Source organism: Desmodus rotundus, chromosome 10 (assembly GCF_022682495.2).
Source record: "Desmodus rotundus isolate HL8 chromosome 10, HLdesRot8A.1, whole genome shotgun sequence".
In the NCBI taxonomy this organism is placed as follows: Eukaryota; Metazoa; Chordata; class Mammalia; order Chiroptera; family Phyllostomidae; genus Desmodus; species Desmodus rotundus.
The window spans coordinates 6,601,974-7,755,406 of NC_071396.1; the positions used below are offsets into that span (position 1 = coordinate 6,601,974).

General features: G+C 42.5%; 4 protein-coding genes and 1 long non-coding RNA gene across 41 annotated transcripts in view; 2 read left to right on the forward strand and 3 right to left on the reverse strand.

Annotated features, from left to right (window-relative positions):
* Positions 1-66,333, reverse strand: part of USH2A (usherin) — a 499,855-nt gene extending 433,522 nt beyond the window's left edge. Inside the window, exons 1-9 of the mRNA XM_053912470.1 lie at positions 66,313-66,333; positions 64,793-65,481; positions 61,167-61,332; positions 30,021-30,153; positions 14,301-14,364; positions 11,820-12,114; positions 10,630-10,814; positions 9,944-10,165; positions 8,706-8,799 (exon numbers count right to left, since the gene is read on the reverse strand). Coding sequence (XP_053768445.1) covers positions 8,706-8,799; positions 9,944-10,165; positions 10,630-10,814; positions 11,820-12,114; positions 14,301-14,364; positions 30,021-30,153; positions 61,167-61,332; positions 64,793-65,277 — 1,644 coding nt within the window. The 5' untranslated portion in view covers positions 65,278-65,481; positions 66,313-66,333. The remainder of the gene's footprint in view (positions 1-8,705; positions 8,800-9,943; positions 10,166-10,629; positions 10,815-11,819; positions 12,115-14,300; positions 14,365-30,020; positions 30,154-61,166; positions 61,333-64,792; positions 65,482-66,312) is intronic.
* A 43,115-nt stretch (positions 66,334-109,448) lies between these two features.
* Positions 109,449-616,005, reverse strand: ESRRG (estrogen related receptor gamma). Of its 25 annotated transcripts, XM_053912592.2 has the most exons (12): positions 615,928-616,005; positions 613,933-614,135; positions 558,540-558,588; positions 557,521-557,635; positions 517,944-518,038; positions 462,240-462,334; positions 256,854-257,269; positions 236,018-236,134; positions 165,653-165,763; positions 161,935-162,096; positions 122,112-122,381; positions 109,449-113,363 (listed from the first exon to the last, which is right to left on the reverse strand). In XM_053912592.2, exons 6-12 carry the CDS (start codon positions 462,263-462,265, stop codon positions 113,119-113,121), a joined length of 1,347 nt encoding a protein of 448 aa, XP_053768567.1. In that variant the 5' UTR covers positions 462,266-462,334; positions 517,944-518,038; positions 557,521-557,635; positions 558,540-558,588; positions 613,933-614,135; positions 615,928-616,005; the 3' UTR covers positions 109,449-113,118. The 25 variants fall into 25 exon arrangements, with proteins under 25 accessions (XP_053768567.1, XP_053768574.1, XP_053768572.1 ...); XM_053912599.2 differs by lacking the exons at positions 557,521-557,635; positions 558,540-558,588 and adding an exon at positions 533,235-533,485; XM_053912597.2 differs by lacking the exon at positions 558,540-558,588.
* LOC123478232 (uncharacterized) lies at positions 383,320-394,377 on the forward strand. The gene is made up of 3 exons (XR_006653387.3): positions 383,320-385,378; positions 386,132-386,205; positions 392,546-394,377. It is a non-coding gene; the product is annotated as an uncharacterized lncRNA (long non-coding RNA).
* A 143,853-nt stretch (positions 616,006-759,858) lies between the features above and the next one.
* Positions 759,859-886,244, reverse strand: GPATCH2 (G-patch domain containing 2). 13 transcript variants are annotated; one of them, XR_006653405.2, is made up of 11 exons: positions 885,928-886,070; positions 877,123-877,839; positions 871,670-871,731; positions 868,401-868,583; positions 867,897-867,976; positions 808,709-808,773; positions 803,860-803,899; positions 797,762-797,826; positions 778,846-778,934; positions 762,366-769,233; positions 759,859-761,010 (listed from the first exon to the last, which is right to left on the reverse strand). XR_006653405.2 is itself a non-coding variant. In XM_024576031.3 (10 exons), the coding sequence occupies exons 1-10, from the start codon at positions 886,130-886,132 to the stop codon at positions 768,998-769,000; spliced, it is 1,593 nt and encodes a 530-aa protein (XP_024431799.2). In that variant the 5' UTR covers positions 886,133-886,244; the 3' UTR covers positions 761,545-768,997. The 13 variants fall into 13 exon arrangements, 12 of the variants coding, with proteins under 12 accessions (XP_024431799.2, XP_045040466.2, XP_045040467.2 ...); XM_024576031.3 differs by lacking the exons at positions 759,859-761,010; positions 885,928-886,070 and adding an exon at positions 886,077-886,244 and having other exon boundaries at positions 761,545-769,233; XM_045184531.2 differs by lacking the exon at positions 759,859-761,010 and having other exon boundaries at positions 761,545-769,233.
* A 252-nt stretch (positions 886,245-886,496) lies between these two features.
* On the forward strand, positions 886,497-969,732 carry SPATA17 (spermatogenesis associated 17). Its single transcript, XM_024575942.4, has 10 exons — positions 886,497-886,604; positions 891,383-891,472; positions 892,587-892,668; positions 898,967-899,017; positions 906,724-906,827; positions 915,480-915,603; positions 936,291-936,494; positions 939,904-940,052; positions 946,910-947,045; positions 969,650-969,732. The coding sequence occupies exons 1-10, from the start codon at positions 886,537-886,539 to the stop codon at positions 969,728-969,730; spliced, it is 1,089 nt and encodes a 362-aa protein (XP_024431710.2). The 5' UTR covers positions 886,497-886,536; the 3' UTR covers positions 969,731-969,732.
* Positions 969,733-1,153,433: the final 183,701 nt, after the last annotated feature.

Below are 1,153,433 nucleotides of genomic sequence, written 5' to 3' on the forward strand. Positions count from 1 at the left end.
TGTGGCTGTGCGGGGAGGTGAGCGCGGTATTTACCTCCTCTTCCATCTTTACCTGAAGTCCCATGAAACCATTTTATAGTGGAAATGTTATCTAGTGTCACTTGAGTACCAGATTACTAAATTTTAAAAATCCTTTCATCAGTATAGCTGCATTTAAATGTTTCTTTTAAGACTTCAAGTGTCAATGATATTTATATTATTTAATTACAAATTATCAGCTTGCATAATTTGCTTGCACTAAAGTCATCTCCATTTATTACAGTAATTTGCGTCTGCCAGGGAATCTTTTTGATTTTCTCAAATGTAAGTCCTTCAATATTTTCAAATTCTTGCATCTGTAATCAAGACGTTTTGGCTGCAGTCTGGCATAATGCTCCATGCACAGAAGGCGTTTCCTAAGTATCTGTTGAAGGAAGCCAGCCAATGATCAGTCTTCACATTAGAACTATAAAGATACACAGTAACGCAGAGTTACCTTCATTCTGTCTTGACCGAATACTTAACATAGGTGATATGTTCCCAGTAGATAAATCTTATTCTACATTTGGAAAGTTATACTGTAATATTTAAGACTGTAAAATGTATAAATATTACAAAAGCAAATAGTCCCGCTCTCCTATTCAACATCTGACTTAATACACAACCGTACACATTCCACCTCACCAGCGACATTGGAATTTAGTAATACTTGCAAACATTTTTTGATATTTACACTTTATATTATGGATTACTTAGGGACAGTATTATTTTGCAGGTTTTTACATTTTACGTAAATGGCATACTGTATGTATTACTCTACAACAATCCAAACCCAGTTGTTTGAGAACTCATTCATCTTGAGGTACTAGGTCTACTCAATCAGACCCCCTGCTGTTAAGTAGTTCATTTACATACATGCAAATCATGCTTCCCCAGTGGTAGGCCCTTCCTTCCCTAGGGCGGGAGTCCTCAATAATCCACACCCTTGTCAGCAACGGAAATGTTCAGAGTTTTAAAAAACTTTGCTAAGCTCATGGGTATAAAATGTTACGGTTTCGATTACCCATAAAATTGCAAATGTTTTCACATGGCTATTGGCCATTCAAGTTGCTACTTCTGGCCTCTTCTGAGAATTACCTGTCCACTGGTCTTCTTTTCAATTAATCTCATTTAAAAGTTCCCTTTATCATGTGGATACCCAGAAGACAGATTGCAGGGTCCTATGGTAACTCTGTTCTTAATTTTTTGAGGAACCTCCACACTGTTTTCCACAGTGGCTGCACCCAGCACTGTGTGAGGTTTGCTCTCCACATTCTCTGCCATTTCTTGTCTTATTTGTCAATAATCTTTCTAACAGGTGTGAAGTAGTATCTCATTGTGGTTTTGATTTGCATTTCAAATATAACCAGTGGTGTTGAGCATAGTTTTATATATCTGGTGGCCATCTGTATGCCTTCTTTGGAAAATTATCTATTTAGCTCCTCTGGCCATTTTTTAATTAGATTCTTCTTTGTTAAGTTGTGTGAGTTCTTTACATATTTTGGATATCAGCCCCTTATGGGAGGCACATTTGCAAATATCTTCTCCCAGGTGAACTTTGACGGTTTCTTTTGCTGTGCAGAAACTTCTCATTTTGATGTAATCTAATTCATCTCTTTTTCTTTTACTTCTCTTGTCTTTGGGGTCAAGTTCACAAAAACCCCTCTGAGACCAAGGTTCATATGTTTAGGGCTTATGTTTTCTCTACTGTTTCGCATCTTATATTCTAGTTGTCAATCCATATTCAGTAAATTTTCATGTGTAGTGTCAGATAATACAGTTAGCTTAGCTCGAGACATTGATTTTGTTGATCTTTTCAAATAATTAGTTTGGTTTTGTTGATTTTGTCTATTAATTTCCTGATTTCAGTTTCATTTATATCTGCTTTACAAAGTATTATTTTTCTTCTTCTTGCTTTGGATATAATTTATTCCTTTTCTTCTAGTTTCCTAAAGTTGACATTTAGATTACTGATGTTAGATCCTTCTTATTTTCTACTACATCCATTTAATGTGATGAATTTCCCTCTAAACATTGCAAACTTCCATTGCATTGCAGATTTCATAGGTTGTAGTTTCATTTTCACGCAGTTAAAAATATTTTTAAATTTCTCTGGAGAATCCGATTTTGACTCATGCATTATTTAAAAGTGCCTTGTTTAACTGTTTAATCTTCATACCCAGGGTGGGCATCTGTGCTTCTGCCTTCTCCCCGTTCCCCCTAGGAGCCCACAGCTTGTTCATCAGATTTGTTTTACGTCCCCGCTCTGATGATTCTCGCATCCCTCCACATCTGAGTCTGGAGCTCATGTTTACTTCGTCTCTTTAAACTGTACTTTCGGTCTTTTTGCATGCTTTTTAGATTATTATTTCTTTTAAATGAGTATGATGTACTAGGTTAAAAGGGACTCCAGAAAAACGGGCCATTAGTGACACTAAGTTATGGCAGAGGGGAAGGTCTATAGTCAAACCATCACATCCTGTCTTCTAAAGAATGTGTGGCAGGGTGGCTGGGGTGTGGTACTGCCCTTCCCTTTAATTCCATTTTTAATGTCTGCATTAGTGTAATCTTGCTGTTTTTACACTCTCCCTACACATAACATTACTATTAATGGTTTATAGTTTATATTTTATTATTAAACAATGTTGTTTAACAGTTTATGTATTTGCTGGTTTATTTGCTCACAATTCCTCCTTGCATATAGGACTTATTTTTTCTGGGGCCATTATATTTAGTCATGAATATATATAATTATTATTATATATATTATATATATAAATTTTAAAGGATATATATATACACACATATATATCCATCAGTATTATACAGTATATATACATCAGTATTACAAAAGTTTTATATATATATATGTACATATATCTCCCCTTTAGTGAGAATCTACTGGTGTTAGATGAAAAATGTATTGTTTTTCTCCCTTGCTTTTAACTGATAGTCTAGCTACAAATAGAATATGCTAAGTTTGGTTGGTTACTTTCTTTCTGCACTTCAAAGGTAGTGGTTCACAATATTCCATTGTGGCTTGAGAAATCTAATACCACAATTTCTTAAAAATTCAGGTCTATAAAAGATTTGGCTTTTTCTCTCTGGCTATTTTTAGGATCTACTCTTGGTCTTTGGTGATCAGCAGAATTATTATATCTTACCTACATATGTATTTATTTCTCTAAGTCTACTTAGAATTCCAAAGAATCATGTCATTCCTCAACTTTGGAAAAGCCTTTACCATTATCCCTTACCATATCATTTTTCATTATTTGTCTATTTTCATTATCTCTATTTGCTACTTCTATAAATCTGTCTCAAAATATCCCCATACTCTTAACCTCCTTTTAATGTTTTTAACTTACATTTTAAATGCACTTATGTACATCTCACTCTCAGGGAAATTACTAGTGCAAATGTTTTTCTAAGATTAATAATATCACCATGTATCAGAGATTAAATGAAATGCTTGACCTTGACCCACTAATTGTACATCTAATGTAGAATCTGTAATATGAACTGCCTGAACAATAGTACTAAAAATGAATTCATCAGTATTACAAAAATTATAATATAAAAGAAAAACATTTAAAGTAAAATCTTTCTGGGAGCAAAGAGAACACACAAGTGGTACAGCTCGATGTTTCGTAAAAATATGACACAAGTTAGTCACGGTGACTCATACTTACAGACTTCACTGCTCTAAATGAACGTGCTCTTTCTGTAACAGGAAATATTCATTTACATAATAAGCAGCATAGAGTGTGATGTTCCACCATCCAATTACTGAATGGTAGGTAGGAAGGCTTATTATATAAAATGTTCTAAGCTGGCTCGGCGATTCATAATACTAACAAAAATGCATATTGATAGTTCGATTGTAGTTAATTCATAAAAGCCATGATGAATGTTATAAAAGGGTCACAAATCAGAGCCAAAGAATAAGAGAAGTCTTCGTGGCTGCTAATAAATTGCTCTGTGAACGCTTGGCCACCCTTGCAGGTAATGATGTCACGAAATGATGAAAGAATAGCTAAGTGGCCAACAAAGCACCCGTGCTTGGCAGAGGTGCAGATCATTGCATCACTCCTGGCTTAGAGCCCCTGAAAGGGGAAGATGGCGATTAAAGGAAAATGAAAAATCCCAAGGATGCAAGTTTCAATGGATAACCCTTTTCTGAAAGCTAGATGCTATCAACACTGGAAGTCTTAGAACAGGTAAAGAAAGCACTTGATAAAAGATAGGTGTGGTGTAGCTGCGCACCCATGCTGGTGGTCATGGACAATACACACCCACACTCCCGCTTCATGGCTGCAGTGCATGTTTATGAACTTAACTAAGGTTTCCTGACAGTTACAGTGGACCTTCTGAGCAGGGGTCAGAGGTCCTGTATTTCAATTAAGCTACTAGCACAACTAGTTAGGAAATGATCCAAAAAAGAGCAAGGGAAGTAGAAGGGAGGGATTTGGAAGCCTGTGTACCAAAATAATTCAGATTGAATAACCCCATGATCTAAAATTTGATATCATGGCAGAACTATTTATAGTGATGGGAAGCAGATTTGTGGTTTCCCAGGACCAAGGGTGGAGGGGAAGGTGAGGATGGTGGTCACACAGGATTACACATTTGCCAAAACTCATCAATCCGTACATTTTAAATGGGTGCATTTTACTGTATGCAAATCATACTTCGGGAAAGTTGATTTATAAAGTAGTTTTATAGGATGTTAACATGGGTTAAATTGGGTAAAGGGTACACAAAATCTCTTTTGCAATATTTCTTACAATTGGATATGAATTTGCAATTATCTCAAACTAAAATTTACATAAATTTTAAAATCCAGGTACAGATAACAGTGATGTGTTACCCACCCCCCCAAAATTAGTCTCATCATGTAAAATGATGTAATCATTCTTATCAAGTGATTCATACAAGTTCAATACCATGTAATCCTGAATTCTACTTTGAAGTGTTCAACTCTGCTTAAAAATTATTAAATAGTATCTAGTCTCCTAGGATTTTTTTTTGCTCTAATTTAATCCTAAAATGGAATCGGTAAGTTAATTATTCATTGCTTCAGCCATTGCAGGGACAGGAATGTAACAAATACTCTAAAATTATTCTGTACTAATGAAGTATACCATTGTTATTATGATGTGCATCACACATCAAGGCCTTAAAGACAGTACTAGAAAAGAGTATGTGTGGCTGGAAGTTCATCACAGGATCAGAGAGGTCTTTGGTAATAGATTTTTAATCAATTTTTTTGGTTATTTGTAATTTTTAAAATTTTATGACTGATGGAAGTAATAGGATTCACCAATGGGGCTACAAAACAGACAGTTGGCCTTACTATTCCTGGACTAATTAACCGTATGTTCTAGTTACTAGGGTAAGTTTCACTCTATTACTAAGTTTTGCTTTTAAAGGTTCATAAGCTCAAATGTCTCTGAAGGCCAGGTAGTTAACATAAATGAGGTCACCCAGATATGAGGCTACGGATGGAGGCACATACGGTACCAGCCTGAACAGCGATACTGCTGTAAAGAGAGTAATTGGTACCCTGAGTGAGCTCATCGTGGCGATGGGGGATCATGGACACAGGGTTACACTATTTTCCGATTAAGAGAAGCCACAGATAGAGAGAGAGATGAAAACTCTTCTTGAAAATCTTAAACAAAAAACTTAAAAACCAGCTTGTGACATCAACTTTACCAACAACTAAAGAAACCTTCATACAGAAAATTCCCTAGAATGGCTACATCTATGAACTTGCTCCTGAAGTCATCATTCTCCTGCTTTTTCCCAACTTCATTCATTTTCACTGCGACAAAAAGCACTTTCTCATAGGACTGACAATTGCCGAGAACTGGCGCATTCTCAAGGCTTACGTTTTCGTCTGTTTGCCAAATGGCTGTAATGTAATTCACAAAAGCCCTGTTTATTGAGTAATATTATTAATGGCTAGCATAATACTGTGAAATTGAAGACATTCTCTTTTGGGTTATGTCCAGATCTTTAAAAAGAACATTGGTTCCAATCGGAAATGAATGGCTTATCTTAAAAGATTCTTTTAAAAAGAAGGACAATGTAAAAAGCACTTGAATAAGGATATTTCCAAGTGATTGTAAGACAACTTTTTTCAGATACATTAAGTCCCCCATGTATTAAAATACTTTGAATGATAAAAAGAGAATGCCATGTCTATGAATGTTTTATAAAATCATTTTTCATTTTCAACACCTTGCTGAAAATATAGGACTGAGAAATCATTCAACTTAACAGTCTATTGACTTTTTCCCTTCAGCTGCATTTGCCAAATTTTGCTAAAGTGGAAGATATTTGTTGCTTTTATATTTATGGCTAAATTCATAAACTATCAAAATAGGTCAAACAGGAAAGATAACAAAAAAGTCAACTTTGTATTTTCAAAAGGCACTTAATATCTAAATAAGAAGCATTAAAATGTATGCTCCACCTAAATTAGAGTTAATTAGTTCACTAGTTTATAATCTAACAGTCACCACCTGAGACCAGGCCTGGAAATCCCAACATGACTTCTGAAACCAATCGTCAGCTTTGACTCATTTAATGGCTCTATTTTTAAGGGGAAGCATGAAATCATCCAAGAATCATAAAATATTAATCATTTAAATGTGAGCAATTAAAGAGGGAGAAAAGAGAAAAAATGGAATGAGGCACCAAGAGGAAGAGAGAGGGTGGGTAGGAGTTGGGGGTGGGTGACCCCTAACTAGTCAAAAGAAGAGAAACTAAGAAAATGACATATCATTATCAAACTACTAGCTCATTTTAAATTTTCTTTTAATTGTAGTAAATCATAGTTAACATAGTTTCAGGTGTACAACATCCTACTGAGACTTATAACTTACAAAGTGACCACTGCAATAAATCTCGTACTCACTGATGTGATACGTAGTTGCGGATACAGTCACTGTTAGTGACTGTATTTCCTACACTGTACATCATTTCCTGTGATGATTTTTATAACTGGCAATTGGTACTTTTTAATCCCTTCTTCTTTTTCACCCGTTCCTCCCAATCCCCTCTCCCATCTGGTAACCATCAATTTGTTCTGTCTGTATCTATGAATTTGTTTCAGTTTTGTTTGCTCATTTATTTTATTTTCTTTTAGGTTCCACATATTAGAGAAATCATACAATATTTGTCTATCTCGTTGACTTATTTCACTTAACCTAATACCCTCTAGGTCCATGCATGCTGTCACAAATGCAAGATCTTACTCTTTTTTATGGCTGAGTAATATTCCATTGTGCAAATGTGCTGCTGCTTTGTCATTCATCTATGGAAGGGCACTGGGTTGCTTCCATACCTTGGCTACTGTAAATAAAGCTGCGCTGCACATAAGGGCACACGTATCTTTTCAAAATCGTGTTTTATATGTCTTCAGATTAATATACTGAAATTGCTGACACGGTAGTTCCAGTTTTAATTTTTTGAGACCCCTCCCACTGTTTTCCATAACTGTTACACTATTTACAATCCCACCAACACTGCAAGAGGGTCTCCTTTTCTCAAATTCCTGGCCAATACTTCTGTTTTTGATTTATGGTGCTACTCATTGTCCCCTGTGGGAACAGCCATTCCCACAGGGAGGAGGGAATATCTCATTGTGGTTTTATTTGTAAAGTGACCTTAACCCCGTACCTGTTCATATGATACCAGTATTTTCCATCAGTCCATCACTCAATACACGGCAGTCATGTTAGTACTTACACCATGTAGAATTAAATATTTACATGACAGAATATGTCAATAATTTCCTCCATGGCTACAATTATTTCTTTGTTCTATTTGCATTCCACATGTTTTGCTTATAAAAGCTCCCAGCTTTCGGTGTAGAAATACTGTTTTAAGCCTTATTTTAATCAATTTCGTCATTGTTACATTTACATTGTTACACCACCTAGGTTTCTGTACATGCCGCGAGGTAAGGATCTGACTATATTTCCTTACAAATTGGCAGCCTATTGCCTCAAACCACTTACTGGAGACTCCTTAGTGTTTATTTTTATTACAGGTTGATTGTTATTGCTGCTGCACTCTCTCATATCAGCTCCCTATTCCTAGAGACATAGCGAAATTTCCACCTCAACTGTAAAACCTCGCCCGACCATCAGAGACAAACTAAGTCCTAACCTAACTCCTAAGGCATTTTACCATAGATTTTCAAATTAGTTACTTAAAACCACTTACGTCAACAATGAATCAAATGTGTTTCATGCAAATACATAAAGATCTCTCTGCCTCCAAGGACTTTTTTTATATAGAAAACATTGCAAAAATATCCTTTAGATGTAGGAATCAGACCATTTTGAGGGCCATCTCTCCAAACACCTTAAAATTCTAGTTGTTTTATAAACGATGATAATGCTGAGGAATCAAAGAAAAAAAAAAAAAACCCTGGGATTGGTTTTAACAGTTACTGCTCTGAGTTTCTTTTTAAATGAAATGTTCAGCATTATTGATGGCTTTTATTTGTCTATAAGTTTTTTCTGAACTCACTGATGTTTTAGGGTCTTATCAATTTATTTTTATTTACATCCGGAAGTTAGACCAAAAGTAAGTTTAAAGATGTCCTAGTCACCATTTTCACCGCCCACCCCCCTTTTCTGAGATTCCCATGCGTAAAACAGAGGACTCACGTGAGGGCCTGTGGCAAAGCTGTCCTGAGAACAGAGGCAGCGGTAGGGCTGGCTGGCCGTGTCACAGCGGGCCGAGTGGCCATGGCACTGACATCTGTGAATGTGAGCACCTGTCAGACAGCTCCTAGGAAACGTCAGCTCAACCGCGAATATACATAAGGACCTGCATATATGTCCACTGTGGGAACTCAACCAGGGAGGTGAGTAAGTTAACACAAAAATCAATGTCTCTTTAATCATGTGGCTACTCATTGGAAGCTTTTAATTATTCCTAAAGTATTGACGGCCGTGTCATCCAAATCCAAACCGCATGGGTGATGGAAGTCATCTTCCAGCCTACCTGGGGTGTTTACACCTGTATAAACCATGTGGCAAACTTGCCCAGAGAGAACACATTTAATTAAACTATTCAAAACTTATAGTTAAGATGATAAAGTTTAGAATAAACCACAGGTTGAAGTTAACAAATGTGAATTAGTTTTGTTTTTCTTTCCCCAAATTAGATGGTGATTATTTAATAGTATCATTTTTGCATCATGCTAATACTTAACAAATAAGGCTTATAGATTGGTACTCTGGTCTGGTTTAAAGGATGTACATTCTCTACAGGACACACCAGTCTTCTAGCAAAACCCGATTCTAAATGCAGCCCACATGGGTACCATTTCCATGTTAGAGAGGAGGCTCTGAGGGACCTCCGCTATCCATTTATTAAATACTGCCAGCCTACTTCTCCACTGTGGTCAGATATTGATTAATCACTCAAGGCATATTAGATTATTCCTTTAAAGGAAAACAAATATTCTTTATAAAATTGTGAACTCAGGGAGACCACGCCCAGTACTTACAGACTAGCTGGTACGTACTACCCATTGTAACTACAACTCAAGTTCCTGCTCTTTGATTTCAAGAAAATTGGACAATTACATTCCAGAACAAGCCAATCAAAATATTTGATAAATTATTTTTTCTAAGTCAATTATTCTTTTAAGTCAGGTCCATGTTATCATAACTTCTACATCCAATAGCTTTATAACTTGATTCTATGATGTGGACTTATACGACAGAAAAGATTCACAGATCTCCCTCCGAAATCTTAGAGTGGGAAATCATTTCAATACCTGAAGCTTGGAATATGCTTTGCTCTAAAACCTTAGCTAATATAGTGTGAAAGAAGCATGAAAAGAATCTTGAAAACAAAATTCGTAGTGAAAAGCACAATGTAATCAAAATCCTACCTCCCAGTGATGGTGATTTCACTGACCGCATAGTATCGGCGTCTGAGGCTCACGGGAGCCTGAGTCGTATGGTACTGTCCATGGAAATGAAGCCTTATTTGCGTGGCTTTCACGAACTCCTGAAGAGATGGGGTGTTATAGAAATCATTGTATCCAGGACGGGGGTTTGGTCCAGGCATTAGGATACTGAATGTGACGTTACCATGGGAATATGGAGTAAAACTGTTGATGAAAGAAATTTGAAATCATGAGAGGCTATTAATATTTTTGACCAAACCAGAACAACATATTCATAACAGTTTAAATTTGACATTCTGAAAAAAAAAAACAGTCCATATATTTCATACACAAACAATATAGGTTCATCACAGAAAAAATACAGTAAAACATTTCTTGAGGACATAATAAAATTCCATTAATGTAGGTAACTTGCTAAGCAATCTGCAAGTCACATTATAAAGCCTAGATGAGACTAGAGGCAAGAGATACTCTAAAGTCCTTGCAGGAACTTTAAACATAATTTAAAACTCAATTTAGGGAGAAACCTGCCTTGAGAGAGTTGGTGGTGAAGGGAAGTCTCTAGTAACTGGGTGAGTCAGTTTACCTGTGGGTTATTACTATCCCATAGCCAATTAAAATTAACTCCTAAATGCCTTCGAAGGTAATTATTCCAGAAACATTCCTACTTGGGAAGCTGAACACAGTTGACAGAATCAGAATTTTCCAAATCTCCGTTGTTTGCCATTCCGAAAACACTGCAATTTCTGGCAAAGTACTGCCAGCCTTCCCAGTCCACGCTGTCTTCTTTCTTCCTCTGAATCCTTACTGCTGTTGGCAGGGGACTGAGGAACTGAATGATGATATAAAACACCTGAAAATAAATAAGTTAACTCTTGTCACTGAAGTCTTAAGTTTGGCCTGTCAGTATAAATCCAACCACGAGCTCGCTGGATTCAAACATGTACCAGACATCCAGGGATGGCCCAGTCCTACAGTGACAGCAGCACGGTCTGTCGTTACACAGCTGTGCCTCTTCGCGAATATTTGATACATTAAAGTGGAAATCAATATTAAGCTTGATGTAAAGACATGAAAACAGAACATTACTCCCAAGAAATAATTACCACATGTTCCTCTCAAGTAGTTATTTAAAGTAAGCACCTGTTTTTGTTAATTTGTTATTTAATATTACAAGGGATGTTTCACATACAATTCTGATACAGATCTCTAAGAAAATAGGTCCCGAATACTTTCATTTTAGATATTTTTATTTCACGCATTATAATATACTACTTTAGTGAGGTAATTTTCTTTTTTTTAATTTTTTTAAAAATTTTATTGTTATTCAATTACAGTTGTCTGCATTTTCTCCCCATCCCTCCACCCCACCCCAGTAGCGAGGTAATTGTCAATGGCCTGATTCAGTTTTTACTTTGCAGTAGGTTGAATTGTGTCCCCAAGTAGATGTCTAAGTTCTAAGTCCTGGTACCTATGAATGTGACCTCATTTGGAAATTGACTCTTTGAAGATGTAATTAAGAATCTCAACATGAGATCCTTCTGGATACAGGGTGGTCCTCACAAGAGAAAGAGGAAGAACAGACAGAGAAAAGGAAGGTAGCCTTGGACTATAGAGGTGGAGCCTGGAGTGAAGCTGCCCTACACCAAGGCACCACCAGAAGCTGGAAGAGGCGGGAAGTCATCTCTGTACAGGCTCCGGAGAGAGCCTGCCCCTGCCAAAGCCTCGATTGCATCCTCCTGATCTTCAGAGCGAAGAGACAACACACTTCTGCTGTTGGAAACCATCGCATGTGGGGTCCTTTGTTACAATACCCACAGGAAACGAATGCACAGGGATTCAAAGTAACTCACGTTACCTGATACTGTCCATTTTCCAAATCTATGGAAACGGTCACTCCTTGATCAAGCTGGGAGATGTTTGTAAACACACGTGACACCCACGAAGTACCCACGTCGTTGTCATTGACAAAAGCAAGCGGGTGGGCGTCAGGACTCAGCCGTAACACCCGGTTGCTGGTGGTGTCCTCCACATCGTTGGGGATGCAGTACCGCTGCTGCAAAGGATGCACGCGGGGGTGGCTGCCGGGGCAGCGGCAGTGCGGCTGCACATGCAGTCGGGGCGGGTCTCCGGAAAAGACGGTCAGGATCTCTCTGCGGGTGTCGGGAAGCAGACAGTGAGGACAAGCGGCTCCACGGCGGTGGCAGTTCTACGAGTTGTCACAGGTGAGTCTTGCTATTTCAATGTGTCTTAAGTGTTGCTTTAGCTTTCGTAACTTTTTTTTTTTACACAGAACATAAAACCAAGTTCATTCCTGGCCCCATAAACATACACACTCATTGTCATAACATAAAACATACTCATTTCATAAAAAGCATCAGATTCTTCAGTATTTGCATTTTTATATCAAGAAGCATGCACGATCCCTTGTCTGATTAGCAAGCTATTTAAATAACGTGATGTTTTATGGTGACTATTTGTAGTAAAAAGAGAGGTAATGTCCACTCAGGTTGTTAAACTGACCACTGTAAGAGAACAGTACTACATTGAAAATAATGAGTTATAGCCCTAGCTAGTGTGGCTCAGTGGATTGAGTGCTGGCCTGCAAATCAAAGGGTCGCTGGTTCGATTCCCAGTCAGGGCACATGCCTGGGTTGTGGGCCACGTCCCTAGTAGAGGCCATGCAAGAGGCAACCACACACTGATGTTTTTCTCCCTCCCTTCCCCTCTCTAAAATAAATAAAATCTTAAAAATAAAGAAAATAATGAGTTATGGATGGGGACTCCAGTGTATCCAAAGGAAGTAAGACACAGGGATGAGCCCATCTGCTGCTGCTCTCGGTGAAGGGTCCGAGGCCAGGCCCACTTGTCAGCGGTTTCCTGTGACTCATCAGTACAGACGCTGGCACCCAAAAATGCTTCAGTGGCTCAGAGCGGTCGGCAGAGCCGCCAGCAGTCAAAGAAGAACGCCAATTTCGGGCAGATATATTCCGTTTTTCCACTAAGGGCAACATACCTGCTCTCGATCAGAATTCGTCACTCTATTTATGGGCATTCTTCCACATGAGGCCTTTCCAGACATTCCAGGTAGGCCAACACCGGCTACCCAGGTCTAGCTAGAGACTCCTTCCCTCAGCCCCCCAGTGGGGGAATGCCAGAGTCGGGCAGCCAGTCGATTTACTAAATCACACAAAGTAACACCTTCTGTAAATCTCATTGGTATTTTCCAATTGGACCAGGCTTTAAATGGGACCAGAAGTGACTATCCAGTGACATCTTTGCCCCCCACAATTAACTTTATTCCCCCCAAAGCCCCGCAACAATGCTCTTCAGAATTTATACAAAGATAACTACAAAGATATGAGGCTGTTGGCAGTAAACCTCCCCAGTAATGTTGTCCAGCATGTTAGCACCCTTTATTCAGGCCTCTCTTGATTCTATAAACTGGTAAAAAAAAGTTTATACGGCTAACGTACATACCACTGAGTGTAACGCCTCAAGAGAAATGCTCCTCAAATATACTGGAGCTTGTCCTGCCATCTGGACACTCACCGTACTAATCTACATCCTCCTTGAAGAAATACAAATAAGCATTCTTCTCTTTTTGTCATTCATAGAAGTAAATAAGATCAACTCACCCATGCAACAGTATACTCCTATCATCAAATAATTCAGAAAAGAAATTTGAGAGCATAGTAAGCAGAATGTCACTGGCATCTTTTCTGAACGGAAAGGAAATCTACAGGCCTTTAAGGATTCCTAAGAAAGCCCCCACCATTCTCAAGATGAGAAATACTTCATTAAAGCTAGTCCAAGTCTAAATAATTATCTGCTCACTGGGAAAATAATTATATAACAATACTTCAAGTTATTCATTTTGTGTCTCTAATTCTAATATACCAATTTCTTGAGACTTTCACATATATCAAAATAATTAATCATTTTCATTTTTCTACATTCTCTAGTACTTATAAATTCAACAAAGCAATTTTAAAAGGTACAGACATAGCAGTTTCTTAAGTACCAGACACTACCTCATATAGAATATTTAAACAAATGCACCCCAAATCTAAAATACAACTTCTTCAAACACAGAGATTTCATAGAAGAAATCCTTTGTAAAGAATTTGAACAATTTCATATTACGAGGAGTTACCCAGTAGAGTACCACTAGTGAACAGCACCCACAGACTAAGCCAAAGCAAACCCTGGAAACATTAATTAGGTGACATTTGCCAAACGCTGTAGACGTGAAAAATGCTATCATGCTAGACCTATTTAAGTAAACTCAGTGCTTATCCTTATACTTCTTGAACTCTACAATACCACATCCGCTTACCTGTTTGTCAGTGCCACTTGGTATAATCGAAAATCTTGCATTCTTCCAACAAACTGCTCTAAGCCTGCAGAAATACATACGTGTATATAATTCGGGAAGTCTCAGGTTACCAAGCAACGGTGGACAAATAGTCAAGTGACACTCCTTTAAAGCAGGAAAACTTTGAATCATGTACCTATCACAGCCTTTTCAACTTCTTAGAGACCAATATGTATATTCTGCTAATTCCACATGAATAACATTGATATTCACTCATACTTATCTCCACAGACATTGTAAGACTTATGTCAAAGTCAATAGCTCAGCCAGTACCTACTGACCCAACTTGTGATCTCTCTCCAGAAGTCCCCTCAAGTCAGATTTCTCTCTAGTTTATAAACCTATAAATCTATCACCCCATCAGCCCTAAATTCATTGTCACCTGTTTTCAATGCAATTTCTGATGCATTTGCGTGGCTGAGAGGAAGACTCCCCACTCTCCTACCCGTGGGTTTGAATCATTCACATGTGGAAGGCATCCTGGCAGAATTTCAAAATCCCGTCACTGAGTAACAAGTCTTCTCAGACAAGCCAGGTTCCAAGTCCAATCTGCATTACATTAGGTGACCTTTCGAGGGCTAGGTAGCTATCACCATGAAACCACAATACTATTTTGTTCATTCATTTAGAAAATATTTATTTAGGGTTTACTAACAGATCAGTCCAAGAGACTACGCATAGAAAAATGTAAGACAACTACCACCTCTATGTGCTTTTTTTTGTTATACTGTAAAGAGAAAAACTTGAAAATGGTAAAATTCTAGCCAGAGTTTGGATCATGGAGAGCCAAGATGGGAGATGGTATAAGAGATAATGCTAATTCAGTAACTAAGTGGGTTTTTTTTTAATTAAATTTGGAGCAATGACCAATTCACCAAATGAGCACTTCTTCAAAATGTGTTTGTTTTTTAACTATTCCCTGGTTTATTTTGTCTTAGTAATAGAGAACGTTTGCACTCTCTTGGCTGCAGCTCCTTGTGGAGCCTTGGAGGAAAACTGGGGCAGAGCAAGGATGTGTCTGATGAATAAAAGATGTGGAGTGAACTCAGTACAAGGAAGAGTCTGACGCTGCTCTCAGCAGCAGGAGGAGGCAAATGAGCCAAGAAGGGTGAGACATAGGGGCATAAAAAGAGCGTGTCTATGTGTGAGTCTGTGTGTGCTTATGTGGATACACATTTAGATTAAATTTTATATTAATATTAAAGGATATATATAATTAATATTAAAGGATATAAAGAAAGAAACTAAGAATACTTTACATATGAATATTTCTTCATGAGTATACATGTTTTTAATTGCTGTGTAAGTATACCGGTGGGTCCTACCTTTCCACCCTGGGCCTCAGTCTTCCACACCCCTCACACCTGAGCCTGGGGGAAGGGGCTCCTTGTGTCTCTTGTTCTGACTTTCCTGTGGACACTGTTCCTCCACCCTTTCTGCCAGAAATAGGCAACTCAAGCAAGTGCAAACTAATTATTGCCTAAAGTGGTGTTACAAAGACAGAACCAAAAAGGTTCTATTCAAACTGTAGAAATGTTTAGACTTCCAACACAAATTGTTTTAAAATACACAATTAGCTCAATCCCTAAGAACTGGCCATCCAGGCAACTTGGTGAATGGACCTGGACCCAAGATCAAAAGCCAAGCAATGTAGGCAGTGGGGTAGGGAAGGATGCGCCTTCCTTGGAGATAGGAGAAAAGATGGGAAGACCAGACATGAACATAGGGAAGTCGTCGGGTGCTTGTGCGCTTTTGCTCAGGAAGTAGCAAAGGTGAACTGAGGAGAAATCCCTCCTCACGGTGCAGCTGTTTTTCTGGGGTAAGAGGCCATGTTTTCTACCAAGAATGAAGCTGGATCTGCCTCTTGTTCATTTCTTGTCCTTCACCTGTCCCCACTCACTCAGCCCTTCCCTTCTAGCACCCTCCCTACCCCCCGCCCCAGCTCCACAGACTGAATTTGTAATGCCTCGACCCTCCCAAGCACTCTGAACTCTAATATTTTCTACATGACTTTGCCTCTGCTTCAAATGTGCCTGGCCCAACCCAGCCCTTAACCTCTTGGCTTTGAAATGTACCCTGTGGGAAACTTTCTCTGGCCCAAAAGGTCCCTATAAATTCCTGCAGCTCAGTGCACTTCTTGTTCTGTACCACAAACACCTATTTTCTTCTGCTTATTAAGCATAAAAGTACATTAAATAAACTTCCTTGGCAAGACCTACAAAGTAGTAATAGGTCTTATTTGCTGTTCTATCTTTAACTCATAGCCAAGCTCCTGGCCCATGGTAAATTGTTCAAAAATACTTAATTATGAAGGGTAAAGGAAGGTGGGAAGCAGGCAGGAACAAAGGTATTTGGATCTGTAATAAGGATCAAGGGCCTCTATTGAGGATGAGTGAGGAGGTTAATCAGGGGAGAATTACAAGGATCCTCAAGAAGCAGTTTGAGGGCCATCTAACAGAGTGTCACTCTGCACTGGTACAAGCTTACAAGCTCAGTGAAGTCCCCGAACATGCTGACAACCCAAGAAAGAGATTAAATGATTACAGGTATCCAGGGATGAGGGTGTTCAGGCAGGATGCATCAAACAACAAGAATAGTAAGGTAAGAGCCCCGTAAGAGAGGAGACATAACACACCACTCTATTTGAATGGACAAGAAAGTGAAACCAGGTGAGAGGTGACAAACCAGGAGAAAAGAGAGGAAGAGGTCAAAGAAGAGTATGGTAGAAGTAAGAAAGCAAGACGTTGGAAGTGACATTAGTGCTGGCTGGGGACACACTGAAGCTGAGCAACGCTGATCCTGCCTTGGGCAACACTGACTAATGGAACATCAGGAAGGCTCTCCCCACAATCAAAGCACATTTTGCCAGCAAGAAATACCCTCTGGAGTAAAACGACACTATTATAGGTTGAGCTGTGGTGAAGCCTTATCCCCTAGTACCTGTGAGTGTGATCTTATTTGGAAATAGATGTAACCAAGTTAAGGTGATATCAATAGGGTGGGTCCTAATCAAATATGAAGGGTGTCCTTGTAAGAAAAAGAAGCTCTACAAGAGGGTGAGTCACACACTGCAAAGGACATGGGACAAGAGAAACAGAGAGGAGAGTGAGGCAGCTGCAAGCCAAGGAACCCGGAGGACTGGCGGCCACCGCCCAAAGTTAATCAGAGGCAAACAAGGAATCCTTCCTGCAGGTTTCAAAGAGAACAAGGCCCTACTGACACCCTGATTTCCACAGCTGGGAGACAATACATTTCGGGTAGAAGCTCCCCACTGTGTAGTACCTTGTTACTGAGGCCCAGGAAACTACTATAGTCATTACTTCCTACTTCTCTTAACATCAAAGAGGTATATAAATTTTACAATATGAGTTACCCAATTTTTCTCAGTGTAAAAATTGTCTAAAATGTTTTATATAGATCCTCTAAAATGTTTTACCTCAAAGCACCAGAAAACACAGATCATAACAAGTAAAAGATAATCACATGATTTTGAAAGACCTTCTATAACTGAACGACAGCAAAAATGGTGAACGATAGGATTTTGTCAAAAACTGAAGCACGGCTTTAACTTGCCAGAGTGGCTTCCTTGCTCAATGCACTCATTAACTCCACAAATATTTACCGGGAGCACATTTTGTGTGCTAGGTACTTCCCTAAGTTCCAGAGATATACCAGTTAAGAAAACAGGCACAAAAAACCTAAACAAATGAACCAAAAAACCACTTGCTTTTATGGAGCTTGCATTGATGCAGCCAGATGAGCATAATCAAGTCATACTTTATATAGTATATTGGAACACAATAGATACTATAAGAACGGAGAATTTAGAGATGTTTGGATAGCGTGGCCAGTTCTAACTTGGGTGGTACGCTAGAGAGAGGCCCCATTGAGAACGTGGTGCCAACAGTGGAGAGGGAATGAGCTGTGAATGTATCTAGAGCGAAATATTCAGTGATACCAGCTGGGCCATAATAGCCATCCAAGTACAAGCTGATGGTGGTCAAACCAGGGTGTACAAATGCAGGTGTGTACTTTAATGCTCATAAATTAGAACTAACTGCCTATATTTTACTAATACTTCAAGGGAAATGCAGCTGTGGAGGAATAATAAAGTCTATGTTATCATCTACAAAAGGAAGGAGCTGGGTTTGATGACCTTTCAAACCATTTCAGCTTTAAATTTTGGAAAGTGAACAGAGCACTTCCAACCTCCACCGCAGAATGTACATCTGAAGGAATTACCCAAAAAAGTTAGAAAAAATTCTCTTGAGACACAGGGTTAGTGTAAATCATCCATTCTAAACAAGAGGATTTTGATTTGGGGAGATAATATCAAAATATTTCAAGGACAAAGTCATAAGAGGAAATTTACTCATTTCTTTGCTAGTTGCCAATTTTTTAACAGCAGATATTCATCGGAATAAACATTTCATAAAGAGACTCTTCTTTGGAAAAATCTTCATATGGCAATGACAGGTCTAACTTACATAAATTGACAAAGGAAATAGACATGACTCATACCAGAAAGACCTCATAGTTGTCTAGTGAGAAAATTGATAGGTAATGACCGGAAAGAAACAATACATCCACATTATAGCTGGGAGCATGACAAAATAAGTTAAATGGGAAAACTGGTGGGTAAATTTGACAAACTTTTAGCTAGAATGACCAAGGAAAGAGTGAAGACTCAATTACCAAAATCAGGAAATGAAAGAATAAATATTACAATTGACCTTAAAGGCATGAAAACATTATAAGGCAATCCTATGAATGACTGTAACCTTAAAAAAAAAAGGTCAAATTCTTAGAAAGACACGAACTACTGAAATTGACTTAAGTGGAAATAGACAATCTTAGTAGCACTATAATAAGTAAAGAGATTAAAGTAGTAAGACAAAATTTTTCCATGAAGAAAATCCAGGACCAGATGCCTTCACTGGTAAAAATTCTTTTAAACATTTAAAAAAGGAATAGCACCAATCCTTCACAAGCTCTTCCAAAAAACAGAAGAGGAGAAAACACTTCCCAACTCTTTCTATGAAGTCATCTTAGCCTGATACTAAAACCAATAAAGACATCACAAGAAAATAATAGATCAATATGTCTTATAAATATAGATGCAAAAATATTCAACATAATATATACTAATAAACTGAACACAACACCATAAATAAAAGATCATACACCATAAGTAAGGGGATTTATCCCAGACACGCAAGGCAAGTTCAACATGTGAAAATCAAATAATGCACAATATTGATAGAATGAAGGATGAAAACCAAATGGTTACCTCCAAAGACACAAAAATGCATTTGGCATGTTAAACACTCTTTCATGAAAAAAACACTCAACAAGCAATGAGAGGAGGGAGCTTCCTTATTTGCTGAAGGTTGTTTATAAAAATCAACAGCTAACATCATACTTAATGGTGGAAGACCAATTGCTCTCCCTACAATCAGCAACTCACACCCCAGCTCACTCTGTGACTTCTGTGCAACATGGTCTGGAGGTACAAGCCAGGGCAACGAAGCACATAACAGAAATGCTTTCCAGATTGGAAAGAAAGAACGTAAAACTAATGGGTACATGGAGAAGCTTAAAACTTATAAAAAGAGAAACCCTAACTTTCAAAATTGGGACAGATAAATAACATGCTTATTCATAAAATGGAATGTTAATGTTGCAGTGAAAATATCGTTGAAGCTTCCAGCCAAGATGGAGGTGTAGGTAGATACACTGTGCCTCCCTGCACCACCAAAAGAAGGACAACAATTTAAAAACAAAAAACAACCAGAACTAACAGAAAATCGAACTGTATGGAATTCTGACAACCAAGGAGATCAAGAAGAAACATTCATGCAGACTGGTAGGGGGGTAGGGGCAGAGACGGGCAGCCGGGGTGGGGAGGACTCATGGCAAGGGGGGGCTGGCGGACTCAGCAAGATGGCAAATTGTGGAACGGGGCAGGCCAGGCTGCAGCTGGCAGACCCCACAAGGTGGTGGCTGGCAGACCCTGTGACCCCACATTCACACATAGATAAACCAGGATGAATGGTGGGGGAACGAAACAGACCGCACAACCCAGGGCTCCAGCGCAGGGAAATGAAGCCTCAAACCTCTGATTGAAGGCACCCGTGGGGGTTGGGGCAGTTGCGGGGGAGGCTCCCAGCCTCTCAGGAAAGCTTGTTGGGGAGGCCCGCAGGGGCCTGGGGCGTGCGCGGGCCCACCCACTCGGGGGTCAGCACCGGAGGGGCCCAGTTTGATTGTGGGTAGCAGAGGGAGTGACTGAAACCAGCAGAGAGTGGAGCTGGCGCCATTGCTCCCTCTCGGCCCCTCCCCCACGTACAGCGTCACAGCACAGCGACCAGGTTACCCTGCCCTGGTGAACACCTAAGGCTCCGCCCCTTTAAGTAACAGACGCTCCAAGACCAAAAAAAATGGCCCAAATGACAGAACACTTCAAAGCTCCAGAAAAAATACAACTAAGCAACGAAGAGATAGCCAACCTATCAGATGCACAATTCAAAACACTGGTAATCAGGAAGCTCACAGAATTGGTTGAATATGGTCACAAATTAGATGAAAAAATGAAGGCTATGCTCAGAGAAACAAAGGAAAATGTACAGGGAACCCATAGTGATGGGAAGGAAACTGGAACTCAAATCAATGGTGTGGACCGGAAAGAAGAAAGAAACATCCAAACAGAAAAGAATTAAGAAACAAGAATTCAAAAAAATGAGGAGAGGCTTAGGAACCTCCAGGACATCTTGAAACGTTCCCACATCTGAATTATAGGGGCACCAGAAGGAGAAGAGGAAGAGCAAAAATTGAAAACTTATTTGAACAAATAATGAAGGAGAACTTCACTAATCTGGCAAAGGAAACAGACTTCCAGGAAGTCCAGGAAACTCAGAGAGTCCCAAAGAAGCTGGACTCAAGGAGGAACACACCAAGGCATATCATCATTACACTACCCAAGATTAAACAGAAAGAGAGAATCTTAAAAGCAGCAAGAGAAAAGGACACAGTTACCGACAAAGGAGTTCCCATAAGACTGTCAGCTGATTTCTCAAAAGAGACCTTACAGGCAAGAAGGGGCTAGAAAGAAGTATTCCAAGTCATAAAAGGCAAGGACCTACATCCAAGATTACTGTATCCAGCAAAGCTATCATTTAGAATAGAAGGGCAGATAAAGTGCTTCCCAGATTAGGTCGAGTTAAAGGAGTTCATCATCACCAAGCCCTTATTATATGAAATGTTAAAGGGATTTATCTAAGAAAAAGAAGATAAAAAATATGAACAGTAAAATGACAGCAAACTCACAGTTACTACCACATCTAAAACAAAAACAAAAGCAAACTAAGCAAACAACTAGAAGGGGAACAGAACCACAGAAATGGAGATCACATGGAGGGTTATCAACAGGGGAGTGGGAGGGGAAGAGAGGGGGGAAAGGTACAGAGAATAAGTAGCATAAATGGTAGGTAGAAAATAGACAGGGGGAGGGTAAGAACAGTATAGGAAATGTAGAAGCCAAAGAACTTATATGTATGACCCATGGACATGAACTATAGGGGGGGAATGTGGGAGGGAAGCAGTGGGCAGAATGGAGTGGAGTGAAGGGGAGGAAATGGGACAACTGTAATAGCATAATCAATAAATGTATTTTAAAAAAAGAAAAGAAAATATATTTGAAAGGCAACGATAAAGACATGTTCACAAAAAGCTGAAGCAGTTTGTTTCCTGCCAAATGAACTCTAAGCAGAGGAATGGAGATTTCTTCAGGCCAAGGAGAAGTAACACACAGCATGGAGTGAAAAGTTTCAGGAAACAGTGAAGAACATCAGAAAGGGCTGAACTCTAAAGAGAGTAAGATATTATTTCGTGGGGTTTACCTACACAAAGTACAGCTGTTTTAAATATCTACTTCTCATCTGATTGAACATTTTTCTCCTCCTCACCATAATGAAATTTTTATTTTGAGTAAAAAAAAAAAAATTAAATATAGACCATGGACATTATTTTAAAATACTTGTCTCACAAAGTCAATAAACTTAATATCTAAATGAGCAATATAAACATTTATATTTAGGATAGCAAATTTTACTGAGTCCCTAACAAAACCAAGTATACTTTATTTATACGTTTTACAATTACCTTGAAAACTGTATTACTTATAAAAACATTTTACACATGAAAAAAAAAACAAATTAGAAAATCAGATTGAGAAGTTGAATTCTCCACTAAAGTCACTTGACTTTTAAGAAGCAGAGCTGGGATTCAAACTCAAGCCTATCTGATTATAAATCTCTAGCCTTGGTCCTTAGGCGATTATTCTTGTAGCAATAATAAGAATGTGTTATGTGCGATGAGTTAAACGTCCAGTGCAGAGCTGTCTTTCCTCAACCCACGTTAAATTTAGAGTATAGGACAGAACATGCTCTTGCTCATGAATCTATTACCACGTCTTTACAAATGGACATATTTCATTTCCCTAGACACACACTTTTTTCCATTGTACGTATGAATTATAATTTATTCAACCCATTCCCTTTGAGGTTTTTAACTGGTTCCAATTATTTGCTACTTTAATTCATTCTACAATGAACATTTTTGTGTACCTCTTTAAGGCCTTGTCTAATTATATTCTTTGAGATAATGTCCTAGAATTAGAATTCTTCAATTAAGTAGCTTTCACATTTTTACTTTTCATAGGTTACCAGGTTATCCCAAACTCTTCCCAATGCTAGTATTATCTCTTTTTTATTCCTTGCCAGATGAAGTATAAAATGATAGGCATTGTTTTAATTTAAATTCTGTTTATTAGTCAGATGTTTCAATATGTTCCATTAGTGTTTCTGGCCACAGTATCGTGGTAATAAAAGTCCTTAATATACCAGAATTACAGATGAATTTGCCTTCATTTCCTTCATTTGCCTCACGGAGTACACATTTCACATTTAAGTTTTAATTCATCTGCAGTTTTTATTTAGCATGGTTGTAAGGAACACCTTTAAGTTCTTTTTTTACTTTTGTGACAAAGTTGGCCAACTGTCCTGATACCATCGCGAGATCTCTCTTCTTCAACGATCTGAACCACCAACTCCATCTCCCATTAAACCCCTCTGTGCCTACATACACCTTATTCCTGTATTTTTCTTCCATTCCACTTACCCATCTTAATTCATCAGTTTCTATACTTTTACAATTTCTTTTGTTTTTATCTAATTCCAAAATAATCTCAGGAAAATTTTAGCACAGTCTCAGCTGAGGTTAAAATGTTCACTCATGGGGCACTGGTACAGAGTGAACTGAGCGTTCCCACTCCAGGGCGAAGAACAGAGCGGCTGTGTTAAGACAAAACGCACAACAGAAAATGCGGAAGGGAGACTGCAGGCAGTTAGATGCCAATCCGTTTCTCCCCTGTGTATTTTCTTCCACAGACACGTAACATAAGAATCCCCATATTTGAAGGGAAACTAGAACCCTTGATGCATCAGCTCAGATACAGCTCTACAAAGTGTCGATTCACATGATTTCGTGTTTTTAAACCCCAGGTTTGGAGGACTGTTGTAGTTATTGCTTCAATGACTTTAGAGACTCCTTATAAATACATGTTTGCTACCGCTACTTCTCCAGGTTTTACGGCCAACCAGAGACACTGAAGCAGAGCTAGGACTGGAAGAAAGTGCTCTACAAAGGAACCGACACATGTCCGGTGATATGGTCGAAGGTGTTTCTATTCGTGTATTGAAAAACCGGCCTGACCAAGCAAGATTTTCCCATTAGTGTGTAGCATATGTATGCATGTTGTATGCATTTTATGGATGAATTATCTTTATGTTATGCATGTATGCATACATCATTGTGTAACGTGTATTTTGTATGCATGCATTACATGCAGACATATGATATATGTCTAAACATTCCATCAGTAGGTATACAAAGCCTGGTGAAAGCATTCCTTCAGCCCAGTGATCGACGTCCTAGGGGCAGCAAAGACAAGGCCTGCAGCAACAGAAATTGTCATTGGAGACACAGCTTTTCTAGAAAGTCAGGCTAGCTAGGGATGAGACTCAGAAAGTCTGCAGTGGCCAACACTCAAGTGAAAAAAGCTGTGCTTCGCGGGTGCAGAGACAGGGAAACCAGGCAAGCCTAACCAGAGAAAGAAGGAAGAGACCCCTCCATCCCCCACAGGCTCTCAGTCGAGGTCACTGGGCTTCACTGAGGCTGCGTCTGCTCCCAGCACAGACAGAAAGCGCGGACGGCCAGCCTGGCACCTTTAGTTCCGCTCGCGATCATCTCCTGCCTAATTACCTCTCCTGAATGAAACCGTCTTGGCTCGGGACAAAAGTATGGAGGACAGTGACTTAATTTTTTGATTATAAGAAAGAGTTGAGCAAGCGAAAGAAAATGATTTATAATAAGTCCATGGAACGTTCTGTACCTATCTCCTCCTGATTAGAGAGGTGGCGTGGGGCCCGGCTCATTAGGCAGAAGTAATGAGCCAGACTATATGCCATCTCTAATTAGAGAGAAGATACAATAGGTACAACTGTACCTATAAATTGATGGAATAAAGATAAGAAAAATTATTTTTAAATATCCTTTCCTCCTACGGCTCTCCCATGCCCAGAACTTAACAAGAAAATGGTAATAGGAACTAAGTCACATTTGAAAGAAACCCTTTTCTAGTTATATGTTTTCTAATTAGAAGTTAAATTTATTTTGACACAGTTTAAAAATGACTATCATATTCTGTCCACACCCCCCTTTTGAAGCATTAATTCAATAGTTAGTACACTGAAGTAGGGTGGGAGCAAATCCTTCCAACTCCACAGTGTAGTGCGGACAAATTTATGGCACTGCTGAATACTTTGAGCAACATTTGGGGCAATAAAACACTTTTAGAAGTACTAATGGCAATTAAATATTGAAACAAGGCTCCCAAGATTTAATGTGTTATTAAGAAATTCTGCAGGCAGAGTACTTTATAAAATTCTTCAATATACGAATTACTCCAACTAAGTTTCTAAATATATAGGTTTCTTAAAATGTGACTTATTAAGTTTAGCTTGATCTCAGAGCATAGATAAATCAAAATAATAGAATTGTTTACGGAGACTTTATCTTTTGCTCTCTCAACATGTGTGTGGAAAGATATTGGTATCCGATTCACAATACAGAAGTAGATGTTCGAAGAGGTTAATAATAGCTCCCACTAACTGAATATTTACTATATGCCAAGCAACACAGTCTAAACATATTAGCTCATACAATTTTTATAATATCCCTATGATTTACTGAAAACATCACGTGATAGATTAGAAACCTGAGACAATCTCTATGGTACAAGATCAGACTAGGGGCTTCAGCAAAGTGGCCCACAATGCTGGGTGGGGCGCTGGCTGCCTCCCTGGGTTCTCTACTTCCAATGCAGGAACCAGAGGCTCAGGGGCAACCGTGTCACGGGACAGGGTCACTGTGGTCAGGATGTAGCTGTGGCCTCTTCTCTTACCCTCTAAGGTGGCCTGCCTTGGTTTTTGGGGTGTGGGTGGGGGGTACTTCAGTTTCCCCCGATGTTCTGGGGATTCCCTCAGTGGTGTCTTGTTCCCGAACAGTTGTTACTTCTTCCTGTGAGGACGAGTGATGTCAAGAACAACTGTGTCTCTATCTTGGTAATGTCACCCCGAGGACACATATTTTGATCAAAGACTCATAACAGGACTGGGTTCAATCCTAGGCTTATTTGACACCAGCGTGGGAAATTACACCCCGGTGTTTTAGAATGTATGAAGATATACAAAAGTGTGTATCTTTAATTTACGTATGTGGCTAGATAGCTCAGGTTATGAAGGAAAGCAAACTGAAATTCTGCATTCTTTCTAAGTTAATCATAGAAGAACTGTAGGTGTCCATGGGACAACTCAAAAGCCCTTTGTGTACTTTTTTCAAACATTTGAAAGTATGTGCGTGCCTACTACGCACAAATGATAAGATTACAAAACTATTAGAATTAAAATTCCACAAAGTCATTGGACCTAAGGTCAATGAAAAACTGAAGGTACTTTCATACAATAGAAACAAAAATTAGAAAACTAATTTCAAAAATTATACTCAGTAAAACTGCATGAACAAAAGGACCACCAAGTACATAGTACTGAACCTTACAAGTATGAGTGATGCCTCTATACCGAAACCTAAAAACATTGCCGGAAGAAATTAAAACGCATTATGTTCACGGGTGGGAAGATTTGGCATAGTACAGCTGTCCATTCTCCCAAAATTGAGTTAATGATTTAAGTCCTATTTAAATTTTTTGTGAAATCTGCTGCTTCTAAAATTCATATAATAGCCAAGATAATCTTGAAAGAAATAAAGAGGAGGAGATATTAAACTTTCAGATATTAAGACTTTTGTGAGCTACCATAATGAAAGCTAAATGTTTTGACTCAAGTACAGGCAAGCAGTGGAACCAAACAGAGAGCTCGGGAGCAAAGCCACCTTCACATACACAGATATATCATTTGTGACAAAGTTACCACTGCGGAGTAGCAGAGAAATGATGATCTGTTCACAGAAAATGTTTGTAGGTCAATTAGATGTTCAGGTGGGAGAAAAATGAATCTTGACTCCTACCTCCTACCACACCCCAAGATCAATTCAAGATAAAACAGGGACCTGAATATGAAGGGTAAAAATAAGAGCACATCCAGAAAAAAAGTATTCATGACATCAGGAGTATATCTCAATGAGATCCTAAGCAGGACATAAAAAGGACTAAGTATTAAAAAAAAAATTGTGAATTTGCCTTCATTAAAATAAAAAATGTCTATTGCTCAAAGAACACCGTTCAGAGAATCAACAGATAAGCAATAGCCCAGATGAGACAGCCACTAATGTGTCTGCCAAAGAACTCATATTCAAAACATTGAAGAGCTCCTATTAATAATGAAAGGTAAACTGTCCAATTTAAAAATCGGCAAAAACTTAAGTAGGTGCTTCATGAAACAGCCTATTAACATGACCTGTGAACACATGAGAAAGTTCTCAATATCAGCAATCAACAGGAAATGCACCACACGCCGACCGAATGGCAAACAAGGACGTATGACAATACAACTGTGGGTAAGGATGTGGAACGACTGAGATTCTCATATATTGCCGGTTGGATCACCCATTTTCAAATATTGAACAAGTATTTCCTAAAACCAAAGAGATAGCAACACACAGTAATAAGTCTCATAGGCAAAGTGCTGAGCAAAAAAACAACAACAACAAAAAAAAACCCCAGACACAAAAGAGCACCTACTATGGGATTTACCTTTCATGGAAGCACAAGAAGAGGCAACACTAATCTGGGGTCACTGACACTATTCTGTTTCCCATTACAGTAGCAGTCGGAGCTACAGGAAATGTTCTATAGCTTTTTTCTGGGTGACAATTACACAGGTATAGACACAGATTAGAAATTCATCGAACTGTATCCTTACTATTTATGCAGTATGTTGCAGGCATGTCTTTGCCATCCTTAAAAAGTTAAAGTATTTTAAAATTTCAATTTCAATTTTGATATTTTTAAATGCAAAGCCATCAGGCTATCTAAAAACTGGAAGAAATGTGCACATTCTTAACTGAAATGAGCTTTTACAAATAAAGTAAGAAATTCTGGAGTATAAATATAGACACGGAACACAGCAAACATGTGGAACGCTACTCAAACTCACTAATGGCCAAATACTTCTAAGGAGGCATCTAACAATATTTGTCAAAGAGAGAGAAATGGCAAAGGAGGAAGCAAGTGAAAAATTTGTATGGTCAGCTAGTGTTTAAGGAAGAAAGTACTTGCCTATATTTTTAAATAAGGTAAAAATTTCAGGAGGTAGACTGCTGTTAAGCATTAGGAGCAGTCTACCTCCAATATTAATATGCTTAATGTTATATTAAGCATAATATAATCTTTCTAATACATATTAAAATATGAAATGAGCATATACTTCAGCCTAACTTTGGTGGATCTATGTTAGGAAAATACATATGATAATATTAATAATAGCCTTACATATCAACATGGTTTACTGCATACAAGACCTAGTTTTACTTATTTGTTCATTCAACAAATATTGAACAACTACTATGTTCCCGATACTGGCAGAACAGCAATGCTTTTCACGACATAGCCTCATTTGGTCCTCACAGTGAAATTGTTGAATCATCTCCATCATCATCATTTTAGATTTGGGATACCTAGAAAGGTGATGCAGACCACATGGCTAGTAAGTGGGGAGATGAGATGTGAATCAGGTACCTTAACACCAAAAGTATAAGGTCTTAAAGAACTGCACCGTCAGGCAACTGTTCAATGTGTGTATGTGTGTGTGTGTGTATGTATTTGCCTATTACAGCGATATAAATACATATTAGATATATAATGTTTTCTATCAAATAACTGCTAATAATATTGACACATTAGAAAAAACACAAATGTGCATTAATAGAAACTTGTATAAAAAGGTTTTGGTACAGCTATACAACTGTGCCCAACACAGTCACTTTAAATGAGAAGGCATATAACATGAAATGATGTCTGTAACATTTGGAGGGGAAGCATTTATTTTTAGAGGACTCAAGAGAGAGCATTTTGTATTATAATTTCATTTTTGGGAAATTATATTTATAACCATACTTCTAGCTATGGGCACTAAACTTTTGGAAGGGTATAGAGTTAATTGTACCTATCTATAAAGGTAGGAAAATGAACTCTATTTTACAGAATTCTGTATTGTTTGGATTTTCTTGCAATGAGTAATTTTAATAATATAATATTTTTATTTTATAGTACAGTCAATGTATAGACCATGTGCCAGTAACTTCAAGATAATTCTAAATTTAACTCTGCTTCTTTCAGTATGTAGTGTGTGTTATCTTCTCAAACTGTATGGCTGCTTTTAGAAGGAAAGGCTATGGAGACCATAAACCCACTTGATTACATGTCAGAAATTATTTCTCAGTCTGTATCTGATACTCTAAGTCCTACTTTACCAACAGCCCTACAGTGAAGTCGAAACCAGAAAAAAAGAAAGAAAATACAGCTTATCACATACTGTTCTTAATTTTAAAACTGATCATAGTAGATGCATTCTAATTATGTTTTCCTTGGTATAGTGGGTTGAAGTGAGGCCCCCCAAAATATGTCCACCCACAATCTGTGACTGGAGCCTCATTTGGAAAACCAGTCCTTGCAGATGTAATTAAGGATTCCGAGATGAGACTGCACTGGATTAGGGTGGGCCCTAAATTTAGCCAAGAGTACCCTTAGAAGAGGATAAAAGGAGAAGAGGCAGAGGAGAGGGCCACCTGACTATGGAGGCAAAGACGAGACTTACACAGCTACGTACGAACCAGTGGGCCCTAAGTATTTCCAGAAGCCACCAGAAAGAGTAGATTCTCCCTCCAAGGCTCCAAAAGAAACCAACTCTGCAAATCCTGATTCCAGGCCTCTAGCCTAGAACTGTGAGAAGGTACATTTCTCTTGTACTAAGCCTCCTCCCACTTAATGCTAATTTGTTACAGTCATCCTGGGAAACAGATACACCGTCGTATTTTAAAATACTGTTTTTGACACACTTAGTAACAACACAATGGAATAAAACAACGAATTCTCTGCAGTCAGAGTCTTACCGTTTAAACTCTGTCCTATCCGTGTAGCACCGGAGGCAAAATCTGCAACTGAACCACTTAGAGTCTGTGCCTCAAAGGCTGTACCATCCTCCTCCACCCCGTTGATGAAGAAACTGATTTTTGTCTGGTGCACCTGTAAGAAATGATCACCATTATTATGTTAGTTGTATAACCTTTAATTTTGCAATAACTACAGTTCGGCAGTCTAAAGTTAATTTTCTGTTTCTCCACTTCCTTCATTTGGAAAGACAAGAATTCACTTTAACGGCTCAGTGATGTATCTCTGTGTTTATGTAACTAGACACACACATGTGTATATATATGTATATGTACATATATGCCATATACATATACATATATATGGCAGAGAAATAATTCAGTTTAAGCTCTAACACACAATACTTCCTGGAAGCATTTACTGTCTTAGGTGTTAGTAATTCTCAGCTGTACTCTCCCATATATAGGATTTTTAAAAATTGCTAATCTTTTTTAGGCTAAGTATTTAGGCAACCTAATAACTCTCTATACAAGGGCTTAGTAAACTTCCTCTGTAAATAGCCAGGGAGTAATTTTTTTTTTTATTTGCAAGCAAATGATTGTGTGGCTTGAGCAATCCAGGTCGCAACGGTCCAATTCTGCTACTGTAACAGGAAAACAGCCAGAGACCACATAGGAAAGATTAAGCATGGTGTCTTCCTGTGAAACTTTTATAAAAGCAGGTGCCTGGCCAGATTCGTTCTGTGGGTTACAGTTTGAGGATCCCTGGATTACACCACTCAAAGTTCGGACATTTGTGTTTGCATGATCTTGGAATAGCAATTCAAGGTTTTGTACAGATTACTTCACACCTGGTATCTCTACAAAATCTTCAGTGATTGCATATTTCTAAATAAACTGATCAGCAGATTTGACATCAACTGTATTCCCTGCAAATGGCCCCGTGTAAGCGCTTTTCAGTGGAATGTTAAGGAACTGTTGGTACTCTCGGCAAGAGGCTGTGATGGCAAACAAAAGGCCGGCGATGTGGATGGGGTCAGAAAAGAGAGAGAGAGAGAGAGAACTTTAACATCCTGCAGTAAAATGTTAGATGCTAACATTTTAACAAAAATATCAAGTAATAGCATTCAAAATGCTGGCCTATTAAAATGGCCTCGCAATAATTGACAAAAATAAACAACCATTCTCCAACATCTTTAAATCATGGGAGTGATTTTCTTAAGAACCCTTTCGAACATCCTCACTTTCTAAAACAAACGCAAACCTGGACACTGGAAATATTAATTCTTCAAAAAGTTTTTCAGTATGGCTGTCCTGCGTTCTCTCAACCTGTTTCATTTAAACCATGTTCATCCTTAAATCCCTCTCCCAGTGGTGTGTTGTAGTGCATTATAAAGCAAACCTTCGCCACAGACACCGAAAATCGCACACCCACTCCTGGCGGGTTTGGATACATACCTCTCTGCCGGGTGGCAGGGGCTGGTTTTTTCTTTTCTTTTCTTTTCTTTTTTTTTTTTGCATCCCATTTTTTACAGCCTGTTACTGTCATTTGGTGTTTGACTGTTATCATTATAAAAGATACAGGCTTTTCTACTTTGTTATTTGTAGCATTATCTCATGTTTTACAGCATCTTCGAACACCATGCAGGCACATGAAATATAACTAGTGAAAAGTTCTCGATGGTATTAATGCATAAAAAAGAATGTGGCTCCATCTCTACTGTCTTTACCCAGCCAAAAGCTGATGAACGGCCAATTTCCCTTTATCACATTAGCACAGCCATGAGGGAAACACATTTGTTCTAGTCAGCTACACTAAAGATACTATTACCAATCTAACATATACATGTTTTATATCAGCAGTATTCTCAGAGCATGAGAGAGCCAACCATATATTAACACTAGCATGACAGTTTATTTAAGAAAAGAAAATTGTCTCTGTAGAGGGACAGAAGTTAGAAATGTATGGCCAAAGCTCAGTGTCACCGGTCTAATAAAGGTAATAATTCTTGGGCTTTCTTTATAGCAGGTAGCACTCCTGTGACAGTTGTGTCATATCATTCAAATAAAAATGTTGTCTTTTACAAGTTTAAGTGCACCTTTATTTTGAGTCAGATAGAAAACATGTTTTTGATTTTCTGTATGCACTGTATTAGATCTGTCGTCGAGAGTTCAAGACCTTCTTCTTTTTTTCCTATTTTTTATCAACTCATCACATATTCGCTTAGTGGAAGGATTCAGCGTCACTCACAGTGAATTCCGGAAGGATGTTTTCACTTTGTTGGTGCTTAAAAAAAATGATGGATGATGATCCCAAGCCACTCTGGCCTGTTGTCCCTTCCCCTACCGACCACCTTTCCATAAATAAGATTAAATCTTCTTTGGTGTCCTGTACTGTGTTTTATATTCCAAGATTCTCTAAACTACTTTGCAATTCTGGTTTGGGCGCCCAGCTCAGAGAATCTGGCAAGATGAAAGTGGCCTTTTGCAATAGCTCATTCTGATGATCCCCTGGCCAGTTATTTAGGGGGATAGAAATATATATACTAGAATTTCTGATTTGTGAAGAGAAAGGCTTTTGCTGAAGTAAACTCCCCACCTATCTTATTCTCCACCCCATGAGAATTAGAGGAGCTTGTATGTGTTCCTTGGTGTGGCTTGAAAGAACAAATTGGCAAAATCAGTAGCAGCTGCAAAAAAGCCTGAAATCTCTCATAAGAGATCCAAAAGCACTTTGGAAAGAAGAGGCAGAGAAGCGGGTCCTTTTCACGCCTTCATACTCTTGGGGTGTGGTATTTTATTTTAACCACTTTTGGGGTCAAATTTGTGTCCCTGTGATAGAATGTACTCATTCACTTGAATACAAGAGTATATTCAATTTTTTTAAAAATATAGAATCCCTGACCATTCTCGTGTGAGTATAATTTAAAAATCCAAGCAGTCATACAGTAGATACCTGAGAAGCTACTAAGGGAAAACCATACAGTCAAGTCCACCTAGATTACAGTAATTGTCCACACTCACCCGTCCCATTATAATGTCAAATCTTTGTTGCTATTCTACTCTTGCTGGCCACCAACACAAAAAAAGGAGCTGTAGGAGGATGGGGAAGCATAGACACAGAATCTGCTCTGACTTCCTCACCTGGAAAATAGTTTTATAGTTGTCCTGTTACCTCTATCCTCCCAGGTTCAACTTAATTCGATAAAGCATGAACCCCGTCCCCACACTGGCCCTGTGAGTTACACCCAGAAAATAAAATCGTGATCCTTTCTCTCAAGGAGCATGTATGTATAAACAGCAGAATAACTTTAATAGTGTTTGAATTGCTATAACTGATGATGTTTGTTTTTGATTTAAGTGCTGGTGCTTAATGCAGTTCACGAATGAAGTGCGATCTTTTCAGGGAACAGTTCTGAGAAGTTGTGTCTTGACCTGTTGGCGTGTGGTCTGGAACATATTTTAGGGCCTCCCTGTGAGACACGCCTTCCCAGAATCAATTCCCAAGCCCCCACGCATACCAGTCCTGCTAATCTGGTGGGTCTCACTTTAAAGCATGCCCATTTTAACCATTTTGAATAACACCTTTTTCATAGATTTAACACAAAGTGATTTGGCAACAGCTCTTAGATCCAAACTCAGTCTCACATTTTGAATGTGAAGAATTCAAACAAAAAACACTGTAATGTGGCCCCAAAGTGACAACTTTATGGAGGAAAAATGTCTTGCACTTCCTGAAATACATGTGCCCTGAAATAGAATTTTTATTTCGAGATTAAAGAAGGATTTGCATAAAAGACTCTACTATTCCATCTATAATTTTTAAGCATAAGGAAGGCAATTGAGTCTGAAAATTCTGTAAGGTTATTTTGAAATATCACATGTGCGTTCTATTCCCCTGCCTGAGAAAATGCGGGATGCCTATGCTTACCCTCCTAAACCCAAGTCCTCAGGGTCTCTCTCGTTCATCCCACCCAATTTTCTTTCTAACTTGTCACCAACAGCCAGTGTCAGTGTAACCAGTGAGGTTACCTCACGGCCTTAGTGATGACACAATGCTTCATTCTATCTCCGTGTTTCACTCAAGCTGTTTCCATGTGGGAATGACCTTCCTGCCACCTTTCCCTTACCTACGTTTTTAATATTTTTCAATATATCCTCCAATAATCCTTTGTTAACTACCGCAGCATTGTGTGGTCATATTTATTAAAAAACTAGCATGTCAAACATTGTTCTCAATTTTTTTATGTTTATTCATTCTCTTATCTGTATAACAACCCTGAGGCAGGGTTGTGATTATCTCCATTTTAAAGAAAATGAAGCTGAATCACAGAGAATGGAGAACAAAACAAAACAAAACAAAAAAGTTGTATTATTCAAGGTGACAGAGAAGGTTGACTGGTTGCAGAGATTGTTTTCGCCAATTTTAAATCATCAACACACCCTGTTAGCATTAAGAAGTAACAACCATCTAGTCCATTGCACACATCCAGTGAGTCTGTCTCTGCAACTCCACACGCCGATGGCTCGGGCTTCATGTCAACAGGGCCCTGCACAGAATGGTTGTGGCCCCACTGAGCTGTACGGCCCCCGGCCCTGTGCCGGGCACTGCACCTTGCTTACATCACTTCTACTTCTCAGATTGCCCCTCTGCAGTGCTATTGTCCCCCAAATGAGGACACATGGGTTTAACTGCCCCTGTATTCTGCTCCTGTAGATTTGGGGAACACTTCCACCTTCCAACAGCTCTTGCTTTCCTAATGGAACTGAAAGCTATCCCCTTACAACATCCATGCCAAAGTCCCAGCTCTGGCTCCTGACATCTCACCAAACAATCCTTCCACCTGTTCCAGGAAGACGCTTACACAGATGCAAAGAAGAGCAATGTCCCTCTCCTCCTGTGTCCTCTTCAGGATGAATGTGTTTGGTGTCTGCAGTGTTCAAAATATGACATAGTTCTGGGTCTCTCTCTCCTTAAAATGTGGCTCCCGAAACACTAAAATCTCTACATGGGGCCTGACTTGCCAAATTAAAATGGTATTATCACCTTAATCTAATCCAAATCTGCCTGTGAGATGTTTGGCAATGACATCATGCAGCTGAAACGGATAAATTGAGCAGAGCTGACGGTTCGCTCAAGTACTTACATCACTGCTAAAGCACACCCACCCCGTCCTGTACACACTCAGCGAAGTTTTGTGGACCCAAGGACAGGAATTTATATTTATCCGTGTTATGTTTCATCTTGTTAGATTCAGCCCATTGCTTCAGGCTGTCAAAATCTTTTTGAACGCTATGTCTGTCATCCGATATATTTACCATCCTCCAAGATTCGTGTCATTTGCAAATTTGATGAGCGTGCCCTATGCGCCGGGCAGATGCTCAATAAATACTAGCTGATTGATTGACTAATTGATACTCCAAAAATAAAACCGCCAGCAGAATCTACACTCTGTTACAATTCTAGGCAGTAAAAAGGCACCATATCCTAACAGATAAAATATGTCAAAGTGACCTTGTTCACTAAGGGTCTTCATATAATTATTGAATTATAAATACCCCAGTGTATTAAATGGTCTTTAGGAAGCTATATTTATACAAACAATACAAAAAACAGTTGAGGCAGAAATTAATCACATGGGTCGCCCACAAATATTTGTAATGTGCAGGGGTTCCCAAGGCCAGTTTGAATCACTGAACAGCAGCTGATAGCTTCTTTCTCTTTGACAATATGAAAGATGCTATAGAAAAAGGACTTCATATACAGGTACTGCCCTCAAAGATTTTTCTAGTTTGCTTTTGTTTCAAATTTTCATTTCCCATGAGCCCACACACGGGATTTCAACACTCACTCCTCTCCCTGGACCTTCATCTCCCCAGACTCCCCTTCACATCTCTTCACCCCACACACACTTCTGGTTTTTCTTCTCTGAGCAACTTGGACAAGCCTGGCCCATGAAGGGATCTGTGTCTCACATTTTCACACTACGCATGATGCTCTGGATTTGCTATTCTCCCCTTGCTATCTATTAAAGCTCTCCATATATTACAACTTCCCCAAAATAAGCATCCAGTGCAATCCATCTCTAAAAATTTAATACGGGAGTGCAAGTCATTTTCCTTGTCCTGACTTGACTGGATATGAAACTCTCACAGCCAGTTCCTCCCAAACTGTTAAATGACTCTCTTCCTCTCCCTATTACCAAAAAAAAAAAAAAAAAAAGCTATTACTTTACCATACAGATGATGGAAAATCTGCCAATGGTCTGATTTATTGTCGTTTCCTAGGTAATAAGGATAGACCCAAACCACTTCTGCAGATACTGCAAACCCAGGGGTCCTACTTTCAAGATGGATCCACAGTCCACTCACTGCTCACCACCTCTCCTGCTAGGGCCCTGGCCCAAGCCACTGCCACCATCTCCCCCAGGTCTCACACTGGCCTCCCTGACATGCTCTGTAGTCCCCAGACAGCAGCCCAAAGGTCCTTCACCCCCACAGAATGAGATCATGTCACTCATTTGCAGAAAGACCTCCAATGAGTTCTCACCTGGAGTAAACGAGTTTGTTCCAACACCCAGCCCCACCCACCTCCTTGTTGCCTCTGGTTTATTTCCTGCTAGGATGGTCCACACTCTCTGTTCCAGCTACACCCCCATCCTCAAATGTTCCAGGCACTTATTGTCCTCAAAGTCTCCCTTTTCCTAGCCCTACTCCTTGACATTATTGCCACAGACACTTGCTGGCTTACTCCCTCATCCCCATCAGATTTCTCAAATTGTCGTTTTACCAAAACTTCTCCCAGCTACCTGACCTAAAATTATAGCCCACAATTCTTGCTAACCCTTTAGCCTATATAACTATTCTCTTTATCCTCACCAAACTTGGTGCATATTTTATTTATTTTTCTTTTTTATTGTTAGTCCCCTTTCCCCGCCTAGAATATAAATTCCATAAGAAGAGGTTTTTCTTTTTCTTTTTCTGTTTTCTTCACTGATGTTCCCTCATTTCCCAGAAGAGTAACAGTAGCAAACTGTTAGGAACTCATCAAATCTTCATCTACACTACCTCCAGAAGGATGAATAGGGATTAGCAAAGTAAGGAAGCGGTAGAATAGAGGGAATAAGTCAGTTGTAGGAAAAGAGTAAAACACAACAAAAAAGAAAATGGGAAGACATGTCAAAGTCACTCCAAGTCTTTCATTTATGCTGATCAATCCCCACCCACTCTGTTCATTTTTCTTCCTCTTAAGGCATTGAATTTATTTTTCAAAGACTTTATTTATTTTTAGAGAGAGGGGAAGAGAAGGAGAAAGAAAGGGAGAGAAACGTCAATAAATTCAATGTGTTGAATTTATTTTTTTAAACATTTTATTTATTTTTAGAGAGAGGGGAAGAGAAGGAGAAAGAAAAGGAGAGAAACGCGCCCCCTACTGGGGACCTGGCCCACAACACAGGCATGTGCCCTGACTGGGAATCAAACCAGCGACCCTTTGGTGTACAGGCTGGCACTCAATCCCTTGAGCCACACCAACCAGGGCATTTAAAGTGTTAAACTTAAAATCACCTTCCTCACTTTTGTGCCTGTTTTTAAAATCTCTTTAAACTGTAGAGATAAAGTTGCATACAATTAAGTCAAACCATGCCTGAGGAAGGATAATAAAAACGGTGGGTTTCTGTTTATACCATCGAGAGATGTGAGCTCACTTGTGACCCGAAGTCAGAAGGGTCAGCAATCAATCAATCCCTCCACGTAGACAGATGTATAGGAAATCATTCTGTGTACAGTCCAAAAACTATACTTCGTGCCAGTACTCAATCGACGTCTTAAAGATCCCGAGCAGTAATTCGGGAGTTGAAATGAAGCCCTGCTACATAAACAGAACAGAGGCAAAGCGCCCACTTACACTGTACGTGACTCACTCCTACTAAAACCTTCTACAAGGGCAGGATAGTCCATCGAATAGTTAGTAGGTTCTTGATTAATTTTATGTTCCTAAAAGAAGTGCATCATTCTCCATAAACACCTATCTTCCAGCTTTTCTCTGTCCTCTTAGATTTTCTTTCTCAGCATTAATAGTACTAAACAAAATGTATTTAAAATGTTTTATAAACTAGTGAAGATGAGTCACTTTAGACTACAGGAAAAAACATGCATCTCTTGAACCTCCTTTAGAGGATTGTATTGTGAAATCCGAGGAAAACTGCTTTACCTCCAAAGACGTTCTAGAACGGAGAATAAGCTATGCACAGGGGTCTTTGTTTCGAGCTGGTTCTCTCTACCCTAAAGCTGGTGAGATAGTAACTGTCTAAGCAGATTTTTCTCAATCAGTAACAGAGACGCACTCACACATTCAACTCAATGCAGACAAAACCGTAGCAGTAACAAACAGGTATTCTCCTAGGGTAAGGATGAACTCAGCCCTAAAAGCAAAAGCAGCTACTTATGGGTCAAAAGCAGAACCTTTAGCAAAATTAGTTTGTTTCCTTTTATCCCCTTCACAACAAAAAAACCTGAGATGGTATCACCAATTCAGGGAAAGTAAATGCATGTTTTCATTTACATCTGGAGAACTTCACACTAGCAATTTGATTACCAGATTCAAGTGGTGCTCTTAAAAATAATATCTATTTTGTCTTTTTATAATTCATATTTATTCGGTTCAATTCTTACAGATTTCTTCCCAACCCACTTTCTCCCAGGTAAGCAGCAGCTGTCAAAAAAAAAAAAAAATCTCTAAATTTGATGGCGTAGTTGGAATAGTTCATCTCTTTTTGCAAAGCCTGAATTAGCTTCTCCAAAGGTTGACAGGTCTCAGAGGTGTGAGATCCAGAATAAAAACACTGAGTGGGGGAAACATTTGCATGTTGATTTTACTTATTAAAGAAAAGCAATGCATTTGTAACTGCTTTTTGTGTGTCTTTAGAAAAAGCAAATCAAGAATGAAGGTGGATATTAAAGGGAGAAATCATTCAAAGAATGACTGGAGGTATAATAGCTAATATCAAAAATCAACACAGTATCCGATGTCTCTCACCTAATACCTACTGCTCCATATTACTTCTTCGCTGGTGTGCCGTATCTCTCAATATGTTTAACAATGAATATTTGTGAGTTAGCATATTTCCCCCCACCAGGAAAATGTAATTAGGTAGTGTTGTAATTTAGCTCTACTTTTTATAAATCCATGTATGCTATTTAAACACTTAATGTAAGTTGAGATTTAAGGACTTAGGAGACTTTTTTTCCCTAGCACAAGTCATCGGGATGAAAGGATGTGGTCCTTATTGTCACTCAATCTCAGCTTATATAGTGCCACCTCAGAGACCCTTCAATGCACAAATAGGCCTAAAGAATCAAGTAATAATTTTCTACAGGGTTACACTGTTTTAATTCCTTGGACACTACTTTTTCTCTCAATGTATTTCTTCTTTATGTAGGGTCCCCCCCACTCCATGCTCTACTACATACATGTGCATGCATGCTCGGGTACACACACATGAACACACGACAAGGGCAGCTCTGATCAGTTCACTGGGTTAGTCTAGCATGGAGCACAGAGCCCCTTTGATTTGAAGGGATGTCTCTCTGCAACTCTAACACGGAGTTTCTACTGTCGATGCTTTTCCCTCCTCCATCCTTTCAGTTTTCCCCTCTGAAGCTCCTACTGGCAGGTTGCTGGATCTTCCTGTGGCCGTGTTTCTACTCCCTGGAGACGGGGTCCAGCACCTGTGAACAAGGGTAGATCTAGCCGGTCTGCAGTTGCACTCACTTTGTTGGCACGGGACTCCCTTTGCCCCCATTCCATCAGCCTCCTTCTTCCCTGGAGTTCACTCACACCCATGCTGCAGACTGAGGCCCACTGTGTCCAAAGCCCGATGCCTAGCCATGGGGAGAGTACGAGAAGCCGGCCCAGACTGTCATTCCCAGTGCCGTGGGCCAAGTGCTGTCCCTGGCACTCGCACCCGCAGTCTCTGCCCTCAGAGTCTGTCAGCTCTGTGCGCACAAGCACCCACGACCCGGTGCTGGCCGCTGCCACGACTTGGCTCTGCCCTGTGTTTCTTTTCCAATCTCATCTCGTCTGCTTCCCACTTCCACAGGTTCCTCCAACCAATGTCCTCACAACTGCATCGTTTTCTACACCTCGTTGTGAGAGCATTTTTAGTCGTTCGGTGAAAAATCTGATTAACCGTGAGACGTGAACTTTAAGAAATAAATACAAGTGCCTTCCTCATAATGCACTTGAGATCTCAAGATTTCACTCTCCCATCTGGCTTTCACACTCGCCTGACTCAGTGTCTGAGTCATTTATACCGTTAGACCGGTAGGTGACAGCAAGTTGTCAACAGGACTCTCAAGGAGGTCTCTGAGGAACTGGAGACTTACAAAGGGAGAGAGTGTCATTCCATCGGAATCCAACCATTACACCAATTGACCTGAAAGCTGGAAAGGTTCTATTTCTCTAAGGAAAATAGAACAATTGGAAAGCTTGAGTATCCAATCAAATAAATTACATTCACCTCCCAAGAGGGCCACCCCACTTGTAAGCTAACCAGAGTTTAGAAGGAATGTGTATATATTTTAATGGACAAGCTTAGCACAGGATACTGCAAAGAACCACCAAACAAGATGAATAAAATGGAAATATAATTGAACCAAGGAGCCACAAAGACAGACAAACTGCACCTTACTTGCAATAACATTGCATATGAACTTTGAATTCAGCACTGTCATTTAAAACTAGATATTTATGGAATTAAGGGGAGGACTGATAATGAATTCCAGTTTGATCTCAGGTTTTCATTAATAACCTCCAATGAGGAGTCAGTCTGCTAAGTGCCATCTGTACATGACAATGAATTGATAGGTATTGCCAAAGTCACTGAGGAACAACATACAAAATGCAAGACGTTCGGTTTTGATCAGGAATAGAGTGTGAGAAACACTCTATTTAAACGGAAGGTCATGGAGAACACATATTTGAAACAATCTCTCCTTCCAAGTAGCTCAAAATGCTTACAACTGTTATTATCCCTGCCTCTGATTTACTGGTAGCCATAGCATCGCAGACACCAGGCGGAATACAGAGCTGGAATCACAAAAATGCAGAAATCAGAAAGGCCAGAGGCAGAAAAAGAAAAACGTTTGAGGATTTTTTTTAAAAGGGAGTGGCGCTAGTGTTCATGTGTTTCTTCCTTGATACGAAAAGTTAAGAAAATGTGTTATTTTAAGGAATTCCAGTTATCCTCGTGGCTGTGACAGAGTTCAGGAAAGGCTGAGTGTGAGGACGTCTGTGGATAGGAAAGAAAATCATGGAATTCAGTGTGGCGTAAAATGCGAGAGAGGAAAACAGGACCCGTAGTTTGGTCCCGGTTATTCAGATGGAAGACAGAGATGCAGTTGAAGACCAGACAGTTCAGAGAGTGCAACGTTGAAGGGGAGGCCGACATGGGAGGAGAGTCAGTCAGGGTCTATGTTTGAAGCTAAGGAATGTGAAAACTTAGAATGTTACTACTCGAGTCTTGCAAGGTCAGTGACAGCACCCTGGCGACACAGAGTTAGGGATCGGAGACTTTACCGTGAGTCTAACAATAGTAGTCGGAGGGGTGGTTGGGAATGAGGTCTCCTGGTGAGTGTGTAAAGTGAGCCGTGCAGAGTGCCAGCAAGGAGCCTACGCGGAAGAAGAGAAGCTCTGGTAAAGAGGTTGGAGGCCGTAGGCCGATGTTGATGGATAACTCCATTAGAGTATCTACACCTTTGCGTGCAACTTGGATATAAAAGGAAGAAACTGACCTTATAGAAAAAACAATCAGGCAATAAACTCAAAGACATAATAAAAGTCAGGAAGGACTTAGTGATTAAAAAGGTAATCTGAATATTCAGCTGAGAAGAGTTTACCCCACACCCGGAAAAACAAATTAAGATGAACTCCAAGATACATGGGAATGGCCCTGGGAGCTTAAGGCTGAAGAAAGGAACCTGTAAGAAAGAGTCCTCCACACTCCAAAATAAAACAGAACGCCCAGGGTGAGAAATGATTCTCAGGCTCATCTCAGATTTCTCTCAGGAACATGATTCAGTGTATTAAAAGTTCAGAAATGAAAGAGAATATGAAAAAAATGTTCATCTGCATCCGGTCACTGGTCACAGGTGCAGCCATGAGAAGGGCGCCCTCACCTGTGCAAGGATTCGGAAGGCGCATCACCAGACGCCTTCCCTTTCAGAAAACGGAAGTGGGAGGTTCAACTTAAATTAAGAAATTATATATGTATGCTAGAAAAAGAATGCTCAAGGCGTATTGAATTCATTTATATATCTATATTACTTATCAATAACAGTTGTAAACATGTTATTGCAATGCCTGAAATAAAAGTATCATTATGCAGTGTAAAGATTTTGCTACAATGTTTTGTGATAAGGATTCTTATTTATTTAACAAAACCTGGAAGGCAGAAAGAAAGAATTGTAAAAAAACAAATGTATGATAACTGTCTCGCTTTCCTATGGGACTTAACACATAGTGTCATGTCTAAAATTTATGATTTGAAAAATACAGGCTTAAATTAGTTTTATGTAGATTTTTAAAATAATCACTAGTATAAATAAAACCAAATTTAATCCCTTCCAAATTACCAGAGGGAAGCCACTGCAAGTATGTTAAGATGTCTTAGTAATTGTAAAAATGCAATCCCCTTAATTTAAAAAAAATAGTAATGGATAGGTATTACTCAGAAGAAAAAAATACACGTGGGTGTTCAAAACCTAGATAAGTAAGACATGCAGAATTTAGGGTAAGAAGTGCAAGATAAAACAAGAATGCACTCATATCATTTTGCCCATCAGAATGGGAAAAATGGGGGGGGAAGATTTCCTGTACTGACAAGCAATTGAGGAACAGGCACGATGAATCACTTGCTTTTGGTAGGAGTCCGCATTAGCCACAGTCTTCTGAAGGCAATGTGTCAACACGCACCCAAACCAAAACTGCGCGCACCCTGTGAACCCACACGTGTGCCTCTGCAAGGACGTCCCCCTAAGGCTGCAGGAGACCGGCTCCGGGTGGAAACCACTCATTTATAACGGCCTCAGTCCATGCACGTTGATTTTCCTTCAGCTTTAGTCTTCAGTCCGCGCACAGGCTTTAACCAGGAAGCCGGGAGAAAGAACTCCGAGTGGGGCTTGGAGTCGACAGAATGACAAGGAGAACGGAAGTAAAGGAAATGGTTAGAAGAACATGGAAGCCACCTTTTCCTTGTGGCTCATCTGGACATGAAAGACGTGAACCCAGAAGAGACTCAAAAAAGTCTCTAGAGCCTTAATTTAGTCTGTAGTCAAAGTCATCGTTTTGGGTAGATGGCATCAGAAAGAGGGCTTTTAGTGTGACAAGGTGCGTGGGGTGGTGAAGAGAGAATGTGAGGCCACTGGGTCTTTGACCAAAAAGTGATGTTGATGTGGAGAAACACTAGCGTTAGGGGTGAATTTATTATTCTTGGGGGACAGGTGTGCTCAAGGTTCTAGCAGCTGCAAAAAAATGAAGCTGGTATTGAAGAACGTGAAACACCTAGTTAACATGAGCTTTGGAAGTAATGTTTCTTTCCAATACACAGAGAAAGAGAGAGAAAGAGGGGGAGAGAGAGAGAGAGAGAGAGAGAGAGAGAGAACATCCACCTTCACATCTCTAACTGCTCCCAGCACTGAGGTGCAAGAGAAACAAATGTACGAACACCCTGCACTTGAAAGGGACAGAATCAGAGGCCTTGTAAGGCCAGGGCTTGAAAACCTGCCAGCAGAGGATGGAAAGTGTAGAGAAGGTAGCTTACGTACAGGCCACTCCAGAATAACATCTTTGTCCAAATGTGGAAGAGGAAAGCCAAGCCAGGAAGGGCAGAGCAATAATGGAACAGGCACCTGGGAGAAGAGACATCATTCACTGATGACGAAGGATGCCAGGGTCACTGAGCCTGAGGGATTAACTGCTCCAAACTCCCCTGGAATTCCGGGTGGCAGTGGTCTGTGCTAGCGCAGGTAGAGTCAAACTACCTCTCATTTCAAAAATAAATAAGGACTATTTTAATCAGATTCCTTCTTTGTTCAAAATTTCCGATTGATTCCTGTTTTAAAATTATTTATTTGTTTTTAGAGAGAAGGGATGTAAGGGAGAAAGAGAGGGAGAGAAACATCAATCAGGTGCCCTGACCTGGAATCGAACCAGCGACCTTTCACTTTGCAGGACAATGCCCAACCCACTGAGGCACACTGGGCAGGGCTCATTTGATTCCTTTTGATTACTGAATGCTCTTCTCAACTTCATTCCAGTTTCTCTCATCCAGCAGTAACCTCTCTTCAGATTTTCTTCTTTTTCTGTTCTTGCACAAAACCTACTCAGGGCAAATTTGACCAGTCGCTCCTTCCTAACTATTCCACGAATAATCTAACTTTTGTGCCTTTCCATTTCCCTGCCCCAAACCTGGAATCCTCCCTCCATTTCTGCCTCTTGAAAACTCTGATCCTCAAGGCCCAAGTTAAATTCTCTATAATCCACGAAGCTTCACCACAACCAGGAGAAATCACAACTTAACTCTCAACAACCAGAACCACTTGTATTCATTATCCAATAAATGTTATAGTTACAGTGTTTTATCTCTTCCACTAAGTTCCTTTTGCCAAGATTCTATTGTTAATTTTGCTATTTCCAAAACCTCTTCCTGCACAGAGTGTTCAGTTTGAAAGGCAAATAGCATTGCAGTTACAAACAACATAGAAACATCAAGTAGAATGCAAGTAAAAAAAAAAAAAAAAGCAACTCCTGACTCTATGCCTCAGCTTCTTGGTGGATCTTGAACACCAATTCCAGCATTTTGCTTCTCAGACTAAAAATCTAATCTACAACAACTTGAAAATCTTGATAGGTCATAAGGGGTTTTTAAGTAAGAGAAGAAAAATCCCTATTAAATGTATGGTTTAATTATTTTGTATAAAGGAAAAAACAATACAAGGTATGAACAATCCGGAATGTGTAAACTTTATACTTCTATGAATCTAATAGAACACAATTTGGGAAAGATAAAAATAAAAATAAACTGAATAAGAAACACTTACAAAATTCACATTATCTTGATAAACTGGTTACAAGAAAAAATAGTTGAAAGACATCACTTCGAATCCCTAAATTTGGTTCTCTTTGGCTGACGAGTAATGAACTCCGATGACAATACTATGTGGCAGCCCAAACACACTCTGGAACCTATTTTTAACACTTTAGTTTGCACTTTCCATTTTCACAGTGTAGTCTGATGTAGCGGCCCTGATTAAGAAAATCTTTCAATGCAGACCAAAGGTGTCTGCATGGTGAAACTACCCAAGACCAACATTGTGGCATTTACAGTTTTCTTCAGATGCAGGACATTTTGTACCCATGAGACAGGAAGAATTTGGGTAGGAAAGTTGCCGGAAGACAGTCTGTAGTCTCCCAGAGGGCCACAGTGCTTTGCCCAGTAATGAGGAAGGTGTTGGAAGGTGTGTAGTGAATTCAGTAGGCAAACACGGAATCTACTAAGTACTCAATAAATACCCTTTGCAGATCCTCAAGTGCTAAAATCTGTTTTAAAGCGACATTTCCATACTGTGTCACAGGGCTTCCGATGCCCTGTGTCAGGAGAGTCAGAAGTGAAGGGCCTTATTTTAACATTTAGCCTGAAAGGACAGCTCCGCCTTCCCCCCCCCCCCACCCCCCTGCTGCCCTGCCCTCCTGCTCCTCTCCCCCACCTGGACAGTCTGAATCCGGGAGGAGGCAGAGTTCTGGTGAGGGAATTCCACTCAAACATTTCCCTGAGCAGCCTCAGGCTCTCCTGAGCTTCTAACCTTCTCTCTTGTCTGAACCTCCTGAGACTCAAGCGTGTGTCCCAGAGCACCTAGTTGGTTAAAGAGCACTGATGGGAAGGGGGAAAGGCCATTGCCAAGAACTAACTATGGTACCTTCTGGGACAACCCACTTACCTGGCTCTTTTCAACTCAAAGCAACACAATTCTATGAATTTAACTCAGTGCATTTAATTTTAATTATTATTCTTTCCAGAAAAATCTAGCTTTCATATACAGGAAAATTATCCAAAAGGTATCTCCAATGTGACAAGCCAATAAAACAAACAAATGGCAAGTACTAATAATTTTTCAATAAACAGGATGGTTTTAATGTTTCCCTTGGGGGGGGGGGCTAGCTCTGAAGCAATGCTGAAGGATCTCCCCTAAGGCTTTTCTCTTTCATTGGAAATCCACTAAATTTGGGTTGCTTTTGGTTCTGCTGCTTTGTGGTCCTTGCTGCCAGTGATCAACTAACTTGGTCATTTTTGTAGTTTTGCAATTAAAGAAAAAATGTCCCTCTTTGTATTTTCATATTTTAACTTAAAATGGAAAATTGCAGCTACACAAAGGGATTCCCACTGATTTAAGACATAGAAGATGAATTTTTACAGTGAACAAAGTGAACAAGAAAACATCACTTTTACCAGAAAAGCAGCTTTCCAGACATGTCATGAGACATTTGCACAGGGCCGGCTCTCAGACCGAAATGCAAACGTCATGTTAACAGAGACAGGAATCAAAAAGTAACACGGTAGGACCAGCCCGAGTGGCAATTTGTCTCCGTAACACGTGGCAGGCCCACTGCAACTTCTCAGCTGCTGACGGTCCTGCCCAGGAAGCTCCTGCTGCTTTTTCTGGGAGGAAATGCCTGCCTTTTGTAACTTGTTATGTGGGACCTTCCTTGCTTCCTTCCCAACAGGTGTGCTTCAGTGAAAGGGGGATTGAAACTCCGATATTTAAAGGCAAATCAGGTTTAATGTTCGAGGACACATTTTCACAAAGCCAGCTATGATTGCAGGCAAGGGCAAGAATGCAAAAGCACAGACAGAGCAGAGTAAGAGAGTTAAGAACAACGGTGGGCCCATTTCTTGAGCATCTATTATAAGTAAAATGAGGGAAAGTTTCTTGGATGAATTGACTGGCTTACAATTGCGTACTTTAATATAAAACTCTATAAGTTCCAAGGCGTCCCCCTTTACCCATGCCCACATACATAAGGGTAATATTGAGGTGAAAAGAAAAGATGAAATAAAATCCAGTGAATACCATTTAAGTCATAAAGAAACAAATGCTACCATTTGTTGATCTGATGTTTTATAACTCAGCTGTTATTTACAACACAGAGAAATGGCAAATCACTCATTAAGGGAAGTAAGGGATAAAAGAATTCATCCAGGTTGGTCCAGCATACTTGTGCACCAGCAGATAATAATTCTTCACACCCAAGCACTTAGGTCTCATTTCTCCAAGGGTTTGCATCTACTAAACAGGACTTTTCTAATTATTATCAAACTGTTCTAATCTTGAATCTCACATTTAAGGAGAAAATCCTCAATCAGATAGTAACTTCTTAACCTGCTTCCTTTGCTTCACTTATAAACTCTCCATTAATTTTGCACTGAAAAGATTTATGGCTGATGGAACAGAAAGTAAATGCACACCTTAAATAATTGGCCTATTTTCTTCGATGCGAAAACTAGTCACATCCCTAATGAGAAAAGGATAATATTTCTAAATGCACTACAATCTCGCCTCCAACACATTTTAATTTACAGAGAACAGTTCTTCTCTCTCTCTTCCCATCAGAACCAATGGCAATCAGTTAGGTTTTATTTTAAAATATAGCCAAGCACGTCTACCTAACACTCAAGTATCAGGTGGACAAAATAATAGTGACTTACATTTACATCTTGCTTCTCAACTGTCAGTACACTCACTAGCTGTCAGTAAAAGAGAAAAATAAAAAGAAATTGACTGTCAGTTTTTAAAAAAGAGTAAGGGAAAGTATACCAGTAAATATGGAGAAAATACTTTAAAAATACATTTTTCTCAACTTTAGCATGCGTGTTTCCCCTTTGGGAAATGTATAACTACATACTTTTAATTGTTTGATGTCTTAAAACCGCAGATTCTAGAAAAGATGGAAAAGCATGAGGAAAACTTGTTTGGAACTCACTGTGTGCAAACTAGGATGAGTCTGAGGCGAACACACCTCCCATTCACCTCGCTAAATAGAGGGTTCCCTAGCTCTGCAATGTTACTTGTATAGGACAGGAGAAGGAGACTTAGCTCAGATGAAAACACGCATATGTCCTTTGAATTTCCCAGCAAGAAGTTCAATGAATTTAACATAAAGGAAAAGTTGAGAATTTAATACCATAAAATCAATGAATCCACACCATAACTGCACCTCTTCCTGAACATAAAGCCCCAAGTCTTAATTATTTTTCTAAATCTAAATATTCAGAAATGGTGACAGTTTTTTATAGTGTGTGGGGTTGTATGCATTGTATAATTCAGTGAAAACATTTCAGAATATGTTCTCTAAATCGTATTCATTTTAAAGGGCTAAATATTCTTGAAATGGATAATTCTATGCCTATACCTTGAAGAGAATGGATGAACCGAAATGCCAACAGCAGATAAACAAACACTGATATGGCCCATAGATGCGGGTATCTTTCCTTGGTATTCACAACTACACACCAAATTCTGAAGACTAAGTTGTTAGAGATGTAAGCATTCTCCACCACTTGGGTAATTTCATGTTATCATGTTGCAGCTGCTCACCAAGGTGATGCTCTAAAATTAATCATTACTAATTGGGTTTAGTACAATTAAAGCCGGATGAATGCAAGTTATTTTTATGGAAACGATGCAATTGAATCATTACAGCATTCTTTCCGGAGGTAACAAGTGGACTGAGGAGAACATCAGCTGTAAATACATTTAAATATAGCTTTACACATGCAGTAGTAGGGAAGGTAAAAACAGAATATGAAATAAACATTAGGCATCAACTCTGAGCTCACTGTCAAGAGTGCTCCCGAGCTTCTAACCACAGAGTTCAGCTGAAGGTAACTATCTGTCAAATGTAATCTGTGCAAGTGAATATGCTTAAGCTGGTGCTATGAATCAACCAAAATTGCTTTGGTCTTATTGACATTCAATTGCAAGAGGTTGCAGCTCATCCAGTCCAATAGACAGCCTGACAACACCCAGAGTGCTTCCAGTGACAGAAAGCTTTAAATAGAGATGCAACTATCATCAAAATACACATGGAACTAAACTTTATGAGCCTTCAGGGCCTCTTCGGAAATTGGTCAGCCAGTCATCAGCTGGTCACAGATGCCCCGAGATCTCATCTCATTCCTCCGAACATCTGCCAGCTTGCTCAGTTAGCAAACCATTCTTAATGTTTAAAAAAGAAATGAATGTAGGTTTGATTGGCAGGTGAAGCCCTCCTGGATTAGGATGAGTTTCCGTGGCATTGTGCTTAACCCCGCTTCCTCACTGAGCAGATCTGCCTTTTATCTTTCCTCCCATTTGAGACTTGGCCCCAACACATCTTAATAAATGATAACCGGGCACGCACGAAGAAATCCGGAGGGTCAATGTTAGACAGTGCCTTGCAGATATTTTTTTGACATGTATTGAGTTTGCATAAGCACTGCGTTATGCCAACAACAGAACTAAGGTGAGCAAGGTGAAGTGACTTGCTTAGAGTTGTTTCCCCTTGGGCACTGTGACCTCTCAGGCAGATGCTACCAGTGCCCACGTGCTTTCATTCCAGGTCTTAGTCCTACATTGAACAAAGTCCCGACCATTCCTTTTCTGTCTGTGCTTATCTTTAACCAAGAAAAAAACTATGTAGACTTCCCAACTGCTTATGACATTCTGTTCCCCTCTGTTAACCATCCCCCCATCTTTCCACGTCTCATCTGTGCCTTCCGCATATGGTCACCATAAAATGACCCTTGGAAAACCCTTGACCCAGTAGGAAACCACTGACATAGATGGGTGGAATGCCAACTTTTTCAATATTACGTAAGTACTGGCCTGTCCCTCGAAGAATTGTAGTCTAAAAGAAATTGCACATTTAAGGACAAGTCTTTATGGGACATAAGGACAAATACATAACTTTCTACTGTATATTAAAAAAAGAAAAGAAAATTGATCCAGGATGTAGCAGTTTCCTGAATTCTCATGCTAGTTCTTTCTTTAGCAACTTTGTTCACTTTCTCTCATGGGATCTTCATTACTTCCCTCAACACTGACCTTGACCTGTGGGGCTACATGGAAATAATTGGCAGTGCAACATGAACCTTAAGAAGAGGAGGATGGCAGACAAAAGTGTACGTGCAGTAAGGACGTGCTTTGCTTAGAACCATGTGAAATACACACAGAAGGGACTGGGGGAAACTGCATTAATACTACAGCAAAATTATTGGAAGGGCTTGCTTGGGTTTCTGTTTCCTTTTCTCTTACTTATTTTCTAAGTACTCTAAAACATTGCTTCTAACCTGCTTTACCTTGTATAAAACCTGGAGTAAAGTGTTTGAACACTCAAACCATGTGATCTCACATCCGAACACTATGCCACCCCCAAAACCCTTCTGCAAGATCATTCCCCCTTTTAAGTCAACTATTTATTGAAATCCTAGTACTTTCATATAATTGAGACTCCTTCTCTCTTAAGCATAATATTTCTGATGTTAACAATTCTATGTACTTACTTTGAATAGGATTTTTTTAATAATCAACTTTAACTCCTATCATTTTTAAGCCAAAATATATGTAGCCAAATCAGAATACTCATTAGCCATCCTTAGAAATTGCATAAGCCATTTTAGGATTTCATTTATTCCCCTACTTTTCTTGCCTTATCCTTTGATAAACTGCTTCAATTAAAAAATGGTTAACCTTAAATCCAAGCCTTTTCTATACAGGTATAGCAAGAAAACTTATGCATCTCCAAAAAAGAGAGAGAAGAAAAGGAAAAAAAAATACTGAGCAAGTTATAAAGATATACTACAGCAAAGACGAAAACTCCAAAGCACTTTCTCTCAAGGAAGGGTTCTGCCCCACAAGGTAAGTTCTGATTGCCACCAGGGTGGAGCGAGATGGAGGTGTGGGTAGAGGCCACGGATGCTGCTAAACAACCTACAACCTGCAGGACAGTCTCTACAGGAAGAACTACCCCGTCCACAATGTCAGCAATGTGGAGACTGAGAAATCATGTCCCCGAGCCATTCACCTGTTGAATAATGTGACATGTGGTAATAAAAAATGGGGGCACAGAGAAAATCAAAACTGGGTGTGATTTCGAGGCATTTCACTCATTCTGTTTCAATGACACTACAGATACACATATACAGTGGTCGATGAGATTTTTTTTGAGTATCAAAAAGCAGTAACAGCCATTTCTCCATCACTGTTCTACAAAGGCGTAAGGCGGCAGCGATTTAAGAAATATGTAGAACGTGTTCAATAGAAAGAGATGCAATGTGACTTAAGGAAACTGAAAGCCATACAAAAACAAGGCAGAGAGCAAGGAAACCTTGAATCAAAGACCTCCCGCAAAAGGACACGTTCTGGCTTTTACCATGTGGACTGATCCCCAAGCCTCATACACTTTCATTTAGGCTAAATCTAAAGTGCCACATGTATTTTCTAAGATGCTGTTTGAAATAGTATCTAAAATGTGTATTTATTAGTATGAGTAATATACTTATGGGAGCTCCCCTATACATTCAAAAATTAAGTCACCTATAACTAACGCTCAGCGACACTAGTGTAAGTGATTTAGCACAGTATATTTAATAGGTTGCAACAAAAATTAACAACAGCTCCTAATTATAGACGCTAATTTGGATAAGCTCTCACTAATTAATAGAAGAATTTATCCTTGGTATTTATTTTAAACATGATCAAGCATTGCTTATTATTTTAATCACTACATGAACCAGTTACACATGGTACAAATGAACATCAGCTACATATAGTAACACAGGAAACTCCTGGTGATGAGCTCTGCAAACAGTGACAACTGCTTTTGCATCGTAACGACTCTCTTTTCCCCCCATTCACAAATCAGATGTAAAGCAAGGTGATGGTAATTGTAACGAGGAAAGAGATAAGTCTTGAGGGTTCACGAGGATCTTTTCAACATCTCAAGTTGCTTCAAAAAGACATGCCTGCCAAAATGAATTGAACCAACATGTAAAAGAGTGCAAATTGCATTATTTCCCCTAGCTCCCTTCTTGTGTTTAATTTGAAACATTAGCAATTTCTCTTTCCCCTGAAGTGTTCATGGTCCCATAAATTAGCAGCAATATTGACACGTTGATGCCAAGTTAAATGTTGCCCTTGCATCGGGCCTGCATTTCTAATTGAGAATTAATCTCCTGCTTGCCCACGTGAAAGGCACGCCTCTCTGCCAACAGCGGGAGCGGCCTAACCACAGACAGTAAAGGACACACCAGGAGGCCTAGTAGTTACTCTGCAGCTATCCAGTGCAATACGCGGGTCAGAAACAACTCCGAGCTACCTTTAACCTCGATGCTGACAAAACGGTTGCTGGAAATCATTACGAGAATCTGCAATCCTGCATAGCCTTCCCATAAGCGCTTTACAATTAGCCAGGACACCCGAACACGGCTGCGGGTTGTGTCGGATTTTTGTATGTAAATAAGACCATGTCTAGCTTTGTCAGAATTGACTTTATAATATTTAACCAGTGCATCTTCTCCTTCTTTTCCCTACATCCAATTCATTTTATAAAGGATCCTTCCTTGCTGCTCACCATTTTAGACAATGCGCTTTAGTTGTAATGAAGAGTTTATAACACCAACCATTAGGAGATGGTGGACAGGGTCCTATTAAAAACACTCTGACTTCTGGTTCAGACAAAGATGGAATGGCCCTACTTCCCCCATGTCCTCTCTTGACTATGAAGAATCGGTGGACATAACACAGCAAACAATACAGAATGATGCCTTGAGGTGAAAGGAGGCAAAAAGAAAAAAAGTAGGGACCTCAGGATATAAGGAACAAGATGTCATAAATCCCTTAGGTTTTCTTATTACCACCCACACATCCTAGACAGAGTATTCTAGAAGCATCTATCCTGCAACTGCACAGATAAGTTTCATGAAAAGTCAACTTCTCCTACATAAAGGACCAAGGAAAGAGTGGCATAAAACAGAAGACCTTTCTGGCAATATCTGCCCGATGTTAGCCAAACACTAATGGAGAACACACACACACTCATACTCACACACATACCAGGGTCCTAGCCAAGCCCACCAGGGGGCTAATGACTCACTGGCCTCTCCCACCCAGTGGAATAATGGGCAGTAACTTCTGAGTCCCCACTCGGGGTGACAACAAGGACACTCCTCCTAGCAAAAGCAGACAGTGTTCCATCTCCATGCAGGGTGCCGCTGACACACCAGGCAGGGGGCGTCTCTTCCGTCCGCCCGCCGCTGTGGGGAAGAGGGCAACTCTCCCACTGAGCTCTCAGGGTGACTTTGGGGGCACTGAGTCCTGCTTGATTTTCATTACCTGCTCAGCAGAGGGGGTGGCACTCAGCCCCCTCTTCCGAAGTAGCGCTGTCACCGACAGCAGAATTCACCAAAATGGGCTACATCTTGGGATGTTAGTAATAATTTAAAAACTTCCATACATTAAAAAAATCTGAAATCATACAGAATGTATTCTCTGCCCACATTCAAATTGGAAACCAACACCAGAAATATAAGTTGAAAAGTCTTCAAATGCTTGCAAAGTAAATGGTATACTTCTTATTAATCCATGAGCCAGTGAAAAATTCTAAAATAAGAAATACATAGACTTCCATGAAAATATAACATGTTAAAATATGTTGGAGATAGCCAAGAGATTGTGAAGAAACTTACAGCACTGAATTATGCACTAAATTGAATTACACAAGAAGTTACAACACAGAAGTAAACCCCATGCTTACATTAGAAGAAAGGAAAGATTCTGAAGTATTCATCTAAGTTCCAATCTCAAGAACTAGAAAAAAAGGAGGCCAAGTAAGTCCAACAAGCATAAGAAAATAAGTATGAGGATAGAAACTGATAAAAATTTAAAATAGGAAAACCAAAGGAAAAAATAAAGAGAAGAAATATTTTGTTCCTCAAAAACATCAGTAAGATTGAAAAACCTGTAACAAATATAAAAAGAGAGAAGATAGATTACTAATATCAGGAATGAAATGGGATATTATTTTAGATCCTGTGACCAATAAAATGATAATGGATAATATGAATGTTCCAGTCACAAATTCAACAATGTAGAAGAACTAAACCAATTCCCTGGAAACCGCAAACTGCCTAAAGTCATCCAAAAAGAAATAGATAATCTGAATCTTCTTATATTAATTAAAGAAATCTAATTTAATTTAAAATCTCCAAAAATGAGATCCCCAGGGCCAGGAAACTTCACTGGAAACCTAGAGACTTCTACCAAACATTGAAAAAGAATGGACTCCAAAGTTACATAATCTATTCGAGGAAACAGAATAGGAGGGAACACTCTCCAAGTCATTTATGAGGGTAGCATTAAACTAATACCAAAAGACAGTACTGAAAGAATAATTACAGATCACTATGTCACGTGACGATTAGATGTAAAAACTCTCAGAGAATATTAGCAAAGCAAACCCAAAAGCAACACACAAAAGGAATTGTCCACAGTGGCCAAGTGGGATTTATTGCAGGTATGTAAGGTCGGTCCAATATTCGAAAAATCAGTGAAATCGAGCTCATTAACAGGCTAACGAAAAAGTATATATTTGTGCTAATTGATGCAGAATAGACCTCTGACAAAATCCAACACTCACCATCATAAAAACGCTCAGTAAATTAGAAAGAGAGGGCAACTTCCTCAACTTGAGAAAGTGCACTTACAAAAACCCCACAGCTAGCACGGTATTTAATGGTGGGACGGAAAGCTTTCTCCCCAACGTTAGGAACATTCTGAGGGTGTCTGGTCCTAGCACTCTGCTTCCACCCAGTGCTAGACACTCTAGCTGCTGCAACAAGGAAGAGAAAAATCCCCGAGATGGGAAAGAAGGTCATCAGAAAATCCCAACAGTTTACAAAAGAACTTCCAAAACTAATAAGTAAGTTTAGCAAGGTTTCAAAATACAGGATCTATCCCCAAATATAATAATAACATTTCTATATACTAACAAACATGTGGCAATCAAAATTTAAAACACAAGACCAATATCAATCCTTCCACAGAAAATAAAACACTTAGTAAACTTAGCAAAACATGTACAGGATTTTGATGGTGGAAGTTACAAAATGCTGATTAAAACAATCAAAGAAGCCCTAAACAAATGGAAATGTTTGCCATGTTCCTGTATTGGAAGATTCAACGGAGTTAGAGCTATCAATTCTCCACAGGCTGATACTGACAGCCTTCACGTGATTCCTGTCACAATTCCAAGGAGACACTCTGTAGATACAGGCAAACGCTGACCGTGGAGCGTCGTACAAACCAACCACTGCATTCTTGGGCATTTGTCCCAGAGGAAGAAAACTTGGGTTAACAAACCCTGTATACAAATGTTTATATTAGATTTGCACTGCCCCAAAGGTGGAAATGGCCTAGATGTCTGTCCCTCAAAGGATGAACGGTGAAACACATGCTGGCTCCTCCATACCATGGACTACCCAATAGGGAGGGAGGGAGGGAGGGAGGGAGGGAGGGAGGGAGGGAGGGAGGAAGGAAGGGAGGGAAGGAGGGAGGGAGGCAGGGAGGGAGAAAGAAGGAAGGAAGGAAGGAAGGAAGGAAGGAAGGAAGGAAGGAAGGAAGGAAGGAAGGAAGGAAGGAAGAAAGGAAGAAGAAAGAAAGGAAGGAAGGAAGGAAGGAAGGAAGGAAGGAAGGAAGGAAGGAAGGAAGGAAGGAAGGAAGGAAGGAAGGAAGGAAGGAAGGAAGGAAGAAAGAAAGAAAGAAAGAAAGAAAGAAAGGAGAGAAAGAAAGAAAATTACTGATAGACTCAGTAATTTAGATGAATCTCCATGAAATTATATTGGGTGGTAAAAAAAAAAACCCTCAAAGGTTACATATCTTGTGATTTACAATTGTGAAAAGACAGAATTTTAGAAGTGAAGAACAGATGAGTGGTTGTCGGAAGTTAGAGACTTGGGGCTGCCGAGGAGGACGGACCCAGGGGCGTGGTTACAGCGGGGCCACCTGGGGCACGTTACAGGGATGGAACTGTGTGGTACCCTCACCATGGTGGCTACACTGATCTACGCCTGAGACACGACCGCGTGGGACTGCACAAGAAAAGTGTGCACCGCACCGGTGTCAGCACACCGGCTGTGGCATCATACTATAGTTTTTCAAGATGTTACAAATGGGGAAAAGATCCATGGGGTGTCTCAGTATTATTTCTCACAAGTATCTCTGAATCTCAATGTATCTAAAAAATGTTTAATTAAAAATAAAAAAATTAAAAAGCCAAGCACTATCTCTCCTGGACCAATCCGAGCTATTGCTCCCATTTTCAAAATGTCTGGGGTCTCACTCCTCTTTAATGTTTATACAAGCCTCTTCCCACGTGCTCTGAGGTGCTCTGCCTGAAACTTGCAGGTATTTTATGGGATAGATTACAATGGTCACCATTTGCACCGGTGTGTGTTCCCTCAGAATTCATCTCGTCTGCTACCCCTCCTTTGGTTGTGTTTTTTTTCCTGTATCTACTTTGTATTCAACCCAAACATCGAATACAACTCCTTTCCATAAATGGCCTTAAGTGCTCACAGCCTGGAAATGGCTACTGCTAACACATTTGAGCCAACTAGTTAGAATAAGACAAAGGATTTGCATCCCAGAAAACAAACAACTTAAAATCACACACCACACCTCCATCACTTAAACATTTTGGGCAACTCCGCCCCTGTCTCTTCCTCAGGCCTTGGGCCCTGCCTGTTCCCCCCTGGATTCAAATGCCTTTCTGTCTCTGTTCCCCTGTTTCTTTCTTTCCTCCCCCGATTGGCTGGGTGCAAACCAAAGGCTTTGCGAAAACAATGTGTGATACATACAGTTAAAAGTAATGAAAATTATACGAGAAATGACATGGACTGGGATTTCCATGGAGTAGAGGTTGAGGTGACGTTCTGACGGGAATCGAGCACATAATGCTAACTGACCGCCGCGTGGACGTGTTATGTTCCCTCGGTCAATAGAGGCGTGGAAACACCTTTATAAAGTGTGCACGTGGGCATACGCTCCAGAGATTAACGGAGAGACTCGGTTTATCTGTTCTAACAAATGTTGGTTAAATTGCATTTTTTTCCTCTAGAACTATCGATAATTTTCCTTTTTCAGATTGAATACATAAATCAAAAGAACATACTTCATAAACAAACAGACTCTGATTATGAAACTCCTATTCTTCATCGATCGATTCCTAAAACTTTATTTACCCATGCATTTTCCCCCCTTCATTGTATCCGATCAGAAATCCTCTTTCTATGTTACTGTAGCTAGAATCCTCTGGGACTCTTGAATTGTCAGTGTATCAAGGAGCCTTCAAAATAGCATAGAAAATGTGAACAACCTCCTTGCTAGACTTTTTCTTGTTCCCCCAGTTTCAGGATTTCATTAACTTCAAATTACAGTAATTGTTTTACTATAATTTCAGCATAATTACTATAGGGTTACTATACTAATGATTCTTTGATGCTATTTGTCCTATAAAATGTGTGGAACTGCTTAAGGGAAAACAGTATTTTCATAGGAAACTCTGAGGTTTTACTTTTAAATAATATGCAATTAAATGTAACACACTTCTAAGCTGTTGTTTCTACCAATGCATAAGAAACTCCTTAAGCAACATCTCTTATATATTCCAAACCATTTTTAAAGAGGAAATCAAAAGAGATCTCTTTAATAACTATAGCTTGTGCTGATTCAATATAAAAATGAAGCTTCAAAAATCTGCTAATACTATCAGTGTTCCCTACTTGATAATAAAAAGACTGAATTGATTTTTTCCAGTTTTAGGACAAAAAAATGCGACATAATGAATTTCAGCTTGATATAATTTGAAATAGCCAATATATTAAACCCCACAGTGAAATTTAAATTGGCAATCATGTCAGATTCAAGTCCCTGAATGAATATTAATTTAAAACTAATCATATTCCAACAGGTTGAAGCTTCAAAATGCTAGTTCTTGAATAAAAGCTGTTAGATCTATGACTATACCACCGGGTACTTTTTGTTTAGGAAATTAGACCTCCAATATTCAATACGTCTGGCTCTTCCTGGCACCTTTTCTAGCCCAGGGATTTTAATTATTTAAAAATCATTCTTTTTCCAAATCTGGAAAGTTAGAATTCTGATTTTACTAATGGAAAGCTGATACCGAGTGAACTAAGTTAAGGTAGAAGGTCACATCTGTCCATTAATTTTATGTCACCATGTCTTGGAAAAGTTCAATGTAAAGCTGGTTTCTGAGACCATTCCACAAGCAAAGGCATATGGCTTATTTCTTTACACACACACACGCCATCTAAATTAATTGATTTGTAGCCATATTGGAGGAGTAAAAATATGCATACACATTAATTTCAGACTTGCAAATCAACATGTGACTAAAGTAGACTATCAGTTATGTTCTATCCTCCACCTGGCAATAATGAAAGCCCCTAATCCCCAAATCAAACAGAATTTGGATATGATACATACTAATGCAATCATAGTAAGTTGCATTTTGTATGAAAATATATTCTTTGCAAAAGATAAGAAAACCCACTTGCAAGCTCCCTCTGTCCATACCTCAGCCATAACAGGCACCCGGAAATATTTCTGTGTAAATACCAGACAGCATGGGGAAGCAGAAAAAAGGCAAGCTTGCCATTGGTCCAGGAGCTAACTCTGTCACGTATGACCCAGACAGCCCTGCACAGCAGGTTTTCACGCTTTGGTGACCTGTGCCTCACTCTACAGCCCACCCACTTTGTTCTAAAGAATTCAAGGAAGCCCCACTTGGTTCCTCCAGGCTCCTCCCCTTTTTCCAGAAGTGCAGAAACTGAGTCGAGTGTCTCTGTTAAGACCCTGCAGTGTCCGGACCTGATTCAGATTCCCCTATTCGTACACAATCTCTTGTCCTTCCCCTGCTTGTTACAACAACTTTTCAGGAATGGGCACATTCCTTATTACACATCTACCACATGGACTACTATACATGTCATAGTATCTCACACGTATTCAGACCAGTGTCCACCAAACGAACCCTATGCCGATCTCTAGAGAAAATAATTGCTCTCCCACTTTCATTCCAATGGAGCCAGATTTTCACTATGGTGGGTACCCCTGAATCTACCAATAAATGTCAGATGAATACATCACCAATCTGCATGGTTCTTCTAGTGGTTTTGGCTGTTTAGTTCTGTAGCTTTAACATGAAATGCAGAATGCAGGTGGGGGGGAAGCTATGTAAAAGGAAATAAATAAAGAAGTGTGCAAATGATACAGGACAAGCTTTCTCTTGATAGTCAAACAGTTATGAAATAAGGCAGTCTCATTAAATCATAAGGACTTGAACTTTTTCTCAAAAGAAGACTTAAAGATTTATGAAGAAATTTTGCCTAAACTAGGAAAGGAATCATATCTGACATGGATTGAAAAGACAGTGCTGATTCCAATAGGCACTAAGAGCACTTCACTCCCGGGAGAGTAAAGCGGTCGTGGTCACCTCTGTACATTGGGGCTTTCAACTTTCTCCGTGAAGCTTTTAATGGACTGGCACCAAAACATGACGCAGGCTCCCAGAGAAGGCCACATAAAGGCAACTCCAAGGGACTGCTTTCATCGTGGTTGATGCAAAAACATGCAATCATGTTGATTTCACATCTTCTGCAGATTCCCTTTCTTCGGCAGTTTCTATGTGCACATTTTTCACATTAGAACCCAACCTTGTTACACTAGTCTGTGGGTAGAATGGACAATTTCAAGGCAGAGGACAAATTAGGCCCTTCTCTGCTAATGACAGAACAAATGAGAGATAAGCTCTGACCAATTGAACACATCTCTTCTGTGGTCACGGCCTGATCCCAGACATGACCGCCACTTTGTAGGGTCTTTCGACATCGGTGACAGAAATATCGCTCCCGGCTGAGTGCATTCGCTAAACTCATACCCTAACTAAAAGCAGAGTGAATAAGGCATAAAATACTGATTGAATATCACTTTGCCAATACCTTCCTATAGAAATCGATCATGGTTACCTCTCTGAAGTTCTATTTTAAATGTTCTCCCTAAGGCTTTCCATGAGATACAGGGCACAATTTTGGCCACCATCAGCCACAACAAAGATACGCACAAAGTGTATTTAAATCACCAAGAGCAACTTCTATGCTGAGATGTATTCTATAACCCAAGCCATAACCCTCGAGAGCCTCTAAGGGAGTCCACTTCTGTGGGGGGATGAAAATGTGAGAAAGCAAAGGTTATTTTTATGACATGAATGCAGATACAAATGTCCCCCGGTACAAGTGGGGTTCACAAGGACCGCTGTTTGGGTGCCCCTGTGAGACCACAGACTGAGAAGCGCAGACAGTACCTCTGGTATGAGAGGCAAGGGTGACTTTGGCTGCACTGGGCCATTTCAATGCCCTGAAGACACACGAGGATAAACTGTGTCTATTCCCGGGAACCGTAAAATAACAGACATCTCACTTATCTCTGCCTTTAGCAGCTCCTAAGGTTAATGCAAACTGTGGCTGACAACTAAAGCAATTCTATAACACCTTTTGAGTGTCTGATGTGTAAAGTTCATTAGTCCTAAGGTCAGCATTTTAATGCAACAGCCAAAGTGTATTCTCATCATCAGATGCTACCTGCAAAAGGCAGCTGTAAAAACCAGGCGGGGCTTCCACACAGCTGTGACTAGTGAAATTACTTCTGGACACCAAAGCAGCCCTCACGCATTCTCGAACAAAATAAAACATACTAACCAAGTGCAACAGAAATTTCTCGAGGATGTTATTACTCCAGGCTGCCTTGTCCTAAGCTTTGGGGGGATTTTTCACAGCAGTTTTGAGGGGGACAGCGCTGGCGTATCGTGAGGTGTATCATTAGGTCTTTCAAATATTGATTTTCACGTGTCATTTACACACATGCTTAAAATCTAAAAGCCCCCGCTTTAGATCATGTGGGAAAATGCCATTTAAAGATAAGAAAGGAAGATAGGTTCTTCTGTTTAACCAAATGTTAAGTATTTTTTATTTTACTCACCTGCACACTAAGATGAATCCATTTCTTCACGAGAATTCTCCCCAGTGTCGTTACTTTTATTGGAGGCTGCAAACCATGGACTGTGCGATAATAAAACATGGTCTCTTTCTCAGATATTGTGAGTTTGAACACAATCTGCCCATCCACCGTCTTCTCTATAATACACCTTAGGAAGCAAGCAGGAAAGACAAAAGGTCAGCATCGAACCAAAAGACAGGCTAAGGCCTCGTGCATTTACGGAGGGGTAGCTGATCCCAAAGTCTACTTCAAAAGCCGCACCATGCACAAATGCCCGAATGCCGTTATACTCGGAGCAAGCTCTATTCCCATTAAAAAGCCCTTTTTATTTCAATAGAAAATAGAATTCTTATTTGTAATAAATCCCCCAGAGCCTCAACACCCTTTATTAGACGTCCCTGGTGCAAACCAAAGTAGCTGAATCATCCTGCAAAACTAACATTTAGCTGATTGGCTCATCAGTTCCTCTGCTATTTCTTTTATAGGAAGTGGCACAATACATATCCCGGAGATTGAATTACCAGTGCAAATCTTTATTTCTTTTTTTTAACATAAAGAGAATTTAGTGCCCAGAGAGGGCTCTGCACTGCTCTGTTTAATTCCCACAGTGAAATGGAGAACAGACCACTGCATCTGTACTTCCTTGCCCATCACTGACCGAAAGCCAAAGCCAGAGTCTGTGAGATGACTGGCTGCTGACCCTGGCCACAGCCCACTGAGGCACTCTGACAACGTCAATGACCTTGGCTGAATGACCCAAGGCTGGTCATCAAATTATTATTTTTTAAATCATTTCTATCCTAATCACAGTGATATTCTTTTCCTGCCCCTTTAAAGAGATTTATGACATTTTTATTTTTTATCCTTTTAGTTTATGTTCAATATAAATTTTATGTTATGTTACTCCTATCATTGTGTGTTTCTGACTATCCTGTGTCCACTGAGCAGAAACAGATAGGAACTTAAGCCCCATGCAAGCCCCATTCCTGTAGATCACAGTTCAACCTAGCAACTCAACTTTTTAACAGAACATAGGTGAGAAATGTTTGCTGGTTGCCCTCTAAGTGGGTTATTCCCAAAGATCTGGTGTTTAAGGAGAAATAACACCGACAGCATCCCGTCAAATGACTCACTATTAAAGATGGCCTTCAGCCTGTATCTCATAGATAAGAGCTCATGAAGGTAGCTCAGCCCAGGGAGGAGACCCCATCAGGTATTAGAAGAGTTTGGGTCCCTTTCTTCTTGTAGCTGCCTCCTGCTCAGCCCAGAAATCTCCGTGAGTATTCCTGATCCCATAACCCTCCTTGCTCAAGACTTCTGAAGGGGTCTTCCTTTGCGCTTACCTAACACACTGTGCTGCCTTGCTAATAACACCAATGTATCTGTCTTCCCACTAGATCATGAGTTTTCTGAGAATAGAAGTAGAACCTGGTATATAGGAGACCCTCAGAAAATGATGAGTTAGTGACCAAACGGAATAGGAAGCATCAAAGAGGCAAACATAAGATTGGGCAAAGTAAGAATTAGTGCTAAAGGTATTTTAAAACTTTTCTTAAATAGAACATTTTTCACAATGCATCCCTCTTATTATACTTACTCTTTCCCAGAGTTCAGAGGTAAGAGTAAGTTTGGAGAACACTTAATAGTCATTATTTTACTGTCACTATTTTATTATATTTTGTACCTATATTTGTTGATAAAGATGAGCGTAAATATATTTTTTGAGCCAATAGGTTTAGTTGACATAAAGATTTTATATAAAGAAGAAATAAGGCTTTAAAGAAACTCTACTATGATTTTTTTTAACCCTTCAGTAAGTGATTATTTCTAAGTCACTGGAATGAAAAGAGTTTCTCTTTATTCCCTGACTCCAGGTCTTAAACAATCTAGAGGAAAAATGTGCCTCTAGCCATTTTTCTTGAGTTTCAATTTACAATACAAGTTAGCATTTGACCATTATTCAAGAATGTATTTACCAAATGCAGGCTTACTTCCCCAAGCTTAGTGAAAATGCATTTCTTAATATGTTATTGATTATCTTCCTTGCTATTTTGTTTGCTTGTAAACATTCTAGCTTTGGTAGATAATGAATGTGAGAGGAAGGCAGGTAGCAAAATATTTAGGAACTGGATTTATTCTGCTCCTGGATAAACAATAATTGGATAATCCGTGTTTTGTTTGTTTTACTTATCTAGTGCAAACACCCCGAAATTCCCCCAATTCCCGTAGGTATTTTAGATTTGAGAATGGAAATGACCTTGAAGCAGAGAACTCTCAAAACTGTAAACCATGTGCTATGGCCTCTATAAATACTCCTCTGTCTCACTTCCACAAAATGATGGCCACAGAAGATGAATTTGGTAGAGACATATCCTTTGGGGAAAAAAAATATTTTGTCCTAGTCATATTTGTCAAGAGACAATTTTAAAGACTGTACGCTAGTTATATAAACTGAGTAGGCAGGATTTACTGACATTTCAAACAGTAGGAAAACAGGATTTTCTTTTAGGAGTGACAGAGAAATTGAGATGATGGTTTGAGATGATTTTCACTGCACATTTTTTAAAGAATGAAAATATGCCAACTCTCACTTGGCACAATAAAACTGAACACCCAAGACATTTAAGTCCTATTTGCTCAGGAAATTATAAGACTTTTCTGGTTTGTTTCACAAGTTTTTTAGGTATTTGGCCAACACTGTCACACAAGGAAACTGTCACCCTGGGAAGAGACAAACACCCTGCAGGAAGAAAAAGGATAAGAGAAAATGCCTCCAACCTGTCCTACCAATTCCAAATTCTGGATTGGCTCTAGACACTAAGGGAAAACACATTGTGTATTGGCTTAAGAGAACATTACAGAATAATACACATGTGATTATGTAAACTGATAAAAAAACAATACTAAGGAAGCCACACTCCAAAGTCACTGAGGGCCATTTCTACTAGGATCAATAACATAAGGGCTTTTGAGACTCTTTCATGTTTCCCTACACGCTTCCTAAGAGATGTCAACTCCACAAGGTAAAGGGCCAAAAGTTTTACCTGTTTCAGGGATGGAGGGCTACTCATCATTGGTCATTTTCCATGACTCAAGCCAACATCCCTTCTTGGGGAAATAAGGAGGGCAGAAACACAGTCCTAAGCCCTCAGAGAGTTAACTGCCTAATGAAAAGTTTGTCCTCTTGTAGGGGCAGGTTGTTTGTGTAAACTTGGACCAAAACTTTGAAAATGTCGGTGACCTGTCTTACTAGTTCCCAGTCGTGAAACTCACTGAGCCTGCTTTAGCCTCTGATGCCTAAGAGAAAGAGAGCGCACAACAAACCACTAGGGAATGTGCGAGACAGGAGTCGGCATGGCTGCCTGTGATGGAACCATCTTTAAACAGACTTTTTTCAAGGTTCCCTTCATTTATGGTAAGGATAAAAAAAAAAAAAACGCATGGAATGCAAACTTGAGTAGGAAAGACTAGCATAGGAGTCGGTCTCCACTCGCGTGGATTTCACAGGGCTAGCCTTCCTTCCTAGTCTGGAAGTCAAGTTGTATGGATCTTCGCTACAAGTGATTTTTCAGGCCCCTAGGAAAGCTTACACTCACCCTCCTACTTACATTACACCTTCTTGCTCAGGTTTCAACCACACAGCTAGAGTAAACGATGCCACCAGCCTTGGAGAAGGAGAAGCGGAAAAGCAATTTTTGTGATTTCCGAAAATAAAACTCGTGGCGTTTTCAGGGGAGTAGGGCCGCAGATCCTGCTGGTCCATGGCGATGCAGCTCCCGAGGCCTGCTGAGAGCAGGGCGGTGAAGGCCGGGGGTGCAGATCTGTGTGGGCAGTCCTGGTCACAGAACTGCTGGCTACAGAACTCCAGACTGTCAGCAGCCGCGGAGCTGTGGCAGAAAGTGCTTCTGTCTGGGAGCCCACACGTTGCGTGGGTTGGCACGACCGAGACAGTCTTGAAAGCGCCCACGTTCTCCAGCCTCGGGAAAAGGCCCTGTGCGTCAGCCCGGGAGAGGGAAGCAAAATAGGAAAAGATCGACGTTTCAAGGATGTGAAACAAGAAACCAAAGCTCAGGGAGACAGCCAGGCAATTCATGTTTACAAAAAAGCATTCTCCTCCTGGGAAAGCGTTCCTAAATAAGTGATCAGGCCGAAGCCGCAGGCCAGCCCCACGTGGAAGCCGGGCGCTCTAAGGAAAGGGCACGTCTTCCATTTTCCGGAAACTGCAGGCACGTCTTCACACCGAGGTAGTTCCAAAGGCGTCCTGGGCAACGGAGGAGACATGGGTAGCAGCTGGTGTCTGCGAATCAAACACAGGGTGTCAAGTAGAAGCTGCTACATCATTAAAACTTAAGTTCTTTCAGAGAACGGGGACTCAGAGTGTTTGACAAGAACCATTACTGCACTTCTCAAAAAAACGAAATCACTGGGAAGGACACTGGCTTGGAGTAAAATGCTCATTCTTTTGGCAAATAGCTGCGTTTCGTTGAGCAGGTAAAGCACTTTAAAGTTCCCGGGACAACCAGATTTGTATCTCCACATACACAGGCATCTATGTTTATTAATGTGTTTCGCCACAGTACATTCACATCGTTGCTCTACCCCAGAGAATGGGCGCTATCTGTCCACCAGGTAAAGAACATACCGCGTAGGTTTTCTCGGCGCGCACACCGTATGTTATAAAGCAGAGCTCACTTGCAGGTGTCCGAAAGCAAGCCAGCAAAAGCACTTTGGGCCTCTCCCCCTCATCCCAGCAGGTGCAGCAACTTTAAGCTCGCAGTAAAGCTGCTTAGGAGCCCAACACCATCTGTCTGTCCTGTGCCTTAGTATTTAGCAAACGTTTATGTTCGCATTTCCTCCTATGACTACGTATTTGTAGGTTAAATATGGACCCCTAATACTGTGTAAGTAACTGTATTGATAAATAAGCTGAGTTACCATTTCTTTATTGCATTTCAACCAGTCCCCTCAGTGTGACAAATGGCTCTTCACGGGGCCGCGGTCCCTCGTTGCCTGGCAACACTGCAGTGACCCCCGGTTACTTTTAGCAGCTAGGCTGCCACAGCATAAAGGCTGCAGGGAACACTTGGCCGCCCAAGGACAGGATTCTGCACAGCACACTCTTGGTTACCTGAAACTTGGCGCAGTCAGCTCGGTGGCCCGCCTGGAACTGAGCTCCCCAGGCCTTCCGCAGGTGCCTGGAGCAGGGGGAGGGGCCAGGAGGGGCCCGGCATGCCTAATTTTAAAGTAGCAGTACACCTTATCCTATATTCCCCGCGGCCCCTCCACTCTCCCCTTTCATGCACCTCAATCCATTTAATCATGTCATCAAAATGATTGGCCACTATTAGTAACACATCATTTCCAGGGTGCTCTCTCTTTTATGGGGTACAAATATATTGATCACCTGGAGGCTTGGTCCATGAATAAAAGCTTTGACTGTTCAGTTTCTGTTTAGTCCAGGTACCTCTCTCCTAAATACACATGCTGCTTTAGATTATGAGAAGCATCTGATATTATCTAAACAGGTTCCATTTGGATGATCAGGGATTTTAACGATGCTTTGGAAGCACAGGACTGCTGACTTTTTAGCTACCTGATTGGATGAGAGTGTGTGTATTTATGAATGCACGCTTGATGTCAATCTGTGTAGTTTCTATTACATCCAACCTTTCTTTCCTATTACCTCGGATCTCCCATCTTAGACGGGAAATATTCTAAAGCAACTAATACTTCTCTCCATTTTTATCTTCAAATTAGAAAACTCGTTTGAGAAAAAAAAATTAGCCAATTGTCGTTTTGTTTTCTGGAAACTATCTTACGTACAGAAATGTTTAGTAATGGCAGAGATGCTTCTATGGTGTTTGTTGTTAGTGAGAGAGCCAGGGACAAACCCAAAGTGACTTCTTTCAAATCTTTTTTAAGTTTCTTTTCTATGAGAGATCTGAAAACCACAACCCTTTGATATTAACTTATCAATTAGAACAGGGTGCTTCTACAGGAAACCTTCCTTTGCCAAAACGTCATCTTCTCTACTTGTCGATTATTACAATCTTGCAAGGGCAATGTTTAAATTAAAAATAAACTGTAATATAAAACCAGCTAATGTGTAATTACAGATGTCATATGTAAATTCTGAGAATGTGGGAAAAGAAGTTTTGAAATAGATATGTAGGACGGGAAGACTTAGATACGTGGATTATTCAAACCTGCTACAAAACATAGAACCAATGTTTGTCTTCGTACGAGTTATTCAATGGCAGGCTTCTCTTCATCCCTAGCAAATCCAAGGACTAACATTCATTTTTAATCATGGTGTGTCAGTGTATCTTTGGGGGTCTCCATTCTGGAGATAAGAATTCTCCCACCACATAACAACCTCTGCATTCTCACAGAAAGCCATGCCTCAAAATAGACAAGCTAAGATTAGCGTCTCCGCTCCACATTCAGACACTCTGCCTGTAATTTGCAGAGGCAGACGATGGTCTGACACATCCCTCAATGTTCTCAGCTCGGTCCTATCCAACCTGGGGACACTTCTGGTAACTGAACTGGGCACCAACACTTCCACCACCCCTATCAGTGCCTGTGAAATAAGTACAGAAAAAAAAAGTATACAGGAGGAAGTTTTAGTTAAGCATATGAGTGGCCTTGTGCTATTATTTATCTTGATATATTTCTGGGATTAACTGGATAGTTCTTCTGGTTGAGGGCAGCTTGGCTTGGCTGGGGCTGGTTATTCTGATTCGGCCTCACTCTCTCATCTTGGTTTGCCTGATGGTCGTGGGAATCTATTCTAAGAGCAGAAAAATCCCCAACAACATAAGATGGGAGGCCCTAGGGTGCAAATACTTTTCAGGTCACTGCTTGCATCATATTAGCAAATGTCCTATTGGCCACAGAAAGTCACAAGACCACCAAGCCCAGACTCAAGGGCTGTGAAATAAATTCCAACCTTCAGAGAAGGAATGACAAAGGCACATTGCAAAGGGCACACCTAGAGATTGACAATAATTAGTGACCATCTTGCATTCTACCCGAGAGAGAGTTGCTAGCAATTTATATCTCCAGCTGTAAAGACATCGTGCCACATTAAATCAGCATATCCCTGTTTGCAAAAATCAAGAAAATGGTATTTTATTTTGACAACTATAAGCAAGTTTATACTCTTTGTTCTGGAAAAGCTGACTACAATGAGCTTAGTTCATCGAGCATGTTAGGCCTAGCACTTCTTAATGGACAAAATTAAGAGGTATTCCCTATTCTTCAGTTTTTAGTATCCAATGATTTACTATCAAAATTGACTAACCCTGACATAACTGATCAAGAAAAAAACAAAAACAGTACATGTACAATAATTACTATCAGATATGAAAGTAGAGGCATAAACCACAGGTGTAATGTGATTACAAATGTAAGAAAATATAATAGACAATTTTATGGTTAAACTTGCATTCTGAGGCAAATTGGACAAATTCCTAAAAATATTTCAAACCTAACCTGACTCCGGGAGGAAGAGAGCTAGAAACAACCCCAATGTCCATCCACTGTAGAATACAAAAGATTTTATTTACTTATTTTTAGAGAGGGGAAGGGAGAAAGAAGGAGACAGAAAGAAACATCAATGTGAGGTTGCCTCTCACATGCCCCCCACCAGGGACCTGGCCTGCAACCCAGGCATGTGCCTTGACTGGGAATCAAACCGGTGACCTTTGGTTTGCAGGCCCGTACTTGATTCACTGAGCCACAGCAGCCAGGGCTCTTTTTCTTGATACAAGTGGTGGTTACATATGTGGATACATTTGAAAAAATGCATCAAGTTATTTACTTTAAGGTGTGTACACTTTGTGCAAATTATACAAAATAGTAAATATTTTTTAAAAACTATAAATTATTCTATTTACTAAATAATCTGTAGTTACATTTCTCCCAGCAAAGAAAACAGTGGGCCCCAATAGTTGTGCAAGTCAGTTATTCCACACACCTGGAAAACTGTAATCACAGTTTTCACAAGCATTCTTGTAAATAGCATAAGAGAATATTCATCAACTTATTTTATGATTCCAGTATAAAGAAGGAAGCTTGTATAACTTGACAGGTAATTTACACAAACAACCAACATCATAAGTAATAATGATAATTAACGCTTTTGCTAAAATCAAGAGGAAAACAAAGGCACCCATTATCACTGCTTCTATTGAACATTTTAGGACCTAGTGAATTAAAATAAGGAATGTTGCTGTTAGAATTTTAACCTTTTCCTACACACATCAGTGTGTATATCCTACATGAATCAGATTTATCATCCTAAAAAACAGGTTAGCAAAATGCTTCCTGTTTGCAAAAAAATTCTTCCATATTCTTTTGCAATTTTCTAAACCAATGCAATCCCTTGTGATGCCTAAAATCCAGAGAGTAAATTGAGTGACTTTTTTTTGTGAACAGCAGCCATCATGCTCACTTAATCTGGTTTCTGAATTCTTAGGAAGGCTGCTAATACAACAAGGTACCTAAGAATAAATCTAAGACATAGAATGCTAGTGAAAGTGACATGTGTCATTTGCAGGTGAAAGAGGCGGTGCTGGCGTGTCCCTCGCCCTCTCACACTGAGGTGGACCATCCGTCACCCAGATTCCCGAATGAGTACAACCAGCGCCCCGATTGCCCAGCGCGGGCTAGACACAAAGCCATGTGATCTGCAGCCAGCGAGGTTCCAGGGCTGTCTGCGATGGCAGGCGGGAAGACCCTGTGTGACACACGGGCCCTGCTGCATACCCTCATACGGACCCACCTGCACTGGGGCGGCTGCTGACCGCCCCATCAAAGGTACGTGGGAATCAGGCTGGTGCACTGAGAGGACGAGGAATGGCCCACTCCACGTCCCAGAAACACACTGCCACGGTCAGCTGGGGGTGCTGACCCCGCCCACTGAATCGCCTGCTTGCAAATGCCTGGAAGGGAACTTTGATTTGTCAGTTATATCTGAGGAAGTGGCACCTATTTAGCCCATGAGAAACTAGAATTCCTTGAGCAGGTTGGACCCAGCTGGTTGACAAATGGCCTAGGAAGACAAGAACAACAACAGAAGTAGCCATCATCTTGTCAGATGGATGTTGGAAAAGAAGATTGATTCATTCTAGCAAGTAAATCTCTCTGAGAGAGGAAACTCTCCAAAGAGGGCCCGTGGGAACAAAAGGACAGGTGAGGGCACAGCTGGAAGGAAGGACTAAGAAAGTACATGGGGGTGGTCACCTAGGAAACAGCCTCACTGCCAGTTGCATGTCCCATGGCGGGAGGTGAGCAGAGAGTCCCCTAGTGAACTAGTACCCACACTAGTTCATTAAGACACACGAAAGCTAGGTCTTAATTCTAGGAAAACTCCAACATGACTTATGAGGAAAGCCTTTCTTCCTTGGAGTGGGTCATGGAGGGACTGACCCAGGAGCTCAGTGGGAGTTGACTTCTCAGAATGGTTTCATCCTCAAGACCAGGCCTGCACTCTTGGCAATGATGCCTCCGCCTTCTAGAGAGGACCATAAACATCAGATCCCCTCGCGGCCGAGAGGAACAAGCCACAAAGCGACAAGTCACAGGACAGCAGTACCGATGGGAAGCCAGAGACCCGCCCTCAGGAATGTGACCTTGAGGACATCATGCACCACAGTGAAGGCATGTCCCCTGATCCAAAGGGACAGTCACTGAAAAGCTGAGCACAGCACCGTGCTTACTATGGCTGCTCAGCCTCGCCTCGCGCAAGGCACAGAGACACTGGGGAGGGACAGAGCATGCTTTAGGGACACGTTAAAAAAAAAAAAGGTTAAATGAATGAACTACACGCCCTGCATTACTCAGAACATCGTGAGAGGCAGGACTATTTCGTGCTTAAGAAGCTCCACAGAAAGCCTGGGGTGAGCCCCGACTTCACTACCTACTAGCTGTGTGTTCTTAAACAGGTGACTTAACCTCTTCTTGCTCCAGCGTCTTCATCTATAAGATGGAACTCTTTTATAGGGTTGTGGAGAGATTAATTGTAGAGAGCACAAAGCAAAGACTGGGCCATCACTGTTAGCTCCCACCTATTTTCCAATTAATACTTAGTGAGTTTTTCTGTAATTCTACATCCAAAGGCCAAAGATAGGAACTACTACCCTGCATTCCTCTACCATTGGAGTTTGCCCAACACTTTTATAGATTATCTCATGTGATCTCTATAACAACCCCACGAATTGGAGACAGTATCACTCCCACCATACACAAGGAGAAAATGAGAACCAGGGCTCAAGTGGCTTTCTCTAAGTCACTTAATTGGTAAATGGCAAAGCCCGGACAAAAGCCCAGATTCTAGGTGGAGCCTAAAACTCCTCATCCTACATGAAACCTGAGCCATTCGAAGGTATCAAGGAAGTGGGGGGAGGGGGTCGAATTGTGCCTGGGAGTTAACAGTTTTTATGGACAGAGAAAATGAGCATTTCAAGTGACAAGAACAGCAGCGTGAAGACAGTAAGTTTGGAAGAAGACTGTCCTACATATACGAGACATATTTTTTCCTGTAGAAATATGTAGATAGATACCATTCAGCCCTCTAAAAGACTTTTCAGATTTGTAATTTTTTTTCTGAAAAATTCCAAAGCTTTAGCAAGAATGTTATCATAGTAACTTTTAGGAGCCTCCATTTCTTTCCTCAACATCTAAGTCCTCGCCATTATCGTCCTATCGCCTTGATGCAAATTCTTGAACACATGTTCTTACACTCCTTAAATTATGCAAACTCTCAGATGATGAGAGCATCATATTTGTTTGTGACACAAAAGCTTCGCCTTGGTATTTCAGGTTACCTGGGACACAAGGAGAACGTGACACCATAGATAACATGTGGCAGGCCATCGAACTCCTGTCCGTTCTTTCTCCTGAGCCTGGGCAAAGGCCCAGACTCGGCCTGGCAGGTGAATTCAAGAGCGGCTTCCTAGATCCCAGCCCGGTAGTGAAGTAACAGCTGTGAAGCAGTATGGGACAGGGAACGGCAGGCCAGGTGATGGCTGGTGAGCGGGACACAGGAGTGGGTGGGGGTCTGAAAGTGAAAATGACAACCCGTGCTGAAGGACAGCAGGCGGGCAGGGGGCAGGACTCAGCTCAAGCCAGGAGGCGACTGGGGGATCCTTAAAGGTCAAATTTCTTCAAAGAGCTGTGCTCCTTGGAATAATGTGGCCACTTTCACAAAGTGGGAAAGCCCCAGGCGGCCTGAAGCCCAGGGGTGTGAGGTTTCAAATGTTTTTGAGAGAAAGCGCCATTGTACTGAGGGAGGAAATGTGAAGACCGCAGATTCAGGGGATGGACGGAGAGCTGAGCAGGGACCACCTGGTCTTAGAAACTCAATCCAGTTAAAAAACACCTGAAACAGTCCCATGGAGTGAAAAAAAAAATGTGTGTCACATTTAGAGGGAAATGGAGGACATACAAATCATAATGGTGAAAAATAGTTTTGCTTAGGAAAAAAAAAATCAAACTATGTTGGATAGGGATTTTTTTTTAATTGAAAGTAAATATGGAATATGCTTTATCAGTAAACTCTGTAATTCTCTCTAATGTCTCTGTAATTCTCCATGTAATTCATTAATAGAACAGGTAGGTTCAAATGTCAAAGGCTTCACCAAGAGAAGAGCAAGAATTAGAAAAAAAATGAATAGGGTAATAAAATTGGAGCAAAATACACTTGTAGAACAACTTCAAAAACGTGTACAAACACAATCATTATCAGCATAACTAAAAGAGATAGTTTGAGAAATAAGAGATTTTACTTGGAAATTGCAGATCAGAGACCTGAGGTGATGCTCGGTTCTGATGGGACTAATCATTGCTCATGCTTGAAACTGAGCCCAGGGCTGTTGACAGGGAGGCCAGCCTGTTTTCTTCCTCACTCCACACCCCTGCATGTATGTGATGACGGAGTAAAATCCAAATCTGCATGAAGAGAGGAATGAAGGAACATGCGCAGGTGAGCAGTCCTTTGAAATAGCCACACCACAAATAATAATGTCAACGGAAGGTGCAGTATGTGCCAGGCATCACGTTGAAAACACTCTCTCATCTAACCTGGATGCCAACCTCAAGCCATAGTCAACGCTGCCACTATGTTAGACATCGGGATGCTGAGCCCTGGAGAGTCAATACTTTTTTAAAGTCTGACAACCAACATTTAGGAACAAAATGAAGATTCACATCGAGCTCCATCTAACTCTGCACCCCACTGCCAGATTATCCCTAAAGGCAACAGTCTCAGAGAACATTCTAATGTTTGACATTTCCCCATTTTCTAGTAAATATACCCTTAAAGTAATTTAGATAATAGTTACATATCTAGAGTCGACCAGGCACTATGCCATACTAATTGATGAATGGATCCTGACCCTAAGAACACTCTAGATGTCAAGGATTAGCCTTTTGCTTTGAAACACGGAGGAAATTTCTTTTAGGAGGGAATAGAAAGCCTTTAGTTTACGCGTGACCCACAGTAGTAGCTCCTTCTGGCCGTAGTATGTTCAGATGCCTCCACTGTTGCTGTTCTAGAACAATATTAATAGAGCATGCTCAGAATGATCACCCGAGAAAAGCCGTGACGATGGGAAAAATGAGGAGCTAAGCACAGTTCTGGGTAAGTGCTTAGTAAGACTGAAGTTATTGGCAGTCAGGGAGCCACTTTATGCGGGGCAAATGGATCGACTACAACTTTAACCGAAAGTACCACTGTAGGGGCTGTAAAATTCTTTCTACTTGGATAAATAGTCTCTATTTGAATTGCAGCTTGCACTGAGGATGTAATAAAGAATAACCTAATGTGACAAGATACTAGGACCCTGTTGGGTGGGGGCAGGACTGGCCACCAGAATTGAGAGAGAACTAGAATATACTCAGCAAATGACTCATCTATAACAGGGGACAGTCCAAAAGAAGTGAGAAGGCCCAAGTATAATGAATGCTGTATAAGATCACGGAAAAGATATGGAAATAAAGATTTGAAAGAAAAATAAGAGGTTTGGCTCCAAGCTTCATTGATTATCAGGGTTCGAGCAGAGTAGGTGTGCACCCGAACTTCACTCTCTCATTCTGCAGTAAAGCGAAATTCTTCCCAGCAACTCCCTGACTGTCAGAAGCTGATCTTCCACGGACGCCGGGACATGCACACTGCTTCCTCTCAGGCTGTGTCTTGACCTTGTAGCCATCTTGACTGGCCATCTCATCTCTTCTAGCTGCAGCCCCTGCTGTTATTCAATTAAGCCTGGATACCAGACCAGAGGCTCCTGGACAGAGAGTCCCCAGCCCAGATCTCCCGTGGGCACAGCACACGGCTTGCACAGGCCCAGCAGAGCCGTGAACAGTTGCATTTGGAGCTTTCTGGTTCACCCTGCACCGCAGGCAAAAAGCAGTGTACCTTGGGGTTTGCACAGTGTCTGGCTGGAGTGAGTCATTTAGCCTCATAAAGTAAGTAACATCACAGTTTAAGGGAAACTCATTAAGTACATTCATAAAAGCAATTAAGACATTTCAGTAACACCACAAAGCATTTATGCAACTTATAAAAAAATACCATTTTACTGATTGCCAGCCTTCTAGCACAGCTCTGAAATAGCGCATTTATCCTTGGGTCTACAGATTAAAGAAACATGGCATGTTGCAACCGAAATTTCTATTTTGTAGGCAGGGTAGATTTTTTTAAAGATTGAGATTGAGTTCATCACGATAACCAACATTGCATCTTCTTGAATTCCTAAACGATTTAGGGTGAAGGGAAAGATGGTCTAGTAGCATGATTAGAAGAAAACAACCAGGAAAAAATCAAGTGATTGTAACAACTGTTTTCTAAAAATATACAAATCATTGTCCTGACCAAGTAGCTCAGCCGGTTCGAGCATAGGCCAAGGTTGCAGGTTCGGTCCCCAGACAGGGCACATACAAGAACCAATCAATGAATGCATCAATAAGTGGAGCAACAAATCAATGTCTCTCTCAAAATTATTAAAATTTAAAAAATAAAAGTATACAAACTATTTAAAAGTACATATATGCCAATGTTTCTATAAATCCTCTGCCTTTATTCACACATATGCATACAGGCAGAAATATTTCCTCTTCTGTTTCCATGGCTTTTTGGAAATGTTTCGAAGGTGCCACCTCCTGGCCCAGTGTCTCCAGGGGGGTCAGTGAGCTAGTGAGCATTAGAGAAGAGGGCGGTACAGCAGGTTACTTGGGGTGTAGGCTCTGAAGTCCAGCAACCTTGACTTTGACCCCCTTCTCTTCTTTGCTTTGGCCCATGGGATGCTTCCAGACTGATTTTTCTGACCATCTCAAGTAGCTGCAAATTCATGGCCGCGAACGGTGCACTTTTATCCCCGGTTTTATTTGTCATTATTTCATTGCCCATGTTTTTCTTTCTCTTCAGTGTCTCAGTAACGTGCTTTTACTTTTGTAAAAGTGTGTGTGTGTGTGTGTGTGTGTGTGTACTACAGCAAATCTGTGGAATAAAGGAGCATCAGTATGCAAGAGAGTAAATAAATAAATACACTTTGGAACATTCTGTCTGATATAAATACTCAGGAAGCAGGAGTTCCAAACTCCTCGAAGGGACATGTCTTATGCACTATTGTACCTGCCGTCCCTATCACAGTTCCTCCAACACAGCAGGAGCCCCGTGGTTGTTAGATGAACGAGTATACGTCTCACTGTATTATTACTTTTCTTTTGGCCTTGACCAGTAAGGAAAGTGCTCAAATTAAAAAAAAAAAAAATCTCATGAGTTTTATCTTGCAATGATGAATGCAGGTAGTCTTCACACTAAGGCCCTAGTGAGCACTAAGTAAACCATAATTTCTCAGGTCCCCATGGTGAGCACAACCAGGCTTGTCACTGGACATCCTGCCCATCCAATGGTGTTTTCTCCCCCATTGCAGTATATGAACTCTCAGTCTATGAATAGGTAATCTATAGTCTGATTTTAAAGATACCAGTAAAGTCAGCTTTTGAATTAGCCTCAGAAAGATGATGATGAGTAAATACAGATGTCGTGGTTTTGCCGGAGGAACTGACATGGAGTCCTCACTTCGACAACAAGCCCAAAATTCAACCGATGCCTTTAATAGAATCTAAAAGGCCATCACTTGTCTTGGGAAGAGATAATGAATTAATGATGTAAGCAGCAACCAGATTTACGTATACATTAATGTCTTAATTTATAAAAATCAATTTGGGCGGTAAGGAAAAAATAGTGCAACGCATTTCTTAATTTGTTCCCAGAATCTCATTCCCCTTGTTAGTATTTGTGATTATTTGTAAAATTAATTGATTTCCTTCTTTGCTCCACACTTTCCCTGATTTTCTACAAGGGGGCAACAGTGCCTTTCAAGGTTCTGAAACAGGCCATGGACCAGTCTGGCCGAAACGCTGACTGATGACTCAGTGCCCGTAAATGCTGTCATTTCCCCTCCAAGCTCAGTCACATGAACTGGAGCAGTGACAGAAAGCAGGCCCTGCTCCTCCAGGCACAGACTGACCGTGGGGGCCCCACTCCATCAAATTTGGGGGTCTGGACACAGGCCCACTTGGGACTGAGTGTGACCCACCTGGTTTCTCGGAGGAGCAGATGAGTCCCATCAGAGAAAAACACATTTCAAAAGAGGAAAAGGAAACTTGAAATGTTCTCACCTCTCAGGATTTGTGTGGTTAGCCTTCCTTCCTCCTCTGCTTTTTGGAAAAATAATATGTTCTAAGTTTATTTACTATTTTTCCTAGGTTTGTGCCTAATTTTAACAGATACGTGTCATTAGTATTACTTGAAAGTTAGAAAATGGGGGCAAAGTAGTCACCCAATATAAAGAAGTAAAAGTAAACATAACCTTAATATAGAGAATAACAAAGCAGCTTCCTGAAATATATCACAAAGCACCCCTGGAGCCTAAATATTCATTAAGTCAAGTTAAATGACACTAGCACATGAAGTCAGGTATGGAGAGAATGTTTGACATTTTAGGATAAGGGAAAACTTTGAACTGACTGAAAAAATCTTAGTAAGTCCAATGTATGGCATTGCTCCAAGTATTCCAATGAACGGATAAGAAATAGATCTTGAACTTGTCCACGTTGCTCTCTCGCCGGGTCATTGTGTTGGGGTCCCCCTCTCAGAGTATTTTTATCTTGTCTTTGGAACTTTCTGTATATTTTTAATGAGCCTCAAAATTCCACTCTCAATTTTTTCTCAAAAGTCAAACATCTCCCACTGCTACCTCCTGAACCCCCACCTTCCACATATGCCCCCAGTCCTGTGTGTTCAATGACCTCCGTGACATTCTTACTCAAACCCACACAACTTCAGAGGCCATTGCCCTCAATCCACTGCTCAGCCCACGGCCCTCCACCCCGCCCCCAATGTGTCAACACTACCGACTAACTCTGCTTTACTTACATCCAGCTCTCTCTCTCGGTAAGGGTTTACCTTGGACAGAGTTCCCCTTAGAATGTATTGGCAGACGATGGCCTCGCTACTTCAGAGATTTCCCTGACCCTAGTCTCTCCATCGCTCAGCCCATAAACTCTTTCTTTCATTGGAGCTATACCTCTGATGCCACCATCCTGCTTAAAAGTTTTCAGTGACTTCTTGTCTATAAGAGAAGACTAACAGCCTCATCGGAATATTTATTCCATCTGTCTGTCTATCCCTTCATCTATCCATTTATTTACTCAACAATGACTCATTCAACCTCTGCAAAATAACCAGGCACTGTTTGTATTGAATGTGCAATAGGGAGTCATGTACAAGTTCGTGCTGTCTCTGACCCCTGGCCCTCGCTGCGCTTCCCAGCCCCATCTCCGTCCTCTCCCCCCTTCCACTCGCACCTCCATCCCCCGCACCCCCATCCCCTGCACCCCCATTTCTCAGTTTCCTGAGCATGCTCTGTAGTTGCAGGCAGAAGTCTTCACGCATTCTAGGCTCTTTCAAAATGAACTTCTTTCTCTTAATCTCCAAATGGTGGATTTCTAACAACACTTAAAGACCAAGGTCAAGTGTCACCTCCTCTGAGAGGTGACATTCCTGGCTATCCCAGGGAGGGTGGGCCACTCCTACAGAGCTACCAATAGGGTTTAGTTTCTCTGCTGAGACCTCCTTTCCTTAATCAGCCTTCATTCAACTGTACTACAAAGCCAGCAGCTAAGTACTAGATAACTAGTTTTATATTTATCTTCCTTTTTCTAATTTTTATTTCCAGCACCTCACACAGCACTCACCAAACATTAAATATGTATGTCGGGTAAAAAAAAAAACAATATTTTTTTTCAAGGCCTACCTTATGCATGTAAAAATTTAAGTTGTTTAGTAAAATAAATAGTCTAATTCTCATACTGGACGCAAAAGAACTAAATCTGGAAAAAAAAAAAAAGAAAAGAAAAGAAAATACTACCCCCATCTTTTCTGGACATGGGGGTAAACAACTTTGCCTGTTGACCATTTCAATGGCTGTTATTGTTGTTATGACCCAGTTAGAAAGTAAATTAAGGGGAAACCAAGATGGCGGCGTAGGTAGACACACTGCGCCTCCTCGCACAACCAGAACTGACAGAGAATCGAACAGCAAGGGGGACCAACACCAAGAAAATAGAAAATAACCATTCATCCAGACTGGTAGGAGGGGCGGAGACGGGCACCGGGGTGGAGAGGACTCGCGTGGCTGTGGCGGGACTGAGACTGGCGGAGTGTGGGACAAATGGCGCAGGCAGTCCGAGCACTAGCAGACCCTGCGGTCCCACATTTGCACAGATAAACCCAGAGGGCTGGACTCAGAGTGGCGGAGAGTGGGGCAGGCAGAGCGGGGTAGCACCCCGCAGCACCACATTTGCCCACGGATGGACCGGACAAACGGCGGGCAGCGAAGCAGACCGAGCAACCCAGGGATCCAGCTCAGGGAAATAAAGCCTCAAACCTCTGATTGAAAGCGCCCCTGGGGGTTGGGGCAGCAGCAGGAGAGACTCCCAGCCTCACAGGAGAGGTTGTTGGAGAGACACACAGGGGCCTAGAGTGTGCACAGGCTCACTTACTCGGGAACCAGCACCAGAGTGGCCCAGTTTGATTGTGGGTATCGGAGTGAAGGATTGAAAGCCGGGGGAGAGTGAGGCAGGCGCCATTGCTCCCACTCAGCCCCTCCCCCACATACAGCCTCACAGCGCAGCGACCAGCATTACCCCGCCCCGGTGAACACCTAAGGCTCCGCCCCTTAAAGTAACAGACGCACCAAGACAGACAAACAAAAAAAAAAATGGCCCAAATGACAGAACACTTCAAAGCTCCAGAAAAAATACAACTAAGCGAGGAAGAGATAGCCAACCTATCGGATACACAGTTCAAAGCACTGGTTATCAATATGCTCACAGACTTGGTTGAATCTGTTCGAAAAACAGATGAAAAAATGAAGCCTATGCTAAGAGAAACAAAGGAAAATGTACAGGGAACCAATAGTGATGAGAAGGAAACTGGGACTCAAATCAATGGTATGGACCAGAAGGAAGAAATAATCATTCAACCAGAAAAGAATGAAGAAACAAGAACTTGGAAAAATGAGGAGAGGCTTAGGAACCTCCAGGACACCTTGAAACGTTCCAACATCTGAATTATAGGGGTGCCAGAAGGAGAAGAGGAAGAACAAAAAATTGAAAACTTATTTGAAAAAATAATGGAGAACTTCCCCGATCTGGCAAAGGAAATAGACTTCTGGGAAGTCCAGGAAGCTCAGAGAGTCCCAAAGAAGCTGGACCCAAGGAGGAACACACCAAGGCACATCATCATTACATTACCCAAGATTAAACGCAAGGACCTACATCCAAGATTACTGTATCCAGCAAAGCTATCATTTAGAATGGAAGGGAAGATAAAATGCTTCTCAGATAAGGTCAAGTTAAAGAAGCTCATCATCACCAAGCCCTTATTATATGAAATGTTAAAGGGAGTTACCTAAGAAAAAGAAGATCAAAAATAGGAACAGTAAAAATGACAGCAAACTCAGTTATTAACGACCACACATAAAACAAAAACGAGAGCAAACTAGGCAAACAACTAGAACATGAGGGTTGGAATAAGTAGCATAGATGATAGGTGGAAAATAGACAGGGGGAGTGTAAAAATAGTGTAGGAAATGTAGAAGCCAAAGAACTTATAAGTATGACCCATGGACATGAACTATGGGGGGGGGGATGTGGGAGGGAGGGGGGTGGGCAGGATGGAGTGGAGTGGGGGGGGAAATGGGACAACTGTAATAGCATAATCAATAAATATATTTAAAAAACATACAAGCAAAAATAAGAACAACAGTAGAAATAATTGTAACCACAAGCACAACAAAAGTTAACAGTCTGATGGGAATCACAAAATAAATAAAATATTGACTTTCATTAATAGAAACATATCCTGAGTGTATATTTTAGTTGTTTTATTTGCATTTCAGCTGTTTAATTATGTGCTGTATATTTTGAGGAAAATAGAGATATGACTGTAATAAATATCCTTTGTGGAAAAAAAAAAAAAAAAAAGAAAGTAAATTAATGACCCAAATAGAAAACCTGACTGAGGTGAATGTACTGATGGGTTTCGGAACTGCAGGGCAGGGTGCTGGTCTCACTCGTGCAGTCCTGAGATATTCTGGGGAAACAGTGAGCGTGCGCAGCAACCCCCCCTCCAGAAGTTAAGGCTCTGTGAGCAGCCCTCTAATTACACTTTAAGATGTAAGTATGCACCGTGACCCCTTTTGACCGTATCAGCAGTAGCTGTCTAATTCTCAACCTGCCACTTCTTGAAAGAACATTAACTTTCCCAATGGCTGCTCTGCACACAGTTTAGAGTAAATGTCTCCATGGACCCCAGAGTCACTCAGAAAACCGACAGCATCTTCTCCTGTTCAATTTCTCCTTTGCTCCCCACCCCCAGCCCCGAACCCTTTCCAAAGCACCAACGTAAGAGCCGACTGATAACATTCTGTGTTCTTCACCAGCCACTGGTCTATTATCTAAAACCGGGCTGCTTCTCACTGCCGGGTGGAAGTCCCACGAGCACTTACGGCTGCAGCCCTCCAGGAGCGGCAGCCAGGGACTGTGAAAGAGAGTGGAGGACAGGAAGATGCTCTCCTGGGGCAAGTGTTTCATGCGGGTCCCTGAAGCCCAATCCTTCCTGGCTGCTTTTCATGCACGGGTTCATTCTTTGTTAAAAAATATATGGCACAAGGCTTAGCGGGTGTACAAGAACTCAAGCCATTGGATTGCACAGAAAGGGGGAAAGTATTTTGTCCGCTTTTGAGATTTCTTTTTAAAATGTGACCAGACATTCAAATACACGTACAGAGTCTCATTGGAATCAGCAACATGCAAATTGCATATTCAACTGGCTAGACACAGGGCAGGCACTGTTTGCAGAGATACGGCCGCGCATTGTAGGTATGATTCTGTTGAAAGAAAATCTTTTTTTTTAAATATTGGAGGTGGAAAAGAAACAACTGTTATAAAAGTAAATAGAGTTTGGGACCAGGACTTCCAAGGGGTGGATCTTATTTCTGGTTGCCTAGTAAAGCCAACCAAATCTCATAGTTGTTATAAAAACATCAGTACAAATTCCACCATGAGATACCATATAATTATTTCATTCCTAAATGTTTCTGTTTGCTGCCCTCGTGCAGTTTCCCTAACAAAAACCTTTCCGTTGATTATGAGTGAGTCACATTTCCAAGCTGGCTTATTTTTAACAACCAATCTCAGTGTAGTCAGGGCTATTTTTGTGCATGAGAGGGCTCCTCGCCGGTCCAGAATCTGCCCAATACATCGCTACCATTATATAGACCTGCAATGTTTAACGTCGAAATAAATTGTACTGAGTGTATAAACAATGTCGTATTTCTTCTGTAACAAAAGAGCTGTATTGTCATCACATGTCTTTCTTTCCTCAGTGGTATCTCGCTGATATCCTGGGAAGAATCAAGTTCATATGTACTCAGTTGTGTGCTTCATAAGGGATGGTGAACGTACCTGAGTAGCCCCGCCCCGCACCTACTTCCGAGTCACAGGGAATGGCCATGGGATGATTCCATTTCAGTTTGAGCCCGGGCACTTAAGAGGACTCCCTTTTCTTCTGTTTTATACTCTGTAGCAAGTTTGGGAAAGTGTGACCACAGCACACTCAAGCTCTCATTCTACCTTCTCTGAACATGCCCTCTTCTATGGTTAGTGCCTCATATTCATCTGCCAAGAGAGGCTACAAACCCCACAAAAGTGGAGGCCCCTGCGTGCGTTGCTCATTAGGCACGTCCCCACAGTAAGGAACAATGATGGCACAGGGAATCACATGGGCACACTGGTGCATGTTTGAGAAGAAACAATAAGTTGTTTAGATATGGGAGCCCTCGTTGATCTATTCTTTCTTATTAAAATGCTGATCATTAAATGCATTTTGGAATTCAACATGAAATTTCTAGCACAGGTAAATAATTGTGCAAAAATGTAAATGGAAGAGCAAAATACAGTCCAGAGCTTACAGAGAGAGGGAATGTCGTGCCGTGGTACACGCCATCCAGCGATGTGGCCGGAGGACTTCTATGGGGCCCAGAACAGAGCCGTAAGCATTCCTACCTCAGCCACACTAACGATACCTCCTCTCCTAAAGGGAAGTCATCTTTAAAGGGAAGCATAAACAAGAACAAGCGCGCACAAGTTTTCCACTGTCCAGGGCACTGACTTAGACTTGAGAAGCACAATGACATCCACATGGGGGGAATAACCCTGGCAACTCACACACCTCCCGCCCGGTTCACTCTCTGTCTACGCCAACACCCTCTCCTTACAGGAAAGCCCACCGCTAGGGACAAAACCTTCCCCAGCTGGATTCATATCAAAGCACTTGGTCTAGGTGTGAACACCTTTCCTGGAAGGAAGGATCTGTGGGAATGTGCAGTCACACAGAACCAGCTTTGCACGGCACGCTACCCACTTCCAAACACCTCCTCTTACTGAAGCTGGAAAACCATGGCCCTCCTACAAGGAGGGGAGAGGGAGCCTAAGAATCCCTAGATAAGTTGGGCTGCATAGGGCAGGAAGGCCTTCGGGTTACAGAGGTGGAGCCTGATGAAATGGAGGAGACCCGCTGCTGGAATGCAGCAACCACTGTGTGACTCAGGAGCATTGGACAGGACCAGGTTCAGGTAGAGGGGACGGGAGACAGCATCTCCCCGAGAGCCCCCTTCCCTTCCTCAGCTCTCCAGAAGCCCAGAGAACACAAGATCGTTCCTCCAAATCCCCACACCTCAGCCCGCCCCACGTAAGGGCTGAGATTTGGTCAGCATAAAGAAAGGAGGCCTTGCATTTAGAGAAAAGACTCTACTGAGTGCATGTTTGAGTACCAGGGACCATGAAGAACTGGGACCCGCTCAGCTGATGGCATCTCAGCCAGACACTTCTCCGTGCCACTGTGTGAACCCCAGAAATTAAATGCTCCTGTAGGGCAAAATAAAAAAAGGGACTTTTTTAATTAACTGAGTTTAAATCTCAAAGGCCTAAGAAAACCCAGTATCACTAAAACATGTTCAGCCCTTGGAAGGGAGGGGACTCAATAACAAGGTTGGTGGCGTTATGGAGAAAGTTTCCAGAACAGTGTAGCTAGGATGCGTTCACATCTATTAGCATATCTTATAACTCCATTTGGCAAGCGACATGCTAAGGATGACAAGCGGGAGTGTAACTAAACAATCTTTAAAATGCCATGAATACCTGAGAAGAGATAAATACAAGTTTAATGCATTTCCTCTAAACCGAAGACAGCTAAAATACAAGAGGTGGCAGAATGCATTGTGGACACAGATGTGACCAATAATTTCCTTGGAAATGTAGTTTACCTCATTAATGTTTCATAGCAAGTGAAAATATTATATTCCTATTTAAATGTAGCTGTTCCTAACAACACTGTCGCCAGGAGAGGAAATGAGATGTTGACCCCTTGTGTTAGGACATGTACTTTAAATTTCTGTGTGCTGACTCATTCCCTGCCTTTCCCCAAAAATTTTCCTCCGAGGCTGGGTCACTGATGAAGGACTGCAGAGTGACAGGAAAAAGTCAAACTTACTGACCCATGAAGAAAACATGTCATTCCTTTGATGCAATTATTTTTATCATTATCTTCATCATTATCATTGTTATTCAGGAAGCAGCAGATTGCAGCAGACTCTGGGATTAAATTCTAGCTCATCCTATTACTTAGCTATGTGGCTCTACAGCAAGTTGCTTAAGCTCTCTGTAAAGCGAGTTGCTTTACCCATCGGTAAAATGGAAACACTCACCATACCCACCTCTCAGGAACGTTAGGAGGATTGAGAGAGGTTAACAAAATACACTTAGAACAGAGTCTGGCGCATTGTAGGTGCCGTGAAGGTGTTTACATTTCCATCTATTACTACTGCTAGTACGTTTGGTGACACCTAAATCTAGTCTGGTGTTTGACATTTTAAACCCATAGCTATGAACACTTATCTCTGAATCTCCATAAGAGCCTTGAGAAGTAGCTGGCCCTGATCTCTCCATGGCTAGAAAAGGATACTGATGTCCGGTGGGATTCGTGAGCTCCCTGGTAAATGAGAGGGCAGAGATAGAGACCCCTGGATCCCGAATTCAAGTACAGAGCTGTTGCCACAATGTTTGCATTTTCGGCTGCACCTGACATACATTATTCTCCTGTTAGGAAAACATCAGTAAAGGTAAGGGGAACTAGTAGTACTTTATCCCGAGACACCTAATATGACAGAGTCTGAATCACTGATGGCATGGGTGTCAGATGGGGTGGAGGGCAGGGTGCCCTGGGTCACTGATGGAAGAGACCAGACGCAGAGCCACCTGAGGAGGCCACACCTGTGGGCGAGGTCTACCATGCATACCCCACTGCTGAGGGGAGTCTTGGCAAGGGAAGATCTCGCCAACCTTCGTAAGTGATGCTTGATAAAATTTACAGTGACCTTATGCGTCAGCTAATAATTGGAACTCAGAGAACACAGCGGTTTACTTACATCAATAATTGAAGAGAATATTTAAAATAGAAACTTCCAAACACATGTCAGCTGTATGGTCATGGGAGGGACTTTGGGTGACTGGGATCTGCATATTCAGAGCTGGCTCTTGTCTGTCTTTTGAGTCAGGGTAGCCTGGGAGATAGCAGCCTGAAAGGGCAGCTATTCCTGCTTATCTCTGTTTCTATTTTGTTTCAGAAAGACTTAAAATAACAGGAAGAATCACAGGGATAATAGCCGTAAGAAAACAATAAGTTAAGCATTCGAGATTAGGTACTTAGTGCATTTGAAAAAAAATTAAAAAATTGAACAACCCCCAGAAATATAATCAATGTACCTTTGACAAAGGAGCAGGCAATACAAGGGAGCAAAAGATGCCTCCTCAACAAGTGGTGCTGGGACAACTGGACAGCCACATGCAACAAAGTAATCTAGACACAGACATTGCACCCTGTACACAAATTAACTCAGAATGGACCCTAGACCTACATGTAAAACACAAAACTGTAAAACTCCTAGAAGACAAGATAGGTGGACACCCGGAAGGCCTCAGGCATGAGGATGCATTTTTAGGTGCAACACCACAGGACAAGATCCATGAAAGATCTCATTGACAATCTGGACTTCACTGAAATTAATAGCTCGGCCCTGCAGAAGATACTATCAGGGGAATGAGAAGATGAGAAACAGACTGGCAGAAAATGTTTGCAAAGACCTACCTGATGAAGGACTGTTATTGAAAACAGACAAAGAAATCTTAACGCTAGACAACAAGAAAACAGACAATCTGATTAAACAATACTCCAAAGATGCTAACACTTCACCGGAGACAATATGCAGATGGCAAATAAGCATATGAAAAGGCACTCCAAAGTGTGTGTCATCAGGGAAATGGTCATTAAAACGGCAGTGAGACACCACTGCATACCTATAAGGACGGCTAAAACCTGGAGCGCCAACCGGGGTGTGGAGCAACAGGAACACTCCTTCACTGCCGGTGGGGGTGCAGCCACTTCGGAAGACAGTCTGGCAGTTTCTTATAAAACTATGCCTACTCTTACACATGATTCAGCAGCCGCGCTCCTTGGTACTGACTCAAAGGAGCTGAAAATTCAAATCCACACAAAAACTGGCTCATAGATGTTTATAGCAGCTTTGTTCATAAACTGGGAAGCAACCAATAAGCCCTTCAGTAGGTGAATGTATAAATAAACCTTGGTCCATCCAGATAATTATTCACTGTTAAAAACAAATGAGCTATTAAGCCCTGAAAAGAAATTTAGGAATATTAAAATGCATAGCATGAGGTGAAAAAGAAAAGCCAAACTAAAAAAACTACCTACTGTGTGATTCCAACTACATGATGTTCTTAAAAAGGCAAAATGATGGAGACAATAAAAACATCAGTGGTTGCCAGGGGTTGGGGGTTCGAGGGGGGAAAGATAAGAAGGCAGAGCACACAGAATTTTTCAGGCAATAAAAATACTATTTTCACTGTATTTCGGTATATGCTATTGTAACTGGGGAAACACATCATCACCCATCTGTCCAAACCCATAGAAGGCACAACACTAAGAGTGAACCCGTAATGCAAACTACAGACTCCAGGTGAGGATGCTGTGTCCCCACAGGTTCGTCTTTGGTAAACAGATGTGTCATTTTGGTGAGTGACGTTGGTAATGGGGGAGGCTATGGGTGTGTGGGCAAGGAGCACATGAGAAGTGTCTGTACCTCCCTCTCAACTGTGTCGTAAACCTCAATTTGCTCTTCCAAAAAGTCTTTAAAAACTTAGTGAGAGTAAACAGTGATATTTTGAGTGATGTCCTGAGAAATGCCCAAGGTTAAAAATCTGTCAGGTCAAAGAAACATGGAGGCCAATATCTGTAGAGATAATGCTGGTACGTAAAGGAGATAATCCTCACAAGTAGAGAACAGAGCCTTTCCATATTAACATAAGTGATATTTTAAAATTGAAACATTAAGCCATGGTAAGCATAAGCTCCAATATTAATGGGGCACATAAAGAGAAAAAATGGTTTTGTGTTATTTAATCTCAAAAATGGTTTAATGACCCTGATCTGATTATGAAAACAGCCCAAGCAACTGTATTAGATAAATAGGACATTAAAAATACTGCTAACTGGTAAGCAGCTTGAAAATATCCAAATGAATGTATTTTTAAATCAAATTTAATAGTCACTGAAGGAATATTAAAGAGGTGTCCTGGATATAACTATAACAGAGGCAAACATGAGCACCTACAAAGAAAGTTCAAGAAAAGCACAGGAAAAAAAAAAACCCTGCTAGGGAGAACAAATCACAGAGGGGAAAATGAAGAATTTGGTGAATTCAGCTGAGTCACGGCACTGGCTGCTTCAGCTGCCTCTACACTCAGACCAATAGGAAAACGGGGAATAATACCGTATGTTTTTAAGACATAACTATACCATGTTAATATTACAGCTACGTACAAGGTTTTTCTCTGGAATTTGGTTGGTTTTACCTTAGGGGTCAGCCTTCCATTGACCTGGGGAGAGCTTAAGAAACCTGTCATGCACAATACCTGAAGCTACCTCCCCTCTCTCCCACTCACCTTGACCATAAACGTCATGGTCACTAATGAAGGATTATCATTAATCCTTCAATATTTGAGTATAAGTGTGTGTGTGTGTGTGTGTGTGTGTGTGTGTGTGTGTGTGTGTGTGTGTGGAGGGTGGTTTGGGATGCTTCTGGCTTCCATTCCTAAGTGCCCATTCATCTGCCCTTCTTCTTTCATTTTTTTGTCTAATTTTTGTATTTCAATTACAGTTGACATTCCATTATTTTATAATAGTTTCAGGGATACAGCATAATCGTTAGACATTTACATGGTGTTCTTCTTCCCTCTTAGGGTTAGCATGCAGGAAAAGCCGTGCACCCCAGACCCCAGGAATCGGCACACCAGGTGTAGGATTTGTAACCTTTAAGCAGGAGAAAATATCTCATGGGCAGCTGCATGACAAGAGAGATAACCCCGTGCCTGGTAGGACCCACAGGCCAATGCATGTGACGGGCTGTTATGCGTTTCACACCACACCGCTAGTTCCTGCGTGTTACTACCTGGCTCCAAGCCCAAGGTTCAACCCCCTCCCGCTGGCCCCCTGAGAACTTCCTAATTTGAGGAAGTTCATGGTGCATCGGCTTGCTCTCCTGCTACCAGAATAGTGCATCTGGAACATACATGTTAGAGTAATAGTTGGAAATATAAAAAAAGACCATGCCAGAGATACTCCCAAAGAAACAGGTAATTACCCCAAAACATGTGTCTCCATCCCAAGAGCAAAATTGTATAGAATCAATGGACTATCTCAGCATCATAACACTGATCCCCTCGAGCCAGAAGGGAAGTCTGACTGGAGTTCATTGGTGGGAGCCTCTGTCTGTGGTACCGGCCACTACGCTGTGGGTTTGCACATATGGGCAGCTCCGGGGGTGGGGGGTGGGGGGTGGGGGGGTGGCACCACTGCCACGGGGTTGCTGGGGTTGCAAAGCGACCTGAGTCAGAAAGGACCAAGACGCTCCCTACAGGTCATTCATTGACATGATGCTTAAATATATTTCCCTCTGACGCTGACCACACAAAACCCACAACAGCCTTTTCTCTCCCCCTCGATCATGGTCTAACGTTTCCAACTGTAATTTGGGGAAACAGACCAAAAATAGTTTCTGTGAATAAAACCTTGGTTTATTGTGTTTTGTTTTCTCGGGGGAGCTGCATGTTTTATGTGTTCCCAAATGGATAGTTGTCTTTATGAATCTATTTCCCATTTGGAAAACAGAAATGAAGCCTAGAAGAGCAAGGTGGTGTAAAACCCATCCCCCCTCGCTCTGTGCTGGGAACCTCTGCGCTCTTTCCTGTAGGAGCCCAGCTGCACAGTCAGCTGTCTCGGCAGATGTGGCCCGAGGCATGTATCAGAGCCAGCACCTTCTGAGAGATCCCTCTTCCTTTTCCTTGGGAAGCCCTTCCCGCGCCGTCATCCGCACCAGTGTTGGTTAGCTGGCACAGGCTTCCTTTGCCTTCACCACAGTGCAGGTTGTAGGACCCGAGTACAGGACAGGCAGAGAAGGCTTTGGTGGGCCAGCCAGTAAACCCTGTCACCTGCATGCTCCTGTTACAGAGCAGAGGGGGGGGTGGTTCCTTCACGATAAATTATTACAGAAAGGATTCCCCCTTTCTGTCTCTGGAGGTTCCTTCCCCCACGCCCACCTGCTAGGTTCGCAATGCCCGCCGCCAGAGGAAAGACGTCTCTCAATGCCAGAGACTGGTGAAAAGGAAAGGAATTGTTTATTTGAAAGTTACACAAACTTAGAATAATGACCTAATGTCTTCAATAAGATACTAAAGTCCTCTAGAATACCCACAGATGCACAGTCCTTCCCTCTCCCTGTGCCCAGTCCTGGGTACCGTGTCTCAGGAAAAGAAGTAGAAGTCCGTGATTCAGGCTCCCGGCACCATCAGCTGTGTGGCTGCTGCGATCTCCAGTTAATCCAAAGCCATGTGGCACCTTCTCATGGCCCACCAGCAAGAGTCCTCTCTCCCCTTTCTCTATGGCTGCAAAGTCTCTCCTGCTGCCTAAGCCGCGTGGCAAGAAGAAGCACTCCAAAACCTCGTGGTCCTCTGTACTCTCCTCCAGAACCGCGTGGTCCTTTTCCCCACTTCAGAACCACATGGACCTCTATCTATCTACTTGCTTCAGAGTCTCATGGTTCACTCCTTCCTTCAGAGCCGCATGGTCTCTTCTCCATTTATTTTGGAGCCGTGTGGTCTCCTCCTTCTTCCCCAAAACCTTGTGGTCCTCCCCACTCTTTGAAGCCGCGTGGTCTCTCCTTCCTATGGCTGCCGGGCCTAGGTTTAAATCCCAGTGCCCATCTTCCTTTGCAGCCCCATTTCTGACTCCTCCTACAGTCAGTTACACCTGCCAGCATCCCTGTATTCTTCCAGCTTTACTGGGCTGCCATAGTAAGTCTGGGCAGGTGTGGCCCCATGGCATGGAGCCAATCATCTCCACGCTCTCATGCAGGCCCAGTAACCAGGGGGAGTTGCTTCCCAGACCCATCTTGGGTGGAAGTCACTCCCATATCCCTGGCTCAAAGCAGGGCCACAGCTATTTAACATATCTATGAAGCCAGTTAAAGGTTATAGATATGTTAAATGACTGTGCCAGGGGTTAGCTGCAAAGCTCTTGCTACCCAAAACAGCTCTGAATGGCCCTGTTCCATGTGTCCCATCCCCCCTGGCTCAGGCCTGTGGGGGTGAGGACATCCTACATACATTTTTCTAATATTTCCTGGACACTCCGAGTCCTGGACCCCATTACAAATCCCTTCTTGGGGCCCTCCTCTTGGCTGCACACTGCTTCACTCCCACAGCCCCACCTGTCATAAATGCAGCTACCTGTGATGTCTCTGGAACGACTCCACAATGGGAATTTCTCTCTTGCCTTCATTCTTGTTCCAATTCTTTTTGGAACACATCAGATTACAAAGAAGAAAAAATTGGTTTTCAAATCAAGACCGTTTCCTCCAACACCCTTTGCAAGAGGGAGAAAACATCAGGCCGTTAGGCGAGCGATAATTGGGGATGACACTGTTCTCTCATACTGACTTTCTTTCTTAATTGACAATTACAGATATAGTGCATCAAGAGGCCCTGTGATAAATATCACTGCTCACTTGACCTACCAAATATATTTGTTTGGGAAAATATAAATGACAAATTGACCTTCAGATTAATAGCTGCCGTATTGGTAAAGCACAAATCACTTTTAACAGCCACATTACTTTAGTAAAGAGAAGCTTGCTAACTGCTCTTTAATTAAGTACACTAAATGACCTTAAGGGGATTAGTAGTCTTGTCTGATAATCAATAAGCATGGCAAGATTGCTGCCTCATAAACTGGGGTGGGAGAACCAAATTAATCTGCAAAGGTTAGTTCCCCTAGATTTTTCCTTTTAGTCTGATTCCATCTGACCTGCAGGAAACTCGTAATCCCAGACAAGAACATACCAGTAAATGCATTTATTCTGAAGATGTAGATTTATTTTGGCAACCACGGCTTAAAAAATAATGCCAAGAATCCAAGTGACAAACAGTAGGCCTTTTCCTGCAAACCACTGCCTGAATAATGTGCAGATAAAAGCCCTGCCACCCCGTTTTCCGAGTGACTGACTAGTGAATTTCAGCTAAAGGTGCCACCGTGAGGTTCGGTCTCGTCATTCGTAAAATGAAAGAGGCGGCCTGTAAGGTCCTTTCCAGAGTCTACGTGTTGTATTTTGAATAGATAAGAATTATAGATTTATTTTGTGAATTATCCTTTTTATTTATTTATTTTTTTAGTGGTGGGTCAGCCTTGTGCAATTTGAGGTGAAAATTCTGGACAAGCCCTCATCGTCATTTTCCTGCCCCCACTCAGCAAAAGCAAGCCTAGAAGGCCAAGGAAGGATATTTGAAATGCATTATCAAGGCAAAACAGGACAAATAAATTAAAAGCGTGTGCAGCGTGTGATGCAGGACGACGCAGTGGAGACAGGAGTAGAGCAGGGAGGAGGTGGAATTTGGGAATAATAGCTCGGAGGCCACAAATGTTTGGTCTAATACTTATAAGATGCATAATCTTAGACAAATTTTTCTTCCCTCTAAACCTCAGGGACCGTGTGCAGTGGGGTTAAAGTGCAGGTCATCAGAAATCTAATCCGTAAATGCCCTATGTAGGTATCACAGTGCTTTCCAGATAACAGTGGGCCTCTTCCATCCCATTCTCTGATGTGGCTGGATGCTCGATAGATGTCACGTGCGATGTTACATACACGTTCTTTATGCAATATAATTACATGTGCTATATACATTCTACACTTGCATCTGAGTACCCATCAACCCTTTGAAAGAGGACTATGCCTATTTACCTATGGTTTTCAGCTCTAAGTCTGGTACCTGGAACAGACAGACACTGTGGCCAAACTAAGTAAGTATACGTCATAGTAGTTTTTGGGGACATTGGATTTTAAACCCTCGATGTTTTCCGTTAGCTGTGTTTTCTCCGGGAGGCTGCCCACTTGCGTCGTGTTGAGGCTGCCGGAGCAGTCAGCCTACTTGACAAAACTAATGTGTAGCATTTGGTTTCTTCTTTAAATAGGTCACTGCTATCAATTTTATGCCCATCAGTTTATTTATACAATAATTAAGCCCTACTATGTCCCAGGGATTGTGTGAAGTAGTTTTGAATATTAAATGATGTTCATCACAAAAATTATAAAGGCATTTAATGTGCATTCATATTAGATAGGCTTTTTCTTAAGCTCTTTTCATAGTTACATTTAATTTATTATTATAAATATATGCCAATTATTTTCCAAGCAATACTGGTAAGACTTGCTGACTCAGAGGCTGAAAGTGTCAGGCAAAGCCCCCCTACCAGCGTGGGATAACCTCCTATTTATTAGGAATATTATGGTAATATAATGAGAGCCACAATTGCTGGATAATTTCAGAAACTTCAAAAGCTAAAAAACAAAAACTGAACTTCTAGTAATATTGCTGATATTCCAGAGACCCTTTATGAGACACTGGTTATTTAACTTCTTAACAGTTAATCATGCAAATGCCCCTTCTATGTGAGGAAAATGCAAAAAAGTTGCTTAGAACAAAATCTCAGAGCAAAGGAAAGAGGCCTCTTTCTCTCAGTATAAACACTGTTAACATACCCCACATTCTAAGAATAAGAAACCCATACAGTTGGTGGTGATGGAGCCCATTCTGAAATTCACATGTGAGATGCCAGATTTCTAGCGTTGCTGCAGAATACTGTTGTCCATATTTTTGGATCCCACTGAAATTCTCTTTTTCCCCCCAATTTATGCAAAAGTAGATGGAAAGGTCAGCATGCCTCCAGCACTTTTATGGCCTATAAGTGCTTAAACACTACTGTCTGTGTCTCCCAGCAGCTTGTGTCTAGGCAAATGCTTTGGGAGCCTGGCCATAGCTGCCTCACAGGTGGCTGGATGCAGCAGAGCACCTGGGAGTGGCTTGGACTGCCTCCCTCTTCCTCAGAGGGCGCTCGGCAGGGCACCTGTGCTGACCAGCAAACAGACACTGAGGTCTAGGCCCACTGCCAGTCCCTGGGGACCCACTGGGTTCTAGGGTGTCGCTCTCTTCTGGTCTGATCTGCCAACTGATCTTTCAAGTGCTGAAACATGTGTGCTTAGGGGGTTACACAGGAAGTCCTCTCCTGAGAACCACGAGCCACCAGTCTCCTTGAAGCCATCGATGTAATCAAGGGTATCGTGATCAATGGCACAATACTGTGCTTCACTGTTTCGCCATGGCCTCGCTGACCTCAATATCCATAAATTGTAGGAGGTCATGAGATTTGCTTCATCTCTTCCTTCCTGAACACATCGCCATTAAAACAAACAAACTCTAGCCACCCACACTTATTAAAAGCTCCCTCAAAGTCCCCTAGCAAGGGGATAAAATAATAACTTTTAGAAAATTATCCTAAATTCCCACTATGCCTTTCAGTCTAGCCCTACAACATGGAAATGTCTGGGAAGTAGTGTTGTTATGTCTATGAACTTTCAACGAGCAGGTAAGAGAAAAAAAGATACTAGTAGGACCAAGATCTTATTCTTGATATAGGTGAAATAATATAACAAAATATTAGACAGTTATGAGAGTATGATAGGGTATATTAGTTATAATTATGCTCTTAGATGTCTGTAGGCAGTGAGACAAAGAACAAGGACAGAAAATTCCAGAGTTGACTGAGTCGAAGAATAACAGACCCACTAAGTGCCCCTCCTCCTTTCTGACTCTTACGCATCCACTGCCAGACACTTGAGCAGCCTCCAATTTCAGCTTCATCTCCAATAACCAAGACTAAAATTTCACGGGAGCAAATGCAGAACAAGAAAAAGCACAGGATTCACTACCATCGCCTTCTACTCAGTCTCTGAGGACCCTTAAGCAAATCTCTTCCCTTCTCCAGGTCCCACGGCTCTTTCATAAATAACCAACCTCACAGGACTCTTGGAAGATGAGGAGCATCTCGCACCATGCTTAGCTCAGAGCACTGATTTCTACAGAGGCACTCTTTCAAAATTAGTTAAAAAAGCCAACATGCCCATTCCCATTCATTCAGAATAGTTTTATTAGGAGCGAGTTAGGCCCTAATGTGACCCAAACGGAGAGCAGAGAAGGTTCAGAGAACAAGACAAGTCCCCTGGGGCCACTCAGAATGGGACCTTGGAGAGAGATCAGGGGAGCAAAGGTTGCAGAGCGGTAAACAATGGAGATGCCTCAAAAGGAGTTCTCGGAGGCATCCAACACAGTTTCTTTTACAGTTTGGCTCTGGACTAGCCCTGAGCTTGGACAAGGATATTTAATCAGAAAGCAATGAACTGTTATTAGCATGAAATTCAAATGTAAAAATATTAGCAGGTTTTTACTTTGCAATAGTCACATTTTCATTTCCGTTTCTCTTGCAGAAAACATGCTCCTCCGCATTTTCTTGAATTGGCGCGATTCTATTTTTACTCACAATGGCATCAGAGGTTCCGATGATGGAAGAATTGACCCAAGGGGCATCTGTGGAGTGGCTCTGGCTCCTGCGGTTCTGTAGGGCATATTGATAAACTGACCTGAAATCAGGTTGCCAATGCCTCTGCCACAGATTATAAACCAGGGGCCGGGCCGCTGAAACTCCCTGCCAAGAGCATTCTTTTTATGGTTTTATTGCCTACAAAATGCCAGGAGAGTTTCCAAGTAAGAGCAATCACTGTTAAAGAAAATAGGACATAAAATAAACTGTTATTACCTGCGAAAACCGCTGTATTTCCTTTCCTTCCCAGAGAAGCACATAAACCCTCTGTATATTCCGACATGAAGAAATGTAATAGAACTTTTATTTCGGTAAACACTAGATATTTGTTCTTTGATAGGCAACATCTGGGGGGAAAAAGTTATACTCAAACTTTTATCAGCAGTTCCATGCTCACAGCAATGAAAGAAGGGATCCCACCAACTGATCTGGTCCATTCCTGGTCTAAGATAGGAAGTGGTCAAGGTTAAGAGCAAGTGCTTTGTACTTAGGCTGAGGGCCAACCTTAGCCCCACCTATCAGTATGTATGTGACCTGAGGGAAACTTATTTGAGCTCTGCGATCTTCAGTTTGCTCATTGTCAAAGTCAGGACAGTAATAGCACCTACCTCATCGGTCTTGAGTATTAAATGAAATAAAGCATGTAAAGCGTTCAATATAGCACTTGACCCACTGGAAGTACCAAAGAAACAGTAGCTATTATGCAAAAACCGTCCCCCACAAATGGCTGTCTGCCATCATTTTAGAATATCGAAGGGGACTCCGTGTATAACTAAGGCAATAGATAGTTTTAATTGCATGCTTTCCTTTTATTGAAGCCCCTTGCTTTTCCTGATTGTCTTTTTTGAGTACTGTGATGGTCTCTCAGCACCTGTCTCATAAGCATCTCCTTCGCATATCTGGAACCACCATTTCACAGCTGGGAGAGGCCTCACACACAATTCAGTGCAACCCTCCTGTTTTCTAGACGATGGGACTAAGTGTTGAAAAGATTGACGGGACAGTGCAAGGTCACAGGGGCAATCACCAGCCAGACTCCGGAATGCCTTTCTGGGCCTCCATCAGTGCTAATTTCAGGGAAAACGAATTAAATTTAAAGCTACCTCTCATCCTCGCCAGCCCCTGTCTGCTGACATGAGTTCTTCCAGTGGTTTCTGATTTGTCATTCCATCTTCTTTATGATACTTGCTGGGCACGTTCCAGGTTCTCCTACCTGTTTTATGACCTGAAGACTCCGCACTAGCTGCATTACCCCACCGGTGTCTAAATGCCGAGAAGGTTCCTCCCTGAGCCCCGAATTTCAGTCCTGCTGCGCCAACTCGAAGGTCCTCCTCTGATACCTTTCCGGGGCGGCCCTGGTAAAAGTCATGTTCCCCTTTGACCTCTCATAGCTCCAAGAGTTTGATAACCCTTCCTGGATTCTAGGTCCCTGGACAGAGAAACTTTGGCTCTTGTACCGATCACCGAACCATTCTCCATGGAAGAATCCAGAACAGTCTACTCTTTGTATGTAGAAGACCAACTCCCAGAGGTATGTTAAGACACACTAGGGAAAGCCTCTGACTTTTGGGAAGTAAAGCAAAAGGCAGGAGAATTTGAGTTTTGGTTCCTCCTCCCATCTAGCTTCTATTTTTTTTATTGTTGTTCAATTACAGTTGTCCCCGTTTTTCCACCATTAGCTCCTAACTGATTTTAAACAGACATACCTGATTGTCTGTGGTTCTTCCTATTGGCCTCTGTCAACTTGGTGGTCACATCCCATGGATACAAATACTCAAACATATTATTTGGTTTAAAGAAGATTCCATTGATGTTCTAATTCTTAAGCATAAATTGTTTTTTTTAACAACTAGCAATGTTATACTCAGAAATCAAATACTGCTCCAGAATTGAGCAAAGAATAACATTATAGAAAGAAAACCATAAGGTTTATGTGAAAGAAACAAACTATTGCCCTTCTTTCTTTAGTTTATCTTATTTTCACCTTGATTTATTCATGTATTTATTTGTTCTTAGAGGTTACTTGGCATAATGGATAAAACACAGATTTTAGGGGCATTCAGACCTGGATCCAAAGTCTCATTCTCTCCTACTTGGTCTAAATGATCATTTTCTGTTTCCTAATCTAAAAAAAAAAAATGGAGATAATTACAGATCCCACAGGGCCATCCTAGGAAAATTAATTGAAATAACTATTACTTCCTTTTTCCTTTAAAAATTTTCCCTTTAATTAAAAATAGTTCTAGCCCCCTCTCGTGTGATTAAACTTTTACTCTCCTTCATTTTGCTGAAAGCCAAGGAAGTATAGCTGTGGCGTGAAAGGTTTTACATATCAGGTCACTAGGAAAATAAGAATGTGAAATTTCAAAAACCGTGTCCTACATCACTTTATTAAAACTACTCTGAAACAGTACGTTAACCCCTCTCCAATTCCATGGAGTGGGTTTGCAAGGTGTATAGAGAACACTGGATGATGGCAGAACTATGTTTTTTAAAAAACAGTTCTGCTTTTAAATCTGACTCAAATGCAGACAAACCTTACACTGAAGGGAGGGCCTGGGCAAGGGTGAGAATGAATTCCCCATCCACATAGAGCATCTGGCACAAGGAAAACAGTACCAAGTCCAGATGGTACCCAGCTCTGGCGCAGGCCCGGGGATGCTCTGTGGACGAAGTGCCATATAGATTTTGTGTGAGGAAGCACAAAACACAGTCTTAAAAAATTAAAAATAGGAACTGTCATGGCCGGGTAAAGGGAGAGAACTATAATGCAGTCCATATCAGAATAAGGATTGCTTTGTAAGGCCTTTTATCTATGACTTTCTGCCTATCCTTTCTTTTAAGATGTGAGGTACAGGGCAGTTTCGGGCTGGGCAGTTCTACTGGGAATGTGTCAACATTGCCGGGGTTGAATGAACCCATCAGGAAGGCAAACACGCATGGTACCCAACTGGTTTGCCTGCCATCAAACACGGTTTAAGGTACAAATGCCAGGTCAACAATTGGCCTCTCATTGTTATCATTCGGCAAGTATTTGGTGTCTTGCTTCCAGACCTCCTGTACCAACTGTTCCCTCTTCCTTTCCCTCTCTCCTCAGGGAAGCTAAGAGCGAATTATTCTCTGTTGAAATAATTATTCTGTAGGGAGGCCTTCCTCAACCCAGACAGGTGGGATTCTGGCTCTCATTTTGCACCCAGCTGCCGGGACTTCCTGTTTGAAGACTCATCACCGCAGTTGGAATCACTGCCTCAGAGCCTGTCCTCCCCACCCCAGGACTACATGGATGCAGGGGATGGGCCGGCTTCTCCATGTCCTTCGCCAGGAGCCACGGCACCCACACCAGGGACTCGCTGTCAGTACTTGTCCAGGGTGCACAACAGGCACTGTCCCAGGCACAGGTCACAGGGTGATGAGCGAAGAGGACAAACACCCTGCTTCATGGAGAATGCCTGCTTTGAGGGGAGACAATGGGATAAGGAGGCAAGGTGCTCTACACAGAAATGTTTGATGGTGGTACCTGCTCTGCGGAATACAGCAGGAAGGGAAGGGGCAGTGAGCCTGGGAGGGCACTCGCTGGCTTAAGTACAATGGTGAGGACAATCCTCTTTGAAGATCTGCACGAAGACCGGAAGTCAGTGAGAGGGCCAGGGAATCTGTGAGGGGGATGCTTGTTTGCTGAGGAAAGGAGTGAGTAAGAGGAAAGGAGAAAGAGCACCCCTTGGGTCTGGGGGCCCAGTCGTCGGCTCAGCTCTGTGCCCTATGCCCGGGAGCACTGTGCTGGGTTAGAAACGGTACATGACCTGGGGGAGGTGCTCTGGCTTTGTGTTGTTTGCTTTCTGGTCTAGAATCCACGACAAAGAAAACTCCATTATGTGGTGCAGATCCACAAGAAATCCAGGAAAGCAAGAGCGAACAGAGCTGGGGCCGACTTCAGGGCAAATAGTGGGGAAGGACTGTGAGCAAAGGGGGGAATGGAGGAATATGATACCTTCGTGGCTTTGAAGACACAGGGGAGGACTTGCTCTCTGGGGCGTTTGGAGATAAAGCTGGCTGGAAAGGGTGGGCTAGAGATAGAGTACTTAGTGCCAAAATAGAAATGTTGTGTCTGATGTGATGGAGAGTGATACTATCCAGCAGATGTTATGATGATGAACCTGAGACCCAAGATAAGTGGGAAAGGAGGAGAGAGGAAAAGGAAGTCAGTCAGTGTACATATAGCAGTGGCCCTTAAAGCCTGGACTGACCAGGCATGGGTCCAAATATGGGAGAGGTAGAATGAAGAAGAAAAGCAGTGACCCACGGCAGATCACTGGACAAGATTCAAACCCTCTTGGTCGGCTTTTCATGTGCAACATAAATGAATTGGGACAGAGAATCTACACACTGACTTCCAGCTCTGATATGTTAAGTCTTTGTTTATGTTATAAAAGAATAGTATAGAGAAAGATATTACACTCTGACCGGGTAGCTCAGTTGATTAGAGAGTCATCCTGATACACCAAGGTTATGGGTTAGATTCCCCGTCAATGAATGCACAAATGAATAGGATGACAAATCAATCTCTCTCTCTCTCTCTCTCTCCCCTCCCTCCCCAATCTCTCTCTAAAATCAATCAATAAATTTTTAAAAAGATGTCACTGTTGAGGGTTAACTGGGCTACAGCATCGCTTCACTTCATGGCTTTGCCGTTTGCTATCGCGGGAGCCCCAGCAGCAAAACGCTGACGTATCTGTTGGAAATTTCACTTAAAACTTTTCAGGTTCTTTTAAAAGTCACATTCACATCACTTCTAAAAACAAGTTCACATGTGTGAGACACTGCAGGCTTTCAGAAAGGGTTTATTTTATTCTGGGGCCATTGTGAGAGAGGACCAAATCGGTTACGGAAAAGAGAGAGGAGTACCATTCCAAGCAAATCGACAAGTCCAACATGTATCAGATGTGAAACCACAGAATAAGGCAGATACTAATGGGAAGACCCATAGATTAACTTTAAAATAACAGCGCATAACCAACACTATCCTTGGAGCCAAAAATTCCATTTTCCTTCCTCTCAGCTACTTTGACATTAGCCTAAGTCACGCTTGGTGAGACTAAATGGACTTTTACAAAAAAAATAATAATAACAATGAAGTAAATCTTAGAAATCCCTGACAGTGTTTTTTTTTTTCCTTTAAAAGCATTAATTAGCTTGAGCTGCTTAAACTTCCCTCTACACTCAACACCAGGGATGTCTCCAAATTGAGATGAAGTGTTAAAAAAAAACGAAACTGTGAGAAATATTTTGGATCCTGCACAAACAGTGTGAAGATGAATAGACAACACATAGGAAGTGAGAGCTGGGGAAGCGAGGGAGGGCTTTCTCCCTGGGCCTTGTTTGTCCCTCACAGCCGCCCCCTCCCCTCCAGTACCCCACCTTCACCACTGCTTCCCCCACTTTGATATTGTGGGGCAGGAAAAGAGAGAAGAGACAAAAAAACAAGGATGAAAAAACACACATCATACACAAAAAATAATAATAATGCTACTGGAGCTATATTATGAGAAACAGCAGACTTTAAGGAAAAATGAATCCTATAGCTAAAGAAGAGCAATTCATAACGATGAGGGTGTCATTGGCCAAAACCATTTACGGAGTCTAAATTTATATAGCAAAGAACATAAAGCAAATATTGACAAATTTACAACAGGAAACAAGACACATCCACAATCACACTGGGATGGTTAAATAAGCCTCTCTCAGGAACCTGTAGAACCAGCAAACAAAACTCAATGGGATTTTAAGATAGTATAAAAATTGTAGAAGATTTGATGAACAAAGTTGACCGAAGGAAAATATATCTAACGCTGAACCTAGTGGCTGAAGGTTACACTTTTTGAGCAAATGTGAATATTTACAAAAATGGGCCCTTTAGTGAGCCACAAAGTAAGTCTCCACAAATTTCAAAGGAGTGAATTTACCCAGACTATGTTGTCTGACCAGAGCACAATTATAATATAAATAACCAAAAGAAAAATTTAAAAAATCCTTCTACATAAACTGTGATCAAAGAAGAAATAGCTTGGAGTATTAGAAATTATCTTGAATTTAAATGTTCACAAAACACTAACTTAAAATATGTGGAGGAGCAAAAGCTGTTGGAGAGAAAATTTCAGGACATATGTTAGAAATGAGGGAAAGAAGAAAAGTAATGAGTATTTTAAGAAGATTTAAAAAAGCAAATTAGTCTAAAAATGAATAATAAAGGAAAGAGGATAGAAATTAGCATATCAGCAACCATATCATAAAGGAAGAGGTAAAAAATCAAGTTGGTTCCTTGAAAAAGCTTTTAAAAATTCATAAACCTTGGAAGGCCTGGTTAAGAAATAAAAGGCAGGTAAGCAAATAATTGACGTTAGAAATGAAAGAAGTCAGCACCACGGTAGCAGGGTGAATGATGGCTTCCATAGAAGGAAGGTCCTGATCCCTGGAAGCTGTGTTACTTTATTTGGAAAAAGGGGTTTACAGATGTGGTTAAGGACATTGAGATGAGGAGATGATATTGGTGGGGCCTAAGGGCCATCACAGGTATTTTTATAAGAGGGGGGAGAGAGAGACATACCCACAGTAAAGACAGTGGACCACTGTACATGTAGCAGAGAGACTTAAAGAGACTGGCCTGGAAGGTGGGAATGATGTGGCCACAGGGCAAGGAAAGCAAGCCACCCCAAAAGTGGAAGAGGCAAGGAATGGATGATCCAGCAGGGGTGTCCCACCTGCCAGCTGCCGGCTGCATGCGGCCCAGGATGGCTATGAATGTGGCCCAACACAAAGCCATAAGTTTACTTAAATCTTTTTTTTTTTTTTGCTCATAAGTTTTTGTTAGTGTTTGTGTATTTAATATGTGGCCCAAGGCAACTCCTCTTCCTCCAGTGTGGTCCAGAGACACCAAAAGCTGGAGCCCCTGCCTACAGGCCCCAGAAGGAACGCAGGCCCGCTGACACCTTGACCTTGGACCAGTGAGACGTGTTTCAGGCTCCTGGCCTGAGGGTTAGGGTCTGCCGTGTTAAGCCAGCAAGTTTGCTATAGTTTGTTACAACAGCCACAGGAAACAAATCCAACCACTTTACTATAGATTTTGAAGTCACTGAAAAATTAATAAGAGAAAACTGTGAACCATAATAGACCAACACATTTGAAAATACAGGTGGGAGGCATGGGTTCCTACAAAAATAGAAACAAGACAAAAGGAAATTCAAAACTTTAAATGGTGCTACAATTATTACTAAATATAATCCTAAATAAGTAATTTTACCTAGGGAAAACACAAGGCCCACACCATTTCCCTGGAATATTTTACTGAGCCTTTACTAAAAAAAAAAAAAAAAAAAAAAATCGATCTTATACAAATTCTCCCAGAGAAGATAAAGAGATTCCATTCTTCCAACCTACTTTATGATAACCTTTATATCATAACCTAGCAACTAGATTATAAAAAATATCTATAGAATTTTCTTGTGCATAAATAGAGATGGGAAAATTCTTACAATGCAAGCAAACCAAATTCAACAATATATAAAGAGATTAATATACCACGATCAGGCTAGGTTTATTTCAGAAATGCAAAGTTAGTTTTATATTAAACTAGCAATCAATATAAGATGCCCTATGAGCAGAATAAAGGAGGAAAATCAAAGAATGTCAGTAGATGCAAGAAAAAGTGTTTAATAAAATTCCAATGCAAGCACTATAAAAATTCTTAAGGAATCAGTAGAAAGCAAGGCAACATTCTTACTCTATGAAGGAGTGTCCACGAGGAAACCACATCACTCCAGTGAGTTATAAGGAGCACACCTGCACCAGCCAGAGCCACAGGCAGAGACAGAGCCACTCAGTCAAGCCCTGACTAGTCACCCGGATCGGCTGCAAGAAATCAGAACCTGTCTTACTCCACAGAGGGTTGGTTTGGTTATGCAGCAAAAAGCTCACTGATAGAAAACGCAGTTACCTAGAGATGACGCTGCTGTCACAACGAAACCCGGAACTATGTGGACGTGGCTTTGGGACAAACGCAGTAGGAATCTTTCGTAAAAAGCAGAAAAATGGCAATGTGTGTTATAACCAAGCAACCCACTGACAAAAGTTTTGCCATCAGTACCTTAGAAGAAAATAAACCTAACAACTTTATGGACTTGAAAAGATAATTTATAGTCACCATGTGAAAAGCATTGCTCTTAATTGCCTATAATAAGATAGGACTAGAAAGAATCAGAATCAGAAATAAACAAATCAGTTTATAATCTGAATTTAGAGGCTATGTAGATCATTCGCAGAAAATCCAGGGCTATAAACAGATGATTAGAACTAATAAGTTCAGCAAATGCCCAGGTAAGAGATCAGTTTGCACAATGCAAGAGCATTGCTTTATTCAAAACAAAAACAACAAACCTTTCATGAACATAAAAACTTAGTTGAAATGTGTTCCAACAGCATTGCCCTTGGGCAAATCCTTCAACTTCTCAAAGCCTCGTTCCCTCATCTACGAAATGGAGATATCAGAAGTACTTGTCTCATAAAGCTGTTACGAATATTCAGTTCTATAATGCAGTCGAAGAATTAGCTCAGCACCCAGCACGCAATTAGGTCCAGGGCTGGTGTCCAGCCAAACCTGCATTGCTCACAGCCACACGTGTGCTGACTTTATCTTGCCTGACGGCTGTTCGCTCAAAAGAAGCGACCCAAAGCTTTTCCAGGGTCCCACTGCTACCCCAAAAAGCAGAGTTCCTAGGAAACTTTCCTAAGTGGAAATGCCATAAAGCGAAGAAGCCATTATTAATTTACACGCAAACGTTTCTGAGCGGTCCCACACCCAAAATTCAACGCACACACAATGTCTACTTTGTTCACCACAACCCAAATGCTTCACTAAATCTCATTTTATGTTAAACGTAACAGCCTTACGGGTTCCTTTAGGCTTTTTGATACCCTAGGACACACCTTGCTAACAGGGGCACAGCATCAACCAGGAGGACGCACAGGTGCTCACGGACACAGCTCAGAGCTCCAGGCCACCTGGTGGGAGTGTGGTCCCAGGAAGGAGCCGCCTGGCACTGTGGCCATGCCCGCTGCTTCTATAGCGGCTGCTGCAAAGCAGGCTCCCCACTCTAGCCCCATTCTACGTCTTTTATCGTAAAAGTGAAACCCCTCCCAGGATTTCTTTCCCTTAGTGAAAGCAGGCACTAATGTAGGCCTTTTGTAAAAGTGATGTGGTGTAAGACAAACTTTTGTTTTTTATTGAATGTATCGGGGTGCCATGGGTGAATACAATTATATAGGTTTCAGGTGTACAATTCTATATAATACATCATCTGTATATTGTATTGTGTGTTTGTTCACCACCCCAAGTCACGTCTCCCTCCACCACCATTTACCCTCCCTTTACCATCTCCTACCTCCCCCACCCCCTTTCCCCTCTGGTAATCACTAAGCTGTTGTCCGTGTCTATGAGGGTTTATTTTTTTCCACTTTCAAAAGCAGGAGATGGTGCTTGTACTATGCATCTGGATGCAAAATTCTACCTATGTTTTTGCCTCTGCCCTCATGACCTTTTCACCCAGTCTCCCTGAGATTGTCCCGGAGTCTTATCTAGACTCTCTTGGTGAAAGGAAACAAAAAATAAAAAACAAAAAGACAGAAAAAAAAAGAATTTTTGCCATATTGAACACGGTAAGCTGTTTCCTTATATTATCTAATTTAATTCTAATAGCAACCTTTAGACAGTACATTCACCCCCGTTGATTGAAGTTAAATAGACCGCAGTAGCTCGGTCACAGCTGGTGAGGGGCAGAGCTGGGGTCTGAACCCAGTGTAACTGACTCAGAGCCACACATGACACTATCACTTATCGATCATCTGTCGTTGTCCCCAGGCTGTTTCAGCAGCACCAATTCTTAGTAAACTACCACAAGGAACTCCCGTGCCACCAAATTCCCCATGTGTCACATCTAAGCATCATATCAAAACATCATTTTACTTATTAGCCAGACCAGAAATTAGCACCAATGACACACAGCGGTGGGCAAAAGTAGGCCTACAGTTTTGAGTATGTGAAACACAGTTTACTCTTATATTATTACTTATTAATTACTGTATTATTTTCCCAAACAACCGTAAACCTCCTTTTGCCCACCCTTGTATTTATTTCTGTGGAGAGATTTTTTTTCAATATGTACACTTGAAAATACAGTCAGACCTCGGCTCTCGAACATCTTGGTCCTCGACCAGGTTGTTCATGGAAAAAGTGTCATGTAACAAGATTTTGGGTCTTGATTCTCCTCCACCCAACAACCCTTTCGTGCTGACACCTGTATGATAAATCAGTCACGTGTCTCTCAGGTGCCAAACAAAGGAGATTCAGTTTTCAAACAAATCGTTTTTTGAACAGTTTTCCGAAGGGATTAACTTTGAGAACTGAGGTTCCACTGTATTAGCCACAGAGGGGGCACTGTGGGCCTGTCCCACTCACTCTGTTCACTAAAGGAGGGCCAGAGCTAAATAAAACTCCAGGGGGATAAGGGCTTTCAGAGATATTAACACGAAGTGCCTGCAGGATGTTTTTCAACATCAACATGCACCGTTTTTCATTTGAGAACTATGTGATCACAGATGGGAGAGGAAAAAAGCCAACCCTGCATAGCTCTACACACCATTTTGGAACATGCTCTTCTGACTTTAGTTTTGTGGGGTTTGTTTGTTTGTTTGGTTTTGGTTTTGTGTTTTTTTTTCTAGCAGCCAGTTCTGCACTTTCCAACAAAACTGTGACATTCGACTGGGCATGGCAGATTGAATCGAAGAGTGAATAGTATGATTTAATGCCCCTGCTAGTCTGAAATGTTTTCCTGTTCGGCCATCTCAGCAACCCCTCCCAACAGTCTCTATGCATTTCCTAAAACCAGCTCTCCACAGTCCAGTCCACTACAACACACACAGATCACTGAGATTTCCATAAAGGCAAAAGGCATTGTTGTGTAAAATAAGGCCCGGTTCCCATTTGACTACCATCAACAAAACGTGTATTGACAAAAACCTTCACAGTTTCAAAATCTTTTCACAAAGCTGCGGTATAGGCCCTGCAGCAAAATGATTCAAATATATGGCCTAGGACGTTCTTTGCAATTCTTTTTAAAAATAATATTGGAAAAGAACATGGAATGCTTCAAGGGCATTTTCATTCACGTTGTGGGCTTCTGGGCTATGTCTACCATGGTGCTGGTTAAAAATAGTTGTATCACACAGACACATTTGGTTTACAATCTTAAGTTCAAAAACACTTCTTACTTGGAGATTCTCTCACACGGCCACGTTTCTGTGGCATCCTATGGCCCTGCGCTAGGCGAGTGGGACACCTTTCCTTTTTTAAGGCTGTACAATGCATGGGAGAGTTAATTATGGATCGGCTGGCATCTGTAATGAAAAAGGGACTTCTCGTGATCTCTTGTGTGGCCGCAGTCATCATATTCCTGCAGCTATGGTGTCACCTATTGTAATTTTTCTGCTAATAAACAAATTTGAACTAGCCAGGAATCCTAAATTTTGAGGTTAGTTGTTTATCTCAAATATACTCCAGAGAAACAGTAATGCAGTTCTGCTTTGAATTTAATTTAAACAGGAACAGGCAAAACAAATCTCCGTGGAGGACATTTGACAATCATAAAATATTTCTCCCAGCGGGTGAGCTGGTAGCAGTTGCATTGTTGCCATCCGGGCCCACGTTTCAGTAGGTCATTACCATCATAACAAGCCCTTGGACCAACTGGGATGGACATGCAACATTGAGCCCCTGATGGGCACATTATTTCAGACCTTTAACTTCATGGAGAACAAGACAAATACTCCTGGGGAAGCGGGATTATATTTTGAAATTCCTTTCTTTTCTATTTTGTTTCATAATAAGATGTAGTGTGCGATCAATCTGCTGTTATTTGCTTGGTTTTGTTTTTGTATTTTTCTCCACACTGGCTAAGAGCGTGAGGCTAGACTTAGAGATTTGGAAGGGTCGGAAACACTGATTGGAACTCTCTCTCTACTCATTGTAGATGAAACAAAACCTTATCCAAGCATCTCTCTTTTGCCTTTTACAGATTTATCACAAATTAAATTTCACACTTAGCAAAGTGTGCCTGAACTTTTGGCATAAGCCCAAGAACAAAATAGTTTCTCTCCATTCTATCTCAGCTCTGCCTCTTACATAAATCAGCAACTTGGAAAACATAGGTAAGATAAGTCACTCTGAGAAATCAATTTTGTTCTAAATGTGTTGTTCCTTTTTTTTTTTTTTTTAATAGTGAGAAAGAACAGGTATTTGGAGCTACACCTAAATCCATTTTAAAGCATGCGAACGGGCTGAAGAGTAGGGTTAACAATTTTTGAAAAAATTGTGCCATTCTGCACAAGTTTGTTTTTAGCAGGTGTCTCCATGTTTAAATGGAGCATAACCAGAAGGCGTGGCCTGGGAGTCAACAGTGAGATGAGCTCGCCACAGGTGCTGGAAATGCTGGGGATGGGAAGGACAACGGGGGTGGGGGCAGTGGAGTGCAAACCAATCCAAGTGTATTTCACTGGCTTTGGATTTGTGAGTTAAAAAGAAGTCCTTTGTGTCTGTCTTGTTTTTAATCTTCACCCAAGGATTTTTTTTATTGCTGAGAGAGGGGGAGGGTGGGGGAGAGGGTGGGGGAGAGAGGGGGAGAGAGAGGGGGAAGAGAGAGGGGGAAGAGGGGGAGAGAGGGGGAAGAGGGGGAGAGAGAAGGGGGGAAGAGGGGGAGAGAGAAGAAACCATCAACTCGAGAGAAAAATTGATTGGCCGTCCCCAAAGGCACTCTGACCCAGGATGGGTCCCACACCCCTCTGGTGCGTGGGACAGCACTACAGCCAACGGAAACACCCCACCAGGGCTTGTCTCAATATTTTAAAAAACCGGTCTAAAACCTTCACAAAACTTCAGAGCCAATGTGTGAAAAGTTTTTTTAAAAAAGTTTTAGGACATCCCTGGCTGATTTGAGAAATGCATAATATTTAAAACTGTAGTTTTCTCATCTTGTCTTCACATTAGAATCACCTGGAGAATTTTTGTTTTTAATTATTCCAAAGCCCAGGCCACATCTCAGAGCAATTAAAACCCAATCTTGGCGGGGGTGGGGGGGTTGGAATATGAGCATCAGGAGTTCTTAATACTCTTCAGGTGATTCCAATATGCAGCCTAGTTTGAAAACCACTATTTTAAAGGAAAATCACTTACAAACAACAGGTGCGAACCAAAGCCATCCCTTCTCACAAACAGGTGACCCATTTGTCAAAGCAACCCGTTGTTTATAGATCCAGAAATACAACCTGCTAAAATGCCCAAAACCGACCTTGTTATTTCCTTTTACACCCGAGGCATCCCTGATGAACATGGCAGTCCCTGGGGGGAAAACAAAACAAAACTGCTCTGCAATAATTCTGAATTATAAAAACCAGCGAGAGAATCCTGGCACTTAAGTCCTTAAAGCGCAGGTGTCTGTAACACAGGTATTTTTAAAGGAGGATGTCCCCAGAAGATCTACAGGCACAATTTTTCCTTTCAGGCTTGTTCCTTGCATTGTCTCTGTGCCACCCAGATACTGTGAAAATACCCGAAACACGTCCGATTCTAGGCTGAACTATGGCAACTCAAAGGACACGAGAGGAGGAAAGAGACAGTGCTGTGGCTAGCGAGGGCGTCTTGGCGCTTCAGGTCATCTCAAGCCCCTGCCTCTGATTCAGCTTGCGTCTCTAGAGAACCAGCCACCTCTGAAAGGTGAGAGGTACCGTGAGCAAACACTGACAACCGCACTCACACGAAAGGCAGCAGGGACAAGAACGCACAGATTAGCACCTTGGTGATGGCTGCAGGAGGGTCCAGGGGACGCACAGCCACCCCGGAGCAGCAAGGGCTGTAACCCCGGAGTGAAAGAGGCAAGGGGAGGCCGCTAGCTGTCAGCACAGCCTCTGAGCCCTCTTCAGCAGGAAGACAGCTCCCCGCCTCCCGCACACAATTCTAGAAACTGTTGATTTCTCATTCAGGAAACCTGCTCAGCGACGCCAGGGCTGCTCCCAAAAGCGTGCTGCTCTCGCCAACGAGCTCCGTGCAAACACGATTTAATTGTGGATGCAGGGAAAGAATAGGAACGGCTCGTTTTAACGCGATCCTAAAAGAGGGGGAAAGTTTTCTGTTACGACATTGACACGGAGGCGATGATTTGGAGCAATGCAGGATGATGCGGAGGTGCTTTAAGATTAAGGAAGAGCTATATAAAGGCTTGTCAGGATGAATTCTAATGTGCCACAAGACGCTTTGCATACTCTTAAATATGCAAAATGTCTCTTGGCACCCTAGAATTCATCCTGACAAGCCTTTATATAGCTCTTCCTTAAACTCCTGCTTTATTTTTAGGGAAGAGGTACTCGGAGACGCTCTTTCAATGCAAGCAGCAAACGGCGGTGTTTGTTGATTGGGTTCTGGCGCGGGGGGGGGAGGGGCGAATAAAGAAACACGATGCAGAAGAGCAATCAAAAGTGGAAGCTTGTTTAATATTGCTCTACCATCATCCTGAAAGGCATAATAATTTGAGTTACACATCTGAACTGATTGGAGTTACAGAATCATATCTCCTTTTTGCATTTAACAATATATACAATATAAAATAAATACATTTACACAAATGGACATCGGTTGGAGCACACAGTATGGCACACATCACCAAATATACAGTGATTGCTTTACAGATGTGAAGCCCATCTACAGCTATAGACATGGTTTTATTAGTATTAGTATTATTGTTATTATTATTCTTTTTACTACTGGCTATAATGCAACTCCTGGATTATTATAAGCAGTTTAAATTTTTTTGTCCTTTTACGATCTTTGCACATAAGACTGCCATAAAATGTTTTTCTAGGCAGGTAAACAGAGACGCTTAAATAATTAAAATACAATCACCAACACCCATTTTCTCTTCTATAAGAAAAATAGCAGTTTTAAATTTTTTATATCTTTTATGTTATCATTTAAATGCAAAATAGTGGAATAAATACAACAATCTGAGCTGATTGAAACACAAGTGTAACAGCAGGTAGTCACACAATCATATTGCTTTAAATAAGAACAAACTGAAAAAGAAAATAAAAATTAAAATCATATGGCTAAAACATACACCTTAAAAACTTTCCAAAACTTCACATTAAGTAAATGGTCTTGCTTGAAACTCGAAAAAACTTACCTCAAGTGAGGTTTAAGGTGAGCGTTTGCCCTAAAAGCCCGTGCAGCTCCGTGCAGTTCTCTTAAATCTGCGTGTTAGTGTGTTTCCTATTTATGTTTCCCTTAAACTGAAAACTGAAAATCGTACGTCCTCGTGTTCACATATCTCCATCTCGTGTTTTCAGTTGGCTGACTCTTACTTCTGAAGCCCAAGTACTTGAATGTGATACAGTAAAAATGTATATATTGTGTATACTTTATTTATATATAGTGTGGTTGAATAGTAGCAACTTAAACCCTGCACAGACTTTCTGGAAAATAATCTTTTTAAACACTTACATATATAAATAATCTTATAGAATCAGCACCTTTTGATGTCCCAGGAGTTGGATTTTTCTGTTGTTATTTTTAAAGGGATGTGCCAATTTCTGAACTCCTATCACAGCTATACATTTCAAGTTATTGACCATCTGAATGAATTGCTAATGATGATTTATCTAGAATCACACTACAGTCACTTCTCTACTGAGAAACCACAATCTACGATATAGTCCCATATAGCTAATGATAGATACACAGTATTTCTAGCATTAGGCTGATGAAACATCAACCCAAGGTATTTCGTTTAAAGCACACACAGTAGCAAGAGTTTTGGAGACGTATCCGCACCAAAAAGTTTTGCAACAACACAGAGCGAGTTAAATAACAACATCTGAGAGATGAGTGAGTGGAAGCCATATATACAGCATTTAAAAATTAGACTTATCTATATTCTTGAAATATTCAAAGTTTTATTTCTAAGCTATACATTGGTATTCTATAATAAACCATTAGAGAAATTATTCCTTGTTTTGAAAATATTATTATGATTTTGATGTGTATCTGTTCGTAGTGAATACTTGTCTGGAGTTTCAATCTCTTAATTAGTATGAGGAAGAACCTTATTACTGGTAAGGAATAGAATAGTCTACTGTAGTCTCCTGAGGAATTGTACATCCAGTACTGTCTCTAATTCTACCCTGTGTCTAAAAGCACACACCACAAGAATCCAAACACCACAAGAAGAACAAGACAAACAGTCTTCGAATGCAACGTAAAATTCAGAAAAAGCACAGCAAACATGAAACATTGAAAAGCTGAACTACGCTTCTTTTGTTTGTTAGGATTACAATTTTAATTACATCTGTGTACATAGAAGAAGACTGTTCACATTGTACAGGGAGCAGCTACTAACACTGGTCCATTGGTATAGCATTGGATGGAGGTTGCGGGTTCTTCTGTGTCTTGGTTATTCAGTGACTGTAGATTTCGGGGGCATCTAATTGATTTCTTCATTAGATTACACCTCTTAACAGTCTGGAACCTGACTGACTTTCTTGCTGTGACAATACTGGTTGAAAAAAGCAGATATATCGGCTTAGCTCTTGGCAAAAACTGCAGGTTAATTGAAACAAACATTCCTAAATGAATCAACTCATATGGATAGGTTTTAGAACTTGGTCAGGCATCTGTTGTCTTTGATGACGTTTTTGTCGTTGTTCAAATTCTGGCATTTGCCTTATTGCCTCTTAAATGAATACTGGCTCACAGCTCCTTTCGGGGAAGAGGTCTGTAACTCTGCAAACTGGCAGGAACTCATTCCTAACCACCGTGGCAGGGCAGCTAGGAACTGTATGGCAACTGTACCTCCCAGGAACCGAGAGGTGCCCTTCTCAAACTCCTGTGGATCTGGGTTCCATGCGCAGCGCTGATACACGTGACCACCCAGAGTCACGGACGGTATGATCTAATCCTTTGTGTCAGTGGACATGTAGGTAAACTGGAGCTCATGTTAAGAAATTGATGTTTGGGACCAGACTGGCACACAACATAAATTGCATCCGTGATAATATGCACCTTCCCTTCAACTATTGCTTGAGTAAGTTAAATTCCCATATTAATACATGGCTGAAAAGTGGTAAAGCTGGTACAAAAAAAATCTCCATTTGTAAGAAGAAAGAAAATGTTTTTGTTTAAAAATCTTCCTTCAGGATTCATTTGTCCTTCATTATTGTCCGTAATTGTTCAAAGCCAGCACAGAATTGCAGTATTCTTATTTCTCTTTAGTATTGCATGAATGAATAAAGCTTAAACTATTCCCTGAAAAAGTTACATAGTAGCTAAACTAACAAATACCTGGAAGACTTGAAAAAACAATTAAGGAATCAAATGGCTGTAACTGATCTAGATGGGAAAGCAATGATAAGAAGCAGCCGGAGCAACGATGCAACATTGCTTAAGGTGTCTAATTAGAGGCTGCTCCCACGAAATCTAATACTGCACTCAGTCAATTCGCTTATGTTGCACTGTACTATAGGTACGGCGGTTCTCTCTTTGATTCCTTAGTCATTGGGGACGTCATGGTTGACAATAAGTTCACTGGCATCCATATTATGGATTTCCATCCTTTGGCAGGGCTGGCTTCCTTCTCTCTTCAATTAGAGACCTCTTTTAAAAGTTCAGCAGCAGAAGGAAGGAAGGAAGTGAGGGAGGGAGGGAGGAAAGAAGGAAGGAAGGAAAGAAGGGAGAGAGGGAGGGAGGGAGAGGAAAGAATAAAAATTTTCTTACAATTAGAGCTATTTAAAATTTAGAAGAAAAGAGAAGGATGAGAAGAGGGAGAGTAGGGGAAGGAAGGAAGGGAGGAAATGAGAGAGGGAACCAATAATTAAGTCAAAAAATAAGGGAAAGGAGGAGTAAGAGAGGGAGGAAAAAATGAAGAGGAAGAGAAATGAAAAAAAAAAAAAGATGAGATCAGGTAGGAAGAAATTCATCAGGAAGATATGGAAAAATCTGAAAGCTGCTTCATAGTCTTGCTGCTAAATTATCAGTGCAGTCTTTGTTGATTTTTGATGGTGTTGACTAAACTCTACGTTTCTTCGACATCACCCTCGGGTTTCTTTTCCCTTTTCTGGCGTGCAGGGTACGGAGGCTCAGAAGGCCTTCGGTCAGACCTTGGCCTCCAGCATTTCCAAAAAAAGTTTGTGCATGGGGACCTTGCCTTCGAGTTTGATGTTGTAGAAATGCTGCACGGCCTTCGTGGATGTCTGCCTCAGGAGGGGCAGCGTCATCAGCATCTTGCCGGCCCTCCGAGGGTCTTCCATGTGCTGTCCAGCTTCGTAATCCTGCAGGGCCTCATGTAAGACATCCTGGAGCTTCTGGACAGCTTCCACATCCTCTATGTGCATGGAGTCTGGACCAGAAGGCAAAAAATACAAACCATACTATTAATCATGATGAAACCTATGTATAACAGCGTTACGAAAGTTAATAATAACAACAACCTATGTATAACAGCATTATGAGAATTAGATGTTATTCTTAAACATCTCTGAGCTCTAAGCTCCGATACGCTTGGAGCCTCCTTTCCTAACTCCATTTTTGGGGGGGTCTAAATTTCCTGAGAGTAGATAATAGTCAGAGCTTACTTAGAACATGGGAGTTATTACAAAAGATCCATTATTTGAAAGGTGTGGGGTTTTTTTTTTTCTCTCTCTGTTAAGATTGAGCAAGAGAAGCCTTTCTTTGAACAGATTGCAATCTTGGCTATTGTAGTCATTACGTCATTCATGGATTTATTCATTTCTTCAACAATTATGGAAAGCCATCTATTAAAAGCAGTACTTTCAGTGCTGTGGAAATAAAGTTGTTGAACAGTCAGACCTTACCCTGAAAAGGCTCCTATTTCCCAAAAGGAAAGAAAAACATTGATACCAAGATTTTAAGAATTCCAGGTAAATACCCTGAATCCAACACTGTGTTCAGTTGTAGAATGTTTAGGGTACTCTTCAGAGCTCCTTAAAAGATCTTTACATAGTCTGCTTCTCCCCTGATACACAAATAAAGCCTTTACATTAATGAGGTCTGAATTTAATTTAAAATCTAATTTGATCAGGCAAGGAAGGGGTTAACAGGGTTGCCACATTATTCTTGCAAGAAATGTGAGAGGGTGGGGAGTGGGGATAAAACTTACAGCTCTAGTTCTAAACCAGACACTTAATTATATACAAGTTTGAATCATTTAGCACGTTTTATTGATTCTGATGACAGTTTATCTGTTAATTACACATAATGGGGTCTTTGGGGGGATTCTGCATGTTTAATAATTCTGGTTCTTGGAGAATGCTGAGTTCTAAGATATATGTAGTTAGTCTAATCCTTCATATAATTCAAATATCAGATCACATGCACAAAAGAGAGGAAATGCGATTTAAAATCAAGTGGCTAAACATATGATAAAAAATTATGGCAAAGTAATCAAAAGCTTGAGTGCTATTTTTTAAATTTCTTTCTGTTTTAGAGAGAGGGGAGGCGAGGGAGAAAATGAGGGAGAGAAACATTGATGTGAGAGAAAAACACAGGTTGGCTCCTCCGTACTCGCCCCCGCCGAGGACGAACCCTGCAGGCCAGGCATGTGCTCTGACTGGGAACTGAACCAGTGACCGTTTGGTTTGTGGACAACACCTAACCAACTGATCGACGCCAGCTGGGGCAAAAGCTTGACTGCTATTGCAAGTGGTACCATGTTTTGAAATTGTGTTTGTATTTTGTTTTTTGTTTTTCTTTTATGTGGTCATTTGGAATCATTTCGACTGCACCACGGGCGAAGTGGCCACTGTTTCCAATAGGTGGTTGGTGACACCTTTCTCTGAAAGACTTGAATAATCTGGAGTGCTGTTGTTTTTAAGTGTTTACAACCCAGGACTCGATTTCTGCCTGAAGGAGCCAAAAGCAGGAATTCTTTTGCGTGGTAAATGTTCACAGTGGTGCCCTGGAGTGGAACGCAAGAACTCATCCCGTTCACCCTTCTACCTTCATCGGGAATCTCCTCTACCACCCTTTTATGAAGACATTTCCAGTTCTCTGTGGGGAGAGCATTCTGCTTGACAAAGAACAGAGCTAACTATTAGAAATGTCTTCATATTGTCCCAAATCTGTCTCCAACTTCCAAACTTTCGTCCCAGCTCCTGGGATGATAGAAGGGACATTTCCTTCTTCTGCAAGGCAGATCCTTAAGTGCTTGAAGTCAGCGGTACAGGCAGTCACCCCCCACCCCCAGCCGAGCCTTCCTTCCCCACCACTCTGGCCCAGCAGGAGATGTATTATAGGATGTCACAGGAAATGAGGCGAGAACAAATAGCAGAGAGATATGCTCACAAACAGCAATTAAGACTTCAAACTATTCTTTAAAGGCTGTGATTTAGCGTGTGAGATTCAAAAATGATTTAATCAAATTACTATGATAATTTAACTTCCCATTTGCAGAAAAAGATTCTAACTCATTTTAGCTTTACCCATTTTCAGATCTGCTAATACTTTAAATGCAAACTCACTAAATCTGAACTATTTAATTAGACCATGATTCAGCTGGCAGACTGCTGAAGAAAATATTAATCTCCATTAGAGATCCTAGTTCAAGTTCTGGCTCTGTAGCTTTAATCTTTGTTTTGTTCTTTGGGCTACATTTATAGATTTATGCCAGACTCAATAGAACTGGCATTCATTTATACAATTATTTAGCTTTGGTTGTTGGTGATGGTTTCTTTAACTCTATGTTTTTAAAGGAAATAGGGCCAGTATTCATGCAGAAAAAAAAAAATACCCTGATATGCCTAGGCCCAAGCCCAGACCTATTAAATCAGAAAATCAGAAAATTGGGGCTGGATCAGGACATCAGTAGCTGTTAAAATCTAGGTGATTCTTTGGCCAAGCTAGGGTTGAGAACTATTGAACTAGACAATAAGGTAAACAAATGCTATTTTAAGAAAATCAAGATTTCTAAAATCAAGATTTCTAAATCAAAAAGATAACTAGAGTGTAAAGGATAGATATATTATCACCCATATATTAAGCTTCAACCCCTAATCATAAAATAGAATCAATTCATTAACTTTCAATATTTTACTCTCTGAGGAGGGAGCCGAAAGGAATGCGACTTTCTCCAGTCGTAAAAGGAGCGAAACACAATGTGATGGACATGACAAAGGAGAGAAAGCTCCTCTCTAAGAGAGAGCTCGTGTCTCAGAACTCTCTATGCGATGCAGAAGGAGTCTAAGAGAGCGACCCTCTGGGTTGCCCCGAGCTGGGGCGCTGAGGCGTGCTGGCTGAGGCCGCGGCCCACGGGCTCTTGACGGATGGAGGAGTTGGTACTTTTTTAAAAAAAAGAAGTTTTGGATCATAACGTTCTGATGAAATGTACGCAGACCAGATTCTAGGAAGATAGCAGAAGTGGCAGCAAAATATGTTAGTCCCTCTAAATCTGCATGTGACGATCAAGAGATCAAGAGAAAAATCGATGACAAAACTGAAAACTCAGAGACATCACTTACATAAAAACTGGGTGGCAAGGTATCCCCAAGATACACACACACACAGCGGCACACTACTGTGTGTCTGTGTCCTCGCCTCTGTCCCCCGAAGAGGCCCGGGATGAATGGCCAGCCCAGGGATGAGGCCATGAGTCAAGAGCAACCTAGCACCGAGGTGATAACTGCATTCCAGACCCTGGCCTGGAAACATTTAAGATGAGCATGGAATACCTTGTCTTACTAGACAGGAAGGACATTATTATTAGACTACTAAGTCACTCAGAAGGATACCAGAAGCTCACCTGCAGGCTGGCCCAGAGCAGAACTTTACCAACACTAAAGAAAATCAGCACCTGTGTTCCCAACTGACCCCAAATGCGACTGTTCGAGCTTGGAAAAGGATTATAACTGCAATTGACTGAAATCCATTGAATATGTTTAAATACACGTGTTTCTGATGACATTAAAAAATAGGGTGCCAATTCTTTATCTTGAGAACTGGTAAATAAAGAGAAAAATCAAGCACTTAGCCTACCTTTCCTACACAAACTGTACCACTGGTAACAAAATAAGGACAAGAAAAAGAATCACTTTATATAAATATCCCAACTACTGAATGAAAAAAATAACTGCTAAAATTACAAATCACTACTGTGCAACCCCCAGTGATGGATGGATGTAAGTAATGAGCATCACAGAGAGACAAGCAGATGTAACGCACTTCCCAGTGGACAAAACGCCACTTGTGGGTGCCATAGGGATAGAGCCCAGTCTGATTAAGTCTCTGGAACCAGATGCTAATTTGCACAAAATGCAAAGGGCAGAGAAGTAGGATGAATTACATCTAGAGTATGCCATCTGCCAAGTCCAGACTTCTTCAACAGAGAAGAAAATGAAAGAAGAACTTTTAGATTAGAGGAGAATTAAAAGTCCATAAGGAATTTTTTTTTAAGGTTTTTCATGGACAGGACACAACTACTGTGCCTGGGGATACACATCTCGAAATAAAACCATCGGAGGACACAAAAAATTGATGACTATCAAAGTCAGGACAGTGGTTACTTTTGTATGAAGGGAGGGGTTTCGGGGATGGCTTGCAAAGGTTTCTTCCTTGACCTCGCTTTTATTTATATTCATGGTGGAAGGCTGAAAACTGCGCCTTCGGAGAAATCAAGTGTTTTTATAAGCAGGAGGTAAAGGAAGAAAAAGGCGTCAAAACCATTGAAGAAAAGGCCACACTTGTGGCTTTGAAGACAGAGGAAGGTGCCATGGGCCAAGGAAGGCCAGGCCTGCTGCTCTGGAAGCTGAAAAGTCAGGGTTGGGGGCTGTCCCCAGAGAGCCTCCCTCCGGAGGGGGCGTGGCCCTGCGGATACATTAACCTAGTGAAACTGATTATGGACTGCTGACCACCAGAGCTGCAAGAGAACAAACACGTGTGGTTTAAAGCCACCATGTTGTGGCAATTTGTTACAGCATCTGTAGGGAACTAATACACTCATTAAGCTATACATTTGTTTTCTCTGTGTGTGTGTTTAATGGGACGTGTTTCATGTTAAAATGGTGAAGGAGAGAGGGATTGAGAAACTTCTGATGGAGTGATCCCTTCTAGAAATTAGTGAGCCAAGGAGAGTTCCCATCAGGACTGCAGAAACACTTGGAGAAACTACCAAGGACAGAGTTCACCTATCAAGTAGGGAGTTGGGTCAAATAACTTTTAGGTGTTTGCTAACTCAGAGAAGTTATATTTCCAATGTTAAAAATAGTCACAACAATTCTGGGTTTGTGCTGAACCATGGCGAGTACTCCTGATTTCCGGAAACTTAATGTTTCGGGAAAGCTGTTCTCTTCGTGTCTGGCTCTGGCTGTGCAACCAGAATTTTACATTTACGTCAGCTACACCGCTCACCCCAACACAGAATTCATATAAAATGGTGAGCCACAGAACACCCCGTGGCCCACCGTTTCTTTCCTGCCGGCTTCTCGCACAAATCCCCAATTATTGTTACCATTGTTACATTTATCTCACCAAAGGAGACTTTCCTGCTAGGCCCTTTCTCTTCCCTTACAAGTACTCAAGGCCTTCTCTCTGCCTCCAGTAGCTTATATTTTTCAAGGAGCTTTCTAATTCCATGTACTGCAAGTGATAGAGACAATTATATTCACTAAGTGAATGTGGATTCCAACCTGGGTGGTAAATCTTTCAGCTCCCCCCAAACCATCGCTGATCTGGACCATGGTAACAGAATGCTCATTATCTTAAGACCGGTAAAGGAAAATGTTGTTATGCCACCGCTTAGAAGTGAAACAATGGCAGAGCATTCTACATGCTTATTACCCAGGTTGGACGCATCCATAAACTTGAAGGACATAGTTCCTCTACTACGTCCATGCATAGTGAACACTAAGCATGATAAAAAAAAAATTAAGAACCAGTTTTTACTGTTTTACACATCTGAAATATAAATATGTATGAAATGTAAGGGTTGCATTGCATTCAGAACAACCAAATATACTATCTTAAATAAAATCAAAATAACTCAAACAGTGATGGTGGATTTGAGCAAAAACAAAAGAACAGCCAAATATGTAGGTTAGGTCAGCCTCTGAGTTTTGTGTTTTTTACCTTCAGAATTAACTGGAACAATTATTGAGGGTTTTCAAATATTTAAATGTAAGAATTACAGTATTAGTTCATGATATATACATACATATATATATGTCTATATATGTATGTATATATATATGTCTATATATATATTTGGGGGGGTCATACACCCAAAGATATGGACTATACTTCTACTGGTGTTCTGGTGTTATAAGTGTTCCTGAATTCACATATGACAAAAACAAAGCTGCAAAAAATATGACAGCAATTATCAGGAAGCCAATTCTCTGTTTCCGGAGTGTAAGCACAACATTTATAATTATTGAATAAAGACAGATGTTCAAAATAAGCTGGAATTTAGATTAATGAGACAATGGTGGTGAACACCTTCCGCCATAAAGGGGATGCCAAGATATCTATAAATAACACTGAAATAGATTTCTTTTTACACACAAAGTTGCTCATGGTGATCTGAAATTTCCAAATACTTAAAGATAATCTATATACTTTTTAGGGTCTCTAGAAATAGTATTAAAACATTTTCATGTGGATGTAGTCATGAGTAGTTTAAGAATCGAGGGGTGGTGGGGAGGGGTGGGGGGGGAAAGGCAGAAAACTGTACTTGCACAATAAAAAAATGTAAAAAAAAAAGAATCACTGGGTCTAAGCAAGATCAAATCTACAACTTTATCACTGTCCTCTCAATAGTGGTCAAAGAAAGAAAGAAAGAAAGAAAAAAGGAATGAGGGGCATCATGTACAGTATTAGAGAAAATGACTTTCTGAATCATTTATCCCCAGTAAAACGGTGAAGCTTGCAGGTTAGACGGGAAGAGAACGACCATATTTGCACAGCACAGGGGAGGGGCACACTTTGGAATAACATAGTGCTTACAGCCCCAAATCATTTCTCTTTGTTATTGATGCTGACTCAGTTGCTATTGGTATTGAGAGGCTAAAAGACTGTTAAAATAACACGCAGGAAAATTTTTGACAAGGTGAAATTTTCTTAGAAAAAGTAATGTTACTCAGGACTATAATAAAGGGAAAAGGTGGCAGAGGCGGGGGGCTTATTAATTATTTCTGGCTTGAAACAAGAAAAACAAACTAACCAGTTCTTTAAATAACCTCTAATCACCAGTCTAAAGTAGGTCACTTCCTCCTCCTAAGGGAAGTGTGTGGGGTTTGACTATTTATCTATAAAAATATGAGTGATTCTACTTCTCAACGACAGAGACAGAAATGCTGCCACTGAGGCACCCTAAATCCTAATCCATAGCCAGAAAGTCTGCATCTAACTTCTCACATTATAAAATCTTTAGCAATTTTGATGATTAAATCTTAGCATTGCTCGGCATTCATGATTAGTTAATTATCGAAAAAGGCAATTGGAAACATAAATGATACCAAAACAGGCTTGCTGTACTTTCTAAATAATTATCCAAGTAAATGTTTAAATTTGAATTTCTATATAATTACCAAATAAAAATGCTTTCCCAAATCGTTCATCTAATTACAAGAGATGCTGTAAAATGAAGTCTCTACACATTAATAAATTCTTGGAAAATTCCGATCCTATATCCCTCTTTGGTTTTCTAGAGAGTGGGACTGGGGGTTCCAGAGGGTTTACAACCACGATGCCATTTGTCACAATGAATCACATTGTACAGTTGCACCGGGAAGTAGGAGAAGAGAATGCTGCTGGGAGGAAGAAGGCTGCATTCACAAATTAAAGTGTGAAATGCTGAACTCCATTATAAAGACAGAGAGGAAAGTACAACTTCATTGCGGAAAACAATTTCCCCCATCAGTCCAAGGATTCAGGCATCAATATTGCAGATGAACTGTTAATTACAAAATCAATTAAAAATTATTTCTAAAAACAGTCACGCGTCCCTGGCTCTCAGGGGGGCAATTTGGGCAGAAGGTCTCATCTCTCTAGGACCGCACCAAATCACAAAGTCGTCATCCACAACTAAGCAAAAGCAATCTGGTTTTTCATTTTTCAGCGCGGCTGAGCCCAGCCTGAGATTGATCGTCACATATGGCCCCAGAAAACAAACTGTCAATACCTTGAATGCTGCAGAATTTGAACAAATAGCCGTCCGCCCATTCAAGCCACTCATTGCGTCCCATTTAACAGATTTTATTGACAGTTTCCTTCTTGTAATTAAAGGGAAAACTACTGGCCGGCAACCAAGATAAAGTTCAAAGATAGGGTCAAAACAAAAGCAGATGGGAAGGCACGGTGTGACTGTCAATGGTACCGAGCATCAGAGCAGGCTATCGACTAGCAGGTATCTAATGATCGGCACGTCATTAAGGAGGGATGTATCCGGAACTTTATGCAAATGCTGAGACAGACCTAAGACCACAAGAAAGCTTTCGGGAAGGCACAAAGGGGAAAACAACAAAGAGCCAACGATTTTTACTTATCAGAGGTTGCTCCCTCCTGGAGCACGTTTCCGTTCAAATGTGAAGACTGTTTATTCCCCTAATTCTGACCCCTCACCGCATCCGCAGTAAGTACCTGTGAGAGGGAGAATGCTCCCTTGGCAGAATTGGACTTTAGAGCACTCCAGAAGGTAAGAAGACAGTGTTCATTGATAACCAAAATCAGGAACAACACCCAATATATTTTTTCCAATTGCAAAATTTGCATTTTTTGAAGGGGAAGAAAAATGGTTTGCAATTGCAAATAGGGTATTTGCAATTCACACTTATTTTCTCTTGTGCACACAAGAGAATGGAGCTAATTTTGTCCTGAGAATGGCCGTACACTACATAGTAGTAAATGCACCAGGTGGGCAAAAATTCCACAGCTTTCAATAGGCAAATATAATAAAAATAACTCCCCTTAAGTTGATTGTTCTTATATTTAACTTTTCACTCGAAAGCTATCATGACTCTGATTTTGCTGTCTCATACAAGAATTTACAGCCGGGTCTAGCAAATCTCTGGGAAAGGTAAGGGAAAGGGTGAGACTGTCATATTCAGAAATGCAACAGCGACCGCGTCAATATGCCAACCTGAATTAGCAAGCGCTATTGCTTTGAGGGTGACGAATTCTTCTTTCTCCAGCTTCATGCTCTTGTATTTCTTTACCAGCTGCAGGATAGCGTTGTTTAGGTCAAGAAGGCCTGCTAACTTGGACTGGTCTTCATCCATTATATAGTCGTCTGCATAGACAAGTTCGTCCTCAAAGGAAAGAGACCGGTACACCACCCCGAGGATCAGGATTTCCATCCAGGCGCTCTGCAGCAGGCTCATCTGGTCGGCCAGGGACAGCGTGGAGAAGCCTGCGTGGGAAGACGGGCAGACCCGGTTACTCCAGAGCCACAATCTCATAACGACACATTAGTTTCACAGGGTGGGCGGCCTCTGTGTTAGGACTCAAAATTATGCTGAGTTTGATTAGATGCTGTTAAATCTTCCCCTGATCATTCAGTGAACGGCAAAGTGAGACCCACCAACCAGCTTCAACGTGGTGGCGTTTTCCCAATACTTTATAGACTAGGCTGAGGGGACTTCAGTAGAGATGTAGTTTTGTATCTTGCTTTTGAGGGGAAAATATGATGGAATTGTTAAATATACTTGATTTTTCTGGCTGAAGTCTTAATGACTCATAGAAAGTCAAAGTTTCAACAATCTCGTGTCTAAAAACTAGTATTGATAAACATAAAAGTTTCTTTATAAAAAGACACAAATGAAAGGAAAACAAATAATGGAGGTCATATAGAGGAGTGAAATTTGGAAACATTTCTCTACAATAGTCACGAACGCCTTTGTAATTGGATACGTTGTCCACGACAATTTTTCCCACGAGTTCCTTTTTAAAATGGTGATTATTGGTATAAAAGAGAGTGTAGTATGTAGCACCCTGGCCTCTTCACCAAACAGAAAAGCCAGTTTATTCTTGGGATTAAGTCCCAGTTATTTAAAAAGTTCAATATGGGGCTAGGGGGTTTTGTGGAGAGGTTGAGCAGAGCCAGATCTGAATTCAAACATTGGCCCCAGGAAGGTACTGGCTGTCTCACCTTGAAGCAGATCATTTGCTTGTACCTTAATTTTGTAATGGCAAATATTAAAACCATTCAATGAGACACAAATTTATAATATGCCTTCAGTAAGGGTGGCTACATTAGGTATTATTTCTATCTGAAATATCTGGATGACTGTTTTTAATTATTTACTAAAATTCTCATCTGCATTTCTGCATGCGTGCTTACAGTCCTTTCTGAGCTTGAGAAAACATAAGCAAATATATATACATGTAGATATATATGAAAATGAGGTTAAATAGGAAACGATGAAGTAGTACAATTAAGCCTACTTGGAGTAAAGGGATAAATTTATGACTTAGAGGAACCAGATCTAAATTCTAAAAGAAGTTTAAAGAGTAAGGTCTTAGGGAATAAATCTGATAATCAGCGACATACTTTTACCAAGAGTCCTAAAAAAAATTTCCTTTTTAAACGTTCACCTTCATTTCCAACGTTATGCCAGGGATCCGAAGGGCAACCAACCCACCGACCACCCCTGCGGTCTTTGGGAACAGTGGTGCCATGATTTAAGTTATGGCTACCAGCAGTTCTGTAGAGAAGGGCATTTTTGGATAATGCAACTTATAAAATTTATTTTTACCCCCTGTCTAGACTTTATTCAGTGCCACCCCACCTTCGTAGGCTTTTGCTACGGTCACTGTTGTCCCCATTTTTATCCCTATTGACTTGTTCATGTCCCCTGTGATATTACGAATGACAGCACAGTAAGGGAAAGGGAAAGACTTCCTGGCTTGTTGGTGATAACCAGTAGTTTGCCATTTGGCCCCATTAAGTAGAAGCGTTTAATAAAATCGTCAAGAGGGATTAGTGGAGCTTTACTTAAGGGGGACTTCAGGCATCTGAAAAAGGCATTTCTTCCATTGTTTATCAAGCTGCTGGCATATTACTTGACAGATCTTCCTTGGGACTGGCTGTGTAAGTCTTTTTTTCCTTTTCTTTCTTTTTTTTTTGTGTGTGTTTTCCATGTGGGGTTGTATCAAAAAAATATCCTCATAAAATTAGCTATAACAATTTATATCATTTTAAACAGGGATTCAAAAGAGAAAAATATCGATCTTATCTGAGGAGGTTTGGCTCCATTTGCTTTGGTTTCGAGAAGGTTACACTCACATCAAACAAATAAACAAACACAATAGTTTTCTCTATTTTCTGTTCCCCTTTCCCAAGAGAAAGAGGTCTTGCGTATCCAAAAATCTTAACTCAAGAAAAGGGACTCTACAGGAATTTGTTCTGTAAGTTAAGTGGATGAAAAATAAATGGTCACCTAGGAAATTATGACCAAAAAGCCACTGTCAATTTTCTTAGGGCTCCTTCCCCCTCCACCTCCTACCAGCCCTGTTCTGCAGCGGCAGATGGACAGAGCACAGAGCCTGCAGCCCCTTCCTGTGACGGCCCCATTCTCCCTCTGTTAGTAAATAGATTTACACATTCTCCAATCTCCACACATCTTTCTGCCGAATAATTAAAAGCAGGATGATTAGTTTATTGAGTGGAAGGAGGAACTTTTTTATTGAGGTCCCTCCGCGATTTTATCAGGGCCAGCACTTTTACGGTTGCCAGGAGGGCGCAGCCATCCAATTTTTCTTATCTGCCTGATTAATACAAACGCTGTTTCAGGACGCATTAATTAACAGATACAAATCTACGTTCTCATGGAAGGATCAATACGGAGAAGAAAAGAGGCATCAATGTGAATTTAGTGCTGATGATGGAGAAGGCCCGCTATCGACATTTACGTGCAAGGAAACTTGAAAGTTGCTCAGGCCCCTTTGTCCCTGCGATTTACAAATGAACAATTTTTCAGCCATAACAGTGTCTCACATATTTCTTTGGGGTTTCATTAACCAAAAAAAAAAAAGAAAGAAAGAAAGAAAAAAAAAAGAAAAGGGCAATAAAAGTGGTTTTTTGGTGGATCCTACAATTTGTTTCTTCTATGCTGGTGGCTCTGTGTGTGTGTGTGTGTGTGTGTGTATTCTTCCTATAAACCTAAATTTCCCCCTTTCCCCTTTCACTTCTTAATAAAACAAAAAGAAGGGGGAAAGTAGAGAAAGGTTCTACTTTTGGGGGGGGATCAGGGAGGATGGGAAGATGGATATAATATAAAAGGTTGGACAAGTTTGCTTGCTTGCTGTCTTCCAGTCTATTTCAGCTGATTAAAGGAGGTGTAATTTTGCAAAATGAGAGGGAAAACAACAACCCACACTTTACACAACAGAAATACAAGCCTGGATTTTTCCCTCTTCTCGGTCAAGAAATAGCTGAATCTCAATACATTAACCTGTTCCTAGCTCACTTCGGCAATCGAGACGCTAGCAGAAAGGGCTCCCCAGAACCAAATGCTCAGGTAACCGCCCTATTATGAGAGAGTTGTGCTCACCTGACCACCAGGGAAGCCAAATACATACCAGATTATATTTCCATTCCACAAAGTTCACCTACCTGCCCTTTAGCAGTGCTAGCTACATTTAACGTACAGACACACGGATACAATACTGTTTTTATCAGTAGATCTGAGCAAAGTATAAAAACCTAAATGACCCGGGTCTAAATGCAAAACACACGTCTCAATAAACTGAACCGAAGGAACTCGGTAAACACAGCATGGCCCTGTTGGCGCACACATCCCCGCTCCCGAACGATAATTACTTGTTTGTGCTGGACCGGCATTTAGTGGTGCTTTATAGCTACCGGGCTAGAAGTTAGAGGTCCTAACCTTCTCTAACATTTAGCTATTTTCGGAGAGAAAACTCTTTCCCAGGTGAAATAAAATATGCTTTGCCGGGATGTCGTTTTGAACGTCACGTTTTGTACATGCCGGGATCTTAATCTTTGGTGTGTGACAGGTTATAGTTTTAAATGTTCAGCTGTATTACAGCTTTTTAAAATACACTGATACCATGGCACATTTTTTTTCTTCCCCCGCTGCAGCCCATTCCGTGCATGTCGCTGACAACTCTGATCTCCCTTCATCTCTGTCCTGGAGTCTTGCCATTTAATGTATCTCGGGCATTTCGCTGGCAGAATGACTCTCTACCTTGACCCGCAGTTAAATAGCGAGCTTATCTGCAATACAAGGTGCTCCAAATACAGCAGATGACAGTTGGGAATAACATCATTTGGGAGGATTGAAAAGCTGCTCAAGAGGCAGGTACCCCTGAAGTAATAGGCTTGAAGAAAGTATGTTTTGTGCCAACCCTCTTGCCTCTGTCTCCTGGAAACTTCAGAGGATGACAGCGATGCCCTGGGCACTTGTCACGTACTTTTTGTTTTTCCCCTTAGCCTGGCAAACGGATGCACTTTGCAGTCAACTTACAAAAAAGACTAAGCAGTTGAAAGTGTGAAGGGCAAAAAAAAAATGTCTGACGGCTCGTCTTCAAAAATACACTTTCATTTCAGAAAGCATAAATGTTTATTTTCTGAACGGAGTGTTGACAGAAATAGGCTGCGGTGCCATCGTTTGGTTTAACCCCTGCTAGGCATTTTCTTGCCGGCCGCTTCCCTGACACAGACAGCAAGCCTGGCCAGGCTTCAGGGTGTCTGGTAATATCAGCTCATCGTGGCATTGATTCGGCCGCTCGCCGTTTGGGAGCGGCAGTTTCTCTGTGCCACTGAAAAACCCACACTTTTCAACACACAGCGTATCGTGCTAGAATCATGATTATGCCATAATGACTCACGAGGATGAAAACGAAGTTCATTGAGAGAAGCCGACTGAGCCACTCGGCAAAAGTGAGCTGCTTTCTCTCTCATACAAATAAACCTGGTGTTTACAGGAGCTGGCGGAGAAAAGAATAGCAATGGTGTGAAGATTTTGTTTTTGCTACCAAGGGACGCATAGATGCATAACCCTTGTTCGAGATAAACTTACTCTGCTTTCAAGCCAGTGGATTTTTCCACATGAGCAGACATATATGCTCTATGATTCACAAAAGCCATAGCCCTGGGGCCTGTAGTGTGTGTGTGTGTTTACATGTATGTGCATGCCTGTGTACACATACTATATATATGAATGGCTTTTTCTTTTTGTTTTTATAGACACGGACTTCATAGACTAGGTCCCCAAAGAGGCCAGAGTTAAGTAGCTACAAAGGTCAAGTGCAAGGTGAGAGCTCAAATATCTACCCGGTGCTATTAGAATCATTTTATTTAAAAATTTTCTTTATAAGGTATGATGATGATGATTTCTCTATTACATTAGGACTTAAGCATTAGATAGGATACCTACACGGCGGCTACCCTTTGAGCCTTTTATTCTTTTATATTTGAATAAAAAAACACAAGAGTAACTGACAACAATGGGATAGCTCCCTTTCTTGCTAATTACATGCTTCAACATTTTTCAATTCCTTAAGAAATCTGTTTTTATACTTTAAGCAGGGTTCCCAGAGATTTTGTGGAGCCATTATTAAGTAGCAGTTTCACAGGACAAATGTGAAAAACTAAAAGACTCAATGCCGATTCAAAATTTACTTAATATCTATGTGGCAGAGTTGGCCACCATCTATGGAATTTAGCAAATGAGTTGGGGAGTGGTGGTGATAAATTCAAAGAGAGGGAGAATAGATTTGTAAAGGTGACATCTATCAGTCCTGGACAGAATCATCATTCCTTAAAAAAAAGCATGTATTGGTTTTAGAGAGAGAAAGGAGAGAAAAAGAGAGCATGAGAGAGAGAGAGAGAAAGTATGTGTTTTACTTATTTATGCATTCATTGGTTGATTCTTCTAAGTGACCAGGGATTGAACCTGCAACCTTAGTATATTGGGAGGACACTCTAACCAACTGAATTATGCAGCGAGGGCCAGTATTATCACTCTTACCTGAGTTTGCAGGTGCCCCTAGCAGACGAGTTTACAATCTGCCTACTTATGGGCACAGAAATGGAAACCATGGCCCCGTGGCACTGGGAAAATACTTTATTTAGCAATCGTCCCTTGTCTCTCAGCACAGCTTGCTAGAAAAGTTAAAAGTGTAACAGCAGCTAAAAAAAGGTATTCTCTAGTGGCAACACAGGAATGTCTCAAAATGATGACAAGGGTTTTTGTGTTTGTTTGTTTCTGTGAGTGGGCGGTGTTTAACAGCCAGCAGCCTTTGGAAAAAAAGGCCTGGATATAGGGCAGCGGAATGCAAAATGAGAACGCAGAGACCACACACACAGTGTGTGCTGTTTCTCCTGCAGCCCTCACTTCCCCGCCGCTCCCGAGTGACTACCAAGGACCTGAAACAATGCCCTTAGCTTTTCCCAAGCTCCCTCCCACTTGACCTCGACTTAACTTCTTCCATCCTTTCATCTAAGCCAAGAAGAAAGAAAAACTGTTGGGAAATACGAGGCAGAGCCGCTTTAAAGGATGGAGACCCAGTGACTTTTTTTCCTAGAACCTTTATTTTCTGCTAGCTGAAAACAAGAAAGTTCCGCCTGGAAAGATCACCTTTTTTGATGTGACTAAAATATGACCACCAAAACAAACAAGAAAGGCAGTGCTATAAAATGTAGGGCTCTAAAAAAATATCTTAGAACAGGGCATTTCCGGTCTTACTTTACGATGAGATGGATGCTGAGGAGGGAGAAGCATTGTTTTGAAGCCATATTTCTGATTGGAAAGAAAAGGAACCTGTCATTGAATCTGACTTTCTCTACCTAACCACTGGTAAGAACGGGTCAAGAAACACCATAGGATGTCACAGGGCACTGACCAGTGGTCCAAGGGAAGCCAGGCCAGCCTACATCAGCTACGTAAGCACTGCCCCTTCAGGAAATACCCAAGTAGTCTCCATCAAATGTAGCCTAATCCTTTGAAATTCAACGTTCCAAAAGAAATGCATAGTGAGTCTATCTTGAACTTTGGGGATTTGTAAAGCTGACGGACATTCCTGTAGACATTTAAAGAGTCAGTGGGAAGCATTTAATGTCAAATACCTGAAAGCTAAGGGTTTGCTGTCACTGAGTGACAACAGGAGGGAAGAGGCAGATGTGGGGGACAGTGACCTCAGGGCCTGGACGTCTGGGTTCCAGTTTCACCGTGTTACAGCCGGTGGTGTTAACTGGTTCCCCCATTGGGGTTGAAGTGTGTCTCTCCAAATATTTCAGTCCCAACTGCCAGTGCCTGAGAATGTGAGCGTATTTGGAAACAGGGCCTTCCATTATTAGCTGAAGATGGTGCAGCTAAGATGAGGTCATTAGGCTGAGTCCTAACCTAATTCCACTGTAACTTTATACAAAGGGGAAATTCAGACAGAAACAGACACAAACTGAGGGGAAATGATGTGAAGTCCCACAGGGAGAAGGCCATCTACAAGCCAGGGGGCATTGGAGGCTACCGGAAGCTAGGAGACAAGCCGGGAGCGGATTTTCCCTCATGGCCTTCAGGAGGAGCCCACCCTGGTCTCCGACCCACAGCCTCCAGAACTATGAGACAAGAAATCTCTGTTATTCAAGCCACCCAGGCGGTGGTGGGACGTTGTTACTGCATCCTCAGTGAAGTGACTCACTCTCACAGTGGCCTCTCCACCTGACACCTCTGAAGGATCTTCCGTCCCCAACCCTGTCTGATTCAGAGTCACGAACTGAGAGCTGAGTGCGGGAAGTGCAAGGCTGTGTGGGCCCTGTGAGCCTCAAAGATCGCTGGACTGGGAATCAGTCGATCCAGCCCTGGGGGCTACCTCTGCCACCAAGTAACTGCATGACTCTGAGAAATGACTCATTTTCCCTGGTTCCTGATTTCTCATCTGTGTAATAAGGTGAAGAAAATGTTCCCAAAGGTTTGGTCCCTGCTGACATTATTAAATTTCCAATGGTGTCCCTGTAACCAGATTCAAATCAGTTGGTATTTAGTGCATCTATGGTAAGAGAAGCTCTGTGCTTGGAACCATAGAACATAGAAGGTGAGCAGAATAGAATCCTTGCCCTCTAAGATTTCACAGCACCGTAACAGCGGATTACACTACAATGAGAAGAAAACATTATGCGCTATTAAGAATGAACTACATGTATGTACATGCAGAGGAGGAAAGGTCGCTGTTAGTTTGTACAAGTCCTTCTAAATGTGTCCCTCCATCACTCTCTCTGCATTCCCCCACTCCATAGCTTTGGTCCAGGCCTCCATCATCTGTTTGGGGATAAAGGAATACCGAAGTCTTTATATCTGGTATTTCCCTATTCTTTCCTGAGTGTGGCTTTTCACACGTTGTTTGAACTATGAAACAGAAGAACGCCACCTGCTAATCCAAATGCTTTCTTTCTTCCACATCTTCTCAAGGACAAAACTGAGACTCTCCAGCACAATATGGAACTTCTTTCACATATTTTGCCCTCTTCTCCTTTTCCTGCCACATTTCCTGAAAAATCTCCCCTGGTAACTTCTCTGTAGATGTTCTAACATGCTGAAAAGTGAGCTCATTACCACAACCCCACTGTCAAAACTCACGGTTCCCAAACTTCCCAGATGCATGGTGTCACCATCCACCCCTGTCCCACCCCTGGTTTTCCAGAGATCTCTCGCCAGTTCTTCTCTTGTATATTTCTGGAATCAACTGTAAACACCTTCCTTTCCATTCCTGCTGCCATGATCATTGTTCCCAGGAAGCATCTGGGGAGATTTACAGTTTTAAGTTGGAAAATATAAAAGTGGAGCTCAAGGTAAAGACACAAGCAAGTACAGGAGTAATGTGATGTTCTGCCACCCAGCAGGTCTGTCTACGTCGTTCTCAGGGGGCTGCCATGTTGCCCGAGCTCTTAACAGTAGAGATGGCCTCTTCCTTGCTTTTCCCATACCCCGAGCATATGCACCCTGCCACATAGCAGATGCTCAATCAATACATGCCAGAAGAATGAATGATGAGTTCCTTAACAACTCATTGCCTGCCTTTCAAAAAGAATGAGGAACAGCCACTATGGAAAACAGTAAGAATTAAGAACAGAGTTACCATAGGACCCAGCAATCCCTCTTCTGGGTATCTACCAGAAAAATTTGGAAACATTTGTTCCCAAAGATATATGCATCCCTGTGTTCATTGCAGCATTATTCACAGTGGCCAAGACACAAAGACAACCGAGGTGACCTTCGCTAGATGACTGGAAAAAGAAGATGTGGGACATATATACTGTGGGACACTACTCAGCCATAGGAAACGATAAAGTACTGCCATTTGTGACAACGTGGATGGACCTCGAGACTATTCTGCTAAGTGTGATGTCAGTCTGAAAAAGCAAAGAACCATATGATTTTACTCATATATGGGATATAAACCCGAAACTCACTGACACAGACAACAATGTAGTGGTTACCAGAGGGAAGTGGGTGGGCAGTAGTACAGGGTAAAGGGGGGCAAACACTCCTATATGGTGATGTAAGATGATTTGATCTGGGTGGTGGGCACGCAATGCAACATACAGATCATGTATCATAGAAATGTATACCTAAACCTATGTAATCTTATTAACCAATGTCACCCCAATACATTTAATTAAAAAATTAATTCATGCTAAGTATATTTGAAAAGTTGAAGAGAGTATTCCAAATATCAGTCTCTTCCTAAACAAAAAGATTTCTGAATATATAACAAAAAAGTTGCCTAATTTTTTCATCCTTCATTAAGTGTTCAAGGCACCCCATTACATGTAACGTTCTTTGCTTGTAAGTGCCGATCTAGTTATAGGATTTCCTTCAGAGCCACTTAAATTTTGATGAACGCCTGCCTAAATTTCTCAACCCCAGCCTGATCCTTTTTAATTTGGAATTAAAGTAGACATTTCTATCATATGGCCTGTTTTCTCTTATATTTACAAATAGCCATTTATAGCAGGTCCCATGATAAGGTCACAATGATTTTTTATTACTTTCAAGTATCTGTAATTAATTCCTCCAGTTTATTCTATAATTATTGTATAATTATTTGATGATGTGTAAGTTTATTTTCTGTAGCTAGGATTTTAAACCTCTGAAATCCTAACCTAGCCTGGCCAGGAATGAAAACGTCATTGCTTCTTTCTACCTGCTGGAATCAAAAATTGTATGTCTGCTTTTATTTACATGGATTCTTAGGAGATTTCAGATCTAGATTTTGTAAAGCCCTAGTAATTGGTAAAGACACTTTCTATACTTTAAAAAAAAAATAGTAAGCAGACTGAGAAACTCTTGTTTTTTTATTTTATTTTATTTTATTTATATTTAGACAGAGGGGAATGGAGAGAGAAAGAGAGGGAGAGAAACATCAATGTGTGGTTGCCTCTTGTGCGTCCCACCCCACTGAGGACATGGCCTCCAACCCAGGCATGTGTTCTGACTTGGAATCGAACCAGTGACCCTTTGGTTCACAGGCCAGCACTCAATCCACTGAGCCACACCAGCCAGGGCAGAAACTCTCGGTTTTTATTATGATGGGTTGCGCCCCCTTGAATCAAACACAGCCAAAAGAAGGCAATGCAATTAAAAATGCATTCCTACGGCCTCTCCCACTCAGTCCATTTCAGGACAATAGATTGTGTTACTGAGTGTTTCTTGGTAAGTAAACACTCACTTGTCAGAAGCATTGGTGATGTGACAGCCACTGAGCTGCACACAGGGAGTGAGGCGAAGTCCCCTTCTACAGCAGCAAATCAGACATTTACAAACAAGGAAGATGGTGCTTGTCGGTTATGACCTTTCCGTGTCCGCACGAGAAGGTGTTAATGTAATTTAAATGCCACTTAGACAGGTTTCTGGTTATCAGACTGGGCTGTATGTCCACTCCTGTGGAACCACTGGGGAAGGGAACCATTTCTACCTGCTGTAGGAGCCAGCACAGTGGGAGAGAGCCCTACAGAGAGCTTCTGGGCACGGCAAGGAGGGTGCATTCCAGTTCAAAAACAGTGACGTTGGACCTTGTGGAAATCATGCGGCAGACCTAAATGATTTGTAATAAGTTGGGTAGTAAGTTCACATTATTTTAGTATGTACTTTGTTTTTCTGTTTTTTGAGCATACCTAGCTGAGAGTTTGAACTAATGATCAAACAAATTAGGGATATTGGGCATTGTAATTTTTCATTTAAAACAGAGATATGGAGGGAAATACAAGGAGATGAATTTTGCTAATATAAATTTTGTAATCAAATATATGTTTTTTATCATATAAAAGGTTAATAAACTAACCAATAAATTAGTAGTAAAGCATGTCATTTGTCAGACTTCAGCAAGAGACAGATATGCCTTTAATAAACTTTTCAGCTATTGGAGGAAACTCAACTGTAATTTTTATTAGCTTTTTTAAGCAACACATTATTGGCATTTTAAACTTTCCTTTGTATTTCTAACACTTGATATTTTCACTGAGTTTCTGACGCAAACATATTTTTAAAATTAAAAATGCATTTTTGTGAATTTTTTTTTGCTCACGCATGAAGTTTAATAACTTTTTTTAAAAGATGAAATGCTTCTCTTGGGAACATTCAACCATTAAAGGAAATCTATAAATAGTAAGCCAGCTGTGGCTGCTTTCTCTCTGTCATTCGTGCCCCAACATAATATTCTGATATGGAAGAATCTAAAAGAGCATTCCACCATTGGATAAGTTAGAAAGAAGCTACAGTGTGTTAAAAAATATATGCATATACATATATACACACATATATATATAACTATATATAATATATAAAATTTACAGAGGTAGCACAAAAGAGAAAATTAGAAGGAAAAGGGGAATAAACCCTCAATCCACCCCAATCTGATTTTAGAATAACTGCTGTCCATCCAAGAGAAGTGGAAGCTCCAAGTTTCTCCCAATGTATCTGCTTGTGTTGATGAAGGTGAAGTTCCTGGCATTAAGGTCAGAGAGTCTTGTGAAAGGAATGTTTTTGTCATCATTTTCCCATTTGTGAGGGCCACACCCCCACACACGAAGGCACAATGATGTTGGCATCGTGAACACCTGGGTAATTTCATGAATTCACCTAAAAATTGGAAAATTTTATTTCTGTTCTCAATTACAGAAGAATGGAGAGCGCTGGTCACCTGGGGAGCTCTCCCAGACGGGACCAGGAATTGATGCTATCTGGGGTCTCTAAGAGACAATCGCTTATAATTCCTGCATTAATTTTAAACAACATGCCTTCAAATCTTTTCAAATTTACCTAATTGGTCCCTTGGTACAGAAACACAAATTCCAACAAGAACACTAATTATTAGAGACTTGGTGTCTTTGGTGTTGATATTAATATCCCCCCTTCTTTCACTTGTACTAGTTATAAATAAAGCAGGGAAAAAAAAATAAAGAAAATCCTTCAGGTGAGCTTTCCTTGACTTTCTTGAAAAGAAAGACATTATAACTCAGTGTCTCCAACATGTGGCCCAGAAGGAGGAGAGGTAGGAGAAAAAAATCAGGTCTTCCGCATAAATGCAAGTTAAAGGATTTATAGCACAGGCCATTAAAAACAAAGTGTCATATGTATTCATGAAAGAACGTAGAAGAAATATGTTATCCACGAGACGCATGCCACGTATGAAATTATAGCACACTGACCCTGAAACTTCACATTCAAATAATATTAGAAGTCCTCACTGCCTGTGCATAAAGACGTGGGCATAATTTGTGCCCAGGACAGCGTCTCTGAGTTCTTGGCCCCGAGAGTTCTGTTTCAAGTCAGCCTCCTGCACCATTTTTCTCTGTGGCTAATGAAGATCTGTTTACGAATATTTACTCCCAAGTTCACGGCTGGTGTTTGCTGGCTCAAGCAGAGCTAACTCATTAAGGCTTGGCATCCGTTCCACGGGGGAGTCCAGCAGTTACCTTATTGACAACAGAGACAACCCCTCCGATAGCTCTCTGCCTCCCTTTCTTTCTCTCTACACTGCCCCCCGATTTGGATAACTGGCCAAGTTCAAACGAAACAAAAGCAAAAACATGAAACAACACAGCCCTTGGAACTCCTCCACCACATGGATGCAGAATCGTTACCAGCCGTAAAAGGCTGCCTGATGTTATTATGTATTGCAGATCTCTGATACACAAACCAAACCTGTGCCTCTTCTAATAACTCGCGGAGACACTCTTCCATTCAAAAGCAGCACGCATGAGGGAAGCGCAGCTGCGCTACGGAAGCTCTCGGGCTGTAACACCTCCCTGAATGAATACTCAAGCACCCAGGCACGCTTGGTCTCCCCGCTTTGATCTCTAGGAAAGCACATTTATCCTTGTAACCCACCTATCCTCTTGGCTGTGACCAGTCCCTTTCACGGGTGCAGGAAATCCTTGAAATTCCCACATCAGGTTAATTTAAGGAAATAAGCCAAGGAAAATACAAGGGTGACCGCCCAGGGATGAATCCATTCGGAAGTTGCCCTGTTTCCTAACTCGATTTGGGTAGCATTCACACGACTTAAGAGACTCTTAATGTCTGCAAAAGTCCAGAATAAAATGGGGGAAAAAAGAGGGGAAAAAAAAAAAAGCTGCTTGATTCTAATACACCTAATTAGCCATTGGCAGACTCTTAATTGCATACATTAGGATGATTCCATAGTGGAGATTAATTCTAAATATACCCAAGCAGCTGGTTAAGATGCTGTGGATTACAGTGTGGACTGTACTTTTCCACTTAATTAGATATCAAAATTAAGCAGCAACAAGCATTTTGACATAACGGGGATCAAGCCGCCCCCTGGTATCCCAGAGCTGCACTAAAGTGGCCGCTAAACAGAGCCGCACAGATGGAGAGATATTAAATGCCTCACTGGAAAGTAATTTCAAATAATAAAATATCAATATTTACATTTTAATTACCCCTACTGAGAGCCACTCTGTCATTTTCACTATTGCCGACGCAGCAAGGGGTAGTGGAATGACATTGTGGCTCTGGCTGCAATGACTATTTTGTTTCCATTAAAGAATGACAAGTGTTTTGGAGGCAGTGACACCCGGTATGTGAACAAGAATGACAGCGGATCAGAAAATTCCTATTAAGGGACTAAATGCCTCAACAAGAGAATTTACTCGGAGCAGCCGCTCCTCTTTGAAGCCCTTCATCCATTCCAAATTTTCCGCGGAAAGTTTATTATCGGGGATGCCCTAGGGAAGTTTTAGTCTCCCGTGAAATATTCAGATCTGTAAAAAGCGTTCTATGGTGATTGTCAATTTAAAAACAATAACACTTGACGTAAACGAATATCCAGGAGTTATGTGTAAATCACTACGATATTAGGGCTTTCTTTTTATCACTTTCTCTTATTGAAGTAGACAATACCATTGACAGTGTTTCCTGGAAACATATCTATTTCCTATCGAATACACGGATGGAAGCTTGGAGGGTGGCTTGGAATCATCACCATAAAAAGGCTGAGTTTGTTTTCACTACCTTTTCATGAGTATTTTACTGCACGCAGCCATCTCAGCCAGAACTTCCTTGGCATGGAAAATAAAGCCGAGATCGGGTCACAATTTGCATGTGCAAAATGTGCAGACATGTGTCTGTATACTCTGTGTTTTCCTTTAGCTTCTGTTATTATTGAAAAAGAGCCAATTCCTCACCCAATTTAATTACTCTTTATGGGGTGTGAAGAGGAGATTATGGAAAAAATAAATAAAAGGTATACATCTGAGGTGACACGCTGCATTCACAGGATAATAAATGAAAACACTAAAGCCTTCCTTTGGGGATGACTGTCAAAACCGCAGAGATCTTGAAAGAATTTTAATGCCTCCAGGTACGAGAGAGTGTATCGGAGAAAGTCCATGGTCAGTCTACTAGAGAGGCCGTTAACTGACCCCCTATCTCCAAGCCTGCATTTATTTAATGTGTAGAGATGAACAACTATAAATGTGATGAACGGCCGCAGCAAGGGGCTGAATAGAATTTTTCAAAGAAGAGAAAAAGGGAAGTTGGGGAGTTATATAGGAGTTTAGTGCTCTTCTATTCCCATTTAAAAGAAACATCGGTTTTGAAGTTGGAATAAAAACTTGATAATCGACATGATATACTTGTAATGCTTGTTCTCTAACTAGGAGATATTCCTCTTAGCAAAATGCACAAGTGCCTGGGAAAGTATTTCTTAAGCATCCCTAATGCTTTTAGGACAAGCCAGGTCCCCATTTCTCAGCGACTAGCACCTTTTAATTTCTGAAAGAGCCACGGTTGAAAATCTTAATTAATTGTTCCATACTGCTTCAGGATCATTATGCAATGTAATAAAGGCCGTGTAATTATGAAATTTTACAGCCATTACCAAGGCTGATGGCTCGTATTTCATCCTCAGCTGGACCCGACGGCTTTTAGGCACTCGGCTCCCTTTTGATGAACTACAGACAGATCTATCAGGCCCAAACAATATCCAGGCGAGGCAGCTATAATAGCTACCTACAGATGAAGCCATAGATAAAGATAAACTATAAATCTAACACACAAATGCAGGCCTATCGCCTGGGGATGGCAGAGAGAGGAGGAGATGCTTGGGGAAGGTGTAGCTCCCGTGGAGGCAGCCTCCTGTGTCCGCCGCTCATTCACTCCAGAAGGGGCTGGATTTCATAAAAGACGGAAAAACCCAAGTGAACATCTCATTTCTTCCCTGTATCTCAAAATCAAAAGAGGGAAGGAAGGGTGTTGCGTGCATCCATGAGCATTGTATTTAGTGCGTTATTTAAAGGGCAGAGACCACTCAGATGGTCTAGTGTCTGGGTCCGTGGTAGGGGGAAGACAAAAAAGGTAGATTCCAGGGACTTTTTTCCCCCTGTGCACAGCACTTTTACAGTATCCAAAAATAAGTACTCTGAAGCAAATTTGGCTATAGCCCGTGAGTATCTTTCTTACAGATCTTAACACAAAAAAATAATACAAGAACCAAAACCACCCATACTGAAATGTAGGCAAGGAAAATAAAATCATATTCATATAGATAACTAAAGCATTGGTAGCTCAAAAATATTTTCACTTTGGAATGTAAAAATTCACAGAGCCTAAGAACCGGTATAACTATGTGTCTTTTTGTGAATTGAGCGTTTATGGAGGCGCTTTTACATCTCATGTTCAGTGGAGGAGGGCCATCATCCAGGGTGTTCCTTTGACAACCGTAAGTGCCACATTCCAGGGAGCAAGTAGTTCAAGTCTGCCTCTGGGACACGGCAGTTGCTTCACAAAGCTAAAGCCCTCGGTCCGCAGGATGGCATCAGCCTCACGCCGGCTCATTTCGTGAATACGACCAGCCAGCCAGTCTGCGACTTCTCGGGGAGAAAATGCCCATCTGAGGGTCCATCCAGTTTGGGCAGGGCAAGAAAGGGAGGTAGCAGGATGCATGTGGGCTGGTTTGGAGGTGGAAGCCTCTCCGGGGGGGATGGTGTATGTGTGCATAAGTAGGGGGGCATCACATGAAAACGGATGTATTACTGGTTTAAGTGCCATGAAGTCTCTGGAAAGCACAGCTTGAAACAGTTCATCGAAAGGACAGATTAAGAGTGAGACCCACTGGGTTTAGCACTTTCTCAGCTACTAACTAGCGGTGTAACCTTGAGCTAGTCACTGAATTGCCCACCAAGGTTGCTGGACCAAATTTACCAGTCCACAGTCCAGTCCGGGCTGAACACCCCAATACCTTTAGGGTGGGAGGACGTGTGTATCCAAAACATACCTTCCCTGCATGAACAGAAAGTCTCTCTTCCCGAATCCCGCCCCCTAGGTGTGGCTGTTCTGCATCCTGTGAATGTGACCTCACCGCCCTTTTTGTGGAGAGATGGAGAATAATGGATATGACAGCCCTCACCGACTTCCGCTTCCCTTATGTACGAGGAGCAGTCCTAACACCTTCCTGCCGGTGTCCAAAGGAAAGACATTGCCCCTTGTTCCCAAGGACAGTCCTGACTGTGTTCTCAGTTCCGTCTTCTCTGGCCACCTTGGCAGTTTTGCCCCATCAGTTTTTGGCTCAGCGCCTCTCCCTTTCTAGTGCCTGTTAACCTCTCCCCCTAAGGTTCTCGCCCTTTACCAACCTATTCTCATATAATCTTCCCCCCACACTCAAATGCTAGTGCTCTGCCTGTATCTGCCTGTCTCTCCCTTCCCCCCACCCTCTCACCACCCAAAGTCCTGACTAAATGGCATATTCACATTTCTTAGCGGCCATTCATCTGCAGTCCACTGATGTCTGGGTCATGTCTCAGCTACTCTATCATACTGCAGACACGAAAGTCACCTAATTGTCAAGTCCAGTGGCCCATCCTCCTTCAGATTCTGTTTTCTTTCTCTGAGATATTTAGCCCACTCTGCCCCTTCTCTTCCTTCTTGAACCCTAAAACCTTCCCAATCCAGCACCTGAACACAATGTTCTCCTGCCCTTCCTTCCTTTTCCGCCAATCCTTGCCATGGGCACTTTCAGTAAGTCTGCCTTGGTTTCCTGTCTTCACCCCCACCTGCCCTCCACTGCTGTGGGTGTAATAAACCTGTCATGCCAGCACACACTTCTCCCCAAAGTCCTAGATTTTGATGGTTCCAGCTCCCTTCAGGCCATCCCCATCAAAACGTACCATAGGCAACGCACTCAAGACACCCAAAATTGAACTCATTGTCCCTGCAAACTTACTCCAATGTGTTCCCTACACCATCACATAGTCAACAACACAGAATCAAACTCTGCAAGTTATCTTTGATTCTTCTCTTATGTCCAATTTGTCCTATGAAGAGTCCCTTAGTTCTACCTCTAATTTCCAATCCCACTGCCTCATCCAGTCCCCCACGGTTCTCCACCTGAACCAAACTCATGGTTTCAGATACTGCTGTGTTCATATTCTGAGGAATCTCAACAAAGCCAATGAGCTCAACAATCCATATATTATGAAATGGGTGTAAACTTCCACATTCCGTGCAGAGAAAATGTCTTACTGATGATTCATTACACTTACTTTTCATTTATTACACATTTTAAATTAGAACAAAGAGGTGTCACATCAGACTCCTAACACATCACATCAGACCGCGATGAAGACTTTGAATGGCCAGAGACGAAGGGCCTTATTTAAATTTGTTGACGGGCCTGTCTGCTGTGTCACCAAAGAGGTGCTTGAATATTCACAAAAAGTACAACCTCATAAGAACCAATTGTCTCTATCAGTCTCCAACAGCTTTAAAATAACAACGTGTTTCAAACTTTTCATTTCTAAATTCAATTTCAGTATAAACAAAAATAGTCAAGTAACCCTGCATTTAAAAATTGACAGTAAAGGTGTAGATGTAACGAAGCTATGTGCTACACTCAGTTTCAGCTTCTCCATGTTCAAGGCCTAGAACGTACTTGAGAAATGGAACTACAGGAGAAGCAATAGCTAGAAATAAAGGCTTAGTCAAAGCCAATTATGGCTTTATCACAATCATCCCAATATGAACTTTTCTTTATTCCTGTGCTTTTACAAAGGTATGTTCTTTAGGCAGAATAATTCCTGCGATGCTTGATTAGGATTTTTCGCCGCTTAAAATTCAACAGTTGAATAAGTTCTTTAAAAAAATCAAAGAATCTGCTTTTCTCTTCCTATTGAAAACAGGCAGTTTTTCAAGAGGTTCCTTTATAACCCAGGAATATGGCATTACTAGTGTGGGAAGGAGATGCTCATCCCTTTTGGAGGCAGTCAGCACTAATAAAAAAGGTATGGTTCAATGTGTTAGCTATTCTTCCAAGTTTTATTAATTAGGCGGAAAGCCTTTCCCACTGGAATAGCGCAAGGTATTTATTAACACTTCTCCCCACAAATAGAACAAATGAACAGCAAAGGAGGTAATTATTAAATACACCGATCCCTTTATCAACTTGGCAGGGGCAACCCAAAAGACGGTTTCTGATTATGATCTTTTTCATGATATTTTAATTGTGCTTCTTAACCTGCTAAATTAAAAACTACAGGGCAATCTCCCTTAGATCACAGACAAAGGAGATCATATCAATCTCCAACACAGGGTATGAATGCGCCTATCGGCTTTAATTACACCAAGAATTTAACAGGCAAACTCAATAGGATCACACAAGGATCGTGGCTTAATGTTGTCTCTCGGCCAGTGGCACTATCGCCTCCTGTATGCTGTTATATGTTATGCAGTGTGAACCTCTATTTAATATTAAGTTTAGGAAGTAATGCTATGTAAGAAAGAGAGGTTTCTTCAGATACTTCTGTGTCCGTTGGTTACTTTGTGATGAGCCGCTCTGGAGGGGGTATGAAAAACAGCCACATCTGCCTTCCTCTTAAACAAGATCAGGATGAGAATTCCAAATGTGTTTTTGAACCTTTATTTCATTCTATGTCTGAATATCTTTAGAACAAAATCCTGCCAGAATTTCTCTCAGGCCAGCCTTTAGTTTTTCTCAAAGAGTCCATTTACCTTCATCTCTAAACCCTTACCCCAACCTTCTGGTGATCCCCAGATGTGAGCCCAGGTTCATGAGAGTTTCAGCTTTCAAGGGTCTGGGTTTTTTCTTTCCGTTCACACAGTGGGAGCCTAACTCGGGCCAATTCCCTGGCGATAAATTGATCTAAAACATTCTGTGGGGTGAGATTCATGAACTGGATACATTATATCTTGGGGATGTTATATCTTGGGTGTGTCTTTTGGGGCATGGGACAGAGAGTGGTGTCTGATCCTCCTAACCCTGGTTGATCAATTCCTACCCTTTCTAGGCGAGTCAGAAAGGAAATCCAAGTGCACTCCATTTTTTCTCTTTCTGGAACTTTTTTTTTAATCTTCCTGCAGAGGGGGAACTTTTTCTTTTATCACTTCAGCAAGATGCGATGCTTTTCCAGACAATGCACCACTTTTTATTCCTTATGAATAATCCTTAAAAATTAGTTATAGCTCTTAAATACCCACAAATGAAACATCGACATATAGTCAGGCGACAGGGGGCCACACTCAGGCCAGGAGAGATGCTGCATCACCTGTATCTTCAGAGCTGTCAGCAGCCAACGTAGCAGGAGGGAAGAGATGGAACACCATTTGGACGCCTACACTTCAACAGTATTAGAAAGCTAGCAGTTTCCATCCTGACTTAGAAGACATTGTAGCACACATTCCACAGCTACCTTGAACTGTCCTTGAAATCCTTGTTTTTCCAAGCTATCAAACTTTATACTGTTATTTCCAAATAAATTTGAATGCCTAGTTGTTGTTCTACAAAGAATGCATTCCATATTTTAAAAAACTCATTGCTGTAGAATTGAATTTTTTCTATTTGCCTACTTGTCTATTCATTTACTATGTAATGTAGCTCTAGGTCCACACTTTTGTATGGTTCACATAGTCTTGCATGTGTCATGCGTGAATATGCCAATTTTGCTTAGTATTAATGTGCATTTAGTATTTATTCCCACTCAAATTGTTCCCAGCCAAGGGTACTACCCACTCTGTCCCCCTCTGCCACCAGAAGGCATCTAGAAATATATGCAGGTGATTTTTGAACTTCTTCTAAGTATAGCATTATAGTTCTTTCATCTAGAATTTTTTGAAGTTCTCTATCACCATTAAAAAAACATTTAGGGATAAAAACACATTTCTTTCTTTAGCACAAACATCCTAGAAATTTCTTCCATGCCTCTACTGGTGCCTGCTAGGTCAAGAAGAAGATGGCACTTCAAAAACTACCTTCCTTGACCCCCAAGGGTGGGAGACCACCTTGGCAAGACAGTTTATGTCACATAAAAATTCCAGTGACCATGTTCATAGCAGCACAATTTACAATAGCCAAGTACTGGAAGCAACCGAAGTGCCTGCTCATCAGCAAATGAGTGGATCAAAAAACTATGGTACATTTACACAATGGAATTCTACACAGCAGAGAGAAAGAAGGAGCTTATACCCTTTGCAACAGCATAGATGGAACTGGAGAGCATTATGCTAAGTGACATAAGCCAGACGGTGAGGGACAAATACCATATGATCTCACCTTTAACTGGAACATAATCAACAGAAGAAAAAAGCAAATAAAATATAACCAGAGACATTGAAGTTAAGAACAATCTAACAATAGCCAGGGGGGAGTGGGGAGGGGACAGTGAGGAGAGGGGATTACAGGAACTACTATAAAGGACACAAGGACCAAATCAAGGGGGAGGGTGGAGGTGGGGGAGGGAGAGGGGTTCAGCTGGGGTGGGGTGGAGGGATGGGGAGAAAAGGCATACAACTGTAATTGAATAACAATAAAAAATTTTTTAAAAATCCCAGTGACCTGACTTATGATCTCCACATTAATGTCCGAGTTTGTCTCTTGAAGGCTTACAACTGAAACTTGGATTACAAATATGCCGCCTTTCAACGTGTATTATTAGCATTATTTCATTGATCTCCATCGGTTCACTATCAAAACCATGGTTATAGTTGCAGCGCATTTTCTCAATCGACTGAACAAAAACGCAGCCCTCCCCAGCAATGGAAGAGTGTTTTAACCCCATTCCAAACTTTGCAGGACTCCATTTATACTTAATATCACAGTGACAAGTGAAGTTACTTAACGTGTTTTTTAAGAGATTGATGAGTAATTGCCAAACTATTAATGCCACACAGCAATATATTTGCATATGTTTTATATAAACTTTATACGACTCATTGACAAGCTTATGACATACCCACCACAACTCATCAATTCTAAGACTGTCCAGATATTAACATATTTAGAGTTATTCTGATGTTATTTGTATATTCATATGAAAGATTTCTGTCAAATATTCAAATGCCTTTAAATATACACAGCATTTACCTGAGTGCTTAGAACATTTATCACTTAAAGTTTATACATTTTTATAAACATTATTTACAATCAGATAACTAAGAAAAGGTTTCTGTTGGTGAATAAATGCATATGTATATATTGGTTACAATGCATATTGCTTACTCAATGTGCTATGACTCCCTTCTCACCTTTGTATTGAATATGTATTTAGCCACATAATAAATATCTCCTATAAAACTTCCAAGAAAGCTCTTAATACAAATGTGCCACGGTCCCTTTTCAGAGTTCGCTAACCTTTCTGTCTTGTTCTTAAGTGCCAAAGATGAACCTTACAGTGTGGCCACCAAGTGCCGGTGCAAACACACCCAGGCTGCCCAGTAAATATTCATCGGTCTTGTTGATGATGGGGCATCCTGTGAAGTGAGACCTTCTCTTTGGCAATAAAGCTTCCACATTTATTTATGGATTAATTTATAAGACTTGCAAAACTGAATACTAAACTTAAAAACCTCACCAGGGGGATGGCTTATGACACATTTCTCAGTCTCGACAGTACTGATATTTTAGGCCAGGTAACTCTGTCTTGGGGAGGAAGGGGTATGAGGCTGCCCTAGGAATGGTAGACTGTTTAGCTACCTCCCCAGTGGCGACCATCGATGTGCTTCCAGACGTGGCCAAATGTTCCCTATGTAGCCCAATTGCCCCTGGGTGGGAACCACTGGTTAGGGGTGATGAAAACGTCTTTTGCTCCCTAAATTAACTATTCATCAAGAATGACGGTATTACAAATTCCTTGTCTTGGCCTACGTAGCATCTCCCTAGACCTGACCATTCACAGAGTTCAACAAGAGGAACTCTTCCATCGCTAAACCTGTCTCCAATGAAAATGTCCATCTCTCCAAGCAATACCAGGCCAGTTTCGCGCATATGCAATCTGGGCAGGAACCACACTGGGAGACTGTTCTGCTGTTACCACCTTGAACTTCAAGATGCATCGCTAACCAAGAGTTCTGCATTTCCAGTGTGCACTGGACGGCACCTGTGAGAACAGTCAACTCAAAATTACTGAGACATAACAATGGAATCTATGTTTTATAATCATCATTTTTGAGATCCCACTGTGCTAAAAAAAAAAAAAAAATCAGGTCAAGAAAAAAAAAAAAAAAGAACTAGTCTATACCAGCAAATTGGATTAGCCCAATAAATAAAAATCAGGGTTTGGAATCCAATTGACCTGAATGTAGATACCATCTTTACTACCTTACTGGCTTGGGGATCTCAGGCAAGATGTCTCACTTCTCTAAGCTTCACTCTCCTCCCCTATAAAATGGTTTCAGAAGCAATCTTCAACTATAGGGTTGCCTTGAAGAATAATTGAGGTAACACGCCTAAAACAATTAGCACAGGGCCTGACACCTAGTAAGTGCTCAATGAATATAGCTCCACGAGTATGATGATTTTGCCAAAATCCATTCTGGCATGGCATGAGAAAATGACATTCAATTTCCAAAGCTTCATCATTCAGTTTTAAAAAAATATTTCCAGAATTCAAAGCCTTAGTCCTTTAGGTTGAATCCTACCTGCCCCGTGTTTTCCATTCACTATTCACAAAAAAAGTCTCCAATGCAAATTTCAGATTTGCAATCCGGGACATAAAACGTGGCCCTGAATTGACACAGCCAGGTCCAAGCATCGAGGGAAACACATCTGGGGGGGTTGCACGAGCCTGACTGCGGACATCACCCCACATTGAGGGTGCAAGCGTGTGCATTTCTACATTTCATCCATTAAAGATGTAAATTTTATTCTTCAAGCTGAAAGCCAGGTGATTAATTCTCCTAGCAGAGTGATCAGTTGGTGCAGGTGCTCCACCTGTATTAATGTTTGTTTTTGTGCGCATTAGGAGCAGGAGCACACCAATAACACAGGTGTCAGACACACAGCCGTGCCGCACTCCCTGTCGCCGGCAAACATTGGAGATCACTAGTTAGGCTGCACGTAGTACTGCCAATTTTTTCAATTAGACCCATTATTGATTTGATGAAAAAGCAAATTAAACATACCATGGTGGTATGTAAATCGGTTAGAGAGAGCAGAAGGTTCTGGTACAAAGCTTCAAAGGCACGATCTGTATAGCTTTCATCAGCTGTAACTCATAGGGGTTCCTGCCAATTGCTGCTGCGTATGGGGTTCCTTGAGCTACACGGGCTGGCTGGCAAAACCATCCCCTGGAAAGATCGGAGCTGTATTTTACAATTTTGCAACAGCTTTGCAGAAAGGAAAAGCATGCTGGAAATCTAAATTCGAGGGGCTGATGAGATGAGAAGAGGTGCAGAAGCAGCATGCCACTGTTTCCAGGGAGCGATGGTGGAGTTTGTTTGCCCAAGTGGATGGCGTGCAGAGTGCATCCAACAGGGATGCACACGAGATAGCTGAAAAACCGACTGCGCTGACTCAAACTGTTTTGACCACTCCCTTAAGCTACTGCAGGTATTCATGGTCTACATTTGAAACCACCTGGCCTGCCATAATCAGATGCTGATCCAACTTCTTTGTTACAATTTCTTAAAATTTGAAAGACTGTGCTTCATTCTTCAATGAATGATGTTCGTCAGTCCTGCTAACAAATGGGGCACATATATTAAAAATGGACCAGTTTAACCTTCATTATTAGTTTCATTAACAGAAGGAAGCTAGTGTTTAATTAAAACTTCATCTTGATACTGCCCCATCAATTTGTCTTCACTGGATTACTGTACAAGAAGCCTTCAAGGCTTTAAGAAGCCTTCCCTGATGCCACAGTTAGAGTTCCCGCCACGACGTAGCGCTGGAAGGTGGTGCTTCCCCATCTGTGTGACAATTCCCCTTTGCTTGTCTATGTCCCCAATAGAGTGGCATCCATCCTGCTTACGTTTGCATCCCACCACCAAGCGGAGGCATTAAAGACACCATGACATTTAAAAGAAATAAGTAATGCGATCCAAACTCTAATTTTGTCAACTTTAATTAAGATATGTTTATAAAATAATAGCCCAAAGAATCTGCTTTCCTCACGACTTTTCTCTAGTTGGTCAAAGAGCCTACCCATGTTGCCACAGGGTAAGCTCTGAGTTCAACCATAAAGAATATGATAAACCCATCAAGACAGACTGGATTCAGTCAGTGACGACGGGAACTGCCACCAAAGGAAGTAGCAGGGCACCGAGGTCATATAAATATGTTCTTCACATTCTATTTAGCAACTTACACTGCAGGGAGCAAATAACTTTTGCAGAAAAGAAAAGGAAAGAACCGTAGTGATGTCATTAACTGGAGAAGGCAGAGGGGAAACAAAAATCAAAGAAAGGAATGTTGCGAAATTTAAATCTTATCAGATCAATGACTGAAAAAACGTCTATTTTTAAAAAAGAATAGAACTCAGAAAAAGGGAAATAGATAAACAAGGGACAAATATTGAGTAAGGATGGAAGAGTGTGAATAGCATACACTGAAATTATCAAGTAGAGCCGGGAGATATTGGGCAGGATTCCCCATTTGTGAGAATTTCTGCAAATCAGAGAATGAATGAATGAATGAATGGGCGCTTGTCACAGTTCATCAGAAGATACTGAGGCTGGCAAGCAAGCATAATTAGGGACAAAAAAACCATTCAGATCAGATATTCCATCCAAAAAATTGCATTTCTTATCCTGTGAGTTATCACATTTTATACTTATCGACATTTTACTGGTATGCCAAAAATTAACATACTCTTTCTTCCCTGGCCACACGAAGACATGACATATGTACAACCCCCAACAGAAGCACTAGAAATGTGAAACTTGGAAAAATAAAAAAGTTGTCGTTCACTTCTTCCCCCTGGGGAAACAGTTCCGTCAAAACAGATGAGGATGAAATAAATCATCTGAAGAGTTCTTGGTTGCTTTTGTTTGTCTTTATCTTCACATTTGTGAGTTCATTTTCTTTTTTAACAGAAAATACAGAAGATTGGAGCTGGCATGGCCAGCGGTTCCTGATGGGGAAAAGCACAGCATTCCTGTCGTGCCAGCACTGGTTCTCGTAGCCGCACAGAAGCCAGTTCGAGTCCCTCCATCAAAGTTTGTGCTACTGGAGGGACATCGTTAGAAGTTGAAAAAAAAAGCAATGTCCATTTGAAGCTCGTCTGTGAACTTTGCATGAACCGCTAGGAATAATGTAGTGTGATGACAAGCCAGTTATACCTTCCACTAAATTTGCTGTCTGGAATGAACTGAAATAGTGTTTGGTTTGTGTAATTACGTCCATCTATCTTTATATTCCAGCGGCATATCGCAAATTGAAAATACTAAAAATTGACTGTTGGTTCTGATATTTAATGATTGCCAAAGACAAGACGATGATTTATTGGTTACTTACCGATGTGACACATTTGCATCTTATTAGACGGAGATTACTATTCCTTAAAATGCGGACGAGGCCTGATCATGTCTGATGGATTGATTTGATTTGCAAATGTAATCAAACTAATAAGAGGGAAAAAATGAGCAATAATGCCTTGTTTTTCAACTGGCAATCACTCCCCTGCCAACAAGGCTGATATCCCTGACTAAGCAGCCTTCACACAGTCTTCCTGTCACCTCAAATAAACAAAGGGTGCTAAGAGCTGATGAGAAGATAACAGGCCAAGTGTGGATGCAACAAGAAGGCCGCACCTCTGAACTGGGGCTGTGGCAGCCACAGGGACAAAAATGAACAAGGAGAGGCAAAGCGACCTTAACAATCCAATGCTACGGCTAGCATCAGCTCTCCGTTCTGATATGAATCCAAGGTAAAGGAGGGACCTTTTCTTAAAGGAAAGGAAGCTGCCTCCTTCGTGCAGCAGGCAGGCCACTGTTCACCAAGGGTCTCTATCGCTGTGGTAGTTCAACCATTTAAAATCCAAACGGGTTCAGAACGACCCCATACATGAGGTTTGAGAGCAGCATACAAAGCCTCTCAGGCAGCAGCTGGCCCTCAGTTTCATCAGTGAACCAGCAAGGACACATAGACCCAGGGATGGAAAGGCAGACAGAGGCAAGCTCTGAAATACGGGGCTGACATCCATCTTAGCCACCCCCAAGACATTTGTGCTAGACTCTTGCATCCGTGCGACAGAAAAATGAAAATCACGATCAACCTTCTTGAATTCGAAATATGAAAAGTGTTTTGATAGCCGATCAATGAGGCCTCGTAATCATAAAGTAATGACAAAGACGGTCTCCTAAAAAAAAAACTTTAGGGTAAGGCTGTATACATAGTAGGTCCTCACTATATCTTTTGGTTTGGTGCCCAAATGAGTAGCTATTAGCTTGCTACAAAAATATATTACTCATGATATTTCCATCAGGGAATTGAATATTACAAAGTGTTTAGGAAAATGTCAAACTGAATTTATACAGCTTATTACCATATTCAGATACCTCAAATATTATCGTAGCTGATGTTTTGAGGAGAACCCATCACCCATTCTCAACCCATATAAAATGTATTCAACCATACCAGCACAGTGTGATCAGATTCAAATTAAATAATAAATAACTCCATTCTAACTATGCGAGATTGCCTTGGAAGTTTGAGTTAAAGTTTCACGGCAAATGCAGAGATGCTAAAACCTAAACCCTCACTGAGTGTAAATGGGTCGGGTAACTGACCGGGTTGATTAAAATCCATACATTATTCACAAGCTAATTTTAACCAAATGTTATATACTGATCTGCCACAGACATTATTCTCAAAGATTGCATCAGTGTTTACACAGCGAGTATATTCAGAGGGGCTTCATAAATATCACATGGCACGTAGCTGTGTTCTTTTAGCCTTATGTTACCTAGACACTTAGCTCTGCATCAGGAGACTCCGTTGAGCCAGTTTTTGGCCACATTGGGCGGCTGGCCATGCTGGCTAACCTCAGCCTCAACTGGGGCTTCTCTCTACTGTGTCTCCTGGCATGAAGGAGGAGGACTGTGAGCCAGACTTGTAAATACATAGTCCTCCAGGAAGGGGTTTGATCTCATGTATGCAGAAATCACAGCCAGCCTGTATCAAAGACTGACCAAAGCCTGGTTTATTGCATATAATCAGTGGTATACCGTTTTTAAAAATAGCCCTGGCTGGTGTAGGTCAGTGGATTGAGCGTAGGCCCACAAACCAGGGGGTCACCAGTTCAATTCCCAGCCAGGGCACATGCCTGGGTTGCGGGCCAGGTCCCCAGTTGAGGGCATGTGAGGGGCAACCACACATTGATGTTTCTCTCCCTCTTTTTCTCCTTCCCTCTTCCTCTCTCTAAAACATAAATAAAATCTTTTATATATATATATATATATATACACACCACAATACTGTTTTCTATAGCGTTTTCACTGCTAGCTTCTCTTTAAGAAACGTGTTATCTGTATAAATACATGTACATGGTTGTGCATAGTGTAATATGATGTGGCATCCTATAGAAAAGAGATAAGGTTAAAACAAACTGCTAATATTTAATGCTATGCCGTGGAATGTACGCACTTTTCTGGAAAACTGGGAGTGACAATGATAAATGTCACTCGGTGCCCAGCTGGGAGTTAAAAGACCTGAGTCTGAGTCTCGACTAGCTTGTGACTTTGCGTAAATCATCCCACTGGCCTGATCTTCAGTCTCTTTATCCATAAGTCAATGTACATAAAAAGGCATTTAACGTCTACTGAACACCTACAATTAGTTACATGTCAAAGATTGGATTGGGCACTTTCCTCACATTAGTTCATTGGATAGGCCTAGCAGCCTAAAAAGTAGACATTATCATCATCCCCATCTTATAAATAAACTAAGTTCATGTACTACAGCAATACCAGGACTTAAACCAAAGTATCTTAACTCCAAAGATGGTACCCTGCCCACTACAATATACTATATAGTACCTCCTGTTAAAATGCGAAGTTCTAGCAAATAACCTCTAAGGTCCATTCTGGCTCAGTCATCTGAGAACTGGTGGGTGAGGGATAGGGGAGGAGAGATCTCTCTTTGATATTATTCCATTTATTTCAAAAGGGTGATACCAAGCTTCCTCTCGGCATGTTTCTCAAAAAGCAAACGTATTTTAAAAACTTGGAAAACTATCGCCACGTACTTCACATCAGAACAACAGCAACAGAAAGAAATCCAACACGCCTTAGGTAATTATCCCACCTTTGTCCTGAGCAACACACACCATTGTAACAACCTCTGTGGAGTGCCCCACGTTTGGGGACAACCCTGTGCTGAAGGTACCCTGCCCCTTGGCTCCGCCAGGGCACGGGAAATCACACATCCACATGCGGTTGGACTTCTGTTCCCCGAATGTGCTGACGACCTCAGGCAGAGCTAGTCTTTGCAGGAGCCCCCAGCTGCTGCGTCTCCCCCTCTCTCCCTCCTCGGCCTCGGCCACCATGTGCCTTGCCGCAAACCTGCTGACTGGCCGAGGGGGCCCAGCACTTCAGGTAATTAATCCTTTCCTAATGTAGGTTAAGCAGGTGTGAAGCCTCCTTCGAAGGGAGAGGAGGGAGCTGCTCTTCAGAGACACCCCTGGAGTTGTGGTATTTAATTGGGCTCCGGTGACTCTACAGCGGGAGAGCCAGGCTGCAGAGCGACGTCCAAGTACCCACTGGCTTCGTCTGCATCCAGCTGAAGAAACTGCCCTTTTTCCTCCTTGATCTTCTACTATAAACAATTTACAGTTAGGATTTAGTGCCCGACCTGGCAATGCAAATATAATATCTTTATTGGACGCAAAGCTATGTGATTAATGGAGACCAGTAAAATCTCAGGGTTAATTAAGTTGAATTGACTAGATAGCTCTCAGCTAGTACTTTTTAATTTGTTAAATGATAATACTAAACCGCTCCAAAAGAGCTCCAAGTATAAAACAGAAGTTGAAAATCCTCTTTATGGGGTTTGCATACTTTCTACATTGCTTGAGGAAAAAAAATCATAGTTTTATTTTTTCTTTGAAAAAAAGAGAAAATTTTCTACTTAAGGGAAATATCAAGGTGTTATAAACAAATGGAGGTATTATATCTGTCTATCATACAGCATAAACTTCTTAGAAAGTTTGGTCAATTAAATTGATTTGGGCAGGTTAAATAGGATTTTCTAAAGGGATGCTTCTAATTAACATTCATTTAATGATGATTAAAATTGGCTTGGCCCTGGCCACTTTGGCTCAGTTGGTTGGAGCCTCATCCCATAACCAAGAGGTTGTAGGTTTGATTTCTGATCATGGCTCATACCAGGGTTGTGGGTTCAATCCCAGGTCCAGGTGTGTGCAGAAGATAACTGATCGATGTTTCTCTCTCTCCCTTCCTGTGTCTCTAAAAGCAATGAAAAAAAAAAATGTCCTTGGATGAGCACCAAAAAGAAAAAAAGAAGAAGAAAATTGGCCTGAACTGGGGAGGAAGCAGGTTGGTTTCAGTGAAACCATATACCTGTGGCCATACCTAGCACTGTATTAAGATATCGCCTGATTTGTAGAATGCCACTGATATGGACGGCTTGGTTTGCCTTGGACGTTGCATCGTTGAGATGAAAGGAAAGAGAGTAACAGCATATGTAGTTAAAGGCAGGGCAGAGCCTTGGCTATGTGGACCCCGATGTTGGGTTAATAGGAAAATTCATTCTGAACAAGAACAAGGTAAATGAGCAGCAAAAGTCAGCTGCAGGTCTCGCCTTCCCTTCTCCTTTCTCCACCTGATAATCCCTCAACAGAGGCGACACAACAAGTCTATTAGATCTCAATGTCGAAAAATCTTCTCCCATATCCCTCACACCTTTAATTCTCCCCCCCCAGGTGGCCATGGTGAGTTCAGTCAACTCTCTTTCCCCTCTGCTTCCTCCACACCAGCACTGTTTCTTTTCACACCTCCAAACCACACTTTGTGACTCACTGAACTTGGTGGTGACACTCACTGAACCTTGGTCCAGCAAGGAAGTAGGCTGACTTAGTCACACAAAAATAATACAGCCAAGGCTGACATTCTTGGGGAAAAAGGGACTCTGAGGAGCAAAGTCACATGGCCCTTTTATACTGAATTTTATGATCCAAAATTAATTCAGATGCTCCTTATGGTGAAAAGCTCCATTTTTGGTAACACACACACACACACACACACACACACTACAAGCACCAGCAATTTCAACTTCATCCTATTTTGTGTGGGATGACTGGAATAGTTATTTTCCCGAGTAATCAGGTTACTTCCCAGCTTTCAGGAACTAATTTTGATATGTACAATCCTGTATTACGCAGCTACTTTTTATCTACAAAAACATAACGGGCTGTGCCCGAATTTCTGAGTTCAGCTGAGTAATACTTGCACCCCTTTTCAAAAAGGAAACTCAGCAGTTACGCTTTTTTTTTTAAAGAAATCACTTCACTCTGTGTATTTAAATAGTGCTTTTAAATTGCTCTTGATTCTATAGAAAACTGTTTCTCTGAGGCTTGAAGCCTCCAGCTGCCCCACAATTTATATCTCTTTCCTCTGCTCTTTGTTTTTCAGCCATTTTCCCTGAATGTCAAAGTCAATTTAGTGCATTTCACTTTGCTGAATAAATCAGAGGCGAAATCCTTGCTAAAAGTGAAAATTTGATTTGCTAAAAGGAGCTTAGGGCAACTATTAATCAATATATCCAGAGTGTCAAAACCAAGGCCTAGATAGACATGCATTCATTTGGAGATTGGCTGAGGCAGATAAAGGGGGACGCAGGGGAAAAAGTGCCACCAGCCCACAGGAGGGAGGTGGATTAGGGTTGAAGAGAGGGTCAAAAAGGAGCAGAGGGAGAAACAAAACATGCTGGCTTCACATTTTTGCCTTCCCCCTCCAATTCTTTCAGAGGTGGGAGACATTTTCAATTAAGCATTTAAGCATCTGTGGATTCTACTAATGATACTGGCTTTCATATAACAGTTTTCTCACAAGACACACAAGCCTTTCTCTCTTTAACTCATCAAGTAGCCTTGAAAAGAACCTAAAAGTCAGAGGTAAGAGCATCCTTTGCAAACAGAATTCCAGGACCCAGAGATATGAAATGGGCCCGGTCTACCGAATGCCAATGTTTTGATAATCCTCAGGTACGTTTCAGGCTATTTCAGATTCTGCAAGATCATGACATAGAGCAAAATGGAATAACTTAGCAACTGCCGAGATCTCGCTGAAGATGATAACATTTTAAGACACAGTCTATACAGAAATCTGCAACACTCAGGAATGTAACATATTTTCAAAAGTATGAGGTAATCTTTCTCTGGGTAAATAGACTCAAAAGCTATGATTTTAATCTTTTCAAAAGGCAGTTCCGATCTTAGCACTCAGTTAAAATGTCAATGGCTCCCCATTGCCTTCAGTACAAAATGTAAAGTTTTTCATGATGAGGCCTTCGCCTAGGCCTCCAGGTTCAGGGTGTACCTTCACCCCGTGCTGTTCCTCCCATCCATCCATGTGACTCTGTGCGAGAGAACTATCGCAGGCCTCATCCCTGGGGTATCACGTCAACTCATCTTTCTGAACCACCTGCTACACTGGGAGGGACTTACACACAGAACCTATGCTGTATCCATGTGTACACATCCCTTCATGCACACAGCCTGACACAGCTCACTGGATGCTTCCACGAGGAAGGGAGGGAGGGAGGACGGAGAGAGAAAGGAAAGGAAGGAGGAAAGGGAGGGACGAAGGGAGACCAGGAGGGAAAAAAGAGAGCAAAGAAGGAGAAACTGATTTAACATTACATGGCAGAGCTAGCATTTTCGATAGGTGGGATGGTTGCAAGTCATTCAACTCACTTCTGCCCCAATTTACTTATAACTCTCAATCGAATTCAATGCCCAGTGAATCTGAACAGAGTCAGGGAAGGGAAGGGTCCAATTTCATCAACGCATCATTCAAGGACTTCTCCTGCCCCTCTGACCACAAGCAAAATGGTGATTGCCTTGTTCCATTAAAATCTGTGATCAGGGATCTCTGGGGTCTACTATCCATCAAACACTTTGATTTTTACTGATTTGAAGATGCGTCACACATTTCCTTTTTCATTCGTCTTCCTTTCCTTTAATCTTTTATTTTGTAAATGCATAAACCACATTTAAAGATGGGGCCAAGATGTTCCATTCCAATAGACTTGTTATGCAGGGCAGGTCAGTAATGGGGAAGGAATGACAAAGAATCTGGGGAAGGTGGACAAGGAGAAGGAAGGGAGACATCATGAGGCTACTCATAAAACGTCATGGAAGTTAAACATTCTGTGGGCTCGAGTAACAGTACTAACAATGTGAGTCCACTTCCTGACTCTCAGGTTGCCTCCTCTACCAAGCAGGGGTAATAAGATTGAAACGGACCTACAGGATACCTATGGGATTATTGTGGACAGTGAACATAGGTTTGTAAAGTGCTTTAAACAAAAGCATATGCATGCATATACATTCAATATTTATGTAGACACGGGTGCATGATTCAGGGAAAAGATCACATCATGTGCATCTATTATATTTCCTATAGTGCCAAACACAGCAGACACTCCAATACTTAAATTGTATCCATGGCTGCCATGAAGCTCTGATTCCTCTTTACTCACAGGTGTACAATGGCGTGGCTATGTACAGATGGCAAATATATTTTGGGGACACGTTGTAATTGAGCAGAAGCAGCGCTGGAATAGAGGTCACAAGAGCACAGGTAATTCAGCATGATGACAGAATGGTGACTTAGGTCACACAAACAAAGGCATTGAGTGGTCAAGGTCAATCTCTGAGAGTGTCTTTGACAACATCTGGGCGTCTCTAGAAGCCAGGTGTCTGTCTAAGAAACCTGGCAACTTGCTTGGTGGTTAATGCTTTTTCATCTCTGGCCCCGGTGGCTGTGGGTAAAGGAGTCCTTAGGAGATATTTCAGATTTTTTCCCCCACAACATGTTTTCCAACTTACTAGTTCTAACTCTCTAACACAGTTGTAGCTTCAGAAACCAAGAAACATTCAGTTCTTTTAAGTTGGGCCAATGAGGATGGATGACATTATTTGGGGCAGAATGATGACAATATCCACACATTGCTCCCCCTGGTTAATAGGCTCACCCCCTTTCTATCACAGTCCATATTTACTCTGAACATTTTTTCAAGTGGCTTTTATGGATACTAACTCTGTGGATCACTTGGTTTTAATCGCACCAAAATGACAATTGGTGCGCAGCATCTTAGAAATGAAAATGAACACTGAGCATGTTATGTTTAGGTCATGCTTTCTAACCTGCAAATTAACTCTATGTACAGCTCATGTATATAACCTACATGTGTCTTTTTCCTCATTTGGCTTTTGTCATATAACTAATGGCTACAGCAATGAAGTAATTTACAAAAAAACTATTCAACTAGTGCAACTGAGGTTTCCTGATTGTACTTTCGGAATCACTTTACCTTATGTGCCACACCTACAGGCACACAGATATGTAACTAGCAGGCACACTAAATGTAACCTCCAAATATTTGGTAATTGAGTATACACTCATAACTTAAGTAGTATTATTAAGTACTGGGGCTGTGGTCTTAAATTATATTTCGCCCACTTACCTAAAAACCTCAACTATTTCATAGTTCTGAAATCACCCACTTATATGCACAAGAGAAAAATTAATCCTGAGAAAAGAAGCTGCGATTGCTTTAATTCCTCCATAGCAGAGTAGAAATTAAAATTATGAGTACGTATTTTGCAGTGCATAATACGTACTTTTTGCCCAAATTTCTGAGGGAAAAATAAGGATGCGTATTATATATGGGTATACTGATTACATGTCATGGGTATGATAACCCCGTGTATAATGTGCACAAAACGTAAGTGTCCATTATACATGGCAAAACATGTTAAATCTAGTTAGAAGATGGGGTGGAATGTGGGAGCTCAGAGGCAATTAACAGTCTTGTGCCGTGAATTTAAAAAAATATTCTTATTTATTTATTTATTTCCAGAGAGAAGGGAAGGAAGGGAGAAAGAGCGGGAGAGAAACATCAGTGTGTGAGAGAAACATCAGTTGGTTGCCTTTCACATGACCCAACCAGGGACCTGGCCTGCAACCCAGGCACGTGCCCTGAGTGGGATTTGAACTGGCAACCTTTCGGTTCATAGGCTGGCACTCAATCCACTGAGCCACACCAGCCAGGACCATTTTTCTATATCAACTAATCAATAAAGCCCTGGTCTGGTAGCTCAGTTGGTTAGAACATCATCCTGATATACCAGGGCTTGAGGTTCGATCCCCACTCAGGGCACATACAAGAAAACAACCAATGGATGCATCAATAAGTTGAACAACAAGTCAGTGTTTCTTTCTCTCCCTCTTATTCTCTTTCCCTCCCTCCCGCTCTCTAGAATCAATCAATAAAAAAAATATTTAAAAACCTAATCAATAAAAAATGTATCAAGTGCAATGATACCATCCAAAAATCCAAAACAGTAGTAGCTGCTATTTATATATCTCTCTGAGTCAACGATGCCCCGTTTCCTACACTTCAAACCAGAATCACATACTCACACACACGGAAACACGTTTTCACTTACAAATGGAATTTTAATCTTACAGTCATTATTTCCACCACATTGTTGGTGCTTTTGCACACATCATAATCCTTTAATGGTGCTACCAGTTTACAATAAGCAATGGGAATTTAAAAACCATACCTTCCACAACTTTGGTTGGGGGATTATATATAAAAATTGATCTCTATATAAACTGTTTTGGGACAATAAATATATCTTTAAGCAGTGTTATTAGCAATAAATGTTCAAAAGTATTCTCCCACAAATTTATATCCTAATGTAGAACTAGTTCATCCATGTTCTTTAGAGAGTCCTGTCGTTTCTGGAAGTCTGAATGTTATCGTTGAGAAAATTAAAAAATGTCAAATCAATGACTAATTTGATATATTCTTCAACTAACACTTCTACACAATATGTTTCAGCATAAATGGAAAATACTGGCTTCTGTACTTTAGATTTCTGTTTCTAACATGATTAACTAAATGTAAAGACTGTTTTATCACACTATTTCCCTAGTGTGGTTTTCTTTTAGTGCTTACTGTTCCTGTTTTCACTTTGTATGAGGCAAATGTGTAAGGATTTTTTTTCTATTGGCTGTCATTACAATAGACACAAGTTTACAAATGTGACTAAGAGGCCCCAAACCTGAGCAAGAGCACTCCTTCTTTAGTAGGTAATTATTTCATTTGTCATGTTAAAAATAAGCAGGCCTCCCTGAAAATTTGCCGTATTTGATAAAGTACAAAAGTGTCTAAAAATGCATTCACTCCCTTAATGGTTCAAATGCCTTCCTATTCTTTTAAAGTAAACTCTCTGGTGAGATCCATAAATATATTTAAGCCACTTATATAGGTCAGCTAATATGGGTTATGCTTTTTTTAAGCACCGTCTGACTAAGCACATTCCGCATTTTGCTAACAAAGTTCCACAGTCCATAATAATATTTTAATCAACTACTGAGAACAATAACGGATCTGACTGCCGGGCTGATAATCGTCTTATCACACCCTGTGAAACCTAGCTCTGATATCCGACGGCGACTCCGTGACTTGGCAGCCCATTCTGAAAAAGGCCAACAATGGCGAGAGAAGGAAGTGGAGTGTGCCGAGCCTCCGTATCTACATAAAAGAGATTAGAGGCGACAGCATTCCATTTTACAGCTCAATCATATTGTGTTAGCATGCGCTTATCCGAGCGCGGACGAAATTGAAAGAGAAATAAAAAAGAGCCAGGCAGATAGGAACCAGAAAAGCGAGGCGTGAGCAATTTCTAAGGATATAAAAGGATGCTAATGGCGAGGCCCTGTCATTCTTAAGAAGGGCTATTAGGGCACCATCATCTGTTCTCGTGCCCTTATGCTCCTCCCGCGAAAGTCAAGCATTTGCTGAAGCTTTTGTGATCTTTTTATTTTTTTCCTATAGATAAAGTATGGTCATGTTTCGTAACAACCCACTTCTCCATTTATATGATGTATTCAAGTAAGCCAACTAATTCTATTTACTGATAACAAAAGCCCCCTCCATATGGATTTTTCAATATTTTTCTGTTGAATTCTTCACTTTTTTATCGAGCAAAGGCAAAAATATACAAAACAGTACATTCCCAAAGGTGCAGAAAGATTGCTGATCTTATCGTAGATGTTAAAGTTGATTTTTAAAAAGTGTGTGTGTGTAGTATTACACAAACTGAGAACAGGATAAATAAAGAGAGCAAAGGCTTGAAGTTTAGTATATTGAAAGAAAAGGTTTACGAGTGTTAGGAAACAAAGAGTTTTGAAAGTGATGACGAAGACATGAAATCTCAGTTCTGATTTGACTTAAATTCCAGCTCTGACCCAAGTTATCAGGTCTGGGTCCTGTTATCAAGAACTCGATTGGACACTTATCAAGGCAGAAATGTGACTTTCATCTTTCTCTTTGCCTTTGCACCCCGCTCCCACACTGCATACTGCCACTGTGCCCGAGTCCCTGAGCCCAGGGTACACCAGCAGCATCCTTCTAACTCCAAACACGGCATGGCACGCTTATTGTTAAACTGGTAAAAAGAATTTCCGTTAATCCTTGCTTCGCTAATCCCTTTCTGAAAAGCCAAGGTACTCCTTGCAATCATTTAAAACACCCTTAGGGTGTCACAGAAACCAGAGCTGTGGGCCACCAGTCCACAGTGACCTGCTCTGGCACTCTCTACAGAGAGAGAATAGCGTCAGTCCTCACCAATTCTAAGCCTCAGTTTAAGACTGAACACATAATCGCACAGTAATTGTTTCCACCACTGGCACTGCTGTTACTCATAGTTATTTAAAGTTACTGCCTTCACAAAAGTCACTGGAGCCCCTTTACGGTAGCAAGTTCTTTTGTAAGCTGACATTTCTACTTCGATGCACAACTGGACCCACAAATTCACTACTGACTTTTTCTTTGCAGAGAACGCAGGGAGGAGGTGTTGAGCTTTATTGGTCCTTATGATGGGATGTCTGTACAACATCAAAATACTGGCCAACAAATGCCTTAAACCAGGGAGAACTTGGGGAGGGTTCTCTGATGTAATGGAGGTTTGGAGTCCTAGTGACAAACCTCCCACGCTGTTGTTATTAATACCAATATCATCATTAATATTTTGAAATAGTTCTTTCAAGCGCAACCAACCATGACACAAAGATATCCCAATTCAACTCCAGGAAGCAGTGCTGAATACGCGCTTTGAAGGCACTGGACACATTTGTGAACTCGTGCATGCGTTTTGCACCCCCTCTGTGCCGAACCTCCCTGGCTTTGAGTTAAGGGTAACAGTAACGGATTCCTGGGTTAAAACGACAAGTCTCGGTTGGAGACGGGCATGACTTTGCCCTCCACAGGACATTTGGCAATGTCTGAAGACACCTTGGTGTGTCACAAGGGTACGAGTGGGTAGAAGCAAAGGATGCTGCTAAACATCTTACCACGGACAGGACAGCCCCCCAAAACAGAGGGTAATGTGCTTCCAGACATAAACCGTGTCAAGGCTGGGAAACCCCGGGTTAGAGGAATGAAGAATAATGATGCTTCAAATATGTGACTATATACGTGCAAGTGTGTATAAAATGATAAAATATATAAATACAAATAACTATGGCATAAAAACAAATGTCAGTTTTGTTTCTTTCGGCTCTAAACCCCTCCCTAACACTCTCCTTCCTGATAAATTTATATTTATCACGCATGCAAATTCTGGGCATTACCCCTGCTACCATCCCCAAACATCTTAACACCTTGTGGCATATCCTCTTCTTTTTGCTTTTTCTAAGAGTCATATAGGTGCAACACATTCGCAATGCAACGTCAACTATCCGTCGGATCCAATTCTCACACGTGTTGTATGCACGGTGACCCTTGTGTAGGTGTAGTCTGAAACACACACCCCAGCTCACCTATGTAACTAGTTTTGACTTAATTTGGGGTGCTTTATTAGCAAACAGTGTAAGACAAAGTAGCTGGTATAATACAGAGTGATGTTTAAATTAGTTTACAATTGGCTTGGCCTCCTCTAGAACGGCACCGAACAAAGCCATTCAGAAATGTCAGCTGTGTTCCTAACCACTGTAACAAATTGTCGCCCGAACGCCGCACACCTAATGACTTCAAATTAGCTTCACTGCGATATCGCCTGACAGTTCGTTACGACTGTTAGCAGCATAGCTGGCGTATCATGACCAATAAATTGGTTTCAGTGTGGTCTGGGAAAGGGACTTCCATCAATTTGATTAAAGAAATTACTGTAGCATTCAAAGTGTAAAGACAAACTAGTTTAAGGAGACAGGAATAAGTTAACTGGACCAGAAAAACATTGCTTGTCATTCAAAAACTTGCTTATAAGCTATTTGAAGACCAGTGTTCAAATAAACAAAAAATGATAATTCTAGACTACTAAAATTCTCAGAAACGTGTGATTAGGCATAGGTTTGATATTACAGGATGGGTCAGCAAAGAAAGGTAATAGGCTATTTGAAATTCTACTTTTAAGTTACCATATGAAAACATTTCTGATGTCAATTTCACATTTCTTTTCCTAATTTCTGTATAAATTCATGGTAAATATACAATTGCAAACCAAAGTAAAGCTCGTGAATATGAATAGTATATGAATAAATAGTATGCCATAAATAGCCACCGGGAACAACAAAATGTATAATTCTTAAAAGAAAAAAAAAGTATATTAGACTACTGTTGGCAAAAACATTTCTGAACATGAAAGGAAAAGGTAAAAGCATTTCCTTAGGAGAAAGCTCAGAATTTTGAAAGGCATAAAGAAAAATTTTTTTTAAAATTATATTTGTTTTAGCTTATATTAGCATATACCTTCATATATGGAAAAAAATAATTAACAAGAGGTCAAGTTGTTACAGATATAAAAAGGTTCATGGTTCTAGGAAGATCAGCAAAGCTCTAATTAACTAGGATATTCAATAAAAAACAAATGTCAAGGTCAACAAAAATCCTACTGAGAAAATTTAAAACTTTCCTAAATGTACATATACAACAACCGAGGGAATTAACTGCAACCTTTTCTTTTTCTTTCTTTCTTTCTTTTTTTTCAGAAAAGGTACCTGGAATATGCTTCGCCCATCCGATGATAACCACCAGCTCTCGGTCGGCCAGGTCACACAGTGTTGTGAGGGCTTTGATGTCGCTGTCGGGGACAGTGGGGTCAGGCATGGCATAGATCTTCTCCGGTTCAGCCACCAACAAATGTGAAACAATCTTGTTATCTGCGGGATCAGACCAGAGCACTACAAGATCACTGTAGCATCATCCTTCTTTTACAAACCTCCAAGCATGCTGCGTTTTGAAAAATCATCCAAATCGCCTACAACAAACCCAACGTATTCTCCTCGTGGGTCAATATGGGCATATTAAACAGTGTTCAGGCAAATGGATAGCAAGGCGTATGCTGCGGCAGTCACAGCAGAATTCATTCCTTTCTTCTTCTTCTGTGCTCTACCTGCCCTTGCGGGGAATGAAGCATTTGTTCTAGAATGAAAATTTTTTATAGCAAACAGATAAGAGAAGTTAGATGCTCTCTGGGTTCGCGCTTTGATTCTTAAGTGGGATTTGGGGAAGCAGATTAAATAGTATACGACAGCTTTAGAAAACACTCACAGTAAACCGCTGAAATCTAGAATATCATGTGGAAGGCACAGAACTACTGCCCATAGTCATAATGGGCATGAAAGTCACTAATTGTCTTAATTATTTAAAGAAGAGCAAAGGTCAGAACCCTTCTGCCTGGGTGAATTACAGACTATATAACTCTGTCCGTGGGATTCTCTGTTCTTTTGTCCTCTCCCTGCGTACCCAGCCAATCTTCCAAACAGAACTAGTGTCGGTGTCCAGAAAAATACTCCAACTTAAATGTTACAGCATTTTCTCTTGGGAGTTGCCCAATTCTTTCATCCTCTATTTTCATCTGTTGCCTTTAGCTCATGCTCTGGTTCAGATTTATCCATCTGAAATTTGTGATAGATGTTTTTTAAAACCTTCATAAAATAAGCACTAGAGACAAATGAAAAGCACCACATCAAATGTGTTTTATTGCTCAGGGGCATGTGAGTGTTTATGGCAGAGGTTGTAAAGACTTGCTAACCGAATGATTGTTCTTGTGGCCCTATTTTCAATTTCTCTGTGTAGCTTTAGATTTTACACTTTCTTCTAAGGGAAGAGATAGAAATGGGTAAGAAGGAACCCAAGCATTTCAATGTTCTATGTACTATTACTCTAGAAAACTGGGGCATTAAAGTGGGATTTTTGTGAGCCAAAGTAAGTTTCCTCAGTGTTTACTAGATCATTTTTTCTCTAAGTTTGTACTATTTTACCCCAGACTGAAAGACTTCCTACACCTTAGAATTGAAAACAGCATTCTTTCAATCTCATTTAATACAATAACAAAGAGAGTTATGCAAACTGTAATTAGCATTTTTTCTGACATAATTTAAAATGTTATTCTTATGGCTTATATTTATTGCAAATAATCAGCAAATAACCATTCATTGGCAATAATATTCAATTATCATTCAACTGCAAATTTGGGAGAAACTATTCCCAAATGCCATATTTTTCTAGTAAAAAAGTAAAGTTAATCAGCGATTCTCTTTTTTAAATTTGCCGGATCTGCAAAGAATGCCATTTCTTGTACTCACTATAGAAACAACACCCTGTATTTTCAGTTACTCTTGGGAAAGTTTCAGTGTCCGTGGCTCTGTCGAAGCAACAAAACCTGTCAGCAACCACTAGATTCTCAGGATTAGAAGAAAATGCAATGAGAAAGGGCACAGACATGGAAATCCTGATTCCACTTCTTATTTAGTACAGGAGGATGTTTTACCCAGTCAATGGGTCAGAGAAATTTGGTTAAAGCTTGGAAATTCCCATCGTTCAGATAACGGAATAGCCAGCGGCACTGTTTCCAGGTAAATCTTATTTAATGTTTCCCTAATTAGAATCAATAGAACCCAATTTTCATGCCCAGGCTTTCGCCGTTCACAATCAGTCAGGATCCAGAAGTCTCCCACAGCCACTTTCCGTGCAAAGCCCGTGCACTGTCTCTTGGCACTTATCTGACAGGGTCTGAAAATTAAGTTTTATAAATGTTTGTTACAAAAACACACTAATTGGAAGGACTCAGGAAAATTAACACAGAGGCCTTGAGATAATGAGTAATGATTTATTAGGAGCCCTCTTTATCTCAGACGAATGAAGCTCACTGAAATCACTGTAATCTTCTTAAAGGTACTTGACAAGCCACTTCCCAATTTCTCAGGTTCACACAGAAAACCATCGATGTTCCTCTATCATGGGCTGGGGCACATTTTTCTCCCAGTAGGGGAAATTATCAATGGTTTAGTCAATGTTCGCATAAACTGAATGAAAAATGGGCACTCTGTGTATTACCGAATCCAGGAAAACTAAACCTGTAATGAAACTAAGCATTAGTGTTTATTGCATTTTATTGTATTATCGGAAAGTTTTTTATCATAATGTGCAAAATCTGCTTAATGCAGCCCTAGATTGTATTTGCGGAATGCCAAAGCGCTTTTGCAGGCTGAGGAGATGATGCCAGATTGGACAATTGAAGGTATAATCAACATAATGTTTTTTGGAAAGGCAAAAGGAAACTATGCCATATGTTCACTTAAGCTTTAATTTTATGTAAAACTGGTTGTTTTTCCTTTGACATAGCTAAAATGTCCTTTGGTTTACAGTTCAGGGTCTGTTTTATTTATTTAAGGGATCCCCATATGCTCACTGAATGGTGCACAGCAGCGACCCCTCCTGGAGAATCCGAATTAGAAGCGGACACTTTTTCTCTTCCCTTGAAAGCAGATTTGGAAAAAAAAAAAAGCAAAATCCTGAGTCTTTTCTAGAACTGCTAGCGATGTGGTTTCCTCTGGTGAGTGCTCGTTGTGCCTTCTGAGACAAAGACAGCTCAGAGTGAGAGCTGTTTCCACTAGCGTACTTCTCCATGCCTAATACGAACTCTCTGCATAAACACCCTAAAATGCGAGGTCTGTTGCACTACAGCTGTGAACTGATTTAACAGAAAATGGGATACAGTTATTGCCTCAATCTATATTCCAGCTCTTTTTAGTTAATGGCAAAGAGAACGGGGCTTGCATTTTAGCAATATGCCATCATCACCCTCTCACATTGTAAGCCGGCATTCTGAAACCGTGGGCTCTTTAAAAACAATTCATAACGCCCATCAGGGCATCTGAGATGGAACCATCAACCTATGCTTGTTATTAGTAGGGCACATTCTTGTTTTAGTCTATTGCTAGCTAGAGTGTTCACCTTCTCTAGCTCCAAATTAATGAGGCTCCTAATGTATTTTCATTGGGAGGTTGAGCAGTCAAACTCATTTAGTTAGTGAAAACTACAAAAATCACTTTCTTGTGAAATCTGAAACGAACAGCTCCAATGAACTAATGATCGCAGTATGATCCATTTTATGTACCTCTGAAAATCAAGATAACCCGTAAATGTGAAATCCTCACGATGTAAGCTATGCCTTAATATGCTTCGCCTTCCACACAATGACTAGGTGAAAAAAAAGGTGTGGGGCCAGGGGAGAAAACCTCAGGCAAGATAATTGGCTGAGTTGTGGCTGGCCCTCCAAGGCAGTCTTGGTGAATGGAGCTGGACCGCCCCTCCCAACAAAGACAAGCACCCTTGGAGTTGGTAGGGATGGGCATGGCAGAACTGATGGACACACAGCCAACTGGGAGGATGTCTGTGTGCGGGGAAGCCAGACACCTGGGCTGTACTTACATGGCTTTTTGGCTGGCTGAACCAGCTGAGGGTTCAGGTACGGGCTGTTCTCCGCGTCTATTCTGCGCTTGTACTTCTGCCGACCTCCACGCACTCTGTCAAGACGTACTCCTGTGGGCAGAGACAGTCACCGGCTTACTATTGAGGTAGATATATTTCAAACCAATTCAATACAGAGAGAGCATCACCCATGGGTGCTGGGGAGACAGACAGGAGAGGCAGAATGGTCCAGTGGTATTAGAGGGATGTAAAATAAAAAAAGTGGTGGCGAGCCCAAGAGGGACAGTGGCTGGAAACCAAATCTGGCATCGGATAATAAACCTGGTAGACATCTTTGGCCAGGCCATCAAAGTCACATTTACACATCAAAGAAAAAGCATGGTTTCATGTGAATGAATGCAAAGAGACCATTTCTCAAGTGAAAGACAATGTAGTTCCTCAAAGGAAACACAATGGCAATGGGTATTCTCTTTACGAGTTTACTCTGAAAGCCCATGGCGTTGGGTCAGGTAGACTGGCTGACCAGCTCTCCAACCCTCGAGTCTACCAGAGGATTCCATACAGACCTCTGAGTTGAGCTGCCTTAAAAGCACCTTCACGCTGCAGAGGTGAGATGCAAGGGTTGTTCCATATTACCATGACCCTATATTAACATGTCTCAGAAGGAGAACTTACATGTTGGCACACATCTGTATTTTCTTTCAAATGAGAGAAAACTGGGAGTAGGTTTGGACTGAACACAGGATAGAAAGAGGAGCTTCTGAAAGTTTCTGGGCTAAGACAGCAAAGGAGGGGTGTGTGAATAGCTCAGAGCTGAAGGCCGAAGTCAGGAAGAAGGCAAAAGTGGGTGGGCTTAAGTACCACTTTCTCCCAAAGAGTGATGGGTTGTGTCAAGATTCAAGGAGTTTGTGCTGGCAGTGGATTTCAAAGATCAAGGGAAGAGTGGGAAAAAAAAAGAAAGGAATTAAAAATAATATTTCATTTATCTGGGTGAGTGGTGTGGAAGAGCTTGTTAACAACTTGTTTTCCCGTGTGTAACTGTGAAGTTTAGAATGAGACCATACAACCTTCACCAAGCAGACAAGATTACTCAGAAGTAAGAATGAGGTGAGAGCTTCTTTCTGTGGTGTTAGGTTGTACATTAATTTCTGAAACAGTACAACATTATCTGTTAATAAAGTCAGCTAAGTAATGCATTGCACATATTTTGGCATTTTTCACACTGTGCAAAATAGATTCGGTTTAATAGCATTATCAGTACTACTATTTTACTGAAGGGTCTCCCTGACTCTTTAATATGCAAATGGTCTCTGTAAACCTCTCTGAGGGAGATGTAGCCCATGCCATGTTGGCGAGCCAATTTAGCCAAGGGTCCAGTTTTTGGCATACTATTAATATCATGTGACATGTGAGTTGGTTATCTGGCGCATAGGAAATATAGGCAACAGATTGGGAAAGGCTGATATTATCTCGGTGTGAATCCTGAAGGTGACTACATATATACTCAAACGGTAAGGGTTATTATTGATCCCCAAAAGGAGGAAAAATGCAATTTCTCATATTATCTTAATAATAAATACGACTTCAATAGTTGTGTGCTTTTAGTGGAACATACAAACATACACTGGCCCCTGAATAAAGCCTGAAATGTCATATCACACTGAAAAACCAAAGCAGAGTTTAAGTAAAATCAGGAGACAAGTTCAAGAACAATTTAGTAGGTTTACACAAATAAATATCAAACAAATCCAAAGAAAGTAGGTGCACTAAATATTCACTGAAAATAATACTGCGTGTACAAAAAAGCTATATGCAATAACAATAACATAACAAATTATTCCTGAGTAGTATATGAAGAATATGTTTTTTAAAAAAATAAAACATCATTTGCATGTCAGAATGATTGAGTTTTTTAATGAGTCTTTTGTTAACTGGCTAGGTAAACTTTGATGAATTCCTTAATTTATTTGCTTTTCCAAATATAAAGTGGCTAGAAAGACAACATCCACCTCAATGTTTTTCTGTAATGATCTAATATTATATTAATATATCTGGATATTATACACATATGTTATTAAAATATTTTATAAACCTTAAAATGCCAAGAAAAATAACAAAGTTTTCACTTATATCATAATTTTATTGAAATATTGCTATATTACTTAAATATATTTTGATCATTTATTGAAAACCTATCCCCATGGAGTTTGAAAATCTACCCTGTCTCGGTTCTGTAGGAAAACAGATTTTGAGGTATGATGGGTTGGTAAGATAGCTCAGAAAATGCAATCCAAATAATGATACTACTTGATGTCTAAGTGATTTATAGAAATATTTGGTATCCCATTCTATTTACTGCTCATCCCTGTCACTAATAATATCATTTACATAGGTGATTCTTTTAGAATAGACCCAGAAACTAACCCAAATTCCATCAAAAAGGATCCTTTCCGTGAGTCTACCTATGAGCACACAACGCAAATTTGAGCAGAGAATGGATAATTATCAGGGGTGAAGTTCAAAATAACCTGATACATGATGTAAAAGTCTCTATTTTAGCAGAAACAAACAAAAAATAACAATATTTGCCATCGGGACCTCAGAAATCCAGCTCTTCCATAAACAAACACTAGTCTAATCCAAATATTCCCACTGAAGCTGCTTCTTTACATCTCTACAACCTTAAATACCAATGATTTCTGTTTGGACTTCACTTGTAGGCCAGTTTTGAAAAAGTTTGGAAAAAAGACTTCTTGCAGAAAATAAGATACCCACAATGTTCGACGTTTCCCAGGATTTGAAGTTAATTAGGCCACGAGATGTTCTATTCATGTGGAGACTGCCATTATCTTTTCTATTTTATTCTTTTACTAAAAGATGTTACTAGTTGGCATTACCTACCAAGTAGTACGTTTCATATTGCTGCTTCTTTCAAACGCTGTGTGTGCCTATGTTGCCACAAGGGGACTGCAAATCTCACACATTGTCAGAATTTACAAAATTGAGAAAGCAAGAATAGGACAGGGAGGGGGGGGAAATATGCTGGGAGGCAAATAAACTCCAAAAGAACCAAGGCAGTTCAGCACGAGGCCTTCTTAGGTCAGCTCATTTTAAGTCTATATTTTATGCCCAAGTGCAAATTTTTATATTATATAGTCCAAAGGCAAAAGTATTTTTCACATTTTTAATAGCACAAAGTCAAAGGCATTTCATAGGATAATAAAAATTTTCCCTTCAGAGAATTACACAAGACACCCCAGCCTACTTTCCCCAATTAAAGACATGCCTTTTACAATGCTGTTCACAAAGGTTTTCTAAACACATGAATTACAAAGACCCCTAAAATACTTAAGAACGATGCAAATAAAGATAATTTTTAAAGGAGAATGAAGTTAATAAATTAAGAGCAATAGCATTAAATAATTGTTTTCAAAAGTGGCTTGTAATTGAGCACCAGGAGCAGACTGGGAAAAAGCAAAACTTCTCAGACAACAAGGTGAGGAAGGTGGGAACCTTCTTCTCCACTGTTGTGTCTTCCTGATACTGTAGCCCCCTTTCCTAGGAGAGGAAATCCTTGAAATACCTGGCAGTGCCCTTGAACTCTCCCGAGATTTCTGTGAGGGTACCACCATGACCAGAGGAAGAAGAAATGCCCTTGAAGAGCTACAGGAAAAGAAGCAAAGGCAGTTGGGCAGTATCAGACACCACAGTGGAAGTCTAGTGGCTGCCTCTGAAGGTGTTCTCCTTTGGGACAATGTCCTGACCAGCACACGGTTTCACCTAGGGCAGTTGTGCCTGTCCACAGGCTTCTTAGGAAGGAGGCCAATGGCCATTATTTGTATATTCACACATACACTCCAGGGAGACTCTAACCACATGAAATTCTTGAGGAACACACAGGACAATAAAAGAGCCCACCCCCAGGTAGCTTCCGTATAACTGCCCCCTCTCGAAACGGTGATGCCATTAAACGTGGCGTTGTGAGTTAGCCCCTTTGTTCCTGTTTAGCAACCTTTGCCTCCTCGCACCTACACACCTGCAGCTCCCTGCCAACCAAAGCCTTCATTGTTAATTGAATAACTCAGTCTCTACATGAAGTGCCTCGGGATGAACCAAAACATGAGCCAGTTGCTAGCGGTCACTGGCGTTGAAGAGCTTATGATGTTCCAGGCATTGGGCTGTTGTGTGTGTGGAAACACGTTCAACCCTTACAGCGTACACCCTTACACCCTAGTGAGGTGGGGGCTGTTATTATCCCTTTTTATGGATGAGAAAACCAGAAAAAGCAGGAGGCAGCGCGAGGAGGGGGAGCTGGGGAGAATGGCTGTAGATCCCATGTTCTAAGCACCGTGTTCTACTCTTTCTTTGCCATTAAAGTCTATTTGGGGGAAAGAACGGTTGGTATATACTCCAAAGAGAAGCAGAGGCAGACAAAACCCAATTTTCACGGGGAGCAATACTCACATCATGATACCTGGGGTGCATGTATAGAGGTCAACAGAATGATAAACTTGTAGGGGGAAATAAAGGAACACTTTTCTTCAGCTGAAGGACTAGACATTTTGCACGTGTCCCCCCATATGGTGACTTCCCTTACAACAGTTTCTGGCTGTAAGCCTGTGGGCAAGCCGAAAGTGATGGAAAGACTCAGTCTCCTTTCGCACTGACGCAGAGACCCAGAGATATTTATTTCCTTGCTCCTGGATTCTCGTTAATGTTACTGCAATTCACCCAAGGCCCGTCTTGCCCGGGCACCAGAGTCAGGGCGACGTTTGGGTTGAAGTTTAGACTTCAGAAGCCAGACCCGCGTTTTTCCATAGACACCCCTGGCCACCAGCTACATTCACTCCTGCTGGAATATCATGACAACTCAGGATCTCTGGAGATAGTTTGACAATAGGTGGAAACATCATTAAGATCCACTGAACTGCCCTGACTGGTGTGGCTCAGTGGGTTGAGCATTGTCCTGCAAACCAAAATGTCGCTGGTTTGATTCCCTGTCAGGGCACATGCCTGGGTCACAGGCCAGGTCCCTGTTGGGGGCGTGTGAGAGGCGAATGATTGATGTTTCTCTCACACATCAACGTTTGTCTCCCTCTCTTTCTCCCTGCCTTGCCCTCTTTCTAAAAATAAATAAATAAAATCTTTAAAAAAGAAATGAAAAAGATCTGCTGAACTAATAGGGGAAAAAAATCACACAGGGAGAGAAAATGCATATCCATTAGGCGAACTTTTTTTTTAAAACTGAGTCCTCAGTCACTAAAAGAGATAAAAGGCATGACTCACATTAAAGCTTCCTTGCTCCACAGATGAATTAACAATTAGCAAGGGGAAGTCTTTCGTTTTGGTCTCCTGATAGCTATCTGGGCTGTTAAACAAGCGCAGCTTGCATAGCAAATTGCGAAGGCTTCCCTCCGTTTCAGATTCCAGTTGCATCCAAAATACATTTGTAACAGATTTCTGTGCACAGGACATAACCCCAAAGAAGTTCCTCCTCCTTTTTCACAAAGTGTGATTCGCTGTTCTTGGCTGGTTCATATATATATATATATATATGAAATTTATAATCTGGATTAGGGCTGAAACCAAAGCAAGAGGAATTTGAAATAACCTTAGACCACACATTTTGCAGGGGACATGTTGTTCCGTCAGGGGTGAAGTTCTTCAGCTGAAGCATGGAGCCCTCATCTACGACACATACAAGTACAAATTAGGTCATTGCAACAGGTGACGAGTTTTAATTGAATGTCTTCTGTCTTCAATTCTGACAAAAGGTGAATGGAAATAAATGAGTCTGGCAAGACGGCCCTGAGCCTTACAATACCCAATATCTCATTATTTTTAAACAGCTATCTATAAACTGATGCTGACAAGCCTTGAACCTTTTATTTCTGCTCAAGATGAGGTGGCTGTGAAGGGGGGGAAAAAAGAAAAAGAAAAAGAGGCATCCAGAGCCTTACATTAAACATGCAATACCTACCATTATCACTTCCCCAATGTAATTAAAGGAAATCTCCTATTCAAAAGGCACTATTTCTTACTTTGCTTGATGTCAGAAAGAACGAGAGAGAGAGGGTGAGTACACGCTTGGCCTGCATTTGCTAAACATGGAGACTGCCTTAAAAAAAGAAAAGAGAAAACTCTTTCCTTTCCTTCTTTTTGCCTGTTAAAAATTTCATAAACGATTGGAAGAGAGATTGCTGTGACTTATGCCCATCTAAACTCTATTTTCTCTTGTTACCCTTCAATACTGGTGACTCTTCCCTTTATCCTTTTCAAAATTGCCTTCTCAGGGGAATAAAGTTATGAGTTAGCGGGTGAAGACGTGAAATGCGGAGGCATCTCAACGTCGGGAGAAGTGATTCTGCTAATTCACAATTACATGTGGCACCGGCAGCAGTAAGTTTAACACAATAATGCAGTAATAACAGTGCACAGCTCCCCGTGGGGACGCTCTGTGTAAACAGAAGCACAGATATTATTTATGCAAAATTCAATGCCCTGTAAAAATGAATTAAATATGAAATCAACCCAGCTGGTTTGCAAGTTGAGAGTCACAGTCACGTGGTTTTGTTCAGTGGAGAGGAATCCAGTGGCGTCTAATGACCAAAAAGGCAAACATGGGTTGTAAAGAGATGTAGTCTCTCCACTTAAAAAATGAAAAAGGACCTAGGTGACAGAGAAAGAGGGCGGTGAGTCGGGAGGTCATTTGGCTCAGCATGGGAGACTCCAGGTCACCTGGGTGACGCAGAAGAGCTTATGTGGCTCAGAGGAGAAGCTTATGGTGGTTTTACGGGGGAAGAACATTAGGTTCGGGCCAATTTGTCAGCTACTCAACAAAAAATAATAGAAATGTATTATCGGACTCAAGCAGCAATTTGGAGAGCCAGAGTGATGCACGATGTTTAACCACATTTTTTTTTCCTGGTGATTATGATTTGGCAAAGTTAAGGTTTGCCATAAAGTAAATCTGGTACCAAGACCATGCCCAGGTCATGTGAAAAGAAAATTATACCTAACATATAAATGATGGAGGAAGAAAATCAGTTCAAGAGGTTCAATGTTCATGTAACATAAATGTACGCATGCCTGCATCTTAACCAGTAAGAACTTTCCTCTGGACTCTGTGGCACTTCCTTCCCATTTCTGTGGCCCCGGCAGCGCTAAGCTGAATACAGTAATAACAGGGCAGGGCATGGGGGCACTCCGTGTAAAAAAGAAGCACAGCTACTCTTTATGCAGATTTAGATGTAAAAATGAATAAAATATGAAGCTCGACACACTGGTTTAATTGTGTCTTCTTCAAAGGAGAGGAATAGAGCAGAGGCCAGGGGTTCCGCTGCAAGTCTTTCATGGGGTCAACAAGAATGACCATGGTCCACAGGTATATGTCCCCCAAAACCTCTGATGTTGAAACCCCATCCCAAGGTGATGGTATTTGCAGGTGGGGCCTTTGGGAGGTGATTGGGCCCTGATGGGATTAGCACCCTTTATAAGAGAACCCAGAGAGCTCTCCTGCCTTTCTTGCTATATGAGGACACAGGGAGAAGAAGACGGACCATGACATCAGGAAGACTTCACCCAGCACTGAATCTGCCAGCGCCTTGATCTTGGATTCCTCAGCCTCTAGAACCCATGAGAAATAAATTTCGGCTGCTTGAATGTCACCTGGTCTATGATAGTCTGTTACAGAAGCCTGAAAGATTATAACAAGAAGAAATACATGAAGATAACGAAAGAGTCGGAGACTCTATAATGAGTTGATACAGAGTGTGTTGTGAATTGAAGAAAATACAGTGGTTTCCAGCCCCTTCTCTGCCAACTCTATGTAGGACCACAAACCTCCCTCCTCTGCCACCTGTGCTGTGAAACATCTGCGAGGAAAGTGAATGGAGGAAAGAAAAGAACAAAAGAAAGTATGAGAGAATTGTCTTGGAGAAAACATGCACAGAAATATCACAGTACATTCTCAGCTGCCCCGAGTCCGGAGGTGTCCACAAGAGCAAAGAGCCACTGTGCGCACACTTTCAAGCTAATTAAAATACAGTTTTTCTCCCCTAAAGATGACAAATGAGAGTGCTGAGGGATTTAAGACTTCACGAGAAAAACTGGGCTAGGAGAAGAGGGGAAGTGATAAAAAACACAAGTGCATGGCGTTTTCACTGGGGTGAAAGAAAGACACGTGTGGAAAGACCGTCAGCAACAGACACGCTAACTAAGTAATGTTTCCTACACTACTAATTTCCATTTATCATGCTTTGACCTCTTGCATATTTTCAGCATTTCCCCTCGATCTGGTTTCAGCAAGATGACTAGAAATTCAGTTTGACTTGCAGGCCATAAGCGCGTGGAAAGATGTTTAGTTCATCTGGTTCTTGAGCTACATGTTCAACCACACTTTCACCTCACTGCTCTGTGCTTCTAGGTTTTAGCGGAGAGCTACCCCAGACCCGTGCTGAATGTTAAAGACCTGGGGGAGAGTTGTACACAAGCAGTCTAAACACACCAACATCCCCTGTCAAGGAACATCATAACTGGGGCAATGCATACTCTCAGGGCCAACGAGAAAAGTGTGCATTGAAGGGTTGTGGCAGGGTGGAGCCCACAGCCTGTGTTTTTTCTTCTTCCATGAGAGTCTGTGAAGACTGTGCAAAGGGACACAGAAGACTCCAGTGAGATTCCCAGATGCCAAACACACTGGGTCTTGGCTGTGGAAAGGCTGTACTTGAACCAGGTCATGAATTTCCTGATAGGTGTTGCTGTGTGTTCCTATTATGTGATGGGTAGATGCGAGGGGGTGGCGGGTACTGGCGCATCCTCAACATGGCCCACAATGCTAGGAGGGATCAGCGCATCCTAGGTTGTGCTGAGGAAAGATGAATGTACTTTCCTCGTCTTGAGGCAGCTCAAGGCTGGATACTGGAATTAAAGACTCCAAGTGTGACAACCTCATGTAGGAGGAAGAGGTAGATTTTCCAGTGAAAATCTCCCTGCAATTTCCCATACTCACCTTCTTTTACTCTTTCCTCTCAAAAGAGTCTCTCTCTACATTTCTGAAACACAGACTGGGTTAAAATCCACCTTCAAGATATTTTATTATTTATTATATATTCATCTTAATTCCACAAGAAATTGCAGGTTGAAGATGCAGTGGGAGAAGATACTGTTCCTGAGACAGCTTCAGAGAATTAAAATATAGCCGAATGATTTGGTATATGTTTTAATTGTATATTACTCATTACGGCACACCCCTGCTATATGGTAGGCACTCAAAAATACCAGGTGAATAAAGAAATAAATTGACAATATGCATTCTAGCCATGCACCAATCAGCTGTTTCTCAGTAGATGGTTTTTCTTTTGCTACTTCTAAATCTGAAATGTCTCCATGGGCATGTACAGAAGTGTACAAACTTATTGTCGATAATTCTTGTTTATCATGTTCTCCATAATGTACTAGTATATTCCAGCTTCAGGAAGGTATAGAAAACTTGAAGACAAAACATAGCATGAAGCACTAAAAAAAAAAAAAAGACTTCCTGAAAAGTATGACAGCAGAATTTTTTTTTCAATGTTCATCCTGGACAACATAAGAGGAAATTGCATTTGATTTTCTGGAAAACTCTCAGAGAAAACCTAAGAAAAACTGACTAATGAGAACTGTATTCAGATACTGAATATTGAGCAAGAAAGACCACAGGTACCTAATCTTGGGAAATTTGACAAATGAAGAACACCCTCCTCTCTCCAAGGCATTTTTATTGCTCGCCTGCCTGGAAGCCGATAAATGAGTTGGATCACGTGCCGAGCTCTCTTCCAGCTCGAAGTTTCTATGAATGAAGTGGTGCACTTAAAATGATGGAATTGACCCATGGACTCCAAGTACAACTGCTTGGCAGTTGGAAGCATCCACACACTTCATATTCTCACTCAGGGAAGACCAGAGCCAAATGGACAGCACTAATGAACCAGACGAGCAGAAGGCTTTCTGGCCCAGGTCTACGCGTTCCCCTCCCGGTGACCTTGGCCAAATGCATTTCCTTTTGTTCTTGATGATAATCAAGCACACAGAGTGCCCATATTTGAAAAACGCTTCCAGCTTATTACCGCGTTAGGAAAAGATCAATGCCTGTCGCACATCACCGTGGAGACTGAAGTACGAAAAATCATACAGAGCTTCTGATCTGTGGGTCTTTTACAACACACGGACCTCGAATATGCCAAGGAGAGGAAAACAGGCCCTAAGAATGGATGTTTTGAAGACAACCAATGAGTGGCTAATGGTTACTCTGTAATTTAACCAAATTTCATCTGGAGTCTAAAAATAAAAAGGCAATGACCGGCCAGGTAACTCAGTTGGTTAGAGCATCATCCCAATACACCAAGGTTGTGGGTTTGATCCCTGGTCAGGGCACATACAAGAATCAACCAATGAATGCATAAATAATGGAGCAACAAATTGATTTTTCTCTCTCTCTCCTACTCTCTCTCTCAAATCAATAAAAAATCATTTAAAAATAAAAAGGCTTTGACTAAATATGATCAGATTTCTGTAAATATACCACAATGGGTAAGTTTTCATTTCAATATCTATAGTTACTCTCTTTTCAGAAAGTATAGTATATATGTGTTTATATATGTGTATACATATGTATATATATTCACATAAAATAGATACATAGATAGACAGATAGATACACATATATAATTTGAAACCAATAAGATATACTTCAGTTTCCTTATTTTCCCGATAATAATTTGGCTGGCTAAATAACTTCATGAGAATTATTTATTTGCAAAGTTTTCCCATCCAAGGAAAACACATGTTATGCGCATTTATATTGATATTGATATCAGGATTGCAAATTCAAATAACTACAGAGACCATCAACAGAAAGTGAATGAACGAAAGGGACCATGTGCTTTAGAACATGAGGGGCATATCATGTGGTGAATGAGAGAGCATTTGCCCCGCAAGCAGCGATGCCCCACTGCCGGGGCCAGTGTGGTGGGATCCTGTCGTGCGGGAAACAGGGTCAGCACCTGAGTGTGAGTCCAATGTTTTCAGAAGTCCCATTTCTAAATGAAGCCAGAAATCTGGGTATTTATATAAAATCTCCCCATGTTTAAGTGTTTACACGATTTTATTTTGACTAATCGGTGGCCCCTCGGCTACCAGTTTATAGCCTTTGGTCTACATTCTTTCCTTTTTGCATAGAGGCCAACTGTGAGACGCTCCCCAACAGAAGCCAGGTCTGACAATTGGCTGGTTAAATGGATCACATTACAAGTTGGCAGCTATTTAGAAATTATCCTTTTATTTGACTTAGGCCCTCATGATACATGGGCATACACATACATTAAATTACCTACCTGCTCAACTTGTACTATAGGCTACCTCTTGAAATTCTAATTTTAAAATGCTATTAAGCAGGGTTTTAAGGATAATCATGATAATGCATAAAAGGGTTTTCATTAGAAATCCAACAAGAATAAATACAAAATAATAATCTCTGCCCATACATCGCACCTACCAGTTAGGAATGCTGACATGCATTGCTCCACGCCACCCCTCTTAAAGAATTTCTTGCCCCATGTGTCCTTTAAAGTAGTTCCTGTAATCCCCCCTCCTCAATGTCCCCTCCCCACTCCCCCCTGCCCATTGTTAGATTGTTCTTAACTTCAATGTCTCTGGTTATATTTTGTTTCCTTTTTTCTTCTATTTATTATGTTCCAGTTAAATAACAATAAAAAATTAAAAAAAAAAAAGAATTTCTTGCCAAGCACAGGTCTCCACTGCTGTTTATAGTCAATGGAAGCAAAGGCTGTCTTCAGATTCATCCATTGTGCTTACTAAATGTTTTTGCTTTTTGAAGGAACGTCTTTCTGCCAAGTGAAATCTGTTGGAACTGCAAGCCAATTCTTGTAATATAACTGGTACATCTCCAGAGTCCCTAAGATACACCAGATTAGCCACTCTTGGGAATTAGAAGAAATTTAAAAAAGAAAGCAGTGGCAATTTTACTGTATTTTGATAGAGGAGCGTTTGGATGTTGGGGAAGGAATTAGCGACTTATAGATTGGAAACCATGTTCCTCGGAGTCTCTGTGAACTTCCATTCCAATAGTTAAAGCACATGCCTATCAAATTGCTTATGAGAAAAAAAATTATGGAAAATAACCAAGAGTAAAGCTTTGTTCTTATTAAGGAACATGAATATGTATGTAATTTTAGCCAGACTAAATGAACCCAAAAATGAATAAATAAAAAGAAAATAAGAACAATAATTGTCACGAGAGGTTTGTCTCCTTTTCTGCTCTTACAGAAGCATTTATGTTTAGAGTTGCAAACGAGAATTCATATTTTTAAATACAACTATCCAGAAAGGGACAAAAGAAAAGGACTCTGAAAGGAAACCACTATGGAGCAAGAAGCATATATAGCGCGCCTCCCCCCCCCCACACCTGAGTAATAAACCTTTGTAAAGCCAGGACACAATGCAGGCCTGCTATGCCCATAACACATGATTATCAGAGTTCACACGAACAGTGCGTTAGTCCTGAGGTGTGTCCATTTCCTAAGTGTGACTCTATTTAGAAAGGTGACATTGAGCCATTAATCCTCATTTTACATTAAACGTCCTTTGAGACCACGTGAGCTCTGACTAGAATAAAATCCGATTTTAGCAGCAACAGTATAGGCATGAAATGTATCACAGATGGCTGTGTGAGTCCCTCCATGTCTTTGAAGACATGGGGCGTTAACATGCATTCGCCCTGGCTAATGTCCCATTGTCAATTAACTGGAACCAATATCAATAAATAAGTGGATTATACCTGTGATTCCACCTTTATCTTCAATCTCATGGATTGATTTGAATGATGTCTACTGACCATGAGGGATGCTAGCATATGAGATCAGATTTCAGTCCAATTTGAGTTTAGCGAGCTCACAAGGCATACAACTGTTATTTCTCCTGTCTCTTGGGTTACTGTTTCTTCTACAACCTTTTCATATGGGAAGACCCCTATAAAATACTCCAAATGATGGGAGAGGGTTTGGAGTACTTTTGAGCCGGTGAATACACTAAGATGCTGGGAGATTGGCATGCCCCGAGAGGGCATAGAAGCTCTCCAACCTGCCCATACTCTGCCCTGTGCATACCTTCCATCTGGCTATTCTTCAGGTGGATCCTTAATAAACAAAGTAATAAGTGAAGTGCTTCCCTGAGTTCCGTGAGGCATTTTAGCAAATTATCAAACCTAAGGAGGGAGTAACAAGAAACTTCAATTTATAGCCAGTGGGTCAAAAACATGGGTGGACTTGGACTTGTCATTGGCAGTGGGGACAGCCTTATGGGACTGAGCCCTGAACTTGTGGGATGTGATGCTAAGTCCAGGTAGATCATGTCAGAACTGAACTGAATTTTTGAACACTCAGTTGATATCTGAAGAATCAGAGAACTGGTTGTTGGTATTGGAAAACACTCCAGAATGACAAAAAAATAATAATAATTTGCAATGACATCTAGATCTCAGCTTCTTAATTTCATTCTACACCACAAAGAACTAAAGCTCCTTTGGGGAAAGAGCCAACTCTAGAGACTGCAGCGTGGAAAGAAGCAAATGAACCTGGATTGTCTTTTTGTGCCAAAAAAGCAAGAAAGTGAACGGAGAAGGAGAGGGTCAGGTCAAGAACTCCTAGGAAGCCAGCTTGAAGGAGCTCCCACTGGATAAATCTGGGACGATTTGAGCATCAAAATAATGGATATCGATGGAGTATAACTCACCGAATAAAATAAGAATCCACAAGTCACACTGACATTGATAAATGAATAAACTGAAGGTTGAATGGGGAATAGATGATGTACATAATTCTCAAATTGTCTCCCCACAAAGTTCTTATCACTCTCAAAGGGGAAAGGAACAACGTTATGGTGGAGAAGCCTGGCAGATACCCATAATCAAGCGACCAAGCTACTACCATCAGTAATGGGGCAAAGGGGACCGACGTGCCACCTGATGTCATAGAATCAGATCACAGGGTCATTCCAGAGACATTTGTGCCAGACACACAACCTGAATCTAATCATGGAAAAGCATCACAATAACCAAAATCCAAGGAGATTCTACAAAATAACTGGCCTGAAGTCTTCAAAATTGGCAGCCATGAAACTCAAGGAAATAGTGTAAATATAATCATAAACCCATATTTTGTGTCAGTGAAAATATTGAGAGTGGGGCCAAAGTAGGTTTACAGTGGTGAGTAGGCAAAACACAGTTTATTCTTGTACAATTACCCATCAATTACTGCATTGCGTTCCATACGAACAACTATACCGACACTTGCCCTGCCCTGCATGGGTCTTAGAGTGCTCAGGAATCCCCTGAGGTGACTTTTTATTTTTAGTTCCTTCAGCGCACTCCACTCTCTTTCCTGTCTTTCCTTCCTCCTTTTTTTTTTTTTTTTTTGGCTGTCCTTTTCCCCAGACTCCAAAAGGTTAGCACTACCTGGAAGCAGTATTATCCACGTGCCCATTCCAAAACTGACTTCCATGTTCTTCTTCCAGATCCTGAACTTGTATTTTCAATTGATTTTAGTGACAGTGGAGGTAGTGCACTTCCAGGAAGGACTGCCATCTTGGTCACACCTTTCAAAGGTGGTCATTTGAAAAATACTTGTGTTCTGCTTCACGGTTCATGAAACACTTCACCCAGTTTACATCAGCAGATTCTCGTAGCTGCGCTGAGAGACAGGCACGGCTGTTTCCCATTTCACAGATAAGGAAATTAAGGCAGATTCAATCCTTTACAGGGTTCCTGCATGACAGGGAGCACACTGGCAACTGTACCACAGGCCCTGTGTGCATGTCAGCATTATCAACAAAAAAAGAAGGAGAAGAGTCTATTAGACAGGAACAGCCCCTGGAAGGAGCTGGTATTGTTCCCGTGGCTCTCTGTGAATGAACAACAGCCACTGAGCCATCTCAGCTAACGCATGGGAGTCCGCGGGCATCCGTCTTCTTTTCCATTGCTGCCGAACTTCTTCACTGAAATGGACAGTCTTTGATAGTTAATTGTGATTTAAAAAAAAAAAAAAGTGAAAAGGAAATGAACAAAATCAATTAGAGGTGTTGGTGCATTCCATATATTTGAGGCACGACTTTACTGTTTTAATTAAATGGAAATATGGACCATTGTTTTAAGGACATTAAAAAGACAATTCCAACCCTGATACCGCCCCCTCCCCCGAACCCTGTCTTTTTAAACTGGAACTTCTATGGCAACCGGACCAACCGCTTTCTAGAAGATTGGGTTCTGATAATGGTCAATTGTAAATCACGACCTGCATTGTAATTATTCCTCTAAAAATCCCACTAATTACAAGTCTACCGCTATAGGCACACTTTTGTGAAGTTTGAATAGTTAACTAGTTCAAAGTTTTTTTGATAAAGTTAGCAGATTTGAAGTCAAAAGGAACAAGATAGAGGTTTAAATAAAATTCTAGGATTTACTCCATTCATACTGGCTAAATCTTCATAGTAGCACAAGTTCTAAAACACAAGGGACACCTCTCATAATTGGCATAATGGTGGCACTGTAACTTGAAGTATATGACATACGGTCAAGTTTACACCCCTCGATTCCCAGATGTGAGGTCTCCAGCCTATTGGGCCTCCGCTTGCTCATCACAACTGAATGAGAAACCCTGTCCCCGGTGCAAAGACCGTCAGCTGTTCTGAGTATTTACCATCACATTCCAAATACACTCTGTGATCTGTTAGACTTCGTCTAAGTTTTCTGGACTCTGTTCTAGAAACAAATGCATTTTATTTTTACACAAAGCAATAATATTATCTATATCTCTTTGAATACTGTTTCAAGTTGTCACATTTGAAGGATAGCAAGATGTCCATGAATATCTGTTTACTCGGTTTCCATCTGCCCCACTGTGTGGCCAGCCGTCCGGTCTAGAGAAAAGATTTTTTAGCCAACTGTCTTCTCTAGCCCCACCTTTCGGAGGGGCCCCCCGTCTCTATCTCACGAGCTGAATGGAGCACCCAGCATCCTGGGGCCAGCTGATGAAATCCAGTCACTCACGGGCTGGCGTTTGAATCACGGCTCTACCACTTCCTCACAGTGCGACCTTGCACAATTCATTAACACCTTGGAGTATCATTTTCCTCCTCTCCTGTGGAGTAAGAGTGAGATAAGGAGCATTCCTAAAAGGCCGCACACTGTACCTGGCCCATAGCAGACATGCCGCAAATACAGATTCCCTACGGCCTTCATTTTTCTTCTTCCCAGGAGGGATGAGCATGTAAAGTTGCAATACAAAGAAATTAGTCTTCATGGGGGGAATTTCAGGACTCTGTGTTTGGTAGAGAAGGTATTTTGAGACCCGGGGCACTTCTAGCGCCTGTCACATCCCAACAGGCAACCACTTAATCCCTCCAGCAGGGAGTAGACTATGGGGGAAGCGAGGCTTCTATGAAATTTTCTAGGAAAAATCCTGCAAGTACTTGTGAGAGAATGGGAAATCCATCTCCTCTGAGAGACGGGAGGGGCCCGGTGTTCTAAGCAAGAGTTTGCAATACATGTTTGAAAAAAGAAAACCAGTGCGATCAAAACATTATGTAGCACATTACACCATGCTAATCATACAAAACACGGCCTTTTGTTCAAGATTGGTATTACTACTTGAATATTTTATTACTAAAATTCTCTAGTCCTCATCATACTCGGCTCTCATTACTTGAAGACACAGGTTTGCTCAGAAATGACAGGGTCACAAAACAGAGGGAACCAGCACACTCAGACACCACACACTGCCAACAGTCTAATGTGATCAACCATGATTGGACTTATTCATCTTCCCACCTGGGAACATACACTCAGGAATTTCATTGAGAACAAGGAACAACAAGAACCTCTTTCAATTATTTCAGAGAATTAAATTTCAAATACTTTTAAAAAATAAAATGCTACTATCAAATATTAAATGCATGAAATGTCCATTTCTTAGAAAAGGGGGCAGCAGAGATTTTATTTCTATTATGCTTTTAGTACCTTTTCTCTTTGGGGGAAACAAATACATTTTAAGGGGGCTTACTTAGCTGTCTATTCAAGTACAACTCAGTAAAATACCTAATAGCATTCCTGGCTGTTTTTCTCCAACTCCTAATTTCTTGAGATGTGGAATTTCTCCTTAAACTGCCTCAAAGTTCTTGGGATCCAGGGGAGATTTTATTTTCTGCAATGCCAGATTATGAAAATAATTATACAAAGTACCCATAGCGTTTGTTCTCTGCATAATTTTGGTAGAAAAATGGTAGAATTTTTTTTTTAATCTGCAACAAGGTGGGTAGTGTACAGCAAAGACAGGAATCACAGCCACACTTTGTAGGCATTATTTTTGATGCACGCTGCCCCCAAAACCAATTCAAAGAGCAGTCAGGGACTCCCCGCCACTCTGTGTTCCCTGAGGAAGCACATGTGTCCTTAACATCACTTCCAACCCGTCCAAACCCCTTCCCTGGGGTCAACTGGCTCACGGAAAGTTGGATGAGGAACAACCTAAAACACGGTTACTGCTCTAGTTTTCCCTAAATGCTCCAGTAGCCGTCACTTTACCCTGTGTCCACCGCATTCCATTACTGCCCACAGTAATAAAGACCTCTGTCACGGCGAGAGCTTTTCATCTTCGGAGCTCCCTCCCTTTCTCCTGATGAGACTGCCAACTCCACTCTCAGGAAATGAGCTCATGTGAACACTTTATTTTCCGTGTGTGAAAACAAAACAAAACAAAAGGGCCGTTGCCCAGCTTCAGAGATGGGGGGTGGGGGTAGGGACGGCTACTCTGTCTCCAAAGTCAGATGAGGCTGTTTGAAAGGGACTGAAACTGACCAGGGAGCCTCTTTCAGAAGCAGGAAGTTGCAGCTGAGCCATTATACTGGCCCACCTGTCTCTCATTTCTTTTATGTGCCTCCTTGGGAGTGGGAGGAGCACGGGATGGCAGAAGGGAGGAAGAGGGCGCGGGACAGAGGAGGACAGCACAGCTACCTCTAGACCCATTTCTGTTTGTGCACATTAAACGTGTGCATTCACTTGGGCCAACACCACTAGCCAATGTCAATGCCACGAGTCTAAGTGCGCTGAATGTTTCACATATGGGACAGATGGTTACACCATCACAGTGCAGTCAGTGCCTAAATAAGTGAATCGCGGCTTAGTCTTTCTCGTCCAAACAGTAACTAAATTTAATTGTTTCTGCAATCAGTGGCATATGTTGGCATCTGTTTACCGTGTGACGCGGACCAAATCTGATCTGGCCAGGGCATCCTGAGCACTAAGGCTATACAATTCCTAGTGCATTGCAAATAGCACGGGCAGACAGGTTAACTAATTAAGACCATATGTTGCTTTTTGACCTCTTGGATATGTACCATGTTTACGCTAAAGGTAAGAGCTACTGACCATCTAGAAGGTCTTCTCTGTGGCATTGCTAAAATGTTTAAATTTGTCCTACTCAATAACAACAACAACAACTGGAACCCATTTAATTTTCTATTACATCTAAAAGGGACTGGTTTGCCCTGGCCAGGTGGCTCAGTTATCTAGAGCACCGTTCTGTACACCAAAAGGTTGCAGGTTTGATGCCCTGTCAGGACACACACATAGGTTGCGGATTGACCCCCAGTCGGGGAGTTGTACTGGAGGCAACCAATTGATATCTCCTTCTTTCTCTCTCTCTCTCTCTCTCTCTCTCTCTCTCTCTCTCTCTCTCTCTCAAATCAATATAACATATCCTTGGGTGAGGATTAAAATATAATAATAAAAAATAAAAGGCATTGGTCTCATCCTTGTCCTCATAGATATACCCAATTCGGTTTGTTCAAATATGTATAAAGTGCTTGTTTTGTGCCAGTCTTTGTGGTAGGCACTGGAGTATTCTTTCCAGGGCTCACGTTCTGGTGGGGAGTCAGGTATGCAGATAATTATAGTCACATCATGATTGTTTTCTGAGGCATGGGCCAGGACCTAGGAGGGGCATAGGGAAGAAATGCCTCACTTCTCTGGTGAAGTCAGGAAAAGACGGGGCATTATGCAGTTCAGTGTGAAGACACAGAGAGTGAGGAGGAAGCTAGGAGGACACTTGAGAGCAGCAGTGGCCAAAAGGCAAGTGGAAAGAGGGTCTGGAACTCGCTGTCCAGCATGCAACCTTTTACATTTCGGTTCAAATGACTGAAAACAAAACCTGGCTTCCAGCTTCTCAGACACACCAGCTACACTGCACCTGTTCCACAGTCGCAGGTGGCTGGTGGCCACCATATCGGACAGCGCAGTTAGAGACCACTCCCATCACCAAGTCCTACTCGCCAGTGCTGCTTGAGGAACACAGACTTCTGTGGAGTGGCGTGCTGCGAGGTTGGACCTGGAGGAAGGGCCCTGGTTCTGTGCGTCCTGAGAAACCACTCAGAGAAACGGAGGCTTTAGCTTACAATATTTGAAGAGCCACCGATGACTTTAGTCAGTGATTTTCAACCTTTTTCATCTCATGGCACATAAACTGAATACTAAAATTCTGTGGCACACCAAAAATATGTTTTTTTGCCAATCTGACAAAAAATAGGCACAATTTTGATTCATTCACACCAATAGCTTTTGTTATATTGGCTGTTGTCATTTGTTTTTTTCTTTAATTTGACAGTCTAAGGGAAGAGAGGTCAGTGCCCCTGACTAAATAGTCAGGTATTGGATGTTTTAAAAATTCTCGCGACACACCAGTTAAAAATTGCTGATTCAAGTGGTGGAGTACGTTGTGCGGGTGAGGGAGAGAAGAAATGAATGACTTGATCGGATCTGTATAAACTTCATTCCAGCTACAGTGGTGGGGGTGGTACACAAACACACACATTTATATCAACTTAAATGCTTTTTTCCTCTCGTATGTCTCAGTGAGTAACATTGATAATAATAGTAGTTAACATCTACTGAATGTTTATTGTGAGCCAGACCCTGTCCCCGAATATTTCATGTGTATTAACTCATTAAGATCAAGAGTGAAAAGATACCTTAGTGAATCATGTTGATGTTTCTAAGCGAATATTTCTATTTAATTCTTCATATATATTGGTTTATGGGACTAGAAGTAAAGAACTGTGAATAGCAGTAACAAACGAAAAATATGTGAATAGGTAAAGTTGATGGTACAATTTATTCTGCCAATGAAGCTTGATCATTAAGCAGGTTAGCTTTGAAGGGGGGGCAGTGGGGGGTCTGGGCTGACTGTACTTGCTACATATGCTTGAAAATAGGTAACAGGGCTTTTATGGAAGTTCCAGTAAAAGTCTCTTGAGTTGCATTAATGGGGACTTCTCTACATAGAACATTCAACTAAAAGCCCTGATGGAAATTGTACATATTGAAAACCTACAGTGTAAAACTTTAAGAAATGGAGACAACTCTAAGCAGTGAATTCTCCAGTGACCTACATCTCATTTAAATCGTGAATTGAGGTGGCTAGATGACTGGCCAAATCTCCGCTTTCTTCATTTTCTTGGGTAGGGTATTCTGCTCACCGTCCTAGTCACTTAATGCCGCACTGTGCCCCAGAGTAAGCTAGAAAAACAAATTTTCTTCTATCGTTGCCAAAATTTGATCTAGGTTCCAACGGGGGGTGGCAGGGGGGGTGGACCTGACATGGCTTCAATCTCCTACCTGTTGCTCCCCTATAACTCACTGAGTGGATTAGTCAAATGAACTAACTGAATGCCTACTGTATGCACACAGAGAAGCAGCCATGGAATACAAAGAAACTAATAATTTTGACACTCAACATTTTAAAAATCTAGTTAAATGACTTTTATACATGTAGAAAATAATATAGTAACAATGAAACACAATGAAGAGTCAAGATTTAAGATAGTAGGTAATAACCTGAACCTTTGAGTGCCATAGAGATTTGAGAGTCTGGAAGAAAGTGATGAGTGTAGTGGTATGGGACTCTGAAAGAGAGACAGACCACCCGAAGGAAATCGGTTGTAAATCAAGTCATGAAGAAAATGGTGGGGAACTAAACACGTTGTAAGTTTGGATATTTATAATGGGTCCCAACGATATCTTTCTGATTTATTTTATCATTGCAACCACAGTCAGAGGCTTTAACAATCTGAAAAGAGATTTAAGAGGTAAAATATATGAACGTGCGGATAGCACATCCTCACATAACACGGCTTTGTTTAACATCACTTGGTTAGACTGTTGATGAGATACTGTGGGAAGTTAACTCTTGTTTCTGTCAATGAGCCTACCACCGAGAAATGGATGTCATTACCCATTGTTATGCTGAAAGCCGCAGGACCCATGGACAGCATTAAGTGAGGACTTATTGTACCGGTTCATAAGTCGTTTTTAAAGAAAAAAAAAAGAAGAAGAAAAGCACATTAAAAATTACATGCCTCTAACATTTCACAATAAGGAAGAGAACTTTATACCAAGTCCCGTCCTTGTAATTTCTCAAAACTTTGCTATTTACAATTTTTTAAATATAATTAATGGGGTGTTTATAATGCTTAATGCTGAAAATCCTCCGATCCAACTAATTTTTAAAATAAATTATTCCACTTAACAAGGAAAAGAAATCATTTCAGTTTTTACCCACATGCTGCACTTCTCCAAGTATTCCATATTTCCAGCTATTATCCTTCCTCACAAAGAGCCCACTTAATAATGTTCACTCTAACAACCTCATTTATTTTCCAGAAAATTAACTCAGTTTCAACCCTGATTAATGATTTCATCTAAATGAATCAAATTAAAAATTGAAAATTATATTTCAAAAGCCCAAGAAAAAAAAGTTGACCATTTCCAGTTAACAAATGATCCTTTCAAATATTAAAAGATGACCATGAAGAGTGCGTGATGGTAATAAAATCAGGCGTGGGCCCGCTGCCTATCTGGAAATCGTGGACGAGGAGAATTAAAGAAAAAAAAAAGGGAAGAGAAAAAGGTACCCTATGCATTTTTTTTTTTTTTTTTTTTTTGCAATTAAAGTGGCAAAGTTTATTAAAGAAAAAAATCTTTTTTTTTTTTTTTTTAAATCATTTTTTATTGTTATTCTATTACAGTTGTCCCTATGCATTTTTTAACACCGAAGCCCCTTGGGAGACCAAACTGACTTCTCCTTAGGCTCTGCCTGTAATCACTGCATTGAATGAAGTAAGAGCATTTCCTGTTAATTAACACTGGTTGGGCCCCTGATGCCCTCTGTGGAGGGGATTAGGGAGGAAGTCTCATTCTCTCATTCTCTTTCTCTGTCTCTCTCTCTCTGTCTCTGTCTCTCTCTCTGTCTCTCTGTCTCTCTCTGTCTCTGTCTCTCTGTCTCTCTCTCTCTCTCTCTCACACACACACACACACACACACACACACACACACACACACACACACGCCAGACAGCCCCTCCTAACAAAACCTGACCCATGGAAGATGCTTCCTGCTACAATGTCTTCTCCTTGAGGTGGGCGCAGTCCACAAGGAAAACAAGCAACTCATTCCAGAAAAGCTTTGTTTCTGACATGTTATTTATTTGTAAAAACTTTACTTGTATACAAGGCTCACAGGGGAGGGAGGGGTGAAAAGGCAGAGCCCAAAGGATTTGTGGGGCAGAGAAAACTCTTCTGTGTTTCACTATAATGGGGGGTTCGTGTCATAATCCACCAGTTCAAACCCATGAAACGCCAAGAGCAAACCTCCATGCAAACTGTGAGCTCTGGGTGACAATGACGTGTCAATGCAGGCTCGAGTGTGACAAACAGACCACTCTGGTGGGGGATGCTGACGGAGGGGGATGGCATGCCTGTGTCAGGAATGTGGGGACTGCTTTCCATTTAATTTTACTGTGAACCTAAAACTGCCTTGAAAATGTCTTTTAAAAACCCCCACCAGAATCCTCCCTTCAAAATTCCACTTTTGTGGTCCACAGGATTACTGAATTTACCCCAAGCCCTGTGTAAAAAGTCTTCAGAATAAAGGGTCATGTAGTTTTCAGCTAGATTTCCTATTTCATTCCTTATTTCCTTAATTTTTTTGAATGTGCGTCCATCAAGGGGTAAGTAAGGAGGCATAACTGGTCTTGAAGCTGGTCTCGGAAAATGTAACAGAGGCATTCTGGTGGTGCGCAGGCTACATCCCGTTTCCATGACCGATACACCCTCCCCAAGCTTTCTCTTTCGAGCAGATTGTTAAAGTCTCAAATTATGAGAAGAAAAAGCTGCTTCTGCCTTCCTCCCAGAGCTCCGCTGGGATTCGGCTCACATGGGCCAGTAAGTGCCTTGCAGAGGTCTCAGAAGCCTGCAGCTGTGGTGGGGGGGGCGGGGGGGTGCCCAGCTCAGAGTGCCAGCTCCAGCCCCTGGCCACCCACAGGCTGTCGACCAGCCCCAGATGGGCGCCCAGCCAGGGGTTCTGCTAGCCTGATGGGCAGCCATGGGGGCAGGGGGATCCTGTGAAGGAAACCTGGCTGGCAGCCAGGGTACCCGGGGCCTCCCTGGGGCTCCCCTCCAAGCTGATTTCCAGGGACTGACGTACTCATCGAGAACCAACATCAGAGATGCAGAACATGAGCCACGGTGAAGGGGGGCATCACCCCAAAACCTAGACACTCAACTGTAGGCTCACATCTTGAATGTCATGGGTAACCAAATGGGTATGTTATTTCGAACATTTTCTAAATAGTACTAATTCTTACAAGTTGTTTGGGTTCTGACAGTGAAACGTGACTTCACAGTGAACCAGCAAGGATGCACCTTGATTCAGGAAGAAGGGGGTGAGTATGGGATTTAGGTTTTAGTGCAAGTTAGTACTCCTCAGGTCCTTCCCCTTTAGTGGTCTGCTTCCCTGTTCCCTACCGTGGCTGCTGTGCCCACGACCCCTGCTCCCGCAGGTGGGAAGATCATTTCACGAATCACTATGATAGGAGGCAGGTATTATCATTGACAATTTATACGGGGGAAATAAAGACACAGGAAGAGGTGACTTGCATCATGACAAAAAAAAAAAAAGGATCGCGTTATATGGCTCCTTAACTACTATTAATCTGCCAGACTTCCTACGGCGTACTTCATAAAATTCTAGAAACGTTCGAAAACTGCCATCGTCTCAAAGCCCTTACACCAGAAATGGCTCCTTGGGAGCATTCCTGAAACGTCTCTGCTCCAGTGGTTGCATGACTGTTCTGCGGTCACACAGCTGGTAAATAAGCGTACGACAGACATGCGTGAAAATGTCTGAAAAAGTCCCAGGCTTTCTGTGTTCTGCTTCCATTCCTGGTACTTCCAAATACCATAATTGCTTCACACCCAGTTAAGGCTTTTATCCGTATTAGCCCAGAAGGCGCTGGCAGGGAATTAGCCCAGAGGGTAGGGAATTTCTACTGATTTGTGGGGACAATGAGGAGGACCTGGCCACTGCTTTACAGAAGATTCCTCTTCCATTAAATCGCACTTATCCAAAGAGGCTAAACGCTCAGGCATCCCAGCTTGCCATGAACTTGACAAGACTCTGTGACTATTCTAGGTACATACAGGCTTCCGACATAAATAAAATTTTGCCTATGAAAGCAAATATTCTTCCATACCAAATATCATCAATTTCTTTGCACTTCAAACAATAAGGCTGATTCTTTTTTTTTTAATCAAAACTAGGACCAACTAGATGCCAATAAAATTCTTCCATGAACCATTGTGTCTGTAGAATATTCACTCTGAGTGGAAACACGTGGGCTATTTTAAGGCCAGGCCTCCCTGAGACATCTATTCCAGGTTAACTGTTCCAACTGGATGGCTGACTCAGTCAACAGAGACAAGGCCTGTAGGCATCCTTCGAGAATATACAAGAATGTCTCTGACATACAGTCTCAAGGAACCGAGTTTTCAAAATTATGATTCGATGGGTCTCCCAGCCAAGCAACATCTTCACAGTGCAGCGGAACACTGCAATGGGTTTCCTCGTGCTTAGGGTTCAGAAAATAAATGTAAGCTCACTGCAAATTACTTTTGTCTTTACATGAACGCCCGATCAATTATCTGACCTTGTTTCCATTGCCTCCATGAAGAAAAGTTAGACAAAGTAATTTTCGGCTATATCATATCTTAGCGTTAAACTGTATTTATACAGCAGGAAGGAAGACAATAGCTACAAGTCCTCTGTTTAATTTGATTTCTATAGATAACAAAAGCCGATAATAATGATTTCAATGCATTGTTTTTGCTTGAATTACTGAATTTAGCTGCTATCTCTATGGGCCACAATAGCCACATTCATTTTCTTGCTTTTATATTTGATATTACTTAAAAATCCTTTTTCAATCATTAAATATGCTGAATGGCATTTCTAAAATAAATTAATTTATGTAGTTTTAAAATATCTTTTAATTTAATTAATTTCCTCTTGTGCATTTTTAACATTAAACTTCTTTTGTTTACTTTAAAATGTAACCAAAAACCCGTACTCTATACAAATTTTTTTCAAAATTTATCTTATTTATCCATTAACCAAAAGACGGGCACAACCCATGGATGAACCCCGATTGTCACTGAAGCAGTTTGCAAATATTGGCTATAACTTCACTTACCTATCTGTTTTGTCTGGTTTGACTACTTGCTGGGTGAAGACAGATTTCCATTTAATTCTCACCATGAAAAGACATTATAGAATGCTAAGGAACCTGTGAATATTCCACAAAAGATTATTCACTGAACATTAGTTTCAGTTACAGACATACAAAAAATTAAAAAACACAGTGGCTCATCGATTTCAGTAAATTTCAAAATAGCCCATATAACTCTGAGATTTCCAGTAAAGAAAGCAGAAAAAGTGTTTAATGTATCCCCCAACAACCTAGTCACCCATTCAAGCATCCGGGTGGGAATAGGATAAGACATTAAAAGAAATATTGTATATAAAACTAGAAAATGGTCGTTCCACATGGTCCAAGTCCAGGCAGGAAGACGAGAACCCCACTCAGCACTTCCATGGGGAGAATTTAACATGAGAAGTCAGCTCAGAGGGTGTTGGGGATGCAGTGGCCAAACTGGAATCGGGATCATAACTGCAGGAGGCCGGGGCTGCTTTTGTCAGCGGTTGGGACAAAAGGGCGAATTCAGAGCTCTCGGAATCTGGAAGCCCATCGAGGAGGCCCTGTTGGGCTGAGGTTCAGACCTTGGAGGAGCTGAAGCCAGTGGCCTGCGGTGGGTCTTCCGAGGTGCACTGTGGTGCTTGGTTGGGAGTGCCAGAAAGAGCTAGAACCTATGCCAACTGTCAATGCCAGGGCAAGGGGCCTCTGATGGGGTGGCACCATCAGGAACTGGTCAACAGGAAGCAAACATAAAGATCAAATTTCTTCCCCCACCTCCTGCCTTAAGTCCCAGCTCTCCCATCACAAACAGCGTGGGTTTGAGCTGAGAGATAATAGCTTGATAAAGGGCATGTAGGCTTAAAAGGGGTTTCATAACCAAACCATCAACCTCAATTCTAAGAACAGTAACCTTTCCATAAAAGTGCATCCTATGCCATTAGAAAGGGGTTGGGTCCCTTTCATGAGCCAATAATCTGTTGCTAATTCCTAGTGCTCACCCCCTAACACCCATGTTACGTTCTTTGCCAGGGCCCATATCACCTGAAATATTTATCCATTGCTCCTTGATCAACACACTCATGCCTGATCTTTTAACCTTAAAAACATTTTTTTTATATCAGCATTTGTCACCAAACACACAGTAGTATTTTTGTGCAGGATGAATACATCTTTGGAACACATTGAAACCCTAGCCCTGGGGCCTTGGGGCTGCTTTGGCTGGTGACCAGGTGGACAGGTGGACGGAAGGGGGAGGGGCGATGCCTGCATGTGAGGGGCAGCTGAATGTGTGTGTACAATGAGGCTGACATTGTAAAGAGAAGCACAGAACTAGGCCAAAAAATGTAACTGACAGACAGAGCTCGAACCAGAACTTGATAAAGGAGTTCCATGTTCTTGTTCTATTTTTCTTTTTTCTTTTTTTTTTTTTTTTTTTGCACTAATGTTTTGGGTCAGAGCCTTAATGTTATATATGAAAACAGAACTGCGGCCTGTGAACCAATTTACTAAACAAATAGCAGCTGTAGTAAAACATCTGTTTGGGAAAAAGGAAATACCAACTCATAAAATCCAATGAAGGCACTGTGATCTGTATTTTCACAAATACGTGGGGGTGAGACATATGGAGCAGTTTGCAAAAGATGATCGATCATTCTTTAAAACACAAAGTGCAGAGCAGGTAACGTTAGGATCTTCGCACCACATAATAGCCAGTGTCTGGAAAAGATTTTGGAAAATGATATGCGAATGTTTCTCAGGAATGAGAGGGGCCATTAACATCTCCCATGAAAAAAGTAATTTTTTAAATATAAAATAGCATTATATCCAAAGATAACTATATTGTCTAGACTGTCACCAATAGTAGAATGATTGGCATAATGTAATTATACAAGGCTAAATAAAGTAATAATAACTACAGGAGGGAAAAATTGTGTGTGGAACTTTGGGAAGACACCTGCTCTGTCATGCGTGGATCTGCCTTATAATTCATCAGAGCCAAAGTGACTTGCTTTCTAAGATCGACCATTCCAGGACCTCTAATAAAAATTTCAATGAAACTATGAAGACAGAGTAAACGAGGGACTGGATTTCCTCCTTATGTTGCCGGCATGTAAAACAAGCAAAAATCAATCAACAGAGCTGAAATGAAAGAACAAAACAAAGCAAAAACACTTTCTGAAGAAGTTGTTGCCATCTTCATAATCACAGGAAAACTGATTTGTGTGTTTATTTGTAGTAGTTCGCTGCCCCTGGTCACCTTCTTCCTCTTTGATGCACAGAATTTCAGTTAAAACCAAGGAAAGACATAATACACGGCCCCCCCCCCCCAAAAAAAAATCACATCGCTAGGATAAAGCAAATCTGAGAGCAGTAATAAATGTCAGAGCTATAAAAGCAAAGGCAGAAGCTAGGTTGCTTTTCTTACCTTTCTGTACTTAAAAGTGAAATACCTAGCTGTTATCTTGGCGCCTGCAGAGCCTCCCCATTGTAGATTCAATAATACAAGAGGCTTCTTATCAGCAGCTAGGGTGACTGATTAGAGCTGTGATATGTTTAGACAATGCACTGTATTTAACTGAATTTACAGATGCCCCAACTCGGACACGGTAGTAAACGCCAGAGACTAATAGGAAATTAAACATGTACAATGGACTAACTCCATTTGCTCTCACACGGTGTAATGTGTTTAGTTAACTTACTCATAGTCACACTTTATCTTTTTCTCTATGGATTCCCTGGGATATGTTTCAAATTGGCCAGAGATTAAATCTTCTTTTCAATTTTTTTTTGTTACCATTTTATTGCCGCTTTCCCTTGTTATTGGCCACTCTTTCTCTTGCAGAGATAAGCTAAACAAGATGAGGGTCAGCACAGGCGCCTCCCCCCACCCACCGCCCAACCCAATTATCAGATAGTCAGCAAGGAACGCAAGGGTGCAGGATTCCGTAATATTAATATTAATATAACATGAGAGGAACAAAAATCAGTCACTTATTTGAAAGCAATGGTGTATTTAACTCATTTGAAATTTAAATGGGAATTTTAATGCGCCCGGTATGTAGCACGTACGTACATACACAGGACGACAGTGGAGGAGCAGCATGCGCAGGTCAGAGGGAGAATTGGTTAAACTCTTCCTTGTTTCCCGTATTTGCTCATGAAAACAGCTGTGACTACTCAGGTGTCTACATCTACGCACAGCACCGCTGTTGAGGGGGAGAGAGAAGATGTCACAGAGCTCTGGTACGTTCCATCTGGTTCGCAGAGAAAGGTAATTTATCATTACCCACATCCGCGGACCGATCTGTAGGTCTTCTTTGAAAAGGGGCTGTTCGCAGAGTACTCCCCTCATTATAATATAGCAACTGAATCTGCAATGGTTTTGTTGTCCCTGGGAAACCGTGAAGATTCCCTAGGTCCGTGGGAGTATATTACCTAGAAAGTGCAAAAGAAATCTCTGATCTATTCGGATCATAGTTAGACTTCCTGAGGCGGTTAAAGATAGTTTCATCTCAGTACTGACCACATGCCCATATGCCCATGACTCTGTCCTTGAGAAAAGTGGATGAAGTCCTGGCCGGGTAGCTCGGGTGGTTGGAGCGTCATCCCATTATGCCAAGGTTGTGGGTTTGATCACCAGTCAGGGCACATACAACCATCAACTAAATGAATGCATAAGTAAGTGGGAAGAACAAATCGATATTTCTCTCTCTCTAAAATCAATCAATAAAATTTTTTTAAATTAAAAGTAGGTGGAATTAGATGCCCCAAAACTGGTGACCAAAGCTGACGTTAGTACTGTGGTGCTCTCTAACTAATTTTTGATGTTTTTTATGTAAACTAGCCAAAATACTTTTGCATCAATCTAGCTTACAAAATAAAAGTAAGAAAATCCAGAGCAAGCACAACGGTCCAGAAAGACGGCCAGAGTGGGCAGTTTCTTGATACCATACATCCTTCAAAGTCTAGAGATTTGAACCTGGACAGAAAGATGTAGCAGCAAAAACTCTACATACACATATTCACACCTGCTTCTGAAATACCAGCCCCTGGACCTACCATAGGTCAGCCCCAACCTGATACCCCTGGAGACCCAGCCCCAGAGCTATGACCTCAATATCACCATCAACACTGACAAAGGCCTCCTCCATTTTCGATTATCTCAGCACTGTTTTTACTGAGTACACAAGCTATTTCTTTTTCAGAATTTTGCATCTGATAAGACATAACTATTTAAACAAAACAGAAAAGAAACATGTGACTATGTTGATAACAATAAGTGCCTATATGCACAGTCCTTTCAAACAGTTTTTCAATTGAATTTTTTTGTAAGCAAGGATGGCACCAAAGGAAAACACTAAAAGCACAGCTAACCACACAAAACCACTAATGAACAAAGTTGACACAATTAATTATCCCAAAGGATTAGGATCCCCATCCCCAAATCAAAACTTTACTCCTTGGGAAGAACAAGTGGTATGATAATCACTGATATCATAAGTGACTAATGTCAATTGAAAATCAAGTTAAATGAAATCACTACTACTCAGTAAAATGGACTTCACAGTAATCACTTCTTTTATCTGAGCAGTCCAACAAATGTTACTTCTCTTAATCAGTCCTGATTGGTATTTACTCTATGAGACACAGACAAATCTTTGACCAAGCTTTAATTAGTATCGCTTATGAAATATTTATTGTTTTAATTTGAATTTAGAAACCCAATAAAGCCATGTTTGCATCTTTGATCAACTTAAATATTATCCTCCTTTATTGCTTTTGCCATGACTGCAGAATCTGAAATTATTCTCCTGAAAGAATGAGAGTTTCACACATGCCCTGGTCTCATCGCTTTTAGGGCAAATATTTAATATAGGCGTGCAGGCCCTACATTCATTTCAGTCCTCTTTCAGAGGGGATTGTGGAGTAGATTTCCTCCAAGTGTCAAGAGACAAAAGGAAGATATTTTTAGACATCCTAAGACCTTCGTAGGGAATCATGAATTCACCAAATCATAACTTAATCCTCCCTGGAGCTCCCGGTGTCCAATTCACAGAAACGAAGGGGCTGGACAACATCACTGGGCCCTTGTTCAGGGACTGCGTGGGATATTCCAGTGCCCAGACACTGAACTCAGAAGCCAGCGTGCTATTTTTGGCTCTACAACTGATAAGCTGCCACCTCGAGCTTAACCCGTCTCTCAAACCAGAGACACGGTTACACAGTTCCCAAGTCTGACAGTTCACGGGGATTGGAGCTCATTTAAAAGAGGCAGAAACCACCAAGCATATTATTAAAATCCAATGAAGCAATCAGATTGCATCTTGTTATAAGAAACTTTTACCAATTTCCTCTGGTCCACAAAACACCTCTGAAATTAGTATATCCAAGATAATCTAGAGGGGGCAAAAAGAGGAGGGACTGTATCTTCTGAAAGACACACAAACAAATGTCATAGTATCATCTCCATTGTTCAGAGGGGCCTCCAGGACCTGAATTCCTTTCCTGGCTATCGGTTTTAGAGTTCTCTTTCACTTTCTCTTTTGCATTCCACGACCTCCAGTGAGAGCTGCTTCTCTGTAACGCATCTGTCACAAATGGGTGTTTGTACAGTATGCAACGTTAGATGCCTCAGCCAGCCATCCTGGTTCATTTGTTACTCCCCTGGCATCGTCTACCTCAGCCCCACAGCACATTCACGGTTACATTGCCCCGTGAAATCATTATACATCACATTATAAATGTTTCTAGGGCAGGAGTCAGAGGGATTCTGTTTACGATTATATACTTAATGCCTGGCACATCAACATCAAAAAAAAAAAAAAAAAAAAAAAAGAGAACACAGACCTTTTCTCAAAGAAGGCAACACTTCCTCTGGTCCCGAGAAAGCCTTGGATGGAGTCACCCCTTCTCTGCCCTGGAGAGCTCACTGCGTCCTTGCCGTAGCTTCTGTAACACAGCCCCGGACTCCAGGTGGGCACAGTCTGACACTCCTACATCCCTACTTCCACCCAGAAACAACAAAAGTGATAACCAAAGTTTCATGGTTCAGCACCCTCTACTTTACAAGAAAACGCAAAGTCGGATCCCTAACTGTTTTAATCAGATTCAATAAAACAGAATGCTCTGAGATTCATTAAACAATCTCAGCTGAAGACCACTTTAGAAGTAACAAGTCTACTTTTTTTTCCCCCCCTTAAAATAATCTGCCATGAAAGAGACAGGAGACATAGCTATAAAAATAGCATGACTGTCGACAGATTAGCTAACATACATGATGTGCATGCTGGCATTCCCTGTCACAATCTTCATTAGGAGTTAATTCTGTCAAACAGAATCTTGACCTACAATTCTATTTGGTGGTGGCTGTCAGCTTGGATTTTGCACATTTCAGGATTATTTAAAGGTACTTTTCCATATTTAATATATGATGGCTTACTGTACCTTTCCACTGGCATTTATCACCTCTCAAGAGTGATCAGTCTCCACGAACGTGAAGTTCACTGTCACCGAAGGGCCTAGCCCTCATTTATTTCCCTATATAGTATTTGGTGGAGAGCGGAGTGTACAATAGCAGGTGTGCCTTCAATTTAGAGGTCACACATTTAGCAACAAATATAAGTTATTAAAATAGACTTGTAATCTTTAAAAACATAAAGTGCCCTTAGAGTAAAGTCTAGATAATTGCACAAAATTCAACGTATATATTTTCCCTTGCTCGGGGCTCCGAAATGACCCTAAAGGTGTTGCTATTTCCCGAACCGGAGTTCCTATTGCTGGCAGAATTTAACATTGACTTTTCAAAAATATAAGCCAATAATACCCCCATCACCCAACTTTATCCTCGCCTAATTTCCCCATCTCTGTGATAGGTTACGCCAATGCAGCTGCGGGATTTGAAGACATTTAAAGAATATTTAGAGGAGTATTTTTTTTTCTATGTCACTTAGCTTCAGCATGATAGAACCATATTAATTTTTTTCTTCTGAATCTTCTGACCATTGATTAGAACAGGCTCTGATCATGAATATTGGAGAAGGAGCCATACGGCTGTGGCAGAAAAAAATAAGTACCTAAACCTTTGAATGTGATCTCCCTTCTACCCCATCCCAGTCCTGCTACTTACTAGCCAGGTGACTTTGGGTGGGACGCCCCAACACCACGCCCCAAGCCTCAACTTCCTTGTCTGTCAAGATAGGAGAATTTACATGCATTAACCCACATAGTCGGTATAACAGCCCTATAAGGGAAAAAGAAAAAAAACAGAAGCACCTAGTGGTTCAGTAACTGCTCGAGTTTCCTCAACCCAAAATGGCAGAACCAGGGTCTAGCTATTGTACTGCCTCTAAGAAACAGGACTGAGATTGTATGAAAGGATCTAAGACAGCGCCGGCACACAGTAGGTCCTCAGTATAAACGGTAGGCTCTTCTTTCTCTCTCATTCTCTGTTTCCTGGGTTTCCTTTTCACAGAAATCGTAGTCAGATTCTCTTAGAGTCCCCTGAAGGACTAATTCAGTAGGTAGAACAGACCCGAGCAGGAATCACTAGATACAAATCTCACAAGAATGTATATAAATATTAAATCTACTAAAAAATAGCACACACATGAAATTTAACTAAGCCTCCAAAGAAACTCGGAATCCCCACCGCCAGTGAGGTCATGCTCAGTATTGATGGAAGGACTCAGGCCACAAATACTATCGTGGATTTAGGAGGAGGAGGGGAGAAGGTCAGACAAGAATAAAACTGACTGCCTGCCCTTAAGGGCCCGGAATCCACTGGGGGACTCACTGTAATATATTACTAACTCACTGTAATAGTGATGTTGCCCTGTGCTAGAGATATGTAAAAAATGTATATCTTATGGGAATGCAGAGCTAGAAACCATGAGTTCTGCTTGAGGACTCAGGAGCTCTTCTGCCTGAAGAAGGTTAGGGAAATCATTTCGGGTCCAGCTGTAAATGGCTGCTTATGTGACTGCCAGGGAGTCTGGAGTTCATTCTGTGCAGTGCACAGGAGGATGGGAAGAGGAGGCACTGTTAGCTACTAAGAGAAGTAAAGGGTTAGGAAAAGGAAGAGTTCCAGAATGTGTCCAATGATAGTAGTCTATATGTTTGATGCTTTAAAGACTTACTCTTGCCCTGGCTGGTAGAGCTAAGTGGACTGAGTGCAGGCCTGTGAACCAAAGGGTCACAGGTTCAATTCCCAGTTAGGGCACATGTCTGGGTTGCAGGCCAGTTCCCCACTAGGGGGTGCATGAGAGGCAACCACACATTGATGTTTCTCTCCCTCTCTTTCTCCTTTCCTTCCCCTGTCTAAAAATAAAATTATACTCTTGCTCAAAAGGGAGGGAGGGACTGGCCTTTGAGGAAAGGGCAGGAAAGTATCTTTTCAATTCTTCGGTGCCATAGAATTGAAGTAGATGAGTAGATACCCTGGGCCACAGTGAAGGGCACCTAAAGGAGGTTGTTGGAGTCCCTTCACCAATTCCCCAAACATACAGACAACACTGTACACTTCCCTTCTGTGTCCTTCTGTCTTCTACCCCCTTTTCCCGTCTCCTGTCCCTCTACTCTCTGGTCTCTCCTCAGCGCAAATGCATCAGCGGGCTCACCCTACAAGGCAGGAAGAACCCGTAGAATCAGCTGTCACACTCTCCTCATGCTGACGTTACTGTCACAAGCACCACTCACGCAACACTCCTCAGAACCTCACTATCAAAATCCAGGTTCTTCTGAAAGTGCTTTGTGGGACTTACTTAATCTAAAAGCTCAGTACGTTTGATCTCTGAGCCTGCAGCAGCACCATGGAGGAACTTCAGACAGGAAGTGACAGAGACACCTTTACATTTCCTACGCTCCTAGGCTAAAACTGCGTAGAAAAGCCATTCATGGGGACGATGGAAGAGGACGCCAACGAAAGACATGGGTCAGAATAAGCGGGACGACTCAACTGATCTTCCCGGGCCTTGTCCTCTACTGGCAATTTCATTAGAACCAGTACCAGCGAAGGGATTTTAGCTTTTTGAATTGAACCGGCACTTGCTTTCTACTTTTGTATCCTAAAGGAATTTCAGGGGGAATTTTTCTCTGGTTTGTAAAATGATTCCCCATGGACTTGGGAAAGTCTTTTGGAAATTTCTGGGTTACTCTTGGGGATTTTTCCTGAAATTAATTCTTCTTTAGAAATAGTTTGGTTATTAACTTTCAAAATATATTGGAATTTTTTTTGTATAAAATTGGTAGCGTGTCCCCAAGTTCCTATTTACAAGATTCATAAAAATACTATGATAATGGCAGCATCTTATAAGGGGGGAAGTGTTTCTACTAACTGTTATGAAACCTGTCTTGTTAATCACTGCAGTAAGAAGTCATGATTAAAAAAAAAAAGAAAAAACCCTACAAAACACAGAATGTGTTTTTGACAATTCTTCATTATCCAATTTATTTTTGGCAGAAGTGCTAGAAAATGTTTCTTTTTTATTTATGGAAATGTGTTATTTGTGATTCTGGGAAATAGACTATGAAATGATGTGGAAAGCACCTTAAAATGACGAGGAGACCGCTTCAAGGCTCACAATAACTGTTCTGATGTACTGTTTATCGTGCCCGATCATCACATCATTTATTTCACTTAAAAGCGCATGCCTCTCCACACATCTCCACATTAACGAAAATCACCTTTTACTGTTCACGTCCTCCCTAGAAAACTTCGGGTTGCGTTAATAATGGTGACTGTTCACCGTGTCAATATTAAAACTCCTTTTTAACATTCTCCTCTGTTGTTTCTCTTGAGGCCAAAGTTCAAACACTCACAACAGCAGCAGCCACGACATGCATTTGAGAGACGACAGCTCTGAATGCGAGAACTGTTTTTACTTCGCTGAGACCAGTGTCTTCTGATGTGCATAAGCCTTTATTTCATTGCCAGCCTCTTTCCACACCAATAGCTGTCCCTCTGCGATCTTCCCGGCTTCATCGGGAGTTTCACGAGGGTCTTGGATTGGTGTACAAACAGTACTCTGGCCGTCTCCGTGGGGCCACGTTGTCCAGGCAGCATTGAACTGGAAGTCCCTTCTGCCTGACTCCACACCCAGCTTTACAAAAAAACACACCAATTGCAGATCAAAGAGAGGTGATGTATGCTTTCATCCAGCTGACAGACGATTCAATTAAAACAGATCAGCCATGGGCGCCTGGGCAGGTGGCTCCCTCCACCACTGTCGGCCTCACAGCGATTAAATCGTGGCGGAGATGGAGGGCCTTCCGTGCCCGTCCCCACAGTCACAGATCACACGGTGACAAATGAGATGTTACTGCTCTTGTAAAGCAAGGCTACAATCTGTCAAAATCCAACATAATTTGTGACCCTCTGTGACATCCTCTTTCTCTCGCTCTCTCTCTCTTTTTTGACATTTGAATACAGTGATTGTACTAGAGTCAAGTCCATTTAAGTGAATATAGTCAATTCTATCTAAAGGAATACAGCCCATGAGCCCCACCGCGGTAGCTGAATATACATCTGCTGAGGACTCGGGCGACCCTTTGTGTTAAGTACATACCATTAACAATGAATTCTGATTTTTTCCAAGTTATATAATTTGATATCTTGACAGCCCAGACACTTAAAGCACTACTATTTGTTTTAAATGGCTTTATTTTATTGTTTAAATGTCAGTATCAAAATAAAGTAATGCATACAGTCTTGTCAGTTCCAGCGCAGGGGGAAGTGTTCCTGTTGAGAAGAGTCTTAAAAGAGTTTGTTCTAAAAATGGACTCGAAAGTCAATTGCAATGTCTCTTGGCTGAATCCTTAAATGACTCATGAAACATATTTATACCGCATTTTCTGTTTAGCTGGTGCATTTAATAAGGCACCGAAGCATAAACAGCAAAGGAAGCGGAGCATCTTAACTTACTGAAGTTGACATCGTTGCCAGGTTTCAAAAAAAAAAAAATACTGACTCTGAGAAATAATTGAGGAGTGCTTGATGGAACCCACAGCCCCGATAAATGAACAGACCTTTCAGTGTGCTTTAATTGTATAATCAGCTGGATTATGAGAGTGGCTTGGTCTTAAAGGAAGAAAATAAAAGATTCAAGAGACTGGTTCAGGATAATTTCTAATGTTTTTAACTACGAGGATGGCAGGGAGAATTGATTCTTTCATGCCTCCCCTCGGCTCAGACCTGTGTGGGGTTTACGAGCCCATCACATTTCAGAACTGGCATTGACTTTCTACTTCAAAGTGACTAAAGATCTTTCCCCAAAGACTTCTGTTGACCACAGACCTTTAGGCAGGGTAGCGCCAGCCCTCAGGGAAATCACTCCGAAATAACTTTGTTTACAGAGAATAAAAGTATATCTAGACTCTTTGTGCACTTTTTTTCTAGGGTTGTACTTTAAGGTTCTTGGGCATCAAATGTTTTTCCACTGCGGAGCTCGCTCTGTGATCTACGCGAGCGAGTGAACTCAGGTTATCCTGCTCAGCCTGGTTTGGTTCCCAAACTTGGCACTTGTTTGCCCTCATTTTAAAGTGTCCCCAACAGTCCCACTTGACATGATGTCCCTGTTAATGACTTAGCCTCAGAACCCCAACTGCATACAGAGCAGACCCCAGTTTAGGGCAGTGCCAAGTAATCAGCTGGGACGGAAAGGTCACCTCCATTCTACCTGGGTGGACCTTTCTGTCCTCTCCAGGCTTAAATGCCTGTCATCACCGAGTTGCTACCCCTCCGTGGAAAGGATGTACATGATCCTAAGACCTACAGACCTCGCCGATGAAAAGGCAGTGTCTCCGCCTTAGTCTGAACACATACAGGAGTCATGCGTTTGCTCTCTGTAGCCAGAAAGAGGTGTTTTGCTCCATCAAAAAGCTCTAGAAGCTCCACTTTGTCCAGAGCTCCTACGAAGGTCTCCTGGGTGTTGGCCACAATGCTCCGTAGAAGCTGACACAGAACCACCCTGAGCTCCAGAGTGTGGATGGCTTCTGTCATCACTTGAAGTCCACCAGGAGACTGGGAGTCAACTAGAAGTACTGCGTGGGCTGCTCTCAACCAGTTGGGGAATAGATACGACCCACAAAATGCCAGTTCGGCCAATGTCCTCTTCACTATAGCCCTTCCCGGGTCAAAAAGTCCCATGTGACAACTTTTAGAAAGGTTCATTTTTTTAAATGTTCTTTTCATTTTACTCTTTCTCCACATTGGCTATAAATGCTAATATGTGACATTTGTTTGTTGCCCTGTACCCACGGTGATGACGGACAGCCCACTGGCCTGCCTGTGTTAACAGGTTCCCTGGACTTTCTGTGAGTCCTGCCTGCTCCCCGTGTCCGTGAAAGCCTCTGCAGGTTTGCCCGCTGAGCTGCCCTCTGCCTCCCTCTCCTCCTCCTCTTGCTTTCCAGCTTTAGACACAGATTATCTACTAGACATGAGGGAGATAGGGCCAGTTTTCCCCTTTGCCTGTAGGCACGTGGGGAGGAAGGAGTTAGGTGGAAGAAACAGTATTTACTCTAAAATCTTCCCTCTGCCTCCAAGAGAATAAATGCTCCCCAAAGGGTCCCTGAGACACACGCAGACAGCTCTCCCCCCCTGGGAATCTCCTGTCACCTTTCCTTCCCCGTTTCCTTCTGTAGATAGAATACAAGACTCTCAGGGTACGTGGACATCTTTTCAATAAAACGTGTGTTCTGCATCTGTCAAATGACATCGTCATAATATGAAACTCACCCAACCTGTTTCTTTTCAACTTTTTCCATGTTTGTTATACAGTGTCAATTATATCTTCACTTCTTCCCAACCTCTCCCAGGTCCCTGCGTTTCATTAGACTGGCTCACTAAAACCCACATACTCTCACGTAACGTTTCAAGTCACAGAACAGAAGTGCCTGTGAGTGGCTGATGTTATCCAAACCGAAGGCCACTTGAGAATGCCACCGAAACAGCAGTGGCTGAAGTTTATAAAGAGGTGACACTATTTATAAAGCATCAACACAATGTTTCATGCAGTGTAACATAAAGCCCGAACCCTCGTATTGTTAAAATCCTGGTCCTGGGCCCAATGTCTCCATAAATAGCAACATGAACACAGTGTCCTGAGCTGCTTTGCTTGGCCTTAAGCTAATCACAGGCATAGAATGAGCCCCTTCCTGCTCATCGCTGGTCTGCCTTAAAAAAAATTTGTGGGGTGAGGGAGACTTACAGTGTGAGGACACCAAGTATCACACAGCAGAGTCTAGAAGGAGTCGAATTATTGGAATTACTGCACCTCGCAATGATCCTATATTGTGGTCATTGCGTCTGACAACAGCATTTTGATATCAGGAATTCTAGACTCCTGGCCTGTACCTCACCACCCAGCACTTGTTACCACTGAGAGATGAATGTTATCTCTCTATTTAAGTAACCCACATAGATGTCCAAAATTAGACTGCAAAGCAAGATCCTTCTTGGCTAGAATAAAATGTTTTTTAACATCAATTTATAAATACTCTGAAAATGCAAGTCACTTGGCCTCAGCTGGATGACTAATGCATTACAAGATTTTGTGATACCCAAACCTTGGAATGTCAGAAAGATTTAAGTTCAAATCAACATGCATTTATTCTATGGTATAGTGATATGGAAGGCTGATGGCATGAATATTTTACAGTAATGTTTCAATATTAAAATCCCCATATGGAGATTCTGGAGTAACATACAAATTATATTTATAACCATCAAAAAAAATCAATAAGTATTTATTAGAGTATCATTAATAATAGTCATTAAAACTTTATATCACTTAAAAGAACACTAAATAAAGACAGTTTAGCAAATGCACTATTTACATGTATTTTAACAAGACTTACATAGTAATATCAGAATCACACTGAATTTTAGAATAAAAGTAAACTTGCCCTCAAAAGAACAGACACATTACGGATCCGCCCTAATAAATGTGCTTGTTTTCCTGAGAGTTTGGTGAGCTGCCCTGAGTCATTTGGTCTGCCTTTTGGAATGAGCTGCAGTATTATACAAGATATGCTCAAGAATCAGGGATCCAATCTACGGATAAAGATCAGAATTAACTCAACAGGCTGTATGGGAATTGAGTCCACCATCTTTGCCTTATTTGGTCCTACACCAATTTTGCTCAGATAAAAACACTTATACATAATTCTACACACATATAAGTACTCCACCTAATTTTACACACATATAAAAGTACCCCCACAATTTTACACCTATGGAAGTAATACATATATAACTATTCCCATATGTATACATATGTGACTCACTTTAATTTATAATACTTGTGCACGTTCAAGTCTTTACGCATTTTGAGGTATCAGTTAGTTGATTTTTCATAGCATTTCAGAACACTGAAGAAAAGAAATTTCAAAATTGTGACCCTCGCAATTTGTACAAATCAAGTATAGACTATAAAACTAAGAACATTGGGGAGATTTTGTTTTTACCTTATATGTTTAAGGTTAAGAATGATCACTGTAATTCACTGAGCTTCAGTAAATACTGGACCACTAGAAATTCTCCCAAAGAGTGGGGATATGTGGGTGCTCAGGGAAGACAGTTGCCCAAGGTCAACAACCAAGCCTTCTTAGAACAGCCATGCCATTGACACAGGTCACTTTGGTTTGCTTGGGATGAGTGATTTACTGGCAAGCAATCCACTGGAACCCTTTGGGTGCTGAAGGAATTTAAGACTCATGGGTGGCAAATTAATTTGGCAAGGCATGGAGTGCCATGCACCCCAATGAGAAAAACACCTTAAAATGTTTGAAACTGAAATGCTCCTTCGATGTGCATCAGAGAAGAGCTGGACATACAACATTGACTCAGCAAGACACAACTGCTCCATTCTTGGTGCTTCCCAATGGTTCAGAAACCAAAGAGCAATCCCTTTGATATTAAAGAGCTCTCAATGTACATAGAATCTAACTTTTCATACAATTTAGAAGCCCTCTGCTCTATAATAGTCAGTAGTGTGGTTATTAAAAGTCTGGGCTCAGAAGTCCATTAGCGGGTTTAAATCCCAGATCCATAACTTATCAGCCATGTGACTCTGTACAAGCTATTTAATACCTCTGTTCCTCAATTTTCTCATCTACAAAATGGGTTAAAAACAGTACCTGCTCCAGAGTGTTGTGTCAAGGATGAAATGACAAATACACTGACAAATACACATGAAGATCTGCTTGCAAACCAACATTATTATCGACTACATTTTAGATCAGTCCATCAGAGAGCCAATTCACCAGTTTAAACACCACGCTGTCCCCAGAGAACCCTATATTCCTAATTCAGTCCTTTATTCAAGCATCCATTCAATTGTTCACATTCTCAGAAAGAGTTTGGAGAAGGACACACCACTAAAGAAATGGAAAACCAATAAAAAAGTTAATAAGGCCCACCCTTGACAATAAGCATGCATTTGGGTGGGCTGGAGTAACTATTTGGATAATCATTTCACTAATTCTAATTCATTCACGTTATACCTTGGGCACAAAATGAAGAAGGGATTTAATCACTGATAGGTGATCCAGGAAAAGGTTTATGATATATTTTATTTGACCCCAAGAAAAAAATACAGATGTTTATAGAAACGTACCTTCCTACAACATGCAATCTCTTTTCACGCATGGTCCTTTGCTCTGTGTCTGTAATTACCATGGAGCATCTATCTCCTTAAATATCCTCCACTTTCAGAACACAGCTCAATGCAGAGCAGTATTTTGAATGGTGGAGAAAAGGGGACAGATCTGTAAACACGTTTGGCTCACCAATCTGAAATCTGCTAGGCCTTGAGATAATATCAATATAATCATCAAGCTTGGACACCAGATGTCAAGATGCAGGGTGTTTTGCAATGAAGCCTCCCACTGCATTTTGCTTTTCCATCAGCCAATGAATATGAATAAGACCCTGAAAGCAGCCCTCGATATGTATCCACAGCAGAAACTTAATGTAAGTGGCATATAAGTGATATTTATGTATAAAATGTTGCTTACTTATTCTAGGCTAAAGCACTCAGTGCACTAACCTTGACCTACTCTATCAAGATGGGCAAAAATCCAATTTATCATCCAATTAAAGAATTTTCTTTTCTTTCTGTTTCATTGGAAAATTATGCCTGTCTACCTCACGGTACTACTAAACGAAACATCCTAGGGATATGTGCTTAAAAGACTTTTGACAAAGAGGTCCAATATCGAGGGTCACACACGGTAATTATTTTTGTCAATCCCATACATCCAATCAAAAGAGAGCCATGGGTCGCCGCCCTGCGTGTGTTTTGCTGCTAGGGGCGGAAGAAGGAGATGGAGAAAGATCTCAGTCCCCATGGTCGGGGTGGCTGAAGATAAAGCCACACCTCTTTGAAGAAAGGACTCCCTTGGGTGTTTTCCATCTTGAGTCCGAGTCAGAAGTCCTCGACAATGACATCTGCACTTGGTCACCTTGAGGAAGTAGAACACCCCACAGCGAACCAAGCCACTTGGGGGCAGGTCACCATCTTGGCTACGCTGCTCAGGACTATAGTTGGTTTATTGCTCCTTCAACATTATTCCCAAATCCAGTCAGATGCGGGGTCAGGTTAATTCGGCCTTTAACATGTTTCTCAAGCCCATCGCTCTCTGTGTAGTCCCACTGCCACCCCTCTCGTGGGGACCTTCCTGGTTTGGCACTTACATATCTGCCGTGATGTGCTCTCTAGACTCCATGCCTGCCCCTCTCTCGATTCTTCCATCATAGACACATGGGCATCTGTGACTTCCCTTAAGGCAGGGTCCCCAGCCCCTGTTAGGAATGGGGCCACACAGCAGGAGGTGAGCAGCAAGTGAGTGAAGCTTCACTATGTTACTGCCTGAGCTCTGCCTCCTGTGCCCCCGACCCATGGAAAAATTGTCTTCCAAAAAACCAGCCCCTGGTGCCGGAAAGGTTGCGGACCGCTGCCTTAAGGCCCCAGAGCCTTAACCGATGTCTGCTCTGCACAGAACACAGAGCAAGTGTTGGGCCTGGTTCAAGCAGCACCCTCCACAATCAGGGCCTGGTCAACTTCTCCATCCTTATCTCCAAATGCTGCCTTTGCAAAAGTTGACTCTAGGCAGAATGGTACTTACTGTACCCTGCAAACTCCCCTGAAGTTATACCTGTGACTTAAGCTACATCTGTGTGATTTTGCTGCTAACAATTACTCCCATGAAGAAAGCCCTTCCTTCTGACCTCTGCGGTTCTGAGAACTAGCATTTCTCTAGGAATGGCAAAAAGTTCACTTCTGGAGGACTTCTTAAAACACTCTGGTCATCCTTAATCAGTTCCGAAACTGAACTCTCATAGCCACTGCCCGCCCTATGTGTATGGAACCTCTGCCGGGCTCGCACGAACTGTTCATTTTCTTCTATGTGTTCTTCGATCGTGCACGAGTACCGCATCAGCCCTGTAGGGGCACAGACTTGACACTTGAAATTCCCTGGATGTGTTACAGTAACCTATACATCATGGAAAATTTGTTCACCGTGGTATTAAAAGAAATGTGTTTTTTCCTTTTCTTAAATAGCTCCCATGGAAAACAAAGAAAAGTTGTATATGTAATTATGTAGCAGGATATATGCAATTAATATAAATGATTTACCCCACATGACAGCACACACAATCATTTCGTTAGTACGCTATGTTTGTTATCTGTGTTTTGCTTCCTGTAAGCTCAATTTATATGGTCAGAATTTTCATGAAGAAGAAATTTAGATGTATATGAACCACTCTGGTTACAGGTTTCTTTCTTTTTTCAAAATGCTCTACCTTGATTTGGGCCTTTTGAAGTCTCAAAAGAAATAAATTACTAGTGTATTTGAGAGAAAATCTATATTTCTAGATGATATTGGCACTTTTTAAAGACATGGAAACAGAGAAAGAAGGGACATATAGTCATGTGAACTAATCTAAATGCGTCCTTGTTTCCTATAGAAGATAGCATCCATTTAATAATATTCCTCTTTTTTCTCAAGGAGTTTATTTATTTCTATAGTTACAGTTCAGTACAACTTAGGACTAAACTTTAGCATCAGTCAGAATCATTGAATTCTACCTTTTTAAAATGGAGAACAGGCAAGAGCTTGTTTGCTGCATTATACAGATTAGCATTACCAACCTAGGTGATGTTACTCTGCAGCTAAATCACGGCGTCCTGTGACCAGTACACCCACCCATCGAGACCAGAGAGCACTCCACTAAAGTACTACCCGCCCTGCTCTTCCAGCAAAGCAGGAGTGCCCGGGGCCAGCTCTGCTATGGATGACTAAGGACATCGAACAGTTACCCTGAGGATGGTTGAGGGCTCAGGAAGGGACAAATACAGGTTAACATGAGTCAAGTGCTTGCAAATACTGACAAAGATAACTAGACCATGCAGCCCTAAAAATGTACTCATGTCTCATTAAACTAATGACCTGTCCTGGAGGCATGGCCCGCTGAGTGACATCATAGGTAGTAGTAATTGAATATGAGATGTAAATTGAGGCTGTGATGGGCATGCGTGGCTTGTGTGTGCATGTATAGCCCAGTGCACAGGAACAGGGATGAATACATAACAAAGGCCAGTCTGCATAGAGAGTAAATATTAACAGCACTCAAGGCTGTTTATCTACGTAGCTCAAATGCCCTCTTGTCGCAGGGTCACCCTTTATAACTCAAACTCTAATAGCCAAGTGCATATTCGCCCACCAATAACACTGAGAAAGGTCTGAAACACTCTCCTTTTCTTCAAAATACACTAAACCAGTATCATTTCCACTAAGACATAGAAAAAAAGCCCTAGGAGGCACAAAACCCCCAGGAGTGGCCACCAAGTGCCAGCCTAGGTGGCTTCTCCCCATAAAGCACAGGCAAAGGGGTGTTGCACACTAAAAGTCAGAAGAGGAATAAGTTCCTAGAACCATGAAAAGAAACTCGCCTTTGCTCATTTCCAGCAACACCATGCGTTTCTGTACCTGTATTCACTTATCGTCGCAAAAATGAAAAAAACGCTCACATACTTAACGGTGTCTAATAATAAGAGACAGTTTAGAACTGAAATAATTCCAGACCTCCAAGAAACCTGTCAAAATTTCCCCGGGTTAAGAAACAATGACCTGCAGGAGACTCTAGTCATGACCTTGGGGTCCAAGTGCTAACTCTAAAAAAGTGCCAAGAGATATCTGATGACAGGTGATCAAGACATCATTTCTATGCCCTCTCTGGACCAGATAATATACTCTGATAAATATTCAGCACACCCACCTTCAGACCGCATGGGAATTCACAGAGACACAAGAAAAAAAATAACGTTTGTTTTCAGTTTAGTCTCTCCTTTAACAGATCCACGACACAACGCTCACTATTATACTGCTGCTCTCGAATTAGTACTTCCACTCCTGAAATTCTTAGCCAGATTCCAGCCTCGTAGTTTTAATGGCTGTTTCTTGATATGGATACCCCAATATTGCCTGAATCCCAGCACCCCTGAACTAAGTTCACTATGACTCCACACTCAGTACTCATCAGAGGGAGAGATTCATAGGGCAGAGAAATCCTCAGCAAGTATGTATTCAGCAAACTGTGGCATCTTCTCATACCAACTCCCACTCCTGCAGTTTCCAATTCTGCTTCCTGGCCAGTGATTTCCTCCATGGCTTCTCTGAAATGATCAAGTCTTATAAAGTTGTTCTCCTCCCTGCCCCGCCCCATTCCTCGTTCAAATACTCACCAAGTCTCTCAATTTCTTTCTCCATCAACTGCATCCGAATTACCCTTTTGAATGCTATAGCCCTCAGTCATACAATGATCGCCTAACACCTGGGCCAATGAAACTGTCTCCTAGTTTATGGAATCCACACTGGTCCCCACCTATGTTACATTAACTCCAAACTACTGCAGCCACCTTTAAATGTCTCTCTAGACAGAGCCCACCCTGCCCACGAATCCTCATCATGCAGAGGATGGCCCCAGAGCATCCTCTGAGCTACTGTCCCAACTACACTTAGGCCACCGTTCTCCTATTGCTGTCCTGGGGAACAAGCAACTGTATTAACATTTTCCCTCTGTAGGAGGTTGATCCTTATAATACTGTCCCTTCTGATTGTTTGTTCACCTAAGGACATCATGCTTTCCTAAACGAAGACTAAATTCCAGGTTACTTGAGATGGCAACGCAAGAGGCAATAGACTGTAGTGAGCCAAACTCTGCTCGGGTTCAAATCCCAGCTCCACCACTTAAATATTAGGTGACCTCAGGCAAGCCTTTTAACTTCCATGTCTCAGGATTCTCGTATGTAAAATGAAAACAGTAATGATAACATCTACTTCATGAGGTTAAGAATCAAGTGAACATATACATATAATGTGATTAGAAGAGAGTATGATGTGGGTAATCACTCAACTGTTTTTAGTAATCATTGTATCTCTTGGAGCCACTGTTCGCATTCTCTCTCTCTCTCTCTCCCCCCCTTCCCCCCCTTCCATTGCCTCTCCTGCCTTCCCCCCTCCCTCTTTTTCTTACCCTCCACTGTCAAGTTTGGGGGAACACTTGTCCAAGCTCATTACTTCATCTATCCCATGCAACCCTCAAAGTGAAACTACCTCGTTTCTCACTTCTGCCCAGCCCACCTCAATACAACTTTTCTTGCCAAAGCCAGCTTTGACCTGCTTATTGCCAAGCCCAAAGGTACTTTTCAGCATGGTGCCAACTTAAAAGAAAAATGTAATACTCTACTTTGGTGTGGAGGTTAAGAAATAAACATAGGAAACAGTATCTATATGAAGCTATGAAAATGTTCACTGTATTCAGATAAATTAAGTCCCATTTCCCCAACACCTGGGCAGAAACCTGGAATTCTGACAGCATGCTTATTTGAAGGAAGTGGAAACATTCAATCCGATGAAAGCATGAACATTATACTCTATAAGGGCTATTCTGTCAAGAAATAAAACATTGGCAAGAGATTATTTCCTCTATTATGGAATCTTTGTTAGCATGGTACTGTTAATATAAACTACTATGTGATAATGGTAATATCAACTCTAGAGATCTTAAGAAGATTTTTTTTATTATACTGGGTGATAAATTTTAACATAGTAAAAAAATAAAAATATTCCTATGCTTTGTTTTTTTAATATTTACAGAATATAAAATGTGTTGGCATCAGGTGAAAATTAATTTCATCACAAATGCATGTGTATGGTTCTCTGGAAAACATATTCTACATTCCATTATGAGGACAGTTATATTACAGTGTTTGTGGAAAATGAATTTTATAATAAGCCTAGAGCCCGATGGTGTACTTTCTTCATATATACTCAATTAATCTGCATATGATATTCTTATGATTAAGAGGATGGGTTTTTTTAGAGTTGGAAAGGATCTCAGAGTCTAGAGCCCCAGTGTTAATTCCATGGCCTTTCCACATGCACCGTGGATACCCTGTTTGTGAACACAAATAACCCTGTTGAGCCTGAGAGGACCAATCTGAAAGATTCAAGCTAAAACCAACCTGCAGCAGGCTCCTGATGGTCTTCCTTCCGAACCTGAGAAGCACGTGAATGAACACAGCCCAATTATGGCCATCATATGAATAAAAATTCCTACTTTTGAATTTGATGCAGGAGAGAAAGATCACAGAACTATCCTGGAAAGAAAATGAATAAAACTCTTCCCCAAAATGGCAGCAAGGGCAGGCACACCCCACCCTCACGCTAACAACATGGGCCCATTTGTTCATTCTCCAGGCTGTAGCTACAGCGTTCTCCCTAAAACAGAAATCTAATCCCACCCCAAACAAGAAGGGGCCAAACCTCCCAAACTCCTCCTGGACCTCAGGCAAGATCTAAAATCCTTAACTGGACATCCACATCCTTGGTCATCAAGTCCCTGCTCCATCCTCACCACCAAGACCCTGACTCTTTGTATGCACCCCCCCCAACTCCCGCCATGGTCCTTTAGCCACTTACCTTTCACTTTCTCAAAGGAACAAACCTTTCTTCGGGCCTCTTGGACTCCGCTCTCTTACCCCACAACCCTTCACTAGCTCACTCTTCTGGTATCAAATTCTACATCACTTTCCTCAAAAACGCAAGACTGGAGGAGATGTCCCTCCTACACATGCTCATATCACTTCTTTCCACCACCAACTGGACGGAAAACTACTTTGACTGCTATTCCTTGTCCATCCTCATCACCTAGAACCCTGCTTAGAAAGAGGGAGGTAGTTGACACACCTTTGTTCAGTGACTCAATGAGTGAGCAAAGGAATGATACCGACATCCTGATGGGTCATCGGCACATAAACCAAGGACCTGACAGTGGACATTTCAGGGTTCAATTTCATTAAATGTAAAAATAGGAAGGTAAGATATTTTTCCCCAAATATAATGTTTGGCTGCCAAATAATTTTGCTCATTGGAGAAAAGATAGCCCTGAGAGAAACAAACTTAAGACACAATTAGCAAGTTAAGTCAGCATGGAATGATGCTGGAAGGTAAGTAAAATTTCCCTGTTGGACTTATTAGCTGTAATATCCAAGTCACCCCCTGGGGAGGATTTGGCTCTTATGTGAGAATGCTCACTTTTCTTCACCCGAGCAGAGTCTAATCGAGTGTGTAAATGCCGCAATACAGCCAATGGCAGGGCAGGACACAGGTTCCTCTTGCAGGTCCTGACATCTCACCACCGGGAAGTAACGCAGGCACTGAACAGCGCAGGGACCAGAGAGACAGTTGCCCGGAACTTGGAAAGAGCAATACCCCTGCTCTAGGCGAGGGCTAGAGTTTGAAGACTTTTTTCTTTCGGCACCGAGCTCAACGTCAGAAAAACAAAATAGCCAGCTTACAAAGCCTGTGGTGGTCTACCATTGGCCTCAAACACTACTTGGATAATGTTACATCAGATAATTTAGTTAATTCTTCCCTTGTAAAAAAAAAAAAAAGAAAAGAAAAAGAAACAGCCACCCTTACCAACACAAACGAAAACTCTGACGGCGCCGTGACTAGCGGAACCCCGGCGAACTCGCCGAGAACACTGCAGGAATGAGCTGACCACTGAGCACAGATTGCAGTTCTCCTTTACGTCAGAATTATTTGATGAACAACTAATAAGAGGGGTGCTATGAAAACTACGTGCTTCATGTCACCCCCTCTTCTGAATTTTGGTGTTTAAATCATCAGATACTTTCATTTTCTACGATCAGATGATGCCCCAAATCAAAATCATAATTATCAGCCTGAATTAATTTTCCCTTCCACCACAGAGTGATCACTGGTTTACACTAAGACTTTGGAAGTCCTGTCTACCTGCTCATCAAACTCCATTTTGGCAATTTTTTGAAAACTGTTCGTAAAATTCACACAAACACACACACACACACACACACACACACACACATGCACACGAACTTAAATCGTATAGGAAAAGGTTTCCACCTCTGCCAAATTTCAGCTGGGAACAAATTTTTATGGCCAGCTAATAAACCTGCTGAAAATAGGGCCCGATAATGGAAACCCTCCCTTGTCCTTAACTACAGTGTGCGCGCTATAATAAAAAGAATTAATGCAGTCAATTTGTACTACTGTTCTCGGAACAAAAAACCCTATTTCAGCCCCAGTCTTTTCAACAGCTGATTGGCAGCTCTGTCCATTTCCCCTCTCCAGTGTTGTCAGGGCTCTTCAACATGATAATGAGCCTGTCACCATATTCAAATAGCCCCGTGACAGCAAGTTTTGTGAGTGTGACGTCCACGGCAAAGGGTCTGTCAAAAAGCACCTTTCAGAAAATGAAAAGCGAACGCTCTCCGGATGATCAACCTAATTTCTCCGCAGATAAAAGAGGGAGATTTTTCATCAGATTTTGTCAGTGTTGTGTTGCATTTATCTCTTCAAAGGTTCCTGTTTTCTTTTTTTTTTTTTATTTTTAATAGACATACATTTAACTTTGGCCGTGATGGAGGATAAATGATGATGAAACACGTTTTCTGTTGGAGGAAGCTGAGTCTCTCAGGTTACCAGGGAGAGACAGGGAGAAAAGAGAGAGAAAAAAAAATCTGACTCTTTTTTTGGACACATATAAAAACAAGCAAGAAAGCGGGGGAGACGAACCTGTTACTAGTTGTCTGATAAACTTCCAAGTGTGGATTACAGTTTGGGGTGTTTTATTCACGGAGGCCAATTGCTTCCCCTAAAACACCCGCAGGAAGTGGCTATGTGTGGCTGTCTCTCCATCCAGCCACTTTCTCAGGGCACCAGGGAATCTGTGACATGTCCACAGTGGAGAGAAAGACACTAGTGCAAGATTGGAAGGTTCTGTCACCCTGGTAAACTGTGTTCATTGGCTGAATACTGGGAAAATGTGTTTTCATCCCATTTCGACACATTACACATTGTTGTGTGTAACCGAGAGGTTAAAAAGGACCGCGGCGAAGGGAAAAAAGAGTTTTTCTTCAGTTGCGAAGAAGTATTTTATACAAAGCCCAGTTCTCTGACAATCTCTGGAGAAGCGATTTTCGACCTTATTCATCTCAGTGCACACGTAAACTAATTCCTAAAATTCTGCAGCACAAAAACTGTCTTGTATCTTTTGCCAATCTGACAAAAAATAGGTATAATTTTGATTGATTTACAAAAAAATAATAATTGCCTACCCTTTTTGCTCCAAAGTGACTTTTTAAAAAATCACATGCTTATACATGTAATATATAAGATTTCTGGTACCAAGAATTAACCAATAAGATGCAACTCTATTATGTGACCTATTTATTCATGGTTCAAGACAGGGTGTTCGCACTGGACGGCTATTGTTGTGCTGGCTGTTGTCATATTTTAGTTGACAATCTAAGAAAAAAAGAGGTCAGTGCCCCTGACTAAACAGTCAGGTATTGAACGTTTTAAAAATTCCTGTGGCACACCAGTTGAAAATTGTTGTTCTAGACTATTGTTTAACTGCTCCCCACCTACCCAACATAAACAAAAATCTCAGTGTGTTCAGCCTTGATAAAAACCTAATTTAGATACGTTTTCAGAAGGAGTACATGTACAGGTGTACATATACGTATATGTATGTGTATATAAAATATTATATACCGTGTGTATGCATTATATATGTACATAACATCCATTCACACACAGATGTACTGGGCATGCATATAAAATTCATGTACATGCATAGGTGTGTGCATTATATATGCATATACTACATGTGTATACATACACATATATGCCATGTATGTGCACATGCATATACACACAGTGGGAAAATGTCAAAGTGTTACTTTTCTTGCATGTTAGTTAGTGTATCAGATTTTAATAAAATTCACACAGGTGTGCAGTCAAGGAAAAGGAAAGGAAGTGCCCTGGCTTTCACAGTAGAAACAGGGGGACAGAGAACCGTCCCTCTCTCATTCCTGAGGTGCCCTGAACACCAGCTTCAGACCCAGAAAAACACCCACAGGTGGTCCCGAAGGCTCTGAAGAAAGAACACCCATGTAGAAATTCAAATCCAATGCCTACTTCATCCCATGCTCTGGGACAAAAAAATAACCTTACATTTTAGAAAGCACACATGATGTCATATGATTTAATTCATTAATGTTCTTATATTAAACTATATTCAAACACTTTTCAAAGATACTGTCAAGCATATAGAACCTGGTGCCTCAGTGCCCTGATTTCAGCTGATGGTTCGCTGATAGAAGTTTGACTTTAAAAGCAGTATTTCCCTTAGTCCTCTCATCTTCTGGCAACTTTTGTCCCCCTATGAGATGAGAGCATTTGAAAAGTCCTTTCACTATTCAAAACCAGGAGACTCGCTGCAATTTTCATTCCCCGCATTTCAAAAACACACAATCCCAGTATGTTTCACTTTGGTTGAGGTCTGCATATGTCAAAAGGGCCAATTAATTAAAGACAAAGATAATTTCATGCTTTTGTACTTATTATACAGAGAGAGCTGGTATGACTAGAGAGTTTTCTTAATTAGAAAATAAGACATTTGGGGGTCGGTGGGTGGGGGGCCTCAATCAATCTTTGCACTAGAGGTTGTTCTAAATAGACCAGGGAGGACTAAACTGCAAAACACAAAAGACAGGGTTGTTGTTTTTTAAAGCATGATTCACCTTTACTAGTTAACAAGTAGTGAAGCTAAAATCATTGAAGAGTTTCTGGGTTTGTTTGTTTTTTTTTAATTCCAGAAAAAGAAAAGGAAGCAAAGAGGAAAAGCTAGATATGGATGGAGGAGAATGGGGCCTCCCCAATATGGGTAAATCCAATCCCCGAAAGAAGATAAAAGTAACTAATTGAGGATCAGCAATAAATTTGACTGATTTTAAGTTCATCGGCTGGAGGGAACTATTATGAAGCCAGTAAATAGAGCTGTAGACAGCTGGCTTTGTGTAATACCCAGCTCCCTTGCCTAAATGTTTAAACCCTTGATTTATTTGGGATTTAAAAAAAAAAAAAAATGAAATCTCAAACTAAGCCATCCCCAACACACAAAGCAAATTCCAGAATCTTGAAGACTTTCATTGTCTCTGAAAGTCATTGTCACCACCCTAATCCCCTCATTAAAGCCACAGAAATGCTGGGATGGCATTAAAATGAATGCAAACCGTTTGCAGCCATCTCCTGCTCACGCCACCTCCAAATGAAGGCAGGCACGTTGCATAATCCAGGCAGCAAGAGCTCCTGACAGGTGGATGATTTATGCTCATAGTCAGAAGAATCGGAGGGCCTGCAGAGGAGACAGCATGAGCGAGGCGTTGGCGAGACAGATGCTCTCAGTGGGCTTGCAGGGGCTGGCCGGCTCCAGCTAGTTCAGGTGCAACCTGGACACTTTAAGTGCTGAACTCCTATCGCCTGGATTCCAACACTCTGACGTGCCATTTGCAATCTTATATGCCATGTACACAGTGAATAACCTGCCAACCCCAGGCGAGCACGCTATTCATGCACAGTCCTCTTGCACACACATCGATGGCACGTACACAAGGCCCAGCACAGAAGTGGAGGGAAAAAACCCCCAAAACCCAAACTCACGTGTGTCCAAAGAATATTACAGTACAGATGCAAACCTGATGTCGTTCAAGAATCTTCCCTTCTGAAAATATTTAGCCCAGGTAGGGTAGGTGGAGAGTGACAAGATTCCCTAACAATTGGATCGATATTAAAGACTGCACCGTGGGATTAGGAGAAACACACCTCAGCAGAAAACCGACGTTCCTGTCAATTACATTAATTATTTTTCAGATACATGACACACTCTTACGGTGTTTTATTCTGAAGAGGCATTTGAACGTTTGAGAGGGAAATGAGTCCGGGAGGGAGAAAAGGAAGGAACCCTGAAGGGCTGAGCTGCTTTGAAATGAATCTGGAAAATAGTTTTTCAGGATTTCTCTCCAGAGCCCCAAACAATAACAATCTGGCAAAGATTAGGATATTGGTTTAAAGGGTAGATAAACCTCCTAATTACAGCTATTGATGACAAAATGACTGCTACTCCGATCGCTAACAGAAGATATTAGCCAGCACTTGACCCGTCAGCAGTCAACCACCGACAGAGAGAAATTCACCCCATCGAGCTCCATACACCGCCACAGATCACTGTGTTCCTGCTCAGCCCAGTACCAGCGCCTCCGGACCCAGCGAAGACCACGAGCATCTACACGGGCAAGCTTCCGGTTATCCCGAGTGACTGTGACTTTCCTTTCAACCCCCAGATATGACAGGGTCAAAGGTAAAACTGCCAATGAGAATGAAAGACGCAGGCATCCCTTTAATTAGATACTGGTATTCAAAGACTTGGAAATTCCCAAGAAGCCACTTTGCAAAGCAAGATTTACAGTGTTATTTTTTTCTTTTGGGGGAGGAGGGGGGTCATTAGGGGAGGGTGGGCAGTGGGCTTTTTCAACTAGGCACTACCGAAAGAGAGATTTTTGAAAGAACGAAATGGAATACACTGTCAGTAATTCAAACCGCCTCCAGACTTTCTAGTTCTCCCTAGAGAAAAAACTCAAACAATTTGAAGTCTTCAGAAACTGTATCCAAATCCTTTCTCTAACTTCATTAAGCTCCAGTGCTTCAAAATCGTTCATAGCAAGTACTTTAATTAGAGACGAGCCAGTGCAGGGATCGCTGCGAAGGCAGGGCATCCACCCAGTAACCAGACTGCCCGGCGGGGAGAGGACTCGTACTCCACCATGCGACTCTGTGAAGGGACATCGTGGGGAGCTGGTCCAGTCCCTCCTCCCCCTGAAGTACTGAGGGGGTGGGTGAGTGGCCTACAGAGAGAGATGCAAACAGCACTCTGGCCTCGTCAGTATGCTGCCAGTTTACCACTGTACGTAGAGGGAAAGAACAGAAAATGTGTTAAAGAATTTTTTTTCTACGACAAGTAGTAAACAAAGTCATCTGTACTATGCAAGCCTGTTCTTCCTTTTTTGTCCCTCCTCCCTTCTCTCCCTTCCTACCTGTTATCTGTGCTTTCTCTTTCTCTCTAGGACCAATCTTCCAACCCCAGCGCCATGGGACGGACGCTGCTGCCATCACAGCTGCAGGGAAGGCACACAACCAGCATTCAAGCGGACAGGTGCCATGCACACCTCTGTGAGGCGGACACTGCTTTAATGTCCTAGAGTCAGTCCAGGGGCGACCCTGGGAGGCCCAGCCCATGGAGGAGGAGTCTGGGCTCTCTACTCCCTGGCCGGAGGAAGGGCTCTGAGGCAGCGCTTGAGAAGACGAGGAAAGAACGCACAGATTCCAAGTGAAACACAACTTCAAGCCCAAGTTGTTCAGAGATATAAAAACACAAAGAAAACTAAATCAGAACAGTTTTTAAGGGATCACGTACTTGTTACAAGTTCTGGGTAGAGGAGGAGGCCCTTTCTTCACTCCTGACTCACAGATTAATTACCCTAAAAAGCCAGAACTGCATGAATATTAGCACCTACCAAAAGAGAGAAAAAAAAAAAAAAGAAAAAAGAAAACCTGTTGATGTCACAAATTAAACTTGGGAAAAAGTTAATAATGATGGGATAGAAACAGGATTCTGGGGAGTCAAGGTCATTTGTTTCTGGTCTGTGACAGACTTTCCTGCTGCCCTCCCAGAGCCCACGGAGGGGTCTCTGTAATTCTGGCAGGTTCTGCTGACCCTGCCTGTCACCTTCAGCTCTCAAGAGCACACAAAAGGGTCTTAGGCTGGAGTCACACAGCGCACATTCGGGGACCTCTGGCCCCAGTGAGGCACAGTGAGAACAGCAGTGTGAGGACACCCCAGGCCCGCTGTGAACAAGGCACTCGGTCATTTTGGAGGGGAAAAAAAAATCCAGAAAGATGACATTTGAGACCAAGCACAACTGAGCTGCCTTGGTTTAGCCAGGTGGTGCCCTAACACCTGGACATCAAAATAGCGACAATGATGCTAACAGCAACAGCCCACATTTACCGAGGACTTTGTCAGACATTGTGCTAAGTATTTTAAATACATCATCTTCTTTAATCCTCACAGCAAACTCTGTAGAAATGCATTATTATCTTCATCACTATTTTATAGATTTAAAAAAAAAAAGGCTAGGGACATTAAGAAACCTGCTAGGAATTGCCAAATTAACAGCAACTCAGCACGGTCTAATAGCAAATTCCATGACCTTAATAATGTGCGGTGCAGAAAAGTGTGCTTATAACACAATTCCAAATATATTTTCTTTATTTAGCAACGGCATGTATTAGCCCGTGCCTTTGGAAGCTATCACACTACCTACGGGAATGCTGCAATGCACGAGGAAAGTAAGGATTCATAATTCCCCCCCTCCACTTCCCACTGGCCTGAATTCCTTTAAAATATCCAGCCAGGAAGCAAAATGAAAGTAATTCATTTTTAACGAAAGAATACAGAACAGGTGCCGTAACACTGCCCGTTAGAAGACTTTTTACCAGTGATCTCTCTCACTATGATGGAAAGGAGGCAGAAGAAAAGATCTGGCAACTGACCTCTGCCTCCCGGCTCATTAGCTGTTTTCCGATGTGCAAATGACCCTGGTCTCCCAGGACTGTGGAGGAGCTCAGCGGACTCCCCCTCCACTAGAACGGTCTCCTTCCGGGCCTCTGTTTAAATCAATGCACTAACTGAGGCTTCTCGTTAGGGTCTGCGACTGCAAGTGAAGGACAGAAGGTGAGGAAGGCAAGAAGTCCCAGCTCTCTCGGCTTGGGAACTTCCAAAGAGGCCAGTTCCCCAGTGACATTCAAAGAGCAGTAGAATTGCTTGTCCAGGCGGGTGGAGGGGGGTGGTTGTTCTTGCTCCCTGAACGAAGCTTGGGAGAGATTTTCACTGCTGGAGCAAGTAACCAAATAGTGAGAGATTCGTGAGTGAGCCGGGAGGTTCTCTAACATTTCTTTTTGGTGTCGTTCAGTATATTTTAATGATTATGCTATTATGGTTGTCCTAATTCTTTTCTCCCCTTTCTCCCCCTTCTGCCTTGCACCCCCTCACCCTCCAACAGTCCCCCCGCTCCATAGTTCATGTCCATGGGTTGTACATGTAAGTTCTTTGGCTTCTCTACCTCCTATATTCTTCTTAATCTCCCCACCATCTATTTTATGCCTACTGGGACTTAGCTAAGAAATAGCAAAAGATTAAAAACTACACACAGCAAAATGACAACACACTTTATACCATTTCTTAAGCACACGGCGTTTGAATTGAAGTCCTGTTCCTTTTACTTTGTCACCATTAGTGAAGCTTTCTTTGTCTCCACTGTCCTCTCCAGATTCTAATTAATGACTTCTGGGGACAGCTCCAGGCACAGACAGAATCGTGAAGAAAGTACTTTTGCTCGCGGATCACACACGTTTGCACCTGTTGACCACCGAGCGTGAAAGTGACGGTACAAATTGAAAACGGAATCATCAGACGGTGACCCCAACTGCCCCCCCGGGACCGATGCTACGGTGTCTGCCAAGGCACAGCCATCTCTGACTGTTGGCCCAGGAGGGGTGCTGTTCGGAAAATACGAGTGGCTCCCACACAATTCAAACCATGTCTAAGGAAAGATAGAAATGTTCTGCACAGAGATGTGGTGGAATACCACAGGGGTCCTGCAGAGAGCGATATCGACAGAACTCAAAGCCCATTCCTATTCTTGCCCAGCCCTTTTGTTTTACAGTATCTATGATAAGGGATGATTCTGGAATTCTAACAGCTCTGCTACCAAAGGCATTCCCGGAAATGAAGGTCTCTGGGCTCTCAAAAGTAAGTAACAGACACCAGGGGCTTCCGTGTGACAGGAATATCAGTTCGCCTCTCGATACTCTGGTAGGATGAACTCACGAAGAGGAAAACCAGAAGGCTTCACAGAGAATACACCGGCTTCGGAGTCTGCGAAATCCGGATTCACCCTGGCTTTACTGTTTACTAGTTGTCTGATCTCAGGCAAATTATAGATATAAATTATTTAAAATAGGTCTTGCTTTTCTCATTTCTATTCATTAACTCATCAAATGTCTATGGAGAAGGTAGATAACAAACAATGTCACTTCTCATTTTTCTCTTTCTTTGCGGGGGGCACTCAGGATATACCACGTGCGATATAGTCAGGGTATTCAATACAAATTTAATACAAAACGACTGCTGAAACACAATTGTGTCACAGTCACACACGCAAAGGGACACGTAGAAATAATTTATATATCATGAGAGCCTCTGAATTGTTTTTAAAACCATTATTTATGACAAAACTATTCCTGCACTGAAATTTTCATAATGGAGCTAAAAGCTAAAAAAGAGATCCTGTTACATTTTATTGAGCACCTACTATGTCTGCGATCGGTACGCTAAGGGTCACGGAGGACTAAAACATAAACAGACAGAATCCCTGTTCTGCAGTTGTTTATGCTTTCCTCCATGAGACATACTAAGTGACTAGCAGAATACCCAAAGTTAATACTAACACAATATTTTCTGAGTTCTGGCAGTTTACTGGGCACTATGCCAAGGGCATTACATCTATTACCATATTTAAATCTCAAAACAACCCACCCCTGGAATTATAACTACAACCCCCATTTGACAGATAAGAAGTAAAAAGCACAAAGTAACCAGCTCAAGAAAACACAGCAAGTAGTAAAGTTTGGATTGAACCCAGACTCCTTTTCGGCACCATCCAAGAGTCACCAGCCACGTGGGACTACTTAACTAAAATTAAAAATTCGATTCTTCAGTTGTGGTAGACGTATCAAGGATTCAATCAATAGTCACAGATGCCATCTGCTCTGAGAGACCAAGCTCTTAGTCATTACCATCTCCATTCCGGGGTAGGAAACGTGAAGTCAAAATGCCCAAATCTATGAAACAACATAAATGCCGGTGAAATTCAAAACGGGGGGAAATCTATATGACTGTAAGTAAGGAGACTTACGATAAACTCCACGAGGACAGAAGCCTGTCTGCCATGTCCGCCTGGAATCTCTGGCACTTAATAAAATGAGCGGTATGGAGTCATGCCTCAAAAAATACTCACTGAGTGGATGGACACAGGGTGGATGAAACAACATTTAGAGATGAGCTTGAATAATATGTACCATTTGGATCCATAAGTAGCTACAAAGCAGCTCCAGGAGGAATAACTTGACCCCAACTCAAGATGTGATAAAGAACTGGTGTATTTCTTGAAGAACAGACAAAAGTATTTACACAGATTAGGCATATGGCAAGAACCCACTTTCCTTCAAATATTTCCAAATTGTGCATGAATTGATAATAACCTAAGACTGGCTAAGGTCAGAGTAATTGCCATTTAATTGGCTTCAAATATACTGATGATTATGATAATGTTGATACTGAAGAGACTTAACAGTCCTGGAGATAAATGTCTCCGAGATCCGAGAGGTGAAGGCCTGGGAGGAGGGGCAGGGAGGGGGTTAATTAAGGAGGTCAGAAGCTTGGGAGACGCCAAATGGCCACTCGGTATGGTGTGAAGAAACTTTGCTTTTAGAAGAAATTTTAGAACAAAAAAAGGTGTTTTTTTTTAAAGGGGGGAAGGGGAATGGGAGGAAGAAGTTGTGTGCCCCAGAAAGTTATGTATGGGGGGGAAGTGCAGCTGGGAGAAATTCATTGGACAGTCCAGGGACAAGCCACTAAATCAGGGCTTGGGTGGCCACAAGGACGACAGGGGAGCTGAAATCTGAGAAGCTGCACAGGCCAAATGGACTTGACTTCCCGACAGGAAGTGCAGCATGCTGACCGAACTGAGCGATCAGGACAGACGTAGGTACAAACATACGCTGCGATAAACTGGGAAAGGCACATGATCTAATTCACACGTATTCTTCTCAATCACTTCCCCATGTCCCTGATATACCTAAAAACTCTAGTAAAATAGTCCAGGCCTCTTAAAATTATGATTACACAGCCTATGGTTCCTGCCCATGTAGAAAAGACTTCATGGTCAAAAATGGAATAGTTGAGTAAAATAGGAATTCTGACTCTAAGTACATGGACTCTTTGGACAGACAGGTTCAGCAAAGGGCCACTGCTAAGACACCCTCCCTTCGGGTTTCCCCGGTGGGTCCCCTTTGATTACCACAGTCATCAATGAAATAAGAGGTGGTTACAACCGGGGCTTTGAAATAGTAGGAATTCTAACACTCCTCTCAAAGGTCTCTAATGCTTCCTGCTTTCCCAAATATTTCCATGCTATGCTCTTCCCATGGCACTGTTGATTCAAAAAAACATTTAAGCTGATATCAGTAAAAACTACTTTATCATGTAGACAATCAGCTGAAAGCCATCCCACCTGAGCACCCCTTCCTCTTGTACCTGGCTGTGCACGCTACCCGGGGAGCACGGCTGAGTGGGAGTGGCAGGTCCCTGATATTTGTTCTAGCAGCCACAGAGCCACACTGGCTCTCAAACAGCACAATCTGTCATTCACTTAAGTCTGGTTTGCCAGGAAGCCCAAGGATGGACTCCCCACCAGTACCATCAGGCCCAGGGAATTTGGCTAGCACCAGGCACCAGAGACTTCTGCCAGCTAATTGGCTTTGGGGAAGCCGCTGACCTACTCTCCACTGAGTGGTTTTTGTGAACCTGGAACCCAGCCTGCCTCTCATCATTGATCAACCTTGGCCAAGCCAGCTGGCTTGTTCCTTTGCAGACAGCTTGCCTTAGGGAACCTGGTTGGTGGCTCTACAACCTACTAAGCAAGAGAGAGACACAAAACTACAGAACAGCCTCTTAAGAACTGACTGGTGCTTGCTTTCTTTTGAGGGTGACTTAGGAATGAACAAAATCCTGTAAGATACCTGACATAACCTGGTGATTCACGAGTTAGGAATGGTGCCCAAATGAAATGAAATCAGGAAGCACTTCATTAAATGAGCTTTGTTCGCATCTACCAGACTCCTTTACATTACATTTAAGCACAGTGTCATTTAGATGGACGCCACATTGACATAGGTGTGCATTGGTGAAAAGGAGCAAGAATCTGTTGGCTGGAGACCAGTGGGAGGGAAAAAATCAACACCAAGGGTCCTCTGTGTCTGGGGAAGCACCCCCACCTCCATATCACAAACTGAGGTGTCACAGGAGTCTCAGCGCTTGAGCAAATGTTGAAGCAGGTTTCCCCCCCGGGGGCGAAATCCATTGGGGATTTTTTTACAATCCGAAAGGAATAAAAATGTGTAGCATATTAAATACCTGCTGGCTTCCTATGTCAGGGTCACAAATGGAAATGACAAATGGGGACGATCAAATAAATGATTAACTTTTAATAGTACTCCAATTGAAGTAGGAGGAAGGGAGCGAAAAGAAGTGTTTCTTAAAACTTCAATCTTTCTGTCCTCTCTCCAACAACAGGAAGCAAGGGCAGATTTATTCAGCTCAAGTAATTCTCTGGTAAGTTTACATGAGACAATCCATCTGCTTCATTTCTAAGGGAACTCTTGCTTTTGAAAAACACGCACATGTGAAATGGTCTCTGGTTTCAGAGAACCGGACGTGCACAGGAAGCATGGGACGGCCTCGGACCCCCACGGATTATCTCCAGAATCATGGGTACATCTCTCAAACGTTAGCGCTTTGATTTCCCCACTCATTAAACGGGTAAGATTGCAACGCCCACTGGTTCCCTGCCCTCAAAATACCTGAGGCAGTGAACCAGATGCCCTCCTCTCTATAGAGACAAAACTTATGGGAAATTTGGTTCTGAAGTTCACTTTCTGAAAACTGGAACCAGAGAACAAAACTTGGCCACAAGGCCAAATGTTCCTCTACACTCCCATTTGGACTTAGATACGATGTCAGCTACTGTTTCACAAACCCTGAAATGAGGTGCCCAGGAGCTAAAGAGCTTGAGTGTTGCTGATGTTTATCCACACAGTTTATCATCAGCAAGTTCTTCCAAAGTTTATGTTGGGAGCACAGGAATCTCCGAGGGGGATGACACCATAAAAGATGACCTAGTCCAACCGCCGCATGACACTTGAACTTGATCTTACATTTCTCAGGGTTGTGGGAAGCTCACGGTCCATTCTATTTCTGGATAGTCAATCAAAAACTCAAACCAGTGAAGTGAGACCTCATTGAAAACAAACAAACAAAACAATTAAAAAAAGAAAACATGATTTCCTTAAGTAATCTTTTGAAAGCTCAGTATCTCATAGCATCCATAGCCTTGGAAAGATCCTAAGCTAACCATATACTGGGGTATTTCTATGGTTCATAAAAAAAATAAAAATAAAAAAAAATTAAAAAACTACATTAAATACAGAGCACTGGCCTGCTATAAAATCCAGACTCCATCACACAAATCCTTGCGAGAACTTTGGCAAGTAGGGATGTCTCTAAGTTCCTGCTTCCTCTGTAAAATGGGAAATGCCCATCCTTGGGGGTCATCGCAAGGATTAGCAAAAAAAAAAAAAAAAAAAAGTAAATCCAACTAAAGCATACAGTACATAGCCTAATGCATATTAAGCTCTCAAAAATGTGTTATTACTTTTACCTGCAAAATTTTTGCTATTCATTTCAAGATATTTCATATCAACAAAAAGATCTCCAGCTGGTATCTGTACATGAAGTAATATTTTTTGTGGCACCTTAAATATATTCCCCAGTGGCTTAGTGTTAAGACAGAGCTCAGAGAGAAGGTGCTCTTTGCTATTGCTTGTACTATAGCTTGGGAGTTTTGTTTAATACTCTGCATTAATGAGGGAGCTTCTTAGGATAATATTACAACAGAGAGCGCAAGAAATACTGGGGAGGTCAACGCAGTTCTATTAACTGTCATCTAACACAGAAATATTTTCCTTGAATACCATTAAAGCTTTCTCCTTTTCTTTGTTCTGCTTTTTGAAGGCAGTAAGAACCCAAATTTCCCTACCGATAATTTCTGTTTTCGACTTGGCAACATAATGATATTAGACTTCAGGGGGAAAAAAAAATTCACCTTGGCAATGTCTTCTTCAGAGGTTTTCACAAAAGATATTTTGTTAGGATAAATTTACCAAGCAGGCTCTTTAAGTAAGCAAAAACACAGCTGCTTGTTACTAAATGACCTGAGTAGCTTTATATATATATATATATTTTTTTTTTTTTAAAGAGAACCTACCTGGAAAATGCTACACCCTTTAAATGAACTTTTTATTAAAATGGAAGCTATGGAACAGAGAGTAATCAGACAAGGAAGTTGCTCTTCGCTACTCCTGCTGACAGTGTAAGCCCAGAGGACCTGAGTCCTCACTGTACACCACATATGGATAAAGACACAAGCTGGGGAGGCAACAAAAACAGTTCTAGGATAACTTTTCTTTATGTCCAGGGGACTCAAGACAATGGATGGGAGAGATTTCATAACAGCTACATGAACAAACCTGTGCTGTCTCATGTAAAAATGCTCCTTGGCTTATGATGTGGTTGTGTCCCAATAAACCCACAGTAAGTTAAAAAACATCGCTAGTCGAAATGTATTTAATGCATCTAACTGCTGGGCATCATAGCCCAGTCGAGCATGCCTTCACAGTGCTCAGAGCATTTCCACCAGCCCACACTGGGCAGAATCATCCAACACAATGAGTACATGGTAGGGTATCGTGTTTGACCCTCACGATCGCATGGTTGACCAGGAGTTGAGCTCATTGTTACCACCCAGCATCACGAGAAAGCATCATACTGCATATCACTAGCCCAGCAAAAGGTCAAAATTCAAAGTATGATTTCTACTGAGTGTGTATCATTTTTGCACCACTGTAAAGTAAAAAAAAACCCTAAGTTGAACATTCCTATAATGAGGACCTTCTATATATGTATATATGTATATACACACACAGGCAATGTCTTCTCTCAACTAAAAAAGTAGAAACAGCAGGTAGACCCCCACAGACTGATAAACAGGGCCTCTGGACACAGAACCCTCTAACGTGGAAGAGGAGGAGTGCCCGGCACCCCTATACTCCCATCATTTCTTCCCCCCAAACATCAGGTGAGCCCTACCAATCCGTGAGACAGAGCAAAACATGAGGGCCTTCCTTTCTGGAGAGAGGGGCGACTCATGATGGATTTAAGACAGTTTGTCAAGCCAAAGGAGTTAGACAGGGAGGGCATCAACAACATGACCTTTCTCAGATACTGGAGTTCCACCAAGGAATGGAAATAAAAGATCATGTGAGATGCTCGGACTTTTTTCTTTTTACATTAATTTCTTTCCCAGGGATGTCTGCAGAGACAGACACTAACTCAGCATAACCAAAATGAATGACGGAAACGTACTGCCCTACGCGTGGTCGTAAAGCTTGCCCCCCCACCCCGGACCTCCACAGCCCCTGCTGCACAAGGCCTCCTCCAGCTCACCAGGAGCTCACGGCTCTGCCTGCCCCATTAGCCTGGAGGGCCTTTCTTATCCTCAGTGGCCTCGTCAAATGCCACACGAGACACTTGGTTTCCTGAGATTAGAATACTGAGGAAAGTCCCCTCCTTATACATGTCACATGTCCCTATGGGCCTTGTTAAACCCATAAGCTCTGTGGCCTCCTTGGGAGTGCTGGGACTCCTTCTCATGTGCTTCACCCTTGAATGGATATTCCAGCTCACTACAGGCCTGTGGTGCTGAGACTGTGGGCCACTGACCCAAGGGTGGGGCAGGAAAGACCCCCTGTTTGGCTAAGGCTGTGTGACACAGCTTGTGAGAGACACAGAATGGGCCTGGCAACATGGCATACTGACATTGAACCCCGTTCCCGCTTTGTCTGCAGTGGGCCAGCGGGTGGGCCACCAAACTCTCTGAACCTTGGGCTCCTCAACTGATGAGTAAGACTCTGACACCCAGGGTCCCACTCCCCGCCTCACTGGGTGGGGTCTTAAGGGAAGGAAACCTTAATATCTCACGCCCTTTCCGCACTGAGGGTGAATAATGCCAGATGCTGGTTCCCAACCTTTGCTGTGACGTCATCCTGAACAGAAGGACTCACATTTCCACTGTACGGTTTAAATTGCCTACCCAGGATCTGCATGCTTGTATTTGTTAGGCTTTTAAAAACTGATGGGAAACTGAGCACCTCTGTAACAAAAGCTTACTTTAAAAGTGTCAAGTCAAATGTGAAAAGCAACTGCAGTTATCAAGTACAACGATGTTCCGTGTTTTATTTGCTTTAAGGACTCATTCCCTCCCCCGCAACCCCGGGAACTATTTAGAAGGCATTTAAAAGTCTTTACACTCTCTTCCCCTCTCATTTTTGTCAATATTTTTATTTAAAAAATGTAACAGCAAAACTTCAAATAAACCTGACTGGTACCAATCCAACAATCTGTGATGGGATTTCTGATGCCCAGAGAAATAAAACTCTATGGACAGAACGTCAATATATTGACAAGAGATGGTAGCGATTGTGAGGAAAAAAGGCGAAAACGTTTTTCAAACACAGGCAAAAATGCATAATCAAGAGCTCAACTCCCAAGTATTTAAATACCTATAAATTGCCCTACTATTCCTCCAACTCTCACTTCTATTAACTTTGACAAAAATAACAAATATACTTCCTGCTTTCCTACAAAGATGAAAAGTATCCAAAAAGTATTGTTAAGATAAAATTTACAAAAAAAGCATAATTCACTAGTCACGTCTATCAAATTATTGTTCCTATTGTATCTCCAACCTCCCAGATATTATCATCCTCATCTTTATACTTGTGTCATATTTGGGTATAATATTTCTGTAGATATTATATCATTTTTTTAATAAAACTTACACTAGAATAGAAGGGATGAGAAAGAATGTACTCCAACTGCTCTCCTCTTGCATATTTGGAAGTGGAGATAGAGTTGAATGGGCTTGCCCCAAAGCCCAGAGCTAGGTAGTAAAAAAGTCAGAATTAAAAGCTCAAGCACAATAGGTGGCCAGATGCGTGGCAGAAGCTCAGTTAATATTCATTGAGCTGTACTAAATCTTATTTCCAGCCTCTGTTTTTTTTTTCCAACTATGTTCTGATATCAAAATTTCATCAGTGAAACTTAACGTACCAATGGGACTAATAGAATCCTTATGTGATTTGTCCATTTTCTTGGTAGACAAAGGTGTGGGCTCTCCTCTGTGAATCTAAACCACTAATCAAAGGCATCCTTCACCTCTAATGTTGGTGGTAAAAGCATCTGCTTCAGGTGAAGTCCCTCTTTCTCCTTGTTATACTACTGTCTCTCTTTGCTTCACCTGAAGTCAGATATTAGAGAGTAATTTCCTCGTGAAGTTTCTGAGCAAATTTTACTTATTGACGTGCTTCTATAAACAGTTTGGAAAGGGTGCTAAGGCCACTGATATCGTCAAAGGATAACGGATTTTGCATGGATTTGTGTTTGTCCACCAGGTCAAGATGATGAATGACCTCTGGATTCTAGCTCCCAGGGCCAGATCCTGTGTCTACGTGGGTTTTCACCCAAACCTCTCAAGGTCAGTTCTATCATCAGCCCCATACTTACAAATAAATAGGCTAAGGCCAGTGAGTCCTACAGATTTTATAACTTGCCTCAAAACCAGGAGGTGGTACAGCCAGAGTCTAGGTCTACCTGACCCTAAAACCTGACCCTGAGGGTCCCCAGCAACAATAGTTAATAATGTCTATCTGGTCCTTACCTCAAGCCATACCAGGTGCAATGCACTTAACCTGTGGTATCTTATTAGATATTTACGGCCCTCCAATTGCAAACACTGCTATTGCTACCATCATTTTACTGATGACGGCATTAAAGAGGAGAAAGGTTAAGGACCCTTTTTTTTTAAAGGCAACATCGAAAAGCACACTTTTTGGGCATGAACTACCTCAATTAGTCCTCCAGACTCTGGCATTCAGGAATATCATACTGTGCATAAATGTGGGTGTCTTGCTCCCATTTGTGAGAGTAAAAAAATATATATACATTTGAGTTGCCAAGCAGAAAGCCGTCCATGCCATAAACAACAAAAAGCCCTTCATCCTCTCATCAGTGGCTTCTATACCTAAATGCAATAATTACTGCTTTCATAAAACGTCTCTGTTTGCCACTGGCAGAGAGAAAACCAAACCAGTAACCCCTGCAATTGCCTTTAAAGAACCAAGGGGAGAGATCAAAATAAAAATAAATCTCGACCAGATTTATAGGAGCACCTTGATTAGCTCTTGTTTCTGCCCTTCAAATAAACAATACCTGCAAAAAATGAAAGGCGGATGTTGGGACCAGATATTTTGTAACAGATGGGCTCTCTCTGACATACGGTATGGGACGGTGCTGAAAACATAATGCTGGCCCATCATTTGTGAGGCTCACCAGCAAAGTACAGCCCAGAACAAAAAGAGAAAAAAAAAAAAAGTGGGGGATTTTTCAGGATGCAGAATGGTATGACCACTCAGATTTGAACAATCATTTTTTAAGTGTACTTCTTTTTTTAAAAAAAAATTGATTTTTAAAGAGACAGAGGAAGGGAGAGCGAAGGGGGAGAGAAAAATATCAATTTGTTCCACTTATTTATGCATTCATGGTTTGTTTCTTGTGCATGCCCTGATGGGGGATCGAACCCACAACCTTGGTGTATCAGGATGATACTCCAACCAACTGCCCTACTCAGCCAGGGCTTACGTGTACTTTTTCAAGTTGTGTTATATTCTGATCTTTTGTGGATTCTCCACACGACTGTTTCATTGCTTCAACTGGTACAAGTTTTTGATTGGAAAACTCTAACGCGAAAGTCAAAAGTCACCCATTCAGACACCGCCCTGGTGCAGGCTCACGAGAAGGCGTATCTGATAAGAACGTAATTATGTGCAATGTAATATAACTGGGATTGTTCGCCCACCCTACCGCCACTCCCCTTTTGCACCTCATATCATTAGTAGAAACAGTGAGGGATAAAACTAAGGATCATCATTTTTAAAAGCATGAGAGTCTCGTTCTTCTATAAACTGCCTTCTCAATAAAAACTTCATTTCCCTCAGGCAACCCTGGATGGAAGATGCACCGGGCTAGTTGAATAAAAATACCGGTTAAAGGAACAGAGGTTCCCATCAAAGCTGTTGAAATCTGATTTCATCTCAGATTCCAGAACTAATGTTGTTTTTTGTTTAAATAGATTTTGTCTGTCAATTTCCAGACCTGCCGCGCCATGGGCCTGTACGGACTGCCGCGGTCAACATGGGGGTTATAGCGGCAAATTGCATTATGGACTGGTAATTGAATTGAACAGGTTTACATTTGAATAGATTTACTACATCATGATCTCTGACATACTGCAAGGGCCTGAAATCCCTCTCCATCCATAAAGATACATTTAAGACAGTATCATTCTCTCCAGGCTGAGAAGGCAGGTCTTGAGCCAAGGAGATGGCCACACATAATTGTGCATTTATATGCAGGGTGGAATGCTGCATTTTTTTTAGGTTCAAAAGAAACAGAACATTCCATATGTACTAATAACTACTCCATCCTTTCTCTTTGGGGGAAGGCAGAGAACTGGTATTTGCCCATCAAAGTGGGCATAAGGGGCGAAGGAAAATAAATTATGATATGAGTGTATCAGCCACAGCAGGAATTTCCTTGAAAACAGCCCCTCCAAAGGCTTGATAACAGCATCTGAAGAGGTGTGAGTTTGCGATAAGCACCAGGCCCATTAACTTTCACCAACAATGTTTAATTAAACACAATCCACGGTCACTCTCAACACCCTTCAGGGCTGCTCCTGCTAAAAAGCCGCAATGGGGAAGTTTATTTAGGGGAGAATAGTTTTTCTGCTTCCTCCTGAAGCCTGGAAGGGCACACAGTTGACTGAATTACAGTAGCAAAATTGAACTAATCAAAAATATTTTCTATCTACCTGGAAATGGAAGCCTGTCCCAATGTACTCCAGTTTTTGAAAATAAAATCGAAATTTAGAATCTGTCGATTCAAAAGTTGTTAATTCATGTATTACTTTTGTAGCATGTTTTAAAATTCTGATTTGCTTTTTGAAAATAATGATTTCTCAACTCCCAACTCTTAATTAAACCTTTTTGAAAGAGCATCATCTTATTTTGAGTCACTATCGCTCAGCCAGGTGGCACAATAAAAACGGAAAAATTAACCGCCAATCATCGTATGTCGAAATATGTTTTGTTTCTTACTCTGCTGTTGGTTTTAAGGCAATGACTAAGATAATAGTTTTCAACTCAAAAAAGTAAGCTATCGGGACCGTCCCATCTAAAAGGAAAACGCTTTGTCCCGTGGGCAGGGTGGTTGCTGTTGGGGTTCGGCCGTATGTTTCCCTTTGCAGAACTGTCCTTTCTGCATTTTATATAAGCTTTCTCTAGCACGAGTGACTGTGTCTGTCTGTTCCACTGTGGTGTCGCTGGGGCCTAGCACAGTGCCTGGTGTGTGGGAAACACGTAATGAATATTTAGAGAATAGATTGCAAATGTAAAACGTACCAGCTGTGAAAACTAACAGGACCAAAGGCTGTACAGTGAAAATGAAAAAATAGGCATTTCCCACCCTCGTTTTTATTCATTAGTGTAACACTATCATTACTTGTCTTTATCTGTCTACCCTCGTATGCCTGTCACCTTCTACCATTCTTCTCCTTTCTCTTTATGTAAATAATTCATATTCAAATGTACATTTTGATAGAATTTATAATTTAATATGAGTATTTGTATATAAAATACACTTCTATATAAGTTGAACCACACTAATAGGTAATTTGTATATTTTTTCTTAACATGGCAATATATTTTGGTCATTTTTTCTGCAGGCTTTAATGATAAAGTTATGCACTTGTTTTGTTTGTTTTTTTTACAGCTTTTTTTTACAGTTGAAGACCGGAAGAAGAATTTGATGGTCTTTTTTGTTCCCGTCAAAGAAGGAGTTAGTTCTTAGTGGACAAGAGGTACAGAAACAGAACCTGAATTCCACACACCCAAATATCATCTGACCCACCCACCATCCTGTTACAAAGCTCACAGTAAAAATCTCGGGATGAGACCAAACCAGGAAAAGGTATGAGATTGGTAACCATACTAACTGAAGCTCTGGTTCGCTCCTGGGGAACAAATGTGGCTTCCTCTGGATTTGGGAGTTAAAAAAAGCCAGTAACCTCGAGTAACAACAAAATGCCCAAATTCACAGAGCCAACCCCGGGAACAAGGAAAATTCTATGACTTAAGAAAAGCTATACCTGAAAATATTCAATTTACCTAATTTTCTTTCAAACTTCAATGACCACATTTTCAAGTTGTTCCTTCATGAAATGATCATATTCATTTTACATTCTGGCAAACTTTCTGAAGAGAGAGAAATAGTAAAACCTACAGGCAGTATGTAAAGTGTACATTTATAATAGCACACACATGTAGGAAGATACCTTTAGAAAAACAAAACAGTTACACCTAGGGCTTCCCAGGAAAAGAACAATTTTTCTCTAAGCCAAAACATTAGTTTCACCACATGCTGAGATATACACGTATTTCAAGCACTTTCACACAGGTGGAAGGTGGGGGAATTCTGAAGTCTGACGACTTGGTGCCAGTTCCTGGCTCTGCGAGCTCAGTCTGTTTCGCACAGAACACGCATCCCTGGTTATCCCGGTATGCTCGTTGCTCTTACCCTGACTGAGAGCAACAACTTCGATGCCTTTATTACAAGCTCTTTATACTAGAGCATAACTCCCAAAGATAAGATTAGAAGAGAATAAAGAATGTTGTAAATCTAAGATTAATTAGGAAAAAGAAAACAGAAACTATATGAAGTAATGGATATGTTCATCAGCTACATGGGAGAAATTATTTTACAAAATATATGTATATCAAAACATCGACTTAACGCACGTTACATATATACTTTGTCAACTCTCCCTCAATAAAGATGGAGGAAACTCTCTCTCATGAGCCGAGTCATGAGAAGGAAGCAGAAAGACAGTGGTGGGGGCCTCCTGGTTGTTCTTCACCTTCCGCCTTTTGGAAATTGAAAGGATGAGAAGAACCAGAGCTTCCCTAACGTACCTGGTAGGTTGAGCCGCATATCAGCCATGCCCTACCTTGTCCCTTCCTGTCGATGTCAGCAGTTGGCAGGGAAGTACCAGAAAGGTCAGGTAAAGAAGGAGCATTCTGCCATCAGACGCAGGGTACTTACTGTGACCCATCTCTTCCTGGTTTCTCTACCCTTGCTGCAATTCCTCGTGCATGCCACGCCCCCCGGCCCGCCATTCCCACCTGCAAACACAGGGCTCCTGTCAAGGGGCCTTACCTTCCTTCAGCATGCCCACTTTTAAACACTTCATGAAGCGGCAGGCTTGGCAGGATTTACGTCGACGCTTCGTGATTTCACATTCATTCGTGGCCGGGCAGCTGTATTCTATGTTACCTAAAACCAGGGTGGGGAGAGAAGGAGATGTTAGATGGGCAAGACCCAGGAAATGTTAGCATCCCAAATGCAGGGCCATGTGATTCTCGCCCCCTTCCCTCAAAAAAAAAAAAAAAAAAAAAAGGCACATGGGATTCCTGAGGACGTCACCAGTGTCACAAGGCTGGATGCTCCACTGCAACCATAGATGATACATTGAATGGTGAGGCAAAGACAGGCGAGGCTGGCAAAGCTCTTCACAAGGGTCTGCTTAAAATTAGCCTTTAAATCAGGATGCCCCCAGGCAAAGGCCCCCAGTCTTCCAGGGTCTTAGGATCCAAAAGAGATTTCAAAGGAGATTATTTCCACAAGCATCAAAACTGTCTTCTCTATCATTGAGCCTGGACTTCTCTTGGTGACTATGCTGGGATGCATCAGGCTTACTGTCTTTGAGACATAAACTTTATGGTGATAAATAATCTGCCGGCTAATGTGGGATCACAGGAAGCTCTGAGAGGGCAGCGTCTAAAGTTACCTGCTTCTTGCTGCCACGCTGACCAGTTTTACAAACATCTTAATGCTTGGTAAATGCCTCTTACTGGTAAATCACGATCATAGTTGTCCTCCTCCTCCTCCTCATCACCATCGTCATCATCCTTGTTATACTATTTGCATAATGAAATCCAAACACTCCAGCCCCATAAAAGTGTTACGAATAAGAATAGACTGCTTTGAAGCTGTGTTTTTACTATTAGAGGTTACATCACTTGCACTAGTACCGACACATTTGAAATGATATGTAGCCAGAAGAAAACGGAAACTTTAACTTGATTTTTTCTTTCTCAGTTAGTCACAATGGCAGCATGTGGTATGTGCCCTGGGCCTGCCTACAGCTTTGGAAGCAACCTGCCTTTAAACCAAAGCTTCTGGGCCCTGGCAGGGTAGCGCACTTGGTTAGAGCGCCATCCTGCTGCAACAAGGTTGCAGATTCAACCTCAGGTCAGGGCATATACAAGAAGCAACCAACGAATGCATAAATAAGTACAAAAAGAAATCTCTCTCTCTCTCCCTCTCCCTCTCTCTCTCTCTCAAATCAATAATTTTTTTTAAAAAGAAGCCTCTCTCCCCATCAGCTCCGTGGCATAGCGCTGGAAGGTCTTCCCTTCCTTCCCAACCCTTTCCCCTTGTGATTAAGTGCATTAGTATCTTAATGAAAATGCATTCTGTTTATTGCCCTCTTGGGAAGGGGGGAGGTCATCATACCAAATGCATAAATTGTCATCAGAGACAGTCCGAGCGTAATTGCAATTTTGCTGTTCCCTGTCTGTACTACCCAGGGTCCACCCAACTCCCCTGAAACCTGTGCCGATTCTAGTAATTAGCATAGAGTCTGCCTGGGACCATGGCATTGATGAAATATTTCAGAGTTAATCACACTTTGTAAACACTGATTTATATTGACTACCTTTCTCCAGACCGATGTCTCCTCAGTAAATATCACATTAGTGGATTGCAGGGTTACACAGACTCACAGCCCCAGCCACTGCCAATACAACAGGAAGTAATACCTAACCGCTTATAACCACCGAAAATTGGTTCAGTAGGCACGACTTTAAAAAAGGGGTGGGGGGAGGAGGGAGGCTGTGCATTATAATGTGAGATAAGCCCATCCAAACCGTTTGACTAAATTAGCATTCTAATTCAGGGCATTTACACGAATGAGAGCAACTACCGTTTTCACATAAGAGGTTAAATAATAAGAGTAATATTAATTGCATCAACAGAAGCACACCCCAGCACCTTCCTCGCAGACACCACTCATGCCATATTCACAGAAAACCAAGGATAAATCACAGGAACCAGACGGGCTGGGTCCTGTCTGAGAATTAAAGGATTTAGAATATGAACTTCAGATAAACCATTCTCCACTGCGGAGTTGCTTTAACCATCACTGAAAATTTATTTGGCATCAAGAGAGCATTGCTAGTAATTTCCTAGGGGTTAATTACTATTCTACTACCAGAACCTTCCAGCTACACGGCCCCTCCACATACTTATTTAAAAAGAAACCCAAGTCCTTGCTTTCTTGGAAGAGCTGAACGATGACTAGTTAGAAAGAAAAGAAAAAATGTTTTCCTAACGGCCTTTCCTCCCGTTACTGTGCCCGAGAAGTCAGTATGAAGGCAAATAGGTCACTCTCTGGTATGGAGGTGTGAGAGGAAGTCCCACACTTTGAACCTAGTGCCAGAAACTTCTACTGGGATGCTCTACCATCCACCCCCATCTTCTCACCCTCCAAATAACCATCTTTCCCTTCAAACTGGTACCTCTTCCTCTTTGAAACGTATACCCTCATGCTTCACAACAGCATGCTTCCGACAGGAACCCGAACCAGGCCTGGGTGACCTCACACCTGGGCTGCAGCAGCCACCCCAAGCTGGGCGCTTCGCCTTCATCCATCCCCATTTAATCCCGGCTGCATGCCACTATCATACCCCACCTCCTGTGCTGTTTTGACCACTCACCACCCTATTTTTTTTTTAAATCAATAGATTCATTCCTATGGCCTCCGAGATTAAATGTCTACTCTAGACTAGCTAACGAAGTCCCCACACATCAAATGTTCACCTCCCCTCTCAGCAATGCAACAAGTATGACCTTGCATGACTTCCTGACGCAGCCAACGTGACATTTTCCTTTCTGCTGAGTCCTTCAGACTTCGCCGAGAACGACCTATCTTTGCCCCTCTTTTCTTCTTACAGTTACTTCTGTCTCCACGTTCAACTCAAATTCCAGTCAAATCTTTCATGAAAATATCACAGCCCATCCTGGCAGATGATCCCTTGGTTCCCCTATCTTTTCAGGCACTGTCATGCTGTCCAGCCATGCCGCGTGGTGTTATACCTTTCCACATGCATGTTACCCACTAGATGGTAAGACGCTGGAGGCAAGAACCATTTCTAAGGCAGTACAGAAATTTTCCACGAGAAAGTAGTGCGTGAGTCAAGTGATACCCTCAGAATGACTTAATACCATCTTGCTATCTCAAGGTCATTTCTATGAACGTCAATTGCAGTGCTGTCATGCAGTAATTAACATCCACAAGATCAAGTGAACTGGATATCCTGCTAGAAGCCAGGTCAAGGGCACCGGGAAAATCCTCCTCCAAATCCGAAAGAGTAGAAGAAAATTCAGTTAATTTTCAAAATCTTGAAAAGTACCTTTGACGACAATGGAAATGCATGGCAAAACAGAGAGAAATTATCGAGAAAAAAAAAAAAACAATAAAATCCAAAGGCTTCTGGAGTAAAGGGTGCAAAGAGGGGAAAAGCTGTAAGTGGCTTTAAAGGAAATAAAAGCACATCTTGATATGAATAGGGTAAGAATAAAGGAAAATATGAAATACAGATAGATGAGCTATTTAATTTTATCTAATTATAATGCTTGTTTTATTTTTTTACAAAGTAGGTACTCTCAGAATTGTAGCCACATTGAGCTACAATTGTAACCACATTGGAGAATATAGTTAGAAGTGATTCAACAATAGCAGCCAAATCTATGAATGACTCTTCTAGGAACAAGTGCATAAAGATTTTTAAATTTCTTCATAAAACAGAATTGTCAAATCGCCACATGAGACTGAGACCGCACACCAAGAACCATTCCAGCTTCCTCTCTCTCCACTACATTCCATAACTCTTCAGTGACAAAGAGAAATGTAAAGGCAGGAAAATTTCTAACAGTGTCTTGGAATGAATTCTTGCAGGAGGAACTCTGTCTTTTCAACGAGCCCGGAATTCAGTGGCAGGAACTGGGATGGGGCAGAGGGACATGGCTCCTGCTCCTGGGGAGCACACAGCCCTACAGAGGAGACAAGACACGTCAACAAATAACAAACAACCGAGCATTATGATGGCTCTGGATTCAGAAGGACCGCACACACTCACACACATGCATTTCCGCAAATGCACAGCTGACACTCCAGGAAGTCTGTGAATCCATCACACGGGCAAAAAGGCTTGAACTGGGCTGTAAAAAACATAAATAACTACATTTAGGTGAAGGCCTCTTCCCACCACTGCAGGGAACACACCAATGTTGGGAGAATTTCCTGTGAATGGATGGAAAACACAGCGTCCCGGAGTGTGTCCACAAACCACACACCTGCAGCTTAAGGGAACAGAAATGGTTTACGGTGAAATCAGGTATCCTGCAGCCGAACGTCCTGTTTCAATGAATTTGTCCTGACAAACACACATGCGTGATAACCTGGATTTCACTTAAGTAACGCTGGTTTACCTCCCAAAAAACAGATCAACACCCTCCCGAAGCACGCAGTTGCTGCAGGAAAACCTCTCTCATTTCCGAGCCCTCCCATCGAGTGGCTTAGCTCATTGTTGTTGGCTGTGCGCACCCAGCCAACAAAGTCTTTGATCCATGTGAGAGTCCACGGAGAAGCTGCCCTTGAAAAACCTTCCCTGGCACTTTTACTGCTCGATAAACAAAGCATTTATCCAAAAAAAAAAAAAAAAAAAGCGCTGCCCCCAGCACCTGGGTACCAACGTCCCATCTATTTTGGTAATGGCTCAAAGACATGACTCCCCGCAGAACTTATGATCTCCATGGGGCACTTGTTTTCTCCGATTCATGAAAGTGGAAACTGCACTAAAGCATTTCCAATGGCAACTCTGGGCACCGGGAACATTCCCCACTAGACCAACACGCAGGCCGAGGCAGAAGTTCCTGTGCACCGTTCTGAGGCCCCTTTCAGACAGGGCGTCTTCTTGGATTACTGCTTGCACTTTTCTGGGACACGCTTGTTAGATGGCACTAGGGACTGGATCGGGCAGCTAGGGAGGGCAGGCTGAGGATTTTTCCAGTTCTGCCAAGAGCTGGGGGAGTGGGCTGTGCTGAGAGAGTAACCGAAATCCGTGGTAGAAGCTGTGGAGGGGTGTAAAACAGGCTGACAAGAGGGACGGAACCTTTTATAGTACCGCCTGGTGGCTTTTCAGGAAGTCCTGGGATCTGATTCCTTAGTTCAGAGTCTTTTGTACAATTAGTTTGCAGGCAATATAATTTTCTCACTTACTGCTTAATAGAATCTTGCAGCTAGCTGGCGGAGGGAATAACAGGGTGTATGTAAAACCGCAGCCTGGAGAGCCAGTGGATAATTTGTATATTCCTTTCAGTCACTTAATGGACTTTTACAGTTTGCCAGTGAAACGGCTGAATGATGTAAATTAGCATGGCATCTCAAAACCGAAATAGATGGCAAGTCTGTGCCCCTGACTTACATCACGTGCACGCAATAATGACGCGCTCGGCACAGTTCCTGCGGGTTGCCCTCTTGCTCGTAAGCACAGACGTATGGACATCATGATTACAGAGCCCATCTGAAAGCATCCGCATATCTCCCCCAATTGTTTTAATTTTATTAACAGAACCAAACGGCTTGCAATGACCCATAGGGCACTCCGAGTGCGGTTTACCCAATTGTTTTCCCACATTAAGTGATTTTAAAATAATGCGATTACCTCAGTGCACAATTCCAGAGCATTAAACACATGCAGCCAATCATCTGTAGTGTTTTTGTTGTAAATGCCCAGAACAAAAGAAAACCCTCTACTGTATGGTAGTAAAGGTCTTTTTCCACGCAGAGATAACTTCCCTTTCCTTCTCTTTCTTGTGGCTAATGCTTCTTTGCTTCTAGCTACTTTCTGCTCATTCTACCTGAAATTAAAAAAATAAAATGAAACACTATACCATTTATAGCTGGGATCACATAATATGGAACACTAATTGATTACATACATGTAGCAAAAAGTCATAAGTCCATCAATGGGCACTTGAGTGTTGTTTTTTTCCCAAAGAAAACACCCAAAGTTAGACTTCAAAATAAACTACCTAGAGACACTGTATCTGTTCCCGAAGGACACTTCAAACACTTGTTGAAGCTTTCTTCAGAACTCCCACCAGGACCACCTGACAAAGCGTAAAGGAGGGAGGGGTCAAACTACACTTCACTCATCTTTACCCAGAACATGTGACTGCCCTCTTCATCCCAAGTGTGACGCCAAATGATTTCTGCCCATTATTAAGTTTTAAATCTCCCGGAGAATTTCAAAGCCCTCCAGGTGGTTGAAGATATTTCGATAATCGAGAATCTGCCTCCAGTTCTGAACGACGATGCCCAACATTACTACAGAGGACAGCGCCAGACTGCTAACGGGATCCCCGACCACCCGCAACTATGCGCAGGCTGGGGCACGTTGCCCCAGGGGCGGAGCACTGTCCCAGCAGGTGAACAGTCACACCTGGTGCCGAGGAAAGAGGTCGCACACACGGGGATACGGCAGGATCTCACGTTCTGCATTTCTCACTCCTAAAAAACGAGGTTGGGAGAAAGGCGTGTGTAGAAAAGGTCTTTTGATATTTGGCTCTTTAAGTTTCTACAGGATTAGAGTCTGCTCATCACGAGTGTCACACAGAAGAGCCATAACAGCATGTAGGCACAAACATGGTGCATTTTCACAGTGAAGCTCATCAATGGGAAGAGATAGTGCTTTGCCCGTAAGAAAAAAAAGACCAGAAAGAAACCCACCAGTGAACAGACTTACAAGCCCTGAGCAACTTCCAGTGACTGGAGACCAAGAACATACACTCCAGCCTCGTCATCCTGTGAGCCCTGCTGGGTGGGTGGGGCCACGGGGCCAGCAGCGGGTACCACCAACAACCGCGCCTCCCTGTGCCGTCTGCCCAACCACAAGATTACATTTCCCCGTTGTACTCTACAACAACAACAACAAAAAGAATGGTTCAGCAGGAAAACAATGCTGTAAAATGAGGTGCATTTTTTTAGCATTGATTTTTTTCCAGTTTAAACAAAACATATTCCACCTCAGTTTCTCCCAAGTTTGTAAATATGGTCATTCCTTTATCATTTTACTTCTATGACTATTCACTAAACACAAGGCACTGTGCATGTTCATTTCAAAAAGAAAACGTGGAAAATGTCCTTGTATGCCCATCCTTAGCATCCCGCCTTGCGTGTGCTTCAGGAAACCACCTGAGTGAGGATGAGGGGCAGGAGGAGAGAACAGGGAGAAAGGAAGTGGTGGAGCCGGCTTCCGAGTCCAGCTCTGCCATTTATTAGCTGAGTGAACTTCACTCAGTTCCTTTACCTTTATTACTCTCAGTTTGCTGAAGGACAGGAGATGAACTATCATACCTGCTTTATACACTCTGTGAGCGTTACACGAATATTGATATTACAATAATATATACTTGTATTTTTCCTTCTGAGAAGAAAAGGAGAAACATTGTCAGAGTCCATTGTTTATGAAACCCTGGGACTCTAAGATCGAAATCTGGGCTTTGTGGTATGAAAAGAATATGCTATTTACCCAGAGAAGCTGAGAGAGGATTTTGTGTTGCCCACGACTCCAGTATACGTAGCTATATTTTACAGATGGTAGGAGGGAAAAAAGTGTAATAATTCATGTCATTTTTTAAAGCACCAAACTGTCAAAGAAGTGAGTTTCTGAGACATCATCCATGTGTCCTCGTGAACATTCCCTGTCACTCTATCGAAGCTCATGAACTGTCCGTCACCTTGTACTACCTGATTATAGTGGAGAGAAAAGCATTTGCAAAACTCTTCAAAAATCTCACCAAGCCTTATCTTTTGCCACAGTCCCAGGTCCATTTCTTCCCCTCTCCTAAGCCCACCTGCTTGTCTGACATCCACACTGAATCACTGTGCGTCCATTTCTTCAATGCAGGGCCCACAACACGGAGTTAGGGGCCTTGTGGGACTGACTAGCTCTTCTCACCCTCCCCTTCCGGAGAGCCCCTCTCTTTCCATTAACATACTCTGCTGCATGTGTCTACTGACCTGCCCACCTCCTGTGCCAGCTCTGCGGTCCTGGGGGCGGGGACTTCTCTAAGTCTCTAAGACCTTGGGGTCCCCTGCCTCCACGGTCTAGTCAAGTACGTGACCTATGGGAAGTGTTCGTCATCTGTCAGCTTGACTTTTAGTGATCCTGTTCCTCATTCCCTCATTTTAATGTTTTGCCCCAAATTATTCATTAAAAAAAAAAAACTAAGCATAGTCAAAAACACAGAATAAAAGTGACGGCGACCCACCAACAGTGTAGTGTTTGGTATAAAGCAACACAGATTCATCAGCTTTGAGGTTTTGAAGAGATCCTAGATTCCAGCTGGTGCAGCCCCTCGTTTTATGCAGACCACCCAGGTGAATACGTACTAACTCACCTATGACTATTTGACCCTCTTTACAAAGACACAGGCTAGTTCACTGCAGAATAGCCTAAAACTCAAACATCCTGACATCCAGTCCAATACTCCTTAAATGTACCCGTTCAAACTGACTTACCAATACCTATGATAAACATTAATGGTGCCAGGCAGCTGTCTATGTGCTTTACATCTTTGAACCCCTCTTTTGCAGGTGAGAGAATTATGGCCCAAGGAAAGAGGTGACTTACCCAGCATCACATACATGGCTAACAAGAGCCTGAGCCAGGATTTGAACCCAGGCACTCTGGATCGAAAGCCTGTGCTCTTGAGGGGAGGGGCCCTGAGGGGTGGATGAAAAAGGTGAAAGGATTACTAGTGCAAATTGGGAGTCACAAAACAGTAACGGGGGTTATATTAGGGACAGCATAGAAAACAGTCGACAATATTGTAATAACTATATATGGCACTAGGTAGGTACCAGAACTATTGGGGGGCACACTTTATAAAGTATATAATTGTGTAGCCACTGTGCTGTACACCTGAAACTAATACAAAATCATATTAAATGTCAGCTGTAATTGAAAGAGAAAATTTAAAGATAAATAAAATCTATATTGCAATGCTGCCCGACTCCAATCTCGTCAAAGTCGTGGAGAGTTGCTCGGGATAGAAATAAAAAATGGAATTCCTATCTTCTGAGCGGGTGCTTTGTGTGGCTGCTGTCGTGGCTGTAGCTGCCGGCTGCAGAGGAAATTTTGATGCCTGCCCGAGGTGGGGTGAGGGCGGGTCCTGGTATTGTCAGCCTCATGGAGCAAGGGCAGCTGTGGGAGCGGATAGGGTTGCTTTTAAGAGAATGGAATCTCTCAACACCTCAAAGAGAAATCCCTCAACTTATCTCTGTACCGCTATGGTTTGCGGCCCGTGTGACTCCACAGAAACCAAACAGACCTGTCACCAAAGCAACAGGTGGCAGGTTGTAAACAATGCATTTTCAAGATCCCAAAATAATGCTATTGTTCATGATGGGGAGAAGAAATGCCATCCATCATCAGAAAGGCGTGTTCTGAAATGCATTTAAAAGAGAATAATGTGTATAGTAAAAATACACTCGCTGATGAAAATGATGGAGAATATAAATATTGCTCATGCAAGTTGCGCAGAAAGTCAATGTTTTTAGTTTCGACTTAATGATACCTCCTTGGAAAAGACACCCCTGCAGGGTGGGACATCGCCTGCGTGAGTGTGAGGTCACCTCATCTTCATTTGTGAGCTCCCTCCGTGTGGGGAGCCTGGCCCAGGCTGCACAGAAGAACTCACAGAGGACCCATCCCAAGAAAGGCGCTATATCTGAGCTAACCAAAACCCCCCCAATGGGCTGGGCTCAGTACCCACCACCTACTTGCCCATTTCTTTTTCTGCCTACAAATTTTAAACAATCTGATATGACCTTGCCCATCTCTACCTCTTTTAAAATGTATGACCAAAGAAAAGTTTTGTTAACGGAAGCTTGATGAAAGACAGAAATGCTAATGAAGTCCCATGCAGCCATTCTCTTTGGACGGAAGACATGTGCGTGTGTATATTTTGTAGCGACAGTTACCAAATGCAACAGTGAGTCCCTATGACAAGTGTTTGAGGCCTTCGGATCATGCCCCGCGTGACAAAAGCAACTGACTCTTAACTAGGAACTCAACTTCATACCAATCTTTAGATTTTCTCTGTAGCATAAACAAGCAAAAACAAACACATCCTTTCCAAACGACGTCCCTGAGTGCTTCTGTTCTACAATGCACTCAATGTGCCCAGAACTTTGTCTGGAAAGAGACATGGATATCAGATTCTTCCTTCAAGATCAAGTTCATGTGTTCAGCAAGTACCTACTTACACCCTCCAAAGTTGGGAAGATTTGGGGAAATCCTGCCTGGCAGGAGTGATGGTTAGTTGATCTGTATTTAAACTGTAGGAGAATGATGGCAGCTCCTAATGGGTAGTGCTTGTGCCTGAAGATTCTCCTCTTAAAATAAAAACTGTGCATCTAAACTCTCTGCTCTGCTAGGGCTGGCAGAGGAGTGCTTGGCATTTTCTCAGGGAGGAAGAGCACAGAGGAAACCTTAGCCAGGGAGAGTGGGACTTCCGGTTGAAGCTGGTGCAGGGGAGGTGGGGTAGGGCTGCCTCCTGTCCTGAAACTTGTTGAACTCTCACTCTCTGCATATCAACAGCTGGGTTGACAAAGCTCAAAGGCCCAGAGAGCAAACCGTTCAGTTCTGCAGGTCACTCAGGTCTGGTGCGACTCCCCAGCTCTCTGCAGAAGCAGAAAGGCTGCACAGACTATACAAGGTGGGCGTGGTTCCGCTCCAATAAAAAGTTCTTTAGCAAATGGATTTGGTTTACTGATCTCTGGTCTCAGACATATGGACACAAGGGACAATGGTCAACAACACAATCTATTATCCATTATTTCCTTTCTTGCTTACCACCCTGGAAAGGGGCTTCCCACACAGGCATTAATAAGGAATCTTAGTAAATTGATAACATCTGAGAAGAACAAAGGGCTGAATGAATTGGAGGGCTTTGGCTTTATGAAATTGTTCTCTAGACAAAAAGTGTTCTGGAGACTCTGGGGGACAGTGAGGATGTTCTGGAAGCAAGAGGGTACCTCAGGAGAAGTGAAGATGCTTTGGAGAAAAAACAAGTGTAACCAAGAACATGCTGTAATTTTGAGCAAGATTCTCTCATTTCAAGATTCTTGTATTTGCCTCTGAAATAGATAACAGAATGTAGGTTTGGCGGTTCCTTTCAGATTCACTCCAAAAATGCATTCAGATTTCAAGCTCTAAAGTCTAAATTAATCAAGATTTCCTTGTACTAAATTCTCTTTTCTTTCTACTCTTTCTCCTCAATATTACCCAGGTAGGCCCTTATTAAAAAGTATGCAGAAATACGGTTGTTTCTTTGATATTTTTTCAAACCAAAATATTTTCAAAAAGATTTAATCCCAAGAATTTAACTTTCATTCTTTAAAAACACAGCTCCACCTCTCCAGTGTGGCTCAGTGGATTGAGTGCCAGCCTGCAAAGCAAAGGGTCGCAGGTTCAATTCCCAGTCAGGGCACATCCCTGGGTTGTGGGCCAGGTCCCCAGTGGGGGGCACAAAAGAGGCAACCACACGTTGATGTTTCTCTCCCTCTCTTTCTCCCACCTTTCCCCTGTGTCTAAAAATAAATAAATAAAATCTTTAAAAAAAAAATAGAGATCCATTTATATAATCACTTTTTTCTTTCTTATGACTAGTATCATCATTTTTTTTAAAAGACAAAAATCGATTCTGCGCTGTCCTCTGTTGTGGTCGCAAAGTTAATGCAAGGGAACCATCAAGCTCACATCAACACGGGAGGTGAAGTACCTTCTTTTCTCCTGAAATCAAAAATGAAAGAGTCTAGGAAGTGGTGGGTGTGGAGGCACAATTTTAGGATCTAAACCAGCAGCTAAAACTCCAGTGGTGAAATGAGGGTTAGCAGATAAAACCCAGGCAACTGAGACAGAAAACTGATATGGGGGTATTGAAGAGTCAGACTCTCAAAGGTCATACTTAGTAGATTTCTGAAAATGAATTATAAAAAATTAAATATTTTAAGACTTACATTTGACTGCCTCCTCTTTGTAAACTTTTACTATCCTCTAATTGTAACTTTGGGAATACTCTTAATTCCCTATATGTAACAACTGAATAAACAATTTTGCCCACAGACTAAAATCTCTCATGAAAAGTTCATTCTAAAATTATTCAATACTTCAAAGGTGTTAACAATACACGAGGCAGGGTAAGGAGGGGGTTAAGAGCGCAGGCCCTGGGTTTGGACTGTCTGAGACCCAATGGTGTTGGGCAACGACTTCTCTGTGCCCGAAGTTCCACGTGTACAAATAATGTAATGATGTAAAAGAAGAATTAAATGAGATATCTCATGTAAAGTACTCAGCACAATGTGGCACACTCTAAAAGTGAGTATCTCCCTTATTATGATGATAAAAACATCTTTATCTATTACAGGTACAAAGGCATTGGATTAAAGCCAAGAAAAGGAGGAGAGAGAGGAGGAAGTAAGTCCCAGAGGATGCAGAGAAATGGGAACTCTGTGCATTGCCGGTGGGATGTGAAACTGTGGAAAAGAGGACAGTGGTTTCCCAAAAAATTAAACATAGAACTACCGTACTAGGACCCAGCAATTCCATTTATGGGCATGTATCCAAAAAATGGAAACAGGATCTGGTAGAGATATATGTGCCTGTGTGTTACTGGCAGCGCTATTCACATTAGCCAAGGTGGGAAAACAACCTAATGCCCATCGAGAGACAAATGAATAAAGAAAAGGTGCTTTCAACACACAATAGAATATTATTTAGCCTTAGAAAAAAAGGAGGAAACCCTGTCACATACTACAACTTGGATAAACTGAGGACATTATGCTGGGTGATGTACGCCAGTCACAAAAAAAGATAAACACGACAGGATCCCGCCCAGAGGAGGTGGTGTCAAAATTACGTAGACTGGGTGAAAGGCTGGCGGGGGCCAGGAGGTGGGGGGACAGGGAAACGGGGCGTTGTCGTCTAGTGGACACAGAGTTTCAGTTCTGCAAAGTGAAGTCCTAAAGATCAGCTGTGCAACAACGAGTGCACAGTTAATAACAACGAACTACACACTTAAAAATGGTTAAGATGAAAAATTTTATGCAATGTTTTTGTATTTTTTACAACAAAAATTAAAATAAATTAAAAAAATTTTTTTTAAATGCTGAAATATCATTAGTTTCAAACATCAACTTACACATTTACTTTTAGTATAAACTGGAAGACTTTCCCAACCTCCTGTACCTAATTTTGCATTCCTATAAAACTTTTCTAAACTGTTTAAGGGAACTCTAATGACTAGACCTTCACTTTGCCGAATCCCTTATCAGCAACTTCAGGAGAAAGTGAATTAATGCCGTGTGTATACTTTATCAGTTCTAAGATAGTATCTGAGTTTGGGAAGTGCTATAGCAGAAAATGAATCATTGCCCTAGGCGGTCACACGAAAGAAAAAGAAACGCTGGCGTGTGACCGCCCTGCCGCTCCTCAGAGCTTCCCCAGCTGGAATTCTGACAAAGGTAATGTTTCCTTTCCTCAGGATCCAGCAAATCGTACTGAGACATCAACTCCTGAAAGTAATTACCAAACAAAAAGGGGGGGAGGCTGCTATTCCCATCAAAAGGAACTTCAGACAACAGAACAACTTCCCTCGCTTATTTTTGTTTTTTGTTTTGTTTTGTTTTATTTTCTTTCCCACCCTTAGGGTAAACATTTAATCTGCCCTCACTGGATTTAGCCATAACCAGTTGTGAGTTGATTGGAGGAAGGGTCTTATCCTATGATTATTTTAACATATGTATAAAGCACATGCACTTCATACCAGAATATAAAGTACAAAGTGTCATTCTTACAATCTGTACGCATGCATTTAATGGGGTGCCCCTTAGCCTGGGGCTCTTCTGACAAGGTAGCTTGCTGGTTGCTTCTCTGAACGAAACAGCCTTACTGCTCAGGGCTTTGTTCTGGGTCAGGAGAGCCACGGGGAAAGAATGAAAGCTATTAGAACCTTAAAAGAGACACAGATACCTCAGCTGGGAAGTTCCCCTTGCAATGGAGGAACAGCCTCCAACTCCTTCCTCCAAACAGTGGTGAGCAGGGTGACAGGTCCTCAAAGGCAAGTTCATGTATCTGCCCCAGCCCACTGCCTAGGAAGTGTCACTACCAATGTTAAAATCCACTGTGCCAACCGAGGGAAGTATATGGCATTTTGAAAGAATTAATTGGAACCGATCCATGAAGTCCCTCAGGCGCAGGCAGGTCAACAAGGCCAGCATCCTTCTCCACAGGTCCTGAGGCTGGGGGGACAGTTTGGGTGGAGTGCTGGGACAGGCCTTCTGATTTAACAGGCTGTAGCCTGGGGCAGCCTAAGGCAAGAGAACATCTGGCCAACAAAGTCCTTGGAAGATATTGCAACGCATGGGCTTTCATTTCATAGTGACCGAGTCACGGGATGTCTGGGTGCTCAGGTAGGTTAAGATAGGGAAGGAACGGCAGGTACACTTGGGTGGCCCAGGTGGATCAGGATGTGGGGTGTTACCATGGTGGGGGGGGGCAGAGAGGGTGGGAGCTCTCAGGCCAGCTCCATCCACCCACAGCCTTACCTGAGGGTGGTCATCTTCCCTCCTGGGGCTTTCTGAGGCCACTCGCTCAGGTAAGCCATGGCGACCTGGATTTTATTTTCTGAGTGCAGAGGACCTTTTTTTTTTTTAAAGAAAATAATTATTAAAATAAAAGGAAATACATATATAATGACAATCCAGAATAACATCCTTATTTTTTCTGATTGTAGAGTGGAGGCCATATCAGAGTAGAATCGATGAAGAATAGACTAATATGATAGATATGTGAGAAGTCCAGCTGAAGTATGAGGATAGAACTGTTTTAAAAATTACAAAGAAGCTCTTTTTATTGATTGTAACTATTGTACTTTTAAGAATTAGTGACATCACTACTGCAAAATACCTTTTCTAAACAAAGAGAAAGAAATATAATTTACCAGGCAAACCTAAAATGCATACTATAACTTCTTTCTGATGGCTGAGAAATGACAGACAGTGAGAGACAGTCCCTGGTTTTATAAACATACTGTTAGGAAAGTAAGTTTTGTCTGCCTCGTTTGACTAACTACCACATCTCCCTAGTTTGGTGGTGAACGACAGTTGGACATTTTGCCATGACGTGCGAAGTTCCATTGCAAATTCAATTCCTCCCTCATGCCACCGGCACAACACGCCCCTTCCGTGGGACGGGCTCTTACCTAAGGTCCCCAAAAGGAAAATGTGCCCTAAGAGTGAGAGTGAAAATGATGTGTCAACTTTGAACGACTTTCACAAGGCAGTTAACATAATGTGATATGTTCAATAAACATGTAAAATGACAGCAGAGATTCTGGGGCCTGGAAGGCGAGCTCCTCGCAGCTGAAGGATAAAAATGTGGCGACAATCATTAAGCTTCCTTCTGTTTTCTTTTTCTTGATTAACGATCAACCATGCCGTTTAATCTCTGAAAATAATCGCTCCTTTTATTCAACCCAAGGTGCAGCTTTTTGTCAGCCAGGCTCACTGCTACTTTATTCCGATTTACATTGATTCTGTTTTCTGATTAGCCCGCTGATACACACTAGGCTATGTCACTGTGAGCAGGGAAAAGGCCTAGAAAACTCTGGTTCCTGAAAAGGTAAAAATATTCAGAAAACTGAGAGAGTAGACTCAAAAGTCATTGGGATAGAAAACTCGCTTTCAGTTTCCACAAATGATCTGCAAAACTATTTGAGGAGCCTTCTGGAATGAAAGTCTTGTTGGTCAAGATAGCTTACAAGGAAATACATTGAGGGTATTTCGGTCTCGCCTGTAACCCAGCTGCGGCCAGCAGTCAAATCGAGCCCTAGGCATGGCCCCAGGCTCAGAGTGGCTTTTATATTGCTAAACAGCTTTAAAAACAAAACCAAGCAGAGTAAGTGACAGAGAAGGTATGTGACCAACAGATCCTGAGATATTTACTATCTGATCTCTATCTGTCCCTTTTATAGCAAAGGTCAGCTGGCCAGGAAGTAACTCTAAAACAAGGTCAGCAGGGATGACAATTTAGGTCAATTCCTAAAAGTCAGAACAGACTATGGAAAACTCAACTTCTTCCAGGAAGTGGGTCTGCTGAGTGAAAACTAAGAGAAATAAAACCATAAGTTACACTATTTCCTAAGACATCCATTCACGTAATATATATTCTCTACCAACAAGGAAAGACTGCAATAGTAGATTTTATTATTGAAATAAACACTGAAAATACTGTTAAAATAGCAGGAGTAGGCTAATATTTCTCATTTTACTTTGGCAACATTAATGCATTTCAAAAAACTAGGCATAATTGGCATCAAATGCAAGGAAAGAAAACAAAAAGTCAGACTTACAAACAAAAGCAAGTTCTAAATTAAAGCAAATAAATTCTAGACAATATTTCTTTTGAAAATATGACCGCAATATTTAATTGAATACTGCCTCTACACTTATAAATCACTGAGATTCCTCCAGTCAATTTGGACATTTCCATATTATTTTGGTTTTAATTTTAGAACATGTTAGAGATTTAAAGGTCCCATTTACAAACCAGGGTAATTACTTTCTCTAAACACTAAGTTACATAGAAGTTAATTTATGATGTTTCTTTGGAAGGTTCCTATGATGTTACAGACAATTTGTAAGTACCTATTTCCTCCTGGGCTGCAAGCATTTTTGTGACCGAAATAGCACATGATGGCAAAGAAAATGCAACATCCAGGAAAGGTCCTCCAGGACTGCCCGCCCTGTTCAGGGAAGGGCCTGCAATTCAGGGTGGAGAAGAAGTCAGCAGATAAAGCCCACAGGCAATGCCTATGGCCCTTAGCATAGGACTTGCAGGCAAATGCCTAATCTTTCCTGCTGGTGTTGACAGCTGGTGTTTAGGCTCTTACCAGTGCCCCCTTTAAACCCTGAAGGTCCTGGGCTTTAGAAAGCATCTCTGGTGCAAGGAAGTCATCAACAGGCTAAGAGGACTAGCCCAGGGGGAGCCAACCCCCTTGGACCCCGTAATCCCAAGTACCTGGAACGCTTGAATTTCCAGGACCCTTCCAAATTGCAATGTGCCCCACTGCAGGACCCTTCCGTGGGTCTATTCTCTGGAAGGGTCCTGGACAGGACTCCAGGGCTGGTGTGCATAATCTAAGGCCAGTGCATAGTCAAGGGGCAGCCGTTCGGAGGGGTCAGTGGGCCTTGGAAACGTGGGCAGGAATGTCCACACTAGGTAGAAGACAGGACAGGAGGTAGAGTGGGGAAGAGACACGGGCTGGCTGTCGGCTAGGACTGACCGCCAAAATCAACAACAGTTGATCACAGATGCAGCACTCGCCACGGGCTGGGTGCTTTCAGGGTGTCTCATTTTAACCCCCCCACCCCAGAAACGGAGGCTCATGGAAGTTAAGGTCCCTGGGCTGGTGAGTGGTTGGGACTTGGGGACCTGGTTTTATAGGAATCCAAATCCATGATATAATGAATGTCTAAAAAAACATGTTTTTAAGGATATGTAATATCCTCCTTTTAAAAGTGGTCAAATAGGCAGCCTTATCTCCAGCACTAGAACGGGCAGTTGATACACATTAACCACACAAATACAAATAAATAATAACATGTGTATTGACTTTTTTAGGTATAAAGACATTTTTTTTCCTTCTCTTGTCTCCTTAACAAGGGTCCAGGGAAAATTTAAGAAGGTCAAAAAATAATAATTATAATAATCCCCACTCATTTATGAACTGAGGCCAAAATTAGAGTTTGGAAAAAAAGTCAGAATAAATTAATAAGCCTAGAAAATGACGCTGAAGTCATTGCTTCCTTTGTAGCACTGTTGGATCATAGGCTAGAACTGCCAAAGCCTTCTAAAAAGATTTTGGTCAACAGAAAAACAAACAAACAAACAAAACTCTTGATTTTTACCTAGCTAAGTGCTGACCTAATTCAATAGTCTTCCAATGATAACTTGAAAACGGTCAATAAATAAAATATGCCTTTCTGGTTGACTTTCACTGAAATCTATGATTAATTGCCTTTTGCCACTGGAATATCGCAGTCAGCTTTGAAAAGAAAAATTCTCATTACTTTTCTCAAGGTGTGCTCTGGATGTGTGTTCTTTTGGCTGTAAATGTAAGAAGTATTTTTCCCAACTTTTAAAATCTGTATGTGCTCCGTATTGTATGACCCATGTTAGAAATAAATTATTATAAGAAGAAACACGCCTTCGGGAGCACATGTCCTTACTCAAGTCCATGAGGGCCGAAACCCCACTTACATAATGTGCTGGGCTGCGAGACCGTGGAAAGACTTGGTCTTAAGGCGAGTTGCATAATCCTGTCTCATTCTCTGCAGAGCTTTGAAGGAGGGAACGGAGAAGCTATGATCTGTCAAACATAGTTTGGCTTCGGTGCTGCCTGAAGGCTGGAGAATGGGCTGCATGGCCCTTTCAGGGTCTGAATAAGATGATAACAACAACCAGTTGGGTCACTTTGACCATCTTTGGAGCCCAATTGCTATCACCATTTGGCCACAGAAAAGAGGGGCTGTTCCAATCTCCCTTATAATTACCACCCTAATTATTACATTATACTTTCACAATTTAATCCCTTTTTTTGCCTCGCTGCCTTTTTGGGGCTAAGTAAGCACCGTGGTGGGCTGCCTGCTGGTGTCCTAGCAGCGTGGCCTCGCCGAGTGCCACCCAGCTGCCAGCTACAAGCACAGCCAGGTGGGCCAGTCCAGAGTGCTAATCTGGACTGTGACATCTCTGTCTCCCGCTCCAAACCCGTGAAAGGTGCCCTCTCCAGCACAGAGCACAGCGCAGCATATACATCAATGCCAAGAATCACCCTGTGCTCTGCCCTGTTAAGCTTTTGGTAGCGTTTCAGCATCCGAAGGAATAACCAGGCACAGAATTCCAACTGTTTGGTTCCAGTGATTGTCCATTAAGTAACTACTGCATAGCTATTAATATCTATGCTGGATGACTTGCTTAAAACACTCTCAGGAATTTTTTTTTTAATACTTGTTCTATCTTTACAAAATGTATTGAGGTCCGAAGAGTTTAATCCCCCATCCCCACCCGAAAATGATGTGGGTTCCCCTCAAGGCAGGAGACATTTGTGTGAGGAAGTCACCTCAATCCACCAGTCTCAGGAAATAAAGCTTTAATAAAAGGTATTTTGCCGTGTATAATGCACACCCTGATTTTTTCCCTCAAAAATTTGGGCAAAACGTGCGCATCATACACGGCAAAATACAGTAAAACATAAAACTCCAGCCAGCAAGCTGCCTGGCTCATAGTAGATTCTCAGGAAGTATTTGTTGAGAAAACAGGAGTGTTTTACATATTAAGAACCTTCTTCATATGTCAGTATACACAGTATTTGTTAATTTATCCAAAATATTTGCTTATGTTTGTGTAGAGAGACCCTATGTAAACCGAGTCAACAAAATGAAATTACTAACAATCTAAACTGTAGATACTCTGTAGCTTCAGTATTCTAATACTGTTGACAATGGCTGGTAAGAACCAGTCAGTTCATTCCCAAGTTTTCATTCCAAGTTTTGCAACTTTGTAAACAGGCTGAAGAGTTTTTTCCAATGTCCCAAAGTGAAGGGAAGCCTTGCATTTAGACCACCATTGTTTTTACTTACATGGGATTTTAAGCATCATGTGAGGTAGGTAGCAATGCCTTCAACTTATAGATGAGAGTAAATAAAAGAAGGATTTTTATAAGAAAATGCTAATAAAATACAGCAATGATAATCCAGAAAATATGAAAATACAGCTATTAAAATATTATAACTATGAAAGACTATGAAAAGGTTAGGTTTAAATATGCACTCTATTATGTAAGCTTTATGATGTCTTGAAAAACTATGTATCCTAAGTAACCGCTTTAATGGTGTATTTATCAGCCACAGGTCCAGGAAGCTACGTAACAGAACACATCAAAGAAAGCAGGAGGTGGTACAACCCATTCCACTGAGGATAGTCGCCAGAACATCCGTAGCGACTGACAGAGAAGACCTGCCCTGCCAGACACTCTTCAAAGAAGGGAAGGGGACTGATTACTCTGTGTGCCCAGGAAGGGCTTCGGAATCACCTTTGGATAAAATATCGCGAGGAGTTAGAGTTTCACAAACAATCTTGCTTGCACTTTAAAAGCCGGCCCATCAGAAAGTCATGAAACTGACGTTAGCTGTGTCCAACAAGAGACCATGAGGTGACCGTGGTCAGTAAACCAGTGGCAACATGGTAATAGAGAGGGGGCTCCCTTACTTGGGTAGGAATCACCCCGGGGGGCTTGGCAAGCCCAAACTGGTGGGCCCACCCCCAGAGAGTCTGAGGGAGGTGACCTGGGATGAGGCCTGGGAGTTCACGTTTCTAACAAATTCCCAGACTCCCAGGTGACCCACGGACCACACGCAGAGAGGCACTGTTAGACCACTGCTCTAAAGTATTTATTGTTCCCATGCATCTGTAAGAATAACAGAAGAGGTCAAAGCCTGAGCAAGCCCGCATGCATCTGTTCAGGAGCGTTACAGCCCTACATTGCTCTAAGGACGGCCATCATCCTTTGTTTCCATCCTTCCAGCCTAACGCTGAAAGTAGAATGGATAGGGGGCATACCTGGGACAGGTTATTCAAGTGCCCCACTATCAATTTTAATCTATTTCCATTTTGACCTCAAGATAGAATTAAGACAGTCACCCTTGACTAACAAGGTTGAGAACTAGGGAAACCCACCCACCCACCAACCAACCATCAGGTGGAGTTGGATGAGGGTAAGGGATCCCAGATCCAAAACTCACCTTGAATCGTCCTCTTGAAGAACGCCTTGCAGGCTTCACAGGACGCTACCCCGTAGTGGTACCCAGAAGCGATGTCGCCACACACCAGGCACAGTCTCTTGGGCATGGAGTTGAGCATGTATTCGCACTTGGTCTGGGGGTCTTCAACGATGGTGCTGGAGCAGTCATCATACAGTTTCCTGACAGGCCCACTCCCTCCTAGGATTGGCGCAGAAGGGTAGAGAGGTGGCGAGTCAAGTCCATTCTGGTGGCCATTCATGGTTGAACTGTAGCTCCCACTCGCGTCCGAGGAGCCACCGGGGCTGTGGTGGTTGACGCTGTCCGTCAGGGAGGCCGGGCTGGAGGGTTCCGTCTTGATGAAGGACGAACAGCTGGAATCAATGTGTCGATCTTTGTTGGACATTCTGCAGAGAAGCCTGCAGTTCAGGAAGAGACAGACAGGGGGAGGAAAAAAGAGAAGGAGAGTGAGTCAAACACAGTGGTCAAAAGAGGCAAAAACAAAGAGAAGGTAAAACAAAATAGAGAGGGTGAAAGGGAAGAAGGAAATGAGAAAAAAACAAACAGAAGACTTCGTATGTTAAAGACACTGCCCTTTGAGAGTGCTGCCATCATCCACGCTAGTCAACATCTCCTGTTGTACAAGAAGGTGGTCAACACACGGGCGTGACAGGGTTACATAAAAGTGCCCAGACGGCCACGAGCAAAGGCTCCAATGGGCCCCATCCCTTTTATTTTTACGTTTCTCTTGGAGAACCACCGTCAATATCGCACTCAACCCTCTGGATTCTAAATTTACCCATGGAGCAGGAGCGACTTGCAAAGTCCACATCATGTCTAAAATTATCTCTGTTTTTACTCTACTTTTCCTGTCCACTTTCGGAGTCTGCCATCACTTTATCGTGAGCAGAATCGAACTTTTATTTTCAAGACTAAACGGATGAGTGTTTGTCTTTGAAATTACTGTTGGTCAGCATGCCTTCATAAGCATCATTGGCTCTTTTACTGACCTGAGACACATAGGGAATGCACCCTCCCTCACTTTGCTTCTTTAGTTAAAGGGCTCTATTTCATAGACATTGAGGAATGAAGAGAGACACCAATATAAAATTCTAGCCAGTATCTAAGGATTACTTCCCAGAGCCCACAAAACTTATGAAACAATCACCAGCATCATGGAATGAGTAAGTTTGTGTGTGTGTGTGGGTGGGTGTGTTTGTCATTTGCCACTGTTGGAAAGTCGAATCCAGTAAAAGCCATTTGAGCCTACAGTATACCTGCGCATCCATAAATCTGATACTTTCTATTCAGCAAAGTAAGAAGGGGCCAGATTCTGTACCAGAAAAAAATGAGATTTGGGAGGGTCCCTTTTTCTCCCCACCTTGTGGTCTCTGAACACGATACCTTCTGAAAACAAACACGAACATCTATCACGGCCACCTCTTTTACCTAAAAGAAACCTACTGCCTATCTTTCTTTGTGGGGGACCCTAGGGATCCCATTTCTGAAAAGGTAATTAGATGAAAAGATATAATTGGTCCTATTTTCTTTCTGCTTAGCCATAGTGCAAAACCCCTTTTAGCACAGTCTCTTAAGAACCGTCTAAGAGCACACTGCAGAGAGAAGAGGTGACTGTTGAGAAAGGGACTTAGATCATTGCTTTGGAATGGAAAGGTGATTTGTGGGAATCCTGCAGGATCTCAGTCACTCACCGGAATTTGGGGGAGTCATCACAGTGAAACCAAATGGATGCAATGATCTCTTTCACTATAAACCTAGTGATACGTTATCATTGCACAAATCTTACACTCTTCTCTACCACATCCCCCTCCCTCCACTGTTCTGTTACTTTAAAATGAAGAAAAAGATGGGACTTTCTATCAGAAATGTTAACTGTTCCAAGAAGATCATCTCAAGAGCAAGAATCTGCTTCTCAACCAGTCTATTGCACGTTGGACATCGTGTCCTGCTTTCTAAAGTTCAGCAGCATCGGACGTGAGAAAAGCAAACAGGAAGGAGAAAGCCCCCTGAAGATCTTGCCCTCCCCCACCTATGTTGTCCTTTCAGCAAGAACTAGCAAAAGAAAGCATCGCCCCCTCGCCAGCCTGAACGAGGGTGCCTTGTCCTCCTGTGTCTGGCTTGTCCCCGTCACCGTTAATGAGCGTTGTAATTAATAGATCGCTCTCCCGCTCTCCCTGCCTGCACTCGGGGCTAAGCACTTTCCTCAAGTCAACGTTTGAAAGAAAGCGGGTCGGCGCTGACTTACAACAGCCCTGCAAATCCCTTTTAATTTAGAGCACTTACCCACCACACTTCACTTATTACCTTATAATTACCGGACCGCTCGCACATACATTATGATCTGAGACTAGAGTTAGAAGTTATTAGGGTACTAAAACATGGTTGTCCCCCCTTCCTTTCTCCGGCACTGAATTTCTCACGGCTATGACAATTAACTCTTCCACATCTGGCAACTGGCACCATTTCTGAATTCCCTCCCCCACATCCAGAGGAGAGCTGCCGTGAGCATCTTCATCCCAAAATATGTACCATATTTTCTTCACGCCCTCTTTTTTTCTTTCTCTCTCTTCTTGTATCATCTATGGTCAATCTTTCCCCAATTTTCTCTCTCCCAGACTTTTACTCATCGACTTCTAAAATTTTCAGAACACTTGCTTAAGGAACGAGGCCAGATATGACCCTCCCATATAGACAACAGCTATGTACTGAGTCACTTCACATGTATGTGTCAAATGCCTGTTGTTAGAGTGCCTGAAAAATTGGGAGTCTCCAGCCAGCTGTCCCCTCCCAAATGTCTGTAACTTGGCAATAACCTGGATGGATGCGAGGATACTCAGGACGTTCAAGGTGTCAGGGAAGCCTTTGGACAGTGGCACTGTCTCCTCCTACACAAGGTCTGGCCACTTTAGCTGTGAATGAATGTGAACAAACTGGATTTACTTTAAAGCCTTAGTGAGCTTGCTTTTATTATATTATCTTAATTATTTTAAGTTGCACATGTTTCTTTTCAGAAATGAACAACCTCCTTAATTAATACCTTTTGCCCAATTAAAATAAGATTATCCAAGTCACCATTTATCAAGTGCTTATTCAGTGCCAGGTACTAACCTGAGCACTTTACAAAATATTGCCAGGTTTAATCCTCAAGACAACCTTTAAAGGAGGTATATTACATTTTAGGAAACAGTGCCTGAAAGTCATACAGCTAGAAAGAGGAAGAACTGGGATTCGAACTCAGGTCTAACTCTGAAGTCCAGTGCAGACATGTCTTGATACCAAGAGAGATTTCAAAGACACTCACTGATTTCTGTAAAATGGCCCAGCAAGCAGGGGGGCAGTGTCACATATGGACACCTGTTCCAACCACAGTTCAACCATGAGCAGAAAGGGGACCAAGGGGCCACCCCGCTGGCTGAGGGCTGTCCCTGTGGAGACCCCTCTCCAGTGTGCGGGTGACACCTGAGCAGAATCCCTGGAAGACCGTAGCGGTCTCCTAATGACTACTTAGCTCATTACCCTGAATGCTTCCCAGACACCATTACATTATACCCTAAAACTACAGCGGGTCTTAATTCTCTCCCTCTCTCTCTCTCTGAAATTCTATAGCTCTATTATTCAAGCCTGAAATATTCACAACTATCTATAAATTCAATTGTCAGCTGGTGGGTTTTATTCTAGACTTCACTTCAATCTAAAATTAGAGGCACTAAAATTCACATTAACTCTAAGAGGAATGTAGTGAATAAGACTTTATTTCAAAAGAACACCTTTTTGTCAGAAAGAGCCATTTTCAAGATGATGGCTTTATCTGCAGCCAAAGAGAATAAGCCCAGGTCCACATTGTGCTGTTAATGCAGAAATCTTCGGTCACATTGGATTAATAAAAATCTGAATTTAGTTAAGAATTACGAATAGAAATAACATGCTGAAAACTGTGGGGAATATTTATTTTAAAGCCTTAGTGTAGTTGGTTTTACTTCATTTTATGAGAAATGATGAGAAGCACCAGGGAGCAAGGCTGTGATTTTCCAAAAACCTTCTCTGAGTGGCCACCCTGAAAACCAACTGGGGGTGGAAATAACTGTGTCAAAAAAGTGTTCCTTTCTGTATAAGAAACTATATTTGAGGGGTTTAGCAACAGCCTTCCCAAGACCAGAGAAATTTCAGTGCTTTAAAAAGCATTTTCAGCAGTTTGAGATATGTCTCAAATAATTCTGACTTTCATGCTTCATCATAGGGTTGTGTTGCCCAGCCTTGCCCATGGGTAGCTAAGGTAAGTTTTATATTTGGTGTTAGATACTAAGGATCAGGCAAATAAAAGTTCTTGGTTGCCGGACTACATAAAAATGTAATTTTTGAAAGTTAATTAATTGTGTATATAGGTTTCCATGTACAGAGAGAAAGATAGAATAAGAGTCCAAGATAATCTGCAAGGTAATATTCAATTTACATTATAATAATCAAGCCAGCCTAATTGCTTTTGGGATTCTAGCTAGATGCAGGTAAGTGTGTGATCTTGAGTAAGTGGCCATGAATATCCGTCCACAAGTGTTCATGTCCACGGTCGTCCACTTGTGCCCAGGAGAGACTTAAGCATAGCCAATATTTTCACAGTTAAATGCTGGGATAACCACAATATTCCACTGGTTTATATATTATTATCCCACTCGTCAAAATCTAAGGTCTTCACAAACAGCTGTATTTTATCTTTTCAGTTTCATGCCAAACTCCAATTTATTTGCTACTTTAGTTTCCTACTGAAAAAAAAAAAAATGGTGCCTAAGATTCTCATAAGAAGCATGTATGCACAGTGTTCTTTGCTTTTCCTACTTGTAACACAGGGCAAGGGTTTTTGAAACTTTTATTTTAAATCAGTAACACACACCTTAACAGGCTCAGTGGATGATGACTAAGCAAGTCCCCATCATTACAAATTGCAAACACATTATCAGTTTACATCCAAATTGTGTATGGACGTTTTTAAATACAAGAAGAGAAAGGGGGTGGGGGAGAGGGAGAGAGTCCTTAGCCCCCTCACTAAATTATAGAATTTCAGGGCTAAAAAGAAAGGTATTCAGATTCTATACCTAATCACTTACCTATTGAGAGTAAGAATGAATCTATGAGCATTGGCTAGTCTTTGACCTTCTGAAATCACCATATAAAATATTTAAGTAATTGTGTTCAAAAAAATAACAAGCTTTGACTAGGCTATTTTGTTTTTCTTTTAATGCTTTTGGAAATACACCTCCAACGCTAACGCTGCAGCTCCCCGTGGCCCAGGCTTCCGAGCCCAGGACCCCGGCGGCTCCTCTGCAGCCCGACAGTTCCAGCTCCAAGCAGCTACTCTACAAGAGTGTTTTTCTCGCTGCTTCAAATAATTGCACTCAAAAGTGGCAAAATGTGAATCACTTAGGAACAAAATGGGCCCCAGCTGCTATTGTCAGAGGACGGTGATGCCAAAGAAAGGGAAAGCAAGCGAATGAAGTGTCATGTCAGAAATCAACTGTGCAACGTGTGATTTGAGAAAACATGACTACTTTACAGAAGACAGGGTGTCATTACGGCGTCGCCGTAATACGCTGCTTTGACAACTGTTGGCTCTACCATATCATCATTGCATTAAGGTACACTGGCTTAGTTGGGGAAGGAAAAGAAAGGATTTTTTCTTTTCATAAGAAATATCTTAAGGTCTGCCTGGTTAACCTAATGGAAGGTGATCGTTGATTGTAAAGAAAGGACTGTACATCCGGATCCACACGCCCAGGAAGATGAAAACGTGTGTGTACCTGGATGCACACACACTTGGGTGTCATTTTTGGCCTTTTTGAATAAGCACTGAGTAAGCCCATCTATTGAAACAGATTTCTGCAGAACAGGGGCGCCGTGATCTGGCAATGCTGCTTGTGGAGTTTTTGAAAAAACGACTTGGGCACTTTGTCTCAAAGACTCATTCTCACTGAGTCCCTCAAGAAGAGGAAGCAAACAGGTCCCTGCCAGGCTGGTGCCTGAGTTGCTGACAGGAGGTAGAGGTAGCTAAGCAGTGTGGGGACAAGGGGCCAGCTCCCTAAAATGACAAATCAGAGCTTCTATCCAAGCCGAGCGCTTTCCCAATTCCGTGAAAGACTGTGCACTACACCAAAAAAAGGAAAATTTGGACAAATCAACAACAGACTGGCAAGCCCTTTCTGGCCGGTCATTAAAAAGAAAGTGCCCCTGAATACAGGGTGGGGCAAGAGGAGGTTTACAGTTGTGAGTACGCAAAACACTGAGTATATTCTTGCATGACTATTTATTAGTTACTATATTATTTTTCATACAAACAACTGTAAACCTCTTCTTGCCCCACCCTGTATAACTTCATACCTAATGACTAAACCATGGCCAGGAAGGATCTCTCCTAGACCCCATCTGCTTTTAGGGTTCTCGAGGCCAATGACTTTTTTCTTCATCAATTTTGTTGTGACCTTAGGTTGGTCAACTGTTCTGGTTTAGTCACTAAAATCCCGTGTCCTGGGACCCTGTCAGTTTCAGGCAGACCACGATACTGGGCCGTTCAGTGTGACAGAGAGACCTATGGAAGCCTATGGTTCTGCCCTTCCACTATGTCTAAAACAAAGGAAGGGAAATGGGGGATATTCGTTTCCAGCCATAAAAGCCCAGAAAGACAGCAAGAGGAATTCACTAATAAAAGCATGCAACCTATCAAGACTGGGGGTGTGTATGTCTTAGCAAGTGCCTTAGAGACATTTTACTAAGTCCTATGTACCAAGGCCACTGCTGATGGACTTGTTAAGTGACCCAGGTTACTTTAGAGTTACAGAACCATGTTTGCTTACATTTGTATGGCCAGGGGATTTCTGATGCTTCCTTGTTGAAAAACCTTTATTAACGGGGGAAAAAACATGGCCTGGGGATATTGGGATGTGTCATTGTACATTATAATGGTCGATGGTGTCTATAGTAAGGGTTCGACCTGAGGCCAGGTGCTTCATAGTGTAATTTATCCTCAGCTTGTTTTCTTGGACCCATTTCAATCTGAGGGTGGCATCCCTTGTTTATAGCTCTAAATACAGTAAGTGAGCTGCCACCAGATCAATAAAACTATTAAATGCATAATAATGCTGGGTAATTGCATACATGATGTTTTGCATAATTAACTGTCTGAGCTTTTCTTTACTATAATGGGCACTCATATAATATAGAGTAGCTATAAGTCTATAAAATATACACAGTTTATATGCACCATGATTCTGCTTAAAACTCCTGCTAATCATCTACATCAGCTTTAAAGGGAGAGCTCTCCTCCACTGCCAAGTTCAAATCAATTCTTATGACATTACTTATAACTAACATGATATTTAACTGATGATGGCTATTAGCTATTATACAGATTGCATTCAAGGACTGTAACAGTAGGGGGAAAATACCACTTAGTTTAAGCAAACTTCTGCCATGTAATCAATATTATTGAGGCAAATTAACTGTTTTAACAAGTGTGTATATTTGCCCTAATGCAACTTAATTAACTATATCCTCACAGATGCCCAACTGCATGACACCGAGGGATGTTAACAGAGAAAGTCAAGAAATGCCTAGTCAGACACTCAGATGTGCCACAGATATAAAGCAAGCACCCTCTCGCTGAGCCCTAAGAATACTCCTTTCCTTACCCAGCTCCTCTCCTGGGACCAAAAGCCTAAGACCAGAAGGGCTTAGGAATAGTATACCCTACGTCAATCCACCTAGGGAGTAAGTACCTAGGTGTCAGTCAGCCAGGTAGTTACTGTCCCCAGGGTGGGGTCAAACAGCCCTGGGCACGAGGTGGGGGTCACTGCTAGAAAGGAAGGGTAGCGGGGGGTGAAAAGCCACATAAGATAAATCACCGAAAGGAAGCATACAATATATGCTGAGGGCAACATTTATTCGGTCCCCGAGATTTACTGTGCCGTGAGCAGACCTCCCCTGTAGTAAGCTTTCCAGGGAAAAGAAATAATCTCCGACTTCTACAAATCTCTGGTCTTTCAAACAGAAATATGGATCAATAAAGTTTGCTTGTGTTCAGACAATTCCATTTCCAAGCAGTCAAAGGAGCCCACCGAAGGAGAAAAGCCAACACGATAGGAGGGGACTGACAGCTAAATGAAGACCTTCCCACATCATCTCGCCGGAGGAGACAGAAACAGGCATCCAACTCACAGAGAGTCTGCGTGCTGATCTTCACAAATTACAATGGAGTATAGATGCGTTACACACACTCTCCAGTGATGGAGTTCGCAAATCAAGTTCAGGTCAGTGAAAGCTCAGCCTGCCTGCATCCCCCCTTCCTAATCTGTGCTACAAGAATGCCGTCAGGGGTTGACGTGAAGCTATGGAGATCGCAGTGTCAACGTCACCCTTTACTCGTTACGAAAATGTTTTGCAAAAGCAATTACAACGACCAACCAATAAGCTGGCAGCCTCGATCGAGACTGGCCAGTTCACTGGAGTGGAACTCAAACACACACCCTGAAAAGGGGTGAGGTGCAGTGGTGAGAAAATCGAAACACTGAGAAGGAATCGTTGTGGAAATAAGGATGGCTTCCAGCACATGGGGACATCTCTGTAGTCAAGAGCGATTCACAACACCGCCAGAGAGAACAAACCACACCTTCCCCCGTTGGACAGCAGTGAAACTATATTTATACTTTTGACTTAATAGCTTAGTCTGCACTAGTTAACATCTGGATGCAAGTGCAGCTGGTCTGGGAGAATCGGCAGAGGTTACAATTATATTCTCTCAATATCAGGTATTGTGTTGTTCAGTGGAAGCAGGAGTGAGGGAGGCAAGGAGGAAGGGAAATCAGCTAATTATGCATCCGAAGACTTCTTCCTCTGATCTCTCTTTTTTTAAACATTTCAGTGAGCTAGCTGCTTGACGGGAAGGTGAAGCTTAAACACACAGGCCTCTATCTGCAGGCCAGGGAAAACAACGAAACATACACACACACAGTTAATTCGAGCCCCCGAAATGACAACAGATTTGCCCTGTGGCTGACCAGGTTTTGTAAAACGGATTACTCAGCAGTGAGACAGCATCCAGCAAAGCCAATGGCCGGGCCTGGAGTACCAAAAAGAGTTGCTTGATGTTTCTCATTCAAAGGCCCCAAAACAAACATGCAGAGAAAGATTTCTATATCTTCTTTGTGATTCTGAAAAACTGACCAAAGAAGAAAGAGGCCCTGCCCCTGAGTTCCCTCAGCTCACTTGTCTTTTCTCCCCCTTTCCCAGGACCCTGCCCACTGAACGGCCCTGGACAGGGCGGCAGACGTGAGGGCCAGATTCGGATCCTGCGCTGGGGGGCCTGAGACTAGTCATTCCCCCCCACGTCTTCCTCACTTGTACAGTGAGGGGATTCGCCACCACGCTTTCTAAAGGCACTTCCGCCGTTTTAAAAAACTATTTTATTCAAGTGAAGACCCCACCGGCCTGTGATTTAGATGAGACCAGAGAGCAGGGGCTGTGGCACTGGACTGCACCCCCCACCGATTCCCATTTCTGCAGGGGCTGCAGCACTCAGCAGCCACTCAGGGCCGCGACGGTGTGTGCCTGTGTCTGCATGTGTCTGTGTATTTGTGTGTCTCTGTGTGTCTGTATGTAAATGTCTGTGTATATATGTATGTATGTATCTGTGTATATGAGTGTGTATGTATGTGTGTGTGTATGTGTGTGTCTGTATCTGTGTATATGAGTGTGTCTGCATGTGTATGCGTACATGTGTGTGTATCTGTGTATATGAGTGTGTCTGTATGTGTATGTCTGTGTATACGTGTATGTATCTGTGTATGTGAGTGTGTCTGTGTGCCTGTATGTGTGTGTGTGCATGTATCCATGTATATGAGTGTGTCTGTGTGTGTCTGTATATATGTGTATATGGGGGGACACATGTGTGTTTGTGCGTCTGTACATATCCGACTCACTGTGTACATGCATGTGTGTGTCTGCATGTCTGTGCATGTGTGTCTGCATATATGTGTGTCTGCATAAATGTGTGTCTCGGGGTGCGCTGCATGAGAAGGAACGATCACAGAAACAACTTGCCACACAACAGTGAGCCTGCGGCAACCACGTGGAGCAGAGGAATCCTCCCCAGTGGCCTCCAAACGGACAACCGAGCAGGCCTCTTGGTTTTTCCTGGAAGCGGTTCTCTCTCTGCTCATTACGTGTTTCTGGTGGGAGGCGTCGGCGGAAAGGGCAATTCCCTGCAATCAGTGTTTAAGTGAATGTTTGTCCCTGTGTGTGACACCATGCTGTCAGCGAGCAGTGGGGAGCCGGGAGTTGTTACATTTGATTTGAGTGCCAGTAGGAGGCCTCATTTCCACCAACTGTTAGTGGCTGGCTCACAGAAGCTTCTCTTCATTTCTGGAGTGATTTTTCCCTCTTTTCTATTTCCTTTTCCTTGGTGCGCCGTGAGCCCAAATGCCACGTGGATGCGTACAGAGGAGACCTCAGCCCTTGCGTCCTGAGGCTCTCAGACCCGAGGGCCTGCACACAACGGGCCCAGGCAATTTGTTCCAGCCTCTCCCTTAGAATCTCTGTGTTTAAACTCTGATTTCTTAAATCATCACGAGCACAACAGACACACACCGGTCCTGCCACACTGTGGTCACGTCTGTCTACCAGGCGGGGCTTATTTTAGTTGATGGAGCCGGTATTTCCACAGTCCTTATTAACCCCCAAAGTGTTGCCCCTCACTGTCTTGGGCAATTTTGTTGAAATCCTTGCTATTTTTGGTAACTACTTCCAATACCTTTAAAAAAAAATTTTTTTTTCTGTTTGATAATTTTACTATAGCCCATGAAAGCCCTTCTCCCTAAAATGATGCTTTGGGTAATTAGGATTCTCAGAGCACCCCTGACAGCAACTTCTGACCATGAAAAGCATCTTCAGAAACAGAAAAGCGTAGGCATGAGTGGAGAGAAGGAAACCTTCCTCGGAGATCTTACAAAAATTGAGGCGGAATAAGCAAGAAGTTAAAACCCAAAAGCTAAAACTGTAATTAGGACCAATATTCATTAAGGGGAGGCAGGTGACTCTGCTCTTCTGAGTATGACAAGGTGCTGCGTGACAATAAAAGGGAAGCAGGTTTCCGTGAGTGGAGCAGGAAAGCCGCGTCTTTAACCAGATCAAATTCTCGAAATTGGCTGTCAAGACAGCTCTGTGGTGATTTATACCCGTCTATCAAGTTCACGAACAGGAGAGACAGAGAGAACAAGCTGCTGTCGCTTCCATTCGCAAAGAACCTTTAATTTCCACAGCACCATCTGTTACCAAATCTAATTCACATTCCCCCTTAATCTGGTTTAGTTCCATAATACTAATTCTTCCCCAACCCCTAGGAACACAACCCACTGAAGGAAAAAAAAAAAAAAAAGCTTTGGTTCTTGGTGAGTAATTGAATATTGTAAAGATGGTAAGGCACTAGTGATTTGAACTATGCATGGTCTTCTCTATTAAAATGTATTCCTGGTAAAGGGATTTGTTTTCCGCTAATGCAGAGATATGAGATTGTTCATATTTGGGGTAAAAGAAAATGCTGATATAAAAAGTAGGCCAGGGACATAAAAGCAGAGGTTGTCATAAAATCCAATTGTTGTCAAGTTTAGGCACTTTCAGAACTGGCTAAAAAATCACTTCATCATGGTTTTCACCTAGAGAAGGCCTGCAATTGTATTTCTGTTAAGGAAATGCAAGGGAGTGATGTATATATTCAGAGCAGGGTGGAAGGGGGGAGTCTAGGAGAAATAAGAATGGAAAAAATCATATATGACTTAAAATAAAGAGATGTGTATGGGTGAACACAAATTCACTTCACAACTGAGATTCCATTAACACATCTTTGTTCCCCATCCTTTCCACTCTGAGCCAATATGAGCCCTGGCATTCACCATAAGGAGGATGTGGAACTATAAAATTATAAAGTGCTTTTTGCATCAGGGAAGGACTAAACTCTGTTTAGTAAAGATTTAGCATTAAATGTATTTTATTGTCTTCTAACTCTGTGAATATTTGTTGTCTCGAAAGGCAATAGTACATGCAGATCCACAGGCATACATTACAAAACTGAGGAAAAGATGCTCGAATACGGGGGGAGCTTTGGTTACAGGCTCAGTCATCTGCCTCACTACCTAGACCTGCTATGAACATTAGAAGAACCTTCCTTTTGTTGTCTAACACTAGCTGGGTTACATAGCAAGCCCTCATGTTCAGTCAATAATTGGAGAATCTGTGATCAAAAGATTTACTTCCATGCTGGGCATGACTGTTGCTCATAAATACATTTTGAAGGAGAAAATTTTAACATGTAAATGCCATCACTGAACTGCTAGTATCTTATTACCCAATTTAAAAATGTCCTAAACCTGTTATATAAAGATACACACTGTCAGGGAAGAATTTCTCATTTGACTGATGAAATCTTCTGGTTAACTAGTTGTAAAGATATTTTCAAATATTAGCAACAACGAACGCCTGATTTTTAAGAGATATGGGAGATTATGAAAGACAAAATTGTCCACCACATTGTTACAAACAAGACAATTTGAGACTAATAAGAAATATGTTCATCTATAGACATGAACATTTTATATATACATCACCTATAAAAACATCAATGGGTGTCATAAATATAACTGATTGAAGATAATGAAGATGACAAAACACAATGCAACACTGTTAAAGTTTTCTCAATAGTCATTAAAAAATATGCTAATTCTGATATCCCTAAGTTACATATAGCAATTTGTATTATTTCTATTACAGTTGTAAATCAAAAAGCATTTTTATTCTCCTCGGTCTTATAAAAATGGCTAAAATTCACAAGACTGAAAACACCAAGTGCTGCGGAGGATGTGGAGCAACTGGAACTCATATTCATGGCTGATAGGGTCTAAGATGGTACAAAATAGCTTGAATGTTTCTTATAAAGTTAAAACAGATACCATATCCCAACAGTTCACTCCTAGATAGTTACTAAAAAAATGTGTGCACAAAAAGAACTATTGTATACAAACGTGTAGCACAATTTTATTCACAATACTCCGGGCAAAAAATGAACAGATTCTCTCTCTCTCTCTCTCTCTCTCTCTCACACACACACACACACACACACACGCACGCACACACACACACACACACAGGAATCCTAGGAAACAATAAAAAAGAAATGAACTATGATAAATGCAATAACGTGGCTGAATATCAAAGGCACCCTGGTGAGCAAAGACAAGGCGGATGCAAAGAGCGCATGCTCTAAGATTGTTTATGTGGCACTCTAGAACGGGCAAAACTACTCTTTGGGGATAGCATCCCCAGTGGTTTTCCGGAGCAAGGGCTGTGGACAAGCGGGCATGAGGGAACTGGTGCTTGTGTGTGCCACAGAGGTCGCACTTGCCAAGAGTCATCTAACTGTGCTGACAGTATGTGCTCTGTTGTCTGTGAACTTCATCTTTAGAGAGTTGATCCAAAAGGAAAGTTCTGAACGTTAAGTTAAATACATGAACCCCATGTGACCAGAAGTTTCCACTGGTTGCTGGACCCTGTGCTGGGTCTCAGACAACAAGGTCTAGACTATAGTTTATCAACAGCTAGTTCTACATTTCCTTTACACACAGGGACTCAGTGGGTCAGGGAAGTGGGACAGGTGACTTAGTCAAGGACACTCAGAAATTGAGGTAGAACCTCATCCATTCCAGGTTTCCATCTCTTAGGCCAAATCTTTTTTCTAACTTGTTAAAGAGGCAAAGGATGAAATCAAAGTTACAGCTATAGGGCATAATAGTCTACTGAGCTGAATCGTAAACACATTTCTGTATGCTGTCTCTGCAAACTCATAAAGTGCTTGTTACTGTAAACACAGAAATAATTCCCTGCATTCATGTGCATATTTTGGAAGTAAAGCAAGCGAACCCAACTTCATCCCCCATTGCCCAAGCACAAGGCATGGCCCATTCTAAACCGGCTTCAGCAAACACGCAGCATGTGAGAAGTGATGTCACTGCAAGTAATTCAAAGTAGGACTTAAACATTTTTGGTCTGGTTTGGTTTGACGTTTGCACAAAGGGAGTTAAGTGTCATGGGAGATAGAATAAGGATAAATTTGGGGTTTATAAAGTGAATACTATAAGGAAATGAGGAAAGTCATCTGATTTTTTAAATATGGTTTAGATAGAAGTATAAACAATGTAAAACTTTGGGGGGAGAGGAGCAATATATAAAACCTGAGTGGGTAAAATTACACAATTCAAAAGAAATGGATAATTCAAAGAAGCTTCCAGGAAGGAAAATGTGCATAGTTAACCAAATTAAAAAATATATATTTTATCACCCATTTACCAGATGCTGCCCATGCAGGAATATCTGCATGACTTTCCTTCGCAGGAAAGGACCTGGATCGCAGCGCTGACAGCATGCGATTCCAGTGGGGAAAGAACCACGTGCTTATAAAGTTACTTCACGTTGTCCTGCAAAGAGGACGCTGCAGAAAAATATAACTCTGTATTCCTGAAGACAAATCTGGCCAACTTTACCGTCTACCCCTGTCGATGCCGCCACCCCCTCTACAGGCTCACAACCAAAGCCCTGGTGCTAGGGAGCCTGGTGTTGGGCTTCACCGTGCAGACAGGGCATCTCTTCAACCCCAAGTCTCACTCCCCCAGCCTCGGACCCTCATGGACACGCAGCGCTTAAAGGTCGCGATTCCCCATCCCACAGCTTTCCCTCCTCTCGGCTACGCATCCCCTCCCCTCTGCCCCATCACTTGGCCAGCTTGTACTCATTAGTTAAAAATTCAACCAAGTTACTAGGTCCCCGGGAAATCATTCCTGACACCCCACTTCCCCTTCATGTTCCCATAAGGCCATGAGCCTATTTCTATACCTTGCTTTTTATTTTTTCAATTTTATTTTAAAATTGGAGTTACCATTCAATATCATTTTGTATTACTTTCAGGGGTACAGCCTACTGGTTGGATAATCATATACTTTACAAAGTGGTCCCCTCGATACTTCCTGTACCCTCCTGGCCCCATACATAATTATTATGATACTGTATTGACTCTATTCCATATGCTGTACTTTACATCCCCATGACTATTCTGTAACCACCAATCAGTACTTTTCAATCCCTTCATTTTTTTCACCCAGCTCCCCAACACTCCATACCAGATCCAGGGAATAGACACCATCACTCTATTCCCTGGATTTATGAATCTACATTATTTTGCTCATCCATTTATTTTATTCATTAGCTTCTACATATGAGCAAAATCATATCATATTTGTCTTTTCTCTGTCTGACTTATTTTACTTAGCATAATACCCTCTAGGTCCACCCATGCTGTTGCAGATGGTAAGACTGCATTCTTTCTTACGGCTGAGTACTATTCCACCGTGTATAGGTACCACGGCTTTCTTATCCACTCGTCTACTAATGGGCACCTGGGTGGCTTCCGTATCTTGGCCACTGTAAATACTGCTGCAGGGAATGCAGGGTAAAATAGTTAACAACTCATTTTACTGCACAAACTTAGGTTTCCATCCCTCCCCTTGAAGAGGACCATGCGTTGTTTTCTGTTTCTAAGGTTAACCCTTTGCCTGACTTGTTGAGTGAGCAACCGAGCCATGAACTCACACACACACAAAGCAGTGGATTGAAATGTTAGAACACAAATTTCCCAAAGTAAAGTGCTGTTCATAACAATCTCAAGAACCTGGGAGATAAGGCATTAAGTACAGAACAGTTATTTTTATATCTCCTAAGTTCATAGTAAACCTGCTAAGAGATTTGATGTCAAACATAACACAACAAAACAAAAAGCCCTGCAGGGTGAAGGAGTAAATGATTACAAGATTTTTAATGAGATGCCCGGGCTCTGTGCTCACCAGCACTGTCATTTATTAACTGTGGGCTCTGACATGTTGCCTACGAACCTCAGGTGCCGAATCTGCTCAGGGAGAAGTCTATCTTTATAGTGAGTTGTGGGAAGATGAAATAAAGGTGATTTGCAAAGGCAGCATTGAATTCAAAGGGACATCCATGAGCACAAAGGAAAAAGACTCCTTTAGGATAAAGGAGGAGGCCCAGCAATGGGAGGTCACACGGTCGGCTCAGAGAATGAAGGAGATCCTGAAGAAATAAAGGGAATGCTGAATGTGCTAAGTGTCCCAGGTAGGTCCGGGACAGGCTGTGGAAGGTTTGACATTCCACAGTATTCAGATTAGAGGTCATTTTGTAAGTGATGGGAAGCTACTGAAGACTTCTAAGGAGAAGATGGCATGACTTGATGTGTTTTTATTAAACACAGTTTTGGTTACAGCAACGTCCATGTGTTCATTCATTCATCCCTATTACATTTTAGGCCTATCACCTGATCAAACAAACAGATCACCTCTCTGAACCCTCAGTGTTTAAATCCCAACTAGAAAGCTATTATATCCATCTGGATAAATGGAGAGGAAGATCGGAACTCAGATGGTGGAAGAGAGAGTGGGGAAAAAAAGGAGATAAATACTATAGGCATCATCAAAAGAAGTTTTTGCACCCTTAGTGGTCAATAAATAATACATAAGAATCAGCCAAGCTAAAATGTCTTTGACAAATATCATGTTTTTACAAAGTAAAACATAAAAACAAACTAACACCTTGCGATAGAACTGTTTTGGGGGAGTCAAAGGAATCCATGTGTATAACAAAATGACATAGAACGACACACCCAAAACACACGCAGAACTTGGGAGACCTGAATAAGGTCTGCGGATTGTATCCATGCCAAGTTCCTGCTTGTGATGATGTACCACAACTGCGCAAGAAACTGAGTGAAGGGCACGGGGTTTCTCCGTATTACTTCCAACTACGAACTGCATGTGAGTCTACGATTACCTCAAAATAAAACGTTTTTAAAAACATTTTCTTTGAAGACACGGGCTGAAGCCTATTTGACTTTGTGTTCTTAGTACGTTTTACTACGCTGAGCTCATCTTAGCGGCTTCATCAGTGTGTTACTGAAGAGATGTAGTTGAATGAATCTAGCAATAAGCTGCAAGGCACTGTGTCAATTGAAGACCGTTATTTTTTCAGCATTATCTTTTACTAATGTTGTTATACACCTGATCACGTAGGTGTTTATGTCTGGCTTATATCTGTCTAACTCTACATTAAATATCCACACTCTGATTCTAGTAAAAGTTCGCCTAGGTCATGAAGACGATGGTGTAGCTAGATGGTCTCCTATTCTACCACTTACGATAGCAAATTCTCAACAGAGTGTTCTTTAAAATGTTGGTACGATTACATATGTTCTGAAAAGATATCTGGAACTGATTTTGTTTTTCTCTTTGTTAGTGGGGGAAAAAAGGTACAGTCACTTACTGGTTGTCGAGACCAGCTTGGGAGACAAGTTTGACCCCCATTTTATAGATGAGGAAAGAACAGCGAGAGAACCAGAACTTGAACTCTCCATGTCTCGACTCTGTACTCTGAAATAAAAAATGCTGTGCTGCAAACATTTAATAGCAATACTTGACAAAAGCCAACAAACTGTGTCAACTGTAGTCATACCTACTACTACATTAACATTTCAATCTTCTGAAGGTTTTATTAGTGCTTTAATTGTCTTAAACCACTGCACACTCAGTACGTGCTGTGATGTATCCCTGACGATTTGAACCCATAAAATGAGACCAAAATAAAACAGAAAGAAAAAACAGTCGCTTAGCCCTTAAGTGACCCAAAACACAGAATACTAGTGTTAAACAGTCAAAATTACTGGACAACTTAGAAAATACTAGGTTATTTATATCATAAAAAGGAGAAGGCTAAAGGATGATTATGATTTAATGGGAACAGGATTACAGCCTTCCAATAAGGGAAAAACTGACTTATGTCAGAGCATGCAGCTAGACATAAGGTAGAACTTCCGGGCCAATAAGTTGCTGTCATTAATGAACTATACCAATATGTATAATTAATGCATATTAATTAACTCTCTGTGCCTCAGCTATCTGATCATGGAAAGGGGGTACTAACTAATGCCTACACTACCTATTGCACAGGAATGTCAGGGCTCAAAAGAGGAAACAGACATGACAACTTTTGAAAAGCTTAACAAGTGAGACAGATGCAAAGAGTCACAATAAATTTGTAGGAGAAAATGTCACTTAATCGTTGGAATAATCAAATTGGAAAGTAAATCTGGACCTCGTTTTGAAATATAAGTCCATGCTTACCTGGGGTTCTCACCCTAAAATCATTCAACTATCGAGGTCTGTTGTGATTTACGTATGTTTAAACACTTTGCATACTCACTACCACTGATTTTTCACCAAGGGTAGGTCCCAGTGTCACACAGAATGCTCTCCCTAACTTCCCCAGGTCTGAGATTAAGAGCTTACGCTCATGGTTTGTATCAGAGCTCTAAATGAATGCATTCGCAAATCTTCAGTGAGTATTTACTATGCGCCAGGAACGGGTGCTGGCGGCTCTGAAGAATGATGAGGTCTTTGTCCAAAGGAAAGTGTGGTCAGTTTCACAGAAGGTCAACATCTCCTGCCCGGGCTGGTGTAGATCAGTGGATTGAGGTGGGCCTGTGAAGCAAAGGGTCTCCAGTTCGATTCCCAGTCAGGGCACATACCTGGGTTGCAGGCCAGGACCCCAACAGGGGACACACAAGAGGGAACCACATGTTGATGTTTCTCTCCCCCTCTTTCTCTCTCCCTTCCCCTCTCTCTAAAATGAAATCAATATTTTTTTAAAGTTAAAATAAAGAAAGTCAACATATCCATGCTAAGAATTACGGTTCTGTGGAAGTGATACAAGACACTCATGAGGGTAGAGCCCTTCCTCAGGTTCCATGTGGGTAACATTAATTTAACCCAGGTCTGGGGGCAGAAACGTAGCTAGAGATAACTTCTGAACCCGTCTAATGACATTGAACCATCTCAGCCACTAACCACCAGGAGAGCAAGCCAAGACAGTGTGGATAACGCTACCCATCACCACTTCTGGGGGAAAGAGTCATAGTTTCATGCAAGAACCGTGGAAAACTTCTGTATGGAACCATGTCGACAATGCACAAGATTAGGTACCACGGTCCCGAGCCTCAGAAGCTTCTGGGTCACACACTCTCAGAGACGTAAGTCCCCACCCTCTCCACTTTGCCCCTAAGGCGAGGATCTTCTATGATAATCAATCTGTCCATTTTCCAGACAGGGCAGGGCTATTTCTTGTTCTTCTCCAAAGCGCAGGTGGGCACGTGGAGGGAAAACTGGGAAAGGAAAAAAGGACCGCAGTCCCTCATGAGCCACTTGGCCAATGCGGGTAGCTTCGAACTACGTAGATGTGTAAGATTCCACGCCTCCTCTTGGAGCCGTGTGTGGTCCTGCAAACTCCATGCTCATCGCTAAGCCTGTTTGTCTACTGGGAAACCACGAAGGCCACAGTAAGTGATGGTCAGTTCACAGCATGAGCTTGACAGGGAAGGAAACTAAGGTTCGTAGTGAGAAACAAACTGTGGGGGGAGGGCGATGATCAGAGAAAGAAATGGGAAAGGGGTAAGAGGATAATTGCCCAGAAGCCCCTACACATGGTCCAGAGGAATGTGTCTCTCCCATGCCTGAGGAACCAAAGATTCGGTGACTTGGGGGGAATTGAGGTGTAGAAAAAATAGATCTCTCAAGAAACGGTCACTCCTGACCTAGCTTTCCCCCACTTGTACAGCTCTCTCCCCACTCTCCAAAATTCAGAGGATGGATTAGAAGCCGAGATAACGACACTGACTGATGCGGGCAACTTCATTCATTGGTCCATCTTTCTATCCATGGAAGCTCATGGGGCTGAGGACTGTGTACTGAGGTCAAAGCCAGCGCCTAAACAAGGTCATCGGCTTACTCACCTGCACCGATGTATCAAACACGCTGTCAGATTGAAACTGGGCAATCTACCGAAATTTCTGCTGCGAGAAAATGAATAATGATAGTCCAATGATGGTGTGTGATCGGCTGACTATAGGAGGTTGTTACCCTAGTAGTTTTGTTAAATATGAAAGCCAAAGATTTATGTTATGGGTGATAAGGGCATGAATGCTCTAAAAGTGAGAAAATATGGCAACAGTGTGCTGTACATCACCAACGGGATAATTATTTATCTAAAAAGTTGGCATTCTCAGACTTCCAACATGCAGTATATGAAATTCATATATTCAAAGGAGACATCATAATAACCTGCCGACTGCTGGTGATGGATATGTTTTTAATCCAAATGACCACAATCTTCAGTCTGCCTGTCATGGAGGGCCAGGGAAAAATGGGATTTTCCCTCCATAACTCTTGATGTTGAAAGAGGAAAAACCCGGGAGCATGATAAGTGGCTCATTCCAATGGACAAATGGACATGGAGCTGGGAGAACGCGTGTGAATAAAAGTCACCGCTCCTTAACTAATGCCATTGTCACTTGTTACCCTTAAAAAAAATGAAGCAAGGCATGATCCCTGCCTCCTTTATATCTGCAAAGCCCAAGTTCAAACTGCAACAAAAGCTCGAAATTCCTCTACACCATATAAGTTCATTTAGAAATTACCCCTTGCTGGAGAAGTTGGGGGGAAGGCAGGTGTGATATTTGTCTATGAACTCAAACTTATGGTACAAACACAGCAAGAAGAGTTGATGCTATAGTGCTTTATTGACTAGAAAGCCTCGTCTATGGATTTCCTCCTTTGAGGTTTAAAGGAATTCCTTTTTCTCATTTACAGTCTATCAGAAAAGGTATATGGCCTGTATTTTTTAATTTATATAAATCCACTCAGTCAGTCAGCCTGGGCTGAAATTTAATGGATGCATCAGTCATCGTTGGTCCAGGGAGAGCGAACTAGGCACCAACACCGACCACCCCGTCTCTGTTTCTTACATTCCACTCTGCCCCCTTTTCTTTCTTACCTCACCAGCTCCAGTGCCTCTCAATGGAAAGCCAGGAGCCTTTTCGAAGCCTTTGTTTTTAAAGAGAGAAATCTGCATAAAAATAAACTGATGGAAATACAGGAGGACCCTCTGGCTATTTTGGTTGTTAAAAATATTCCTTTTCCCACCTACCGTAGGGCAATTTTATTACATATTCAGCAAATTTACAGTAACAAGATGTTCCCCTGACAAATTAATCACTTTCCAAGCATTTTATCATATAAATAAAATATCACCACAGGAGAGTAAAATCAGTTCAACCAGTTGATTTCACTCTTCTTCAGGAAACTCATCGGAAATAGGCTGAGGACCACCTCTCAAACACACAGACACACACAGTCTTAAAAAAATAGAAGCTGGGCGCTCACACTATAAGCAACAAGGCTTCTAGGGGCTGCTAACCTCAGAAGTCCGCCCACAGTGTTACTGGATCAGTACCAGCAGGAGGTAAACCTGCGCTTTGTAAGAAATGAGAGAAACCGAAGACAAGGACACCGTGTTCGATATCTTCCACCTCACAGTCCTGTGTTAGAACCTACGCTTTCTCCTTTATACTGTTACTTCCACATTCCTTCTAGTAACACTAAGCAAACCTTCTATATTATAGTCCTAGCCTCTCCCTGCCTTGCTGGGCAGGGAGGAAAAGTGCAAGGGGCAAGGCTTCTGTCGTGACTTGGCTTTTCCCTTTGCTAATTTCAGAAAGTGAATCCAGCAATTATAAGGAGTAGGAGGCTGATAAGGAGTCACACATGCAGGAGAAAGTAGGTTCAATTCAAGCTTCCCTGACTAATCCTTATTATGACTCATTTCGACTTCAGCATTTGTCGGTTGAGGTAAGAAGCCAATTTGGCTTTGAGAAGTGAAATTTCAGTTTTGTACTTTCCTTCTCGTGCTACTAACAACTCCATTATTAAAAGCAAAGTGGGGGCAGGAAATACTTATCATGGGCCCACTGTCCCCAAGCATTTTTATTGTTTGCATGCTATTTTTTATCAGATCATCAACTTAATGTACTCGAAGGAACCACATACATTTCTGTGGCTTCCAAACCCATCATCTGTATCATAGTATCTTACATCCCAAAATAAAGAGCATCCTTTTTAAAACCTGCACCGCTGGGACCCTCCAACAAGGGCCCTGAGATGTACAGTAGCACATTCTGCCAGGTAGGGACAGAAAATGGGAGCAGAAAGGCCCTGGTAGGTTTCTCTTAACTGCTTGCCCAGATGTTCTTCCTCTGTATGCACAGATGTTGCTCCTTCTGTCTACACTCATCAGCACACCTGTCTCCTCTGTTGCCACGGGTTCTCTCCCACCACAGACAACCAAGTTTTAATCTATATATTTTAAGAAAAGAAAGAAATCTGCCATCTTGCCTGGGCCAGGTGTGACACCCTAAAACAGAAGACCAGGCCATGCTGACTATCTTCCATGCTTAAGTAAATGCTGTTCTGTTTATTAGTGTTGCTTTGGGGAAACCCCAAATGGTCACCTGTTCTTATGGGCCCATAGAAATACCCTTGATTCCAACCCTCTTCTTCCCCATGAATGGGGTAGTGAAGTTCTTTATAGGAGACAATTAAGAGAGAGCAACATTAAGTACGACTATTTGCTACTTATCCCATATAATCAATAATATCCTAACTGCTATTAGGGAGAAGCACTTAAAGCAGCTAGTCTTCCCTAATCATAGCTGATTCGGCTAAACTGTCAATGGCAGATTTCAAGAAGAACCACTAAAAGGAGGTCTACTTTTAAATATATACAATGTGCTATATGAAGGCTTTTTATTAACATTTATTTTATTTTTTTAGTTCTAATGAAATCATTAGACGTAACAACTCACTGCATAATTGTAAAGGCAGCATTCTGGAAAAGCATATAGTCACACTAATTAATTTCCTCCTGGGCATTTCCTTGACAAATTATGAAATTCCTCTTTTAAAATTCCTGACAAATATTTGGACACCTAACTTTCTTTAGAAAGTTAATGTTCACATCTCAATGAAAACGCCAATCAAATAAAAACAAAATTAACATCCAGACTATGGATTTCCAGGCCCTATAAGAGAGGATGAAGGGAGAAATCTCTAAAATGATAAAAGATGTTTATAGCAAGTACAATGTGCAGATATACACACTAATTTACTAAGTTTTCCTTGTCATTTTAGGGAAATAACCAAATTCGAAACTCCTTCTGTCAAAATAAATGCATTTTATCATGATTTTAGGAAAAAGTGATTATGTATTCTGGGCAGAATAGAGAGAAGCACGGGATCTGATGAAATCTTAAGCACGTGTATTCAAAGGTAATATAAAGCCAGCCCTGTGCAAATCGGATCGAAGACATCCTACCCCCCTGACATCAGAATGCAAACAGTGATGGAACAATGCTCAGGAAGAATCTTGCTTGTAAATCTTAAATAAAAACAAAACTTTAAAAAAATGAGCACAGAGAGCCGTGGTGAATAAAAGCAAGTTAGGTGGTACGTAAGAAGCTTGTGTGTTCTTATGTAGATATATTTAAATTTTGTTCTAAAATATTTCCTTACTTTGTACATTTATAAGGTCTCAAAATATCTGTGTGTGCTCCCTGAAGTTGCCAATTAAACACTGAGTCAATCCTGTTCCTGTAGTTCACCACCACCAATAACAAGTACATGTGACTTCTAATTATTTCATCTCGCCGTCAACTTTGTCCTTCTTTGCCTGTCAAGAGTAGTCATTTAATCAGCAGCAAAGAGTATCCACGTGACTCCAAGAGGAAGAGACTGTTACCCAGGAAAAGGTAATGTAAGGAGAGTAAGGAAAAGTCCTTGTTACTAATTCTGGAGGAATGTAACCTTTTGGGGGTGAGGGTGTTCAGTGTGGGGCTGGGGAGAGGGGGACCTGTGAGGTCAGAGGAGGAAATGTGGACGAGGGATGACCTAACACTCCTGAATTTTACCCACAACCCTTAAATTTCATGGGGTCACTTGGCTTAAGGCAAATATCTCATTTTATTTGGTGTTGGAAAACGAGTTCAAGTGCAAATAAAAAAGAAATCATCTCACATACTTCCTGAAAAGGGACTGGTTATAAATCAATTTTCTTAAAATAAAAGGTATTTTACTGGAATGGCTAGGAAGTGGGTGACTGGTTATATTTTGAATTAGCAACAGGATTCGTTCACATGCATATATTTTGCCCCAGAGACAATGGTGCTTATTTAAGTGAAGACTGGAGTTTTCCTGGCTCAAAAAGAGCAGACCCATTACACATATTTTGCAACCAAACTGAGTCAAGGGGGATGGTGTAGACACATTCTATAGAATCTAGTGTATTCCAGGGCACAAATATTCACAAACACACAGGCTTGTCAGTTAAAACATAAATAGGCTAGATATCATTTTTGGCAGCCATATATCCAGGTTAATTGATTAAGTAAAAGCAAGAGGAACACATAAAAAATAATAAATTAACTTAAATGAAGCCCCTATCACCACCCCTAAATTATCCTCTAAATGATTCTCAAGAAAGACGACAAATCTGGATGGTTTCACAAAATATTTGTGAAAACACAATCCCCCCTCTAATGAAATGAAACTAATATTTCAGTTATAGTTCTGAACTTTCATTTACAATTTAGAATCATTTTTCTAGAAACATGGCTTCAAGGACAATTAGCGCCTTGTAAACCTAGCTTGTTAGCTACAAAATGATACCAATATGTCTTTTAAAACCACCCAGTTTAAATTTTCCTTACTTCAAGAAAGAGCTCATTTCAGTATAAGTGACTTGACTCCAGTTTACCATTTCCGTATTTCATTTTTACATTAATCAGGTAATCCCTAGGGCATTTGTCCCTGTCCATGCGGTTTATGTGGGCCCCAAACACACCAAGTCATACACAGACTTTTCTCACTAAAGGTTTTCATTTCACACGTAGTATATATTGGCGTGTATGCTGAATTCAGTACGTTTCATTCACAGTAGCTACCTAAAGGATTTTTGACTGGTGACATATAAAAATAAAATCACATCTTTTGACTGAAGACATATACAAATAAAAATAATTTTTTAATGTGTTTTATCCAATAGAAAAAAAAAGGGCACATATGTAGTATAAATCACAATTCACTAACAAGTCAAATGTGTTGTCTGCACGAAAAAGAAAAAAATCACCTATTTCAGAAAGGACACACAGTTGCTTTGCTTCTGCTAAATCAATGCTTACATCCATTGCATTTCATCAGTTTCACTTACGCTGAAAGCCCCCAAGCTTCCCTACCCGAAGCTGCCCATATTTTCTGCAAAACAGGCTGAGCGCTATCTAAATCTAGATAAAAGTCATTGGTTCGTAATCTGCACAATGATCTATACATCTAAATCTGTATGCAAACCCCGGGCTTTGGCACACCCTGCATTCCAAAGCACCCACCCCAGGGCTCAGGGCGTGGGGGGGCTCTTCCAGCCCCTTCTCCTGCGGCTCCCCTCCTGCCCCTCTCTCGGTTTATTTATACTACTACCTAAATAATTCACACTGCCTGCTTTTCAGCGCGAATGTTCCTCCGAAGAGGCCTACAATGAGCTATTGCAGTCACCAGATGGGCTCACGAATGCAGCAGGTGGGGCAGATGGCAAAGCGCCCTGTCTGAGGCTGCTGGCTCCGGCAAGGACTGCCTTTTTCCTCCAGGTACCTCATCATCATCCTACACCGAGCGCTGTGCAGTTTGGGGGTGGGGAGCAAGTGGGGCGCTGGCAAAGCCTGTACACACACAACTAGAGGACTGAGGGCTCATAAATTACCAGCCCCCCCCCCAACCCCCACGCCTGGTCACCCCCGATATTCGGGGCTGTTGCTTTGTGTTTTCTTTTTTTCCATGACTACGGCGAAGGTTTCCCAAAGCATTTTGGCATCATGCGTCCAAAAGGGTGCATCTCTTTGCAAATTCCACCTCAGCTCCGTAAAAAGTGAAGAAAAGAGGATTCAAGGGAAGTGATACCAGAAAAGGCAGGAAGACTATGGGGAGGACGGCAGGGGGGATCGTATTTTCACAAATATTTTGCAAACACCACAGATGAAGAGAAAACACAGGTGAGATGACTCAGCACCTGACTGCAAAGCTCTTACGTAAAGGTAAGCTGCCCTCTGCATCTGGTGGGGGGAGGAGAGGAAAACTCGGCTTTTCTAGCTTTCGGGGCTGGCGGAAAATAGGAGCTCACCCTGAGGCAGTTCTTTATCTCCTATTTCTCATTCCCAGAAAGTCTGGCAGGCACTTCCCTTCCGAAGTTTGTTATTCCATAGTATACTACAACAACAAAATGCACTGCACTTATCACCTGAAGTTGGAACTTTGCAACATCATGCTGCCATTTTTTTATGAGACAATCACTGTCAACACGCAGCATAAACTTTAATCAAGCATAAACGCTGGACAAAAATTCTCCCGAGATATATCTGGCATATTCCAGTTGGCAATGGTACGATGACACCACGATTTTAAACCTTCTATAAACTTAATTGGTGCCAATATAAAACCGATTACCTAACTTCACTATTAATTATAAACATCTAAAAATGCAAAAGACACTCATTTTAATAACCTGACACAAAACATTCTGCCTTCAAAAGAAGTAAATAGATAAATCACTTGAATAAAATGCATCCACCGCAGAGATGCTAGAGAGAGAGAGGACTGCTTAAATTCTGTTTTCCAGTTCTCGGGCACACGGACACCCCAGGCTTTGGGGAAGTGTACCCGGCAGTCCTGCAGGAATGCTGGGCAAAGACAGTTGCTGGGAGATTGTGTCAAGATTAAGGGCAAGGTTTCCTTATACTGTAGAAACTACCTTCCAATGGTCACTTACTTTGATGAGACTCAGTTGACCAAGTCAGACCTTTCCCTCCTAGTCAAGCCACAGAAACCTCCTAGAGTTCAAAGAAATACTCTTTGCTTTCTCTACGATGGGGAAAATTTTTTTTTTCTTACGTTACCTTTTAAAGCATGTTCTCCTCTTTCATTTCCAGTGTAAAAACAACAAGCCATGTCCAAGTAATTTAGAGCATTTTCAGGTAAAGCGGCAACTTTGGTGATGGAATCTTCAAAGGCATCACCAGGAAGCAGCGTCAGGCCGCACTAGCCCAGACGTGACCCCGGCCACTCTTTGGCAATATTCCGATCTAACTGGATAATCCCTAATCACGCTCATCAGCTCTAATAAAACAGCCAAGCAAGCCAGATGGAAGCTACGCTTTGCTCAAGTTTTATGTAAAAGCCTTGCTTCCTACTTCCTCAAATCATTTTCCGAAGATGAACCCAAGTTTAAGTCACAGGCTTAGGTACAAAACGTCCCATTTTTAAGTGTTTTTCTTTTTTTTTTTATGCACTCAGATCATTTTATAATTTTATCGTTTATTTTAGGACCTTAGTTCCTGGGACAGTGCCTGCCCAGAGTCAAATATTTGTGAATGAATGACCAAGAATATGCAGTTTAATGCACTAAGTTGATTACTTTAATGATTTTTAAAATTACAAAGGAATGCATGTAATCTTTGATGCAACATGAGAATAAGCAATCAATTTGAGTCCAGAACTGGTTATAAAAAATACACTTCAAAAGTCAATTTTAAATTAATATCTCCTAAACTTGATTTCATTACCTATCATTCCTTTATTTGCCCACAACCTAGTTAATGTACATAACTAAGGTACTTAATAATACTAAACAGAAGGGAAGGGCCATTTCTCAGAGAGAAACACATTATAAGGAAATGGTATCTTTAAATTAACATTTAGAGATAGTAACTGTGGAATTAAAAAGTAATTTAAGAGTTCACGTAGTTCATAATGCCTTGGACATCCTTGGTGTATTTAATGGGTGTCGAGACTCCCGAGAGTGAGCTGACAGACGCCATTCTAAAATGAAAGGAGTAGCAAAGTCTACTAAAAATGCCATCTTAACAATTAAAAACCCGTAATCATGAGCAAAGTGTGAAGGAACGGATAAGCCCTTTCAATGTAAGGCCTGGGTAACAGATAATAAAGGTAATGTTGGTTATACGATGCTGTTGAGAGTGAATGATGAAATTTTGATTTTTGACATTTCAAAATTATTTTTTAGTACAGTCTCCATCATGTTCTCGAACTGATCTTATGTAAATGTCTCTATTTGCACATATTTTTGGAGTCTCAGAATCCAATGTGATGGCATAACATACTAATGCCAAAAAAAACCCCAAAACCCTATATTTGCATGTGTTTTAAGAAGAGTTAATTCATTCACCTGTCTGTACAGGTGTGTATGAGTGTGTCTGTATATTAAAAAATACAATTTCTTTAACTGATCAAGTTATTATTTCCTTATTTCAGACACCATTCTGGATGTGGACATTTCTTCAAGTTTCAAAATACAAGTTAGTCTAAACCTAATAAAGAAGATGCAGTTATCCGAATTTTCATCTGATACGTGGTAAATACTAGAATTAGTATGTCTTAAAGGGAAACTATTTTTACATGCTACCTTTTTCTTTCCTAAATAAAACGTTGATAAATTGACTCAAATGCCATAAATGTGTTAAATTCATGAAGTCTCCTATAATAACTGTCATTTGGGGGTGGGGCTGACTTTCCTGTTTCCTGTATAGACAGCACTGTTAGAAAAAAAAAAAAAACCATTCGGGGGGTCACTATCATCTCTAACTTATTTGTGGTATACTTACTTAGGTGAAATATCAGTTAAATCACACAATTAAACCCAAAACATAATCTTAAAGTAAACCAACCCATACTACTATTTTTTACAGGCGAGAAATACAGTACACGGAATGACTATCAATTTATAATTTGTAAATATCTTTGCAGTATTAACCTGTAATCCCGGTCCGTGCTTACTTCAGACCACTTTTGCTCTGTTCTGTTTTCCCCTCTGAAGGTCTGAGAAGAATCTTGTACAGACGTTTGAGTTTCCAGTTTAAAAAGAGAGAGAGAATGAGTACAGAGCCCTCGCCTGCCTCCTGGGAACCTAAACAGAGCTATCTGCATAGTCCACTGAACACCGTTTAGTAAACAAAAGTGTACAGGACCAGGGCAGCGTCCCGCCTCCAGCCCTGCCCTCCCTTGCAAAGCAGCGGTTCTGTTTGCAGTACACACTTGGGTTTGGGGTTAATCCTGTTTTATGTTGTTCACACCTGCTGTTGACTCTCAGCCTGCTGATGGGCTGGGGCTCATGCTCCTCAGAGAGATCCCACTAACGGAGGCGCTGGACGAAAGCTCCTACTGTACTGAGCTGGAAGCAAAGCTGGACCAGGGGCCAGCGTGCAGGAGAAGCAGACCCCACCAGACCTTTCCTCTCGTTTGCAAAGAAGGCTCCGATGTCCCAAGTCTGTCACCCATGTGTGAATGCAACCAGTTGTACTTTTCAGAAGGAAAGCCTGAACCCCAATGGTTCATTTATCTTTTTAAGCCCTTTGTGATTTCTGGTAAAGTGAATGCCATGCAGTTAAAAAAACAAAAGTTGTTCTCATCAGGCATTCATGCCAGCCACTCTGTGCGTCTTTAGCAAAAGCATCTAGACCTGCAACAAACCGAATCATTAATACAAAACACTCTGTAGCTCACCAAATAAACAGAGACACACAGTATACATTCTGCCATCAGTGGCCACTGTGTGACGAGCACAGTGACTTGCAGGCTAAGGCCACTCTCTCTCTCCGCCACCCCCCCCCACCCTGCACTGCATGGGCCTAAGAGCAAACATCAAAAGAAATGACTTCTTTTTTGATCTTACTACTGCGATAAATCAAACACAGAGCCCCAGATGGGGGCACTGGACTGACTGAGGGGAGATGCCAGGACTGACCACGGGACCAGTCAGAGGCTCTCACTCTATGAAGTCTGGGAAGGGTGCCCCCCTCCTCAGGAACAAGATTTGTGCTCTCCTGTGCTCACCTAGGGAGAGAAAAACTTACCCAGTCTGGACGTGACCCTCAGTCAAGAGCACTCTCTGCTGACATTTCCAGCAGAGGCCCAAGCTTCTCCCTCCTTCCAACAAACAGACCAATATCCTTCCCATCTGGGAGCCGGAGTCTGCCCACAGGTGGGCCTGGCAAGGCCCTCTTGGCCAGCACAGCCCTGGGCTCCAATATGAGGCATCCATCCAGAGCATCAGGTAGACGCTCTGGGACCATTGTATTACTGCTCCTCAAGCACCGTCCGTACCTGCAATCGCCAATAAAGCATCGCGGGCTGCCCTGCCAAGCCGGGACGTTCCACACCTGCCTAACCCACAGCGGCGCACATTCAATGGAGCACAGACTTGATGCTTCTCCAGGGGAAGCATAAGATGCACTGAGGAGCATATTAAGGTGCTGTTAATGAATGAAAGTGAGGATGAAATACTGGAGGTGTCGGCATCTTTTTCCCAATTTGCTTTCCAACTATTTACCCTCAGCCACGTGTGCTTTGGGGAGGGTCAGTATTTGAGGATTACCCCCTAGTTAGGCCAAGTTCGTCCTCAGCAGAGGAGAATTTACCTGGATGCTCAGAAGTAGCTTAGTTACAAGAGGTTAGAAGCTAGCCAGATAAATATACCCTATTCCAGTGTACATAATACTGAATAATTGGGAACTTTCTAGTGGTGTAAAAAAAAAAAAGAAAAAAAGTTGTTAAAAATGACACTATAGCATACTTGGCATAATTGTAGATAGGATTCATGTATCTCCCAAAATCTCACACAGCTCATCATAAAAACAAAACAAAACAAAACAGTGTCACTTTCAATTTGTTTATGGAATATGAACGGCATAGGGACAAATTCGATTATTATGTTGAATCACATAAAATTGCTGATTTTTGACCATTTTTTGACCTACAAAAATGGCATTTTCATGTGGTTCAACCTAATATAATTAAAGCCTATCACTCACATTCATGCAAAAAAAAAAAAGAAAAAAAAAGCCTGGTTTTGTCAGGGAACGCCACGAATCCCAACTTGACCTTCCTACCAACTTCCCCTCAGAAAGCCATCTCTAGTTGTTGGGTTTTTTTTTTTTTCATTATTATCAGAATGAGAGAATTTATTAAGTATATTTCAAGACTAAAACACATTAAAGATTTGGGGTCCCCAGGCCCCCAGTCGTCAAAATTTCACGGGGATCAAATCTTGCACACGAGAACTTTCACGCATTCAATGGCGTGTTAACCTTTTGAGACACAGCGTGGAGATCTCAAGCTAAGGGAAGAGCAAATGGTCCCCTCCCAGTGCCAACGCAGTGCCAGGATGGGTTCTGGTGGCAAAGCCTCATCCTTCAGCTCCTTCGTGAAAGGACTTGAAGCACGGATGCTTTTTTCCCAGTGACTTGGTAAGTTTGCTCAGGGCACCCAGGTTTCAGTACATCAGCAGCGCTAGTGGCTTTCAGATCAGATGCTGTTTAGGGTTCTGCATGGAGTATTGGCGGCATGATGAATACCCTCCGATAAGCAGGGGGATAAAAGCTGCCTTGCTCTGGGGCAAGGTGTTCTTCTCCCTGCCGCCGCTGCCTCCCAGGGCCCACGCCATGCCTGCCCACTTCTGAAGAAAGTTCAGACTTAGGAGCGCTTTCCCCAGGCAGGAATTTTTATTTCCATTTGAATCTTAAACCGTTACATCCCCAGTGATGCATTTTTATGTTTACAACTGACGTCTTCGTAAGCGAGTAAAACCTTGGAGCCGCAGCTCAAAGCATGAAGCTTGCCTGCAGTAAGTACTTAAATTATTTTACACCTAAATGGAGCCCAGTTGTTTTTAGTTAAAATTTAATAAACCTTAAACTGATGACCTTTCTTCCACAGAAAGGCCCAGAGTTGCAGAAAGCGAACTTTCCAATGAAATATATTTTAAGGAACAGCCCCGAACAAAGGGCTATTTAAAGCTGAACGCTTTGTCAATTTATCAGCTTGTGAACATTCTGTTCCTGAACTCCCCGCGCTGCTGAATGTATAGAACCGTGGTGCCTCGCTTAATCGAATACTATTGATTCGAGTGTGTCACAGTGATCTCATTGAGAGTAATCAATAGTAATCCAAAATCAATCAATCTGCTCTTGCACTATCATTTATCAAATCTGAATACGCCAAATTATTTGTAGGCGTCAAATTACAAAGAGGAGAAAATGGTAGAGAAAGTCCATGATTTATACAGAAGAACAAAGCCAATACCTATCTCTCTTTCTCTCTCTCTCCTTCTCTCCCACCCTCTCTCTCTCTCTCTTTCTCCCTTTCTCTCTTTAATAAGGGGAGGGTTTAACAATAGACTAACTTGGACAAATACATTTATCTTCTCGTCAAAGCATCCTAAATTTGTCCCGAATCTCATTCCATTCAGGAGGGGGAAAAATACGATTTCTTGGATAGGAGTTTGCTGGTTCAGCACGGAGGACAGAAACTTACAGGCACCCCCAACTTCCTCAGCCACAGCCCGCCGGCATTTTAGAAGTGTGCCACCCACCTGCTGGAAAACGAGGAGACTCCATTGACAGAGGACAGAACTACATCTTGTAACATCAGAAATGATGCTTAACAGAATTGGAGTGGGAAGAGGAATACTTAATTTCTCCAGAGAATGTACATCATAGACGCACCTGCTTATCAAAGAAGCTGCTGTTGATGCGAAAGGTTCTTTTATCAACATATTCACCTGTAATTTAGTCAAGGTAATAAATCCTCCTATTCATTACAGCTCACTCCAAAAGCACTCCTCCTATTTAACGTGAATGAAGAAAGGAACAGAGTGTCTAAAACATTTACTTTTGCTAATGTAAAAGTGTTGGCATTTTCCTTCATTGCTGATAAGCTGGTGCCAAGAGAAGTGATTATTCTTTTCTTATTCAGAGTCTATCAGCATTTCAAAAAGCTCTCTCAATCTTATCAGGTGTATGAACAGCACAGTTACTGAAAACAGTGTGTACTGCTCCTCTCTCTTTCTGCCAAGCTATCTGATCGACCCTCGGCTAACTAACTGTATTTACACACAATCAAACCTAAGTTGTGTCTTTGGTGCAGGACAGCCAGATTCCAGTCGGCCACAGGGTTTTCTGCTGTGGCATGAACTGAACAAAAATGTCAGTGGCAAGTACCCCAAACTGACAACAATCAAGAAAACACCATAAAAGCACTCAACTAGAATGCATAACAAACAGAAACAAAAGGGACATAAATATGGAAAGTTGAAGGCAATCTCTCTGGAATTTGGGGGGGGGGGGGTGGTGGAGATGCACTCTGTAGGCAAATGGCGATGAAGGTCCACACACTTACCTTTTCCCAAAGTAAATGATCCCTTAGCAAAACGGAAATAGAACAGAATTTTGTGTTTTTTTAGTGGTGCTGGGACGGGGGCATTTTGGGGAAGTTTTTTAGAACTGCACAGGCATCTCCACGTGGGGGCAAAGACATTCTACAACATAAGCAAACACAGCAGACAATGTCACCAGACACTGACACTGACCCTGTAAACTGAAGACAAGATGGAAAGTAAGGCTGTCACCTAGGTGACCACATCCTTGGGACAGATTTTCCAATCACTAACACCCTCATAAGTGCTCTGGACATGGAAGTTTTGTTCACTACAAGGAAAGAAAAAACATCAAAAAGAAACACAATTTGAGTGTTGGACCTCATTCTTGTCCTCCTTCTTCAGACTTAACCCACAGAACAGTTCCACATGAGGGTAGGGGGCAGGAGTCTTGGTCCAGTCTATCGTAACCTAGTCTCTACTTCTAGCTCTTAGAAAGTGCTTAAGCCAGTTCATGGTTCATACGTATGAGTTGTCCTTCGGAGCACGAAAGACAACAGTGGCATTTCTAGAACAGAAGAGGCGTGTGAAATTTACCTGCACAACTGAAAAATTAATTCCTAGGAAGAACCCGCGTTCGCTTCTGTGCCTACACTGCCCCTTTGCGCCTCACCTTCCATGGCTGAGAGGCTGGGAGAGAGCAGGGACAAGCAGCCACCTGCTCCCACCTGGGCCCAGCTCACGTCTCTGTCTCCCTGTCTGGACTCCACACACGGAACAAGCCTTTCCTTAGACGTGTAGAGCAATAAGATGAATTAGCCAAGTGTGCAGTTCAGTACAGCTCAGCTGATGGTTGCTTTTCCATCTGTGACACTATGATCCCAGGACTGATGAGGCAGGTCTCATTTAAGCCCATGGCTAAAAGGGATCTGCTGTCCTTTCATGGGCCTCAGCCCCAACTGTATACAGTCACCTTCTCATAGGAAAAAGACACAACTCTTATCACCTGTATGGGGCGGGAAAAATTAGGTTTACCGTTGTGATTACACAAAATACTTTATTATTGTGTTATTATTTATTTATTCACTATTGTATTATTTATCTTACTGTGTTATTATTTCATATTCTTACTGAGGACTTATCTTTCAGGTAATGATGGCTGGTAATTTGTTTCTTTTTTCCACCCCTCCATGTATATATATTTCCCTTTTCAGCCACGAACAGTTGGTTTCTAGTATAATATTCCTCCTCCTAATATATGACCTGCTCTAATAGATTCACGGATGGCAAGAAAACATTGTCACAGGATTTATTCATCTACGGAAAATGAATACATTGTAACATGGCCACCCTACATTTTTGGAGATGTGAAAGTGCTATGACAATTTGGAATTACGGAGGGCAAAGGGCAATTGATTGAACCTCACATTTGAATTTTTTTCTCAGCCCACAGCCTATATAATTTTTCATATTATCTACCGTTTTTGCTAACTCTGAATGTAAGTTTAGACCTTCTTGTCAAAGCAAAATAAATTCTTATAAATATAAAATGAAAAAACATATTAATTGAAAAGTATACATTTTAAAACATTTTAATTCACATTGTAAGTATTAAGAGGAACTAAGTATATTTATTTAATAAGTCCTTTGTTTAAAATCTCCAAAGCCATTACAAATGAGTAAAATTTCCCTAGTGCAGATGAAAAAGAAATTATCATGTACAGAAAGACCATTCTGACCACGGAGGAGAAAAAAGAACTTAGTGGGCTCCCGCCTATTTTCTGTGCATAAAGTTCTTGTTTCACTTTTTTAAATTTCATTTTTCGCATATTGAACAAGCCACACAAAAAGAAAGCTCGGGATTTTTTTTTTAAGTCTCAGGAAATGTATTTCAAGCACGAGAGAAAGCAGAGGCCCCCTCTGAAAAGTGGAAGGACAAAGCTCCTGGTTCTGCATTTCTAAGTCTGCATTTACCTCACATGTAAGAACCACTAAGGTCTGGCCCTTCAGGCTTTTTCAAATAAGGGCCATTATTACTTCTAACCCAGTAGCAAGATTTGAACAAGCTTAAGTTATACTCTTAAAAAAAAAAAAAAAACTCATTATGATCTATGCTGTCTCTATTCCCACAGTCAGAGTTTTAAAAAGAAGGAAGCATGCAGGCTGGCTTCCATCACTCTCCTGTAGCCATCCGTCTCCGGTACAACGGGAGGATGTATTGGTAGCTTCCCCTTTATTTAGCACCGTCTGAACCAACTGCTTGCGGAGAAGGTGTATGATGAAGCGAAGTTAAATTGACACATCTGTGATATGCCTGACAGCCTTCAGGATGCCCCATATTAATTTGTTTTCTTTGGCTACGTAAGTGCTGCCAAAGCATATTACACATAATGTGTACTTCCAATCAAAATGATGAACAGTATAGATGCTACTTCGTTTCACTCAAAGCAATACCAGGAGGCACAAAGACTGCCTTTGATAATTAAAATATAAATTTACTTTTAAGCATTTCTTTTTTTACCATGCATTCTAACCTTAGGTAGGCTCTCCATGAGTTTAACACTTTAAATAAGTATTTAATAGATTTTAAATGCTAAAAGCAAGTGTTTTCATTTATTATATTGTGTGAAAGAATTCCTAATTATATTTCTAATGGCTATTGCTGCATATCATATATTTATATTCAAATGCACACACAGATCTGTGCCGGAATATTAAAATGGACCTGAATTGGCCAGTGAGAGGCCAATTTATTTAAAACTGTACCTTTTCTTTTATTGCTTTGCTTTAGTGAGTTCTCTTCCAAATAGACATGCATTGCCATAAATTAAAAAGGCATAACATTTGAAGAAATCAAAACATAAAAAGCAAGTTCTCTCCAAACATTTAAAAATATTTTTTTAATTAAAAGGGGGATGAATGATACATACCACACATATACAAAACCTAAATCTTCTCAATTCAATGATTTTTGTATAATTGATTAGAAAAAACAATCAGAAAATACTGAGAAATATTGTCCAAATCAGAGGTAAAGAAACATCAGCTATTTCTGTAAAGAAAAAGTAGGGAAGAAAAATATGTTTGCTAAAACTCTGAATGAAAATTATTTTTATTGCTGAAGTTTCCTAGATCTTAGACAGTATAAGTCTAAAATGAACTTGAAACAAGGAAAAGATACCAGGTAAACCCTTCCAAAGGCAAATGACTGTCACTGACCAACTGCAGAAAATAAAGGAGCTAACTCTGATCTGATGGATTGGCAGAAAGAAATAGCAGGATTTTTTTTGTTTAAACACAGAAACATTAAATTTGTTAAAGTGTTATGCAAACAAATAAAGGTAGGAAATGAATCTGGGAATTTAAATAAAAACATGAATTAGAACAAGAATTGGAATAGAAAGAACATTTGTAAGTGTTTTCTCTCAGCATTCATTCAAATTCACTAAACAAAATCACATACTTCCAAAACTAGCTCTTGGAAAAAAATTCAAAAATTCTGAAATCTATGCTGTATTTTATACAAGTATAATATTTATTAATTTTGTTTCCTTTAGCAGAAAAAATAAGCTAGTGACATATAGTACAGAAAAATGAAATTCATAATTTACATTAACTGGAAAGCTTTTATGTCTACATTAAAATATATTTTTCAGATACAACTGTAGAAGGAAACAATGTAGCAAATTCAAAACTGGTTCTTGGATATGCACCCATACCATTAAACTATGCATTTAATATTAGTAGCTTATTTCCTAATTTACAAATTATTTATGATTACTAGATATTGAATTTAAGAATGATCCAAATTAAACATTTATAAAATCAGAAACAAGTTTACTTATTAGGTCACCTGGTAACTTGGTCTTTTTTATAGTAGTTAAACCAACTGAGTTTAAAATCAGACCCGATAAACACCTGAAATCCTAATACTAGGTTAAAATCATGCCTGGAAAATTTAACCGGCAACTAATTGATCAGAAAAATAATTGTTATATAAATGTACCTGAACACTCTTAGCAGCGTCCCAATAGTCCACGCACACACCTCTTCCCATCCACACGTGTTTCACATGCATATTACACACACACACGTGTGTACATTCTACCTGCTGAATTGGATTTTAAAGTACCTTATGAGTATTTACTTATTTACAGTGGCATAGACCTCATACCTCCACATACACATGGCAATGTAATGCTAATCAATGGCCAAATAGAGAAAATGCAGGAGGGAGAATGTCAAGCGGCAGAGATGTTTGGTGCCATCCCTGCACAATCAAACACACACATAAGTATGATTGGAGAAAGAGACCCTGAATATTTCACTGTCAGAGAATGGGGAGCCCTGCAATTCATTTCTATCTCCCATGTGCTTTAGGACAATGACAATTTAATACAAGGCCAGTGGATGTAAAAGAGATAAAAACGGAACAAACTGGGCCAGCGCAATCAAAGATTTTCTCCAGAGAGCTGGCTGGGGCCGGAGCTCACATGCACTGACGACAGACCAACACTGTATTGTTTCTCTCGCCCATGAATTTGCTCTGAAGCAAACACCAGAGCAAAGCCCATCTGCTACACCACTTGAAAGTTCCACTGAGGAGCCTCGAAGGCTCTTCTCTTATTTCTAAATGCATGAGAGCTGATCCTAAAAAAGTTTATTTCTTATTAATTAATTGGTTCAGTAGAAACCATGGCTATTCACTGCCACTGGTGTGACAATGTATCAGCCCAAAGCCCAGATTTTAATTTATTTTAGGTAATAACATAAGCAAAACCTCCAGAGCTGAACAGCACTTTAGGAGTACTACAAAGAAATATTTTGCTGTCGTGACGAGGTTAAAACAAATGTTGAGGAATTTTTCACATGTGATTCGGACTTGGGATGGGGCATTATGCCTGCCTTCCCAAAGAACGGTCTCTTCTTTGTCTGTGGTTCGGGCCGGAGCGAGTTCTTGTGAAAGTACTGTTGAATAGACTCAGAGAGCAGTACCTGACCTTTGTGATGAATAGCCCCGTGCACCTAAAATTAATTGCAAAAGTACGGCCCGGCTGATGAGATGGTCCTTATCTTTTTTCAGTACAGGAGGCACAGGTATTTTTCTGCTGGCTCAATATTGAACAAAAATGCCTAAAGTATTATTAACTACGTAAAAATCTAATTAAAAGGCCTCAGAGGCAGAAATGATCATAAATTCTAAGATGTGGAAAATCTGGAGTTAACACTGATTTCCTGCATGACTTTCTCTTTTAAGCCTTCATTTCTTGTCTTTTTTACTTTGAGAAAAAGAAAAAATACATATATATTTTCCTTTGGGTTCTACTAGAATTTTTAAAAGCTGAATTACAATACCATTCTTTATAAGATGCCCACTATATATTCCAGGTCAGATTAAATCAAAGAAATTTATCAAAGGCCATCAATTTAGAATTTTTTTTTTTTGAAAAAAAGAACAATAACACCTTTCTGGGGAGAAAACACTAGAAAAATGATCATCCATGCAAGAGAATTAATGGATATCCACAAGGGCTTTGCTAATAACACGGGTTAATTACCGCTGCAACACACTAAGCTCAGTAAATAAAACAGCAGTGCCATAAACACAGGAAGATGAGAAACCATCACTATACGAACCTACCACCACCGGCACCCTTGCCTCCCAGGCCCTGGAAATCTATTTTCCAGCCCTTTCTGGAGAAGGATTTCTAAACTTAGGACCAAATGTGCAGGGTGCTACATAAATACAATGACACAAAGGGCTGGTGAAACGTGGGTCCTGCCACTGACCACCACTCCCATTCCACCCTTATTGCATTAACTCAGGCACTCTTTTTTTTTTTTTTTTGCTTACTCCAAGGAGAAATCATATATTGCATAATACACACTGTCTGGCTATCTTGAGTACATACAGTTTGGGATATGTCCACAAACAGCAGTGGTTATTTAATTTTTAGGAAGCATAGAATGAATCTGGTCACTTTAGTGACGTGAGGAGAGACCAGATTACTAGACGCCAGCTCCAGAACACTCACCCCTGGGTGCGGCTGGTTGTCATTCCACCAACTTAAAAAGAAATGATAAGAAACCTCACCTACACCACCTACCTTTAAGGATGCAAATGTTTTCAACAGATACGTAGAGAAGAAGCAGGAAGAAAAGTAATATGGGCTCCAAGTCTGGAGTTTAAGTATTTTTTCATAGAGACATAAACTTAAAGTGTCTTTTCATAGTTCTCAAATAATATCACACCTAAAGTGGCTTAGCAAGCTTCTATCTTTTTTCTTTAGCTTGATTTAGCCTTGCTGTTATTATTGTTTTGTATACATTTTTCCTTCCTGTCTATATTTATCCCACGTATTTTGACTATATAGAATTACTTTTAGATATATTTCAATTTACTTTAGCTTTTAAGAAGGAGAGATGAGGCAGAGAGAAAAAAGAAAAATCCAAAAACCCTGAAACAGAAAGAGTGGACCATATAAAATAAAACTTGCAGAGCTCCCAATAGGAGCCTTAAAGCCCAAATTTATTTAATTTTCAACGTCTGGATTTCAATGGATCAAGCTGAAATTTACTGGGTTGCTCCCTTCTCGCCTTGCCTGTTTTGGAGTGTTTCAATTGCCTTTCCTTTTCTCAACAGCTGTGACAACTGTTAAAACAGTCAGTAAAATGAAGTCCGCTCTATAATCCTGTAGTCAATGTTACATTTTAATCAGAGGTTGAAAGGGATTCATGTGATGAGCACACTCATTTAGAATGATTAGACAGACGCATATGTCAAAATGAGCAGAGATATTATTTTCATCTATTTATGCTATCAGTTATCACGGCTATGAAATGGGAAACAAGCTTTCAAGTATTATGTCCTTTAATGTGCTGGCAGATTTCCTAAAATAAAAAAAAAAAAATACACAGTTATAGGTTAACATTTTAGGCCCTCCTCATGGTGGTCAATAAATTGTACGAACCTCTTCAACAGTCTCCGAAGCAGAAATTGTCCGGTAAACCCCTCTGATACTGTATCACTGGTTTCGTTTCTATGTATGCACACACGTGATGAGGTTTAACCCAGTACAATTACTATGAATATTAATAGCATGTATAAATTCTGTGGTTTATTAATTGAGACAGAGAGGCAGATGTGTTGCTTAGCATTAGATCTTTCTGTCTGTCCACTGAACCACGCAACCATCAGAACTGCACCCAGACACTAAATCTGTATTTTTTTTAAAGATGACTTTTGATTGAGCCAAAAAGAAAGCTCGTTTGAATCTTGCGCCACAGCCAAAAGAACATGTGCCCTGATTTCATTCAAATGCATCTGCTTTAAGAGGCTTATCTAACCTAATTATTCAAATTAGCTATAAGTTAAATTCAGGGAAACTACTTTAAAAAGAAGCCTCTGGGGGATTTTTAAAGTTTGTTTGGTTTATTTATTTAAGAGAGAAAGTTCAGAATCTGGGTGAGCTCAGATAAGGCACATGAAGACCTTTTAAACTCTCCCATTTTCCAGCCCCAGGTCCATTAACCTTCAAACTACAGCTGAGGGTGGGGGGCAATCCTACCTTTGTTTATTTTTCATTTTTATTTTCACACAGTTTACGGTTGTTTCTGCCTCTGAGTGTTTCAAACTGATGCGCGCGCAGCCTTCCCATCTCTCGGTGCTGCCTAAGTCCATCTCGTGGCTAATATCTCCTGTGTGAGTGTATACTGTGTGTGGGTGGGTGTGAGCATGCATATATATACACACACACTCACACCCAGGCACACACATGGGCAGCCACCGGGACTGCGAGTCACTTTCATTTCTCACTTAATTACAAAGCAATGCAATATGCAGTCACTAAGGACAGCTAGTGGACATCCACCTATAATACACTACCTCATCTTCTGGAGTCTTATATTTTCTTCACAATCTAGACAGAGAAATGCTTGCCAAAAGCACGCTTTTCAGAATTGTAACAGTTGGTATTACAGTAATGTGAGAGCAAAGCACCAGAAAGAGGCGGCAGTGACAGCTCCCAGAGTAAACTAATATTTTATCTTAACAGTGGATTGAAATTAACTTTATGACCTGCGCATTTACACAAGAACGCCTAATTTACTTCCCCTACCCCCGTTCCCTTCTCCCCCATGTTAGTGACCCAAATACATGGATCCCTGTGCATAAAGATACCCCTAAATATGATTTAAACTGCATGTAAGAACAAAAGTACTTTTCTGTATTTCCTGGACTTGGTACATGAAACAAACCCACAGCCTCCACACTGTCTATTCAAGGGGAAATTTAAAAAGTCAAGACTGTTCCTTCCTTAGGTTTTCCTCCCCTTAAATATTTATAATGTGTGAAAATCTCATGTTACTTAATGGACTGATTTGTCAGTTAAGTGCTGACTTAACGCTAACCATGCAAATAACATTATTCTAGCCCTGAATTGCAAGGGGCTAGTTTTTAAATTGTTCTCCGAAGGAGCGTTAGTAAATGTGCAATTTTGCTTCTAACTCTGCCGGGTAAGAAATGACAAGGAGCTGGAAATACCTGTCAAACTGCAAATACAGAAGAAGCACTCGATAGTATAAATCATTTTGAATATTGTATTTTAAAACATCTTTCCTTGGGAAATGGGTCCTAGTAAAAGATGCATTTTAACAGTTCACTAAGCATTTGTGCCAAGTGCCTATTCTTAGCACCTGAATAAGAAGTGACTGTCACACAGCTGTTTTACTGACAGTCACTGAGCTTTGCCTCAAAGGTAACATTGTAGTCGGAGAACAATTCTCGACTTACTGAATTAGGAGCTCACCCTCCACACAAAAGGCACAAGACAGACACAAACGAGGCACGCGGGCACAGAAAACACGGGGGGCACTACCTGAATCAGGGGGGGCAAAGATACAATCTGTCCACCCCCCACCCCACCCCCACCCCCCACACGCACCCCCACGCGAGTTTAAAAAGGAAAGAAAAAGGTACCTACTCTTCCTCGTAGTGCAGGGGGAAGGATTCAGGGAGGCAAAGTTCTACCGAATCCATGTGCGGCCGGCAACCATTATGTGCGCACCCCAGCCATAAATCAAAGTTTCCTTGACAGAGCACAGTGCAATTAACACAAACGTTCTCCTAGTGACAAGCCTATAGGCACAGCCAGTTGGGACCAAAGCTCTCACACTCTCCTAATCAAGGACTTAAAGCCCCGATTGGAGCTTATTAATATGAAGTAGGGCTTTACATATGCAGCCCCACCGGCCCAGCCTTGCAGCCGATTGGGGGGCCTCTGCCCAATCAGGACGCAGGCGACGGGAGGCTGCCCGAGCGCGCAGCCAGGCAGGTAGCAAGGGTGCAGACGAGCCGAGGGGGTGCACGCGGAGCGGGAGAGAAACAGAGCCAGGACCAGACAGAGCGCCGCGCGCTCCCGGGACACCCTGTGCTTTTCCTTCCTTCTTTTCTTTCTTCCTTTCGTTTTTTCCCCCCCTCCCCCCTGGGAAGCTGCAAAACAAACCTAACTAACTTAACTCTCTAAGCACTGGGAGGCACTGGTTTCCAACCTCAGATCTGGTTTGCCTTGAAAAGAAGAGCTGTCGCACTCAGTTAATTTGGGAAAGGATTCCGCGGAAGGTAGAGAATGAAGTTCGTCCTGCTGTTGTCTGTGTTTGACCCACCGGGCTAGCGGGCTGCTTATTTAGCGCCCACTTTCTCGTGCATTCGTCACCGTGTCGTGCCTGTTTTCCTGTTCTAAAGCGTCAAAGACATTCTTCTCAATTGTTCGGGCATGTGAATGGAGATCTCATCTTGGAGGAGGAATTCAGTTTTTCACAACTACAGAAGAGGAAATAGTGCCTCCAGACAATCGGAGAGAATGCTTATGTATATTTTGTGTGTAAACATTTCCTTACCTGCTGCTGTCTCTCTAACTACAGGAATAGGGTGCCTAGCTTTTCAGAACGGCAGGACAAATTGGCCTCTGCAGTCTGAGGGGCGGGAGACGGAGGGCTGTGGGATAAATAGTAGGTTAAAGCGCTCTCAGAGCATCTGGACAAAATAAAGACTGCATTTTGGGCATGGACATCCTGCACTCAAAGTGTTCTTAATCATATACTTAACTTCAGTACAAGCTTCCAAACTGGGAGACATACCAAAATATATACGATTTTACCCAAAACATCAGCTTTCCAATAAAATGCAGTTTACATATTTGTTCCTGTACACAACACTCCCTGAATGCTTTTAAAATTCAGCTCAGAAACATTTTGTAAGTCATCACACGATCTGGTCAGTATAAGGACTACTTCCAAACAGATAATAATTTGCAAAACTAAGAATTCTCAAACAAAAGTGTGCTTTTTTTTTAAAGAAGCTATAGGAGGAGGAGGGTGTTTTTCCTCCAATAGCAGATAGTGTGTTTCCATATGGCAAAGAGTTTTCCTAAGTCCCATTGTAAAATATAGAATTTTTTATACTGGTAAATGTACTTGGAATGGATATCAGCTATTTATAGCAAAGCTATTTACAGCAAAGCTATTTTTCAGCTATTTATATAAATATATAAGTATATATTTATAAATGTATATTTATATGCTACCTTATGGAGATTTTGATATAATTCATCTGTATTGCCTACCAACCTTTTGTATCTATCATAAGCCTTACATGATATAAATAGTATAATCTTTGAGATCAAAATAAATTAATTCAGATACTCTGTGTGTATTACATTCACTAAATCAGAACTCGATTCTTTTTCTCAACCCTCTCAAATTTCCTAGGTCTATAAAAAACCAAAACACTAAAATAGAACAGGGACATTAAAATTCAGAATATAAAAATAACACATGATTTGGTCCCCCCCCCCAAAGGAGAAAGCAATTTTTCTACCAAGTATTTAGCCATATCTAAGATTTGGACCTGATTTCTTTTATTTGTGGTCGAAATGCATACAAGTTTCTACATGGGAACTCACATCACTAAAACTGTGCTTGGGAATACTGTACAAAAGCAGGTAGTAAAAGCTTAATTACCAGTAGCATTATGCTGTCTGTATTGTTAAATGTGAACTCTGCAATTAAGATGTAAATTTGGTTGTGAGCAGTGAATTAAAAGAGCTTTGATATGTGGAAGAAAATCCAAGCATTCTGCAGACACTCAAAAAAAATATTTATTCAGTCTAAAATGAGACCTATAATCATTTTATAATTAAATAAATAAGTAAAAAGGCATTTGAAAAGGAAACATGATTTTTCTAAAATACAATAAGGAATGTGGAAGCTAATAGAGCATTAGAAATCCAGCTTTAAAAATATCATGGGTTCAAAGATTACTATCTTGATTTCTAAATAAACTAAAATCCTCAGGGGAATAAGTAGACCCAATCATATATATTTTTAAAAGATGTGCAAAAAAAAAAGTTTCCTCTTATCTTGTCCAGAGACCTTTTTTAAAAACATAAATTTAGTGTCCTCAAGACACTCGGATTTTTCGCCTGTGCAGAATCCTGTGTTGTTGTCAGTTTCTTTGCATTAGCATGCTGCGACAGAACCTGTTTATTACTCCCCTAAAATGGCTTTTTAAAGACAAGATTTGTAGTCAATTCTTTACGGACGGACCTTAAGTCACCACGTTGCATAGGAGATATCTTTTACTTGCTGACATTTTCTTACTCCCTCTGGGTACTTATTTGATCTGTTATGAACTGTTTGATCCACTATGAACTATTTGATTGTGTCAGTATATATTTTTAAACATAGTTAGACTCGTGTTCATGCGCACGTCTTTCTCCGGTGCTCACAGAGATCCGCGGTGGAGTCCCTGCTGATTTTTGCTAAATGTATGCCATCTATGCAAGGTGCTGTGCCCACCAAGCTAGCTGCTTTCTGAATGAGCAGAAGTGCACTGGGTTTGTAGGGGCCGTGTGTCTTCCCTAGGGACCCATGTGTCACCTCTACAAGTCAAGGACCTAAGATTACACCCACTGTCTCGAGTCTAGTTTAACCAATTTAAATTTTAAAATAATATCTACGGCACTACACTTGCCAGACAGCCTCCGGAATATTTTATAAACACACAGCTTATTCATCTCAAGCATCTTCCCTTGTCACAGAGTTTCCTAACCTTGGAGGTGGAAAGAGTGGATAATCACAGGAAATAAACACACCATGAGCAATTTGGGGCATAAACCTTTAAGAATCTCACCTCAAAGGGTGTGGAAGAAAACAAACAAATAGAAAAACAGCTTATAATAAACAGCTATTGCTAATCAGTCTATATACTTCACAATCTTACCACAAGGAGTCTACCCACAGCAGGATAAAGGGGACCAGACAAAAGGACCTTTTACGATTGTTTCACGAATAATATTAATAAATTACTTAATACCAGTATATTTTGCTTCACGCCCTGGGTCCCTGTACAGTCTCTTCTTTAAACCATGCAGTCACTGATATCCAAAAGACATCATTCTTGGGCCCCAGCTCACATACAAACACCACACAGAAAATACACTTCACCTCTGCTTGCAGAAACGCAATGACAACAAACAAAACAGAGGTGGAAGCAAAAGGCAGAGAGTCCTGTGTCTCTCCCTGAACTTTCCTCGGTATTTTAACCAGGATCATTCCCAAAACATTCTAACAATACATTCTCATGTTGCTCAAAGAAGATGAGAAATGCTTACTCTTGCTAATTCTTGCGCGTTAATAGCTATTTTTAGTTCCCTCTTTCCTTTTCAGAAAACTAACAGGACTAATCTGTATGAAAACGTTTAGAGTCGTCACGCTGTTTCTGAAGCAAATTTTGATTTTGTACCGCGCACTTGCCACTCACTGTTAAACATTTAACACTGAACAAAGACACTGCAAATCTAGGTTTTCAAATTGCAGCTGTTTCCTCAAGATCATAGCACCTCTGAAAAGCTGTTTAACTTTTGGAACCATCTTCGCTGCTGTCCGGGATGCATCGTGTGTGATATAATACACCATGCTACAAAAAAGCAAACCAAGACTCTTACAAACTACTATCTTAACTGCAAAAGAAAGCCCACAATGAATATCCCCAGAAAAAGACCCTTGAGGGACGAGCAGGAGACCTGAAGTCCCGTCTCCCTGTTGTCCCCAAGTGAGCAGTGTGGCCTTCAGCAGGTCACCTCAAATATCTGTCCCCAGTTTCCTCATCTGCGCCTGGGATTTCTGGTATACTGGAAATCTGCTTAAGAACACACCTTCCCCACTGAGCACAGGAAGACTTCTTTCCAAGTCCGCCTGAGTCCTCTACTATTACCACCACACCTCTATCAATTCATCATACCTCATTTTCTGTTGCCTTTCATTTTGAGGGCACAGGCTTTGATATTTAAATTATTGTCTCGATTGGCAAGAAGCAATCAGTTCTGCTGCAAGCGATGGCTCCCTCAGAAGCAGTAATAAAAAACCCTTTCCTTTTGACAAACCTCTTGTCGTGTAAATCCATCCCATTCCCAAATTACAGGAGTCAATGTAAAAAACGCCCATTCTCTGGGGGGCAATTACATCACCTCCAGGAGAGAGCAAACTCTTTTCCTAGTGTGTTTGTGAAAGTGTGTGGGGGGCGGGGAGGATCAAAGGAAGACAGTGAAACTAATAGAGGCTTCTGTTTAATTAACAGGGTTATTTCACTTTCACTTTGTCAAGCTAATAATATACATGGTAAAATGTCAGTAAAAATTAAATTATAAACTACAGTAGCTCCAGTGGGAAAACTAACTTTGGTTGTGTTGTATTTTCAACATACTTACCATGGTAAAATATAAGTGAATTTTATAGTATCTTACACACTTTCCATAATCTGCATGGCATGTATTTACAGAGAGCAATCATTAACATTTTGAGATTATACATTAATAAATGAGTTGCAGTTATATTCTTTCCTGAATGTTAAGCACCACGAGCTGAACGCAGAAAACATTCAAGGTCAATGTCCCATTTTAGACCTTTTCAGGCAGCTGTAATATTATGATAATCAAGCTTAAAATATTCCTATAGAAAGAGTAAATTAGCCTTTTCACTTGAAAGATGATTATGATAAACAATAAACCTATGAGAGGACAAAATCCCTATTTTTAAAAGCCATAAATTGTTGACCCGATCATGTGTGTGATCATCTTGTCCAAAATAAAGGGCAGCTGAAGACGGAGAGGAAGGTGGGGGAAGGGTGGAGACAGAGAAGGAGGGGGAAGTGGAACAAAAATATGAGATTTCAGAATAAGCAATACTTGCTTTGATACCAGAAAAATGATCTGATCATCCACATTAACCACCCCATTTAACATAGACTATATTTGAAGCTAAAAGTGTATATATCCATGAAACATCAAAAAAAATAATAAAATAAAAGCACAAAGCATTTCTTTTCTGGATGTATATAAGTGTTCAACACTATTTGAAAGTTCTTTCTTCCTGTGACCCTTATGTCCAAATTTTCAAAGGATTGGTAAAAAAAAAAAAAAAGTGAGATATTTAGCATCTGGTATCCATATAAACAGGCTTAAAGAGGTTATTACTATTTTTTTTTCTTTTTTTCCTGATGTTAGAAATAACATCCCGGCACACTTCTAAGGTGCCTTTTTATAAATGAATACATTTGATAAAGACTTGCCAAATGACAATAAAAAATATAACAATAAACTGATAGTAGTAAAAAAAAAAAAAAAAAAAAAAAAAGACTTGCTTCCCTCCCCCACTTCCCGCCCCTCCAAGGGAATTAATGAGAGGTGGGTGTGTGTCGGCCACGCCAAGGAGAAGTCTGGAGACCAGAAGGCCAGAGAGTAAGGGGCGGGGCGATACCCTGAGGTGAGGTCACGCCTGGGTCTCGGATTTTCATCCTGAGGAATGAGGCTTTGGGCTAGGGTCGCTCTGCCCATCTAAGTCTCGGTTTCCTCCTCTATTAAATGGGAGTCCCAACCACAGCAATCTTGCAAAGCTGTTATGGGCATGAATTGAGGAAATAGCACAGTGTCTAGCCCAAGCTGGGGAACCACATAACCTAGAGGGTCAAGGACATTCTGGCCTATGCCAGTTGCCCTCCCCTAATCACTTCTGGTATTCCCTCCTTGGACACTGTCAAAAGTATCTTCGTTTGGATAAAAAAAAAATTACTATCATCCTACACTCGGTGAGCCTTCTGTAAATAATAGCCATATTATTTTAAATCTCATTAAATGAAAGAGGAGATGTAAGAGAATGGTACTCTCCATCCTTTGGTCTTCACCTTTGAATAGGAGATCAACATATTAATATTAAAAAAGAATGAAGTGTAAGTATTCCTCCAGTGAAAATGCCAATGACTTGTACCATAAGATGACGTAAGTGCTTGCACTAAGACTGCCACACATACACTGTCACAGCATAATGACAGCAAGAAAATAAAAGACACCCCCTTCAAGCTCCCACCCTGTTTTGTGCCCAGTGTGAGGAAGACAGACTTGGTCAAGTGCAGTGGGGTGGTTCTGCCGGCTCTCCAGAGCACTCAGTAGTGCGTTGTGTACCAGAAAGAAGGGGCCAGAGAAGTGGCTGGGACTCCTTCCACACCCAGCTCCCCAGCCCTTCGATCGATCCCGCTGTTGATTTTATTACTGCCCCAAACACAGGCGAAGTCATCCAGCAGCTCCTCTGATCAGATATCCCCCACACTCAACTTTTTCACAAGGATTGGCTCCTGTTACATTGGACGGCCACTAATCTATGGCAGTACAGAGTCTGGACAGCGTGAATGACAGGCAGGGAAAGACCCTGGGGGATATGGGTCCAACTTGGTTACCTTCCAGGTGAGGCAAACAAGGCTGAGTGGTGGAGAGCCTTACCCCAGGCGACACACCCAGGTAGCAGAAAAGCTAATATTAGAAAAGACTGAATTCTCCCTTTCCAGTGCTTACTTAGTAACCAGCTCCGAGTGTTAATCTCAGATTGTTGACAACAGACCAGTGCCTAGAACCCCAGCTGAGAGCTGGGTACTCAGAGGACAAAGGTCCCAAGTGAGAGAGAGCCAAGGGACTTCGGATCTCAAGAGAAAAAGACCCAAGTGTATACTAAACTGTCCTCTACCTTCTCCAAAAGCTTAGAAAGATAAAGAGAGTCACCGATTAAAAAAACCAAAGTGGGGATGAATTAGAGATAAATTCTCTCTTCTTCATAGCTACTTAGTTGCCTTTTGCTAAGCCCATTTGGACTGTCACTCCTTTGAGGAACCCAGCTTTTATTGAATGGCCACTCCTTTGCCTCCTCTAACCCCTACCTACCTGGTACAGCGCAGCAGGTCAGCACCAGAGCTGACACTGACCCCAGGCCCAGGGAAGGAACTTGGTAACTATTCCCGCCAAAGTTATAGCAACAGAATGAACACATTGGATAAGGGGATGAAGGAATGCACTAATGACAAATGTTATTACTCAGTTTATTATTCAGTTTCAGGGAGGCTGCCAAATTTTAACAATATAATTCAGTCGAATTACTAAAGTAATATAGGGAAATGTAAGAAAAGATGATTTGAAAAAAGAGAAGAAAGAGAGGACCAGGCCTATTATACTAAGGTATTCCAGCACTTAACTTCCATTTATTCTCTTATTTATTATTCCACTGAATACTAAATATTTTCAGAAAGAATGTGGACTTCTCCTCTTACAGGGGAAGAAGGAGGGAATTAATTAATCAGCAGACAAAGACAAAGGCCTTGCCTTTGCCACTCGCTACCTCTCTTCACCGCCTGCAGTTCTTTAACCAAGAATTTGGTACCTTCTGGTTGGTGCTTCATTCCGAGACATCAGTGAGAAGATATCCCCTCAGGGAGAGCCCTTGGAAATTTCTAGAAAGCCATGCTTTTGGCGCAAAAAAGAGTGAGGTAGAGGATGCCCTTCCTACGGCCCTGGGAGATAAAATAACAGACATGGAGGTGGGGGAGAGCGTCACTGGCTCCAGGTCTTCCCAGCTCACCTGCACTGTGTCCGGAAGGGCACAGCTATTCGCACCCCGAGCTTCCTCCCACCAAACCTGAGGCTACAGAAAAGCAAAGAGCAGAAGGGAAGACCCCATTTTTTTTTTTCTAGAATTCAGTCACCACTTGAATTAGAAAATTGAATAAATCAAAGAATGTTTTCATTTGTGAGAAAAGAAGCGAATTAAGTCATCCTTCAATAAATGAGAATTCGAAACAAAGAGGTAGAATGTATCAAGAGTAAGACTGTTCAGACTTTAGATTTTTAAAATATAGCCAGGTAGAAAAGCTTAGCTATTTAGAAACTTTTCATTATAATTAATACGTAGAATATCTAATATTTTTGCAATAACTTAACATTAACAAAGCAGGCTCACACATGTATCGTTTGCTCCTCACAGCAACACTGCAGGGCAAACAGAAGCAATATTTTTATTATCCCCATTCCACAGATGGCAAAACTGAGGTTCGAAGAGTGTTGGATGGCCCAAAGACTGTAGGTTGTTATCCTGAATTTCTTATTCTTTAAATTCTACATCTTCTCTACTCCCAATCTCCAGCTGTTTCCCACAAATCTTTTTGCATCCTCTTTAAAAGACATTCAAGGAGCTCAGAAAAGCACCAAAAATTGTTCTGTTTTAGGAAAGTGAAATAAAACTGCCTGTAATAATTATACACCCTACCCTTCCTTCCTCTCTGAGGAAGTGTCCACCTTTGGGAGGCCTGCTCTGAATCAGACCCTGTGTGAGTTCCCTGGGACACACACATCCAGCTGAGAACTTGGACTACAAAACGGAAACCTGAGGTCTCAATCTCCCTTCTCTGTCATTGATTTCACTCAGAAAGGTTTGGTTTAACACCCCATTGATCAGTTTCTTTTCCCCAAGTTTCACAGCAATGCAACATCCTCTAATTCTCAAATAGCTATGCCAAGGAACTAAGGAGGCACAAAACCATTCTTCACTAGTACAGAAGCAATGATAAAATTTTTACAATTTTTAAATAAATTTAAAAACCACCCTATTGTCCTGGAAATTTTCTAAAATTTCCTCATTGAAAAAGAAGGAAAAAAACCCCCAAAACGGTGACTGACTCATACAACAGCTTTATAAACTCCAGTGTTCTCTTTCGAATTATCTCATTTTATCTTTCTAATCTTTCCAGAATGCAGTAGAAGGCGCGTACTGCCAGGTGCTCTTGGGTCTCGTGTATCATTGCTGAGAAGATCTTGGAAGGAAATATGGCCACAGTTTTTTTCTCTATTAGTAAATATGATTAAATGAGACAATATTAGCTTTAATGGGCTCTTTCTGTGGGTAGAGCTTTCTAGTTTGGCCCCACGAGTGGCCTCATTTCTATCGATCGAGCAGTCAGTCCTGTTCAATTATTCAATCCCTATCAATATTTTGAGAGGCACAGAATGTAAATGTAAACATTTTGTTTATTCTTACCAGACTCAATCCATGGGCTTTTACTGGGGGTGGGGGAGAGGGGAAAGAAAGTCACACTTTATAAATAAACCATAAGGCGAGGCAAAGACAGGGTTCCTTTCCTAGTACTTCTAGCTACAATTTTGGCCACGCAACCCACAGGGTGGACAGAACTCCCTGCCAGTGTTCCCAGGCTGGCTGAAATATCTCCTCCTCGATGGACCTCCTCCCGGGGTCCCCAGGTGCCATCAAGGCCTCTCCCTCCTGCTTCCCATAATGCTTTGCACCAACTGGTCTACCTGGTTTGTATTTGTGTAAAGGTGTGTTGAACTAGGTCTCTGTTCTCCCCATGTAGGAAGCACCTTGAAGGCCTGTCGTTACCTGAGCTGTGCCTGACACTGTCATCCGGGCATTCCAGGCTCTCGATAAATGTTGCCCAAGCAATGGCTGATTTGGGGAAAAAAAATTGTGACATTCACGTTGCCTGATTTTATTGGAAATTAGTTTCCCAATTTCTTTGCTGAAATCTTGCCAGCATTTTAAGGGGGCTAGTATACTCACTTCTTCATAACTAGCTGCTCAGTAAATGAGAATGCCTCTTGACCAATGAGGAAAGGAGTGTCGTCACTGCTGAGTCCCTTCCTTCCAGGAAGACAGAGTTGACTGCACATTTCAGGATTCATTTTGTTACGCAGTGAGGGCAAAACCCTACCCTCTCCCATCCCGCCATCCGCGAGGGAACCTCTAAAACAATTGTTTGCTAGTGTGGAATATCTAAGCTCATATTTGTAAATGAACCTGAGACCATTTAGGTGGCCCTGAGTGGTCTCAGGTCACTGAATGATTTACTCAAGGGCTTGATTTTCTGGGCCACGATGCTCATCTCTTCTTCAAAGAGACCAATAAAAGGGCAATGCCTGGGTGGTGGTCCCCAGTGTATTAGTGAGGAACCTTTCTCAACTGAGCACTTCATCCACAATCGGATGCTTCTAAGAAGTTCAAGAGCACCTTAATGTCAATAGTTACACCCCCAGGCTAAAGTCAAGCTAAATTTTAGGGGAGGGGAAAAGAAAGAACATTTCTGAAGTTCCTTCATCTTGCCCAGAAAAGTGAGATGTGGCAGAAAGAACAAGCTAGGGACAATGGTTCTCCTCCAACATCTGTGACCTTGTGACTTTGGACTTGGTGCCACACCTCATTGGGCGTCAGTGAAAAATGGGATTGGACCAGTGCCGTGGTTCTCAGACTGTGTTTCCCAGACTAGCAGAATCTGTAGCAACTGGAAACTGGTTAGAAATGCACATTCCCAGGCCCCACCCCAGCCTTACTGAATCAGATCCCTCCGGGGCTTGGAGCCTAGTAATCTGTGTTTCCACCAGACTGCAAAGTGGTTCAGAGACATGCTGACCTGTGAGAAGTGCGGGGCGGGAGGAGCCCCATCTTCCTTTTTTGCTATAAAATAAATGCTACCATTTTTATCATCATGAACAGAGAACGTCTTTGATAACAAGGAGCTTGGAAATCACCTTGTCATTCACTTCTTGGCCCCCAGGTTTTTGAAACTTTATGTTTCGACACATTGAGTCTTGGGAATAAAGTTGTACAATGGCAAAAGCCAGAAACAGAAAATAAAACAAACTACTTGTGATGACTATGGCTAATTCACAGGGAGGAGCATGACTCCTGAACTTTGAGAAAACTCTAAATTCAGTTCCTTTTCTTAAGTTAGCCTGTGCTGACTTGTTTCACTCAGCTCTTTATGCTTCAAGATTTGAAGAAAAAAATCTTGAAATCGGGAGAGACCAGCAAGGCTAGTAGAAGAGCCCCTGGGGGCCAGCTGCTTGTTTTGAGTCTGGCGTTTCCCTGGTGAGTGGTGGAGTAAACTCTTCCTTGTTCTGGTTTCCTCATTCTTGTAATAAGTGATGAGCTAACCACATGCTTTTGTTAAAAGGATTAAATGAAATGGTCTACATGTGAGTGGTCTCCACCTTCGAAAAATCCCCATTCCCCAGGCCACGCCTCAGCCAATGCCTGTATAATCTCTGGCATCAGGATTTTAAAGTCCCCTGGGGGAGGGATTCGATAAACTGCCACCTTTGATATTTGAGAACCACTGCACATTGCTTAGCACAGGGCCTGACATCATTATGTTATTGTTACTGAACCGCACCCAGGGAGTGTCAGTGAACGCACAGGCTGGGTGTTGGATGACCAAGTTTCAACCCTGGTTCAGCATCTTGGTGGCTGTGTGATCTGGGGCCACTACCCGAATCGCTTTGCCTCCCTTCAGCATCTGTGGAGAACAGTAATTAACAAGGGGGAAGACATACCTGTGTGCTTACTTCACAAGGTTGTAGGGCCAACAAACAAGGTCCCGGCAATCCACGCTCATCGTGAGGTGTGCCAATGTAAGGAGAGAGTACCCTTACAGATAGCTCACAAAAACTAGTTCTAACCTGCAGGGATGTCGGTGGCCCAGGTGACCTGTCAGGGCACTAAAGGCAAGTGACTTCTAACCGTCCCCTGACTGTCTCACCAACAAGACATGTCTTTTTGTTGTTGTTGTGCAAGTCATGTGACTATCTCAAAACCCAGCATGGATCCCAGAATGAGATCACCTGGCTCCCCATGACAGCCATTTGGGAACTTCTGAAAACCACGGAAGCTTGGGGGTCACCCAAACCCACTGAGGCAGCATCTCTGAGGGTGGAGTCTGCACTGCGGTATTTTGGGAAGAAGTCCACTAGAAACGACCAACTGCAGCCAACATTGAGAAAGAGGGAAAAAAGGGGGAAATGAAGCTTTGGGGAAGTGGGTGGCTTAAGGGCAACTGAAAAGCATCTGTGGCCCTCAGCTTTTGTGCAACGTTGCGCTGAGAAGCCAAACTGTCACGGACCCATCAGTTGATGAAATTTCACTAAAATACGTGCTATGCTGCCGAGCATGTAGGGGAACTAAGTGACCCCCAAGTGCTGATCACTGAGGTGCTGAGTCGAATTTTAAAGTACGTTCCCACCCTGTGCTGAGGAATAAAAACAGATGTGAATGGTTGGACAACACAGTAACATGGTATCATAAACAATGGAATTGAGTTGCTTTTCATCTTCTTCCTTATGGTCCTAGGCATTGTTTGAATGGTTTTACAATGAACAGGGATGATTTTCCTAATAGATGATAACAGTCAATAAAATCTAGGGTAGCGGGGAGAGGACTGAGAGGGAGACTAAGTACTAATGGAGACAACTAGGAAAAAAAATGATTTACTTATACGTTAAAAATTCCAAAACTTTCAAACTCCTGGCAGATTCCTGAACACACACGCCCACAGTTCACTTCTTTCTGCATTTCTCTGTTTCTTCTGCTTTGCAAAATCCTACTTATCTTTAATATTGAGTCCACCCTGGGGGTTCAGAAGAGGCTTCTTATAGGACAGAGGGTCTAGCATTCCACCATCACCACCATTAGCCAAAAGCTATTGAAATCTCCCCTCCATTTGTCCGACTCCCCCCATGACTATAAGCTTCTTGAGAATAAAACAGCACCCTGCTCCTCTTTATAACTAATCCCAGCTCTTAGGACAAGTGCACAAAAGATGATCTCTAAAGACTCATTAAACTGAACTAAAAAGCCGCCTGGCTGCGGGAAGTAGGCAGGGATTCTTAAAGAGGCAGGAATAAGATGTCATACAGTTGCGGCTTCATTTTTTAAAATAACACTTAGCAAAGAGGATTCTTGTACCTAACTGTCTTGGGTGATCTTGGGGACTTTCTACTTGAGGTTACGTGACACAGCTGCCCCGGGCTCTTGCCCAGTGGGTTTAACTGGTCGGTTCTTTGAAATGCAAATGTACGGTTTTCTAGCAGAGTGTCTACCATAGCAGTTCTCCAAGAGCAGCTTCGGTGTTACCTGCAAACTGTTCAGAGTACATGCTCAGTCCCCACCTTGAGAAACCCTGAGGGTAAAGTCCAGGAACCTGGATTTTATCAAAGCATCCAGGAAATTTTAATGCATGCTCAAGTTGGAGACCCACTGGTCCAAGCAGCAGGCCTAGTATTCAACCTCTTTCCAAAGTGAATTTCCCTATAGGCCAGGGAACCCCAAACTCTGATAAGCCATTATTCCAGAACAAACCAAGACACAGCTGAATTTAAAGTCCTCAGCCCTGGCAGGGTAGTTAGGTAGACCGTTGTCCCAATGTGCCAGGGTTGTGGGTTCAATCCCTAGTCTCTTTCTCTCAAATCAATAAATAAAATTTTTTTTAAAGTATATATATATATTTGTTTAAGATGCAAATAATGCATCTACCTCTTTTCTAGAGTCTGTGTAGCTGGATGCCTCCATTCTTCGCCATTTTCCCTGGAGATGGACTTGTAAACACAGCCGCAGCCACGTCGCTAATACTGAGCCTGACTCCTGACCTCCAGACTGCGAGCCGCTCCCCTGCTGAAGAGCAGCCCCTCGAATCACTGACTCGCTGTTCGTTTAATAGGCCTGACCTGTGCAATATGTTTTATCTGGCTACGGTCCTATCTCCAAATTCTCAATTTTGAATGAATACCGATTTTGTGACAGGGAGGCCGCTATATAATGAAATGCAAACAATGAAAAGGCTAAATCAGTTTACAAAAAATCTATTTGTCAAACAGTGTGGAGATGTTCCCAATTTCATCTGGGCAGCCCATGCAGCCCTTGATAAGGGAGTTAAAAACGTAGCCGTGTGCCAAATAAAAAATAAAGGCTTGGGCACCACCAATGTATTTTCCTTTCAAAAGTCTTTGTTGTAACTTGTGGCTAATTAAATGTCCTTACACAAGAGGTGTACACACATAGCAAAACTGGAGCATTTATTTTTTTTCCCCCAAGGCAGCATGAATAAGGGAAGAGAGAGACATCAGCTTCCTGCTTGCCAGTCTTTATATTACATCTACATTTCTATACAGCTTCATCAGCCTGACCCCCTCCCCCAAGAAAAACAAAAAGCAAGCACAAGGGGAGATCTTTTTTGTTCAGTTTTGGACCCGAGAGATTTCTAGGCCTGCAAAGAAATGTACTGGCCATCAAAAAGAAGAAGAGGAAAAAGAAATAGTAACCCTGCCCTCGGTGCTTGTAGGAAAATAATGCCTTACACACACCTTTCTATATAGCCAACAGCGCAACTAAAAATTATCAAGGACTTAAAGGACTCAAACTTTTTGTTTGTACTATCTCACTCACTCCTGGAGTTCACTGGCAGGCAGAGGTGTTCTGTATTAAACTTGACATTTACTGGAGTGGCTTTGAACTTACCACATCACATTTATCAATCTGAGATTTTATACATATTGACATTCTTTAGTTTTTCCACCTTCTGAACCTAACTCTTTCGTTGGGCAGAATTTAAAGTGTTAATTTTCAGCTGATGTTTTTTTTTTTTTTTAACTGTCTTAAGAACTTGATTCTGAAACGTAACTGGCCATGAGTTATCACAGTCCCTACCCTGTGCCTTCTCTCTCCTTTCACAAACTGTCTTCATGTAAGGAGACTGTCCGACATGATAGACCCGCGTTGGATGTAAAAACTAAACATTGTCTAAACAGAGGAGCCATTACTAGATCATTAAAAGCTCTTTGGGGGAGGAAGGGTTTGGGGTAAGTCAAAGAGGCTTTAATGACAAGAAGAGCAGCATAGGATTCTAGTTTTCAATGAACTGTAAGCTCCTTGAGGGCAGGAGCTTCCCAGTTTATCATAATAGTACTTATCAGAGGGCTTCTTTACAGCTGTCGACCCATAAATATGGCATAAATGAGCCCATTGCTGCACTTACTCCCTCCACATCTTCAATATGGTACCTCGCATATAGTAGGTACTCAATAAATACCAGTTAAATAAATAAATAATTTCTTAATCTTTCAGTTCTTTGAAAAAATGCAGAAGTAGGGAGAGGGACAGAGTGAAAAAAGTATCAGTTCCTAGGGGAAAACATCCTTAAGAAGGAAACTGAATGGTTATGAACACAACATATGCTTGTTTTGTTTACACGGCAAAAATCAACTGTAAATCAAAACTAGTTAAAATGTTGTATTCACATCGCCCTCTGGTGTCAGACTCTCCCAGATCTAAAACACAAACTGAAAAGAGTTTGAGATTTTAACCTCCAAAACAGAGGGCTCTACCTTTCCTGATAAATGCAAAACGAGTACAGCGCTGAATGGGAAGTGCGGTGTGCTTCCACTTTGCTTCGGTGTTTAAAGATCGAGTCCTTAACTCCAACAAGGTTTGGGAGCTGCAGTATATTTGCTTAATGGAGTGAATCTCTCCTCTTGTCAAAGTCCCGGTCTGGACCCTGAAAGTCATTAGAGACCAAAGGAATGAGGCTGGCAGCTACACTACGTGTTTTTGTATAAAAGGTGTGCGTTCAAACCCAAGAAGAGATGACGCTGCACCAGGAGCACACAACAAAAGTCTACCCCTTGGCCAAACTGGCTGAGTCCGAGAAGAGCTGCTGAGTAGAAAACGGAAGTCACCACACAGGCAGTCTAGTCCCTGGCTACCAGGGGTAGGTGTGTCCCAAGGTGGCTGCAACAGAACAATAGTCCAGCGTCACAGAGACCCTGGACTCTGTTACTCTACCTCAGTAACAACACCATTTCTTTCTGGCTATGGCATAGAATTCAGTCAATCTTTCGTACTAAAAATACAAAGTCGTCTGGGTAATTGAATTTAGAGAGCGGGTTTATGTTTTCTAAAAACTAAGAGCATATTTGCAGGAAGTCTGAGTCCCAGAAACATAAACTAGAAACAGATCTTGGCTTGATTCCTTGTAAGAGTTTGCCCTGCAAGCTGTTAGCCACAGAGAGCCCTCCCCACCGTCACCGTCACCTCAGCCCCTGGGTCAATGTCGCAAGTTGACAGTGTGCTTGGTCTGGGCTCAGTGTTTTTCATAGTTTAGCTCATCTGAGCCTCACAGTGAGCTTAATAATATCGAAGTTTCACAAATTAGGAAATGGAGTCTTCATAACTGACTGCAGGTTCCGTAGTGGGGAACAGGCGGAAACCATGCTAACCTGCCTCCAGAGATACAACCTGTGCTCTCTGCCATTTGTCGCTGTTGGAGGACACACCTGCCTGTCCCGCAATGGTGAAGCTCCCTGGGGTGTGGTTCTGATCATCTATTTGCTGCCTCCTTCTTTTTATCCAAGGTGCTGATAGGAAGGTTTGAAAGAGTTAAGTGCTTTATGAGAACAAAGCTAGAGAGATCACTCTGGGGTGGACAAGGAAGCAGGAGGGGGCAAGGAATGCATTGTCTGCTGAAGTGTCTTTTACTTTGTGTCTGTACAAGCGGCCATATACAATGCCGACCTTCAGGGCATCCAGTCAGTGCGTTTCTTTCTACTGTTTGGCAAGCATTTATCGCATTGTTGTTAGCACTGCAGTAGGCGCCGAACAAAATATTTACAGATGAGCTCACGTCCTTCCCTTAGAAAGGAAACATCGACTGCACGATATTCAGAGAGTAGCTCATTTGACAGTTTCATCAAATCTTTGATGTCAACTGAGTCTAGTCCTGCACACTTGGGCACACACACATGCACACACACTCCTCTCAACACACTCCTGAAAGCAATGGTTCAACACTGTTGGAAATCCACAGATGTTAGCTGAAGACTTTTGAAATATGCACTAATAAAAAAAAACCCTGAGCTGAGGAAATGCACACCTATAGGACTTATAGAGGTTATTCCCACATCTCACCATCTTTATTCCTGGCAACGCATGCTGTGTTACCTACGAGTCGTCTCTTTTTGGCTACAAATGTGTCCCATCTTCCATCTGTTCCTTCAGCAATACTGCTGGCGCGCTGCCTCTGGAGCTCCGTCAGCCTTCATGATGTCACTGGACTAGGTTTTCTCTGGTACCCATTTGTTTCGCTCTCCAGGTGAGACCAGACAAGTCTGTTTCCCTGTCGCTCCCTGAGCAGCTTTCCCTTTGGGCTCCATGTTAGCAAACGTCCATGTTTCTGCTCTAGTTACCGAAGCTCACAGCCTACTTTCATAGGGTCAAAGAGGGAGTCTCAAGTTCCTTACAAAAGCATTGGCTGAGCCGGCAAAGGACTCAGCACTGGGCCTTAATTGTCCTTTTATTACCAGGTGTCATCTAGAGATGTGTCTATTAAAAATACTACTCTCTGCCTAGGTTGTGGGTTTGATCCCCAGTATGGGGCGCATATGGGAGGTGACCGATCGATGTTTCTCTCTCACATCAATATTTCTCTCTCTCCCTTCCTCTCTCTCTAAAAGGCAATTATAAAACGTCCTCCAGTGAGGATAAAAGAAATTTTTAAAAAGATATTACTCTCTGAATTTTCCCTTCCTTTGAATTGTTGCTCTTCCTTCTTTCATTTATTTAAGACGTGTTTTTCCAGTAACTGCTCCATTCTAGACACCGCTCAGCATAGGGATCTTCCCTCTCTGAGCTGAAGGCTGGGCTTTCCCCCCAGCTTTTCCGCTGTCCAGTATTTCACTGCATTCGTCCTGCAGGCTACATCCTCTGTTGGTTAGGAAGTTGCTAAGTTTCCAAGCCAGCTCCATCCCTTACTAGGGGCTCGTCCTTGGGGAAGGTACTTAACCTCTCTGTCCTTAGTCTCTTCATCTGTAAAGCATGTACTCAATAAAGAGTGGTTAGAATTTTTTAAGTGTATTATGGTGATTTATATTTATATTCCAGTCTTCCTGATACAGCAACTCCCTGTGTATTAAACTCATTCTGTAAATTATAAAGCAGTCTGTAAATATAAGTTGGTACTAGTACTTAAGGCAGGGTTTAAAATAGGTTTTCATGAAAAAAATGGAAAATATTTGTTTAGTATATACTATGTCTGAAGCACTGTGCTGTGTGATAGATATATACATATAATTTGTATTATATTGTTTTATATATAATATATTTATTATATATAAATATATATTGTGATATTTATTATATATAAATTATATATTATAAATTATTATATATAAAGTGAAGCTTATATATATATATGTAATACAAATATATATGTATTATATTTGATATTATATATATATAATTTGTTCCAGGTCAAAAATTTTGATGCCTTCTTTTATTGTTCAATTATCCAATTTAATGTAAATAATATATATAAGTAGATGTTTTGCTTCCATTTTATAAAGAAATAAAAAGAAGGAAATGAAGCTTATGCATTAACTGAGTCAAGACAACCCAGCAGATGAGTGACAGAACCAGGATATGACCTCAGGAATTTTGTCGCCAGAGGCTACGGTGACAGAATCTTTTCCTGGGTGATAGGAATGTAAGATAGGCCCAGGTTAGTCTGAAGACAAGAAAAATAACACTGAACTGAAAACACACTGATACTTACAGGCAAAATGCTCCAGTTGGCAAACTCTTAATTTCACGTGGACAGTGTTTTACGTTCCAGTTTGGTACCCACATAATTCCCAACTGCAGTAGTTGACACTTAGAGCCAACTTTTAAAAGAATGCTTTGCCTAAAGTTCTTCATTTTTCTAGTGTTTCTTTCTTGCCTGATCACAGAACCGGACGGCACCACATTTGCAAATGTAGACAGGTGTGTTAAAGTTTAAAGCTACCACTTAGAACACAACAGCATTTATTTACATTCTGTAGCTGACACCTGGCCTGGGGTGCATTAGCAAGGGAAGAATGACAATACACACTGACTCTTCACCCTTCACCTGGAGATCATAGAGAGTTGTCAAATGCTATATAAACAAAAATTGGTCCCTAACACCAATTCTAAAAACTGTCCAGTTAGCTCGGTTGGTTAGAGTGTCGTCCGGATAAGCCAAGTTTGTGGATTTGCTACCCAGTCAGAACACATACAAGAAGCAACTGATGAATGCATGAAGAGGCAAAACAACAAATCGATGTTTCTCTCTTTCTCTCTCTCTCTGCCTCTCTCAAATCAATAAATCGAAACTTTTTTCAATTGTCGACTTAAAAAGAAATAAACTGTGGGGTGCTTTTGCACCTGAGTGTGCTCGCCAACACACACACACACACACACACACACACACACCCCATTCTGCCTTGTTTTCTGCCATACCTGTTTGTCTAAAATTCTGGACTTCTTCCTCAAAACAGCCTAATTTAACTTAATTTCTTTCTTCGACACATTCAAAGCCCATGGATTATTACAGTGATTGTCAGTAGGACTTAGCAACGGAACCTCACCTAAAAACCCATAAAACGAGCTTCGCAGGCGTCACATCCACTTTCATTCATTTCTAGCACAAACATGTAGCTTTAAATCTTCCAAAACCCTAGTTCGCACGTAATCTCATTTAGTCCGTTTACCTGTGTGTGAGATAAATAACGCTAGTTTTCCGGATACGCGCATTCTGATACAGAGATTCTGAGAGGTCATTTAAATTGCCGTGGAACATAGCAACCTGTGGCAGAGACAAACTGGGAAGCAGCGACCCGTCCCCCAGGTTTCCCCTCCCTGTTGCGACAACCCCTTCCACCTTCCACCTCCCCATGTGGCAATGCCAGGGGACCAAATAACAGCACTTTTGAATACCTGCTGTCCCAGGGCTGGGTCTGCACAGGGTCACTCGCCTGCTCTGACCTTCCACACTGCTCCTTTAGGTCATCATGAGGCTCGGGCAAAATGGCTGGGAACCTTTTCCTGCTCCCTACCCGCCCCCACCTGAAGCTCCTATAGGTTTATCCAGATAATCCAGATGCAGGAATGTAGCAGAACTGGATGTCCGGTGCAATGGCCACCTCTCCTTCTACATGAGCCATTGTGAGAGCTTAACACCAAAGTATCGCTGGGATGCTGTTACGATGCTGCTTTTGTTGTAAACCATTTGAATGATTTGGGACAAATCATTCGCTCTCTCTAAGCCCCAGTTTACTGATTTCACAGCGAAAGACATGGACCAATTTATACAAAGAGTCCATTCAAACCCCCAAACATTATTACTCCCTACAGATAGTGTGTGGCATAATTTCAGAAACTCAGAGATCACAAAACATGACTAATAAGTAGAATGTAATAAATTTTCACTCTTATTTTGTGTCTAATGCTGCCTCATCCATCAACTCCGTTTTGCTTGTTTCCCACTACTGAACTAGAAAGGGGATTGTATAACATTAATTCTATGGCCTGGCCGGGTAGCTCAGTTGGTTAGAGCAGCGTCCCAATACACCAGGTTTCTGGGTTTCATCCTCAGTCAGGGCACACAAAAGAATCGACCACTGAGCGCATAAATAAGTGGAACAACAAATCTCTCTCTCTTTCTCTCTCAAATCAATAAAAAAATCATTCTATGATGTTGATAACACACATTGCAAATATTAAATACTACTGAAATAGAGGCATTACTCTTAAAATAAAAATCTTAAATGTGCATGTTCTGTTAAGACTGCCTTGGGGTATAATTATTGATTTGCGAATTCAGTTTAGAAGGGAAGAGGTTTTTTGAAACAGAGAGTAAAGCTGGAATCTGTCATAAAGCGGGGACTCTCAGTTCACCTGCCAATGTATAGCCTTGATCAAGGCCTGCTCGAATGGGTTACAAGTAGCGTGTTTCTAAATCCACCTTCACCGGACCGGAAAGAAATGGACACTGTGATACCAGAATGGCCACCTACCCTACTCTGACTGCAAACTCATTCTTTAAATCCAGAATTAGCAGAATAAGGAAAACAAACAAAATAGTCAAATGTTTTCCCAACCACAGAAGCAAACCCTTTCCCAGTAATTTCAAATATTTAAAATGTGGCCCCATGTCTGTCTGTCTGTCTGTCTGTCTTTTACTATTGGAACCAAACCAAGAGTCTGAATATGAATAGAACTATTCACGTAGGCTGGTTTCTACCTAATGTGGATTTTCCACATTTCTTCGGCAACTTGCTCTATCGAAACACACAGGGGCCTCTAAGTTTTTCTCTAGGACTTTCTCAGGGTCTACATGTAAATTCATGAATTTTATGTCAATTCACAGTTTTATATTCTTTATGGGGAATACGAGTCACCCCTGTATTTATAAAGTGCTAGAATTGGGAAGGGTGTAGCAGGGCCAGGCAACTCCTCAAGCTCACTTTAATCAAATGTTGGCAGTAAGACAGGTAATTCAGAGCCCAGCAAGGAGAGCGAGTCCACCTGTGAAGGAAGTGGGCCTCATGCACTAGAAATGGCCACAGACAAGGAATATGAGTGTGGTGAAGTCAAGAACAGAGAGCACACAGACCCACCCCGCGATGCCCACACGTACGTGGAGACATTCTTCAGTTGCCTCTTTTCAAAATAAGCAGGCACCTGCTCCAATCGAATCTGTCCTTCGTCCCTTCTAATTCTGAGCAGGTACGTGCTCTTTATTGCAGTTGTTCTTGTTTCTGGCCCTGCAGCCACAAGAGGTCTAGCAGAAGTCTCGAGCAGGGGCCCCGCCCAGCGAAGGTGTCTAAATATTTTTTTGGCATTGCTGTGCCGTCACTTACAGAGCCACCAACCAGCCTCTGGCCAACTGCTGTTCTGTGGCTGGTGCCACCCTGTGCACCCAGGCAAACAGATGCGGTTCATCAGCAGTCCCCATTGTTTGTGTGTCTCTCGGGTTCCCTGAGACCTTCCCGATGGCACCTATTAAAGCTGCTTCTGCTAAGCTGCTCTGCATTTCACCGGCTGGATTTGGACTTCCTGGATCCCTCACTGGATACAGGGCGATTAGAAAGCCCAGGGCTTGGCAACCAGTCCCTTGGGGAGTATGCTGTGTATGGGTCCAAAGGAACACAATGTGTTCTTCATAACCCCAGACGGGGAGCCCCGGGCTGGATCCCGCGCCCTGGACACCAGAATGGGCTTCGATATCGTCAGCTGTTTGTAGCAGCTGTTAAACGGAATTCCAAAGGATCCGCTTGAATGAAGTTGTCATTCCTGCAGTAATCTTTAATTTAGTAAAACACATAGCTGAGCAATGTTCATTTGAATGTTATTTTAGTTTTCAAAAAGTTTCCAGGGCCTGTATTTCCCATGTCGACAGCAGATAAAAATCACTGCTGAGAAATATAAGCTGTGCGAAGGAGAACACGAGACACGATCGAAGTTAGCTGCTGATGGGTAAATAGAGGTTTACAAACTTTTCTGCTACTGACTCTGTCTTCATCTTTCCTAAATTCAAATTGCACCTTCTTCCAAGGAGCTATTCTTAAGTTAATGTATTCAGATAGCTGGGTAGAAAAAAAACATATGTAACACATTTCATGTTTTAAACATTTGGGCAATAGTTATTTGGGCAAATAAACAAAGGTGACTACAAATTACTTTCTCCCTTCCTCCTTTCCTTTCCTTCCTTCCTTCCTCCCTCCCTTCCTCTGTCCCTCTCTCTCCCTCACTTCCACTCTCCCTTCCTTCCTCTTCTGATTACCATCCATCACAGTTTGCAGAGAAATCTGTTTCCAAGGCAGAAACGCCGGCCTGTCTCAGGCAGTTCTGCAGTTCTCTTGTGAACAACAGAGGGCACTGATGCTTCTAACGTGGCTGCCGCGTCGCTCCTAGAGAAGAGCGGCTCCTCTCCTGGTGGCTGGCCTCCCAGCTTGCCCAGCTCCAGGCCCACATCCCATCAGCGGTAGGCATTCTTTCCCTCCTAAGAAAGCTACTTTTCTTCTTTCTCTATTCGTCTATATTCTACTTCCAGTTTTCCAAGCACTGCTTAAGAAAGCTGTTATTCAGTAATAGTGTGTGATCTTCTTTTAATATCTCCTGGCTTTTCTGATTATGAATAGCTGTTCCCAAAGCATTTCTTCTTACCTTACGGCTTGGCAATCTAACCCCATTTAAATGTCAGTCACTCGGAGACTGTTTTAGGTTGAGCAACTTGGCTTGAAACAATGAAAGCGCCCTAGGCGCTGACCCTTTACTGTAGATCTCAACGGCCTACTGTCCACGGCACAGCAGCTACCAAACATCACCAATTGATCCACTGGCAGGCTGCAGGCCTCCACCTGGAGAATGACACACTGTAGATACAGCTCTTTACTAAAAAGAGCTATTTACTTTTGTTTCAGCTCCAAGCTATAACAATTTAAACTCTTTCACTTGAATCAAATGAGATGCATCATCCATTTTCCTGATGCTTCCAGGAAGGAGGAAAAACATTCACTCAGAATGCCTCGGGAGAGGGCTCTGTGCTTAACCATTTTCTCACCATAAAAGCAAAGGTCCCCTAGTCAGAGAAGACTCTTACCATTTTACACCGAATGGATCCTAAGAACATAAAATCTCATTTAGTATCACAGTCTGCTGTCATCATCTACCCTTTCAAAATGCTTACCCGTCTTCCTCATTGCTATTCAGAGACGCAAATGTATTTGTCACCCAGAAGCTGGGAATTTTGGCCTGCCAGGTTGAAAGCGTACCCAGTGCCGAGGAGTGGACGGGCTATTCTTAGTGTCCTTATGTGCCCAAGAGGAAATGGGGCAGCACGCATCTCTAAAGCAAGCAAAATGCTTTGGAAACTCTGACTTCAGTGAGAGCTTGACCAGCAAGGCCATTGGCATGTTAGAAAAGGCACTGGGATCGGGAACGATGGGAATTTTAGCTCCAGTAAAGGAGATGAGGGCAAAATCTTAGAGGCTCCGGAATTATCGCCACGTTCATTGTGTCTACTTTAAGTTTCGGTTCTAGAAATGAGAGAGATTCTGCCAATGTCTTTTGATGACTATGATTTCGAGTGGAGAAGGCAGCTACGGACGTGGTACGGGGACGTCCAGCCCCAGCCCAGCTGTGCAAAGCCCTTTCCTTGTTTCTCTCCTGTTCCTTGCATCCACCCTTAGTCCTGCCCATCCTTCCCTCCCTGCCTATGCACCAGGGCCTGGGTGACGTGCGGGGACCCTAAAACAGCGGCTGCCTCTTCCTAGAGAAAGTCAAGAGAAAAGGTCTCGCTGGATAAGGTACCCCACATCTCCTTGTGTGAAATTGACATTGGAATTGTCTTTGTTACCCATGTGTTTTAGACTGTGTATTATATTAGGTGGGAGGATACGAAACTGATGACCTTTTTTTTTTTCCTTTTTGGAAGGAGCCGTCCCCATGCTGCGGCAGAGCTCCCTGACAGCCAGCCGTGCCTCTGATTAGACAGCTACTCCATAAATGACAAACCGCCGGAGTCAGAGTCATTATGCAGAATGGGCTCTGCCATCTGGTCATCCACTCTCCACATGGTAAAGGCCATCATCTTTGCTCTGCGGCTTGGTGACTTCGAGGAGCCCTCAGCCGCCGTGGAAGAAAACAGATATTCTCATTCTAAAAGCACTTGGCCTTTTAACCCTAGAGTGTCCAGCACTTGGAAAGGCTCTGATTCCCATTTAACAGATGGTGAAACTGAGGAAGAAAAGTGTTACATGTTTCGTTTATAAATAGCTTTTAAAAATCAGGTTAAAAAAAATAAGAACACAAGATGTTCTCTTTGTTTCAATAACAAGAGAGCAAGCAGTCCTCTCTTTGCCCTGCTTGCTCTCTGTATAAGAAATTTCAGCTATATTTCATTTCCAATGAAAGGTTCTATCAATGGAAGTCACGGGTATATGAGACAGAAGAGAATAGATTTCTTATTGAACAGGTTGGCACTTTGCAACAATTCATCCCAGCTGCCTCTAGGGAAAAATAATAAAAGATTTTTAGTGAAGTTGACAAAATGCCAGGTAGGAACTAATTCTTTACTTTTATGTATGCTTCCTTCCCGAAGCAAACAGGAGAAACACACCTCTCTCTACCTCTGGCAAGCACTTCAGGACACACTGCCAGAGGTCCTGTCCTCTTTGGAAAGAGCTGCTGGGCATGATGACGAAAATGGGCCAAATCACAGGATGGCTTAGCCCAGCAGGAGTGGGTAGGGTGGGAATTACTAATTAGTCTAGACCCTCACATTCCTTCCTTTATGTATGTCTTTTATATATCACAGTACTTCAGAAGCACAATGGCACGGTGATCAAGAGAATGGATTCTGGAACTCATGCCAGAGCCCCATGTATGCCTCTTCTTGGCCGTCTGGCTCTGGGCAAGTCATTTAACATCCATGCACTTCAGTTTGTTCTCCTATAAAATGAGTGTACAATAGCAACTGTGTCACTGGATTGTTGAGAGAACGAAAAGAGCGGAAGTGTTATGCCGCGAAGAACAAACTGTTCCAATGGAAGTCCTGTGCTACATCCTCACTAATTTGTATTTGCATCTACAAGTTGCAAAGAAAATAAAGGTAAGAGTAAAAGCAAGAGGTCGGTTTATACCAGGATGATGTCTCACTTCCACTAACAAAAATAATATGTTGGACTATGCTGTCTTCATAACCTACAGGCATGGTCAACGAGCATGAGCAAATGCTAAGTGAAGGCAAAGGACCACACAGGCACCAACACCCCGCCCCCACTCCACAGCACCATTAGAAGTCCCTGAGCATACATAAACTGGTGTATTTTATTAAGCATTTAAGATGCATACCAGCACTTAGAGATACGCTTACTTCTTTGCAAAGATACATCAATTCAATTGGATGCTTTCAATTAATGCTTAGAGACCTTTTTGCCTGGTTCATAATATCAGACTCTTTTCATTATCAGAGAAGGTTGGTATATGTGAGGCATGGCAAAGGAAAACCATCAAAGGGGATTATAAAGGTCTATATCAACTATTACTGACACCCTTCTTTAAGAAAAAGTAAAAGGAAATACCAGTAGAGGAATTTAACAAACTAATACTACTGCTGCTTATAGACTTCCTTTCTCCTCAAGCCTAAGTTCCATTAAAAATTAATTCCAGAGGTCCATTTGGGCTTTCTGCATACTTTAGAACTGATGTGAAAACGCATGAAAGTATATTTATACGTATATTCACATCTGTAGCCCTTTAACAGCATCCGTAAGTATCTAAATAAACTTAAACCACGAATAATTTTCTAGCTGAAAAACAAAGGCTCTTTGGAGAAATTAAAGGTGATGTCTCGTGACTTCCTATCGGAATGTAAGAAACCCCGTTTTCACGTCTCACAGGAGGGAGGGGCAGGGAGTGGGAAGGTAGAAGCTGTGTGTCGAGCGTCTGCCTGCATTTTCCTCTGCACAGGAATAAAATCAGTCCCCAGGGGTGTCGCACGCAACATAAAGCTGGGTCTCCTGGGCCTGCACCACTCAGCCGTGACGCCGCTTGGAGTTCCCAGCTCCGTGTGGCACGTGCTTAGCCTTCCATTGTCGCTTGCAGGCCTTTAGTCAGAAACCATGCCGGCTTTACGGCCACTTTTTTTCTTCCCAAACCATCGAGCTTTCAAAAGTCACTTAATGGGAAGCAGCTAGACATTTTCAAAGAGAAGGGGGAAAAATGCCTTCCTTCCAGATATTCTGAAACACAGGCCAAGAATGAATGTGACCTTGACATAGCCTATTCCTTTTCAAGGAGTCCAGGCCTTTAAGAACTCCAAACTTCCCCCCTGCCCCGGGGTTCATAGGCATGGGTGGGAACACATGAGCATACACAGGTTCATGCACAGTAGTTCTACCTTGGGATTCCCTCTTACGAAGGGACACAGCCCATACTTTTATTTGAGTCCAGTGTCTGGAAACACTCCCTAGAACACTTAAACTGGGTTTGTCCCTTGCAAAGATGACAGTCAGCTTTCATTGTTTAATGTCCTCTGGGGGCATCTTTCCTCCTGCTCTCTTAGTTCAAGTTTACCAACAACTCAAAAAAAAAAAAAAAATTGTCCTCTGAATGCTCTACAGGGACAGAGAATTTGGCCTAACCTATTGCTGTGATTATCCAGAGAAAACCGTTCAGACCCTTGGCTCTATTTGGATACTCGTTCCATCCCTAACTTAGAATTCGATTCCTTCTTATCGAAGTTGGTAGAGCCAGGAAAAAAGAGAAAGAAGTCACGTGTAGCCATTTCTGCCACATTTAAATCAGGAGGTGGGGAAAGGATGTGGTGGGAAACTTGGAATGGAACGGCGCACAGGAACTTTCTCAATGATTTGTGGATTTCACTCTCAAATGTTCCTTTCCGATTTCAGCGCCATTATGATGGATAATTGAGAACCGACCACACAGATGGGAAAAGCACCCATCCATTCATTCAACCAATAATTCAAGGCGCTGACAAGGACATCAAAGCGGCTAACATGTAACCAGGCCTCCTGAAAGAGGCAGACTATGACAGGGTATGGAGGAAGGCTAGTAAATCTCTTTTTGTTTATCTATTTGAGGTATTCTGCACACACATGTACAAAAAAACAACGAAATATGGCTTTTCTGAGCTTCAAAGTAATTCATGTCCTTATCTCTTCTATTTTTGAATTAGATACAATATTCTTAATAAAATTGGACTTTATTTTCTTCAAAGAAGTAAATTGGTGAATTTATGATGTTTTAGAACTTTCTAAATTATGCTTTTTTGAAAAAAAAATTAAATCTCACTCAGAGAGGTAGCACATGAATGACTTCTCTTCCAAGCAGAAAATAATTTGGGAATATCAAGTCATGGTTTGCTTTTATTCCATCAAGACCAGAACACTGGGTGTTAGAAACCCCACACTCATGGAATGCACATTATTTCATGAAAAGGAAGCATGTGATTAAATAAATCACTAAGTGAATTGTCAGAGTGACTGCATCTTGCATCTTCTGTACAAGATTCCTTACCCTGAACTATTGATCATACATGCCTATCTATATATGTCTTTATTATATAGAACAGCATATTATACCCTTGTTGGGAAAAGCGAATTCATTTGTAGCCATATTTACTTCTATTTACCTCACGCAGTTCCCACAGATCAGGGAAGAATGACCTTTAACTCAGCCCACACTGTCCATCACCCAATGCATATTCTCCAAACACAGTGGATTCTCAGAGCACACACCAAACAGATGTTTATAGCACCGAATCCCCTCTCTTTAGTGTAAATGACCAGCGGCCCAGACAGCAAGAAGCAGGATGCAATTTTATGCTAAGGATTTACTTTGCAACATACAATGTTTGAAAAGCCTTTCAACTCCTCGTGTGCCAGCCTGCCTCCGCTAATCTCCAGGACTCTAGAGCACTTGCCCAGTGGATGCTGGGGCCCTACAGTAGCCACTCAGAGATGCCTCCTGACTCTGTCCTTCACTGCAGGTTGCAAGGAACCTAAGAAGACACACTTGCCCCGGAAACCCGAAGAGGCTCAGATCCCTGAGGAAGGTGCATTGCCCACTCTGATACACCCCAGATGAACCTCGCTTCTTGCTGCCAGATTTTAAGGAAGGCCATGCACTTTAACTTTCTACCTGAAAAATACAGGGTACATCTGCTTTCTTGAACTTACAAGTGGGTGTGGGAATAGATGCAGTAAAATGCAAAGTTCTGGCATTTCCCAAAATCCATTCTCCCTCGACCCTATCAAGATAGAACTACTAAAAAAGTGATATATAAATAGGGTTTTCCTCTGTATTCTAGGATAGCAGAATGGTATGTTATGGTAGGCGAGCTCAAAGATTCCAGAAATAGGCCCTTTCTTGTTACCAGAATAAAAGAATGATTTGGAGTGGGGGACTAGAGATTATTTTAACCAACGAAACATTCCCAGTCATTCGTCTGCATATTGCCACACCTGGACACAGCAGGAGCTTGAACAAGAAGAATCTGTACTTATCAGAATGGAGAAAATCAGGTTCCTCCTCTCTGACAGCTCTCGCTCTCAGATTTGGTCTTGATAAAGCCTCCCCTCTCCGCCCCTAGGAATTGAGAGAGAGAGAGAGAGAGCGCTCCTTCTAGGTACTTTAAAGGGGACAGGGCAAGAGAGGGGACCTATGGGTAAGATTTCCAAAGCCAGGAAACTGGCAACTATCTACAGAGGCCAGTATTTATTCCAAGAAATTAAAGAGTGAAATAAAGACAATGGAGATAACACAGTTAAAAGGAATACTCATTGTATGCTACCTTAACTTTGAGTGCACACAACAGTTTTCCAAAGCACTCCCCTCCCCGCTCCCCACAAAGGTATTGCCACAGGTCCCTGAACTTTTACCTAAAGGTTGTCGTTGCAACTTGGCAGACTGCTAGGCTCCCCCCAAAAAACTCATTAATTTGAACTGTGAATCTTTATCCTAAGGGTCTCCTCCTGAGCAGTAATTCTCTCTGCTCTGGTAGGGAGAGGAACGATTTGTTTTTTCGTCGCTGGTTATTTATAAGATATCTACTCTAGATTAGTCCCGCCTGAGTGGCACCCTAAAAGGCTCCTTCCCAGCCGCGCTCTTCTTCTGATGGGAGCTGACAACCTCTCCTTAGTCTGTCTTTCATGGCACACGATGAAGTGTAAAGCTGTTGTGAAGAGCCCGTGTTTCAAAACAGCCCATCTCTGTAATAAGCACTTAAAAACATTTTTCATTAATATATTTCTTTGTGGATAAAACAAAAGCTTAATGTTGCAACATGGCCTTTGACAATTTAAAAAAAAAAAACAACAAGACTATTTCAATTTTTAGCTGGACCAAAGTGATGAACATGCAAGGCAGGCTTGCTTGAGATGGTACCCACATGTCATCTCTCCCTGCAGCTGCGCTCTGGGTTCTTTTCCACCGAAATACTGAAAGTTCTATAAAAATCCAGAGGGGAAGCCAGAGTGAGTAAATACAGAATTCACCAACCTTTCTATCTCAGGTATTAGCAAATACCTTTGGTCTGGAGAAATAGCCCTGTCTCATCCTTATCTTAATTTGCAATTAAGACTTCAGAGCTGCACATATCAGGACACAGTTCTGCTCTCTCAGTTTTCAATGATTGAACCCAAATCAAATCAGGATTCAAATATACCAAAAGGAAATGTCTAATGTCTCGTTGGACTAAGAGATAGCGGTGTTTCTAATGCTGCTGATGCTTCATGCCAGCTTCAGGCTGGCAGAGCTCCAGGGGTAGGAGAAATGAATAAACAAACAGCTTCAGAGGAAAAAAAAGGAAGGAGGAAGGATGAGAAGAAGGAGGAAGAAAGGGAGGGAGAGGAGGGAGGGAGAGAGGGAGGGAAGGAGAGAGGGAGGGGGAAGGGAGGAAGGAAAGAAAGAAATCCCCCTTGGAAAACTTGTCATGAAGTTATGATTACTCAATTCCCTAATATAAATAAAAAAAGCAATCAAACTCCCACTGATTCTCCGCTGCCAACGTCCATGGACTTTGAATTAGAGTCCCACTCACTCCCACCAACTGCCACCTCCAATGGAACACCGCGAGCGCCTCGGAGTGAAGCACTTACAAGTGTTCTTTTGCAGTCTCTCGTGGGCTTCTCTCCGTTTATCGCAAATGAACAATCCTGTTGGAAGGGGCTCCGTCTGTTTAATGTCATTAGCGATTGTTTCATAAAACAAACAGCCGCCCCGGCATCGGGCTGCAGTTAATCTTATACCTAAATGTGGCGGCACTCGGGGAGCCCGCAGACGGGTTTGTTCCCACCAACACAGGTCTCTTAATCTATGGCAAGTCAAGGCGCTTATCTCTCTGCTCATTCAGGGATTTCTTTGTCCAAATACTCAACCAGACCCAGTTCACATTGTGCGTCCAGAATTTTTTTTTTTTATTCTCTAGGCAAAATGTTTTTAAAGCGACTCAAAGTCTACAGTATATGTATTTATTGACTGTACGATATTACAAATATTTTCCCCATACTGACAAAGTCAGATTCTTTTTCAGGTCGGTGCCTAAGAGCCAGCCTCCTAATCAGTGAGTTTGGGGACCCCAATAAAAGGCTAAAGGGAGAACAAGAACATATTTACAGACCCGGGAATGATAGGTACTTGGAAATTCAAAGACTTAAGGGGTTATATACTCCCAGAAGGGCCTGATCATCCCCATATTTTAGGATTATTATTACTAATATTATTACTATCATCTTAACAATATTATTTACTATGTGTTCTGGCCCAGGCATGGTCCTAAGACTCACAGGACATCAATCTTTTCATTGACGCAGCCAAATAACCCCTCAGAGGGTAATCTCCCCATGTTCACGTAAAGTAACTGAGGCTTGAAGGGGCGAAGAAATTCATCAAAGGTCACACTGCAGGTGCCAGGCGGGCCGTCATTCAAACAAGGTCTACCTGGCTTTAAAGCATGTACGTCCCTGGTCACGGGACCCTATTAAAACCCGTCATCAGGCCAGTTTGAAAGTGCGTGTCCGTAATGAGCACCTACGCTGGAGTCACTGGGAGGGTTCTGACGTACACATTTCTGTATCCTGCTGGATAAGGCGTCCTGGTTTTTTTTATTTTTTGTGGAAAATATCACCATGATTCTAGGCTAGAGCTTCCGGAAGCAGAAGTTCACATCAGAGTTACACCACAAAACTGCCCAGTTTCCTCACCATAGCTTCACAGAGAGGCCCTGGCCAAGTCAGCTTCATCTCCACAGGTGGCAACTTTCCAATACTTGTGCCTCCCCCCAGGACCCTCAGTGACTCCGCCACTGACAACTTGGACGTCTCTGCACCCCTCCGGCACTTAAACCATGCCTGCCCTTTCGTTGACTTCTCCTTCCATGTGTAAAACCCTTTTGTTGTAAAGCCAGTCCCATAATAAAGTGAAAAGATACCGAAAGGCAGAAATCAAAGTATGAAGCTCATCACATGGTATCATCACATGGTGCATAGTCACTGAGTCAGAAAACACGATGTGGTGCTTTTATATTCCAAGCACCAGGCTAGGCACCAGGCATAACCATTTCCTCTCGCTCTAATAATTCGGTAAAGCAAATCCAAGGTCACGCCTCATTCACAACCCTTCTGGAATTACTTTCAGCTCCTCAGAGAGGACAAGTGTTCTGATTCCAAACATGTACACATACAGCTCCCCCAGCCCAGTACTTCATCGTCCCCCTCCTCCCTTGGCTAATCCCTGTCACTTCTTCAGGGACATGTCCCCATTAGTTGTATCTCTACAGAGGGTAAGTGTCTTTCCTAGAGGTTTTCATGGCATCCAAGCTTATCTCACGCACAGAACTTCCGGCCTGTGTATGACCCCCATGAGACCATGAGCACCATGAGAGAGGGGCGCAGGTCTAGCTTGTTCACGGCCACCACCTTTGCAGCTGGAAGGACAATGCCTGATAGTCAATGAATACGGCCTGAGTGGATGGGTGGAAGGAAGGAAGGAAGGAAGGAAGGAAGGAAGGAAGGAAGGAAGGAAGTCTATCTTAGACTAAATTATTTTATTCTTATAACCAGACCAACATAGCTCAAATCCTTTTAAAATGGAAATACTAGCTATTCACACATACACGCATACATCCTACCAGACATACCATCAGAAGGACGGCAGTTAACTGATATTCATGGCCTGAGATTTTACTGTGCTAAAGTTAGAGTTAACAGTAAGTAAAAGCCTTCTGGATGGAGTCTAAAACTTCTCAGAGAGAGCAAAGGCAGACTTCGGTAGAGGGGTAGAGGCATCAGAAGACAGAGGACGTGTACACTTCTTTGTGTTTTGCGATTGTGGCAAAGGACATTGCTATTTTATCAGGATGTGGGGATTCAACTGGATAAATATCACTAGGTGTCAGCGTACGGGACAGGCATGACGGGATCGTGAGGGGGTCAGAGGTGATTAAAACATTCAATATTCTAACAGGGTAGGAGAGGAGGAATAGAGAACAAGACACAAACAGGAATCACACCTAGAACTTTCCTTGAAGGGCTATTAGTATCTCATTTGTTCAGTCCTCTTTGCTCGCACAGGCTCAGTCCAGCAGCTCCAGCCCGCCATGTCCCCATCCAAAACCCACACGAACTTCCTGCTGGGGAAAGACCAGCATGAAGCCCAGAAGAGGGGAATAAAGAAGATCTAGAGAGTGAGCTCCACCACTTCATACATCTATTTTCTATCAATACCTGACACTTCCCTTTCGCAAACTGCCCCTTTCAGGGTCAGCTCTAAGTAAAATGGTTATTAGTTTATACAATGAATGCACTGGTTTTCAGAATCAAACACAATTTTAAGGGGCACCTTTTCCTGATGGAAACCAAGAAAAACAATGAAAAATTTTACAAGTAATCCATTTCCTGGTTTATAGGAAATGTTTGTTGAGTGAATGAATGATCCACAACTTTCTTCTCACCGCAAATATTTACCCCGACAAATCTGTTGGAGCAGAGTGGCTACAACTAACCACGGGGGCTGACTTGGAGGATTTGCTGCATTCTCTCTGCCCCTACCAGCACCTGCAAGCTAAAGAAAACAACACTACAAAGTAACATTAACACCAAAGTACTTTGAAAAGAAGCACAATTAACTTCTCACTTGTGTTTTCAAGCCCTGACAAGAACAAGCTTTCTGGAATAGGCTTACAGATGAGCGCAATTTGAACTACCTAGTATTTGTCAAGTAAAGGAAAGGGGAAAAAAAGCAGCTGAGCTCATTTCCAAATCCTTTCTTTTTGTGAAGTGGTACGCAAACAGTTACCTGGCCTGAGGTGTACCGCTTGGACCTGGCCGGCTCTGGCGTGCGTTGTCCTGGTTTAGGGCACTGGTTTCCTGGTTCACAGCCCAAAGGCATCTGTCTAGCTCTCCAGTTGTGTGACTCTCACAGACTGTAATAATGACACTTCGTAGTGGCTGTTAACAAGGACAGCGATAATACCGGGCCCCTGCTGAGTGCTTCAGGCCCACTCTTTCATGTATGCTCACTGGGATGGGTGTTATGGTATTAAATGCCCCTTTTCCTACAGATAAAAAAAAATGAAGCTTAGAGAGCTGTGTCATAGCCCAAGGTCATGAGCAAGTAAGAACCAGTGCCCCATAGGAAGCGAGGAGAGCAAGGAGCACTTGTAGGATTCTCAGCCCTACAAACTTGACCCAGTCCTGGAGCTCAGGATGAGTTCTCAGGGTGGACACTGAGTGACAGTAATAGGAGATAAAAGTACCCTGCCACATACAGATCTTTGGATTACGACTGGAGTAAAATTACCTGGATTGGAAATGTTTGACAGCCTATGTGGCAGGCACTTAATACAAGCTTTTTGGGGTAAACTCACAAGCTTCCTAAGAACACCAATTCCTATAGAAATGTGTTTCCCAGCTCCATTCCCATCATGTATGGGCTAAAAAGGTGATTAAAAGGGAAGGCAAAATTAATGAAGGCCAGAAAGGGGGGCAATTCTATTGGGAACCATTTATACAGAGAAACAGCATTTACGGGAGAAAGTCAGCTGGGCTCATTTTCCGCATCTCTTCACACTGGTCTCCTTCCTAAATGAACTGAGCACACTTTCACATAATTCCTGATAAAACAGCGGCTAGTGTGAATCTTTTCTGGCCATGACATGTTTTTGCCGATTATGTGGCCCCTTCAGGAAGTAATACAGCTTTCAGTAAATCACTAAGGAAAACAGAATTTTTAATATTGGCGGGTGGGGGGGGGGGCGGGAGGGAGCAGGGGTCCTTGCTCTCATTCACAACAGTTACACTGATTTTGAATACTTTTTTACAAATCCTATTTTAGTACACATTATTGACCAATAAGGGTTAGTGCAGGAGCAGCAGGAAACAGAACACGCTTGGGCAAGAAAAAGAGAGGACCGTGGGAGAGGAACCTGCAAATAAATCTTCAACGAGAACAGTGGCTACAAAATCCATGTAGGCCTAGGGTTTTTGGCCAATAAAAATCGAGTAGCCCTGCCCCTTGTGTTGCAAGACTAAGTTCAATTCTCTTTTTTCAATTTGTAGTCATGTTTAACATCGCTCCAACTCTGAGTTAGTAGAGTTTCAATGTGCATGAGTGGTCACGCGTCACAAGAAGAACAAAGGTTTGGGATCCCAGCAGACATACAGGCGGACTGATCTCAATCACCAGCTCTGAGCATCCTACTCAAGGTTCACTGGGTTTGTCACCTATAAAATAAGAATATGATGCCTTGTATAGATTTGTGATTATTTACTATCACAAATGGAAGAACCCAGGAGAGCATTCAGCACCCAGTAGGCATTCAGTGTGTTAGTCTTGTAGGCAACTCTGAAAAAAATTAAAATTCAAAACAGATTGAAATCACTGCTAAGACAGTTCAAAGCAATGTCTTGTACGTATGGGACTGCCCTGATTATCAGACCCGCCCAGGCTCTTGTTAAGTGTGGACCTTTCTGGGTCCCACGCAGACCTGCGGAGAAGAGTCCCTAGGGCTTGGATCCAGGAATCTGCAGATGTGCATTTTCAACAAACTCACTGGTTTTTTCTTACATTGACTAGGGTTTGAGAATCTGCACTGGGAAGAAAGAGGAAATGGATTCATAAGGGAGTGAAAGACAACAGTTGGCACATCCGACCTGGGATAATTCCAGAAGAGCTTACTTGTAGAAGGACGAGAGGGGACCCACAAGAGATAAGGCAGGAACCCAGAGTGAGGCGCCCTGGAGCTTTTACCACCCGAGGCCCAAACAGCAGGTGCAGGATGAGGAAGATGGAAGCTGTGTGCAGACACTTTCCTTTCAAGAAGCAGCAACCTTGGATGGAGGAACACAGCCAGGACAAGGCCGAAGGGGTGGGTGATGTGGAGACTGAGTATTCTATCCTCACGTTTCTAGCTCTCTCCCCTCTCCCTCTGAGCCTTGCATTGGCCGGAACCAACAGGAAGCCAGAGACCCCAGAAACCCTCTTGATCTGGGCCACAGAGGTCAAGTGGAAAGGTTGGAGGTGGGTCTGGAGGGACAGGGAGAAGATACTGGCATGGAAACGGGAGGGAGTAGGGCTGGGAAGACTTCACAAGTGAAACAGCTCAACAAAGTTAACACCAACTATAAGGATAATAATAGTCGGACTTGCTGAAGTTTTCCTATGTGTTATTGTTCCAAGGACTTTGTGTGTGAAGTTTCACCCTCGCTGCAGGCTCTCAGGCAGGCCCTGTTATCCTCCCTATCATAGACGAGAGACCTGAGACAGGGACAGGTTAACTTACCTCCAGTTACAACTAGTTAAGAGAAAGCCTAGTTTAACCCAGGCAAGCTGCCCCCGGCTTGACCGCTCTACTGTCTGAAAAGCGGAGGGAAAGGGGGTCCCAAGCTGAGATGAAAACAAATGAGCAGGAATGTGAGGAAAATAAGAAGGTGGTGGGGTGACCAGACCCAAAGGGATCTGGAGAGAGCCTTCCACATCGTCCCTCAGAGTTGCTCTTGTTCACACGGGTAGGGGGAGTCGGGGGCTGCACAACACTTTAGAATAGGCTGTTCTTACAACCTGGCACCCAGCTGACCCCGGGCTGGAGCTGAGAGCAGTGTGCTGTAGTGGAAGACAGCTTTATTGTCACTCATCGGTGGAGTAGCATGGGTCCCTGGCTCTTTGTCACCTTTCCTTTCTTGCTCCTGATATAAAAAGTTATATCAGGAGCAACAGAAACACAAACGCAAAATGTCTCAAGGCAGTGGAGGTAAAAATCGAATGTCGTAGTCAAGCAAGGCAATCTTCGTCACAAATCTTGTAAAGCAAACCTGCTGGGTTTGATCGCTCCTCGCAGTGTACTTGTCCTCGCAGAGGGCGCTCATGTGGAAAACTGTCACAAAAGAACCCGGTCCCTGGGATTCTGTTGGTATGATGTCGCTCTCTCTCTTTTGCTCAATCAATTCACAGCCCATCACACACACAGATAAAGAGAACGATGCCTCCCATAGGGCATCTGAGTTTATAGCTGCTCCTGCCGGGGCTCAGGAGGTACAAGGATGCAAAGATGTTCGTGTGGAGGGAATTCCGTGGCGAGGAGGATTGACACAGTGGATGAAAAGTAATCCTGACTTTTCCCTCCCATCCCTTCTGTTGCTTCCTCTCAATCTCACAACACCAGTTCAAAATGGGGGATTCCAAGACTGAAAAAGTAATGAGGGAAAAATCCATTCATTTGCTAGAGAACTTTCTTTCCCATGCCATATGAACTGCTTGGGACAGGCACAGGTTCCATGGGTCTCAGTGCCAAAACACGTGGTTACCTTGAAAATCTTTACCTGACGCACGCAGTAGGGAAAGTAGTGTGATATTTGATGGTATGATGATAGCTACTTCCATTCAATAGCAAGAAGAAATTCATAGTTTATCCCAGAAGGTATGCCATAGGCACTGACCTATTTTCAGCATTTATATAGAGAAGCAGAGTTCCCCTCGAATCCTCTGACAAATCCCCCCTGATCGCTCTCGGGTCAGACAGGACTCCCACCAAATGCTTCCAGCTGTTTGTGGATGCGGCCTTTGCTGTCCACTGTTCAGTTGGTGTTGATGCATGTGCTTGATTGTGGCCATTATAGAACCTCTTTTCTGACCTAAATCAAGTTCTCTTTCCCTACAAATAAACCTTGATGAAGTTCAAATCACTTACAATCACTGCATTTAAGAACCAGTAGGGATCTTCAAATCATATAACCCCACTCCTTGTTTTAGCAGATCACGGAGGACCAGACCAGGGAGAGCCACTTGCCCAAGGCCATAAGAAGCTGTGAACCCGACTCAAATTGTTTTTTGATTCATCTCTTCATGGTGACTCAGCAAACCATCCCACATTAACAAGGTTTTCCTTCCTTTCCTTGTTCCTTATATTTTTAAAGTCACATTGACTTCAAAAAAAAAAAGGAAAGGAAAGAACACACAAAAGTATGGGTCCTGGCCAACATTTCAAAGATAGTATTTCTGAAAAAGGAAGGCATAGAAAAGGGGGGAGGAATTTTTGAGCCTAACGTGTGAAGTGCCACCCAGATAGGGTAATCATAACCCAATCACATGCACTGTTTATCATGGATTATGGTAACAATGACTTTAAAGCTATTTGAATAACAAGATACTGGGGTTTTGTCAGCTACAGCTCTGTGATGTCTGTAATTTTCAATATATCTCATGGTCGAGGAATATAAGCAATCATTAAGCCTTTGATTGCTACTAGCACAGTTTACTTAAATAGATACATAACATACATAGCTGAGCAGAAAGCTGAGGAACGAGAAAGCAGTCACATGCCTATGGCTGTGTGAATATCTAAATGACATGGGAGTCTTTCACGTGTTTTGCTTCTTCAGACCAATTTTCTCATTCTGGTTGCTTATATTTATTCTGGGCTTCAAAATTTAAGGATGCATTTTGATCCTGGGGCAACATTGGCAGGGAGAGGGTGGCCTATTAAAAAGAGAACCAATTAGAATGTCATTTGGCTTTGTTCAGGAAACGGTATTCCCATGAGAGGACTGTGAATCATTGGGTAGCTGTGCTTGAGATTATTGACTAGAATAAAATGTTAAAAGTCAAGGTAAAAAGCCTTTGCGCCTACCCAAATTGTTGGTATACTTTATGATTGTAGGTGGCTTGTGTTGGGCTTGGCATTTAACATAGATCTTCTTGAATCCCAACAAAAATCCTGTATCAAAAGAATTAGAAGCCACGTTCCAGCTGAGGAAATAGCTCAGAACTGTGTTGCGAGCAGAGCAAAGCCATATAGCTAACAAGGACAGAACCCTACCCAATTCAGGACCGCCTCGCTCCAAAGTCTTGGCTCTCTCCTTGAACTTTGCTGCCCTGTTACAGCCTATAAGATACCCATGCACCACTGCAGAAGGGTTGGTTTGAAACGATATCAGGTGAACAATCTATGCTACAATGTCCTGATAATAATCTGTAATATCTTAGTACTGTTTTTGTAAAAAATAATTTCTTTAGAGAGAGGAGGAATCACTTTTATTCATCGACTGCCGATCACTCTCCTAGGAGGTACGTGTTATGTAAATTAGCTCAGCACACAGGAAGCCCAGGGGCAGGAAAGTGACTGTCTTGTCTAGCATCACACTCTGCAGAGGACGGAAGCTGAGATTGAAATCCCACCATGTCTGGTTTAGAATCTAGGCTGTTAATGACTGTATTTTAAGCCTCAAAAATCTAGCATCAAAATAGAACCAACTTATTATAAACCACATTTTTACCAGAAAAGCCCTCAACAGATGCCTAATATATGCTGTTGATATCAGCAGCATAAAGTAGATGCTTTGGGAAATGAAGAGAGAGAGAGAAAAAAAAGATTAAAACATTGCCTCCTGATCTCAGGGCACTTGAAAATCAGTAGGAGGATGGAAAACAGTGAAAAAACTCCTAATGGCAGGAAGTGTTCAGTCCGTGTCCCAAAGTGAGAACGAAGAGAGTGCAGTTCCATCTCAGACAGAAGAGCCCTTCCCCATGCAGCGATCGGGTGGCTTCCCAAGGGTGTCCTGTGGAGCATCCCTCGAACGGTGGATTTTGACCACACATTCCAGGCTGATAGAATGGCATAAGCCACCAAGGGTAAGAGTGAATGAGTTATTGGGCCGAATCAGCTCAAGCATGTTGTCTAGGTAGGAAAACAGCACAGGATGACACCGGGAAGTTCGTCTATGGCCATCAAAAGTCTTAACTTCCTGCCTAAAAAAATACAGTCGTTGTTATAGTTCTTGGGGAGCTTTAGAAGCTATTATAGTTAGGAAAGAAACAACCTAGCATATGTAACAAAGCAGCCACGTGTACGCTGGCCCAGGGTGTTTAAATGGCATCCAAGAGGTCAGTTATGAGACTTCTGCAATTGAGTAAGTATGGACACTAACCACAGTTGTGTGGGGGTATGCAGACTAGCAATAGAGATGGGAAGAAATAACAATACCAGGAAGCAAGGCCGAAGATGAATTGCCAGGAACTTCCATATGACAAGAAATGGAGGTGTAGATTCCGACGTGTTGACTTTGAAATGCTGAAGAGACATCTGCATTGAGGTTTCTGGGAGACATTTACAAATATAGAAATTGAGCAGAGAAATGAGCTGACTTAGAAATTATGATTTTGGGTTTACCCTGCACAAAACTGGTGGGTAGACAAATCATAACAAAAGAGAATAGAGAAGTAACAGAGAGGAAAATAAACTCAGGAGGAGCCCACCTTTAGGAAGCAGAAAAAAAGAGACAGAGCTACCCACCAAGGAAATGCGAGAAGGGAATTAAGGCCAAAAGAGCAAAGGGGAGCCAGGCGAGAGGGTGAAAGGGTATTTATGACGTGAAATGCTGCAGGTGTGGCAAGGATGAGGCATGACAAATGAGGAACCCAGGGTCACCCAAAGTGGCACCAGGAAGAGAGTCTTTCAGGAGGCTGGAAGCTGGCAGCCAAGGTGCAAACCACTCTGAGGAAGGAGACAGACAGACCTGGCCCACGAAATGTTAGCCGGGTGTGGATGGGTTTAATTTTTTACTGAGCACATGGAAGACCTGAGCATGTAAGAGGGAACAGCCAGAAAGCCAGTTTCACGGCCCCGGATGCTTTTGCACTAATGAGCATTCATTCAAGCTTCACCCCACAAAGCTTTGCACCCTGCACCAGCACATAGGTCTAGCACGTGCCAAGGTCCTTTAGCATGGAAGGCAGATCGCCATTGCCTCTTGCTCCCACATATGATCTTCTCAAATCATAGCTGAAGACCAATTTTTCTCTCATTGATTATATTTCTGCAACTATCGATTTCTCAAGCACTTCCAGTTTTAGAAAAATTAACGGAAAAAAAGGAGCAAGTAAGAATAGCAATAGATAACAATAGGTAAAAATGTCAACTATAAAGCACTCAATACTTTACAGGTATAATCTCATTTAACCTCTAAAAACCACATTTTGAATAATGAATCCTTGTTTTATTTTTAGATTTCATTGTATATATAACTGCGCAATAATTCCTGCCTTTTCTTAGAAAGCTGATAATAGATTCTCTGTCAAGCATGTAGAGACCTATTCATTCACCCATTCACCCATCCACTCACCCACCCACTCTTTCATTCAGTTTTTCATTCATCTATTCACCAGTGACGCCTTCTCTGTGCCTGGTAATGGATAAGACAAAACCTCAGCCCTGCTTTATTATACTCTTTGTGACAAATCATATATATATATTTTTTTCAAATAAACCAACCCCCTATTTCAATTAGTGGGGATTTTTTAAAGGGCAGATCAATAAAAGAAGAAAAAGATACTTGCCTTTTACATTAATTTTACTCATCTAATAAAGATGCTCAATAGTTCTTTCACATAAAAACACATATGCTTATAGCAGTAGGAAAAAATTCAATTGGAAAATTTAAATTAGGCACATTTCTAATTTAATGCCTTATTATCTTCACCATAGCATGTGCATACAGTTATCTAATAAGCAAAATGTGTAGAACAAGGAAGAAGAGCCCTGCCCTCAGGGAATTTATAATATATTCTAATGTATTCTAATGGTGTGTGAAATATACATCTAAAGTCAGAATTTGTCAAAATTTCTTAACTGGAAGATGCTGATAACTATGTCCAAGTATGCATCTAAAATATTCCTGCCATCGGGGGAAATGTGTCTTTATTCACTGATGCTCATATATTGTATTTAAAAGCTTCCTTATGTACTGCTAGAAAAATAATTAACAGGCCTCTACCTAGAAACAGTTTGAGGAAATAATGCGGCACAGCTCTGCTGAGTTTATTTTCTGTACTGTGTTTTCTTTTTCCTTTTTTTCACCCCCGGTGATATCATTAGATAAGCAGGTGGTAAATTTATTTATAGTGTTTGTTTTTAAAGTTGTGTGTTTCTTTCTTTCTTTCTTTTTTAAAGGTGTAGCTCATGGGGTGAATTTCCATGTCAGAACCCAGACTGGGTGGTGAAATGGCACTGCCAGAGCGGCTAGGGGACCTGAGTTCTGGTCTTAGTTCTGCGCAACCTTAGGGGGACACCACCTCTCTCCACCTCTGCGACCATCTCTGTTTAAGAAGGACATGCAATAGGGTGGGGGGCGGAATGGGGACAACTGTAACTGAACAACAATTTTAAAAAAGATGCCATTAGCACAAACTATTGGCAGGTTCGAGCGAATCAGAGTAATGGGATCCACAGTGAACTGGAGAAAAGACGCCCTGTCTAAATGCATCCAAATCCCAGTGACTGCTCACACCGACGAGGAAACAGAGCTTGTGTGCACCCCACAGGCAGCCAGGTAGCACAACCCACACTGGATGACTGCAGAGGTAATTTCTGGTTCCACACCGGCAGGCCTGTGGGGCTGAGCTCCCCCAAGGAACTCTGGGTTCTTCAAGCCCTTACTCTCCTCGCTCCAAAACCCCAGAGGAATTCAGCAGCTCGGGCCCGAGCTTCACATGACCAGTTCCCAAAGATTCAACTCCACAGCATTTCAAAAATGGACCGATTTATCCAGTTCTACTTTTCTCCAAAAGCTAGAACTCAGCGTGAGACCAACAATAATTCTTACAGTAAGATACAAGCACTGAAGTAGTGTTCTCTCTCCAGCATAATTTTTGTAACTGTCAAAACATATTCTTTGTCACTCCTCAACATTTAAAGGCCACATCTTTTACCTTGAAAAGTACATGTTATTTGGCAATGATGGCAGAGAAAGCTAGTTGTATAAAATAGATTGACATGTGGCGTTCTTTTTCGCTTACTAAAATCTTCTGGCTTTGGAACTGGATTCCCCAGTAGCTTAGTGGAGCTGACCCGGGGTCAGATTACCCAAAGACAGTCTGAGAAATGTGCTGGGGCAGCAACAAAGCAGGGGCACTAATGTATTTTTTTTTTTTTTGAAATAAGCTGGTATGTGATGTTTCCAAAACAAGGAAAAAAAGTACTCTTTGGTGGAAAAAAAATCAGACCTTTGTTCATTTCTACTCTATCTTGTAGTTTGTTATGGTTTTTATTTTTAATTACCTTTAGGTAGGAAATGAAGAAGTAGACATCCATTTCAGGACTCAACGTGGTTTCTAAGGGCATAACCCGCCCTTGACGTGACCATATTGGGGGCAAGAAGCCAAACGGGCCACTCAAGGTGGGAACAAAAAAATTCAATCACGGAAACGATGATTTCAAGCAAAGAAAAGTTGGACTTAAACTACCTCTGCTTCTCTGAAATATTCCTAGTAAAAGAGGATAAGCTGCTTTAGGTTCCAAGAGATAGAAATTAGAACCTTGGAAAAAATTCACCATGGAATTCATGCATTTTCCGCGCAGATACAGCTTGTTCTCGGTTTAAAGCTTCCACCAGAAATACAATGATCTAATTTAAGTAACAGCATCATGTACTCCAAGGACGGCCCGGAATGCAGATTCACTGTCTTACTTAGGGGCTTCTATCTGCATTCCTGATCGCACAGAGGAGACCCCTTAGGGGGTGGCCCCACTTTTGATGACTTTGATAACTGTGGTGAACCCCAAAAATGTTTTTGTATCAATAGTATTTGATAGACTTAATCAGAAGTAAACAAAGAAGAAAGAAGATATTAGGGCTTTCATAAATATCCAAAAGTTAGAAAAAAAAATTCCTAAATCTCTAACAGGCAGCCCTTAAGTTTTTTTCTTGAAGGAAAAGATTAGATCCATCTAAGGGAAGAGTCAGATTTGGATCTTTTTGAGAAAACAGCTCTAGGTCAGCTTGTTTTGAGGCTTAAAAAATAAAATGAACAATGGTGGGGGGGGGGCGGGCGTGGTAAAGGGTCCTGACAGGCTCACGCACTTTCAGGAAAGGAGAATGCCTTTGTCACTCACGCAGTGCAAGGCCCTGATGCGTTCCTCGGCACGGGCACCGTGCTGCCGGTCACAATGTCTCAAAGCACGAGAGGGTTTTACACACAAAACCTCAGTACAAGATGATTACAATAATAAGAACAATGAAACAGTAACTAATAGCAAATATGACGTCATGTTATATATTATTTCATTTAGTCTTCCTAAATATCCTACACAAGAGGTGTTTGGCCATAATTCAGAGATGGTACATTCACAGTCAATAAGACCAGGCAGCTTATGAACAGTCAAGCCAAGATTCGAACCCAGACACAGATGTTCTGACCCCAGGCCCGGTGCACTTAGACTTCATGCTGCTTTGAAAAAGCTGGGTCAGAATTTGCTCTCAGGTGACCGTGTGAGCGTGGCACGGCTGCCCCTGGCTCCCGTTATCTTTAAGGATTTGGGAGGCAACCTTGGTGGAAATCACAGGTTCAGGTTCCTTTCAAGAGGATGCCTCGCCCCCTGTCACAAGTTTGCAGCCAGGGCCGCAGGGCGGCTCACGGGAGAGCACTGCCCATGTCACTGATGTGAAAGCACATGATGTTCCATTACAGCCTGTGGCCGGGAGCTGGGAACTGCAAGGGCAGCGTGAAACCCTACACCGCAGTCTCCTCCGCACATCAGTCACGCTGTGCCGTCATCGCGGTCCTCTCACTTTATGAATGAAAATCCCCGTCGCTACGCCTTCCAGATCTGTCTCTCTCTTTCCCCTCCTTCAAGGAGAGCACTGGACACTGACAGGCACTGCCAAGTTTCAAAGGCATTGTTCATAACGAAGAGTGGGAAGGGAGGTGGCAAGGCCGAGACTACATCAATGAAAAGGGCTAGGACAAAGCACTGCTAAATCCACGCGTTGATAAAAGTGTCCGAAAAACTGGGAATGTGTGCAAACAGGCTTTGCAGGAACGTGCACACGGTCAAAGCAGTGGGCCAGCGAATGATTTCTTTTCTTTCAATAGTTTTTAATCTGTGCTGAGAACAGGATTGGCACTGTAGTAAAGATGTGAACATGGAAATACTGCCCTATTTTCAGCTCGCCTCCCACACCTGTTGTTCACCTATTTGCTGTGTAGCGAGAGGGGTCCCTGGGTTCTGAGATCAGGCGCCTCTTGGATTCCCCATTCCTCCTGTGCAAATGCACTCACCCCGTGCTCTTAATCACTTTGTACTGCCGGTCATGGCCTTTGTCCCTAGGTTTTGAGCTCTGCCACCACATTACCCTGGCCCAATGGGCCAGATGAGTAGGCTGTGCTGTAAGAACTGGAGCTTCAGATGTTCACCCTTCCCCGCACCTGTTCCTTTCCCTGAGTTCCTCACGCCGGTGAAGCACACAACTCCCCACTCATTGGCTCAAACCCGACCCTGCGGAGTCCTTCCTGCAGAAATATTATATTTTGTAATATCACCCTCCATTTGTCACCCATCTCCTGACCTATTTACACTGTGACAACTGAGGTTTCTCTACCCTCTCACCAACACCACTGCCAAAGGCCTGGTCTCACCTGAATTCCCTCCAGTGGAGCCAGAGCCACCGTTACCAACAACGAGCTCTCCCTGCCTCTCCTCTCTGCGAATCCCTAGAACAGCTCCCTGTTACTTTTAGGATTAAGGTCCAACTGGTCACCTGAGCTGAGCCTATTTTGAGACTCCTTTCTCGCTGCTGTCACCTCTCCCTTCCCCCATGACCTCGTAACTCACTACGACAAACCACAGGGGCCACGGTCCATGTCTCACAGTGCTCCAATGGTACCATGTCCTTTGCATGATACGGCAACCCCCCTCTACCCCCGCCACCCCACCGCTCCTCTCCCAACACAAATTTCCCCAGACTCATCCTGGTGTCTCTCCTTCAGGACTTCTGGGGATCCAAGGACCCTGGGCCCATCTGCGTTCCAGCACTTTCCACATGCTATTGTAATTGCCTGTTTCTGGGGCTGCTCCCCTCCCCTGGACCTCAGAGTGAGGGCCGGGACTGTGCCCCATTCATTGTCGTGCATTCCCAGCACAGGCCCTCCTACGATTGATGGAAGCATAAGGAAATGCTGAATGGCGATTTCTAAAGATCATGTTCTATTCAAATACCCAACATGTTAGCATAGACAATGTTTAGAGATTTATAGATTTATACTATATGTATACTTAGACATATGTAATATAGACCCCTCCCTGTTAGTAGTAAGGATTTCCTAGAGTTCAGAAGGTCAAGAGATATCCCATGAGATCCAAATGGATATTCTAAAATGGGGCAAATGCACCAAATTCTGCTCTTGGTCACGGCCACCATGGAAGGGTGACAGGCCCTCCTAGGAGCCTGGTTGGGGGGACAACGGGAACTGCAAATGTTCACAACAGTCAGGCACAGCGTGTTCTAAGGAGGTGACAGCAGAGCTAAAAAGTTGGATGGTAGAAGCGGCCACCTCCAGGCATGTCGAACTGTAGTTTGGTCTCTACCCCTGGCATCTCTTAACCTCCTCACGTCCACACATCATTGTCCTGGATTTATCCACCTCTCTTCCCCGCCAGGCACAGCTGGCATGATCTAGGAGAAGGGGCCTAAGTCACCAGTGCGGCTTGCCCATACAGGTTGTAATCCGCAGTGACGAACTCAGCGCCATTTCTGTATAAAAGATGATGAATGTAAATAAAACGCATTGTATATTACGGGGGAAAAGAATAGAAAGCACCACAGACCTCCTCCTCCTCTTGCTGCAGAGAGGCTGCTGCTAGGATTTGGGTCTAGGAGACAAGGCATTGCGAGAGAAAGTGGGAATTCTGCCGGGAAGCTCGTCCCCTGCCCCGAGGTAGCCAGCCTCTAGGTATCAGCCAGCTCAGCTCGGAGATCTCCTCAGCCAGAGCGGACAACCTCGAATTAGACATCGGAGTGTTACTTTAGTTTCCCTTCTACCCGTTTTGTCACCGAGGACTTCCTTTTCAATAAGTGACAGACCGTGGCAAACAGTTGATAAGAATCTGCAAGGTACTGTTTAAAAGACAACAGTCTTGGAGTCAAGTCTAAGTGAATTCTGACTCCATTGCTGAATAATTGCAGAAAGTCCTCAACACCATCCATAGTTTCCTGGAACTGCATCTATGTTTCTTGGCACCACATCTATGTTTATTCCCAAACCACGTTGAACGAAGAAACGACGTTATCCGAGGACCTATATGACTATCCGGTTATCATGGGGGCTCGGTTTCTTAACCTTTAACATGGGAATCCTATCTTCTCATTTCTGAAGTCCCAGCATCTGACACACTGTGGTAGTCCTATTGCAATGATTAACGTTCATCCTCTCTCTCTCTCTCTGTCTGCCTCTCTCACACACACAAACACATTCTTTGGCTTTGCTCTGCAGAATGCCCAGACCAGCACATCTCCTGATTTCTCCAACTGTGGAGGGATATGCTCCCACTCAATCCTATTACCCACCCCCTGACACTGAATACAACCAGGGCCATGTCCACAGTCAAACCCAGAGGTGGCTTCTGCCTTAAATTTGAAAAATACCTTCCTTAACTCACCTAGTACCAGTCACTGCAAACTAACATTGGCAGAGCAGAGGGCTGAGCCCAATGTTTATGAGTACGTATTTAGGAGCCATCTGGGGCATCTGGTCTCAGATCTGGGGAAATTATGAAGCTGAGCAAACCAAGAAGCGTGGGGGAGGTTGTCACAAGTTGACTCCTGGAGAAGCAGAGTCTGCGACAGGACAACCTCAAAGTCATGCCAGCACACCCTGTTTTAGTGGTTATTCAAGTGTTACTTGTATCTCTATTAGGAGCCTTAAACTTTAGATAAATATTCCTTCGGCCAGGGTAATGCATTTATCCAGTTCACCTCCCACAGACTTCCACTATCTGTACAAAGCATGATTCGTTACAGTCATACTTACTTTTGAACCATAATGGATTTAAAATCATCTTAACACATCTTCCTAACGATCTAGTCACAAATGTTAAGGTAATTAGAAGTACCTTTGAGGTCAGCAAAGGGGAGGTAAGAGTCATCTAGGCAGATGTTAGAAGAACATAATACAAGGTTAGGATTCAGTGTTTTGGAAATGACCTTGGCCTACTGTCTTCTCTCTCCTGAGACTCAGCATTTTCAGCTGTGCAAAGGGGCATTAACACGGCCCTGCCGGGTAATGTTAAAGATCAAATGAGCCGCCGTAGGCAAAGTGACCGCCACCCAGTGTACTGTGTGCACCTCACACAAAACAACCTTAGTTTCATTTGCTACATCGTCTCCTCCATAAACTCACTGAGGACTTTTCTGAGAACGAGTCTCCAAATTGAAAAGAGGCATAGGGTGTTTCTATAGCTCAGATTTATAGCAAAAAAAAAAAAAAAAGTGCCCGAAGAAAGCTAGTGCAAAGGAATTTAGACTCATGAACCACAACCCGTGATTAAACCTTTAATGCAACTTGACAGTTTTAATTTTTACATAAATACCACCAGGGCCTATCATTCACATTATGGATCTCAAGCTTAACCAATGCAATTTAAAAACAACCAAACGGCTTTTAAAGGTGTACTGTCAAAGCGCTGACATTTTCCAAATTGAAAATGCTGTGTCTGAGATTTGAAATGGAAAACTTAGCCATTCTTCTCTTTCCCTGACAGGAGTTATCTGGATGGACACGGGGAATGCCTGCACCTTTTTAAAGCTGAGTTATTGATAGGTGAGGACCATTTCTCATGGAATCATGTCTATGTAGATGTAGAGTAAGAGCTCGTCCTTGCGGAAGTTTGTTAACCACTTGCGGAGTTAGGCACCATGCATAAATTACCCCTTTAATTGTCCCAGAAATTCTGTGCGTGTGTCACTGTCAAAATTTTCATTTTTGCCAAGGGGAAAACTAGTGCAGAGAGAGATTTGGAGGCTCTCTGATTCCCGATCGCCCTCCTCTGCTCTTTCCTATTTCTACAATGTAACAAACCACATCGTGGGAGCGGGGTTAACTGGAGAGACAAGGGGCCCACGGAGGAGAAGGAATCTGCAAGGTCCCTCTGCTGATTAGTGATGAGGCTCTGACTGCACTCAATACCCAGGCCCATGTTCTTCCTCTTGGATCTTATGTCTTTCTGCATTGGGGCTCCGGAACGAGAGATTAGAATGTTTTCAGCAAAATGAAGCTTTACATATTCACGACACAGAACTAAGTATTGTGATTATGGTGACCCATTGGTTTATCAACAACACATATGGCTTACATCCTTTCCTACTTCAGCACTAGATTCAACTAGTGAATTTCAAAATCAATAATTCTGTGAAGTGTTCCAAAACTGAGAACCAAATGTAAAATGATAAGCAATATCATTGTCTTATCCAGTGTAACTAAGAAAAACACCTGGTTTGTGGCAATAAGTCTGTACAAGAGGAACGTAAATTATGATTGTAACTTCTCCACTATTTGCAAGCCACAGTCATCCTTCCATGTTGCAAATATTTATTGAGCACCTACTATGTGGAAGTCATTGTTCAGCCCGTGGGATAAATCCCTGAACAGCAACAACAAAAAAATCTCTTGCCTCCATCCTTGCTGGAGAGTAAGACCGCACAGGAACCAAGGTAAGCCTATTTAGTTGTTGTTGCTGTTTTCAAAGAGCAATGATGAAAACAGTCGGTGATAAATACTATATTTGCTTCTCTAAATAGCTTTCCAATTTTTCTTATTCTCAATGACCAACAATGGGTTTAACCATGTTATTATATGCGGAAGAGGTCCATCAACACATCGGCTAATATTTATTTAATGTCTCCTGCATTTTGAATGCTACACCAAACATCATCACAGCTTATATTTTAATGGACTGATCAAAGCCAGCAGAAAGAAGTCGGCCAGCGTAAGCGCACGTACCAGCCTGGCACACTAATGCAGGATGGAAGACGTAGGCAGGTGCGAATGGGCCTCTTCACTTCTGCTCCTTGTGTGGCTGTCCCGGAAAGCCAGGCATATGACCAGGTAAGAGAGAAGTCCTAAGGGATTGGCAAACCTGACTCTCTTGCCTGTTTCCAGACGATTCTAGGGAATCATTAACGTGCAAAGTAGGAGCCAGAATAGCCAGATTCATATTTATGTCCTGCACAGTGGTATTCAGACACGCCATGTGCAAATGCTGGCCATTTCAAAGTGACAAGGCTCTGATTGAAAAGTCTGGAGGTCGATAAGTCTCATTTGGGGTCACCTGGCCTGGCTGTCACCTTGACTGACAAAGAGAACAATTTTTTGAAAATAAACACTAATAAGCTTTAAACAGCTAGGCCTCCATTTCCAAAATAATTAATGCACCCTGTGTCTTCCAGCTTAAAAAAAAAAAAAGAAACAGATTTCACATTTCTTCCTGTTATTCCTAAGTCTTGTGTGAGTAACTCGTTACAGACCGATTACAAAGGCCTCAGTTTTCATGCACACACAAGAGCACTTGAGTACAAAGGGCAGGTAGATGCCTTTTAATTCCCTTTCTCTTTGGTTCAAGAGACAGATTTGCTCTTGTTACAAGATGACTGAGTAATTCACTCATGGAGTCGTCACTTGTGAGTAATGGCGAGATTCCTTCCTTCTGGGTGTATTTTCTCTCTGTCTCTGCCCGCCCCTGTACATATTAACACCTAATTTCCATGTTGCTTATCAGAATGCAGGGAAACATCTTCCCCTCTTGCAGGGGGAAGGCAGAAGACATCTTAGAAACTGTAGAGGTATTCGGGCCTCGATCCTGTCCAAAACTTCCCGATTTATGTGAATCAAAATGCATTTTTGAAAACCATCTTTAGCTTTTTTTTCAATTAGCACTTCACAGCAGAATTAGAGAGAGCTGCTAATAAATGAGTTCTTTATTTTAAAGAAAAGTTCTGCTCTCAAGGTTGCTACTCACACTTGCAACAGTGCAGAGCAGGGCAAAGGCTCAGCATTAATGAAAGCTCACATCTCCGTTTTATTCCTTGTATCAGGCGATGAGTCCTAGACAGAGACAGCTGGACAGCAGTCACTTCCTAACTTACAAATGAACAAAATAGGCATGCTGGAGAAATGACAGGGAAGGGGTGGTGGGAAATAAAAAACAGCTCCTGTCTCTCGTAACAGGTACTCAGTCCTTGAACCAATGAGAAATTTGGGAAAATATTTCCTCCTTCTTTGTTCCTTCTTTTAAAGACAATTCTACTCAGATGGCCCTTATTTGTTATAAATAATATCATGTATAGATATAAGTGGAAGAAAGAACAAATGAACTTCTATCGTAGATTTCTCCTAAGAATAGTTTGGAGGTATATTCGAATCTTCTGGGGGGAGGGGGCCAAGGCTTAAGAGACTTGAGGGACAGGCTTATATAATTTAAAAATGATTTTAAAGTAATTATGATAAATCCACTGGTTGAGAACTTAGAACTTACCTGCTTGGTTTGCTTGATCATGTGTCTTAACTACATTACGAATAGCTCCCATCTCTGTTTTCTTAGAACAATGCATTTACTAGGAGAGGCCCTCTGCAGAGTGACTCTGTCTGAGGACTGGGCTAATTATAATTACCCTTTACATGTATCTATATAAACACACACACATATATATATAACCACATATATACCCACATATGGGGATATCTGTAAATGCTATGCTAGTTTATTAGCTATGCAATTACTAATACCAGTGTACTTAACAAGAGCCCAATCTTCCTTATAACACCTAGCTCCTTCATAAATTGTCTCTTACAAACCCATTTTTTCATTATTATTTTTTTTATTGATTTTAAGGAGAAAGAGAAAGGGAGAGGGAGAGGAAAGGAGTGAGAAAGAGAAAGAGAGAGAAAGAGGGAGCTATCGATTTGTTGTTCCATTATTTATGCATTCATTAGTTGCTCTTGTATGTGCCCTGATAGGGGATTGAACCCACAACCTGTGCATATAGGGATGACACTCTAACCAACTGAGCTACCTGGCCAAGACATCATTAATTTTTAATTAAAATAAAATATAATTTAGATTATTTTATTTCCTAGGAAATCATACTTCCCGATCCTACCTTTAGTTTCTGTTGTATATCAATAACTATATCTTTTTGTACTCAAAGACCAGTTGCTTAGGTGTTCCTCAGTTAATCTACATTCTCTTCAATTTCTCACAGATTCCTAATGGTATTCAAATTTCAAATTCTTCTGTGACCCTTCCCAATGTCCAGACAATACTGTGGTGACAAGCAGGGTGACAAAATCGTAGGGACCCTCCCCAGACTGTGTTCCCAAAGGACTCCTAACTCTCCTGAGGTTTTCTAGTTTGCATTCAGTCCAAAACATTCCCTACTTTTGGCTCACAAAATCTCTTGCAACCTCTCTCAAAGAATTAGAAGGCAAAAGAATATATTTCATTTTAAAATTCCAAATCATATTATCTTTGCATTCTTCTGCAATACTGGGTGATTCCACCACAATTTGGGGTAAGCTACTTATTTTGCACCTTACCTCTTGCTTTTGTTTCTTGATCTCTTGGTTAATACAGTTCTTCCTGAGCTAATTACACTCTCATTAGATTAAGCAAGGCGATAAAAGCAGTGTTCATCCGTTCATTACAGGAGCTAAAAGTTCCCATCCCCCCTCGCGCCCCTCTGAGACCTTCTCTTTCATACTTTACTTCTTATTTTTCTCTCCCTCCAATGCATAGTGTTTTCTCAACAATTTCATTCCTTGGCTCATTTTCCATTCCTCTCCTAATTGGTTTAAAATATCCTTGATATCACAGTTAATTGTAGTCAAGATTTGTCTCTTTTTTAGCTATGAATAACTTTTGCTTGAGATTAAAATTAGTTCCTTGCAGAAGCCTTTATTCTATTCCACTACAGCTCTCTAAGTTACATCTCATAATTTATGATTAAATAAACCCTAATGTACCTTATTTCTATGAACACAGGAACACACACGCTTCTCCTAGAGTTTACAGTGAAAATTCAAAATTTATATATTTATATTTATATATAAATATAAAGCAGTAGATTCAAATTCTGGGGTTCACCAGAGAAGGGAGTCCATGCAACATTATGATCTAAAAACAATGATGTTCTAATGAACTTCTCTGTGGTTTCATTTCCTTATCTTTGATGTAGTTAAAAATACATAAAACAGAAGATTTATCCATGTTTCAGTGAGATCACTCTGTTTCTAAAAGATGATTATTTGGCCCCAAGTTTCCTCTCTGCCTCCCTCCTCCCCACCCCCAACAAAAAGCTTACCAGTTGGTTATTAGTTCATGGAAATGCTAGTATTATTTAACAATAAAAATAAAAAATCGCACTCAGGCGAGTCCTGAATTATTCATGCCCTCTGATTTTACATAATTTGGCCATGCCTCTTTTTATTGCTATTTCCGTTTCTATCACTAAACAATTCTCCACTAGGTCCACCTTGGATTCCTGTGAACAAGGAGATAACGGTTGCAAAATGTTCCCTTGCAGACGATGTTCTGAGCTGATGTCCAAACATTTGCAGCCAAAGCCCGAACTACGAAAACAGCAAGGAGTACCCTCAGTGCCCAGAATAAAAAGTAGACTATTAACAAGACTTTTTTTTTAATCAAATTCCTTTAGAATTTAAAAATCTGTAGTGACATAAAAGCTCGCAAAATTGAACCATCACAGGAATAGACCCTGAAGACTTCCATTGTCGCTCTATATTTTCATTCTATGGACCCAATTAAGGCACTTGATGTGGTTTTGACATTAACAGTTGCTAATGGGCAATGTCAGGCTCTCTGTTCAGTAAGGGGCAGGAAGGAAGGGAAGAATGCATCTGAGCAGGTGAGCACAGAACAGGTAGGGCGCAGGAGCAGGGATGCACTCCCAGCACAACAGCAAGAGCCCGTGTGATGAGCCACTATGATGACCGATAACTTTGCACCTAGGAATTCTGCTCACAGTTGGAGGGGAAATCTAGTTTCAGTGGCAAGAGCAAGAACGAGATGAAGAAAGCAAGAGAAAGCAAAAAAGAAGGTCAGTCAGGGAACACTGAACCCCTGGAAAATATTTTGTTTTTTTAAAAAAGATTTCATTTATTTATTTTTTAGAGAGAAGGGGAGGGAGGGACAAAGAAAGGGAGAGTAACATCAACGTGTGGTTGCTTCTTGTGCACCCCCCACCAGGGACCTGGCCTGCAACCCAGGTATGTGCCCCAACTAGGAATCGAACCGGCGACCCTTGGATTCCCAGGCCTGCACTCAAGCCATTGAGCCACCCCAGCCGGGACTGGAAAATGGTTTTGAGAAATGCCTTCTTTGGCAAGAGAAGTCCCCCTTTGCAAAATCCCTGTTTGTTGTTTTGCCCACTTTCAAAAATGATCTTGAGCAAGTCCTCAGGGTTGGCAACGGGCAGTGCTAATGGAGCCTCAGCGATATCCTTCGAGTGTTCGGTGTGGGAAAGGGGAAAGAAAACCACACAGATGGAAAATACTGTAATGAACTGACATGTTCTATTTAAAAACTGTTTGTCAGCCGTAGTTAAGTTGACACGGTCAGCATGGCAACAGATCATAACATTGTGTATGTTCGGCTCATGCTGGAAGCCGGGATGGCACCTGGCACGCCCAGGTCATCGTGGTGGGAGTCGAGGCATGATGCAAACCGTGCCATGGAACGGCACGTGTCTGCTCTGCCAGGCCCTAAAGGTCAGCCTTGGGGGAAGTGGACGAGCCTGCTGTGCCACTTCTTCGTGCCCGTGAAAGAAAACCGCTGTTAGGAGATCACTCAGTGGGATCTGAGCGGCCCAGCAGGACTAAGGAGATGCTCTCCTCTACCTGGTTTATTGTTGCAGTTCATGCAGAGATCTGGGGGCTGCAAAGATGATATTTTCCACCAGACTCGCCTCCACGTTGGCTTTAAGACAAGGGACAAAACGGCGGTGATAAATAGCACAAACTAGAACTAGACTTTGGGGCCATGAGCTCTGTGTTCCTGGGCTGCAGCAGACAAAGCTACTTGTCCATCCAACTATACTTCTTGCCTGGTTCCTGGAACCAAGGGAAGCCTGCATTTCCCAGTCCAGCCGCCGGTAGGGCACACGACCAAGTTCTTGTCCATGAATTATGAGCAGAACTGTACTTCCACCTCACTCCTGAGAAAGCACCCAGACCTGGAATTTAGTCTTGTCCTCTGTCCTGGGTCGGGACACCCAAGATCAGGGGGTCATGTTTTGAGGGTGGCAAAATCACTGGCAGCCTGAGTCTCCTACATACCGGTGAGGCCAGAGCCACCGTCAACTAGAGGGCATGCTGCGTTCTCACGCAGGAGAGGGCAATACATACTTACACTCTTCCACACTGTTTTGGAGAAGGCCTCCTACAGAAGCTTCTACCCCAACACAGTCGGGCCCCACACGTTGCCCTGGACAGTATGATGTCTTCAGAGAGTCACCCAACCCCGATGAACTGGTTCCCTGTCTTTAATATGGACACCAGCCTATTTGCCATTTTCTTTTACATAATGGAGTATGGACGTCAGTCCTTCTAAAAAGTGCTGTTACACAGACATAAAATATAAACTATTATAGGAATTCAAAGGAAAGAGCAATTATTTGTACTTGGAGTGACCAAGAAGATTACAGAGAAGAACTTAAGGTGAATCTTAGTAATGTTTGGATAGGATTTTAAGTCACAAAGAGGATGGATGAGGAAGGATAAAAGGCATGGTGTAAATTTAAAAACAGATAGTTCAGTGAGTAACAGAAGAGGTTTAGCAATGATAGATGAATATGGTAAAAGGGTAATAGGAAATTAGGCTGGGAAATAAGTTGGAGGGCCATATTCTAAGGGGTAAGAAAGACTTGAACAGGAAAATAACAATTTCTGGCCTTAGTTAGTGGCGGTAATTTCATCCCCTTTGCCCCCATGCTTGGTCAAGCAGAGTTATTTGCTTGAGACACTGTTTCACAGAGATGCCCTGCTTGGGTCTGGGATAACCATCATGGGATCTTAAGAGAAAGGTCAAGAGAATCAGAGAGATGCCCAACTAGATCCTCAACACTGTGGAATAGTTGAACCACCTGGAGTACTTATCTCTAAGCTTTCTGTGATATGGGATAATTAAATGCTTATTTTTTAATCAACACTAATTGCATTTCTGTTACTTGCAGCTGAAAGCACTTCTAAAGAGTAGGCGGTATAAACAGCTAACTTTGCATCATGGAGAATGACCTGTCTAGGTTAGGATTTGATCTCTGGAAAAATGAATTGCAAAACCATCACTCTTATTTCTCAGACCCATGCCTTTCACGATCAACACATTGAAGCTATAGATCCTCACACAAAGTGTTTTATGATATATTTATCAAAGCAATCTAGATATTCCTTTTATAAAAAACTTTGTTATTGGTAATTTATACTTATTTTATAAGCATAGCATTTTTATTATACCACAGTTGCATGAAAATTACATAGGCATTTAAAAGAAAACTAGCCAGAAGAAGTTTGTTGGTAAAACTTTGCAGCTAGAAAAATCAAGTATATCAAGTACACCTTCTCCATGGTTTTACAGAGAAATCAGGCACAGGTACTGTATTACATGCTTTGTAAAAGCCATGACCTAGAACTCAGCTCCCTCCTTTTCTCTTACACACACAAAAATCACAATTAGCCCCCTTGCTATGAACTCAATTTTCTTCTGTTCCCAGTGTAATAAATACAGGAAAAATTAATTTTAAAGCCCAAAGAGAGAAGGTCAAGGTTTCCTGGCTTTACCTCTAATTGGTGCACCTTACGAACAGCATATTGTATCTAAATACCAAATTTAAAAGGCAATGGTTTTAATAACATTTAGACTAAAAGAACCCATCTAAGCACATACACAGGGAAGCACGTTGTCAATATGATACATTGTCTCCGTGACACCCATGCGTAATTTGCTACATATCTCATTTCATGTCGTGTCCTATATTTGGCCTATTTCCCTAGATCTAGTCCTCAATCAAGCAAGGATTGGAAGCCGGTCTGAATGTAAGTACAGTACTAGCAAGTAATACCGATGTAATTTATTCTTCCCCCCTCTCTCTCTGTAGCTCTTATTATCTATAAACTTGCTTGGTTAAAGCAGGAGACAAGCCGCTTTATGTATTTATGGACCTCAGTCAATGCTTCAAAACAAAATACTCGGGAGAAAGAGGAAGGTAAAAGGTCAGTCTGCTCAGGCATCTTTTACATATTTGAAGTGAAGATGGGTGGGGCAAAAGGAAAAATGCAAAGAGTAATCTGCTGTGTTTTATCCGATGGAATAAATACTATTTAAAAGACTTCACCTAAAATAATTCCATCATTAGGAACACAAATATGCAGTAGAATATAATGCTTTAGTCCAAATCAGAAATACACTTGTAAATGCACTGACAAAAGTTATTCTTCGATTACCTTACAGGAAACCCCACACTGGCATGTTGGACACAGTGGTTTGATGCCATATACCATGTAGGAGAAGCGAGCACTCCTTCAAATACAGCCTCTCCTGCTGTTCCCACTCCAGCCGTCACAAGGAACCTGAGAAGGAATCGCTCCAAGGCCACTGCCGATGGGAATATGATCAGTAACCTTAAATCCCTTTCTCTGCAAAATCAGAATCGGGCCAGGCCATTAGAATTCAGGATTTCTATATAAAAATACTCCCCAGACAGATATCCGAGGCTGCTGTCCCGTTTGACTGGTTCGGACTACCCCCTGGGTCCACCACCCCCACCTCTAAACTTGTTCCCCTAACTGCGCATTTTTGATCATGCTTCTTCATGGCTGATCTTGGAAAGTGAGCGGGTCGGTATTTGGGATGGGAGACCCAGAGCCCCGACAAGCCAACTAAGGTGCTCCTGGGCTCCTGACTCTAAGTGACATAAAAAAAAAAACATTGTTGGATTAAGCCATTAAGTTCTCAGGTACTTTGTTATGCAGCATAGTCCATACTAACAGGTACTAGCAGGTTTCGGTTTGTGTTTTCTTTCCTAATCTTTAAGTGACTGGAGGATAGAAGGCACAGCTTATTCATTTTTAGATTTAGCAGAGAGCCTAAGGACACAGCAAATCCAATAACCATTTTCTGAATGAATGACCCTCTCCTTCCTGTGTTTATCATTAAAGTAAATTCAATGACAATTACACTTACAGACTTCTGGCTTAACTAAGGATTTTTTTTTTCTTTTTTTTTTTCATAGTGTGGTTTAAACCCAGAGAATATAGAAGAGAAAAAAAAATCTGAAATGAGATCACCTCTCAAAAGCTCCAATTTTTTTAATGCTCCCAACCATTAAGAGTTCAATATAAATTTACAATGAGGCTTAGTGAGCAATTTAGGAAGCCTTGGCCTCCTGCCTCATAAGCATTCACGATCACAAATTAAAACTTGGCCTCACCAGCTAAGACATGACAGCGTGATGGGAAAGACTAAAGGCTGACGTAAGTGTAAAAGGAATCAACTCCTATAGGTCTTGGGTTTTAGGGGACAGTAGAGTTAAACTCAGTTAAGACTGAGGGGAAATATTCATAAAGGTAAGTATTCCTTGGTCACTTGTTAGCTTGGGGAGAATCGAGGATCCTGCACCTTCTCATCCTCTGTGGGTGGAACTCTGTTTTGCAGGCATCTGTTTGGAGAGAGAATTCACTGTGTACCCATCACTCCAGAACCACCGACCCCTGTATTCCAACAGGTTCCTATTGAGAAAACACCGGTTACGGAAAGGGGTAAAATAATCCCATTACCATGTTGAGAAATAAAGATGCAACCATTTGGAAACCTCTTAGGAGGTGGGCTTGTGTGAGCTGACATGTGCTCACAGGGCAACGATTATTATTATTATTTTCCACTGACTGAGCCCCTATTCTAGACAGTGGTCTCCCTGGGAGAGAGGTATTACCCCAGAGTGACGTTAAAAGGGTTCAGTGAGTAGAAAGAAGAAAAGCAAAGGTTTTGCTCAACAGAGTTGACATTTTACCAAAGGAAAGTTCAAGTTCTGTGAATGACAAGGACAGCGTTTCCCCGGGAGATGGTGTACCTGGGGAATCTCCAGCCTTCTCCTTCTCCAGGAAAGAAAGGACTTAGGAATAGCTTCCTTTTCTCCACCCTCAACGTGCTGACAAGTGAATACAGCTCAAGAAGCCAAGAGCCAGAATCATGGGGTTTTTTGTCATTTAAGAGAAATCACTAAAATATTAAAGCGGAAAAGAAGCGAGTAGTGTGGTACAAGGAAGGGCCTCGGGTTCAGTTCATTTCCATTCCAGAAAACAAGCCTTTGATTCTTGCATCACTTGACAAAGACCGCTTACTCTTTGTGAGCCTGCCCCAAAGGCAGAGTAATACGCTCTAAGGGCCCTTAAACCAACAGACTCAGAGAATATAGACAGCTCTGAGCCCTAATTACATCTGCCTTTTCATGAAAATAAACAAATAATCAGACTATGTAATGCATTAAGTTTGAACATACACTTTAAAAACACGAACACCTGTATAAGAAAACAGAAGTGATTTTAAAGGTCAGACCCTGTAATTTTGATTTAAGAGGGTACAGACCTTTGTGTCTCCTTCATCTCAGAAATCCAGTAAAAGAATGAGAAGGAGAAAAAGAACTACATTCTCTACCTTTGATAAAAATAGGAGACACACTTTTCCCTCAACCCTCGTGCATGAAGTTGAAAAGCAGAGCTCAGAGTAGTAACCATGGAACAGACCGGCAGGAAGTGAACAGTAAGTGAGGGCAAATTGGGACATCCGCCAGACACAGGACTCTTCACTGTGAAAGCTCAGGAATCAGGGCATTGGGCACCAGGTATCGGTGTAAGGTGGGGTGAGGCACGGCGCTAAACACAGGGTGAGCTGGCTGAAAGCCTGCAGTCAACACCCCCGTGCTCTACCTACACCTATGAAGCATGGCAACCACTTGGCATCTTCACCTTGCCGTGGAGAACTTGACCTACAGAAACTCTGACCTCGGGGATGCTAGGAGCAGTGGAGTGAAGGGAAGCAGAGGGTGGCTCAGAACACATGCTGAAAGTGAGGGCATTATGGGAAAGCCAGCATTCTCTCACCCCCTTCCCCGCTGGGCTCCCAGAACACCCCCAGGCACTTGTCTGTCTCCAAGGCAGGACACTGAAGAACTCTGGGAGAAATAGAAGGTTCTAGAGAAAAGAACTACAGATACCAATACTTTGGGATTCCAACAACAACAACAACAAACTGTCTTACAAACCCCCCGAGAGTAGTGCTCACCCATCCGCAGCCCCTAACCATGCATCTAAGGGTCATCCGGTAGTGTCTCACTCTTAAACACAAATGGAATTTCTTCTCCTATGCATGCTATTGTGTCTTCCAGCAATCTAATCTTCTTCCTCTATTTGCCTCATGGGACCTCCTCTTCCTGAGCTCCTGGCTCCTCATGAATCCCAAGGTCTGATTTCACCACCAGCCCCACCCCCCACTTCCTAATGCTCAAAGCCAGTGCCTTCTTGGTTGACTCCCCTGCTGTTTTGAAACTACTAACTCTTTCCCAGCCTCCCAGCCTCAAAATCTCAGCAGGCCCACCCTTTAAAAAAAAATAAAAACATTTTTATTTTAGAATAATTTTAAGTTTGCACAAAAGTTGTGGAGATAGTACAAGAAAGTTCCTATGTATATATCCCAACCCAATTTCTCCTATCGTTAATCATTTTATGTCAGTAGGATCCATTTGACATAATGAATCAATATTGATACATTATTATTGACTAAACTCCATCATTTAGTCAGATTTCCTTAATTTTGACCTATTCTTCTTCTGCTCCAGGACCCCATCTAGGACGTATCACACTTAGCTGCTCTGACTCCTCAGGCTCCTCTTGACTGTAAGAGTTCCTCACACTTTCCTTGCTTTTGATGACCTCGGGGAAGACTGGTCTCATCCTTTATGGAATTCCTTAACTGAGATTTGCTTCTGTTCTTCTCATCATTAGACTGAGGTTCTGGTTCTGGGGTGAAAGACCCCAGATGTAAGTGCCTCTTTCATCACATCCTATCAAAGGTACAAACTACCAACACGACTCATCACTGTTGATGTTGACCTTGGTCACCCCGGCTGAGGTCCTGTTTGTTAAACTTCTTCATTTTGGAGTTTCAATTTCCTGCCCCTTTCCATACTATACTTTTGGCGAAATGCCACTACGTAGAGCCCACACTTCAGAAGTGGGAAGCTATGTCCCTCCTTTTCCAGGAAAGAAAACAAAGATTATTTTGGGGATTCTTTTCAGCATCACTTTTGACTCCTCTTATGCCCTTGCTCCCCATTTCCTTCATCTTCCCCACAGGTAGACAGTACAGTGGGACCCAAGTCAGTCCTACAGCTCCAAGCCCTGACTCTGGATTGAAACGAGAGAGATTGCATTATTTCTGGTAAATAAGTCTGACAGATATAAAACTAATGTTTCATTTCTAAATGTTTCCCATTCAGGACCAGTGGAATTTGGAGTAGCATTTCTACCCTCTCCACAGAGACTCTATCTTGCTTTTCTGCCCTGCTGAGAAAGTATTTCAGGAAACAATCCACCACCACCGCCAATGCCTGCAGAACCATAGCTTAACAGCCAATTTGCTTCCTCAGGATAGAAGGGGGCCATCGTCATCACTGAATCAGCCATGACTTAGGCAGTAACAGTGAGTCTGGCATTATGCTAGGGTTTATAGGCCGTACAAAGAAGACAGGTTCTGATCTTCCAGAACCTTACAACTGACATAGGGAGGCAAGGGTAATGCATACAGAAGAACTGAATATATGATTGTAGGAATTACCAGTGGTTTCTCCCTTCAGACTGTAGGCAGACAGGAAAGAATTCAAAGGAGAGGGAATGAGCAGTATGTAATGACAAGGAGAGCCAAGGATGTTAGGGTACATTATAGTAAAGTTTTTACATCAACAAAAAGCTTGTGAAATCTCAACCAAGAGGACAAATGGTGAGTTCTGCCCACCCCTGACATGGCATGTGTCCTCAATACAAACGCAACCTAGAAGAAGCAAACCAGGAACATTCTAGACCCTTCTACTAATGTGGGTGAATTTACCTATAATGATGACTGCAAATGTTTCATTTGTCAGCAATTTGCATTTTCACTTAGGGAGCCCTCGAGTCCTGTCATGTCCCTGAGGAAGGGGTACCCTCCCACACCCACACGCATCTGTAAGTACAAACACCCTGCCTTATGGAGGGGAAAGAAGGAGGAATCTCAGTATCTTTCAAATAAAATTACAGTAAACCAAGAAAGGAAACACAAGTTGTGAAAGGAAAAAAAAAATCAGTTGTAAATGAGCAAACATTGCAGGTCAATTAGAACTAATAAAACAGACGATTTTCCTGAAAACTTAACACCTCTCAGCACAGCTGTCTGCCCAGTCGGGAAAGCGTTGCCATCCTGTCACCCAGGCCCCCAGCACATCAATGATGGGAAGTCTAAGAACGCCCCAGCGCGGCAGAAGGAGCGCAGCGCCAAGAAGCCAGGGGCCCACGGGCGTTCTCCACCGCCCTTCCCCGTGCATCCGGGTGCGTTAAAGAGTCTGCGAAAGCAGGAAGAATTCAGGCTGGGGAGAGACACGAGCACACGTATTACAACCCGTCTTTCGGAAACTGCAGATGATGAACGGGGGTCTGTACGGGGAGGTGGTTTAAAGGCAGGAAGGTATCTCTTTAATTAGGGTAAGTCATTAAATACTGTATTCTATTTTAATAAGGAAGAAACATCATTTTCTCAAATTGAAATACAAAAGTAGGGGGTCTTTAATTACTCGTGGGCCAGAGGCTCCTCTGAGGATCTGATGAAAGCCAGGGACGTTCTCCTCAGCAAATTGCATGTGCGCACAAACGCTAGCGTCCAATTGCAATAGAAATACTGACTTAGTCTCTGTGTACCAACAGACCCATTCCTGTCGGGCTTCCTCACTGTCTGGTAGGCCCACCTGTTAAAAGGCATATAAACCCCTGAACTTATAAATGCCGATGCGAAAGAAACACGGTTATGATCTTGTAACAGGAGTCGTAATATATTATCAAATAAAATAGGAATTACAATAAGTATTCCATTGTACTTATTGATTTGCATACAATGGTATCTATTTAATTTTGCACCAATTCTTGATATTTAGAAGTGCATCTCCACCTCAGAGGCAACCCTGCCTATTTTTTTTCCATTTTGTCCCTATTGCAGGCACCTGAGGCCTTCAATCGCTCAAAAATAATTTGCAGAAGGAAAGCAGAGAGTCCCTTGTGTTCTTGGCTGTTCTGAGAATTGGTTTAGTCACTTATTCAGTCAATAAACTCTGAATAAGACTCTGCATTATATGGTGGGAGGGAGCAGGTTTGAAAAAGAGGAATTCCCTCCTCTTTAAGTATCTTCCTATCTGATGCAGTGATGGGAGAAGTTAGAGGAGGTGAGTCACCAGGAAACTGGGAGGACTTTGGGTTCCTTCCACTTGGGGAAGTGGAGAAATTGAACTGCGTGGCAGCTCATGAGATTCCTCCAGGAAGGGCAGGAAAGGCACTGGGACAGAAAAGGAACCCCAGAGGAGCACCTCTTCTCAAGGGCCTGGGGCGAGGGAAATGTGGGTGGAGCACACTGGCCACAGCAGCAAGAAAGTCAAAACAGGGAGGATTGATTGAGTGCTTACTTTGTGCCTGACAGTGGCAAAGACTAGTTTAAAATATCCAAAAAAAGGTGGCTGGAAAGAAAGTAAAAATCGTGGGCAAAACTGAAAAATATCTATACTCAGGACCAGCTACATTATTTGTGGGACCCAATGCAAAATGAAACTGTTGTTTAAAATCATTAGGAATTTCACAATGACAACAACCGAGCATTAATCCAGGCTCCAGGCCCTGTGTGACCCATCGGGCCCTGTTTACATTAGAAGAAAACTTCCCGTCTAGTCTTTATGATCACAGATAACTCATCCCTATTTCTCAAAATGGCACCCACAAAACACTTAATATGTTCCATGCACCAGGCTGGGAGCTTTACATTTGCTTCACTTTCTCAACAACCCTCCAAAGTAGAGATTACTACCCCGCTTATAGATTATAAAACCAACTTGAAGAGAGGTCAAGGGATCTACACTGAAGGAAAACGTGTTCTTATAGAGCTTATAGATATTCCAACGGCTTTGCACCGGGCTGTGTTACAGAGAACATGCAACAGTGCCCTGCGAACGGGTGTTTTTATTTCTCTGCTGTGGGTTCGTCTCAGACTGGGCCACGGCAGTCCCAGTTCTGTGAAGTTGCTCGGAGCCACTGTGCTCGCAGCAGTGAGTGAAAGACTAGCGTGCAAAGGGCTGCCACTCACCATTCTAGTCACACCACCCCCGGGAGTCCCACGACATCCACCTCTAGGAGGAAGCAAAATGCCAGCCACGCTCAGAACTGTCCCTTTTCCATACAGACATGGCTATAAGGAAAAAAAAATTACATGATTTCCATGAGACATTATGCATTAAATTAGCGCGGGTGTACTCCATGAGCACGGAATCTGTTTTAGATGAAGTTGTTGAATTTTCAGAACCTACAGTAATTTCTAATGTCTCCCAGCAAACCTCCAATTAATAGTTTCTGGAAACAAAGGCTTGCTTGAGTGTTCAGCTTCATCAGCGTCTTCCCCCCGCGCCCACCCCCATCAATACTGCTGAACAACCGGAATTATCTAATGCAATCAGTGAAAGTCACTTTTTCCACCTAGAAATGAGCAAGAACCAGCATGGCCATAGCAGCACATCAATTCAACAGTAAAATCCAAGGAATCGAAATATTTACTAAAACTCCCCAGATTTTTATATACTGTTCAGCCTATTTGAACAGATCATCTCTTTCACGTTTGGAGGGGGCAAGGGTGGGAAGCGCTTTTGGTGGTGTGTTCAGCTTTCCGTCCTTCCGTCTCAGCTGCACTCACACAGCCCCCCAAGCAGTTACGTGATTAATAGTTCTGCCAAAGATGCCTATTTAAAAACTATTCCTATGTGGACAACAAAGGGGCCACTTACTAAATGTGACATGCTCAGGGGAGGCCTGCAGGGTGGCCTTCCAGACTCAGAGACCTCAAGTAACCACATAGGATGGCCTGAAATGAACACTTCCTGACCAAAATGAGTCATGGCAGGTAGTCATGTCCTAGGTCGGCACCCTTCCTGCCAAAGGTCAGCCTCAGCTGAGCCTGTCTGTTGACTTGTTCCGTCTCTGATACATGCCTTTGCAGTGTCAGGATCATTTCCTTTTTGGGGGGAACCCCTCACTGCACCAGTGCAGATACCTCAAAACCCCTCATTGTTATTGTTACCGTGTTCATTGGTAACTGCTAACTTTTACATAACCACCTGTGTAAAAAAATGTTTCTATCTCTTTTTACCTTCTATCCAATCCCAGAGAGTTTGCGCCTTGCTTTCTCCCACCTCCCTAATCCATCACCAGTGAATTTCATGTAACCCCTCAGGCCTCCTCCTTCGATTCTGAAGTATAAAATAAGGTGCAAAACTGCCATTCTCAGGAGCACTTTCTCACTCAGTCGAGATTTTGCGTCCCGGCACTTATCAGGTTTACAGGTGTAAACATTTCTTTACGTCACACCTACTTTATGACTTTTTTCCTACTCTGTCCCTGCTTTTCTCTGATCTTTATTTTTCTCCTCAGCAGAAACTATCTACTGTTAGAGTTCCCTCCCCCTGCCAAAGCCTTGTGACTTTATTCTACAGTGTTTTGTTTTGGGGGGGGGGTACTTTTAAGTCAATACTAGGTCTATTGGCATTAAAGCAGGTAACTGGCCCCAAAGTCCCCTATTACTCTGTCATCCCCCAGTATCCCTCTTCCCACTACCTCACCCATTCCAAACCTACAACTGGGTGGCAGAAAGAAAGAAGAAACTTCAGCCAACCAAAGGACCCAGCACCTCACACTCAGCAAGCAGGAGTTTCTTTATGCTGCTTGGTACCCAGGGAAGGGTAAGTTGCATTTTCAAAATGATTCTGTCAGACCCATGACCATTTAATTCATTCATTCATTTCTTATCCAGCATTTTGACCCGGGGCGGCGATGTCTCATCAATATCTCATTCAGGTGTCGCACGGAAAAACCTAAGAACCCTGGGCCAGCGGCCAAGCTTGCCAGTGACTGACGCGCGCCTAACTGAGCAAAGATTTGCTCTGCGCCCAGTGGGGTCTGACTGTACAAGAACCCGGAGCTCAGCCAGGGGGCCGGCTGGAATCCCAACGAAGTGGCTTCCAGCTGTGCTCAGGCAAGAGGAACCCGCACTTAAACTGAACGTTAGGGCCCTTCAATCTGGGTCCGTTTTTTAAAATTCTTTTTCATCATTTCTTTTCTGAGTAAACTGTGCAATTTTCCAGGGAAAACAGCACATTAGCACACTTAAATCACACATCCTTGTACCTTTTTAAAAGGCTGTTGAAGAGGTTTTTAGCTTGTAGGAGCAATCATTTAATTGCTACACCACACACACTTTTTTTTTTAATGGCCAAATTAAACCTGCCACACAGATTTGTGCTTGGAAGTTCCTGCTATAGGATCGTTCCTTTGAGGGAGTGATTAAAAAAAGAGAATTGAAACGCTCTCCTTTGGCACAAATGGCCACACACTTACCCCACACCCCTTCCCCACCCAAGATGCCTTCATACACAGAAGCAAATCATTTTCATTTAAATGTTTCAAATTCATTTTCCAAGCCAGGTTTGAATTTCACTGCCATATTTCTCTCTGTAATTTCCATGAAAGCCCATAAGCATTTACAAATGGAGGAATATCATACTTACAATTTTGGGAAGTGTATCGTATGAAAAAAACCTGTTATGTTTGTATAGTGCTGTCCTTCCTGTTCAAAGACAAAACCACTCTTGGAAAAGCTGCAGAAACTAGCAAGCAAGTCCTTTCCACACCACGGGCGTGTGAAAACTATTCTTTGAATTCTTTGAATGGAGCTGCGGTGGCAGTTAGCCGAGTCTGTTGTTGTTTGAGAGTTTGCCTCCTAGGTCAATTTCAGCCCAAAGCCAACCAGATGATTTAACATCTAACCTCACTGAACTTGGTGATACGCGATTGTAGAATCAAACAGTGAGACTCATGTCCCACTTCACATGTGAAACGGTATCGACATGAAGAGGCACACACACGAGAGGCCCCGAATTGCACCTCGGTGGAGAGAGCGAGCTGTATTCCGAAGTTGAGCGTGGCTAACTAGACAGCGTCGGAGTGCGGGAGACAGAGCGCCGGGGTTTTTAAAGTGCTGGATGCCTCTCACTTGGAAAGGAGTTCTGTTCCATTGCATCAGACTCCGGGTAACACGATCGCAGACAGCATCCGCCTATGCGAGCATCAGAAGTCCCTGCGGGTCACAAGTGAACCGCTCCCCCTTGCCAGCTGAGACTGACATGTGCCGGTGTCAGGAAGACCGCACTGTACGATTTGGCCAAACCGGTGGTCTCCAGCATACACAGAGGTGCGGCGTGTCAGACTGAAAAGCGTGTGCCCGGCGGAGGTGTTAGGTTTCCGCAATGACAGTTGGCCAAATCTCTGCGGGTTAAAACACTCTGGTTTGTAATTGGAGAAAACAATCTTTTTTTTTCCTTTTGGTATGTTGTTTAGCTTCGGCCTTGTCCCATTCCAGTTTTTTTTCTTTCTTTTTTTTTTTTTGAAAGCATTTCTGCCCAGAGCAGTCAACAGGGATGGAGGTAGGGGCTCTCTGTCAGGGGTGTAGTATGTGTGGGTTTGCAAGGGCAGATGGTCACGGGAGACAGGCATAACTCCTTCAGACCCAAACCCGGTTCCCCGGGATCTTCAGACCCGTCCTTCCTTTCCTCTGTGGCCCTGGGAAGCTGGGTGCTATCAGAGAAAGCCAGTGCAGTAGGCATCCCACGTCCAGCTACTGTTCACACCCGGCCTCCCACGAGGCTGCCTCCTAACAGCTCTGTTTTCTGCCCACGGTCTGTGCACGCGAGCGGAACCGCCGCGCCCACTGCATGCTAAGGGCCGAAGCCTTTGTCTTCTCCAAGTTCTGTCTCTTTCAGAGGCTAACATGCAGCAATTAGTCTAATTAATGTGAAACAATGAGCTGTGTTACCACTTATCAAATTGATTGTTCCCCTATCAAAACAAAACAGGCTGGCTTTTTGATGTAATTTCAAGAGATGATTTGAAATGTCGTGTTGCTGCAAGCCAATTACCTTATGACTAGCGTCACCACGGTCAACAGAATACATAATTAGCGTGAGTTTGGGAAGGCTGCTTACTGCTCATATGCTAATTAACTGTCTTTTGTCATAAAACAAAAAGGTTGCAGGGAAGGTTCTGAAATAGGTCTTTTTTATTTACATTTCTTTGTGCTTATCAACGTGAGGCATGACAGTGCAAAAGAATAGAAAATTTTAATTCCCCTACTTCGCCCTAATGCTCAGCGGCAAGGTCAGCCATCCTGTGAGGGGACAACGCCACACGCCTCGCTCCAGCCCTGGCCCAGTGTATTACATTACTCGTGGAGTGAAATTAAGTATCGGGTCAAAACGCCAGCGTAAGAAATACTGAGCTGGACGAAACGAATCCCCTAATAGACGTCTTTTGAGCTTCATTTGCATCTTGTAAAGGCTGGACAGCGCGGGGCTGCCTTGGGAATTACATTCAGGTGTCATCTTTCTATTTCAATCTTGAAATTTGAAGAGAATATACCCATTATCAAGTGATGTTATTGCTTTTCCCTCACCATGGTCGGAAGAGAATGCCTAATGGGCACCTGTGGGCTTGTACAGGAATCCTGTCCGGGAGTCCAGGGCTCCAGAACTCATCTGCAGCTTCCTCTCATCTGCGCTAGCCCGGCAACCCCACAGTCTTGATTAAGGAAGCAATTCTGTATTCCGTGAGCTCTCATGCATTCTCGAGGTGCCTACAATCAGTAACTGACAATTAACAATCAAGTTCATGGCAGCCTCAAGTCACGGTTGGACATGCATGTTAGTAAACACGTTTCTGGTTTGGAGAACAAGTTGGCAATACCCCAAATTCTGATACAACTGTCCCACTGGCACTGTTTTACCTGCAGGGACAGGAGGACCTCTCTTGGGCCTCCCGTGATTTTCTATAAGAAATGTGTTGCCATTGTGGAAGAGTTCAAAAACTCTTTTCTTCAGCATTTTCCCGGGATATGGTTCAAGTCTTGTGGTCGCATGGGAGTCACAGAAACACACAACACTTTGCTACTGGAAATATTAAGTCTGGTTTGCAAACTGGATTTTCCATCTTAATTTGCTTCCATTTTCAACATAGTTTTTTTTTTTTTTTCCTGTTTCTGACATCATTAAACATACTTAAAATGTGGTACAGCACAATGCTTTTTCTGTAGGGGTGCGGGTTTTGCATTTCGGTGATGGAGGCTGAAGGACCTTGGGGTACAGAGTTGACAGAAGGGAACCAGGCCTCAGCTGTGCTCTATGGGAGAAGACATTCAGTGCCTATAAACTCTTCACTTCTCTGCCAATAAACAAGGTTATCGCAAACCGCAGTGAGAGTTTTCAAAGCGGGTAGATTGGGAGTGAGAACCAAGATGAACGTGGCTACCCAAGGCCCCTGGCTTGTTTAGTAGTAATAATAACTAACCATTACTGACTGCTTTGCAGGTGCCGGGATAGCACTGACCCCACCATGGGCATGGACTTAGCATGGCAGGTTGGTACGCAAGGAAATACATTCACTGACTCCATAGCTTGTCAGGGAGAGTTTGGAGTGTTTGAACCATCCCTATTATGCGCTCAAAGGGTCACAGGACACCAGAACTGAGTAAAAACTTAGACATGTACTCACCCAACCGCCCTCCCACATTAAAGTCCTCCCGCACTGGCTCTGACCTAGTGAAACGATATTACTTTCAAAGATGAGGCTCTTTGGGGGAATTTAGAGACACACCCTAATATATTCCAAAAGACCTTGGATCCTGGCCTATACGAAAGCTTAGAATTCCTGATGTTGCGGTTCTATCATTACTCTGTAGCCCACACATAGATCCGGGTAACGGACGGAAGGTGCCACCACATCTGGGCTTTGGTCGTGTAAGAACACTAGGCAAACTCCATGTAAAAGGTCTCAGCTGAAAAAGTGTCCCGTCTGAACTAGAAACTCAGTGAGTCTTGACTAGAGATGCTCAAGAAATTGAAACTCAACCACTTGGAGACTGAACTTCGGGCTTGGTGACAATCATAGGCAACCAGTCACGTGTGACACTATCACAGCCCCAGTCTGGACCTAACCCATCCTCAGTCATCGCATCACCATGCAGGACGTCAAGTCTCATGTCACGTCGTTTGTCAAAGAACTGTGCTCCTGAGTCTTCTCAAATGGGAAGGAAAGAAGTTAGAAGGGGGAGAAATTGCCAAGTGGCCCGTAGTTGGCTTACCTGTGTCCCTGTGTACATGTCTACATGTTGACGTGCCCGGCACTGTGCTGAACTGATGCATCAGCCTCTCACAGCAGCCCAGCAGGGCGGGCTACTAGTCTCCCAGCTATATCTTTTTCTAAATGCTGGGGATAAATCAAGGGGACTTAGAAAGGGTAATTAATTCAGCCAAGACCGTAGAACTAACTTTGACTCTGAAGCTAGTCCTGCCCATTACACAGGCTGGTTGGTGTTTCTGTTGTTTTTAAATTTTAACGTACTACATGAACTGAATAAGGACCCATCTGCAGTGTGCTAGTAAAAGGGAAGAAAACAAAGACCTCGGTTGTCATCGTTAAAAACAGATCACAATGAGTTGGGGACAATAAGGAGCAGGGTGACGGGTTACGTTTCTATCATTGGGAGTCTGGCAATTAGGGATTTGAGGAAAACTGGGCAAGAGCAACATTTTTGTGCTGAGTCCAAAAATGTCTTCTTGAAAATCTAAGAAAACTGCAAAGCAAATTGGTGTGTTCAGAAAACAGGGCATTTTCTTTTCACCTTAAAAGCCCAAATTCCTCAGAAATGTTTTCTTCAGGCCTCAAGCGAACCTGTTCACCTCCTGCAGAAAACAAGTGTATTTGTCAGCAGATCTAACAAGGTGCGGAGCATCGAAGCCCGAGGGACGGTCGCCCCTCTCACGGCCAGGCAGAGGAGAGCCCTCTGTGAGCCAGGGACACACGGTGACGGGCGTACAGGGAGCCATCCCCACAGACACATTGTTGAAATGTCAGTCAGGCGCCCCGCTCGCCTCTGCCACCTTTCACAGAGCTAAACATCTCTTTATGTCAGAGCAAATTGGGCAAGCCTCAAATCGTTTTTCTTTTCTCTAACTTCAATAAGATGAGCTTGGGGAATGTGGGAGGGAGAGAGGGAGGAAGGGAGGGAGAGAGGAAAAGCCAGGGACAGTTCAGTTCACATGGAAGCCCAGTGGCACAGCCACGAGCCTGGAAACTGTTCCTTGGGACTCAGCCTCATTCATGACAGTGGTGGCCATGAACACAGTCACTGCTCTCCCACAGGCACCGAATCAGGGCTCGCGCCCCTCCCCTGAGCTGGTACCTTGGACGTCAGACAGGCGTGGGCGCTCTGGTGTCGGCGGCAGGGGCGCCTGACCTTTGTCCTCATGCCATTTCTGCTGCTTTTTGCTCCTGGTCACAACCTGTGCATCTGTGTTCAGGGCGCGAGCCGTGTAAAGCAGTCCTTACGCGACTTTACGGAGGCAGGCACGTCGGTGCTGCTGGATGTGAAGTCACAAAGAGAATGTAAAAGTCTGGAAAGGGTCCAGCTGGGAAGAAAGTAACATGGTGCATGGGGGGAAGACAGGACATGAGAGACAGGCTTGGGGGAGCCTCAAAATGCAGCTGGTAGAGGGACAGAATGGTGTTCAGAATGTGTGGGCCAGCAACAGAGGGCATGTGTCATGCATGTGAAATACCCAGTATTTTCACATATATGTCATACATGATATATATGACATGTGTGTGTGTGTGTACACATACATACACACAGATTTTTGTTTAAGAATTAGCCCAAAAAGCAATACTTGGGAACAGACAAGTAAGAGGTGCTCCCGGAAATTAAATGTAACCTGTCTCTACGCACAGCACTGATGAAAACCTACTGGGCTCTGTTTTGAGAGGCAACACAAATTTCTAAAACTAAGGACAGTAAAATATTGGATTACTGAATTTATTAGCACACATTTGTAGGATCTGAATTCTCCAAAGATTTCTTCTTGAAACAGAGACTACGGTGCTTCTGAGGGAAGTGTTTGGTATGGGAGAAGATTGAACCTATCAGATAAAATGAGATAATATAAATATTTCATTTAGGCATTATCATCTCTCTTTATGATGATGAGAAGCCATTATTATCATATTTTTTATTCTAACTCATAAAAAATGGTCAATCTTCCACATTTGTAATGGGCTATAGCACACTAATCTTAGTTTGGCATGAAGCTCATACAAACCACTCAATATTTTCAATATAAATGTAATGACTTCTGATTTTCGGGAAAAATAACAATGCTCCAAGGAAAACATTACTAGTTAACTCTAACCTCTCCTATTGGTCATTCGTGTGAGTCTGTGCCCTGGCCCCCAAATAAATAAACTTTCTGCATATTCATCACAAACAAGACGGCTGATAATCAGAAGGAGAGGCAGTGCACTTCTTGTTGAGGATTAGGCTCCAACTGGTCCAATTTCCACACCAACCTGGCAATTTTACTATTAAGTCAGCAGAAGTGAGTTCTTCTCCACTATGCCGCTCACTACTGAAGAACATCAGGCAAAGGGAAAAGAACACGCTAGAATAAACTGTGCATTATTTCTGGCATTAGTTAGAGGAACAGAGCATTATAAGAAAAAAAATACAGTACCATTGATTTTTACAGGTGTTTAATACAGATAAGCTGAGAAAAGGGTTTCCATTTTAAGCCCAGTGATGGCTAAAGATGCATTCAAATATGTTCAAAAGCAATCTAAAGTCTCCTAAAATGGTGTTTAAGCTATTCAAGCAAAACGTAAATAGTTTTTGTCGTCGTGCTGAGGGATGTAGAACAAAGAGAGGGTCCGAGGAGCTGACCCTGGCACGCCGGCGGCCACTGGAAAATCAGCGGGGTCATTAAAACAGAGGGAATACTGTGTACCCGTTATAGGACCACAGGTTATTCAGAGAAAACAGTGGCAGTCAGTCGTCAGAAAGGCGGAAGGCATAAATAATTACCCCGGAATTCCCAGGGCCTACTCTCGGGACGGGGTACTGAAAGAAACAACCAAGTTATAAGGCTGACCTATGGTTGAGAGTCATTATGGAAAGAAACTACCTGCATAATTTTTTTACCTTGTCTGTTTTTAACACATTTCTTTAGTGTTCACATGGAAAGAACAGGAAAAAAAAATAGGTTTGCTTTTATCTCACAGCACTAAGTGGGTATCTTTAAGCGTTCTGCCAAAACCAAATGATAGAGTTTCTGTTTGCATAGTCACTGAAGGGATAATTGTTCTATTTCACTTATTTGGGAGGCTCCTGGCCTCTCATTTCTGCAGCGCTGTTTGTTTATGCAGGAGATTGCATAATAAACAGTAAAAATGATAGCAACCATTTGGACCCCATAGCCACAGCCTCCATAGTTGTTATAAGACAATGAGAGAGATTCTTGCTTTGTTTTGTCTTCCTCTCATTAGAGCGGTCTTCCTTTCTTAGAAACATATTTTGATTACTCTGGCTTAAATATAAGTCTAATTTCTGTAGTTTGCATCCCTCGTACATTTTTTTTTAAATCTGTCCTCTCCTCATGAATTTGGCTCAAATCATCTTCTCCTTCCCTTTAATATCACGATCACATCCTTCACCAATAAGCATAAATGCAATGCCTGTTTTTCAAAAATCTTCACTTGAAGATATGTTTCTATTGCTTTTAGAGAGAGAGGGAGAGAGAGAGAGAGAGAGCACGATCTCCCACATGCACCCCAACAGGGTATCAACCCCGCAACCTAGTCACATGCTGTTTCTGTTCATTGGACCCAAAACCTTCTGGTTTATAGGATGACAGTTCAACCAAATGAGCCACCCGGCCAGGGCCAGTGCCTGTGTTCTATGCCATATAACAATGGGAACAGAGATGGCATCAATGAGCACAGAAGTGGCTCAAGAGGCAAAAATATCCCTCTCAGAACAAATATAAAAATAATTACAGACATCATGTTAACTGGAACAAAAGAACACTGTACTGCTCGACAGTTAAGTACAAGTCCTGTGGAATCAGAGCAGGAGGAATAGCCAAAGTTCAGCTGGATAGGTTAACTGTCACACCGCCCAGTCACCAAGGGATCCCGTGAGCGGGGCGGGCTGACTCATGTTCTGGAGGCGCTGCAGTGGAAAGCCCGCGACGCAGATGCTGCTGTCTGTTAAGCACATGATACGATCGGTTACAAGCCAGAGCACCTAGAGCAGGGATCTTGCCCGGTCTGGTGAGTGATCCTCCTGGACGCTAACTGGCTCAGCTGTGGCCATCGGTGTGTCTCAGAGTTTCCATATGTAAAGTGTCATGGGGCTCCTTTATGTCATCGGCCGTAAGGGGACATGAAAAGGCCGTCTTTGTAATATCAGAAACTTGGTCGTGTTCTGGAATTTAGTTAAAATGGTTCGGGGAATATGACTGAAAAAATATCAGAATTTATATTACATAGAGTCATGCTAATATAGAGATTTCCAGATGATGTAGGTGGAGTTGATCGGGCAGCAAGAACACACACACGTGTTGGAGCCAGAAAATCAAGGTCAAATTTTTGCTTGACCAACATTGATATGCATGAAATTATCCATGAAAGCTTCATAAATAATGGCTATTATTATTTACCTGGGTTTATAACCCCCAGTCCTGCCTAGGTCGGGAAAGACCATTTAGTAAACAAGCTCACTCCCCTTTGGGAAAGAAATCTCACTACTCTTGTGAATCCGAGGAATAGTGTCTGGGTGGCATTCGCTGGTATTTATCGCTGTAGGGTAACCCTGATGCACATCCAATTCTCAACAGAGAGACTAAGCAGACTAATTTGTCATTCATTTCCCGATACCGGCTTTCCTACCGGCAGCACCAGCACCAGCACCAGCACCAGCACCATCCCAGGAGAGCCTCACCCCGATTATTACACATTTCGCATTACTTGCTAAGGATAGTGCTAATGTGCCCAAAAGGCTGTGCTCCTGTGGTGGAAAATAAAACAAAACAAAACACCAAAAAGCTCCCATCCTACTCACCACAATACTGTCGTCATTTGGTGAGAAGAAACCCCTCCCCGCCCATCCCCGCACCTAGCCAATGGGCCGTATCTGGTGATCAAACCAAATTAAGCAGTCTGGCTGTGCTGTGGCCACCAGTGACAGACCTGTGCTTATTTAGTATTTATTTGTGGGGTTGGAAGGGAATTCCATCTGTAGAATGAAATTCACAATCTAGAGGGAGTTGAATTATTCCATGCCTATATATACAAACTGTTTTGTTTGCTTGTTTGGGGAATTGCGTGTCAAAACCACTCAAATAACTGGTGCATTCAACTTTTTTCTTCTCAAAAAAAAATGGATAACCCGTTGTTTAGCCAACTCCAAATATGCATTTGCAAATTAATTCGCAAATGTAGACACAACTCATTATTAAAAGCAGCAGCATAGATTCCTCGTTATCTGTGCTTTTTAATCCAGCCTCCTATACGGTTTTTAAGCTTGCCATGTAGTATTTCTTCAGTCTGCTTCACTCCGAAATTGTGGTTTTTGTTTATCCCAGGAGTATCTGTGAGGCTTCGGGCAAAACACTCCAGAGTACCTTCACAGGTATGAACGGTAAACATTTTTCCACCTCATTCTGCCCAAGGCTCAAAGCCCATGTAAATGTCTGTGGATGGTTTCAGAAGCACCACAAAGCTCCACAGAGTCCTCAAAAATAATTATTTTTTAAAAACTTGCCAATTGTACCAGCAAAGTAAACAACTAAAACTTATACTTAAAAAAAATCCCATCATTGTAAGCTATAGAGAGATACTGACTAAAAGCACATTGTGTTTTATTTCAAATATGATCAGCTTCATGGAGATAAGAGTTCGTCGCCATGAGGTCATTTCTTACCATTTTTTTCTCACTTTTGTACACAGGAGAAACGTTAAAGGCTCAATGCGGGGAAGAAGCATAGATTAGTGGTTAGCATAACAGCGCCAAAGCCAGGAAACATGAATTCTATTGTTGGCCAAGTGGTCTTAGGTGAGCTCATGATTTACAGCCTCAGTTTCTCCATTTATAAAAGGAAAGTAATGTACACGCTGCAAATAAGAGCTGTGCAGGGTAAGGTTGAGTGCTGACTACTAGATGGCCTGAACTAAGCCCTCTGAAGAGATGACCTTATTTAATCCTTTGAAGGGGATAAGGTTAGTATCCTAATTTCACACATCAGGTATCTGAGGTACAGAGACGGTAAGGAACTGGCCCAAGGCTGCACAGCTGGGAGCAAGCTGCAAAGGCTGAGCCATAACCCTGATGCCACATTGCTCTCCTCGGGATCTGGGATGGCTTCAGGGAACAGCAAGTGCTTCCTATGCAACCCAGAAAACTTGCAGAGTGGGGGCCTGGGTGCGCCCGCTGCATTTGGAGCTCTTTGCTTCTTGTCCCAAGTCCACACACGGGCTGATCCTGCCACGGGCATGGTGAGGACCACCCAGGCTCAGGCCTCTCAGGCTGCCTGCACCTGGTGGCCCTCACACCCTGCAGTTGCGACACGGCCTAGCAGTGTCTGCCAAGGGAACCCGAGCCACTTGGGTCGGGCTGAGTGCAGCTGGTGGAGGGTGGATCAGATTTCCCAAGAACTGAACACAATAGAGAAGCCCTGACTGTCACATGGCCATTACGAAAGCGCATCTCTGCGGATTTTTCTAGCCTAAGCGTGTGGACTATTTAAAACTTTTTTTCTCCCTCCCAGTTCTTAAAGGCCTTCCTAGGTTCAGCGAGGGGACTCTCGGCCATAGGCTATGTACTGTCATTTTTTTTCCTTTGCAAACGGGGAACACACACACACACAGGTACTGGCTTCTGGAGGGAAATGCTCACGATTGCCGACAGCATGCGCACCACACGGCATGCTCGCAGGGTTTAAGGAGCAATGCTATGTGTGACTCCTCCTGGTGTGTGCAGGGAAAGCCAACTGGAACGCGACTTTTAACGCAGACACCAATGGAATGCCTCTTCCACTACTAGGATTCATCTTAGGTCTCAGGGTGAACTTGCCAAAACAGATGCAAAGATGTCGAAGGGGACATCCTATCTTTGGGGTGCTGTACAAAACAGGGTTTTACAGTGAATGTCTGTGAGCATTCCCTGGAAGCCGTGGTCATTTAACCCGTTTCATAATTGCCAACTTAGTAAGAGCTATTGACCGTCCCAGTCCATGACTTCAGATAAGCAGTGAATAGGGAAATAATGCCTTTTGTGCTTAAGCCAAAAATAAATAGGCAATAAATAAGGAATACTATGGTAGGAGAACCAAATTTTCAGAAACACTCTGGCACTTGAATGTGTCACAAATAAGATGGCAAATTGGTGCATACCTAACTTTCCTGAAACTCAAAAGTGTGGACCAGCAATTGCCACATCAATATCTGTACATTTTAAAGAACGAAGCTGGGGTAAGGGAAGCCTAGTACCTGGTGTAATTGAACTGGAGGGAGAAGAGGAAAGAAACCATACGTATGACTTCTAAGTATTTTGAAAATCTTCTGCCTATAAAAAAGACTTTCAACGAGGGCAAACACTGAAGATTTGCTAAGAAAGAAGGAACACCTTTCCAAAAAACTCACATAGGTAAGGTGAGGCATGTATCAAGGCTTCCTTATCTTATTCATGGTTTAGAAAAAACTATTTTGGTCTTTTTATATTCAAATATTCTCTTTACAAAAGCTGCTTTCTTTAGTTCAAAATCAAAACTCAATTTAAACAATTGTGTAGCATAGTATCACATAGATACTATTCTTAATAACTGTTCTTAAAGAAAAGAATAAACAAATAAAAAACCCCAGGAGCTTTGTGAGTCGATATAGAACCACTTCCTTAAAAGCAGGAAAAAAACTTGGGGAAAACTTGCCCTGGACACACACCAAATGATGTCTGGAAGTTATGAAGGGCCCTGGAAAACTAACCTCTGTCTTTTCTACACATATTGGAAAAAGCAGTGGCAAGATGCAAGCGAACTGCTGGGCTCAATCCTTGGTCTTTAAAATGCATTTCACTAGAATGGCCAATGTATCATCTAAGTCTGAAAAAGATGTACAGTAGCAGCATTCTGAAAAATGAATTAAGAACACACTGTCATCAACGCCAGCAAAAATAATAAGGGTAGAAAGGATGAAGAGGCAAGCCTATCTTGCGGAATTGTAAAATGGGTTTATAGGTCTTCTAATAACAACTTTTACTCCAACCTTACATAAATAGGCTTAGATGATACAAATAGTGTGTGGGCTGTGTGGACACTCCCAGCTTTCCTAATCATGTGCAGGGATTACTGGCTAGAACAGAGACATTTCATTCCTATTGGGCCGAGGGATTACAGCCGAGAAACATCTAATATTCCATTTTTTAATTTCATGCATTTTTTATTTACCTTTAATGATGCTGTATATATTCATCATCCTGAAATATTAAAACAGTATGAAAAAAGTAATAAATTGGTGGAAAATTTAGGGAACAGAAATGCAACAGCACGCAAATCACACACTATCAAGTGCTCGATACACATTTAAAATTACTGCCTACAACGGACGAGCCAAATTCCTAGCAGATTTCTGAAGCACAAGTCACAATAAGAAGATCAGCAGAACAGACTGAAATAATAGAATATTCATCCCTCTAATCCATATGCAATTCTTTAGGGCTTTTTTTTTTTTTTTAACAATGCATATGAGGTCTGACTGTATTCAGGATTTAAATAAGTTGGCTCCCTCCTTCCTGCTCTTCTCTATTTTTATTAAAAAATGTATATACAGTTATCATTTCTGCCCTGCTGCACCCAGAAAGACAAGGTTAGCACATCCCCTCACACCTCCAATGAAACAATGGCATTTTTAAACAACAAAAGTGTTCAAAGAAAGGCGATTTATTCATCCTATGAAAACCTCCTGAAACAGCTTTGGTGGGGTGGGGAGGAAGTTGGCATCACACAGCAGTGTTTTTGTCATTTAATTACCAATTAATGCATGGATAAAATATTGGCTTTAAATATTGACAAGAGGAGCTAGAGGTTGGCCTTTAGTCTTTGCTTTGTGCACTTTCCCCTTGGCAGAGAGAGGAGACTGTCTACCCGATGCTGATAAGCACTGTAACAGGGAATAGAAAACTCCAGAGGAATAAGCTGCCGTCCCGTCGCCGGGTCTGCGCACTTCTGGGGGATCACCTGGGAGTCTGGGGACATCCACTGTCCCTCAGTCAGTTCAACCGTCAGGTGCCTGGGAGCTACATCCTCATCCTCTTGGCCCCTGTTCTAATTGTTGCTGTTAATCCCAAGTGCCTCCTGGCAGGTACAGTGTTTTCGAATTTTTTTCTTGAATGAGCATTTATTGCCTTCTAACAAGGAGGAAAGCCAATAAAATAGAAACCAGTTAAAATGTTACTTTATTCTTTCAAGCCTTATACGTAAGTCCTTCTTTAAGAAGCTTTCATCTGTTCGCCCAAAAGAATCTGTGGCTCCTTGACACACTAATTAATGTTGCTATCAAATTTCTTATGGCCCCAATCCCATCTTGCCTTGTTGGGCTAGTCCTTTGCCTTATAAATAAACTTGCCTTTTGTAGGATTAAGTACCTTCAGGGCAAAAGCTGAGTCTTCTTTCCTGTTATTCTCTCTCTTCCCATAACGATCTCTTTCTAACCAGGTGGGGGTATTGGGTAATTTGTTGTTGTTGAACTGATTGGAACTAGTTTTGTTAAGTGGTTTTATTTCTGTTATACTCACTGTTTTTTCAGCTCACCACTCTTATTAGACAATTTCATCAGTTGTGGATGGGGTTCGTTACCATGAATGATGTCAAATGCAAAGACACAACACCTTTTAAAAAATAAACTGCAGACTTCCGTGTCCTACAGCCTCAAATGCTGACTGACTCTAAGAGAAGAGAAAGTCCAGAGCTCAGCAGAACAATGGGTACAGTTACGGGGTGTGGAGCAGACAGAAACAAGAAAATGCTTGAAATAAAAATTCCTGTTATCGCCACCACAAAAGAGTATGGGAAAGGAAGAGGGTATGTGACAAAGACGAGATCTGTACTCCACTCGGAGAAGAAAATAGGAGGTTCTTTAGGAGAAGAGATGCTACCACTCCCAAATTCAATAACTACAGAAGCATAGCCTGGTAAAATGTTACAGGACAAGAAAAGCCTTACGCATGTCCTTCCATTTCAGACTGCTGCTCGGCAAACCCTTGGCCAGCCCCCCATGGTCACCTGCCTAGTGGTAATATGCTCCGAGGTCAAGGTAAACTCAGAAGCCATCCAACATTAACCCAATTCCTTCTTGAAGATTATAAGTAAATTTTTTCATTCCTCTTTAAAGACAGTAAGACACCCAAGGGGGGAAATATTCAAAATATGGACTGATGGACGGCAAGAGCAAAGGAGGAGAAAAGAACTCATTAAAGCTGTTGTAAATTGTAGGGGAAAACAAAGCTAAGGTCTTCTCACACCCTCTCTGTCTTATGTCAGAGCAAACCGCCTTCAATTCTAATTACGACACCCTGATCCCATCTACTCCGTGATATCATCTCTTTTTCAGCTCAAGTTCCCAGGCCAGACGCCTTTGGACTCCAGGCAGTCATTCAAGAATTCAGGAGTGTTCCCAAGGTCTTGTGTGAACCGAAAGGTGTCACCCCAAAGCAGGTGTTTCCGCTGCTCTGAGATTCCTTGCTGAATACACGCAGCACTTGGCGAAAGCCTCTTAGAGAAAATACAAGGACTTGTTAGGGCTCATGTATCACCCACCATTTACAACTGGTGAGAATAGGGTAAAGCGTCCCATATGACGAGGCAGAGAAAGTGGTATGACTTTGACACTTTTAAAGTGCATGGCACATGCCAACGTCATTCATGACAGCTGGTCTTCCTGTGCTTCCCTGGTCTACCTGCTCTCTCTGCGGCTTCGTGAACTCTGCTTCACCTGCCTTCACGGTCTACTAATATCTCATCAGAAGTGGGGTTTTGTGAAAATATGTCTAAAATAAAGTACACTATGAAGTTTCTAGAGCCTGGCTTGATCGTATCGATCCAGTGATATATGGGATCATTCACAGAAAAGGGTGAGCTCATAAGGACATAGCAGGGTTGGGCCAAATGTCGCAGACACTCGAAGAGAAGAGTCATTGGCAATGTCTGCTCTTATCCCTCCCCCTTCTCTGCTCCCTCCTCCTGGCACAGCCCTGCACTTTCTGTTCACTAGCAAATTCAGATTTCCCTCCTTCCGGCCCGTACTCCCTATCTTTGAAGTTGCTGTTTAGTGGGGGCTTCAGCCTGATGGGAAATTCTCTAAAGGCTTTATCCACACAACAAGACCATGTGAAGCCACAGGGCTCGTTATAGTTAGGTATTGTAAATAATGGTCAAATACTGCAAAGTCCCTGTGATGAAACCTAATCCAGCGTCTCATTGGAGTCCCACTGTGATGTGTGGGATACTGTTATCTCCAGTTTATGATTACAGTGCAGAGATTATGCCAAAAGTTGAGCTTTTAAAGCGGGACTATGTGGACCCAAAGCTCCCACCTCTAACCTCCACATTGTAAAGTCCCTCGGAGACTCTCCAGCAGCCGGTTGAGCAGAGCAGGTAGGACTTAGAATTTTGGCACAAACATCCCACCTTTTAAGTGTTTGTAAGCTCTGGTGTAACTCTGGTGAGCTTAGAGGATGTGAGACTTGGACAATCTTTCTCTATAAAGATGGAAATATATTTCGTTAGAGCTGTCTGGAGCTGACATCAATAGCTGATAAAATTTCCCCTATGCATTGATAAGCATCGTGCCCAAGTAGCTTAAAAAGTCACTGTTCTTTAATGAAGTTTCCTTAAGAAATAATGATACTCTCTCAAAATCTGAATGGATGACAAATTATATAAAATAACTAATACTTGGAGGAAACCAATTTCCTAACAAACCCAATTAAAATAATCTCAAGCACAAATAAGATGACCAAGAACAAAAGAAACTTTATCCCTTAACAACAAATAATGATATCAGGGTTACAATGGCACTTTTTAACAAAATGCTCACCAATTAATAAGTTTCAAGAAACATGTACTTTAAGCAGTAAAATTTTTTTCCCCCAGTCCTTCCCTCTTAACCCATTCAAAGTCATGGGCACACACCTGTTGTTTCACCAAGTGCACCGGGCAGGTGTGCGGACAGCTTATCTGTAAGTCATTGAGGATTTCTGCTACTCCTCAGATTCAGGCTGCTTCCGGTAGCAGGGACTATCAGTGTGTTCCTTCATTTGTTTATATAAACGGGCCAGTGGCTATTGAAACACTTGAGAGCACTTAAGCAGAGCAAACAAAGCTCCTGAACTTTAAATATCCAACAAAAAGAGCTATTGACAAGGTGGACTTTAGCAAATCTCAATATCATTTAGAACCTTAATGCAGCCTTCCAGATTTACAAAGAAGGCACACATCCCAGACTCATATCTTACCTCCGGCTCCAGAGAGAAGATACCATCCCCGTTTGAGACAAGGCTCAGAAAGTAGTACTGCCACCTAGGAGTTTTGCTTGCTTTCTCTAACTGCCATTGAGGTGTCTACCAATCAGAGACGAGGAAGAGGGTCTTGGACCTGCATCTTACCCTCCCAGCTTCTTGATTCCCTCCTGCACTCACTCCCCAAACACAAAGACAGTTCACAGAGAAATCCCGTTATGAGAACCTCAGGCTGACAGCAGGGGACCTGGGTTTCAGGCCCAGCACTCCCATTAATTGAAAAGCGGTGTGGAAGTCAGCCACTCTCCCTGAGAACCACACCTCTGATCTGTCCGAGCGGGGAGAAGAACTGGATGCAAAGGCCATTTTCAACTCTGATGCCCATCCTTCTCCTAGTTAATGCACTTCCAATGGTGAAATCAATGGACCAGTTCACATAGGCGGCTGCAGAAGGAGTGTTGCAGAACCTTGGCACATAGGGCGATGTAAACTATTCCCACTAACAAAGGATGCTTCCCATCATTTCCTTTACGTTGAGAAGAAACTAGCTGCATACTTCCCTGGTGACTTTTGGTGATGTCAATTTTGTGACAGCACGGGAGAGGCCAGGCAAGCATGGAGCTTTGTAGCTCCCTTTGGGGTCCCACAGTCTGACCTCAGCGACTTCTTGGACGTGGCTTTGCTCTATAGTGCCAGACAGAAAAACACAAAAGAAAATACATTCTTTTTCACAAATTTAAGTCACTTAACCTTACTTCCATTTTCCTTTCTAGGCAGACAAACAAGTTGAATGCTAGCTCTTCCCAGCTGTTAGGTTTTCTGATTCGACCAACATGTTTATCTTCTCATCCAGAGTGTTCGAGCCACCAGGCTTCTGGTGGGAATGGAAATGTTCTTTCCAGGATTCATGGCTTGAGAGCGAGACAGATTTCTCAGGGAAATTCAAAACTTGCACTGGCTACTGGCCTGTGATTTCATAACCTGCAGTGCAGAGAGCATTACATATTCACAGCTTCTGCGACTAATCGACTGCCCTCCATTGCAATAAAAGACAAGTCTGTTCTGTGCACACCTGTGACCGAACACACCTGGCTGGCGCCCTGCCGGACTTGGGGACAGGTTTCCTCTGATAAATAAGAGGCAGGACATTTTTCTCATTTACCCCTTCCCGGATATCCCCACATGCACTCCTAACAATGGAGCCAAGTCCAGGGAGAAGCGAGAAAATGACATTATCTCCTCATTCCACAAGAATTGCCTTATTAGGGAGCCATGTCCAATGTCTTGTCAAGCACCTCTCTGACTTTTAAGCTACTGGCTTGCTTGTTCTTTTAAGCCTGTTTTAAAGTGTGAAGTATTGAATGATAAAATGTAGTCTTTGGCGCAAATCCGGCCAGGGATAGCTTTTGAAATTCTCCAAAATACTAAGTTATAATTGGATTTTGATGTACAAAATGGCTGAGTAATTAAAAGTTTAGAAAAGAAAACAGTCTTTTGCAGAGTTTATGAAGTGGCAAGCCTATTTCTTATCATGATTGACTGAGAGTCATCCTTTCAAACACGAGCACCCCCGGCATCTGCTCCAGACCAGGAATGCTGAAGGCACACTCCAATTCGCAAACTAGTGTCTCACTGCGGTGGCCTGCCAGCACATATCTGCCTGTGAAATGAACATGCGGACTCGCTGGCCAGGAGCCGTATTAATTTGCCATCGCCTGCCCCACCTTGCTAAGTGAATAGCTTCCACATCTGTCTGCACATGGTCCCGCTTGGAGACAGAGACTGTCCTGGGGTCAGGAGGTCAGTATCCCACAGAATTTGTCACAGCGGCCCAGAAACCTGTCACTGATGACTTGATCCACCTGCCTGCTTCTTACGAGAGTCCCTTTGTTGCCAGGTTCTAGTCCCCCTCCCTGGATATCACGATAGCAATGGCGGGCCCTCCTTCCCACTTCCTGACGAGGTCCGCAGGAAATGCGGGCATCAGTCTCTCCACACGTCAGTGCTGAAAGCTCCGGGCCCAGGGGCAAGTCCTGTACACTTTTCCTGCCCCTGACAGGCCAGGTTTGAGTCGAGGTGCTCAGCCTCAGGCCTCAGAAGAACAGGACGCAAGACTGAGTTCCACCATGACCGGCTTCATACCTGAAGGTTGCTTAGATCCTCCCCTTGGGAAAGGAAAACTGTACAATGTGAAGGATAAAACCCACGTTGGGTTGCTGTACGTGTCCTATAGAATAATGCAGGTGAAGATGGATCATGGAGTTTTCCCAATGCAACGCATTATGAAAAGGGAAATCAGGCCTCTAGATTTGTTAGCACCACGTCAGAGACGGAAAGGAAGAAAGGGCAGCCTGAAAATCTGAGGGGTGGCTTCTCAGTTAAAGTTAATGCAGGACAATTCAGTTAATAAATGAATGAGACAAAACTGTTTGGTTCCCGTGATGCTGGGAGTTTGCCTGGAGGGTGGGTAGAACCACACAGCCTTGGGTTCAAATCCAGTCTCTGCCAGTGAAGAGCTCTGTGGGACCTCAGAGAGCTTGCCTATATCCTATGAAGCTTTTTAGATGGGGAAGGACTTAAAGCAACACAAGTCCTTGTCATCAGCATCCTAATAAGAACCCTCTGCAACTCTAACAACATGGTATCCTCAGCCTACTACAGAAAGACATGGAGTCATAGGCAGCTGAGTCTCCCATCACTTCTCAAGTCCCCAGATTTAAACCGGCCCCACTCGCTTTGGCAAAACCTTCCCAACAAACGAAGCCAGTCTATTGTCCAAGCTGAGGGCTCAGTCAATGGCAACTTCATAGCATCTAGTTAGGAGTATAAATTCCTACTCAAGTTTCTTATGTGTCCCTTGCTAACAAAACTAAGAGAGCGGCACGATTTACCTCAATAGTCTGATACGCTGAGATATCAAAGAAGGGCAGGTAAAGTTCCTTTGAATTTAAGCCGGGTCCTAATGATACAGCCCTCGAGTCATCAGGATCCAAGCACGTGTTTAAGGAAAACACACGCACGGGCAAAGAGACAGACAGACGGCATGCAATCAGTAAGTCAGCACACACTGGATAAAGGTACAGTTCTAATACGATACACATATCTGGGCTTGTAAACACAGAGGACGCTGAAACGCAGTATCAGAATCAAACGTACAGTTTGGACTAACACGTGCAGGCACACCTACTGACCTTGAGTTTCAAGTATGAGCCGTGTGATGTGGGCTCGCGGGGCCTGTCAAGTACAGTTTACCCCTGGCTCAGAGGTCAAGAGTGGTGATAAGCAGAGGTTAATGATACCAATGCCATTAAACTATTAGAATATTATTGGATATCGTGTGAGAATTGTTTCATAAACATTTCCTAATTTCATTTCCTCCTTACACTAATACGCCTTTGAGGTGGATGTCACTGATCCCATTTTGCAGAGAAGAAAACTTGGGAGACCTCATGTTTCTCAATCCAAAGGTCTTGCTCTTCACTGAGGCCACGGTACCTAAATTCCAATTTCAGATGGCCTCCTAGCGTCTTTGACAGAATGGACACTATTACTGCTTCTGGTCTTCAGTGCAGAAAGGACCTTGAAATGGTTCCTCCTTACTTTTCCACACTTTGGTTCTGGAAGGGTTTGTGAAATTCTGCAAGGATCAACCAACCGAGGGATCATGGGCCAGTGAACTTCAGCATCTACGGTAGGGGCAGAATTTTCATGAGAGCCTTTTAAGCTCTTTCCTCCTCCCAGCTGGATCAGGGGGAGGTTGAACCTTGCTGTCTCTCACAGACATTGACTTTGAACCATTGATTGCTTCCAAACTGAAAGAAAAATGCAGCTCAGATGAACAGGTCATGGTCACAGAAGCAGCCTGGGAAAATTATGCCAACAGTGTGTAATTTTGTGTATGATAAAAGAAAGGTGATTTCCATTTTCTCCTTTAGATGTCTGTATTCTTAAAATATTTTACAATAGGCATGCATTATTTTGCTCCTGAAAAAGCTATGTTTAAAATAATATGGTGATCTACTGGCCTTGTGATTTTATCTAAAAAGATGTTTCTAAAATGTTCTCTCTTACTGTACTAAGACACTCGCCTTCTTCCATGCTGATTTTTATAACCTATATAAATGGGATCTGTAGTTGTATTTATCCGATGCTTTCTGGGTTCTCTCCGGATTTCTAGCACCTGACAGTAATGGTGGGAAAGCTATGGTAACATATGTCTCCCTTACCAACTACGTGAACTGAAGTAATTTAACCTCTTAATTTCTTCACCTATAAACAGGAATAATGCACACATCTCCTTGCATTGAGGTGACGTTTCTTACAATTCTCTAGTCCCCCATAGTTTTCCCTCTCCTCTTGATAAATTTGGAACTTATTTCATATCAGTCATTTGACACTTGGACTTTCTTAATTTGACTTTGCCTGTGTTTTCCTGTTTCACCAGTTGGCCAAATGAATAAAATGAAGGGTCTGAAACCGCTTCTGGTGTCAGGTGGAATGGGTGCCGCATGTGGAAAGGTGAGTGCGACCCGGCCACTCATCATCAAGAAGGACAGAACAGACGTGTATAAACAACCCCAATACAAGTTAAACGCTAAGGGACCCAGGAAAATGGCAGGTGAGTTTCAAATAGAGCCAGAAACAAGAAAGAGGTTACATACATGAGGTGGCATCTGAAAAGGGCCTTGGAAGAGGAGCAGAATTGCACAGACTGAAATTTGGGGACATGATCAAGAAAAATGACAAACTCTTAAATTCTCTTCACATCTCCGGCATTTAGTGTTGTGCTTACACCAGCTATTTCCCACTATCGTTCACTATTCTCTGCAGGAAACAACCCTTTCCTGGCTGAAATGGGCAAGGATGGGCCATCTCTCAGGCCCCAAGGAGGAACCAGAGCTTGAATTTGGGGGCAATTTCCCAGAGGGAAGAGCATAGTTCTGTTACAAAGCCAAATTTTCATATGCATTTTGCATATGTAAGGAGGGGTTAAGCCAGTTAATCATCATCATCATCATCATCATCATCATCATCACTTTCATCATAGGGCCACTCACTGGCCACTAACCAGACACCACACTAAATTCTTTCAGTGATATTTTCATACAACTCTTTTTTTTACAAGTACACTATCCCCACTTCGGTGACAGCAAAAACGAGGCAGAACGAGGTGATGAAACATGTTTAAGAAGCCCGTAACTAGTAAGCAAAGAAGCCTGGACTCAAACACAGGCCTGTCTCCCTCTAAAAAGCCTCGTTCTTAACCACGCCACTACACTGCCTTCTCACCTTTCAGAGGATTTACAGGGTTAACCATGGCTAAAATAGCAGCAAACTCGATAGTGCAGACCCTATGGTATCAGGGAAGTCCTAAAAAGGCCATGTTTGAAATGAAAGCATCACTGCAGGGACCAAAATGCACGCACGTCCCCTCAGGGATTTTAGGAACATGTTTCCCTGCTGAAACTTTGAATGCAGCCCCACGACGTATTCATTGCTAGATGCCATTAGGGCTGAGCTCACCCCGAGTGTTCCCAATTCCGGGGCACATTAATAACCCAGTTAATATGAAGTGTGGGGAGCCTCCACGTGGGTGACAAATACGACTCAGCCGAAATTCCTGATCACGGAGGTCGTGGAGGAACAATTTGGTAGATTTCATCAACAGTTCTAATTATGTCCCTGTCAAGCTCAGAACGAACTAATCCATAACGGGGGTGGGGGGTGCTCGAAGACAGTGGCACCGAAGAGTAATTTATGCCCCAGACACAGGGTCCTTTTCGTAGTTAGCGTGCACAACGCTTGACTAACAAATGGCTCCAAAGAGGAATTGATTAGGGGAAACACAGCGTTCTCGGTTCAAGAGGCTTCTCGGGGGGTAAGTTTAGGAGCAGCCATGAGGTGATGACTCCTAGAGGTCTTGTTTGTTCAAGCACCCGGAGTCCAGGGGGCCTGCAGGGGGGAAGATGAAGGAAATCGGCCTCAAGCCTTCCCTGGACTTTTTGCAACTGGCAGGTTTGAGCCTCCGTCTCTTGAGAGGATTTGTGGGCAGACTTTTAACTCGGACAGGAGCGAGGCTGAGTGCACGGAGCCGATGAGGAGTCAACTTACGGAATAGATTTTTTAAAAATAACAGTTCAATCCTCAGATAGCACCATCATCGGAGATACAAGGATATTGTTAGAAGAGGGAAGAAGAAGGGACCCTTTTATGAAGCTATAAATAATGTGCTAATGGAATGCACAAAGGGCTGAGCAGGAGCAGTAAACTGAACCATCACCATAGCCCCCTGCATGCCCCACCCCTGCGACTGCATTATGAGACAGACAGTTAGGAAAGAGGGGGTGACAGGAAGGATTGGGGTGACAGGGGTGTCGGGGGAGGGAACACATCAGGCAATTTTGAGTGATTTTCCACTGTGATCTGTATTGGAATGCAGCTCCTGGTCGCTCCCACAGTATAATTTTATACATGGCATTCTCATTAAATATTTCCAAGCGGGGAGGGCAAGAAGGGGGAAGACTGCTGGGGCTGCTGCCTTTTTTTTTTTTTTTTTTTTTTTTTTTTTGAGTTAAGGCTGGTAATGTTAGCAGCTGCTTGGTTATTATTACTGATCAGTTGTTAATTAAAATAAAATGAAGCTTCTTAAACTTCAACACTGTATTGCAAATTATGCAAAAGACACAACTAATTGCATTATTAGCAGAAATTACATTTAAAAATAGCTCCACACAAAGAACTAAAATTATCTAATCTAAACTTGTTTTTACCAAATGAACCTGAGGAGACAGGGCACGGGAGAACACGGGGGTCTTTCTGCCTCTCATTCGACAAAGGGAGAGGCAGACAGACAGGCAAACACACACATAGAGGTAAGAAAGCCTTAACCTTCATTACTAAATATTAATAAAGATACAGTAGTAAACAAACTTGAAATTACCATAGGTAAACTGTTAGATACCAAATTTAGTCCATTCCCACCCAGGACAACATGATATGCGTTTGGACATAGTTAATTCTCGATCATCTACTAATAATCTTCCAGACAATGAGTTGAGGAAAACTGGGACTATTACTGTTACTCAGGCTTTCCTGTGTCTTTAAAGGTAGGGCCTGATCAAAGATGGGGGAAAAATAAGCTCAAGAATATTGATGAAGATGCCATTCACTGGGCCCTTAACCTCTGCACACATGTATATTTTTAAAGTTAGAAGACTCTTATCCATTTTTTTCCTCTCAAGTTGCGTCTGCCATCACCAGGGTGCACAGCCATGATCTGGCCATATCTGCAGATGATTTCTTCTGCTACACGGAGACTTCCAGGTGCGCACGGACACCTTTGTGGTCTCCCACACTGTCGAAGTGACAATATTTTTACTACGAAACAAGATGGTGCACTTATTTCTACAAGCAAGCACTGCACCCTTGCTTACTGGATACCACTGTGCACTGAATATCATTTTAACTCATTGTTTTCCGTCCAATACCCCCCAGCCCTTATTTTCAAAGCCACAACCATCTCTGCTGAAGAACAGCAGCTACCTAACACAGAGGAAAACACTGTATGGGAAAAGGACAATTCTGATATACATTTCAGGGAATTCCTTCTTGCTCAGCACTGACAGAAGCTCCTGAGCTGAACGGAAAGTTCCTTTTGACTCTTAGTTTGGCTGTGTCTCTCATGTAGGCAGAAACCACAAGCATCTCCCCCTGACCCAGGAGAGAGACAAGTTACACTGGAATGTCATCCTGGTTCAGAGTCACAGACACAGTATAACCCTTTCTGTACAAAGCCAGCCTGAGAAGCACCTTACATCGAAAGACTCTGGAAAGGAAAGCTCACAACTAACTTGGGAAAATGATCATTTGTGCTAATAAACTGTCCCCTGCGATGCTGACCGCAACACACCGAACTCTGGGGAAGACAATACACCTCACTTCTTCATGCTCTTCTTCAGTAAGGCCTTCACCACCATCTTCACTTTTTAATTTCTTTTTCCCCCACAGGCTCTCCACCAAGACTGAGGAGAGTAACAGTGGTCCAGTTAGTTTTCACTTAACTTCATCGATAGGTTCTTTGGCTTTAAGTGAAAAGGTGAATAATGAAACCAATGTTTACCATAGACGTATTGGTACACACAAGAGTTAAGTTCCTCCTGCATCTCGTGAATGCACAACTAAATGACATGGAAAGAAGCAATGTCATTCAAGGACCAGCTTCACCACGTGTTCACAATTCCTCACCACTTTGTTCCGAAGCCCAAGAACGAATCAGTCCACCAAATCTCTTCAGTTATCTCACGGGAGTCCTTGTATACAGTGAGGGCTTAAAAAGTCACCTGTGGATCGACCATTTCAGGAAAATTGCATGTTTTATCAAAAGAACAATAAATATTATACTGCCAATTTTATAAAAATGGCATTTGGTCACATGGCATTTTGAAAGTGAGTAAAGTAGAAGAAAGGTACCAGGTGAGAGAATCCACTTAGCCAGAAGCACTCACTCATAAGACCCACAGCATTTGGTATCCAACTGTAAGGCTCTATGTATCATTATTAGTCTTGGCTACAGTTTAGGGCAGCATACAGCCAATAGCTGTACTAGGCTGTCTACCTGTGCTAATAACAATTACACAATATCTGTGTGTAGATCTGTAGGCTTTATGGGATGTTGACAGTTTCTAAGTAGTTTGGTCATTCTTCAAAATCTGGACTCATTGTTTCTAGGAAAAATTTGATATGCAAATTGGCCAATTAATTCCCTCATTTGGTGTTTTGGGGTTTTTTTTTCCTCCTGTTTTAAGGGAACAGCCAGTAGATACTGCTCAAGGCAACATTTAGGGCAGAGAAAGATCATCTGTCTAAATCAAGGTGGTCAATTCAATTACTGAATGTCTCTCAGTATAGTTGCCCTCTGGCTACTGTAGAACACTGCTCATCTCAAAAGTGTTCTTCAGGGACTTTGCTGGGGGGAAGCCGCAGGCACGGCACTGCTACCCATACCGAGTTCCACAGCACAAGCGTCAACATAAAAATAGGGGTACATGCAGGTGCAGACTGGCCTGGGAGGGCCCCCAACTATCACGTTAGGGAGTTACTCTCTATAGATTGGAGGTATGGGGCACTGACAGTCCAAGCTGAGATGAGACCAGGAGCCTCCGGCTCCTTGTTTGTGGAATAACCACAGGGGCGACACCGTCCGACTAACAGCATGCAGGAGGATGAGATAACATGTCCCCCGTTTGTGCATTCTGTAAACTATAGAACTGATGAGAAAGTGGCCAAGTCAAAGACAGCTGGAAGTTTTTTAGTGTGGACGCTGGAGTAAAGGGTGGACCACTCACAAAATCAGAGAGTCAGGAAGTGATTGCTGGAAAAGGAAGAGGAGGAAACCTGCCTGAAAAATAGGCATGTTGAGCTTCAGGTAGCACATCTGAGCGACTTTCACCAGAATTTGGAAGGGTTATTGGAAATTTGAAGACAGGTCCGGGCTGGGGTGTCCACTGGGGTATTGGATGCACAGACATACGTGTGGAAGCCCTACAGTGGAGGAATGATGGAGACATGTGCTTCATTGACTGAAAGGACAATGTTGGTAAGAAGCAGGGAGAAATCCAGGCACATACAGGGTCATACAATCCGAGTACGAGACAGGGTGGACGAGGAAAGATCCATTGAGTCCAACAGAGAGTTCAAGAACATGAGCACGTGGCCCAGGTCAGTGGACCCCATGACTGGAAAGTCACTAGTGACCAGACAGGCAGCAATGGAAGGGAAGTGGAGACAGCACTGAATCACAAGGGGTTCAGGAGCTGGTTGGGACATCTCAGTGGAGGTCAGGGTCCTGAGACATTTTTATGAGAAAATTGATGGTGAAGGAAATGAGAAGGGCAAAGCAGCTGTGTGAGCAGTTCTCAAGGCGTAGGGGAGCTTTTTCACTTTCTTCCCACAGTGGGAAAGGGGTTGTTGCAATCAGAGGAGTCCAGCCTGTTGGCAGTTGAATCTCAGAGATCGTAGCTCGGGTGGGGATTGGCTTGGGAGGCGCGTGTCACCAGAGAGGCAGGAGAGAGAAGAGGCCTAGCGCTCTAACTCGACAGCGGGTCCAGCAGCAGATTGAAATGCGTGACCAGCTCCAGCCTTGTAACTGAGTCACAGGCTACCCGTAACAGCCTCAAAGCGAGGCTCGAAAACATATAATACTGTAATCTTTATATTACAACATTTTACGACGAACTTTGCTAACGAGATTTTTTTTGATGTCTTGTAAACAAAACAACTGTTTGATTTATTGAAATTTCTACTTTTTATCCCATTGTTCTAGAACTAGGTGTACCAAGCTCAATAGAATCACATTGTTTCAAATAGCAGAGTCTCCAAGAAAAAAAAAAAAAAGTACATGTTCAGTTATGTATTTAACCTCCAAAACAAGTGCAATATTTTGGGAGCCCTAGGACCTGCTTATGCTAGGCGAGGGAGGCAACCAGTGTTGTTATTTTAACAAAAAATCTGGAATGACAAGATTAGAAATAAGAAACTGTTTATCACTAGACTGATTTTCAAAGTTACCCAAAATAGTAAAGGTAACTGGTAGATTTTGGATAATGCGAAGACCCAACTTGGACATTTCAATAGCAAATCATTTCAGAAGCAAAAAGCTTTCTTGTTGTCTCATTTCCTTTACTATGATGAGACCTGCACGCTAACAGATCAGTTTTGTTAGTAAGGAAACCCAGGACAGGGAGAATGAAGTGAAATGGGAAAATTAGGCTGCTCTCTCGCCAGTGAGTTAACACCCACCCGCAGTAAGTCATTGAATTTAACTGCCTGTCTCTGATTATTTTATTTTACTTCTCCACAGCTTCCATTTCTACAATCCCAGGCCTAGCAAGACCAGCATCTCCCCGTGGGAGCCTGGTGCCAACCCAATGGGAGGGCCAGCAAGGCAGCAGGTGAACAGGCACCTTCTCACCTCTCCCTTCTCTGCTGCGTGAAAGCGGCCTGGCGTGAATGAGTTGTATGGCAGCCCCCGACCTTCTCTTATTTTTTTTCTGAGCAGTCAGCAACACCAGCATCGAGTGGTGGGTTGGCCCCGTAACACGACGTGGTGGCAGAGTGCGCCCAGCATGCAAACGTTTTTGGCTAATTTAAAATCCTTGTGCAGCCGAATCAAACATGACAAGACGGTGGCCAGAAGAGAGGCTATTATCCCGCATGGGAGCTGGGGGACGGCTGAAATTGGCTTGTGTGGCAGAAACAAGAGAGAAGAAAAGAAGAGAAGTAACTGAGAATGATAATTTAGATAAAACAGGCTGCTAGATACACAGGTACACACACACAAAGACTCACACACACATCAGAAAAGAAAAGGAGAAAGCTTCCTTGTTTTAGAACAGGGCAGGTCCAGCACAGGGTCACCCTGTAATAAGAAGGAATTCCAAATACACTATCATATAGTAAAGCACTGGTCCACTCGCAGGGGAAGATACAGTAACTTTAAAACACGTAACCTTGTCCACAGAAATCTCCCGTTTTTGGAATACCCAAACTGCCATTTCATGCTTGAATTAATGCGCTACTGTCTAACTGTCATCACTGGGGTAGAAACGGGGAGTCATAAGCTGGGACTTGCCAACCTTGAGTTAAGCCCATAGGTTTGAGTCCGAGGCCCAGAGCCCCCTCAAGTCATTGGGTCCTCAGGACCATTGGACAGTGTGGCAGAGGTGAGGAGGAATTCGTTTGGGAAGGCTACGGGGAGCCCCAAGCAGGCTGATGGGGCCCGAAGCCACAGACCTTGATCACAGCTTCCAGGAGACTGGCTTTCAGTACACAGAGCGAGGACTGACCCGTGGAGTCAGCTGGGGATCAGTCCTTCATAAGACTAACAACTCACAAAGTGGTAACACTCGTTTTGTCTAATAGTTATGGCTGCAGACTTCTTAGCAAGTAGGTTACAAGATCATTCAGCTTTCAGAAGCTTTACATGACGGGTTTTTTTTTTTTTTTTTTTTTTTTTTTTTTAATAGAGCAGATTTAGGGCAGAATATAGCAAACAAGTCGACTACAACCCAGGTTCGGGAGATGAACTTTTTAAAAATCGGGTTCCCCCCAATTATCTCTTCACTTACACCTGAGAAGGCATGAAATAGACACCCAAGCCACTCAGACAGCTGTCCCCGTGGGAAGACATCCCTCTCTCCTGCCTGAGTCCTCCCTTGTAGCTGAGCACCTGGAACCAGGTATGGAGAAGACAGAATGAGATCCCTTCCTACTTGCTCGTCTCATACTTTTCAGTGTCACGTGAACGTTCGTTCTGATTGTGGTAATGGTGAGAGAAGCTGTGATTTGGCCACAGAAATTGGCTTCATTTGTTTTTCAATCCACAAAAGTGTAGGTCTTTCTGCAGAGAGCTGACAGGTGGTTGCCAAAGAGGAAGGGGGTCAGGCACTGGGTGAAAGAGTAAAGGGGTTAAGAAGTACAAACTGTGGTCACAGAGTAGTCACAAAGGATGCAAGGTACAGCACAGGGGATACCTTCAATAATATTGTGGTAACTATGTATGGGGCCAGCAGGGGACTGGAAACATCGGGGGAAAACATTTTGTAAAATAGATGATTGTCTAGCCCTATGCTGTATACCTGAAACCGAGACAAAATAAAGTTGAAAGAAGAAAAAAAGTGCCTGGAACATCTATATCTGTAATATCAATAAATATTTTGCTATTAAAAAAATAGAACTGAGAACTAGGGGGTGATGGATTCCCCCCCCAAATGTGTTATAATCAGAAGAGAGAATGGATGCTAGATGAATAAAAACACAGATTCCACTAAAAAAATTGTTGGTCTTTAGCACATTAAGGTGATGGCTAGGGCCATTTGGAGGAGTCACTCGGTCATCCTGGGTCCCTCCCAGGTGCACAGGAGACGTACGTGTTATTGTACTGCTGCTTGTTCTTCTCTTGTTAGTGTCTTTTCATCACAGAGGTGTGTCAGCCAAGAACCCAGCAGGGTAGAGGGAAAATCAGTTTTCCTCCCTCTCCCCGTATTAACCCCATAGGACTCCCAGTAATGACCCCCAGTGGCCCTTTCCCTTTTTAAGGAAACCTCAGAGCAAAGAACAGTCCTGTGTTCAGGGCATCTGATTCTTAACACCAGGGGCCGGCCATCCAGGCAGCACGGGTTTGCACAGTCTCCTTGTCCTGGGGGATTCCAGAGGAACTCAGTCCCAGAGGAAACTGTAAAGGTGCATGAACACTTGTCAGCAACAGCTGCCGCCTTGATTTAGGATGGAACTTGAACATGAAGGGCCAGGTCAGGAAGCATGTTGCTGCCCACTCTGGAGAACAGTTAAGAAGAATTCCTCCTCAGAAAAATGGTGGCCAGGTGGGAACCTAAAACCATAAGACAGGTAGCTCATGGCAGGTTTACTTTATCATGCTAACCCCTCTTAACCCCCCTGTGCCCCACAGGGGCGGATGTAGCTTGCAGTTTGGAGCAAAAGGCAAAAAGGCAAGTGCCTTGTTCAGTGTGAGATCTTTGGGAGATGTAGGAGCTAGTTCTCCCAGGTTCAGTAAACCATCACTTTAAGGCAATAATAATCACTACATTTTAAAAAGATAACCAAGAAAAAATTTTCCAGACTAAAGACAGCAAATGATTTAAATAGAGGACCATATTTTTCATGATGAAGTCCCATGTTTCTATCTAGTTTTCATTTTCCAAACCTACATGAAGTAACCCTCAAATATAACATAGTTTTTCATTATTGAAGAGGATAAAATTAATTTGTATAGAAGCTCATTGCCTGATTGGGCAAAATAAGGCCAGAGGATATTTTCTTCCACCGGTAAAGAGGACTAAAATAAATGCCCAACAACCAAAGGTCATTTTTGAAGCCGGCCAGTCTTACAAAATCAGCGCTATAAAACTGCTCACAGTGCCTAGTTCCATGTACAGTTCTTAACTTCCCTTTCCTTTCCTGTCTGAGTCAAATTTATATCCTCATACCGTGGCTTGAGAACACCCTGGTTCATAGTTCACTTAAGACATTGCTTCTCAGGGAAGTCCGATGCAGGTCTGCAGGGCAGCTCTCTCATCCATCCCTGGCTGGCGTGGCACGCACCGCCAAGGGACCCCATTAGCAAAGAAGGGCACGCACATGTCTGAGCAGAAAGCTCTCTGGAAGGGGACACCAGGGCGCTGGTTGCAGCAGCCACGGCTGAGAGTCCATCTGTCTTCAGAGCATCAGGAGGCCGCGTCGTCTCCATCACAAACTCCACTTCTCCCTCCAGCCCCTGGTCTCCTTAAAGCAAGAGGCAGATGCACTTTCTGCCTGAAGATGCAGCACCAACCCAGCTGTCACCCAAGACTCCAATTAAGCGGTATGTGACATGCTTACAAGATAACCCAGCCAGAGACCAGCCCGGCCATTCTGCGGAATTGTAAATGGTTTTCACAGGAAGACATGCGTCTCTATCTCCCCATGGGCAGGGAAGTGTCACTACTAATCCAAGAAGCAAAGGTGCTGCGCACTTGACAGTGTGTTTATACCACACATCTTTGAAGGAGCGGAAAGGTGGCTGCAGACAGCTTTGCTGTCTCCTGTGCCAGGTGTGAGCTCGCATTCTCAAACGCACGGGTGGGACTCTCCTTTGAGCTGGTAGAATTTCACAAAAACCCACTAACCTGGAATCCAGACTTTATACCTGTGAGACGCATGCCATCAAAATAGTGCCTGTGAACAAACACTAGCATGGACTGATTAATTAATATTAATGGATTAATATTACAGATATATGGATTAATCCTTCTTTCTTTCTGTCTTCAAGGGAATAAAATTATTCCTTCTACCCAGTCTTAAATTCACGAAGACCAGGCAATCCAACAGACCACCTCGTTGCTCCAAAGCTCAAACACAGTGTCTTCTTTTATAAAAAAGAAAAATCATTCCTATGCATCTTTTCAACACTGTCCCAACAAAGAGAGCTGTTAAGAAGTGGATTTTTGTTTTGTTCTGTTTTTGCCTCAGTTTGTGAGTGTCTTTTATGCAGCCATAAGATGACAAGAAAGGAGTGTCAAGACAGTGCTCTTATTAAGGAATGGAAGACAACCTTTTCCAGCAGGACGTTCTACTCTATTCCATCAGCAGCAGTGTGAGGCAGGTCGGAGAGACGAACTTTTCCAAGGTATTAAATTAAAAGATGTTGAATTAAGTTAAATGCCCCACGTGGAATTGACATTTCCCCCTTTTTAATGCAAGCTAAGATTGATGAAAAATACCACTTATCTACATTAAGGGTCAAAATCCCTCGCAAAAGGAGCCTCTGGTTCAACACGTCAGAGCAGCGTCCATCGTCCCTAATCCAAGGACCGGGATGCGGATCACATTCTGATGATCCAATTAATGGTGAGACACTTTGCCATCATCCGGCAAGCAAGGCCCCTAACAGATTGTGGGGCTGTAACATCAATTTCTTAAGTGCATTTAAAGGATTACAAATGTTAGTCCTGGCTAGGGACTGAAACACCTACCGAGGTGCTCTGAACCACATTACTGTAATTGGGTACCTGAATTAATGCCATTTCTTCTTGATGGGTGAGTTGAATGCATTGGAATTAAGAGCTCTTTTTGCTGTATTTCACTTCTCCATTCTTTTCTTCTTCTTCTTCTTTTTTTTTGTTTCCTTGGAACATAAATCTGAATTGAAATGCTTCTTTTTAAATCCAGATAGCTTTAATTACAGCCCTGGGGAATCCAAGCATTGTCCTAATTTTACCTCGTGCCCTGTTTGGGTACGTTCTCCTAGGGCTTGTTATCTTAATACGCAGCGCTCGGTAGATGGAATTACAATTCTTTTCTCAATAAAACTGAGGCGATGTGAGGAGCAGAGACGGGGTGTTTGACCCCTTCTGCTTTTCTTCCTTCCAGCCAGACGAACCTCTTCAAGAACACAGAGACTAGCACTTGAAATTCACTGCAAGGCTGGGCAGGTAAGAACCAGAACGTCCCCCAACCTCTCCTTTCTGAGGTCTGTTCAAGTAAAAGTTCTGATTGTGGGAGAATGGAGTGGATGTACACCATCTGGGTATTTGGATCTCTGCTGAATCCCTCAACTCAGGGGCAACCATATTCCTCCCCTGCTTCAAACCTCCCAAAGCTTGCGTGTGGTCAAGTGAATAAAATCTAAATGTCACACCTTAGTCCGAAGGGCCCCACACACTTTTCCCCTGCTCAGTCCCATGCCCTATTCTCTGCTCTGCAACCTGCAGAAGCAGCTCTGGCCTCACAGGCCTTCCCCTGTTATCCAGATACATCCGGTTCTCTTCCGTCAGGTCCCTCTGCTTGGACACTTGACTCTGACACCTTGCCCTCTCTCCTTTAAGGTTTCTATTCAAATATATACTTACAGGCTGTTTCCTGACTCAGGCACTACATGCTACTCAAGCTATGTGCTCGCTTGCTCTCTCTCTCACCCTGCTTTATCTTTCTTCATAGCATCCCTGTGTGGTGTGCACAAACATGTGCAAGATAGTAACATGTGCACCACGCATGCACATGCACACACACTCACATGACAAGTTTCATTTCCTACCACAGCCCCAGTGACCAGAAGGGTGCCCAGCGCAATTCAAATATTTGTTTAGGTGAATGGAACTGAAGTTTTGCCTGGCTGATTCTGCCTCGTTATTCTGGTGTCAGATCAAATGTTTTCTCTACAGAGGACCCCCAGGTGACTCTTCACTAAAGTGGCACTTTCCCAACTGACTCTGCAAAGTCACGAGCTTACAACCTTGTTTTATTGTCTTCCTATTAGTTATCAGTATCGGAAATGGTATTTGTGTTTATGTATGTCTGCGTGTACGCATTTATTGTCTATTTCCCTACCGTATTACTCAAATTCCACAAGGGCAGAGAGCATGTTTTTCTGTCTTATTCACCCCAGTGTCATTAGTGCTAAGAATAGCACTGGGCCTGCAGATGACAGGCCATAAAGACTCTGTTGAATGGGAATGAATCTAATTCAACCAGGGACAGTCAAACATGCGAGAGCCTTTATCAGAAGAGGGTTGTAGGTAATACAGATTTTCTTCACCTGATTTCACCAGTGACCCAACAAAGACTCTCAATGAGGACACCCTTCCTACGGTGTCGTTGATCCCACCTCCTGTAGAAAGACAAAGCTGGCCACGGCAGTTAGCGTCCACTTCCGTGGAGGATGTAGAATAACATAAAAAAAGAAGAAAGAAGCAGTCGGACTCCAAGCCAAGCTGGCTCTGGCAAAATTGGGAGTCGGTGATGCCTGCCTATCAGAGCTGCTCGCCCAGCCTTGCCTGTTTGATGCCCTTTCCCTCCTGCCAGCTGTACTATTGAGACACCGCCTTCTCTCAGGCCTCTACTCTGGGACTGGAGCTAATCTGATTAAGCTCTGGATGCAGGTGCTGCTACGTAGAGAATGTGGCTCCATTCTCCTGGAAAAGGGATGTCTCTCTGCCTGGGGGGGCGGGGGGGGGTGGTCTCTGCTCCTGCTTTCGGGAGGAAGGGAAGTGAAAGCGCATTTCCATGGTTCTGGAGAAGAAAGAACCTGCAGAAGGAGCCCCACTCTGCCAAGTCTAGTCTGGGACGGGAAGGGCAGTAGGTCCCACAGGCCAACCACAAGCTTCGAAGAGGACCAAGCCCTCCACAGACTTGGGCCCCGCAAACCGTCTCTCCACCTGCAGGCTGGAGTAGCCAGAGTATGGCGTTCTCCAGTCATCACAAAGCTAGATAGGAGTTTCTTGTTTTCTGTTGTTTTTTTTTTTTTGACTCATTAGATCTCCCTGCTCAAAATGATTTACACAGAGATAATTAAACTTAAGCCCTAAGGACTAGTTAACTGTTTAGCAGTGTATACATTTCATAGAACCATTTCCATACATCTAGTTTTAAATTCATTAACAGAAATGAATAGCTGCGGAGCGCTCTCCACCGCGCAGCGTGGTGCTGCGGGATGCTTGCTAAATTACCCCTTTCTATCACTCCTGCCGCAATCTCCCGGCACTTAAACTTTGCGGGGCTGGAAATGGGCCTACCAATTTGCAGTAAGGCTCATATTTACTATATTTACTGTGAATCATTGACTGAACTTCAGAAAATATTTGTCTCCGTTTGCCGTGTGTCCGGAATACTCCATCAGCTTTAGAGAACGGGGCATGCACTTTTTCCCCCCTCTTTGAAACATTAGGGAGAAACACTTAGTAGGCAATATTAGCTTTGAATATGCATTAGAAATATACTTTTACTAATATATCTTTCATTTAAAGTCTCCTAAATGCACTCAAATAGCTTGTAGATTTTCCTCTTGGCCTATTTTATGAGGAAAAAGTGCCCTTCGGATATGAACTACCAATGACTCATTAATTATTTATTTCTGAATACTCACATAACAAGAAAAAATAGACAGTAAATCTCTTTTCTGGAAACTTATCATCATATTTATACACATTTGGGGATTTTTTGTTAATTAAAATATTCTCTGTTAAAAAATAATCTTCATACTTTCCTTCAGTCATACTCACCAGTATTTACAGTGTGCAGCTCAGGTTTGAAAGGGAGTCGGGGCGAGCTAATTCATTGTTTACACTCAGAATCCTAGGGGTTCCAGTCCCGTAAAGGTAGTACAAAGCACTGTATCTTTCGTCGACTGTACTTATCTTAATCCTAATAACGAGCCAGACAAGTGACTCCAGAGTCTGGGGCTTATCAACTGGAATTCGTCACATGAACCCAACAGAAGACAAGAAATGCCTTACATAACAATGCTACACAAATCGTTATCTTTCGCTATTCAAAGGTATGCATTCAAAAGCCTATAGGAGACTTTCATTTATTTATGTATTTATTTATCTTCTGCTGAACTCAAATTCCACTTGTTTGTATTAAATCAGAGAGCAAATGAACAGAAATGCTGTTGTTCAGGATTATCTGAAAACCGAGTTTACTCCCAAGAGATCAAAACGGTTCTTCCTGCCCCGTTGCAGCACTGGCTATCGGGGACAATCTGCTTTCAAAGCTGGCTTTGATGCCGACTATTTGGGCAACAGATTAATGAACATAATAAAAAGGCCCGTGTTCCTCAAATGTTAAGCAATGTCAACTGCTGAGGGTGGACCCCAGCGTCTTCCCCATTAGAAGTCTGGATTCCTTCAGCGCAGCTCACATAAACAGTGAAAACACCAAGCCATCCACACTTCACTTTTCCCAGCTCAGGAACCGGGTTAAAAATAGGACATGGCTCTTTGAACTGTACACCCAGACGGTGTTTTCGTCAGCAGCCAGAAGTTTAAGAATTTTCTTTTTGAGTGGATGATTTATTACGAATATTTCTAGTTATACCTTCCAATTTTCATTGCAAAAATAAATGGAGACTCGGAGAGGTGTAATGTACTTTATTCTCCCTCCTTCTACAAGAAGTATTTATCAGTTTTATGTAACATTTTAGTATATCTGTATTGGGCTAAATGTGTTTATTGATATTTTAAATTTAAAAAACATATATAAACAGTTAAAAAAGTATCGATGGCCGAATAACCTAGTCTTAATTTTCAGGGTGGATTATATGTCTTCACCAACCTCCCTTTCTTTTTTCTTCTATTTTTTAAATTTTCATCTGAAGATGTGTTTATTGGTTTTAGAGAGAGAGAAAGGGGAAGAGAGAGAGAGAGACAAACATCCATTAGTTGCCTCCCGCATGCACCCCAGCTGGGGATCGAACCCACAACCTTTTGCTGTACGCAGGAGGATACTCCAACCAAGCTACCTGGCCAGGGCCATCAACCCTCCTTTCATAGGCTCCCAATTAGCTTCTAAATAGCTGGTGTGGATCACGTCACATCCACCCTCAAAAATGTTCCATCGTACAGGTTCCTACATAACAAACAATAAACTCCGAACTCTTTCATACAGTACTTGAGATCATTCCTGCCTCGTCCTGAATTTGGTGTTTTATTTAGCAGTCTCACCAGGTTCTACCGCACCTCCACTTGAGCTCCTTATTTTTCTCTCTCTCACACATCCTTGTCTTTATTACAGTCTTAGAACCTTAAACATTCCCCCCCCCACACACAGGCACACTCACTTATACCCCCCACCAACATGTTCACCCACCACAATCTACTTCCCTCGAGAAGACCAGCTGAGCTGCCTGGTGCTGCCGGATGCCACTCCCTACCCGTGGACTCCCAGCGAAACATTTGTTTCTGTGAACACCCCCAGCACCTCCTTTGATCTCTAGCTTTCATCTTCCCTACTTTTCAACCACTTCATGATACTTCCTTGATGAAACAATTCAACTGCTTATCCATCTCTTCATCGAATCTATGTGTTTTTTCTTTACCATTTATACTTTTTCAAAGTCTGTTTATACCTTCTAGAACATGTATGCTTTCTATTAAATCTGAAACACTGATAATCCTGATATAGAGTTAAAAAAAAAACACAACAACTCAGGCACAAGGCCATCAATTCCTCTGTGAAGAAGCTGGGGGTCGGGCTCAGCTGGCTGTTTCTACAGGTGCCACAACAGGCCCCTCCCTGCCTTTCTGATTAGGCTGAGATCTCTTTGAAGAGCAGGCAATTGGCTCATCCATCTTTGCACAACTTAGAGCATCTCACAAACGCCTGTTGGGACTCAGATGTACACGCAAGGCCGAGCGTAAGTGAGCACTCAGTACATTTCACTGAAATGCCATTGAATCGACTGTCCTTTACATTTCTACGTCCCGGGGCAGGAGGAAGAGAGACGGGTGCACCAACTGGGAATGGAGCAGTCGGAATGGAGTGGGGCTGCCGCCTGGGGCAGCCAGTCGCAGCCAGTGGACGCCAGCAATGGCAAGAACACTGCTCGGAGTTCCGGAAACGGCTTGTCCTCTATTGGGTTAGCTCTCTGGGTCAATACCAGGCTCCATTGGGAGAGAATTCATCCTACTTCCATTTTCATCCAGAAAGAAAAAAAGATAACCTTTTGGGTTTTTTTTTTTCCTCCAAAACCTCTTGGGACTTATGGGCAACTGGTAGGATACTTGGATTCAACCCTCTGAAACAAACAAACAAAACACAGTCCTGTTAAAGTTGGCCTGAACAGTAGTAACGGGGCTTAGGGACAAAGCCAGGTTCCTGGCAACCACGCTTGAGAAACAACAAACAGTAGACCTGTCTTTAGCTTAAAGTCGCTGCGGATGTCATTACAGCCGACTGGAATGCCTGCGTGGTGCCAGACACCGGGGTAAGCCTTTCTGTGAATTATCTCATTTAATTCTTAGGAACATCTCTGAGTATGTTTCTCTGTTTTACAGATGAGAGCAGTCCAGCTGTGAACAATGCAAAACAATGTATAAAGTCAGAAGGTAAATTAGGCCCTGTGGCCAGCTGAAGTGGTGACCAAACACTTTTTTAAACACCCAGTGTGAAGGCCATACTCCACGTCAGCAAGGAGCCTGAATAGGTGACCTGTGAGGGGAAGTGTCCTCTATGTGACTCATCGGCACTTGCTCCACCCCATCAGTTGTCCCTGCCTGTCACTCATATAACCCGAGAGCCAACCACACAAGCCCAGCCCCAAAGATGGTCCTGCCCACACACCTGAGCATGGGCCATGTGACAACTGTCTGCTGGGAAATCCACCCAAGAAAGGAGTCCCCTGACAGGGCCATGCAGAGTGTGTGGGGTCCTTCCCACACCTTCCACCTCATCTCTCTCTGTCTCTCTCTCTTCTCCATGGGCTGCCTCTCAACTCCAGTTGAAGCAAAAGTGCCACGTAACAACCAAGCACCCCTCCACCCTGCACGGCATGGCAGCCCAGGAGGGCCCGCCAGCTTGGAATTCTTCAACCATCTTCCACTCACGAAAATCAAAAGAGGTGGCCTACAACCTGGGCCATCGCATTGACACCCAGGGACACCAAAGAAAGCAAAGTATTTCAGTTTTCTTCTTTTTTTCCTTGTCTCCCCTGGGATTATAGCTCAGTCACTTAGTCTCTTACAAAAAAAAAATTCTGTGAAAAAATATGGAGTTTAGTTGAAACACGGTATGATGAGCAAAAGGAAAAAAGGATGAATGGAGCTTACATTGGTGAACTTTTCTGGGAAGCCTGCTCTTTAGTTTGTCTATAAAAATAGGACCAGTTGCTTAATCTATCTATCTTTTTTTTCATCTCTCTCTCCCCCCACCCTCACACACACACACACACACACACACACACACACACACTCACACTTTGGAGACAACACAAGCCATTTGACAGTGAAGAAATGGAACTTGTTCTTAACCTGAAACAGCTCTTGGACCAAGTCCACCTCTAACATAAAAACAGTTTATGCCACCACGGGTGTGGGTTCAAGCAACCTACAAAATAGCAGCTTATTTAAAAACCAAATGCACAGCTCACTGAAAGTGCTGATATTTGAAGCACACACAAGGAAAACTCATTTAACCTTTGGAAAGTTATCTCAGGAGAGAAGAGTCAGAATCTCTTTATAAGATTTTTTTAAGCACTGCAATTATTGACGAGGAGTATCTTGCCTCGGTTGTATCTGATCGAGAAGGGAGAGAAAGAGGAAAACCCACCAGAGACATCAGCCGCTGTCAGGCTGTTTTTCAATGGCAAAGAGGTAGTTTACAGGGGGGTCTGCCAGTCTCTTAAGACCCAGTTAAGAAGCCTTTTTAAAATGCCTTAAAAAGCCAACTCATACATTAATCAAGTTGAGCCCTCATCCATACTTACTGCAATACATCAATTACTACGTCCTTTTAAAAAAAAAAATAAATTCCGGTTGACAGCAGACACCTTATTAAGGCCCACGAAAATGATACAATGAGTAGGAGGCTATTAATATTGCTCTTTTTTTCTCCCCGCTATTGTCTTGCTGCAGTGGTCTGCAAACAAATTCAGGCTGCATTACAATTAATGCCAGTGCAACTCCTTCTAACGACTTCCAGCTTGCTAATTTTTTACGCTAATAATAAAAAAAAAAGGGCATTGCTATGCAAGAACGACCTCCTTTTATCATCCTAGCATAGTACACCAGAGAGTGTCTGCTATTGTTCACATGAAAGACAATTAAACCCTGGAACATCAAACCTAAAAATGACAATCTGCTAACCAGCACTGGGCATTGCTCACTGTTCCCCTCCGTTTTCTGAACCCACAGAAAACAATTCTCTGAAGACGTTTCTCTCCTGTTCTCCTTTAACCACCCTTTGGGGGGAAGAAAAGTTTAAAAATACCCTTTGCTGATTTATGCATCTCTGCTTAGAATTTATTAACTGTCTGGGGCCATTGTCACTAGCGCACTCGACCGCCTGCAGGTTTAAATTCCGGACACATGAAAAGAAATGCAGCAATATCACCCACCGACTATCACATTTAGAAATAAACATTAAAGGTGTTCTTCAAAAGTGCACGCAATATAAAAGTCTGGAAGGAGAAAGGAAACTCAGATCCTACACGTCTGTGTATTGCATCCTCTCTGGGGATCGGGCTGAAAGTCCCTCGGCCTTCAGAAAACGCAGTCCGGCCCAGCTGTGGCTTCTCCACAAAGCCAGAGTTGGAAGCCCTCTTGCTCCATCCTTAGCAACATCAGGATTCCTTCACCAGAACACACGCCCGTCTACTGGAAAAATACCCTGTGTTTGGGTGTTAATTGTAACATTTAGAACATAAATACAGTCACTTCAAAGTTCACTGACTGTCTCAAAGCATTTCTCAAATTCTGATTGGTATTTTGCCCATAGTAGAAAGAAAAATAGCTACAAATAAAAAAAGCCGTGTGGGGCCCTCAGGTCTGCCACCTGGTAATCTTGGGAACTTGGCCAAATCTTCTAACCTCTCTGAGTCTCAGTTTCTCCCCATGCAAAATAAGGAGGAAACAGCTCTTTTTTTCAAGCATGATTATAAAGATGAAATGAAACGAAACCCACTGTGCATTGCAATTACAAATAAATAATTAAACAAAGTTGCTGTGTATGTCCTCTAACAGCTTTATTTTTTTTTTAAGGTTTTATTTATTTAATTTTAGAGAGGGGAAGGGAGGGAGGAAGAGAAGGACAGAAACATTAATGGGTGGTTGCCTCTCACACGCCCCCTACTGGGGACCTGGCCCACAACCCAGGCATGTGCCCTTACTGGGGATTCAACTGGCCATCCTTTGGCTCACAGACGGGCACTCAATCCACTGAGCCACACCAGCCAGGGTTCTAACAGCTTTATTATCAGGTTAGTAGTGAGTGACATGTGAGTGAATGCTGAGCACAGCCACACCTTACACTTGATTGGCAAGTTTTCAGTAAATGGGCCCTAGATTCTGTTAGTCACTTTATTTTATTTCATTTTTGCAAGAACTCTCTAGGGTGGGATGCTCAGTCCCTACCAACAAATGAGGAAACTGAGGCCTAAGAAGGTTCAGTGATTTGCCAAAGTGGCAAAACTGCGGTTTGAACCTGAAGGAAGCCCTTGCTGTGTCCTGTTCTTAAGGCACCCTCCACGGTGAGCCGCCTCTGTGGGGTGAGCCGCCTCTATGGGGTGGCAGCTCTGGGAAGCAAGGTGAACAGACACGTTCAGGAAACATGCACTGAAATATGGGCTCTGATGATCACTGGCCCGGCAACCTGGCCTCAGTCACTCACCCCTCAGTTTTGGCATCAGTAAAACACAGCTAACATCTGTCCCCTGGGGTTGTTCTGCAGATCAAATAAGCCAGTCCACGTGCAATATTTAAAAAATCACCTAACAGTAACTATTCACTAAATACGAACAAGTGTTGTTACCCTACCGTCCAGCACTACGTGGGAAGCTCTAATACATAAAACGAGAATAAACTGGGATCGGTAACATCTACATTTAACTGAAATGCAGAAACAGGGACCAGCATCACCCTCCCACCCAAAATAAACAATCAGCCAACCTGGGAATGAGGGGAGAAGAGACAGTGCTCTCCGGGAATGAGAGATGGATGGGGTCAGACCTGTGAGGGTCTCAGCTTCTGGCCTGCAGAGAGGTTCCAGGCCACACATGTCGGGGGATGTCAGGCGGAGTCCAGCAGACTCCTTCTGGAAGGAGGCAAAGCCGAGAGCTGAGGGAAATCAAGGCAGCGAGAGGTTGCAGGGCAGAAGGCTAAATAAGAGGGGGCTGCCCAGAGGGCTCTGCCACGTGCGGCTGGCCCTTTCAAGTACTCAGATGGATACTAATGCTACGCTTGTAAAGAAACTACCGGAAGCTGAGGAAAGAGACAGTCAACATATTAGAGGTAACTAACAGTGCCCGGGGCCCACGCAGGACCAGGAAGAGCACCTGCCTGTACCAGCCAGCCTGGGGAAATCCCATGATTCAGGAGGCTGTGGGCGAGGAACACAGAAGGCTGAGTACTGTCCCAGTCCAAGTAAACAGATCTCTGAGTTTGAGTCTAAAGACTCAAACTTTTTCCAAGTAACTGAACTGCACTTCAACACAAGGCCTAAGGATATTAACAGAACTACAAACTACCCAGCACACAACAAGGTACATTCTCACCATCCGGCATCCAATCAAAGGTGACCAGACATTCAAGCAAAAGCTGGGGGGGGGGGAAACCCCGAAAACCCTCAATGAAGGGGAAAAATATGCAGGAATTGAAAGAAACCCCAAAGTGACCCAGATGTTAGAATTGGCAGACAAAGATACGACATGCTATAATAACTGTATTTTTTGTGTTCAAAAGTTGAATCAAGGAGATTTACAAGCCGACAATCAATGAAGCCCCTCAAACGCCAGCAACATAAGAAACATAAAGAAACGTCATGATGGGACCTCACAAGGAAGTGACTCAAAATCACGGATAAGAAGAACATCTTAAAAGTAGCCAGAGACAAAACACACTGATAAGGAGACACAGAGGTAAGGATGCTGGCAGATTTCTGATTGAAAACAATGCAAGTAAGAAGGCAGAGTCTCTGATTCAATGGGTCTGGAAGGGGGTTAGGAATTTACGTTTCTAACTAGTTGCCCACTAATTCTGGTGGTGCTGGTCCCAACCACACATTAAGAACCGCTGATATGTATTAGGACAATGTAGCTAAAGGGGAAACTCCGAAAAGAAAGAAATTTTGGCATTTTTGAACAGCTTTTACTTTTCTTTAAGTTCACAATAAGATTAAATTTAGTAAATTTTTATTTTATCCTAAGATTTTTCCCCCCTAAAATTTTGCTACATTCTTACAGAAAATCCCAGGCCTTTCAGGAATATCTTATATACATTGCATTGGCTGATAGTCACCATCCTTTCTGAGAGCAATTAAATCTCAATCCCATGATTAAATTGAGAATCAGGCTAGGGTGGAGACCAACTAGCCCATTCTCTCATTCCTACTTTCTGTCATATTTCAGGAAGTCTTCTCTTGCATCCCTTTGGGGAAATAGTTACTCTTGTAGGTTAACAGTTTAAATATTTCATCTTCCTTTCTCAGTCATGGCTTTGGCCCTCGCATATCCTTGAGTGTAACAGCTTTTATTCTACCTGCTCACTCCCGTCTGATAAATTCCAATGAAGTCTGAGCTTCGACACCGGCTCTCTGAGGAACTTTCTTTCGTGCAGTTGACACCCACCCTTCTGCTTGGGCAGTGCTTCTCCTCCCCTGGTCTGTACTGTGGGCCTCCATTCGACCTTCCAGGGGCTTCCTCTTGCGTGTTTCCTTCGAAATCATTTTACCACACTCATCCCATTTCCTTCTACTTATTAAAGGACTAATGTAGTTCTCTTTAATTTAATGAAGTAGCATTTGGGATATTCTGGCTTCCCTGAGCCTTTCTGAGTGTGAGGGATGCCGATGGAGGAGGATGGGTAACAAAATCATAAAATTGGAGAAGAAGAAGGTGGGTGTAATTGTAAATATATAAGGCATATGGAAGCAAACAGGCACATACAAACTATTGCAGGGGGGCAGGGGTCACAACATCTCTAAGGATAGGAATGCCAAGAAGCACCTATCTTTACCCCGATTGCATCGCTGGACAAATCAAGCTTCCCAATTGCAACTCATGCATTTGACATATTTATGGGCTGCTTTTACAGCTTTTGATCACAATTTCCTAAGAGGCAGCTGGTCCTTAAATCAACAAGTCAGTAAAAAGCAAGTCAAGCCAAGACCTGTTAACAGAATGACCTATGAGGAGGTCAGCGCTGTATTGGAACACAGCTAACACATTTGTGAAAGCCATTTAAAAATGTCTGCACATGAATTTGGGTTCCGTTGAAGGATCTAGGTTGCACTTCCTCATGACTCTAGACTCCCACTACCACAGCCCAAAATGAGGGTTAAAGGAACCAAACGAATAAAAATGATGCAGGGAAAAATTCTCCCCTGCAAGTATTCATTTCAACCAGAGAGGAGGATGGGCTGTGAGGAGGGGACACTGAGGCATTTCTCTCAGCAATGACTCTGGTCTTGCCGCCCGTTGGGGGCTTGGTGGTCAGAGTGGAGTAACCGGACTGATGTGACCAGGAAGATCAGGGAGCATCTGTCCACTCTAGGAGACCCTGCTGCAGGCCCAGCATGTTGGAAGAACACCCCAAATTCTCTGGGCAGGTGAGCCAATGTTTTCAAGGCTGGATGGCACTAAAGAAGCCCAGCCCAGCAAAGCAGCTGGCCTGGGACATGGGACCTTAGAGGCCGACAGTTGGGGGCCACACACCCAAAGCATAATGCGTCCCAGTCATCAGCAGCACCAGAACTGACCTAAAAAGGCCTTTTCTCTTCTGACAGCAAAGTCTGCTTCCCAAAGGAAATGGATACTCCTTACCTCACACTCTCTCTGGTCAACCTACATTTTGATGAATGGGAAAAAAAAGGGAAAGTTGGACTCAGACTAGGAAAGTTTCTTAAAAATTCAATCTTCAATAAGATTGAATTTTTTAAAGCTATGCAGAAAAAAAAAATTACCGAAATGGAATAAAGAGAGCCGTAGCCAAAGAAATTTCACTCGCACGGATTTCCAGCCCCTCGGAACTTCCTTGACAGGGAAGGACAAAGGCGCCGTTTGCTCTGCTAGATCATTTTGATTGAGACTCATATGTTATTTTAAATGAACATTGCTCAGCTAGTTAAGCCTTAAAAATCAACCATCCTTGACAATTGTCCAATTTTTTTTTTTTTAAGTCTTACCTTAAGGGTTTCAGAAACCCATTTACACAGTCTGCTGTAGTGGGAAGGAGCCAAGCTTCTACCTGGCTTCACAGCTCATGTGGGACGGCTGGCCTTGGCTCATTCTAGTCTTTGAAAACTTTCTGTTACAATTAAAAGGGAAAAAAGTCAGAGGAAACTTAAAAAGCAAAATGGTGCAATCACCTTCGCAGTTGGAACTATACAAAATTCCAACGCATGTTAAATACATAATCTCGTAGATAATTCCACTTAGTTTTTAAGAATTTTACTCATACTAGCTAATAATATTTAACAGGAAAGAAAAATACTACATTTTTTTTTTTTTGGTGACACTATGTTACTTCCATTGGCATTCTTGTTGAGACAATGGACTAGCAAGGGACAAGGGCTAGAGTCTACCGCCCATTTTCTTTGTGCTGAGCCCCTACATTAGACAATAGTACCAGCTTTTACATTCATACTTAATATAACACTTTTTTTTTACTCTGTAAAAGTTCAGAGTCTTACAGCTTACAGTAATGCCAACAAAAATGTTTGAGGAAAGATCATCCAAGAGAAGACATGACATTTTGCAGAGTCTTGAGTTTATCTTTAGAAAGCACAATTCTAAACCATGCTTGAATGAAGAGGTCCTGATATTTGTGTTAACACAGAAGTTCTGTTTCCATTAGTTCTTGCTCAGTCAATGCAAATATTGTGAACAAGCTGTTTCACGGCAGCCGATGTTAGCTCTACCACTTTTATGAACAGTAATATTGCAAAACATGCTCCCAAGCAATAAACATAGTTATTAAATGGGCCTCCATACAAGCTATGGATACATACATACACACACATTTTATTGGACAGATTAAGTGGCCACGGTTTAAGTGTTTGTATCCAGTAGGAAATGTATGTGTATCCCCTTATGTGGTGCAACTGTAACAACACAATGGCATGTTTTAAAGAATGCTCTCATTACTTAAGTATGTATGTCCTTATCCATACTGAAATGTGTATTTTTAGGGGGAACAAGTATGCACATCACTTTCTACTGAAGGTCTGCTTTAAGCTTTCCTAGGAGACAGTCACATTAGAATCCCTTAACTAGCTCCCAAATGTAATAGAAATATATATATATATATATATTTTTTTTCATGTAATCTTTATCTTCTAAAGGGGACTGAGGAAAGCCCATATGGCTTTTCTGACAGTCCTCAGACTCTGGCCTCAGTGATTAAATTTCCTTCCATTCTTTGATGTGGGTTTTTCAACTTAAAAAGAGGGTATAAAGCAATCTGTCTTCCTTTTCTTTTTTTTTTTTACCTTCCACACAATTTTTCTAACTTTAAACATTTTAAATTTCCCTAATTACAAGTTTCTGTCATTTTCCTCATCAGGATTCCAACTGTGAAATGAGGAGAAGATATATTTGGTTTGAAGTAAGAAAATGACGTTCTTTTCCAAGGGCTTTTAAGTCACTTGCTCAACTACGTTTGCCACATATATGCTGATATGACACCAGAATCGCTGTCCTCATGCTGTACACGTGAGGAAACTGAGGCACAGGAGGAAATCACCTATCCAAGGCCCTGGAAAAACTGTGCCCAGAAAGTGACTGAGAGGCAGACAGAATAATTTATATGAATCATTTTTCAAAAATAACTCTCCTTTTGATTCAGCAATGTTTTTCTAAGATTGACTAAAGACTCTGCTGTACACCTGAAATTAATACAAAGTAATATTGGATGCAGACTGTAATTTTAAAAATTGAAAACAAAACTGAGATGTAAACCTCCATAGTACTTTTAGAAATCAAACAGGTATTATTGAAAAAAATATATTTTTTCTAAACTTTCATTTGTATACAGAGCTAAACTCTCAGCCAAAGTTGGAACATCAAGTCAAGTATCATTATCATAAATTTACAATAATTTTATGGCCTGGGCAAAATTTTGCCATCATATATATGAAGAAAAATTTTTCTAAGTAAATGAACGGGAAAACAAATTTTTATAGGGGATCACTAACTATGGTAAAACAGCTTTAAGAACCACTATCAATTTAGAGGCAACCATGCTACTACAAAAGAATCCAGAAGCAAATCATTCTTAAGTTGAGTTTTTAAATGGCTCTAAGTACCTCTATTAGCATGCCTCATAAATCCAATCCCCATTCTGCTGGAGTTCATTGGTTGCTTGCCTGTGTCCCACCTGTTCCTCACTCTAATTGCCATGATGGCAGGAATTTTTTTCTTTACAGTAAAAAAAATTTTTATATTTATTTTATAAATTATAGTAAAGCAAAATCAACATTTGTTTTCATATACAGACCTATGAATTTTAACACACAAATAATTCATGTAATTACAAGAGTTAAGAGCAATTCCATTAATCCCCCCCACCCCAAAATTCTTTCTGGGCTTTTTTCTCTCTGTAGTCAAACTGCCCCACGCCTAACTCCTGGCACATGCTGGCCCTTCTCCAACTCTATAATTTTGTCTTTTTGTGAATGTCGTATAGATGCCATCATATAGCATGTAACCTTTTTAGACTTGCTTCTTTCATTCAGCAAGAAGTATCATCCAAATTGTGTGTGCATCCACGGTTTCTTCCTTTTTGATGCTGAGGAGCGTCCCGTGGTGTGAATGTACCACAGCTTGTTAATCCATTCACCCTCGAAGGCCATTTGGAGAGTTTCCGGTTTGGAACAATTATGAATAAAGCTGCTATACAGATTCATGTACAGGTATCTTGCAAACTTGCTAAATGCACTTCTTATCTTCAGGAGATTTTTTTTTGTAACTTTCCTGTGATTTTTCTATGTAGACAATCATGTTGCCTCCATACAGACAGTTTTTGTTTCCAATCTACAAGCCTTTTGTGATCCTTTCATGATACAATGCTCTGGCTAGGACTTCCAGCACAATGTTGAATTTTCATTATTGATCAATATTAAATGGTGGCAAATACTTTCCTCTGTTGCAGTTGTTATAAACCTGTGGTTTTTCTTCTTCCGACTATTAATATGGTGAATTCTGTTGATTGACTCTCTAATAGTGAACCAACCTTGCAATCCCAGAAGGAACTCTCCTTCCTCTGTAACTGTGTATTATTCTTTTTATATCTTGATACAGATTTGATTGGCTGATTTTTGATTGAGAAACTTGCATCCATGCTCACGAGGAATACTGGTTTGCAGTTTTTTCTTTCTTTGTTTCGTTTTTCTACCTTTGTCTGGTTGGGGTGTCATTGTTACTCCTCGGACCCTCATCAAATGTCTTCGTGAGTGTCACATATCCTATTTTCTGAAGGAGATTTTGAGGAATTGGCACTATTTCTACTTAAACTGTCTGGGCCCAGAGCTTTTTTTAAAAAGGCTTTCAAGAGGAATTAGAAATGTTTAGGTAACTTAAACCATCTTGGTTGTATTTTGGAATTTCATGGTTTTGAAGAAGTTTGCCCATTTCCTCTCTGTTGTCAAATTTCTATGCATTAAAATGTTTGTGGTATTTCTCTCTTTTTTTAAAAGACTTTATTTATTTTCAGAGAAAGGGGAAGGGAGGGAAACATCAGATGCAAGAGAGAAATGGATCAGTTGCCTCTCCTACACGTCCTGAACGGGGACTGAACCCACAACCCAGGCATGAGCTTCATCCATCAGGTAGTCCAGGGACACACACTGCCAGCTCCCTGCCACCACAAACAAAACTGCCCCGAACACCCTTGCCCGTATGTCTTTACGGACAGTGTCAAAGTTCTTGGGGAAGCATATCAAGGTCAACAGTGCTGCATGTAGTAAGTAGGCCTATATTCGCTTCACCAGTCGCCAGTTCCACCAACTATGTCTGCAGTTCCAAATCTGTTTTTTTGCCGACTCTCGACATTATGCAATTTCAGTTTGATTTTTGCTTATCTAACTCATGCTGTTGGAACGTGCATGTCTCTTAATGCTAATGAGTTTGAGCACTGCCAACTAGTGAGCTAGCTCTTTGGGTTCACTCTTCTAAAAATTGCCTTATCTGATCCTTTGTGTGTCTTTTCAGCTGGGATTGCTACCTTGTTCGTCTTTATTTGCAGGAATTCTTTTTATAGCCTAGATATTACACATATTAGACATAAGTAATTAATTTCTTCTATTAACTATTAATTTTATTTGTGGGGTTTTTTTTTAGCACAAATCCTTAATTTCTACATAAATAAGTTAGCGTTTTTGTCTTAATTTACCTCTTGAGGTTTTGAAAATAATTTTTCCATCTGTAAGTCACAAAGATGTTCTTCTGTACTTCTGTTATTTTTATAGTTTTATCTTCCATGTTTATCTCTATAATACCTCTAGAGATTATCTTTATAAAAGGTTTAGGTTAAAATTGTTTTCTATTTCTCCATGAAGTTGGCATTTTCAAACAGCCACAAAAAAACCATCTGTCCTTTCCCCATTAGTTTTTGATATCAACTTTAATAAACAGTAAGCTTTCAAAAGTTTTAGTTTCTCTGGGCTTTTATTCTGTACTATTGGTCTCTCATCTTTTCAAAATATTCAAAATAAGTTGCTGAGCGAGTGAACAAATTTTTATATTACAAAATTATGGATTTTACAAAAGTATAAATTATACTACAATTTTACAAAGGTATGGATGTTATAATTTTACAAAGGTGTAATAAAGTGCTAAGAGATTTTTTTTATTCTTGTCGATTTTGGGTTTGTTTATCCTTATATTTTCTATTGCATTGCATCCTGCCTGGGATAAAATAGGCCATAAAATACATTTTTGAATAAAGAAGTTATTAAATTACAACTATAAAGGCAGATTTTAAAAAGTTCTAGGTGGGCAGGGAGGACAAAGGCCCAGTGTGAGAGGAGAGCCGCCGGATTTTAACCCACAGTTCTGCCGTAAGTACCGACAGTTTCGCTCTGAAGGCAAAGAGGTGAACATACAGCCACTGGAATCGAGTCCATTTACGTAATTCTCTAGCAAATCTGTTCGGCCATCTGTCTTGGTCTCTAAATAACTTAGAGTTCAAGAGTTTACACGGGGCTGCACTCAAGCTCAACTTTTTGGTGGATGGTCACGGAGCACTGAACTCACTCTCGGAAAGGACAGACGAACAGAGCTTCAGGCCCGCGCGATCTCTTCCTCCGTGATCCCCAGCCCCATCTCAGGCTCCTGACATCATTATCCCCAGAAAAAATAAAACAGGGCTATTTACAAAAGAGAGCAGCTGCCGGGGTGCTGCATTAATGCAGACACACCAGAACGAAGCCAGGGTGTCCCTCTTGCGGTTTCATTTCTCTTCTGTTTTTCCAACCCCAGGAGAGACAACAGTCCTAGCGAGGTACCGGAAGCACTGCCACGGAATTATCCTGAACACCACGATGGTTGGGCCCCTTGCAACTGCCTCAGTCCCAAGGAAAGTGGGCATATTGAGCAGCCGCCGTCCTCTCCCCAAATCCATCCCTGTCTCCCAGTTCCCTCTTCCCAGTCTGGAGGACTTACATCACGTTGAAACTAGAAAAATGTTTTGGTGATTTAGGATTCCGTGAGCCCTGAATTTGTGACCTGTAGAAGCCATTTATTCATCTGAAATTACTTTGGTTTAACGAGGAATTTACTTACAAATTACTGTAAGTAACATTGAATTACTTATACAAGAATACACAATTCTCATGCACCTGAAATGCTTTGGGTGCACCCATTAATATTTTGAAGGTTGGTACATTAGCATCAGAAGAAATCAGGAAGATAACTTTATCTAACATTTGTCTTATTTATCAGGAACGTAAAACCCAGAAAGGGGAAGAGATGTATTCATTCACACAGCCACCTAAAGATTTCTAATAGTTTCCATTAGCTTCCAAATGCACCTCCAAAATAGTCACAATTTTCTTTTTTTAAAAGATTTTACTTATTTATTTTTTAGAGAGAGGAGAATGGAGGGAGAAAGAGATGGAAGAAACATCAATTGGTTGTTCTCACACAAGCCCCAGCCAGGGACCGGGAATCGAACCAGTGACCTTTCAATTTGCAGGAGGATGCCCAACCCACTGAGCCACACTGGTCAGGGCAATAGTCACAGTTTTCTAGCCCCCTTATGAATGTTTTACTTGACTTTAACGAGGCAAATGCTCCTAACTTTACTATTACAAGGTTATTACACATTTGTAATACCAAGACCATTTACTCTCTCCTTGTCATTGAGTTTCGGAAATATTTATACTAATTTATAATTGTATGACTGTAAAAAAAAAAACAAGTATGGTGGGACAGTATATTATTAAGGAACATGGGGTATGAATCCACCATCAGGAGAAAATTAGAGTTCTCAAATATATTCTTATTTATATTAAAAATATTAAAAACAAAGACAAAAAGTAACTATTTTGCAAGGAATTAAAGCATTGCTGATCCATTATTATTGAACACACACTAGGATAATTATTGCCTTTTAATATGTTTTCTTTCTACCTTAAAACAATTGAATCTACAGACTAAATATATATATATAATTGAAGCTGAGGTCATTCATAAGTGAGCCACAGGAAAAATCCCTAAGACACAACAGAAAAGAAAAACACTCATAAATTAAACCAGCAAAGTTCAAATGCTTCTACTTTTATGTGTATTAAATTAAATGCTTCTGATGATGAGCACGAACAAATGTGACCAAAGAGATTCTCGGTAAAAATTACTGGGAGCAAATCCTAAGTAATTCTTCAACACATGAATATTTTCCCACTAAAAAAACAATACTCTCCAGACATAAAGATGGTAGAAAGCAGGTAGAGATTACCCTGAAAACAACCGTGAAGCTTGGCAGCTTGTCAACAGTGTCCTCATTTGAAGAAATTAACTGTAGTTAATAAGTATCACTAGCACCAGAAAGTCAATTTTGCAAGATAATAATAACAGATGCAAACTACATTTCCTGTGCCCCAAGAGCTGCCACACAATTTCCCTGGTTCTCTTCTAATTATGGTGCAGAATTTAAGGGCGGGGGGAGCTAAGGGTTAGAAGGGAGAGAGAAGGTGGTAACCACATCAAAGGAGGTATAAAAAAAAAATCAAGATCCAAAAAAGTCGTCCCTGTTTATCTAGAGTTCCCCTTGTTACCGCATATCCTTCTACCAACCCTCCCCTCAATGAGATAAAGTAGGGATTGATTTTGCCTTACAGGTCAAGAGGAATATTTGGCCCTAATTACAATCTGCTGTTCAGGAAGCCAGATGTGTGCTAGGCAAACACGTGAAAGAGGCACAAAATGTTATGGACACATTCAGACAAATGTTTTAAGGGCAATGGAGATTCATTGCATAAATCTAATAGGAGAGATGTGTTGTGGACCATCTGTGACTTATACAGCCCCATACATTAGTACCCGTTGTCTTGTTTTCAAAGTACAGAATTCCAAAGCTGTGCACATAAGTTTGCAGCACTGGAGGGTTTTTTAAAATCCTGAATAAATAAAAAGTTTTGGACTTGACCACTGCATAAAATTCTGTATGGTGTTTTAGAGGTTAACATAAGCATCCATCAGCCCAACGCGTAGTCATCTTACCTGGAGAGGTAGGTGGGCGCTCTGATGACAATCACCATGTACAGACAGGTAACTGGGATTCAGAGGGTTTTGGTGTCTTTCCCGAGGTTACCTGGGGGGTGGCTGCGTGGTCAGGACACTGGGCTGTGAGCTGGTCCCCTCCTTAGACTACGTCCAGGATTTGAATCAGAATGCAAGCTTTATCGGCTCTCAGAGCGTCCACTCTGTGTTGGCTGCCCAGGTTGCTCCCGAACTAGGCATGGGCTCCCTGAGGGAAGGGACGAAGGCTGGCATGGTGCCGTTCCAGGAAGATAGCCAGTGAAAGCTTGCCAAATAAATTAGTGACAAGAAGACCACCAAGCAATGCCTACTACCTAGAATGTACTCAGCAGTGTGATAGATGCTGGAGTAAAGAAAATATAGATTTTTGTCCTAATAAAGACTAACGAAATGGAAAGAGCCAAATACAAGGTATTATCAGAACTAAAGTGTCCAACAGAAAGCTGTAAGTACCAGAGCAGTGAAGTAGAAGTAGAGTTAGAATTTCACGTGTACCTTGTAATAATTATCGACAGAAGAGGAAATGGGAAGGAGTAGAAAATACCTTAACATACACAAAAATAAAGCAGAAGCAAAATCATGGAGCTTTGAAAAGTGGCATTAAAAATGGCATTGGTAAAATTAAGAGTAGATTTGTCTCATCTCTAATTTCTACGAATAAGAAATTGAATCATTTTCACACTCTGTCAGCTGTTGAACAGTCCGAGAGGCAGAATATGGGTGACTATAAAATTACTGTGTAAATAAAAAGTTCAAGTACACAGGTTACAGAGAGGGGTCAGCAGTGCCTGGAGAGAGGGAGAGTCCCTGGCTTCCCTGTGGGCATGGAGCTTGCATTTGTTCCAGGAAAGTGGACGGAAAGGAGGAGCAGAGTGCCCGTCGAATGGGGCTCTTTGGAACCGGGCTTGTCTTTGCTCCAATATGAGGTCCCTGCAGTATAAGCTTTCAGGAAGGCAGGGAGGACAATTAATTAGCTGTTTCTCTCCAACGAGTACCCCCCCAGTGGGGGCAGCACGAGGATGGGGGTACGCCTGTCCAAGCCGTCAGTTCCAGACCGTTATCATGAAGGATATCACTGCAAATGAGGATCCGCATCCAACACCACTTCGGAATAGTAATTTCTTAATTCTTATTCAAATCCGGCAGCCAAGATAATATAACTTGATCTAAATTGGCCATGTGATCCTGATGGCATCCTGCTAATGGGCCGTTCACTTAATTTATGTAATTTTTAAAAATTAAATAGTCGTATTTTAAATCCCCACTGCAGTCCTTCAGGTTGAAAGTACACGTTTAAAAGTTACAGTGTCTTTATAAATCAGCGTTACTAAACTTCTTATCTTGTTGACTAGGCTCTCCTCAAGTTTTACCTTTTCTTGGGCCCCCATTTGGCTGGTGAGGAAGATTCTAGAATCCCATAGGCAAGTCACTTAACGCTCTGCTATGGGGAAACTAGGGTTGTCAGTTTGGGTTTAGACTGAAACATGAATCGGTTGCTTTATGGACAGACAGTAAGAACCCAGCGTGCTCGGTGACAGATAGTTTTGCAAAGAGGACTTACCTAGCAGGGCCAATGTCACGTTCAGAAATACACAAAATCAAATTCACTCTTTGTTATATACATGATACACACACACAAAAGCAACATTTCAATTCATGAACCATTTTTTGAGAGCGTACCGTGTTCAAGGCATTGGGCCAGCTACTGGTAACTTCATCTTTGTTTTAAAATCAATTTATTTCCCCTGGTCTCCGTGTACAGCAGCTGGTTCTTCACGGCCCCTGAAAGGTGCGTACTGCCTTTTCCCCTGATAAATCGCCCTTCGCCTGGCTCTTCTCTTCCTCTGATAAAACAAGCTACGTTGTTTCCCAATCCTGTTTCTTTCCACCCATCCAATTACCACTCATCCTTCAAGGCCTCACGCAGGCCCCTTCCCATATAAACCCTTTCCTACAAACTCTAGTCGATAACCAGCGCGTCTCTTTTCTGAACCCCTTTTCCTCTGTTTGGTTTGACCTTTTCATTAATAATCTTGGATTCCAAAGATAGCGTCCATGTTTTCTAATTCGCCTTTAGTTTCGCATTTCCGGACTAAACTTAGAATATCTGAGTATGAGGGTCCCTCAGGTGTGAACAACTAGCGGAACACAGTAGGATCCTTTTTCCTGCCCCCATCCCAGCCTAGCTGAGCTTTACCCATTCCATTGTACATCGCCCCTTGAGACAATACGCTGTCCCATCCCTGCTGCCCCTGGGATCTGTCCCTCCTTGCACCCCACTGGTCAGGGCTAAGCAATTCCATGTCCCCTAATCTGTTTGGCTGGTTGATGTAAGAGTACTTTTGTGGCCAAAGTACTTTGAAAGCTTCCTTACCCTCCTGTAAGCCTGTAGTCCCTCAAGAACCCATTTAATAGCTAAAAACTATTATTAAATTTAAAAAGTAGTGTTTTGTTTTATTCCATTTTCTTAGTTATTAGATTGCCAGAATCTACAAATATAATAACCACTTTCATTCCTTGGTCTTTTACCCACCACCCTTTAGGAAGGTATGATTTTCCCCATTGTTTTCAGATTAGGAAACAGAGGGTCCAGGCGGCAACATAACTTATTCTAAGTCAAACAAGTTGGCAGAAAAACCTGAACTTGACTGCGGTTGTCACCAAAGCCCAAATCTTCCCGTAGGGCCACTGTGACCAATTTAACTCAATGTTTCAATACATAATGTTTCAGCTACCTAGAGTCCGGCTGGATTTCCTGAAATAGTACAATTACCACACATTACATTTTTACTATGGAAAAATATGTCCTAAGTTTCAAGGAACTGATTTGCAACTCGAGCTATCAGAACACAGTCACTTTTAATTCTAATACTTACTATCCTAATACAGGTCTGACTTAGATCTTTAAAGACACCATCACCTTTATAGAAAGATAGTATTTCATGTCCATCCTCACATTAGAACAGTTTCACAAAAGTGATACTGTTTTTTTTAAATATACTTTAAAATATATAGTAGGACTCTGTTTATGGAAACTGCCCTTTTCTCTCTGCTAATATAACTGACCTATTCACAAGTGTTTTTCAACTTTTGGTCACATGCACGCCCCACCCTTTCCTCTGAATAGCCGTTTTTCCTCTCGAGTGCACTACAAGATGCTCATTCTCATTGAACTGTATTAAAAATAGACCGAACAGGTTCATACCTCTCCACAGATCGCGTATGTGGAAAGAATAGGAAACACCCATTCGACACCATGGGAAGGAATTTTCTCCCTGTTTAGAAATCTTAGTTTTCAGTCTCCTGTTGAAAAACAAAGTTGAATCTTAGATGCACAGAGGTTCTACTCACTTCGAGAATTCATTATTAGGGTGGATTCTTGGCCTGATTGGTTAAAGAAGACAATACGATGTGTAATTGATTTTTTTTTTACCACTGAACAACTAATTTTGTCTTCCAAAAAAAGCTCGAGGGTTTATTAACTGTGCAATCACAATTTACCGAGGCCCGTTCAGCAAAGGAGCCCTGCAACGACGCAATTTTTCCCTGTTTTACTTCTATTTCAAGAAGGCCTTGCCATTGCGGCTGTTATTAAGACAGGCGCTCTCTTCTAATTTAGGTGGTTTTTTTTTTTTTTTCCCCTCATGGGCACAATTCATTAGTACAGCTGAAGAATTTTTAACCCGACTCTGGGCTTCCCTTTCCTTACTTCCTCTTTCCTACAACATCATAAAATCTGTTGTTTCCAAGTGCTGGAAACCATGTCTCTTCAAAGGAATATGTTCTGTTGTTCCTTAGAAATAGGGCTTTCCATCTAGAAATAATCCACTAAATTTCTTGGGTTATTTGTGCATTTCTTTCATCTTATTTATTCACCAATTTCACACTTAGCTCTGTAAGAGCAAGCTTCGATGAAATGACTACATTATTCAATTTGTTTTCTAAGTGCTCTTTCTCTTCAGCCTGCCCAGCAAGATAAATTTACCCCATTTTGCCTTTCCCTACTTCATTTACAGGCGTATGGGATGACTACAGACTCTCACCAATACCAACAGCAAATTTTGCTCCTAGAGAATCAAAGAAACATTCTTTTTTTAGTCCCCAGCACCCAACTGACTCTTGTCCCTCCACGGAACAGCCAGTAGCCCAAACGTCAAGTGAGTGCATGAATGGAAATCCAGGAATAGAGCCCCGAAGATCAATAGGCAGGACAGGAAAGCGCTTCCATCCCCGGGGGAGAGCTCACCGCGATGCGGAGTGGATCAGAGATATGATCCCGGCCCCTGCGAATGGGGAAGAAACTGGATGCCATCAGAGGGAGGCAGCGGCACTAATGCAGTGAGGTCATGCGGCAAAGAATAGAAGAGTCGAGAGAGAAGATGCTGTCGGAGGAAGCTTAAAATAAGCCCATACTTGCCTCCCAATCCTCAGAAGAGTGAGAACAGGCCAAAGACGGAATTTCGGCGTTGCCAGCCCCTGGAACCGAGAGGAGTGAGTTTTACTTCCTCGCGCATCCACCGAACGCAGGCCCTGAGAAGTTCCAGTGCTCTCAGCATGTTTTCCTAGGGATGCGAGTGAAAGACTGCTGACGCCTTCCAGTTTGGCGGGAGGGGGGTCAAAACGCTGACTCTCTGCATGGAGAGATATCCAGCCGAGGTGGCCCTGACACAGGCTCTGACTGGACACTTCTAAGAAGGTTGCTGAAGCACACATTTCAAGCCCAAATGCCCAAGAAACAGTCAACGTGGAGGGTTTTTGCACGTGCTAGGCACACTGCCACAGCCTTGTGAGAGAAGAGCAATTCAGCAGTCTGTCAGTCAAAGGTCCTGAGGCTGACAGACCCTGGGGGCCTTTTCTGACCTTGCTGGGCCACCAGGACCAGGAGGATAGAGAGTGGCTGACAGAAGAAACCCACTCCCCAGTGAAATAAAACACAATAAAATACTTGCTGAAAGGAGACCAAGTTTGGCCTCCTTTGCAGACCCACTGTGTACCACCCTGTGCTGTTCCCTGAATTTCTAGAAGGCAAATGAGATGCTATCACGAAAAGGAGAGGGCACTCTCGGCCTTGGTTTCGAAGTGGGTATTTATAGTTTGGTTTCTCGTTTTTGTTCTCTTTCCCAACTGTATTTCCCATTGAACAGGACATTTCACACAGTCCTCGGCTTTGCTTTCTTGGTAAAGCAATGAATAGATGCAGAGATAATTCTAGGTGAATTTATATGAGGTCAGTTAAGATTAATTATTTTATCATGTATAGAAGTGGAACAAAGATGAAAATAAAAAGGTGGACTCTCTTCATTTATTTCAGATGAGAGTTGAAATATTAGATGGAATCTAATATGGAGATAGCCTAGCATGCAGAGGGAATAAAATTAATGTCACCTGTACATTACATTCTTGAGATAAAGCGAGTTTAGTTTCTTGAGAACTTGTTGACTTGGGGAGTTATAAAAGCCTATATCCTCTTACTCATGTGAAGGAACTTTTATAGATTAATAGATCTAATTTTTTTTTAATTGAAATCCAACTGCAACCTATGAATTGAGGAGGCAAAAATGAATAAAATACAATCCCAGCTTTCCTCTCCAGGTCTCGAGGGGAAGTCTTAAATATCACTGGATAGTGATGATATCATAAGCAAGTGCCCCTATCGCTGCTCATGTTGGGCTAGAAATAACAAGACGAGGGCTCTGCCGTGAATGTTTGCCGAGCCATGCCAATGTACAGGGGAGTGTACTATCCAGCCTCATCCATCCCTCTTGGCCCCGACTCTGAGAGTGTTCTTTACCACCCAGCTGGACACATAATGCACCCACCTGAGACGGGTGGCCTGTGATATAAAAACCCAACCTATGGGGGTGTCGACTTGGTCAAATAGTATTTATAAATGAAGATACAGACATAGACACACACTGCTTCTTTTCCATGTCTGTTTCCCTAGCCTGTAAAACACTCCATTTGTTTCCCTCCCCTCCCATCCAAACTTTAGGGTAATAATTTCTAGGAAAGAAGAAATAATAAAGAATGATTACACAATCTTATTTGGGCAAAAAGCTAACATATGGGTATCAAGGCCAAAAATATGGATTTCAAGATAAAACATATGGATGTCCATATGGAAAAAAAAAGGGTTCCTGGCTGGAAAGCCTGCTGCTGCGTTTTGTATGCCTGTACGCACGGTACGGTTTTCTCTTTCTGCCTGAGACCGCTGTCTGCCGACAGAGTCTGATGTTAGAAATTCACATGCAAATTCATAAAATGCTGCACTGTTATCAACTTTATTAGATTTTTTTTCACTCCCTTAATCCTTTTCATCACTTAATAGCCCAAGAAGTAATGGATTTTAGTAAAATGGTGACGCTTATCACAGTCAGTGTTGCTGCTGAACCTCTTCTTGAGGCGCAACTAATGAAACTTATTTTCCTTAAGAGCCTCAATAAGGAAATCTTTTCCTTCACGCACATGTGCATTCGTGAGCACGCACACGCACATTTATAACAGGTGGTCCGCTTACCACCCTGCCTCTGTCCTGCGTGGCTGCCCCCAAGCGAGGCGCCAGAGGTACGTGTAACAGGTACCTCATTAAAGTGCATTCTGGGAATCACCTACTATGGAGATAGCAAAAAGCAGTCTATTGAGAGACAAATTCTCCATAAACTTTCCATCTCGGGCTGTTATATTTTACTCACTGAGACCCTTTTTTCTAGCGGGCAAAGAGAATGGCAGTATCAAGAGAAAACAGGAGGCTCTGGAGATGTGTCCTTAGTTCCGGGCCTACTTTTAGGTTCAGTGGATTCTTTGTGCACAGGTATCGACAATTGAAGTTCTACAATTTACAAAAGAAAACATCCTTTCCTGAAGAACGTCCAGGGTGCCTCTTTCGACATTCAGATAACCGGAACACAAATTCAAACTCGGGCCTTACGACACTCTGTCAGATGCCAGGATAGTATCAGCTGTGCCCACCCAGGGGCCCCTTGCTCTGATGGGCAGCCCCTGAGGCTCTGGATTTCATTGGAACACTCACTCTCTCCTGAAGGTTCCCTGTGGGCGCTTATACTTCCAGCAGGGAAAGAACACCAGCTCTGCTTAACAAACATAACGTTATGGGTCATTGTGCTGCGGTAGCTAAAGCTTGGAGGGACTATTTCAATCCCTTCTGTCCTCTTTACAGGAGCCAAAGTGGATGCTGGGGGTAGAGGGCCTCGGATTGCACAAACCAAGTCTGTTAGATTCTCTTTGAATCAATTTATACCAGTGGCATGAGAGGCAAAAAAAGAGAGAGAGAGAGAGAGAGAAACTAAATGCCACAGAACAACGGAGCAGAGGAAGCTGACGTTACTACAAGAGCTTTTGGCTATTACAGCAATTTCAGTGGACACAACTGAATTATTAAGTTGTCCTCTCTGCCGCCCGGCCCACACGGTAGCTCTAGAACTGGAATAAAAGCCAATTCTTTGTGTTCTTATTATGTGATGGCCAAGCTGTCCTTGTTTTAAGGTAATTTCCACCACAGTTGTCACGCATTAACCATATACAGTGTCTGCATATAAGAATAAAGTCCCCCAATCTGGTTCTAAGCTACCCTGCTAAACTTTCTATGGTTTTTTAAAATCTATACCACACTCAAACTCTTTGCTGTTTCTTGTAAAAATATGTGCACACCCCAGACCTTGTTGATGAGAATCCGCCCTTCCATCCATTGTGCTTGCTTCAACAGCATCTATTGAGCAACAATTTGTCAGGCAACATCACCAATAAAGGGAATATATTGGCAGACCAGCAGACACAGTTCCTGAATTCAGGAAGCTTGTAATCTACTCAAAATCTAAACCATACTTGGAGGTTCAGGAAGAATTCCCTTTGTCTTTCTAATGCTTCAACCATCAGTCATTACCCTAGCTCTCCCTCAGAGCAGACTACCATTCCACAGCACCGTGAGAGAGCACCAGGGCCCCATAGCACACACAGGAACACATACGCACTTTAAAGATAGGAATAAAATGGGCTTACAAGATACATCGTGAAGGAATTAGAGACACATTCAGATCCTTCATTCATTCAGCTGAGTGCATCATTTGTTCTAAGCACAGGATTTGGCAAATAAAAAGCCACCACTATAGTTTTATTTCACTGTAAATGTGAACAGGACATAGTTCCTTCCACAGTCTTATAGAGATGATAAGATGTAAACAAATAGGCAAGCAACACATAATAAAATGCCTTCTGGAAAAAACGATGTTGGCAAGAAAGTGACTACGCTGCAAAGCATGAGAAATGTAAACTTTGTCTACTGATCACTCCTAAAAGGTAGACATGCCCCCCCCCAAAAAAAGCCTGCATTGAGACTACTTCGGGAATACTATGCATTAACTGCAGAATCAAAACTAATTTGAAATTATTGTGTAAATGCAATATAATGTTTGATTCAATTAGAAGCAATGCCATGATTTGGAATTGAGTCAAAACAACACATCAGTCAATGATTGTGGAAAAGCTTTTCCAAGGTGCACGTTGGCTGGAGTTTCTGGAAATGTTGACCTCCTGACCGGGAACAGAAGCAAGTGATTTTCATCATGTTTATACTGCGGATTTGCCCATCCCTGATCCGGAGTTGCCAAATGGAGTATTCTGCTCCGATTATAACTATGTTCGCTTGACTGTGGATCATCCTCCAGAAGCTGTAACTGTGCTCCAATCAGGAAACTCTGACCCAGCAGTGAATTCCATTTCACAGACTCAGGAACCACGGGTACACCGTTTTAAAAATAGATGCTGTAAAGCTGGTGGTCAGTTCCTCTTTTAAAGGCCTGTGCTCCTAACTCCCTGACTCAGGCCATTTGTCCTGCAAATATTCAGAAAAAGCCTGAATCAAGGAGAGCAATGTAAAGTGAGCCAGGCAGCCTGAGGGAACGGTTTCTACTTCCACAGCCCCTCAATCCAACGCAGAGGTTGAGTTGCTATGCTTATTTCTCTTGCTTGCGTATAATCTCTGTATTAAGTTCACTGTCTTTACAGAGAAACTCTCAGGCTTTAATGTGATGACTACCCTCCCCTTTCCTCCTAGCTGAAAATCTTATTTTTAGGAGGAGGAAAAGACAGGGACTGGGGGAGGAGGCAGTGAGGCGAGGGAGGGAGGGAAGGAGGAGGGCACTGTTACTTGCCAAACCAGCACATGTGTCCAGAGAACATGGTCAAGTGGCCAGAAGCAGTGCTGATGGTAATTAGCAGTGAAATGAGGAATGAACCAGCATTGGCCCTGAGACGAATCAATGGGAAAACCACTCCAAGCAGCAGCTTAATGAAGTAGTACACAGTGGTTTATTTTTAGTCCGCTTTACCCTGACCACCCCCCCAAAACTCCCTTAATTAATTAAAAACTTCCTAAAGTATATTTCTTTGAAAAGCTGGGATACAGCTCTGATTTGTGTATTTATAGCATAACTCCCTGTACTTATTTTTTTCAATTAATCAGACAAATCATAAAAATTAGGTGCATATAAATACTTGTACCATACCAAGAATATGCTTTTTCTTTATTCTTTTCATAGGTGTTCATACTTCTTTTGGTTTATTAAAAAATGCCACTTTTCCGTGAGATGTAAACAGTCCTTTTTTTTTTTGCAAATAGAATATTAAAAAATTCTATTGACAGGAAAGAAGACTCGCCTATCTTTCAAGCGTGAGGGAAATTACTTGGAAAATATTTTTACTTGTTCCTCATTTTTCAAAAATGTACCTGACATCTATCTAAGAGTAAGACCAAAAAGCCTATTAATTAAGGCCCTCTGATCTCTGGGAATTTTTTGATGGAAGGCGCAAGACAACACATATAGGAATCAAAAACGAGGTGGCCAGTTAGGGGTAAAAATCCTTGTCATTTCATTGGGACAGTGGGAAAACAGGGAAGTCTGTTTAAACAGAGTAAGTCTCTCTTAGAGAATTTCTTGCTCAGCTCTGATTGGAAGATAGAATTTTCCTCTGAAGGATACAAATGTTCTACCACCTTAGCAAATTCCAAATCAAGTAAAGGGACTTCTCAAATCAGAAAATCGTATTCCCAACTCCGGCAACAAGCTTAGACTCGACTCCCCCCCACCCCCCAATGATGGATACGTTAGTCAAAGTGCATACACTCACTGCCGCCAGGCCGACTTGAGTTAAAATATAATTTGGTGGGGGAATGAGGAAGAGGGGTTCAAAAATAGGAAAAAGGGGGGAATTACAAGAGTTTCTTTCTCATGCCTCTTCTTTTCTCCCTCTTTACTTCTTTCTGTTGAATTATTTGACAAGTGGCAGTATCCCTTCCTAATACAGGAAAATTAGTGTCTGCCAGTGGTTCTGAGTGGAAATCAGAACATGCTATAAAGACTATGAACAAGGAGCTCCCTTGCTTTTTCTTTAACTAGAGTTTCAAAACCCTATATGAACACGGAAGCTTTGCCTTTTACACATCCTTCTACCAAGCCCAGACACTGACTTTGCTATCCCTCCTCATCTCCCAAGGGTAAGAGTACACATAGATTTTTTTTTTAAAATCATGCCAAGAATAATGAAATGAACACACATTCTCTTCCAAGGAAGGTCTCTGCGAACTTTTATGCATACCTGGAAAAAAAAATCAAGCTAAAATTTCACCAGGTCGATGCCTGGGTTTGTTGCTATTCATTGGGAAGAAAGGGGAGCTTCCCACAGCTGGAAGCATCTTCAAATTCCTGGCCTGCGTGTTGTAACGGCTCTGCTGTTTTCTGAGCCTACTTTCCATACAATGGAGCATCTTGAGAAAAAAACAAAAAACAAACCCTCTGCTGAATGCGAACCTGGGAAACAACAGGACTCAGGTAATCCCCTTTATAGGTGGGTTTGATAGCTCGGGGCAAGGGAAACAAAGCAGCCAGCGCCAGGAGCACCCGACAGCTGGCTGAGAAACTGCCACAGATTGTTAGGGGGAGCTGCAAAGTAGAGATAGGCAATGAAAAGGTTAGAAATGATAGTTAAAAAAAGACAAATTACTCCAAAGACCCGTATTCTTTAAATTGCTGAAGCAAAACATGTTTATTCGATTTGTTTGTCTGCCTATTACAAAAATGCTACTTTGGGATCCTAGGAACCCAGTCTGTCAATTTTTCAGTTTCTGCACTTTCATGGTTGCTTAGAGCTGCTTAATGCAAATACACTTCCAATAAGAGATTTCATGCCCCTAAATTACACCCAGTTAAAAGCGAATGAAAATGTAAGGTAAATAACTATAATCAGCCATATTATCTTTCTCTTGGCACCTCTCACTTTACAGGCATATTTAAACACATCTCTGGGGTCCTATCCTTTTTAACAAGCAGCAGCGTATTTCCTGGAATATTACTTAAGATGTTGTGCAGCGAACATTACACAGGTTAAAATGTTACCTAGAGACCTAGAAAGAATTGCATCTGTTGCAGAGCTATCTCTTCTTCTTTTTTTTTTGCCACATTTTGGAACGTCTGCGAAGATGAAAGGGCATTTGCTGTGGAGGAGATGAAAAGAGATGAGAAGAGTTTAAGTTCGTCTTTCATGTGCAAGTTCATCGATCAGTCTTTGCACGGAAGTTTGAAAGAGGAACTCCGGGAAGAAAGGAACGGTGGAGGGAAAGAAATGTACCCCTGAGAAGGACCTGCGGAATTGTCCACACAAAGGAAGTCCTTCGGAGTAAAACCGGTAAGTTACTCTTGGGGCGGGGGGCTTTTTTGCCTTAGACCACCTTTTTATTGAGTCAATTGTTCTCAAAAATCAGCGTGCCCGAGGAACACCTTGTGAAGTATTGACAATGCAGAGCTCTGGGCCACCGCAAGAAATCTGGATAAGACAGGTGACGGGACTTTTCACCAGCATTGCCACTGAGCTTGTGCACAGCACTTTGAGAAAACGGCTCTGATGATGAGCGCACACATACGTAAAAATGACAGAGGGCCATTTCAAAAAGACTGTGAACCCATCCACATAGGCTTTTCCTTGCAGAACACACAGTTATGATTTCCAGTCAAGCGTCCAGGAGTATGATTAGCAAGGAAAGCAAAGGGGAGACAGGGTTAGAAGAAGAATCGATACGTGGCTCAAAAATGTGAATGACCTTGTCCACCGAAATATAGGATGGCGTTATTCCGTCATCCCAGGGTTCAATGCCCTCGGTTCAATTTTAGGAAAATTGGTAATCATCTCCTTTGGGGGGGGGTACAATTTCTAAAGAATGCAGCCATTGAAAAAAGTGAGATGTCATCTCTGTCTCCAGAGAGCAGTCACTGTCTCAGGGTTACTGTCCCCATACCAGCAGCGTGGGGCCTGGGGACAGAGAGCTGGGTCTAAGTTCAGTCCCATCCTGTCACTTACTGGTGGTATAGTCCTGGGCAGGGCCTACCTCATTTTTTGGCACACATGTCTGGTCTTCCTCTCTGAACGATGAATATTCAGTCCAGGCAAAGGCAGACTTCGGCGCAATAAACATAAAACCACCGCTTCACAAAAGAGGAGGGTGCAATGAGATGCTGTAGCTGTACCCTTCGCTCAGAGCCTGGAACATGAGAAGTCCGGGCACACACAAAATCGGAGCGATCTGTTTGTTCGTCTAACGCAGCCGCAGGACTTGGATTTCAGTGACTCATTTTGGGGCATTAATTTCCTGACTCAAATGATGAGCATTAGACTGTTCCTTGTAAGTGACTTAAAGAATCATTAGGATTTGACAGTAGAAGGTGGGACTCATTTCATACACTCTTCCTAATTAAGCTGAGCGTTCTATAGGAGGTTCATACATTGTCACCCCCCCTTAACCAAGAAGTTGTTACAATGTGCATACTCTAAAAGTGCATTTGAATGTAATGGTTCTCTGGAATTTACATTGATTTTTTCCCATAGAAACCAAGTCGCAGATGGAGCTGAGTTTGGTTGATCATTCTCCCAAAGCCTATTTAACTTATAAGTAAGGGAACTATTGTTTTTATGGGAAAACACGTCTACGCCACACTGGACACGTCTTCCCCTATTGCTACCCAAGGTGGGAAGGAAAGCTTAGCTAGACATCCCCAGCCCTGCCTAGCTTCTTCAATTCACTGTACTCCCATTAACTCCAGATTCCGGGCCACAGATAACACCAAAAAGGACCTCCACGGTCTCAGAGAAAGTAGGACAGCAGATTGGTCACCTGTACCTACACTGTTTCCTTTACAGAAAACATCTGGGATTCTTTTAGAAGGTGAATGGTTAAGAGCCTTTCTGGATAGCAGCAAGAAAGTTTCAGGGCTAAGGGCCAAAGACACATGAATTTTAACCTGGATTTTGTTGTTCTATAGTACTTACTAACCACTTCCATTAATAGCCCTGTCTGGGACATTGATGTAAATACTCTCGTCAGTGCTGAATTTCACAGACTATGTTTGCAGGGTTTAGGTTCTTCAAGATCTTTGAACTGCGATGTGAAAGGAATGAGTCTGTGCTACTGTATTATTTCCCCTCCCTCAGCCACTGCTTTTACCCTTGAAAATAAGTGCTTAGAGGTGAGCTGAAAGGACACTGAAGATGAGGAAAATAAAAGATGCTTCGTTTATGCTTTGCACTCCTAAAGATTGGGAGAAGTTTTCAAGTTTGCCCTGGAACAGAATGTCTCTGACAGTCCTCTCGGACTTCAGTGTTTGAGTCCCACGTTGAAGGTTACCAGCTGTGACGCTAGTTCCAGGGGCCTGGCAAGAGGTCCCTTCCAGCGTGCTTTGCTCCCGTCTTCACTGACAACAATATGGTTTCAGACTTCCGCAGCACACGCAGAAGCTGTCAGAGATACTCAGATGGCGCTGACACTGATGTGCTCGTGGAGGAAGACAGGGAAAGTCTGGCTGAAGCCCAGACCAACGCAGGGGGTAAAAGGAGCAAGAGCCAATCAGCCCAACCGGAAGGTGGGTCTGGCAGGTGCTGGTAGCCACAGCGGCCCAGAAGGTAGCTGAGTTACCTGCCAAGTCTCTGAAGGTAGAGCCACAGGCCACTGCTTCAGCAGCTGAGTTATGTCTTGTGCCTGAGGCTTCTATATCAGAACCACTCACTCCGGCATGCCAGATGGGATGTTCTCTCTTCATCTCCTTGCTTTTGTAAATTCAACAATTTTGTCCTGTGTATATGATATCATAAAGCTGCTTAAGAAATCCATATTCATTTTTTCACCTTGTAGAATAAGGGGCTCTTACAACCATTTTATAAAAGATTGAAGTAATAAGGCATAGAACACCAAATAAATAAGCATTTGCTGTTCTTGATACAAACCTTGGTGGGCAGAGCTACAGAAGAAAGTCAGAGAAGATGAACTCCATTATCTTGAACTACGTCCCAACAATCCAGGCTGACATCCCACAAATATGGAATTCTTAGAGCTTTGCCAAGGACAAGGGAAAAAGTCGAACTATTAAGGTTTAATATGACATGCTTACTGTTTTTCCAGAAGGGGGCGGGGAGATGTCTCCCCTCAAATTGGTGCTGGGGTTGCAGACATCTGGAAGCTCCCAGATGAAAGCAGTAACGAGAACACTATTCCAGAGCAGGTGGAAAATTGAGCAAAATTATAGCCGGGGTGTGCATGTGTGTGAGTGTTCATGCATGTGTGCATGAGTGTGTGTGCTTGTGTGTATGGTGTGCAGTGCATAGTCTGAACCAATTCAGTCTGGTTTAAGGGGAAAGAAATTTGACCTAGTGGGTCAATTTTATCCTAATATATGCACCATGTAATCTCAAACCTTTACATGAAGAATTAGCTTCATGTTTTATCTCTGAGTCCCAAACCGTAAGGACCTTGACACTTTAAGGAGTGGACCAAGAGTAGATTGTGCAATAAAATCTTAAACCATGGCAGCTTGATCTCCTTTGTTACACTAAGAGCTCACAGGTAATCATAATACATTTACTATATCTGTATCTTTAAATTGCAAAGCGGACACTGGAGAGAACTCTGGGACATGTAACCATGTCCAGTTCTCCTGAATCTCCGATAATGATGACCAAGAGAAATAGCAGCGGTGAGAAGTGCAATAAGGGTATCATTTTGCCAAGTGAAATAAGCTTCCGGAATATTCATGCGGGGAGCCCAAACTTCTCACTGGCTCCCAGCTGTCATGCGGGAGGAAACAGGCCAGACAGTGAGTAGCAATCCCACACTCACCAGTGCTGTGGTTTGCTTCTTCACCCTGTAGTTCTGTGTCTGTGTTAGGAAAACCCTATGGGCATTGAGAAAGTGAAGGTGGGCTAGGTCATCCAAGAGGTATGTTCCCCATGTTCAGAGGGGGAGGTGCAGGATCAGAGTCAGATGCAGAAAAGGCCCTGGGGAACTTATGGGGTGCTTCATGCAACGCTAGAGTCAAATCACCTCCAGAGAACTATGAAGCCCCCCTTCTCCACTCCTAACATAGATATAAGAGCTGGTTCCAAAGAGTCTTCTCCGTGTCTGACTCAAGTCACCCCTCCTTTTTCAAAGCTGTAAATGGATGGATTCTCTATAGCTGAGTAGCTGTGCTCTTGCAAACCTATCAGTGACAAAGTGGCCACCAATACTTCTTTCTATACTGCAAGTCCATCACCATGACCTTCACAAAGCTCATCTCCCAACCACTGTTCCCTAAACTTCTCATTTCTGGATCATGTCTTCACCCTCTGCATCAGTCCCTATTGTGGTCCAGGCTGGCTCTGACCTTGAACATAACAGCCGTTATTCCCAACTCTAAGAAAAAGGAGAGAAGAGAAATCAGAGTCCTCTCTACCATCCTCCAAGGTGTCTTCCTACATACACACATCAACACTAGACCTGTTTCTAGCACCTTCTCAAGCTCACAGTCTCAGAGACTTTCCTAAAGTCTCAGAAGAGATGGGAACTTTCAGCAGCTAAGAACACGTGGGAGCTTCGGAAATGGGGCTGTGGCTGCCTGGTGCAAACAGTCCGATGGGCAGGAACAATATTCAGTGCAGAAGTGCTGATTGGCTGCATGACCACACATGGAACCCTGGATCTGCCAGCCTCTTTGTGACGGGTCTCTACTACTGGCCCGGCGACCACAGGCCCACTGCATTCTTTCTGTGTCCGTGTTCCGACTTGTCCACACAGGACAATGCTGTCGTTGTCCCATCGAGCATTTGCGAATAGCCTTGGTGTGAAGAGCAGGGTGCCAGAGTTGCTTCCATAGCCCCCATTAAGGGGGTCACTGTGCACAACTGTGTGTGGATGTGTGTTTGCCTTGTGGTTTGTGTGCGCACATTTCTCTGAGCTTTGTAAAACGTATCAGGAATCATGTAACTCGTTCATTCTCTGAGTCCATTCCGTGTCCAAACCCCATGCCATCGAGCAGGCCTTCCCAGGACCACACACTGCCACACTGTGGCAATGCCCCATCACAGGGAACGTGCACAGGAGACGTTACCAGCATAGAATTTTTCAGGGCCATTTCGAAAAACCATGATGGATCCAGCATCAGGGTAAAACTCTTTAAGCTAAAAGGCATTTAGGCAGAGAGAAGCTTGTGTGTATGGGACTGCCCTCATGTGTAAGTGTATGTGTGTGTGACTGTGCATGTGTATGTAGGTAGGGTGTGACCGTCTGTCTGTGTGTGTATAAGGGTGTGTGTGTGTGTGTGTACAGGGGTACTATGGAGGAAAGGAGGGAAATGAGCAGATGACAGTTTGAAGCGATACATTCAGGGCCTGAGTCCCAGCCAGAAGGAGTGCAGGGTGATGGAGTGAGTGCAGTGGGGGAGAGGGAATAGCAGGCGGCAGACCCCTGTGCAGCTGGCCCCTCTGGCCTAAGATAGTCTGGGAGAAATGGCATCTCCGTGGGAGAAAGACCTGAAGATGTGGAGGAGAAGAATGCAGCTGAGAAAGTAAGAAGTGCCTTGGGGCCCTGAGCATGAGCACTGTAGATGTCCTGGTTAAATTAAATGCCACTTCCAGGCCATTTACGCCACCCTCCCGCACTGCTCTGCTGATAGCATGCTACTGGGGATTAGTCATTACCTTATTAACAAGACAAGAGGTAGCTGCAGAGAATCCATCGTGATCTTATTGGACACTTGGACTTTGCTTCAAGGAGGGCAGCGCAAAGCCCAGGACACAGGCAAGAGGGCAGTGCGCTGTGCAGAAAGAGCCAAGGGCCTGGTTGCAGTGGTCTGCTGTGCTGCTACTCAGCACAGCCCCATCCTCTGTGACCTCCTCTGCAGGGCAAGCAGAGTATCCGCCCCTCCCTTGCAGGGTAGCTGTGAGTCTGAAAGATGATGTCAATACAGAGTAGGCGGGACTCAGAGGAACTCTCTGGATCACTCAAGAGAGGGCTACAAATTATAGTATTTACTACTAATGCAATCACCTCAAATGACAATTCCTTAGATTTTATTTCTTAATTTTCTAAATAACAGAAGCAACAACAAGCTCCCTCATGGATGATACATGGCAAAGTACATTCCTAAAATAGCTCAGGAGATCTCACCTGCTGATGAAGTGGTTCTACCAGGGACGAGCAGCTGAGTCAAACCCTCTGCTCCACTTTAAAGTTCGGGGGAGATTCCAGATATCGTGCTAAATGTAGTGTGAGATCGCTAACGCTACATCGAGTTATTCAGTGTGCACTTGCTCCCCACTATAAACAGAAACAGCTTCTTTTCTCCTAAAGAGACTTATTTTTTTCTCTTTCTTATCTCTCTACTGCTGGGAACTGCTGAGTTTAACAAAGCCAACTTGGCTTTTCTTATCAGAGTGAGCTCCTCAAACCTTAAGAGTGGGACTCAACCAAACCCCAGAGATGCAACACTCCACCAGCGGCCCAGAGATAGTTGAACGGCAACCCCCCTCGCCACCAGTGGCTACACGACTGTGAGGCAGGCTTAGATTTCGGAAACACGAATGTGTCATGTGTACATGTGTACTGCATGAGACTGCAAAGCCAGCCACCGCCTGGAACGTGACGGCGAGGCAGACATCCCGAGGCTCTAGGCAGTATCTGGGATCTTAGCACGCAGCAGAGAGAGACAGAGGATATGCACAGTAGAAGGCTACCGGCTTCTGAAGAGCTCCCAGCAAAGGGCTCGCCCCAAATGAAATTAAGGGCCCAGCGCAGATCACTGCCCGTGACATCCTTTTCAATGCCACCGAGTACAAAATGGTATTTCCCTCAAACTGGAATCATTTCAGAATCCTGCGACAATTCCATCTACACTGAGTTTTTCCTCATACTGTGCTTAACGAAGGATTAGCCAACCAAATGACAGATGCGAGGGATGCTGGATGGAGTGTACTTCCGTGAACTCGAAGGTTTCAACACGTGATATGTAAACACATGTTAATGGCTACTCATCACACATGGAGTGGGTTGTGTAATCTTTATTGGGGGTCAAAGAGTGGAATATCAATGGGTCTCAGCTTACCTGCAACCTCACCCCCAGACACTGCTTCATGCACTAGCCTGCTGTCCTGCTGGTCTTTTTTCTGTTCTTGAACCCACCCAGCTCACACCCACCTCAATGCACTTGCACTTGCTATTAAGTCAGCCAAAAATATCCTTTTCAGGGTGGTCTCCTTCTTGCTTTTCAGTCCTCAACTCAAAGGTCGCCCATCAAAGTTCAAGCCTTCTCTGACTGGCCACCCATTCCCCATCATAACCCCCTTTTCTTTTCTTCCTAACACTCATCGCTGTCTAGAATTCTACCTTGTGCTCTTTGCAAACTGATTTAATAACGAACACCCCCACGAGGCTGTAAGGCCTATGAATGCTTGGACTCTGTCTTGTCAGCATCTGCAGCTCCCAATAACTACATGCTTATTAAGGGAAAATTAATGACAAAATAGCTAACATATTTGTTAAAGAAGTTTCTGAAAGGTATCTGCTTTGAAATAACTTGAGGATGTACTAGAGAGTTTCATAAATTTTACCCTTCAGAGTTTTTACTGGCTTCCTCTCCCTACCTTCCCATTGAATATGCCCCTCGTTTGATTTTATGTATCCAAGCTGAAAGGTGAAAAATGCTTCAACTCTAGATAAATATAGTCAGCTGAAATCACTAGTGCTGCTGAGAGTTTCAATCCTTAATATCATCGTGAAACAGCAGGATATTCTCCTGAGAAGTCTCAGCCTCTGGACTAAGGTGAAGACAGGAGCTAGATTTCACCGGACTCATCCAATCCACAGAAACCTCCCACGTTCATGGTCTACTTGGGCTTCTGTTGTCGCCCAGAGCGGGGAGAACTGCAGCCCTAACCAAACAGCAAAGCTCTCCCGTAACCCGTTCTGAGGATGTGCTCTGCCTTCCACCACCGCCAACACGAAGCAGCCTTCCTGGACATCTTCACACGCCCATGACACACGAACACCCTAGACCAAAGGTCCACATTCTGAGAACAGGCTTATCGTACAGAAGACATTATGTGCCACACAAGCATGATCAACCAGAATGAAGACAACTTTCCAGGACAAGGAGCCCAGCCCCTAGAAGAGAGAATGTTAAAAAAAAAAAAAAAAAAAAAATTCCAGAGAGTTCTTGCAACACCTGCCTTATTCCATCCACTACCAAATGACTAGCACTGAACTTCTCTTTGCCTCCCAAAGAAGCTGCATACAGTATTTTCCTTTTTTCTTTTCTTCTATTTTTAATTTTAGAGATAAGAAACATGTTTCTAAAGAAATGAGATATAGTGTCGTGTTGAGCACAGGCAGATTCATTCACAGTGTCCAGAAACCTCTCTCAATGTTGTATGCACTTTCGGGCTGTCTGCACGCATGTGTCCCCGTGTGTACATGGGGGGCACATGTGTGCACACGTGCACTCATATGGAATAATGAAATGTTGGGGGAGGGCCTGTCACGCTGGGACAGTCTCCGCGAGCCGGAGCATTCTGGGCAGGTAAGGCTCCAAATTGCAAACTGCTCAGGCAGCAGGACTGAGGAAGAGGCATCGCCTGGCCACCGGCTGTTACCGACTCGGGGAAAATGAAAATACAGCATCTCTGCACCTGTTCACCTGATGGTGAAGGAAGGAAAAGCCATTACCGAGTGACAGGAGACAAAAAACCAAAATCCACTTCAGCAACTCATCCCACGGCTGGTGATTAATCTCACACTCCCACAGCCTGATGCACATTAACCAGATAATTAATAATTTCTTCAGGGATTCCGGCTCGGCAACTGTTTTATCAACCTGCACAGCATTAGCAGGGAAATGCTGCATTTGTGATCAAACGTCTGGAAACGGGGATGGGCTGCGAGGAAACAGCGAGGGCTTTGCAGCAGTTTGTGAGCCTATTTCCAAATGAACGCGCATGACACGAGCAGTCCAGTCCAATTTTTTGTCACTTCTGTTGGCCAACCTGAACCACTAAGGGATAGAGATTCACCCATGCCTCCTCCCAGTAGGAGACCCCTTTGCCCTTGGACTTCTCACAGACACGGAGTCACATGGGGTTTACCACTATATATACAAACTAGAATAAACCAGACACTTACAAACTCTGGAAATGCATCTTCATAAAGAGTGCATAATCTGAGACCTTCCACCTGCAAAGTTTCCAGTAAATGTTTGATCAGAACAATGGCGATGGACATAGGACATCTGTCCAGAAAAAGTCCAGCCATTGGAAATATAATGAGTATGGTTTGTGCAACATTGATGTAACCTGGCAGCCAAGGAGAGTGCACTGGAATGCACATGCGTGAACAATGATGACTTCATGGTACTAGTCAGTGGGGGCAGTAGACACCCAGTGAGTGAGCTTGTGTGCTGTGTGGCCGTCGCCTTCAAAATGACTGAGAAGGAGAGCAACAAATCTGCATCAAATTTTGCATTAAGCTCGAACATTCCTCCACAGAAACTATTCAGATGATCCAGAAGGCCGCAGCTATGGGCAACTGGTGGTGGGCAGCTTCATCACCACAACACACCCACTCATGCATCACATCTCGTGCAGAATTTGTTGGCAAAACGTCAAATCACCCAGGTGACTCAGCCCCTCCCCCCCACCCAGTGTCCATATTTGGTGCCCTGCCACTTCTGGCTTTGCCCAAAACTAAAATCCCCTTTGAAAGGGAAGAGATTTCAGACCATCAGTGAGATTTAGGAAAAAACAACAGGGCAGCTGATGGTGATTGGGAGAACTGTGTGAGGTCCCCAGGTGCCTACTTTGAAGGGGACTGAAGCATCATTGTCCTATGTACAACGTTTCTTGTATCTTGTATCTCCTTCAATAAATGTATCTTTTTCACATTACATGGCTAGATACCTTCTGGAAAGACTATATATATATATATATACACATATACACACACATATATATACACACATACACACACACACACATATAAAATTCTTACTGGTTCTCACGTCCACTTAACAAAGAAAGGCACAAAGAATCAAGACACCTTTTCTTAGTCTCCCATCCACATTTCTTGTCTCAGTTTAAAACTTGCCCACAAGGAGAAGCCAACTCTTTTTTATGTGTATAGATTTTGTTAAGATTTTAAGACTGAATAAAATCCCAAGGAGAATAATAAATCATAAAGATTGCTATTAAAAAGGCTCAGCATTAAAATTCCAACTTACTCATTTTCTCTCTTAATGAGAAAAACACTACATTGAAAATATTGTTATACATTTTCTTTTAACTCCATCCAAAATGCTATTTGGATTGAAAAAAAAACAAAACAAAACAGTGAGAGTGTAATATGTCCTCAGAAACTACAGTGGACTTGCAGGCCCGAAACCTGAGTTGAGGGCTGCCATAGGCACACTGCGCCTTGGTATCACGCCCGCCTGCTTTCTTTGAGGATGCTGTGACAGGAGGCCAAACAGCCCTCCACGCGGATGGCACCCAGTTCCCAGGGTGCAAAACTAGATTGGGAAGACCTGACACTGTAAGTCATACTATCCTCTCCTTGCGGGTAAGTCCTTCCCAATTTATTCTTGACTTCCTAGAACCAAGCACACGACCTATACTAAGAACTCGATATACTGGACTCAGGAAGCATTAGCAGAACAACTTTGTGGAATTGAGGTCTGAGGGACAGATGCCTGCAATGAAACCTAAAAACAGTGAAGTGTAACAGGTTCGTTTCAAAAGCAAAACCAAGTTGCCACCATCAGCAGCAAACCAAACAGATGAACAATAACAAAACAGAACCCAGAAACATGGACAGAGTACAGGGCAAAGAGCACTGGCTTTTGAGTCGCAGCGTCTGGCTTAATGCTCTGATTTATTTTAGCTCTGCAAACTCGAAGGCCTAATCTCAATCCTACACAGCCTATTTTCTCATTAAAATAGAACAGCAATACTGAACTCCAAGTGTTGTTGTAAGGAATGAGTTAATATGATAAAAGAAAAATTTGTGAAGTGACAAAGTACTCAAACACATTAGGGACTATCTCCTATTATAATATTGTATAGACATGAAAAGGCTCAGCTTGCTCTCTTCTGCATGCTCTCTCTCTCTCTCTCTCTCTCTCTCTCTCATACACACACTCTGTGGGGTTTTTTTCCTCTCTTTCCTAAATGGCTTGATTCCAAAGCAAACTAAACCAAGAACTTTATAAACTAGAAACAGTATTTTAAAGTAACTACACACCATCTCAACCACTAATTATTTTTCAGATTTTACTACATGCAGCTAATTGAAAATGTTCAGTCCATTCCATTCATTAGTTTTATTGCAACGAATTGGAGAAAAAAATCATCATCACCACCTTCCTTGAAACAAAGGCTTTGACTTGACTCGAAACAATTCACATTAATTCAGCACAAGTCACAGGACTGAACAGAGGACAAAAATTTGGCATTTCTAATAAATAGGACAGCATCGCTTGAGTTGGACAGAACTCTATTGTACTCCTGATGTCAGGAAATGGGGCCGACAGAGCTTCCCTAGTTCCGGCAAGGTGTATGATACATACCGATTGTGTTGGAGACTCTATTTGACCTGGAGCAAACTGAACTTGGGAAGTAACAGCGACTTCATCAGGATGGTTACTTTATTGAATAACTCACCTGTGCACACTGATAAGAACTGAGCCAAGAGAAAAGAGAAATTACAAAGACCTCTACAAAGGAAAATGCGAGATTGTAGGCATATCTACATTGAGAAGGGTATACTCAGTAGTTATCCAAAGAAAAGAAGAACTTTAATTTGAAAAGATTATCTGTACCCCCATGTTTATTGTGCTTTTACTTGTAATAGTCAAAATACAGAAACAACCTCGGCGCCCATCCATGGCGAATGGATAGAGATGGTATGGTACATACATACAATAGAATACAACTCAACGATAAAAAAGAACGCAATCTTGTCTTTTGTGACAACATAAATGGACCTAGAAGGTATTATGCTCAGTGAAGTAAGTCAAAGACAAATACCATATGATTCACTATGTGGAATATGAAAAACAAGCAAATGAACAAACAAACAAAAAGAAACCAGGACTCATAGGTACAGGGAAGGGACTGATGGTTGACAGAGGTGTGAGGCATGGGAGGATGGCTGAAAAAGGTGAAGGGGAATTGAAAGAAGAATGCATTCAATTACGGAGAACTATACACTTCAACATAGATGGTAGCTCTCTTCATCTGTGACTTTTGTCTATTGACTATTGTAAATAAGCCTTTATTCAATGTGTTTTATGTACAATGCAAACACATTCATGTACCTATTCAACATTCCTTCAACCAAAACACATCAGTTTATCTAGCGGTCTTTTAATCATCACTTTGCAGCCGACAAAAGGGGCTGGAACAACTACGTGAACACATGAGGAGTCTTCCAGTCATTCCCTGGAATGCAAACCTGGTCCTGCGTATCAAGGAAGCCTAAGCTTTTCTGCACTCAATTTATATTTTCTAAATCCCTGGAAGATTCACGCAGATCTTTATTCAACTCAACCGTGTCACATCTGTCTCCCCCCAAATGTATTTGTGATTCTATTCATACTGATAGATAACATATAATAATATTCTATTGAATAAGCACCTACTCCATGTGCAATTCTATATGACTGATGATACTGTAATAATTACTTAAACAACCAGAAGGTACAGCCATCTAAAATTCCAGGACAGTTTTTCTAGAATTATGCATGCTTCGTATTTATATTTTTTCTCATCATACCAAAGGAAAGTACATAGAAGGTCATAGTCAATATTTAGGGGTTTTGTTAAATGTGCCATTGCTTTTACATATGATCAGTGATTGTGGCTTTTGCATCAGGAGACCTGGGTTCAAGTACTGACTCCCTACTTCTCTTCGAGTTTTCTCACTCTGCGTCCTTGAGCATCCCGCAGGCGTGCTGCGTCTATTAACTATTTCTAAGATGGGGATAAAAATAGGTCCCTTGTCTACTCAAAGACCAGTTGTGAGTATCAAAAATAAGAGAGTCCCTGTGATACGTGCTTTGCAATGTATAAAACTCCACAGGCTGTAAGCGTTGCTGTTTGTGATAATGGATAACCTTGAAGAGGCTTATTATTAAAGCAGGAGTTGCATACTTTTTGCCCTCTCATGAGTTTGAAAGGACCACAGTGATAGCCTGAGGAATTAGGAAAAGAAAAAAAATAAAGACAATGTGTTATATTTCTATACTGATAATAGCAACCTACAATGCTATATCTGCAAACAGGGGAAGCACCAGGAAAGTTTATTCCAGTAGGTTTCGATCAGGAAAAATCTCAAATTTCAAGTCCTTAAGCATCAGGTCCACCCTCCCTGCCACTTTTTAAAATTTATACTGTCTTCCTCTACTGTCTTCCTCTACTGCTATTTCCATGAGCTCTGCTATTGTCAGAGAATAAAGGCAATCAGTTGGAAGGAAAAGCGTGAGTTCTAATCTCAGCTCCGACATGGGGGATTAATAAACAAATATCCGTAATATTGCCTGAAGAGGAAAATTCTGGGTTTTTTAATGAGTATTAGCAGCATATCCATGTGTATTCTGGGCCCCAGCAGGGCATTGCATACTTAATATTGATCACTGTATGGGCTTCCTTACACAAGTAAACAAAATAGTGCCTATAAAAACACTCCCTCTTTCCCCGCTGCAGTTAAAGACATTGCTAAGAGGTCACTTTTCAAACCTTCGGTGGCCCTGCAATTTTCTCCAACTTTCAGCTTTTCTGGGAAGGAGCACTCAGGTAAAACAGCTCAGGACAAAAGGGGCTTTGTCCACGTAAACACGTCTAATTGTTCCATGAAATCACTAAACAGCCAACTTGCACAATTTCCGAGAGGGCCCATGTAGCTAGCAGTGAGAATGGCTTCTCTTGGGCACATTAACTCTTGACACACCCTCTGCTAAACCCAACGCCAGTACTCCTGGTGTTTTCGATGTAACAGGATGTGCCCTGTCGGGTCCTGGCCACCATGGCTGCTGCCCGCTGGGGGACGTAAGGATTCAACAGACAAGCAGGTTGCCTTCACCTCTTTCCTTGCCCCATTCAGGAACCTAAGGTTCTGAGAGAATGTTCAAAGGACAGGAGGGATTGCTGTCAAAGGTACCACTTCCCAGACCTTCGTTCTGAGATCCAAGTGGAACCTGAAGAAGCCAGAGGTAGAACAGTACTCATCACTAGTGTGGGACAAGTATGCACAGGCAAATGTCTGCCGCTGATTCCTGAGTAACCTCGGGAGGTTCTTCCGAAAGTCTTCCATTTGCCTGGTGTCTCTTGGTCTGGCATTGGAGACAGAGCCACCATGGACATGCTCTGCTTGGTTGGGGCCAAGGAAGCTTCCAGCTCACCCCTTCGTGGGGCCACCGGAAAAGACAGGTGAGAGGAAGCAGCGGGGCCACCTCTGCTCTGCTTCTGAAAGAATGCCCAGGAGCCTGGCTGCCCCTCACCCCCGCAGCCCCTGGTTGGCACAAAGAGACCAAATGATTGCCACAAGTTACAGCACCTTGGAGAAAACCACCTTGCACCCTACTCTCCGCAAGGAGGTTGCAGTTGGGTGCAGAGGAAGAAGGGAGAAGGTCATATTGAATTCTTTCAACATGCAGACTGCATTTGAACAGAAGTAAATCTAACAGCGCCCCAACCGGAACCACCAATGTAGCTTCGAAACCACACTGCATATGCGTACCTGATGACAAAGAGAAATCTGAACCGCTGGGGCTGTATCGCACGCACAGGATGCAGCGGGCACCTACTCTAGATCTTCCCTAAAGGACAGGAGAAATAACACTGTCATGTCACCGTCGTTCTGAGAAAGAAGACAGGAATGGCTATTTCAGCAAATCGGAAGCTTGCTGTGTGGGCCGGAAGTGCTGGTGGTACAGCAAGGCCCATTTTCACACATTTGACCATCACAAGCTTCCAAAGGGATCAGCCAGGGACAGAACTCGGGTGGAAGCTCAGTCCCAACTCCAGGCGAGCGTGTGAACTACTTGTCGGGGAGGGAGCGGGCTGTTTTCCTCCATATCCTGCTTTTTAAGAACTTTTAGTCATTTGTGCTTCTCTCTCCTTCTGCCTGTGTATGCACATATGCGCGCCCATCACTTTCCTCTCCTGCTCAGCCTCAGTTCAAGTGTTAACCTTTGATGTAACATTTTTGCTCCTCATCAGAATGGAAAGAATGGGCTTCAGAGGAGCAATTGAGTTGAGAGAATAAAGAAGATGGCATCACTTCAAACGCAGACTTGCCAGGAAATGATCCTTTCGAGTGCTCCCCGGTGTCTCCAGCCAGGGACCCCTGACTCACTCTGACCGAGGCACGCTGCCCCAGGTTCTTACCTTTTGATCGCTGTTTGTTTTATGTTACCGCACTTAACATCCCCGTGTGTCTATGTGTGTGTTGCCCGTGTGTACTTGTTAAAGCTCCTACCTGTGTTCACTCTGTAGACTCCCCAGTAAAAGGGGGGAAGGCATTAGCATGAGCTGTTAGTTTGATAATTCTAAATAAAGTCAACAGGAAATTTACACAGCATCTGCCTGGGAAGAGAATCAGGAGTGGGGATTTTCTGCCACTGGACCACGTTCTCTCTGATACATACTCCACAAGGTACACGCAGCAAGAAGGCCCTAGGAATGGGTCATATACTACTAGTAAGTTCTTTTCTCCTCTGAAATGCAGTCAAGTCTTCTAACCTTTTCCTTTTTCACAATTCATTCTTGTTGGATGCAGACCATTTTGACAGGTGCCCAAATATCACTGGATTCCTTTCCATACAAACTTGTGAGCAAACACAATGAGCTAAGATATATGTTAGAGTCAGACTGACCTGGTTCAAATCCTCCCCAGCCACAGCTTTGGTCTTCTTTTGCTATGTAACTAACCACTGAAAACTCCATGGCTGGGAAGACCAGTCACGGTATTTGCTCACCGTTGCCCTGGCTGGGCTGGGCTCAGCTGGACTGCTCCTCTGAAGAGCCCACTGGTGGTCACTCAAGGGAGTGCCCTGAGCTGGCTGGCTGTGGGCGGGGCTTGACTGGGAGGTTCAGGTAGGTGCCCCTCTGTCTTGTCCAATCCACATGTCTCTCTACAGGGCCTCAGCCCAGGGTCTCCACCCAGGGTCTCGCCAGCAGAGTAACTAGATTTTTTATTACGGGTGACTAGGAACTTCCAAGTGTAGGAAAATGGAAGCTGCTCGGCCTGCTCAAGGCTCAGGTCTGGAACTGGGATGACGCCATTTCTGCCATGATCTACTGATTCAAGTGACTCTCAGGGCCAGCCCAGAGGCAAGGGGCGGTCATGACACATGGGTGAGAATAGGGAAAGCAGGGCCATTTGGAGCCACTGCCACTTAAATCCCTTAATCTATACACTCTGTTATGCATTCTGTTAACCTATACATCATTTCCCCATCCATTAAAAGGAAATAATAACATCCTGATTTTTATGGTGATCTAACAATTAAATGTGATAATGAATTTAAAATGGATTGCCCAGTGACTGGGATGTAGTAAATACTCCCTTTTGTGTGTCCTGAAGGACTTGGATGACCCAGAAATTTGCGGACCCCCTCCTGCCACTGAGCGCTGAGGGTGGAGTCCGCAGTTCGTGCTGGCCACCTCAGAGGCCACCCTCATGCCTAGAGCAGAGCCTGGCATTCAATGAGCTCTGGCTGTTGATTGATTATGTGACCAAATGAATTGGAACACACTAGCTCCAACAAATCACGTCCACAACACATGGACAGATTGAGCTATTTTGCAAGAATTTCTTATATGCGAATGAAAAGTTATCAAATTCAATGTCATGAGCAATCATAGCAGTCTGGAGTTCATCTTCACCTCTTTTTAAATATAGTCTATACAGCAAAGTTCCCAAAAATATTTTGCCAGATTTCCACCGCCTCAATCTTGAAACTCAGGCACACTATAAGAAAAATGTAATCCATATGTCTATGATTCATTTTTACCAGGTTCATCAAAATTCTGTTTTTGTATTAAATGTCAAAATGCCTTTCATGTCTTTATTTATGAGCCCTTTAAAGTTGTTATTTCTAAATTAAAATCTACAAAGGCATTGGTGATTTTGTTCCAAGTATCAGCTTCTAGGAGAGTTCATTTTGTTTACTCCTGGGAAAAACACCTATTTTCAGATATAGACTTTTAAAGTTTATTTAAAAGTACTCAAAATTCTCCCATGCTTCATTTTAAATGCACTAATGAGCATCATCATCTGTATGTTCAGAGAGCTGAGAAACCCAACGTGTGACCCTCCAACCCTCTGAAGCAAAGCCTGCTGTCTCTACCCTCTCTTTCCCCCTCAACTCTGTACTTTGGTGGGAAAAAAATAGTGAGATTGCCACATATGACCCATTTGTAAGAGTGAAACAAAGTGCAGGTTTTATTCCCCACAGTTTTCTGTACTGTTCACCCTTCTCCACATAGATATTCTATATGCTCCTCTGGCCCCTGACACCCACACTTCATCAAACTTTCTTCCTGTCTTCTTTCTTCTATGATTGTCTGACCTTTTCACTATGAGATTTAAAAAATGATAACAACGTAAGGGTCTTCTCCATAACTCAAATTTCTATGATAAGCTAATTGTAATTTGAATTAAAATAGAATATATGCCATAAAGCAAAGCACTAGCTAAAAAGAGAAATATCTAACAGGCAAGGTTATATAATTATAAAAGCTCTATGTTTTAAAAAAGAAAATCAGAATCCAAGAAAAAGGAATCTGAACACCAGAATAAGGTCTGTGACCTCAGACAAATCAAACTCTGATTTTTAATTTATTAATATATAGCGTGAGGATAATGAAGCCTACACTACCCATCACAGACTTACTGGGAATATCAAATGAGTAATATTCCGTTTTATAAACTACAAATAGATTCACATAATTAACTCGCTAGTATTTCCCATTACCTGCACTTTGTCTCAGCGTCAAACATAAACTAGGGTAAATTGGGTTTGTTCTCTGTTTCCACTTCCGAGTGGTTGTGCCTAATCACCGCAGACACTATGGGAAGTTAGTTTCCCTCACTCTGAGGACTACGGAGTGAGGCCTGTGTGCTTGTTCCTCACGGTCACACTCTTTCTCTTTGAGCCGAAGGTACTAATTCCTCATCACCTGCTGAGCAAAGGACAGTAGTCTGCTTCCTGGTAAAGAAAATGTCCCCTGCAAGGCACCGACACTTTTACACTCCTTTTGTCAACATGTGAATCCTTCCGGGAACAGCACTTACGGGCTTGAACTGAGACAGAACCTATTTCCCATGTTTTGGCGAGGACACCAATGACACAGCTGGAACCTTCCGCTGGGACTAACAAGTGGCTCTCATAGCCGAACACCAGCTCGTACATATCCACTGCTAGGTTAATGACGTTCTCTAGTAAACAGTGTTCCCTTCCTTAACACCTTCTCAAAACAGAAAGCATTCCTTTTATTTGTCTCCTACAGGACGCAAGGGAAAAACTGACTTTTCACCATAGCTAGGCCCCTTCTCTAGCAATCAAATGAGAACAATGCAGATTGTGCGCCCAAATTAGCCCTGCGTGGAGGAGGAATGTCATCCTTTGTGCCACCGCGGAGCTGACCCACGTGCTAATTTGAATTTTAAGCAGCATCAAGCTTTTGCTCAGGTCCATCCCACCTGCCAGTACAGAGTAGTATAACAAGGTAATTACTTCCTCTTATTTCAAAATGCCAGACACCCAAGTAAGACTTCTGTGGAAGATGAACAGAGCCCCCGGATTAAATTCGATTCTAATTTAGGTGTAAGGTTGGGTCTTGCTGGCATCTTGGTATGTTATTCAGGAAAATGGTGGCAGACGCTGCATAAACCCTACAAAAAGGCAGAACCACAGTGTGTGATAATTTCAGAAACGTACTCAAAGAAAAATTTGCAGGAGGAAAGATGAAGTTGTATAGCATTCATTCATGTAGGAGTGCTTCCTGGGTTAAAAAAAAAAAAAAAAGAAATACAAGGTTGAAATCCAAGGTTATTTCATGAAGGGAAATAGCAATGCTCTATGCTTGTGCTACAAAGCTATCATTTATTTAGTTCCTCACAATGCTAAAGATTTTAGATATAAAGTCTTTAAAAGGGCATGCCCAAGACTTGGCCTTTAACCCAGCAAGGCATGGCTCCTCCCCAAAAAGGAGAACAATTATTTAAATCCTACAAATACGCTTGATCAAGATAATTAGCACCAATGTAGCACAGGAGACCCAGAAAACAGAGAGTGTGGCTGTGTGTGTGTATGTGTCTGACTGGGTACGGCCTTTCACATTCATTATAAGAATTAGATTAGAATATTTAATGAAGCCTACTTACGTTTCGAATTCATCAGGAAAGAATAGCCCTTTCCCAGTACGCTATCCAATGCGATTTGTATCACTTAGTGGTGGTTTATGGGCTTTGGGATAAAAATATCTGGAATTACAGCAGGTCCTCAATAACCTCACTTCACTCAACATCATTTTGTTATAATGCTGATGAGATGCAGCGGGAACTTGACTCTTGTTGATATCACTTAAAGTCGCAGAATCTATCCATGACGTTACGTGAGGACTCATTGGAAGACACACTGAGCGTAGGGACAGTCCCCAATTGACTACTTCTATACAATGCTACACCCCTTACTACATGGCTGTCTTCCCTAGCAATAGGGTTTCAATACCCGCCCATTGGGAATTGGACGTCCCCTCAAAGATCTGCCCTGGAGTGCGGAGGAGAGGTTAGAAGAAGGAGCCACACAGAAAGGCCACTGCCAATGAGCATCTGCTCGGTGTGTGCCACCCACATCTCGGGGTCCAGTGATGCTCTGAGCCGGGCGTGAGAGGCGGAGTCAGGCAACAGCACGCTATTCAAATCCCAGACTGGGCACGTTCTGCTTATGTGACCTTGAGCCGTTTTGCCCACTTTATAGATTTCACTCTATTCCACTGTCTTGTTCAGAAACTGAATTTAATGATTCCAGTGGTATCCCCAGTGGTGCAACTACTCATGACGTTGAATCCAGATATTCAAAAGGTATCGCCTGAAAAATAATGCCAACAAGATGTTTCCCATCGGGGGTACGGAAGAACCACGCAGACACCAGACATCGGAGGTGGAGCGCTGTGGAGAAGGGATGAGCCAACCCTCTCTCTGCATCTTAGAGGCGTGGTGACTTCCTGGGAGTAGTTAACTGAGCATACTCTGCCCTCTCTGTTTCCCCTCGGTGAAATGAGGAAATGCTCGCTACCTCTTAGAGTTTGGAAATGTAAGACAGATCCTACCGCTCTGCCTAAAACTTCCAGGGGCTTCCGGTCTGTCGCCAAATAAAGGGCAAAGGGCAGACCAGGGGCTGCAAGTTCATACAGACCTGACCTCTTATTCATGCCTCCCGTCCTTACTGGCCTGTCTGCTGCTTCTAGAACACTCCAGGCACAGTCCTTCCTCAGAGTCACTGGACACCTTCCCTTTGCTCATCCCCGCACACACACCGTGGCTGCTCTCTCACCTCCTCCAAGCCTTCACTCAGATGCCACCCACCCGGTCAGCTTTCCGCCTGTCTTACTGAGAATGGCCACATCTGTCGGCTCCTCTGCTTTCTCTCCATGGCACACGGCATCTTCATCTAACAGCATCACCGTTTGTTAATTTATCGTGCTCATTGTCTTAACTCCTTTCGTGGGAATAGAAACTTCAAGAGGGCAGGGGTTTCTGCCAGCTTCATGCCCTGCTACGTCTCTGCAGCAGAGCCCGGTGCTAGGGTTGTTCTGAGGGATCAGGTAGCACCTTACCTGTAACACACTGAGCACCGTGCCTGGCACGGGGTACGAACGCAGTGAACGACAGCTATTAGTGCTTGTAGGCACCTGACCGCGGCTAAGATTACAATCTTTGGAACTGAGAGTGACCCTGTGCCATGCTGGACCAGCCAACAGCGCAGCCCACACCTGGTTACCCCAAGGGAGTGGAATGCCACTGTTCCATTGTCACGCCTCCACGATGTGACTCATCTGTGGGCCCTGCACATACCAGTTCCTGCGTCTGTAAACAAATACAATGATATCTACCCTCCAGGGGAGAAAGAAGCGAAGGGAAGCTCTGCTTGTCGCTGGCTTTGCCATCTGAGATCCAGTCTCCACAGGATTTAAAACATTGGATAAGATTAAAAATAGGCAAAACCATTGCTTCTCATGTCTGATGATTTCTCTGCTTACTAGAGGCATCCTTCAGCGGTGGCACTCACACAGCCCACCTGAGTGGGTTTCGGCAGCAACCTTTCATCTCTGGGTTTGAGGTCAGCAGCAGTGAGAGAAAACATGGTCAGACTTTCCTGGGGAAATCTGAGGGTCGGTTTTGCCAGTTGGGGTGAGTCATTCTTTGCACCGGCGTAGGGAAGAAAACAGAGGGAAGGAGACAGTGTTAGTGTCCTGTTCATGAACTGGGCAGAATCACGTCTGCTAGAAGGTTAATAGTCATGCAAGTAATGAACACTTCCCCGATTTTCATACTCTCGTCCTGGAGTCGCGGGATTTCAGCTTTGATCCTGGAGTCCATGGAAAGAGGAGAGTAGGATGCCAGTGAATGGGATTGGCTGTGGAGACAGGGCTGGGCAACCAGGAGGTGACCCTGGGGTTCTTACCACTTTCTACTGCATACGGTATCGTTGTTGTCACTGTTTATTAAAGATAACTAATGCCCTAAGTCTTTATTTACTCCTGTTTATTGCTATTTTAGCAAGAGTCACTGGAGAGCAGCTACGTTTATGGTCCACTCGGGTTCTTTAATCACTGTTAGTAGGTAAAATCATCTGTGACAACTAATCCAAAAAGCAGATTATATTTATTTTGGCTACAGTGGTTTGCAATTCGTTAAAATCAACAAAGCCTTTTCATTAGCCCCCTGCTGATGTCCTAAAAACAGACGTTTCAAGGGTCTCAAAGCAGCGAGCTCCACGTATGCAGCCAAGCTAATTGTGACAGATTCTCAGCGCCATTCGTAAGGCAAAATCTGATTAAACGGGCAAACAAGAAACAGGACCCCCTGCTTCTGCACAAAGGCTTAATTAACATGCCTGAACTCCGAACTCAAAATCGTGGCCGCGAAGCTTCCCGAACATGGAGGCAAAAAACAAACACAGAGGCTGTGTCATTAGTTAAGCGAGATTTACCAAAAATGGGGACTTAAAAAAAATTAATAATGTGGGAAAGGATCAGAGATCAGAACCAGGGTGCCTATTTCTAAACAGTTCTGCATGGGCATCCTGGCCGCCAAAAGCGGGATAGTGATTAACTAACTGGACGGTTGATGGAGGCAGCAAAGCTACTGAGCACAGGATTTATTCCAGCCATGGCCAGAGATTAGAAACAGATGCAGCCTGTTTAAGGACGTCTGTCCATCAAAGTCCATGTGTCTCTTCCCCCTCCCACCCTTGCTGCTGAGATTCCTCGCACCACGGCTGCGCATTCCAGGCCTATTTCTTTTACTCACTACCATCCAGCTGTCCACTGCAAAGAAGAAGGGTCTCTTTAACGCTGCATTGGATTGGAGGGCTCAGTGTCAGAAGCGGGGGCGTTGCAGGAAAGATGAACACAGCGGTGACTCAGCCATCACAGTGCCACCAGGCAGCAGCCATAATTAATGAACGTATCAAAAGGTCTACTCAAGGAGCAAAGAAGGTAGACAATGATTTATGTTTACCTAAGGGGAAGATTATTTAGCTTTGCATGAGCTTTCAGAATGAGGCAGCCCAGAAATATTTAGATATGGGGTGGTCCCTCTCCAAGCCTAGAGAGGAATTCACAAAACGGGCAAGCAGGTCCAGAAGTGAAGGGTCGAGGGACAGCCAGGGAAAGATGTGCTTTGTCGCGCATTCCCACCTCTGTAGCGCTGATGGCCAAGCTGCTGCGCTTTGTGCCTTCCCAGGACTGCAGTGGAGTGACTCGTCGGCTCCCCCCAGCATGATCCTGAACATTGTCAGAGATGATTACCAGATGATACTTCATGCGAGCCTCTGCTCTAACATGCGGACTATGTCTGCTAGTCCAAAGGGGAAGCCGAAAGCAGCCCTGGAGAGGAATGGCTCACTTGGGTCTTAAAGTCACAAGAGATGAGCGCCCCAGTCTGCCTCTGAGACAGAGAGGTCCCGTTCATCAACACGAGGACCTCTGTCCAGCAGCCCCTGCAGCCAGCACTTCAGCTGCCTCTGGTTCATTCCACGAGCCAAAGAGCTGTCTGTTAGAGCAGATGATAAAACCCAGCCTGGGAAGAGGACCCACATACAAAGCCTCTCTCCGATCAGAATTCTGACCACAGGGAAAAGTGAGCCCCATCTGACACACAAGTGACCATTTCAGCTCTCCATAATTAAAACTAGTGTTGCTGTGGCAATCCAGAGCGTGTTGTGAATACACGGAAGGCTAGTGTCATGGCTGTGTGTGTGTGTGTGTGTGTGTGTGGTGGATATAGTTCACAGCCTGGGTTGGGTTCATTTAGGGCATGGAAGAAATGTTTGGACAAATAGCAGAGCCACACCGGGCAAGGTAAGAGAATCTAAAACTCAATTATGTACCCAAGACGCAGTGTTCAGTGGTTCTGCGGTCCCCAGGCTGCCTTAGTGAATAGAAGATAAAAAAGTGCGCTGTCTTCCTCATTTACATTTGCGTCCCCAGCACAACCCAAAGCTTCCAGATTCCCTGCTCCATCACCTCCCACCATCTCAAGGGTTCTACTCAGAGTTCCAGGTCATGGCAACAGGTCACTTCTCTAACGCCCCTTGTCAGGCCAGAGGAAGCCCGTGCAGTCAGCCCACAGGGAAACAGAGCAGCCGCTGGTTTTGCGACTTACACAGGGTGGCGAAACAGTCAGTCATTGCTGTTGTCATACAAAACATGTTGAGACCAGCAAGGCAGCAGCGGCCGCCTGGAGGAGCAGTTCGACTGCCCGCCTCCTAAGGTTATTCTCAAAGGAAAGCGAACACACCCCTCAGGTTTTGTTTTGGGTTGAGTTGTTTTTCTGTAAGGCAAGCTCCCTCTTTTCCTGGTTCATTCAAAATAGGCCTGCTGTTCTATGTTCACGATCTGCCCAGGATAAATGGTCAGAGCCAACCAAGAGAGAAAGGCCACACAAATAACACCACACCTGCGGGAACAGCCCCTGAGATCCGGCACACCTCTGCTGGCGAAAAGCAGCCATGAATGGACCAGTGTTCCCCAGACTTGCTGGGCCCCAGGAGGCACCTGGGGCGGGGAGGGGTGGGGGCACTTGTGGAAATGCCCAGTGCCAGACTCCTGCCCAGAGGACTCAGCGTCAGCAGGTCTGGGGACATGTGAGAAACACCAGAACAGAGGAACTGGGCCAGGTACTCTAAGGGACATGTCCTATGTCCATGACTGAGTAAAAGCTAAATGCAGACGCAAAGACCGGATGAGGCAGGGAGTCCGTCCTGCAGTCTATTCTGCTCTACAACCAGCAGCTTCCACCCAACCAGCTTCCTCCTAGGAATGCTGGGGACACACACGGCAGACAAAGTCATTCCGCGTATGTCCTTGTGGGCCCGACACCCCTTGATTCCAATGACCAAATGGCATGGTGATGTTTATTTGGTAGAGGAGAGGGGGCACTTCTACTGGGCTTCGCATTATATTTTTCAACTAAAAATAATAGGAGAGAAGCTAACAATTTAAAACTCAGGAAAATGAATTGGTTACTTTTCTTTTTTTTTTTTTTTTTGTCTAAGTGGGACACTGCACTTGTAGAAATAGTTTAGAAACTTGAAAAAAAATGTATAATGTCTCATTTCATGCTGGGGACAGTAGCTCAGGATGTTGAAAGAGGCATATAATACTTCCCCTGAGGGATCAGAAGGTAGCGGAGTAGGGACAAAAAGGCCAGAGGGATGGAGGCAGAGAAGAGAGCTTTCATCTGGTCAGATGAGCAGGCAGGGCGCCTGCAGAAGGCTGGGTACAATACGCCGTCAGGAGCTTGCTAGCTTCCCGGCAAGAAGAATCACTCAACACAGCCCCAATTACTGCATTTCACGGACACTCTGTCTCACTGGAATACACCTTTTCGGGGATTCGTGTCTAGAGAGAAATTCTCCAATAAGCTTTTACTAAACCACTCGACACTTAGCGATGGCAAGTGCTTCCTTTTAATGCCAAAAGCCACCCGAGCCGTAACCCAATCGTTCTGCCCGCTGGTAACAAAGTCGAATACTGCTCCTGATAGTTTACAGGCATCCTTCTCTTTCTAAGTGTATGAATAGTGCGTACACATTCTTCAAAGGCTGTGTTTTTTCTCTTTTGTAGCAAAATGGCAAGAGCCTATGGGAGAGCGATGCCGGGGGCAATTTCCCTTTTTGCTTAGAAGCCACCTGCTAATCATCCGCAAGTAGTAACAGACTACAAGGAAGGTGGCTCAGGGAAGGCGCCTCCCTGCCACAAAGGGCAAGGGTTAAGTAGAAACAAAGAGAAAAGGGCTTTCTTGGCCTGATGGGGCTCTGCACACTGACCAGTGGGACTTCCCCCAAGGACAGATTCAAGGGGCCGAGTGGAGGCAGTGAAAGATCAGAGGCAACTTGAAATGGGCTGAGCTGGACTTGTGAGGCAGGGAGGAAAAAAACACACACACACACACACACACATTTCCCAAAAGATAACACAGCCCCAGGGCCAGCACTGTCTTGGAAAGTTCCTTGCTCTGCCTGTAGGCTGAGAGGTGAGGCTCTCCATGGGGCCCCGACATCAAGTTGCTTTCAGAAATACGGCGGCTGTCCACCACACAGTAAGACCAGTGCCACACTGCATGCTAGCACGGTGAGGTGCAGCTACCAGGTGACAAAAAGGGACACCCGCATAAAATGGGACGAGGCAGAACCTGGCTATTGCTCCCGGTCTCCAAGAGAAGTTAGAGCAGACAATTGAAAGGGCATTAAAGGCTTAGAAAACTGTAACCAAGAAGTTGTTAAGGGAAAAGATTTAATCAAGTTCTGATCTTTAACTGAGAAAGAATTCAGGCACATGAGGGATTTTGTTGGAATGAGTCTGAAGAATTCTTTCCCAGTTACTGAAAAGTCCAGGAGAGGACAAGGGCCCAAACAAGCCTCATTGAAAAGAAGTAACTCCTGGCTGGTGTGGCTCAGGGGATTGAGTGTTGGCCTGAGGCTAACCACATGGTTTGATATCCCAGTCCAGGCACACGTGTGAGCTGCAGGCCAGGTCCCCAGTAGGGGGCGTGTGAGAAGCAACCACACAGTGATGTTTCTCTCCCTCTCTTCCTCCCTCCCTCCCCCTCTGTCTAAAAATAAATAAAATCTTTATTTAAAAAAAATTATCAACAAGTTTTAAAGAAAGAAAAGATGAAAGTCTTGAACATAGGGTTTGGTCCCAAATGGTGGCTGTGAAATCCCTTCCTTCAGATATTCATTAAGTATAGACTGTGTGTGTTGATCCCATAATGCTGGGGCTTTTCCCACGTGGAGACTCCAGGGTGGCTTTGGATTAAGACTCAATGGACTCTTCTTCCACCATCGAATCTTTCCCGGGGGCCCTGTGGAACATCTATTAGACTGTGCCCAAACTCCCCTGTGTTTCCCGCCATCTCTCACCTCTTCCCCCCAGTGTCTCCTCTCAGAGATAATGCCCCATTTTTTCCTGCCCCTTCTCATTCATCCTCTCCCTTCATTTTGATAACAAGGCAGAAGGAAAAGGGAGTTTCTCTCAATCCTACTTCTCAATACTTATATCCATTTGAAATTCACGGCACCCAACTTCATCATTCTCTTCACATCAAGGCCACTGTGGCCCAGTTGACACATTTCTCCTCCCTCCTAAGTCTCCATGGCCCTGGACACTTTTGGTGACTCTGCCATGCACAAGAGGATCCTCAGCCCGCCTGCGCTGTTTGGATCCTCTAGCCTCTGCACCACCAGCCACCCCCAGGTTACTCCATTACATGACAGATTACATGTCTCAGGACTTGAAACCCTGGTCTCCTGTAGCAACAACCCCAATCGCCTCAATGGATAAGTGCGAGAAATCAGATGAGGCATATACCTACCATGGAATAATATTCGGGCTTAAAAAGGAGAATAATTCTGTTACATGCTACAACATAGAAGAACTTTGGGAACATTATTACGAGTAAAGTCAGCCCAACAATTTAATGTGATTCCACTGATGCGAGGTACCCACAGCAGTCAAAGTCACAGGGTTAGAATGTGGAATGACAGATGTTAGGGGCTCAGGGTAGAGGGAAATGGGGGGCGCTATTGTTTAATGGATACAGAGTGTCAGCTTGCGATGATGCAAGAGTTCTAGGGGTGGGTGGCAGTGAGGATGGTTGCACTACAATGTGACTGTACTTGATGTCCTGAAACATACACTAGAAATGGTTCGACAACCACCGGTCCCCCGAGTCTGCATGTGAATGTTCAAGTCGCAATTGAATCAGGACCGCTTGCACTTAGCTTGAGAAGAAGCAGGTGGGGCTCTGCCAATAACTGGCGGTGAGAAGTTGTCACTTACATTTATGTTTCTTCCTTCATTCACTCACTCAAGAGATAGTTATTGGGCAACTGCTCTCACTGGTACTGTACTAGAAGACACTACTAGTCCTAGACTCACAACCTAGACAAAGGACAGTCAGGAAGTACCTACAGGTCCCAGAAAGGTTAAGAAAGAAGAGTCAAGTGCTTGGAAGCAGGCAATGAAGACCTTAGGTAGTGGGTGGCAGAGGAGAAAGGTTCGAGGAAATCATTTTAAGGTGAGACCTAGAATTTGAATAGGAGTTAAGTAAAGAATAGAAGAATGTTCCAGATGGGGAGAGCTACAGGCACAGGTGAGAGGGAATGTGAGGCGTAGGGGATGGAGGGCAGTTTAGCTGGGCTGGAGTTTCGGGAGAGAATGGAGGCAGGAGAAGAGGCCCAAAAGGCAGGGAGAGAGGGGACCACAGTTGGCCCGAGAGATGACACTGAGCATTTTAGACTTTTTCCCTAAACATCAAATGAGGATATTGAACAAGATCTCCAGGTTTACAGTGCTATTTGCCTGCAAAGATGCCAAGTCTGTGATCCATTTCCTTGCTTGTTATGCCATCCCCACTCCCGACGTTATCACAATAACTCTGCTTGATTCCCACCACCCCAGAGGACCCCTCCACCACCCCCCACCGACATACACCACATCACTCTTACCTCACTCAAATTAGTAGGTGCCGCCCGGTGTCATTGGGTCATCTCTCCTCTCCAAGCCCAGGGTCCACATCCTCACCACTGTCCTCACTTCATAGCCACTGTGCCAAGTTCATTATGTAATCTTCCTCTCTGACTCACAGCCCCTGAAGCACCTTTCTCTGACTCACTCTCTCAAGTATCCTTCTCTTTCCCCCACATCTTTCATCTGTCTTCACACCTCTTTCTGCTGCAGATACCCTCAGGTCGCTTCTGCCCCCATATGGCTCTCTGGTCACCATATTCGAAGGAAGGGGTGAACTTGGCTCATTATCCATTCTCTCTGTGCAGTTCACCTTGGCCCTCCGCCATTCCCTGTCCCTGGTGCATTCTCGGGATCACTTCCCTCTGAGGATTATTTAGAATTATTCTCTCCTCAAGTTACAAATCCCTTACTTTTTAGAAAATGACTTTACATTCTATTTATTGTGTGAGTGCCCTCATCTGTCATCTGTCCTTCCCTTTGTTGTCATCCATGGCTGTGATTCTACAGATGGCCTTGGTCTTCCAGCCCTTTTTAGGGAGGATGGGACTTCACCGTCTTAAAGGCCCAAGAACTGACAAGAAAGGTAACACATGGTTCTTGTCCTTCCAGATATGCCTATCTAGTTAGGAACATGCAGGACCATGTTACTGTAATACTTTGTTGCTTTTGGATGTCTTAAATGGTACTGGTGCATATTTCAACATGCAGGTTTCTTCTACCTGAAGAGGTCAGGGAAGGCTGCAGGAAGGAGGTGAAGTTTAGGCTGAGCCTTGAAGGATTACTGGGGTTCCAGCAGGCATGACAAGGAGTTACGGAAGGAGCCTCAGACAGAAGGGACTGTAAGTGTGAAGCATGTGGGTGGAACACAGAAGGTCCCCTGGGGGTTAAGGGTTTTTTTGAGATATAATTGACATGGACCATTATAAAGTTGACCCTTGAGCAATGTGGGGGTTAGGAGTGCTGAACCCCCTGCAAAATCAAAAATGTGTGTATAACTTTTGACTCCCCCAAACTTAACTACTAATAACCTACTGTTGACTCAAAGGCTCACCAATAATAAACAGTCAATTAAGACACATCCGTCCTGTCATGTGTATTATATACTATAGTCTTGAAATAAAGCCAGCCAGAGGAAAGAACAGGGCAAGAAAAATCATAAAGGAGAAAAATTACACTTATAGTACGACCCTGAATTTATTGAGACCGCAAGTTTACATTGGCTATCTTAGGCTGTGCACGTCAAATTGTGGCTTGAAAAAAAATCACGTATAAGTGGACCACACAGTTCAACCCCATGCTACTCAAGGGTCGACTGTATTAGTTTTGGGAGCACAGCAGAAGGATCTGAAATGTGTGTATACTGTGAAATTCGGTTATGCTTTTGAAGGCACAATGGTGTGGTCAGACTAGAAGTGTGTGAGGGGGCAAGGCTGGGAAGATTTCAGTGCCAGGTGAGTCGAGAAGGACCTCACTATGGATAATGGGATGTGATTCTGGAGTGGCCTGAAGTGAGGCCTGAACGTTGAAAGGCTGAAAGCCAAGTTCAGTTAGGAGGCACCTGTCACCACCTGGTCCCAACATAACTAGAGGGAAGCCATGGATAGTAAAGATGACATGTACAGACCTCCTAATCTTCAAGCAAGAATCCCTGTCCCCGCTGTCCCATCCCTAATACTTTGGGGAGGGAGGGGAGGTGTTTCTTCTCCTTACTGATTTATTATTTCCTTATTTCATCCCAGGCTCACAGGTGAGCCTTTCCTTTCACTGAAAATTTCTTTTTCTGACCATAGAAGTCATCCCTATTCTTTGTTAAAATTTTGAAAAATGCAGGAAAATGGTTCTCCCCTGGTATTAAAAATGTGGTCCCTGGACCTGCACAGCCTGTCCTTCCCCACTCTGTGAAACCACTGACTCAGAGTTGTCAAGTCCCTTTGATTTGCCATTTCCTTCAGTGGGAAGGGCTCCCTCCCCTGCTGCCTCCTACTAGGAAGGCACCCCCTCAGGAAGCCCGGCTGAAGCCCTTCCTCCTTCCCTCTCTCCTTCCCTCCCACCCTCCACCCAACTAAGGATGGTTTCTTAGAGCCAAATCAAAATGGTCCTGGTGGTTGCATTGAAGTGTAACAGTGAGGAAACAGGTTAACAAGCCAGGGTGGTCTTTCTCAGGAAATGAAATAAACGTCTTCCATGGAGGATCGAACACAGGAGCACGTTACCACTAAGAGAAGGAAGTGGCGGACGCCTTTATGTGGAAAACTGTTTAGAAAGGCCTGCTGTCACATTCTTGGAGACCTTGGAGAGGTGTGAACACACACACTCCACACACACGTACACACACATAAATAAATATGGCCTGATCACACATTCACTGCAAAACGTTTTTAAACTCCTCCGCCCATGATGATATAAATTCACTTCATTAGAAATGATAGTTTCTAGAAGTCAAATTGTTTTATTCCCACTTACTGTAAAATAACATCACAAACGAATTCGTCTCTCATGGACCTGAACCAAATGTAGAGAGTGAGCTAATGGCCCCCACACTTCCAGGAGAATTTAGACTTACACTAACATAGTCCAAATCGGCACCAGCGCTGACGCCTAAAACCTGCAATTCAGAACCGGAATCACTACATCATGTCCTTTCTGAAATCAGAGGAGGGACGTCAGGCATCATTTGTTCAAGTTCATTTGCACTTCCTGGGCACACACTGGTGGCCGAAGTGTGTCAAGAAACATTCTCCAGCCATCCCCACACACTCACCTTGCCGATAAGACACACTTGCAAACTCAAGGACTGTATGAGCTCTTTTCCTGGTTTAAATGGTACTTCTATTGCCCCAGGAAAGAAGAATTTTTTTCCAGGACGTCTGTGTAGTGAAGAAAAAGCTCAAAATGTTGGCCCCACTTACCCAGCAGTAAGCTTTCTGCTAATTCTGAGTCATAAATAAATAGCATTGACAAAGATATTAAAGACGGAGACAATAAAAACAGTCAGGAAGGGCATAAAAAAAAGATTGCCATGATATTTTGACTCAGGTTGCAAAAAAAAAAAAAAAAAGGGAAAGGTATTAAAATACCAAGGGTGTGAAAATAGACTTGAAATTTTTTTTAAAGGGATACCGCTCCCAGACTTCATGAGATGAGTGTCTTAAAGGTTTCATTGATTAGTTGATAAGTTTGCTGGTGAATGATGAGTCGATTAGTCAGAAAGGTTTGAATTAGTTACCAGAGCTCTGCCTCCTGTGAATAAAATGCGGGGAGTGTTCTCTCCCCCACCCTCTGTGACAGATGATATCTGTTTTCTCCTGTGAGTTTGAATTTAAGAGCCACTGAAGCTCAGCAACAGTATATTCTGGCTCAAATGAGCTGAAAATTGCATTCAATTTGAATTTCAAAAATGGAGGGGAAGAAGGGGGGAAAAGAAAACCTCAGTGCCCATCAAGTGTCCACACTTTCCAACTACTTCCTGAGACTTGGTTGCATTTAGCCAGGCCGGGGACCTGAAACCAGGATGTGCTGGAGGGGAAAGAGCATCGCTGGATCCCTGCCCGGTCTGAGTTTAAAAATAAGCGTTTAATAGTCAGGATCAAAGCAAACCTCACTTTTACGCACATGCATAATGCAGAATGCAACCCACCAAAGAAACAGATTTATCTTTTCCCAATTCAAATTGGCCTGCTTTATTTTTTCTTATGTACCTTGGAGGAGATAAAGGTGAAGGTGTTTTCCCTGGGAAATTCTAGAAAAGCAAATGCTTTCCTAAATTAAAATTAATTCCTCTTCAGCTCACTTAAAGACCCTCATTCCTTGTGGTTAGACCTCCCCACCCCCACATGGCAAAGCAGATACATTCCTGAAAAGTCGAGTCAGTGGACATTGATTTTTCAAATCAAATCATATTTTAAATGCTCCAAGAGAGTTGGTTATTTAAAGGAACCTTGTGATAAATTATTTTATAAAGCCCAGCTATTTTTAGAGTGTAAATGATTGCCCCTGCATGCAACGGCAGAGAAAGCAAGAATGGGAAGCGCATCCCAGTTTTCTGACAGCGGGGCACACCTGCAGCTTTTAAGAAGCGCAGATTTAAGTATCGCCAATAATTAAAACTAAACCGACGCTACACAAAACAACAGATGATATCCCAGAACCATGTAACTGAATGGTTTTTGGCCAGAACTCCATTTCGTGATAGTTGGAGCTGGAGGAGCAGACAGAACACCACACTCATTTCAATCCGCTTCACATGGAAACGTAAGTCTCCCATTGCCTAAATTATTCTCAATTTGTGAGGAAAGCGACATGGGTGCCATGAAAAAGGTAATTCAACTTCGAAAGTGCCATTTCCCACATCGAGACAGCAATCTGCTGAATGAGTTCAGAAAATCTGACTCCAGCGGGTTCAGTTCTAAGCAGACCTGAGAGGTGTCCCCCCCAGCGACTGTACACGGGTTTTCCGCACACCTACTGAGGGCCAGGCTCTGCAGCAGGGACTGGCAGGTAATGAAAGAAGGGATCGCTTATTCCGCCTTGGAAGAGCTGACCACTTAGGGCTGCTGTTTGTCCCCTTTGCTGAGTTGTGAGCAGGTTTGAGAGTCACACAGAGGTGCAGCCACTCTCCCCTGAAAGAACCCCTCCACGCTCCGACCCTGCATGACCATCACACAGGTCCAAGGACCCATGCAGGTGCAGGGCCCGCCTCTAGGGGCCAACCCAGTAACCGACAGTGCCCGAGCAAAAGTAAGAACGTTTCTAAGTTCGTGGAAGGCAGAATTAGGAAGAGAAGGCTTCCCAGCGTAAGCACAGGCCACTGCATAAGAAAGATTAATATCTGAGTTATTGTGCGTCACCAAGAGACAGGAATTAAGAAGCAGCCCGACAGGGACAACTGTGGTTGATACAGGGAATCAGTAGAAAGAAGGGCAAAACCTTTCCGTAGGAGCCCCAGGGTCACTGCAACACACACTCAGTGGAGTCCAACATTGGCAGAATATCCCATGAAATAAGACATGTCACAAGCACGAGAAATAACATTTCTCATTTCAAAAGCCTTAATGGGGGAAACACGCACGGAGCCTAAGAACATTCCTAACAAAATACTTGCCAGGACCACAGCGGTGGGCAGTGCTGCCAAGGGGGCACTGAACTCCCTGGGGGGGACATCGATTATCTCCTAATCTCGTGGGGAACAGCTTACCTTTCAAACTGCAACAATGTCAGCATAGGATTTTGTCCCCTTACATCTTCATAATTTAATAGTGTTTCATTGATGAACCAGTAAATTGGTCCACTCTATTCATTTACGTGATGTGAGCAAGGATCCAACCCAAAAAGAAAAAAAAAACACACAAAAAAAACATGAGGTCAGTTTCCGTGGCTGCTGCATTTCCTCAAACCTCCCAGGCAACACACAGAGTTCAGCACACATTAGTATCTATAACTCAGTCCACTCTGCCTTTAGCAAGTCTTTGATTCTCCTATATTTACATATATGCTCAGGGCTATATTAACACTCAAAGTAACCAACAGCCCTCATTTCTTATTTTAAGTTTTCTTCCTTCTCAGCTTTATTAGATTTATTATTCTTCTGCTCCTCTCTTATTTATAGTGAATGCTCCGGTTAAGATTTCAAAGCATTTTCCATTATAACGGTCATTTATAACTTTCAGAGGCAAAAAAAATCTTCTACCCCAGGGACCAAAGGACTTTCTACTTATTTCCCATCAGTCTCAAAATATATGAATTTCTCCAAATAGGAGGGTTTTGTTTCTTATTTCTCTGAGCCTCAGAAGAAAGGGAAGAGGTATAGAAAGAAGCAGAGGTTTCCTGATTGGAAAAACTTGAAGCTTCCTTTATAAATAACTCCACGATGGGTTTTAACCAAACATGCATTGTGAGAGGCTGGTTTAGGTAGAATGGCTAAGGGAGGAAGCGGTTAGTTTGAACCTCATGAAATTGCCAATATCCTACCAGTCATAACCTACAAAAAGGCAACTCCATATGATTTAGCTGAACACTATTGATAGCTTTACCCTCATCTAAAAGATAAACTTCAGAGCAACTAAGCGATCCCTCAGCTACCCAGGGGCGAGATTCTGCACCGCACCTGGAGCCCAGAAAAGGGAGGAGGGAGGAGAGGAAAAGGACAACAAAAGGGTCCCTAACCGTTTGTTTGGGGCACACTCTGGTGCAGTGTGTTAAGCAAAAAATGGGGGTATACTCAGTAATCAGGGGGCACCAGGCCATTTCCTGTCACACCCCTTGAGGAGTGAATGCGGTAACTGTAGACTTCGGGGAGTGAACGTGCCACACAGAGCCTGAGTTGTGGTGGGAAGACTCTCAGAAGAGCTCTAATGTGTATTCCCCAGGGACCCCCTTCAAACCACAGCTTCTCCCCTTTTCTTTAAAGAATGAAGTTAAAAACAAAATGCTTGACAACGAAACGAGATTGAGGTTTCAATTCCCACTTCACCTGCAGACCCCAGGACTCCAAAAAGCAACTGGAATCCAACTCTGATCATTTGCTTTAATGCTAAAGAGAAAGTATTTGAGTTTGACACATCGAAGAGACAATTTTAACATCAATTCTGGCCTAGGGGGAGCTGCAGATCAAGTTAGCTCAGAGAACAAGGAAGCTTCCATTGTAGGCTGGAATCTGTCAGGGCCTGGAATCAAGAAAGGCACGTTGCAAATAAAAATCGGCGCATGTTTCCACGACACACCTGAGTGAGAAAGAAGCCAAGACGACTTGAAAGTGAGAATTCCACCCTACTTATTTTCTAGGACTGTGCCTCCTATTTTCTAGGAGGCCTGTTAAAAAGCTGTAATTTGTATAAATACAGAGAAACATTAGGAGAGAAGCTACCCAGCTGACACTACAGGGTGAGAAGCCTGAGGGGACTAATGTAGGCTGTTACTTCTTTTTTTAAGAAAGCTAGGACGCAAAAAGTACAAAGGAAAGATTTGAAAAATCAAAACTCACTTCATCCCATAAGTTGCTGTCGGTGAAGTATCGCCAACGGCGATGACTAATGTAGCTGCGACTTCAAGTTCACATTTAAAACGTATGACTTGTCAGAGCCCATCTCTGAAGTCAATGAAATTTCAAAATAATGTTCATCTTGTCGCCACAGTTTTTGGAATGAGTTCTTTGATCCCACACGGGGAACGTGCCTCCGAGCAGGGGCAGTCGACTCGGGGCCTTCTTACCTGTGATGTCCCCCACGTGCAGGGCAGCTCAGTCTGCCAGCGGTGGGACCCTGCCCTGGTCTGGGGAAGGAAGAATTACTACTTTAGTCACTAAACTCCCTGTGGGTCACGCACAAGGCTTCCAGGAGTTGCTGCAAGGAGAGAAAGGATGGATCTGCCCGATTTCTGTAATTGCTCATGATTGTGGACTTTTTGAGTCCAAAAGGACATGAGCAAGTTGTCCCACGGGCAACTGGGATCTTGCCGCCTTTGCCGTTTCATGCTCTGTCCCACTGAGGGTTGGGGGGGTGAGGGACGATGAGGGAGCACAGGAAGGTTGTGTGGCATTTGTTCCTGTCACCTCAACGGTCTCCTCCTACTACCAAATGTAGTGTGTATTTCCCTAGATTAATTCTGTTTTAGAAGGTGACAACCAAGCCCGGGGGAAGAGTTCTTACCCAATATCACAGATAATTTACTGAAGGGCAGAGAACTAGATGGTTGTCAACCTTCAGAAGTCCAATTACAGCGTGACCGAGATTTTCGTGTGGACACCTTAGAAACTCACTATATTTATCTCATTTTTTCCCTGCCTGCAAGTCTTCTGAATTTCAAACCACCAGTTTTAAAATGTAGACTGAGACACTATTGACCTGTTCAGTAGGAATTCACTAGACCCAGTTAATGACTGAGATTGCGCATGTGAGCTTACAACAAAGAAGTGAACTGCCGGGATTACAAAACACCATATGCATTCTCATGGATTTGTCATTGCACAACTCCAGGGGCATCTTTCATATAGATTCTGTGACAGAACTAAATGACAAGTCTCCTTTCAGCCACAAAGCCGCTGACCCCAAGGCAGTAGGACTGTACCACCCCCACCTCCACCCCCACCAGCAGTGTCTGCATTGCGGTGGCTGCCTCCTTAGAAGACGGGGAATAAACTCCCTACTTTCAAAGAGGGAGAAGAATCTGTTCTTTGGCTCCCAAACTGGTACGAAGAATGAATATCCAGTGAAAAGAGAAGCCATTTAGCACATGATGTTACTACAGATACCTAGTAGCGCAGCAGTGGAGCACAACGATTAACAACACAGATATCCTTGGGGTAAAGCACATTTTCAATGCTAACACCTTATGAGTAGGTCTTGCTGGGAGGACTTATCTGTAATCGACTCACATCCAGATACAAAATCCTCTGCATCACATAGTCTCAAAAAAGTAAATGGACAGCAGATTTTTAAAAGAAGAACCAAATAGTTCCTTTGATTCTTCTGAATATAACTTTAGTATAGAGTCAGGCAGTAAAAGATAAACAAACAGAAGAAATTCCCCAGCCTTCTAGATTCCCACCATAGGATGTTTGTGGGGGTCGATGCAGGTTTTATCATTGGAGGATTACTTTTTGAGGATTTTAATAACAGGCAATCAGAAAAGATTATTCTGGGCAGCCATGGTATATATAAATAAGCTACTAGCTACTGGGCAGTTTGGGGGCATAGCTGACCTCAGCACCCCCCTCTAAGCCAAAACTTGCCCTAATAAGGGAGAAAAATGGAACAATATAATCCACATGATGCTTTAAAATGTCAGAGATTGTGATACGGTTTCGAGAATGGGAATAATATAGCAGTTCCCTCTTATCCGCAGAACATACGTGCCAAGACCCCCAGTGGACACCTGAAACCACAGAGAGCACTGAATAATACTATGTTCTTTGCAACACACAGATACCTAGGATAAAGTTTAATTTACAAGTTAGGCACAGTAAGAAAGTAAAAATAACTGAAATAAAATAGAACAACTGTAGCAATATGCTGTAATAACAATTATATGAGTGTGGTCTCTCCCTCAAAATAACTGATTGTGCTGCATTCACCCTCCCTGTTCTTGGGATGCTGGGAGATGACACGGCACCCATGTGACAAGAAGAAGGGAGGTGGGTACTGGACAGAGGCATGACTCATGGCCTCGGTCACAGCCTGAGATTTCATCAGGCTACTCGGAATGGCGAGCAATTTAAAACCTATGAACTGGTTATTTCTGGAATTTCCCGACTAATATTTCCAGACCGCCCTTGACCATGGGAAAGTGAAACTTCAGATAAGGGGGACAGTAGTCCCCCAGTTTAGATACAGCTCTTTCAGTGACAGATATAACTCGCGGCTTTCCCCTGGCTGAACCAAGCTCAGACGGAGAAGCCAGGTGTGGATCTCCCACTGTTGGCTATTTCATCATCTGAGCAACTGTCTGACGGAGAAAGCTTTCCTGTGAGTGAGGACAGAATATTTTTCAAGTAAGTGATTTCTTCCTTTAGTTGGCCAAGATCGTCCATTCTAACACATTGCCGATCATCTGCCTTCCTTTCCGTAACCCTGGAAACCTGGACCCTCATGAAGGGAAACAAGCATGGATGTGGATCAGAAGAGCAGGAATATATGAAAAATTAAGAGAAAGGAAACATCCTGGAAAGAGAAAGGGTAACAGTGAGGGACTACACAGTCTACTCACTGAAGCTCAGAACGCCATCAATGAACTCAAGGTGAGGTGGAGCGTGGCTTCCCCTTGCTTTATCGCCTCCTTTCTTGGAGGGAGAATGCAGTCGCTGAGGGGTTCTTGGAAACGAGCCACTAGAAAGCCTCATGCCACCCAGGAGGGAACCAAGGCCCTGGAAGGCAAAGTGACTTACTAAGTCACAACTAGGAGAGCCAAGTTCTCCGCGGACCAGTCTAATGTTCTCCCAAGCGCACAGCTGCTGGAAAGCAGTAATGGCTTTTCCAAGTCTTAGCGGATTGCTAATGACCCCAACAGTGAGGAGAGATGAAGAAGCCCCTCCCTCTGGGGGGACAACGCAGATCAGGCCACATTATCTGACTCTGCAGAAACAGCTGGATTGGGCAGAGGCCACAGCTGGCCCAGCTGCCAGGGTAATCTGACCCTGGGAGATAACACACTCCAAATGCAGAGGGCCACGCTGCAGACCCCATTTTTATAGTCCCAACAAACCGTCTCTGGTGGCGATTAGGACATAACATTTCCGATGATTAATTAAGAGCTCTTCATTACATCAGTCAGCTTAAAACCAACAGTTCCCCCTGTCTTCAATAAAATATACAAAATGATATGAAATAAATGAGGGTACCAAGTGGTAGGTAAAACCTACGCCCAAATGATATCATCGCCCTCCACAGCCAAGGAAGCAGAGGAGCCAAGGAGAGAAAAGCAGGTTTTGTTAAACAAAGCTGAGTGGGGAGCCTGATGGAGAGGGAAGAGGGGCCAGGGGAGGCGGGGATGGGGGGGGACAGGAAGGAGGCGTTTGCTCAATCAGTACCTATTTTCAGAATTTCCTTCAAGCTGGCTTGGACTGAGAGTCATCAATTATTTAAAAGATGTAACATGATGCTTCCTTTGTTGAGGCAAATCTGCAAGCTGACCCCGAGAGAAAATAAAAAGTGAATTAGGCAGAAAGTATTCGTCTGCTTGAAGAAAATAAAGATTTAACTATTGGGATTGATTCAGTGTTAGAAATAGTTCAATTTTGTCTCCTAAAATCCACAACCCTTTTTTTTTCTCTTTACCTATCTATCTATCTATCTATGATTTTCTACAGTAGACCACACACAAAAAGGGAATGAATCATTTCCTAAACTTCTCCTCGCCTTCCAGATCCAGCGTGATGTATTGTCTTCATTTAAATTACAAGTACACTAATCTGAAACACTGTTTACCAAGGAGCCTTTTAAATGAAAGCTACAAGAAATTGCATCACTCACATTTTAAAAATGACTTTAGACTCCGGACCTCATAAAAAACAGCCGACAGTGTTCTCTGTCTTGGCTGCTGTATTTCAGTCCTGAGAACGAAATTCAATTAGTGAGCTTTGTGCTGAGGACACTGCGATTCCAACGGCTGGGCCGACCAGAACTGCTGTGCCAAGGCCGAGTTCTGCGTTTCTGGCAGACCACACTTACAAAAGAATTCACTGGGGTCGGTTGGCAGAGGGAAAGTTAGTTTCAGAAGAGCTTACTTTTTCACCACCAGTTAAAAAGGAAAAAGGAAAAAAAAAAAAACATGGAAGGAGGAGAAGCCTGCTTGGAAAGGCTCACTAGTTATAAGTGAATGGATTAACTTTTTGAGAAAGCGCCTTAACTGGAGCCTGCCATGACCAGTTTTAGTAGTTTCCAAAAATCGCGACTGGCCTAAAATAAACCAGTAACTGACTAGGTCCCTCACAGACTTAATTCATTCTTAGATTTGGATCTGCCTCAGCTTGTGGTCCAAACAGACAGTATGGAGACTGGGATCTACTGATGTCTTTGTAGCCCTGCCAATTAAACAAAGCAGTAAGCATCAAATAGGGAGTGGGGGTCTTTATAGTGTAGACCCAGACGACCCTGTCGGTTCAAGAGGTTCTATATCTTTAACCCTTGAAAGACTGTAACACTGAAAAATACACCCAAGCAGAGCAAAGCCATGGGGCTGAAGCCTCCCGCCTCCTGTGTCTCCATCCTGGAAGTCTGGACTTGGACTCAACAGTCTCACACCTGCATGGACCAAGCAGACTGGTGAGAATGAATCAAAGTGATCATTTCCTGGCCTGATTCTCTGGAGAGCAAACGTAGACAAGCCATCATGGAAACTGCAGAAGTATATATAGTTATTGGTCTATTAATAACAACCATAATGAATTAGCCAATTGAGATGGGAGCATCCAGTTAAATTTCCAAGCTCTTCCAGTTCCTGTCACTCTTCGCCCTCTCCCTGTGCCTGATGCCACCATCCGCCTTGTCTGGCAGACAGAAACCAAGGAATGGCCCTGGGTTCTCTTTTCTCTCATCAACATTATCCATTCCAACTCCAAATCCCCACCCCCACCCCACCCATGGAAAACAATTACAGAAACAATCCTATAAAATTCCAGGAGAAGCATCTGACTTCTTGGTACGCTCCTCAGAAAGTTGTTCTAGAAGCTCGACATTTTGCCTGGGTGAGACCCAAGCTTCAGTACAGATGGGCAGCCTTGACTCATCGTGTGCTTGCTGCTATTTTTCTCTGACTCAAAAATTGTATCTCCCATCTGCTTTATATATGAGTGTGTCACATGGAGGGGTCTTTAGATGATTCTGAAAGGAATCGTTCCTTGTGTCCAAGGCGAAAGGGAAAATGCATGCTCCCTTCCTTCCCACCCATGGGCTGCCTCTGAGGGGTTTTCTCAGAATTTGTTAGTAAACCACTGAGTGAGAGAGGCTTGTTCCACTAGCACTGGGGCTGAGTCTGTGCCTCTCTTCCCAAATCCACGCTGAGTGACTGTGTGCATGTTGGGTAGGTTGAAAGCAGCCAGAGTTGGTGTATTTACACTACGGGAATCAGCAAACATTACAAATCAGGAATTTTTATGACCCCCTAGAAGTTAACCAGCACATCATGAAAAACACTTTCATTTATCGTTTCCTTCTCAGCAAATTAAAAGTACTATAGACCTTCATCAGCACCTGTCTTTTTCTTTTCTCCTTATGGTGAAGACTAGCCAGCTATTCACCAAACTCTTGTCCTCTTGTTCATTGGCACAAGGCCAGACCACATTTCCCAGTTGCCCTTGCAGTTAGATGTGGTCACATGATTGAGTTCTCCTCCACTGAAAGAGAGTAAAAGTGATACAAGTCTCCATACTTGGTGTATAAAACACTTGGCCACACAATAGTCCATGCCATTTTCCTTTCCAAAGGCTTTTCTCAGAGGGTACAGGCAAACCTGGGTGCCATCCATTGAAGCCAGAGGGTAAGAAAATAGGAGTTCCACTTTCAAATCACCCCTGGAAAGAGACCATGCCAATCAAAACTACCCATTCTGGATTTAATGTGAGAGAAAAAATCAATCTTACTATGTTTGAACTATTTAAAATTGGGGGTTTGTTTGACCCACCAAACACTGTTACAGTAACTCAACCTTCTTTCTCCTCTGCTTTCAACTATTGTCTTTCCTCCCTCCAGCTGATAGGATAAGTCTGGGGGTGAGTACTGGGCAAGACTGAAAAGATGAAAGATAGTATTGATTTCTCACTCAGAGTTTTTATTTCACTTGAGAGTTTTGGGTTCTCTGTGCTGTTCATTTCAACCCATCAGCTAGAGAGAGATGCCCCTCCCACATGCTTGCAGCTGATTCCTCTCCCTCTAGTGACGTAATTGAAATGAAACATTCCAATTTAGAACCATTTCCACGTTAGAAATACCTGAAGAATCCAATCCATGTGCCCTATGACTCGCCAAGGAAATTAACTATAAAGGCAGTGTCGATATTATACAATTAAAACGAGAGCTCTTAGCATATTTAATTTCCCCTGACCTGACTTTCTTCAGTCAGGATGGACAAAAAGTATGAATTCATTATTTGCAAATAGCCTAGTTTGCTTAACATATTCTAGAAGGAACCAGACACCCCCTCGTGTGCTCATGCACACACATACATCCAAGCATGCATGTGTCTCCCTCCATCAAGGGCAAACACAATACTAATGAAGGTAAAGATAAGAAACATTCAAAATTGTTAACCATGTAGACTCGGTGTAGTGGGACAAAATAATGTATTTTTAGTCCATAGGTTTTTATCTTAAGTCTTTCTCTTTCTTTAACATTATGATTGAAAGAAAGGAAAGGAGAAAAGGAGAAAGGGAAATAAGGAAACAAAAAAATCATTTTAATCTTTCCAGTTTATTTACTCTATAAAGCACCACATGTTTTTTCTCCCTAAAAACGTGTACAAGGAGTGTATGTGGGGGTGTTTGGGACTGTTGTGTTTTTAAAATTTTAACAATCATAGCTCTGAAGCTTAATCACTTGTATGTGTTACAAGACCAGATGGTTCACGTGGGTGTTTGTTTACAAGCTCTTTGCATAAGGTTTTTAGCTTCTTTTTAGACCAAAGCTGAATATTTCAACTAACAAAGGAGGCAATGAGGAATTAATGAAAAACAACTGGGTTTCATAGGTCCCTGGGCTGCTAGCCTGCACTCTGCCATCATTTCGTGCACATTTACAAGGATATACTTAGGGCCCAAGGAACAGTCACATATGTTTAATGTGCCCTGTGTTCTCTAAGAGACTCTGGCAGACTTGGGGGGAGGAAGACATCCACGGGGGCTCCACATTCTTCTGGGGGCTGTCTGTGGACCGACTAGAAGAGAATGGAACACCCTGCCTTCCCAACACTTTGACCATCCCGGAGCTCTGGCGTGTAATGTGTTTCCGTTGACACCGGCTCCTTGAATAGAGCTGTTGAGACTGGCCACGGCCATCCCCAGCTCCCTCCAGCTGGGTGTGGATGAGAACAGGGAGCGCAACTTTCTTGGGGACTCTCCTTTTCTTTGTTCCCTGTACATGAACCACAGGGCCACTGTCTGCAAACATGCAAAGAATGCAGGTTTACTGACTGCAAAATATGTCGTATAATAATAAAGGTTTCATCAAGGCACACGCTTTTGTGGCTTGTAGAAAATCACCTTTGTCTACCTAGCTCCCTGCCTATTCTGGAACTCAGCTTCTAAAGAAGGTGATCTGTGCTTATCTTCACTTTAATATCATTAATAACATTTTACAATGGCTTACCGTTATTTGAATAAGATTAATAATGCTCAATATACTTAATATGCCCAGTATTAGTATCTTAGGTCATAAGCTCTCTATCATTTATGGATACCCAAACTGGTATCTTCCTGACACCACCCAATCAGTGCTAAGAAATAAGATACTTGAGGTGAAAAGGGCAGAAGTGCATGAATATATGAGCATTTCCATGAGCTTGCCTCTACCCTATTCTCTAACAAACTAGCCAGAATTACCAAATGTACTTGATCATCATCATTTGGTACATCTGACTCCTCACTTCTATTAGTCTGGGGGGAAAATGACTTTTCCATAAGGGTGACCTCAGCAGAATGTGCTAACCTTTGACTGTATCTTTAGGATAAGGGACATGCTCCGCTTATGGTGAATTCTCCAGAGAGCTGCACGGTCTCTGGCAGAGAGCCGGTGCTCCCTAAAAGTATGTGAATGGCTAAAGGGATGAATGAGTCGATACGACTATTCTTTTCTGATCCCAATAAACTCAAAGCGTAATCTCACCTATGGACTTAGCCTTTCAGAAACACCTAGACAGAGGAGCGTGTCCATGATATATGCATAGATGACTGTTTTGCCCTCTGAAGGCAACTGTTAAGAAAGAGTGCTTTCATTGTACACGGGAGTGCATCATACATGGCAAAATATGGAATATCCCTCTAATAAACACCAGGAAAATCTAGGCAGGTCTCGGCATACATGCAATGCCTCTGCAGACCAAAGGAGGGTAGAAACAGCAGCGGCAGCCATGACACATCACGCGTGGTCACTATGTCTATTTTATCTACTGTCGGCAGTAGCGTCAGACAGCTATCCAGGCACTTAGATGACACTGCAAGTGTCAATACTGATGTTACTATTTATAGCCCAATAAACTGCACTTTGAACAATATTCGTCATGTTAAGCTTAGGTAGCCCTGCGAGTATTAATGCGTTAATCCAGATATATTGCCATGGGCATAGTTTATAACACGGAAACATAAACACAAACCCGGGGATACAAATAAATCACTTTCTTGACAGCTTAGGACGTGCCACCGAAAAGAGCCCCACGCACCCCGCAGAATGGAGCAGAAGGCGTTTTTGCCATTTGAAAGCTGTCACTCCAACACCCTTCAAACGTTTTTTTAGCATATTGATCTTATGGGCTTGTGATAAGACTTCAACTGCTTGGTTGGGCTGTTTTTACCTTCTGCTTCTTATTAAAAGAGCTAAATCGGGAATCATAAAATGCTACTAATTTAGCATTTTTCACTAGAAATGAAAACTCAAAACGGCACCAAAATAGTGTAACTCTCACAGTTTATTGCCCTAGAATCCCAGATTTAATTACCATGTGGTACAGCATAATAATGGATATAAAAGAGCCATGGATCACGATATTTACACCGAAAATAAAAGCTTGCATTAAATATGCTAAAATAAGTATTATGGGTTTTCTGGTACGTTCCACGAGATATTTTTGCACAGGAATACACACACACGCACACATGCCGATTCTTCATCTGTACATTAGGTCTGCACCTTCATTCCATCCCCCTTCCCCTTCTTCTTTTCAGTTAGTTACCAAAAAAGCAAACAAACAAACAAAAAATACATCCTTAATGTTTTGGCTATTCCTCACCGTACAACATTCTTCCTGCATCAGAAAAAAACATCATTATAGGAACTACTATAAAGGACACATGGACAAAACCAAGGGGGAGGATGGAGGTGGGGGAGGGAGGTGGGTTCAGCTGGGGTGGGGTGGAGGGATGGGGAGAAAAGGCATACAACTGTAATTGAATAACAATAAAAATTTAAAAAAAAAGAAAAAGAAAAAAACATCAAAATATCATCAGAACAGCTGGGGTGCTTGGCTTATTATCTGGTCAACCATCACATTTAACCCCTCCAACACACGCACTCTGTTTGGGCTGTACACGGGAGTGTACACGGGAGTGTAATTATACGCCACAATCAGAAAACTTCCCAGAGCTGATTTTGGGCTGCGAACCGTGTTCTCTCAAACCTCCGTCTGATCTCACATTAGACTCGCTAGGGGCCCTTCAGCAAACCAGGGTTCATTTGTGCCATCAGGCTCCAAAGGCCAAGGCTTATTGTGGGAGGGACTCACCGCCCTCACTGCGGGGCTACCTGCCTGTGTTTCGCAAAGTGTTCTATAAAAGGGAAAGCCACAGCTCCGAGGCCAGCATCGGGACAAATGAACTTCCCGGTCCCGGTCTGAGGTCTCAGCACAGTCCTGAATCTCACTCCCTCGGGACAGAGCTCTGGGCTGGTTCTTACTCCCCCTGGCCTTCTCCCCTGATGTCCTTATCAAAAGGGGTGGAGGTGACAATGATGAAACAGCCATGACATTTACTCCCAGCAGCCACAGCAACTGCAGTTTCAGTTGCTGTCATCACATCCACCTTCTGAGAGGACCCTGAGCACTGGACGAGACAGCAAACGTTCTAACCCAGGGAAGACTGTTTTCTTTTAGCGTATCTAGAATCTTGGCTCTTTCACAGGCAGGGCTGACTTACTCCACAGCTCCTGATGTCAATCATTCTCACCTTCCTGCAATATCTCAAACCGAGCCCCAAGTCCTTCCTGGTTCTGCTTGGGGCCAGCCGCCAGCTTGTGAACACCGCCAGAGTCGTGGAGTTTCCACAAAGCTCACTGTTTCACTTCTGTACCCCACATTTCCACGACTGCTGCTTCTCCAAACACTGCCTGGCAGTCACCCGCCCTGGGCCGCTTTGGGTTGTCCACAGTCTGAGTGTGAGTGTGTAGGCACGAGTGTGCAACCCAAACCACAGAGGCACATCCCCCTTTCTCCTCCACATAGACACGGGGATACACGGACCACTTCAAGTTTTTCTGACAGCCAGAGCAAATGGTGGCCACAGTGACCAGGGGCTGCCCTGGTTCCTCCTTGCAGAAAGGTATTCAGCACACGTAATAATTATTCATCCATCTTGTTCGCACTGAAGGCATGGCAATGCAATTTTAGCCTAATAAGACCATATGACAAAACCCAAGGCCATTAGGGACCAATTTCGAGTGTTCTCTGCAAGTCAATGTTTTTCCAACTGTACTTACATATGCTGAGTAGTTACCTCTGCGTGATAGCACCTGCTCTCATTTACGTAACCCTCTGTTTTCCAAAGCCTGTCTTAGTAATGCAATAGAGCAGCATTTTGAAGGCTTGCTGGCTCCCCCTCCCCCCACTTCGTTATTTTTTTTTTTTAATTTCCCAAAGCATAGTGTGAAGATGCTGAGGTTATAGTTTCTGCTCATGCCAATGACCATATTTCAGGATTTGCTTTCTTCTCTTTCTTCTTTGTCTCCACCCCACCCTGATGCCTTTATCCTCACTCTCGGCCCTGCTTACTCCCCTTTGAACTGATACGCAGACTTCCAGGCCCATCACCACTTCTCCTCTACTTCTGACCTCACCACATCGGGCTCAGTGACATCATAATGTTGTCTCTGAAAGGATGTGATATCATCATAACTCAAAGGGCTTCTGTGAGCAGAGGCTCCACTTGCAAAGTTGAAAGAATGACAAAATTATGTTGAAATAATATAAAGTGTAGCTCAGATATTCCTCCATGTCTTAGAGAAATGAATAAATCCATGCCCCTTTTACAGGTAAAGTCATAAATACTAAAGTAACAATATGGTCTACTATTAACAATTTATCAGTTTGGGGGGCAATAAAAAATCAAATCATAAGACTAATAAGAAAAATATTGAGAAGGGTATGCGAAATGAGAAAGGCGCCTGGCATTATATTGTACCGGCATTACTTTGAGTTCTGTATGGACTCCATGGTCAGCCCTATTTTTTACTTGTTAAAAGGAAGAGAAATTATCTCAAAGCACCAAATACTTGTCTTCTTGGTTCTTTAGTTTGTAACTAAAGCTGTATCATAATATTTTATCTCTGGATAATTTCCTAAAATTATGAGGTTATGGACTTAATATGAATTGCATCACTATTTTTTAAACTGCGAGATGGCATGGATTAGAAATGTCCTAAGTAACTCAGTGTAACACCACTCTTCACAAAACCTCAGTACAGCCTCTCGCCATTGAGGAAGTAATCACGCCTTGCAGGTGGCCATTTTCAGGAAAGTCCTGCAAAGACACTTATGAAAAAGCCCCAACCCTGCATTGAAGTCACCAGTAAGTACCCAGCTCAGGCTACTTCATTCTGTGCTCTGGAAGCCCCATCAATATTTCTACCTCTTGCTGTTTAATTTAATGTGATAAATCTTGGCTTCTTCTAAGGAAACAAGAACAGAATGTATTATCCCATTATCAATATAACACACTCAAAGTTGCTAATGCCTTGCTGAAGACAGGTAAATACGGGCACCTCACGTAAAACAAGCCAATGACCGTGCTTTGAGCACTCCACCAGTGGCATCATACACTCTGGTTACCTGATCAGGCTCTAAAATGCACAGGTAACGCGTGCCTCAGCACATCGAGGGTCTCATCTGTAAGTGGGCAGGGTTCACGTCAACCTGCGTGCCTTTTCCTCAATGAAGGGTCCTGCCTGCTGACAGGCAGAGGAGGGAGTTATGACATCTCAGCAGTGATGCTGCCTGAGAATGTGTGAACTTGGCCATTCATCTGATTGTCACCTCATTGGAAGTATTTGCACTGATGATGGCATACGGAGTTGGTTTTAACTTAAATTTTAATGCCTTAAAATGCCTTCCAAAAAATCGCCCCGTGGCGCTGTCTGGAAATAAAGCCATTGTGTGCAGAGCAGCTAGCCTGTCACTTGCTTGACGGTGCGGCTGCAGACCACAGAAAGGGCCAAGTCTTTCAGAAGAAACCATAAAGTTTGGAAGGCTAACCAGGATTGGCGTGAACAATTCCGGTGTCGCTCACATGCCAATCATCTATCTGTCAAAAGCTTGCAAACGAGGAGTAAACAGCATTGGAAGTTTAACCAAATAGAAGAAAACAGCAAAATGAAACAAAAAAACATAGGAAATCCCAGTATTCTTCCATAATCTTCAAATTATACTTTCAGTCCTAAAGGTGATAAAGAGTTCAAGATTATGAAGACAGATTATGAAAAGCACCATGTCACTGTGATGTCAAAAGTATTGAGCAATGAGCTCTGGCTGGGTAGCTCAGCTGGCTAAAAGAAAAATCTTAAAACTGTGCTTCCAAAGGGAAAAAATATTTTAATGAGGCTGAGTAAATACAGGAACCAAATATACTTTCTAGAACAAAGTAAAAAATTATATATACCTATGTATACATACAGACACACACATATATACACACATATATGGATTCTATTAAGTAGAGTAATAATAACATAGATGGATAAACTCATCTTTACTGACTGTTACCATGTGCCAGGAACTGTTAATCTCACAAGGACCGAACTATTCCCACTTTACAGATTACGAAACTGAGGTTTATGGTGTTCAAGCCAAGTGTTAAATTTAAACAACTAGTTAGGCCCAGAGCTAGAATTTAAACTGTATTCTATGGTGTCATTTTGCCATATATATATATGTATATATATATATGGCAAAAAATATATATATATAGTGTATATATACATATACTAAGTATATATGTAACTTAAATTACAAATAGAATATTAAATAAAGATATCTAGAATATAAATAATTCTAGTCCCTTGGAGATTTTGAAATTTTAATATTCATATGCTTTTATACACTTATCATAATGTACATGTTTTTATAGCTTTCAAATTTTATCTTTAACAGTTTAATATGAAAGAATTTACGTATCCTATACAGCGATGTGAAGTATAACAATAAAAGAACCTCGCACGAACCTACCACCCAGCTTAAGTAAGGAGCACGGCCAAAATGCTAAATCGCACCGACCCGCGGCCTTTTCTCCCATCACACTCAGCGCTGTTCCTCACCAGAAGTGAGCGCTAGCTTGAACTGAACTCATATCATGCCTTTGTTTTTTCTCAGAAATTTTACCACAGGATTGTGTGTCTAGATAATATAGTGTTTAGATTTCTATGTGATCTTTCAAGATACTATCATTCTGTATATAGTTCTCTCTGGTTGTTTTTTTCTCTTCCCATTAAATGTTAACGCTTCTATGATTCGGTGCTGTGGCTCATTGACTTCACTGCCCTATCACACTCCCGTTTAAGACCATTCCACATTTATTCGTCCCTCCTTCTGCCAACTTCTTCTACAGACGTCCAGGCATGTCACAAGCTACTGTAAGGCGATGTGGTATTTACACAAGGATAGGCAAGTTGATCAACAGAACCGAATAGAGAGCTGAGAAACAGGACCACTCCAGATGGTCACTCGGTCTCTCAACTAAAGGAAATTGCAGATCTGTGAGGAAAGGACGAACTTTTTGGAAAATGGTGCTAAGATCATTGATGATCCAGAAAAGGAACCTTGCTTTATATCAAACACAACAGCAAATCCCAGGTGGGTTAAAAGCTGAAAAGCAAACCTCTAGAATTTTAAGAAGACCATATAACAGAATATCCTTAGGACCTCCAGTTAGGAAAAAGAAAATTATTTTTTGACAACAGAAAAGGAAAAGGTTCATAAAGTCTACCTAACTAAAAGTAAGAGAATATTCTCACAAAACAATATCTTAAAGGAAATAAATGGAGAATGACCAAGAATTTCTTTCTAAAGTACAGTTACCATCCTCCCTGGCAGGGCCACCCCTGGAGCACCTTACCCTTCCTGTTTTTCCGTCTACTTCCTCCCAGTGCACCGAAGAGTAGGTACGACACAAACACCGTTAGCAAGCAGACTTTTACTTTAACTGCTTTCTGTGACAGCACATATAAAAATGTACCTTGCTTTAAACAAAGTCAACTAACTATAGGTGGCATTGTTGTAGCATATTTCATGTTCTTAATCACCTGTATGACAGCGAAGACTGATACCAGTAAAACTTCACTTAAGTTTTTAATTCAGTTGAACCAGAAGGTCACTGATACACCAGTAATTGCTACTGAAAACCATTTGGCTGCGAGAGAGACACCCACACGCAAAATAAACTGTGACATAATCTTTGCTACACGTGATTCATTTTTTAAAAAAATACCTAGTTTGGTTCTTGTTACAAGATCATGATTGCAATTATTTTACTTGGTAGATGCATTAATGATTCAGAAATAGTCACACATAATTTATATAACCCAAATAAAGAAAAATTGTCAGTGCTTCCTTCTCCCAATTTTTACCTGAGCACAAACAGAAAGTCTAATTTTTAAGGCTGGTTCCAGTTCTAAACTGTGGAATTAACACGAAGGAATGAAAAGACTTAGAGAGAGGAAGGCAGTGGTTTGGAAGGTTCTGGGAGCAGGCCTCTTACTATAAGTGGCAACATGGTGGCCGGATGGTACCCCCAGTGGGGACCCCAGTACTTTCCAAGGACTGCTCAGTGCTGGTGACCTGGTTATTTCCCCCAACTAGGGACCTCCAGGAAAGGCTTTGACTGTTTCTGATTTCCTCTCTGTTTTCGTTCCAAGAAGACATGGGTGAGTGTCGCTAAGTGCCTCGCATCCCCTTGTCTGGGAGCATTCCCTCGTCTGAGAGCGCGGCAGAGCGCGGGGCGAGGATGCACATCTAGGCTAGAAATTTAATCTGTAAAGGCCGGCATCTTTTCGGCTCAGTCAATAGAGCGTGGGTTTCCACCAGGAGGGACCTTCTTTCTTTCTTTTTTCTTTGCTAAATTATAAAAGTCATAGTTAGGCTCACAAATCCCCTTGTTAAAAAACAAAGTCAGCACAATACCAGAAGGCATGGCTAGAGGTGTAAGGAATCACTGCAATCTGATCATTTTAGTTTTATTAAAAATGCTGTATTCCAGGGCTCCATAACCAATATTATACACGTAACACTTAGAGCTCAGAAAAGAGCAGTGAACACAAGCACAGGTGTGGAAATTGGAAACTAAGAAACATGTATGTTATAATGACAAGATGGTGTTAAGCCAAAGAAAGAACTAGGTAGGACATCACTCGTCCTGCCTGCAGATGGTGGCTCCCAAAACTGTGAAAACCACTGGGGGTTTAGAAACACAAACACCTGGGGTGGAGACCCATCTGCCCACCAGTGTCAGGTCCAAGCCACATGACCATGAATAAGTGCTGTATCTCTCTGGGCTGTTTTGTGAAAGGGGAGGAATTAATACTCAGCTCCCTGAATTGTGCTAAGATTTGATGAGATGGCATCCTTAAAACACTTTGCAAACTGGAAGGCATTATGGAAACATGATTCATCTATTTAAGGAATAATTATCAAAACGGATTCTCCCCGAGGAAAGAACAAAGGAAATGGGTTTATTTAATTATAGTAAAAGGAATTGACATTAGGCAGCAGGAGTAGCGTCCTGGCTGGGACACTGATTACAAGGGAGGGAAGAAGCTGCTTCTGAGGAATAAGCCACCATTGCTTGAGAGAATTAAAACAATCCTGCCTGGAGGGAGAGGAGGGGGGTGACACTTTCTGGTGCCACCCAGGATAGAAATCAGGCGCAAAGTTAATAAAATCCCTTAGCCAGTTCAGTCATCTAAAGACAGCCTTATCCCATGTTTTCTGAGGTCCAAGGAATCTAATGGCATCACACTGTGTAATTCTAAAGCATTTGCTGACTCCCTTTTGTAAAAGTTGAGTGAAGACCTGTCTATTCCCCTCCGTTATCCCCAAATGAATGTCTTTAAATGAGTCACCAACCTATAAGAGTAATCTGATGGCAGTTTGCCAAACATGAAAGCATGCAGGGCTGTCCTCAGGGAAATGCAAGGGGGAGCGGAGAAGCACACTGCTCTCCGGTCCTCCCCACAAGGGACCTCGAGGGCCTGCTCTGCGTGTGGCTCTGCGGTAGGTTTTGGAAAGATGCAGGAGAAGCTCAAGCAGACACAGTCTCTGCCCCCGAGGGGTTTCAGTCCAGTGGGAGAGATGGACTTACTCAAAGCCACGTTATTAAAAATAAATGCCTTGAAAGTGTATAATAAAGGGCTTTGCCCAAATCGGAGAAGCCAAGTAAGAGCGACTAATCCTTAACAGTAGGTATTAACTAGGCAAAGACTTGGACATTTCATAGCAGAGAAAACAGCAGCTGCAAAGGTCCTGTGGCAGAAGGAAGCCTGGTGAATCCAAGGATCTAGAAGAGAGCAGGTGGCGGGGGGGTAGAGATCAGTACACAGGGTGCGGAGCATGGGCTGAGCTCAGTGAGAGAGATGGGTGAGGCCACACCAGATGGACTTGTAGATCATGTTTAGGATGTTGGTCTTTATGCTCAGAGCAATGTGAAGGCAATGCTGCAATCAAGGTCAAGAGAAAAGTACATCGCAGAACCCAAGAAAGTGCTTGTGGGAAGGCCTCAGCTGTCCTAGGTTGAAATGGAGGGAGGACTGAAAACCACTGGGTGCTTCCTTAAGTCACAGATGTACTGCCTGCCCTCTTCTCCCCTCCCAAAGTGGACCCGATTATCTCAATCTCTGCACCCCAGGGACAACTCTGCTGAGCGAGGCACTTGCTCCCTATAGAAATGGAGGGATGGGCCATGGGGAGTCAGGTACCAGCAGTCTGTAATGAAACTCACCTTTCCTAAAATGGAACGAGGCACAGAGAGGTGAGGGTGGCAGCCGACACGGAATGTGAAGCAGTGTGGGTCCACCCAACCCTACTGGGAGACTCACACTCCTTCTTTTTGCTCTAGATAATGGCTTTCTATTAAAAAGTCCCCTACTATTAGTAGTTTGGTATTTATGAAAAAAAAGAGAAGAAAATACTCTGGCAGGGAAATAATAACAAAATGTATGATCCACAGAGGTGGTGGAAAGATATAATGTTATTTTACATATTTGATATAGAGCCTAAATTAAGCCACAGAAAAGAGGCTATGAATCTTCAAAGCCTCATTATCAAGCCTCCTTAAACCACAAATACAGAAAAATACATTTCATAAACAAAGACCCAATAGGATTTTAATAGTACAATAAATTTCACAGACATTTGCACTAATCACATTTCGTTACTTTTTTTTTTTTTTTTGAGGAAAGAAATTCCATTTGATGGAGAGTCAGATTTTGAAAGACGGCACAGAATGTCTTTTAGGGAGCCAGTTTTCAACTCGCCACGTCAATGCATTGAGATCACATCAAATACCATGCAACTGAAAATGTGCATATTCTTTGCTTCGACCCCCCTCAGATTCGCTGTGTCAGGGATCAGTCTCCTAAGACTCTCACAGCACATCTTTCCTCCAAACCATCCCTCCTGGCAGGAGAGTCAGACCTCAGTGAGAACTGCCCACCCCTATGGTGTTCTGGGGTCCTGCATGCCTGTCAACAGCTCCCCCTTTTTTCAATATGTGGATGAGTTCCCCAGTACACATCTCCATCTATTCATTAGCTGATGCTGTTGAAGATGCTCTAGCTTGAATGACATCAGCACAATCATCTCATGGCCAGCGAAAGGGATACATTTACCCAGTATTACCCTTAGGCCAGAGGAAGAGGTGCTCCTCCCCACACCCTGCGCTTTAGCTGCCTTCTGTTGTGCCCTTCTCCATGGTGTGACAAGTCTATAACATCAAGGGGATATGCCCACCTGGAGCCCATGCCCCGCTTTGCAACCTCGCCAAGTCCTGGGAATCCCCCACCTTAATGGTCCTAAGCTTACTTGAGGCCTGCATCCATCCTCTCCTGTCCATGGCGTACCCTTGGGCCGGAGCAGAAGACAAAAAGCAGCTATTTCAAAAGGATTTGAATGTGCAGACTGGGGTGTCCACTCCTGTGTGCACAAGGCGCTTTGAGAGGCAGGGAGAAGCTGGGAGTGGGAAGAGAAGGGGGCCGGGGCAGGGCTCACGGGCTGAGACAGTTCTTGTCACAGCACAGTGCTCTGTGCTCCAAGACACCTGGGCGTTCTCCATTGGAGCCTGGCCTTCCAGGTCATTCTCAACAGTGCTTCTCAAAGCTAAATGTGCTAGCAGAGTGCCTGGAAGTCTTGTTAAAATGTAGATTCTGCCTCAGTAAATCTGAGGGAGGGCCTGAAAGTCTGCATTTCTAATGAGCTCTAAGATGGTACCAATGCTGTGGGTTTGTGGACCATGCATTCAGTGAAAAGAATAATGAAGGCATATCCATCAAAATATAATAATTGAATAATGCTTTATTTAACAATTTACTAGCTTGATTTGTAGCTTTCAAACCCTCGTGGTCCACGGGCTCCATTTGTTCTCTGACCCTGGCCCCACAGATGCCCGGAGCATCCTGCATTTCTCTTTCACCAGTGACCCAAACATTTTCAGAGACATCTCATCAAAAGAGAAGAGTTAGGTTGGAGCATAAAGTCTCAACAAAGGATTAATTGCCTCCATTCACATGGCTTCAAATAATCCAAAGAGATGCCCAGGCTGCTCACAAATTCTCAGTCTGATACTGTGAATAGTGCAGATTCCTCCTGCTCCTCTCGCCCACCTTCCCTGATCCCAGGCCCTGGGGCTCCACCTCCAACTCTCAGTGTTGGTCTTGTGGATGGAAAGCAGGAGAAGCAGACCCGAGAGTTGAAACTTGCCTCTCCTGTCTAGAAAGGTGGGTTCAGGCTCCCCTGGAATACAGACACAGGGCTCTCCTGGGGGTTCTCCTACTGGGCGTTTTCCTCACTCTGCTCAATGTCACTCACTCGAGTTGCCTCATTCCAGCATCTTCCTGAGGCCCCAGAGTGAATGTACAATGTCTCGTCATGTATTTAGTTTTTTAATTTTGTTATTTTCTTTCAGATTTATGCCTAAGTATGTCATTTGCAGATTGTTAATATAAGTGGTATTTCCATCCACTTTTTCTTCTGCATGAAATATTCTCCTGTGTTTACTATTCACCCTTTTTAGGTCGCAGACTACAGGCCACTTTGAGAAATCATTCTCCAACACATATTGAATCATTCACTCGATCACAGATGCATTCCTGTAGCAGATGTACAGGAATGTCTACCATGTGCCAGTGAGTTCAGGCCAGACAGAGATCCAAAGTCTCTCCCTCACAGAACTGAGAGTCGAATGGGGAAAGAGGGCCATAAACACGCACACATCAGATTTTCTGAGAGCAGTAACGCAGTTGTGGAGGTGCTCCTTAAATAGTGAATGAGTGAATGTGGAACTTCCTTATGGAAGCCAAGAAACTTTAGTTTTAGCTAGCTTTCTTTGCCACCAAATGGAAAAGATAAATAAATAGAGGATCCCTTTTATGCTCCTGATAACTGCAGCCCCTGAACCGATTCAACAAGGAGCCCACCGTCAGTGAGTAAGAAATACGTCATGACTGGTATTTTAGAAATCCCATTTTGAACTAGTCCCCCTTCTCTAGAAATTTTCCAACAAGAATGTTAGATCTGCCATGCAGAGTGGCTTTCAAAACTGGATGTGTAGGTTCCTTTGAATCTAAGGAGAAGGACACAGGCATGTTATGAGAATTGTCATCTTCTTTATTTCAACTTAAAATGTATCCCTTTCCCTACCCCAGATTTTAATCGAAGCAGCTACAGGTCCCACCACCCTCCACCCAAATTAGGCCACCTCGGATGACTTTTTCATTTAATCCTTCAGGTGTTGCGTCAGACAGAAGAATGCAGAGAACCCTTCGTCGAACCAGTATGGAGACCACCACAAGTTTTACTATCAGCTGGGAAATCCACAAATCAAAATGAAGATGAGGAAATGCAGTTGGCTAAATGATAAACCAATTTGAATTAGTAAATACTAATTGAAAAACTGCATGACAAGTATTTTCCCATTAAAACAGGAATTTGCTAAAGGCATTTTCAATTATTTATCATGCTTCAGTAAAAAGCTTCACACATCCTAACAACAGGGTCTTCTTCAACTCTGCCTCCTGATCGGATTTTTAGCACAATGGCACCGAATCCAAATGACTTTAAAAATTACATGCCAATGACCTTGACAATGTTCTTCAATTTTTATGAGGTTCTTTTTTTTTTCTCTCTACGGTCCTCACACCTAACTGGGCAACAAATGCTTTGAACTTGAAAACCTAATGATTATCTATGAGTTTTAATATTTTTAATCTTATCAGGGCTTATCTGCATCCCAGAAACAGGTCAGTAGACTTTACTAGACAAGGGGAATATTTAGAAATTTTGACTACTTAAAAGGACATTTTAGATGAAGGACTATCTCCCTTTGAAAGTTCACAAATACTTGAATGTCCTTTCAATTGCTTAGATAACTTACTCTTCTGAAAATCAGGGCAGAGGTGACTGCTGGGAGCCAACATTCTGGATTCCACGCCTACAGGGAAGGGAATATATTTGGAACACAATACCCTGTTGGTGCTCAATAAATGTTTATTAATGAGCCCCATTTTTTGACCCAAGCATGGAGAATAAATCCAAGGAAGGAAGATTATGCAAATTGACAGACAGGTCACTGAGCCTACATGGGGGTGTGGCCCAGGCTGGAGGCAGGACCAAGTCATTCAGGTGACAGGACCTTCTCCTGGGTGTACAGCTGTGACCCCTGTCACCCCCATTCCAACAGTTATCTATTCCATTGTAAAATAATGTAGAAGCATATTTTAGTTAGTGGCTGTATACACTGCAGTTTGAGTACCCAACCAAACCCCAAACGGTCTCTCCTCTTAACTGCTCTGAACACTCATGGGCCAGACTTTCCACGGACACCAGAGAGTGAAGAGAATCAAAGTGCGACCTGCAAGATTCATTAGCAATTGATCTGCCCACATTCTGTAACTGGATCGTGGGGAGCTCTCGTGAAAACAGACTTAGAAACGTCTTTTCAGTGAACAGATGTAGTATGAAAGCGATTGTGTTAGAAAGAATTGCAAGTCCTGGGAATTCGTGTGGTCCAAAGTGATGGAACTGGACAAGAGCCTCTGCAAAAGCCAAGTTTACCAAACAAAATCGCCTTCTCTGATGTGAAAGCGAGGAGGCACGAAACAGTTACCAAAATGCCTTAATGAGCTTCATACGCCCTTTCTCTCCAGGTCTGCAGATAAGAATGTCTGGATGATTTGGCACCAGTCATTAGCTATTTAAAATTATTGTTTTTAATCTAGTAAGTAAAACCGAAATTTACTGTGGTTTATTTTAATAAAATATTTATGGTACTAGGAAAAGAGCTAAGTAGCTTCCATGTGAAAGTAAACAGTGGAGCAGAACTAAATTGCATCGTCCTCATAGGACAAACAGCTCAAAACACTCACACATAAAGGACTGTCACGTCCAACATTGAATGGTATTTCCTAGATGTTCTCTTCTTTTAATTGAAATCTTATCTAAGGCGGAGATTACCTCTCTCCTCAGCTACGCTCACCCTTTCTGGCCTGAAGGCCCATAACTTGTGAATTATTAAACAATCATATTTGTAGCAGCAAATTGATTTTTGAGAGAATCCATATTGATTGAAATATTCAGGACTAATGATTCTGAGGTTAAGGTGTTTAGATATTATTACCTCTGATGGACTAAATTGGTAGGGCTTTTTTCCCCCTATTTATATTATTTCCCATTAATTGATAGTTGAACTTGCTCTTCATTTTGAATCCATCCATCATGCCGAAACCTGGTGCAGCCAGTTGGCTTTCTCAACTGCCAAAGTACTGGATGTGCTAAAGCAATGCCAGGTGTTGCCCACATCCATAAAAAGAAAGTAACCGTGTAGGTTAGCCAGCTGGTTGGCATTTTAACCACCCGGGGTTGAAGTCATATTTTCAATTGTTGGGTAGGCTAATTAGGCTTGCTCTATTTCAGTAACTCAGCCGGCATCCCTAAGCCACACATAACCGCCAATGAGTTACACAAGACTCACTGGATAAGAATGCAGTGGCCACAACTAGGTGCATTAATTGCTAGCTACCAGGAAAACAGATCGCCAAGTTCATAGTCAAACATACTTCACTGTAGGTCAGCACCTCTATCTTCATTCGCATCCTATAATAACTCCTAACTACAGCACTTGAGATGTCTTGCTTTGACTCAGCTTCTCAAAGGATTTTTTAGGCAATTGAAAGGCTGGGACCCTGTAAGTTATGGTCCCGGCACTTAATCAGGAGGATCATCCTTATGATACCGATTCTGCAGGAGATCTGAGTTTAGGTGTCTGTTCTGCCACTGACTGGCTCTACGGCCTTGGTCAGAGTATTTACTATCACCAGACCTCAGAAGTTCACGTAAACCAATGTAAATAAAAGCTTTCCATTTTCAAAGTACAGTTCAGTGCATACAGAAGTTTTCGTTGTTATAGTTGATATTTGAGTGAGAAACTAAGGTTTATAAGGTTGTGGAATGAGAGTCTGCGGTTCAGCTATGTTCTTCCTCTCTCACCCCACAACCAAATCACCACCAAGTCCTCTTGGCACGACCTTCAGAGTATATGCAGAGAGATGCCCCAACACTTCTCCCCACCCCCAGGGTACCTCTAGGGTCCGAGCCACTGTCCTCTCTTCCTGGATTATTGGCGCTGCCTTCCAGGGCGCTTCTCTGCTTCCACCCTGGCCTCTCCTCAGTCTATCCTCTAAACAGCGGCGGGGACATCCTGTGCAAATGTAAGTTAGATCACGTCACTGCTCCCCCCAAAATCCTTCCAACGGCTTCGTCTCCTTCTGAGTACAAGTCACAGCCATGATGTGACCTGTCCCCACTCCTCCCCTGACACAGCTTCTCACTCTCCTTAGTACATACGTTGCTCTGATCCTGAGCTGGCCTTGCTTTCCCTGATGCACCAGACACCTCCCTTCTCCTGCCTCTGCTGGTCCCACAACCTAGACCTCACCTCCACCAGCCACCCGCACCACCACACTGCCCACTTCCTCTGGTCTTTTTGCAAATGTTATATCAGTGGAGTGGCCCTGACCACCTTGCTCCAAATGACCAACCCTGCCCCACTCACTCTGTTTGCCTCCGTCACCTGACATAGTCTATTCGCCTATTTTAGGGGTTTACTTTCTTCCTAGGATGTAAGCTGTATGTGGGCAGGGGCTCCTTGATTCACTGCTGTGTGCCCAGAAGAGTGTTGGATTACTGTGTGTTAAATAAGAAAGGAGAAGGAAAAGGAGGGAAGGAGGGAGGGAGGGAGGGAGGGAGGGAGGGAGGGAAGGAGGGAGGAAGGAAGGAAGGAAGGAAGGAAGGAAGTCCAAATCTAGCCCTGCATTCTAACAACCTTGTTGATTCTCACAAGTCAGTAAGCATACGCCTAGTTTTTAATGTTCTGTACGATCAGAGCATGCTCCAAAGCTACGTTGCCATAATTGTCCCCACCCCACTGGTTATAAACACTGGAAATCAGTCACAAATCTGGGTGTAACTCTTGAGTTTACAACTAAATTACAATGGGATTATTATCATAAGTGCCATCATTAAATTCCTGTTTATTTAAAGAAAAAAGTAGGCAACTTCCAACTATGTTCATCTTTCCAAAAAACTGCTCATTGACTTGAGCCTCTGAAACCCCTGATTTGATAATAACCTGAGCTTGACCCTTGAAGACAGTGCATTTTCCAAACAAACAACAAAAAAAAACCCCAATAAAAATATCTCAACATTTCTTAAACTGAGATTCACAATATTTCTATTCCTCAACCACATACACATTCGTCTCCAGTGTTCTCAAGGGAAACAATAAAAAGGCTGGTTTATAATTTTTTTTTTCAGTAGAAAAAAATGGGCAGCCGCACTTTAAACCTTCTCAGTTGGAAAGGGATATTTTTGGTCAATGATCTATTTTTATTTCTGTGCTGCCGTTTCCCAAGTAGTCCAATGACAAGGACCTGTCCTTCAAAGCTGTAGTCTGTGGGCACAGAATTAGCATTTTCAATTACTTTCCCTGGATGAAGTACACAGGTCTCCTTCCCTTCCCACCCCCGACCACTCTTTCTCTTTTGCTCTCCCCTCGGAGGACAGGAAGGGCAGTTTCTGAGTTACCCTTCATTTTTATTCAGAGTGTTCTCAGCAGGCTACAAACATACTTCAAAAAGGAATTTATTATTTTTCCCCCAAAATAAGAACCACTGACATGGTCTGGGCATCACTGGATGTACGCTTCAACTGCCGAGGCTCTCCGTTTTACTTGACAAATTTGTTTTGTGTCATTCTTAATCAGCAGGTATATATTTTTGCCATTCCTATTGACTCTGTAGCACAGCTAGTTAATGTCATTACCTTGGATAATCGACTCGGAACAGTTATCCTTCCAGACATTTTTAATAAAAACAAACATCAGTTGGGGACTCAGAAATTAGATCAGATTGCTTTCAACCACGGGACAGCCACCACTCCATTCCATATTCTTTCAATACCCTACCTTCTACCGCCTTTCTAATACAATGAGCTGGTCAGATCAAGGACAGATATGGGAAGGAAAGACAAATAGAAGCAGCTTCAGTTTAATTTTTGGTAAAGCCGTTATCTAAGAGAAAGCAAACCGGAAAGCGCAGCAAGCCAGGAGCGGAGCGAGGGCTGAGCTAGCTCAGCAGGTGGGAGTCATGAACTGTTCTGTCCTGATGCAGCTGCCCTGCCCCAGGGGTGGGTGATCTCGGAGGGCCTTCCCTTTATCCCGGCTCTGGTATTTATTTAGTCAGGGGGAGAAATGACTCTCAAGCACTCTGCAAATGCACAGTGCTCGTGAGAAAGGCACTCACACAGTTTGGAAGACATTCACTGCAGTTCTCGGTGTTCACGTGTTCGGGGGCTCTGCTTGTAAGCCTTGAGAAGAGAGGCTAGAGACACAGAGGTCTGAGATCTAATCTCCTTGAGAGCAAAGAACCACCCTCAGTCAAAGAGATTAAAGTAAATAGCAGGCAACTGGTGGAGTAATTAGGACACCTCTTACACCTGTGGGAAAGGATGCATTCATTGAGCACCTACTATCTGCTGGGTCCCATAGGATTCTTTACATACTCCATTGCAAGAAGCAGATACCTGGGGCGAAGTGACCTTAACCTCATCCCCCAAAAGCTCAGCATCGACTTGTCTTCCCCATGACAAAGATTGCAAAAAGGACTGCTTTCCATGATAAGCCCAAACACCTTCTGGAAACGCACTGCTCTGCACACCTCCCAGCGCCGAAGTCCTACTTTGGCGTGTGTTTTACCACTTATCCAACACCAACTAAGAAGGACATCCAATCCGACTTCCTTGGAAAGGTGTATCCAGCAAAACTGCCCGTGCTAATAATACAAAAAGTATGAAGAAATTGTGAAGTACTGAAGACGTGTACATACACAAAATGTAAATCACTTTCATGACTCTAAATGAATGCTCACTTTAAGCTAAGTGTAACCCAGTATGTCAATGGAGAAAACGCTCCTAAAAGTATGTATGTGTGTGTGTATGTCTACAACACGAGCGTCACTCCCTTCCCCATACACTTCAACTCTCCCAGCTTAAAGTGAAAAGTGGGAGTGAATTAAGCTAAGATGGTCCTCCTTGAGGCTGCACATGCACAAGCTATTGGGTGACTTGCTATTGGCCGATTCATTCAGTTTACCTTTAGCAGGTGTAATCTTCCTAACTCAGCGTCTGCACTGGTCTGACATTTACACGGCAGTATCTTTTCAAAGCAATAGCCTTGACGTTCGACACCTCTTCATGAGGGGCCCATCGAACAAAGGCAGCGTTTCTCTCTCCATTTCACAGAGAGGCCACTGGCTGCCCTGGTAACAATTTTTATTTGTAGGAGCCCAACTGCCACTTAGACTCACTTTTAGTCCTCTTCCATGATGAGGTTTGTGTTTTGCTGTGTGCTTAAACAATGGATTGTACTTGAATAAAACTGTCTTTCTTCCTTATTATTATTACTCTTACGAGTTCCATAAGACAGGAGAAAGAGTGTGTTTAGGCGCATTTCAGTCTGTACCCTGCCTTACACCAAGTGCCCTAGAGGGGAAATAAGAAAATCTGAAGCTCCTCCCACTCCCCCACTGCCCCTCCCCCCTTCCCCCACAACCTCTATTCATTGAATCACAGTGGATTCCGGAGAATGGAGCATGTAGAGCCAGATGGAATCATTTTCTTTCTTATCCCAGGCTCAGTACTTCTTACATTTATATTCATAAAAGGGTTAAAGGCCCTGGAATGTCATCTTTTATGTCTGCTTCTTAAATGGCTTGGAGAAATTCCGGAAATAGTATTGGAGCAAGAAATTATATATTTGCTCCATTATTGGCTTCACATTTTTTAGGAGAAACTTTCTATGCCCTCCTCCAGCCTAGCACAGATCCTCTGCCTCCTGCATCGGACCTAATCTGTCAAGCCCATAGGGGTCAAGTTCTAAGGCAACCTAACAACATTAGGAGGAAAACTGCTTACCAGTTAGAGGCTACGCAAACCAATGCTCCAGTGAGGACTTCTACTCTTGCTTTTAAGCTCCTTTCTGTTTTCTTTAACATCATTAAGAAGGTGGGCACGTTTCTGAAATAAAATTTTAGCTACCTTTACAGTGTTAATTTTACTTTTTATCTGAGCTCTTTTCAAACCCTTTGACATAGCATGTGAGAGGTGAGAAAGTCTTTAAAAACTGTGGATGAGTACAAGGCCAAGGTCGGCTAGTGTCTGAGCCTCCTAGAACCCAAGGGTCCTGACTCTCTACCCTGGCTCTCCAGTCCCAAATCCCTTTTAACACACCCTTCCATTCCATGGGCTGCTACCCCCTACTCTGTCTTACCTATTTGGGAATGTGAGTAGTACTCACACTTGCCTTCTGCCTTCAGTATTACACCACCGTGCATGGAATGATAGCCTTGCTTAGTAAAATTCATGAACTATAGCTGCCATGGCTGCAGACAGCTCTTGTTCACACACCATCCTGTGGCCTGAGGCTGAGACACGTCCGCCAGACATCTCCAGATACATGTCCCAAAGGAACCTCGAACCTGACAAAACTGACAAAATTAAACTTGTAGTTTTTAACCCAAGTCTGTCCTAATTTTTTTTCATATTTCTCATTAAAATAATGGAACCATTGCTCACTAAATTTTTTCCAAACCAGAAGTCAATCCTCAGTTTCTCCCATCTCCTCCTTCCTGATATCTGATGAACAACCATCCGTGTCTGGTCTGTCTGTCGAGTATTTCTGAAGTCCATCCCACCCTCCAGCTCCGCAGGTGCAGTCCCAGCTCACTCCCACATGCCTCAGCCAGGACCACAGCAACAGGCTCTGGTCTTGATCACTCCTGAATCCCTGCACTCCATCACCCACGGTGCAGCCCCCCTACCTCACCTGGACCGCTCCTCCACAGTCTCCCATTACCTCAACAGCACCCTCATTCCTCCTGCATTAACCTGCATTCCATTGGGTGATACAACCAGGCCAGGTTGTACCACACAATGGAACCTGAACCTGCCTCTTAACTGAACACGCTTGGGCTCCCTCTCCTGCTTCCACAGGACCGTCTTCCATTCTACGCTCCAGCATCAGAGAACCAGGAAGTTGCCTATTTTTTCACATGCTCTTCTCTCACTCTGTCATGCCTCTGGCCACTTTATCCATAGGGGGGCTTCTATTTATCCATCAAGTCTCAGCTCAAACATGCTATCCATTTGCACTCTTTCCTGACTATATTATCCATTGAGCACCTGCTAAAGTAGCCAGATACCCTGCCAGCCACTGGGTCTGTGGCTGCGCACAGGAAAGCAACCCCCAGGGGTAGGGGGCCTTTTCCTTCAGGCCACCCCTGGCCTTAAGGCATCTTTCCAGTACAGCAAGAATGGTGTTCAGTTGGGGTTAGGCACGTGTCTGTCTTTCCACTCTACCCTAAGCACAATACTCAGTAAAATGAATGTAGAAGGAAAAAAAAAGTATATTTTGTCTCTTCAACTAATTTTTCCTCTGGTCTCATCGGGTTTCTACAAGGACATAATCTAATACAAGGCACAGGGGGCAACAATACAGGCTTTGGAGTCAGACAACCTCAGTTCCAAATTTGGTTCTCCTAGTCATTAGCTGTGGGACCTCGGCCAGGCCCCCTATCTTTCGTAAAATGGAGACAACAATGGAAATTTATCTCACAGGACTGCCCCGGGGTGTCCATGAGGTAACACATATAAATAAGTGCAAACATCACGTGGCTGAAAGCAGTTCTTTAATCCAGGTCAACTTGCATTATTTTATATTTAATAGAACCGCACATCTACATATGTAAGAGACAAGTTGTGGGAGTAAATAAAAATGACTCTCTTGGTTCAGGGAGTCACATACACAAGCTTTTTTACCTCCCAGGTGATCTCCAGCTGTGCTGAAAGTAAAGGGTTAAACACACACACAGAGACCAGCATTTTTCCAACCAAGGCTTGTCATCTGAGGATGGGGGTCGAGGAGCGGAGTGCTGCTGGTTATGGATGTCAAATCAACAATTTCTTCTTACAACAAACCCCTGGCACCCCGCTCTCCCCATGTCGCAGCCTGTGATGACTTAGTGTCTCCCAAGCATGACCAAGCGATTAGCAGGGCTGTGTCTGTGCATCCCGACAGTAATGGGCGCTCTCTTTCCATTTGCCGAGTATTGAAGCCTGAGCGCTTCGCTGCCTTGTGCATTTTCAGCTCGATGAATTCATTTTTCCCCATATTTTTCTCCCTGTCCCTAAACCCTTTCCCTACAATGCCAGGATTCTGTCTCATGTTGGGGGGAAAAAGGGTGCTTTTTAAACATGGAACTTTGACATCAGATCTGCATCCAATGCTACTGGGAAAAGAAGGAAAGAAAGAAATGCAAGTTCTCTAAAACAAATACCACAGTATGGTCTTTGAGCAGGTAGGAAACACGCAGGTGTAAACTGAGTATTTTCTGAGGAAAAAAAGTTTCTTTCAGATCAGGAAAAGAGCCCATGAAAGCGATTTGTCCTAGGTGGGCAGCAGTAAGCTAGCCTCGCAGAAGACCTGACAGCCCCCACTCCCCTTCCACAGCCCCTGGGGTGCACCCTTCCCTGTTCCTGCTGCAGGGAGAGTGTCTGCTGGCCCTGACGCGACTCATGGTTGGGGATGTAATGGAGGGCAACCAGCACAATATCTGCAGAGCTTGTGGTTTTAGAAAGCACTTTCAGGAGAAAAGGGAAAGAAAGGAAATTATCCTAATGGAATGGAAAAGTGGACAGTGGAAAACCTGACTATGCCCAACCTGTGGCTTCTACACTGACTCTTTAAGCCATGTGACTGGCCTTCAGTCACAAGAAAACTGTTCAGGGAGAACTGCACTCCACAGCAAGCAGTAGACAAAGAAGCTCTTCCTCGTTGTTCTGAACCAAGACCTCCGGCTAAGCAACAATAAGGACTCTGCCTTGTGAATGACGGCGTCACCTGCACTGGTCCTTCTAGCCCCCTGCAGGTGTGCAGGTCACGGTCATCACTGATGGATCTTCACACAAACAAGACAACATGAACCATCAGAGAATGATATTGAAGGCAACCGGGATCATGGTTAAAAGTTCTGGCCCAGACCTTGGACCACCTGAGTTTGAAACCCGTCTAGCTCAGTGACCTTGAATGGGTTATTTATCTTTCTAAGCCTTAGCTTCCTTCTCTCCAAATGGGAGTGCTCAGCACATAGTTATTAAAATAGTATCAAACACTGATTATTTTTTCTTTTTGGTAGTTATCTAATATGGCTTCAAAAGAAATGTTTATCTCCTTTTTCCAAGAGCAGGTATCATAGACCTTTCTGGGTAAAAAAGTTTTGTTGTCATTAACTAGAATTTTTATTTTACTCAAATATAAATTTAAAAAATCCCTCTCTTGTGGATATATGTGTGTGTCTGTGTGTGTGTTGTGTGTACACACCTATTTTAAGAACCTATCCCCCAAAGTTGGTAATACACAACAGCAGTGATTTTTGCAACAATACTAGATTACAAAAACGCATCCTTCTATAAAATGAGATTAAAGAGATCCTGCCTGCTAATTGGGTTTCTTACATAGAGCAAAGCCTTATCCCCCACAAGGTGAAAATATCCCAAATGGATATCTCCTCCATTAGGTAAAATAACCCCACATCCCCCACACTTCTCAGAGGCACAACCTTGCTGTGGTCACACAGCATCTAAAGATGATGCTTCAGATCTAAATATAGGGCCATGGGGCTGGGGGAGGGGCTGAGCGATAAGAAGGACGTGGGTGGTAGGTGGACGCTCAAGTGCTATAAATAACCCAAGAGCATGACCGCATTGAGAGCGTCCCATGTGCGGGCTTCCGGCGAGCCTCCAGCTTTGTTTCCTCAAACAAAAGAGATGAGGGCTACATCCAGGTTTCTCTGAGGCTCTGGCAGGAAGATTCTCTCCTATATATGAGAATCTGAAGAACGAAGAGCTCTAAATAAATCCTCACCATCACTGGAAGCCCTTCTAATCCCCAAGCTGCAGCCATGTGACACTTAGGGACCCATCTGTTCACACTGGCTGGCACCGGCTTCATGCACCACCACTCCCTAAACATTAAAGTTTTACGGGGCAAAGGCTTTACAAGCCCAGGACACATCTCAGTGGCAGGTATTTGTTTCTCTAACATCTTCAAGAGGGGGGCTTTTCACAATGTTTTGGCAGCAACAAACATCTGTTTGGGGGATGCCACCTGATCCTTTACACCATCCCTATAACGGGAAAGTGCTGACTAGAGGGAACGTTCACAAAGGTTTTTTGTGCAGAGAGGAGGGCCCAGGTGTCTGTGAAAATGTCTGTCTGCTCAGCAAAAGCACGGCCCACCAACACTGCTGAAAGTCTCGGGGCTGTCTCCCCTCCACGTTTCTCCAGGCTCTCTGCTACAGTGAAGAACCGCTTCTTGAGCCCACCAGAGAATTCCTTGCATAATCCCGCGCTCTCTTTGCTGACTAATTGGCATTCCTGTCCATCGGAGAGGGGTCTACATGCTTGCGGATCTGCGGACTCCCAGGAGAAGTTCGGGTCCATAAACCCGTGAATGAATTCCATTAATACATAGACATAGCTTTCTCATCTGGGACATCAATGACATTTTTTTGCTTGCCTATTTCTGGATATTCTTTGTTAAATAATAAACTCGAGAATAATTTTGTACAAATCACCAGTGTATGAGACTATCATTCCTTATTACGGCAACGATTTCCTTGCAGGCAAAAATGAGGCTCCTCTTTCAGAATCACGGCGCCTGCCCTTTGGAGAACCGCATGTCTCAGGTCCACTGGGTTCTGATGTGATGGCTTTGCCCACTCAGCTCATACTTGGCTCCTGTTCTTCAGCTGCTCTTTGGGTTGTAACCTTGCATTTGCACCTTTGCCTGGCCAGGGGACTGGAGCTCACAAACGCTACTCTTGGTATCTTCCCTGGTATCATGTGCCTTTTAGAAAGTGGAGCAGACAGTTCTTGGGGGCCTTCCCCTCCTCTTACCCCAATAATTGACTACATGCTCAAGGAGAATGCCTGTCGTGAATAGCTTCAGACAAAACTAAATGGGAAAATAAATGTGCATGAAGAACAAGCAGCAGCCTCACCAGCACTGGTGGGGTTCCTGCTGTTTCTGTCCCGCTAGCTTGATGGCCTGGAGTCTACCGTGGTCCCTCAGTCATGCCCCTTTCACTGGAGTGGGAACAATCACACTTCCTCCAGGTGACCAGGAAGGCACAGGTTACAGGCGGAGTCTTTCTTGCCTGCATAAATGTAAGTGCCTATTGTTTGCATTTAATTCTTGCCTAAAAATTGAGAAGAGGGCGATTACTGTCAATAAGACAAAACTAGACATCAGACATGGTATCTTTTTATTCAAAAAGATTTCTAGATTTACCAAATGTATCACCCTCTCTCTAGTTAAATTTGTCAACTGATAGGTGAAAATAGGATTTCTAAGATACCTCAATCGAAAAACTCAATCCAAATCTTTGATTACATGTACAAGTATGTGCTTAATTACAGTGCCAGATTTCCTTCATTCAATTTCCCATTCTGATGTGTACTCACTATTCATGAGTGCCCAACAACAGTGATGGTTCACACTTTCCTTCACATCCAGAGGAAGAAAAGTATGTTCCTGAAGCTTTCTGCTTCCAGGCAGTCCACCTTGATTTCCACGGGCTTCCACCTATGCCTCACCAGTGGGTATTTACAGAACATTTTCCACTGGACAGGGCTGGTGAGAAGGAAGTTCTTCTCTACCAGTAATTGCCAGGATGTTTGAACAGTTTCCTGAAATTTACCTTCTGAGAAGGGTGCTTCGGTGCCGGTCTAGGTGGATGAAGTCCAGGTATGTTTGTGGAATTGGACAGAGACATCCTGAGCCCTTATAATGACTCTTAGGTCAGACACAGACAATTAACAAGCTCCTCAAATACATAATCTACAGCAAGATCTCTCTATCATAGAATTGTACACTTCAAACTTACCTAATTTTATGAACCAATGTCACTCCCGTAAGTTTAATAAAATATAAGAAAAATCTCTGTTATATCCAGCAATTCTCCTAAAGTTACCTGAATTCACAAAAGAATGTCATCAGAGATTTTGCCAACGTAGGTCTAATTCAGGGATCACACCATCTAGATTCAGCCAGTGGTATCAGCAAAGAGTATAACTTGATGTTTCTAGAACAGTAGATGTTACCCAGTATGAAGCCCCACCCCAGAGCATGGGTGATTTGCAACCTGAATTAGTGAGTCCTGTTGTGAAGGTTGAACGATAACACCCTTTATACAAATTGCAACAATTAAAAGAATTTAAAGGTTACAATAATATGCATTTAAAAATAACCAAAGCAAACAACCTATTAGTCCCATCATATCATTCTTTTTAACATGTGGCATGTTGTGCCACTTTCTACCATAAAGTTTGGTAAAAATAGTGAATTTCATGCACTGTTATCTCACCCGATCCTGCAAAGAACACAAGGCAGGTGCTCCGTCACCTGAGCCAACATTAGAAGCCGGGCTCTGGTTTCAGAGTTTCGACTGTCCTCAGCGAAGTGCTCCTGAATCCCGGGGGTTACGTGGTTGCTGGGATCATCCATCATTGCTAAAACTCACTTCTCAGCAAACAGTCATTGGGAACCTACTCTGGGCCAAGCCCTGGGCATACAAAGGTGAACAGGACAAAGTCCCTGCCTTCACAAGGCTACATCCCTCATGCGGCAGACAACCGATGAATCCATGAGTGTCTACCTAGCAGGGAATTACAGGACAGAATAGGACAGGACAGGATAGGACAGAACAGGACGTGCCTCTGAAGATCAAGCGGCAGAGAATGCACGGAGAGTGTGCTGGAGCCCTGGCTCTGGGAGCATCCAGCAGGCCCCTCTGCATAGGAGTCCCATCTGGCCCCAGAGCAAACCATCAACTTGCACAAGGCAGAAACAGACCAAGAAGTGTGAAGTTCAGGTGCGCTTTACGTGTGGCACTAATGCACCCTATATGTGTCTCTTGGGTATGAATCATGTTTCCCAAGTTCCACTTCATTCCATCATTAAAATATCCTGAGGCTGAGAATTTCATCCCTAACTCTCTCCAGACAGGGTGTGAGCATGGGGCTGACCAAAGCTAAAGGGCCGTACAGCGTTGCCAGGCGGACTTTTCAGACCCGACGCTCATCCTAAACCACACACGGTGTTTAAGTTCCCAAGCTGTCGGGCTTCGGGACGCCCCTGAGTGATATTTAACGACTTGTGACAAGAGAGTCTAAAAGCTTTCTGAAAGTCTTATGCACTAATGGAAAAGCCTCTTACATATTTTATAAAACTAAACAAACATCAAAGTTAACAGTCAAACGCAACCTGTTTCGTCTGAGCTCCGCGCTGAGCCTTGTCAGCCTGGAAATCCCTCCCGCTGGTTCTATTCAAGCAAACAACGCAAACGTCTGGAATTAGGAAGGGAACAACAGAAGATTATAAGCTTCCTGAGGGTCAACACCCGACTCTATTTCACATTTTTGTTTCACGTTTTTGCTGTCTCCGAAGTTAAATTGCAACCGAAGAGAAAAAGAATTTCCACACATACAGATACATGATTCCATTATAAGTACGAGCTACGCCAGACTTCTAGAACACTTGACAGACCACCAACATTTCAAGAGGGGCATGCAGGCCCCAAGTACACCATCCGGGCAAGGGTGACAGTCCTTGTGACAACACTGATAACGATGCTCTGAGCACATGCCAAGCACAGTGCTGGATGCTTCCAGACACTCTGCCCTCCCCACTTTACTCAGCAGGTCCCTGAGGGGGGTGCCCCCTCCATCAAAGAGGCTTTCCGGCCGCCGTGCCTAATGGCACCCCTATTTGGTCCTTCTCTCTCCTCACCTTGCTCTGTCACCTGCCTGCTATTCTGCACCTTTATTTGTTCAATTATTTATTAGACCCAGCTCTACCTACTAGAATGCAAGCTCCACGAGAGCAGGGACATTACATTCGTCCCTCTTGGGTCTTCAGCAAGAAGTAAAACTCGATAAATAGTTGATAAATAAATGAATGCATGAATGAGTTCATTCACCCTTTAAAACAGCTCTGCAAAGTAGTGCATTTGGCCCCAAGAAATGGCACTTGTATTTCTCTACGTTCCACTGTCTTCTTGATACCTCGTGCTGACACGTGTTGAATAAACGAGCCACCCCCCTTCCCCCTCCTCTGCCTACCTTTCCTTGACAGAACCACAGTCTCCAGTCTCTCTTCTACTGGCACGTTCTCAGAGGAAGGCAATGAGCCAAGGCCACACAGTAACATTTCCTGTGTTACTGTTACATAAATTATTTGCCACCCGAGAAGGAAACGTTACAGCACCTGGAGTTGGGGGACAGAGATGGTCGGGGTGACCCGTCATCTCTGAGTCCCTGAGGCCTCCCTGGTGGCAGTGTGGACCTGGCCCGAGGCACAGACCAGAACCCGAGACGTGGATTTCAGTGAACTCACCCGGAGACGAGGATGGCGCAGCCAAGGTTAGGGTGATGGATTTTCCTCTACTGCAGTCTTGCCCATTTATATCCAAGACCCTCCACCTGGGAGGTACCCTGTGGAATGACTCACTCCTGGCTACATTTGCGCTTCAGAAAAGATGGGGTAGGGATTGCGCTCATTCTGGCTCCTGGTCCATGATGATCTCACTCGGGCTCCTGGTCCATAATGATGAGGTTCTGCCTGAGTTATAGCCTACAGGAGATTTTCAGTTACCTCTTCCAGAAAAAAATGGACATTGAACTTCCTCAGATTTTAAATTTCATCTCCAGGTCAATATCGCTTTTTCTCCAATACATTTTCTATTCCATGAATATGACAGATGAAAACAGACGCCACTGTTTTAATTGCTCTAATAAAATGAATCATCTCGTTCATGGGCATTTTACTCCATGTAAAGTTTTTTTTTTTTTTTTTTCTTCTTAAACCTGTAAGTACATTTCTGAGAGTTCTTAAATGTAAGCGCCTCTCTGGGCTTGCTCACTGAATTCCCCATAGTAGGCTATTTCAAATGGATCTTTGAAGTGGGTTACATTCCCCAGGGGGCTGGGGATGGGCCATGGATCACCCACTTTGATGCCACCAGCTCAGATTTACTCCAGACTTTCGGCAGCGGGAAAAAAACAATCACTGTCACTCACCATTGTTTGGCTCACTGTTGTAGAAATGAGTTAGTGCCTCCCCCCCCAGCACTGGTTCTGGGTATCTAGTCCCAAGTACCGACCTCATCTCAGGGGCATTACACAGGATCGCCCCAGGGACACAGGAACTGGAAAAAGATGCATACAACACAACCATGTGCACACACATGCACTTCGTAAATGGACATACATGTGTAAACACCTGTGTGCTCACAGACACATGCATCCTTCTACAACTATTTTGACTGAATCACCCATGAGGGATGGTAAGCAATATATTTTAACCATTTATTTGTTGACACTCAATCCACTGCAAAGTGTTCCACAGTGTAAGCATATGCATCCAACCCCCTGTGCTCGGCTCTCGCGGGGCAGGCTTTCTGCAGCCAGAGGAGAGCCCCCTCCCAAGCCAGCCTTGCCATGGACTGTGATGAGACAGGAGACAGCATTCAGCATTCACCTTCAGGGACGTCAATCTGGACGCTTTTAGGAAGACTTGCCTGCACTTACAAATCAAAGGCAAGTGCGATGACTCCTCAGAAACATACCTCTGCTCAGAGCCCAAGGGACCGGATGGCTGCTCCTCCTCCCCTCTCGTACCCACTGTGTCGGCGTGGCCTGTCCATCTACCCTCTTCGCACACCTGAATTCACCACTATTCCCATCATCATCACTAGCCCCTACCGGAGGCCACTGCCACCTCGCTCCTCGACAACTACCACCTCCTTGCTGCCCCGCCTATTGTTAGACTCCACTCATTCTCTCTAAGATTTCCAGAGCATCTCTCCAAAGTGTCATTGAGCCACATCTCTCCCTGTGGCTTCAGAATGAAGTCCAAACTCCTTACCCTGGCCTCCTTTTCCACGTTCACACCACAGAACCCATACGTGGGCCCCCTTCATCCCTGCAATGCTTCCAGTGTCCGGGTATGGGTGGCTGCCTTCCCTATGGTCCCCAGCCACCACTAAATCACCCTTTCGGACTCAGCGTAGCTGTCATATCTTCCGAGGACTATGTCCTGGTCCTTCCACATTCTGGGTTGGATGCTGTTCTCATAACCTTATCATGTCACTGGCCACACCATATGGAAGAGTATCCTCGTTAGGAGAAGTGGAGTCTTATTCACTGTTGAATTCTTGGCCACTACTATGATATCTAGAATTTATTTCATTAGTGAACAAGAATTTTGCAAATGGTGTACAAGCATTTTCTCTCTGCATGTAAGGCAGAGAACAACAGAAATGGAGAAGGGACCAGGGTCTCAACTCACAGCCAGGATTCAAAGGGTGAGTCAGCAAGGAAAATCAAACAGCCTTTTGAGAAAGGCTTTTACGGACAGTTTTTTAAGGGACAGTTTATCCCATGCTTGAAAGAAAAGAAGGAAATGAGAAGGAATCAGTGGATAAGAAGATGATAGAATATCTTTTTTAGGAGAGAGTGTAAGAAATATATATGCAGAGAATTGGAAGTAGACGTGATAAGGAGTACTGGAGATAAAGGAATGGAAGTGGGAAGCAGGGAGAGATGAGGAGATTAGAGAAGGGAAGGTGGGTGACTGAGAGGTAAGCAAGTAAATCCAAGGGGAAAGAGGAGTAAAATCAAAAGAAACACATAGATAAATTGGAGGAGAAATGAAAAGGAACAGTAAGGAAGAAAAGAAAGAACAATGTAATACGGTAATTTGTACATAGGAGGGGCCTTACTTTAACAGCTGAATAAATAAAGGATGGAAAGATGAAAAAAAATCAAGGAATGTCTAAAAAAGTTAAAGTATTTGGACTTGGATTTCCATCTACCATGTTATATACCTATTATACCCTACAGGTGCTGCCCCCTTCAGTCAGTGGAGGGCAAAACACTGTTTTATATTAATACGAAGAATGCAGTGTGATTAGTTCTGACAGCTGATATCATTCATTCATTTATAACATTTACTAAGCACCCTCAATGGACCAGACACCATATTAGGTGTTAAGGCTCTGACTAGAAGCCACATCACCTACATCCCACAGGAGACTGCAAAAGAAAGCTTTAAATCTCTTTTTCAAGTTGGAAAGAATCTCCTACTTTTTATCTCACAGCCTCTGTAGTCTGTGGAGAAAAAAAATCTGAATCAAAAGTAATAGCATGGCTTGGCCAACAGCCACAGGAGGCCGGGGCGTTTTTCTCAATAGAATCAGATGACGCTATGTCGTGTGCCCCTTTAGAATGGACCGGCAAATCATAAAAATGCCAAAAACGTGGAGGAGAAAAACATTAAAGGAGCTAACAGGAGAATATTAAGGGCAGACGTAATTAAAGAGAGAAAGGCGTCATCAGTGCAGGGCACTTTAAAGCCCCTTTGTCATGGGGCTACAGGACGGTCTGGCTCCCAATGCCATTAAAGTCATTCGGAATTGATTCCCTGGGTACAATGCGACCTCCTGATAGCACCAGAACATTTGGCCTCTCAGAGCTCCTTAACGGCAACCCGCAGAGCTTGCCCCCAGCAGGATATTCAAGCAGAGAACCCGCAGCCACTTCATTGGGCAGAAACACGGACTCATGTTGAGCCCCACCCTGCCCCCAATGCTTGGGAGAGGAGTGAACAGCTTCTCTTGGCTGTTCAGGAGGGGACAGAAGGGAGGAGACCCTTCGGATACATATTTCAGCCACATGGTCCCACTGAATCCCCAACTTTGAAGGTTTCCTGGCACTGAATGTCTTAGGGTAATACTTCATTACAGGTTTCCTGTAACAAATAAACTTTAGTATTTTATCTTTGGGCGACAAGTCGTAGCTTCCTACGTAATTGGAATAAAAGGGAGAATTTATAGGATTTCCCCAGGGAGATCATCTTTCCTTATAGACTTCAGATGGCTCCAAATAGACGGGAGCTTTGCAAAAGGACAGAGGAATTCCAAATACATTTCATCATGGCCACTGCTCTCGTCCCCTAGACGGGACCCAGGCAAATTGGAGGGACATGTGCTGTGAGTCCGTGGGGCGTCTCAGGAACTGAAATTACTACATCACCATTTTCATGGGCCCTGTTAACCTTGAAAGCACTGTGAAGGTCATCCGTTTGCCTGGCTAAACAGCTTTCAGCAATTTCTCTAAAAATGTAACAGCTCTCACACACGCTCATTTGTTTTCTTCTCTAATCACTAAAGGTATTTGCATGAGAACAGGATCTTTGTTTCCTAAGAATTGATCCCCTTGCCACTTGCTGCTGCTGCTGCCTGCTCTCCACCCTGGTGACTTCAGAGTTCCCGCTAAGGAGTCAATTTCACTGTCACAGAGAACTGTGACTTCGTGTGGAAGCACACAAAAAGGCTAAACTCCTAAAATATAACATAGATGATTTATCTGAAGACTGGACCCGATCTCTGTCTATGACTCTCTACTTAAAGCTACAGGCAAAGTTAGGACAGAAAAAAAAAAAAGAAAAGAAACTAAAAATGAACTTTCAAATCTTCACCACATGCTTTTTGTACACCTTTGCCATTGTTCCTTGCCAGCCAAGGTGGGACGGCTGTATTCTTATTCCTTTACTATATACTACCCTCATTTCACTGGGCAATATCAGTCTAAAGATAGGTTTTGAAAATGGCACATTTTATCTAAACATTACTTAACTTTTGCAGATAGGAAGCCACTTAAAATATTGTCTAGTATTCCATTATCCCCACATAATTTAGCATTTTGCCCACATTTCTTGTTTATATTATCACAATTAAGAATTCGTGTTCCGTGGGTTTAGTCACAGCAGTGCACACCTGTGACTGGCCCCCATCACTCTGTGACAGACAAGTAGAAATACCCCCCCACACACACACACACAGCATATAATGGATTCCAGAGCTGATAAACCCCAAGTTATAGGACAAGGAAAATGATCCGAAATGTTGAAAGGGTCAGGCTAGTTCTCCAACCCTCTGATTGCTAATGACCCAGTCAGGCCAGTTTCCAACCCTCTGGACTGCCTGGGACTCAGTTGTTCTGACTTGCTTGGTAGCCCGAGGCGTCATCGAAACTCTCCCATCTCACACATTAGACACCTGGCACCAGAATAGCCCTTGGCCAGACTGACCCTGGAACAGCCTGCCCTGTACCTAACCCCGTTGCCCAGGCTCCCATCCTGAGGCACATGCCTGGAAGAACAAGAGACTAGCCCCTCCCCTATCCCCTAACTTACCCCGTGCTTTTCTTTTTAAAAACCCCACTCTTGCCTTGCCTGTTGCTGAAGTCAACCCCCGAGGCAGCCCTCCATAAGCACAGCATCAAATAAAGGCACTTGGATCAGATCACCCCGTTCCTCCTGCCTCTATTTCTCGAGCATTTCTAACAAATGTATTTTGACAAATTTATGTATTTTATAAAAACTATATGAGGAAATTGTAAGTGGCCATTTAGAGAACCCAGGAGATATTCGGCCTTTGAAGCGTATTCTAGAAAAGATGACCAAATGTGAACACTTGAGTTTGCAGGGTTCATTTGACCCACGATGGTCCACTCCCTGTAATTGTTTGTGACGCCCCCCTGGGGCTGGGTGCCTCAATGTGTCAGAGAAGCGAAGGCTGTGGATTGTACTCTTGTGGGAACTGTTCAGTTGTCTTGGTTGGACTAACTAAACGAATAACCATGGAGCAACATTTCACTGGAATCCCACGGAAGAGAAGACAAGACAAGCCATAGCTTCCAGGTGAGGGAAGGCAGAATCTCAACCAAGCACCCAACCCATATGGTGTGGGGCTAGGTGCCCTGTTCCCATCCTGCGGAGATCCACGCTGATGGAAACGCCAGCCCAGAGACCGTCCACACTGGTGGGCATGTGCCAAAGACAGATGCACCTTTCTGTCCCCTCAGAGACGATTCTGGGCACATGCACCGAAGTGAACCTCTCTGGGTCGTGGAGGATAGCAGCCTCCATGAGATACACCTTGATGTAATGGAGAAATAAAAGTGATATAAGGTCGTACACTCAGACCTTCATAAAGAGCACGCAGGCTCCCTATACTTTAATGGTCCCAAGCTGCTGCTTAACTTGGAGTGAAACAATTTGCCAAACGTCTACCGAAATGGCTCAATTAATTTGCTCCCTTAAATAATATCGAACTGACCTCTCTCATGAGTCTTAGTAGAAGTGTTTTCCTTCTGTTCTCTTTTTATGTTAAATTTCTAAAGATGGGAATATGGAGACAGTGCTCACTTCTGAGTGACAGGGAGAAAACCTCCCGCAGGCGTAAATCCTTTTTCTAATTTGACCACTGCCTTTAGAGACTCTTTCCAAGGACCCAGTACCAGCATCTGCAAAGGAGACGCGTGAATGGTATCAAACTGCCTCCAGCAGCAAGAAGCAGCCTCAGTAGCACCCTACCGCTTCATTATTAATTCCTTCACTCAATAAAAGTTTTCTGAGCAGCTACTGTGTCTCAGGTTCATTGTTCCAGGCAGGGGGCTAAATAGGGTGGTTGGTGTAGATGTTACTGAAGAGGGAACATTGGAGGACAGTGTTGAGTTACGGGAAGGATTCATCACAAAGGCATGTAAAAGAGTATTTCAAATAGAGGAATCAGCCAGGGGAAAGGCCCAGGGGCAGGAGCAGGCCTGGAAACAAAGGAGGGAGGAGTGAGAGACCAGGCCCAGGAGAGAGAAGACACTCCCGAGTCAGGTTTCTTGGACACTGAAAATCCTCTTTCACTGAGGAAAATGGAGAAGTGCGAACAGCGTGAATAACCAGACGTACAATTTAAAATCTTTGACTTCAGAAAAGTCATCTGCTCGTGAATGTTGAAGCATTGAGAACTTAGCCCCATTCAGCTCATGCCAACAGCCCTTCACAAAGAATCTCCACCAGCAACCATCTGAGCTCAAATCTCCACCTTGTAATGCATTTAACACCAATACTTTATTTTTTAAAGAGAGACAGAGTGTCTACACATTGAGTATTAGTCCTTTTAAGACAGGATCTTCCCTAAGGTTCTATAAGCTTAAGTAAGTTCTAGATTCTCTTTCCTAGCTTTTAACTTTAAGGAGTTAAGTGATATAAATTTATCCATACAATTTATCCATGCAGTATCAGTGTCTATGGCATCCAGGCTCCATGATGGCCCGGGATGACCCTTGTCCCTGGGTACCCACATCTTTGTGTAAGTGGTGAATAGTGCCTGAGGGCCGACCTATGTGACCACTGTACTATGTCTGAAGGGACAGTGTGCGACTTCCAAGGCTAGATCATAAAGGACATTGCAGCCCCCATGCAGTGAAGAGAGACACACCTAGGAAGAACCACCTTGTCAGCTGAGTGACCATCTGGGAGGTAGATCCTCTGGCCCCATCCAAGCCTTCCGTTGGCTACCATTCTGGCCAACGTTCAAGTCCAAGTCCAACTTCTAGGTGATGGAAAACCTCAGGAATGACCCCAATCCAGTCTCCCCACAAGGCTGCACTTAAATTTTCAATCCATAGAAACCATGAGAGAGAAAGTCTTTATTACTGTTTGAGGCCACTCAGCTTGGGTGCTATTTGTTACTCACCGATAATTCAGTAATAGATAACTTACGTTCTCTATCTTTTGAATATTCTAGTGCTCTTCAGCTAGCTACTGTTTACGTTTACTTTTTTATCAAACATGCTTTTGTGCATCTGAACGCAACACAAAATTCTGTAATAAATCACCAGCAGATAAAACTCTAACGAGAAGTTAAAAAATATATTCTGTCACCGGACTTAAGTGCCAAAACTAAAAAGTAATGATAGATAGAGAATGTTAGACAATGCATGCACATTAGAGTCAGGAAAAAAATGGGCCTGGCCCTGGCTGGGTTGGTTAGAGTGCAATCCCGATACACGGAGATTGTGGGTTCGATACCTGATCAGGGCACATTCAAGAAGCAACCAGTTGATGTGTAGATAAGTGGAACAACGAACTGGTGATTCTATCTCTTTCCCTGCCTCTCTCTCTCTCTCCAAAAAATCAATCAATAAACACATTTTTAGAAATGGGCATGAAGAACGGTTCTGCTACTTACTAGCTCAAGCAAATTACTTAAACTGATCAAGCCTCAGTTTCTCAAGCTGCAAAACAAGGAAGATAATATTTAGCTCATATTGTTGAGAAGATTAAGTAAGGTAATGCGTACAAGTAATTTTATTCAACAAACCTCAATTTCTCTTCTATTAAAATGAATCTGCATCATGTTTGTTTTGAAAAGGCAAACACTGTAAAGATAATTACCACGTGTGTAACTTGTATTTGCTTGTTTCATGACTAATATTACTACTGCTATTTCAAGCCTAATATTTGCGCTAACCAAAACTTGGAGATTTTACAATCAGTAATTCATGCTACTACCTACTGCAATGTCACTTATGATTTTGAAAGGGGAAACTATATAAGTAAATACTTCACAGAATCAGATCAGCTATTATGTTTGATCAGATTCGAGACTCGTTTTTAATCTGCTGGTTTTGATCATAAAAATAACCTCAATGACCAGGAGACACAGGACTATTTATATGGTTAGACCAAAAATGTAAAAAATTGAAAGTTATCATTAATTTTAATAATACCATTAACTGAATTGTAAACTCTAATTTGGAAATATGGCTTAACTCACAATGAATATTCATAATTATCTTATTAATCATAATCTCATGAGTGAATAAATTATCCTCTATGGGGTTAAAAGAAACGTGAAACTAACACTACAATCTTGACCCTGATTTCCTCGATATTTACCAACATCCGGTATAATTAAATTCGGTCTACGTGCCGGGCATTGCTGTAAGTGCTGGTGGCACAAAAAGTCAACGGAAGCTGTCCCTGCTCCCAAAGAGCTTAGCATCCAGTGCTCTGTCTTTAGTGAGTTCTACGGAATAGAGCTGACGGATGATTACGTACGTTTCACCCACTTTCTTTATCCCGTGTGTTTACACAAGTTTTAGAGAGGATGAAAAAGCAAAGCAGAATGGATTAGTGACCAAATTTACAAAGAGGTAAACGGTACCCAATCCAAGATTTTCCCCAATATAGGAAACCATGGCCGTGGGCACATAATCTACTGTTCTGAAAGAACACAGCTTGTGCTGTTTTCTACACCAATCAATTGATTTCTTCTGGAGACATTTGTTTATTGAACAATGCTGCCTGACAATTTGGACACAGTGACTGTGAAGTGAGAACAGCATTTCGGCATCTTGCTGCCATCCTAAATGGCACACGACTTTAAAATTACAGACCTAAACGTAGCAAAATAAACTTTGGACCTTTTACTTTTGACTTCAAGGTCACCCGGCAGCTTTCAGAGTTTCCTCCCATTTTCGTGTCTGACGAAATGCATTCCGTTGAGAACAATATTTCTACCCTCATTTATGAGAAGCTATGTTATTGTCAGCCAGAATTTGAAATTGGTCTAAGATAACTCCATGTTGTAACAAAGGCGGGGGGTGGGGGGAGATGTAGAATCCCAAACAAAAGCAAGAACAAGGAGACATTTGCATCAGCTGGTACACATTGTGATCTGATGTCTTATTTTCAGCAGACTTTTGAAAATCCTGAAAATGAGCGACTGCCTGGTAACGTCCTCCAAGGACCCTAAACTGAAAACTGTTCAGACCCAGCTTCCTTCTTTTCAAGATGATCCAGACCAGAAAGTTCCTCAGATTCCACACCATTGAAGAGTGGAATAAGCAAGGGCTGGAAATGAAGTTTTAAATGCAAGTCTAGTGCCTTTGCCCCATTTCTCTAAAATCACTCTGGGTCTGCACACAAAAACAACGAGCTCAGGCCATCAGATCAATGCAAATTTCTATCACCATTGCTTGGCATTTGCAGGTAAGCCCTCCAAAGTTAACAGGAAACGCTTAGGACTTAATCCAGGCTAAAGAGATGCAGAAGGACTAGTTCTGAAATGTTTTCCTTCTCGACATGTCAGTGCCAACCAAAGAGAAAGTTCTGCTGTTTATTATATTTAACTCAAAAGATAACTTCACATCTACAATAGCCTAAATTCTTAGTCGATGTATTTGTATGGTAACAGAGTTGGCTCTTCAATGGCCCTTCTGACCCTTAGAAAAAAAATTTAATAAGAGGTCCAAACCACTACTTTTCTACATCAAGATTCTCTCCTTTTTCCCCCTATGCATTTATAAGGCAGGTAGCCTACACAGGTTCATAGGAAAGTACCCTTTCACTTACTTTTAACTTGTCAAATTCAGAGACAGGAAACTCATTACCATATAAATCACAGTGGTCTTTATTGATGGATATTTTATATCCAAGTATGTTATAACTTGCTTTCACCAGAGCATCAACTAATAATTAGGGATAGAATTGGTTTGCTCTCAAAACCCAGAAACTATTGTTTAACTCACATAGCTGAGTCCAGTTTGAATTTGAATGGCTTTGAGGCCATAGAATTCTGTCCACTTGGCTTATTATCAATCAGACTTCTTCTGTTCACTACCATACAGTGCATAAAAATAAACACATGTGAAATATTCAGCATGGCTTATCGCACTAAGAATAAACTTATAAATCACTTTAAAATAGGTTAAAAAGCACAATATAAATAAATGATATCACAATTAATTTGGTAAAGACCCATGGTTTTTATTTAATATTATTGATGGTATACCGGGCTGAGTGATTAATATATACAATGTAAATTTATTCTATTAATAATATCATTGGTAATTTAGCTTATTCATTTTAAGACTACAATATACAGATATAATTTCAAGAAAACTCACAGAATACGTGGAGCCAATTTTGCAATATGGTTACCTTGGAACTTGCTTAATAACAGTGATAGATTTTAACTATTTAATAAACTCAACTGTTTTCAAGGTAATTTTTAAAACTGTCATGCTTTTTTATTTATTGTAATTAGCGATAAAAGCTAACTTCCCCACAACACCTGCTAAATCTTATCGCCAGTTTAAGGCTTCTAATAACTATGGTAATTCTATGTGATTTAAGGCTTTAAGAAGCCCATCAAGATTTTTCTTTAGATCTTTAAAAGGGCTGTAATGAGTTCAGAGTTGATAGAGATCAAATTCACAGGACACTCACAAAAAGAGAAAAAGGGATATTCCATTACCCCTTATACATACATATATTGTATTCTTACTACATCAGAATGTCCCACCATCCCCAAAAGTTCACCCTTGAACCTAACTTCGCCATTGCTCTGGAAGTTATCGGGGGAAAGTTGAGAGAGCAAGAAAGAGCTATAATCGTATGGTCTCAGTTAAAAATTGTAAAGATGTTTTTCCATGCTACCATGTAATTGCTAACTCACTAACTTTAGTTGCTCCTTCCGAAGGGGGAAGAGGGGCAGGAAAGCAACACAAAACCAATGGCATATGCATAACAAACTCTGGAACTCTGTTCTCGTGCAACTGGGTAACTCAAGGACATTCTCCTTATCTTCAGCTCAGGGCCTGAAAATATCAGCACTCATAAGGATTATTGTCAAAAACCATTTATGACTTTCTTTCAGAGGATTAGGAAGTGAAACACTTCAGTCTTGTAAATATGTTTATGGAGGAAGTCTCCACAAAACTCTTTCCCTTCCTGTTCTATTTTTAGGTGACTTTCTTTGATGAAACTGGGCTTTCTAAGCCTATCAAAGTAGTTTTTACTTGGATTTCCTTCCTTCTAATTTCCTTCTTTCTTATGTTCATTCACTATATCTGTACAAGCATTTACTATGCACCAAACACTGTTCTAGGTGCTGTGGGGTCAGGGGTACATAAGAAACAGAAAGTCCCAACCCAATCATGGCATTGAGGTGGGAACAGACACAGGGGAAGAAAACGTGATGAGGGATCATTGAGTGTTGAAGAGAGGAGCCCTGATGAAAACCAGAGGGATGATGTACCAAGGAGAGTCGGACACCTCAGCTCTTCTGCTCCCCCCTCCCCCCCCCCCCCCCCCCCCGCTCCCGAGGGTCTAGTCCCGCATCACAGTCTCGCCTCCAATCCACTGTGCTCAAATATGTCCTGAAGGAACCAGACACTCAGACAAAACAGCGACAACCCCAAAACAGCAAACGCAGGAGACGTTCAGCTTCACCACCACCACCATCACTGATAACTCTAACTCCCTGAGCCTGGCAGCTGCAGTATAATATGGGCCACATAAGTCTCGTCACCTCCATTTAGCAGGTAAGTACCTAGAAACTCAACAAGTTGCAAAGGGGTTGTTCAAGGTGAAAAATCTAAATAGTAGACCTTCTGATGCTGATTCCCAGTGCAGAGCTCTTCCCATACATGATGTTAGTTCTCCATGGTCAGAACATGTCCTCTGAGGAGGGACAGAGCAGCTGCCTCCACACCCTTGCCTCCCGTGACTGTGCTCAGACACCGGCAGGACGGGGTATCAGGTCACAACGGGCAGGACAGGCTTCCTCGGGGCTGCACGGGAAGCAGCACACTGTATTTCCTTAGAGGGTGTGTTCTCTCCAGGCCAGTGCTGCGGGGACCATCAGAACTCTCGGAGTAGGGAGGAGGGAAGACAAGTACTTGCAAAGAATTGAAATATGAAGGCAGCACAGATAACTGTGACAAGTTGCCATGTGGAAACAGCACCTCAACTTCCACCTCCAGAGATGTTACAGGTCTCAGGTGATTAATCAGGGACATAACCCTTGATTTGTCACAAGTCCACACCTCCCAGGTTTGAGACTGGGGCTGAGTTGAAACAAATCCTACTTCTGTCTGCGGGGAGGAGACTTAGCGAAACAGACCAGTGTTCCAAATAACTGCTGGTTAAATGAACACCTTCCCACCAGACACGGGGAATGTGTTTCAGGACTTAGAAACTCAAGAACATCCTTCTGACACTTTGACCAGAGACATTAATAACCAGGTTTTTGTCACCTGATGTGAATATATTTGGGAGGATTATCTTGCATGTGTCCAAACTTTTCTCTGGAAGCAGTTAAAACATCCACGTTCTTCATGGTTAGAGACACACTCTACGTCTCAACGTATCTCCTACTGAGTTCCATCTCAGAAATCTCACCCTGCTTCTTTGTTACTAAAATGCTTCCTGCCCAAGTCACTCTGATATAAATTCTACCTGCTTAAGACCAAGTATTACCCTCTCTTACAGCACCTAGTGCAATGCAGGGATCGCCAGGGACACTATGTACTGGTTGCCTTATGCCTGAAAGATATGATCTTGAAGATTGCTCTTTAAAATTCATTCCAGAGGATGGCAGGTGCTGAACACTTGGCAGAAACTGGCCTCAATGGAAGCAGCTCCTTTGGTGATCGAGTCACAGGCTTTGGGGCTTTCAAATCTCCCATAGACACAGCCCCAAGCAACTCAACTACGCCTGCTATTGTGCTTGACTTGAAAAATAAAAAATAAAAATAAATAGCAGGCTATAAAACAAGTGTAAGCTTGCCACTGCTTCACAATGATCTGCTAGTACGTTGGTTCTCCGCGGCGTCTGGCATGAGCTCTTCCCATCCGAAAGTTGCCTAAGGAATCTCCGGGTGCAGATACATTCATGTGTCCCATGAGGATCACCCACCGAGTACAGGCTTCAGATACTAAATTGTTCCAACTTACACTCAGAGTATAAACATCAGACCAACCGTGGGGATGTTTTTATTTATGGGGCACAAACAGAGAGATTTCACTGTAGGGGCAAACGTGAGCAAATCAGAAGAACAGAGATGATCCCAGGCAGCCCAGAATGAGAGGGGCAGATGTAGTCATTAACACAGTTTCCGATGAATAAATACACCCCTTTGTATTACTTTGATATGTGCCTGTTCTTGCATGCTGGGCCACTTTGGCAAAGGAGAACCAATATCTGTATCTGAAAACGACTGTTAATCACATTTTTGAGCAATGTATTTTAGCGAAGGACAAAAACACTCGCAAATGCAGCTGGAAAGCAAAGGAGAAAAAAAGGGAAAGAGAGCGAGAGAGTGGGAAAGAGAGCGAAGGAGCCACCCCTGCAGCCAAAACAACTCAGTGTGGAACAGTGTCGTGTTGACGCTTCTCTGAACCCCAGCTGATGTGTAAAATCATCGGAAATGAGGCGGCTGGCTCTGATTACCATTGTGATTTGGGGGTGCATTTATCCTTCGATAGGAAATCTGTTCACATGAATTCTCCCCCATCTCCGCCACCCGGCAGGCGAAGTGCTGACAGTGACCCTCATAAAGAACTGCGTGCTGTCAAAGGCTATCTTCTCATTCAAAGGCACGTAATGAGAGGTGGAGATACAACTTTGCACCACATTCTGCCCTGTGAACAGAAGTCACTGAATGGCTGCCTTAAGAGGCTAAGAGAGTTGGAGGAAAATAGCCACAGACCAGGGAAACAATGACCTTGAATGCAAAATTATGGGAAATAAGATTAAGCTAGGTGGGTAGTAGAGACAGGGAAGTGGAGGTAGAAAAGAGGGAAGATAAGAGAAATTTGATTCTATTCTCTATAATATCAGCCCCCTCACCTCCTTACCCATCCCTAGAGACAGATTAGATCTGCAGATGCCTTTGATCTCTGATAGTGAGGTTTTAGCACCAATGGCTAAAATAGTCATGGGCAACTGCCTGCAAATACCAACAGACACATTAAATAATTAGATCTACCCATGATTCCAAGATCCCCACCAGACAGCGTCAGTTCCACACGACCTGTTTACTATGCAAATACCTACATATGTGCAAAGCCGTATTATTATAAATAATGCCATTTCCCAGCAGCTTACGTAGTCTGCCGAGAAAATGACACATGGCCTGACTATTTCTTTAAAAAAAAAAAAAAAGTGAAAGTGATGTCAAAGCTGGCCTTCCAAACCTGTTCCTCTTGATTTTAGGTTTTCTTTGGACCATAAAAGGAAGTGCCAACTGAAGTCCCAGGTCTCTGGGATTCGGTAAGCAGGTTTACAGGTGGGCCCAACAAGCAAGGCTGGCCTTCTCAGGGCCTGCCTGAGAGTGGGGAACACAGTCAATGGTGCCGAGATAATTGTGTATGGGGCCAGGTGGGTGCTGGGGGCAGTGGTGGGGACCACTCCGTGGAGTGCATGGTTTCAGCTCACTTTGCTGTACCTCTGACACTGATGTAGAATGTTACTAAATGTAAACTGCGGTTTAAAAAGGAAATAAGAAACATATTTTTAAAATTGTGAAATTGGCTGCATCTTCTCACTGCCTCTGCAGGCATGGAGGCAAGTGGCTGAATTCTCATGTGCGACCTGCCTCCTCCAGACACGAGGCAATGGGTGCGTGTCTCCATGCACAGCGCTTTGCTAGATCCTCTCCCAAGGGGTCTAATATCTTCGCCCCTCATTGTAGTTAAGATGGGAGTTTACCTTCTGCTCTCCTGGCTTTGGGGTTGGTTGTTGTTCTGGAGAAGATAGAAGAGACTTCCGGTGCACACACATCCCTTACGGCCAGGGAGGCTCACGTGGGAGTACCTCATGTCTAATTCTTAATCTGAATTCTCCAGGGAATTCCTCACGGCCCTGCTGTCCCCGATTCAGACAGCCACTGCCTTGTTTGTCCTGTCCCCTCACCCGCACCCCAGTCCCCATACTCCTCACCCTCTCATCCAGCTGCACCTTAACCACTTGTTTCTGAGCGCTTGTCTCCTTTCAGACTCTTGCTATGTTTGGCCCTGATTTTCATATTCAGCCTTATTTTAACTTCCTCTTGTTCTGTCTTCCTTCACCTGCTGCAGAAGCTACTGATTCCTAGAAGCCCCATCATTATTAGGACCAGGGACAAACCCAGGGTTTGAGTGTGTGAGATGTCAGCAATTGGAGAGGGACTGTCTTTCATAAAAACACAGAAATATAAATGTAAAATTGTAAGCACAGCTCTGGAGGGGCCCGGGCCAGTGAAAGGAGCTGGTGCTTAAATTTCATGAGCTTCTCCATCAATCTGCGCAGACTAGGAGCCTGCAATTCTCGCCCGTCACCATCGGAGGTTTGGGGCCCATCTTCTGAGAAGCTCGTCTCTTTCTCCGGTACTGAAGACTTTGTTTCCCCTTCGAATGTGAGACTTTTTAATAAAACCTGCAAGTGTGCATGTGCACCAGAGGCACACAATCAACACCCTCTGATGTAAGTAGTAAAAGCGAAGATCCGATGGAACTATAGAGGCCCCAAACCTCCCATGCATAAAATGTAAGGAAAGAAGCTCACAGACCCGACTGACTACCTTGGGAGCAGTTACCTGCGTGCATCGGCCTTGACAGCATTTGAAACAGGCCCTACCCTGACAGCCTGGCAAGCCCTCGTTCTGAGTTAGTGAGAGCAAGAAGCTGACACCGACTTTGGCAACGTAGAAAAGAGAAGCTTATAGGTTACGCTTAGGCTAAATATCTCTCCATCCTTCCACAGTGCCTGAAGCTCCCTCCCCCATCCCCGACTGTCGCCCACGGTGACATCCCCCTGCTGGGAGCTCTCCAATAGACGCTAACCAAGAGACAGGGCTCCTCACTCCCTTTTCTCTGAATTCTTTATAGCCACAGCACTAGACCCTTGGGACTTCTATTCATTGGCTAGGCGGCCATAACAAAGTACATGCTGGGCAGCTTCAACAACAGACAGGTGTTGTTTGGGTTCTAGAGGCTAGGAGTCCGAAATCAAGTAGGTGACGGGGCTGGTTCCTTTGGGAGGCCGTGAGGGGCGGGTCTGTCCCAGGCTTCTGGCATTGGCTTGTAGATGGCTGCCTTCTGCCTGAGGCTCTTCATGTTGTCTTCCCTCCCTGCTTGCCTGCCTCTGCGTCCACATTTCCCTTTTATTCGGGCACCAGGCCCGCGGGATTAGGGCCCACCCTAATGACCTCATTTTAACTTAATGACTTCTGTAAAGATCCTGTCTTCAGGTAAAGTCACATTCTGAGGTGCTAGAGGTTAGAACCCCTATATATACAAATATATATATATAGAGAGAGAGAGATAGATAGATAGATTTATATATAGATATATAGTTATATATTTCCTGGGGGCATACTTCAATCCATACCAGTACCACTATTATACAGTCTCTTTATTATACACTAAGAAAAAGATGTGCAGCTAAGGTGAACATGCACCAGTAAGTTCTCTAAGCACGCATACCTTCAGGATGTCAAAGGAGAACTTGAACTTGAAGAACGCATTTCATTAACAGCAAAAATATAAAGGTTGAAGAATTGGTCTGAACATTGAATGACAATTATATTCAATTTGGCAAATAATGTAAAATTGTATAATTCTTCATAATTTGCTTCTGTGTCCACAGACATTTTCATGATTTATCTCAACGTATTCCAACTTTTTGAAGGCCAAGCATTCTATGGTCTCTGAGAAACCAGAGTTCCTTAAAAGGCCCCTCTGTTAGGTAACCTCAGACTCCCAGGAGAGAGCAGTGAAATCAGATGGCTTATCCCTCAGGTGTGGCATTAGGCCTTTCTATGTATTTTTATTTCCAAATAGAAGAGGGGGGATGACTCAAAGCCAAAGTCTTGGAGCATGGTTTAGCAACACTAAGGACCCAAAGTGGCACATGAGCTCAGTTTCACTGGCAGAAGGGCCACGCAGGGTTAGTTTAATATCTCCCCCTGAAAGAGTGACCTCCACGTCCCTCCACCTGGCTGGCCAGTGGCTCCTTGCTTCACCTCATACCATCCAAAGAAGTGGCTGAACCACGAGCTCCAGGATGGACGGGGTGAACGTAATGTGGAGGTCATGTAAGTGAAAGCCAATCATCAAAGCGAGAGGGAAATATATGGATCAATTACAGCCGAGGTTCCTCTAAGTGAATAATGCTTGATCGCGTAGCACTGGGAAAGGGCTGAAGGGTGGCTAGCCTCCCTTCTTTTCCTTCTTGCATCTCCTTTGAGAATTGCTTTGGCCTTTGTTTCTTTACCCCCTCTTCCCTCCTTCCAAAATAAAATTTAGTTTTGTGACTGCTGTGGGTGTTTGGGTTCTTATTTTAATTTATTTTAAAGTTCGATTTAAATTTGGAACCTGCACAAGACTTTTGACATTTATTTCTGGGGGTGTTTTCTGAAGCTTGATGAAGTGGGTGTTGATTGACAGGCAGGTTGCTATGGAAATAGCTGTCACTGCAAAGACTAAGGCTTTATTTTGTACTCTTCCTTTGTCAGGCAAAGGCTTGTGGGATATTTTAAAAATAGTCTAAGTGCCCCAGAATTAATGGGAAATGGTTCCGAGAGTCTTTGCTAACATACCTATCAAAACCCGCAATTGTTCCCATTCTGTACCACTCTGTTCTGCATCTGTAGCCATATGACTTTGTGCTTTAAAACAAGTGCTTTCCAATACTGTTTTCTCTCATTGGTTACTTGTTCTTCTACGATACTGGCCCCGAGAAATTGTGCAGGTAAGGAAAGTGAAGTAACAGAAAGCGCTGAGTAGTCTTTCCAAAGGGATCCCCGCCTGGAACGATCGTGCACGCAGACAGCCTGCCAGCTCCACACTCGGGCTACGTGTACTGGGCACACTCTTCACCCCAGGTGTTTAAAGAGAAAATTGAGGAGACGAGAAAGCGCATGTATGATGTTTAAATAGGAGCACATTTGTTACCTGTTGACAGGCTGCAAATCAGTAAGAGATGTAGGGTTTTCCCTTGGTAATGTGAGGGTGTTGCCTACAGCGCTGAGCAGCTGGGACAGGAGGCCCTGCAATGACATGCAAGTAAAAAGCATCTTATTTCAGAACCGCAGACATGCGTGATCCCAGCAACCGGCTCTGCAGTGGTCCATCCCACAGAGGCAGGTGTAATCTATGCCATCCTGTAGTCTCTCCACTACAGCTTCTGCCCGGGGAGGGGGAAAGGCCCGTAGTGGAAGTCACCAGTGCACAGACGGGGAAGCACATAAAGACAACTCTCTGGGCCCCATTATCGTTGAGAATAAATAAAAGTGTTATTATTCCTGTGCTGTCAGACAGAATCACACCAGAATAACATCAGACACAACACACTTTATCTGGATTCTTAACTGACGAGGTCCCTGGAGAAAAAGAGGACCTACAGAACTCAAAATGAAGGGGGGCACCTCTTGCACTCTGTGCTGTGTTCACTACCAGGACATTCCTGCTTATTTTCTTTAAGGTTGTAGATGAAAGGGAAATCAGTTAATTCGCAGCCTGGCCCCTTCCTAAGTCTATTCTTTTAGTAAGCATATCACCTAACTGTGCCTCCGTTTTTCTCATCCACTTGGATTGAGGTAACAAGAGTGTCTGACCCATAGAGTTTTTTGAAAAAGTCAATTAAAAATATTAAATACCCTAAACTCTCTATCGTGCTATATAAATACTGACACTTAGAGGAATAAACAAAAGAACATAATTAGCCTGATGTCAGTTGAAGTCAAGTTTTGCTGCTAAAGAAGTTTGGGGCCAAATTTATAAAACACATAGAAAACAGAAACCAAAACTTCTTTTACATTTCTGAATTGTACATAACAGATTTTGGATTTGAACTAATAAACTCATATATGTAAGCTGAACTCTATTATGGAAATAGGGTTATTAAATTTCCCCCCCAAGCCTCTCTGCATTTTGACTAAATTCTTCTCATTTCACTTTCCTTCCTGGTCTGATACCCTAATTTTTTAATCATCCCCCCATTGCTCTTTTTTTGGAAAACTCTCTAAAATCTCCACACTGTTAGGCCGGGTTCTCTAGAATTATAGGAAGATCAACACTCAAAATTTTGATGAAAAGGATTATCCTGTTCTGACATCCTCCTCCCCTGGTCTTCCTGTGTACCCTCATTCCATCCTCTTCTTAGTAGGGAGTGATCTTTTAAATATGAAAATTGAGACAAGTCATCATTCCACTGAAATCTTTCAATGCGCCTCCCCAATTCTATGCAACACAGATCAAACATTCTAACAGAGAGCACGAAGCCTTTCGTGCTGGGGTCCTGTCGCTTCCAGCCTCACCTTCCTGCTCAGCAACCTCACCTTTTCACCTTTCCCATGAACTCACACTGCATCTTAAGCCTGCTGTTGTCACACACGTATGGCATTATTGCACAGTGACACACTGCAATCGAGAGTCCCCTCGCCTGCTCTGGCGTTGGAAGCCAGCATCCTGAGGACAGCAATGAGCACAGGCTCTCTCCAAAGTGTGTGCCAGAAACGGCACGAATAGTGGTGCTCCACAGAACTTTCCACCGAAGCAACAGACGTTAAAGGTCAATGGAAAGCCACCACCCACTAACTTGAAAGGTGGGGAAATGTTCAGAGGTCTTTCGTTCATAAGGTAAAGTGTACATTTTGCTCTCTGGTTTGCATGAAAGGACCCTAGACACTTTGGGACTTAGGTTGGAGACAACTCTCTGCTTTTTACCTGGCTTTATTAACCAAATTAGAGAGACCCAGCGTTTAAACAGGTACCAGCAGCACCACAGACAGATTAGAGTTTGGCCAGTGAGCTCTTGCTTTAGAATTTTCAGCAAAGAAAATTTCAGAGGGAGGACTTAGAGCCATGGAATTTTCCTCCACTTCTGAAACAGGTTTGTTTTTTTTTTAAATGTGTTGGTGACGTTTGCTTACATGCCAATGCCTGAGCAACCCTAACAAATGTCTTACAAGCATGTCTGTGGTAAGGAGAAAAACAGGGAAAGCGAAACAATGCTTAGTGTGCTCAAGAAAACTGAAAGGATAGCCAGCCAGGACCAGAACGCATGGTGGGGGTATTCCAACAGCGCTCAGTGAAACTACCAACCAGTACGTTCCAAGTGAATTTGGGACACATCATTAAAGAAGGTTTTTTTTCAGTATTAAGAAACATCGAGTCTGTCACACGTGTCCTTCTCTTTGACATATCTTTATGTTTTTTTCTTTCTGGAATGAGGTTTTCTTTCATAAGAAGAGGGCCAGAGCAAGCTCCGGTAGGATGCCTGCACCTTATCCACCCTGAAAGCCTAGCATAGTGGCTGTCTTGGAGATAGCTCTTAACGGCTGCCTCCTGAGTAAAACCAGGAACTTTTGCTTAGAAAATGTACTTTTTAAGATTCTTTTCCTATATCTTAGCTCTAATTAGAAAGTATTTCTAATTTACTGATTTCAGCAGGTGCTTGGAGGAGGGAACAGCCACACTGGGAATTATTCATGATTTGGTACCCAGAAAAAATGACGCGAACTCTGGAATCCCTAATGCTACTCTTCAGCCACAGGCTCCTTCGAGGCCACAGAATAGCTCCGTGGCAGCTCCTTTCCTTCTCTGCCCTAAATCTCAAAGGTCCTGGCAAACCCTCCCATTGTTTTTCTCAAGTCCACAAGGAAACACAGAAATAAAATGCCTGGGGAAAGCAGCACTGAAGTGGCCCATACTGAATTTTAGGAGATCTTTTCCTCTTTACTTTAGGCCTGGGTGCTAACCATTAAGGAAAGCTGGTCACATAGTGCCACCTTCCACAAATAAAAATGTAAAACCACAGGAAAATATAACAAATTTTCAAAACTTCTGGATAAAGTTCCTAAAGGATTCACTTATTCATCAAACACACTCCCCCTTCCACCTTGACCTACAATGAATGCTCTTGCTAAACAGCCAAGATTGGCTCCTATAACATCTTACCATGAGGAAACCACGCCTTGAACAGTAACTTACGCACATTCACACGTTCCAATACCCAAAGGGAAATACTGCTTCCCCTTCTTTATAGAGGAGTTTTGACAGTGATAACAGCCCTACTTGAAATGGGAGAAGGACCAAAATCTTCTACTCCCCACATAAGATCCTTCAAAGGCACAAGCAAGGGTCCAGATTTAGTGGGACCCAGGACGCCTGCGGGAGGGGGAGACAAGGACAAGGAGAGCGAGATGGGCAGGGGTACAGAGCCTCCCTTGCCCTGGTTTAAGCCTCATAAGGTACTGTGGAAAAATCTAGAGATAAGCATCTTAAATCATGGTAAATTACACACTGCATGCTGGTGGCTCGGTCATGGGAAATTATGAAGCTACGTGATGTCTCATTTGTTGTGCTGAAAACAAATGTAAATAAATTACTGGGAGAATCTCATTTGCATTTAGAAATTCCTCCTGATGCATGACATGACTACCGATTTTTTTTACAGATACTTTGAGAAGAAACGCCACTCATTAAACCCAGATCATGCGGATGGTAGTGTGAGTGCGATTTGGTGCGGGGTTTTCAAAGTGAGGAAAGCCTACACCTTCACACCGGTAGAAACATCCACATCTACCCCACACCCTCAACCCCTACGTTTCACACACACACGCACGCGCACAGAAACGCACACACAGAGAAAGGGGCATGAAGCTCATACGTGTTTCTCTGTTTCCCATGCCCTGTCTGCAGCTCTTCAGAGAGAACCCACCGTCCGTGGACTAGCTGGTTGCCCAGCACTGAGGATGGTTTGCACTGAGCCATTCACACTCACCCCATTCTACCCACGGCAGCTGGCAGGGGTTACCGGGACAGAATGGAGTTTACTGGCTCCTGTAGGGATCAGACCCAGGACCGATCTCATTAACACTCTGCATGGACCAACTGAGCTGCAAAGCCATGGACTCTCATTGACTAGGAATTGGTCATCGAGTGCACAGACGCCTGGTGCGAGGCGGCAGCTGACCCGAAAAGGCAGATATAAAATGCAGGAGATGGATGGGATTTGAGCAAAAACCATGAAGGGCTTCAGGTCTAGGGTGGCTGTTAGGCTTGCTGCCATGCTTCATTTATCCCACCCACCTCTCCACGCCGCCATACCGATAACCCAGGGCGCAGACAAGGACACACAGAACAGAGGTGCAGTGCGGCTTGCGGAACGTAAAGAGAGCAAACCAGGCAGGCACTTAATGCAAAGTTGTGAGAGCCATTCTATATATAGCCTAAACAGCCACAGCCACAAAGGGCCGGACTTGTTTCTGGGGCTACTACACTGCACTGAGCACCCTTTGGGCAACACTGTCCCTCCCACACCAGACACAGTAACCCATCCCCATCGCCTTGCCTTCTCAGGGAGGGCCTGGGACTCCACCTTTTTTTATCTGCACCTGGGACATTGCAGCCATTAAATTTCTTCCCATCTTTTTTCATTTCCCTACTCGAGAGATATCTCAGAAGTTAAATTTTGCTTTCTACCCCATGAGGCGGAAATACACCCATTTCCTAAATAGGGATATTAGGGGGTAATAGGCACATTCTCATCCTTGCCCTCACCCCCAGCAGAATATTTACATAAGCCTGAAGAGGTCTGAGAGTTTATTGGTTAAGGGAAAAATAAGCAGGCCATGAAATAATTATTTTTCATTGTGCCCTGCCAAAGCCGTTCAGCCAAAGGCTAAATGGAGCTGCCATTATGATCATTTGAACTGTGGAGCCAAAAGTCGCTGCTGCAAAGCATCCCAGCTGTCCTACATTTTGTTCTGATGGCTAGTTTTCATTCTGGCTCAGACCCTGCCAGAAAAAAAAAAAAGGCTCCTGAAATAGGCGGGAGGAAGAGTTGCTTTATCCAGACCCACGTCAATTACAGATTTAGGGCCATTCGGAGAACTTGATTGTTAACAAATCACTTCCTGGAACTGTTATGAGAGGATTCCATATGCAAATCGCAGACCGCTCATATGCACACGTCCAGGCGAGAAAATTAAAAGCTAAGACTTCCCAAATTTACTGACGGTCATTTCTTTTAACGCTGATGGTACTTTATGGCAAATGAGTTCTTCCCAACGGTCCTCGCTGCTGGGAGGCTGTAGCGACACTGGCTTAATGGGGGCATCGACCCTGTGTTTGCCTGGCACCATGACAGGTATGTCTTGTGTCCGTAGGGGTCCATGACCCAGAAAAGGGGCTTTAGGACGCCATGTGGACTCTGTTCAGAGTGGCACCCGCAGGATCTGGGGCAGGACCTGCCCTTCACAGGCACTCAACAGTTATGTGTCAGAAGAAGGAAGAAAAGGAGGCGGGCAGGGTGATGGCCCAGTGGGAGGAGCGTGTTCAGTTCGTCGCATCTTTCAATAAAATATTCCGTTCGTGTGTTAGGATGGACACATTTCAGAATACTAACCTAGGACCAAGGCACAGAGACTTGCCAACTCGGTTATTTTTTAATGAATCGTTACTTCCTTCTACTTTGGCCAAGATCCATTCCCAATGGAGAAAAGAAGCCAATGCAATATTTTAATTTAAGGCATCATTCCAGCAAAATACACACTGTTTGCTTCTAAAGGATCTCCTAGTTTTCCTGTAATTCACCATTCAATACCTTTTAAGAAAGTGAACCAGCCGTGATTGTATATTAATTCCTCATAGGTCAATAGGTCCATCCGCCAGGTGCAAGGGAAGATGGGTGCACAGGGAGACTCTGGGAGTCGCTCCTGCCACCCTTCCTCATAGCGTCCTGGTCGAGCTTCCCAGAGCCTCAGCTAACTCCCACCTCTGCTGGGTCTGGTTGATTTGTCCTGAAACCGGTGCCTCATTCGGGGACAGAGATACTAAAATCACTGGTGACCATGAGGGTCAGTTTTTGCCAGTTCTTGGACCTACTTGAAAGGAAGGCAGAATCCTTAAGGGTTAAATTTATGTAGTAGCCATTACAATGTAAAAGTCATCTTCCACTCACCCATATCGGAACAACTCTGGAATCCCCCTTGTGAACAATCACAGGAGTGGGAACTTCGTGGCATATTTCAGTTGTGATGTAATTTACTCCTCTACCCACTCACCTCCCCAGCCCCTGGCCCCAAACTCAAAGGTGCAGGTGAGGAAGTGGGGTACTTACCCTCCCAGAAACTGAGAACCTATAAATGTCATCAGACATCAGCCCCCAACTGCCCATTAGGGCCAACTAGTCCTAGATCAGTCTGCGAAAAATCACCAGGTGGGGTGAAGGGTAACGGGGCAAGCCATCTTTCCAACAGAGATGGCTGCTAGGAGATACAAAAGATCACAAACCTGAAAGTTGCTTTTGGAAAACAAAATGGTTTTGCAATTAACAAAGGGGCATAACTGTCTATGATTTTCAAGGACATCTGAGAACTCTACATACTCAGGGCTAGGACAGGTGGCTTCTCTTTGTCATGGGGGCTTCATGATGCCATCGAAGGTTTGAGCCCAAGAGGGGCCTTTGTGATGACCCACTCCACCCCCAACCACATGGATGAGACACGAGCGTCATTCATCCACCGGTAAATGCTGTTTACCCTTGATTCTTAAGCTCTTTTTCTCTCTGCCCTGTCTTTCTTTGTTTTCCTTTCCATTGCTACTCATCCACTTCGATCTTTATCATCTTTTACTTCTCCCTAACTGTGCTATAGGTCTTCCTTCCTAGCAGCAATACTACTACTACCACCACCACTACTACCGCTATTGCTACTACTACCACTACTACCACCACCAGTACTACCACCACCACTACCACCACTACCACTATTACTACTACTAAAATAATAGCACAGTAGTAGTAACAACAGTAACTCAAAGACTTAGGCAGCAGGAACTGTGTTAGGAACTCTTCTGAGTCCTGTAACATCCTCCGCCTCACAGTCTTCCCAAGAGCCCTATGGGGTAGGTACTATTGTTTTCCCACCTTATTACGGATGAGCACACTGAGGCGTGCAGAGATCAGGTAACTTGCTCAAGAGCACTCAGTGGACCAGCAGCAGAGCTATACTTCAAAGCAGGCAGGCCTTGCTGCTAGCCATGGTGCGGACTGCCTGGACTGCTGAAAGCTGCCGTGTGTTTACCATGGGACAGCCATGCGCTCACTACTGTGCGACCACTGTCTCTCTCACCCCAGCCCACTGCTCTGTGAGGTACTTAATAACACCCTTCCCACCTCACAGGGGGCAACAGAGGCATGCAGAGTTAGAGAAACACGCCCAAGGTCCTTTCTCCTGGAAGCAGCAGCCTGGATTTGAGGTAAGCCAGCTGGTGTGGAGCCAGGACTTGCAGCATGCCCCACCTTCCTCCTGACCCTGCTGGGGGCCCAGACGTGAGAGGCCTTGGGGACCAGGATCGCCAGGTCAGGCCTGGGGTCTGCGGGGGTCTGCAGTGTCATGAAGTTCAAAGATGTCTTTGGAAATCTAGCAACTAGGGGAAAAGCATCCCCGGAGTGCTTTTGTTTTGTGACTAGTACGTGTTCCTGTGGAATGACTTTGCCAGTTTCTATCGTTAAAATAAAAGGTCACTAGGGAAAACGTCAACTTTGAAAAATTGTGGCCCAAAATAAATCTTTAAAAAAAATCCTAAAACACATCCGTCTGGGGCTTTTGGTTCAAACTCCTGGGGTGAATCAATATTATATGCGGAAGAAGTATATGCACAAGAAAATGAACTCAACGGCTTGTGGTCAAGAGCCGTGAGAAAGCAGAGTGTGAACAGATAATTGAAAACTCCGTTTTAGTCATTTGCAAATGCTAATGTTTCCTCTAGCTTGAGATCTCCTAGCCCACACTTTTGTGTAGGAAGGTTCAAATACAGCCCATGCTTACATTACACAGAAACCCAGGGTCAGGCCATTTAATGTGACGAAGAGAAGAAAACAACTAAAATCAAGTGTTCTGGAGCATATTAGATGACTGTTCATTATACTCATCATTTTAAAGAGAGAGGGCCATACCAAAGTCTTAAGACTGGAAAAGCACTAATCGAATGTTCCATGGCTACAGTACTATTAAACTACTGTAGTCATGATAGGTCTTTTTCATTCTGATTTTTATTCTCCCTTTTACATATTCCTGTCTGGAATCATCTGTGGCCTAAGATGAGAGAAGAAATAGCTGAGAAAGGGACATTCCTATAACACGATAAAAAGCGAAGCTCCAGCTGAGAACAACCTTTGTTTCCAGTTCCCCACAGAGGTGAGCATGCACAGCGACTTAACCACTTGCCTTTGCTTTCCCGACCTCTCTCATCTGGCCTGCGGAACCCTGTGGAACTTCCAACAACTCGTGATCAACGTCCCACCTGAGTGAGAGGCATGAGCGGAGTCGTGACCTGTGGCCTGTGAGACAGCCACCACTGTACCTGCTCTCAAGACTCCCTTGGGACCCAGCCGGAGGGCCCAATGTAGTGATGGAACACCTTTCCCTTTAAGGCAAAGACAGAGATGCCGAAATGCTTCATTCCAATTACATTCAGCAGAGAACAAGAACCGAATCAGTCCCCCTTATTGGAAGAACTGGCAAAAGGCAAGAGATGCCATTCAGTGTTCATTAGAGAGCCTGTAAAATATACAATCACGAAAGGCTATTCACTTCTTCCCAAAGAGCTACAGGTCCATGGAAGGCTGGGGCACCAATGAGAAGGAGATTAGGCAGCACCTCCGCCCTGAGGTTGGCCGAGATGGCACAATGTTTTACATGTGATAACACGTGTGGCTCTCCGCTTGGGGGAGGCTGATTTGGAGCGCTATTAATGTGTAGCCTCTTCTAGCAAATCTGCCTAAGGGATTAGTAACCCCCCCAAAGTTCCATTGAATATTAACTTCATTAACTTCGCCAGCTGCAATGTCCTGCCACACACAAACAGCCTCCGGTGCCTCACGGATGACTTGCTCCACCAAAAACATTCCACACCGAGCCCCGCTGCTGGGAAATTGTGTTCTGTCAAAAGGGAAGCCCTTCCTGCCAACCCTGGCTGAGACTCCCCCCAAAAAGAGCCCAGGCTAGGGTACGAATGGTCTTACTCCATGGCCAGAATTTCTCTGGCCAGCAAGCACCCCTTACTGTTCTAAATTGTGCTGTACACCAAGTCCCCCCAGATTACTGGAAAAGCCGTATCTTGTAAAGCAAGACTTCCAAAGTTTCCATGTAAATTTAAAAAAAATCACCCACCGCAAAGGTCACATGGTTATCCTGTTCCCAAACCATACTGTCCCCAAGATCAGCTTCCTACTGACTATAATAACAATTCTGGAAAAACCCCAGAGGACTATCTCCAGGCCCCCCCAAAAAGAGTGAATAAAGCCTGAGTCCGCATGATCCACAGAAGAAAGGGTGACCAATCTTCGCCCAACAACAGGCACTGTCTTAGAGGAGATGACTCCTCTCCCCTTAGACTCTAGGTCCTTGTGACGTGCATTCGCCAGCCTCCCAGGCCACCTTCCAAAGAGATGCAGTGTAATCAGAAATCAACTTAACTCTTGAGGCCTGCAACATTTTTTTCCATAATGCTGTACACTTATTTGCTCCTGCCCGTTGGCAATGCAATTATGTTATCTAGAAATGGAGACAAACAATAGATTTTAGTATTAAAACAGGAACTGAACCTGTAAGCAGAGAGGTGCAAACCACACCATGGAGCGGGAATTAAAGCTACATCTGAGAAGAACAAGTTTCACAGCCACCCTGAAAAAAGACACTACCGTTTCCCAACTGAGGCACAAGCCTGGGTTGCAGACCAGGTCCCTGGTTGGGGGCGTGTGGGAGGCAACTGATTAATGTTTCTCTTGCACATTGATGTGTCTCTCTCCCTCTCTTTCTCCCTCCCTCCCCTCTCTCTAAAAATAAATAAAATTGTTTAAAAAAAGTGTCACTCGTGCATAATCATTATGTCAATTTAACCTTTCTCTAATCTCCATGTCTACATCGAGGTTTTCTATACTTAAGATTTGGGAAGAAGAGCAAACAACAATCAATCGATGTTTATCCCCATTTTCTAGAGGTTATATCAAGAATTGCAATATTTCAAAGGATGAGCAGATACGATGTTGTGTTTCCCTCTGGGTCCCATTGCTAGAATTTCTACACAGTCTCCACACCCCTGTCACCTCCATTGGTGTATGTCCTCTCCTAGGAGAATCCATAAAAGGAGGAAGACCTCATGTAAAAGCTTCTTATTTCAGCTTTATGGAAGGGAGGCATTCGGCCTGTCTCCTCAATGCCACACCACCCCAAGGTCTAGGAGGACTTAAAACCTCACGGAGAAACAACCGGAGGAGACATCGCCCAAAGCCTCCTGTGCTGGGAGGCTCTGCAGCAAGCAGACTCTGAGACAGAAACTTGACTCATATGTGCAGAGAAGTGGGAACAGGAGACCCACGCCCCGCCCCCGTCTTCTGAGGACTGACTGACCAAGATTCGATGCCAAGGTCAGAGGAGGCCTGAGCTTCACCTGTGTAGCTCAACTTGAAAATTGTAGAACCTCTGTTAAAAATAATTCTTCCCAGGAGAAAGGTGAGAGAAATTTCTGGGTTAAATAGTCTGTCTTAGGGAATATCAAATTTCAGGACTCAGCCCTCACTATTTCCCCTTAAATACATAGTTTTTCTGACAAAGCTGGAAAAAAATATATTTTCCAATTTCTAGAAACTTGCACAAAATGTCAAAAAAAAAGTGCCACATATATGTAGTCAATGGGTTTGCAGACAGGCCACATAGCCAAGTATTGATACATGAGTATTTAACACCAAGGTGCAAGTTCAATTTGTCGATGACTGTCCACCCTCTATTCTGCGTTCTCCTTGAATTGCAAGAGCCGCTTCAAAACAGCTCTCCTGGCAGATATACAGGTGCTGGCACCTAGGGCCCTGCTTTCTGAAAATCAACAGTTGCATCAAAAACCCACATTAGCCATCTCTATCCTAGAACCCTGAACCCTCCAGAAAAATCTCTCTCTTCCATTTCCTCTTCAATCCAAAAGTAATTATGCATCACTGGAGCCCAGAGTTGAAAATGAGTTCTCTGAAATACCAAGAAGAAAAAAAAAAAAAGATGGAATTAATTCTAACCCTTACCTTTGGCACTTTGTAAGACTTTTGGCCATGACTTACCTGTATAAATAGAAAGAACTAATTGACTACAGAAATGCCCATGGGCAACTATGTACTGCTAATGAAGTGTTCAGCTTTCGCGTGATTAACCAGCTGGTGGGGGCACTGTAAAAAGCAGAGGGCATAAAATAATAAGAAAAATGGATTAGCAGCCCTCTTTTAAAGTAGTCCATGAAAAATTCCTTTTTTCTACTCACTAACTTGGCAACTGACCGTAAAAGACGATCAACCTGAATGACTTAGCAGGAAGCTGAGCAGCCCCCCTGGCAGCTGGCTGTTTGTGCCTTCGAAACTCACTACATGGGGCAGTGCAGGTGAGAGAAGACACCAAGCATTTTCCAAACTGATCAACGTAAACAACAGGTCCTGCCAGTTGTCCTGAAGTTAATTTTCTGATATCTTGCGTAACACATTATATATCAAGTTCAAGACCATGCCTGGGCTTTGCATCCATTCAGTTTTCTCTCTGGAGCACTCTCTGCTAGACCGCACTTGGCTTTAACTCCTGCCAGACCAATTCATTAAGAAAAAAGGGTATAGTCTTGAGCCAGAATATTTATACACTCGACTCAGAAACAATCTATTCTAAGGGACATTTTCCCCAGCTAAATGCACTACAAGGCTTTCCTATTCATAAAATTCTTTAGCTGGTCTGCGAGTCCCTTAAGTGAGGAGAAAGAGAGTCAGATCCAAAAAAAGAAAAATGCTCACTGCCCGTAAAGAAAGAAAATGCCCAAGGCAAGGCAGGGGTTTAGGCTACTTCTAAAGCAATGAAACTTCTCTTTCTTCCATTTGCTTGGATTACACAACTAATATTTACTCAGCTTTAGCCCAAGGGACAGGCATTTCCCAGGCAAAGAAAAGAGAACCGCCAACACTCGGGATCCTTGCCACCACAGCAGCTCCGGCCCCTGGGTCCCCTGTTCATCTAGAAGCTGTCTAGCTTGTTCACCACGCAAGAAGATGGCCCAGAAGCAGGGCACCACAAAAGACACAGAGGTATGTGCATGGGCACACCAGATGCACACACCAGTGACCATGCACGTGGGCTCATCTGCAAGTGCCCTATCCAGGTGACCAGAGCACAGGGCTCCCCACTTCCCTCTTCTATGTGGCCACAGATGACACCCCTTTTCCCCAACCGGACTTCTCACGCATTTGCCACAAATCACAAGCAGGATCCAACACTGAGCTCTGCAAAGAATAAACACATCACCGTGCCCGGAACATCAACCGCTTTCCTGATGGCCCCCAGGCCAAGGACTGTTCACAATGACTCCACAGAGCTGAGAGGCACCGCTGTGGGGAGGCGAGGCCGCTGGCCAGTCCGGAGAGCTGAGCTCTGCTGCTAAGCTGAGCTGTGTGATCTTTTCCAACTGCTCAGCCTTTCTGACCCATCGCTTTATCATTTACAAAAGGAAGGGCTGGACTAGCTGACCTCTGAGCTACGAGCCGGGTCTATGATCTTCATTTTTTCCTTCTGTGCACATTGACGATTCATGGACGAGAGAAGGTTGGCTGAAGATGCCTCAGAGATACTCCAGAGCTATGCTGTCTAGGGCAGCCATTGGCCATCTCCAACTACGGCACACCTCAAGTGGGACTAGCCCGGATTTCAGAGGCTTCCTACCCCCAACATGCAAAATGCAATAGCCCATTAACAACTTTTATGTTGGTTACCTATTGAAATAGTAATATTTAGAATATAATGTGTTACATAAAATGCATTATTAAAATTAAATGTACCTGTTTCTTTTTACTTTTAAAAGAAAGCCACGAGGAAATTAATGAAAACCGTGACTCACGTTATCTTTCTGCGGGACAGCGATGCTCTCTCTACAGGAGAGCTGGGCCAAACTGGGCCCACAGCCTATTTTTATACGTCCTACAAGGTAAAAAGAGTTTTCACATTTTCAAAGGGCCGTTTTATAAAGAGAGAGAGACTGTGTTACAGAGACCGCGTGTGGTCAGCAAAGGCTGAACCATTTACTATGTTTTGCAGAGAAAGCATGCCGACCCTCCCTCATGCCTCTCTCTGCAGGGTTCGGGCGCCATAATTCATGCCCAGCCTTGCACGCAGGGCCAGAAAACTTAGGCTCAGAGAGATTCCCCTCCAATCTCCACAGTCCCGCGATTGTCCTAAACATGGCGGAGAGGCTAAGGGGAGAATTCAAGAAGGAAGGGACAGCACAGGCCCGGTGCTGATTTGCTCCTGTTGAGTTACCCGCAGCGGTAGCGAAACTGCTACTTCACAGATTTAACTTTCCCTCTAAAGCGAACGTGAAGAAACTTAGCCTGGGTGGGGCATGTGACAACTTTACCCAAAAATTGTAGCTTTGGGGTGGGGGGCACATCCAGGATGACCACCTGTCCCTATTTACCCAGAACCGAGGGGTTCCTGGAATTTGGGACTTTTCCGCCTGCTACTGCACAAATAGAACTGTCCCGGGCAAACCAGGGTGTGTTGGTCCCTTTAAATTTGAACAGCGAAACCTAGGCTGCTACAGGATACAGAGGATGCAGTGCGAATCACTTTTTTTTCTAATAGGAAATTTGACTTCTTTAATAAAGCGGCATGTTGAATTTTTGCCTTTTCTACCTTTTATTACCTTTTAGTTATTGAAAATTAAATTTTCAGTGAGTTCTGCACTGACCGTGCAGTGCTTTCCTTTTGGGATCCTGGAGCAACTCCCCTCACTGCTCAGGCCCGCTCTTTCCTCTGTGGAATGTCCCTCGGGGACGGGGCTCTCTCCCCGGTGACTTCGGCTGCAGGGTCTAGGCCCGAGGACTTCAAGCATCTTGAGGGAGACGAGGAGTCACGCTGAGGGAGGCACACTCAAGTCCGGATGACTCGGGCAGCAGGGCCCCCTCGGATGGATTCTCAAAACGTGTGTGCCACTGTTCAACACTATAATTGCTTGAAAAGGAGAAAAAAATAGAACCCAACCAGGTCCAATTTCCAAAGAAAAAGGCATGCCCTGACACTTCAGACGCATAAAAGTTAAATGTTCAATATACCTGACCCCTCACGGAGACACTTCCTTGTCATGTGTTTCATTATTTGGGGGGCACTGTTTTGAAACCCACGGATTAAATGAGCGTACATATCACTTTCACAAACAACAAAACTTGCGAATGGAATTCCCCTTCTCCCAACGTGGAAATGTCCCCATTGTTTAGAAGGAGATGGTGTCATTCATTGCATATTAAACACACACTCTCTATGTTTCATCTGGGACGCTCTCTTGTGCAATAATTGGTCCCCTTTGTTACATGCACAATTGGGCTGCTCAGATGTAAAAGTAAAACCTCTTAAATAGATCTCTCCGCTGATAGCCATAGACACAGACGGTCCCCTGTGGCCACATGCCTGTAGCAACCCATGACTAAGGCTTATGGTGGGGGAAGGGAGGAGATGAGGGTTCACCGACAATCCTTTATTTATATTGGAAATGCACCCACAAAGTCTCATGAGCCATGGCCGAGTGTTGTGCCAAGTCCCCAGCAAGGCCTCTGCTGGGGTGCGGGCAGTTCAGGAAGGGGCTGGGGCCACTGCCCAGGACAGAGAACTGTGAAAGAAAAACATTCCTTCTGCATCCGGCCCTCCCCGCAAGGAAGCCCCAGGGCCCCTCTCGGCACTGCCCTGCCCCTGCTCCAGATGTCACCCACTCTAACCCCAGAGGCCATTTGTCACCACCTGAGCTCCCCAGGGTCCTCCCAGCCCCGGGAGCTCAGCTCAGGGACAGCTGAGGTGGCCTTGGAACACCAAAGACACTCCCGTGGCTCCCACATTACTGAAATTCTCCCTTTTCAACTCTGAAACCCTTTTATGCAGAAGTCAGACTTTGGATTTCTTTTCTGTTATTGTTTCGACACATGTCTTTTTGAAATTTCTTTGTTCCCCTTGGTCTGTCTCCAAGGCTGCCGCTCCTGAGTCTGAAGTTCAGATAGGCCTGGAGGGACTTTTCTCCCCAATGTCATAGGCACCACCGGGGACCTGGCACTCTATAGTGAGCGGCCTGCTGGCCACAGAACAATGAAACATTGTTCTGTCCTCCAGGGTACTGACATTTGAGCCACCGAGACAGGGACAATCACTGCTTCCCCTGAGACAAAAGCCAACTTACTCCGTCCAAATCTTTTTAATACAGATCAGCAGAGATGGGAGCATGCTGAAGGCGTGGAACAAGGTGAGTGGGCCACAGCGCACGCTTCCTTCCCCCCAGGTGCCACTCCCAGGCTCTGGGAGCAGGAGGCAGGCTGCAGGGCTCACTGTATCACAGCAAAGGGGACCAGCTTCATGGCTCCAGCGGGCACTGGCGCGCACAGCAGAATGGGGCACTGTCCCATGAATTAGAGGGTCCGGAACTAGGATTGCCTATGTGACACGGGGAAAAAATGGGAAATAACACCTTCTATCTATCTATAAATCACTTTGTTTTTTTTAACATGTACAAAATAGGCTAAAACAGGTCTCTAATTCAATGCCAAAGCCTCCCTGTGGCTGGAGAACAAGCTAGAGCGGGCTGGTCCTGAGGTCAGATCCCCGCTCTGTGACGCTGGCCAGGTTTCCCAGCATCGGCGTCCTCATTGTCGAAGTGGCACTAAAAATCTCTGTCTCATTAGGACTGCTGTGAGAATTAAATGGGTGATATATAAAAAGTGTTCCATGCACCTGAAATGAATATAAAGTTATATGTCAATTATATCTCAATTTAAAAAAGTATTCAGCAGAGTGCTCATGTCCTTTTAAAATAGTGAACAGCTATTGTCACTAGTAGTCTTTTTTTTTAAATCCTTACCCAAGGATATGTTTATTGATTTGGAAGAAAGAGAGAGAGAGAGAGAGAGAGAGAGAGAAGTGTCTTCAGCAGGGATTGAACATACAACCTAGGTATGTGCCCTGACCAAGGATCGAACCTGCAACATTTTGGTATACAGGACAGTACTCCAACCAACTGAGCCACCCAGCCAGGGCACTAGTAGTTTTAACAAATATGTAAGAAATTGGAAGTTGAGGAATGAGGTCAAGGTTACTTAGTATGCCAATCTAGAAGCAGGCCTGTATTCTTTGTAAATTACAGACCGTTTTCTGCACAATGCCAACCCCTTCGACCATCTCTGGCCCCAGAAGTGAGATAAATATAGAATAAAAAATCACTAGGCCCTGCAATATTTAACAGGATGTTTGGGTTTAATACAAAAGTCAAAAACTCGACTGCAGGTGAAAGCTCCAGTGGTTCTGTGAAAAAATCATGAGCAGGAGGCAGAGCTATTCGGAAGAAACGCTCAAGTGCTTCTCAGAGTTCAAAGATCTAGGACTCACTCCCATATCTGCCCAAGTCACATCCGCGCCCCAGGAAGACGAGGGTCCTACGCGTAAGAAACGAGTCAGCCGACATCACAACACAAGCCGGCCCCTACCTAGTTCTTTCCTGGCTCCCCACTGCCAGGCCGCAGCTGTGCGTCTTAGCAGCACCCTTTCTCTGAATCCCAGCTGCAAAACAGACCACCAGGGCGAAGCTCCCCTCCAAGGTCAGAGGAATCCCCTCCACGCCGCCTGCCTGTAGTCCACTGGCTCAGCTCCTCTGTAGATACCAGTAAGCTATTGACAAATGTCTCAAGGAGCCTGCCTCTGCTCCCTGATGGCAAATATTTTGCTTCCGTTTTACCTCCAGCCTCCTGAGATTCCTCTCTCACACCCAGATTGGGTAGGTATTTAACAACCCCCTCTCCCCCTCCACTTTTTAGAAAGACTATTTCCACTACTCCCGACGTTTCATCCGTTTCCGGACTTAACTGAATCCACTCCAGGTTTCCTTTCAAAGCACACACACGGGCTTCACCCTATCAATTTGGCCTCGTTTTCACAAACTTCTAATGTGCTCTTGAAGTTGTATGCCTTGGTATGTTCGGTTCCTCTAGCACTTGCGTGAGCTCCTGCAATTTGAAGACTGTTTTTCTAGCCCTGTTTCAATGCCTCCTGAATCGTCGGTAGTGTTCTGTGAACGGAGAGACTGACGTGGGCACCTCAACTCTGTCTTAATCTTGGTAGGCTGGGCTCCATGGAAGCACATGGCAATAAAGATAAACACCCTGCCCTGGCTGGTGGGGCTCAGTGGACTGAGCGCAGGCTACAAACCAAAGGGTTGCCGGCTCAATTCCCAGTCAGGGCACATGCTTGGGTTGCGGGCCAGGCCCCCAGTGGGGGGGGCTACATGAGAGGCAACCACACATCGATGTTTCTCTCCCTCTCTTTCTCCCCACCTTCACCTCTCTCTAAAAATAAATAAATAAATAAATCTTAAAAAAAAAGATAAACATCCCCACACAGGAGGGAGGAGGGAGGAAGGAGAAGAGATGAGAGAGGAGAGGTGAGAGATGGCAAGAACTATGTGCTTCCACTTATGGGGGCGACCTCTCCCAGAGCGTACATAATTGCCCTCGTATTCTCGGCCTCCATTTCAGAAGAACTGTGGTGCTATATGGTTTTTAAAACTTCAAACTGGTGATCCCAAAATGGGCCACTGACGACTTCCAGTCAAGATGGTGAGGTAGAAAAAAATGGGTCACATGAGTAGCAGTGGAATAGATTTTAGAGCTGGTCACGGATGAAAAAGTCACAAGGCTGGTGAGTCCGAAGGCTGTCTCTTCGGTAGCTTGGCTGAGAAAGTTCTGAGTCACTGCCTTGTCACCCGTACCTAGTCCAGTGAAGAAGGGAACCAAGAGGAGGCCTCTGTCACCTTGAGACTTGCCTGCCCCCGAGAAGGAAATGTCCCCTTTGTCTTCCTTTCCTGTGCCCTTGAATGGAAATTTTCTGACACTGTTCAAATTGTTTATCTTGTTACTTGGGATTTAATATTATTGTAATGTTATTGCCTTATTAAACTTTTATGACAATAAATTAGAAATAAAAAAATTAACTGATAAGTTTTTAGTTTGGGAATATTTCAGGGTTTTTCTATGAACACTTAAACTTTCCCTGTCCTGTGAAATATCCTCACAATTCCAGTATATCTTTAACATTCAAAAAAATCCTGAGACCATATGATTTGATTATGCAAAACATGTGAATTAGGAAGGTTAGGGAATGTGTCCAAGATAACACATTATCAGCAGGCCTTTGGGTTGAGATTCAAGCCAAGCTAATTTGACTCCAAACCCTACTCCCTCTACCTGTGCTATGTACACAGTGGTACTCAATAGTTGCTGTTGGCCCCACTCCACTCAACCCAAAGGGAGGCTCAGAAATTTGCTAAGCCTGAAGGAAAGACAATAGCAGATCAATTACTTCAACACAGAGCATGCTGAGTTTTATCTGTGGCTTCCGGCAATACATCTCATGGCCCTACAGTGTTTTCAGTCGCTCGCTCCACACTGGGCACCCCCAACAGCTACAGCAGTCTCCTGTGTTAGCCATGCCTCCCCCTCTGTGTTGGCCTAACGCTCTGTGCTGAGTGGGTGCTTAGTAAAAGCATTAAAAATATTCTCATCTTTCTTATTAAAAAACTGAAATCACAAAGACCCAGGGATCTCTAGCTAAGAGGCGCCATCGTCAGAAACACCGAAAAAAGATCCCAGCCACCACAGTGCAGGAGAGTAGCAGCCTACAAGCTGTGCCAAAGCCCCTTCCCTCATCTGACGCCTCCACCACTCTGCTGACATAAGGCAGCAAATGCATTAGATCCTTTAAACATGCATTGCCAGTTGGGCTAAAGGTAGGGCGTTTTAAAGGTTGAAAGAATGTCTCTATGCACACTCACACACATAAGCTCACATCCGTCCATATAAACACAGTACCTGGTTTTTAAAGGAATAGGCTCAGTAGAGACTTACAGTAGTCATTTCGTCTCATCGATTTCGTTTGACAGTCAAGGATCTAGCTGAGTCCCGATGAAATTCGAGAAACAAATTTTCCATCGGTGGCTTCTCTGGAAGAATCAGTTTGCACAACAAGCCCTGTGTGTGTGTGTGTGTGTGTGTGTGTGTGTGTGTGTGTGTGTGGTTTTTGTTTATTGTTTCTACTGTGTTTCCTCCCTGGAACATCAAGTGGTCAACAGGCACCTGACTGTCCCCAGCCAGCTGACAGACTCAAGTGTCACAGCTAAAGCCCACACCTCCTTAGTTTCCCACAGAACCTCCACTTTCATTATAATTCAATTATTGGTCTGGGAGTATGTGTTCTAATTTTACCTTTTATTTTAAATCTTGCTTTGGCATGCAATATCCTTTCTACATTCTTTGAAAGGAAGAATGTTGCTTGTCCTAAGAAAGCATTGAGGTGACAGTCGAAGCAATGCACCCAGTGGGCTGTTAACGGACACTTCAGGGTGTGGAGGCGGTGAGTGCCCCGTGGAGCCCTGTCCCGTGACCACGCTGCTGTCACCACCCCATGCTCCCTGACATCATTGGGAAGAAGTCATCTCTTCACTAACTAGGTGGGCTCCTTCTAAGCCCAGACGTGGATTTCTGCTTTGATAAAGTGTAGAATTACTTATATTATGGATGGCTCTCTCTATTTGTTTTTCGTGAATCACTCAGCTATACAGTATGCTGAATGACACACAAATATAGAAATTATGGAAATAGAGAAAGCATTTTATGCAGTGCAGATCCGGAGTTGCTAAAATGAGTGGCTGAAATTTCTCTCTAGAGTGTCACTTAAAACCTAACCTTGTCCCAAATAACCAGTGACCACCCATTTCTTTGATTCCCGAGCAAGGGGAGCTCTGCCATGCGGTGCAGGCCAGAGCATTCGCTAGCCAGGCTGGAGGTGTTCACCCTGGGGTGGGGCGCACGGAGGGAGCAGTCCATGCACACACATGTGCATAGAGACATTCAGGTGAGCACATGCATGCACACAAATGCACTAACACAAGTGAACGCACATACACATATGAGTGAACACACACACATCTAAATATACACAAGGGAACACATGCATTCATGCACATGCACACATATAAGTGAATGCACACTCTTGCACACACAAGAGCGAACAGACACAGGCACACACACAGGCCCATTGATAACCTCCGGCAGCAGTGAGAACATACACAGAAAGGAGGACCCAGCCACCCCCAGGCCCGTGTTCCCACAACCCCACAGGCCCGTTCTAGAAGGCACACACGTAGTACTGGTGCAAGTGTCGGCAAACAAGTAAGTTTAGGGATGTTTCTAATTATAAGCTGTTATAGCTAAAATTAGAAACCCGATATGTTCATTTTTTTATTTAAAAAAAAAAAAAAAAAAAAAAAGCTGTCCAGAGGGGTTGGTTTAAATGAGAGCAGCCCGAAGGCTTCGATTTCGCAGGGACCGATGGCCGTGATGGAGTCAGGGAGCGGCTGATGGTCAGCTTTTCCTCCACACCACGCTGTGAGGTCTGCCTGGCAGGTCCCCGCAAGGGGAGCCAGGGTTTCCACCCCTGTTTACCGCACGACACCGCCTTCTTGGGAACAGGATAGCAGCCGTCCCACCACTCAGGGGCCTGGGAGCTGCCTGCTCTCCTCAAAAACAACCCTCACAAACTCCTCTTTCTCCTTTTGATCCCAGCTCCCGTTCAAACGTAACGCCAAACATGAAGCATTCCTTAGCATTCAACAAAACAAAAGTAAAAACAAAACAAAAAAACACTACTCCATAATGCCCTATGTATAGGTAGATGCGCAAGCCCCAACATCCATTAAGAAATTCATCAAAGAAGACAAACTTTCTCCATCTACGGGGAAGTCATACCACATTCCAGTGCAAGACACAGCTAAGCGAGCAGCCCTCACCGACTGCAGCTAAATTAGGCCTCAAAGATGCTTTCCATAAACGGAAAGAAGGAAGCTGGGTTCAGTCACACAAACAATATAAAACCACTAGATCCACCCTGAAAAGTGTGTGTCATTTTCAAAACCTATCAATAATAAATGAATAGCGCACAACTTAGCTCTAGTTAACCAAAATTCTCGGTCACGCTTCCTGAAATAAAGCCCATCACTGTCGACCCTTCGCAGTCTTACGGCAGCCAAAAACGAATCTGGTGACAAGAGGGTTACTCAACACTTTTGTTAAAGAGCCATTATCTTAACCCAGAGTTTTAAATTTAGCTATTTTTGTTCTTATTTTCATTACACTTGCATTGAGCCAGCTTCTCAGGCGAAGAGGCAAAAGAATAATGTTTATGTGCACCCACATCCTGGCTCTGAAAAACACATATAGACAGCAATTTAAGTCATAATTCTAAAGACAAAGTGCTAATGTTCTTTATATAGCTTGCGCCTGTACAGGAGCAAAACGAAAACTAAGAGCTGGAAATGGAGAGCTGGAGGTTACAGAGAACAGCGAGAAGTGTCTCCCCTGGCTATTCACCCTGCGCCCCTGAGCTACAGCTCCAGTCTCATCCCTCTGCTCATGCTAGCCCCCACCCCAGAGTTCTGAATGAAAGGAAAAAATGCCAGATTTTACTTTTACTTCTCTCTCTCCGATTCCTAGAAAAGATATCAATAGCATTAAGTCAAAGGCAAAACCAAACCAAACCGACACAACGAGAGATGCTTTGACTACTGCGCCCTGGGTCATCTGTCTTTCAATTGTGCCTTAAATAGTCCAGACTCAGTCAATTCTCTAAGAAAGCAATAATCACCTTGGCAGTTTACCAAGCTAGGTGGCAGACCCTGAAATGCAGAAGTTCAAGGCGGCTCTTCCCCCTCCCCAGGATGTCCAGTAGCTCCCTGTGTGATCATTCCGTCCACTGGCCACCGTCCCTTTGGCTACGTGGGAATCCCTGCCCAGACTGGCCTCTGCGATCAGCCACTTGAACATGAGCCCCACAGCCTCACCCTCTCGCTGCCCTTTCTTAACCATAGGACGCCTCACACCCCTATGCTGACCTCACGTGGCAGAAGAGACAGAAGGCGGAAGAGAGCTCCAAGGAACTTATGAAGAGGCACAGTCACAGACTACAATCGACAGATAAAATCCCTGTCCACTTTCATATTTTCTGACTGGTGCTTAAAAAGTAAAATAAAACCCCAGCTCCACAGGAAAATGGACTTCCTACCGAAAGCCTCAGGAAGAAACAGCCACCAGAATAATTCACTGGCACTGCGTTATTTAAATCCTTGACAGGTATTACTTAAGACGTTAGAAAATTATTCAGGCCCATGTGTCCACATACATCCACCTTCTGTGCTGTGCGCTCTCACACAGGCACACTCACATTTTTACTAAGTACTCATTAAGCTATCTGAGATATTAAAACGAATCACAGCCGTTTCGCTGTTACCGTTATCCTCGGCATAAAGAGAAATGAGCCCATTGTCATTTATTTCAAAATCATTCTTTATAAAAAAAATAGCTAATCTCCAGAAGCACACCTGGTTTATTGAAGTGAATACAAAGATGTTGCACGGGGCCTTAATGTGCTCAGCTGGGAAAATATATTTTTTAAATGAGCATTTGTTAGGGTTTTATTTGCCAATGCAAAACTATCCAAGGCACTCTTTGAGCACGTAGGGATTTTTCATTTCAAAACCAACATTAATATAGGAGGATTCACATCAAACACTCAAGAGCAACAAAGAAAATTAACCCTTGCAGGGCTGTAAAAACAAACAAACAAAAAAACCCATAATACCAGGTTATAGAAGTTCCAAACCCAGGAGACTATTCACATCCCTGGAGTGCATTCAACAGAAATGTTTAACATAACACTGTTTCAGCAAAACCCCCTGACTCATATATTTAAAGTGCAAGGGTCTATAAAGTTGACTCAGGTATTAAAAATGGCAAAAACAGGAACTGGGTTAAACATTAGAACAAAAAGATCACCCATTAACCACACTTGGGAACGTCCAAGGGAAAACGATGACAAGTTGGGAGCTTTATCTAATTTTTTTGAGATGGCCACTCTCCACGAGGAGGCACAAGGTTGCCCCTGTAGCCAAACTGGGATGTTGGAAGGCTTTCCCAGCACAGCCACATGGGAGGGTGTGTGTGGCTCCTGGCCATGTTAGCGGGCGTTTCCTAGATACGACGGCAGGTGTCACTTTTTTTTCCATTTGATCAGGAAATGTAATACATCTTCAAAACAATTTTCACCCCACTGGTCAGAGATGTTAAAACCCAAGCCTGAATGGATCTCTTTGCCACTTTCCCTCAGAAGTACGCTCTCCCATGATGCTATGTTTCTTTGGAAATATGTGGTTTTCACACAGGAGTCCATGGGCTGTTTGCTTTTTAAATTTTTTGTGTGTTTAAAAATAAAATCAAAACATAGAAGTTAGAGTATATGGAGATGACTTTCCATGAGGCATCTGAAGAAAATAATACGACTCTTCTAAACGACAACAGGAACAAGAACAAGTAGGCTGGATTTTCCAGAGCTGAAACGGACAATGTCTATGGGGCTTGTCCTGACCTGAGAAAGTTAAGTCACATCTTCAACAAAAGCACTGTGCCAGCAACCATTGGCGTTCTCTGCTGAGCATTCCTTTACAAATCAAAGCCAAAAATAGTGCTAATTTTTCTACTTAAATCCCAAATGGATTCTAGCATAATAACTTTTTTTTTTTAACTTTTAATTTTAGCCCTGGCTGGTGTGGCTCAGTCGGTTAGACACTGAGCTGTAGACAGAAAGGTCGTGGCTTTGATGGCTGGTCAGGGCGCATCCCCAGGTTGCAAGTTCTATCCCTGGTTGGGGTCCGTAAGGGAGGTAAACAATTGATGTTTTACTCTTCCCTCCCCTCCCCTCCCCTCCCCTTCTCTTCTCTCCCTCTCCTCCTCTTCTCTCTCTAAAAGCAATGAAAAAACTGGCCTCTGGTAAAGATTAAATTCTTTATCCATATAGCATCTAGTACAGTATCATATGCAAAAGACATGGTCAATAAATAGGTGTTGAACTGACAGACTGAGCCAACTTGCAGGCATCTCATTCGGGAAGTCATTGTAGCCGAGCCCTCGCAAATTATGTTACACTCCTGGGCTGACAACCCTTCACTGGCTATCCAGTGCCTCCCTCAGGTCATCAAAGTCCAAATGTCTTCTAGCCGTTTGTCTAGTCACTAGCTCCTACCTACATTTCCAGCTCCACTGCTCATCAGCCTTTTTTTTTGCCAACATTTGGGGAATACAGTGATAATAAAATAAAGTTGACTGTTGAGAGTTAAACCTTAAGAGCAATGCAGAATAGGATCAGAGGTATGCAACACCATTGGAAAGAGACAAACTTATTCCCTAGTTAGTAAGACTTCCTGTAAACTGATTGAATGTATTAATTTAGTTAAATGAAAGCCGTGTCCTTCAGAGAGGAGGCGGAGTGAGGGACCAGGGGCTGGGCCATGGGAGAGAAGCCAACAGATGCACTCATTATCTGGTCTCATTGCATAGCCTCTGCCTATAGAGAGACGGTCCCATCAAACTCTTAATCATTTGATTATTCTAGTTATCACCCTTCTAACGTCATACCAACCAATCTCATAATTATGATATCTTTTCCCATAGAAATATCAGATTTTGAGCTATAAATCTCTACATCCCACTGGTTTATGAGATATCTCTACTTAGATGTCTCATAAGAACTTTAAATTCAGCACATGCAAAAGTGGGCTAGTCCCCCCAAAACAATTCTTTTTCTAGTGTCCTGTGTCTTCACAAACAGCATCACCATCCATCTGTGCAAACCAGAAACGTGAGATCCTCACATTCGACCAAATCACCTCACTTAATCGAGCACCAAGTACTGCCAGTCCTACCACCTAGATATTGTTCTCATCTATTAATGTCTCTCCAACCTCATTATCATCACCCAAGCCCCAGTCACAAATATCCCTCTTAGCAAGCCTTGTTCCTACTTTCAACTGGGAGAATATATTAAATCATAATCCTTTGCCCATATCCATTTCCATAGCTGAGCCATGAGGATTACTGTCCCAATTAGAGAGAGTATATGGGAATAACCAAGGAGAACACATTGCTCAGATGTGAGTTTCAAAGCTGACTTGCTTGACCTCTGTAGCTGGGCAGAAGCCTCTAAGCAGAGCCTTGCAGAGAGTAAGAAGGGGCATGGTCAACTCCATAGTGAGATTTTTTTTTCTTGGCTTTTATGCTAGATTGTAGTGTTTGACTGTAGGTCAAGAGTAAGAATAGAAATGGGACTAGAGGTAAGAACTAGCCTGCCTACCTTTCCAGCCCAGGCTGTTAGGGGAGAAAGATGATAGGAAGAGACAGCAGTAGTAGACCATGACAGACGTGTCTTGACTCATATCTCTGGGTTGAAGTGATGGAGCAGGTAGGCATGTAAAAAGTTCTCTCCACAACCTCAATACCTGGAGCCCCAACTCCCAGGCAGAAGTAACTCAGCAGCATAACGGTGAGGAAACAGGGAGGGCAGAGAGGAGGTCTGAGACTTGCTCCCTAGTCGCTCCCTCGGCTTTCGTGCAGTGCAGAAGGATGCAAAAGGTGCTTGTGCTCTGAGGAGGGACAGGGCCAGTCACTGATGATGCTGCCTGGGGCACCGACCAGAGGCCAGGGCTGCCAGGAGGTGGGATGCAGAGCTGGACTTCAGACAGTCGTGATGCAACAATTTCAGAGACAGCTCAGGTGCGAAGGAGGCAGCAAAGAGGGTCTCCAGGCCCTACCCAAGCCACAGGAGAACAGATAGTGGGTTGGTTCACTGGTCAGTAGCAAATGGAGGCAGGGCAGCAGTGCCCAGGCTACAATGAGGTGGCATTCCTGCAGAGGGCAGCAGTGAGCCCAAAAAGCCAACCAAAGACTCAGACGCAGAGACCAGGCCCCTCACCCACCAAAGTCTCCAGCACGGTGAGGTCTCCTATTCCACAAAGTGCCATCCTAAGGAGGAGAGGGGTGGACAACCCTGACTGAGCAGATACCTGAAAGGGACCGTTTCAAATAAAGGAAAATGATTTCAAATGGGAAGAGAGTAGGATAGAAGGTATTTCCTTGCTCCCCACTAACTAGTTAGAGTATGAAACATTTTCAGCCCTGCTACATACTTTGGCCCTCCCATCCACTCTCAGCTTGGCCGGAGTGGTGGCTTTACGATGCATATCTAACCGTGCTGATAATGAAACCCTCCCAAGGTTTTTCTCTGCCCATTGGATAGTGACCCAAATCATTGATGTGGTGAATAAACCCTAATAAAGTCTTCCTGGGCTCCCCACCACCCACCTCACTTCAGGACACTAGTCATAGCGGTCCTCAGAGTTTCTTCGGCACCCAGAATATTACCTTCAAAGCTCCTTTCTCCTTTTAAATTCTATTCATCACGTGAGTCAGAGCCTAACTACTTCATCCTCAGACAAGCTCCCTCTGACTAGAATTTTAATTCATGAGAACTTACAGATTACCCACAGAACTAATTCCCTGGCTGCAGGATTCTCAGAGCTATCTAACTGTATCGTTCATCTCTGAGAAGCGAATTGGAGTAGACCCAGGTTCCTAAACTTGCCCACCTGGGATGCTTCCCTCTGTGTCTCAGAATTAGCACCTGCAAGACAGCATGTGGGAAATGGAGGCCCGTTAGATTCACAAAACCAAGAATCATGTCTTTTCGAAGACCAAGGAATCACTATAGTTAGTAAGGCTTCTTGAACAAGAGAAGACCTCCTTTTCTGTTGGTGGGAAAAATCCCCATGTTGAGCTTCTTTTGAGGAGGTGAGAAGGCGGTGACACAGCCGAGGAGGGAAAAGGAAAGTGACTGGTGTTACCCAGGAGGTCTGGAGGCACCTTAAGGAGTTTGCCCCATGTTGGGCTCTCCTGACCTCCCTGCTTCCGGTTCCCCTCCACTCCAGTCTTAGGCCCATTGCCACAGCCTGGGCTTGAAGCACCTTCTTCTCAGGCCACAGCCTTCATCGGAGTTGGTTCCAATCCAGGGGGACCAGCCAGTGCCACTTGGCTATTCTGGCAGCCAAGAAAGAGTCGTCAAGACAAAGGAAAGGGGTGAGACAGGATGGGGAGGAAAGGAAGGAGGAAGCAGGTCTCCTCTGCTCCTGTTTGGGAAGATTCTATGCTCTGGAGATGAGGTGGCATTCTTTTGGATAAGTACTGAAATCTATGAAGAAGAGCAAAAGTGTGAGAAAATCCCTGTGATGATTTATGGCATTCTCTACCTAGAGCAACCACTAGAAGTCGGATGTGCTTGAACCCCATTCAAGAGAACTTAATAACTGAGACGTCAAAGAACCTTATTAGAAGGCAATCATACCTATGTGATCCTCTGACCCAGACCCCGAGGACTGGCTACGGTGACGTGCCAGGACGTCTGAGCCAGGGGGGTGAAAAAGAACTTCTGGCAGCCCAGCTTAATAAATGGACCCTTTGGCCCAGGGAAGTTGCTGAAGTAGTAAAACTCAATGCAGTCCAACAAAAATTAGGTTACACATGAGAAAGATCTTGCCCAGAAAAACTACATTATTTTTCAGATGGGACCGACCACAAAAGCTGTGCAACTTTATCAGAAGGTCATAGGTCACATGGGGACAACTTAAGACTGAATAACAAAGGGGCCAGACAGTCTGCGTGTGAATGAGTCCTCCTATGAAAGCTGCTGGCAGGAAAACCAAGCATCGCTCTGATCTACAGAGACCCCACAGAGAGGCGGGTGACTGGATCAATGGAGAAAATGCCAGCCTCTAATAACCAATACTCTGCAGATGACCCTGCAGCTGGAACAGCAGGATCTTTGGGGCAGAAAAAGGAGGTTCCGGTGCAACATTGCACGAACCTAGATGCGCACTGATTAGTCCCGCCCTGCTTCCTCTGTTCTCTCACTGGCTGCCTTCTCCGCCACTTGCTTGTTTACAGGTGGTCATAGCAGATGGGACCCCGCCAGAGTAAAGCGGTCACTAAACTAATAATTAGGAAATCTGAGGATAGTTCTGGCCTAATGCATGTGTCACAGAGACCAGAGCGGCTGGTTCGGCTACAAGAAGACCCTTCTGAGGCTGCAAACGATAAAAATAGTGCCATTTAAAAAGACTGCTCTGGTCAGGGAACATTGCTCGGGCCATCAGGCTAGAAATAGCCGGGTTTGGGATGGAGTCAGTGAACAGAACAGACTCCAGAGTAGAAAGAGAATTTTTTTTAAGGTGTGCAGAGAGGCTGACAAAGGGGAAAATGAAATCATGGAGGAAGGGTTTTCTGAGAGACGTTTTTCCCTCCTGTTTCACATCCAGGATCTAAGACCTCTCCACCAGCCAAGAAGCTGAGATCAGCAGCTGCCGTGTCCTCAGGTGGGTATGAGACGAAAGAGAAAGGAACAGATAAAGTGGGGCAGGGAGGAGGGAAAGGCTGGGTCATTTGATAATTCTTGGCTTGAATCTACAAGGGTTTCCCTTCGGGTATTATCCTAAAGAAAGCTCCAGGCAACCTTCAGCTGATTCTTCACTTGTCACTTCTAAAAGGTGAATCAGTTCACGCTTACAATGGCTGACTCGGTGCTACTGTTCAAGTGCACACGCACCTTCTAATTATAAGACATGGGCTTCTTGGGTTTCTCCAGGCAAAAGCTGAGAAGAAGCCAACATTATTTTTGCTGTTACTGCAACCTCCAAATAATTTTCCATCTGTCTCAAATTAAAAGGCCGATGATTGTGAGTCGGCACGAGGCCGCTGGTGTAGTCTTTGCTGATGTTTCTGGAAAGTCGCTGTGCCATTTTCTGAATTCAGAGGTAATACAGAAAACAGTTCTATGGAATAGGACCTGGATTATGTACTGGCCATGCCTGGAAAGAACTGAGGGGCATTATGCAAAAGCACCTTAACCCACGAGGAGTCCTATTTCCTGTTTATAAAATACTCGAAAGTTCCATGAAAATAACACTGACAAGAGCAGGGAAAGTGTTTTGAAGAGAGGACCCCATTAGAATCATTTCAAGATGTACCAGAAGACACACTAAGAACGGAAAATGGAAATAGACCTGAGACGGAATTTTAAAACTAGGACGAGAGTGGTTACGCAACTTGGGAAGAAATGCCGCAGAATGAAGCGGGGTGATTAAAAACAAATCAACTTTAAGATTGGGTTCAGGAGATAATCTGCACATATCCAAAGGCATGTTGGGTAACCCTGAAGCAGACGCTGGGGCAAGTTTCTTAGTGACTGAGCACATCAACATCAAAGCCATCTCTGTAAGTTATTCCAAATGAATTCCTGTTAGAGCCTGAGTAAGAAGCATGTACTACGTTCATATTACAATGTTACTCTGTCTCACTCCCCATCTTTCTAAAATGATCTAGGACAGATCCATGTGTTTCAGAGGCAGGTGTTTAATATTAAACATCACTGACAAAATATCGCCCCTTGGCTTGGCTTGAATGTTTCTAGACTCAGGAGACAGGGCAACTGCTAGTCAACAACCATAGAAGGCCTCTTAGAAGAGGGCCGCTCCCACCAGTTGGGTGGGGTGGGGTGGGGGTAAGGGAGACTGGAATCTTCCTGACGTGATAGTTAAGGACAGTAGCACATTCCTGAAATGTTTCTCGGAGGCAGTCTGGAGTGGTCAGTTACAGAATCTTGTGTCTCCCAGCCAGAGTCCATGGACAAACCCCCTAAACCAACGCACAAGAGGCTCTTGCATATTACAGGAGTCTAAGGAAGATGAACCGGCCACCTGGATATGAACATGGAGATCAGGAGGGGCTTTTCCTTCCTCTTCCCTCATTCATGCTTCCTGAATCACCCCAACATTATACGTGTTAAAGTGGTTGCTAAAAGGATACCTCAAAGGGCGTGGAAACTGGTGTGATTCTTCTTCTAGTCACTAGACAGATGCTGAGTTATTCAAAAATAGTAAAACAAAAATTTTATGTGTTCTCCAACTTATTTCTCCCCCCCCCAAACCATTTGAGCACCATGACAAATACAGCAATGGTCTTGTTCCTAAAATAGGATGTCTTTTTGCTGTTGTTGTTTGGAGTTTTACTCCAATGGCACAAAAGAAAAGTCTTCGGTGTTCTTTCAAGAGCCACCAAAGGGCTGGGTGGCATCATGATTATTATCACTGGACCTTGGGGCCACACAGTGGGGCGGGGTTGGCACACTTTTCCAGAAGGGAAGACATTTGGGAATGCCATGGTGTCCCAAGGCCACAAAGGCTTGTGTGGGGGGGGCTGCTTGACAAGGAAGGCCCAGCCGAGCCCTCAGCAGCTGCGAAGTTGTCAGCCGTGGCATTCTTTGCAACGCTGGGTGGCTGCTCAATGCTGACATGTTCAGTTTTGAGCTCTTCAGAAAAAGATGAAATCACTGGAATGTTGAGCTAGGCAAAGATAGCAGATGCCCATCATACATCAGCTGCTTAGGAACCTTCTGGAAAGTACTGGAAAAAAAAAAAAAACAGGAGTATTCTTCTAACTTTGCACATAGCCATCTCAGGTGCTTTTATTGAGCTCCCTCAAGTTTCCCTTCCTGAACCTTGACAGCCAGACCAGAGGTGATCCAACGGGCTATCGATCCTCCTCCTCCAGAGGTCACCCTGGGTAAGGCAGGAGGGCGAGGAAAACCACACACTTCTCGGAGGAAGATGCACGTTTCATTTACTTCCTATTTAACCTTCCACGGGCTTTTAGCAAGACATGGCTATGTCTTAGAAAGGCCCATGTGAGGTTTGGTACCATACCTGTGATCATTTTCTGTGGTTTTCTCAACCTGGGGCTCTCCTCGAAAGGAGAACACAGGTGGGGCAAGGCTCCTGGATCCAGCCTAAGCAGGGAAGTCGATAGGACAGCATACGTGGGTGTCTTCTAATGGAAGAAGAACTGTCTCCTTCTGCGAGGGTCACGGCACCAGTTTCTGGGACTAGATCTCGCCACCGCGGCATCTACGTAGGTAGTAACGGCCTGAACAAAGCTAAATGTATGGCTGCTGTGGTTATTAGAGGGGTGTCCAGCAATGGCAAACTATGCCTTAGCAAATGAAGAGACATAGGAGGTGAAGAAAGGTCAGCAAAAAAAAAAAAAAAAAAACAAACAGATGACCAATCAATGTCAAAAGAGGTCACTCTGTGAGCCTCAGCAGGAGCTACAGTCATTGATTATAATATCACTGAAACAACAGAGGCCCCGTGAGGTCTGGAATTACATTTCCAGTCTGAATTTATAGAACGCAGCACGCACTCCGGTCATCACTGTGGCCCATTAACGGGAGCCACCCAGAAACGCGTGATTTAGATGGGCACAGGTAGAGGTGAGTTCCGTGGTTTCTGGATTCATGTGACCAGGTGTGTGATCACAAAAGGCATGGAAAAGGTTCCTTCTCCAATTTCAGAGACTGTGCCATAACAGCTGGGAGCCAGAATCATGTCCCGAAAACAGAAACTGGATTACAGCACCTTCTTGCTTCCAAGCCACCGACAAGGTAGCCTTCTTTCTCATGGGGGGTACGTTTCAAAACCTTGGGTAATATGTAAGCCCTGTCACCCCAGGCCACCGCCACCTCCTTTTCTGTCTTCACCTACTGCTCCAGCCCATCAAAATTCTTTCAGTTTTCTGAAACCAGCATATGCTTCCCTACCTGCAGGTCTTCAAACAATTCTTTTCTGGGTGCCATGCCCTCCCTACCCTGGCAGCTTATTCCTTATTCTTTCCTTTCTGCATTTCCACACCATGGCAGATCCTGGATTCATCGACTCCATTTCTTTTCTTCCTGGTACACAGCTCCACTTCCTTCCCCAGCCTCTAATCCGAGGGAGTCTGTGGCATCAGTGAGAAATGCTTTGATGTTTAGGGTGTTAGTTACAGTAGCTAGCCTCCTCTGATGAATGCACTCAGCCAGATATTCATTGTATTTTGTCTTTTGTTATGTGTTTATTTTTATAAGGAGCCATATGTTTATTTTTGGAAGAAGTCTGGGTATAAATAGAAACGCATGTTTATTGAAGGGAAGAAAAGCTGAGTGTATACCAAAACCAAAACACAACCGTGCAAGACTTTTTTCCATTCCCGGGCTGACTGGCTGATAGAACATGGTGCCCCGAAGCTGCGTTCATGGCCCCACCCTATTGGAGCCCGTGAGCCAGTGCAGAAGAAAGCCCTTCTGCAGCCGCCAGCCACCAGCTGCCCCCCTTTCCCTGGGCTACAGCTTCTCAGAAGCATGCCAAAAATCATATAAGGCACTGCTTAAAAGACTATGGGGGGAATGAATTCCAGATACATGTAGGCAGCATCGTTTTTCAATCCTTTGAATACTATAAAAATAGAACAAGTAGATGACAAAACCTGAAACTCATGGACAACACTTAAAACTAGGAGACAAACCAGCCATGGCCACAAACCCCACAGGAAATCAGCCTCCAGACGGGAGAAAGAAAAAGGGGATAATGGGAGGGGCAGGTGATAAACCTGAGCACAGGAGAATTCCCAATAGCCAACTGAACTCACTGGAAAGTTCTGGGGGCCAGTGTGGAATGGGAGCTACAGCTGGAGGGATTTTGTCCTTTCAGAGACCTTGGAGTCAAGGGCTGTTGGTAAGTAGGGGACTGAAAGGGATGGAGTCATGGAGTCCATCAAACCACCAGGGCTCCTTGCAGGGGGAGCCCCGAATTTGAGCAGCTGGAACATGAGATCTGAAAGAAGGACAAGGTCTAAGTCAAAGTGTGGGAGGGAATCCCAGAAAGGATCTACTGCATATTTTAATATTACACCACGCACACATGCACACACATGCACACACGAGAAAGCTCTGTGAAGTTAGTGAGGTTTCCCAAAACTTACCTCATTCTAAAGGGCCAGGGAAATTAATTTCACATAAAAATGAATGGAAAAGTACCAAGGTCGAATTCCATACAACATTAGGATAATTATGAAAAAGAATGAGCGGCAGCAAACATCCCTAGAGACAACAAAAGCATACTGCAAAGCCATTCTCACAGAACAGATCAAAGCTGTATCAGCTCAGGATGAAAGAGCACCCCATTCAGTCACGAAGAACTCATAAACTGGGTGACAGGACTAGGAAAGAATCAGAAGTAAAAGGAAAATTCACTTCATCAATGCCACCTAGATTAGATACAAGTAAACACAACAGATAATCCCTTAACAAATGTGAAAGGAAAAAAGAATAAAAACTAAAAATGAAAAATAAATGAAATAGATAAAAAGGTTTAAAGATGAAGAGACAAATAATAAAAGTTGTGAAAAAATTGGACATATGAATACAAGGGTATATAACGAATAGGGTACTAATAACTATGAATCAAAAAAAAAATTCCTGCAATGTTAAAAATAAACTTGACATTGAAAACCATGGACTTAACAATATTTATCTCCCTAAAACAATACCAAGACATAGTCTAATAAAATGCTTTGAGTGTCTAAGCAAAAAGAATGCATGATGATTCATAAGGTAAAGAAAAATTATCATCAATTTTTTTTCTAAAACAGTGGTTTAGGTCAGAAAAAAATAGTTAGCTATTTGATATACTAGAAGAAAGAAAATAATTTTATATCCAGCAAAACTAACTTGCAAGTATAAAGGATTCAAATTGTTATGGATATAATCAAGAAGTGAAAGAATATTATTCCCATGAGTCCTTTCTGAAGGACATACAGCAGAATGAGCTTCAAGCAACCAAAACCCTTAGAGAGACCACCAACATAGGGACTAGTGGTAAATATTAAAATATATAGTTTTCTGTGGAATTAAGACTAAAAAAGGCTAAGAGTTAGAGAGCCGAGTATCCAATGGCTAAATGTTCTAACAATGTAGATACAGCAGAACTATTTAAAAATGAGGAAAGTGCCTAAGCAGGTGGGAGTTGGTTGGTTGAGCATCATCCCGCAAAGCAAAATGTCGCCTGTTCGATCCTCAGTCAGGGGACACACCTGGATTGTGGGTTCAGTCACTCCCAGTTGGAGCAGATATGAGAAGCAACCAATCAATGTTTCTTTCTCACATTGATGTTTCCCTCCCTTCCTCTCTCTCTAAAAATGAATAAATACAATCTTAAAAAAACAAAAATGAGGAAAGGATGGGGGAGACCGTATGTAAAAAACAATTTTTTGTTTTCAATCACTCCATTGGTAATATTATTATTATTCTCCTGAGACTACTGTGTGCATAATGTGGAATAAAACAGATTTGTAATTATGGGATGCTATATTCTATTACCCCCTGTGTTCTTCAGAATCAAGACTCTTGGGGCTGGAAGGATATAGAAAAGCTAATGCAGAAGAGGTTAAGTAAAACTCTGAAATCTCAAATTTGAATTGGAGTAACCATATGCACTCATAAGTTCATAAAATGTGTACTATATTCTTAGCAGCTTATTTGATGGATAGAGAGATTCCCCAATTGTCTCCACAAATGGTTAGGAAACAATGACCAACCCAATAGCGACGAGCATCCCCAGCACCCAGACCGTAACGCTTCTCACCCAAAAAAACTAAGGTTTCTTGGAGAAAGAGCTGATTCACCTTTACTAGATAAACCTGGAATAGTTTGTGTTACCAGATTGCAGGGAAGTTGCCCAAGGCTTTTAGAGAGACAGCGAAAGGACTCAAAACCCAACTTGGAAAGGTCTTCACTGGCTAAATGAGACAACCTGAGTATCAATAATGATTGTAGCCTTGCCATCCGACCCTTATAGACCTGCCAAAAGGACCAACCTGAGCGCGATCCAGTCTCTCAATCCAGATGCCAACGTGTGGCCACGTGGGGGCAGAGGATGCATTGAACTGCACAGTGAGTGTGCAGTCGGGAAAACTCGAGGAAACACTATGGGTCAAACAGCCATGTTTCTCCAGAGATCAAGTGTAAGGAAATGACAGGGACTCCCCAGGAACTTACAGGTGGAAAGAGTCTTAAGAAGTATTAGAATTTTTAAAACGAGCAACACTGAACATGGTGTTTAGGGATGCACACTGAGTGATAAATGTACTACAAATATAACAAAGTGACTATTGGAATAGGATAGTCGTTACTTTGGGGGAATACAAAGGACTGTGATTGGGTGAGGCACATGGAGAGGTTTATGGGATGGCAAAATTGTATGTCTTTTCCCGGCTAGCAGACAATATACATGTGCATATATATGTACCCATATTTTATACAATGTATATGCAATACATACATATATAGTACATAAGGACATGCATCTGATTTAAGGAGTTTTCTCTAGTTCCTCACTGTCATCCAATCTCCTGCTGAGAAGGCAATGCAAAGCACACGGTTGTGGAAAAGGATGCTGGGAAATGATGACCAAGGTCATATTGTGAAGGTCGACAGAAGTCTTTGCAGACTCATATTTCATTTGAAGAGAATGCAGGTCCACTCAAAGGTTTTGTGAGTCCAGTTACTTCCCCTTTCCTCTGAGCATCTGAACGTCTCCATCACTGACTCGACTCTCAGGCTTGCATCATAGGCTGAGAGAGCTAAAGAAAGATGGAGCAAAGCGAACCCTGGCCACAACACTGCAGCCTTCTGTGGGTGAAGAGGGGATGGACCAGGGGCTACCCCTGTTTATTGGGATCTAATAGAAACCAGCTGTCTGTGTTATGCATATTAAATTAATCTTATCCACAGATTTTTGCCTTTTCAGGCATCTAGATTACTCTTTTTCTCAGGAATATGCTAGGACTCGGGAGAAAAGACAGAGATACAAGGGAATACATGGCTCAGAGTATACCCGAACAATTGATACAAATTTACGTTCTTGAGACTATGGAGAAGATAGCTCTTAGAAATGATTATTTTATACCCATTATTCCATTTTAAAATATATCACACTTTCATGGATAGGCTATTTTATTTGGCATGCCAAATATAATATTTTTAATGACCATAAAGAATAACCATAAGAGATTTTGTGGATTTGTTCTTTTTCCTCCAAATGTCTTAAGTTCTTCCATTCCAAATTATCTATCCAGTGGGATTTTCAGGAGTTAATAATGTGTAAAATGCTCCTTGTTCAAGACAAAGACGAAAATGAAGGTTTTAAAATTGCCAGCGTCACAGGCAGGAGGAAGCGACCTGCCAATCACAGGAGAAAATTCACCCCCTTACAGAGACACTGCTCCCAGTTCTCTTAGAGACAGGCAGGCTATTAAGTCACAACTAAATAACGAAATCTAACAACAATAACAACAAAAAAGAGATCACATAAATCCGAGCAGCTAAATGCTTGTCAATAAGTACCAAACGTAACAGGCATGAATAATACAAACCTCACAAGAGCCATCTTCTTCCCAGAACTACATTCAGGGTTCCAATTCACAGGAAATAAATAAATACGAAATAAAAAGACAGTAGCACTGGACTTCAGAGAGAGGCAAGCCCAAATTCACCGAGGTTTTATTAAAAACGGGAAAAAGTAAGTCCTCTTCCCCCAAAGGAATGTCCAGGCCTTGTTGGAATTATTACTCCAAGATAGTTTCTTTATTAAATTCACTGCAGAAATAGAGAGACAAAGTCTTCCTTCAGCCACGACCTAAATTTAATGCAAGATACACAGAATCAGTATCCTCTGCACTGTGCGTACAAACCAGATGTAATTTAAAACCTACACTAAGTCCTTAATGAACTAAGAAATGGTGTCATTAAATAATCCACTAATGATAAATGCGCCATCTTTGCTCTTTCCCCAAAATAAAGTGAGAGTGATAGGCCAGGTGTAACTTTTGTAACAACCTCACTGAGAGCTCGGGACATGAAACAGCCCTCTGCTTGTGAACCTCGGTTTGCTTCTAGTGAAAGTCAAATGTTAGTTAATAAATTAGTTCGAGTGACTTTAGAGATTAAGGGCGGCCCAGAACTGCCCTGTTTAGCAAACATTTTTTCAACCTGGGCAAGCACGGGGAAATCGCAAACCCCGGGTAAGTGGCAGCTTAGGCTGGATTCCTCAGACACCCCTGGCGTGTGAATTAATTCTATTTGTATTAATATTTGGACAGTCACCCAGGATGCCCCAGCTGGTTTTGCATGAGGCTCCGGCACTCTCCACCACGTTTCTATCTTGAAAATGACCATGTTTTGAAAGCTGTGGCATCCTGGGTGAGAGACTCGACAAGAATGGAAAGAATGAAGAGCTGAAAATTTCCCCCCTGGTCTCTGCCTATTAAACATCGAGCTTTTCAACAGCAGACCGCGTCTTGGTGCACAGAACAGGGCACTGGGTTCTGTTTCAGTGCCCCACGGGGTCTGGGTAATCCTGTCTCTCTACTTTTCATATCTCAGCACCTGCAGAAAGTCCAAAGATCAGGGACTCCAAAATGATGCCCACTGATGGCAAATTGGTGCAGCAGCTATGGGACACAGTACAGAGGAGCCACAAAAAATGAAAAAGAGTATGACCATATGATCCAGCAATTTCAGTTTGGGCTATCTGTCCAAAGACATCCAAAACACAAATTTGAAAAAATATCTGCCCCCCTATGTGTATTGCAGTATCATTTACAATAGCCAAGATACGGAAGCAATCTAGGTATCCATCAATAGACCAAAGAGTAAAAAGAATATGTAAATCTATACGATGGGATATTATTGAACCATAAAAAAAGAATCGAATCCTGCTATTTGCAACAACATGAATGCAACTGAGGGTGTTATGCCAAGTGAAATAAGTCAGACCGAGAAAGACAAATGCCGTACTACTTCACTTACATGTGGAAGCTAAAAAGCAAACAAACAAAACAGAAACAGACTCATAGATACAGAGACTGTTTTGATGGTTTGCAGACGGGAGGGGGCTGGGAGGAGAACAGGTGAACAAGGGGAAGGGATTAAGATGTACAGACTGGCAGTTATAAAAATAGTCACGGGAATGTAAAGTGCAGTGTAGGGAGGATAGTCGGTAATTCTGTCGTGGCAAGCTACGGTGTCTGATGAGGACTGGACTTTGGGATGACCACTTCGTCCGTTACATAAACGTCTACACAATGTGCTGGATACCTGAGACCAACAGAATAGTGGAAGTCAACTATAATTGAAGTTGTTAAAAATAATAATTAAAACAGAACAAAAAATAAGGCCCACCACTCAGGTACACGAATGCAAAAGCACCCTGTGCAAGAAGGTAGAAATCTAAAGCAGCACCTGGTAGGGCAAACCTGTTCTCCAGCGCTCCATCAAAGGGAGGGGCAGAGGCTGAAGTCCTTCCCTTCGAACAGTGTTTGCAAACCGGCTCCTGTTTTCGTGGTGACAGGGACGAGGCTGGTTTGGGTCAGCCAAAACCGGGTAAAGACAGGTACCTCCCTTCAGTCTATAGTTTCAAATGTCTGTTAACATCCAACCCTTTTATGGCTTGGCAATAAAAACATCACCTGCTTTGGGTTGTATTTCTTTCCCTTCCGGGCTTCTGGTGAAGATGTCAATAGCATTAATATGTTACAGAGAGAAAGAAGAACAGTAAGAAGAAGGAGAAATAAGACTCATGCTACTAAACCAAGGCTTTCCCAGCCCGAAAGAACTGGGATGTGCCCCTGTGCCTGGCTCTTTCCTCCCCCAGGGAGCATTATCTAATGTGAGGCTTTGGGGTTTTACATATTGTCACCCCTTCTCACATCCTCCCTCTTTAATGGGTTCTAGAAAAAGCATAGGAGATTGCAGTTTCAGCAGACAGGGAAAAGAGGGTTGATATGCTTTCCATAGTTATTTTTATATTTAATCCAAGAGCAAGAGAGGACTGAGCAGCCCAGCTGACTCTAAAAAGCATTTTAGGAAGTTGGCAAGTGAACAAGCCACCTCCTGCTATCTCCCACTGAGAAGTAACTGTATCTGGGGTATAGATATGTCCGTCCAAGATATCAATAGCACCGATAATTAAGTTAGTGCAGCAAACTAGCTGCATGCTTTGAAGTGTGGATACAGTTGGTGTGCTAACCTTTCCCTCACCTGATAGGCTAAGCCCTACAATCTCCTCACGCATGTTAACAATCTCATGACCTTTGGTCCATCCTCATTATCACATCATTTAGGTCACCCAACCACGTGGGGTGGGCAGCTTGCAAAGTGGGAGGGTGAGTTCACAGACTCCAGGGTGAGAGGAACCTTCTACCGGAGGAGTGACAGGTCTGTGGATCTCACTACACTGTTGTTGCGCAGTCGTGGGGAGGAGTGTGTTACAGAGAGAGAAACACATTGGCCGACCCAGCACTCTTCGAACTCCAAGTCCAGTGTATGAAAGCCACATGTGATGTTTCTAAAAATATGAGCTACTGGATCCCAACCTCCAGAGATGCTTGTTCAAACCCCTGGGCTAGAGGCATGGAATCTGCATTTTCATGAGTACAGACATTTTTTTTTTTTTTAACAAAGTTCTAATTCAAGCTTCCTAAGACTCTGGTAGCATGCACAGTAGTTGACCCCAGAAAACACCAAACCCTTTGCGTAATGCATTTTGGGGCTCTGTGTATTTTAGAACATTTAATCTCTGAGATGTAAGATATACAAAATTCACAAAGCACAAAAGAGATTACCTGCACGTCAGGTCTTTGCTCCACAGAAGACAAGCGTGAGGGAGGCTGAAGCCAACATGAGCAAAATGTTAGGCATCCTCCAAAGCATCAGCATTCGCATAGATTTCATTGGAACCTGATGAACAAAAACAGCCCATCTGAACTGCACTGAGGGATCAGCCTTTGGACACAGGGAAGCCTGCTACGAATAAGCAAATGCTCTCGGTCCTTTCCAACAGAAGGAGGTAAAGACTGTGTGAACTAGGCTTCTTTCTCTCTCACTCTCCACCCCAGTCAGACCAGTCTCTGTACAGACTTCCCAAACTTGAATGCATCCTTCCTGCATTCTATTTTGGGTTTCCAATGAGAAAGGGAAAAAGGCAAAAGAAGCAAAGAGAGCAACAAATTAAAGGCAATGAGGACCACTTTTCTCCCACTCCAGACTCTGCTGGGGATGCTGTAGCCCCATGACAGAAAGGCCTTTTACAGTAAAAGAAGGGCAGAGGTGTTCCTATAGCTCCTAGAAAGATAAATAGCCGAGGATATCCATTAGTGCCCCATAAATTCCGCTGCTCAGAATGCTGATGTATTTCTAGTGATTTGTGATGTTTTCCTTTCTGGTTTTTGATGGCCACCCGAGGCGTAATACAATAGACCAGTTCAGCCAAGGTAAGATGCCTAGCTAAGACTTGAAACCCTGAGCAGGTGTGAAAGCCACCGGTGTAGCTAGCTCCCCCATTCCCACCCAGATCCCCACTGGGAGTACGGCTTTCGATGTGGCATTTCCAGGGAACATTCCATTGTTAGATGTGTTCTTGAAGAACCTCCCATGAGGTTTGCCTGGAGACATTTGACCTATTCTTTTTCATACACGAGGTTTTCGTGGTTCAAACCCACCCTGATGGTGACGTTATAAAGGGGGAGCTTCCTATCCCCACGGTTAATGCTGGAGATGAGACAGCGGACAGCTAGCTAGGTGACGGCTATGCACGTGAGCCACAACTTCATTCTTACAAGGCTGGGCGACAGTGGATACTCACTCTCTGTCATTCACATGCAACCTGAAGACCAGTCCAGTGAGAATGGTTACTGGAAAGGAAAAGATAGGCATTGGACGAAGCACCGAACTGGCAAGCCGAGAGTCATAAAACCTTTTTCTGTTTCTCCCGCTATAAGCAAATATAAACCTGCTTTATGATAGCAATCCTGGTTTCCCAGAGAAGCACTTTCACGATAATAGCACCGTAGAATAAAAGCGTGAGCAACCAGGGGCATTTAGAAAAATAAAGCCTTCCTCCTTCCAAATGTATTGTCATTGCTTTGTTCCATAATGGCTGCCAGGAGCTCACCTTCCTCACACAGACGAGAGCAGTGAAGTGTCTGAGTGCTGAGGGGCACGGTCATGGTACGTCCTCAGTACAGTCGCTGAGCGCCGACTCAGTCCATGGGCAGGCACTTGGGTTGGTACCTAGTATGTCTATAGAAGTTGTAGCTACTGGTATTATCGGGATGGTGATTGTTACATGTAGCTCAGTTAGTCACTGCCTGTAGTACATTCCAAGTGTTTTTATAGCCAGTAGGAGAGGTGTTTGTATTTCTCATCTTTATTCTACATCCCATTGGGAAAATTCTAATCATGAAATAGCCATTTTAAAAAAGTCTGACAACACAGACATGACCAACTTTCTCCCTTACTTTTTCAGCTCTGGAGTTGTCTAGAGCTGGGCTTCTCCATCTCAGTGCTGTTTACAGTTTGGGCTGGGCAATTCTCTGTTGTCTGTGGGGGTGGGTGGGGGGCGCTGTCTTATGAGTCCTAGGGTGCTTAGCAGCATCCCTGTTCTCTACTTCCTAGAGGCCACTAGCACCCTCTGTCCAGGAGCAGTAATGAGCCACGTGCTCCCACTTGGCCAAGTGTCCCTTAGGGGGCGAATTTGCTCTTCGCCGGGAACCACTGATCTTGAGTCGATCTGAATCTGGCAAACAAACCACAGACCCTGTTCTCTAACATACACCACAGTGCCAGGTGGCGCGCCCCCACTGAGGGCTGCTCTTGGGCCACAACTGGCACGTCACTAGCAATGAAGTGAGACCCCAAGCCAGACGGGGCCAGCGAGGTGGTTAGTGCTAACAAGCTATGGTGAGCAAAATAGTCCAAACTTCTTCATATATGCAAACTCCACATTTAATTTTCTGCAAGATTACCCACAATAATTACAAAGTTTCTATAATGCAGCCTTAAAAGCTTGGAAGTAGGAGATCCATAAGAATTGATCTTTTATCTCTTACCTTGCCTGTGGGCCATGTCTGCGTAACACAGCCAACGAACGTAGGCAATATTTTCCTCTCATTTTTAGGACTATCAAAGTGAAACTTTACCAAAATTAAATTGATTATTAAATAATCCAGCGGGGAGAAATACAGAGCAACACTTTAGCATACAAACAACACCGAGGTGGACCATTTTGATTTTAAGCATGCCTCCTTTAATGGAACGCGTTTGTTCTCCCAAGGAGGACTAAGAGTTTAACATTCTAAATATACTGTTGAAATGTTAGCTGGTAGCTGCCACTGGTTAATGATAACTTGAGGGCCAAGAGCTGGCATCTATGGGACGCCAGCTTGTTCATTCAGTGTACAAGTCATAAACACTGCACTTTTGAGGCACCAGTGATAGCTCAATGGACTTCGTTCAGGGAATGTTTGTTCGCCTTGAACATTTCAGAGCCGTTATCAAATGCGTAACTTCTCTAGCATCGTCTTAGAACGGTGATCTCCAACCTTTTTCATCGCATGGCACACAAACTAATTCCTAACATTCTGCGGCACACCAAAAGCATATACTTTTTGCTGATCTGACAAAAAGTAGGTATGCTATTGATTCATTCATACTGGATGACTACTGTTGTGTTGGCTCTTGTCATGTTCTTATTTGACACTCTAAGGAAAAAGAGGTCAGTGCCCCTGACTGAATAGTCAGGCATTGCATGTTTTAAAAATTCTTGTGGCACACTGGTTGAAAATTGTTGCCTTAGAATTAAGCCATGCCAATAAGTTCACCCCACAGCACAGAGCTATGTTTGGATCCTATTTATGTGATATTGGTACCATAGAGCTCACATGACAGAGAACACACACTTACTTCACCTTCTAATATGCACATGACTTACAAGGTTTCATTCCAAACGGAGTGCGGGGGGAGGGGAAGACACCGTATTTTCACCAAGAATCGGGCAAATGCAATTTTATGCTAAGGGCACACACTGCTTGGATGAAGGAACATTGCCCTGTCCACCCTCACACTGGATCTCACTGAGGTGTCTCTTCAGTGTTGGCATGATGTTACTGCCCTGGCTGGTGAGGCTCAGTGGACTGAGCACCAGCCTGTGAATGGAAAGGTTGCCAGTTTGATTCCCTGTCAGGGAACGTGCCTGGGTTGTGGGCCAGGTCCCCAGTTTGGGGTGTACAAGAGGCAGCCAATCAATGTTTCTCTCCCTCCCTTCCCCTTTCTTTAAAAATAAGAAAGTCATTTTTGAAAAAGATGCTCTTACTGACAGAGATCACTCTGCTATACATGGTAAAGGGGGACTACAGATAAACACGGGGACTCAGCTTGCGTGCGCAGGGTTGGTTCTCTTTTGCTCAGACTGCCTCAGTTCCATCTTCTGAGAAGCAGAGATTTACCTCCACTCTATTGCCTGAACTCGGAAACAGGGAAGTCTGCGGACTGAGTAGGGAATAGCACTTCCCCTCTCCCTACCCCCTTTTCCATCACTTTTTTAGTTGAATACAAATTCAGAATCTTTGCACTGTCCTGTAATCATAGAAAGCCTATACAACACAACAAAATGGCATTATAAGTTGTTTCTTCTAACAGTTTTTCCCCTTCCTAACTTTCTTTACACTCAGTCTCGAGTCCTACTCTGCACCAACCCTCTTCTGAGACTGGACTATCCAAGAGGCGGAATCCATTTAGATCCAGATGTCCCCAAACCCAATTTCCAGTCTTCTCCCTTTTTAACAAGCACTGGTACACTGAACAGACTACTTAATCTTGCTGAGTTAACTCAGCTGTAAAAGGAAGATGATAATTTGTGACTTCATAAACTTTCACTACACAAATATCATGTGTCATTAGAAGAAGGACTTAATGTAGAGAAACAGTGGAAGGGAGTCATTCTGCATGTTATGTCCGTGGACATGGTGAGAAAACAATCGTTTATCAGCAGGACAGTTATTCTCTGACAGCTTTTTTCAAAAGCTGGTCATGTGGTTCCATGACCTTCTCAAGAAAAGAGTGGACACCCATCACTTTTTCTCCCTTTCAATCCCTTCTCTCAATCTACTTCACATAGACTCTAAAAAGGGGCAGCTACCACATATTTTTTCCCAAGGAACCTAGGGCCTTTGCCTAGTAATCTGACTTCATGGGTTCTGCTTCAACTGATTTAAGAAGGAGATCTGACCTTGGCATTAACCTTGGAAGTTATGAGGATTTCCCATTTCCTTCTTTCTAGTCTGCCTTGGACCACATCTTCTCACACTTCAGTCTGGTCCCTCCTCTTTTCCTGGACCCCTGTCCTTACCCTAACCCATAACTTCAAGGCAACCAGGTGGGGCCGGAAGCACCTCTTTGGAGGGAATTCGATCTGCTTTACAGACAGGGTGCCAGTCGGACATACCATGGGAGCAGTGGGCAACTGTCTGGGGAAGATGCCACAGCATCTGGCAGGTGCCAGGGAGCTAAAGCACAGGAACGCGCAGGGTCCTCACCAGTGCCCTGCCTGGATTCCGGGGAAAGAGAATGTCATAACCCTTAGCCCTTGCATCCTTCCTTAAAGCTCAGATGAGGGCATTTTCACACTTGGAGGCAAGAGCCGACCCCACATAAAGGGATCATCCCCGACTCCTCCTTCCCAGAAAGACCCACATTACGTACACAGACGTGACTGTCCTCCATCGGGGTGCCCCCCAGTTCTTAGAGGCTCATTACCAGATAACCACACCAGTTAGAAGACATCGTGCCAGTACAGAGAAAAATCTTTTTCTGGGAGGTCAAACACCAAAGAGTAACTTTCATACCTGCTGTGAAATGCTAGGGCCACAGGGGCATGATCTCAGCCTAACGAACTCAGTTTCTTCATTTACAAAACTGGAAAGAAAGCATGACGTTTTAGCTCAAGATTTTTTTTTTTGAAAATCAATTCAGTAAGAGAAGTAAAAACTACTTTATACAAAAAGCATTAAATATTAAACACTTATAGTCTCATCCATATAGATTAATCTAACTTACGCCGAGAGTGCAAAAGCCCTGTAAGAATTAAGGAAATCTGCAGTGTTAACACGCGAAAATATGGTTCTGACGGTTTGTCCGCTTGTCTGAGTACCTGTCCTTAGTATTCTCCATGGGTCTATATCTTTGCATATCTTTGTGACAAAGAGGTAACACAATGTAGTAAAATAGTGCACTGGACTTAAAAGTAAAATACCAGTGTAAATCCCAAATCCCTCATCTCTCATGTTGCCTTGGACAAAATAATGCCTAAAATGGGGATGGGGATCCCAGACCATCCACCTCCGTGAGTGCTTCAGTGTTGACTGACAGGCCTCTTCTTACCCCTCTCTCTCTTTCCTGTTTCTTGCTCAATCTCTCTTTCTCTCTCCACTTCCTCCTTTTCTTCCTCCTCCTGCTCATTACTCATTATATTTTTCCACCTTTGTCCCTTAACTTTTCCTGCCCATAAAATAGAATTAAGTTGTGTTTCCAGATTTTCTGATTACTAACTAAATTAAGTTGCTTTTTTCTGTGATCATCCTCCCTCCTTCTGTTTCTTTTCAATGTTCTAGAATAAATCCCCGTCATGATTATTGGGTCTCTCTTTCATTCTGGAAAATATACCTTTCTCATCATTTCTGCAAATTGTCTCTAACCAAATGAGGCAGTCTAGGGAACCTTTGCAGGAAAGACAATAAATTTTAGGCATGGCTCTGTTACTCAGTAGATAGGAAAATTCTATCAACTCTCGTAGGCTCGAATTTCCCATTTGTAAGATGGGGGTAACTATTTATTTCATAAGAGTAATAAAAGAATTAAATTAATTATAAAAATATGTCATAAAACATGACATAATCCATGGCTAAATGATAAATATACAATATAGAGCAGCTTTTATTATGTTCAAACTAAATCAGTTTTATGTATTAAAGAAACTATGGTTAACATTAATAATGGCAATTTGGAGAGAGACTTTCAGGATAGGATTCTGCCCCCATCCTCAAAAAAATAAAAATAGAATAGCCATATGATCCAGCAATTCCACTTCTGGGTATTTATCCAAAGAAAACAAGAACACTATTCAAAGCAGATATATGCAAAAAAAACCCAAAGATATATGCACCCCTATGTTCATTACACCATTACGTGCAATAGCCAAGATAGGGAATCAACCGAAGTGTCCACAGATATATAACTAGATAAAGAAGTGGTACATATATACAGTAAAATACTACTGAGCCATAAAAAAGAATGAAATCTTGCCATTTGCAACAACATGGATAGTATGATGTTAAGTGAAATAAGTCAAACAAAGACAAATACTATACCATTTCATTTATATGTGGAATCTAAAAAAAAAAGTGAGTAAATAAAACAAAATAGAAATAGGCCCACAGATATAGAAAACAAGCAGATGTTTGCCAAAGTGGAGGAGAGTAGGGGGACAGAAAATTTTTAATGAAAAAGAATAACAGATACCCACTGTCATTCACATGATATCACTTCTAATCACAGGCTTTTTCCTCTGCCCTTGGAGGAGAAGGCTGTGAAGAGGAGCTCACTGTGTGAGCATGCTTGTTGGCTAGGCCATCGGACAAGAGTGGTTAAGAAGACTGGCTGGGAAGTGTGAGAAAATTGTCCACCTAGCAGCTGTCCCTGCCTGAATAGTACAGTGGACAAACAAGGGTCTCTCTCCAGAGATATCTGCTGGCACCTTGTCCTCATTCCTTTCTGGAAAAAATATTCCTGTCCCTGTGAGGAATGTATTGCCTTCTCCGTGCCACTGCCAAAAACCCAACTGGAGGCAACCTCCATCTGACAAAACCCCTTAACTGCTTTGATTCAGTTCTTAAAGGAGATTAGTTGTTGGAAGGTCACGGAGAAGCCATCCCGACTGCACACTGCAGCTTGGGGTTTCAAAGCCTTCACTACTAAGGGAATCTCCGAGGGCCGTGCCCTTCCCTTCACGCCAGTTAATCAATGAATCAACAAACAGTTAGTGCGCGCAACTTCCCTGGGGTGTGCGGGCACTTCAGATGGACCTCGCCAGCTCAATAGCACGAGAAAGAAACACAGATTTTTCTGACTCCTCTTCCAGTTTCCATTTATAAAACCAGGCCACATAAAAAGACCATGGGTCTCAGTTCCCTCTCTCTCTCTTCTCTGAACTTTTTTGGTTCACAAAGCAAAAGGAAATGCTGTATAGCTAAGAGAATGTATAAAACCTAAGAGAAAGAAAAAAAAAAAGGGGGAGAGGAGAGACAGATTGAGGGAAAGAAGGATGGAGAGAGAATCAGGATGCTTAGATTTCAGGAAGGTCGAAGGGCACAGCACACGTGTGTAGACAATCCTCCCAAGACCTGTCTCCTTGGTAACGTACAACCTCATGTCACTTGCCTGTTAATTCCTACTCTTTAGTGTGTACGATTTTCTTTGAGAACACTGGTAACCACTCTTTTTAAGCTTTTAGGATAGATGTACTTATGAATTTCTTATACTTTCACGTGTCTTCCTGTTCCCAAGGCCGGCAATATGGTCACTGATAAAATGTGCGTGTTGCCCCAGTACCCTACTATGACAAATCTTAAATCCAAAAAAGTAATTAGCTTCTCTAAATATTTGTACTGTTTGTCTCGCAAAAACAATAAATCACATGAAAATAAAAATATGCTGTATGAAGATACTATGTTGGCTTTTAGTAAATGTTATGAAGGACACGACACTGTGCTACAAAGCGCATCACCACCTTCCGAGTGATGACAAGTGACATAGTGCGCGTCTCACTGGAAGAGGACCAAACTCTGACATGAACGTCGTCTCTCTCTGACCCAGCGCTCAGAGCAGGACTCAACTACACTTCTTCAGTCAAAACAACAATGGAAACTGGCAACAGTTTACCAAGCACTTACAGCTATGCCAGACAGGGTGTGCCACACTTTCTGTGCATTAGCTCGTTTAACCCTTTTGCTGGCCCACTGGGATGCTTCTGGAAGCTCAGAGAGGTGAAGCCCCTTTGCTCCAAACCCTGAGCACAGTGAGGTCCAGAGCAAGGACTCCAGCCCAGTCTGACTCCAAAGATTGGACTCCTCACCACCCTACAGTGGACACTTTCTGTCCTTCAACTTGGAGAGGCCAGGCCAGGGAAGGTAGAAATAATGTATTTTACTATAATTTACCCAAAGCCTCACTTAAACTTCGTAGCTCCACTTAGCCTCAAATTGCTTCCCCCCCCACTGTCCCCAATGTGATTAGCTTCTTTTCGATAAGCACAGTGAGTTTCAAGAATAACAAACAAACCACAAAGCCCCAGCTACCCATAACATGGTGAAGAATTCTTCAGTCTAAGTATGCAGTCAGGCACACCATCAAGTTCAAAAGCTTAATAATAATAAATAAAAAAGCTTAACCGTAAAAACTATGTTAACACAGGTCTAAACAGTTTGCTCGATAGAATAGTTGCGGGGGGGTTGAGGGGGAAGCTCCTACATCTTTCCAAGCTTCTCATTTACAACCCTTGTACCCTCTTTCACATGCTGGCTGAACTTATCGTAGTGGAGGTGTCGATAGAAAAATAAATACCTGCAATTCTACTGTCCAGACTGCCATCGATATATGTACAATTATGCCTCTATTGAGAAATATCTGAAGGCTAAAAAGGAGATATAATAGAATCATTACCTTTTGCTCCAAGATGATACAACTATTTGCATCGCGTTGCGTAGGAGGTATGGGCTGGAGAGACCCGTGCAGATCTGCTTCAGCTTGAGACACCACACAGCGAGACACAGACCTTTGCTTACAGAGCCTGTGACGGCCTCAGACTGGGACTCGAGCCCCTTCATTCCTGCACACAGGGCGCCGATGAGGTCCTCCTCCCTCCAAATCTGGCTTTTCAGTTTCCCCCCAGTTTAATGCCTGGAGTTTCTTCTTTCCTTTTATGAGACACAGCTGGTATTGGGTATGCCAAACAGCCCGCGAGGTTAGCCCTTAACACAGGTACATCATGTTAAAATGTCTTGGTTGAAGGCAAATTTAAGAACACAATCGTATTCACCTGCAGAAACCGACTCTACCAGAGAAATGCAAACTGTACTGGAACACCTGACCTGGTCCATGTGGAAGTCAGCAAAGGTCTGCTCTACCTGGATGAAACCTCGGGGCTGGAAACAGCACTTCCCTGGACCTGCCTGTGTTCATTACCACATTGCAGAAGTTGCTTGGAAAGCAAATAACCATTTTTAGAAAGACCAAGATTCAAGAATCCAGGGATTTAGGAAGGGAGAGAAAAGACAGTTATATCATGGAAAAGCTAAGTAACAGAATGGCTGGTCCTCTTACTTCAAAGCCAGAGGACTGCCAGCCCACAACCAGCGTGACCGTCCATGGAGGAAGCTCTGGAATACCCAGACCCCCTTTGTATTTCTAAAATAAAGTGTACTTACTACGAAAATCCACAAGTCATCCCACTCTGCCCAGATCACATTGCCCACCCTTCTCCATGGAAGCAGAGAGTGAGAACAGCCAAGTTTGCAGACTTTGCGACTTGGGTTGTTTCGAAACAGGTTTGTGTGTTTCTTTTGGGGGAGGGGGGTGGCATATGGAAAAGAAAGGCTTTCCCTTTAAAACTGAACAGAAGCTGATAACACATCACATGACCTTTTACCGTAATTTCTATTAAAATCATTTCATGTCTGGTTGCCTCTGCTCTCCTGGCTCATTTGTATTGTTTACAACAAGTCGTTGCACGGGCAGTCAGTGGGGGCAGGGTCCATGGTTACCCGCTTCTACACTCACTAGCGAAATGGAATGCAGCTTTGCTGTGGGTTTCAGGGAGCAAGCTCTTAAGAAACCACAGTCCAGCTATCAATCAAGCTAATCTGAGAGAAATTAATCTCATAAACGTAAGTATTGGTGCGTGTTAAAAATTGATAGGAAGGGGGCTTGGACTTGGTCGGAGTTAGAGAAGTGGGCAAACCGGGACTGGACTTCAGAGTCTCAGAATGGTCGGTCTGTGGTCCACACTGACAGCCTTTCACGTCGTGCATCTGAAAAGCTTCCATGGGGGGCAATACGACCACCCTGGAAAACAAATCCGCCCCCCACCAAAACTGTGCGCGCATTCACTGCCCCTGAACGTTCGGAAGCCCCAGCGAGCGCCTAAACACCGGTTTCACCAGACTGCAATCCCAGCAAGTCGCTTCAAGACATACGAGACAATAAAACACCAGACAGCGCTGGGTAGGGTTCAATGAAAACAAACATCTCAGTGGAATTTAATTTACTCTTTATGAGTAAATTCAAACTGCAATCTAATATGTTTTATTCGGAGCAAGAATAGTACAAATTCATTCTATTGCCCATGAATGTTTGTGGTTAATTCTTTAAAAACATTCCGCCCCCACCCCGGGCAAACTTGTTTCTCAAGATGGACATGACCAACAATCATAATTCCTAATAAACATGTAGAAGTTTTATAGTTTAATGCCCACAATAATTGCCCCCCAAGTCATATCGAAATGCTAAATGAGAACAGCAAATAGTTAAAGCTAACATATTACAACCCCATCTACTGCAAAGTCACTGTATCAGAAGCTACAATTGATTTGTTTCCTCAGAACGAATTGAAAATGACTGGAACATAACGTCGGAGCAACCCCTCCGGCTCGGCTAATCGGATATTGTATAATGGTTGATTGCAGCTCAGCCCTGTACTACTGCCTAAATCATACATACTCACACGTTCTGGGTTCTTCCAAGAGTTTGGTGCAGTTTCAAGGACAAATGTCTTAAGGAAGCCTCTCTACTGTGCAGCAAGGAGCCTAGCTCGGATCTGATGACAGGAACATGGTGCTAAATCGGACAACAGAGAAGGAAACTTCCTGCGTGCAGAGGAGGTCTTGGAAAGTCTCGGGGTGAAAAGGCTGCGGGAGCCGGGCCGGCTGATTTGCTCGCGGGTTGTGTATACACAGTGGCAGCTGATCTGCGTTTGCAGCCCTGCAGAAAGGAACCTTTACTGAAAACCAATGGCATCGCATTTCAGCGGGGCTGGTGCCAAGTGCTGGAGAGCAGAGCAACCTTTGACAACTTCACACAATTCAGCCGGGCAGACTTTGCCACGGGTCGGGGGGAGGGCGGGGAATGTGCCCCCACCAGGTGTCACCTCGGCGTGTTGGTGTGCTTCCTGGGAAACCAAACACTATTACCCACTGGCCTCTGACAGCCGGGGAGCCCCTCCCTGGACTTCCCTTGCAGCGAGTCCCTACGTCTGCCGTTCTGCCCTGACCTCCCACGGGCTGTATTTCCACAGGATTTAGAAACTGAGGCCCAGTTTCTAGAATGTATTTCCCTCTGTTTCTTATATAAACCCTCACATCCCCAATGTGTTCCTAATCCTGTGTGAAGCATCTATGCCTCCTCTGGCATCCCTCCCAAATAAATGGAGGGAAATAATTTAGGATGGGGTGGTGGGGTACCCAAGTGTGTACGCTGCTTCCAAATGTAGAGGCTGTTTTTTTGGGGGGGGCATCTTATTAGCATTCATTATAAACTCCACTGGAAGCTCCTCAAGCATGAGGCTGTAGGGACATTAGCAGCAGGGATGCAATAGAGAGAATACAGAATAGGCTGTTCTGTAGTGGAACCACCCTCATTCCCTCTCTTCATGGGGAGGAGAAGGAAAATTCTAGACCCTGCCTACTCTAAGAGGAAAAGAGAATGTAAGAGACGGGGGGATAGGGGCTGCTGGTTGTCATAACAAAGTTAATCCGTGTCACTGCTTAGCCACCTCGCCATCTCAGTGGCCCTCGCTTTCCCACCCCTTCCTTCTGTTCTGATGACGAGTCGAGGTTACAGTATATCCTGTGCTGTTTTCTCACTTGTGTGCATTTTACGTCCGAGGGCAGAAATCAGAACCGGCAGTTTAACAAAAGGCCACGTGAGACGTGCCAGGCACATCCCAGGTTGGTGTTCTTCCACTTCTCTGAAGGCCAGCCCAGCAGCTGTCTGGGCAGGTGGGGAATGGCCCCAGTAAGGCCTCGACTTTCACCTTGGCCTTACTATTGCTCAGAAGGGATCACAATTCCCTCCCCTGTGACACCCCACAGAATGTGATGAGAAGTCTGGTCCCTGGAGCCAGACAGGTTGAGCTTCCTCTCCTGGCCCTTCCACTTTCTACCTGTGTGAGGTGGGAAGTCGCTGAAAACTTCTAAACCTCTGTCTCCTCATCGATGAAATGGAGACAGCTACTCTACAAGATCAGGGTGAAGATTTAAGGAACCACGTATACCACGGCTGACCACGGTGCCTGGCACCCATGTACTTATAAGCACTTACTGAGTCTCCTTTTGGAACCAGCCACAATGCCACACAGACACAGGGGTGACGGGACAGTCAACTGAGATGTGGCCGCTACTGTCCAGGGCATTGCTCCGCAGGAGGGCTAGGTCATTCCTCCTTGCCCCCGCACCCCCCTCAATGTGAGCAATCTCCAGCAAAAAGCATAAAAACCTTTCAAGTGCTTTGTCTCAGCCCATTCAAACACTGAATCTCAGTACAATCCTAGGAGATAGATGATACTATGCCCAAGATGCAAATGGGAAAACTGTGACCGAAAGAGGTGAGGGACACACAGCTAGGAAATGGTCACCTGACCACCAACTGAGCCTCTGATTTGTCGCAGACTCTAGACTCAGCAAGGGCGTCCAAACTTTTGGCATCTCTGGGCCACACTGGAAGAAGCAGCGTTGTCTTGGGCAACACATGAAATACACAAACACTAATGAAAACTGATGAGCAAAAGAAAAGGTTTTACATAATTTACGATTTTGTGTTGGGCCATATTCATAGCTATCCTGGGCCGCCTGCAGCCCACGGGCCGCAGGTTGGATGCCCCCACACACATATGAACTTGCCGCGTGGCATTCCTTTTCTACACGTTCCGTACAGCACTGTCATCTTAATGGCTTCCTATGTACACACACGTCCCGGTTTTTAACTTCGACTCCTGTTTAAAGCACCCAAAGGGGGCTTTCTGTATTTGTTTAACATACCCTATACTGTGTATGTGGAGGGCCTTGTGAATTTTGGTAAGAGCAACTCAATATTTACTGTTAAATTCCAACTAGATCCCAAGGCATCTCTTGATTTTGAGGTCCACTTCAGTCTCTAGGTTTTACAGACCAAAAAGTGCAGAAATCTGTTGATCATTATCTTGTGAATCAGAGCAGATTCACAAGATAATGATGAATTATCTTGTAAATAATCAATCACGTGGGCAATCTTAGGTAGGATCCAAGCAGATCCTAGGATCTGCCTTTTCAAAACATATTATCTGTACGAACAGCCCAAATGTCTTGAATACTTATTGATCTACTGCTTCATTTCATACTTTGAAATGTAGTCCATTTCTGATGGAAGAATTGGCTACATATGTGTTAGTGAATCATACAGAAAGACAGAAAATATTCTTGAAAGAGATCTGTATAGAATCTAGAACTTTGAGTTCAACGCGTGTATCACATTAATTAGTTCTGTTATATCCTGGAAATCTTTTTCTAAAGGAATTCATAATTCCTATCATTATTTATAAGTATTTACTGCCAGACAATGATTCCTTCAGCCTTAAGGAGAATCCAGGAAGCTTAGATTACTATCAATGCCAGATGCGCAAATGACAAGAGATGTTTGAGACGAAGAAAACAAGGATTCCGTACGTCGTTCCTGTTTTCGGTCATTCCCTTGTGCAGGGACACAGGCTGTGGCCGTCTGTAAAGGGAACTGAGTCTGAACCCCACATCCTGGCAGCACGTAGGTTAGAATTATCGGGCTTGCTACATTTAACTGGCCAGCTGAGCACTATTTCCTGCTTCCTCCCTAAAATAAATATGGAGCGCGTCCTCCACAATTCTTGGACCACAGTTGACAAGAAACATGCCTAACAAGACCACTCCAGACCTAAACAAATGGGCCTCAGTCAGCCTGGGTCAGACCTGGTCAGCACAGAGAGCTGGTTGACCCGCGGACTTTTCCTCGCCACCTTCACCCACACAGGTGGGCAAAAGTGGGTTTCCAGTTATTCGTATGGAAAGAAGACGATACAATAATTAATGAAAAATAAGACAAGAATAAAGTCTGTGTTCCCCAACTGTGACCCTCCTTCTGTCCACCCCCGGAAACACAGTTGTCAAGCGCTTTTACACCCATGAGTCTCACTCAGCCCTCCCAACCATCTTGGAAGCACATGCCTTTATTTTTTACATGTTTACAGATAAGACACATTTGAGAATTTAATAATTTTACACAATCGCTCGGGCAATAAGCAGCCCAGCATAAACTTCAAAATGGATGCTCTAACTCGGATTCCAGGGCTTTTGCAAGTTGCTAACACACAGGGAATGTGCACACATTTGCTTCTCTCCTTTTCCTTTCCATTTCTCACCCCACAGAGCAGTTACAGGCAGACCAGGCTACCTTACACACACACACGTGGACATGCCCGTCTTCTACCTGCGGCCACCTTCTGCCTTGTCTTCTCTGACACCCTGGACGGTTACTTCAGAGGATATTGTCTCCTCTCCCTTTTCCCTCACGCTCCCAGTTTTCCGTGCATTTGGATGTCAAAACACAAACCTATCACTGGTGACAAATACTGCTAAAGTTACACTATTCCCCAGGAAAGAAAGGCCATCTGTTTTATAACCAGCCTCTAAAAATCCCAAAAGTTTTTTTTTATAATTCCTTTCAGAGACTCTCCAATAGTTTTTCCCCACCTTTTTAACTTTCAGTTACATGTGCGTTCTCTTAAACATCAGCCTCCAGTGTCTAGACAAATGACAAACAACTGTCATTCTGTTCTAGTGCCTTCTTGTTATGTTTACCACTTGTATTATAATAGAACAGGTGTTCACATTTTGTTCATCACTGATATACAATATTGCACTCTAGTAAGTAAACAGAGGTTTGTATGGCCTAACCTAGTAATCTTAACTAGGAGTTATAATCTAACCAGCAGTTAAGATTATCTTCTGTGGAAAAAGCATGTTCTGAATATCCAACAATTGATCTACAAATGAGAATTTTTTAATGCAAACTTGAGAGTCTAAATTGCATAAAGCTTTCCTTTCAAGCCACTCACCCTGTTCTCAGTTCCTACTCTACCTGCTAATACTTTTGGCCATGGCGTAAGACCATGCTTTAGTAGATGCTTTGTTTATAGAATAGAAATAAACAGTAGTATAATTAACTGGTTCATTCACAATTAGTCAGTTATTTAATTCAGGGGCGAAGTAAGTTGGAGAACATGGAGTCAAACCACTCTCTCTTAGAAATGAAGACGCAAGGCCGCCTGGCTCTCTGATGAAGCAGGCAGGCAGATTACATCGTCAGCTCTGCTCCGCACCCTTCTGACTTGTCCTTAGCTGAAGATCAATGTTCATAGTACACACATTAGCGAAAAAGAGCAAATTCCTGACTCTGAAGGTGATGGATCTAAAGGATCATCAGGTATTATGTCCTATTTCTGCAACCTTTGGAAATAAATGTGCGTACTAAATAGAAAATGAATTCCTGATAACTGAATTAAACGGTTCCTCGAAATAGCCAACTTTGGATTTCTTTCCACACATAATAACTTGGAAAAATATATAGCCTGTGTTTACTATAGCACTACAGCCACAGTCTCTAAGAAGAGCTATAACTCGCTAACAATTTTCCTGATTTATGTTTGAAAACATACAGGGCATGAAATGATTTCTGTAACCTTACCTTTTCCTCAAGAACACTGGTAGGCAGGAGATATATTCCAAAAATCATGTTGGATTGCTTGTTACAGCTCCTTTATTAATAGAATGTGTGATGGGTGAATTACACATGCTTCACACACACACACAGAAATATCATTAGATGTTTCCCCATTAAGAGAGGAAAGAAGAAAAAAAGGAAGGAAGGGATAGAAGGAGGGAAAGAGGAAGGGAAGAAGGAAATTCTTATGAAAGAATCTATTTTCATCAAACATTCACATTGTGAAAATGGATTGCCTTCTTGAGTAAAAAAGGGCAATACTTATTATTCAAAAGAACAGTTTATGGATAATGGATAGTTATAAACTGTAACACACTATACAAATTTTAGTTATTCTTGCTCTTCGTATTTAACATATATGGAAATTTGCTTTGCAATCTATAATTGTGCTAATAAAAATCAGTATTCGTGAATATAAATTATACTGGTCATAAAAATCATCCTTATTAATCTAATATATCTTGCAGAGAAGTAGAATTTAAATGTGCCACCCTGGTACCACGGATACCGGAAACACTGTTTATCCGGCTGCATTAAGGGTCTATCAGGGCAGGAACACAAAGGTTCGCCATGCCTCCGTAAAGTCAGCCTCCTGAAATTGAGTCTTCAAACGGTAAAAAATTACGTCAGATAGGCATATTTGCCAAGTTAAAAAAAAATTCTTTGGTATAAAGGAAGTAAAATAAACACATTCATTAATTAGCATCCTGCACAGAGTTCTAGCCAGGTAATTTATTTTAGCAGCTTGGCCACCTGAAACAGCCCTAAGTGTTCATAAGTCAATAAAATATCTTTGAATCTCCAGTGTCTTTCATTTATTCACTGGGATTCCAAATACATTCACCGCCCCTTCTTTGCGGTAACTATGATCATTCCCTTATTTAAATGAACAAAGTATTCTCCGTGATAGAAGTATAAACAGAGATCTGATTTAAAGCTTGTGATGATTCTTCGCAACTGCAGGGATTATCACTGGCAGTGGCATAAATACATTATGAACTACCCGTACATGGTATACGGGTCAGAGTGGGGTGGGAGGTGGGATTTACACCCAATACGGGGGAGCAGGTGAGTTAATGGGGTAGTGGCTTTTCCCAGTCGCAAATCCTCAGGGTGGAGTAAATTAATGGCATCTCATCTCCCAAAGACAACTTCTCTAGTGTGTGGCAAAGGCACATAGAGCCTTGCCCCTTATCGCAAGGTGTCCTTCAGCAATTTTCGTGTGAAGGTTTGCAAAGATTTTTCCAGTTACCTGAATCTGAAGATCGACAGCCCTAGGGCTGTACGTTTACATTGTACTTCAGAAGTCTGTGCTCCTTTTCCCATCATCTCTTGAAAGAATGGCCCGCAGGCTCCCGCTCTCCTGCTCTCCCTTTTGGACATCACCACCGCTGATTCCAAAACAAAGTAGTACTATAAACTAGGTTCAAAATAATCAAAGAAGATGATTCCATAGAAAGATCTTTCAACTCCCCCACAGGCCCCAGCCCCACCCGCTAGCCTGAGAGGGTGAAGAGCTCCTAGATTTTACTCATGGTTTCCTGCTCTGACCCCTAAGGCCCAACCGGGATGGCAATGCTGACCTAAAAATGACGTATGACGCTGAAGTATTTCACGGCTCTCAAGCACTAACAGCAAAATGGCAAGAGAAAGTTTCTTTGTCGGCACCAGAGGCCCCAGTACATTATTTTGACTTTATAAAGATATTTTAAAATTAAAAAAGAAATCACAGGGTTGCAAAATTTGGTCCATCATTACTTCAAAATGACAGATTCGAATGTCCGTGGAGAAACTTTCAGTTGGTTTTCTCATAGTGGTGGTTCAATTGAAAGACTCACCAGCTGCTCTCTGGAGAAAACAAGATCTGCGTTTACCTGGAGATACAGAATTTCCAAAGGCACAGAGCCTAGAGGGCAGAGGCTGTCAAGGCTTCCTAGTGAGAGTAACTCAAATTCTACCCGGTGCTGTGGATGCTGAAGTGATCTCCATCTCATAGAGCCCAGCCTGTTTCCCAAACAGTCTTTTCCCTTCATGCTCTCTTTGGAATATTTGTCGCGAGAAGTTAAAATGAAACCCAGTTGCACTGCAAAGCTCCCACACTAACAACAAGCAATTACCACCGTACACATTACGGATGCAAACGGAAAAAGACCACAAAAGATAGGGTGGCCAGAAATGTTAAATAATTGAAAAGAAGAAATGACTTAATAGAGTAGTAAGCTTAGTTTACAATGCAGCCAATTTAAAGCCATAAAAGTCCTGTATAAAGATTTTATCTTGTGGTTGACCAGTGCCTCTGGCTATTTATTATTCAAAAGTATCCCACCAGCCGTTTCTTCTTCATTAATGTGGCTTCGGGCATTTCCCTCAAAATCTTTCTGTTCCCACAGTTTCCCGACAATTTTGAAACAAATACAAAAATTCCTACTTAAATCATCAGTTCCCCTCATGAGGATAATGCAATCTTCCGAGCTTCGCTGAAACCAATTTCAGAGGTGAATCTGTAAGGCAAACTTCAACTCCCTCTGATACCATTTGTTTGCATTTCACATCACCAAACACGCAAGACATTATCAATAAAAATAAATAAATAAATAAATAAATAAATAAATAAATAAATAAATAAATAAATAAATGCGACAGGACTAAATCTACTTGTATTGCTACATCTGGACACAAAAGGAGAACCTCACAACTAACTCCCTTTCCTGTGACACACTGATCCAGGCCTTCGTCTAGATGTTAAACGTCCTGAGGCATCAGGAAAGTCCTCCCTTCAGTGGGCAAAGTACATCTGTGCAGGAGGAAAAAGAGACCCTTAGGATCCCTTTCAAGCTTAAGCCCACTACCTCTGGCAGGCTCTTGCTAAAAGTCCAGCTGCAACTGTGATGCCCCTGTGGACAAGGTTACTGAGCACAGCCCAGAACATTCTTCTCGGCCACACTTCCCTCACGGCCCTTCAGCTGCCCTGCTGTGCTCCCGCCGACTCAAGTTCTGGACTCAACGTGAAAAACGACCCTACCGCTCACTTCCGATGGCAGTGCTGGTGCAGTAAGAGTGGTGCTCAGTTGAAGATGGGAACGTGGTCCCCCCCTGTGCTAACCCTTTAATATCTGGAAAAAAAAACTGTACAGATAAATTGAGCACCACACACATGGGAACCTAATCGATTGATCTGCTCTATTTTGTTCAAGCACGACCCCATCAGAAGGTCCCTTTGCTCCCCTTAAAGAAGACCGGCGGGTTTCAGTATACACCACGCGTGAAGACTAAATCGCTACTCAGATTTATTAAAGAAAATAAATGATCTGTTATCGGTGTTCATCACCCCAGTCCGTGGACATTGTTATCTCAACACACAGGGTTCCAATTCTACGTCACGCGAAGGTAAAGAGTTAGGAGCTATTTAAATAACAAAGTCATGCACAGACACACACATATGTTTGAAAGATCACGTAGGCCGGCTTCATGATATACATAGTTCTTTTCACATTTGCAGGAGAAGAGAGAGGCCCTATCCTCGTGACTCCCCCCCCCCCCACATAAAGGTTTCTATGTCCCTTCTTTCTGTCAGTGACTCCTTGGCTCAGATTTGAGAACTATTCAAATTTCCCTCCCTTTCCCAAAAAACACGAGTGTCTCCCAGGTTGGTTAACTCACGTGGATAACATCAAATCCACTGCTCTGAAAACAAACAAACAAACAAACAAAAACCAAACAACCCTGACACCACTCCCAACTCCGCTCCCTGCCTGCTGCTCCTGAACTTGGGCATTTCCAAACACACTCCCCTCTTTGGTCTCTGGGCAGCATGAGAAACAAAGAAGAATTTCACTTCAAAACTATACCAAGTCTTCAGCTGCTCTGAGCACTTCCAAACATCCGAAGGTCTGTTGATCTTGACTTAAAGTATTAAGCAGGAGTGTTGTGAAAGTAGTAGGAGGTCGTTTGTGGACCTAACAGCTTGTCTTAACTCACATGCTGAGATTTTTTTTTTTTTTTTGAGACAGAGAGAAGGTGCTGTTTTCAACATTGCCCTTTGGTCCGCATGAACAAACTCACTGGCTTTCTGTGTGTGACTGCGCCTTGGTGTACGGCCACTGGTCAGGCAGTACACCTCAAACAGAGAAAGAGTGACTCCCCAGCCTCAGCAGATCCATGTGGCAATTCACAACGGCACCGAGGCAAGCACAATACACGAACACACACACACACACCACCATTCCACAGTGCCCAGGCATGCGGGGGGTTCTCCAGGCCCTTCCCGACTCTTCCAGAATTGCACAGTAAGATTCTGAAAGGGGGGGGTGCGGCTAGGCAGGGAAGAGAAGAGGAGGAGGAGAGCTTTGCCCTCTCTGTCTTTCTCTAAGAATCTCCCATCAGCAAACATGGGGCGACAGGAGGGTGACTCTATCCTGCAGACGGTCTAACAGACTTGAGGGGGAGCACTGGGTAGGTGGTTGGGAATACTTCAAATGGTGGTCGGGTGACCTCCTGGCAACTTCAGAGGCTCCCTGGGGCAGGGGAACGGGCCGGAGAGACGAGAGGGAATGAGGTGTAGAGGACAGGAGGGAGACACCTAGGACAACTGCAACAGAAATCACCAGAAGGATTTCCCAGCCCCTGACAGCAGTCCTCAACTCCTGCTGAGCCGCCCTCTGCCCAAGACCCCTGTGCACCGCCCCTGCTCCAGAAGACCAGAGGACTCGCCCCCAACCCTGCAGGTCCGGGTGTCCTAACTCTGCCCTCACTCTTGGCCACTTTACCAAGCGCTGAAGTCTCTATCCAGGAAGGGGGATGGGAGAGGTGTTTAAAGAACAAATCTCCTTGCCATTAGAATTTATCTGTGTCTCTAGCACACACGCCAGCCGGCAGGTTTGCAGTCGTGGTAAGGCACAACTACGAGGGATGGACAGTACTTAGCACGGTGTCACTGAAGGAAAGGGTTGCTTTTTTTTTTTCCAAGACACTCTAAACAAGTGAAGGGGGAGGGGGCTGGTAAGAGAGATTGCAACCAGGACTGCAAATCAAGAATGCCCCCGACGCAAATGTCTGTCTCCAGGGGTTGATGAGAAGGATGTGGACCAGTTACCTTGGCAGGGTCAGAACTGCGGCAGGGTAATCGGGTGAGTCGTCGGGGATTTTAAAGGAGCAAGCCCAGCCGCCGTCTGTGGCTGGGAAAGTCTACCAAACCCCCATGCCGGAGCCGAGCACGTCTGACACACGCCTCCTTTCACTGGGCTCCCGCGACCTCAGCCGGCGAGGGGGTGCTGGCCGGCCAGCCGCGGGCAAGGGCACAGCCACCCGCTGGGCCCCTGCGGGCACGGCGCCGGCCTGGCTCCCGGGGCCCGCGTCCCGAGCGGCTGTCACTCACCGAGCCTGGCTGCGAGGGGCAGAGGGGCGCCCGCGGCTAGCCGGAGCGCCCGGGCGCCTCCCTTCTCTCTTGGTAGCGTCGGTCCGCACTCCCTGTGACCCAGGACGTCATGATGCCTGTCTGTTTTCTCAATGATAACTTGGCAGAAGACGAGAGAGGCTGCCGGGTTCTCCTCGGGTGGCTACGTGGTATGTGCACGTTTCTGTTTGCATGCGTTTCTCTCCCCCTCTGGCTCTCTCTTTCTTTAAAAAAATAAACACCGCTATTTTTTATGGGAAAAAAGACTTCCCGGCACTGTCATGATTCGATTGCGTTATTGTGCGTTTGCATAATTGGCACCTCTGGGTGTGTGTCTGGGCGTGTGGGTTTTTTGCCCCTTTAAATCCTGCTGCTCCCGCCGCCGCGCAGCCTCTGCAAACGGAAAGCAAGCATGCGTTCATCTTTTGTCTTTCATTTTACCTTCAGGGTGACATTCAGTGCCAACTGCTTCCCTTTTGACCGTCGCCAATCCCCGCCTGGGCAAAATAAATTTTAAAAACCTTGGGGGAGGGGAAGCCAGAGCCAGCGTCACCCTCCCTCCCCCGCCGCAGCCCCGAATGCTGGGGTTTCCATCCCTTGGGCTCCCGGCTCCCGGACCCCAAACCGGCGCGACCCACCTCCCACCGCAGGCAAACCGGTTTCTTTTCTACCCACCGGGCCCAGGCAGAGACGCGGCACCAGGACAGCCAGAGGCGTCCGCGCGCCGCCGGACACTCATGCTCGCGGCTGCCGCTTGCTGACTTGCATCTCTGTTGCCTTCCCAGGGTGTAGGCCTCTCACAACTGGAGCTATTTTTGTCTCCTAGAGATGTTCTTTAAAGCCTTTTAAACATGGGGAGGGGGCAGGGGAGAAAGAGAGAGAGACAGAGGGACACCCCAGCCCCTGTATGAGGAACTGTATAGACATAGCAGGAAATCTGGGGGACTCCTGGCACCTGACCCACCAAGGGAGTTTGAAAGGACAGAAAGGATAACTGGCTTTTAATTGAATTCTTCTACAACAGCCAGAAAAAGTTGTTGTTGTTGTTTTTAATACAAAGATATTATTGCCGGCGAATGACTGTATTTGTCATTTTCGTAATTATGTTTGCTAGAATCAGTAGGGAAGGTCTCAAGGAGAACCCTCAACATTTACTTCGGAAACACGAAAACGCGTCTGAGGTGGTCTGAGGACATGACAGGTGGAGCAGAGATCATCCCGTCTTTTCATAATAACAGTCTTCGTGCCGATTGTACAGTGTGTTTTCTGTAGCTTCTGGTCATCACTATGTTGTGTACATTATCGCCATGTGTACTTTTCAGAAAAATAAATATCTAGTGTCTGGCTGGGCAAACACTTCACCCTGCCTTCTCACTAATTCCCCATTTGAAGTACAGAATGGGTTTAGGATTCCCCCCCACCCACCCGTCCCAATGTCTCTTGTTGACCTTGGTCACCATGGCACATGGGTAAGGTCACTGTTTCTGCTGATTCCAAATTTCTGAAAGATGACAGCAAAAGCCGAGGCTGCAATAATAATAATAATAATAATAAAGCTTGGAGGAGAGTGTTGAATCTGAAAAGCAAAGACTTTCGAACTCACCTGAGACCAACTAAGCTCCCAGAGGTTTCAAAGTAGTTTACCTGATTCAGAGGTTGGCTCAGTTGAATGAAAATAGCAAGTAGCTTGTTAGATCTCCCTTTGGAGTCAGACCAAGAACTCCTAGCATATTCTGTAGGTTAGACACTGCAACTGTGCAAAGACCGGACGATAGGAATTGGAGAAGAGCTTCCCTCCCTTAAACCTCAGTCTCAGAGTACTACTGAGTAGCAGACAGATTCCAAAACTTGAATGGGGCTTCGCAGCTCTTAATAGCTGGACATGTAGCTCTAGGGACCTGCTTATCAGTTTCCTTGGAAGGCCAGAGGAAGAGCTGGGCTGGGCCAGCCCAGCCAGGGTTTAGGGGTTATCAGTGTCCTGAAGGATTCTAAACAAGGCCAGAACTGGGGTAGCTATCATCTCCTGGTGTTACTGATAACTTGCAGTAACTATCCAAGAGGGGCTCGTTAATACTCAACCTACCAGCCTGGTTCTCCAGCTTGTGTACTTATTAACCTCAGAACTGGACCCTGCAAGGCCCACTGCAAAGAGAAAGAACCATAAAAATGTGGCTCACTTTAATCCCTTCAAATCCTTTTTTTTTTTCTTTTTTTTCAGACAAATGCCTTCCATGCTGTTTGTCACCCTTCCGCTCACCGGTTGTCACCCTTCCGCACACCGGTACGGGCAGCCAAGAGGTTTCCTTCCCCAGGGCTGAGATGTTGGAGCAAGCAGCAAAGGGGACAGGCAGGGTACTCAGGTTCCCTGGACGTCTGAATAGCTCCTTTCTAAGCCCAGCTTCTCGGAGTCTGTCCGGCCTACAAGCAGCTGTCCATTGTTTATTCGGGTTCAGACTCCTCAGACTCTACATTCAAGTCTTTAGTTTCTGGCTTCCCCCTAAATATGCTAGTTAATATTGTTGTAGCCTGTTCACTTTAACTTCCCAGTGAAAACCAAAGAGCGTGAAAATGCTGGCTGAGGTGAATAGAACACTTAGAAGGCCCTGTTCTAACCTCTCCTTGTGCTTAGAACTTGCGAATCTAAATCTTCCCAACAACAACATAAGGGATTGCTGGCGTTCCCATTTTATGCAAGGGTATAGAGGCACAGAGCAGTCAAGAAATTTGCCCCAAGTTACACAGCTGGGATTCAAAGTCAGTTGCCCTAAGTCCTCACTGTCAAGCTCTCTGCCTGCCTACCTACCTACCTATTCAACTGTCTTGCCAACGATTGGAACCTTGCATGTTTGGTTCAGGCTGGTCACCCACTGCCCATCTCCTGTCCAGTGTTAGCTCCTACTCCAATGTCATTGCCCAAACACTCAACACCCCAGTCTGCCTCTTTGCTGTTCAAATTCTCTGCATCTGTCAAGGCCAAATTCAAATCCTCCTTTGTCCACAAAGCCATGATTTACTATTCTTGGGTGTATCGATCTCTCTGTCTTTGTTCCACAACATTCACTTCTACATATGACATCATTGTCCCTCAACTATCTGTGTCTGTGGGACCTCTTTTTTTTTTTACTCCTCTTCATCTCTCAATTCCTTTCTGATGGGATTATGCAATTTTCCCCTGACTCTTCCAGTATGCCTAACATGGTGCCAAGTACAACACTGGCTCTCATTAAATAGCTTCTGATGCACTCATTGATACAATACTGCCCTTTGGAGCGCTAGGGTGCCAATTTTCAGTGCGACAGACATTGAAAGTTTTATGTAGCACAGTTTCATCCTTCACCTGGAGAAACTGCAAGCTAATTTCTCCATATTTCAGACAGTCCCTACAAAATAACCAAGTAAGATCAAAAGTATTTAATTTGACGAGCTTATTTGGATGAGGTAGAATTTAATGACAATGTGCAGGGGCAGGAAAAGTGTGTGTGTGTGTGTGTGTGTGTGTGTGTGTGTGTGTAACTGTAGTACTTGGAAAGCAATCGTAAACTTACTGTGATTTTTTTAGCTGTTGTGAGCCTTTCTGTGCTATATATTGAATTTTCTAAGTGTCAAAAAGTGAAGTTTTATACTTAAAAAATAGCAAAATAAGTCAGGAGACCTGTGATCTTGTGTTGGGTTTGTGACTGATCAGCTGTGTGTGTCCTCGGGCATATTACTCATTCTGAGCCTCAGTTTCCTTCTTTCACAAGGGATATTTAACCAATTCCCGAGTTTTTTCTAGCCGTAAGCTTCTGCAAGCCCGAACAGGGTATGAAAGAGAGAGAAAGAGGAAGGGTTTAGCCTAGTAAAACTGGTTTTCTTGGAGGATACAAAAAATATGCTGGGAGCTCAGGTAAAATTAACAAAGATCGTATTTCTAATTCCTAGCATAGTGAAGGGTAGCTCAGGGAAAAAACATCTCTACAGAGCCTTGGCGAGGTGGCTCAGTTGGTTGGAGCACTGTCCCATACACCAAAAGGCTGCAGGATTGATTCCTAGTCTTGGCACATACCTAGGATATGGGTTCAATCCCTGATCAGGGCACATATAGGAGGCAACTGAGGGTGTTTCTCTGTCACATGTATGTTTCTCTCTTTCCCCCTCTCTCCCTTCCTCTCTCTCTCTAAAATCAATAAACATACCCTTGGGTGAGGATTTAAAAAATGTTTTTAATTTATATACAAAAACATGTTCAAATTTACCTTTGCCAAGATGGTCCCATTTATCTGAGATAAAATGGTGAAAAACTGAGTGTACCAGTAGCCCACCACAGCGACCATGTGTTGTTAGTCCTCATTCATGCTTGCCTACAACTTTCTTTCTAGCATAATCAGATTGCTGTAGAGACTCTATTTGATATGAATGAGTCCAGCCATTTGTGCCTGGATGTCTGAGGCTCATGCGCAGCTGGAATTGAATCATCAAGTAGTTGAAGAGCACAGGTCTACTTGGGCACTAGAATCAGACCGGGACCTCTGATCAGATCAGGACGTATTTCCTGATGCAACTAACTTTGAGTTAGCCCCCTCTGTGTTCCTTTCCTTATGTCTATGCATTGAACACCCACAACTCATCCACCTTCTCGCCAAGTCTTTGTTAGGATAAATGAAATAGCCGAAGGGAAGGCCCTCCACCAATACCACAAAATGTCATGACAGATGCGGCTTATTGTACACCAGAGTTGTGTTTCTGAACAAATGTAAAATTAGGAGAGCCTATGAACCCAGGGATTCAGGTTTCCCAGCTGAGAATCTAGGCTGATTTCTGCTACATATTGATGGTTATAGGACTTCATGATGTCCTCAGCTAGTTAAGGGCAGAATCAGGATGTCTTTGCAGATCAGTCACCCTGTCCCAGCCCAGAATCAAAAGACATGATACAAACTGTGGGCAAGTATCACAGTTAATAACTCATCCAGGACCAAGTTCATTAGAACATTTACTTAAAATAGAAACTTATACCATGCCTCTGGCGTGCAAAAAATGAAAATGATCTCATATAAGGTAGGGGTCCTTGATCAAGATTTCATGATAGCTATATGCATCTGTGGATAAATTAAGAAAGTCTTCAGGTTGCAGGCAAAATGCACGTGTGTTTATGTGTGTGCACACACACATGTGCATTGTTCTCAAGAGAAGACCTGTCGCTTTGATCACATTCTCAGAAGGGTTCCTGACTCCTGAAAGGTCAAAAACTCCTGGTATGAGAATAGCTAATTTTAAAACAGACTTAGAGGATAACGCAATCATTTAAGCCAAATGCCACGCTGACTACAACATGGATAGTGCACAATAATCACCAATATTCCGAGCGGTGGCCTTGAGACACAATAAAGGTGTCAATAATCAAAAATACATATTTTCCAAGCTATTTCACTTAAATGAAAAGAGAAAATGCACCCGCTTTTAGAAAGGTTGGAATATTGAAACAAGAAGAGGTTTCTGGTTTTGTGGAAGCTGGCTGGATGATTCTCTGTGTGCTAAGAAAGGGGGAGTAGTGTGGGAAAATGCCCCTTGTTTGGGGGAGTGCAGTTCAGCCCACAGCAGCTGTGAGGGGGCAAAGAATGGGGCATAAAGCAGAATTGTGGCAGTGGGGTTGGGCGGAGGAAGGCTGGAGGGATATCTGGCAGGAAACTGGAATCAACAGACTTTGGTGTCTGTCTTGGGAAGCTGACTATAGGACAGCATGTCCAAGAGGTGCGAATAAAGGCTATGGGAAGAAACCAATGAGTTTGTTTTGGAACTTGCTGGGCTAAGGGCTGTGGAACAGCCAGATTCCAGTGGCCTTAGAGTAATTTTGAAGAGATCTGTGGCTGGAGAAACCCACTTGTGAATCTTCAGTGAATCTTCTGTGGCTTATGCTGATAATAAAGATGAGGGGAAATTATGAATATAAATGATTTAGGAGCATCTGAAATAAGATTGCATTTATTTGAATAAAATCTAATTTGCAAAATATAAAATTATATGACACTCAAGGCAAAATAGTGTTGGTGATTTTAAATATTTATAGACACCTGTATTTGTACCATAAATTTCTGAATAGAACTATATATCTCAGATTTTATTGTACATCTGGGGTTTTCTGGAGTTCTTTCATCTCAAGGCATTCTTTTCTTTTTTTTAATTTTATTTTTCAATTTCATGTTCCATTCAATATTATTTTGTACTAGTTTCCGGCGTTCAGCCCAGTGGTTAGACATCACAGCTCTAGTTTCCATCTGTGATCACACATTCACTGCCTGTGTGCAGAAGGGAGAAAGAGTTCCAGGTTCAACTGGAACAATAATCAAGATGTCACCTGATACCACAAGTTAACAACTCTGTTCTCAGCTATGTGGCCCTGCCAGTTGCTGAACCAGCAGAGTAAAGTCAGTGTCATGGAAAGAACATTGAACTTGGCATCCGGACACTTGAGTGTGAGTCCAATTTCTATCTCTCCCTGCTTTTGCAACCCTGGGTGAGTCATCCAGTGTCTTACCACCTGGATTTCCCCTTCCGTGCTTGCCCTGCCATCCTCAGGGAATGACCACTGAGCCTTGGAGGTTTAGGCAATCACCAAAAGGGAGGGGCAGGTGAGCCCAGCTGCACACTTCAAAAGTAGCCTCCTTGATGACTGTTTTAGGGACACCACCTTCCCCTCTCCTCCCTGTGACTGCCCAGTGGAATCCATCACTCCTTCCTTTCCATCTCCATCAACACACTTCTATGATTGTACTTACCACTTTTATTTTTGGTTAATATACCTGTCTTTGCTGTTCCATTTAGGTAAATGCCTTCAGTGTAACAGATGTTTTTCTTATTTTTTTCTCTCCTAGGGCCTAACACACAGTAGGTGCTCCATAAATGCCAAGTGAATAAGCTAGTATCAGGGGAGAGCATTTGCCTGCATCTGTTCCTATTCCATGAAAAGTCTTGAGCTAATCTGGGGAGCAGACAAAGCCAGCCTACCAATAGGCTGGAGGGTGTATGGCATGGGCACTTGGCTCCAAAGGGGCTGCTCTCTCATAAAACTCCCACCTTTACTTAATGATGCTCCCCTAGGCGTACAGCTATTATAAGGGAATAAAGTATGTCAGTCCCCAATCATAGTTAAGCTTAAAATGCAAAACAGCCCCCATTCCAAATAAAAAGTTAACACTGACTTCATTTGACACTGTTATATAAATGCTCAACAGCAGGTTTTGCCAGAAAGCTCAGAAGAGAATGAAGAATGGGGTGAGGGCGCTAATAGCTGGGTGACTGACCATCACAGTGTGATGGGGGGGAAAAACAGAGGGTGGAACCAAATATCCCCCTTTAAATTCCTGAGGAATGGCATTGAGCTCTCTAGGATCAGTTCTTATGTTCAAAATAGGATTATAATATGTAGTTCTCAGAGTTAGCGGGAGAATTAAATGAGATAATGCCTTGTCAAGGTAGGCAGCCAATAAAATAAAATTCTCCTCCTGCCCTTTCTACTTTCTTACCAATTACCTTCCCAGAAGAAGAAAATAATCAAATCCATCCATCTGTAACCATGATCATCTTCTAAACTTTTCCCTTGACCAGGCTGCTTAAAAAGAGGCCCCCAGGGAGTAGCCTATGTCAGTGGTCTCCAACTTCACCACACACTGGAGACACGTGGAAGGCTTCTGAAAATCCTGATGCTCATTTCACACCCCACAGCAGTGAAGTCAGAATGTCTGAGGGCTGCAGGCATGCAACACTACTTTTTTTAAAACCCCAACTTATTCCAGTGGGCACCAGAATTTGAAAACCACTGGCTAAAGAAGAGAAGCGTGCCTGTGGCCAGTGGGTTTGTCTGATTGGAGCCTGATGCTCGTAAGGCACGTGTTTTGAATTCTGGTCCATAATGTGGCAGCTCTTGACTCTTTCACAGGCCCAGGATGCTTGGTTCTTCTCCATCACACCTCCTTTGGCAAACTCTCTATAAATGAACCCCAGACTCGGGATAATAACAGAGGACTGACTCATGCCGAGTACTAAAAGAACAAAAACGAAACATAAAAAAAGCACAAACAAATGTGCACTGGTAGTTCTTTACAATTTAGAAAGTGCTTTAATAACTTATTTTATTTAATCTTCAACAACCCTGTAGAGTTGGCATTATTATCATTATGCCCAGTTACTAGATAATGAAACAAAAAATAAGGAACTTTCAACTTGCTCAGGGACAAAGTGGCAGAGTAGGTGTGTTGAAGAAATGAATGAATGAATGAATGGCCAGAGGGAAATGGGCCCGGGGAGAAATTCGAATGAAGGTATCTTCTCAATAGTTAAGGATATCTTTTCTAATTCTAGCTCCCCCTTGCAATAATCTAATGAAGTGGATGGGATCCCTACCGTATAGAAAAATAAAATGAGAATTAATGCAATTAGACCTGTAAGCAGAGCAAAACATTGGTTAAGCAAAAAGATTGTTAAACTGAAATTGATTCTTTTTAATTTTCTGTGTAATTATCGTGGGTTGAAATATATAGGGTAGATATCTCTAACAGTATCTGGGAACCTAATGTACATGCGGCTAGCCATGAATTCATTGCACTGAGGCCCAGTGGGTCAGGCCAGGAAACTATTTTCCATCTGCCCCAACCAGACCAAGCCAAGACATAACAATCCAGCAGCCCCCCTGAATTTGCAGTGGTAACTATGGCCTGGACTGAGAGTCTCTCCAGGTCAAATCACACTCCGAGAAATGCCCTACAGAGTTTTGATGGAAGTTAGTCCACAGCACTGGCTTAGCTGGGCCCTCCTCTGTGTTACTAGGGCTCTGTTCTGCCATTACAAGGCTTGGCATCAGTGCAGAGCTGTTCCCTGTCAAGGTCAAGTGCTGGGAACAATTCAAATGTAAGCTGGGATGATGATGGCCGCGGCACTTGGAAAACGACCCACATGACCGATTCCTCTCCCAACACAGAGTCACGATGACGTAGCAGCAAACGCATGTCAGATGAGTGTTGTGCTCTCCTATGCTTCCCTTTTTGTCTGGAAGAACCGCATTTATGAGGTGAGGCTCTTTTACTGAGGACAGTGGTATTTATTAAACACACCAGAAACTGCAAATCCAAATGCGCACTTCTCTATAAAACAGTCACTTGGGGAGGGTACGTAATTACCTTGGTGATCCTGTGACTGCTCTAAACATTTGGGGAATTCCTCTTTTAAAGTCACTTCCATGGCTGGTACAGGACTCACACAAGAAAACCAGCATCATTCCTTTATGGCTGCACCTTATGTGACAAAAATAGCACCTTTCAACCCCAGGCACTGCCCACCAGAGTCTTCCAGGCATTTGCTGAAAACTCTCCCGGCTGCCCCCGGTTTCCTGCGCAGCAGCTCAGAGATGTTTGTGAACTCTGTTCGGGGCCTCGTTGAAAGAACAGGCTTGGCAGGGTTAACCCTCCTTTCCTCTGTGGACACAAAGCCTGATCCTCTAACATTCGATCACTCATTCACTCGCCTAACGTCACCTGAGCCCTGACTATTTTGTTGTATGAAGAGGAACCTGCTGGTAATGAGAGGGCTGAGTGAGGATATGGAAGGGTAGGTCCAAAACATCTCTACTGGACACATCCTCTCTCCCACCATGCTCTCTTGACCAACCTCATGACTTCCACCTTGGCCTTGGAGACAGTCTGAAAGAAGAATAAAGAGTACAGGCTCCAGAACACAATTGCCTGGAGTCCAATTTTGCTAGTAGACTACTGGATCAGGTGACCGGGGACAAGTTACTTACCTGCTCTGTTTTAGTTTTCCCCTTCTGTGCATGTACCCGTGTTTTGCCATGTATAATGTGCACTCCCGTTGTGTGCACATTATACACAGGACTATCATACCCATTATTATACCCATTGTATGTATGTATAATCACTACACCCATGTATAATGAGCATCCTTATTTTTCCCTCAAAAATTTGGGCAAATATTGCTGATTATACATGGCAAAATGTGGTAGTTAATCATAGGACCTATCCCCTAATGATTATGAGGGGATTCAGTGACATGGATATAAAATGTTTAGCATGGCGCTCTTCATTTTCAATAAATATTAAATATTATTTTTCATACTTATATGTTACTAATTCTTAAATCATAAACTCTCAATCTGAAATCCCAACCTCCTTGCTCACCACGCAGACAGATGCCCCCTACCAGTTCAAACTGACCAGATGCAAACTTGAATTAAATACTAGCCCAACATCTCATCTTCATGCTAATTTCTCTGCTCCCCATCTTGGCCCAAGTCATCGATTATCTGTAGGGTCAGTAAGTCCCCAAACCAAGTTCAATTCACATTCTCTCCCCCACTTTACTCTACCCACCACTCCGACACATGCACACCCCCAGGCACATTCATTCGGTCATCAAGTCATGCTGATTCTACCTCCGTTTTTTTGCCTTCCCACTCTGTGTGTTTTAAAGCAATGTGTATTAAGACATTACTACACGCCAGGTCTAAATATTATGCTTACATTTTTCATATGAATCTTACAACAACCTTATACATTGTTATTATTATTTCCATTAAAAAATATGGAAACTGAAACACAAAGAGATTAGGAAACTTGCAGGAGTTCAACCTGCAAGTAACTCTGGGGGCTAGGAGTCAATCCCAGGAGCAGAGAATACTCAAAGGGAAAAAGATAATGGAGAAAAGATGAGGAGAAAGAAAAGATGAAGAAAATTCTAGTCTCTTTGATAAATAGTGCTGGGAAAACTAGGTAGTCACATGCAAAACAACATAACTAGACACTATACCACTCACAGAAATTAACTCAAAATGTATTAAAGACCTAAATGTAATACCTAAAACCATAAAACTCCTAGAAGAAAACAGGAAAAAACCACCTTAACATTGGTCTTGGTGATGGTTTTATGGCTATAAAACCCAAAGCACAAGCAACAAAAGCAAAAATAAATAAGTGGGGTTACATTGAACTAAAAAGTTTCTGCTTAGCAAAAGAAGCAACCAAGAAAATCAAACAGCAGCCTATAGAATGAGAGAAAATATTTGGGGAGGGAGATAAAAATGAGATCAAAGGGGCAAAGCACTCTGTAGCTAACTGATAACGGGCTGTGTGAGTGAGATATCATTATCTTATGAGCTGACTAGTCCCCAAGTAAGGTCTTGAAGCCACAGAATGGAGTGTTTTGAACTGGAAATTGAGGGAGGCAAGGGTCTCAAGCAGTAAAGGTTGGGTCGTCCAGGGCCCTGGGCTGTACACAGGAAGCATTGGAAGAAAATAGTGGCATCAACAGGTGAGGAAAAGCAGCAGTTTTCCCATTCATAATACATGTCATAGCTGACATTTTGAATTTTGCAACAACAAAGAAAACAATTTTATAAACTCTATGATTTGAGATTTATTGTAAAACTCTTCCTTACAGATGACACTTCTGTGGTGAGTCACAAATCTTGGGGAAAGTTCACATGACATCTTAGTCTCTAGGAAAGAGCTTTGGAAGGATCACGGGTTGAGCACAGTTCTATGCAAATTCATTTGCATAATTAGAGTAAGCTTGCTATTGCATCTAATTGCTAGTCTCAGGGACTCTCTCATTTCCAACGACCCCATCAGACCCACCTGCAAAGCCAGCTCCATTCCAAGAACACTGTCCATCCCGACCCCTAGTCCGGGGTGATCCAAGAAGGCTACATACATACATGTCATTGTCCTCATTGTTCTGCTCTTGTGCTCACCGGATGTGGAACTCCAGCAGCTGAAGCCCCTATTCCTATCATCAAATCCCCACTTTGCTCTAGGCATAACCCTGATAACCAATTTTTAAAAAGCCATTATATGTTGCACTCTTAATATGGTTTCAGCATGTGCTAATTGCTTTATTACTTTACAACACAATAACCCTACAAGGTAGGCAGTATCTTATATTTTAGAACTTACAGAAGTTGGAGTTTAGTGAGATTAAATAACTCAGTCAGAGCCATGAGTTAGTAGGATTTGGATTGAGTTGTTCACCTCCTGAGCCTTCATTAGGCATGGGTACTTGACCATGACTTTTGAAAGCTTGTCCTGTGCTTGGGCCTTCCCTAAAGCCATGGTCACTGCTCATTGGGCTTCCTGGACTCCCTGGCTGGTTGGAATAGCAACTACCTACCACTCTCCAGACTTCCCTGCTGCACAGGAGCATCCACCGGTCTCCATGGCAACAGATTCTGTGCACTAGTCTCTTGCTTAAACTTCCTCCTCTAACCTGTGTATGGATGATCAGCCCAGCACCTGCTCCATCCTAGGAATCTCAGTGTTTCTGGCCTTAATTCCCAAGCATGTGAAGTTAGGCTGTGTCTCCTGGCATGCTGGGGGGTAGGGGGTCTTCTTCACCCTATTTCACCTTTGAGATAAATAAAATAAACCTTGAGGCCATATAACTACTCTTTTAAGAACTAAATCACATAACAAATCAGATTGTGGTGAATCAGGTTGTCTATGAAGAAATTAAACACAAATGCCACATCCTGAGATTGGCAACCAAAATGGCAGGCTTCATTGCTAAGAATAAAAAACGTGTTTTCTTCCAAAAACAAAGACAAACGCTGAGCTTAGGTAGAAGTCTTTCAATGTGATAATCCCTGAGCAATAGATTTCAATTTCAAGCAGGGGAACCACTGTTCTGAAAGGAATGGTACGTGGGACCTCGATATGCAAGAGGTCAAGGGGAACTTCTCAGAGTGAAGGGCAGTATGAAGGTCAGACCTCCCCTCTGCTATTCCTCCCTCCTTCATCAAGCTCCAGAAGCCCCTCTGTTTGCAAAACACACACACACACACCCCACCAGGCCTCAGTTTATACCACACCATATTCACACACACACCCCACCTGGCCGCAGTGCTTTCGGGAGGTTTTTTCTCGTTTTTGCTTGTTTGTTTGTTTTTAAGTGATTCTATGACTAGTCCTGAAAGTATTTAGTTAAGTGTTAACTGGGTTGACAGTTTTGCAAAAAGCATCGACGATCTCACCTCAGATAAACATATGACAGAAGACAGAAAGATCTGAGTTTCTAGGAAAAACAGCCTCACTGAGCAGGAGAGGGGGTTTTTGAGACAAAAATTCCCTGAGCCGTCTTTTTGGAAACATCCGCCATCCTGTTGCAAGCTGCGTGATGGGCCTGAAGCTCTGCTGACATGGGACGTGGGCTTTAAATTGTGTTGCCCTCCCTTTAGGACCATAGCCTGACTCCAGCTTTACTGCCTTAACCTGGACAACCTCCTCGGCTTGACCTTGAACTGCTGCAAGCTCACGCAGATCCCTCTGAAGTGGGCAACACTGTGAAAATGGCAAACAATAGACTTTGCCTAATTGTATGCTTTTGCCACACTCTACACACCTATCAGGATTCAAAAATTGGTCTCCTCCTCCCTCCATTTACTACCTACCTGGAAGAGAGAAATTATTTTAAATGGACCAATTAAGACAGTTTAAATAGATTGGGATATATCGATTAGACCGATCATTTTCCACACGGGCATCTGTTTTGCAAGCTAAGCAAAGATATGATGGCAGAAATCAAGCTTTCACTAATCCCACTGTTAACTGTCTGGCTTAATATTAGGACCTAACAGGGAAAGAAGGAGAATTTTGCTCTTCTGTTACGTTATATCAGTAGAATTAAAGATAAGTAAGTAACAGTATGAGGTCTGTCCAGAAAAAGTCCAGCCATTGTTAATATAACTAGAACAGTTTACGCGTGACATTGATATAAATTGGCAGCCAAGGAGAGTGGACTGGAAGGCATGCGTGAATAATGATGACTTCACTGTACTAGTCAGTGGGGGCAGTAGATGCCTGCTGAATGAGCATGTGTACTGTGTGGCTGTCATTTCAAAATGACTGTGCATGTAGAGCAACGAATCTGCATCAAATTTTACATTAAGCTTGAACATTTCTCCACAGAAATTGTTCAGATTATTCAGAAGGCTGTAGCTGTGGGCAACTGGTAACTGGCAGCTTCATCACCACAAGGTGCCCACTCACATGTCACATCTTGTGCAGAGATTTTTGTCAAAACATCAAATCATCCAGGTGACTCGGTCTCCCTACAGCCCAAATTTGGTGCCCTGCAACTTCTGACTTTTCCCAAAACTAAAATCACCTTTGAAAGGGAAGAGAGTTCAGATCATCGATGAGATTCAGGAAAATCCGATGGGGCAGCTGATGGTGACTGGGAGACCTGTTTGAGGTCCCCAGGTGCCTACTTTGAAGGAGACTGAGGCATCATTGTCCTATGTACAATGTTTCTTGTATCTTGTATCTCCTTCAATAAATGTCTCTATTTTCATATTACACGGTTGGATAGCTTCAGGACACACCTTGTATTTCAAGTCTCTTTTATCTTTAACTCTCTTATTTTTATCCTCACCTGAGGATATGTTTATTGATTTTAGAGAGAGTGAAAAGGAGAGAGAGCGAGAGAGAAAGAGAGAAACATTGATTATTTGCCTCCTATATGCATCCCAACTGGGGATTGAACCTGCAACCTTTTGGGGTATGGGACAGGCTTCAACCCACTGAGACACACAGCCTGGACCAAGTCTCCTTTTTCCAAGAATACTTGACTAGAGAGCCCTTGCTCATGTCCTCCATATTTTGCATGACTCCTACTTTTCTGACTCCGATGAACAGCTTAGATTGTATTAATTTTCATTAGTAGTGATATTTCCCAGCATTCAGGCTTCAAGTATAACTATTCACGTTGGAATTAACTGTCAGTGCTTCCTCGATAGAGGGTCCTATGGGATCTCCAGTCATCTCCTTTTTGACTCGAGAGCCGAAACTTATACATAGATATTGCCCTTGGCCTTAGTTTGGAAAGTTTGTTTTATTAGGCAACAGACAGAGGAAACGGTTCAAGTTCTCCTTAATAGTTGCATTTAAATGCATATACGGACATTTCATTGTAGACAGTGAAGACAGGAAGTTCACAGAGAAGTTACCGATCAGATATATGGTCTGTTTCTATATCCAAACTTAATGGTAAAATATATATTTAAAAACTCCCCTAAATTCAGTGTTAGCTACTTATGCACAAGGCCAGGAGATTTTGCCTCCATACAATTATTTAAGATGTTATAAAGTATTTTCCATCTTTCTTATGCTTGGAAATAGTTAGATTTTATGACTGCTGAGTCAGAGCCAAAAACATATAATTTTATGCCATAAAATACAACCTTTTCCTTTGGCTGTGGAAATTTATATGTACATATTTATGTGCTTCTATAGATAAAAATCTTCATAAACAGAGTGGCCATTTGAGATGAACTCTATTTAAAGCTTGCCATTCCTGAGTCTGGTAATCACGGCTATGCTTTAAAAAATTCAGTACTTCCCCATAACTTACCAAATCAAAAACAAACACCTCAAACTGGTATTCAAGTCTCTCTACAATTAAAAAAAAATTTTCCTGGCTTTTTTCCTCATTTCTTTTTTTTTTTTTTGCCATACAAAAAAAAAATATCCTATGCAAAAAACAAAACAAAATGAACAAACAAAACCAGATACAGTTGCCACTGTGTCAAACCTGGGAGTCTCGCTCAAATCCCCCACTATTTCCACTTGTCAAACTTCCAGCCACCCTTCAGGTTTTGTCCTAGCGGCCACCTCCTTGTAGTCATTCCCCATCTGCTCCTACACATGCCATCTCTCCACCACTTGGACTCCATAGCTCCCCACAGCTCAGGGGATTCACTAGGGCTCTGTTTAATTAAGTCGAATGCATCTTTTAAACAAGCATGACAATGATGTATTTACAACAGATTGCACGGGCACGTAAGCTAAAATTACGGGTATTGGGTAGCCCATACCCATAAATGAAATGGGAGTGTTTAAGAAACGAGGATCCTACCCATCAGAGAGATTTTGGACAAGAGCCAAGCATGAGCTTGATTTTCCTATAAAAGTGCTCAGAAATTAATCTGAATAAACCAGTAAAAAGAATATTCCAAGAGAACAGGATATAGGAAGGAGGGCTTCCTTCCACTCAGGGGCTGGGTGGGGTTGCTTCGAGCAAAATCGCGATGGATACTGGCCACAAACCCTACACTGTCTGTACCCTCCGGCCAACACCTACACAGACCAGCTCGAGCCCAGGCAGAATGGTCTCCAGGTCTTTTCCCTTACAAGGGCATTTAGATGTGTTTGCTTGCTTGGGTTCTGGGCTAAACTAGAACCAGCAGTTCTGGACGTACCATCAAAGAAGTCTGGGAAATAGCAAACATTCTCCATTTTTAACGGGGGTAAAGGGGGACAGGCGTGCCAGGTGCCATATCAAAATCTACTTAAGTCCTTTCTCAAACTGCACATTTCACCACAGCACCAGCAACACTCCTGCCCTGGGTCATGTGGGAGGCTGCTTTTCATCCACTCCACCAGCCCCCACAGCCAAGACAGCCAAGTTCCCTGCATGGAAGGAAGTCCAAAGTTACCCAATGTTCAAGGAAAAAATCGGGGGGGTGGGGATGATACAGATGATGTTAACAACATTTAAAAAAAAAACGAGTGGATAAAAGGGCAAAAAATTCATGGAGGCTATTGGCAAAATGATCATAGTTCATGAATAGCTCTGGGGTTACTGAACTCTGAGGGGTTTAATTTCTAGCTTCCAAAACACACCGTAACCTTAAAGGGTCTTTAAGGTAAGGAAGGTGAACCCTGACCTTCTAAGGGGGAAATCATCCCTGTTCAATTAGTGTCAAATTCTAAGCCACATCATCTAGCCTGCTTTGTCGCTCAGTAGGAAGATGTTCAAGGCCACGTCCTAGAATCCACGGGCCAGCCTCCTTTTCATCAGATGATTGGCCACAGATGACAACTACGTGGCACACAGATGGCCAATCCCAGCCCCAGCCAGCCCAGGTATCCAGGCAGATGTTGCTGATCAGTCATGGTAGCCCATACACACACCAAACATGGTCTCAGCACAGCACTCTGCAAAGTGACTCCCAGTTGCTCAGAGTGAGTTGAAACTGCTCCACCACCCTACGTTAAGGAAATAACTTTAAATTTCCTTGTCTCTTTGGGTTTTCACAAGTGGATTGCCTTTTACTTCTTAGTCCTCCTGATTCACAGAACCTCTCCTTGCTCAGAATTAGAGTAGGGAGCCATCGCCCGTTTGCCTCTTCTGGGCCTCATCCTCCAAACCTAGTGTACTGTTGACCATAGGGAATCACTGACCCTGATTTTTGCTGTGACTTCTCCATGTCCAAGCCATCACATGGATCTGGTCTTGAATTTTACCCAAGTGGCTCCTGGCTTCAGTGTCCTACCTGCCAGAGTCAGCCCTGCATCCACTTGAGCCTTTCGGGAGGGCCACTCATCCAAGTGGGGCCAGAAGAGTCCTGATATTTTTGTTTGTCCGCTCCAAGCGTGCAGCCATACGAAGTTCCATGTTTTAAGTGTCTCCTCGTCTATCTCTTGTGCCAGATTGAATAACTTGAAGGGAATATATTTATCTTCCGTCTAGGAACCTCCAGCATAAGCACAATGCATGCCATGTGGCTGGTGTTCAATAAACACCAGTTGAAATGAAGAGTCTCATTCACGCATGTTTCAGAATAGCTCCTCCCCACCGTTCCCCACCCACCTGGTCTGGGTACCCCCCACCTCATCACCTCTCTGCTGCATTTCCTGTACTTGTCCACTTGTTCTCTGTGTTCCACACTGTCTTCCTAGCCCAAACATGCCAGTTGTGGTCCTCCTACAGTCCCTCTGAACTTGCTGTCCCCTCTGCCTGAAATGCTCTCCCACCCCCCACTTCTGTGGGGCTGTCTTCCTCACTCCCCTCAGATCTGAAGTGGAAAGTCACTTTCTCTTGGACGCCTTCCCTGCCCACCTATTCTGAAGTTCAACCTCCCAAACATTTCCTATCCCCTTCCCTCATCTTTTTGCAAAGGACTTATCATGATTTTACATCCTCTGTGTTTACCTACTTGTATTGTTCACTATAATACAAGCTGCATTAGCCCAGAGACTTTTGTCTGTTTCATTCACTACACAGCACATCCTGATATTTAACAGCTGCTTGTTGTAAACTTTATGAATGAATGAATGAATGAATGAATGAACAGCAGACTGACTTCTACTCTGTGGACTATTTCTCAGTGTCATTTCTGGCATAAGCAGATACAGAGAGGAGGGAAGGCTGAGTGAAAGATTTATTAATGTGTGTATTTTTCCAAGACCCTGATCTCATCCTCAGCCTGTTAAAGTGTCTGGATTCTCTGTAGGTGTTGTAGATGAAATAGATTAAGATAGGCACTCTTCCATTTTATAGATATAAATATCTTAATTATCTTGAGAGGAATGTGCAAAGCCAACAGCATGGATAACAGCAATCACTGGCAGATCCTAACTCTGCTTGTCACCTTGTTGGCAAGTTTCCAAATCGAGTATAATGATTTGCTACTAACTCAGACCAAACTAATAACAACCCATGATTTTCCGGATGTGGTTAAAGAAGTGAGCTAACTCCTATACTATCTACTGGACTAATTTTATCCAAAAGCTGAGTGCTTTGACCTGATGATACTTATTTACAACATCACATGGTAACAGGTAGAGGGAATATCATATTTTACAAACTTATGGGAAAGCAGTTCCTCATATCCCTTTAGTATTTTAACACCCATACTGTCAGAATATTCTTACTAAAGCCTAACTTAGATATTCTTTCTTACATTGTTGATACTGTTAATTAAAAAACAGAAGATAAAAGGAGACAGTCATCATGTCGCTGAGAATGAGGCGACCACGTCACACATATTCGGATGTGCAGAGAGAGTGAGGGATGGGTACAGGTCTGCTTTCTTGCCTCATCCTTACTGCTGGCCCCCCTCTGCGACCCTCCTTCCCACAGGTGATTCTGTTGGCTCTTTCTGCCTATGTCAGCCCCTTGGGTCAGTGGTAAGGATGGAATTGGCAAGAATATCTAGTCTTCGATGGTTATGGACACATTAGGGAATTTGGTGCCTTATGAATAGGATACACCATCGTCAAATAATCCTGAGCAAATCAATCAACTTCATTAAGCCTCAATTTTCTTATCTGTACAACTTGGACTTAAAATGCTTAACTTACAGGGCATTAAAACTATTTTCAATGTCATGTTGATGATAGTTATTGCTACAAGTGATAGCCTAGAGGGAAAAATATATCACAGAGGTTAAAAAGTCTGGCTTTGCCCTTTGTCATAACTGGGTTCAAATCCTGATTCTGTTACGGAAGAGCTTTGGAACCTTGAAAAGCCACATTATCTCTCTGGCCCAGTTTACTAATAGAAAAGAAACAGATAACAATGCTCCATGGAATTTTGTGAGGATTAAATAAAATTAAGTGTTCAAAGGATTAAGTGAAATTGAAGAATTAAGTAAAATTAAAAATAATTCCTGTGACCTAGTAAACCCTCAATAAAGAGTTGATATTATTACAACTGTTAATAAGCCCATTTCCACGTCCAGGCTAGTAAATTCTCTTTGGCTTCTTCCCACAGAACTAAATCATCTTGAAGTCTTTAACCTTCATTAAATGACACCCATATCTTCAACTTCTCTAGAACAATTTTTGATACTTGCAATACTTTCAGAGAATATTTATAGAAAAAAGTCTTGAAAATGAATCAGCTTAAAAGGTTAAGCAGACGATGGGTATTTAATGCTTCTCCAAAAAGTTCAAAATTCTTTACATTTGACCAAAAGGTGCACCGACCCTGCTTTCACAAATCTATCTTTGTCTCTCTAAAGCCCACAGCTTAAGCATTTCCTAATAAAATAATAGTAGCTGGAAACTATTTAGCCCTTACTATGTGCCAGGCCCTCTTCAAAGCATTTTACCAATATTAATAATGCTTGTAATTCTTCCAACAGCACTATGCAGTAAGTATATTACTAGCCTCATTCTAAATGTGGGGAAATGGAGACACAGAGAGCCCCATAACAGGACCTAGGCTTTACCACTATTAAGTGTCTACAGGAAGAAATGAACCCAGACAGACTTGATTCTGGGTCCTGGGCTCTTAGCCACTCTACCGAGCTTCTTAACGCAAACACCCACAGCTCTAAGACCGACACGCAGCTTGCCCATCACTGTGGCCTGAAATTACTGCGTAACTTCCCGATCCACCCTTTGCACTGCGTAGACCTGGCCTCAGAGTCTGTAGGAATATTTAGTCATACTTGCCACAGTAAGTCATTAAAATCAATCTGATTGGGCCATCAGTCACATGACACTCAATTCTACTTCCTCGTGAAGATGTACACGAAGAAGTGTCGTTCACTCGAGCTGACCGCCATCCCCTCTGCTCATGTTAGATAGGGATTACACAGTCTTTCAAAGGAAGAGAATGAACATAGCCAGAGACACACACCTGCACACACACGCATATGAAAGGGAAAAATACACACTCTGGCCTCAATTATCTGCATACTTCCTGTGGGGGTAAGACAGGTGTGGGGCCCTATAAACATGCATTTGAGTAAACCAATAAGGGATGACTGATCCAATTTTAGGATTAGAATAGAAGCTCTCGTCCCCATCTGGGTTCGTGAAAGTCAAGACGCGTCATTCATCACCATGCACAAACTAAACCCCAAAAAGGTCTTGCACGAGCCAACTTTTTAAGGGCCCTGCCTCCCAAACACATCACAGGGCATTTGTAGGCCTTTTTTTTCACCGTAGATAGAGGCCGTTGGTGTGGCCAGGACTCAGTTCAACAGATTCAAAACCCTGTTCTCTCACTGACTCCAAACAGCATCGGTGGCCCTTAGACACTGATGGCTTCCCATCCACGCTGTGAAAATGACCCAGCAGTGGACCGTGTACATGTCTGAAGCCCTCCCTAGGGCTGCCCTAATGACCGAACGCTCACCTCCAACAGGAGAAGGAAAGCAAAGCAGTGAAAATGAAACAGGCCGGGTTATATTTCTTCTGTATCTGCCAGCCCTTTTCCCACAGATGCATCCTCATTTCCCTTAATCCTGCACCGTGAAGGCAGAGTTCGTTTAGGGGGTATGATCTCTGTGCTGTCCTGTAGCCTGGCTGGACTTGATTTACTATGGAGAGAAAGTCCCCTGAGTCAACATTATATGGGTGTTAAAATAACAGAAGCATTATTTGAAACTAAGGTTGGGCTGGAAAGTAACGTACACTCAAGCTCTCATCACGGTGTGTGTCCTGCCTGAAGCAACTCCTTAGCCAGGGATTTAAAACACTCCACAGTTGTGCCCCAACTCGCCTTTCCAGTGTTTTCTCACCCTTCCTACTGGGCTTCGGACTCAGTTAGATCATTATTTACAAACACTCCTCAGATAAATATTATATGCAAACTATAGCCATAAGTACTGGGGATACAAAAACGAACAAGAAGAATAATCATAATAAACAAATACTGCTCCATCCCTTTGAGGAGCTCACATTCTGTTAAAAAGGAACACACACACAAAGGAGTTATCATCTGGTGAGTGTGAAGTAATAGAAATATGTGGAATACACAGTGAAATGTCTCCTCCTTCATATCCCTAAGACACCTCAACATCACACTCTCTTCAAACTCATTGTCTTCTAGGGTGCCTTATCTCAGCCGCCCAGGGTCCCGGGAGCCATCTCTGATAGCTCGTTCTCCCACATGTACTGTATTTCATCTGAAATAGGAGTTATTTCATTTCTGTGATCACAACCCAAAGGCAACATATCAGTGTCTGTTACCTGAGCCAACAAGTCTAGTATCGCCCACCAGGTTGACCCTCAAACTCATTCTTCACATAGCAGCCGAGATGAAATCGTTTAAAAAAAGAAAAAAGGTCTAGTCACATTGTCTCTATCTTCTTGTAGCAGTTTTCCATGCCTCTTAGAATAAAGAAAAACCTCCTTCATGTGGCTTAGGAGGTTCTCCAGAGCCTAGTCCCTACTTATTTCCCCTGCCCCACTCCATGCCCCCCCACCAAACCTGGGCTTTCTTTAATTCCTTCATACATTCTGAGGGAGTTCAGGACGTGCGACCCCCAGACACATACCTGGCCATACCGAGTCTCTTAAGCTGAAGGGGTCTGTGACTATGGCGGGAGCAGGAAGGGCTCTCTGATCCACCCCTGCCCGCCTCCCCTGAAGCAGTCATGAGAGCCTCACGTGAGAGGAAAGGAACATTCTTGTCTGCAAGGTGCAGGGACGCCCAGAAGAACGCAAAGGAACAGGCCTGGCTCAGCTTCCCCAGTCACTGCCTGCTCCGACTCTTTGACCTATCATATCTTCCCACGACTTGCCACTCTCCACCACACCTACCCAAAAAAAAAAAAAATGCTCTGGCTTAACCATTTCTACGGGTCTGCATTTCCTTAGGAAGGTGCCCATGTCACACTAAAATTTGTATTAAATACATTTGTGTGATTTTCTCCTGTTTTTTGTCCATTTAATTTTCAGACTCATTCACGGACCTTAATAGTGTGAAGGGAAACTTCCTCCCCACCTCATAATACCCAATTCCCTCCTAAATGAAGTTTTTGTACTCACTGTTACCTCTGCCTGTGATTCATTTTTCTCCCCTGGTTCATTCATCTTTCACATTTCCACTGAAGCGCACTTCCTTGGTGAGAGCCTGCTCAGTACCCACTTATTGGGGTAAATTCTCCTCCAATGGGCTAAGCATCGTACCCTTTTCTTCTTCTTCATGCATTTATCACAGCTATAATCTTACATTTGTGGGAATATTTGATTAATGTCCAACTCTGCCCCTAGATTTTCAGCTCCACAAGGGCAGGGACCTTATCCGTGCCTGCTCAGCAAACCCAATGCTTAAAACAATGCAACAAAATTCATGGAATAAATCAAACATAACAAGGCAAGAGTGATGAACTTTGCTTGGAGAAGAGTTGGGGTAATGCCACTGACGTAGAGTTGTCAGCTGTATTGGATCTTAAAAAACACATAGTCGCTCTTTGGGCAGAAGAACACAGGAGAAGAGACACAGAGAAACAAAACAGGCGGACACAGCTCAGTGTGACCGAAGCTGTGGGTGTGATCTGCTTGGGGGAGGGGAGCAGGAACGTGTCAGAAATGAGGCTGGAGAGACTCGGGGACTAACCCACAGAGGGCCTTTTGTGCTCTGCAAAGCAATTTGGACACTTGCCATGGGAAATCACTGAAGGGTTGTAAAGAGGGAGGGACTGATCATCAGATTTGCATTTTAGAAAAATCACTCTCCTGGTAGTGTGAAGGGTGTCCTTGCTCGGCTCATCCTGGAGACAGGGTGACCAGTACCTCGGTCACCCTACAGTCTGCGGGAGAGGCGAGGGAGGCCCAGCCCGGGGCAGCACGAGGGCATTTAGTGGAGTGGGCAGTCTCCAAAGATATTTAAGAGATGAAAATGACTGGCAGTGGAGTGAGAGGTAAAAGAAAAAGTCAAAGGATATCAGCCTCATCCCTGGGCATCAGGGAGGGTGGGGTACTTGTGAACTCAGTCAGGGAGACGTCCGTGTGGGAAGACGACTGAGAGGGTTCTGAAAGCCATTGAGTCGAATATCTGAAAGTCTCTGAGCCAGAAGGATAGCCATCCTCCAGAGTTCTCCTTCCCTCTCAGCTGAGCGCATCATTACCTACTAGTGGCCACGCTGTCCAGCCTCCACATGACCACCTGGCTAAGTTCTTGAGAACGGAACGGGAGCCGAAGAGGGCGGCCTCTATTTCCTTTCCTTAAAGGAAACTGCTCCGGTGGGGTTTCTTCTCACACAAGCAGGAGTTAGGTTGGCTGTGACTGTGGAAATGGGGACAGGGGGTAAACACTACGGGAAGGACCAACAGGGTCAGCACAGCAGACAGGCCAGGGCAAGCTTTCCACTCAGGTCCCTGACTCTGCGGAAGCAAACAGAAAAAAAAACACTCCCAAAACCAAAAACAAACAAACAAAAAACTCCGCCTATTTAATCCATTGCATAGTGGTGTCTTATATAAAATACTTTATTTTATGCTCTAAGAATATAGACTTTCAGATAGGGAAATTGTCTTCACCAGGCTGGACCTCCAAAATGAGGGTGGGGGTGGGGCCCACAATGGAGAACTGATATTGTTAATGTACAGATAGCAATTAATCCCATGGGAATAAAATTTTCAAAGAATCACTCTGGAGACAGACCTGGACTTACATCCCGCCTCTAGTCCTTATTATGGATGTGATTTTCAGTAAGTTACATCTATGAACCTGCATTTTATAAGCCTGTAATCATTTCTGCATTAATTAAGGTATCTAGGGGCCATACAGATCAATCTCCACATTTCAGTAGCTTACTACAAGTTTATCTCATTCACGTGAAGTCCAGTTGCATACTGAGCAAGACGCAGGCTCCTCCACCCAGTGGCTCTTTCTCTCTCGGGATCTTACGGTCCTTTGTTTACAGCCTTTTCCCTTCCATGGTCCATGGTGGAAGGGGCTCCCCTGCCTCCTCACCACTTTAGCCTGGAAGTTGCATGCACAACCATGTGGCCCCTATGAGACGCAAAGGGCCCTGGGCAATGAGGGGCCCCCTTGGCAGTAACATCCCAGCAGAACCACACGATGGAAGTGGTACAGACTCCATGCTGAACCACAGCCTCAAACGCAGTCTACCCTGCTCATTGCAAGGATAATAAGCAAAATGAGTGCATAATACACCTAACACATATAGCACATCTAAGGGACCCTCAATAATGTTGGGTTCCCCCTTCTTCCCTGTCAGTTCCCCCTTTTTCTCCATCCTAAATACTTTTCTACTGGATCCCAAACAGGCCCTCTATTTTCTCATGTCTGTGTCTCTACTCACATTCTTGCCTTTATATACAACACCCTACACCCATGTCTTCTCTTTTCTGCTTTAATCCCCCCTCTACCCATGTTTAAAGGCCAACCTCACAGCCAGATTCACAAACTCCATCAAACCACAATTATGCTTAGCGCTTTTGCATTTAGCACACGATCACATATTTCTCTGGCATTGTGACAATTTAGGGACTTACCCTTCCTGACTACCTCTGAGCCCGAGTTGTAAGCTCTGTGAAGACGGTAACAACATTTAACTCCTCTTGTTCAAAGAAATTAATAGAGTAAACTGGATCAAGACTTTGAATTTAAGAGACCAACAGTGAGAGATTTGATACCTCCTAACAAAGAAAGAGAACTCTTTTGGGCAATTCTGGCAAAGGGAAGAAAGGGCGATTTGTCTCAAGTATGTCCCTGCTCAGGCAGCAGCGACCTGAATCATTAGAATTCGGCTAGCTGTCTTTATTTTACTTTGTATATCCATGAGGAAGCAATGTGGTAAGTCCTGCTTATGAATAAAGCATGTACTTAACAAACAATAAGGCAACTTCTCTTTAAACACTATAACTAAGAAAAACAAACAGTTCTGAAGAGGCTTCTTCAAGAACGCTCCACGGGCAGGAATGGAGGTGGTGCGTGGCGGTTCTCCGGGTAATTTGATAAATGTCAACACCCAAACTATTTAAATCCATGCACCAGGTGAGCACACTCCTCTGAGCTCTCTGAGCAGTTGTCAGGTCACTCTGTTCTGTTTCGATAAAGCCACCGCCCAAAGACAAGAGGAAGAACAAAGGCAAACCTCTGGGCATGACTGGACCGGGACAGCCCACTGAAAGTGCCTGTATTTTCCTTCTCCCAACAACCTTCTGGTTAAAAGCAAGCACACAGACAGGAGGTATGTTTCAGCAAATAATCTGATTGCAAGCACCAAGCCAAAGGCCAGTGCCCCTCACATGATATACAGTCTTCCCGGGAGGGGAGAGGGGGCCTGACATGGGACCCCCACGGGCGCTCTTCTTTCCACACCCAATGTGCCACAATGGCCCCAGATGCCTGGAGGATCCTGGAGCAATTCTCTGCCTTAATGACTCCCCAGCCAAGAGACCAGAGACACAGCCAGGATCCCCTCCAAATTCCAGTTCACTCCCAGCACAACCTCTGAAGACAGCCCAAAGCCACGGGAACCCTGGGCACTAATTCTTTGACTGAAGTCCGCCCACTGCCTAGCTCCGTGCTCTCTAGGGCGTGAGAGCAGAACAACTCTGGGGATTCTGTGTTTACGATATACCCCCTGTCCCTGCCACGTCCGCAGAGCATGCTTTATACAGCTGTGGGGTCAAAACATCACACTTCTATGGAATATTTCAAATAAGGACAAACCTCCCCAAACGGGACGATCCCTGCGACTCTCTTATTGAAACCCCACTTGTGAGGTGCCTATTAAGAGTACGCTGGCCTTCATGGTTTTCTCCTTCCCCTTCGAACCATCTTTTTTTAGTGCCCGATTAACGGAACCCAATATTTCAAAATTTTTAGTATTAAGATCAGTTACGCTTAAAACTTACTGTGTATAACAATCTGTTGTGAGAACTATAAAAATGCTGAGTCCTAGGAATTCAGTATTTCTGGAGCAGGGCCCGGGATTCGGCGTTTTACACAAACATCCCGAGTCGTTCCGGTGCAGACGTCCCGGAACTCAGCCATGCTGATGGAGAGACGCAGTGGCAGAAGAGCCCTCAGCTTGGGGTCAGGACTTGGGTTCAAGGCTGGGATCGGCACCCTCACCCCTCCTGTGGACAAGGGCAGCAATCTCACTCTCCTCCCCAGGGGGTTCATCGCGTGTCTCTTAACCTCCCTACTGCCCCGCGGCCTGGCCATCCATCTCGTAGGTTTGTATGAGGAGGCAGCATTTATAAAACTCTGCCCTGAAACCTAGCAGGTCTTCAGTACACATTGTGCAAGGAGTCATTAAACTCACCCTTACCTTAGCACTCTCTAGGATTAAACGGTATCCTGGCAAGCGCTGAATGCAGAAGGAGATCCTGCTGATTATTTAAAGGCGCATAAGCAGGGCTGGACCCACTGTGCTGTACTCATCCATGTCGATCAGAATGTGTGGCTCGCGCTTACGGACACAGTATTGGCCAAATGACAGTGGGGGCCAAGCTACGTGATGTTGGCCACAACACACAGAATGTTAAAATCTTTCCTCCACTTGGTACCAGACCTTCCTGCGCTGGACTCTTCCTTCCCTCTTACGTGGGCAAACATCTAGGATAAGTGCTTTGGGTGCCATCTGTGTATTTCCCAAGGTGAGGTTCTTGTTTACCAGGTATCCTCAGTAATAATAATTAACCTTTGTTCAAAAATTAGTATGTATCACTACACTTAATGATAATATGGTACTTGGTGTATTTGATTCTCTCTCCATCCAGTGCTTGGAGCCCTCGGTAATTGCTGCGAATGCTGCTCAATCATATCGCGTGAATCCTTTGAAAACACTAGACACAGTATTGATTGTTCTGCAACTTTGGGGCATATTTTGAAGTCTGCCTTTGGAACAGATCTGATTGATATTGCTTGTTATTTACCTTTTGTGCATAAAAAACAATCTCTGTGCCTGAAAAACCTCTGCCCAAAAGACTAATTATTAAAGATTTCCAATCAGTGAGACTTTTACTCTAGTTCCTATGTACTAATTGATACTCACTTTGTGTGCTCGTTTTTTCTCGCCTTTCTGATTTTAACCTCTTGAGTGCGTTTTCCACAGCTCATGTCTTCCATGGATACCCACGGAGTCTCCGCGGCTCACGAGTCCATGTTCACAACTGCACTCTGCAGACCTGAATTCATGCCACGGTGTTTATTGTCTACGTGCTGTTGCCTGTCTGCCCAATGTTTCACTCATGATCTGTTCCCCTTCCTGTGCCTCCTGTCGGCACTAGCACACGGGGTTGATTGCGGGGCTTGTGCAGGGAAACAAGGAAATGAATCAAGTCAATTCGGTGACCCCATCCAAAGACAGCAGCGACAGCCGGCCACAGCTGGTTGTGGCCAGGAGAGAAAGCAGTAATGCAACCCCAGCATTCCTAGACCTTCCATGTTTCAAGAGAAGTCTGGCACATAATAAGTACTCAGTAAATGTTACCAGAATCAACTAGTACAGTAAGACTGTGATGTTCATCTGAAAGCTCTATATTTTTAATGGAGAAAAATAATAGCACCTATCTCGACATGGGTGTTCGAGAACTTATTTTTTAATATTGTTGTCTCAGGACAGGGATACCAGGTATTAAAACTTATACCTGGTATATTGTTTAACTGCTACATAAGCAAGGAGACACACGCTGAGACTCTGAAATGCCTTATAAGTTTCACACATATTATTCTATTTCTTTTCCCCCACCATAACTGGGGGATGCAGATGGGAAACTGAGTTTCCCTGAGGATCCTTCAGGACTGTTCGAGACGACAGCTCTGCATGTGCCTTATCCAGGAACCCTGCACATGGACACTGAGAAAGTGCCCAAGGGCTACCCAGCCACATGCTCTGTAAGAAGACAGAGGCAGGAATCTGGCCCAAGGCTTCTGATGGACCGAATCAGGGACATCTATACCAGTGTTCGCCATAAGCCTCCTTACTCAATAGCTCAGTAATTACATGAGATGGAAAATCCGGTTCAAACCACTGTTTGGTTATTTTTAATTCATAAATGAATTGCCCCAAAACAGCCAATTTGAGAGAATAGGCAAAGCGTTTACATTCAACACTGTCCATTAATGTTCTTAACTGTTTTACTAATTTTTGGTTTTTAATGTGTTTTGCAATAATGCAGTTTCTCTTGTGTACTGGCTCCAAGATCTTTCTCCCAGGAACCTGATACACAGGCCTGTGGGTGGCTGTTTTAGAAAGTGCTAAGTTAGGAACAGCCTGTCAAGCTTTTGATCTTCCTGGTTGTTGTTGGTTTAAGGCAGATCCTTAATGTTATTTAAACATAGGAGACTACTTGAAGTTTCTTGGTAGGTGAATTGGATAGTGATAATTCAAACACACACACAAATATTGTCATCTTGAGATGAAAGATCTCATTCACCAGGGTTGACATCTTATCTGAATAACCTAGGACTTCTCCAAAGATAAGTGTAGCCCTAGCTGTTCGCTTTTCTTGAACTACGGCAGAAATGTTCCGGATTCCCTGGTAATCTGCATTTGGTAAAGGCCTTGTCTTTTGTGTTGTGTTTAATCTGAGGGATGTTCAGAATAACCACTACTAACTTGGACTTCATCAGAAGTCAAAAACTTTTATGAACTGCGTTATCAAGAAAGTGAACAACAGCTCAGAGAATGGGAAAAAATATAAATATCGGCAATTACATATTTGATAAAGGTCTAATGTTCAGAATATATAAAGAACTCTTACAACCCAACAATGAGAAGACAAACAACCCAGCTTTAAAATGGGCAAAGACCATGGATAGGCCTTACTCCAAAGGAGATATTCAAACGGCCAAAAAGCACACAAACAGATCATTAGCCTCATTAATTATTAGGAATATACAAATCAGAGCCACAGTGAGATGCCACTTACACCAACTAGTATGATTATAATTAAAAAAAAGAGAAAATAAAATAAATGCTGGCAAAGATGTGGAGAAGTTGGAAACCTCACACACGTACGGTAGGGTAGCCCCTGTGGAAAGCAGTATGGCGATGCCTCAAAAAGTTAAACACAGACTTATGGTTGGCCAAGCAATCCCACCCATAGGTGTATGGCAACGGACCTGAGAGCCTATGCTCAAACAAAGCCTGTGTGTGGGTGGCCATAGCAGCCATCCACATACATGTTTCTGGCTATTCATAATAGCCACAAAAAAAAAAACCAACAGAAAAAAATGCCCATCAGCTGGGGAGTATGTAAACAAAATGTGGTATATCCATGAAATTGAATATTATTCGGCCACAAAGAGAAATAAAGCCCTGACACATGCCACCACGCGGGGCAGCCTCGATGCCGTGACGCTAAGTGAAGGAAGCCGGGCACAAAGGGCCACATGTTCAAGGAGCAAGTTCTAAGGTGCCCAGAACAGGCTAACCCATGGGGAATGACTGCTTAATGGGTTCAGGGCTTCCTTTCGGGATGGTGAGAATGTTCTGGACTGAAATAGTGGTGATGGGTACACATCATTGTGAATGGACTAGAAAGTCATTACAATGTAGGCTTTAAAATGGTTAAAATGTCCAATTTTATGGTATCTGAAATGTTACCTCATTAAAAAAAATACTGACTTTGAATGCCAAGTAGGAAAAGCAAGCCGCTTCTCCTTCCCATATAAAGGGATGTCACCCAGCTGGTCCTAAGCAGTAGAACACTCCTACGGGAGACGAGGGGCTGGCTGACATGTTGTCCTCATTCCCTTTAACCCACTGTGTCATTTATCATTAGGCCTTCGCTCATCGGTGGTGGCTTTTTGGGTTTGTCAGTTTGCCAGTAGAAAGTTCAACTTCTCTGATGTTACCTCTCCATTTCCAAGTGTTTCTTGTCAATGGTTTAGCCAATCTGGCCATCACTGAGTAATGAATATCTGCGGGAACCTTCTCCCTTCTAAACGACATTAAAATGCTTAGTTTGAAATGATAGAATATCGATGATTCTGGTATGAGGAGGGATATATAATGTGTCATAAATCGATAATTTGAATCTTCCCTTAATTGACATAAGTAAATAGGAGACAATGATATATCTGATAGAAAAATAAAGAATACTGGAGAAAAACTAATTATTCAATAAGCTTCCCCTCAAAAGAAGACATATTTTCTTCTGAAAATGTCTTTTTCTACTACTAAAATGTTAACAATAAAACAGAGGTTATATAAATGTGTCTGCAGAATATACTTTATGCACCAAAATTAATTTTTCTGAGCCGCAAACTTTCCTGTCCACTAGGTTATACAAAGGCAAAGTTTGTTGAATTTTTGTTTTAAATTTGGGAAATATCTTATTTAATTACATACCTGCCAAGCAGTTGATGGCAGATTCAGAGGACAAAATTGTCAAAAAGCATGCAAAAATTAATGGAAAGTTCTCAACATAAATCTAGTCAACAATGAATTTCAAATGTACAGTTTCCTGAAATTATGTTACCTACCTGAACTATGATTTTTTTTACATCTCAAAGAAAATTTCTACATAAAAAGTCATGTTTATCTTTTATGGTATGTCTATTTACATGATAATATGACAAGGTTTATTCCAAGCAGGTAGAACAAAAAAGCAAATATTTGAATAATTCAGCTTTAGAAAAAATGACCCTCACCTTCAGCTCAAGTATGTGTCTCATTTAGGTAAAGGCAAATGTGGTTTTAGCCAGAACTACCCGGAGAACTGCAGTCCAAGTAATCCTGTCTCGCAGAAGCTGAACCTACATGGTCCTTGTACTGTTATTACAAGGAAATTTGAGAAATATCAAGACTGAAACAAACCCGTTGAAGACCGAGAACTTGAAATTAAATGCTTACGCAGTATTTGATGTCAAAATCGTGTCACGTAGAGGGTGCACGGAAGACTCAGCAGGTAGCATATGTACTCAATGGCCAAATTGGAAGAGCACTCAGCCACAGCAGACGTCTGAACATGTGGCAAAAATAGCCACATAAGCTGAGAATTCTATTCCTTCTCTTAAGGGGAAAGTAGAGTTACACTGATGAGACACAAGAGGAAAGTGTGGTAACTCCTTGTCTAACAGAGTCACTCTGTTCTCCTCTGGGTTCTCCCTAACTGCTACCACTTGCCTTTCAGGCCCCTGCTCTTTGCCCACATATGTGTCCATTTAACCCCACAAGGAAGTCCTGCAAGGAGACTGCACTCAGTCGCTCTGAGCTCCCACGTCTCAGTGAGAGAGGGCTCTGTGAGAGCACGCAGGTTGGGAATGACCTTGTGGCGTGGTAGGTGCCCGGGTGCTGCTGACCCCAGAAAGACTGCAGGGCTATGGGAAGGAACTGCTCCAGCTTTGGGAAAAGCAGCCGTTGCCTTTTCCATCCACACACATCCCGCAGGGCCATTTGTTTCCAAAGTCAAAGGTCCAGCTGGAGAAGGGGCGAGGGGTGGCTAGAATTGCTTCTCATGCCACTTTAGTCCCAAGATGACCCACCACACTGTGCAGGGGACAGGATGATGGCTGAGGGCTTGAAGGTGAGGCTAACAAGACAGGGACTCACTCATACAACTCTCCTAGTATGGACCCACTGAGCTGGTCATCCCATCCCTGGTGACTCGGCAACTCCTGGCACCACAAAAAACACAATTTGGGGACTGTCCTGTATTTATGCTCTGATTATTCATAAAAGGGTGACCAGTGTCTCCAACCCTAGCCCAAGACCATCTCACCAGACAAGACTCAGTCACTGCAGGTGGCCCAGGTGGCCCTGCTGCCCAGCTCCCCTGCGTTGCTTCCCTCTTGTTGCCTCTTCTTGGGGCCTAGAGGTCACAGACCTGAAGAATTTGTACAAGGACAGTCCCTTGTCCTGCCACTTTCCAGAGTCCTTGAAAACAGAAGCTATTTCAGAGAGAGTGGAATTCCTTCTTCCTTTCACTAGTTCACTTGGAAATAAGCAGGCCCCTTTCTCTGCCCTCACCTCCTTCCATACACACAAGTTAAATCTCTAGTTTTGTCTGGGTGGTGGAATGTCACCTTCACGCACAATGAGGAAGAGAAGGTTGGGTCCTCTTTTCCAGAGCCCTGCCTGCGGCCACGTAATAGGACACTAGGACCGGGACAGGAAAGAACCTGCAGCCAGGACAGAGAGGACTGGAAGAATCAGACAGCACAGCAGCATCGACAGCTACGACAGAGCTCACCTGCATTTTACTTCGCTGAGCCAGGGAAGTTCCCAAGTTCTAAGATCCCACAGAGACGGGAAAATTCCAAAAAGCAGCGTGATGTCAGCGAGCACTCCCCTCACACCACAGAGGCAAGCCTAGCTCACTGTGCCCACCTTCCAGCCCCCTATTCCGGGCCAAACAGAATCTCAGGGGGCTGCAGAGAGGGCAAGCCAGCTTTCTCAGGCTTTGACCAACTCCTGAGTGAAGCGTGTTTTAGGACATTGGGACAGGGTATTTCCATATGGCTGGGGGTCTGGAGCTGGGGAACCGGAGAAGTGCAAGCTAGTCAACGTGCAGGGGACACACATCCACTACCCACTACCCACCCCCTACGTCCTGAGAACTTGGGAAGGGGTGTTCTTGAGCTAACTCCATGGCTCTCGAAACATCGTGTTCTCTTCAAAGCGGAAGAGGAAGAAAAACAGTCAGCTAGAGGTCATTCTTTTTTACCAAACTTTTCCTCTTACCACACCTTTTCTCTCATTTCCTCTTAGCTCCCATCTTTTTTTTTTTTAACTTCTCCTTCCTTCCTTTTCCTCCTCTCAGGATTTCCAAAAAGACTAGATACTCAGAGAAACGGGTGACAAGAGAGCTGAGTGGCATACACTCTCGAGGAGTTGGGGTGGGGGGAGAGGCACGAAGACATCGCAGTTCCAGTTGGGGAGCCCTGACATTGCGAATCCCTGCCGCCACGTTTGGGCTATAAAGTTGTACGACGCTGGACAGCTGCTCATAACCCCACCTGCAGCCCAGGAATTGTAGCTTCTCCTTTGAACGTGGCAGCTGAGTTCTCCAATGCTGCTTTGGGCAGGCTGGGCTGAGAATCCAGACAGCTCTGGGCCAGGTAGGAGCAGCTCTGGGCCAGGTAGGAGTGTCCTGTCTGAACCAGCCTGCCCCTGCTGTGTGAGCCCAGGAGCACAGCAGGGACTCAGAATGGAAGCAGACCCCTCCCCTGACTCTGTGACCAGGAACTCTCGGTGCACACACCCTGGAAAGGAAGGTCCCCTTCTCTGTGGCACTTAAACAGACCAGGGCTGGGTCTCAGCTGCCTGCCATCCCTCAGCGGCAGATTGAGTGCTTTGGGGATACGGCAATGGGGGGATTCCAACTGTGATATCCACTGAGAGGAGAAATCTGGGGATGGCCCAGGGCCCTGCGCTAACACCAGAGGCCAGGCCTCGGTTCTCTCCTCGTGGAGTCCTAACTGCTCTTTACCTCTCCACTGGGACTCTGATCTTCCGCCAAATGCTTCGAAGCCTCGAGTTATTTTCAATCACAACCTTCCCTGATCCCTCCCCAGATATCCAGCTTTGGCTCTGGCGGGAAAGGGTAGTGTGACCCACCTTGCCTGAGTCTCAGGCAAATAAGCCTGCTTGACCACTGCAGGGCGCGCTCAGCCCTTCCCTGCGCCGTAGACGCGCGCACCTTACCGCTTCTCTTGCTTGAGTTCGGCAATGGCTCTAGCAGGCCCTGCTCCCCACCCCCTAGAGGTCTCAGTTTCAAAACACAGAAGTGTCATTTAAGGCTCTGCCATTTAGAAAAAGAGGCCAAGGTCAAAGCCCAGGGATCACAGACTACCGAGACACGCTTGCGCCTTTGCCATCTCTGCAAACAAGTGCTGTCGGAAGCGGCTCTAGGGGAAAAGGCATCGCAGCGCCTGCCCTGTTCTACCTGGAATTTAGGAACCTAACCTTGACCCGGTTTCTGGGCTAGCCTCAGCCAGTGCCCACGTCCCCTCTCCTTTCCACCCAGGGTGGTGCTGAGGTTCTGGCGAAGACATCTGTCCCTGCCTCACAGAGGGAAGGTCCCAAAAGGCAGGGCTTCGGGAGCACTGCCTTCCCATCCCGCAGTTGGTGCCGGGGCAGAAAGAAAGGTCTCATCCAAAGGCGCCAGTGCCCTCCCCCAGCTCCAGGTCAAGCTCCAGAACCCACTAAGTCTCGCAGTTTTCTTCTTTATGAAACAGACAGGCACAGCCCAGCCCACCCCGCCTCCCACGTAAAGGCCAGTCCAGTCTCTTTTTGTGCCCAGGTGCAAACTCAGCTGGAAGTTCGGCGCAGGGGAGAGTCAGAAACACTGAAATAGAGAATGCGAAGGGAGAAATGGAAGAGGGAGGGAGAAGAATGGAGCTGGACGTCAGCCGTCAGAGGGGAAGAGGTGGGGGACTGGGCAAGATACAGAGGGCGGGCACGCTGGTGGAACGGCAGCGCCTCCCCCCACGTCCACCAGCCCCAGGGCACAGAACCAAGTGGGGTCAGGTGCGGACTCACATGGTCGGACTGCAGAGCCGCTCTCTCAACTGCTGCGGGTGGGTGTTTTCAGGGCTTCCCAGGGTCTTCTCCTGGCTGCCTGTGGTGTGTGGGCTCTTTCAGTGAATCACCCTGCAGGGTCCAGACACGCCACCAGGCGCCGTGGGGACCCTTCTCACTTCACACTGGAAAGCGGACGCGGGGATTTCGGTGGCCGGGGTAGCCTATAAATAGCGAACTTTTAGACAGAATTAAGCAACAAATGGGAAGAGAGGGCGTAATTTTGCGCTGGATCCCCTTTCTGGGTTCCACCCAACCTCCTCTCCAGCCACTCTCCAAGCAGAATTTGGGAAGGGACAGTTTCAGAGAGGAGGGTGGAATTTAATTGTATTATAATTTACAGTAGTTTTGTTATATTTTTGCAGGGGGGGGGGCACCTTGCACTTGGATCCTCCCCATTCGCCCACCTTTGCTCCTTCCTTTCCACTGCCTCCCCCACGTAGTCACTGCAGGCAGCAGCCAGGAAGGGCAAAGGCTGGGGAGAATGGGGTCTTTGGGCTTGGCTACAGGCACAGGGAGGTGGAGGGGACTCGGAGCCAGCCGGGTTTCCCCTGGGATTCTGGGAGCGACAGAGGGAAAGTGGGAAACTGCCAGGATTTGGGATTTCCTTCCAAATCCAGGGCGGGAATTTAAGTAATCAAGAGTTTGGGAGTGAAGTGCGAATGGGGGAGGGCAGAAGGCACAAAGGAGTTCCTGCAGAGCAGGTTTCCTTCCCCAGGGCAATAGCAACCCTCCAGGGCTCGCAAGTGACGCTCTCAAGCAACTGTATTCAAACCTTCTGCCCCAACCTGGCCTCGGGAGGGAAGGCGCAGGCCACGGTTAAGTCCTGGCTTGCCTCGAGCTCTCTGGAAAGCAAAGCGCATGCAGCCAGATGGCACCCTGCATCCTCCCAGCTAGCCACCCGGGGGCCCAGGCCTGCTCACACCTGCTGACCAACAGGAAGCAGTCTATTCTGCCCAGTCCTGAACATACACTCGCTGCCCACCCTCCCCCCTTGCCGTGGACCAAGGTGGTAGTGGGAATTGGGTTAGCTCGGTTTTCATGTCCGTTCTGGGTGCTTTCTGAAAAATGCCCCCACCTCCACCTCGGTCCCCACTCCCAGGACCAGGGACACTCGCTGGCCACTCCCAACTGCCCACTTCAGAAGGATGCTCCACCAAATGTACTCTGATTGTCTCACTCCAACGAGAGCCAGGAGGATTGGCAATCAGGGTGTGTGCGGGGGGGTTGGAGAAATTAAGGAACCTGCAGGTGAGGGTCCGCAGGTGAGGGTCCGCAGGTGAGGAGGTTGCTCTGCGTTCCTTAAACGCTCCATTCTCCACGCAAGGCCTGGGAGTGGGGACCAAGCCCGCCCGGGGGTTCTAGAGGCAGCTCCAGTTGGGGTGGGGGGAGGAGCCAGGGAACTACTGCCTGCCCCGGCCCAACACCAGCGCGGTGTCCTTTGAAAAACGGGAGTGTCAAACACCTAACCTCTGCCCCGCCCCGGGGAGGGAATCAAAGAGGATCCCCGACGCAGTTGGGGTGGGGGCGTTGCGCCCAGCGGCGTTTCTTCTAACACCACTTCCCATCAGTTACCTCCCGAACACAGAAAAGTTACTTTGTTGTCCCCAGAATCCAGGTGAGTTTAGAAGGAGAGAAAAAGGTGAAGGGGTCTGGATGTGACAGCAGCTGCGGGGACTCTCCCTGCCGGCTGTGCTGCACACCTGCGGACGCGAGCGGCAGCCGCCTACCCCCACCCCCACCCCCACCCCACCTCACCGCCAGGGAAGCCAGCGCGCTACTCTCGCACTGGCCAACCTCGGCCCTTCCCTCCCTTCCGCAGGGGCCTGGACCCTGCGGGGCGGCCCCGATACCCCGCGCAGAGCGAGCTGCTGGGCGCTCCCAGACAAAGTACGACGGACGGAGCGCGGGAGTCCTGGGGCTCTCCTGCTGCCCGGCGCTCCCCTCGCTACGTACCTGTCCCGGCCTTCCCTCTCCAGCTGCTGTCCGGGCTGGAAAGCCCAGCCCGGAGCCGGCCGCCTCCCAGCCCAGCCCGCCCCCGCCCTCTCCCGTACGCTAGGCCAGATGTGGGGCGGTCTCTCGCGGGCCATTGGCTTGGGCCGCTGTTTCAGGCTGATTTCTAGGATTTCCCCGGGCTCTGCGGCCACTTTGTGGGCTCGAAAGAGAGGGTCCGGGAGAGCGCCTCACCTTTCACACCACCCACACTTCCCCCCAGTCCCTCAGGTTCCCCTCTTCCCACCCCTGGAGCCTCGGTTTTGAAATTGTAGTTGCCCCCAGAGAAAGCGGGGTGTGAGCCTCCTGGCGCGCCCAGTGTAGGGGTCGAACATAGGCTTGTGGCGGTTGTCAAAGGTTCTGGGTGTTTTTACTAGGGGGATGGCTCTATGGGGACAGAAACGACAGTTGCACCGCGTCCCCGTGGCTGTCTTGGGCGCAAAGTTCACGTCTATTGTTGCTGCCTCGGGAAAGCTGCCCAGAGAGAGTGAGAGATCTTTTTAGATCCCATCACTGGGAGAAAAATCCCGGTGATAACGATTATCTCCAGCTCGCGCTATCTTGCCATCGCCCCAATTCATCTTCCTCGCGCTCCAGCCGCGCGGGGAGACGAGGTGGGTGAGGGGCTGGCGGGAGAACCGGCCGAGCCGCTGCCCTCGGATGGAGCGGAGAGGCACGGGGCCACCTCATCCGTCCCATTCCGCTCCGGGCTGGGGAGGGAGGACACGGCGGGCTTCTCTCTCTGCCGAGCCTCACGCTCCTTTCAAATGATTTTAGTCTGGTGCCTCGGTCTATCCATATACATTTCCAATCTCATGGCTCATAAACTATTAGCAAAATGGTTTCATTATTCACCTTCTGTATCCTACAAAAGGGAGAAAAGGAGGGAGCGGCGGCAAGACGGAGTGGGGGTGGGGGCCAGCCGTTGGACACTAGTTAACAATGACGCTGCCCGTGTTTAAATCACGGCTCAGACTGCCTTCTCCAAGCTGACACTCTCCGAACTGATGCGTTTCAAAGGATCTGTAGCCGACCCCTTCTCTACCTCCCCGCATCCCGCCTTTCTCTCTCTTCCCCCCCCCATCCATCACTACACATCTCTCCCTAAAACCCAGGATTCAAGAAGGACCAGATGAATAGCCAAGATAGTGCTGACCCATTATTTGCTTCATCAGGTGTCATCAATAAGCCACACCCTTTAGATAGGACACACACGACTAAATTGGTTGGAAAGGCTTCCCCCAATCCCCTTTTGGGTGGTATTGGTGATGGAATCACATGCCATCCCTGAATCCAGGGATGCAAGTCTGGGATGATAACCAAAAAGCTGACTCGGAGGCTCTGTGTGGCATCAAGGTGCCCAGAGGGGCACCAAGCCCTGTGTGGCTTCTGCAAGCCCTGGGCACCGAGGAGGTTGCAGAGTGGTGTGTACATGTGTGCATTCCTGCAAGAATGCATATAAAGAGAGGAATACAGAATACGGGAGGAACAGGTGGAGTCTTTGGTTGGCTCGGAGAGGAGGCAAAAAAATGAAATGAATCAACCGCAAATAAAAGAGAAACGGAGGCAAACTGACTCGCGGAGGCCTGAGGGTCGGGGGCAAGGGCTAACTCAGGTAGGAAACTGCGGACAGGCGCCAGCTGGCGGGAGCTTCCCCGGGCGAGTGGAATCGGACCAGCTTCTCCGCTGGGGACGATGATGATATTAAGTGTCTCCACTAACACCTTTACTTTTCATATACATGGATTTTATCTAGAATGGCTCTATCACCACACACACACACACACACACACACACGCGCGCGCGCGCACACCGGCACTTCGCCTGCACTTTTGGAAAATATGAAGGACGCCAGGCAAGTGGGCGTGCGGTAATTATCCCTGGATGTAAAACCAATCTGGCTGCTACAGGCCCCGTGCAATCGTCGGCGGCAGCGGTGGCGCACGCGGACCTAGGGCTCCCGGAGCGCGCTGGGTCACCACGCTGCGCGGCTGCCGCTCACCGGCTGTTTAATATACATGGGGTGGGAACGCAGGGAAAGGGATCTGCTGCCCGCACACCCTCCTGAAAAAAATCAATTTGCCATTTATTTTTGAAATCTATAGATTTTGGTGTTTTTTTTTTTTTTTCCAGCACAACCCCCTTCCAGAACAGTGGCCCACATTTAATTACGTCTTTTAATGACTTTCCCCTTATTTGCCATTACTATTTCATGTGAAGGGTGGAAGCGGGGTGGAGTTTCTTTTGGAGGGGGTAATTCTGGTATCTTCAAAAAGATTTGCCTTATGTGTTAATTGCATGCTGTTAAGCACATCTGGGAATGCGTGCTGACCAACTCGGACCAACTTTTAATTAACACGTTGACCCAGCGAAGAAGCAGACGCCCAGCCTCCCCCTCGAAATATGTAGATGAGTCGCATGGAAGCGGGGCGCCACCAGATGCGTGCGAGCAATTGCCTGCGTCCAGGGGCCGGCGGGGGTGCAAACTGCAACCGTTCACTCTTTCTGTGAACGTTTTTCTCGCCTCACTTCCACACAAAGAACAAGCGTACATGACCAGCTCCCAGAGCAGGCTTCTTACATCCTTTTCATGGGACTTGATGCTGGGAGGAGGATTTGGGGGAATGGGAGGGAAGACCCCTAAAGCCACTTCTAGCCAACATGCCTGGGCCTGAGCTGGAGTTGGAGCCTGGGCTCTTTGAATGAACCTTATTCTCTGTGAATGAATAGAAGCAGCGGCTAAGAATCCTGATGGGAAGAGAGGCGGAGCCAGCAGCTGCCTTTTCTCATTCTGGCCTTCCTCTTCCTGACCTTCTGGCCTTTGCCCGGCACTCTCTGAAGTTCAACCACCAAGTCCAGCTTCTTTCTCCGGGCCCCAGGTCGGAGAAAGAGCAATAGGCATCTCCTGCTTGGAGCACACAGGTGTCAGGTGCAGGGGAACCCAGCGGCTATTTTCAGGATGCTAGGCCTTTGCCCAGGAGTCTAGGCTATTCAGGGGCGATCTTCTAGCCAGACCAGTGAAGTCCTGGCTGCAGGGAGGAAGATGCCTATAGCACAGAAGACAGCACCCTCCGCCATGCAATTCCACCCTAAGTCCTTTCATTCAGGATCACTGGCATTGCGCAGCAGAGGAACCTTCAAAGAGAGTGCCCAGCCTGCTGCCCCCACCGAGCACACACGCAGGTTAATCCCCAGATACCTCCTCGTTTCTCTTTCCACGTCTAATCTCAAGTGCTTCGCTCTTCCAAGTGCTTAGCTTGAGCAGACATCCCTATAAAAAATGCCAAAGTGGTATTCCTTCTCTCAGACATAAAAAAGTTGGAGTGAATCACTCCCAAGGTACCATTTAACGTCCCCTCCAGGTGGTAGTGGCAGTTTCTTGGTTGACATTTTTCATTCCCCAATACAGAACTTTCCAATAAACACACAGTCCTGGCATGAGAAGAGGTCTAGTCGCAGTAAATTCACAGCTATAGTTCTGTGCTGAGGCTTTGGGAAATTTAATGTGGCGAGATTGCTCCCCAAATTCCTTCCACTTTTTCCCTGATTCTTATTCTTTTTTTGTCCTCTTGGATCTGTGTTTCCTATCCACTTTTCGTCCAATCTGCCAAAGTTAACACTAAAAAAATAGAAAAGATAAAAAACAAGAGAACAGTGTTCTATTCCGCAGTATTTCTGAGTTCTCCCAGATCTGTTTATATCCTGATAAAGATATAATCAACTCACATTTTTTAGTCAGGAAAAAATCCAGTCAGTTGGTTAATTACAAGGTCCCTTTGCAAAGGGAAGGTCTTTGGAACGTCAGCACGAGCATTGTCTGCGTGGCTTTATTTGCATTTCACGGGACCACAGCCACTTATTTCAACTCATAAATTAATCTGAAAAAGTGCAACATACACCTGATATCCAGGGAAAAACAAGACTTGGAAACTCCAGCTGGCTCTTTTGACTTACTCTGCCTGGTGAGATGTATGTTTTGATAAGAATGGGGAAAAAGGAGTCAGCAGTTTGATTTGGAAACTCTTTTATTGCTGAATCTGGTTGCAGGTTTAAACTGAAGAATGTGGGTTTTGCTGGGGACATTTGCATGGCACATCCATATGCATTAGCAGCTGCGTGGTGCTGTAGCACCGGTTCCTGGGAGCTTTCATCTTTTCCTCCCCCTTCCGCCTCACAGGAAGTAGGTGAGGGGCAGATACGAGAACCACATACATGTTAAAGATACATGACTTCCTGTGTCCTTCAGGCCCTCAGCACCAAGTTGACCTGTAACAGCCTGTTTCTCTTGAGGATTTTGGAATATTTGAAGTAGCTGGCTACCTTGGTTACGTGTGTTTAAAAATTATTATGATAGACTAACATTGTATAAAAATAATAATATTCAGAGAAAGGAGCCATGTTGATTCAACTCTATTTAGGAACACGGTATTGTCCTTGATGTCCTGCTAACTTGCTGAACGACATAACAGAGAAAACGTTTTATTAGATGAATTCTTCCTCATGTCTTCAGGGTTCACCTGTTGACAGATAGAGTAGTTCTGAATGGAGAGAGCTGAGACCCTGCCACACTGGCAGGCAGTGATGGCGTCAGAGACTTCAAGAGAAGTTCTAGCAGATGTTGGCTTCTCCAGACGTGGCGTCAGCTGTGCGAAGGCCACCGACTAATGTCCACAGCCCTGCACTGCAGCCAACCCTCCCGAAACTCCACTTCATGCGTCCGATTCCCCCTGAATTTCAGTCGTCTGTTACCATAACGTCACACTGAAATCACAAGGAAACTGGGCTCTCCTTTGTCTGCTTCCATCCACTCACTCATTCCATCCAGTCACTCAGCTTTTTTTTTTTTTTTAAAGAAAACTGTACATTTACATTGTGGTCATCAAGCCAGAGTGAGTAGGAAGCACATGGAACTCAAACCATGAGACTTGCTCACCATCAGTACATTTTTAAAAATCACCTCTTATTTCTGCTCATACTCAGTCTTGTTGTGGAGTTATCTGAGAATAATTAGGCTCAGATTTTCCAAGTACAGGTGTCTTACAAAGGGAAAGAAGAATCTTACACACACATAAGCACAGAAAAAGAGAATAATTCTTATCAGAAATCATGGTGACCAAAGATACTAGAGCTAACAGGGGCTCCTGCCACTGTTTTGCTGCTTTTTTGATTACCAGAGAAGGCGTGTAGAGGAAAAAACTAAATGACAGTAGTTAGTGGCATCTATTTTTTTCTAAAATACTTGATACTAATATGCAGTGTGGTGCGAATGTACACACACAACGATGCATAAATATGCATGAACCTAAATAATAATATATTTTTATGTCTTTTTTCCACATGTTTGCCAATACCACCAGGGCACTGGTTTGACCTCACCAAAGGCAGCAGGTCTCTGCCATTCAGTTGAATCCTAGATGATTTAGGTATCACAGAACAAATTTCTCCCTCCTTCCACTACAGAAGAATTTTTTTTTTTAACTATTCAGGTTTAAAACAGTAATTCAATCTAATATGGATTAAAGTAAAACAGTTGCTTGATATGATATAATGGAAAGATTAATCAGCTGCATTATTGTACTCAAAACATTACAAGAAAACTATAAACTAGTATTTCTCATTAACACAAATGCAAAATCCCCAATGAAATATTAGCAAATCTAGTTTAACAACGTACACGAGGATTTACACACTATGACTAAGCAGGATTTATCCCCGTTATACAAGACTGGTTTCACATTCAAAAAAATCAATTAATATAATCAATCACATCAACAAGCCAAAGAAGAAAAATACAATTGACGTGGAAACAGCATTTGGCAAAATCTAGCACCAATTCATGACAAAATTGTCAGCAAACTAGGAATAGAGGAGAACTTCTTCAACTTAAGAACATCTACAAAAAACAAAACCTATGGCTAACAACATGCACAATCGTGAGAAATTACAAGCTTTCCTACTAAGATCAGGACCAAGGCAAGGATGTTCCCTCTCACCACGCTTTTCAACAGGATACCAGAAGCCCTAGAGAATGCAATAAGACAAGGGGAAAAAAGGAATACTGGTTGGGAAGGATGAAATAAAACTATCTTTGTTCACAGAGAACATGATCATTTATGCAGAAAATCTGAAAGAATTGACACAACAAAAAACTCCTGGAACTAATAAGCAATTATAGCAAGGTTGCAGGGTATAAGGATCATATACAAATGCCAATTGCTTTGCTAATATACCAATAGTGAACAAAAAGAATTAAAAAATAAAAATATGTTACTATTGGGTTGGCCAAAAAGTTTGCTTGTTTTTTTTCCTGTAAGATGGCTCTAGTAGAGCTTACCTGTCTTAAACTTCATTCAAAACTATTTTGTTAGACTGTATTGTGGTAGCTGTCATGAGAGTATGTATTTAAAAATGTATCAAAATTGATAAATTGTTGTGTAGTCATTTTAATATTGAAGATGGAAAAAATATACATTTCAGCATATTATGCTTCATTAGATCAAGAAACAAAAACACAACTAAAATACAAAAAAAGGTTTGTGCAGTACCTGGAGATGGTGCTGTGACTGATCCAACATGTCGAAAGTGGTTTGTGAAGTTTCGTGCTGGAGATTTCTCACTGGAAGATGCTCCACAGTTGGGGAGACCAGTTGAGGTTGATAGTGATGAAGTCAAGACATTAACTGAGCACAATCAACTTTATACCATGTAGAAGATAGCCAATATACTCAAAATATCAGAATCAATAAAGTTATTGGTGAAAATGAAAAATGTGTCTTTTATTTTATGGGGAAAAAACCATACAGACTTTTTGGCTAATACTGTCATTTAATATTCACATTAGCACCCTAAAAGAAAACATACTTAGGTGTAAATTTAACAAATTATGTACAGGAAACATGAGAAACACTACATAACTCTAATAAATAGAAAACAAAGAAAAATTAAATAAACGGAGAGCTATCCCATGTTCATAACAGAACACTCAGCATTGCGAAGATGCTGGTTCTTTCCAACTTGACCTATAGATTTGGGGAATCTCAATCAAAATCCCAGTAAGTGGTTTTGTTGCTATAGACAAACTGATTCTAAAGTTTACGTAGAAAGGGCTGCATGGAGATAGTTAATATTAAAGAAGAAGAAATTGGAGGTCTCACACTACCTGACTTCAGGTCTTATTACAAAGCCACAGTGATCAAGGCAGTGCGGTATTGGTGGAAGAATAGACAAATGTATCAGTGAGACAGAAGGGAGAGCCCAGCTACTCTCAAGTAAGTAGAGATTCCAACTCTGTGGCATTCAGGAAAAGGCCAAACTACGGAGACAGGAAAAGACTCGGTGGTGGCCCGGGCCTGGAGGGAGGCAGGAAGGAATAGGTAAAGTGCAGAGGGTGTTCAGGGCAGGGGGATTATTCTGTATGACCCTACAACAGTGGGTCCATGTCGCTGCACAGAACCCATAGAGTGTACAACACCAAGGATGAGCCCTACCGTGAACTACAGACTTTGGGTGACAATGACGTGTTTTAATGCACCGTAGGTTCACCAGGTGTAATGAATGTACCACAACGGGGCAGGATGTTGACAGTGAGGGAGGCTGTGTATGTGTTGGGGGGAAGGTCATGTGGGAGCTCTCCATACTTTGCTTCTAGGTTTTACTGTGAACCTAAAGCTGCTCTATAAGTAATGTTTACTAAGAAAGAAAAATAATTCATTTGCCATAATGTTAATAAGTTATTAGTAGCATATCCCAGCTCACAGGCTCTAGGTCTTGCTGCTTTGCAAAATCTCTCCATAAACATTTTCATTTCTCTGCAATGCCAAGGTGGGTGTGTACATACACCCCTAAATGTCAAAGGAGCCTTGTAACTAGCGTGACTTAGCAAAAGAGAATGAACCTCAAGAAATATTTCCAGGGTGGACAACATATATGTTTTGGGGTATTTTAGTAATTTCTTAAGTGGAACCACAATGAACTAAGAAACTGGGGAACCTAAATTACCTTAATGGGGAAGAGGAATAACAAATATGATTTCCCTCATTGTCCTGGTCCCCCCCCAATGCCATTATCCCTCTCGCGTGTGGAACACTCACCCTGTGAGCGTGCACTCACACATGAGCTCCTGCTTTATAGGTACTCCCCCTCTTCATCCTGGCACAACCCTGCGAGGGAGGCGTGGCCAGCCCTGTTTTACTGGTGAGGAAACTGAGCTACAGCAGCTTCTCTCCTTCTGGACACTTGCCGGTCTGCATTAGGACTCTGTGAGTACAATTTGGTTTGATATTTTTGAACAGATTTTCACGTATGTGCATGCACAGGAAAACAATACTTATCATTTTCTAAAAATGCATCTGAAGCACCCTACTGTAGGGAAAGCCTTTCTTTATAGGGAGGTCGCCCGGGCTATTTATCTGGTCCCTACACTCTACTGGCCACAAAAATAAGTGTCACTACCAGGTCGGTACTACCTGAGTGCCATATCTCTCTGTAAGCGTAAACTGGAAAGAATCTTTTGCTACGGACTATCTACAGGGCTTGAGGGTAGGGGTGAAGTGGTGAAATTCTCCTAATAATCTGGAAATAAAGCATCCAAGGTCAGCTGCCGTGAGTCTAAAATGTGACGAAGTGATTAAGCGCTGTGAGTGTCTACCAAGGAGTTGCCTGTGCATATGCCAGGCTAGGAGGCATCCAAGAGTCCAAATAAGAGAGGGCCAATGGTCCAGAAAGTAGACATTTATCCTCAAGACGTGGATCTGGGAACAGTTACAGCATTATTCATTGTAAATCCGTGTTTCTGTAGCCACCATTTGTTAAGTGCTTATTGTATGACAAGCAGTTTACGTATGTTTTCAAGTCATCTTAGAAAACAAAGCATTTAAAGCAAGTCTTTACTCTGATCTGCAGGTGGAAATAAAAAGAAGAAACCTGTGTAGATCAATCATATGACTAAGGATAGGGCAGAACCAGGACTGCACACTAGCGTGCTTCACGCTAAGCCCACACTCGTGAGCACAATCCTGGTTTTATCCATCGGTCTTTTGTTGGCTGTGGTAACATGAGTCTGATGCTCAGAAGTGAACACAATATTGGCACAGGGTCTACATCAGGTTTCTGAATTTAGGGGCCATATTCCGGATGTGGTGAGTTCTTCATGGGCTACCTTGAAAGGTCTCCACCCTGGAAGGTCTCTTGGCAGGTAACAGGTAGACCTGTCTAGCGATGCCTTCACCTTTCTGATACGTTCATTCAAACTGAAGCCGGAAGTTCCATCCTTTGGCTGCAAAAGGATTATTTGAGAATGACTCGCTTTCTCCCATGAACGGGGATGGGTCAGTATTAGCAAAAAGGGAAGCTAAGCAATCGACATAAAGTGGGGATATTAACTTCCATACTTCTTTCTGTTTATTAAATAAACTTCGAAACTCTTATCCATCATTGGCTTTAGGAAACATCTTTATATTCTTCTTCCTTCATCCTTTTTTTTTTTTTTTTCCTGAGTGTCCAATTGTCATGGCAGGATGGATTGAAATAATTTCCTTGATTTTAATAGTAATTGTGGAGAATGTTCAAACGCTCAAGTCTTAGCTCTAGTTCTCCAAAGTTCACACTTCACATAGGGCCTTGATGAGCCATACCGCTAAATGATAGCTACTTTCCAGCTCTGTTCAAAGCCGGCACTGAAGAGGGCTGCTTCCCTTCAGTGGGCTCTGCAAAGGGCCTGCCCCCTGGTGCCCTATTCCTACAGAGCATTTTGGTCTATTTGGAAGTATTGCAGCCTTGCCATCTGTCTCTGGCCTGGGCTCCGTGTTTTGTGGGGGCAGAGGCCGGGCAATGGGAAGGCTCAGTGCCTGATCTGTTGGCAAGAACAGTTTTCAGAGTGGGATGAACACAAGAAAAAGGACTTTCTTCTCCCTCCTTCCACCTTGAGGAAATGTAGATTCCTTCTGATATCTGATATCAACAGTGACCATCTTTTCTGGCTGCAAACACCTCAAAGTTCTCTGCTTAACGATTTCAGACCAGCTGGAAACTAAATTACACATGCAGGCCTATACCTATGTTTCTAAAAGCATAAGCATGTTCCCTATGAAAGCTCCATTGTCTGGGTAGCTGCCTTGGTCACAGGGCCAGTGGTGCAGCTGTGGTGCCCATAGGACAGTCCCTGTCACTGAGCTCCCTGGTCACAGAGTGACCCCCAGTTTGCACAGCCTCTGGGAAATGGGTTTATCAGAGGAGAAGGCGGGGAGAGTACAAGCTGCCACGACCTTTGCTACAACTCAGGGCTCACGCACACTGACTACTGACCTTCAAACGAGGAAGGTGAAATACAGATACACTTAATTCTAGACACTTTGTTTCAGTCTGGAGCTTGCATACTATCCAGTCAGTGTGGCCCCTTGTGGGTAGGAATTTTTTCTGTGCAAGGCCTGCTGAGGGTGCAGATCCAGGGTGGCTGTGCAAGCAATGTTTCTTCAGTGAATTAAAGTTACAAAAGTGAACCCAGACATAAAATAAAAGATAACAAGTCCCATTGCTGGGCTTTAATTTTTTTTAAAAAAAGAGAGAAGAAAAAAAAAGAAAAGGATGTATTGTGACTTTTAAACAGACTATTGACTTCTGCTGGGTGCACATAATTGTTCTTGTCATCCACACGCTTGGTTACAGTCGATATCTTTTTATCATATACATTTTTAATCGTGTATTAATAAACAAGAAGTCTGCATCTTATTGATGATCGGATTATATTATTGACTAAGTCCACAAGTCTACACATGGCTCCTCAAAGTATAAACAAGGTCAAATGTAAAGACCTCCTAAAGTGTATCAAAGACATAAGTGGGACTTTTCTCCGGCTCTTTGTGTGGCTCTCGCGCAGGATGATTCGAAGGAGAGCAGAATGTTGAAATGACTTACCAGTTGAATCAATGATTCTGTCTAGACTAAAGAAAACAATAGAAATAAAAACAAAGCTCATGTTATTTTTGTCGTACTGGAGTACCGAAAAGTGTTTGTGTTTTTCAGGCGTTTTGGTGGTGACTGATTTGTTGTGATAAGTTGCTCTGGGTGGCTTTAAGAATCCTTGCTGACATATATAAGGACATGGGGCTCCTGGATGTGGACAAGCAGAAAACGCTCCTTTTGGGACAATGGATTCTGCTAGCCACGTGCCAAAAGGGTGAGGTTTTACTCCTCTCCGGGCTGGGCTCTTCCTACTGTTTCTACCTTTCTCTCCACCCACATGCCCCCGTGCTGCGCAGAACCTCCGTCTCCACCCGTGGTGGTAGCTGCTGGTGCAGGCTGTCGGGACACCACACGCAGTTGGCCAGACACCACGGGGAATACCACCCACCTGAAAACAGGCTAGTTATGGCTGGAAAATCTCAGTATGGATCAATGCAATTTGACACACTCTCACATACTTAACCATTCCTTCACTCTTCCTTAACACCTCTAGTGTAAACCTAACCACGAGGGTTCTTCTTTCTCAAGCCGCGGAGAAACTGAAGTAACATGGTTTTCTGGACCCAACCTCCAATACCTTGTTTACACACTGGGTGTGAACTCTGTCTTCTCTCTTCCAACAAACACAGGCCAGCTCCTTCCCCTCGATCAGGGCACTTGGAAGAGACCACTAACTCTAGGTTTTTTACCTTTCCTGCTAAAAGGTCCCTTGAATCCCCTACCACTCCTCCTGCTTGGGTCTTCAGCTTTCCTTCTGCAGTCTGGTTAATGACTCCCGTGTAAATTCCTTGGTGTGGACAATACGCGGTGGTTATAAAAGATGTCCCCATTTTAGGCCTCAGGTGACAGGGACATGAGGCCTTCTGCACTGCTCTGCAACTTCTTTTAGGTCTATACTTATTTCTAAGTATTTTTTAAAAATCAGATTTTAAATAATCCGGCAAAATATTATATTTACATGTAAGTATAAATATTTCTTCACTCTACAGATATAATTCCGTAACTCACAATTACATGTTTGGTGGGGAGGGGTACTGAGGAGAGAGATCGTCTTCTTTATCACAAAAGTTTTCTTTTATTTGGGAGCTTTAAGCATTTTTGGAGAGGTGCTTTGGGGACAGGAAGAGAAACAGACTTTAAGCAAAAGAATAAGAAAATGATTGTTTGAGGGCTACACTGGGAAGCTATCACCAAAGCGCAAATGTCTTCGATGTTCACATAAAATAATGTCCTGTCTCTTCCCAGTGAGATGTATTCAAACAGCAGTAATACTCCCGTTGAATTCTTCATTTGCATCCGTTAAATAGGATCATAATGCCTGATGCATATAGTGATTTATTCTTTTCAAAATTCACATTTGTCATCTTTTTCTTCATAAAAACTCTGTGACACGGGCAAAGCAGCGATCGCTCTTCCTGTTTCAGTAGGACTGCAGATCGGAGGAGACAAATGCACTTTCTCGGGAGAAGCTGAGATTTGAACGCATGTCTTCCAATTCCTGGCCAGCTGCTCTTTCTAATTCAGTAAATATTTCCAGAATAGCCATTCCGTTACAGATGCGATGCCTGCTGTCACAAAACACAGCTGGAATGCTTAAGCTAATTGAATCACCTGCAAGCAAAGTGGAGTATTGGGGGCACATGGGAGATGATCAGAGCTCCAGGGTGGCAGGTGTTAGGAAGCAAGGAGAGAGTCTATATGCCACTCTGCTAGTTAGGTAACTAGGGCAGACTTCAGAGAGCAAAGTCTGGCCTCCAGCCTGTCAGAAAGCCAAAGCACTCATTCCTTTCGACTGAGGTGAAGGTGGCTTACTGCAACAGAGACCTGGGGACAGTGGAATACATGGTAGCGTCAATCCTTAGCCCTGGAGTGCCTCCAGAGGGTTCCAGGATGTCGGGTGGGCAGAGTGCTGGCTTGGATTCAGGTCTGGCCCTGGAGTAGTGAAGGACTAGGTGGTGGGTGGGGGAAGCACCCTGTGGTGTGAAGACAGGAAGGATGGAAAGGCCTTGAATCCCACAGATTGTGAGTGAGAGAAATACGAGTGAAAGTTTCAGTCATCTGCATGGTTTTTTTTTTACTCCCTGATTGTGCAGAGGAATCATCTTCTTCTTATTTCAAAATTGATATTTAAATTAGGGATGTTTATATTTGAAATAAGTTTTATTAGTGTTAAATATGTAGATTAATGGAATTAGCTCCATGGATTGAATAGAGTAAAAATTCTAGGACTGAGCGGCTTTGACATTGCTGCTTCCAGACAAGGGGTCTCTTTCATTATCAGCATTTCTGAAAATATCTTTTTCTTGAGGCAGGAAACTCTTTCATCACCCAGGAGGTATTTTGGAACCATAGAGAGAGCGACCCTCTGATACAAGATCAGGTATTTCATTTACCTGATTTCATTATTAGCTGCAGCCAAGGCATCATTTTGGACAGATTCTTGGACAGAATTCCCTATCAGGAGCGCTGAGATCATGAAAACACAATTTCTTTCTCTCCCATATCGCTTCACATTAGGTCGGGACTCAGTCTTAATTAGGTTCCCATTTTCGGAAGAGGGGTAGACCTGCCAGGACATGCAGAAAAGTGATAAGATGGCTCAACAGACAAACCGTTCTCTGGGCCTATAATTCCCAGGTGTGCTCTCGCTGCTTCACTCAGCTGGGGGTGTGGCCGGAACCCCTGGTCCTGTGCCCCAGATCAGCTCCTTACGTGTTTCCAAAATACCTACTGGATGGTTAAACTCCTTCCTCCCTCAGGAGAAAACATATCTGTAGAAATGCTGAAAGTATGCCTAAATCTCTTTCTGAGTTTGAGTTACTCCTGTAACTGGCTTGGTGCTTACGGCTTCCTAAAGGTCACCCATGCAGTTATTTGCATTCATGGCACCGTCAACAAATATAAATTAAGCCACCTGCAAGAAAAAGAACTTTAAATTTAGGCCATGGGCATAGACTAGGCCCAAAGGATCCATTTCTACTAAATGAGGCTATAAAAACTAAACATGACCTAAGCATTCTTCTGCCCTCCAAAACAAGGCTCAGGATGACAGTAAAGCCAGGAAAACACACTACTGAGAAGAAAGCAAAGGACAGCACAGACACTTGCCCATCCCATCATTTCTTGGTACCACAAAGCCTGGGTACAGTCAGTACAGGTGTGCAAAGAATCACGGGTCTGAGGCATCAGCTTTCCTTACATAGTAATGGTATTACTCTCTGAGATTCTCTCTCTCACACACATGCACAGCATTGTCACAGGAAAATACAATCTCTGAGATGTAATCCGCACTCAGTGCAACCCCGAAAGACAGAGAATAACAGCGTCTGAAGGGTCGTTACTTAGCTTAGCTGTACTAGGGCGCGCGTCTCTGTTCAGTGGTGAATCTTGGTGTGTAAATGTGCACAGTGGAGCCTCTCCGCCCTGTGACTCTAGTAAATTCTTACGAAGTAGCCTGTGGGGAGCCCACAGGGTCTGCTGGTGCAGCACAGGGTTTGAATCAGTTGAAAAAAATAGCTCGGTGGCAGCGGCAGAAGAAAAGGCAGTTTTAGATATCGGGTGTGGTGTCATTAAGCGCCTTTATGGTTTTGAGGAGTGTGGGCTTCTTGTCATCACTGCTTTCTCTTGGAACTTTTGAAGAGCTTTTCGGCTCCTGTTATATTAAGTAACAATGACAAGGAAGGGCCCTGAGTATATTTCTGTCCTTGACAAGTTAGATGGCCCGGCTTAGTCGAAGACCAAACTAAAATGTGTACACCGATGTTTCCCAAAGGAATATAATAAGACAAATCTTTCACACTTACCTATGCTTAGGAAATATTGTTTTAAACAAAATTAAAGAGGTGTCTTCCCTCCGGGGCTGCAGGGTCTCTCACAGGCGACGGTACATTACAGAGATATATGTGCATATGTGTACATATGAACACATGCATATATTACATATATAGACATACATAGGTATAAATACAAAGTGCACATATTGTATAGTTGTATTTATGTGTAAAATCCACTAACAAAAAAGATTATAGGGATTGGCTAGATGGCCATAGGGAAGACAAATAAGAACGAATTATATTTATTGAAATGCATTTTGTTAGAGGAATTAACTTCCTGTTAACATAAAATTTTGATTAATATATATAAATTAAAACATAATAGTCACTGTTATGGACTCAACTGTGTCCCTACGGCATTCACAGGCTGAAGGCCTCATCCCCAGTTCGACACTATCAGGAGACAGGGCTTGACGGGGTTAAATGAGGCTGTAAGGGCAGGGCACTAATTCTCCCGGACTAGTGGCCTGATAGAAAGAGGAAGAGACACCAGACAGTTTCTCTCTCCATGAGCACAGAGAGGAGGCCATGTAAGGGCGCAGTGTGTGAAGGTGGTACAAGCCATAAGGAGGGGGTCTCATCGGAAACCAACCATGAAAGCACCTTGATCTTCAACTTCCAGCCTCCAGAAATGTAAGAAAATAAGCTTCTGGTAATCCACCCAGTCTGCGATATTCTTTTACCGCAGCCTCAGCAGACAAATACCATAGCCACTACACCATTACCCTTTCCGCTCCCCTTTCTCTGCCATTCCTGTTTCGCCTGGCCCCTCTCGCTTGAACATTTCATGCAGGAAGGAGAAAGGTGCTAACTGAACTCCCTGTAAGGAAGGTAGAGTCTCATTCACTCTCCCCACCTCAGAGACTGTGTGTTCCTTCTGCACGAGGAATGCCACCGTGAGAGCTGAGCAGCCACCTGACCACGAAGAACTTTTAATGCCTTAGGGCAAGGAGACCAGGTCTTTTTGGCCCTTGAAACAGGCTTGTTGCTGGGGATAGAGCTGAGGCAGAGGCCCTCAGCTCCAGGGCACTGCAGGCTAGATGGGACTTTTAAAGGAACATCTCCAGCCTGCAATATGATGTCCCAGCACCCTAGCAGGAAGGTTCTCTGAGGGAGATAGGACCCGCTTGGGAAGGGTCTATAGGCAGCCCCGATAGATAGTTGCTTCTGAAATGCCAGGTGGAAAACACACACCAACAGGACTGCTCCAGCCCACGGCCATTGCTGCTCCTTCCCTCCGTGGACAGAGGCATGTCTGGCTAACGAGGACAGCCAGACTCTGGTCACATGTCACCCAGGTGTCTATCAGGTGAAGTGAAGCCACCCAGGCCCCACATTGTTGAAGATAATTTACCCTCTCTTGTTATCGAACATTTTTGTCCCAAGTTCGATATTCTCCATAATGTGTCCTGAAGGACATGCAGGGGCAGAATCAAGTCTAGCACCCTACTGGTGATATGCATATAAACACACACACACACTCACACTCACACACACACACAGAGACACACAGATTTTTTCTACTAGAGAAGGCATTTAGAAGGGGCAAGAAACCATAAAAACCAGGCTGATCTTAGGATGAGTTCCATTTACAGTTCCAACAATAACTTTGTGTGTAGGGAGTCGGAAACTCAGGTAACCTCTCTGTTCCTTGGTATTTTAATTTTTTCAGAAGTGATCATCATCATATTTAGGGACCTCACGGGTGCCCTGAGCATTAATGAGACAGTGTGAGACAACTATCACAGGCTAGGTTAATGTGAGTCCTAGCGCTGCTTATTTCAAGCTCCTTATTTCTCTGGAAGGAAAAAAATTTGTTAAATGGAAAGATCTAATACTTCAGGGGATGGAGGGGAAAGAAGCTATCGAAATAACTTTAGCAAAGGAAAGAGCAAATTCACACAGGCACCGAGGCGACTATATTGTGCCCACTTCTGAAGTCCCATCTTTGCTTTATCATTTCACCAGCCCTTTGGGGGAGCATGAATATAGCTTCACTTGGGAATGGAATATCCATGCCAAATCCTCCTCTCTGAATGATTACAGTTAATGAAACACCTAAAATATCGATGGCTATTTACATATCATAGGTGCTAAAAGATACAAAGGAAGGAAGGCAGGGAGGGGGGAGGGAAGGGGAAGGGGATTTTCATTTACTTTGGTTTTAGAATAATATCATAAAGGGGGAGAGGTCATCAAACTGGAAAAGGATTAGGGATGTGCCCTTAATACTATGATGCTGAAAGAGACTTTTCTCCATTTACCAACGAATACGTGTTACTTAGAGGCCCCCGTGCCCAACGCAAGGAGAGTCAGAAATGTACAAGACATGGCTACTTACTTGAAGCAGGGTAAAATCTAGGTGGAGGATCGGCAAACAAAATATACATACATTGAAATAATTACATAGGATGAGGAATCAACTCTAGGTTACACACTGGACCTCTTCAGAGAGGAAGAGGTGGCTTGGGACTGACCCAGTTGGAGAAGCTTCCTAAGGGAGTTGGTCCCTGAACTGGGCCTCTAGGTGAACCTGCTCTCTCCCCTTCTATTCCTCACATTAACCCTGGAGGTTAATCTCTTTTCGTCAGTGAGGAAAGAACGCAGGCAGATTAAGTCACTTTCCAAGGTCACACAGCTGCAGTCCGTCTAACTGCAGAGTTTCCCACCCACAGGTGTCTTTTCTGCAGTGTCTACATTGCTGCGTTAAGTTACAGGGTACAAGCCAGACTGGCCTTTGCTGGTCCAGCCCCCACCCCATGTAAAACTCATCACCCACCCTTCTCCCCTAGGCACCCTCTGCTGCAGGCACACGCTGTGTTTTACGAAGGTCCTAGCCAGAAACACGGGGCACGCTTACATGGATTTAACCAGAAATCATTTAATGAGGAATAGTCTCCAGAAAAGTGGGCCATCCAGGGAACCAGAGAGGCTGGTGAGGCACCCAGGGAGCAGCAATAGCAGGAAGCCATTCCGACGGCAGGACTGAAGAGGCAACAGGAACGAATGGGGATCCTGAAGCCTGGAGAACGCTGGACGACAAAGGGTCCAGGTAACAGGAGCGATAACTTCCCGTGGGCACTGTCCCAGACACAGTGAGCACAAATACCCTGACCTCTCCTCCACCTGCCCTCACGTCTCCTACCACTGTCCTCCACTGGTCAACCCTCTGGAGGAGGGAGGGCAAGAGGGCCCAAGTGTGCGGTCCATAGGTCAGCCTCCCAGACGTGGAGACGGGAAGGGCAGACGATAGATCTTAGGGGCAAAAGGGGTACAACATCTTCCCGCCTTTGCAAAAATCTGCTGCCACCACTGGCCCTCGATTGCTCGGCTAATTCTCTTCATCCTTGCAGACTTGGTTCCAGGGGTTCAAGGACCACCAGCCCCGGGAAGCCTGAGTTAGGAGCCTTTCGCCTGTCCTTTCCCCATCTCTGTGCATACTTTTATTATTGCCCCTGCTGTGTTGCTGAAATGGACCGCACACCAGTGAGAGGCTGAGAAAAACCACTCCCTGAACCCAACCTGAGGCCCACAAGGGAGCTGACCAAATTCAGCGCTCAGTGATGAGCACACATTTCCTAAAACTTTAACTTCCATTTAACTTCAAAATTAGAGAAATGTAGCCAAAACACTACAAGAAACTCCCATATTTCTTGTTTCCCCCAGATTCACCAATTAACACTTTGCCACATGCACACTGTTATTTACATACATGCAATTTTTATATATGTAAAAGCTTACATATATGTAAAATTTTATTTATGTAAATTTGTGTGTGTAAATTTTTACAAATATCTAAATTTTCCCTTTTATTATTTGAAAACTAGAACGATTGCATTCCTTGGCTCCTAAATACTTCAATGTGCACTTACTAGGAATAAGAACCTTCTCTGATACACTTAGAATACAATAACCCAAATCAGGAAATTTAGTATTGATACAATACTATTACCTGGTTTACAGTCCATTTTCCAATGTTGTCAATTGCGCCAATAATACCCTCAATTGCCAGCCCCTCCCTTCTTCCAGTCCAAAATCCGAGAAAGGGACGTGCATTGCAATTAGTCCTCATGTGTCTTCTGGCTCCTGGGATCTAAACCACACCCTCTGCCCCTCTGCCTTCTAACCTTGACGTTTCTGAAGAGTATGGGACACTGATTCTGTAGACTGTCCTGCAATGTGGTGCCATCGGGTATTTCCATATGATTAGATTCAGAGTCTTTATTTTGGGGGCAGGAACACCACAGAAGTGATGCTCTGTCCTTCTCAACGTCTCACTGAGTGATGTCAGTCTGTGCTTCTGTCAGCAACGGTACCCCTGATCATCGGTTCAGGGGTGTCTGCTGGGCGTCCCTATTGTTAAATATTACTATTTTAAACTATAAATAATTACGGAAGATGCCTTGAGACTATGTGAATAACCTGTTCCTCATCAAACTACAGCCATTTTTTTTTTTAAAGAGGACAATTTCCTGGGTACGGCAGGCAAACGAGGAAGGGACACTAACCTCCAGTCACCCCTGTGGTTCCAACGCAGGTCACTCTCACCGTCCTGGGTTCTCCGCTTCATTCCTCGGCTCATCTCCGCTGGGCCCCTGCAAGGTTTCTGTTGGGAGAAAATTGAAGAAGGTGTTGACTTGAGTTGCAATAAAAAGAACGAACCAACCCCAGCCGCACCTCTGTGGGGTCGGGGCTCAGTCCTTTTATGACCCTCCCGTCTCACTCTGTCGTCAGGAGCGGGGTTGCCTTCCTGCCTGTCCCAGCTGCGCTCAGTGGGCATCCACCGAGCAGGCTTTGCACCCGCTTGTTTACTTCGAAGGGCTGCACAGCAGAAAGGCAGCCTAATCACTATTGACCCACGTCATTTTTCTTGCTTAGAGGACGATTTAATAGTACGAAGAGCTGAAGCCGGGCAAACTTGGAAACTGGAGCCCTCTTGTCCTCAGACCTTGGAGACTCATACAAGGTTGATGCCTCTAACTTTGTTAAAAAAAAAAAATTGTTTTCCTAGGGTTTTTAACTGGTATTTGCTTTTCTCACCATATCTCCCGTAGTAAGATCACCACAAAGGGGACTTGAAATCACCTGTGGAGCACTGGTATGGCTGCGAGTCGAGTTTCCCGCCCCACACTAGAACGGGGTCTCCCTGGGGCCAGGACCACACGCCAGGGGTCTGCATGTGCATCGGGCTTTGTCCGCGGTGTAGTGCACAGCACGTCGGGGGTACTCCAGTTCAGGTGAGTGAGTGAGTGAGGGAAATGGCCTCAGTATTATAAATTACTTTTCACTGCAGTCTGTTCCTTTAATTAATTATTTACTTATTCTTATGCTTTTTACAATCATGTTTAAATTTTTAAAAAATTATAGTTGACAGACAAGCACATATTACGTTCAGGTGTACAACATAGTAATTAGACACCTACCTACCTGACAAAGTGATCGCCCTTCTAAGTCTGGTACCCATTTGGCACTGTGCACCGTTTTTGTAACATTATTAATTATGTTCCCTATGCTGGGCTGTGCACCCCATGACCGTTTTTATAACACGCAACTTATACATCTTCGTCCCTTCCCCTTTTCACCCACCTCCTGCTTCTTGTATTAAAATATTTCAATCTAGCAACAAATTTAACAATAAAAATCTGAAAAAATTTTTTTAATCCTTTAAAAGTCTAAAAAATAATCTAGGGGCACTACGGTATCTTTCTTTTATTAAAATACTTTAATCTGAGAGCAACAGGAATTTAGTTAGAATCTAGTCTTGCGGGGTGCTGTAGAAATGATGAAATTTTGTTGAAAAACATTTACAGAAATTTAAGTAAATGTACAGACAGCCCTTTTACAGAAAGCATGCCTTTACATTTTTAAACACTTTATATTTTGAAACAGTTTAAGACTCAGAAGCGGTTACCAAAATGGTACAGGGAGTTTCTGTGGGCGCTTCCCCCAGCCCCCGCCCCAGTAACACCTGACGTAAGAGAACGCATTGGTCCCGGCCTGGAAATCCGACTTTGCCGCACTGCTGAAGACTAAACCACCAGCCAGCTCTTATTCGGGACTCACTGATACTCTAAGCACCGTTTTGTGGTTGGTTGTGTTTCTAAAAATGTTCACCCTGTGTGTAGTTTTACACAACTGTCACATCAGAGCACAGAACTGGCCCGTCACGGCTGAGACTGTCCCTCAGGTACCACTTGATGGTCGCCTTGCCCCCGTAAGACTCGCCTCTGGCAATCTTTGATCTGTTCTCCCTACTTCTGTCACTTCTGGAACATCACATAGATGGGTTTACATACTGTTATATATTGTGATGAGTTTTTCCCATTCAGCATAAGGCTGACTGGGGAGTGCAAACAAGAGAGACAGGGAGAGACCCAGAATCCGATGTTTTAAATCATTCTTTAGCGCATAACGGTGCCCGAGGTTCCTGGTTCTGGGAGCCCCGAGAGCCCCGTATCCCTCGCCTATAGAGAGGAGCCTCCTGCTGTGCTGAGGCCCCTTACACCTGTCTACCGCACAGGCTTAGATGTCATCGCAAAGACAGGGTACGGGTGCTCGGAGAACCCTTCACCAGGCTTTCGACCACGCAGCAAAAGCCAGGGTGAGGGTCGTATCCTTTAAGTCTCATTTAACTGATCCTTCATGTTTGAGAGACAAAAAGAAGTGACTGCTTCAAATAAAACTATCTGAGATATTTTACAGAGATGGAGCAAAATTTACAGAACTATTAAAACACAACAACGGGATTAAGGTCCCCCCCTCACCCCCGTCTTTCCTGAAAGTCCTTCATGTGACATCCAGCTTAACACTGCACCTGATTTTAAAACTAGCAGATGTATGACATAATACAACATTTATAAATTAAGGAAGCCCACCTCTTTTAAGTAACATTCTTTAAATCTCCATTTCTGACAGACCCTCTATTTGCACGGTAACCATATGAGGCGTATTTTTTTGGAAAATAGTGAATAGAAACTGACAAGCTATCTGAAGCATCTGAATGTATAATTGATAGGGGCATACATTAATATGATTAGGCCTTTATTGGGCACGGTGGCTGCCAACCCTACAAAAGGGGCCTGGAATGAGACATGTCTGTGGTCTGGGTGCTGATAGACATCAATATGTAATGTGGATTATCTCAAGCTTTCTCATGTGGTCTGCTTAGGACAGCACGGAGCCTAATTGAAATTTTTATCTTTTTGTTGCATACAGACGGTTTTGGCGGATCACTTCCTTTAGAAGGAGGAGCAAACCAGGTGATAAAAAAATCAAAGTTTTCAGTGAAGGTTTTAATAAAGTCATTTCATAAAGTCTTCAGAAATTAGTGCTTTGTAAAGCCTCTTTGGAGAACCTGACTTCTGGAAATTCCTTTGCACTATGATTTTTTTTTTGCATATTAAGTAGGCATGTCCAAACCAAAGTAACAAAGACACAGAAGTTTCTGTCACTTCTGTGGAAATTGATGGGTTCTTCATAAAATCGTGGTTAATAGCTTAGCCTTTTCTGACACTGTATAAAGCCCTCGCTTACTGACTATGATAAAATGTATCTCTGCCGAATAACATCTTTATTTCCATACGTAACAAAATTAAGATACTTTTTCCTTCCATTCCAAACAACAAACCCACATGCTTCACTTAAATAGCATCCTCCCTGCTCACCAGCTCTGTTGCTTATACACGGTTCCCTAGTGTGTGTTTTGGTTGTAATTCTATGATCAAACATGGAAGGTTGGGGTTGTGATATTTACAGAATTTCGTGTTAAGTTTCAGAGATCAAGGCACATCTGTAAGTTTTCAGAACCTCATCATTTTATAGCACATAAAATACTAGCCACATCCAACATCTGCCCTTGGCAGTAATAAGTGTAAGATGTGAAACAAGCTTGATATGATTTTGGGGGACATTTGTGTACTGCCACCAGAAAGGTCATGTGTTTTATGTACTTTGCGATAAAAATGAGTGTTGATATCTAGGGACTGGACAATGAAAACTAATGGGGCATTGGAACTTTCCTGGTGACCTCATGAAGCAATTTATGATCCTTTTATCACTCCTAATACGAGGTTGTCATAAAAATGATCTTTTAATTAAATGTAACTGGGAAACTCCATACCCTCGTCGGGGTGTTTCTGGTGCCGGTGAGTTAACATTTTTAATGGTGCACCTTCAGCAGTCAGCAGTGTGGGATGGATAAAATACCGTGCCCCCTGAGTGCTTCCAAAGCTGTGATCTCTGCAGCTGTACTTACCCAAGAGACTGAGAGCAAAGAGTGAGCCATCGGAAGAGTTTCTCCTGCAGACAGACAGTGGACTATTCGGTACGACAACTGGTCTAAGAGGAGAAACAGACCATCACTCACCAAGTGCCGACTATGTGCGAGGCATTCCACCAACAACCTTACCATAACTTTCATTTCATTTAGTTTAGTCGCTGTTCTCTGGAGAACTGGGTTCTATTTATGACTCTGCCACTATTTGGTTATATGACCTTGGGGCGCATAGCTGTGACCTCACTTTTCTCTTCCATAAATGAGGTATAAGAGGAAAGTATGAGTCCAGGTGGTCTTGGTTTCCAGCTTTAAAGTTTTATAAAAGAAATAAAAGAATGAGGATAGAAGAGGGAGGGGGAATCAGAGCAAGGGACATTATTGAAGGTTACTGTTTCAATCCACCATCTTGCATTTTCGAGACCCAGATAATAAAAATAAGAGTCCCTGCCATTCAAGAACTTGTGGGGGAAAATGCGATGTTACTATAAGAAACGAGAGCATGACAGCGGTAGGCACAGGGGGCTGCAGAAATGGAGGAGGGTTCTCAGATGCACTGTTCCAGGCAGAGATCATGACTAGCAAAGCCCTGAATGTGACCTGCGTGAAGGAAGGTGGGCATGGGGACGTCTTAGGGGGATGAATAGCCCCATGTCTGTGAGGAACTGCAAGAGGTTCACTATTACCAGGCCTTGGAATACAAGGTGGGGGAGATGAGGAGGCCAAGTTCAAGACCGAAAGGACGAGCCAGGTCGTGAAAACTCTTGTCAGTTGTGCTAAGGAGCATCGACTCTATCCCACAGGAAATGGAAAGCCATAGGCAGGTCAGACTGAGCTCTTAGAAAAATGGCCCTGGCTACAATAAAGGGGAGGCTAAACAGGACAAAAACGGTGGCGGGGACCAGTTCAGATGCTACTGAAAGATGCTATGTCCATGAACCAGGGACATAGCTTGGGCGTCCCGAGGAGTCATGAAAACATACTTGAACATAAAATCAGCAGTGTGTGGGCTTGATTGGATGAGGGATCAGTCTAGACCGAGGTGACAGTTGGGACCAAAATGCCAGCCAGCTCCATCCACTCACTGACACTAGAAGTCAGTTCATTCAGTGAGAAAAATCAATTCCACACCTCCTCTGTCACTGTGGTCTCAAAACAACAAAAACTGTGATGAACTAAAATCTTCACCCTTTTCACCATGTGATTGGCATGGGCCTCAGTCACTTTTCTTTCCCTCAAGCAAGCAAGGGATAAAGAAAGTCACTTTACCTGCTCTTTGGAGCTGGAGAAACCGCAGCCACGCTGGTGGGTACAAGGAGGGAGGGACACCAGCCAGACCAGCTCCTGTGACAGAGGGCACTGATTGTTATTAGCATTCAGAAGTTTTAAACTATTTAATTCTTCTCTCTGAGAACACAAAGAGTTAGAGTCAATAGTTGTCCTTTGGGGAAAAAAATTATCCTCCATATTTAATGCTAATTTAGTTCCTAAATATTGGCCTGAATAGTGAAAAGTAGTAGCTACAATACTATTTAAATATGGACCCATGCTAAACATCAATATCCTTTAACTGGAAAAAGTAGCCCAAAGTAATCCAGTGCAGCCCTCGTTTCAATGAGACGTGGTCCATTCACGGGAGGTTCCCAGCACTGTGGCTGACTCTTGATCTTCCATGGTGATTGGATCATTGGAGAAAACAAATAGTCCCAAGTCTCACTTTGAGTAATATTTCAGTCACCTCATGTACCAACCCTTTTTCCGGGGCTGCATTATTAAGCAGCAAAATCAACATGCTTGGGTTTTATCTTTTTCCCACTTCAAGGCCCATTGAGAGTCTCACTCTGGGACACTGGGAAATTCGAAACACACAGACCTCGCATGTTAGCAGACAAGATGACATTCGGCAATATCCACCCCACATAGTTCATGGAGTCTGCTGGATAATTCAAGCGTGGGGGAGGCGTGGTGCCCAAGAGAGTCAAGTTGGGTCCACTACGTGCATGCCTATCTGTTCTGCCCCCATTCTACTCATTGTGGCAAAGCCTCACACTTAGTTCAGATTTCTCATACTTTGGGGGATAAGATGTCCTTACTAAAGCTCTAGAAGGCAATTACATGGCCAATTCAGGTTTAGGATGGTCTCTGCCCTTGTTTGCATGAGACGGGGCAGGGAAACCACACAGGCAGGGGGCCAGCTGGGATGGCTGGATTCTCTGATGGGCATCTGCATTAGGTGGTGGAGTCTCCATCATACACCTTACACAGTCCCACAGGCTGTGTCCCTGCGCATCGCTCTCCAGGACCCTGAGAAGGTAAGTAATCTTAAGACTGAAAGGGCAATCTTCCTATACAGTAAAACTCGCTCGTTTTCAGTGTCAGCCTATCAGATCGACAATACTCATAACCAGGCAACACTATGCTAACCAAGACATAGAATATTTCCGTCATCCCCCAAGGTTCCCTTGTTCTTTTTGTCAGTCACCCCCTCCCCCTACCTGTGGCTCCCAGCTATTTCTGGTCTGCTTTCCACAACTAGAGTTTACCTATTTGAGAATTTTCTGTAAGGGCAAATATATGATTTTTTATAAATGGCTTCTTCCACTTAGTACAATACTTTTGAGATTTGCATGTATGTGTAGTTTGTTCCATGTTATTGCTGAGCAGTGTTCTATTGTATGGATATACTACAATTTGTCATTGTATTCACCAGCCGATAGTCCTCTGGATTATTTTCAGTCTTTAGCTATTATGAATGAAGCTGCTATGAATATTCATATACAACTGTTTGTGCAAGACACATGTTTCCATTCCTCTCAGGTGAGTATTTAGAAGTGGAATTGTTAAATTGTAAGATTTTATATATATATTTAACTTGAGAAGAAAATGCCAAACTTTTTTGCCAGTTACCTGTACCATTTTGCATTCTCACCAGTAACATCTGAGAGTTCTGCTGCTCTACATCTTTGTCAACACTTGGTATTTTCAGATTTTTTAATTCCAGCCATCCTAGTGGGTATGTATTGATATTTCATTGTGGTTTGAATTTTCATTTCCTTAGTTAGTCCTGGAGATTAGTCATCATGACTAATGATATTTTAGTAGCTTACAGCCTATATACCTTCTGCAGTGAATTGTCTTTGTAAATTTTTTTGTTCCTTTTTAAATTAACTGGTTTCCCTTCCTGTTATTGAGTTGAAATAGTTCTTCATCTCTTTCAGCCGATGGTGGGGGGAGAATACTTATGCCATCGGAGGTCGAAGGACATGTGCATATCTAGGTCAAAGGAAACTGTGTGTCCAAGGCTGTGACACAGGTGAGTTAGGGGTGGTATTTTAAAAGCTATGTGCATGAGAACATTACTCAAACAACTGACAGCCAAAACCAGGTAAAGAATCAGGGACCATGGATGTGGAAGTGCAGAAATCCAGTCACATCAGGCTACTAGCAGAAATAGTCCTTTGTCCCAGTGTGACTGGTAGCTGTCCCCAGCTCTGAAGGAGACAGTCGGGACTGTCCAGCACTGGATCCTTGCCAGGGGGAATAAGTGGACACAGGTGGCATGGTGTGAGGGGTAGGTCAGGGACTGGATAGCATTTTCTCTACCAGAGACAGTGTCTGGGAGTAATTTAACATATTGCATAGACTTTTGACAAATGTTTGAGCACCTGTTGTGCTCCAGACATTGTACTAAGCATTGGATGTAAAATGGGGATGAAAAGAAAAAACCTCCAAGAGCGACAACAACAAAAGGCAAGATCAATGCTATCAAGGAACTTAGAGCCTCGCCCTGGAATTTATTTAATTTTTATTCATTTCAAATGTTACTATGTTAATTATAATAATTATCAGTGATAATTAAATGATAATAGGTAAGTAAATAACTAATCATATTAATTAAATCCCTATGATGCACCTGTCCATGCAATTATTTAACGAACATTTTTGGAGCAAAAGATGGGTTTGGGCCACCATTTGAGTCTCTGTCTCTGTGAACTAATGCTCTAAAATATTCCTTTATGCTCATTCTAAACATAAGCACAATGCTGCATTATATGGTGAACATGCTCATTTTCAAGAGCTCTTTATTCCAAAAAGCTCCAGACAATTACACATTCATTGTGCTCCCGAAGTGCTATCAGTTACACAGTCTCCGCATAGTGTTTCAACGTGAGGGTAATTGCAGCTAAAGAAAAGTTTATGATTAGTCCAGACAGGTATTTTTCTTCATTGCCTAATACCATAAATCTATTAAATTCCTATCCATCTTGTCATCCTCTCCTTGAAGACTCGGTTATATGACCTGCAATACCAGTTCAGTTTCGTGGTTATAATTGTGATTGGCAGAGCGCTTTCAGAGTCGCAATAAATCTTGCCACAGTCAGAAAGGGCTTTTATACCAACTTAATTCCATTCTGAAATCTGAATTTTTAACTATCTTATTCCTGGTGAAGAGTATCACTTGCAAGAAAGAACCATAACATTCCTCTGGCTTTAATAATTGTAGTAATTTGGAGGATAAAGTTCAAAGTAGCTTACAGATATGTGTCTTTTTAAAAATTATTCTTTGTGACAGCAGCATACCTCAATCCTTAACCCCATATTCTGGAGTTATCCTGTATCCTTAGGTACAGGGTACCTGCATCTGTTTTTTTAATTGGTTTCAGAGCCGATAATTCTGAGACATGAGGGAGGTGGTAGCGATCTTGTTGGTGGAAGCGGACAACACATTTTCTACTGCTCTCTTTCTTTCTTTCTTTCTGCAAAAAGGAAGCAAATTTCAGGGACTCTCTAGTGTATGTATATACACGTGACTCACGTATGTGTATAAACAAGTAGCCCATATGCCCCTGAGGCATGTATTCCTCCTTGAAATTTCCGTTGTTGACATGCTGGAAAAATTGGGTCCGTAAATTATGTCTGCCCCCAGGCCCTTTAACTTGACCGTCCAGCACTTACTCAGCCGGCCACCGTAGGTCTCCCTGTCCTTGGCAGCATTACAGGGGTAATATTTTTTAACATGGTTGAACAGCTCTTGAGAATTTCTCCAATGTATTAAGCATGAACAAGCCTTTCTTCAACATCAGGCCTGCATGTCTTCCCTTCACATTTATTTCTCTACAACAAACATATTTATTGAGGCCATTAGGAGAAAAATCTCCCTCTCCATAAATGTTTGTCTTCCCTTTTGTCCCTTTTATAGGATCATGAAGAAATGATGGCTGGTCTTGTTGGGGGGTTGTGTGTGGGTGCGTGTGTGCCTTTGAAGGGCAAGCTCCCTTCCACTCCCTCACTGAACCATGTCCATGAATCTTCTTTAGAATCTCAGACGCTTGATTCACTTGGAAGTGAGGAATGGGCTACGGAACAAAGTAGGTGATAAACAGTACTCCGAGATGTAAATAAACAACAGGGTGTTCTCAGTACCAGTACTTGCAAATGATCTCTTCATTCACCAGGTCCCTGGGTGTCAGTAAAATGCTTCCGGAATCTAGCACTGGAATGGGTCACCATCTGGCCACAGAGCTAGCTAAAACTGGCTTAAATGACAGAATTTGGATAAAAAAAATACTCAGACATTGGTTAATTTTTCAAAATGTCTGTGATTGTAGACCCAGCCGATGGAAAAGTGATCACATTTTCTGACCATTTCTGTGGCACAGGGCAGATGACTCCATGTGTCTGTCGTCAGAGCTTCTTGGCTCGTCATTAGGACAAAATTCAGGGTCCATGTGAATCCTGTTTGTGCAAAGCATAGCTATTTTGTCTTCCTCAAAATTTAGGTGAAGTAGTTTCACAGTTCTTTATACGTATATTTGGGAGGGGTCTCTCTCCCCCCTGGATACAAGCTTCTTAAGGGCAGAGGCTCTGCCTTATTCAGTGCCATGTCACCGGTGACCAGTGTTTAGAACTGTCACTCATACTCATGGCTTTTAATTCAAAAGCACATCCACAGCGCTCGATCTGCTGGGTGAAGGAATTCTACTAGTCACACTGGCATGCCCAGCCCGGTAATTACCCTTCCCCAAGACACGCTAGGGGCTGGAATGAAACATTTTGTTTCCTTTAGCCAGCTGTCTTGGTTCCCTTTTCTGCTGTGTGATCTTAACCTGGATTGTACCAATGATACGGCTTGGCAGGGCACTTTTTTGTTAGCTTATTTTACTCTGTTTTGTCTTCACAGTGTGTGGCAGAGCCATGCCCTCTGCGTGTAAGGGTGGGCCATCACTGCCGAATGGTAACCACAACGTAAAGTGTTAGTAATTTTCCTTTGACTAAGGGATTGGGTAGAAAACAAAGCACTGGGGGCAGAGGAGGTAGGGAGAATTTCAGATGATCTTTTTTCACCCAACGATAACGAAAAAGGTTTTCTTTACTCTCCTGATGGGGGGACAAAGGGTCAAGTTAATGAAGCTGTGAATAAAGCAACAGCATCTTCAGATACGTCTTCGCATCCCACTGGTGAAGGGAGGAGATCCTGAAGTGAGTCCTGTTGCTTTGTCTGCGTGTAGCTGACACTTCTTTGATGTGCACAGGTTAAGAAACAAAAAACTGCTTTCAGGTGTGCCAGCCAGGGTGAGCAGGTGGCTTACTGGGAATGCGGGTTGGATTGTGTGGAATGTCACTCTTTCCGTGGCTTTCCTTTCGGTTTCCATTTTTTATAGTACATTTTCATGGCCCAATTACCAGACCAATTATAGTTTTCTCTTTTTATTTGTTCTCTTTTATTGCCACTCGGGACAGGAAAAAGACCCACTGGTGACAGTCATCTCGTTTATGGAAGGCTTTCAACACTGCTGATTAGAATGCTCTCAGCTAGTCAATGACATCCTATAAAAACAGCTTTTCAGATGAGGATCTTCATGGTCAGGGACGTATTTCTCACTGATGGAAATACACGAGTGTGAGCTGACTTGCTGAGTGGGGACCGAGGGGTCTCCTTCAGGAGAAGGTCTTAGACCCATTGCTTCTTTTTTAAGATTTTCATCATTGACTTAGAGAATGGAGCATGTTCCTGGAAATTATGGGAAAGCAACTGAAATGCAAAATTACATAGTTTCTTAACACATAGCTTAAAATAAAAAATTCAAAAATCTGGGTTTTCAATATAGTTTTAATGTCTGGATTAGATTGCAGTATGGTTAATTATATTGAAGTTGCTCTGAAAGAGACCTGAAGTGTGTGTGTGTGTGTGTATCTGCTAGTGACCTCAGTGATCATGGGCAGGTATAGCATGAGTGAACTTGGACCTCAGAAGCATACAATTGAGAAGTGAGGGTAGCTTGCAGAGAGGAAAACACCCACCCAGTCACTACCAAGCAAATATTGAGGTCATGACTTTTTATGATGTGATAAAAAGCAGAATAAATCCCTGTTTAGGCGTCTCTTCAAAATGTTATATTTCCATTGTTAGAGACATTATGTGTTGTCTCGGAAGCCATTTATACTTAAAGGTGTGGCTTGTCGTTGACAGGCTACTGATACCTTTTTCATAAAAGCATGAATTACTTGATTTCCTCTCCTGTAAATTTAGTCCTGTCTCAGGCTTTTAGGACAATCCTAATGTCTGTGTCCCCTTCCTGAAACTGGGAAGGGTCAGTAGGGTTCAGACTTTGGGCTAGACCTGGGGGTTGGTTTATCATGGGCTGGCTATACTAAGAATGTCCAGGATGGTAAAGGAAAAGAAGTCTAAGGTGGCGGAGGAGTCCTAGCCTTGGGTGGAGGATTGAAGCCAGAGGGAGAGGAGTAAGATCATTAGTAAGGTACAGATACAAGACAGAGGCAGCATTGGGGCTCAAATATCAACACAAGTTGAGGAGGTCTTTGACCTCACCACTCATGGCCTCACCACTTTCACAGGCACGTGGTGGATGAGGATGTTTGAATGACCTAAGGCTTAAAAGTCAAGGATAGCGTCCGGGACTCACCATCAACAGTCCTTGTGCCAAGCCTGACGATCCCCACCCCCTGATCCTCCTAATCAGATAACGGGGCATCTGGTTCCTCCTGACCTCCACCCTGCCCCCCACCCTGCCCCCAGTTTCGGTTTGGTATCTGGGAACTTGCTTCCAGAGACTTCCCTGCGTCCACGTTCCTTTCTCCCTTCCTTTGTTCTGTCTGGTGTTTCAGTCTGTGTCTGTTTCCTAGATTAGATGCCTTTCTGGACCAGGACTTGCCATCTGTAACTGCACCCTATAACCCTTCAGATACAGTGGCCTTCCTACTGATGAGGACACTTTCTCAGAGGCAAACATTTGGGGCAGAGTAGGTGCCCACTCAGTGATATGGATTCTGCATAGCAGGAAGCTGCCAAGACCTCTTTGAAATATTTCTTACCAAACTGGCAATCGATGTCTACAATTTCAGAAGCCAGACATTTATCCATTAAAATAGAATCCCTATGGAAGTATCTATTGTTATCAGGCCTTTTATACCTCAGTGGGATTGAAAGATCTAAGAGAGGGATTTTTCATAGAGGAAAGAAGAAAAGTGATTCTGGTTACCTAATGTCAAAATTATGGAGAAAGTAAAAAAATTCCAGAAGATGATTTTACTATTTTGCCTGAGACGGACTCTGAATGTTCTAAAGAGTTTGCCACAGAAAACCAAGCAACCAGGCAAAAAATTGAGCCCCACATCCTATATACAGTCTCACAGAATGCTCTAGACAATAAAATAAATCCTTTAGTCTCCACCAGTCACCAGTTCTGAAATCATTATTCAAGGTCTTTCCCAGCACACCGTCCCCCACTGTTGCCCCCAGGCCCAACCTGCCCCATGGCATCCATGTTGTTGTTCATTACGTACCCATCAGAACTGTCAGCTGCTCTTGGGTTGCCGCAGACCAAGTCATGTAGAACGTCTCATTACAGATTTTCATTGTTGCTTTCATCACAGCCCTTACAAACCTAGAAGGCAAAGAGATGAAGACAGATGGATTTTTCGGATGGTAGACTGGAACCTCAAACCAATTGTAACAGTGCAAGTCAGAGGCTTTAGGTACCTTTGTATGTAACAAATATTTTGTGCAGCTTCACATGGAGAACTTAGAGGTGAATTTTATGGGTGCTGGGTATTTTAAAATTGCTTTCATGTAACTACCTATTTCTAATGATTATAATCCCAGAAGAATGAACTACTTCTGGTAATCTAAATACATCATATTTTCACTCATCTGTGTTCTTGTGCAAATTTTATTGTCTGTAGCTCTCCTCCCCCTTATTCTTCAGCCTGTCTATTTCTTCTACCTTACCCAGAAATTGCCTTGATACTTATATCAAAGTGTATGGTCACTTCTAATAAAGGATCCTTCTTTAACTCCCACAGCTGGGTTAGGAATCCCTCATATATCCCATAACACCCATTCTTGAACCAGACAGCATGTACATGTTATAATGTTACTACCTTTTCTTCTCAACTCTCCAATCAGACAGCAAACATTTTTTCTGTGGCTTTTTCTGTGTCTGGTTTACCATAAGATCCCTTTTGCCTAGCAGCACCCTTGCAACAAATTGGGGCTCAGAGACATTTGAACCACCCCTGCCATGTCAGGTATCTATGACCACATACCTGCTCACCCTTATTTTCATAGAGAAGAGGGAGCAGTATTTATAAAACTTGCTCCAATGTCAGCAGAGATGTTTATCACGACTTCCATAGTTTTAGTTCTAAGGGTGTTTAGGAACTTAAAGTAAGTCAACAGAAAGGCGCATTCTTATAGGAATAGTGAGCTTGGGGACTCTTAACAAGAGGAGGTGGCTAGCGCTGCTGCTGTCATGACAACGGAGTATGGCAAAGACAAGTCTTCCAGTGGGTCTTATCCAATCTGGTGGCAGGGTTAGCATCAGGAGTCTCTGAAGAATGTAGCTCCATAATTGTGGCTCTAGGATATTTTCTTAGATTGGAGTAAATCTCAAAGAAGTAATAAGGTCCACTTTGCGAACGAGAGGAATGAAGAAGGAACAGGGCGGGGGACCAGGTCTCAAGCCAGATGTGCTGAGGAGTATTGAGAAACTGGAACACATCCAAAAACAGATCCAGAAACTCCGTAAGTGGGCTGGACCCACAGGGGGCGAGTTGGGGATGGAAGCTGCAGATCTGTCGGCATGTAGGTGCCCAAGAGCCCAGTCAGGTACATCAGACACCCCTCAAAAGGCCGTAGGCAAGGGCTCGTCTCAAGAGTCCCCTGAAGAAAGGAGCATCAGGAGCTTATTTTGCAGCAACTACTGTAACAGCACCATTGGCAAGAATCTTTTTCCCATAAACTTTAAGATCTCACAAAAATGGAATTTAAAGTCGAACTTGATGTGTGTGGCGAGTGATGGTGCAACCAGTGTGCATAGTAAGGAGGGTCAGGACAGTTTTCAAACAGCACAGGATATTGAACTGAGACACAGTGACTTTCTTAGCCTTCTAAAACTCAGGCCAGTTTTAAAGCATCAACTCTTCTTGAGCTGTCCATGATCCAACAAGCTCCACAGATGTAAAACCACACTCTAAAATTGCCATAAAATCCTTGGCCAAGATAATCGAGCCAAATTCATAAAATTGCTGAACCTGCTTCATTTGCAGACTACTTTTTAAAATCGCAATTTAAGAGAGATAAATGCTTTCTATGCTGAGGTGCAACAGAAGGCCCAGGGCACTGTGGGTTGTCAGCACACACCTCGACAACCGCACCTGTATGTTGTTCTACAGTGATCTGTTTTTACGTCTGTCTCCCTAACAGATTATGAATTCCTTCCGGAACTTAATATTTTCAGGTCTCGGCACAGTTATCGGTGAATAACGTGGTAGGACTCTAAGCCATGTGTGAATGTGCCTTAATTTAGCGCTTTAGTCTCAAGGCAGAGAAAGCCAAGTCTCCTCTTTGTATTATAAACAAATGGCATAAACAAATTCTCAATGACATGGACCAAAATGGTGCCACCATAAAACCAAGCTAGCTATAATCACTTTATGAATACACTTATTTTCTAGCCACTTACATAAATAAATGTTGACATACAGATTCTCGATCACCTGGTTTTCTGAGCTTATTCTTCAAACAGGAAATAATATCTTTAAAAGGTTTATAATGTAAAATATGGGGATTTTAACAATACCCCCTTATGAGTAAAGATGTACTTTTTCTTTTATGAAAGACTATAGCAGGGTTTGTTACCTGTAGGTAAACATTTTCTGGTCTTTTCCCCATTTTGGTTCTTGTTTCTGTTTTTACACACACATCATTTCTCCTTCCAGAAATGTATTCCAGTTCACATTCTCTCTCTTCAAAATTCTACTCAATATTCATTTCTGGTAGTAAGAGTGTTCTAGTATAGGAAGCACACATTTTTCAGCATAAATTGCATATGATCTTTCTATTTGTTTGGAGAGTCTTCCAGACCTCGAGTACGTATAATGGCCTCTGTAGTACAATCAGCTTGTTTGGACATTGGACAAAGAGTTTGCAAAGCAGCAGAAAAGTTCAAGTGTGGGAAAAAAAATCTGATTTGGGAATTGAAACAAATGATGACATTAATGTAAAAGTCTATTTTTCTCCAGTCAAAAACAATTAACTTAATTAAGAAACATTTATTGAATGGACATACTGAGTTCAAAATAATGACACTAATAAAAAGGGTTTTATTTGGTTTCAAATCAATGACATTAATTTAATTGGTTTTAAAGCCATATTTCTGAACTCAATATTTTAAAAGAATTAACTTCATAATTTTTAAGTCATAAATAAACTTTCTGTGTTTTTAAGCAATAAATAAAGCTTCTGTACTTGGATAACTAATGTCCCTTAATTTGCAAATGAGCCATTCTCTGACTTTTGATTATAGCTTATTTCCAGGTTATATTACATTGCAACAAATCATATTGTAATGAAATCTCCCTTTAGAGCCAGAAACTTCTTTTTTATTAAAGGAGAGGGCTTTACAAGGATAATACACAGTTTGATATGTTGACTAGGGTTGTATTTTTAGATTTAAATCTATTTTGAAGAGCCAGAGTCTGTTAACTCTCATTTTTCTCTATTTTAAATAACATTTGATGCAACAAAATCCTCACACAAGGAAAGTTTGACTGATCCCTAGAGAACTTTGGAAAAGTGGCTTCCCAGCATTTATTTATAGTTTTCTCTGAAAGCTGTGATAAAAATGGTTCTTGCACTAAAGGTATATATGAAAAAAAAATAAAGTTGAATATCTAGAAATTATAAAATAATTGCTCTTGTGATTTATATAGACTAAATATAGATAAAAGATGAAACACATACTTAATCTTTGTTTTTGATTGAATTTTGTTTTACGAATAAGTAGGCATGCCAGAATGTTTATATGGATTACCGTTTGCAAGATCTATAATCGTATTGAACTAATCACCAGCGTTTCCAGGAACTAACCCTAATAAAAAATTTCTCATTTTTATGGGAAGAATATTAAATGATTAAAAATTTCCACATGTCTTCTCTCATAGGTTAAGACTCACCTAGTAGCAGATAATAATCCCTGCACCTTGGAATCACCCGAATTTTTCTATAGTGGGTCAGGAGACCAGACACGCATGTGTGCAGATGAATTGTTCATTAATAACAGTGTTGATATAAGTCTGGTTGGTTATTATAAGACAGTATAATAAGACCAATAATTATTAAAAATCATGCAAAAGAATATTTCCAGTAGACCCCTGCTATTGCCTGTGTGTGTTCGAAAGCGCCGAGTTCGAGCCCCAGCGTCAATAATCCAGGTGCTGGAAATCCTGGTGTCTGGCAGAGAGAACTTTTCTCATGAGTATGAGATGAGCTCACCGTTTCTCGTGTGAGTGCACAGCGGGTAGGTACGTCCTGGTGAGGGAGGCTGGAGAAAATACCCACTCCGTGGCCCCATTCCATCTGGGGAGAGCAGGGTGTGAGCTGGTGATGTGTTCAAAACCTTGAGGAGACTAAGAGAGCTTTGGAGTAATCTCTGATAAAGAAAAGAAAGAAAGAAAAGAAAAACCTGCTCAAGTTCAAGAAAAAAAATCAGCTTTTATGAACTCGCCTACTATTGGGAAACCTTCAATTTAGATTCAATAGCAAAATTCCATAAATATTTAAACACCTATTATACTCATACACTTGGTTGTTCTCGGCACTGGGGATTCAGCCAAGCTCCCACGTGGTTTGCCTTCTGGAGGGATAACGGTCATATGGTCTTCTGTGGTATGAGAATGAAGAAATCTGGTTGCTAATTTGCTTTGAATAGGGGAATTTAAGGGCAAGAACAGAAGAAGGACAGGGTGTTAGTTCATTTCATTTTAAAAAAATATTTATTGAGCACCTACTCTGACAGGTGTTGGAGAATCAAGGATTAAAAAAAAAGTTGCTCTTCCATGAGAACTTGCAGTGTCTTGGGAAGGATGGACACCTTAGCAGACCTTGTCACTAGCATGTGGCCGGTACTAGGACGCCCACGAGAGCAGTGTGTGTGGGGCAGAGATCCTGAGAGAAGGTGTCAGGGGTGAATTCCAGGTGAAAAAGATGCATGGACCAAATCTTTAGACAGCACGGCGAGGCTCGAAGGCAGAACACAGCCTTGTGAGATGCTTGCAGAGAACTGTAAGGTAGACCCCCTTCCTGTGCACGGGACGGGGCAGGCAGTGCCTGGTGATTCGGGTGAAGGATGAGGAGCAGCCCACGGGCACTGGTAAGGAAGTAGACTGGGTGAACAACGATGAAGTCCAAGCCGGGGGGCAAAGCCAACAAAGCCAGGAGGGCTCTACCGGATGGGAAAACTATAGGGTCAAAGGACTGGTCTCCCTAGGGGGGTGGAAGGGAAGCAGCAGTGACTGAGTGCAAGTATGTCATCGTCTGAGAGGCAGATACTTCAATGCAAGTCTGACACGAAGCTGCTCTATGTGAATAGAAGGTCCCTCATATGACCTGGAGTGGGAGGGACTTGAAAGGACCAGAAGGGAGGACCACAACAGTCAAGAAGTTCAAGAAGTCACCTATTGGCTGCCTCATGCTCAGGCACATTGTAATGACTAAGAATGATGTCAGGAGGGGGCAGAAAGAGAACACCTGTCAGCTGGGTCCCAAACTAACCAATGAATATAAGGCACCAATCTGTAAATCATTCGATTATTGTCACATGAGGGAATGAGGCTTAAAAGCAAAGGACTCTGTATGAGTTTTTGTGGAGAGCGTAAGCCCCCAAGACTCCCCAGGAAGTCTGCCGGGCAGCTCGTAGCCACCCGTGAGAAGTACCCTCCTGAGCTCTGCCAGGCCCCTGGGTTAGGGACAGCCTACTCTTCTGTCTCATCTGGATGCTCACTGTGTCTGCACAGACAGTGGAAGCATAAATAAATTACTTTAGTGAGCCAACCCAGGACCAGAATGAAAAGATCTCACCCACACTTTGTTATACTAGGCTTCGCTGCGTTTTTTAAAAATCACATTCTTGTTCAGACAATGTTTTTCAATAACAAATTATTCCTTCTACTACAAAATTATTTTCTTAGAATTATAATTATGCAACTTAATGAAGCCTTGCCGATAAATGGAAGAACACTTTTGGCGTCTGCATTTTCCCTGGGCTTCTCACACCAATGTCATAATGCTGAACCATTCACGGCCCTCAGCATTACTACTCATCTAAATTTCTTTTGTGGGTGCAGCTTGATTTTTTTCCCCTTAAATTTGACAAAGGTTATTTTAATACAGCAGGACCTTGAATAACATCCTTTCACTCAACGTCATTTCATTACAATGTTGGTGAGGTGCCGTAGGAACTTAACTCCTGGTAAAATCGATTTGCCTGGGGTGGAATCAGTTTCATTAGATCTCACTCCACCGCAGTCCCAGGAGCCTGTGGCTGATGTTAAGTGAGGTGTCACTGTATCTTTCTCAGACGGAAACTATGCTCGTTGTAGAAGTGACTTCCATGTCCAGAATAAATTCCTCAGAACTGCACATCTGGATTAAAAGCAGTTTCTAAATATTGACAGCTTATTTTGGGGTAGGTAAGAATTGATTTTTCATCCTAACTGAACATGTTGGTATCCTGTAGTTACATATTCTCTTCTCTCAGTCTTCCCAAACTGAGTCTATTCCCATCGTGCGGAAAGCTTCGGAGAGCCATCCTGGCTCGGATCTCTCAGGTAGCTTTCCTTTGGCTTGCTGCTGTGATCGGAAGGGACCCGACTATTTTCTCGTAGGGGTCCCCCGTCATGCTGTTGTTTTTATGGAAGGCAGGGAATGGTCTTTACACTTCGTCTCACTGTCTTTGTGAGATCATGCTTCTATCAGCCCTGAGTGGGTGCTTTTCTACCAATGCAACCTCATGTGACCTCCGCAGAATGTGGGTGTCAGTCCTGCTAAGGAACTTTGTAGCTCTACATGCTTGTATTTTTGCAAAATGTTATCATGTTTGATCCATGATAACAACCTGTGCTCTTCTCCCCAGTTCACCGATGAGGAAACCGTGACCCACAGAGCTGAAGTGATCTTCCGCAGGCCTACGGAGACCACTGGCAGAGCTGACGCAGAAAACGAGTCTTCAAGGGACAAACCAGCCAAGGGGCCTCCTCTCCTGTTCTACACAACAAAGGTAAAAATCCGGTGCACATAATATCCAAATACAGAATCTGGCTGATCTTAAAACTGACTTGGTCTATTGGCTTGTTGAGTTTTTCAAAACCAATAAAAACCAAAAATGTAGGCGTCTTTCAAATTCTACAACCTTGAACATCCTGGAGACAAGGTCTGTCTTCCTAAGCTTATCTTTTTGCTGAATAAATAAAACATTTATTTTTTATTTTATTTCTAAAAAGAAATGAAGGTAATAAAAGAAGACTTTATGGTCTCTATGCTTAAAGGGCTGGTGACTTTTTTTAGACAGTAAACATTTATCAAAGGACCATGAGAATTCAACAAGCCTCACATTCACTTTTGAAGCTGACTTTTAGAGTTTGCTTCATGACACACAAAATATTCCTACGTATACACTTTTTTCCTCCATAAAATGGCATCTCTGTTCTTCAAAGATGCCCGAGAGAGCAAGCACGTAGAAAGCTATTGCCATTCACAAGGGGACATCCCCACACCTGTCTTCATGAACCACTTCACACGCTCTCCCAGCCGGTTATGCAACGGAGTCACTATATTGATAGTTAAATAACTAAGCTTAAGCAAGGAGTGATTTTTAAACATGTCTTGCCCTGCCCCGGGCCACAGGTAAAAGGAAGCCCCCCAAATGCACTTCTGAGACTCCCCCTTTTTTCCATTTGTTAAGCTTTCCCCTAAATTGTCATTTCTTGCCAACTGTGGCAAATTTGTCATTCCTTGTTAAGAATCCACTTCACTGAACTGGAAATCTCATCCTCTTACTATGTATTAATATAGTTTTAGAAGAATCCTCCGTCTTGGGTTGGTGGCCATTCAGTTGAGTTTAAATGTGATGTACTCAGTGGCTGTTTCGTCCCATGGGGACTCTGCCGAGACAGACTTACCCATGCTTCCTTTGAGCACAGAAATGAAAATCAATAAACAATTTGAACTTCTTCGGAGAGAATTTTTCTTCTCTAATGAATATACAAGCTTGGTTACAGCTTAATTCAAAGACTGAATTTGGCGAGTGGTTTTGAATGCACCATAAGCATGACAATATAAACCTCGAAGGACAAGCCCCACGGGGAGACGGAACGTCAGAAACAGAAACCATCACACGCTTTCATTCCAAGCCCACGTGAAAATGAGACAAGTCAACCGCAATAATATTTACTTGAACCAGAGTCTTCAGAAAGGCCCAGTGAGCACCAGTGATATTATTTGTGCTGTCTATAGACAAAGAGTTGTAAAAGCCAGCAAATATACAGGGGAAAAAAAGCTCAATTAACTCAAACAAGTAAATATTTTTTCAGACAGGATGTTTTGTATTTCAAGTGACAGAAAACTGAGCTCCGGTTTTGGTTCAGGCCTGATCCAAGGGCTCAGGAAGTGTTCCTGGCTCCTGCGCTTCCTTCTGTGCTTCCTTCTGTGATGTTAATTCCCTCACATTCCACACTTGGAAGCAAGGTGCCCCCATGTGACAGCAAAATGGCTGCCAAGGAAAGAAGTTCAGCTTTTTTTTCCCCCACACAATAGTTGAAAAAGAGCCCAGGCCGGGCCACTGGCCGGCCTGAATAGGGTCACATGCCCCTGGCTGTCCCTGCGGCCAGAGGGCTGGGAGGCCCTGTGACTTCAGGCCAGCAGAGCTCACCCTTGACATTAAGAATAGTATCACCCCCAGGCAGGCATTAGAGTGTTTCTTAGAGGTGGTTTCTCAGAAGAAATTTGAAGTAATATTTTTCCAAAAGAGTGGTGAGAGACAGCTGAGTAAATTAATTAATCAATGGTACTATAAAAATCATGTTAAAAAATGTAATAAGTTGAACTGTACCACAGTTCATCACCAGTAGCTTTTTAAGCACACCTGCGAATGGATGATGACTTTTTAAAAAGATGTAACAATAAAGACACCCCTGTATGAATACCAGCCCAGTACCATAGATCTCAAGTAGGCACATTACTTACCAATAATGTCCATTATTAAATACCTGTGAAAATGAAGTTTCATACTGCTTATTCAATGGCCCCAGGGACTTAGTTTCCTTTTGCTTTGTAGCACTTTATCATTAAGCTTCTGATTTCTCTGCATGGTTTCACAATGTACTCACCAGCGTCATGGAAGTGGGTAAATGTTACATTTCTTACCCCATAGTTCTCTCTGGTAAAAGAAAGTGGGAATGCAGAGAGAGCGGCCTGTAGGTCCCTACCAGCTAGGACTGACCTCTCCTTATCTTGTGTCACTTAAGAGAAAACATCACTCGCTGGTTTATTATAAGGCCAGTTGAACAATCCACCAGTGGGATAATTCAGTTGATTAATGATGGTTGATGGTTTGGGGGTTTACAGCTGCATACAAACCACATGTCTTCCTGAGCCTGGTGTGAAGAAGATCAATTCTTCATTTGAGTCCCAGAGTCTTGCTTTGGCTCACATCTGTCAGTCTCTGTGGTGCTTTTAAAATATATCCACAAATTCTTCAACATTCCCTCCTCTAAAGGTTGGAGCCTACTTCTCATCCTCCTGCACATGGATTGGCCTTACTGACTCACTTCTAACAAACAGAACATGCAAACGTGATCTCCTAGCTGTCTTAGGTTATCAAAGGCCTTGCTGCTTCCTTGCTGAGCTCTGTTTATCCTTTGGACCACTCATTGTGCAGGAAGCCAGTGGCCGTAGAGTGAGGACTGTTCGCAGCCCTGTGAAGAGGTCCCCAAGTTGAGGAAGGAAGGCCCGTGCCAACATCCAGCAAGAGACTAGGGCTTCCAGTCCACAGCTGTGTGAGCGAACCATCTTGGAAATGGGTCCTCTAATCCCAGCCAAGCTTCCATTTGACTGTGGCCTCAACCTATGTCTTTCCCTGAACCCCATGAAAGACCTTGATCCGGAATCACTTGGCCAAATTCTTTCCAGATGCATTAGCTTCAGAAAATGTGTGAGATAAACATTTGTTGTTTTAAGTCACTAAATCTGGGGTATCTGGTTATGCAGTAACAGAGACGTGATTCAGTGCCCAATCTTACTTCCCATTGCTCTTCACAATGCAAACTCCTGACGTGCATCAATCAGCACATTAGTCACTCGAGCAGCCAACCAACATATCAACCAACACATCTACTGCGCGTTTGTTCCATGCCCTGCATAACCTCGTATTTAACATCAGTCCCTTCTTTCTCTCCCCTTGCCTTCTGTTAGTTTCCTAGTCAGTAGCATATAGTAGAGCAAATAATTTTGATTTCACTGACTTATGTAATATTTGGCCAACTTCCCAAAAATCAAAGGTCTTCATATTTTCAAATATTTCTGACTGTATTTCAGGACTCAATAAGTTACAATTAATTGAAGTGGAAAGTTAGTTCCTTCCAATTGCTTGGTTCCTAGAAATTAAATAAATGGCTCTGCTTTTTTCTGTTTGTCTGTTTTGAGCATGTGCTGTGTTGCAGTTTGAGGCAAAATGCAGTACGTTTTGTCCATAGCTACCACTTTCCCCCTCATTCCTGTCTGGGGCAAGGGTGAGCAAACTGCTCCTCTAAAGGGCCAGTGAGGAAATACTTTGGGTTTTGTGGGCCATATGCAAAATTCAATTTTGCTGTTACACTGGGAAAGCAGTGACAGACAATAAATAAATGAATGGGTGTGACTCTGTTCCAATAAAACTTTATTTATAAAAACAGGTGGCAGAATCGTTTTGGCCCACGGGCTGTACTTTGCAGTTTGCAGACCTAGAGTGATGTTTCCCAACATTGTCACATCCTAAGAATCACCTGAACAGCTTGTTCTAAAACCTACCTGCAAATGTGGTCTAAATAAGCAACGCTGGTGTTCCTTGTGATCTTACAAACTTGGAAAACCTGGAGGGAAGACCCAAGCTCCCTGTCTCCCTTGCTCTGGGGGATGTTCCCTCCTGTGAGAGGTGAGGCAAGACCTGTGAGGCAGGAATCAAACATCACATTTGTTGATAACAACATTTTTTATCATTTTGCAATGCCACGTGCTTCATCTAAGGACTGACCTTGCTGTTTCTCATAAAAACACAGCTAAATTCCTTACAGTAGGGACGATGAGATCACTTCCTTGTTTCATTAAATAAAAAAAAACAATGTCCCAAGAAAAATTTCTGGACTTTCCACTTCTGGATCTGCTCCGTCAAAGGCTACAGGCACCCTAACCACTCTGTTGCACAACGTGAAATTTTTTTCAAAAGATAGTTTCTTTGGAAGATTAAGATTCTTAAGATAAAGAATTCAGACACATACAATGAAATTAGACGTAGGGCAGAATCTCCCAAATCTAACTGCAGTCCAGCCAAAGAAGGGGCCTTTTCTGCCACACCAGGGTAGGACTTCCAATGCGTGGTTTTTCTGTTAGAGACGTAATTGCAACTGCAATTATTGAACGAGTTATATAGTATTCTAAGTAAGATTGCCTTTTCTTTTTTGCTTGAGGAGCAGTGTCCCATAATTTCAATAAATACTATCAAAGAGGTAACCTAACGCTGCCTGTTGTTCCCAGCTCTCCCACACCGGTCTTTGGAAATAGCATATCATAGATGCAGACACTTTTGTACAGAACCTGGTTGGGTTCTCAGCCTTGGTTCTGTTGACATGTTGGATTGGGGTGCTCTGGTCTGTGGGGGACAGTCCTGGGAATTGCAGGCTAGTTATCACCATTCGGTATCTTGTATCTTCTAGATGCCAGTAGCACTCTTAAGTTGTGACAATAAAAAATGTCTCTATACACCACCAAATATCCCCTGGAGGCAGAACCACTTCTAGTTGAGAAGTACTGATGTTGATAGCAGGTGTACCCCCTAACGAAGAGGAGGATAGGGACAGCTTTCCTGTCCTCTCCTGTTAAGTCCCGGCCCTCAAACATTTCCTGGAAAGGAAGGACTCACTGAAGTTATAATTCAGGGACTTGACTCAGTTCTCCTCTGTGCTTTGCATGTGCGAACACCAACTGTGATACTTAGCTCTCCTGGGAAAACTGCACAGGGAATCAAATCTTCAGAAACACCTGGGGACTGCCATTTGCAGGATCCCTCAGTAATCATTTTCTAACACCCAGATGTTAGAAAAGCCATTCGCACACACTGACCCAGGCTCACTGCATTTTAACCAGTCTGCACACGGAGAAGGCAGGGATTGTGAGTAAGAACGAGGTAGAAAACACCATCTGGTGTTTTAAAAAATATGTATCATAAGCCCAATTAAGTACTTATATTTAGGCTGTTTATGAATGGGTTTATTTTGAACAAAGCAGGAGAAGCCTAATCCCCAAATAAACAAACTTGCTTAAAATTTTCTCTTAAATTGAATATTCTAACATACTGTTTCATAGTAATGGGATTTTTAGAATACAACCTCAGACACTGGGATAAATTTTGTTCCCTTCGAGAGTTCATATGTAAATCCTTAAAACCAAGTATTTCAGAATGAATAAGTCCCTAAAACTGCCCCTCCCAACTCCTCACGCAAATCACATTCCTGAAGTGATGACGAAGATTAGTAAGGTCATTAAAAACGAGAAACATTACAGGCACGGTGGCCTCTCACAGATGCATGTAACTGACCTGTTTGGTTTCAGCCAAACCCAGTGGAGCTTAGCGGATGACGGTGAACTTCTGTGACCGACGTCGCTGGTGGACGCAGCTGCACCACTGTCCGGCGATGCTATCCCCCCTGAAGGAGACGGACACAGCCTCTTGCACCTGGCAGCAGGTATCCACTTGGCAGATTCTTCTCGAACTCTGTAATGCAGAGGGTCAAAGCAGTTTGTGTTCACACGGCAAGGACAGGAGTGTACCTTCATTGTATTGTTCCTGAGCTACATTAATCCCCTGCTTTTTGACATAATATAATCCATGGGGACCTCGATCATCTTGTTTTACATAAAATATCATGCCCGTCCATTTATTGATGATTTCATCATAACAGGCTTGGGCGCAGGCAAGGGAGATATGGCCTTGGTAAGACATTTGCATGCCAGTGGGCAGGAGAAAAACATAAAAATTCATGGGTCTGTCACGTTGGAGAAGATTTAGGAGTTCAGTGGTCTTGGACATTCTGTGGCATCCCCTCTGGAGTAAAACAAAGTTGCTGTACCATGTTCCTTCTATCATTGAGAAAGATGCTCCCTACCTGTTAGATCCCTTTGAGTTAGGGATGCGGTGCCATACTGCATGTGGGAATACTGCAATGACCCATCTATGAAGCAACCTAGAAATTTTCCGGCGTTGAGTAAATTTCAGAGCAAGAGGCAGCTCTGCTTGGTCCACGCTGTGGTAGGAGCTCCTCTGATGCTTGGACCACATCAGCAAACCCTCCGGTGCTACAGTTTTCTGTAATGGGTAAGATTGCTGTGTGGCATGTCAAACAAGCCCCTACAGGAGAGTCCAAGTTCAGCACCTTTGGCTGCTGGGCCCGGACTACGCTCTATGCAGCAGAGCCCACTCTACACCTGTAACACAGGCTCTTAATTTACTACTTGGCCACAGTGGATCCTGAGCATCTGACGTCAGGGCCCAAGGAACTCTGCGACCTGAGCTACCCACCATGAACTCAGCCATACTGGGTCCATATGGTTATAAACTTGGGTGCCGAGCACACGGTAGATCCTTAATGAATATTTGTAAAGGAAAAATTGATCATTAGTAACTGTTAATAAATTATTTATCATTAAGGAGTTAAATATATTTTAAATTATTAATTAATTAATTAATCAAAGACCCTGCATGTGCCTAGCTCTCTGCTGGGTAGGGAGACCGTGAACTGTGAGACTCTCTTTCAACTCTTGAGCGGTTCACAGTGCCACTGAGGTGGTAAGGCATGTGCACATACAACAGCCCCACAAACACCCTGCGCTTTAAGACGTGATGAATGCACAGGGATGACAAGTATGACCTTCGACAAGCATTGCAAGAGTTTGGAGGAGAGAGACATGGTGCACAGGAGCCGCCAGATATTTTTGGAAGAGGTAGAGTTTGGTAGCAACCACGAGCATTGGTTTGATATAGAGGGTAAAGGACAGAGAGAGCATTGTTGTGGGACCACTCTCGTGGCCTTACCAGGGCTCAGTTTGTCAGTGTCCAAGCAAGAAAGCCAAGGAAACCCCAAAATATCCATGTGCCCACTGATGACACAGGTGCATACAAACAGGTCATCTGGGAGGTAGGATGAGTTTAAGTTAACACACAAGCAGCTCTCTGATATTTTGCACTCTGTTGCGATGAGATGAATAAACACTGACTGGTGTAAGTGAAATAAGGAACACTCAGTGCAAGCGCTGAACTGTATACTCTGCTTTAGGAAGGGAAAACCAGGGACTGACCCCTGTCTGGTCCCATGTCCCCATTTGGTGTCAGCCTCCAATAACAAGGAAGCCAGTTGATTTGAGGGTTTTTTTTTTACTGTGACTATTGGACAAAAACATATTTAAATGCCCTCATCGATTATTCTCTTTTATCCTGTTCTCAGTTCTTGTGCTGTTTCTTCTTCTCAATACTGGTGTAAATTTTCCTTGCTTTAACTATTTTGTTGGAATCTAAGAAATTTGTGTATTCTAAGATGATGTATATGTCTTGGTTTTAAAAATTAGCAACTCAAAAAAATCAAAATCAAATCCTTCTACCTGCAAAACTTTGGCTCTCTGCTCCTGAGGGCTAAGCAAAACTCAGGCCATAGAAGGCATCCCATGCACAATCCTTTTTGTCCCTTGAGCTGATTCACTGATGGATTTAAGGCCAGGAATTTTCTGCACCTTGTAGGATCGGTCCTCATCAGAAGGAACATTGTTACTCTTAGTGACATTAGAACAAAGGGGGTTAGAAAGATCCTTAGAAAACTACTTTCTCTTAGCCTATAAACATCTGACATATTAGTAACTCTGCACAGGATAGAAAGTAACATCCACTCAGACATTAAAGGACTTGTGTTTGTTTTCTTCTCTTCTAGAAAAGGAAGAGGAGTTCAGCTCCTACTAATATTTACTGAGGTCCCTCTGGAAATTATTCAGAGGTGAGGCATTCTGAGAGGAAATGCACATGTCTCTTTTTGGTTTGGGAGAATGTTTTAAAGGAATTCAACAAGCAGTTTCCAGAAGTTTGATGATGAGAAGAATAGCTCCAAGGGAAATAAAGAGCCTTGTAAGACCAGGAAGGTGAATCACAGTTGACTAAAGTTACTCATGGGGGAAAAACCAATTGGGTTATTGCTATTAAATATATCAAGGAACTTGAACTCAGAACTAAAGAAAGAAGAATAAGTCCTTAGAATAGATATATGCTGAGTGTTGGCTCTAAAAAATCTGAATGAATAAATGAATCTGTGAATCTTACAGAATTTTGTTACCCATTGTATAAGGATAAAAAAATGTGAAAGTCTAGATTTTTGGTGGCGAGATGTGTAAATCTATATCTCTGAATGATGTAATCCCACTGCTATATTCCCTGAAAAAGTATTGTTACTCATTGGTGAAAATACAGAAATTTGTAAAAACCTAGACTAATGGCAGCGAGATGTGTAAATCTATATCCCTGAATGATGTAATCCCACTGTTGTATCCGCTGAAAAAGTATTTTTACTTGAGGCCACACTGATTAATGTTGCTTTCTTGGTAATACACCAAGAAACAGTTGGTGTCTTCTAGAACAAAGCAATATAACACTCTAATGTGCAAGTAACATTACTTCGGGAAACACATTCATCCATCAGGGCCAGAGAGTAATCCTAATTTAATGAACATCCCCAGTGTGTTGAGCCTGGGGAAGGGAGAGAGTCTTCTGGGGAAGTCCAAAAATCAGCTGTGCCAACTGATGAGGCAGCTTTTATTCAGAGTGAAACGCAAGTGCCTAGACTGACTGACCAAAAGATTCAAGAGTTCTTCCAAAATTGAGTCTATTATCCAGGAATAGTCCTTAAATGTTGACGTTAGGGGAAATAGTCATCTATATATGAGAGACTGTCCGGCTTCCGGACAAGTGTATCTTTGTATCTTGAGTTCACCTCAAGATACACTCACTACAAGGAACAAGATATCTATGTGCAATCAGAACAGAAGCAATACTAGATTCATTTATTAATTTAGTCATTGATTCACTTAGTTCTTATAGACTTATTTTTATTTATTGAGTTTATTGGAACATATAATACAATTATATAGGTTTCAGGTGTACAATGCTGTAACACATCATTGGTATATTGTATTGTGTGTTTACCACCCTAGGTCAAGTCCCCTTCCATCACCATTTATCCCCCCTGACCCTCTCCTACCTGCTACCTCTCCCCTTCCCTCTGGTAATCACTGTACAGTTGTGTGTGTCTAGTTGTTTGGGTTCTTTTTTAACTTAATCCCTTCACCTTTTCCACCCAGCTTCCCAACCCCTCACCCTTCTGACAGCTGTCAGTCTGTCCTCTGTAACTCTGAGGTATTGGAAATGCTTAATAGATGCTCCTTTTTGACTTAGAACTTCTACAATGGGAGTAGTGCTTTTTCCTTTTTCCCTTATTTGGCACATAGGTTTCCTAAAATTGTGTTTGTCTTATCCATTGAGGAGGCTGGGCCACGGAAAAGACACATATGTTCGTATGTGTTGAGATGTTGCGAGTGCCTAGCTCTACCTGGTGGCTTTTGCAGTGTTTTCAGAGCTGGTACATTTTCACAGGGAACCAAGTATTCCAAGGCAGTGGCTAAGAATGGGATCTCGACGCATAATCTTCTCTGAATTGGAACCTAGGATCACAATTGCAGGTTCATTTCTTCCATATCTGCTCTGAATCATCGGTAGCATATTGTGGGATGTGGACTGTTATGGTGCTTGGGGAGTGGGGTGAATTGGGGAAATTTATTGAACAGGGCCAGAAGTGATATAAATTGTTATGAGAATGTCTTCCGGGAAACTGGACTTATAATATTTTGTTGCCCATTCCCAAGATGTCAGTAGGCAGCCTGTGATTAATAAAAGTTCCTGAGATTCAACACCCAGGAAGCCCCTGGTGCTACGGGGGGTCCTGGTAGATCTAACTGACGTTTATGTAAAATAACAAGTCATCTGTCAACACCCTGATGCAGAGGGAAGAAATGGGCAGCGACACTGAGGAATGGCATTTACTTCTTTAATACCTGCTGCATTAGTTTCCTGTGGCTGCTGTATCAAGTGACCGTGAACTTGGTAGCTTAAAGCAATAGAAATGTATTCTTCTGCTGTTCTGGAGTCTACAAGTCCAAAATCCAGGTGTCAATAGGCCACCCCCCCACCCTCCTTCTGGAGGCTCTAGGAGAAAATCTGTTCTTTGGCTCTTCCAGCTCTTGGTGTTAGTTTGCATTCCTTTTAGCTGGATCCCTCTAATCTCTGCTGCTGTGGTCACATAGCTTCCTCCTCTGTGCCCTTGTCTTCTCTTCTTCTGTGTCTTACAAGAACATTTGTCACCCAAGTAGCCCAGGATAATCTCATCTCAAGATCCTGAACTTAATTACAGCTGCGAAGATCCTTTGTCCAAATGATAACCTGTATAGGTTCCAGAGATGTGAATGCAGACCTATCTTTGGGGTAACCATTAAGATCACTCTATGTCTCATGTGTCAGGTGCTCTTCTAAGTACCTTATAGACGTCATCTTAACTGTGGATTTCAGCAATCTGTATTCTATGCATAGCTTTGTCACCTGCTACGTGTGTATAACCTTGGATAAGTCATTTCACCTCTCTGGGTTGCAGTTTCCTCATCTGTAAATGAAGGGGTTGGACTTGATGCTCTCTATTGTTTCTTTGAGGCCTTAATTTTAGTTATTTCAGACAAAGGGCAGGCCCTATGTCTAGAAGGGGGCACAGAGGAGGTTTTAGTCAATAGTCCACAATGTTGACAGACCCTCCTAGAGATATGCCGTGTGCCTCCTTTCTCTGTGGTCTGTGCTGGCAAGAAACTCCCATACTGCTCCTCTCCTCAAGCCCCACCTGTGTACACATGAGCTCTGAGTCCCCACCTCATACATCTCCCCACACCAAAGGATGACCTGACCATTTCTATTTTGATTTAATACTTTTGCTCTGTTGCACTTCTGCCAACATAGATTCAGGGCACTGTTTTGAACTGTATTTCTATTTTTTTTTTTTTTAGTGTGAAAATGGTACTGTAAGTGTCATAACAAAAGAGAACTTGTGATTCGCACACATAGTTAATGATTTATAGGGGAGATGATGGTAAGTATAGCCTTGTCAATGCAATTAGTTTAGGGACATATTCAGCAATTACATGTAGTGATACACCAAGACACATTTGAAAAACATGTCAATAAAAGGTTGCAAAACACAAACAGCAATATAATCAAGCATCTAAAGAAACTTAAAGCTAAAGGATGGGGATGTGCATAGCAGCAAAACTATGATCATAAAATTTTCTGTCTAGGATGACCAATGCAGCATCTAGGAAACGACATCATGATATTGATGAAAATTGGTATCTAACTTCCTATTAAAGGAATCGAAATAATGCAGTAGGGAAATACAGACCTCTAATTTGGGAAGATTTAAAAGAGTTTTATTCAATTCTATACAGGTACCGACCATCCACAATTTTTCATAGGTTCCACTAGGTGTTGTTAGGACACTAAACACACGTAAGACCCTGGCCTTTCTCTTACGTGCTCACGTGCTAAAGGAGGCCAAGACATCACGTGTATGCCCATGCATTGGCACTCAAGCAGGTGAAGCTGAGGAAAGTTCTCATAAAAAAAAAAAAAACAATTAACAAACTGAATCTTGGCTACAACAGTAGAGAAGAAGCAAGATGCAGAGTCAAACCTCGTTGGCCTCACTGCTAAGTCACGAGAAAGCGGATGCCAATTGCACCACCACTAAAACGCCAGAGGGCAAAATGACTCGTGACCATCCAGGGATTAATGGCGCATGTCAGCTGTTCTCCCCAGAGGTTACAGATGCACGGAGCCATGGTGGAGGCCACCGCTGTGTGGCCCTGCATGGCAAACTCAAGAAAAGCCCCCGCATTTTTCTGAAAGGAAGATTGATACCATGCAAAAATGTGGCAGACAATTCAGAGCTCTGAACCCCAAGAAGGCCTCAAGTTCTAGAGAGTGACCCTGTAGGTGCTAGAATGTTTCAGGGGAAATCTGTCTCCTGAGCACACATAGGTGGTGAGCGTGCACTGTGGTTCAGTGACCTCTACCCAGCAAGGAAGGAATCCATCATCGTGGTGACTAAGGGGGGGGGGGACCAGGAACTGTGCGAAGTGCACAGAATGTCTCCACTAAATGTCAGGGCAAGCTGTGAACTTGGCAAGCTCCTACTCAGCCTCAGTTGACATTTTTCTCAAATTCCCCAGCAGCCTCTTTGGCTTGGTTGGCAGCTTGCTCACAAGAGGCCCAGAAATGCATAATCGGTTCAGCTAAGCAAGCCCTAGAAAAGAGACTGGCAATAGAAATGAAGCCCACGTTCAGCCTTAAGTGGAAATGGAAGAAGCGCTGTCATCCAGAAGCAGCCTGTGTGGTGGAAAGCCAGTAAGGTTCAAGTTCATTTGCAGTGACCACCATTCAGCTGGTCATCCTGAGAAACAGGCCATCTAAGGCGGAGCTCCGTGTGCAGAGAAGTGCACTTCTCTGCAGAGAAGCAGCTCAGGCGAGTGGCAGACCCCAGAGCCACAGGATCATCGGGGGAGAAAGCTACCGTCTGGGTGCCCTACTCAGAAAGTGCCACATAATGTCACACACTAAAAAGCCTAATTAATTGAAATAATAGCTTTCACGTGACATACGTGCTCAGGGACTGGGCCTGTGTCAGATTTTCACAGTTCCTTGCCCTTAATGCCATGTTTTTCTCCAATTAAGTGCTAAGGGCTAGGAAATAGAAATTAGTAATAATAATAATAGTTTTAGTCAACTTGGGCTGCTATAACAAAATAGCATGGACTGAGTGGATTAAATAGCAGACATTTTTTTTTCTCAGCTCCTGTGACTGAGAAGTCCAAGGTTAGGGTGCAGACAGATGCATTTCTTGGTGAGGGCTCCCTTCCTGGTTTGCAGGCAGCTGTTTTCCTGCTGCATCCTCACATGATGGAGAAAAAGAGGGTTCTGGTCTCTTCCTCTGCTCATAAGGGCACTAATCCCATCATGGGGCTCCACCTTCAGAATCTCTTCTAAATCCAATTACCTCTCAAAGACCCCACCTCCAAATTCCATTACATTGGGGATTAGAGCTTTGACATATAAATTTGAGGGGAAATAAAGAGTAGGTCCATAGCAATCATCATTATCATCATCAGATATTATTTCTATCCTAATGAAGCTCATTAGGTATTAATCAAATTGTCATTGGCAAATATGTGAAATTACAATTGTGCCAAATCTTAGAAAGAAGGAATGTATGAGGCAATGAAAGCACATAATAGGGGATTTGACTGATGGGAAACCCAAGGTACCCGTGTAAGAAGGTGACAACTGAGCCGAAGTTGAAGAACCCATAGGGGTAGGTCGGGAAGAGAGCTCTCTCACCAGGAACCAAGTGTGCTGACACCTTGATCTCAGACTTCTGGCCCCAGCCCTGTGAGGAAGTACATTTCTGTTGTTCGAGCCTGTTGTGGCCTGTTTTGGCAGCCCAAGCTGACTAATACAGAAATAAACTAGTCGAGCACCTGCCATGGGCCAGAATCTCTGCATCATAACAAGAGCCAATATTTAGTGAACACTTACAAATGAACCTATTACTAGGATGTTCCCTCCTTTTGCAAGTTCAAGGTGGCTCACCACTATGTCCACATTTCTACTATAAGAAGATGAGAGAGGAGAGGAAGCATCTCTTCCCTTTAAGACACCACCCAGAAATGGCGCCTTACATTGGCTTGCATACTATTGGAAGAATTTAATCACTCAGCTACTCTTAACTGCAAGGAAAGCTAAGAATTGTAATCTTTACTTATTTTTTTGTCTAAATTAGAAGGTCTACTACCATCAGAGAAAGAAAGGGTGCATATTGAGGGGCAACAGTCAATCTCTCCCACACCCACACCCACACCCTAAATGGACTTAGACACCCCCACACACACCAGTGAATGTTGATGACTCCGCCACTGTGCTTCAGCCTAGATCTCTGATGAAGCCACTGGAGAACGTCACCACTGATTGGCGCTAACACTTCTCATGCATCTCAGTTACTAACTCCAACCGCGACGAAACCAGTTCATCCCTTTGTTGATTAACCCTAGTTGTTTATAGCCCTCAGAATGGAAGAAACATACATTTTCTCATAGTCATGGAAGTAAAGTGATTTGCTTCAGGCTTCATTTTAGTAGTAAATAGAATAACTGGAAGATGAATCAAGAATTTGGCATTCATAGTGCAGTTCTATTCCCAGTAACTATCAGATGACTTAAATGTGCCTCCTAAAACACCAGCAGATTTAGGAATGAACTCATTTCTCCCTAACAGAAGATTGTTAGGTAGGCCAGTTGGATGGTGAAAACCAGCCTGAATGAATAGGAAGAATTGCTATTTCTTTTTTTTTTCTTTGTCCTAAGACTTTTTTTTTTTATTTCTGAGCATCTTAGAAACATTGTGATACTTAGTATCCAAGTAAAATTGAACACTTCATCAGATATTTAAAAAAACCCTTAACTGTCTCAGTTACCTTTAGGACACATATCCAGTCTCATAATATGAACCAGCATGCCTCATAGGTTCTTTTTTTTTTTTAATTTTTATTGTTATTCAATTACAGTTGTATGCCTTTTCTCCCCATCCCTCCACCCCACCCCAGCTGAACCCACCTCCCTCCCCCACCTCCACCCTCCCCCTTGATTTTGTCCATGTGTCCTTTATAGTAGTTCCTGTAATCCCCTCTTCCCACTGTCCCCTCCCCCACCCCCCACCCCCTGCCCTGGCTATTGTTAGATTGTTCTTAACTTCAATGTCTCTGGTTATATTTTGTTTGCTTTTTTCTTCTATTGATTATGTTCCAGTTAAAGGTGAGATCATATGGTATTTGTCCCTCACCTCCTGGCTTATTTCACTTAGCATAATGCTCTCCAGTTCCATCCATGCTGTTGCAAAGGGTATAAGCTCCTTCTTTCTCTCTGCTGCGTAGAATTCCATTGTGTAAATTGCTATTTCATGAATTTGTTTCTTAAATAATTTGATTTTCAATCACTAATATTCCATGATATGAATGTACTGTGGCTTACTAAATCCCCCATTACTATATATTTAGATTACTGTATATTGTTTTCTATTTCACCGCTGCTATAAACCATACTGCACTAAATCTAACTGTGCATAAATATTTATATGCAGTGGATAATTGAAAAGTTACACACATTTTTAAAGTGTGTTCACTGTCTTTGTCAATATTGCCAAACTGCTGCCCAAGAAGACTTACTAATATATACTTCCATCAACAATATATGAGACTAGGGTTGAGGTCTTAGATTGGGTTTTCCAGAAGCAAACCCTCAGGTGAAAATGCTAATGGATGTGACTTACTTAGGACACGATTCCAGGGGGGACCATAAGGAAGCAAAAAACAGGACAGGAAAAGGAAGAAAGCCAGGGAAAGGACTTCAGAGCCTAGGCTTCCTTCCACCTGGTCCTTCAGGAGATCTCTAGAGAATGAAGTCAACCTATGACTTGTCCTGAACAGAGGCAAGGGGGCTGGATTTTCCCCTGGTGTCTGACAGCCATGTGAGGGAGAGGCAAGCCCTGAACACACATGTTTCATCTGTGGGTATAGGGGAAATCAGCTCCAGCAGGGAGAGAACAACCTGCTCTTACTAATGAGATGTTTCTCTAAGAGTTCGCTGTGTTAACTTGGTCAACTCACTTAACCTCTCTGTGCTTAAATACCATTAATCATCTACATCCAGAAGTATTGTGAGGATGAAATGAAATATGTATCTTCAAAGCAAAGCATTTGGATAACTTGATAGGCAATAACAATTAATTATGATGCTAATACATGAGAGGAAACTGGTAGGCACTTTATTTTTCCTTTTAATCTACTTTTGGATGGTCACTATTATTTAGATACTGGATTGTACAAGGTATCTATTGGGTTAGTATATTTTCTGAGGCCACATCAACTCACCCTATAGACAGAAATATGGTTTCCCTGTGGCTGTGCAGTTGAGGAAAGGCAGGCTCCCAAGCGAAGACACGAGACATGGCGAGCTCCAGTCCTCGCTTCTTACTTTTGACTGAGGAGCCTACCTCCATGACTCAGTTGGTTTAGTGGTAAAAAAGAAAAAAGGAGTGTTGACAGTGATACTGTGAATCTAAATTGTGCACGCCGTTAAAGGAGGAAAACTGACTTGAGCAAGCCCCACGTGGTAGGGTGTACAGCAACCAACCCCTGGGTACGTTTTGGGTCTCATAAACCACCTCTTGGTTTTCTAATTCCAAAAACAGCAAAGAAGTGACATTGAGGCTTTGGCATGCTAAGTCTTGTTACCTCAATGCTTCAAGTTCAGTTCTGTTACCATCACTACAGCATAATTGTGAATTAGAGAAACCCCTGGGTCATGCTGTAGATTTTCTCTCTCACTGTGTTTGGTGTATTGGTCAGGGCACAGAAAGTTTTTGTCAGGCCATGCCAGGCAAATGCTAAGGAATGAATCTGTGTATTGGCTAATGGGGACCTACCCGGGACTGCTGTTTATCCCCAACTGCTGAGCTATGAACTCCATCACTTAGTGGAAAGAGAGCAGAGTAGGGAACTGATGAGTGTGTCTTAGACTGGCTACCTTATGATAAAGGGAATTGTAGGAAGGGTTTTGGGGATCTCGCCAACGTGGCTGGAGGTAGAAGAAAGAGCTGGTCAATGAGCAGCATTCCAGGATGCTTGGAGGTCTAAGAAGTAGGAAGCAGAGTAGTCATCTCATGAGCCAGAAAAGGCTGGTCAGCGCACTGTGACCACGGCTGCCAGGTGGGAGAGCCCCAGAACCCATTCTGGCCTTGCTGACCATGTGTACCACTCAAAGGTCTCAGAGGAAATAGCAGACTGGCCCAACTTAGGTCACTGCCAGCCCCCATGTTGGTGCCAGTGCCAGGAAGGGGGTGGGTACAGATCTCCAGACATCTTAGTGGGAGGCCAAACCAGGACAGGTCTCACAGTGAAGAAGAAAGCATTTTCCAGAAGGAAGTCAGGGTGCTGCTAAGAGAATAAATGCTAAGCAGTCAACAAAATACCAATGCCCACTGCTCTGCACGTGGGAGGAATGAAGGGGAGAAAAGACAGGGAAACACAAACCGAGGAAGGAAGGGAAATATTAGGTTCAAACGTCACGTAAACAGCCACATGGAATTTTATTTTGTTTTGCTTGGTTTTTATTACTTTTTTAAATTAATTGAAAGAAAATCTCTTGTGGACTTGATCAGAATACATTTGGTTCTAATAATCCTAGAAATCTCTATTTATATACATCGAATGTGTTGTTGAAATTAAACATAATGGGTGAACAAAAGTTTCAAGAGAGGTTTAGGTTCCGCTTTTCCCAGAAAGTACACTACAAAGGGAATAAAGAAATTCTTTCCTCAAATTAATGGTGAATTCTTTTGTCATGAGAATAGGAGTTTGTATTCATTCCAGTGAAAGCACATAAATTGTTCTAGACAAGAAAAACAAAACTAGCCCAAGGCACTCTTTTCATTATAGAAAAAGGCACATGTCCGTGAATATCTAGTTTAATATTAACGAAAGTCATTCAATTAGCTATGCATGTGCCATTGTTATGAATATTTATTCACGTCTCAGCTAAGTAACACTGATATCTTTCATTCGCTGGTTCAGAGATTCAGATGTTATAAACATTACCCTCCTTGCCCTGGTACGGCACAGGGGATTTGAGTCCAAAAAAAGACCTGACACTTCCTAGCATTGGAAATGCAAATTTCTTTAGAACTTTCAACTTTATGTGTAAAAAAAAATCTGCCTTTGTTGTTTGCTGTTTTTATCCCTTCTCTGAAACCATTAAGAGAAAGAAAATACTGATGTGCTAACATTGTTCTGTAATAACAATTTTTAAAGATATAAAAAATGGCTTTCTTTTCCTTCTCTCTTGCAATGACACTAGGTGGCCAGAAGAAAGAGAAAAACATGTAAAAGGCAGGTGAATGCGAATGTTTCAAGCTGGGAGAGCAGAAGCGTGATGGGCAAGCCTTGTTCTTCCCTCATCCATGATGGCTTTGCTCATCGGCACGGTATGCCAGCCTGCTTGGGCACACATGTGGTTTCTGCATCCCAGACTTGACCCTGAAGTATGTGCCATGGATCAATAGGACTTAGCTTAGAGATAAGAAAGCATACTTGATCTACATAATTTAGATCAATTCCATTCATTCAGGAAAAAACAAGCCTTAGCATGCTATCCTCTCCAGAGGAGGGTTAACGGCCCCAGTGACTCAAGGGTCTCAATTTTTACCATTTGGAAAGTCTCACACTGTCCAACCATTTATGGCTTGAAATCTCTTATTTGTCCTTCTCACCTCAAACCTGACTTCTATCACCACTGAGAATGGATTATCTAAACCCTCACATCCTTTCTCCCTGGGCTTCTGTCCTCTCTTTTATCTTTACCCCAGATGGCTGGTCATTTCCTATTTTAGCACTAGACATGGGACACACACACATGCACAGTGTTTTTATAGGCTCCAGAACAATTCTGGTTCAGAGAAGTAAAGTTTTCCAAAACAAATATATATATTAAATGGAGACTTCAATAGTCTGAGCTTTATCTACCTGCTACTTCGTTAAGTTAATTGTATTCACTACCTAAAATTACATTTCTAGTTTCATAAGGATTCAAAGTTTGATCTCACAAACACACCGGAAATAATCTCTCCATCAAAGGCATCTTCATGTTGCAGTACATGTGCCCCCCTCCGTGTCTGTCAGTAAGAACCCCTATCAAACCAAACCTGTCTGAGAGGGCTGAGGTCTATTCTAGCTAGACTCAAGCACTGTCTTCCTTTTTTACCCGGTCAATTCCTACCCATCTTTATTCTTATTTCAGATGTAGTTCAGGGACCACTTCCTCAAAGAAGCTTTCCTTCCCTGACCTCCTGGTATGGAGTCAAGTCCTTTTGTTACTAGTTACTAGTGACTAGTGACTGACTGATGAAGAGTCTGACACTTCTCTCTTTTGTTTATGATCATGCATTCATCGTTGAAATATTTTAAGTTACCTTCTACTACTTTCTAACACTAGCCTGTAAACTCCATGGGTTTAGAGCTATAACTGCTTTGCTTCATGTTATCTTCCCAGTGCCAAGCACAAGGTAGCTCTATACTTGTGGCTCCATAAATGATGGTTGAATGAATTATTAAGTATCTAACTTCACGGTATAGATGACAAATGATAATTTAATGTCATACTTACTAAGTGCATTTGAGCCTAGCTGAGAAAATATCTTAACCCAGAGGAATCTGCAGTGAAAATCTCAAGGGTTTGCAAGGGGACAGAGAGAAAGCCCCCCTGGGAAGGAGGTGCAGCTCCTTCCTGTCACTCATCAGTGGATGCCACCCACAGTCCTCCAGTTCCCTCAGTAGAGTATCTAAGACAGCTATTCACATTCCCAGAGCACTTCCAACTCCAGCTCCATTTCCGTGAGTGTGAACTCTCATCGTCCTCCACATGGTGCCCCAAGGGCCTCCCGGGGGGATGGGTAGGAGCTAGGCGATGCCTTAGGCAATGGGTTGGTCATACTCTCCTGGCCTCAGGCTCAGAGTGACCTGGGTAATATGGGATGCTTGGTACTATTGGGCGTTTTCCCATTTTTGTGTATGTTTGGGTCAACATTCTCAAAGTGACAGAAATTACTGCCCTCAATTGGTATGGAATTAAGGAGACACATTGCTCCTTATAACCACTGAAGTCTTAAGTGAGTGAAAAATAAGAACTCGTTACCTCCTGTGCAGTGTGCGATCCAGCTTCCACATGGCATCACTGCCACACGCCTGGGCCTGCAGGATCCATGTGGAGCCAGAGGGCGCTTTGCCCTCCAGAGTGGTCATTGTGTGATGCCGTGTCTTCCCAAAGCTCCTTGTCGACTCCTCACTGAATGACGCTTCCCTTCTGGTGGTCTAGATGCACAGCCTCATCTGGTTACTGCTGGGTTCACAGTCTGTCGCAGGTTCTGCGAAGTTCTCTGAATAAGAAAAGAGAAAGAAAACCCCTGTTTACTTACTTGTTTCAATTTAACACCAAGTGAAGAAATCCTGCTTGCAAGGGAGACCCTGTTTTCTGAGCTGAACATTTGAACACATTAGAGGATGAGAAGCCAGAGAAATGCAGCGATTAAAAAAAATCAAAGATTAAAAGCCCATTTTATTTTAGTTCTTTTGAATCCACTTTCATTCATTAGCCTTTTATTTTATAGTCTTCTCCTAGACTGTCTGATTTCTGATGATTCTGAGGAGGAAACAGAGAGGCTTCTTGGCATCTTATCAGAAGCCAAATTATTGAGTGGATTTATGTTCTACCATAATATTAGCTTAGAGATATGTATGTCTCCCATCAAGCTCATATAACCTCCTCCCTGACTTAAACTATAGGTGATCGATTCCAAGGCAATAGAGAGAGACTTACCTATTCCTTGGAAAGGAATAGAACAAACCAGTGTTTGGACAACTGCCACTGTATTAATATACATGAGGAGGCAACAGCAAGTGTTATTCTACAGAAATGAATGAATGAATAAATAAATAGACTCCAAGCGCTTTATTCTTCTCCCATAATTTCTTCTCCGTGACATTATTGAACAGGCTGTTGAAAACAAACATCGTTAAATGAGAAGAGAAGAGCAGCCACCCTTGTTATTCCCTGCTGCAACATTTTCCAATGACGAATGCTCCCTAAATGGATTGAGCTTTTTGAAAAGAAGTCAGAGAGAAATTTGATGTGGCCCCCTGACCCCTGGTAAGCACATGTGTCTTCACCTGTCACAGAACACACTGGCGCTGGCTTACTTTTCAGCAAAGACTATTGATTTTGCTTATTGGCTGCAGGCGAGTCCATAAAGAACAAATTACAAAGCCAGAGGTCCACAGTTAGCAATTGCTTGCATGATAACAGGGGCCTCATGCCACCCCCACCATTCACCACAAACGTCCTCAGAACCCCAGTCAAAGGAGAGAGCTGGATAAGAAAACCAGGATGTGTTTTCAACTGGTGTAAAGTCAGAGTTGCATACAAGGGTTTCCGTACAGGACGCTTGCCAGGGGTGGGCTACAACCGTGAGTAGTGTGTGCGTATGTGTGTGTGCAGGAACTGGATGGGAAGCAGAAGCCTTAAAGTAGAGAAGACACATCATTCCAGTTGTAGAGAAGGAAACAGAATAGCCATGGGGGCAGCTGGGAAACTGTCTTTTCTTCCTTTTTTTTTTTTAACACTTCTGTGAATTTATCCTGCAGATAGACTTACACAAATGCCCTGAGGCTTAAAATACAAGCATGTAGATGGAGAGAGGTATGTCCCTGCTTGCAGGCAGTTTATGGTCTAGGCAGTGTCTCGAGGTAACTTCTAGGACAGAGCATCAAGGATTGTCTTAGAGAGATTTAAGGGGTAGAACAGGTTCCCTCTTGATTAAACAAAGCCCATGAGCTGAACTTTTAAATAACCAGAATAAGATAAAAAGTAATGTGACTCCAATCAACCTGGAGACACTAAAGCTATCAGCACTTAAATAATTTAATCGACTGGATCAAGCCTGCAGTGAGCTGAATTTGCTGTTAAACTCCTCAAACCTGGTTTCCCATGTGACAATTTTCATCAGAGTTGTTGTCCAAAATTTAATGGTCTCTGTAGTCAATAGCCTAAAAAATGGGGGACATTAATGGATGCTGTTTATAACAATTAGGTAATCTGACTTTTTTGACCAAAATCATAGAGTAATTCCAAAAGTCTAAATACCAAAATACTCATAAAATAAATAGACATAGGATTTTAAAATATATATATGTTATAAAATTCACATATTATTCACAAAAATGAATCTAGCCTCTTTAATTCTTAAGAGGGCAGATATTAGAAAGACAAGTGATATAGAGAAGGTATGAAATTATTGACAAATACAGACATAGAAAGTGGCTCAACGTGGTGTTTTCAGAGAGTTTTATCAGGAAAACAAATATGTGACAAATATCTGAAAGCTACCACCAGGTTATGGTGGCCACATAGGTAACCAATGAGAAAGACTGTCGCCCAAGTCCTGAAGTTCAGGTGCGTGCTTCATCGCCACCTTGTTTGACTTTGGCACTTACGTGCAAACAGTCATTATTGTATTTGAGAGGATGCCGTACAAAGCAGACTGATCCACAGAAAGAAAAACTTCTAAATATACCTTCCCACAGGGCAGGGGCGCTTATGAATATTATCGTGCATTAAAGCCCCTCTGAGGAGAATGCTGAGCTAGATTCCAGTTTCAAGCGGAAACCCAAATCCTGGTCACTTGATTTCAGAGGACACCACAGAGATTCCCAGGTAAGCTCACCCCAGGGAGAGTTTCAAGAAATGTTTGGCTATGCAAACTACCTGCTGAAATGGGTTTGCATGCGAAGGCTTAAGGAAGGATTATGTGCGTTTAGAAGGGAAATGACACGTCCCGCTGGGGGCTCAGGATAGGAAGCATGGTTAAGGGTTATCGGCTGCCCTTTCAGGCCCGATAAAACATACAGAATAGCAAACAAAGAAACGCCTCAGACTTCAAAGCCAAACTTGGTGCACTCCCGTGAATGTGCCTGCAGCCTCCCTGCTGCCCCTCGGAGCTCCACAGCCCCCAAACACATGGCCTTTCTGCATTGTCAGGTGGATGGAAGAAGTTTGTCATCATCTCTGGCGGGTAGTAGCTGTGAACTGGTGTGGGGATTGAGAGGAGATGGGTCGTTTATGATCTTCCACCGTGATTGCTGTTGCTAATTCTGCTGTGAAATATGTGGAGCATCTGGAGAGGGAATTCGACAAAGTGTGGCCAAAATAGCACTCACTTTATGCCCCAGCTTCTGGCTCCATTTAAGACAGCGCTGAGACAGATCATATGACCCCAGCCCTTGCGAGACCTCATCACTTTTCATGGGAGAACTGAAAAGTGCTGATCCTGGAGCGTTTATGCTGATGGAACACAGATAAAAATCTGCAGGTGTAACTTTAAAAAAATTTAGTACATGAAGCATAAAAAATATATCAGTACCACTATAGATCATCCAGACCCAACTTCAACACCATGTTGTAGCTATAAAAACACCCAGCAGACACTTCGGATGTACAAGAATTCATATGTGGAGCTATGTGATGATAAATGCAGGTTAAACATGCTCCTTTTGTAAATTTTAAAGGATATCAAGTACGGCATTTACTTATTATAACCCTGAGATGACATGGCTTTTCAATACAAAGATGTCAAATATTGTTGACACATTGTATAATCCTCTAGCTTTTCATTGGCTGAGAGTTTATTCTATAGAAATGTCTGCAGAAGTATTGAGGGAAAGGAAAAGGACAAGATAGAAAAGAAGGATTATTGTGTAAGAACCAGAGGTGGAAATAGCTAAGTTGGAGGATGACCTTCTGGAGGGGCACTGAGGTTAGCTCCCAATTTCCTCACCTAGAAACTGTAACTTGAAGTAGACTTTGAATCCAATTGAAAACTCATCCCTAGGAATTCCATCACAAAAATGAAGGCTGGGCATGCAAAGAGAGTATGTATGCTTGCAAGGTAGACATAATCAGTTTTTCCCAACTCAGGAGGGCTTGTGGCATATCACAGTTATATCTGAAATTGTTTTGAAAAATCCTGGCATAGCTACCTTCCTCCTGTAGTCTAAAGGAATCGAAAGCACTTTACCAAATGTATGCCATTTGATAGTGTCATTAAGGTAATTTCTTATCCAGAAGAAGAGATGGAAACAATACTGACTCAATAGGAAAGGGTATACAGGTAAAAATCTCACCAGGTGTTCGGCATCACCTGCCACCAAATTTAGATTCTCAAACGTAAATCCTCAGTCCCATCCCACTGTCTCCTCACACTTAAAATGTCCAAAAGTCATACCATTTTCATCCCCACCCCGCCATGCCACCTTCTGTGTTTACCCTTGGTTCCTCTGCCCCACGAATGGGACAAGCGGTACTTCATATGGAAACACTGGGGTCCTTCCACGAACTTCCTTTGATATTCTTCCTCCTATGTCCTTAGTCAAGGGGTCCCACAAACATTATGCCTAAATACTCTGTCCTACCATCTTCCTCCTCCAGTTCCCTCTTAAACGTAGGCCCCCTTGGATGCACTCCCCGGATTACTGCACTAACTTCCGCAGGACACCACCTTTCTTAACAGATTAGCTTCACTGCTGCCAGAGAAACCTTGCTGAGAGAAAGCCAGCTTTATTACTCTCCAGCAGTAAATCCTTCAATGGATCCCTGTTAATCTTTGGAATCAAATCTAAATTCCTTAGGACGGCATGAAGGGCACGTCATCCTCTGACCTCTGCCTCCCTATTTAGCCTCATCTGCTTCTAAAGCCCCACACCCACCCATATTTATGGTCCACTGGTTTTAGCTAAAGAAGACCTCTGCCTCCCTTCACCTGCCCCCCCTCGGCCCATTCACTGCACTGGGCTTCAACAACAAGTACAGAAAAACAGAGAACCCATAAACCAGAGTCCTGGCCTTCGTTCTCACATATGCCCTGGCAAACCATGTGTTTAGCTGGCCCCCAAACACGTCTCGTTCTTAAGCTTAACTTTGGCAACCCAGAAGCTCTTTGAGCTTTCAGGCCATTATATCTGTGACAGGCTCTGAAAAATGCATTTTGAAACTCAGAGCTGAGTTTCTTTGTGGAAGCCTGGCTCTGCCTTTTCTTTGAAGCTATGAATGATATTAATGCTATCAGTGGAAAGCTACATTATGTGCCAACTAGGAAACTCGAGGAATGACCGGAAATTAAAGAGGTGTTGGGTAGCATTTTAGGATTATTTTTTTTCTACTATAGGATTTTGTCAGGAAAACAACAGGCTCTGGTTTAGGGTATCTGACTCTCCCCCAAACATGGAATCATTTCCAAACAGCCAAAAACAATCCCAAAAATCGCAGTGACTGTCTGTGAGGAAACTTCTCTAGTAAACGCCAATGTGTACTCTACAAAGAGACAATATTTATGATGGATTTAAGATGGTAAAAGATAATGTCCCAGCCCAAGTCAGGATTAATAGTGCCCATGCACTTGTCCGTTGACACCTTAAGGATAAAGAGGGTGTCTCCCCACATGGCACCTGATGGAGACTGGTGTTTGGGTGGCCCTGAAGGGAAGTGCTCACTACAGGGTATACGGAGGAGAGAAGGTTACTTCTCTCCAGTCAGAATGTCTTTGCTACTAAGACCAGGAGCTTTATTATGTTTAAAAGACCCAGAAAGGGTGAATCAGAATGATGGTCTTGAAGCAAAGACAAATACGTCAAAGCAATCGAGAGTTTGTGGATGCCTTTACTAATCTCTAGTAAGTGCCTAGTTTGAAAGGAGAGCAACCCATGGCCATGACCCAGAAGTACGAGGAGCATGTACAGGAGCAGCAGGCACAAGTGGAGAAGGAAGACTTTAGTGACATGGTGGCTGAGCATGCTGCCAAACAGAAGCAAAAGAAACAGAAAGCTCAGCCCCAGGACAGCTGTGGGGGCAGCAAGAAATACAAGGAGTTCAAATTTTAGGTCCCCGTCACACCCCCAGCCCTCCTTTAGACCCTCTGCCTGGATGCCTGGGCTTCACACATGGGTTCCCAAGAGCCAGCCCTCCCACATTCCCAAGGGCTTGTCATTTCACCTTCTTATTTTAGACCTGTTTTGTAAATAAAGCTGTTTCCCCAGGAAAGGGAAGAAAAAAAAAAAAAGAAAGGAGACCAACCACAAATATTTACAAGTAACAAAATCAGAACCTAAGGGGACCATGAAATTTGGTTAAAAAACAAAAGTCACTTCAAAAAAACAACTCTCTTATCTTCAAATCCAGTTTGACTTCATTCAAATTCAGTTGTGTCTTCACTCATTACTGTATGTGTATACTCAACAGAGGTTCTGTTATTCTTTTCTGCTGTTTAATCCCTGATTCAGACTGTGAATAATGGCTTTCTCTGTATTATTGCCAAATGACATGAAATGTCTTAAGTAGCTGTTAAAGCAAGCATCCTAAAAACATGTTTTTACAACTTGCAAGACACATGTAAACCAATCTTTTATTCTACAGCTTGAAAATTTCCTAATGGATTAGTTGCTCCTTATCCCTAGTTGAATATCTAACTCCCCTCCCCCCCAAAGGAACCTAATATGGTTGAAGATTTATAAATATCTTACTTAGACTCCTGAATATGAGATCTTGGGGAACTCTGACTTCCAGAAAGTTTCCAAGTCCTCCTGGTAGTTGATAATTATCACACTAATAATAGCTTACACTTACGAAATACTGTTGAATATGTGCAAAGCTCTATCTTATTTAATCATAGCAATCCTGTAAAGTAGATCCTCTTACTACCCCTTATCTTACAGATGAAAGTAGATTTCCAGGGTGCCGTTAAGTACATTGCTACCAAGACTGTAATACCCATCTGCAAGGAGCCCAGAATACGGACCCTGTAATAGGTCCTCTGGGGTTTCAGGGTTCCACCACGCACACGCCTTTTAAAAAGGACAGCATTTCTCCCCAGTTTTTAGTCCTGTGTAGATCTAGTGTTTCAGAAAGTGTGATCCCTCTGCAGATAACGTCTTGATTAGATGGGCAGCAACATTCACTTCTCTGAGAAATGCTTCACCTTAAAGAATAAACGCTGTGTTTGGTGAACGTGTCAGTCATAAAGTATGCCCAATATTGAACACTGTCGATGCTTATCAAATGACTCTGATGGTTGACTTTCATGATAAAAGAATAGACCCTAAGGCTAACTATTGATCTCTTAAGACTAACAATGCTTAGTCTTAATTTTCAGCATTTTGTGTCATTTATATCAAGCTTTTGTTATAAATGTCAATTAGCCACCATTATAGATAACTTCTGTTTCTCTACAAGAGAACTTATGTTTCTTTTCCACCTGCCCATGAGATTTTCCATACTGATGAGAAGTCACAGCCAGGTCCTGACTGTGTCCCCAGCCTGTGTGCTGTCTGGTAAGTCTTCGGACTCTGGGGATCTTTCATCAAATAGGCTTATTGCACACACTGGACTTTAACCAGCCTCTATTCATATTTAAAGGAGCAACCAGGGACCCAACCTTTCCTTGATCTGGTTTTGCCTCTTTTGAAAGTTCAACTCGTAAAATTACAGCAAGTCAGAGCTGGAAGGAACGTTCGGGATGATCTCCAATTCCTGCACATTACGGAGAAAATGGAATTCCAGAGAGATCAAATAGACAGACAAGATTAGTAGTTCTGACTCAGAGCTTTGGTCTTTTGCCACTTCTTCCCACAATTTTATGACTGACACTCTACAAAGAAAATTAGAGTGTTGACTGAGTGGGACCAATGCAGCACAAGGAGAGGGGCAGTCTGCTCACACACCTATGAGAGGCAGGGTAACAAGAGACCCGTATAGAAGTCGGGCCCGCTCACTCTCCGACACCACGGGCATTGTGTCAGGCATCTTCCATCTGTTATCTCCCTCAAACACACATGACTCTGCGAAGTGTCCCATATAAGGAGACGGGAGCTGGAAGAACTGAGCTAACTTGGCTGAAGTCAGAACTGGTAAATGGCCTGTCTGGATTTCGAACCCAAACTTCCCCGACTCCAAGCTGAGTTCTTTGCCCCGTAATGTGTCGTTTGACATTTGGGGGAGAGGGGGTGACTTATTGTTTTAACACAGAGTGATATGTTGGAAAAGCGTGTTAGAAACCTACCAGCCGGCTCTCCTTCTCAGTCCTTGGACACACTACCGAGTGAACAGTGTGCTGGTTGAGGCTGCTCTGATCCATCACAGTGAGAACATTCTGTACCTTGTATTGCTGCTGTTTGATATTTTAGGCCTATTGATCAGGTGATTTTTCTAACTTAGGCACTTTATTTTATGCTTCGTTTTAGTGTCTGGCTCTAATTCATTTCAGCAAAAAAAAAAAAACATGCCTCTCCCCTTGCCAAAGACTATGCAGTGTAACATGACTCATCAGAAAAGTAGCATGACACATCAGAAATAAACGCTCGTGACTAACTGATTTAGGTGGCTAATAAAGGCAAGAGCACTGTATTATTCATGTCTCGATAGCCCATGGATAATTCAGTATGCCCACACTGCTAGACATGAGGGTTTGAAGGCAAATACACTGTTTCTGTGGACTTTGCTAAATCAGACCAGATGTGCTGCAAGATACATTTTTATCAAAAGCTTTACTTTACAAATAGGCTCACCAGCCAGACTCATTTTCGCACCTTGAAGCAGGACTCTGAGTGCACCTTGTCCCATCACGGGTGTTAGAAGAAGCAATCTGGAGTTCCCAGCAGACTTCTCACTGGGAGCCAGCCATTTGTATGGCCCTCACCCTGCCACACCCCTCACACCGAGGGTGGACAGACATGGCCCACGGGTAGAGCGGAACTACAGGTCCAACTTTCGCTTCACTGGGCTGGAGAATAATATGTATCTCAATAAAACAACCATCAGTTACCACAAAGATGCAATCAATGGAGACCGCTTAGGTGTACTTGTTTATAGTTCCCTGTAATTTAAATAGCTTCTGACTTACTCAATCACCAGCAGAACCTGTGCCCTTCATTCCTTTCCTTTGGGTGCTTCTATACTGGCCTGTGGTTCTGCTTCATAGAGTGGAAACCCAACGGAACATCGGACTTAATCAGAGAAATCTATATTCTAAGTCAGGTTAGTTTCTATTTGAAATAAAGTGTGAGTTAATTTTTCTTTTACTCTACCAAAATTTGAGTCTCCAAATTGCTTATCCATGGATGTACCTCATTAACCCTTTTGGCAGTCTTAGGAAAGGATCTCGCCTAGTACATAAAGAGAAGTACTTTAAATAAACAAGGAACGAGACACTAGCTCCAGTTTGTAGGGAGTAGAAAAGGTAATCCCTAAACAGGTAAAAATATTTTTAGAGGACCAATGAATACAGCTGATTTAAAACTAACCATTAGCTGATTAACAGCAAGGGGAACACGTATTTGTCTGTGATCCAGTTAGGGGATGGAGGGATTGAGCAAAAAGGAGAAAGGACTCATGGACATGGCCAACAGTATGGTGATTGTGGGGGGAAGGGGGATATAAGGGGATGAAGGGGTAATGGAAAAAATATAATAAAGATTAAATCAAAAAATTCTCAGTGGAGGGGGCAAAGGGGGGAAATTGGGACAACGGTAATAGCATAATCAATAAAATATAATTTAAAAAAAATTAAAAAGCACTCAGTAACCCTGACCGGTGTGGCTCAGTAGATTGAGCATCAACCTGCAAACCAAAGGCTCTCCAGTTCAATCACCAGTCAGGGCACATGCCTGGGTTGTGGGCCACGTCCCCAGTAGGGGGTGCTCAAGAGGCAACCACACATTGGTGTTTCTGTCTCTCTCCTTCCCTTTCCCTCTTTCTAAGAGTAACTTCTATACACGGAAATAGATTCGCAGTATCGATTTCAGGAGCATCCATCCACATTGGCATTCAGAATAAACCCCAAATGTTTCACCACAGCAGAAAAATACATGTTTCTATCATTGCCAAGGAGGTCTTTGCTGTCACGGAATGCGACAAGCAAGCCTGAGCAGAGAACCCAATGTTCTCATGACCTCATTATCTATAGATGTTTTCCTACATTCATTACTATAAAACGCACTTTTTTTTTTGCTATGCTCTTCTCTAAACCTTGTCTGAAGAGATAAATAAATTCAGCAAACTCTCTGAAATTATGATAACAGAAATGATAAATGAAGCTTCTCTCTAAACATTCTCTCTGGCAATATCTACAGCTAGAAATGCCACAAGAAGAGCTCCTACTGCCAAGTGAATTTGGAAGAAAAACTTAAAATATGTCCCAGAGAGGCGGAATGCATCAAACAGGACAGAGGAAAGCAACGGTGTGGACCACGCTGGAGACACGCACAGACAGTGAGCTGAAGAGAGAAACAAGTGTATGTTACCCCGCACAGCGTGTCACCTGTGGGGACTGGGGCCTGCTGATGCTGTGATCCTGGAGAACATTTTCTTTTTATAGCACATTTCTGCATGTATTTTACACCTGGTATTCAGGCTTCTGATCCCACAAGAGAAAGTCGATAAACAAAGCAATACAAAAAAAAAAAAAAAGTGATGCTGCTACTAGTGAAGAAGGAAAAATAATAAATAACCCTCCTCTTGCCCCCATGAATTCTGAATCAATTGAGGAATAAGTCGAGAGTCAGCAGTTAAAAGCAAAAGGTCCCTGTTATGACTGGTACTGGATAAGTTGGGCCATATATCATACAGAGGTTTGTCAGCCAAATTGACCTGCTAACTGAGCAAGAGAATCGGGCAGACTTACCTGCCCCCTCTGCAGCAGGGCTGGGTGATGCCAGCACCCTCATACCACAGTGGGGACAGAGCCTGTCCTGGTAGAGAGTGCCCGCCCCTGTGAGCAGCTGGCTCCCAAGATGGAGAAGGGGGAGCTAAGTTGAGCATCCCCAGTTTACTCTTTTCAATTTGGCCAGTAGTTACTCCACCTGCCTAAAGTGAGGAAAGGTAAAGAGAAGAGCCGGGAGTTATATGATTATGAATATACTATTAGGGGTGGAAAGACACACTCTCTTCTTCACAGTATACATCGGTACAAAATTATCGGTAAGTTCTCATCAACCCAGCTCAACTAAGATTTGCAATGGCTAAATTTTGGGTTTTTTTAAATGCCCAAGATGAATATTTTCTCCCATGTACTCCCCAAATGCATACACTACTAATTAACCTGTCAATGACATAACTATCATATCCTGGAATGGATTAATATTTTTATTCTGCTCTCTGTAATTCTTTCACATACTTCATACAGTCTGATTTATACTGCAATCACGTAGTATAGTATTCCATATCATACTGCGTGAGGTTACATGGCACATGCTCTGGCCAAACTCAGTTCCCTTGTACTCATTTGCCTTCTCCAGCAGCTGCAGTTTCCCTATTTATTTGTACATTAACAATTTAAAAATCTCATTGGAGGCCATGGGAAGTAGAGGAGGCATGGCTCGAGCAGAGCTGTGCGGGTGCCCGAAACAAGACCTTCGCCATCAGCACAACGGGTTAGGAGAATCCTCATCATGTGCTTAGTCCACAGTCTTTCTGCGTGTGTGCAGCAATTCACCCCAATACAAGTGGAAGAAGTGCGAGACTGTTGAAAGGTTGGAAGAAGTAAACAATTATGATACAAATAGAAGTGGAGCAAAAAGCTACCCAGAAACTATGCCCTAATCAACTGAAAGTGTCACATCAGATTTGCCAACAAATGGGATCAGGAAGAGCCTTTCAAAACATAAACTGTTTGTAAGTCAAGGGCTTCTTTATCACATCAAGTAAGTTCCATGGTATAATTTAGGCAGAGTCAAATTATGTGTTACTGCATTTCAAAATAAGCCACATCAGGCTGAGCTGGATTTTATTTGCATTTCACATAACAACTAGAATTTTTATTCTTGTTTTTATATTCAGTGTGTATCATTTCCCCGCTAAAAATGAAACAAGGGTTTTTCACTTTTGGAAGTTTGGCCCAACAGATAGCCTGGGGAGATCTGCTGCAAAACACACTTGTGGTTGTGCTGCTGGGCAGAGAGGAAGAAGGAAAAATCTCCAAGCCCCTCCACTCAGCCCTGCGTCCAGAGAGAGCGAGCCTGCCCTGGAGACTTGCTGCTGGGAACGGGAGGTGGCCAGAGGGTCTGTGTCTTCCTGGCAGCAATACCAGTAACGTCCTACAGCCAGCAAACAAGAGGTGATGCTTTGGGTCAGCAGGAAAGCGTAGGGATGGGACTGGACACCCCTCATTCAGACAGAACCCTGGAGGAACCCTGGGTTCCAGAACCCTGGAGCTAAAGAGAATGTGGATGTACGGCACCACCTGCTCATAGCAGACATGAACACCTACGGTATCAGAAGGAAATCATCGCTGATTTAACCCTGCCACAAATCCACAGGTGAAGATTGTACAGTTTAGAATTCACAAAGACCATCAAGCCCCAAAGGGAGCAAACCTCCACTGGGGAGAGTGGAAAAAAAAAAAAGAGACAAAGAAACATGTTTTAAGGGACAGAGTTAGAAACCCATGTCCCTTATAGAGTTGAATCATTATAAATGGAATATTGAGTGGTCATGTTTGAAATCAAGAACTGAAAAATGGAATCACAAAAATAGACAAGCTATAAGAGATCTCTAGGAATGGCTCCAGAGATCTGGAAAAGAGTAAAATGAAGGTCCAGAGATAAAAATATAATTATTGAACAAAACCCTCCATGAATAAATTAAACAGCAGATTAAATACAATTAAAGAGGGAGTTTCCTAAAAGATGTATCTGAAAAAATAAGTGTGGCACAAACAAATAAGAAGGTATAAAACATGAAGTAGAGATTAGGAGACAGGGCAATATGAGATCTAATTATATAAGTAGTCAAGCCCCCAAAAGAGATCGTAGCAGTAATTTAAAGCTATACTTCCTGAGAATTTTCCATGATATTGCTCCAGTGAGATCAACGAAAAGAAATCCATACTGAGACGCAGCACGGTAACACGGCCAAACACCAAAGACAAAGACTGCCTTATAAAAGCAGCTGGAGAGGAAAAGAAGGTCACCTACCGAAGGATAACAATTAGACGGACAAGAGATGTCTCCACAGCAGCAAAAGTAGCCAAAAGATAAGGGTATAAAAATTTCAAAGGGCTGATAGAAAATGACCATCAATTTAGAATTGAGTATCCAGAAAAACCATATTCCAAGAATGAGAGTAAACCAAAAACATTTTATTTTATTGTTAAAGCATTTATTTTATAATTTCCCACCAATGCCTGTGCCAACAAAACATTTAAGAAATGCATTTCAAGAAGAAGGAAAATTATTTACAAAAGGGTCATCTGATACACACAAAAAATAGTTGCTATATGAACTAGTAACCAAAGGTGTGAATTTAAACAAACACTGTTGTCATAAAATAATAATAAGGTTTAATTTGTGCAGATGAGCTAAAATTCTGTATAGCAGTAGTGATAACTCAAACAGAGAGGTTTTAGTGTTCAGTGTTCAAAGATTTTTCCATGAGGTAAGAAAGCAGGTATATGTTTTGTAAGGTAAACATTAGAAACACAAAGTGTAAAATTTCCAAACTAACGTTGGAAAATAATAGATAAGAAAAAATAATAAACCAAAAACACCCCAAAAATGAAAAAAAATTTAAGAAAGAGAAGTATTATTGTTAGCTCAAAGCAAAATCAAATTCTACTTGCTTATGCATAATTTATATAACTTTTCACTGCACGGGAACAAAAGAAAATGCTCTGACCCTTTTTTACATGCCCTCAAATGGCATGTGTGTGTTTAGGGGGTGGGGCATCTTCCTGTTGAGCCTCAGTTGGCATATAAAATAATAAAATGATTACAGTAGACTAGCCTTGTCGTTACACTGAGGAAGAACTTCATCACAGAGACAAGGAAAAACGCAATCATTTTAAAGTATGAAGTGCTCCCAAAGAGAACACCAGTTCTAATCATCCTGTTGGCAGCAGGTAGAAATCTCCAGGATCCAGGTCTCCTTTCTGTCCTCACACTAAAATCCCCTTGTCTTTCTGCAGAAAGACCTACTATGACAGCAGACCATAATTCTGTCGAGACAGATGATGAGCTAATTTTCTAGAGCCTTCTATTCCCAAGCTCCTCACATGTCATACACATGACTTCATATTCTCACTCATATGGTTTCCCCCTCCCTAGAATGTCTTTCCTCCAGAAGAAACACCACCTTCACCATTAGACATGGACTTGAAATCTGGGTAAATCCTTGACAAATTGTGGGAACTTGAGTATGTCCACTAATGTTTCTGAGCCCTAACTTTCTCAGGTAATAACACCTCATTCCACTACCTGTTCTCTTCCACCTCTCCTCCTTGGGCCCCTGTTTTTGCCTTAGTGGGCTCAGTCACTGTGACCGAGACCTTCAGTCTTTGGGTCTCCCTGGGGCTGGGTGAGGACGTCAAGAACACATTGTTGCTACACCACTGAGCCACATCCACCCAGAACTTCTGCCTCACTCCTTGTCTCTCTCAATGGGCCCTGAATGAGTTGGGGGAGCTACTGGAGAACCCCCAGAATTTCCAACAAATATATATATCCTCCCTCTTTGATTCCTTGGAGAGAAACAGCACACAAAATAGGCACTGATGGTTTCACAGGAACATTTGCATGTGTATAGAAAAATCAACAACAGAAAAAAGATACTCTTCACCCTTGAGATGTTTATGTATTTTGCTAGTTTTTATATTTTGCTGGTGTATATATTTTGACAGTTTTGTGGACCCCTAATCAAATATTAGTGCCCCATGAAATGAAACAGATATAGGTACATTAGGAATTTTGAGCAAAATGCAAACAAGCCCTATAACATATTATGTAATTTAATTTACAGTTAAGAAAGCAGTCTTTCTCTTTCAGCCATCCAAGCACCCGACTACATGAAATTCATGCATTAGTAATTCAATTACAATATGTATAGGTAAAATTGGTTTATAAATTTCAAAACACTACTTGCAGATGAATTATAAGCTATTATTTTGGTTATTATTATGCCAAAATTAGCACCCTATTGCTATACTCACTTGACTATTTGGTGCATCAGGCATAAGCTGGTTATTGAATATGGGAATAGTCACCTTCTTCTGCTATTCTAGAATAATTCATATCAAGTAAATTTTGACAAGTAGATGTTACCATATTATTCTTCCTTTCCAACTAGTAGTCTTTAACCAATAGAAAAATCAATGCCATTTCCTCAACAGCAAATTATATTCCACTTCTGTACATTATAGCAATTTTCCTGGAGTTGATAAATAAGAAAAAAATACTCATGGTCATTTAACTTAGTAGGATTTACTTAAATGAACTGCCAGGAAGAACTTAACTCTTAAAATAATTGATTTTTCTCTACATCAGATGAAAAATGTACAATGGAGCAAATGAAAGTCTTTTAAACAAAAGTAGTTTGCTCTTCACTAAAGGAAACATAAAATACATGATAAGACTGAATTATCCAAAACTCTGAATAAATTTCTTTCAAGTTTTTAACCAATTTTTATAGCAAGAAGCTTTAAACAGTGTTCAAAGCATCTTATAACCTGGTATGCATTGAGATGAAGAAATTTTAAAACAAGTAATTATTACAACCCCATTGCTTTTTTACCTACCAATGCAGTAAAATAGCTGAAGGTATGTAAGTGATTTGAAATCGACAACTCTCCTGACAGGCAAAGGCAGCAGAGAGACTTGGAAAAAAATCTATACTGGCCTCACCGCTATTCAGCTCCAATCGACAGCTGTCACTCACAAGGCAATATCACATAAAAGCCTTCCGATCTGTAGCTTAAGTTTTCCATAGTAGGGCAAAATCCTATTACCTTCTAACCCACCTCTCAGACACCTATTCTCTTCACTTCATGTTTGCAAACCACTGACAGTTTCTCCTAGGTAACATGTCTTTTACTGAGGTTGGTTCTTGTTATCATCTCAGCCCAAATCCTCTTCTTAACAATAATCAGTTGTATAGAATGATATGCAAGTAAATTATGTTTTTTTTAAGTTAAATGGTGCAGCACCTAATATCTAATTGTTGTCATCTACATTCACGGGTTCAACAAAATATTTCCATAGTTGAAAACTTACTGGTAATACAATTGTGGGGTCTTTATGCATTTATTTTAATATATTTTGAACATTTAGCTTGTTTAAACAGAAGAGGCTAGCTGTGGATTCTATAAACATCACTCATAATTTAGAATTTGGAGGCTAAGTATACAGTCCTCTATTCCAAAGAAGTTAGTCAAAAAGTTAAAAAGGAAAATATTCTAAACAATTTTGACCCATATAGGATGTGAGATGATGGCCATTTGCTTAGTATTTCACCAGCGTTTATGTCTGTATTTTTGGACACAGTCTGGGATAAGAAGAATAGCAGGGCTCTATTCTAAGAGCTCATCAGAGTTCAGTCCAATCAGCAAGATGGGAAAAGTTATAGGTGTTTTATATCAGAGGAAATTAACAAGATCATAATTGTGTCACTATCTACTAAAGGCCGGTGGTCTCCAACCCAGTCGGGTCATATTGTTTTATCATGTCCCCAATTATCTTAGCACCTGGACAGGGGGCTGTCATGACATATTCAAATAATGTAATACTCCAAAATTATTCATCCAGAAATATTTCTTTAATATCTACTACTAATGCTTGTATCATTCCCTTTACCTAGATGTTCTTTTCTGCTCTCTTCAGTCAAGTTGGCTCCAAACTATTCTTGAATATTTAAAGCAGATATTTGTGTCTTCAAGAAACTTTTCCCCACCTTTTTTTTTTAACCTGCTCTACTAGTGGGATAAATTATATTGTCCTAGGAGTTTCTTTTTAATAACATTTCTTACTCAGATGAAATTCACCTGTCATAAATTTCATCCTTTTATATATCTGTAAGATATTGTATTTCCAATAATCACAAGGGTGTGCATTGACCACCACTATGTAATAGCAGGCTATTTTTATCACCTCCAAAACTAACCACACACCATTCTCATCACCCCCACTCTCCCCTTCCCCCAGCACCTGGTAACCAATAATTTTCTTTCTCTCTGTGGATTTGCCCGTTCTGTACATTTCATACAATGGAATCGCAATATGCAGACTTTTGTGCCTAGCTTCTTGCACTTAGCACAATGTTTCTTAAAGGGGCATCCATGTTATAGCATATCACTGCTTTTCATCACCAATTAATAATCTATTGTATGGATAGGTCACACGTTGCTTATCCATTCATCAGTGAATGGTACTTTGGGTTGTTTCTACTTGGAGACTCTCATGAAAAATGCTGCCATGAGCACGCATGTACTGATTTTGTGTGCACACATGTTTTCATTTCTCTCGGGTATACACTTAGGAGTGGAATCCTTGGGTCATATGGCTGGTCTATATTTAACATTTTGAGGAACTGACCGACTGTAGTTCAAAACGCCTGCACCATTTTACAACCCCACCACAAAGGTCTTATTTCCCTACCTCTTCAGCAATACTCGCTACGGTCCGGTCCATCTTTTCTTTCTCATCTTCCTAATGAGCATTAAGTGCTATCTTATTCAGGTTTCGATTTGATTTCCCTGACTAATGATGAGGCCCCCTGCTGGCTAATGACATCAAACATTTTTCACACATATTGGAAGATGCCTAACTTTGGGTTCAAAATATTACTTACTTTACTATCTCTAGTACCAAATGGAAGATGGCACATAGTAGAACTCAATAATGCTTTTAAAAAAGGAATAATTTTAATAGTATCATTATTTTCTGAATTACTCATAAGAAAGGTCCTAAGTATCTAATGTCTATTATAAATATTCTTCTCAAATAGCACAAACACATTTATGGAGATTATATTTATATATGTATATATAATTTATATTACATTGGACTATATATAATAATACATATATAAATGCAAAAATGGATTTTTAAGTCCATTTCTAAAAACCAGCAAAAGTATGTGTTTTTAACATGATGGCTTACGCACTTATATTTTTCCCCTGAGAAATCGATTTTAGACGAGCAGTGTGTCGGGGCTCTCTCTGGGAGCAGAGTTTCACTCGGGCTGGGCTGGAGCTGTGTTTCAGCCAAGTTGATTACAGCCCAGAAAACTAAGTCTTGGTGTTTGTGGAAGGCAGAGGTAGATATGGATCTTGCACAAGAGCCTGTCCCCTGAAATTAGAGATGGATGAGAGATAGGGATTTATTTTTCAGGATATGTTCCTTCCTGGATGTCAGATGCCATTTGTCACACCAGTGACTTTGCTGTCTATCAGGATCTAGGCAAAAAGGTATTTCAGAGCTTAAGGAGTCTCTCTCCACATGGCATTTAGCTGAAGGAGCAGCCCCAGTTCCTCTGAGGAGTTCAGGAAGCCAGAGAAAAACACAACCATGCCCCATGGTACATGGCAGTTTAGCTCAGGATCTCAGTGACAGCCTAATGTCGAATCTGCATTAACTCAATTGTTTTTCCAGAGTGATTTCAGTAAACCCTGTGTGCACGGTCTAAGCGGCTGTAAAAAATTTGCGAAGCTGGCAAGTCTAGTGCCAGTGAGTGAGTGAGAAACTGGGAGAATCAACTCATTAATAGTGGCAGGTGAGAGCACAGATCAACAAAACGTTTTTTTTTTTTTTCAAAAGACTATAAAAAATGGGTATAGCTAGTGATGCCGAAAATGTTTATTTTTAGGGTTGTGACTTTAGGAAATAAGTAGACAATTTTGAAAAGATTTGTGAACATGGATGTTCCTTACAGGATTGGCTAACATAAAGGAAAACTTAAAACAACCCAACAGTTCAGTCATAGGGGGTAGATCTAATAAATCATATACATAGCCATATAATGAAATACTACTTAGGCATTAACAGTCATCTTGCGAGATTATTTCATGATGTAGAAATTTTCAAGATATGTGAAGTTCAAAGGTAGATTATAAAAATTTATGTTATAATCAATCCTCTTCTCAAATATATATATGTGTATATATACATATATATACACATATATATGCACAGGAATATAATGAACTCTGAATAGTGACAAAACACGTATCTTTTAAATTCTTATTTGTGCTTTTTTGGGGTCCACATTTTGTGATTGACAGTCTATTATTAAACGGCATATAACTTTTTTTAAAAGCAGAATTTCTGGTGAAGCGCCATGTACACAAGAGCCCCAGACTTTAAGAGAGAATATACATCTCAAATAGGACTGATTTCATGAAAATTTGATAGGCCCAACATAAGAGATGTATAAAACACACACAAGCACAAACACAGTAGTTAGCTTTGGGGGCCCCTTTTAGCTTTTCCTTCTGTTTTGATTTTTTTTTTTTAATCTCTCCAGACTGGAGGAGCTAACGTGGAATTCTGGAGGAAATCTCTTCCGCAGCCCTATGTTTCTCTGACAGGCAGTTTCTGCTCCAATTGCTTCCTCGTCTCTCTCTGCCCTTAGACTTCTTTGTGTCCCTCGGGCCCTGGACCTGCCCCAAACCCCTGGAAAGGAAGCCACTGACCAGATGACTAGGCTGGCTCTGCTTCTCTCGGCCTTTCTTTCCATGTAGTGGGCGGGTCCTCAGGACTCCTTCTCTGCCCCTCTCTGGCGTGATGCCCCCTGGGGTGTTTGGTCGTTGCCTGGGGCTGTGCAGCCAGGTCCAAGCAGGTGGACAAGAACGTCTAACCCACTATACAGCAGAAAAAGCCCACAGTTGTACCCACATCCTCAAATCCAGCTTTACTCAGTAATAAATGTGACCTTTAACATCTATATCTGATGAGCAGAAGCAATCTCTTTCTTACATGCCACACCATACAACTGGAATTTGAAATGAAAAACACAATGCCATTTGCATTCGTGCCAAAAAACAAAACAGAAATACCTAGGTGTAAACCTAAAAATTATGTACAAGATCTATGTAAATAAAAATACAGAATTCTGTTAAAAAAGAAATCAAAGAATATTTAAATAAGTGGGGAGATAGTCCAAGATTCAACATTGTAAGATGTCACTTCTTCCCAACCTGACCTATAGATTCACTACAATCCCAAATGAAATCTCAGCGAGTTATTTTGCAGATGATGACAAACTGCTGTTAACATTTTTATGGAAGGGCAAAAGACCCAGAATAGCCAACACAGTATCGAAGGAGAAGAACAGAGCCAGGTAATTGGCTCTACCTGATTTTAAGACTTAGAATAAAGCTACAGTAATCAAGACAATGGGGTAGTGGAAAAAAGAATAGACAAAATTAGATCAGTGGAATAGAATAGAGAGCCCAGAAATAGATCCACATAAATATAGTCAACTGATCTTTGACAAAGGACCAAAGGCAAAACAATGGAGTAAAGATAGTCTTTCCAACCAATGGGGCTGGAACAACTGAAAATCTACACGCAAAAAAAAAAAAAAAGGAATCTACTCCCAAATCTTACACTTCTCACCAACATTAACTTAAAATGGATTGTATACCTAAATGTAAAGTGCAAAACTATAACACTCCTAGAGATAAAATAGGAGAAAACCTAGGTGACCTTGGGCTTAGCAATGCCTTTTTAGCCATAACATCAAAAGCATAATTTATAAAAGAAAAAAACTGATAAATTGGACTTCATTAAAATTAAAAACTTCTGCCCAGCAGAAGACATAACTAAGAAAGTGAGAAGACAAGTCACAGACTGGCAGAAAGTATTTATAAAACACATATCTGATAAATGATTGGTATCCAAAATTACAAAGCAATCTTAAAATTCAATAATAAAAACAATGTAATTACAATCTATATCTATATGACTATTGTATTCATATGACAATTGATCATTAACTTGGAAAAATAAGAAATATGTGTTGTTTAAAGCAGCCTCCCCCACAACTCTGAACTCTGATGGAATAATTTTATGGAGGTGTACAGGGAAGGTAGAGCTCTTGGGAAGTCATAAGTAACCCCCAGGGAGTGGGACCTAACTGCGCTACTAGGTGGAGAGAGGTGAGACAGACTGGCAGGAACACACAAATTGGGGCACGCTGAAGAAGTAGACACCGAATCTCAAGTGAGAGAAGAAAACAAAAGAGGCTGGGGTGAGTTTTTTAATTAGAGAAGGAGGCAAGACAGGCCAAAGCTCACAAACTCCACCTCAGGAGGCAGTGTGCCCTGTCTGAGTCTCGGCTCGGTCCCTTAAAAGTTGTGTGAGCTGGACAAGACATTCAACCCCTGGGGGCCTCAGTTTCTACATCTGTAAAATGGGAATAATAATATCATTAAGTACTTAATAAGCATTACTTACTAAAGCAAAGAGGAAATCCGGGAAGGTAGATGGTTGTTTCATGCTTCCTGCTTTTTTGTTTAAACCTCAGATGCAGTGTGTCTGTCTAAATTGTTGGGTATGGCCGTTTCTCTTAAGATCTTCAAAAGGAGAAGCAAATGCAACAGCCACCTCCAACATACTGAAGTGAAGTACCAGAACATAAAAGGGAAGACATCATAGAGCTATTCCTAAATCACAGGCTGAATATTTGCAGGTGCAACACTGTTTGGAATCAACTACAAAATAAATAAGATGCTTCTTGAAAAGCAATGATAACAATATCCCTCTTTAAAGCAACAAAACACTTGCCTTGGACCCCCAGGGACACACTGATTTTTTAATTAAACTCAGAAACCAAGCTTTGCATCTGGTCTCCATGACGTGAGACGAACTGCTCCACAACAGATTGTTGTGAAATGATGTGGCTTTGCACAGAGCTAAGGCGTAGGGTCAGGATCACCTGACTCATTTTATGTAGGAACTTTCCCATGCATCGGAAATGACCGGCAGGTACCCTACTGAAAGTTACTAAAATGTAGGCATAGCTCAGTAAGTAAAGTTTTCATTCTTGGTATACACTAATTAACATTAGTAAAGAGATTATGAATGTGTGTTCTATAGGTCATACAGCAAAGAAAAGATAGTGAATATCAGAAGGCGGCCTGTCTGCCGGCCAAACCGGGATGCTTTGAACAGCTTACACTATAGAGCAAACTCAGATGGCTATTGTAAGGTTGAAGCCAAAAGCACTAGTTCTGTGAAAGCCTAATTTGAAACATTATAGAATCAGCAGAGGAGAGTATCTTTTTAAAAAATAAATCAGGCCCCTGTCTTTGGAGTTTATGTTACGCAAAGTTGGTCAACATTATTTCTAAGTGAGATCTGTTGATGGGATCTTTGAACAGGTAAGAATCACTTTCAATGAGCACATTACTCCTTGGTACATGGGTAGACACTGCTAAAAGACTCAAATGTCATTCGTTCCCATTGATAGGTAAGTCGATTCCGTGACACTGACTTTGTAATATTTGCTTGCCCAGCCAACTTTGCTTAGAAGGCTGTGCAAAGTTCAATCTGTCTGGCCTCTGTTTTTAATTCAATTAAAGTCTATATTTTAGGGCACTTTAAAGAAATATAAATACAGGATGTGAGCTAAATAATTTCAGAAGTTTCTGTAAAAAACTTTTGATCCCTGGTGGACGGAGTATAAATAACCTCATTGTCTAGTTCCCACTGCTGCCGGAGCCCTGAGACTTCAGTGGGGCACAGACGCTTTAATTTGGGGAAGGTTTTTTTTTCCCCCTAAGTAGAAAGCATACCATTGAGAATATGAATCACTAAGGGTGACTTTAAATCTTGCAAAGAGATAATATATGTCTCTGCGGTGGCTCAAGAGACTAACAATAAATATTAAATATTAATAAGATTGTGGAAACCCTCATGGATGTGGTCATAAAGTAGCACCAGAAAAGGGGAAAAGACGGACAAGAAGAAGCAGGGACCTCTGGGTGTTCCTTACTGCAGCGCAGGGTGTGTCTGACATTTGGGGACAATTAAGTAAAGAGGCATGGAATGATTTCCCCAGGGAGGAGACAGGTGCAGGAGTATATAAAATAAAATAAAATAAACCAGATAATATTCTTCAGGGGCTAACAGGCAGGGGTCCCTCCTCCTGTGGGCTGAGTCCAAAGGAAAATTAGCCACATTTTGAGGAAGAATCCCCTTACAGAACCTTGAGAGTGAACCCATTTACTTCTGAGGGTCTGGGGTTTTCTGTTTGTGTTTTTGTTTTTGTGCTTGCTCTGGTCTTCGGTCTCTAGGGACGGCAGAGACAGGGGACCAGCCGGTTCTGAGGGAGCGTGTCCGTGGGGAACACTGCTCACCCCGCACTTTACTCTGACTGTTCAGAAGCCCCTTGTCTTCCCTGGCCACACTGCACATGAGGGATGGCGACTCCCGGGCAGGTGGTCTCCTGCGGAGGAGAAGATGCATTTCCTCACTCAGGAAAAGGGGATGGAGGGCAATACAACGAAAACAGGAAAACGAGGGGAAGTCCAGGAGGTGGGAGAAGTGGCTGCAGCAGGTTGCTGAGGCGTCGCAAAGCTTTGCGCAGCAGGAACGGGCGGTGCAGGGTCCCCTGACTCATTTTCTGCATGAACTCCCCCGCCCATCAGAAATGACTGGCGGGTGCCCTCCGAGAGTCACTAAAACAGTGTTAGAGTTCAATGAGTACTGGTGTTACTCTTGGTGGTATGCTATATAATTTTTAAAAAGATTAAATGCTTGTTTTAGGAAGGTTCTAGACTTCAAGCTTACATCCTTTTGAGGGTTCAAACACATGTCTAGTTTGAATTGCTACATGGAAAACACATCATCGGAGAAGCATGTTCTCTCTCCATCCAGATGCGGAGAGGGCTGGAGACAGGCAAGACCATGGAAGACGGATGTCTCTGTGGGGGAGGGCAGGAGGGAGGGACTGACAAGGGCAGCAAAGCAGCAGAGAAGGACACGAGGAAGGAGCTGCTGTGCAAGCAGAGTGTGGCTGAAAGGCCGTGTGTCCTAAACACCCCACTTTTACAATGTTACCTGAACCCACCTCTGCCAGATGAAAATAGAAAGACAAAATGGTGAGACAGGACTTTGTCCCTGGTGCCCTTCCTCCTGAACGGTTACTCGTTTTTCCTCCTGTCCGGGGGGCTCTGTTTCTTTCCTGCCCCGGGGACCCCCCATTCAGCCCCAGAACTATTCATTATCCTCTCTCCTCGATATTGGCCTAGTGCGCCCAGGAACATTGAACTTCCCTTTGCCTGTTTCTTATCCCTATAAGGATGCTTCCAATTGCTAACCAAAGAAGTTTAGACTGTAAGAAAGAATAAAAAGCATTTACTGGGGCAAAAAGAGTTGCTAACCCAGGAGATACTGATGTAGGCAGCATCTAGACTGCTCCCGGGAGAACAAAGAAAGGCCGGATTTAAAAGGCAAAAACCACAAAGTGTAATTCTTACATGCAAATGAAGGCCCCTGGCTAGGTTAACGGGAACTTGCTGGTTCTAATACGAACAAATGAGAGGGGTGGGAACTACACGGAGGAGCAAAGTCCAGGGAGGTTCATGGAATAGTTTTGGCTCCAGGTGCCGAGGGGTCAGCCTGGAGCTGAGCTTAGCAGCAGGTTCCCAAAGAGCAGCCCTGGGCACTGAGGCTCCAGGTGAGCACAGGCTCCGCCTCCTAGGAGCCTCCGGACTCTAAGGGACTCTCCTAGCAGCGCTTATTCCACTTTATTTTCTCCGTCATCACTGCATGTCACAGTGTTCCTTGCTCACGGACCACTGAGACTGAGCAGCCGACGTGGTGCTACTACAGGCCCTACAGATTTATATGCGGGCTGCACGACCTTCACTTACATCGTGATCTTCATTTGTGCCACCGGAGTGAAGTGCCTTTATTTCTCACTGAACCCAGAGTTTGAGTCAAAATAAAGTCAAACACACAAAAAGCCAATCATACCAATTTCCAAAACAAAAACAAAATCAGTGAGTTCATTCCCTAGGGACGCAGTGGCCCTGTTAAAAATGCATCGCAAGAAACTTTGCAGATTCATCTGACCCACCCTCCCTTCTAACCAGCCTGCCTCAGCCCAGGACACCCTGAAATCAGAAACCCGGAGGGAGAGAGTGCAGAAGTGTGAGAGGAGATTTTCCCAAGATACTCTGTTAACACTGAAAATGAGAAGCTGACATTTTTAAAAGACAGAGAGGGGGAAAGGTGAGAGGCCAGCCTACCTGCAGGATAGCAACGGAGTTGAACCTATGATTTCAACTTAGATAGGCAACTCAGTTGCCAAGATAGCTGTGTCTGAGATATCTTGGGGAGAAATAACATCCTGGAGTGATGGACTAGACTGGGGAGTTTGTGGATTTAAACGCAGTCAGATCCATCCGGCCCGTCTGCCCCAGACCTCCGTAAAAGTCTGCCTTGAACTGCACCACTCAGATGGGAGTTAAAAGCAGACTACGCGAGAGCACAAAAGTTCCAATTTGGAAGCTAGAGGTGGCCTGCATTCTTACTCAGCATTTTCTGCTCCTCGCCCACACCTCACTTAGAACCCGAATTTGATTTCTCTCTCTCCCTTTTGTCATTTGTAAATTGCTTGGAAGACAAAAATCAGGACTTGTCCATTATTAAATTCCCCACTCTGGCTGGCATAGGGCTTTGAACATAGTACCATGCCCATAAAGTGTTTCTTAAATGGGTCAGTAATAAAGAACAAAAAGCATTTATTTGGGCAAAAAGAGTTGAAAAGCTTAGCGATTTAAAAAACCAGGGCTCAGGATGTTAGGTGTGATGGAATTATTTCATGTTTTTATATATATCCATAAAGTTTTGCAGGACAGGACAAGCCCACAGGGGTTTAGTCCCGACCCGCGCACTCTGCATGTGATGTTGGTGCGCTGCCTTTTCGTTCCCCTCGGGGCTCATCCCTGAGCTGCTGGTCTCTAAGCCTCAGCTTCCTCATCTCTAAAATGGGGGTGATAATAGTACCTACTGCGCAGAATATAATAGCCCCCCTTTATCTGTAGGGGATACATTCCGTGACCCCCCGTAGGTACCTGAAACAGCAGATAGAACCAAACCCTGTACGAACTATGTTTTTTCCTATATGCACATACCTGTGATAAGGTTTAATTTATAAATTCAGCACAGGAAGAGATTAACAGTAACTAAAAGTAACAATCCTAATAATCTACGGTAATAAAAGTTATGCGAATGTGGCCTGCCAATGTTACTGTACTGTACTCACCGTTCTTGTTGTGAAGTTAGATGGTAAAATGCCCCGTTAAGAAATCATTAAGTTGAGAAGCTCTTTATGGCTTCTCTTGGCACATCCCAATTGCCAGCATCACTGCGTAAATAAAATAAAGGTGACGACGATATACTAACAGAAATGGCTACTACGTGACTTACGTGCAAGGGAGCGTGGCGTGCGGCGTGCGGGGAGCGTGTACCGCGTAGAGACGCTGATGAGTCACGTTTCGGGCGTGCGGGGAGCGTGTACCCCGTAGAGACGCTGATGAGTCACGTTTCGGGTGGGACCGAGCAAGACAACGCGAGATTTCTCACACCATTCGGTCCCAGGTGGGCCAGTGTAAGAGAACACGAGATTTCGTCGTGGTCTCAGAACTGCGCAATTTAAAACTTATGAATTGTTTATTTTTGGAATTTTCCTTTTAATATTTTCACGCCACAGTTGAATACGGGTAACTGACACCATGGAAAGCAAAGATGGATAAAGGAACTACAGCAAAAACAGTACCTACTTCAAACAACCTACGTCGTCTTCAGGGTAAGTTGCTCCTGGTCCGTGGGAGGAGTGAAGGAACTGTTGTACAGCTGTTTGCATGGTTTCTGATGCCTATTAGATGCTCATTAATGAGAGCTAGTAATAAGAAATAACAATAGCATCGCTGTTTTCAATTTCCACTTGAACTTCAGATTTATTTTGAAAGTGTTCACTTCCATACTGACAAAATAACAACATCCTAGTAAATGCTCCAGAATTTTTCTTAAATACTTACTAGTGTCAGGTTCCTGCCACGTGAAAGGCGTTTTTGACCATTTGATCGAGGTCTAATTTTTTTTTATTTTACATAAGAAGCTAATCCAGTAAATACATGTTAAAAATCTCTGCGATCAGACAGAATATTATGGCGTTGCTTATTCCTTGTCTATCCAGGGTGCTTGTCCTGTCGGGTGCTTTGCAGACCTCACCAAGTTCTCAGACTGCCCCAGAGTTTAGCTGCATTTTACTGATGGAGATACTGAAGCTCAAAGGTTAAGCAACGTCTCATAGTCAGAAAGGAGCAACCACATGACCCTACGTGGGCTCTGACTTCAGAGCCCGTGCCCTTGGCAGGGCTCCTGACGCCTAAAATATTCGCAGTCAGGATCTGCGCCAGATGACTCGCCCAGAGGGTGCACGGTGGCAACGCCCTCACCAACCCCTTCTCAGAGGCGCAGGCAGCAGCATCTTCAGCGTGTGCGCCAGAATTCTGCTGCTTCATTTTAACCCTGTGCAGAAACGCCGCTGTAAATTACTCATTTTGAAAGTTGGATAATGTGCGTGGTGCACGCAGGGCTCGCGGTAAACAGCAACATTTGGAGAGTGGGTGCGCCACGCCAGGAAGGAGCCTCATTTATCTTAATCCTTCCTCCTCTGTACACACGTCTCCAGTTCCTTCGGCGTTTTCCCGCACTGTCCCTTCCCTCACTGAGCACACGTGATGTGTGTTTAGGGTATAATGGTACAAGAGCTCTTGCAAACATTCCCCACGATTTTAATTATCCCTAACGATTCTCTGGTGTCTGCTGAGTTTGGAAGGCCAGGGTGTGAAAAGAACTACAGCTTTGGCTCACCTGTTTGCAGGAACGTGCACGGTGAATGCTCATAATTGCCTTCAGCTCCCTCTGTGGTGCACAGTTATGGAGGCCCTGCTACCGGCCAGGCACTGTGTTAGGCTGGCAGTGATGTTAGGAGGACCAGGATGCCTTTCCAAAAAGAGCTTGCCGTTGTTTGGTGGAGCCAGAAATAGTTTTATTTTAATACAGTGAGTACTGTAGCAGAAGTAAATACAGTGGGTAGCACTGAGGCATGGGGGTGACAGCAAAGGAAGTCACAAAGGCTTTGGTCCAGTATATGAGGTCTCAGCTCAGTACCACGAGATTGGTGTTATTAGACCAGTGCTTCTAAACTGTGGTCCCTGGAACTGTACCAGGAATCACCTGAGCCCTGGGGACACGGAGGGAGGAAAATAGAATTGCTAGGAATGAACTTCCAGAAGCACACTCTTCTGCTGCTAACATATGTAACCTTATGTAAGTCATGTCACTCTTGGACTTAATTTCTGGACTCGTTAAAAAGGGAAATTGAAGACAATAACCACTCCAGTTCTTTTGTCTGCTTTATCTCCTTAATAATCAATAAAACAAGGATTTCTAAAGATTTCAGTGTTTTTCACCAAATATCATCCTGGTGACTAGGTATATCCAGGAGTCTGGACTCTGGAGTTCAATGAGAAAATATTCACAGTTTCTGCTCTCATGGAATTCACCAGTATGTGGGAAACAATTTTAAACGAACGAAACGTGTAACTACGTACTATCAATTCAGTGCTTTGGAGGAAGTTTTTCAAAAACATTTCATTTTCTTAAGTAGCGTGAACTTGTCTCTGGCTTTTTGGGTCCTTTAAGTATGTGGCTGACAAAACCGCATCTTGTTGATTGAGCACAATCTGGGTGACATCTGGGTGTCGCTGACAACCACACGCAGGGACAGGCGCCCAAGACAATGGAGACACGGCTGAGTCCCTGGGCACTGTTTGACATAGTGCTGCTTCTACACTCTTCAGAGCCTTCTGAGGGCTCAAGACAAGGGACTCATCAGGAGGGAGCAGCAAACCATAAAGCCCAGGCTGGAGAGGAACCACGATTCTGTGGCAGTCAGATGGGATTTGGACCTGGACACCTAGAGATAACTGGGAACCGACAGGTGTTTGCTGCTGGGGCTATAAGCAGAGCACAGCGGGAGGATCCAGGCCCCTCTGAGCTGTGGACTCGGTCCCCAGGGTACTTCATCCTGGCCAATGGGCTTTGGCAATTGAATGGCTCACCAGGAAGAGCTGGGTTTCACTGTGAGCAATTGTTTAAATCCAGGCTTAGAGAAGCCAAGTGCTTCGTCCTCTGTCAGATGGCACTTGGATGAGATCCAAGGGGGGCAGAGAGGAGAGGAAGAGCCCATTCTCGACCTCAGTTCTCTGTGTGTTTGTGGTTTTCCACCCACAATGTGCAGGTGACTGACTGGTCTCAGAACGGTGACTAGTGCCGGCCAGGCTTTATCCTCCTCGTTTTCCTCAAACGCTCTCTAGAAAGATTGTCATGTTTTGCTCACCACAACCCTAAAATTATCCACATAGCTAAGCTGTTTAAAAACACACACACACACATTTAAAAGACACAGCCTATCCGAGTGACCCATTCAAGGTCACTGAGCAAGTGAGTAGCAGTGCCAGGGGGAGAATCAGAGAGTCCAACTCATTGTGTTTTAAAGATTTTATTTGTATTATTTTTAGAGAGAGGGGAAGGGAGGGAGAAAGAGAGGGAAACATCAATGTGTGGTTGCCTCTCACTCGCCCCCTACTGGGGACCCAGCCTGCAACCCAGGCATGTGCCCTGACTGGGAATCCAACCCTGTGGTTTGCAGGCTGGCTCTCAGTCCACTGAGCCACCTCAGCCAGGGCTCCAACTCCCTTATTCTTTGTAATGGGCCAAGCAAAGTTTCTTATTTTATTTTTGCATTATCAGGACTTACAGATTAACCTACAATAAATTTCTATCTTGGGGAAAAGTATTCTTGGTCAATTCATACACTGGAGAAATCACAGCAGGAAAAAAAATTTAAAAGTCTGCATGGAGAACAGGAGAAAAAGCTCTTGAATTTAATCCCCAGTCCACATTCTTGTTGCAGGTAAGCAGTGGCATTTGCCCTTTCATGCCTGGCTCAGTGCCAAGCGCCAGAAGTACAAGGTGTCTCTCTGGGTTGGCTTCAAGACAAAGAACTTGGAATTGAAACAGGGCGAGGGTACCTTGTTCTTGGAAGAAGGGGGAGGGAGTCCAGGCAGGACTTTGCATTGCAAGTAGCTCTCTGTCGCCAGGAAACCCCCCATCCCTCCCAAGCCTGGTGTAGCTGTGCTTCTCTGAAGGTGGTTAACGTAAGAGCAATGGACCAAAGGCCCTTGACACACAGTTCTGCTGGGCCGTGAGAGTGACTAGCTGAAGTCAAAGTGAATGAACAGCCAACTTACCTTGGCACCGTGGTGCAAGAGTATTCTGTGAAGCATGCTCGCCTCCAGTTTAGAGTTATATTTAGGGCTTGGGGGTTTGCTTCTGCCCTTGACCTCTCACTTGGACATTTCCCCGGCGACAGTGACCTCCTTGCACAGGAATTTGAGTTCTCCTTGCACAGGGTGAGTCACTTTCTAAGCTTGGTCATTCGGTGTCTTTGCAGGCATTGTAGGATGGAGTGTGTTATGGGATATATATCATGTGAAGTTGAGTGCAACAAATATTGTGAATTACCTACTATGTGCCAGATACTGCCTTATGTGTTAAACATTTAAAGACAGTCCTTCCTATAGAAGTTCCCTGTCTAATTTGGTAATCAGAGAGAAAAGACATCTGTCCATCCCACCAGAAGAGGGTGGCACCTGAGTGGAGTCTTGAGGGGATAGTCACATAACGCACGAGGAGGTAAGCGTGTAGGTAGTCGCCTGCACAAGGTAGGGAGGTGGATAATAGCATCGGGGTGCAGATAAAGACTTCAGGACTATTGAACAGTGGGCTGAGATTTAGGCAGCTCACTGCATTAGCCCCAGTTTTCTTCTCTGCAAAACGAGAAGGTGGGCTGCAGTCTCGGCTTTTCCTGAGCACATATCCCACAGAGAGGATGAATTTGGAGGGTGATTTACCTGAGAGGCTTATGCAATGGTCTTTGAGCATCCAATGTCATTATTTGTTTGTTTAAAGAGTGATACAATAGCTTCATGGAAAGATGCCACCATCACAATATGCTGGAATTTATATCTCTGAATGTATCCAAATCCATGAGGAGTTTTTTTTAATTGTGGTAAAATATACATTTAAAAAATGACTACTTTAAGCATTTTTAAGCTTGCAGTTAGTGGTGTTAATTAAATCGCTTACCTGTACAACCATCTCCACCGTCCACTGCCAGAAATCTCCATCATCCCACACTGAAACTGAACCATCGAACAATAACCTCCCGAGTCCTTCCCGCCCTCAATAGCCTGCCCTCTGTTTGTAATCACTGGACTGCTTTGCCTTTCATGTAAGGAGTCCTAGGCTGCTTTGCCACAGCACAAGATGAATAGGACCAGCCAAGAGCACAGACAGCTCCTGACAGAGACCCAGCCATCAGCATTTTGGTTCTTGCCACGATGGTCATTAACATGCATTTTGAAGCAACATCCAGATGCTTTCCTATCATCAGGGAGCTTAGAACCCACCAGGGAAGCTCGAGCTCCCCCTAGAGGTTAGAGTTCCCATTGGACAAAAGTACCAGGCAAAAAAACTTGACCCTTTGGTGGTTATTGGAAAAGAAGGGAGGGACAAGATTTGAGAGCCACTGGGGAGTTTCTAAGTACAACCTGTCTGTGCTTCTAAAATAGCACTCTCTCCCTTCCTCTCTCCCTCCCCAACCCTGGACCGCGCTTCATAATCCTGCCAACACTTAAATCCCTTTTGCTTCCTAGACTGTCTAGAGTAATTGATAATGCTGAGGCTTCAGTAAGCAATGCGGTTCTTCAAGTCAGCTTGGAACTAATGTTTCAGCAAGGGGCCACTCTGTTCCCAGGGATGGCAGAAATCAAGTGAAACAGAACAGGCAGCCCCTGACCGCCTCTGGTCCCAGAGGCTTGCTCAGACCTTCTCGCAGGTTGAAAGCCTCCCTGTTTCTGCATTAATCCTTGTTTGCTGGCCAAGCTCCAACCCAGGTAATTACATTCTCCCTTACCCCAAATCCCCCTGGCAGATTTAGTCCTTTTGTACCTTCTTGTGATTTTTTTTTTTTTTTTTTAGTCTTTGTGGTGTTTTGCTTTTGACACATCATTTTTCTGGAGAGATTTTGCCTTTCAGTGAGAGGGCAGAGATAGGCATCCCACTGGCACTGTGGATTACCTACAAAAGAATTGTGGGACCAAGTAAAGGTGTGGAGGCAGAACCTTAGACAATGAGAGACCTCAGGAGACCCTCTGAGCCACTCCCCTCCCCCTCTCCGGCAGGGGCTGCCCTTGGAGTTAGGCAGCCAGAGCCTGGTTTCTCATTCCTTGGCAAGTGATTCTAACTTATCTTCAAAGGAAACACTACTGCCTGGGTGGTGCTAACGTAACCCTATGCTTCTCATGTTTGATTGGGTGATGCTAACGTAACCCTATGCTTCTCATGTTTGATTGACAAATGGTTTATTCTTCGGTTCCCCAGCGTTAGGTTCTAGATGTTTCTTTTGGGTTAAAGAGGTTCTAGACATTTTTGGATACTCAGATTTTTAAAAAGCATCTCTAAAACATGCCAGCAGTTTCTTAGTAATTACATTTTGAATATCCCCTACCCTTCAAGATGTGGTCAGTTATGCGGCACACTTCAACCCTTGAGGCATTTGTTGAACACCTGTGCACCTTCTGCCCAGGTGACCTTGAGGAAGTTTGCTACCAATTTCGTGCTTCGGTTTTCTCATTTGCAAGTTCAGGGTTATAAGAATAACTACTTCATCAGACTGCTGATTGCTGTGATGATTAAATAAGTGTGCATGAAAAGTCATTATTATTATAAAACATTATATTAAGCTAACATATTTTGGAATGAATCTAAAAGATAATGAAATACCCCAAAAATCTGTTAGATAAGATGAGGCTATCAAGATAACTAAGCGACCATGCCTGCCTTCCATGTGCTCTGGCCTAACGCAGGAGTCATATACTATTCTTCACTGCTGTGATCATTACACGTACGCCCACACCTGGCATTTCCAGTGGGTGGCTGATAAATACCGATGATGCAATGAATGTGTGAAGGACCTGAACCTACAGAAGGGAAATTACCAATGGGGGAAAGTTAGGACAGCTTCACAAAGAAGTTTGCAGTCGATCTGAATCTTGAAGGATAAATACGATTTTGACGGACAGGGGAGGAAGGGAAAGGCACTGAAGTCATTTACTGGAACAGATTGTCCCAATCTTTTTCAGATCAGAGCACACAAAGAAAATGATAATATTTATAAAAGACACGAGCAAAGTCTCTACACTAGAATGCCGCCCCCGAGAGAACAGAGACCTTGTCCATTTGGATCAACTCTGTATTATCAATACCTGAAATAGTGCTTAGGACCTTTTGGTTGAAGGGGAGCAGAGGGGAAACCATGGGCAAGCAGAGAGTGGTCATCGAAGGCATTATTGGGGCCAGTGGAACACAGGATTCAAAAGAAAACGTAGACAGAACCTGGAAGGAGAGGTTTGTGGTAGATCTAGGAGACTTTTGAATGCTGTACCCACTTGGCCCTCATTCATTGGAGCATTGGTTCTGTCAAAGATTTTGGCATGGGGCGTTCTGGATGAGGAAGAGAATGCTGAGTGGGGCTGTGGAAAGGACAGAGTGAAAAAACCCTGGGAGAAGAGAATCCAGAAGGTGGCCTTTTGTATTGTCTGAATATCAGACAATGACTGAAGTAGGCTGGGGGGGATGCGAAAGGAGATGACTCTGACACTTGAGTTCAGAAATATCAGCAGGATATCACTGGATTGAAGAGGAAAAGGCAAGAGTCATTTTATCACTAATTGGCTCTCTTACCTTAGACTGTGCACTTAACCCCTCTCTGCCTATTTCCTCATCTATGGAATGAAAGGTGTGAACTATTCCTTCAATGGCATTCATTTCTAGTATTTTAGAATTCTCTAATCTTACCCAACTCCTAATGAATTAACAAGGTCTCCCTTCCACTCTCCACCCCCCACCACTACCTTCCACCCTGTTTGTGCTGGAATTTCAGCTTCTTTCTTTGGATTCCTTTAGTCTTTTGGGGGGAAAAAAACCCAAAACAGGTGAACATTTCATTGCATTATAGCACATAATTCCTAGGGCACCAGGTAGAGGAGTCTTAACTGCATAATATTCAACTAGTAATTTCCCCTCTGCACATATCTCTTAATCATTTGGTCTTCTAGGGAGACGCCTAACAGATCTTTTTCTTTTGAGTAAGAATTGTGTCTTATTCCTCTCTGTCAATATAGGCCTGGCATATAATAACTGATGAAAATATGAGAGATGAATGAATGAATGAGTAAATGAGGTGATGAGGAGGAGACATCCATCCCTCAGATTACATCTTATTGGCCACGAGGAAGTAATAGTCTGATGCATTATGACAGGGGACTAGTAACATCATGTTTTGTTTTTTTCTTTCCTTGAGAACTCTTAGGAATCTAAATGATTTTCTGAACCTTTGTTCTCCTACAGCTTTGCGACTCAGCCTTTCCCATCACAAGTAGTTACCTGCCTGGAGTCATTTGAATCAATTGTGCCTTTTTATTTTTTTGTCTTAGGATAAGAACACCTACAGTTATGGTCACAGAAATTCCATCAGCAGTATCAACACAGATTTTCTAGGATAGAGGCCTAGAATGAATGAACAAGCTCCAACACATTTGCTAAGCGTAAAAGAATACACTATTATTGTGTGGCAATTGGTGAAGAACTTATTAATTAAGGACATAAGATAGAGAGAAAGCTCCCAGGAGACCAGAAGCCATTACAAAGACATTGTGGAGCCAATCTAGCAGTTAATGGAATACTCGGATATTCTTAAAAAAAAAAAAAAAAAGAAGGAATCACTTTTCAAAAGAATAGGTATCACCAAATTAGTGATATTGTGGATGAGGGGGAAAGCTTGCCAAAAGGTAAAATCTGAAAAAAAAAAAACCAAAATCTCATAAACATTTGTTTTGATAAAATCCAATCTTTCTATTGTACCATCCCTAGACCCTAAACACATATCAACACCACCACAAAGTAAATTGAGATGGAAATCGAAATTAAACTAGTGTTGCAAATGAAAATTAATAGTACATTTGCTTTTGTTCTGAGACGGGAGCATCAGAGGAGAATAAATAACTCATTCCCTATGCCTGTGAGCTGTTTGTTTAAGAAATAACTATCAAATTAACAAGAAATGTCAGCCTCTTCTCCATTTCCCTTCTTAAATGGTAAATGTTCCCCCTGCAGACTTCGCTCATTGTATGAGAGCAGAGTTATGTTTTAGAGAGGGATTTGCTGAGATGAGCCCAACAGTTAGGATTACCTGGGGATTTTTTCCTGTGGAGAGAGAGTGGAGATCTTACATTCCCGTCCGATTAAGATGTGTATCTCCAGAACATCTTGCTAGCTCCAGCCCTGTGAGCAAGTGGACCGGCTGAGCCAGTCCTCCAGCCACGCTGTCCTAACGCACAGGGCCACAAGCCCCTGATAACTCAGCGTATCAGCCCCCATGAGGCCTTTCATCACTGAGGCAAAACCGAGCCTGAGAAATATTTTCTCACAGGAACAGTATCTATGTTAAGAGCATCAAAAGAGAAATATCAGGGATGCTAGCTTATGCTGGAATTCATATGTAACTTAGACAAATCTTTGCTACATAAATGGTACATTATAACTAAAAGGTACTTGTGAATTATTTGTTCCACACTTTGTGGGGGGAGGAAACAGAGATGTCATTAAAGTAATAAACCTGAGATGGTTACGTATAAGGAGGACTGGACACAAAATTCATATTAATGCTCAAATTTAAACTCAAACATGTTACAAACAGGGACTCAGAAAGTGCTTGTGATATGAAGGTTTGCCTTGCCTTTGATGCAATTGGAATCCTGAGACCCCAATATGAAAAGGCACAAACTAACCTTCTGGAGCAGCCACATAAAAGAAAACCTAGATACTTTGGCTGTTGGACATGTGGGTTGGGCCATCCCTCAGTCTATCTGCCTGCCAACTGCAGACAGGAATAAGCTCAAGTAAGAACGTCAGAACAATTACCCAAATGAACCCATGGAACTGTGAGCTACCCAGTGTACTTGTTTTAGGTCACAAAGTTCTGGGATGGTTTGTTACACAGCAAAACCTAACTGATACATATACAATGCTTCCTATGTTGCTTTCTTGTCATCTTCCCTTGCTGCTGCTCAGGTGCACTTCACTAGTGGATGATCCATTTATCCCCATTTTGCAGAGAGGAAAGATCAATGTCAAGAGGCTTTTCTAGTGTTAATGCTCTGACATGCTTAATTCTTTAAATCGCATACATTAGAGATAAACCATCCTTAGAGACTGTTCAAGAGGGCAGCCACTAAGAATGTTTAGAGAAGAGTTAGGAAGTTGAGGGCATGTAGACAGATCCTGAAAGCTAGACTCCAAAACAATAAGCGTGCGTGTACATGGGATTTATAAAAGTAATGATGCCAGAATCCAGTTTCGTTTGTTGACCTCTTATGTCCTCACTGGTAGCCATCATCTGAGCACACACCATCTCGGATGCCAAGGCTCAACAGTACACACCCAACAATAACCACAATAATCATCGACAATTTTCATCCATCATCTTTTAAGTGTTAGGTATTTGTCACATCCATTATCTCTGATGCCAAATGATCCTAGGAATAGGTATGGCCTTCCTGATGCACAAGAGGACTGTAAGGCCCAGGGAAGTTAAGGAACTAGCTCCAAACCACATAGCTGGTTAGCAGAGAACTGAAATCCAAACCAGGGTCGGCCTCTCTCTTGTCTACTGAGTGTCTCCTCTAGATGGTCTTTGGTATAATTCCTGTTTCTTTTCATGTATTAAGGATGCAGGTCATGAGGCCAAGTCCAAGGGTACCTGCAGGGACTGTTCCTCAGCAGAAAAGCAGAGTCTCTATCATGTATTAGCACGTGAGTGATTTCACGTTCAAACAGCTCAAGTCTGTTATCCTAGGCATTCTCCTGGAAAACCTCCTGTTTGTTTACAGTTTTTACTTTTCATCCCAAGTTTTGTGGAGGCAAATGGGAATCCATTAAGTCAGGAGCTAGACACATGTCTTCCTAACTTGGAGCCAAACAGAGCTGATAGTACCTTCCCCAACTTCTGAATTAAATTCCTAAAACCTCCCAAAGGAGACCTTAGTATTTTAAAGCTCAAAAAGGGTCAGTCTTGAAACAAGGAACAGCCTGTATAAATATGCATATGTCCCCAATAATAAAACAATGCACAGCACACTCAGTTTTGTGACATTTGCCACATCTTAAAGTGGTAAACATGGGCACATTGCTTTTAATATAATTGATAACCTATTACCTGCGAGTAGCATTTGAGTGTCTCCCCTTCCCCTCCATAACAGGTTTATAAAATCATGTGACTTTGTCGTATCCATTAGATATTATTGGTCTGCTCCATACCCAGATGCCCTTGTAATGTTGTGACTTCAGAGTCTCACCTCAAGGACCCTGCCTCTCAGGTCCTTGTATTTACACTTCTGTTTAGATGTGTTTGCATCCTCTCCTTGACATGGGTCCCCTGACCTTAGTCCTCACTGCAGCCCCATGTCTGGGACAGTTCCTGATACTTATGGGGATTAAGTATTTGTCACATTGAACTACACATTTCGGTCTCCCTACTCTACGAACTTCCCTTCTTTTCCCATAGAAGGAATTCTCTAAGTATTTGTGAATTGCTCAGTTAACAGGAACCACGGGAACGACCAGACTAAGGAAAGTTAATCATGATTGTAGGCAGATGAGTTCCCCCTCTGTATTTATTTATTTGTAGAGAGGCAGGGTTCCTTTTATTCATCAATTCCTTTCTACCAGTACTCCAAATTAGATATGTAACCCCTTTAAAATGAACAGTTTCTTTTCCCTACAAAGGCAATTTCATAAATATAATTCTGCTAACTTATATACTAGCTATTTTAAGAATTACAGCAACCTATCCCAAACTTTGTGAGAAGTGACCAAAGACCCTTAAAAAGCACACTTTTGCCTTCTTCCTGTCCTCTCGAATACAGCAGCATTCTGAAGAAGCCAAACTGCAGAACCCAATTCAGGATGTAAATTCCCACAAAGGAAAGGAGGCAGCAGCAGGAATTGTCTCTTGGAAGGTTGTCCCTACTAAGCTAAATTTATGCATCTGGAAAATAATGTAGTATTTTTAAACACCGATTTCCCTTGAATTAGGACCAGTTCTGGCTTGGTTGCTCTTGCCTCTGCGTCAACCCCTCTCTCATGGAATCGAAATTATCTAAGCGTCTGTGCTGGGTGAGATCCGGCAGCACCAGGAGGAGAAAAGAGCAAGAGGAAGGGGATATGTCACATCCTGACTACAGGGAAACACTGCAAAACATCTCATCACAGCAGTGCCAGCGAACTTGAACCTGTCCAGAAAGATCCCGCGCTCTCCGTGTTTAATTGCCCTTGATGGCTGCTGGCCAGTCATGCATGACAATGTGTGTGCGTCTGGCTGCTCGCTGCCTGTGCTCATTCCTGTCAGCTTTCACTCCAGGTGATGGACATGGTCCTCGGACCAGGGGAGGGGGTCTGAGCCAGAGCTGGGGGTGGGGTGGGCTAAAGAAAGCCCTCATGGACACAAAGTGGCTTGTGCTCAAATTGCCATAGCTAGATGATCTTCAGATCGTCTTTAGACTGAGAAACATGATCAGAATGAATCCCATACTTTCTTTTTCCAAACATGCAGCATATTTTCTTGAGAGGCGAATGAAAGTAGGACACGCCATGCAAATGGGTAGGACATCTGTGAGCTGAGGTCTGTCAGCTGGCAGCAGGCCGGTCTCCTGTTTGATCGGCTGTATTTGAGTACACGCTTGAGGCTGGGTGGAGAAATTTAAACTGCACTTGAATACTAACAGGCATTGTGATTTTTGGTGACTTGCATTTAAACCTCTTCTTTCATCTGCACAAGAAGCAAAATTATGTTTCTATTGATTACAAAGACACAAAAAAACTCCCCTGACCTCTTGGGAAAAGATGGTTTATTAAGCCTCACGTGATGTTGATGATTTTAAAGAGTTCATCAGTTTTTCTTGCAGACTCTTCATTTTTAGTTTGAGATGAGGCTAAATTTCTCTGGAGGTGCAGACCCCCAGGTAGGCTGCTTCAAGGCAAGTGGAAACCAAAAGACACCAGGATTAACCATGGTTTTATCAGACAAAACAGACTTTAAGTTAAAAGCTGTAATAAGAGACCAAAAAAGGTCCTTGTAAAATGATAGAGGGGTCAATTCATTGAAAGGATTAAGAGTCATAAACATATATGCACCTAACTTCAGAACACTTAAATATATTAAACAAATATTAACAGATCTAAAGAGAATAATATGCAACAGGACAGTGACAGTAAGACGTCAATACTCCACTTCCAACAACAGGTAGATCGCCCAGACAGAAACTGCGAGGAAACACTGGGATGCTGGACATGAACTGCACTGTGCACCCAATGAGTCTGGCCGACGCGAACAGGACATTGCAGCCCGCAGCAGCAGAATGCGCGTTCTTCTCAAGAGTGCATGGAACTCTCTCCGGCACAGATCATAAGTCACAAAACAGGTCTTAGCAAATTTAAGAAGCCTGAAATCATACCAAGTATTTTTTCTGACCACAATGGTATGGAACTAGAAATCGTTTACAAGACAAAAACTGAGAAATTCTCAAATGGGTCAAAGAACGACTCAAAAGGGAAATTAAAAAAAAAAATCTTGAAACAAGTAAAAATGGAAATGCAACATGCCAAAAATTTATGGGATGTAACAAGAGGGAAATGTATAGTGATAAATACCTACAAAAAGAAAAAAGATCTCAAGTTAGCAACAGAACTTTACACATCAATGAATTAGAAAAAGAAGAACAAACTAAGCCCAAAATTAACAGGGGAAAAAAAGGAAACGAAAGAGAAGAAATAAATGGAATAGAGATCAGGAAAACATTAGAGGAAAAATCAATGAATCCAAGGTCTGTTTTTTTTTAAAAGATGAACAAAATTGGCAAACCTTTAGCTGCCCTAAGAAAAAGAGAAGACTCAAATAAATAAAATCAAAAGTGAAGGAGGAAGCACTAGTTGACACCACACAAATACCAAAGGATCACGAGAGACAAGTATGAAAAGTTTTAAGTCAACATACATACATCAATAAATGTGATACCCACGTAACAGAATAAAAAATGAAAATCCTGTGATCAACCCAATAGATGCAGATAAAACACTTGACAACATGCAACATCTTGAGTCACAAAAACTCTCAAATTACGTATAGAAGGAATGTATTTCAACATGATAGAGGCTGCATATGACAAACCCATAGTTAATATATTCGCATGTGAACAGCTGAAGGTTTGTCCTCTAAGATCAGGAGCAAGACAAGAGTGCCCACTCGCACCACCTCTATTCAATGTAGCACTGTAAGTCCTAGCCAGAGCAATTAGGCAAAAATAAATAACACTTGTACTGATGAAAAAATTAAAGATACATAAAATGGAAAAATATCCTTTGTTCATGGATTGGAAGAATTACTACTGTTAAAATGTCTATACTACCCAAAGCCACATGTAGATTTAATATGATCCCTATCACAATTCCAATGGCATTTTTACAAAAATATAAAATAAAATTTGTATGGAACCACTAAAGACCCTAAAGAGCTAAAGCAATTCTGAGAAAGAAGAACAAACCTGGAAGTATCACAATTCCTGATTTAAACTATAGTACAAAGGTATGGTCATTAAAACAGTGTGGCATTGTCATAAAAGCAGACAGACCAATGGAACACTAGAAAGACCAGGTGTCAACCTTTCAATATATAGTCAGCTAATATGTGAAAATGGAAAATTCTTGCACCAGGTCTCTCCACCCTGCAGGCTCTGCCTGCTTGTGAACACCAGGAGTTGCCAATTAAAGAGCAATGTGCTGAGTGAAATAAGAAAACGGCATATATGTGTGATTTCATTTATATGTGGAGTCTAAAAAACAGACAAATAAGAAACCCGCTACACTCACAGAAGAGGAGATCAGATGTGTGGTTACAAAGGCAGAGGTTGAAGAGCGGGGAGTGGGAGGAAGGCGGTTAAAAGGTATGAATGTCTGGTGGTGAGATAAATAAGTACTAGATATGTAACGTGCATGATGACTATAATTAATGCTGCTGTATGATACCTGGGAAAGGCATTACAAGAGTAAATCCTAAGAATTCTCATCACAAGGAGCATTCTTTTTCTTTTTATTGTATCGACATGAGGCGATGGCTGTTAACTAAACATATTATGGTAATCATTTCACAATATGTGTAAGTCAACCCATCAGGCCGTATACCTTTAAATTATACAGTGATATATGTCAATTGCTGCTCAAAACGGGGTGGGGATGGGAAGTGGTGTGGGTACTTTGGGGGGAAAAAGAATGTTTGGTTTGTGAGGGTAAACACATCAAGGATACTGTCTATTCCCAGAATTACTCACATACTATATTTCTTACATGAGACTTTTCCTGCTGTTATTCACCCTGTAGCTTTTAGTAATAAAAGTCATTACAAGTAAGGTTTTCATGCACATTTTAAAGGTTGGCAGCCCCAATCTGAGCCTGGATCGATGGGGAATCTGCATTCCTCCACAGCTTTACTGCTTACCCTTGTGTAGCTTTGATTGTTTATGATTGTCAACTCACCTTGTCTTATTTCCAGCATGGATTGACATTGTAAATTATGAATCACTAGTGTAATTAAATTACTACTATGTTCTTGTTCTTTCACAAAGTTGGCCTCTGCGAGTCTCAGAAGGTGTTTCCCCAGCAAATTTACTAACCTAGCAGCTTCTTTCATTGTGAAAACACAGACTTGGATGATTGCATGTTATTTATTATTATTTATTATTGCACACATGCATGGCCTGGTTTCCAGCCTCTCTTTACCCCCTCCATCGCCCCCTCTAGCAAATGATGTTTAATTACTTACTTTCAAACACGACAACAACCTTTGTTAGGAGTCTGATGAACTACAGATGAAGAGTAACCCTCTCCTTTGGCCATTGCTGGTCCAGAGCCACTGACTTGAACTATTTCTGCAAGTTATTTGGAGCACTGCCCTCCAGTCTGGAAGGAGAAATATCCGTCTGTGTGCTCATTTGGTTTGGGGACAGAAATCTGACAGCTCTGTCAAAGGTGTAAACATACTGCTAGCAAGTAACAAACCCTGACAAGCTGGACTTCATCAGCCGCTGCCGCCTTAGGTGAGCACGGGGCCTGTGGTGGGAACGGAGATGAGGCAGAATTGGACATGGACCTCTCTGCAAGGCAGAGGCGTCTGGGCATGACTGCATCATAAATAAGCACAAAGCTCTCTGAGGCTGTCTATAATTCAAAAAGTTGGATTTTTTGTTCTCTTTGTGTATAAATTATCAAAGGGGTTCCAGTGTCAGATGCTTTGCCAGCATAACCAGATCGATGCACTTAGCCCTACGTGAAATCAGGAAGCATGCACTTTCTGGGGAAACGTGCCATGTACAATCTAGGTTAAAACAAGGGGAAATGCCAAGCAATGTAGCATGTCCTCTATTCTCAGTCTAACACTGTTAGGGTGCATTTCAAGACAAGAGCTGGTTAAGCCACAAATGGTGAGGTATTTTAGGAGAGATTAGCAAATTCTGGAGTTTTCCAGAAAAATTCCATGAGGAAAGTATAGATTCAATTGAATCTTTTTTTTTTTAAGGGCGGGATTTGTATTTGTGGAAAGAAGGAACACTTTTTAAAAATCAGAGAAGGGAAAATGGTGAAATCCTTTTGGTTCCAAGTTGACAAAAAAAAGTGACTTAAGAGTATGATAATTTTGTCAGGTTAGAATCAAAGAGTCTAAAGGTTAAAAAAATATATAAAGGCTTGTATGATCATTTTCTGAAAGGAACAAATATTGGGAATCCTGGTGACTCAGAAGAGCAGACAAGGAGTAGAGAAACTGAGGCTGGAGGCGAGCTTAGAGCAGGTGGTTGGGGGTGGGGATGCTTGTGATGTCGGGGCCACAGGAGTATGACAGACGTATGCACTGCCACAAAAGGAAGCCAGCTGTCTGTATCACTTTGTGTCTTATTTTCTGTCTTGAAAAATGACCATCATGTCATGTCTTACCATTTATATTGTGTTTTAGCTGATTTCGCCATTCTGTGACATTGAGTTTGTATGTTCAAACTTTCCATTGTGCCAGCGTGGAAGAAAAAGGAAGAAGATGCTGAGGACCAGAAAGGAAGTTTAGGTACAAGGTAGCGTGAGTTTGGAAAGGAGTCCAGATTCAGCCCCTGTGTCTCTGTTACCTGCTGGCTGAAGGGTCCTTGCAGTCCTTCATTCAAAGCAACCAGATGCCCATTCTGCCCCTCTGGAGCTTACAGGTCCTTCAAGTGCCCAGTGAATCTTTCCTTCCACATTCAGCCCCCACTTGGATACTTCTGGTAATAAGGGGCTTACTTCCCCCATAGGACAGACCGATTTCAGTAAATGCTTTGGAATAGAAGAAATTGTTAGAAAATTCATTCTTAGATTAAAGTGAAATTTGCCTCCTTAAAGTTGTTCTCAGACCAAGTTGAGTACCATTTTCCATAAAACATTTCAAAACTACAGATTACCAGGTGCCACCTACAACAGCCCCTGAATCAGAACCAGGAGGGATGAAACCTAGGAATCTTCACCTTAAAAACTCTACAGATGAGGGGCAGACAGGATGAAGAACATCTGTCATGTGGCATATCATTGCTTCTAGTTCTGTCCTCTCTAATTAACGCTAAGCAGAGGCTAATCCATCTTTTACTCAATAGTCCTTCCAATGTTTAGACGCTCCCCTTCACTAGCTTCCCCAGACCTCTCCCATTCTTATTGTTACCTTGACCACAGGCTGGAGACATCCCTTGTTTCATGGGTTCCTCCTATGATGTGACTTTCTGCACTCTCCACTGCTACCATCACCCTTCATTAAATGGGTTCCATTTTCTCAACATTTTTTGGTGCCAGTATGCATATAAAACACAGACGCGGTTTGGCCAAAGGGACACTTCCTTCCCTTGATCTGGACACCGTGCTTCCATCAACGGAGCTTGTTTCGTGGCAGTGTCTAACTGCTTTTCAGTGCTGTTATCTGCCGGAGAGCTCGGGCCAACAGATCGCCCCCAAGATCTCAAGCCAAGACCCCACCCGTTTACTACATTCATGCTATTGATCTTTGAATCATTTATACCTGTCGATTTTAATTCCAGTTAGGATTGCTTTCCATCTTCATCTATCATCAACATACATACTTCATTCATGTCAGTGTTTGGGTCAAATGTGAAAATAGAGTAGTCACCCCCATCTACAGAGGCCACATCCCAGTGGGAGCCTGAAACTGGATCGCACCAATATTTTTTATGCTTTTCAGTCCAAACCTATTCCTGAATCTGGTGACCACCCATCAGTTGCAGTAAATGGCTCGTGTCACTTGTTTCAGGGGACCCCTGGCTGAAGTCTTCATATAGGCTCGGTGCTTTCTGGAGCAACTCATTGCCATTGGCTAGAACACACTTTCTGTTTCTGGCTTTCATCCACCAATTTAATGCCTTTTCCATCTAAGTGTAAGTGCTTACACCTACCACATACTGTGGCTGTAACTTTCACAGAGATGCAAAAGTGAAACTTGCACAATTTTCCCCCCACAATTTCACTGATAGAAGACTGATTCTGACCATAGTTCTTAGTAAGCTCACCATACAATTTTATTGCTTTCATTGTTGAGTGGAGAACTTGGACATTTTCACTTAGGGGAAGCCCTTTATGGCGTCTCTTTGGCATGTCCGGATTGCCAGCCTCACTACTCTTGCTCAGTGGGACTATGAGCACGTAAAGTAAGGGTCACTTGAACACAAGCACTGAGATACCGTGACAGTCAATTTGATGACTGAGATGTCCACTGAGTGACTAACAGGCGTGTACAGCGTGGAGATGCTGGACAAGGGGTTGGTTCACGTCCCAGGTGGGACAGAGCAAGACAATGTGAGATTTCATCAGGCTGCTTAGAACAGCACACAACTTAAAACTTATGAATTGTTTATTTCTGGAATTCTCCTTTTAGTATTTCTGGACCTCTCTTGACTGTAGGTAACAGGGGACTGCTATTCTCTGGAAATGATTGAAATTGTGGATAGTTATCAGTGGCTGTTAACATAGAGTAACTTAATACACCGAATGCAGAGAGAGAGAGAGAGAGAGAGAGAGAGAGAGAAAGAGAGAAAGAGGAGGAGGGAGAGGAGAAGGAGGAGGAGGAAGTAGTAAAGGAGAGGTGGTCCTTGAACATTTGAGAAGCAGGCAAATTTCCACCTGCAAGCCTTACATGAAGCACATGATTGCCACATCTCTGGTTCTCATCAGGCTGTTCACACATGTGCACTCAGAGGTAGAAGATGCAAGAGAGCAAGTCTAATGAGAGTTCCATGGGCAGGCAGTTGTATGAATGAGGAAAAAAAACTTCTTAAAGTATCTGCACACAAATTAGAGTGGCGCACACTTTATAATAAGGGCAAGGATAATCAGGAAGATTTAGAGGCACTTTAACCCACAGCTGTATTAGAACATGGATCCCAGAGGTGAGAAGGCAGTTATGAGTTCCCGGGACCACCTCCATCCCTAGGCATTCATAGCTCAACCCACACTGAAGGGTCTTAGTGTCTTTGTCAAAGGAAATCCCCTCTTGAAATCATTTGGCTTGTAAGGAGGGGGGATAGTCTAATTTGAAGTGGGGAAAAAGGGGGATTGGAACTTGAATGGGAAATAGATATCATATTTACTTCAATGTTGGGATGGGACAAGGAGAATGTAGGTGCCTACAAATGATCACAATGTTTTTGGTCACAGTGAGGTTTGATTAAGGCATGTGAGCAAAATGGTTAAGCAGTTGATGTATTTTTTAAAATAGAATTTGCCTGGTTTCTAAAGAACTCAGAAATCACCTATTCATATTCTGGTGAATTCCAGATTTATGTCTCCACACTTCTTTCATGAGCCCCAGACTTTTTGTTTTTTTAAAGTGGTGCTTATTTATTGTGACAATTCCCAATGTACAAAAAAAAAAAGAAAAGAAAAATAACCCCCATTGGTTTTTGAACTCTCCACTGGGCAGTCCCACGTGGATGTCAAAAAGGAAAATCAAACTTACTATGTCTTAAACAGAACTGTGGACTTCTGTTCCAACTCCAGCATCATCCTACTCACCAGTCTCCTTTTTTTTTTTAACCTCTGTCAATAATATTATCCAATTTTTCAGACATAAATTCTCGGAGTCATTCTTGACCCCTCATTTTCTCTCTTGCTCTATGTCCAGTCTATCAACAAGTCCCATATCCTTTCTCTATCCTCCCTGCTTGCTATGCAGCCTAAGTCAATGGCCTCTTTCCCTTAACTGGTCCCTAGTCTTCTGCACCTGTTCCTTCTGCTTCATTTCGCGTGCATGGACAGAGCGATCTTTTAAAAGTATAAGTGAGATCAGACCACTCCCCTGCTCCGTATGGCCCAAGGGCTTTTCTGTCCACTCAGAATAAAATTCAGACTCCTCCTCATGGTCTGCAACCACCTCATCTTCTACCAGCCTCCACTTGCTCAGCTGCACTCCAGCTTCCCTGAGCTCCTGCTGTGCCTCAAAGTCAGCACGCATCACGCCATCCCAGGCCTTCTTATGAGCAGTTTCCTCTGCTGGAAACACTCTTCCAGACATCCACAGCACTTGCTCCCTCACTGCTGTCGAGGTTCTGCTCAGACATCATCTCCACACAAGGGACACCCTCTTTAAAATAACATATTCTCCCCAACAACTCCTATTCTTGTTCCTGGTTTGAGCAGTCTTCATAGCGTTATCATTGTCTGGTATTATGTCATGATAGATAGATAGACAGAATACATAGAGCTAGATGATAAAGATGGACAGAGGGATGGATGGATGGATGGACGGACGGATGGATGGATGGATAGACAAATAGAGATTTAGAATAGATATAAGAGAGAGAGTGCACACAACTGGAAACGACAATTTTATAAAACTCTCCAGGTAGTTCCAGTGCTCAGCCAAGACTGAGAATCACAGGACTAGAAGGTGAGAGCCAAGTACACAAAACAGGCTTTCAGCTGCTAGAACGGAAGTGGCATGATATTTACCCCACCACTTATCAATTTGGTTTTGTGATGCTGAAGGGACATCTCAGACTCCCTTTACCTCCAATACAGTTTGGATGAATGTTCAAAAGCAAGGAAGACTAAGTTCAGAAGCTGTTTTTCTCTCTCATAAAGCCTCTTTTCTGGAGGAAGAAGCATGTGGTGGTGAGAGCCAGACACCTTAGCTCTGGATCCTGGCTCCACCACCTGGGCAGGCGACACTTGTCTGTGAGTCAGTGTTCTCATCTCTAAACTCAGAAGCACAACAGTAATTTTCCTCATGGAATCGCTGAGGGATCAAATGAATCCTATGTAAAGGGGCTGAGCGGTACCTGACACAAGTTAAGGGTTCTGGAAGTGTTGGTGGCTATCTTGGCCAGAATGACTCTCAAGCAGAAAACACACATGGAAAATTCCTTTGGCCAATGGGTATTGAAAGTAGCTAGGGGGATTGAGGTGTACCATTTTCTCGGCTATGCTAACTCCACTCGAGAACGGAGTTGGTTAATGATTAGACCCTATAAAATTTTCCATGTCATGTGCCTTTCCCCACCAGGCGAGAGAAAGTAATTAAGAATTATGGGAAGCAGATTCAGTGAGAGGAAAGGCATGCCTTCCTAGGGACCAGCTCCAAACCCTAACGAGGTTATTGGCACAGGTGTCTCCTGCAAATAAATTAATGGGGAGGCAGATCCAATCATTAATCTGTCATCCAAACTTGGTGTTTAGAGTCATTTGGGGAGATGGGGCTTCCTTTGCCCAACCTTGGCGGTGTCTGGAGCAAAGATTAGGAAGCAGAGTGATTTCATTAGTATAACAAGGCTGTTAAAGAACAATCTGGCTCTTTAGATGGTATTTATAAAGCATTTCAAAGAAATTGTGTTCTGACAGCTGCTGTCAGTCTCTTACATGGGAACTGTGGTGATTTATTGATAACAGCAGGGGAGCTGTGATTGTCCGCGTCTCCAAAAGTTTCCCACATGCTGACAGTTTCTCTAGACTAGCTGCAAACTTTCCAAAGACAAGTGCATCTTATTGCATGTGTAAGTGGCCCTGGCTTGAGGTTTTGACTGAAGAGAATATGATAAATTCTCAACTGCATGGTGTCACATGTACTTCTATAAACGGCCTCAAGTCCTTTTTGATAAAAGATGGCCTGTAGACAGAATTCCATTCTCGATTATCTGCATGCGATAATCTACCATCATTTCTAGGCCAGTTCCCTCCAGCTTGAGCTCTATCCTGGATGTAATCCTCCAAATATACAGACATGTATTTTTTTCAACAGAAGAATATATAATTATGACAAAGTGTGCAACAGTGTCAAAACTAATACAAGTGGTTTTTCATCAATGCAATGTTTTTATCCATGCCATTATACCTCCCCGATTTAGCTAATTGAGAATTGACTACATGTAAGTGAGATCGTGGGGTAATTTCTTTTCACTCTTGAGTAGGACAGAGAATGCAGTACCTTCAGGGCTGCAGAGTGGCTGTACAGTTGGACTGCCATTGGCAGCAGAGGGCAGGGGGCGCCTTTGTGTCTCTTCTGGAATAGGCCTCTGTATTCACTTCCACATGGTTAGAAGAAAGGGGCTTCCGAAAACAGTTTCATCAGATCTGAGGGCGGTAAAGTCTCAGGAGCCCTGACTTTTCCTGGGCTGGAAGGGGGACCTACCCTCATTCATTTCACAGTTGAGTTCATGGAAGCCCTGGGAGATACAGTGTCACATAGTTACTGCTGAGCCAAGACAAGGAAAGTTAGTCAGTGTTAAGGCTTAAATGTTTATGTTTGATTGGTTACACCGTTGCCACTAGATTCACCACAGTCCGGGCATAGTCAGTGCAGGAAAGTGAGGTCAGGGGCAGGAAGGAAACACTGAGGAAGAAACCAAGAGGGGTTGGTGTGGGGGTGTGAGAGTGTTTTTTTGAAACAATTATAGAGACATCCTACTTTTCTTTTGGAAAAGGAATGCCGGGATCAATCAGGAATAGGTGGAATATCGGGGTGGGGGGGAAAAGGGACTCCATGAATTTTGCTTCACAAACTAACTAGAACCAGACAAACCTGATGCACCACAGCTTAGAATACAGGTTACCCCAAAGGCGGGGACACTGAAAACTGGAAAGAAATAAGTTTTTGGCAGCTACAACAGGCACCAATGTATATGGTGGGTAATCAATTTCACTGCACTAAAACATAGTGCACAGGTTGAAACCTAGCTTCAGTGCATGCACGATGCCCAGGCCATTAGGTTAGTACCGAAATCTAAGACGTTTGGGGATAGACTTCATGTTTTTGTCAGGGAACTGAGCCCTCTTGTTTACAAACGTCTCTTACTGCTGCAGTCCGTTGGCTCACAGGGCTGGCCTGACGCTGCTCTTCCCGTTCTGTGCGAAGTTTTGTCCCTACGCTTTCCAACAGCGAAAGTCATTAGATATGGAGAGTTTACATTCTCGTTTCGATTTTCCAGAAGTTGTCTCTGAGACTTCTGATCACCCACATTTTGGTCACTTTATGAGGCATTATTATTTTTGTGTACCCCTAAAAGTTAAAAGTAGCTGAATGTCTGAGGTAGAGACCCCTCATTGTCACCAGTGATCTGTCCTCAACTTTGCTCTCAAATGAACAGAATCTTTCTTTTTGGTCAGACATATTGGCACCTTCAATAAAACTGCACTGCCCAGCTTCTCCTGGGATTAATGCTGCTCACCTTGATATAAGGGGCAGCATCATGTGAGTCTCCCGGGAAGTTTCTCTCACTGCCCACCTGATTTATAGAATCTCCTGCTTCACCTGCACCTGTGTACTTAGGCCTTTATTTCTGTAGGCATCCCTTCCAATTTCAGTTCATTGTTCTTGACCTTACAAAGAGAGGTCTTAGGAAAAGAATAATGTCTTCATTTGTTTTTTAAAAAATCCCTTGATTTAATAAACATTTATATTTTACAAAAATAATAAGTTTTTTTAATTAAAAAAGGATAAAGCTCTATTTCTTTTTTAAAAATATTTTTATCCCACTGCTTGAAATGGGTCTGTGACTGGGGGCTGTCCGCAGGCCCCTTGGACAGGCATGGAGGTCACACCTGGGGACGTTATGGTGCAGCTTCCAGAAGGAGGCTGAGTCCTGCTAACCCAGGGCTGCCATCATTCCTGAGTGGGCCATCTCCCCATTGGTCTCATATGGCAGAGAAATGAACCATTTCACTCATCATTTTGGGATCATCCTTTAGCATGGAGGATCCCAATTCTAACTGATACAAGGTTTAAATTTGCTTCTTAGTGGGACTCAGGAAAGATTAGATCAATTTTTTTTGTTTTTTGTTTTTTTTTTTTTTACAAAAAGCTTGAAACTATGGGCAAAAATTAAGAATGAGGGTTTACTCCAGACCTCAGTTAGGCACAACCTCCCTGCACCCCACTATCTTCATCAGTCAAGGGTTGCCTATGTTTTCTTTTTCCCCAGCGTGAGCGGTTTCATACCTGGGGAACCCCTCATCTTGAATGCTAATCTTGTGGTTCTAATGCAGGCAATTTGGGTAAGGAAATTGGCAGCATATTTGAAATTTAAAGTAGAACTTCCCATTGCTGTCCTGCAGAACAGTAAGACCCTTGAAAGCATTTCCTTGGAATATGAATGAAGAACCAATGACATCTGAAGTATATTTATCCTATGCAACTAATGGCACATGTATTTAAAAATGTGACCACACTTTTTGTCCATGTTTGACAAAGAACCAAAAGAGCTTTTTACTTGGTGTCAGAGCTGTAGATGCTGATCTTGGCTCTCTGGATTACTAGCTATAAAACCTTGGGGACATCACTTATTCTCCTTAAGTTTATCCCCTGAATTTAACAAATGATCATGAATAATAATAATGTATAGTGTTGACGTATTAAATAATAGAGATAGAAGTTTTTACCCAAGTTCTTTCACAGAGTAGTTGCTTTATGAAGTTCAGTTAATCTAATTTCATTAGCATTACATTAAGGTGAGTTAAAAGACATGAGTTAGTACTTGAGTTCCATTTCAACACACACAAGGTGTCTTTGGTCCACAAGTCTGTGGGGGCAATGGGCCCAACCACCATCCCTCTTGAAAAACCAGCTTAAGAAAAAAAATCAATGATCATAAGCTGACCAAGGATACATAGCAGCTAATCTCTTAACACTCCAGGGTATGAAACTGTCTACCACCAACAATGTTCACATTTCCAGGTAAGCTGCAGGACGAAATACATTTTTATCAAAAGTTTGGCTGAGATTTTTCTGTATAAAAATATCTCCAAGAAATGTCTGTGCTTCCAAAACCTTTACACAGGGAGGAAGTAGAAACTGCCCCCTGCGTCCATGCACTTTGGCTGCTTTCGGTGTTTTGTGAGTGGCTTGGGAGTGATTTATGACACTGGGGACGGCGAAATGGCACCACCAAGAACTGGATTTTGTGGGCTCAGGAAGGACCGGAAGCATTGAATTCAGGATAACAGGAGTCTGGGGTAGACATGGGGAAAGTGCGGTGGGGCAGGACACTACAGTAGTGTCCAACCCATGCTGTGCCATTCGGGGACGTACATAGAGGAGAGGCAGACAGAACCCACCTCGGATTAAAATTAATTTCCTATCCAGAGCACCCTTGTCCTCCTCAGACACCAGTGCTCGTCCATGGCCCAGCTGATGCTGCCACCGTGTCCCACTCTCTCCTCGGCCGGTGCCCTCGCCTGTCTGTGACTATGAGTGAAGGTTTGGGGTAATGAGACGTAAACGTTCACTACTGCAGGGGCGAATATCTTTAAAGATTTGACAGTGAGCATAGGCAGTGATAGCCATCTAAGTGATCTTTGTCGCTCAAGGAAAGCTCCTTTGCTTAAAGAGAACGCTGGCATTTTTATCTGCACCGTGTCTGCAGTTGGGTAGAAAGGAAACTAATTGAGCACCAATTATATAATTTTATATATTATATACATTACTACTATATGTAATACATACTGTATATAAGGTAAAGGTTGGGTATATTTATACTTATCTCCTTTGATCTTTACGAGTTCCGTGAAATAGGTAATCTTATCCCAGTTTGATAAATTAGAACAAGTGAAGATCCATGATATTAAAAATTATGAATAAAAATCACAGACCTAGTTAGCAATACAGCCAGTAGTTGAGCTAAAGTAGCTATGTCAGATGCTAAAGGTTTTATTTAAACACTTTAGTGCCTTCGTCCTGGGAGTAAGTCTTAGCAGCCAGAGTGTGTTTATTTCACCTTTTCCTGAGAGAGTAAAGCTTGTGTTCTGGCATACCTGAGGGCGAGTCACGTGCCCCTAACCTGGAGGGGCAGTACTGTGTATTGGTGAAAGGCAGGAAGAGCAGCTGAATGATGTGGTTCTAGAATATTAGCCATGTGTTCTTACACTAGTAACTCTAAATCTCAGTCGCCTTATCTCTGAAACATTCGAGGAATGTTCTCTATGCCTCATCCATTTGCCCTGGTGTCCTCGGCAGCCTTTGAGGTGGCCCAAATTATCTTTGCCTCATGGCCTTTGCTTTGGGGGTGTCCCCTCCCCTGGAGTGTGGGCTGGACCTGGCAATTTCCTTCTAGCACAGTTATGAGATGTCACTTCTGAGATTAGGGCTTGAGGGCTGTTGCTTTGCTCTTAAGCCCTCTCTCTCTTTCTCTTACCAGTTCGCTATCCTAAGGGAAGCCAAGTGGCATGCCGTGAGCTGCCCTGCACAGAGGACCGTGTGGAGAGGAACCGATGCCTCCAGCCAACAGCCAGACAACCATGTGAGTTATCTTGCGAGTGAATCTGCCCCATGTGGTCTCCTCGAGTGTAGCCTTGGGAGAGACCCTGGGCTAACTTCTGGATTGCAACCTTTGGAGAATTCCTGGGCAGAGGTATGCTGTCCAGGAAGTTGTATCAGGAATCATGCCCCCAAATGCTGGTTGATGGTAAATGCTTGTTGTTTAAAGCCGTCACGTTGGGGATCATTTGTTACACAGCAGTAGGTAACAAATACACCTGGGACTAAAAAAAGTATATAAAGAATCTGGAACAATGTGACTGACTGCCACCCCCAAAACAATAGGTTTGACCATTTTAAAAATTATGTTATGAAGGAGATAATAGATAAGGAAGCAGATATGGGTGCTGAAAGGAAAACTTTTTCTGCATCAAAATATTTCCCATAGCTTCCCGTGATGTTAGGCAGCCGTATCTTTCCTTTTGACAGCTCACTACCCCAAGCCCCCATCACTGGGGAAAGGAAAATTGACTCCACCATAATTATAATAATAAATGGCAAAATTCACTCAGCTTTTGCCTATCCTTCAGACATCACATTTGTCACTGGGCTTCTAGGTATTGATGTGACCAGTGTCTTCAATCAATGCACAGATGATGGGACTATGAATGATCATAACCCCAGATGTCACCTCCATCCCTTTAAATGCACTCAGCATCCCATAGATAACCCGAAAGGTCACATCGGTAGTCGCCACCTGCTATGTCTCTCATACCAAACACTGTCAGACAACCTGGCATCTCTGGAGCAGGAAAAGAAGTCGATAGCAGCAGCGGGCTGACATTTCATAATGGGTCGGGCACACCGTTGCCCTGGTGAGTGATGGCGACCCTTCGCTGTCTTTGAGAGACAGACCAGCGCTCTCTGCCTGCCTCTCTATATCAGAAGGGCCACAAGGCTCTTCCTCTCAGGTGAGGTCTGAGCTGACAAGTAGGATACACACCATAGCCCCTGAAGCCAAAGGGAGGGCGGTGCCCGCTGTTAGTGGTCCCCAGCCACACAGCCTCCCCACAACCAGCAAACAGAAGTGTCCAAGCTCGTGACCTCAGACTGTATAATTGGGAACCGTCTGAATCAGTGAGAAGTCTGAATTTATAGCACACTTTAAAAGAAATGCAGTTTGGTGTTCTTTAATACATATAGTAACTCCGACTAATTGCCAAAGTCAAGTTTGCTCCCTCTGGCTTTAATGAGTGGATTAGCAGCACAAGCATTAGCAACACCATTTGCATAAAATTAATTCGTTAAGACACTTAAAAAAAGTGTTCAAAGTAGCTTAAACATGCTCGCTGCCTATTTACACTGTTAATTTGCTAAGTAAACCTTTCTTTTTTAAGTAGGCCAAAAGTGAATCATCAGTCCAGCAGAAGTTGAATTGTCACAAAACCCTAGGAGAGTGAAGTCGAGATTAACATGTTTTTCTCATACAAGGCTGGTAAACACTCGTGTGTGAGGTTAGCTCCCAGTAAACGGAACACAGGTGGTTGGTTAAGCATTGGGGCAACAGGGAAAAGTGTACCAGTTTCAAAGCTGATTTAGCCTTCCCTTAGTTAAAAATGCCTGTTTTCCTAGGCTTGTTTCTAATTGAGAGTCAAGTTTCATAATAATTGATTCCTCTTGAGGATATTATGAGTGAGAAGCCTGTAGAACTGTGTTGAAAATTGTACTGAAATAAGAATTACAAAGTAGAAAAATACAAATATAAACCCGATCATATATATTCTTTATATATGCAGAAATTCTTTACCCATACTCTTAAAAATTATGATTACATAAAATAATTTACTGTTTAAATGCTGATAGCACTCTCCAAATTATTCCTTATATTAATTATATTCCTTATATTAATTAAATTAATATACTAATAGGGTTTATAAAATGATATTTGATAAGCTAACTCTATAATTCATCTGAAAGACAGAAAATGTAACAGAAAAAAACAAGATTTTCTTTTTTAATGTAGAATATTTTGGGAGTAAGGGAAGATGCTTCTGCTACCATATTTTAGAGTATTTTTTAAAAGCTTAGTAATTAAAACACCATAATATTGGTTCAGAAAAAAATACCAGTAGATCAATGAAACAGCGGAGAGAATTCAGAAACAGACTCACGCATGCATGGAAATTTCTTACATAACAACTGTGGAAATTTAGATCAATGTAGAAAGACTGTATCAACAAATTGTGTTGGGAGATTATGGTAACTAATCCACTTAAAAAATAAAAAGTTAGATGACTACCTAACACAATTCACAAAAAAATAAATTACAGCTATATTAGAGAGCTAACAGTTAAAAATAAAAGTGATAGAAGTAAATAAAAAAGGGAAATGTACAGACCACATTCTTCAGCGACACGTGAAATGTAAAAGCTGTAAAGGGAAAAATGGATAAATTTGACTAAATCAAAATTTATAACCTCTATGTCAAAAGATATTATAGCCAAAGCTCAAAGCTGGGAAAACATTATTTACAATGTGTACAGACTAAAGAACAATATTATCCAAAGTATGTAACAAATTCCTATGAAGCTATAAAAAAAACCCCTCAATAACACTTAGTCTAAGGATGGGAATGGGCAACTTAGAGAAAATTAAATTTAAAATATTCTCACAGGAGGCTCAAGTATATGTCGCTCAGTCATAGGAGTGAGCGAACTAAGAGATTTGAGTGAGTCTCACGTGTCAGCTGTTAATGCTGACTAATCAGTGAGTGAGCCCAGCCCTTATTTCTGTCCCTGGCATTCAGCGCTGGGGGCAGACGTTCGATGAGCGCCCACTTCTTCAGGGGACAAATTAATTCGTTAATTCGTTCTCCTCACTTCCCTGCAAACAAGCTGATTGCTGCCCACTGCACATAATCTCCTGAAATGCACTGGGCTCCTTAGTCCCCAACCCACCCAGCTACCAGCTGCCTAAGGCTTATCAAGAGTTTGTTCCCAAATCTGTGTTATGCACGTTGTACTGGATATTTTAAATATAAATAAATTAAAACAGTATGAAAACTGACAAATATTTGTGAGAAAAAGAGTTCTTTCTAAGAAAAATCAGTTGATTCTTTAGAAAACTCAGGGAAGACAAGTCACTGAAAAGTTGTAAAATAAGAGGGAGTAAGGATAAACAAAAAGAATGAGTAAAAGTACAAAACTCAAGAAGTTCTCTGCACTCAGACTGCATCACTGGTGTGTGTAACTTTTTGTAGCATTTTAATGAAGCAAACACAAATCTTGGGGAGTACACTTTGGGTGTGATTTGTGCAGGAAAAACAACGCCAAACAGTGGATTAATATCCAAAGAAAGGTTTCAGAATGGTAAAGTCCAATTGTTAGTACCCAATTGTAAATGTTCACCATGTTTGAGATAGAGAGTTAGCAAAACAAGAGTTAATGTACATCGAATATCTTACCATCCAAAGGTGAAACCATAGTTGGAATTTTAGAGCATTTGTCATTATGGTTATGAATATTTATTCCTTATACACAATATTATATGATATTATTTACTTACCATTAAAATATACTGTTCATATTGTTAAAAGTTCACAAGATTGTAATTTTAATGGCTTCCTAAATATTTTATTATGTACCTGTATTCTAATTTTCTTAATCTATTGGGATCAGATGTTTAGGAAGTTTCTATTTTTTTACATTAGCAATCATTGTGAAAAATGATTTAAAAAAATATTTTGGAGTATATCTTTAAGACGGATTCTCCAAAGTGAAGTTAAGACATCAATGGAAAAGAACTAAAATAAGATTGTTTTCTGATTTTAAAAATATTTCATATCCTTTTAGAAAATGTGGAAAAATATAGAAAAATATGAAAAAAGACAACCCAGGCATAATACTTTAATTGTTGTATTTTCTAATATTTATTTATTTATTTCAAACATCCAATAGAGTATTATTAACTGTAGTTACCATGCTGTTTGTCTATTACATCTCCAGGACTTATTTATTTTTTAACTAGAATTTTATATCTTTTGATTTAACAGTTTTAAAAATCATTTTAAGCCAGAATTCTATTCAGATTGTATATATAAATATAGTCTTGTAGCCTGTTTTAAAATCTACACTGTAAGCATTTTTGCCCATCATTACATTTATTTAACAATATCTCTTTACTGTGTGCTTGTTAACATTTTAATGAGCATTTTAGGTTGGCTTCCTAGGGATAAAATAACCACCCAAAGGTTATTAGTGTTTTTATATATGCTGTTACATTATATTTCAGAAAGGGAGGATTATGCAGGGTGGGGAAAAAGTAGGCTGACAGTTGTTTGAATGGAAAAATTATACAATCATTAATAAATAAGTAAAGTAGGATCAACCGTGTTTTGCGTACCCACAACTGTAAACCCACTTTTGCCACACTGTCTACACGCTCACCAACAGCCAGTGCGTGAACACACACCTGTACAATGCAGACGGTAACCGGGCTACTGACTATAGCGAGAACTGGTCACACTTGAAACTCTTTATGCCAATGAACGGAGTCTTTGCGGAACAGATCTTCCCCATGTACGGCTTTGCAACCGGAACCTCCTAGGAAACTGTTCCTGTGTATTTAAAGTCAGCGTATACTGCCATTGTGTAAAGGCTGGCTGGGAGAAAAACGCAAACAATCGCAGCCTCCTCCACGGAGGTGCCTATCATTCCAGGCCATCTGTCATTGCAGACCATCTTGGCTAAATCTCTGGCTGAGGTTTAAAGGCACCGATGGCTCATTGTCATACACCTGTAGGAGTCGGTGACTGCGCAAGTATTGATTTATCCATTTTGGAATTCCTTCCCATTGATTTACTAGGCCTATACATCTTCTGCTGGCTAGCTTCTGTCTATAAAAGGTGGCTGAAATAAGCGTTTCTCTTGCATGTATTTTATAGCTCACTGACATTCATTTACTGACTCCCTTATTTGTCCAGCATTAGTATGAACGCTAACGGGTGGTGCAGCCTGGCCTCTGTCTTTGTGCATTTGGGGCCCTGCTAAGTGTAATATAGAAATGAAAATAAAACAGCGTTATCAGACTTGTACCAGCATAGAGAGCATGGTGAGCAAAATAGTTTCCATATCCCTTAAAATAAAGGAAGGACAGGGAGGGGTACAAATGGGTTCATACAAGAAACAGAATACATTGCTCAACAGCATTTATCATAAAAACATTCTGAGTTGTTTTCACTAAAATAGTGGGAATTTGGGGGTTGGAGATGGGGGCCAAAGAGGAAGTTAAGATAGAGTATCACATTCATAGTCCTGGCGGAGATTTGCAGGAAAATCTAACCAGTGACAGAATTCTGATCCTGCTTAGCTCAGGCACAGAAGTCTGAGCAGCTGCCTGGAGGAGAAAAGAGGAAGTCTGAGGGGTGTTTGTTGCTATTTACTGGTCTTCGGTCTGTGCAGCCAGAGACTCGAATGCAAGAGGGACTCTTCGTTGGTTACCAGTGCGAGGCAGCGGAGCCCTTGCAAACCAAATTTAAATTCAGAATTTAGAAACCGTATGACTTTGCGCAACTGATTCATCCTCCCTGCTCCCCAGTGTCCAAATTTCTTAAACAAGAAAAAGAATAACTCTTTTGGAACATGGAACGAAAGCGCCCTGAAAAATGCACCTAAGCTGCTTCCACCCAAAAGCCCGACCACTGTTTATTCATTGGCCTGAAGTGAACGCTCAACCATAGGAACGCAGTGCACAGTGGGTCCAGAGAGGGGGTGCCATGTCCCCTCTGCCCTGTCTCCATGACACTATGCATAGGGTTTTTTGTTGTTGCTGGTTAGGGTGATTTTCCCCTAGCTTTGCCTAGACTAGTGTCTGGAGAAATGGGTGGGTATAAAACTTTGGTGTGACGTGAGCTGATATCCATGATGGAGACCCCTTCAGGAGTTGGGTTGGAGAAAACCAAAAGGCCTTTTTTACCCCTTCGGGCTGTGATACCACCCAGTGGAGACCAAAGGAGCCAGAGTCATTAGGGACAGTCCTGTAGCCATTGTTCAAGTGGCCTCCAGGCCACCAGCAGGCAAAATTGTGTATATTTTCACCCTGGAGCTAGGTAACACCATGTAACAGTCCTTCAGCGGGATTCCCGGGACTCAGCGGACTCTGCTAATCCTCCTTTCACCTCAGGAGGCAAGAGTTGCTGAATGCTGAAAGGTGTGTGCTGCAGAAAAATAAATAAGTTGAGGGACGTCAGACAAGCTCCCAAGTTCTCACAGAGGATGCTCCACAGCCACATTGGTCCCAGCTGTAGTACCAGAAATTTTTCACAAGGATTGGAGTCCTGCAGAGCCTTTCCAGCAAGCTGAGTCTGGAGTCTTTTTCAGAGTGTCTTGAGCTCTCTTGGCTGCGTCAACACAGTAAATAAGGAATGGAGAGCCTGGGAGCTTTCTCAGAGACACACCTGTGTGAGCCAGGGCCAGCCCCTTGTCCTTCCACAGCTCTCTCCCTGCAAGATGAAAACAACAGCGCATCTCACTCAGGGTCACACTGCAGTGCTTTAAAATCATTTAGCAAGACTTTAGGAATCCAGGTTGTGTCTTACTTGTACTGCATCCAGTTAAACACTTCGCACTGGGACCCATTGCACCAGGTAGGAGGGTGCAATGGGTAAAAGGCTCCTGCTCTGGCCACACCCCACCCTGGGGGATGAGCCTCTGACATCACCCAGAGATCATGCTCCTCCCTCTGGGCTGTTTCAGGTACTGGAGAACCCAGCATTGGCCCCCCAAATGGTCTTGAGTCAACTTTTAGGACCTGCCTGGACCTGCCCATGCTTCCTCTTAGGGCCCAGCCTCCTGAGGATGAACTGTAACTCTGATGTACTCACCCCGGGCACAAGAGGTGCTGTTTGTACTGTCCCTGCACAGGTTCCTGGGGCCCCTCCCAGTGAGACTCTGAGCTGGGATGGGAGAAGGGCAACAGGCCACAGGTGGGGGGCCAAGGGCTGGGGTTAGCTCTCTCCCTGTTTCCACATTCTGGCTGAACCACAAGAAGCCTGAGAATGCTGCATTGGAAATTGTTCTGCCAAGTTGTTATGAAGGGACACCTGTAAAAGTAAGAGAACACAATGCATTGTTTTAAACCCGTTTTAGACTGATTTATAAATTTTTGTTGATTGGTTTCTAAATGTGGAATGTGAGCATCCATTTGTGTCCTCACAGCTGGAACAGCAAATGTAAGGGGAGGGACATCAGGACAGATCACGTAAGAAGTTAAAGACTTTACTGCGCATAAAAGTCACCCAGGGTGCTTACTAACAATCTAATTTCAGACCAGCACCCTCCAGATATTCAGGTCCAGTTGGCCTGAGTTCAGGCTCAAGGAACTGCATTTTTACTAAATTTGCAAGGGTTTTGATCGAGGTGGTTCAATGACCACCTCTTGAGGAGTCACCGAACTGTGTGGTGAGTCAAGGATTTCACTGACAACACCCCGCCCCCTCCAGAGAAACAGCTCGAGAGCAATTTTAAGTCATTATCTGAGCAAAGTAAAAAACGGACTTCAATACAAGACCAGAAGCGAATTCTCTCAAGGAGGGTAGTCCCAAACAAAGCAGTTCCCCTTGGAGGTGAGACACTTATCTTAAGCAGGCAGCTGTCACCCCGACATTGCGACACTGATATTTTAAAATTGCCTTTGGAGGTGGATTATGAGCCGCATCAGAAAGCCAATCTCATTATTTCACATCGCAGTTTGTGTTTGACAAAAAACAGCATTACCCAGAAGGATGATGCATATGACTTAGCAGATTTAGTCCCTGTGTTTTCCAAGTCAAATATGTAATAAAGGAAGATCTATTACATAAACACACCTGTTTATTTCAGCCTCCTTCTGAAACTACTACAGTGACAATGAAGGAGGGAAACAGGCATAAATCTGCCAAGACAAAGAAAGTGAGAGAGAAGTTTCAGGAGAAAGCAGGAATCAATTTTTTGAAAACTGGAAAATGGATGGAGTAGTGGCCATGGACTTGGCAGACCCAACAAAGCTGGACCCCAAGTCCGTCTTGAGGAGAGCTCAGAGGGAGGCTGGTTTTACCGAGAACCCATCCTCGGGAATGAGGGGCACCGAGCAACTCAAAGAGCCTAGGGTGCTGGGTGGGAGAGACAAACAGGGGATTTGTCAAAAGTGTCTTTATGGAGCAATTAGACCCCAGACCCTTCCACCAGCCAGGCAGCATCCATGCCCCAACCCCAGAAGAAGGCATGAGGGTCATTCTCTGAAATCCTTGTCCAAAGACTCTGCATTCTGGAACACGAGTCAAGCCATCCTCCCTAAATGGGCCAATACGTGAAAGGAGGATGGATACCGAGACCCCAGCTCCGGTTTGCTTGATGGCAAAATGCAGACTTAAGGTCTGCCAGGTGAGAGACTGAGGAATATGAGCCATTCAAGGGAAAAGACCAAAAAGACCTGTAAGTGAGGACCCCCAGCAAAAGGGGCTAGTCCCCACTTCACCCTGTGGTGAAGCCTACCAGTCAGCAAGGCCGCGAGGCTTCCAACGAGCTTCCTAGGGATACATTCTGCCCTAGGAACAGATTGCTAAGGGTACCTGACATGTGCAAAAATTTTACCAGGAAAGACAGAGACGAATAACAGGGGAAGTGGGGAGAGGAGAGGCAGTGCAGAGAATAGATAAAAAGTGATAAAACATATGAAAACATTCTTCAGATGCTATAGTTAATATCCTCAGAAAGGTCGGAGAGGATATTAAAACCACACACACACAGGAGCAGGGTGAGAAGAACAACTCTTGTAAACATGGTTGGTCACCACCCTTTCCTCACCCAGCTCCCGGGACCCTCGTTCCTCCTCCCTCACGGGTCGTGTGTTTGCGATCTCCTTCACTGTTTTGTTTTGTTTTGTTTAAACTTCTCGGACCTGTCTTGTGTGTTATATCTCAGTCCTTAGCCCTCTTCCCTGTTCTATCTGCACTAACTCTCTTGGTGACGATCCCATACTTCCTCCTGCAGCACCTGGCTAGGCCAAGGAAGACTCAGGTAGACCCTGGAACAACACGGGGTGAACACAATGAGACTAAATTACAGGGTCTGGTAACAGAAGGCAGCAATGAGTGGAGCCTTGGGGCCTGGCTGGGTAGCTCAGTTGGTTAGAGCATCATCCTGATGAGCCAACGTTGCGGGTTCGATCCTCAGTCAGGGCACATACAAACAGCAGCCAGTGGATGCATAAATGAGTGGAACAACAGATCAGTGTTTCTGTCTCTGTGTGTCTCTCTCTCAAATCAATAAAAAGAAAAAAAGAATGGAACCATGGACTCACATTACCCACTCCATGGTGGGAGGCTAACATTGTACATTAAAATTCAACAATTCAGCGTAGTGTGTGACATGGAGGTAATTTTAGGATGTACTGTGAATTTCGATAGAATTTTAAAAGATTCATCATTACACAATTCCAGTTGGAACAATTTCTAAGCCACTGGTTTTCGGCCACTGCTTAACTCATTTGAATTCTCTCTTTCTTTTCCTTTTTTTTGCAATTCTTGCCTACCGAAGCTTTTCAAACATCACACGTAGCACAGAAGCTACGCCCTTGTGAACTCCCATTTTGCCCACCCCATTCCCACCAACGCCAGTGATTTGTGGGCACAAGGATGGAGTTGGCAATGGATGCTAGGTCTGAAGTAATTAAAATATGTCAATGGTCAAGGCGGTGGAAATCAGTTCAAGCCCAGGTGGAGCATTTAGCTGTTTTACTGCTGGTTCCTCTTAGGCCTCCTTCAGCTTATAAATATTAATTTAAATACTACCAACAAGGACAGTAAACGGATTTAGGCATAAAACTTCCTGTCCGGGGTGATTGATATCCAATAAAAGGAGAGCAGGGTGGAGAGAGCCTGCTTGGCTAAGTTTATGAGAGACAGTGAAACAGCACCATCAGAACAGAGAGGCTTTCAGCCCGCCGTGGGCTGCGTGGGTGTCTCCCTTGCTAATAAGCAGCCGACTAGCGTCACAATGTTTGCTTCTATCAGGGCCTTGCTCTGTTGAGGACGGGTTCTACCACGCTGCTGATTGAACTCGTACAGATTTATAGGCTCAAGGCCTGTGCACCAGAGAGATTATTAGGACTTAAAAGATAATAGCGCCGGCGAGAAAATTAAAACTTTCACCACTTATATTTCAATAGTGTGTAACTTCTACCCTTTCTACATCCTGTGATGTACTGAGAATTTGTTTGAAAGAAGATCTGTCTTAAGAGTGTACCCAGGAGTGATTAAACACCAGGGGACTCTAGTGCCATCTTACTGGGCATGCAGCCCAGGACAGCAGTGGGCCTACCCCTGTGCGTCGGAAAGTGACTTCTCACTAAAACTGCTTTCTAGTGAAAAGTTAACTACTTGACACTTCTAGGTGATTGCTGTTGGGAGACATTTCTTCATGTACCTCTCACCTGTCTGTACCTCCTGCAAGGCCATCTCTGACTTAGCTCCAATCTTTCCCTGTTGTCTGTGTAGCCTACAGCCTTGGAAGAGAGAGATGGGAGCAAAGGGCAGGTTTGAAGCTCAGAATGTTTCCCCCATAATGTAACCCACTGCGTGTACAGGTGCCACCTGGCCGCGTTCATCTTGCCTGGTGGAGGCTGGGGCTTGGGGAACTGGTTAAATGCTAGTCCCCTGCCTACTGCTTTTGCCATAAGTCACAGAGTCCTTTGTCCCTGACTCCAGAGTCTCATGTCTTCTTCCAGCATCTGTGAGCAGGCTAACTTCTTAACTTACACATACGTAGAATCTCAGACCCGTCATAATTCATAAGAGTCACCAGTAGTGTGGACTTAAGCAACTTGTGTGATTTTTCAAATGAAAAGATGAGCACCTACCTTAAGCCATGTGTCACTCTTACCCCAAATGTCCACGCCTGGGACAGTTCACCGTTCCATTGGCCACAACCAATGTGAAGTTAGGACCATGATGGTTGTTGGGGGCGGTTATTGAGGAAATTCCTCGGATCTCCGGGGGTCAAAAAATCCTCAGCCTTCTGACGAAAAAAAACAAGATAAACTAAATGATGAGGTGAGCAATGAATGCCCCTTTCAGCTCTTCAATTCACAAGTTTACTTCAATATTCAGAAATGCTTATGGTAAACAGAAATACCAACAGACTAGTATATGTACAAAAATTTAGAAAAAATGTGTACACAGTAGTGTATAACTCAAGAATACTTGTAACCCAATTTCCTGAAATGTATGTCCTATCTAGCTAGCTAGGGCTGAGACCTTTGACAGCATCTTCTTTCTTTCTCTTTCTCTTTATTTTTTCTTTGTTTACTTTTCAAGGCACGGTTAAAGTGCTGGTGGGTGGAGGAACAAGAAATAAAACGGTCTATGCTCTCCATCTAGCTGACTATCCAGTAACAAGAAAGATGCACAGACACCTGAGTCAAAGGAGTGAAGGAGGGAGAGGCTGGAAGTGCCAGGCGAGAGCTCAGCGTCTACACAGCTGGCCTCAGGATCTGAAGTGAGCGTGTCTATATGGGACATACCATTTGACAATCGTACTCCAGTGTCTGGTCGGTATGGGGAGGTGGGGCCCCAGATAGGGGAAGTTCCCGCTTTGTTTCTAGATGACTAGAAAAACAAACAGATTTGTACATGGCTAATTTTACGTCTATCGGAAGTCACCAAACACCATGCGTTTAACTCTTTTAATTCCCACCATGAATGAAACCTGAATTTTTTTTAAACAGTTGCTACCTTGGCTGTATTATGAAAGTAAAACTTCACCGTTACCTGTCACAATCTAAGGTTGGCTTTGTCCTAAGATCCAGTGGGGTTATCAGGATCCAATCTGTTCAGCCTGTTGTCTAGTGGCTGATTCTCTGGACCCGTTTAAAAAGCTGGAGGTCACACCAAGGGACCGATGATGAACCATTATGCCCATTCTCCACTTGTCCCCGCATGAAAAGGGTATGCCTTCCCATAACAAACGAGAATGCCCAAATTTTCTCTCCTCACGTCTTCAGAGATCACAGTACGGTTCCTTTGGATCATTAAGGGAAGAGATAAGCCGAACATGATCTCTTTTAAATACACAAGGATGGGATTTCTGTTAAGGCTTGGTAGACTGATAGAGCCCAGGAATTAAAAAAAAAAAAAAAAAAAGAAAAGGCGAGGTGACCTGAAGTTCCGTATGGAGATCACGCCAAGACTTTAAAATAATGGGGATGTACTTGCGGCAGAAACCCCTGGATGAGGATATACACTCCTGCAGAGAACAGTGTGGCTGAACAAAGCTTTGATGAGGGAATTAACATGAAACAAAGGCCCTCTGAGAAAGATCAGTCTGAAAAGAAATGAAGAATACATAAAACTTTGTTTAATTTATGGGATTTATATGCTGCTGACCAGTAAGTATAAAGTTCCATTCCCTGGGTCCTCACTATCACTCATGTATTACTTGTCAGTAAATGCGATGCACTCGGAACATAACAGCTCCGGTAATATTTCTGTTCCCACCGCAGCTTTACTGCACCCATGAAACTCTGTAATCTTTAAATTCCCTCACTGTTAACAGCTGCTGAAACATTATTGGTCCCAGCACAGCCAAGCTGCTCTGAAATTACATTTAGCAGAGTAGCTAATGCTAACAGTATCGTTCTCGACGCAGCCGTGTTTGAAGAGAGCTTCACCACTGGCAGAACGGTTGTGCTGCCTGTAGGTTTTATTCCTTTCATACCTGTTTTGTGCCACAGGCCCACGGCCTGGAGCGCGCCATTTGCGAGGGAGCATATTTTATATTTATCGTTCAGTAAACACCATATTACATCCTGATTTTTTTTTTTTTATTCTGTGGCCTAAAATCACTTTTTCTCGTGTCTTTTTAATGAAATAAAATTCCACTGCAAGATATGATTATAAGCATTTAGAGATTTGAGGTAGGAAATTAATCACATCTTCTGTAAAATGAAGATATTTTATCACCCTGTTAAGGTGCTTTGAATGCTTTAAATCCAAATGATCCTATACATAAGCAAGATAAATAGGTTGCTTATGGCTTTTGTTAATGAGGATGTATCCATTCTGTGATGATGAAGTAGTTAACATTAAAAAAGAACTTTTCCCTCCAAAAGTCTCTTTGTTATAACTCAAAGAATATAAAATTGCACTGACATTACTTTAAAATAGATATATCAATATATTTATTAATGTGTTTTATATTAATGTAATTATTTATATTAATATTATAGGACATGCTGTTTAAACGTGTATAAATGTGGGCATTTATTTGATCAATTCAATGCACTATAGCATATAGCTTGATAAATAGTAAGGATTTTTCTTGCTCAAAGAATGTTCTCTCCAAAATTAAAATACTATATGTTTATTGAATTTCACAGTTAAGTACAACTGTATATGAATAACTTAATATTAGACAAAGTCAGATGAATTTATACAGTTGTAAGCTTTTTGAGGGCAGGAAACACACCTTACTGGCACAGTATAGAGAGAGGTGTCTTTAAACAAGTTAGTCTGAATAAGTGAAGAAAGGCGGCTTGGAAATGTGCGCACTGTGAACTTTAACAAGCTCTCATATAACTTTCCTCCAAAGAACAACACATTTGCCAAAGTGACGCCATAAAACTAGCATAGTCAAAGATAATAATTACATAAAAGTTATTACTGTGTGTATATATATATGTTGGCTCTTGAGTATGTCAATATTTGTTTCCCGTGTTACCCACTGTCTGTTCGTATCAGAGGGCAGATTATATTCTGTGCTGTTTCTGTGGGGTTTATGCCAGGATAGAAGCCAGATTAAGTCTTTCCTAATAAAAAGGTGTTGGACTTCTCCGTTCCTTACCCACCCACCCCCCAGGAATAATTACCAGTATCTTTCCCCGTTCCCCAGGCCAAAAGCGGTTACAACCAGGACTCAAAGTCTTGGGCCAGAAGGTCTTGGCTTTGCACTACTGCCCTCCACTTGCTACCTAGACTCTCTGCTTGGGTCCTATGATTGCTCTTTAGTCAGTACCTCTTTGGCTGGATTTCTGGGTGTCCCTGTAGCCCAGGCCTGTGGTTTGCATATGACCTGAGAAGGTGTCCCATCGTCAAGCAACAATGCCTACTGAGCACCTGTGCGCAAGGTGCGGACCCATGACATCTTGAGCATCCCAACTGCACTCTGTCCAGATTCTAGACTCTGATTCTCCTCTTACCATTGGCTTCCCTCCCTGAAGCTGAAACACCCCCTTGCCAGCTTTTATTCTCACTGTTTCTTACATTTAGCTCCCCAAACACAAACCTCTATCCCTGCATTGATTCTCCAAGGTTGCTGGGATGAAAATATTATTTCTTTTATGGTATCCAGTTGCCTTTCATGGCATATACACAAATTTATAATAAAAGATCTATATAGAAACCAAACCAAACCAAAAGTCTTAGGTTTTAAAACACATTGATGAAGACATTTACCACACAATGTGGAATTTAATGTTATCATTGAATGTTTAGCTTAATTATGCTTATCCCCTAACCTTGTACAAGAATATGCATGGTGGGAATCTTCTACGTGAGCCCTAAGCAGCATCTGATTAATGAGCAGCGGTAAGTTATAAGTTGCCAGCTGGTTTTCCTACATTCAGCTGTGATGCTGAGCTGACTTCGTATCTCCTTTTCCTCCTTCCCTTTCCCCATCATTACTAAACATGAGAAGCATATGGAATGCTATTTATTAAGGCAAGGTGAAGTCTATGGAAAATAGAAAAAGGAGACAGAAGGTTGTTTCAAACCACAGTGTTGTGGGTGGGTGTGTATGTGAGTGCGAGAGAGAGATTTCTCTCTGTTCTCCTTCCTCTTCTTCATGATTTGTCATTCGCAGTGCATGACGGGGCTCTATCAGGTGGCCTATAGAGACATGGTAGAAACAATTAGAATTGCCTTCAGCTAATACCTCCTTCTTTGAAATTCCTTCCCAACCTGTAGCCCCTATGAGGGGCTTGGGCAGCTCTTTCTCTGCCAAGTGGTTCCTCCCTCCAGCTTCCGCTGATCGGAGTGGAGGTAAATACGTGACCCAAAGAGAACTAACATCTAGCTTAGGCTGTGCCAATAGGATTTCGCCATTTCTTTCCTTTTTCGCTCCCTTTTCTCACCCTCTCTCCAATTAAGACACACAAACACTGGAACTAACATGCCTTGTAGAGTTGAGGTCACCATTTGAGCCCCAACAAACCAGAATATGCTAGGCTAAGGATGCAAATCCAATGCTCTGTGTGAGGCATTAGTAAAGGAAATAAAAGCTGTGGATTTAGATAGAAGGGTTGTCTAGCCTTCTGTTTGGGGGATCAAGGTAAATAAAATTTGAAAACCACTTGTCAAAACTGTCCTTCAGTCTGGGAAATGTTATTGCTATTTTACCAATGAGGAAATTCAGGCTATGAGAGATGAAGTAATTTCCCTTGGCTAAAATCTTTTGTTGGTCGAGACAGAGTATAAATACAATCGGTGAGAATGCCTGGGAGGTCCCCAGCTAGCATCTGCAGGGCCTGGGCTTGGTGCCCAGAGCCCTTGTAGAAAGGTCTCCTTCTGAGACCCATTACCACAGGCTCTAAGCACAGCTTTGTGTATTGGTTGTTTCCCCGCACGGACTGTCTGGTTCCCTGATCACTTCCAACTCCGATATGAAGTTAAAGGAATGGAAGAAATTATCCTCAGTGCAACAGAGTCACCACACAAGGCATTCGTGTGCATGGCAGACTGTACAGAAGTTTTGAGATATGGGGGGATGTCCATCACAACCACGCAAATAACTAGGTCTTGAACAAGACAAATCTATTAACAGCCTCCTAGTCACATCACTTGCAATGCTTGGCCTTGGCTCGCATTTTCTCTCTCTCTTCGTCCCTCCTCAGACCTTCCCCCTTTTTTGATCACCGTATTTGCTCCTCCTTCTGCAAAGTGATTTGGCTCTTTTCAGCTCCAACCCCCAACACTCGGAGAACGTTTCATTGCTAACGCCTTTCATCCTTCTCTTTCTCTGTTGCCTCCTCTTCAGTATTTCCCTTCAATCCTTCCCTTAGAGAAGGAACTGGGTCATGGGGAAAAAGCAACATGGAGATGAAGGAGTTTTTCCAGCCTAATCACACTGATCAAGTGTGGCAAGGCAGTTATTTTAATCTGACAGTAATTTGGGAGTCACTTGTGGATTCGAGTTATTCACGTTATCTCAAAGTGAGAATTATCTTTACTCATTTGAAGTTTACTACATTTGCTCAGGTCTATCTGACTGTTTAAAATTAATCATTTAGTGAAATTGCCTTGGGACAAAATACGGAATCCAAACATTCATTACTAAACTAATACAAATACAGTTTAGACAAAAATAGCATAGGGATAAAATACTGTGTGAAATAAGTTCTGGCAGTGAAGGTGATATTGAATAAAGAGGGAGAATTCCTGATGTTCAGGGTCTCGACAACATTGGTCAGAAGGAGAGCCTCTGAGTGCACCTCTTACGTCTTTGCACAGACGCTTGATGTGAGTTTTTCAGCGTGTTTTCCAAGTCAGGGTTTTGAATGCAATGAACAGGAAGGTCCAATTTTAAGAATATCCATCATTGATTCAAAGAAGTTCCCCAGGAGAAGGAAAGCTGGCAATTATCACTCTTACTTCTCTTCCATTATGATGTCATTCCCATTATTGAAAGAATACTCAATTGAGTATTTTTTTATTCAAACGATATTTGAGTACCTATTCAAAGAAGAAAGGAAGGAAGGAAAAAAGGAAAGGAGGAAGGAAGGAAGACAAAGATGAAGAGAATATCTTCCTTGCCTTTAAGAATCCCAATCTGGTTGGAAAAAGATCTAGTCTCCCTTCAGTAGTTAAAATCTGCCTGACTCCTTGTCCCCGCATTGCTATAACCTTTGCAGCAAAGGACACCAACAGCTCTTCTTAAGAATGTTGGAATAGTTCTGCCTTCAGTCAGAGGAGATTTAGAAAGACCTCTCCGTGGTTCAAGGGTAACACATTCAATTGTGATTGAGACTTGCAGCTCTGCAGTGTTGGAGCCCCGCCTAGCCCCAGCCCCCGCCCTGGCGGCAGGATCACCCACTCTGGCTGCCAGCCCCCCATCGGCTGTTTGCATCTGTCGATTGCCTGTTCTCGTGTTTTCCTGCTTCTGGCTTCAGCATGGCTGGGCTGCCTTCCTCATGAACCTCCCTTTCCCTGTCTGTCTCTGGAATTTTCCAGATCAGCACCCTGACCGGCGTCTCTCTGGTCTGTGGGTACATAGGGCCAGGCCTTCCTTCAGTTAGGGAGATTGCAAACAGTCTTACAAATCACCCAGGCTGGTCATTGGTCCAGCTGAGCAGACACCATGTGTTACTGAGAGGTGACGGAGACGTCCTCCCTGCAAGAGCAGGAATCTAGTGCTGGCCGCTGTTTCCCAGTGCTCTCTGCCTGCCCTGAATCGCGGTCCTCATCCAGGCATCTTACTGCTCCTGTACGTGTGTAGGAGGGCGGCCGAGAGAAAAATGGATGGCAGTCAGAAAGAAACCATCTGACAAAGCTGAGGACCACTTGCTTCTCCAAAGCAGCTTGCATCTCCCTGCCTGGGCTGCCAAGTGAAGGATGTGATTAATGAAGAGATGTCAGAGAGATAATTCTTCCTAGCCAGGAAGAGTGGCAAACAATTTTTTTTTTTAGAATTATTAGAGGTTGAGTGGAAGGAAAACAAGAAAAAGGAGCTTGTCATAGTTTTAAAGGTGCCAAGAAAATATAGCAGTGCCACTGCTGACCGAAGTCTGGATCCCACTCCACCTGTACCCTTCAGGACCTACCCCTTCTTGCTCTTTGCATTGCTGTGAGCTACCTCCCTTGTTATAAATAGCAGCACAGATGTTGACAGAAAAATGCTCCCTTAATTACCATACAAACTGCTTTACTTGAGTGAACCATTTAAAGCAGCCTCCAAAGGAAGTTCACTCAAGCAATTCCACAGATTACAGCTAATGAACAATATTTCCTCGCACCTATTTAGTGCTCATTAAAATGTAAAAGCCTTTCATTTTAAACAGACGCACAATAAATAATTCCTTTCTCCCTCTCCGTCTCTGGATAAAAGCAGGGAGGAGAGGGAGCTGAGGGAACTGGGCTGGCTGGGGGTGGGGGCAAGAAGGGATTCAAGGAGCAGAGAAGGGGGATGGGCAAAAGGAGACCCAATAAATAGCTCAGAGCTCATTAGTATCCCAGGAAGCCACAGCTTGTCTGGTGGGAGGATGTCTGTGTTTGGAGCTCAGCATACAGAGCCCAGGACCTGCTCATCCAGAGAGCCAGCCAGCCATGAACAAGGACAGCAGACAAAAGCTACCATGGGCAGCCAGCACTGGGAGGCACAGAGAGGCCGAGTCAGGATAGAGCTGGGGCTGGGTAGAGCCCTTCCGAAGTCATACATTGCTGGTACTGTGTGTCTTTAGACTGTCCTGTGTTTATTTATGTCTTCATTTATTTTTAGGGTTGAGGTTAGAAGATGAATATCAGAGAAACCTCGAGAGGCTACTTGTTGCAAGTGGGAGACAGAGAGAATATAGAATGTTTTCTTGTTTCTGTAGGATCCTAGTACTTGGGTCAAATAACACACATAGCAAAAAGGATGGAGGCATTCTTTTTGTTATAATTTTAAAAATTTGTCTATTGATTTTAGAGAGGTAGGGAAGGAGAAAAACATCAATGTGAGAGAAACATCAATTGGTTGCCTCCCATACATACCCCAACTGAGGATCAAACCTGCAACCTAGGTATATGCCCTGACCAGGTATCCAACCTTGCACCTTTTGGTGCGGGGGTGACACTCCAACCACCTGAGCCAGACTGGCTGGGGCTGGAAGCGTTCTTTGTGTGTCTGAAGGAGCTGAAAGGGGAGGACAGTGGCAAATACATGGATTTCTAGAGGACCATATTTGTTCCTTTGAAAACAGACAGCAAAAGAAAGGGGACCAGGGCGTTGGTGAAATATAAGCTTTGAATGGATTTAAGAAACCTCCCCTGTACACTCAAAATGCTTTCCCTTTTAACAGAGCTGTTAATTCCAGAGATTGGTGGGACTTCCAAGGGATGAAATACATCAGTGGTAATGCATACAGAGGTAGGGAGAAGCCCAAGAGGAGATGTCACCAAGTCGACAGACACAAATGACATCTACAGAACAAGCGTGTGATGAACAGTCTCAAATGTCAGTCAGCTTGCTGGGTCCTGTGCGTAACATTATGTTGTCTTCATGGCCAGCAATGATCCAGGTATTTCTTTTTTCTTTCTCTTGTTTCTTTTTCTCTCCTTCTTTCCTTCCATCCTTTCTTCCTTCCTTTCCTTCTTTTTGAATAATGGACAAGGGGTCTTGATTCCATTAAGGAACATTGTCTTCCCAGCCAAAGTTGACAGGATACCTGCCAACTTGCAAACGACGACGGAAACCCACCATCTTTTGTTCAAGACGGCGCCTATTTATTCCACAAGTCTCGAGTGGCAGATACTATGCCACGAGCGGAGCACACAGAAATGCATAACAGGTGTCCCTCTAAGGAACCCTCCGACATGCACAGAAACTTGCATAACGGTGGCATAATACACAGAGTCATTATGCCGCTACCGTCCCATGGGCGAAGAGTGCTGGAGGAGCTGGGACAGGCGGGAGGTGGAGGAGAATATACACGGAAACTTGACGTCCTACAGTGCAGCTGGCAGCACGGTTGTGGTCTTATTCCAGAGCTCCATGAGCGTTTCTTGATTCTGGGTATGGTTTTATTCACAAAAGCTAAATGTTAGTTAGGGAGCGGCTGGCAGACCCATGGGCAGGTGTGCACGAGGGACCAGGCCTGTGACAGAGGACAGCACCAGGAAAGACGAGAGACATCTGTACCTGGCTTTTCATTAATGTTTTTTGAAAATGGTCTTCAACACCCATTTCATTTGCTTTTTTATGCCTGCCCGTTTAGTGTTGTATTCAGAGAGATTAATTAGTTTGTAGTGAAAATTTATTAGGTAATCTTTCTGTCACTCAAAAATCACTAGTTCTCAGGGCAGAATGAAGAGCACCCAGAAATTTTTTACAGGTGGGGCATTTACATCATTATTGTTTACAAACATAGGCACCATCTTAAAATTTGAGAGTATATAGAGGAGTTAATGTGGGTATTATTAGAGTTGACAAGGGTTATTTAGCCCTCTTGAATATTTATGGTTTATTTTCTATTAGGACAAATTCATTTCCAAAGGATGAGTCAATTTTTTATGTTTTTCTGCACTACCGAGTTAAACATAGAACATTTTCACTTTCCTTCTCATTCAGAGTCATAAAAATGTGGGAAACATACAGCAATAAAGTACAATACTTGCTTAAAGCTATGTTATAGCTAAAAACAAAGTAAAATGAGGGGATAATAATATTTCTGGGAATCCAAGATATTTCCTCAGTTAAAAGTACACTCGCATTATGCTTTTACAAAAGACCCAGAAAACTGAAGTTTCTACATGTCAGACCATTATATATATTTTTTCTTCTCATGGATATATAATTAATTTAATTAACTAAAATTTTATCATGACATTACTTCCTTGATAAATCCTTTAAAGAATCTCAGGAAAAAAACCTGTATTTTGCCATGTATAATATGTACTTCTTTGCCCAAATTTTTGAGGGAAATATAAAGATGCATATTGTACGTGGATATAGTGATAACACACCTCGGGTATAATAATGGGTATAGTAATCCTGTGTATAATGCACACAAAACATGGGGCCACAGTATGTGTGGGAGCACACTACGCATGTCAAAATGCAGTAGGTAGTACATATTTCTGTCTTTAAATGAGAATAATTATGTCAATGTAGTCTGCATTGTCGGTAGTGAACAGAAGATTAAAACTTCTTGAGGGCTTTTTCATTGACTTTGTTACCTGTTTTCCTCTATTACCCTACAAATTGTATGATTAATAGGTTTCTTCTTCCTGACAAATACCAACGCAGCAAAACAGTGTAATAATTAGTGAGAACCCCATAAATACTAAATATTATTATTGACTTAACTTTTTTACTGATAATATATCTTTAATGGAAGATAATTTTTAAATTAAATGACGAACTGCAATGATGTGTTGCTGATGACATTGCTTTGGGACTCTGGACGTTTTTAATGCCAAGATGTCACAGGGCATTTCAGCATCTCTGTCTCTAACTTAAAATGTCATTTCGCCTCTTTGAGATAGTGCACATTCTTGTGAATCCTATCTCAACAGGTTATCTGAAATAGTGCACAAAATATTTCCTCAGAAGAAGGAGCTCTTAGCCCGATCATGGGAACAGGAAAACAGTTGATCGGTGATAATCAAAAACTCAAAACAGTCCTACAGGATTGAGGATTCTACACTGAAATCCTCATTCAGATTGGCTCAGTCTCTTTTTCTCCAGAGCAGTAAAGTGAGCTGTGGTTAGAAAAGGAAAAGACGACAGGAGATTATATGTGTGTGTTTGTATTTATATTTAACTGATGCAAATCAATAATCTATAGACGGAATTTTTAAAAAGTTTTCCAAGTAATGACCAACTAATGGTAAATGGTATCATATCAGAAACTGGGATATAGTCTCGGTCACCTGTAAACTCCTCCAAATGCCTATGTTTACAAAGAAAATGTATTTCATCGATTTACAAGGGCCACACAAATGCAGACATGGTTGGGCTGGCGAACTGCAGACTGAGTCTTCGGCGGCCTCCACGTTCAGCCTGAAATGAATCTGCAGAGAGAGGGAGACTCTGGTGGTCACAAACTCAGTGGCTCCAGGGGAAATTTGTTAGAGATCATCTGAAAGTCAGCCTGGCCTAAAAAAAACCACCCCCCATATCACCAAAAAAAAACCCAACCAAAAACAAAACAAAAAAACCCCTCATCCTACATCTTGTTCGAATGATTATTTTTCCCTTCAGACACCACCACTTTTGTCCACTGTTTCTCATCTTTGCCCTTCCCTCTGCCTTGTGGATTTTCAGAAGAGCAGTTTGGAGCCATTTAGAGTTATGATTTTATGCCCGTGACACGAAGTGACAGTACTCCAGGCCGTCTGGTGGGCGGAACGAAGCACGAGAAACAAAAATGGAGCGGCCTGTCTTCCCTGTCTCCTCGGCCCAGCCCGTCATCTAAAAGACGCACGAGGTGTTTCGCTGAGCCCTGGGTCCACGGGCGCGCGGGGCCTCGCCGGGCCAGCACTAGATGGATGATACCCGTGGCGAGTGAGCACACACATCCTGCCTGCATATGAACAACAGATTTGTCAGCGGGTGACAGGCCGACAGCCCCGCTCCCAGCTGCTTGTCCACTGCTGTTACATCAGTACCTTGTCTAAGGAGTCAGCAAAGAGGCAATCTGCTTCCTCCATTCGCGAGAGGCAGGGTGCCAGTTAAAAACAAGTATTGGCTTCAGGCTGCAGTGCCAGAATGCATTGAAAAGATGCAGTTGAAAGCCCCGCGTGCTCCTCTGGCAATGGATCACAGGCCTTGGAAGTTCAGCCCTCCCGATTAGGTTTGTAGAACAAAGACGGTAACTCAAGACGAGATCTATGCTGGCAAAACCTTGTAATGTAGCCACCATAAGCGTCTCAGCGGGATTTGGTTGTGAAAGAAAAAACGTGCTTGACTTGAGCACTGTCAGGGAGAGACTCTGAAAGTTGGCTCCGTGCTCTTCCTATTGTGGTTGTTTCGAAGGTTGTTAAAAATGTGACCGTGAAACATGCCGTAGCTCATAATGCCCTCAAAGTCAGTGATGAGGACTACAGCTCTCCTGTTGCCTAGTTGAATTCTGTTTATGGTTGAAAATCAATAATGAAATATTGAACAATATAGAAATGGTAAGAATATAGTTTTCAGACTTTGTTGTAGTCATTGTAAAGACTGTTAAGTATCCAATTTTTTTTCCTATAGTTCTAAAAAATATAGAAATACGTTAGAAAAAGTAGAGATAAAGCTACTACGAGACTCATTCCCCTATTTTTAAATGTCTAGGGGAATGAATTAAATATACTACTTTACAGAGAGGTAAGCGGCAGGAGCAGCGAACTTCCGACAAACATGGCCAGTTGCCTCGGATGCTGCGGACGTGTGGCTCCGAAGTTAGAGCATCACGCAGAGTTCTGAGCTATTTGCTCCGCTCCTCCAGTGGCAGTGTCTGATGGGCGGGGTCTAGAATGTGAGAACCCCAAAAGATTTACACCGGGGTCTTTAACGGCTCTTCTGGAGCTGGCAGGCCTGTGAAATCATTAAGCTGTATGTAAGGGTCCCTAAGTACACACCTGTACAACGGTCCCCAAGGACTTAGGGAACACTATTAGAATTTGTTGGATCAATAATTATCATCATTTCATTCACGTCCATTGCAAAATAAAGTATTGGCTACAGGGTCTCGTAGCATTCTTGCCCCAGGTCACAATGTGGTAGTTCCAATGGCCTTGCGTTCTAGCATCGCTGGAGACCCAGCCCCCACCCCCCCAAACACACACCATCTATATACATTTGTTCGGCCATTGGACAGCCAGGAGATACCAACACCCTTACCAAACACAGTATTGAATTGGCTGAGAAAATTTATGTTTACCCCCCAAAAACCTGAAAAAGTGGTAACAACACTATGTTAGAAAGCAGGCCTAAAAACTTGAGTAGAAGTGCTGTACATATTTTTTTGCTGCTGGAGCTCAACAGCCCAAATATCTAGTCACAAATGGCTAGTTGAATAAGTTCTTCTCCATCTAATCAGAGGAGTGCTCTTTGGCTAACTAGCAATGGTATTGTAGGAGACACAAGAAAATGTTCCTAGTATTCTCAAGGGAAAAACAGTTTACAAAACTACATGTGAATTTTTGGTGATTTAAAAAAATACATACAGTTAGTTAGATGATAGACTGAAGTATAAATACAGATCTGGACAGAGGCCTGGAAGGATATATAAACTACACTGTGCAAAAAAAGGATGTAAAAAGTAGGATAAAGGAAAGTTTTGTGGTCTTGGTGCTTTTCTGTGTTTCTGAGATTTTTCTCCCTGATCATGGGTTGTCTTTTCTGTTAGAGGAAGCATGCTTTTAAAATAAAAAACTGTCAACAGTGAAGATGCACATTTAAACGAGAGAATATTGGCACTTGGGTAATTGTTACTTTTAAATTTTTTTCTGTTAGATATTTGTGAAAGGCATAATGTAATGCTGTTAAACAAAAGAATATGAAGCCTCGCAAATCGCGAACTACCAGGCTGAAATTGTTAAGATAGGTTCTCTGATCCCATTTCAATCCTCCATTTTTTTTTTCTTGAAACCATCAAACTAATTTGAATTTTTTAAAACTGTAATGAATTTTCTTTTTAAAGCTGTGTTTTGGGTTACAAAAGTTAATGTCTTTTGTGTCAAACTCGGTCTAGTCGTGCCACCCGAGATAACAGAGGCCACCAGTTCCTTCCTCCTGTGCCCCCTGTTTATTCAAATATACATACAGATAGAAGGTCTTTATAAAACTGAAGTGAGCTTCTAATATGAACAGTGTCCTGCACAAGAGCATCATTCGCTTCATAGACCATGCACAGCTTTCTAACCCCCTAAGGTAGACCCTGTTGTTATTCCCATTTTGCAGAATCCATGCACTTGACCAGTGCACTGTAATTAAAGCATTTATTCCAGTCTGGCTGTCCTTCACGCTGGTATCTCTCCCCCACTCTCAGTGGTCTTTGGGGCTTGTTCCTAAGTAAGGAGCTGTGTTGGCGAGTGCAGGGAGCAGATACGGCTCTGCTCAGAGCTAGGCACACCATTCGCCTTGAGAGCTCTGTGTCCATGGGCAGGGCTTTGAGAGAGGCCGATCTCCACGTCTGCGGAGTGGGCAGGTCGGTGGGGGCTTCTGTCTTGGGTGGAGGGCTACAGTATCTCCAGCTCTGTTCTGGGAACTCTGCCTAGAAACTGTGTCACTTCCTCTAGATCAGAGCCAAGTATGCTGCTGTTCAGGTGGTAGGGGCAATAGGTGAGTTGTTTGAAATTCAGTTTTTAAACAACTTATCTTGCCTGTTGGCTGCAGCTCACCCCTGGTCCTGATGCTCCTTGACTCAGGCCTTGGAGATTGTCCATTGCTCCCCAGGAAGATCATACCTCTTCCGATGATTTGCAGTTTCTTCTGCAAATCTGTCTGTTGGATTCTATTCTCATTCAACACAGCAGGCGGCTCTCCAAGGTTCTGGTCCAGTGAGGGCCTCCTTTCTTGTTCTTTTTGCACCATTAGAATTTTCATTATTTTTTTGTTCATATGTTTTGTGTTCGTTTTAATGGGGTTGGGGGCAGATGTGTGTGCTTGGTCTACCGTCCTGAGCTGAAGGCCAGGAACCATGTCTGTCCTGCTTAGCCTTGGATCCCCAGTGCTTGGCCCTGTCTTTGACCTTCCTAAACTCTGAACAAGCATGTATTGAGTTATTAACACAATGCTAATTTGTGTGTTATAATCCCAGGACTCCTTTTATTGGCCAAGGAGGGTATAAAATGGTACAAAAATATTTTCAAATAGTTGTTTAACAATATTTGAAAAGGCTCTCTGGACCTGTATCCCCATTAAGGTGTCCCAAAGGCACCTTCATTTCTGAAGGTCTTTGTCTTTTTTCTAAACTGATCTTGCCTTCCACAGGCATCATTATGCAACCAGTGGACCGATTTAGAAAACTCTGTCTTCTTGGATTTCCACCTCACTGTCCTTGTTCATTTTTCCTATGTCACCAGGACGGAAGACATGGCTCTTCTCTGTCTGGCCCCACTTTACCTACCTCCTGTCATTCCTACCCACACCGCTTCATTCCCCTCCTATCCAAAGTCTTATCCTTCCTAAAAGTAGACCATGCTCTCTCAGCTCTGTGCTTGTTTTCCCTTGAGTTGTTGTCCTCTTCTCTGTTGCCGCGGCCCCTCTCGTTCTTTATGATCCAACCTCCCAATCTCCCATGAAGAATAGTGGGCTGTCCCACCTGTGTACTCAGGGAATGCTCCATACAAGCCTATCTTATGCTTGGGGTCAAATTCTATTACGATGATTTGTTTGTGTACCTGGTTCTTCTATTATCACTTGAGATTATCTAAGGCAAGGAATGCCGTTTATTTAGTTTTGTGTTTTTGCTTCTCCCAAGCAACTCCTGGCATTACAGCTGGCCTGTGGTAGTGGGCAAGAAACCTTTCTTGAATGTCAGCCTCAAATTAAATAACAGATACTGTCCCAAAGGTGATAAAAACCCATGACAGTAGCATTTTGAATTGTTTGCTATCCACAAAAATGTCTCTTCTAAAGAAAAAATAATTATTTTTTGTTTATACCACATTTTTGTTTGTGATGCCATCTTAATTTAGGATTATCCTATTTGCTATAACCTCACTGGTATTAAGTTCTAGCCAACTATTAGGAATTAGCCCTGCAACACACACATTAAAAATAAAAAGTTGAAACTATCATGTATATTTCTAATGTATTTCCATTTGGCAAAGGGTTTAACAAACTTCAAAAGCTTGTTTCAAAATAGCAACCTCAGTCTTTCATGCTTGTATTTTCATGATTCAGTGGCTAAGACGAAATAAACACGTTATGAAATTCAGAGCAGCGGATAGATTATAAAGCTCTTTATAAATATAACATAAAACAGTATGAAAGGAAAGAGAAAAGTTTTACTTATACAATATTAGTTAGGATTTCAGGGACAGATTATGTGTTACTTCAGTGTTCCCTTGGTACCTTTGTGTGGATTCTACTTTGATCAAGAAAAACAAGCATTAGAAACTTTGCTGTTTTTAACACCCTTGCTTTATGAAGGTATTCTGTAAGCTGATATGAAGCCTATTTAAGTATATTTAAGATCTCTCATTTAGACTTAAGTGGAAGGAGAAAAGGCAGAATTGTCTTCGCAGATGTTTAGAAGGAGTTCATTGCCGGCAATCACCATTTGAGACCCAGTACTGAGTGTTTGAACGAGTGCCTTCTCTCAGCGATAGATCAAAAGAGTTGGCACGAACAATCATCTCTTAGGATGCAAACGAGAGAAGCAAGGATATTACAACGATGGAAACATTAACATAAAAAATCAGCCATTACAGCAAAGAATAGCAAAGGGAGTTGAGAAACTGTTTGAAATTTTTTATGGTTGATGTTAGCACCGTCTATGGTGGGGACTATTGTGTAAAAAGCAAAAAGCTAGAATACAGCTTGAGCTGTAAATATGTACCTGTTTTAATGTGACATGTGGTACATGAGTTGTTGGTATGGCCATGAACACCATTTGAAATGAAAGAATGGGAAATTTTGCCATTTAAAACCTCGACGCTCAAAACAACAGTTTTCTTAATCCTAGATGCCCCATAGTCTCGACAAATGAGATGAGTTTTTAGATTTGGAACAAACCTCATATACATTTTTGCCTTTATTTAGACTCTGTTCCCTCTATGTACAACATCAACCTCCATCTCTATGTCTGCAGGCCTTGCTTTTCTTTAAGAATCAGCAGAAAAACTAACCTGTTTTAATCACCTCTGTAAGCAGGTGTCTTTAGTTTTTGAACATCTGTAGCTTTATATGAATTATCTGGGGGCTTGCCATGAAGTCTCCTGCACAGTTCCCTCACATTTCAATGTTTAAAATGTTTTTATGTGATGTTATTCCTTTGATCTTTATTATCACCCAGAAGAAAAGAGAGAACTGAGGTTTTCACAGCCTCACGTTGCCCGAAACAGCCCCGCGCGCGCCAAGGCCAGGATCTGATCGCGAACTGCCACATCTCAAATCTTACTCTCTCATCTTTTCTTCGGAGATTGAACATCCCGTGAGGGCAGGAAGAAATCCAAGTAAACTGACCGCTCTCAGAATTTTCAAATACTGTCTGGTTTTACACTGCTGTAGAGCCCCCAAAGCCCTCTCACCCCACAGTTGTATAAACATACTCAATTTTATCAATCACTGTTTCCAAGACACATGTATTCAAATCCTGGCATGATTAATCAATATTCTATAAAAGGGACCACCATAGCCTCGTGAAATAGGCAGGTTGCGAAATCATAAAGGTGCCTGGGAATGTAGTGAATAGCAAAGCACGTTGGCTGACCAAGTTCAGGGAGGACTAGCTGCCAAGTGGGGTCAGCCTGGATGCCCCTATAGGAAGAGCACTGTTCCACCCATGTTTTGGTTATGTAGAAATTCTTCTTCTGCAAGGGAGATTTGAAATAATTCTGCACCTATTCTGGCAGAGGATGTGAACAGAGTGGGCTGCTCCCTGGGGAGTGTCGGCATGGTTTCTGATTTTGAACTTTCTTCCTTTCTCGAAACTTTCTTCCTCTGCCACAGGCAAACATGATACAGACGTGGTTTATCCCTCTCTTTCCATTAATTCTTTTTTTTTTTAAACAGAGATAAGCCTTTTTGTTCCCAGCTTTAGTTTTATTTGTATTCCTATTATTAAAGTGGTCTTTTGGCAACCAGCAGCTTCTTTTCAGCATTTATGAGGATTTGGCTGTTATTTCTATTTATTTATTTTTTTTCCATGGTGGGGAGTCCAGAGTCCAGCTGCAGCTCGGGGTCCATCAGACAGAATTTTGCAGGATGATTATGCATGAGGCCGACCCACACCTTGGCTCTGATACCAGCTTTATGGGCCTCCTCTTGTCTCCGAGCCTGTGGAAAGCCGCATCCCTGGTACCTCCCAGAGTGGTTGTATGTAGCAGGAGAGACTAAGGCTTCAGGCTAAATTGCCAAATCCTATATTTGTACACCAGCAGGCAATAAGTGAAGAAGCTTAAGCATTGCATTCCTACGGTCTGAAGCCTGCAGACCCTGCAATCAAACACCAGAGACCATATTCCAGAACAATTGGATCCAATGACAGCTTATGGGAAGCGTCAGTTCTGCGGAAGATTCTTGCCAATAGCGCAAAGTGAAAAACAGGATCTCGTCGTAATTTCTACTCGATGAGCCACAATTTTGTTGATGATAGCTGAGCTCTTATTCAGATTTCAGAAACCACTTTGTGGAGTTAGGGACCATTCATTCCCACCAGGCCCGGGACGGGGGCAACCTCGGAGGGCAGCCAGCAGCCTCCAGCAGAGAGCGGGCAGCCCTGTGTGGATTCAGCCCACCCTGGAGCCTGCCCAGCAGCCTCCCTCAGCCACCTTGACAACTGCAAGATTGAGTTAAGCATGAGGTCCACGCGGTGGCCAGAGCTAATGGTTCACCTCCTATTTGGGTGTTAAAGTTGGGATTTATCATCCCGCCAGAAGATTGCAAGACACCTCGGAGTCAATCCTTTATTTCTAAATCAGGACAACACAGTTGCCTGACACCAGGTAAATGTTCGTAAAATGCCAGCTGGCCTCACGATGAAATTACACTCAGTGGAGGGAAAGCGATTTCATGTTCTCTCGTCACCTCTGGCAGACAATTTGTTTACAGATTTCTGTGAACTTTCCCTCTTAGTTAAGAAAATCAGCTGGAGGCAGCCCTGTGTGAAATATTGACACTCATTTCTACTTGCATTTCAGTAATTTCCTTTATAAACAATTGTCCGTCAGCTATTTTGATGTTGGCATTCTCAAAAATTGGAGGCAATTTTAAACATCCCTGACTTTTGTGTAGAGCCTTTGGGCCTGTAAAATTTCTTCTCTGGCTCATGCATTTATTCAGTCGGTCAGTGAATTTCAGTGATGGGTCCACTATCGTTGTGTAGGGTATAACCAAAAGTGGACACATACCTTTTGTACTGCTTAAATATTATTTTGACTCTTTGTGTTTACAAAGGTATAAAAAAGAACTATAAGGCTTAGATTGGTAGAAAGAGCTGAGATTTAATGTGATTCTACATGGACACAGATTACTGGGGAACCCTTTAGCCAGACCAGAGGAAGGGCCACAGATGAAGAAATGGAGATGGGAAGAATCAGTACGTGCACATTTGAAAGAACAGTCACTTGACTAAGCGATGAGCAATCAGAGATACCAGAAACATATCAAGAAAGTGCCATGGGAGATATATGTGTGCCTGGGTATCTCATCTTAGCTCCCTTCCTTCAGTAACGCTTACGGTGTCTGTGAGAGACTGTCACAGACAGTTCAGCACAAGAGTTCACTTTGATGGTGTTTGCCTGCCTGGGTTCACCATGAAAAGGAACAATTCTGATTGATGTTACCTGCCATGGACAGGGAGAGGCAGCATATATAGCACCCATGCATCATCACATACTGGCATTTGATTACGTTCAATGTAGCATTTTTTACATAGGGTTTTTTTTCTGCAACTTAAAAATAATCAGATGTCAGTAAGGCTGGTGTTCATCAGTATGTACCATTACAATATGTCAGTTGTTTATAGCTGGCACCCGTTCACATGAAATGAGTGCCCACCCTCACTGGTCAGTGCCTGTGCCCATCTCGTTGTGAAATATTTACATATCATTCCTGAATATGTGTCAGGTGTCTCCAAAAGGATTCCAAGTCCCTTGTGGGCAGGGAGTACACTCTGAAATTCTTTTCGAGTCTCACAGTGACAAGCTCCGTGATAAGCATGTGGCTGATGCCTGTAAGTACTTAGCAAGGGGCCTTTAATTCGATGGTGGGAGGTAGACACATTCTGCATGGGCAGAACAGGACTATCGTTGGTCTCATTTTGCTCTGTAATGAGCAGTTTACCTAGCTAATGACCTGTGATGTACTTGGGTTATTTTCACAGCTGCAAAAGTCAGAGTAAAGAATAGACCCAGAAAGGCCATAACCAAACCCTAGGCTGCTCATTAGCAAAAGAATGGAGCGAATGGCCACGCCCAGTGTGAAGGTGCCCCAACACCTTCCCTGGCCCCACCTGCTGCCAAGGTGGCTTGGAAGTGCAGAGAGGTCAGACTTCTTGGGTGTCATAGAATATGTCTGCCCCCCACCCCAGATGTGGGCTGGGTTGTTTCCTTCGGTGGATTCGTGAAGGGCTTCAATGAATTCATGTTGAGATTTAGTAACAGCTCTACTTTGATTAGTTTAATGTTTTCCATTGAAATAGATGCCTTTCTGTTTATCCTTGACTCAAACATCATTTTCTTCTAAATCTTTTTTAAACCAACCAATCCCTACGTTTCCCATTCTAGAACGACAGGGTAGTTCTTGAAATGATTCTGTTCCTTCTGGATGTTTTGGGAGTTATTAAACCCTTTCTGTGGTCATTCCACGGCAAACTCCACATCACTCATTGTCTATATCTGTCCTAGAGTCAGTCCCATAGCCTTTAATCGTTTGTCTTGATTTTTTTTCTGAACCTGATCCAATTCTTCACACTGTATATGGAGCTAAGGTCACAACCCTAGACCTCAGTTTTTTAAAAGAAAAAAACGTTATTTTCTTCTTCACTGTTCTGGGAAATAGTGCCTGGGCTCTTGCCCAAAGTCACATTGTCAATTTTGGGGGATCCTTTGTCTACCATCAGGAGCCTGATATGATATGAAACACATACCAGGGGGTCCCGCCAGCTGTAAGGTTGATGGACCCCACAAAGTTTGAGTTTGCGGTAACTAAGTCATGGGGTGGGCTTGTTTGCTTGTGCTTTGTAACCATAGTGAATTAACAGCAGAAACATGTTGCAAGGAGACACAGTACTTAGGACAAATAAAAATTTCAAAACTCTTGATATTATACAACTGTTGTTTGCATACAAACACTGATTTGAATATTAGTTTAAATACAATTTTATCCAATGGTAAATTAAGTTCTTAGTAATTTACCTGTAAACAGTAATACTGTATGCCCGTAGTATTAAGTAATTTAGACTTTCTGCTAGTTTAGAATAAATTTTTCCCCAATGAGTCTGCATTATCAAAGTTAAGTGTTACCTAATCTTAACAGAAAAGTTAAAAGTAAAAGCCTTTGTGAAGTTCATGAGGAAACTATGTGCGAGATCCCTAGCACAGAGGAAGCACTCGGAAACATCAATTCTTTTCCTGTCCAACTGCTTCATTTTATAAATCTGTGTATAGAAACCTGCATAGTCAGGGGAGGGGGCTGAACGGGCAAGAGATGGACCAAACCTAAATCCAGGGCTCCCCAGTCCCAGCCCAGAGCCCCTTCTGTAACTCATTGCCTCCAGGTCCCAGATACATTGTGAACGGAAAGCCAACCACTGGAACTAAAGCTGCTCTTGGTTCTCTGTGGCTTTCTTGCTTCTTCTGGTCACTTCCTTCCTGTACAAGGGCCCAGGGACTCGGTGTGGTGGGCTGGAGGCAAGCAGGGAGCTGGGTGGGTGAATGGGGCCGCTGCTGATCCTGGGGAAACCAACCCAGCAGGGACGGCTTACCAACCGACCCACAGCAGAACTCAGGAACCCGAGACTGATGGGCACGCAGCTCTGAGAAGGGCTAGAAGGAAGGAAGTGACTTCTAATCTTATTTTACAGATTTACCATGCTCACCTCTACTCTGTGATGCGTAACAATTGTTAAACAGCTCAAGGAAAAACATCGTGTTGTATATTCATGGACATACTCAAAATGTGAAGCAACTAATATTCAGAATTCTCCAGTCTTATGAGAATCCCTTGAAGTAATAGGCTTCCTCTATAGATAGGAATCACTGGGTTAGAAATTGATAGAGATGGGCTTTGTTTAAGAAAAGAGAAAAGTGAGGCAAGGTCATTTAAAATACCCCATTGCCACAAGGTAGAACTTTATTAAAGTTTGACACAGTGTAATGAATAGCTCCTTTGAAACTATAAACTCTTCGATGATTGCACAAAATTCAGTTGGTCAAGTTATGATAGTACTTTCAGTGTTTTATAATATATTTAAATATTAGCCAACATCCAGTAGAATATTACTGTATGGAAATGACAGAAAGCTTAAGTTAACTGGTACCAAAGAGGAACATTAATTACAATGTAAAGGTGTTTTATGGGACTGAAAATAAGCCTCAGAAAAGAATTCTAACCATGGTGGAATGATGCTCACGATTCCTCTCTGAGCCCGGACAAGCTGTTATTTTAGCTCCCTGTCTGCTCACATAAAAATCTAAAAACTGGACAATTAACTGTCATTATGATTTTAGATTTGCTTTATCTGAGTCTGTGATGGGTATTTAATAAATACTGGCTCAAACACTTCAGCTTTTAGTTTTCCCTCTGTTGAGTATTCAATGATCTGTGAATGAGCACTTGAGAGAAAGCTACCACCTAAAGGGGGTGGTGCTCCTCCACAGCACGGAACAGGCTCTCTGTAGTGGGAAGGGGTGTCATGCTCTCCCGCAGAAAAGTGTCGCTTTCTCTTTACACAAGGCCAGAGGACCTTCCAGTAACCACCCTCCGGTCCTGTGTAAGGAGAACATCTGGCAACCTCCACCAGGCTCCAGGGCCATAGGAAACCCAGGCATTTGCTTCCCATCTCCGTTCTCTGCTCCACCCACGACCTCCTGTTCATACTGACTTTCTCTGCTTCCCAGTCCAATTCCAGAGACAAGGCACACCAAAGTCTGAATGAAATCTCTTCATTCTAATTCCAAATTCCTGAGGACTGTCTCAGGGAGACGGTGCAGGGTGGTGGCAGATGACCTCCCACGCTCCACCATCAGAGGCTGGGCTTGGATGTGGGCTGGCGTCTGGACGCTCTTCCTCAGGTGGTTCTTCCTGGACAGTCTCTCCCACCTGCACCATCCGCAGGGGCCTCTTCGAGAGTGGAGTTTGAGAATCTCATTTCTTTAAGGGCTCCCTGGTGATTCTCAGGCACTTTCAGATTTGGTGGCTACTGTTCTAGAATAGAGTCTCGAAAAGATTCTGTGAAAAGATAGAATTTCAACCTAAGCATCTTATACACGCAGTCCACTGAGGGCTTTGTCAAAGCATTAGCTTTAGTCCCGGGCCAACAACACTTGCCCTGGGCTCTGTGTCACCCCTTCCAGAGATCAGTAGCCCTGGGCGGGGCCAAACACCTTGCTGGGTGTGGCCAAAGGTTCCTGAATGATTTTCAGTCAGCTAGTGAGAAATTACTGAGGGCAGGTGGTTGGATGCTTTTATTGTTTACATGGGTTTTGGATGAGTGGATTTTTAAAAACCTAACTTTGGGAGTCATAGCAGAAGTTTATTATTAAGGCTATGTCCATCAGTGGCTGTGATATTAGGAAGATTTTCCTAATATCACTGTCTTTATTGAGAACTATTAGCAAAATATTAAAAATGTGTGAATGTGTCTCTTTGACCTTCTCCCAACCAGAACAGTAAAAAAAAAAATAAAAACAATTTATCACTTCATTAGAAACAGGAAAAGTCACCTAATTTAAAACACCTACTGTGTGCCAGTCACTGTGCTAGGCTAATTTATGTGCATCATTACATTTAACCCTTGTAAGTCTACTATTATTATTCCTAACTTCAGCAAAGCAGCCCGAAACTTACAAGAGAACCCCCAAGTCATATAGAGGACTTTAGGGCTGGGCTTTGAGCTCTGCCTGGAAGAACTCCAGCGCCTATGCCATTTACAGCGTATAATGTCAACATCTACAGTGGTAGCCATGGGTAAAAATAAACGTCCTTTTTCCCTAGTCAAACCCTATCATTCTCCAAGGAGCAGCTCCAACCCCACCTGTTCGCATAGCTTTCCCTGACATGCCGTAGATTTTTCCTCTCTGTGCCAATCATTCGATACTTATGAACATGCTTTATCATTTTTTCCCATATTTTAGTATTTCTAAAATTGGATTGCATTTTACATAAGTGGATTATAGTCTTTCTTTCTTTCTTAATAGTACATAAAATTAAGATGTCTCTTAAAATTGCCTGGCATCTTCAATTCATTGAAATATGGTAAATGCTGCTTTGATTCTCAGCAGTCTGATGAGTCATAATAAGACTTTGTAGAAGCAGTACCGTTAAGGCATCAACAGCGATGGCAGGAACCATTAATGCTCACAAATGTCCATGTGCTCCTCTGCAGTCTGCAGCTTCCATGAAATCCAGCTGGGCTCCACACATGACCAGTGCTGGCCAATGGATCCTGAACAGAAGGACACGTGACACCCCGGGGCCAAGGCAGGTAAGTGCTGGTGTGCCTCTTTCCCTGCCATGGCAAAGTTGGGAGCCAGCAGGTATTACATCCTCATTGATTTAGCAGATTTACAGGGGTACACACTCACCTGATAAGTGGACCATGAAGGCTCCTTCTGTCGGCTTCTTCCTCAGCAAAGACCCATTACTTTCCACACCTGACGCCAAGGAGTGGTCCTGGGAGCTGGGCCCCTCGTTCCTCTTCATCTCTATGCTTTTTGTTACCTGCACACTCCGCCAGACTCCACAGGCAATGTTCTTTACACCAGTGGGAACGAGGGATGGGGGGAGGAATGTTAGAGAGAAGAACACAAGAAAAAGCACTTGATTTCTAGTATCTGGATGTTTGGTGAGATTGCGGAAGTGACCAGGAACATAAGCTACAAAACACAGGGCTATTCCTCCAGGCTGGAACTATTTCGCCCACCGTGGGCCCCACACTTTCTTTCTGAGAAGCATTTAGGGTGGACTGATTCCAGAACAGGGCAGCTCTCTAGCTTCCCTCCAAGTTCTGCTTCTTTTCAGATTGCCATTCTGAGTTTGCTTTTTGTATTGTCTCGGGAAAATCCTGTTTGTGAAAATGCCTTTCGGTATCTCCCCGAATTTCCAGGATCTGAGAAAGTGAAGAGAAAGACTATTTGCTTTTAGGTAATCAGATTCTCTGAAATTTAATCCTATATCCTATTTATGGCTGTGCTAGCCATTCGAAATTAAAATGAACCTTTCATCCCTGTGTATCATAAATGGGCATTTATCAGGATTATATGATTGTGCAATCCATCGGAATACGGAACCAGAATTTGTTTTCTTTCCGTTTCACTATGTAATTACCAGGCAACAATAACAAAAGTGACATGTTTGAAGAACAGATAAAATGCTGTAAATTGGCCAGTAATGGTGATATTTCCTCATCTTCTGAAAAACCCATTTATTCTCTCTCGCAACAAATCAAGGCATTGTCAGCCACACTCATCTTGCGGCCAGAGGGCCTCCGCCAATTTCTGGCCCTGAGTAAGTCCTGAATGCAGATGAGGGCCCCCGACGGAGCCTTGCTGTGTGGGCAGTGGGGCCTCGCTTGCCTCAATTTCTAAATCATCCATAATGGGGCCAAGCCCTCCCAGACACTGAAAAGAACGAGCTGACATGCTGGACAAACTGTTAATTTTTTCCTGAAGAAGATGCTCTATTGCACATCTGTCACCGAGGCGCAGACAATTACTCACCGAGCCGGATGGGGGGGAATCTGCTCATTTCCAGCTGTGAGTGCTGTTAGGGGACCTCAAGGAAGAGGATGGTGGCCCGGGAGTCCATACAGGCCTGTTTCCAACGTGCTCGGCGATGCCCCCTCGTTTGGGAAGGCTTTCCCGTGATATTATAATAGGTGGTGTGGATGAAGATGTGTGGAGAGGAGTTAGCAGTGGTCCAGGAAAAGGAGAGGTGTTTAAAAATGCCGAAGGTCAAGAACCAAGCCTTACAGGACACGGACCGTTATACTTAGGGCTGAGGACCTGAAGATGCTACAGCTGCTGTATCAGGAACATTGTGATTTCACACCTTGTACCACTCCCAGATGCTTCATATCTATTTGAAACATTGTTTCGTGAATCCCATACCTCATACATACAACACGGGTTACGTACCGTTCCCCTAGTGAATGAGAGCCATCAACAAAGAACTTGAGAATCACAGGTTAGCCACGCAGCCTTCTAACAGAACCTGAAAACATTTCCCCCATACTCATTGGCTCATCATAACTATGGAACTCTGGCATTTGAAGAAATCCACCTCAATAAGGGATGTAAGAATTTGTTTGCTTTTGGAGAGCATATTTTAAAGTATGTAATGAGCTAGTATACTACATCTCATCCTTTCTGCTTCTATTAAAGAATGCTGTCTTTGGAAAGAAACGATCACTTCTTTGAAGTGTAATCGGAAGAGGGAAACAAGTAGACAGTAGTTTTGGGTGTTCTCTTTACTTAGGAGGCTGGCACGACATAGTCCTGTCTCCATCATTGCAGAGCTGCAAAATCAACTATTAGACACACATGGAAAATGCCAGTAATTTATCTTGAAAATTCAAACTAAAATAAAAAAAAAGCCTAACATAGCCTTCAATTGCTACCTAACTTCATCTTGAAGAATTAAGGGGTAAATGTGGGACTCTCTTATAATGCAACAGGAAGTGAGAGAAAGATGTGAACGTATGATTCAGAGAGGGGAGACGGCCCTGACTCCTAGGTGACACTGAAGTGGCACCCGTCCGTCACATGCCTGGCTGTCAGCAGTACTGAGAGGCAAATCTGGATCTCCTTGCAATGCCAGGCGTGCCAAGTAACGAGTCTCTGCTTAGTGGGGACCCAGCAGAAGGCGCCTTCACGGTCTGCTTGTCAGTCAAGTATATATTCCTGCGAGCCTGTTAAATACAGGAGTATTTAACACCTATTGGATTAAAGAGAAACCCACTTACTCGAACAAGATCTGCTTAGTTTTTAGGGAGAAAAGATAAAATTTTATCAACATAATGAGATGCTTCTTAGAGCAAACAATCTCAGTGCTTTAAGGAGAATTATAAAATATTGAAAATCTCCAGGCATGTCCATGAGAAACATAATTTCCCAGGAGGAAATGGAGTGGCTGTGGTATTTCAAGTGGCCAGACAGAGACCTGTACTTCCTACTCGAGAATCCTAGAGTCTCTGAGTGGAAAGAAACCTTCAGTCAGGCAGTCTGGCCCACGTTCAGAGAAAACAAAAGCAGGGAAAAGTGGTAGAAAAGCTCACAAAAAGCTGAGAATCAATGTGAGTCAAAACTTTCTTGAGCAACTTTTTTTTCTAAAATGTTTTGGAAACTACATTTCCAGGGCTTAAGGATGAACAATGAATTTGAATGCACCATTAAATGATCATCGTAAATAGGTAGCAATTTAAAAATAATTTTAAAGTATCTTCTACTTAATTTTTTATTAGTTTTAGAGGAAAACATTGAAAGCACAAAGACAATAATTGCTTATACATAACATTCTTAAACATTAAGTTTATTCTTTCATTCTTTGTTGTATCATTAATATAGCTTTCTACCAAAAAATAATAGAACAGCCAAAATAGTCCTTGCTAACCAACTTCATTTTACAGTACTAGCTTAGATCACGTTGTGTTTTAAAGAAAGGCAAAATACAGGAGGAAATGGTTTTAAAAAGCATGTCACCAGTGATTTTTGTCTTTTATGAAATATTGCTCAAAATGAAAATATATTGAAGAGAAGCAACTGTCAGTTCAATTAGGAGAATACCAATTCACAACGTTAAAATAGATGATAAAATGCAGTGTTTTGCAATTATGTATGTCTATTGCACACTTATGCACCTTGTAAACACACATATTTATACATTGTTTATCTTTAACTTTAGTGTCTTAACACCTCTTTGATGACCACAGTTCAAGTAATAAAAAAATCTATGTATTCAAAAGCTGAGACCAATTAATTGGTAATATTAGTTAGCGGATTTTCTTTTAAAAGAGTAGCATATATTTTAACATTAAACGCAAACAAATCTAAAGGAAACACAGTCTTAACAACCATATTTGAGGAGAGGGAAGAAGGGAAGAAAAGGAAGGAAGGACGGAAGGAAGGAAGGAGGAAGGAAGGAAGGAAGGAAGGATGGACGACCCCAGCACACAGGAGGGTCAATTTCAAATGTAAGAAGTATGTAAAGACAAAAAGTTGATTTGCTAATTCATGCTCAGCCTCTCTTGGCTATTGCTGGGAAATGGATAATTTGGATAGTATGGAAGAGACTCATGCACTCTTCTGAAATTTTTAGCACAACCGATTAACTTGATAGGAGGTTCTAGAAACTATAGAATGGAAGAATAGTTTTATGAAGGAGCAGAGAAAAGTCTTACCTTTTTTAGGAGATGTGACTGATACATTCTTAATTATCAATTGCTTTGGATGCCTTGGGTTCTATGGGCATAGTAACTGGTAAAAACTACCTATAACTATATATAACACATAAATAAATTAGTGGATTTCATATCTTGAGATACTTAATTTGCATTAAAAATTCCACTTTTAAATTATGCTCACTTCTCCAATGAAGATCAGGTACCCGCAGAATATCAGGTCTGGGTTGATTTTTCCTAAGAGCTGGATGGGCTGGGGATGTGTGTGCCTCTTGTGCACGTCTGTGTACTGCACAGGGAAGCCTGGTGTCGCCCCTTCTCCACTCTGAGTGTCGATTCATGCACCAAGTCGTCTGCGAGCCACATAGAGGGCTCTAGATGTAAAGATCAAGACCTTTCTTCTATTGGAGGAAACTCTACAGTAGCATTTTTATGGGGATGGGGTGTCAGAGGACAAAACCCAAGGGCAGCAAGCATCTTACAGGTGTTGCATCAGAAGATTGGTACCTGGTAGCCGTTTAGGAGGACAACAATGAAAAGCATTCATGGAGACTGCAATAGTTAGTGCAGGAGTCTGCCCGTGCCAGTTGGCGTCTGCTCTGCTCTTTTCCCTAGCAATGTTAGAACCTGGTGAAGTGAAACCCAGCTGAGTTCTCAGGAGTTGGGCATCAGCCTCAAAACAACCTCATTGTGTGTGAGCAGTGGCTCCAAATTTGGCTTTTCTACATTCTAGGGTTTTAGTAGATCTTCAGAATTTAAGGAAACAAAATTCTCCTTTTGAACAGACCCTAGAACACTATAAACTACCATACGGAAGTTTTAAACTGCTACACACACACCATTTCTCAGCTTTTCCCCCACCCAACAAGAGACTATTTAACAGAAACCAACTTTTTTAAATGGCAAATTTCTAAGTAATCGTGCAGCAGTTTCTTTATCCAATAAGAACGCTTCAAAAGATAACTCACCTGGTTCCTTTAAATCCACCTGTCCTCTCACCACAATACCCCCGAGAAAGAAGATAATGCTTGAAAGAAACGTACGTATTTGGCAAATGATCGAGGCTTCCTATAAGTGGGCCGCCCTGCCTATCCCTGCTTGGCAGTGCTTTCTTTAGGGGACCATCTGGGAAATGTCTACTACACACACACACCCCCATCTCTTCTTTGAACAATTCTTGGGGGTTTACAAATTTTCAAAAACCTATTAGAGAGGTGTGCAGAGGAATCTCAGGGCGGTGCGACTACTCTGTATGACGACACTATAACGGTGCATATGTGTCCTTATACGTTTGTCCTAATCCGTAGCCTGTACGGCACCAAGAGTGAACCGTAGCGTAAACTGTGAACTCCGGGTGGTAACGCTGTGTCTGTGCAGACTGGTCAAGTGGAACCCTCACCGCGCTGGTGGGGGATGTTGATAACAGGGGAGGCTGTGCATGTGTGTAACCAGGGGGTCCATGAGAAATCTCTGGACCTTCGCCTTAATTTTGCGGTGAACCTCAAACTGCTCCAAAAAACCAAAAACTTAAAGAACCCCACCGTAATGGTGATTCACATGTGTTCTCTTGGCCTTTACTCAACCAATAAGTCATTACAAGTAGAATATTTTTATTAGTCCTTAATAATGAAGGTGATAACAAGTCAACCTCTTCTAAAGTGAGAGAATTTAGAATCTCTGACGTCATGCAGCAGATGGTTCAGAAATAGCAATACGAGGCACATAATGAGAGTGACTTGCTTTGCGTGGTTTTAAAGTAACGGCTACGATGTTCGAAAGGGCAACTCAGTCACATTCATCTTCGTTCACCTCGGAAATGGCTTGGATCACTGCCAGGAACCTGCTTTCTTGGGAGAGCCGTTTAAGTCTTCAAAGACATCGATTCAATATTCTAACTTACACCGATGGTTAAAATGTAAAGTCAGTTTACTACTGTTGAGTTGATCTTAAAAAAAAAAAATCAACCTTTGGGAAGAGAGAGGTAGAAGTCAGTCTACATTAATAGAATTTATAGTTCAGTCATGATGGATTCAAAAAATACATTTTTCTTTCAATCATTATTTTACGTTCTAAATGAGGTAAAATGTATACAGTATGCGCTAAAGTAACGTTGAGGGCACTCTGGTGATAACAACGATGAGGTTTATTTTTGTCAGAACGTCAGAAGGAAACATTGGCTGTGGTTGGTCAACTGTGAACTTCACACTGTGTTGTCTGAGGTTAAAAGATTAATGGGTGCCTCTCCCTGTTGGAGAATACACACACACACACACACACACACAGCCAAACTCAACCAATATAAAATCGACAAGCCTTGCAATCGAAGATTTTCTTAGGGCTTCACTGAAGCAACAATGGGTCTTTTGAGCCACCCTCCACACAGATGACATGAAACGCAACCTTGCCGACCTGTCCCACTTGAGAAGCTCAGGAGTGCGCTCACATGTGTCCCCGATACCATGCACGCGCACACACACACACACACACACACATCCATGAATCAAGCTAAAAGCATTAGACATTATTGACATACAAGATCAAAATAAATAAGAGAAACGAGCTGTTCTTTCTACCCAGAACAGCTGAAAATGGACGGAAGCACGTAAAAGGGAAAGGCTTGTCCGTTAGCACCGGGGACTGTGATGAAATCGCATTTCTATCACTGTGCTGGCACCGACTGCAGTTAGGAAGCCAGGGTGGCAGGTCTGAGGCCGCACACAGAGACTTCTGCGTCAAGAAGAGCAGCTATGTTGTCATTTTACGACAGCGGGATGGAGAGACAATGCATAAAAGCTGGGGACCCTTTCTTCTGTGCTTTCCTTAGGCGGACGTTCCAGAGGTGGGGATGGTGGGGGTGGCGGCTGCCGGGCTGCTTTTTGGTAGAGGAAATCCAAGTCCCAATCCTTTGGGCCTCTGCACAGCTTGAACTGGCTCAGCGAGCCCCTTGCCGTCGCGTCCGAGGCCGGAGCCAGGGGTCCACCCCATGCTCTGGAGCATCCGGTTCCCGATGTTGTTTTCAGAGATGGGCTGGGCATTCTCTCCCACAAGTCCTGAAACTGGAAAACGACAGGAGACGTTACACTGACCCAGGTGGGGAGGTTCTCAGGAGGCGAAGAAAGCCATGTTCTCTTCCAGTTTTTCTTTCTTACGACAAGGCACCCGGGAGGGGAGTGGCTTGTGGTAGTGGAGAGATCAGTGGAAAAAAGAGCTTGGTTAGAGTTTGGGTCTGCCACTCAGGAGCCGATTAAGTTATCCCCCCGCCAACCCAGCAATTACTAAGGGTTCGTTGGGTGGATAAAGAAAAATGAAGCTTGGCTATGACCTTAACAGTAGTCACATCCTGTTAATACTGCTGTTCTTAGTGAACTTTACATTTTACTTTTCAATTATGGTTGACATTCAGCCCTATCTTGTGAGCAGGGGTGGCTAACCCAAGGCCCGCAGGCCGTATGCGACCCAGGAGGGCTGTGAATGCAGCCCAGCACAAAATCGTGAATTTACTTAGGACACGAGAATTTTTTGTGATTACGTGTCGCAATTATTTAATGTGTGGCCCCAGACGAGTCGTCTTCTTCCAGGGTGGCCCAGAGAGGGCTGCCATAAGGGGCGGGGGTTGGAGGGCTGGGTGTAAAAGGGGGAGGGACTAAGAATTGCAGATTGGTATATAAAATGTAAAAAATGAACCTTTTATTTACCAAAAATAAGTAAGAGCCTTGTATCAAAATACTTCCTTAACATACTAACAAAAAAAAGACATTAAATTTTTATTTTGAAAATATGACTGTTTATTTTGAATTTGACTGTGGTGGTGACCAATGTAGGTGTCCAAGGTACCTAATTTTCTACTGAGCAGCTACTGAGCAGCTATGTTAGGTTAAACAGGGCACTCGCATTTGGTCCCACATCCCCAATCTTTAGTGATTGCTACAAATTAACTGATTTCCACCTATAAGCTAAAATCAGGTCAGAGTTCTAATGCTGCTCTAGGCTAGAGACCTGTTTAATCATATTTATCATACACATGCTTTTGCAAAAGTTCAGATTTAAAATGTACTATTTAGGAAAAATGTAAGACCCACTTAAAAAGTTCCTGCAAAAACTGCTGAAGTGTGGTAAACATTCATTCTAAAGTGAACAGCAAATGATCATTGATTTGCTATCACAATTTTAAAAGGTTGATACTTCAAGTACAATGGCCTGGGCGTGCCGTGTTTTTATGTTACATAGGCAGAAAAAAGTCCACCCTCTCCGTTTTGTTTTGTTTTTTTAAATGCTGGTTTCACTTCTCCTCTTAATGGAAATAAAATAAAGCATTATCTTGTACTTTGAAGAGAAACAAAATAGGAGAAACATTAAATTTCTCAAACTCTAGATTTACTTTCCACATAGAAACACGGATTTAAGAAAAAGCAAAACAAAACAAAAAAAGCTATGGCTTTTGTATACAACCTTAAAACAAAAACAACAGATACTTCATTTTTCATGGAAAAAGATTCTTGAATAAAATATAGTGTTGGTCTCTCATCCTTTTCTTCCTCCCTCCCTCCCCTCCTCCCCTCCTCCCTCCCTCCCTCCCTCCCTCCCTCCCTCCCTCCCTCCCTCCCTCCCTCCCTCCCTCCCCTCCCTCCCCTTCCTTCCTTCCTTCCTTCCTTCCTTCCTTCCTTCCTTCCTTCCTTCCTTCCTTCCTTCCTTCCTTCCTTCCTTCCTTCCTTCCTTCCTTCCTTCCTTCCTCTCTCTCTCTCTCTCTCTCTCTCTCTCTCTCTCTCTCTCTCTCTCTCTCTCTCTCTCTCTCTTTCTTATGAGATTAAGACGAGGGAGGGAACACCTCAGTCTCAGCACTGCACACTCCAACCACAATTCCCTGTCTTCTGCTCCCAGCAGGCTAAATCCTTTAAGTCCTTTCCTAGAAGACTCTCCCCTTGCTCAGGCAATTTGAGCAATAGCCTTCCACAGGCTCCTGCTCCCAGCCCTCTCTGCATGCGGGATCTCTTACATCTACTATTAGAGCTGAGTCGGCCCTTCCTCTCAAATCTTCCGAAAACTATTGTGGATGGCAATTCACTTGCGTAATTGGCTCAAGAGATGAGAATCTTGTATGGGCCTCTCTTCGCTGCTAATCTGTCCAGCTGACTGCAAGCCTAATTGGCAGCTTGTTTAGTAATTTGGCTGCTAAAGTGTTGTATTGATGTTGCATAAACAGCCCGTGCAAGGGGAGGTGAGTCCTTGCTCCGTGCGCAGAAGGCCTCCAGTGGTCCAGGCTCCCTCTGTATTCCCACCCCAGCACTGGTAGCTGAGGGGCAGGGCTATTGTTGTTACTATTGGTGATGCCATTAAACTTGCACTAATACTGTCCTCTATTCTCAGTAACTAATTTAGCAACATGGCTTTTGCTTACTGTTTAAAAAAGAAGAAATGGCAATAAGCACAGAAAGTGGTAGGTGTCACTACTTTTTGTCAAAATGTTTTTTTATTATTTCATTAGTTAATACAGTGAAGCCTTACTAATTCAGACCATTCGACATTTTATAAGCAATATCGCAGGTGTTTTCTTGTGAATTTTAATTAAAATCAGTTCAAATAGTTAATTGTTTATAAATTCAAGGCACTTTTTAAATGAGAAAAATTTAATGTAAAACTAGGGTTTTTTTTTCTGAAGGGATAAAAGTTTGGTACAGAATGAAAGAGATGATCTGTACAGACTTGTTTGGAGAAGGGACTAGTTTTATTAACAGGTGTTTTGGTTATTTATAAATACATTTCTTATGGAATGATTACATATCAAAAATAAGGTTTTCCAAAAACTAAAATACAAATCTCAAAATAAAACTGTGGGGGTTCTGAAGGCTACAGGCATGTTGGTTTGCTATAATGTAGCCGGGCCAGTTAGGGTCTGTCTACCACGTACGCGGCTGGGCAATAATGGACCTCAGAGAGATGGAGTAACTCAACCTCTACCACACGGAGAGTACATGGCTAAGCTTCCCCCTTTGGTTACGCTAACTCTTAAAGTGTATGCTTTCCGTTACCTGCATTGCTTCCCTGTAAGAACCAATGACAAATGAACAGTTTCAGTAGAGATGCTGTTTCAAATCATTTAAAGATTAATTGGATTATGTGCAAATTGCAGTATTAATTTCCCTGCACTTGCATGAGAACAGTATCCCGCATACACAACATTGAAAGACTTGGTTAACCTAGAACATAAGCTACCCTGTGGCTCTTAGGGATTACCAGTGTTTCCAATATCCCTACTTCGTTCGCTCTTCCTTCTCGGACTGGAATGTCATTGACTCCACTGTGTGTACATGACCCCCCTGCACACCCCTATATGTATGTGACTCCCCTTTAGAGATGAAGTTAGGCATCTGAGTTACATGTTAGCATTTCACTGACCGGCCATTGAACTAAAGTATACCACCCCAATTTTTCACTATGTCATCTCTCCTGGCTGCACTTGCCCCAAATGACTGTGACTTCTCTTCACAAATGTCAATCTCCTGTAAAAACTGCTAGACTGAACTAGAAGAGCAAGTCTGTCTGCAGGAAGTGTTTCCACTCTCCTGAAGTACTGCAGGGTTCGTTTTGAGATAAACCCACCTACTCTAGCTTTCTTTAGCTGGTAGTTAAGTTACAACTTATGTTTTAGCTGTACTTACTGTAAACAGCATATCCTTAGTTTCGTTTCTTTTATGCATTATGACAATCCCTAAATTTAACTGATTCTTTTACTGATTTACATTTATTGTGACTACTGATATATTGGGATTTATTTTTATTATGCTGCTTAATAACATAATAAATGCTATTTTATTTCCCCTTTACTTTGCTTTTTCTACATATTTTTGTTTCCTCTGACTTTTACACATCCAAATGAATCATCTTCATCATCGTTATTTTTATTTATTCAGTGTCAGTTTAGCTTCATGCACATTTAACAACTTCTTTGATCCCAATTCCTTCTTGATATTCTTTTTTATGTATTCTGGGGTTTTTTTCTGTCTGAGGTATTAAATTTAGTAATAATCGGTCTTTCCCTAACAATGTCTTTATTTCATCCCCACGCGTGGAAATAGTTTAACTGGACGTGAAACTCTAGGTTGAGTCTGTTATTTCCCCTCCGCCCTTTGAAAGTATTCCCTCACCTTCTGCACTGTGCTCCCGTTTCTAAGGCTGCTGCCAGCGTAACCTCGTTCTTCACTAGGTTTTCCCTTTTCTCCCCTGGCTGCTCCTCAGCGCTTCGCTTTGGAGTTCTGAAGTCTTATTACAATGTCTCTGTGTATGACTTTATTTATACTTACTATTTCTTGATAAAAGAAAAAACCCTGCACTTTTTGAATAGGAAAGTTCATATTTTTCTTCAGTTATAAAAACTGCCGGTGTCATTGAATTCTGTCAATATTCTCCTAAATATTATACCCCCTTATTCTTTCTACTTTTTTCGGAAGTTTTGTTAGACAAATGTTGAACTTCTTTCTCCTTTAAGTCCCCCACCTATCCTTTCATATTTTTCTTATTTTAATCCCTCTGTGTTCTTTCTAGGTTGTTTCTTAATATTCCTCTTAAAAGTCACTTTTTCCCCCCAGTTGTGTCTAATCTGCTGTTTAACACATCCAGTGAGTTTATAATTATCAAGATTTTTTTCATAATAAAAATAATCTCAAATGTCTATCTTTTCATTTTGCAATTACTCCCATTTGTTTTTTAATTTTTTTTTAGAATAACTAATTCTTTTAATTTGGGTTTATGAGAGCATCTTTAGTAGGCTTCATTTGCAGTGATGCTGGAAGCTTGCGGTCGAAGCCATGTACCTTTCGAGTGGTTCTGCGTTTGTGTCAAAGACCAACTTTTACGTTAATATTTTGGCTTGGAGGAATTTTAAACTAGCAGCTCACATGAGGGTGGCCTCTTGGTTAGAAAGCTTCCGTTTTCTATTTGGAGCCCGAGGTGGTAACCAGATTCTCTATTTTCTGTGCCTGTGGGTGAGTTTTGGTTTTAGTCTGTCCTGTTCTGAGGATCGAGCTTTTCAGAGGTTCTCGCTTGAGGAGGCCAGCTCCCCGGCTCAGCTCCCTTCCCACGGGGACACTAACCCACACGCCTCAAGGTGTCTGAGACTGACAACCCTGGGTATGGGGTGGGCTGCTTAGGATTGTCTTTGGTCTTGAACATTATCCCTCCTGCATTCTCAGCTGTGCCTCTAAAAGGACGGCTTTCCATTCTATGCAGCATGCGCAGGTACTACGTAGTTTGAGGATTTTCTCATTATTTAGTTTTTCTATTGGCAGGAACGGCAGTTACTTTCTATTTAATGTGTGGGTTTACTCTTTCCTTAAGTGCTTCCTGTACCAAGTGGTAGTGGCGAGCTATTTAAGACTCTACGAAATTCGTATCTGAAGGGCGGTTTGCTGATCCATGTAATGAGAGACTCAGATACAGCTTGGATTCCAAATGAATGACAACAGTCACCCCCCAAAGTCTGCCTGTTTTAAAATCCTGGAAGAGAGAAAATAACTTACGGTGGTCATAGAGATCCAGTGATTAAAAAAAAGCAACAACAAAGGTATAATTATTGGTGACAGAAATTTGGACAACTGAAGACATATAGCATCTTGAAAAGGAGTTTGGTTACGGCAAACATTTCCTTATTATGCTCAGTGTGACTTTTAATTAAAAGCGCACTGTTTAAAAATCTTCTCCCATTATCCTAATTCACAACCTGACTTTAGTGCCTTACGTATTTCTAGAGACTCTGTTAGTACTAAAACTGCAGTGGGATGCAGGGGAAAAAGTTGAAAAGTCGTAGGAGCCACGATGCAGCCTCTTGCCAAGAACTCGCATGCCCATGGAAACATGCTTACCTTGCAGTGCTGTCTGTACTGAGATATTAAACTTCAATAGGTATCTTTCAGTATAATTTAAAATATAGAGCAAAAATGTTGACTCCTATAATGAGTATTTTCCCTATGATATTATTTCACTAGAAAGCAAATAGTTTTAGCACGTACTAATTTGGGATAACAATGAGTTTAGTAATGTATAGCGGACAAAATGTCTTTTTTTTTAATGTAATAGCCACAACATCAATATATATTTCAATCTTGTGATTATCATTCCTCAAGAAGCTATGACTTCTGCCAAAAACACAGACCTTACAACACTGGCGACTGCCTTTTAAAAATGTGTTAATATTCCTCCTGTTTTGTTCACTGCTCTTCTTCACCTTTACAGATGACATTTTTCAAACAATAAAACGCATTCTGCTGGCAAACCTTCTGGCTCCAACAGTTCTCAATTTTACAATAGTAAATCTGCGTCCCTCGCTGCTAAGACATCTACTATCCCTGGCTGTGTGACTTTGAACGAGGCAGGGGACAAGCCATACATTTAAAAATCGATATCTAGCCGTATCAATATTCATTTTATGTTGTCAATACAAAATACAAAGGTGAGAGAGCAGTAAATAAGCTAAAGCACCAAAATAAATTTGGTGTTCCTGCCACAATTAATAAATGTTCAAGTGGTAATCTGGCTGGCTAGCCCACAGCCTTATAAAGTGGCTTAACTTAGGCTTCATGCCGCTGCTAAAATGGGGTGAGTACCATTTTCAGCACGTTAGCAGGTAAAGATGATTTGGGTTATTAATTTCATAGGAGACTTCAAGTATTTTTTTAAAAGAATATTGATTGACTACAACATATGACTTTATCTTCAGGATCTTAGATGATTGTATAAACCCAGTTTAGAATTATAAAGTGAAAGCGCCTATTTATAATTTCCTGGCAATTCTTTTGTTAAATCTTTTCTTAACCTGCTGTTTGACTGCATACTAGTTCTCACAGAAATCAGAGGGGATCATCAAACAATATTCAAGCCGTCAGCCTTTTAATGCATTCCATATTTTAAATGAGAGAGTTATCTTCGCCTGAATTTTTCCTGCTTAGATTGAATATTGACTTAAAGGCTAAAGGAATTGTGAAAATATATCTCAATTCAGTGTGTTTTTTAGGAGGTCTACAAAGGGACTATAAAAAGGTGAAAAAATTCTCCTTAATTCTACATGCTAACTCAACTTTGGAAGCTTACAAATATAACTGACTCTTCAGTATGTGATTGACTATATTCCAGAATTTGAAAATTATAATTTCAGAGACAAGATGATCTAGGATTCGTAACCTCATTATCAAAGTGTATTTATGCAAAAGCATTTCTTGGATTTGAATAATAATCCTCATCTTGGGTTGATTCATTAGTATTAGATGATATGCTTTTAAAAACTGAGGTCTTTTAAATAACCTCATTCTCTTCCTCTTTGAGAGGAACAGTTATGCATGGATTTTAAAAATGTTCTGGAAATGAGGAACATAACTCTCCTACTCCACTATTTTCTGAGTAATTACAAAAATGCATTCAATTTCTATGAATTTTATTTCTTGAAGTAAAAAAAAATCTAGTAATATAATCAAAATCCTGAATCTTAAGAAAATAGCAGCAGATTAGAGACATAGCACCTGGACTCTGCTGGTGTGAGTTCCTGAACATTTTAGGCTACAGCTTAATGTTCATGCCTACACTCCCTGGAAATGATTTCCTCTGGTGCTGCTGAGTTGTAACGTCAGAACCCCCTCGGGGAAATAATTGTATCACCCTCCTGGATGATGCTGCGCTTCCCTTCTCAGTCCAGGCACAGTGAGCCTGTGCAGAGCTGACCCTGCAGGCACGGAGGTGCTTCCGGCGCATTCCTAAGACTGGGCTGTTGCTGCAGCGAATGTTGGAATCGTTGAGAGATAAGAGAATTCAGGGGCCCATTCAGCTGGAACAAGGACACGGACGGACCCTACACCTGCCTTATGAAAGATTTAAATTGAAGAAGTTAATGACACACATTTGATCTAAAAGTGGCTACATGTTCCCATATAAAGAGATCTATTAGAAGGAGTCTAATTAATATCCTATATCTCTGCATAGCAATATTTAGATCAATCTTCTGTGAAACTTAAGATACACAACAGTGCGTTCTAGTGAACATAAGCAGTGAGAGAGTCTTTGTACACATATTCTTACAAAAAGGCCATAGGTAAGTTATCATGGGTTTAAGGGTCATGCAGACGTAGGTTTGAATCCTCCCTCTGCCATTCAATACTATAGAGAAAAGAAGATCCTAACTCTCCTCTGAATTTTAACTTTGTGGTAATAAGGTGATAATAACTAGCTCATAAAGTTGTTGCAAAGATAAAATTAGGAAGTTTCTGGTACATAGTAGGTACGCAATGAGTGGTAAATATTAGTCTATATAGAAAGAAACACATTCTACACGCAGCTGTTTCTAACTTCCAATTTCTGAAAATTCAATCCAGCTAGAAGATCAGATACTAAGTGACATTCATAATTTCATAATGCAGCCTTTTGTGTAGGTGAAAAAACTGGATTATGAGTGCTCTAATTTTAAATTATTCTTCAATTTTTGAGTGCTGAATTATGGAATAGGTACCCTAAATAGAGAACTTAAGCTTCGTATCGTCTATTCCCTTTGAATTCCCCATGTCAAGATTGTGCGTATGTGGGTGTGTCTGCGTGTAATACCTATTTGTCCCTGCTCCCTCTCCTGTGATGTGAACCTTATTTTCACATTCCACACCTAACCATGGAAAAGTAACTTTTCCTGCAAAGGTATCCCCAGTGAAGAGAATGTGTATAGATCTGATGGACCGAATACCCACACTGAAAACATCTTCTCCTAGTCCCTTCTCTGCAACACAGATCCATTGAATTGTTGTTTATTCCTTTGTGGGCATCGCCAGGTTGGACCCAGTTGACTTTCCCCATCCCTGGTTCCCCCCACTTCTGCCTCCCTTACCCTTGCTCTTGCATGACCTCTTGCAGTGCACCTGAATCTTATCCATCTCCTTCACAACCAAGCTTGAGTCTGTGCCCTTCTAGGAAGGCTTTCTGTCCCTTCTGGTCCAGTGACTTCTCTCTGTCAGCACTTGTGGTTTTCCCTATGCCACACTTATTAGAATAGCATGCTCTTCCCCAGTGACTGGTTTTTGACGCGGAAATGCTGAGAGGTTTTTCGTCCTAATGCTAACATCGTCCAGATAAGGAAGGACGATTCTAAGACTGCCGCAGAGCCAGGACCTTCCTGGCCAGCTCTCCATCCGCTACAACGTGAGGCCTGCATTTTGAGGCTGATCCTGAACTGTGGTGTTCATTACTATTAATCTCTTCTGGAGTTATTTGCCTTTCCATCAATGTATGCCTCCCTGCCCGCTGCCCCCACCCCACACAAATCTGTACGTTTCTTGAGGCCAAAAGCACAGCCTTGAAGTTTCTGTGCTCTTTAATACCTCTCGCAAATGTCAAATTGTACAGTTTAAATGTATGCAGTTTATTGTATGTTGTTACTCAATAAAGCGTCAAAAAATTAAAAAAAAAAACAAACCTCTCGCAAAGCCTTGCATGGGGCAGGTATGTAGCAAATATTCTACTGATGGGCTGCCTGAAAACTCTGCAGAAGGAACCTGCCTGAATTTGCATCCATCCTGATACTGAGTGCAAATGACTGAACAGGGTGCCCCTGCTTCGGCGCAAGTGATGAAGACCTATCTGTATTTTACTCTTGATGATTTCTGGACTTCCTATCCGCGCTCTGCCCCGAGCCCGCTTCCTTTTACCTGCTGCCGGAGGCCCAGGCAAAGGCGCTGCTTTCCTCCTCCGTTTGACGTCCCCCGCGCATGAGGACCCTAAATGCAGGCTTGTTTGCCTACGAGTAATTATCAGGAGAAAAAGTATTAGCACAGGAGGGAAAGAATGATACATAAATGCACAGCTTGTATAATCTGAACCTAAATCAAAACATTCTCAACAAAGATGGAGCAGCATCGTAAAACCACCAATCTTGTTTATATCGAAACATAATTACGTTTGTTGACAAGCGTTCAGTGGCTAAATGTGCCATCATAAATTGTTACTGGAATGAATAATATAAAAGGAATGCTTTTTAATTTTCAAAACTGGCAATCTTTCTGGCTCAACATAAAATCAAGCACTGTTGCTTCTGACAGGAAAATAGCTAAGATTAATTATCTAAAGAGATCACAATATTGTTGCTAGGTTATCAATTGGTTACTAATGCTTTGCTGTCAGAGCAACATTTATTACAGGAAAAGTATGATCAATTTCTTTTAGGATATTATGCGGCAGTGAATTCTCTTACCACATTTTAAATAGGAAGAAGGAAACAGTAATGTTCTCCCTTATAATTCATATGATTAGAATTCTTCAGTTAATTATCAGTTAGGTGAAGAAATGTAATTCGAATGAATGCATTAATGCTGGTCTGCTGCGACTGAGCAAGCTAATGTGATATTGGGTTGTATTTGTGAAGACATGGTATGTGGGAGCCTTCTGCTGTTCTTGCAACTGGTTAGGATTCAATTATTCTGTCTAATCATGGGCTCCTAAAGTAAAGAGTTTGGGAAAAATTAGAAATGGCCCACTGGAAATCAAGACAAAGTAATACAAGCACGGTAAGGATTTAAAAGTCTTCACACGTGTCAAGCTGTGGAAGGACTGCTCGTTCCCTGGACCACAGCACCCGACGTGGGGCAGAGACAGTGTATGGTGGTCAGGAAGCTACAATAAATAGGTCTCGTCCCTGGGAGCGCATGCCCTCTGAGCATTTCACAGAGGTATGTGGCGGGGCCCTCGAGCTTTCTAGGGCCCTGTTGGAAAACATCTATATTATTGGAGCAAAATTCCAAAGGAAAAATTCATTCAGGTAAAAACCCAGGTATATGTTTATGCAGATGCACTCAGATGTTTGAATATTATGAAAAACTGGAGCTGTGCAATACAATTACTCTAAATGTAAGTTCTGATTATGAGGCACAAAGTAAAGTACAGTGAATGATCAGACAGTTCTAGGGGTTTACACAACCGAAGACACACTGTGAAAATCTATCGGTACAGGTTAAGGGCAGATGGGCATTTGTCTCGTTTTCTCTTCCCCTCGTATTACATGCACAGTGTTTCCCCGTTACAGACTAAATATGTATGATTATTTAAAGTTCTAAACTTACTTCATTCCATTACTAACTTTGCAGGAACATATGTATATATATATATCACATACATATGTCAAAACGGTCATTAACATGCAAAACTGTAACATTTTCATTTGATTTTGTGGTGTGGTCTTGGCTCACGGTGCCAAGGAAAAATCAATGGTTATGATCACATCTACTTTTAAAATTAAAAATGGATATTAAAAATAAAATTGAAATAAAATCAGAGGAGACACACTCTCTTAATCCAAAATTAGAGGAGACACACTCTCTTAATCCAAAATTAATACATTTGCTTATTCAGCAAAAATTTATTAGTATCTACTACTGACTTAGCAGAAGACCCCACGATGGTGGTGAAAATGCAGGAAAGAGAAGACAGAAGATGCAGAGAAAAGGAAATGTTCGAGTTATCGGAGGGGTGTGGCGGCCGAGCGGGGAGGTAGAGTCATAAGCGTATGAAGTAATTAGAGACATAGGTGGCTGCGGCAGGCACAAGCCACTTCATTAACTGTTACGTGAGATTTTATTTTTTCAGTCTTTGTAACAATTCTACGTATGCTGCATTGAATGTAACTTTTTTCCTTTGTTTGGAAAAAAAACTTGTGCTTCAGTAGAAAACGATATTTAGAATATACCCTTCCAGTCATGGGAGCTTTTCCCACAGGTCTAAGTTATAGACAATGGAAAGCGAAGGAAAATCATTCTTGTCTATGGAAACGCAAACGCATTCTGTTCTGAGGAAGGGGGACGATCCTTTCTCCTGCAGAAAAGCCAGTTGTGCATTCATTCGCTCATTGATTTCAGTATTTCTTACTCCACGGAAATCTGAGTTTGGCTTCTCCTTTGAACCCCTTATAACATCTGCCTGGCTCCCTCATTAATTAGTGAGTTAAATAAATCTCAGACACGTGTTCATTTGATATCTGCCTAAGAGTCAGGATTTTACCTTTTTGTACAAAAGTATCCTTTAAAATGCAGGTCCCCCTTGAAGCCTCCCCCTAGCAGAAGAGTGGAGTTGAGTGTCCCTTCTGCGGAGCCCATACCAGGAAGGGTCAGAGGTGAGGCCTGACCACAGGGGGCAGGGATGGTGACGTTCGACTCCCCAAACCCGTGACTATAATAGACTGGGAGCCTTATCAGTAGCACCAACAGTCCGTCGACACTTACTTCGTGTGATGCATGTCTCATACTGTGTTCTTACGATAAAGTAAGCTACAGGAAAGAAAGTGTTAAGAAAGTCCTAAGGAAGGGGAAGTACATGAGCTGTATTTACTGGGGGAAAACCCATGTGTGAGTGGGCCCATGGAGTTCAGACCCGTGTTGTCCAAGGGTCACCGTAGAGTATCACAGAAGGATAGTGTGGGAGCAGGGTCCTGGGCCATACACAGCCCGAATGCCCCACGAAGGGGTCTGGATTCTACAGCTGATGGGGACTCACTGAAGGTCAGTGAGTGGGGGAGAAAGCTGGCCAAGCTCCTGGGGTGCTGGCAGTCTAGACTGACAGAAACCAGGGAAGGTAACCAGATTCGCGCCAGTCCAGACACACATCCTCCCAGCATCTTCATCACAGGTACAGTAACGAAAGAGTGACACCATGTTGCTGCCCAACGAAACTTCTCTGTATCCCTGTGTCCCACTGAGGGGTGGGTGGGGTGACAAGTCATAGGCCTGGATTATTTCAGCCAACAAAAACCTGAGCCCAGTTTTATTACTTTCAGGTACATTTAAGGCTCAAACTAAGCTCAGAAATTTAGTCCAGAGTGTCCTCCTTAAGAAATGCATTTTTAAGAAATAACTAGAAAAAAGTATTTGAGTGTCTGATACATAGTAGCTGCTCATTGTGACTATTAATGCCACTAGTTGTATGAAATGGGAGTCTTCTAATTGCTTTAAAAATCACTCTCCCCAGTCAAGAGCCTTTAAAACTGTATTTTTTACACGATTTAGTATTTATTAGGAAGTACTATTTACAAACCCTCTTCTAAACCTTTTCCTCATCCGCTGGACTAGAAATTTCTTTTGGGCATCTTTATGCAACAAATGGAATGTATCATCTTTATCTGATGCTTCTCCCTGGTCCTCCACAAAGCTACATAAAAGGAAAAGAGACAAAAGCTCAAGGAGAATAATGTTGAAAGTTAATAAAGTTAGTACACCGAACCCGAAGACCTGCACCATAAGAAAAACAGCTGGCTGTATTTCGGTAAATCGATCAAGAATGGACTAACTGCTACAGTACATCGAGAGCCCTGGATTATCGATCAGTAAGATTATTGCATGTAGGCTTGTCTGCCCTCCCTCCACCCCCCCAGCCTTTTCCTCAGCCAGATGCAATGGAGCCGCTACAAATACTTCGTAAGGCCCACTGTGTTATTTAGTTGTCACTCTTCATGTAAAACGTAGCCGTTATTTTTTAATTTAAAATCAATGAATGTCTCAAAGGCAGCCTTGTTGCCTCAGTCTAAATGAGTCGTTTGTCTTTGCAAAGCAGAACACTTGGGTTACTATTCAAGGTGAGAGTCCGCAATTTCTGTTTGTTTGGTTTTTTTGCCCTGGTCCTTGGAAGACTGACAATGCTGTCCTATGAACAGAACCGAAGTTATTCAAGAACAATGCTGAGATCCTTCCATAAGGTGCTGTATGGAACTTAGCAACCAACTCGACCAGTGTATTTGTTTCAGTGTATTTGTGTTCCCTTGTGGTGGAGAAGAGAGTAGACAAACCCAAGCCTGGTAACTTTGTACCTACTGACACCTTTAATTTGAGAGGTCAACACACACTGGTATTTGAGTGAAAAGGATACAGAAATAATGCTGTTTCAGTATTAACATGCACTGGCACTTAGTTACAACTTGAAACATGGTTTCCCATGTACTAATTGTGAAAATTTTCCTATTAAATGTTAGAAAAACAGAGCTCACAGAAAAAGTCATTTTTTTTCCTTTGGAAACAGACTTCACTCATTTATCCCATCATGCATTGAGACAGTGTGGTGGTAGGAAACTGGACATTTTATCCTAAGGGGGAAAAAGTAAAAAAATAAAAAAAATTTTAAAAGCCCCTGAAAAATCAGACAGCAGAAAGAAAAAAATCCTTTCTCGCAAACTTGGCTTTGACGTGGGCTGACACGGACTGGGGCAGGCGTGCCAAAAACAATAACATGAAAAGGAAGACAACGGGAGCGTGTCTCTTCCTTCTGCGCATTTACAAACAGGCTTCCCAGCGAACGAGGCCCAGGGAAAGCGGCCCCCGGACACGGCGTGCTCCCGAGCAGCCTCAGACAGGCTGCACAGGGCCGCCATGCAGATATGACTGTGGGCCCTGGCGTTTGGCAAGAACACTCAGTGTCAGCGAGAAGAATATGAGCCTGGACAGGGCCTCAGCTGCGCAGAAATGACGCAGGTCCACGGCGTCATGGGGGGGGAAGCGTAGGGGCTGGAAGACCCAGGCCTGTGTCAGCGTCCTCTGCCAGGTCCAAATTTCCCCGTCCTCTCCTGTACTAGGTCTACTAGGTCTCACCGTGAGAGAAAACACTTGCAGGAAGCTCTTTCCCTTCTGTACCACAATGCACACTAGGGATCTAGGACCCTCACGTACAAATATCCCTTAATTCCTGGGATCACATCAAATCCTTGTTTTCAATGGTATTTTCTTTCCAAGCGCCTTCTTGTGTGTGTGAAGAACGTTTACATTTGGGGTTGTCGGTCGCACGCCGACCAGCTCCTGGTTTGGGAGCCTTTTCTCTCCGTGGTTTTGGTCATTTGACTTACCATCCTGCCTCCAGCCCACACGTGGCTCTTTGGCCGGATCCTGACTGGACTATGATTTAACCCACCGCACTGCACTCAGTGCTTGTGTTGGGTGGCTGGGCCCCTGCTTGTTTCTGGACTTACCCTATCTCGTGGTAAACCATCTGTGGGGCGGCACTGTGTGGGAGTTTTCTCCTTTACGTCTCTCATTGTTATTGGACTTTGTTTTTACAGTGAGCATGCAACAGAGGAAAGATACAGGTTATCACTAGGTGAATTAGAAAACAGCAAACAACGGAGTTACTCAGTGTAAGTGGTTTGGGCAGCTGGAGGGGTTGCGCTGTCAAAGGCGTCGTCTAAGGCTTCTCTCCGCAGAAGCCGGGGTAGAAGTTCGAGCCATAGATTCTGTGGGTTTGACTTTTTTTTTAAAGAAACTATTAGTTCCCAATGCCGTGTAAACGTGCTAACACCAGAGCAAGGTATTCGACCTACTTCAGGAAATGTCCTTTCTGTGTTCCCTGGCCCGGCCCATCTCTGAGAGTCTGCTCTTTCTCCCCTCGACCTTCTCCCAGGGCACGCAAACCCAGATGTTTTCTCTTCCTTCAACTCTCCTGACCTCACTACACTCCCAGGGGCTTTTGCTCTGCGTCTCACATGAATCTCCATGCGTCTCCATTGTTACACTTATCATCTAGGCGGCTTCACCTTGTGCTCAGATTAGAGGGGCTTGTTAAGTCCCAACTGCAGACAACTCGAGGCCCGGAGGCACGTTGAAGTTGCAGAGCCTAGCTTTGCATCTGCGGCGTGTTAGGAGCGCCAGAAATGTCTATTGAACTGAAGCGTAGCCACTGTTCATTTGCTCAATCAATCTCGCATTTTTTATAACACTTCTGCTTTCTTGAACTGTTATTTAAATCCACTGAAAAACATCCATTTAACAGTGGACCAGACGTGACCGTGAATCAGGCCTTCTACCGGACGTCAAATGACACAAGGAAGGGTAAGACAGCTCCCCATCCAGGGCTCAGAGCCGAAGGAAGGAGGAGAAATCACACCAGGATGAGAAATCACTGCGCGATGTCAGAGTTCCACAGGGCTAGAGTAGCAGACCGTCTTTTGGGGGGAAATGAGGAAAATTCATTTCTCCTGAGTTCCAATTTGGATATTGTCTCTCCAAGCAGAAGCTATTTGAGGTGTCTTGGAGTATTGTCTTATTCTTCACACCATGCACCGAGGAAATAGTAGGCGCTTAGTGCCCTCATACTGACTTAACTTACTTGATTCCTAGCTCTACGCATACATTTTTGGTGATATCTGTGTATCACTGATATTTAGTCTAACGGTAAGCTTACTCTAATTTCCTTAAAAGTGGTAGAATAAATCCAGTGTTCACTCTTCAGATAAAAGATTACTCAAAATGAACATGATTCTTCTGGAAAGCTCCCTTAAATGCAGGAAGATTTGTGTCTACATTTAAAAAATAGGATATTGATCGTGATAACATCTTGCATCTTACATTTAAAAAAATCCCTCCAATCAGACTGTAGATCCAGATAAAATCTCACATTCTTTCTCTGATAACGGACTAAGAAATGTCCTAGACTGGTATGGTTTTTATTATCTATTCATAAAATTATGTCCTATATTCTCAACTCCTTTGAGTGAAGACCACGCATTGCTGATTCTAATATCCATTTCACCCATTGTAGTATACAATATTTTAATGTTTGTTGAACTGGCTTTTTACTGTAGTCTCCTATTTGGTATTTCCTACTCTAAATCAAGGTTTAAGTTCAGTTCTGAGGTAGCATTTGGAAGGGAGGTGGTTATTTTCTTTGTTTCACTGGCTTCAGGGAAAGGTAGAGTTAAAAGAGCAGCAGAGAACACAGGTTTTTTTGTTTGTTTTTTTAATTTTGAATGCATGTTGGTTTCTTGAGTCTTAGAGTTGACCATCTGAATCACCAGGAGCATCCAAGCTCACTGAGTACCAAGTCTACATGAGGTATCATGCTAAATATTTTGTCATACTTTACCTTGATTAATCCTCACAATAACCGCTTAGAGTTCTGAGGAAGCCTAAGTCCAGAGAAACTGTTGTTTGTCCAAAAAAAAAAAAATCACATAAACAAAAAATGAAGTTATTGTATTTGAACCAAGGAATGCTTGCCTCCAAAGAGTCCCATTTTCTCTCTTCTGTACTATACCATTCAACTTAGTTTACTGTACTCTATTTAGTAAAGGTCTTCTGAAAATAAAATGTATGCGATGAAGCAGGACTGAGAGAGAAAGAAGATACGGTTCTCACTTCCTAGGGGTTGAAGTCTACCTCCCGATCGTGTGGGCCCATGATTCCACCTCAGTACGCAAAGAGAATTCCAAGCCAGCGTGTGAGGGCTCCAGGCCCCCGGGGGTGAGCACACATGGGAGGGACACCCATGCTCTGCAGCACACATGTGACGTGGCGTGTCTGGGGCTGTCAGCAGTTCAGAATGACGGGACCTGGGACGCACAGAGGCGTGGGAGGAGACGATGCCTCCTTGCACGCATAGCATCCAGTTGTACTAAATTCAGCGGTTCTGGCCACTCGCAATTGTTTCAAATTCCCCAGAAAGCAGAGAGTGAAGCTGCCCGCCTGACTGAAGGAGTCAGTTTATTTTCCAAATTGATAGTTGAACTTGTGGAAGGCGGCCTGTCTCCAGTTCTCTGCGGACACAGTTCTGGACTTTGCTGCAGCTGCTGTCGGAAAGTTACTGTTTCGGTGATGAGATGGGAGCAAATGCAGATCCACCTCCAAGGCAGCTCTCAAAGTCCAGAGGCTTTGCTCACTGGACAAGTGACTTTGCAGACTGAGTTGGCAGACATGTGCTCACGACTGAGCTCAGCTTTGACTTTCTGCAAAGGGTCCCACGGCTGTCCTCATTGAGAGGGGACTTATTTTCAAGCCATAATTCTCTGTGCCGTAACGTGCATTTGCTGAGCATGGCTATTTATATCTCCATATTGAGGAGGCAGTTAACACAGGATATTTTAATCATAGGCCAGAATGTCTGAAAGTTGTGAAAGATGTAAGGAGTCATTTCCATTTTGGAATATGTCAGACAGCACTACCATTTGATGTAAACTGACTTGAATTTAGGTTAAATTACTGTTGGTTGATGGAATTTAATTAGGAATCTATGACCCAGTTGAAATGTCACCTCCTTGAGGAAGCCCTCCCTGATTGCTATTGCCAGAATAATCTCCCACTCACCATGTTTTCTACCTTAAACTATAGCTCTGCATGAACATGAACTAATATTCTAGCTACAGTGTATATTCCTTGAAGACTGTGGGGTCCACATCTGAGTTATTTTTTTAAAGTAAATTCCCCTTAGCACTTACAAACCTTGCCAATACAGGTGCTTATTAAATAGGTATTGAATGAACCTTATCAAGGTTTGCCAGGGTTTTTATACTAATTTGCTTTTATAATATTGTTTAATGGAGGTTCCAATTTCTATAGTAAGTAAATGATTACTTATGGAAATAGAAAACCACAAAACATATTCAGTCCACACCTTGGACTTCAGATGATAAATATCTATAAAATCAAGCTTGTGCATCTAAGCCAGCAGGCACCTTAGTTCTCTTTCTACAGAATTTTGCGTTTTACTAAATGTTACTTTATGAAAAGAATGCTTTCCATTCCTCCCTTTCCATGGGATATTTTTGGTGGATAAATGAAGATTATGTTCATAAAACTTTCACAGCCTTGTTTGCAAATGCTAACTGGACTCGTGAGATAAACCGTGACAGCCGGGCAAGCCATCCAGGGGCCGAGGTGACTGATGAACACTACACTCGATGATGGGAGCGTAGTGTCCGGGCTCCCCTGATCCCACGCGCCTGAAACACTGGCAAAGTTGGAGTGTGCCTGTGTATGTTCAGGAACGGTTTTGCTGCCAACATCTTTGAACCAAATGCCCTGTGTAATTTCGTTAACTCAGGTCTGTTACTGTCAGAATTTGGATGATCTATTGCCTTTAAATGTCTATGGAGAAATACCCTAGGAAAAAGATCTTCTCAAATATAAACTGAGTCTGTCCTTATCTCATTTATATAATGCTTTTTTTAAAAAAAAAAGAAAAAGAAAAACATGTGTGTTCCTTTTTTTAAAAAAAAATTTCAGAAACTAAATGCCAAACAATCAAACAGCAATCACCTAGTCCACCATGATTAATACACCCTAAAAGGAGGCATGAAAGGAGGAGAGGGGTGCAGAGGCACCTGTGGAAGAGCCTAAACAGAAGGAGACCCAACTGGGGCCGACCCGGCTCCCCAGATGTAAACACCAGCCACAGCAAACACAAGCCACAGAGGACAGGTTAAATGACGACATGCAGACAAAATCAGCAACATTCCTGAGAGGACAGAAACTCTGTGGGACAAACCTGGCTTCTTCCAGCACAAACTTCCAAGGAAAAACCAAGGTGGGGGATAAGGGAGAGGGTGGAGAATTTATAAACCAAAGGGAACTTAAGAGATATACATATATATCAATTATAACAGGAAGATTTCACTTAGATCCCAGTTCAAACGATTTATAAAAGACTTTAAAATAATCAGAATGTGAGTATCATACACATATGTATACACACACACTAACATATGTGTCCATATAGACATTGAGAAATTACTGCTTTTTAAAAAGATGTGACAATGGCACTGTGGCTTGTAAGAAAAATAGAAGGCTGCTATTTTTTACAGAAATGCACTGATATATTTCAGTGGAAATAATATCATAAATGGGCTTCGGGGTTAGAGGAAGGAGTGGGTAGGGGTACAGATGAAACAACACCAGCCACACATTGATAATTATCTAAGCCAGTTGATAGATATATTGTTTTACATTTTTCTCTATTTCTGCATGATGAAAATTTTAACAATGAAGTAACTGTTAAGATCTGCTGTTATCATCCTATCTTCACAAATGAAAAGGCATCTTTTCAACTCATAAGACTGACAATTTAAAGTCATTATAGGTTTTTCAAATCTTACTGAGACTCTCTGTAATTTTTAAAAGATCAAAATTGAAATTAAGTTATCCATGAAATCTATGTCTTCTGGTCTGTATATACCCCTGGACTATAACTTGATATAAAAAGATTACAGAAATCCCCTATCTGAGGTTTATTGTCCTTAGAAAGGATAATGCATAGTTTTTATTCCATCTTTCTAATTAGTAATTTAAGCATATGTTCAGCATTTAACTCTAAATGTTTGCCTTTTCCCCAAGCTCGGAGACAGCTGTCCAAGATGTGAATGCCAGAAAACATTTAAATATCAACATCTGTTGAATTATGTTAATTTAGTGTAATATAATTGGGCATGAGTTGGAATTGATCAAAAGTATATGAAATAAAAAAGGTAAATTCCCAACAATATCTTGGCATATAAACAAATCACTATGGAGTGATGAAAAAAATATTTCCAACGAGAAAGGACGAGGAAAAAATACTGATAGTGAAGAAACTGATTCTTTTAGAAACGTAGTTCTTCTAACTCTGTGGGACATTATTTTGTGATTTTAGCTTTACTTGAATATTGACTCACAATTGAAAGGTAGTGAAAATTAGCTAAAACTAAAGACAGTTAAAAGCTTAACACGTGAATATTTTTGATCAGTGGTTACCTTTAACATTGAAACATTCTAATTACTCTTTTGTAAGCATTAAACTCTTCGGATTCAAGGATGACTCGTGTGCTATCACGAGTAGTTACATATCGCCAGATCTGATCTGCTCCCTAGGTACGACCCACTGTTTTAAACGGGAAGTGTTTACAACATGGCAGATGAACTTCACTTGATTTATTCTGGGGACCGTAAGGTACAAATGATCAAGTAGCAGCTGTTGCCTATTGTGTAGCTGACACAAAAATACTAATTTTTACCGCGACACCTTTCCTAACAGCTGAGGAATGCTGGTGGTTTGGGGGGACGTATTCTGGCACAGACACACGGCGGATGAGCACATCCCCGAGCGTCCCTGTAGGGAAGCGGCGACCCGGGCAGCAGGAGGGCCACAAGCTGTTGTGCTGTGGCCCTGCAGGTGCACCTGCACGGTGTCCTCGGGGAGCCGTCTCTGGGAGGAAAGGTCACTTCTGTGCCCATGCCCATTTAATCACAGGACCAATTTGGAGCGTGCCAACTGTGAAACAGACACCTGTCCTCGAGGAAATGGACTTCAGACGACAAATTCATTGCAGCCACAGGTCACCGCAACAGCTTTCACATGCTAACTATTTTCCTTTCTTAGTGGCTACGGCCAAATCTAACTGCAGTCCTCGGGGTGACAGCCTGTGCAGACTCTCAGTCATTTGAAAATGTCTCACTCGTCGGCCAGATTTCAAGGAAGAGTGTTTCACTGGGGAGTCCTCGATGGGTCTTTATTTACCACTCACTGGACAAGTTGCTCGTCTCCAAATGGCAGCTCCCTGTTCTTCCGTATGGCTTGTTCGTATCAAACTGGAAAGCGACCTTGTGAAATTCTAATTGGCTAATAACTAATTGTATTTAGTATAATCACAATGTAAAGTAACACTGTAATCATTAGTTTAAAATTTTGGCCAGGAAGGTTAGAATTTCAGGATGCCTAAAGGACAGGGGATGGAGAACCGGCAATTGGAGGACGGTGCCTTTTTTAATGCAACAATTCGGTCATGTGGAGTAAAATGGATTAATTAAATGCCTTAGAAACCATTTTATGTTGTACCTGTGCTATGTTTCCAATTATTCTAGTCTAAGCACCTCTCTATATAGAAGCTGTTCAAATTTTTAAAGAATTGGAACACATATGCAATTAAATATATTCCAACTTTAAAAAATATGGAATGTATACATTGTAATTAAAGGGAATATGTGGCTTTCTATTCATTCATGCATGAATATAAATGAATTAAAATCATTTAAGAGATGCTTTTCTATCTGAAGTATTGGATACACTTTTATAAAATAATGAAATTTAATGCTCATTTTAGGTCTGGAAAGAGACAATGAGAAAGCACTAGGAATTTTATTTTGAAAATTAGTACTTACCATCAGATTCAAGCAATTATTTTGGAATATAAATATGGAATACCTAAATATAAAAAGTTAATGATACAACTTGCTTTAAAATACGGGGTCGAATCATTAGTTTCAGTATAACAAAGGAGGAGTTGTTTAAAAAATCTAAATTTATTAACACAGGGTAGTTAACTTCTCATCTTGAATAAATAAAATAACCCATCAATTACTTTTGTTGATACACTTAATTTTGTTAATACATGTCTGTGAAAAGCAGCGCTAAACGAATCCGTCGATGTCATTAGCCGGCACTCTAATGAACGCTTACCCTATCCCAATTTATTAACAGCTGCTCAAAAATGTAGTAATTAATAGTTTCATTTATTGTTGGCAAAGCTGCAAAATGACAAATAGTTTTGTATCTGCTGCAAATGAGGTCTCCTTCCCAAATAACAGATGACACTGTGGGGAAAATGGAGCAAACGCGAATCCTCGAACACCGTTGGATCGTTTGAAGCTCAAACAGAGAACAGCTGTAGTTCTGTCTGCTACAGCTGCAGCAGGACTCGGTGAAGTGCCTCATCGCATGAAGCCGAGGGTGCTCTGTGTCAGCGCGAACGGATGCTCTTTCTAACCTGGTGAAAGACGGCGGGTGTGTGCGTGTGTGTGTGCGTGTGTGATGGCATTGGTTTTGATTCTCTGTTTAAGTCTATTGTAATTTTTTAAAAATTTTACGACTTTTCAATACTAATCAGACACTATGACAGCAAAACGAAAAGCCCCCGTATGAGAAATTGTAGCACACTGAGATCCGGGAGTGAGCACACACTAAGTAGATAAATGTAATGCTTGTAAGAACAAAGAAAAATGAATGAACGCATTTCTAAAACACATTTTAAAATATCAAGTAGAATTGAATGATAATGGCAACAAAATGTTTTTACTTGGTTTCAAATTATATATCAGGTTCTCAGGTGGTTTAGCTTCTGTGCTTCACAACAGTAAATGACAAAAGTCATGTAAGGAAGGAAGCAGGGCAAATTGAAAAAAAAAAAAAAAAAAAAGAACAAATGTGAAAGGAAAGGCCCTGACATGATCTAAATAATTCAGTATAGTTGCCGTAAACCATCCATCTTTTGGTATGGATTCTTAGAACAATAAAGACTAATCATTAGAATGTGTGAAGAACATGACATCACTCGGTACCAGGCGCCGCTTATGACGTGCTTTTACTGACTTTGCGTTCGGGAAGGCACGTGGACGTTCAGGCGCTAAGCAAAGGTTACATCATGAGAAACGCTGTGAAATTGTTTAACTGGAGTTTCCAACGAGGGGCAGGCAGAGAGGAAGGTCTTTCCAATTTGGGGAAACAGGAAATTACATTTGGATACTGAAATTAAAAAAAAAAAGCTCGGACACCAAGTCTAGAATTTAAGAGAAACATATGGGTTGAAGGGATAAATCTTGATGTCACTAGTGTTTCTATAAAACAGGTGCGCTGCCGTAAGGTTTGGCTGAGTGTATGTGCGTGTGATTTGTGTGTGCATTTGTGCGTGTGTGTGTGTGAGTGTGTTTCCCTTCAGCCAATACTCTACCGCACGCAGAGCTCACTCAGAAACCATGCCTGTTATTTGTTAGATATTGACAGTGACAGGTAATAGGTAGATAATAGGTAGGTAATAGATAATGGGAGCATGAGCAACAACCAAACCCAACCGACTAATCAAACAGGAGGGCCAGAGGGCAACCATCTGCGTGGAGGAGCATGGGACAGGAAAACAAGGGACCGCAAGGGCTGCGAGGCAGAACCTTAGGAGGACACATCGAACGCGAGCAGCAGACGAGGATACCATGACGGAGAATTTCCACATCGCTCGACATCCGACACGCCTGCTCTGTGACAAGGGCTCCCACAGCGAACAAAAATGCAGCGGCAAACTAAACGGAAGATGTTTAAGACGAATCACTGGAATCAATCGGCTTAAATTACACCTCTGTTGATGGTGTTTGCTTAAATTCGTTTACATCACACCTGTGTTACGGATCAGTCACAAGTTTGAGTAGGGGACCAACAAAGTATCCTGCCTGACAAGAATGAGAATGTGCACTGTGTTTACAGTAGACATGTGAACAATAAATGTGCTGACATCTCAATGACACCTCTTTGCATACACATGAATGACGAGTCCTGAGCAGCCCTGAAGATGACGGGCACAAACAGAAGGCGTGAGGGGTGAGAAGCCGGGGAAGAAACCCAAAGGCAGGCTGCCCTTGTGGCAGGACGGGGGAGTGTAGGGAACCTCGAAAACTGGAGCTTGTTGTGGATGCGGCAGAACTTCCTGAGACACCGCTGCTTAAAGGAGACCCTGACAGGTTGTCACCCCTTTGGTGTGGGACGTAGGTCAGCCTAAGAGCTGGAAAAGAGCCATCATTGACTTAAAGAGCCCAGATGAACAGTAAGGTGGATGTGGAGGGAAAAAGAAGAAGGGAGACATGCCACAGACTGGACACGCAGAAAACTACCAAATTGCATGACAGTTGGCGGCATTGGTAACTATGTCCCTAAAACCCCTGTATGAGACCCTGAGCGTTCCCCTGAGGAGCTGGGGGTGAGGTGCACCGCACTGTACCTGCGGAGCTGCCCCCGCAGGGCCGGATTACATCAGAGGAGGCCCACCTAGGAGCGTGTGGTTGGCGTGCAATCCCAGGTCTCTCCTTGCAGACACCAATGGTGGACCGCTTGTGCGCTTACTCACTCCTGCCTGTTTGGTGTTTGGGGCCGGGGGTCAGCGACCCTAACATTTACTGATGTGATGCGTTCAGTTCTCTCTAACCTTCCGATTTTCCACAAGTCAAGAAAGAGAAGCGCAGTCACTCACCCAACAGGGGTAAGAAAAGTCAAGGTAATAAAACATGCCAAGAAAAAAAATGACTTTTATGGGAGGCAGAGAGAATAATGCATACAAATAAAGAAGTGAAGAGGCCACTGAGCCTGGAGCAGGTGAACAAGAGTTCTGGTGGGAGGAGTGACGTCAGGGGGAGCGGGGCCTGATCACATGGCCTTGTAGGTGAAGGCAAGGGCTTTGGCTTTTTCTCAGATTAAAATAGAAAGCCAGTGAGGCTTTTAAACATTTTCTTAAGCTCTTTAATGAGACATTAGTGACGCAAGCAGAACGCACACGTTTAAAGTGTACAATGTGGTAAGTTCTGACATATGTATACTCATTTGAAACCACTGCCACATCAACATACCATCGCCCTGACATCCCTGACGTGCCATTGTCCAGCTCCGCCCAGCCCATTCCCATTCGACAACTGAGCGGCTTCCTGCCACTATGTGTCAGCCTACATTTCCTAGAATTTTATGTAAACGTGTTACGTCTATCGGCTCTTCGCTCCTTTTCACTGCTGAGTCATATTCCACTGTAGGAAGATACCCTAGATTGTCTACCCACTGACTTGTCGATGGACATTTGGGTTGTTTCTTCCTTTTTCTAACGATGACAAATAAAAGCCACTAAGAATATATGCATACAAGTCTTTTAAGTATTCCCCTGGACCTTAGAGTAGTTAGTTCTATGTTTAATATTTTAAGAAACTTCCAAATTATTTTTCAGAGTGTATTACTATTTAACTTCCATATAACTATTCAATCTCCTGTATACTGTGTAGCCTTAGGCACTTTTCAGCCATTCTAGAAGTTGTAAGTGGTCCCTTACTCTGGTTTTACTTCGCATTTTCCTAGTGAGGGATGATAGGCAACATCATTTGATGTGCGTATCTGCCGCCCACATATCTTCTCTGGCCAGGTGTCTCCAAGTGCTTACATTTTCACTGAATTAATTTCTTATTTTTTAGAGTTCTTTATGTATTCTTGACATGAGTCTCTTATCAGACATATGATTTACAAATATTTTCTTCCCACCTCTGACTTGTCTTTCCATTCTCTTAACGGTGTCTTTTGAAGAGCCTAACTTTTCAATTTTGATTCAGTCCAATTTATCAGTTTGTTCTTTCATCCACTGTGTTGTGAGGTCTTATCCAAAAGCCTTTACCCCAAGGGCGTAAAGATTTTATCTCATGTTTTCTAGAAGTTTGATGTTTTTAGGTTTTCTGTTAAGTTTGCTGTATAGTGTGAGGTATGGATCCAAGTTCTTTTTTTTTTTTTTTTTTTTTTTTTTTGCATATTGATATCCAGCTGTTCTGGTACCATTTGTTGAAAACACTATTTTTTTCCTCCACTGAACTGGCTTTGTACCTGCTGGACACTCGGGGGTCTGTATACGTGGGCGTGTGTTTCCTGACTCTGCGTTCTGCTCCTCGGGCCTACTTCCCCACATCTGCACCAATGCCACCCCTCCGCCTTTACTGTAGCTTTACAGTACGTCCTGAAATCCGAGAGTGCTGCCCTGCCAACTTCCTTTCTTCTTAAGTTCGGCCATTCCAAGTCCTTCACATTTCCATAGGAACTGTAGAGTTAGCTTGTCGATGTCTACAAAACAGGCTGATAAGGTTTGTGTTTGGATTGTATTAAATCTACAGATAAATTCGGGGAGAGCTGACATCTTAAGAACATTGACCCTCCTGACCCAGGAACAAGGCATATCTGTCCAGTTGTTCAGGTCTTCATTCATTTCCTCTCAGCCTTGTTTTCACATATCCCAAAACATTGACAAAATGCGTAGGGGTAAATCTGATAAAATAAGTGGAAGAGCGACATGATAAAACCTATGAAACACGGCTGAGAGAAATTAAAAACCACCAAAGTATTTGGTTCTTAATTATGTTCTACTTCTTGCCTCACATTCTTAATATCTTCCTGTATCTCATTTAGTTAATATTCATCATGCTAATTTAACACTTTTCTGACTTGCTTATTCTAACACATCTGCTTCTGTAGGAATCAGCAAGCCAATATATTGCTTGTCTCTTGAAAAGGCTGTTCTCACAGGCCTCCTTCTCTGTCCTACCAGGCATTGCTTCAGGGAAAGGCCAGTCTTCTGTGGCAGCCCCAAGTCCTTCGGTGACCGGGATCAGCTGAACCTCATCGAGGACTGGAAACCAGAGTCATCACCCCCGAGCTGACAAAATAACTCCTGTGGTAAGGACACTGCTCGCTCCCCTCACCCCCAGAGGGATGAGAATGTAACTCCACGGGTCCGGAGGACTGGAGTGAGGACGTGCTGACCTGTGACCGAGGCCCCCCGCCCCAGTCTCCTGGCCCCTCCTCGCACACACAGCAGCACCGGCAGTTTCTCTGCCGATGTTCACCCTTCTCTCCGGCTCTCTGATGGCCCCCGTTGTCTGTGGGCGTGCTACAGCGCGCCAGGTGCGCGCTCCTGTGTTCCGCCTGCTGCCGGCCCCTCCGGGGAGTCTGTAGCCAGCATCTCTTCAAATGCCGGGGTTTTTCCAGCCCTTCTACACTCTCCAGCAAGGGCTCCGATTAAACGTATCTTAGGCCTTTTCTGTGTCTCTTAACCACTCTCATTTCTCCAAATCCTTGAATTATTTTTATGCTACATCCTAGCCTAGTTCTTCAGCTGTATCTGTACATCACTAATTCTCTTTAAGAACCGTATCTCTCATTTCTAACAATTATATTTTTATTCAGTTCTGCCTCATTAATTCTAATAGTGATCTGTTCTATAAACATTTCACCTGCAGTTACTTATAATCTAAATAAGTTTTATATGGAGTATATATAATTATATATATATATATATATACTTGTATATATAATTATATGTAATTGTATATATACAATTACACATACTTGTGTATATAATTATATAATTATTGGTACTGTGTAATTTCAGGGTCTGACATTCTTAGGGGTAAATATATTGGTTTTATGTTGACTCTTACTGATAGTCAACTTCTGTGTGTGCAGTTTAGGCATTAGCTATGTGAGTCAGAACTGACATCTGCTTCTGCAGGTACCCCATGGGCTCTCTGATGGGGTTAGTTTCTATAACGTGGTCCCTGGGGGCTATGGTGTCTGCGCGTGGGTGTTGACACAGGGGCTGGCATGCCAGCGATGGCAGGCCCTGGGACGAAGGGACACAAGGGTGGCTGTGATGTCAGTTATCTTGTTAAAAGCGGAGCAAGTGTAAACCTCAGTGCGGTAGGTTAGAGCAATATTATGGTAGCCATCTTCGTACAAATAAAATTTAAGTAAGTAAAAATTAAGTCTTCACAATCACCACATGTAAACTTTGAAAATATGTCATCAAAAACAATATAGCAGGGCATATTCTTTGTATTAAAGAAAAAAAAAAGAACATCAACTCAGTAACAGAAAATGAGCAAGAACCTACAAGCATTTTTTAAAGAGTATATTTTCTATATACTCACTTATATATAAGGATAAATAAATATGTTGCTCTCTCATGATGCCTGAGTACCATTTAAATTTTGGGGCAAAATTAATTATATTTTTTTAAATGATAAAATAATTATCCTAAATCCTGATTAGTTATGGGAAACAGAAATTTTTAGAAATTTTTTCTTTGTTGTTTATCAGCATTTACAAACACACATAAAATGGTATCTTTCCATGCATGACTAGTAACCCTAAAATACATTCTTATAAACGACACATAAAGTATTTTAAGTCGGCTCTTTAGAACCAAAGCCCGCCCAACCACAGCGCGCCGCACTCACTCTGCCACGGATAACAGCGGCACCACGGAGCGATCAGAAGTAGAAGCGACCCTGAGTGGCTTACCTGCCGGCTGTCTTCCCAGAGCAGCTCTTCTTGTGGCCCCTGTCAGCTCGGTTATCTCGCAGAAGCTGGCGTTATCCAAAGTGTTCCGAGAAAGTTGTAGAAACAAAAACCAGATTTGTTACATGATGGTGGGAGTAGAAAAGCATCCTTCCCGTGCAAAGGGACACTATTCCCTCCCCGCTCGGCTTTTCTGCCCTCCTGAGTTCCCGTCAGACAAAGGCGTCTCCTTTTGCTGAAGGTGCCACTGCAACGCTTGTGAATGTGTCGGGGAGAGTGGGCCACCTGGGGCTTCCCTGACCGCCTGGGACCGGAGGTCTGGGACTCCGCTCTGACCCTGGAGTGGTCCTGGTGACGGTCACATCCGTGCCACCGGCCTCTACCACTGTGTTCGGTGAGAATTTTTTGAGGCTTTGTCACCTATGCTACTGAGATAAAAGACGTAGTATTATTTCCTATGTATTTATTGGCCTAACAAAGAAATACACTTAAAACATTCTTTCAAAGAAATTATTAGCTTCAAATAGATCACTAGAAGAAATATATATTTGATCGCCTTCTCAGAACGCCTCACCATCTGCTACCTTTCACACTCACTTTACCTATTTGAAAAGAAACAAAAAAAGTGAAAACTATTCTTTACTGTTTGTTCACTCAAACTGTAGCTTATTTCTGCAGCAAATGATTTTACACAGACGAGGCTACGAAGAAGCTGTACACCACATTAGAAGTCAGCCCTAAACAGAAATCTTAGAACTGGCAGGGCAGGGGGGATCTGGGTTCTAATCCCTGCTGTGCCCGCAACAAACGAGTTGGCAGGTTTTTATGACAGATCTACCATTTACAAGCTCTGTAACCTTAGGCCAAGCGCTTCACTTCCTCAAGTCCCAGGGCCCTTCTGTGAAACGGAGACACAGTCACATCTACCCGTAAGGCTGCTGTGTAAAACAAGATAACCCACGTGAGACGCTTAGCACTATGGCCAGAACACTAGGCATCCTGAGAAAACGGTGCGAGTGCCACGATCGTGATTATCAGTAATGAGCCTGTCTGCCCGTCGGTAGAGTCCGACCAGCATCAACCACTTGTAACGAAGTCACTGCTTTGAGCTGCTTAATGGCAACCTTTAGAGTCCACGATGAGCAACGTGTGGTCATCTCTGAGCAGGAACAGGCCGTAATTCGGTCGCCAGGGATGTCTTCAGGAAGTAAATACGTATTCCATCGCTCTTAAACATCTATTCCTCCCAGCCCCGCGGCCACCACCCTGGCCCAGGCCGTTTTCTGTCACCTGCGCATGTCCCTTGCTCGCCTCACAGACTCCAGTCTTGCCCCAGCCTGACCCACTCTCCAACGGCCGCCAGTCATGCTAGAATCAGACCCCGCAATCTTGTACGAGACACTTGTGGCCCTTCAGAGTTTGATCACATTCCTAAACTCCTAATTTATCATGCTCCCTCCTACCTGCAACCTCACTGCCTTACTCGCAGACTACATATCCCCCCAGCCCCACCGAACATGTTAGTTTGGGTTGTAGGGCGTGTTCTTGCTCACCACTGGCCCTTTGCTTCAGTTATTCAATCTGCCCGCATGTGCAAGGCCCAGCACAGTGCCGAGGGGTTTCTGTTGCTGCTGCTCAATATATATGTGTGTTGAATGAATAAACAACTCAGATAAAGTAATAAGGAGTGAGATCTAGTATCTGATATATAGCTGAAGCCATGTCTGATTATTACCACTTATAGAAAATAGCAACCATTTATCCTAAGTCCATTAATCTGAAAGTGTTTCCATTGAGACACACTTCGTACCATGAAAACTTAATTGTTTCTGAAAATTAAAAAAATTAATTACTTGGGCATTTCTAAGTCTAGTGCCTTTTAAAAACACACATAGACAAACCAACAATTGTGACACAGATAGCTAGGGGTGATGTGATGAAATCTCTGCCTCCACCTTAAATTGATGGCAGTAGTTAACTAACTTTTCTAATTTTAAGATAAAAAAGGCAGACATTGGAACACTGTTCCTGGAGTTTGTGTTAAGGCAGTTAAAACCAGGAACTCAAACTCCCAACACCATGTTTTGAGATAAAAAAACAAAAAAGAATTCTATAGTTTAGTTTTTTCCAGGGTAACTGTAATGACAAGTTAAACATTAAGCTGTACCCGTGGGGTCTGGCCCACAGGGAGGCCACCACCAGGGCGAACTTGAATTAACTTAAATGAAACAGCACCGTCTCTGAACTCCGACATTAGGGACCCTTCCATTAAAGTCATTGGGGGTTTCTTTTCTTCCGCAGATTTATGGTTGGGATGGGCTTTGTACGTAAAAAGACACAAATACTGGGATTATTTAATACAATGCACCTATAGTAGGAAGCCTTCACAAAACTATCTCACTTTAACAATAAAATTACAAATCTGGGTATAACTTCCAAATTTACACTCAAGCTCAGATTTAAAAAATACATAGACTCAGATCTTTGGGTCATGAATTTAACAAGTTCATATAGGAACCTATGTCTCTAAAGGAGCAAAGGTGAAAAAATTAATCCAGAGTATTACCAGAATAAAAAAAAGAACATATATTTGTATTTGAAAGATCCCCAACATATTTCTGCTATGCCCTGAAGGACAAAAAATGGGGTGAGGAGGATAGGTCACAAAGTCACCATAAAAGCCAAGAATCCTTGAGCTTTGCTGCGCTTTAGGCTTTGAGGAAAGTTTCCTTCTTCTTCTCAATAATTTTGTTTTGTCCTTGAACTCTTGTCAGTGTCACAAGTGAGGTCACTTTCCAGGGTTCTGACTCCCCAGTGTCAACGCTGATTAAAAACAGGAGTTCTGAGTACGGTGCCAAGTGCTTCTTACCTGCCGAATTCCAGATGCTGGACTTAGGCCAGACCGAGACACAAGCCCCTTACTAGGGACCCGCTGGTGTATGTTAAACGACGACTCACATAAGAATTACACTAAAAGTCACAAACACAAAACCCAGTTCCATGCAAGGTTCTCAAAAAGGGACACGATTTCAAAAGTTGCTGAGTCCAACCAGGAGGAGAAGTGTTCCGTGTGGACAGTGGGTCACAGAAGGGGGTGAGGGTTTTCTGTGGTTACACAGGATAATTTTACAAGATCATCATTAAGTGTCAAATCCCTACCATGAGAGGAAGCAGCGAAGAGGAGAACCCTTATTCCACAGCAGGCCTCTCGTTCCTACCGCATATTCAGAAGGCATTCAAACTCAGGGCTGTGTACACTGGCAGCCACTTCTCAGGCAACTCCTCAAATGTCTACAGAATAATGTCAAGTCTTCTCCTACTCGGCACCTCAGGGTCCTCAACCTTAAGGAGGAGAACTGAGCAAGATCTAAACTATGATCTGTGACTCATTACGGGACTTGTACGTTGAGTCAGAATGTCCAACCGTCAGATGTTCAAGGAGGAAATGTCTCAGGGGAGAAAAGGGGCTTCTTGTAGCTGCCTCTGCCTCCGACTCCAGCTTCCGGACTGACTTGGGTATTGTCCCTCCGTGGCCTTGGCAGTGTGTGCAGTGTCCTCGCTGTGGCTTCCTATAGCACCTCTCATCACACTGCAACTACTCTTTCCTGCCCCGGATTAGAACCACCTTGGGGGAGAAGCTACACTTAAAAAATTTTTTTTTATAAATATCTCTTTTTGTAAAAATTACAAGATGGGAGAAGGCAGAGAGAAGTGGGATTTCTAAATCAGTGGGGTCAGCATCACGGGCACCTCTTCGTGGTTATTCATTGGCAAGAAAAATAAAAGGTGATCACACGGGCTGACAGTCAATCACTGCACAACGTATCAAAGGTCATTATACTCCACGGTCTTGCGATTCATCACGTGTGCCTAGGTTTAGCCAAGAGTTTACTGTGCTGTGGTTTTTCCTGGTCTAAGTAGAAGGAAGACAGTGTCAGCCCTCGCAATGAGTCGTCTGTCTGTGTGGTTGTATAAACACATACGGGTGCGGGCTACCCCCATTCGCAGATTTCATATCGGCGAACCTGTCTCTTTGCTAGACTTCGTGATGCCAAAACCAACACTTGGGCACTCGAGTGTTCGCAGATACGTGCCGAGTGGTAAATATCTGAGTCCCTTCTAGCTCCCGGGCCCAGCGGAGGTCTGACAGGCTGACGTGCTGTTTTTAGTTCTCTTGTTGTAAACAAGTGTCCCTTCCAAGGGCTACCTAGTACAGCATTTTTTGTTGTTGTTGCAATTTTGTGTTCTTGTTGGCGATTTCACTGTTTAAAATGCCCCCCCTACCCCGCTCCGAGTAGTGCTGGAGTGCTGTCTGATGTTTCTAAGGGCAAGAAGGCTGTGGTGGTTTCTTCCAGCCCAAGTTCTGGTGCTGTTGGCCAGGAGTTCAGTGTTCTAGAACCAATGACAGGCAACAGACAAGGTGTCTTTAATCGCATCAGGCTACAGATTGATCAGCTATGACAATGTTGTGAGCAGAGGCTCTCAGGAAGCTGACCTTGTGTTGTGCCTGGGGCCACGGTTCCGTATTTGCCGCTGGGGTCAGTGTTCACACCGACCTGGGAGAAGGTGGCTATCGCAAAGGACAAGAATCCACTGCTTTTACTCATCGATAAGCTATCTAGGCAAGACCAGAATCTGAACTTGAGTATCCAAGTTTGAGCAAAAGGCTGATCCAAAAATTGATCAAAAAGATCTTGAAAGTTAAAAGGAATTGGTTCATTTTTCTTATCTACATGTTATTAGCTATTAGTTAATTTTTACCTGCAGAAATAATAGTTGGGGGGAAGTAACTGGCTATACTATAATCTAAAACATGAACTTATAATGTCATTCGAGTACTTCTGAAAGTCTAAAAGGTAGAAAGTAATCTTTAAAAATTACATTTTGGATAACGTATATTCTGATGCAACTTACTACAAGGAGTGGCATCTTTTGTAAGCGTTGTACACAATGCAATTGGGAAGCCACTGGGGAGGCAGGGAGTCTAATATTATTCGGAAGAGTAAGATGAACACACCAGAGACACTGTTCAGCTAATTTCCACATCTTTAGAAACAGCGGCACATACTGTATTATGATGTGAGAAGTAGCCTTAAAAAGGCAAATTTCTCTCCTCAAAAAAGGCAAATTTACAAAAACAAAACCCGCCATTACAACTGAATTCACAAGATATTTTTCTCTGTAATTAGGCTCATGTGTGTTAAGGAAAACAGCATAGCTTATAACGAAGTAAACTTGGGCACCTCCCTTTTATAAGGAAAAGGGGCTGCGGTACATGCCGCCCAGCACAGGAAAGAGAACGTGGCCGATATGGTAACGTTTCCAAGGATCATTACCAAGCCCGAGCCCCTCTTTACCCAACCCCCACTACTTACCGACCCCCTGTGACTTACCAACCCCCCAGAAGAAATGATCTCCACGCATTTGGGGGTTATCTTTCCCATGTATTTCTAACATATTGTATTTTTGACCCACTTAAAAAATAACTTTTATAATTAATAATGAAAAAAAAAGCTTAGCAAGGATGCCAAGCCTAAGATATACATGTTTTATACATGTAAGTCCTAAATTACCTCAGCACGTTGCAGAGAAAGAACTAAGTCAAGGGACAAAGAAGGTTACACTACTCCCTAGACAAACGTTATATGCAAAGTTAACTAATGGAGGTCAAGTTCTTTCTAAGTCAACTAATCACTCTGCCGCCATGTACACTAGTGAGAGAATTTAAAAAACACATCTAGAAATATAACATCAACCTGTAAGAAGCTATTGCCATTTTCTGATCTTCAAAGATAAAAATATTCTGTTGCTGGCTGATCTCATGTTTCCTACAAACTATTTAAACACATGTACTATTTAGTGCCTTAACTTTGCAAAAGAAACACAGGAATGATTTCCAGAGTCTTTTCCCGCAACACGAGTGCATGAGGAAGGTGGCCGGGGAACTAGGATGCTCACTGAGGGTCGTGCATTCCGTCAGTGCATTGGGTCCTTTTCTATAAACTAGACTTTGTATCCTTTCTCGTGAGGCTGGCCCACTGCCCTGAAGGGAGACGGTTCAGAATCTGCAGCGGATTCCTTTGGCTCAGAAGGCCACTTACCTGGCCATGCTCCGTCCTCGCCCCAGGGCCAAACCAATGGCTGCGGAGGAAAGAGAGGAGGCGTCAGCCAGCGGGGACCTCACCGGGAGCAGCACGCGCTCTCCCGTGATCAGTCTGCATGTGCTCTAAGAGATGCGGTTGCCGCCCTCCGCAGAGCCTTAAATGTGCTTTATTTTAATGGATATTTCATGTAATTCTAGACTTACAGCAATTTTGATAGAAATGTAAGCGTGCTCACAACCCAGTAATTTTCAGTTTAATAAGCAAACTCGGTTAGAATTAAATTTCCATTTAATTATGTTAACATAAACTGCTGGGACTGGATTCATTTTATGAATCAATTCTGGTTATAAAATCTACAAATGCTATCATTCAGTACAACTTAATTATGCCATCATTACAACAAATTATGATCTTTTGATTGTTGGGAGTCTTAAAAAAACATTAAAAATACCAGAATATTATATCCACTGGCTGTGTTCCACAAAGCTCTTGATGTGAATCTGGGAGCATCAGCTGAACATACCTTGAACCTGTTTGTAACAGTTAAAACAGCACCACCCAGCACCGTGCTAACGGTCACACATAGATTAGCTCATTTAAACTTGACCACCTTCGGGTTGTCAAGTTCAGTTCCCCCTGATACAGATGCAGCTTGGGCATGTCTGGGAACCAAGCCTGACATACATAACGTAGAATGAATCCCCCCCGCCTTGTAGTATCCGGAAGCTGGAGCCAGACCAAGAATCTGATACATAATTGTTTCAGTGTTAATTTTCTCCCCACATTGTACACAGTGAACACAGTAGTAGTCTGAACAGTCACTCAGTGGCTTTTTATCCCTAAACATCATCAGAGACACCAATATTAACTACCAATGTAGTTAATGTTTTTAGGATTCCCCAACAGGTGTGGCATGCTACCAAATATGGAAGAGATGCTTAAGACACCGTTTCCTTCATTGATTTTTGGACGAGTGTAGTGTGCGACTCTAGAAAACTCAGACTGGCTATGAAATGGGGATGAAGCAGTAGGCACATGGGCGAGAGTGGTGCTTATGAAAACCCTCTGGAAAATAAAATGCACTACCCAAATAAAGCACCCTCGTCATCATCTTGAAATGCCTTTAATAATCGTTCTATATTCCACATCAGGATTTGGTGAAAGTGTCTTCTCTGAGAAGGGACTGTTATTATCCTTTTTCTATCACTAAAAGTTAAGACGTATGGACGCTAAGTGACTTACCCAGGGAAGCACGGAAACTCAGAGGAGGAACCGATCCAGTGGATTTTTCTTATCTCAACATAAAGTTAAAGCCACTTTTACTCTAAAGCCATTTATGCTAAATTTCAAAGTGCGAAAGTATTCCCAATGAACATAACCTTTAATCCAGGCAAATCTTGCTTTACGCAAACTCAATATTTGCACAAAAGATAAAATAAAGGGTGAATATTTGCTTTATAAAGGAATTAATTCATCATAGGATGGTAAGCAGTCACCCATGTGCATTTAAAATAAATTTTAATGTATGTACAATCCTATACCTTAAAATGAAACACAAGCACAATATAAATATCAATTTTAAAATCAATTAATACATCATATTTATTCAATGTAAAAATAGGTACCTCAGAAGTGATTGGGAAAAAGTGTGAAAAAATTCTGGAACCATTTAGGGTCAGTACATAAAAGGAAGTGGAGTGAATAAAAAGTAACCTCATCTGATGCTTTAAATACTTTTTAATAATAGGTAGTCATATGTTAATTTTATTTTCCACATTTCAATATATGTATTTTTAGAAAGTCAACTTAACAGTATATTTTCTCTGAAATGAGATACTGATTTCTCTGTTTTAGCATGTGCTATATGTTATAAGAAACTTAGAAAAAAGCAAGACAAAGTTTCCAAGGGAGAATATCGAAGGTATAGAGAATTGCTGGTGGAAATTTGGGGCAAAATACCAAAGATCCCTTAAAAGGAGGCCATGGCAGCTACTGGTGCTGCCTGCTCCGATTCCCACAACCACCACGGCCAGACTCCCCTGGCCCGTGAACCAAACTGCTAATTGTCGAAAACGTTACTTACAGGGGCTTCCGTGAGTACGTGTTTGTGTATCTGAAACAGTAATGAGAGCACCCTGCTCACGTTCTATCATGTAGACACCTAAAACTTTCCACCAGAAAGGTAAGCATTTGCAAAGCCTTAGTTTTCTATCAATTACAGATCATTGATTTTAAAACCACATACCACCTTTTAAAGTACATATACAGAAATCCAAATATCACTGTGATTAGATATTAAAAAAACAGACAAGCACTTCTTTAAACGTGAAAAATTTTTCCCGTTTTTTTTTCTCATTGAACTCCTTGTGTTTCTAATTGCCTGCCTCACGGTTTATCCTAATGTAACAGACTTGCATGCTCCAAGCCTTTCAGTGGTCACCCCATCACATTGCTCCACAACAAAAATGTATGCATGTACATACATACACACACACACACACACACACACACGATTTCCTTACATTTCCATGACTGTAAAACTAGAACTAAAGAATTACCTGGACAAGTTTACCAGTCAATGCTGATAACAACTGTTAGTTGATAACAACCAGTTGTTTCAAATCTGGAACAGTTATCATTAGTATTCAATTAAGCCAGCAGAGTTAACACATTTTGAAAATACTAAACATAAAAAATAAGTTTTCATTAGAACGGCATCACGAATCACTTTTCCCTCCAAGTCAGTTCAGGTACCGCTTGATGACTGGTACCTTCGGCATCAGTTCTATTCCTATTTCGCATCTCATTGATCTGAGTGCTCAGAAACCTCGTTCAAACAAACCGGTAAACAAATTTGCTTAGGGCAGCCCTTGATTATTGAGCTCCTCCAGCATTATTCTGCTCCTTGCACCTCGTACCTTCTCATAGGCAGACGGTTTTTAGTTGGTTCTGAATTAGAAACAGGATTCGGATAGATATGGGCAGGAGGGGATGTACGGGCACAGTGGCAGGCTACCGTGGGCAGTGAGGTGGAGGCTACATTCCGGGAACACAGGCCAACCAGATAGAGGGATCCTGGGCATTGGGAGGGAGAGAGAGAGGCTGGGGTGGACAGGTGACCGGAGCCCGGCTGTGGAGGGTGTCAGAGGACACGTGGAGGAGGCCCCCCGAGTATGGGCAAGAGGCCGTACTGGGTTTTCAGCAGGAGAATCAAAGGGTCAGAGCTGGATGGAGTGGTGTTCAGGACCACGCTCGGAAATAGAGGGAAATAGAGGGAACGGAGATGGGAAGACTCAACAGACTCAATATGAAGCATCGCAGAGCTTTCATTAGACTCACGGGGCAGGGAGTGGAGAAGGTGGGGCAGCACAAGCGGTGAGGAGACTGAACCCACAGCAGCAGGATGTGGGGTTGTCACGTGAGTCCACTTCAGTCCCAAGTGTTGAGGGAATGGGAATACAGCACATTGGGGTGACCCAGGAAACTCTGACACCAGTGACACCTGAGTCGCGCCCCCCGAGAATCTTATTTGAGGGGAACCACTGGGGAGACTGGTGTGGGAGGGATGTCAGGAGAGTACATCGGGGGCTGTACCAGCTAACGTGAGAAGCAACAGTCGGCTGACTTCATCCCTTGTGTCCCATTTTAAAGCCACACTGTCCTGTCTCACTGACTCGGTAACTGCTTGCTCCGACCAGGCGCTTCGGGCCTGGGGCTACAGGGGGGCAGCCGAGACGCAGCCCCGGTCTGCTCTCAGACCTCTGACGGTCATTACCACGTGCAGTCTGTGGTTTAGACACAGCTCTGAATCTGCCTGCTACGGTGGTGGTTTCATGCCAGAACAGACAATTCAGAAGAAAATATGCAAGCCTTTTGGTTGCCATTCTGAGGTAATAAATGCTTTACTCTGCTTTTCACCCCCTTCTGTTCAGGGAACAATAGGGAGGAGGTCTTATAGAATAATAAAAATGAAGGAAATAAGCTGTTAAAATGAATATCTATATAAAATCATAGGTATATAAATAGCATTTTGTATTATATAAATTCTACTTATATCAAGTGTTAATTATATAAAATAAGCTATGTCTGAACTATAATTTTTGTTTTGTATTTGTTAAGGAATGAATTATAAAAGTAGGATCTCATGGATCCTAATATGATGGCCTGCCAAAAAAAATTCACTTGATAATTAATTCAAGTCTTTCCCCACTTTATGGCCTTTTGCAAGTTCAACCAACTTCGCAGGAGACATACGGTATTGAGCCAAAATCTATAACGTGTCTAAGCTTTTCCAAACAAAGATGTATTTAGAAATAGCATTAGCACCTAGAAATTTACCCAAGAATTCACCCAAGTCAAAGCTCAACAACCTAAGTTTTGGAATTACGTAGTAAATCGGCTTCTCCCTTTTGTCGCTAAACGGAGACGCATTGAGGTCCCTCACAGCTTATGCTGGACAGGCGCAGAGAGCAGAGGAGTCCTGAGAAAAAGTCACTTACTGTTCATTGTTGTGATTCGGAAAGAGTTGGGGGAAGAAGGATGTGAGAACAGAGAAGAGCCAGATGCTACTTAATGTAATAAACTTTAAATGCTTAAAGATAATACGCGAATTTCAAATTGTATCATAAACAAAAAAAATGACAGTATTTAAAAACCTTTATTTCAATTTCTGCCGTGGGGGACTCATGGAAATGGTTCCTGTAAAACGGTCGTTGGTCTATAATATTGACTCTTTCTTAAGCTGGACACAAATTAAACCACCGTTCCTGGCAATAGCGACCGATTTCCCGAAAGCAGGACATGGACCACGCCCGACAGGCTAAATGGGAAGTCAGTGCGTACTCACTCGTGGTAGCACTCTGGCGAGAAGTGGACCATCCTCTTGTGGCTGGCGGGGCCAGGGGCGGTCCCCTGGAGGGAGGATGAAAACAAAAGATAAGCCAGAGATGAGCTTCCAGAAAGAGAGCAGGTCACAACGATGTTTCCGCGTGAGGACACCCACTCTGAAATGGAGACTATCGCGCTGAATCTCAAAATCTAAGCGCAATTTCACGGAGCAAATGATATTTCCAAGACCAGTGTGTTTGTAGTTCACTCCTAATGATAAACAATATGCATTATGATGCGCACATTCATCTTTTAATATATTTTATTGATTATGCTATTGCAGGTGTCCCATTTCCCCTGCTTTACTCCCCTCCGCCCAGCACCCCCCCTCCCACCCACGTTCGAACACTTCAGGAAGTGACTGCACCGGGCCTTCCTATAGTTTTCCCATAAGGTTAGGAATTATAATTTCTCCTGAAAGGACAATATTTTATTTCTATGTTTCTAAATAAAAATGACAAACCTGGTAATGAGTTAAACTTTCTAAAATACTTTCATAATGAAGCCTAGTCTCATGAAAAAAGGATTCACAGCTCTCCTGTCTTATCGGAGGCTGTCCGAGAGAACACAGGCAGCTCTACCCAAAACGAATGTCCTGTAGCCATCAACCAGACGTCAATTTACAACGACAGGTCTTGCCACGCTCTGTCGTGAGAAAAAGAAAGTCCTTCTGTAATTGCAGAAGTGCCATCCAGAGTACAGAGTTTTAAAAAGGCGCGATGACGCAGAAGGACACTGGGGGCGGGCAACTAACGTTTCAAAAATGTGTTTGTGCTTGCATCACTTGGGTAAGGAGGATGCCAGCGTGCTGTCGGACACTCCACGAAATGCAAATACCGCCGTGTGCGCGGGCGGTGACATGAAAAATAACCCCGCGGTCCGAGCACCACAGGTCAACCTGTGGCTCCGCTCCAGGATGGCACCCTGCACCCGCCTGCCGACGCGGCTTCCACGCCTGTCCAGTGGGCATCCCTGGGACACGGTAATCCATTTTCTCCGCTGCGGCTCCGAGCAAAGCCGACTGTGCCCATGTCACGCTTTGTTAGAGGTTTGTGATCACATTATCTCAGGGTGGACCTGACACTTTTATTCGGTTTACAGTATGCTCTGTGTTCAGGCAACTCATTTCCTTTGCCAGGGCTGCTGACAACCTTTTCCACACTATATTAATCTTGTTTACTGACTTTATCTCGGGACAAATATCAGAAAACTGAACTTTTTATCTCAGAGAAAGAATAAACAACGTGTTGACAGAAGCAGAAGCTATTTTCGGGGCTAAAATTGCTTGTTTACCTGGAGCTATACTTATGGAAAAATGTTTAAAGTCTTGCCCTGGCTTGAAATACGTAATCTGAAATTGAATAAATGAAGAAATTTCCCACACGCCCATGTGATAAATTGCCTGATGAAAACAATGCAGCTGAATACAATCAAACAGGATTCATAACTAATTTATACCACAATACAAATGTAAGCTCTCAATCTAGTCAGAAATAATCATAGTAGGTATTCCTCAGGCATCATGTACATAGATAAAGTGTAAGCGCTATTCAATTGCTGCAAATAACTCAAAAAGATTTACAGTTGCCAATGGAGATATTTAAATGACTTCACATGATTTACCTAGGACATGGCCCTTTTTAAAAAGGGTAGAAGCAAATAGCCTTTACTGCTGTTTCAAGCCAAGTTTTGTTTTATTTTTAGAGATATGCAAACAGATAAGACTTAGAATTTTTCTTAAAAAAGCGAAACTAAGCACGAAGGTCTCAGGGTCAGTGTCACTGGCCTGCCTCAGGAGCACAGCGTTCTGGCAGGGGAGCCGTCAGAACACAGCACTGCGAGTAGAGATCTCACAGGGCTAGAGAGTGTCAGGAAACACTCATACCGAATTCTCTCTAAAAATTTACAGTTCAGGGCACGATAATAATCTTTATAAAAACACAGTGAAGCGATTTTAAACATCAGAGCAAACTGTTAATCTCGAGTAAACAATCACGGGTGGTAGTTATTAATGCTCCCCAAAATATGCCTCCCAGTTATTCCAGAAGTGTTTTAGCAAGAAATCACAAATTAAACAAAGTCCCATCTCTTTGAATACACCACAAAATGTTCACCGGGTAAAGTTTATTTGTTAGAAAACGTAGCTTTTATTCCACAGGATCTGATAGGGAGCTGGCGGTCTGTCCTTCACGAGAAACACATCCCCACACTCTGACTCCTGTTATTTGTTAAAACACTGGAGACAGTCATTTCCGTAATTAGCCAATATCTACTGATGATGATCTCAGACGTCACACCACATGCCCTGAATTCTGATGGTTCACTTGTTAATGTTACTACATCAGCAGTGACGACAATGCCAATAAAGTAGGGAGATTTCTTCTCATCACCTATGTTCCTTATACAAATTATCAAATAAGAAAAAATATACTCAAAGCTAGGGAGGAATGGGTGCTTAGGTCAACCTCTGGCCTTTCTAGGTGGTGAAATAAACTATAATGTGAAAAGTCCACAGGAGTCTTAGTTTTTGCTGCTGCTATTTACAGTCAAGTTACCAGCCTCAGAAAATGGGAATGTAGACGTGAGAGAGACGAATTTAATAAGAGCAGTATGAGTACCATCGAAATTCCTAAGGTCCACAAGCACCAATATATGGGCCATCCAGCTAAATGATACCGATGACAAAATACCTATTTTTCCAATTTGGTCAGATCCATGAAAAGCAATTTCTTATTCTTTCTATCACTGATTTGTTAATACCAATTTTAGACTTTTCCTCAGAAGAGAAACAGAACCGTTGCCCTTACAGGATGGCATTGTCACTTGGTTGCTACTGGACCCACTGCATCCCATCCCAAATCAGGGCAAGTTTTCTGAAACCCAGCAGTCCCCTGGGGTTAGTAACGAGGCTGTTCAGGATGGATGACACTCTGCTCGTGTTCTCAATGATGAGGAGGCCTCGCGTGAGCTGATGGAAGGCCGTGTCTCCACAGACGTGCACTAAGCCCCATCCTTCCTGCTCTCCCTCGAGGACGGCCCTTACCTTTCACCTTGGCCCTCACTTCCAGTTCCATTTTATTCTGCTTCGGGGTCTACACTGACAAACCCGTAGGGTGGCGGGCTGCCATTCACAAGAAAGCCCTTCAGTTCTGTGAGGCCTGGCCCCGTCAGACCTGCCAGGGCCGCAGGCTGGAGGCAGGCCTGGCCGCAGACTCCCTGCCAGTTTGTCAGGGCCCAGAAGTCTCCTGCTTCTGAAGGACTATTATTAACTTGACTCCATTTCTTTGAAGAGAGAAACAAGCCTTCACAGGTTAGTAGGCTCTGCAGTGAAGGCCCCCTGGTACTTTCAACAAACGTGTCAGTCAAATGCATGTGACAGATATTAAGGAAAACAACTCAACAAAAATGGGCTTGAAAATAGGACTTTGAACCCTTGGGGTAGGAAGTAAGGGGAGGAGAGCAAAGAGGTGGAAGAAAACTTGTAGTTGCTCGTCTGTACAGTTATCTTCATTAAACAACAAGCCTAGGAAAATAATACTGTGAGTATTTAGCAGTAATTGATTTTAATGAATAGCTGTTAGAATGAATGAATGAAGTATTTACCTTTTAACCCCACATAGAGGAAGAAAGAGTCTCCAAAAGTATTTCAAACGAGAATACCTGAGTTTTATAAATTGTTGGAAAAGTTCTGTTACAAGACAGTCGGGAGAATGAATAAAATATTTCCTGTGTCATCTATTCTCACATATAATATTACAGAACGGTCACAATTCACAAAAGGCACAATCTATATGGGGAAGGAAAACATCCAAGAAAATAACATTAGAATTACTTCTAAAGCGACAAACAAAAAAGTAAAAAATTACTTTAGAATTACTTTTAAGGCAAAGGCCAAGAAAATGACAATTCGGGTCGCATAGAGGGGTATCATTTATCAGATTAAAGGGAAACAAAGCGGTTACCTGATGTAAGAGGAAGAAGGGGACAGAAATCATCTCTGAGAAGGGAGTCATGTGCAGTTTCTCTCTCCCTGCTCCAATCCATCATAACCCCCTTGCCACATCCAACTTTCGCTAAATCGCTGCTTTTCACATGTCAGTCTCCTCATCCCAGAGCCGTCCCCGGCTCTCCGCCGGACGTCGGATTAAACCTAATGAGAAATGCATGCCAAGCACTCTCTGATCGCATCCTCACTGGCCAGTGCGGCCCCCTCTCCAGCTCCTCAGGCAGTACCTGCTCATTGTTCCGAACCAAAAGCTGCTCCATTTGATACAACTACTGTGTATGTAGAATGATGTTTAAATTTACCATCTTGTACGTGGTACATGGGAATGGGGGTAATTGTAGTTACATTGTTACTGTGAACTAATCTTTTTGATGCCACATTGTTTTAAGTTAAGGAACCTATCTAATTCCAATGTATATTTTTTAAAGAATAAAAATACTGGTAAGTCATGCATGTGGCAATTCGGATCTTAACATCATTTGTCTAGATTCCTATTAAAGTAAAGTGTGGATTTGTACAGTGCTCTAGGGAAATCCCCCTCTCTGGCTTCAAGAAACTGAAAAGGAACAGGTGCGTGCAGAAGGCTGATGTGGGCCTGGGAAGACGTGAACGCCAGGGAAAGCTCACCACGGTCCTTACTGACCAGGATTCTTAGCTTCAGACAGTGTCTTCCTGGGGGGAACATTTAGGAAGGAGGACAACGGAATTTCCTGACATTTCAAAAACTGTCCTACTCAATTACTAAAGTTGTACACTGTAAGTTGGTTTTCCAACTAAGAAAATGCCTCAGCATTTGAAATTTTATAGCATCTAATAGCATTACAAAAAGGCATGCAGTTTTCATCATTTCCCCCATTTTTTAATATACACACGTTGACCAACAACCTTGCTCTTTTCAGCCGAGCTCACACTGGCAAGACCGTGAGGGAAAAACCCCTCTTAAGAGGACCTCTGCAGCCTCACCCACTCCCAGCCTTCACGTTGTCAAGCGACAGAACATAGTGGATGTAACTCAGTGGGTGAATCTGATGATGTTTTTTACCCATGTGTCAAGGTTAAGGGTTCCAAATCGTCTCTATTTTTATTAAGCAATTTTTAATCCTCCCTGGAGGGATGGAAGCATAAATGAACCAACAATGAAGAGTGTGATAATGACCACCCAAGACCATCAAGAATCAATATAACTAGTAAAAATACTGTTGTTGTGAATGAGAACGACACTGCCACTCTTTGTAGCTCTTACCTACAGATAAGGTGTTTTCACAGGCAAGGTGGCAAAAGTGAATGGATTCTGTTCTCCAACATATGAAACTGAGATTCACCAGGCTGAGGGCACAGGCCCCAGGTCACAAAGGCAAAGCAGAACCTCACTGGAACCTAACGGGTCCTGTCACAGCCTACCACTTCTCCCCCGACAGGGGACTACGCCAAGGCCCATACACCCAGGCAAAAGTTTTCTGTGTTTGGGGACTGGCCTGAATCCCCCCGATCCACCGGTTCTCTTTCTGCAAGTTTTAGTTACCCACGGCCAACCATGGCCCAAAAATATCACAGGAAAATTCCAGAAGTAAACAATTCACAAGTTTTAGATTGCGCCCCGGTGTGAGTACCATGATGAAACCTTGAGCCTGCCTGCCCAGGTGGACAGGGATCACCCCTCTGTCAGACGGACGGCCAGGGGGTCCGAGTGCTGCTGTGTATGTCACCTCTGTAGCAGCCTACGTCACAGTGCCCATGGCACTCTCCTCCCTTCAGCTCCTCACTCGGCATCGAGTGTCACACACTGTCACAAGAAAGAGGGTGAGTACAGGGTGGCAGATCCAGGGCAGAATGCGAGAGAGCGCACATTCACATAGGTTTTATGACAGTGTATTGGTACCGTTGCTCCTATTTCAGTCTTAGTTACTGTTGTCAGCCTCTCACTGTGCCTAACCTGTAAACTGAACTCTGTCATAGGCACGTGTGTGTATGCGGTCTGGTACTCCCCGCGGTTTCAGGCATCCAGGGGCAGTCTTGGGGCACAGGCCCTGTGGATAAGGTGGGGGGTGCTCTTTTATACTCTTGGAAAATCTTCAGCCTAGAATTGCACATCCAAGGACGCCATGGTCCTTACTTGTAACTTTAGGGTAACCCTTGGGCGATTTTAAGTAGAGTGAGCCTGGCGGCTCAGACAGGGGTGTCAGCCTGTGTCAGGGACAGACTAATGAGAATGACAAATGGCACCGCGGCGAGTCATTACAGTCGAAGCAGTAAACCCCTGAAAACCTGTGCGAGAGAGGAGGGAACATTTTCATAATGAGAACATGGGAGGGAACGTGGACGATTAGAGAACTCGGACCAGTTTTTCTTTCAAAAACAGATCTCGATGTGAATGCGAGATTATACCTTTAAACCAGAAAGGTTTTATAAAGAGCCAAAAAAAAAAAAAAATCAGAAGGAATCAAGCACGGAGAGCACAAAGCTTTCCTTTCAGTTGGGGATTAGCCTTCCTAGCAGGACTTGTGTGCGGCCAAGGGGAGATGCTGACCTTTGAGGGGCCGGCGTCCCAGCGTCCCAGTGAAGTAGCGATGAAGTCAGACTTCAGGTAATCCGGAAGTAATCTTAGTACATTTCCACCTAACAGTAGCACCTATGTTTCTCTAAAAGAATTGTCAAAATGCCAATCAGACTACACCGACGAAGGTGCACACACATAAAACATCAGCAGCTACATTTTCAGTCTGAAACTAAACAATGCGATTGTTTTAAATCTTCACCTTAAACCATCGTCTTCCTAGTCAATAATAAGTCAGCATTAATGCCTAAGAATTTAGAATTGTTGGCCTATTAGAATAATGGTACTAATAATAAGTGAATGAATTCCCATTTCTGGTAGACACTCACAATAATCTAAATACTTCTATAGAAAAGAATAATCTACATAATTAAGAAAACTACAGCAACACCTTTTTTTGCAACAGCACATGATGTAATTATTCTTGAGTGAGAAACTGAAAATTAACCAGCTCGGGACGGTGGCCGCCGTGATGAAAGAAGCAGGCCATGCTGACGCCCGGCGTCAGCAGCAAGCTGTGAGTGGCCTCTGCTGGCTGACCGCAGGCTTCCTAAGTCACTCGCTTCTGATGCTGGCAGCCCTGCGGGCTTCAGGAAGGTGAGCCTGTGCCCCGCCTGCCCACATAAAAACCCGTGGTGCCGGAAGACCTGCCTCCTGTGAGAGTACATGCCGAAGCAATAAACACAACCTGTCTGCAACGGTGCCGGGGAACTCTACCATCTCACCCCACCGCGACCCACTTCACTGTACTCGCAACCCCCACCTCCCCGAAAATTCTAATCTCCATGCTGTGACAGAGAAAACGCGCATTATTTCAGTCACTTCACAGCTACGTGTAAAAATAAATGTTTTCTCGAGGTCCAGGACACGCACATCCACAAACTTTTTCTCAATATTAAGTGTATGTTTAGGTTTGGTAAGATGACTTTGCAGGGAAATAAAAAAACGAAATCAAACTTCCTTTAAAGAATGTGTGACTTTTAAAAAGGCATTAATGAATACTGGTTTATGAAGATACCGTCCTGGAAACATAATACAGCAAAGAGATTTAAAGATTCCTGTTATTATTGCACCTGTGTTTGGGTAGAAGTAATTTCATATTCAAAACTTAAAACAGCAATTAAGAAGTTGAAATGTTAGTAGTATTAAGTAATGTTAATTCAGTAATCATAACAGAGAAGAGAAAAAATTACTTCTCCCCAAACACAGGTTTCCATTTCTGCTCTGGAGCTTTTTATTAATCAAAAATCTCATGTGTGATAGAATTTGTATTTTTTAAATCTATTTAAGCATAAAATGATATGATTCACTTTATACACTGCCCAACCTATCCACTTAAAATATCTCCCATTGAAAGTTATCCAATATGCCTACTGATGTCAAAAGGTGACTACATTTATTTTAAAAAGTTATTGTTCTCATACGTGACAATTGCCAGTATATTTCAACCCTCATTTCAGCATTCCGTCCCATTATCTTGCCTGCTCAAAACTGCTCACCGGCCCGGCTGGCTGACAGAGGAGATAGCCCTCCATCTCACCAGACACCGCTGGGACGCGACCCACTGACCCACAGGAAACCCTTATCATTAGCCTGAAATGTATAGCACGTAACGTGGCTCCTGTCGGGGAATCTGCTTATAAAAATCCTTTTAGCTCTCTGCACGTTCAAGATGGTTTTAAAAGTAAGGTTCAACTATTTGAAGGAATTTCAGGTAATTAAACATTCTAGTGGGGGTTTTGGAGCCTTCCCTCCAATTTCTCACAATTCTGCAAAAGTTTAAAAAAAAAAAAAAGGTGTCACATATATACAAAACAGAATCTAGAAAATGTTTTCTTCTTGGAACTTAGCTTCTTCAGAGTCTACTATATTAAGGATGAAAGTTAAAAACAGAAAAGAGTACAACAGTTTTCATACCTAATGAGATTTTCAACATACTAAAAAGCTTGGTGCATGTGATTTTTTGTTTGTTTGGTAGTCACAGAGGTCGGGGGTAACATGGCAGTGAGGATAATTATGACATTCAGCAAATCCCTCCCCCTAGTTGCTTTGGGGTTCCTACACCAGAGCCTGGGGGAGGCAGGCAAAATTTACATACAGCGTGGAGAGGCAGCCCCTCCTGCCTGCTGTGGCTGGGCCTCAGCTTCCTGCCCCTTCTAGCTCCTGTGGAGCACTGGAAGGGAAACTGAGGCTGGAGTCGAGTGTGTAAGTTAGAAACCAGTGTCCTTAATTGCCCCCCACCCCTCTGGGCAAAGCGAGGTGCAGATCACAGAAGTGTGTGGAAACTGAGGCACAGCTGGAGAGGAGGCGAGGCTCTGGGAGGGACCCCACGTTTAAGCTGGCACCCAGCCCACTCTGCCCGGCACTGGAGTGAAGGTGCTGCATTTGGGGATGGAGAGGGCTATGCAGACAGCCTGAGGGACAGCAATGGTCCCCTGTGGCCTGCGTGTGTTGACAGCTGATACAGGGGTCTCTGTGACGCAACAGGGGGACCCATGTGAGAGCACAGTCTTGGGATGTAGAGGAGTACGGGGACTTGGAGGCCAGAGGCAAATGACTGGAATCCACAGGCATCAGGAATGGGCACCAGCAAAATACCTTCAAGGCCAAACGGAACCAGACTCACACCAATGAATGTGCAGCCAAGGCTGAGACCAGGCCAGCCGGCCAGAGACCCACACAGACGGAACACTAGCAAGGACAGTAGGCTGGTGCGTGGGTCTAAGGTCAACCCCTTCATCCACAGGGCTCACGAGCCCCTGCTGTCACCTTGGAGAGAAGCAGATGGGGGCAAGGGGAGGAAAGCATCGAGGCCGAGCGTTTGTTACGGGCAGGCTAGTTGCCCAGAGAAACACTTCACACTGAAATGTGCTAACTGGCAAAGGCTCTTGCTCTGCATCCCATGCACTCCTTCCCCGCACTGGGGATGTTCAGGAGGAGTATCGGATGTAGGCAATAAAGAAGCCATGTTTTCTTTTGCTGCGCTACATTTACAAACCGACCTCAACCCTTTAAAAGACACTCATTAATAGAAGAGTTACCCTTACAATGGAATAGATGAGAGTCTGTCTATCTGACCCACAAGTAAGAAAAGCATTAAGTACTTGACTAGTTTAAGCTTTCCCACTGTTTCACACCAAATTCCACATAATGTTGTATCATATTTTTCAACCTGCAGGTTGTAAAGTCAATTGTAACAAGACATTATTGTTACGGTAAGGTTAGGAAGCACGGCATCGTGGAATCTTAGCAGTAATTCTCGCTGGTCAGGGCGGGGGCCACAGATGGGTTTAGCCATCCACCAGCTCTAACAAAACACACGAGAATCTAAGAAGTTCCTCGGTTTTCTCCAGCATGACGTTATGCGTAGGAAGAGAACAGCACAGTGGTTAAAAGTGTGAGCACTGGGGCTGACCTGCCTGGGTCCAAGTCCTGATTCGTCTACATTTCAGTTCTGTGACAGACTCAACTTCCTCATCTACAAACCAAGGACAAAAGTAACACTATTTTATAGTCACTATGAGGATTAAATGAGGTCATCTGTCATGTACGTAGGTCAGTGTCTATCGACTCTCGTCAGTTGTATTAATTGTCTTAAAGTCCAATGCAAGATACCATCTCAATAATAAGGTGGCACCGTCGATACTACAGGAGGTCTGGGCAGGAATACGGGGTTCTGATAGCGCTGGTGGAATTTGGAAACGCGGAGGAAATGCCCGCTGAGGAACGGTACTGTCAGAGGAACTCATTCCTGGGGCTGTCGTCCCTCTGTTCGGTGAGTGACCTGACATAGTCTCGGTTGCGGGGGACAAAAGTCAGACGAGCAGTTGTCTCTCATGAGCATATCAGAAATGCAGACACATAGTTAATATTCAAAACACACTGAATTACAAAGAAGAGTTGCTTTGCACGTTACGCTGAAACTACACGGAGGCCAGTCGAAATCACGAAACTTAACTCGGCAATTTCCACAAAGACATTATTAGTGACTACATAGGCTGCTGCTTTTCTGATGCTTTTCAATTAGTGTAAAGGTCATGAGTTTAAATAAAATAGAGTTAAGTATCTTATCTATGAAAATGGCCTCTAAATTGAATGTTTTACAGCTGATTTGCCAATTCTAAGAGCCTAAAAGAAACTTGAATTAGCAGACCGCTCAAATACATGGTATTCAAGCAATAAAGAGAATGTACCTCTTCCCACGCCCAACCGCATGCACGCACACACACACACACACAGTGGCTTCCTCTGATTTTACACAATAACAGTGGGAAACCTCGAAGGCTTCTGCAACCACACACACCAGAGGTGCTCTCTCCACTCCGAATCCCTCTGTTTCTCTGATGTCACTTCACAGGATGCCTCACGACACAGTTTTGTACTTGTCTCCTCTGCAAGAACATGTGCTTCCTGAAAGCCGGGGCTACTGTCCAACTCACTGTTGCGTCACCAACCGAACTTGGTGTATCACCAACCGAACTTGGTATACGCCTGCACTGAACCACGCCTGCAGTTAGTCAAAAGCAGAGGTATTGCTCACTACGGCTGACTAGCATTTTGCAATAGTCGTGAAACAACTCAGTGTATACCCCAATTAACTCACACACAGGCTACATACTACACAGTCTTTCGAAAGCCTGGATGTGTTGTTTTCCAAGCCATGTTGCCATCTGTATAGTAAAAACCGTTCTAATAACAGTTTCATAAAATTAGATAGTACAAAAAATAACATTTGGACATATGGCAGAGAATAAACCGAGTGAATGAATATAATTTACTAGGTGTTTTGCATAAAGAATAGTTCACAATTTTTCAAGTATAGAAAATAAAAGAGATGCTATACTATCTTTAATGAATCCCTCACTTTCACTCAAGTTGGTCAAAAGTAATAGGGGAAAAAAGGAGTACAAGAAAAGAGAAGAAAATTGCTGAATTATCTTTCTGGAGCAGCACACTATTAAAAGAATTCGAGAGAGAAAGGAGGCTGTCAAGTATGAGCGTGCACTCCGAGAATACGGCAGGGTGTTAAGTGTTCTTAAAATTCATTCTAGAAGAAGCTGTCCATGAAGCGCTGGTAGCATCCAAGCATCAACATAACTGAACAACTGGAGAAGCACCAGCTGCTCTAGAATTACCCCAGAAGCATTAAGCAGAGCGCCACGGCCCTGGGGTCTGGGATGACGAGATTGTCCAGCGCGGTCGACCGTGGAACACTGATGCACCGCACTCTGCCCAACTCCACAGGTCTGGGTGCACGGACCCGACACCAAGCAGCAAACCCCACTGCTTTCAGCCACTTCTTCTGCTTACTACACTGTTTAGATCTGTGAAGAAGAAATTCAGGAGATCTACAGAAAATACAAGATCACAACTGGTACCTTCTGAAGCCGCCATTGGCTGGACTAAGCAACAATCCGTTGTTTCCTTTGAGTCTGGACCTTTTTGGCTCTCATCCAGTACTCAGTAGGGGACTGGATGTCACATGACCACAGCATTGGTTAGCGTACAGCCCTAACCAATTCTCGTGTTGCCACTTTCTAGCTCTACAGGTTATTTTGCTTCTGTTGCCTTATGAGTATGTGAAAGGGCGATGGCAGAAGGGTGAGCCCTGTCTCACAGGTCTCTGTGAGAATCATACTGATCAGGTCATGTCCAGGGCTGGGAAGGCTGCCAAGCACACAGTAAGGGCTCAGGAGATGCTAGCGGTTGTCAGTAGTAGCAGCACATCTACATTCTGCAGCCCCGATTGGCTTTACCGACAAGATCGACCTTTCGCTTCAGACCACGCTTGCAGGGCTCTTCATTCCTCTGTTGCCAGGGTTGAGTTTCCCTGCCCTGACTTAGTCCAAAGGAAAAAATAACTTCTGCTGTTACTGGACTATTACCTCATTGTCAAGTATCCATCTCCTCAGCCTGAATGGGTGGGTTCTTGACATTGAGGTGACACTGCTTTCTTCTTAGGTTAATGTACATAATTAAGTCAAAGCCAAAAAGAAAAGACTGTTCAAAAATGCATCTCACGTATCCACAGAAGTGCCTGCAGTGTTTGTTGGCTGAACGAATGGACCCCTGACTGCAGTTTCGGGTGGGTGTTCGGTGTCCCGCGAACAGGCACGAAACACCACGAGAAAGGAAGGAGCCGCCAACCACACACTCGAGCAATAGACGCACTTCCTTAACTCTTGATTTCAGGTTTCCCAAGTGGTTTCCGATTTTTTATTCCTTATCTCTTGACCCACCTTTCTTTCTTCCCCAATTCACTGTACTTTTTACTTTTGGTCCTTTGCACGGTTTAATGCAGACCCTGCAGAACTTTCTGGGCATGTGGCTTGTCACCACGACCTTGGACAGCGACCGTTGGCACAACTTCAAACCCACACGTGCCATCAACACGCAGGACAAACTTTCTGGGCTCCGGAGCAAAGCAAACTTATGTATACTTAGTTAAAGTATACATAAAATTGGGTAATTCCTAACAATGATGCATTAGTATTAAAAAAAAAAACCCTGCCAAACATTATAGTTAAGGCCAAGTCGCTTATTTATCTCTCCCAATTTAAACTACTGCAGCTTCCCAGAGTGATATTTTCCGCCCGTCTACAATATCCTGATGCTACTCAGAAATACTAAAATGCAAGAAGTGAAAGAATCATCATTACAATAAATGAGGCCAAACTTACACACCAATGATGGTAGGACAAAGAGTCAAATTCACCAAAATATTCAACAGAACCAAACCAGTTAGGACTTCAGTGCCGGTTTAAACTAAATAAGAAAAAAAAAAAAAAGGAAATACAACTTTCCTACTCAATGATGTGGATTATTCCAGGAGGTTCAGTTGACAGTGATACAGGAATTTCATCCCACAGCATCGTCTGGGGTACCCCAGCAATGTTGCTATGCGGTATGGAGTTTACTAGGGGGGGGCAGAATTCATTTTAACAGCTTTCCAAATACTTAGGCCTTGTGTTTATAGAATCCTTAATGGCCTGAAGGGTCACTTAGGTTTTTTTAGTTTTGCTTGACTGGACGTATGGGGAGAATAATGCGCTCTGTTACACGTCCCATTTGTAGCACATGGATGTCTCAGGACAACTCTGTCGCAAACGTCAAGGGGCTACTCTAGTTGTTTCCAGCCTGCCCGCCGAAACTTAGCCAATGGTAATACCCTGGCCTCTCCACTCAGAGCGGGACCTGGGTCGGAGGGTTAATCACCACAAGGAGCAGAAGAGCTGACCCTTAAGTGTTAAGATGGGCGTAAATCCTAACCCACAACGATGCTTTTTTACCAGCAGGCTCTTCAGGTTCCTCCAGGCCAAGTCTGTGCCCATCATCTCTCTGCTTTGCGGTGTTGGACCCTAACTTTCCCACACTGCGAGGAATGCTCTGCTGTCACTAAAGCGTGGCTGTTTAGGGGTAGATTCATGCCGATGCCTTGTGCTGACTGCCATCGACCCTCGCTTTATCAAATCACTTTCTAGAATGCTCTGCCCACCTGAGGGCAGATGAGAAGGCTCATCGATGTGGGTGAAAGATGCAATTTGGGGGGTAGATGTGGATATAGCACAAGAGTGTACAGTTAGGACTTTCGTGTGGTGAAAACTGAATAGTTTAATAGGTGAAAGTTAATTAAAGCTGTAATTCTACACAGGAAGATATTACTCCAAACAGTTTTTTTCTTAGTAATTCGGGGGGGGGGACATGGATAAGAGTGAGTTCAAGTATAATATAAAGGCTAATTTCATTTCAGAATGAGAAGCATTTCAATATTCCTCCAAAATGTAAATTCCAGGTTGAAAACGATTATTTTCTCAATAAAAGAAGGATCCTTAATTTTAAATCAAAGAATAGTTTATATATTTTTTAAACAGTCTGTATCTGCTCAGTCGAATACCTGGAGAGTCACGAGATGGAAACAGACTGACCACTTGAGATTGGAAAAGGGCGATGTCCACGTGGGTCCCCTGGCGCGCCACCGCGGCAGGTCAGCCTTCGGCTCCTCTTGTCCTACAAACAATTTTCAGGCCCACGCTCAATAAATAAATTGGGTCTCAGTGCTCCCAATCAGGGCTGCACACCCCCTCGGTAGCAGACCCATGATAAATGGACTTATTTTCCCAAATCAAACACTCGAATTTAAATTCAGATGAGTTAATGCAAAGGTCAACATTGTAATCAGTTCTTTTGATCTTTATAGAATTTCTGGAGTAATACATAATAAATCTGAAACAAGGCAATTTGCAGCTCTGTATGTGTGGCTGGCAATAAAAATCTTAACGATCAGAACCTTTATGTACTTAGGGAGCGTTTTACAGTAATGGCCGTGGTAGGAACCTCAATGCATAGGAAACAGTGGCAATAGGGTAGCCCTGAAAGATTTGATTTCTTGATTGTTTCTACAATTTACCTGGAAATTTATATAAAAACTAAGTGAATACGCATCTATGCCAGCTGTATTGTTGCAATGGCCACTACTTTCATTATAATCACCCAGTTTTGGTTCATCTGTTGAACATAAAAATAGCTTAGGATAAATATCGGCATATCAGAGACAAACTAAAGTTCTTCAGTATTTAAATTAAAATTACATTCCTTTGGAGGTTTTTTTTTTTTAATAAAAAAGTTTCTGAGGGTTACGCTATTTAGCAGTCGATAGTTTGCTTCACCTTTATGGCTCACAAGGAAGGCACAGTTGATTATGGTACAATCGCAAAGGGGTTCCAGAGCTCTTTAAAATGAAATTTTAGGGAGGAAAGAAGGGAAAGGGAAAGGAGGGGAGGAGAGAGGGAGGCAAGGTGGGGGAGAAGGAAAACGGAAGGAAAAACAGACCAACAGAAAGTCAGCAGATGGCCCTGCAGCTAAGCCACCTCTGCAGGCTGCCTGGTGCCGCCTGGTGGCACAGGTGGCCTCGGGCTGTTCCCTTCCTTTCCCAGAGAAGCAGCCAAGGAAGGTGTATAATTGCCCTGAAGTGTCAGAGCCCCTGGCTTTTCCACAAAACACTCCATGATGGTGGGGGGAAGAAAGTGGACTTTTATACTGATAGCAGTGACGAAGAATAGCTTGTCAATTTTTTTTTTAAATGTAGGTTCTTTTTTTTAAAGGGATAGAGCCGTGATTACTCCTCTCCCAACAGTAAGGCCGTGGTTCGGCCTTCGTTACACTGGTGTGCACGGCGCTTGCATGATAGTGCTTGCTGCTTGCTCTCGGATCGGTTCTGATTCCAGCTTATGAGCAGACTCTGAGCCATTCCAGTGGTAAACGGGTTTCAGCAAATACTCTGATTTAACATTCAGGATAAGCCTTTAATGAAATTAGTGGTAGGAACAAGCATTCCGATTTCTAGCAGTGAGGAATCTAGCATCTAGGAATTTTGAAGTCATCGTTGCTAGGATTATGTAGCTAAAGGTGAGAAGCAGCAAGAAAAAAGAAAAGAAAAAAGATGACTGTCATCTAGAATCTCTGCTTCCACAGCCTCTCCCTTCAGACCTACCCCAGGGGTAGTCACCCCAAAATATACCCTTGTTGTTCTATCGATGAAGATGAAATAGGACCCCCTACAAAGATTTACTATAACTTGGTTTTTGGATCCAGCTGGATGCCAACATTGGCCACAAAGCTAGACACGTCAGAGCAATTCTGGGACAAATCCATCCACCTGTAGCTTTGGAAATAACTTCCTTGACGGGCAAATTCGAATCAGGTTCCTTAACTCCTTATAGCACCAACACCATACCGCTAGGGCCTCCTCCATCCTTCTAAGGTCTGCTCTTTTAAGACAAAAGAAAAACATGACTCAGGCTGAAAACCCTGTCGATTTCTTCTGAACTGTAACCTTATTTCCCCGGTAAACCTACGCTGCTTCACAGATCGCAGATTCCACTCAACGCATGGAAATTCCGCAGGAAGAAGTGCTGAGGCTCCTGAGCCTCCTAAGACAAATCAGCAGTGCCCTTGTCTCTGCCCCTGCAGTCTCAAATCTACTGTACAGATGTCCTGTCATCACAGTTAAAAGCACAGTCTTGTGAGTCACTAGGGGTCTGACAAGTCAAGTCTCTCAAAGCCTGATACAAAAAGTCCTTGATCTGAAGAAAAGAATCTTTCCATTTTTTTTAGCAAGTTCTACAATGTAGCCTATATTAAAAAAAAAACAGACAATATCATAAACTTTAAGCTTCCACACTCTGTTCAACCTCATAAGTACCCTAAAAATTGGCAATAGTTAAAAGCACAGCCCTGGCTAGTCTGGCTTAGTTGGTTGGAGCAACGTCCTGTAGATCAAGAGGTCACGGGTTCAAATCCCAGTCTGGGCACATACCCAGTCTGCAGGTTCGATTCCTGGTCCAGGCGCGTACTAGAGGCAACCTATTGATGTTTCACTCTCACATCAATATCTGTCTGTCTCTCTCTCTCTCTTCCTCACCCCTCTCCCTCTTCCCCTCTCCCCCCTCCCTTCCTCTCTCTAGAAGCAATGAAAAAATGTCTTCATGTGAGGGTAAATAAATAAATAAATAAATAAAAGCTCATCTATAGGAAAAAATCCAACTTTTTTCTTAACTCACACAAATATTTATTTATCACTAGTATGAGCAGGACAGTGGGTTGAGTAATTCATTACAGAACCTGCAAGTTCACAACACAGACCTTTCAGGGAGGTGGTACGGTGCAAGGCGAGTGCATCCAAGTTCAACCTGAAGCAAGTGTTAAAACCTCTTATGTAAATTATGCTGTAGGCACTCCAGCTGGGCAGAATGGAGTTTCCCAGGTGACAGACAAATCTCCCTCTTCCCTTATTAGCATGCCCTGTGATCCAGCTGTGTCGTTCCTGCTCAACACTGACGTCACGCCCATGGAGGTGTAATTGATGGGCACAAACAAAGACTGGTCTTTGCATACAACCGCTTGTTCTTCCTCTCTATACCCCGTATTTGTTGGACTATAAGACACACCGGACCATAAGACGTACCTAGGTTTTAGAGGAGGAAAATAGGAAAAAAAAAAACCCTCTCCACCACTGCCGCTATCCCCCTTCCCCTGCCCACCGCAGCGAGCCAGGTAAGCTACATTTGGACTGTAAGACACAGCCCCATTTTCCTCCCAAATTTGGCGGGGTGCATCTTATAGTCCAAAAAAACACAGTATACAAGCTTTGTCTAACAGCACCTAAGCCTCTTCTTTTCAAAACGCTTAACTTGGCTTAGCCTCCCCAGGTCTCCCCAGCTCGGCGTTCAACTACACTGATTGTGGACAAGGCACCATGTGAGATTTATTTTGATTAATCTCAATTAATGACCAAATGATAACTGGTAACTCGGATAAATACTTCAAGATATTTTTCCAATTTGATACAAATTCATATTTCCCTTCAGGCTATGGACTCTCCCCCCCCCCCCACCTTTTTTTTGCCTCAACTATTAGCCAATGGATTTGCGGGCTGTCAGTCCTACCTAACATTTGGGAAATGAAGACGGTAAATGCTGCTGTGGGATGAAGATGCTCCAGAAGCATTTACGACATTCCGGCTGCCGTGTATAGGAAGATCAGGACCCCATGAGAAGTCTATTTGATTTGATATCTTCCTTTTCCATCTCTGACCTGATGATACAAGTGAGTGGTCCCATTGCATCTGAGCTACAGCTCACGGACGTCGTTTGAAGGGACCTCACGGAATGCTTATGGCCTCAGGTCATTCGTTCACTGATTGGCTCATTCATTCTCCAGCCAATCAGCAGTTACTGGTCACTCCCATTCCTGTGGAAGATGGCTCTACTCAGAGCTACGTACGGAATAAACGAAGAGCCAACTGAGATAAGTCATTGAGGGAAGGAACCTATACAAACCACGAGGATTTCTTAATCGGCAAGCGAATCTAGAAACTAACCTGTCCTATGCAAATTCATGGGAGTTAGAAAACAGGAAAAGCTTAATTACTGAAAATGTTCGCGGCACGTAGGTACACCGGTTAGCGGGGTGCAAAAATCATGCGTTACTTGGATGCCAACTGCTTTAAATGATGTGCAAACAAAATCAAACCTCATTTCCTCCTGATTACTTCTTTAATGGGAGAGCTCTGGGAGGAGTACCTGTCTCTTCCCCAGGTTCGGCTGCCTGTCTTCCGAAAGGCCGACCTCGTACGTGTTCCGTTCCTCTCTCCCTGAATACTACACATGCTCCCATCTTACCCCCCGGAATACGGGCCTTAGAGGCAGCATGGTCCAGCGGCAAGGCCTAGGTTCTGCGGCCAAAGTTGGAGCTGTGACACTGGGTGGGCTTCTAATCTCTCCAAGCCCCAGGCTCCTCAGTGATTAAGAATATGTAGTTTTATAGGCTGGGATGAGGAGTGAAGACATATATAAATACCTAGCAAAAGACCTACCATAGACTAGGTGCCCAAGAAAACACAACAACAACAGTACTTCCTAATATTCCTTTATTCACCACGTATTTGTGGGTAGCCATTCAGCGCTGGACAGTGATGTGGCTGCAGGGACACAGTCGTGATATAAAACAGCCCTTGCCCTCAACGTTGCCATTCCCATGAAGAGAGACCAACAGTCATCACATGAAAAAGATAAAGCCATCCGAGATAGTGTTTAAAGGCCAACTGATTATGTTACCATCATTAATTGTGATTTTTTTTTAGTGAAGGATACTCATCCACAACTGAAAGTCACGTTTTCTTGTTACCTTCTTGATTAAAAAAAAAAAAAAAGACTGAACAAAAATCTATCAATAAATAAAAAGTGTTTAACAGCCTACTTCAAAAACGGAAACTCGAACAGTAAAATTTATTTCCAAAACTAAAGTAGCTGACGTTGAACTAGAAATCAAGTAATTTTTCACGTTATTTTAAAACCATTTTTTACTTCTATTAGCCAGTCAAAAGTGACTGTCTTGCTTTATGTAATCTTAATGAACAAATATTTTCAGTCTAAGCAATAAAAAGGCTGTGATAGTGAGCTGTATTTTTATAGTTGTATATTATACTAATATAAAAGTATTTAAGTATATGTAGGGATGTCTAGCTGAGCGTGATTACACAGCAGACGACCGTAGATTTCATGGAGAATTTTTGCTGACCTGGAAAGATAAGGTTCCACACACATATGTTATACTATAAATCTCTAAAAAGTTCATTCGTTGAAATAAAATTTTATTTTAATCAAACTCATTCTAGAACCCCCACCTTCTTAGGAAATAAAACAGGAAATTCTCTTTCATGGTGAATAAAATAGAGAGACACCTGGCCCAGTCAGGAGCATAAATTTGGTCAGGTCAGAAACAGAAAGTGATTTCTAACCAGTAGACAACGTCTGTGCTCTCCGGAGGTGGCATGGGCTCTCTGCTTGGCACCAGCGCCACCAAACAGTAAAGGCAGGGTGTCATGAATGCGTTCATTTCACTCTGTGTCAGTTAGGGAAGAGTCTCACGAAACCAGGGTTCCTGTAAGCGGTAGCATCACTTGGGAACTAGCTAGAACTGAAAATCCTCAGCCCCTAACCCAGAGGCTCTGAATGAGACCCGGTGGTGTAGGGGGGTGGGGGGGGGCAGGGGGGAGTGGCCAGCAACCTGTCATTCAAGAAGCCCTGCAAGTGACTCTGATGCACAGAGAAGTTCATACCACTGCTCTAGGGTAATGCATTCAAAAATTCAAGACTGCTGTTCTTTTCCATTTGAACCTTGAAAACAGGGCCCCAAAAGTCCCCCTTGCCTACTCCATTAGCAACCTGAACCCTAAACGAAGACACAGAAACACCAATGTGGTATTTGAACAATACTGTCTAACACTTCTTGAAAATGTTGTGCCAGAAATCATGCAACAATTTACATTCATGAGCACAATAAAAGGCTACAAGAGAAGGGCTATTATTGACCCACTTTACAAAGGGAAAACTAGGATTTAGTTAGGAGTTTTGCAACTTGTATAGGGTCAAATGGCAAGTAAGTAAAATAACTTGAATGCTTGAAGAACACTCGATAACTACAATCATATAATGTCATCCAATTGCATTTAAATTATTTAATTTTCAGTCATCATAGTCTTGGATGCCATTAGTAATATTTCTCAGCATTAAATGCCAAGGGCTTTATTAACAGATTCAGACAAATTGTTTAATAATATCTCCTTCTAACATAAGCCATATGTCTAGATGTGAAGTACCTAAAGAAAATACTGACATACTAATAGCTCAGCCTAATGTATATGAATAAAACCTCATATATTCCTTTTTGTGTGTGTGTGTGTGTGTGCTGAAACAACCTCAATAAGAAATCAGCTGTTACATATACAGGTGACACCTCAACAAACTGCTGTTCATTAGGTTCTTACGCAGGTTCGTAGGACATATCCGTATCCATATGGATACTACTCAACACGTAATTACGTCATCGCATGTACTAACATGTCTGGCTGAAGGTGTATGCCGCCTAATACAAACGCTGCGCTGGCTTGTCTGCTCCCGAGGCAGGAAAGGCAGCGAGGGCGCCCCGGGAGGGCACGAGGAAGAGCCAGCGTGCGCCCCAGGATTTCCGCTGCGCAGGGACGGGAGGCCCAGATGCTCCCGTGCCACCATAAATTATGTGAGGACGGATGGCCAGGCCGCAGAGGGCTTCCAAAAATAGGCTGAAACTGCCCACGGCCCGAAAGCAAACGGCCTCAGTTCCAATACGAGAAAACAGTGTTCTTGACATGTATCTCCGCGCGGCCACGACAGGGGGATGCTAGGTCTGCAGACAGGAAGCACAGTGTGCTCGGGCTCTGAAACTGGAAGTTGTTATTCCATCAAGGCACTAAGATGCAAAGAAATCTGCATGAGTCCGGGGCCTCTGGGCTGAGAGATTTACCGGGAAGGAAATACAAGTGAGCGAGAGCAAGTCAGGTGCGCTGGGGAGACACGGAAACCGCGGACGTTTAACCTTGGACATCTCAGGAGTTAAAGTGAACTTGAATGACATAATTACTGGTTTAGCTAAAAATATGTATGGGTGTAATAATAACAGAAAGAGGACCATAAATCAAAGCAAAAATGAGCAAAGGGTTCCACTGTCGATTGTTAATGAGTTCGCTTTTTTTAAAGGACAACGCCACGTCTAACATGTTCAGAGATAGTTATATGATCTTTTTCCTGAAAAGATGGAAAATAAATAGAAAAAAAGGTAATAAAAGCACACTAAGAGAATGTTTATAATCTTTATTAAAGGTGTCTGTGGTTGATAGAGAAGGAAACTGATCACCTATCAGCTACTAAATTTTTATTTTAAAAACATAATCACAATAAAGACAACATAGAAAATGTATAATTATGTGGTCATCATAAACGAAGGTTCTGACTTTAAAAAAATTTGATCTGCCTCTAAAGGGGAGAACAGTCATTGCAAGAATTATATCGTGTTGATTAATCTGATCACAGCCATTCAAGTGAACATGGCTTCATTTTAAATCACACCGTTTTGGGTTAATTTTGACAGAAATGTCATGGACACACTGTTATTATCAAGAGTGTGCGTGTGCGTGTGCGTGTGTGTGTCAACAATAGTAAAGTATTTAGGGAATTTAGGCAATACCTTACGAATAATTTCAAAGTCCCCACAGTTTTTTGTATTGTCTTTAGGACTGCTTCAGAATTAATAATAAATTATATTACGCTGAAGAAAATATACATTACTCAACATAACCTCATACGATCCAAGGCACAGATTTCAACTGTGATTCAGGCTGTGTTAAAATTACGTGCTCATCTGAGAAGTCATTTGTCGGGAATGGAAAATAACATTAGCTCCGTTTTGCAAACAGAGCTGCATTTTTGTGTAACTGAGAAGTGACCAGGAGCCTTCAGACGGGGCGAAAATGTTACATTGAACTACCAAGAGAGAGCCGAGCAGTGGAAAGCCATATTGTCCCACAGCATGAAGTGATCAGATACCTGCCTACGATGATGGACAGCTCTGGCCCAGTGAGCGGGTGAAAAAAATCCCATTTACTCTCGTCCAGATGGGACCAACTGGACGCTTCAGCGCAAACAACTCATCCTTCTTCGGACCTTCTTGTCCAGCTCCTGAGCTGGCTCGGGCTGATAATGATGGATATCAAGGCCACAGTGAAGTGGGCGACACCAGAAGCCTTGTTATAGCTGCCAGTCTTCCCGTCTTGTCATTATTACACATTGAAGATTTATTTGGGTTTATTGTTGTGCGTAGGGTCTAGCCATTTGCAATTCATCACTTACTACAGAAAGTTCAAGATGGTGGCCGAAGCTATAATTGCCACCTCCACCTGCTTCTGGAAATTATGAGGTCGCTAGCGAGGGCAGCCCAGTCTCCGCTGAGCCCCAAAAGTCACAGCAGCCTCTGGTATAAAAGACTCAGGCCCTAACTTCACTTGGGCGTCTCTGAGATCGCATTAATGATGCTGCGTTGGCTGTCAGCTGATGAAATTGGCTCTGCAGCACAGCTGTTCTATGGCAAACATGGAAAGGTTAGAACTACAGGAGAGAAAGGATGAAACAATTACAACCGCCACTGTCTGAGCGCTATTGTTACCACTGCAGAAGCTATCGGTACTGTGTTTGATTCAGAAACATATAACCCCATTAACAAGGCACATTTCTTTTATTCCACTGGATACAATCTTCTTATCTTCAGAAGTCAGCCTAGTCTAACTGCAAATCTGTTTGGGAAGCAGGTGGAATATAAATCGTACCAAAAAAAAAAAAAAAGCCACCTCAGTACTTTGGCAGAACTGATAGAATAGTTATATTAAATGTGAAGACATCATTTTGTTTCTATTACAGACATTTAAGAAAAATCCTTATATATTTGTGGTTTGCATGTCACTACCAGTATATTAAATAAGTCTAACTCAGAAAAAGTCAATAATAAAAGCCATTCTTTTAAAAAAAATTGTCTTTTCTCCTACATTTCTCAGTTTCATTTTTTAAGCTACAAACATTTTTATTTTCCATCTAAAGTAGTTAGGAAAAAACTTGAGAGCTTTTGCCTGTACTACTGAGCATTCGAGGTTTTACAGCCAGCTCCAAAGAGCAGGAGCTTATACGATTTCCACTCAGCCGAGATGTATGATTCACTCATCACTGTACTTCGTGTACAGATGGCCTGAAAATTTACAACCCCTGATCTTTTCCTCCTCGGTATTATGCCATTGCTTGGTTTCTGCATCCTCGCTGTTAATGGATTTCTAAAACCAAGATTTACTGAGATAGGTGTTTTTTTGTTTGTTTGTTTCAGGTCCTCTTTTTAAAAAGTCAACGGGGCAAGTCATGCAGAAGAAAGGTAAGCTCGTTTCAGAATTTAATCTCAAACACCAGCTCTTTACAAAGCTTGTCTATATCTTGTTTTATTCCTGTGTCTCACGATACTCAGCGATCCCATTTGATAAGGTTACGGAAGAAGCAGAGTTCTAAGTGGGAAGTTTCTGTCTGCAGCTTCTTTCTGAGTGGCTTCATGCACACGCCACTGTGTACACTGTTTCACGTACACGCCGCCTGCCACGCTGGCCAGTGCCAGCTTGGGAGGACACAGGTCCCATTTCGTGGCTGCGTGTGTGTTCGGGGGGGGGGGGGGGGTATGAAGGTTTGGACGGGACCGTGCATTTTTACTGTCAGAGGCGTGGGCCCATTTTGAGCCCCACCTGACTCACTGCAGGAACCCTGTGGGGTAGGGACTTCTCAGTGGAAGTGTCTCTCCCAAACCTAAGGAATGTATATTAACACCACGTTTGCCAGAGGGCTGCCAGAAACTGGGGGGCTGAGCACCCTTCTCCTCCTCGGTGTCCCCCTCTGGGGAGCAGCTCAGAGTAAAGAAAGGCAGGAGCTGCTAGGTGCCTGTCGTGACAGCCAAAAGGGAAAACTCCTGCCAGCCTGGGGGGACTAGTTCACAGACTGAGACATTGCTACAAGAGTATTGGGGAACAGGACCACGAATTAGGGATGTGTGTTCCCATCTACCCCCACTTAGGGAATCTGTATGGTTTGAAAGAGAGTCGCGCAATTTCCAAGGCAGATCCGGCCGACATAACTCCTATTGTGGTTATATGGGCAGACAAGGGCACGCAGCAGCAGAGGGGTGCCTGGGATTCTGACCTCCCACGCGCTTCTAACTTACACCTGAACTTCACCTTCCCGTTCACGGACTTCGTACCCCATCCCACAGCCATCTGGTGAGGGAGGGGTTAATATGACACCATTTTATAGGGGGAGAGGCTGAGGCTGAGAGAGGGCAGGGTTTTTCCAAAGTCACAAAACAGGCTAAGGGGCAGAGCTGGGTCTGTGGTCCCAAGTCCAGAGACCAGACCCTTTGTACTAAACCACAGGCAGATCGAAACGCAGCTCGAGTTAGAAGTCATTTGAATTGCCCTTTCATTCCGAATCCTGACAACGTTTTTGAGATTATGTAACGAATGAATTTACATCTCTATATTTTCTGCAGGAAAGCGTATCTTCTTTTTTAGAACATGAATCTAAACTATGGGACAGAAACACAAACACTGAAGAAAAAAACAACATGCATTTGTTTTGCCCCTTTTTTATTAAACATAGTGAGATGTAGTTTACATGGTTTGAGCAGTTTAAAGAGCAACGGCCCGGCCGAGAACTAGAATGCTGACTGATCCCAGATGCCCCTGCCCCACGGCCGGTGGCATTTGCCCCTTCCTCCCTCTGCTCTTCTCCTCCGGCAGCAACTAACCCTGAATTCTGATTTAATCTTTTTCTCTTTAATTCAGTAGTTTTGCCACCAGACTACACGTCCGTAAACAATACCGTTTAGTTTTGCCAATCTTTGAACTTTGTATAAATGGAATCATACAACACACACACACACACACACACACACACACCCATGCCATATATATATAAATCTGCAAGTTGCTTTTTTCTTCCCACACTGTGTTTTGAGGTTCATTAACGTGGACACAGGTAGGGGGAGTTACTTAACTTTTACTAGTGATATACTATTCCACTCAACAAATATTCTACGGCTTATCCATTCTCCTGCTGATACACACTTGGGGGCGGGGGTGGGAGGGTTCTGCCTGGTTTTTCACTTTTACAAAGATTTCTTCTACGGGTACTTTTGAACACGGCTCCTAGCACAAAGGTGTAGGAGGTTCTCTGATTGTATAGCTTGGAGCCAGCTGCCCATCCCTGACACGTGCCATTGCGGGCCCCGCCCTTCCCCAAACACTCAGAGAGGTGCCTGCTCCGAAGCAGTTTTTCAGGAATCCCGTCGTCCCCACCCCGCTAAGAATTTGTGTCGTGATGTCAAGTCCCACCATGCTGATGAGGGACAAAGCATACGTCATTGGGGTCTCCGTGAGAGTTCCCTAATTTCTAATCAAGCTGAACGCAGTTCAAGCTCATGGGCCGTTTTCACTCGCTTTTTTATAAAATATCTGTTCTCTTCATTTGCCCACCTGTGTATCAGGTGTTGGTTTTTCACTTACTACTGATTTACGTTGGGACATATTTCAGCTCCTGAACCTGGACAGTGTTCTGTGTCCCTAAGAGCTTCCCCCCGTCTGCAGCCTGGGGCGCGTGTGTAGGCTTCCACTCTCGTTTACAAGCGCCCCATCCTTTCGCTGTGATGTGGTTGAATTTCAAGCTTTTCCTTTGTGGGCCATACTTCTGTCTGTCTTTAAGGGGTCTGAGGTCTCACAGCTGTTCTCTGCTATTTGTCCTGAGAACGTCACAGCTCTGCCTTCCCACTTCCATGTTCAATCCACTAGGGGTCGGTTTGGGGGGACCCAAACCACACCCCCTATCCCCATATGGGTAAGTCCCTGTCCCTTCATCACTGACTAAAAAGTCCACTCTCCCCCACCTCCGGGTGTCACCTCTGCCGTATGTCAAGTGACATTATCCGTGTGGCTTTGTTTTAGACTCCGTGCTCAGTTTCCCTTATTATTTTTCTATTCCTGCATGGAGGCCTGACTGCCCATTAATGCGCCTTCCATGAGATAATATTTTGGATTCCTAAACATGTTCAGGACACGATACTCATACTGTGGATCGGGCAGAAACCAAACTTCACTGCCATGTATCAAGTTAATAAGCTGAGGACACGAGTTACCCTGTAACGTGCTTCGGAGTCGCGAGCCACAGCTTATAATTCGAGGGCAGACGGTTTTCCACGCCCTGACTTTTTCAGAGCATTTCCATGTTATCTCATTAATCTCAAACTGAAAGTGATACTAATTATTTAGAACGGCTCTATATTATTGTGGGAAAAGCACAGGCTTTGGCGTCACAGACAAATGATTAGAAACCGGGCTGTACGGAGTCTGGGCATAATCTTGGGCATGTCATCTACCTTTCTGAGGCTGAAGTCACCTCATCCGCTAGTGCTGGTAGCCGCTGTCTCTAAAGGGTTTCTGATGTAGGGGGTGATACACATAAACACTTAGCACTGACGTGTAGTGAGCATTAAACAAAGCATATAGACTTTAACAGTGGATACACATGGACTCGGGTATCTTCTACTAACACGGCTGAGGCTATGATAACATTAAATAACAGCGGCATCAGACATCAAACGCGCAAACTTGATTATCTGCTGCTGTACCTAAGTGTCCTGCAGAGCCCCGACGCGGGCTTAAAAAGTCAATACCTAACCCAAAAGTTTATCAGCCTTCCTGCCACCCGATTCCTGCTCTTTCGCATCTATTTTTAAACTCCAGCTCCACTACCCTCCCTGTGTAGAGTTCCCACGTCCCACCCCATCAAAGCTCAGAGAAGTTGGGAATCTCCGTGAAAAGAAAACAGAAGACCACAGTTAGGCAAAACCCAGACGAAGGCCTCAAAGCTGCCCCTGACACCTCCTCCCTGTCACCCCACCCAGTGCTGCACTGGGCCCCACAGTGATATGTGTGCTCATAGTAATCCACACAGATCATTCAAAACTGCACCAACTCTTCCTGAGCGTTCCAGCAGAATCCTGTGAAAACAATGCGGTTGTTTAGTGCTGAGAAAACTGAGGCACGAAGAGCTTCCACGACAGGTCTAAGCTCCGAGCACTAGACCTAGAACTGGAACCAGATCGGGTGACAACACCTCTCCACTCCTACGCTACTCCACGGCCGTGCACCACTGGTCTTGCTGGTAAACCTACATACATCACCTGCCTGCTAAACGCCCTTTACAAGGTGTTAAGAAGTGACCTAATTCTAGGCATATTTTGAATGTCGACCCTTCAATTGCTCCTCAGTGCCTATGACACAAAAGGACGAATTCCTCTTTCCAAAGCCCCACTGAGAACTGGCCTCTCGGCCCTCCCTGAGCCCGATGTTGCACTGTCTGTCACCCATGCTCGCTACTCCTGTCTCTGTCCTTCGCCAAGCACCGTACCTACTGTTATCTCTTCACAGTACAAACACACAAACTGGACGACAGGGATGGGGAAAAAGGAGGGAAAAACAACTGGCAACCAGGCAGACTGGAAGCAAGAGGGCGTGCAGTCCCCAGGGAGCCCAGGGTGCAGCCGGGCTGCGTGGGAGAGGGAAGAAGTGAGGCTGAGAGAGAGCCAGCCGGCACCACCCAGCAGTTCAGCAAGGAGCCAGAAACTGAGCCTGGCTGAACGGAGAAACTGGGCAGCAAGCAGGAGCCCCAGAGCGAGGGAGAGCCAGAGAGCTGTGAGGCTGTTAATACACACTCAAGAGGGATGGACAGACAGACACACACACAAAAATCCAGAGTGAGGGAGGGTATTGTGTGCATGGCTCCCTCTTCCTCCTCCCGCCCTCCCTCTGGTTCCTGGTCACCCTGCTTGTCCTCAGGGCTCAGCTCAGGGACCTTCTACGGCAACCCCTACCCCCCACACCGAGAGCGTGTGTCTTGGACCCACCTCCTTCCTCCTGCCCCCAAGGGGTCCAGCTTTTACCTCCTCACAGCACTTGGCCCATGCTTTTGGATGTGTCTGACTCTCTTCGTCATTCCCCTGACAATGCCTTGGGAGAATTTCCCCCTTAACCAGCAATGTCTTACATAAACTGGGGTGCAGTAAACACCAAAGGAAGGAAAAATGCCAGTTTTCCAACTTCTCCAACAAACACTTTCCAAATTGAATAAACACGCCGCTCCAATCTCTCTCTCTCTCTCTCTCTCTCTCTCACACACACACACACTCTTTAACACATTTTTCTTCAAACATGATGAAATGTTATCAAATAAAACATTAAGTGCATATATAAAACTCAACTTTCTGAACCACGGCTTTCATGTGTGCCCACTTTAGAGCGGTTTCTCAGCCTGGCACAGCTGTGACGTGCGGACGATCTTTCTCTGCTGGGGGCACTGCCGGAGGCCGCCCCCAGCCGGCGCTGACAACCGCAGCTGGCTGCTCTCTGCACGCTCTCTCTCTCTCCCCCTCAATTTAGGACAATCCCATTTTAAGGCCGACCCAGGCTGTGGTGTGAGTTGACAGGGTAAGAAGGGCAAAGCTCCATCAGTCCAAAGCTCCTTTCAAAATGCAAGAGAATGTCACTCCTTTGAAAAGGAAGTTTGAAATGTGTAACTATGTGTGATGATGGACGTTAACTAGACTTACTGTGATAATCATTTTGCATTATAGGCATAAATCATATCATTGTAAAACTAATCTGTCTCAATATAAACAAGGCAAGTTTTGATAACATGAGTAACTCCATTCACTTTGAAAAAAAAAAAAAACACGTGCAAATTATTTACACCCGTTGTGGGCACTGCAGTTTCAGTTATTTCTGCGATACACTGATGTTTTCCTTGTGGGCAGAATCAAACCGGACATTTAAAATTACAACTCGGAGTGGGGGTGAATAACGGCATGTGCTACAGAACTTAGTAAAATAATCGCAGACAGCCCTGCTCTGCTGCCCAGAGCGCAGGCGGCACTAGAACTGACAAAAGGTTTACCCAAGAGCATGCACAGCCGTTGCTGCGCTGAATTCAATTTGGAGAGTGAAAAACGAAAAACTACGCAGCACTTCAAGTGGCGAGGAGATTTATGATGACGTTGGTCACTGCGGGTGTGTGTGTGTGTGTGTGTGTGTTGAGTTAACGCCTTGCCTACAAGCCCACCACACTCGGCTGACGCGCCTTCTCTTCACTTTTTCCCTGCGAATCATGGTCCCATGACTCTTCAAATTTTGATCTGTATCAACTTCATTTTCAAAGCTGGATCTTTGCCCATCAGTTTTTACTTCCTCTTCTCCAGTGGCCTTTCCCCCACTTTCTTCTGAGACAACTGTCTCTGTCTGGACGGCCAAGGAGGTCTGAGCGGCACGCCTGCAGACCATGCCCTGGTCAACCAGACTGTCACCTCTATTCTCTTCCCCAGATGAGTGCAGGAGATACAGCAGAGGGACAGGGTGGGGCACACAGCTCAGACTCCCCTCTTTTGCAGGGTATGTCTAAGTATTTGCTTCACTTTTCAAATGACCCAATGGATCTTTTCTGGGCAATGCCGAACCCTGAAGGACAGGGAACTCCCCTCTCTGAGGATTGCCCTGGTTTAGGTTTCTCCGAGCAGGTATATTGGCATTCGCCCCCAGCAATACTACCCCTCCTCTCCCAGGCATGCTGGGTTCCTACCTCTCTGAGCTCGCACCTGCTCTCCTTCCCACCAGGGGTCAGGGTGCCGGAACTCTGCAGCCACACGGGGGCCCCAGGTGGCAGGCTCACCTTCAGCAACTCCAGTGACCTGGAAAGTGCCCCAGTGTTTAGGGAGGAGGGAGGCAAATACCTCTGACAAGTGGCTCCCAAGGATGCCTCCTTCTTTCTCCGAGATGCACTTTACACTGACTTCATGAGCAGGGGCACACCGAGTCCTGGGGTGTGGCACAGAACAGAGCGTATTATTTTATAACTTTCCAGGTCGTGCAATGTTCCCAACAGACTCGTGCTTAAAGTCCAAGGCTGAATGACTTACTGTGACTGGACGCCACTTCCTGACTCCTTCACCAGGCCTAAGGCCACTTATGGAGTCAAGGGCTCCATGCAGCAGCCTCAGGACACCACTAGGACAGAAAAACTCTGATGGAGAAAACCTAAGGCCTGGTCTTCACAACGTTAAGGTTAAATAACAGAGGCAAGAGCAACCGCATAACTCAAGAGCCAAAAGGTTGGCATGGGAACCGCAGGTCAGCTTGTGCTAGCTGTCTAGTCTGAAACAAGTGGCCCGGGTCCCTGAGTTCCCATTTTCTCATCAATGAACTGGAGATAGACGTGTGTGTCCAAACCACAGCATTGGATTAGTATCAAACGAGTCACTTATTAGCAGTGTGACTCCGAATACATTACTTAATCTCATTATGTTTCGGTTTCTTCATCTGTTAAAAATAGATGTTATCCACCTCATATGGTTATTCTAAAGATTATCTGAGATACTTGGCATGTAAAAAAACAAAGATGAGCCATTTGAGTTATAAAAGTATTACAAAATACTTGGTAACAGGCTAGTTTTCTCCCATTATGCACCTGTCATGTAATTGCTGTTATTGACAAAGACCCTGGAGAAGGCTGAGTTGCTATGGGTTTTCCGTTGAGTTCTAGCCCACCCTTCGATTCCAAAGAGTCCCCACTGGTCTGAGTTCATGGTCAGACTGAAGCTGTCCCACAAGTAGGGAAACCCCTCCGACTACCCATGCTGAGCACCCGTACCCTGAATTCCTATTCAGAATTTTACACTGAACTAGGAGAGTCGCCCACAGGGCAATACTTGCCAATGCGTTTGAACTACAAGTAAACAGCCACCATTAATTCGCCTTTTCCTTGAGATAACGAATTTTGTCTAGTGTAGACTCAGATTCATCTGCAACCACAATAACTGGTGACATCATTCAATCCTTGGGATTTTTAATAAGTAGAAAAATGTCACTATAGATAATGCTGCCTCCTCACAGACTGAGCCACGACTGATGAGACTGGATCTGAGCCAAGCAAACATCTTTATTTCCATGAAGGAGGCTGGCAGGGGGAAAAGGACACTCTCAGGCCCCGCCCACATCTCCTGAATCAGACTCTGGGAGGCAGAGGCCCCGGAAGTTTGGGTTTTACCAAGCCTATCAGATGACGCTGACGATTGATTGCCAACGGTTAAGAATCACTGAGCTAATCAATACCTGAGATTCCCTGACTAATACCAGGCCCCCAAAACTTCTGGGTGAGACTTAAACTTAACCCACGTCATACCTGCTTCCTTTTGTCACTCGAAAAACAAAGCGGTATGTCTTTTCACCTTCAAAAAAAAAAAGTTACCACCGTAGTGAGGTAGAAAAGACAGGCTAATAATGAGTACAGCCCTAGATGTCAAAAGAAAGAAATCAGAATTTAAATTCAATTGACTTTGCTGAATGAAGTACTTTTTCCCCATTATTTGAACTCCTGACATTTTATTTTCAACACCTAGAAAAGCCTAACTTCCCAGAAATTTAAAAAACAATAGAAAACCAATACATTTCACCTGAATGGAACTATCATGTTCTACAAAACAAGAGGTAAACTAGTACTGCCATCCCCTTTAACTACCACTGTAAACAGGTCAGGAGGTTGGAGAGAAAGTGGTAAAGTATGTAAGGCAAAGATAATTTATTCCAGAATAATTTACAGATAAAGAAAGAATACTGCAAATTACTCAAACAGTTCAAAAAGTTTCTTTAATACCTCCGAGTCTGACAAGAATCCTCACTTAAAAAAAAAAGTGTAACATTATTTGCAAATTGAGCAAGAGGGCCCGATGATGATGATGGCCATATATAATCAGTTGTCACCTTGCAGCTCAATTAGCCCTCATGTAAAAACGAGGCTTGTAAGGAGAAATGAGGTTTTGACATTATCTCTGCCAGCAAGATAATTACACAGCCTTCATTTAACAGTAGGGCAACACTACTGTAGCAACAAATTAACTCAGCTCCATTTGCAATTCATGGTGTGTTTTCTCATTTACTACCATTTGTCTTGCCCCAAGTGAACGTTTCCATTAGTTTTCTCTCGCACGGCAAATACTCAGTTTGACTCCACACTTTACATCACTGAGTCAAGGCGCAGCCCCCGGCAGCTCTCTGAAAGCGTATTCAGAATGTCCCGATTGTCCATTTCAGCTACAACTTTTCTCTGGCTTATGGCTAAATAATACAGCAGGTGTGTCTGTGTTGAGCCATCAAGGACACGCAATTCCCTGCTGCCTACCATCGATTTCAGAGGGGTCGTCTCTTTTCATAAAGAAAAATCAAGACAGAAACAAATACGAGCCAAGTCCTACCTAAACTGGGTGTACAGTCACATATTAGTCTATGGCCAAATGACATTTTCAGGAAAGAAGCATTTTAAAAAATGTGACGGCTGTAGGTATTAGGTGTTTATTCCTAATAGCCTAAACAGATGAGCCTGCAATCTCATTTATGTGCCTTTCCACATTTTATGTTAAAACTTTTTCTTAGCTTGGATTTAAAAGTCACTCTGTCCCCCTAAAACTGGGGGGATGCTTGAAGGGAATTTGAAAAGAAAGAGCAGATGAGCATAGGGTCAGAGGCACAGACAATAGGAGCTGGTGGGCAGGCTCCTGCACGGTTATGAATGGGCGTCTCGTTACATTTTATGTTCAACTCCAAAAAGGCTCGTGTGTAACATCTAGGAGTAACTATGAAACATTTATTTAGATACCACTACTAAGTTGTTATTAAGTAAGACATTGGATTTAAGTATTTAAGAATACCTATGGTCTTCAAAAAAGCAATTCTATTAAAGTATGGGAGAAAAAAAAATAGAAAGCTAGAAAGAAAGAGAAAAAGAAAAACCTGATTTCCAAGACCAGGATTATATAAGAGAATGAACATAGGCTCTGGAACCAGACCTATTTGGTTCAAATTTTGGGTCTGGAACTTGGCCAGTTATGTTGTTTTAAATAAATGATTTAATCTCTTTAGGATTCACTATCATCAGTAAATGTATGGGTAACAATCTTTACCTTAAAAAGGTGTTTTGAGCAATAAATGAGATTACAAAATACAACTCAGAGCGGGTACTTGAAAGGACTATGGGTCCCTTCCTGCTCCCCGCACCTGCTCAGACGCCACTTCTACTCCACACCCGTCCACAAACACTGCAGCCCAAGGCGGGGAGGAGAGAACATCCCCTGCTTGTACATTAGTTCGAATCTCCAGGCTCATGCAAATATTCGATGATATTTTAAATTTAACCCTGGGGCTGCTGTCTTCTTGTACCTATAAAATGCCGGGGGATTTATAAACTAATAACCAACACAGTGATGACAAGTGGGGGTAAAACTCTCCATCACTTTGTAAACATAGAGTTTATCTGGAACTAGAAGAAAAAGCAATAATCACCGGGAGCTGACATAGAGTCGCTAAGAATAAGTTTTGCCAGAGAAGTGGCATTTACTTTATTGTCAAGGTTACCAGCCTGAAGGGAAGACGGTAGAAATCTATGGTATATTAGAGCATCAAAGGGTGTCTCCCTAAGTCTTTACAGAACTGTTTGCAATGAGGAGAGTAAACTGTGGCTGGCCAAGGGGTTAGTCAGATGAAATTGCAAAAAGCAAAGCAACCTTAGGCAAACAACACTGATTAACAAATTAAAATAAATTCACAAAGAAACTGCCAATGGCAGGCATTCTCGGCTCCTTCAGTTTAATCAATATTATTATCAAATTATTGGAATGATGAAAGAGAGAGTATGTTTCTTAAATTTAATGGTACAAGACCATGTTAGGTAATAGAATCAAAATTCAAAAGAAAACGTTAACAATTTGAAATTCAGCCTTCAGCTAAAAAGAAGTTACTTCTGGGTTCCCCGTTTGAAGGACATTAGCTTACAAGCACCTTTAAAGAGCAATCGGAAAAGTGAGGGTGTTTGCAAAATGTGAAAAGTAACTAGGAAGAAGTGAGGTGATTTAGTATGAAAAACATACAAAACTGTCCAAGTATTTGTGGGACTATCACGTAGCAATTCTTTCTTCCTTTCACTTCCCTAATATCTTTATACCTTTCTTACAGGTGCAAAAAAAAATGAGGCTCAGAGAGGTACCCAGATAGCTAGAAGAACTAGCACTTAAATTTAAGTCTGATGAGCAAGAGGAATCTGATTTAGTCGGTGTAATCTAGAGGGTAGAACTAGAACCACTTACACTGTAATGCTGGATTTCAGGACATCATAAAGAATATGTAAAAAACAACAACTTAAAACCTTATACCGTGAGTTTCAGGATTTCTGCAAGTCTGGACGCACGGCGCATATGCAGTGTTATCGAGAACAACTTCAGTCCATAAGCATGTGTGAAGTGGTTCCAGACTTCATGGGCACCGTAGTATTTGCTGAACTCTTCTACCAGGGTCCCATAATCCCTTAATCAGCACGACCATCCCAGTGGAAAAGCAGAATCTCATTCACACTAAAATAACTTGCCCAAGGTCTCCAAGCACATAAATTAAGAACCAGAATTCAGTCACAGGTCTTCCTGCTTCTCCTATAGCTCTCTCACCCGGCCTGCATGTTAAAAATCACCCAAATCATCTTTGACAGTATCCATGGCTGGGTGCCACTTCCAGAGGCTCTGACTTCATTGGCCTGAGACGAGGCCAGGTGGTAAGACCTGGATATGACTTGCCCCAAAAACCTGGGTACAATCAGGGCCACACAGGAGAGAAAAGCGACTTTTCCGGGGAAGGCGAGGGGCAACAGTGAAGATTCTCAAGCGTCTTTATCAAAATAAATTTGAAATGCAGTTTTGTACCTACTTGAGATATCTTAAAACAAAATTCACATATCCCGAGATCCAAAAACGTGAGAAGGGCGGGAAGAAAGGCAGTTCTGGCACTGACGTTCATGACCCGCTCACATAAAATATGCTTCTTAAACAAATAAAGTGACACTTTAAAAGTCAAATGCTGCAAAAGAGGACTTGTCTCCTGCACAGGTGGCAGATCTGTTATCATCCCCATCATATTGAAAGCTTATCCGACAGATGCCCTCTGCGCCCTCCGATAGTGCTTTGTGCTTCATAAGAATTAACCCCATTGGCCCAGTGTTGCCGGCTTCTCCAGTGCATGGCATTTGAAGAGGGGCTTTGTTGTGGTCAAATGAGGAAAGATGCATGAGAAGCATTAAAATAATTGTGGTCACTTGGGAGAAAAAAAATCAGCAAAATACAGTGCCAGCGTTTTATGTGGGCTATTCCTGGCAAACAACTACTACAGTTTTCAGCTCTTTAATTAAAGAGATATTCTCTAAAATTGGGGAGAAATGGTAAGTTGAATGTCATCCCCTTCCTCCCAGAATGAATGACCTCTGATAAGAATCTGATCCATTCAAACCCAGACACACATAAAATGTGATTTTTTTTTTTAATTCAACAAACATGAACTTTGGCATGGCTGAAGAAAAGCAAGAACTATTTTCTAAATTTAATGAAACAGGAAAAAAGAAAAAGAAAAAACAGAGCTGACAGGCAGATGACTTGTCTAAATAAACTTTACAAGCTAGACATTAAGAAAAGAAGTGTCATTTTGTGTTAGAAGAGCCCAAGGTGACTGCTTATGTTTTGAACTGCTAGTTAATTCTAGCCGGAGCACAAATCCGTCTTCTCTCTTCTAATTAATTCTCAGTGTCAAAACTGCTAGATGTCCTTTTCAGAATCAACCTATCCTGGCTGTTAATTATATTACAGAAATATGTTCAAATAACGTTAACGGCCCGATTCTAATGCTCACAGAACAAGGTGTAGGTAAGGCTCAACGAAGGGCTTAGCTAAATATGTTTACTTCATTATTGTGCAGAGAACATGGGAAGGATCTGCTTTTTGCAGAAATGATACCTAAAAAGATGATATTTAAAAGAAAACGAAAGATGTGCAGTCTCAACATGAAACAGGATCGGAACCACTGCGTGATATACACACTAAGATATTTCTTAGAGGTTTTCCCCAGTGCTCAGAAAATGGACAAAGAAGAGAAATACAGTGACCACGAAAAAGTCTTTTGAAGGGTAGTGTGCCTTTTTAACATTTTTATCCATTCAGTTACAATGGTCTTATTTCCCCAGGGGGTCCCCACACTTCCCCAAGCTCCACCCCAGACCGTGCCCCAGAAGCTGCTGTGGAAACCTGGCCTGAAACCCAGAAACCCATCCCAGCCGCAGGGAGAGAGCCTGGAGCTGAGGAGCTGACTAGGGACCCCCCAGAGCTCCCAGACTGTCCAAGTCTGGGATGTGCCCTTCCTCTGACACCCACGATGTGGAATGACATCCAGGGACTGTGTCCGGCCTCCGGGTGGTTTATCTGCCCATAGAGGGCTGGCTTGTAATGTATCCAAATGAGGCAAAACGGTAAATGGAGTAATCATAGACCTAAACAGAGAGAAGGAGAAGAGACCCAATATTTCCGAGCACCTATAATGGACCATATGTTACGTGCATTCAACCTCTCTTCTCCCATAAGCCCTTCAGGTCAACATTATTGCCATTTGCAAAAGGAGAAACAGAGGTGCACAAAGGCTGAGTAAATTGTCCAAAATCACTCAGTCAAGGAGTGACAGGTACAACCAGGATTTGAGTCTGGGTCTAAGGTCTCCCATGAGCAGGCTTATCTAGTAAACTATAAGGAAAAGCAAAATACAAGATACAGTCAAAGGTAAGGAAAATATAAAACCCAGTCCCATAGGCTCATACTTGAAATGTAAAAGATCACTTTTCTCCCTTTAATTCCTGACAAGTTTACATACAGGTTTGGAATCTTGTATTTCTGTTTTCTCTACAACCGAGGACTGACTTGGGCCTATGCTGACCTTTGCAATAGTAACATTGGTAGGTTTAAGAAGAAAAAAAAAAAAGCTTTAAGGCAACTTGATTCTTAAAAATGAGCAAAGACACAACTTGCTTAAATGTCTCACCCAAAGTGACAGCGCTAGACTTTTGCAAATCTGGCAGTAGGCCTCCGATCTTACCCACAATCCACTGTTCTTTCCAGGACAAAATGCTGGGGTCCCCTCTCCCCACTGGGTCTGGAGAAGGTTGTAGCTCAGAGTTATCATAAGTACATGAAAATCCTTTCACAAATGCGCACATTCAATTGTGACCTTAAATAGGAAACCAATCACATGGCTTTATATCAATCTTGTTTAAAAAAAAAAAAAACTAATCAAATGGCATTAGGAAAGAGACAAAACTAGGCAACCTTTTTAAGCAAAATAAAATTAGGATTCGTTGGTCAAAATTCCAGGTGGCTCAGATTGAAAACATGTCTGATGTAAAAGATCAATACATCAGGGCATGAGAAAACTGTTACTGATTCTTTATGTGCTTCCAATTGGATTGCTGCAGCCTCCCAAACAAATAAATGGAGGTACCAGAAACCTATTAGTATGATAATAAAGCGTCGTCCCTGGATGCGTAAGGTCTCTGCGTTTGGAGGAGAACAAACAAACAAACAAACAAACAATGAGCGCTAACGTCGTCTCCACATCTCAGCGGAAGATAATTTGAACTAATTATAAAATGTACAACTTCAAAGAATTTTAGAATGATTGGATTGCCTTTCGGCCTCTTTAAGTCTCTTCAGAAACCCTTTTCTGTACGAAAAAGCTAACAGCTTCTATCTTTTAACCCATTGCCCCCATTTTAGTTTATGTTTTCATTCAATATTCCAATTTAAAAAAAAAAATCCAAACCTAATTAGCTGCAGGTTATTATTTTCTGTAACTATCTAAAACACAGTGAGTACAGTGGGTTCTTTTATAGAGAGAAAATAGTATGGTTTATAGAAATATATTTATTAATCAAGCAGAGCAAATGAAATACATAAAAGATCTATACACAGGTGAACGCATACACATCCATATACACATTCATATCCACGCTTCAATATCTGAAATGCTTTCGCCTGCTTTGTATACCTCCCATCCCCCCAAATCAAAGTAGTTTAGTAATTTTAAAGGGCATTTTCTTGTTATGAATACATATTGCTCCTGTCACAAGTAATGAAATACAATTGGAACAGTGATGTCAAACGGGCCGGTAATAACTTTATAATCTGTTTAAAGTGAAAGTATACTTTCCCAGAACTTACTACTACAAGGACTACAGTCAGGTTTCATTATCACAAATTATATAAAATGCTGATTGCAAAAAAATAAATAAAATGGGTACGAGTTTTCTGATCTTTGTTCAACCTATGTAACTTTAAAAAGAAACGCATGCACACAGCTACGCAAATGGGGTTCCCAGGTATTTTATCTATTCCATGTACTCAGCTGTAGCCAGGCACGTAATTCGGAGGCAGGGCTCTCCCCCTTGGAACTAAATGAATTCTGGTATAATGGAGAGTTGAGACGTGAAAAAATTGCTTACAATTGCACCTGCAGGTGACGAAGAGAGCTAAGTCTGAATTAAGATGTTGGCGATGAGGTTTCCAATAGGACCTTGACGTGATGGTTGACCTACTCGTGACATGCTCACACTGGCACGGATTTGGAATTCTATTAGTATCACCAGAGGGAAAAAAAGTCAAGGAGTCATCAAGAAAACAAATCTATATCTTCTACTCCATCAGCCAATTACTGTTGTTAAAGTGGAATTAGATGGGCATTGACAGAGGGAAGGCGAGGGGGATGAAGCGGGTGGCTGAGCGCACCGCAAGGAGCGGTGCTCACAGCTGGTTTTCTCGGCGCTGTTTTGTTTTAAGCTGCACAAAGTTTCTAAAAATTCCACAGTAGAAATGTGCAGAGATCAACTACGGTTCGTATCGCACTTGAGAAGATACAAATTATATTTGCTAGTTGGATAGTGCACAAATATTTTCCCATAAGGTACTATTTTATACCGGTATATATTCAACAGCTTAGCAAAGATTTAATAGAAATCAGCACCTGTCTATAAATAAAGGACCCCTGGAAGATGAAATGAAAGATTTAAAAAAAAAGTTACTATTTTAGGGCAGAAAATTCCCCTAATTGCATTTTGAAAATGGTATCTTTTCTTAAAAAGTAAAAATAATACAACTCAGCTGATTGTGAAACTAAGACGCTTCTCTTGCGCAAGGAGGAAGTATAATGAAGTAGTTAGGGGCATGACCTTTGACTGAGAGACGCCTAGTTTCAAGGCTCGTCTCTGCCATTTGCTATGGCTCCATGACCTTGAGGAAATTACCTAACCTCTGTCTTAATTTCCCAGTCTGTAAAACTGAGATGTAACACCCACATCATATGGTGCTTGTGTTGAGTAAATGAGAGTGCTTGTGGAAGAAACTTAGCACAGTATTCAATTATTAGCGTTTGCTACTATAAAAATATTAGTGCTGTATTTCTATTGAAATGAGCCAGTTGTTTTGCCTGCAGATAAAAGTCAGCTTTGTTACATGGTGATTTGGAGGTGCTGAGTGCTCAAAGTCAAGGACTCCAGAAAAGTACCAGTTACCACGCCCAAGCATTCTATCAAAGCTGGTTTTACTTTATACTGCAACCCTCATGCTTCCCAGAAAAAGTGATTACAAAGCATCAGGCAGATCTGATTTAATGGTGGGAAGATTCGCAGCCAACACACAACACCGTCAATACACACAAAATAATTTTGGTGTTTAAAAATAGAAATATTTCCTCCACAGCTTGGTTACTTCATTCAGTCCTGGTTAAAGTTTCTGGTACTATTTTTTGCCATTTTCTTCTCGCATCAAAAATTTTTATCCATTTACACTTTGCTTATGTTTGAAAACCACGGTCACCTTCTTATCGCACAATTTACCTATTTTGATATTAAATATATTCATTTTAGCCTTTGTCTTTTAAAGGGAACTTCAGATGGTATATAGTAGACATGAGTACATGTATGCCCGTCTAGCACACGTACACGAAATTATAATGTAATGAGTGTATCGATGAACTTGGTTTAGCATCACCCGGTGCTACTAATGTCCGTATTCTTAGTGTGTGAATGTAGACATCCATCCTATTCACATGATAACTGATATTCTGGGAAAGTCAACATTTGGAAAGTTTATCTATACTATCAAAAAGTAAATCTTTATTCATATGCATACTTTAAAATTATGGTGAATTATGCCTAAAGCTTTTAAACCCTCATGGAATTTTTTTTATTTCAAATTAAGTTAAATTGCTTCACAGTCTGATTTTTTAAAAAGGTATAAGTTCTCCTCAATTTAAAATTCACCATTAAAATAGTATATAAAAGAATATGACTTAGTTTGTGTTCAAAGAAAATTCAGACAGTAACATATTCTAGAGTAATATAAGAAAACTAAAAATACATTGTTTGGAAAAACAGTTGCAAAGGATGCCAAGAACGTGACAGGTAATGACAGGTTTTTAAAAATGGCAATTCATTCAAGAGAAAAATCACAAATACTGAGAGGTATGAAAATGTGGTATTGACATTTCAGTGCTATTTTTAAAGTCGAATTCTAATCAACAGCAGAAAAGCACAGAGATGCCCAAACACAGACAAGAAAATACCTCTAGCAACTCTAATAAATTTAACTTGCCCTGCCAGATCTTTTCAACTTAGTGAGAAATTCACTTGACTTAATATTGACACAGAGATGTGTAAATCAATACAATCAGAATGAAAGATATATTTTAATTTAAAAATGGTCAGGCTGTAGCAGTAAATCTATGCACTGAGCCCATAAAAATCATCCCGATTTTGAATGTTGAGGCATAATATTGGGGCTAACCAACATCTAAAGGTGAATGTCAAATACTAAGTTTTCATCATTAAAATTTTTACTTTTTACGGCACATGTAAGGCAATCTTTACACAATGTGCTGAGATATATTTATAAGTACCAGATTTGCTGAATTTTATTGAGAATCCAGCAAAGCCTGCAGCTGGGGCACCACCTACTTGCTGTTTATAAAAAGTCCCGTTTTTATACATGACTAGCGAGCAGTCGTGATCTTTCCAAATGCAATGAGAAAAATACGAGAAATAAAAGTACCTCCTAATCTCACGCCTTTCCATCCAAGCGAAAGCTTTCACTGCGCCATCCAATATGGTAGCCATCGGCCACATGTGGGTATTAAATTCAAAGGTGTTCAAAATATAGAATAAAGCCCTGGCTGGTGTAGCTCAGTGGATTCAGTGTGGGCTGCAAACTAAAGGGTCACTGGTTCAATTCCCAGTCAGGGCACTTGTCTGGGTTGTGGGCTGGGTCCCCAGTAGGGAACGCGGGAGAAGCAACCACACATTGATGTTTCTCTCCCTCTCTTTCTCCTTCCTTCCCCTCTCTCTAAAAAAATAAATAAATAAAATCATTTTTAAAAACCTATAAAAAATATAAAATATGCAAAACATTTACAGTATAGAAGGTGCAAAATATCTCAATCATTTTTGGTACAATAATTTTACTATTACATACACATTTTCAAGGTATAAAACCAGAAAAAAACGTGTTTCATTTAGAAATGTATTCCACAAGAAAGCCAGATTTCCTCAGGCAAGCACAAGAATAGAGTTTATCTCCTTAAATTTATTACATGTGTATAAGTTTAATTTGATAAATCATGCCATAAATCTCAACAGTCCTGAACTGAAGTAAATTGGGAATGTCCCCACTTCCCTATCTTCCACATACTGCCTATCAGATATTATATAAAAGTGATACTAAAACCAATGATCATAACTCCGATCATACAAAGTTGAAAGCTTTCCCCACATAGGGAATTGTTATACTCCTAAAAAAATTCTATAGCAAACAAAAAAGGGTTAGGAAGTATGTATTATCACAGCCCAATTTTCCCAATTACCTAAAAATCCCAGCAAAGAGATATGCTTCTCACATCCTGATATCGTTCCTTTATAATTGGGGTATAACTTTCCGTTGGTAATCTCTCTCCTTTCACTCTTACCATCTTTCCCCATTATAAACCCTGCCCCAGCTCTCCTCTGGAGCTTTGCTGCTGAAAAGAGTGGTCCCCAGACCACCAGCAGCAGCACTACCTAGGGGCTTGTTAGCAACGCAAACTCTCAAGCCCCACCCAAGAACTCTGAATCAGAAGACAATCAATTACTTTATAATTGAACAGACACTCTCAAAGAGAGTCTAAGAAAATATGGAAAAAACCTGAAAGGAATTTTTTTTTTAAACAAACTTGTGCCAAGTTAAGGTACTGAGCAATGGTTTTTCCTTGTCTCCAGGACAACTCCTCATGGAAAAGGCAACCTTTCCTTATCAGACCTTCTATGGAAGTTAAATAAGGTCCAAAGATTATGCTTTTCTGTCCTGATGTAAACACTGTACCATTCAGATCATGAGTGTCAAATTAACAAAGCTCTCATTTATTTGTATTTGATTATTCTAATAGGTTTACATTAGCAAGGACTGCAGTGAGGTTTGTGTCTGACTTAGTTTTGCAAAATAGCATATTGGTTGTCACGCTACTGGTCGTCACGTGACACCAGCTTTTCATACAATAACTGCACAGATGGCCATTTCACTGGTAAATATGAGCCAACTACCAAGAAAGGTATGGACACATCAGAGGCCTGTGGGTGTCTGGTTTTTACTCTAACACTGATATTACAGCCTTTGACAGATACGAAAATTAATTACACCTAAATGTAAGTTTCAAAGGGGGCTTCTCACACATCGGATATGACACATTTAAGTCTTTAAAGATGAGAAAATAAACAGCAACGTTTTCCAGATTGCAGGGAAAAGAACCAGAAACTCTCAAGCACTAGGGGGTTTTCTGTAGCCAGCTGTCAAGGGTAAGAAGGAAAAGTCATGAACGGAAAAGGCACTAACTCCAGTCACTGCTTTCAGTCTGCCAGAGCTCACCAATGCAGAGGACAGAAAGTAACACCTTTACGGTAAAATGCCTGAGTTCTCAATTAGCTCCAGTAGTGCTTCTGCGGTCAACACTGTTTGAAAAGGAGTTGAGACACAACCGTGCATAGCACAGACACAGCAAGTTTTCACTAGAGGACCCAGAGAGGAAACTACAGCCCACAGAATGCCTACATGTACATCTCCTGCTTTCTGATCTGGAAGATACCTTAAAATGCACACATCCCATTTCCTAAGCTTAGGCTCGGATAGGGGAGATGACAGCCATGGGGGGTGAGGGGGGACAGTGCTAGTTGTCTGGTAAACAGGGCTATTGGTTTTTCCCTTTCCTTTTTGTTCACCATAGTGCCTTACAATGTCCGGAATTTGAGCACCAGCAGCTAGGGAACGCCCTCTCCAACTCGCGGCTGCATCCCAACACCAAGGCACTTCGTACTCACATAGATATTTTGTCTGCCTGGCCCCCTAAGGCATGTGAGCTTTGGGCTCCTGGAGTAAATGAGTAGTAACAGCTCCTTTACAGTTCACGAAGTCCTATTACATACCTTATTTCATCTTATCTTTTATTATCCCTATTTTAGGGATGAGGAAACGGAAGCTCAGAAACTGATTCCTCCAAGGTCACGCGGCCAGTAAATCACAGCTTTGTGAGAAGTTGTTCTGATTTTCTAGCTCTGTGCTTTTTGTTCGCACAACGCCACAGGTGGCTACAGTGTGGTTCTGTGGGGAGGGGAGCGAAGGGCGTGAGGCCTCTGAGTGAGGCCAGCGAGGCTGTCCAGCAGGGAGGTTTTCGGAAAGGACTTTACCTAAGATGCATCCTGATCAGTGGGCAAGATCCGCAAGGACCGACCAGAAGTCTGACGTTTCAAAAGGCAAACATTTGGGGAGCAAGGGGACAGAAGCTGGAAGTGCCAGGCACCCTTGATTGAGGTCGTCAGCCAGGGGAATGAGGACAAGCAGGTGGAAAACCAAGTGGAAGTGCTGCGGGAAGAGGCCTAGAACAGCAATAAAAGGAGTTTCCACGTTGTCAGCCGGGTGAAAGTGTGAGCCAGTGGAAGTGCGAAGTCAAGCGCATGCCGGGAATCGCGTGCAAACTTAGGACAGTGGAGGGCACTGTGAAAGAAAGTCCAGAAAGACAGACCGAGCCAGGAGCCTGGTTAGGTCAGGTCAAGGGCCAAGAGTATGGGCTAGAAAACTGGGGGGGGGTGGCGGGGAGGGAGTGGAATATGTAGATTCCTAACTGACCTCCTTAAAAACCCCCATTGTGATCGAAAATAGTGACATTTACCTGGCAACCCCTCAAACTCATGTAAAAACATTAACAAAAATCCAGTCTCTAGGATGAATTCACCGTCAACTAGAAAAATCAGCGAGAGGCAGGTGGGGAGAATAGAAGAGAATGCTGGACCAGGAGTCCGCAGACTGGCCCCAGCTCTGCCTCTGATTAGTCGGGTCAGTTACTCAGCTTGTCAGAACCCTAACTTCCTCCTTGGAAGGCGGGCGGGCAGGTCTGCTGTCCTCCACACAACTGAACACGACCCTGCACAGGTGACAACTGGGATGTTATCACTACTGTGAAAACGTCTTCATACCTGACGGTAATCGTGAAAAACCATCAACACTTAAGCAGTAAGATGACTGTATCATTAAATAATGTTTTATAAACCAGAGGAATACTGATGAAATGTTTTATTCGTATTTAAAAGAAAGGCAGAAGCATTCAGTTTATCTTTCTTTATTTAAAAGAGCATATTTTATTCACTTTCATGTTTAATGTTTTTTTTTATTTAAAAGAGCATAATTTGACTCACTTTTAATATTTAACATTATAGGAAAATCAAAATAGAAAATTACACATAAGTCAGATTAAAGCTTTTATAGCTAGCTAAATTTATCAAAAACTAGGATTTGTTCATACAGAAATTAATTTGGTAAGTACAAATGAGAAATATACATTATATTAAAGAATCTATAGATCAAAAAAAATTAGTAAGTTCACAGTTTCAAAAAAAGCAGCACTATTTTTAGATGAACAAGTAAGACCTGAATTCATGTCTGAACTTTGCCTTAGAAACATCTGTTTTCTTCACCGTGCAGTTAGCCCAATTAATGAGTTCGACACTGGCTATTCTTGCTATACAGATTACCCATTTTAACTGCTAAGTTTATCAAATGGCCTCGTATATTAGCAGCAACACAAATTTGCCCTATGAAGTTACAGGTCTGATTCAAATTAATGTCACTTCCATTTCTAACAGTATCCATTCTGAAAAGCAACTTTAGTTGGTGTAATATAAAGAGGATGGACTTAAAACTAAGTCTTAGAACACGCTGACTGCAAATACATGCTTATCAAACTTGGAGGAAATTAAACTGATTGGCACTTTTATTCTTGAATTTTATATGAAAGCACAGTTGAGGTAGAGATGAAAAAAAATACCAATTTGACTTCACTATGGAATAAGAAAGGTATAAAATTAAAGTGACTTTATGAAAGAGTCTGTCCTTATCATACAATATTTGAAAACTGTAATTTAAGTCTAATGGTAGGTAATATTAAGAAGAAAGGAAGAGAAATGGTCATGTATCATATATTAAACTAAAAAATAATGACGACATTCCAAGTCACTTCCAAGTGTGTGTGAAAAACCCATCTTATTTCACACTTCGGATACACTTAAAAAGAACACTCTGAAAATGTATAGAGAGAGCTTTAAAAAGTGTATCTGGAGATTAGTAAGGGGAAGATGTTTGTGTAAGACCTAGAATAGAGTCGATTATTTGTGCTTCCTTTCAATGCCACTTCTGGGTTAGTGCTATCAATAGAAAATAAAAGCAGGCTCCCCATATAATCAATATCTGATCCTAACTCAAATGGGTGTTTACTCTTCTTTGTGATAAATACATGAAATGATGGCACTACCCCATGTCCCCAACCCTTTCTGTATCAAAAATGGACCTGTGGCAATAATCACCTAACAGCCGCCCAAGCACTTGTTTTATGAATCTGGCCCTTACTCAAGCGGGTACACTGAAAAGTCTTTTAATCTCCTTCTGAAAAGAATTTACTGGATTGCACTTAAGTTCAAGTTCAAGGGTATTAAAATGCACAAAGGAGAGTGACAAAGGTGCTAGGTTATAGATTTTAACTTCTTAACTAGAAAACTGACTCAAAATAGATTTTCTAATTTACAATGAATCAAAAGAGAAAACATTAGACCATAGCAAAAGTGGCACAAATGTATCAAAAACCAAATGAATAAACATTTGAGGAGATTTATTATTAGAAATTGCAATAAATTTTGGAAAGATGAATTGATTTTAGTTAAAAGGTATAACTGACAATTTATTGGGCGGGAAGATGCATTATTTTCCAATTGTTATCCATCTACAGTAAAACTGATTTGTGTCGCATTGTATTTTATGGAAAAGGAGAGAGCAGCTTTCAGTGATTTAGATTAAATGTAGCAATCGTAACCAGGCACTGTGAACTATATATCTACTATTAAAGAAGATTTTTGACATTTAATTCTGTAGCAATATTTTGGCTCTGTACCACTCTTCCTAAATCCAATTCCTGCTACAGTTGGCAGATTTCTCCCTTTTAATTTTATGAGGCTTAAAGTAGCATTTAACCACCCATGCGGTAAATAATGCAGGATTAGAAATATTTAGTGTTTTGTTTCCCTTTCAAGAGTGGTAATCCATCAAATCCAAAAATGTTCTCTAAAATTTTTCTATATTTTTGGCAATCTCTAATATACGATATCATAAAAATGATAAAATTAAATAAAATGCATTATATAGCCAGAATAGACCAGCTTTTCTAAAGAACTGGGTCATCCTGAAAGAGCAGGCAGAAATTACTTTGAGTCAGGAGCAGGCGATCCTTATTGAAAAACAAGCCAACGTAAACTTAAAAACATGGACTGAAACATGATACTTAACTAGAATCTTTAATTTTATTCTTCCGGGTAACAAATATTAGTAAGTGTGCAAATAATTTCTAAGCAGTTTAACCATTTAATATCCATCTAAACAACACACTACTACAACATAAAAAAATTAGAATTATATAGGAAAACAATTATTAAAGATATGAATGTGGCAGGTATTTGGCTAAGTTCTCCATCAATGTAAAAATAAAGTTTAAGTTTAGTGCCTCATGTGATGAACACTTGCTCCCAAAACAAATTTAGCTCATAATTTTCTCATAAAGTGGGGCACAAGACAACATGAATTGATTAACCTACAGAAGTTAATATTTCTAACTATAATTTAGAAGAATTACAAAACGTTTTGCTGTTTACATGCGAGCTTAAGAATAATTAAATACTGTAATTAAAAAGTACATTGTTATTAAATCAAAATAACTACCAGAACACCAACTTCAAACAAAATCAAATTCCAATTTTTTAATTTTAATGTATATAAAATGTTCATCTTAGTTATTAATGAATCCAAATCATTACAGTAATCACACTATAAGTGCACGTGGTCCTATGAGATACATCGAAGTAATAAAGTAACCTGTCAGATGAGTAATTATCTATATATTTAATCCATATATAAAACAAATGGCCCAGAAATGAGTAAAGTCTGTCATTCACTGATGACACAGAGATGCCTCATATCCGTGGTCAGAACATTTCATTTCTTCACACATATTCAAATGTTAATTAGCTTTTAACGAAGTTTATGGTTGCACTTGTTGTGAAAATAAGTGAATGTGTTCAGAGCGTCTAAATGACATCCAGGTTAACTCCCAGAAGTAAAATAACCCAAACTGTGTGTGTGTGTGTGTGTGTGTGTGTGTGAAGGCCCTTTCCCTGCCTTGCCCTTCACAGAGCTACACTGTGGAGCTGAGGGTTACCGGCTGGAGAAAACAGGAAGCTCAGACAGGCATCCTGTGGGCACCTCCTAGAGGCATTCCGGTGGAGAGTAACGGCAGTCCAGTAACAAACACAGGGCATACTGTACGCTAATGAGCAAATAATGTATTCATAATATATGCAACACACATAATAATTTTCTGAAGAAATGGGATGACTCTGAGGTTATGTTCAATCAAGGAGTTAGTGTGTTTTTCCTAAAAACAGTCAATTCCAAAGGCTGAGCACATACCAGTGTTTTAAGCTGTATGAAGAAATAGGATGAGAAAACAGTTGTAATATTAATGAATATTTTTAAAGGTTGATGCTAAATTTGTATCACAGATTAAAATTTTCAGTGCAATTTGCAGAAGATGAAAAAGGGTGAAATAAGAATTCAACAATAAAAAAATCCTGATCTTTCTTCAAAATGATAACTCAATATTTTGAAATGGACAACCTTTTTTTGCCACCCCCCCCCCCAAAATGGACAACTTTTTAAGTTGACAAGAAATGTAAACTTCAAGTCTTATGGTATTTTCAAAAGTTAACATTTCAGAAAGGCAAAATTACTGTGGCTCCAGCTAAAAATGCAAAGGAATATAACTTCTGAAAAGTTCCATTTATAAAAGAATTGTGGTTCAGAAGACCTGGCTCTGATCCTTCTTAAAGAAGCTACTTCTTTGAAAATCTCTGTGAATTCATAAAATGGTAATCACAGTGATACTTTTATCACAGATGGATGGAGACTGTAAAGATTTTCTTTACAAAACACTAAATGCTAATTAAATATTTACCACCGTCATTACTAACCTTTTGGGACGCAAAGAAAAACCCAACTGATAGAAAAAAATGTCAGCAAGGCCTAAAGAGTTAAATCAAGAGGTACCAAAGTGTGGGAGACAGAACCCACGTGAGGTGGAACCAGAAAGCTGATAGGAGGGATGGAAACTATTGCACTGAGCAAGAAAACATACCCAATGCAGTAGCTTTCACTCGATCTACCAAACAGAGTAACGATTTGCCCAATATAACCATTAAGTTGACCAAACTGTCTTACTGAGATGTAATATTCTGGAGGGCCATTAGTTCTATCCAATTTTTGACCCTTTAAAAGTCAAGTGGAAATATAATTTTTACTCTTGAAGGGGAGGCTATGTAGCTTGGTGGGTAAGTCCTTGAGGAGTGGGTCACAGGGCCAGAGTTTAAATCCTGACACCAATGACTAGCTATGACCTTGAACAAGTTGTTTAAGCCCTCTGTCTGTTTCCTAGTTTATAAGAGGGAGACGAGAATAATACTGACTTGAATAGGCTTCTTTTGAATGTTAAATGAATTAACATACATAAAGAGACTAGAACGCCACCTGGCAAATAATAAGAACTCAATAAATGTTAGCTAGTATGATTAATAGTAATCAAGTATGTCTGTCCTTTAATACTAGTTACAGAAAAGCTGATATGAGAAATAAATTATTTAATAATAAACCATAATAATATACTATGCAGCCAAACAAATGAGTGAATATTTACAGCCTCTTGGACACATTTGAAGAGCAGAAACCAGGGTGCTGAGTAACGGGCACCGTATTTGCACAAATGAGCACAAAAGGAAGAAGAAAAGGACACTGGTTTGGACTTCCCAGTAAACATGACCATGGCTCACACATAGCTCCCGCCCAAAGTCTCATTTTAATGACAATACGAGAACTGCGGCTCAAAAGTTTTTATATGATAACGTTAAACTAGCAAGGGGTCTTGCCTGTGGGCCCCATAATGTACCTTTACTAAAATCAAGGGAATGCAGTGAACATCTGCACGCCGAGTGCTCCCTGTCCTCGGCTTCGAGGGCTGGTGCGCTCCAACACTATCCCACATCCCCCGACCCCACGTGCCCAAAGGCAGGAGGTTACTCACTAGATTTCGCAAAGGGAAACCCCTATAGATAGCACATTTAAGGACCTCCCGACCATCAGGCACGCAATCAGCTTTTTAGTGTTCTCCCCAATGCAGTCTTACCTGGTCTCACATTGTGAAATACATAAAAGAACAAATTAAAAACAAGGAAGAACATGGTTACTAATATTGGTAGGAAAGGATGGTACCTAAGGTTGCCCTGGCAACGTAACAGTGGTGGAGAGCTGCCTAAGAATCAGAATAACACCCAGGAAACCCCTATGAACATTTTAAAACTCACTGAGCACATGCCACGCACCAGGAGCTGGACTCCTGGCCCTGAGTGTCACATGGGCTTGGGGACACAATATACACATAAGCAGAGGAGTGGCCATGTCAAATGGAAAGGCTCCTCATCCGTGAGGGCTGGAGAGGCTGAGACAGTAGGTGCAATGCCACTTCAAGACGCGTGTAGTGCTGGGGAAGGTTCTGAAGAAAAGGTACAGGGCTTGAACCCTTCCGTGAAGGAGGTGAATCTAGCAGTAGGAGGCAGGGTGCACTGCTGTGACTGAGGCTGAAGGCGGCAGCGCTGCGGGAGGGGTGGGGGGTGGAGAACATCGGCTGCCTGGAAGGAAGCGGGTGCTAGAGGGTCTAGGAGAGCAGTGGAGGCGGAAAGGCGCAAACCTGCATTTTACCATCCAAGCAGTGGAAACTAACTGTTGGCATGTTTTAAAAGGGTGTGCTTGCAGTTACCTATGGTATGGATTACAGGAAAACCACACAGAAGAGAGACCAGGGAGACTATTGTCCTGTCAGCACGCAAGCTTTATGAGCAACTACACGACAGCAGTGACAGACGAAACTGGAAAGGGGGGCCGAAGATGACAGGCACGGGGAGCAATGAGATTTAGAGCGGAGGAGGGCAGGGAGGCCCTACGGAGCTAACATGTGAACCACGGAGTGAGAACCCACTCAGGGTCTGTGCTTCCCTCAGCAGACGTTAGGTCTCTTCTCTCCCTCCCTTTCCCAGTGACCATTTCGCTAACCAAACTGAAGGGCCCTGCTGGACAAAAACACATCTTACTCGTGCTGTGTTCCCAGCCCTTCCCACAAGGAAGGCATCACAAGCCTCATCACATTGTGTGTGCAGCCGAACCCCGAAATCTATGGCTGAAAACACAACTTGGCGAGACATCAAGTTTCGGAGTCAAATGTGACACGTACTCCTCCATCCACCCACCACGGGATGGAGCGTGCTCCTTCAAAATCTTTTTGTGCATCCCCAAACTGGAAGAGTCTATCAAAATATATGTAAATGACATAGAAGGAGAAGAAATCTAAGTAACACTGTTGAGTTTTAAAAGACTATTGCTAGACTACACACTTCAAGAGCTACACAAATCTGAAAGACCTCCCAAAGGCCAAGCACATGCTAGTAAATAGTCCTACAATAATACTGCAACTCAAAGATGAACAAACCTGCAAGCTCAGGAACACTGCTGTGGTGAACTGTCTATCACCAATGACCAGACTGAAATGTGAAGGTCTCAGAAAAAGATGATGTGTTTGTTAACAGCACAAGTCATCAGGCCTTTGCTACATAAAGAAATCATCAGACTTCTACCTTATTCCCCCATGAAGTATTGGTCCATGTTTTAGACAACTGTGACATAACAACAAAAACCTTACAAGTTTTATTGGCTTAAAATACTTATAATACCTGTTGGCAGGTATCCCTGGTTTCTCAGAATCCCCCTGCCCGGATGACAGGCAACAGCGACCTGGCTGGCATTTTCTAACTCTAGTCCAGTGCAGGGAACCCTGTTCGTTTACGATTTCATTGTGAATACTCAGCGGTTCAAACTGACCTTCAGTCGGAGCATTTGCAGGTGACTTCAATATAGAAAGCACTTGCTAAATATTATTTGGAAGTGTTCCACCCATCATTGATTTTGAACTTTCCTGATATGAGATACCTGACATATCTGAAGGCAAATTAGAAAATGGAGTTTTATAGACCGTCAGAGTAATTCTATCAGCAACATAAAAGGCAGAAAACCAGAGTGGAATCTTCGAAGAAAGTGAAACGCTTGCAACATTTCCGTTTCCTCTATCTTGGTGGGAAAAGCAAAAAGGGAAAGCGAGGGGGCCTCTAGCAATGTCACCAGCCTTTAAAGCACAGCAAGGAAAAGGGGTCTTTAGTCCATGTGGAGTCAGCCGCTTACCAATCAGCAGTCTTAATTTCTTTAAAAAAAAAAAAAAAGCATTTTTGAACATATTTTAAAGGTTTATCAGGATACAAAAAAGTTTTAAAATAATAAGCATCCTCTTTTTTACAAGTAGTTTTAGAAACCTCAAATGTTTACAAATACGTTTTTCAAAGAGATTCATCGAAAAGTCCATGGAGCATTTCCTCAAAAAAAAAAAAAAATCTAAAAACAAGGTCTTTCTTTACCAATAAAGTGAATGACCTAAAATTTTGCATTCAAATACCACGGTGAATAAAAATAAAAAGGAGAAAGCATGGCATTTCATGCATTTTTAAAAATGTAGTATGTCCTGTGCGATATTTAAGTCTCCATGAAAGTGGAAGGACTATTACAATATTGTAACGTTAACTTCAGAACATACCTTATGATTAAATGTAAAGGGGAAAATGAAAACAGCATATAAATATTTGGCACCTGCAAATTTCATTTTTTAAAAAAACATGAAAAGAACACCAGCAGTAACATTGTACTTTACAAACCAAAGTCACATTCCTTTGCCATCTGCAGGCCCAACCAGTGACATTTAAAAGCGGTGGTCAGCCTGGTCAGGAATCGGGAGACGTGGTTAGGGCCTGTTCCAACTTCTTGAACGAACGAGTGTGTTTCAAGAGCAAGGAGGAGAAGGCACGATATGGGCCAGGGCTGCAAATTATTCTAGCCTGCAAATCACACTCCCTCCAATCACCCTCCTGTCCTGTAATTCCCTCTGCCAGGAGCCTGTGTCATTTTCTCCACGGGCACTTTTATTCGTGTTGTCCCCCTGCCCCTCCCCCAAGTCCAGTTTCACTCACTAAAAAACAAGCTCCAGGGAACCTTGTCTGTCTTGCTCACCACGGTAACCCCCCAAGCCCAGGATAGCATCTGGCATATGGATTCAATAAATTAGCTGAAGATACGGATACTACCCAAAAGTGGATCAGAAAGTCAGGTGCAGGCAAGAGTGGGGGTTCAGTCTACTGTGGATTCCACCTCCTGGGGGAATAAGTAGAGAGCTCAGACTCCTGATACACGGTCAGTCTTCACTTAATGTTGTCAGTACGTCTGTGGAAAGTGCAACTTCCCTCACTCTCACCGTAGGCTAATGGACATATAAACAAGAGTCGCATCGCCAAGGCATGTTTCTGTATGGGAATTAGCCTATGGTAAAAACAGAGGAAGCATTCAAACACTTGTTGAATGAATAAATGAGCATATTACATATGTCCGTACTCTTTGAACTTGTGTACATATATTCCACTTTTAATAAAGTATAATTCAGTAAGGCTAAATATCAATATAAACATCAATAACATTTTTAATGAAGCAGAATGAAAACCTGTTAGATTCGTATTTTCAAATATCAACCATGGAGTTAAATATATGTAATAGAAACTATAAAAGTGTGCATGAGAACAAAATAGAGAATTTTAAATAAGAGACACTATTAAAATGTCTTTTGTAAAAGAAATATTTATTATAATTCTAATAAGCAATACTTTTCTATGATACAAAGTCTACTTTATCTCAAATGAGTCCTAGAAAAGAATATCAGCTTCTAGTGTGAAATCAGGATCTCAGGCTGCCTTCAAGGTAAGACAAAGACTAAACTATATGTAACACACACAGTAATAGAATAGAATATATGTGATATATATTTAGAATATAAGCAATTCTAAATATATATTCTTCTTATAGTCTTCAAAGTATTGAAAATGCATTAAGAATACAAACAAATACCAATTCAAAGAGATTGTAATTAAGCATTCAATTATTGAATTCTATTGAAAAATATTAGATAACTAGCTAGCACACGGCCAAATGCCATTGAGGACATATGGTGTATTTTTATAAACCATCTTAGATTTGTTTTTTGTTATAAAATGTCTCCTCTACCTTAGAATAGTCTAGGAGCAAAGTCTATCTAGTTCCCTTAATTGAACCAAGTCCATGCAGAACAGCCCTTCTGTTGTAAAAGGCTATAAATCAGACTAAATATTCCTACTCGAGTGTCCTAAGAAGCGGTAAGACACAGGTTGAACAACACACATGGAGTAAATCACTGTAGTATTATTATCATTGTCAATCCACCCCTCATGAAATCTGGCCTTCCCTGACTTCGGAGAGAAAGAAAAATATACCCAATCCCTTTTCTCTTAAAGAATGGACTCACTCAAGATTCTGAGCGGACGCGAGCTGCTGTATTGTTGAGTATGAACTGTACACTTACTTGTACAGAGAGACAGTTTCGACTGAGGGCTGATGTTCACTTACTTTTTTCAGACATTTCAACTCAGTAAACATGTGTAAGTAAAAAGTCAGTTTCGCTTTTTGTTTTGACAGAATCGCCACCCCCACCCCCACCCTTTTCTTCATTCCGACCACATGAAAAACTAGAAACAATTATAAAACTTTCAGATATGTTAAAATTTTATAATAATAACTGTTACATAATATTTATGTTGGATTTCAGCTCCTATATTTTAAATGGACCCGTTCGCTTCCTGATCTTTCCATGGACCTCTATATGAATGCTCACTTAGATAAAAGTGACACCCGTTGAAAGAGCATCCGTTTAAAAAAAAAAACACAATAAAAATAACCTCTATAGAAAGCATGGGTTAATTAGGATGCTCAGGAGGAGGACATCCTGGCCAGCTGAACCGCTGTGCTTCCGGCAGGTTGGCCAGAGTCACTATGTAAGCACGTATATCTCCAAATTGGTTCTGGGATGGATCATTATTCTGACGATTATTGTTCGGAACTGCACTCGAGCACAAATTCTAGATGATGGCCCCAGGATATCCCTTGGAATTATCATTTGCTTAATTCTCCTAAAAGAGGTGAAGATTAAAGGCTGGTTATCTGGGCTCCAGGAAACTGTTGCTTTGTTCTGACAGAAAGCGCCAGTTAATTCCTCTCGATGTAAATTCTCGGGACTCTGTCTGCATCAACCCTTCTTCACGCACGTGGACAAAATGATTCTTAGAGATCTGGTAATTCTGGACCCACACCTCCTAAACAGTATGGAGCTTTCCACAAATGAGTAACTTAATAATTGGGGTAGGAGGGAAGAAGTGTTTAGAACAGTTTTTTAGTGTGCAATTAAGTTTTGAGATTTAATGCGGTAACTGTAAGTCTAAAAAATAATTCAAAATTATTCTTCACAGACCGTATTGAAGGCAACAGCCAGCTGAAAAATGAGCTATAAAAGAAACGAAAAAGGCTGTAACATAGAGCACTTTAAATATTGAGGCATATTATATATATATACATACTATGTACTGAGAAGTTTTAAAGCCTGAAGTTCTGCATTTTGACCCATGATACAAATGTTGTCTCGATTGCGAGATTCTGTGTTTAATGTATGTAATAATAACAGTAACTATCATTTACTTAATCTACACTCATGACAGAGATGGTGCTGGACCCACTATGGAAACATAGTCTCATTCAATCCTGATAACACTCTACACAGTAATTCTTGTCTCTGTTTAAGAGAAAGATAAAATAAGGTTCAAATTGTGATTACAAGTAAAAAGAAGAACCACAGTGGAGATTTGCCAAGGCCTGACTTCAAAACCTGTAAAGGTGCTACAAAAGCAAACAGAGTGGATGCTCGTTCCTACTTCCAGGTTCCACGCTTGCAAGTTTGCACAGTGGCTGAAATTGTCTGTCGCCCCAACATCAGCCCTCGCAGCGATCCGAGAGGACAGACATGAGCAGAGCAGTGAAAACCCGGAGCCACCGATGCACAGATGCGTTCCCTACGGGTGTCAAAAAGGGCACCGCTCTGCCTGCTTGTTCGGCTCTGATGTTGTAAACAAGTGACTTCTTTGTGGTTTCAGTGGCCCTTTTCTCACCCTTCTGTGCTCTCTGTGGGTGACTCTCTGTTTTGAATGCCCCCGGCCACGGAGCTGCTGTCCTGCCGACTGTCCTCCGCCAACGAAAGGCCGAGATGGGCCTCAGGGAGAAAACGCTTGTGTCAGACAGGCTTTGTTCAAGCACCTGCCATAGGGTGTGGGCCATGAACCCCATGGCAGTGACTCAACACTACACACTACAGAAGGCGTCTTTAAACCACAAGCACACATTGACCAACTGCTGGAAACGTCGGGATCGGAGGCTCACAGGAACCTAGCCCTGTTTTTCCCTTAGGAGCAAATTCACTATTTGCTAACTCAGTGTTTGCAGAACCTAGCTCTGGCAAAGAGTGAAATTTCCATAGAAAACTCGGCCCCCCGAATGTCTGCATTAACATTTCAGTAGAAGATTCTCCTCCTGTCATTTCCTTCAAAGACCATCACTAGAGCTATGCGGTCCTCACTCAGCTGTTTAAAACAAAACACCCTTTTTTGTTGCCATTCTTTTTCCAAGGCGGCATCTACGTGTGTTTCCCTGGGCCCAGAGAATTAATCTCTCTTGAGAGCAATGCGGTTTTCCAATGTGAAAAATCTAAGGAATTAAATTTCATTTCTTTTTACTGGATGTCATAGGGACTGTTTAATGACGATTGTTTTTGTGAGATTACGAATTTTTAAAACGAGGCTGTTGGAAATAGCATGGACATGAACAGCAACAAAAACGAAAGCGTGGCAGAGGAATTTTCAAATATCAGCACAGACTGGAACTCTCACCTTTCTTGCCCAAGCCAGATATTTTATTGAAAAAAAAAAATTACAGTACTTAAAAATCCAAACAAGGACAATTCAGGGTTGCGAAAAAGAAACCTGAAAAAGCCCATTGTCTCCAGTAAAATTCTGAATACAAAAAACGTAGAGCAGGAACACAGTTTATGGCCCAATGCACTGGTTTCACGATAAACACACACATACACAGTATAGCTCCGTCAAGGGAAACTTAATCACCTCTTTACAGTTCAGAGAAGAGAGGCAGCTCTTTACTATGGTTAAGCCACGTATCATCAAAACCATGGAGCCAGCCTATCAGTTGTAATAGCGTCTATAAGATACCACAGCGAGATTGCAATAAGCCTAGAGAATGGGCTACAAATCCCAGCTCTGCTCAAGCAAGCAGTGAACCAAAAATTAAAATCGGTAAAACTGAACCAAGAACTAGACAGCGTACATGTAGATTCATGATTGGTAAGGCAAAGTTCATGGGCCAAGGTCTTAAAGTGACTTCTTCAGATCCAAAAGACAGTCATTATACAAAATAAAAGCATTTGTGCAATTCAGGGGGGAAAAATCATGAATTTTCACCACAAAAGACATAGCACAGAAAAGCTTACTTACAATTACGAAATGCCACATTATTGTACCTCTAAAATACCACTTTAAATATGCACAGGCAAAGAGACTCGAAGTTGCGCTTCACCGTTTTTAACCTCTCCGGTTTCGGCAAGCAGTCTGAAAGATGTCACGCGTTCCCACACAACATCTTTGCTGAAATCCTTCAGACTGAGATGCCTCTGCATAAAGGAAATGTCAACTTTAAGTTTCTTTCCCAGACCTCATATTTTAGTCAGCCATTAAATGACGAATTAACAATCCATACAGTAATATAAAAATACATGTGTTAATTCACAGTTTTCATCCATTATTGGAACTTAATAAAAATATCGATCACTTTAATATCACCATTCTGCAAAACTCCAATGGCCGGCACGCAGTACAGTGTCTAAATTACACTACCAACAGGAATGTGGCGTCTCCCTCTGCTCGGGGAAAATGAGCTCACGACGGTGTTCCCCACTCAGTGGCACACACGTTCTGTCGCTCCAGGGACGAGCCCGCAGCTCTCACTTTTAAACACGACAATGTGATTTGGCGTCATACAGTATTTGTTGCAGTATCAGTTTTCACATGAGTTCCATCAGCTCTAAACCAAGGCGATCATTTTGACTGGTTTCAGGTATCATCAGACAAAGCACATACTTTAAAGGTAGTAGTAAATGATTCTACTAGCACAGACTAGTTACCACGGTGGCTAGTTTAAAACTAGGATGATGTTTGTGGTACAAGGAGCGCTGCAGAGTAAAATACAATGAGTTTGCAATACAGAGCAGATTATCCAAGTAGGAAGCGAACAAACAAAATACAATCTCTAGCAGAAATTATCAGCCTTCCCTACTACTCATCTTAGCCCTTGTTAAAATACCCTGAGTAAAATGCAAATATTTTAAATAATGCTGGTTATATAAGATTTCTCTAAAAATGAACCATAAATGCTAATGCGTTGCATTTTTATTGACAACAGATAATGTAAAAATTAGTTCTTAACCAGTCACAATATAAACATTAAGGAATACTTATGTGGTATCTGGACGGTTTTGATTTTCTAGCTTTTGTTAGCGGTTTGGCAAAGCAAGTGATACATAAATGGTTTCAATGTAAAAAAAAATCATAAAGAAGAAAAAAATATAAAATGTACAGTAGTTTCCACCACCCTCGGCCGACCTAGATCCCTAGAAAGCCTCCCCAACCAGGTTCACATCTGACTAGAGGAAGAATACCAGTCCTCCAGCAAAAACAGCCCCATCTTTCTCAGTTCAGTGACATTCCTCCAGGGGAAGAGGACAGGAGCCAGGTTCCCTCGAGTGCCATTCCCCAGATGTTCAAAACGTAACTAAGTTATTAGCATTAGAAGATTTGGTTTATAGGGGAATCTCACGGGTCCAGTTTGTAGCCTACAAAAAAATGGGATTGTTTTTAAGTACGACATTAGAATAGGAATCAAGGGTGAGGATGTGGCTTTGTATTCCACAGAAATGGATATATTTCCAAACATGACACAGATGAAGCAAAAAAGCATGCCTACCATTGAAGTGGGGGTCCCTCCAGATTTCTTAACATTCTTGGGAGGCATCCCGTGAAGGCGACTGAGTCTGGCTTGGAAACCTGGAAAACCAAAGTGCCCGGTTTAGGGGGTTCCATGCTCACTGGAGTGGAGAACAAGATCCTATCATTTACAGCTTCAAAAAGTACGTGGGAGGAGGGAAAACCTGTCGAACAGCAGTGGGGAAAAGGCGAAGCTCATCCTTACTAATAAAAGGTCAGACTCAACGCCAGGTAGGGCTCTAATGTGGTCAGCGCACAGCCATTGGCTATTTAAGTATCAGGGTTTTTCCTTCCTCTCGATTCCCCTTTCCATCACCATGGGCCTAGCAGGAATGTGAGTCAACCTTTCTAATGATCTGAAAGCACAGCAAGTGTAGAGTTAGGCTATTGTGTTTCCACTTTAGCTGGTCCCCCCTCAGCGACTCTGACCACTCCTACACTGACCACAAGTCCCTGCACCCACCAGGCAGGACGTACTACTGACCTCTTCTGCCGGGATGCGACATAAGGGGGAAAGAGCCAGTTAAGATACTTTCAAAGACAGGGTCCGGTAAGTGTTTGTCTAGCTCGGCAGGATCTTCCTTTTCCCACCAGGGCACCACTCCCGTGATGCCGCAGGCACCACCCGACTCCTTTTCGTAAAACCAGTCACTCTGCTCGTCGTCACCTGTGCAAACACAAGAACGCCCCCCAGAGAGTCGGTGTCACCACCCCAGGGGACACAGTTGTCGGGGGCAGATTTAAAACCTACAGGACAGCAGTGAAATCCGAGTTTCAGAGAAGCAATTCATTTTTAACATGAAGACAAGATGGGACAAGAGGAGTTTGCAGTTTGTATGGAAGACAATACAATAATTAATACATACTAATTCTAGACTAAACCCTGTGTTTCACGTACTAACAACTGCAAACCTACTCTTGCCCCATCCTGTATATAGTACCTAGAATTTTCGGTCTAAGTATGTCCAAATACTGTGTGGGACATACTTAAACAAAAAACAATTTGTTACTTATCTAAAATTAAAATTTAACCAGGAACCCTGTATTTTATCTGGCAACCATATATATGGCCTATTAAAAAAACAAACAAACCCTTTTTATTCTATCCTACAGCTTCACTTAAGAAATGTTTGGGTTTTGTTTGTTTTATTTCTAGAGAGGTGGAGGGAGGGAGAAAGAGAGGGAGAGAAACATCGATGTGAGAGAGAAACATCAATTAGTTGCCTCTTGTACCCATCCCAAGTAACCCGGGAGGAAACCCGAAACCCCAGCAGTGCTCAGACTGGGGGATACAACTGGCGAACTTTTGGTTTGCGGGACAACACCCAACCAACTGAACTACCACGGTGAGGGCACGAAATGTTTTTTTAACACTATAACAAGAACTGCCATCAACAAAACCATAAAATGTTAGGTTTTAATAAACTGGTTAATCTTTTGGCAAAAACTGTAGGGGAATCCATTTAAGTTACTACCCTTTCCACATTAAGGAAAAACAAGCCTTAATCCCCTACTGGGAATTAAAAGGTGGAACACTGTAGAACATGTTCTTTGCAGCTGATAATGGTGTATATTAGCTTAATTTCATGATTTCTATGGAGTGCAAAAGGGGAAACAGTCAGGAACAGATGTGACTGAACGAAATTAATCTGATTAAGTTCATTAAGAAATGGTGGTGAAAAAGGTGATCGGAAATGAAAAGTGACAACGTCGCGGAGTTTACAGAGACACCGTCCTGGACTAGGGCCCGGTGTCAGTACGTGGGAACACTGGAGGGACAGGGACCGGCACTGCGAGATTCGGCCTGCGATGGGCCTCCGCTGGGAACCAGCGGTGTTTTGTAGTTTAAAAAAGGAATAACAAAGAAAGGGATATACAGAAGGCGGGTAGCTTTTAAAAATAAGAGACAAACAGCATCTCAAATAGGATCTGATATTCATTAAGCCCTCCTCCTGGTTCTTACAAAATGACGAATTCTTGTTTCTGAAAGGGTCACCACAACCTCCACAAACTTTTTCCCTTTAAAAAATCAGAGTGCTGATTTCTCTCATCACAATTATTGTCAAATGCAAACTAAAATAAAGTTTAAGTTTTGACTGCAAATGATTTTATAGAAAGTAGCTATATTTCAAGTGGTGAGGGAGTGAGAAATGTAAAGCAGTTGCAAAATTGGAATCACCAATTTATTTCAATGGAGGATTCAATAAAAATGAGCTTTTAAGAAAAGGACATAAATATCAGTACTTTTACTGATTTTTTTTGTTTTAAAAATATTTTTAAATAAAATTATCCAAGTTTCAAGTGTATAACTCTGTGATACACCACCTGCATATTGCATCATGCACTCACCACCCAAGGTCAAGTCCCCGTCCACACCGTGACTGATTTTTATATTAAAATTACACAGATTAGGTATAAGCGTAGGAAAAGAAAGGGAGTCCCTTGAGACTGACTACCCTAGATCTTAATTCCAATTAAGACAGCGTTGTTATAGAAAAGTGATGTTATTTTATTTTTGGTGTGATATGTAACTTTATTCTTAACAGGGAGATCAACTGGCTAACGATTAAGCACTTGGGCTCCAGAGTCAGACAGGCCAATTAGGATTCTGGTCTTTCCCCACATTGGGATGTTACGTCGGCTCTGTTAACTTAGGTTTCACCATCGTAAAGAAAACAGAAATCTCAAAGGGATGTTTTAAGAATTAAATAAGAACTTAAGAGTAATTTAATGTAAAAAAAGCACTTAGCAATGTGAAATATAATAAATTTGCAGTAAGTGTTAGCATATTTTTCTGAGGTACTCAGTGTTTTTCAAAGATTGATAGGCTTAATGAAATTGTTACTTTTTAAAGTTTTTTTCATTTATAACTTTGGGGAGACATGTATTTTAACAAGAATTTAGGTATATCTTAGCCCTAGGGTTCTACCATATTTCAGCAAAGTCTCAAGTTTACAGAGTCTATGACCTTTAAAACAAAGTTACACATCTATTTATCCAGGACAAATGGTTCATAAGTAAGCCAAACATGATCACTTAATAATAACTGAAAACAATAAACTTTGTTGTTTCCTTTAGAATTTACTAATTCCCTCTAAAGATTATTGAGAAAGGGAGTGAACATTTATGATTAAGTATTTGTATGTAGGTCTACTGCCAGCCCCCTTTTTAGTTTTTCCTATTTTCTTCTAGAACAGGTAGTTTCAAAATAATGCAATGCTAAGGTATGAGAAACCTCAGGAAATTTCAGAGATAAAAAAGATCTAAGTTGCAAACATTACCGTTTAATAGTTTACAATATTGAACTTACGAAAACTGTCTACTCACAAACTGGATAGGGTGGCTAAATGTCACGAGTAAATGAAAATGACAGATGACTTGCAAATCCAACCTTACGAATGCTTACACAGAATTAAATACATTTAAAAGCGGGTGGAGATGGAGAGCCAGTGTCTTGGGAACTTGCTAAAAGAATCAAAACTGAGAAGACTGAGGTACGTAAAGCTTTCTCAGGGAAGATAATCCTTCTGAACATTATTAGCTCCACATCCCGGCTTTTGGAGATAATCAGTTACTTCAGGTCATGGAGACACAATGCTTTCCCAGCACGTCAGAACACTAAAGCCCAGTCCACTACGAAGTGTGTGCAAGGTAAATGGGTTGCAGTCCTCAGTGTAGGCAACCATTAGTGACAAGCAGGACTTTACAACGAAGACGTTTTCCCAAAGAGAAAAAGAGATGACACGTCAGTACCTTGCCTTCCTTCGTCATTGGTAAACAACCCCGCGTCAGTGCTGCTGAGGCTGCTGGAGTCGCTGCAATAAGGGAAGAGAAGAAAAAAAGATCAAAAGAGCAATTGATCGCTCGGTTGTAAAATTTGAAAGAGACGTGGCAGCTCTGGGACGGCACTTAAGCCTGACAAAGATCTGAAAGAAAACAAGATGATTTGTTTTAGTCCAACTGCAAATATCCTGGTTCCATTCGCTCCAGAGCGTATTATTTTTGGCGCATAAAACCACGGGAACCTACTGGGACCCTGACAGTCGGCCAGATGTGGCTGCTACGAGGTGCGGACAAAACGGCTGCATTTTTATTACCCGCTTTCATTGAATGCTCACTCCTTCCTCCTGCGGCGCGAGTCCGCTCGAGCTGGGAACACCGCGGCTCTACTGGACGGGAAAGACTCAATCAAGAGCAGCCTGAGCCTTCCTGCCTTCAGTGCATGAGATACGAGGGCCTGGGATGCAATTACTCTTCACGAGCACGTGTGCAAATATTCTGGGAAAGGCAGTACTGAAGAGTTCACAACAACTCTATTACTCGGCAAGAAAGAAAAAAGTTAAATCCACTAAATCCAAAGTTAAGGTCCCTCTGAGCAAAAGCTGAGCAAACAAGAATGTTATCGATACGAAGGAGGGGCGTGCGATAATCACAGGTTCGCCTTACTTCCCCCGAAGTTTGAGATTATGACACAGAGTCAAAGCGAACCGACGAACTGAAACAAACAGCAGGAATTCAAGTGACGTGAAGAAACTGTCCCTGTCCATTCTAACAGATGCAGTGCTTATTGTGATAATATAGTTGGTTAAAAAGCCACAAGAACATGTGCCAGCATAAGAGGTTTGGCCTGTGAAGAAAACTGGTGTTCTTTAAAATTCCTCATGTACTCTCCTTTCACTATAATTCTTAACTTACCATCAGCAGATTGCCCCAGCTGATTTTTTTATATCATAATACACTTTCCATTAACATGTAGAACTCTAACCTGTTTTTTTAAAAAAAGCATCTAAATCTGTTTTAAGTAGTTAATTCAGTTTAGGATGAAAATTATAGATGACATCGAAATTCATATACATTTTATGAATATAAAACATTTTTTTAAAAAATCCAAACAAAAACTGTAGGAATTTGAGTGACACATTTCCCAAGGAATTCTGAACTCGTACCTTCTCCTCTTTCTTCAAATTAAGAGAACGTGGGAAGTCTCCTTACAGTGCACAACTATTAATGAGAGAAAATACTTTCTAAGAGCACCCAAGTCATCGCTTCTTATTTACAGACACGTCACATACACTCTTCTCTACATAGTGACGTTACAGTATTTATTAAAGACACTCCACGAACTTGATCTTTTTGCCACTTAGCTGCCCCAACTCCGCAGGACGTTCTTCTTGTCCGAGAGTGAGTGGTGCTTCCCTGTCTGCCCCGCCAACGGAACTCTAGTAAAGGAAGGGCCTTGGCCTACAAACCTGGGGTCACAATTCTCTCTCCGAAGCCCCTGAGTCAGAACTTACTTAAAATTCAGAATTCTTCTAATGTTAGAAAGGTACGTACTAAAATGCCTCAGGTGGGTCTAAGGTAGCAGTCCCTAGTCACACACATTAGTACAACTGTTCGATTAAGTGAATGAATATCCACGTTAAATAGAGGCCAAATCAGGTCTGGCCACAAAGAAACTAGTTTCTCACGGCTCTCAGAATTCAGATTTACGGATAAAGCACTGTGAACCTATGCACTGTTTGTTTATGTATTTATCTTTGGTAAATGCTCTTCTACTCTTCCTGAGCTCAGATTCACCCCTCTAGTATATTCCACGTAACAACCAGCTTCCTCTTTTCACAATGTCACGTGAGGACTAAATACCCTCTGATATCCTGAATAGGGTCCTGGAACAGAAAAGGGTTATCGAATAGAGACAAAGGGAATTCTAATAAAGTACTGACTTCCCTTGGTAATCTGTCCACATTGGCTCATTAATTCTGACAGATGGGCCCGAGTATCTTCTGACATCAGTAACAGGGAAAACTGGGTGTGGGGTACATGGGAACAATACAAGGCACTCGATACTACCTCTGCAAACCTCTCTGTAAACCTAAATAGTCTTCATAGTCTTCTGAAAGATCTAAAAATCTAAGATTACTTCCCCACACCTGTCGGATTCCATTTAGATTTCAAGGCTCTCTGTGGGTGGGTCCCCGCCTAAATTCTTTCCATCCCCATCTCTGGTCCTTTTACCTTTTTTCCCCTAGTGGTATCCCTCTCTCCTCTCTCATCTCTCATCTCTGTCTGCCTTGCTCCCTCTTCTCAAAGATACTAGGGAATCAGAATCCCCTAAGACCAGTTCTTAGTACTTAAGGCTCCTTGTCCTCATTTGAGAATTTTACATGTGTTTTAAATTAGGGGTCCCCAACCCCCGGGGAGCGGTTGAGGACCAGTCCGGGCCTGTTAGTAGGAACAGGGCCGTACAGCAGGAGGTGACCTTGAATCATCCAGAAACCATCTCCCCAACCCAGTTCCGTGGAAAAACTGTCTTCCATGAAAACAAAAAGGTTGGTGCCAAAAAGGTTGGGGACCGCCGTTTTAAAGGATGCGGTTTCCTATTTACATTTCACCACCTGACATCTAGCCAGAGGCTCCCCACATCGCGTCGCCGTCCACGTGCTCAGTAAGTCAGGACACAAACTCAGCGGAAAGGCAGACTTTCCGCTCTCAGCATCTGGTGGCCTCATGGCCTGTCCGCTGGGATGCCTCTTCCCACGTTCTTCAGTGTGACTTTTACAATGCGGTATTCACAGATATTCCAGAAGGCTTGGTGACTGAGTGTGTGGACACCATTCCCAACCTCCTGTCCCCCAACTGTTTCCGGTATTTTCTCTTCTTTGAACCAGGACCTGCTCTGAGAGTCCACTTTCTCCTTCATCCTCCCAGCTGAACTTCCACAGGCTCCAGCCCTCACAGCAGCCTCTCTGCTGTCAGGGCCAACCCTCCCTCCCCCCCACTTAAGGACAAACTGGAGATCAGCTGACAGCTGGACAGAACAGGGTCCTCAGGATCACATTCGCTATCTCGACAACATGTTAATCTAATGGATAACATGCAAATCCAACTGAGTTTCTTCCCGGACTGCCCATGACATATATGAGGAAATGCAACCATTTTCCACAGCTCAGGAGGCCATCAGGACCTGCTCATCGGCTGGTCTCACCCCACTCTCCATTCCAGCAGTGAACTCCGAGTACTTCCCCACACACTGGCTTCACAGTCCACGCCTGTGCAGAGTCCCCTCTGCCCAGGAACGCCTCGTCCCCTCCAGGGTCCGAACGGCTAGTGCTGCGTTCATTCCCGGCTCCTGGCGGAGGCCGTCCCCACCAGAACTTCCTCTGAACACACTGCGGTCTCCGCATTTCTGTCGGCTGCTCCAGAAGACGGGCCGTAGAGAACAGCTGTGTCCTAGCATTAGGTTTGGTACCATGGGAAGAGTAAACAGTTACTCAGGTTTGTTTAATCAAACACACAGGGTGAAGTAGTTCAATGCTCATTTCTACATCGGCTGCAAGGAAATACATAGCTTGTAATGGTAGAACAGCTTTGGAAGTAGTCTCAAAGAAGTTAACTTGGATAAATACCTTAAATGTTTAGCAGTCTTCCCATAAGAGGAATATGTACCTAACTTTTAAGTACCAAGAAAAACAGTCTCATAGGTTAAATTTTAAAATAAGAGACAAAAATTGCTTTAGTGTGTTCAAGAGTAAAAACATCCGCTATGACCGTTTGTACCTGGTCTGCGGAGGGCGGGGCATCCTGAGCATGTCTGTCTTAGGTGTTCAAATACTTTCTACAATGAAGAGAAATAAAGAGTCCCATCTCATTTCTCTTCCAGGCCAGAAGTCCGTCAATGAAAGGCAGGCGTCAATAAAAGGAGGGGCTTGGGCAATCAGCCCCGAAAGCAGGGGATCTGTGGATAATCCAGAATCGAGCACTTATCACTTATCTCTGCGGCCACACAGGCTCCCTCCCAGTGTGGGAGTGAGATAATTGCTCTTGAGTCCAGCTGAGTGCCCCCCCTCCGGCCACAGCGGCCTGATACTGGCACCCACAGATCATTCAGGTAGGAAAACGACAGCTTTCGTGGAAGAAAAGCAGATACTGTGAACTTTCCAAAGCCTTCCCAAAGCATCTGTTGTTTTTACTTCTTTAGAAAAATTGCATACAAAGTAAGCCATCTCTAATAAGAGGTCCGCTCTGTAAAATTTTGCCAGGTCCTACTCATATCTGCAATCATAATCACATTTACAAGAAAAACCAAAAGTGCGTCAATACTTTATATGTGTGTGTGTGTACACATGGGTATACACACACACCTATACAGGGTCTGGCAGAAGTAAGGCCTGCTTGAGTGTGGTTGGTAGGGTTATAGTATGGGTGTAATCATTTATGGTTTTAATTTGGGCATTTCACCTAAAATGTCACATGGAGTGCTTGAGTGTGATACTGTTATGGTACAGAATTACATGCTTATGATTTTGTGATAAAAGAGGGGCGTTATTTGTGCCGGACCCTGTACATACACACATATGTAAATAGGTCACAATCCACATGATTAAAATGTGAGTCCTACAAGTAAAAATCAAATACTCTTTCCCAGACCATTTTTGAGCGATGTTTTTTCTGCATCTCACGTCTGCATTTGGTGTGAAGAACACCTAAAAGGGTGAACAGTGTCAATACTTTCTCATTTCCTGCAAGTGGCATTAGTTCTGTGTACAAGAAAAATGAGCATTTCCCGTTGGGCGCCACTAAAATAGTGCCGAGTGTCGTTGTGGAGCCTCGCTTTCCTAAAGGGACAGAGTGGACTGACTGCGAAAGGGCCCTGGCTCCCCTCGTTTGTCTCGTGACAAGGTCAGGTGCTCCAGACTGGAATCTGGCTTTTATAAGTCATAAGGGATCAGAATTCCTAGCAAGCTCCACATCTGAAAATGTCAAGCCACACACACGTTGAAGTGGCATCAACTTCTGATTCTCGGTAATCGGAATAAGCTGATAAATTGTGAAACTAAAACAGAACCAAATACTAAAACTCTGTATTAAACAAATGATTATAAACACAGTTCTAAGAGTTACGATGTGTTATTATTCAAACACACGTCCTTTCTCAAGGAAAATCTATTTCTTTTTCTCTTTGTAGCTGAAAATTAAGTCATTATTACACAATCAAAAGACTCCGTGTAAATCAAATAGGCAATTTTCCTTTGTGCAAAACATCATAAATTATAAGGAAATATGACCATGGTTACACAGCAATATCACTTTCATTATTATAATTCTTAATTATTTCAAAACTGAATTAATTAAAATACAAAACACATTCAACCACCGAACTATCGACACTCATCTTTACATGTATTAATAGGAAATGGAAAAGTCACCTTTCGCTCATGAGCTCGTCGGAGACTTTTTGCTCTTCATACTCCATTTTGTCCTTACTGGCCTGGCTCATCTCCTCACCTTCTAGAACTACTCCTTCGTCTTGGACTTTGGGTCCTGGCCTGACGATTCTCAGTTTCCTCTTCTTGACTTTGTTCCTGCTGAACTCTTGGTACTGGCAAGCTCTGTCGTTGTCCATGTCCTGGTCCCTGCAGCCGTCGGGGGGCTGGGTCATGGTGCGCTTGCTGGAGAAGTCGTGCGGCAGGTCCACGGCCATGCGCTTGACCTTCCGCCTGCGGCGCAGGGTCCGGTTGCCCAGGCTGTCCAGCGCCAGGTCGGGCTCGTGCCACAGCGGCCTCTTGCCCCGCGCGCTGCTGTTTAAGTTAGACGAGGGCCTGCGCTTGGCCACCAGCATCTGGTCGTCGGAGTCACTGTGATCCTTTTTACTGCTGCCGTGGTTCTCTCTGTAGTCCTTGCCTGCTTCTTCTAAGCTGGAGTCGGAGCCCTCGCTTAGGCAGTGGCCGGCCTCCCACGGGTGGTGGACGTTGTAGGACCTCCGTTTCCGCCCTCGCCTTTTCCGCGCCTGGCGCTTCAGCGGGCAGGACAGGCTCCGAGCGTGGTCTCCGGCCTCGGCGAAGCCGCCGCGGGCCTGCTCCGAGCTCTCCTCCAGCGCGGAGACGAGGTCGTGCACCAGCTCCTCCATGGTCCGGCCGAAGTGCCTGCGATGTTTAAAGGGAGAGGAACAGTTAAAGCGCACAGTCGGCCTTAACCACATTAACGCAGCTCCTCCCAGCAGACAATTCACTCTGCATCTAGCTAAAATTAATAGTCTGACACAAGTGTTTAAAAGCTGTTGAATTTCCCTGTCCCAGATATTCGAGTTGCAAATATTCTGATCATTTTAAGCTCGTTTTTCTTATATAAGTTCGTTTATTAAACATAGGAATTAGGTCAAGATAAAGTGGGCATAATACCAGCAATGGAAGGCCTCAGAAATTTGGCATTTTTACTGTGTAATTATGGGAAAGTTACTTCTGCTTAAAAAAGCTGTCCTTTAACCTACTCCCGCCTTTTCCCTAGAGCCCGTTTTCCTAGATGAGACAGAGAGAGAACTTTCTCAGTCCCCGGGGCCTATTTCTAAGAAGGAAGAACATACATCTCTCTACTTACCACGGCCCCTGTGGGTCACGCCATGACATGCCAGGCGGCCGGAGGCTGACGGGCCCTCTCAGGATTTGTGACGTATGTCAGAAGAGTTTAATCGGACACAGGGCACAGATTTACACCACACGAGAATCTCATAACCCGGTGACTCAGAAACCACGTTCAAGTTCAGACCAGGGCCACACTGTTCAAAAACAGCCCACCTTTCTACCCCAGCTCATCTGAAGCAGTCACTTGGCCTTTTGTTTGTTTTATGATTTTTTTATTGAAAGCATTGGGGTGACACTGGTTCATAAACGTATACAGGTGTCGGGTGCGCAATTCTAAAAGGTGTCATTTGTACTGTGTGCTGTGTGGTCACCACCCCCTCAGCTTTTTTTTTTTTTTTTTTAAACAGAAACCACTGAACCAGGAAAAGTATCCACTGGTCAGTCAGCAAGGGCAAACATCGGCACTCCTTGGGAACTTTCACAATTGTACTGGTCCTTTCCCACCCCAGCCCTCAAAGGTCGAAACCAGCAGATGTGCTGGAGGCTCCGGATTCTATTTTGTAAACATTACAGATGACTCACACACGCACCCTGCCCATGAGAACCCTGAGCAGTCACCTCTCAGACCAACTTCCAGAAGCACTTCGGGATGAAAATAGTCTAATTGTAGAGGATTGTGTAATTTCTAGAGTCTATAGCGGGGGTAGGCACACTTTTCTACAAAGGGCCAACGAAGAAGCACGTTAGGCTCTGCAGGTCACTGGGTCTCTGTCGAAGTCACTCCGCTTTCACCACCGTAAGGGGAAAACGCCTTAGGAAATACATAAATGAACGGGCATGGCTGTGTCCTATTGAAATTTTATTTACGAAAACAAGACCAAGTGATGGCAGGCCACAGTTGGCTGACCCCTGCTTTACCTGTCCTCAGTAGGCCATGATTTCAGGCATTTGCAGGCTCCCTACAGCTTCCAGCTTTGTCTTGTCACTTTAATGATAACCCCAAAACAAGCGCATTGTGATTCAGCTGCATTTACCGCTTATAAGGCAATGCACCCATAACAGCTTCTAACCGTTCGGCGTTTACTGTGCGCCAGGCCCACGTCTAAGGGTTTCGTAGGGACAGAGATTAAGGGCAGCTTCCCCAAAGAGGCACATCCAGGAAGCCGTAGAAACAGATTCAAACTCCAGCAATCTGGTTCCAGAGCCTGAGTGCTCGCCCAGCAATAGCCAGGAATCAGACACGATTCCAGTATCCAGTCAGCAGTTCTGCTGATGGCTGATGCAGCTGCAGGTGGTGCATTTTAATTGCTGAGACAGGCTGGATATACCTATCTGTACAGCCAAATGACTCACACTTGGGCGTTATATCCCTTTGACCAGGAAAAAGGGACGGGAGCCCCGCACCACCAGCAGGCACAGGGCGGTGTGGGCGGCGCAGGGAGCTCAGTTCAAAGAAGCAACGTTGTCGTGGTCGGCAGCGTGTACACTGAGAGCAGTCAAGACAAGACGCTGTCTTTCAATGACTGCGGTCTGTATTTTCCAGATCCGTCTCTTCTGACTTTTAAAATACCTTATGGGAACACACTTATGAATCACTACACACACACACACACACACACACACTTTTTTTTAATGTGAAAACTGAAACGTCTTGTTTCCTTGGAAGTGCTTCTATGTATTACTCAAGGTCAGAACAGGGTATTAATGAACCAAATGGGTCTTTTCTCCATTACCTTTTTGTTTTCCCTTTATTACATTCACTATTTTGTTCTTTTCATTTAGCACTAGTTTAGAAGAAATGTACTCTGAAAGACCTGCTATCTTTGAATATAATATTGCACCTTTAAAAAATTTACTGAAAGTTCATTTAACAAGTATTATAATAAGGGCTCTTTGTCCAAAAGAAGACTCAGCCTCCCCTGGTTCTGGAGTAACTAATGGCATCTCTGGCCTCACAGAATTCAGGCCATTAGAAGAGGCCATCACGTGACCAACAGCTCATTTATTTCCTTTGCCCGCAGTCACACTGAAGACCACTGCGTCGTAACACTTTACCCTACAGATATTTTCTCAAATAAGGCCTTTCCTATTGAAGGGGAAACCTGGAAATATAGAACTGTCCTATGTGCTTATTAAGCATCCACAGGTTAAAAAGTTTGTAAATAGTAAAACTCAGTAAATTACCACTTTGTTAATTAAAAAGTTTTCTATTCACATTTATAAAACAAATTCTCTTTGTTTGAAATCCATTCCTCTTCATTGGGAAATGAAATCTGTTGGGAACAGTTTGTAATGGTCATGATGTCTAACGTAACATTTCATTAATAGTTGTTTTAAGATGGTACAAATAAACAGAATAAAATTATAGTCCCACTATCTGCATAAGGTTGGACTTTGTCAAGGGAAATGAGTAGCTAAGCATTTTGTTTTTCTCACGTGGTACTAAATTATGCTGAGCAACCAAGATGTACATTCAACCCAAACTTTGATGTGCCAGGTGTAGGTAAAAATTTTTGGTCAAAGGTCAACTTTGTCTGTCTGTCCTCCGCCAGGCAACACTAAACATCCCTAACATTAGGTGTGGATACTTGGGCTGGTTGAGAAACTCCCTGACCTAACTATTTAAACCATCGATGAGAAGTAACCTTTCCTCTCCTTTTGAGAAAGATAGTATCAGGGTGGTGGCACCTGTGTTATTCTGAAACATGTAAAAAATTACTGTTTTATGAACAGTACATTAATTACCGTTAATTACATTAACACTAGGCAACAAATATGGCATAAGATTCTCTAGGGGGGGAAACAGGCTGAGAGGAAACTCTAGGGAACCTGAGTGCTGCATAGACCTTGGAGAAATCACTTTTTTTCTGGTTACTTTTTTAAAGTATCTTTTATTGATTATGCTATTACAGTTCCATTTTTTCTCCCCTTCATCGCCCTCCACCCTGCACCCCTTCTCCCACCAGCATTCCCTTTAGTTCGTGTCCATGGGTCGTACATGTAAGTTCTTTGGCTTCTCCATTTCCTATTCTTAACTGCCCCCCCCCCCCCCCGCACCGTCTACACTGTACCTACCATTTATGCTTCTTATTCCCTGTACCTTTCCCCCATTCTCCCTTCTCCCCCTCTCTGCTGATGACCCTCCATGTGATCTCCATTTTTGTGATTCTGTTCCTGTTCTAGATGCTTGCTCAGTTTGTTTTTGTCTTTTAGGTTGAGCTGTTGATACTCATGAGTTTGTTGTCATTTTACTGTTCAGTTTTGATCTTTTTGTTAGATAAGTCCCTTTAACATTTCATATAATAAGGGCTGGGTGACGATGAACTCCTTTAACTTGACCTTATCTGGGAAGCATTTTAACTGCCCTTCCATTCTAAATGATAGCTTTGCTGGATAGAGCCATCTTGGATGTAGGTCCTTGCCTTTCATGACTTTGATTTCATTATAAAAATGGGTATAATTTGTAACTTGAAGGGATTCTTTGAGGATGAGAGTGGGGCCTTAACGTGTGAGAGCAGTTATTTCAGCTTCCAACAGAGATGGTGGTTAGAGGTCATCGCTAAGTAAGAGACACTGGTCACTGATAGAACAAATCATCCTGCTTTAAATGTATAACCATAGTATGAATGCTGAAGATATCATAATAAAATCCAAGACCTTCAACCTCTCTGAGGTCTTGAACCACTCTGAATGTTGGGGAAAGCAGGGACAACAGACATGTGCAAAAATCTTGCATACAGTTTCAAGAAACTCAGGGACTTCTTAAAGACTCCCAAGATCTTAAAGACCTTAAAAAATAATCCCAAGTTAAAAAAAAATTAATGCTTTGCATCTAGACCTACTTCTTTCTTAATAATATGCAGCTATAAGAAAAAAAGAAAATCCCCATTCCAAGTTGAGAGGCGCGCAGTTCCCACCACAGAAAGCCCCGCCTCTCTCGCACAGGAAGCCAGACTTCCAGCAACTTGCACTTGGTGGACGTGCTGCTGGCAGCTGCTCCTGTGACTGTTGTCACCACAGGACGCTCGGAAACCTTGTTTTCCTCCTCACCCTAGCAACTCGGTGAGCAACAAACCACAGGCGGCTTTAAAAGAAAAAAAAGTCTAATTCTACCTTCCACATAGGGATCGAATAAGGCAAATTGATCGATTTTTTAAATTTGAAGAGCGTACTTTTGATGTGTTGTTACTTCATTTAATGACTACAGGAGTCACTCGTTTCTTTCCTTATACTCTAATTGCTTTCAAAACGTAAGCTATTGAATAAAAAGCTGCCTGAATGAAATATCGTCAAAGTCTTTCCTGTTAACATGCATAAATTAGAGCACCCAGGCAGCTTCTATATGTAGGCAATTAGTCTTATTCATTGCTTATGCATGTAACTGCTTAATATGTATTGAATATATAATATATTCTGAAGTCCTAGACTAGCAATGAGAAGGAAGACAATTGAATATTAATTGCAAGCACCTAGCACAATGCTTGACACATCACAGATGTTTAAAAAAAATCTGTTGGATAAACAAATTAATGGAGGACTAAATAAATGAACAAATAGCCAAGGAAAAATAGGATGACTAAAAACTTAGGCAATCCAGATTTCAAAATTTCTGTCATACTGACAAGTTAGACACTCTAAGTTTTTAGTTAAGTGAATGTGTCAGTTAAGGGCATATTATCAAAAATATAATATACCCTTATTATATTAAGGACATATTATAAGGGCATATGTAAAAGCATATATAAGGGCATGAAAGATGGTTTAGAAGGTGTCCAGCTTGCCACAGACGAGGATGCTAAGAAGCTATACCTGGATTAAGGAGTTACATGTCCGAAATCACAGTGGCCACTGCTTTGATTCCTAATTGTTGAAACAGAACCTCGTCTCAGACAAATGTCACAATATGAATCTAAGTTTAAGACAACAACAAAAAAAAGAGCTGTTATTAAAAAATGCATATTTTCCACTATGCAGTATTCCAGACATAAAAAAATCCCCAAAACCCTCAAAATACCAAGTAGGAATGAAACTACAGGAACAAAGGTCCAGACTCAACACAAATTTTTTTAGTTCAATCTTTAAAAATAATTCTTCCAAAACCCCAGAAATTGAATTTAAACATAATTAGTGTAAACATAAAGAAAAGTGTATCTAAATACTAAACATTGTTTGTTCACCAAATAAATCAAATTTTAAAAGGTTAACATTAGATGTACCAAGTTAGATAAGTTTTGGATCCTCATTTCAAAAATTTATGTGTGTGATGAGTCAGGAAGTGACAGACACTCTCTGCTTTCATGTCTTTTTTTAATAAAAACATAAGATGAATCACTTATAAGATTAACTTGAACAAAAATATATATTCATTTCCTGACACACAGAAATCAGGATCCTTACTGTTTAACTGTATAAAACTTTTCTTCCTTAGGCTTCTTTACTATAAAATATAGTATCAGGTCTATTCTGCAAAACGTTAAGAAAAAGATAAAAATCTACATTTCCCCAATTGCTTTGTCATTAGAGAGCCTCAACATTAGAGAGCAAGTTGTAGCTGAGAGTTAAGATACATCAGAAATTCCAGGTCAGTTAACAAATACAGGAGATTACCTTCCAGTTCACATATTCCTTAAGATATATATTATCCAGATATCATAGGCAGTATACAAGGATGGTTAACAATTTTTGTAAACTATATTGGAATCATACTGCAAATATGACACTTGGGCTAGTTACTTAAACTATATTTGTCCCCTCACCATCTCTACACTCCAAAAAATAAAAACAAAACCCTACCTCAATAGTTTATAAAAGATAGTATGTATGTAAAACCTGCCACCAAGTAACAACTTGATAGTAGCTTGTTACTTAGTAGTAGCTTGTTACTTAGTAGTAGCTTCTCCAGGGGCACTGGGATTTCCACTGAGGTGAAACATACAAGCATAGTATTGTAAATGTCCTATCAATGAATGAAAAACTTCCACTAAGAAATATTGAATGACAGGATGGTTGTGGAGATAAACTAGAAAATAAGGGTCCCAGTCATCTAGAACACATTCATTCTGCCAAATCAGGCACGATTTTAAGAATTTCGTTCAAAGACACGGATTCAGCTGTGGCCGCATAGCACAGTTGGGTAGAAGGTGGTCCTGATACACCAAGGTTGTGGAACAACAAATCGATGTCTCTCCCTTCCTCCTGCTCTCTAAAAATCAATTGTGAAAAACGAAACTGTTTTAGTGCTAGACACTACTTTATACTAGGTCGTCGTAAGGGTGAGTCGTATGCTGCCAGTGAAAACTCCATAGGCTCTTTAAAGAAAACTGTATTATAAAGGCGTACCTTACATGATTTAGGTGGAAGGGAGAGGAAAGAGTGGACAGTCATATTTTTTAAAACATTAAATAGTCTCCTGTCCTACAAATCATCATCAACACAAGAACAGACCAATCTACATAGCACATTCTGCCTCCCTCCCTGATCAAGGTATTGAATAGTGAAACATTAAGGTAGGTACCCTGCAGAGGCAACTCTGGGGTGATGGAAATGTCTCATATCTTGCTGGGTATAGTGGTTACACAGAACGTCCACTGCCAAAACAAAAAATACTAAACACTTAAGAGATATATGTTTTATTATATACTAATCACATCACCACTTTAAAAAGGTACTTCCTGCTTTGATGAATGGAAAATGTATTAGAAGGAACATAACCAATCTATAATCACTGGAAAATGAACTACAGAGTTTTCTCACTTTCAAAACATTTTAAACAAGATACTCTTTTAACTTTCCAGCGATAGGTGATGCGAAATAAATTCTTTGAGGTCACAGACTACTAGAATTCCCCTTGTTCTCATTTGCTACACAATCTAGGAATGGACATACATTTTCTAGCCACATTTCACCTGCTTTCAACATTTACGTTTGAGAACTGTCAGTGGAAAATCTGCTTGTTTGTTTCACTGCTTGTCTTGTGCGCTTGGAGGGAAAGAGCCCAGGAGGAAATAGGACAGGCACTGGCGTTTTCCACTGGAAATCCATCACCCAGCTCCCAGCTCTAGGACTAAAATATGCATGGCCGTTTGGGACAAGTCACTTAAGTATTCCGAGCCTGTAATAATCTCCTATCACAGGGCTGTCATGAGGATAAAGTGGAAGCACTTTGAAAAGTCAAAGCAATATATTATTCTAAAGTGCCATTGGCTGATGTGTTACTGTAGACTAGTCAAACCCCAGACTTAATCCTGGCGTTTCCGTGTCCTTAAAAAACTCCCATACCTATCTCCTTTGAACTGTAACGAAACGTTCATTAGAGTTCAGGACAGAAACAGGTAGGTTACACCCGCTCTTAAAAAACAAACAAAAAAAGTAGGGTGGGGTGGGGTGGGAAGACGAGGTGGCTTCCACTGTCAAACTTCCAGAACTCTAGAGCTCTGGGATTTGATCTTCCAAGACACCTGGTACGATCTAGCCGGTTTCGAAAGGGCAACACGGGACTTGGAGGCATTCTTCCTGTTCCTAATCTTGTCAACAATCTCGAGGAAGTGAACTGCCCCGGCAGTACCGAAAGCTTGGCTCCTAAAATCCCGCGGAGTGTTCGACAAGCGGTCAGCCAGCGTTCACTGTATTCCTTCGCAGGTCTTTGGCACACACCTGAGATCGCGAGCATCCCAGGCACGCGTGGGAGCCAGGCCCGTGTTCAGGTCGTCCGCCACCACTCCCTCCCCCTGCCAGGCCAGGTACAGCGGCCTCCGGCCAGCACCCCGGTCCTGCTCGCCCATCCCCAGGGCCGCCAGCCTCACCAGCTGTTCCCGGCGGCGGGAGCTCCGATCGGTTGGCGCCCGGCGGCCCCGAACATTAACGACACCCGGGAGCCTGGCCTCGAGGCTCAGGCCCGAGGACAGACTCCAACCACCACCGCGCCAGCGACTTGCACAGAGCAGTTCAGCATTTTGAGCTGAGCTTCCGGAAGCGGGCGGGCGGCGGAAACCGGATGTCGGGAGCAACCACCCGCCCTCCTACCCCCTCCCCTCGGCGAGCCTCGCCTTTCTCTCCTGTTTTTACGCACGGAGGCAAATCAACTAAACTTGGTTTCCTACTCAAAATTTGTTAATATTTTCTAATATTTTTGTAAACTGAAACAGGGTGAAAAAACGTGGGATAAACGAAAAGTCAGACCCCCCCGGGACTCGCCTTTTGGTTTGGCCCGGTTGCCTTGGAGACCGGTAGCAACAGCAGTGGGAAAGCAGAGGCGGGGAGGTGATGGCCACGCTGGCCCGGCTGCAGGCGCGGTCCACGGCTTTAGCACACCAGTACTACTTTAGGAACAGGTAAGTCACCAGCGCGGGGGTTGCGCAGAGGGCTGGCTTGACTTGAGGCAGTTGTTCCTGAGCTGGAGTCTCCTAATAACAAATTTCCTCGCCCAGTAACTGCAAATCGCCCCATTCATTTGTGGCTGCAAACAACCGCAAGTTTAAAAGTAGTGTTACCATATAGGGGGTTTTTTACATGGGGAGGTGAGGGGCGTAGATATCGGCCTGAGATGATTTAAGTAAAAGCCCAGCGTAAATAAAATTGTAAAATGAAGTGCTTTTCTTTGACATCATCACTCCACAATTTGCTGAAAGAAGGTTTAGTAGCCTGATTGGGGTCCCCTGGATCCCCTGTCTGCGTGAGCTAGTGTGTCCGCCATCCACCTGGGAATTCGTGCCTCCACTATTTCACTAGCATCATTGAACTCTGTCCTATGACACATTTCTGCCTCTGAATTGACAGTATCTAACCCTGTCGGGATAATTAGCATCAGTATATTAATTAATAGAAGAGGGCTAAGGAAGGTACAGGCTTTCTTTCCCCTCTCCCCACACCTAAACTTCTGTCTCAGGAAGAGGCTCACTCATTGTAGCCATGGCCTGCTGGAAGCCCCGCCCCAGGAGGTTTTCCAACTCCAGAGAAATGCGAAACGGTGAAGTAGGCGGTGGTAGAATGTAGTGGCACCGCCGGCCAATGGAAAATAAGTCAGTAGGACAAGATCTTCCCCAGCCGTTCTTATTCTAGCATTTACCGCACCTACTACATTCTTAGTGTGAGCTGCAGGTACCTCTCCTGTAGCACTTAATCACAATTCAGTTGTACATTCTGCTGTGAGATAACATCTCTCGTCCTTCTTAACCTACAAGTGGACAGTCATTTTTTGGTCATCATTTCGGTCTTCCACGTCTGTCCTAGTTCCTGACACACAATAGTTGCACAGTAATTATTTCTCTAATAAATGAATCTTTCAATCACTCCTCAGTCCTGGTTTAGGTAAACATATGAAAAAAGCTAAAAATAAAAATTATCTATTATCTATAATGATTTTTTGTCGCTTTATTTAATGACTTCCAGAGTCATTCAACTGAGAGAAATGAGATTTAGAAAGTAAATTGTGTGCCAAACACAGATCTAGGGGCAGTTTGATGCATCGCAATCCAAAGCTTATGTTGGGGGTAGAGGGACTCCAAATCATCAAGGCTCTGCCTGGAAGTACATTCAGTTGCTCCACATGCCAGCCTCATCCTGGAATCCATTATCCCCATAAACTTAGTCAGTTTGTCTCTGACTCCAATGTAAGCAACAGTTCCTGATGGAATTCTTGGTCTAACTAGACAAGTCATCTAATGGGACAGTCATCTCAGTCTTATTCACCTGAATAAATGACAGCTTAGTGGATAGATAGGAGCCCCATCCTCTGATTCTAACTAACTGATGATTTTTCTATTACTCATAGTACTCAATTCTGACTAGCAAAACTTAGGCTTCTGCCATATATTCAAGGAGGATTTTTTTTTGTCTATACACGGTGTTCTTTGTAATTACTACATATTTTTAAAAGCAGGTCATTTGAAGCCATGCATGCATCCTTTTCACCCAGTAGGGGTCTGCCTCCCATGCTGAACTCCCACCTGCTCACCACTTTGGATTCCCTTCCCATCACACTTGGGTTCTGATTCCTCATACTGGCAGCCCTTCCATGTGGGACCTCTCCTAACCTTCTCGGGACACCCTAGGGCCAGGCCTTCCCCCCATGGGAACTCTCTCCTTTCCATGGCATCCTCCCCACAGGCAGTCCCCACAGGTGGAGGCTCATCTTGGCTGCCACAGGCTCTGATGCCCGTGCTGAGCACTGTGACCCCCTCCCCTCATGCACCCCTCAACACTGATTCCCTGCTGTCCTTCCCCACATGCTACTTTCTTTAGGACTTCATTGTTCAGGAAATACAGTGAAGAGAAGTGAAAAGGAAAACGTAGAAAACCGAATACTAAAGCATTTTCAAATACACTGTAAATGTATCTGTAGCTCATTATCCATTGAGCTGTGAAACAATAATAATGCGGGCTATTGATGAAAACAAAACATGGCTTCGGACTTCCAAGCTGGAGTCCTATTTCTCATCGTCAAGTATTGACCTCTTATCCTGCACAGGGGGGATAATCAGAACACAAAATATCAAGTCAGCGTAGTTCATGCCTTCAAGGAGGTTGGTATCCTTGAGACGTAATGGTGAAATGATACCCAGAAAATAATCATATCACACATCAATGTATCTTATAATACAGGGCAGCTAACATTGGGATTTTATCCCTGTTGTCTAAAACAGTTGTGAGACATGATAATGAGAAGGAAGAACTACTGGGTTTTCAATCCAGTATTTATTCAGTAGCTACTACGCATAGGTCAGCATAACCACAGTATGTTCATGTGTAAAATGCATCGTTTCTGCATATTAGCGAAAAGATATTTAACTGTACTTCTTTTTCATTGTCTGTGTATTGTCAGTTAATCTTTGGCCACTAATGACACACATGAATATAGTGTTATTCAGGGTTATCACACCTATTTCTAGGTGAAGACGATGTGACTGGAAACTTCCAGCTTTTTCGTGATGTTTTATTACATTCCCGGTAATACTTTGGGTCTTTCATCATTAATAATTCATTTAGTATTCATTGTGATAATACTGATCATAATAAATTTATTTCAAATTCGCATAGATGTCATATTTTATTCACTGCTATAGGATTTTCATTGTAATTTGGAACTAATTAATATACCATTAAAATAAAGTGTTACCCACATTTTTCATTTGAAACATAAAATGTCTAGCAGTTCATGACATATTGTAGGAGTATTCAGCATCCCAGCGGTCACCCAAGTATCTGTAAATTTCATTTTTAAGCAGCTAAAAAGAGGGGCCCACAGATAAATGTGCGTGGAAGTCAAATTTCAGCACATAAGTTAAAACTTAGCAGTAAGTTAACTATAAATTATTTTTTAATGTTTCCCCTTAAAATGTATAGTTCTTACAAGTGTAGTGCAATATGCATGCTTGTATTTTATACATTATTATTCATAACTTCAAAGTGAAGTGATAACTTCAACTTAATTTTGCTCTTGATTATGTATTATATGTTAGCATTATTACCAGGAGAGATTAGAAAACACAAACTCAAAGCAGATAATTTCATTGCTCATCTTTTGAGTATCTAGGTATCATCTTTTGATGTCTGACAACAATTATAAGCAAAGGGTACGTTCAAGGTATACATCAGTTCAAAAGAAGCATCAGTTGTATCTGTATACATTATTTGTATTTTTTCTCCCTCGTTTGTAAAGGCAGTCAGTTGATTATTCGTGGGGAAGAAGAGGCACACATGCTCAGTAATTTAAATAGAGTGTGTTACGAAGGGAAACAGATCTAATGTAATATTAAATGTTAGTGGCAAAGGTGGGTTAAATGACCATCAGAAGTCATTTTATCCCATTATCATGAATTTCACTTCTCATCGGCCTTATTGAATGAAGTTGCATGTTCTTTCTTTCCCTCCTTCATACTCTTCTTTGGATTGCTGGCTCTGCTGGACAGTGTGTTGCTGTGTCTTTTCTATTTTTGCCATAAACGACATCTTGTTTCCGGCACTATCACATCTTGCTATTGGCGAGGATAATGTTTTAAAGAAAGAACGACTGATTCCCTGTCACCCGGCCACCCCTTGTGACACTGACTTTGCCCCCGTGACTTCCTCACAGCGTCTGACGCTGCTCAGTCACGGGCTCCCCGTCTGCTGGTTTCCCATGAACGTCTGGGACACTGCAGAGTCCTGGTCTCTTACAGTCTGGCCGTCTCTTCTGAAATTCCATTCCCTAACGACAGCCACTGTTAATAAACTCATTTGTACAAAATCGGGCTTTTTCTGTGTGTGCATTCACATGTACATACAGTTAAAATTGTTTTACAAATATGGAAACTTGTAATACTGCACTATCATACCTTTTTTCACATTATAACATGTTATGTCTCTCTATGTGAAAACATATTGATCCCCTTAATTTTTTTGTAAGGATGGGGAGTCAGGGTAGGCTCCCTGGAGGAAAGGACTTGAAGCTGTTGTCTCCCACATGGAATATATAAGATGAGCCCAGAGCCCTGGTCAGGAGGCTCAGTAGGTTGGAGCATCCTCCCGTACACTGAAAGGTTGTGGGTTCGATCCCCGGTCAGGGCACATACCTAGGTTGCGGGTTCAATCCCCGGTCAGGGTAAGTATGTGTCGCAACCAATTGACGTTTCTCACCCTTCCTCCTTTAACTGAAATGGACTTTCTGAGAATTCTGTGTAGAATCGGCATGCTGTGATAGATTTATTTTACTTAGAGGCAGTTCATTGAACTGATGCATTGAATGAAATATGTAAGAATTTTAATGTTGCATGATGTAGTGGTATTTAAATAGTAAATTCAAATAATATGTTTTTCAAAAAATAAAATTATAGCACAGTACTGTTTTATTTCCTTATAATATCACTTGGAAATTAATTAGTTGCAAAATAAGTGATTATAAAAATAAAAAAGTAAAGCTGTTGAAAGCACATGGCCCCTCAGCGAAAGGTCAATTTTTAAAACATAGCTCATGATTTGTGAAATGCTTTTTTCTATTTAGTATTTTAATTTTATTTAAAATGGCATTTGAATTATAATTATCATTTTGGAAGAAATTAAAGATCAAGTTCAACAGATTGATTTGCTTAAGAATTGTATCAGTCACTAATGAAGTGTTTTCATTTTTTTTAAGTGTTGTGGATGTATTTAGAAAAAAGGAGAATGATGCAGCAGTTAAAATCCAGAGCTGGTTTCGAGGATGTCAAGTTCGGTCATATATCAGGTATATTTAGTTTGTCATGGGAAATTCAGATATTTGTAAAAATATACTTCTTACAAAATGTAATTGGTACATGTAGGCTCATTTCGAATAATCTTTTATGTTACTTGCAATGAAGTTAATAAATTATATGATATCCTTTTTAAAATATAACCTTTTGGGTCATCTTTTCTTTTACATCAAAAAACTAAATGATATTAACCATTTCTCAACTTTTAACAATTCTCAATATTATAAACATACTTGATAAAATTCTTCTCTTCAAATTCCATAGGATGTGACAGATAACTGGACTTGTATTTATAGCAATTAATTCATTGACTGGTAAGAAAGAAAAGGAAGCTATTCCAATTTTTTACAACCATTTGATAGATAAACGTAGATGATACCAGAATGATACTATTCCTATTGCAGAGAGATTGAAGTTGATTCTTAATACTTCCACCTTTTAGTCAGTGCTCAAACTTTCCTTCAGTTTTCCTTTAATTCTAAAAAAGTGTTTTCCTGGTTAAGGTGGAGGAAGAATATGCCTCATCGGTAATAATCCAGAATGTGGGCTGTGGATTATACTATATACGGCCTCATATTATTAGCTAGCAGGAACCAAACATGCAAATTAAAGTGTGGAGGTTTCTCCTTTGTTCACAGTAAACTAGGAACATGGCAGCGAAGAGAGTCTTTTTGAATTCCGCGGGCCAGGTAATATAAGGAAAGGACAAGGAGGGGAGCTGTTTCTTGTCCTCAAGAATTACTTGTAAATTCTTACAGTGGTTCACATCAGTAGTGCCTGGCTTATTTCTGAACACGTCACAGTGACCTGTCTTAGAGTCTTAACATCATAAAATATCTTAGAGAGTAAGTATTGAAGAATAACTGAAAAATTTTTAAAAGTTTAATCAAAAGCCCCAAGGAAATACTGAATAATTATCAATACCTTTTTCCTACTTCTAGGAATTACGAATTATACCCACAACGATAACTCCCCACTTTTTGAAAGTACACACCAATTTGGCTTTGGAGTTTATTTTTTGAATTACAGGAAGGTATACTCTAAGCAAATTTTCAGAGATATTTTTGTTTCAATGAAAGTGTACTAACAAGCGTATTTTTCACTCAGGTATTTACACAGAGTAGCAACCATTGTTCAGAAATGGTGGAGAGGTTACTTGGGAAGACAACATTGTCAACTCATTGTAGAGGTAAATATTATAAAATTTACATATGTTAGCATTAAAATGATTCAATATGCCATGACTTACTGACTTCAGCCATATTTATAGGTAATTTTAAAGTTATTTCTGGTAAGTATTTATATAAGAACAAAACTGGACTTATTTTTAGTATGAGAGCTCTTTAGAGAAGCCTTTCTGATTTTTCCACGCAGAACCAATGACTTATTTCTTTGCACCCAAACTGCACCAGAGGTTTACAGTGTATATATTTATATGTACTCAGTTGTTGATGATTTTCTCTGCTTTCTAGATGGTAGGTAGACACTGTAGCTTGTGCCTTTTTGGATCTCCAACATTTAGGCTAATCTCTGGCCCATAGCACACTCAATAATCATGAGTTAAATTGAAGCGCCCCGAATTAATTCTACAAAACTTAAAAGTATGGCAGTTTTTCTCTATGCTATTTGCCATGCTTTATTATCGACCGCTGGAATGTTTCGAAGACTTGCCTTAAGAAGTGTAGCGCGCCACCAGGATCTGCGACCACTGAGAGATGTGCGGGAGTGTGCGGTAGCACGCCAACTAATAGTTCAGCTGCGTTTTAGGAGATCAAGAAAGAAAAGGTAATTTTCTTGATACAACATGGAAAGGCTTCTAATCAGTGGCCCACTTCATTAATCTTCTGAGTTGTTTCTGTTTGCTCATCTAATAGTTTGAATTCGTTCTTCATCTATTCTTGATTAGTTGCATTGAAGTGAAATTAAAACAGAGAGGGAGGATGAAGAAAAATAGAAGTACATGATTCATTGATAAGGGTTCACCTTTAGAGAGAAAATCTTTAAAACACATTACTAAAGTACAGGGACTACTTAGAGGAAGATTCTAGTATCTTAGACTTAATTAAATAAATAGAGAATTCAAACAATAATGCTGGCAAATGTGCTCCTCCTGATACGTTCCTTTATTCAGGTAAACGGTACAACCAGTTAACCAGAAATCTAAGCCCGAGAATCGGTCATCCTAGACTACCCCCCACCTCTTTCTCCCTAACCTCTGTGTCCCATAGGTCATGAAATCCTCTCCACTTTTTCCCACAAAAGTCTCCTGATTCCAATCTGAACTTCATCATTTTGCTCCCGTGCCTGTGGCCGTACTGCTCGCCACAGCCCATGGCATCAAGTTCACGCTTCCCAACATTTCCCAGAATGTCCTTCTCCCCTCTGACATGCCTGCCGCCCATTGGTATGAATTGAAGGCTTTCAGTGAGGACTTTCCTTAACCCTGATCCTACCCTGATCTCCTGAAGCTGCGTAGGATGGGAGGCGTCTCTTAGGAACACTGTGTCCCTTTGGGCATCTGTATGGGTGCTGCACATTCTTTATGTACTTCCCTCCTCTGAATGGCAGAGACTCTCCTCTTTATTACTGTATCTCAGATGCCTCACAGTAAACATCGTACAGGCAGCCCGCAGGCATTTTTGCTACCTGGATCAATGAACGATTCACAGGGATATTAAGTTGGCAGACTTTTGCTGTGGTCAATGTGACTGGTGATCAGTAGCAACATGTGTTAAAAGTATTCACCTCCCCTTCCTCATAAAACAATGATTCATCCCCAACCCATCAATTCTGGGCTCAGCCATATATTGTAGACAATGGTGCAGGTGTTACCCCCAAGGGGAGGCTTGAAGTGGCTTTTTCTCTCTTCCTTTCCTGAGCTAAGGTGAAGAGACCAGCGGGGTCTTGCGACAGGGGTCCTTAGCCCACTGTAACGTGAGGGAGACAGAAACTTTTTGTTTTGTAAGCCACTGAGGTAGCTGCATTTTCATCTCAGCAAAGCTGATCAGTGGTTACGAGGACACCAACAGCGTGGGTGGAGATAACACTGGAAGGGTGCGCTCAGTGAAGCTTGCAGGAGTCGTGAGCTCGAGTCTGTGGTGATGTTAGGACACCTCCGTGTGGTGGCATCTTGTAAGGAGATTTTGCTCTCTCTGCAGAGTGACTGGAACACCATAAGAGCATCCAACAGCTGCCTGTGAAAGGGAGCTATTGAAAGGGAGCTTAGACGAAGGAAGAGTCAGAGCTGGAGACAGAGGTTTTGGAGCCATGATTCCAAGCACACAGGATTTGCTACCTGATGGAAGAGGTAGCCGAGCAGTAGAGCAGAGGGCCAAGAATGGAGGCTTGTGCAATGAGCTCAGTAGGACTTGGGCAGACGAAAGGGAGTTACAGGGAGATGATGAATAGAAAGGCAGCGGCACAGTATCGCTGGAAGCAGAGGAGAAAACTGTCCGACAAGGAGCTGTCAACAGTCTCAGATGTGGCAGAGCTCAAACAGCGAGTGGACTGGGAAGAGACAGAAGAACTGGGATCTCTCTAGATAGGCGCCGCATTTTTTGACAGCCTCCCTTTTAATCCCGCTACATCCGAATATTTCCGCCCAGCTTTTACAGAACTCTCCCAGGGACACCAAGGTGGCCCTGGTGCCCCTTGTCTCCCAGGGACAAGCTTAGCCAGCCCTGATGTGGCTCGAAGTCTCCAGGACAGTGCCCCCGATGACCCCCGGGAAGAGCACCATTCCAATCTTTTGTGACCTGACTCTCTCTTGCTTCCGAAGACTATGCTTCTGCTTCCCGAAATGTCCAGCCTGCGCTTCAGGCCTTCCCGCTGACTTTCATGCTGCTGTGTCTGGCAACATAACCCAGATGTGCCCATTGATTCACGGCCTTGAAAATCTGCTCCTCTTAGTAAGGATGAGCTCTGCTTCTTCCTTTCCGTTAACAGAGAGCATGTGGTCGCCTGGTGTGTGTGCTCGTGCAACTGTGTTTCACACCTGTGAACTCTGGCCGTCGTTTTACTGCTTCCTGCTCTTCCCCTTGGACACCCCCGTGGTCCTACTGTTTGGGGATCCTTCTCGTTTTCAACTGTGTAATGTTCTACACAGCTTGTCCCTCCTGCTCCCAGCTTTATTCCACGAGTGGTGACATGAAAACAGTCATTCCGACAGGCGACAGCACCGGAGACATGTGGAAACACTCCTTCCTCTCCTTTTCTGGAGCGCCTGGTGCTTTCTTGAGTGTCACCTGAAGGAGTTAATCAATGTAACCTGTACAGGACGGCTGTACACACCTTCTCTCCTTCCATTTCCTTCCCTTTTCTGTACCTTATTGTAATATGGTTTACATTCTGTTTAATATCAAACACACTGTTTTTTGACCACCACACTCTGAGAGCAGCTAAGTATAAACATCACCCTAATGTACATGATTAATTCTATATGCATCACCATGAAGGAAGTGTATGTAACTGTGTTCCCAAACCGCTCGATGGTATTTTTTAAAATTGAGATCATTCAGTGAATAATGTATGTGTGGCAAACCCATTGATAGAATTTAATTTTAAAAAATTAAGGCATTAGCAGCCATTACATTTATAAAGAATTGTTATTTAAAAAGATTAGTTTTCAGATTACAAAAATACTTCACTTTATTGCTAAAAATCAAGGCTTACAATATTTATACTCTGCTTACCATTTTACTGCTTCTTAGGAAGGTTTCATTTGATTAGTGTTTGAAAGAGGGATGATGGAAAGAATTTTATCAACTTCGAACGGGACAAAGGCTGCCATCCACTATCACATTCTATTGTATGTTGTCAGGATAAATACCAGCAGCGTTTTTTCTGGTTTGTAAAAATAAGTAAACTGTTGGTCACTATTTTTAAAACCGATGAGATTGACATGGTTGTCTCTATGTCTCTTTATTAGTTTAGCAAATGTTTCTTCCGTAGATGAGCAAATGCCCAGCTCTTTTTGTAATGTCTTTATAGGACTTCCACATCAGCTATAAGTTAATAAGGCAACAGTTATCACCTGTTAGTGTCAGAGCCTAAAACTGAAACATACTTTTTTTCCTTCAGGGTCTTCCTTTTAAATAAACACCAAAGTTTAAATAACTTAAAACTCTAATTAACTAATATTAATTTAAACCTGCATTAACATATTTTCATTGTAATTATGACATGATTATATTAATAATCCCCTGCTTTTAAATATTATATTAACAGTAACTGTGAGAAATAAGGTACTTGGCTTTGAATTTTTTGGTGGAAAAATAAGAGTTGTGTTAAAAATTGGCTGCTGACAATGACCAGATTGGTATCAGGTGCCAGCAAACAAGGCCAAGCATATGCACAAAATATTCATGATGATTTGACAAGGAATCATGTTAATGATTCTGCCCCAACTCACGAGGTGGGGATGACACCGAAGTGGGGGGCAGCAGAGGCTCGGGCCCATCAGGCCTGCGGTCCCTGTGCTCACTGTCTCTGAAGTTTCCCTCGTCATCACTTTCCTACCAGTATTTTCTCTGCGTGCCTGATGTAGCAAGTGAGGCCAGTTGATCTGGTCAAGGTTGTATAGACCTATTACTCCAAAAGGTCTCACATATGAGTTTTTGTGGGGGGTTTTTTTCCCCCAAAAGCAGCTGGGCTAGAGAATTGAGGAGCGATGTAACGTCAGTTGCCGGTTTACATGAGACTGCTCCATAGGAACCAAAGTGCTCTTCCACCCTTTAACTATGACGTTCAGAATTCTAAGGCTTACAACTGCATCTCTTCCCTCTTCATTCAGAATAAAGTTTCACCTCTTAGACATTTTGGATTTTATTTAGAGTTAAATTCTTACTTCTGACAACGCTAGTGATCATCCCTCTCGTAATCAGCATCCCAGGGTCCCAAGCCCCCTCATTTCATTTTAATCTTCGCAGCAGCTCTAGGAAGCATGCAGTGTCCCTTGTGGAAGGATGGAAGTCAAGACTGGGAGGCCTTCAGAAACTGTCCAAAGCCACACAGCTGCTGAGAGCAGCATCGGGAACTGAACCCAGCTCTGTGGCCTGAAAGCTCACACACCTCACTGACGCTAACTGAACAGCAATATGATAAAAATGAGAAATATCTTTTTCCGAACCCCAATTTTTTCAACTCTACAATTTACCAATTTGTTTCTTCTGTGTACAAATATTTAATGTGTATGCCTGCCTTGATATGACTTGAAAAAAATATGATTTTAGAGTAAATATTTTGTAATTCACCTCAAACACCAAGAATTATGCCTTGATTGTTATAACAAAGAAAGAGAATTTAAAATGAAGTAACACCATTGTGTTCATTTGTAAATAACATATTGCAGCCAACTGTTTCTTAATTGCTCAGACTGGTGACAAATAATCCGGCCCTGCTGCTCAGCACAGACAGTTTGCTGTGGGTCAGACCAGGCAATTCAAACAATACTAATTACAGTGAAATTCTTTTATATAAACCCCTGCTTGCCGTAGGGAAGAAAACCCCTGTATAAGAGGTCAAGGCACTTACCTCTGATTTTGCCTGAACGCCTATGACCTGGGCTCAAGTGGTAACAGTCAGGTGAGTTCTGATTGAATAAAAGGAGATAAAGTTGTATTTGGGTTTGGAAAAAAATATATATTTCATTCCTTTACTGTTTCTTGTCCTGTCATGAATGCTGTCAATTTTGCATTTTTAATTAAAGGATGGGACAGATATAAAAGCTTCACTTGAAACAACACGTCATTGAAATAAATTACGGTCCCAGAGGGCTATTCGCTGCAGAGGAGATACGTGTGTTAACAGACACATGTGTCTCTCCTGGAAAGAGCCCAAGACTTCGGGAAGTCTTCCCTGTATCAGGGGATTTGCTGTAACATGATGTCATTGTATTTATGACTTTATGGCGTTAAAATGAATGTTAAACGAAACAAAATTCCCCAGGATTACTCAGGAGGCTGCGAAGTCTGTACCATTTTGTACAGATGGTTGGAAGGCACAGTTTCGCCCCATCACTGCGTACATATCCTTGAACGATTTCGACTGAAGACAGCATTTCTTTGAATTTTTCATTAAACCAGACGTCTTGAAATATGAATTCCTTTTATGTTCCTGCGAGTTTTGGCTAAAAGAGCCCCAGTGAATAAATCATACAATACTGCATGTCACCAGCACTTGTGAATATTTCTGCTTTGTTATTCTACTCTCGGCAGAGCGCCATTGACCACCCAACTCAGCGGAGAGCATTTGATGATCATACATCTCCATTAGCTCCTCGTTTGACTACCATAGATTTCTCTGGTTAAGCCTGCATTATGTATTAGGGAGCCTATCTCTTCAATCCAAAGTTTGATTTCACTTTTCTAAGCCTAGAGCTCTTATTATGTATTATGTATCAAGATTCTTATCTTTTATATGTAAAAACAGGCTGCACTGTCTTTGTGTAACTGAAATGTATGCCATCTTTTTTTTTTCCTGATTCGCAGATAGCATATTATGCTATGAAGATGAATATCTACAATGCAATGGCTGTCAGGGTAAATATTTCTTCACTTGTTAAACAAATGAAAAGTCAATTGTGCCTTGAATTCGCTTTTAATAAAATGAGCAAACCAGAATAATGCAAATTTGATTGATATGCTAATGGTAAAAGAGAGGGAAGAGTACATAGTTAAGAAGTTAGCTAGACTAAATAATCTTGGCAGTATTAAAAATTAGAGTAAAATGTAAAACATGTAATTATCAATGCTTATGTTTTAGAATGTTAAATATCTCGGAGGTGTAGCTGGAGAAAGACCGTAAATATTAATGAAGCAGTGCATTAGTCCCCATGTCATGGAGAATATTGTGATAAATAGATGAACATGGCCCTGGGATATAAGATTCCAGCCCAATACAAATCAATTAGAAGTCATTCACTTGATTTAACAGTAATAACGTTCGTTTCCAGCTTAGAAGTTTTATTTCTATCATTTCTATGTTCATTTTTATGTGTTAAAATCCTAATGGAAAGCTGAACTTCGTGATTACGAGGCTGGCTTGTTTTTGCACAGATTTTGAGGAAGCAAAAATACTTTTTTCTTGTCTCAGACAATATGGTAATAGCTTAAATTGTGAAACTGTTATAAATGGAGAAGGTGCTTAAGCAAACTTCATTAGCCTCCTGAAAATCTGCATTTCCTTATTATGTTTTCTTTCACTAATCTGCTAGTTCCACTAACCGTGGATTTCATGCGGGATGAAAAAGCCTCTGAAAGACGCGTGGGGCACCACGGCAGGGGAATTGACATTGTAGTGATTGCTTTCGCTGCTCCAGGAAGGGTGTCTGCTCTGCAGGTGTGAGTGCACTGGGACCCTGGCTCAGGGGGGAGTCTTCTGTGTCTCTCTGTCCACCCCTATGTCCTGTAGTTTAGAGAAAAAAGAATCAAGAGAAACAAATGGATCTTGCTGCTTTTCCAGAGCCCCAGGCACAGACTCCGGCTGCAGGGGGCTGTTGGCCTTTCCTAGTAATACAGTAATATAGGAGAACAATTCGGTTTTTCTCTTTCACGTCCAGATTGCTGCCGTCTGGGAGTTCAGGAGATTTTTGACTCTTTAAGTCAAAAGACTTAGCCTCTGAGCCTAAAACAGTATTAGATTCTTTCATCCTGCTTACCTCTTGTCAGGTGGGTCTGCAATGTCTGCAAAGTCAAAAGCAGTACATGACTGGGCCCCTAAAGCAGCTGATGACGAAAGACTTAGATATGTTCCCAAGTCACCAGAGGCAATACAGGCACAGAGAGCAAGGTTAGAAAAATGCATGCTTTCGTTCATTATTTAGCCCCGAATCTCCATTTTTGAATTCTGATCTACTTGAATCATTAAGATTCCTTTTACTTAGACTAGGAAACTCTAAGAAATCCACATCAATGCCAGCCACTTGGAAGGCAGAGTTTTTGGCCTATTCCAACATCATCATAGAGCTACATTTCCTAACAGCATTCCCCAAGGTCAACTTACTTTGATTAATGTCAAGGCCAAAGTTGACATTAAACTGAGACTTATGACCCTGGACAATGGCACAGTTTAAAAGATCCACCCACCCTTTTGTGTTCTGGAAATAGCTCAATGCAAAAAGAACAAAGAAAAATAACATCAAGCGTACTACTGACGTTCGCATGATAGGGTACCCAGTAGGAAAAAAAAGGAGAGAGAAAAGGGGGGAAAACCTATCTGAAGAAATAATGGCTGAAAACTTCCCTCACCTGGCAAAGGAAACAGCGGACATGCAAGTCCAGGAAGCAAAGAGGCTCGCACCAAGCCACACACACGTACATGCACACACTGGAGTACCACTCAGCCAGGAAAAGGAACGAGATCTTGTCACCTGTGACAACATGTATAGACCCGGAGGATATCATGCTGAATGAAATAAGTCAGAGAAAGACAAATACTGTATCATTTTGTTTATATGTGCAATCTAAAAAACTAAACAAATGAGCAAACAAAACAGACTCCGGTACAGAAAAACTGATAGTTGCCAGAAGGGGAGGGGGATGGGCAAAAAGGTGAAGGGGATTAAGAGATACAAACTTAGAGTTATAACATAAGTCACGGTGGGGGGGGGGTCACGTACAACAGAGGGAATACAACCAATAACACCACTGTCTTTGTACGGTGGTGGGTAGATACTGGACTTTTTGTGGTGATTATGCTGTAAAGTATAGAGATGTCAAGTCATGTTGCCCACATGAAACTCATATAATGTTATATGTCCACAATACTTTAATTTAAAAAGAGCTTTACAGTCCAGAATGAAAATAAAAGCCTCTTCCCCACCTAACTTAGATAAGAGGCACAGACACTCCCCCTTTTTATCCATGGCAGGGCCAGACACAGCCCCCCACCCAAGGTTCCATTCTTCACCTCGTCCATGATTAGCTGAACTGCTTGCCCCCATAGAGCAACTGGAAAAACATGCTCATTAACCAAACTCGGGTTAAGCTTCTCTCCGCCCCCCAGGTCCCTGAAGTTCAGCCAGCATGGAGCATTTCCTGAATACCTCCTCCTGAGAGCAGGCTGCCTTCAGGGTCACGCCTGGTGCTCTTACTATCTGTTACGCTGCCCTTTTATTCCACTTCCCTGCACAGGTCCTTTCGAGCCTCTTTTTATATCTTCCTGTAGCAGAAGAAATATTTTGGTCTAATTCTTGTAATTCTTGACATGCTAGCAGATGTTGTGGTCAGAGCATCCTCTCCACTGCAATAGTCCACCGCCATCCGAGCCCGCAGCCCCTCAGCCCTCCTCCCTTGCGAGAGTCCTTCCAAACAAAGCCTCTCCTTGCCACATCTGGGTTTGTCACTTACCTGACACATTCCCGGAGAGAAGAATAGAGGTCGGAATGATCCACTGAAGACGTCCAGGAATTTCCATGAGGCTACATGCCGTCTGTAAACACTACTCTGGGAAATTTATAACAGAAACGCTTCTCTAGCAAAGGTGTTTAAAGACTTCCCGCAGAGGCTTGAGTGAGTTAACTTGGTAATAGACTCTATGTTCCTTTCCCAGGAGTGAGGCTCACGTGCATTGAGGCCAGAGCCATGGCCTAACAGTGGTTAACGCTCAGTAGTGGTTGATCCCAGTGACCAGAACTCAGCTCCTTTGGAGGCGGACTTGGATAGATTTCTTTGTAAGCGGATTTTTGCAAGACGGCGCTCTGAAAATCTTGCTCTCTGAAGAGACCAGTGCATGGTGTGCTCATTTGAAGAGTACAAACATAATTGGGTCCCGGCAGCTGACATTTTCTTTCTCCCATCTGCAGCTTTGCCTTTCCAGTCCATAAGCTCCCAAGCAGCTTTGGTCACAGTAACTAGCCTTTAACTGGTCTAAATACGGGTGGTTGTGAGTGTTCGAGAGGAGGAATTTCTAAGAGTAACAGGAGAAGTCTATGCAGGCAATAACGTCCAGACAGATGTAGTGACCAGATCATAAGTAGGCCCTTCACACGCCGCAGAAAAGAGACAAACCCCGGTATGAATTTGATTCATAGGCTGAGCCAATTGCAAATTACACGTTGACTATTGACTCCTCACCTGACAAATAAATTCTACTTAATCTTCAAGGAGGCTAGGGGAACATTTCCGAAAGAGAGAACTTTGAAAAGTTTATTTTCAACCTGCCCTTTTCTAAATAGATGTCATTTTTATAATGAATAAATTACAGGTTGTGATTTTAATGTTGTAATAGATATTCATATTCTGACTTGCTGCGTTTACTTTTTAAAAGGGTCACCTTTTCTCTAAAGACTTTACGATCCCCCTACCCATGTGGAATTGATCGCTCTCTCTTTTTATGTCCCTATTTTACCATCGACACACTTCTGTGATAGAGCTGTGACATTTTATTATCCTTCCTAATTTACATGCCCGTATCCACCCCCCACACACACTGTAAGTCTCTTGGGGCCTGGGTCCTATCTTCTTAGTCTTTGTATCTGCTTTCTTGGCTTATACAAGAAAGGTGGTTAAATAGATGTCCCCAAATGAATCAATAAGTGTTGGCTCTATCTTCTTAGAGCTCTGGATCTGTGTAGGAAACGATTAGTTTCTAAAAATTAATCCAACTTTTACCAACAATTATCCATTTTGTTTCCCACTTGTTTCTCAAATATTAAAAAAGATATGAGAAATGATTACATGGTGGCTTTAATTAAAAATGTTAAATCCATCGGATATGTAAGGCTCCATCTCAGCCTCCTAAATTATTTACAATCCTATTTTTTCTATCTATATAATGCTGTGAAGGATTTGCGTTTAGAATAATGACTCCAAGATTAGATAAAGATACATAGGAAAAATAATTCATGAAAAAATATTGTCAGTCCCTTATATACTAGGCAATATGTTAGCTTCCAGGAATACAAAATGTACAAAATGAATAAGACACAGTCTCATTCACACAGAAAAAGATATGTCAAAATATTAGCCTAAGGAATAGAGGGGATGGGACTATCTACACAACCATGAATGTTTGCCTGGTGATGGCCAGATACTGAAATGTTCTATCATCATCAAAATAGTCTCTCTTCCTCCCTCCTACTCCTTCCAGTACCAAATCATTGCAAAGTGATTAGACAGGATTGTAGAAAAACAAAGTGGGGAGTCAGGTAGAGCGAAGAAACAGAATATTAAAGAGAAGAAACTGCAAGTGGAATAATTATCCAGAATTTCGGCTATGTCTTCTACTAGCCGAAAATATCTAATTTTTATATATTATGTGTGTGTGTGTATGTGGATACACACACACACACACATATATGGTCATATATATGTGTACACACACACACACACACATATGCAGTGACACCTAGGATGAAACCTTGGGTATTACTACTGTTTAACCATCTGATCTTTGAAAATTTAGGAAACCCACTTTCCTGTGTCCACTGTGCAGTGTTCAGGAGTTGAGCAGTCTCGTTTTTAAAAAAGTATGATTACGAATAAGAGTTCTACTCATGCTGCCGCAAACATTGAGAGCAGCTTCACTCGGTAGTTATTAGTGAGTTCGTTGTCCATGTCTTCATTTCAATTTTAGGTGAGAAGGCATTGTTTTCCTCTCTTTTGATAACATTAAGCTTACTCTGAATTTTGAAGAATAAAAGTGAACCCAATGGAGGGGTGTTTGTCCATGAGCAGATAACTTTGATGAATCAAGGTTTTGCCATTTGTTTCGGTGCTTAAAATAAACATTATTTATAAGACCACTTAGATTTTGATGTTACTTAATGAGGAATATGCATCATTGATTTGACTAGCTTAAGAGGTCATTTGGAAGTTGCCCGTTAACAAGCTGTAATCTGCTGAGCACACGATGACTTTGTTTAATATCACCTATTCAGAGCTGATCAATGACAATAATTGTTTCACACCAATCACTTCTGAAAGTTGCTAATTACTTTGAAGGACATGAATACTAGCTTTTTCTCTTTTTTTTTTGGAAGTTGCAACCTCTTCACCTTAAAATTAAGAAGAAACATTGTTGGCAAAAGTCACCTTGCCTCTTAAAAGTACTCTTAACGAAAAATTAAAAGTTTATTCTCTAGTACTGGGAGGTCAACAGGAAATTTAGGCAAAATTCAAGATGTCTGGGCGTTGCAGTAACAGAGAGCTGGGTTGTATCCAGACTCTGTCTGCGGTTACTTTTTGCTGGCTACGTGATGTTGACCACGCTGCTGAACCTCGGTGTCTTTCTCTTTAATGCGGGGGCCCCCCGCCCCGTCCACAAGGCGGTCCTGGGAGAACCTGTGCAGCAGTAGCAGGTCACCCGGCACGTTCAGGGAGCGCAATCAATTCTAGAGCCTTCCCTGCCCTGGATGGCAGTGCCTGCACCCGCTGGAAGGCTGGCTCAGTTTCTTCCAGCTCTCTGTACTCACCTCTGACAAAGCCACTTAAAGATTGATTGATTATACTTTAATGTGGGTGAGTTTTAATTTGTTAACCATCACGTACTTATTATGCGCTTTAATACCCAATTGTGAATAAAAAGATTTGTCTTGGAAAGGAGTTTCATCCTGCCTTCAGGGAGCTGTCTATGCAGTTAGGGTATGAGAGGGCTTCCTGAGGGCACCCCCACTGCCAGGTGCCAGCGCTCTGGGCCTGGGGACAAGCCCGTTCCATAGGCTCCTGTCGGCCGTGCCCTTCCTGGTGGCACAGATTTCTCAGCCAGTCTCAGTTTTCATCCTTTCGGTGTCCTCTCTTCTCTCCCATGGTGTGATTTAACCACGCGTTGCTGCCGTCCTTCCTCCCTTCTCCGTGCTCCAGCATCCCTCTCTGTTTTCTGCTACGTAACCTTACTGAGGATGTGATGTTATTTTTGAGTAATAGGTAGCCTCTCCTCTGGCACCAGGTGATATCCTAAAACTTTACCTTGCGTCCTGAGTCACCACTGTTTCTGAGGATGGATTTTTCTGCCAGTACTTTTGTTTGCAAGTGTTCTCTTCTTTAATGCAACCGTCACTGTGCATGCAGTAGGAGGGTGTGAAACATGTGAAGCCATCCAGCCAAGTGTACAACCTGAGGCAACTATTTAGCCTAAGTATCAATCTCCTCTTCTGTTACATGAGGCTAATAATAATCTCTACCCCAGAATGAGACTGCAGTGATTCAATTAGGGGAATCGGGAACATATCCACTTATTTGCATTTATGATTTATATATGTATACATATTCCAAATGATTATTAATTTTTCATTAGTAAAGTGGTTTGTATTAATTCCTCTCTTTCTTTGTTAGTTTCTTAGTTGTAATATGATTTTGGTTAAATTAGAAGGAGATTATTTCTAAATTGAGTACATAATTAAAAAATTAATTTTTCTTTATTTAAAGGATTAATTTCTAAAATAAGATTATCTGAAAAATATTTGGAAAGATACTACAATGTTGCTACATTAGCTTACTATTCTACTTAATTTTACTTTCTAGAATTATTGTCTCTAATTTAATTGTTCTTACAAGCTGTTTGCATATCTTAAATTATTTCTCATCATATTAAAACATTCCTTTAAAATCTTCCCATTTAATATCTCAGATTGTAAAATGTCTCTTAAATGGCCATATTATAAAACAAACATGGAAGATCAGAATTTAAGTAAAACATTTTTTCCTGTTTATTCCTCTTAGCAGTTTTCTCATCTATCAATAAAATGATATGAGCATTCATCTTACAGGAATGTTCCAAGGATTAAATTCATAAATACACACAAACCTTTAGAATAGTGCCTCTCACCTAATAAGAACTCAGTAAATGGCAGCTGTTGTTACTGCTAAAGTATTAAAATAGCATGATGAAGATACAAGACATTTTGTTTAAAAATTGATAGCACTGAATTTGAAAAGCCCTTTTTAAAAACTAATTTCAATATGACGGAATACAATCTTCAAGTCGGTTGGTTATGAAAAATCATAAACCTGTTCAGTCAGGAAGTGCTGAAGCATGTTTAATCTTTCAATAGTTAATTTTACATTTAGTATTTGTGAAACAATTCTAAATGTTTTAAAATAAATTGTATTCTATAGGGACGTTTGGTCGTTATATATTTTCTAATAAATCTATGACTTCAACCTACATTTGAAACCATATATATAGTTAGAGTAGTAGAAAAGCCTTAAATTTGACATGAGTTATCATCGCCATTATTTGTAGAACTATTGACGGTTTCACTAAAAATGGTCCCCGACGCATTTTATCTCTGTATTGACTCCACCAGATCCAGAGATGGTGGCGAGGCTATAAGATTCGGAAGCACTGCTTTGATTATGTTTACTTGAAGGCCTATCTGGGAGCTGTTTCCAGGACCAATGATGCAGTTAGGTGAGTCGTGTGATCACCAGCCTGCTGGTGAAAATCTTAGAGAAGTTGCTCAATAGATGTTGATCGTTACCATAATTTGACATACTTTCTCAAACTCTGTGACATTTTAGACAGAAATTTATTGATAAGATAGAGATATAATTCTATTTAACTTAAAATGTATTGTTGTATATTTAAATATCTTGTACTCTTTACTATAAATTAGGTTATATTATGCCTTGGTTCTATGAAAAATAGTTTAGCTTCAGTAAAGTTAATTCATTGAAAATGAATGTATCTATAAAATGATTCTGTCAGATATGAAGCCTTAAGTATCAGCCTCAGATGTATTTTGAGAAGCACGTTCAATAGCAGGAACTTGCATCTCAAACAAAATATCACAGATCATAACACAGCGAATGACTTGGCTGCCAGGTTTTATCCCCTTGAACTCCTACAGAAGCTCGATATAAATTGCCAGTACACAGTGAGCACTTACTGTATACAGAGTGTTGTGCTAAGGCCTTTATTCTCATTATCGCCTTTGATTTTCACAACCGGTGCAGTTGGCATTATTGCCTTCTCCACAATTCAAACGGAAATATTTTAGTTCTGCTTTATTATGCTTAGGACTTCCCTCTAAGTAGTAATTTCTATTAGACCCTTAACTGAGGTAGAAATGTTTGTATAGATATTTGATAAAGAACGAATAGTTATCTTAAAGTAAGGCTAAGCATAGAATGTAGACAATGCACTATTTCTAATTAGTTATTTGGTCAAATTCTGTGAAACTCATTCAGAGTCAATATCAAGAGTAATTTCTATATTAATTTTCTTTAATGAAACCCATTCACTTACTTTTGAAAGATGTTATAATGCTACTCAATAAGAGCATTTATTTTTACTCAACAAATAAGTGTAAGTGAAACAGTGGTAGATTTTGCATTTTGATACATGAAAAATATTCGAATCCTAAACGAGTAGCTGTGTTGTAGATGCACCTGGCAGGTCAATGGTCAGGTGCCTCCATCAGTGGGCTGTGGTGTCATTCCATTTATTTCCAGTGTTTGAACACAAAGTAACTTCCCAAGGTATCTGTTGCGAATCTGCACGGGGAGGCAGGACTGCAGACAAGGTGCAGCTCCGTGAAGCTCTAACACATCATGGGCTGTCAGGTCAGCCTTGTTGTGCTGTCCATCCTCATTTAACTATCCCACAAGATCTCTTAATGAAGTTAAGCCCCAAGTTCACTGCAATAATTCTGTGGCAAGAGTTTGTGCAATGTAACAATTCATCACTTGTCAGGAAGGCACTTTTAGTTTATACATTTAATAAGGGCATCCTCGAGCTTGGTTAATTAGAAGTGAACAGTTTGCATATTTACTAAATGCAGAGTGTCATTGCCACCACGGCCTATTGCCTGCATGAATTATTTCTCTATCTGCAATAAACAGCTGGGTAATTATTACCGCCATAATCAGATAAATTCCTTCTGCAAGGCTTTTCTTACATGGCAATTCTTTGAACTCATCCAAAGCTGAACAAAATTTATGAACTCCAGCAGCGAGGCCACTCTCTCATACTCCGCTGTCCCTGTTCCCTATTTCAAGGACATAAGTGGGGCACCATGGACATTGCATAAACAGGGACAATGAATATGATTGCCTAACGATCATGTTGCACAAACCCCACTCTAAAATACAATATCCTGATCTCAGCTGACTACATGATAGCACTTTGGCTTTCTCTGATTGTAGCCAGGTGACGGGCTCCTTCAGTGAGGGTTCCTGTGATGATTTTGCTTTTCCAGAACCGAATTAGTCTGTAATGTTAACTATGCATGTGAATTTTTTTCCTGTGGTATCATTTTACATGTGAAGATGCAACAGTTACAACAACTAATTTGGTAGTGTTTAGGTAACATAGCAGAACGTCTAACTTAAAATATAGTTATATTCTCTGGTTTGAAAACAGTCTGTACCTTATCCATAATTAGTAATTAATGGCATAATCCATATAATCACTTTCAGTATGGAATGATATGAACCATGTGACCAAAACCTTTTCACATATTCTATGTATTTTTAACAAGAATGCACTACCTTTAATAATTTGCTATTTTCAAAAAAAAATTTAAAGCAAAGCACATAAAAAGGAAAATGAGCTTCATTCCCAAGGTAGAATTAATAAAAGGAAAAAGCTTATTATACTGGGTATAATTTCTTTACATATGTATTAATTATTTTCAAGTTTAGCTCTTGACACAGTGAATTGCAGCAGGAAAACGCAGAATGGTAACTCCAGTGGTGTGATTGAAATGTAGTTAGTTAAGGATGTCCCCATGTGAGAATGGAGAAGCCATAACGGTATATCCCAAGAAACAGTTTTTCTAGCACTAATTCTAAAAAAAAATTGCACCTGTGAATCTTTAATAGGACACACTGAGTAATGTAAAGGGCAGTGACTTATGTAACATATTTTTAAACAGCCAAAAGCTTATCTGAATTTTATATCTATCTTTTTTCTTTTTGTGGAGATATGTGGAGGGGGGCAGGAAATGGCAGGGTATAGCATTAAATTGTTACTCATTTGAAAGGAAGGGACAAAAATATGTCGGCTGGTGGACTTAGCCTTCCTGTGCTTGTCCAGTTTGGTGGAATGCATGGGTGGGAAGTTCCTATCTCTCACGTGGCATAGCTAATCTTCTGATAGGAGAAGGATGGAAGGGAGTTCCTTCCTGTTTGTTTTCCTGTTCAAGTCTGTGGTATGGACTGGTAATGCTGTATTTAACATTGCTGATTGATTGTAAATTTATATAGTGGAAACCAGAGTCAGGAACCCGAGAGATTAATAACATACAAACTTGTCAGTCGCACTCAGAGACGTGTTTGAGTTACTGCGAAAGTGCGCTGAGAAATGTAACTATTGCTAAAAGCCCTTTACAGTACCTCTCCAGCAGGCCCTCGGCCTTCATCTTCTCTGGCCTCTCTGAGGCAGACAACACCGTTGATGACTTTCTACTCTAATCTCTCTCGTAACGTGAATTGTTTGACACCACTCTCTCTGGTTTCATTTTAACAGTTTCTTCTCCACGTCCTCTCTGGACTCACCTTTACTCACCGGGTCAGAATACCAGGGTGCCCTCTGCAATGCACTCCCATTGTCACCCCAGATGCCCTGGCAGCCTCAGCCGGAGACCTGTGACTTCAGCTGCCTCTTGTATTCTGGTGACTCACAAATGTGGATGTTCCCCGGCCCAGAATTTTCCTCTGATTATTCATTGTAGCCACCTCGGACATGCGCAGACACCTCGAGCTGAGCGTGTTCGCATATAAAATAATTATTCTCCCAAATCTATCATTTCTTTTCCTAGCTCTCTGTTCTCTTTCCTCATCTGTCTATTCTTCTGCTGCTGCCTGAAAGATTCTTCTAAAGTGCAAATCTGATCGATGTAATTTGTTATATTTCCTTCCTTTTAGGGGTTCCATAGTAGGAGATGATGTAGGGGTCTTAGAAACCTGTAAAATGTAAATACTGGGGTGGTATTTTAGAGTATCTTCTTAGCATAAGAACTAAGCAAACTGAAAATAAATACTTGCATCATTTTATTAAATAGTTATAATACTTAAAAACATGGATCTTTGAGGGAAAATGTTAGCATATGTCTTAGTCAAAGTACTACTGCCGAAGGAGAATTTCTAGTGTTTACGTATGCCGAAAAAAACAGAACTCAAGTGATAAAGAGGAAATGTATGCAGTGGTGTCATACTGAAAGAGCAGTGAATTAATAACTTTAAAAAATACTTTTTATTACCATGTTGTAATGCTTTCCAGCTTTTCCCTTCTCGTTTTCTTCCTGATCTCTCCTTGTCCTCTCTCAGGAGTGACGTGGGAGACAATGGGGAGAGACAGTCCCTCCAGCCCAGTTTGCTTCTCTCGCTCCCTGTTCTTTGTATGACGGCTTCGTGATCTTTTCTTGTCCTGCCCAGCGATAAACACGATGAGGGTCTGTTTGGCATTCACATGGAAGTCATTCCTAGGACCGATTATAAAACAACTCCTCCACAAAGAGTTCTCTAAAACTCATTAGATAATTTTCTTGAAACGACACGCGAGGTACTGCTTTGAAATACGTTCACGTCATGCTGTGGTGCCCTACTGCTGCACGACGGCACCAGGGTCAGTTGGGAGACGCCCTTGGCCCTTGCTGAGTGGCTTGCGTGCAAAAGCAGTGGCAATCATTCTCATTTTAAAATGAAGGTAACACTTTGGAAATGAGAGGCAGCGTATGCTTGGTGTGCAAACACACAGTACATGAGATCCTGTGATTCTTTTCGTCTGATGTAGGAACTTGAGCTACTCAACTCTGAGCTCTCCCCCAGACCAAACGTCGGTGGCTTGGTCCTCGCCCCCCACAGCTGAATCACTGTGAAGATAGCAGGAAAGCCCGTCTTGTGTCTCCCTCGCCATCTGCAAAGCCACTTCCTCTCACAAAGAACAGGAGCCTCGTTAATAATACCTGCCCCACGCCGACCTCAGTGGAGTGTTGTGAGGATGAATTAACGCCTGCGAAGCCCTCGGAGCTCCTGAAAATGGTGCACAATGTAAATACATGTCATTATTATGCCTATTAGTGAGCTTGGCTCAAGGCTGCTCTCAATTATTTGACATCATCTTCGTTACCTAAAAGTTTACTTCCGTTTAGAGAAACTACCCAGAATAGTCAAAGGAAAATAATTGTACAGTGAAATATGTGCATATTTCCAGAAAGAATACTGTACAAAAGAATTCCTTTCAAGGAAGTTTATTCAAAAGAGCCAGAAGAAGGAAAAAAAACCTGATTTTCATGAATGATCTTTGAATGGAGTCTTATTGCTTTTTAAAATCATGCAAAGTAGGCAAATGAAATAATGGAGCAATTGGATAGTCCCTTTTTATGATCAGAGTGCAGTCATGGTATTGTAATTTTACAACACCCACCATTATCATCTTCTTTTTCTTTCCTCCCTTCTCAAAGTACCTCGTCTATAGAGGACAAATTTGCCAGCATTACCCTGAGAAAGTCCATTCACCCTTGCTTAGGAAGCCCTTCTCTATTCTGGTGCATTTCCCCACTTTGTGTTGATGGGTCACGTCTACCAAGGACGGGGGGAACCATCCGGCCCCATTCCACTGCACTCCGTCCCAGATCTCTCTCCAGAGAGCCTGCCCATGCGCAGCCCAGCTCCAGTGCCACTGCGTCCACCAGGCCTCGTCTGCCCCTCTAACCGGAAGCGAGCTGAAGCACGCCTATGTATTTCTTCGTTGACTCTTTCTGTCTATGATCTAGTGATTAGCTACTTCATTTGCAAGGAACATGGAGATGGGGACTGGGCTCTCCACATCTTTATTTCTTTTAATATTTTAAGCATACTCGAGACTGCCTGACTGAATCAACAAATAACTGTCAATTTCCTCGTGATATTTACTCTTAAGGTAGCTTAGACATTTTGAAGAGAAATTCAAAATGCAACACAAATTTTCAGGAGTAACTAAAAAGGAGAATGTATTCGCATGGCTCTCTTCCATCTCCTGTGTCCCACCGATCAACGTGTACCCCGGGCCTCATGCCTCTTAGGAAGCCAGAGTCCCACTCTGCATCGTGGAATTCCATCCGTAAGATGCACCCTGATTGGGAGAGAGAAAGGAGGAGATCGTGGAGGGAATTTGAGAAAGTGTAAGAGATTCATAATCCTGTTGAATAGATCAAACAAGGAGCGTGGTTGGTACCTGGCTCAGAGTAAACATTCAACAATAGCTAACACATGTAACCAATGCGCCAACCCTACTCTGAGTGCCTAACGTAGATTAACTCACTTCATTCTCACAATAACTTGATGAGAGAAGATGCTGGTACTAACGTATTTGCGTTTATTTATGGGGAAGGATCCTGAAACTCAGAGAATCAACAGCAGAGATTTTATAACCAAGTCTCATTTCAGAGCCTGTGTCCTATTCTGTGACCTGCTCCATTATGTCGCTTCCAAGTGGCTATTACAGTTTTTATTATTATTGCTATATGCAAATATTTTATTATAGACAGTATAGCAAAATATATTCAACTATGTACGGCTTTACAAAACTTTCAGTAATTTTTACCTTTATATTTAAACTACTGTCACAAAGTGCTTCATCTCGGGTATGGCAAGAAGTCCTGGGAATTACCCAAGAGTCTCTAACTGTGTAGTAGGAAACAGCATCACAAGGGAAATGTGCGTGGTCATTCAATAAAAATGTCTTCTGCATCATATGGCTTCTATCAAGGTAACGACAGCTTGGTGTGGAGTTAGAGGATCTGTAAACCTAAGTAATCTAAGTCCCTTTCTGCCACTAATTTGTTCCTGAGCTTGTCATTTCATCACTTCATGTGTTTCCATTTGTTAAAATAGGGTAATTAGTAACTCCTATCCCGAATACTTCACAGGATTGTTTTTTGGGTTTTTTTTTTTTTTTTTGAGAATAGAAAGAATACATCTGAAATTATTTGGAAAAATTTGAAGTATTTTAAAAGTACTGAATTCAAAAACCCCTGAATAAGAAAATAGATATTTTTCATAATTTTGTAGAAATCCCTAGTTAGAGTGGTTTTCATCATTTACTCTTTCATGGGATCTTAATTTGTATTACGCCCTTTACAGTGAGCTACAGCTTCATCCCTGTTGCTGTAACAAAAGCCTGTGTATCAAGGATACATAATGTATTCAACTCTCCCTAGTTGGCCATTTAACAAAGACTCCTTGACATACACATAACTCTGGTGTTCAGTGTATCTGTACACTCTCAAATATGTCAATAAATCAATTAGCGATGCAAGACTGATTCTTTTTAATAACTGTATGAAATTGGTAAATTAATTACTTTGCATTTTGAGATTACCCCAGTTAGTTTTTCTACTGCATTGTCCACTGTCTTGGATTTATTTTTAGGGCTCCTCAGTTCCTTCTGGGTTCAGTCTGTGTTTTCTTTATATGCTAGAAACTGACATTCTTACGCATCTCTCTCAGTTTCGGCTTTCCTCGTCAAGCTCCCCAAGTACACACTGTTTATATTTTACGTTTCCATATCCTGAAGATGGACTGTTTATTCTCCTTGCAATAATTTACAGCTTTGATTTTGTGTCAAGTCCTGTGTACTTCATTGTACCTCACTTGTTCTTGTACGTGTTCATTAGATTGGGCCGTTTTTCTTTCTCGGGTAAGATCTCATATTCATGAAATCATTCATAAGGCACAAACTTCTTTGTAGATACATTTTTTAAATTTTTTCTGACTGCTCAGAAAATCACTACTTATCTTTGGAGGGACTTAAATTGTACACAGGCATATCTGAGCAATTACCCTAGTAGTGGTAATTTTTTGGTTATTTTAAATTATCTTAAAGACTCATAAGAGGAAATATAAAAGAAATGCTTATTTTCCCCCATAGTATAAAAAGTAAAGTTGAAAATTCATAATCTGTTCCATTCATCATGTAACATATGATTGTTCTTTTTCCTGGTAAAAATTCTCATTTATTCATAAGGGACTGCCTTGAAATTTGTACCTTAAGGACAAAGAAAGGTCAGCAGTCCCTCCAACTCCTGGTTCTTTGTCAAAAATGGACACAGTTAATGAGGTTTGTTTGGTACAGAACAAATTCTCAGACACAGATAGAGATCCTTTCAATGGAAACAAATTTGTTTGGCTTTACCAGGTTACTTAGCGATTAATAATAGCCTTGCGGGCGCAGGCCAGACAGGTCGGCGGGCCCGCTGGCCAGCACAGTCTGAGGGTGAAGCTAGCCCAGCGCCGGGCGCAGGAGCCCCCAAACACCAAGCACAAAGTAAAACAGCCTATTTCCTGACTCCGTTTTCATATTAATAAGCAATTTTCAAGAGAAGGGTGGCAAAGCGAGGGCCACGCCACTCCAAGTAATTCATTTATTTTGCAATTTAATCTTACGTTGAAAAACACTGCTCAGCCGCAGTAGCAGAGCATGGTGATTTTTACACGCCAGTGTGTTTCATAAGTAACCTTGTCTGAGGTATTGGATTAGTAGCATTTAACAGGAAGTTGAAACAAAAATAGTTCTAGACAGTGAAGTAGAAATGAGAATTTTTTCTTCTTTTTGGAATTTCCCCCTCTCTTCTGATATGTTTGAGGTAAAGACTCAGATGATTCACTTAAAATGAATTTAGCATATGTATAAAATCCCATCACACTTTTAAAATTAGCCCACTAGTTAGTATGCAAAATAAATGATTAGAGATATATAAATAGAAAAACAAAATTTGCAGGCAATCAGAAGATCAAATGTTTTCTTGAGATATTTAAGCAGGTCCAAAATAGTTAATCTCCAACCAAAGAAGTTAATATAGTAATTCACTTACTTTGCATTTGATATAGTTTCGCAGTTACTGGATTAATTTTAAGATATATTTGATTTAAAAAATTTAACCACTGAAAAATCACTTTAAATGCTTGTTAAAGTTTGCGAGGATCCCCTTAGAATGTACAGCTAAGATAGATCACACCACTGATTTTGATGAATGTGGGTGCTGGTTGCCCCTCACAAACTTGATTACCATTAGCAAAAGAATTAAAACATAAGCAGATTGTTAGTATCAGGAGTAATCGCAGCTGGCTTTTGGTGCAGGGAGGCTCTGGACGAGTTTGCGGAGATCAAAGAAAGAGAAGAGAAGGAGGCTGCCCTCAAAAGGGAGAAGAAGAAAAAAGATTACCAAGCCCGAAAGATGCATTACCTCCTCAGCACGAAGCAGGTGGGTCTACCTGTGCCTGACAGCTCCCGTAAGCCACTGGGGCCCTGGCCTGACAGAGATAAACTAGCAGCCTGGATGGGACATGACTTGTTGAAAGATATCACAAAGACACGACTTGGAGTTCAATTCCGTGCTGCTGCGCAGGTGCACACAGGCACCCTGACTCCTTGGAGACACAGGCCTCCGAGAATCCACTGCCCCACGCTGGCCAGAGTGTCTGAGTCGGCCGCGTACTCTCCCACGGCGATGACCCAACACAGAGGGCACAGCCTGGCTCTCCAGACTGGCTCTGGGGGGCTCCTTGTTGTGTTGTGAATTGATCAAGAACGAACGTGTTGTGAAGCTGAGGTAGCTTTCTGGTTTCTTTGCACCCTTTGCAAATTCTGGTGCAAGCCTTCAGGTACAGCTTTCAACAAGAGTCCTTCAGCAATTCCATCTTCACATAGGAAAATAAATGTGGAATTTGGAATACTTAGAAATTCGTTTTCTTATAGTTGGTAAAATTACAGGGCCTCAGATCCTGTCATGTTTGCTAAGAAGAAAATACACTCTATGTAGAATAGTCTCGTCACAGATATGGTTCTAAAAAGCATGAATTTGACCTTTAGGAAGATAAGCAATTTCTGGGTTTTTATTCTTTCTTTCAGACTTTCAGTTCTGTCTCATGATTCTAGCGAGAGGCACATATTTCAATGTGTTCAGAGGTGGGCAAGTCAAATCCCAGGAGAGGATGGTGAGGTTTGAAATGCAATGTCATCCTTAGAGGCATCCAGGTTCAAAAGCGCATTAAGTGCCAGGCCTGCCTCGGCCGTTTGAATCCCAGACCTCCGTACCTCTAGCCTCTATGGGGTCGTCTAAGCCAAACTTCTCAGTAATGGTGACTGTCTCAATATTTACTTAGGCATCTGTAGCTCAGTTATCTTCATTCAACAGGCAAGGAAACTGAAACTCGAATTATTTTAAAATAATTTAGAAGTAAAAAGTCAAAGTATTTCTACTTTTTATTATAAAATCTATAACAATGTAAAAATTTTAGCTGTATGATTGGTGAGCTACATTTTTTAAATATAGAACTACAAATCACAAATTCTCTTTAGCAAAAGTTTTTCAAATTCACTTACTAGTAATTTCAACTTTGATGGAACTCTTTAAACCTGATAATAATTCTTAGGTAGAGTTGTTTGTTTTGATAACCCTGAACTCTCTTTATATTGGGTTGGCCAAAAAGTCTGTTTAGTTTTTTCCATAAAATAAAAGACATTTTTCATTTTCACCAATAACTTTATTGATCTGGATGTTTTGAGTATATTGGCTATCTCCCGCTGCAAAACATCTTCCAATGAGTAAGACAGCCCCACAGCAAATAATTATTTGGCCAAAATATCAATAGTACCAAGAAACTTCACAAACTACTTTTGACATTTTTGATCAGTCATGGCACCTTGTCCATATGCTGCAGAAATCTTTTTTTTTTTTGCATTTCAGTTGTGTTTTTATCTTTCTTGAAATAATAAAGCATAATACTCCAAAAATGTTATGTATTTTCTTCCACCTTCAATATTAAAATGGCCACACATAAATTAACCAGTTTTCATAAGCTTCCTTTTAATGCACACTGATATGACAGCTGTCACAATACAATCTAACAAAATTGTTTTTATTGAAGTTAAAGACAACTAAGCACTACTGGAGCCATTATACAGAAAAATCTAAATGAAATTTTTGGCCAACCCAATACTTGGAATCTTTCTTAATCTGAGTTCTAATTTTGTTCTTTTTATTTACGATGGGTAATATAATAGAGAAAACAATTTTTAAAATTTTGAAATCCAATGTAATCGAAACATTTGTTAATTCTGTTTTACCCAGGGTTGCCTAGACAGTGACTATGTAGTGGAATAACATAGAAAGGTCATAAAGAATTCGTTGTTTTGCCGGTACAAATAATGCGATAGGAAATGCCCATGGAGCGGTGGCCGTGTGCCGAAGATGACGGCAGACACTTCGCACGCGTTATGTTCTAACTATTTTGATTTCATTTTAGTTTTAAAGTTAAGTGCCTGATTTAACAAATTATTTCACAAGCGACCCCACGACTCACGGATCTTAACGAATTTTCATATAATATGACCGGTGTGTTTCGGGTGTGTTTGTGTTAACACGTACACGCTGTCAGTGCTGCCTACTGCTCTTCTCCTGGTTTCTGCCGTGCTGACAATGCCAGTGCCTGCAGACTTTCGCTGAGCGGTCGCTTGCCTCCAGAGCCGCCGGGCGTCCAGTCATGGCGTTCTCTCTCTCCCCCTCTCCCTTCCGCTCTCTCTCTAAAATCAATAAATGCAAAATTATTTTTTTAAAAATAAGTATATCAGGATGAGAAATCTTTTGTTAGCCTGCTTAAAACAATAATTCTAATAGCATGTTAGCAAGGAGAGAAACATTTTTTATTGATGATATCAATAATTTAGAAATGATTTTAATCTAGTTTGTAGAAAACTAATCAGTAAACTAGTTATAAACTTTCATAGTTCTAATACAATTTAACTTAGATGTGTAGAAATAATACATTAATTTAGACAAATAGTGCTTCAGAAGAAGTGAACATTTTTGCAAGCAAAAGTTGTGTTTGTACATTCAGACCTAGAAAATAAACAAAATCATGCATTATTTAATGTATTAATAATTTTAGGGCAATTATGCTGACATATTCATACTGATAACATAGTTTTCTAGTCAGTTTTAAGCTCATTTTTAGTACAAATCCAATGTATATCTTAAAGGTTCTAAAACATATTAGTAATTTTTACTGATATTATCTCATCTTTATGCAAGCAAAACATTAGCACAAATATAAATGACACAACTAAATACCTAATATAACATTGAGTGAATTAATAGACCCCTCAGGGTTTTATTAACTAAAAAGTTCAAATCATATTAAAACATTTTTTGTATATGTTTATTTCAGTCAGAAAGCTGAACGTGGTAACTTATTTGCATAAATAATCAATCACGATTTACTAGTAGTAATAAGGTTAATTTGTTCCTACAGACATAATGGGATTAGTCAATTATATTTCCCAGAAAACGCCATTAGTTATGCGCCCCATCACCTGTAAAGCAGGGTTGGGTTTGGCGCCCTTACTGCTTGAACACATCAAAAAGTCTTTGTCCCTGTAAAAGTTTTATGAAAAGAAAGCTAATTTTAGTTGATTTGAATAAGTAAAGCGCAAACATTGCCTTCATTTGTAAATTTAATTTATCTTTCTGCAAAGATTGATTACTTAATAAAGTTATTTATTTTGATTCAGTAACCAGTCAAACTGAATCTAACACATATCGGACATACTTCCTTTGAAGAAAATCTCATTTGCAGATTTGTTTTATTCCAAATCAACTGACTCTCTCATTCTGCTGTCCTTGTTCTCGGGTAATAAATTATGTTGTCTGCTCCCCCTACTGGTGGACATAAGCAAAGACCTGCTGCTGGCCTCATTAAAAGACACGGGCCTCTAAAATGTTGCCAGGATTTTAAAAGATCCTCCCGGATCTGTCAGCCAAGTGACAGGGACAAATGCAAAACTCAAGATCTAAATCAGAAATTGCTAACATTTAGAAACATGGGCTATGACATAGAATTATACACATTAAAAATTTCCTGATTCGTGAAAATAATACCATTTTTAATGTAATCTGTTAATAAAAAAGATAAGTCAATACAAAGTATATTAACTGAGTGTAACTATGCATATTTTATTTTAGTTATGGCATTTCATAGTTTATGCATATGGAAGTTAAAACTAAAATTTATAAATTTAATTACAACTTTATACATATTTTGTGGAAATAATTATCCTGTTATCCCATATATGATAATAGATATTTAATGCTTTCCTTTTAGTGAGCACTAGAAATTTTTATATGGGTTCTGAGAAAAGAATTTTCATTATTTATAATTCTTTAAAAGATTGATACTGATTAAACTTTATTTCAAATTACTTCTTGAGAGAAACGGGTGGTTTCAGCTACTCGTTTTACAAATTCACATAACCTCTGTATACAGAAGGAGAATCTCTTCAATAGAAAAGGTATACTAGATATGCCCCAAATTAACTGGCAGTCTGTTGGTATGGACAACACGTCATAAGACAGTTCTTGTAAGGTGAAAAAAGGCGAGAGTTAAGAACTATGGTAATTCTTCCCAAGCATTTATTGCTTTCAATGCTGTCTTCCAAGGGGAGTGACTCTGTCCCCTGTGTGTATTGAGTGCGCAATTGCTCGCAGAAGAATGGCGGCCTTTCGGTGTGCACCTGCCTCTGGGTGGGTGTGTGTGTGGGTGTGTGATACGTGTCACTGTACATGTGGTGTAGTGGGAAAGTATCTTTGGAGGGCCTTCTCACAAGGCAGGGTCCTTCGGCAGTGGCCCAAAACAGCGGGGGACCCACCTGTGGTGGTAAAACAGGCCCTCGTGACAACTCTCTGCAGCGTGCTTTCCAACCTCTTGATCCTTCGCACTTAAAACCACTTCTTTAACGTCAAAACGTTGATTTTATTCCTTCCCAGTTCGTTGGCTGGCCCAGGGACACTCTTCCTCTCTCTCTCTCTCTCTCTCTCTCTCTGTCTCTCTCTGTCTCTCTCTGTCTCTCCGTGGTATACATACAAAGGGTTTATGCCTTGAGGCTCCTGGCTATCAAGGTACCTTTATATCCACTGTGTTGAATATTGTATTTGTGATCTTGTTTTGACGCAGACTGATTTAGGGCTTTCACGTGGTTCCTTGCTTCAGCTTTCTGGCTTTTTTCCTCTGTTCTGTCTTATACTTTTTGACCCATTTCATAACTCTTCAAATATTCCCTACTGTCTGCGGAATCCAAGTCCAACATTTTCAGCCTAAGCCTTCAAAAATGCTCCTGGCCCCACTCTTCCTGTTCGGTTTCACCCTCCTTTGCTCCCCAATATGAGCATCACGATACAGTCTCACTTCAGACTAGAGATACTCACATAAGGTGTTCTTTATAAACATGAGGCAGGTGGCTTCTTGATTCAGAAGCACGCCTTTTGTTCTCCACGGAAGAAAGGCAACATCTCACAGAGTGTCCACCAAACACTTGGACTTTGCCATTATTTTACCATTTAAGTTGCATTCCTTTTCCCCTGTTAAATTAAAATACTTTTTGAAAGGAGACAGCTGTTAGGTTTCTTCTTAGAATAGCTTGGAGCAAATGAATAGCTATAAATAGGTTGTGGAAAGAGCAGGAAAGGAACGTGCACCCAGAGCTCGGTGACTCTGCCTAGATACGAAGACCCAGATGGGCATACGGCTGATGGTACAGGGATCGAGGGTTGCTGCGGAGCCTGGGACTCCACGGAGATCTGGGCAGGACATCAGGTATTGACGGTACTGCAAAGAAAATTAGAAGGACATGTAAGGGAGATGTGTCAAGTCTGTCATTTTGCTTAGGGGCACTGCTATTTAATGTCACCTATTAACTCTATCACTCACCTCTTCTTTGTTTCCTACCTCACACAGCATTCTTAACAATTCCTAGTTCTTGCGTGACCGACCCCTTAGTTACGGCAAACTTCTATAGGAGTCAAAGATGTCTGACACTCAAGCAGAACTATGGGAACTCAGAGGGGAGATGGATTCATGAGTTGTGCATGAAGGATCTTAGACTGGAGTTTGCTAACTTCTCAAGAGTTTGTATGAATGTTCTTGGGGGGGAAATGGAACAGTAGGAGCTCATGCTGATGCAGGGCTCCTCTCTCAGTGCCCCAGGGGAGCCGGGACTCTTCAGAGGTGGCTTTTCCAGCCCTTCCTGTCGGCAGATTAAAGAAACCAGGTCTGGAAGGTGAAGTGACTTGCTCGAGGTTGCATAACTAGTTTAAATAAACTCTGCGATGTTGGGGCACCCTCAGTGCAACTGAGCCACAGTGGGAATTGAGTTAGTGGCCTGCATCTGTGTTCCACATCGGATTCGCCTAAGTGAACTCTCCTTGGAAGGAACTTTATCCCAGATTCATGGCTACCCAGTTATCTTTTTTGGAAACCTAAAAATACCAGCATTCTGATTATGCGCTGCTCCTTGAGTTAGCCTTAATCCATTGAACTCTCTTCCCCTTTCTGTGAAATGGGTTAGTAATTATGAAAAACATTGATTCAGCATGAGTGCATGTACAAAAATAGAGAAAAACTAAGGCCTGGCTATTACAGAGTGAAGCAAGCTAGTCCATAACTTAGATTCCCATGGTGCCCTCCTGTAACTCAAAGCACTTGTATTATATTAGTCCGCACAGTCTAGCAGAAAGTAGCAACCGGCTTCCTGGGGGCAAAAGTGCTGTTTTTGGCACTCACTCTTCCTCTGGACACTTGGCCAATTTTTTCTTTCCAGAAGGTTCTATAGTGAATGAAGACCCTCACCTGTGATCTTCCGACGCACAGTTTAAGAGGCGGGCTTTCAAATACGGCCCTTGGTTGTCGGTCCCAAAGGACCCTCCAAATCACCAAATCGTCACCTCAGTTGTTGCTATGGGCAGTCCCTATTCAGAAAAGGCCAAGGACTGAAGCAGCACAGAAAACGGATTAGTTCATTCTTCCCTCTCTGACATTACAGTTTTCCTCATCCTGTAATGTGTGAATCGGATGGAGTTATGACCCGTTGCCGGGACTCTCGGAAGAGACAGGGTGACGTGGTTTAGAAGCTGCTGTGTTGTGTCCCCAGACGAGTGCCTTTCTGGGGTCTTCGTTGAAGCTCCACTCGCCTGAGAAATAGACACAGAAATGCCAGTAGAAGCAAAGATTAAATTAAAATTAATTGAGGGCCCACTGAGGTAGAAAAGTGCCTTAGCTACTTTTCTTACATATTTTTTTCTTTTCAATATGTTACATTTTAAAAGTTATTTTTTTAAATGTCCTTTAACCAAAACAGACGATAAACCTCTCCTATATGAGTGACTTGGGACAGATTCATGTTTTGTGGGGCCTGAAGCTTATACAATTTGGGGATCTATTTTTTTTTTTTAGAAGAAAGGACACAAAGTTACAAAATGAAGGAGATGAAAAATTTCATAGTAAGCAGAAAGTCTTTTCAAACATTACAAATGTTAACACCTGACAATACAACTCCACATCTGAAAGTACCACAGTAGTTTCTAAGCTGCCTGACAACTCTGTAATATTTGTTCTCCCTATTTTGGCTTCATACTCTTTGATTGTTTCCGTACTTGCAGTAATTTTGTTATATTTTCTAGAGGGAGAAGAGAAAGTTTGCTCACTCTTTTTCTCTAGGACTATTGACCTAAATTTTTCATTACTATAAAAAAGTTTAACGATGCATTTCTGTTTGCATATGCTGCATTTAGTGAGTCTATTTTTAAAAAGGGGGCTCTATTTCTTACAGGATCGATGAGAATCCAATTCTCCATTTATAATTTACACATGTGAAATTTGGAATAAGTTTCCATAGTCCAGCTTCTAGCTGTGTGCATTTCAAACTCCCCTTCTGTCTCCCTACCCACCTACATGCAGGCCGGACCCCTGGAGGGTCACATAGCAATGCGGCCCCTGGCCCCACACCTGGTCCCGTGACACCCGGTGAATCTGTGCAGAGGGTGCAGGAAAGTTCTGGAAGTTATTCCCATGTTGGGATTGCTAGCAGATTTTTAATTGTACTTGCTTTCTCTTTATGGGACAGTTTATCTCATGAACACTTTCCTGGATGATGGCTGCAATCATGTCTTTAAATCTCTAGTTATTTGAAATTAGACAGCACATATGACATTATTAGCCTTTAATGCCTTGTGTGAATTAGCTTCTCAGTTCTTTCAACCATCAGGAGGCGAGTGGCTGGAGTCTCAGCTGCTGGACCCTCTCCCAGGAAGGCAAGCAAGCCTCATGGGCTCTTCCGGAGAGGCTATGAGGCCACATGTTGGTCTTGCTCAGAAAAGAGGCATGAAGAGAGGAATAGGCTGACGCTGGTCATCTATGAAGCATTTTTATCTTTGAGCAATGAGCTGAAACTCTGATGCAACAGAAATCCTATTCCACACCGAGCTACATAGTGTTCTGTGAGTATCTTATTTGAGTTGAAGGGATATTATCTGTAAGAGCGCAAATGTCTTTGACATCTCACTCTTGATGTAACTCGTAATGCATCTTTTAATTAATGCATAGTCAGGTCGGCTAAAGAACTGGGCTAGTCCCAAATGGTGAAACGGGAACTGTGTGTTGGTATATTCCACACCATCTGAGATGTCAAAGGCAGAAGTGCGACATGGTATTTGCCAAAGCACTACTATAGAACAGTCAGCAGGAAAAGCTGGCTGAGGAGGGAAGGAGCCCACCGAATATAACTCCTTTTTCCCTACACAAGTTCAGAAGAAGTTGAAATAATGGTAGAAGAGTTAGACAGATGGAGATCAAAAGTATTAGTTTTATCAGTAATGAAATCTGGATTGGAAATCACATCTGAATGAAATGTGAAGCAAGAATGAGCTTGCTTCCACTTAATTCTGCAATTGAATCTACATCACAGTCATAGGCAAAGCAGGAAGGCCAAGTCTATCCTTGTGAACCCTAAAGCAAGTGGGAGCTGAGGGTATTCATTTCCCACAGACAGAAATCGCTAAGTCAGCAAAGGCCCAGGAAAGGTGGGAGAGGATGTGAGGAGCTTCAAGGGCGAGGTCAAACCAGGCAGGGAGAGACCTTAACCTCTGAGTCAGGAATAAAATAAGTGTAGGATCGCATGCGGATGTACTTTTGTAGGGAAGGTTGGAGGTAAAAGCAATTAATGTTCGAGGACCTCACCATTCTGGTTGATCTTGTACAGTAATGCTGGGAAGAATTGGAGAAGGAGGGTGTTCAGTGGCCTGGCGGCCCGGCTGGTTTGACATCCGCAGAGTGTAGTGCCACCGGTCTGCCTGGTTATGTGACTGATTCCGGCAGTAATCAGCAGCTTGAGCTTGGAGGCGCACAGGGTAAGAATAGTAACAACAGCTTCCATTTATTGAGTGCTTACCGTGAGCCAGGTATTATTCTAACTGCTTTACATGAGTTACCTCTCTTAATGCTCGTATACCACCCTGTAAGTGGACTGTTATTATCCCCAACTTGGGGAAGAGGCACAAAGAGATTCAGCAGGGAGCTCAAGGTCAGTGTTAGTACATGATGGTCTAGTTGCAGAGCCCACATTCACCAGGACTATGCGATAACTACCTTTTAAGAAGTTTGCATTTATGGAGTACTAACTTGTGTCAGGCACTCACTACTCAAAGTGCTTTAGCTGGATGAAGTCTTTCTCAGCCTGTTGAAGTGGTGCCATCATTTCAGAGGAGAAGACCATGATGCAGTGCGGTGAAGTTATGCGGGTAAAGGTCACAGCGGTACTAGGAGGTGGAGGTGGGAATTCAGATTTAATTCATTCACCACTAAGCTATGCTGCATAGTTAAATGGGTTCTGGTTTGGGGCATGGCCAGGTACATAAGGCAGGGTGGTGGATGTTAGGGATGTGAGAAATTAAGATAATCGAACAGGTGACTCAGGTAAGTGAGGGGGAAAGTGACAGCAAAAAGGAGGTGATAGAGTAGGAAACACTTGAGGGGTTGGCCAACTTGAGATCTCTAGGAAATGAATCTCATGGTTAGCAAGGGTAAGCACGTGAGAAAATGAGTGGACTAGAAAATTGTGTAAGGGGGTAAGAGATTGGTGTGTAAGGTTATTGAATTACTAACACAGAGCAGTTCTGGGCAGTAGGGGTGCAGGGATGCTAACACAGTATAAAGGTGAAGGTCAGTGATGATGGAGTTGGAAAACTGCGACACTGCACTATTGGGACGGATCGCCCCTCTCCCCATGAAATCATCTAAAATTGCCCCAGAACGTACGGTGGAAAGGAAGACTAAGTGCCAGAGGCTGTCATGAACCTGGGGGAGGAGCAGCGAGTCTGCGTGTGACAACCATAAGAGGGACGAGAGGCGAGATGTCCCGATGGTAGAAGATGAGTTTTTCAAAGAGTGCGGGGCATAGGGAAGTTGGTGAGCACGGTGGGGAGCTGGGCAAAGCAGATGGGACCATAAACAAGGGAAAAGTAATCGGGGGGTCGAGGTGAGTAAACCCAAGGATATAACGGAGAGCCGTGATTAATTGGTTGGAAGATTATTCGGCCAAAAGCAATTTGACCAAAAAGCAAGTGGATATTGGCTCTGTCCAACTGGCTCCTATTTGGGGGAAATTGAAGTAGCTGTGCCTGGGCCTTGTTTCCGTTGGCACAGTGACAGTGACTTGCGGACTGAGAAGTACAAGGAGGTACTACTTCCTCAAATTCTTAAAAATGAAAAAGAAATTGAAACACATAAAATCTGAAACAACACAATAGAACACCCAAAGAGCCAGACACTAGCCTGTGAGTCATTTTAGACCAAATCAGTTTTTTGATCAAAATATTTTATTGACCATCTTTTTAAAAAATTGCTGTACCTCTAATTATTTTCTGGCCAAATTACGTTACCACTCAAGGGCCTTACGGTTTGAGTGGCGATAAGAGATGACAGGGTTGCGAAGCATAGTGGGACTTCCTGGGCTCCCTACCCTCAGGGAGATCAGAGCAACAAGGAAACATCAAAAAAGAACCTAAAAAAAGATTTGAAAAAAAATTTTTGAAGGGTAACATCCAGAAAAGTGTGAAAACCCTAATCCCTCAGCTCGGTTATCACACAGTCACATGGCAGATGTAATCTGTACCTATAGGTCCTCATTAATAGTTTCCATAGGATAAGCCACAGGAGTGCGGAACAGGACTGTGGGAAGCACCGAGGTCTGCCCCGATGGGGTGGTCTTGTCTTCAGATCAGGACTCAAGACTGCCACCCACTGGATGGAGGCAGCATGGCGCGGCGCTGCCCCACTAGGTGGCCAGTCCCGCACTGTGATAAAACCTAAAATGGTTTTCTCCTGTTGGAAAAAAAAATCCTTCTTCAAAGACTCTCGGGAAATCAGTTTCTTGCAGAGCCCCGTGTAATGCTGGGCATCAAGTTTGACAAATGCTCCCTCCTGTTGGTACATTTTCGTTCACAAAAGAAAATTTTCTTTCAGTTGCCTGTTTCTGTAATGCTAAGTATTTTTTCTTGTCGCCATTAATTGTCCTGGAAGTCATCTTTTAAGCCCAACTATGAAATCATTTTCAAATCACACATCTGTGGAGAGAACCAAGCAAGCGAGAGAGCTAGGTTTCCAGAGGGGAGAAAAAGGCAAGTACTGGAAGGGTTTTGGGGGGATGGGAATCATAAAAGCATGTTCCACTGTTTTTCTTCTATTTTTCTTGGGACGTGCAGGACCCATTCACATGCAGGGTCAGTCAGCTCCGAAGGTGGAGAATTGTGGGGCAGAGGAGTGACAATGGGGAGTTTTTAAATCACTGTGGGTGGATGGGGGTTCATAACTACTGCTCTACTGCAAATAACCCTGATTTCCTAACTAGAAATCCAGGGGACCGCTGGGACATCAGTACACTGTCCATCATACCCTGGGGTCCAGATCCCACCGTGGCCTGGGTGGTCCTCTGGTCATTTCTTCTCAGGCTTCTTCAGTAATTCTTGTGTATCCTGTTTCCTCTGATTCCATGTGGGGCTATTTAGGGTCACAGTTATTTACAGCTGCTGTTTCATTGCACGTTTGCTATTGTTTTCTGGGAATGGCTCCGTCCACCTGACACACCAGACAAATCCTTTCTCTTCCTTCACGAGGCTGCCAGGCATCCGAACTGCACGGGGCCGTCTGTTCTCCGTGTGGCTAGGCATCCGAGTCAGCCCTCATTTCAGGACTGCACAATTCTTCATACACTATCGAGGCTCTGCGTCAAATGGACAAGCAGCAGGCAGAGCCACATCTGGAGAGACTGCGAGGTGGCAGGCGGCGGGTGAGGTCAGGGAGACTCTCCTGGTGGCCCAGGCCTGAGGAACTTGCCTAAGTAAGAAAACAAGCGACTTCCATCCCGTTCTCTTAGAGGTCACTAAAACAGTGACCTGACATTTACAAGAAAGAGATAAAGGGATTGTTTAGTGGGGAAGATCTCCCAGAGAGTCTCGCATATGCGATATTTCTTGGAAAATCTTTCAAAATGCGATATGATGAAAGGGAAACCCTGAGTGAAAATTGAAAGAAAAATAAAAAGATATTCTTTCCGTCCCAAGATTTTTCTGAGTCCTCATGGTACTGCCGTGCTCTGGCAGACTCCAGCCAGCCCTACTTCTCTTTCTCCCCCACACTCGGGGGGCTGTGTTGTGATGCCTGCCACACGAGCAGACCCTGCTCCTGCCGAGGTCACCTGTCACCTTCTAATTACCATCCCAGGGCCGCGTCCTCGGTGCCCACGCTGCCCCACCTCTCCCTGGCTCCTGACACCACTGACCTCCCCCGTGAAGCTGTCTTCTCCACGTCCCGTGTCCCCTCCCTCGCCGTTTGCTCTTTGAGTGTCCTTCATGGGTTTTTTGTTCCCACTGATTTCCAGCGCAGGCATGCCTGGCTGCTATTGCACTCCGTGGACACTGCGGGGTGTTCTGTTTGGTTTTCTTTTGTTTTACACATGGAAGGTTTGTGGCCACCACCAGCTCAAAGATTATGACTTACTGAAGGCTCGGGTGATGGCGAGCCTTTTCTAGCAAGAACATATTTTGTAATCGCGGTATGTCCATTGTATTTGTATTCAGAATGCCATTGCACACTTCCTAGAGTGCACTATGACAGAAACATAACTTTCGTATTCACGGGAAAAACAAAGCATTCCTGTGACTCACTGGGTTGCAATATTTGCCTCATTGCAGTGATCCGGGACTGAGCCTGAAATATCTCCGAGGTCTGCCTGCATGTACACGCTCCTGAGAATTTTCCCTGTCTTCCTGCATTCTCTTCCTCACTGACCCATCCACGTTCACACCTCCCGCTATTTTTCGTAGAAAACACAACCATTGCTGGCCTTGACCTCTTTGCTAAGGGCCAGACCCACTCTTACAACTACACACTGGACCCTTCAACCCGAAAGATTTGTGGGAAGCTCAATTTTAATAATACTCCTGCATAACTGCTCCTTTTCCTACCTTCTCTGCCTGGTGCTAAACTCAAGCTTCTCTGTAACCCCACATTCTTTCATACTCTTTCTTCTTAATTCCCCCACCATCACTGGCTTCTGCTTCTGCTTCTGCTTCTGCAGAGTGCTCTTGGTCCCTGTCCTGCTTCTGTTTCCCCTGCGCGCTCTCCTTATGCTGCAGAAGCAATCTCCGCCTCCTTTCCTGCCTTGTGGCCTTGACATCACTTTTATTCAGATGAGCATGGACTGGGGGTCTACTCAGAGCCAGGGACCCAGATGGACAAGAAGCCAGGGTTCTCAACTCTTGCTGTATCTCAGCTTTAAAAGCCAAAACTGAGCTTGTGCCCGGACGCATGCCTCAAAGATTCTGATTGGGTGGGTCCAGGGCAGAGGCTGGGTGGCAGCATTTTTCACATTCTCCAGCCGACTCTCTGGAGCAGCCAGAGAGGGGCAGGCGCTTCAGTGTGCAGCGGGAGTGAGCACGGTCATCGCTCCGAGGGAGCTTAAATTCATGTTGGCGAGACAGACATTTAAAAGCAAATAGTCATGTGTATATTATTAAAAGTTACAAGTGCCGTGAGAACATGAACAGGGGACTTTGAGAGAACGTATAGGACCACAAAAGGACTTTCTAAAGAAGTGGTATTTGATGTGAAGGCTTCAGAATGAGTATAATTTGGCCAGGCAAATAAGCAGACGGAAAGAACATTTTTTTTTCCTTTTTTTCCATATACCCACACCTCTCCACATGTCTGTATCTAGATTTGCCTTTTCTGGGCGTTTTCTGTAGGTGGAATGACACCGAATGTGTCTCTGCAGCTGACTTCTTTTATTCAGTGTGGTGTTCTGCGGGTTCCTCCGGCTAGAGCGTGCATCGTCGTTTCTCTCCCCTGTCCAGTAGCGTTCCATTCTGTGCATAACCCCCTTCAGGTCGTTTGTCACGCTGTTGATGAACTTCTGGGTTGACTCCAATTTTCGGCATCTACGAATAACGCTGCTATCAGCATCTGCGTGCAAATTTTTGTGTGGACATATATTTTCATCTCTCTCATGTAGATTCCCAGGAATGAAATTGTTATGTTATTTACTAAGCACGTGTTTAATATTTTTTTTAACTAGGCTTTAATTTTTTGTAGCCGTTTTAGGTTAACAGCAAATTTGAGTGGGACGTTGCCATCCACCCTCCACCCTGCACACATCATTAGCTCCCGAAGTCCGTGGTTTATGTTAGAATTCACCCTGGGTGCTGTGCTTTGTTTCCCTCCCATCTTGCTGGCAAGGTTTCTGGGGGACAGTTGGCTGCCATTCTTATCCTGGCTCCTCTGCAGGTAAGGTGCGCATCACCTCTACCATGTAAAAGTGGTTTTTTTAGTCTTTGAATTTTTGAAGTTTGAATATGATGTGCCTAGTTGTCATTATTTGTGTCTTTTTTCTTTTTCTTTTCCTTTGTTTTCTTTTTGATTCCCCGAGCTTCCTGGATCTGTGATTTGGTATCTGACGTTAGTTTGGGAGAGGCCTCGGTGATCACTACTTCGTATATTTCCTCCGATACCTTTCTCTCTTCCTTTCTCCTCCTGGTATTCCCGTTGCATCTATGGTTTGCCTTTTTTGTCGTTGCCTCTTCATCCTTGGACCTTCTGTTACGTTTTTATCAGACTTTCTGTTCCTTGCCTTTCCATTTTGTAAGTTTCTGTTGGCATATCCTCCAGTTCAGAACTTCCTTCCTCGGCCATGTCCCGTCTCCATGTAAATCCAGCAAAGGCGTCCTTCACGTCTGTTCCACCGTTTTTGATCCCCGGCATTTCCCTCTGATTCCCGCTTAGAACTGCCCATCTGTTCTCGCATGCGGCCGGCCTACTGTATCCATTAGATCCCTCCGCCTATTAACCACAGCTGTCTTAAGTTCCCGGTTTGATCGTTCTGATGTCCCTGCCATGTCCCAGTGTGGTTCTGATGCCTGCTCTGTCTCTTCAAGGTGTGGTTTTCACCTGTATTTCTGTGGAGTTGGTTTCTGAAGCCTTCGTGCAATAGCAGGGCCAGCCTCAGAATTTCTCCTGAGTTCACCTTCTATTAAATGCAGGCCTGCAGCCTTCCAAGGTTTAGCCCCAGTCTAGCTCTAGAGCTCATCCGGCTTTGCCTCCGGCTTAAACCGATCAACGTCGTATTCACCCAACAGCAGCCCTAGGCCTTTCCCCTTTATTCCTCTTTATTCTTACCCTCCCCTGAGCCTGGAATGCCCCTCCCCCTTTTTTATTGACAAAATCGTACCTATCTTTAGTACAAATTCAGACACTTTTCCCAGAGTTTTCTAAAGGATGCATTCCTTCCCACAGCCTTGGGCATCTGCCTCTTTTACAACAGTAGTTAGAGGACACTTGCTATAGGCTGGTCATGTCATTCTCTTCATGCCAACCTCCCCCCCCCCCCCCCCCCCGCCTCTGCCACTGAGAAAGCCTTGATGGGCTGCCCACCCTTTACTCAGCTCTGCACCCACCGCAGATCCAGCAAAGTGTTTCCAAGTTAGTAAATGCTCAATAGTATTGAATTTAGTTGGTATATAGAGAATGGTATCTTACTTAAATACCTTCATTTTCATCGACATTGCATGGGAATACCTTAAAATACGATAATAATGGTTAAGCTATCAAAATGTTTTATAAAATTCACTTCCTAACCTAAAGAAGCCAGCTACATCTGGGGTCCACATATAAAGCAACCCCTCTAGAATTTGACCCTAACCATTAAAAAAGCCTATTTCTTAACTGAAGTAAAAGAAAAAAGAAAGCATTTGTAGCCAGTAATAGTTTTTTTTTTTTTTAACTCTAATTCTTGCTTTTCAGAGATCAGTTCTAGACCAGATGCCGTCCTGTGAATCCCTAAGGTTCCCCTGCGTTCGTACTCCTCCCCGGGAGCCAGCATTAGCGTGACTGTTGTCTGAAACGCCCGTGGAAGCGGAACTGCCCTGCCTGAGAAATGGCCGCCTTTCCCGTTAGTCCTCAGCAAGAGTAATTGGATGTAGAATATCTTACTAAACGCTGGACTGTGACAGTGTGTTAACACCCTGACTGGCTCCTAACAGCAGGGCAATTACTGGCCGAGTGGGGTTTTTATAAATCCCCCGGCACTACTGTGCCCTGGTAATTATGATGGAGTGCACCGGGCAGTGTAGACTCCGCAGCCCCTGTCCCGGCGAGTGTTCCATTCATTCTCCTCCGGCCCACTTTTCCTCTCCCAGGGGGTGATTAGAGGTCCTTGCTCCTCCTCTGTGGTTGCTGGGTGTCTCATTTCGTCAAAGCGTTGTGTGATGAAGACTCAGGACCGGAACGTTCTTCAGACAGCCCTGCTTTTAGAGCTGCTTCTCTCCCACACAGGAGCAACACCTTCCGGATCATGCAGCAAGACAATAATTTAGTTTTGTTCCACTTTGGTGGCAATCAGCGACTCCCGTCTGCTGTGTAGTTGCCATTTGCAGAGGTAAAAGTCGGATTCCCCCAGAATAAGCAGTGACTTTAAAATCAGGAGAAATTACTATTTCTCGAATGGTAAAATGTGAAATTGAAACACTAATAAATGTGCTTTGGGAATTATAGGCATACACAATCCTGTTTCAAGATTCTTTTTTTATTTCACAGAAACTTGTTTGAAAAGTAAACCTCAATAACAAAGAGAAGGGGGAAAAAATTAGACGTAGCTTCCCCCAGGCAATTACAAAATAAAGGTCAGTGCAAGAAAGGGAAACGACCATAAAAACATTCTCTGTGAAGTAAAACAGTAGCTGCTCCAAATGCAAAATGCACATCCATTTGTCTTCCAATCAGTTGTATTTTCAAAGTACTTTGCCATATAAGATTTGGGTATAAGAGTAAAACCTGGGAAGAAAAGAGCCAATTGATAGATTGTTACAAATACAGAATAGTTCAAAATATTAATGTAACGCTCAGGGTGACTGGGTGACAAATGGCACATTTGCTCGCTGCTCAACCCGCCGTAATTAATATTCTGGGTCCTGCTTAGGTTCCCATGATGGAGGGTCTAAAGGGGGGAATTCAAGAAAAATATATATCTATTATATAACTCATTGCCTTTTTTTCCCCCCGCTTTTGACGAGTCAGAATCATAGCCTTTAAAAAAAAAAAATCGGTGCTTTCACACCTCATTTGCCGTATTCACCACTGGGCCACCAGTCAGCAGCCGGGCCCGATGCAAAGGGGTCAGTAGGAAGCTATTAGCAAAGTCCTCTCCCGAGATTCCCCGGGTCTTATTGAGTTGAATGTTAGCATGACAGTACTGCAAATAACTCAGTTGTAGGCTCTTTTTTTTTTTTTTAAACAGTTAGCACAGATTTCCCCATAGTGCTGGTCACTCTCGAAAATTATTGCGAAGAATGAAGTCCCACAAGCTAGCTTGGCAGCAGCCCTTCGACGCGGTGAAAAATGTGAAAACTGCAAAATATGTCACAGTCTCTTAGGATTAACGTGGTCTTTTGTGACTCGTAGTAATATTTTTAAAAATCAACAACAAGCCATTATTCGCAAGTGGCTTACAAATTATGAAACATAGCAACTGAGACGATAGTACCTTAAGGTTGTTTTATTTCCTTAAATAATAATAATTAAGTGGATACTGTCTCAATCTCCATAAGTAGGGTATTTGCTTGCTCAATTCTAAATAAACAGGGATCGGGGGAGGACTGGGCTGTGTTTGGTGACGCTGTTAGCAAATGCATTAAATTAATGTCTGAGATATTGACACCTTGAAGATTTTAAATGGTACACTTTGAATTCAATTAAAATATATTTTCTATCTATATTTGATTTAAATTGCAAAGAGAATACACATGAGGAGGTCTCCATATAGGTTGCAAAATATAATTTAGGGAAGCTATCATGTCCACGGCCGCATTTGCATTTCCCATCTAACCTGTGTATACACCTGCATGCAGATGCGGGCCGGGACCAAAGACGATTTCGAACGGGGGCACAGTGAGTTGGGGTGGCAGTTACTCAGGTAGACAGATATTTTAAAGCACATGCTATAATCTAGTTAAACTGTGTGTATTTTACTGTTTTAATCCGTAGGATTGTGGACCTGACGCACTAACAGACTTCTGGTAATTAGATTGTTGCTACACAGAACGGCATTTTCTTACGTCTCCGTCACAGACTTACACAGATTTATGTTTAGTGTCTGAACAGTCTCTCAAAGTAACATTATGTTGCTTTCCCTCGTTACAATGGATACGCTCTCATCATAGGAAATCACCTAAAAATCATCTTGAAAATTGCCATCCCCTTAAAAGTTACTTCTACTGAAAGCTGTTTTGAATGAATATGTGTGTGTGTATATATATATTTTTTATTTCATTAAGATCCTTTATCTGTTTTATAAACATTACATGTATATATCCATATATGTATGCATATGTACATACACATATCCAAAAAATACGTATGCCCACATGTGTGTATATATTTTTTATTTCATTAAGATCCTTTAACTCTAACTATGTATCCACCTTGGCCTATATTGAGTATTACGGTGAGAGAATGTTAACATGACTTCACACTGTAGGAAAAGTTGAGTTGGAGGTGACTCAAATGTGTATGTGATAAGTTAGTTCTACATCACAATGTGCTCAAAAGTGAGGTAAAGCTGATGTGTTAAGAATGATACAAGGGGTGTAGTTTATAACTTCTTTGAAAGAAGTCAATAGGATTTTGAAATAAACCTCAAACATTTTACTAAGAATATTTATGTGGCTTTGGAAAACAATAGCACAATAGAAGCTTCATGAGCCTTTTTGAATGTTGCACTGTTAATGTAGATAAGCATTTAGCATCATTTTTAGTGTCTTCTATGCATTGGGGATGCAAAAGCGCCTAACCCAGAGGGCCCCAGTGCTCCAGCTGCTTGCTTGGGGAAGGCAGACACACACAAAAATACCCACAGGACAGGACACCGAATCTGGCCTGAGCTGGTGGTATTAGGTGGAGGTTGGCACTTAATTAATTAAGAGTTAGGCTGGAAATATGCACCCCAATGTTCACAGCAGCACAATTTACAATAGCCAAGTACTGGAAGCAACCTAAGTGCCCATCAGCAAATGAGTGGATCTAAAAACTATGGTATATTTACACAATGGAATTCTACATGGCAGAGAGAAAGGAGCTTATACCCTTTGTGACAGCATGGATGGAACAGGAGAGCATTATGCTAAGTGAAATAATCCAGGCAGTGAGGGATAAATACCATATGATCCCACCTTTAACTGGAACATAATCAACCGAAGAAAAAAGCAAACAAAATATAACCAGAGACATTGACGTTAAGAACAATCTAACAATAGCCAGAGGGGAGGGGGGAAGGGACAGTGGGGAGAAGGGTTTTCAGAAACTACTATAAAGGACACATGGACAAAACCAAGGGGGAGGGTGGAAGCAAGGGAGGGAGGTGGGTTTGGCTGGGGTGGGGTAGAGGGGTGGGGAGAAAATGCAGACAACTGTGATTGAACAACAAATAAAATTTAAAAAAAAAGAAAAAGTTAGGCTGGAGATAGAAAATTTTCTAGGATAGTTTTCCAAAGACAACTATCCTGATTAATCTTAATATTTTGAAACTGCTGATTCCATGAGGGGAATATAGCAGCAGAAATAGTTATGGATATGAGGGTGGCATAAGGGAAAAGCACATCTTTAGGAAAAACAGGTTCGGTGGGTGTGTTGTTTACATTAGAGTGCCTACAAAGCAACCAAATAAGTCATCCTACCCTCTGAAATGTAACTTTTCCTTATGAATGTGCACTTGTGTATATGAAAAGTATCGAAATACACTTCTATACTCTAACACCATTGACTCTTTGGAAAATGGACATCCGCTCCACTTGTATTTATTTGTCACTCATACATCTAATGAGCCTCTATTGCATAGCAGGTGCTGTGCTAAGTCAGTCTGGCCTGGTTTGATGCGAAGTGGCAAGGTCGATGATAAAACAGCAAGGGTAGTGTGACACTGCGGAAGTACCTGAGTTCCGAATTTCGAATGTCTATACACACACATCTGTATATGCACTTTGATTGGTGTCTTCAAGTAAAGGACTTAAAGTAACTGCCATTATGTAACGTTATGCAAGGAACAATCGTTCAGACAACCAGATGCTTATTGACTACGTACCTGGTACCCAAAACCGCGTCAAGCCCAGTGCATCTGGGTCTGTATTAGTGGGTGTGCAACGACACATGTGGGTGCCTATGCACACACATAGTTAACGGTTAGAATACAGAGTGAGCGATGTAACGTCCTTCCGTTATTTCTTTTCATAAATACAGTTGTATAAAGTTACCCTGTGCGTCAGACAGAAGGTACGTAGCTCAGTAGTTTTTAGCGTGTTTCGTCCTCAACCACGAACGATTCTGAAACGGCTGGTCTGGAATGGAGACAAAGCACGTGCACTTTTTAATCTTTTCCGATAAATCTGAAATTCACCTCCAGTTCAGGACGCGAGGTGTAGTTTAAAATAGCCCTTAGACATTGTGAAATGCTATGGCACAACTTGGTCTTCCTTTCACTGCAGGTGAAGATTAAAGGTGAAAATAAAGATTCTGTTTTCTGCAGATTCCAGGTATATACAATTCACCGTTCAGGAAGGAACCTGACCCCTGGGAGCTGCGGCTTCAGCAGGCAAAGCCTTTGACGCGTAAGAGCCCGAAAGGGCAGCTGCAGCGGCCCACCAGTCTGACCAGCTGGCTGGCGTGTACCAGCGCCCGGTCCTTCCCTCGCTCCCAAACCCTGCCGCCCATTAATAGGAAGCAGTGCCAGGTACGCCTCGGCCCTCTGTGAGCATCCTTTCTGTGACTGTGTTCTTGCTGGTTTTTAAAGTTTTTGTTATTTTGTCTTTGTGGCCAAAAAAGAAAATTATATTTTTGTAAAACCTAACTTTAAGTAATAAGTATAAAATATGATTAAAATATAGACCAAGGAAGTCATTGAATTATTTCTTTGGTACTGAATTTTAATGTTTTGAATATGAAGTTAATGCAGAGGATTTTGGGCTAGGATCTAGCCCTTTTTGTGTAAAAAGTATTGTTATAACAGAACTTGTTATAACCTGCTGTTGCTGGAAAGATCTTGTGTATTATAAAATATATTTACTTTAACCTGTCGTCTGATGAGCCATGTCTTTCCATACAATTGTAAAGATGATTTAGAAGTGTAAGTTGGAGAATCAGAGAGGACCTGAAACAACGCAGGACTCAAGCAGACACCGCCACACGGTCGTCAGTGTGGATCGGAGCAGAGCGGGGTCGGCCGATGACTTCCCAGGGCCATTGTGCAGAGTGCGATGTGTTGGGTGACAGTGGTACTGTCCTGAAAGCCCCAGACAGCAATAGTTCTGTCATCCCCACCAACATTTAACCTGGAGTAGACAAGTGCCACCGGGTAGCGCCAGCCCTGCTCGGGGTTTATTTTGGTTCACACCACCAAGCCCCCAGAGCTCCTACATACTAGTCCTCTGCCTGGGCTCGCCTCAGTTTATCTCGTTCTGTATAATAAACTCCTGCAAAACCTGGTGGCATAAGCCAACACACATGCCTTACCTCACAGTTTCTGTGGGTCAGCGTGGTGCGTACAGCACGGGTCGAGGCCTCTGACTCAGGGTGTCCCAATCACCGTGACGGGGCTGCGATGTCACATGAAAGAGGGTGGGGAGGTCCACGTCCAAGATCACTCCTGTGGTTGGTGGTTCCTGTCTCAGTCCCTCCTCCTGTGGGCCTCTCTGCAGGGCTGAGAGCTGTCAGAACAGAAGCCACAGCCTTTTTATGACCTAACACCACAAGTGAGACCCCATTACCTCTCCCATATTCTCTTTGCTAGAAGTGGTTAAGTGCAGCCCATGCGAGGGCATGAATGCGCAGGAGCGAGGTTCTTTTCACATCCCGGCCGTTTCACCAGCTGTGCAACGAGACAGCCTGCATTCTCTGCCTAAAAGACAGTCACTGCTGTGTGTACTTATTTGTGATGCTTTGTGTCTCCATTCTCTGTACCTGGGTCCTTAATCCCCTTTCCTTGTGTATTTTTGGTCTCTAAAAACCACTAACATAATTAATACTATTAACTGACAATTTATACTATATTATAGAAAGAGCTGTAAAAAATAAGTGAAAATCTATAAAGGGGATTTTCCCCCTGGACCACTTCCTCTTTTTCCTCATCCCTGCTTCATTTGATAAGAAAATCTATTTATATCAATATTCTTAATTACCTTTACACTAATCTAGTTATCCAAAAAAAATCCATAGAAGCTAAACATTCTAATTTCTGAAATGCAGTGGCAAGCAGGGTGGACTTGAGCAAGAAGGCAAACAGACATCATGGGAAATACTTCATTTATTTCGGGACATACCCTCAGGGTATGGTTCTCGTATTCCTTTCAGATATGGCTTATACCGACATTCTAATAAAGGCACTAAAATATACTTACAGACAAATATAAAATGAATTTTATGATTAACTGAATTTTTACCATTTGAATTATGCACATTTCTGTTAATGCAAGTAATGGATGTATGTAATACCATTGGATGAACAATTCATTTATTAGCTATTCTACAAAGAAAATAATTCTAGTATCTCCATTGCATGTGTATTAAGTGTTCAGTGGTTGCAAAGGTATCAGATATAAGATTGTATATTTTAATATTTAATAATCCTTATTTTATACTACATTCACTGGGATAGATATCGGTACTTCATGGAATTCATAAAGGAATTCTGCATGCGACTCCTTAGGACATATGAAATTATATGATATTAATAAGATGTGGGTATATAAATATTTCTGAGTTGGGAACCAGGACAGAGACCATATATATTGGTTATTATATTATAATGGTATATATATGATGGTACAGAATATACACATTTATATAGTGTATGTATACATTTACATACATGTAAATATATATTAATACCTATGTGTAATAAATAAAATGTATAATAAAATAGAGATACATATCGAATGAGAATGTGGATACACATACACACACATATACATCTTAATAGTGAACTTGGAATCATGTTACTGTATCTTTAAAAAGTAAAGTTCCAATGAAAATTCATTAACTCCTTTCAAATATAGCAATCCTCCTGTCCAGCTGTGAAAAGTACTAGATGATACTTATTTGCCATTTGTGTTATTTACGGTCCATGACTTTTATGGTAACTGGTTCCTATTATTGGTTTCTATTAATGTAAAACATAAGTGAACATAAATGAGGCGTGAATCATTTCTTTTTATTAGCCCACAGTCTTCACTCGGGGCTGGCAGTGACTCCAGCTGTGTCTTGTTAGTGATAACCTATCTAAAGAAGGATGAGGAATATGATTAGAAATCTTTGTTCACTTTATATCACTTCTCTCCTGCACGGTGGTGGTGAAAACCAGAAAACAGCATGTGATTAATGGCACAGCAAAATCTTGAGCCACCTCTGAGTCGTATTGTGCTTTACCTGACGTTAGTTAGATAACCAGTGGATTCTAGTGACTAGTAGAAGTAACTACTAACCTAAAGGGAGGCTGTGTCCTAAATCACTGTTCACAGTTGTAGCTTCTGGATTTTTCTATATTTTTGCGTGACTAAATGGTTGCTATTTCATCAAAGTTATTAAGCAATAAAATTTAGAATTTTAAACACAGAACACAATTAAAAATACAGCCATCCTGTGTTTGGGGGGGAACCAATAACATAAGATTTGGCATTCACCCAAAAGGTCTGTTTTAATGAAAAAAACACTTGCTATCCTTTTTCTGTTTATAGAAATGCTCTTTGAAAGCTATGCTCAGAATTTTTTCTAATATTTTTACTTTAAAAGGGAGAGAACTCTGTTAAAATTACACTAGAAGAAACATGCTCTTTAAAATTTGAAAGTAGAACAACCCGTAACTACAAGTTTGCCGGTGCTAGCATAAAAACTCCTTTGATGTGAGGAAACTTCTCCTTAATCTGAAACATTTTAAATATAATTTCTTGTACTTGTGTGAACATTTCTTGAAGATGCGATATTCTTATATCGTGTATTTTCTAACTCAGAGAAGACCAAACTGTCCCTTAAGAAAAGTAATTCAGATAAGCTTGCCATACTGTATAAATATTCCGTAGCCTTGGTCACCAATAACACGGTAAAGGAACCCTCCATAACGAAACAGTGACCTCCCCCTGTCTTGCCAGGGTCCCTTCCGTGACATGGCTGAAGTGTTGGAACAGCGCTACAAGCCCTTGGAGCCAACTCTGCGGGTGGCTGAGCCGGTCAACGGGGTGAAAGAGGCCAGGGAGGAATTCAGAAGACAGGAATGGGCGAGAAACGTTCAGGACAGCATGTGAGTTCTCAGCTTACAAAAGAGCTGTGCCCTGTTGGGGGCCTTCAGTTAGCTAATATTTTCCATTTCCAATATTGTCAAAAATCTTTTATCTGTGAGAAAAGGTAAAGTCGCCCTTGAACCATCCAGGAGAAATTATTTTCAACATGCACATGGGTTAGACAAGACAGTGTATCGATGACGACATGGATGTGACACCAGTGGAACTGGATCGGGGCCCACCCTACTGCGCTGCGACCACCTCTTAACACGTCTGCAGGGACCGCATGTCCGATGAGGTCACAGTCTTTCACACGGGCTTTCATGGCAGCATCGGAAGTGGGACAGTTCTGTGTTGCACAGGGAACGTGGGTTACAGAGGGTCTCTTCAGAAGTCACTTCACAGCTTTATTTGTTCTTGATTCTAAAGAAGCCCATCCTACTTTCCCATGCCTTCTCGAAGAACATGAATTCCTCACTCTTACGTATATCTTCATGAAGCCCAGATATCACATAAGCAATTAGAAAATAAATGCCAAGTAACTTTTGTGTGAGAAGCTCTGGCATTTATTGATTCAGCAAATGGTGCCCATCAGGAAGAGTTCTAGGCCCTAGGGCTTGCGCCCCGGGGAAAGGAGAATCTGCTCTCACGGCTCTTCTGTGCTTCCGGCTGTGACCACACCAGGGAACCTAATGAAACTCCAAGTCAGAATCGCTGTAGGCAAGCTCTGGAAAACGGTCAAGCGTGCGTTAAAGTCTTAGAGTGCCGCCACTTTTTTTGTTATTTTAATGTAGAGTTGCTCTGGATTTTGATAGAGAAAAGAAAAGGTAAAAGAAGGTTGATCTTATGAAAAGAAAAAAAAAAATGATGGCAGGCAAAGTTCACAGAACATTGAGAAGACCAATTCAGCAGAAACTAATTTTTATCTGAGAAGCAGTAGAAAGAAAACTTGTGCAAGGCTTCAGGGCCAGGGATTGGAGGGCTTATGGGCAGATAACAGAGAATTATTTAAGGCTCGTGAGGAAGAGGATGTTATTTCGGATGTGAGACAGATGTATTTCAGGAGAAACTTGCCGGAGGAAAGGCAACCCATTAGGAGAATATCGCAGCAATGTTGGTGAAAGGTAGAAGTAAGATGAGCCACTCTTTTTCTTTACTTTCTGCCTTCCGTAATTTCTTATTTCTTCCCACGATCTCTCTCATCGCTTCTGTTGAAAAGACTTCAACTACCACCTCTTCTGCCAATGGTTTCCACTCTAAATCTCGAAGGTCTTCCTCTGCCCCCCAGATTTGTATTTCCAGCTGTCGTCTTTGTGTGCATCTCCACTGGATGTCCCAAGCTCAGAATGTCCCACACCAACCTGTGCTTCTCAGCTTGAATGTGAGTCTCAGGACCAACCATCTGCCCAGAACTCGCCATCTGTCTGTGAGTCCTCCTATTCTCCTTCTCCAGCGTGGGGTGGGCCCTCCAATCCTGCCCGTCCTGCCTGTTAAGTGTCTCCCTGACTCAGCCCCTGTTTCTCTGTCTAACACTGCCCTGACTTAGGCACTTAGACTCTCTGCCTTCAACTGCTGCAAAAGTCTATTGGCTCTGCCCATCTTCTTCCCTTTCGGCCGTTTGCCATCGCAACACCAGGAAAGTTAAGCAAGGAGTTATTCAACCAAACTCTCTTTAAAGGCTTTGCATCACCTATAGGATAAACCTTGATTCCTCTTACAAGCCCTTGTGCAAGACACAAGGGCCCAGGGTGTGAGGTGGGCTTCTTTCTCCAGCTAATCTCGTGCCATATTCAAGGGAATCCAAGCTGCAGAGCAACAAGGTGTTGCCTCCCCTTAGAGCCCGTGTTCCCTCTGCATCCATGAAGGGGCTTCCCACCTCCCTGCTCTGCTCCATCTGCCCAAATCCACAGCAGAAAATGAAAACATACTGCTTATTTAAACTTCTTGAAAAATGGAAAAAGCAACACATGCTCACTGTAAAACCTTGAACCATCACGAGGCAAGAGACCTCCAGTTATGCTTCGTGGGGGCGCCTGCTGTTAATCACGTCTCGCGTGTCTTCCCCAGGCGTGTAGTTTGCGTGGACAACTGCGTCTGTTTGGATTGTTCCTCTGCTTGAAGGAAGGCAGTGTTACCACATGCACCGCACTTCCTCTCTATGGGAGACCGTGGTCGGAGAGATTTTAGCCTTGTCGTTCAGAGACTATTTTAAGGAACATCCGCAGATGTAAAATGGGCTGATGCAAGTTACCTTGATATGAAGTGGGCTAAGAAGTCACTATTTTCAAGAGGTGGGAGAAATGGAAGGCCACAGTGTCACCTGAGCTATCAAAGTACATGTTTAAATCACCCATGAAGATGGCAGAGATGGAAAAGCATCGGTGACCACGAATGAGGTGGCATAGGCGTGGGCTTCACTGAAGTCTCCTGAGAGGCGCAGGGACCTCTTTGTTAACGCCTTCTGCTGCGTGTGAGCATCTGGTGTGATACAGGAGACCGTAATTAATTGGGCAGACTGTAGTCATATCCAAAGAGGAGTGGGTTTCAGACACTACAGTAGGAGTCAGTGCCAATCTGTGTTGCCACAGGCAGAATAAGGCCCCCCCAGAGGTCACATCCTGATCCCAGGAACCTGTGACTGTGTTATCTTGTAGGGAAAAGAGGAGTGTACAGATGGGACTAAGTATTTAAAAATGGGGAGGTTATCCCGGATTACCCGGGTGTGGCCCATATTCACAAGGGTCCTTGAAAGTGGAAGAGGGGGCATTTGAACCGTAAAAGGTCAGGGCGATGCAACGTGAGAACAGCTCACCTGTGCGAGCCTTGGAGGTGAAGCAGCAGGCCACGGCCGAGGGACGCTGGTGCCCACGCCTCCCGAAGGAGCGCAGACCGGAGACCCTATTCAGACTTCTGGCCTCCAGAATGCCAAGATAGCAAATGTTATCTTTAAGCCACTGAGATGGCTGTGATTGGTGACAGCAACAGCGGAAAACCAGTGCAAACTCAAGGTACGACCTTGCTGGATCAGCTTTTGGTGCTGAGATTAATTATAATCCTGAGCTAAATTTGAGGGAAATCCCCAGCTTCCCGGGGATTCAAGATACTTCTGCAGGGTTAGGAGGTAGGCCTTTAGAGGATTAAATATATACGAGAAAAACACATATGTGTATGTATGTATACGACTTCGGCTTGAGCTTCCCTAGGAAGGGAAGGCTATGATTAAATCATACAATAAGAATATCCTATTTTGGACGTGTGTAGGCTTTGGTAAGAAGCTGAGTACCTACAGCTCAGCAGGCGTCTACATGTGTTTAAAAAGGGCAAGATGTTACTTTTCTGTAGTCACTGTGGGAGGGGCCAGACTTTACCTCCCCCCTCTCAGGATGCTTGGCTGGGCCTGAAAATTAAATTGCCGTAAGACAGATTAACAGGAGGAAAGCATGCCATTTATTTAAGTTTCATGAGACACAGAAATCCCCATAAGGAAATGGACACCCCAAGGAGTGGCAAACCCTAGGGCTTCTGTATTAGGTTGAACAAAGAGAAGCAGTTGTGGAAAAGTAACAGAAATACATGAGGAAACCAAAGGAAGATAAAAGTTGCTTAACAAGGTCTGTTTTATACAGAATTCCCCTGCAATGGGGAAGGCGTCTGTCATAGGGACTCTCAGCTTCTGAGTGTAGAGAGAAAGAAGATGTCAGGTCCCTGTCCTTTTTTTTATTGTTGTTCAGTTACAGTTGTCCCCATTTCCCCCCCATTACTCTCCCTCTCCCACGTTCAATCCCCCCCACCCGTTGTCTTGTCCATGGGTCCTTTACACATGTTCCTTGACGACCCTTCCCCTGAGGTCCCTTTCCTTATGCCTGTTGTTTTCAAGTAGCTTTGCCACAGTGACATTATTTGGTGCATGTACTCTGCCCCAAATAATTCAGGGCAGGTGAAATGAGGGATGTCCTGTAAATGAGCAGGTAAAATGAGAGATGTCCTATTCAGTGGCAAAGCAATAATAAAAACTCAATTTTCTTAAAGATTTTATTTATTTACTTTTAGAGAGAGGGGAAGAGAGGGAATAAGAGACTGGAGAGAAACATATGTGGTTGCCTCTTGTGCACCCCCTACTGGAGACCTGGCCCACAACCCAGGCATGTGCCCTGACTGGGAATCGAACCAGCGACCCTTTGCTTCAAAGGCTGGCACTCAGTCCCCTGGGCCACACCACCCAGGGCAGAACTCAACATTTTTCAGTTCCTCATTTGATGGTGTGGATGAGAAACATTCAATAGCAATGAATCGTTTGTGTCTGCCTTCATTTCCCTTGAATTTGCCATCTAGCTGAGACAGAAGCCTTGGTAAATGGTAGATGACTCATTTTTAAACCTTTTAAATATTTTTCTATTTAAGTATCATTTCATGAACAGGACTGTAGGAAAAGTTAAGAAACGAGATCCTCAGTAACAGGCTTTTTAAAAGGGCGTTTGAGAGAGTGTGGCGTACAGACATGAGATCTGGTTCTGCTTATCACTGCAGAATAGTAACAGGGAATTTAACCCATCTCAAAACTTTTTTGACTTTGGTGATTTTTCAGACACTTCAGGCCTCTGTCATTTGCATACGTTCTGAACTGTTACTGCATTATGATAAATAGGGATTATCATATATTTTCAGGGAGTGTTTTCTGAACAATTCAACTTTTATTTGTAACTCTTCCATTTATTTTAATTACTAGCACAGTGTGCAACATTTATTAATCAGCAGAGCCTTTTTAAGTTAAAATACTAGATTAGCTAACCCCATTAACACGGAGGACTCCAAACAGGCAGTAATGGGAGAGGCAGTCACGTTGGAAATTGTATGGTACGTGTGGTGCTCCGGGGCACGGTCCGGCGTGATTACACTCTTCTGATCCCTTCTCCCTCCGCCTTTCCCAGCTAATTTCCAGTGGAAATGTACAAAGTGCTGCCTTCATTTTTCCAGCTTAATTTTTCTAATGAAGTTCTGGGGCTTTGTAGCACTGGGGATACAGATAATAAGCTTGTGTATAATTAAGAAGTTCTAGAATTTGTCTACAAAAGAGCCGTTTATCCCTTTGGCTGTGCAGTGAAGACTCGGCTCCCTTTTTCTCCACCGTTTCCTTGAAAATACGTGTGTTTTTTTTAAAATAAATAACCACAGAATAGTGGGATTTTGTCATTAGAGACCTTAAAGAAGATTTATAATATCGACAAAATGGACAATGTGGAATACTTCTAGTGATACGCCTGAGAATATTATGTATGCTTTTATTGTATGCAATCTGACACATCGTAAAAAGACACTTTTGGTCTTTTTAGTTAGATTTGGTCATTTTCTAAGCACTCTTCATAATGCGCTGCCCAACACAGTCTAACTAGAGGTTTGCCAATTGACTTTTCGTCCATTTGTGAGGCATGTGGGTTTTATGTTGTTGAGAAAAACAGTCTTTTGTGCCACCTTATATCAGTGTGGCATTTGTACATCCTGGGTTGTGCTGTTTCAACTTCGGGTTCAAAAGCAGGGATCCGAAGAGACTCGAAGGCTGAACAGAAGCACGCCAGGCAGAGCGAGGAGAGTGGCAGAGAGCAGGCGGTGTGGACAAAGTCATGTGCGGTGCAAAAGTGCGCAGCTCTCGGGGCTTGCAGTTCGCTGTCCGACGCATCCCGAGAAGCTTAGCCCATCAACTTGGCACCACAAGCCACATGGCAGCAATGAGATGGAAGGTGTAGGTGGAGCCCGAGAACGAAGGGCCATGTGCACCACGAGAAAGGATATGCACTTGGCCCTGTGGAGACAGTGTGAAAGCATCACAGTGCTTTAATGCCTGGGAAAGAACAGATCACTGGGAAGTGCCCCCTCTGTGGCCATGTCCACAGTGAAGGGTTGAGGGTCACGGGGGATGGAGAGCAGGCCGGAGACTGCTGCCCTGGTCCGGTTCAGGGGTGAACAGACCTGCCAGAGAACAAGGACAGCACAGAGGGCTTTGCTGAGAGACCTACACCATTGCCCAGGTTACAGCCAAAGCAGATGGCAGTGCTGGGTGTTCTGTGAGAGCTCACGTGGCTCTTCAACGGGTGGAGCCTTTGTGTTGATGACAGCAGTTCTTCAAAGTGTGATGATGACGACAGTGAGAGCCACCCCAACAAGTGACTTCTACTTTTACGCCCACTTCTAGCATCCCCGTTACTTACTGGACCCCTCCCCCCTCTATCCTCATATGTGTTCACCTCAACGTACATGAAGCTGTTTACCCCTTCCCACAACTCTGTGTGAAAGTGAAGTCTCAAGGAGAGCGAGCATCTTGCCTGAGGGGACACAGCCGCCAGGACAAAGCTGAGGGGTCAGCACAGGTCTGTCTACTCACCTGAAAGCCCCACTCTGCGTAGCCAATCCCCAGCATGCCCCACCACTGGAGTACGTTAAGATCTGAAGACAACCCATTCCAATGGGACTCGCCTGTCCTGACTGTCCTTTTCATCTTGGGATACCATTTTATTATTTTCTAATAGTTTATTTTTTATTGTACTTTTTTCCATTTGGGATTTTAAAATCAAGAACATTTGTTCTTGCATGATGAATTTGGAGTTATTTGGTATCATTCATTAATAAACTTATTATTGAACTTTTTCTGTGTTCACAAAAGAATTGAGACTCAAGGATTCTTTGACAAGTTTTAGCATCTCCACTCGCAGAAAGAGAAATGAGGGTCCACAGAAGTTAGTAACAGTGACAGGCAGTGACAGAGGCTGACGTGCGACTCGGGCCCTCCAACCCCAAGCCAGGCATTATTTCCACTGTACTTGACTACTTCTCTAAAGTTTTTTTTTTTTAATCAAATTCAGAATATCACCTCAATGCCTTCCAGGTTTTTGCCTTTCGCCTCCTACCACAAGAATAAAAAGTACGTCCCATCCATGCATTTATCGAGCGAGTATGGCTCTAATTCTTACGGATGTCAGCGTTTCAGAGATGAAAATCCTAAGAAATGGATCTGTGGCAAGGTGAGTTAATGCAACATTCACAAAAACAGCGTCGCTTTTCAAAGGCCGAAATTAGACACCGATGGCAGCAAGTGTAAATATTCTTATCACAATTAATACCTTCGTGGTTACAGAATGCTATGTTATGCAAAGACGGAGCTGCTGACCTAGGTTGGTAAGAGGTTAACCTATCTCTAACTGCATTCACCTGAAATTGATTAATATAGCAACGATTTTAACCTATTTTGCTTTATATTTAATGCTATTAGTACGAAGAACACTATACAAAGGTCACAATGTCAGCAAGTTGAGAGCAAATAATACTATTTTCTACTGAAAGTATGAAAATCATAATAAAGAATAACGTGTATTATTTTTCATGAAAGTATATAAGTCAATAATAAAATAATGTATATATTACATAACTTACTCATAGTTCTTTAATCTGTTTATGAAATGCCTAAGTTAAGTTGTTTGATTCTTCCTCTGTGTTAAATGTTCAAAATTCTTAAGTGTGGGTATCTACTTTGTACTTATAAATTCTTCTTGTGCTGTTTCAATATTTAAAATAGAAATGAAACTTAATAAGGGGAATATACTAGTCACTATTAACTTAATCTACTTTGGTACATCTAAAAGAGTTGGACAATTAAGAATTCAGTATACTAAAAATATTCTTTTGGTTGTCAAAACATTTACATATGTTCGTATCAACCAAAGCAGAAATGATAGTCTAAGCCTTTTATCTCAGTTGGAATCAGTTTCCTTGTTCACTCTAGACAAGTGACTTCAATGGGACAATGTATGCTCTCCCTTGTTTGCAAAATTCTGGAAGAGACTATTAAGACGGTCTGTGTGAGCAGAGCCTTGTCTCACCTGCCTTATCATAAGTGAATTACATCAGTAGGACAGCCTTGTTTTGTTAATGTGCATTTTGGTCCTAAACAATATTTGATAAGCTACGTAGCATAAAGATATCTAGCACTCCAAGGAATTAATTTAGAGAACCTGAGCACATTGCACAGAACATAAAGTTGACCTTTACCGTCCACGGCTTTGGGAATGGAGTGGGATGTGGAACAGATCAGAGGCTTAATGTGGCGCATCGCTATCCGCAGAAACTTGGGTGGGACTCTGACGGCCTGCCCAGTGTGCCCGGTGATTGAATCTGCTGTCACCGGGATCCTGGGCGTAATGAACACTCAGCTTAACGACCGTGATTAAGATTATCATAATTGATGTGCCCGTGCAGTGAGTGTGGGGATCATTAGGGCTGAATCGCACAGCAGAGAAACGTGCCTCAGTTAGGGGTAATTTTACTCTCATGCATTGATTGGGGTAAAATACGCCTTTCTGTTTCAACAGAGCAGCTTCAAACAATTTTAGGGATCTTTCTGTGCATGCTGACTGATGATTGTGGTCTTGCTGAAAAGCATCTGCTTACAGTTGTTTGTTTTCTGTTGTTTCATTTCATTAGTAAATGTAAACAATTAAATAATCAGGTGTAATTGAGGGAAAATACTTTGCTTATGAGGATGGCCTGCAATCATCAAATATTCAGTTAAAGGGCTCTTTTTCTTTTTCTTTCTTACAATATATCAGGGACTGAAATCCTTCAGTTTTCTCCCTTTTATTACCCTTGGGTCAGACTTCTTGAAGGCAGTAGGCTTATGGAAATCTATAAGTTTATGTAATTTACATTATAAATCTATAGGTACACTTGTATTTGCATATAATATTTATATTTACTCTACCTAGTTTATGATGCACTTCAGAAAATTGGACAGAGCCAAAAATTGTTATATTGTTTATTGAAATAATATCTAACCTATAGAACATTTTAAATGTGTGATGTTGAGATGTATATGTTTACACAACCTTTGCTTTTTTAATCACTCTCTTGTTTCTGATAGATTTATTACATTGCATAGTAATTTTCAATTATAGTTTTAAAAGTGACTTTGAGAGTTTCTGATTTGAATTTTAACTTATGAATGAAATTAATATGTGCAATGATGTGTCCAAGATGTTCAGTAGATTACATCAGACCATATGTATTAACAGGCCTCAATTTACATTTGAGGCCAAAATATTACATTTGAGTTATGAGAAAACATAAGGGAATGAATTTTTATAAACATGGTAAGCCATTTAAAAATGTTAGTTTGTAATTTCAATGAAGTCTGAGATTGAGGCATCTCTCTGTTAATAACCGTTCAGCTCAAAGGAGACCATGGCAAATGTTTCCTTCTGAGGTCTACAGATTTGACATGCCCACGGTAGGATGCTTGCCCTAGGTGTAGGACAGGGCCTTCATCTGACGAGAGGTTTTATAGCTTGCCTATAAAATTCTCCTTCTGAAAGTTTTGATACCCAATGTGATTCTTGAACTTTACGAAGAGCTTTTCATGAAGCTTGTCTCTAAACATTCAATACAGGCTAGTCTTCTCTGCATTCCCGCTAATCCAGAATAACAAGAGTTAAATTCTTCATGTGACCAAGATTATGGAACATGTTATCGTCACTTCTCTGCAATCTAACTCTTAATTTGACTTAATTTAAAGGCCTCAATTTACTTTGTTGTTGTTGTGGCTGTGGTGGATGTTGTGGTTAATGCATCAGTGGGAGCTCTAGGGGTGCAGACCTATTGCCCTGTCTCCGTGTATGGGGCCATAGCTCTCATTTCTTCCTGTTGATAATCCTGACCTGACTCGGCAAAAAACGAGGTTTACCAGAATCAAGAGCCCAACATGATTAGAAAGGTACCTAGGAAATAGACTTGATCTCATAGAAAGAGGCTGACTTTGATCTCTAGGAATGTGGAAGTATTTGAAGCATGATAAGAATACAAGAGTTAGCTTCACCACTACTCACTCATTGTCATTCTGGCTATGTCCAGAGTTTTGGCATAGGGGGCTCTCAGGGATATTTGTGTGTCCTCGGGGCCCACCCCATCAGACCTCTTCAGAACGGTGTTTGAATGCTCCCACAAGAACAAGCATTCTTACACGCACATCTTCGCCCTAACGGATTCCTGAAAGTGAAATTTCTGAGTCAGGGCTTGGAAGGTTAGTTTTAGGTGTCAAGTTGACCAGGATATGGTACCAGAATAAATGGTAGTTTGTTGTAGAAGCCTGGCGGTAAATTTGAAGAGATGTAAATTAACACTGGAAGTATTAAGAACACAGGCACAGGATGAGGCAAGTGTAAGTTAACAGTTGTTCATATGGAAAATAATACACTAATAAGTAATAATAAAAAAATGAACTGTTTCGCATACCCACAACTGTAAAGCTACTTTTGCCCCACCTGTAATACGAAAACTTGAAAAGGAATCGGCTGTGATGGAGTGAGAAAGGAGGAAGTTCACTGGTTACTCCTCAGGTTTGCGTGGGGCAGACCGGATTTGCAGTGACACTATTAGCTGAGATTGGGGAAAGAAGAGTGTCAGAATTTGGGGGGCAGTCATAGGGAGGAGTTCCTGGGTTCAGTCTGGACATGTCTGAGTGTGAGATGGCTTTGATTTAGATGAGTAGAGATGTCAGATAGGCAGCTGAACATTCATATCTGCTGCTGGAACAACTGTCTTGACCAGAGCATGTCTGGTTCATAAATAAGTTGGTACATTGGAATTGTAAATAATACTCACCGAAACCATGAAAGCGAATGAAATACCCACGAGTGAAAGAAAACACAGACTAAGAAGAGAGGAGAGCTAGAATCTTTGAAGAATGCTAACACTTCCTGACCATTTGGAATCGGGTGAGCTCGTAAAATAGACGGATAAATGGAAGGAAGCCAAGAGAATGCGCTCATCGGAGAAGACGGGGAGAGGTAATGCAGTACAAAGAGAGGGGTGATGAGCCATGGCAAACGCTGCTGCACAGGTGAATGAGATGAGCTCTGCAGAGGTCCCTGCGACTGAGCAAAATGAAAGTCCTTGGTCACTTAGCGAGAGCTGATTCAGTGACAGTATGGGGGACTGAGCCAGACTGGAGTAGATGGAAGAGAGAAAAAGAAGGGGAGAGGGGAATGTATTGAGTGTAGATAATAATTTGAATAAGTTTGGCTACGAGAGGGAGAAGAGGGATTGATAGGGCAATGCCTGTAGGGAGACATATGGTAAAGTTGATTTTTAATGGACGAAGCTTTTGTTTGTTTGCCCTTCTTATTGTCTTAAAATGTTTTATTGTGGGTTTTTATTCCATGGGACTTCATGTATGGGAAGTCTTTGAAATCTGATTTAAAGTGCATGTTTTCACAGAAGAGTTTTGGTTTGACATCCAAACATACATATATGAGTACGTGGGTAGGAGCTTGTAGGAAATACTTTTGTAATTTATTTTAGTTTTTTACTCTTCTCCACTCAAGCTGCAACCGAGAATGGGATGCATGCATCTGTTCAGGTCTCTGTAATCGGACCTTTTACTTTTTCTAGTTCACTTGCCGAGAACGTTATTTTTCAGGAGTGCTGTTTTTTTAACCCCTGTTACAGCCACAGGAGCTTACTTCTTGACCATGGGCCATATCACACCAGGCACTGAGGCACAGAGATTAAGTTCTTAGTGTGTGGTATATTTTGATCACTTATAATGATATCCTAAATCTCTAATGCTTCCTGTATCGATCATTTAAAATTCATCATCAGCCCCATTTTCATGTAGTTACATTATAATAAAAGTTATTTAGAAAGTAATAATATGTCACATTAATAAATTGACCAAGTTCAAGGTTATTACAAGAGTAATTGCTTTATTAATTTAAATTTATTTTTGTGCTGCAGTTTAATATTATCAAAATTAAACATTGAAATTTAAATGTTAAACATCTAACCTGTGTTACTTTTAGCACAAATATGGGAAAGCTTGCCATCAAGACAAATTTTAATTTACATGTAACACTTTATATCCCTTTGTACCATTCCATTGAATTTATATCAGAATATTAAAACAGTACTTTAAAAATTACTTTTGGTAAATTTCTAAGTTGGTACTTAAAACTTTTTAAAACTCTTACAAAAAGGCAAAGGAACCACTAATGACACAGACCATAAAAATAATGGGCAAGTCAGCACTGCTCTGTATTTGGCATTACCTCGTCGCTTCCTGTCAGTCTAGATGACGGGCTCCGAGAAGTACCCATAACCCCCCTCACCCGTTCACACGCTGGGCTGGCTTCCTGCTTGACAATTCATTTGAAGAAATTGTTCCATTGCAAAAATTAATATTGTGGATTTAACTTATTTCAACATGCTTAAATGAATATCTTCCAAATTACGCCAAATTCTAAATGCACTATCTTCTCTTAAAGACATTCTTTACAGAGTTATTTAACTAAGCATTGCTATTCATCTTGCTAAGATGCTAGAGGCCATATAACCAGACTGATTTCGAGAATGCTACAAATGCTGTCATATCAGTGGCAGATTGATAATCATGTTAATAACTCTGGATTACTTTACAAGTTACTTTTCATTTGGCTGCTACAGGGTTATAAACTGTAACAAAAATTTTACATCTTCTGGCATGTTAGAAGTTTAACAAATAGGAAGTATCAGATCACTAAACAGGGATAGCTTGATCTAGGTAGCAACTGACTTTATGGACATCGATTAAATACCATAAAGGCACAAAAGTAGTCAAAATATTTTACAACGTTAGCTGTAAGGATACAAATATTGACCTTACTTTCTTATTAAATCTATTCCAAGAGCTATTTGCAATGAGTTTGCTCACCACAATCAGAATATGTAATAAAATCTAATTTTCCTCCTCTGTAATTCCTCGGTTGAAAAATGTGGTCCCTTGATGATGATCTAGGGCTTTGAAGAATAAATGGATTTTAAAGAGAAAATTAGACGGTACTTATTAGGCTGTCTAACTAGCAATGCATTGTCATTTGTCTGCTGCATTGCAGACCCTTGCTTCGCCTGCCTTCCTCAGTTGAGCGTGTAGCTTGCCTGCAAGCAGCGTCGGAGGTAAAAAAGGTTGCCGTGTTACTCGTTCAATTGATTTCCTTGCTTATCCCAGAGACAGCTCACACTGATTACGGTCACCACAGAACTCATCTCCTCCCTGACACCCAGGATCTTCCTTCCATCCACGGTGCCACTCCCTCACGCCCAGTACTGGGAGGCAGACCAGTGCCTTCTCCCCTTTCCTTTGGAAAGCGTTTCCTAGTGCAAACCCCTCTCCCAAGTGAAGTTACATACGGCTGGTGCGTGTGGTATTTAAAAAAATTTAAAGCTGCTATAAAAATTGCATCCTAGTCCAAAATTAAATTTTGTTAGGGTACACAGATATAATTTCTGTGTATTCAGTGTTTTACTCTTTTAGCTACATACTCTTCCCGAGTATGTTTCATTATGAATCTCAGGATTTGTCATTAGAAGACGGGGCTCAGAGCGTGTCTGCTTAAATTTCCTGTAGCTCACCAACGTAACGCCGTGTGTCAGGAGGACATTTATTGTAGCAACGATGATGAACAGATAGCATCAGCCATATCCTTTTTTTCCCTCGCTTTTATGTCATTGTACTGTTTAAGAAAATTACTTTCATTTTATTTCTCAACATATTCAGTAGAAATTCATTTAATTGTTAAAGTGTATAAACCATTAAAAAAAAAGATTAAGGCATTTTAAAAGAAGTAAGTGGAATTTGAAACTATTCCCGTTTGGAGCCGAAGCCTTGCTTACTTTTCCTCTGGATGATGTTTGAGGCACTGCATATTGTTTTTCTAATTGAATGCAGAAGTCATCTGTCATTTTCATGTTGACATTTAATATACATAAATAATGTCCAAAGGGTAGAAGCAATCTAATCTGCAAGTATGAACATACTTTGTAGTTCTAATAGCATAATTAAGGAAGTGCAAAATATGATATGTAAAATGTGTACCCAGTTTGGGAAGTAAGTTTTCATATTCAGGGCTAGTCTGACCTAAGTTTCAAAGTACAGGAAAGATTCTAAAGATAGCCTAGAAAAATACAAGATGGTAGGATATGTTAGATGCATTTTTAGCTAATGTATATACTTATATCTTTTTGCCCCAAAATAGTACTGATAAAATTTTTCATACTTTAACTGCTTCTCATCTTACTGATCTGTAATAGATGTAAATGCTAATAATAAAAATAAAAGACCTGAAGTTGCATGATACTTATCAATGGGGAGTTGTCCAAATATCACATGTTAAGTATTTGGTAGTCTGTGAAGAAAATCATCTCAGAATGTAGCTCATGTGTTAATATAAAGTTATCGCTTAGTAGCATTAAAATAATCATTGACTTTTGATGACCTGCTAATATGAAGTCCACTTTTAAGAAAGCTTCTTCCTACTACAGGGTGCAGCATAGCTTAATATACTGGCTCAGTAAAGTCTGTTATTCCAAAGCAAAGAAAGAAACTTCTTTTCAAGTGTTTCTCCTTTCTAATATGTGTTTTTAAATTTTTAGTAAATAAATACTCATTTTTATCTTTATTCTGTACCATGACCTCCTAAGAGGCCAGTGTACTTGTTTTTGTTTGTAAACATTAGAATCAAAAAGCTAGTTACTTTTAGACCCCATTGACTGAGGCACGTCTGCCTGCTGCTTGTACTCAAGGTTTGTCTGTCCTCGCCCCCCACCCCCGGAGCTCACCAGTCCTTTTCTGCACCACTGTGAACACACACTCCCACACACAGGAAAGCATCGCTGCAGGCGGTAGAAAGGGGAAATGCACATTGACATTTCCGTATCAAAGTGATGCTCCGCCCTCGCTTACTTTCTCTGTGGAAGTACAGTTAACAAGAGTGACGTAAGACAAAAGCTCCATGACAAGTGCAAGTTACGTGGTTGCGGGCGTGGACTTTCGTGGCCAAGACCTGTCTGCCCTGCAGACTCAGGGGGTCACTGGTGTCAGTCAGGTCACGACCTTTCTTCCACTTAGCCATCGGGTTTTACATGCCTTTGCCAACCTCATTTCTTGTACTTATGGTCTGAGGGAAATTTGATTTAAAATACAGAGTGGCAAAGTGGGTTTTCAGTTCAAACCAGGAGACTGCTGTTTTTCTTCAGAAATAATGTTAACACTTCAAATTAATAATTTGATGCCTTTTTTGTCATCTGACTCTTTAGAGAATCTAGCTGAAGGTACAGAACTTCTCTGCAGGAAAAAAGGGCAAATATACAAATGCAAAACAAGATTGGCATGCCATCAATTTTATTTTATTGAAAAAAATTTCCTTCAGAGGTAAATTTTAACAACCTTTTTAAATTTTTTTACAATTATTACTCTGAAGTGTTTGCTTTATGAAAATGTAGAAATGAATCCAAACTCTGCAAGTAAAGCGATTAAGTGTATAAAACTAAACTTCAATGAAAGCACTACCACGGTTGCACTTGACTGAGAAGTTGAAATGTTGGGATAGCCTTTTAACACAGCAGTGCAGTGACCTTTGGCATTGATCTGACTACACCTATTTGTTCTAATGCCAACAAATGTAAAAAATACCAGGTTACCAAGGTATGTAGTGTCAAAGGGAATTAGAACTCCAACAGCTTGCTTTGTCAGATGGCAAAGGCTGGAGGAAGGGACTATAAAAGCTCTCTACAAATCTCCAGACTGAACTCGTATCATTTTATTTTTTGTCCCCAAACCACTGTGGTTATGTGTTTTGGAGTCTGCATTGTTGATCGGTCTGTGACAGCAGAGACTTGTAAATCCACGTATCATGTTAGGGACATTGAAGCAGAAGCGAACTTCAGCAGAGATTTCTGCCTCTACAGAAGTAAACAAATTGTCATTTTCCACTTCAGCCTGCAAAAGCACTTCCTCCAGAGTTAGAGAGTTGGTTTAATTATCTTCCTCTAATCGTATTTTCCAGAGTAAGAGCCTGTTCAAAAGGATTCCTGACTTTTCAGCACCATGCATAATATGGTTACAGTGCATTGAATAACAACAATAAAATTCTGAAGGAACCCACTCTATGAATGAACTCCTCATTGTATTGTTTTAACCGTGGTGCACGTTTCTCTCCAGTATTTTGAAACTTCTACTGAGAGTTGACTCCTTACCTTCAGGATTTTCATTTCATACTCTGCTCTCATTTTCTCCCAAGAATTTTCTGAAAAGGCTCTGGCCCCGAGTCTGACTACTCTACGGGAATACGCATGCCTCCATTCAGGGGTTTGGGGCAGCATCTCTGCAGGAATTCATGCTAATTTAGAAAGAAACGATCGAGGTGGTATGTGAAACTTCTTTCATCAAACAGCAAAACCAGCTGTGTTTCTGAAGGTTGCAGATACTCTACCTAGTCATGAAATTCTGAGATTTTTCTTCCAGTTGAAGTTATGCTCAAGAAAAAAATGTAAACATTTGGAAGACAGGAAAACAGCCTATACTGTTTCCAAAAGGGGCTCAAAGATAGGCATGTCTCTATGATGACGTTGGTAGGAACATACCAGGCCGAATCCGTGAGTTAGCCACCTGCTCACAGTTATATCCTAGGGTATGCTGAAGGAAATGTTTGTTCCGCCATTTACTCAATAACACGCTAGAAAACACCAAGTATTGGGGGGTGGATGAAGGATCTCTTCCATTTCATTCTTCTGTTCTAAGGCACAGATCAACTTCAACATTTATTTTAATAGCACATGATTTTTCCCGGAGGGTATGTGGCTTCTTCCATTTGCATTGTGAGCTATTTCCAGGCAAAGGTCCTTGAATAGGGCAAATCAGACTTTGATTCATTCCCAGCCTTCTCAAATCAGCCACTTTTTGTGACAAAGTGCCGCGTTCTCTCCAGTACTTTCACAAAGGACAGAAGTTCTCCAGTTGCATTTATTTTATGTTTTCAATGGTAAAAATCTTCATTGCTCAAGAAGTTGTTTATTTTATAATCTAACTCTCAAGACTGTCCTTTTTTGTGTTACGATATTAAGATGAATGCTTCGATGCAAGTTTGAGTATTATGTAGAACTATTTTGCGTCTGTTGTCCACTGTTTAAAAATTAAGTCAAGGATGAATGGTAGAGACGTCGAGTTATGGAGGAAAAATGTCGCCTGATGAGAAATGATCTCTGTAATATTTTTGAATAGCAAATGACAGACTCGAGTGAAAGTAGATTCTCTTTGCCTTTTGTACAGCTGTTTAGACCTACTGAATATAGACATTTTGGTTCTGAGCATGTTTCTTGAAATTTTAGGAAAAAGCAATTTGATGAGGTCAAAAACATGGCTAAATTTACCACAGACTTACCAGGTGATTAACTCTGGCCAGTATGCCAAGCTAATTACGTGTGTATCTTAGGCGTTCGTAATGTTAAAATTACTTACTAACTGCGCTTCACAGTTACTGAGCGGTCAGAATGGACAGGAACCCTGGGCTTCCTGCCGGGATGTACACCACCTGTCTACCTGCTGGAACGCGGGGGTGGTGAAGGGGGTGCTTAGGTCAGCAGTGACTTGCCGAGAGAGACGGAAATAATGAAGGCATTTCCACGTGTTCATAGCCAACATGACCGCCGGGATGCGCGCTGGCTGGGTGTCAGCGCTGACCAGCGTGGATCTTGTTTCCATCACACACGCCCGTCACAGTGGGCGCTGCAGCCCGTCCCCGGCCTTGTGCGTGACTGTTTTCAGTCTCCGTGCTGCACTCGGCCTGTTGAGTTCGCAAATCTTAAATCTTATCTTCACCAATTGTTGGGATTCTTTAATTATTTGCATTTCATCAGCATCCATTTACTACGAGAGAAGGACTTCGGCCCTTGATTGTAAAGGATTGATTTGCTTGCTAGCGCATCAGCTCACACGGATCCTCTTCTCCTGTGTGCAGCGCCACAGAATTCCAGACCTGCTCTGTCCACCCAGGAGCAGAAAAAGTACTCCCGAGAAAGACAGTTCAGTGCTCTCTGAGTGTGTGTGTGTGTGTGTGTTCTGTGTGACAGGCGTGCAGCCGCTGAGCCCCAAGAAGTGGCTTCTCTCGGCTGAGATGGGCTGTGTGAGATGCCTGCTGGGCTCCGAAGGCTTCACACAAAAAATAAAGGAACATGTTCATACTTTTTATTCATGACCCATTACATGGACAATAAATTACCCTTACTGGGTTAAAATAATTAATAACCTTACAATTACTTTCTCCTGTTTCTCGTTACTGTTTCCAGTATGACTGCTAGAAAATTAAAATTTCACGTGGGCCCACAGTTGTAATATTCCCATTGGCCAGCGCAGCTCTTGATGATACATTGTCCCGATGTTTGAGAACAAAAGGACCTGACTTTGATGGCACCTACGGAAAATTGCCCTCTGGAAACTCAGACAAGCACTTTCCTCTGATGTCCATGTTTGTTCCCATTAAAGCATTTTTCTGCTACATAGTGAATTTGAAGATACCACCGTTTTCTTTGGCTGTGGCTCCTCCCACCACACACCACTAAATTATTCTTTCCTATGTATTCATTACAGGTCAGTTCAAGAAATGAGTTTATTTAAAAAAAAACATACTTAAAGTTTTGGCCTAACAATAATCTTCATGCAAAACAACTAAATAAAGCCACGGGTATTAAAAGTCAAGAGTTTTGTAAAATTTTTAGTGACGTTGTCTATTTACTATTTACTAATAGGTACTTACTGTTGATTTTGCATAAGCTTAGCCTTTAGCCAAAGGACTGAAAGAAATCTCTTTTGTTCTAAGAAAACTCAGTGAAAGGCCCTTTTCTATCACCCCTTTTAATTAGACTCCATGAATTTATATTGTGGGAAATCAGAGCATAGCCCCTTAATCCAGGTTTAAGATTACATAGCTATATTTATAAATACAGGTGAAATTCATGCAGCTCCATAGCTTGGTTAAAACATGTATTCATGGAAGGTTTATAAACATATTTGGAAGCTGCCCCAATCACAGAAATAGATGAAACCACTCTTTCGCCGATCTACGTAGTTAAGGAAGGAAGCTATGACTTGAGGCGCTGTCCAGTAACCAAACCTCTCAGTGCTTTCGAAGCTGTTTGAAAATTCTGATATAAATAAATAGGTGTGAGTCTTGGGCCCCGAAAACAGGAAGAGAAGTCCACCCTACGTACCTGGACATTACAAGTGACGCTGTGCTGCAGCGTGAGGCTGAGTACGTGGTGTCACCCACGTCTTTCTCCTGACGCCCGGAGTAATGTGCACAGACCCAGGGACAGTCCCTGCCCAGCCGCCCATCAGCAGTAATTAATCTTTTCGTTAGCAGAGGCTGGAAAAGCCTCTCGCCGGCCTCTTCTCAAGTCTGAGGGCCCTTGTTTTTTGATGTTTGTATTTGGAGGAAAATTGTCCCCACCAGTTCTAACAAATTGAAACACCAGGCTAATTATGGCAGCTAATGAAGTGTGTGGAATGGTCACAGCTTGTCGTGAAACTGTTCCTTCAGTTTGGATTAGAGTTTCATCAATCACTTTTTTAAACTGATCCAGAATTGCTCCTGCCTGGTCCTTGGCATTTTTAATGCTGTTTCTGTAATTGGTTTTTTCCCTAAAGCTTAGACTATTTTTTGAAATATTACAATCTCGGGACAGGACTTGCAACCTCCAGTTTATTAAAAAAAATATTATTAGTGATATCAGCTGATCAAGTGGTAGAAAGCTAATAAAAGGACCACCAAACTAAATACAATACACTGTTTCAATCCTGCTAAAGGTAGCGCAAAGCATATCCGTGTATAACAGTGTTTTATTTCAAATGCAGGAACAATGAGACATAGGGTGATCACAGTTGGTGGACAGTGACTGAAACCCCAGCTAGGATTTTTGTGAAATAAATGCAGAGATGGTACTTTATTGTTAGAGGAGGGCAGCTCCCCATTTATCGTGCAACATCGTTTATAAAACGCTACATTTTGCATTGAGCCAAATATCTGGAAATAGTAAGGCCAAAGTTCTGTGTATTCCCCATTAAGTTGCTGCATAAACCTGAAGTTCAGCTCAGAAAGCCTGGTTTCAAGGTTCTTACCTGATCTCAAAAAGGGGCTCCGTCATTTTGCAGGCTGGACTGCAATTTCTAAGTAAAGCTTATTTTCGATGGTGAGAGTTCATCCATCACTATCGAGTGTGTACCCACTGTGTGCAGAGCAGTGCCTCGATTTCTGAGACAATTCAACAGAGCAGGCGTTAAGTCCCACTTGCCTGGCCTGTGCCCTCAAAGTCGGGACAAGCCCAAGTCAATTGCCCTCATTTCCTAGTTCTCCAGCACTAGGAACTGGGGGAAGAGATGAACCTGTGCCCTCCTAAGCGGCAAGTGCCTCTTGGCGGAGGTCGTTGGCAGGAAGTGGGGGCCCTGTGTGCCGTCTCTGCAAAATGCCTAGTCTCAGCTTGGTGTCCGTAGCTCAACCATTCTGTGTTTTCTGCCCACTATCCCGAACTCTCCAGAAGAGGTAGGAATTTCTCTTGAAAAAATAATGACCGAAAAATCCAACCTTACTGCTGGTGAGAAAGTAAAGAGTAAGTAAGGAGGTGGCAGTAACTGTTTGGGGGCATTACTAGACTCACTGGGGGTCTTGCGTTGTCAGAGATGTGAATGTCACTTCCCCGTGCGCCTGGAACTAATGTAATATTGAATGCCATCTGTAATCGAAAAGTAAAAAAAAAAATTTAAGTAACTAAGTAGGAATTGCAGAGAAAGTTACTTAGCCTGAAAATTATTGGCTAGTTGAAAACTTCGAAAGACCTGCTGGTATAACCCAGCACCAGGTCCATTTGTGAGAACTAATTCAGTTCTGCCCATGAAGATGTAGATATTACTAATTGTTGCTTGCAATTTTCCTTCCACGTCCTAAGCCAATTCTTCCAAGGGCTATTGATGGTAGAGATAGGAGAGTGTTTTTCCTACGGCTCTAAATATAAGAATTTCTTGGAAGAGAATATTCTTCCTGTAGGCTAATTAACTAGCCCCCATGATGGATAAGAGCTTAATGGAACATTGTGTGAGGTTAATATCCACTAAATCACATTAACAGTTTTGAAAATTTGGATAAGCCCTAACCATGTAGTTGGAGAGCAGACAAAACTAATTGAAATACCTTTGCCATTAATTTCCAAGCTCTTGGAAACTAATGGGTTTCTAAAAATATCATTAATGATGACTAACACCTATATCATAATCTGTATTAGCTAAACATATGTCAACATAAGAGATATAGAAAGTATTACACATTAATATCCTAAACTATATTGCTAAATAATGTTTGCATAAAAGAATCTACAACTCATAATTATTTCAGTCTAGCATATTAATATTTCATTTGGGATAAAGTAGAGTTTTAATGTGGCTTTTCAACATGAAACAATTCCTCTTTTTCTTTTCTTAAGTGAAGATATACTTGTCAAAATTTTACTCAGTAACATTGAATGAAATCGAGACCATTCTGGCTATCATTTGATAAAAAGAAACTATGAATTACCTATGCAAGGCCTTTATTTGTTTAGAACACTTTTAATCTATCCAGCTTACATCAGAGATGTTCTCTATTAATCATTTTTATTGACCTTCAGATTGCTAATGGATATAAGGCATGCTGATACACAGTGAATGCTTCTAGCCTGTGTGTGTCAGAGACAAATCAGAACTACTCAGAACTTCCTCCTTTTATACTAGTTTTATTCTTTCTTATATTGAATTTATTTTATATTCCTTATAAAAAGGGTTTATTAAATAGAATAGTAAATGAAGCAACATTACAGGAGTGGTTAACCTACTTAATAGGTCAAAGTTTCTCGAGTATTTTTAAGTATTAATTTCATGTAATTCATTTACTAAGAATATAACATTTTAATGCTTTAGTTTCAAAGTCCAATTAAAAAGAGATATCAACTAATTATGTTATGTATTGGTGATGGTAAGACATACTTGTTTTTTACTTTGTTTCTGATAAATTCTTATCTGCAGAACAAACGTGGTGTAAGTTAAGACTATATACACAGTTGATTTTAACTTTATTCAAGAGTTATTTTTTCCTTTATTGTGTGACTGTGCCAAACAGAATTTCAAAGGCTGGAATCATTTTAATTCTCTAATTTTTATATCCTCTTAATCTTTAAACAATTTTATATTGTTCAAAAATAATGAATAATATATTAAATATTAAGAGTGAATTCATATACATCCATCTTATTGAATTTAATAACCTTTCATTTATAAAGTTTAAATAAACTAGGAGTTATATTTAAATGTTCTGCAATAAATTTTGCTCTTCATGGCAATAACAAATAAACATTTCTTAATATTTTGAATGCTAAAGTATTTTACTTATACGTGTTTTTGAGTTCAGGCTCAGTAAAGTTCAAGGGCATCCATGTATGAAATAGCTTGTGAGAAAATCCCCATTGCTTTCTTAATTTGATTTAGTTTGGGAAAAGGACATGAGTTCAGAAAAATAGATCATCATCTCTAGTAATTTTGGTTCAAATATAGACATTAAGTATTGTACATAGGCTAGTAAATGTGTATATAATTTTCTCAAAGCTTGTAAAGGGCGTTGGCATTATAAAATACATTAATATCTGTTGACTATCTTATCTGCATTTTTATGTTTTATTATGTAGATTTGCTTATGGGGTGCATTGCTTAAAAATGTAAAATGTCAAAAAGGAAAGGAAAATGTAAAAGAATAAATGAGAAATGATATCTTTAGGTGTTTTATAAAAGTGATAAGAAGTGAGCCATCAGTTACTGAGAGGAATGCAGTTAATGAACATGTCCAAGTAGAAAGGAAACGTAACCCTTTGTGGCAGCATGGATGGACCTGCAGAACATTCTGCTAAGTGAAAAAGCCAGTCAGAGAAAGACAAATGCCGTATGATGTCCCTCATATGTGGACTCTAATGAACAAACGGAATTAACAAGCAAAACTACATTGCTAAATAATGTTTGCATAAAAGAGTCTACAACTCATAATTATTTCAGTCTAGCATATTAATATTACATTCAGGATAAAGTAGAGTTTTAATGTGGCTTTTCATAGACTCATAGGTGAAGAGCATGAAGACAGTTAAGTGAGAGGGAGGAAAGGGGGTGGAGGGATTGAGCAAAAAGGAAAAAGAAACCATGGACATGGACAACAGCGTGGTGATTGCCGCAGGGTGGGGTATATAAGGGGACTAAATAGTAATGGAAAAAATACAATAAAAATAAATTAATCAGTTACAGAAGAAGAAAGGAAACTTAAATCTAAGAGGAACAGTAAACACTTGGGTGCCCTAATCATTTGTTTTTTCCTTAATCTTTATCAGGCACAACACATGCATAGGTAAAGTAAGTTCAGAGATTTGCAATGCTAAGTGCACACTTGGGAGCCACCCCTCCCTTCTCTCAGGGAAGATCCCCCTTTTGCAGGGACCACCGTGGTCTCTCATCTCCTAGTTGGGTTCCACAGCTGCGCGTTCTGGGTACATAGGAAGAGCAGGATAGAATGGCTTCAGGTCTGCTGTGATACCTCCAGCTGGCTCGCCACATAAATTAGGACCTGGACTCACCTCTGTCTCTTGGTTTTACTGAACATGTGGTTTTGTAGATGTTTATAACCCTCCATGTTTGGGGGGTGGGCATTTCTGAGAGGATAAGGCAGGAAATTACTTGCTCTGCCATCCTAAAACTAGAAGTCTTCCCAATGCATAGTTTTCAAATACGGGTCTAAGTACAATAACTTTTCCAAAGAGGGTTTTGAAATAACAATGATCTTTCCAAAAACATAACATCCAGAATATTTCATCCATTCTCACGTCTATCGGACGGTGGCAGATGGTGGCAGATGGTGGCTACGGTAAGCACGGAAGGCTGGGACCCCGCCCCCCAGGAGCCCGATCCTCTAGTGGGGAGCCGGTGCCTGTAAGGGAGTCACTGATGGACCAGAACTGGACAGGGCTGTGAGAAGGGAAACTTGGCTGCCAGAGACATCAGGGCAGAGAGGAACCCTTCACGTCCGGCGAGAGAAGCAGGTCCAGCAGGAGGCGGCATTCCTACGTGAGACACAATGTTTGGGAAGGATTTGCACCTAGGAAGAGCTTAATACATTTTTGCTGAGTGTAATTACTCCCGTTCAGCTTTGGCGCTTTGGCATTTTTCTTTCCACTTCTGTTCGTGGTTAATAATCCTTTTCCCCAGTTCAGTGTGTCGGCAGCAATCAGTTTCACTTATTCTTGTGCTAGTCTTCCTGGGCAGAGTGAACAAAAACATTTCTGTAGAGGAACTTCGCCATTCAGTGACAGTTACTGATACATCCTATAATTACCAACAAAAATCCTTCCTGTGAGAATTCCATCATGTTAATGATGCATGTATATTATTAAGAATTATAAACATTGAGTAATAAAGCTTCAAGTTCACACATTCCCAGATGTTATTTTGAGGCTACTAGATTAGCAATTTTTCAAAAACGTAAGCAGTAATTAGAAATCTTTCATAATTTCTTTCAAAAACAGTGTTTGATTTTAATTCTTTCACTTAAAAAAAAAACTCGTAAGAAAACACTTGTCAGAACTATTGACATTCTTACAGCTTGACAAAAATTAAGCGTAATTAAAATGAAATATTTGTTGCATAAATTAAACTGCAATTAATATGTTTTCTGCCAACGCTTGAAGGATACGATTAAAACGGTGTTGTTAGCAGGCTCCCTGCTGCGAGACTAATTTCTTGATTTTTATACCAAACATTATCATACATATTTTCCCAGCGAAGGAATAAACCAACAAGTAGAAAACAACATTTGATGAAAAGGATACACTACAGAGGAAACACAGCCTTTCGTGAAGGCAAGGCGATACTACTGTTTATTTTAAGGTCTGGTGACTAGCCGATTCCAAGGGTAAGATCCACCCTTTTAAAGCCCTTAAAATAAGTAGAAAATTGTCCTTCATTTTAGTTAGCTATGCCTTGTAAATTATCCAGGGTTTTGTCTCAGGATCTTTGCTTCTTTGGGAGGTAATTAGGAAAAGAACAAGACGTGGTATGTCAAGGCCTCCCCTCCAGCCAGCCGGGAAGTTAGAATAAATCTCATCGCAAAACTCTCGCTGTAGGCAGTTGCGAGAAGAGTGGAGGTCACGTGCGTTGTGTCAGTGCCTCTGTCAGAGGAAGCTCGCTTTTTCTCGCTGGATCCCGCAGCGGTCGCGGGAAGCAAACCCAGCCTGGACAAGGCTGGTGACTGCTGTCTGAACAAGAAAAGCCCCCCAGCTGCTGCTTGCCCACAGCAAGGCTGCGCATGCTAGTTCTGCGCGGATCTTTTTTTCTGGCTAATCACGTTTTGATGTTAGATGCCATCTGTGGTACCAATGAAAGAGCAGGTGACTATTGTTAACAGTCCTCTTTCTTTCTCCAAATGTCTCTCTTGGGCCATGCTGCTGAATGGGTGTGAACGCCCCAGAGGGAATGAGAGGGTACAGGGTAGACCCCATCGCTCGCTGAGCCTCCTCCTCCAGGGCTGGGATGGGGTCTCCGCCCGTGCGGTGACCATGACATTAGGGTATGACGGGGCCTGCTGAAGAAGTGGAATGAATGCAGCTCTGTTCACAGACAGCAAGGCCACCATGGCCCATTCATGCTCCCTGCAGAGGAAGGGTGATGCTTCTGGCCTGATGCTTCCCTGCAGTCCTCGCTGCAAGAGCCAAGTGCACTAGCAGGTTCCAGATGTAGGAAAAGGTTTGCCCTCCAAAAATCTTAGAGCAGATAAATCAGTCATTTTTGGATAAATTCATGGGTTTGGGTTACTCAAAGTGGCATGAGAGGTTCAGTGACAAAGCTGGTGGCTTTGGCATAGTTTGCATGGTGACACTCTCACCTGAGTCAAGTTAGTGTCCACGTCACCTCACAGCAGCCCCTCCTGACCACCTGGTCTGAAATTGCAAGCCTTTTCCCCGATTCCCTCAGCCCTTCCCCTCTACGCTGTCTGATTTTTCTTCATAACATTTATTATTATTGGACATTCATTTGCTTATTGTCTGTCTCTGCTCACTGGTGATTTAATTGACATGAAGACAGTTTTCACCTAAATTATTTATTGCTGTATCCCAAAACAGTGCTTGGCATAAGCAGGCACTTGATTAATACTTGTAGGAAGGAAGGGAAGGAAGAAAGGAGGGAAGGGGGAGGGAGGGAGGAAGGAAGGAACGAAAGAAGGAAGGAAGGAAGGGAAAGGAAGGAAGGAAGGAAGGGAGGAAGGAAGGAAGGAAGGAAAGGAGGAAGGAAGGGAGGAAGGAAGGGAGGAAAATTAAAAACCAATTCTTTAAAATGAGCAGAAAGAAATTAAACATGATAATTCCCAATGATAACATGAAAGTCTAGTTTTGTATAGGGTTATGAGAATTCCGTTTATTAAAGCTTCATGTATACTTTATCTTATTTTAGAGAAATGTATCTCTCATAAAATGAAAATTTCAGGTTATAATCTATATCTAGTCAGTGTTCATGAAGAGTTACTTGCTACTCACCCTGTAAATGTAAAGTGTAGCAAACAGTATTTTCAATCTGTTAGTTCATGTTATGTATTCATGTTCTCATTCATTCGTGGGTCCGTTCGGTGCTGCTTGTGCCCTAAGAGGCGGATGCCTGCACCAGTCTGGTAGGACGTCCAAGCTTGTGCAGCAGCGCGTGGTGATCGCTCTCGACTCCGCTGTGACTCTTGTGTTTGCAGCAGGTAATCTTCTGTATCGTCACGGTGAACACTGACTTAGTGCCTACCGAACAGTGCTCCTGGGGGAAACGTAGGCTTGGGTTCCTGCAAGCCTCTGGGCCGCTAATCAATATACAACATTGTTTTGTGTGTGTTTATGTTCAAAGACTCTTTATTTAATGTGCATCATTGATTAACATTGAATTTGTTGTCGACAGCACGAAAACTCCTGCCCAGGTGAAGCCCGTCTAACACGGGCACGTTCTCCAGGAGGCGGGTGGCGGCCTTCTTCCACTTGGGAGCACCAGACAGCACTTTAGCACTGTGCCCAGGGCCCATGCTAAACAGTGAAATCACCAACACAGAGAACAAAAGTGTGAAAAATGCGGCACTAGCTAGGGCCGAGAAAGCAGGCCTTCCTGGCTGGAAATGTGTGTGTCAGGTGACCCCAATTTTTTGCCAGTCTCCTCATATCTATAAATGACTGCAAGCTCTGTGAGTACGGATTTGGGGATTACAAGTGCATTTGAGCAAATAGGTGAAGTTACACATGAGAAATCTGAGTAATGAGGGTCACTGGTAACTTCTCCATGTCTACATCTGTTCCTTGATGTATCTTTAGGTCTAGTCTCTCTCCTGTTACGGCAACGAGACCTAAACACCAGGCTACGATGAGTTTACCTGTCTGGCCTGCTACTTCCCACCTGTGCCTTTGCAGCCAAGGCTATGAGGATGGAGGAGGAAAGGAACTAAATAAGAGAAAGACCAATGAAGCTAGTCAGAAGAAAGATATATAGAAATGTAAAAAAAAAAAAAAATCAATAGAAACTCATATATAACTTTAGAATTTAGATGTACCCACGCTGAGTAAAAGTGGGAATATGTATGCCCCAGCCTTAAATAACCAGACACACAGGGCAGCTGCCACCCCAGAGTAATCTTCCACTGAGCGGGCCAGTGGCCCGGGAAATGGGCTCTTTGTCCTTTTGATTGGGGTTTGAAAACGGACCTGGGCTGCGTTCCAGCTCCTAGAGCCGTCCCCTCTCAGCGAAGACTCCTAAGCTGTCCCAAGGAGCCCATTTGGACAGTGGGTTATTTCTGTTTGGCTGGACCGGCTCGCAGCAGAACCTGTGGGCTCTGGCAGCAGGGGCTCCAGCCAGCCTCAGAGTTGCCATCCTCAGCATTCTGTCTTCGCGAGGTTAGTTTTCAGAAGAGCAACCCCCCAGCCCCTCATTTAAAAAGTAACACTGCAGGCGGGTCGTGTAGGAGCTTCTCAAGCTCATCGGTAGCCCCGCACGGCAGGGCAGCCTGTCTTCCAGGTGAGAGGCAAACTTTACACAAATGAGAGCCGGCCCGAGGCATTTTCTGAAACCAAAGCTGTCTTTATGGCATTTCACCTCCTGCTGTATTGGAGTAACAGTTACTGGTTGAATGTGAGATTTTAAATTGAAAAATAAGGGTGATAACCAATTTCTGATTTTCTTTTAGGGAATGAGGAATCAATCCTTGTTTATGAACACAACCATAAATGCGTATTGCCTGACTCTCAACTCGTGGGAGGCAGGGCTAAGTTTTAGTTACCAAAAGTAGTCGAACGCTGGCTAGTGTAGTCCTGATGCACAGTAGCTGCTTAAATGTTAACAGAACACACAGATCCAAGCCTAACAGAATTCGGGGCTGCTTCATTCATTATCTCGGAGTTCAAAATTAAGTACACAAGAAGATCCACAGGAATATAGGTAGAAAATATTAGAATTTCCTTTTATTTTTACCTCATTCGTCTCTCTTTTTAACATTCCACTCTACTGCCCCAGCATTACACATCTATAATTTAGCACAAACAACCAGACAAATACGAGGGTGCCTGCTCAAAATATTTCTACTGATGGCAGATATGATCAAAATCCTTCGAGTCCTGTTTTGCTGCATTAATTCACTGTAATTAGTCTCCCACTGGTGCCAACGAAATGTATGGAGTTTGGTTTCTGAAAGAACATGGTGGGTAGAATATGAACAGACTGTGACCATTGAAGGGGAGAACATACGAGCACTAACTGCCAGGCATCTTACCCTGTCTAACCCTCACAACCACCCTGTGAAGCTGGTGTCTCCATTTCACAGATGACAAAAGGAAGTGAGTGAGGCAGTGGTTCCTGCAGGAAGCTTCTGGAACCGTATCAGTTCTTCTTTGTGTGGTAGAATTCACCAGAAATATTCTAGGGCTGTTTGGGAAGGCTATTAATTAGTGATTTGATTTTTAAAATAGATATAGGTCTATTCAGATGAGTTGTTTCTCCTTGGGTGAGTTTTGGTAGATTGTGTCTTTTGGAGGAATTGGTCCGTTTCACCTTAGTTATCAAATTTGTGGTCAGCTGTTCATAATGCCTCTCTATTTATCCTTCCGATGTCTGATATCGGTTGGGATCGCCTATCTCTCTCAGTAATTATCAGTCATTTGTGTCTTCTCTATTTTTTCTTATATATTCTGGCCAGGCGTTCATTACTTTTATAGAGCTTTTCAAAGAGCAAGTTTCGGTGGTGTTGATTTTCACTCTCCTCTGGTACAATTTCATCATCTTTGCCCCAATTTTATTGTCTTTTTCCTGCTCACTTTTTTCTAGTTTCCTAAAGTGGAAGCTTAGGTTATTGATTTTAGATCTTCCTTCTTTTCTACTATATGTATTCAATACATTTAAAGTACATACAATTTGGGTATATTTTTATACAAAGTAAATGTAGGTAAATGTAAAAAACAAAAATTGAAATGTGTATTTTAAAAATAAGTTATTTTACATATTCAAAATTATCTAACATTAAAATAAAAAGTAAACATAATTAATACATACCACAAAGTTTAAACTAAGATCATTTGAATAAAACTAACCATTTTATTTTCCTTTTTAAAAAATCAAGTTAATTATTGTTATATATATTTAAAACCAGTAATAATAATAACACAACGTCAGTAAAAGCTCTGTGGCAACCTTTGCTCTCTCTCCTTCTAGGATTTCCAAACTGTGTTACCATCATTTGATCTCTTCTCCACGTATGGAAAATCATATTCAAAAGCTGGACAAATTTTATAAAGGTATGCATTTTTGCTAAGTAGTTCAAAAAGTATTGTAAGTAACAAAAACATCGAATGGGATTGACTTGACTCATTTTAAAAGCCATGTTTCAATATTGCTGCATCACAAAAGCAGACGCTTCTTTCACGCTGGTCTAGTGGTTTGTAACACGAAGTCATGGGTTTTGTTGTTCAGATCTCCTAAATGGACTCAAGAATACGTTAAAAAATAGAACTAACAAAAACTGGAAGCACGTTTTCTTCATATTAGTTCATATAATAAATCAATAGTTTACACAATACAGGGAAAAAATATTGATGGTGTCCAAAAGCTAAAACATTTCTCAATACTGTCTTGATACAGTTAGGTTAAAATACTATATTCAAAACATGTGTTATTTGAAGTACCAGGTGTCTCTATGGAATTCCAAATAAATAGCGTCTGGGATCTCTGATTACCGAAGTTTACAGTATAGAGAAGAAAAAAAGACCTATGTAAAATTCAAAATCACAGAATAAGCTCTCACTGACTTCTGTATTTAATTGCAAAGGAGTTTAGAACTAGAGGCAGGGTTCCAATCAAAGTGATACTTTTGGAAAGTCCTCTGGCATTTTCAGCCAAATTAGAGGAGGGGTGGGGCGGGAACAGCACAGAAGACTACGGTTGGGGAGAGGGACAGGAGTGAGGAATCATGCTCCTGAGGACCGTGTCCTTCGACACCCAGAGCCGGGAGCGCTCTGGGCCCTGGGAAGGCAGAGAAGGTTGAAGCAACATCTGTTCCTAGACTCAGCCTCAGCGGCTCCTGTCCCTCCCCTGTAACTCTGGAGGCATCGATGCAGAAGTCAGTATGTTACACACAGACACCATATCTACCTCCTAGTGACTCCAAAGGAGAACAGGAAGGGACATGTGGAATATTCCTATATGATGCCGAGTGGAATTGTGGTTTCAGAGGTCTGTAAAGTATCAAGTACCCATTGGAGCATTTATCTGGTATCTCTTCCCTTTATAAAGTATCAGTACCCATTGGAGCATTTATCTGGCATTTCTAACTCAGAAGGCAACAGTCTGAGTAAAATCTTTCATATTCGTGTGTGACTTAGACTTTTCATTCAAAGGTATATTCTGTTTGTAATGCAGAATGGTTGAAAACAAATTATACTCAATCATACAGGGTGGGGCAAATGTAGGTTTATGGTTGTCCGTATGGAAAATCATATAATTATAAATATATAATCACATAAGAATAAATTCTGTGTTTTACATATTCACAACTGTAACCCCATTTTGCCCCGCCTTGTGTATGCTAAGTTAAATAAATGATGAGACATAGATCCTTAATTTGAAAAAAATAACGTATTTCTAAGGAAATAAGGCAAGGACCTGTGTAGTTTAATTCCATTCAAATATCTGTACATGTGTGTACACACACACTCATTGCATAATGTGTTTGCTTTTATAAAAAACACTTGCATGAAATTCTATGTTACATATATGTATACATTTGTACAACGCAAAAATATGATTGGTAGTTATAACTGGGTAGTGATTATAAAAACCTTCTGGGGAGATATGTCTTTGTATTCTTATTTTTTGAAAATTTTATCTAATCAGACAAAAGCAAAGTGATAAAACAAAATACTCCAGTAGGAATTACTTGCTCTTCTCTACCAATTATGAAAACAGCTTGACTTTATCCTAGTCAATCATAATAATTTAGAGACCGAAAGACAAAATAATCACTTGCTAAATTATTTATAAGAAAGACAAGGATGAGTAACAAATGTTGCACATTACTTTTAATTAAAAGGAGTGCACAGTGAGCAAATACAAGTCTGGGATGGAAATTTTTTTTTAATGCTTAGCAACTCTGCTCTTGGATTTTAACTATTTTTGTGAATTGAAAACATTATCAAAATGTCACGTCCTCGTCTTAGAAAGGAAATGATTGTCTAGTGTTTAATTTTGGTGAGTGAAGGGCAGCAGCCTTCACTGAAGCTCTCCTATTAAGATTAAATTTCACCGACTATGACAAAGTGCCTCCGTTCTTGGTAAAGAAGGCCAAGACGGGGCCAGAAGCACCGCGGTGTTGACGGGAGATGCGTGGAAATTTTTAGAGCTATCTATTTGATTGCTTCAGCTTCACGGTAGTCCATCACTCGACGATAATTCACCCGCACTGAGCTTTCCCATCAGTCTGATTAGAAACGGTGATGCCTTTATCAGATTAATCTCTCTTCCCTTTAGCACGTCTCGGTTTAGGATAAACAGAGCCTGCATCTACCCATTTGATTAATCTACGAAGATTCCAGCTGCTGAAACTGCTCAGAATGAATTCGATTTTAAACACACATGTATTTTAAAATCTGCTCTCTGACTAGGACAATCGGACTCCTTTTAATTTTTTAAATGTTTCTGTGTAACTCGTCACTTTGGTCGCCTTGGAGAGTTTCCCATCGGCAGCTCGGTCTGAACCGGAGTGGACCACTTCCTGGCAGGCTGCTTTGCCATCTGGCAGCTCCAATGGTCTTTCCAGGCAGAGGCTCTTCAGAGAGCAGGGTGGAGGAGAAGGAGCAGGGGAAGGGGAAGTCACTGGTTAGTCCGCTCCGGTGTGAGGCCTTCTGCCTTGTGTGCTTTTCAATTTTCCCAAATTCTTCTTTGCAATGGGCTTTGGTCCAGGTTCTCTTTCTGCTGAAAAGTGGTTTAATTTCGAGTCTGGATGAGATGAGTTTTGATTAAATCATTTTTTTGTTTTTTGCATGAAAAGCAATGTACTTTCTTCCTTCTTCATAGGAGTCTGGCATATGAATGACTGGAATAGCTGAGGAAAACAATTAAAATGAGAAAATAAGTTTGGTTAGCCCCTGAATTGGGATAGGGATGAAATTCCATTGTCTTTTTTTAGGGGAAGTAAGGTCTTAGCAACTGTGTAAGGAAAGAAAAGTGATCTCAGGAAAGAGTCACAATCAGGCAGATAAGCTGACATACATGTTCTCGCAGGGGTTAAACTTCTAATTCAACAAAAAAAATTGGTCAGCGTGGCAGCAAGGCTGGCACTATGTGAATCTATAATTCTTTCAATTTTGTGTGAGTGAATCGGCAGAAACAAAACAAACAACAAAAACCACAAGTCAAGCTTTCTATCGTTAGTATCTTTCTCTCGGGGAAATTGCCCTTTGCGTAAAGACGACCCAGCAGCCCCTGGGCCTGGCAGAAGATGCCTGGCCACGGTGCCTCTCCCTGACCTAGGCCGTTGGCTGGACACTGTGTGTGGCCATGCACCCGCACACGCGTTCTTCGTCAGGACCCGCAGGGATGTGGGCAGGGCTCAGGGATGGGGTGGGGTGGGGGAGGGGCGGTTCCAGTAGGGCTAGAACAGGGGTCAGATGGGGCGTGCCCTCCCAGACTTTCTTCTGAGCTAACTCTAAATGAGGAAGGTTTGGGAACTCTACGTTCTTGAGCTCTTTTTCTTTTCTCACTTTAGTGTTTGGTTTTTAGAAAATGTCTTCTCTCACATTACTGTTTTGTTTTTAGAAAATAAAAGAAGACAAAATGTAAAAATGAGGTTAAGGTGTGAAGTGATTATGGAGTAGAAGACCCCTGCCTGGCTGAGTAACCAAGATACAAGTGTCTTAGCCTCTGAAGCCCCCTCCCCTCCCTCTCTGCCTCTCTCTCCTCCTTCCCTCTCTCTCCATTCTCCACTCTCTCCTCTCTCTCCCCTCTCCTCCCTCCCTCCCTCCACTCTCTTCCCTCTCTCCTCTCTCTCTCCTCTCTCTCCCCTCTCTTCTCTGTTCAAAGAAGAAATGGGAACAATTTGTGGTTCATTAAAAAACTACAGTTCTAAAAGGAAAATACACGTGAAGATCCTACAGAAAATGCACTTAACCCATACTTCTTATGATTCAATAAACTATAATATTTTACAGATGGCTAGTTTTATATAGTGCATGAAAAGTGGATTTTTTACCTCTGAGAATAGCTGTCACAGCCGCAGCCCCTGGTGACTGAAAGTGCCGTCCAAATGGTTCCCCCAAAGTGGCCATATCTGACCCCATCATCCTAGTCACGCACAATGAGGCCAGTGTTGGGTACCGAAGTTGAGGGCAGCCAACCTGTAGGCGTGGGTGGTTTGAAGTATGAGTGGTATGGAGCTTTGTCCCAAGAGTAACAGTGACTCATCAGACCAATTAGAAACCCCCCTCGGGACACTGAGCTGGAGACACACGGACGTGGGTCAGTGGGTGTGGGAGCAGAAACGTGGGCCCCCTCACGTAGAGAAGACAGGTCCAGGGCTCTGCTGCAAGGAGCCAAGAGGTAACCTGCTGGCAAGGCTGGTACCTAGCACAGTGTGCTCGCTTATAGGTGGTTTCTGAATGAAAGACAAGTGTATGACTGATTGACTGTCCGATTCTGGAGTATGCCCTTTGAATGGCAGTGAGCGATTTTTAGGTGTTTTTTTGACCTTAAGATAAACTTGTAAGACAGTTAGCTGGAATTAGAGTCTGAACATAGCCCCACTTCAAAGCTACATGACCAGGTTTGTGATTCAATCTATAATCATGCCCTTGTCAACCTGAACTAGAATGTCTAAAACTGTGTGATGTGCCCTGATCAGTGAGGCTCAGTTGGTTGGGCATCATTCTGCAAAGCAAAAGGTCACCAGTTCGATTCCCGGTCCGGGCACATGCCTGAGTTGCCGGTCTGTCCCTGGCTGGTGTGTGTGCTAGAAGGTAACAGATCGACGTTTCTCTCACATCGCTGTTTCTCTCCCTCTCTTTCTCCCTCCCTTCCCTTCTCTCTGAAAATAAATAAATAAAATCTTTTTTAAAAACTGTCTGACGTAATGAGTTATTAAGTAAGAGTTTATAATTTGTGAAGTCGTATATGAAAAGGGTTGATTTTTAAAACATCTTTAATGCTACTTTTTTTAAAAAGTTAATGTTTATTTAGAGCCAAATTTGGTGAATATGGTGGGAGTTTTAGTAAGTATGAGTTTATAGAAAATTCAAATAAATAAGCAAATGCTTTTCGTAATAAGACAGCGTTTATTGTAAGTAGGCATTTTCTGGCATTTGGGGTAGGGGAAATAGAACAGAAGAATATGTTATACTGAGTATTACATAAAATAATAGAGGAGGACAAAGGACTGTTTTGTATTGTAAGGTGTAAGAAGTTAGTGGAAACAGCTGGACTCAGGACAGAGCAGAGCCCTTTGAAGCATCATGCACTGAGTGTAGCACGTATGACAACTCACCCATCAAACTGCATTTACTCTGGACACAAGGAACGAAAGAAAAGACCGAGGTGACATTTGGGGGGCATGGGGAGCATGTAACCTGGCCTCTTATTCTAGTGCTCCCTAACTCTGCTAAGCCTGGTTCCTCTCTTCCTAAGTTAGTTTTATTTTTTTATAGGCTGTAATGCCTGACAGCAAAGCAATCCATGATTCCTATTCTTTTATAATCCCAGCAGAGTAGAATGTTATCCTAAAGCCCCTGCAGTGCTCTCAGTATTTTGAGAACTCATGCTTTTAAAGTAGCTTTCGGTGCTAGTTTAGAAGTTACAGCCTAGGCTCGGTGCTCCTGAGTTACCCGTCCTTGGAAATTCCAAAGCAAGAGTGATGGTGAGCGGCACCTGACTTCCCTACTTGTTCTTTTTCTTTTGTTTTTGGTAAATGACTTTTGTCCAACATCCAACAGAGTTAAATATCCATTGAATAAATGTTAAAGTTCCAAAAAAAGCCTCAAGGAATAAAAGCTACTAAGTAGCAGCTAGCTCCCTAAGATACCGCCGGTAAAGACACCATCGCTCATTTGAACCCGCGCCACTGCGGAATGTTACTTTAACGAGTCTCATTAACTTATGTTGTAGGTGACTCTGCGTGTAGACGTTGGCACTAAGTTGGTGGATCCTGAAGTCAGGTTATGATCGCTGCTCCTTCAGGGGAATGATCTTTGGTATCTGTAAATATTTGAGTAATTATCCTTGTCCCCGCACTATATCATGTTGTTCGTAAAGTCAAGATCGTATTCTTATCTTAGGGGCATTATGAACCTTGTTATCGATTGTACCCCCTTTGTGCTCTGGTCCGTCTCCCAACCCCACGGTATCTATTCTAAATGCTAATCGTCCATCTCATCTTTTCTCCTTTTAACGTTGCCCTGATTTACCTTCCATGTAATTTTCTTTTCAACTGTAAAATGGCTCAGAACCTTTTATGAATGAAGTGAGATATTAATAAAATCACAAAATTTTATGTGCAATTTGTCTAAGATCTTGGTGATGCCCGAAAAGCAGTAGAAGTTTGTGCCTCTTAATCGGTCTACCTTTTCTCCCATCCCCCACTTCCATCAGTTTGCTCTCTGTCTGGGACTCTTTGTTCATTTGTTCTGTATTTAGATTCCACATATACAGTATTTGTCTTTCCCTGACTTATTTCTCTCAGTATAGTGCCCTCTAGGTCCATCAATGTTGTTGCAAGTGGCAAGATTCCATTTTTTATGGCTGAGTCATATGTATATCTCCCCTTCTTCAAATATTATTTGCCTGGTGTAGTTCATAATTGTTCTACTTAATGTTTCCAAAGTCATGCGAGGTTGGAATTTACTTTCCCCATATCCAGGTGAGGCAGTTAAGACAAGTGACTGAGCCGATGCCCTATGGCGAATAGCAAAATTGGGATTGGACTCAGGTCTAGCGAGTCTTCAGCTCCGGGGATTAGTGGTCGCATTCCAATGATGCCCCAGTGGTCCTGCTCTTGTTAGTGGTCCTTCAGGGCCCGCTAACGCCTTTGTCTCCTCCCAGGAAACGGCACTCTGGAAACAAAGGAGCTACCAATTCCATCGTTTTAGTGACTAATTCCACCCTTTGGTTCAGATCAGCGTGGCGATGTCTTTTACTGTACTTTCTAAGGTCCAATAGAGCTAGCTGGTTTCCTGGTGCCACTCTTAGAAGGGACAAAAATTATTTTTTTCATTGTAGTGAATTATTTCACTCTTGCGGGGCAGAGCAAAAGGAAGAAAGGAGACATGAAATCTCATTTCAGGGTAAAGAAAACAATTATTTCAAATAGTATGTTATTGCACTTAAGTGGACATGCCTGTGTGTAATGAAAATGTAGAGTGTGATTAAAACATTTGAAACATCTCAGCAGAAATTACACCTAGACGTGCTGTTCCGGTATGTTCTCTACCAGCCTCGGTTGAGCCACTGGCTTATTGTACCAATATATCCCTCCTTTTAAAGAAAAATAAGTGGAACTAAAAAGAGCAGCGCGGCAGCAAGAAGAGAAAGAAGTGAGAATAGTGGATTGGTGAAGGAAGCTGCAGTGTAACCAGTGCCTCCCCACCTTCATTACCATCCTTCCAAATAAATCTCCCTGCTCCTCTTGAGCTGACAAATAAAAAAATCAAGCCGCAAGATATATGAGCGTGCTTCTCCTGATGAGCATCGCCATCCATCTGTGGTGCGTCCCACGTGCCAGCGCGGAGACGGGCTGGAGGCAGAATTAAAGACTTCAAGAGGTCCACTGCTTAATCAAGAAGGCTTTTCTCTTCTGCCTTGCACAGCTTTCATCTCTGTCTCGTGTGATTTTCTCCCCACCTCCTTCACTCGGTGGCAAACATGCTGGTGGCTGATGGGACAATAACTGATCGTAGACCTAACCTTCCAGGGCAACCGATTGGTTTCAAATGGATGGCACGTGGGCTCTTGATAAGTTTCTTTTTGGTGAGGACTGTTAGTTCAAGTATATCCACAACCACACATTAGAATCCAGACTTCTGAGATTTTGAAAAATCATGTCCAATTTCATTTTTTTTAAATTTCAAATTAAAAGTATCTTTTAATGGGCATCCACAGGGAGCGGACACTACTTCAAATTGAGATGAAATTTTCAGTGGAAATATTAAATGTATTTACCTGAAATAAGTAGATATTTTTCTTCATTTTTATTTCTATACAAAGAACCCTACTCTGGGAGGTAATGATTTTCATTGTTTGAGGTTTGATGCCATGTGGTAAGATCCCCAAGCAATCATTTATCCTGACTTCCCACACCTGCTGGAATCTGTTCTAAGATATCCACACCCCTGCTTGGGTGCCTCTAAGTCTTGGGGATAACTCTCCCTCTCAAGAGAACATGTTCCGCTTTGGATTTTTCTAATTATTTAAAAGTTCTTCATTGTATGGACCTTGTGATTTCACTTACTGGTGCGAATTTGGTCCCTTAGAATAAGTTGATTCCCTTTGCCATAGGACTGTTCTTTAAGCATTGGACTCAGATACCATGGCTCACCTGAGATTTCTTTTCTCTGGTAAATATCCTTCAATTCCTACCTTCATCATCCACCTATGTCTACCACTCTTTCTCTCCATGGCAGACACTGCTAATCACCGTCCCAAATCTCTCCCAACCTGAGCTCAGAATCCCTCTCCCCAGGCTCTCCACGCAGCCACTCTGCCACCTGAATTGGATTGCGAGTTGAAACCCACTTACCATCCTTGATATTTTGGGTTCAGTATGATAAAGCTCAGTGGAGATGGGGAACGGATCTAAGCTCTTTAATAATCTGAGCATGCTTCAGCTTGGGGACTGGTCCAAGGTTGACGTCAGTGTTTCCTGTACTTCAAATTAACTTAAGGACTTATATAGGATGCCAACTCCAACCTTGACCATGCAGATTTCATTAAAAAGAACTGTTTCTGAGCAGATCAGTGGGACCAAAATACCCGTATCTGGCAAGACCCTCAGTGCTAGATTATTAAGAGAATAGGCAATAAAAGTGAATGATTGCATGATATCTGTAAAGTGATTAAATGATTAATCACTTTTTTATTCATGTTCACATATTTCACAACTTGTTGGACAGCAAGATATACCTGAAGTTCCTGGCAGGTTTCATTTAGGAGTGCTCTTTCCTTGTAAAAGACTGACAGAAGATTTTAGAAGAAAATAATGCTTAAAGTTCAATTTCCATTTACACTCCTCATCCTCTTCTGCCCAGAGAACTGGAGAGAGTCCTGTCTTTGTTGTATGAGACCATGTGCACTCACGGCCCAACTTCAGAGGGGCCGCCCAGAGTCCGTACTTCTCCATCTGACGGCAGCAGGAAACCATTGAGATTTACGAATGAATGATCATCTGTACAATTTTGTGGCTCTTTGTCTGCAAGTTCTTGTAAAGAAGTTAGACCTACAGATATAGTGCCCATCTGAGATAAATAAGTATCAAACTTGTTAGGCCTGATTATTTTTTAATAGTTAAGTTGCTTTCCAACAATAACAGAACACTTTAATTTCTTCCCACTTGACCTATATATTCTATATATGCTGGTGGCAAAGATTAAATCAACGTCAAATATCTCTGCTTATGGCTAGAGTTTAATGTAATAACAGTTTACTTAGGATCGCAGCCCAAATGCCTTTGTTTAATAAGAATGGGAAAACTATTACATAAATGAATCTTTTGGTGAAAATAATTTTAAAAATGAATGCTAGGGAGGTGGTTGGGAGGAAATAGAAGACCTTGGTGGTGAAAAGGGTAAGAACCCCAGAGGAAGAGTCTGGATGATGTAGAGAATTTTGGTACTATGTAAATCTTGGACAAGGGGCTGGTTTTGGAGGAATATGATTTGGTCTGAGATATATTTACTTAGAGTGACTGTGATATTTAAATAAAAGGCTCTTGTAGAATGTGAAATTAAGAAGCTGTAGTTCTGGTGAAAAGTCAGGACAAAAAATAGAGATGCAGGCATCCATCGGGATGTAGGTTATATCTGAATCAATGGCAGGTGATTAGTTCACTGGAGTGGTTAAAAGTGAACAGAGAGTCTGGGAATTCAGCATCAGAGGAGAGGATGCAAAGGGAAAGGAAATGGAATAAGAGCAGAAATGTTTTTGACTGTCACAGAAGCTTAAGGAACACGTAGTTCAAAGAGGCAGTCGTCGTTTTCAGCTCCAAATGTTGCCCAGGACGATGATGTCAAATAGTTAGAAAAAAATCAGTTGAACCAATTGTCCTTATCGCTCTTTCTTCCAGTTGCTCTGGGTTTCATTTAGTAACCAAGATATTCTCACTGATGTTTGTAATGTGCTGCTCTTCTTGGTGACAGTTCTAGCAGATCACTGTCACTAGGGCATGAACGTAGAGGTACTTTTTGTTGAACAAATGTGATGGGTTTCATCATCTCTGTCTCCTGTTGGTTGGCATCTTATAGTTACTTAGCTACGGATAGGATGAAGTTCTGGCTACGGAATGAAGTCTCTTCCTGTGCTCCACTAAGCTGACTGTATAACAGTGAAGTTTAGGACTTTCGGATCATTCATAGATATACCACCATCCACTGAGCTAACTAGTCCAGACTTTTGGTTCACGTTGCACTGTATATTGTCTGATTGATTCAACACTTAAATAGATAAACAGGTTATTTCATTTGAATAAATACAGGTTTGGGCAGAAAGAATATAGTTTCTTTTAACAGTTGGTTGCTACCAAAGAGGAAGGAAGGAAAGGCAAATATGTGAGACGTGAGTTTTTCCAAGTGTCCAGGTGAAACCTGTTTGTTGCTTATGATCCATCTCGTGGAAATTGTGGTCGTGTCTAAAACAAAAGGCCCAACAAACTCTTTTCACTTTTCCACCTACCATTTTGGCTCTTCTGTCTTGCACTTGACTTTCTACTCATCACACAGAGATCAGCTCAACTCCCTGAAACAGATGGTGTGCCCGTTACTGTCAGCTTATCCTCTGCAGTTCTGCAGTTGGCAAGGCCAGATGGATTAACATCCTGAAATGAAACTTTTCACCAAATTCTTATAAGTAAACAGACGTTTTATTAATATGGACTTCCAGACATGGAACAATACACTGAGATGACTGATTAGAGAATCTAATTAAAGGCAACAGTGTGGAAGAATTGAAGAGCAGCGGGTTTAGTCTGAAAATAAGCAACGCGTTTCTATCTCGCGCTCATCAAGTAACAAAACTGAACCAAGAATGTATTTTAGAGTGGCTGGCCAAATGCACATCCCCTGTTCATGACTTGAATTTATCCTCCAACAAAAATAGTTTATAACCTATTGGGTCTTAGGAGCATTTTGTACTTGGAGAGAGAAAGTTGAGGCACCACTCAAATTCCTAACTTCTCTCACGTCCTTTGATGTTCTTTCACCCAAAATTCACTTAACCAAAACAAATCTAAAATGTGCCTTGTTTTGTAAGAATCTGAGGTGTTCATTGAGGGGAAGGAAATACATCATCCCTATACATCAAACTGTAAAGCCAATACAAACATAGAGAAATATTCAAAGCTGCAGGTGGGCCCCAGCTTGGTAATTTAAGTCACAATTTAAATATTATTTCATCATAGAGACCTTCCCTGATCACCAAACCTAATATCTCTTCCCCTGAAGCAACAAATACTTTAATCCTGTTTGTTTCTTCATAGTTCTTGCTACTACCTGATGCTCATTTGTTCAGTGATTATCTTCTCCCCAGAAAGTGTGCTTCCTAAGAACTGAGATGTATCACTAATGGAGTCTCAGCACCTTAAATAATATCTGGCACACAGTGGGAACTCATAAATATTGGTTGAATGAATGAGTGAATGAATGAATGAATGAATGAATACAGTGGAGGTAGATGATTCCTTGGCCAGTGTGTCTTCCCTATAATGAGGTTGAGTGGATTCATGTGTCTGAAAGAAGGTCAGTCATAGGTTAGGTTTAGATGAACATGGGGCACAGAGGCAAAGGCTTATGGTGCCCATCCAGGAACTATCCAGAAGAGAGATCTCTTGGTCACCATGCCTCTAACGCTCTTACTATGAATGATAGGAACTAAGTAGGCTTTGCTTTGGCTCTTAGACCTCTATCTCTCCATCTTTCCTCCCTCAAGTTCCTGCTTCCTCTTCCTCTCCTTCCCTTCCTCTCAGGCAACACACAAAAAATAGAGCCTGATTTCCTGGGTTTTGTGTGACTGTGCCACTTATAAAGGAATCTTGGGCAAGTGACTCAATCTCTGCTTCAATTTTGTATTTGTGTATTTTGTATTTACACAAATACAAAATAAGGATGATAATGGCCCCTAGGTATGTTTTGAATATTGAATGAGCAATTACATCGAAATCATTTAGAGAAGTGCCTGGCTGCTTGAGATATTGTAAGCACTCAGTAAATGCTAACTATTATCATTGCTTTATCTTCTGTTGATTTCCGCTTTTGACTTACACTAGGAACTCAAATATTTTATTTACTGCAGTTGAGCCTGTTGTTTCCAAGGCCTGTTACCTTTTGCTTTGGTAACTCCTTAAGTCTGCACTTAGTTTTCCATTGTTCTTGGTCTTGTCTTAAGTGTATTCTATACTTATTTTTCTTCCTTTTAGTTTCAGGAGATGCCCTCTGGTTCTATTCTCCTAGCATGTGGTGAACAATCCCAATCAACCCCATCCATGCTTGTATTTCTAGCTCAAATGTATCTCTCCACTGCCCTCTTCCTTCAAACCTTAGTTCACACAACACCCGCTCCAGATCATTTTCTTTGCCTAAGTCTTTGCCATGTGAGACGTGTGTGGTGAGCAGAATTCTAAGATAACCCCCACCCTCCGCAAACTCCCTGCTCGCCTGGTGTTCAGAGCATGCGCAACCCTGAGAGATGAATTAGGTGAGTTTGGCGATGTTACGTGGTGCAGTATGCAGATTATCCAGATCGGCCTGACCCGATCTCAGGAGCCCGTTAAAACAGAGCTCAGTACAGGAACTACTATAAAGGACACATGAACAAATCCAAGGGGGAGGGTGGAGAGGGGGGAGGGAAGTGGGTTCACCTGGGGTGGGGTGAAGGGATGGGGGAAAAGGCATACAACTGTAATTAAATAACAATAAATAAATTAAAAAAAAAAAAAAAAAAAAAAAAAAACAGAGCTCAGTCTGGCTGGTCACAGAGGTGAGTCAGAGGCAAAGCCTGAGAAGAGATGGATGAATTGTTGCTGCCTTGAAGATATAGGGAACCATATGGCGAGGAATGTGGGTGGCCTCTTGGAGCCGGGAGAGGCCTGAGACTGAAAGCCAGCAAGGAAATTAGGGCCCCAAGTCCTACGACCGCAAGGAACTGTCTTGCCAACAATAAGAATGAGCTTGGAAGCGGAACCTCCAGAAGAAAACTCGGATCAGCCAAGGCCTTGATCTTCCTGTGATTCCCTGAGCACAGAACACAGACTCCTGGGCCAGACACCTAACCTACCGAACCATGAGCTACTGAGCAGGTGTCGTTCTAAGCCCCTAAATGCGTGGTGATTTGTTACACAGTAAAGGAAAACGAATACCAAGTGTTTCCCTTGAGGTATGCCTACAAGTCTGTATTGATTATTACAGAGGCAGCCAAATCATGATTACGTACTAGAAATACCCTCAGCCTAAACTAGCATCAATCCAGGTTATGGAGAGAAAGGAAACTAGCTATCAGATTGGGATCTCGGACAGTAAAGAAATTGACTTCAAAGTCATTTACATCCTTTTAGATGACAGGGTATCTATATTTCAAATTACTTCTGGGATTTTAAACACGTAATATATACACTATACTTTCTTGAATAACATGATATGAACACGACCATGTATTCTGTTTAGAGAAGTAAATTATGGCGTATGTCCAGAAGCTGGCATTAATTTCTCCCCATAAAATGAGTCACTGAAAAAGGCGGTAGATAGTTAAAAGAATATCTGATCAAATGAGTTATTTATTCACATAGCCATTTATAAATAAACAATATATAAAGCCATTGAAGAAGATTCCAGATTAACCCAAGGTTTGGAAGGAGTCATCTATCTCTCTCTTCTATGGCTATGTAACTATATTTCCACCTGTTTTATAAGGTCTCTAAGGCACAAGTCTTATAAGCTCACTAATAAGATGCTTTGGGGGAATGTGACCATATCATTTCTGCTGTTTCCACTTCTTCAGACTTCTTTGCTACTGCTGTCAAGGAAATTTGAAGATTTTTTTCCAGTGTCTAATCTGTCATGTTTAGACCTGAAGAGGGTAAATTTAGACACCTTAATTCCACCCTATAATTTGCTGGAGCCTTGGATGCCACCCCAGGGAGGCAGAAGATTGACCAAGGCAGTGAAAATTTCTCCTACAGTATGTCTAGGTGACCGTGGTGAAACGCGAAGGGAGAAGGAAATGAGCTCACTTTCCCAAAGCTCTCTGTGCTCCCTGATATGATGCTGTCCAAGGAGGCGTGGCTGGTGAAGTCATTCTGGCTTTGGTGCCATGTCTGTGAAAGCTACGGCTTTGAAGGAGCTCTCCGAATAAAGCTGTATAGTAATATACCCATAAATCTGACCTATCATTGAGAGTAACATTTTTAATAGCAGTCTTGGAGAGGGGGAAAAAAATTACAAATTACATGGCTGCTTTATTCCATAGGACAAAAAAATCAAATAAAAGGAGTTATGCAACCCCTAATTCCTCTGCCGTAAATTACTTGGCAGGGACTCAGAGGAACCAGAATATTATTGGTCAAGGTCTAAGCAGGATTCAAAACCACACAGTAATTTGAACGGAGAAAGTTTAATATAGAGAATTAGGGACTCTAACATGAGATTGAGCGCCAAGGGACTGGCTGGTGAGGTGCAGAAAGACCTCTAGGAGCAGCAGAGAGAAGGGCCCGCTGCTGGCCCGGGGCTGGTGTCGAGCATCAGGCAGAGCTCCTGGGTGCCAGGGCTGCTGGAGGGCATGGCTCTGGCGCACTGGGTGTCGGAGAAGTTGCTGGGTGCTACACCAGCAGGACCTACTGTAAATCTACTCTGGGGGGTGCCAGGGAAAGTTCTTCATGGGAAGTGTCTCTTTGTAGCCACTCTGCTGCAGTGTTGGACGACACACAAGTGTGCCAACCGGGGAGGCTCACTGAGCCTTGGTGTCCAGGAATTTTATTGGGAGTCGGTTCAACAGACATGACTGACGCCGCCCCCCAACACCATGTGGCTGACGTTAGTCTCCACCCCTCTAGAGGTTGACCTGATACTATGGGCCTAAGTCCTGCCATAAGTGACAGTGTTAGCATAGACTCTCTCATGGCCCAAAGCCCCCAGGGACACAAGGACAATCTTACCTGGCAAGACATTCCAAAGGCTCATGGATTACCTCTCAGAGTCTGGCAAGATCCAAACCTTTCTTTGAGATGTTCAGTGTGGATGACTGTGAGTTAGTATTTTACTGTGTACCATTTGACCTCTGTCTTTGCCTAGCTGTCTTCATCTGTGAACTAAGGTCAAGGCAGGATGAACCAAGATAACGCTAGCTCTAAAATGCTGGAACACTGATGTAGATTGTTAACTAAGCAACACAGAAGTAGAGTAAGCTTTAAAAACCACTGTAATCCAGCAAATGGTTTAAGAAATACCAGAGTTCATCGCAAGGCATGCAAAGCAAGGACACATTTTTGTGTATTTCTTACAGTGAGGTCACCGTTCTCTTTGTCTTTGCATTTAGCTTGTAAAGACAAGTGGTGGGCATTTTTCCATCGAGAAAACCAACTCCCCCCAACTCTGGCCCTTCCACTCAGCTTGGAATCCCCTGCACCGAATCCCAGGAAAATGAGAGCCTCTCAGGAGACTTTGAAGATTCGTTCAGGGTAATTGCTGTCAGGTAAGTAGTGTCTAGCAGCTGTTTAAAATAAGAAAGACAAAAAAGAGAAAATGGGTTCTTTTGAGGCAAGAAGAATTTAGATTCAACTTAAGGACATTTTACTAACTAAAGAGAACATGGGAAATGAATATAGTTATGAAGGTTTATGGAGTCTTTTTTAATCTAGGGGGGAAGGAACCAGAAAGTGTGTCCCTTTATTTGGGGGGGGGGCAGTTTTAATTTAGAACTGACTCCACAAAGTTTCCTTTGTTGTTGTTGAAACACTTCCAATCCCAGAAGCTAACCCATATCAAAAATAAACTCAGCGAATCAGGCTACAGAAGCAGCGTACAATGTTGGAGTAGACGGAGCATATTTATGGCACCCCCCATTTCAGGTGAAAGTGCACGAATTTTGGAGTATTGTACTGAGGTTCTCCGTGATGGCAATAGTCAAAAAGAGCAGAAACTTTGTTTCGGGTGCACTACAGGAAATGTGACTCTTGTTAAAAAAAAAGAAAATGCCTTAGAACAGGACTTCTCTCCCCCGGGAGGTGCACGGTCCACGTTGGCTTTGCATCCATTCGGCAGCCCACACTTGTCCTGCAACTCTTCAGAGACCATGTCAGATCAGATCTACTGCCTCATCAGCATTTATGAATATGTATTATTTTTTAGCCACCAATATACCAAAAAAAAAAAAAAAAGCTTTATTCCAAACAGTGTTGACATGAAATCGGGCTCCTGACTTCTTCCAGACACCAAACATTTTGGGCAGCCAGATGGTAGCCTGATTTTAAGGCTGGAAAACAATTGATGGGCTTTCATGTCCACGTCCCTTTTTGCCCGGGAGTCCGCAGACGACTTTGAGGAAGATTTCACTGTGAAGAAAGACTGCATGGGAAAAACAAAACAAAGTGTCTCTACCTCCTGACCTTGGAAGCAGCGGCGGGTCTACCGTTCTAATTACTTCGCATCCACCGCCAGTGGAAGTCAGATCCTCGTGTGGAGCATTGAAGACATTTATTATAGGGCCATTTTCTGCAAGGGCTTGTGGAGTATGAACGAAACAGTCTTATCCTCTGCCCCAGTAAAATTGCTCTAGAAGAGATCGTGCATTCATTACATTCGGTACTTATTGCGTGCTCACCGTGCTGGGCCCTGTTCTTCAAGCTGGGAGTACAGGAGATAGGAAAGTCCCCCAAATCCCTGAGCTCAGAGATCTGTCATCACTCCCCCACGACAATGAGTTGGGGGAGAGATGACAGAGAGTACAAACAATGTGCGGTGTCACGTTAAAGGAGACTAAACAGTAAGAGGCTCCGGGGGAAAGGTTGCAATTTGACGTAGGGTGGCTAGGAAACAGCTGCCTGAGAAGGTGAGGGCCCAGACCCTGCTGTCTGAGCCCTTACTGTGAGGTGGCTGATTCAGGAACGGGCAGGTCCCGAGCTTATCTGGTCTATGGATATGAGATCAACCAGGAACGGGGAGCAGTGCGTCAGACGTCGGTGGCGCCGTGTGCTGGCTTCAGCCAGGGTGTCCGCCAAAGGCCCAAGCGTCTGTGTTGAGCTGAGTTAGGATGGTGTCCTGGGGGCGGGACGTTGGAGGAGCTCCTGGGAGAAGAGAAGGCTAATGTCATCTGACCACATTGTAGAGCTTCTCTGGAATAATAATTTTCTCGGGACAAACAGAGTGCCCTTTCCATGGAAGATGTTAGCTGAGACTTTTCCAAAGACAGCAAAGTAAAGGCCTAGAAGCCAGTTCACCTTCCTCATCCCCTCTCTGTGCATTACTGTCTGTGCCCCCTCACTCCCTCCATCGGCCCCATCAGGGCCTTGGGGACTAAGCAGAGCCCCTCTCAGGCCAGCCCCACGTACCCTGGAGTGGGGTGGGGGGCAGAAGTACAGGGCGATGCCAGAGCAGCTAAGCCAGAAAATAATAAATAACACAAACTTGCTATGTCAGGTACTCTCTGTTTTCATTCTGTAAAGCCAAAAGGGGCCACGCCACTTGCCCCTTTTACAGCAAATGTGGCTCTCCATTACAGGCTGGCGCTAGCTGGGTGCCACTCCTATTCCCTGGTGCTGGGAGGCACAGCCAGCTGTGTGGCCGAGACCCTACAAATCATCCAGTAAGTTCTCCTGTATTAGTAGCTTCTGCTTAGTTAAGGGATGTGCCATGCTCCATCCATCAGCTCTGTGTGTTCCAGTCATCCCTCGTCACTCCACTACTAGTCGAAGTAGTTCTGGTGCTTTAGGAAAAATAAAAGATCGGGGACATCCTGGCCCCCGAAGCCCAGGGGATGATGTCTGACACAATACCCCTGCCGAGGGAATCCTTTAAGAAGGAAAGAGTGGCTAGTGAGCCCGGTAGTGGGAGATGCTTGCAGTGCCTGTACCCTCCAAAGCTGGGAGCTTTGATTCATTGGGCCAGATGCCTGTTAGATACGCAGGGTTTGACGTATTTAGAGTGTATATTCGATGGCTCATGGTAGAGAGAACTACGGCTTTTCATTATGTAGAAAAACCTCGTCGTGGACGATCTGTGGAATCCCATGAGGCAAAGTCAGCAGACATTGTTTATACGTAGTTGTTTTTTTCTTTAGCTGTATACAGCGTCCAGTCCAACAGCACTGTTCCAACGTTACCCAGATGTCACCTCCCCCCCCGACCCCTGCTGTTATTGTGCCATGCACGCATGACAAAATTAGGTCCAAGCTCCTTTCCCCCCGGAGATCCCCAACATCATGGTTGAGTTTTTTCTGCTAATTTGCACATAAGGAGGCTTACTTTTTGTTATACACAATTTTTCGGTGTCTTAACAAATCCAAGGTTGTGACCCCAGGAACACGGTACCCCATAAAAGAGTTCCATCACCCCCCCAAAACCTCCCCATGTCTGCTTTATGTTTAACCAGTCCTCTTCCCCCATTCCTCAGCACCCACCCACCTGTTTCCCACCCCTATAACTTACCCTTTTCCACAGTGCCGCCTAAAGGAGGACTGATGGCATGCTATGTAGCCCTTCTGCCTTCTTTCATGTAGCAAAACACACCTGAGACTCTCTCATGTTGTCGAGTGGGTCAGCTGCTCCTCTTTTCATTGCTCAGTGGTATCCATCGCATGCGCGTGCCATCCCTTCACCCTGCTGAAGGGCGCCTTGGCGACTCTGGTCAGTAAGTTCCCTTTCTCCTAGGGGTGGGGCTTATCCCTTTGGAAACTAATCTGCTTGTATGCTAAGGCCTGAACAATGAAGTAAATAGATTGTAAATAACGGGTGCCAGCTTTGGCAATGTGAGAGGAACAAGTCACAAATAAGCAGGCAGAAGTGGAGGAAAGACTAGAATGATTCCTGGGGTGGTGGCTTAGAGTTGGAGACATCAGTATGATTTATTTCCGCCTAGATAAATACAGAAACAGAGATACGTATGTGTAGATGGATTAATATGCATAATGTATTCCAGCCCTGTCTCCTGAGACAGCCTAGAAGCAATGACAGCTCAGTGGGATGAGCACACCTGGTGTCCATTTCCTGGTTTCTAAACGCCATTCTCAAACAGAAGGGCACAGGTATCCTTGGAGAAATGAGGAACAGGTGATTCTGGGCTCGAGCCAAAGAAATTCAGGACGGCTCTGGAGCGTCTTGTAGCAATGTGGTGTTGTACTGAAGTGAGGAAGCGCTCAAAAAAGCAGGTAAATAAAAAGGATTCGGCCACATTAAAAACTATAGGAGCCAACCTGAAATAGCTCTTAGGTGCCAAAACGGAAATGGTTTGAGGAACAACGTAATGGTGATGGGATTATAATACATATACATGAGTTATACTGACATAAATATGTGCATGAAGAAGAACAAAAATCTTTTTTAATAGAAGAATCTGCAATGATATAGTCAGAAAGCTCCCCCTCTAGGACATAGAGCTTCACTCCCTCTCTTGTGTTGGTTGACTTAGTTACTGGCTTCCAAAGAAAAGAATATGGAAAGGGGGGAATTGTCACTTCCCTTCCAGGTATCAGTGGAGAAACCTGGCTGATACCAGCTTAACCAAAAGTCCAGATTCGTATCACTTGTGATAAAATATATTGGTGGCATGTACTCTCTGATATGATGCCCACTTTGCCTCTCTGGTACTTTTTTTCCAAAACCCTTAACCCCAATATAAAACACAGCGGAGGGACAGTCTGTACTATTCCTGACCAGCACCCTTCAAAAAGGTCAAGGTCATGAAGAAGAAAGACTAGGAAACTCTCACAGATTAGAGGAGACAAAGGACACATGCCAAATTAATGCAACGGGGGTCCTGAATTAGATCGTGGAATAAGAGAAGGACGTTAGTGGAAAAACTGGTGACATCCAAAGAGTGTGCAGCTCAGTGAGTGGGCTTCTCCCAGGGGTCATTTCATCGCTCTGGCAAAGACGGCACCGTTACATCAGATGTTAACAGTACAGGAAGCCGGAGGGGTGGCCACTTCCTGTTCCATTTTGGCAGCTTCTCTGGAAATCTAAAACCTATTCCAAAATAGAGAGTTAAAACAAATGGATACATACATACACATGTGTGCACACCTAAGTAAATAAACTATATGTTATTATAAATGGTTTATTTTTCAAACACAACAGACAAATGGTTGTGTGATGCCATGCAGAATTAGAGTTGGGGGGGGAGACTATTGTTGCCCCTGATCTACAAATCCCATGCGTTGAGCCTACACTTCAGACTTTCTAGAGGAAGGTGAGAAGCAGCTGGAAAGGATGACGAGGAATCGAGGAGAAAAAGGAGAAATGACAAATGAGAACGTAAACATAAGGACAGCGTTCAAACCTGTGCAAGCCATCGGCAATTCCGCCTAACAGCTTGTGTGTCAGGATGGTTCAGGAGACATCAGAAGCAGTGAAGGTCAAGCAAACGGCCAGTGGGTCGGAAGCTGTCTGGACACTGTAACTCCAAACGCTGTATTCAGCAATCCTGCTGGAGATGCCTGGACCTGCCCCCCAAGGCCTGTGTGTTCACAGAACAATAGCTGTGCTTATCTCCTAGAGAAGGAGATACTTGAGAGCAGAATAGCTGTTTTTGTTTTGTTGTGGTGCATTGTGTTACTATTTAATTACAAACAGTGACGTGTAGCTCTTTTCAGGGCAAAACAGGTGCCCTGAAGAAATAGCAAATAGCGGGATAGAAAGCCTGCCAAAAACAACCCGTCCAGGGTTCGGTTGTGGCATTGATGCATTTGACGCAGGCAGCCACAACCGCAGAGCCACCGGCTCCATATTCACCTCTGCTGCGTGGTGCTGAGCCCTTTTCAAGGCATAGCAACGCTGCAAGGCCTGCTGGGAAAGCTGTTCAGTGCCAGTCCAGCACGCTGTTCAGTTGAGAGGAAAATCAAATTCCCTTTCAGTCCCAGAGTGGTGAAAAAGTGGCACATTGACCCCCTGCGTGCTTTCAATAATGAGGAAAGTAAATCTAAGTAATACCCTACAAGGAATGGGCAGCTATGACGTCAGAAACACGCGGATCAGGGTTCGTCCCTGACGCTTCCACGCTGTCATTCCCTTCTGCACGCGCTTTCTGATCGGGGTGGTTATGAAAGGTCTGGGGCACTTCGGGGGAAGTGTGAGCAGTAGCAGCCAAACATAGCATGGGTATATTTTTATAGTATAAGCAAAGGCGTGTTCTTTTTTATGTTTACTAGATACATCCATTTTTAAAGTAAATATAGGAAGGAAGCTTTATACTGGCAGGGTATATCTGAGCCATTTCCACACACCCCTCATATATCCTCAGAGAGACTTTCTCCCTCAGGGACCATAGTAGGACGATCTGTGACTTTGGGGAAGAATGTATAGGGGGTATGAGGTGGCCTTAGGTTGCGTCCATGTGCCACTCTGTGTGAACTGGTTTGGGTCATGTCATTTACTCGGACGCTTGCAATGCAGCCTTAAGAATAATGACCGTGCAATGTGGCCGTGCTGAAAACAGCTTTCTCAGTGCCAGAGAAAGATGATTCATACTTGGCACAGGAGCCGCTTCTGGAAACTGTCAGAACAAAGGACCGCGGTAATTCATTCAGGGGTTCCATCGTCATCCACCTCAACTTGGAAAGGACGGCGCATCACTAAATGCATTCAGTTGATGTAGTCACATATCTCCGGGTACACCATGTGCCCATCTGGTTTGGAGGTACATGTCTATACTACAGACGTGTCTATACATGCACACACGCAGTATGTATGCATGTGTTTTAAGGACGGAGCATATCAAACTGTAAGTTGTAGTTAACCCTCTTTCCCGAATTTTAATTGTGTGGTCTCAGAGAGTTTGGATGACGCCCACCTGAACATAGGAGGTTGGTTGGAATCCAACGTCTGCCACCATACGTAATCTTTTCCCAGAAATTACTAAAGCCACACGGGCCGGGGGGGTGGGGGTGGGGAAGAAAGATGCACGATCATTTTGTCCACTTCTCCTGCCTGCCACTATATCTAATCTTTTCCCAGAAATTACTAGAATCACCTTGGGAAAATAAAAACATGCATGACCATTTTGTCCACTTCTTTGGCCCGCCACCAAATTCTGCCAGCAGCGAGCTTCTGGCCACTCGAGTCATCCATACTTGTGGTGTCAGGGCTCCCCACCACTTCCTGGAGAAAACTGTGTCCTCAGAGACCAGAGGGAAGGCCTCCACCTCCCTAAAGAACGTGTTCTGAGCAGGGTCCTGTGCACCTCATTGGGCCCTCCGGTTATCACCTTCTTCCTCGGCTCTGTGTCAGACTGCACCCTCGTGTCTCTCCATCTTTTCTCAGACGTCAATGCTGTCAGTCCCTGAATCATTTTCATTGATCTCTGTTGATTTTCTCTAATGCGACGGCACCCATCTGCTCCTGAACTACTCTCCTCATCTCTGCCGTTCAGCACTCCGCCTTGGCTGGGCACTACATAGCATGTCGTGTGGGGGATGCCAGCTCACCCACTCCCCACCACTGCCCAAAACTCACACGCACAGTGTGATGAAGACCTGCCAACTTGCTGCTCACCCAGCGCAGTGGCTCCTGTGAGTTTTTCCTGGATCAGATTCTGCTACAAACATAGCTTCCTATTTCTATGTGTTTGGTGTATTTTCCAGGTCATGACTCTGAGTGCCTAAGGCCACATGTCCAACTTTCCATCCACAATCCTACTTCCTGTCTCCTTACTAAACTGCGCCGCATGTCAGCTGAAATTTTAAAAACTGCATTAGTGTCGGTGGTATACAGTACAGATATTTTTTTTTTCTGATGAGAAGTTCTCCTATTTTGCAAAGAGGATGAGCTCGTGGTCCACGTGAACACTTCATCTAAGGAGTAGCAGAGAATAGCTGGGAAGTAACACAGGAATCCCAGGTTCATGGCTTGCTCCCTGGGCTCCAGGATCGGGGGAAGCGGCAACTGGAAGTATGAGCTCCACCTTCAGGGGTGGGACTGGCTGTGCGTGATGATAATCGCAACCATTTGTGAGTACTTATCAAGAGCCAGCTACTATTTGAAGGTTTTTTTTTCATGTATCTCATTTAAACTGAAAGCAAATATTTGTGAGAGACACAATTATTGTGGCCTTTTTTAATAGCTGCAGAAACTAAAGCACAGAAACACTCAAAACATGCTCAAGGTCAGTCTAGGTCCTCACCTACTACTAAGCTGTCGGCGTGTGGGACTCGCTCCTAGACATCTGCACAAAGGTCTGGTCACCTTCCCGAGTCACAAGCCCACAGCTGGCAAGTGGGAGGAATAGACCCAGGGAAAGTATGGCTGAGGTGTCTGCCCTGGCCTCGGTTACCAAAAGTATACGTGCAGAACTTTCCTTTGGACTCAAATTTCCAATCATGTTATGTCAACTAAGCATTGTTCAGGGAGGGTAAAAAATTCTGGCTGGAAAATGCTGATATTTTTATGTGTTTTTTTTAAGGCTTTTAAAAAAATTAGCACTTTATTGAGGCCTCTTTAAAAATTGTTTGCCTGGTGATTGACACATTGACTCTCAACCAAAAGAACATTCTTAAAACTAACCTGGATCATAAAATCTTTCCTTATGAAATTTGCTTCATCTACTTGGGTTTCTTCGCCACTTGTTTGTTTTTGTTTTTGTTTTTTTTTTTAAGATTTTATTTATTTTTAGAGAGAGGGGAAGGGAAGGAGAAAGAGAGGGAGAGAAACATCAGTGTGTGGTTGCCTCTTGCATGCCCCCAACTGGGGACCTGGCCCGCAACCCAGGCATGTGCCCTGACTGGGAATCGAACTAGTGGCCTATTGGTTTGCAGGCCCGCGCTCAATCCACTGAGCCACACAGCCAGGCTTCAGTCTTTGCCACTTGTTTGTACAAATCACAACCAAGTTAGCTGGAAAGGATGAATCCAGAAGGAAAGGTGTTGTGCATTAGGTTTTTCCCAACCTACAGCACCCCTTTGGCCTGCACCAGAAAAGAAAAACGAGACACCAGCCTGTTTGTGAGTGAGGCCAGCGCAGCTAAGCGAAAATCAAATCTATATTCTTCAAATTTCCCTGTCTGCATCCCTTATTATGTTAAAATGAAAAATAGTATTTCCAAAAGATTCGATTTATGTTCCAAGGGACCTGAGAACCATTCTTTAAATATGAACAATTCTTGCAATGAATTACCAGCAGCAACCTCTGGTCAGGTCTCTGAGAACTGTTCCAAGGAACCGAAGATGAATTTTCCATTTCTCATCCCTGGAGCTTAGAGGCCTACAATGAGGTTTTTCATCTATAACTTACTGCCTGTTACTAAGTGATTCTGGCTGTGTCAATAAATTTGTTCACAGCCCTAATTGTGTTAATGAATTGAACATAATTAAACTTACAACATGCCATGACTTTCTTCTGGCAGAACTCAGGAGACTTTTCAGAAAAGATCTCTGTGGGGAAACGAGTGAATGTACCGCGTGACGCCTGTCTTCACCGCGTCGTGTCCGTGGGGCAGCGACCAAAACAAGCGATGCTGAAGTTGACGTTCGGAAGAACGTTCTTCTCCAAATACAGTTCTACTCACTTTATAATGACCCGCGATCTGTCCTCTGATTCCATTTACTAGGCTGCGAACTGCGAACTCCTTTAGGACAGAAAGTATATACTATTTTTTTTAAGATTTTATTTATTTACTTTTAGAGAGGGGGAAGGGAGGGAGAAGGAGAGGGGGAGAAATGCCAATGTGTGAGAGATACATTGATCGGTTGCCTGTCACACACCCTCCACTGGGGACCTGGCCTGTGCCCTGACTGGGAATCGAACTGGCGCCTTTCCGCATCATAGACCAGTACTCAGTCCTCTGAGCCACACCAGCCAGGGCAGTAGATACTGTTCTATCTTTATCCCCAGTACTTAGTGAGGGCCTATTACCTAAAAAAAAAAAAAAAAAAAAAAAAAAAAAAAAAACAACCCTGTAAGTGAATGTGACCCCACGGACAACATCACTCTGAATAGTTCCATTTGGGGCTGACAACGGGAAGGGAAGCTGTTGTTTTTTGGTCGTGTCCTGGGGGCAGGCCACCAGGCTTGGAGCTGTTGCATGCGAAGTCGTATCTAATTCTCACAAACCTACCGAAGGAGATACAATGCTTCCCCTTTGGCATGTGAGGAAGCTCAGGTTCAAAGAGGCGGAGCGACTCATCTGAGCTCACACTTCAATAAGGAAGAAGCTTGGGATTCAGCCCCGTGTCCGGATGACTCCAACACTTGTTCTCCCTCATGACCCTGCACTGTCCTTAGAATTCCCCTGGTGGGGGCGGCTAAGTGTGCGTATCAGCTACTGGTTGGCAAAAACGCACTAGGAAAAGTTATCAGGAGTTCCCTAGGCACCCAAAACTTTGCTTGAATAATTCCTTTGCCTAAATCCCTTTTAAAAATAAAACCAGTGGACAAGAAGTGATTGGAGCTTTTCGCAGGACATTTCATTAGCGTGTTGTTTTCGAAGCTGAGGACCGTGGCTTGACATTTCTGCCCAGTGCAGGGTGAGGCATCTCTCACACACTGTGCGTGTGTCAGTGCTGATGGCAGCAGATTCCCGTTTGAATGGTTGTTTAGGACGTGCTGCTGCCGTAACTGTGCTGCTTTTGCTTACAAGACCTAAGAGCTTGTTTGGCAAATAAGGGGAAAACAGTCAAGACCTAGCCCATCGCCATTCCTTATGGCCCAATGAAGGGAAAAATCTCCCAACCTCGGGTTTAGTCAGAAGGGTTATATTCACTCCTGTTTGGCTCTAAACATTCCCAAAATAATGTCTAGGGGTTATAGAGTTTTAGCTCCTTTTCGAAGATTGAAAAGCCTCAGAGACAGGGAGAAAAGCATGACAAAAGAAGCAAAGAGTCCAGATAAGTTTAATAATCTTATTATTTCCTTGGAGTTTATAAACACCTCCAACACATTCTGTCTTATTCCAGCCTAATCAGAACAGCCCACAAGGAGGAAGGCAGTTCATATTATCCCCACTTCATAAGTACAAAAATTGAATAATTTAACATTATGCTTCAAAAGCCCATCCCAAGACAGGCTGGGTTACTCACTGCCCTGTGGTAGCTCATCACCCTGTTGACATGAGTTCACCCTGGTGGATTCTGGGAAAGTACTGAGTTCCAGGCAGGCTGGGACCACGGGGTACAAAGGCACGAGGCAGACAGTGAGTCCAAACTCTTCCAGCAGAACCATGTGAGAAAAGTAGGGCAGGTTGGAATGAGCTTAGGGCCCTCTGTGCATTGGGAAGAGCCTAAAGAATGAGACTGTAAAATGCATAATTGAGGGCAGATCAGATGGCCAAACAGCTCAATTTGTCCAGGGAGCCAAGAGAAATGATACAAATTAGACAAGTAATCAATAGCCTTCAGATATACAAGTGAATATCACTGAACCCTAATCTCCAGCATCTTTGATTCTGCCTCTGAAAAGGTTCCCTTTGGCATAAACACAAATGATACCTTTTACCACTGTTTTAAAAAAACATGTAACAAGGTTTTATACTTGGAGGCCCTGTAACGACATTGCCTCTTAAATTATTTTTCAGGCGTACTACTTTATGTAAAGTGCAGTCAATCCTCATTATTTGTGGATTCTGTATTTGTGAATTCACCTGCTCACTAAAATTTATTTGTAACCTCTAAATGAATTCCCATGGTGTCCTGTGAGTACTTGGGGCCATGCGCAGAGTGATGAGAGATCAGGCCCTTAAGGCTGGACAGCGTGATGTTTTGTCTTCTGGTTTCTGTTCTGGTGTAGGATAAACAAGTGTTCTTTTCGTGGTCTAGTCAGTGCTACCCATTTCATATTTTTGCTGCTCGGAATGGATCCCAAGTGCTGTCTGGTGTCCCCAAGCCTAAGAAGGCACAGTGATGTGCCTTACAGAAAAAAACACAAGTTATATGGGCTTGTTTGGGCCCGAGTTATAGGACGGTGGCTGTGAGCTCCATGCTAATGACCCAACAAAATTCAATGAGGTGCCTTTAAACAGAACCCGTCCAAAACAAAGTTGGAAATGTGGTGACCAGAGACTCACCCCAAGACCTCCTCCAGCTGAGATTAAAGAAGGGAAATGACAGTTTGGGCTCAATCCCAAATGATTGATCTCTCTCTCCCTCTCTCTCTTTCTCTGTGTGTGTCCCAGGACTGTATCATACCATATTAACACTTACCCTGGGGCTACCTCATACCAGGCAGGGGACGCTAGAGAAGGAGCTAGTGCTGGGGGCTGGGGCCAAGGAGGGGAGCTGGGAGTGGCCGTGGTAGATGCCAGGTGTCCGATGGCCAGCCTTTCATCTCAGTAAGGGACACGCAGCTCTCCATTCATTTCTCACGGCTCCGTGGTCCACAGAGTACCCTGGGAAGTGCAGTGCCTGAAACGGGCATTTCCTACTCATGCAGAGTCACGTAGAGGCCTCGGATCTGTGAGTGGGTGGCGACGTGCAAGCCTAAAGGAGACGGACAGCCGAGATGATCCCGGGCAATGCTAAGCTTTGGAAATGATGGCTCAGCAGGTGTCTCTGCTGCCCAATCACCTGCAACGACAGCAACAGCAAAGTCTGGGGGGGTGGTTACTGATGAGTAACTTCCCACATGCGGAGACTGAGCCCTGAGGGTCAGAGCACGCGCCTCTGAGACTTCGCAGCCACCTCGTTCCTCTGCAGTCACATGCGTACTTGGTAAATACATTTCGCTTGTGGTGAGAATAAATAAGGCATAAATGGCTTCTACTTGGAAGCCACGTCCAGCAATTTACTGGAGGTCCCTTGGTGAGTTCAGTCTTCGAAACCACCATCCACCCATCTGCTCTCAAAGGTCACACTGTTGTCTGACATTAGAACAGCTTTTTAAGCACCTTCTCTTGTATAAAAGGAGGAATTAAGTGGGGATCTCCCACAGTAGGTTTTCAAAGCAAAGAAGGGACAAGAGGGTCAGCGATGGAAAGAAGTTCCCCGCAGAGGCAGTAAGAAGGATGCTTGACATATATTTGGGGACCAGCATAGTCCTGGGAGTGACACCTGTCCTATCAGAGAGGGACCCCTTTCCGATGATGTTCTGCTGAGTTTCTCTGACCCAGCCTTGAGAAGGCAGGCTGAAACCAGAGCTGGTCATGGAGACAGAAAGACACGAGTCTGAGACTAGGGCCCGAGGAGGGGGCCTGTGATGGCCAGGTGCCCTGCAGAGGAGCCTGGTGCTTGTGTCCTACATTCAGGAGTTCTGCCCAGGTGGCTCTGAGAGCCTCGGGGGACTATGGGGACAGGCGTACACTTTCTTCCTCCTTGGGGGAAGAGGGGAGGAGGTTCCAGCAGGGAAAATTCTGTCAAGTGGCCAGCAGCCTGAAAATGGGCCCCATTTGTGGACATTATTTCACTTGTGTCTACTCCAAGGGAAGTTTCTTCCCATGCAAACGAGAGCCAGGCTGTCACCTTCCTGCACTCGCCGTCCTGCCCATCACACATATGGTGCCTGGCAGGGTGCACTTCCACCCCACGGCCCTTGCTGGAGAACATCTGCTGGCCCTGCCAGCCGGGTGCCTCCAGCCCCAGCCTCACCTTTTCCCAGGTTTCTTGCTGAATCAACCAATTAGCTCAGATCATCTCTGACTGCTTTGAACTATGTCTTGTTAAAACATGGGTGGAGGGGGACCGGGTGAAGTCCGAAAGCCACTCCAGGAAAACCAAGCGTCCCCGACGCCGAAGTTTGTCTCTTCCACTCTGGGTAGTTAGCTTTTTTGCTGATCAAGCTGCAATTTTGATTTCGGGAAGAATCTGGACAGGGATTCCGAGCCACACATTCGCTAGAGCATTTCTTACAACATTTCCTCCCGGATCTTTCCACAACTGAAAAGCTAAACTGCATGATTTTTTTTTTTTTTCCAATTAATAGCTGACCCAGAGCTCAGGCAACCAATGACAAGTCACAGATTATCTTTCCTGTCTCAGCTGCACCACAGCTCATGGTGTCCCAATGCCTGTGCCCCCAGGAGTCCAGTCATCACCCTAAAGTGTCCCCAGCTCTGTGTCCGGGTGCTAATAGAACCAAAGGCCCTCTGGGACAAGGATTTTCTCACAATTTCCCAAGGAAGGTCACCGTCGGGGTCCCCTGCACTTCTGCCAGCCAGGTCGAGCAGGGAGCAGAGGCGTCTGGTGGTTCTCGGGGAATCTGTGCAGCGACCTGGCATTTGGCAGTTAGAGTTGTTGTCCCGCCTGGATTCCGAATACTTACTTTCGTGTCTGCGATTCTAATGAGGAGAGTGCAAAAGCTAAGCAGGAACGTAACGTTAAGGAAGCACGCTCTGTATGGCACATAAAACCGTCTCCTCAGCTCTCAAACGGCCCTTCGCCAGTTCTTCATTCTTTGTGACTGAAATATTCCCACTCGTCGATTACCCTCCCCCACCACTGGTGTTCATTCTTCCACGTGAGAACTGTGCTGGGTTTTCCCGCGGAGGGTGCGTTCGCAGGGTGTTCCGAGCAAGCCTCTCCATCAGTTCCTCACAGCAACTCCTGCAGCGTCTACCAATGAAAACACCCACCAACACCACGCCAGCGAAACCTTCTTTTCCAAGATGACATCTGCCTTGATTATTTGCAAATTGTTCGGCTGTCACAGTCGACATCCTTAAGCGGCGGGGGGAGGAAGCAAAAATACACACAAACCAGGCTTTTCTCTCGATGTAAACTCTTTCTTCCGACCCAATGAATTATTTTAGGTTTGCGTACTCAGTGTAATTAGTGCATATGGTCCAGCTGTGAAGAAGTAGCTGCGGACTCCTAACTTATTATTAATTAGGCTCATTAAAATGCAAGTAAGAGAGCGTTGCCTAGGTAAACAATACATTATGTCAAAAAGTCATTACCTGACAAGGAGCTCGTCATCCCGACTCAAGTCATTACGGCTACTTTGCGGAGGGCTTTCTCTGAAGGCGCCACGGGTGCCAGCTAACTACCTTGACTGACATCAAGGACAGACACGCAGGCCTGGAAGCAGGCGCCACACAGCAATTCTCTTCACTTCATTTCGGCGTGCGTCTGGGGGAGGTTAGAGGTTGACAGCCCAATGACAGGCCTTCTTCAGCCGCCATGGTGTCACAGCAGGAGCGTGTCAGGAAAATTTCCTCGGCCCCTCTGCATTTCTTCCGCGGTCACATTTCTTCTCCTGTCTCACAAGAAGGGAGGGACTGGCAGCTTGGTGACAAACACCTGGGGAAGCGCCATGTGCCTTATGCCTGCGAGGGTCCAGGGGGCTGGCGAGGGGAGAGGGCACCTGAGCTGCCAAGGGGCGCCTCTCCTGATGTCTCACCAAAGTGGAGGGGAGAGAGAGCAGGCTAGAGCAGGCCAGAGGGATGCTGCACCCTGACCTCATAGCCCATGCTTTGGGGCGCTTTTCCCAGGGACTCTCTAGGTTAGCTGTGACCTCTGGCCACTGTAAACATGCCTCCACAGCCTGGTAGCTCAGGAGTTAGATCAGCTAATGTGGTGGAGGCCTTCCTGGTCAAGTGCAAGACCAAGAGCTATGCAAGAGTTGTGAGCGAACGCTGGGCTTCCATCCTCCAACCCATTCTGTACCGCAGCTTCCAGGCCCCACACTGTGGTCAGGGTCTTCGAGGGCCTTGGGTATTATGATTCCCCTGGTATCCTCTCTGGGGTTCTTTGTTTGAAGGTAATAGCAGCAGCCATACACACGGCAGCTGATTTCTGGAGTTCTGCAAATGTTTCTCTGTCTTTAAAAGTCTACGCACGTGTCTGTATAAATCACCACAGGGATGCAGGCTCTGGTATAAATGGATCAAAAGAGGCTATTGACAGATGCTGAAATGAGTGTCTACCCTTAACACCGGGTCAATTGATAAGTGTCTGACCTAGACTTTTGACTGACGTGAAGAGCTGTCAGGAAGAAATTGTGTTTTTCAGTGATGACAGTGAGGAAGCAGGGGAGGAGGGGCAGGAACAGGAAACCCAGGGAAGGACCTCCCTTCCCGGTGGACACATCCGTGACCCTCCAGGTGCACCCCCAGCACCTGCAAGTTTGATGGGTACATTCTGCACCCGTTCTGGATAAAGGACCTGGAGCGGCCAGTTACATCTCCAAGTTTCATGAATGAAACTTGGAAGAAATTAAAGTTCATCTCAATCGAATAGAACATTATCACTAATATTATTAATCCCTATTTCAAAATGACTAACAGGAAAACATCACATTTAAAGCAAAATTTTCCCAGGTGCTCATACAGGAAATTTGCAGCCTTGCGCATCAGTGCACGTGGGAACGTGAGAGACGGCTGGAGCGCCTATCGGTGCTATTCCTACTTTAGCATTTGGTCTAAAGTAGGACTTCTCCAAGGGGAGCGTTGTTACGTGTCATTTCTTTTTATTTTGATGCAACTGGCATCAGCAGTCATTTGATTTTGGTGCCTCCACATGTTCAGAAGCTGTCATTGCAGAGTTCAGCTCTTCGTTTTTGAGTCGTGATGTGGTTCCGTGACAAGTAGCGGGATTCCATTGGGAAATCGCAAAGCTCCGCAAACGCAGAGTGCCCTTCACATGGTGGCTGTGGCCAAAGCTCCACTGAGATGCGTCTTTCCCAACCCGATCCCATGATTCTTAACGGATCTCCAGTGGCGCCCACTACCTACCATACTTCATGATTATCTCTTCGTAAATGTCCTTATTTGGGCAAATCATCTCTTGGGACCTTGCCTATACTGGGCTCCAGGATATACATCTCCTTCCTGTAGTCCCAAGAAATCTACTGTATTTCCACTGGGAAATCAGACAGGTCCACAATGCTGAGTGAGTTCCGGAGGTAAAAATGTCCGGGCACTTACCTCTCATAGTGCAGGCATCGAAAAAAGCCCCAATTTCCCTACTGTCCCAGAGTGCGATCCCATATACCCCTCTATTTTACCACGAGCACTTTCTATATATTATTATATCTAATATGATTCTTACAAAACTCTTACAAGATAGATGTTATTTTCATCCCATTCGATGGATGAGGAAACTGAGACCAACACTGATTAATGACTTGCCTGTGGTTGAACAATTAACAGCAGAAGTTGAAAGCGGCCAGGGGCAATGGACCTGAAGTTCTCGTTGAACTTGGCAGTCTGGGAAAATGGCAGAGGCTGGCATGACTTTCGGGACATTCTAAAGACATCTTGTGCTTTTGGTTTCTCCGAAACAAAAAAGAGCCTTAAAATGCCCCATCCTGCGTGAAATGAGGCCGCGATGACATCAAGACTAGCTGCTCCAGGGAGATTTGCATGTCCAGTGGCTGACTTGACATCGCCATTGGATGTCTAAGGGATTCTCACCCTTAACGTGACCCCACAACGCTCTTCATACCACGTCTTCTGCAAAGCTGCTCCTCCTGCCGTCACGCCCTCCCAGCAAACGGCACCTCCATCCTTCCAGCTGCCCAGGCTAAAATCCGGGGAAACACCTTTGATGTCTCGCTCACATCTCTTATCCACTCTGGAAACTGTGGTGGGCTGAATAGCGTTGCCCAAAGTTCATGTCTACCGAGAACCTCAGAACGTGACCTTATTTGGGACCTTTGTAGGTGTCATTAGTTAAGGACAGGGATGACATGCAGCATAGAGATGGCCTGAACCCAATGATTGGTAGCTAACCGTATAGAAGAAGAGAGGCCACACAGAGGCAGCCCCAGAGGACAATGAGGAGATGAGGCACATAGTATGTCATCTCTAAGAATTTGTGTATTTGCCTCGGGAATGAGCACTAAGTGATTAGGTTAGAGATAGGACAGAGCGATGACAAAGCAGCCAGCCACAGAGAGTCTGACTTGATTTGTAATCAGAAGGGTTCAAACAACAGCCTAGAGGAAAGAGCAGTGAACTTCTGCCCCTCGCCCACATTCAGCAGCCCTGCCTAGCTTTCTGGCTTCTGCACCGCAGCAAAAATGATCATTTAACATCCTTCCGTAACTGGCCAAAGAAAGGTCCAGTAACTGAGAATTGCTTCAGCCTTAGCTGATACCTTTTTCTGCTTTTTCGTAAAAGGTGTGTGCTTCTCACCAGAGTGGGGAACATTACCTTGTAAAAGCTTCATCTGACTTTTCTCTGAGCTTTAAAGGTCCATTTTGCTCTGAACTAAAAGGTCCATCTCCAGGAAAATTTGTTCTCATTTTCCTTTCGATTTCGGCGCTGCCCGTTTGCTGTCCACACGCTTCCCTGACCTTCCCCTTCCCTCCCCATCACCCACTGGCACATCCAGCCCACATTTGCGTCTTGCATCACCTCAGGAAACTCATGGCTAATTTCATTATTTGGGAGAGGAAAATGCAAATGAAGCCAGACAGCTGGTGCTCTCCTCGGGCTGAGTGTGGTGGAGGGGCCAGCCCCTCGTCAGAGACCCCCACACCCTCCTGCTCAGACAGGCCCTGGCGCGGGTGGGCGGAGAGGCTGTCGGAGCAGCGGGAACAGATGGCTGGGAGGAGAAAAGATAGAGCAGCCCAACGTGCTGGAGAGTCCGGGGAAGGTGGCTTGTCGGTTGCCTGGGCAGTCAGATGGAGCCCGAGGGGCAAGGGCGGGACCCATGGGGCATGGGTGGGGCCCTCGGGACAGGGGAGGAGCCCGCGGGGCAGGGGCGGGGCTCGGGGAGCAGGGGTTGGAGGGCCTGGGATCCTGAAACACCTCCTTTCACTTAGGGGCACGGAGAGCAGGGGATACACTGTAACAATGTCTTCCTCTGCCAGTGGCGACCGGATTGCTCTGCACTGGCCTGCACAGCTGGGCTGCGTTTCATTTGCTCGTTCTGTATAATCAATATCTGCTTTTGACAAAAAGGAGATGTTAATAGAGACAAAGGGAAAGGCACCGAGACTGAGAGACCATTTCTCCCCCTTTCCGCAGTGAATCTCCATGTGCAAGCCCAAATGTGCAAGGCATTAACTTTATTTTTCTGTAACTGAACTTACTTTTGTGTTCTGGCCATGCCCTGCTGGAGGGATGGAAAGTTGACTTCATTCAGCATTTTCCCTTCCTCCAGAGTTCATGCAAATGGGGGAGGCTTGGAAGGTTCCAAGGGAGGGGCCTCAAGGCCTGTTGTCATCTGTCAGCATTGCCCTCTGCTGAGAAGTCCATCATCCCTTCAGGCCTTGGTCAGTGGTCCATGCAGCTTACAGAACCCTGTAGGGGGCTGGGGCTGGGGGGTGGGGCCTGCAGTAGCCACTCCCATAGTTCTCACTTCCAGGCCCTTCCTGCACATACTGCTATCAGTCCTGTGTGCCTGGTCCAGGCCAGGCCGGGCCAGGCTGGAAAGCTCTGCAGGCCATCTCAGGCTCCGTGGAGCCTGTTGACACCCAGGTTCATCAGGATCTTTCTGTTCCTGTCTCTTTGCCTTGAGAGCAAGGTGGGGGCAGGTCCCACCAGTACCCACGTACCTGTCACTTCCCTGCTAAGTCTCCTTAGAGAATCTTCATCTCTTCTGGCTCCCGGAACCCAGTTCTTGCTCATTCTGTAGTGTCTCAAGATTTCGACAAAGACCTGAGCTCAAGGAAAAAAGACATCCCCCCCCCCCCGAAAAAAGTGGTGGTTAGTATTTCAGTGATATTTACTGATCATACAGAAAAGAAGAAAAGATGGGCCTGGAAAACGGAGGCCTCCAGGCAAATCCAATTGTGATGGACCTAGGACTCAGGCATCCTTGAACTACTGAATTAGTGGATGGATGTTTTAGGTTGGATAAGGCAGCCCCTGTTCCCCCTACAGTCTCTGGTACTATAAACTCTCTGTGTGGTCCCTCAGGCCTCCTGGGGAAGTTAAATGACATTCTGGTCTTAGGACGTGACTCCTGTGGTGTGGTTTATACCAGGATAGGCGCCTAAAATCCTGGGAATAGCGGGTGCTGCCTGATCTCCAGCATCAACGTTGTTGGGAAAGTCAGGGTGGGGGGGAGCTTGATGCGTGGACTTCATCATGGCCTTGAAACCACCCCACTGAAACCCCTAGGAAGGGCTTGCTGGAGACCCTTAATCACTCTGCTTTCATTATTTTGCTTTGTGTTCTTGTTACCTCTATAAAATGGGGTTGTTTCGAGTCCAGGAACAAAGCAAAGGAGTTATAAAATGTAGAAGGTCCAGTGCCATTCAGAGTGGCTCAGCCAGGGTCCCCGAATCTCCCCGTTTCCACTGGGCCCCCTTCCTGTCCCCTTCCTTGCACCCTAACCACGAGGCCCAGCAAACTTCCTCCCCATCCCATTCTGTTGGTTCATTTCTACCAAACTGTGTTGGCCTGACCTTGTCTCACCCGTAACGAGCCAAGTGAGAAAGTCCTTCCTGGTCCCTGATCCACGGGACATGAATGGAACTGTACCCGTGTGAAATCCTGCAGTGCCCTTAGCTCTTCCCGTCTACTGAAGGTGCTTTGAGTGACTCTGGTCTTTGAGAAACTAGCCTGGCTGCTGGACGTTCGCGCCGTTCTGTCTTTCGTAAGAACACTGTAGAAATCGCCCGATTTTTTAAGCAGAGTATAAATGCTTGCTGATGTCCTTATATGCTTGCTGTGGTTTCTACAAAGTTATCCCCTATAAAAACAATTCAAAGGTTTTTTTTATCTCTATTAATTCTGATAATACCCAGGGGAAAGGAGAAACTGAGGCAGGACAGATGTTTTGGCTCAAAGTCACGCGTCCTGGAAAGAAGCCAGAGCTTTCTAAACCAATTACCTTAGTTTATATACCTTTTGGCTTTTAACTAATTTTCCCTTTTTTACACATTTCTGCCCCATAGGCTGTGATGCACGTGGACATGTGTTCCTGCATCATCCTTATTCTCTTCCTCCAAGTGGGGACAGAGGAGCTCGGAAAGGTTAGGTCTCCTGGACGAGGCCACAGGGGCCTCTTGGTCTCCCTCCCACCCGGGCTCCACGTTCGAGGCCCAGTTTCCAAGTTCTGCAGCCGAGGGGGAGTTTCATAAATGACATAATGGGATTTGTTAACCACTTCCACAGGCCGTTGCACGAGAATGTCACAGCGCATCTAGCAGCCAGCTAACAGCACGTTAGCAGGTTTGCGTCCTCCTTTAATTCACTTTTCCGGCACTGACGCTACTGGGATGCCTGATACTGTGATGTGGGGGATGGGCCGCACTCGGCGGATTGCTCAGTGGCTGGGCCACTTATTTCCTCACTTCGCCCCTGCTGTCTTCCCGGCCAGTTCTGGAAGTTTAGTTATTGCTGCACTTTCTCTCCTGTGGCTACCTCACTGGGAATGTAGCAGTGGGTTTAAGAAGTAGTCAAATCTGCGTGTTTGGGCCACAGACGTGAAAGGTGACCTCACTCTGGCCTGGCCACTCAGGAGTCCTCCCGCACTTTGTCCGCTGCTGCGCCCACACGCAGAGCTGGAGGCACAGGCTCGCCTTGTCTGAGACTGTTCTGGGTTGAACTTGCCTCTCCCCCCAATTCACATGCTGAAGGCCTAACCCCCAGAACCTCCGGATGTGACCTTATTTGGAAAGAGAGGCATTTACAGAGGTAATTAGTTAAGATGAGCTTGCACTGGGGTAGAGGGAGGGACCCTTCACTGAGTAGGACTATTGTCCTTGGAAAAAGGGGGAATGTGGACATAGGGACAGTCCCACAGGGAGCATGCCATGCGAACACTGGGGTCATGCTTCCCCGAGCCTAGGGGTCACCTGCGCAAGGACGAAGGGGTAGAACCCAGCATTCCAGAGGCAGGGTGATGGCCTTGCCGACACCCTGACCTCACACTTCCAGCAGCCAGGACTGTGAGACAACAGTTTCTGTTGTTTGAGCAGCTCAGTTCGTGGACCTTCGTTATGGCAGCCCTAGGAAACTACAGGTACCATGGTCCGATCCTTGCTCTTCCCATTCTCCCCACCCCAAAAATGCCTCTGGAGTAGCCCCAAGCAGGCAGGGGACTCCCGGAGATCTGGGATCCTGTGGCAACTTCAAAAGATGGGCTTCTGCCCTCTTTGCCGGTGCCCAGTGTTGGACAGACACCCCTGAAGGAGGGAGAGCCCCAGCATTCCCCACACAGTTCTGGGGAAAAGAGTGCAGAGGACACCGTGCCAGTCATGTTCCACCCACACTGACCAGTAAAGGACACCATGACCGTCCCTGAGTGTCTGCACACTCAGACAGCAGGCTCTGCCGTCCCCAGTCCAGAGGGACGCAGGCTTCCGGTGAGGAGTGTGCAGAGGTGATGTTGGCCAGATGTCACTTTACTGGGCCCATCGTTTTAGGCTTTGTTCATCTTATAGTCTGCCCACGCCGTCAATGAACACCTGCATCCCCATGACGACCACATCTAGTTGATTTCTGATTGTGCCCAGCAGGGAACCACGTGTTAGTTTAACACACAGTCTAGATCCAGAGCTTAACTGAAACCGCCCCCTCACTTCCTGCCACACCCTGTCATGTACTTGACCTCCCACCCCCAGCTACACCCAAGTATCCTCTTGACTTAGAAACTCATTCTTCTCCATTCCACAGGCCCAACCTATTCTCATCTTTTACAGAGTCTGTCCCGGAATCATTTCTGAGTGTTCCCACGTGAACTCAAGCACTTTGTCTGAGCTTTTGTGTCCCGTTAGCTTTCTAACAGGCCTTGCAGGACCCGCCCCCTTCTCTATCCTCCCGGGCTTTTGGGATCCACCTCTGCACTCGCTTCCTGCCATCTCCTCACACCTGTCGTCACAGCCACACAAAACTGTGTGGAGCTCTGAACACGTGTGGCTGGTCAACACCCGTGTCCTGTGCACAGGCCCTCCCGATCCTGAGAATGTGTTGTCCCCTCTCCTTAATGTGATTAAGAGGTATTTTCCTTCAATGGCACTCGAGCATCGTTCCTACAGGAGGCCATTCCTGATCCCCCTTAGGGGATGGCTCCCCTGCACCCAGCAGCACCCTGCACACCTTCCCTCCTTGCGGGTACGGTTCTGTAACTGCTCGAGTCTTCTTTGTCTCACATGGGACCACGATAGACAGACAGACAGGCAGGCAGATAGATATGTGTACATGTGCATATGATATGGCTGGCATAAAAACAAGATGCTTGCTTTGTCACATGTGGTTTTGTTTTTTTCTTCTCTTAGTTAGTGGAAGGCAGTAATGGAGAATAGTTAAAAGCCTTGGAATCTTTACAAAAATATGTTGGTGATGAAGCTTTCCTTTTTAAAGGTCCCCTTTCCACATTTCCCATGGAATTATTGCTTTGGTTTTAAAAAGAGAAGACTCGTTGCAAATGCTTGGAGCCAGACGCAGGAAGGGCCCCACTTCTGGAGGCTCCCTGCACGGGAGCACTGAGCGAGCTGAGTCAGCCTCAGGTCTGCTGCGCCCCCTGAGCCCCTGCAGCCCCTGGCCCACCTGGAGGTCCGGGCTCACACTGCCCAGCCGCACAGACTCAGTGCCAATCTCCAGCTCCCCACTGTGAGTGCCAGCGAGGGCACCAATTAGTGCAAGCTGTGATGTGGAGGTGGGTCCTCCAAGGACCAAAACCCCTCCCCGCTCTCTTGGCAGAGGCCACTGGAAGGGCCCTCAGATGTCAACAGCTTTCCATCACTCCCGCCGGGCTCCGGGGGCTTCCCAGCACCTGGACCCGACTCAGCCTGGCTTCAGCAATTGCTCACTCCAGTCCCCACCACCCTCGCGCCCCACAGTTCTTCCAGCTTCTTCTTGGATGTAGGACCAATTGGATACGGGTACGTTTGTCTCTTTTAATCCAAGGCAGGCCTCCAGAGTGAAGGGAAGCTCTGTAAGAAAATAAGGCATGGCTTCCCGTTCATTCTGCAGAATAAGAAAGTACCCTTGACATAGTCGGAAGTGTCGTGGGGTGAGGACATCTGAATGAGAGAATGCATATGTGTTTGAGGCTGGCCTGGGCACCCATGTATTCCACAAAATTTTAACAATTGCTTTATAGCTCTCCCAACATGGGTCGGGAGCCAGGTCCTGCAGAACTTTTTGTGTGTTACCGGGTACAATGAGAGATGGTCCAGACATAAAAATTGGGGGGTTTGTACTAAGAAAATAATCTCTCTGTAGTATTTTCTGGCAGGTAAATATCTGGATGACTAATGTCTCTCCCTCCCTCTCTCTCTCTCAACTTGAGTCAACTCTTAATTTTGTTAATTTAATTTCAAATGAGAAATGCATGTATAATCCAGCAAAGCCATTAATTCAGACTCCTCTCAAGTTCAAGAATATATTACATGATTTTGGCAAGCAACAAACTCCTTTCCCAATTTTGATTTGATTCAACCAACAATAAATATTATGCATTATGAATGCATTTCACCTATATTGGGAGGTGAGGCAGCTTAGAAACTCAAGGAAGCCAAACCAAGGTTGTGGTATAGAGTGGACCTTTGGAATATGCTATCCAGGAGGGAAAGGCGCTTCAGTCTTGGGTTATCCAATGCAATGTTGCAGGCTGCAACTTGGAATGCAATATTTATGGCTTTTTTTCTCCCTGGCAACATATAGATACATGGAAAGAAATATATACATATAAATATAAAAATGATTTTATATAAATATGTAATATATATATAAATTTATTGTATAAATATATACATATGTATATTCCTCTGGAGGACAAGAAGAGACACATTTCCTCACCCCAAGGAAAGGGACTCTCTTCAACTCCCTAACTCACATGAAATGACACTATGCAAGAAATGACAAGTTTTAAAAGTATGAATGAATATAACCAGCGGCATAGGAGTTAGGGAATAAATCACGTAAGCTCAAAATCCAGGGCAATACCAACTTTCTGTTTTTCTAACCTAATAATACCCCTTAGCCTTTACTCCCCCTCCAACTCAGAAGCCCACTTTGCCTGAAATACTCAGAATATTCCCATCTTAGGAGAGTTAACTAAAATCCATCATTCTCCGAGCACAGCTTCCAGTCCCTCTACTTCTTCTTTTCCCCTACGTAGCCCATGCTACTCTTAAGGAGAGCTTCCTATTTCATTAACTGCATCTCCTTCCACCTGTCTTCATGCCCTTCTCTCTCCAACCAAGTTATTTTCCTTATTCAATGACTGCCTTACCCACGGCCTTGTGTCCTGTCTAATGCATGCACAAAACTTGAACCCACATCAAAAATATTTAATTGATGTGCTTGTCTGTGACCTTCTACAATGTAGGCAGGTGGGCAACCACTGCATTAGAAAGCTCTCGTGGATGAAGACACTGCACTCTTATCTTTCCCGTTCAAAAAGCCTCAATCTGGGTATCAGATAGGAAAGACTGGAAAAGATATGCAATGATTTAGACTTCATTTTTTCTCGCTGACCCTCAAGGGAAAAAAAAAAATCCAGCTGGAGAGGAGAGAGAAGGAGGATGGGAAAGGAGAGAAATGAGGTGTATGTCCCGGGGGAGGGAGGAGTAATCACCCCCTTGCTTCAGGTGTTTGGGGGTCAGGGGGAACAGAGTAAGTACCCAATTTCCATCTGGAGCATCCGGGGCCCATGAGCTTTATATAGGTGCCCCACAACGAGAATGGTCAAGGGGCATCAGAATGGTGATCACTGAAAGGTTCCTAGACAGGAGTGAGAGGGTGGAGAATCCTGCAGCCCCAATGAGAAAAACAGCATTTTAAAGTCCCCATGCCTGGACTAACCCCAGAGGGAGTCTCAAAACTTCGCTGAGCTAGCTGGGAGATGTGCAGGGATGTTCGCAACCAGGGTGAGGAGCTAGAAAGGAAGGAACAGCTTGGCCAGCCAGGGGAAGGCAGTCATTCTCATGCATTAGGAGCCGTATGGAGACACCACACCTAGAAAACAGATGGGGCAGAGGGGTGAACAGGTGGAGCACAGAGGATGGTTTTAGGGCATGGAAAACACCCGTTATGATATTATAATGATGGATACATGCCGTCATACCTTTGTCCGAGTCCATACACTAGGCAACACTAAGAATGAACTGCAGGGGAAGTGACGGGCTTTGGGTGCGGATGATGTGGCAGTACAGTAGGTTCATCCATCAATTGTGACAAATGCACCTTGGTGAGGGATGTTGATATGACTGTGCCTGTGTGGGGGCTGGAGGAACATGGGAAATCTTTGTACTTTCCCCTTAAAATTGCTGTAACTTAAAATTTCCCTAAAAAGTAAAGTCTTTAAAAAAAAGAAAAGCAGTGGGGAAGAGTGACTTCTCAGTGTAGTGCAACCTTGAACTGCAGACCTCAACTGTGGACCAGACACCCCACCTTCTCTGGCAGGCTGCCATGGCACTGCAGAGGAAGGAGAACCGAGAAAACCCCTTGTTTGCCTGAATTTAGAGCTAAATGAGCAAATCTGACCGAGGTAACCTGGAATTATCAGATAAGTTTCCTGCCAAGAAGAAGGAATAGGAAGCTCAAGATACAGATTGAACTTAGAGGGGAAAAAAATACAGACCTTGTCACATGCGGGCTTTGGGGACTCAGCTTTGTACTAGCACACCTCATTGTCTTTCTGACACACTGACCTTCCAAATATCAGTCTGCTCAGTTCTCTATTTCTCTCCCCAGGCTGCGGAGTCCCACTGAAGAAAAGCACCTGGAATGAAGGAGGTCGGAGCACTGGGAGGTGAGAAAGGTCTGCTTTAAGTCCACCTTCACTTGATGGACAGGTTTAGACAGGTGAAGGAAGGAGGGGCAATGTAAGAACTAACAGCTGTATAGAAAGTTCAAGTTTACAAAAAAGGCATCTTCATGCTCAACGCTTGCATGCTCAGTAATCTAGGAGGGGGAGAGACATCTTTTTTGCTATTGATCAAAGACCTGCAGCCAATCAGTGACAGAACCTAGACTTGACTTTGCTTTTCTGACCCTAAATCTCAGGTTCTCTCCACTATCTGATACTCAGAACCCTTCCCTGGTGTCCAGCGTCTGCCTTCGGTTGACGCAAGTTTTCTTTAGTTCATTCGGTGAAAGGTTAGCTTTCACCTTCAGGGTCTCGTTTGATCTCATTACTTAATAATATATGGGAAATCCCATTTTACAAATGAGCAAACTGAGACTCGCTCATTCATTCAAGGTCATGGGTGTCTTACAACGCTGAGCCTGGTCTGAAAGCAGTTTCTCTGCTTCGTAGTTCAATGGCCTATTCATTATATCCTGCTAATGTTAAGCTGTAATAGTACAGTATTAATGTTATCTTTTTAGAGAAGCAAAATATTGCCTTACTCATGAAGAAAAATGGATGACCACTTGAAATTTTTTGCTTAGAGTCTTATGAATGTCACACATATACATGGAGCACGATACGAAACAGTTATAGTTGATTAGATTTCCATTCCTTTCAATGAGCTTCACTAAAATTACATATTTTAATCTGAAAAAATGGGAAATACAAATGTAATTTCGGGGAAAGCGCCTAGAGTCAGAGAAGCATTATTCTCCACGTAAGAAATGTTTCAAGTCAAATGGTTATTATTTTTAACCAAACCAATTTCTCAATATTAACTTTGAAATCGTTTGTCCGTTTTGGGGTGTGTGTGTGTGTGTGTGTGTGTGTGTGTGTTTAAATCACACTGCGCTGGTTTTCTTCTCTTTTGATCATTTTGCTGCACTTGCAATTTGATATCTCATTCACAGCTCCCCTGTCTGCAAACTCTGTTTAGTGCAAAGCTCTGCAGAAAAAAAAAAAAATCTCTCTTCTTTGACCATGAACTTTCGATGATCTAGTTAGCGTTCCTGTCAAGCTTCCCGCGGTCTTTTTGAAAAGCAGGACTTGTCCGTACTGCCCTCTGGCCAACTTCCGTGGGACTAAAATGCTAGCAAGAGCCGTCAAACTGCCTGACGGGCTGTCACCAGCGAGGCGCTATTAATTTACACACATTTTCCACTGTTTGCCATCTACCATGATAACTCTTTTCTCTTCCAAGCAGCTCCTGTTTGCATTTAACACTTGGGTTAATTTTCATCAGAGTTTAAATTTAGCCATCAGTTATTTCACGGGAGCTGTCAGCCAACATATGGAGAGAGGGAGAAAAAAAAATCCTTCTGAATTTATAATAAAGTGGGATCTGTTGAATGTGAAACAAAATCAAGTGCAATCCAGCGAGGCCCCGGTGGGGAGAGCGGGGTCAGCGCCCGGGTGCAGGCTGGATTCGCGGCTCTATTCACCAGAGCCGCATCTGGGCACCTCTGAGCTTCTTGATATATCAAAAAATGATGGAAAGACACAGTTCAATTTGTCCCCCTTTTATAAAGGATAATTAACCTGTCAGTCTTGCTACTTTAACAACTTCATTAAATTGGAGGCGAATTGGGTGCTGAGAAGTCGTGTTTTTATCCAAAGGAACACAGGGCGCTTGTCTAAATGGCAGGAGAGAAAGGAAAACAGGTCCCCGCACCCCAATAATACCGTCTGGTTCCTGAAAAATGGAACATGCTCCTTCCAATTATGTAATAATCCTGTCTTCACTATGACCTGCTAAAAGTAATTTTCTTAACTCGGAAGGCAGAGGAAATAATGTCACAGCCCGACCAGGCCAGAGAGGCACACCATTTAGAAATTGAGGTGATGGGGTTTCAAAGCCTGTTGGGCCAGACTATTTGAGCTGGAGTGATGGTTACTGGAGGTGGACAGCATTTCACAAGTAATAAAAAGAAAGGGAAACAGAGCTCCCTGAGCCCTCCCCCCACCTCTGTCCCCCGCTCCCCCACTGGTTTCCAGCATTTGTATCTGGGCAGTAAATCATTTCTACAAGGATTCTAGCCTTTAAAATAGGTTCGTTCAAGAGGAAAACAACACACATCATTTTAGTGTTTGAAATCTTAGATAATTCTTAGCTTTTTACTTCTTGAAGCGAATGTATTGACTATTTGAAGTAATCCAAATGGCCATTTAACTAAGATTATAGTCATCTTCTCTTTAGAAATGCCATCTGAATAAGTAAGTACAAAGTCACAGTAAAAAATTACTGGGTAATTATAAAATATTTTTCAAATTGTATTAAAATCAAAACAATGTTATGCTCAGTGGAAAAAGAAAATGGTTTTATGAGGTTTTTAATTTAGTCTTATAATATCACGTGATTACTATAAAATAGTAATTTATGACAAAATGATAAATTTCAGCTAAATATAGTAAAGATAAATTCATTATGTTTCTCTTGTCATTAGTGAGGAGTTCAGGGTATGATCATATAATTTGTCAAAAAAATATTTTTTGTTGTTTTAGAAAACATTTTTGAATGATTATTTATTAAAAACATTAGCCAATTTATATCTTCCCAATTTCCTTTTTGTTAATTTTTTTCCATGAGATTATTTTAAAAAGTAAATATTTGGAAAACTAATATCAGCCCTTTAAAGTTTATCCTAAAAGTATGAACTTTATGAACCATATTTTTAATTATTTAAAATATTTCCTTTTTGATAATTTGTGAATATACTAGCCATCATACTTCTTTCCATTCAATAGATACCACAGAGACAGAAATCCCTCAGTTTTATTACAAGTGATTATTTAGAAAAGAGAGTAGCAGTAATTCACTAAAATATGGACGTGCTTGACTTGATGAAGACAGCAGAAGTCATCCGTCTCTTGTTGTGTGTGAAACAAGACTTGGTACAGCTCCTCGAACAGTCAAGCTACCACAACAGCTATTCAATTCATACTGAAGGACATCTCTATGCTTTTTCACACTTTTTATCATGAAAATTACCTAATTTCGTAGAAACGGTGTTTAAAAAAGAAAGGAGACACTTCTGAAGATCAGTAGCATTCAGAGATTTTCAGAGCCTGTTTGGTTTTATCATATCAGTTACAGGCTGTCCATTCACCTCTGCTAACTAAGGGTTGTGTTTATCACAAAGAAGACAATTCATGGTTGTTACAGTTTTTGGAAAGAAAGCTGGGCTCCAAAGTGACTTTTTCCTCTCCCTGAACTCGCCTGTCTCCACAGCTAGACAGTAATGAAGATGATGCATTTTGTGTTGTTCTGGCTTACACCCCTGTCTGCACGCATTTGCACTGAAGAATTTAAAGCTGTATGAGCCCTTCCCCCGGTATCGTAAAAGCCTGAACCAAGATTCAGAGTGGCAAATGTTCTTGCCACTGGTGCTTTTCCACGCTGTGCATAATCTCAAAATCGCGCTGGCGGACACGGAAGACCGTGAGCGCTTTTCCTCAGCGGTGACACCCCACCTTTTCATAGATAGCACATGGCATGTTGGCTTGCTGTGTCTTTTAGAGGAAAGACCCAAGGGCCATGGAGATTAGCAGGCTCCTCAGCCGTGTCACCTCTCCAGCTGGCCTGGCACCAGGGGCTCTGCAGGCTCAAGACTAAGTGACTCTGATTCCCTCTGAACTAATGGTGGGAGACTGGGGATGTTAAGAAAGACAGCGGCACCAGTCCGAGCTCATTGGCATTCCCTGTACAGAAATGAAAGGGAACAGGGATGAGGGAGAAGCCTCCGTGAGATTAAATCCTGCTTCGGGGCCCAGAGGCAGTTTCGTCTGTGCCTCTGCAGGAACCTGTGGGGCGACCCAAACTTTAGTTGTACAGACCGCGTGGTTCCACGGGCCCCAGAGAAATATGTAAACGGAAGCCTGACTGCCTTACGTTAGTGTGGGTCTGTGAGGAATCGGGTCACAGTTTAGAGCATAACCCTCTCTCTCCCCAATCAAACTTGTTTTTGAGTGAAAGAAGTGTTGTTTTAGTTCGGTTCTGCATGTTCTTCTTGGTTCTTATTCTAAGATGACAAAATACTGCTAATTTTAGGGAGTAAAGACAGCCGGAAGCTAAAATGAGCAGCTAGTACCACTAAGTAAACATGCAAAGTGCAATTTCCTGTTGTCATAAAATATTTAAATTGCCTTAGATTTAATTGTTGTAACTGAGTAATTTTGCAGATATAGGTCAGCCATTTGTTGTCAGTGATATTTTTATTTAAAGGGCGTTTTCCCCCCAAAATAACCTTCAAATTTGAAGTCAATTCATTCAAAGAAATACAAAAATTATCAATTGTATATAGTAAAATTTTATTTTCATCTATAATTAGTAGTTTTATCAATTACAATGCAGTGATTTGCATATGACATGTTTCATAGCGTTGGAAATACGAATATGTATTGTTATTTGAGACAGCAGCTTGAGGGAACCTTACATTTTACAAAGCTAAAGCTAGATTGTTTAGAAATTATGATTAATTCCTACATGTTCATGGTGTGGATTGGCCAAAAGACAGATTTTTCAGGGCACTAGGTTCAACCAAGGGTTTCTCTTTGCTTCATTTTGTGACGAATCACTAAAACTCTCTGTGGCAATACAGAGCCTACCTTTTGGGTGAGAATCTTAAATCCTCATATTCTAGGACTCATTCTTTAAATTTCTCACTTCTCCAAATGTTTTGTAACTCACTCTCCATTAGCCGACCTAGTGCGTGCCACGGGACATTGTTAAATGTTTTAGATAAATAAATACTGCTGTCACGCCCAGTGTGGCTCTGCGCACCTGCCTCTGCCTACCTGCCTCTGCCTAGGCAGATGGGGACATGCGTGTAGTATTTCAGAGTCGAAGTCAGATAGGATCCTATGGGTTGAACTGTGTCCCCCACCAGTAGATGTCAGAGCCCTAGCCTCTGCGTCTGTGAGTGTGACCTGATGTGGAAACAGGTTCATTGCCGATATAGTCAAGTCGTGACGAGGTCATTAGGTGGGGCTCTAATCCAGGATGACCGGTATTTTGTAGAAAGGGGAAATTGGAACGCAGAAACCAACATCCACAGAGGGGGAACTCCAGGTAAAGAGGAAGGCAGAGATCAAGGCGCTACCTCTGCAAACCAAGGCACAGCAGTGTGTGGCTCATTGGTTGGAGCACTGGCCCGTGACCGAAAGGTTGCGGGTTCGATTTCTGGTGGGGGCACGTGCCTAGGCTGCAGGTTCTGTCCCCTGTCGGGCACACAGGAGAAGCAACAGACCAATGTTCCTCTCTCACATCAGTGTTTCTCTCCCTCTCCTGCTCCCCTTCCCCTCTCTCTAAAGTCAATAGGCATGGCCTCAGGCGAGGATTTGAAAATAAAAAGTTTGCCAGGGTCCGTGAGGGCACAAGAAAATGCATGCATTTCTAATTTGCCCAGTTCCACGTTCCTCCTTTCCCTGGTTTGAAGGCCCTCAGTCCCTGCACATTTCCGACAATTGTTTCTTACAGTTTCTGGTCCGTCTGGCTTCTTTCCCTAATTAGACTATAAACTACTGCAGGGCACAAAACAAGTCCTCGCCTTCAATTCCTAAAGCTAACAGTGCTGAGCGTGCCTGAGCATTCGGCGAATACCTGAAAGAGAAAATTGGGTGAAAACAGCTGCGAAAGCTTTCAAACACACAGCAAACGCAGCATTTCTGCTCTCACAGTGAAAGCAGGAGTGATGATGAAGTCAATTTCAGTGGATATTCTTGACAGGATAATCAAGATGACATTGATGGGAGTATCAGGAATGCGTGTTCCCTGCGGTCTCTAACACAGGCCACTCCTTCGGACTTGTGACTGGTAATAAATCATTCACCTCTGACACACACCATTTAGCAAACTCGGAGTTTCAGCTTCGAGACTAGAAAGATCCTGAAGGTTGGAAATAGGGTGTCTACCGTAAACTTTGTCCACTTCTGGGCACCTAGTAAGTACTCAATAATACCTGTTAAAAATGAATGGACTAATAATAGAAGACTAGAACCACCTCCGAGGACAACCACATGGAGAAGTGCCATTCATTTCAGTGAGCCAAAGTCTCGTTTGTTTTCCCTAATATATTTTGCTTTTTCTTAAAAAAAAAAAAAAGGTAATACATTGCCTTCTGGTAATAAACAGCTTTCTGAAATATAACTCAGAAAGCTTCAGTAATTTTGTTTAATGTCCTAATTCCAATCCACGGGTTCCTTTTTGAAAGACAAATTAAAATGCAGTCACTGGGTCTGGAAGCTCAGAGCACCGTCCTCTCCAAACGCTCCTTTGCGGCTGCAGAGATGAGTAAGGGTCGATTACCTTGCGGTTCTCTGAAACCGCCGGCTCCTCACTGTTCCCTCGCTGACAGATTGGTGACAAAGTGACATCTCTCTAATTACTCAATACCTGGAAGACATTTATATAGTGCATAGGGTTGAATCCATGTGTTCGACGTATTGGGTCAGAGGTGTATGTTCACCCAATCCAAACAAACCAGAGATGAGTTTCTTCCTTTCTTTTAAAACTCCTCGCTCACTACTGTGTGCTTCCTCACCACCAGCTTTGCCTTTCCTTGTTATTTGTCGATTGGGAGAAGGAAATGCTACATGTTTAGAGAGCAGCTTCGGTGCATGTCTCCCTCATTGCATGCTGCTGTCCCGTTCCCCCAGCAAACGCCGGTGATCGCTTAGGTCATGGAGTGTTGGGGATGTCTGGGATCAGACGGGCTGCGTTCCCACAACACTCTCCCCTGGGCCTTCTCACACTCGGGCCTTATGTTCACTTTGCCCTTATCCCTATGGTTTCAGTAGGAGCTCCGCAATGATTCCATGCGATCATCCGGACCTTGCCCGAGGGGTTCCTGCATGACCCCAAAGGCACAAGGAGTACGTTCTTTTCTCCAGAAAACCCTAAAGAGGTTGACACTGTACCTGCACATATTGGGACAGGAGTAATGGAACAAAGGGGACCGCCCAGTATCTCATTTTTCACATAGGGAGTCCAGGAAAGCAATCGCTTCGTTTATCATTATTCTCTCTCTGTCTCTCTCTCTCTCTGTCTCTCTCTGTCTCTCTCTTGGTGAGTTCACAAATTCCTTAAATCAAGACACTCTTTCACTTGCTTCCCTAGCACTCACAAGAATACTTCTTACACTTACTCAGGCCAGCATCTCCTTTCTGGGGGAAAAAAAAAAGACAGTGGCCCCTTCTTAGTACAGAGGAGCCAAGGAAACGCACCTGTAGTGGAGAAGGAATCTTCTAATGTTCCCCAACCTTTTGGTGAAGGTGAAGGGGGCTTGTTGAAAACATTGCTGTGAGCAGATGGACCCCGGAAACCATCTGCTATGAAGCAACTAAATGTGCAATGATGCATTACGGAATTATTTAGCTCTCAAAGAGCCTGGAAGTAGTCAGTAATGACGGCATCTGCACCGAGAGCAAACAACCTATTTATATATGATCTATTACTTCACAAACTGTTTGGAGACCCTCACTTCTTAAAGAAGCAGCAGCCTGCTTGACGGCAGGTATAAAATCGTGATGGAAAAACTTGTAAACCAAAGAAAAACTGTAAATCTTACAAAGTTAGCATCTATTTGCCTCCTTTGGGTTAAGTAAACTTTTTGAGGAGCCCAATTTTTTTCTCATTCCTCAATAAAAGTATATTTGACTAAGATTATTTAATACCACCTAAATCAAAAGAAAATAAAGTATATTTTCATTTCTGCAAGTTATATCCCCTGGGTATTTGCATATCCATATATATGTGTCATCTTTTTCAAAACCAAGTTTTTCTATTATGAAAATGATATGTTCCCTTAATTAAAAAAAAAACTAAACAAATAAAAGTAGAACAAAAGAAAAGAAGTTACTCATAAAGATCACCAAGACAACCACTATTAATATTTTTGGTGTATTTTCTCCAGGTCATTTTCCACACTTTGTTCAAAAATAAGCAAATTTAGTTCTAAAATCCTTACAAAATATATCTATTTTCCCACAAACTTGTTTTTGTGATATACAACTTAATGGCATTTTCCCTTTATTCATGGTCTCCTGGAAATACATCAAATTGAAGCTGATAGATACATATACTGGGATACTCTTCAGTAGTAAAACAGAACAGACCATTATACACAATGGGCTGAAGCTAAAACGCCTCATGCTAAGAGAAAAGAAGTCAGACCAGAAGTTTACACTCAGTGTGGGTGCATTTATATGACATTCTGGAAAAGGCAAAACTTTACAATGGAGAGCAAATCAGTGGTTGCCAGGGGTTAAAGATGGGGAAAGGGTTTACCCAGAAAGAGCTGACATCAGGTATGTTCGGGAAGACGATGGAATCATTCTGTATGTTCATTGAGGTAGTGGTTACATAACTATGCATTTGCCAAAGGGATAGAACTACACAACCAAAGGTTAAATTTTGCTTTATGTCCATTAAAACCAAATTGTAAAAATATATTCAGAAGAGTATAAGCAACAGACACTGTCAGGTCACAGCTTTCCCTGGCTTAAGAAAATGTACTCACTCATTCAGCAATTATTGACTGAATACTCTATAGCCCAGGCCCTGGTAGGCCCTGGTAGGACAGAACCATGAACAGGCAAAGCTGCTTTCAGAAGCTTTCAGTCCAAGTTAGAGCAGATCACTCTCGGTGCTGCGGAGGAAAGCGAAGCAGAGAAGGGAAAGACAGACGGTGAAAGCTTACCTTCTCTAAGAAGGTAACATTTGAGCCAAGTCTTGCAGGAGATCAGAGGGTGAGCCCTGGGGCATGTGTGGGAAGACCAGCAAAAGGCGCTATGGTCCAGGGGGAGAAGCGTGCTTGGTGCAATCCAAGAACAAGAGGCATATGCTGCTGGGGAGCTCGGGAGGAGAGCTTCAGGAGATGAGGCCCAAGGGGTAAGAGAGATGGTTCTCATGAGGATCCTACACACGTGTAAGAACTTGGCTTTACTCTGTGTGAGAAGCGGTGCTATTGCAGGGTTCCGGGTAGAGGAGCAGCATGACTTTGTGTACACTTAAAAGGAATCAGTCTGGCTACTGTGTGCAAATAGTGCATATGGTTTGGGTGGGTGAGTGGGGGGGAGGTTGATAAAAGAGGGAAGCCAGTCAGGAGACCAGAACAATCCATGAAGAGATGAGGGTGGCTTGGACCAGGGTGGTAGTGGTTGGGTTAGTGAAGAGTGCTGGATCACAGGTGTATCTGGAATTAAAGATAACGGGATTTCATCACAGAACGGATGTAGAGCATGAGACAAGCCAAGGATGACTCGAGCTTTTGGGGTGATCACTTGGAAGGATGGACTTGCTGTTACTATAATGGGGAAGACCGCTGGAAGAACAGGTTTGGGAGAGAAGCTTATGAGTTCAGGGTAAAAATTCATTTTAAAATTATGTTTGAAATGTGGATTTCCAAGAGGTATACAGTTTGCTATACATGTGTGGGGTTCAGGTGAGACATCAAGGAAGAGATATAAATGTAGGTGTCCTTACATAGACGGCATTTAGACTGATGGCACCCCATTCAGATGGTTTTCCCAAACAAAGGAGCCGCAGGCTCCTGTAGGTGTATCGAAACGCTTACACCTTTAGCAAAAAGCGAAAAGGTCTGAGCCTGTTATACCTGCCGTCCCCACTCCCCAAAATCTCAACACGAAACATCAAATGAGCTTTTCTAGACATTTACCCTGCAAGTGAGAAACTGGCCTGGGAATGACAGCAGTTAAAGCTTCTCCTGTCACACCTGGTCTCTGAGCATTTCCCTGTGTAACAATCCCTGTGATGCATGCGTTGTATCTTACAGGTATCAAGGGTAGGCACACAGCAGCGGCCTCTATAGTGAGGTCACCTAGGAACTTGATATACAGAACAACTGTTTGGTTTCAGACAGTTTTTATCAAAGTCATTTTCATTTGGCTATCTATAGAATTATCTAGAAGTAAACATATACAGAGATGGTAGAATATGCATATAAACAAAATTTGTACTCTGTAACTGTGTATAAAGTATACTTGTACATAAAGAATCTATGTAAAAGGAAAATTAGCTTTTACTTCTGAATCAGTAGTTAGCAAGAACCCTTCACATTTAACTCATTTTTATAAATTAAATGTTTATAAAACTAGAATTTAAAACTCGTTAGTATTATGTACATCATCCCAAAACAATATGCTGAAGGAAATACTAATTTATACCATATTTCCATCAAAAATATGGAAAATGCCCTTCATTGAATTATTGGTATTATTTCTGCCTCTCCTGAGGTTACCAAAATAAAATGACACTTTATTTTAACACAATTAGAGAGCACTACCTTTTACTGAGATATAGTTGAGAAAGTTTCTGCGCTAAAAGATCATCTGAATTGAAACATTTAACATTTTTCCCAGTTGCGGTAAATAGTTCTGGATCAACCAATCAGTCAAATACTTACCAAGCGACATCTGATAATTCTGACACTCGCTTGCCTTGCCTTTTGCTTCTTGCTTTAAGCAGTGTCTGTGATTTTTCTCCTCCTGCATCGCCACCCTCAGCATCTTTGCAGTACCAAATGCAACACATTCCTCAGATATCGCAGAGCTGATCCTTAATTTTGATTGTATTCATTTGGCTAACACATTTAATTAAAGTGTTTTAATATAACGCAACCTTCTCTGATATACGAACATCTCAGAAATCTTAAGGATTCAACCTTTTTATTTTATTAGAGGTAAAGAACTTATGAAACTTGGTTCTTTCATGAAAACTACAGATTTGCTTCCTAGCTGCAAAGAAATTGTAAAGCAAGAGAGGACTTAAAAACACTACGCAACTAGTTTTCTCTCACTGGCCTAGAATTAAACCTAGAAAATACCCTCTAAATGGAGCAGCATCCTCTTTTCCCACACCCGCCCCCATTTGCATGGTGGGTCCGTGTTTTATGCTATGCATTTGCTTTGTATTGTATTGTTTCAAAAACAAAGCTCCTGAAATATAGGTGATAAATCTGAAGGGAATTTATGTGTGATGCCTCAAACAGGTTCCCCAAAATGACAGAGGTGAGACAGGCTCCCCCCTCTCCCCTCCACCTGTCAATCCATCACCAGTCAATCAAGGACAGAAGCATGATCAGCAGCTTAATGACAGCCAGATGGCACCTGCCTTTCAGGAACTGTGTTCCTAAGTCAGAGCCTGCCTGGGACAAGGCTCCGTGTTCTGTCCCCGGGTAATGAGGAGATGTGTTTGTATTCAGTGTAAACTGTAGAGACTCGCGCCTCTGACCGGACCCCCAGCCTACCCCTCCCATGAAGAGAGTAAGGTTCTCCGGGATTCCATGGATTTAATGCAAACAAACAAAATAATCTCTTATCATTAGAACAAGCAATCTCACTTCCTCCTCTCCAACCTGATTTCAGAATGATAACGAGTCAATAGGCTTCATAAAAATGTAGGCAAATAGTCAGCCTGTGTTTCTTGCATCTGAGAAGCAGCGCTGCCGTTTAAACATGGGCTGGCGTGCTCTTCCCCACCCGGGTTTACCAGAGCTTTCAACCTTGACCTGAAGGGAACACCGTCTCTGGAAGTGACAGGTAATTTAGCCTTCCTGCTAAGTTCTGGGGCTCTCTGGTGGTGAATTATGTATGGTGCTTCTACCGAGCAGACACCTGCCCACTGAGAGCCAAACCAAAGCTGATAGATTCCTCTTAAAGGCCTTAGATTAGACAGAAACTGCCTTTTTCCCACCAGAAACGTCGCGGCGATATGCCAGTCCCCCGGCCTTTCCTTTCTTCCCGTGATGTCAGGGACCCCAGGGAAACCTCAAACCAGGAGAAAAGTTTGCTTTTGTAAAGAATTCTTTGGGTAGTACTCCAGTTTCTCCCTCCCCCACTTTTTTTCTGAAACAGACAGGAACCTTTTTATGTTGTGAATTGTGAATTGCCGATGTTTGCCCCCCCCCAACTGGATCTTAAACTAATTCACCAAACTGTATAAATAAATGCATTATATCGATTAAGTCAGAGTGTTTAGCAAGGTTATCAACTAGTTCAAAAGCAGCTTTGGGACTGAAAGAAGACAAGCTGATATCACACTCTGTTGCGGGTGATGCTGTTATTAGAGCCAGGTAGATCAAATGTTTGGGGTCTGGAAAATAGGGGGAGGTTAATGCCGGCAGCACTGCAAAAATTCAGGTGAAGCTAATGAGAGGCTGGATAAGTTGACATTTATGAAATGGTTTAAATCTCCCATCATGGCTGGTGTGCCGAGTGCAGGAACGAGCATTGTATTGTAAGGGATAGGGGCCCTCCAGAATCAATTCATGTTCATGTATCTCTTCAGTGGCCCCTGGCCAGCCCGACTGTGGCCGGGACATAGTCTCGAATCCCTGGAGCCATCTCAATGCAATGACATGATTCTGAGAACTCGGTACCCTTGGGGAGGTCCTTTGAAGTGTTCTTTCTGTCGCTCACTATTTCCAGTGCTATTGGCCAAATGAGCAAATCTCTTTCTGAAATGTGTTTTGAGGCTGCATGTTTGCTTGGAGCTCTTCCCATGAACTGCTCTGCCCAGCACTACCCTTGCGTACTGTTCCTTCCCCTGGAATTGAAAAGAAGCCCACACCTCTCTGTAGTGGTGGCCACGGGCCAGTCCAGGAAGGGAAATATGGTCACCTCATGACTCAAGGGCAGGCAGGTCCATATCCATTAACGATGGGATGTAAATGGAGGGAAGTCTCCCCAGAGGACCCCTCCCACAGTTCTGCCGCTGGTCCCCTAGCCGAGTGCAGACAGAGAATCTCATTAGGCATCTAATACAATAAAGACATGTAGATCTTAAGGGAGGGGGTGGAGCACAAATCAAATTAGCTTCATTACTTTATTCTGCACCTCACAGCGCTTCTGCCAGTGGACAATTGCATTAGATCAGAGAGGAGATCAAAAGGCAAAGACTCCCTGGAAATCCCTCGTCTGAAGCAAGACTGGGGGTAGAAGGGACCTGAGGAGGAAGAGACAGGAGTAAATCGTGTTGACCCAGGATATCAATCAGAACATCTGCCCAGGCTTGAGCTGGCCTTTGCCTGGCTGTCTCTACTCCCAGGTCAACGTCTTGTTTGATGTCAGCCGTGGCAGATGGAACAGTGAGGCCCAAAGTGAGAGGACAGAAAACAGAGCTCCTGTCTCCCACTTGGCTCTAGAATCACGGGAGCTTTGAGTGTTTGGCTTTTGCGCTCTTTAAATCTCAGAGGGCCCTTAGAATGGAGTAAATACACAAAATGTTGCTGAAATGCCTCTAGACTTCTTGCCCATAACTGAAATACAAAGAGAGAAATGTTCAGGAAGGGAAATGGAAATACATCTGCTCAAAAAAAAAAAAAAACTGGTGTGTGTCTCTTTGCAAGAGAGAAACCACAACCAGAGGCGTTACTGTTTTTGCAAACTTAACTGTGGATATGATAGCAGAATAGGCTGCACCGTCATTCAGCCCATAACTGCATTCAACAAAGATTTCATTGAGATGCTGGGAGTTGGAGGTAGGCAAAAGTGAATGAGATGTATGAGAAGGGAGAAACTGCTCAAAACAATGACAAAATAATAGGGCATGCCAAAGGGGTGTAGGGTCCCCTGGAGGAGATCCCAATGGGCAAAGCTGGAGCAATCTGGGCAACAAAATAAAGTACTGTAGGAATATAGCCCAAGGTATAAAATAAATACCTAAATATCCACAAGTCCATTCTGATGTCAGTTAATAAATGGGCAGAAGAGGCAAAAGTGCTGTGTAGCACAACTCCAAATAATTTATGCAGGTTCTCCCTTCTCAAGGCATGAGCGCTTAAACTCTTCACTGCTTCAAGTGTGGGCTGTGCATAGTGGCTTCCTTCCAAAGAGGGTGATAAGGAAAGTGTGGTGGGGGGAGACCAGTTTCACAGTGGAGAAACCTGACCAACACTCCCTCCACGGAGCCGGGCCAACGTTCATAGCGATGTCGTGTTGACATGTATGTGCCCTTGACATGATGGGATGAAAGTGACACTTTAGCTCTGTGACCTTTCTCCGAAAAAGCCCAGAGCCCCAGTCTAATCCTAAAAGGAGCAGGTCAATTCCAGTAAGTGGGAATCCTACAAAACCCTGACCAAACTTCTCAATGCCGTCAAGGTCAACCCAGGCGAAGACAAGAGGGACCGAAAGAGGCATGATGACTAAAGGAAGCCCGCTGTTCTAGGTGGGGCTCTGGAAGAGAAAAGGACCAAAGAGTAAAATCAAAGGCAGTCTGAATAAAGCGTGGACTGACGTTAATAATAATGTATGAAATTATTGGTAGCAAAGGCACCATCCTATTTTAAGATGTCGATAACAGGGAAACCTGAGGGCTTGGCTATTTGGAAACTCTCTGCACTATCTTCTCAGTTTTTCTATAAATCTTAAACTGTTCTAAGAAAAATAAGTTTATTTTAGAAAGTGAATAACATAGCCCTGCTCTCCAAGAACTTTTAACCAAGTGGGAAGAAATTCAGAGACGTCTACAATAAACTCCTTTCCCTGTAGAGCTGGTGCTCATCAGAAATCAAACCACTTGAGTATTACCAAACTGGACTTACAGTATTTAACTTTCAAATTAAAAGCACTATTGTTTATCCTACATATACAAAAGGAAGGTTATAAGAAATCCACTAAGGAGGGTTTTTTAACCTGGAAGTAGGTCTTCTTTCACTGTGTAATTATTAATAAAACACCCTTCACAGAAACCAGTAAGTACCACATAATACAGGGTCTGCAGAAGTAACACTGTGGAGTGTGGTTGGGAGGGTTCGTGAATGTCTCGCCTGAGATGGACGCCAGTTTGAACATTTCACCTAAAACATCATATGGTGTGCTTGAGTGTGATGTTGTTACCTTCCAGAATTACATGCCGGGGCTTTTGTAACAAAAGACTTGGTATAGATAACCAGCGCATTAAAAAGGGGCGTTATTTGCGCTGCACGCTGTCCTCTCCAGAGATCACCTGCATCTCAGTCTCACACCCGTTACAGCACTCCATGCCCAACCACCTCACCCAGCTCTGTGACGGTAGCTGGAGCCGATCCCATCACCTCTTGGGTCAAAGGCCCATCCGGGGCGCCGCGCAATCCATGTCGTGGAAAGATGAACAGGTACTTGGTGACTGGCAACTCTCTGCAGTTGCTGAGAGCAATACAAAAGAGAACAGATCATAAAAGGTTAAAGAAAAGTCTAAGACAAAACAGGATTTGAACATTTGGGAGGAGGTCAATCTCTACATAATCGTGTAAACAGTAAATATAACCATTTCTAATGACTTTTCAGGGGTACTGCGATTCCATAATCCACAGTTTTACGGGGTGGGGAGCAGTGAACTTGAACCAGGCCTTGGAAGAGCGTAGGATTCGATTAGGGTAGGATCTTGGAAAGTTGTGGAAAATATGGCGAAGAGGTTTGAAAGGGAATAACGTAAGAAACAGGGGACATTATGACTTAAAGAGAGTGGAGGTCCTACGTGCAGAACATGCAGGCAGAGCTGGTGCTGACAGGAGACCACAGACGCCACTAAAAAGTTTTGATGATTTTGTAGGCAGTGAGGAATCATAATCTGTGGCTTAATCACATACCAGCACTATACCATTAAGAATTCTCTGGTTGGGCCCTGGCCGGGTAGCTCAGTTGGGCCCTGGCTAGGTAACTTGGGTCCTAATTTGCCAAGGTTACGAGTTTAGTCACGTTCAGGGCATATGCAAGGGTCAGCCAGGGAATGTATGAGTAGATGGAACAACAGATTGATGTCTCTCTCCTTTCTCTCTCTCTCTCTCTCTCTCTCTCTCTCTCTCTCTCCACCCCCCACCTCTTTCTCTCTAAAAATCAATAAGTAATTTAAAGAAAAAGAATTCTCTGGTTGGACCATTCATAAACCAAATTGGAACAAATCTGTTTCTCACAGGACAAATGATCTCAAGCATATATGTAAATATGATCTTATGTAAGCTACGTAATTTGGGTGCTCAAGCTTCAGAAATCATACACACACACACACACACACGTATATGTGTGGCTTCACCTTTTACCCACAACCTTGTGTGACCCCTCCTCTTGAGTGTGGCCTGGCCCGGGACTTGCTTCTGACACATAGCAGACAGGCACACCTCGCTTTATTGCGCCTATTTCATCAGCATCAAATTAAGACTCTCCACCAGCAAGAAGATGCCAACTCACCGAACGCTCCAATGGTTAGCATTTTTTAGCAATAAAGCTTTTTTTGTTTTTTAGTTAAGGCATGTACATTGGATTTTTTAGACATAACCCTACCGCTCAGCTAATAGACAACAGGAGAGAGTAAATATAACTTTTACATGCACAGGGAAACCAAAAACTCCATGTGACCCTCTCTATTGCGGGGGCCTGGAGCCCAACCTGCAGCATCTCCGAGGTGTGCCTGTGTAGCAAAGCAATGGCATGTTGCTCCTGTCCTTGGTGGTATGAGACTGAGTTCTGTCATGCTGGATGCTTGCTCTCCAAAAGGGGGAGAGCCAAAGATGTAAAATATGAAAGGGATCATTTAAAAAATGACCTTTAAAAGAAAAGACTGGCAAAAATGTCTGTTAGATGACAGACGTGAATCGGGAAGCGAAAAGATCATCCGTCCAGCAAAAGCCAGCGCCTGCCGTTAGTCACACCCTGGGGACTGGCTGAATGGGTGGCACACATTTCCCCAGGTCTCCCACCGTCTTCTTCATCCACTTGCCTCCCCGCCTCTACCCCAAAGCGTTTGCCTCGCCCTGTCCCTGCATCTGGCTGCCTCTTAACTTCTGAACTGAACTTGGGCATGAGTTTAAAGGGGAACTGAGCTGACAAGAAGATTTGCTTGTCTCAAGGCTTGGCTGTGCCTGCCTTTAATTAAAAACAGTATTGATTTTTCTCTGCTCTAATGATAGGCACTAGTTTGCCCTGCTGATGTTCCTCGCTGACAGTTTAAGTATGAAACAAAGGGCATTTATTCAGCACTTAATGTGAAATTATGACTGATTAAAAAGTGATTTATCATAGGAACTAATCTGTATCAGCTTTGGGTTTTTTTTTTCTATGTGCACTTGAACCAGCATTTGGAAGGTATAGTTCTCTTCCTTCACCATTCATTCTCCTTCCCTGGTTTCAGCACAAAACAACAACAACAACTAAAATTTCCAGTGCATTTAGGACCAAAAAAAATCATAGGAGGGAAAAGATTTCTGGAAGCCAGCCCCATAGCATGTCCCAGTGTCGTTTGGGAAGGTGATAAGCTGCCTTCAGGAGGCAAAGCACAGGCAGAACTTTTCCGGGACTGTGTTCTTTGACCCCTGTCCTTTTCCCTCCCTATCTCACACACTGCTTGGTGCTGTAGGAATGGACCCAACATCCCAGATGAAAAACCAGGGCTAGAAGGAAGTTTGGAGGGAAGACACGAGAGCTGGGGAGGGAAGTCACGTCCACATGGTGCAGTTGACCTTCATGAACCTCTCTGAGTTCAGCTCCTTTCCAGCCACGGGCAGGCCTGCTCTGCCCTCCTTCCCGGGGGCAGCGAGTGGCAGTGTGTCTCCTTCAGTTAAGAACACAAATTCACTCTCGAGGTTCAAATCTCATTTCTGCCACGTATTAGATGTGTGGCCTTGAACGTGATACTTTATCTTTCTGTACCTCAGCTTCCCCGCCTACAAAATGGGGTTAACCGGTCTCCACCATGTAGGGTTAATGGCAATATGGAACAGTGACAGCTTTAAACGAGGCAGTGAGAATAGTGTCTGATGTATAACAAACACCCCCAGAGCATTACTAGACTTCACCACACAGAAGATGCTAACTATTGTAAATGCATCTGGATTTCACAGGTGTTCACATTTTTTAAGTGCCTCAGAATTGCTGAAATATTATATGTAATTATTTGTCGATAATGTCTGCTTATGTACAACTAGGAACTCTAACCAGAAGGTAGAAAGATATCTGTGGCTATGAACTTCCATAAATAGCCACATTCAAATAGTGAGAGTGGCTACAGTTGATGCTCCTATCTGCTCTCAGGCTTGCGGATATCTGCCTGTTCTCACACGGTGAAGAAAGTAATCTCTCTCTCTCCTCCTCCCCTCCCTCCTCTTCCCCCTCCTCCTCCTCCTTCTTCTCCTTTTCCTTCTTCTTCCAAATCCCACTTTCATAACCTCCCAAGCTCCCCATCTATATACATCATCACATTGGGGGTCAGAGCTTCATCATTAAGAGGTTGGGAAAAGAGGAGAAACCACCAAAGAAAGACGTGCAGCGTCAACCAATAAGACAGATGAAAAGCCAGAAGAGGGCGGTGGCCAGACGCTAAATGGGGAAGGAATATCAGGAAGAGAAAGTGGTAAATGGAGCCCAATGCTGCTGGGGAAGTCAAGCAGCAGGAAAATTGACCATTAGCTTGAGAAACATGGAGGTTATTAGTGAGATTTACAGAACTTTGGTACAATTTTGGGTCAAGTCCTGATTAGAGTGGGTTTCAAAGAGAATGAAAAGGTACAATTTTGGGTCAAGTCCTGATTAGAGTGGGTTTCAAAGAGAATGAAAAGGTAGTAGCAGGTTTATGTTGTATCTCCTTAATTTTCTTCACAGAACAAACCGATCAAATTAGGTAGAAAAACTAAAAACCTGCAAAGACCATCTGCAGGGACACTAGATGCCAAGGTGTCCCCAACACTAAAATGTATAGAGACCGCTCATTGCTAAGAGACCCACATGGTATCTGACACCACGAAGGGTGAAGCAGAAAGAGCGGGGCTTTTGATAACCCTGAGAACAGAGGAATCCCCTCCCCCCAGGTGCCAAGAGGTTCTCCCTAGAAAGCACACAGGGAATGCAGGGACAGCTCCTGAGAGGGGCAGGTCCAGCTAGTGGGAGGAGTAACAGACCCAACAAAGGCGTGCCCATGGAAGACTCATGATTGTGTGTTCTTAGACCTCTCCAGGGCGCTAACCAAGCCACCTTCAAGCCAACTGCAACATCCAAGGAGCCAAGATAATAGCCCGAGCTTCTGCATTCTGTGAAACCTAAAAGGACTGGCTGATGAATCAGTCCAGTACAGTAACTCCTCTTCTGGTGAACTGTAATTATGTATATTTTGTATGTGGTGAAGAAATCTGCATGCTAGACAATGACAGCTAATTACACACAGGCCTCATGGGTCTTGCCATCCGGCTGTGATAGGACCGTTGCCTGGAAGACCGTGTGTGCCATCTCTATCCTGATGACGTCCTTTCTCCCACAGACCAGGAATCAGTGATGCTGCTCCCTTAGCATCGCAGGGGGGAAGACCCTAGTCACAAGCCCGAGAGCCCTGTTGGTTGTCACACTGGGTTCTCATTTCCTGGTGGATGGGACAGACGGCATTATGCCATAGGCTATGGTGCTTACCAGGGCACAGCGGGACTACAAAGCACATGTATGTTCTAGGTCTTGTGCTAAACACTGAGAATATCAGACATGTGGGCTCTGCCCTGCTGGCCAGCTCATAACCTACCCGGATAGATTGACTTTGGTTCGGTAAGCATTGCAAAGGGGAAGAACTTTCCACAGTTGGACTCAACATGGTCTGATGAAGGAGACAGAGGGCTTCCCGAGGGGATTGTATTTCTGTAGAGACGGCAAAGGAAGGTGTGAGTTCATCAGCTGAAAAGAGCAGAGAGGAAATTTGGTAAATATTGTCCATTGGCTGACCCAACTATAATTCCCAATCCCCTTTTCCGTGCCTGTCTCTACCACGTAAATATATGCCCCACACCTTGTTGCAGCCACGTCATGCAGTTGTGGCTATGAGATATGGATGGAAGTCCCTGGGAAGAGTATTCATTTCCTAATAAAAACACAAAGCCTTGCAATGAGAAAGTTTTCTTGTCTTTTCACCTTTTGCTCTTGGTATGTGTGTGTGTGTTTTTTTTTTAAATTAATCTCTCCTTTCTTCCTGTCCGGTGCATTGACTTGATGCCGCAAAGTGCAGTAGCCATTTGGCCACACTCGGAGAGACAAGCATGAGAAAAAAATGGCAAAGGACAAAGTCCTGCCTGGGTCCCGGAGGCACTGTTGTGTAGTGTCCCCAAACCTTGACTTCTTTAAGAACCGGTGCAGACTTCTGCTCGTGAGCAAAGCAAACCGTGTCTTTAGGCTGATGTTTGTCTGAATTGGCTGTGGTTTGCAGCTGTATGTATCCCTAAGTGATACAGGAAAGACGAGACGGGGTGCAGACATAGACTGATGCTGTATAGTGCCAGGAATTCTAGGCCATTTCAAGGACTGTGTCAGTCAGTGTTCAATTAGAGAAGAAGAAACATGTGTGTGTATATAGTCCTGCAAGCAAGCAAGCGTGTGGGCGTATATACATAAGTGTACACATATACTCACACACACATGTGCACACACAGTTGCTCACACACTTGTGAGGAATGGCTAAGTCCGTCTGAAGTCTGTAAGGCAAATAGCCAGGAAGGAAAGATTACAAGCAGGCTGGAACCTTGCAGGCGTGAGCTGTTTGGAGTCTCTCAACTCAGGAAACGCCTAAGCCCTCTTTTAAAGGTCTCTCCTATTTAGGACAGGCCCACTCAAGGATACTCTCCTTTTTGATCAATTTAAATTCCATTTATTAGGAACTTTAATTATAACTGAAGAATTCCTTCAGAGTAGCACCTAGCTTAGCGTTTGATCGAATGTAATGGGACTGAGTTCAGCCTCTCCAGTTTGAAACATCTAAAGGCACTCCATGGACTGGATTGAAAGGTCAACAGGAAGCCTTTGAGTCTTATGCCGAGAAAGAGCATGCTCTCAATCGCAATCACTGTGGCGGACGTGTGGAAGGTGAACTGGAAGTGGAACAAGTTCACAGAGCGGAAAAAGTTTGTAGGAAGTTATGGCTGTAACCTAGCAGAGAGATTACGAAGACTTGAGCGAATATGTGTGGTGGGAGTGAAGATGGAAATACTGGAGAAATTGGAGAGCCAGTGGGGCAGGCCTTGGTGAGTGACTGCTCGTGAGGAAGACGGAAGGATCGCAACGACCTCCGGGTATCTGATGAGCAATAGGGTCGTTTACCACTTACTGGGACCTCTAGGGCTAGAGAGGAAATTATGCTGTTTACTAAGAGAGGGATGAGGAGTGAATTCAGAAGGAAAGAAACTATAGATTCCACTTGGGGCATAGTGCCTATGATGTGCCAATGAGATATATTCCGTGGATTTGGAAGGAGGCAGTTAAATGGTGACATGTGTTTTGGTCGAGGTCTCGGAAGGATGGTGTGGACTGGGATATAAATGCAGGCGTTCTGGCCACTGGCCCTCGAAGTACAATAATCAAAATGGGTTAGTGGGTCAGGAGGGCAGATTAGAGGGAGAAGAGGAGGGGCTGAGGACAGAGCCCCAAGTAGATCCACCATTTCACAGTCAGATGTAAATGGATCTGACGAGAGACGGTGAGAACGATCTGGACACAGATGTGAGGACCCCAATGTGTCATTGAGAAAGCTGAGATGGCCCTAATGCCATGGAAATGTCTGCAAGAGTCCCAGGCTAATGAAAGACTTCCTCGGAGAATAAAATGTATATGGGTCTGAAGGAGGGGTGTGGTTAAAGGCTTATCACAAGATGAAACTTGAGAACCCTATAGGGTTAGAACACTTCCTCATCCCAGCTCCTACTCTGTAACCCCAATGAAGCTTCTTTATTTCCCTGAGCCTCAGTTTCCTCATCCATTGAATGGGATTACCTCATACCATTTGAGGTAAAGTTTAAATAATGTGTTTCCCATGGAACATACTGATTCTATAGCATACCCAAACATACATAATAACTAAAATATTTTTTCCATATTCACTATGCACCAAGTAAATTTTAAGTGCCTTACCTGTGTTACCTCATTTCATCCCCACAGTAACCCTTTGGGGACGTCACTGCGGTCCAATGTCTCAAGACAATGACACTGAAGCACAGAGGTAAGTAAGGCTGACCCCATCCATCCATTTATTCAACAACTACTGTTTACGCATTTACCAGGTGCTTTTTGAAATGCTAGAGATACACCAGTAATAAAACAGACCCAATTTCGTCTCCAGAGGTAGTTACATTCTAGTGGGGGAGACAGTGTCAGAAGGTTAGAGGTGACGTGGAAAGATGCTGGGCTTTGGGTTAAGGATTGCGCACTATAATGTTCAATGACATGGTCAAAGTGGACTTCCTAAGAGGTCTATATTTGGACAAAAACTTGATAGAAAGAGCCAAAGGACAGCGAAGAGATCCATGCAGCCAGAGTGAGATGAACCAATGAGAGGACTCTTATGGACGAGCTCAGGCAGTAAGTGGCCAGCCAGCTGAGGCCAAGTCTTAGACGTCATTGAAGGACCTTTGACTTTTTGTTGAGTGAAATGGCAGCCACTGGAGGGCATTTGCAGGGGACACCTTTTGATTTACATAATGAAAAGATAATGCTGCTGGTTTGAAAAAAAGATTGTGGGGTGGGGGGGAGTTGGCAGCTGGAAGATCCTTTGTTAGGCGAGGGACCACTTGGTGCTAAGACCAAGAGTGGATGCACTGTGAAAATAGAGCTAACAGGGGTCCTGACTGGGTGGAGACTAGGCGAAAAATGGAGGAATCCAGGAAGAACAATCAGAAGAAAAGAACCTCCATTAATTAGAATGGGCAAGACCACTACTGGAGAAGGTAAGAAAATTTGTTTTGGATGTGATGGGTTCGCCGTGAATCACTACCGCTCAGCCTGGCATCGTTTCTTTCTCCTGGATTATTCCAAAGCAGCATCTCTGCAATATTTATTGATTTTAAAATAATATCTGGCAACTACTTACCTGTGTAGCCAGCTCGGTGACCATTTCCACAAGGTAAGCCATCATTCTACATTTTGGTTATTTTTTTTAAAGTGTGCTTTTATAAAAATTGTGTCCTTTTACTCTAAAGTGTTTGCTTAATAGAGGCTTCTGGCTGGTTCTTTGATGGAAGGTGGTTAGAGCAGGTCCTGGTCTGAACAAAACCGAGGCTGGGAGTCTCCATTGGATTTAGCTGGGCTCTGGTGATGTCAGGAATGGCGGCGTGTGTTCTCTACAAATGAAAGCAGGAATCGAAAACCACTTAGAAATAACTACTCACAAAATTGTAAGGGTAGGAAGTGCCATTCTAGTAGCTGGAGAAGAGGTTTTACTTATAATCAAGAACCATCATTATAAGCAGGTGATAAAAGCCCATTGTGTAAGATGTGTGGTTACTGCAGTCTTTGAAACCAACACAGGAAAAATGTTTCTTTTGCACAGTTAATTGAGCAATTGTGCTAAGCATTTTCCATACCTTGTTTGTGCCGTCCTCATAGCCAGTGTAGCCACTGGAAACTAGTAGCCTCCTCATTTTACAAGACATGGAAACTATGGCTCCAAGAAGTCAAGGACTTGCCCGTGATGATGGCAGAATCAGGAATAAAATCTAGGAGGGACCCTAACATCCACGCTCCTCAGTGGTATAGCTGGGACCAGCAGGGGTGCTGGGAACAGACGCAGCCTAGCTGGGACACTGGGCAGCCTGAGCCTTCCAAGCCTCAGTTTCCTTACTAGGAGAACAGAAGTGACAGTGTCTTCTTTGCAGGGTTGTAGTGGGGAATGACTATAACATAGATGTGTCTGTTTATCACACATTTTGTGAGCATTTGTTCTGTGGCAGCTAATGTGGTAGGATGCTAGAGAGGCTAAGGTGAGCAAGGCAAATTCCCGGTATTTGGCAACTTTACTGGGCTAGCAGGGGAACAGACAAGTGGGCAAATAAGAAAGTGTGCTTAGGTGCTGTGTTTAGACACCCAAGGATGATAGAACATGGGCAAATTTTTGAATTCATAGTCAGAGGTCACCAGAGTCCCTTCTCTTATCACCATTTTACTTTCAAAGTTCCTCTGTATTTGCGATTTTTCGTCTCTGCTTTTCCAGGCTACCTAGTGGTCCCTACACCTTCTAAGAGGAGGGCTGGCCTTGGCTAGAACCTCGGGGGCAGGGGCAAATGCTCTCCCTTCTCCACAAGCCTCCCATGCCCTTTGCTTTGATTCCCCAAATGCCAACCAATGAATGGCAATGAATAATATCTGCCAAAGCCCCTTCCCAGATTCCCTCTGCCACCTTTGCTTTCTGTCAGACAAGGTCTTTTGATAACGATGCCCTAGAAATCGGAGGCCAATTTCTCACCAATGATGCTGGGAAGGCACAAGCCAGAAACATTCTGGGCTTCTGTTGGATCCCACTCAACTTGGAGGTGGAGGGAGACAGCCTGGAAGGCAACACAGTCTTCCTCCTGCTCCTGACACACCAGCTTTTCCCCCACGTCCAGGTAGCTGCTTTCCTCTTGCTTTCAATGTTGCGGGGGTTGGAGCATGAACAGGAGGGGGCCAGAGATGCCCACCGGTGACAGAAGGAAATATGGGGGAGGCCACCTCACTCCGAGGAACTTAACAAGGAGAAGCCCCCAGCTACGGAGAAAGTTGCCCGGGCTGAGGGCAGGAGGAAGGAGCTTCCTTTCAGAGCTCTGCTAATGACCTGCGGGGAAACCACGCAGCAGTCGTTTCGCAGATCCAATGGCAGGTCACAGCGACAGATGTTCTCAACATATGTGGAGAATTAATTACCCACTAGTAAACAAAATCTGTGATGCGGAGAGTCATTTTGTCCAAATTTCTTACAATTTTGCTGTTATTAGGGGCTTAATTTTTCTTGATCATCTAGATAACTTGGATTAAAGCACTCCTTAATGGGATCCAAGGAACATTCCAAAGAAAAATAAGGGCCTGGCTGGCAGCAGAGGGAAAAAGGAGGAGGAGAGGCAGGAGGAGCGAAGGTCTCAGGGAGGATCAAGTTAACGGAGGTGCTGATTGAAAGGCTACACCATCCTGAGTGATTAGCAAATTATTTGATTAAAACATTGGATGCTAGTCATATTTTTTAAAATAGTCTAATGGTTACCTTCTATTTAACAATGCTTACACTTAATTTAACCGCATGCTGTGGAACAGCTGGAGTTTCTAGAGGAAATTACAGCATTCCGACAGAAATAGGCTTCCGGAAAGGTTTTCTTTTGAGTTGCTGCTTTTAAGATTCTGAACATGTCTCTGTCTCCGGTCAGGGAAGCACATTCTAATATTCATCATTTAAGAAAATAGATTTTCATAAAAAGGGGGATTCGAGAGCCTTTTGATTTTTGTGAGGCTATTATTTCCTTGGCCATTTTCATCAATCACAAAAACTGTCAAAAATGCAATGATTCTCTACGTAAATAAATCTGAAAGGGTATTGGGGGGAAAAATGGTTCCTTATCTATTCAAGAGTCTGTGACGCCTCTAAATCTTAAAGTCATGATGGTCCCCTTGCATCTGTTGTTTAAGAAAGTAAATCTTCAAAAATCCATTGGTTCCATCCAGCACTGCCTGTAATTAAACACACACACTTCCTGTCTTTCTCATTCATTCACCTTCTCATTCATTCAACACACATTCGTTGAGCTAGGTGCGGAAGGAACCAGGATGCATAACGTAAGATCCGTACCGTCCAGGCCTTATGCAGAAAACAGACATGTAAACAGGCAGTTACTTTACTACAACTCACCCTGGCCAGTAAACATTAATTGCCATAGCAACCTCCCCTTCCCTGCCACCACTGTGTGGTCCAAAATGCCCCGTGTGGGCCGGCATTGCCCACCCCCTTAACTCTAGGTCGGAACCACAGGTTAGGCAATCCTCAGAGTGAGGGTACCAGGAAGTGGACCAGAGATTCTTCTGGAATGTTGGGGAGCAAGGTTCAGGCAGGATCTTTCCAGGGAGCACAGACAATGGGAAGAAGGAAACGAGGTCTACAGATGTGAAGATGAAACGGAAGGAAACACCAAGCCTAAGTGGGCTAAGGCAAAGCCCGTTTTCATCTCATTTCTCCCTCTAGGCATTGATTTCCTGTTCTTCCTTTCTACAAATTTGCTCCATCACCGGAAACAACACATTTTTTTTTGTAAAAAGGTCTCTGATATGTAACATTGTTTGGTATTCATTTTTGCTGCAAGTTAGCAGGATCTGACAGTTCACAGTTACTTGGGTGACACCTCCCTTCAAAACTAAAAATTATTTATCCCAGTTTCTCAGAAATTCTGGATTTCTTCCTGAATGGCCCCAAACTTGAGGGCAGGTCGGGAATGGGTGCATTTTACACGGGGCTTCCTTTGCTGGAACAGACGAAATCTGTTGTATGAATATTTTACGAGAGCATTTGAGTTGAGCTCTTTAAGTTGTCTGGTGTTGTGTGGCGCATCACTACCCTTTGCAAAAGTCGTTGGCACTAGAGGACAGCAAACACCCAATGACCCTTCCTACTCCCTGGAACACCGGAGGCACGGGAGAGAGGCCTCAGTCTTGCATTGCAGATAATTACAATGGAAACAAATCAGTGTGTAAGGAGTCGTGGCCCGTGATTTGTGAACTTGCTGCAGTTCACTTTTGAACTTGATAAGCTCTCTTGGTTTCATAATCTACATGCAGGTTCACCCACACGTGAACTAGGCCTCTGGCGTTTTGCCCCGATTTTTGCATTTTCTTCTCCTTTCATTAGGTGAAACAATAACAGCCTAATATGATTCATACGTTTCCCAGCATCTAATTTCCATACCGTTGTTTTATTCTTCATTGCAGAGCCAATACATAATTCAGTCCTATCTGCACATGATAACACGGTGCAGAGAATGTGACGTACTTAGCAGCAGGCTGAAATAGGCCTGGTCCAGGACAGCCGCAGTAATTCATTACTCCTTGCAACAAATGATTAAACCAATTCTCTGATTAATCAAAACTGTACTTTGGAACTAACCACATGAGATCAGAATTTTAAATCATGTTGTACAGACTGTAGTAATATAAAGAACAAGATTGAAAAATTATTTCTCTGAGAAATAGTTAGTAAATAAGCGTTAATCTTCCCCCAGACTTCTCGAAAGATCAAAGCCACACTCAAGCAAACTTGAAAATATGCGCCTTGCCGAGCACCAAGGAAAATGTCACATTCTTCTAATAGGTGCGCAGCGTCGTCGTGAATCATTTCTCCTCGAAGGACTTCAGCACTGTTTACAGCTCTTCTCAGATGACACTTCTTTCCTGCCACGTTTTCTAGTTACTGTCAGTTACCGTCATGCCCCCTCATCACTTGAAAGGGAAGTACCTGAATTCTTCTCATTTCCCATTGCCACTCCACAAGTATCATTCAACAACACACCCTCCATTGAAGAATTAACATCATTTAATTAAACCAGCTTTTTCTCCTGTCATCCACTTAACTCCATCTCCCTTTGTGTGCTCTGTCCCAGCACGACTCAGAGTTTTTCTTTCTGTCCCGCCCTTGCTCTCACTAGCTAATTCAGTTCATTCACTCAGTCATTCAGAGACATTTCCTAAGCATCAGAGGCTCTGCTAAGCATCAGGGATGGAGAAATAAATATGATATTCACTTTGCCCTCAAGGAGCCCAAAACACTGGAATAACCCAGTGATGTTCCTCGGATGGGGTGTGGTGAGTGTGTTGGCGGATGGGCTCTTCTCCCTCAGCACGACTCACCACTCAGCACCCCAGCACACTGCCCTGGTTAATGAGAAGGACAAGAACAACTGGGCAAAACTTGGAACGTGGCACCGTATGATTCAGTACCACAGATCGTGAGTGTAAGTCTACTTCTAGGTATTCTGTGGAAATATATATTCATGATGAGATAGAAACTAAAACGAAAATGTTAAGTGCCCAAAAGAGCTACCACCCTCTTATTCTACCACCAACCCCTCGGCTCCAGGCGCTTTTTCCAGTGGAAAAGGGGCTCAAATCATAAGAGCTTCACCTCAGCGATCATTCCAACCATATGGAAGTTGCCCACCTCCAAGATAACAAGTTCTGAAATTCACCTCTTTTAGCAAAAAAAAAACAAAAAAACAAAAAACCAGGTTGTTTTACCAGGTACCTTACCATATTTCCACTAAACCAACTCTGTGTCCTTGAGTTACTTAACTCTCCCTGTTGTCAGATTCCACAAGTACTTCCTACCTTTACTTTCTTCCCTGGTTTCGCTATTAGACACGATTTCAACTCCTCCATCACCAGCGCTTTCGATTACTCCAAATTTGTGATGCCGGGGCACACGTCTCATGTTGACACACACATTCATGCAACTCCAAACCTCCTTGTCTTTTCACTCTGACCCATTACGGGCTGCAGGTAAAGTCTGTGGCTGTACTGCCTGCGTTCACCCTGAGCTCATTGTACAAACCAACGCTGCATCCACAAACTCGCCTTTCCAACCTCCAACTCCTTTCTAAACACCTTGCGCTCTCCCCCACCCCCAGCGTAAGCTCCGCAGAAGCGGCCATGAACTGTGTTAACTCTGCGGAAACTTCCAAGTAAAAAGAACAAGGTCATTTGAGAATTTTCCCAGTTCCCATCCCGTCCATAGCAAATACCGCCATACCTCCTCCTATGCTTTTGTCTGTGTGAGAGGAGAAAACGCCCATAATGGTTGTGCACGATAATCTGTTTGGCGGTTATCCTAATACGACGAAGATTCCTCCCCTCCCCTATGAACTCCGTCAATTTTTGTTCGTCTCCTTCCTATATTTCACGTCTCTCAGCATTTCCTCTTCCTCTCCAGACCCTGGCCATACGTTTTTGGGTTGTCAAAAAGGGACCGTGTGAAAGTTGCTCTCCAATTTCACGATGGCTCAATAACTAAATAGTCAGGGCCAGTAATAGAGGTTGATGGATGATTTCCTTATTTGGTTTTATATATAACATTATTATAGTGCCATTGAAATATTCAACTTTATTGATAAATACTGTGCGTCTAAGGAGTTCATTTCTCTCAGTAGACAGATAACATCCTAGTTACTTCAAAGAATAACTTTTCTGACCACAATGATATTTTGGTTTTTTCCTGCCCACAAGTTTAAAATTTCCTTGTATTGTCTTATACTTGAAAGCACAAGAATCTTTAAATAACTAAATAAACATATTATAGACCTTTAATTAGGGTTAATTATAAAGTGGGCAAGAGGAGACTTCTACCGTGGTTGGCAATTAAGAATCTTGGGCATTGAAATTAATTCAGTTGAATTCCCTAATCTAAATATACCAGCTTCATAACAAAATTAACATTTAAAACATTAAAAGACATTTATAAAAATTATGAACAATATTTGAAGGAAATTAATTTAACTCTAATTGAGTTAACAATAATCACTTAATACTCTGAGCACAACAAAATTCATGTCATATTTTGAAATGTTGGCCTTTTTTGCCCCTTCCTATTTTAAAGATGAGATCTACACATTTAGAATGAACTCTATGTTATAAAGTATTATTGTTATTTTCTAGCATATACCAAAAGAGTGGCCCTCCCAATGGAAGAGCAGATTGCACGAACGGAAATTTCCCAATTTTGATAGTTTGTTCTGTCACTTAAACGTCACTCTCATCGCAAAGCTCTCTGCATTTTTTGATTTTCCTAACATGTGTTGGTTGAGCACAGGCTGACATGTGTGTGCTGAGTATTCAGAAGGGAGCAAGACAGGCCAGGCCATTGCCTTTGTCCATAAGGGCAGCGATCATACATAATGTTTCCCTAGGCTGCATCAGATCAGCCTAAAGTGTACTGATAACCAGCCCATAACGTCTGTTTCGGTGCCCACTTAACATTGAATGTTGCTCCACTGGTAAAGAGAATTGAATAAGATGAAGGCCACGGCCATGGGTACAGATCATAATCCGTATTAACATAGCAGAGAAGGCGGCTCAGGAGCAACTCTACTCTCTTACTACCTAGTACCTTTCTTCATTGCCATCGGCCCTCCGTCATAACAGAACATTTGTGCTCGCTTTGCGCAAAAGATCTCGTTTATTCCCTCATCCTGCTTATGAAGGAAGTTCTAACATCTCTAGTTCAGAAACGAGGAAACTGATTATCTAGAGAAGAAAGGCGAATGCCCCAGTTCACACACCTGCAAAGGTCAATAGTAAATCGTGCTCTGGCTGGGACACTGCTTTCCCCTGAAATAATATTTCCTCGTGCTAAATAAACATTGGGGAGGTGGAAAATGGGCAACAAGCACCTAAAATGGATAAACAGCCGTAAATAAGCTCCCTCACCCCTACCCCGCTCTCTTCAGAACTAGGGTAGTCTCTTTAGAAAAGGTCTTTCTCAGTACACAACAGCAGGGCGTGGGGTTTCTAATTAGCACGCTGCACTTCTGTGAGCTCGAATGTGTGCTTCGAGGTTTTGATGTTTTAAAGAAAGTTCACTGTCACTCAAAGTCACCCCCATCTTTTACAGGTTGATCAACTTGTTCAAACTTTGTTAAAGTAAAAAGTGAAGGAAATTTGATGAACATCCTTTCTCTGGTTCCTAAGAAGGAGACGGCAAATTTGATTGTCATACTGAAAAAAATAGCAATAAACTGGGGTAATTGGGGCTGTTTCCCCAAACTCATTTCATCTGGAAACCTATTGACTTAATTCGCAGCGATTCTGTGGAGTAAGTGGATTACTGTCAATGGGAACCGTTTGCTTGTGCGACTTTTGTTCCCACAGCAAAAACTGTTGGCTGAGATACCAGCACCATTAGCCGCCTGCATTTACAGTCACCCAGGGAACCCCCATTGAACCGCCACCAAATGAGAACAGCTTAATGTGAATTGAATAGCGCCCCTAGTATTACATTGCCACTTAGCACTCAACTTCTAAGTAAGTGTCAGGGTGGCAGGAGCCAAGTTCTATTCTGGGACCTGAATAGTAATTCATGAACCGCTATTAATGTTCCCGACCATTGCAACGCAGCTGAAGTGGCAGAGACCATCTTGCTAGTGGTGCCTTTTTCCTTTCCTTTTTGCCTAATCCTCACCTAATACACTCTGCCCTCTCATTCGTTCCAAAAGGATATTTATGTGAAGATAATGGCAGTGAGCGGACGGTGTTGGTGTGTTAGGTGTTGATTCCTAAGCAAAGCAAGAAGGAGAACAGAAGCAGAAGTAAACCACTTAGCAGAGGAAGCTTGGGTCAGAAATATGAAGGTCAAGTATGAGGAGAAGGGGGGGATGTAAATGCAAAGTGAAATCAAGAACATAATCGTTTCACAACATATACAAATACTGAATCATTATGTTCTACACCTGAAGTTAATATAATGTTGTATGCCCATTATACCTCATTAAAAATAAAAAATATGATCAGGGTTAGATTGCAAAGTTCAGAAAAGACAGAAAACTCAGAATCTGGACTGGGCAGAGAAAGGAATCGGGACCACCCCTAAAATCTGTAGGCCCAGAACAGTAGTAGACATGAAGGCCCACATTCCCTACGTCTTATGTTTAGAAACTCAGTCTCTGCCCAAGACCCACTCACCTTCCTACCCAGGGGTGTTCTCACCTTGGTGGCAGGTAGTACTAGTACCTCTAGAAGCTACATCCCCTGCAATGCCTGTTAATTCAATTAATCAGAGATCCTTCAAAACCCTTTCTTAGGAAAACACAATAGGTCTGCATCTCAGTGTTTATGATAGGTAGTGACATGCACACCTGGGATGCCCTCACCTGGGCTTAAGGGAAGAAATAAAAGCATGCCATCGTTTTTAGAGCTGTAGAAGCCCATGGCAAGCCAAGAAGAGTGTAATTGATTGCCTTAAATACTTGGCATCCCTGATGGTGCCTCCCCCCAACCCTGACTCTACCTGTCCAGCTGTGCCTAGCCAACCTGAAGCATCCCGACAGAACACCATCCCCCACTGTATTGTATTCCCCACAATACAGCAGTCAAGGGTAGAAAGCCCTGGAGCACACCTTCCAATAATGGGTCAGTCATCTACTGCGGAAACTCAAGCTATGGCCAGGTGAGTCGGACACGAAACTTCTAAGAGAGGAGTAATCCCGATGGAGCACAGCTTTGGAGGAAACTCTCAGTCTGCAAGGCAAGCTTTTCAGACGGTAACGAGGAGTAAAAATTATAATTCCAGTCTGGGAAAGACTATCGGTTATCTGCAAGTTTTATTCAGTATACAACTATACACAAAAATAGAAAGGACACACAGGACCGTAACCTTCAGTACACCTCTCGTGAATGCCTACAATCTGTGCTTTGTTTAATTTTAATTTATAAGACAGAATAGATGCTAGGGTGAAGGGATTCAGCTCAGGTCCCACCGAAATCCTAGAACAGGTAGAGAGCCAGCTACTAAAATTGGGATTTGCTGCAATACTCACCATAGGGGTCTGCACATAATTGATCCTCCGTAGATGAAAATGACCAAAACTACCACAAATAACAGTTTCTTAGACCTCAGACTAACACGTAGAACACTTCTCTGCATGTAAACACAACTCTGAGCTCTAAGTAGGTAGAAGCCTCAGTACTGAGCTCATCATTTTCCACTTTGCGTTCAGCCAGTGACTCAGTTTGTTCAGCGTTTCTGATATGCATACCTGTGATGTGCTGCTTGTGATTCTACAGAGAATGTCTTTGGAAAGGGGGTGAATACAAAAAGAACTTTAAAAAGCTTCCATGTGAAGTCTCTTAAAATATTTTGGAAAACAATAAAGGAAGTTTCATTACTTTCTTTGCACTAAGCAGCCCGTGCCAATAACGAGTCCTGAATAACAAATGAAAACTCGAGGGATTCAGGAATCCCTGCCGCTGTGTGCGCCCCACAGATTCAGTGTGGGGTGGTCTGCGTCACACGGGGAAGTCGGAGCTGTGGGCTGTAGGGCTGACAGATTCTTTGCAGAATGAACAATCTAAATTGACAGACACACCCATGAAACGTGGAGAAGAATTTTAGGACCCTGCTAACGACCTTAATTTAGAATAAAAATAAGCTAAAGAGAAATGATTTCTAATTCTGTCTGAAAATTGACAACCCACAGAAAATATGCCTGAAATATAGAGGCTCATGCAAATGTTATCTCTCAGCCTTGAAAAGGAAATCCTCCTCTTGACCTTCAGAATAGGAGCCACATATAATAAAATGTTTTTAGTCTACGAGGAAGTCTTTCTGGGTTACATTAAAGCAGATCAGGCCAGGACACATGAAACTGAAAAGCTCTCGCACACCTGCCTGCATCAGCTGGCTTCTTCCAGCAGGAAGGAGAGAGCGCAGCCTGTCGATCTATAGAAATGATCCATCTCCACACTCCCTACTGAAGCTCACTCACTGCTGATCACTTGGACAATTTTCCAGTGCCTACAGAGGACAGATAAATAACAAGATAACAAAGTGCTTCCTTTCTTTTCTTCCTTTCTCTTTTCCTTTCCTTTTCCTGTTCTAGCTTCAGGCAGCAAAATGCTTAAGCACTGAGATGAGCAAAAAGCAGTTTTCAGAATATAGGTCAGGACATTAATATAAATTTGATCACCTCCTTTTTATTCTCTCACATTCCCTGCCATAAATCAGCTGGCTCCCCTCCCCACACGCACTTCACCCTCCCGTCCTGATTTCGGATCGCTGAATGTAAATCTGTGACACGGGTATCTATATATAATATTAATGGTGCCGAGGAGGGCTGGTGTGAAGTGTGAGTGCTTGCCAAGAAAGCAGCGATCGAGCCCAGCCGTTGATCCTCAGCAGCGTGCTCTACATCATCCACAGGACAAATGTAACATCATTGGGCGGAGGGGGGGTTGGGGGGGGAGGGAAAAGAAGGAGGGAGGTGGAGGTGGGAAGGAGCTGTTCTGCAAGGAAATGGCTAAGTTGGAGGTTCCAATCAATCTAACTAAGCCAGGTTCCCTGAGATACTGTCAGCCGCTACAGACAAAACAGATTGCAGGAGAGGTCACTAAGAATCAAACAAACAGAAAAGCCACGAGAATACAACAACTTTGTAATCAGAGATTTACTCAAGCTCCAGTTGGCATTTTAAATCCATCTGCCAGTCTAGCCTTACTTTACACTCTTAGGAAAGAAGAAGAAGTTGGCTTTATTCTTGAGTAAAGGAATGTAAGCAATCAGCACTCTGGAGGGTACTTTATTAAAGGCAATAAGCGTTTGTTGTAGGTATAGAAAGAAATCAGTGCAGGTATCTTGTGATTCAAAGTTTTTAAAACGCTAGAAGGATAAAGGAGTTTAAGTTTCCATCTTTCCTTCAAGCCAAAGTTGAGCTTCCTAGGTTGGTGTGTGCCTGAATTTGGAAGGTGGAAGATAGTTCAGCTCCTTTGGCTCTTTCTTCAGTTGTACATATAAGGATTGTGTCCAACCAAGGATCTTTAGGCACTGAATTTACACACCATTTGAAGGCAAGTTCAGGCTTGTGAAACAAGCATTATCTGTGTCATAACATTAAACCACCTACTCCACTGATTACCAAAGTTAACCTAACCAATGCCAAAACAAAACCATGAACAAGGAGAATGCAATTAACAGATTTTTCTTAGCTATTTTGGGGCAGATTGAATAAAATCTAAGTTCCATTATCCTACTCTGATTCCATTTGGGCGCCTGTCACTTAAGTCAGAGCTGAACAAGTCATTCTGATTTGCCAGCTGGTGGTCTGAATGATACGATCAGCCCAGTTTCTTCTCACAGAGAAAGCTGCAATGTGAGGAATTACGAACTGAGGACAGAGTGCGTGAGCTACGCGGGGTTAGCAGTTGTAGGTTTTTGTAAGGGAAGCTATGTAAACAAATAGCACTTAGATAACACAAAGCAAAGCAAGTAATGCAACGGACAGATTGTTTGAAAAAGCTGGTAATCTTAATCTACACATAAAGAAAGAGCTAAGAGAAAAACACCTTTGAGCTAGGTCTTAAACGATAAGTAGCATTACTGGTGAAAGAAGAAGAGAAAAAGCATCTCAGGCAGCAAGAACAGCCTGAACAAAGATGAAGTAAGTTCAGAGAGTGGTTGATGAGCCCAAGGTAGCTGGAGCACATTATAGGTGAGCAGATATAATGGAAGATGGAAATAATTCTGAGACTGAGAACTAGGATTTGAGAGAAAGGAAAGAGAAGATCAGGTCATGGAGTACAAGAAGGGTTTAACAGAGGCGTGGGGTTTGAGCTAAATCTTGGAAAATGAGTAAGATTTGAAGAAGCAAAGGACAGGATAAGAGTGAGTTTAATATGGAGAAAACTACATTTGATAGATATATTTAGGCCAAGAAGACAATCCGATTAGAACAAAACGTTCATATGAAAATCAAGACTATAAAAGGAGATCAGGAAGGTTTGGGAGAGAACAGAGTCCTTCAGGCTAAAGAACGTGCCCGTTTCTCGTGCACTGGGTAATCTTGGCTATGCCCTGTGAAGGGAATTCAATAACAAGAAGAGCAGGAAACCTAGGGAGGCCTAGAGGACAGAAAGGCTGGAATGGAAGATCCACTGGGGAAGCTATCCCCCAGGTCCAAGCAGGAGTTCATCAATAAAAGGGCCTCAGGACTTCACTGACAAAATGGATATGACAGGTGAGGAAGAAAAAACATTCCAGGAAGTTATGAGGACACGGCCCCTTTGGCACTCACATGGAGGACAAATAGTAATGCCTCGGACACTTTGAGAGGTTCTATTGTTTACAAGGATGCAGCGGGCAAAACCAGGTCTCACAGAACAGAGGGGACTCGCTGGACAGTTAAAAAATTGGTAATAAAAATATGCATTGGTTCAAAAAAGTATTTGGCTGCAAGTAATATAAATTCCAACCATATGTTAAAAAAATAGGAATCTAACTGTTTCATATAACAAGAAGTATATTAGTAGGTAGATATTTGCTTTTTGGATTCAGATGTTTGGCAAACCCATCTTTCTACTCTGACACTTTTAAAATACAGGTGTCTTACCTCTTCTATGCTTTTCACCATCTGGTCACAATATGGTGACTACATCTCCAGTCATTACATTTATTTCCAAGGCAGAAGAAAGGGGTAAACATTTGTCTCACACTAAGAAGACAAAATCTTTCCCAGAAATCTCATTGGTCAGAGCCGGTTGACAGGGCCACTTCCAGCAGCAAGGGAATGTGTTCCCGGGGCACATTATATACCAAACGAAGTCAGGATTCTGTTAACAAGAAAGGAAGGAAAGTGCGTATTATGTAGGTAATTAGAAAGATATGACAGGATATTTTATAGCATAGTAAATAAAAATTCTAGACAATGATGGCTTTCAAGTGATAAAAAAATGTGTTGTCATTACAACTTGATCCAGTAGGTGACCCTCTGAATGTCTCTTAAAATTGTTTCTCACCCTGGTTGGTGTGGCTCCGATGGTTGGAGCATCATCCCATAGACTGAAAGGTTCTGGGTTCGATTCTTGGTCAAGGCACATGCCTGGACTGTGGGTTTGGTCCCTGGCCGGGACACATGTGGGAGGCAAGCAATTGATGTTCTTCTCTCATATCTATGTTTCTCTCCCTCTCTCTCTCTTTCTCTCCCTTCCTCTCTCCAAGCATGTCCTCAGGTGAAGATAAAAACACATTAAAAAATAAGAATAAAAAATTGTTTCTCTCCCTGGCTCCCCCATCTCCTATCTGTCTTGGCCTATAGACATGAGCTCACCCAGCCATGTTGCTTCCATCCTCTTAACCTATTACTACCTGTTTTTTGTGCAATAATAGGAATGATCTTTTCCATAAGAGAAAGTTACAGCTCAATTTATAGCTTACCTCATGGTCAATGAAAATAGGAAAACTCGATATCAATATGACTGAGCTATTTTAAAGAAAATCCTTAGCCTAAAACATCTTTACTATTAAACATTAAAAATGGGTTGAACAGCCTTTACTCACATAAAGAAATACAATAAAATATACTAAAATTAAATGGGAGGAAGGAATTAATAAGGACAAATGATAACATGATTATTTAGAAAAAAATCAGTAGAGTTGATCAATAATAAAAAGGAGCAATATTTTCAAAAAGACTATGGAATGGATACATAGGTCACAAAGCAAGTATAGTAAATATAAGTGATAATATCGAGATGGTAGCATGCATGTGCTCACTGGAAAATGCTTTCATTACGGAAATTTTCACAGAACAGTGTGGGGGGGGACTCATAAAAAGAAGCATCTGACACCTACTGTTCCCCTTCAGCTGTACAAAACCTAGGGGTTAGTTAGACTCATTTGCTCAGAGAACACCCGCTTTTGATAGGAGACCAGTTGTATTATTGCTCCTTTAAATGCCAGCCATTTTATGTCAATTAATTATGTCACAAATGCCAGTTAACAATCTCAACCAAGCCAAAGCATGACCTCCCCCAAACTGCCACACCAGCAACTGCCCCAGAGCAATGTGACACAAAGCCAGGAGGTGGGGACTCCGCCTGGTGGCCGTGCTGCTCCGTGACCTTGAGAATAGTATTGTTCTGTGAGAAAATGGTGACTACTACCAATGGTCACAGGCCCACTGAGGCTGTCACAGAAGGATTTTTAAGTCGCTCTGAAACGGCTCAGACAAATTACATGATTCTTTCTCTCTTTCTCGTTGCTTTCACTCTGGAGTATATTCTGAGAATGTAAGACAAGGTGTGAAAGGGGCTTCCCGGCCCGTCTCCCAGGACCTAGTATAGTGCCTTATACATAGTAATCACTCAATAAATATGTATCGATTTGATCTGCTAACCTAACAGTGTTAGAATGCATTTATTCAGAAAACATATTAGTCATTTGATCATTACAGCGCCTTGCCCTAATGTATACATCACACACCTTGAGACCTGTCTGATGCAGCAGAAACCAAGCTCAGATACTAATCCTGGGAGACCTTGAAGTGAAGGGAACATTATGTCTGTGGGTGGTTGTTGTTTTCTGTTTCTTTTCCCCAGAGTGATACATACCATAGAGTCAAGAGAAAAGATAATAAATCTAATTGATCACCTTGCACGTTACCCAACCACAGAGTCAGGTACAAACCGGGCTGCAATATTTAAATGAAAGCCGCCCAGACTCAACACCACGCCACGGAGGAGAATAGACTGATATTCTTAATTCTGCAAAGCCGTATTGGTAATCAATTTGAATGTGAGAGCAATTGAAAAGCTGTCCGATTTTCAATTGCAGTATAAGTTGGGAAACAATTTGAAAATAATAGCTCATACAAAGGGTTTCTGAAGCAGTCAATATGGACCTCATGTGAAGGACAAATGGGAATGTGGCAACATACGCCACGTTCAGCTACCGGGCGTCAGACCGAGTCCATAGCAACCATCAAAGGCCGCCCCCCCCACCCCGCCCACCCCCTCCAGATCAGAATGCAAAACCGTTCAGAGCGTGCCTCTGTTGAGACGCTATTAGTGGGAGAGTCTCCGGGAAAGCGTTTCCAATGAACGCATATTGATAGGACTGTGAGCACTTCTCCTAATGTAAATCATTGCAAATGTATTTACACGTGTGGTTAACTGGACTGGTTCGCATTAGAAATGTTTATCTGATCTCTACACAGCGCAGCGATGTGACAGGACTGCTCCTGAAATTAAAGACGTCCCTGCCACCCCCCACGCGCTCCGATCCATTGCTAAAATTCTTTCTTACACAAAAGGCAAGGTGGGCTGCAAAAACAAAACGACATACAAAAATCTGCCCATTGTGATTTCTTTATTTACATGAAGAAAACAAAGTTCTCTGGCTAAATGTCACTTTACCACAAACTTTGGGAATGAACTTTATTGAACTTCATTACACACTTGACTCCTAGAGGACTATACCTGTTTCGTTTCAGTTTTTTTTCCCCTCAAAGCTTGTATAAACTAGTGGATCTAGTGCAAATAATGTGGAGGACCCACCTGAGCTACACCCCCCAACCCTGCTTTCTCCCCCCAATATCGGGGTCCTATTTGGTGTTACACTCTGCATGACGTGCATTGCAAATGTTTTATTGCCACCGAAAGCAAAGACAGTGCCTAATTGATTTAGATATTCCATTCTGCTGCAAATGGGTTTTGATTCCAGCTTTTAAAATAATGAGTGTTCCAGAATGAAGTAATGGTGCTATTCCTCCTGCCAGACCGAAAATAAAAAGTGTTTAAATGTACAGCATGTGGTTTCATTTTCTCCTGTGAACCAGTTCTTCTCTAACTCTCTTTAAACAGTTTACCCTGGTCTGATGATCTTTGCAGGCAGACTAACGCCCCCCTCTGGGGTGACTTAAATGTTCTGGGCCTGAGGATGCCCTGGGTGGCTTCTGAAACTCCCTCTCCAGACAGCCCAGCCCTCCTTGGCTGTTGGATAAAGACACAGTTTCTGAGGGAAGGCCTCATTCACATACCCAGCCCAAACACCCGGAGCAGACAGCTGTTTGCCCACCCTGGCTGTGCTGGGCACCCGTGCAGACATGCCAATGGGGTGATGCCCACTTAGTGCGGCCAGTCGTGTGCTTATTCAGTTCACCCACTTCCTAATGAGGCTCCCTGACAGGGGCCAGAGGAACGCGTTTTAAGTGTTGATCTGGAATATTGACAGTAAATAAAGTGCTGTTTTTTAAAAAGACACCTTAAAGAAAGACATCAATGATGTGTTGGTTTCATTCATGTCTAACGTTAGTGGCTAAATAAGTAAAATTTCCCTAAATGGTTAAAATGGGTTGACATTGAACAACTGTGAAATTTGTCACTGTAAATATCATGACTTTTTTTATGCTCCAAGTCATCTCTGGTCACTGTTGTTATTTCTTTCAAATATGAGCTTGCCCCCAAAATAGATTTTTTTCCATTGATATTATTGCATTATAGAAGGGAAGATGCCTAAAAGCACAACTATCACTTTCTTTAGAACAGAGGTTCCTACCTCAAGTTCAGAGAACCTAAAGGGTTCCTCCCAGTCCCTGAGCCCCATGAAGACGTAAATACCTATTTAACATGTGTATGTAAATTTGTGATTAATAAAACTTTAAAACATTGTTTCAAAGTGTATGTACTATATATGTGCAATCATATATTATTCTCTATGCACTTCTCAAATAAAGAGGCATTAAAACATAATTGTTATCATGGGAAGAATGTATAACTTTGTCAATTCTTATTTAAGGATTTCCAGCTTCAAACTAGATATGATTAGGAAGTCTTATCTTAGATAATCTCTGCTTCTGTCTGTTCCATTATCAAAAGTGAACAGATGCCAGAAGAAAAGTCAATAGTGCCCAAAGCCTCCAAACTCACACTAAAATAGGAATAATTGTGCCCCTTCAGTGTCTTAGACGTCCTACGTTTCCTTGCAGACATCAAGTCTCAGGAGTTATGTGGAGATTGTAGACCTACCAGAGGCTCTCCAATCAGGGGGCTAAAAAGCACATGAAGGTCAGTATAGGACTCTTGGGTCTCTGTTGACTATTTTCACTTAGAAGGGGACGGGGGAGACCCTTGAGAAAAACTTATTATGGCTTGTGCAACTTAAAATAGAAAAGTCAAACTCAACCCATTATCCTATCGCCAAAGATCAAACTGTCCTTTCCCACCTGACATGCTTTTTTTACCAGAAGAATGTAGACTGACTTAATAATGATCATGTTCTCAGCGCCAGGAAGGGACATGTTTGGTCATTTCATTTGACTCTAGACAGGATGCCATTAAAATCATCCTGGGCCAAAACGCATCATTTCTCTTCTATTCCCAAAGATCTCCTGGGAAAAATAGTTGCAGACTTTTCCTAGTCACAAACGTTAGTGTAATAAAAATCCTTCCCTGTTCAGGCTGTTTCAGGATTTCTGACCTCAATCTCTTCCATTCACTTGGACTTACTGTCTTGGTGGAAATTGGAACTACCTGTTCACATTCTCTTTAATTTCTTAAAAAAAAATTTTTATCCTCACCCAAGGACCTGCTTTAAAGAGAGGGAAGGGAGGAAGCGACGAAGAGGGAGAGAATCATCAATGTAAGAGAGAAACATCAGCTGGTTTCCTCTCCTGCGGGCCAGACAGGGCCAGACCCGCCACCTGGGCATGTGCTCTGACCAGGAATCAAACCGCAGCATTTCAGTCTATGGGACGATGCTCCAACCAACTGAGCCACACCAGCCAGGGCCACATTCTCTTTCGTTTCTTATCATTTCTTATCTACTAGAATATTAACCACATATCATTCCTTGGCTTCCACTTCACCCAGCCAGAAAACCCAAAATTCTAAAGTCTTTGCCATGTACCTGATTGTAACATCCCTTTATGTTTCTGTGACGTTCCTGAGACTCATCCGCCATTTAGCTTATTCCATCTCATTAAAGACCTTGCCACTAGGTTCTGATTGTTGTCAATAGAATGAGTGTTAGTGAGTTATTTCTTTGGTTCCTTCTATCTGTGCTTTCAAGACCAAGATTTTTGTGACGATACTGCGAAGCTGAATTAGATTCCACTTGTGCAACACTGTGAGATTGCATCCTTTTTTTTTTTTGCAATATTCCTGCATATCTACTCATTTCTCAAGCTCAGATTTTATTTTCCCAGAAGCATCTGTTATAAAATGAAAAACACTTGGATGAAGCTGTTGGCTGTGGTTACACCAGATAAAAATGCACCTCTTACTAAAAAGGCAATAAGTATGTTCCAAAGACATTTTTGTCTCTCTCTGTGTGGATTTTCAATGAAGATCTCATTAATACCTTTGGCAGTTTTACAATTTTTTAAGGGCTCACCTTGAAAATATTCCTATCCATGTCAACATGATTAAAGAAATCCAGGAGAATAGTCAGTAGGGCCTCACAGTAAATAGTACCCATCGGAGGAATAGAAAACATATCCCTGAGATACAAGGGGTCATGGCTCTTAAAACTTTAGTTTGGATCCTAATCCTAATTTATCAGGATTTAAAGTTTTAAATTTTCATTATGAGAGCAAAGTATTAGGATAAGAGCCTTCCAAGACATTATTTCCCTATATGCTAACAACCAAGAACCTAATAGCTCTTCTTGCCTTTGAAACACTGAGAAAAAACCAAAGACCCCTGAGAAGAGACCATGAGTCCATTCTCCTTTTTTCGGAACTCCTGTTGCCTGTATTATTTCGGCCGTCCAACATATCATGGCATGACTGTGTATTGCAATGTTCTAGCCAGTTCCCTCCTGTGTGTTGTTGCTCCCCAGCAGGGCATTAAGACATTATTAAGTTATGCTTATTATATTAATCAGATTATGGATGATATTAAAGCCTAAGAGGCGAACAGACAGAAACATACCAATGTAACTCATTTACTGTTTGCAAATGTTTTATCCAATCGGTCTCTTCATTGCCACATCGCTTGGCCAGCTCTCTCTACCTCCAAGCGTGCATGTGTTCCAAATCTGAGAAGTTTCACTGTAAAGTTTGCTTGTCTCAAAGGAGGAACTAGTCTTTCTGAGTGTCAATGCCACGGCAGGCTTTCCACGGGGCGCCTGGCAGACTGCCTGTCAGCTGCCACTGCAGGCACCCCGGCAGCACCACCTCCCTCGGGCCTCACTGCCATCGGGGATCCCTGGGTGTTCTCCTGGTTTCCTGTCTTTGCTAAATCTCATCTCCTTTAAAGTACAGAATTTTATTTTTTTTGCTCCATATTTAGTCTTTACAGAAGAAAGTGAAGATAATCATTCAAAAAGATGCCCAAAAGGCCCTTTGGAGGAAGATAACATACTGGTTTTCATCGTGCAAGTCGACATCATAGAGGTTTACCAGACAGGCGTGTGTCTTCCTGCTCCCATGTAGATGGGCCACGTGCTCCAGCCCCTGCAGGGTGCCCCCCACATAGCTGCTTAAGAAACAGCCAACACTGAACATCAAGCAAGCAGCTGGGCAGACATGGAACATAGATTTAAATAAAACACTCGGTCCAGATTTCTTCCATGCAAGGGGCCCATTCCTTTCCTTGGAGTAGCTCTGAGGCAAGGTTCATCCTCCAGGTTGGAAAGGCTGTGCTTTGTTAGCCCATCGCTTGCAACACAAGTAGCTGCCAGTGTGGCACCAGAATGCAGTGTGTAAGCGGGACTACCGTGCAAGAGACTGTGGTAGGGTCAACCAACTGGGAAGCCTTCCTGAAGAAGTAAATTACACCCTGGCATTGATCGTTTAAGCTAAACTCAAGTTGAGTCATAACTGCGGCTATAAAAGAGACACGCCTATTTGTTATAGGTTTAGAAACATGTACCATAGGAAGTACAAAATCCCCAATTTGATAGCCCTATTCCTTTGATAGTGGCAGTCCAGAAGAGTCTGAATTAGTGACAAGTTAACGTTGAGAAGACTAGGGAGCTGTGCCTACAAGCTAAATGTTGGTCCCCAGAAGATTTTATATTGCATTTCTCTCTGTGACATTATCTTCGCATGTTATTTTGGGGACAGATTACTACAACTCTAAAACACATGGTGCAAACAAAAACTGAAGAGGAAAATGGAAAAACAGGGATGTAGACTCTGGTCATCACTATTAGAAGCAGGAAAATCTATATTTTTAGCAGAAGAAAACTTAGCATGTCTTTAGTGAGTTTGTTTTGACATTAGAAGTGAAGTCTGAATTTCTCTCGGAAAAGGAGTAAACTGTTCAGTCGCTGCCATCTGTGTCTCTCAGTCAATAGCTTGTCTTTTCTTTCTTCTCTCTCCTTTCACCTTTCCAGGGCGGAGTCAGTTTGGTGTCCGTTTTGCCACCTTTTTCTCCTTCTGGGCTGTCAGATGCCTAAGGAGACCTGGAGGGAGAAAGCTTAAAGAACGTGTTAGCCCACAGCTGCCTCTCTGTGGAGGACACTGGGTTTGATTAAAGGGGAGCGCCCCCCCGGATTTCACAGATCACATCAATCACGCTGATCAGCCCCCGAAAGGCAACATATTGTCTGGGACTCGGCCAAGGAGGGATATCAATTTCACAATCGCACTTATGTCTTTCAGCCAAGAGCCAGTTTATTTTTGGCTACTGAAGTCTGAGACTCACTCTGGAGCATCATTTTACACTTTCAGACTTTATGCCAGCTCTCAGGGATAACTTTGTCTTCAGATAGAGACATCTTTACCTAGCAAATTAGCTCTGCTACACGGTCTATCCCTATGAGCCTCGTTTTCTATTTTGACAGAGTTTTGAGGGGTTTTGGGTTCTGTTATTAACTCTTACTTCGATAGCTCTGGGAAAACAGAGCCATCAGAACCAGCGTCATTCCAAGAAAAGTTAAGGAAACACAAGAGCGATGCTTGAATCTTCAGGTTCTGATGGGGCTGATAACACTAATAATAATGCTTTCCAGTACATATTCGGCAATATGAGCAAGTCAGCCTTAACGGCTGCATCAGTCATTGGCATCAGGTAGACTGTATGTCTAAGTGTATTTTAAATTATTTTTAACGTCATACTAGGCAAATTGTGGAGATTCATTTACATATCCTTTCCTAGGACACCATCAGAATTAGACGTAGTTTGTCCACGTAAAATTCTGGCCTGTGGTTACTTTGTATCATCTCTTAACTTTTTCAAATATATACTCTTTTTAAGTCATGGATTGTGGTTGCTTTTCTACTTGCCGATTTTTCATTCAGTTCCTTTACTCTTCTTGTCTGGAATCCTGGCTCATCTAGAGAATAAAATGCTTGCAAGGAGACGTATCACAATGAAAATTAGATTAATCCCTGCAACAAATGTTTGCTGAGGAAGAGAAACTAAAACCATACCTTTCAGAACTTCGTAAGTAAAACTGTATCTTCCAATGACTATAAACATCTTACAAAACACATCAGGTTAATGAATTAGAGCAGATCACTAAAGTTTATTCTCTAGCCTTTTTTGCTATGTAAAATATGCAATGAGTTACAGAATTAAATTTAATGACTTTTTAAAACAAGGTCCTGGCTGGTTAGCTATTCAAGAATTTAAAAAACAATGTAAAAATTCAAAAGCTGAAAACTGATAAATCCTCTTTTAGCAATAGCTCCCCTATAGGTTTAATGCTTAGTGTATGTACTACAGCTTCTGAAAACTTCTTTAATAATAACTGATTTAATATCATTACGTGCATTATTTGTTAGTTATACTTATTCAAACTTGACATAGCCCTGTTATAAAATACTTTCCTTTTGCTTCTAAATGCTCTGAAAAAGACTTTTTCACACCAGTTTCAAGAACTAAATTTAATATATTCTTTCAATAATTAAATAAAATAGGTTTCAAGTAGGGCTATGTTTAGGAAATTCTGTTTGATCATATTAGTTTTCTTTTGAATCATCAGAAGTAGGTGATGCTTTTTTGTGTCAATTATTTTCCCAGAGAGCAAACCATAAAAAGACATCACCACCATGTGTTTCTGAAAATTAACTTGAGATCTTAGCTTCCGTCTTTGCGTGATTATATGACAGGCGTTTGGAGCAGTATTAAGTGCTGAACCGTGTTGTGTTTAAAGGAAGTAAGATATGTTAACTACCCTCAGCAATAATAACTATCTTTGAAATGTACTGCTGGATTCTTTAATTACCTCTAAATGCTTTCCTTAAATTATTTTAAAATGCTCCCTTTTGGGGTTGTGGGAATATAATGGGGTTTTTTTTATAGCCAATGTTTACAATTTCACCTTTATATCTATAAACAATCATGTTTAATTTTTTTGGCATAGGGTTTCTTTGATCTAGTATTTCTTTTCTATTGATGCAAAGCACTGCAAAATCTAATTTAAAATCCCATGCTTCTTGTTTCTCCAAAGGAGAAGTGCAGTCAAGTTCATTTTAGAGGACAAACATGCTAATTAACACTTTCATATCAACCAGTATTTTGGGAAAAAAAATTCTTTATATTCTGACCCCATGTCTTAAATCTGTTTTTTAAATGTGAGTGACAGGGATGTCTTTCACCAAATTACATACAGAAGGAAGATAAACAATGAATATCTGTGCAGCGGCATTATTTGTCATGGGGAGAGATGTTCTGGAAAATAGGTGGTGTGTCCTATTTCTCTGAAATTTGCATTCTGATCAAGTAGATATTTTAATGGCATCTTAATTAATTGTATGTATAATATTCCTATTGTCAGATTCAAAGCGTGTGTTTCTCTTAAATCGCATAGTAAATCTCAGAAGGGAATGTAACATCACACGTGGAGGAAAGCTATTATTTGCCTAAGTGAATTTCACAACCTGCGATAATTTATCATTAATTTAACTGAGCTCCTTGACTTTCCTCATCTTGATTTTCCTGTTAGATCCCTACGACTTCAACGCGTCGCCAACATTATCCTGCACTGAACTAAGTCAGCAGTTTTGACATCTTCATTTCCATGTCCTTTTCTGTACCTTCAGCAATGTTAATGTTACAAATTATAGGAGGGCATATTAATAGCCATACCCAAGAAGCAGAAAGAAAAGTGCATTTTTTTAAACTAAGTACTAACTTGGGATTTCCCCGGGCCCCTTGTCGAGCCAGCCGAACCCCCAGCTCCTCCATTGTGATGATAATGGATTCCGTGTTGTTGGCGCCGAGGTCGCCAGGTCACCCTAAGCGCCTTAATGGACTGTGAAATAACTTTAACTGCATTAACCTCTCTGGATCACATGGGTGGCACCAGCAGCCACTCCTGAGATCCTCATTCGTTTATAGAGACAATACCATTAGATTATTCTATTTTCCATTTCGGATAGCAATAGGCTCGCAGCAATTATGCAGCTAAGCATTTCCATTAAGTGAATAGGACCTTAAAGAAGATTAGCAAGAACATCTCCTGCATCAGATACGTGCGGGCAGGGGTGGATACTTTTGAAAATGTTACTGGACTTTCAGATACCTCAAACTCACAGGGTCTCCTCCTTTCGGCTTTAAGCTATTAAGTCATTGGGTGAAATGAAAATATATTATACATGTTACTAAGACTGAGTAGGCTCTCTCTGCTCCCTAAGCCAAGCAGTTATATTTAGAGGATTAAAACTTTTCCCCACCTAGTGATTTTTCCTAAATGAAATGAGTCATCCACTATGAAACCCAAAGAACCGATAACCGAAACTTAAGTCAGAGAAAGCCACACTGGAAGCCATATGTCGTCATTTCCCTGACTGTGTTTTTCTAATTTCTGCCTGCTGCTGCTTGTGTTTAAGAGACCAAAATGCTTTCCTTTGAAAGCACACAAGGCTGGAAGCCCTTATTATCTGAAGGACAAGAATAATTGCTATTGGTTTGCACAGATATAATCAGACCTCTATTTACTACAAGTTAAGCCCTATTGGATAAATACCCAAGCGAGAGTTAGATGCTGTGATCATCAGTATTATTATTAAAGTACCGCACTGCCATCTCCACGCAACGTAATGAAAAAGCACACCACATTCAGCACACGTCTTAAATGCTTTTTGATTTTCTAGTGGGATCTCATGAACTGAAAAGTGGAAACAGGACTGCATTTCTTTGCTTCTAAAATGCATATTTGGATGTTTCTAAAAATTCAGATCTGACTGGCAATCAATCTTCTATTTAACATAGTAATTTTTTTTTTAATTCTGGAATATTAGTTAGACTTGAAGGTGTCTTAGAATGAGGGAATTATAGTGAACAAATTGAAGGCATAAACATTCCTTTTTAAATCTTGATCTGTGTGGATATATTTTCATCTTGGGAAAAAACTGCTTTTTTCAGGGAGTTGGGAGTTGGTTACGGTTTTCCGGAAATGGGGAGGAAGAGCCTGTGAGCGGGGCAGCTTGGTTTTGGAGTATAAAATGGCACGCACAGGCTGTCTAAGAGAATCGGCAGAGGGGGTAAACAAACCGCGCTGCCCCTAAAGCCGGATCCCTTGAATCTGTTCTTTGACCACGGTAGCTACTGTTACAAAAGGGTCTTTTGTGAAAAGTCTTTGCATCTTTCCCTGCGAGCTGCTTTGCTTTTTCTTGGTCAGAGCCAGTCTACCTCTGAATGCCACCCACCAAGTGGACCAGCCAGTTTATGAACCACTCATTTAACGAGCAATTATTGTGCCCCTTCTGTATGCCAACCCTTGTGAAATGCAGACGTTCTAGCTGGGGAGACTGGCAAGTACATCGGCAGTAAGTTGTGACGAGTGTGACAACTGAGGCCCATACAGAAACTATGGGCGCTCAGAGAAAGGTATTGCTGGTTTGCAAACTGGCCCCTATACAAAGAGGACGAGGAGAGACTGAAGAAAAAGGAGACCACTCCAGACTAGTGGGCAGCAGTTTTAGTAAGCAAGGGAACTTACATCCGAGGCTGGTCTTCGGCGCTGGCAAGACGAGCAGATCTTAGTACTCACCCACCGGAGTCTTACGGTTCGTTCAGAGGCCTTCACTGGGTTCAGTTGCTCATCCCACTCCTGTGGTCCTTACTATCCCCAGGCTGAGTCCCTGGAGCAGCCCCACTGAGAGACCAGTGGGCAGAGCCTATGTTCCAAAGACAGGGACGTGCCCAGCTCACAGGTCAGACAGAAATCACATCCTCTCTACTACCCCCTCCAACAGGCGTCTACGACGCACTTTCCTAACAACCAAGTTGAAGTTGCATTTCATGTTTCTGTATCTCCCTTCAGCTCATGATAAAACTACTACTGACATGTTTAGAGCTGTTTTGTGAACATCTCATGTCTACTTGGCTCCCCTGCTAACCTGCGGAGCTGGCTCTCCGGCCTGCCACCCCGTGTTGAGTCTGATGCTCCCTCTATGGAAGGCTGATGATGAGTGGTCTCAATATAAGACATGAGATGGGAGTTGCTTGCTTGTCTCGTGACCCGGTTGAAAAAACCCAGACCCATCCATGAATTAGTCTACAAATACGTACAGAGCGTCTGCTACATAACAGCAAGGAGCTGGTTGGCCTTTCTTTTACCCACGTGTGTGTCTGAGATTTAGATTGATAAAGATGCCATAAGCTATCATGTGACTAAGTGAGCTCCCTGGTAATCCTTGAGGAAGCCAAGGCTTTTTTAATAAAGGCCAGAGTTCAAGCCAACAAGTAATGTTACCATGCCGTAAGGACTATTAAACGCAGAACCTTTAGTGCAATGCCTGCATTTCTCAGGCATAAGAGAATTTCTCCTGCCTGGAATATGACCACTCCTCTGGAGTCTATGAAACCTGCTAGAAAGTCTACGGTGTTGTGATGTGCAGATGGTCTAGCTGGGGAGACTCGTTCAGCAACGTATAAACAGAATGACGCACCTGACCGTGCGGGATTGGTCCCAGGAATGGAAGGGAGCTTAGGTGAACACCCCAAAGTCAATTAAGGTAAAAAAAAATCACATCAATTGAATAAAGAACAAAAACCACACAATCATCTCAACAGACACAGAAATGCACTTAAAATTTGACACATTTTCATAATGGAAATAGTCAACACACTAAGGACTTCTACAAAAACCCAAGCTGGCATTGTACGTGGTGGTGAAAGATGGGGTACTTCTCCTTTAACATCAGGAGTAAAGGCAGGAGCCAGGCTCGCCGCTCCACTCAACATTGTGCTAGAGGTTTCAGCTGTGATGGTTATGAGCTGTAACAATAAGTAAAGTGCTTTCCTGAGTATTTCTTATCATTTTCTAAGGAAGTATCAAACCTGAGGAGGGGCTACGAGAGCACCTAATTTAGGGCTGGGTGAGCAACCTGGGACTTGCAACAGGAATTAATAATACTCATAATAGGCAAAAGGGGGAAAGAACCCAAGTGTCCACTAACTCATATCAATATGGAAAACATACTGCAGTTGCCCCCTTGATCAATAGTTTGGGGCACTGACTGCCCTGCCATTGAACACCCATGTGTAAATTTTGACTCCCCAAGACTTAACTACTAGTAGCCTGTTGCCCAGAGTCCCACTGATACTATAAACAATTGATAAACACCTATTTTGTATGTTACATATAACATACTATATTCTTATAATAAAGTAAGCTAGTGAAAACATTAAGAAAATCATGAAGAAGAGAAAATACATCTACAGAATTTATTGAAAAAAAATCTGTGTATAAATGAGCCCATACGGTTCACACCAGTGTTGTTCAAGGTCAACGGTGTATCCACACAATGGAATGTTATTCAGCCATAAACAGGGATGAATGTGCTGATACCTGCTACAACGTAGAGGAACCTGGGGAGCATTATGATAGATGAAACAAGCTGGTGACAAAAGTTCGTATTATATATTCTGTAACTCCATTCATAGGAAAGTCCAGAATAGGGACGTCTATAGAGACAGAAAGTAATGTAGCAGTTGCGTGTGGCTAGAGGGGAGAGAGGGAAGCCCTGGGTAGGGGAATGATAGCCAAGGGCACAGGTTTCTTTTCAAGGTGATGAAAATATTTTCAAAGTGACTGGGGCTATGCTCGCAGATATCTGTGAATACACTAAAACCCATTGCATTTTATGCTTTAAGTAGGTGAATTTTGTGGTGTGTGAGCTATAGCACAAAGCTGTTTAAAAAGGAACGTTCTACAATATATATTTTAAGTCGTGTGCTCAAGAACTATTGGATTGCCTTTCACATGCGGGAAATGATTTTCTAACAACAAACATGCAAGATAGAGAACTTGGTAGTCTGAGTATTATCCCCCAGGAATCAGACTGGGGTAGGGGAGGGGGTGTTAAAGTAATAGACAACTGGTCTTTCAGACAGTAGGGATCTTGAAGTCTCATGTGTAAAAATTCTACATTGGTTTAACCTTTGCTCTCGTATCTAGATGTTGATGAGCAAGACTAGGAACTTGCAATATTCAATCCTAAAAAAAACCCAAGATATTTCTAGAACATTTTTCTGAATATCCTTGTTTAAAATCAACTACTGCCTTAGTTTTGCCCTCTCCCTCTTGTATATTGGACTTGACAGTAATTCTCATTCCTGTGGTATTGTCCGGTTCTCAGGGCCCAGGCCATGTCCATCTCCTCCATAAGAACGCAAGTGACAGCATCACTCTGAAAGCCAAAAGCAATGCTATTTTTAATACTCTAAAGTGGAGCAATATTTAACAAGCAAGTGTATGCCCACTTCATGATAAATGCAACCACCCGACTCAGACAGAGACCCTGAGATCCATTGCTCGTCCTCGTGGAGAGAATAGGTAATGGGCGAACATGTCTTTAGGTAAGCGTGCTCGCCGAGGTTTATTTGCTTCAGGTCTCAAGGTGGCCTGGCATTTAGGTTGTGCTCTCCAACGGGCTTTACCTTCACAGGTCTTTCCCCCATTAGTACCGACTGAATGATGGATTTTTAATCCACATGGGCTTTTTTTCATATGTCAGAAGACAATTTTTAAAAGCCTGGAGATATCTAGGTTAATTTCACACCCTTCAAGGACATTTCAAAATTCCCTAAAGGGCCGTGTCCCTTTCTCTGTGCCAGGTACATGGTCGAGGGAAATATTAAGCCCTGTTATTGAGTACTTGGCCTTTCGTCTTTCAGAAGCAATGGTTCAGAAAATCCAGTGGGATGGTTCACTGAAGTTGGCCTGGTGACTAATGTCTTAAAATAATCGCAGCATCAAGACTCTGTTACATGGTCAAGAGACCCAATCATCCAACGATTGTGTGCTGTGTGCCTATCACGGGCAAAGCACTGAGCCAACCAGGGAGAGATCGGCCCCCAAGAGCAATGGGAAAGCTGACATGCACACATAGCCATCCTACTGGGCTATGTGTGCGGAAAGGCACAGATTTCTATAGGAGCTCAGAGTGAGGAGAGCCTGTTAGCTTCAGGGAGGTGATCGTACTTGAGTTTAAACTTGAGTAAGAATTGCATGTCTTATTCAAGTGAAAAGAATGGTGAACACGGTAAGTACAAAGGCACGTGGATAAACAAAGAAACACAAATCATAGGCTATTTTAAGGAAAGGTGAATAATCATGTTGGCTGGACCATAGAAAGTTAATAGGAAAGAAATTTGGAAAATACGTTAAAGCTAGATCTTGAATGAGATTAAGATATCAGCTTAAGAAAATTGGGTTTTATAGAGGGGATGCCAATTAGCAGACTGTCACAACAAGTCCAGGCAAGGGTTCACGATGGTTTGCAAGATAGAGGAGGGTCTTCCGGGATATGGAGAAAGGGGCACTTTGGCAGCTGAATCACAAAAGCTGGAGACTGATAGGAAACAGAGCATGGAGCTAAACGGCGAAGGTCACTCCCGGGGGCCAAGGTTGGGATGCGGAACAAAAACAGGAATATGAAAGGAAACACCTAGTCTGGGGAGAAAGACTAGGAGTTAGGTTTCCGATGACATGAAACATTTCAAGGCACATCCAAAACATGGTCTCAGGCAGCAGGTGGAGGTGTGTCCTTAGACTCTGAAGAGAGGTCAGGACAGCAGATTAAAGGTTTGGGGCACACCTTCACTCCAACGATGCCTTAGAGCAGGGGTGTCAAACTCACTTTTACTGGGGGCCACATCAGTCTCAGAGTTGCCTTCAAAGGGCTGAATATAATTTGAGGACTCTATAAATGTAACTGCTCCTTAACAGTTAAACAAGAGCTCAGCGCTGCCGCCGGGTAGAATCAAGGTGCCGGGCTGGATAAAACAAGGTGGAGGGCTGATTCAGCCCACGGGCCTTGTGTTTGCCACCTGTGCCTTAGAGCCTCTAGAACTGATAAATAAGAAGAACGAATTGCATATAAAACAAAATAATTCAAGAGACATTGTTAGGAAGTAAAAGGAATCACCAAAGGACAAAGTATTGGTGAAAAAAAAAAAAAACACAAACCCAGACACAAGCCTAGGACATAACACTAAGGACATCCACATTTTCAATCAGCGCAAAGGAGTCTGGATGAAGGTGGCATCAGACAGAAAAGACAGAAAGTAGACGAGAGTTTTGAGGAAATGAAGTTGGGAGACAGAGAAAGAATGATAACAGTAGATGCAAAGCTAGTGATTTAATCGTGAGGAGGGTGTTTGGGGAGAAATCAGCAAACAAAATTGAATATATAATAATACTGGTATTAACTTACTGTTATGTAATTTTTTTTTTCAATTTATCAAACAGTTTCAAAACTTCTGAGCAAGGTAGGAAACTTTATTAACAAAGTTAACTGTTCAAAGTTTCCAGTTTAAATATTCATTTGCAGTGAGTATGAAGCCAATGAGAAAACCGGCAATAGATCAGAGAATAGGCTAATTATCATTTAGAGTGTAATTGATGCATCTTATAATTAATTAATAGAGACTAACCTCAATGAGAAACCCTCAAATTCCTACATCATTTGTAGGTTGATCAATTTTATATAACCATTTAATATTAAAAAGGAAAAGTGACCAAAGCTCTGAATTTAAAATAGGAAAATGTAAAGGTCAGCTTTAGTCTTTCTAACTGTAATAAAACTGAGACAACTTTTTACTAAATTCAAAGGTTAAATAAAGGAACCAAGGAAAGTACCAAAAAAGGCGTGTCCAAAGCAACCACTTTCAAACTCCAGAAAATGAAGCAGACCCAAGCGATAAACTGGAAAACTATATAAATCTCCGTTCGCCCATAAAAATGTACCCTCTCATTTTAAAGATTCCTTCTAAATACATATTGTGTTAAAAAATGCTTTCCCTGCAAGCAACTTAAACTCAAAGTTCTAAGAAAGGGAAGCTGCCGATTTAGCGAATTGCTTCCTTTGTTATTTTCTAAGTGAATACCTCCCATACAAAGGCCATTTCACTTACTCTCTGGGAAGCCCTTCTGTTTGCTAAGGTAACCATATTTAGTTAAAAGAAGATAATTCTGCCGTTGCTTTGAAGGGTAACCTTAACTGTTCTGACAAAATATTCGGTCCTACAGTCCTCAGCAGCATCACTAAAAACCAGCCCACGCTGGAGGAGTGCTAATGAAACCCTCTCCCCATTGGAGCCAAATTCACGGACACTTCACATTCTGTTTCCATTTCCCATTGAACCACAGGCTTTCTTGGCTTTATGTATATGCAGACCGTATTTTACCCTTAAATTTGTAATATTTCTTACGACTTCAGGGTATTTTTGTAAAACTCAGTTGATTCTTTTTAAAAAAAAAATCCTATAAACCAAACGGATTATAATTCCCATTTCACAGATGAAGAAAATGAGTCTCAGAAGGCTGGACGGACCCAAGGACCTATGGTAGGTGACTAGCACAACCCTGCCCTTCGAGATGGGCAGTGGGCACTTGTGTTTGCTCACCTTCTGTTTTCACACTGGAATGTAAGCTCCCTGAAGACTGTGTCCGTTGCCGCTGTGTCTAGATCCAGGCCTGAGACATGTTACATGCCCAATGCTTACTTCTTTACTACATGGATAAAGAGGGAACTGCTCGAATCAAGGAGCTGAACATCAGTAACGATAATAGCTATGTTCACGGAACAAAGGCGGGCTGTGAATCATGGAAACTCGGCTCAGCATTATGCAGGTGGTGCATTATCCTTTACTTCCTAGAACAGGCTTATTTAGAAGGGGCACTGGTCTACATGAAAGCCTGTGTCCTTGGCTGCATCATCTTTGGGTATTCAGTTATTCATTTATTCAAATTGCTTTTGTGAGCCCCTGTGTGACCACAGAGGTTGTGCTGTGCAGCGAGGTTGAGTAAGGGACCGGTCTTCATCCTCAGGTAGGGGTAAGAGTACCGTAAGGGGCTGGTGAGTTCTACTTTAAAGACAAAGAAAAGTGCCGATTTCTATTTGACTTCTGGTTTCTGGTGGGCAGGAATTCTGTAGGGGAGGAGCATGAATGCTAGGACTTTAGAGAGCTGTATTTGCCTGAACCTGTCTGCGCCTCAGTTGCATAGATATTTATAATGATTAAACGAGGTTATTTTTAAAGCACTTAGAACAGCGTAAATGCATAGAATATAGAACATACCAACACATACATCTGTTAAATAAATAATACTCCCTTAAACAAAGCAAAGATCCCTGTCTTCTGAGAATTACAATACGAGGTTTTAAATAATAATCAAAGAGGACAATGGGAAGTCTTCATTTCCAAGGATCTGAAGAACTGTAATGTGGGCCAGAAGGCTGGGGAGGTTACATCTTGGGCCAAGAAATTTATTTCAACACAAATTGTCTTCTCTATCCAAATGTCACCAGAAGACATGCTGATCAGCAAGGTCAAGGAGTATCAAGAATTTGTACAGCTGCTTTAAGGCATCAACGCTGAAGAGGAACAATGGCCAAAGTGGACTCTTTAGAAATGAAAACAAATGAGAATAGTCTTAAATGGCTAAGAATAATCTCGCATAAGTTTAATAACTTAAATCATAAAAACATTTAAAAATTTTTTAATACCCAAAAAGTTTATTCCTGCCCCATGCCTAATGGAAGTTAGTGGCATAATTTGAAAAATGAATTTAGTAGATGCAACAGTCTTCTGGTGAGTTCTTGCCATTCACAGTAAATAAATAGTTCAAGTACCAGGAGGCAAATGTGCGGCCAGTGTTAGGAGTTATTCTGCTTAACTTTTTTAAAGTTAATTAATTAATTTAGTTTTTATTGTTGTTCAAGTACAGTTGTCTCCATTTTCCCCCCACCACTCTCCCCAGCCCCACTCACCCCAACCCCCCACCCTCAATGCTACCCCCCTTTGGCTTTGTCCATGGGTCCTTTATACATGTTCTTTAATAACCCTTCCCCTTCTTTCCCCCTTTCTCCCCCTCTCCTCCCTCCCCTCTGGTCACTGTCAGTCTGTTCTTTATTTCAATATCTTTGGTTCTATTTTACTCACTCGTTTGTTTTGTTGATTAGGTTCCACTTATAGGTGAGATCATAAGGTATTTGTTTTTCACTGCCTGGCTTATTTCACTTAGCATAATGCTCTCCAGTTCCATCCATGCTGTCTTGAAGGGTAGGAGCTCCTTCTTTCTTTCTTCTGCGTAGAGTTCCATTGTGTAAATGTACCACAATTTTTTGATCCACTCATTTACTGATGGGCATTTGTGTCACTTCCAGCACTTGACTATTGTAAATTGTGCTTCTATGAACATTGAGGTGCATAGGTTCTTTTAAATTTGTGTTTCAGAATTTTTAGGATTTTAATGGCACCACTTTAAAAGTATCTATGATTTTGTTTTGGGGTTTTTTTTTGTTAGTTCATTTGTTACTTTTTGTTTTATAGTTTACATATGAGTGAACTAACAAAACAAAACAAACTCATAGATATGTACAACAGAATGGTGGTAATCCACTGGGATGGGTTCAGAGGAAGGAGAACTGGGTGAAGGGGGTCAAATGGAAGGTAATAGAAGCAAACCAGGCTTCTGTTTGTGAGCATGCAATATAGTGTGCAGATGTCTGATTATGATATTGTGCACCAGAAATTTATATATCATTAAGCAATGTTACCTCAATAAATTATTTTTCTTAAAGTCAACCCAAGAAATACGAAATTATAAAGAGAAAACAAGAGAAGTGATTAAGAGAATAAAAAGCAGAGTGGAATAGAAAGTCTCGAAAGATTTTGGAAATCATTCTGATTCTCAGAAAACACTGTCCATTTTCATTTCAAGGGTTTTGAGGGACTGCACATCATAAAACTTCCCAGAGGAAGACGGCTTTTCGGAATGAACTGGTGCCCTTCTCTAGACCAGCAAGAACTACAGATTTCCCTTTCTGTCTTGGCTGCCAGGGAACTTCAAATGGAATTTTATGACTCACTGCTGCACGGATATCCAAGATTCTTTTACTATGTTCATACTACACAATTTTAAATCCAAATTATTCTTTTATCTCTGATTTTTTTTTTAAATTTTCAGGCATTTTAATTTTTTTTAAATCAGAGTATAGTACAAGTTTTCTTCCACAAAGAATTCTAAGATACTAGATTCCAACTCTCTCACCAGACAATAACTTCTCTACTTCCCCACACGTACACAAACTTCCGACCCCCACCCTAAATCCAATAATCATAAGGGTCAACCATTGTTACCAATTAGACAGAATCTTATTTAAAAATACGATTTTTTTTAGCATCCTATGAAATAGTAAGAGTGATGATTTTCTTTGCTTATTTTTAATACAGTTAAGTACTAATGAAGAGTCAATAGAAACAGTTGAAAGACAGCATCACTATACAAAAATCCATAGTATGGATTCTAAAATCAATATCGCAACGTAACTTGAGACAATTCTTCTTAGGGAAGGTTAGGAACAATCGAGATAAACACAACATTTTTTTGTTTTACATTTTCACTTATAAAATGTATGTCATTCTTCCGGTAGCATTTCATTTAAAATATGAATTCTAGCAGAATAAGAGACTGAGCCCAGCACCTACAGGATCCGTACCAACAGGACAACTGTTTAACAATGGCTTTATTTCATTACAGTATAAGAATAGTAAAAGCTAGAGAAATTTGAGATTATACATGTAATAAACATTATACATAATATATAGTATAGAAAATAGGTAAGTATGCAATTAAAAAATCAAGGTGACACTGCATGATGACAGTAAGATAATATCCCAAACTCTGGCTGACAATCGCAAACACACGTGGCCTGGGACCTCCTGGTCGTGCTGATTCATGAGCGTGGGAAGCCGTGATTCTAGTGTGTTATCAGGGTGAGCACCCTAAAAGTCGGACCACAGTCAATCCGCATATCCTCAGGAAATTGAAAAAAAAATGAAGAAAACGCATAAAGAGGACTATCACTGAGTTATTTATACCAGCAAATTAGTGATTTCCAATTATAGTCAAAGAAGTACACTATGTGATATAAATGGACTGGCATGAGGCTATTCATAATCGTGAATATAGAGAATTTAAGGACATGGGGGATTTTCGCCTCACAATGTTGAGTGCCCACTATAATGCTGACTCCATGCAGGCAGGGGCCTTTGCCTCTTTGGTTCACTACTCCGTCCCCCAGTGCCTGAATAGTGTCTGACACATAGTATGTGCTCATTAAATAGTTGTCGAATAAAAGAATGAATAGCCTTTTAAAAAGGATATAAAATTGCACATATAGTAATAGCTTGATTATATATAAAAATCATTAAGAAATTGAAGGAAATATGCTGTTTGTCATTCAGAAAAAAATAAATGAAAAACCAAATAAAATTATTTTAAATTAGAATCTATGCTCCCAGCATCTGTTATTATGTGGCAAGGTCATTTAAATTTTTCCTGTGGAAATTGGGGGTTTGTGAAAACATTTATTCACGTTCTCGTAGATCAAAATCCTTAGAATCTAATCAGTCAGGCAAACATGGTAAGATAGGTCTTGGCGGGAAAATGCTGGCCACTGGATCCAAAGGAAGCTGTAGGCTACCCCCACGTGTCTCTGAATCACCTGCAGTTAGAACCCGCCCCCAGAAAGGCTTCCTACAGATTGAACCTGACCCTTCACACTTCGCTCTGCTTCTCATTGATGTGGAGGGTGCCCTGGCCCGTGTGCTTATCAGAGGCAAAGGAAGATCCTCGGGCACATGTGCACGGATGCTTGATGACTGACTGCTTGATTGGAAAGAGGAAGATATGAGCTTGAAGAACAGACTGTCAGTTCCAGATGGTCCCCTGAGGAAGAACAGGAGGCAATCCAGAAATGTCTGCCCCAGAAAAACTGCAGGCTGTCAATTACATGCAGTGCGCAAAGCTGAAAAGAGACGAAAAAGGACCAAGTAATTCTTGATACTCAACTTTCGCAGTATCTTCATTTCGCCTTACAGGACACTCCCAGGGATCCACAAACTCATCCTCCCCCCACCCCCGAGAGTCTGCACATCTCCTCAGGCCTCAGCTGTGCTTGAAGTCAAAACAAGTTGGCTTCATAATTCCATTTCAGTTCTTTTTTTACCCCAAGCATCGTTCTTTCAATAATGTTTCCTCTTTTTTTTTTTTTTGAAAAAGTTTTTCTTTTTTTGCTGCCGAAGACAGAGTGTGGGCCTTTGTTATTAATGTTGTAAAAATACAAATATGTCCACCTCAGAAGGAGTCTTCATTAACTCCCACAGCCCAGAAAATTAAGGCACGCCTCATCAGCATCCGAGCTTGCTGTCGACTAAATTGCAAGGGACTAGTTGAGTTGCCGGGCTCATAATGCTGATGGAGCAGTTTCCACGTGAATGAAGGATAAACAGCGATTAATTTCCGCCAATAAATAATGGTTTGAGGCCCACATTGAAAGAGGAACAATTACTTTTCCATTTTTCCTGCCAAATGAGCTGATAAGAGAAAACAGGGGAGTTGGCCACGTAAATCAGTCTTAATTTTATCTTCCCCATTAAAAAGCAGCCATTAAGACCATCTTCGGCTCATTTCACCCTCCTCTTGTTTCACTTTTTCAATTTGCACAAAAGGGGGGAGTTTGCTCGTCATAAAATTTCACTTTGGCCAACCTATCATTTGCATCTGGGCCAATAAATAGCAATTAGCATAAACATTTAAATCAGGAGCTGGAACAAATTCTTGTTCCCCTAGCAAGCTGTTAAATTACAGGATTTTACTATATATAAGGAGCGCTAAACAAAAGATCTGTCGGGCACTATTATCCTCTTCCAAATAGGACATGGTTGAAAGAGAAATAATAACTCCAAAGCCACCAACTTCTCGCTCAGATCCAAGGGGTCTGACCTAGAGTCAAGGTTTCCTGCCCCCTGGTTACGTTATCCAAACGCGGAAGCTTAAACTCAGTTTTGTGACGTATGGCCATTGCGGTAAAGACTTCCTTGGATAAACACGTGCTTGGCGTTATTATTAAAAAATGCATTAATAAGAGTTGTCTGGAGCTCAAATCCAAGTCTATTATACAAAATACAATGAAATGAGCATCACAGGAAGGTGAGACTGGCTAGTTTTGGTATTAAGGTGCCCTCCTGAGTTCAGAGGATAAAAGCTTATTCTTTGGTCAAATCTCAGAGGGAAACAGTCCAGGCCCATCATTCATCCTGCCTGGTGATGATTTCTCACAGAGAAAGGGGCTTCTGGAGATGGTCTGTTATGAGAAACTGGTTGTCTTAGACGAGATTGTTCTCAAAGACAGAAATGTAACCCTAAACTTGCCTTTCTCTGCATCTAGTTACTTTGTGAGTGCATGCTCTCTTTTGACATGCCAGAGGTCTACGATGAGGCTTTATAAAGCAATATTAAAAGGAAAAATAAGAGACAGGGCCTGGGTGACTATCTCCAAACCAAATACTAAGCCTGGTAGCTTCTTTTCTCTGTAAGCCCCTTTGATCACCAACGGAAACAGTTCATTATTTATCTATGGCTCATTGGAAGTCAAGGTGAGTGCTTCTCTTGATTAGGCCCTAATTAATTTCGGCTCCAGAAACCCAGAGTGGAACAGAGTGGCGGTGATGGGTTTTATGAAAGTTCTCATTGAGAAGATTTGGGTCTCCCAGTGAAACACTGCTAACCACTTCCGTTTTGCATCTGTGGCCAATGTTTCTACATAGGCTTCAGTGAGGAGACACCAAAGCTTTGAATCAGTTGTTCCTTAATGCTGTTTTGATCATTTATTCTCTTATGTCTGTAAGGCATTTAAAAAGGAAAAAAAAAACATTTTGCCTGCCTTCTAAGGAATTTGAACAGTCAAGCAGGGTTTTACCAAAAAATTAGAAGCAAGGTTGTACCACCTCTGGTACTAGCCAAATGCTAAGTGATGTCGCTTCTATTTCTCCTAGGACATCAAAAAATAGCTTAACTCTCCCGCTTTGAGTTTACAGTTTCCCAGTTAGTCATGAGAACATGCATGTCTCCTTCCTAGTCTCTGCCCTTTCTAGCCTCCCGCACACTGTGCGTCTTTTCCTGGGCTTATGACCATACATATATCTTCTTTGGAGAAATGTATATTCACATTCACACTTCATTTTTTACTTGGATATCTCTCTTTTTGTTGTTGAGTTGTAAGCATTCTTTATCTGTTCCGAGTACCAGAACTTTTTCAGCTACGTGATTTACAAATATTTTCTCCCATTCTGTGAACTGTTTTCCACTCTCTGACATTGTCTTTTAATGCGTGAACATGTTTCATTTTAGTGAAATCATATGTATGCACTTTTTCTCTGTTTGCTTGTGTGTTGGGAGTCATCACTAAGAAACTGTTGCCCGACCCAAGGTCACAAAGAGATGTGCACATGATTCCTCCAAGTTTTATCATGTTAGCTCTTACATTTAGATCTTTGATTCACTTTGTGTTCATCTTTTCATATTGTATGAAATAGGAGTTCAAGTTAATGCTTTTGCAAGGGAATATCCAGCTGTCCTATTACCATTCATTGAAAACACTGTTTTTTCCCCCATTGAGTGGCCTTGGCAGGCTTATCAAAATCAGTCGACTATAGATTTGTGGGTTATTTCTGGTTTCTCTTGATTTGTCTATCCTTCTGCCAGTACCACATTCTTCTTATTACTGTAGCTTTGTAGTAATTTCGAAATAGAGACCTGTGATGCCTTCATCTTTGTTGTTTTTCTAGATTGTTTTGGCTATTCCGGGCCTTTTGTCTTACCATTGGAATTTTAGGATAAGTCTGCCCATTTCTGTGATAAGGGCAGTTAGAATTTTGATAGATGTTTCATGGACTCTGTAAATCAATTTGGAGAGTACTGTAATTTCAACAAAATTAAGTCATTCAGCCCATGATGCAGGGTCTTGTTCCACTTATTTAGATCTTGTTTAATTTTTTTTCTATAATGTTTTGTGATTTTTAGTTTATGACTCATGCTCTTCTCTGCCTTAGTTGATCCCTAATTACTTTATTCTGTTTGCTTTCATTATGAAGGGCCTTGGACACTTTATTTAGGAACATTGCAAACTCAGGGACAATTTACAACAATAAATGGTGCAATGGAATTCCACACACCTGACCCATCACCTAAATCGCTCAGTGTGACAGACCCTTTGTCACACTCGCCTTATTTCACTTTGTCCCTCTCTCCCTGTTCTCTTTCCCATTCCCTATTCCCTCCTTGGAAAATATTTAAATTTCAAATAAACTGCCTCACAAAGGAACCCTTTGAACAATATCCTTTATATCACTTGAGGACTGCTGCTTTTTGAAAGAGTAACATGAAAATACTGCCACTTAGCCTTACTTAAAAATGACTGCCAGGCTGATAACATTTCTGCACGTCTATAGAAAGAATTTTAACACGGACTCCATTGAGTCTATGATGGCAAATATTGAATTAAGAAGAAGTTCTGTGACCCGAAGGTTTAATCACATAATATCTAGCATGATGGAAAGTGGCTGATAATTAGCCTGATGTTGGGCTTTTCATTGGATTGGTTGTTTGCAAATTATTTTCTACCCTGACAACACACCCCATGGGTTAGAGTGATTCTCAAGAGGAGAGGGGGTCTGTTCAGCTCTGGCTGGAGGGAGGGGGTGGGGAAAAGTCCCTCAGGTGACTCTGGTATGTGCCCCAAGGGGACCATCGTGTGGCAAAGACTAAGTAGAAATGAGGCGTTTTATGAGTGAGCTGTTGCGGTGGCATCACACGGAAAATGACATCATCAATTATGGCATTTAAGTCCCCCATGTTCACAGATATTATAGACACTCGAGACCAATATGAAGGCTGGTCTTCCATGAGCGAACTGGGGTAGACAGCTGGAGGAGAAGGATAGGGGACTGGTCAATTTTGATGACCGTGTGACAATATTGAAACAAAATCACCTGTCTTTATCATCAGTTGGGGGAGGTGGTGCTTATTTAAGCTATAGTTTACTTATCTGTTAATTCAGTTCATGTGTATTTGAGTACATCTACTTTCTATATTCTACTAGGCTCTACGATTCCATAATGTATAGCACCAAGAGTTACCAGTTTCTTGGGTGTTAAAAAAATCTTAAATTGGTCTCAAAAACCATTCCAATAGATGCATTTTATCATTAGGAATATAAAACTAAATAAAAGCTAGTTTTTGAAATTTGAGAAGTAAATTTCCCTTATGCTTTTATTAAAGCCGCGACATAAGTAGTTTTCCAGTTCAGTGTCCTGTATATTTGCATAACAATATATTACATACGTGTCCATGTCCATCGTATGCAGACACACACAAGTTAACTATAGCAAACCAAAGATTAATATCCAGAATTAGGTGACTGATACACCACATGAGCTTGACCATTTAATTAATAGCAAATGCTCAAACATAAAACACAAGAACTCTTACCCACACTTTAACCTATAATTTTCCTAGACAATTAGGGAAGATGGAACGCAAACATATAATACGCTTATAACCCTGTTCCCTTTGCCCTGATTGATTGTTTTGTTCCTGACCATGCCTGGGTGGATTCCCAATTTCTGTTGTATATACATCCAAATGTGAAGGTCTCTTGTTCCTCGTGACTCAGAAGAAAAATGGGCATTGCCATATCTGTGGGGCTCAAGAAGACTGTCAGCACCAGAAAGGACCTCGGCCCCTCCAACAGCAAAATCTACCTGCAAGCTTTTGTGCTGGGCATAGTCCTGTTATACAGCCAGTTAGAGTAAGATGTTTTCCAAAAATTATTCCTCAGGAAAGAAGCCTTAAGAGCTTTCTCATAGGCAAGTGGTTTACTCTCTGTTACTTCATTTTGAAAAGTAATATATTGTTTAAGGGAAAAAAAAATGAACAGCACTCATGACCCCAATTAATATTGCTGTTGGAAATAAGAAGGAAGAGAGTTGTATAACACAGGCTAGTAATTATTCTGGAAGCATAAACCACAATTACAAGCATTGTCCACCATTAAAGTCGGGCCTTTTGAAGTCACTTTAAAACAGTACCATGCATTCTGTGAGGAACTCAAATGGGTAGAAAACCAGAATTTATGCAAATGTGATAGAAATGGTCCCCATGGTTTGGGGTGACATTTTTAGTGAGACTATCATATATAGATTTAAAGGTGTCATATCTCCAACAGCTTGGAAGACAGTGCAGAGAAGGCCACTGTAAAACTCTTTGAGAACCAGTGGGCCTCAGTGATAATAGAGTCGTCGACGTCAAAGATTCGGGGGAAGAATTTGAGTAAGTCTGTGGTGTGAAATGTGAGAGTAGACGGTGTATAGTTTTAAAATCGCTATCTTATGTATCTATAAACCTCTGAAATTGTAAAAGTAGACATTTTGCTGTTTGAAATGTATCTCCAATTTAATCAAGTTCGATAATTATTTTAAAAATCTTAACAATGAGATAAATGTATCTTGCCTTGTAGTTCTGCTCACATTATATAAGGGCATAGATGGTATGATGTTTATACCTTTAAATTTCAGAATTAAGTATGTTAACCTGTGCTTGACTCAAATAAAGTATTTGCTCACTTTGAACATGAAACATTATTGAAATCATTTCATGTTAATTGTAACAGCAGGCTATATCTACTTTGTTTTCCTTTCCTCTTACCTTTGCAAGTATATTTTAAGCCATGTGACCACCTGAAATTTTCATCTTTATAATATGTACTTTCCTATGGAGTAAAATGCCTAGATTTAGCAAGTAAAATATAGGAGGCATGGTTACATTTATATCTCAGATAAACAATGAATAATGTTTTAGTATAAGTATGCTCCATAGTTATAAGTCTATATATTTTAAAAATTTACATAAACTTTATATGAAATTATAAATAATTTTTAGTATAACACATACTTACAAGTTTATTTATACTAGCATTTTATATAGTATATACTATTATATATTCTCTGAAATTCAAATTTAACTGAGGGTCCTGTATTTTATCTGGCAACCTTTTCCTAGAGTGAATTAAGAACTTACTTTTGTGTAGTTAAAGGAATGAGTAGGAGAAATTGCGAGTGGAGTCTTCAGTATGCTAACTTCAGGGGTGAATTCATTTCCTTCACTCCCCAAAACTGAGAAATGGGAGCAAACTCAGCCTGTCTTATTGATGCAGCCCGTACTACATTCTCCAAAACAACCCCCTTCTGTCTTCGTGGCGTCTTCGCTCCCACAGCTGACACGGCCAGACAGGTGTATCTTTTCCTTTCACTCGACAGACCTATTTCAGATACAAACCGCTGAAGGATGCCGCGGCAGACAAAGCAATGTCATGCAGGGTGCCAGAGAGAACTGTTTGGGAGGTTCCGTGTTGTTCCGATGATGGAAATTACCCTGTCCGTCAGGCAAACATTTCTCTGAGGTATGTTCCAGAGACATATTTTAAAGATCACAAAATTTGAAGTTCTTATTATCATTCCAACCTTCCAAAAAGGTTTGTTTTTTTTTTTTTTAAGTGTAACATGTAGGACCTGGTGTTACTTCTGCATGACATTCGCGCCCATGCATAACACCAGGGTCCTCGTGAGCCCTGAGGTGCAAATTTTCATAAAGTGATTTATTTCTACCTAGTGGGCACTTCACCCTCCCTGGTGTATAGGAGCAAAGCGTGTTCCAGAAAGGAAAAAAAGTAGCAGAGAAAGCGCTGTCGTTCTCAGTGCTCGCCCTCAAGTGCAGACCTGGCTGGGTCAGACTAATTCTTTGCTTTTGAACCATCCGCTGGATTCTTTGGCACGATTACAAAAGTCACAGCCCCTTCCATAGTCTGTTATTGGTTAACTAGACAAAGCCCAACAGGTCGGGTGACCTATTTCTGCTTTTTGACAGGGCAAGTCAAAGTACTTAACTTCAATCACTATCTCATTTACAAACCAACCCCCCCCCCCAAAATAAAAGGCATGACAGTGAACACTAATATGATGGTAATTTCATATTGTTTCTGCTTATGAATTTGTCTTTCCCTTATTAATCATCCAATAAAGTACTGACATTGCAGAATCCTGACGTGGCTCAACAAACCATGTAGTAAGGACAGGAGCACCCTCAAGGAAGAGGCTACAGGCAAACTGGAGAAGCGCAAAGCTTTTATTAACACCAGAGGCCCATTAGAGTGTGCTCTCTGTTCACCTTCACTGGAGCAATAAATGAAGAGAGCGGCACCGGAGAGGACTCCTACTGTCTCCGTGCCGGTAATGCACAGCCAAGCAGTAGTCATGTTGTAACGCTTGTAAGAAACAGATGTTCCTTCCCTGACAAATCTCCTTTCTTGATTTATTATTCATTTGCTCAAATCACAATGGAAAGTCTTTGGCCCATTAATTAAATTCCAAGCAAAATAAAATTTGCCGCAGAACTCATTACTGGTAAATGACTTTGACACTTCATCAGATTTGAAGGTAAAAGAGGCGACTTTCGGAAGTTAAAGGTGGAGGAAGCCTAGGCCTTTTCTGCAACCACTGCAAGATGATAAAGATTGTGATGAAATTTTTATGTTAAGTACTGATCTTGGAAAGTTCAATTTTCCGTCCCCCCCACGCCCCCCATCTCCCCACCACGGTCTCCTTTCTGGCTTCTCTTAAAAGAAGGTCTGAAGGAGACACTCCGATTTCAAATATATTTATGTATGTGGATCTCTGATCATGTTCCAAACACTAAAGCACATTTTTTTCAGTATGCAGAGAAGCTTGGCGCATTGTATGTTTGATGTATTTATTACCTTTTGAATAAAGGTCCAAGGGAAATCTAATAACCGTGGACAGCAACATGATAAAGGAATTAAAACTAGGACTTGAGAACGAAGCAGAGGGAATTTTGATATCCTGATTCAGTGGGTTTGTAAAGGAGGAGAGGTCGGGGATGTAAGAAAGAGGAGAGAAGGAATGCATTATGTTGTCCTGCCCTAAATGAAAGACACCCAAAATGTCAATGTTTGGTGGCCTAATTGTGTTTCAATGGCACCTAAGTAGCCTGTTTAGGGTTGGATGATTTAAAACAGTGGGCTTCAGGCTGCAGCCAGAAGTTCTATTTTCTCATGCTCTCCCTTGACCCTAGACTCTACCTGTGAGTCCTCCTGGCTTCCTTGGAAACAAATACCTTTTTAGAAAAAAGGTTGTATGAGTCAGGTGTATGGGTCAGTGCAAATCCATGCCCGTCAGAGTAAAAGTAATTCCAGAGGGTGATTCACAGGATAAAAGCCCATTTAAGGGACAGATGACTGTTGTGCAAGCTATTAAAATTAGCAGATTAATCTATGACCTGTGTGATAGTAGACATAAATGTAAAAGCAATCAGGTGTTCATTGGGAGAAAATACCATAACACACAGTCTGCATAGCACATACTTCCTTATCATGCAAAATAAAATACTAAATTTAGGAAACATCATGTATGGTCCAATGGGATACTAGTTACATTATTGGAATGAAAAATATTGGGGGGGGGGGAATGCTTTACAATGGCTCAATTTCAATGTCGAAAATAGAGTTGAATGTGAAATTTGTGTATCTGTGGTCAGTGTTCCACAGACACACAGGACCGTGCCCTCAGTTGTAGACTATGTGTTCTGTATGCCGTCAACAGCAATGGCCAAGGTCAGATGGCTGCTTTGTCTGGAAGAGCAGCCCAGACCTGTTGGGTACCAGTTTACTCTAGCAGGGGTGTCCAACCCGTGGCCTGAGGGCTGCCCACTGCCCAGGATGGCAATGAGTGCGGCCCAAAACAAAATCGTAAATTTACTTAAAACCTTTTTTTTTTTTGCTCATCAGTTTTCATTAGCATTTGTGTATTTAGTGTGCAGCCCAAGACAACTCTTCTTCTCCTGGTGTGGCCCAGAGATACCAAAAAAAAGGTGGGATGCCCCAGCGAGTCTAAAGCATTTCATGCAGTTGATGCCAAGTGAAAGAGTTCCAGTGTGACCCTGGTGGGTGGCAAGGTACAGAAGGCATCATCCAAGAGAACATGAGCCAATCAAGTCTGAAGGGCCCGGCAGCTGAGGGCTGCAGGAGTGAAGAACAAGAGGCTTGGGGACACAGCTGACGTGCCACCATATCCCTCTTCGTGGTGTCTCTGTCTCAGAGGGCCCCATGGTTCCAAATGTGAAGGAAGGGCACATTTTGACCTTTCCTCCCTGCATTACTTCTTTTCCTCCCCCTCCTATTTCCACCCCCGTTGTGACATGTCTTTGGCGACGTGCATCACAGACTAACTTGAGCAGAAAGGGAAGGGCACAGCGGCCAGCAGGAAGTGAGGGATGGAAGTCACGTTTACAGATGGACCAGGCTCTTCGGTAATGAGCCCTCCACACAGAGTTGGCTGCGCCTGGGCGTTTTCACAGCAGCCACGAGAGAATGAGCAATGCGTGTGAAATCAAAAGCCCGAGACGTGAGTGCCAACGCTGGTCCTTATTAGCTATAAAACCTCAGGCAAGTAAGTCACCCAGACCTCTTTGAACTCAGTCTCCACATCTACAAAGCCTCACACTTGTCATCCGAAATTCCTTGCAGATCTCACAGTCCAGGACTGTGTTCATTTATTTCCGTCCTTATCTTTGCAGTGCTTAAAGTCTCTTTGCCACAGGTGACATTTGCATCTTTCGAAACACCAAATTACACCTGCTGGTTAAAACTATAAAGCCCTTTGGTTAAATTGCTTCTTATGAATGGTTCATGGTATGAGGCGGTGGCTTGTGCTAAGGCAAGAAACAAAGAGGCAAAAAAGCAGGGATAATTGGGGAATACAAAAGTTGACTTCTGGAGTGACCTTTGGTAAGTCACTAAGCTTCTGGGCCCAACTTTATAACATGGAATGAGAACTTGGACTTCTAGGAAAACCCGTGGAGCAGCTGTCAAAGCCGGCACACGGCGACAAGGTATTTTCCCAGCAGCCTAAATATTCTCTATAACAGATGATGGCTGTTTTTTCATTCACAGAAAGACAGACACAAACACTAGAGATCAGTCAATGATTAAATAAATTGTTTTCCTGCATAAAATAAGGATGCTAGGAGCCAGAACACACGAGAGCTCAGTGCAATAATTCTATTGAAGTTTAAATAGAAGTTTCTAGTGCAAAGCGATTAGAACAGCCTCTGAAACATCCACCACGGGCAGCAAACAGCCATTGTACATTTAATTAGGCAAAGAAACTTCAGCCGAATGGGTTAAAAATTGCCACTATTTCACAGTAAGTGATTTTCTTAACCCCCAAGGGTTCAAATTACTTTGGCAGGAAAAGCAATTATGCAATTAATAGGGAAAAAATCTCCAGAGCTCTGTAATTTGCAGAGAGGTAAAGGTTCTGCTGTGGCCTGGAGGGGACAGCTGAGCTCTGAAGCTTTTTTTTCTTCCCTTTTCTTTTTGTTTAATTTTTTTTTATTTTGACCACGCCCGAAAGAAAAACCAAGGGTATCGTAAGGCGTAGGAAAGCACCAGAGCTCAGATAATGCCCCTGCTAGTATATTCATTACAGGCGCATCAGAGTGGATGCCTGCAATCGGAAGATTAAATACCCATTTAGCAGGATCAGGAGAGAGTTTGGTTTTATAATGTATTGTCCTCTATTCCCCGGGAGGCTGCTTTGTTTGATAAAATGCTGAGTGTGGTGTAAAAATATCCCTCTCTCTGTAATTTGCACTCCTCTCCATTTAAAGCTATTCTTGCTGCAAACGAGAATTGAAAGCTGCTAAAATTAAGTGGTGTCAGTTCTCAATGACACTTTAATGATAGAGCGCTCAGCAAATGAGACGAGGATGGATTCCAGCATCTCTGCTAAAGGCAGGAACCAGCCCCAAACCCTGCAAAGCTCCGAAGGGGCCCCGCTTCCCTGCTTCATTCCGATGGAGCAGAACCGAAACAGGGCACTACCATTTCAGTGGCCACAAAAACAAAGGGGAAGATAAGTAATGGACTTTGGTTTGAAGCAACTGGGAGTTTGGTTCAAAGCAACCGGCTGAGCATCCTACATCCACACCAAGACACTCTGTCTCACTGATACAGGACGTTTGATTTCAAGACAATACATGTCCCATTGACCAAGGAAGTCTTTCCTGATACTGTGACCAGAAGCACATGAAGCTCTGACTCACTTTGAAGACGGTACTATAATGGCTCACGTAAATTACTGGCTTGGCAGTGTTTGTGTGGCCGCGTTTGGACAGGTGGAAGGGTCTGAAGCAATGGTGTGTCACCAAGTGTCATTCATAGAGAACAAATGGCATCATGCATGGAGAGGGAAGGACATCATTCACAGACAAGGAGGGACATCATTCATGGACAAGGAGTGGCATCATTCGTGGACAAGGAGTGGCATCAGTCATGGAGACAACTCTGATCACTATGAGGGGAAGGAGTTCTGAGACAACAGCAGTAGCCCTCCCGAGGCTCCTCGTGCAGCAAGCAACACTGCACAGGAAACCCACTGAATGAGACCAGGACCTTCCAACCCAAGTTTAAATGGTCACCATCATATTCAGAGCCGTGAGCACCTGAAGTTCAAGGCAAATCCACCTAAACTTTCTTGCACAGGCATACAATGCAATTCAATGATTAATTTAAGTATCTAAAACTAAAGTAGCCATCCTAGAAAAATTTAAAAATATATATAGAGAGAAAATAAGGTCTATAAGGTGATCACAATCTACTTAAAGGGACAATTATGAAAAAAATCTAGACAACTATTGATTTCAAAGTAACACCCAGGTACGTCTGCACCAAAAAGGCACAGACTTGCAGATGGGTAAATAGGAGAAAAAAAGACCAATTTAAAAGGGAAGAGGCCCTCCATTAAAAATGGCTTGCTGGAGGACACGATCTGGGAGTGGTCCTTGAAGAAATGAAAAATGTGGATGGGTGCAGGGAGGTGTTCTGCCAAAGAGAAAACATGGAGCAAAAATGTGGAGGGACTGCCCTGGCTGACCAGGCGTTGTGAGGAATAAGGACAGAGGAGGCGACTCTCTACCCTAAATGGGCATCTGAAGAGTTCGAACGTGCTCTGAGTAGTGCCGGCACACTCACCACAGATCCCTGAGCTCCTCGTGGGTGTGTTGTGGGCCCTCGATGCGAAAACATATGGAAAGCAGCCAGCACCGCGCTGCCTGGCAGGTGATGCACAGTCCATGTTAGCACGTGGCGCTGTTATTCCGAATAGGGGTGAGACACGATGAACGCGAGGCTTCAGGAACAGCGATCTGTGTGAGATGAACCCGAGGCAGGGAGAACCGGCTGGTGCAGCCATCCGGCCACGGGGTGACTAGCGTGCCTCACCACTGAGAATACAGACCATATGCCACTAGATTGCAAAGGAGCTGCCATCTGCCACTGTAGCCGTCTGATGGACTTCTGCCGCCGGTGCGATGCCGGCCAGGGGCCTTCTGGACACTGCATCCTACTGCAAAATGTAGTTCACACACGTTTCTCGGAATGACAGTGCTTTCAGGAACAGGCAGATGTGCACACGGGAAACTGAGAAAGAGCGGGGCCATTCAGTGGTCGCCTTATGTAGGGCTTGGTGGACGGTCTTCTGGGAACACTGGGCTTCCTTACGGCAGGGTGTGCCATAAGTGCATTTGTGAAAAATCCTCCCAAGTGGATGGCGGGTTTACAGTCATAATGGAGAATATCGAAACCATTGTATTTCTGTGTCTCCTGAGAGCATCAGTGGTCTGACTAAGGGCCAGGTTAACCGCCACCACGCCAGCCACGCCAACCACGCCAACCACCACTGGCCTCTCTTCGTCTTTCAGGTCCGTCAACGACCACAGAGGAGCTTCCACGCATTATGACTTTCCAGTGGCTGAAGGTGCTGGCGACATGCGGGGCACCGCTCAACATGCCTGTCATCCTTTGCTTTCAACAATATTGGTACACAAAGTGGGAACAAGGTCTTTTCTTCCACTTCAGAAAGTCAGGGACACCCAGGTGAATGGCTTCGTTTGTTTTGGTTGAATTGTCTGCTGTTTGGGGTTATCTGAGCTCACGGTGACTCTTGTATCAGCTTCATTGAGGTGTCACTTATTTATTATAAACTGAGTTTTAAAGTACACTGTACGTGTACAACTCTCTTAAAGTGTACACTTACAATGTACAATTCAATAAGTTTGACATTTGTATACATCCCTGAAACCAACACAATTTAAAAAACGAGTATTTCCATCACCCACACAATATTCCCCCAGCTCCTTTACAGCCCACCCCTTCTTCCACCCTCGGCCCTAGGCCATGGGTCACCATCTACTAGTGTTCCAATGGACCAGCTTGCAGTTTTGAAGAATATCATATAAGTGGAATCACACAGCATAGACTCTTCTCTGTCTTGCTCCTTTCGCCCAACGTAGTGATTTGGAGGTTAACCTACCGATTGATTGCAGCATCTGTCTGGAGTTTGTGCCTTCCTAGTTCACTGTATGGGTAACCACATTCTGTGTCCCTGTTCACCTCTTGGTGGGTGTGTTCGTGTCCTAAAGCAGCCTTTTAAAAATCAGCACAAAGTGAATGCTAAGAAGTACAGACATTTATTCTCTCACTCTTTACAAAGTCTTTACAGGCCTCGTAAACTAATATAAGTTCCATGTGGGGAGAGACTTACTTTTTATTCCATGAAATTCTGGCTCCAACATTCTAGTCAGGGCAAATAGTTCATTGCTCATCTATCAAAAAAAAAAGTTTATTCAATTTTTCTGACATTACACTCATCTTAAATCAACTCATTGAAACTCCCCTGTGTTTTTGAAATCAAGATTATGTCTCTGGGAAGGGGAAGTTAGCCCAAAAGTACCAAAAATAAAAATGGGCAAATCTATGTCAGTCCAATTTTTAAATTTTATTTTATATATTTTTATGAAATCTCAAAATCTGGGAGCTAGTGTTTTATGAAATCTCAAAATATGGGAACTAGTGAATTATACACATGTGTAATTCAAAAGTATTTCTTGATCAATGAACATGTGAGAACAATTATGCTTTAAAAATTTTTTAAACTCCTTTAGTCCAAAAATTAGTCTTCACATGAGCAGAAGGGGTGATGTTCTTCCAATGGGCATCCATGCTGGGTGTGTGCCTTTGGTTGCCCTGGAGGGACATAAGGGGGAAAAACAGGAAAAGACACCCTGACCTCGGGCCATTCACTACAAGGCAAGTTGGGACCACCCATGAGTCACTAAACTGTGACTTTTTGAAATCAAAAGTACAATTGAGATTACCTGCACCAACCACGCCCAGATTTGCAGACTGGAAAGCTCACACCCTGGCTGAGCGTGGGTAGACACACGAAGTGTAAATGGTGCGTAGATGAAGGAATCCGTGTACAAGGAGGGGGGTGATGATACTTATCAGCCAGAATAGCAAATCATTTATACATTTACATGAAATCACACATATGTGTATTGACATGTGTGTATAGACACACACACATACATGTACTTAAACACACATCTATTCAACTTGAGATTGTTGTGTGGGGCTTTACTGGAACATTTATCCGCTTAATTGTGGTTTATCTGGGCTTGCAATAAAATCAGTTTTCATTCAACTAGCAGCGAGCTTAGACAGGATAGGAACGGCTGGATGAACGAGTAGTTGCCATCACTCAGATCCAGTCCCACACTTCTGGATGAGGACGTTGAGCTGCTGAATTGAAGTGACATGCCCACGGCCTTTCACGTGGTGGACAGAAAAGCCAGAGCTTTCCCACCAACTTTAATTCTCCCATCTGCATAAGTGCTGCCTGGTACCAACCTTTGCTAAGGAAAACTATAATATTCACATGACTAACTAAGGTAGATCTGTAAGGCGCTTTCTGTATCTTGGAAGACGAACCAGTGCAAATCACCACTGTTTTGTGGATCGAAATTTAAAGTACATATATATGCCTTTTGGTTTACTATGCCTGGGAAACAATTATTTGATTTTAGTTGTAGCAGTGCTTTTATAAATGTGAGAAAACTAACCTTGAGTCAAATGTCCATTACAGAGAAGGGGGAAGTTGGGTCAGTGCCCTGTGGCGGCTTGGAGCCTTCTAGAAGCATCTGTGAGAGCAGAGAAGACAGCACGTCACCCATACCCAAGTCCCCTCAAGCTCTGGCACACCCTTCATGTGGCAGTCTGCCCCGGTCTCACAGTGGCAGGGACAGAACAAGAGGATTCTCTCTTTGAGCTCGTCAGAGACCAGCTAGTTAGCGAGGAGTCATCTTTTCCTGTATCTGCCATCACATCTTAGTAGATTTAGGATACTATTATCCTACTTATGTGGATATTTAAAGTGTCCTTTGATAGCTAACACTGCAGGTAAAGTGTTACATTGTAGACATTTTAGAATAAAGAATCAGAGTGATCTCCCTAGGGACTGGGCTACAAAGGTGGCAAGTTTTCCTTCACGTTTTTGAGCTCCAAGTCAGCTCTTTCTCAGTGAATTGTTTTTTTACTCTCTTCAAAATAAAAAGGCAACAATAGCTTCTAGATAGCGTTGTTTCCGAAGTTGTTAGGCAACTTGTACAAAGTACCTAGTATCAGACCACTGCTACAACAGAGCCAAACAAAGTGAAACAAAGGTTTTTTTCCTGGATTCCAGCCTCCATTCATACCTTTCCTTTCGACCCCCATTCCTGAACAAACCTCTTCTAGTTTATGGTAGGAAGTTGCTCAGAAGACCACCTACCCCAATACGTGTCTTTCAGAGCACAAATTCTCTCATTTTTACTTCCTGTTTGACAGATGATCTTGCGTGATTAATGCGTGATTCTAAACAAAAGTAAAGAAGATAGTCAAAATATCAAAATACTGCCCGGGTTATTCTATGCTTTCTCAACTGTATTAAAACCCACTTGTTAAAAAAAAAGAAATTATAGCTGCCATGAAAAAAACAATCACTGATCTTTTAACTAGTTCAGCTAAGAAGAAATCTTAAAGGGATATTTATGTCAAAAACCACAGCAGAGAGTTGGAAATTGCTGACAATCTTATTTTAATGACGAGAGTCTTTGTTGCTTTACATGAAGTTCACAGTTCACAGAGTGTGTGCTTCTCCTCAATGCTCAGTCGATACATTTTACTTGTTATTCTACCGTTTGTCCATGCCAGTTAATAAAGAACACATACACTCACATATACACACAATTATATATGTATTATACATGTGAATAAGTCCTTTATTCACATGACTTAGAGTCTTCCTGCAATAGTATGAGTGAAGAAGATTTTGTGATATAAATAGTATGACAAAATATCAGTATAAATTTGAATGCTATATTTGCTTTTCTAGCAATGTTTGAGACAAAATATAGATAATGACTATCAGAATAAAGAATGTATACAGTTCATCAAGTTTATAATTTCTTATGATGCAGCATGGCCTGTAATAATATGTCAATGTGGTGTTTTAGTCCGTTTCATCTTTATATATTTTTATATTAAATTTAGCTTAAATTCTGATATAAGACCAATAGTAGTTGCTTATTTATATTAAGCAAATAAAGTGTATGTGTTGTGTCTAGGTCAGATGTGTTCATTCAGAAGTCTGAGCCTTTAAAATGGGCAATTCACATTTTTAAAGCAAACTCAAAATTATTTCATCAAATAAAATTATCCAATGAATTTCAGCTATTTGGATTTCAGCTATTTATATCAAGAAATTATATTGAAAATTTCCTGATTTAAACCTATAGATATTCAGGGAATGGGGAAAAAAGCAGGATACCATATGGCTGTTTCCAAATATGTAAGTGTTTAATTGACTTTTTATATTTTCTTTGTATAGTGTGAGTTTGCATAGACGTACTCAAGGAGGTTTTTTTCTTTATCCACAAGCTATTTATATAGTGTTCACTAAATTCCCTCAATTGAATCAATTTTGGCTTATTCTATTGTTATAAATGTGCAGAACTATATACATACAGATATATATTCAAAGAGTCCAAGGACCTAAGTGTAGGAATTCTTTCATTCAGTCCATATTTGTTCTGTGCATGGTATAGCCAAGCACGCAATTCAATAGTGACCAAAACACACGGTCCCTGCCCAAGTGAAGTCTACAGTCCAGCGGGACAGAGAACCACCAGTCAAATAGGTATGGAAATACATGTAAAACTGCAATAATGACAGGAACGGCATCAAAGAGGTTTGGGGTGCTAAGGAAGCTTACATTAGTAGGATCTGACCTTGTCGAGGAGATCAAGGAAGTCTTTTCCAGAAAGTGATGCTTGAATTGAGTTCTGAAGAAGGTAATTTGGACAATAGAGAGTTCCAGGTAGAAGAAATATAATACGTGTAAGCCCCCAGAAGATAGATCTGGTGGGACTGGGACAGAGAAAGACCAGGGGTGATCTGTGCTTAAAGGATGCTGAGGAGGAACACTCGGACAAGCCCATGCAGCCCATCTGAGGAACCTTACTTTTAAACTTAAAGAGCTGTGATACATCGAAGGCTTTGAGGCATGGGGCGGCATCACCCAGTACACATTTGAGAGACATCGCTTTGACTTCTGAATGGCAAATAAAGAGGGGAGGGACTAGCATCAATATTGGTAGGCAAATTAGTCGCCTCTACAATAAATAGCAGTGGTGACTGCAGACACAGAAAAGTGGTCGTACGAGGTGTTTGGGGGATACTTTTCCTGCTGCAAGTCGGGAAGCAGAGTTCAGACAGAGCAGTTGCCACACTGAGCCAAGCAGAGATCAGAGTTTGAGGTGCTACAGGACAGGGTGCCTGAGACGAGGGGATTGTGCCAATGTGAATGCACTTAATACTGCTGAACTCTCATGCATATTTTACCCCAATAAAAAAAATATTGTTTCTTTAAAAAAAAAAAAAAGGAATTTTGCAAGGGTGGGGAAAGGTCACTAAAAGTCTGGCATGGGAGTTCGCCATGAGCTCTGGGTTCAAGGCCGAGCTGCACACGAATGGGAAAGACTCTGCAAGACCTAACCCAGTGACAGCTGTGGGACTGAGACCCAAACGGTGACATCGGAGTCGTACGTTGTCAGAGAAGAGAGATCCCACTAGGCTCGCATGCATTTAGTTGAGGCACGCCTAAAGCCACGAGTCAGGAATGAGGATACCGTTGAAGTCCAAACCAACAGAAATTCACCCTTAAAATAAAACTGAGGCTGACAGGTTCGGTGAGAGCTGCCAGTCCTTTGTCCTCCAGAACAAAACTGAATTAAAACAATTAAAAGAAGCCAACAGTACAAAATCCATACAAAATGTCCGTTGTAGAGTAAACAACTCTAGCTCTGCAGGAAAATATGGCCCACGATCAAAAGTGACGTGATTAACAAAAATAGAATCTGAGATGTCTCTCAGGTATCGGAATTCGCAGATGAGGACTTCAAAGTTATTATAAATGTATCCCAAGGCTTAGAGAAAAAAATAGTCCGAGTGAGTAAAGAATTAGGAATTTTCAGCGTAGACGTGGACATGATATAAAGAGATCCAAATGGAAAAATCTAGAGCTGGAAAATGTAACATCTGAAATTTAGTAAAAAACAAAACACCCAAAAGGCTTACCCTCAATAGAGACAGAAAGAGTCAGTGCCTCTGAAGACAGATCAACAGATATTATCGAATCTGAAGAACACAAGAAAAAAAACCTAAAAAGAAAAAATCCATAGAACAGCAGAGTCTCAGTAGCCTGTGGGACAATGTATAGAAGTCTAATGTACGTGTATTTTGAGTTCCAGAGGGACAGAGAGATGAGACAGGAAAAAGTAACTGAAAACAGCGGATGAAATTTCCAAAATTTTCAGGATAATACAAAGAGAACCACATAGGCATATTATAGTGAGATGGCTCAAAGCCAAAGATAAATACAAATGATGTGAGCTTACACCATAACAAGCTAAAAAAAGTGAATTAAACCCAAAGTATGTAGAAGAAAATAAAGACACCCTATATCAATAAACAAAGAAAATTAATAAAGGGGCAGTTTTTTTATAAAGCATAATTTGATGAATTACCACTATCAGGAATGAAGTGTATATTACAGACATTTGAAAGATAAGAAAATATTATGAATAATCAATTCACTTGACAATTTATATAGTGAACACATTTCTCAAAGAATTAAAATAAACAAAAATTGACACATGAAGAAATAGAAAATTCAAATTGCCCTGTATCTAAGACACTGAATTCATCTTCAAAAACTTTTCCACAAAAATAACTCAAGGTCCAGATAGCTTCATTGGTGAATTTGACTAAATATTTTAGAAGGAACTAATACGAGTTTTACACAAATTCCTTTAGAGAATAGAAGAGAAAGGGTGAACGTGCCCTAACTCATTTTGTGAGGCCAACATAACCCTAATACCAACACTAATAAAAATATCTCAAGAGGATACAATTATAGAGCCAATATCCATTATGAATATAAATGTAAGAAGCAATGAACTGCTGATATATACCAACCTCTCGTACAAAGCTCAAAAACAGCATGTCGAACAAGAGAGACCAGACCAAAAAAATGCATACTCTAAAATTTCTTTTGTAAAAGTTCAAAGTGAAATCTAAAGTGAGAATAATTGGGATTCTGGGTTCCTATGGGTGGTCAGGAAAGGGCATGAGAAAACTTTCTGGATGCTGTATAGGTTCTGTATCTTGATTAAAGTGATGATTAGGCTGATACATAGGTATAGAAATTGATGACAGATAAATAGAATAAAAATTCATCAAATCATACACTTGTGATCTGGGCATTTGCCTTTATGAATGTTGGACCTCAGGAGTTTTTTTTAATTTTTTAAAATTGTTATTCAGTTACAATTGTCTGCATTTTCTCCCCATCCCTCCACCCCACCCCAGCCAGTCCCACCTCCCTCCTCCACCTCTACCCTCCCCCTTGATTTTGTCCGTGTGTCCTTTATAGTAGCTCCTATAGACCCCTCTCCCCACTATTCCCTCCCCACTCCCCTCTGGCTATTGTTACATTGTTCTCAATTTCAATGTCTCTGGTTATATTTTGTTTGCTTTTTTCTTTTGTTGATTATGTTCCAGTTAAAGGGTGAGATCATAGGGAATTTGTCCCTCACCATCAGTTTTTAAAATAGAGAGGTAGAAGGCAAAATGGTCAGGGTTTGGTGGCCAATTACATGAGGTGTGTGAGGAGAGACAAGCAGTATGATGGCGTAGAGATATTTAGGAAGAAAAATGAAATTAGAAGGAACTTTTTTCCTGCCTTAAAACTTCTGAAATTTCTCTGCTTGGCACTGTGTAGACAAGGCAAGGGATACAGAGTCCGTAAGACAGGGTCTTAAAGAGTCAGAAACATGTATATTTATGATGTGGACAACTGCACCTCATTCATCCTGCAGTTGAACTATAACCACATTCTACAAGAAATGGAATAGGTTTCTGATATCCTGTGCTGCCCGGTCTATTACTCTGGAAGCTGGCAAAAGTCCCTCCACAATGGAGTGCCCTGGCTTTGAAACTTCGCATTCTGGGAGGTTTGTTTCTTTGTTTGTTTCTGGCAAATAAGGACATGCACATGGGGAAAAAGTGATTAGTGCAAGAGAAGGGGCCACCAAAAGAACAAAGCTTCAAAAATAGCACAGGAAAGAATGGCTTTCTAATTCTCCTACACATCGATGGATAGAACTGGCATTTTTCAAGCTCTGTCACCACTGCATTGTAAAGCCGTCACCCCACAGGATATTGATGAATACTCTAAAACATGCAAATAGCGGGAGGGCTCATTTTTCACCAAGTTTTGGTTAATAAGAAGGACGGGAGGCCCAGAGGGAGGGGAAAAGGGGAGAGGTCAGCCTTGGCATTCATTCCCCCCCGCTGCGCTTTGGAAATTATCATGGGCTGCAGGAGCTCTTTGCCCGCATCCCACATGGTATGGGATCGAAGTCCACATACTTCCCCTCCAGCTAACTGGAGAACACACGGATTCCAGTTAAAGAAAGTTATCAATTTTATTACATGAAAACCTACTGATGAGGTCAATTAGCTGAAACACATTTGCATTCGTGATAGATCATAGTTTTCTTTAAAAAATTTAAAAACCTTGTAGTTCAGGGAGGATGACATCTCTATATCCCACCAATATCGGTAGAGGCACGAGAGGGTTAAATTTATTGGCCATTCTAATGGATATAGAAATAAGATAGAATTCACCAGTGAAACTATCTGGACCTTGAGTTATTTTTGTGACAAGGTTTTGAGGATGAATTCAGTGTCTCACATAGATACAGAGCAATTTGACAAGTGGTTTGAAAGGGACTGTTGTAGCCATAACTTATACCAGGACGCAGGAGAGCAGGCAGAGAACGAAGTTACTGACTGGGCAGTGGGAAGGAAAGACACAAATTACAGATGGGGAAAGTGACGATGACGACAGTAGTTAAGTGCCAAGCACGTGGTACCAGGTACTTTTCTAAGCATTTTGCATACCCTCCCTCATGTATTTCCCACAATAATGCTGTTCCGTGACAAGGAGACAAAGAACTAATACAGTGGTGAGTGTGTGGAACAGTTTAACCTTATGTTATTTATTATTGCAGTATTTTCCAAATGAACAACTGTTCACCCTGCTTTTGCCACGCCCTGTAGGTCAGGTATCTTGACCAAGATCACACCTATAGTGAGTGGTAAGAGCCAAGATTCAAGGCCAGCCTGGCTCCACGATCCATCTTCTGAATCACTAGTCTCTGTTCCCTCGGCTCTAAGTGGCCTGGAATAGCTCCAAGGCTATTTTTATGTAACACTAGAAATACACGTGTTGGATTAAAATGGGAACAAAACTGCACATAATTACCTTTCTCTCTATGGTTTGTTCCCAAGATAATCCAGCAATGCAGCTGAGCTCCGTGTTCTCACCTAAAGAGGATTCTGACAATGTGATCAAATCCAGACGTGACCTTTGCAAGGGTCCAAGGCTGTGGTTTGCAAAGGCGCCCTTGAAGACAGTAAAAGGGGTCTATGAAATATAGTCTGTATTTTTAAAACCCTAATGGAAATTGTGTAAGTCTCTGGCTCCTTCTGAGCCAGCACAGGCCAATTAAGATATTAACTTTGGTTTTGGCTGGAATTAAGAATTGAGAATGCTAAAAGTGGTGTCACCACTAACCTAAAACTCTGGTTACCAAAAATGTAAGCATAGTCACTTATTTGAAAACAGGAAAATGACTTCGCTATCATTGCTGGGTTTAGTAGACACATCTTCTTGGAAACAGCAGAAGAAATGGAAACAATCTGCTGGGGGAAGGACTGGACAGCGACGACAAACAACTCTTTTCCTTTCTAGCCTAGTTATTTTTCCCTCTTAGACATTAGGGATGTTATAGGAGAATCAGCAAACATGGTCTTTCAAGAATTGCTTAGGATACTTTCATTTATAGAAGACAGAAAATGCTGTGTCTTCCTTACCCAAGAGAGAAAAGTGGTGGCCCATGCCACCGGGATGTTCAGAGTCACGTCTCTATGGCGTGGTCCAGGGCATATGCCCCCAATTTTTCTTCCTCTCAGATGTGCTCTCTCCTGTGCTGAGGTCACTCCCAGGCAGCTTCTGTCGAGTGGTGGCAAAGAGCTTGACCAGCCACAACGAGGAAAAGTGCTTAGAAAGAAAAGAGAGTATTTTTTCCAGAGTGTTCCAGTAAAATATGTCAGGAGAGTGGAGATGGAGCATACCTGAGTCATAAACCCACTTTTAGAGCTGGGGGTGAGAATCAACCCACCTGATTCAACAAGAGGCATTTCCCCCCAAAAACGCTGGCTGGCCAAAAGGATACGTCTACTCGCGGGGAGAAACTATGACCATGCCAGATGACCTTATAGACCTTCAATATCAAGTTCAGTCTGATCCTTTCCATTTAACATTATAGTATATAAAAAGCTTTCCTGTTGGCCAGAATCAGATGAAAAGCTCAAGTAGAAGGAAATTGTATAGTTAAATCATAAAGTCTTGTACTTCTCAAGACATATTACAAAATTCCAAGTATATTATTTCAGGTCATTAGTGTCAGAAAATGTATTCTTTTATTCTTTTTAAAGAAATCTTTGAAGCTTGACAAGCTGCTTTTGAATTTCATGTTATGATCTAGGTATATATCCTTCTTTGAAAAATCAGGAGAAACTGAGAATCGAGTCTGACCTGTATTATTAAGTCACTTTGAGCTCATCCTATGACGATCCAAGCTCCTATTTAGCATCCAGCATATTCAGAGAGTCATCTTTCTCCTGGTGTAAGGCAAGGTGGGTTGAATCTCACTTCATATCAGAGTAGGCATGTAAAAGTAAAGTCAAGGAACCATGGTGGATTTTGTGTTTCAGTGAATCAAATCAAACAAGGAGAATTTCTCAATGCTTCTCATTTCTCTTATTTTCTTGAAAAGGACATCCCCCTGGTTTTGCACGGTGTCTTTAACCTTCACATTGTCCTTTCTCCAACAGCCCTCCATCCTTTAGAAGATACGTGTTTACTTAGAAAATCTAATTTGCGTTTTGTTAATGTGTGCTGTCTTTACTTGCTATATTACATTATACGAGAAATAGAGTTACCAAAAAAAATCATCTTGAAACCATTCATACGCTATCGACAAGGGAATCCACACACCAGTCTCCTTCTTGCTTTACAACCATCCACAGCACTAACTTGACCTTTACCGAAAGAGGACTATAATTGCCGTTAAGATTATATAATTTACAATCACAACAAAAAATTACTTTGGACGAACCGCTACTGGGCACGAATGTCTTGCAGCCATTAGTAATTAATCATCCATCTTGAGAAGAAAATTATTCTTAGCCACATCGACGTTTTTAACAGAAACCGTAGTACTCTCCGTTGGCACGGTTTTACGTACCCATTAATCTCCATAGTAAAGCCTCAGTCTCACCCACCAAGTCTCTGAAGTTTGGATGTCACTATTGTGTACAATAAAAATTGTATATTCATGAACTCCATTTGTTTTATGTCCTTCTCTCTGTCAAAACCTCCCAAGCAGCATATGCTTTGCTCTGTGGAGAATAAAATCAAATTTGTCTGTCTTGTCATATTGTCATCAAAGTGATAGTATCACAATTAGATTAACATTTTGCGAAGGAGCTGAAGGGAGGGAAATGAAATGGGAGCCCATTATAATAAAATCCACTTAACCCTTTCAGTCACAAATCCCTTTTTCCTCCAGCACCCGGAGGCAAAGAAGGCAATCAGACTGTAAAATGAGTGACCCTGTCAAATTATTAGGATCTATGTTGGAACCAAATAGGTCAGTTCCTAGGCCTGGGAGGCACATTTTCATGGGAAAGGGCCATTATAATTTTGTGACAACAACAATCTTAAGAAGTAAGACACTTCCTGGGGTTCTTTAAACTAATCAGTGTGATTAAGTCAGCAGGAATTGGCGGGGACGGTTGCCGAGGCTGTTGGACTCTTAATAGACTACTGCTCATTGACGTCTTAGGCTCCAAGCCAAGGAAAATTTCACATCCTGTAACGGCTAGGTCCTAGGAAACATATGGAATTAAAATTTCTGTACAGAGCATAGAACTCTTATTTTCATTATTCTGGTAGCTTACAAAATGGACTATGAGATTCAGATGAAAAATTGTGTAGGGCAGAAGGGAGGCCAGAGCTAAGCGTGGGTTGGAATTGGACTATAATCCGAGCATCAGCCTCCTGACAAGTTCTCCCCCTTTCTCGTTGTGGGGAGAACAAAAGAACTCACATGGGCAAGAAGGCACCAGTTATCGAACGGAACCTACCTCTGGTTTCTCCCTTTGCAGGGAAAGGACTGAACTACCTTCACATTGGGCTGCCTTCATTAAGTGCTAACAGGGGCTGGGGGGTGAGCAGCAAAAGTCACAGTCTCACTGCCCCCAAGGGTGCTGGGTGGGAACTTTCAAGTCCCACGGCCCTCATAACCTGCAGCGATGTAGGAACATGGTAACCTCCTCATGACCTTCTTCCAGAGAGAGGTTAAGAGTCGTGAGTTACGGGCATAGCCTGGTAAGCCTCTTACAGGTGTTCGCCACCTCTGAGCCATCTCTCACCTCCAAGTTCTTCAGCATCGCGGTCTTCAACAAGTCACCGGCACTAAATCCTGCACCGTATGACATGCTTCTCTAATTAATGTCTATCAGTCTTGCCCACCTGTCAAGCATCAGTTCCTACCATCTCCCCAGCCCTACAGGTCACACACAACTTATCCCAGCAGTCGCCTGTCCCACATACCTAGGTCCTTTCACATACCCCCTCACATCCCCTGTTAGGATGGTAACATTGTGTTCGGATGCCCTCCCCTTTCTCTGTGGGCCACTTGTCTTCAAGACTCGGCACATGTCACATCCTTGAAGAAGTCTCACATGACCCCCTGGACTTCCATGGCCCTTGCCCTAATTTCTCCATAAAATTGTGATGATTACTTATATTTCCTTAGGCTGTAAGAAATTGCAAACAATCATATGCATCTATTTCTTTAATATATGAGCTATTACCTACCTCATAGAATGTACTCATCAAAACAAAAGAAAGAATGAGTTCATGAAGAGTGTCAAAAGCCTTTATGAAAGAGAGCGATGCCTCTAGTATGCCAGAGATTCACAGAGGAAAAGTCAAATATAAAGAAAATTTGTGTTATGTTGGGGTTGGGCTATTATATCAGGAGAATACATAGGGCACCTTGATTTAAGCAACACATGTAACAAGAACTGTTATCATTTAGTTCTTGTGGGAAGGACATGGACTGAGTGCTGGTCCAGCCAATGGACTGGTTGGCAAGAGATCGAGTGATGTGGATTTGGCATTGGCAAAAAACAGTAAATGCAAATAATTTGATTATAAGACCATTATTCCTTGGGAAAAGATTTGTAGTGGCATGTGGAGTTTTGTTTCAGTTTGAGTTCATTGTTATCTGAAATTGATTTATTGAACAATAATACTTTAAATGTGGAGAGCTTACTGTAAAGTTCTTGTGTATTGACTCATTCAATATTCAGAACCCTTTGAATTAGGAATTATTCTTATCCCCACTTTATAGATAAGGAAACTCGGCCACAGTGACATTACTGTGGCATTACTACTAATGTCATTAGTAGTAATGACATACGGATCATATCGTGAGATGACAAAGATGAAATAAGGAGTTATCCATTGGATCATAAAAACATACCTTCAACAGAGCTCAGTAGACTGGAATAATGGATGAAAAATTTGATTGCTATGGGAAGTCTTTGACAGAATTTTGTATATCTGTGAAGAGAATTTATGCAGGATTGCCAAAAGATCCCAAACAATGGTGCATTCAACATTAGGGCAAATTGCATAATTTTTTTTACTGACTCTTCTTAAGTCCCTGGCACTAGGAGTAAGAGCCAGGTAAATTTTCAGTCTCTCCTTCTTGGGGATGGAACTCAATAATTTGACACCAGATGCGTCAGAAATTTCTGCACACAGAACTGCTGAAGCCAATCCAACTGCTGTTATAGCATTTCTGTGCCGTATTCCAGGACAACCTGCCAATTTCACCTCTTGTCCTTCAACTTTGTCATTTATCATCCTTAATGATGCAGTTTCCAGCCTTGGAAAGAGCAGCTGTCAGGTAGCTATAGGATCCCCTCCTCGGTTAATTCTTCTCAGGTGGTGTCTCTTCATTCGGTGTGTTAGGGAAGGGAGGCAATTTACAGATATCCAAGTTCAATACCACTTTAGATCATCATTATTTAGGCAGGGATATGGGGAACTTCGGGGCACATTTCATATGAAAAATTATAGCAATTCTCTACTTCATTATTCATGAGTAGAAATAGTCTACAAAATAAGCAACTTAGAATAAACTGTCTGTGTTATCAGTCATTTTTTTAGGAATCTGATTATTTTCTATTCCACCATTTCTACTGAAGTCTTGCAACAACAGAGAATGATGTAAATAAATGCATGCCCCACGACTATCGTTATGGATTAGGCCATCCTGAAGATAGGACGGTGGTCTCCCAGGTAGAGGCGAAACAAGAAAAATGTGAAACAACTCTCTTACAGCCATCTTCAACTGCATTTGGAGAAATAGAGAAAATGCAAATTGTTGCTTTTGGTTTTCAAATGATATATTATTTATAAAATATGTCTGGTTTCTTTTTAAATTCAGTCTATTGTTATATTTCTAAATCAAAAGATTGATTAAGCCTTTAAAAGATTTTATAAATAATAGTGTATATTTTTAAAAATCTTTCCAACTGGGTAGCCTATAGCAAAATTGCTCCCCAAAGTACTAAATGAAGCATCCAACCAAATGGACAGTATTATCTTCTTTCCACTTCCCGCCAACTATTTATCAATAGGGATTCTAATATAGTTTGTAAGCGACAGCATCTTATATCAATTATAATATCTAAATAACATTTAATACCTATGATATCTAAAGAAAATACATCAATCTGTACAGGGTTATTTCTGTTTCCTCTTGTAATGGTTTTCATAATTTGTAGTTTTGAAGAAATTGATTCATTTCATTGAAGGTGACTAAATTTATTGGCATCAAGTTAATCATAATATTCCAATATTAAAATTTTGCATCTGTAGACCCAGTGCTTCCAGAATGGGTCTGTGAAGAGCTTGGTTAATCTTTTTATCTGTGAAACAACCATTTAAGTGGTAACAGATGTTTTAAATATTCAAAGTATATGGAAATTGACATAAGAACACATAGCAAATAGTGAACTGTTATTAAAGAAACCCCCCTACAGCTCAGTAGGAAGAAGATCCTGCTGCATTTGGGCCACGAGCTGCCCCTGTGCCCCTGCACCCATCACAGACGTTTTCTCTGTCCTTGCCTGTGGCTGTGGTCCCGCCCCCAGCTCTGTGTTGCAGCCTTCTATTCTGGGGGACCGTGGCCCAAAAACTGGGCTCCCTTTCCTCACCCTGCCCCTAGGGCACAATCTCTGTGCTAGTTTCAGCATGCTGATCCGTTCCTCCAAACCCATCCCCTGCCACCCCTATTTCCTCCCCACCCCCACCCACCCCAGCATTCTTGTAGACCAGAGATTCCGGCCGGGGCCAGCCTAGAAGGCCACCAGCCTTGGTGTCCCCTCTCCAAGGTCGGCCAAAGCATCACTCCAGGAAAAGTAGGTCACTGTTTCTGCCCCCGGTGGTGGTGCAGGGACACTGAGGTCCTGTCCAGGGAGGAGGGGTCCGCTGTAAACGTGGCAACTCCAGAGCTCCACCTGAGGGGACTGACTTCACTTGGAACCCAGTGTGGAGGACTCGATGTCTAAGGTCATGGTCCAAGACAATGGAGATCTTGGTGGAGAGCAATTAAGAGGAGTCCGGTGGTTCCCAGAAACAAGCAAAACCACAGTGTAGCCAGAAGTTTAGCCGAGAAGCGTCCTCATGGTCTGGAAGTCTTGTGCACACTCTAGGCTCCGCGCATACGGAGCCAATCAGGAAGGACGAGGGCAAGCTTGAAAGCCTCTCCCAAGTCACACGCAGGTCCCTGAGCAAAGAGCAGGAGGCTTACTGGCTCGAGACCTCTGACCAACCACTGGCTGAACAGTAAGTCACTCTGATGCAGGGACGCCAGTAACTTACTCCGACCCAGGGCACAGGAAATGCAGGCTTAAAAATAAGGCACACTCATCCCCGGTGGCCTCAAAGACAGTGTGCAGGCCCAAGGCTATCCTGTCTCAGGAGTGACCAGAAAGAACACCTCTGAGCACGAACAGCCATTGCCCCAAAGTGCTCCTGAAACAGAGAGAGAGCGATTAATTCTGCCTCCCTAGGGCCTGGAATGAGGACCGATACATTTGAGAAAGGTTCCAATCAAGAGGCTAAATGTGGTGATTCTTGGAGGATGACTAAGCATTGTCAAGTGGACAAGGTGGGAAGTGCGAACCTGGTTCTCAGTTTAACGTTTGTAAATAAAAATGTGGGAGGCAGAGCGCCTGTCCTGTCATACAAACTTGATGATTTTTCCTTAATTTTCACTCTCTTGCTATTGGTAGTATTCCTTGTACTGTGTTTACCAAGTTTTCAGGGTATAACTATTTTTCTGTGCTCCATCTGGGTCCTTGGACTCCTTGACCTTGTAAGACTACCGGGATGTGCTAATATCTGCTGTCACCACCATCACGTGGCCGCCCTTGCCTGGTGTGGCAGTCTCTAGCATCACGTCTCTGGGGAGAACCACTAATTCGCTCCGCACCCGAAGTGTTCAAGGACATGCCGTGGATACTCTGGTGTCTAGAAGTCATACAGACAGCTTCAGGCCAGAGAGCGCTGTGGGAGACTGTCCACCTCTGTCTAAATTAGAACTGACAGCCCGCCCAGGCTTTGTAACGCACGACTCTTCACTTTGGAACATCAGAACCCTGCTAGAAAAAGCACCAGCACAGACCGAGTTGTTCTATCTCTTTGTTTGGCTTTGGGGCACCTCCTTTGCTGTCCTTTGTAAAATGTCCCTTTATTTTAAAGGAAAACATTTCTAATGTTCAAATGATTAATCAAGAGTGGTTATTCCATTGTAAAGTCCCCGGCGACCCACACGCGGCCTGCAGTTACTGGTGGGACAAGACTTCTGAGGTGTCTGTCTAGATTTCACTACAGAGAGTTTATGTCGCGGAAAAAGTCGGCTGTTATTAACGAGCAGGACACATTTATGAATTCTTACCTCTTAGTTTATGCCAATGACTGGCTGCTTTTGCAATGGTACCATGACCTTGGACAGATCTACAGTCAGTCTTCAAAGCAGAGTGCCCTTAGGAATAACAAATAATAATAACCCCACTTTTGCTTATAATTATTTTATGTATAAATTGTAAAAACGTTTCACTGACCTTTAACACAGGGATTGACACCGCCTATGCATTTGAGAGACGTAAAATGAAAGACAGGTCAAACCCTTCCCTCTCCACTTCCCAGCTGTAAAAGATCACAGTTTATATGCTACAGGACGTGATCAGTATGGCTAATGTTATCAAACTGAGTCCTTTTAATAACTTAAACCAATTTTTAAACAAGTAATACCTTCACATCGTACAATCTCCGAAACACGTAAGAGCACCACGTATGAGGCGTTCTCCTGCCTCTCTGGTCTCCAGCCTTCCGTACTCATTTTGGAGAAGATCAGAGGCACCAATTTGTCATGGAAACTTCCAGAGACCCCTGTTCACAGACAACAGGCTGGTATAGCTCCATATTGCCCTCTTCACTCTCTCTTTTAGAGTAGAAATCACAGCAGCCTATACCTATTTGGTGACTTAATTACTTTTTCATTTGCTATGTCATGGACACAGTTCCGTATCAGCACATAGAGTTTTCACATTTTTTTCTGGCTGCACAATCTTCCTTTTTATAGACATAGCAGATTGATTTACCAGTCCCTGAGTGGTAGATATTTACGTTGTTTTCAGTCTTTTGATTCCACAAGCGATACTGCACTGGAAAACTTTTTCTGGATGCCATTTGAAACACATGCTCTAACGGCCATTGGATAAATTCTTAGAAGGTTGACTATCTGGATCAAGAAGTGTGTATGTTTGCAATTCGAAAGAGACTGCCAAATTAACTCCATAAATGTTGTAGCAATTTACACTCCCACCAGCAACGCGTGAGAGTGCCTGCTTCCCGACAGCCCTGCCAACAATAAATACCTTTGCGTAATTGGAGTTGCGGATTGAAAAATGAGTACCGTGATTTAGTAAGAAGAGCCAAGTGCGAACTTCTTCCATTTGGATCTGTCTTTGTGAGCTACCTCTTCCCGGCAATGCCTTTCCTCAAAACTCGGCGGTAAAGTTGAGACCTTAAAGCCAGACTGTCAAATCATTACATGACAAAGTATTAGCCAAAAACTTTCAAAACTAATGAAGCACATTCAACCACAGCTCATATTATACTATGTTCAATGTATCAATAACAAATTATAAGTAAAATAAAAATTAGACAAATGTAGTTTAAAATTGTATTTTTTTGCCCTATTTAAAATTTTATGTAGGTTTTATGTGCACACTCTATATTTGTATGTTTTATAATAAAAATACTATTACCATATTTTTTGGACTATAAGGTGCACCGGACCTTAAGACATACCTAGGTTTTATAGGAGGAAAATAGGAAAAAAAAAAACCACCCCACCACCCCCAGCAAGCCAGGTAAGCTACATCCGGACTATAAGACACACACCCATTTTCCTCCCAAATTTGGGGCGGGGGCGGGGGGAGTGCATCTTATAGTCCAACAAATATGGTAGTGTGTTAGGGTAGTATATTATTTTTGAGTAAAAATTTGTGTGTATGAGAGCTGCTGATGGTTCTCCAAGCCATAGAGTTCCACCCTAGAATCCAGTATTTTCCCCTAAGGGCCATTATCAAGTACATAGAGAAGCAGTAGAAATATTATATAAGCCACATATTCCATTTTAAATCCCACCAGGCACATTTTAAAAGTAAAGAAAAAAAAGGTGAATTAATTTTAATAATATATCTTATTCAATCCAATAGATGAATCAGTTGAACATGTAATCAACATGAAAATCATTGAGATATTTTACACCCATTTGAAAATACAAAGTCTTCAAAATCTGCCGTGTATTTGACACTCGGCGCATGTCAGTTTGGAGGAGCCATTTTTCATGCGCTCCATGGCCACCCGTGCCCGATGACTGGGGTACTGCTGGTCAGCACAGGTCTAGAGAGCTCACTCACAGTCCTGAAGTCACCATTAAACTCGTGAGCGTCTGCTTTACATAAGTGCTGTGTATTTTCAAGCCAAACTGAAAAACTAGCTCCTCGATGACACCATTCCACACCATTTAAAAATCACGTCTCAGAAAGATGAGCTGCTTCTCATTCCTCTCTCTCAGCTCCCCTCCTTTGTGATCCGCTTCTTTTCTCTGCATCCATACCCTTCAGACGCCGCCGTGTTTCCCTAATTCTATCCATTTGTGTCGGTAGCAGGCAGCCCAGGATGGGGGGAATGAGTGAGTCGGTGAGGCTCAAGGAAAAATAAGAGACAGAAACAGTAAGACACTTTCTTTCCTCAGTGGCTTAAAACCTACCCTCCCACCCCAATATGTATCCCTTTCTCCAATTCCAAGAGAATAACAGATACAATTTTATTTTCAAGTAATATTTGTGGAAAAATCTGCATTTTTCTGATTGTTACTTATTTTTAGGGCTGTTAGCATTAGTAAGCACAAAATATATAGTTCCTATGGTGGCTTATTTTTACAAGGAAGACACAAATGTGGCTTTTGCTGGCATTGTTTTAAAATAAGTAGAAAACTCTCAGTAAAGTTTTATATCAGTCTGCAACATGTTTTGTTAGAAAAGCCTGTGGTAGTATCTAAAATTGTGTAAATCATCAGTTTTTAATCTGGCAGGAAGTAGATAGTGGCCCATTAAACTTTCGTAATTAAATTTTCCCTGTACTCCTCCATAGAACCATTATCTGGGTTTTCTAATTAACACAAGAGGAGGGAGTCAATTCAGATTGATGGGATCTAGAGCCATCCCCTTTCATTTTAATGACCTTTAATAAACTTTTATTACTATTGATATTGATAATTATAATACACCCTTTAACTCTGCAATGTGATTCTAAAGACCTTTTCAAAAATTGCAAAATTCACCTTTAAAGCTAGAGTAGGCAGAATTATCATCTTCCCAGGTGCTGCGCCTTTAACACGGTGACTTTAAGTGAGCTGAAGGGCAGACAGGCGTCGTGACAATGGCCCTCCTTTCGTCTATCCACAGTGCAGGACCTCAGTCCTTACGCAGCATCCTAGCTTCAGGGCACAGCTGGCCCCAAGAACTCCCATTGGGGCTGAATCAGAAGCTATTTCATGATAAATAATCCACAGGGAGTGAGGTGGCGTTTACTAAATTTGTTCCATTTGCAACCGGGAAGGCACTGAGACTGTGAGGCCAGCTGCCCAAGAGGGTAAGTCATTAGGCAAGCTAGGCTGCTTTCCCAGAATGTTCTCGTGACATTTTGCCAGAGTTTTACATGATTCTACATCCCCTCGGAGCTGCCATTGCAGTCACGAGAACTGATCTTTCCCCATGAGAAAATGAATTTGCCGGCATGAGCACTTAAGCATGGAGAAGAACATGTCCATCTTCGCTTACTACTTGCTTGGCCAACCGGGATACGGAGGGGATAGGTCACCAGGGTTGTGTGGATGGTACTTTATAGCACCAGGATTCAGCTCATGCTGTTCTCATCAAGCTGCACTGCCTGCAAAGTCACGATGGGTGACCCACGTTGGACCTTTCTGGTCCCTCGATTCATGAAATCAAAAGTTGTGAACTGAGATCTACCAGCTCATGGTGTTTAGGGGAGACTGAATATGGCGGTTTCCTCTCCTTGCCCTATAAGATGGAAATGAGCATATTTTATGCTATAAAAATGACGTGAGGATTAAATGAGGTAAGGTATAGAGTATGTTTAGCATAGTGCCTGGTTCAACAAATGTAATCTCTCATTTCTATTATACATCTTGTTTTCATAGTACCTCATCTGTTCTTGGATTTTTGTTTGTTTGTTTGTTTATAAGCCTGTTTTCTTCTTTTCGAAGTTCAAGTGTTTGGTATTTTGGTAACCCAATCCATGAAAATATAGTATATATTAAAAATGAAAGTCTAGACTTACCTGAGAGAAGAGATAGAACCTGCTCAAGATCACAAACATACGATCAATAATTGGAGTCAAAGACTTTATCATCTAGCTTTTGCAATAATCTCAGGATGAAGTAGTACCAGCCTGTTTTTCTACAAGAATAGAAAGAACAGAGAAGAAAGGAAAAACCTGAGACTTTTAAACAGCAATAACACAGATTGTATTTTTTTTCTGAATTTAGTTTTCAAGAAAAATAGACTTTAAAAAAAATAATTCATGACATGTTGGACCATCTGGGACCATCAAAACCCTCCCACCTGTAACAACTAGAAAAGTGTATGGGAAGGTGACAAAGCAATAGTTTTGGGAGAGTGCAGGATGATGTCCGTGAGAGAAAGGAACTAAAGGAAGTGAGCCGTGTGACTGCCCTGACTTCCTGTCCAGAGGCATTTCCTGCCTGACCATGGGGAAGTAAGGAGATCCCCAACAGAGGATGACAATTCTGGGACCACTGAGAAAATACTGATCAGAGCTTTGGAAGAGAGGCGGTTAGAGAGGAGAAAGCTGTATGGAGAAAGAGTTTCAGAAATATTCATGGGCTCCAATAATCTGTTGTTGAAAACTAAACTATACATGAGGCCAAACAGCAACTCAAAAATGGTGTGCCGAGAGGTGCTTAGAGATCATGCAGGTCTGAGAGGAACCTTCACTGAAGACCCAAAGAGGTCACACTTCGGTAGTGGTGCTCACCCAGGCCTGCAATAAAGGATATGCTAAGTCAGGAACTGGTGAAGAATGGTCCAAGGGTAAAGTTCAGCCCATGGCCTTTTTGTATAGATCCCTAGCTAAGAATGTTTTTATATTTTTAAAAAGTTGTAAAAAGGAGAAAAAAAAGAGAGAGGAGAAGGAGGAAGAAAAGAAGAGAAGAAGGATATATTGAAAAGAATATACAGCAGAGATTGGGTCTGATCAGCAGAGCTTAAAATATTCACTACCTAGGACTTCACAGGAAAAGTTTAGCTTGCTCTAGGCTTACTTTAAATTATGTACAAAATAATCTTTGAAATAAACTGATCTTCAGTTAATTTAACTTCCATCCAGAGTAGTCTTTGAATAGATACAATAAAATCTAGCACTTAAGAGTGTACAATTCATAATATTCAGCATGAAAGAACCAGAAAAAGGGTGTTCATAACCAGAAAAAAAATCACTCATAAGATACTGACTCAGAAATGACAGAGATGACGGAACAGGCGGACAAGAACCTTAAGGGGTTATTATAAACATGCTTGAAGATTTAAAAGAAAACATCGATACAATGAGAAGAGAAACAAAGGAACCAAACAGGGCTTTTAAAGGTGAAAAATACAATATCCTAAGTGAGACATGTACTGCGTGGGCTTAATAGTGGATTCGATTCTGCAGAAAAGGTTGGTAAATTTATATACATAATCGATAGAAGTTATCCAAACTGGAGCACTGAAGGAAAAAATGAGCAAAGCTTCTGTGAGTACAGAACAGAGTTTTCCGAATTCTCCCCCTTTCATAATGGTAAGTTAGCCTTGGCTCAGAGATACATTTTGCGGGAGACTTGGAGAGAAGGAGCCGAGGCGCCGTGTTGCTTTCATGCATGGAAGGTTGACTGGCGCACTCTGGGCGCTGTTGCAGCGCGTACATTGTCGCTGGTCTGCTAGCTCCCCTGCGGGCCCGGGAACGCTGCTGGCCCCTTAGCTGCTTTCGCTCCTGCTGGATCCAATAGCTTTTCTGAATCCAGGACCAGAGTGTGCAGCTCTGGCAGCAGCTTCTCCAGCTCCTCCAGGTTCTTGGGAGCCTTGGCCAGCGTGTGCCACTCCTGGGGCAGCCGCCAAACCCAGGCTCTTCCAGCTCATATTGAATCTACTCCTTCAGGTTCTCCGATGTTTGGGCCAGTCTCAGTGCTGCACTTAAAATATTTAACTGCCCCCACAGTTACATAAAGTTAAATTCCTATATCAAATCCCATACTGTAGATGATTTACAGTGGTTCTTTTCCTCTGATCCAACCCTGCCTGGCTGATAGAAAGATATATCGTGACTAAGTGGACTTTATCCGAACAATACAAGGTTTAGTATTTTTAAAATCTGTCAATGTAATTCACCATAATTAATTGATAAATGTGAAATGTGTATGATTATCTCAATAAATACAGAAAGGGATTTGACAAAATTTAACATTTAACAGCTCTGTATGATAAAAATTATCAGCACACCAGTTCTCAAAGGCAACTTCTTCAGCCTGACAAAGGGCACCTTTGAAAATTTATAGTTAACATCACATCTAATGGTGAAAAGTCGACTGGATGCTTTTTCCCAATTGGGAAGATACCAGTGATTTCAATCTCACTCCTCCTAGTTAACATTGCCCTGGAACTTCTCGTCAGTCCAATGAAGGAAGAGAAAGACTTTTTAAAACCATGTAATCTGGAAATAGAAGTAAAACCAGTCTTTATTCACAGATGACATGATCATGTAAATAGAAAATCATAAGGAATAGTTAACACAGCTCCCAGAACTATTAAGTAAACTTAGCAAGGCTGCAGAATGTAAGATCAATAAATAAAAATCAATTGTAGAGTAGCATCAGAGCATGAAATATGTAGGGATAAATGTAATAAATTATGTGCAAGACGTATACACTGAGAATCCTCACAAATTACTGCTGACATAAGTTGAAGATCTAAGTAAATGGAAAACTCCCTGTGTTCATTGATTGGAAGATTCGCTATTGTGAAGATATTAATTTGCCCTAAATTGATCTATAGCTCTAAGGCAATCACCATCAAAATCTCAGTAGGATTTTGTAAAAATCCACAGGCTAATTCTAAACTTTATAATGAAAAGGCAAAGAATTGAAACTAGCCATGGCGATTGTGAAAATAAAAGAACAAAGTTGAAGGACTCACACTACGCAGATAGAAAGACTTGTTATAAAGTTGCAGTAATTAAAACAGTGTGGTCATTGTGTAAGGGTGGATGAGAGAGACTAGAGTCCAGAAACAGAGCCACGCCTATACGGGCAATTGATGCATGATGACCATACCAAGAGAATTCAATGGAAAATGCATAGTCTCCTCAACAAACGGTGCTGCCCAGCCATGTGAAAAAGTCTGCATCAATCTCTGCTTCGCACCGTACACTGAAATTAACTTGAAATGGGCCGTATACCTAAACATAAAATGTCTAGAAGAAAATATAGGAGAAAAGTTTCTTTAACCTTGAAGCAGGACAAATCCTCAGATAGGATACAGAAAGCAGAAACCATATAAGAAGAAAAAAGTTATAAAATGGATTTCATCAAAATTAAAAATTTCGGATGATGAAACAAAACATGAAGAAATGGAAAACCTCTAACTGGAAGAAATTCTTTTGCCAAAAGATGAATCCCGATCTTATATTAGACCAATATCTGAGAAACTACTGGTATTCAGAATATATAAAGAACCCTTACCACAACTCAATAAGAAGAAGAAAAAGCTAGTTTTAAAAAAGTGACTTGGTAATGGGAGAGGCTAAGCATGTGCAGGGACAAAGGGATGTGGGAAATCTCTGTACCTTCCTCTCAATTTTGCTGTGAACCTAAATGTTCTAAAAAATAAAGTCTATTAAAAAATAGAGGCAAAACAATAAAGCTCTTTGAATTTAACAAAGGAAAAGGTCTGTAGGACCTGTGGACAGGCAAAGACTCCTTAAACAGGACAGCAAAAAGCAATAGCTGTAAAGGAAAAAATTTAAATTAGGCCTCTCGGATTTTAAGAACTTCTATTCATCAGGACACCATTAAGCAAATGAAAAAGCCAAAGAACGGGAGAGAAAATATGTGATCCATCCATCTGACAAATTACTGAAATCCAGGACATGAGTGAATCCTCACAAATCAGCAAAAATAAAAAATGTGCACATCCCACCAACAAAAGATTCAAACAAGGCTTTTCAGAGTATATTCAATGGACAATAATAAACACATGAAGAGGTATTCACCATTATTAGTCATCAGGAAAATGCAAATTAAACACCAATGAGATACTACTTCCTATACTCCAGAGTGACTAATTTTAAGAACAAACAAACAAACAAAATCGAAGACAAGAGTTAGTAAGTCTGTGCAACAGCAAACTCTGAGATGTGGCTGGTGAGCATATAAATGGGTGAAACCACTTAGCAAAACTGTTTGGCAGTATCCACCAAAGCTGACCACACATATGCCCAATGGCCAATTCCACGTTAGCCATACACCCATCAGAAATACGTGCATGTGCTCGCTAACAGGGGTGTTCCTAGCAGCACTTTCCAGAATAGCTCCAAATGGGAAATCCCCCAAATGCCTATCAACAACAGCATCAATTAATTAATTACGGTGTGCACATACAATGCTATATTCTACAACAACAAAAATGAAAGACGGCAATACATAAAACATGGGCGAATCTCAAAAACACGTTAAGCCCAAGAAACAAGATGCAAAAGAGTATACACTCTATGACTCCATTTATAGGAAGCCAATAAAAGGCAGAATATAGTGAAAGAAATAAGAGTTATGGTTTTCTTTGGAGTGGATAACTGGGAGAAATCCCAGGTGAGCTTCTGAGATTCCTGTTATTCTAGTTCTGTGGTAGCGGGACTAGTATGTTCACTTACCAGAGCATTCGTTAAACTGTCACCAATAAGAGTTCACTTTTCTGTACATATTTTACATTTTAATTATTTTTTTTGCTTTGATTATACCATTATTTAAAAATTCATCACAGATTTATTAGAACAAGAGAAATGGGACATAAGAAAGAGGGGTTATCAAAGAGAAATTTTAAACTTTTAGCTCATGGTATCATTGGCATCTCATTTTCTATAGGGAAGGTAGACTCATGGATTTGAAATCCCGAAGCATTGTAGATGAACCAAATTATAATGATGGAAGAAGAAGTCTTATTACATTTTGCCATCTACAACTTCATGCAGTCGTCTGCTCCCTGAAACCTGAAAAGGATGTTAATGAGGGTATTAGCAGTCTTTAGTTGATATGATTCATTAAGTCCTATCTCGGTATTAGTTTCCTATTGCTGCTACAACAAATTCCCTCCAGATTTATCTTACAAATGTAGAGCTTAGAAGTCTCATTGGGCTAAAATCAAAGTCCTGACAATTATATGTTGGGAGAATCTGTTTCCTTTCTTTTCCCAGCTTCCACCAAATGCCTGTCTATGACACTAACCACTGAGCCGAGTACCTGGGACCAGTCAGTCCCCCACTGAAGGGTTGTAAGTAGAATTGCTTCCACTTTCATCGTGAAAACACAGCCACTTGTGCAGTCTCATCCCTGGGATGGAGTTTTTGGAAGACAAGCTGACAAACTGAACCATACTTGTTCTTCATCGCAAGTGATCTGTCTGAAACAGTCCTTGACAATACCCCCCTTGAAAATGTTAGGGCCTCCTCCTCACTTTTTGGTATGTCCTTTCGAATCCTTTTGGCAGTCAAATCTCTTGAAGGAAGAAAAAATATGTGCAGATTTATGATGCAATTTTCCCCTTAGTAGAATTTCACTAGGTCCATAGGCCTGTTGTCATTTCATTTCTTGCTTCTTCAAATGATGGCATGTTTCTATATGGTTCCACTTCTATTTCTGCTGATGAGTTTCAGACAGAATAGGCTGATGCCTTCCTTAGCAGACACACTGCTTATAAACCTCAATAAAGCAGAGATCTGTGTGCCTTCTATGCAAAATGAGAGTTAATTGCTTTTACAATTGTGATATTATGAGAAACACATCTTTAAAAAGTGTGTTGGTGCCCTGGGTTAAAATCTTCTTTCTGTAGGAGGAGAAAATCCTCTTCTAAGGCCATAGATGAGTTCCTTTGCTCTCTTTCCGCATTTCACGTAGACTTCTCAGCCTGTCTCTTTGGGAGGCGGGTCTTGCTCATCAATATACCTTGTCTCTTCCTCTGTACCCTACAGGCCATCTGCATCCAGACATACCAGAATTACCGCACTCCTCTAGGGTGGGGACAGGGAGGCTGGCTTTTCCTGTATGTATGTCACCTCTGTTCCTTTTGCCTGCTTTTCTGAGTAGCAGTTTCCTACTATGACCCCTTCCCAAAGCCCTTCCTGATAGGGGGGCGACTGCTACCGTCAGGTGCCCTCTGTGTAGCTCATGGTCTCCTTACTTTTCTGGTGACTGCTTCAGACCTGGTGCTTCTGAAGCTGTGTTTTTAAATCCTCACTTGCCTCACAGCCTGCAAAAGGCCCCCGTCCTGTTTGCTGAACGAAGCAAGAAAGCAAAACATAAAGAACACAGCGAAGTCGAGGGCATTTATTTAGCGTTTCAGCGGGTGTGATCCTGCAACTTGTCTACTCCAGTGAGATGAATTGCGAGAGCCTGAACTCACAGGTTCCTGCTGTTCGTGTTTAGCCTTCTTCATGCATCATGGCTGATTGGACACACGGAATCTCTCAATTAGTCTTGTGCTGCCGTGGTGCACACAACTCTATCCAGAAATGATCACAAAAGCACCACGGAGCGGCCTGATCTTGTGAAGGGAGAGGTACCATACCTGACCCTGTCATCTCGACATGCATCAGAATGTTGCCGATGGAAGGACAGTAAGCCTGGCATCTACTGGGAAGCCTCCAGTAGGTGTAATCAGAGTAGCCAAGGCCTCTGGGTGCCGACTGCTTGTAATTGGGTTTCACCAGGTAGGAACCGGGAAGTCTGCCAGCGATGGTGGCCAGAAGTTAAAGGGCCACAATAGAAAAATTCAAGACAAAGTCTTTCAGAAATAACTACGTTGACCTCTTTATTAGCATCCACCAAAGCACCTAGAAAATGCTGGTCTCTGTAGAGCTGCGTTATTCACACGCATTGTCTCAGTGTGCTCGCTTAAAGTCTTGAAAAGAATTTAAAATCAAACAAACAAAAACGAAAATCTTGCCTTCCCCATGACTCGTAATCGCCACCCCAGCACTACATCCTTGCTCAGTTACACCCACTGCTCTTTCTCTCAGAAGGAAGGGGGCTTGTATGGTTGTACTAAACGACTTACATGAAATGTTATCACCGAGGAGAAATTGGAACTCGGGATAGTCAGAACAGAGTGGCCTAAAATACAGAACAGCGTGTTGGCACAGAATCTCATGCTAACATGCAATGTGTAATGTGCTAGAGGTGGGAAAGGAGGTCAGTTCCTGTGAAGGCAAAGGCCCGCGGCTTACTTGATAGGTTGTGTTGACTGGACACAGTGGCTGAAGGGAATGACCCCCAGAGAAGCAAATGAGGAAGTGGCCACTGTCGTGAAGCGGCTCTCAGGCTTCACGGTGCAGTTCCTAGGAAAGATGTGTGAGTTCAGAGTGAGAGGCAAATGTCATGATAGACTCTCTGAAGTATTTGATAGGCTCTCTATAATATTTCCACTGAGAATAAAATTTATGTAGGATAGAGTTGGAGGGCTTTTGAAAATTATCTAATTCGTGAGAGGCACACAACTGGGGTTTACAATGGGCACCCAGGGAAGCATAAAAACACACACACACACACAATGGGGAAGTTTTACAAGATCCTTAAATAGGATCAAATATGTCTAGTCCAGGATGATAAAAGAAAATTTTTATGAATTAAAATTGAAATGCTGTTATTTAGCACTGTTTAGGTATTTCCTAATGCTTGAAAATAATTTTACGAATAATCTCAGAAATGTTACAAAAACGCTCTTTAAAGCTACCTATAACCAATAAATCTTCACTTACATGGACTTTTTCATTTGTGCCCTTCTAAATTTGAGTTTAAGTCATTAGTTAAATCAATGGCAAAGGAAAGATAATGGATCATAGAAAGAATGCTTTGTTCTTCCATCACCTTCCTTTCAAGAGCCTGAGAGTTTTTGTCGTTAGATGCTTAGATGTGAAATTGTTTTTACTGAGTTATTGATGACCGCATCTACGCAGAGCCTAAGTCAAATTATAGTGTATTATGGAAGCAATAGCTTCCTTCAATTTTTTGCATTATTGTACCATAAGAGCCACCTAAGCCCATTACAAAGCTGCCATGAATATTGTATCTCGCCTATAAGTCATCTCGGTTTTAACCAAATTAAGTCTCCACGACATGACTCAGATTTAGTATCTTCTGAGCGTAGCAATGTAATCGGTAACCAAGGAATTGTTATAAGGAAAAACGAAGACACAGTGCCTTGTACACAATGGGCATTCAATAAATATTTGTTTAACTAAGGACATAACCTGGACCTACTAAAAATCTCCGCTATTTTTCTCGTACAAATGAATTAAGAGATGCCAATCTATAACATTTTTAGCATGTCATCAGCCTTGATGTATGAAATGATATTCCTGAGGGGAACTCGGAACGCACCGTAGACAGAACAGAATACACTCACGCATTCTCTCAAAGAGCAGTGCATGCTTTTCATCTACACCAGTTGGCAATCAGTTGCTTAACGGCAATAGACATAGGTTAGATGTTGTCCTAAAAACCCACTTCGATGGTCAGGATAACTTCACCAATGTTTACAAATAGCCTAGAGAATAAACATTTTAAACAATAACATTGAGTAAATTCCATGAGTGTGTAGGAACTGTATCGCCCACTTAAAAGGAGAAACAATAATACGTGTTTGAAGTCTAAACAATGAGTTTTACTTTGTTAAATGTTTACACTTTTACTTGGCGAGAAGTCTCAGATTTATAAAGCCAGCGGTATGTTTTGTACCGTGATCGTCTAAGGGAACGACCTTCCTTCCACAAACGCCTAACTTAAGATAACCCTAACCAATTAACTTAAATGGTGATTTACACAAAGAAATGCCCAGCGGTGATCCATCTCCACTGAGGAAGGAAACGGATTTGAATAAAGAACGCTAGGTTAGGCAAGTGAATTTGTATACAGATTATTCTATTTAATGCGGTTATTTAGCAGGGAATTTGAAGGAACCCTCTTTTGGAAGAATGTAAAAATGAAACCTGTTTCTGTCTCCCTGGGGCAGTCACACGGGGGCATTGTCAGAAGGTAGGGGTGAGAACAAACTTTATTTCTGCAGTAACACAAGTTTTAGAAGTTGGAATTTCTGTTCCAGTTTGGGATTTTCTCCACAAGCAGTCAATCCGTTAGGTTGGAACAAACTCCCATGGATCTTAAGAAGGTCAAGATCACCACTGTGTCTATTGTTAATCACATGAACATATATTTTTAACTCTATGGATGTACACTGATCACCATAGGTCCCTGATGTAGTCCAGGGGCCTCAGTCAGAAAGGAAGGGTTCTGTTTGTAAGACGTGTGTGTGTGCGTGCATGTGTGTGTGTGTGTGTGATTTCAGTAATAACCACTCATAGCTGTGGGGTTTTTCCCATTGGTTGCTTTGTATTCCCGTATATACTACGATCTTTTGTTTCAAACTCGCCAACAGAGAACACTGAACAGCTTTTTCTCAGGACATTCCTGTTCGGTTTCCCAAATTCTAACGGTTAGAACGTTGGCCGGTCTCAGCCACGAGAAGTCCAGATTATTACCTGCTGGGCAAGAAGCCAACACCACTGAGTCCTTGTCTGCCCTGGGCCTGTGAAGAGTTAAATGCAAAGCACAAGAATTAAAGTTGAGCCACGAAAAGCAATAAGTGTTTTACTTCTGTCTCATTTGAGCCCTAAGTAGGAAGAACCTAGTTAAGCTGTGCAGACCTGAGGGGAAATTAAACAACAAGAAATTGTCCCAATGCTATTCCATAATCAATTGGAGGGGGGGGGAATCAATCAGTAATTGGTAATAAAAACTATAAAATTGGGGTAGGGCACTTGCCGGGGGGTATATCCTGTAGCAAAGGTTCTCTTTCACGATTTATAAGGGTTTTTAAAGAAGCCTGCGGAAAGCCCCGGGAGAAATGAAGACTTGGGAAACCCTCACATTGTTCTGCGAGTGCTTCCCTGATACTTGTTTGCGTTTGCCTTTGCGGGGGGTGGGGGGGCGGTGGGCGAGGGCGCACGGCGAGGGGGGGCGGTTATTGACCAGATTGATCACGGGGACAAATCGGCCGGTGGTAACCTTGTTTAATGATATGTTGCTGGGCTCAGCACCTTGCGGGGGCTGTGATTCTTCAGCGGCTGCGGCCGCATGATGGATCGCGGCAGGCCGCTGAAGGCGCAATCACTCACCGCCGTCACCGCCACCGCCCCGCCTGACACCGGCCCGCAGAACGTGGCCGCCTGGCCGCCCCGCCGCCGCGGGGGAGACGCCCGGCCCCGCGGGGAGCCCGCCGCGGCTCGCTCTGGGCCTGGCACCTTCCTTTGCAAGACGTTGCTTTAAGCTGTGTTCTTTTTTTCCTCCCCCAAATGCTTCAGTCCCCTCGCAACCTGGGCTTCTCAATTCCTTCCTCTCACTCACGCAGCCCATGAGGGTTTATTTCAATGTGGCCAACCAAGCAAAAGACCAAGCAAGGCCTTTACATCTGAAGACCTAAAGGTTCGGGGAATGTGAACACAGAATCATACGTTATCATATTTTTCTAGTTTTAATAATGCCTTAGGAGGGTAGAATTATGCTGAGGTCGCTGGGCATGGTCGTACCGTGCACCTACGGTACTACACCGGGGACTCTGAGCACCGAACTCTGATTGCCTCTGCATGGCCGGCATCTGGCACATAATTGTTTGTATAATTGTTCGTGTGTGTGTATATATTATATTGTATATAATATATAATTATATTATAATATATAATTATATTGTATATAATATATAATTATATTATATAATATATACACACACGTGAACAATTTTATATATAATCATATAATAACAAATATATATATATGTATGTATATGGACATGTGCAATTGGTTTGAGAAAGAACAAAGTAGAATAAGGCAATCTTCTTACACTGTGACTCCTTTACTCCACCCATTTCTAGTGATTCCCTATTGCTTGGCCCGTGAAATCTAAGCCGGTGTCTCCTGTACAAGGTGACCCCCAACCCTGAACTTCATTCCTGTGCTCTCCAACACACGTGCTTCGGCTTAGTTGGGGCTGCTTATTATTTCCACTGTCTATGCTTGTTTACTCTTTGTGCTTGCTTTTCCTTTTCTCCTCCTCAAAGTGTTCTCCTTTTTTCCTCCACTTTCCTGCTCTTCAGGAGCCAATCTGGTGCCGCCCCTTACAAGAAGTACTCCTTGATTACGCCAGCCTCTGTTCACCCCTTACATCAGATGTGTGTTGTCTCCCTCCTCACCTTTCATACGTTGCTTCCCCAAGGCTGCTGACCACATTCTCAGCTCTAACAGTGCAACCTGAAACCCAGATTAACCCAGTGAGCGCATCAATGGCAATTTTGGATCAGGGATAGACATACAAAATTCATTAACATTTTGCTGAAATACTGGGACAAAGATGTTCTCTTTTCCTATGCACAAACAAGTATGTGGCTCTAGGAGCTTCTGGAAAACATCTTGGGACTATGAGCAAACTAGGCTTAGAATGAAGCTGCCACTGCTGAAAGTAGGTGGAGAGAAGGGGAAAAAAAAACCCTTTGGTGAATCACTGAGATACTCAGGCCTTACAGATGCCAGTCCAAACACCACAGGGTTTTTAAGCTAAGTATAGTCTTTGGGTTTCAGTCAGCTTCTGAAGGATTCTGTTCCTTGCAACTAAGAACAGCACCATCTTCTTTGGACTCAATTTTCATTGATGACAAATAGACACCTCATTTTTGGCTTTCCTATTTTTTGAATAAGCAACCATCCTCTCTTTGATGAAGCCCAAACAGACTGCTCTGAGCCTTCTGCTTTGTTTTGTTTTTTCTCGACACCCTGGCCCATGCTGGGATAGAGCAGAGGTGCACTGAACACTCATGGTGTGATTCCTCAGGGACAAGCCCATCACCTCCCCTGGCAGAGAGGAGGCCTGCACTTTACAACCCGCCAACTCCTCTGACAGGGAGCCCTCCACTGGACTGCAGTGATGATGTCACTGTCATCTCCCGCGTCACAAAGATTTAGAGGCAGAAGAAGGGGCTCAGATCTCTCTAAGCAGATTTTCACCATTCTTCTATTCAACCAACATCTACAGACCAAATCTGTGTTACGTTGCCCATTCTCTGATGGGCATCTTGACTGATTAGCTAAAATGTTTGCTCCAAGAGGCGCTTGTTATTCTTGTCCAACAACCACCACTGGCTGCCCAGACTACTCTCTTTCTGGGTGATGGTTGCTGCTCTCCCTCCTGCTTTGTGATCCCAGGTAGGAAGTGACGAACACAAGAGACAGAGGCGTGTGATGGACCCTCGGCATCTGTGGCCTTAGAGCCTTCAGGCCTACACATACAGTCACTGAAAACAGAACCCAAAACTACCACACTTGGACGCGAACCACTTAACACACTTGTGCCTGATGCTATGAAAACTAAGATAGAAAAGCTTGCACAGTGCACATAGAGGGAAGTTTGTACATTATCTCAACTTTAAAGACTTCAACTTAAGCAAATGATATACAGAGTCTATAAACAATTGAGACAGAGCTTCCAAATTGCTAAAAATGTCATCAGTCTCCTTTCTTGTATAAGAGAGATCCTCTGATGTACAGGTATGTATTTGAAGTAGTAACTATTGGGGGGAAATATGTTTCGGAGGAAGACTAAAGCCTCTTGCTACATGCCGAGATAAGGTTCTCAGACTTTATGATGCACAGGAGTTGCCTGTGAGCTTGTTGAACTACAGACTCCTAGGCTCTGCCTTTCAAGAATCTGATGTGCTAGGTGTCTGGAGTGGGGACTCCAGGACGTGAGAGATGAGAAGATGCTGGCATGCTGGCCCACGGCCCACACCTTGAGTAGCACTGGTCTGACTTCGCCAGAATCCCTCCGGACTGTTGCAAGTTCACTTTTTTTTAGGTTGTTCAGCCAAACTAGGTTATTATTGAGGCAAGTAAGTTGCAATTATGCAATCAGCAAATCCCATTTCCACCTAAATGCTTTTGATTTTACTCAATTTTTCTATACAATTTAGAAGCGCAGCTCTAGTAATTTTTCTAAATTACTTTTAAGCTAAAAAGTAAATAATAAGACTAACATTCTGAGGTTAGGCACTGAACTGAATGGGTACCTGTATCCTGATTTGGTTATTATACATTATTTGTCTTTTTTTTCATAGATGCAATTGAGCCCTGTGTTTTTTACACTGTCTATATACTAATTATGTTGCTTTCGCTTGAGTGGTCCTACGTATATTATTATTAATCCCATTACTAATAAATCACTATGCCATTCTTCAAAAAATTGCATGAACAAGCTTTGTGCACAATACCCTGTAGAAAAAAAAATCAAAACAGCTAGTTTGTGTGCCATGAAGAATCAAAAGCTGCAAGACATTAAACAAACAAAAAAAAAATAGGCTACACTGAGATTTGGGAAAAATAAACAATGTAGAAAAGTGGGACTTGCGGCTTTCCAATGGAGAGCTCAGTCCCACTTTCAACTGATAGTTGGGGCAAGGTTCCTCAGCCCCCAAACAAAAATTAAAACAAACAAAACATAGTAGGACATTGTTCAAGCTAACCTAAAACATTTTTATCCAGCTTTTCCTACTTTTTTACATTCTTTCTCCTCCTTTACTCCTGCCAAAGCGGCATTACGGTATTCCTTAAAGAATGCCTGTTTGCGTATGTGTGTTTTAAGAGAAAAGCAGAAATGTATAGATGCACTCATTCACTGAACAACATTCCCTGTCAGTTAGAAGAAAACCCTCTCCCCTTTCCTGCCTTCTGGGGTCCTGTCACCGCCAGCAGCTGTAGAAACCAGGAAAACATTTCCCCCACCACAGCTTCTGGCTCTTTGCTGACATACCACCTGGCCAGCATCCTCATCCACTCTGGGCCTGTTTTTGAATGTCAGATCTTTCTAAAGGCAAAAAAGACGTCCACTTGCCCCCTGTGTGCTATCCCGTGTTGGCTTCTCCATCAGTTTTCGGGTCTATGTCTATCCTTTTAAATCAGATTGGCAGAAACCCAGTGTGAAAAGGACAGGCAGACTCACGCCCAACGCAGACCGAAGTTGCTTCCAGCCTCTCACAAAGTGTCTGAGTTGTTTGACGTAATCATCTTTCTGTCTGTGTCTATTTTATCTGGAAGTTGTAAACGTAATTCAAAGCAAAACTGAAAGTCAATGTTATTCAAGAAAACAGCGGGCTTCTAGTGTACATAAAAGTTACTTCTTACTGAATTAAAGAAGCTTAACATGGTGATATTGTAATATAAGAAGGTATTTTTTTTAAACTTATAATAATAAATGACAAGCTAATGGAACATTCTGTATGATGAACACTTACTTTATACCTACTGGTGTTGCGTCATGGCTAATATTATAAAGCAAATCGGGCAGAATTAACTGTACGACCTAATGCTAATTACAAAAAAAGTCATGTGCATATAAAGTTGCTCATTTATATTTTAGATCTTAAACAATGGACTGTTCTTTAGATCTTAAAAGCTACAATATTTCAAGGCTGTCCAAATAACACTTACAGTCCTACTGGGGGTGGGGAGTGTTGTTTTTAACGTTACTCCAGATGAAACTAATGCACATTTCTTTTTAAACACAGCGGCTGCCACTGTTCGTACTTAACATATGGTATATCCGCCGCAACAGCAATGTACACACTTGCTCCACGTTATGGGCATTTAAATATCCTCAATTTTTTAGTTATCGAACGCTCACTAGAAAACATTTACAATTGCATGCCCCTTTTCTCTCCCATGTTTATTTTTTTAAAACGAGAAAGTGGCAATATAAAACACCTTTTATCAATATGTCTTTATAAAGTTCTTTTACAAATATCTACCCCAAACTGTGGGTCATAGGGCCACCAGGTTTTTAAACTCTTATATTATGCCAGACCGTCACTCTAATAGGTGAAATATAAAAACAAAAATGCTTTAGAGATGCAGGCCTGCTTCCTAGAAAGGTATTTATCAGCTAAAATGTTTAACTTGGTGTCTGGGAATATAATGTAGTTGGCTGATTTTTAGGACAAATTTAACATTGTTTGCTTTAATTACAAAATGCAGATGTATGGCTGTTGAAGAATATTCTGGTTTCAAAAAAAAGGGGGGGCATTTTAAAGCCTATTGTATTCCTACTGCAGTTCCATCATTTTATTCAGTCTATCAGGCTGTACCTAAAAAGCACCAGAAACAAGTAGTAAAGCACCGCGGGGGGTGCGTGAGCATCTGTGGGCATCACGGAAAGCCACTTAATAATGCCAAGGAAAGAAGTTTTACATTTTAAAATCGGAGACCCCCCTTATGCAAATCAGTTTGCCTTCAGTCATTTCAAAAAGAAATGAAGGACCTGGAGGGTTTTGCGGTTTCACACAACACTGCCGAGACGGTTGTGAACTTTGATCTTACATTAATTAGTTAAGGTCTTGACTGATCCTAGCAAAAGCAAACCCCCAAATCTGGTCCCCAGCTAACATGAAATACAGCCATAATCTACGGTAAAAAAAATGTCTGCTTTGTCTTACATTATTTTTTCTATGTTAGGGTATTATTGAACGGCATATAATAACGTCATTCATTGTCTAGTAGTGGTTCACAATGATGTAAGTACATTTTTTAACCTTGTATGTAGACATCACGTTTAATATTAGGTTGCTGTATACTTAAGACTTTGGAGGGATATAAACCAAATGTGTCTGAGTTCTTTTTCTGTTTAAAGACTAAGATTTGAGGAAAATAACTTTTCATACTTAATGCAATTATGGGAAACTAGGTTGGGGCTCTACTACATGTAACATGTCAAGTTTTAATGAAACGAAGTCTATCGTGTTACGATTAGCTGTTTGGTTTGCTTTGCTTTTTCCCCAGCATAACGTTGATGCCGAGATCAAGCTTAGAGCTATATTTAACTTATAGAAAAGATAACCTTTCTATTATAGACAACGAACTAAAATTTAAAACTCACAAAACAGCCAATCCCTGCAAAGAATTTCCTTTTCCCTACAGGTAGTATGAAATGGAGCCCAAATGACAGGACCCCATCTGAGCCTCCCCGGCTCCCCCAGTCTGCACAAACCCACTCTATCAATCATGGCAGGATAATGCATAGCGGTTGCACCTGTGACAGGAGATGATTGAATGCTGAACACAGGGCCTGCTTCTCCTGTCGCTTTATGCATTTGTATTTCTCCAGGGCCGGTTTGAGAATTTTCAGGACTTGGGGGTGGGGAAGGAGGGATTCCCATTATATGGTGAAAAGGAAATAATAATGCATTTTGATTATCAAGACGTAGCACAAAAGAGAAATTAGGCAGCGAAATGCCCCAGTTCTCGCAGGTGTTTGAGGGCACCGGTCCAGCACACAATGTGATATTACAAGCTGTAATTCAGTTTAGATAAGTAGAGGATGCTGAGCACGGCCATTCTTTTGGAGATGTGTCACTCACCCAGTCGCAAAACAGACATTTGTTCCTTTACGATCACATAAAAGAAGAACAAAAGGTCAAAGCTCAGGGATCATCCAAAAAGACTGTCCAGGCCAACTTAGTTTACAATAGCAGGGGGAAATTGTTTTTCCACCTTCAAGCTCTTCCTCCAGTTTTTTTTTCTTTTTGAAACGTCTGATTTAATATAATAATTGAGTTACATAAATGGTTTAAGTGGCATAATCTGTTTCTAAGAAATTGCAATTGCAGTATATACAGTTTAAATCATTTTCTGCTAATTCAGCCAGTTATTGAAAGTATTTAATTGGTGAAAATGGAGTTTAAAGTGACTACTTTACAGCATTCAGTATTTTGAGCTAAGCCTTCTGAGTAGAATCGTGTGTTTTTTCTATTATACAAGAATAAAATATTGACGAGATATTTTATTGTGTGCACGGTTCACATAATTTGAGTTTGGGGTTCTCAACATGACTAAGTGAATGCTTTTGTTAAAATAACAAGATTACCTGTAAAGATTGTTTTACACAAAGTAAAAAACCCACCACACCGATGGAAAACTACCTCCTCCCCAAAGGGGAGGGGGGCGCACCTTAATAATAAAAGAAATCTGGATACGTAAACTCAGTTTCCTGGGTTAGAATTTTCACTCCGTCGGAACCTCCCCCCCTTCGCTGTAATACAGGACATCGCCCCGTGCTCAGACTTCTAAAAAAATTTTATGGAAGAGAGTCGTAGACTGTTTGCAGGACGCCCTTTTATTTTTCCTCCTTAGTATTTCTACCTTCCACCTTCCCTAAATGTGGGCACGTCACGTCACGGAGACGGAAAATGACCGCCGCGTTTGAGCGCGGGCTTGGTGCAGGACAGTCGGATTCCCCGGGTCCCGAGTGTGCAAACACACGCGTCTCGTTTACTTCATTGTTTCCACTGCGGAGACTGTCCCAGCTGCCCACGCCTTTGTGGACCCTTCGCCAGCAAAGTTGCTTCCACATAAATAGACAGAAGCGGCTGATTAAGAAAAGGGGGAGCGGGAGACTGACTTTCTCTGGGTGCCTCGGTCGCTGCTCAGGGGGCAGAGTTGCAGGGTGTGGAATGAAGTAAACTGCGGGCCAGGCTGGCTCCGGGAAACCCAGTTCCTTCGACCCAAAGCGGTGGTAGCTAGAGGTGCGCGACTCTCTAAGACCCCGAGCCTTTCTTGCCAGCATCAGGTCATCCGCCACCCCGAGGAAGCAGGACGGGCAGTCTGGCCGCCCCGAAATGGGGAGAAAGGCGGGCTGACCCGCGAGCAGGTGCGCTCGGCTGAGAGCCTGGAGCCTTTGCGTGAGCCGGGCGGGATCCAGCTCGCCCACTGCCGGCCGCGCGGCGGGGCACCTCCTCCTCCCGGTCCTGTCCACACTTTCGCCAGCCGGGGGCCGAGCCAGAGTGGTCCCCGCGCGCCGGGCCGGACCCCTCCCCCGCTGTCCAAAGCCAGGCAGCTTCCATCCCCAAAGAGGGGGCGCCTCCATCACCTCCGCCCCAGCTGAGCAGCAGGCGTGGGTCTGCGGGGCGAAGGAGGCGGCGTCCTGTGCTGTTGGGGCCTGGAGGTGCCAGCGCGCCCCGGGGTGCAAACGTGGGGGGAAAAGGAGCTGCCCTCCACTCCTTTTTCGGGGGACTCCCTGCTCTCGGCGGCGCGGGGACTCCAAGCGCCCCCAGGCCCGCACCCCCCAGAGACAAGGAGGGCGAAGGCGTCTCGGGACGGCATCTCGCCCCGGGCCTCCCCTGTCCCGCTGCGTCCTCTCCTAGTGCAACCCCCTCCATTTCCGACAGCCCCTGGGGGTCCCCCCTCCGCACCCCACGTCGTGAGAACTGACCAGGAGCCTTACTTTAATTGCAGACTTAAACATAAATCATGAGGTTCAAAAAAAGCTCTTGGTCCTCCCACTCATCGGCTAAAAAGGGAGGCCGGCGAGACAAAAGACGGGGAGGAAATGAAGCTACTTCTCCGTCGGCGTTGAACTTGGAGGTGGGGGAGCGGGGAGAGCGGGGCGCGCGGAGCGGGCGGCGCGCAGGGTTTGCAAACGAACCCCGAGAAGGGGGAGGTGGGGAGTGGAGGAGGGAGGAAGACAAACATCTGGGGATTGGACCATATGCTGAAGCTTTGTCGTGTCCTTCAAAGTTCGGCTGCCCTTGAAGTGATTTGTCAGGCGGCCCACGGGTGACAGCGAGGATGTTCGGCAGGGAGCGGGGGAGTGGGAGGCGCCGGGAGGAGCAGGGCGGGCGGGAAAGGAAGAGAAGAAAGAGGCAGAAGCCGAGGGTGGAGAGGGGGTGCCAGGTAACCCCACTGCCCGAGGAAGAGAAGAAACCCGTATCCGCAGAGGCGCGAAGCCAGAGTAGAGGGAGCGCGGTGGTTCCAGGGGACCGGCCGGGACAGCGGGAACGAAGCAGGAGGGAAATAGAGGTTAAGGGGACGAAAGAAAGCCGCGTAGACAGGAAAAGAATAAGAAAAAGAAAAAAAAAAAGGGAAACAAGGAAATAAATTGAAGGTAGTCACTGAGGTGTCCTAAGAAAGGAAGCATGTCTCCTATTTTAGGGAATGTGGCTTTGAACTCTCCCCACCCCCTCGACACCCCTTTTTTCTTTCTCTCTTGCCTGCCAACCGCTGAACTGATTAGACTGTAATTAAGGCCATAAAGCCCTCAGATTATCCACCTGTTTATTCACTAAAGTCGGGGTCTCATCAAGCAAATTAGCTGCTTCCAGGCTCCACATTGGGCCTCGAGCTTGCCTGATTAATGAAGTTTATTGGGAGCTGTTAAAAGCATTAACTGGAGAAAATCTCAGCAATTCGTCATATTTAAGGGATGGAAATTAAATCTTGCTATGCAAATGAGAAAAAAATTTTCCAACCATCTTTAGGGGTGCCTATCTGCAGCTTATTTTTCCTTAAAATTCTATCCAGGAAATAGGCATGAAAGCATAAAGCCATTGTTTGGACCTGAAGTTATCAAATAATGTTCAATGACACCTTATCTGGCAGGATGGTGGGGGGCGGAAAAGAAAAGATGAGAATACTCCAGTTCCCAGCCTCGTTAGAACACTCGGTCACAGAGCCAACTCCCACAAGAAACCCAATTTTAAAATTAAAGTTAATGTATCTATCTACTGTGTGATATTTGGGAGTTACCCTTCAAGGGGTTCAATATTTGATTTGGAGGGGAGGTGTGTGATGAAATCAACAGCTAACAGAGAGGGGGGGTTATGTAAGTGTCCCAAGGAAGGCACGCATAGGAAAAACAGTGGAGGGATGAGACAAAGCACCCCAAATAAATCAGTATTCCCATAAAGTGGCTATGGGAAATGTCTCTGTCCCCAGGGTCTGTTACCGTCACTGTGGTTTTTGGACAGGGCTGGGAAGGTGTGATTCAGGGGGCAAATAGGGGAAGTCGGGGGAAAAGAGCCAAGTGAAAAGAGGACGTGTAGTGCAACCTGCAAGCAGAATCCAGATTTGGCCATGTGTGTATCTATTTGCTTGGAGAGACCATTGCCACACAAATGTTTATTAATGGTGGCAATCGCAGGTGGGAAGGGAGACGGATTTCAGGATACTGGTTGTTCTTGAAAACAGGGAAATCGTGTCTACACAAGTAACAAAAGCCCATGCATGCCTTGTATTCCAACACACCACTGAAAATTAGGGTGTGTAATGAACACGTTTTAGTCGATGCAAAGCTTACAGTGATGTCAAGATTTGTTTTTACATTTTTAAAAAATATTTTCGAGAGATATTTTAAGGATGACTGCGGTTTGAAATGTTTGCTTAACTATTACATTATATATTTGCTTAAGGACAATGTTGTATGTTATGTGATTTAAATAAAATATATAATATATTAGAGTATGTAAAACCTAAGTGCTGTATGAGAGAAAAGGGGCGGGCAGAGCTAGTAGAAAATTAGGTAATTTTTAAGGATAGTTATCTTACCATGATACTCAACTCTATAGTTCAGTTCTAAAATAATGAATAGATTTGTATAGATTTTCGCACTAATATCGGTCTTCAAAATAGATTTTCTAGATAATTCTATTTTATTTTTAAAACTCAGTGTTGAGATTTATTAATTTCTGTCACCTTAATGAAGTCACAGTTGGCTAAGGAAAGTAACAGTAATCATTTATATTAACATTCCTCTTTTAAAAATTCAAAGAAATTCTACTTTAGATAGCCTTCCCCTTGGGTGAATATAATATAGCTTTGGGAAACAAAAAAAAAAAAAAAAAGGGAAATTTGACATCTGGAAAATTCCATGACAACATCCAAAAGCATAAGTAACTTTGAAATATAATCTTCATTTATCTTAATCTTTAAAAGTCTTTAAATAGTTTATTTACTGTCTCTGCAAAATTCCAGTATAATCTGTATATGAACCACAGAATCTCCTTCTGTTTCTATCAATAGTGTGGATTACATTTCTTGGCTTATGACATGATGATTTTGTAACAAATGGACTGTAAGCCTTTTTATTTAATATTGGAAATAAAATAATCATTTAAAGTAGTTTTGGTTAATGACTAAAATTTCTTGATAAGTGTATCTGATCCTACCCACTAAATTATTTAGAATGCATTTTATACCTATGTTCTAATTATTAAGGATTATTCAGTAAAAAGCATATATATAAATTTAATTCATTTTTCATGCAAATACAGGCTTAAGAAGACTTATTTCTCCTATAATTTTGGAATACCTTGAATAAAACACAATTATTTTTGTGCTGAAAATTGTTCATTTCTTAGGCATTGGCTTTGCCTTTAATATTTGACTTAAACACATAAACAGGAGAAGAGAAACAAGTAAATTCTATAAGGACAGTTAAAAGCACATTTTGTAGTAAACAAAATTTTAGAAAATATTTTGTCTCACATTTTTGAAAATCAAAACATTTAAAAATGGTATTATGCTGGTCTTAGAACAGCACTCATCACCACCTCACGTGCTCAGCAGTCCATTTAAAATATGGGTAATTTGGTACAAAGCTAATTTGCCTTTAGAGTTGTCTGGCCACACGGAGTTGACTTTTGAGCTGCAAACTAATGGGTATCAATTATTGCCATTTGTATTTCTGATCTCTAGAGTGGTATGGATAAAGAAGGTCAAAATGCTCCCTGATGAAAAGAAACTTTTAAACCGTTTGGAAAAGTTAATGAATTAGATTTCCCTTCACTTGAAGATATTAGGATTGGGAGATAAGACTCCCATCAGCCAAATCAAGAATATTCACAGTTGACAGGAAAACTCAAAGTTTCTTTTTCCCACCAGATACATGCCCTCCCATAGCTAGAGATGGTAATTCACAGGAATGATTGTATTAGCTTAAAATATGTATGTTTTATAAGCAATAAACTTTAAGTATTCTCAACCTAATTTTGTGGTATTTATTTCCTGTAGCTCTTCATAATGCTTTTGCTTCTTGCAAAAATATCCCTTTCACTTCATAAAACATTTTTTCCACTGTGAAGAAAATTACAATGTTAATAAACCATAATTATTGTTTTTTTAATCTTTGCAATAAAAAATGAAAGTTCAATGAAATGAACATAACTAGAAAACACTCCCCTTTTTTCTTTAATAGCCTTTTAAGGATTTATCAAGTGAAAAAATGCTACTTAGCTTGCCTTTAATAATCAGTACTCCCTTCACCAATTAATCTCTGTTTTATTAAATATTCAACATATGGGGATAGAAAACCAGCTCTGTCCTGGTGTTTTTTGGACCTACTGCATTTTTATCAAAGCACCCCCAAAATAGAAAGTGTTCTGATGCATAGTGAATGTAATTAATTGGCTTTAAAATACATTCTGTTTATTTCCATAGAATAGTATATGGAATAAAGTAATATAACACATACCTTTAAAGAAAAGCCAGCTTGTTCCTAATAGTCAGCAACTAGGATACTTACAACGCTATTGTGTATTTCATATTTTGTGTTCTTAGAACTCATAGCTTCTCTGCAGACATTTAAATCTTAGAATAGTTCAAACTGTGTTTTAGTCCCTTTAATACTGTAAAATTAGTAATGGAAAAATGGGTACAGAAAGATAATAAAATTGATAATATTTTCATTCTCAACTAGGCAAATAATGGCTCAAGTGACATACTTTTTTATTACTTTACATATCCAGGGCAACAGTTTGAGGCTAGAAAGGTCAGTACTGGGATTTTGATACATGATATGACCTAATTCTTTCACATTGTGCAGAAATCCAAAGAAGGAAGGGGGTGTCTCTATCTTTTTTTTAATTTTCTTTGATGTAAGTCTAAATCACAACAGTTGCAATGCCTTCCCATAAGTGTAGTGAGCTCAGTGGATATGAAGTATGGAATGAATAATTATTGTAAGCAGAGCCCCTGTGTATGTCACTGAATGCCGAAGCAAACTCAGGATTACAAAAGTGAAAATTTGACAAGTATTCAAGATCTCAGCATAGTCTCCATAATGAGGATTAATTACCAACTGTGGAGTGAAAGCAGTTTTATTCGCTCACTAAGGAATATGTTCATATTCATATCCATTAAACGAGGTCAGATTGAATGAGGTTTTAATAAAAGGGACATCTAACTAACAGCATTAAAGGTAAAAATTGATGATAAATATGTCTAGCTTATGTTAAAAAGACAAAGATCCCAAAAGCGTATTTCATGAAATAGCAATAGATCCGTGATTGAGAAATAACTGTATTAACCATGAAAAAAAAAACCAGTCCTTTTTTATATTTTTATTTTAAACTCTTTAAAAATAAAGCAATCGGGACAACCCATGAGCAGTCTTAGGAATTGTTGGAATTGAGTATTTTTCAGGGAAGAGCAATAGAATGTGAAGTTTTAACATAACCGAAGAAGAAGAACGTTAGTTTGTTGTTGGTAACACCGCCAAGGGGCAGGCAGGTTCTAACAGGGTAGAGACACTGGGTCTGCATTACGATGGTTCCCTCTTGCACCGTCCAGCAAGATCTCTGTGACTCTCTTTCTTGTCCTTTCCTTTCAGATGCCTGTCTTTTGTTAATTTGCAGTAACTAGTGGCTCAGTAACTTGACAATTCACTTTTGTCAGTGCCAAGTCAGAAACACAACCTCTGATGCTGCATTTATGTGTCCTTACCAAGTTCCTAACATACTTTTAGTGCTTTTGCTTGGGATGGGGTTTAAGTGTTGTTGTTTTAAAAAACTTATGATCAGAACAAGATCTTCTTTTCTCTGGTTTAATCTGTTTCAATCACATGCTTCCTAAAATTATTTAGGTTCTTCATCACACCGAATTATAAATTAATTAAACCAATAAATATGAAACCTAAAATCTTAATGTATACCAAGCTGTAATATTAATGTTCTTCAATTATTTTTAATTGTTCCTTAGACTGCATTTCTATTTAATTTCAAGCATTATATACAGAAACAAAAATCATGATTCTTTAAACACATGAGATAGTCTTATTAAATTCAGTATTCATAACACTTTATGTAACTCAGTAGAAGGATAAATTTATATTTTAATAACTTGTATTTATTTGAGCCATAGTATATACAAAATAAAAGAAAAATGTAGTATTCTAATGTTTATTTTTTTGCCAATTCAAATTGTTAAATATGTTAAATCAAGTTATACTTATTTTTTCTGAGAAAATTAGAAATTTTGGCATAGATTTTTTTTAGATATCTGTGAAAAAATAACACCCATGTAAAAGTTAGGTTATATGTAAAAATATACATAAATATTATTTTCCCACCAGTTTTTTCAATCAAAAATAAACCATTTTGATATTTTTAAATTTTAGTTTTCTACTTTTCTGGATTTTGTCTTAAATATAACCCCACTTTTGGCATGTATGTATGTCATTTCCATCTTCTAACTAAGAGCTCCATTATTGATGAGCATGCGTGAACATAAACATAACTCAAAATAAATACAAAACTCACACAAATGAACTGAAAGAGGAATACTTACGGAGAAACTGTACATGTATGCCTGAAATAGCATGCCTAAACCAATGTCTACAAATTCAGTTCGGATTCAAGTTTTTAAGTCATGTGCTAGAGTTGACAAAGAGAAATGATTTTGGATAGTGAGCACTTAAAAACAAAATGATAACCGTGTGCGCCGGCCCTGAAGGGATTGAAATTTGCAGTGGAAGTCTGACATCTGGTGGTACCAAGGAGGCGGATCAGAAAAGAAGGCCCCTCCTGGCTTGTTGCAATAAAAACCAAATGAAAAGTTGTAAGATTACTTTTTCTATCTTTTAGACACTATACGCAACATTTTTACCTCCTACTAATCATTTTACCATGCATATTCTTTTATATTTCCATTTCTTAAGTATGGTTTGTGTTAAAGATATTTTGAAAAATGGGATAAAAATATTGGTTTGCAGTTATTTTTAAAATAATAGTGATGGGCACTTAGAAATAGTTTAATACTTATCAGATTGGCTTCTGGGGAGCTATTTTTATATTACCCCTTTAAAATCAGAATGAACCTTTTCTAAATCTTCCCTAGAAACAAAGGAAAAAATGAAAACTTCACCAAGAAATTTAAAGTCACTTTTAACAAAGAACAAGAAGGGCAACATAAAGGTTCTAAACTTTCATTGAAAGTTAATCCTAGTTCCTGATAAATATTAAAAAGATAATTCATAAAACACAAGCACTGATAAGTAATACCTTCTTGGCCCATAACTGTACCTTTTATTAAATGGTCCAAATGAATCCCAAAATTTGTTCATCATACTCTGTCCTAAGCCTAACAGCCCAATGCAGTAAAATATGTTTATACTATATAAAATCAATGCTGCTTAAATTATGCAGTAAGTATTTCACAATAACAATTTAAAAAGTAAAATTAGTGATAGTAATATTTCATAAAGTAGATTTTTCTAAGATATATTCTCTTATAATTTTAACATGGCCCTCAAATAATTTTTTAAAATACTACTCTATCAGAGAAAGAATAGGCTTTATTTAAACCCTTCCATTTCAAAACACAAAACTAGGAATTAATTCAGAATTGAGCATCTGATTCCACATATTCAAAGTGAAATAAAGTAGCCAAAGAGGAAAGCGTTCGTATAGTTAACGTTCCTGAAAAGATTTGCTCAAACTGTTTAATTGTAGGTAGTTTTAAAAACATCTCCCGGTAATCGCCTTATGCCCCTTTTTTCTTACTGTTAAGTAGCGAACTCTTAGTGTTAAATTGGTCGTTTAGGATGTGGCTCTTTGACATCTTCGCCTGGAGGCAGTGACAGATGAGCAATAGTATCAAAAGACCGTCGGCTGGCTCTTCTCAGTTCCCCACAGCTGTGTAAGGGGTACAGGATGGCGGATGACCGTGCTGGTTGGTTATGGGTCTTCCTCACTGATGCCATATGCACAGTTCAGGTGACTGAATCCATAGTTCTTTGTGCATTTGCTGAATGAACTTACAGGTGGAATTTCAGATACTCGGAAACACTAGGGAGTGTGACGGGAGGGGTCCTCCGGTCCTCCTGCAATCAGAGACACAAAACCATTCCCATCAAATTGTTTCACAAATTGAAGGGAATCTTGACAGAATGTTTTTAAAGTGAGAAACATTTTCACTAATAGCACAGAACATTGCCCTGTTTCTACGGCCCAGGTAACCTAGCAATACCATCGTTCGCCCTCCTTGAGAGATACTTTTTACATGAAATGATTCTTACATTCCTACATTAAGTGATTCTCAATGCAACTACAGTATGTTTGAAAACTTTCTCTCCAAGTGCTTTGAAGAGAAAATGTTCATCCCCTTGTGAATGAATAATGCAAAGTAATTTCAATGCATTTTGGAATAAAAACAATACTATGCCCACGAATAACTGTTGATGATCATGTTCCTCAAGAAAATACCCAATTTTTTTCACAAAAATGAATACGTTTTTATTCCAGAATATAACTTTGGAGGGCTCTTTGGATGGGGAGCCCCGTGTTCCCTCCGATAACACCCTGGCTCCCCATGCACAGTATGGCCTCTCTGTCACTTGCAGAGGCCTGAAGAAAACGAATACTTGGCCCTTAGTAGGATTTCAATAATGCTTTTTTGAATGAATACATAAATGATAAAAGAAGGCAAAAGTGCTTTTTTCCCTCCAATACCAGTTATTTTCTCCTAACCCCCCCCCCAAAAAAATTCCAATATGCATCTACCATGTTTGAGAGAAGACACTAAGATAAAACAGACAACAAAGACAGAGTCACATGATGTATGAAGGCTTTGAAAATTCTTTCCTTCGGACAAAAAAAGAAATGAAAGAGATGAGACTCATATATCACAAAGCTTCACAGTTAAGCAACGCTGGTCTACAGTGTAGAAGTGGGTGCTCGCAATAGGTGATGTTTTAGCCACTAATGTCGGCACTGATAATGTTTAGACAGTGAGACGCCATCTGCTGCATGAATGTTTGCACATATTAATGGGCCCTGAGCTTTGCAGGGATGGATTGTACGTGCAGAAGCATGTCAGGAATTTGTAACAGATCAAATATGCGGGCCCTTAACAGGCCTTCCATTACCGTGTTCACCATAATTGGAACATTTGGTTTTCTGATGATTTTACTCTAAAGTTATATATTTTTAGAGCCCTGTTAATTTCCACACTTCCCTAATCACCCTTGACCACATTACTCTTTCCCTTTGATTAGGTCCTATAATATTTATTCTCTGTGCTTCTCATTCGCAACCAACACCCTGTTCTACTGTTTAACTCACTCACTGATAGCCTGGTTGTCTTTCGCAAATGGTTGGAAGCTCTGCAGATCAATGTGACGTCTCCCCTCTTTGGCACCCACATACTACACAGAGCCTGGCCACACCCCCATCAAGAGATGGTGCATAGGCCCCTTCCCCTTGATTCTGGGAAGGTACACAGCTCACCTGCAAAAATGAAACAGCAAGACTAATGCGATGTGACTTGGGTTAGCTCGTAAAAGGCGATGTAGCTTCCATACAGCCTGCTTCTCCCTAGAAGCTTCAGCTGTAACATAAGCCATCTGGTTGCCCGGAGGCCTCCATGCTGCGAGGAAGCCCAGGCTAGGCCAGGAGCAGAGATCACAGAAAGAGGCCCTGAGGCCACAGGAAGAGTATGAGGTGCCCAACCAGACCCTACAAGTTGCTGCTCCAGTCTGTCCCCAGTCATTGTTCCAGCTCTAGCTCCCATCCAACTGCCATCAGAGCCACATAGCCAGAACTGCCCAGCTCAGCCCTTCCGAAAGCCCCGACCCACAGAAATCATGAGGAATAATAAATGAAGGTTGTGTAAGCCCCAGAATTTCAGGGTCATTTGTTATGCAGCCATAGATAACCACACCAATGTCTTTCAGAAACTTAGTGCTGAAATGAAGGCAAAGAAGGATTATCTTGTTCTATGCACAGCTTTGAAAGAAATGCAGGCTGAGTCAGAATCTTCTGGAAAGATCCACCAGCTGTTGAGATTTGTACTATTGGCAGCATTTGTGGTTATGATTTATTATAATTTGTTAAATATTATGGAATTTCATAAAATATGTATCACATTAGCTTAATCTCTTAAAAGCCAGTGTCCACCTTTTTATGAAATTTAGCAAAAAAATTTATTATGTTGTTCTATAATGGTAGGGGGCCAAACGAAGGCCCCCTACCATTACTTAAAAAGTATTACTCCAAAAATGTGGTAACTCCTTATCCAGAACAGCATGTATCACTGAGGATTATATCAGCAGTAAATGATAGAAACCCTTAATTCACACTGGGTTAAACAAGGAGGAAATTTATTAGCTCAAGAAACCCAGAAGTCAGGGATCTTTGAGGATGACTTGGGCTCTGCTTCTTTGAGCCCCTTGGGTGGGCCTCCCCTGTGGGTGGGCTTCATCCTCACACTGGTAGCAAAACGGCTGCAGCAGCGGCAGACATCACGTCCAAAGCTAGCAATGGTCCAGAAAGCATAGTCTCTTCCTATGAATTCTGATTTTGAATGAAAACTCTTTAGCATTTAAAATCCGTTCATTCAAGAACTTTTCATTCAGCACCTGACAAAGGCCAAACAATAGTCCAAGTACTTCTATGAGCAAAACAGTTGACTTCCCCTGATATCTCATTGGATGTAAATGGGTCACATGGCACCCTGTAGCCAATCAATGGACAAAGTTAGGAGACCACAGTGATTGAGGAAGACCCAATCTAAGACGTTCCAGGGCAAAGGGCCATTCTCCCTTAAATCGGTAGGGACGAGATAATCATTTGAGCATATTGGGGCTTTTCCAGAAAGGATTCAGTTGGAGAAAGACTATTCAGTAGTCTGTAAACAGAACTTATAATAATATATTTTTATTCAACCTGTGAAGACTATGTAATCATGTAAAAGTATCTTTGTACATAATATGAGGTTAAAAGAACAGTATTATACACAAACAGACACACACACATCTCACAATCCCAACTATACTTTTTAAAGCCTTGGTGTATCCAAAAACACCAAATAACAATTCTAAAATTCTAGTAATTGCCTATAATTTGGGTGATAGACCTATCTGTATATTTGTGTGTTCTGCTTATGTTTCTCCTTCCCCCCCAAATTTCCTTTAATAAGCTTGCTCTTCTTTAAATAATTCTTTAAATAAAAAACAATTTCCTGTCAACTGTGTCCAGTGACATTACCCACTGCCTCCTCTAAATCAGATAAAACAAATTTATGGAGCCTGAAGTTCCCCAGTCGCAGAACATAGCAACGGCATTTTTTTCAGTAGTTCCAGCTTGACCGAGAGATAAGCAATTTTAAATAAAGAGAAAGGACTCCCTTGTCAAAAATCTTTCGGTCGGTGATCAAGAATAGATGATATTGTAGAGTCTAAATATTCATCAAAGATTAAGATAACTATAAATTCGCTAAATAGATATTCTTACGACTAGACTTGATTTTGGTTAATGCTAATAGTTCTTGGGTTCGAAGCAGTTAATGATTGACTGGAAATCTGTTGTATGGTGTAGAGAGAAATAAAAGGCTTTCCTTCAAGCATCTATATTGTGTTATGCCTGGAGCCTACGAACATCAGGTCTGAAAATAAATCATCTATAGTCCATCCATCTCTCCCTCCATTCCTCTTTGGTTTCAGTCTTCATGGGGACACATGTTTGAGGGGCTAATTGTGACCACACAGGCTGTTGGAAAATATACATTCTGTTGTGAGGTGGGAGGCAGCAAGACTCCGTGTAATCCACAAAACACGCTCAGTAAGAAACGTTTGCAAGCTGAAACAGAATTAATTGTCACTTTCTCAGTTGCACTCCCACACCCCTACTCATTAGCAGAGCTCAATTTAAGACTTTGAAGAAGTAGTTATGGAACGTGAACCATCCAGCGCTTTGCCTTTTAAAAGTGATGACCCATAAAGCCAACTCTCATGACAAATGTATATTGACAACGTCTTGTGCGCATGCAAAGAACAGAAGCCTGTGTCTAGTGTAAAGATGTCTTAGCTGTTGACCTCTCCAAACCAACAGCGGGAACATGGTGAGTGCTGCTTTTCCCGATCAGTTTGACGCTGCAGCGGTGCAGCAGAGCTGATAGGATTCTTCATCAGTCACCTCGATCACGATGGCTACACGGACAGGGAATTTAAGAGAGCTGATCTCTGTCGCTCTGGGCTCTGTGAAGAACATCGCTTTTTTTTTTTTTCCCTTCCTTCCTTTTCTTTAGGCCATCTCATCCATCAGCCCAATGGCACAACAATTGAGACCTAAAACTAAAACACACGTAGCATGACACTTGGTGAAGTGATTGGGCTCTGCTACACTCACAAGGAATGACACAAACCATTCCATCTGATTTAAAGAATCAGTCCAACGGTTGTTAAACACCCATGTAAACAAATGAGTACTTAGCTTCGAGCATCCTGTAGAGGTGGCCTCTGGTTCTGCAAAGCCTGTAAATAGCCAATGTACCAGGATACATTTTTGAAATGAAATCAGATTTGGATGCCTTTGAATGAATATCATTCTGAATAAATCAAAAGAGAAAGTGCATGCAGAATATCATAGTTTTGGCAAGTGAGTTTCAAAATATGGGCCAGATGCAGGTGTTTATAGCCTATGAGTTCAAGTATAAGCAGTGGGTAGACGTGACAGCCCACAATGTAATGATGCAGCATGAGAAACATGCATATAAGCAGAGCTCCGGCTGTCCCTAGGGACAGCTGTGGAGTGCCTGCTACCTTGGAGGTCACAGCTCCCTCGGAATTTAAAGGTGCCTTATTTTGTCTTTTACATCAGTGAATATGATTAAACTCCTGCTGTTGTGTTAAATTTCCAAGATTGTAAAAAGTCGGGGGAATTAAAAAGGTCACTGCAGTATTTCATTTCACCTGCAAATCTGCGGAATGTTGCAGGAGGACTCAAGCCGTGGTTTGAAAAGCAAACCAGGGTCCCAGTTCTGAGAAACCTGAATGGGGAATCCTAGGAGGGGAATAAAAAGACCTTTTTAGAGGTCTAAGTACAAACTGAGACTCCTTCCCATGTTACATTACCCAGAGAGGAAAATGAGGATGCCAAGGAAGAAAAGGAAATTAGGATGCCTTTTTAATAGCAAAAAAGAGACCAGGTTGACTTAATAAAAAGATTTGCCAGGAATTAGTTGCAACCCCCACCTTTCTGTAAACACCGGATGTCGTTTCTGCATTAAAGATGTTGAGGCTACACTGGAGAGCCATTAAGTAACTAAACAATGTAACCCCTCCTGTCTTGGTATAACACCACTCTTTTGTACAGTGAGGGGTAAAGTTTTAGATGGAACTATAAAATTAGGGAATGGCAAAATCAGCGAAGGTAGAATACACACAAATGACCAAGTCTGCATCATTCAGGACAAAATGTAAAACACTCCATGATGTTTTACACATCACATTTGATGGGCGAAAAAATCACTAATCAAGATAAATAGAGACAGTCTCTCAATGTAATTTCTAAATTTTTAGAAGCGCGCTTATGGGCAACAGAAAGGCAGCGTGTGAGTACGGCTCTGTGGACATCTTGAGGAGTAAGTAACACATTCTCCACTTATTGGCAGAGACTGATGGATTTGCCAGCGTGCTCACTGACTCACGGGCTGGACTGTTCTTACTACAGGGTCGTGATGGTATTACCATCATATCATTCACTTCCACACAACGAGCATCTTTAACAAGGCCCATTTGCAGGGTGTGGGGGAGGCCTTCAGTAAAAGATTATGAATAAACAAAAACACATCATAGCTCACACACTCTTAAGGTAAGGACATGACTTGTTGGAGGGGTGGCCTCCAAGCTGTCACCTCTCTTAGAAGCCTGAAATACTGGAGGAAACAAGACTATCCCGGGTTCTAGAGGTGTACATTCTTACACACTCCCAACCCTGCATCTCACACTACTCTAACCATGTGGCTCACCGAGACAAAAGTGTCACCTGAGAGCCGGGGCAGCACTTTTTCTCCCAGGTAGGAGGGCTTGCTGGGACTGTTGAGAGCTAGCGTCCCGATTTGGGACAGGGAAATGATCATTAATATGCACGTCCCTTAATGTGTTTCCTAAATGTCCATGTCATAGCCTCAGAAAAATTAGTTTCTGAGCTTTGAATTTAAAAGGTGGATATTAAGTGGCAACTTGCCTTTCCCTTTAGCATCCTGCCCTCACCTCCACCTTCCTCCTACTCCCAAAGTTCCTTTCCTATGTGTCTAGCAGATTCAACATTTCTGATGAAAGAGAGTCAAACCAAGTAATGGAAGCAAAGACTTTACTCTAGCCCTGGCCAGGTGATGACTCAGTTGGTTGGAGCATTGTCTGCTCCACAAAGTTATGGGTTCGATTCCCAGTCAGGGCACATACATAGGTTGTGGGTTCAATCCCCAATCAGGGCATGTACAGGAGGCAGCCAATCTCTCTGTCTCTCTCTGTCTCTCTGTCTCTCTCTGTCTCTCAAATCAGAAAACATATCCTCGGCTGAAGACTAAAAAAAAAAAAAAAAAGAATTCACTCTAAAGGATTTAGTCATCCATTTGAATTATCAGTCTAGAGATAGAGCAGGCAATCAAAGGGCGGAAACCCTGTTTTGAAGGCAGTTTTAATAAATATTTTATATGCTTCTATTGAAATATAGTGGTGTTTCACAGAGACATACCTGCTCAAGATTCTCCATTGCATCTTGAAAAGAAATTTTCGTTTTTACACAAAGTAAAACAGTAGATAGAAGAAAGTAGAAGCATAACAGCAATCATTATAAATGTTTATAGACATAACTAAAGCCTTATCTAAAGTTCATCCTGTTTAAGGACATGTTTTATGTTGTACAATTCCTCTTAGAATATCAATCTAATAAGCACCAAATGAGGCTGAAGACAATGCTGTTATAAAAAATGGAGAAAAATGATTAAAATATGATAATTATACTGACAACTTATATGCTCAATCTAATCAACCAAGCTTCCAATTTGTCATAATGTACACTCACTCATACATTATTGCTTAATTATAGCAACACTTCTATTTGGAAAGGTTGTCAATCATGTGAATATCCATCATTTTTCTTTCTTTTTTTCTAAGAAAGGGCATATTTTAAGCAAGGATTTGAAACCACTGTGCTATGAGTTTAACCCTTGGAATACTTTTTATGCAAAGACTATAGGTACTATTAAATATTTTTATACACATATTGTCAGTTTATATTATGCAATATTATTCTTTTAAGTCAGAATTGATATGCCATGTTCTAAAATGTAGTTAAATATTGGCAGAATTTAGTGATTCCGTGGTTTTTAAGATACCTCTGTGCTTGCACTAAAAAACAATAGATAGAGTTTTTAAAAAAAGACAAAATTTGACCAGAGTGTTTCCCAATTGGTCTACAATTTATATCAATCAAAGATGAAAAGAAATGGTGAGAAAGTGAATTTTTGCTAGCTCTTAAACACACACACAAGTGTTTACGGAAGTAGATTTTACCCACAGCCAATTTAAAGTTTTCTCTCACCTTTTACTTCATAAACTCTGGCTCTATCATTCTTTTTTTCCAATTGGTGAACATGTTTAACACACTGCTAAAATAATTGTGTAAGTGCACCTGCCAGGTTTAGTGAGTCGACCATATAACCCAGTCTACTAGAAAAATGAAGTGATAAATTGAAATGACTATTCACATTGTTGGAAAGACTGAAACTATCTCAATCAATTACTCTGAACATATTATCGACTTTATAAAATATATATGTGCATATATGTCTACAGATTCTATATATGTACATATATATACACACACAACATAGGATATATACTATATCATCTTATATGTATGCAATAGAATATATATAAAGATTTAATATAACTTATATGTGTATACATGACTATATAAGGTCTGTCCAGAAAAGGTCCAGCCATTGTTAATAAAGCAAGAACGGTTTGCTCAACATCGACGTAACCTGGCAACCAAGGAGAGTGGACTGGAATGCGCATGTGTGAACAATGACAGCTTCGCTGTACTAATGAGTGGGGGTGGTAGATGCCATGAGCATGTGTACTGTGTGGCCGTCACATTAAAAGTGACTGAGAGAGTAGAGCAATAAATCTGCATCAAGCTTTGCATTAAGCTTGAACATTCCTCCATGGAAACTATTCAGATGACTCAGAAGGCTGCAGCTGTGGGTAACTGGTGATTGGCAGCTTCATCACGACAACGTGCCCACTCATGTATCACGTCTCATGCAGAGTTTTTTGGTGAAACATCAAATCACCAAGGTGACTCAGCCCCACTACAGCCCAGATTTGGTGCCCTGTGACTTCTGGCTTTTCCCAGTACTAAAATCACCTTTGAAAGGAAAGAGATTTCAGGCCATTGATGAGATTCAGGAAATATGACGGGCAGATGATGGTGACTGGGAGAACTGTGTGAGGTCCCAAGGTGCCTCCTTTGAAGGGGATTGAGATGTCACTGTCCTATGTACAATGTTTCTATTATATTGCGTCTTCTTCAATAAATGTCTACTCAGCACATGGCCTTCTGGATAGACCTCATATATGTATATAATATATTCTCAGATTTTTAACCTAGATTATTTAATAGACCATTTTGTCAAGAAAGTGAGATTATTAGCTAAGAATTGAAAAAAAAATATTCTTACCAAGTGTGGGCATTGGGGTCCTTAGGTATCTGGACAATTGTTTCTATAATTCCATTTAGTCACTGTGGCAGGCAAGTCTATGGAACTTACTTTTTATAATTACATGGAGACTTTTCCTCCTTCATTTCTCTAAACACTCTCTTTGTTGGGTGTATTATAAAGAAGTAGATGCTAATATTTGCAAGCCTCCATTACTCCTTAAAAAGCTAGTTTTGCAATGATGAAATGTGGACTAGGAGCCCCTACAACGGCAGAACCACATTTCTGTCACTTTGAGGAACGGACCCTTAAACAGTTATGTCAGACCTTGTCTTCTTTAAGGACCTAGATCCGTACAAGCGGCGTCAAGGGCTTCAGGACACTTGGCCTACGTCTGGACCAAGTCCAGGCTCCAGGCCCATCCACACTCGGACTTGACCACTGCATCCCCATCATGAATCTGGTTGCTTTCTGCTGATGTCATAGGTTCAGGCAACAGCTAGGTTCAAACATCCACAGGAGAATTTGGAAACTATATCTAAAGCAAATATTATACCTGAACAAGTAAGGGAGGGGTGAGTTTGTGGGGGATGAACCTATGTCCCCAAATTGTTGTAAGTTAACATTTCTTTCACACAACAACACAGCTGAAGGCACTCTTTGCTCACTATAACAGAAGGCAGGAAAGACTGAGGAGAGCGCCATGCAGGAGGGGAGCAATGGCGGGTAACTGAATTCTGCAGTCAGGTAGGGCAGCTCTTTGCTGTGTGCTTCTAGATCCCCTGGCTCCCGTTCCAGAGTGTGTGCCTGACAGAGACCAGACAACGCAAGAATCTTTTAATATTCAAGAAGACTATCCTAAAGAATCCAGGTTATTTGTAAGGAAGAGGAACCTGACGTGGAGACTATTTCAACATGACACTAAAATCCCTAATACATTTAGATCGAATTTTAGCCAATTGGATTAAGAGAAAAAAAAATCCAAGCAGGCTATTTATATGGTAGCATTAGATCTCTAACACCTATGAATGATTTCTCGAGTTCTTTATTGACCTGATTAAAACACAGTTTGAAATCAACATGGGTGTCGTTAGGTACTAAAGAGAATCTACAATCTCATTCCATGGAGATGTTGAAAAATAAAACTGTCTTCTTATCTCAAAGAAAGAAGCTGTGTCTTTCTAAAGAGAAAAGAATAAACAAGTTTATGCATTGTTTTTTTTCTAGTTCTAATTGGTAATTAAATATATTTATGTAAAAGTCATAAATATATTTATGTGAAGCAGATATAGTGACCTTTTTATCCTTAACTAGTATGACCACTTTAAAAATTCAACATATTTATTGCAAGCCTACTATGTGCCAAGTGTTATAAATAGGGACTTTTTCATCCTCAATGTTATTTAACATGTTATTAGATAGTCATTTTCATTTTCCTTGTAAAAAAATAAAATGTAATCCCTCAGCAGCCTGAGGGAAACCACTTAACCTTTATTCTTCAATTTTATTTAAAATTGAGACGATAATATTTACTTCCCAAGGTACTATGAATACTAATTAATTAATGATAGCAAAAGATCTTAAAGACCAAAAATACATATGGAAGTTCTAAACCTAATATTATTATGCTTTTATTCTTTACAGTGCCTTCAGTATGATTTTCCTTTTCATTCTGTTCTCTGTCGGCAAGGCCACATTGAACTTGGAACAATTTGACATGGGTTATACCCACCAGCTGATACCAAGATCACTTGGCTTAAGATAGTATTTATATTAATTTTTCTCTCTCTATAAAACATCCATGTATTTGTTCATAAAATATAGGCAAACTGAGCTGAAAGAAGATGGAATTATTTTAATATTGGCTTCATGAGTTTTCAAATGGATGTGAACACACGATGCTCTAATGTTTTATTATTGATGATATGAAATAAAGTTGACCCTGGAGTAACATGGGGCTTAGGGACCCAGCCTCCATCACAGTCTAAAATCCACATACAACTGTTGATTCCCTCAAACCCATGGGCGCTGTGCATCCCAATCTCCACAGCCTTAGATCCTGGGGAACTGGGGCCGCTGAGACCGTGTCTGGAGCTCTGCTCTTCTGTGTAGCTTCGATATAAATGCCTGTCATAGGGAAAATGAAAAACTTTGGACAAAATCACTTCCACAGAATTAAAGAGTAAATCATATACAGGAAAAAAATGTAAAACTGGGGCGGGGGGGTAAGGTCAATGTTTGTTTAGTCTCACTATACCTAAAATAGAAATGAAGAAATAATGAAGAATTTAATGTGACTAAGTGAAAATTTAATCTGTACTACCATACCCATAAAATTAAAAGGCAATAAAAATTTATAAAAATATGAAGAATTAAGCCCTGAGTATATGAAAATGACTTTGAAATCAATGAGAAAACTGCTAGCATGCACAAAGAACAGGAAACACAATTTGGAAAACTCAAAATAACCAATAAGCACATGGGAAAAGAAAACCTCACTCGTCAAAAAAGAGTGTAAAGTTTTGAAATGAGTCATCATTCTTCACTTCTGTAATTTAAAGTAGTCAAATTTGATAGTCTCATTAAATGTTCCTGAGGGCGCAATGAATCGAAGATCATCAGGCACTGCCAAAAAGTGTGTACTTGAGAAGACTTACTGGAAAACAGATGGGAAGTGTGAATTCCTAAAAGTGCACAGCCTTTAACCCAGTAGTATGATTTCTAGAGTCCTATTCTTAAAAAAAAAAAAAATCAGAGGTATATACAAAGGCCTATCATTTATATCAGCAAAAGTTTAGAAACAGCCCAAAAGTTCAATAGCAAGAAAATGACTAACGGATCATGGTATGTCCATTCTCTGAGCTTAGTTTTATTTCTTCATTTAAGATAATAAAATTGTTTCAAATTGTTTGTTCTGTTGGTTGGGAGAGAGGTGGGGACAGGGAGAGAAATAAAATAAAAGTAAAAAAAGCAAGCCATAAGCTGGAAATGCTCCTAAACCAGATGAACAAAGGATCCATGGGATGGGTGAGTTTCTCTAGGACCACAATGAGTGACAGACTGAAGACAAACTATACATATATATGTATATATAAAATATCATTGGGTGAAGTATATATAAATAGTCTGAAACGTCATTTTAATTACTGCTTTGTGAATACAGAAGAATTTGACTCAACACTAATGATCTTGATACTGGCGCTGAACCATAACTAATGTCAAAAATTTGCAAAATTTCAAAGAACATCACCTGTAATATCAGTGTGTCCTAACATCAAGGTCATTCTCTAACGATGCGGATTTTATCCACTTACATAATTTATGTGTAAATGAAGAGTATGGATGCTTTATGTTTCTAAAGGAAGAAAAACTCTAACCAATTCCACACTTCTGATGCCAGGCAGTGCTCTTGTTAATATAATTCCAAATGATATCACATTTCCAAAACCCTCTCTCGAGAGCGACCTGAGAGCTGAGCCAGTCTCTCTAAGAATTACCAATTACTGTCTTCCACACTTCCTCCTGAGCTGGATAAAAATTATCCAGCTCCAATTTATCAGCAAATACATTATAGTTCTGGGGCCAAGAGTCAAAAAAGAAGCTTTTCTTTAAATTGCCAGCTCTCGGGGAGCCTGGCCTTTTCTAACGGTTAGAAGATTGAACCTCCATCACTTTGGCCTTGATCGGTTTGAAGACTTTATCTAAGAGAGCAGTCCATCCAGTGTCCTCTTTATCTGGGGTTCCAGGGTCAGGTTCCTGTTTCCAATCAGGGAAAACGTGTGTCTTTCGAACCAGTGTCAAGATGCTCAAAATGGGGTCCCGGGAGGGAGTCAACTCTAGTCACATAGGCTGGGGGCTTGTACAGGGCTTCAGACCTCTTTGCAGTGAAAACGGCCGGGAGCGTTAGCCTAGACTTGTGAGCAAGCCTCCTCCGCTCCTGCCTTCCTCCCATCTGCTTTTCTAGGATCCACTGCAAAGCTCAAAGCTCTAATAGCTAATTAACAGCAAGTGTAAGGGGAAAAGCCCATCTGTTAAATTACTGGGGTAAAGAAAACACAGTCAGCTCCATGCTCTGCGGTGCCTGTTATGTGGTAGGTACACACGATCTCACTTGTTAATTCTCACTCTAACCCTAGAATGAAAAACGTATTTATCCCTATTAGGAAGATGAGAAAACTAAAGCTCAAAAGGGCTGAATACCTTACCGCAGGTCCCAAAGCTGCTAAGTAGCAGCGACAGGATTAAAAACCCTCGTTGGTTTGTTAACCAGGACCCCTGCTTTTTTACCACCTACTCTAAGAAAGAGTGGTATTCCCAGCTTGTGAAACTGTGTTCTCCCTGAGAGGTCAGAGAATAAAGAAATCACTGAACCCCCGAATTCAAAAGCTCAAGCAGGGTCATTATTGTAAAAAACGGGGGAAGTTATCTCTTGCCGTGAAGAGTTCTTTGCTTTGTGGTCTTCCAATGGGAGGCACACAGGCAGAGCAGAGGTGAAACAGTGGGGTGGTGATGGGAATAAAGATCAGAGGCCAAAAGAAGCAGATGATAAGTAACACATCAGCACAGCAGCTTTGAATGCACGAGGAGCAGATCAGGGCACACCAGCTCGGCCCAGAACTGTTTCCGGCACTGGTTGCAAGCAGCTGATTTCGGGCTGCAGGTAGTAACGGCCGAGCTTTCACCTTCACGTTCACGCCCAGCTCTTCCCCCCCGCACCCCCCCACAAGAAGATCATTCTTGGAGCTGAAAGAAATAGGAGTGTGGTGCTGTGCAGCGGCGCATGCCTGCTCAGCTTATTAAAACACAGGAGGAAGGCTATATTTCACCCCCCAGAAATAAAAAAAGATAGACAAGTGAGAGCAGCTAATCCATTGGAAGAAATTAGCAGGCAGAGTATGTAGCTGTTTGAAATGATGAACGAGGCTGAAATAGCTACACAGGCTAACATCCAGTGGGATAATTACTCCAAGCTCTCAGGCTAAAATCTGTCTTGGAGGAACGGGGAGACTTTGATGACTCAATTTCAATGGGCATGCTTAGGAAATACATAGTAAAACCTATTAAAATTGAAATTGTTCTTGGTAGGTATTCTGTGACTAGGCTGCTGACCCTGTCGGGCAGCTTTTAATAAGGCACACACTATTTTTATTCTCAAAAGTGGCATGCACTTTCGCTGCCCACACGCTCAGGTGTTAACCCTGTAGTTGCCGGCCCTGTGGATGTCCCCCAAAGGTGTGTTATGAGTACTTATATTCTTATAAAACATACTTATATTCTTATTCTTATATTCCTATTAAACGGTGAGTCTGCAAATGCATAGGGACATTGTTGGCTTTGGCTGAACAAAAGCTGCTTCCTTTATTATTCTGACAAGCGGTGTTCCGGCTGCAGAGATAAGGATTTGTTGACAAGTCCGATCAGGCTCAACCTTCATGGAGTAAACGTTTCCAGAGTATGTCCTTGCTGATATAAAACAACCTCAGTTTTTTTTGCCCTGGTGATGATTGTGTCACGCCATGACCATCGTTAGGGCATTTGTGTAAAATATCCCCAAGTACAACCCAAGTTAATCCCCACACTCATTCTAAAATAAATGGGAATGAAGTAGACCCACAGTCTACAAGCCTGGCCATAATTACTTTAGGAAAATCCTCAAAACTAAGAAGCTAGAGGATCCCTAGGGCCATGATACTCAAAGCAAGATCTTCAGAGCGGCTACGTAGGTATCTTGTTAGAAATTTAGACTCTTGGGCCCCACCCAGCTCTCCCAGTGAATTAGAATCTGTATTTTAACAAGCCCCGCAGCTGATATGTGCACATGCGTTAAAGTTTGAGAAGCACTATCCTCCTGCACAATGTGATTTCAGGTTTCCATCATCATTCACCATCCAAGCAACTCTGCGTTCAGCCACACCTTTCTCCAATACCACGTAGTTGGACGGAAACAACTACAACGGATCAAAGGGAATCCGCTCTAATGCCTCCTATTTATAAACCATTCGTTCATGCAAAAATATTGAAAGAGAGTCAAAACCACTCTACGGCCTGAGGAAATCAAACAGCACCAGTAGAAGGGCTTTCTCAATAGACAGCACAGATCTAGTCATTCTCTGTGAAGACTTGCTTTTGCTTCTATGAAGCCCACAGGGATGGAGTCCCCCCCAGGCACCTGTGAGGATGCACAGTGGAGCCCACCTTCCTCAGAGCTTCTGTGACTCGTCTTCCTCACCGGTGCTGATCAGCCTCACCCTCAACCTGCCTCCACGCCACTGTCCCTCATTCTGCAGGTCAATGCATCAGCCACTACTTCTAACATTTAATCATTTGTACCCCAAACAATGTATGGGGAAGGTGGTTTGCAGGTGCTTATATTGGCTCTAAGAAGCTTATTTCAATTGATATATCTCCAAGTAATCCTTGGTTTAATAGACATTATCTATAAAAATTATCTTGTTGGTTAGTTCAATAACTATTTGTTGAGTACATAGGCATGAAGTGTTTTTCTAGGCACTGAGTGTAGAAAAATAACAAACATAGATAGGCCAGTGAGTTAGAAAAATAGATAATTTCCATACAATTAATCAGAGCTATGAACAGGTTTACAAAGGGTTATAGGTAACGAAAGACAGCGGAGCAGCCATTGGCCAAAGAGTGATGTTTAGGAGCATCTTCCTGGTAGAAAGGGCCACTCAGCTGAATGGGAAACAGCATGTTCTTACCCAGCCCAGTTCCCCTGTAAAGAGCAATTCCTCTGTCACCTTCGTGTATTCTTATATTCTCAGTGATAAAAACCATTCACGTGTTGTTAAGGCGACAATATTTTAAATTCCGCATTAACATGTTGAAACGGGATGAGTTGAAAAGCATTCATTACCCCACAACGGCCAGCGTGCCAGTGTCTTCACCGGTCTAATGATGGGCTTTGCCATTTGAGCCTGCGATCATAATGAACACGGGGAATAACATAAATCTGATGAATGGAGCATAATGCAAATATTTCATACTTGTTAGCTGTGTATGTGTGTCAGATAATTGTACATTTACCACTCTTGGACCTCAATTAATTCATTCAGGGTGATTGGATATTAGTGAAAATAAAAAAAAATGCAAACACCGTCATAATGTTACCTGAAAGGGTATTTCATTACCTGTAGAATGTAGGAGACATTTCTCTCATTAGCGTCTTCTACTAAATTAGGGTTTTATGCTGTTAGAGTATTTGTGGCTTAGTCAAAGCTCATAAAATAGACAGTAGCCAATAATGGGGAGGGATGATTTATTGGTCAAAAGCCAAGGCTCTCAGTTTTGTGGGGTTTTTTTTTTAAACAGTCATGTAGTCAGAAGCCACTTAAACACTTTTTGCCATATGTCCTTCAGGAAAAAGAAAAGAGTAGATTGTTTTGAAGTCAGGGACTTTTTAAAAAAAGAACAGATGTAAATCTAAAGACCTTCACCTTTTAATACTGGCCACTAACATTTCATTTATACTGAGCCAAGTCCCAACTGGAGAGACATATTGCATGTTGCATGATTTTTAAAAATCATTTTTCGTGTGTTCCTTTTGTTATACTAACCAATCCTACCACCTAGGTAAGGAAAAGACTTAAGATGGGCTGAGTTATTGATCTGAATGTGTATAAGCAAACAAGATCAGAACTGGGAGTTCATTTTAATAAATCATCCAAGATACTGTGCTGTCATCCACCCACCATCGAGGATGACAATGGCCACCCATTCATCTGGGCACACCACGTGTTGCTATAGGTTCCGTTCACTTCCTCCAGTTCCATCAGCCTCAAACACGAGGCTCTGCCTCTGTAAGACAGATGTGTTGGGCAAATGGCCACAGGGACCCGCCTAGAAATCAATTGGCAGTCATGCCACTCCTAAAACAGGGATATGGTCTGAGAAATGTGTCGTTCAGTGATTTTACCTTGTGTGGACATCACAGGGGGCATTTGCACACAGCTAGGTGGTCTAGCTCACTGCCCGCCGAGGCTGTCCGGTCCAGCCCACTGCTCCTGGGCTGCAGGCCTGCACAGCGTGTGACTGTGCTGACTACTGTGGGCAGGTGTAACACAGTGGGGAGTGTTTGTGTATCTACTCAGAGAAAAGGTAGAGTAAAATACGGTGGACAGTACTTTTACCTGCCTGGCAGCGCAGTCGGTTTGCCTGTACCAGCATCACCAGAAGCACGTGAGTAGCACATTGCCCAGTACGTTACAATGGCTACAGTGTCTCTAGGCAAGTATAGTTTTTCAACTCCATTACAAACTCGCGGGACCACCATGGTATGTATACACAGTCCATCATGGATAAAAATGTCATTAGGTAGCACATGAGTGTATAATAAAGGTGGCATTTCGAGTCAGTGAAGAAATGGCAACCTACTTATTGAATTGTCCTGGCACAATCAAACTAGGTTATCATTATCCTCATTTTATAGACGAGGACAGTGAAGCACAGAGAAGCTAGGCAACTTGCCCACCGCCACACAGCTAGTATACAACAGAGCTAGGACTCAAACTCAGGCAGGTTTACTCCAGAGTCCAGGCCTGTACCCAGTACACTGTCGCTTCTTAATACTTAATTTTTACAACAACACTATTTTACAAACAAGGAATCTGAACAACAGAAAAGTTCAGTAACGTCCTGAGGTCACATATCAAGCAAGAAGTAGTTCTGGAATTTAAGTTCAATTCATCAGGGTAGTTATTAGGTTTTTAAAAATATTTGGTACTCATTAAATGTGAATTTACAAAAACCTAGGTATTTTAAAGTGGTCAGACTATCTTCTAGCGTAGTCTCACTGATTAGTGTGAGCTACCAAACAGTGTTATTTCTGGTGTTGGATGAGAAACTGACAGAGGGGATATGTCTCACAACACCAGCTACGGCCTTCCCAATTTAATAAAAACACAGATCAAAAACTATTTTTCTAATGCATGAAATTCTCCAGAATAGACCTGGTTCAGATTTGACCTCCTTTGCGAATTTTTGGGGGGAATTGATTCTACTTTCTATTCAAATCCCTCTCTCTTTTCCACCTTCACTACCATAGAAAGCGCACACCTGGGAGCCTGTCCATTTCCACACTGCAGCCAAGGGCTCTTTCTAAAATACTCTTCAGATCGGGCTGCTCCTTCACACACATTTTTCAAAAGCTCCTCTTTACCTCAAGGTGGGGAGTTGGGGGAGCCAATCTGTCAGCAGGTTTTACACTCAGCAAAGCTTCCTCTCACCCACCCCACCTTAGACATGCCCATATCCCATGCCTTCCAGCCGCGCCGAAATGCACAAACTTTCTACCTAACTGCTGGTAAAGATTTAGGCTGAATAACCTTTTAAATTCAAACATAATGTTTAGGCCAAATGTATTTCTTACATGTCAGTCCCTCCCAATTTTAAAGTGACATTTACTTCCAAAACACTAGAGAATTTTGGTGTGACCACGTGGGAAAAAACAAATTCTGCAGTTTATCCCTTCGGTTCTGCCTTCTCCAGAGGATTAAATATTGCAATTCGAATGATCAGCCCTGAAGTTAGTTTTTTAAGAAGCTAACTACATGTATTTATATTTGTCTAACAGAAAGACTGTGAGGACCTATTACATGCCAGGCATTTTGCTTTGTCCTAAAGATAAGCAACAATTTCTAAAACAAGATTCTGATCCGTAGAAGCCCACAGCTTGCTGAGGCAGTACTATTTGCTTTCCCAGAGACAACATGTGAGGTTGTTTAGTTCAGTGTTTGTTACATAAAAGGCGCTCAATTAATGTGTTAAAAGAAATCATCAGGATATAGTAATTACTCCCTTACTGGCTTATATAGAAACCACACTGAGCTTCCTCTCTGCAGCTGAAATTATTTCACAGAACACAAAGCTGCCCTAAATTTACCAAAGGTGTTTTGAGTCCCAAAAATACTGTCTCTAAGTCTGCAGGCACCTGACACATATATCAATTTAAATAAACCGTAACGCATTTTGGAGGGAAAAACAATTAATGGCATGTTGAATAAAAGACAACGGATGGAAGCAAATTCATCACCCCAGAAACTGTAACTGTTTTAGCCCTTTGGTGTGTATCCTAATGCTAATGTCACGGAATTGTTTCAAAGGGCGTTTACATAGCAAGCTGCTGCTTTTTCCACGGGCTAGGGAAACGGTTTGCCGGCCAACTCACCGACCTTCCAAGATCCTGAGCTGAAATCCCTTTTAGCACAGGTTGTTTTAATGTGAACTTCATACAGGAACCCAGAGCCTAAGGAAGGAGATCTGAAAGGCACCTTTCTAAAAAACAATTGATTTGCTTCATTTCATTGAAATGGCTGATGCTTTGATGGTTCATATTTACAGTGACTTGTCCTGTTCTTCAATGGAGTTGACATGTTGGAGCCTTTAACACTATAAACTTGATCGGAACTTCCTCGGTAATAAACAGATGGGATTTCAGAGGCGTGCCCCTCCTCCTGAGGCCTCCGGAGCCCATTTGCTTACCAATTTGTAGCTAAAGGCATAAGAATGGTGTTCTTCATGCTCAGCTGCTCCAGGTAGTTGGAAACAGTTCTGGGAAGCTCAATCTGCAAACTGATTTGGAAACCTGAAAGACTTCAACGAGAAGAAAATTTGACCTTCCTTAGGAAAAGGCTGTTGCTCAGTTAAAGTCATTTTTAAGTAGGGAATTTTCATAGCATTCATAAAACACATGAAGGGTGTCTATTTTCCCTGAAAACTGCTTCCTAAACAAGTTAGAAAACTAACAAGTTGGTATTCTAGTTTGTCATTTTTTTTTTCTAAATGCCAAAGATGTGTCAAAATTTACAGTGACTTATGTTGAATCTCATCATAGAAACATGTTCCCATTAAAGAGCAAGGGACACTCCCCTCCCCTCCACATAAACACCTGTAATGCTGAGGCTGAATTTTAGCAACTAGGGAAGGGCCTGGGGTTGGTTGGTTTCTCCTTTTCAACCCTACTCTTTTGGAGGTAGGTGGGGTGAGTGGATATCCTTTCTTTTCTTTTGAACAGCAGATGAAATTTAATCGTGATCACTTTAAAATCAAGCCATTAAATTAGTACAAGATGCTGATTCACGCTGTCCACCACCTTTTTCTGTTTTCCACATCGGAAGGTTTCACTGAACAGGTCGCCCTACGACAAGGTGCAGCATCTGACCCAGGTTGCTTTCCTATCAGTTTGCAAAGCGATTTTGCCATAGCAGCCCTTGGGTCTGCTATACTGAGTTTAGGAGTAAGTAAACCAACAAAAATTCCCACCAAAATCCTCAAAGATACAAGAAGTCCATTAGGGGCAGTCCTCAGTACCCAGAGATGAAAAATCGTCCCCAGCAGGTCTGGAGAAAACGCTTGACAAGTAGTGGCATCTCAATCCCTCCACGCTCCTGCCTACAAAGAGAATTACATGCATTTCTCAGGTAACACCTCAGGCCAAAATTAAAGGATCTTTTTCTCCCTTAGAAGGGACTCCCACGCAATTTCTCACTCGATTTCAACCAAATCCCTCCATGAGTCCCAGCCGCATTTTTAGTGCATGTCTTCTGCATTTAACCTGTTTCATTTCATGATGAAGAGCAACTAACTGACTCATAGGTTTTTCCTTAAAAGTGGAGCCAACCATGGTAGTAGCCTGGTTGACAGTAAACACCATCTGTGCAGGAGACAGGAGACAAGAGGAAATGGTTGTATGTCAGGATTTCTTAACTATTTGAAATTTGAATCAAAATAAGCAGCGTGGGCATAGTTTTAAATCCTTCTTGAAAACAAATCTCAACCTGTGAGATGGATGAGAAAGCTTTTGTGGGAAGCTATTCATTAGCAAGGGGATGTTACCAAGGAAAAGTTGTACCCATTAAAAAGCAAGATCACCTTTTCAATCAAATTAAACCATAAAATTGTAGATTTATTTTATTATTTTAATATCTATTTTATATGTGTGTATGTATACACATGTGTGTATATGTGGAATATCACATACTGCTTCCCATGTTCCAGTTACCAAAATTGTCAGCAATTGATAAAAATGAAAAATTTTAAACCTCCTTTTTTCCAAATATTTCAGTATTTACTGTTATAACAATAAAACATGCAAATGATTTTTCCTCTTTTTTTTTTCTTTAGATGCTTAGCTTCCAGTTAAATGAGAGAATATCTACACAGACAAAAAAAAATCAGAGGATCCCATTAATTAAAACTGAAGCATCTGTATTGATTTAATGGTCTGACTATTTCAGAAGAAATAACATCAATAGATTAAAAATTAGCCTGATGACCACAAATGTTTATGTATACAGGATGGGACAAAAGTAGGCTCACAGTTGTGAATACATGGAACAGTTTACTCTTGTATTATTACTTATTATATTAGTTTTCATATGAACAACTGTAAACCTACTTCACCCCACTCTGTGTGTATATGTGTATTTATGTAACTCACGTAACGTGATGTCTCAACTCAGTTAATAACGGCTTAGCAGAAAAATCACGGGAGCCCTTTTACACTCAACAGTGGCTCCTAATCGCGCAGCACAAATACTGAAACAGAAAAACGTCAACCCCCCTTCTGACATCTCGATGGATTGCAAGGATTGCTTATCTGTCCCGTGTCTGTCTCCACTAGAAAACCGGGCCCAAATCCTTCCTCCTCCACCGGTAAGGTGTATAACACGCTCAAATTCAAAAGCACAGGTCAAGAGCAAAACGAAGTCAATCGTCATAGTCCCTTGAAGAAGAATCAAGGTGAGACACAACGCACACGGTTACAAAGCAACGGGGCCAATTTAAAAGCGAGGCCTCGCTCATCGCTGCGAAATCCCATCAGACCAGGGAAGAGTTAACACAGGAGAACTCCCCAAAGCTTAGATGACTTTGGAAACACAGATCAAAAACAAAGAGACGGAAAGTATAATTAACTCCATTACTGCTCAGTCAAATGAAAACAGCCATGACATCCTTTCTTATTTATGACCCCAGCAAATGGCTCAATTCCAGACCTGAATATTGCCGTGGGACGGTACCGGGTGCACAGCAGGTGAAAGAGAAACGAGCTGCTGAAATTTATGTCACTGGACCATGTTATAGAGAGAAGATTTATGCGGAAGTCCCATAAAAAATAAGTAGCTTTTCTATCTTCTTATAACAATCCTTGCTCTCCAGCAAGCCAAAGTCTCTCTGTAGAAAGCTGGAATCTTCTAAAGTGCATTTAGAATAACGAAAGGCGTATTTACTTAAATAGACATTTTGTCTCAGATATTGGAATTTACCAATAGCCATAAAAAAAAATCCTTGAGTAATCAAGCCATCTTTTAAAGTTTATGACATATTTTCATTTCTGAGTTGGCCTCCCTAGTAACTGGAAGATTCATCAGTGTGGTGTGTATTCACCATCGTACAGAATGGCAAAGGGAATGGTTAGGTCCCACGCAAAATATCTTCCTGGAAATTACCTCCAATTACCTCCCACCTCTGTTCTCACCTTCCTGTTTAAACCTTGTCTTCTTAATCATTTCGGTAGTTTGAATGCCTAGGACGGCACCCAGCATTTGCACGATAAATTATTTATCCATGAAGAATTTCACGGTGCCTGTATATCCTATCACCCCGTTCCGATGGCAGGGACTCCCTTATATTTCTTTGTATCTTAGCACGCATGCCTAGGACATGTACCCTACTTACAGCAGGTGCCCAATAAATATCAGTCGATTGACTGATTGCCCAAGTTAAATAAATAGTTTTGCAATGATATAAAATCTTTTCTTCACTGCTGGTGGGGGTATAACTTGGTAAACCATTTCAATGGCAATTTATTTTTGACAGTTTTGGTCAAGAAGAGTTAGCCACATCGTTTATAAGAACAGAAAGAATAGCATGGATAAATAGTAGTATATTCCCATAAGGTAAATTCGTAGGCTAGTGACAAAGCATCCACCAGCGTTACACGGGGCATCACAAGTGATTTTCCCAAACAAAACACTAAGGAAACAAAACCAAACTGCACATCATTTACATATACAGTTTTAAGCCATGAAGGCAATACTGTCTGCTGTATTGCATACTATGCATTGCGTCGAGTAATTTGAAATGTGTGGAAATTGAAAGCTCCGCCTTCAGCACACTGCTTGCCTTGGAGTAAGGAGAGAATGACAGTTTTGGGGCAGAACCCAGGAACACAGAACGCACCGTGATATCCAGTACTGACAAGGGTGTGGAGTATAAAGTAGTGATACCTAACATTTATTGAGCAGGTACTATATGCCACGGGTTACCTCACTGAAGCTCACAATAACCCCATCACCGGTTATGGCTCATTCTAGGTGAGGACAAGAAGGAAGTGGGAGGCGATGTTACCTGGCCAAAGTCCCACAGCTCCTGAGTGCTGGCCCTGACATTTGCACCTAAGCAATCTAACTCTGGAGCCCACCCCCTGAAACCATCCTCCGAGTCGCCCTCCCACTTGAACATGATGTTACAGGGAGCATAAATTAGGACAGGGTTTTTTAAATTTTATTATTTTTTTTATTGATGTTCAAATACAGTTGTTTCCATTTTCCCACCACCACTTTCCCCTGCGCTACCCACCCCCACCCCCCACCCTCAACCCTACCCCCATTTGGCTTTGTCCATGGGTCCTTTATACAAGTTCATTTACAACCCTTTCCCTTCTTTCCCACATTATTTCCCTCTCCCCTCCCCTCGGGTTACTGCTAATTTGCAGTACAGGTTTTCACGGGGCATCTTGACATCATGTATCTAAACTTTTAGGGTGTATATTTTCTGACTCAGAAACAATGTTTCTATATGTTTGTGCTATTGTTTATTTATTAGTGCTATGAACTGGACCACCTGCCCCAAGGAAGCTAGAGAACTGTCCAGTTCATGGCCCTCGGTGGACCAGGAAGGACCAAGGAACAGAGGCTACAGAGAGAGGGCTGCTGACCATTTGGTTTATTGGACTTTTGTGTATTTTGGTCTTGGAATGTCATCAGGAGGTGGGAGCCATGACTTAAAGGACTACAAAGCCCGCTTTCCCCCTTATTCTTCTCAAAGTGAACAGGCTGACCTAGCCCCCGCCTCCTCCTGTCAAAAGAATAGTCACTCCATAAATATTTGTTGCAAAAAAAGAATGAAGAAGGGAACATGTAAAACAATTCTTTTCATCGGTCTTGCTGTGGCACTAAAAGCCATAAAAACCACAACTGAAAAATGTAAGATTTGATAAATATTGAGTCA

Excerpts from the sequence above, each read along its gene's own strand:
- GPATCH2 (XM_045184531.2), bottom strand. The coding sequence starts at position 886,055 with ATGGGCGAGCAGGACCGGGGTGCTGGCCGGAGGCCGCTGTACCTGGCC. Across the intron at positions 808,774-867,896 it reads GAGGGACCCCCACTTCAATG|GGGACCGCCCCTGGCCCCGC; the intron begins GTAGGCATGCTT and ends TCCTCCCTCCAG. Across the intron at positions 778,935-797,761 it reads TCTGGGAAGACAGCCGGCAG|GCAAACAAGCCTGCATTTAG; the intron begins GTAAGCCACTCA and ends AATTACTCGTAG.
- SPATA17 (XM_024575942.4), top strand. The coding sequence starts at position 886,537 with ATGGCCACGCTGGCCCGGCTGCAGGCGCGGTCCACGGCTTTAGCACAC. Across the intron at positions 886,605-891,382 it reads CAGTACTACTTTAGGAACAG|TGTTGTGGATGTATTTAGAA; the intron begins GTAAGTCACCAG and ends ATTTTTTTTAAG. Across the intron at positions 906,828-915,479 it reads AGGACCAATGATGCAGTTAG|GGAGGCTCTGGACGAGTTTG; the intron begins GTGAGTCGTGTG and ends CTTTTGGTGCAG.
- ESRRG (XM_053912591.2), bottom strand. The coding sequence starts at position 299,145 with ATGGATTCGGTAGAACTTTGCCTCCCTGAATCCTTCCCCCTGCACTAC. Across the intron at positions 236,135-256,853 it reads CTTCAAGAGGACGATTCAAG|GTAACATAGAATACAGCTGC; the intron begins GTGAGTTTTGGA and ends CCCTGGTTTTAG. Across the intron at positions 122,382-161,934 it reads ATGGGCGAAGCATATTCCAG|GCTTCTCCACGCTGTCCCTG; the intron begins GTACCTTTTCTG and ends CTTCCCACGCAG.